The sequence below is a fragment of the Neodiprion pinetum genome, chromosome 5 (assembly GCF_021155775.2).
Source record: "Neodiprion pinetum isolate iyNeoPine1 chromosome 5, iyNeoPine1.2, whole genome shotgun sequence".
Lineage (NCBI taxonomy): Eukaryota > Metazoa > Arthropoda > Insecta > Hymenoptera > Diprionidae > Neodiprion > Neodiprion pinetum.
The window spans coordinates 4,715,105-5,739,796 of record NC_060236.1 but is presented as its reverse complement, the minus strand read 5'-3'; the positions used below and the strand labels follow the sequence as shown (position 1 = coordinate 5,739,796).

Sequence of the window (1,024,692 nt, the reverse complement as noted above, 5' to 3'; positions counted from 1 at the left end):
GAATCACGGTATTCTTTGGTAAAGCTTCAAACGAAAGCTTCTCGCCTATTATACGGCATAATAAATTCATCCGCCGTTCTCTAAATAGCAGCTCGAGGCAAGTATCTGTTTATGTATTTAAATTCCCCCCCGCCCCTTTGTTTCATTGAGTATTTTTGGCTCGAACGTCGTCACATTCGCATCATTTTCAATTTTCAGCGATTCAAAAATCATTCAGCCTAATCGACTTCAACCCGAAATAATAATTTGAACCCTTGAATCATTCGCATATTTAATTTAAGTTATTATTCCCCTCAAAAACTTTTATAAAACATATTTTAAACAATATACAATACCTAAACTTTTGTTCATCCGTATCAAAAGAGCTACACATCTACTCGGATTGTAAAAATTTTCCGCGTCTCCGATAAAGTTTTTATTCGCTTTGCTCACATATCGGTATAACAATATATATATATACGTACGGTGAAACAAGTGTAGGTATAACGTACCGGCACAATTGAACCGGGCTTCCAATCATCGATATTCTCTACGTTTCCAGTCATAGTATCTATGTAAAATGTACATAGTGCTGAACATACTGGAAGGAAAGCAAGGCAAAAAAAAAAGAAGAAATTAAAAAAAACCATTAAAAAAAAAAAAAAATCGAACCATGCGGCAACACAAAGACACGAGGCATTGTGCCCATATACAGGTTACGAAATTGAAACGAGTTCAATCGGTTTATTTTTTTATACCTCCATTTTTTTTCACATCTATCCTTTCGCATCTGTACGTACGTGTATGTTTTTTTTTTTTTTTTTTTTTTCTTGCCATTCGAATAAATGTCTATAATCGCGTTTCGTCCGTTAGGAATTTTTTCAACGATCAGTGCCAGTCAAAAAATTTTTCAACCAGACAGGCAGAAAGCAGGGATTTTAATTTCCGATTCGAACGCACGGTGTGACAATTTTTCATTCCACATTATCTTTGTCAATGTGCTTACAAACACACACACACACATATTTCCGCGCGTCGAAGCTCGTTAATCTTACATTTATGCAGTTATTTCCGCGGGTCGTCCCGATTTAACGCCCGAGTTTACTCGATCAAATTGCTATTTGCTTGACCAATCAGCTTCCGTGCTTACTGTTTGCCCTGTGTAAATGTGTTTGTAAAATATCCAATGTATTATTTATCCCCGCAGGTTTGTAGTGTCGAGTTAATTCTCTCTCCGCTCCATATTTTCTGCCCACAATGTTTTATCGCATGCGGTACAGCCCGTACAATACGATTGTCTAAAAATGACTGAAACTATTTTAACCGTTGAAAAGAAGAACGGAATATCCCGGTTAAAAAAAGAAAAAAAAATTAACAACGAATTGTTACCTTCCGGCTTTTGATCCGCAAGCTCGAAACTCCAGGCGGGCTGTCAATTTGTCAATTTCTGCTAAAACCTCGAGTTGTAACAGAACGGAGTAAACGTCATTCGATATTTGACGAACTCTGTTTTGCAAATAGGCGCTAGCATCATGCGAAAATTACATCTTCTCCCACGAGTTCGCCTTTAGCATTTACACCCCGCGTGATATTCGGCGATCGGAAAATCGTCGCTCGACAGATTTCCGTCAATTTCGCACGAATGTTTCCCCCGAATAACTTGCTGACGTTGCGGATTATTTGCGGATACATGATTTTCCGCGTCCATCTGCAATGCTGTCGTCTCTGGGCTTTCCCACAAGATTCTGTGTCCCTTTACACGCTTCCTCTTGTTCTTCTTCTCGTTCTTCTCTCACGTTTCACCGTTGAACGAGAGAGAAGACTGTGGTTTTATCATTGTCCAAACGCGGGGCTACCGGTGGAGATCGGTACAATGTGATCTCCGATAATAATCACCCGTCGGGAACACAATACCCTTAAGTGGCTTCTGTTGCCAGTCGAAGGAAGTTGCGTATCGTATCTGTATAGGTATGTATACGCCTTCGTCGACGCGGGAGAGAAAGCAAAATGATATGAAATCAATTGACAGGCCAATTAAAAATCCATCATACATCTCTCTAATTGTCTCTTACCTTTCCAGGCTTCTCGATCACGGTTCGGAAGTCAATTATCAGTGAAAAACACTGGCGGTAAATCGTTACTAATTCTTCTCACCGTCCGATTGTCAAATTCCTTATTTTCTGTTTGCGAATATCGTGGAATTGGACGAATTTTACGCTCACTAAGAACGTGGTGGAAACGTATAGATCGTTTTCTCCCTCGTTCTATAGGACCTAGTGCCAGTCCTCGTACTCTTATACACGTATAAATAAATATACGTTTGTTGTATAATTCAACCCGTTGAAGATACCGATCTCTGGGTGGAATAATTGAACGACAGCCGCATGCCGGCAGAAAACCATTTTCTGACTCACAATTGTATAACCCGGGACACGCGGATATTAAGGAAAATATTAGCAATGGAAATGAAATTTGATAAGCCTCGCCCAGCTTCACCCCCTTTTGGATAATAATTTTTTCAAAGTCCCCGCCGCTTTCTTTTTTCTATTATTTGCTCTACTTTTTTTTTCATCGTAAGTCTTACGAGACTCGAGCCTCTTTGTATAAAAACGAATAATGTAGTTCACACAACCGCGGTGAATTAATATCACTTCCTACATAGCTGCTTATTATACCGATGCGGGAACAAATGGACGTTTAATTTTGAAACGAGCCCCCGTGACAGTTTGCGTTGAAATTTTGTAATTTCGCGCTGGTCTTCCTCATCTTTGCAAAGCGCCTTAGCTATGCAAATTCTTCGCTGTCAGCATAGTTGTAAAACTATAATTTTCTTTCGAGGATGAAAAAGTATATTTATAATTAAATTCAAACAGGTCAAAGATGTGTGCTGGGAATAATTTTTAAGCAGTGATTTGTATTTCTATTTTTTTTTTTTTCTCAATTTTAAGTCGGGTGCTATAATCGGGTTAGAATAAATATCAGTATAACAGCTGTTTATGAAAAGTGTAAAAATAAAATGGCACGTATTTCATACCAAGGGAAACGTAATGAAACTACAGAGGTGAAATTTATCAACGTTTCATCCAGCTACTCACATCTTAATCGTAATGACAGCGACGTGATGATAATCCCAAATTACGTACGCATATATACATCGTGTAATACACATACATATGTATAAAAATACACAAATTAAATAAATCCAATGCGCAGCTGCTTCGGGGCTTCTTGGCGAACGAATCAAGGAAAATTAAAATTGCAAACACAGAACCGCGGTACGTCAGGCACTTGCGTAACTCTCGTGAGTTTTATAATGTGCACGTTATTATACATGCATGAATCACGTGTGCGTGCACACATTCATACTGTACACATGCATAAATATGTACAAAAGTACACACGTATGCATCTGTTAAAACACAACGCGGATAAATTTCTCTCACTGCACTGCGTTACGCGTATCATACATGTGGGTATGTATCGTTATTTATACATATATGTATGATTGTATCGTATATATACGATAGTCGTGGCGCTTTAACCCGCGATGCGAAACACGCGGCGGTCGCAAAGGGACTGGCGAGTAGCCGTCGCGACGTCGAACCACCGACCACCTCCGCCTTTCCGACGCCCCCACCGTTCCTCTTTTTCTATATCATGCTTCGCGGGTACCTGTTACATTTACTTCAATGCCCGAGATTCAAGTTCATCGTCCACGCGAGAGGTGTCGAAGTGTCGAAGAAATACTCACCGTTTGCATTTACGTCATTTCCAAGTTCTTATTAGAACTTTTCTTATTTTTTAGTTTTCTTTTATCGGTAGCGAAGGTGAGAATCGCTGGAAGACTCGTCTCGATTTCGGTCGAAGAACACATCGAGAGGATTGCTATTTTTTGTCTGGAAAGTTTAAAACGACTTTGGGGTATTGGACATTCATTAGAGAAGCGTCGGGTGCGAACAGATTCAGTGGAGATTTATCGAAAATCGTGAAGATTATAAGCAATTTTTGAAAGTTTAATTTACTGGGTCATATTTTCAGACCAAAGTTATAATGGTGGCTTGAAAAGTTCCACGCAATATCTCGATTTAAATTACTTGATTTTTTTCATAATCAAACTTCATGAGTAGTGTCGCGAAACGAGAACTCGAAAAACTTTAGTGCTGTCAAATTTTGGCACATTTGCAGATTTCAGTGCTCGCATTGTCGGAATTTGCAACTTGAATGATAATTAATCAGACTCGTAATATTTTTGGAACATTTACAATTGTCAACCCGCATGAAGCGCGGCTGTTTTTTGCGAACCCAACGAGATTCGAATCGATTCGATTGGTGCCAAAATAGCGATGAGCTGGACTTGCGTCATGCGTACGTGAAAGATACGCTGTACGAATGAGAATGCACGCACGTTTCACGCGTATAAATATGCATGTGTGGCGGAATTTGCGCACCAAGCAAGAAGTTTCAACGATGATTAGTAAATTGGAACGATAAAAGAAGTATCAGATACTCGACAGTCAAAATTAACCAATAAACGATGCTTTGCAAGTCGTTTAATACAACCTGCAGCATCAACGTTGATAATTAGCACGTTGCGTAATGGTTTAAAATAAGGTATATTGCGATGCACGATGTGACTTCATCTGGCTCATCGTCAGCCAGACCAGAAAGTCGAAATTAAATTTTCGTGTCGAAATCAACGAAAATATGATTAAAAAAATTCTCGCTTGAAATGGATTAATTTTTCGACAGTCTCGTGTCGAAATAATGTATTTTTTTTCCGAACGGCTCACGTAATTCTAAACAAAACTGCATTCATCGTCTAGCTCGTAATGTATAAAATGGTGCATCGTCAATCTCGGCTCGCATGTAATAAATCGGTGTAGTGCGAGTGAAATTAAGCAGAGAAAAATGGCGATCATTATTGCCAGCATTATTCTTTTGCCCTTCTACCTTCTTCGGTAGAAGTTTAATGTTCCATAATGCACTTCGTTTCGCTGCAGCGCTCTATGCTTTACAGGTAGGTACCTACATACCGATGAGTTTATGATGCGCTAAGTCAGAAGCGATTAGACGAGCCATAATGACGACTTGAGCTCATTAGGCAGAAATATCGTCCATAGTCTTTCGACCCGGGTTTATTGCCCTCTCGGCAAAATAGTCTGCGCAAATTACCGTCAACTCCGTTATCGCAGATGCATGCAGGGCATTGCCAGGCCAGCGCCCCTATATCTCCTCCTTACAAAGTTTAATGTCGAGTATGACCCGCTACGCATCAAGGAAATTGCTGCGTTCTTTCTGACTGGATTCCTCTCAATTTATACCAAGAAGGTTAATTTTTCAGAGCATTTGCTGCTGCTCAAATCGGGATGATGAATTTTACTCATAATAGCTTCAGGTTCAAGGATAATGTTATGGTTCACGGTGAAAGAATTTTATCAGGAAACTGTACGCGGTACGTGTAGTTTTCCATCGTACATATTAGCGTAGCGGTGGTTTCTGATAAAAAGAAAATCTGAAAAAATGCAAAGGAGAACATCGCCTTTTTATTTTCACCAACGTTCGGGCAGAGCCATTCGCTTCATTTCGATGGTTTCCCATTTTGGGTAGACGAAAATTCTCCAGAGCTTATCGAAATTGAAAGAAAGACAAGAAACGTAAGCCCAACCGCTGAATTCACAGCGGTATCAGGAGATCCAGCGAGTGAATCATTTATTATCATTCGCAAAAAATGTAAGGCTATAGGAAAAAGTGAATGAGGCTGGAGAAGATGAAGATGCGAGATATAGGCGAGCAGACGCTCGACTAGCCACGTTTTATACGTGTGTACCTGGACCTCTACATCAGGTAAAACACATGTACAGGTAAAACGATGCGAGAAACGGTGAACGGTTCACGCAGACAGACGTCAACTCGAATCATCCGTTTCCTGGATCGCGTTACATCGCCGGGGAATTTTAATCAGTGTCAAACATGACTGTATCTGACTGCCACTTTTTTTTTTTAATTCATTTTTCTCCTTCTCTTAGATCTTCATACCTCACAGAGTAATTGCCAATTCGCTGCAGTGCAGGGACGGTTAAACGCTCGTTCCGAACATCGCTGCTCGGATATTGAGAGATGTGTACGAATTTACCGAGGCTGTTGAGCTAGTTGGATGATCACAAAGACGACTGACTTATTGGCCTCTTGTCCGCCGAGGGGGAAGATGATTCGAGACAATTGCTAAATGGCTCGCTGAACGACGAACAAACGGCTTCTCCTTCTTCTTCTTGCTTTGTTCTTCCTTTTTTCACGCTACATATGCACATCTGCGTTACCGCTGCAAAGAAAGCTTGACACAATATTTTCCGGATATTCATATCGCGTTGAGAAATTTGAAAAGGTACATCAATGGATTCTAGGATATTGTTCAGAAATTAGACGTAAGTGATAGTATTTCAGATGTGAATTATATTTGGGAAACAAATATTAGCTCGGAATGGATTTAACATAGCAAATTGTGAAAATTCAGTCAGGTGCGGATTTGATTGAAGACCAACCTTCAAGTATTTTTGAAATGGGTCAGCGGCAAAGAGTTTGAGTGTAAGTCAGATGTCGGTAGGTATCGGTAGTAGGAATCTAGCAAAGGGTTTGAGTCTAAGTCAGATGTCGGTAAGTGTCGGTGGTAGAGTAATCTGCATCCAGAAATCTTCTTGTATAGCTACTACTAGATTTATGCGATTAAAATACACGTTTTGATCCATAGTGCAGACCGATTTATTTTTCTTAGAACGGAACCAAAAATACTGTATTTTTATTCCATTTTTATCCTTGACGATGAGCCGTCAAATCGATCGCCTATATATATTCCCGTGTCACCAGCCTTGATTCTCCCTCGTTTTTTGAACTCTGCAGACCGAGACCCTTCATCAATAATATTCGTAAGGTGCTACGTTTGTGCGGATTCTGGGCTTTTGCAGTCCTCTTTCGAGGGCTGGTTAACACAGTCTAACCATAAAATAAGCCGGCAGAAGAAGAAGGGGGAAAAAAGGGGATGCAGGGGAGCTGATAAGTGACGGGGGGATAAGGTGGAGATCGAGCGGCAAAGAGGGAAATGGAAGAAACGCTGAATTCGTGGTACAAGAATGCGAACAAATTAGAGGTTTCAGCTGTCAAATCGGTAACCTCGAGATATAAATCACCGTGACAATACTCCGACCCTAGTGTCTACGACCCTAAACACTCTCGCCCTCTTTCTCTCTCTTACTTTTTCTCTCTCTCCTTTTCTCTTACCCTAAGCGTCACCCTCGAAATCCAGGGCCAAACCCTGATCGTGTCCTGTCACACTTCTGCGGCAAGTTTCTCCAGGGGTTGAACCTACCTCACCGTACAAACTCCTCCCTCTTTCGCACAATCTCTCGTCATTTTGCACCTTCGTTCGCTCGAAGTTAGGTCAACGTTTCCAGCTCCACGTTACTCAATCTTCAATCATTTCTACGCTCAATTTGACGTGGTTCAAAATTTTCATCACGTATCTCACATATTTATAGGCTCAGGAAAAAATTTCGATTTTATTCAAAGGTTTCTTCATAAATTTGCTTTCATTTAAAGTCCCGAATTATTCACAGAAACTTGTTACCACTCGTAGCAATTTTCAGGCTTACTTTTCGCGCGGTAGAGAATCACGCGTGAAGAACTTTTTTTAAATTTCATTTCTGTCTGGACCTGGATACAAAAGGGACTGGAATTAATATATACTTGAACTTTGAATTAAAAGCGATGTAGGCACTGCAATCTTACAGCTCCCAGTATTTCCAATACCTAAGCGAAAGAGAAAAAAGGACGTAGACGGAAAAAATCGACATACGTTTGCACACTCCTTACGGACTGAATTGTAAGAGAAATTACTTTTCGTGAGTTTAGCTCAGGTACTTTGATATACGTGTGTAGGTACTTATTATAGAATACCGCGGGAGAAAAGAGAGCCAAAAAATTCTACCCGCCACCAAATACTCTTAATTCGTTCTTGCGGTGAGTGTATACACACACATCTTTCATCTCTGTTACCTCGGTTCCTATACTCATTAATATCTTGCCAAAGAATACCTCTCACAACAAACCCTCTCTTCTCGCGTCTTAATTATCCTCTCGAGCCACCTGCTGCACTGATTAGGTAAAACTAAAATTTTCTAGGCAAAAGAATTCGTTCCGTGTTGAATCAATATTATTGTTCAATGAACGTTTTAATCTTTCACGAAAGTGAATACAGAACAAGGATTTACCGTCGGTTTGCATTTTCGTCGGAATGCCGTTTATCAAGATTTGTAAAATCGAACGAAAATTAATAGAGTGTGGTCGATATCGCAGATATATTAAAACTTGTGGATAAATACTAACGCGACTTGCGTCACATCGCCGCGACCTAGATTTCAATCAATGCTTAAACATACGGCGGTGTGTTTTTCCAGGGTAGGTACGCTCATATCTGTGGGGAAGGGGACGAAATTTATTCGGGCCAGTTGACTGGTACTCACGATTTTAATGGTGTCATTAAAAGATCCGACAAGTCACGCGGCATGTTTTGGCGTAATGAACACGTCCGAGACTCGGTTCGAGCTCAACCGAGAGCTAGACTCGAAGGCGAGGAGAGGGCAAAGCAGACGCGGATGATCCTCGGGCCTCGGAGCTTCGGGGTATACCCAAAGGGCATGATCCGCCCCTGCCTTCGCCATAATTCATGCCTTGGATGAATAACGATTTATTGCGTAAGTGGACTCGGTGCGTAGCTCCTCCCACGCTCCGTGTATCCACGATGTGAAATATACGTATCGACTTGTGGATGTATCAGTTTTTGAAATTGAAGGAAAAACAAGAGCCGACCAATTGAACATTTCTAATCAAAGGAGCAGGTGAAAAACAAAATTATTGCAAGCCAAACGCTTATAGTCGAGTATAAAGCATAAAGCACGGCGATTGTTGGTAACGGTTGGATGTAATGGAACGATTTGTTACCGAACTAATAGCCGCAATTGAAACCAGCCCTCCTTTTTAGTCTTTTTACTTAGAAATTTTACCTTTTTGGATTTTATTTAATCCACGGAAAGGCTGCGGGATATTTACGGTGCTTGATTAATTCACTACACGTAGAATATAATAAACGGGGTAGCTGAGCTTCGATAATTAAAAAACGTTTCTTCAAAACAATGACCGTTATTGCCTAGGGACTATATCAATCATGATGATAATAATGACGACAGTAATTACTGCGTTGTTGCGCATATTTTAACCCCCCTGAAATATATTTGGAAAATGAAATTAACGAAGGTGTACGATGTTAAGGATGAAAAGACACCGGGTTCTTTGTGAACGGATTATTATCCTCAATTTCCTTCATAAAACTTTGGCGAACCTTACATCCGACGTATCCATATACCTACTTTTACGGCAAGATAAAACTTTCATCTCACCCTCTCGATCATCCGCGATAATAAAACAAAATTCTGACAACGTGGCAGAGCGAATATCTTATATAATATTCCGTAGAGTCGAACGAGCTTACGTACGCGTATACATCACAGCTGCAGCACTGACAATCACGTGATTAATGCTCATCGCTGGGGTATCATTTTTTCCACCGTCAATCAGGCGGCAGGTGAGCAATTTGAGAATGTCTTTCCTTCGATGCACGCTAAGCGGTACAAGATAGAAATTTGCAAAAATTCAGACGCTGCTGTTGAAAGTTGATGAAAATTTCTTTTCCCGGAGTAAAAATGTCAAGTTTCAAGACGGCTAATTACCCACAAAATCCAGGCTTGCTTGTGTGTAGCTAAAACTATACTCCGAATTTTCAAATTTCTCAGCAGTTAGCCAGACATCGTGCGACTGTTTCCGGATTCCTAGAAAAATATCGCGTGTCTGATAGCCGTAATGCCGTGATTTAAGCGCCGTTTTACAATCTCTTGCTGTTGAAGATATGGTCAGAAACGTTGAAATGGAATAACAGTTTAATTAAGAGCAAAAGGTCGTACGTGCTGATAAATACGACCTTTTGGTCCCGATGAAAATTGAAAACATAATCTACCGCGGTAATTGCATAAGGGCGTAATTACCAAAAATTATTATCGTTATTCCTTTCATTCTGATGATCGACGATTTGGATAATCGGCGTTCAGAAAATTGATAACCTCACTGCATATCTTTGTTAGTTTTAATTTTTTATCCGTATTACTAATCTGGAAAGCGTTTACAGACAAGAAGTTAACTGTCACGACCTTTTGTTTTTATCTTCGTGAATTTTTTTCAAACCAATTTCCCAACGATTCTACACCCAAATTCCGAAACACGTGTTTCTGGTACGTCGTGTATACCGCGTGTAAAAATCCACCACTGGATCTGGTTCGACAATAAAGCCCGTCGTCTCGGTTGGGGAGAGAGCCTTCTAAAGTCGGCTTGATTCCACCGGGGTGCATTTGACACTTTGATCCGCAGTTAGATGGCTGGCTACAGGATCCCTCCTTCCTACCCTCGGAAACCTACAGATGCGGGGGGAGCGATACCGCTAATGTTACCCTCGGCTGTACGTATCCACCGCCACGGTATGCGTGAATACAACGCTTCATTCAAGGCCGAAGCGTAGCAAGAACAAGAAACAGACGGCTGTTGGTCCACCGGTGTCACGAATCGGTCTGCTTCCGTGGGATCGGAATGACCCGAGTCGAGCACTCCGAAAGAATTTCTCTTTCGCTCTGAGAACCTTTGACCTTGAGCCGAAGAACTCGTCCTATCCTAAATTTCGTTTATTGTGACTTGATCAGGCTCTAGAGATCCTCACGGCTTTTGCTCCGCGGCTCTAACAGAGTGTCGATCATGGACGAAGCTCGGGTTTGTAGACATGCATGTAGGTGGTAGGTGGATAGGCTGTCACAGTGTCTGAACGCGTTTCATTCCTAACGATGTCTCTGCCTCCCGGTTCCCCTCCGTGTCCTCTGACTCGGCCCTGATCCTCCACTCCTCTTCGTTCACTCTACGACATTTCCTACGAGCAGAGAGGTTGAATGTACCGCTTCTAGATCAACGCTCTCAGGTCAAATCAGACTGGAAGCTGTTCGCGCGTTATACTCGTTTCACGGCTGCTGGAACGAACGGTGAATGAAGAGTTTCGAGCTTAAGCTGTGTTTCGGTTTTCTCTCTTTCTAATTATGTCTCGCGGTTCGTGTGCGTGCACATCGGGATTTTGTAGTCTTCCTCTTTTTCTTCCTCCTTCTCTTCGTTCCATTCCAAGTTATCTTATTATGCGGCGTTAAAAGGTATCCGGTGTATCGGAACTTGCGGGCACGCGTGTGTGTTTGTGGATGGCCGAGGATCCGGGGCTGTTGAGCGTTTGAAAAACATTAAACTTTAACACGACGGCCAATTTATTATTCTTTATATTCTCGCGTCTACGCGGGTCTGGTGATATGGGCGCGGTGCTGCACCGGAGAACCTAATGCCGTTTATATCTATCTTCCTGTAGCGCGGTTGACGGGTCGTGCTTTATTACATCCGGCTACTCAACTATACGAAACGGCTAACAAAGCAGGTAAATCCCACGGCCAAGGTACAAGCGTACAAGGCCTCAAGTAAACCGGGGAACATTTGCCTCCGGAGCTGAAATCAGCGATGCCCTCAACTTCCGATTCTCTTTAACCCCTCGCGCATCTGGTTCTACATACTCATCGGTTCATTCGACAGTTCAGGCTCTCCCTTGATTCGTGAATTTCACTCCAACTTGAAGAATCTAATCATCGGCAAGCGGTTTCACCGGACTCACAAGGAAGGCATCCCAGGTCGATCTTTCCAATTTGATTGCTTTTGCGTTATGTCTTAGTAGCCCAAGAACTAAGCGACGTGTATTTTTTCTCTCTTATGTGCCATTAAACACTTTAAGAGGGTGAAACCATCATCCAAAGTAAGGCATGTCAAGGGGCGATTTGGCGATTTCACTCACATGAACATAATATTTTTTAATCAATCCAACTGGAAAAGTTTTCTCATAACGGTCAATGAGATATGTAATTTTTTCAATAAAAAAAAAAATAAATAAATAAACTACCAAGTCACCCATTCACATGCCAATAATAGAATTAAAAAAATACGTTTCGTTTAATTTTCAGTCTACAATAACATATTCTAAAAGAAATCAAATCGGTGAGATCGACCTGGGATACCTTCCTTGTCAGTGCTCATCTTCTCCAAGCACGTAATTTTACTCCTACACTACCTTCCTTCGGCTTTACAGTGGTCGTATGAATAACTTTCGCGCCCAGCTCTGTACGTGCATCGGCGTTTGTCCGTGTTGGGTGTACACGGGGGAGGGATGTATTCTATGAGCATTAAACGTCGTTCCCTGCACCTGCGGTTCACCGTAACGGGTCTTGTGAATTAACGGGCCTTTGCACAATACTGCCGAGCTCTTGGACCGGATAACGTAGAGTCTGATCTTCGGGGTAGCGAAACTACGAGCTGGTCTCTGGATACCGGAAACCAGGAAGCCATCGTCTCGGCTGTCCGGATCGAAGGGTAATTATCTCGGAGAACCGACGACGCGTTTTCTTTAAAGGCACATTTTTATCCGCGACAACTGAATTCCGAACCAGAGATATGACGCACGAGCTTCTTTTGTCCTTCCAAAAATACTGCACTCGACTTGTTTCTCGCAGCCAAGTTTAGACCCGAGACCCCGAGTTATGGATGGGGGTGTGTGCTTGCATGCCTCGAGCAACTCCTGTGCATGCTCTCATGTAAATTGCATGTGGCAATTCTCTGATCCCTACGCCCACATCTCGGCGAGTTCTCATTCTCTCCTGAACTCTCTGCCTACTTTGCAGCGCGTCGGCTCTCGGTTTACGTATAACGCTGCCAGTCATGTTTAGCGAGAAACGGGCGTGCCATTCGAGTGGGGTGCAAGCTTTTATATTTATAACAACATGGAGCTGCCTCAGCGATGTGGCGAGAAAGAAGAACTCCAACCGACGGTTTCATTTCGCTGCAAGCTCGCTCGCTTCGACTCGCCGCCTCGCCAAAGCGACTGATCGATGCCACTTCTTCCCGCATGCCATCGGAACCTGAAGGTAACGGTGAATTGCATCAATGTCCTCCGAGGTATTACCTGCGTTCGTGGACGGAGGCAAAAACTCGCTCGGCGGCAACGAGCCAGCGAAGATAAATTGAGATTTTCAAACCTTTCTTCCCCATGCAGGCTCTGACTCGGTGACACGGACACTGAGGCGGCTTCCGCAGTCCGCTGTTCAGATATTTTTTCCCGTTCTTTGTGACCCTTTCGAGCAGCCCGTGACCACTCTGGCTTAACGAAGAAATTACGACTCTTTCTCGACGCTTTGTTCTTTGAGATCGCCCGCGCCTCGTGTACGTCGCGTCGTTGTGCAGACGGAAGACCTTTGTTTTCATCCCTGTAGAACAAGTGCAGCCGGGTAAGTGGGGTGAAGTGAAGAGTCGAGCCAGTCAATCCTTTTCTCGGGGGTGTTTAGCCTCGGTGCCCCTCTTTCTCATCCCACGAGTAGGTACCGGTGCGTGTCCACTTACCCCGAATGATTTCACTCGCTCGCTCCTTTGCTCGTTCGCTTGCTGATGCCACCGGGTGAAACTAAAGGGTGAAGGGTGACGGGTGGAGGGTAGCGGGCACGGAGGGCTTGAGCTTCCAGCCTAGAGGATGAAGGGCTCAGTTCTGTGGGGAGTACCGACGAGGGCACGAGCTGGTCCCTCGCTGGCCCTGCGATAAGGGTTATCAGGGCTCGAGGGCACTTCGCGAAGTGACTAGAGCCACTGCTCCGAGAACTGCCGCTGTGCCGAGTAGAAAGGGATTCGAGCTTGGCGCCGTACGATCAAGTCGTGAATCGGGTAGGTAGAAAAAAGATCTATGGAAAACACGACTTTCGTATCGGGGTTTGATACTGTAAGATCAATCGTGATTCTGCCAACATCGAGCTCGATTGTAGAAAGTCTGTTGAAAATCATTTCAGGGAGTGAAAATCATCGCGTTCTCGTAACAGGAATTCACCGAGCGAGCTCAAAGCTTTCATTAAGCACGCGGATGCGGAGATTCGAGGTACAGAGTTACCCTCTTCTGAAGTGTGGTTAGAGCTACTCTTCCCGCTGCAGTTGAGAGATGCGAGCACGAAGGCACGGGCATGCATGTACGTGCGGGCGGATACGACGTGTATACGCCCGCTCTTCGAAGAAGGAAGGAACACGAGATCTCGAGTGGAGGGAACCTGGTGAATAAAAGCGGCGGAGAGGAGAGGAGAGGAGAGGAGCGGAGTGGAGAGACGGGAAAGGGGAGGAGAAGGAGCTTGCTCGAGTGTGCTAATACACGGGGATCAAACGGGGTGCAGGCCTGACTTGGATGCATTAACAAACAGGGGAGTCGCCGGACAATTAGTCACTGCCTGACCCGTTCTAATTCCTTATTGATTGACAGAACCGCCGTCGCCTCGATCCTCAAGGCTTTCCGAACGTCGCGTTATGCCCACCGGGCGTAATCAGTCTGCGGATCCAATCGGATCGCAGCTCTTAATCATGCCGGACTGATATCTGGCATCAGTCGCACCTAGCTGGAGATTGTATGTTTCAATTTTTCATATTCATCGATTTCACACTCCCAACCTCCTTTTGTCTCTCTTCGTCAAGTATAACCTACCTTTCTGTCATTGCAAAGATGACCGATCATTCGTGCACGGGTCGGTTTTCGACATCCCTGTCTTCTCGTTGATCAAGGTGGCCACTGTGGACGGAGATACGAAAAAATAAAAATAAAAGATCGGTAGAGACACGAAGACTATTTCTTTCAGGATTTGAACCCGACCCTTAATGGCTCTGGCAAAAACCTCAAAAGTTCCAGCTGAAACCACAAGCCCGTAATTACCAGCTCCCTGCTCGGTGTGTACATTTCATTTGGCTTTTTATCCTGACTTTATACAGCAGCGTCGGTTCATTTTTTATTTCACGAATTTGTCGAGAACCTTGAAGACGGGTTGTATTACACTATCTCACGGAGAACGATGCAGCCCGAAGGTTTCTCCTCTTCCCCGTCGATAATTACTATGTTTGAGAGGAAAAGTCTGCGGCCGTTTAAAAACCGTACCATTCATATTCCCGATGCCATCGCCCCAAGGGGTGATAAAAAAGTCACCTTGGCTTTCCGTCACTCCGGTTGGGTCTTAAAACCTCCTAATGCCTTCAGCCCGAGTCGCTGCGGGCTCCTCGTTATAAGTTTATGTGTTTTAGTCGAACTCGAGGAATTAGTGCAGCTGCAAGTTCAAGGTAAATATTGATCCAACGTGCGGGTGCTAGTTGGGAGAACACTGTAACCGCGAACCCGGAAGTCTTTAACGTGTTTAATTGTCACCGGCTAACTGGGTCAAGAGTCGTGCACGGTCTGTAAACCCGATAAGTTGGTCCATCAACTACTCCGCAATTACCACACGCGTGGCGCCACGGCGTCGAGGATTGTCATCATCCCTCATAGATTCACTTTCGGGTGTATACATCCTGCAGTCATGCCGAGGGCCTCCGACTACAATCGATGCGATTTACTGAAACGATGTTAGTTTATGTTTAAGTTAATTCCTTACGGACCTCGCGAATAAGCCGAAATTAGCTTCACGTACAATAGTTACAAGGTATCCCGTTTAGTGGATGTAGGCTTTCGATTGAGCGCGGGTTCGCATCGAGTCTTTTGTTTGGAAAATCTCATTCTCTCGAACCTTCGTTTCTCTCCCGCCGAATTTATACCCACCACTAAGACGTACCTTGTACGTTTGAGGATAAGCAGTAGTCTACGAAGTAATGAAATACATTCGTATTCCCGTGTGCTGGAGAGTAACGGGCAAAGGCAGGATCAGCCGAGATACACAGAGGCCGCTCTCAAAAGGGTCGAAATATTCAGCTTTATGTCAATTCCGACGAACAGCGGAGCTCCGGGTTGCACACGGAAAACCAAGGCAATTCTTTCCGCCTTTATAAACCTCCGTCACACTCCTCAAGAAGGAATGCAATCACGCTAACGAGTGCGCTACTCCATTCTCAACGCTGAGGCATCGTGCGAGTGGGTGTATCGTAGCTTCGGAACGATGGCTTTGATAAGTATGTCGCTTTGTGTTCTGTCTCTCTTTTCCCTTTCTGCGAGTTTTTCGATTCCTCTGTTTTGCTACCGAGTTTTGGTTAAGCGAGGCGGAAATTAACAGTGGGCTTATCTTGGGCGCTGCTGAGTAAGGGTACCTCCTAAAGACCTCTTACTGCTAATTGAGTAGAAATTAAGTGATTATACTCACAGTTGTTTACTCGCTCAGCTTGGGCTACACGGACAATTTGATTTCTCTCTTCTCTTCCTTACAGCGCGTAGATTTATTCGCCGGCAATTTTGCTAACGTCTCCATCACGCGCCCACGGCTCACCGCTTGAGCTTGATTAGGTAGTTTTGGACAGGCCTGAGATCCTGCTGACTCAGTGGATCGGAGCGCTTCCTTCCTCTCAGCAATCAATTTCAACGATCTGTCTAATTCGTGAACGGTCCTCTGCGGTTTATGGATCTTTTATGCGCCCATAAGCTCCTAAGATCCGTAAACCCCATTCGGCCCCTATTCCCTGCAGCCTCGAGTCAACCCCCTTCACACTGCGGACAACCGAGAAACCCATGGTTGTCACGAGTTGTAAAACTAATGTAATTACAGGACAGCGCTTAGGAACAGCAGGATCGAACATTCATGTGAACTGTCATTTCTACTTATTGTTCAAAGGTCTGTTTTTTGGCAAGGTCTATCAGTTCCTTGGTCTCGGTGATTCTAGTCACGACATTGCAGACATACGTGGAACCACATACGTACACGTTATGCGGGATAAACGTTTCATCCAATTCTCGGAGTTGCCTTAGGCTGCAGGGTTCGATTTACCAATTCTGCCGTTATTACTCTGTGTGCATAGTTCACTGTGACTACCAACGGATCTACGACGTGTCCAACAAAGCTGTTGGATACCAATATATAAAGCGCAACCATTTCACGCTTTGTTCTATCAACGTTGCAATCGAAACGTGCGTAATTTGCGAGTGGAAAAACATGTGCTTTATCGATATGATCCGTCGACAGAATTTCCATCCTGAGAAAATCGTTTTTCAAACCCTCAGTTATACCAGTGCGTAGTCGAGTCGAAATGGACTCGTGAATCATCAGACGGCGTAGTTGTTTAATTATGTTAGACTTGTGAGTTTCAAGTGTCCTCGGAGAAGCATTCTTGAGTGTCTGTCCCTTCAGCTCGTGGGTTTTGCGGGTGTGTATAAACTTTGGTAGGCGTGAAGTGCTTTAAAATTCAAGTATACGACACGTAAAACCGGCATTAGCTCAACCGTAGTCATCACTTCTATGGCCTTGAATTTTTTATCCGATACATTTGTAATCCGGCCGTTACGCGTAAACAAAATTTCCCGACGGAATACGCTATCGCTTTTTTCTGATCTCGATCGCGTTACACGTGTTTTATCATCATTCGGATAGATTGTCATCACCTTATGCAAAATATGTTTCCTATTACTACACCTGATATTCGTCACCCACCGTCCCATGACAATGATGCGTGCTTCTCGCCCAGCCTGTAGGAGTGCACTTCGGGTTGAAAAAACAACATCATAGTCAGCGAAAACTGATAAACAAGGTACTCGACAACACCGGCACTGACAATAGTACAATGTGAAGTTATCTCCGCTTTACTACATGCATAGGGCGGTTACATAAGACGAGTAGTATCTCAGCTTCCTGGGGAAGACAACGAGCCTGTGACGTCAGAGTTGAGAATTATGCAACGAATGGGGTACGGAAATAATTTTCTTATTTAGTCTACAATTGGTTCGCGTTATGAGCTGTTCGTGTTACCAAATTTTCAGGGATTTTCCAGTACCAAAAACTTTGGGTGACATGGGTAAAACTATACATATATAGACTTGTTATTTGAAGTTTCGAGCTCAACGTTGCAGAGCTGGCGTTAGGCATAACGAGCAGCGTTATAACGTGAGAGAGAAGTGTACGGTATGAGTTGCTTTTCGTCTTTGATGTGAATAATTGATGGTGCGAAAACGTGCATGCCGAGTAAGCCTGCTACGAGGAAAATGCGACGAAGCAGATGAAATTGAAAGCACGTGGTATGTGCTGATGGTGAATCCTCGAAAGCTGGGCAGACTCCGCCTCTTTTCTGCCGAAGAGACACTCGTTAGATGCGAAGTAATATCGACTCTCTGAGAGACCCTATTAACAAACAAAGCCATTTTCCTGGCGACCGAGTGCAAATTGATGGAAAGTGCCTCTCCGCGTTCGCCTTTAGAATTCAATTGGCAATCTTGTTCGTTTGGCTTTTTCACCCCACCTTCTATCCTTTCATACCGTTTACCGTTTTTCCACCGCGTCATATTTATTTCCGTCGGCTGTCTCTTTTCCTTTTTTTCCCTACTTCCTCCGTCACCTTCGATTCGCCGTTTTATTCCGCATCCTGCGCACGTTTAATCTATGCACCCTTATTCTTAACCAGCGTTATCGCGATGCGATGAAACTTAGAATTAACGTAATGATCGAGTAGCTCGCGCAATTTCCGGGCGAAGGAGAATTTAATAAAATTACTTACCACAGCAAATTCAACGGGTAAATTACGGGGATATATAGCTAATGAAATAATAAAACTCGACACTTTTCAAACTACTATCATATAGTATGTACCCACCTACATCTCCGAATTTCTTAAACTTTTTGACGTACGTAACACATGCATGTATATTCACTATACCGAAAATTACTTAATCTTGCTCAGAGAATTGCATGGATTATTTTCGCGGATGCACAGATTGTATCGTGCGTATAGTACCAGGCTGCACTTTGCGCCTGCGACCCATGGTAATTATGCCCTCTCTTCCCAATCTCGAAGCGGCAATCTCCATTCATAAACCCGATATGAAAGTCAGAGTACCTCTACTTACTGTCGTATGCTACATTTACTCAGGTCTATAACTACGCACGTGTATTCACGTCGGTGATATAATAACCCACGTTTGTGTACCCTTAGCGATTGTAGTAAGAGGGACGTAAATGATAATGTCGGCCACATCGACTCCCCTAATTCGAAATTCAAAATCGGTGCAGCGAAAGGAATGGCGGTAATAATCTTTCTATTTAGATGGTACACCGACTTTTATACCTATGATTCGGAGCTTTTATGGTGTTTTCAGAGCCTTGAGTCGGAGATACGCCGAGAATTTTCTTTGCCAAAGTCAGCTACATCCTGCAGTCTCCTTGGCCTCCTGATCGACAGTCGACTCGTCGTTTTAAAAGTTTTCGAGTACTTATCACATTAGCCGTAACTTTACATAACTTCAATTTACGACGGCTAAATCGACGCTGGAAATAAATTGTGTAGAGAATGTGCTGTAGCCGGTCTGTAAGTGCAATGTTGTACGGCCGAATCGACTCACTCCCGACTCCTCGTCTCCTCGTCTCTTCACCCCTTTCCCCGTTCTCCTTTCTGTCGCATGTATAATTCATACGATTCAAGTTAATGTAACCTCGCTGTTTCACTCTGCATAAGATTGGATAAGAGGGGGGTGGGGGATTTTGAGGATATATATACATTATTATGTATGAGTGAAAACGTAACGTACCACAAGACAAAATTAATCATAAGGAATACGATCTACCACAGTGATTACCGTTGCAAATTTGACATGGGTTTTAGATCCTCAATCCGAAAAGAATAGTAAAATTAAGAGCTCTTTTTATCCTCTCCTGATTTTTTCGTTTCGGTTCACAACTCTTTTCACAGCTGTGTCGCAACACAGGAAAATTGATTTTCATTACTTTTAGATCGAGGGCTAACAGTTAACAATCACAGTGAAAGATCTGAGACTGCATTTGGTTTACATACGTTTGAAGATCGAAATAGGATTGAAGCTGGCTTAACCTGAGGAAAATGATCAAACGCACACAGTCTTATTGTCATGAAAATCTTTATATGTTTTGGTAATGTGAAGGAATTTCTTAGGTACAATTAGAATAAGCTGATGATTTTTCTTTTCAGAGTGGACAAGAGGCTTGACTTCTGATACTAAGTCCGAGAACTTTGAAGAGAAACTTCAAGGAGCCACATAACTTGACCTCATCCGAGGTGATACACGGATAGTCTGGAAATTGTAAAAGATTCAAGGAATGCGTTGGTGCCCAATTACACAGAGACAGACTGCGTACGTCAGCATGAGCGAGGATACATCGTGTACTATACCAAAGTGATTGGACTTTCCTATGCTGGTTAACCAAAACAAAACTGTAGTTCAACCATACTATAAAGCAATACGATGATACATGCATTTTAAATTTCAGATTTCTGAAACGACCCACACACTTGGATGAATTTTTCCAACAAAGATGAATCTGCCTTGTCCAAATATGACTTGCATGAAACTGGAGTGAAAAATGTACACCATCAGTAATGTCTCGTGTGCAGAAGTTCTCGATACTGAGGCTTCAGAATTTGGGTGGAATTTCAGAACTACTGAAAGGATTGCAGGGGTTAATGTGAGTATTAGCAGATAATGTGGTATTGACAACTATTTTCGTATTCCTGAATGTCCGATTACTCTCAGAAGAGTCGTACAGTCCGATTCTGAGAGAACAAGTTGTTGGGTTCAAAAATCATAAGAAAGCAAGGCTAACCCCTTTGGATTTTTTCAGTTTATTTTTGGCAAATTTTGATGAGTGCTGAGTTTGATTCATTCGAACACAAAGTCGACATCATTTCGCCAGAGGAATCCGTGGCGCATGGTCTTGATATGCTGCAAACAACGAAACGAAAACTATCGCCGGAAGACGAGAAAATTGAACCAGGTTTTAAGAGAGATGGAAAAAGAAAATCACAGCTCCATAGCAACAACGTTCCAGTTTAGGTTCATTATCATTTTATTTAATATGCTATAATTCTAAGACAAGTGTTCAAGTATCAGTGTATAGTACTCTGACAGTAGCTTATTAGACTGTTAAATGAGAATAGATGTGAAAAGATAATGAAGAATCACGTACAAAATCTGACAACTGTGAATAGAAAAAAAAATGCAATTTACATTATACTGTGGACAATCAATGAATGTTGAATATAATGGTTATTGCTAATCTTTGTAAGCACAATTTGACTTGCGGTCAGCAATCAGGTGCAAAACACCTCTGCAGATTACAATGTATGTGTATGGTATTGTATCATGAGTAATCAATGTACCTGATATTGAACAATAAAATGAATTAATTTTCACGTATTCCTTCGGCTGTTGGCTCATATATGTTAAGATTATCATTTGGAAATTCCTGGTGATAGAATAAGACGACGAAGAGGAAACTTCGGTAGGATGTGAGGCAATGGCTTCTGGCAACAAAGTCTTCGGATTTTTGAATCAGAGATTTCGTAAATATGTTACGGTACTGGTATCAATTTCATAAACAATGTGGGTACGTGATTTTGCTGAAAAAAATTAATAAACTCCGTGCAGTCCGAATACGCTACGATCAAGGGGTCAGGAGTTACAGCCCAAAAAACGATACACATTCTTCGTAACTGTTCTGCTGTTGGTCCAACGCTCTTTCCGCTGCGTTTTCTGAGTTCCTGAGGGTCCAATCGGTCGAAAAAGGGTCATACAAATCGATTCTAAAACAAAAAATTTTCGGTCAAAAAAAAAGGAAGGTTAACCCCTTTGTATTTTTGGCGAAAATTTTCGCAATTTTCAAAAGTGCTGGAATAAATTCTTTCTGGTACTATTCCGACGTGATTTTGCGAGAGAAATCGATTGGGCGCAGTTCCAATAGGCAGCGATCAACAGATCAAAAGTTACAGCCAAAAAACGAGAACCTGTGATTTCGACATTTTTCAGCAGGTGCTTTTTCCTTCGTAATTCCTCTCCTGTTGGTCCCACGCTCTTTTCGCTGCATTTTCTGAGTTCCTGAGGGTCCAATCAGTCGAAAAAGGGTCATACAAATCGATTCTAAGACGAAAAATTTTTCGGTCAAAAAAAAAGGAAGGTTAACCCCTTTGTATTTTTGGCGAAAATTTTCGCGATTTTGAAAAGTGCTGGAATAAATTCTTTCTGGCACTATTCGGACGTAATTTTGCGAGAGAAATCGATTAGGCGCAGTTCCAATAGGCTGCGATCAACGGATTAAAAGTTACTGCCAAAAAACGAGAACCTGTGATTTCGACATTTTTCAGCAGGTGCTTTTTCCTTCGTAATTTCTCTCCTGTTGGTCCCACGCTCTTTCCGCTGCGTTTTCTGAGTTCCTGAGGGTCCAATTGGTCGGAAAAGGGTCATGCAAATCGATTCCAAGACGAGAAATTTTTCGGTCAAAAAAAAAGGAAGGTTAACCCCTTTGTATTTTTGGCGAAAATTTTCGCGATTTTAAAAAGTGCTGGAATAAATTCTTTCTGGCACTATTCGGAAGTAATTTTGCGAGAAAAATCGATTGGGCGCAGTTCCAATAGGCTGCGATCAACGGATCAAAAGTTACTGCCAGAAAACGAGAACCTGTGATTTCGACATTTTTCAGCAGGTGCTTTTTCCTTCGTAATTTCTCTCCTGTTGGTCCCACGCTCTTTCCGCTGCGTTTTCTGAGTTCCTAAGGGTCCAATTGGTCGGAAAAGTGTCATGCAAATCAATTCTAAGACGAAAAATTTTTCGGTCAAAAAAAAAGGAAGGTTAACCCCTTCGTATTTTTGGCGAAAATTTTCGCGATTTTAAAAAGTGCTGGAATAAATTTTTTCTGGCACTATTCGGACGTAATTTTGCGAGAGAAATCGATTGGGCGCAGTTCCAATAGGCTGCGATCAACAGATCAAAAGTTACAGCCAAAAAACGAGAACCTGTGATTTCGACATTTTTCAGCAGGTGCTTTTTCCTTCGTAATTTCTCTCCTGTTGGTCCCACGCTCTTTCCGCTGCGTTTTCTGAGTTCCTGAGGGTCCAATTGGTCGGAAAAGTGTCATGCAAATCAATTCTAAGACGAAAAATTTTTCGGTCAAAAAAAAAGGAAGGTTAACCCCTTTGTATTTTTGGCGAAAATTTTCGAGATTTTGAAAAGTGCTGGAATAAATTCTTTCTGGCACTATTCGGACGTAATTTTGCGAGAGAAATCGATTGGGCGCAGTTCCAATAGGCTGCGATCAACGGATCAAAAGTTACTGCCAAAAAACGAGAACCTGTGATTTCGACATTTTTCAGCAGGTGCTTTTTCCTTCGTAATTTCTCTCCTGTTGGTCCCACGCTCTTTTCGCTGCATTTTCTGAGTTCCTGAGGGTCCAATCGGTCGAAAAAGGGTCATACAAATCGATTCTAAGACGAAAAGTTTTTCAGTCAAAAAAAAAGGAAGGTTAACCCCTTCGTATTTTTGGCGAAAATTTTCGCGATTTTAAAAAGTGCTGGAATAAATTTTTTCTGGCACTATTCGGACGTAATTTTGCGAGAGAAATCGATTGGGCGCAGTTCCAATAGGCTGCGATCAACAGATCAAAAGTTACAGCCAAAAAACGAGAACCTGTGATTTCGACATTTTTCAGCAGGTGCTTTTTCCTTCGTAATTTCTCTCCTGTTGGTCCCACGCTCTTTCCGCTGCGTTTTCTGAGTTCCTGAGGGTCCAATTGGTCGGAAAAGTGTCATGCAAATCAATTCTAAGACGAAAAATTTTTCGGTCAAAAAAAAAGGAAGGTTAACCCCTTTGTATTTTTGGCGAAAATTTTCGAGATTTTGAAAAGTGCTGGAATAAATTCTTTCTGGCACTATTCGGACGTAATTTTGCGAGAGAAATCGATTGGGCGCAGTTCCAATAGGCTGCGATCAACGGATCAAAAGTTACTGCCAAAAAACGAGAACCTGTGATTTCGACATTTTTCAGCAGGTGCTTTTTCCTTCGTAATTTCTCTCCTGTTGGTCCCACGCTTTTTCCGCTGCGTTTTCTGAGTTCCTGAGGGTCCAATCGGTCGAAAAAGGGTCATACAAATCGATTCTAAGACGAAAAATTTTTCGGTCAAAAAAAAAGGAAGGTTAACCCCTTTGTATTTTTGGCGAAAATTTTCGCGATTTTGAAAAGTGCTGGAATAAATTCTTTCTGGCACTATTCGGACGTAATTTTGCGAGAGAAATCGATTGGGCGCTGTTCCAATAGGCTGCGATCAACGGATTGAAAGTTACTGCCAAAAAACGAGAACCTGTGATTTCGACATATTTCAGCAGGTGCTTTTTCCTTCGTAATTTCTCTCCTGTTGGTCCCACGCTTTTTCTGCTGCGTTTTCTGAGTTCCTAAGGGTCCAATTGGTCGGAAAAGTGTCATGCAAATCAATTCTAAGACGAAAAATTTTTCGGTCAAAAAAAAAGGAAGGTTAACCCCTTTGTATTTTTGGCGAAAATTTTCGCGATTTTGAAAAGTGCTGGAATAAATTCTTTCTGGCACTATTCGGACGTAATTTTGCGAGAGAAATCGATTGGGCGCAGTTCCAATAGGCTGCGATCAACGGATCAAAAGTTACTGCCAGAAAACGAGAACCTGTGATTTCGACATTTTTCAGCAGGTGCTTTTTCCTTCGTAATTTCTCTCCTGTTGGTCCCACGCTCTTTCCGCTGCGTTTTCTGAGTTCCTGAGGGTCCAATTGGTCGGAAAAGGGTCATGCAAATCGATTCTAAGACGAAAAATTTTTCGGTCAAAAAAAAAGGAAGGTTAACCCCTTTGTATTTTTGGCGAAAATTTTCGAGATTTTGAAAAGTGCTGGAATAAATTCTTTCTGGCACTATTCGGACGTAATTTTGCGAGAGAAATCGATTGGGCGCAGTTCCAATAGGCTGCGATCAACGGATCAAAAGTTACTGCCAAAAAACGAGAACCTGTGATTTCGACATTTTTCAGCAGGTGCTTTTTCCTTCGTAATTCCTCTCCTGTTGGTCCCACGCTCTTTTCGCTGCATTTTCTGAGTTCCTGAGGGTCCAATCGGTCGAAAAAGGGTCATACAAATCGATTCTAAGACGAAAAATTTTTCGGTCAAAAAAAAAGGAAGGTTAACCCCTTTGTATTTTTGGCGAAAATTTTCGCGATTTTGAAAAGTGCTGGAATAAATTCTTTCTGGCACTATTCGGACGTAATTTTGCGAGAGAAATCGATTGGGCGCAGTTCCAATAGGCTGCGATCAACGGATCAAAAGTTACTGCCAGAAAACGAGAACCTGTGATTTCGACATTTTTCAGCAGGTGCTTTTTCCTTCGTAATTTCTCTCCTGTTGGTCCCACGCTCTTTCCGCTGCGTTTTCTGAGTTCCTGAGGGTCCAATTGGTCGGAAAAGGGTCATGCAAATCGATTCTAAGACGAAAAATTTTTCGGTCAAAAAAAAAGGAAGGTTAACCCCTTTGTATTTTTGGCGAAAATTTTCGAGATTTTGAAAAGTGCTGGAATAAATTCTTTCTGGCACTATTCGGACGTAATTTTGCGAGAGAAATCGATTGGGCGCAGTTCCAATAGGCTGCGATCAACGGATCAAAAGTTACTGCCAAAAAACGAGAACCTGTGATTTCGACATTTTTCAGCAGGTGCTTTTTCCTTCGTAATTCCTCTCCTGTTGGTCCCACGCTCTTTCCGCTGCGTTTTCTGCGTTCCTGAGGGTCCAATTGCTCGGAAAAGGGTCATACAAATCGATTCTAAGACGAAAAATTTTTCGGTCAAAAAAAAAGGAAGGTTAACCCCTTTGTATTTTTGGCGAAAATTTTCGAGATTTTGAAAAGTGCTGGAATAAATTCTTTCTGGCACTATTCGGACGTAATTTTGCGAGAGAAATCGATTGGGCGCAGTTCCAATAGGCTGCGATCAACGGATCAAAAGTTACTGCCAAAAAACGAGAAGCTGTGATTTCGACATTTTTCAGCAGGTGCTTTTTCCTTCGTAATTCCTCTCCTGTTGGTCCCACGCTCTTTCCGCTGCGTTTTCTGCGTTCCTGAGGGTCCACTTGCTCGGAAAAGGGTCATGCAAATCGATTCTAAGACGAAAAATTTTTCGGTCAAGAAAAAAGGAAGGTTAACCCCTTTGTATTTTTGGCGAAAATTTTTGCGATTTTGAAAAGTGCTGGAATAAATTCTTTCTGGCACTATTCGGACGTAATTTTGCGAGAGAAATTGATTGGGCGCAGTTTCAATAGGCTGCGATCAACGGATCAAAAGTTACTGCCAAAAAACGAGAACCTGTGATTTCGACATTTTTCAGCAGGTGCTTTTTCCTTCGTAATTCCTCTCCTGTTGGTCCCACGCTCTTTCCGCTGCGTTTTCTGCGTTCCTGAGGGTCCACTTGCTCGGAAAAGGGTCATGCAAATCGATTCTAAGACGAAAAATTTTTCGGTCAAGAAAAACGGAAGGTTAACCCCTTTGTATTTTTGTCGAAAATTTTTGCGATTTTGAAAAGTGCTGGAATAAATTCTTTCTGGCACTATTCGGACGTAATTTTGCGAGAGAAATCGATTGGGCGCAGTTCCAATAGGCTGCGATCAACGGATCAAAAGTTACTGCCAAAAAACGAGAACCTGTGATTTCGACATTTTTCAGCAGGTGCTTTTTCCTTCGTAATTTCTCTCCTGTTGGTCCCACGCTCTTTCCGCTGCGTTTTCTGAGTTCCTGAGGGTCCAATTGGTAGGAAAAGTGTCATGCAAATCAATTCTAAGACGAAAAATTTTTCGGTCAAAAAAAAAGGAAGGTTAACCCCTTTGTATTTTTGGCGAAAATTTTCGCGATTTTGAAAAGTGCTGGAATAAATTCTTTCTGGCACTATTCGGACGTAATTTTGCGAGAGAAATCGATTGGGCGCAGTTCCAATAGGCTGCGATCAACGGATCAAAAGTTACTGCCAAAAAACGAGAACCTGTGATTTCGACATTTTTCAGCAGGTGCTTTTTCCTTCGTAATTTCTCTCCTGTTGGTCCCACGCTTTTTCCGCTGCGTTTTCTGAGTTCCTGAGGGTCCAATCGGTCGAAAAAGGGTCATACAAATCGATTCTAAGACGAAAAATTTTTCGGTCAAAAAAAAAGGAAGGTTAACCCCTTTGTATTTTTGGCGAAAATTTTCGCGATTTTGAAAAGTGCTGGAATAAATTCTTTCTGGCACTATTCGGACGTAATTTTGCAAGAGAAATCGATTGGGCGCTGTTCCAATAGGCTGCGATCAACGGATTGAAAGTTACTGCCAAAAAACGAGAACCTGTGATTTCGACATATTTCAGCAGGTGCTTTTTCCTTCGTAATTTCTCTCCTGTTGGTCCCACGCTTTTTCTGCTGCGTTTTCTGAGTTCCTAACGGTCCAATTGGTCGGAAAAGTGTCATGCAAATCAATTCTAAGACGAAAAATTTTTCGGTCAAAAAAAAAGGAAGGTTAACCCCTTTGTATTTTTGGCGAAAATTTTCGCGATTTTGCAAAGTGCTGGAATAAATTCTTTCTGGCACTATTCGGACGTAATTTTGCGAGAGAAATCGATTGGGCGCAGTTCCAATAGGCTGCGATCAACGGATCAAAAGTTACTGCCAGAAAACGAGAACCTGTGATTTCGACATTTTTCAGCAGGTGCTTTTTCCTTCGTAATTTCTCTCCTGTTGGTCCCACGCTCTTTCCGCTGCGTTTTCTGAGTTCCTGAGGGTCCAATTGGTCGGAAAAGGGTCATGCAAATCGGTTCTAAGACGAAAAATTTTTCGGTCAAAAAAAAAGGAAGGTTAACCCCTTTGTATTTTTGGCGAAAATTTTCGCGATTTTGAAAAGTGCTGGAATAAATTCTTTCTGGCACTATTCGGACGTAATTTTGCGAGAGAAATCGATTGGGCGCAGTTCCAATAGGCTGCGATCAACGGATCAAAAGTTACTGCCAGAAAACGAGAACCTGTGATTTCGACATTTTTCAGCAGGTGCTTTTTCCTTCGTAATTTCTCTCCTGTTGGTCCCACGCTCTTTCCGCTGCGTTTTCTGAGTTCCTGAGGGTCCAATTGGTAGGAAAAGTGTCATGCAAATCAATTCTAAGACGAAAAATTTTTCGGTCAAAAAAAAAGGAAGGTTAACCCCTTTGTATTTTTGGCGAAAATTTTCGAGATTTTGAAAAGTGCTGGAATAAATTCTTTCTGGCACTATTCGGACGTAATTTTGCGAGAGAAATCGATTGGGCGCAGTTCCAATAGGCTGCGATCAACGGATCAAAAGTTACTGCCAAAAAACGAGAACCTGTGATTTCGACATTTTTCAGCAGGTGCTTTTTCCTTCGTAATTTCTCTCCTGTTGGTCCCACGCTCTTTTCGCTGCATTTTCTGAGTTCCTGAGGGTCCAATCGGTCGAAAAAGGGGCATACAAATCGATTCTAAGACGAAAAATTTTTCGGTCAAAAAAAAAGGAAGGTTAACCCCTTTCTATTTTTGGCGAAAATTTTCGCGATTTTGAAAAGTGCTGGAATAAATTCTTTCTGGCACTATTCGGACGTAATTTTGCGATAGAAATCGATTGGGCGCTGTTCCAATAGGCTGCGATCAACGGATTAAAAGTTACTGCCAAAAAACGAGAACCTGTGATTTCGACATTTTTCAGCAGGTGCTTTTTCCTTCGTAATTTCTCTCCTGTTGGTCCCACGCTTTTTCTGCTGCGTTTTCTGAGTTCCTGAGGGTCCAATTGGTCGGAAAAGGGTCATGCAAATCGATTCTAAGACGAAATATTTTTTGGTCAAAAAAAAAGGAAGGTTAACCCCTTTGTATTTTTGCGAAAATTTTCGAGATTCTGAAAAGTGCTGGAATAAATTCTTTCTGGCACTATTCGGACGTAATTTTGCGAGAGAAATCGATTGGGCGCAGTTCCAATAGGCTGCGATCAACGGATCAAAAGTTACTGCCAAAAAACGAGAACCTGTGATTTCGACATTTTTCAGCAGGTGCTTTTTCCTTCGTAATTTCTCTCCTGTTGGTCCCACGCTCTTTCCGCTGCGTTTTCTGAGTTCCTGAGGGTCCAATTGGTTGGAAAAGGGTCATGCAAATCGATTCTAAGACGAAAAATTTTTCGGTCAAAAAAAAAGGAAGGTTAACCCCTTTGTATTTTTGGCGAAAATTTTCGCGATTTTGAAAAGTGCTGGAATAAATTCTTTCTGGCACTATTTGGACGTAATTTTGCGAGAGAAATCGATTGGGCGCAGTTTCAATAGGCTGCGATCAACGGATTAAAAGTTACTGCCAAAAAACGAGAACCTGTGATTTCGACATTTTTCAGCAGGTGCTTTTTCCTTCGTAATTTCTCTCCTGTTGGTCCCACGCTCTTTTCGCTGCGTTTTCTGAGTTCCTGAGGGTCCAATTGGTTGGAAAAGGGTCATGCAAATCGATTCTAAGACGAAAAATTTTTCGGTCAAAAAAAAAGGAAGGTTAACCCCTTTGTATTTTTGGCGAAAATTTTCGCGATTTTGAAAAGTGCTCGAATAAATTCTTTACGGCACTATTTGGACGTAATTTTGCGAGAGAAATCGATTAGGCGCAGTTCCAGTAGGCTGCGAGCAACTGATCAAGTTTTAAAACTGAAAAACACGCATCAGTTTTGACATTACTTCAGTCGTCGGACGATTGTCGCCATTCTCGTTTCCGTTGCACATCCGTAAGACGTATGTGTTCTACGAAGCCGCAAAAAACAAGCTTCACCTTATGAACGACGCATCATAAATGCTGATCGTGGAACGTAAAATTTGCGACGGGTTTTTGTGAAGGAGGGGCAGAATAATTACAAACTCAGAAATTCAAGTTCTTGTTTATTTATTATGCTCTCATTCTAGTACAAGTGTTTGAGTGTCAGTGTATAGTCATTTATCACGTTGTTAAACGGAATGAAACTTTAAAACAAAGAGGAATGCAAAAACATCATGAAACATTACATTAGAAATCTTCCAATTATCAGAGGAAAGAGGTGTGCAGTATACAGTGTTTCAAGCATAATGTGAAAAATGCTTCACCAGATAGAGAACGTCATGGTTGTAACAGGTAGCTCAAGATTTTACATGCGAAGAGGTTTAACACGCCTGCGTCAGGGTATGATGTATGATATATGGTATAGTGATGTCTTTATTTCAAGTATCTGGAATGAAAATGAACATCAGATGAAGTTTCACCCCATTTCCTGTGTGTCATTAACTGTTGGTCGGTTACTATTTCAGATCTTTATTTTGCAGCTCTGGGGGTCTAGCTAGTCTAGAAAGTGTCACACAAATCGATTCCGAGATGAAATAGGTATTTCCCAAAAAGTAATGCTAATAACTTTGGATTTTTGGCGAAATCTTTGACAATTTTGAAAAATACTTGAAAAATAAAATATATTATGGTATTTCTTCCATGTTTTACAAAGTTTGTTTCCAACGCTATTTCAAGCGTGTTTTATGTATATCTAAGGGTACAATTTTACGTTAACGTGTCTTACGAGGAAAACCATAGCGGTTGCAATCTGAAGTTGATAGCCCCAACGCTTCAGAAGTTACAGCTCTTAAACCAAAAAATAGCTTTTCACTTTGGTATCCGTCTATCACGCAATACTGAGCTCAGCTCATTATGCATCGAAAAAAATAGCAATAGGAAAAATTAATATTCATTATCCTTAAACCTGTCACAATTATTAGATGATCGTAAAACTTAACTACGATTTCGATTTGCACACTTCTTCAGTGTTCTCCGAATCTTTCGAACAAACTTGTTATACAATTCCTGGCCTTTGCCGCTGCTTGATAAACTCTTCAGGACAACTACAGTGGGGAGGAAAATGATTTTCTATTATGTCACAAGGTAAAGAATCCTCGTTCCGATATTCTTTCAATTATTACCAAGCTTTCTTGCATCTTATTACTCACTTGCTCACCAGCTACATTTTGCTGCGCTACCTCAGTTGCGACGTTATAGCGTCATCATAACAATTCAGTTCCTCGTCTGGTATTCCGGATGAAATATGCATCTTTCCCGTCGAAATTCCTCATTTTATTCATCCACTAAACGTCAATCTGTAAGATCCCATACGAATTTGAGCCTATAAAAGTGTTTTGATACGAATTCCTCCTTTCCCGATGTATAAATTCAACCAGTAGCAAAACCAGCGGTTAACGCGTTTTGGCATCCATCCGATTCGGTTGCAGGAAACACGGTCCACTTGACCCACCAAATTGGCGACAGGCCAGCATTTTTCTTGATGTCATTAGCCTCGTTGCAATAATCGTCTTTCCATCCGAGTCCACACCTCACCACACATCGATCATACTTGCGGATACCCTTCAGGAAAGCTTCAGTCATTGATCTGATCGAATGAATCGATTCTTTTTCTTGCGATTGCTCGTAAGCTAATTTTCGTTAACGTCTCGCCCTTCCGGGCACCTTGTTTCCGGTCCGAAACAAAATTCGAGTTCAATTCCATACGAATTATGCGACAATGATGTAAAATCTCTTCCGTCAAGTGCATCTTATTTCGTACCGAAAACAAGGTTGCCGGAAGGGGAAGGCATTAATGAACATTGCTGTACGCAAGGTTTCAATTCTCATTTAGAAGATTCAAGCGCTGAATTTCTGTTCTTCTCAAGGTTAATTACAGCATGAAATATTTCTCAAAGTTTATTTATTCTCGGCAAAACGTAACGAGTTTTCAATGGTGAAAGGAAATTTCATTCAGATCCATATAACACAGCTGTATTGAATTGTTCAGCCACATTTATTGGCCGTGTAAACCAGCATGTACCTACACGTATACCTTCACCATCGTGTACATAGGTATACCTACTAGAAGCAGCAGGTGTCGCTAATTGCGCAAAAGCCCTCGGTTACGTTATCGCGAAACTCTTCATTGCAGGACAGTGAATAACTTTACCAGAGAGAGAGAGAGTAAAAAGCCGGAAAATTAAAGGTCAGGGTTGTTATTGACAGAACAATTTGGACCTTTCGTGCGTGCAGGCAAGGGTGGACGGGGCTGATTTCTCCACTATGTAGGAATGGGGTTTTCCCTGGAATTTAACTTTCGGTTGAACGATTCGTTGCGGGACGGCTGGTAGCCGTTTGCATTGTAGGGGTGCCCAACCTTGATCGACGTTGGTGGAATCGTCGCATAGAGCGGGGCTATTGCGGCTGCATCAGGAATTCCCGTAACATGGAAATATACTTTAACCGCGCCTTTCAATTTCACCGACTGCATCCCCCCTCAGCCTCTGAGTCTGAACTTGTTATTGGCAAGCCAATTCGTCAGATGGATCGAATCGGGGACACACGCCATGCACATGAATGTGAAAAATCTATCAGTGCGTGTTTCTGGCCGCAAGCGAATTTAACAAACGGAATCAATTCCGTGTGTCTGCGGTCTATAAACTTAACCGATTGACTTTTACGGCGCAGGCAGATTGAAGACACTGTCGAAGACGATGAAAATGCAAGTATACTTTGAACGTTACAGATTAGCAAGTTTTTCACGTCATCTCCGATTTCATATCCGTTTTTATATCTATACCCGTGTAAAACACCGTTTCTTCCGCAGTGTCGGATAATAAATTTAAAAAAGTTGAAATTTTTCAAGCGGCAATCGAGTTCAGATCTCTGTGAAAGTTGTAAAAATGAGCTGGTCTTTGCATTCCGACCCGCGAACCACGGCTCTTAGTCGTTCCACTTTTTATCTTACTTCGTATAAATCCATGGGGGAAAGAAGGGGAAACGAAAAGGGAGTGGAAAATGGAAGAGTGGATATAAAAAAAAAAAAAAAAAATATAAGCGAAAACTCAAGCGCACACTTAGAAAACAGAAGACAAAAGAAAAACAACGTTATCTTAATAACCTCACATCAAGTTCCTTGCCATTTTTGTTGTTTATATTTTCCAAGTATACCCAACATTGGATTATATAATGTGTCTACTTCTCAACTTTTAATATTATACAGCGTATTTATATTCCGCCTCAAGACGTCGCTGCGAATGGTTTTCTTTAAAAAAAAAAAAAGCCATTACCTGCGTGCATTTACAATTTACAATTCGATTTTCGCTTATTATTTACTTCACCGATTCGATCATCAATCATAGAATGGCGTGGATTCGTACAATAAATGGCTCCGCAAGGATGGAAATGTGGCGTCATTTTTTCTCAGAAATTGCATTAAATCCAAGCATTCACTGAATGTAACGTGAGGGGAAAAGTTTTTTGTTTTTGTTTTTTTTTTTATCTTTTCGCTTCTAATTATACGTGAGGCAATCTAGCGCTTTATTAATAAATCAAAATTTAGTACGAGACACGATCGATAACGATATTGTATCTTACAGGACATCCATCACGTTTCGATAAGTAAATTAGATACTTAATTTTCATATAACGAATTCAATCCGCCACCGCAAACTGCCTATAGCCAACTGAATATCACCTGCGAGGATTTTGCGCCGAAATGTAAATGTATACACACGGGTTTCTGAATATCAGCGAACTATGAGCCAGACTTTTGACTTTTCAATTTGGAAATTAGTCGGACTCTGCTTCTGTGATGTTGATTTTTACCAGTCTATCCTGGACTACGCTTTTCAAAAGCTACGAATTCTGAAACGCTTCGGTTGGCACGCGGTTGCAGCCGAATGTGCGTGCATATAAACGTAAAATTTCAGTGGCTACTTATTCATCTATTTATTCCACCGAAAATACGAAGTTTGCCCTGCTCGGTTATACGTGCCGAGAAACAGAAACTGAAGGGCTATTTTTCAACTTACAAGTAAGGTATCCCAGATCGATCTATTCGACTTGATTTTTTTTTTGTAATACGTCATAGTGGATTAAAAACTAAGCGACAGATTCAAAAAAACACGTGTCACTTGGTTTTTAGTCTACTATAAAGTATTAAAAGAGAAATCAAGACGAAGAGATCGACCTGGGATACATTTCTTGTAAGTAAAAATTTCGTCAAATTATTCCGGAGCTAACAACCTGCAGCCGAGAGTTGAACCGTTGCTGATCTGTGGTGAAGAAGGGAATATTGTAAGAGAAGGAAATTAGAAACCCCTGAGCTTTTCTAGCCAAAGAAAAATTTTTCATTTGTTTGTTTGTGTACCGTGGCGGCTAGTGAGCACTTTACTCTTCACTTTTCCCTCGCAATCAGGGCGATCCCTTTCATCTCCGGTAAGTCAATCGTTAGATTCGAAGCACTATTGTCGAGCGATCCAATTGCCACCCTCTCGTTTCCCGGCTCTTTTCCATTTTGCGCTTGTAACGATGTTTATTATATGCCTGAAAATATAACTTAGGATATACAAGGCGTAGTTGAATAGATTATACGAAATGATTTGATTTGAATATTCTTTGCTAAATCGAGAAATCGTTTGATTTAATATTTACTCTCAAGAATGCGCCGTTTCGTTCATTATATGATCCAAAATGGGCATAATTTATCACAAAACTGGATTATATAATCCTACGTTCATTCATTCGTACAGTTTTGGAATTCTTTTAATAAATTAAAATACGCCTCTTTTGATTAACCTCTTCGTGATCATTCTTGTTTTTAATTAATCTGTTGCCTGACTTACCTTGTATTAAATGTGACCCAGCAGGTTCCGCAGTTCCGTGACATAATCTTGTCAGATAATTTTCCAATTATAGCGTTGATGTGCAGACTTTATGAGACCGTTGGCAATAAATATTCAATGTTTATGCACGAGGATTTTTCGATTGTTAATTTATGAGTAGGTGTACAGCGTTTAATCCAACTTTCTCACTCCAACACCAGGTTATATGTTTGTATGACGAAACTATCGAGTTTGCATACGTCAAATAATCACTTAAATGTATGAAGAGAATATGTACAATAAAATGACCAAACTTTGGACTACTACGAGGAATGATATTGATAGTCGGGCGTTTTCTCGTAAAGTGCCGTCTCGGTTCAACATATTTCTTCCCCTACCTACCCGTCCTACTTCGTTGCCTCAACCCCTTATTTGGCTTGACGCGGTCATATTTGAATCTCACAGGTTATCGCTGAAAACTAGCCTCCAGGGTTTGCAGGATCAAATGAAATCGAAGCGGACATTGTAACCCGAATTCGCGGATGAAAACAGCCCCCGAGTAATCCAGCCTCGTTACTGTAAACTCAGCAGCTGTTATAAAGCCGATTCAGTTTCGTCGGGTGCCTTCAGGGGTGAAGTGCGAGTCGACATCCTAGGGTTCGCAGTGTCCTGATGGCGGTGTTGATTACGCTAATGGATTTCAGAAAAAGCATACCTACGCAGAGGCACTCTTGTCTTCGGAAAGACGACGAACCCCTTTTCTAATTGGCCGAAAATCCATCCCCGGCTTTAACTGCAAAAGCTAACGAATTTGAAACTGCGTAGGTACTCCGAGTGTCGAGCGACTGATGAATCCTGCCGGATGCCTGATACGTCACGTTTTTAGCGACGACTCTCGTTGATCGAAGATTCTATTTATAACGGGATTTGTTGCACAAATAAAAAGTGAAAGGCTGAAACAGTGCTTGAAATTCGAAAATTTACCTCTCGACAATCAATTATTCGATTCGATCGGGGCTTGTTCTGTTCAAAAGTATTTACATGTCTCGAGATTCACTTATGTATTTTTTTTTTATTTCGTTAGGATCAATCATCCGGAGGCGTGGTTATTGACAATACCGTCAAATGTTTTGCACTCGATTCGAACTTGGCAAAATTATTCACGTATAGTGTTTAGCCTCTTTGCCATCTACTCCACTTTTTTTTAACTGTCATATATTGCTGTTAGTTCACCAAAACAGTAGTAAATTTTGAACGATCGTCATTTTACTGCCAAAACGGAATATCGCTGCAAAGAGGCTGAAGTATTCAAGAATACTGCTTTGGCTGACGTTTGTTATATCAATAACAATTCTTTCCACTAACTAATGCTATGGAAAAAATATGAATCGAGCTCGATCCGCGTACTTTCAAAGAAAATAAACCGTAATCGAATTCGTTAAAGGTCTTCGATGTATAAATTCGAAAAATTCTCGTCTCCGTCACTCGTCTATTCGCACAAATGGCTACAACCTTAACAGAATCTACGATCCGGTTATACCGATATCGCTGGGATGCTGTCTCTTCATCTACGCCGAGAGTGCTCCATTATTTATACCCGATTTCACGGTGCCCAAGGCAATTCGATAAAAATGTAATACAACGTAGTTCGAATCCCGATGATCCCCTTCGCCACCCCGCGACGCCCATCGACCCTCGGGAGGCGCCGCCCTCCTTCCTGGACCAGGAATCCTGGTTCTTCACGAGCCATGCAGCGGGTTTTGATGCCCGTGGTGATAAAGGGTAAAACAGTGACAGACGTCGGTCGCCTCGGTGTAATTGACGTCCGGAATTATACGCCCTGAGGATGTTTGCTGCCTCGATAGTGAAACGGATCCAAACGTCGTTTCGTCGGACCAATCAATTTTCGGTTGAACGGTTTGTCTGGCTCTGCATTCTCGTATCTCGTTAATCGTTCGTCTGGTCCGAGTTGCCGAATCTCCGTCTCAAATCACCGGCTACCATCGTTTCGGTGCGTGGAATCGATAAATATGAAACTGACTCTTTGACTTTTAATTAATTTATTCAATCGGGTTGGAGAAAATTAATTATTTGTATTCAATGATTTGTGATAACTTGATCGTTCTTTCAATTTTATATGCAGGATATGCCTGTAGAATTTATAGAAAAATGGCACTGTGCGAAAGCCTTATAATATTTTCGTCGAATAGTAATAACGACAGATTGTTATCGTGTGATATATTTCGAGAAAAAAAAAAAAAAAAAAACGAACGAGAAGAGAGATGTTAAAAAAAGGAAACAATTCCGCCAGCCTAAAACAAAGAAACAGAGAAAACGAGGGTAAATTATGGCGCTTCGAGAGTGAAAAATGAACGAATTTAACCAGTGTAAAGAATAGCAGGTGGTATTCGGTGCGTTCAATTGGTCACGATTGCTGCTCGACTATTTACACGTTATATTCGTTGGTGAAATCTGCACAAACCACCGAACGTTTTTTTTAACCAGTCGATAACGCTAGTATCCGGTATTTTAACGAGAAGAATTTTTCGACGGGTTCAAAGTTCGATACGTATTCAATGTCTGGTCAATTTTAGTTCAGAGAGAACCGATCGGTGGATTGTTGTTGCGTGTTGAATATTCACACAAGGCACAAGGGGAAAAGTGCTGGACCGGCGATGCGGTGTTTGGCTTTAATCATTCCTACGCAACCGTTTGTTTCATACATAAACTCGGATCGGTAAGATTGACTGGGCTGAATAAATATTTTTGCAATTATGGTGGAAACGAAGGTTTCGGACTTAGTCCATCAGGATCAGCGCTTGATGAGTTAAAAACATTGGAACTTGGAGACACGTACGTAAAAATAAACGTTGCGCGTTCGGTGTGACCATTAAGATAAACATTCGTCCACCATTCGCGCTTGTGTAATACCATAATCTCCTCTCGATTGACATTTTTATATCGACAAATCGTTCTGCTGTACAAAATAAAAAACCTTACGGAAGGTTTGCCGCTTTTAAGGTGGGTGAAAAATGCTTTGAAACTCATTCCGAACAAAGAACAGAGGCTCTCTTATACTCCGCTGTCCCAACCCATACACGTGCAATGAAGTTATCAATCTGTGCCATGGAGCTTAATGTCCCGGTCGGTCTCCTTAACAAGCGCAGTATTCACCACATGAGCGTGGCGATGATTCTCGGTGATAAGTGAGAGCGCCTCTTCGTAGGGGCGATTTTTCGCCCAAAGATGAATCTCAGCGTCGCTTTGGCACGGTCAATTGGACTCAGGGGACGCGTGGCGGAATATATTTTTCGGAAAAGCGTTACAAATGGTTCAGGGTATGGTAATTAATTCCATCATTAGCTCGAAGAGGAGAGATGAACCGGGTTGAAACGAGGCTGGCGTCTACCCGGCTCTGGAACTACGCCCGAGGTCAATTAGTCTTAATTAGCGCTTTAAAATCCACACCCCGCTAGTTTGTACACCCGTTAAATATTTCGCCCGATCCCCTCCCCGCCCCTCACTTTGTTCTACTCGCAAGGGGCGAGCGGAAGGCGCGGAAGGAAAATGTTCGAGCGAACCGGGCGGAACGTTTCGCCGCCTTTTCCTTCTTGCGGTTAATGAAAAGCTTCAAAGCTCCGGGTCGAGGAGAGAACCCTGAGAAAATGCGACCCTCTAACACACGGGAATCGAGTGACAGTCAAAAGGCAAAAGAGTTGGAGTTTTTCCCCGCGTGACATTAAATCAGGGTGCGTGAGGGTGCGTGAATTGCACCGTGGAGCCAAAGCTCTATATTCGCTGTCGCGTGTCAAACGCTCGTTATATTCACCCAGAGCTGTGAAATGGTTTAACCCGGCAGGTAAGATTTATTACACGTTTTCAGCTCTACGCCAGGAGTCGCATTCTGTAATTTAAAAATTTATATAAATGAGATTTTAGCAAATTTGGTACATGATACGTGTTAAATTTTTGTCGTTATTATTACGCTACACGAATTTCATCTTATCTTATCGTCTTAGTCTTACTCGATCAAATTTATACTCCAAAAATTCGCGCGGTACTTGACACGTTTTTTCAAATATTTTTTTATTAGTCATAAATAAATCCTGAAAATTTTTTTATGTCACGTTGAAACTACGTTCGTGTAAGGTTTTACCGCCTTATGCAGGGCAACTGGACAAACACGGATTGTTTACCGAATCGCGGACGTTCCGACATCTCTGCGCAGGCTTCGAAACCACCGAGAATTACCTTCAAGCTGGTATTACACGGTTCAACAATAATCTCCTTCGAATCGCAAATTATTTTTTAATTTCTCATTGCTTCGTTACGGACGACAGCGCAATAGAAAAAGAAATAATTTCGTAATTTTAAAGAGCTTCAAACTACTATAAAAAAAAAAGAAATACGCGTCTCGATTTTAAACGACGAAACTTTCCAAACGAGCAAATAGTCGTACTATAATTGCAGAAGAAATTTTAGAGATAAAAACAATTCAGCACCGTGCCTGCGATGTATTATTGAATGATTGAAATGCCTTTTTACCACGCGAATAAATATTCAAGCATCTCCGCGCGAGAAGTCGTTAAATTGCAAAATAAACATTCGGAGATGGAATTCGAGTCTTCGGGAGAGTCTATGGCATTATAAATGGTTGTTCAAGTTGTGAGACGGTTACGTTCGAGCTTACGTTTAGCGAATGACTTTGTTCGCAAACGCATATATATATATATATATGGGTTATATATATATATATATATATATATATATATATATATATATATGTATGTGTGTGTGTGTGCCGGTAATTCAAGGCGAGATGATCCGTAAATCAGCGAAGATTATTACCGCTCAAATTCGTGTCATCGACACAGATTCGTTGCCGCCATGCTGCTGCAAAAACGAAAGTCAATCCGCCATCGATTACTACCAAACACCTATCTCACATGACAGCTCGGTTATTTGACATTTGATATTCGATAGTGGAAAACTCTCTCGCCGAAAGATTAAGCAAGAGCAGTCCAAACGAAACACAATCAGCGAACAGCTATTACACAATTTATAGTGTCTGCTACACCTTAAGCTGCGAAATTTTTTTCCCCCGATTTATGTTTTTTTTCTTCTTATTTTCTCCTCCCTTGCTTTTTGAAAAAGTTGTTTGTGATAATTCTAAGACGCACCCGCAGAAAACGATTAATCACTGTTGGTCTTAAAACGAGTGGCATTGACCCATTATACACACACACACGCATATATACATATATATATATATATATATATATATATATATAAATACGAAGTTTTGCACAGCACCTTAAAAAATGAATAGCGAAAAGTACCGCGGGTTACCGCTCGTATCATTATATCTTTACGTACTGTGAATTTGTGGAACACTTGCGAGGAATAACGTCTGCAAGGCCAACGCAATAATACCTGAATGCCATTCTTCGGTCTCGCCAATTATTACCGGCTTACATATTATTTGATCTTTAATACACGGTAATTTGATGTCTCATGCCGCGCTGGCCCTTTCGCTTTTCTCTGCCAATTCGACGGTCGTTTTGTCTGGGAGAAAAAAAAAATAAGATAAAAAAAATTCAAAAATCTTAAAATTGCAACAGCTTTGTTTCCGAAGATCAGATCGTCACCGTAACCGCATGTAATCATTACCCGCACTGCGGAATTTTTTCGAACAATCTCAAATCGCGGTCCAATTGTGTTATTTGCCGAGATCCTCGCCCAGAGAGAATCGAAAGTGAAGGTTATGGTGGAATCGTCCAGGAGTCGAGCTGAGCTGTGATTGGCGGGGTACCCGAGACGGGTGTTTTACATTAACTTCATTGCTGCATGTTTGACCGTAAGTGCATCGACCAAAACCATCAGTACACGGTACGAAGCCGCTTTTGAAGCGACGCGTTTTTTTTTTCTACGCCAAAACCGTTGCGATCTACGTCAGTTGATAAAATCGGCGACGAATAAATGGCCGGAAAACCGCAGAGTTTCTTTCCCGCGTATCGGAAATCAAAAAGCTTCGAGATCGGTGCCGTGAATTTTCTTTCAGAACGAACAAAGCGGACAAAAATCACCGCGTGACGCCGGAATTTTTCAATTAATCACAAGATACAAAGTTTACATACATATATATATGTGTATATATATATATATATATATGTATACATACGCGTATAAGCATTGACATATTTCATTCGCCTCGTGGGAATGAATAAAACCAGGTGAGTCTACGGTTCGTGAGTTACGAATACGAATTTGGTATTCAGCCTTATTTCACTCCTGCATGTCGCCATAAATCATCGCATCTATCATCTGACGATTTCTTTGTACCGTGAAACGCAAGCTTGCTTTCTCATCCCGATTCAGTGAGATTACAAACACGCGTCTTGCCGGGCCCTTATGTTGAAATTGCTTTGGTACCTTACGTTGCAACGGAGCTCGCGATTAACGGGGGGAAAAAAAAAAGAAACGAATAGCACGCATCGCAGCCTTAACAAGGTGTTAATTAAAATCGTATACCAAATAACCCTGGAGAAGAGAAGACGAGGTGCTCGGTATAAATGCCGGAGAGAAATTAACTCCTGACTTTACTGCTGCTGCTTCGGGCGCGAAGTGACAGAAAAAGAAAAAAAGAAAAAAATTAAGAGAACCAACAGTCGGAGATATAGAATAGAAATTAGACTACGGTACGGTTGAAAGAAAGAAAGAAGAGTTGTAATTCTATTCTGTAACAGGCGTAGAATTTTACACGTGTATACGTATATCGCAACTCCAGTCGGCAAAGAAAGCCCGAATGGTCCGCTGATGGTAGTAATTAGAGGCATTGGAAGACATTGGGAGAAAAAGAAAAGAACTGTGATAAATAATAAAGTAGCAAATGACCTGAACACTGGAATTCAAATGACCTTTGTTAGGCGGTTGCAGCAATATTTTCTCCGTTTTAGCTTGTTTTACAATCGTTATTATCATCTCGTTGATCGCACGGTAATATCTGTTAACCGATGCGCAATCAGTTCTTGCTCCAGGGCTTAAAATATTAAAGTTTCCGAGTAAACACAGGTGTTGGATTTTTCAAGATTAACGACTTCGTCGGATTCATTTAACGCTAATTACACACTCGATACTCGGGTGGATACAACCACTTAAGCCGACCATTACGCACCTTGACCATTTGTCAAATCGACTAATCACGCATGTTCATTTAAATAATCATTGTCGGACCCCGGCCAAGGCCGCAGCGGACCTTCATTTATGGATCAAATCTAGTTCAAGTACACTTGAAGTAAATTACATTCACGGAAATGACCGATATAGATTTCGACCAAATTTCGTACCAATGGAATTATGGAAGTTGTTGAGCTTGTTTCTGATAGTCGATAAAATCCTTTAAATGTCAAAAATTTCCAAAGATTACCATCGTCGACGTTATGTCCACATATCGATTTTGTCACACTTCGTATGTTTGCTTTCACTGTCGGCAGAGCAGTCTGTTAGTTCAGTAGTTCGCGAAGTCTGTAATCAAGGACTCAATTATCCTTCGGGAACCCTGATCAAAATCTGTATCTACGGAAAATGTAAATCAGATTAAGCCGGTAGATCCTATTTCCGTTTGAGTATAATCAAGTAATTTAATTAACGGGTTGAATCAGTCGTTCTTTGTACCATTCAATGCGACGTTAACACCAATTAGCGCCTCGATTAGACATCGACAAACATTAACCGTAACATAAATCTCTCTGTGCGCGTTGCTGCGGGTGCAAATTGTGCGAAACGACGTGTAAAGCAACGTTTTATGTAACCGGGATGAAATCTGGATCACAAAGTCGAAGGTCTTCTCGTTCACGCATACTTGGCCTGAATTTTGACCAGCGAATATGCAGAAGCTATTGAACTCTTTCATGGTCAGTCTATTTTCACTCGATCAGGTACATTTCGTGCGTATCTCGAGTCAAAACAGTTTGACAAATAAACACGGATACGTTTGGAGGTGCGGTGAAAAGAAAATGTCACGCACCGTATGTGTCTGTATAATCTTTACGATCTTGATTATACCCATAGAGGCGGGTTTAAGTGAGCGAGAAAAGTCTTTGCACTTTGTATTGTACATATTTGAGGCAGCCGAGTCAGTCGTGTTAATCGAACGCGGGTGAAGCGAGGAAAAATTGACAAAGGATTAAATAAACCGATAGGTACGCGTACCGAAGCAGTTCCACATATCGAATCCAGTTGCAGTTTGAATACGTATACATAAAAGATGATTAGCTAAGCGTGACAACTTTATTGTAAGCATAATTTCGTCATTAACCGGCAACGGTAAATAAATGCCTGATGCAGCTTGCCTTTCTACGTGTAACCGTCCGTCGAGCTGCGACGACGGTGATTTATTTCGTCGCACGGTTATACGCAACGTCCATTTGGCTTAGAAAATTAAAAACGACGCGTTCCAACTTATTATACGCAAAGCTCCGCCCTTGAGCCTCAGGCTTCAGGGATAACAGTACCTATACCTACACAATCCTCAAGATCACCGATTTATTTTTCCCTGTCCCAGTCATCCTTGTTATTAGTGGACCCTATCCCCCCATTGGACACGTGTCACGTGGCGAGAGAAGTGATTATTCGTTGGTCAGTTGCGCGCTGATAGCTGGACCAAGATCGTCAGAGCATCAAAAAACGTCGAGGCTTCAACACTGTCCGTGCGAATAGAAATTCTCTCAATCACTTCGGTCAATTACGAAAAATCTCCCGTCAAATTACGCGGCGTTTACTTATTATTTATTTATTTATTTTCATTTTTTTTTTTTGCCTCTTTTTCCCCTCTCGCAATCAACCCGTTTTTTATGTCTTCTCGTTACCGGCTCGCAATAAATCCACGCACACGCGAGTGCAAAAGTCGGAAAGTTAATTGCGATTAACACGTGAATACAAGCTTGTGAAACAATTAATTACGCCCAACGAATGTGTGTAATTACAAGCACGACAAACCGCACGGTTATGGATCACGATCCTCTTCCACGTTAATAATTCCTACCGAATATTATCCCCCCCCCCCCCCCTCTCTCTTGACTCACTTACACCACGTCCTCGTTCTCGCCCTATGAATAAAATTATAAATCCCCGAGCTTTTTTGTCGGGCAGAATGGCTCGCGGTGCGATCCTCGCCCTCATCCTCGTCGGCCTAGCTAAGACGAAACGCGTCTTAGCTCAGCAGGAATATTCGGCAACGTCTTCGCTCGTGGATGAAGATTACACGGACAACGCTATAGACCTCGTGCCAACCACGACCTCATCCCTCGAGGATTTTTTACTCACGATCTCGAACCCCTTTCGGATTTTCAACCGCCCCGAGGACCAACTTGATCGCAATACCGAACGTTTCTTCCTCGGTTTGCCGCCGGGAATACGTGAGGTATTTTTTGCCGGTCGTTCCATCACTCAGAACGGATTTGGCCAAGTCATGAATCAATACCGGAAACGCATTCAGGCCATTTTTCCTGGTGAGTGTTTTTCTTTTCAACCTATTTTTACTTGCGTTTCATACCCCTTTATTCCTAAATCTGATATGTGTTATGCATATCAGTTTTCAAGCTGCGCGAAATGAGCAATAACGTAGATTTTACATCTCCTGTGGTGAATACATGGACACCAGATTTTTGTTACAAAATTTACAAAACCAATGCTAAGAGTTATGCAGATCAATGACAATTGATGTAGATTTGACTCGAAAAAAATGCTGTCCGTACATTCACCACAGGACATGTAAAATCAACGTTACATTTTTTTCAATGTCGATTCTCCCAATTGATTATCCTGGGATAAAAGCCTCGTGTTTTTTTTTCAACTGCTTCGGATTTTGACCTCCGTAATTGTCGGCGGCGATTGACACAATTTTCGACAAACGGATCGCGCGTGTCACCTGACAAATAATAACGATATTACGCTTGCTGTGCAATCATTATTATGCAGCGTTGCGTTCTTCTCGGTTGCTGTAGGTAACTTTAAGCGACACTAGATTTTCCCTCACGTCACGTTTATTTCGCTTAATTAGAGGCTGATTATAAACCGGAACGCGTAGCGCTTGAAATACTTCCGTTTTACCCCCAAGACGAGATAAAAAAAATAATCTCGTGGTTAATCGCTTTTTTCATTCGTGTCTGCCTTTTCTTCATATTCTTCGTTTTATTTATTATCAAACGTTCTTATTCCCGTCGTGCATTGTCGTTAAATAACTTCAGGCTATGAAAATGTTGTTATATCCGTACAATGAAATTGATTTTTTTTTTTAAACTCGCGCCAGTGTGACTCGAATAAATTTCCATCCGGTCCATTTTTACTACCACTTTACGTAACGAATGAAACGAACAACCGCATTGCCCCAAGTAATATGGTTGAATTTTACGATATTCGATTATGTCAACGATTAACTAAATTATTCCTGTACCAATTACTATCAAAATTCACGCCTGACAAGCTGTTACAATTTGAATATTATTTGCGAACAAATCGTATTTCCCGATCTCACGTATCACATCATACATACTTGAATTATATTCTAGCTTCATACGTAATACACCGGAGTAAAAAATAATGGTTTCGCGCAGTAGCGTTTAAAAGTATTTTGACAACATGAAATTCGTTGATATTTTGATCGATAATTTGTCTTACATTTGTTCATTTTGACATAATTTTCTTACAATCGTGGGTTAAGGCTTCTACACTTGTGTAGAACGTCCGATTTCATTGAATAAAAAATATTATTCTTTCTTTGTTATTTTATATTTCTTTGTAATCGACCGAATTACTATCCTTGTAAAAATACTTTTTTCCACTACTGCTGTGTATATCATATACATTTGCAACGGGTGCGTCAAATAGCTGGATTTCAATACCGAAAACGATACTCGATTCGTCGCGTCCGTTTATACGACCCATAAATTAAACGGCAGAGCAATTGGTAATTATTATTCGCGTTCCGTGGTTCGAATTAATCGATGCATGAAAAAGCATCCGACGTACCGAAAACCGTGAATCGAGCAATGCCGCGTTTCCCGAATTGCCTAAAATAATTACATACGACTCCCGAGGAATTACCAAACTGCAGAAATAACATACCTAAACGACACAGTTATTAAACACGGAACGTGCGATATAACGAATGAACGTTAACGGTAATAATGATTGCCGATAATTCGATTCCATTATGCGCTACGAGCGGTGGGATTAAATTATAACACTCCGTTAGCTCGACGTGGGAATGAAACGATCCGGAAATATGCATTTTTCTAAATTCCCCCAGGAACCCGTTGGTGCGGCACCGGAGACGTGGCTCGCAGCCCAAACGACATCGGGATCTTCAGCCTGACCGACACCTGCTGCAGAACACACGATGCTTGTCCGGAATACGTACTCGCCGGAAGTAGCAACAGGGGTTTGAAAAACAACGGGATATTTGCCAGGTATTGCGTAAACGAAACGAATTCGAATACATGAGATTTTCGATTAATCCGCGATTTGGATCGATCGTTTTTCGGATCAATCGAAAAAATGATCAATCGAAAGCGTCGATCAATCGCACATCGCTGATATATGTAAATCATGTTCTCGGCAATGCGGGTGGAGAAAAAGGTCTCGGAGGAAACACCTCAGCCTCACGAATTGTCGTTGATATTTACTAGTTCCAAGGCGAAGATCGAGGAAAAAAGAACACGAAATAACTCGTTATTCACTCGAGATGAAGCCAATGGTGCTTCCAAGGTCTTCGCTACCGATCGTGTTGCAATATTATACCGATGGCCACTCAGCCTGTCGCAAGTCTGTCGTCATTCCGTTTTGCCCACTGGTTTCTGGACCGAAATGACAACTGAATCCGGTACGAGAGAATGAAACCGAAGTTATAAGGGGATCGACGATTCGCAGGGTGGAGGAACATTGCCTTAATACCTTAAAGCGGACAGCGCGTGGTGCGAATAAGGATCGACGCACGGTTTTTAGTCTGACGAAATTCTCGGGTTCATAAATACGATCCTATGTCAAATATGGACGTTCAACCGATTATTTATACCGATAATATGGGGACATATTGTATGTTGAAACCGGGTAAACTTAACATCTAGACTCGATTAAGAAAAGCCTTGATTATTAGCTTATCATGCCAACAGCTAACGGGTCTTACGAAATTTCACAAATTCCGTTAATATTCCTAAACGCGGAGGAAGAAAATAAGCTTTAAATCACACGATTAGAAGGTGCGGGCTTAATGGGATTTAAGGTTGAAATATTTACGGTTATTTTTTCGCCCGAGGTATAACGAGTGCCCGTGAGACTATGATTTCGTTTCGAATATAACACCGAATCTGATGCCAATTTTTCTAATCGATAATGAAAAGTTATTCCGCAGGTTGTTCAACCCCGGTTAATTTTACGCACACATTTTTTTGTATCTTAACACTTGTGATTATCGCGGAGAAAGCGCGAAAATAACGTGCAAAATTACAAGCAAACAGATGAACTTCTAACTGCAGGATTTTCTGGATCAGGGAAATTATTTGTTCAATGTTAAATTACATCCAGACGAATACGTTTACTCTCAAAAAATAAAACTGAAGATGAATTAAAAGCGAATTTGCATTGCGGAAAAAGTAATTCACGCGCCAATTCTTACAGTGAGCCTGAAAATTCATATCGCTGTAATAATCACGAGCCCTGTAACAAATTTCAAGTTTGTCAATTTTTAAAGGTCAAGATGAAACTTGCGATATGATGCGGAACAAAACGAATGCAATCTTAGGAATAAATGTGTGCGTTAATATACAACGGTTAATATATTATTGTTAAGAACCGTGCGGCGATGTTGATAATTGCAAAACAGTACCTTGGCCGGACCTGGTTATGTGTATTAAAAAAAAAAAAAACAAGAACAACACGAACATAAAATGAACTCGCATTAAGACACGATTTGATTATTTTTTTTTAGATCCCACTGTTCGTGCGACGAAGAATTTTACCAGTGTTTGAAAAACACGCACACACTGATAGCGAAGAAAATCGGTATCACTTACTTCGACGTCCTTCAGCCACAGTGTTTCAAACTTGAATATCCGATCAAGCGGTGCTTGCGATTCACGAGGTAATTTTGATCCGCGAATAACGACGGACAAGCGGCGAATTGACGAGGAAATATTTTGTCACGCAATCTTATGGATTTTATTATTTTCACTCACAGTTTTCCGGGGACAAAGAGATGCGTTTTGTACGAATTCGACACTTCTGGCAACAAGACGTGGCAGTGGTTTGACAACGCCCATTTTCTCGGACACTTTTAATCGAAGAATTAATTACGGTGTCTCTTGTAGCGTTCAAATATTTAATAATGTTGACGTACGCTGGATGCGCGATTTTATTTATTGCTTCTTTGATCACGTTAGCTGATTTATTAGCTGCGTAAAGATCACACATTTGTGCTAAAAACTTTATACATTATAAGCTACTCTATTATTTTCACTAATTTATTTCTACTAGCCGCTAGTCTTTCATTCGCAAAAATACTCATTCATTCTAACTTGTCGATTATCGCACGCAACCACAAGTAACTAAGTAAACTGTAATGTGAAAGACTGAAGATGTTTGAAGAACGGGCTTTTTTTTTACCTTCTACGGAATAATCCGTTATTGGATATTAAAAATAAACACGTGTACTTCGTATATGTATACCTATAACCATGAAAACGCGGAACTGTTTTATCTTGTCTCCGTTTTTTTTTTTCTTTACATATTATAAATAATTTATTATACTGAAATTGTGTGACAATACTATAATATAGATAGATATACAATAAAATTCAGAGAATGTGTAAGTATGGTTGATTTTTTTAAACTTGAACAAGCGCGCAATTTCACGCGATATCTTTTCAGTCACTTCTGATTTTCTTCTATTTATTTATTTATTTATTTTCTTTGTTTTCTTTTTATATATTTTTTCACATCACGGCGGAGTGTCTATCCGACGTTTAATGTACGGTCTGTGAAGGAAAAGAACGCGATGAACAGAAAATATTAATGGAGAGAAGAGACTAATTAAAAATATCTGCAACAGAGTTTGAAAATAATTTTCCTACAATGTAATATGTGCGAATTAACAAATTGTTCATGAATGATGGCGAAAGTGATAGAAAGAAAAAAAAATATGTCTCAATTATATAATATTTAAGTTTAGTTTAAATAAATAATTATCCATGTATTATACTCTATGAAATACGCTTTCGCAGATATTTATACCGTATAATAATAATATTGATGTACATACATTCATATATATATATATATATATATATATATATATATATATACATATGTATGTATATAATATAATATCGTATGAACCGTTTCATTTATGTATCATAAAACTTCATTATCATACAACGTTAATCAACAATAAATATAATGTACGTTATGTACCTATATTAATATTTCAAAATAAAACGGAATTTCAACTATGTTTTGTATACATATATATATATATGTATACTATATACCTATGTCCTTTTATAATTAGGTAAGGCTAGAGTGCGGAATTTTTATCTACCTAACAATTTTATACTCTATATATTATATATAATGTATATGTATTTAATAATCACCAACAACGTCTAGGATATCATATAATATACGCGTCTGATTTAGCAGCTGGTCTCAAATCCTGCCGAAATCTGAATTCAATGTATTATTTTTTTACAGTTCATTGCGTTCACCTCTCTAATTATCTTTTTCTTATTTTTAATTTACCGATTTTGCATACATGACGATTTTGTATATAATTATGTATACGCATGTATGTAACATGTGTAATCAATTTCCTGCGAAGTTTAGTTAAAGCCGCTATTGTTACCCGCAAGTTGTAACGTTTGCAAGCCTCTGGCACCATCTAGTTAATAATATCGTATGGATAATAATTCACTTATACATATAATTATATATACACACACGCACACACACACAGAGGCGTACTAGGTAAGTATGTATGTATATATGCTTCGATTATCCGTTTTAAAATTTTATTTTTCTTCCGGCTAAAATTTGATGTATAATATAATCCGTAATATAATAACTTATTGCGATATTAGCTACTTTTTAATTTTTAGATTATATTGGAAAAGCGTGGACGTATCGGATGAAATTGCAATTTAGCGTGGTCAGACTATTTAATTAAAATTCTAAAATACGTTCTTCAATTTATAACTACAGCTTATAATAATAATTATATGTTCCCTAAGTTAATTATGCTTACTTAAGTATAGTTCTTCATCCTTATTCACTTTCATATCACAATCTGTTGTTTACAATTTTCTAGATTCATCACGCGTCTCCCTTATTCCCACGGATTCGCATATTTAATGATTTCAACGAAAAATAAAACTTATGCCTACACGGAATAAAATGCTTCATGACTATATTCTATACATGTATATATATATACACATATAAAATATATATATATATTATAATTATGAGAAAATGAGAGAAGCGCTGAAAAATATGTCAGATCTGTCAAATATTGATACTGATTACCGTAGTATGTTCTACCTCGCCTACAAGCTCTAAGATTGATTATAATTTACGAGGATAAAATTGTTTGAAAAGTTCCAAGCTCACAGTCGCTCCGAATCGTTCTGATTTTTATTCGTAAAACCAAAGTATTCATTGAGGGCCTAATTTTGACTCGTGTTCATCTCAAGCGAGTTTTGATTTACTTTTCACCTGTAATATTAATTTATGAATGATGCAAAAAAAAAACAAAAAAGATCAATTCTGCATTACCCGTGAAAAATTATCTCCTTATCATTAATGTTAGACCTTTTTCTGTCAACGAACCGGTTAATAATTAGTGACTCTCACGTCGATTGTTTAGCGGCGTATTAAAAGGAACAGGTATACGTAGGTAAATTATATATACATTGAGGATTTATTCAGCTTTTTTACGAGATTCAAATTCAAAGTTTCTTTGTTGGAATTTTTTTCTTCCTCCGTCAAAAAATTAAATCTACACATACAAGTGATAAGTTATTACACATTTTTGTTCTCTTAGATCTGTTTTTTATGTGTATATATATATATAGAGTTGTATACTTATTTAATATGACTAGATACGTCGGTTTTATGCGATTACTTATTTCGGTTCTTCTATTGCTGTTTTCTTTTCTCCTCTCTCTCTGTTTCGAAAACTCAATGATGTTCTACTTTCATATTTCGTAATTACGAACGAGCGTGTAAAGTATGGAACTTAAAATTTAATCATTAGAGCGACCATAAATACAGTGCTAGCTGTTATCAGTGAGCTTTTTTGAATAAATAAAATAAAAATAAAATGCATAACAAATGGTTAGCTATATACAGTTTTGTTATACAATCTAAAGCTTTATGAAGAATTTGCTTTTTTCAACCTGAATAAAAATTCACTCTACATCAGCCTATACCTTATTATTTTCTCTTTCTACAATTGTAATTATCGTATATATATATATATATATTTTTAACATATATGTATGTTAAAATACTTTAGATTTAGATATACGAATATGTATATTTATCTACGTATAAATAGGGTATGCGAAATTTTCGAAAACCTAACCTACGGACACGAAATTTATTCAACATGATAGATTGAATACGTTAAAAACTACGCGCGTTCAACAAGGTTGTTATAACAGGTATTCAAAATACCATTTCAATCTACGTTCGTCATCGATGCCTATATTTAATATCCTACACCTAAGCATCATATTACAGAGAACTATTTAATAGCAAATTTCAACAGTATGAAAACAGTAGAGTACATACATACGTACATACATACATACATAATACACATACGAATTTTTAAAACTAGGCAACCTAATTGCATCTCTGATTTTTGCCGACTTATCAGTTCAATGATTAAATCATCGGATAAGTTTCAATAAAATATTCTTACTATCAAAGTAACAACGAGAACGGAAAGAAACTTGATTGATCGTAAGATTCCGGCTAATGTTTAGCAACGATTGTAGAGCCCGCGATAACGGGTAAAATTTTGACGAGCCAAAATTACAGTTTGTCAAAAAAAATAAAAAATAAAAAAAAGAAGTAAAGTACACTCGGTACAGACTAAATTTCTTTTTCAACGGTAATTGATATTTTTGGTACACATATGGATATACATATACATGATACATATATACATATAAGTGTGTACGCGCGCAACAACATTATTCTTCTTTTGTTTGAAATTTTTTAATTCTTACACCTTAATTATCATATATTTTATCATACATACCTACATAAATTATATTAATCGTAATAATAACTATATAATAGTTTTTATATATATCACACTATGATCCCCGTTGACGACAATTAGCCGCGATTCTTGGGATGAGATACTGATGATGACTCTGATGGGTTCCGCCAGCAGAACCCTGAAACGCGGAGTAGAAATATCCTTAATTATTTACGTCGCCGTATTTCTAGTCCAATCGGAATGTACCTACATTAGAAATTGCAATTTTTTTATGCCGCCGTTATACCTTTTTCTAACCGTTGCGCGTTGGGAAGTCGTTGTTAGTCTGAATCCAATATTTCGACCAAATTCTGGAGTAGCTTCGACTGCCGTCCTGAGTCTAATTTGTTTTTTCGAACAACTCGCCATTCTTCAACCGTTGACTAAAAATGGTTATGACTAAACTTTTAGGAAATTTAATCCTTCGCAACTTTGGTCGTGACAATTTTTTGTCTACGATAGATATTTCCGTTTTGAAACCATAAATTCAATATGGTAGCTAAAGCTACCGAAGAATCTGATCGAAATTCTGGATTTTGACTACCAATGATTAGAAGAAAAAAAGGAGTGGTATTTAAAAATTGCGGTTTCAGATGGTTTCTTTTTTTTTTTTTTTCACTGGCTTTGTACCTAACGACCGGGCTATTCCTCTTCGCTCAAAATTAAAAATACCATACCTGTCATTGCTTGACGGGCTTGTACCTGGCCAACTTGAGCTGCACCGGGTTCGCCACTTTTACATGGAGAGCAATATCCTCGACGGGAGCTTCGCGAACGTCTTGTCCGTTTACCGACACCACCCGATCACCTTTTGCTATTTTTCCCGACTCCAGAGCGCTTCCGCCGGGCAACTAGGAAAAAGGAAATTGATTGTTTTGTTATCCTTTAATCAAAAGATACTGTGAGAACAAATTTCATTCGTTAAAGTTACCGGAAAATTCAATAACGGTGTCAAATATTGTTGGGTATCGTGATAAAATGCGATACACAGTGAAAGATTAGTGTAATTATAATTGTCAGTAACAAGTAAATCCTGTTTGCTCAGTTGACTATATATTTTTTTCACTTAGATAAAGTGTCAACGTCAGTTTATCGGAATAGTTACCAAAATATGTAATAATATACATATACGGTTTATAATATGATAAGAAAAATTGATTTTCCGATTGCGGCTACAAATCACGTTTACATTTTTTACTCTCAACTGTAATTTTCGATTGTGTTAAAAAATGAGACTAGAAATTTATCTCAGTGTAGAAATTCAAACTTGTGTTTCAGAGTTTCTCCTTCGAGGTTCGTTGTTGGTTTCGTTAAATTTGAAATGCGTGGGTGACTTGAGAAGGAGTCGCGATTCAAATTCTCACCATGTCCGACACGAAGGCGCCTTTACCACTCTTAAAGCCCGTCAAGCAGAGGCCGACTCCTTTTCCAGACTTCTTTGGCAGTTCGACGTCGAATTCGTCCGGGGGTTTCTCCTCTCGCAACACTACCATGTGTATCTGCGAAAGTTCAGCGACAGTCAATTCCATACTCTACGATCTATAAAGTATATTTTCACCGATGAGGAGAGCCGTTGTTCAAGGATTTTATCGAATTGAAATTATTCAAGCACACTCAAGTCCCGCAAAGGTGGTTCAATTTTCTCGAAACTGCTAAATCCGATAATGGAATCGAGAAGTTAGCTTTTATTTTTGATTCGGCGTATCGCTATCGTTAAAAATAATTTAACACAGCCACGTGAATATGCGATGCAGTTATACTTGCATTTTTGTAACAAGTGAAAATATTTTTACAAGATGGTACGGATTACAGATTAAAAACAAATAGATAAAAAATAAAAAATCACTCACCTGTCCGCTGGCTTTTAGAATCGCCTCGTGTGCCTTGGCGTATTCTATCGCCTTGAAACTTTCGTGACACATCTCGACAATCTGATCACCGGGTTTTAATCGGCCATCCTTGCCGGCGGCACCCTCCGGGAATACTTCAAGGATCACTATACCACCCTGAGAAGATTGTCAAAGAATACTATCGATTAAGGCTCGATAAGGTTCCTGCGCAATGCGGTAGTAATTTCGTGTAAAATTTGTCGCCAAACAAGATCGGTCGGTGAATAATTCATCGGAAGGTCGTCGGTAACAAGATGTATTCGTTTCAAGAGTATAATTCATTCGGCGTATAAGGACGAAGGATTCAAATTTGCGAATCTCACCAGAGGTGTACTCGAACCGCCGGCTATGCTGAGGCCGATTGCTTTCTCCTTGTCCTTTGTGAATTCGATCGTTGTTTCTCTGCCCACGGATATTTCACAGTCTTTCGGATCCTTCGGGGGTTCGGGCTCTTTAGGCTTTTCCGGCTCCTTGTCTGGAGGGATATCGAATAACGAGGATGCCAATTAGTATCGGAACAAAAATGGACGCTTGCCATTTCCGTCATGTGACGATAATAAAATTGACAACATTAATGTAAGGATACTGAGCGTTCGTTGAATTATTCAAATTGTGAGCTACAAAGATCGTTATTTAAAAACACAATGACAGGAAATACTGAAATTGAAAACCAAAGCTCGGACATCGATGTTTCGTTCCAAATCCCTTCCGATCGATATCGCATAGATCGGACGTGCGGTAAAATAAAAGTTAACGATCACCGCAGGTGGGACTTGAATCGTGAAAAATTTTCTTCATTCTCTTTTTATCTTCCTACTCGTTTCGTGCAGGGCGTCAAAGGTCGAAGACGAGTCGTTTCTGTTGCGTTTGGAAAGCAAACATACTTAACATCGAATGCACTCACCTGATTTGGACGCGTCGATTCCGTTAGGCGATGCCGAGTCTCCGCCCTTGGCTCTTTCCTCCTCTTCCTTGGCGAGTTTACTTTGGTTAGGGTTGCAGACCGTCAGCGTAACGACGCCTTCCGTCTTTTTGAGGAGACCGGTCGCCTGTCGATTTTCGTTAAATACAAAACGCGGTTCGCCGTATCCTCAAAAGCTTGTAAAATTCATTTTTCAAAGCGATAGGTAGATCGATTGAAATTTCATACGAGACTTTGTCAAGTCTCTGAAACTCACCTCGTCGTAACTTGATCCAAGCAACGAGTCCAGGTTCACAGCGAGAATCATGTCGCCAACTTGAAGTCCGGCCTTTCGGTGAAAGAAATAGGAGAGAGAAAAAAAAAATAACGATAACAATTATCACAGACGCAAAATTCTATGGTGGTTGGAAAAAAGAATTATCGTTGGTTTGTAAAACCAGCGATTCGAGATCGGTGAATAATTATTACACGGAATTAACGTTAATAACATAATCATAGTGATGGAAATTAGGTACCGAAGGTCTTTAGGTGCTGTAAAATTATAACCGAGGGTATCCGTACATAAATATGTACGAATTAGTTTGACAATCAGAACCTTCACTTTTCTCTACGATTATGCAACAATTAGAACCCCGTTATAATTGAATTCTGTACAAAGTCGCGTGATTTTAGACCGTACGGAGAAACGAGGCAATTTTTCATCCCCAGTTTGCAATTAATTATGCATAATACAACAGTGATCGATAATTTCACTCGAATCAGTGATATCCATTACCTGTTCCGCTGCGCTTCCTTCCTGAATATCCGAAACAAAAATTCCTTGGCCAACTTCGGCGTGTTTTCCTTCGATTATCATGATCCCAAGTCCATACTGACCCTGCAACAGATAAACGCGTCACAGGTAGGGTTTAAATAAAATCTTCAAGATGATATGAAAATCGTTTTAAACTTCAACGACTAACGTAATTTTATCATCGAGGCAAACACGTATCAATTAAACGCAATAACATATCGAAGAGAATTAATATAGTAACGAAATTCATTGACCGATTAACGCGCATTATATAATTACAACAGCTACGAGATGCGGCAATGATATCTCGGTGCATTATGCCGTTCGAATAGTGACGTTGCACTGCAGATACATAACGAAGAAAAAGTAAATCTGGCAGATCGGGTCATGGCTGAATTAGCTCAGCATGCACTGACGCATTATTGTGTCTTTATATATATATATTGTACATCTGCATATCCGCTTTAGGTTCAGGATAAGTAGATATTGCCGCGTGATATCGAATCCTCGACTATTGTGAGTCAGACGAATATGGTAAAATACGCACGAGAGGGTAACGTTGTAAAAAGAAAAAAATAAAATAAAAATAAGAAAAAAAAAAAGAACGAAAAGACAAAAACCGTTTTTAAACTTGATCCCGAATGGAAACTCGTTTGGATTACCGGAAGCTGCGAGGGTCAGCGATTGTAACAACGCGCTCTGTCAACGATTTTGCGGGCAACGGTAGGCTTGTTAAGATTTGGATTAATTATTATCGCGGTGTGCGTGAAAGCTTATCAAGGCTCGGATAAACAGAGAGAGGCGACGGCGGTATCGGCGGAGCTTTGCAAGCTTATATCGCACGTGTCGGTGGTTATAACCCGTAGGCAGACACGGGTGTCCACTGATACCTTAGGCTCGGGTTGATTCAACTTTAATTGCTGTGTTGTACATGTAAGCACCTTAATTGTATGTATATAAACTATCCGTACGATCAGACTGTAAATTATCGAAAAATCGGAGAAGGGAAAAACTATAACGTTATTGTATATTATGCGATAATAATTTCGCGATACGATAACCGAATGCACGATTAGTTTTCTTATCCGTATAATGATGAAAGGTTTTTCTCGTCTTTCACGATGAGAGAAACGAAATAATTTTGAAGAATAGATATTATACAAATCCAGAATTCAACTCGAAGTAATCCAGTTTGCAAAAGAAAAAAAAAAAAAAAAAAGAAAAACAAGTACAGGTGTATAATATTTATAATTTGAATTCCAGAAAATCTTAAAGGTGCATAATACCGTCTTCTTTTATTTTCAAACAAAACTCGATAACGTTACTAATCTTAACCTTATACGACAAGGACTTTTTTTTTCATTTCCACCGTATACGTACTTCGAAATGGATGCATTCCATTTTAGTGCAGCTGAAAAGCATACCAGTTTACGTTGGAGGCGAATGCAAGCGCGAAATGGGTATTCTCAAGCTTTGACACACCTATGTAGAATGCAGATGCTTTCAGTCCTCCGTGTGAAACATTCCCTGCGCTGAATACCGACAAGTATACACCTACGTATAAAAGCCGTATTTTCAACGCTTACTCTCAGCTTTTCACGTCATTCAAAGATACCGTCAAGCTCACACACGACGTTACACATTTCGAGGATAAACAGACACGGCTTAAATTATTCCTCATTTTTACTTGTCGACCAAAATTTCTCGTTTTTTTTCAATTTTTTTTATCTTTCTCTCTTCCCCCCGATCGCCTGGAGAATTTGTTTCTTCGTCGTTCAATAACATGAATATCCTGTGACGAAGACGGTGAGTTGCAAAAAAAAAAAATTAAATAAAATAAACAGTAAGTTAAGGCACTTTCATTGTACTAATCTATGCGAGACGATGAAAATCTTTTTCGCTTTCTGTGTACAATTTTACGTTCTATTACTATAAGTGTGCTGTTGACTACGAGTCTTCGCGAATGCGAACGAGTTTAGAAGTTTCAACCGAACGAGTATCAACGATCGCAAATATCATGCCGACAGAATTTTCCTTGCATTGAACGGTGGTAAGAAATTTGCAAAACAATCGCAATTCAACAATTTTAAGAATCAACTAAGCGGCTGTTGATTATCAATTGTTTTGCAATATTGATTATGCTCACCTTCTTTATCGCAACGGTTCTGACTCCCTTGTACTGGCTGAATCTGTTCGGATCCTGAAAGCAAAAAATGAATATTTATAATTAAAATAAATTGCTGTAGAGGTAAAAGCTCGGACACTGATTGATTAATCTGCGTAATAATCCGGAGAACTGGAATTCCAAGGTAAGAAAATACAAGTCGGGAGGATATGGATCTGCGGGATTTTATCAACGTCGAAATTCATTGTACATGCATGTGTGTATGTGTGAATGATGAGAAACCAGTGACAAGCGACCCCATCGACCCTTGAATTGATTAATAGATTTTTGCAACCGGAATTGGTTATCTAACTTGCGGCGAACAGTCTGACCTATGCAAACAAGCAGCAGCGATTGCCGCTCGGAGTTTAATCTCCCTTTTGTCTTCCGATTATTACGGGGTAATTCCTTCGGCAGCATCCCGCAGATTAAAGCAAGGCGGAATTTGTTCTATTTATCGGTGCAAAACAGGCTGATTTTAATATTAACTGTAATTGCACGAGGAATGAAAAAAAGTACAATATGTATGTCGATAAACGAGAGTTTCGTAGAACTTGAATTTGTTCTCAGACCGTTATTTCAATTTGACAAATAAATTTTACGTATTTTAGTAACAAGAAATTATGTGTGAAATTAGCAGTGAGTTAGGCGAAATTTTTATTCAGTCAATTCAGGTCTTAATTGGTCGACGAAGCTCTCGAAGCTTCGCGATAAGACCGAATTGCGTATTATGTGTACCGCTAAATGAAAGACAGCTAAAAGCGATTTTCTTGGCGAATAACGGATGTATACCAAGTGGATTTAATCCTCTTTTCGATCCATCCTCTCAGCGATCGTAAAGATGATGAGGGGAAAAAAAAGAAACGTAAGACGTCCGAAAGTTTTCTCACGAAAAGACAAGTTCATTCGGCTGTAAATGAGTGTGAAAAATTTGCATGATATAATAACGCGTTCCTGGGTGTTATTAACTTTTTTTTTGTATCGATTATAGAGCCAAACTTTGTACGTTACAGAAACTGAAAATCTTGATAAAAGAATTTCATTTCTTACAGATAATGAAAAAAAATTCTAGTACAATGATTATCGTTACAAATAGCGCTTCGAATATCGCGACTTTACAAAAACATAAAAATTTCATAGTTGTCAACACGAAATTTTCTGCTTATTACAACGTTACAAGTCTGTTTCTTTACCAGGCGAAGTCTTTTCAGTCAATTCAATTCATAGTTGCATTACCGCGACAATTACAAGAAACTACAGTATTAGCATCTATATTCAAAAGTGTAGCAACACTATACCAGATAATTTCCGGCTACGTAGCTAGAAAAAAATCTCTTACATCGACTCCGTACCCCAAAACCGCATTGTTCGGTTATGGTAAATAAAACGTAAATAATTAAGGACCGCGTGATAAGACCACGGCTAGAAATTTCTCTCGGTGATCGGCGAAGTGGATGACATGATAACCGACCAGCCCTGTATAAGGCCATTATCACCAGGTCTCCGTCGTCCGCTTGGTAAGTGCCATTTGCATCCGTGTAACACGATGGCATGATGTAAGTGATGCACACCGAGTGTGTTCCTCCATGTGCCGTGCATGTATGTATGTATATAGATTTATTGAACGACACAACCCGGCGCTGCCACGTTCAAATAGGTTATCGTTGAGCAAACAGCGCTCAGAAACTTTGTCCGCCGTGCACACAATCCGGGTAACGGAGCAAACATATATAGGTGTCCGTATCGAGAGTATAAATCTCTTATGATTAGTTGTTAAACTCGGATCGTTTGGACCTTCTTATATTTTGTTTTTGTGTTTGAAGAAAAAAAAAAAAAAAACTTTATTTGTTCGTTGTTTTGTCTTCTGTATGGTTTCACGTAAATAGTGTACAAGCTATTTGTTATACGACGCATTTGAATCCAGCATCGGTATTATAAACTTTACACGTCACGTAGCAGCGTTACATTCGTGAGAAAAGTTTCATTTCTTACAGTAACTAGAAAAATTCGGTAAAACTGGTTTCGTTAAAAATACCTATGGAATATTGTTGGGATTACGAAAAACGAAGTACGCGTAACCATTTTGCGCTATTCTCGATCCTTTTTTGGTAACTGCAACGCAAAATCAGTTGCGAGTTTTACTCTACTTTTTTGGTTAAACAAGGCTTTAACGTCAATTTGTCGTTGCAGAAGCATTAAATTGATCTAGAACTACATATATTTTTCGGTACTTGTTCTCTGTAAACTGCATCGATTCTACCGCCTACGCACAGAGCTTTGATTTGAAAACTTTAAATCGACAATCTGGACTCCTTGTCATATGAAGATACAAATGGATTCAGAGTTTCAAAGATAAATTTTGAGTATAACATACGTCGCTTTTTCTTTTCACTTATCCCCTGATGTTTTGGATTCGAATATATATAAGTATACTTAAATCAGGGATGACGTGTCGCGATAAATAATAATATCGTTTTGCCGATAAACTGGCGAAATTGGTGAATTGATTAGTGAAAATCAAAAAATCTTGTCGGCAAGGTTGATGCGCAAAGTTGTATAAAAATAACGCACCAATTATCAACACATTGGTTATATTCTATTTAGCTATAACAAATACTGTCAGTGAGAATTAATATTATAAGAATTAGCAGCTGAGCAAACGGTCGGAATTTAATTTCGCAGCATTTAAGTAAGATTGTATTGAATCTAGTTATAATATGTATATACACGTGTATATATATATACGAAGGAAACTAAATTCCTGTGTTTTTGTATGTTAAACATATTAAGCCTGCACCCTTAATTAATATTCATATACGTATAGAACAATGAATATTCATGCGAATCGTATGTAATAGAATACGAGAATTGAACGAGCGTGAAAGAGACTCGATTACACAATTCGATACCACTTTATGTATCTATTTACTTATAGTCATCGCGTTATATACAAACGCGAATAGCAATTAAGTTTACACGGTATCGCAATTATTGTTCAGTGGCGAGTTGCGTGCCGAATTGTACACACATTATACATATGGCGTTGAATAGAAATAAAATTAGAGAGGGGATAAACGAGGCGGCGAAAAAATGCATCCAAAAAAATTAATGTGCAAATTATGCCTCCGTTTACGCATTGTAAATAATCTAATTCAATTATTGCGTTGTACAATACTAGCAGTTTTATTCAAAAATAAGATCGACGAATAATAATCGTGTTCGTGAAAAAGGGAATATTATTTTTTTGTATTTATAATAAATCGAGAAAAAGAAATATATCGTTCCATTTTACGACATCCAAATTGATTGACTCGTTATCGGCTCATATTTCACTGTTCGTGAAATATTTGTGAAAAATTACGTACAAATATAATAATCTTACTCTATCTCTCTCTCTCTCTCTCTCTCACTATTTTACTCTTTTTATCATTGTTGTACATCGCTGGAAGCAGCTTGATCAATAAGTGATAAGATTAGAGCGGCGAATTTGATCCTGGTGATAATTGTCTTAACAGTTTTTGATTGCTTTCAGTTCGTTTTTGTTTCGCGTATACCTGATGATTAGGTTGCGGTAAAGCGAATGAATGAGAGAAAACAGCGAGAGTCGTTTAAACAAGGTCAGAAAGAAAATTGAGGAGGTGTATTTCACTTACGTCTTCGTCGAGGGTTGGAGGAAATTGAACGATCGGTTTAACTGCGAGGTCGTTCACCGCAGACGATCTCCTGTAACATTGATTAGAATCAGGATTAATTTTATTTTTATATCAAGTTATGGATTTTTTAACAGCATAGCAGGTACGCGTCACAACGAAGAATGAACGAACGGTGAAAAGAATTTTCATAAAATTACTTTCATAGATCGTACATTGTGTCGTAAAGGATAAAGAGTGAAATCTGATAAAAGCATCCGTACCTGCAAGGCAAAAATAAAAATTGTTATGCGTTATGTATCACGTACAATATATCGCGGGGAGTTGATGAAAAGATACGTACGTGAAAAAATTTGTCAGAAAGATCGATTCGTTGTGTAGGTACTTGTAAAAGCTTTGTGGCGTTATAGGATTCAAGAGAGGTACTTGTACACAATTATTCCTGAGTTAATTATACCAGGGTATATAATATCCAATCTGCAATGATACTTTTCGCCACATATACGAGAACCGTATTACGCCTATATACACGTGTTCGACGATGATAATAATCACCTCGCGTAAACATGTCCAACTAAGTAATTGGAAGCAGAGAAGGAGGGGTGAGAAAAAGAGAGAGAGAGAGAGAGAGAGAGAGACGGAGAGGAGGTAAAAAAAAAGATAAATAACCGGCACCTCGTTTTCATGCGATTGCTTCGTATATGGCGGAGCAGATTATTACAGGATATGATCGGTAGGAAATGAAGAAAAAATAAAAAAAAAAAAAACAAGAAAAAAGAAAACTCGACAAACGGAATTAGAGAAAATAAGAGAGAATGATAAAGATGGGGACTTCTTCTTCATCAGCGGAAATGGGATCGAACTGAGCTGTTGCGTATGAATTGCGACTGGAGGAAGTCGTAAATGTATATAACAATGAATCGATACCAACGTACGTTGGCCGGAATCTCATTAGGGATGAGAAAGGATATTATATGGTACAATACGGCGATAATTAATCGCAGCTTTAACGTACGCGAAACTAAAGCATTCCGGAAGGTTGAATTTAAACCGCGCACAGTTGAGCTGCATTTTATCATTAAATTCGATGCATCACGTAGAGTTACGCCCTTGTTCGAAGCTACCGATGACCGATGATCTTCACGCTTCGTCGAACCAGCCCATTACGATGCGCAGCATCGGAACCACCCTAGATCTTCGCCTGTTTATTGACAATTAGGTCTATTCGCACAGTGAATTCGAGTGACGCGGCACTGATGCAGGGGATAAAATCGTCGCCGGTTGAAGAAATGAATGTCGGTGGATCCGGAGGCGCGGAGCTTGCGGCAAACCGCATTTCCCGGCATGACTTTTTAATATCACAGCTTCTGCAGGTTCCTCGAGCTTCTGCACGGGCGATTATAATTCCGCCGGATTTCCGCCTCGCGTTTTAACTACCGCTGGTTCAATTAGACTTCGTTTCCCAGTCGCACCAGTCGCCGCTCTATTCGAGGCGCTTCTAAACAGTACGCGGATCTCGAAAATGCATCGGGTGATAAAATAATTCAAATAATTATTCAGCCACGAGGGATTTTCTTATCGCCTAGCTGCACTCAGTTTCTCAAATTGTTCGCTCTTCATTTTTTACAGACCGCATTGTTGAGACTGGTGTTACACAGCTACTGCGGTACAACAAAAAGAGTAGGTCACACCTTCACTTTGCAGCTCTCGTTGCAGATCGAGCCGATAAAGAATAAAACTTTGCTAATGTTTCGCTCTTACAGTAATTTTTCGCTAGTACTTTTATCCCCCCAGCTTGTTCCTCGGAAATTATAATTAACAATTTCCTATACGATTCGAACAACGAAAAGCCAGTCAAGGCATTTATAAATTATTATCGAATTGTACGTAAATTGTTTAAAATCCCGGATTAATTTCCGCGCATCACTCCTGTTGAAACTGCGTTCTGTTCTGTTCCTTCGACTTTGAAATTGAAGCTTGAAAAATTAGGTAATTGATTTATTCACTTTTTTTCACTTTCCAGAGTTTCAAACATTCGTAAATCATATTTTTCTCTCTTCTTTCTCATCTACGTTTTCCTCCGGGCCATATTCAACGATTCAAACTTTTCACAAAACTTTTCTTATAACGCAGAGACACTTGTTATCTTACCGTATACGGTAAATTTATGCGGTCAACAGAGCGTTTTCAACTTCGATCATCTCATTACACGAATTGTTTTTTAAACAACGAATAACAAAACGATTTTCTCTACCACCCCATTCGTCACACTTTATTATTGTATCCAGGTTCGCCACGTTTACTAAAATTCTACATTTATTCGCGATCGCTTCGTAATTATAATTCGTTACGATTATCGGCCTGTTCTTTGCGCACCGTGTTACACACGCGTCGGCGTTCGCAACCTGCCGAGGTTCTGTTTACTGGCAAAGAAAAGCGTCAACGCAACTGATCCGCACGTGGATTGAGCGCACGCGCATTATGTTCCCCACTGTGAACGCACCTTAAAATATCTTCATATTTTTCCTCCATCCCCCCTTTTGGATACAGGTGTATACACACACACACACACACACACACACACACATGCATCTGTGTTCGATTTCACAACACTATTATACAGCGAGCTTCGCGCATCTGTCACCACGTTAATTAATTGTTGGTCTTGTAATTTTTCAATACAATTTTTTCTTTCTTTCCTTTTTTTACTACCAATTACCTCTGGTTACGCGATTCCACGAACACCGGGATGTGAAAGAAAAACAGGAGCATAGAAGAATAAACTACATTACTATATAACGCTTGTTGTTATGAATAGTTCAATTTCAATTTTCAAATAGTTTGATACAAATACGCGAGGAAATGTCAATATGTGTGTATATATATATATATTTTTTTAAAGAATTTTACTCTCCGTCGTATTAAAAAATATCGAGATTATTTTCCTTAATTTTCTTCCGGCACACCGAGATTCCGTGAAAAAAATTTGCATACAACGTGTAGTTATTTCGGTTTGTATAATAATACGCTACTCCTGCCACAACAACAATTGACCGTGACAAATTTAATGACGGTACGAACTGTAAAGAAACACGTAAAAGGGATCGATTCGCATAATTTCCCTGCCGCTGTCAACTTCCTCAATTAATGTCGAAGGAGGAACTTGCGTAGGTTGATCACGATATGACAATCATTGTCGGGTATGCAAATAATAAAGAGGTTCGCTATTTTGCAAAATGCAAATGCAAGGGACTAGCAAGGAAGTTTCGTGAAATTTTTTTCACGTCACATCTCATTAATTCGGTGAAAAATAGTACGGGCATATTTATCCTTTTATCATTTTCAACAGATACGACAAGTTAAAAAGAGGCATTGCGTGACGTCACAGATCTGTGTAATATATTTATGTAAACATATATGTATCGAAAACAGAGAAATTCAATTTATACTTATAACCTTGGCAGTTACAGATTTTCACAACAATCATTCTTAGATACTTAACTAATTAAACTTTACGCACCGCGTATCGAAAGCAAAACATTTTTTTTTCTGATTAACTAAACTGCGCCATTGACGTGGAGGCATAATTATTGGTCATGTGAAAAGGTATAATTAGGTATATAACGCACAAGGTGTAAAGACGCGGAAACTAATTGCGGTACAATTATATTACATGATGTCAACGATCACGAAGTCTCGCCGAGTCTCTTCTTTGTTCAATGAAGTACATCCTATTTAATAACCGACGTTAAGTATACGTAATATAGACGTCGATACATCGCATAGGTAATAGGTATTTATATCGTGTATGTCTACGCGTATATTTGTCTTTCGTATTTTAATTCGTTTAAAGACAAACGACCGTTTCGAAAATGATAACATAATTATTCTGTCCAACGCGGCAGGAATAAAACAAAAAAAATAAATAAACAAACAAATAACAAACCCCTGCTTGTCGCGAACGTTTGATGTTATGCTGACATGCAGGCGCTGCATGCATATATATAACGGCGAGAAATGCTCTGTAGAAACAATGTTTTTATCAAATTAGCGTTATTTTCGTTGTACAGCAGCTGATAAATGTTAAAGGTTTGACGGCGTCGTTACATTGTTATCGTTATTATCAATTTTTATTGGTTGATTTATTTCTTCCCTACCATTTTTTGCAAGGTGGATAAATCTAGAGCAGAGCACAACGGGTTCTGAAATGATAATTTAATATGCAATACAGCTTTTTTTCTAGTACGGTAAGTTTCGCAAAAAATTTCACGGACAAAATTGTTCACCTCTTTTATACAACGAAGTACGTACCTGGCTGTAAAAAATTTCAATATCATACGACGTGATCAACGTTGACGGGTAATTGCTTCGATAGAGCGAAGAAACGAAAAGAAAATAACAAATCCACGAAAAGTCGTGTTCTGTTTTACCGACGGGACGGTTACGCGCCTGACCACGAACCTCCGTATCTACTGTCGCGATATTTCTTTGTTCTCATCAGTTACCTGTTCGTTTTGGGCGTTAATCGAATTTTTCTAAATTACACTGGAGGACCGACGCGACGAGAGTGGAAAAAATATAGAGAAAGAGAAAGAAAAAAAACAGCAGATCGAAAAAAGAGGCATAAAAAGAGAAGCGGACAAGTTTCTGCGAAAATTGGTTTCTGCGCGTACGTGCGTGTCGAGCGGGTTGCGTCCCCCAGGCGCGACGCTCTAAAAAATTATGTAACAGAGACCGAATTAACCCCGCACCCGCAATTTATTTCCAATAATTTAAAATTTATATGAAGACGTTGAACATTCAGAACTTATTAATTACACGCCGTTCGATCGAGCGAATAACACCGATTGAAGGTGAACGATTTTGTTGCGAGGAAGTCGAGAAACGAGAATATTACAACTGGTTGTCGGATACCGTTAATTAATTAACCGCAATCAATTAGGTATCCATCCAATTCCCGTGACGTAGCATGATTATCCGTCGTTTGATCGACTCTCATTTATACATATGCATACATAACCAATTCTCAAAATTATTCAACGAGTAATGCAGGTATAAGGTAACCTGAGAATTTCGAAAAGCTACGTGGCTATTTTTCATATTGGAGTATTTCTAGGAGCTGTGAGAAAAAAACGAGGAGAAAGAACTGAATGGAAAAAATCCATCTCTCTTACCGGAGAACAATGACCTTGAAAGTCGGGCCAGCCATTCCTTTGATCATTGCTGACGCATTGAGATGACATCTTCCTTGGAGAACGGTGCCGTTGACCTGGAAAAATGAACAACAGGCATTGTTAGTCCGTCTAGGTTAGGTGATGTGCATCTACATGTTCAAAATGAAGATAAATAAATAATACAATAAAATAAGAAAGGTAGTTTGGTCAAGATTGCGTCGAAAATTGAAACAGTCCTTTTCTATTGTCCTAGAGAAAATAAAATTTACATATATCGATAAGTGACGCGGGTTTCAAATTTAACAAATATCGCAATTTACTACTGCAGCTTTCGTAGTAATTATGTTAACTTTAAAAAGCTTCGTCGATTTCTATTGAAACAATTCCGACAAACCTCCAGGATTTCGTCACCGATGAGTAATCCTCCGGTTTTGTGAGCGACTCCCTTGGGGTTCAGTCCGCACACGAATACCGCCATTCGATTGCGATCCTTGTGCCCAGCGAGAGAAATGCCGAGTCCTCTTCTATCCTTCTCTAGCCTGACCATGACCACAGGATGACCGAGGGCGTCGTATCGCTTTTTGATCTTTTCTGTAACGGATTGAGATAAGATATAAAAATTGGACATGAAAATAACGGCAGTTTAATTCGATCGAGAACCGAAGTAGATCGGATTAACCGAATTCCTCGATCCGTGACTTCTATCAAGATCTCAATTGAGCTTAAACATTTTGTCGAGGGATAGATAATCGCCTTTGATTCAATTGGTACGCGTCGCTCTTGTGTTTGCCTCAACTTGATCCCATCAAGCTACCTCGGGATGACAGAGATTTAGATTTCACCTACGATTAAATGAAATAGATGCAGGATAGTCGGAGGGATTCGTTTCATTTGATTTACCTCTGCTTGGGAAATCCCAAATCCGCACCGTAAACTGTGAGAGAACTTTAAAATCGTAGCTTCGAATCCTGATTTTCTTCTCCCTTACTTTTAATCGTATTAATGAATTATCTGGTGCTACTAAAATCTTCACGAAGCTTTACTCCAACTGTCTCATTTTTGTAAATTATTTCCCAGCGTTTCATGTTTCAAGCTTATTTTCAAAGTTCAATCATTAGTTTTGTCCATTAAATTATAGTTTTCTCAATCACAATTATCTTTTTAAATTATTGCATCATTGTAGAAACATTATTATTTCAAATTTGGCCTGGCATTAGAAATTTCACGTAATTCAGTCACACGAATATCGGTCGACTATTTTTTTTAAATTCCACAACGACGGTTTCCGTAGTGAACTGATCATCGCTTCGGTGATTTTTTGCCTGTAAGCACGTGAAAATAAATGCCCATACACATGTGTAAGTTTATGTATTACGTGAAACCTTCACATTCTCCCCGAATAGGCACTCCCACCCATTTCTCGCACCCTCGTAAGCGGCATGGAAACGACCTTGGAAACGAGCTTGAATCATCCCCCGGACTTCGCGGTGAGCTGTACTTCGATAAATAGACTGCCATATTCAATTTTCATTGACAAATCAACCCGAATTGTACACCTGTATTCGGTACGTATTATTAAGGGATTCGTCATAGATTAATTATTTCGTATTCTCGAAGTATATGAATCATTATTATAATCATTTGGCGTAACGACAATGATAGGTAATGACTTTCACTTACAGCGTTACTAATATTCTATTGAATTAAATTCGTGCTGTCTACAAATTCCGGATGAGTTTTTGATACTTTGAATCACAGTGGTAAATATTCTTACCACCTATTTTACATACATTTTTTTGTATATTTAGGAAACTTTTCAACATATTTCTTTGCGGTTTTTTTACTATTTCTGATAGTATAGTAATAGGTTCCCAATACCCGAGAGTGATTATTGAGATATAATTTGAATTATTATTGTCAGAAACAAATTGACTGAAAAAAAAATGGTGAAAATTGAAGAAATAATTCATTTCCGAGAAAGTTATCTCTCTACACATATACATGTTTTGCATAAATTATAAGTTTTTGCGATCGCTGATTACGAATCTGAAATCATATTTTAAAAATTCAATATGGCCAATTCAATCAGTGACCCCGAAAACCACTGCATAGTTTCTTAACCGTATTCGATCAAATTTTAAATTTTCGTCCTCCGTACTGAATCCGACATCTTGAATTTTTTAACTCTCATTTCAGATTCGTAATCGGCGACCTCAAAAACCACAGATTAATATCCTGTTATAATAGTTGACTCAGCATAATAATGTGTGATTCAAAGGGTGAACGTGCTCGGCGATAATTGTAAAACGCGAAAGTCTCTAATTTCGCGAAGAAAGAAGCGGCGAAGAAATTCAAGATTCGACAGAGCTGAAATAAGCCCAAATTACACAAACATGGGTGAGAGAAAATTTTCCTTTTCCGGCGGCAATGAAATAAAAAAATCTCGCAACTCCAAACAATTTCCGTTTTTTTTTCCTATTCATCACTCATACGATATGCATTTGCGAAGTAAAAAATCGTACATTTGTTTCCCTCTGCGATTCTCAAAACCAGCAACAGATGCATCATCGCTAATTTCGCGGATGATAAAACAAATTTTTCCACCCTACAGCAGCGGCAGATGTAAACTGAATAAATCACCTGCCGCTGCAGCCTCATCGGTGTGAATGACCGGACAATGTTCTTTGAGATCTCGTTAAAGCCTCTTTCGAGTTTTCGCCGATTTTACATATTATTTGCATATCTAGTTTTCGACCAGGAAAATTTGTGCAACTATTACGCGTAACAAACGTCGACGAGGCTTCGCTTTTTTCAACGCTATTTTCATCGTTCCTGTTTCAGTTTCCTTAATTTCTTGCGGATATTCTATACGATATATCTTACAAAAGGGAAAAAGAGAAAATGGTATGTGAAAAGAGAAGTATAAATTACATCGCGAGGTTCATTAGTTGATTGAAAAACGTGAATAAAGGGGAAAGAAATACACCAAAATGTATATATATGTATATTTATCCTGTTTTCCCCGTTTGAGAGAATCCTTGGAGAATCCCGTGGCATTTAGCAAGGTGTTTCCAATCGAATTTCACTATCTTATCTCTATACTCGTCGCTGATCGTATGAATTTGTTATGTGAGGTATAGTCCAAACCGCAAAGCTTATCGGGGTGCTTAACCTTTTTAGTTCTCCGTCTCTATCCTGCTCCCTTCCCCATCTTCTTCTTCTTCTTCTTCATCTTCCGCATTACATTCGACCGGCGTATTTGACCCGGACAAAAGAACTTGATGGGTATACCAAACGCAAAGAAAGCAGAAGGGGAGATAAGAAAGAAGCGAGCTTTTCTGGTTTCGATCTACCAAAGCCTTGCTGCTGAACCGCTTGCACAAACGCTTGGAAACTTTCCATACCTAAAAAGCTTAGCTTGCAGTCGCCGCGTTCCCGTTGTAGGTGTTTGTTATATTGAATTGAGCGGCAAGTTTTTCGCCCTTGCTCTTTTTGCCCTTTTCTTATTCTTGTTCTTCCTTTTTCTCCTCCCTAAAGAAACTTTGGCGCCAATATATCGAGGCGATCGGATAATCGGGGATCTCTACTGCACTTCAATTTTCCCATACTCTGGAGTCCAGAGTAAATAAGGTGAAAGTTGACCAGAGAAAAAAGTTTCAAACAACATTTTCTAGGCACGCAATATACTCGGGTGGTAAAAAATAATGCAATTTGCAGCTTACTAAAGTTTGACGCTGTTGCGAACTTTGCTCTTGTTTTGTGTTTTTTCATCGCAATTTGACACATTTTTTTAGTGTAATTTCATGCCAAAGATCTCACCGACTCAAATATTCAGGCTGAATAAAAATCCGCGTGACATTTTTAACATTATTTATACATATTTAACACTTCTCTAATCAGATTAACGAATAATAAAATAAACTTACAAGCGTATATACCGATTAATCGAGGAGTTGTTTGATAAGAGAAAGGTGGGTAGAAATTCGCGGGAAAAGCTTAAAGGCCGCGTCTTCGTTTCAGCAGAGGATTTACCCGCTTACTTCTTCGGCCACGTTTTTCTTTCACCTTTTACTTTATCTCTGCAGTATATGCGTTCTTCTCTATACCTACTACGTTATCTGAATCCACGACAGAATTTATACTGTTGCTGCTACTACCTTACGCGTACTTTGCTTTGGTAAATTTGTTTTTCACTTTGCCCTGATCTCTGCACCATTTCAAGAGAGCTTTTTTAAGCGAAGAAAAATATCACGAAGTTATATAATGACTGGAAACTTCTCAAACAACAATTGTTTTCAACAATTTCTCCAATCGGCAGACAGAATTTTGGGCGGACTTTAGCACCTTTCATTTATCGCGCACCGCAGAATGAGAGTAAAAGTTTTAGCGTTACTTCCAAAAATTGGTGCAATCGTAAAAACATATTAATCCTAATTTATCTTACTCAGAATTCGAGTACAGTTACAAAACATTGTTTTTGCACGTTTAGAGCTTTTTCGAAAAATTCGGTTTAAAATTTACGAAGCAACGTTCAATTTACGCAAATATTTTTCACAAACTCCAACCGGGGATTAAAATCTGGTGGTCAATTTTGTCGAAAAGTATTGCAAACGAATTTATTCAGTAATTCTAAAGTAAATTTTCTACTAAGCAGCAAAACGCGCGACAGATATTTTCAAGCAGGATTTGAATTTTTCACTGACAATAAGCAAAAGATAAAATACTGGAAGATATTGCCTGGCATAAATTCGTTTTATAAAATGTCTTCGTACCCGAGAAAAACCTTAGTATTTCATACCGCGTGAAATGTTCGATCTCTCAATTTTTTTTCACATGGCAAAAACAAATTTCTTCCCCTGCATTACAAAGACGATGAATCGCACGGAACGCACGGATACATTTTTGTATTCATGATATATTTACCGAACATAATATATCGTCCAAAGAGCCGGCGTGTTTGAGTATCCCAGACGGTGTATTACCATGAAATATAATACACCGCATCGTAGTAATCGACAAATCTATTATCTATATACAAGTAAGACGTCTGACAGGCACGTGATTTATCACTTATTTTGGGCCGGCGTATCAAGTGAGATTGAATCGAAGCCGATGTAGCGTATCCCGTGTCTCATTTTCTTTTCTTTCTTTTTTTATTTTTTTTTATTTTACCCCCTCTTTTTTTCTCCAGGGTAAACCATTAAAGGATATTGAATAATGAAAAGTGGCTACTGCAAGGACGGAACACTGGAACGCCGGAAGATTGTGGCGAAAACTTTACAACCCATCCCATAAAGCATCGCTAAAACCCAAACAAAAAGAATACATGTGGGAATAAACCGAAACCTCCGAACAAAAACGGTCCTTTAAACCCGAGGGAAACAATAACCGTCGCAATAAAGGGTGTAATAATAAGTCGGTTAATAATTCACCCTCTTCATTCTTATTCGGTATACTCGACAAAGACTTATACCTGACATATTTTCCCGCCGTGTCAATTTACAAATTCCAAATAACGAAAGCTTCGGAAGTTTCAAGCCAGAATCAATTTATAATATACTTCATAATATCGTCACGATTATCGGTTACTCGAAAATCGTTTAATTTATCCAAGCTGTCGATTTTCAAAATTGATATAAATTAATTTTTTACAAATTGTTAATTGTCTCTGTATTTGGTTTTATATAATACAGAGAATCGACGAAGCTCGAGAAAGAGAATATCAGGAAAAAAAAAAAATCGGGTACACAGGCAATTGATTTTCATTTAACGAGTAAAAGTCGGTGAAGATTTGAATGGAATTGGAACGGGCACTTTATGACGAAAAATTATTATCGAGGACAGATGAGGGGAGAAGGGACCGTTTATGGAGAGCTATTATTATTGGGGGTGACGACGGACGTGAGAGAGAAATTGGAGAGACTACAATTTGGAATTGAAAAAAGATTGCGACTTAAGTAGTGGCAAAAAAAAAGGGTTTGAAAGAAATTCTCCACGATTATATCCAGCAGCTGGTATTTCCACCCTTTCCATCCCTCCGCTGCTCTCATATCCTTGGACTCCTTTGATCCTGCATGATCCCATTCTCAGCCATCCTTCTTTTTTCTCCTCTCCTTGCAGCTTCGGCTTTGCTGAAGTAGCCTCTCGTTTTCGGGAGTGAAACAAGCCACGTAAAAGAGAGCAAACGTCACGTTTCCTCCGTTATAGCCAAGCTCCGAACTCTCTAACAGCGGATGATCAATCTTCGTTGCCGACGTCGTCGCAGCTTGGGTTTGATGAGCTTGGCAACATGAGGGTGGATTCGACGCCTATCCTGTGATATTTTTTAAAAGGAGAGAGAATGTTTCCCGAGTTGGGGAGGCGCGGGTTGGGGGTTAAATTTTCAGCGGGACTCTCGTGGAAAATCAAGTCAAAGAAATGATTTTCCTCGTTTTTATTTTTAACTTTACGTTTCTCTGTTTTCAGAGAAATAAGCAAGTTATTGTAATCATCGCGAAAATGAAAAGTTGAGTTTTCACTAGATCTCCGCTTTTCGAAGTTTCGAGAATTACCTTCAATCACTTTTAGATGGACGACTGTGTGTCTGGGTGCGTATACCTGTACCTACTTAAGTACGTGACAAATTTTTTGTTCGACGATATCTCGAAAATGAGTTACCGGATTTCAATGGTTTTGGTTTCAAACGAAGCGGCTTTTTCCAAACTTAGAACTGATTAGATTTTTGCTTTGATCGGTTTGGTACTTTTTCAATTATTTGAATAACAAAATTCCAATAAATCAAGTAACAATGATGACATTTTGAGAATGGGTGAATGTATTCGAATGAAAATTGGCATTGTAAGATTTTTGGGTTGCTGATCCCAAATCTAAGGTCAGATTTGCGAAATTTAAATTTGGCGTATTCAATAAGATGAAAAAAAAAACTAAAAACATTTGGATTTTGATGAAAATTACTACTCGTCGTTTTTTTGGGTGGCTGATCACGAATCTGAAGTCAGATTGCGAAATCCAAAACGACGAATCAATATGGCGGAAAAAAAATATGAAAATATTCCGATTTCGATAGAAATTGGTGGGCGGAGATTTTTTGGGTCACCGATAACGAACCCAAGATCAGACTTCCAAAATTTTTAATGGTGGATCAATTACAGTGGTTAATGATAAAAAAAATCATCATATCTTCACGTAATACGATACGTCAGAACTGGAAGTTCGAGGGCCGGCTCATGGCGAGTTTCAAGCCGCTTGTTTCTGTTTTTGTTTTATCCACTCTCCCTTCAGAACGTGCATAAAGTAATTCTGGCAATATACGAAACAAATTCGAGACGGATAAATCGAGGGTGTATCACACAAGCCTTCAACAATTTCTCCCATCGCACGCCAAGAAGTTATTAAAACCACTTTGAATTTCTGCACATCTAGAGCTGGCTGAATGTGACCGGAAACCGACGGTTCTGCCTGCAGTCAGAAATTGAGTCGAGTTAATTTTGACCAAAATCAATCAGCGACGGCTGACGTGAATCTGGCCGGAATAACCGACTGCCGAGATTCGTATTACAGGTATTCCAGAATATCGAGATTCTGCGCCATCGTTCTGCCTGCATGTGTGTACCTGACTACGTAATACAGTCGAGTCGTCAGTTTTGCTCCGGAAATGTATATATATACATATTTACATTGTATGCACATACCTATAGATACGTATAGATATATAACCGATTCCACAGCGTCGAGGTTTTCCTACGATAGCCACAGGAAGTTTATTGTTCGAGCGATCAGTGATTTCCACCGTAAACTGATCCGAAGGCACTGCAATCTCTACCGCTTAATTAACGGCAAAACGAGATTTGCTCCAAATTTTACATACACAGACATATTCATGCACGGATATATACTTATATTATACGTATACAGAACGTACCTCTACCCATATAACCCATGCTTATATACCAATTTCCGATAGGATATTTCAACATTGTGTATTGCGTTCATTGTACGCCGATTTCTTTTGTCCTTCGCATTGTATCCTGCCTTGTGCGAAATTTTTAGATCGACTGTTCGGACACGTTTTCACCGTTTAATTTAAAGTCTATTATTACACGCAACTTTCGTTCAATTTTCCGAAGCGATCGACAATTTCTTTTCCTTTATTTTCTCCTAAACGTGCTTGAAATGCAAGTTTTTTAGTTCTTAAACTGACCCTTAAATTCTGTTGTTTTTCAACTTTCGCAAGTCGTTAGAATTACAGGAAATATACTCACTTGTAATTAAATTGTGAGAGACATAGAGAGTTGCTTTGTCTCATCCGAATTAGAAGAATTTCAATCTAATTGTTTCAAAGATACAAGTTTTGAGAAATCGATTGGATTTTACCGTAAGTAACGGAAACGATTGTCTCCAAAAACATTGTCATTTTTCTGCGAAGTCTGAAAAGAATAAGGATTCTAATCCCTAAATCTGTGAGACGGGTAATTGGACATGAGCGAAAATATTATCCTCAATGATTACCAAGCGTTTTCGTACTTTCCACAATCTTGGGAACAAATTACAGGAATCGTTAAAAATTTCGAACATTACGAGGCGAATTTTAATCCGTGTTAATTATTTCCAAAAATTGTATTATTTATTGCGATTACTGCGTCATAATTACTAGGATTTGGAATAAACTACCGCATATAGAGAACCAGACGTTATTTTACCTGATAATTATACAAGTCAATTTGTACCAAATCGTTTTCCATCAATCCGATTAATTCTACGTATAAAAACAGTTGCATTCGATATTCAATTTCCGTATGGCTGTAGGAATGAATAAAAAAAAAAAACATGAAACAAGTTTAAAACGTAATCAAGACACGGTTGATAAAATAAATCGAGAATTGCAAATTTAATTACACGATCGAATTCTTTGCTTCGTGAAATAAGACGGCACAAATTTTCGTCTGTTATATAATTTGTATATTAATAATTCCTCAACTATTCGATGGTAAATATTCGATGCGTGCATAATGTATGGCCTGGGAATTTTTCTCATCATATCAATTTGTTTTTTGAACGCAGATTACAGGCTGTCGTTCCGTAATAAGATTACCTACCTCGAGGCATGAAGCATCCTCGTTCCTTGAGATGACTCGAGGATATTCAATTTCACGTGAAATCGAAACAAATTTGCTACTTCAGTGATCCTGCGACGTTGATAAATTGACGCTCGCAAAATTCTCCCCGCGTTACACCGATCCTATACATACACACCTGGTTGATCTATTGCGCCTACTGTGTGTCAAAGGCTTTCATTCAAGTCCTCCAAATCCACGTTATACGTATCGATACACACGTGTCGTAGGTTTCGTAAAGTTACGTTACGAAGGTTACATGCCTCGGCGAGAAATTTATTCTGCGATGCTTTTTTTCGCAGGGAGAGGAAATCGGAAAACGGAGCGTTTTGCATAAGAGGAAATCTGGAAATGTACGGGGTGAGAAAATATCGGCTTTTCGAATCCATCGGAAAAACAGCATCTTTCTCTCGAAATTAAATGAAAACAGAATTTGGGACGGTGTTTTAACAGGAAGATTCAAAGCTCTTCGTAAGCTGTTGCGGTAGGTAGAGCTTATCGAGAAAGGATTGAAAAAATAGTTTCTAAACTCCGTCGTCGCGAGGCGATCTATCTACACCCTGTTGAAGCCACGAAGACAGTGAGATACGAAAAAAACTTTGGTCGGAGAGTTGAATCGTCGATGCAGAAGACAAGTCGATACACCAATACCGGAAGCATAATCCGCGATATGAAAAATAAGTCGGTCGTTGGTGCAGTGTCATCTATTTTAATTATTGTTTATTTCTTTCAAATATAGAATTATTTGTAATATTACCGAAAGCAATGATCGACGGATTAAAAATCTTTGACCGAAACCGGGTGAGGTTGAAATTTCGAATTTGAAAAGTTCCGAAAGCGCCTAATTCCGAATTATTTGGTGGCGAAACTTGAAGCAAAGAAATCAACCCTTCATCAATCAATCAATCGTGTTTTTATTATTGTATACGGAGTTCGATCGCCGTTTAAGCCTCGATAATTCTCATCTCCGATTTCGCGGAGGCAAGTCATTGGTTCACGGCTACGGACAGTGATTAGAATCGCACACAGACACACGCGACCACACAAACGGCTATATATAATATTGGTAGTAAATCGTGTTATGCGAAAACTTGGCATTGAGAGCGTTGTCTACGACGAGGGTAAATGAAATTTCGTCGCGCAGTTCAACCGAGGGATTGACGTTGGATTCGGGGAGGTCGGTCTGCCGGAGAGACACGTGGGCGGAAATAACGACGTGGCCTTAAATTCATTTAAACCTAATTACGAGAAGAAATAGCCATCCTAAGTGGAAACGCGGCTGCGCTTGAGAAAGTAGTTCCTGCTTTACTTTTATTTTATTTTTATTTTCATTCCTCTCTATACATGTGCTCAGCCGGTTGTTTGCCCTGAATATAAATTGCTCGTTGCGCTCGAGGTTTTAACGAAACCGAGGTTCCTTAGTGGGGAAAAAATTGGCTGTAAAATTACTTCAGACTTATCAATTCCCGGTTTTTATCGGAAGTCGGACATCGAATTTCGACGAATGAACCCGCACCTCGAAAAAATAATTTTACCGTAATTGAGACATAATTAATACTACCCAAAAAGTTCGACAAAACTGGTTCACTTTTTTCTTTCATTCAGTCTTTCTCTTCATAGCAATTTTTCATAACGGGCAAGAAATGTGTGTTGCTTTTTTCTTTTTTTTTTTCATTCATACAAGCTCGTGTATATAGACAGTGTGAATCGCAATTGTGACGACCACGTTATCGCGTTTACGGTTTTGGTGAATTGAAAAGCGCGATACGTGCGCGTACAGATAGTGACGGCTCGTAAATTATTCGCCGAAGCTCGGTATCTTTTCAATTTTCCATCATACACACACACACATATATATGTATACGTATAAACGTTTCGAGCTTCCAAAATGTTGCGAGGGTCGGACTGCGATATGCGATCGAAACAAAACGCGAAACGTTTGCGGTTCAAAGGTTATATATATATATATATATATATATATATATATATAGGCGTATGTATCGTAGGTTGTACATATCCGCAGAGATGAAAGGAGAATTGAAAAAAGGATCGTCCGATGAAAATATGCGAAAAAAATTCTCCCTGCTTCAATGCTACACTGACATGTATTTCATATTAAAATATAGCACTTTGCATATTACATTATAAGCGTATAATGTCGTATCTAGCGCAGCACTGTGTACCTACTAATGAAATTCCTGAAGGCAGCTGTGTGTTAAGAGGGAAGGAATGAGAGAAAAAAAATTTAATCCAGGCCTCTCGAATGCCGTTGCGATATGTTCTAATACATATCGCATGTCGTGTGTGTGTGTGTATATACATACATATGGATGTACGTGGGAGGCAGGCGCTTGTGCTAAGAGGCAACGACGAATATTTCAAAAGCTCCTTTCATATCTTTTATGTCTCAATATTCAAGGCGTACGTACGTGTATAATACATACGTTATATACGTACAGGTCTTCGTTCCGCCGTCTAAGATTCAACGTCCATTTCTCTTTGTTTTCTTTATTATCATTTTCTTTTACACCAGGGCAGAATCATCATTCAACTAAGTGAAAGAGCAAATCGAGTCTAATTAGGGTTAATTGGGTGACAAAAGTCGGTCGACGCGTGTTTAAAATGTACGAAATAATATCGTAGAGTACGCATAATACGATGCGGAGTCGTCGTTCCGAATTCAAAACTTACGACGGTAAAACGCCGGCTAACAAAAATGAAAGCGAAAGGAAACTGGAGAAAAGGGGACGCGAAACCGCGAAAAGAAAGGCGAGGATGTAAAAATTCAAATCACGAGTCGCACGCAGCTGGGAACTGTTGCAAATATAATACTTGCCGGAAATTTTCACCAACGTCCGCAGCCGTATTCGCGACAGTTTGTTCCTCTTGAAATTTACATAGCTGGTAACACTTAATATTCTTCTATGTATCTATACAGATACGCGCTTTCGCGGCATGAAAAAATTTGCGAAATTGAGGAAGTTTTGTCCCAAACCGTTTTTCGCACGGAAAATATCATCGTCGATTGGCAATTTTTGCGTTCTATTGCCACGGAAAATAGCAACAAGAAATTTTACATACTTTACTCCCGTAAGAATTTCACATAAAATACGAAGATACTAAAATTTGTATGAGGTGAAATACTTTTTTACTCCGGCGACGTTAGATACGTGCAAATGGAAAAACTCTCCATATATTTAGGATCTAGATTCGTCCCTGCGAGAAATGCTTTGAATTTTTGCGACAATGCGGGATATGGAAAATTCAGATATACCTAACATATTATATTCTCGGAGCTGCGATAATCGCTGTTTTAATCCACCGTTTTCTCTCTCTCTCTCTTCTTTCGCAGAAAATCTGAATGAAAATTTTTTATTCTCTGTAGGTAAGTACAATATACATGATAAACTGTATAAAAAACGTAGAAAAAGAAACACCTGACAAATTATCGCTCAAACGATTATCATTTTTTTTTTTTTTTTTTGCGTATGACAACCCGCACGTAATTTTCTGTGTTTATATATACCTGTGTTCATGTGTATATATATATATATATATATATATATTAAAGAAAAAAAGCACGAATAGAAGTTTGGAGGCAGGCTTTTCACTTTTCACGGAGAAATTAATACCGCCGCTGTATTATCTTTGTTTTTTCTCAACAAGCCTGCCTTTATCGCTGCATGAACAATTATGTACATGTAATGAAAGAGAAGAAGGAAAATTTGTGAATTTTTTATTCATTTTTTATTGCGCCCGAAACAATAGACGATGTAGGATGGTAGGTTTATACTTATATATATATATATAGGTATGTATATGTGCACGACGTACTTGTACGTACAACAAGGGTGGGTACAAAATAAATGTATACATAACTCATTTTTTCGTGGTTAGAGGCAGCCACAGACCGAGATTTTTGGTGTATAACAGTGGAAAACTGTTTACTTAAAAATATTTACACACTGGGAGAAATTTTTAGTTTGGTTTTGTTTACCGCTCAGTCTTTAACTATTTTCATTTTTTACCACAATCGAAAAATATAGTTCTAGGTAGAAAATGAAAATTAGTTTTCTAGCCGTTACCGGAAAGTCTGGTATCCGTTGCTATTCTTTCTCATTACGATCACTCTTGCTAGATTTTCTTGCAACTGTTGCGAAAATTTAATGCTCGTGCAACGATAAATTGACGTTAAAGCCTTGTTTAACTAAAAAGGTAGAGTAAACCGAGCAATCTGATTTTGCGTTGCAATTACCGAAAAAGGATCGAGAATAGTGCAAAATGGTTACGTGTACCTTGTTTTTCGTAACTCCAACAATATTCGAACAGTTTCTTAACGATACCTGTTTTACTAAATTTTTCTAGTTACTATAACAAATAAATTTTTTCTCAGCCGAGAAAATATTTTGTTTTCCGCTGTTGCCGAAATTGTTTCATCCTTTTCTGAAATCCCAAATTTGTATCTTCAACCGTAAACTATTTGCTCAGAGATTTTGGAATATTGATAGAAATAGTATTTCCACGATAAATTTTGGAATTATGGCACCGAATTTAAATCATTCAGATGCATGTAAGTATAAAAAATTGGCGACAAAAGTTTGCAATTACGATAGATTTTATACTCGGGTGAAAAACATTGTTTCTTTTTTGTCCACCATCTTCGTTTGGATTATCTAAAAATTCAATCACTTTGCTATTTTCTCACTATCCGCAAATATCCCGAGGCAAAAAAATATACCAACTGACGACGAGTTAAAAAGCGGATAAATACGAGAATCAGACAGTGTCGAGATAATTTTGGCGAAGATCTTTAAAGTCCAAGGTTGAGGTTTAAGGTCGTTAAACTTGGAAAACAAGAGCTTTTTAAGCCCATCCATTTGTCGGTGTCAACAATGTTTTATTCAGATATTCAACACTAGTCAACCTTTCTTACAGCCTCAAAAAACCCAGCGACACAATAGTTTCCTTTGCACCTTTACACGTGAATGTAACACGAGCCCGACGACGGAATTCGCATGTATAATATATCGCTTCCAAAAAATCAATGCGATGCGATGTTTCTTTTCCTTTCTTTTCTATTCTTTTTCTCTCTTCATTCTTCTATTCCCTCTGATGCGACGAAATTTATCGGCAAAAATATATATTCAGCAAAAAATTATTCAGCAGCTTTGGATTTCTGTGATCCACGCATTTGAAATGAGCACGCGAGTGTGAGCAGGAAATTAAAATTAGCCCAATCGATATTCCCATCGTAGCGAAGCAATCATATTGGCAGGTACGCATTAAGTAAAAAAGGTACTCAAAAATATTACAAAAAAATTACAATAACGAGCATATTTGGAACAAAACTAGCGGCTTTAAACTGGCCACAAGCCAGCCCTCGAATTTCCCGTTCTCGCACTGCAGGTTCCAAGTTTATAGAGACAAAAAAAGATGAATAATATCCGATTCGAAGTTCGGATTACAAATTCAGATTCGTGATTAACGATTTTAAAAGCCTCGGATATCGTATTACATGAAGATATGACGATTTTTTTTCAGATTTTGATCCACTGTAATTGGTCCAACATTACAAATTTTGGAAGTCTGATCTTGGAATCGTTATTGATAGCCCAAAAAACCTCCACTTACCAATTTCTACCGAAATCGGAATATTTTTATATTTGTTTCCACCATATTGGATCGCTATTTTGGATTTCGCAATTGACTTCAGATTCGTGATCAGCCATCCAACAAACCGACGAGTACCAATTTTCATCAAAATCCAAATGTTTTTAGTTTTTTTTTCCGTTTATTGAATACGCCAAATTTAAATTTCGTAAATCTGACCTTAGATTTGTGATAAGCATCCCAAAAATCTCACGGCGCCAATTTTCATTCGAATACATTCACCCATTCTCAAAATATCATCATTGTACTTGATTTATTAGAATTTTGTTATTCAAATAATTGAAAAAGTACTAAACCGATCAAAGCAAAAATCTAATCAGTTCTAAGTTTGGAAAAGCCGCGTCGTTTGAAACCAAAACCATTGAAATCCGGTAACTCATTTTCGAGATATCGTCGAACAAAAAATTTATCACGTACTTAAGTAGGTACAGACATACGCACCCAGACACACAGTCGTCCATCTGAAAGTGATTGAAGGTAATTCTCGAAACTTCGAAAAGCGGAGATCTAGTGAAAACTCAACTTTCCATATTCGCGGTGATTACGATAACTTACTTTTTCCTCTAAAAACATAAAAACAGGTGTTTAAAAGATGCTTGCGATTAACGGCGGTGATTTTTTACGCTCAAGGCTTAAAATTTTGTATCTAATTCATAATTCAAAATTTGCTAAACGGTGACTTGGTAAAATCGTGAAGAATCATCAGAAACCCTTTATTCGCAAAAATAATAAATCATACGATCACGCGTTCCAATTATTCTTTTATTCCTTTTTTTCTTTCTGAATTGCTTGCATACCGAGATGGACATATTACAATATAGCAGGTATTCCAACGATCCAAAAACGGATTGCATTGTGCCCAACTTTGTATATTACATAATATACAGATATGTACGTATATACATATGTATATGTATATCTATATGTGTGTTTTGTACCGAAAGGAAGGAAACCTTGGAGAGAATTCTGGAGTTCTGACAATAGATGCAGGAATTAAGTGTAACTTCACTCGCAGGGAACTTTCGCTATACGTATGTACATGACAGTGCGGAATTGCTCTCCTTATACCCTAAAGATCGATGCAAGACTCTGCCTACGGTGGATTCCTAAGTTATGCCGCACGTCGGATTTATACATAGAAAATTCTTACCTACAAATTTTCTATATGAATTTTATCGTGCCGCATTTCCACCTCGAGTAAAGAGAACTTTTAAAATGTCTGAAAGCTTGTTTCTTTTATTATTCTATTATATTTGTTCCGAGTCGTTTCACGAATATTACCGGAACATTATTTCTTGGCGACACTAGACAGACTTTATTGCACGTTATTATATATATATGTAAAATCCGAGTTTAAGTTGACACAGATACGATAGAAACCAGAAATTTTCAGACACTTGCAGTAAAAATAAATGGCAGGATCGTGTGTACGAGTTGCCTTTTCAAGAATATTCCGTGCATCGTTCATGCCTGCGAAAAATTCAATAACACCGAGACCCTGACATACACGGAGATATTTTATATCTGCAGAGTCCTTAATATGTCGAAAAATAAATAGAGCCATGAGCCCAAGGTAGAGAAATATTTTTGGAACGAATTCCGCCATTGATTTCAAGTGTAAGAATCTCGTTTAAGGCCTGAACTTTTTGAGAAAGACATAATTTTCACAGACTGGATTTTTTTTTAAATAAGACAGTGAATAAACAAATTTACACAGCTGAGGTAAGTGCACGAATATCATGTAACATTATACCGTATACAGTGTTTAATTTGGCGAATTGGTGAGGCAAAGCCGCGATAAATTGCAGATAATATGTCGCACGCACTCGATCGAATAGCGATATATGTGCCGCAATTTCTGGAACGTGAATTATCGATGAAATATTATGCGCGTCGATATTACGCCCGGATTGCAGGCCTCCGTCTAAAACAGCTTCACCTATTCAACTGTACAATACTTACAATACATACAATACATACACGCAAGCGTGCTTCCAATAAATATCTATTATTGTAGCGGGTTTCCGTAGGTTGCAAATCGTCGAACTGACCTGACAAAATGACCATAATTATTGCGCGAATTTACGGAGATGGCCTATAGCCATACCTTGCATGGAATAATAATAATAATAACAACAATAACAATAAAACCGTGAGAAAGTTTAGCAAATTTGAATATTGGCCCGAGGATTGAGTGAATTGCGCGTAATTTTTTTGAAAATACAAGTTCAGCCGCAAGCCTTGTGCGATAATTTTTGATTTGACAAAACTATCAAGGATTCTGCATCGTTACAGGTATATTGTTCGATTCGGAAACGAAATTTGGTCAGTTATCATTCACCGCGGTTGAATCAAAATGAAAATACGTGTAGAGCGTAAAAAAAAAAAAAAAAAAAAGTTAAATAAATAAATAAAAAAATAAAAAGAAAGAAAGAAAATCCAAAGAATCTCAACTAACTCGGTGCACGGAAATTTTTTTCACAACCTTATTCTGCTCGTAACGTATTATATTATATGTTTACGTGAAACACCTGATTGTTAGACTCATCGATTAGCTTATTGTCTATAAAAGATAGAGATTTATTCAGGTGGGTGAAAATGGAGCTGGTCCTGCAGGATCCGCAAGTTTGTAACTCATCGCTCTTATTCTCGGAAAGGATGCCCGATGAATTAGGTGCGCTTTTCGCCTTCGCTAAAGTAGAATAAATGGAGGACCGCTCTGTCATGTTTAGGAAAAATTTGTGGATGGTTATACGTATATACGTGTACGTGTGTACGAACACGTACGCATAAAATTTCACAACCTGGCGAACTCGGTATTGGTTTGACGTTCCTGAAAAAAATACCGGAGTGATATTTCGTCGCTCGAGACGATCTGTTTTTATTTTATTTTTTTTTTTTCCCCTTTCTTTTTTTATCGAACACTGTGTTTGCGAAGCTGTATTTACGCGAACAGCATAAATATTTATGTACACGATGTACGTGCTCCCCTTATATCTGCAGCCCTCATAAAGTGCGAGTATATCACGTATGTTAAGGGTTAGGTTTCGCCCCGTCTCTCCGGGATCCCCATATCCATTTTCTACTACCATGGTTCAATTTTCTTGACGCCCGATCATCGTTGAACGCGAAAGAAATTTCATATTTATTGCTAAATCAAGGGAATAGCGATGAGATCAGCCGAGTTATATATAATACGTACCTACCTGTAGACATTTTCCCTTCACTTTTTTTTTTTTTTTTTGCCCACCCTCTACAAATTAAATACACGGTATACGTAATATAACAATACCTTAACTTCGGGATGAAAATTTTCAGGCAAATTTAATTAAACTCGTGATTTAAAAGCGTTTCGATACAGCGAATATTTATATATATATGTATGTGATGTATCGTATGGTTATAAATCACGTTCGTTCTACAGAGGGTAAAAATTTGACGTAGTTTTTTTTTTTTTTTTGCCTTTTTTCTTTTGTTATTTTTTCAACTCATTTTTCTTTCGCGTTAGAATCGCTTATCGGTGGTTGTTTTTGCGCACCAGAGACGTCAAGGGGTAAATTATTGGTGTGACATTTGCAGAAGCGCCACAGCATATTATACAATGCATATTTATAACAAGTGGTTCATTTTCTACGGCATTTTTCCTTCTCGTCATTGCATTCTGTTTATTTTTAGTGTCTGCAGTTAGTTTTTTGAGTAAATGAGGGAATTAGAGAAAAAAAAAAAACAATAAATGAAGCAAAAATAAAAACAAATAAACTAAAGTCTGACAAAGAAATGCGAGGGTAAATTTATCGTATCGTAGGATCGAAGCGGGCGATAAATGACGGGAACAGAAAAAGGATGAAACACATGATGGTGCACAATTACGGTGCAGAAAACGTTCGATGCCCGGTCTGCACCATAGCAACACGATGTACAAACACACAAGTTTCGATTGTCCGGTGCACGCAAACACGTTTTATACTTGTAGTGTCGAGACGATGAAAGCTGGTTAGAAAACGAAGCCGAGAAACGAGAATGAGAAAAGGATGAATAGTGCAAAGTTTGAAAAAAAATTCTTCCAAGTCGGAACACGATGTATAATTAGATAAGTAAGCAAGTAAATGAAACTTTTATTCCTTCGCCTCTATCGAATCTGTGTATTTTATACATGAATGACGGGCAGAAATAATATATACAAAATTGTTGATGAAGGGAGAAACATTTCGCCCTACTTATATAAGAAAAGTTGGCAAGGGCGTTGAAGCGTATGGATTTTAACGAGACGCGAACCTGTTTATTTCACTCAGTTTCTTGATATTCTCTGTTTTCTGCAGAAACATGTTTATAATTTTCCCACTGCAGCGATTTGTGTAAGCACGCTTACGAAGCAGAACTTGCAACGCTTTTCTTGGTTCAGGTGGGTTTTCCAATTTTTTTTTTCCCGGTTTATCGCTGCTTCTCTCGACCGAAAAAAACATCATGTAGCAATCCTTTCTGCATATCTATGTATATAAATATGTTTATCGATAAGGAGAGAATGAGATGGTGTTTAGATAACGATACATCCTATGTATAATATATATATATATATATAGATACGGTGTATTCCACCCTAAACAGATCTACGCCTGACCCTCACTCCTAACGATGATTTTATTTATCTCAAGTGAAAAAAAATCATCGTTCACTGAGTTTGAAATTATTCGGACCACGAGTTTGATTTTCATTGCTAGCAAAAACATGAAAACCCAATTTTTCAATCACTAGCTTCAATTCATTGGCCTAGAATTTTTCTCATGAATTCGTGGTGGTGAAATGCAAATTTCGAGACCAAGATGGAAGTGAGCAAGCTTTTGGTTTCGAAGCTACAGACGAATTAATAGCGAATAAAAGCTTAGGAAAATAGAATTGATTATAAATTTCGTAAAATACAAATTTATATTTTATACATTTCTTTTTCAATTACATGGTTCACCTGTAGCTTTTAAATCAAAAGCTTCCCCACTTCCATCTTGGTCTCAAAATTTTCGTTCTCCGACAAAAAAATTCGTAAGAAAAATTAGGCTTTCGTTTTCGGAGCAGTAAAATCAAATCCGTGCTTAAAAAAATCTCGAACCCAGTGAAAAATGTATTGTTTTTGTACACTCAACACCACGTTAAAGATTAAAAAAAAAAAAAACATCGCCGATGGCGAGGGTCGTACGTAGTTCATATACGTATATATATATTCCCTCCATCGGGAGTCAATTTTATTTACGATTTTCCTCCTTCCTCACTTTGGTACATCATGTCTGCCTCTCGGCGAACACGATAGACACACACGCGTGTCTACGTGATGATCAACCCACTGCGTTATACCTGTGAGCTGTATAAACATCGTGACAGCAGCTTTGAGCCTTTTACTAATAAATCGATCGTCTTTATCGACGAGTCGCTGACAGGCATTTAACCTAGTAAAGTAATGGCGGTGTCGGATTATATTGCTGCACATGCCTTTCGTGTTACACGTACGTGCGTACATTCTTACACTAACCCCATAAAAATACCAGGGCGTGTCCGCTCGTTGCTCCCGCAGTGTAACGTTACACAATTTCGCCCCGAATTGCTCGACAATCGTTCTCTAGATCGTCATTCAATTTCACGATTCATCCTCGCAGCGCCGCTCTGAACGCCCATTTAAATTACCAAAATTGTTCCCCGATTTACAATTTCGCACGCGTGGATCGACGCGAGTAATTTCAATACGATCATCGCAGTTTTGCACAACTACTAAAATTTCATCAAAGTTTCCACATGATCATTGAGAAAAATGTCATTTCTTATTGTTACTATAATAGAATATTTTACTTCAATACTGTCAATACCGAGTATACACTGACAAAGAAATTTTTAGTTCCAGTTACCGCTCAGTCCTTAACTATTTTCATTTTTTACCACAATCGAAATATGATCGACGATAGCGCAAAATGGTTAGGCGTACCTCGTTTTTCCTAATCCCAACGATATTCAAACAGTTTTTTCAACGATACCTGGATTACTCAATTTTTCCAGTTACTGTTAACAAATGAATTTTTTCTCTGTGTACATTTTCTCGATTATTATTGCTGAGTTGAATTTGTTTCTTTATGGTCTTAGCCACGCTTTTTCACTTGAACAATTTGCCTCTACATCAGTTGTTCGCTTTTCTTACCGTAAAAATAGAAGAAAAAAAAAAGAATTCAAAGAATTTTCTACCGCACAAGTAAAATTCAAAAATAAACAAACAAGTAAGATCGTTATAAATCAGACACGTCATTGCGTAATCGATAAACTGACCTAACTCGTAGTCATCGTCGTCGACTTGTTCGGCTATCGTTTCCATCTGATGCTGGGAACCTCTGACGGTGCCACCCTGACCGCCACCCTGCATCCTCATAGTATTTTTATCACCTTCAGTGTGAATGATCGTCAGTTTTAGACGCGGGGTTCACATAATATTATCACTGGTTAATTGGCACCGGCGACGATTAACGCAATCTCGACACCGATGTTGATGTTAGCACGTGTTTGAAGAAGCGCCGTTCAAACTTTTCGGACATACTTTCACACGGCGTGTATAATACACCTGCTCTATTTCTGACCGAGCTCGTCGGCAGATCTTCGAGTTAATTTTTTTTTGGTTTTTTTTTTTTTTCAAACTGCTAGATTTTCACCACTGACGGTAATTGTTTTTCACACCGTTACAGGATTCGGAATTTCATGTTAATAATTGTGACCCAAGAGACGCGAGGATCAACTGCAGCAGCAGCAGCAGCAGCAGCACTTATTTTATTTCACTTCAACTTCACGGACGTTTCGACAATATTTATGCAATCTCTCTTATAGTTGGATAATATTTTCACCATCTAAATATTATTTCCCAAGATCCGATCGGCACGTTGCGTTATAAATACTACGTGTTAACCGAATTAGCACAGGTATTATACTTATATACTCTCCAAATAACCCGCACACACGGTTGTTTGCTTTCAATCCAAATTCAACCAGACGTTATATTCAGCTTTTCGATACACGTGTACTTTTCGTATAAAATAACCGTACAAACTAAATCACGCGGATATTTTCCACCGTACGCGTTGCTCAAAATTGCAAAAATCTCTCTCAAAGAGAGAAAAAAAAAAAAAAAAAAAATAGAAACAAACAAAAGAAAACAACAAGTGGAGAATTAACAATTATCACTACGAATCTTTAGCAGAGAAATAACATTTGGCTCCAGAGATAAATCCGACCGACTAACAAATCTGATCCCGCATTTCGAGCCCGAAGATCAAGAGCAAGCCAAGAGTAAATACTTCGCTCTAATTCGCGGAACGATTTGTTGCCATTGTGTATATATGATACAGGTATACGTATGCATATAATGCCGCGGCAAAGATTTGGATTTCCGGTTATTTTAATACTTTAATCTAGAGCCGTTTCGCGTCCGTCACTCCAATACGAATCGGTTTCTATTATAGAATCCATTTTGCCAACGCGCGCCAAAAAGATGTGTTTTCCACACCAAGTTATATTGTACGATTAAAACGCACGTACGATTTCCCCGATTTATAACAATCTGCGTCTCTGAATATTAGTTCCAATCACCGAGGCAAATTAATCCAATTTCCTTGTCAAATCGCTGAATGTTTCGTTGAATAATATCATTAATAATAATATTAATAATAAAGAAAAGAAAACGAACAAGAATAAAAAAGAAAAACGCGATTAATCGTTTATCAAGTAAAGAAGATGATAATAACTCAATCTATAAATTCAGTCCCGAAAAAAGATCTCGGAATATGTTTTGGCACTGTATTACACAAACGACACACTACATGCAATATATTGCATGTGATTTAGAATTTATAGAGAAACAGTTGTGTGTGTTTTACTGCTTTTTTTTTTGTTTATATTCTTTTTATGGTCGTCAGCTGCTGCTCGTCATCGTTGGTTGGATCGCGTCGGATGATTTTACGATACCGATCCGCATTGTTTTAATATCAGGCGTGAAAATGACATCGATACGGGGTGCATAACGTCCCTCGACATTGCGGTACTCGAGCTTTACAGGGGGCGAGGAATGCACCGCCAGCTTGCAGCAGCGGGCGCAAAAGTCACATGTAAAAATTGATCTCTCGTTGTCAGATGCGGGGGATCCGATATCGTGGACCGCCTTCTCGGCCGGTTCGCGCACAACTGCGGGAACTCTTCTTCTTCTCGTCTCGAACGCATGCGCGACATGAGAAACCGAGAATCAACTCTCGCCTTATCAGCCCGACTCCTCTCCTCTCCTCTCCTCTCCTCTCCTCTCCTCTCCTCTCCTCTCCTCTCCTCTCCTCGCCGCCGATTGACATTATACGACGTTCTACGCGTGTGGGTGGCTGGTACCTAGTCTCCTATTGTCTCTTTGCCGGCTATAGGACGCATCCGACAACGTTTGCTCGTGAAATTTCCCCCCTGCGCGCGTGTGTGTGTGTCGATGGATGAATGCACTACAAGAGAAACGGGAAATGAGACGTTGTCTCGGGTTGCCGTCGATTTAACTGACACCAGAAATCAGATAACTGTCGAACGTTAGGCGATCAAGCGATTCATCATTATCGTAAAAATTATTGCTATATGTACCTTATTCCTATTCAAATGATTATATTATATGTACACTGAGAAAAATTTCATTTGTTACTGTGGATAGAAAAATTGAGTAAGACAGGTATCGTTAAAAAAAACTGTTTGAATATTGTTGGAATTAGGAAAAACGAGGTACGCCTAAACATTTTGCGCTATCGTCGATCCTTTTTTGCTAATTGCAACGCAAAATCAGTTTCTGATTATCGCTGCACGAGCATTAAATTTCCGCAACAGTTGCAAGAAAATATAGTAATAGTACCAGACGTTCCGGTAACAGCTGGAAAACTAATTTTCATTTTGTATCTAGAACTATGTTTTGTCGATTGCGGTAAAAAATGAAAATAGTTAAGGACCGAGCGGTAACCGGAACTAAAGATTTCTCTCGGTGTACAGGGAATATATCCCGAAATATGGTAAAAATGAAACGATTCGAATTTTGAAAAAATTCACGTCCTGGATTTTTCCTCGCTTATTGCGGCAGAGAATTTTGGCTTGTAGCTATATTTTCTAGTAACGCGAGCACTCGTAATAACGTTATTTTGATTCGCGCACACGTAATTCGTGCTGAATCAAATTTCAACGCCTAGACGGAGCGCCCTTAAGGTCGGTAATTGAACGAAGATCGACGTACCTGCCTCTCATATGGAATCTGAATACCTCCTCGGCTGCTTTTCACAGCGTATAACCTTGCGGATCGAAGGACGAGGCTTCTGCGTTATAACGAAGTAGTCGAGCGGCATTGTGCGGCTCTTAGAGGGTGGAAAATTGTTTATTCGAAAGAAATTTCAATGCGCAAAGACGGGAGTTTTCTTCGTTCCCCCTTTATAACTTGCTTGGATTATACGAGATTTTAGGTTGAAAGAACAGCGATCCAATCGTCTGATATTAAAAATACAATGAGACACGGTTGCGGGGGTTCCAGTCTGTGTTTCGTGCACAAAGGCTTACGTTTCATTTTCTCGGGGTAGCAAATTAATTGCTGTTTCATCTGAAAGTGTAAACTTCAATTTGCGAGACTTTCTCGTCATGATACATGTGTGTAATACGGTGTGAGAGATACCCGAAGCTGCGATGTTGTGTAATAGAAATTTAACGGCTAATTCGCGTCTTTTATAATGTCACAAGACTTATGTACAAAAGATTTGAAGCGCGACGTAATCCGTAGAAGAAATTATTGCGACTAATTTTCAAATAGATTCGATCCTAATTAGGCGGAATTCCGTTGATCAAACAACAAGGAATTCTACGAATGTACAAATGTAATACCGATAAGGCTAAATTCGCCCACGTGAGCTTATAATTAAGAGAAACTACACGGGCTTTATGTAGTCAAGTCGTATAATTATTTCCTAGAAAATTGCTGGAGAGCGAAAAAAAAATTAATCTCAACTACCAGGCAAAAAAATCTGTGCAGCAAAATTCACTAAATCACGAGTCACGTCAATTGGTTACTGCGATTCCTTTTCCATTGTTTAAATAGATGTAGTATAAATCACATTGGGCTGATATTGTTTATCGAATTAAAATAATTAAAGAGCCGACATACAGCCTTCGTAAAATAATTTTACCGTCTACGTCTGATTCTTCCATCGCAACGAAATCTTTCAGATTGTGATAGAAACTTTTATCGGTATAAAGGATGAAAATATCTCTGTTTCGCTTGAAAATAATTTGAGTAAACTTTCCGCACGATTTCGGCTGTTAAATTTAAATATTACTACACTGAATCGTTTCTCAATTCCGATTGATGTAGGAAGAAAAGCTCAATCTTCGAGCGCCGTACTAAAAATCGAGCGATCAGACGTGAAACTTGAGAAAATTAAAGTCAAAGGTCCTGCGTATTAATTAACAGCGGTGAATTATCTTCGTTATTCAGGAGCGTTCGGCGCAGGGCATTTTGGCTTCGGGACGGGGTAGAAACCACCAAACAATTCGGAATTAAGCGCTTTCGGAACCTTTCAAATTCGGAACTTCAGCCCCACCCTTTTGCTCAGAGACTAGCGGAAGTGGTTTCAGACAGGAAGGACTCACGCGATGGGTTCCCGGACCGGAAATGCAGATTTGAAAGTTCTTGGCTCGTTCGTGCGCTAATGAGAAACTACTGGCACACGTTAATTGCTTCTCAACCCTGCGGAAAGGCAGCCTTCGTCACACGGATTATACTTGCAAGGGGTTTCATCCTTCAGACATCAGGTTAGGTCGGCTCGTCCCGGAGCCTCCGAGCCATCGGCCGAGTTCAGAGAGATATCTAATTGGAACTCGGTGTACCTCGGAGTCGGGCTTGTTGGAAACGGAGGAACGACGCGGGTTGTTCGGCCTTTTCTTATTCTCGCCAAAACATCCCGCTGCCGTGTTTCCCGTCAACGAAAAACTCAGAGAACACGTTTGCATTGTACGCGTTCATGCGAAATTTCCGGTAATGCTTACCGTCCTCAACGATTTTCATGACGGAACAAAATGAAAATTAGTTTTTTAGTTATGGCTAGAAAATACAGTACGAATTGCCGTACCTTATTTTTTATCATCATCGTCATCTCGTATCTGATATCTTGTAATAACCGTTACAGAAATGAATTGACGTTTGGGTCTGATTTGACTCAAAAACTTGTCGTTAACTAAACGGACCGATTTAATTACTCAATAACCAGAAAACTGTAACATGGCAGTAATAAATAAAATAACTACGGAATCTCACCAAACAGTTGTGCACTAATTGTACCAAACTTGCTTTGCAATAGTTGTGGATTAATCGTTGTTAGTTATCGAAATTTCGTTTCCTCGCTCTGATCTTCTTATCTTCTTTTCACTCGTGATACACAGCGCATCGAAATTTAAACCGTCACGTTCTCGACTTTTACGGCTCATCCACTTTTGGAGACTGACTGATCCGCTTCTCGACTCGAAGAATCTTAGGGACCCCCCTTTAATGCCCCCCTAGCTTAATTGAAACCTCAGTTATTATCATGGACACGGCGAGTCTCTGCCTTGAGGAACGATATCGATTCGCTTTAAGTAACCTCCATCGAGTCATACGTCTCTGTCACAACCTTTTTGCCCCCCAATTCTCTAATCAAACGTGCCGAGTTCATTCTTCCACTTTAGCCTCTGGGCAAACAAAATGGCCGTCTAAGTAGCCTAGCCTAGCTTTCTCTCCCTCTCTCTCTCTCTCTCCATTACATCGAGGCATCTGATTACACCGGATTCAGGGTGATAAGTGAGTCTTTTTTTCTTATCTTTTTTTTTCAAAACAGCGCGTGTATTACAGTGGAAATTAGACAGCTGAAATTTTTGTTCAGTCACACGGTTCCATCTCTCCCCTTTAAGCTGCCACTCATTATAAATCAGTGTTACGAATTTTTCCGCGAATTTCCTAAAGGTTTAACAAAATCAGGTATAATTTCGAATTATCAGTACAAATATACATCTAGTTGGGTTTTGCACACCTTTTCAGTCACTATTACTAAACGACATTCTGAGGAAGATAACGAGATTGATTACAGAGTGAAATTATAGCGATGCTATACATATATATATATATATATATATATATATATATATATATATATATATGCATATACATTTAATTAAAACGCGTAAGCTGTCTAATAAAATAGGGTGTAATTTCACATGTGGTATATTGTAATATACCGCACAGGTGACGTAAGAACGCTTAGCCCGAAAAGCTCGCGTCTCTTTTTGCCGTTAATATTTATAGTTTCACTTTTACGAACTTCTTGCAAAACTCTCTCTCTCTCTCTCTCTCTCATTTTCATTTCGCACAACGCAACGTGCCAAATATTTCGGCTATAAATTAAGACCCTTGTGTATAGGTATAGATACGTATCCTCCGCCCTCGTGTAACGCCCAACTCTTAGCTCGATAACAGGCCCCAAGATTCTTACTCGACGCTTTACTTTTCACTTCTTCTTTCGCTTAGGATTATTTTTATTCAACATCCGGGCCTATTTAGCGCTAAACCGGCTACAAGCTTGTATATTCCGCTAATAAACCTCGGCTTCGAAACCGAGACTTTATACCAGGAGTAAAGTTCTCGTACAGTTTCAAAATCGGGTTTTGTAATACGGTAATCCTGTGCGCGAGAAACCGTGGAAATTATCCATCTAGCGACGCCACGCTGAACTGTTAATCGCAATTTGTCACTTTTCGATACTTTAGCAATGAAGGAAAAATTGATCTGAAAATTTGTAAGTAATAACTGATTCAGGATGAATCTATGATTATACGAACCAGGAGTGATGGCTGATCAGTTTCTGGCTGGCAGTAAAATACTTGATAACGTATTTATGCTATATATGCCAGGATGATCTCGACCTCAACAAGACTTGTAAACCATCGTGTATGTATTTACAAACCGAAACTATACATCAACGGTTAACGAATACCGTGTAAACCTCGAGTTTATTACGCCACATGCTATAGAATCGAGTCAATTAATTGATTAAACGGCCAAAGGCTCTGCAAGGTTTGAAATTTGTATCAGTTGTGTAAAATATTATCGTTGAAAGAATTGAGATATCCTGATATTTGGAAAGTGGGAACTTTTACTTCTTCGAAGACTACATTTCTCCGTTTTCATAATTTTTGCAAAATTAATACGGGCATTTCGGAAGTAAGTATAGTAATATACAAAGAGTTCGATCGTAGCAAACAATAATTACTCTAATATGCTTTTTGTTTCTACCAAAGTTGTTTATTAATTTCAATTGCTGGTCACATAGTAGATAGAAATACATATCATTCTATGGTTAGACTTGGATTTAAGTTATCCAAGTAATTTTTAAATGAAAAATCTAGGCCTTTCACATCTCTGACTGGTTTCGGACCAGCTTTATATACGTCTTTTTCTTTCGTATCTACTTGACAAGTTTTGAGTGATTATGCAAAAAAAAAAATTAAAAATTTATGCAATCAACCTTTGACAATTAATTTATGGTACAACATACTCATCAGTCTCACTTGAGCCAAGATCCTCTGATCAACGATACTTTTACCCAAAATTATATAATTTCGAGTGTCTCGATTTAAAGATAAAAAACGATATAATATTATCCTTGAAGATCTCCGACACTTCTGTAAGTCAATTTTTCCCATAAATTCACTGTAGTTTAATACTAATACTTAATATCTTCTCGTTAAACAATTCTCGCTCGCATTATTCCGGATTTCTAGTTGATCTATTGGTTTAAAAAAAAATATTCCCCGTCTACGATAGCAAATACATACGTGAGCAAAGGGAAAATGGCCGCCGGTGTTAATTAGGTAATCAGCACGAAGCTGTGCACGTATTGTACGATATACGGATAGCTGATTGCGCGGAAATTAGTATCGGGTACAATGCGCCTAATGACTCGCGGCACGTATGTACATACATGCCTGTAACACCGGTTCGACGAAACGCGTCCGAGTTGGAATTTCATGTTTTCGTGTCGATTTTTATCAGTTTTCCTCTCTTCAATTCACTCAAGCAATTCGTGTTTCAGCCACGATCCATACTTCCGGGCTTTTTTCTCCAGTTTTCAATTCGAAAGAAAAAAAGAAACGTTCGAAATTCGACGCGAGAGGAACGGATCAAAGTGTTTAAGAGATCATCCTAGTGTAACGGGTCGAGAAATGGCTGATTTTTGCCATTTTTTTTTTTTTTTTTTATGTCAAATCGAAGCACCCGTCCTTATTTGTTTAAAATCATTCATATTTTCTTAACGAAGATCTGTCAAAACAGGCTAAATTTGATACTTTTTCAAACCGCCGCCACATTTTGTCAATATTAATCAAAGAAAAAAAAAAAAAAAAAAAACTTCCATAGCAAGATAGCGTTTTTCACACCGATTAATAACCTTTTTACAAATTTTGTTTTTTTTTTCTCAGATAACATTTACGACCACCACCGTATCACCCACCGTGGTTGTTCCTTTTTTTTCGAAGTCATTCTCAATCTTGTAAGATAAATTAAAATAGAAAAAAAAAAGATAACAAACGTTTAACAATTTATTTTCCATTCTTCGTTGCACGAGTGCTTTGAAAAATCAGATTGACCCATTTTTTCGACCCGTTACACCAAGACTATCCCTTAATTTATCCCCCGGGAAAATTCGCTCCTTCAATTTATTTCACCACCCATTCGCGGAGTTTTCATTCTCGTATCGTAGGCATCGTCAAGGGTTGAATTTTTCTCGTTTTTCCCGACAATTTCAGTCCGATGTCTACGACCCTGACACAGATGGCTCGTCTTCACGCTGTGTCTTGTTTCGGCACTCCAGCTTCGTTGGGAATTTGCGGGAATGGCGAAACGCCTCCTGACTCCGCAGTGTTAATTTCGCGTTTCGCGTGGCAATTTGTCACCGCTGTGCAGTTTGCACGCGTATATATATATATACATATATAAAACGGAGCCGTCGACGCAACGAGGGAACTGACGGACTCTTAAACGCCAATTTTTCTCCGCCTTTCCTCGTCTCTCATCTTCTCCTAGAAAATAAAATTCTTTCACCGACTTTCCGCCTTAATATTGCGGAATTGTTTCAATCGCCATTTTTTTTTCTTTCTTTTTTTTTTTTTGATCCAGCAATCCACCCTCTTTGTTATTAGGTATTATATATATTTATCAAGTGAAACGCTATTGCGTCGGTTTTTTTACGTGAGAAACTTGCCGTACGTTTCTTTTTCACCTTATTCGGTAGTAGCCACGATTATCGTTATCATTATTATCATTATTATCATTATAATGCGAATGCTTGGTTTTGACAGTTGAAAAAATTGATTCGGGCGGAAACGAACCACCGGCTTGTACGTGAATCACTTTTTATGAAATGCCACGTTTCAGTTTAGAGGAAAGCTCGAGTTTATTCCACTTCCGTTTCAGTTCCATCGTAATGCGAATAAATTTTCAACGCGTGCATTGTAACAAATATATAACAAGTTGTCAGAGTTGAACCAAATTAATGCGAGCTCGAGAAGGAAATTAACATTCTATTCAACATTGAGACGTTCGTGAAAACGGACGTTTTCGTAATGAAACGTTAATCAAATTTATAGACGTACATTCACGCGAAGAATCGTAAAACTAGCTAAAGCAATCAAAACACGTATTAGATTATAAATTCTCTTCAAAATTGACTCACCCTGCATTCGTTCAAGCCGAATAAATAATGATAAATGCGTTGAAAATATGTGATATTCGGAAAGCAATGTTCACACTACTTGCACAATCAATTTGCAGATAAATTGTTATTTGCCTTGAATTCTTTTGCTGTACGAATATTTGCGAATCAGGACCAACTTTTGGCACGGGTGTGATATTTTTGCGATTTTTCAGTCGTTATACACCGAAACGACATGTTTAATCCGAAAATAACCGTCAGCGCAAACGCGTTTTTCAGATTCGCCGAAGCGTTTGGTCCGCACATATCGACTATCAGGATTCGGATAAATTCTCACCCGTCAAAAGCACGTGAAAACACGTACGCGGCGACCGACGTTGTTTGCAAGCTCAACACGCGTCCATTATTATCCTGTATAACACAGGGTTGAAAATCAGCAGGAAAGATCCTTGTAATTCCTGAGATCCTGCAGCTGACCGGGGTCCAAATTTAATCGCCAAATTACACCCAAATCACGAGGATTCGGACGTTAATCAAACCAGAATTTGACATTTTATTTATTGTCTTCGAAGTTGGAAATTCTTCACACGTGTATGTAAATGGAATTGAGAGAAATTGATAAATGATTCAATGAGGGAAGGGATCAGAAAGCGCCTTGCACCAGCGCGCCCAGCGAATTTCTAGATTCGGTGTAGGTACAAGTTCGGCGGTTATGCAGGACTGAGTTTACAGGGGTTGGTTTTGCATCGCAGGTTTGAGATAGCATGAATATTCAATCCCGAAGGCCTGCTGGAGATGTCGACTAACCGAATCCTGGAGCGGATGACACGGCAAGGGTTCGCCTTGTCGTTTTGTCGATGATAACGAGTCACACCCCCGGTGATACATTTAGGGACGTACCGCGGGGGCGGGGTTGAAATTCCGAATTTTAAAAGTTGCGAAAATTTACTTTTCAGAACTTTGCTCTATCTTAACTTGAATTTTCGGAATCTTGCATTCCGGAAGTTTGATCCGTCGGCTTTCCGATCGACCATTCGAAACTTTGTTGTTTCTTCAAAGTTTGATTTCTTTACTTCAAGTTTCGCCGCAAAGTAATTCGGAATTAAGGGATCGTCTCAGTGTGAAATTTTCAAAAAATTGTTTTTTTTTTTTTGCATTATCGTATAGTATACACTGTTCTAAACATTCTCTCAAATTTTTAAATCGAAATTCAAATTATTACGGTCGCTACAGCGTTTCTTGTAGAAAGGGAACGGGTTTTCTACCTGCGCGAGTACTAAGGTGCTTAGGTTCTATAACCTTGCAGAATAAACTGTCCAAGCATTTCAGTTCGTTTTTGACATCCACCACGGATAGACGTACGAGAGAAACCCCCAAGAAAAAAATCAAGACCTGGCATCGCCGATTGATCGTAAGTAAACGATTTATATAAACTTTTCCAACTTCAATCTTTAAACGCGTTTTTCTCAGAATGGTGTTTTTCAAAACGGTTTCCACTCTCAAAGGAAGAGTTTTAAAGATATCTAGTTCCAATTTCGGGAGAACATTTTAAACGTCATTCTTTATCGCGCTATGGAAGCTTTTTTTTTTTTTTGAAAACTTCCTATTTTTTTTACGAAAAACTGTCGAAAAAAAGGGCCACATTCGACACTTTTTGTTCAAACCACCGCCATTTTGTCAAATTTGAAAAAAAAAAAAAAACCCTCCATAGCGCGATAGCGACTTTCCTACAGATCAATAATCTTTTTGAAATTTTTTTTTCAGATCAAAATTGCGGCCGTCATCGTGGAAACCGTGCAGCACCTTTTTTTTTCACGTGAAATTACAACAATTTATACAACAATGATGCACTCAATAAATAAACTTTAAAAAAATCATTTTGTATTCTTCATAAACGTATTTATTTATGAAAAAAAAACCGGACCGATTAGTTTATGTGAACATTAAAAAAAAAATTCGCGAAAATCAGTGATTTTTCGGAGTGTCACACTGAGACGATCCCTTAAGCGCTTTCGATACTTCAGTCCCGCCCCATAACGCAACATGCGTATATTACCTATCACATGAGTGAAAGAAAGGCTGATCATGTTGGTACCAATGAACGAAAAAAGTATAAAAGTACCAAGAAAAAAAAGAGAGGATGGGGTGAAAATGTGTAGAAAGATCATTACTCACAGTCTCGCTAGATATTGACAAAAGGATTGAGATTTAGAAACAGATTCGATATGTAAGTAAAGTCAATATGTAGAACAATGAAAGTTTAGAACAGCAGAACATAGACCGAGTTAGAATTCTGACGATTCTGTTAGCTCTCTTTATACTTTGTCCTTTCAGGATTCAGACTTTTCTACATTTTCAAATTCTAGCCAAATAAACGATTTTCCCATGTTTTAATGATTCAATTAAATTGCGCCCCCTTTACTTTCTCACCCTTCTACATTTTCAACCCCCTTCAAGGAAAATATAAAAAAAAAAAACAAAAATAATAAACTCTGGCAAAGCCCTACTTATCAAACTAATTAGAGGTTTTAGAGACCGATTGTCGGTATATATTGATCAAGATTTCGGCCTATAGAGATAAAACAAACTTCATTGATCGAGAGACAAACGTACAAAATTCTTTCATAAGGCAGCTGAGAATGAGAGAGGACTGCGGAGACGTACGTAATTTTTAAAATTAAAGTTATTTTTATTGTTTGGTAAAAGCTGCTGACAGAGTCGTTCAACGACTCGCTTCTCGACGCGTGTACCCCAATATTATACTTACACGTATATAGGTATATAGGTGTATAATGGAGTCGGACAATATCCCGATACTTTCCAAATCACCGTGGCATTTTCATTCTAAGTGATCCAACGATTCATCGTAAGTATCTCATTTATATCCGCAGCTCTTTCAGCGTTCTTTCTCGGTTTATTCTCATTTTTCTTTCTTTCTTCGCTGTTTTTTTTTTTTTTTTTACTGTTAGTCTAATTACGCTATATCAACGTTCCCAGCGATCATTTACGGGATAAAACCGTTTTCTTTCACGCTCATATTACGTAATACATAAAGAGAGAAATTTTTTGCTCCGCAGTTCAATCGCAAGAGTCTGTAATACAATGATCGTACACAACGATTTAAGCCCATTTTGCACACGGCGTGAATTTTAATTTTTTACCGTCCTGGTGAATAAGAATTGTAAGCTGGTTTTTGCCGAATCGTTTTTGCCACATGCGAAAAATAACACGCGTGTCGAATCTGGAACGAAATGTCAGTACCAAAAATAAAATTCCCTGTAATATTTGCGCCTTTGATCAAAATTTGAACGAAAAGTTATCCCATTTTATCCTATGTGCGGAACAAATATTATGTACATACGTACTAGGATCTATTTTTCTTACATACGGTGAATCAATTTATATTGTGCAAATTGATTTTCTCGTCTCGTACAATTTATTATATACAATTAAACAATCGCGACGGAATTGTCTAGATTTACTACTTAACAACTCATAGATTCGCGTGTTCTCACTGCGCGCCTGGATAGCGTTGAATTGTTCGAGACAATTTCAAACAGAAGAATAAAATACGATTAGAAAAAGTAAAGGGGTGAAGAGATGAAAATGAAAGATATAGTGCGAAGCAAATATTAAACATCGCGGGAATTTTGTTTGGACAGTTTATATTCGAGTACGGTTCCGTATCGAAACCCCTCTGCAAATATTATACGAGTATGTACGTAAAAAATACATGTATGTAACATTGAATTTGTGAAATTCGGGATCCCCTCTCAGGCGCACTCGAATCTCGGAGTATACATGCATGAATTTATAAACATATTTATCTACGTAAATGGGGCACCGTTATTTATCTCGATCTCAGAACGAATTTACAAAGGATAAAGTGGTCGAGTATTTTTCTTTCCTCTTTCGATTCGGAATGCGAAACGATATAATTTGAGCGGATCTCCGAGGTGAAATAGTTTATTGCAATTTTTATGAGAAAATATGCGATTCTGAGGACATCTTTGACGATCATCTATGCATGACCGATTGTTAACATAGTCAAGAGTGGTTGGGGTTAAAATACAAAAGGGTCAAAGAATATAAGGGTGATGGTATTGAATTTTTTAAAAAGTGAAAACTTAATTTATAGAATTTAAAAATGTACCAAGCCGAAGTCTGGAGAAATGAAAACATCAAAAGGTTGGAATACAGAATGACAAAATATACAATCGTTGGGATTCGTCTCGTTAATAGAAAATCCTTTACAGATTCTAAATTTTGCCGTTTTAGGTTTCAACCTTTGTGTATTTCGACTTTCTGTATTTTCAATTTTCTCTACTTGGACTTTCCGAATGTTAATAATTCTACGAACCAAATTTTCGCACATTTGAAAATTCGCGATATTAGTTTTTTTATCCCCACCCCTCAGGAGAATCGTTTGTTCACAGAAAAAGTTTGCGAAGAGTAGAGAAAAAAAAAACCACCCTATGGGTATGTGGAAAATGCACAATGAGCCAGCTGCTAGATTCATACGAGACGGCTTGCCATTTACAAACGTAAAATAATACTGGGCGCAGATATATAGTTGTGTAAAACCCGGTGGCTAAAGCTCGATAACCTTTTCAGCGTTGAAACGGAGCTTTTTGAGAAAAGCATGCTTCGCATCTCGGCGCTGAGTGTGTTCCAGTGAAAAACCGCATAAAACGTGTGTCGGGGTTTTGTTTCAAACAGTGAAAAAACTACTGTGCTTAAAATTTTGTCTTTTACGTTAGATACGTAACATATAGGTATGTATGCTGAAAAAAAGCATCCACATTTCTCATCGCGATTCACTCCGCTTCTCTTTCTCTCTTTCTCTCAGTCCGTGTCTCCCTTTCACATTTTTTTAACGAGCCACCGACACGACACGTCGATAAATTTCGTAACTCGTAGGTTGGAGAGGTGCGCAGTTGATCTCGACTAGATCGTCGAACGAAACTTACGATTAGACGATAGGCAATCTCTAATGACTTCCAGGAAATGAGGGTACGGTCATTATGGTAATGATCCAGTGAGCGGTGTCTGCATGGAACGCCACAGTTTCTCTCTCTCTCTCTCTCTCTCTCTCTCTCTCTCTTTATCTCTCTCAGACCTCTCTCAATTTCAGCTGGAACACGTACCAACGTCAAGTGATCAAACGGAAATTCGACCGAGATACAAATCTCAGCGGGGAAAAATAAAGGGGTGAGTCAAACTTTTTACAACAAATTTCAAGCGGAGTTTACATATACTGCACATATTGTATAAAGAAACGCAAAAATTGTACAGAAGTGTAAGAGAGATCAAAGAAGAAGAAAAGAAGATAAAAAAAAAAAACGAAGAGAAAAGAGTATGAAAAAGACGAAGAAAAAAAACACGTACCTACTCGAGTTTGTAAGAATCGCTTGAAAACGACGGAGAAGTTCGCAGCCGAGCGAGTTTCGTAATGTTTTGAAAAATCTTGACAAGCCGAGACGAGAGTCACTCGGCTTTAAAACTCGGCAGCTTTTCGAGGACTGGCTCGGAAAAGCTCCGATAGGTACCGAGGCGTAAACGAAGAGATGGAATAACAGTTTCTTGTTTCTTTTTTTTTTTACACGGTGTAAATAGAAAGGACGAGAAATAGAAGAGGATGATGAAGAAGAGAAAGAAGACGAGGAGGAAGAAGACCGAAGCGAAACGGAGTTGAGGTACCCAAAGTCGTATAACGCGTGTACATCTGCAAAGCACGGTCGTGGAATTCGTTCTAGTGAAAATATTTATGCATTCCAGTTGTACAGTAAGTACTAGGTTCTAGTTTCCTTTCACACCTATTTCATATTCCCGGCATTTGTATTCTCTTTGGACTTACTTTTCTGTGCAAGCTTTGAAAATTACCGTCTCGTCGTTTTCTTCACGTTCTTCTTACTTTTCTTCTTCTTTTTGTCTGTTACGTAATAACACAAACGATACACGCCGTATATACGGATCAAAAATTTCCGACCGATGTATCGTGTAAGGTACCTACATACATAATGTGTTGTATACGCCTTTACAAACAAACACTTTTTATACGTATAATATATAAAAGAGTACAAAGTATCGATATTTTCTGAGACGCCTAACCGGAGAAAGAATTTCGTTGTTACATCGGCGAATGAAGGTGTTTCTTCTTTTTTTTTTTTTTTTTTTTCTCTCGACTTTGTTTCATCCGCCTTTTTCTTTTCTTTCTTTTTATCGAGATCAGCGTGGGAAGTATCCGACAATATATTTTCCTGAGCAAACAAATGCTGCAGGGTAATAAGGTAGCTTACGAGTAAGCGTCACGTTTGCCCGACCAAAAAGCGATTAAGCAACTCGGGTAAAAAAGAATCGCATAATTTCTGGTGAAGATTCAAGATATCACGTATATTTTATAACAACTGTCTTTGTACAGGATTTAAGGATGCGCATATCTTTGCCGCGGGAAAGTGTTTGTACGCGAATATTACAATAAACCAAAGTTTCTACGATGCAATTCATGTTTATTATTATAGTTATCGCTGAATCCGATCGAAACAACAATGAGAAAAAATTCCCACACTACAAACTTCAACCGGTTCTTTTGCGATCACTGAGATAGATTTTTCTTACAGCAATTACAACGCCAAATGCAGTTTGCAGTTTACCAAATATTTACGAACTATATGGATAAAATCTCTGGAAATTAGTCGGTCGATAAAAAATACGTTACACTTTTATAACACACAGTGACAAGTTCTGTCGTGAAATTTCATAGATTTGATAAGTACGGAAAATTACAATCTTAAAATTTCTTAGGTATAACGAGGGGTTTATTTTCTATCAAATTCAGTGGGATTAACTTCAATCGTACATTTCTTAAAACATTTCCTTGAACATTCATCCGTTCCGATCAAACGAAGACGATTCTTTCACCTAGCAGATAATTGGCAAAAGAACGTTTTTTTTTTTTTTATCCAAGTAAGAATTCCTCGTCTCGTGCAGGAAAAGACACGAGTTTCCTTCAGGGAAGGAAGCCGGTATTCCGTGTTACAGGAAGAAAAAAGGGCAAGAAAGAAAGAAGTAGCAGAATATTTATCTTATTCACCGTTCCTTGAGGATTGAGCGGAGATGATGGTAATCCGTGCGATACGTTCCGGGCAAGAAGAAGCGGCCGAAATTATAACAAGTTTCATCCGCAACTTTTGTTCACGTGATACATATATACACGTATATATATATATATATATACATGTATGTAATACATACGCGCATTGCGTGTGTACGAATCATAAAACAAGGGCTAATACGATCCGGAAAGTCCGGATCTCGGTCGGTTGAAATAAATCTTCCAAGAGATGGGGGGGAAGTTGGGCGGAAGGATCTCCTGTCTTTATCCACCGGCTTTCAAAGCTCACTCTGACATCGTATACAAACACGTTAGTAAACCAGAAGCTCCCCCGCAACTCGCTTGCATTGTGACGTAAACATTTTCCGATAGGAAAATTGTTGGGAACTTCCTTGCGGGTCGCTTATTATTCTCAAATATGAAGACTTATCGCGTGTGTAGGTTGTGTAACGCGAAAATCACGTGTAGATACACTTTTAAAAGAATAATAATATTTTCGAAGGTAAATTCGTAATGCATGCCTGGCTTCTTCCCTCCCTGTTATATTCCCAAGTTTAAAAAAGTATTTTCATCCCGAATGGACGTACCTGAGATTTATGACAAGATTCGTTGGAACGGGGTAAAATTCAAGACGCGAGAATATTTCGATGAGATTGAATTTCGTCCAACGTCGCAGTATCGTCGTCGAGTTCTTGGAAACGCTAGATTTCCGGTACAACACAAGAATTTTCCAAAATTCTTGGAAACCGTAAATCACGCGTCATCGGCAAACCGACGTTTCGCAAATTCAACTCTTCCACAGTTATTTTCCGTGGGAAAATTTGATTAAAAAATAAAAAGCATGCGACTCACTCGATGTGTATCCAAACTCGTCCTCCGGTTCTGGATCGGCCTCGATTTCCTCCTTCGTTCTTTTCACGTTTCCGGCGCTCTTTCTGGATATCTGAAAACCAACAGATTCGACGCGATAAGATCGCCGTTTCGTTTCGTTCACGATCAAAAAAAAAATAAATAAAATAAAATAAAATAAAATAAACAAATAAATAAATCGCAACCGTTAATCAATTCCCTCTTCCCCCTTTCCCCACAATATTAAGCCCCTGCAGCAATGTTGAACTTATAAGCAAGTTCCCGAGTTCGCATCACTCACCTCGATCCCTGCCTTCGTGTACACGTTTCCCTCCAAGTCTCGAGTGTCCTCTTCGTCGGAACTTTCATCCGAGGAATACTTCGGCCTCGGTCCTTCGCTTTTGGCCTGTTGTGCAGGCTGATCTTCGCCCTCTTCGCTGACCTCTCGAAGAGTACCGGCACCCTTCGGTGGCGACGGCGCCTTCTTCCTCAGGGATTGTTTCATGGAGGATCTGGGAACACGTCGAGCGAATAGATATGATAAACGCGTGATCTAAAGTGCAGCGTTTTACGGTTTTACCCGATTCTGTATCTCGTATAATTATACTTAATGATCGGTGGCGAGAGAAAATCATCGGGGATTCTCGACCTGTTCGACTGATTTTATATACATAAATCGATACAAGGCGGGCAGCTTCTCTCTCCTCGAAACCACTTCTTCGCGACCCGCAATTTTCATTATACGCTAAATACGTCCGGCTCTTCAGAGAATCAGGCTAATTTCCATTTCATTTCCTAAAGCACGCGATTTTCAGATCGAACCTGATTCAGAGAACTAAATTCACCCGGAAACTCGACATTCAACTCGAAGTGTAGATGTAGCGATGTATATAAATTAATTATTTAAAACCACCGTTGGTTAAAAAAAAAAAAAAATCGTAAATTCATCACGAGTTGGGAAAAACGTTTGAAACAAAAACGACACTGCTGCATTATTCGGCGCATACGTTGATGAAATTTTGCAACCCTGTGGAATGATTCGTTATTGCCGACGAAAAAAACAACAATTTGCAAATCGCGAGTAATCGAGTTTAATTACCTTTACGTTTGATCAACCGACGACACGAATTATACACCCGGAACGTCAGCTGGCATTGTACCTACATATCTTGCAATGTAATTAAACGGGTATTTAACAACGGCAGGCGTTTACTCCTGTCGCAATTTGGCAACTAGCCAAGATGAACAGGCCGATGGTGTTGCTTGTAACGTTATAAATTACAGATACTATTATGCGATATGCAAGTTTTACAGTGAAACAAGTGTCTTTTCTATTTCACTCCATTTTTTTTTTCCTCTCATCAAATTCCGTTTCGACAATTTTTTCGTTTTACGGATATCACCTATATTTGTGTATTACCAGAATTTCGGTAGAAAAAATTCATTACAGTCGAAAAAGTAAACGATTGAAAAAAAAAAATTGTTTCTAATCACGCGATTGAAACGTACATGATATTTAGAGCGAACGTTATAAAATTTTTTTTAAATCGTAAAAATTTCTTATTTCAATTCACAGTTTGATCCTTTTCTTTCGTCGAAAAATCTAAAAAATAAAAATATCAGACAATCCATGGCTCGTGCCAAAAGCAAATGCTAAAAAAAACCTGTTTGCAAAAAATAAAAAAAAAAATCAACATACGTTTCGAATGATCGATTATAGTTACATCGGATATTAGTTCACGCGTATTTCTTACCAAGAGGGTGAATTTATGTGCATTAACGACACGCCGCGTGGCAATTCGGTTGAAAGTTATGGTCAGCAGTCGGTGAAATTATGGTCACTTGTAGCGCGACGATCTTATGTTATGAAAATAAAAAAATCTTAAAACAGAAGAGAAGTACGTCGCGTTATACGAGATCGGAAATAAAAATAAAGAAAAAAAAAAGAAAAGAAAAACAGCACCCGTTGACTTCTGGAATCATCATCCACTCCCTATTTCTGGGTCAATTCATATTCCGTTGTCGTTGTATAATACACGTTTATATGTACGCGTGTTGTGGAAGTTAGAGAACGGTGTAAATGCGATATAACAGCACGTGTACCGATTGCCACGCGAGTAATTACAAAAGCTGGATCGACGATTCAATTAACAATATAATTATCCATCCTCGAGGGACACGATAACAAGAATGTTAATTACAAGGAGAATACACTGAGAGAAATTTTTATTTCCGGTTACCGCTCGGTCCTTAACTATTTTCATTTTTTACCACAATCGAAAAAGTTCTAGGTAGAAAATGAAAATTAGTTTTATAGCTGTTACCGGAAAGTCTAGTATCCGTTACTATTCTTTTTCATTACGATCACTGTCTCACTAGATTTTCTTGCAACCGTTGCGAAAAAATTTAATGCTCGTGCAACGATAAATTGACGTCAAAGCCTTGTTTAAATAAAAAAAGTAGATTAAACCTCAGAAACTGATTTTGCGTTGAAATTACCAAAAATGGATCGACGATAGCGCAAAATGTTTACGCGAACCTCGTTTTCCGTAATTCCAACAATGTTCAAACAGTTCTTTTTAACGATACCTGTATTAGTGAATTTTTTTAGTTACCGTAGCAAATGAAATTTTTCTCAGTGTAACAACAGCGAATACAGTTGTCTGCATAGATTCAGAAATTTCAAAATTTTAATATAAATACTGTAACCGCGTCACGCGTGGCGGGAAATTCGAAACGATCGTCTCATTGTCGATCACCGATCATTTCGACACATCGAAGTTGAAGAATGGAATTTAACTTTAATTTTCTAAACTCGTAAAATTAAAAATCGTCAGCTACAATTTTCAGCGGGATAATTTCTAGTCTTTGTAGGTGATAAAAAGTGATAATCGGTAATCGGGGAAATTTTTCACAAGAATTACCTTCTACTCGGTCCAGCTGCGTCCTGGTCATTCCTGGTGGACTGACGCCTGAAGTCGGATCTGCTGGTTCCCTGTCTGGCCTCATCCTCGATCCCTTCCTGTACATAAAATGGAATAAGTACCGGGCGTGAGTAAAGATAGATTGAAAAGTAACCGAAACGGATCGCGATCTTGCGATCCGCGTAATTGTAACCGAGTCAGATCGCCGAGTATACTTATTATCGCTTTTCGATGTTTGAACGCTTTATTTTTCCACTTGCAAACGGCGCGTACGACGTAGAGGTACATTTTCGATCCTAATTTGACCATTTGTATCTATCGTAGATGCGATCGTCATCGGATGTTCGAAGAGCTGACCGACCTTCCGATCAGCGCGAGTTCGGCTTCTGGCAATTCATGCTTGTATTTTTCTCCCGTTGTTTTCGTTCGTTCTCTTAATTCAATACCGATAATCCCGCAGCTGACAAGACGTCGAAGAATGTTTATCGCCGATCGCATACCGTCTTTGGACTCTATCTACGCCCGCTTATTAACAGGCTGTAACTGAAATTAACGAGGCAGTCCACCACTACACACACGCACACCTAGTTAAAGCGTAAACAATGACGACATTGCCGTTTGAACGTAGCGATGTTATCATAACCGGCACAAAATTCGTTTCACGGTTGTCGTCTGTCGTCGATAACTTTTCAACTCCGTATCTACGTTACGTGTGTGTACACGTAATAAAACTGCGATCTATGTCTACTCTTCACGATGGACCAAAAAGCTCGATGATTTTTTTTTTTATTCTTTCTCTTTATTCTCTCACACTTTCCTTCAGCCGTTAATACGCGAATCAGTTTTGCACCTTAGGGGTACGATAACACACGCGACGATCGGTCGTGTCCAAAAGACAAGAGTTAACTGACGACGAGCCTCGCGTCGCCTTTAGTTGGCAATGGCCTCGAAGCACAAGTTGCGTAGGCACGTATACAACCGAGGATTTAGATGTTGGTATGAAAAACACGCGTGCTTCAAGCGGCGCTTCTTATTTACAACGCGGACTTCTCAATTGCAAATAACAAATATCAAGCTTCTGCGCCAATGCTGTTTAACGCTCGCTTCTCTGCAGTAGCGGATTATTATACGAACGGACGAAACGCCGCACGTAGCTTGCAGCTGAACGCAACCTGCATTTCAAGTGTAATTAAACGATTTCCAACGCAATCGAACACTCTGTGCGTGTTGTGTGTGTATTTATGTTTATTTGAAAGGCTCGTATGCACTTGCAATGCAAATTTAACGTCTCTCACTGTGTAGCAAAATATTGTTACAAAGGGTGAAATCACCCCCCGTTTTGCCCCGATTGTTCTGATCTAATAGTCGTCATAGATATGAGACGTGTAGGAGCTTTCATATTTTACAAAAATAAATAAGGCTGCTGCATCGATAAAAGCATTTACCTCATATTTTAATCTCGCTGCCTGTTAATTTACTTTAATAAGTTCGTGAATCTGTTCAATTTATTCTTTAATGCCTAAATCGTTACATATTATCGTTACAATTATTTCATACGAAAGCTTTTCTCTGTGTCTTTTATCTATGTCGACTACTGGATCAGAAAGGAGGGATGAACGGGTGATTTCACTCTTTGCAATAATATATTTTGCGTTCCTACATCCTCCTGTAACCACGTGCCGCGACAATAATACGCGTATTTTCTTCAAAGTGCGATTTTTTGTTTCTACAAAAATTTGGGAAAAGTGGAATTTCGAGGAATACAATGCTTCGAAATAAAAAATTAGAGAAAAAAAAAATACTAGCGTTAATACGTACGTTATACGTACGATGCGTGTTTGAACTTGTTTTTTTTTTTTTTGTTTGTTTTCTTTATTTAAGTCTTACTAAATTTCGTACATACTATTTTCGTACTCAAGCTATGCGATATCTAGGTCACGTTCGCAAAATAATTTGCATGTTGTTTTCCTCCTATACCGTGAGAATTGAGAGACGAATAGAAAAAAAATAATATTGATAAAAAAAAAAAAAAAACTTTGACTCGATTAACTATATTCAAGTACAAATAGATACTTGTCTTGTTTTTCTATTTTATAAGACACAGTCGACGAAATAAAAATTTATAGAGCTGTTAGATCGTGATAGAAAAGTGTTAAAAATTACAATACATATATATATATACAACATGCGAATTAGAAATGAAAATCGTGAATGATACAAACTCGGAGCTAGGAAATAAATACGAAACACCGGCAGTGAGAATTTTATAGCTATCATGAAATTGGTTTTTGCCGGGTTATTTTTTCGTCACATTTTTCTTTTTTTTTTTTCTCTCTTTTTTCGCTTTGCCGAGTTTAAGGCGTAAGCTGGTATACACAGCAGATCCGCAAAGTTACGAGATTAAAACTTGGCCGGAATTCAAATCTACACCAGAGTAACACCTAGAGGGTGATGAATAATTTTTATTCAAAAAAAAAAAAAAATCGAAACCTCGATGCTGAATCAAGGATTAATATTTTCTTGCAAAGTTTGAAAAAAGATCTCGAACCTCTGGCGAAAATAAGATATCCTCGAAACGCTAATCCGTCGTTAAAAATGATGGAAAAAGTCGAAAGGGAAAGAAGTGTGTCAAAAATTTGACGTCTCACCTGAATCAATTCCGGGGTGATCGCTCTGGCAGGAGACGCCGTCGACGGTTTCCGACGAAATGACGACGAAGGCGCTCCGGCGATGGCTCCGTGTCCCCTGGTGCCTTGTCTCCTGATTCCACGTCCCGTTGCGTTTTCGTCTAATTCGCGCGACGACGAGGTTCTCTCATGGTCGTCGGGACTCTGCGACAAACGAATTGTTTCAGAGTCACGTCAGAGTCTCTCCGACGTTACCTCACGCGCCTAGAAAGACATTTTCAGGCTTTAGGGGAAGGCGCCTTATTTCGCGCTTAAACACTTATAATCTCACTGTCCAGCCGTCTCTTGCCGCAAAGCTCTCGGGCTCGGGAGCTTTCGTCCGAATTCAAGCTCTCCGGCCTTGCGGCGAGAGCCGACTGCACCTCACGTCATTTATCATGCAATTCGCTCTCACTCTCTCTCTCTCTTTTATCGGCACATCCACAAGACACGCAATATCAGTTCAGACTTCGACGGTTCTGCAGTGCATTCAATTCTGTACGTGATTCGCCAGCTTATTGCCTCGCGGTTAAAACGACGCGACGTGTAGAGCTTTCAGCGAGCTTTCGCTGTGCGCTCTAGGCGTTTATAATCATGGTTCAGGGGGATTTTAAGACTCGGAGTGACAGGGTGTAACTCTCGGTGTGTTGTACAGAACTTCTGAAGAGGAGAAAGTATATGGGTGAGACGATTTTATTATATCCCGAAGCAGGACGTTTGAAATTATCGTTTCTGCGCAGTTTGCGGGACGAAATTATTTCCCGGGAGATAAACACTTTATACACTCTAGTTTCTGAAAAGTCCTTTATATCGTCCTGCGCGTATACCGTGATTTGAAACGTACGAATTTCTCGTCAAAAGTTTCGTCGTCAGCCTTGATATCGCGAGTTCGAATTTAATGTCTCCCGATCCTCACCGCATGTTTGACAATAATTATGGGGGATAATCGTTCGTCCGTGAACCCGCGTCGTTTCTGATTCCCAAACCACCGCTTGAACTTCGATATGTTCGGCGGTGGGACTGGCAATCGGCCAAATGATTTAAACTGGAACACATGTTGCATCACTTCGAGCAGTGTATCCATCTCTCTAGATTCTTTTTCGGATTCCCAGGACAGTGAATTAGACGAAACTATGTTACGCGTTACGTAGGAACGTTTGCAAACGATTTAATCATTTCTGTTTGCCGTCATACAAATTCTACGGTGAATACAATTGTTATCGTTTACGAATAAACGCTTTCACAAGCTACGGCTTCGCGTTGCCGTTACCCGGCTTTTATAATTCAATTGTAAGGAGCTTGATAATTGTTAAACGTCCCCTCAAGCAACTCCGTCGCGGTATGTCCATTGCAGGGTAAAAGCGGGACTCGGTTATTTAACGTGGCTGGCTAGAGTTGACGAGCTTGCGGTTTCTCGATGGAATTCCAAACAGTCGAGCCTCGCTTTTACGTATCGCGACCCGATATTCCAATCGGTAGAGAAAATTTACCGAGGTACGCTGTATACCTATATAAACACCCGGCACGTACGTATATAAGGTGTTTCGAAACGAGGCACTTTCCGGGATCTTTGAGCGGATTAATTAACTCGAAACTTTGATTTCGCCCTCGCTTCCAGCCCCTGCAGTCATTTGAATACGCCCCAGGAGCAAAGGGCATTAGAGTCCTCAACCATCGCCTCCAACATCAACTATCCGAGCCGAGATGGTGTTTCTTAGTCATGCTATCAAGTCGGCGAATTTGAATCGAGAGCTAAATAGCCGATTAAATATTCCATCAAACACGCGTTTTTGTTTTTTCATTTTTTTTTTCTTCTTGTCATTCACACTAATTGTCGCTTGCTCTTGAATAAGCTTTAGGTCAGTCGATTATCTTACATGTAGAGTATACGAAAAGGATGGAGCTGATAATCTACGAATGTAGAGAAAAAAGTCCGCTAACTAAGTGAGACAAATTATTATAGATAACTCATAATTAATCGCTTTTTGGGTGAAGGTAGTGTGAAGCGGATAAAGGTTGAAAAATTGAAGAGAATACACGAGGTTATTGAATATTCTATTTTGAAATTCAGTCAAATTCGCGCAGGACTTTATACGAAGTTATCTCTATGTGAAGTAATATTACTTATTTGAAGATTGCACTGACTTCGTCTGAGACGAAAAAACAAAAACAAAAAAACTTTTAACGTTCATCTTCGTTATTGTTTCAGTAGTTTATGCGATCCTATAATAATGATGTAAATAATAATTGTAATAAGACGATACTGACTTCAACTTTTTGCGGACTTTTGTCGATTCTTTATTCTCTTGGCAAAACACTTATCGAACGGAGGTGTAAAAGTTTCTGATATTTTGACACAGGTATCAATTTTCAAAAAATATTTCAACAATCCTCGAAGATTCACTCAGAAATACACACTAATGATCATTACGCGATATTGACGTTGGATGAAACTTGTTTAAGATCTCGATTGAAAATTGATAACTTTTGTTCACTCAATTATGACACAAATTAAGTTGAAAATTATTAAATCGTACGAGTGGCATTTGGATAAAAATCAAATAAGAAGTGAGTGTATAATTTTCACGGAAATTAAACGAAATGAGTATAATGATGACGAAAAAAAAAGAAAAAAGAAAATAAGGACATCGCACCGATTTACTGGCACTATAAAAAATCCGACGTGATTTTTTAATAAAGAATCACAGGAGGTAGCGCGGCAGATTTTACCACAGGTGCGAAAAATCCTCCGACCCCGGGAACACCGAGCTTTTAGTGACACCTGGCGAGTACCGCTGATAGTTAACAAGACAACGTTTAGACAAAACTCACTGTTTACTTTTCCGATGAGCGACGAACTACCGACACCGATCAATTAAACAGCGATGAGAACGATCGTACGAAAATCGGTAACGAGGAGGAAATATTGTCAAGTAAAGGGATTGAAAAAAGTGAGATAAAGAAAATAAAGAACGACCATACACGTACGGTTCAGGTTATCACTCCATAGTAAAAAAGTGAAAAGTATAAAGTAGCAGTGGACAACGATGGCGGGTATAAGAGCACTTAGAGAGGGTGGCGAGAATATCTAGTGTCACGAAGTAGTATCACCTACGTCTAGGAAGGACACGCGCTTCCGTCCGAACAGCCTTTTCATCGCGGCGCCAAAACCTTGACTAGCGATCGAATGACAACCCCGCGAGGCAAGCTTCTCTCTTATACGCAAACAGAGAGAAGGGTGTTTCGCTGTGGTTTATATTGCAGATGACGAACCAGCGGACGGATGGACGGATGGATGGATGGATGGATGGGTGGGTGGATGGACGAACGGATGAACGGATGGATGGATGGGCGAACGTTCCGACGAACTGACGGACCAGCCGGGTGGCTGCAGCCGTCGCTGCTCTCTTTCAGATATATTGTGTATAAACCCGCGAGTCCGCCGCGCGTACGGATCTCAATATCGACTCATCGCCAGAAGCTGCCTCGACGGTTGGCTAGCCGTTCGACCAGCTGCCCGTCCGTTCCATGCACATGTGTATAAAATACGTACACGCGGCTATGAGGAGAGATTATACATTCGATCGGCTCCGTCGGTTCATTTCGGCTTCGACGCTATCGCCGCCCTTTGTATTAGCTGACCTGTATAGAATTCCTATCGCCTCCCCCTCCCTCATCCTGACCATCCTTTCGACGCTTCCTGTCCCCTGATCGCGATCATCCCCCTCCTCGGCTGTGACGCTACACTTTCGGTCGATTCTCGATTTAGCAATATCGAATGCCCCCCCCTCTGCCCTTTCACTTTGCCTTTCCGTCCTTTTCAACTTTAAACGATTCATCAACGCGACTCTCATTCCCATCCCCCTCCTACTCTCGGGGGGAAACAAAAATTGGTCGGTACGAATGTAACGAGGGGGGGGCATTAATCGATGGGATTTGTTTGAAGAATATTATTGCACGCGTAATTCCAACACCTCGATTTTATTTCGACCGCAAGATCGGATTGTTGGATACCCTTGAAATATACCCTGGGTTAAGGATTTTTTTAGTCGAAACGATTGTTGAAAACTACCGCTTCGATAATAAGAATCGGAGAAAACGATCGTCGGACAATTAATATTCTTGACAGTTAAAAAATTCCAAACATGGACTTCGGTAAGTCAAGATCACGATGAAGAACAGGTTTGTCTCTTGGTGCGAGTTCTTCGCCTCGTTTAGATAACACACAATGTATACAAGCGTGGTAAATAAACTGGCAGGCACGTTAGGATACACAGTATTTATCGTGTGAAAAGTTAACTGACATACAGGCTAGAAATTTCTACATCGTAACGGTGTCGTTTTCTTTTTTCTTCGTTAGAGAGAAAAAAACAAAAAAAAATAAAAATAACAAATTACTCGATCAAGATTCACAAATTTGTCTACGGACTGTAAATTAATCGTCGTACCGAGTCAATTTTTTCAATCAAATTTTACACCGATCAACGACGTACTGTAGTAATTGAAAAAAAGCTGGATTACAAATTTCATTTATGATACTCAAAAGTAGCGTAACACAAAACGACTGTGCCCGATGCCAGAAAATAAGATTCCGCGTTATTTATCGAATCGGAAAGCATCGAAACATCATTGTCGTTCATTACCATACCGCGAACAATACAACTATAAATTACCAGTGCTAAAACAGAACACAAACGAGGTTTTCAGACGGTATTAATCGTGTAGGAAATGGGTAAGTACGATTTATCGAGGTCAGAAACGAGGCAGCGCCGACTTCGAATTGACGGGATTGGAACGCGGTTTTTTTTTTTTTTGTTTTTTTACACCTCTCCTTCCTTTTTCCTATACATTTATAGCTCGCTCGATTATTTCACCTAGGAGCTAGACGCCGGTCGTCTACGATAAATCCGAATTAATTCGTCACGGATCAACGATGTCAATCAACGATTCAAATTCACCGCCGTGTCGCGTTAAATCGATGCCTATATCGCGAATAACTTAACATTAATTCGCTTAACCGTTGATCCTTTTGATTCTTGATTCGATCGTAAACGCGAGACTGAGAACGAGAAGTAGGCAAAAGAAAAGAAATAAATACAACATTTCGTACACGCAATTATATCGTCTCGAATTTTATTGTTCCGGATTTTCGCTCTCCGGATTTCCAAATAACCGCGATTCCCAGTAATTACTATTATTTTTGTTGTTATTATTATTATTATTATTATTATTATCATCATTATTATTGTCCTCTCGGACTGTATCAAGTCGAATTTCGCTGATATTCGCTGATGTGAAAACGGTCGCCGTGATTGCGTCGAATGTAGGTTATAAGGTGGTACTTGCTGCGCCAATCAAACCCTCGCCAAATTGTATCACACATATATGTATGTGTATATATATATATACACAGTCATATAAATCATGTAATCCTAACGAAGATCGATACGCTCGTGCAGAAATATTGGGGAAAAATATATTTTCGTTTCAACTCACCAAGTGGACAAGCGACTGGACGAGAAGACAGACGGGATTCCCGGCGGCTTGAATAGCTTGAACAGCCCTTTCGTGAGTGCTGTTTCTGAGATCAATGCCGTCGACTTCTATTATCCGATCTCCTGTCTGTGAAGAGAGAGAAAGAGAGAGTGAAAAGAATTAAAACAACGATAGATAATCAAGTGACCCGGGTCTGTGGGTGATTAATTTCGATAAAAGATAATCAGAGGGGTGAAGCTGTTATTCGGTATTCAGGGAAGCTGAAATTGAACAACGAGGCCGATTTTCGTGGGTTAATTAACCGCTATTTCCCGAAGCCATTAGTTAATTTCAATCGAGTACCTCCTGGGATGTTTAGGACACATCACGTCGAGTACAGGCGACTCGTCGCATGCTGGATATGAAGTTAGTTACTGTTAAATAGTCGAGTAGACGATTACCTTGAGGTCTCCTGTTCTTCCTGCTGGGCTGTTCGGCAACACGTTTTTTATGAAAATGCCCGAGATGTTTTGCGACGTGTTTGGGCCCCCGTGGTACAGGTCGACCTGAAATCATTGTAGGGGGTTCCGTTGTGAGAAAAGTCACTTTGATCCACACGGGAAGTAAACGATGCGGAACTAGGTGTAGAGGAATTTCGTTCCAATTAGGAGTGTTTGCAATGTTTGAGCGAAAAAGAACGACGACTTGACGTCACCCGGATCACAGATTTCTCTTAAAATCGATCGCTCAAAATTAGCCCATCGACGTTTTCTGTCTCTTCGAGTAAAAACGCGGCTTGATTTTTCACACAAAATGACGAAAAATTTCTGCGACTGGTTGATTATTTGGATTTCGTACCGAACGGGGATTTCTATAAATTGCAAGATACTCGAGACGATTGCAACGGATCGTCAAACTGTTTCTGATCTGAATCGATAAGTATCGAAGTGTAATCGTCCACATCTATGAGGCTCAAGTTCTTAACGTCAACGTAACGAAACATCGGTGAAAAATTCATTACTGCGCAATTTTAGGACGACTTTCAAGTAGTTTGCTATGGAAAATATGATTACATTTTATTTATCATGGTTCGCTAAATTTTGGACATTCCAAAAGGAGCGAAGTAACGATTTTTCCTCAGGATGCATCGTTGCAGTAACGTCGCTAACTTAATTCTCATCCGCAAATCTCACCTTGCCGCCAACGATGCTGAGCCCAAGACTAGACTTGGGTTCTCTATAAATCTCGACCATCCTTTCGGGGCCCCAATGCTTGGCCCAAACAACGTTCCCATCCTTATCCTTGTAATTATGAGTGACGGTCATGTCGCTCCTGCCGTCAACGAGTACAATGATGGGTGAGTTTGAAGCGGTGGATTCTTCGGACGGTTCGGGACAATGAAAAGGGAACTTCCGGTCCTTGAGTACCGTCTGCGTCCGTTCGAGTTCCTCGTCCTCGGCCACCTGAGTACCCTTCGACTCCTGGTAAGTCTGTACCTCGACCTCCCGCCTACCGGATTCCAGAGACTTCTGGTCCCCGTTGACTCCTCGTCGGAAGAAAATCGCCGTCCTCAAAGGACTGTCAGGAATGTCCTCCGGTGCGCACTGGACGCTTTTCGACTCCTGCTCAGTCTGGACCTCGACTTCGCGCCTGGGACTGGCGTTGGGTGAAGGTGTGGCCGTTTTCTGCCTGAAGAATGTCTTCAGCTGTGAGAATGTCTCGGCCAAATCGTCCGGCTCGCACTGAGTGCCCTTGGTCTCGGCCTGGGTCTGGGTCTGAACCTCCCTCCTGGGACTTCCACCTTCCGCTACGCTGCGGCAGCTCGATTCCGAGTCGCTCGCTTCGGTTCCACCGCACTGGGTACTCTTAGTCTCCTGATGGGTCTGGGTCTCGGCCTCGCGTCTCGGAGCTTCCGGTTCGCGGTCGCAAAGCTCCTCCAACCGCGCCTCGAGCGTCTGTCTCTGGTACTCGAGCGAGTGCTGCTTGCCGATCGGTTTGTCCTTGCCCTCGTCCTCCTGCTCGAGTAGCGACCGTCTCTCCTGCAGGAACTTCTCGTGTTCCCGCTGACGTTCTAGCGCCTTCTGTCGCTGCTCTTCCGCCTCCTTGTCTGTCGTCAGAATCTGCTGGACACCCCCCGAAGCCTCTTGGGACCGCTTGGACGGCTGCTGAAGCCGCGAGACGAACGGCTCCGGATCTTTTGTTGATACGGAAAATGCCCCTGTAAAATCACGCTCGCGGAGACGTTGGTTAACGCTCTTGTAGCCGCTGCACTCGTGCTTCTTCAAGGGGAAATCACTCTTGTATACCGTCTTCGTCACCACTTCAGGCTTTCTTCTTGTGTCCCCTGAGGATTCGCTACAGTGACGAGGTTCCTTCGGATGCGGTTCAGAGGTCAGGGATTCCCCGTTGCAGGTTTTTAGGACTTCCGGTTCTTCACCAACGGTTTCCTTCGGCCTAGCAGAGGGTGTATCAGCTTCTGGTAACGATCTGGAACGAATGGTTGAAAAAAATCGATATAAATGACCTAAGTAGTTGACGTGGCATTTTTATAACTTTAGAATTCATAAGGATACGTAACGTTTAAAACGGTAAACTGCAAAAATTGCATCGATGTATCATCATGTAAAGCTATTTGTCTTAGCATCAAAAACAATTAAACAATCGAACGAAAATATGTCAGACGTATAAAGTATAACTAAAAATTAGCTGCATAGTTTCGTACGTCAAGAAAAATTTTCTAAAAAATATCTTGAAATATATTTTCACCAAAATATCTCATTAGCCTGATTTTTCGTACTTTAGAAATGAGAAAAATCAGAAATAGAAACAGACAGATTACAATTAATCTCCTCGCGCGTCTTAATTATCTTCGAAGCAAATTCTCGGTCGTTTTGAAGACGTGACGGATGCCAAAAATGCGTCTAGATAGCGTTTGGCATTCGCACAAGCACAAGAACAACACGTATTCATCCGCCTTGTCAAAGACTGGCCCAAAATACGTGGGCCGTTCGAATTTCGACGTGCAAAATCATTCGCAGCTTTAATACGGTTAACGCAGCCTACCATCGGGCATTTGTCAATTTGTTCAAAACGGTTTCGTATCTCTCCTTTAACTTCACGATGAACTGCATAGATTTACACTTACGTATGAATTCGCATACGTGTTTTCATCCGAAACTCCTCATGTTATACGCACACTAGACGAATTGCCTTGGAGACAAATCCACGCGACGAAATCGTCGTCCGTCATTCCTTTCGGCTGTTAATTCTTCGATTATTACTATTATTATTATTGTTATTATTATTATTTTTGAATCTTTTTACGCACTCAAAGATATCGCGAGATCACGCGATATGACTCACTGCGAACCACCCACATAACGACCCTTGATTCGACGATATAAACGGTGCTTTGAACAGCGAGCAAAGTGCCGCAAGAGTGCAATAATCGTAACTGTTCAACGTTTAATAGAACTCTGGATGGATAAATTAATAACGAGTCGCAGGATGTAATAATGTCAGTGAGATAAAAATTGCGGAGTAGTTACGTTACGGCGGTTTCGTTGCGTCACACGTGACGTCGGATCGACGCAGTATATTGTATATGATATACTACGTTGCGACGGACGGAAATGAAGCTCGTGCGGTTAATATAATCCGGAAAAGCTCGACTTGCGCGTTTACTCAGCTCGCGTAGATACGCATATGTATATACACGCCAAAGATATACCTACAAGATGTACGATTGGCACAGTTTCTTCCTATCCTAATTCCATCTCGCTCCGATTTTTCTCTCCTCTTCTTTTCGACGCGGTAGAAAATTTTTTCGCAAGATTTATTATATTTACGTTGTGAAAGCACGTGCGTGTGTGTTACACGTACAGGCTGACGGCTTGTGCTAGCTCTGTCTCTCCCCGAGTTCGTCGTAAGTATAAAAATTGTGCGTTAAGTCGGTGAAATCCGACGGGAGCTTTTGACTCTGGCTTAAAAGAAGCCGAACCCTAATGCGTGTGTATGTGTTACGTACGCGACGGTTGGCGGACGTGAGTCATAACGTTGGTACATGAACACGTTACACTGACCCGAGTAGGTAAGCCGCGCTAATAAAATAATAAAGTATAATTTAAGGCTTCTGAGGCAAAGCTAATAATTGCGGAAAAAAGATATATTACGTATATTTATACATACATGCGTAAATAAGCGCGTACCTCGAGAAAATTTTAATCAATAATAATTACTCGAGGTGCAGGTGTTTCAAATATATATATATATACATGCATGCATGCATAAATTTACAAATTTTTTTCAAGGATTTCTTGCAATCATTCCCACAATCATTTATCGTTTGTTTAAGCAATTATTAGGAATTCATTGAGAATCATACCGCCGTACAGTTCTTATTAATTGTTATTGTTAATGATATGTTTACGATACGTCACGAATTTGGGTTGAATAACCAAGTTTAAAATTTTTAACATCAATGTTTAAAACTGCACGGGTAATCCTGGACAATGAAATATGTTGACGACATATTTTACTACCTCAACGAGAGGATAAAATATGTATTTTTCACGAGCCCAGGTTTTACGATATTTATTCGCGAAACGGAAGATAAACATTTATAAATTTACAGTTTTTCATTCAGGTTGCGATGTCGCTTCCTGTGCGTTAGATTACTCAAAAAATTAATCAGCGATTTAATTTCTCGCGATTACCGTTCTTTTGAGGATAAATTTAGGCTGAATTCTACGGAAAGAACAACATGATATTGACTATACCTTACCAACGACGAATATAATCGAATATTGATGAAATTTTCATAGTTTGAGCCACGATTTAAATCAATTCAAAAGCGTTTCGCGTGGACATGATGAAATGCAGGGAGAACGACGGTGATAGAAATATGATAAACCCGGGCTCTTGAATCTCGAAATACGATGTACCAATTCTTAGCCAACGACATTCGTGGGACATGAACAGGGAGAAGAAAAAGAGAAAGATTTATTTCACTAACGATCTCATAAGTCACGGTTGAGTGGCTGCCGAATCAATTTCCGCACGTGTGGACGGATGATACAATGAGTAGAGTAAAAGAGCAGGAAAAAAAAAAAAATGAACCGAGACTAAACAAATCGACAAGTTTTTTACGACGAGGATACGATCATGAAACGTCAAAGCCGTAGAATCTGATTGATAAGTACGAAAGAGGACTGTAACGGTAGTCAATTCGTGCTAATTATATCACCGACAATGAGGCGTGTAATTAATCCGTCACACTTACAACAATACCAAACATGCATGTTTAACCAACGTCAAATGTAACGTATGATTAAATAAAATTGAAGAATTTCTATCCTTTGTTGGAATTTTTTTGTTTGTTTAACCGTTTCGTTACTCGGAGTACGCATTCGGACAAAAAGCGTGTCGCGTTTTTGATCACAACGATATCTAAATCGTCAGTAACAAAGTCAAAGAGCCAAGCATTCATTTTACACCAGCGTGATAATTCGATATCGTGAAATTATTTAACGCACTATTTTCAAAATATCGAATATCAGATTTTTGATTGGACTTTATTACAATTTCGCTGCATTGGTGAAGAATTATGACAGTTCTTAACGTATCTCGCGATGTTTTATCGCCCATGCACTTTAATCCCACAATAAATTAATCGTATGCGTATACGGTTATCATATATTATTATAACGCATGTGATCATCGAGCACGGTACCCAAATATATTTTATCATTATACGCGCGCCTGCCGGGCAGCAAACTCGAGTTAGTTATACTCGACCTAGATATGTACGGGTTATGGGTATACTCGAATACTGCACATTTTATTGCACCCTGCAGCTGAGGCGGTTGGCTTTGATGGTATCCAAAGAATTCTCGTACAAACTCTCAATTAACTTACCGCTGCTCGCAATAAAATATAATTTATCACGTTACATCATTGTGTTGCATTTTTTCCCCGCTTTCATTTTCAAAAATTATCCCGCAGAGATTAAAAATGGCAGGAAAGTAGCGCGCAAATGTTATCGTTAAGTCTTTAAAAATAAACTTGTCAATCGGTTAAGTTTGCCACTATGAAACACTCCGACATATTCTTTGATGAAATTGATGTAAGCTTGAGGATCCACCGATATTCTCAAATGATATCGATCGATTGCGACGCGGTAGAAAAACTTTGAAGATGACGCAAACTCGCCTTACCTGCGACGAAATTTCCGGTACTTGTTGTATCCAGTTTTATTTTGTCAAAACGAGTCCACACTCTGGTCTCCACGTTTTTGAATATAACGTCATCGACGAATGATCGTTCGAATCTGTTCGATACGCGTGATAAATTTTTATTGAGAATAGAAAAGACGCGGATGGAAGTTGACGTACCTATACAACAGAGAGAATGCGGCGTATCCCCGAGTTTCCGTCCGTCTTCTATCGCGTACCGATGCAAACTGGCTTATTTTGATCTAATAAGCGTTCCCCTGCACGAACATCGCGTGTGTCACGTCAGCCAAAAGACGTCAGTCGATGTGTCGGTCCGTCTATCCACAATGCATTTGTCGTATGAACATTCCCGTTTTCGTTATACGATTGCGTTTTTCGCCGTTGGGATAAAGTCGGTTAAATATCAATCGCGATAGGTGGAGATTTGTCGGAGCGCGGTTTTTCGGTGAACCGAAAATTTGGTACGATTGCCGGAACCCGGAACTCGGCACCCGGGTCGGAAAATAAATGGAATTCGCTCGAGGCGATTTCGCGCGCCTCGATGGCTTGCAAAATTGAGTATTACACGGTATATGTGTGTAAGAGGCAAATCCACGTGTATCCGCTACCTGCTCGACTTCCGGCAGAGTTCACGGATCGTGATTACCTTCCTCGAGGAAATGCGATTTACTACGGGAACGAATATCTATTATCTATACCTGTGTAAAAGGATACCCCGCGCTGTCATTGCCTTGGCCAATTTTTGCCAATTTTTGGGAATGATATTTGGGTGGCGAGGAAGGGAAATTCCTCGAACGTACATCAAAATCCTCGTTAATAATATCTCGCGTCAATTTCACGCCGTATTGCGATCGGATGGTACGCCAATTTTTTTTCTTACTTTATTTTCCGCTCTCTATATTCAATATGCACGCGTATAATTAAAATCTATGGCTTCTCAGCCAGACCATTCGTTTATTTCTAAACGGTTTAGCATCGCTCCTAAGACTGGATGTGTACGGATTATCTCTAATCTCGCAGGATTTCTGTAAGGAAACCTGTATACGCTTTAGTGCTTAGCGTGAATCCAGTGGATGAAAGTCGGAAAGTAGAATGGCATTCGTGCATTCAGGTTGAGGTTAATTAATGAATATGGACGTTAGTCTCAATATAATACTTCAATTATCCCCAGACAAAATACACAGTCAATCAATACCGATTCTCCCGTACATTAAATTGGACCGCGATTAGCACAATTATTGGAGAAAATCTGTTAGCCTCGGAAATTTTATCATTTTCGAGTTTCGAGATCCAGGTGTAGATGAGCGTGATAATAATCTCTCGAAAGAATTCAACGACTTTGTGGGACGAGAATATACCTACTCGACTACCGTTAATAAAACGCAGGTTGTGGGTGCGTTACGCGTGAGTTCGCAATGAAAAAAGGGCGAAGCATAACGATATCCGGAAAAAATGGGACTGACATTATTTCTGAAATGTAATTCAATCGGCGTTACTCGAGCCGCCGAACCTCACTCGCAGAAAAGCTTGATACTGAATCACGGACGTGGGTACTTTGCATATCGTAACCAAGAAACGTGGAAGGTACGAGGAAAAGTGTTGTGCCATCACCTACGTCAATTGCGTAAGCTCGATCATTACACCGCAATTGTTATGCAATTCCTCGAAGTTGAAGCGCCGTGGTTTCGTAAACTGATACTACGATGGGATCCTGTTCCTGTATGCGTATCGTCAGTCTGTAATTTATTATCAATGAAAGCTTTCGTGTACAGAGAAATACAAGCGCGATAAGAATGCGACGTTGCATAATGTTCGCGGTTCGATTCCAGTTCGATTGCACTTATGAGTTTCTTTCTCCTCCGATCATTAGATTACAACGTGACACAGGTATCGAATCGGATAGGTTACGTACACGTTGCGCTATATTGTTGCGCTAAGGCGACCATTAGGCACAGTTTAAGCTCTGCGCGGACTAAATTTTGGAGAAATAAAGTCGAGAATATACCAATCGCTGACCCTGAACAGGGCCCCGGGAAACCTTGCAAGTTACTATAATTCAATTACTTCCACCGCATGTACGCAGCCAGTCGGACCTCCCACGAGTATTCACCCCTCCATCCATCCATCCATCCATCCATCCATCCGTTGCGGAGTCCATTATTCCCTCGGAAAACACACTTTCGGTATTTCCCGCTGTTTACCCCCAATCCGCATCACGTTCTACCAGCCTACAGTCACACCAGCGATCTTCGAGACATTAATAACGCAGCTCATTGACGCCGAATAATGGAACCTTATTGTGCACATCACGCCTGGAGGAGAGAATGTTATTTTTCACCAACGGCTTCGCCCGAGAAAGATATTTCCAAAACGTTGTCGCGCATTCAAGAATGTTCAATGATTGATATTCTCGTCTTCGAAAGTGTTCCGATCGATACGAGCTGTGGTAGGTCGACGTTAACGTTTTGTCCGAAGGTTGTATAATGCGCGAAACATTTTATCCTCTATCGACGTTGCGTTAGGGCGGATACTAAATGTAACGTACATCGACCCTTGTTTTACGAAACGTGTATGTAAGATACGACATCGTGTGGAAGTTGGGAAAAAAACGGACAGCGACGTTTTACGTAACCGCGCGACAAAGTTTCAGACATAGTCTTGCGTAACTCGTCGTACGGACGGCGACGTCGACGTTATAACGTGATCAAGGATTTATCGTTTGAATTTAATATCTCGACTACGTATCGCGGATTAATCACGCGATACTTTTCCTTCTCTTTAAAATAAAAACAAAATACACCGTGATCGAATTTGTTTTCTCAAATTTTCACATACATTGCCAGTTTTCACGAGTGCGCTTTTTTCAACTCACGACTCGTATCGCGCAACAACGAAGGTGCGAAATGCACGTAAATTCACGACACGCGTGCAGCGAGATAAATACATTTTAATGGCGCATGTCCGACGGACGGTCCGTTTATATAAGTCATCATCCCATCTAATTAACAATAGCTGACGGACGAACGGATGACGTCCCAGTTGTTGGACGTGCCCATTTATCTCCAAACTCTCCAACTCGCTCACTAACTCTCGCTGAGAGCCTCGAACTGCGAATTATACTCAGCGATTGAGACGCCAAAGGATCGTGGAAATTTTACCACGCGCAAAAACACGTTTTAAAAAACTGAAAAGAGAATCATTCCGAGCTGTAATTATCCCGCTTTTACAATTTTCTTTGGAAAGCTGGACGATTGCTGACGTATTGGAAATGCGAACGTATTTTTTTTCCACTGGTTCTATTCCTCCCATTCTTTGTATATTAATATTGCCAAATATCAGTTGCATTATAAGTATCGAAGCGGGCGTGGTGAAGAACAGGCGGGCTTGCAATCGTTATTCGCGATACAAGTCACGTGCTGGAGAAACACGTGACGGGAGTTTGAGAGGAGTTGGGTTATATGGGTTATAAGGCAACGGACACTGCACACCTAACGACGAATTGGTTGTTAGTTGTGCGATGACTGACGATGACGTACTTAATTCGCCGAAGAATTTTCCAAATTATTCTACCCGTTAATCGAGGTTCAATTTACCTGCCGCTGAGCTTTTTTAGCACACTTAAGCTGCAGAATAGCTGGGAAAAAACTAATTAGCAGAGTTTCACGACCCCGTGTAATTCATATTTACAACCAATTTCATCCACGAAGTACAACAATAAGGTTTGCAGGAGAATTTTTAATCTTGGCATTTGTTTTTTTTTTTTTTTGTCCACCAAGTATATTGTATTTATACCAATTATATATATATATGAGAAAAAATATAAAACAAGAACATTAATTATCTCTTGCAGAAAAATTAAATGAGCAACTTCTTCTTTTGCCACTAAATATCGCGGAGCACGTAATCTCAGCGGAAGCTTGTGTATAAAATTTATAACCACGCGTACAACGTTTACGTGCTTTTTTTTCACCGTTACGAGTTGGCTGGTGGATGAAAAGCAATTTCGCACCACCTTTTCTCCAAATTTTTTTTAATCACTTCTGTCGCTGTGAGTATATTATTCCAGCTTCAACGAGACTTCATTGAACGCGTCCGCAAAAGGTCAACCGAAAGTATTGAGCTTGTTTTCAGGACAATCGTGTCTGAAAACTGTGTTTGTTCTATTCAACTGCCTCGCATACTCACTTGAACTTGCGACGAGAGTGTGCAAGTTTCATCCAGAAAAGAGAACTACTTAGGCACCTTTAAAGCTTTTAAAAGTTTCCCACTCGCCAACCACGGAGACGAAAGTAGCACGGATCGAAGTTTCGGGATACGTGTGAAGATTTTGAAAGCCCGAGCTTCAGCGCTTCCGGATAAAAGTCAAGGATCCCAACCGTTAGCTTTGAACAGGTCTTTCTATCATTGTACGTAAGGTCGTCTCTCAGTTCGATCGTTCGTCAACGATCGTGTTTCGAGTAACGATATCTTCAATTTAACCACGAAGTAGTACAAAAAAGTGAAACATTCTACTCACCCGGTGACAGGCAGCTTCGGGGATTCCTGATCGGCGTCGTGACTTCGAGGAAGAGGAGCACAACTCACAGAGTCCAAATCCATTGGCACATCACAATCACGAAGTACAAGTCTTTCACTTTCACTCACAACTCCGCTCGGCTCGGCGTCGGTCGTTGTCAGAACGACGGTATCCGAAGTTTCCTTATCCTGACGTTGAATGGACGTAGAGAGCGTCGACGTCACGACGGCGGAATAATTCTGCCGATGACGCACGAGGATCGGTTCAACGATTTTCTTGGATCCCTCGCTGCCGACGCGACTGAGGACGCGTTTATCCTTCTTCGACGAGGTTACGGAGTCCCGGGATTCCTCGACCTTGGACAAGTCGAGGAGGATATCAGGCCTGAAGTTCTTCACGGAAACCGTGTTCTCCTCCTCAATTTCGACCAGGACATTTTCCGACGTGGACTTTGTCAGGGCAGGGAGACTGAGCAGCGTCTCGTCGTCCTCCTCGGCGGAGAGGGCGGACTTCTTGATCCTCGATCTGACCTTGTCCTCCCCAACAGTCGAGACTTCCGGTGTCGATTTGATCTCCAATCTGCCGACCAAAACGGCGGCCGCTTCTTCGGCAGAAATGATCTTGGCCTTGACCAGCCGAACCTCCGGTACGATCGCTGGATCCTCGCGATCGTCCTCCACGCGTTCGCGTATCTTGACCTCCTTTCTCGCAGTATCCGGCATCTCTTTATGGGGAGAACGGAGAACTTCCGGTACCTCGTCACTCCGCGTATCCGGCGGTATTTCGACCCGGTCTTGCTTCGTCAAGCTCTTCCGCCTCTCGGATGAACTTCGCAGCAATCCAACGTCGACGCAGAGCGACTCCCGCCGCTGCTCCTGATCCTGGCAACAGGACTCGACGCTGCTGTGCTTGGCGAGGTACTCGTTGACCCGTTCGATGCTCTTTTGTTCCTTGAGGCTCTTCCTTCGATCCTTGGCGAATCGCCGCGCGGCTTCGTCGACCTCCTTCAAGCTCTTCCGGCGTTCCCGGAGCAGCGGAACTTCGACCGTCGACTCGTCCTCGAGGCTCTTCTCCTTGACGAGGCTTCCCTGTCGCTTGACGCTCTTCCTCCGCTCCTGACGGTACGTCGAAGTCGAGGGCCCGGTGTCGTAGACTGCGAGGTCCTTCGCGATCTCTTCGTCCTTGGCCGGGCTCGTCACCTCCCTGAGTATCGTCACGTTGACGACGGGGACGACGTCGTCGGCGAAAAGGAGGAGGTCACGGGCCGAGTTGGTCGAGGTGGCCAGAGGTCCGGCCGGGCTCGCGTTCTCCAAGATGCCGCTCTTCAAAGTCGACGAGCTTCGCGAGCCCGGCTTCTTGCTCGGCGAGCATATCGGCGTAAGCGGCGAGGCGTCCTCGAATTTTTCGCCCTCCTCGTCCGCCTCCGGATCCTGCTTGTCTACCGAGTTACCGCTTGTTCCTGAAAAATAAAAGCACGCCTTGTTACTGCCGCGTTTTTACAATGCGTTAAATCGCGATCCAATTCTTTTCAGCCGTCTGCCACTGCAGCCCGATATATTCACAATCCTACACATGGAACGCCCGTCTAACGAAAATAGATCTTCGGTCTGTATGTCGTTTCGATTGGATGTCGGAATATATCCACGCGTCGTCTACGGTTTATAATGCACCTAAAAACAGATCCTGATCATGGCGCACGGGAAAACATTCCGGTTGCGAATAGGTTGATATACCTACGTTAATTATACAAATATATAGCGCCTCTATTTCTGTGCCCCTCGGCTGTTCGTCATAATGTCAAATTGAAAAAAATAAATTCAAATGTTGTATAGAATCCCGTGTATATTATATACGTAAATACCAAAACGCAATATGCACACGTAGCGAAATTTATTACAGCGTTGTTTTATTGTATCGAATCCATTAATCCGGTAGCTGGCCGGTAAATCTGCGGCGAAGGACGTTAGATTTGCGATTTAAAACTTGACACATGGGATAAAAATCTCAGCTCGCATGTGTTAACGTTTACGGAGCTGAAATCGCCGGATTATATCGTTCTTGGAATTTATCAAATAAACTTTCCGAAATTGCGGAATTAAACACACTCGGTTGTATGTTTGATGTTGAAGCTCGTTTGTACGATTTATTTTTTCTTCCTTCTCTCTTTCGGATCGACAGCGCAACCGATTTATCGATTTTCTACGATATAACAATTTCAAAACGCGATAATTACTAAACACATCCGTACAATAGGACAGAGAGCAATTCAAGGCACGCTGACGAGAATTAATTCCGCTTCACTAACGACGCGGGTAAACCGAGCTGCGCGAGCTTTCGACTAATCCTGACAATGTTAATTGCTTTTACATTTCCCCCGCAGGACTACACGTTGCAATTAATTTCCCCACACGGTTTCAGACGTGTCTCAGGGTCGACCGAACACTGACCGCTTATAATTCCTGGGAAAATCGCGAGGCGTGTATAAAGCGTATTATATACGCACGTGTGAAATTTCTCAAGATTCAAAGCCGGAATTCGAGTATTTAACGTCTCTTTGAACCGGAATCGCTACCGAAAATTCTACCTGCACGTTGTTAAGCGGTGTTTTATACTTTTCAAAAGACAGCCTCCGGCTGTAAGATGTCGAGGTTTGCAACCACTCGATTATACCCAGCGGCAAAAATAAAGCAGCCTCTGCAATACTCGGACCATTATTTTACTTTTCTTTATAATTTATACCGATATTCTACACTGAGCGGAATTTTATTTTATACATACATATATATACATATTATATCTTATTGCGCTAAACGATAAAGACGCGTGTACGCAAATAAATGTTTTAATTTATATATGTATATAAGTGTGATAGCACGGATCGTTTGATCCCTCAAGTTTGTTAATTTCCACCAAAGATATACCAACCTTCGTAGCTTCTTTCACGAATAGATATATGGACTGGGAAAATTATCGTTTCTTGGCTTGACTGTTAAAGCTTGAAATATCTTCTAATAGTTTAAAGAAAGATGAAGACTGAATGAATGAATGAATGAATGAATGAATCGAGTCGCTGTACCAACGAATTTACGTTAGCGAAAATTGTCACGCGTCGAATAAGTCTGCGATATTATTTACAGGGCCATTAACGTCTCGACGAATTTCGCCAAAGTTATTACTCCCCAGTGTGTAATTTACGAGTCTCACAGAAAATATAAGCTTCGAACGTAGTTCGATTTGAAATCGTGTAAGTGTGATCGATATTGAATCGCGTAAAGTAAGGTGAAAGAAAATCGATTGAAACGAAGCGTAACGGAAGGATTGTAATAAATTCCTAGATCTGCTGGATCGATTCATACGGTAAAAAGCATCACGTCGCACTTTATTCCCTTTCAAACGAACGGCGATTAAAGAATTCGTGGTGAATAAATCGATCGTGAAAGATCGGGCACTCGGTGTACTGACAAAAATTTTCAGTTCCGGTTACCGCTTAGTCCATAACTATTTTCATTCTTTACCGCAATCGAAAAATACAGAAAATCTAGTATCCGTTACCATTCTTTCTCACTACGATCACTCTTGCTATATTTTCTTGCAACCGTTGCGAAAATTTAACGCTCGTGCAACGATAAACCGACGTTAAAGCCTTGTTTAACTAAAAAAGTAGAGCAAACCTCAGAAACTGATTTTGCGTTGCAATAACCAAAAAAGGATCGACGATAGCGCAAAATGGTCAGGCGTACCTCGTTTTTCGTAATTTCAACGACATTCAAACAGTTTTCTCAACGATACCTTTTTTACTGAATTTTTCCAGTTACTGTAACAAATGAAATTTTTCTCAGTGTGTGGTTAACGGTGTAAATCGACCGAGCAAAGGATGAAGAGAAATACGGATCTTGGGATCGCACGCACGCACGCACCTTTGACGAAGGGGCAACAGAATCCAACACATTGTACGGCTTCTCGTAGCATGCCAAAATGCTACGGATAAATTAAAACAAACACGGTGCAGGTCTCAGGCACCCAGCAACAGCAGCACTGGTCCAGCCCGACACTCTCTCAGAACTGAACCCAGCCTCCGAAACGAAATCTTGAACACCCGTCGTCGCCGTCGAATCCACGTACATTTTCTCAGTGGATCCCCTCTTCCTCTCCCTCCCTCACTCTCACCCACCCTCTCTCTCTCACTCTCTGTCTCTCTCTCTCTCTCTCTCTTTCCGTATCGGTGGATGGAACGGACTTCTTTGAGCTTTCGAAGCTGGTCTCGGAGCCTCGAAGGGCGTATTTATGCCGTCGGTCACGCCAGGAATGCACTGGGTGGAAATTTCAAGTCAAAACGATATGCTTGGCTGTAAGGGATGTGACTGTCGGGGTAAATTTCGTTTCGGTGTGTGAATCGACCGTTTCGTTTCGCCCCAATTATTCTCGGTAGAATTGTGTTTTGTGCATTCGGTCACGACGCGGTGCAGATTATTTCAAAACAAAATTTAAATACTCTCTCACAGTCGGTATAACGGTATTTTACGACACGAATTTATAAACGTTATAAGCGATCGACAATTTGTCATTGGTTGAAAATGCGGATAGGACTGTTTCTAATTAGTCGATGATCGTTAGGCGAATCTGAATGTTGTTTTTTTTTTTTTTTTTCTTGTTTTTAAATAGGGAGAAAACGCGGTGAAACTTTCTTTTCAACACGAATGTATGAGCTGCGTCCCAAAAGGCACAAGTTTTCTAACACGTCAAAACATTCCAATTTCTCACGCAAAATTTGAACATCTTCTCCACGCAAGCTTTCGTCAACATTTTCCTCACTTCTTATACCGCACCAGCGGTTCTTTTCTCAAAGTGTTACAGAATACGTTAATTAACGTCGGAACGACGGTGAATTTGAAAATCGATACAAACCTAGTCGTTTCGTTGAAATGCGATCTTACGCAACCACGTCGATACTCCATCCTCGACGAAGAAATTAAATCGACTATCACCACCGTCGCACACACTATTAATTGTTTAAACAACAGCGGTAATCAACAAAAGTCCATAGCAGCTAGAGCGTGTCTTGATAAACCCAATTTTCACCCCCCCCCAATAAAGCTGGAGCCAAGTTCATTGAAGAGATTGAAAGATCGTTCACACCGAGGTGACTAACCGCGGATAAATAAACTAATCTACACAGAGAGCTGATAACTTCGTGATTTTTATACCCTGTGGATCTTGAGCTCGTTTTGGTCGTTTCTAGGTACCGCGACCTACACTTACTTGCTGATCGCAGCCTAGCCGTTGAAATCTATTCACCCGTGCGTGTAATCACCACGTTTGTACCGTCACGCTACACGCACACACCTACGCGTGTCGCGGGAACATCTATCGAGTGCTCGGATAGTTGTAAAAGAAAGAGAAGAGATGAAAAGAAACGAACGTCAGTCCCCGGATTGCCTTCAGCGACTCGGCAGCCACATCGATTCACTGCAGTAGTATCCGCCGCAGGTTCTACGAGGCAACAGCCACCAGCCACAACACTGTTTATGTAAGATCGAATGGAATGCTGATGCTGTTGCCTCGGTTTCCGCCTTACGTCAGACACCCATATCGTGTCAACAAAACTGTTTACGCGCCGGACTCGGAAGGAGAAAGAAGTTGCGGCGATATCAGATTTTCATCACTCACTGTTCACCCAATCGTATAACGTTAAATTTCATTGAATTGTAAACAGATAAACGAAGGAAATAAATCGGAAAATACGCACCTGACTTGGATGACGTACAGACGTCGTTGAGGTCCCCGAGGTCCGCAAGCTCGGGGGCATGATTGGTCGACTCGGTGTCGTCGGGTAAGCTTCGACTTCTTCTTACAATGCAGATCGGGGTGACGAGCTACCGGCGGATGGGCCACGAAGAGGGTCACGGAAAACAATGGGCACAAAGCACAAAAATTAGCTGGTTAGACGTACGGAAAAGGCAATTTATCGAGGCATTTGTTACACAGGGGGCGGCCTGTTTAAAAGCTCCTAGCGTATACGGTTCATAGCTATATGTCGTGCCGAAGTTGTGGCTGAGAAATAAATACGCAATTAGGTAGTGAGTAATCCGAGTGTCGGTCATCTGGTAATTGTACGTATAACAGCAGTGGGTTTTTTCTACACGATGACGATAAAGTGGGACGACTGCATGATGCGATTCGATCAATTTATAGTCACGGCTCGCATCGCGAGACGAAAGAAAACGATAATAAAAATCCTTTGGATTTATTGTGCGGTTGAGAAGCGCAATTAGCCTCGACCCATCGTTCGTAATCGCGTACGTGCGGAGCTTTCTCTAATTTTTAGTTTAAAAACGTAACCGAGAGTACCGTAAAAACCCTCTCTTAAAAAGACGATTAATGGATATTACAGGTTAATTAGCATATTTTAATAAAGGTTCAAATTTAGATACCTGCTTTAATTTAAGGTTGTGGGAAAAAATTGTGATACGGTTACTTTGAATTTGAATTTTTTCTTTTTGTTTTTTTCAGCACCAACTAAAATCTAACGAAGACGTTGATATTTCCATGTTCAGATTTTTTGTGAAAATTCCGTGCCGGTCGACAAAACAAATTTTTATTTTTTTTTCGTCCAAACTATAAAAAATATTAATCCGATTTCACGCAGTCTCGAGAATGTAAAGACGTAAGTGAAATGTTTCTAGAATTATGATGTTGGATATGAGAAAAAGGACGGACAGTGTCAATTGGCAAAAGGAAAAAGAAAAAAGTGGGTAAATCACTCCAAGTGACTTGCAAAGTGGAAGGCCTGCCATTCGTATAATTTGTTCTTTCACAGACGAGGAGCTCTTCTCAAGCGATACGTATATCGTACGAGTTAAGCGTTATGCGAATAGTGGCACTCTGTCGTATACAATGAGTATATATATAGTATATATACACATGCGAGTATGAGCAGTTTCTGTCAGCGTCTTAATTTACACGTATATATAGGTATAAAATAGTGAGTAAGAGTGGCGAGAAGTTCTTTATTATTTTTGACGTAATCGCACAATACACACGGCACACACGCGCACATATCGCGGGGGAAAAAAAATTGTTTGCAAATTTGCTAGAGAAGAGATTAGAAGCGAAGGCACTCCAAAGCGGACTCATCTCTGTCCGATCACGCTGCGATCTTGCTCCGAGTTTAATTCGCCTCTACTTATCCCGACTTTCGCAGGCAATTAAGAGTAGACTCACAATCGGCACGTCCCAAGCGTGGCTGAAATACGCCCTGCTCAGGACAACTTGATCCATGGTACCGGGTCTTGACCGGAAATACAAAATCGGGCCGCGACGCCAGGCATTTAAAAACGGCGTCGTAAACGCGGCGAGACGTCGCAGAACGAGAGATTGTACAAAACTAACTACGAGCTGTTACACTGACCGGCTCGGAGGCCCGCGATGAATTCTGGTTGTTTCAACCAATGGCGGAAGGAAACTTTCTTGGACTCTCAGCGCTTGTTAATTGACTCTTCCCTCTACCTTGACCAAGTCTGCTCCTCCTCTCGCTGTCCGACTCTTTTTATCCGCGCTTCTCTGTTTCTCGCGATTTATTGATCGATCGATCGGTACGTGGGTGATAATTTATACAGGACGAATTTTTTTTTTTTTGCGTTTGTTGTCCGGGTATTTTGAGAATGAAGCTTCGGTGACTGGAATTTTTGATGAAATTTGAGGAATCGCCCGTATCTAGGAATTCTTCAAATACTCACAAAATTAGTGAGAATTGACGTTATGTATTCACGTAATCGATTCGGGTTAATTTCGGACGAGAATTGAGGCAAAAATTTTACGAATCAGATACCGCGTGTGACGAGAAATTTTTTATATTTATTAATTTAATTATGTATGCACGAGTTTTTGCATTCCGCGTATGGTTTACATTGTTGAAATAAGTTTCACGTGAAAAAAGACGTTGTTGTCTTTTCGAATAAAGAACAAATTCTATTCATTGCTGCAGGCTCGACGGATTTCGTTACGTCTACGTATTGCGGCAAAAGGTTAATAACTACGCGACTGACGACGATTTATTATACACGAGACAGAATCGTCGTCAGTAACGTTGTTTTGCCGTCGCGTTAAGAATAACCATTAAGACGAAAAATATTGGATATATGACGGAAGACAAGCTCGCGTGGGATTCCGGAACGAATACACGCGAATATAAAAGAATAATTTAGCACAATGTTACGTTAATTACAGATAAATTTTTAGCTCTATTTTATTATACAACAGCCGTTCCTGTTTCGCAAATTTTTTCACGGTAATCGCGATTCGGAGGGAAAATTATCATCACCCTTAAACATTTCGATTTTATTAATGCACGCAAACACACACTAATTCCCAGGGTATAGTTTATGCGTTTATTTATACAGTCCGCTTATTGATCTTCGTTCAAAAACATACAACATATCTCGCACGCAAAACCTTGCAAGCCGATATTTTCGAAAGCAAAATTTTAATACCCTCGACGAGATCGCAATTTAGATGAAAATTCTGCATCCGAATGATCCAGGCACCGAGAAAAAACAAAGTGAAATTAATTACATACGATGTGTACATTATACGTATATATGTATAGTGTATAGTACGTCGCATTAAATATGTGTCGGTTTTGTCCCAGACATCTTTTTTCCTCCATGAACTATTAATAAACTGGTCCGTATCAGTCGGTTCAATCTATTATACACACGTTGCAAATATCTACGTTCGATTGGTCGGAAGAATACTTGAATTGGGAACTTTGAATCTAATTACATTAGCCACATACACGAGTTGCATTATACGGCAAATGACGTTCTAGCTTGCTCCGAGTATTATAAATATAAATTTTTGTCATTCTAAAATTACCTGGTTCGATGCGCGTCTCGCCGTAATTCCCTCCGTTCGTATCGTGCGTTCAAAACACAGGTAAAAACTGGAATTGAATTTTACTCGACACTTCGATAGTATGATATACTTACTGTTGCATAATTGTATTTATTAACAATAGAGGTAAATACAATAACAAATCATACATAGCGTACAGGTGTCGGTTCTTCTTTTTTTCCTTTCCATACGTGTATTTAACGGGTGATTAGTCATTTTCTACCGTACAACTATGAATGCGTGTAGAATTTATATACCTAGGTGTACAGAGCACGTGTTTATCCATCCTTCTTCAACCTCTGCTTTTTTCTTTCCCATTTAATTTCTTCTTTGGAAAAGCACGATGAGGTCATTCGTAGTCAGTACTATACGTTCGTTGGACATTGAGAAACTCGTTAGATAACATCTGAAACGGCGACTGAACAAACGAAAGTTTCACATGATAGTTACATACGGTTAAAATTGTCGGGCTGTAACAAATTTTTTTTTTTTTTTTTTTTTTTCATACCACATAATGATAAATATTCATGTCACGCCAAGAATTTATAGCGGCATGTATACGTATATGTATGTATGTACGTGCATGTATTCGTTTTCACAATAAACATATATAACTTACATATACTGTATTGTACTTAATTTATTTCAAGGTAATATATAATAGCAGAAATCGTTTTTGTTGCTTTTTCGTTATACAGGTGGTTATAACCTTAGACCGGTTGAAACGAGGATTTTGCATGTAATATGTATTTCGTTTTTCTATCTTTTTGCATAGATTCGTACGGTAAACTTGTACAAACGTCGAGCCAAAATACAGTCGTGTATGGTATTAAGAAGTGTTTTAATCTGCGTTGCTGACGTATATTTTCAGTTCAAGAGGAGAATTAAAAAAGGCTGCGAATACCGTAGGATAAGAAAAAAATATACATATTTATAATTAATCAACGAATTTATACGTTTCAGAACCCGTAGAACCTAAAACACAAGTTTATAGAAAAATGCTGGCTGAAAAAATTTCAAACTTGTAGGATTCTACAACGAAATGATGGGCATGAAAAATTACCACGTCTCGTTTAATTTGAACTTTGTTTTCCTATACTTTTTACTCCTCATCACTTTTTCTGAATAAACGATTATGTTATTCTCAGTTTACACATTTATTTCTTTTTTTTTTCTAAATTTGTAAGTTTTTCGTTTTCCCAATTTTTCTTTCAAAACTTTTTTCTTTCCGGCTGCCGAGTCCTATCAGTTTCAAATTTTTCACTCGACCGTTTTCGATATAATCGCGGAAGTTTGTCGGACAGACCGACAGACTCTTCGCGTTTTCACGGTGACGAAAAGTAGCGCGAAAAAACTTTTTTTTAAATTTATAATTGCAGGTAATTACAGCCTTTTTTAACTCTCTAGTCGTTTAGATTTACCGCCAGTTTGTAAAAAAGTCAATACGTAATTTCCTGCGGAACGTTTATCTTTGAGTATTCAAAGTGTCTGTCACGATAACCATTGAAGGAAATACATTGGACTTGGGTCATTATTATTTATAGTTAGCCAATTCATATCGTGAAAAATTCGTGCGATAGGAAATATGTAATACCGTTTCGATGTACAGTTAAATAAAGGATGATCCATTTAATTCTCGTGGACCTAAGATAAATACTACACGTGTACTACTATAGATGGAGAGTCGGTTTCTTTTTTTTTTTTAATTTTTAAAAATTTTTTATTTAGTGGTATCCAATGCGTGATTTTGAAACCGCAGATTCAACGAATTCGAGCAAATTCAACCGGGGGTTTATTTTGCATTTATTACGCTTATTTCGGCCGCCCACGTTCAACAAATGATGATAGCGAATTAAGGAAGATTGTTTCCCATTAGTAATCGATGTTTTCAAATTACATATACATATAAATAATCAACAAGGATAAACGATTAGCCTCCTGCCAATGTAATAAATATTACATGCACCGAATCAAGTGTATATCGTCGACATAGGTATACGTGCATAGAATAATATGCCTTATAAGGTATCGTTGTACAGAAATGAAAGCCACCGCCTAATGGCTCGTGTTTCAAAGTTTAACTAAACAGGATATCTCGTTTAACGATAAATCGTATAAACGATGAATTTGAAAGTCAACATACCAGTTTATATGTATTATATATTCGAATAATTCGTTGGAATTCCACGCGTCGAAGCATCACTATTTAGTTGAAATATATGTACGCGTGTATGAAATTTAAGCATATTAAATTCCTCGCGAAAATCGTTGTTAGAAAATCGAAATTACATCGCTTCATTGTTCAAAAATACACTTGGAATATTAACGCGGATATTTATTGTCAAAATAATACGACGTAGCACGAAAGCAGCGTATAATTCTGTATCATCCGGAAACGTAATCCAGCGGATCACGAAGTTCGATTTAAAAGTTAAATATTTAGTTTTCGTTGGTTATTCGATCTGACGTTTTTGTTTTTTTCACGATCATTTTGCTATCCCGTAGAAACAGGAATAATATTATTTTCGGGCCATTTGCTACTGTCAAAAAAAAAAAACTTGAACGGTTTTCGCATTTATCACGACAAGCTGTAAGAAGTATAACTAACAAAATAGCAACGTAATTATTTTATTAGCGTTTTATAGCGAAATTATTTACCGCCACAATGCGTTATTCAAAGATCGCTTCCTCGGCGTAACGTTTTATTCTAAAAGCCTGTGCAGTGAAGAACAATATTGATTTAATCACATTTATTTTCGTTTCGTTACTCTTAAGCTCAACTTTCAGGTTTTACTTTTGCTTATTCGCGTATTTCAAAATGTAATACCTTTTTTTTTTTACGATGAATTGATCCCATTAGTAGTTATATATCGCGTCTTGATTTTCGTTTGTTGTTTTAACCATCCATTCGTTAGTTTCACTTTAGTTTGTCGTTAATTTTCATCAAAATTAAATGTTACAGAAATTTGATCGTTATTTAAAAAATTTGCCCAATTTTCATTTGATTCGTTCCGTTTCACATCTTTTCATCATCAATTTTTTTTTCAATCTTTGCACAACTTCTACGTACAGGTATGTTTATTCTCATAAGGATATGTAACTGCCGATCGTTATATACACGTGTGTGTGTATATATATGTATATATATGAAACAAGATACAAAGTTTTATATAAAAATTGCTATCCTCGACATTGTGTATATGAAAATGACGGAGTTTTCTTTTAATTCGGTTGTTTGCTTTTTTCCCTCGGGATTCGGATTTGAATATAATGATTCCACGCACGCAATGTGTTATATAATTATGTAGTGTCAAGTGTTCGGGTTAAAATGGTTGCCTTGGGGTACACAGAACACCGTTAAAGTTACAATACATATTAGTGTGTATATATATATATATATATATGTATATATATATATGTAGTAATAATATGTTTATATTTAATAGTCACAACAATGATATCGCATTGGTCGATACATAGGTAAATTGTGATGATTATCCTTCCGCATTTTTATCAGTGCTTACATCCTGTTCTGTAAGAAGAATGTTTGAAAAGAAAAATAAAAAAAAAATGAACAAGATAATTTGAATGAAATTTTAACCACCGTATCAAGAGGGTGCGAAGACGTTTGAAAAGGTTTAGTTTTGAAGAAATTCATCACTTTCAGAATTATGCAACATGTTGTAAAGAAAAAAAAAAAAAAAATAATAACAAATTTTTTTCCGCTTCGTGGTATTTCTGAGTTCAATTGAATTTTGATTAATTACGCGTTTCGTTATTAATCACACAAATAAAGTACCGCATTGTGTTGTTGAACTAAACAAAAAATAAAAAATTATTTTAGAAATATATTTCACTTGTCAGAATACGCCTATTTTCAAGGTCCTCGCACACTCGCTTGAAGTGAGCATTAATTTATAAGCTGCAACAATGATAATAAAATGAAATTCATACTGCTAGTTAAAATTTGTATGCCGCATGTACGGATAAACTTCAGAATTGTTAATCAGCGATTAATCGCCGGTGCGCTGAACTGGGAATAAAATTACAAAAACTCCTGTTTCGGTTAGTTTATAGAATTTAAAGTGGAAAAGAATATGCATGAGGCATATTAATTTGGCAGCCATAGGCAGTCGCATGATTAGAACAAGAGAAAGGCAGTGTGTTATTTTCTACGTACTTATTATAATTTCTAATAAAAAGTAAAGTTCATAATCGGCGTGTATTAGTTTACAATCAGCTGTTTTTACTAGAGAAATGAAAAGAAAAAGTATCGAACTTCGGTGAGACGAAGAAAAGAAAAAAAAAAAATCGATAATAAAGATCACGGATCCTGATACAGATGTTCCGATTAATTATACATCGTTCGCCAAGAATGTAATTTGTTTGAGTATGTAACGCACGTTTCGTTTCAGCAAGTAAACTGCGAAAGAATTACGTTTATAAAGTCTACACCTTAAATGAAACTTTCCCTTCGCGAAGAGACACTCTTCGAGTGATAAAAGGACTTCATAGGGAACCCGAGGTGGATATTGGACGGCTAGATTAAGCTTCGTCTAGAATTAAAAGGATTCAGTGGCTCTGAAGTGCGCGTTGAAATTCTCTCGTAGAATGGGCTCATTTTTTGTCTACGCGGAAGATGATGAACTCTTATCAAGCTCAGACAGAGCTTAAAAAAAAAAAAAAAAAAAAAAAAAAGTTGAGAATAGTCGAGCTGAAGGCGATGGAGGGGAAAAAATGTAGGAGAGAAATTGTAAAAAAAAAAGACAATATTGTTCAGCTGCGCGAAGTGAATTCGATTAAAAACCTTTTCACGTATTCTATATTTGTCTTTCAGACTCGGTCCGTGGTTCCCCGTTCTTTGATTTGTTTATTTTCTTCGAATCAATTTACCGCTAAGTCGTCTATCTGTACATTCATAGTCCGACGTAAAATTTTATAGAATTAAAAGCTGTTTTTGGCTCTTGAGAAAAAAAAAAAAAGCAACACACACACGCGCGCGCACAAACACATGGCGTTCGAGCTGAAATAATTATGTGGGTATAATAGCGTTATGTATTTGAAAATCTCATTTCTATCAATGACAATAATAATAGTGAAGAAAAGTGCCGGTGAGTAGTGAAAATCTATACATATACATATAATATACATACATATACGTGTGTCACATACCTACAATGGCATGTAACAAATTCTCAGCTATCATATTTTATACGTGTGGTATGAATGCGTATATAGGTATAAGAATAACACGTATGGTACAGAGAAAAAGTGATACGGTGATGAAAAGAAAAAAAAAAAGATGTATACTCACATATTTAGAAATGTTAATTTATTCTCGATCTAAGATCGTTGTAGGGCGTATTTTTACAATAAAAAGAGAATTATTATAATTATATATATATATATATAGATATATATTAATATTTACCGCATATATCACCGGCTCTGGTTTTCTGTTCTCTGACTTCTCACAGTTTCTACGTGTCTCTGTCTCTCAAGTCTCTCAAGTATCTGATCAGTCTGTCTCTTTTTTGTTTCGTTTTGCATTCTTTCGCCTAACTGCAAAGAAGACAAAGGCAATTTAATCACTGCTCCGTTTGTTACAACAAAGTGTATATATATATATATGTATATCCAATCAATTATATTTTATAAAAAAAAAAATTTTTTTTCTACTCTACCAGGCAATTTTCATTCACTATTACATTTTTGTTTTTTTCTTTGTTTTTTGTACTTACTTAGCAGTTTTCATATTTGTTTCCTTTATCAAAAAAATCATTTCTCCGCCACCATCCCACATAACTTTTCGCAACGAAATTTTTTCTCATTTTTCCTTCCTTTATTTTTATACTTTTAACATTATGTAACTGCAATGTTTAATGCACGTGGACACGTGACTTGAAATCGCACGTGCAGCAGCTCTTTAGACGCAAACTCGTCAAATTGATTATCGTATGTATGTATAACGGAATCACTTATACAGCGAGCTTGAGGGAAATTTGTTAGAAACAAAGACGCGCCTTTGTTACCTAAACAATAAGACCTGAAATACGCTCAACGAAGATTTTCAAAAGGTCGCAGCAGTTTGTTCACATTACGTAGCGTATAATTGTAATTATTGTCTTTGAGTATACGAAATGAAAAGAATATATAATCTTTCACGTGTTATTATAAATTGTTCACGTTATTATAAAGTGAATGGCAGAATACTTTTATATTATTTCGATACGATACTTACCGCGTATGCATTTATCGTTCAAGACACGTTCCTCGGTTAGAAAGTGCAGTTTCAATTGTACGTTGCATCTATCGGTTCGATAAAATAACATCGACGAACTTTTTTCAAATACTTTTTTTTTGCACGTTATACGTAAAAACGGCTAAACAATACCTGATTTATATGTATAAATTATTGCGCACATTGATTTGCGAAATATTGGCAATTAGCAAATGGCAAGTTACACCGATGAAACCTGAATCATTACATTATTGGTTTAAACGAAACGTTTGTGTTTGCGAAAATATCCCGTGCTTGAATAAGTTTTTTTTTTTTTCAATCACCAAGCATCTGATACATTGTAATACTAAATGCATATTTTCTGTTTGAATATTTGTTTTCTTAGACAAGGAAACTCAATTTCACAGTAGACAAAATCAAAGAAAAAAAAAAAATCATAAGAATAAATCGAAAGGTGAAATGATTACACGAACAGAAATTATATACGTGATACCTATGCATAATAAAAACACAAAAATTAGGATAGAATAACGGATGCGAGGATAAATGGAAAGACTCAAGGGGCTATACATAATGAACAAAAAATAACAATTTTACAGGTAAACAGCATCCCGTTTATTATATATGATGTGTATGTATATATGTATATATGATATATATATATATATATATATATATATATATATATATGAATTCCGAAAATACAATCGTTAACAATTACAATTCCGATGTGGTTTGAAATTTTTTGACCGTTATTTGATTATTATTATTACTATTATCATTATTATTTTTGTTATTTCAACTATTACGTAATAACTTTTCAGAATTTAATCTTGATATGCTTACGTATTTAAATGGTGTCATAATTTGTCAATTGTTTGAATACCGAAATGGAATAATGAGTGTATTTCAAAGAGAGATAAACATGGAGAAAAAATGGAAAAAATATACATATATTCGCAAACGCATGCATAACGGAAGATAAATATGTTGATTGTATTTACAGAATTACTATTATTTGTATTATACATTTTCGTATATATTTAAATACGAATTATTACTCCGTATATTTTTTTACTTCAATTTTCAGGTAATACGGGGAATTATTATGTCAAGACATTCGATAAGTACATATGTGTACGTGTATGTATTATGTATACATACATCGGAACTTTATTTTTTGGTGCTGCCATTTTTTCGAGTTACTTGTTATGCATATTAGTTTATGCATACGTTAAAAAGTTAGGAAATTCTCGTGAGATCAACGAATAGCAGTGCAACTTGATAATTTAATCTCCAATGCCAATACTTGACGATTCCGAGGGTGAATTTTTCCTTATTCATTTATAATGAAAGTTGCAGTTTATTTCACGATTTATTTTCAATAAATTTTCGAGAAACTTTGCATAGCTTTTAACTCTAGCAATGATTTGTTAAAGATTTTATTAATATATCGATAAATGTCAATTTGGTATTAAAATCACGAAATTTAAAATGAAAGCTACGGTTGACAAAGAAGTCTTAGCAAATTTTGCAGCGTCCTATTTCTTCCTTATTTTTTTTCCTTTCTTCGCTAAGTTATATTTATAAATTTTAGCGGGTGCGTTTTAATACGTAGCGTGCTGTATAACATTGATATTTACAACGAAACCGTTAAAACGTAAAAATTAACATAATCGGGGAGTAAAGCGTAATTGACAACAATGAAAAGGAATTAACAAAATCACAAAAATAAACTGTCAGAAAACTGAGACAAAGTATATATAATATATAGATGGGAATAATAACACATAGTCAAAAGACGTGAGAAATACCTGCCTTGTTTCGGCGACGTGCTGAAATATGTGAAAACTACGCGCATAATTGTAAAAGTAAAGAAAAACGAACATGAATAAAAATAAAATATTCAATCGTTATCAACAAAATATTATGTACATAATGATTCATGGAATGTCCGAGAGAAAAAAAGCAGCTATAGTTATATATATATATATATATATATATATCAAAGATTTTAATTAAAAAATACCGAGCAAATGCCCTAAAATACTGTTTGTCATTAAATATTGGTCGATATGAATCAAATATCTGAACGTGTCATATAAATCAAATTCCGGAAAAGTCGGTATGAGTTGCATACTTATTTGTTTGTAAAATTCGTCGTAATGAATTTGATCGTTGTAATTGATATACGACATTACGGTAATTATATACAAACGACTAACATATATTCGAAAAAACAAATATATATTCATATATGTGTGTATATAGCTACAAGTGTGTGTGCATGTATAAAATGATTAAAAGAGATTTAGGCATTCAATGTAATTTGTGATTCAATTTAAAGACGTGTGAAAAAAGCTCGTAAATTCGAAATATACGCCAACGATGTGCGAGATTTCTACGAATTCTATTTATCATAAATATTAATCAATTTTCTATCATAAATCCATATTATAATACCATAATATTTCAAAATCCCATTTGATCCATATTTAGTCCACTTTAGAACTAAGTTAACAGTTGCAATGATCAACGATGCGGTCTATCGTTGATTACAAATGAATTTTGTTAGAATGTATTGTATTTAAAAATACCTAATTATAACCGAAATACTAGTTTGACGATAGTTGCGCCGAACGTGTACCAGCGTAAAATTAAATTAATCCATTTAAAATCATCTACTTATCGTAATTTGAACGGACCACCAGTCGCATCTTCATTTTCCGTCTAAACTTCTATAAAACTTGAATGCTCACATTGTCCGGAGACGCGCATTACAGAGGTGCCAAAATTTTCGTTGACGGATTATACAATTACCCGAGTGTCTACACCCGATGACGATTTACCAAACGTTAAACCACGAAGCAAATAATTACAGGCGCTTGGGGGTCGATGTATCGTTTATAATCAAATTCGTCTGAGAATTATCGATTTTTAATTGTCAAGGCACTTACATACTTTCGTTTGGTAAAACATTATCAAAATAAAGAGAGAAAAAAAAAATCGAATGTACGGACGCTAGTAAGTGCGCAAATATTAACAGCTGCCGTCTAAAAAAGTTGACAAATTTTTCCTTGACAACAAGGTGCCCGATATTAAAAGAAAAACCTGCAACGCGATATCGAGCTGAATATCATACAAGTGTGAGGAGACAATTTCAAACAGCCCTTAAAAGCTTTCGGACTTAACGAGATTGTGCTGATGTTGCAGCCCCTCGATCAAGTCCATGTGATGAGGAGGTTGAACGACGTTAATTTTTCTTTCTCTAAAATACTCCTGCCTTTGTCTGCGACTATCGGTGACCGCGATATGCGGTATGAAATATTTCTTATTATCATCATCGAGAACATGAACTATCTCGTCGTCTTGACCGCTCACCTGGGCAATGCTATCTGGAATAGGCAGCGGCTTAGCTACTCCGATACGCACTGTTCCCTTCGGCGCACCCTTCAGCGCTTGAACTGCCTGGTCCAGCGTTGCATTCTCCAGTGCAATATCGTTCACGAAGAGCAAGCGATCCCCTGGGATCAATTGCCCGTCTACTTGAGCCACACCGCCAGGCACCAGTGAACGAATTACTATCACAGTTTCGTTGGGGTTCATCGGATCCTGAAAAAACGGTGTGAAAAAAGGCACGACTGTGACAAGAATCTTCGTGAAATCCATCGAAATACGACGAAAAGCGCATCTTGCGATATATTTTTTCTTTTTTGTTCTATATTTTCATGAAATCTTTGGTAGAATTTCAGTTTCATATCAGCTGTTGCAAAGTTCCAGTCGACATTGGAATATGTGAGTAGAAGCTAATAGTGCCAACATTTTGATCCTCTGCGAGAAACTGCCAGTCGGATTGTAGAAGACGGTGGTAAAAAGTCACAATATTCGGAATTAAATTCGAGCAGAGTATGAAATTGTTCGTACCTGATAGTCCAAAATCGAAAACCCAAGGCCCCTCTCTCCTTTAATCAATTCAATAATTTGCGGTTCCGAACTCCACATGGCAAGGCCTGTCAGAGGTTCAAGAGAGCGCGATTTCATCTTGCTAAGACTTGCGTCCGTCACCGTTGCCGTGGTTGTTGTAGATGCCAAAGAGCCGTCAGATTTAGCCTTCACAAGACGATCCATTGCTGGTAATAAATTCTGCAGGGAACCGCTTAGGATGCTCTGCGATGCAGCAAAGTAACGAAAAAACGCGATGGTATTGAAAAAATTAAAAAAAAAAAAATGACAAAAAAAAAAAAGGAGAAGAAGAAGTAGAATTAACATTACAGGCATTTATCTATGTCGATTAAAAGCGTCGTGTTCGCGTTAACTTGTGTCTAACGTACTCGTGTTTGAAAAGCCGCTTGGTGCTGAGCTGTGTCAATTGGACAAAGCGGATCCTGCGAAGCGATATTTCTTCCGCAAACCATGCGAACGTGGAGAGGCAGCTCCTTAAGAACACTGACAACTTCCATATGGTTTATTCCAAGTAAACGGTATCCATTTACCTGTAAAAAGAAGAGCGGGAGCTTTATCGTTTCAGACATTCGAATCGGTTTCAGTAATCCCGAGATAAATGTTTTTTTTTTTTTTATTGTGGGGGGATGTTGGAATATAGATGAGAATTTGCAGAAAAGCCGCGAGAGCTTCAATTCGAGCAACGCGAATCACGGGTTAAATTATGAATCGGAAACTTCCAAGCTCCTTCAATCTGGATATGAAACAAACACGGATCAGCTTGTTAGCGCACCTCAAGAAGCTCGTCCCCGCTCCTCAGGCATCCGTTTTGTCCGACGGGTCCTTCGGGAAGTATGGATCTAATGTAGTGATGGGGTCGCACTTCTTGGCCGTCTTCAACGTCGACCGTACCTTCCAAACTGATACCCAAACCGCTACCTTCGGCAAATTTTTTTAGCTGCGCTACCTGTCGTAACACGAATAAAAATGTATAGTCGAGCAGATACGATGTATTTGAAAATATAATAACAGTAGCGAAATTCAGCGACGAGAAGAGAGTCGCTACGGATGTGTTGTCCTCGGAGTTGTTAACGTGACACTGAAAAATGGGACGAAAAATTTTCATACAAAAGCGTGGTCTCATTTCAATGAAACGTAGGTACCGTTCTCTATTGTTCTCAGTCCTTCACGATTAAATCAGGTTTTCCTACCGGGCGACAAGGTTCGGTAAACAGGTATTCGGCATCGGTCATTTCGAGTGTCACTTTTGCCAAGAGTGGTGGGGGAGGAAATCTGTGCTGGATATTAATTTTTGCCCCATTTACTCACGATAATCTCAGTATCGGGACCAACGATCTTCTGCCATTTGGACTTTATCGAAGCTCTTATCTGCGGGGTCAGCTCGGCGGACGGATCGCTGAGCAGCGCTTCAACGTTCGAAGCTTCGTCTCTTAATCCGACGGAATCGTCGCGTTCCCTTTCCTGCATCACTGAGCTATCGACAGTCGTGTGCGATTCACCCTCCGGCTCGATTTCCGTCGTTGTTTCCCCGTCCTGAACAGAATGGAAGAAAATGTTCGACATTAATATCGTCACTTTACTTTGTTCGATATGTTCGACAAACGATTGAAAGGATACCGAGGGGCTAACCACTTTGGAAATCTCGTTTACGTTTTTCACGAAATCGTATGAGGTCATAAAAATTTCTTCGACGTTCTTGAAATCATGTGAAATATCATGTAATCGTTGAAATTTTAAAATCACAAAAAAAAAACATTATAAAGTTACAAAAAACCCCGTGAAATCTCGCGAAATCCTCTGAAATCTCAGTAAATCCTTGAAATTCCGAAATCCGCTGTGCAGAAAAACCGACGATAAGTGGTTGAACCCCTCCAAGAAAAAAAAAAAAAAAAATTGTTTCCCCGCTCACCGCGCTGATTGGAAAGCTTGGCAGGCTGGCTATGGACGGTGATCCGGGTTGCTGAGGGCCTTGTTCGCTGGCAGCGATGGCTTGTTGAAGCGTTTCATATTTGGGGCCGCGAAGGTACCTTTCCAGGCACAAAGTGACGCTCTGCCCGGTGCTGCGGAGAACTTCGACAGCTTCGTGATTCGAGTATCCCTGAAGAGAATGGCCGTCGACTTCGACTATCCGGTCGTTTATTTGTATCTTATTGCTGAGATCCGCGGCGCTTCCCTCGCTTATGCTCTTGACGAAAATTCCCGACAGTTCCTCTGCGCGCAGGATAACATTACAGAATGTTACAGAATGTCAACAAATCAGCGAAGGAGCGAAGCACGGAAATTGGTCAGTGAAGGTTCCGGTTACTTTCCATCCCAATTACACAAACCTTTCTCGCACACGTATCCCGCTATTGTGATACCCAGGCCGTAAATGTCCTTTTTAAGCTCTACGGTGAATCGCTCCATTTCCGGAAGACTGCCGACGTCCAGCGGGTCCATCGAGATGACTGGCAAATTGGGCATTTGGCCGCCGGGAGTCGTCGCGATAACAGGAACAGCACTGACGGGAACGGGATTACGCACAACGTCCATAATGAGTCCTGGGCGTGCCTGGAAACAGTTTTCACACTCGCGTCAGTCGATCTAGCCTTGAAATTAACGACTATTGCCAAAAGAATTCTCCAAACATTTCTTCGTATTCTTTGTCTCATAATTTTCTATTCAATTGCGTGCGGGAGTAGAAAGAATCTACGTCGACATTATTGTTCGTAACAAGAAATTACTGCCATTAATGTCGTATTTATTTATTCGTTAGTTTTTTACATACGTGCATCTCGTTCTCTGGTTCCTGAGAGTACATGTAACCGTTATCGTAATTGTTTTCACCCGAAGGACCGTTTCGGTTGCAAGATTCCGGCACGCTGTGCACGAGGTGTCTTTCCAGTTCGTCCGGATCGCCCAAGATTCTTGTTGGAACGATCGGAGCATGGCTTCCAAGTGCCTGATATGTAAAAGAGAAGCGAGAAAAAGATAAGAAACGTGTTTATAAGATTAGTTCCGAATTCGAGTTATTGAATTCGTATTTATGGTTGGTTGTTTTTTCGATATTTTTCGATATTTTTCAAAAATTTCCCGCACACGTAAAACCACCGTGAAATTATCCGCGTAAATTAATAAGGTGGGTGACTGTTGAACAAATACAAACAAAATGTAAACGAAATTAAAACTTCGTTAAACGGAACTGATTCATCGCTAATGAAATATAATAAAAAGTTGTACAATAAATATACATACATATACATGTATACGTACATATGTATATATAGATCTATAGGTGTGTGTATGTACGACGTATTTAGTGGCTACGCTGCAAGCTTGATAAAAAAAAACATCTCAGTGTTTATTCGTCCGAGCTTTTGTACCTGGATTTTCGAACATTTCTTCAGGTTTCTTTATACTTTCACTTTAATAAGATGTTTTGTTGGTTTGTTTGTTCGTTTTTTTTTTTTGTTTTTTTTTTTAAATTTATTTATTACTCTCGAAAATATAATTCTTGGGACTTGATATCGATATTTCAATTACCTGGTAATCCGGAGACGTCGGTTCGACGGGACGAGCGACGACGAGGCGAACGTGAGTCCCGGATTGACGAAGGACAGCAGCGACCTGCTCGCTCCCCATTCCCCGAAGATTGACATCGCCGATTTGCAGGATGTGATCTCCGCTCTGAAGTCTGTTATCCTGCGGCGCGTGACGGGGAAATCGATACGTTGTGAATAAGGAAATAGAAAAAAGAACGTAGCATGAAATAAATATATAAAATCAGAGAAGACGACGAATAATTATACGGTATGTAACAGCTATGCTGTAGAGGTGAAGAAAACTGGAAGCAAAGAAATAAGATGACGCGAGAGGAGGGAAGGAGATGAATCAGCCTCGAGACGAAACGATTAGGAGATAGGAAAAGTGATGCAGGTGATTTCTTAGCGCCTTTTATTCTTAAAAGAGAGACTCGACCTGCAGTCTCTATTTTATGTACGGAAAAGACTCGTCGATATTAGAGCTTACTGATCGATAGCTTTTACTCTTAGTCAAAGCAGACACTGCACTGCGGTACGCGTAATAAAATACTACTGCAATAGCTGTCGCTTGTACTTTAATCGTACAGATGTCAGCTTTCTAATGCATAAATATCACGTTTTACTCGTTTTCTTTTCGATCTGATCAATTTTTCTTTTTTTTCTCGTTTCCAAATATAATATACAAACAAGATGGCAGAAATTGTTATCAAATTCACGTACGGTGGGTGCGAGGTGTATAATTAGGTATAAAACTAGATGTGTAAGAATCGAATGAAAGGGAGTATAATAATAGAACAATCCGCGGTTCTCGGATGAGGTTTTATACCCGGAGTTCTGCGCGTATAACGAGCGAATTTTCATCCCGTATCACATTGTAACGACTTGCATGTGTGCGATTGTTGGCAAAATAGTCGTGCATACGTGCGTAGAACCTCGGACAATGCAAATGGATTCATTCATCACCGGGGCACAAAGACGAGGGAATGAGAGGAGAGAACATTAACGTGTGCCTGTAATTTCATTCAGAAGGCCGGTTATGCCGCCCCAGTTTTTCACCCGAGAATATCTCCCGTAGGTATCGCAAATTCAGGTCCGACCTCTCTCTCTCTCTCTCTCTCTCTCTCTCGCCTCTCTTTTTCCCTTCTTTCGCACTTCCGTTTGCTTCGTTACGCGGATATTTTATTAGAAAAAAAATCTCATCACGCAGATATTTCACGAAGAAAGGAGAGAAAAAACGTGAAATTTTATTTGCCACCGATGAGGGACGGCGTTTATTTTCATTTCAATTGTTATTATTATTATTATTATTATTGTTTTTTGTTTTTGTTTCTACCCTGGATCGAAATATCGTGCGGGATTAAAAGTTGAAATAAAACGTAAGATATTTCGCGATTATGCCGCATTCGTACGTTTTTTCCTGTGAATTATTTGCAACCTTTTTTTCTGTTCTCTGTTCCATTTTTTTTTTTTTTTTGTCCCCGCGAACGCGCTAATATAAAACAGACTTACGCGATCGGCAACTCCGCCCGGAAGTATCGTCTTGACGACGACGCCTGTGCTCCGTCCGCCAATGATTCCGAATCCAAGACCGCTTCCATCGTTGATCAAATTGATCACTTCAACTTGTGCCCACTCCGTATTCAGCTGAAAAGAAATTTGAAAAAGCAAAATCGATGAGTAAATGAAAAACGAACAGTTTCTCGTTGTTTTTGGTCTGTGGTAAGACTGTCATAATTCGCACAAACACTTGTCTAACCACCGAAAGTAATTTTTTTGAATTACAAAATTCGTTACAATATCCAGTACAATTTTACGATCGTCTTTCAACGTTCATAATTTTTTGTGAATATTACCAAACGCCCGAATTACACAGAGTTTCGGATATAACGGAAAAAAGAATGACGATGATTTTTATAAAAACTTTTGAACCGTCTTTAATAAATTACTGTTACAATCGTCGTCGCGGTTTTTGAAAAATCGATGGAACAATATTGAAGCGTTGAGACGGCGTGAAAATAACGGACGTAAAATGAAAGAAATAAAATTTTGATTTGGAATTGGAACAGCTGCCGGGCAGCAATATCCGGGTATATGTATAGATAGTACATATGTATAAAAGGTACATGGTATATACAGTATGTACGTATCGGTAGGAATGGACCGCGATCCGCTGTAATCTAGACGGCAATTTAGCATTTTCAGAGTTTCGCGACATAGAATCTATTGGCGAAATACGCTGCAGTGTGTGAATTCAAGTATCCGCAATATGAAACTGATACGGCTGCCGTCGAGTTTCTGTGGCTTCATATTTCGATTCGTGAAAAATTTCCTCACATTTTTTTCTCGTTAATAAGTATCTTCATACATTTCGCATTTTCGCCTTTAATTACCATCCAGGGTTCGTACGCTTTTTAGAAATCGGAAATTCCCTGACTTTTACCCAGGTATTTCAGCCTGAAAATAATATCTCTTTTTCAATAACTTTCCAAGAAACGTAACGCTGATTAATGAAATTTCCTTTCACTATTAATACCTTTGATATTACCTGATAACTATCCTCACCGTTTGACTATCGATTTACAAACAATAGCCTGCGATTTTCCGTTCGAAAGAAAAAACCAAAGAAGGTTTGGTATTAAGTAATATTATACATGAAATATATGAAATTATACGATGGAACAAAATTTTGAGTGCAATCTTTTTTTTTTCTCAAGATCGATAACAGTTTGTATAAAAACGAGAGTTTATTTCTTCGTCGGACTAAAAAACCAGTCTTTTTTTTTAAATTCCCCGACTGTTTTCTCGATTTTCCAAGTTTTCTCTGTTATCGTAAACATATACTGAGCTCGAGTATAAAATCATCGTAGAATTCATCTTATTGTTAACAATTGTTATAATACTGCAGTGGGAAACGTATTACATCGCGTTATTGTATATTTGAATACATAACGTGCAATGAATATACATGACAATGACAGGGATGAAAAAGTTTTTACGAAATATACGAAATAATTGGCCACGCTGACTTTAGGCGATAAAATTTGAGCCTCGTTTTACAGAAATTTTCCACAACTTTCTACCCTCCCATTACACCGACGCTTTAGCATTAGGTAGTAAATTTGGCAACGAATCGCGCGAGTACGAGCAAAGCTTCCGAAAAGCAATTAGCGTTTCATTAATTATCTTCAAAGGACAGTTTTATGTATAATGTATGTATGTACGTACGTATGTACATGTGTTGTATCCTTTTTGTTCTTCGCCGAGAAGCCTTTGATTTTCAACGTTTCTCTCTGATGTATAAAATACCCTGCACATAGAGTGAAGCCAAGCGAACGAACGAGGGTAGCAAAATTTTTGTATAATGTATGTTATAATAGGCATATTTTTCATCTTACTCTCTTTTGAATAACGCTTAAATTTTTACGCTTATTATTTTATCATTTTCAGTCCCTCGTTGGAACGTCGAGCGGCAGCCCGATTAAAGACATTCGTAATTTATTTATACGCGGGGAAAACTCGGCCCTATCGCAGGAATAGAAATGTAGGGTTACGAGATACGTTTGTGAATAATCTCAACGTACAGAATAACCCGAATAATACATATTTTCACGTGCAGCTTGGTATAAATATAAAATATTACGAAATTAATAAATTTCTAATGTTACGTAGAGAACGAAAAGCAAAAAAAAAAAAAAAAAAAGAAGATAAATAAAATAATGATAGATAAATGATGGAAAATTTGTTACACGGTAAAGAGTTCGTACAATTTCTGTCTGTGCGATAAACGCGGTGAAAATTAGAAGAAAATAGAATAAATATTTCCTGCTAAGCTAGACAAGCTTTGCATCTACGTAATAACGGTCTATTTTGCTTTCCTAAATCGTCTAATGGTCCACTATAAAATAAAAACTTACAAAACACAGTAAATTAGCTGTATTTAAAGAAAAAAATTATATAAGTAGAATACGCTTCGTATTACACGTACATAGACGCGAATCGATTTTACGCGAACGTATCGTCGTGTAAATTTATATTGATCCAATTCCCTCGAGGCGAATTAAACAAATAGGTATTGAATAAACACGAGCGAATTGAGAATGTGAGGTGTAGAAAAGATCAAAAAATATCTGACCATTCTTAGAAAAAGATTTGATGTATTATACAATTTGCAAACCCGATAAAATTTACATACGTATAGTTCCTTCCGATAAGAAATAGAAGAAAGAAAAAAAACACATGTTTTGTTCGTGAATCATCTTTAGCAGTAGCTTACGAATGTTTTAATTGGTCTTTGTGAATATATACAAAATTAAACACAGATCGTAATGATAGACAAAATTTCTTTTACAGACACGATGATCGAATCGGCCTGTTCGAAAATCGACGAGACGTGCGAAGCTGGTAGCTGATATAGGCTAAAGATGCAATGATCAGTTCTTGACGAGGTGAATTATCCGCTAAATGTAGCATAGATTGCCTTAACGACGAAGCTCTTAGCCGAGGCGAAAAGGGAGGCGATAGAATCGGGGAAATAATGGAGAAGCCAAGGCGAGAGAGCAGCGCCGATACACAAAGCCCAATTAATTAAGGCGGGGTAATTTACGGCGACGTTCTTCATATGGATATGAATTTCTACGCTCTGTCTGTATGTATTTTTACGTGTATTGTATCGCGGCAAAAGATTCAAGAAAGGTGAAATGAAAATGTCTCACCCCGGGGGGGGTGAAATTGGTTTTATTGCTGTTTAGATTAAAAGAATGAGAAAATATTGCTGATTATACACGTCAAGTTGTAGCTGATTGAAAATAAGAGACAAGAATGGATTATATTTCATATTTTTCTTATATTGAGTTGTAGGTGAAAAAATTTAATGCGACATTTAATGAAATTTACGAAAAAACAAATCATCATTTTGCTATAATCAAGACTGTATCGGTGTAAGATATAATTGCGTTGTTATATCCTTACAGACAGTTATTCTTATTTTCAATTTTTCTACGCATAGGTTTATTTTAAACATCCTTCGACAGATAAGATAATATATTTTCTTGTTCTGGTTTTTATACGAAGCAAATATCCCTGGCAGAAATGAAATTGTGATCTCTTTCATCTCCCCCACGTTTCACCCGAGAAATTATTTTCCTGTAATAATTGAAAAACAAGAGAATATAACACAGCACGAAACAGCAGAGCCCATATTGCGCAGTTCAGATTTACCAATTTTCCGCAAATTCTCGAGGCATAAAAGCGCTCGCGGTTTTTACAGCTCGGAGTAAGACGGCACCGCCTCCGGTTTAAAGCTTACCAATAATTGTTCAATCCGTGAACGGTTGATTTGTTCGACCGGTTTTTCCGCTCGCGGAAATTCTCGAGCTGTTCGCTGGATAAGAAAATGTCTGTAGAAGAGAAGCGCGCTGGGGGTTATTGATTTTAGATTCGATAGGTATAGGCTGGCAGCCTAGGGTCTTACAGAGCGAAGGATTTTCGTCTGACCCAGTAAACACGTATAGAGATCAAACAATGGCAGTATGTAGTAGGAAATGGCGAACGCGAATTCGACCGAGACGAATTTTGATGCAAAAGGTGGAGATATTCCGAAATGAAGTTGAAGTTCCGAATTTGAAAAGTTTCGAAAACGCTTAATTCCGAATTATTTGGCGGCGAAACTTGAAGTAAAGAAGTCGAACTTTGAAGAAACAACAAAGTTTCGAATGCTCGGAAATCCGACGGAACAAAGTTCCCGAAAAGTAAAATTCCAATGATTAAAATATACTCAAATCTTCGATCGTTGAGAATTTTTAATTTTCTCATTTTCCCACTTTTCGAACTTTGACCTGTCAAAGTTGCGCCCTTTCGGTATATTTTGACTTGATGTTTGTTTACCGAGAATAGCGCAGCTGTATCCATCTATCTTTTCACAAGTTTACGGATTTTCCGAACCAACGAACCGCGTGCCCTGAAACGAAAAGTGTAACAACTCCCGTCCGTAACTTGAAATTTCTCCGTATTATACACCAAGTTTTGAGTACGATAATTAATCCGACGGTTGAGCACGCGAAATATGAACCGACTGTAACTCTGCGGGGCAAATATAATAGCAATCTAATTCTGCCTCGCTGCAGTTCAAACTTATGCCAAATAATTTGCCAGCGGATCATGTTTAGGGAAATAGTAAAACTAAAAACTACAAGATTCATGTTCATGCTCTGTGGGGAGATAACAAAAAAAAAATAAAAATAAATAAATAAATGAACAAAATTATTCTAATCAGGATCGAAGTGTTCGTGTATGCAAATCGCGAAATTTTTCAAAACTGAGCGCTAATTGTAACGTGAAAAAATAATAATAGCCGAGGTTAGAGTGGTGTCATAAATTGAATGGGAATTTATTCTGAGTTGATGCTTAATAGAGGCAAAAATAAAAAAAAAAGAAAACTCTGTCAATTGTTATGAAAACTGATCTCGGACCTGGAGAAGAAGAATGAAAAGAACTTGAGAAAATAATCGATGAAAAAGCTGAGCTTCCGAAGGAGGCTTGACCTTTATAGATGTACTCTTCTTGAGATTCCACAGGGTCAGATTTTACACCAGATTTAGAAATTAACCGACAGGCTGGAACATTTTTTCTGCAATTCGTCGATTAACCGAGAATTCAACATCATTGCTGCCATAAGTTTAAAAAATCGGTACTGCGCTGTTTTTTTAAAATTCTGTAAACCATGTTAGAATAAATCTTAGCGGTCCGCTCTCTGGGATAGAAATAAAAACGCGAAAAAAGCGCCAAATTCACGTTTCGTACCCGGCTACGAATTATCTGCAGAAACACAAATTTCAAAGGGGTAGAAAATTATTGTTAATCCTATTGTTGAAAGAGATGTAAAAAAAAAAAAAAAAAAAAAAAAAAAAAAAACTGTTGCAAAAACCCGTTAAATCTAAATTAAAAATTTATCAAACGCAAACGATAAAAATTATAAGCAGACAATAAATTAGCTTGACGGAAAAATTCTCGTTATACGAGCAACGAATAAGTTGAAATGCGAATCGGGGTGAAAAATGTTTGATAGATAAAAATAATTATTACATGCCGTACGTGTGAAAGAAAATTCGTGAAAACAGGGGAAAGTATAAGATAGTAGTAAATCATAAGGACACTGTGTTGAAAAGGAATGAGAAAAAGTTGGGTCGGAATATAAACCGTTGAGAATGTTCTTTCATAACTCTTTTTCCCCTGGCTCGTTATCCTCCTTATATACCCTCCAACATTCTTCGCATCACCCCGAGCTTTTCTCGTTCGCATTTCTTTTATTGTATTTTCCCTTCTTTCAACTCGTATCTCCGCAAACCAAACAAACACACCCGTAAATTGCGTGCATCAGCCGTACCACGTGACCTGGAAGGTTCGAGTTACCACCTGACTATTACCACGCGTAGAACAAGTTGGGAGGTAAAAATCGATGTGTAGGTACTTCTAACCTACTGGCATGAGAATAATATGGAGAAGAGTAGATGAGGGTTAAAGCAGGCTGCGATCCGCCGACACGCAACGCCGTTTGACGGTGGGTGAATTTTCTCTCCATTTCCAAAGTTGGAAACAAAGGTGCGATGAGAAAAATTTAGTGAAAAATTATAAATTAGTTGAGTAATTGAATGAAATTTCAATTTGAGTTTTGTTTGAGAATTTTTCACGAATCGTTACGCCGGAGTGTATAAAAACAGTTTTGCGTGAGTAGAAACGGTATAACTGTACAATTATTTGATATTTCTGGAACATTTTTTACACCATTTCCAGAACAATTAAAATCGTACGAAAATCACCAGAGTTAATTCAATTTAAACGTGATAATCACAAAATTTTTCTTAAATTGTTGTTACATTATCTAGTGTTATTAGAATTTCCTTAGATTCATTTCGATTACAAAATACATAACAGGGCATGTAATTGGTTTACATATATTAACCGTCATCGGCAGGATTTCAACCCATTGCTCAAGATTTTTAAAACGGTTATTTCTCTTCTTTTCTGACTTTTGTTTCAGACTGTAGGTCCTATTAAATCTTAAGATTCGGTGGTCGAGACAAGGCAAATATGCTCGACCCTTCGGCCTGCGACCTTAATTATCGTTGCCCTGGCCTGACCGAGGGTACAAGGTATAATAATTTGTGTAGGTACCGGATGAAACAAACCGCGGTTAGACGGATATTTCCTTCCTTCGTCCAACTGTTGTGGAATATGTACGTGCGGGGGGTTCGTCTACCAACACGCGTGTAATATACAACCCGCCTTTCGTTGTAAACGGATTAATAATACATGTAACGTGGTAGGAATTGTTGAAATGATGTATTATATCTGTTTGTAGAAACCGAGTGAGAACGGAAGAGAGAGAGAGACAGAGAGAGAGGAAATTGGTCGCACGAGCTTTATGCGTTTCTTTGACAAATAAAACCAGCGGCATTTTAATAACGCGACCTTTTAACCGTTGTTATTTGAATACATTATGCGTAAATGAATGCATGATGTATGCACGGTATCAGGTATACCGAAAAACCCTTCGTGAAAAATATGATCTGAACCTCGGAATTAACATGCTGCCCGGAATATAATTAAACACACCTAAATGAAATCTGAGGAGCGACACACGTAGGACTTTATAATTATTCCAGGTTTTCTGACTTGAATTTTTTTTTTTTTTTAGCCACTCTCAAGCAAATGCTTGTATTGAAAGTGTTGAATATTTTTGTCAACGTAATTGTAATATTATCAATAATGCAAGCTATTCGATTTGTGATTTATTAAATATCCGTGAAAGAAAGCATCGTTAAATTGCTTAAAAAATAGAAGACGATGGAGACTAATCGTAAGATACTTTTACAGATTTTTACCCCAACTTTAATGTATACATATATATCGCGAAGTACTTAGCAAGGATAATAGAAATTGCGAAGAATTGAATCGAGAGAGAAATCAGGAATTAGGAAGATTGAAAATTACGGATAGAAATTAATTTTTCAGGATTGGTTGGTCCGGATTGATCACGATGAAGCAAGCAGTACTCGCGAGTCTTGGCAATCAGTCTAAAAGCTCGAAGTTTATGGAAGTAGGTAGAGAGGAAAGAAGTTAGGTAGCTAACGTCGAGGCGTGTTTTCCTCGATTTATCTCCCACAGGGTTGTAATTTCCCCGAGACTTTTCTCTCGGGTGTTGCAGGTTTATTCCGCTTCTTTTCCAAATCGACCCGCAAGACCTCCTCGAGTAATTATACTACACGTGTGTAAGTACGCGAAGAACGGAGAATAACGAAAGCGCGGTTCATAACTGCACTGAGAAAAATTTCATTTGTAACGGTAACTAGAAAAATTGAGTAAGACAGGTATTGTTAAAAAAACTGTTTGAATATTGTTGGGATTACGAAAAACGAGGTACACGCCTAACCATTTTGCGCTATCAGTGTCCGAGCTTTACTCTACTTTTTTAGTTAAATAAGGCTTTGACGTCAATTTATCCTTGCACGAGCGTTAAATTTTCGCAACAGTTGCAAGAAAATATAGCAACAGTGATCGTAATGAGAAAGAATAGTAACGGATACTAGACTTTCCGGTGACGGCTAGAAAACTAATTTTTATTTTGTACCTGGAACTATATTTTTCGATTGTGGTAATAAATGAAAATAGTCAAGGACCGAGCGGTAACCGGAACTAAAAATTTCTCTCGGTGTGAATAAATAACGAATTCTTTACAATTAGTAATAGGATCTGGGGGTAGGGAGAAAAAATGGGGGTAAAAACTCGATCGCAATCGCCTCAATTTCCGTATCCCACAGACTGCAAACCTCTGCGGGAGTATAAAATAAAAACTTCACCATGTCCCCCCCCCCCCCCTTACTTCGGCTTCATCTCGCCGCGCAGCAGATTCCCCGGCATGAACGAGTTTCATTAAACTTTCCTGTATAATGTACGCGTACTTTGGACCGTAAATTTCGTCTCCCTTACTTTTCATTACTGCCGTTCTCTTTCCGAAATACGATAAATTAAAGTGTTACATAGTACGAATAGATAGAGAAGTGGATAAATTATTGTAAATGCATAATAACTCGATTTATTCAGTTATTCAATTCGACTGGGATTCGTTTCATTCGAAATTATATTTATAGAGCCTAGTTTACGTATTCGAGAAAACAAAGAAAAATTTTATCACACAGTCTATTGGTCGAAAGCACGGTTGTCGACGATAAAGTTAATAAGATGAGATTGTTTCAATCGTAAAATTAGTTATTTGAAATGAAATCGATCAGCCGAATTGAAGGATTAATTTGTATAGGCGATAAGTGTTAAAGTTCGACTTGTGCTTGGTTACAATAATAGAAATACATGGGGTTAAATTGCACGCATAAAGTAGGAAAATAATTATGATATTGGTCAAACGTCGAGATTCCAAATTCCCTGGCTGGCCGAATATCGTGGAATATTTATGCCTTAAAATTTTTTCAAGTGAATTTTACCGCTCTGTCATCGTCAAATTGAATGTATATTTCGTACAACAAAGGTATACGAAAGACGTGATATTCTGAGTACAGTTGGATAGCCGTTGGCAAACCGAGGTGGATCTGTGAAATACGTCAGGTGCATGCGAAACTTGAACGACGGATGAAAGAAAAAAAAAAAAAAAACAGAAAAACAAAAGGAGATGAAAAAATTTCTGACAGCGAATGTGTGTCTATATATCTACGCTAGGATAATGATGATAACAAACATTTTTATCACGGTTATAATAAAACTGCGACACTTATCTGTAATTATACTTTTTAACTTTATACTATCTTCTCGATAAGTGTTGATAATTATCAGTTAATCGGCCCGTATGAGATATTATCAATAAATCATCAAATCCTCCGTAATTCGAAAATAATTCTCGATTGAGGGAAATAAAACTTTTTCAACATATAATAATATTTTAATTCTAATTAATTACTTAGCCGTCGATAAAATACCTAATGAAGTTTGAATGGAAAAAAAATAAAATAAAATCGAATTAACAAACGATCGGAGTTTTAATTACATTACAAACAATTTTAAACCGCACTCGTTTCATAATTTGATTGAAGCTCCAACACCATATGAAGAATATTGCAAAGCTTCTGAATTAAATCAAGAAGTCTACATTCCGAAAAAAATTTCGGCATAAAATATTATTTTACCTTTAAAAAGAGGGAGAGTAAAAAAATATTTAACAAAATATGTACGTATACTAAGAAATAGTTAACACTGAAAATATTCGACACGCTTATTAACCCTTTCAGTCACAAAATTCAGTACGTATTTGTCGACGCTGATTGCGAATCTGATGTCAAATTTAATGAAATTAAAAACAATCCCAACAATGGGGTGAAAACAGGGTGAATATCAAATGTTTTAGACAGCGGTCTTGAATGAAATTTGTGTGAATATTTATTTTAGAACAGTACGATTTTAGCTCGAGAATAGGTGTAAGCCCCAATACTATCTGTATGCCCCCTTAAGAAGGGCGAAAAGCACCCCTATGCATTAAATAATGTAAATGTAATGGCCATTCTGAGATCTCTGTTTGTTGACCAATGAATTTCAAGTGATTTTAGTATACGTTTATCGTCAAATTTATCCGCCAACGGATTACATTCACGAAAATACGATTTTTTTTTTTTACATATGTTTATTTATAACAATTACAAATAATTGTGGATTAATAAAAAAAAATTCTAATAATTCCAAAGTGTAAGTATTTTTTGTACCGGAAAATGCAAACAAAAATCAGGATTTTACGTGGAATGGAAAAGAAATGACAAAAGAAAAAAAAAATGGCGTCACTATAGCGGCTTCTGTGACTGAAAGGGTTAAATTACAAATACATATATATATATATGAATTAGATGTGTGATATTGTCTGATAGCGTAGTTATAAGAGTCCGTTTTATAATCCGAGAGTGATTGAGAGAAAAGTGATGGTTTTTTCCGTCCGTTACAGTGATTCTGTACTGAAATAATTAATTCCGAGCATCGGAACTTCGAACTTTGACCGAGGAATTGACGTGAATTCGTTCGGAAAACGGATCGAGCCTCGATTGCGGTATAAATTCCGAACCTGTAATTAACCGGGTGCGTAACATGGAGCAAATAACCGAAGATATAAGGTCGAGTGTAACCCGATCCAACCGCACCCTCGCCGAGCCAAACATCCGATGAAATACTCGATCCGACACGAGAGCCAGTCGGCAATTTCTTTATGAAATTCTAAAAATAATAGAAGTTTCAAAGCTTTCATGAAACCGCTACAATTGTTGTCGATAAGAAATCTTGAGACTTGGAATGAAAAAAAAAAATAACAATTTACAAAACCGTGTAGATTGAGAGCAAAACTATTTATACATCAAATCTCGTGAAGATTCGTCCGACTTCCGAAGACTGATCAATTTTTGGAAAACTTATGTAGCTGCCATTTTATAGTACGAAATCACGGAATGTTAAAGATGTTCCGGATACTTGATTTTTCACAAGATATAGGGCTCAAGATTTCTGCCCGTATCATATTTTATTTATTTTTTTTTTCACGTTAAAGGATATGTCAATAAAATGAGGATCATAGTTCCGAGTCCCTACGGTAAATTTCAATTTTGTTTTGGCAAACAAAACGGAAGTGAGGAGAAAAAAAAACAAATTTATCAAAGTAGTTGTATGCCGTTGTATAATATAATGGAAGAAAATTTTTTTTAGTTCGTCTGAAAACAAAAAAAACACATCTTTTTCCCAACCGAGTGGGCAAAATAGTAGGTACATTTTCACACTAGTTCAAAAATGAAATCAAAATATCTAGTTAGATCAGAAAGAAAAGATATATCGATTCAATTCCCCAACTAGTACGGAAATGTTCTATTTTACGCACTAATTTAGATACGCAAAATCGAATTTCGCACACTCAGTAAGGAAAAATAGTACGCGTGTAAGTGTCTACGGCACTCGTTTCTTTTGCCGTCCACGCCACGCTCGGTCAAGAGACTAAACCCGTGCGGGAATCACCTATTTTCCGCACTAGTTGCGCAATCCGCCATCTCGTGAAAAATTGAGTGTAGAAAGTCTGGAAAAAAAAAAAAAAAAAAAAAATGCAAGAAATATAATAAAATGTGAGTAAACTCACCACCATGTCAGAGCCAGTCCTCGAGGCGTCACTGACCGCCGAAGGACTCCGTTCGACGACAAGACCCGGTGTCGCAGCGGCAGGGGCGGATGGTTGAGGGTTGTTTTGGGTGGCTGGATTGACGCTCGAGATGCTCGATGTCGCGGGCGGTGTTCCGGTAGCAATCGAGGACACTGCCGTAGATACGGATACTGATCCTGCACAGGAATGAGGTTCCTTCTCGGATTGAGTCTGACTGCCAGCTCCTGCGGCACCGGCGGCGACACCAGAATTTCCTCCTGCCGTCGCTGTCGTCGAATTTGAAGCCCCGGACAACTCATCCGGCGTCAACGAGCTCCCAACTTCTTTAACGCAATCAACATATTCCAGGATACTCAAACAGCCCCCCGGGATGTTCGTCAAGGGTTTTAAAACACGCCAAGTAAAGAGGAAGTCTCAATTCCTCGACGAAATTTAACGATCCGCATGTTGAAAAATTTCCCTCTCTTTTCTATTATGATTTATATATATATGTATGGGGCATTCCTCGAAACTTTTCGAACTTGAACCTTTTTATCAACGATTAGAAGCTTTTGACAATTTTCAGAACGAACAAAACAAACGGCAGGTACCGTAAATCGATTCGTGCAATATCATTATTCAGTGTTTCTGCAAAAGTGTTCACTTACCTTGGGCGCTTCTGGCAACGACTAGCTCAACAAGCCCGCGGGCTTTTTGCAATATTGAAATCGCCTGCTCGTGAGAGATGTTGGAATCCAAGGGTTGTCCATCTATCGCCAATATTTGATCACCCTCGACTAGACGACCGTCACTGTAATTCAATGGAAAATGAGGATTATTACATGGAAAAAATTATTTTACGCAATAAAAGTTATTATATCAGGGCGGCGATAATCATGTTCAAATAAAATTTCTATAAAAAATTCACAATTCCATGATCATTTTCCACAAAACTTGAGTAATGTTGGATTTCTTTCAAGACCAAAAGCTCCAGAAGTTGTGCACCTTCAATGCGTAAATTTAGATTCAAAAACACGTGGCGTTGCTTTGTTTTACATGAATAATTATAAATTGAACAATACCATTTTCGAAAGTTAGCTTGGCTGAATATATAAAGCATAGTCGAAGTTTGAAAAGAATTGATATCACAATTCCCTCATTTTTCTCTCACGTTTCCCTCATTTTTCTGGATAATAGACATCCCCTGACTATTCCCATTATGTATATATTTCAAAAAGCGTTGATGTACCGCAGTGGTATATAATAATGAGTATATACATCATAGAAAATTCGGAGAAGAGAACACGTTCCAGTCAAATGAGTTTGGAGAAATATTCTCGTGAATGTTAAAACCAACTTATAGTGGTAAGCACAAAACATATCAGCAAAATCCCTGGTTTGTATGCATAACGCAATCGACCACTAAAATTATACCGATGGGGTGATGTTATCTCGTACATTCAAAGCTTGCCTACGTAACGTAACGATCTTGTTGACGAAGGGATTACACGCTAATAAACGAGGCTTGTTCCTAAGTATAACCGCAGTAAGAATAGGAAAGGTTACCCCGAAAGCGTAGACTCTTCATGCTTCGCATGAATTTAGGAATACGAATGAATAAATTTGGAAAATAAAATCTGGATTCATTCGTCTGGAAAAATTTTTAAATTTGAAACATCGAAATTCCGAATGATCGAAGATTTTCATTTCTTGGTGAAATTTCACCACTTTGATCTTTCTTTGTTGTGGATTTTCGATAATTTTTACGTTGGAATCCCGGTCATTCCGATTTTCGGTTTTTCTCATTTTTAACACCTACTCGATGACTGAACCGAGCTGTGTGAGTATATTTTAATTTACGAAATTTTACTTCTTCGGAACTTTGCTCTATCGTAACTTGAATTTTCGAAATCCTGCATTTCGAACTTTGAACCCTCGGCTTTCCGACCATTCGAAACTCTGTTGTTTCTCCAAACTTTGACTTCTTTGCTTCAACTTTCGTCACCAAATGATTAGAAATTAAGCGATTTCGAAACTTCGAACCCGCGCCAAGACAAAAATATACGTCATTGCCAGTGTGCCGATTGGAAGAAAAAAAAAAAAAGAGGAAAGAACGAAGTGGAATATAAACTTACTATTCTAACCAATATCAATGAAATACCACGTAATACCTACATATATAATAATTTGCAGTTGAGCAGCTGTTTCCAGAAATCGAGACCACGGTTACAAGAATAAAATTTGAATCCGAACAGACCTCGAATAGCTGCTTGGCATGAGGTATATTACATATGCATGTATACATACATCCATATATACATATATATATATATATATATATATATACACAATATGATATAACCAAACCAACGTAGTGTACAGCAATAAAATAGGATCTTGAAACAACGGTTTGAAATGTAGATGAGGTAGAAGTTTGGAGAACGATGTAGGTATGTATACGTATGTATGTACATAGGTGTGTGTGTGCGTACGTGTGCATGGACGCATATACCCTACAGAGAGGGGGGAATGTTGGGTCCACGTAACGCGAAACCTGGTGGAAAGTAGAATGTAAAAGGGAATAGGAGGGAGATATGGAAGCGGGATCAGCTGCATGATACGAGAAAGAGAAAAGAAGAAGGAAAAACGTCTCCAGGCCGCCGCGGTACGGGCATATTCCTCAGGGAATCTCTCTCAAAAAAAAAAAAAAAAAAAAAGTACGCACACATACATAGGAGTGGGTATAATGCGCATGACGTACTGCAGCGGCGGCGGCTCCGTGGGATTTCCATTTTTCAATGGAAGATATATATTCGTGTTTACACCCACGCAGACACTCGTAACCTGTATTCATGTACGTGCATTTATATGAGTGACAAGTGTAGCGCGGCTCTCTAAAAGCTCAGCCAGGTTTTTCCTTCGACTTTTGTCAACGTTTCCGTTACTTTAGTTGCTTTATTTACACGTGTGCGGCTTGCGAGCAGTCATAAAACTTTTCACTGTTCGCGAATCCTGCGGATCAATATATTCGTAACTACTATTTGACAATCAAAGAGCCTCCGTAAGATGAGGCCGAATTTTTCGCATTTCGGAGGCCGCGTAAATTTTTTCGAAACAAGGGCTAAGCTTGTATATTCTTACCTACCCCTGAAATAATTCAGTAAAGCCAAAAACATCCCCTAAAATAGGATGTGTCTGTATACGAGTATTTTTTACACGAGTATTTATTGTATAATACTTGAAATTCTATATGTATACCTTAGCATGGTCTTTATTTTGGAATTTATTGATATTTTACCGGGACGTTCCCCTCTAAAAATTTGTTCCAAGATGCAGTTTCTCCTCTTCTCGTTATAACACGCTAGAGTCTTACAAAAGGAGGGACTCTGAGGGAGGATCAACAGGATAAGGACGAAAAGGACGAGAGCTGTTAGCACATCATCGCAAACATAGCGGCAGGCGAGATATCTCAGGAATATATTTGAGATTTGATTCTGATTCTACTCGTGTGAAAAAATTTTATTCCTTTTTTTGATAAATTTTTATACCTATACGTGAATTACTTTTCCCGTCTGTTTTCATTTTTTTGAAATTCGACTTTTTTAAGACATACTCGCACGAATTATGAAAATAAGAGTTACCGAAAGTGAAGGAAAATGACCTGAATTGCAATTGTGACCTGACGAACATAACGAAATACGTGAGCAATTACGAGTACAACAGAAAAAAAAGGAAAGAGAGAGAGAGAGAGAGAGAGTGAGAGAGAGACAGAGACAAAAAATCAAGGGAACTAAAAAGAGAGTTAAGGGTGAACGAATTTTTTGCATTATCACGTTCAAGCGAGCAAGCGTGTGACGATTACACGCAAAATTTAACATAACGATGAAACAGGCATCGGCTTACGGAAAGTGAACAATTAGTCATGTGTTAATCCTTTGAAGAAAGCGTTAAAACGTCGTAGACCTGCAGTAATATGCATCTATGTCTATGTTCTATGCGCATTTACGTACATTGTATGCATATATTGGGCTGATTTTTTTCTTTTTCCAACTTTTATTTTTTTTCTTGCACACTCTTCGAAAATTTAGTTTTTAGCCTAAACCGAAGCCTCGTAAAACCGGAACTTGGTAGTAACATTGTAAAAGGTTACTCATTCGGTTCGAATTTTTCAAACACTCTGACCGTAATATCTCTAAAACTATACAAGTTGGGAGGATGTTTTTTGGTTTTATTTTGTGGATAATAAAATTTTCTATAAAAAAGGTCAAATTTTGAATATTTTCCGTTTTTTTTTTTAAAAAACATTTTGTTGCAATTTATGACGTATAATGCTGATAGAATTCGTTCTGATAAAATAGTCCGTTGCGGTAATAACAGTTTAGGCTAAATAAATAAAAATGGGCAATCGAGACTTGAACTTTAACATCTTAGGTTTTATTTTAATCAACCATCGCAAAAGTAATTTATAACTGATTTTTTTTTTTTTTTTGTCCCTGCAATCAGACTTATGATGAAGGTAATCAGTATATCTGATGAGAGTATTTTTCGATAACAATTGTCGTGACATTGAAGAGAATACACGTGTTCGGAACACTGGCGAGGACGATGTTTATGTAGGTTTATCGAAATTTGAAAATACTTGTGTAAGAAATTTTCTCCCCATTTTTAAAGGGTCCATAAAAATGTTATACTCCCTAAAAATTTACGGACCGCCCTGTAATGGTTTTTTTTTCATGACCCAACACGCCTCTCTAGGAATTCTTGTTGAAAAACGAAAACGTACTAAACGAATAAATCCTTGTTAGAAACTCCCACTGTAAGTCTATATATAAATTCGAGGCACGTATAAATTTCCTAAGGTTGGGTTCAAACAACATATGATAATGGTACGCGTTATATATACACGTGCATACATTACGCACCTGTGATTTATGTTTCACCCGCCAAATTTTAGTGGGTACGTTTATCATGGGTTACGAATTCATAAATTGTGTACACATTTATACACCACAATATAAGATAGCAGACGTATGAACCGTATTCGGAACAAAAAAAAAAAAAAGAAAAGAAAAAAAAAGGTTGTACCAGGTACAAATGTAACGAGATGATGTTTTAGGAGAAATCGGAGCGATTTTTTTTTTTTTTGGACTATTATGTGCACCTAATTGAGTTAAACAAGAACTCCCCCGAGAAAATAAATTCGCAAATTGACAAAACGCAGTGAATTTTATTACCACAGCTGAAAAAATTCTAAGGTTAAAAAAGTAACACTAATACTTAACGACGTAATGAAGCAATGATCAAAATTTAATGATAATTCAGGTTTATTAAAAAATATGAGTAATCACTGAAATGCAAATCTTCGATCATTCGAAATTTACGATAACCCTTCGATGACACCCGGGGTCATTTTGACCGGGACGAATTTTTCATTCAATGCTCACTTTTCCGTAATTGAAAACTGTCAATCATTTTTTCAAACGATTCGATTTTACATTTTCCAAATTTCAATTTTGCAGACATATTGAGAAAAGTTTAAAGTATGTCCGTGAGTTTTTAACCTAAAGTCCGACCAAAGGATCGTGTTAAAGACAGGTGAACAAAGAATCATCCGGGTAAAAATCTTGGTCAGAAGTAAGTGCGTCAAAGAAGGGTTAACGGATATCCGTTATATCAACGGCCTTTGATTTTCTAAGCCCTAAAAAATAACGTTTCGGTATCTCGAACAAAATTGTCACCTTATATTCATACGCAGGTATATAAAGTGCAGTTTACCCATGGTATAAAACGTGCGGTAGAAACTGCAAACAAGAGATATAAAGACGACGAGAAGAGAAGAGAAGAGAAGAGAAGAGGATAGTCATCGGTCCTTCCCTTCATAATACAAAGGTAGGTGTCTATGCAAATGCGGCTCAGTTTATATACATGAGGGAGCATCCCCGGAGGTTAAACTAGCTTCGAAGAGCGTCTCTGTACGAACCTTTATACCTACTACAACCTACCCCCGGCAAGGTTGCAGGCGGCTTTGGTTCGTTCAGTTTCTACCGTCTCTGCTCTGGTTACACTTCGGTCGCGAGTTTCGACGCAGGCGCAAAAATTTCGCCTGTTATTATACGGACCTGACGGTCACTTTGAAGTTAACATTCGACACCCCCTCGGCGACCTGCAAACCCCGCAAAGACACCGCAACTTTTCGCACTTGTTATACCAGGTATACTTATTAAAGTGCCGCGAAGAGAGTCGATTACGAAATCGGCCGGGGAGACGGAACGGGATTTTTAAACCTGGCAAGAGTTCAGAATCAACTGCATGGATTGCAGTATTAGGTTTTCGATAAGGAAGAAAATCTGGGTGTTCAGATTTACGCGAAATTTTTTCAAATTTTTACCCAAAATATGGAAAAATTTCAAAAATGATAATTTTTTTCCCCAAATTTAGGTATATTCATAAAAATTACAATTTTGCAGGAATCTTTTTTCAATGATTCAATATTTCTGAGGAGGCATTTAAACCACGGTGATTGATTTTGCAATATTTGAGAAACGTCTTGAAAAAAAAAAGTTTCAAACTGATTGGATGAGTAGTTCTGAAATTGTAGATCAGAGTGGATTCGGTTGTAGAAAAAAAAGGTACGGAAGATTAATGAATAAAGTCATTTGAGAAGAAAAAAAAAGGGCTGCAGTTCATAAATACGGTGAGTTGAAAAATGTTTCATCTGTAACTCGCAGCGCGGCTCGAAAGCTTCAGCGCAAAGCTTTAGAGAGTTTAATTTCAGTCTGAACGCTTTTCAAATTCGTGCGGTAATCCGGTTACGACAGTTTTCTCTTTGTTTTTTTCGCTCTTTTTATTTTTCTCTTGCTAACGCTTCGTTAACTCGATATTTAACGTGGGAAAAGTCGCAGAGTTGCACGAGTTATTACACACACAAATTTTCCGAAAGTACGTGACATATTAAAGTAAGAGGCAGAGCTTTTCCGTTAAACGTAACGTGTGATATTTTATTCCTCTAACACATACCATGTATTTGTACGCGAGTGAATTTTGTTTTAAGGTTAAACATATGCGAGTAAATTCTTGAATGCGTGTATATTAATCACATTTGCAGCAGCGCACGAAATTTCATCATATTTGCGCTGCGGGTGAAGTTGAAAAAGGATAGAAAATGAAAAGAAAAGAGAAGAGAAGGAGAAAGACAACAAAAGAAAAAAAAAAAAAAAATTTATGTCGTGAAATAAAATGAAACTTGTAAACGAGAATTCTGGAACGAGGAGGCCGAGATAAGAACGAGTTTCGTGTAACTAATTTATTTTATTTCCGATCTTGATTCCCTAATTTAAGGTTCAAGAAATTATTCCCCGTTGGAAGTTTTCCTCCCTCCTTTGCCCTGAACCTAATTTCACAAGTTTAAAGTAGGTGTACACGTTTTAAAAGCCTGAGGTATACATAAAAGAAACGCGGTCCGAAAATTTTCCCAAGGTATGAGAAAAATATTCAAAGAATTTTATAATTTTGCTTCGAAACCAAGCAAAAAACCCAGATAAAGAAAAAAAAAAGGAGAAAAAATTTCCCTATATTACAGAAAAAATTAAGTACGTGGAAAATTTTCTCGATTTTTTTTCCCCCTTTACATTACTTGTGATTTATTTATTTTTATTTTTTATTTTTTTTTTTTTTTACTCTCAGCTCGTTAATACGACCCTATATTGCAGATGTAATATATGCATAATGTACTTGAATCTTGCTTGGGGTAAATCAGCGCGTATTCAAGGGTCTGATAAACTATACGATATACGCGTCAGAGCCAAACGCCGGAAAGTTAACAATTTGGCGTACATTAAATACATGGCTAGGCTACAATGTGGTGAGAACAATATCTTGAACAAGATTAATCACTCCGCGAATCCATCAATTAGATCACCGACGTCCTTAATTCCTACGCAGCATGCGCCCTTTCATCGAGTTATTAATCATATATGAACGTGATATTATAGACAAAGAATATAAGCTTCCTCAGCAAGCGGTCGGCGAGTCAATCGATTGAATTATTTCACCTGTCCACGCAGAGACGGTATCAAGGAAAATATCAATTATCATAATTGGTGGCAATGAACTCGGTGGAAAACATACCTCGATCACAAAAATCGTACACAGCTAGTTTCGATTTTTATTTGTACATTGTATAATTTAATTATCGTGCTTAGGTAATTAGCGACTGTTTATACGTGGATTATGAAATATCCGTCTTTGACTTTTCGCATCTAATGTGAGAATAATTCAGAAAAACAAAAGCTTCGCGACGGATGAAATTTATCCTACTTTATTTCGTCGACATGACAACGATCGAAGTTTGGAAATACGAACGAAAGAAAAAAAAAAAAAAAAGAGACTTTTTTTCCCCGAAGTTGCGAAGAGAGTATAAAAAGAACGTATCGAGAGTGAAGACTCGGAGTGTGGAAAGTGCACCGCTGCACAAGTGCCTCGGTAAAATAATGGTGGTTTAATAATGCAACAGCCAAAGAGCAGCGGCGTGATTATAGACGTTGAAGTCGGAGCGATGGGTAAAAAATTGAAAAACTAACGGGGTCAGTTGTGCAAAGCCTTCCGGAGTGTCCGAGTGTTTGTCTGTCCTTATGATGGCTGTAAAAGCGTTCGCAAGCCTGCAAGCTGTCCCCCTTGTGTATTATTCAGTGCGGGAATGAGCGCAAGCTCGCGAATCGATAATCAACAGTTTTTGCTTCTCTCCCTCTCTCTCCCTCTCTTTCCCTCTCTCTCTCTCTCTCTCTCTCTATCTCTCTTTCGCGACAGCCTTAGAGACCACCGACTACGCTACCGGCGTCGTCGTCGTAGTTTCGACCTCTTCGTGACAATGCGCAACGTATTTTTGGATCGATGAATGACGCGCGGAGAGTTATACAAACGTCCAGGCTGCATGGTTACATTTGTAAACGATGCAAGCCACCCGGAAAACCGATTTGAAATATTCAACGAGCTTTCGATATATTCGTTCTATTTCCGTAGTTCGCTGATTTGTTATGTATGGACACCGTGGAACACCCTGAAGAGTTTTTTCGGGCTGAAAGAATGATTCTGTGAAAAGTGATCGTTCCACGTTACATGGAAGCTCGCGCTCGTGCGATTATTCACTTTTTGTCACATTTTTTTTTTTTTTTGAATTCATCAAGAAACACGTTTTGACACTTCGATTATTATTTCTTTCGTGACGTTTATATTCAATCCAAAGATCACGATCCATAACGCAACGATACATCATTCGAGAATCTTATTCCCCTGAGTTAAAAGTTCATGTTAAATTACAAACATTTTATGAGATTGAATTCAATTAACAATGTAACAGTCGTGTGATAAACTTCTCACGGATCAACTGGAGACTTGATATTATACAAGTGTGGCTCTTCTTTGTGACGTAAATTGATATTATGATTGATGTGAGTAATAAAAAAAACTTTACACACGATACTTCATAAATTTTAAACAATGTACGAAAGGTGAAAAATCGACTGTGAGTGAAATTTTCCGCGTAACGTAGAACGCTCATCTTTTGACAGAATCTTTCGTTCAATCTGAACAAACTTCATAAGATATGCCATGGTGGAAAATCGCAAATTGTTTTTTTCCGAAAAACCGCAATATAGATACATATTAGCGTTCGGCTCATGATTGCACCCTGAAATTGCTACCAAAATTATACCTTCCCTTTTCAAATCCCGAATCTCGTCCACGTGTTACATTGAAAATCAATTTGCTTTGCGTTTTGATCAATCTGAAAATTTTTACACGATAAACCTGCGTAAGTCGAATTCATTTTTTTTTTTTTTTATCTCAACATCGTCAATCGATTGTCGAGGAAATTTCATCCCAGAAAACTTGTCAACATTGAAAAAACAATCTGTTGTCATATTGTAGTTACAACATTAGAAAAAAAAAAAAAAATTGAAATAAAAAAAAACAAAATCAAATAAATGCCGCGTGATCAAAGTACTCAATACTCAATACTCAACTACATTTTTATGTCACTTTAAAGCAGCCTCTACCTACGATTTTAGGAAAGATCCTCATTCAACAGCGATTAGTTGAAAAAAATAGCAATTTTGACTTCAAAATTTTTAATGAACGGTACATAAAAAGCGGTTCATTAAAATCGCATGGTTTCTCATTGTTTCTGTTTTTCGTTTCCACAATTTTTTTTCGAACTAATAAGAAAAGCCGTAACAAAAAAGTGAAGAAATTGCAACACCGAGAAAATAAATCGAAAGAAACAAAAAATATTGAAAAATCGTGAGCGATCGAGGCCTGAAGGTACTACGAGTGAAGTTGAGATGAAGCGACCCGAATACATAATGGGAGGGCATGGGAAATGAGGCAAGAGATGAGATTTCGTCAATATCCGGTGAGACTCGTTTGCCCTCTGGTTCGCCCACGCATAGGTGCACACACCCACACTCCACGTCATTTTGACTTGAACTTCCGAATTTGTGGATATTTGATATAAGATGCCACGTACTTAAAGCTCCACACGTAGAAATGGATAGGTAAATACCCATGTGTCAGGTATATATATATATATTGTATACAGTTCCGTTTGTCCAAAGTGTTAAAAGTTCAGGAAAAAAAAAAAAAAAAAAAAAATTGAAAACAAATTCGTTTCATCATGGGACGGGTTTCAGAATGATCGGGATGAAAAATAAGATTTTTGAGAATTTTTTGAGATTTTTAAAAAAGATTAATCTTTAGATGGATTTGAACAATCACAGAAAATTAACGGTGGAAGGGAAAAATATGAAAAAATTTAGGAGTGCTTTTTTGAATTCGTAGAACCGTAGTAGAATCGTAAAGAATCGTGAAGCGAATTAAAAATGGTGAGAGTTTTTCATTGGTCGAGTCGGCATGGAAAGCCCCATATAATAATATACATAATTAATTTCGCATATATATATATATATATATATATATATATATATATATATATATATATATGTGAGACGCAAACAGTTTTACAAATAATTTCCAGGTAGTGCAAAGTCTACGAAACGTACTAAAAATTAATTCCCCGTTATTTTGAGACCGTAATATACCTCAACTGTATAATTTTCAACAATGAAAACATAAAAATCCGTTTGAAGAATTTTTCTTCTTTTATTTACAATTCGTACTCATTAATTGTGTTTGAATTATCATAATCGTTTCACTTCTAACTTAAATATATACTTTTGATTGAAACATTGTAACGATAATCAGTAACTAATTGACGCGATTTAACGTAACTCGCGTATACATATCAAGATGTCAAAAGGTTCGAAAGGTATTCAACAGTTGCGATAATCTAATCGAGTCGAATTTTCGGTCTATACGTTTATCTGTCTTTTTACTTTTTCTTTTTCGTTTTCGTTTTTCCTTTCTTTCATCTCTTAAAACTTCTCTCTTTTCAACCATAAATTCACCTCACCGTTTACGACTATACTGCTGTGAAAAATTGATGAAAGTTTTCCCAAAGTACCTCATAGCGCGCGAACACGATCACCTTCATCAATCCCATCCAAATTCAACTCGATATCTCAGAAGGGTGCCTCGATAAATCTCTCCTTATACACGTACGCCTCTCTCTCTCTCTCTCTCTCTCGCTCTCTCTTTCTCATATAAGACAGTATGCAAGAGGAAATGGAGGAAAAAGAACAAACAGCCAAGGGCGAGGCGAACGACTTCTGGAACTACCGATATTGCAAAAGTCATTTTGGCGAGGCAATGACTTATACAGCGCTGTATAGACCGACACACTGCGAACAAAAGGATGAGGAAAGAAACTTTCTCCAAGAAATTAAGCAGAATTCATGGATTACATATCGTCATTACAGAAATTGGAAACCCTAGTTCGGGATGCTTTTAAGAATGCCTGGTCTTCCAACTTTTACGAAAATCACAAATCAAAACTTCAACTCGATTTGACTGTTGGAAATGTGAATGAAACACGGAATTGAAAGCAAAAGAAGAGAAATGCGACCACACGACATATATTGCCGCTGATGTTTCAACGCCAGGGAGGGCAAACGATGACCAAACACACGTTTGTTTGCACAACACAGTCGATTCTGTGGGATAAATGCACGCTATATTTTTATTTGTATTTAAACGTTTTGCTTGTTTTAATTTTATTTTAATTTTATTTTTTATTTTTCATGGATTGAAACGCAGACAGCAACGTGAATCAAAATTTTTTTGAGGCACCGAATCGTCACGTTAAAATATATCCTAAAATACTTATACAAACAATTGAAGCATTGTTATGAACAAGCCACGAATAATTCTATAAATATTTTCGTCAACGATAACAAAAAGTAATGAAAAAGAAAATATCATATTTAAAATTATACCACGTGTGTGTACATTACGTTACATATAAGTCTGTATCGATGTGAACAAATCCTGTATAATACGTTCAGCATACATACGTTGGCCAAAAATTCGCGTCATCGTATTCTATTCAAATTTTTTTAATCGGTCCATCTTTCCTTTCGTGACCCAATAGGAACTGTATAGATTTTATTTCTAGGAAAGTGAAAATTATTATATGTAGTCTGGTATTGAAATATACGACTTGAACGATCCGTTTTTTTTTTTTTTTTTTTTTTTTTCTTAAGGAAGGCGATGACGATAAAAGGGTAAGAAAAAAAAAATTGACAAGTTTGTATAATTGAATAAATATAAGAAGACCGACGGATTGTAGATATCTCGTGAATATTTATACCCACGAAATTTGTGCAAATTGCAGGAAATTACGCGGTAAAATTCATATTATACGTATACTATCAGCAATTGTATAGAATAATCATAGTTGGCTTAGTTCCCTATCATCTGGCAATTTCCACCCAGGCCAATCAAATCAACAGGCAACAATACGCGGATGAGCAAGAATATTGGATTGGATACTGGATCGAATATTGAGAGGCTGAATTATACTTCGACAATGGTAGTATATAATGATAATGATAATGATAATAATAACAATAATAGGCGTGCTAACAACGATGGCATTGCCTTGGAATTGAGATAATATAGGAATTGCGAATAACGGCGATGAGGGGGGAAGGAATGAGGAGGAGAATGAGAAGGTGGGAGAGGTCGGAGGTTGGGGACGAGTTACTGGCTCGTTGATTTAGTTAGGAAAGTGAATCAGGCGAGTAATAACTAATTCCAATTAAACCATGACTATATCAAGTTATCGCGGGCGTTCTTGGCTCGAGAATCCGTTGCTATCTCGTATAATGCGAGGGGGGGGGGGGGGGGGGGGGAGAGGGAGAGAGAAGGACATACATGTACATACAAACAACACTTGACATTGTAAAGGTATAAGTTACAATAAAATCGGAGTTTCAAAAATACAGAAAATTCATGATAATCCGAATAAATAAATTGGGATATATTATTGAAACAAGAATTGAGATCGACGAATAATTATATAATAAAATTACAACTTCATATTGCAAAGAGATCCGCTATTCGACGAGTATATATATATATATATATATATATATGTGAATCAGACTGTGTCAGGAAAACCGAGTTGTCTAATTCAAACTCAATATGTTATAGAAGACATAAAGTAAGAACGATTTTAAGAGGTTTTATTAAAATATGTTCATATTTAGGGGTCGCGAAAATCAAAAATGCGTTTGTTCCGACGAATCACTTTCAGGCACAAAAATTTCCAGGCAATCTAGACGAATTGCGTTTCCTCTAAATAGAAAAGAAAACAAAAAAACAAATCTGATTTCGGGAATGTGTAATTCGTATAGATCGGCTGGAACGATGATGTGAATTTTTTCTCAGATAGTTGCACTAATGCCCACTAAAACGTTGCGGTAACAGATTTTTTGAAACATTATTACTTTTAAAATAAAATATATGCCGATAAATAAAAAAAAATTTCTCACGTTATTTCCATAAGAAACTTCGACCACAAAATGCGAACTGTCTTAAGAGTTGAGGTAAAAATCTGAAAAAATTATGCAATTTTTTTGAATTATTTAAAGTTGATTTAAGGGGTGAGGTGGAAAAAATTCGTCAACACCGTAAATAAGGACCATCCTCAATTATATATACGCATATATTATTTGGTTTCAAACAATTCTTTTTCCTTTCTGTTTTATAAATTGAACTATATATATTCATATAAGGTTCAAGTTTCAAGTGATACCTTATACGTTGTGTATATGTGTGCGAATGTATATTCATGACGGACACGAAACGCGGCTTGCCTCACTTCACTAATTAATTGCAACTTTAATTAACTTTGGTAGGGGGGATGGATGGTTTAAGTTAATTAAACATTTTTCATTTCCTTTTATTCCCTTTGAATTATTCTCGTTTTCCTTCCTCATAGATATATGTATTATTCCCAAAAAATTACAAAATGCAAGTTCTGCGTCGCGGGACGAAACGCGCAAGTGAAACGCGGTGACAATTTTTTCATTCCTCAAATTCACATTACACAGTATAAAGTAAAAAAATTTGAACAAAGTGATAAAGAAAATAATAAAAACATGCCAATACGTAACGTTTTAGAATGAATCCTTAAATTTCTTGCATAAATGTATAATCTCAAATTAAATACGCACGATCGACCGCAAAACTTTTCCCTATATTTTCGACCGTCTCGCGCAAGCTTCCCGAAACATTTTATATTCCGAATGGGTAAAGAAAACATGACGATATGTATAAACTTACCGAAATATGAACGTATATAGTAAAGTATATGGTAGATCCAGGCATGGCGAACGGATGCGGTTAAACAAGCCGGATTAGTGCGCATGGAACGAAGGATGAAGCGGGGCTCGAGTTTATTCGAGGGTATTTTAACAGTCGTTCAAGCATTAGAAACGTGACGTCAAATACGCTTTTGTACGTAAGGTATATTATACACCAAAAGCCAAGTATATCAAAGGATGAAACGGGCGATTCGGCGTCGATGACGTCATATGCAATAAATGCATTAGGGTGGTCCTTATTTGGGGGTTGAAAAATTAAAAATTTTCATTTAGACGCCCCTCGGATCGGTAGAAATCATTCAGAAAAAAAAGAAAAAAAAAATGAAAATTCTGTGTAAAGTTTCAAGCATTTACATCAACTGGAACACGTTCCAATAAGCTTCGAAAATTTTAACTGTAAAATGCATGTAGTTTTTATAACAAGTTCTTTCGTTTTTTATCACATTGGTATAAATTAAAAGAACGATTTAAAACGTGGCAGAGTTGTTGCTTATAATGATAGGAACAGAAACCTTGAAAATTTCAAAATTTTATAAATATTGTTTCCTTGTATACGAGTCTAATAAATGTGATGCTATCTAAGCTGATATAAATGAAAAAAAAAAAAAAGGAGGAAAAATATTATAAAATTATCATACGTGAATCTAGCGTAAGGATGAAGCAAGAATTTTGATTTATCGAGAAATCCGAGTCTTCAAAGCTTCTTATGGAATTGAGGATCTCAATTTTTGGGGTGCGGAACAGAATTTTCTGTACTCAAACGCGTGCCCGCAACTTTTCAACACCGAGTAATTGAATAGTTAAAAAATTTTCGCATTTGCGTTGCTCCCTGATAAAGAAGATCTGGGCAATGAAAAAAATCCAGATCATCGAGATATGTAGTCGGATAAGGACACTTCTCGCATGATAGTGACAAAAAAGCGACTAAAATAAGTTTGATTAACCCTTCCCTGAAGGGGTTGACGATGTATTATTTTCTCACGACCATCACACGTTCCCACGAGTCCTGCATCGCTAGTCGAATTGACTCTCGAAGGACCTCAAGAGTCGATCATCTGGTCGATGTCTAGAACGTGAAACGGCAAACCCAAGAGGCCACTCGTAGCGTGAAACCCCCAAGTTATCCCCATAACTTATGATTTTTTTCAAGGTCTGTAAAACCTCTGAAATAGCATACGGTTATAAATATTGTGTTAGAAGAGCGCAATTAGTCACGTAAGAAGATAAAAATCGGGATAAAATATAAAGAAGCGTGACTTGGCACGGAACGTTCCAGAGAATAGGTACGAGAGGGAAAAAGCTTCGGGAGAAGGAGGAGGAGGAGGGGCGAGGAAGATGGCGAATGTAGCGAAAACGTTAAGTGTCTCGCAAATAGACGGTTAATTTATTTTACCACCTCGCTAAGTGTTTCGCACGATTGAAGAGTTTAACGGCTACATTTTTCACGCGGGAAAACTTCCGACCCTTGTGTTAAATGTGTGTGTGTGTGTTTCTCACTAACACCAGATACGTTATAGATACTTGCAAAATTGCAGAAATTTTCTTCATTTTTCCTTCATGTTTTTCGATCAAAATAAAAAAAAAAAGAAATGCTACGAACGTAAGTGAAGATGAGTAAAAGTAAGAATAAAAATAAATAGGGAATCAATGGTAATAATGGTGACAAATGAAAAAATAAAAAAATAAAATTTTTTAAAAATGTGTTCAGCGTTCTCATTCACCCTGCGTACGTATATCGAATTATAAAATCGTATCAAATTAAATACAAATTTATATTTGACTTGTTTATTCTCACTATTCGATAATTTGTTCTGAACCAAAAGCTTGCCCAGTTCCATCTTGGTCTCGAAATTTTCATAGCTTGATAAAGAATTCATGAAAAAAAAATCCAAGCCAGTCGATTGGGTCTGTTTATTCGGAAATTGGGTTGTCGTGTTTTTTGGGAAGCAGTAAAAATTAAACCTACTGTCTAAAAAACGTGCTACTCGGTGAAAGATGTTTTCTTTTTTTTTTTTTTTGTTCACTCAACACCGTACTTGAAAATAAAAATAAAAAACGCCGATGGTGGTCGATTTGGGTTGGAATGTGTCGTATACATCGTACCAACTGCATGTAAAAAATATGACACTACGAATTTACTCTACGGTTGAATATCTGCGACAAATGGAAGATACGTAAGCCGCTTATATTCGAGGGACAAATAAAACGAATGACAAGAGATTCGAGCTTCGTTTGTCGATTCGAGTTAGCGGCGTTGAGATTTCGTTCGAAAAATCGGTGGATAATGTTTATAAATTAACGGATCGACATTAGGTATGTATAATAGTCATACATATATACTAGTTACATGTATACCTAGAGATTTAAGCTTTGTTGCCTCTTCTATTTTCCTATTCTTTTCTGCTTTCAACCGAGTTAATTCCCTTGCTACGTATTTTTTTTTTTTTGTATAATTATCCGCAAGTTTGTTTTCAGTGGAAAGTGGAAAGTGGAAAGAAAAAAAAAAAACAGAACAGCGACCAACGACTGCAAAATTCACTTTGCAACGCCGACATTTTTCTTCTCTGCCCTTTTTTTCCTCCGACTCTGTTTCCGTCCAGTCTGCACTTTTGTACCTGCGGAATATACGCACGTGTATAACAAAAGTCGCATTCCCTCAATATCCGTTTACCGTATAGAGACGAACGTCTCGCCAGAGCTTCACGATTTTGCACAGATACGCATTTTTCGCAACGCACGAACCGTTGAAATGTTGAATGCAAATGACAAAAAAAAAAAAAAAAAGCGATTGATATAAAAGTCATGCATAAACCGAATAATCATGTTCGAACGGTGCGTAAATTCAACGCATGTGTGTGCGTGTTTTTTACTTTTTGTTTTTTTTGTTACTTTTTGCAAATTTTTATCTCAGGCATTCAATTCGAAAGCTCTCGATGGAAATATGTGAAAAATGGGGTTCGAATTCGTACGCTGAAATTTAATCCACGTGATTTGTTTCAATACACGTACGTATTATGCATTGAATAACGTACTCCGGGAATATGAATTCGATTTTATTTATAAGCCGCGAGTGGAGTACGAAAAAAAAGAATATCAGGATCAACTTGTGCGGAACAAAGATGTGTACATTCGATTGAATAACGATGATAAGAAGAAAAAAAGAAGAAAAATTCATTCGTACCCTGAACGAAATATTTCATCAATTTTCTTTTTTTTTTTTTTTGTTACGGTCGAACAAGTTGCCTGTCATAAGAACCTTACGCAAAAAAATAACGTTCACAGGTAAAACTGAACACGTCGTTTTCTTGGCATACGATACGTAACGAATATGAAATCAAACCCTGTCAAATTTGTCGTTACGAGAGCGGAATACCGGATGAATCGAGAGTTTAAAAAAAATCCAGGAATTTCGGTTCAACCGTATATAAGGATACAAGAACCACGAGTGATGGATAAAGCGTAAAGTCGAACCCCGAGGGGGTCTAATATTTGACTAAATATACTAGGTCTCTGCGCTATACGACGCAGTGCTATAAAGCATACAGCTGAGGGTGAAATTCGCTCGGCGAATCTGATATCCTAAATTTATTAACTATCCAAGTATATAAGACAGTCGAGTTGTATTACGTAACGTGAGAAAAATTCATTCGTACGTCCGTTTCTCACAAAGTTTCAAGAAAAATGAACAACGCATCGTTTCTTACACGCGAAAAGAAAAGAAAATGCGGGAGATTCGTCGTCGACTCGATTTGTCGCGACATTCATCGTCATGCGTAAATGAATTAATTGCGTGACTCGGTGTTTATTTTTATTTTTTTAATTTCATTTCCGTTCACGTTGGTATTTATTCGGCAAACCGTTGCATCCAGGTTCGGTATATCAATCTTTTCGAATACCATATGGCTCGAGATCAGCGACAGGTTAGGGAGGGATATCCTTTGAGAATATTCCAAGGACCTCGAGTGTCCCCCTGTTTCCCTATGGATTGATCGTTTCCGAAGTGGATTATATGTCGGGAACCGCTGAACGGTTCACGGGCGAAAAGCCAAAGGGAAGGAAAAAAAAAAAGAAAAAGAAAATGACAAAAAAAAAAAAAAAGGGAAAAGCAAGCACAATATATTCGACCGAATGACGCGAATCGATGGGGTCTTGGATATTTAAATGAGTATAAATTTTTCTGTACCGATTTCAGATACATTTTTTTTTTTTTAACGTATCTATCACAGGTTGTAATTTGGGATCATTTTGAAAAATTCAGCACCTAATCGACGGTGGCAAAACAGGACCGTTTTTTTTTTTTTTAATTCAAATTTCGAAAATCAAAGTATTTTCTATAGATGTATTGCATGAAAATTTGTAAAATATTCATGATTTTTTTTTTGTTTTGCCTAAAATTTCGTTTATACTTTTTAACGTTACGCAATAACATCAAATAGGCAAATTATTATAACGAAAGCTTTTCAAAGCTCGACAAGCTCTCGCAGCTTCTGCTACCGATTTTTGTTGTGAAAATTTGGTTACAAGTTTATATATGTACTCGACACGTAATAACCTTGTACATTATACGCGTACGGAAAATAACTCGACTCGTTGAGAAAGTTTTCGAAACAGGATAAATTATTATCCCTTTGACGTGTATAATATATGATGAGCCCCTTGTCTGCAGACATATAATATAACGTACGTATGCCCGAATTTCAGTTACGAGTAAGATATCATCATAGATATTCCCTGCAGACTTCAAAGCCCACTTCCACGTACTCACATATACGATATTATTTGATACATACATTCCGCAAATGCTTGTTATAAGCATAACAATGCAAGTTACGTGCGTGTATTTGCAGTACGACGGTTGTTAGAAAGATAATATTATAATAATCGTCGAGAATTTCCAAGCTTTATATATAAGAGGTTCCGCGTTAAGGGCCCTCGAAAGAACTTGAAAAACCCCTTTTCTCCTCTCAAGCTCGAGTCTCGCTTTTATTATACCGCCTATACAAACCGTTCTAATTTCAACGGTAAGTTTTATCAAGCAAAGCTTACATCCCGTCGCAAGAACTAGATAGAAACAAAGAAAAACAAAAAAAAGAAACACTTCTCGGATCAAGCTTGAGAAAAGAAAGCAAAATCTCAAACTATTTTGCACTTCGGTTATGCTTGCGTCTTTTGATTATTTTTTTTTTTTTCTTTGCATCATCATCTTTCGTTGTATCAAATTCTTCGACGCGGTTTTGGATTTTTTTTTTCCTTTCTTTCTTGGCTTGTGAATTTTCTTTTTTTTTTTTTTATTCCTGGGTGAAAATCTTCGGAAACAATTCGATACGTATACCTATGTTTACGCACGCTGCAAAGGACACGCGTTAGATGATAGAAGATCTGCTATACGCGCATTAAATCTGACAACAAGGAGGGTTTGTGGCTTATGTGCAGGCAGGAACCTGAAGCTGCGTGTGTAAATAGCGGTGGACCCAGAAATGTAATCTGCCTTACCCTTATTATAATAATATACATACATGCCTGTGTATATATTATAAATAAATGTACACGTGTATAATACATATTTGCCGAATAAACTTTAATACCACGAAGTGACCACGTTTTGTGTACTTATCGTACTTATCACGCGTGCTGAAGAAGCATTCTACATGTATTACGAATGTAACGTAAGGAATTTTCCTTAACCCTTTCACTCATAGTGGTAAGTATTCTTACCACCTATTTTGTATCCATTTTTTATATATTCAGAGAACGTTTCAACATATTTATTTGCGGGTTTTTTACTGGTTCTGATAGTATGCTAATGGTTTTTCAATACGCGAGAGTAATTAGGGCGATATAATATGAATTAGTATTTTTGGAAGCAAATTGATTGAAAAAAATCGAGACATTTAAAGGAATAATTCGTTTCCGAGAAAGATACATGTTTTATATAAATTGCAAGTTTTTGGGGTTGCTGTTTGTGAATCGAAATTTTCGCCTGTCGTATTGGAGCCGCCATCTTGAATTTAATAAAACTGATTTCAAATTCGTAATCAGATATAAAAAAAACCATAGAATATCATCTTCTCATGAAACTTGAACCAGCACAATTATGTGTTAAATATTGATTCAATGTTTTTTCTGTCGCCTCATAATTTCTAAAAATATTATTTTCGTCCCTCTCGTCTGAAAGGAATTAATTTCATTCAAAGCGAACGATTACTTGGCTGTTATCAACTGCACATTAAATATGTAATATACGTGATTATTCAATCGAACGAACGAAATTTATTTGGATAAATGGGAATTTCTGTCAACCTATAAAAAAAAATAAATTATTCATTTACTTGCTAGTACACAGTTACAAGAAATCGTTTACTTGTATCGGGACATTTTTTTTTCTTCTCATCAATGATTACAGGTAATGATGTATTTGTGTCGAATTATACGTACCAGCTGGAAATGTCCGTGTAATTGGAAAGTTTGTAAAAGTAAAAAAGAATACTCGTTAAATATAATAATATTATACATATATCGTTGGACGTTTTACGAAGAGAATATTTAAGATAAAGAAAAAGGAGGAATCGGCTATTTTCCTTTTGTTTTCTTTGCTCAAATTTTCCTTAAAAATAAAAATTACATTACAGCGACGAATAAAGATAACACGCGAGACAATTATATGACAAACGCGATGATAATAATAATTCTAGCGGTGCCGCGGTGGCCGTCGAACTGGGTAACAATTACATAGAAGTGTTGGTATATTTAACATAATATAATGTTCACTCGTGTATCCCGGTGAATGTGAAGGTGTATAAATGAGAGACACAATCTATGGCAATTTATATTAAAGTGATAATATAATTCGATGCGTAATACGATCCACATTGTTACGACGACGAAACGTTCGGGGTGTAAAAATGACAAGTCGAGGTGAAATAAAAAAATAATAATAATAACACCGTGATCGTACATAGATGAAAAATTGTGGGAATAAAAATCGATTAGTTTACCGAAAAGTTGTTTAAAAAGTGCACAAGTTTCCCTTTTTTGAATATTGATCTTTACTTTTTTTCTCCTCCGTCACAACGTATATATATATATATATACACATAATGTGCGCTTCGGTGAATTTTCCGTGGTAACGTTGATTAATTAAACAGTAATTATAATCTCGCAGCTTCAGCGAACAGTCTAAACTCTACACAGAATATTACACGGTGATAATTAGGCACCGATCAATAGAAAAAATCTGCGTTCACGCGCATGGTGGTGATTCGAGAGAAATCATCTGTGTTGTTTTTTGAATAATTTTTAAGTAAAAAACAAACTTTTTACCACGTCAATCGAATGGAAAATAAATATTAACGATAATGTCACATGTTATGGGCATACGGGCATGTTATTTATTTCACCTTAGGTGCAACTGTGGAATGTGTAACTTTGAAAAAAAAAAGAAAAAAGAAAAAAAAAAAACTTCGCGTTTTTTGAATCACCCCGACACACAGACTGCGTGAATAAAATTACAGATCCGCGCTTGATCGGCGGATATATTTTATACTTTTACCATTTTCATTTTCATTTTTTACACCACCGACAATAACGTATATTTAAACGTATTCCGACAGTACGGAAAACAAATGTGTGATATCAAATGTACAGAGGATGAAAACTCCAGATATATATATAACCTGCCGTATGTATATACATATACATGTATACACTAACGCATAGCGTAACGATTATCGTTACGGGGTAGGAGAAAACAAAAAAAAAAAACAAAAAAAAAAAAAATTGACCGAAAGATAGAGCACATAAACGTATAGCTGGGTACGCTGCGTGAATATACGCGGTAGAATTTTTATCGCCCGTGAACACGATGCGATAAAATCGAGAAAAATAACAGGTACAGACGACAGTTCTTTCCTCGATGTCTCCCTCTACTAGAATCCGAATTTTATTGTGCATATTATACACCTATGGATTTTATAGCTCAACGATATTTTTATAAATACATAAGAAAAAGAAAAAAAAAACGCAAATTCAACTCGTGCATATATAACTTACTGTACCGCATCATCGACTGCATTGACACTTACCTGAAACAGACAAGGATAAAATAATAGATCAGCGAAAGTTACAGGCTGCACTCGAATGGCATAATTATACGGATATTTGATGTTTCTGATTATTTCCTGATAGATATGGACGTAATTTTTAATTTACGTAACCTCTTTTTAACGGGTACATATTATACTGAATTTCTAGCAAACTGCGGAACTTCACGTATTATTCACAGGGACTTTCCGACTCTCGCAATTTTCCGTGGTAAACAAGTTGTTTTTATTTTTAAGTTTTTATTTATAGTTTTTTTTTCCTTTTTTTTTTCGTGCATAGTATCTTATATAGATAGATATTCATCCTGGCGAACTACGTTACGTTGATAAATGGGATAACAGTATAACAGAGTGAAAAATAGGTCTTCCTAATAGTCGCGTTTAATACGGCGTGAAACGATGAGAAAGGAACACGGAAGAGATAGATGAAATAGGAGTAAAAGGGGGAAAAAGAACGTAAAACGAAAGGAATCCGATGTCATGGAATTTCGTCCTGATCTCAGATTTAAAAAAACTTTTATACGATTTGCGACAATTGATCCGATCGTAATCGGAAGTTCATGTAAATTTTTGCGAAAATCAAAAGCGGTAAACTTTATTTTTTTCTTTCTCGATATTTCGTCGATTTCACGATACGACGGTTAATTTTATTCCGAAGCAACTGTTCATCACAAATTCACCTCGAATCGGATATTACCTAATTGTTTTTTTTTTTTTTTGGTTAGGTAATGAATAGAACATTGCCATTTGTTAATAACAATCAATATCGTTGAAACGTTGTGAAATAAAATACGCGACGATTCCAATACGATGAAAAAACGGAAGTCTTCCAGTGAATTTCTTTTCTGAATTGATTTAATATTTTTTGCTTCGACAGCTGCGCGATTTCAACTGCGATAACAAAATTCAGCGCGCACAAAAGTGGTTTTTAAATTCGAATAATTCTGTTATCTTTCGTAACACTAAAACGCCTAACTCCGGATGACTGTATTAATGAAATACTGTACAGAAATTGATTAGATCCGTAAATTACGTGTTACAGTTGCCGCAAATTTCCAAGTGAAGAACAACTCCGAGAAGACGGAACGGATTAAAATCGAATGAAGCTCAAAAGTAGATACAATATACAAAGTCTCGGAGTAAAACTGAGGGGATTAGATACGATTGGCAAGTTTCTGGCTTTCCTCAACAACATGACACGAGGTAGCTCGAGGGCCGTGGAGAGTTTTCCGAACGATAGACGTTGCCGAGGGGCTGAAAAAGAAAGAAAGAAAGAAAAGAAAGACAACAAAAGCAGGAGAAAGCTGAGCGAAGTGATACCAAGAGAGTATACCGTATGAGATACTTTTTTTGGCAAGAGTAAAACAGAAGGAACATGAATAAAAGAAATTTATAAAGAGTCCCGCGTGTCGTTAAAGTTGCTCGTGTCATGTTTCGTAAATACACATCGGAAACCGAAAACGCCAAGTGAAATGTTGATATGTGCCAACTCTGATACGATTCATGCGAATAATCAAACCGAAAAAAATTTCGCACGCGTAGTTTCCGTCATCCCTCGGCAGCATGTAACTATACTTTGTCTAGGAAAGCGTGGGTGTATCTAGGTAAGAGGCACTCGACTGATAAGTGGAAATGCATGAGATGAAGCACGGAATAGCTTCTTGCAAGCTTCTGCGTGCAATGACAGAATATATCATCTTTTTTTTGTCCGCCCCGAGAATTGGCTATAAAAGGTGTTGATTGAATCATTAGAAAAACTTCAATCATCTTATAAATCTCTCTTTCTTTTCTTTTCTTCTGATTTTTTTTTATTAAACGCAACAGATCGATGTAAAATTTGGTATAAATTTTATAATTTTCACTTTTCTTTAACATACAGATCAAAGCTCCTTGGAGGAAAAGAAATTAAATAGCGGTTTTGGGGGGGGGGGGGGGGGGGGGGGGGATCAAAGTTCCAAAACTTAATGCTTAATTCCGAATTATTTGGTGGCGAAACTTGAAGTAAAGAAATCAAACTCTGAAGAAACAACGAAGTTTCGAGTGGTCGGAAAGCCGACGGCTCAAAGTTCCGAGATGCAAGATTACGAAGATTCAAGTTGAGATGGTGCAAAATTTCGAAAAATAAATTTTCGATAGAGTAAGATTCCGGAAGTTAAAATATTACTAGCACAGCGTAGTTTACTCAACGAGAGAGTGTAAAAGGTCAGAAATACCGAAAATACAAAACAAAAAACGATCAAATTGTTGAAATTTCACCAAGGCCAGAAATTCACAAAACATAAAATCTTCGATCATTCGTAATTTCGATGTTGCAGATTTACAATTTTCTCATTATCGCAATTTCGGAATTTTAACGATTCGTCAAAGTTTGATTGCTTCGCTTCAAGTTTCGCCGCAAATAAATTTGGAATTTGGTGTTTTCGGAACTTTTAAAATTCGGTATTTCAAACCGTCCCCGAATATTCGGTGCTTCGTCAATTTCTGCGGTGAAAAATAGACGAAAGAAGAGAGTATTTTCTCCGAGACACTCAGAATCGGCTGATAGGCACGAAGAAAATCGAGAAAGCGTCGACGTTCAAAAAGATAGAGTAAGCGTATTCTTGGATAAAAGAAAGTCGAACAGATTTGTGGGGGGAGGGGCTTTCCCCCGAGCCGAAGAAAAATGAGATGTCTCCCTAAAGTCGTTAACAAAGTGTAGTATATTTCTCACCCCTGCGTTGCATGGACATCCAGGGTGTAAGGACGCATAGTACGAAAACCATTATCCGCTCGTTCGGAGCATAAAAGACCGTGGTAGATATGTAGGTACGTGAAAGATGGGAGAGAGTATTACATGGTCTTTAAGTGCGGAGATAGAGATAGAGATAGATAGATAGAGAGTGAGTGAGTGAGAGAGAGAGAAAGAGAGGGGGGGGGGGGGGGGAGTGCAGCGAAATACTTTGATTAGACGATAATTCTCAAGTTTAATATAGTGCACAAGTACCCAAGGTGGCATTTTTAAAGGCGTTAAATTTACACCTGCAACGTGTATTAGTACACATATATGTATATACGATAATGTTTTATCTTTGCGGTTATATATAGGTATATATGACAAGGAATAACAAAGTGAAATAATTATAAGAATGAATACGCGCAACGTCGTCGTGTCAGAAATTCATAAGTTTTTACTAAAAACTCTCGCGAGAAGATTTAATTTTTATACGTATATGTACTTTGATACATAACGAAACACTTGAAATTTTATGAATATTGATGAAATATTCATAGTGGTTATGCGCAATGCTGTAATATAATCAGAGGAAGTAGAAGAAGCTTTTAAAGAACATGATACGCTGTAATATTTTTGACGAAAATAAGAAAATGCTTCTTTATTACAAATTTAAAATAATGTCGGTTATCATTTTCTTATTCAAACATCATCGATTCGTACGCGTAACTACTTTCAGAAACGATTTATGCTTTTTTTCATAGTGTCGAGTTCACGGGTATCTAAGTGTGCAAATATGCGTGGAGGTCAAAACTTGGAAGGGTCGATATTTCGAAAATTTCAAACATGCGAAAATAAAATAACGAAAGATGAATTGTTGGAAATCTTGATTTTCGAAAGTGTCATTGATCGGAATTTAAAGGTGCAGGAAAATTTCATAACGCAAGAGTGCGTACTTCGTGAATCAATAAAAACAACCAAAAAAAAAAAAAAAAGAATTCAATATTTACTTATAAACCTTTGTTTCTTTTTATCAATATTACTTCTTACACCCTGTATAAGTACGGAACGAAACGAAAGACGGGAGACTAGAGCTAGGCGTTTAAGCACGAAGGCACGAACCCGCACATATCTCAAGTTATTACAAGGAAGATTCTCTTCCCTGTCTACATGTTATATCAACGACAGTTTTCTGCCGTATATCGTTTGGCCGCCTAAACCAACCTTGTAGGTACACCCCGTGCGATTTGATATCTCTGTTTACTCAAACCGCAACCCCAGCACGCGTTTATCGTCGACGAGAAACACAAGAGCTTGTAACTAGTTTATACTGCACGCTTCTTTGCTAAACGAGCCTGAATTAGCCGATCAAGACGTTTGAGTTGGCTTAATCGGATGAAAGTTTGCTGGTAAAAGCTAAACAAGCGAATAAATTTTTCACCTTTCGGATTTGAACTTGCAGGTGAAACAAGTTTTATTGTTATTCGCTTTAAAAAATGACTCGTCATCCAATTTTCCAAGGTTCCTAAAAATTTGATCGATCAATGATAAGCCGTTAGGCTAAGAATAAAAATTAACGTCCGTCAAATCGTGATAATTGTTCGAATGAACTTTTCAAATTCACTTACTAAGCTCTGCATATTAAAGAATGTAGTTAGTATATTATTCAACAATATTAAAATTGGTTCAAAAACTTCTCTAATTATAAGTGACAAATAACTGTTTATTTGGTATTTTTCTTCCAAGTTCGTATCCAAAAGGTGAAAAATTTATTCGCTTATTGATTTTCTACATTTTCACGTTTGGCCGGTTAAAACTAGCTGATCAGCTATTTTTTACTATTTTTTCTTTAGCCAGTTAACTTTCAGCTAATTATCCTAGTTATTGTCTCGGCTGGCTGAGCTTAGGTTAATTATTGTAAGATCGGAGAGTTGCGGGTGAAAATTCATGACGAATAAAAATTGGCAGGACGATATTTTCCCGCTTGGTATTCCCCTCGAAATTATCTCTCTCTCTCTCTCTCTCTCTCTCTCTCTCTATGCGTATAACAAGTTATATAATTAACCACGCCGCAGAGAAGATCGGCAAGCGTCTCCCGCTGTTCGGTTGACAAGGGATGAAAATTGATGCGAAACAGCCCCGGAAGTCGCCCGTATCCAATTACCGATTGTCATTCGTCTATACACAGCTCGACCCCGAAACTTGGTAAGGAGGTGTGAGAAACAGTGTCGGTTTCGAGAAGCAGAACTGGAGGAAGATGAGGCGGTAATTAATGGACCACCGTCGAAAACCACGTGGAATTCGTTCCTGACGCAATCAGAGTTCCAAAAGCGCTGTTAGATAACGGTGCAATTATTCCTATTTTACAAAATACGTGTAATAACGTAGCATTCTATGAGAACTCGATCAAGATTCTGCGTCGATGTCTCAGATTAGCTTCATAATATTTTGTATCAAAGAACGTCCGCATGTCGAATGTATCCAATTATAATGCGTTAATACATTGGAATGCGCCAATTTTCAAAGTACTTTGCGATTGAAACTGTCAATTTATTACACAAATTTTTACAATGTACATATATATTTCAATAATTGCCTCGATTTTCACCAAATTTCGAGTAAATGTGTTTTATACTTGGATGCGGAATGTTACGTATAAACTGATCAATGAAGATGTAATTTTTTTTTTCAAGCTTGTACCAAAGAAAATTCTCAATTTTCGCATTTCTCGCGTGCATACGTGTAACGCATGAAATACGACTGTAAGCGTAGGATATATTTCTCTGTAATGTGTCCATCAATCCAGAAAGCCTCTCTTCGTCCTCCGACTCGAGGAAACTTTTAACCATCCTCCTAAACACTCGCGGATTTTCCCGGAGAAGCTAAAAGAAACACTTTAACATATATCTGCGTGTTATATAATCTGTACGCGATATTCCGCAGCTGATAATTAATTTACTCCAATAAAATCTGCAGACAAGATGTGTCTTCATATATTTACGATTCAAACTTACTCGAAACTTCACCGAGTTTATACCGTAGAAGAAAAACCATATTAGGGTGTTTCATACTGAAATTTTTATCTATTTCTTCATCTTCCAAACAGGTTCAAAAGTTCGATTTACGTATAAAAATACGCCTGTTAAAATTTGAACTCTTAATATTAACATTGAGAGGTTACGCGTCGCACTTTTCTATTTTCCTTAAGAATAACATGGGAAAATTGATTTTAGTTTCATTAGATTTTTATAACTAACGATGCGTCGGACCGAAAATTCACAGATACATTTTTGTAGAGATTTGAACGCCCTTTAAAAAAGGTATCTTGTTATTTTCTGATAAATTTACTCGTTCGATAGTTATTCAAGGTCAAGTTATTTCAGGACCTTATCCTTCATAAATCTACTCTTTTAATATTATCTACTACTTCCACTATTTAAGAACCTTAAATAACTTTTGAAAGAGTAGATATATCATAAAATGATAAAAAGACCTTTTCTGAAGAGCGTTCGATTCTTTACAAAAATATGACTGTGAATTTTCGAGCACAAACTATTTTTCCCATCTTATTCTTATCGAAATTAGAAAAATGCGATGCGCGACATCTTAACGTTAATATTAAGAGCTCAAATTCTGACAGGCGTATTTTTATACCCGAATGAAACTTTTGAACCTGTTAGGAGGCAAAAAAATATATATTTTTTGAAACACCCCAATATATATACACACACACATGAACAAGGGGTAGAAAATCGATGAGTGAAATACCGTGATTAAAAATTATAATGTACTTCCTTGATATTTACATATATGCGTAACATTCTGACGATCCGGTAAAATTTTCTTTTTCATGATTTGCAGCATGCTTTGAATAACATCTTCAATTATAATTCAACATGCAGAAAGCGGAATTCAGTTTCCAGACATTATAATCAACTGGGTACTCTCCTCGGTATTCGCAGTCAAGTATTTCACCTGCCGTAAATGCAAACAGAGAATTCCTAGGATGGTCTAGGCTGATAATATATACTATACATTATGTAGTAGAGCGCAATTACGAGGATACCAGCGCATGAGTGCAACGAACGAACGAACAAACGAATGAATGGAGGGACAAACGAGCGAACGCGTAAATAGAACTTGATGGCATTTGTGGAATTGCGCGAAGCCTGCGGCAGGGATTGGAATTAGGAAGGCAAACATTCAGTTTGTCAAACACTAACTCGGCCTGTAAGCTTTGCCGTTCCTGCACTTGATCGCATTTCGCGGTGGAATTAACATGCGCGAATCTATATATTAGCGATTTATTTTCCACCTGATCTTAGCACAAAAAAAAAAAAAATGGAAGCGTATCGTAAGAATTCCAACGTAACAGCGACGAGGTAGGTAAAAGGAACTCAAGTATCAGTGTGATTCACAATTCGAAATCGATTGATCGATTTATCTGGTTTTTATTTATTTTGTATTTTTTTATTTTTTATCTTTATTTTAGGACGAGTCATTTATATCATAAATCTCAGATGACGCGGGTATAATTTCGATTTCGAGAAACAGAATGCCGCGAAAGACTTCGCAAGCTCTCCGCGAAGTTCGAAGTCGGAAATTGAATGAGAATGTTCGCGCTACAATGAAGCTGATGAACCATAGGCGGAATCTATATCAGTCTATTCCAACTCCATTGGCAAGAATATATATTCAAAGAGATATGGAGTGCCACTCAACGATGCAAAGTACCATGTAACCGCTAAGATGGGTAGGGGTGAAAAACCAGAATTGCCGATTGACAGAAGGACCAGAATAACGAATATTCGTAGTGTAGAGAATTAAAAAGTTAGAAAATCGAAATGTAGAAAGGCCAAGACATGGAACAACAAGATCGAGAATATTAACAATACGATTCTATATTATCGAGAGAAATTCTGACGATTGTAAAGTTTGGCATTTTATGTTCCGACATTTCTATTCTTTTTCTTTTTCATACTTAAACTTTCAATATCTTTGAATTCTATAAATTGACTTTTCACTTGTTTGAAAATTCGCTACCGCGGTCCGTCGATTTTCGATATTCCTGTATTTTTGCCTGTACTAACAAGAATATAGGTACGTTCAAAGCGAATCGGAGGTGGCACTCAGCGATGCAAAGTAGCAGAACCGCCAAGATTCCGGCTTTGAGCTTCCACCCTTAGCTACGTCTCTCTGTAATAACAATAAGAGACCCTAATACGCGATACAACGCGCGAATATCTCCATCCTCGGGTTTCTCACCATAGAAACTACCCGACGAAGTATCAACCCAAGTTACAAGTTTATACGTACACATCCGTACACCTACATTACATACCCGCGTATACTCGAGTAAATGCGAAAATCACTCGACTCGGAAGCTTGTGTCTTACCGACCGCGAATAGAGTATGAGAATTGTTTGACCAAGAATATCACTGACCGTTTGCCAATTGGATCGTAGAAGAGGAATTCCATTAAGCTAAAATTACAACAATCACTCCAGTCGGTGCAATTAGACCGATCAATACCCAGCGCATGATTGATTGTAAGCGTAACGAGGGTGTTTCAAGGGTTGAAAATCCATCCTGCGTAAGGGGTTGAAGCTCCGGAGACAACTGCTTCGTACAGTAGTCCGGATGACGAAGGTACTTGTGAATTGGGTTAATCATTTCCGGTTTTTACGTGAATTAAGATTCTTCGCGAGGAGTCGAGCAGCTTCGGGAGTGGATCTTCCTCTTCGGTTCGGAACAATGTTAACCGGATTCAACCCTCGACCCGCAAAGTTTCTCTCGACGACAAGTTTCCCAGACCTATATCACGTACCCACCATTCGATACCGGCGACTCGGCAGCAGCAGCAGCAGCAGCAGCAGCAGCAGCAACACTGTAACGGAATAACCTCACCACCCACCGAGTTGTAGCTAACAGAGTTTTCCCTAACTGGATTCCAGCGTTTCACCTCCGGCTAGTTCGGATTAAAACCTACCGCAGGATTTGCGTAAAAATTCGAATGGATGGATAACGTGGTTGTTGCAAGAACCGCGAGTGAAAGAAGCGAGAATCTCTCCAAGTAACGGACAACTTTAATTTCTTTCCTTAACTTCAGCTTTATGTCGAGCATTAAAGTTGATCCCGGGTCTTGCGCGATGTAAAGTTAACAATATCGTTTACTCTCCAAACCGAACTTCCGGTTGGCGTATAGCTGACACCGAGCACGTGAATTCGTAGCCGAGGCTACGTCGGGCTGATGAATGTTTCAACAGAATCGACGACGTCTGTAGATCCATCCGCGAAACGTTCTCACATCTGGTATGTAATGTCAACCCAGCCGTCGTCCTCGCGTGGATAACACGACCAGAGTCGTATTATTCATACACGTCTGGATTCCCGATACAGGATGTAGGATAGGATAGAAACCGAGGAACAAAGCCGCGGGGTGTGTAACGTGAATACGATAAGGCTCGAGGAGAGTCGTGTACCTATTTCTAACACCGAGTGCAAAATGGAACCGCGACACGACAAGATTCGAGAGGTTTTCCAAGTTTTCCTGAAGCTACGCCGCGAGGCTAACAAGATCCAAAGGTATAAAAAAGTTTCCAAATATTCGCCGATTGTATATAAAGACTTGGAAATGGATGCAAGATCCGTGTACGTATAACTGCGAATCGCGAGCGATATCTTAGTTTCTTAGTTAGCTTGCATCATCGAAGGAAGGACATTAGGAGTAAGCACTTGGAAGTATTCTATGTCGAGCTGAAACTCGAGGACCCCCTCCTTTCCCTTTTCCACTTTTCCCCTACCAGTTTTCACCACCGAATGGAATGGAATGGAATGGAATGGAAGTTGTTACAGGGACAATCTCGAAGACATCGCCGTATCCAGGCTAGATTATGGGGCGAAAGCGTCGAGCGAATGCTAACGACTCGAGCAACAAGTACCTACATCTGTAATCCGAACGTTCAGCTTTGCGTTCTTCACCGCAAGCGGTTATATAAGCTCATGATCACGTAGAAAAGGATTCAGGCGCGAGGATCGCGTTACCGGATTTCAATTCTTCCCAATCATCTTTGGTTCAAGGATTTGTATGATCGATATAACGGTCAATTTTAGCCGTAGGGCAGTAATTATCTTACTATTAGCTAATCGCTTCGTGTCGTTCGAATTCTCTCAGACTTATTTCTGGAATGTGATTTCATTGGCGCAAATAATATTTAGGTACTGTGAAATGAAACAAGAATTGAACTAAACATAACGTCCCAGCAAGTTCACTTTTTATATTCATGTTATTTTCAACATTTTCATCAGTGAATATGACACAATTTAAACAAAAAATTCTAACATTCAAGTTGTCATATCAACATTCAATTTGTATTTTTCACTATTTTGTTTTACTCGGTAACATATTAAAAAATGGTTAAATCAAGCCAAAAATTTCAATGAACCTACCGGGACATTTTTTTTTTCCTAACCGTGTACGGCTGAAAATTTTTCAAATGATTTTTTCCAACTTTTGATTCAGAAACTGAAGCAATTCATCCTTGATTAAGCTTTGTTGGTCCAAAACAACTCTTTTTGTTTTGGATACACAATCTTTTTTCAGTACTGTATATGACGCGTTAAAATATATATATATATATATATATTATATATATATACATACCTGCTAATTATATACATACATACACAATATACTGGCTTGGTATATAAGAATAGCATGGAATTACATAAAACGAACGTAACCTTTGACCGGTTTACATCGTTGAACTCATAAAAGAGTTTTACCCTTACGTACATGCATACTTATAGATTATCGATGCGGAATATACTATATATGTATATAAAGGGTACACATAATGAGATATAATTGAGACGAGAATATTAAATTTTGTATAATATGTAAGCTCCGAAGTAGAATGGAGAGGCAGAGAAAACCGTGGTTGCTTTTTTCCTCTCTCTTTCTCTTTCTCTCTTTTTCTCCCCTGTTTTCGTCGCGCGCACCCTAGCAGTTCAGAAAAACTATTAATCTTTTATTGAGTCTTGCCGAGACGGAGTCGAGCCGTGCGGTTTGAGGGTTGAAAATCAGGTACGTCACGTCGCGAAATAGCCGAGGGTGAGAGAAAACGTTACCTATATATAGTAAGAAAAGATGGGGGGGAGAACATAAATAAGAATAGCTGGCTATACTTTGTTCTTTAAATCGAGAAAATAACGTAATTGAATTTCAGATTAAGAAAAGCAATTCCGAAGAAAGAAAGAAAGAAAAACACCGAAGGACAGAATTTGACGAGAAATCAGAGAGAGAGAGCGAGAGAGAGAAAAAAAAAACAACCTACAAACGGACAGAAAAAATAACATTTTAAAAACTTGCCAACCTCTTCGAATTTTTAAAACTTTCACCGACTATCCGACAGTTAAAATTATATTTTGGATTCAAACATACGTCAAGCTCTTTAAACTTGTAAAGAAATTGATGTCGCAAAATTTTCCCACCCTGGTAGCTTAAAAATTTCAATGATTTTCCACCGCCGTTTCAAGGTTCAAACAAGTCCCTGAAATTTCTCGCGGGTCATCCGGAGCCGCGTTTCAGTTTCAGTTCTTTTGCGGCCGGCAGAAGGGTGTCTGAATTATCGAGGATTAGCGAATCCCTCGGGATCGGTGTTCGAATGATCCCCGCGTGTTTTATCAACATCGTCATTCGTCGAAGCGACGAGAAGAAGACTTGGTCGCGTGGTAGACTCGGGTGTATATCGATCCTCCTCTTATACGGAAGGTAGCAGGGGTCGCTATATTTGGAACGCGAAGAGAGAACTGAACCCTCTCTTTTTCCCTCCTCCATTTCTTCGCTCTCTCTCTCTCTCTATCTCTTTGTCTCTTTTCACTTCCCCGGTGCCCTTAAGCTGTTTACGAGACCACGCGGCCGCGAAGGGGAAACAAAAAATTCAGAAACAAGAAGGAGAAGAAGAAGGAGAAAGAAAAAAGACAACAAGCATTTCTTCCCCTCATTATACAATCCGGCATTAATCGACCACCCACATATCCAACAGAGGAATAAATGTACAATACATCCCTCTAAACCGAGAACTGTCGACGTCTGTATTTTATATAAACTACGTTTTCAACGAACAGTAAAAGAAGGTAAGGAAGAGGGAAAAAAAAAAAAAACTCCAGCCCGATTTTTTGTCTAATACAGAACAGAAAAATTGATCCAAAATCGAGAAATTAAGAATCAAATACCGTCGATTTGTAACTCCTTGCAAATGATAGAACAAATTATAGAATCAAAATTTCAGTATAAATATTAAAAATAAAAAGCGACAGCAATAAATTGTCTGTAAATTACAGTCAACCTTAAACATACATATAATAGCATTGAACCGAAACTCAATGGATTAAATATTAACAAAGTTATTAGTCCTCGGGAAAATGTCGATAAACCTGATTCAAATAAAATGTTATTCGTTAAATAATAATACGTCAGACTTATTTCGATAATCGATAATAAATTCTGTATCGAAAAGTATATATATATATTTTTTTTCTAATCTCGACGTAAAGTGTTGCATTTTTGAAACGGTAATTATTTCTCATAGACTGAAAAAAAATGAAACAAGAGTATGGAAGAAAATCAAGAAAAATTAAATACGAATTTTCTTTGCCGTGTTTCGTTTTCCTTCCTCTTTTGATTTCGTGTAATTTTTTTTATTTTTTCTTCTTTTTCCTTTCACTTTTCTTATTTTTTTTTTTTTCATCTCTCATACAACGTTTACAAACGAGCGACTTTGTCGTCGTCGTCAAGAAGAGATAAAAGAAGGGGCCTTGCCAAGCAAACGAATGTTGTTATTTCGTTATACTCTGTATTGTTTCTTGCTTCTCTCTGCCTCCCTTCCCCTCGTAGCCCTTTCTCACGTTTCAATTCCTAACGAGAAGGTGGAAGCATCTCTTACATATTCAAAGTTAAGGAGGAGAAAAAAAAAAAAAATTTATACTTTTCTGAAAACGCAACGCTGGTGTAAGTGTTGCATGTAATATTATAACGCGTAGGTACCTACGGCACGGCTTTTACCTCTTACGTAGGTACGTACCTACGTAAAGCCAAGAAGAGGATAACGAAGACTCGAGTATACCCGCAGCGAAACAACAACCACACACATATATATATATATATATATATATATATGTATATATAAAAGATATAAACAACTCCTGGAAGAGAAGAGAAGCCTTGAGGGAAAAACTAAGCACATCCTCGAGAGGTACGGAAAATTGTACATACATATATATGTATATAAATATATAGGTATATGTATATGTATATATTTATATATATATAATGCGTAATGATGAAAGGTATAACAATAACAAAGACGATGATGATAACTATAACGAATCTCAGCTAGAAGATACGCCACGGGAGGAATACGGGTGTGAGAAGAATCTGCGACGAGCCGGAAGAAATAGAAGGGTGGGTGGGAGGAAGGAAGGAAGGAAGGAAAGAAATAAAAAAAAAGGTCGAGTAAGAACGGAAACAAGGAAGAAAGAGAGCGGGAACGAAAATATAATGATAAATAAGAGGGAAGGAAAGTATCTGCTCGGGGTTCCGTTGGATATTCGATTGCATTTGTAAATATATATATATATATATATATATATATAAGTATACCTATACGTGTTGATATAAAGGATGGAAGGCGTACAATATACGTATATGAGGGTGATCCTAAAAAAGGTAAATTTTGAATTGTGAATATCTCACCCCCCAAGTAGGCTCCAAATAATTCAAAAATAATTCCCTGATCGCAGATTTTTTCGGAAAGATTTTTTCTTCTTCTAAGAAAAATTCTTTTACGTTCTTTCTTCTTTCTAAGATCGGAAAATTTTTTCAGGTTACTATCCCACCTTCAAGCAGTGCCCTAAAGAGGGTTGATTTTCCAACTTAAACCCTTTTTAAGGGAACGGTAAATCTGCCAAACGGAATTCGATGAAATTTGAAATTGTGAGGATTTCCTGGGTCGCTGATTACGAATCTGGATTCGAAATTTTGAAATTGAAAATAACGGATCCAATATAGTGACACCAAGCGACTCTTGGGATGTTTGCTCGCCGTTTTTATTTTCGAAATTTCGAGTTCATTGTCAGATTCGTAATCGGCGATCTAGAAAACCCCCACAATATCAAATTTTATCGAAATCCGTTTGGCAGACTTCCGATTTCCTTGAAAAGGGTTGAATGGGGAAATGGACCCTCTGGCGGTGTACGGGTTAAAGGTAAAATAAACATCTGAAGAAAATAGAGAATTTTTTTTGAATTACTCGGAGCCAATTTAAGGGGTGAGATAGTCGAATTGTAAAAATGACCTTTTCAAGGACCACCCTAATATATTTTTATACATACATATATATATATATATATATTTTTGCAAACTTTTTCCGCCTTGTCCGCAGGAATTTTCGAAAACACCCTAAATAAGGACCACCCTAGTATTCACGTTGATCAATTTGCCGTCGTGTATAGTATCAGGGGGATGGGGGGCGTAAAGGTTGCGATATCGACTCGTGGAAAAATATACGCGTAGTTGTACCAATGAACAACAGATTTATGTGAAAAAAGAATTTTTTGCGTGCATGGGGACAACTCAAAAACATAATGACCGGAGTAGTCTGAAATTCCCATGTTATTCAAATGAAAAACCAAACGAGCTTAGAGGCACGACTTCTAATTGGACTATAGCGCTCCGTTTTCGCACGCATTTTTTTTTTTACTTGTTTCGAACGTGTCTAGGGGGCGCACTTGTCGAAATTCGTCAACACCACAAATAAGGACCACCCTAATACATATATATATATATAAGTCACGCAGCTGACGTTTACAGTAACATTTTTCATCGGCGATCATTTCTTTTTCATTTTTTTCCCCTCACCACAACCGATTATAAATTTAGAGTCTGAAGTCTCGTTTCTCGTGTATCTATAACTGCGGAAAAAAAAAAAAATTGTACGTTTCTTCTTCATTGCGATCGAAAGCAACGCGAGAAATTTTTTTTTTTTTCCTTCTTCAAGGAAAGACTGACGACTGCCACTTATCGATCCTAATCGTGGTTTTTTTTTTCTTTTTTTCCCACTCTTTCCGTCATTATCTGAGCATTTTTGTTTCTTTTTTTTTCTACCCGCGATTCAGATTGAGACTCTCGAAATTTTTCGTATGTAAGGAACTTTGACAATGGGCACAATGCGAGTGGTGCGGTTTTTTTATTTTTTTTTATTTTATTTCATTTTTTTCATCCCTCTCGTTCTCCTTCTCTTTATTCCAGGACTCCATTGTATCCGCTACGTTCGCTTTGCAGACGAGTTTGAGTATTAGCCCTCCCATAACGGGGACAAAATGATGCATAAGATAGACGATTCGTCGTCACTTTTTTTTTTTGTTTTTCTTTTTACACCCTCATCCGTTATACACGTTGAGATGTTCCTTTTTCCTTTCGCAAAATAACTTCGTCCATTCATCGGAATGAAAAATTAAAGATAAATGGAGTGAAAGAGAGAGAAAGAAATTGACAGAAAAATAAAAAAAAAGAAAACATCCAGCAACTTGGGGTTGTTGATAGTGTGTAAAAATTTAAGTTAAATATTCAACAGCGAATGGTTAAAATAATATTACAGCGTTCAAGTTTTAAATTTTCATGATTATATTCGTGTTTACTTAAATATATATTACATGAGACAAAAATTTAGTTTGAAAAATCGATTAAATCCAAATTCTTCCTTCGTTTATACGTATGTAAAAAAAGTTTTCTGAAATTCCTCTAATTCATTTCTGCGACACAATTACGACGAGTAAAATTTCAATGGTCGTTCAACTATAACCGTTAAAATCCGCGTTTTATAAATGCAATGATTTAAATTTTAATTGCAATATTTGAATTACGAAAAGAAAAAGATAAGAAAAATAGGAAAAATTTCACGAGCCTTTATAAAATATACATTGCTTTGTAACAGTGTTAGCGAATTTTAACATTTTTTTTACATACAGGTATATATATATATGCACGAATATGCGTTATACGTATATCGCTGAGCAAAGTAGGTGTATTAAATTCCCGTGTACACCGGTAGTCAAACATGACCTGATATGTAATACACGAGCTCCTGCAGATATAATGAACCGGGGCATCAAGTTATGCAAACTCCCAACGCTGCGCTGCAGTGACGTTAAAGATATCTTTGAATAATTAATATCGACTATTCAACGCAAAGGAGAGAGAAAAAATAATCATGAATTTCTGAAACGGTAGTTTCCCATTTTCGTTTCCTTCATTATTATTTCCTCATTTCCATTTCTCTTTCAAACGTTGGGACGTCTATACGTCTCGTTTTATTTCTTACTATTCCACAAAGGTGAAGTTTTAACGATTCCGTCAAAATTTTTCCAAGCGTAGATATATCTAGATTCCAAAAAAAAAAAAAATAACAGTACGCTCGGAAAATCGTCCTTAGATCCGAGTCTTAATTTTATTCGCATAATTGGGGTGAAAACACACTCGCACACGGTAGAACAAAAAAAAAAAAAAAAAGGAGAAAATTGACATTCAGATTTTTCGTGACCAAACGCAGTTTCCTTGATTTATGTACTGCCTAACTGCGGCATAAGCCTAGTAAGGAAAAGTCCAGGTGAACGATCCGAAGGTGCGCACACGTATATAGAAAATACACGTAGGCATACCTGTATCTTCGGTATCGAACCCGACAATTTTCAGCTTGCGTACACACTGTTAAATATACACGGCACAGCCGAATGGTGGAATTTATATGATCAAATCTCAATACAGGCGGACATGAAAAGGGGAAAAAAAAGCTCTAATGAAAGCACTCAATCACATTAGAGCTCCGAGGTATTAGCTTTTTAGCCAAGGTAAAAATGGAGAAATCTCCGCTTGTATTATCGAGGCTATAATCTGATTGTGCTTGCACGTGGTATAATAATTGCTACTGTCAACCTAACACTGTTTCATATCTGTAATGCTACACGCGTACGTATAATTTATTCGCGTGCATGGTTTGCCTTATATATATATATATATGTGTGTGTGTGTGTCTATATGTATATACATATTGGGGCGTTGTAGAAAAAAATAATTTGCGATTTCCCACCATGCCAACCCCTGAAAACTATTTTCTGGTTAAAAGAAAGGTTCTGTAAATAAAAAATGAGTGTTCTACGTTGTCTAAAAGACTGCGCTAAGTTGATTTTTCACTTTTACACATTTTTTTTTTTTAAACTTATGACCTGTCGCGAATAAAATTTGAGAATCGTATCTGCGGACGGAATCGTATTAGCAGAAAAAAATCTAAATCTCGGTGAAAGATGCTTTTATTTATTTTTGTACACTCTACACTACGCTTGAAAATAAAAAATAAAAAATCACAAACGACGAGGATCAAACGTAGGTCGGTTTACGGTGGAATGCGCCATATTCGACAGTTCCATATGCAATTTGCGCCGAACTGCAGCAGATCCGACTGCGTCTATTCGGAATATGAGATGCCCGTATGCATATAGGCGCGACTGATGCAGCCTCGATTATACTTTGCGTCAGAATTGTTCAAGCGTGAATGTAGAAAAAAAAAAATAATAAAAAATCATAACCACAACGTCGACAATAAATAGGGGTAAAAATAAACAAGAAAAAAAACAAAGACTGATGAAAGAAAATTAACAAAAAATTTGAAACGTACACACGAATATATAAAGACAGGGATCCGGTTTTGCGGGGTTCGCTGGGGCGGATCGATCGATTAACCCGTTCGCTCACTGCTTTAGCTAACCTGTATGGGTGAAAATCCAATATTATATTAATTACGGAGAAGCACGCATGCGGCGAGCGACGGGCGGGATAATCGTCGGTTCACGTGTTCGACACTTGGCCGATTTTATTCGCATAGGAAAACCGTGAGTGAGCCGAACCGTGAAACTGCAGCGTCGATAGGGGGGGATGATATTCGCGGGGTTAGCAAGTTCGTAAATCTTAATACAGCGACGATGCATTTTCACAAAAACCCGTTTTGAACTATAACGATGAAAAATATACTCAGATTCTGGTGAATCGATCCCTAATTCAAAGTCAATGTGAAATACTACAAAACAGGGATTTTTATTGTAATGTTTCGTTGTCGATTGACAAACTCTTAGGGAATCGATGAAAAAGAACGAGATGCTTATTACACTTTTTTACGTATTAAATGATTCAGAAGAAAATCTTGCGATATAAGACGCGTGAAATTGAAACACGTGTCGAAGTGTATATAAAATATGATTGAGAAAAAAAAAAAAAATTGAAACTGGAGTGAATATTAATTGCCCGCTTACCTTTTACTAAGTAAGCTGCCACAGCTGATATTTTTTCGATTATTATACAGCCGATACAAGTTGATAGGTATATTGAATATTCACAAATTATTGATTGTCGTATATTAAAAATCTTATTAGATATGTGATTGGTCCGATGTATAATGTTATATAATAATTAATCGCAATAATCAAATTTACGCGATTTTATGGCGATGTAGGTACTTGAAATATTGATAGCGTGAGAATTTATCGATTGTTTGTTTCTGACGAACAGAATTTACGATAATACTTAAAATGATTGGGCTCCGAGTTTTATTCGTCTACGCTTCAATCGTTACACGTCGATAATCGAGTTAGATGATAAGTTTCAAAAAACGATTTATCATTTCGTTTGTATCAGCCAATTTCATACGACGCGTTATAATTTATTTATTTATTTATTTATTTTTTTAATTCTATTACCGTAATTTTAATATAATATCAATATTTCGCATTCGTATTATCCGTATATATTTACAAACTTCGCGCCACCGTGTAAAACATTCTCAAAGGTTATAAATAATCGCCTAAGGAGATTTTCCTCCTCGAGGAAAAACAGCGTATAATAATGAGTCTCTTCATTCGTCGTTCGCCGAGATAAACGCACAGACGGCACAGCTTCTGCAGCTGCAGCAGCACTCTATCGTTATTTTCTACAAATGTTACAAACTTCGGCGCACATGCCATAGTACAATATTCGCGCCCGATCAGGTATAATAATAAAATGTTACATCGTTACAGAACCGTTTTTTTTCCTTATTACGTGACGCAGAAATTAATTAATCATTCGATTGGTCCGGGCAACGATAAATGCCGCGAGAAATTTTTATTTCACATATACGTGTATATTTTTCAATACTTTATTTACTACATCACCGTTTTTATTCATAGTGAAATAATTATATTTTCACATTTATTGTATTTCACTTCTTTCACCTGCTTCACTCACCCGAATTGTTATATTCTCGATTATACTTAAATACGATAAACAATTCCCATGATTTTTACACCACCCCATCGATATATCTCGGCTGAATTTTCAACGGTTCTCAAACTTGGCTCATTCATTTTTTTTTTTTTAGATTGTCACGTGCTTATTCGCAAACAGCTAACTGCGAGCTTATTAATTATACGGTACAGCTGATTTCTGGATTAAGTTGACGAGAAATTGGATTTTATGACCGTCGAGAGCAATCGTTTCGATCAAAATTTACTTGATGAACCTGACGGAATAAAGGATGACTTGTTTTTCAACCTCGTTCAAAGAACAAGGTTCGCCGTTAGTAACGTTAACGTATCGAAATATATAGAAGAAAAAAGCGTAACAATTTCACAAATATTCAGAATGAAGACTTCAAAGGAGTTGAGTTTCCAAAGTGTGAATACCTTTTGCTTTGATGCTTACGGGTTCATTGAATTTCAGGCAAAACTCATGTATCGAAATAACGATTTCTCCAAAAAAAAAAAGCAGCATCGTTGCATTGACGTCATTATACGAACTTTAATTTCATTCTAGTCAAAAGTCAATCTACCAAAAATACATTTTTTTTTGTTCAAAGACCCACGTACATTACAAATGTTCGTAACGTTTGGTGATAAAATTGTTGAAAAACTCAAGAAACGAATCAGTAATTAATCGCGATATAACGACAAGACCGAAAGAAATTGATCACAGTAAAAATTGTAAGATTTAAACAGTGATTACATATCCGTTGGAATAAAAATAAGTCAAGCAGCGATTACGATTGAAGTTAAATCGAGTAAAATGATAAAACTGCGTGAATCATTTGGGATATTCATCACGTTAAACGGATTCGTTGATTGCGTAAAACATTAATTAGAATAGCATACGATGTTGAATACCGCGCGTCTCGTCAAACATTTCGTTAAATAACCTGAGTTATCGATGAATCGGAACATCGCCAAGCGAATTTAATGCGCGAAGGTGGGATCGAGGGACGAAGAGACGTCGACGGGTTTGAATTCCGCTCAAGTAACCTGCGAAAGCTCGCCAGCGATTCGCGATGCGAAAAACCGGATCTCGATCCCGGCTCAGCCGCGGTCCGACGACGACTGTAAGGGGTGTTGGAAATCCGTTTCTCGTTTCGGCGTTAAACTGGGCATGCGTAGCGTCGCGACGCCGCAAACGTCGTCGTCGTCGACCGGCAGGTATATTCGCGCACACGTTCACCTGTCCAAGTCAGGTTTTCCACCCGGTCCCCACCCGGCAAAATTGTGATCGTCGTGTCCGGTTGAACCCTAATCTCATTTTTTAGACCTCGTATATCGCGGTGCTAATGCCAGAGGGAGGTATAATATTTTTTTTTCTTTCCCTTAGTCATTCGTTTGCTAGAATGATTTTCAGGCTAAATTTTGAAAAAAAAGAAAACGCACACGCCCTTTTGGCTTCGAATTTTATTTATTTTATTTTAACATTTGGCTTGAAAATAACTCTACGGAACGATTCGCTGAGAGAAATATCATAGATAAAGAGTATCCCAAAGTTTTTTTCAAGTTATTTGAATCGACATCTCCGTCTCTACGCAATGATTTAAGAGTAAATTAGGTAAGGGTTAAAATACGTTCAGAAGTGACGCCGGCATGCGATTTGCGGTTTTTCTGTAATCGTTCACCTCGTTAGTTAAACTTTTTGCGTCTTTCACGCAGTTTCTTCGTGTTGCTTTTATTCACTTTAACCCCATTATCCCTTTTTCGCGTATTTCGATAACTGCTTCGGTACTTTTTTCTTCATCTTACAATTAGAAAGAGAGAGAATAATTATCGATTTCTTTACGGATTGTTCATAAAATTGTTTGTAAGATACGTGCTCATGTTTATAAGGAAATATTCAGGGGTGGGGATAAAAATATAAAAAGATCGAAAAACAGAAGCAGGCTCGGGTTACAGTAGCGAATTTTTGCGGTCAAGAATATCTGCTTCATAAAATTTATGAATGTGTGAAAAGAGGCAAAATGCAAATAAAAACAAAAAGAAAAAACTTGAGAATTTCTTAGAATTGTTGGTTTGGTTTTCTATACGTTATCATTTTGCATTTAAACATTTTTATACGTCACACTGCGACTACCTGTACTTTTAAGAGTTTTATGAAACGCGTTTTCTCATATTTGAAAATTCGATACCGTGACTTTTCTACTATTTCTTCTCTCGCAATTTTCGTCACCACCACCTCGAAGATATTATTTCAGTTTATATTTTCGTCCACAGTATGTTGCATATAAATATTATACAAATATTTAATATGTAAAATAAATTTTCAATACAATCTGTAATTCTGTCGGAAAAAAAGAAATTAAAAACGATAAAAATAAAAAATGTATAAATGGATGAAAACTTCGTAAAACCTTTTATACCGAAATAAAAATCTAAAGGATTCATTGAATTGATTATATACAAATACAGGGATCAAATATCGTGAAAGAAATGTTATTTATTTAATTTAAATTAACGATCTTTAAATCAAGAAAAAAGTGACTCGACTATGAATTCGAGTTCTCAAATGATATCGAATTCACCGTACGTATCAACTTGACACTCGTATCACCGTATCTGGTAAATTGAACTCGAACTTATTTTTGCAGATAATTTATAAAGCGGCAGAAGGCAATTTTCAACGATATATAATTTTGTTCGTCATCGCCAGGTTTCTTCGTTCAACCCTCTTTCGGTTCTGAATGTCCGGCGTTACGCAAGATTTCCCAGGTTATACTACGTATATATATATATATATGTATATATAGCGAATCTTGGCAGCTGGATAATTTCCAACAGCTGTAGAGTTCCAACTTGATTGGCGATAAAACCGCGACCTTTCCCCTTTCTTCGTCCACACGCCGTTAACAAACTTTCCTTTTTTCTTCCTCAACTGCGTTTTATTTCGCCGTTAATACACCCCTCAATCAATCGCGTCAAGGGTTTACACCACTTGACCACTGAGCACTTTATTCCTCCATGTATACACAACATCCACGCATGAATATATACATATATATATATATATGTATAAACACATACACACACATATCGGATTTTATCTGAATCCCGACTCAAGTGAGGTAATCATTGCTGTTTTATCCCATTAACGGTGTATAAACGGGAAATTCGAACGCGATGATTTTTCCGTTGTAAATTACAATTGCGAGAAAATCTTTCGAATTGGGGCGGGGTTCAAGTTCCGAATTTGAAAAGGAAATCAAACTTTGAAGAATCAACAAAGTCTCGAATTGCCGGAGGCCCGAGGACTCAAAGTTCCGAAAATTCAAGTTCCGATAGAGCAGAGTTCAAAAAAATAGTTTCGACGGAGTAAAATTTCGAAAATTAAAATATGCTCACACAGCGTAGTTTACTTAACGAGTGGGTGTAAAAAATGAGAAAAACCGAAAGTCCGAATGACCAGGATTCGAAAGGTAAAAATACGAAAAATCCACATCAAAGAAAGATCAAAGTGGTGAAATTTCTCCAAGTCAGAAATTCACGGAACTGAAAATCTTCGATCCTTCGGAATTTTGATGTTTCAGGGTTTCAAATTTCCTCATTTTCGCATTTTCGAAACTTTGATTTTTCGTCAAGGTTTGATTTCTTGACTTTAAGTTTCACCACCAAAAAACACCTAATTCGGGGCTTTCGGAATTTCTCAAATTCGGAACATCAACCCCGCCCCTTCAAACTCTACGTAGAATTTGCTAATTTTCACCTAAAATTCGGTCTCGTTACAGAGGCAGAAATCTTCGAGATTGAGGGGTTTGGTGTAATTAGGGTTTGACAGACGCGTCAGTTGACGGCACGCTTTGAATCCCTTGAGGATATTCCAGAACATCTGACTAATCCGAAACGCGTATAACGGCTGAACCATCCCAGATATATTGTCTGTTAAGCCTCGGCGGGATCACTGGGACCTAATATCAAGAGTTATATTAAGCTGAAAGATTTGAGGAGGTCGCTTTCCGAGGGACGAATTACAGTCAACGTCCTTAGAATTTGTGTGAGGAAAAAATTTCGCGCGAGCCGCTTGGCATATTCAAAACAAAAAAAAAAACCATTTAAAACGACAGCTCATAACGACAACTTTAATATAATTTCTCGTCAAGAAAAACCTTATTATACATTTCAATTTTCTGCGTTATTATTGACACGTATTGTGCATAAAATATATGAGATTCGAGCAACTGGCAAAATGAATTAACGATTATTATTATAAACTAAGAAAAGTCTTGGACAATATTAAAATCGTATAACTAAATATACACTTACGCAGAGTTTCAATTAAACTTGCCGTCGCAAAAGTGAGGCGCAAATTCGCAGAAGAGAGAGAGAGAGAGAGAGAAACTTTATTCACGCGTAACGATTTTTCACGTGTCTATATATTGTATATCTTATCCAGGGACAAAGCAGCTGTGTTACACTTTCGATGTGTATTGTATAGAAGTATTTACGCTGATATTTCAGATGCGCGAAGTTTTTTCGCTTCGTATATTAATATACCGGATGGGATAAAGGATTAAGCAGCAAATTTTTCTACTACCTCCGTTTTCCGAATATTTATTAACCGCATTTATCACGATTTTCGGAATCTCTTTGTTCGACGAAAATTTATTAAACAGTTTAATTTGACGAAAATTATTCCCTGAACTTGGAATAATGTGCGGAATAAAACAAATCACGAAATATTAATCACTTGGAAAGAGAAAGGAGATGATAAATTCCGTTTCCTTGTCTTTGTTTCGTCTTCTTCTTGGCAAAATAGCTGATATAAATCATCGAGGAATTATAATTGAAAAAAAAATAAAGGGGAAAAGAATGAAAAAATGAGAGCTTTTACAGCGGATATTTAAATGTTCCAAGTACGAAAAGCATTGAATAAGAAATTAAAGGAATCTCGGATGAACGTCTTTTGCAATTCTTACTTTTCCTCGATAATGGAATCTCTTCAAACTCTGGTAAATAACAAGCCTTTTGATTTTTTGATAAAGGTATAAAAAATTGACAAGATACAAAAAATATCAAATCCGTCTGCAGTAGCGTGCCGAAAACCTTAAATCCAGTGAAAACTAGAAAACTGTAAATACTTTTCTGTTTCCGTCGATTTTCTCAACTTTTCTCAATCAACCCTCCACAAGCACCGCAATCATGAGCTCTGTAATTTCCCAAAGTTTGAAGAAATTTCCTATTTTCTCAGGAGAAGAAAGAAACGTAAAATCAGGGTGGGCGCAAGTGTTTTGGAAAAAAATTCCATGAAATTTCCAGTTCTTCCAGAACCTAAAACCTAATTTCCCTGACATTTTCCCAGTTCTAGTATCTTACTAAAACTTAAATCGTTCAGCTTATTAACTCTGTATTCGTTTCAAATTCGATTCGAATTGAAGAAAGATATAATTAACGAGTTACAAAAATGGCAGATTAAGCCAATTTGTTTTAGTGAACTTAAAAAGTGAACTTGATACTTCAAAAAATCATTTCCAATTCCCATGATGGAAAACTCGTATTTTCACTTTCTTCCGTCACCAACGGATTAAAAATCCCCCGACAATTCGAGATTTTTCACGACCTCTTTTAAACACCCTGACATTTCCAGCTTTTCCATGTTTTCTATGTGTGTGGCCGGCCTGAAAAATACGATTTTCCGCATTTGACGGATGATAAAAAAAAAAAAAAAAAAAAAACATTCGTCGTCGCGTGTACAAGAAAATAAAAACAATAAATTTGGCTACGCGTCGTTTTTACGATCTCAGAAGGTGGGTGTGTTACACATACCAGCCTCCTGCGGGATGAGGGACCAAAATCGCCCTCACCGTAGTACGTACGTCGAAATACAAGAGGAATCCTGGGGGTAGAGAAACGTCGAGCGGGATACGAAGTTCGAGTATGAAAAGATAAATTACGGTTTACAGCACCTAAATTCCTCCCTTCTCTTTATTACTGCCGGAAATAAAATGAAGAGAGACGAATGGTATAAAAATAAAAATGAAAATAAATAAATAACAAGAAAAAAAAAAAATACAAAAAAAGAAAAAAAAGAAAAAGCAGAGGACGGACGAGCGGAGCGTAAATAAATTTAGGATTTTTGTCAAGACTTTACGGTCAACGACAGCTGTGCCCCTGAAGTCACGTATGCAGAGGTTTGAACGTGCGAACTCAAAGAAAGCGTGTCACGCTTTGGATAAAAAGAATGATAACATTTTTTATAACGAATTTCAAACGATTACAGCATTTTTATTTCTTCTCCGAAAAAAAAATGAAAGAAAATCGTAATTCAAAATATATATATTGGGTTGAAATTGTACATATTGTTTTCCACGTGAATCAGAGAAGAAAAAGCGTTTGAAAAATCTACGGTAATGTTACTTATGCCAATGATAGTTGCAACGTTGATAAAAAAAAAAAAAAATAACCCTACGATTTGATGGATACAAAAATTGAAGGGATTTGAATAACACATTGCAAGCGAAGATATCAACAATTGGAGAAAAGATTTTTTATAATTGGAAAATTGAAAATGATAAAAACCGCGATCTTGTTCATCCGATTTCAACGGTTTTTGATCATTTTTCTCTATGACCTGTAAAGCTTCCCAAAAAGTTTCGTAAAAGTGTTCAAGATATTTGACATGAAAATTCATTTTTTTACTCTTTGACTAACCGTCCGTTGTACCGTCTTAAACAAATCTATTTTCATCCATTCCGGAAGTAACTGTTCGTAAAAAAATTCTCAGGCCAATCTCTGCAAATATCAACGGCGAAGAAAACAATCCCGGTAACATTAGAATCTACTCAAAGACGGAGAAGCTAACGTTTAGCCAATTGATTGAACCAATCAGGAAACTCGCTGCACCGAAGGTTGAAATCGAAGCTTATACTTGCCCGAGATGCATATCGCTTACTCGACGTATACGTATATAGGTATACGTATAATCATCAATATTCCCCAGATACGCGAGCTCCGAGACAAGATTTACTCGTTATATATATTAAACATTCCCCCGCAGCGTTTCAGGATCTGATTCATGGAATAAATCTCTCGGGAAGTAAAATTTATAAGTTGATTCAAGATTGATTTGAGGTTTCAACGTCTGTTTGTGCCGGCGTTTCGGCACTTATCCTTTTATCCATGTTAATCGCTCGAGAATTAAAATTGAAAGACGATGGTTCACCGAATTTTCTAATGTCATAAAAATTTTTTTATTTATCGTACGGTATTTTTATTTATTTCATTTATTTCCTTTGTTTTCGGAATAATAATTGCCGAAACGCTGCTAAATACGAGCAGTCAATGCAAGAATCGCGTCGTAAATGAAAAGCTGCATACATTTGTACAGAAATCTATAACAACGTTGCGGAACCGAAACCTTTATCAAGTTAAAATCGATCGCCCTCATTAAGTCCGTGTATGTTCCACGGAACGCCAAGTTGCGAATTTGTGTGCGTGTGTGAACAAGCATCGAATAACACATCCTACGCACCGATGATAGTAACATTTCTAGCTGTATGAGTACGCGGAACGATAGTAAATGTTTGTGAACCAATCAATTACACAACTCACGGTCCCTCAGTCGCACTCGCTTCTTCAATTAAGTTAGATTGATTGGTGCAGGATAACGAGCGTCGACAAATGTGTGCGTTTGTGTCTACCAACAACGACGAAGCGACGTATCTAATGGGAGATTTTCTAATGCCATTTCGCCCGTAACGCGCATCGACAACTCACATTTCGAATAACAATATTCGATTCAAAACCGTGTACGGAATGAAGTTTCAACGATCAAAGTCAATCGAATAACGACTCGTTAGGAATGTTGCGGTTGGCTGAAGATCGACACATTTGATCAATAATTATATTGCACGTTGCGTGTTTGTCAAATTATCGTATTCGTGATATTTTAAAGAATAATTACAAACAAAAGCATCGATGCTTCCTTTAGAATCGCTTCAAATTTGTTAAAAATCTACTTTATTTCTTAGATTTTACTTTACGATCAATCATTTTATTCGGAAAACTATTTTCTACCAACTCGTTGAAACAGATTTCCGTTTTTTTCAATAGACAACTCAATAATGCTAGTTATTGGTTGTAAGATAAAATATTTAGCGATGCCAGCATGCCGTTTAAAAAGAAAAAAAAAAACAAGCGCGTAAAAAATAGTCTTCTCAATAAAATGAGAAATCGAAGAGTGAAATCGAATGAATCCAATAAATTTCCAACAATACCGTAACGATTTGAAACTAATCCTTGATATCCCAAACTTTTGTTTATAATTCAAGTATTTCCAGTTTTTATACATACTCAATGACGAGATATCTTTGCAGCTAACGAATATAATAATTTCGTAGATACTCGATTTGCGAATGTCTCGTAAGAAAATTGACAAAAATTGCACAGCTTTTGGTTTATCAAGTTAAATTTGCACAGATGCAAGAATCGATTACAACACACGTACCTTGCAATACGTAATATCGAATTCATGTTCAGGATCAAGTTTGAGGCGGTGGAACGAATCGCCTCAATCCGACCGGTCGTAACTGCACATACTGCGGGAGTGCGAAAAAGGATGAATGCAGTAAAAAAAAAAAAAAGAAAAAAAAGGACTTGCGGTGGACCAAAGCCTCAAGGATATCCAGGTGGACAGGCAGCAGAGCCCGCTCTTGTCCATTTCGTATTATATTGTACAGAAGCGAGACTTGTGTATCCGCACAACGTATATTTCGTATATTTGAGGAGGTTAAATTGCGTAATAGGGCTATTCCGCGTCAACCGGATCAGTCATCTCTCAGATATTTTTTTAATTTGGCATGTGGATTGTGTGGGACGAGTTAGATTTTTGTGCCAAAGCGCGAATCTCATAATGCAAAATTCGATTTTTTATTAACAATAACAAATTAGACTCCCATTTTTTTCAAAAATTCATAACTTCGGCAAAAAATTAGATACAATATATTTTTTTTTTTCAAATTACGCGGAAAGCTCCATAGAATTTAAAAAAAAATACGAAATGGTAAAAACAAGTTGTTATCAATTGTTTATTTAACAATTAATTTTTCAAAGATTTTCAAAACAGTGACTGACACGATCAAAAAATTTTTTTAAAATTCTGACATGTTCCTTGAACTGTACTACAACCTGTGAATTAATTCCAGAGGGGTGTTTTTCTTCGTTTTCGAGTAAAAAATCATTAAAGGTGTCGATGCGCATGAAATTGCGGCCCGCCGAGTCTCTACGTAATGGCGGGCGGCCGGTTGCCGTCCACCGCTACACCGCGGTGGCGTCGCAGCGTTATTTTAGAGTCATTTTCACGATGTAGGACATGATTGAAGAATCTGAAAAAAATACTGTACCTTCACAAGGCCTGCTCAAAGCGATAAGTGAAGTTTCAGGAATGTGTTTTTCACCGTTTTTTTATTACAGAGATTCAAAATAACGGTTACACACCATGAGAGTGCACATAAATGATAATAATTACATAACTTGCTACTTATTTTAAAATAAAAACACATTCTTGAAACTTCACTTATCGCTTTGAGCAGGCCTTGTGAAGGTACAGTATTTTTTTCAGATTCTTCAATCATGTCCTACATCGTGAAAATGACTCTAAAATAACGCTGCGACGCCACCGCGGTGTAGCGGTGGACGGCAACCGGCCGCCCGCCATGATGTAGAGACTCGGCGGGCCGCAATTTCATGCGCATCGACACCTTTAATGATTTTTTACTCGAAAACGAAGAAAAACACCCCTCTGGAATTAATTCACAGGTTGTAGTACAGTTCAAGGAACATGTCAGAATTTTAAAAAAATTTTTCGATCGTGTCGGTCACTGTTTTAAAAATCTTTGAAAAATTAATTGTTAAATAAACAATTGATAACAACTTGTTTTTACCATTTCGTATTTTTTTTTAAATTCTATGGAGCTTTCCGCGTAATTTGAAAAAAAAAAATATATTGTATCTAATTTTTTGCCGAAGTTATGAATTTTTGAAAAAAATGGGAGTCTAATTTGTTATTGTTAATAAAAAATCGAATTTTGCATTATGAGATTCGCGCTTTGGCACAAAAATCTAACTCGTCCCACACAATCCACATGCCAAATTAAAAAAATATCTGAGAGATGACTGATCCGGTTGACGCGGAATAGCCCAATAGAGTAAAAAATTAATACTTGTTCGATTATTTTATTACAAGACGGTCGTACGTCAATTGATTATCAAATTATTACTCGTTCATAAGTTACAGGATTTTCTTTGGTATGGTGGTAAGAAAAAAAAAAAAGACAAGTTAAAATTATGAACAAGAGATTTGACATCGATTTTGTTGATTCTGAAACGCTTTGAAGCGGTGAAATAATTGAGCAGATAATTTATTTTCTCATCGTACTAGTAACGTTGAATATATTATTTATCAACGTTAAATATTTCATATTGATGTTGATCGACAAATAACAATGCTGAATTTATCGTTCAGCGAAACGTAAAAAAATTTCATTTAGCGTATTTTTCAAACAAACAGTTTTCGAATACGAAACGATTAATCGTTGAGTATAATTCAACAATTTTAACAAATTTTCTCATAGTTTTTTAATACAGTTCGATATAAAAAATGGATATCAAAGCTCTTGTTCGTTATTTCGATATCTTTTTTTCTCACATTTCAAGGGCAAACATTCTTCTCGATCACGCGAACAGGAAACCCGTAAACGTTCATGGCGAGAACAAGCTGGAATTGAATTGCGGGTTCCAACCGACCTTCGTTTACCGGTTTGCGGATTACAGTCAAGGTCAGGAGATGATTTCAGGGTAGAAGAGGAAAAAGAGAATAGGGGGAAGAAAAACTCGATAAATCCTTTGTTACCGCAGGGATGAAAATCTCCTCCTTTTGTTTCACTTCTTTTTCCCCGTTCGCCTGGCATTAAACAGTTTAATTTCACGTTATGTATTTTTTGATTGTGGGTTTTATTTTTTTGTCCTCCAACGCTGAGAAAATATGCGTTGAATTTATTAATTTTTTTTCTTTGTTTTTTCATACAAATTCAAACTCAAACATTTTTGTCTCTCCGGTAAGATTTCCGAGCATTTCTAATTGTGTATTTGAATCTCGCAATTTTCACGATAAATTTCAAACATTTGGTCCGTTTATTTTCGATTCCTGTTTTCGCCGAACTTGTTACTATATTTATAAAACATTCGGAAAATATTGCCGAGATTTTTGGCACTCTGTTAAAGACGTTAGAATTCCTGGCGAAATTAATAACACAGGTCGAAGAGAAACTAGGATTGAGTTAAGAGGCCTGAACCAACTCGGTGTACGAAATTCAAGGGATATCCTCTCGGTGCTTGAGCCAAGAGCTTTGCCGAGCTTTAGACGTAAACACGTATGGAATTGAATTGACGGATTTTCGTGTTATTTCGAGTATAGTATACGTAGCTGAGCACAAGATGCCGAGGGTAGAAAATCGGGGGCGATACATCTTCGTATAAACATATGTGTATCCATGCATAGGTATGTGAAAGCATGGGATGATCCGCAAAATCGATCGCGCCTCTCAATATCCACGATAACGTAGGTTTACACAAAATTTTACATATCATGTGTTGAAAGTGTAAACAGTGTTACGATTCTTCTCGGAGAAAGAAGAAAGCCTGTTTTCTTATCTCCGATTATAGAAAGTCGAAGGATTGTTCCGCTGTTTGTCTTTTTTGTTTTCACCCTGATCGTATATTACGGACATGTGTAATTCTTCCGATCAATTTTACCAATCATCGTCTACGAAAAAATCGTTGGGACGTTTTCGGCTACTTCCAAGGTAGCATGCAACATTGAATTCCACTAATAACGCGGAAATAACTAACGGCAAAGGTTGCTAAGAGAATTCCGAATCATTTAACTCGGGATAGAATCGCTCGATGAAACGTATTAATTATACCGGAAAAGAAAGGAATGGAATAAAAAAAGTTGGGTAACGTTGCGATTCTTGATCCGATCAGCAATGGCTAAGGAAAAACTTTGAAAACGGAGTAAGTTTAACCCAAATTTCTGCACAAAGCAGCAGAAAGTTTTAGCTTTGATCAAAAGTTTCTCGAACTCGTATTGAAAGAATATATATTAGGAAAAAAAAAAAAAAAGGAAAGGAACAGGGCAAATAGCCTTTTAATACGTGCGATTACACTATTTGAGGGTGGCTTTAATGGGTTTGACTGAAAAGCTGTTGAAATTACGGGGTGTATTAGTGCAGTAATAGGCACTCAATAACGTCGGACAATGGATTCCTTTGGAATTGATCGCGGTTTAATAACCGTTCTCTTCTAAAATGTATAAATCAGAGGACTTGTGGCGAGGGGTTTGAAATTTCTCCGATCCTCGCCCCTCTCTTTAATCGGAGTGCCACGATTTTTTGGGGTGGAACATTGACTTATTCATCGGGTTTTGAGCAGTCTCTGAGCCGTCCCTCTTATCCCCGCAGTAAACGATATAGAAACATTTTATTTTCATTTCACAAGCAATTACGAGATAGTCAAATTTGCGTACCACTCAAGTTTTGTTGCAGATTGTTTTAAATATAATCCATATTCATCTGGTGAAAAAAATTTCACACACATACACACATGCAGAATAAAATCACCTGGAATAAAGGAGACAAAATATTTGGTGTCCTCAGATCTAGTTTAAATCCGTTAAAAACAGGATTCTTGGCACACGAAGGAAAATTTCAAGCACGGATACAATCAGTTGATAGCGTCAAAATTCATTGTCTTGACCGACTCGTTTTAGTAACAAAATTCATTGTGGAATGCGATAAAGTAGTAATTTTTGAAAACTCACCAGCCTGCGATGCCGTTTGGTTGAATCTCTTGGAGGAAAATTCCCAGCTCGCCTTTGTCCTTGCTGCGAAGTCCTACAACGCTAAATCCCAGACTTGTACCCTCGGGTTTGTACAGCTGAAGCGTGCGGAAGAGATTGAAATAATAAATTAGCAAACTCAATAACTCTACGGACTACAACAAATTTTTTCGAAGAATTATAAACAGTGTTAAACTTCTCTACTATCTATTCTTTTTCTCGATATCTTGGCAGTTTGAAAGAACCCAAACTCTATAAAAGATTCTTTATCAACCAAATTCAATAAGAACGACGATTCGATAAGGTACTCTACCTGCACTGTGTATATCTGACGTCCCTTAGATGCGGCCTCGATAACCTTTTGAAATTCCTTGGCGTAAGTCGGAGTTGTTATCGGAGGCATGCTGAGATCCTCCGAAGCCAAGCTAGGACTGGTCACCTGGAACATCGAAAGAGACGAAATGTAAACGAGGCTTAGAGCGAGGAACGTCCGAGCCGTTGAGAAAACATTCATCGGTTTCGTTGCTTACCTGCGCACTGGTATCCTCGCTACTGCTATGAACGAGTCGAGCGACGGGAACTCTCTGATCGTCCAGTTCGCTGCCGTCCTGATAAATGTCTTGGTACATGTTGGGGCCCAGCGGCTGTGCCGGTGTGCTGGGCAGCGAGAGCTCCAGCTGTCCTCCAAGATTGATGTCAAAGTCACCAGGCAGTATGGAGGGGTGGTGGCCGAGCTGGGCGTTCAAGTCGGTCAGCGAATCCTGGATGGTAACTATGCTCCGAAATACTGGATCCTCCAGCAGCGATATCAATGCCTCCAAATCGTCGCTTGTGTGCAGTTGAAGCTTTGGATCGTCGCATGATTTCACTCGCTCTTGAACTTGCTCCAGTAACAGGAGCGCCGCCGATATATCTTGACGAATGAAAAATATTTTCCTGCTATTAAATTATGAATCGTAGCTGTAACGAGATTTTTGACGAACTGTCGGACAAGGAAAAAGTCAGGCTTGATATTTATAGAAGATATTGAAGAACGGAACATCAAAATTTATAGATTACCTATCGATTATTTAACACAATCAACAAAGGATAATTTGTGAAATATATGTGTGTAAATATAATCAACCAGTAATGAATAAAATGCAACTCAATAAATGCTAATGGACAGTTTATTACGTATCATTTGGAATATAGACTGCAAATTTTAAACATCTACATCAGCTTTTATAAAACGACACTTAACTCAAAGTCGAGGTCGTCGTGAAGCAATCAGATTCTTGTACAGAATTCTGATGCGAGTCATTTGTTGAAATGCTCAAGTTTGAATGAGAGTAGAGTAAGGATATTTCCGTCTGTGAAATCATGAGCTTACGACCGGAACATCAAGAAACGGTTGTAAAAATTAAAAGATATTAAATCTCAGAAGTGAGTTTTATTTGGCTGCAAAACTTGACTACACTCACCTGTATTCAATGGCATCTCTTAGTCGTTCTTCAGCTACGCTGAGACTGTGTAAACCTGAGGAGCTCTCTGTAGTTTGGTATCTGAAACGAGAGAGTGAAAAAATAAGTGAAGAGTTAAAGATGTAAAAAGGACTGTGCAGCTATTCGAGAGAGAAATTTGAGTCGATTTTTGCAACGTTATTTCAAAATGAACAGCCTCGTTTGTAGAACACGTCTCAGGCCTAACCTCAAAACGGAGAAACAGCCCTCGCAGCTCGATCGATTTTCTAAAAATCAGCTCTCTGGCAGCTGAAATTGTCTACGCATACCTTTTGAGGAGTTGCGAAATTGTCGACTCGGCTCTCGGTGAATTTTCGCAACGGCGGAAGGCCCAGGAAATCGATAATCACTCGAATGGAAGGAATTTTAGCGCTGTGTTAGCAGAGGTGTTTGACTGTTGTTACGAGTATCAAGTATTTAAGCCCGGAGAAAAATTCACTCGACGGTCAGACGCGGTGATGAAGAAGCTTCAACGCTGGGCGAGACGCGACGAGAGGAACAAATCGTGACCATGTAACGAGGAAAATGTTTCACCTTGCTTACTGATCAGCGACGAGGTTGTTGTTTTGATCGACGGCACAATTCTGACACTTCGTAGTTACTCGCCTCTTTCGCAGCTGCTGCCTCTGCTGATTGCTCGAATGTAAACTCTCGGCCAATCGGCGCAAACGGCTCGTCACGTGACACAAGGGATACAACATGGTCGATCACGTGACTCCATCACCGCCAAATTCAAATGTGATTTCCAGGCTAAAATTTGCTTCACGCTGTTTTTCACTCACCGTTCGGGGGGTGGGGGTGCAGCTAGGATAATCTGAAACCATACCTATTTTGAGGAGTTTTTTTTTTTTCAAGAAAATGAAATCACTCAGAGCAATATGAGTTTAAGGGCTTTATCATTTATAATTTCAGAAACATTTTAGAAGTTCTTCAATCAAATTTAGAAAAAGATGGTGGCATGGCGCATTTAAGTCCTTGAACTCAAATTGCTCTAAGTGTTTTCAATTTCTGTGAAAAAAAAAAACTCCGAAATATAGGTACGATTTTAGATCATCCTACCTGTACTTCGCTCTTAAACTTTCAGTGAAATAAACAATGTCAATTTGCAACTTTCTCGCAGATTTTTTTTGCGCAGGATTCAAATCTGGCTACAATATGTTCACAATTTACTTAATTTTCCGGAAAATTGAGATTCAGATCCTAAAAACTTGTTTCTGCAGACTTCAATATATAAGCAACGAACGGTCTTTAATGATCGGACAGTTTTTTGGTCAACTATGAAGACAATGATTTAGATTTTTGAATTAAGTGCCCGCACATACCCGAGCTTCATTTCCCACAAAACGAATAACGAGGATTCAACTTTCGATCTGTTTTGCGGTCTGGTAATTGTAGCTCTGCTGGAATTTAGCGTAATTCATTACCATTTGAATGAAATCAGGTTTACGCATCATCAAATCGTACCGTGCGTTTGTCGTATACGTCAACCTGATGCAACGGATTTTTATACTCTCTCACGTGGAATGGCCCTTCCCATCCGAACGCATCTATTTTCAACGGTAATTAATAACCCATACAAAATGAGACCCATCGTTTAAGCAAGAAAAACGGTTCCGAACAAAAAGGAACATAATTTGTCTGTATGACGAAATTATTAGTCGTAATGCTTTTTATGCCATCGATGAGAATTTTGTGAAAGTGCATCAGGTAATTTGATGATGCGAATTTTCCCATGCGATTTTAAAACTGACGAAATCAGCATTGCGAAAATTACTATCTCCAATTCCATCCCATGTGTTTTACAACTTCCTGTGCGTCTCGTGATCTCGCACAATGTTAAAAAATACAGCCAGACGTGGCATTCGACCCAGGTAGAAAAAAGGAATAAAAAATTTCGCAGAGAGTGAATTTTCATTACTCAATCCTTCATATATATACAATGTCCTCTCGGTTCTCGTTATTAAAGCAGGTGGCAATGAAAAAATGCTAAACAGTATTCATTATGTCGAAAAGCGGGGATGGACAAAAGATAGTCTGGTGATAAAAAGAAAATGAAAGTAAAATAAAAACATCCAAATGACTAAACGTATAGGCTATCGAACTGCGAATTTCACACACAAAGGTTTTCACCGCTGAACAGGCATGAAAACATGTGGCAATTTGTATGGCAAAAATTCTCGCGTGTATATCCATCGATGAAGATAAGACAGTTTTCAGGAAATCCTTATTGCTATGTATTTCATTAGTCACTCGTGAACAAAGAAACTCATAGATGAACGAACTGGCGTTGAACTTGCGAACATAAAAAATGCCCTGTAATTTATTCTCGTAGCATTTACTTCACAGGGAGTCACGCCAAAAACCCAAGGTGAACATTTTTTTCCTCCAAATCTACCAATTATTACAAATTTCACTAATTTTTCACATTCCTTATCATAATTTTGTTCAAAAACGCTAAATTAACATGCATTTCCCGCACAAAAACCCAATGCATTTTATTCTAGAAATTTCGTAATTTCTTGCAACTTTTTTTCTGACTGTGATTCGTTGAACAGTTTCCTTAATTCTTGAAATGATTTTTTTGAAATTTCTCAATTTATTCTAGATATTTATCTGGTACGAAATGTTTGCACAGAATTGATATTTCTCGTTATTAAAAACGATCTATTTTCCCGAATAATACCTACACCAAGGTAAAGGTGAAACAATTTTGTGATTGGATTCATATTGTTTGAAAAATTTATATTGAATTCAACAGAACTTGGCTCTTTGGCACGCGTACGATAACCTGCAGTTGACTGATAAAACAAAAATACATATTCCCAATTATTCGATTCAAACAAGTTGAAATCCGATGAATATCTCCGGCCCAATGAACTCTTAATAGATGGCTCAATCTAAAACTCACTTCAACCTCGAAACTAACTGGCTTATTTCACCTCCGAAAATTATTTGCACGTTTCCAATTGCATCACGGAGAAAGGAAATTTTCTTCCAAGTTTTTTAATCGCAAATTCAAACCCATTAATTGTCAGGACAGCTATAATTGGGCTTTTACATTCAACTAAGAAAATGCGCGGTTCCAGTACACGTATGAAGTAGAAAAGCACGAAACAGTCGTGTCGGATGACTTTGTTTCGTCAGAAAAGATAGATAGCCCAACCTAAAATTAGCAATTGAATTTCACTAATTTTCTAACATGTCATATCGTTGGTGACTTCTTAATCAACTGTATCTGCTTCAATTTTCCGTTTAATCACGGACTGATGGAATGATTAAAAAAAGAAAACACATGTACAGATTATTGTTACCTTCTCTATGGATGTCATGTATAAATAAAAAATTTTCTGTCAAAACCACAAAATCGTACAACATTCTCTGTACGTACCAGGGAAAATAATAAATTGCTGGGGCAGCAAGTGTTAAAACATAAAAGGTGCCAAAAAGAAAAAAAAATTGTTGCAACAGCTGAAATTTTGCAAGTACAATTACCAACCTCGCTAAATTTGGAAACTCACTAATTGGCTGCACCTAAAAGCTTAAAAAATTCATACTCGTTCTATTAAACATCGAAACTGAGATTCTGTCCCGTGAAAGGGTGGGATTCTAATTCGCCTGTTTGAAAATCAAATTAACACCGAGAGAAATGTTTAGCTCCGGTTACCGCTCAGTCCTTGACTAGTTTCATTTTTTACCACAATCGAAAAATATAGTTATAGGTAGAAAATGAAAATTAGTTTTCTAGCCGTTACCGGAAAGTCTGGTATCCGTTACTATTCTTTCTCATTACGATCACTGTTGCTATATTTTCTTGTAACCGTTGCGAAAATTTAATGCCTGTGCAACAATAAATTGACGTTGAAGCCTTGTTCAACTAAAAAAGTAGAGTACACCTCAGAAAATGATTTTGCGTTGCAATTAGCAAAAAAGGATCGAAGATAGGGCAAAATGTTTACGCGTGCCTCGTTTTTCCTCATTTTAACAAATGAAATTTTTCTCAGTGAAGACATGCACCAAGAATAATTTCCATCAGAGGTGTGAGGGAATGCACGTAGGACCCGGAGGCATATTTCCGCGATGACGTTGCTTTTCTCTGTGCACCGCACATCGGCCATGCTTATAGACAAACGTATCGTGTGTATAAATGGCTAAAACGACGAACGCTCTCGTCGGCTTCGGCCAGATGCGTTTTCCCGGATGTCCGTGGAACAATGCGAGCACTTCCGGCGGCAGCAAGGCCAGGTTGGACCCCTGCGGGGGTCGGGGCCCCCTGCTACACCTGCATCGGGACTCGGATCCAAAGCTTAATCACGGTCCGTAGTCACGCCGCTATTTTATTGCCGCCGATTTTCTCACTCAGTCTGATTACAGGTGCCATTCGTGTTGGACGTGCCCCATCTTGGCGCCTCAGAGCCTTCGGTCAAATTTTTTGTTGCTCAACACTGATCGGTGTTCATTTTCACTCAATTCCCTGCTGCGGCCCTCGAGGACGACGGGATTTCGCGGTCCTTGGAACCGTGAAAACGGGGAACCGGCGAAACGAAGGTGAATATAATTTTGAGTTTTTATTTATTTACTTTTTTGAAATTTTGTTTTCTTCATTTTAACCACCGCCCTTAGTTTTGATCGAGACATTTTTACAGCTGGTCGATCGGAAGGCGAGATTACGTGTAAAGATAACAACAATTTCGCTTATTTTTCGTTACTTCGGTATAATTCGATCATTGTACGAATATATCCACTCGATAGCACGCCGATCTTATTTCGCGCTTCGACGATCGTTTAATAATTCAAACGGCATTGTATTCCGGCGTATAATTACCGCTCAACAATTGCTAATTATTTGAGACGTATTACGCACGGGCCGATTAAATATCGAATCGATTACTTTCCGATTCCCCTATTCTCAATTCATTCGTCCTGCAGATTCAACCAATTCATATTCCGCCGAATAATGAATTCCTTTATATATGTACGTACAGCGTTATTTGTATATTCCACCGTATACCTTCGATCCAACTTTTTACCCGGATTAATCGCATCCCTTGAGGCGAGGTTGGGACGTAAAAAGAAACTGTATAATTGAAGAAAATTTTATATATAATATAAATAAATTTCTTCGAATATTAATTAACATACTTCTCGTTTTATATTTTTTCACTTAACGTGACTTCTTATTTCATTCCTGTATTCAACACAATCATATAGAAAGAATATTTCGTTCGATAATTTGCTCAGGTTTTACAATTACTTTGTCGTTTATACAATAGAAGAGAAATTTTGCTTGAAAAGAGAAACAAAAAAAAAAAAAAACAATCCATTACTTTCTTCTTCTCAAAATTCAAGTGAAAAGGCTTAAGAATTTCAGCGTCAATTTGTACGATTAGGAGAAGGCTAATGACGATGATTACGGCTAATAAAGTTAGAGCGCCCTTTTCTCCGTTTAGGGAATTGATATTCTCTTCTTCAGCGAGTCTGTTTTTTACTTCCCCATCGACTCTAGATACATCGCATCTAGGGCCGAAAGTGAATGCGGTCGATTAATTTCCCCGAAGGGTTGGAGAATTGCCGGAGGACTATCCCTTGGAGGATTCGCGAGAGCTGCACGTTCGTGAAATGCTAGAGGCTTTGGTATTTGACAGAGAGGTGCGCGTACATGGCGTGGAGAACGGGATTGCGTGCGGTTCGAAAACGCGATCGTCGACACAGTCAATGGCGAACAATATCCTTCCGTTTCCGGAATAAGACGCGTCTGTCGGGTACATTCACGCACTATCCGTATATTATACCCGACACACGCAGCGCAATTAATACACTTCGCGTTTGCATTTGCGCCTGCAGTCCGCACATTACTGGTGGGATAATGCAGCCTCTGGACTGCATCAATTATACAACACGTTCGCAACAATGTACAGCTTGCGCACACTTGCGGTACACATCGCGCCCATTATTCGCACTCTGTTAAATGCTGACTCGAGATTTTCAGAGCTATATAAACATAAATTTAACCTAACCGTCAAAAGCAGAAGGACATAATTCACACGCTCCTTATTCAGCTACGCCTGCAAATTACCTCTTATTGCTGCTGGAAGTATAGTAAGCTCATTTTATCACTGAGAGAAATTTTTACTTCCGATTACCTATCTGTCCTTAACTATTTTCATTTTTTACCACAATCGAACAATGTAGCTCTAGGTAGAAAATGAAAATTAACCGTTACTATTCTTTCTCATTGCGATCACCGTTGCTATATTTTCTCGCAACTGTTGCGAAAATTTAACGCTCGCGCAACGATAAATTGACGTTGAAGCCTTGTTTAACTAAAAAAGTAGAGTAAACCTCACAAACTGATTTTGCCTTGCAATTACTGAAAAAGGATCGACGATAGCGCAAAATGGTTATGCGTACCTCGTTCTTCGTAATTCCAACAATATTTAAACAGTTTTTTTAACAATACCTGGTTTACTGAATTTTTCTAGTTGCTACAAGAATTGAAATTTTTCCCTGCCTACGTTCACGGATTTCATCCTTTTTCTTTCGTCTAGACATTTTTCAAACAAATTTTCTCATCGTAATTTTTTCGCTCTAATTTATTGCCATATGTACATATATATATATATATATATATATATAATTTTGACGATAAATTATCCTACGGTTATATTCAACGCATTGATTTAAATAACAGGCACCTCTTTTTTCTCATCTCTCGTTAAGCATTCTTTTGTTTTCCTTTACCTCATTTCATCTGCAAATGAAACTTAATTCGAAAAAGAAAGAACACACATAATTCTCAGCTTTTTTCCCTTGCTTTGATAGAAATTATTCATCGGAATTTCGTGCATAATTTAGCGAATTTTTTAGTCTTGTGATGGAATTTAAGAGCGAAACTGGGCAAAAAGTTTATAAAAATTGGACTCGATCGAAGACAATCAGCAGCAATTTATGAGCCAGAAGGTGATTGCTAGGGGTTCGATTTTCATTGTTAATATACAAACGGGACTAGCGGTTACACGGCCATTGTTAAATATGATCGTGCAGGAAACAGCTCGAGGCGTGAAAAATTTTTCCCCTTGATTCGAACAGGCCGACGTGACTAATTTATTGTCACGATAATTGAATGTCGCGACACACCGAAGTGCTACGTGCTTTTTTTTACGCACTATAGTTGGTACGATATGCGGTCATCGTGTTGCGATTTCGAGCACCAAACACCGCGGGTATCAACGATAAATTGAAATTTCAATATACATATGGAACGAAGAAATGCGAAATTGCCGCCATTTCCCGTGAAGGGATGAAGAAATCAGCTTTTGATTAATCGAATGTCGGAGGGTTAAATTTCCCTGTGGAATTCTGTATATATACGAAACTGCAGCCAAAGGATCTGTCGCGATATGTTTGTCTGACAATAAAGCTAACGACTCGATAAATTCAAGATTTTTTTTTCCAATCTCACCATTTCAACGTAATTACACTCAAATATAATTTGGCACGAATCAAATTTAATTCGAAACGTTTTACCAACAAGGGAATTCAACGCGGTATGTAGGTACGATATATTCGCTAATTTATTTGAGCCGTTCACCTTCAATTAATTGTGTATGTAATTACAAGAACAGCGAGAAATATTACATACATAGGACTTTATTTCTGACTCAAATCTGGCCACATTATTGGGACTTGAAAAGAAAGAGCCGATACGTGTTTTGCAATATTGGATGTAAAATTGAGAACATAGATTAATAATGAAAAAATTCATCCTCAAAACTGGATGAAAGTTGACATTATATTTGAGTCGGGAATAATGTGAACTTTTTTGACCTAAAAAGTGGGACGAAAGTGGCGTATTATTCCCTCTCAACTTTATTTCCCTCATCTGAATATGTAAATATGATGTCATACTTCCCCGCAAACTGATGTGTAACATCTTACCTCTCTCGTATGTGGAATTTGATGAGACTAATTTCGTGAATGCGACGGAAACGTGTAACAGGAAGTAGGGAGAATCGCGGGCTATTCAATTTATCGACTACTGTAAGACTCGCTCAATTTTTCTGCTTTACTCTCTTTTTCTTTTCCATCTTTAATTACATTTCTCCGTATTATAATTGTTAATCATGTGAATTGTTGATGTTGTTATTATAGAATAAATTCCAGACAACTATTTTTATTGTATTTCCAAGATTTTTGAAAGGTTTCTTTTATTTTTAACAAGTATATTTTTAGATGGGGGTGCCTTGACTCCCGCTGATCTACATTCGTACATTACTTGTACGCGTTGTTTCGATTTTCTCTTATTTTCTTTTCAAGTCAATAATGTGGCCAGAGTTGAGTCGTAAATAAATTCCTATACGTAACATAGGAATAAAAGTTGATTATTCCCTTGTTACATAACGTGGTATGTTTTTTCTTTTCAACAAAGACAAAAAGAAAAATGCGACATTTCGCAAAAGATCTTATCACTGAGAATTTACACAACTTTTCGCCGATTTTAACGATCGAAATTCACTTCAACCGTAAATAAAGATCTTAGTCTACAGGAATGCCAATCGAAACGGGAGTTTTCTGTGAAACTCACTGCCAGTAAATAGGCAACCGTAGCTAAATTTTGAACACGCACGAATGCAACACGTAGCTTTGGTCGCTCTATCCGGTGGCGTTTCAGCGACAACTTTCACAGAAAACTTCGGGTAGATATGAGAATTCGGAGGAACGATTCGAATGATTGAGCCTCGGTTATCGGCGTGCATTTTGCCTTGGAATCCGTCAGGTCTGCGAGACAATTAATTTCGGAGAGCCGATGTACGGACGGTGATCGAAATTCCTGCGGTAATTGTGGTTTCGGACGAAGGTCTGTTACGGAGTGTGTGTATTATCGACTCTATCGGGGATAGGAGACATGCTCGATGAGGGTGTGTGGAAGAGTTTAGGAACCACGCTCTGTTGCCTTGGCTATTTACGCACGTACGTGTGAGTGTCCGTTCTGCACATGTGTAACGCGTGTAATAACCACTACACTTTGCGACACGACGATCGAGTTCAGGCTCAGGGCTATTGCCCTATGAATTCGAGGCTTTCATTCGATCGTCTTCACCAAACTTCGAAGCTGTAAGCGAAGATAGATGGAAGATTAGGAAATAATGTTGCCATCTTTTTTCACTGGCTCCTAACAATCCTCGGATATCTTATTTATTTTAGTCTGAAATATAGATCTCCTCCTAAATCAGCCAGCGGGAAAAGTAACTTTTAAGAGAGATTATGATCGGGTAAAGTATGGATTTAAGTGATCTTTTACATACACTTTTGTGTATCCAAATATTGTTTTATATATCGTTTGGTAGAATGAAGTCAACCAAAAAGTTGTGGAAATTTTTCTCATCTTGACATCTAACGCGTTCAATGGTAAATCTGAAAAGAACGCTTGCATTTGTGAATTATCGAACTTTCCCGCCAGCTGATAATGTTGTTATTTCGGATCTTCGTACCTGAGAACTTGAGATGCGATAAAGATAGATGTTTGAAAATAAAGAACAATAATGAACTTTGGTTCAATTACTCACAATTTTTCTCAGTCAAAGCAATTTATTTTAAAGGAATAAAAATCTCCGAGTATGGACGTTTTTTATTTCATTTGAAATAAAATGCGACCCGTGACGAACGGGAGGAATTGAAGCGCAGCGTCTGAAGCACCGGTATTAAGATTAACGATTCTATCTTCCAGAGGAAGCGAGTTAAGTGATAATAAGAAATTGGATATACCGGCGAGACTTCAGCTTGTTAATTACGACACCTCTGATGAAACATCCAACTATATATAGAGTAATGAAGAGTATTCGGAATATTAATGAATCTGCAGCTAAGCGTACGTATAGCTGGTATCGTACCAACTATAAAGGTGTATAATTCACTCTTGAATTACGTTATAAAGTTCTGCAACGAGCTGGCGAGTACATATCTTCTCTGAAATGATCGCAGGTCGATTGCTTTTCCAGTTACGCGGAGTTCGCGTACCGCGATCGTAACGTAAAAAATATCCGATCCCATTGCCGGTTATGAAACATGTCACGCGTTCGATCTGGTGTTGGAAAAAAAAATCTGGTGTGTAAAATAAAATTTGATACGACGTGGTTGATCCTGCAGATCTCGCTGAGCGATAAAAAGAGAAATCGTTGTGTATTTTGTCCCTGCAACGATTATATTCGCGTCGAGGTCTCTTGGCCCATTGTAGAGAAGAGTCGTAAAACGGTTTGCTATGATGGAACTATCGCGAGATGGGGGCAGAGATAATTATTGTCACAAACATGTACGGCATTCGAACATTGTCCGACATTACCACCACCATTATCACCCACCGCAACGGGTAAGCCGGTATATTTTATCCTTTTCAAACTTACCGTTTCACCGACCAGTACATCAACGGTCACCGAACGATTTAGTCAACTTATTTTCACGTTCCTCGGATTATTTTCACGCGTGATATATTTTCCCGGGTATTGGATGCAGAGTTTCGCTTAATCGATAAGCGAAACAATATATTGTGCGAAAGCGGGGATAATTTTGTGCGGTGAAGATCGTTCGGCGACGTGAAAAAATTTATCTCTGATTCGATTCGTTTTATTAATCTTTCACTTTCGACATCGTACCAATGGATTTACCGCCGGTTCGTATAACGCAACAATCTGTTAGATGCTTCGATATTATCGCGTACAATTAATGGACAACTATCATAAACTTTTCCGATGAATGTATAGCACATCGTTGATCCTTGTTCTGCGTTTACCGAGTGAAAATGGCATAATCCAATTCTAATTGTGACGAATTTAATGGTCTGATTGCAGAGTATTACCCCAAGTGACATGACCACTTGATTTACCGTGAGCACTCAACTTTCAAAATGAGAAAAATCCATGATATGTTCAGTATGGTTCAAGCTATCACGGTACTCACCATTCTCAAGATGCTCACCAACGGTAAGCAGCCAGCTATACTTTCTTTACCTTGTTTCGCGAACACGCTCGAGTAGTAATGGTCAAGAGGCTGAGAGCCGGAGATTCAGTAGTAAGAGTAGAAATTGTGGCAGGCAGCGGGAGACTCGACTTCGAGCTAAACTAATTCAATTTGTCTGCAAGTTGTAATTCCGACAAAGTTCTTCATCTTATTGAGAGAGAGAGAGAGAGAGAGAGAGAGAGAGAGAGAGAGAGAGAGAGAGAGAGAGAGAGAGAGAGAGAGAGAGAGAGAGAGAGAGAGAGAGAGAGAGAGAGAGAGAGAGAGAGAGAGAGAAAGAAAAGAATCCATCACTTTGCAATAAAAGCAGCGAAGAGAAATCAAAATGTTAAATTAAATGATACGTCTATTTACTAGGATGGGAAAAGGTAAAGTGGCGCGTACAGTGAATGACTGAAAATCATACAAAAGAATCTATAAATCGGCATTGTCAAAATCTGATGGCGTAACTTCCGTTTCCGGTAACAGTACGTGGAACCACGGGTGCTCTTGGAATTTCCGCGCGGTTTACACGGCCGACCGTCAGTCTGTTTTTAGGTGGTCGAATTTTCTCTTTTACAACGTGTGAGTCAAATAATTACCAATACCGTTTCCCAACAGTATCGATTCATTGGTAGAAAAGTTCGGGATATTGTTGTAAACGAGAAAAGAAAATAAATAAAAACGTGACTAAATATCATCCACAAGAAGGAAAAAATTTAGAACGAACTGCAGAACTGCGACCGGATGTGCAAAATGGGCGTAGACAAATCAAATGATGTCACACGGTTGCGAAATTGCGCAAAACGAATGTATTATAACGTGTGACGAGGTATAACCGCTGCACCGCCAATTCGTATACAATAAATATAGAAATTTCCCGGTAGAGATGACGGTGCGATCGTGTGTTGCAGCTTTTGTTTAATCTTCAATTTCACATTTATACATACATTCGACGGCAGCCTCGAAATTAGAGGAAAACAATGGTGTGCGTTGATATTATCGATCTGAAATGAGCCTAATTTTTGATCGCAGCTCAAACGACCTGCAACGGTGGCGCGGGAAGAGTAGTTTACGAAAGATTACCCGACCAGCAATTGCAAGGGTTTGACGACGAAGTGGTAAGTGGAAAAAAAAAACACTTTTCTCAACATTACACGCGTTCGCCAGCAGATTGGTTTCCCGATCGTACGTTGAAAAATGATAACAACTCACGTTTTCAGGTCAGAGACTCGGCGCCTCCCTTCAGGGTTCTAGAAAAGTGCCAGGAGCTTTGCCTGCGCGATAGAACAGCAACTAACAACCTTGTCCGGGCGTGCACAAGCTTCGACTTCCAGCCGGGGAGCAGAATCGCATCTTTTAGCGGTACCGCCGAGTACGAAGAGAGCACCTGCTACCTGACCAGGGAACAAGCACTTCCCGAAGGTATCGGGAACCTGATGCTCGTGCCGAACAGCGTCCACTTTACGGAAGTCTGCCTGATGTGTGAGTATCGAATGGTTGCAGAATGTCGATCGTTATGTTACAGCGTGTGAGGATGTAATAGATGTTCAGAAACTAAATCGCACGGTTGGTTTCAGCTAATAGGATAGAAAGGGAGTGCCCGAACCGTCGCTACGTATTCGAAAGACATCCGCGGAAGAAGCTTAAGCTTCCGATGACTGATTTGAAGGAAGTCAGCGCGGCAAACAGGACCGATTGCGAGGATAGGTGAGTTGGATGAGAGTTGGGATCCTACCGTGGATCCTTAAAGGACACGATAAATTTCGTCTCGGTTTTGTTTACAGGTGTCTGAACGAGTTCAGCTTCGTCTGTCGGTCGGCGACTTACGATGCTGCGCTGAGAAGCTGCTCGTTGAGTCGTTTCACGCGAAGGACTCACCCCGAGCTCCTGGAGGACGACCCGAACTGCGACTACCTCGAGAACACCTGTCTAAATGGTGATACAATTGAGAAGTTGAGTCGAGTTTAATCCCGAATTTGTTCTAACGGTGGTAATTTTATCGCAGCCGAAAGACGTTGCGACGGATTGGCCGTCTTCGTCAAGGAAGAGAACAAGCGGCTTCGCGGACCCTTCGAGGTTGACATCTACACAAACCTGACCCTCGACGAGTGCCAAGGCCTTTGTCTAAGGGCAGACAAGTACTTCTGCCGCAGCGTGGAGTTCGACGACCAAACGAGACAGTGCGTGATTTCGGAAGAGGATTCGGTCTCGCAGAAGGACGACATCGGGATCAGCAGCAGCCCAAGTTACCACTTTTACGACCTTGTCTGCCTGGACAACCGTAAGATATTGCTTTCCGTCCCGTTGAAATATACCTTTCGACGGTATTCGTCGCCCGCCAACTCTGTCATGTTGACGGTTTGCTGGTACCTCCGTTTTCCCGCTAATAAAACGTAGAACGTTCGATAGCGAGGGGCTCCGAGTACCCCGACAACAGCGTGACATCCCACCTATTTGCCGACGGTCGACGACCGGACACCGCCTTCCAACGGTACCGGAACTCCCGGCTCAGCGGTGAATTTCACTCGGAAATAACCGGCAGAAGCCTCAGCGAGTGTCTCGACGAGTGCCTCAGGCAGACCAGCTTCCAATGTCGGAGTGCCGTCTACTCCGAGCACTTCCATACCTGCCGTTTGAGTAGATTCAACAAACGGGACGGTCACAGGATCATATACGACGCGGACTACGATTACTACGAGAATTTGATGCGTAAGTCGAATGGTTTCTGCATAACTATCCTTGTCCATTGTGAAACTCAACGGAGCGGTATCGGCAAGGTCAATATTCCGACACTGCACCGTGAGTTGAAAGCTATACGATCGTAATGCTAACAAGCTAGCGACAAAAACAATAATTTCACGGGAGTATAATTCATGACGTGGCAACCGATGCGTGTCCCCCTATTATTCAAGTGCAAATACTTCAGGGGGATCCATTGTTTCCATTTGACGTCAGAATCACGCCGAGTAGATAAACCGCATTTCAATCCGTCAGATCATTCGTGATACGTATACGTATAACTGCTCGCATTCCTTTTTATCCGCTCCTTCTTGGTCCACTGCAGATCAATACATGGACGGTGACCGGGATGTTCCCGGGTACAGACCGGACCCTGTGGGCCAGGACACGAACCAGGGAAGGCCGACTGTAGGGAGACCAGGTAGGTAGCCGACTGGCAGAGCCCCGTAGCGTTGGACTCTCGAGATTCGCACCGTTGAATGGTACGTGAAAGTTTTCTTCCCGCTCCGCAGGTTACCCGGACGACGCCGCATATCCCTCGAACAACAAGGGAGACAGATATCCAAATCGATATCCAGGGTGGGACAACAGACTTCCGGACGATAGATACCCGCCCGTTGGTGGCAATCGGTACCCCATTCCCGGCGATAGATATCCAGACGATGGTTACCCGCTGCTTGGGGCTGGTCGACCCCCCGTTTCTGACCACAGATACCCGTCTGGAGGTGGCCGATTTCCTATTCCTGGTGATAGGTACCCGGATGATAGATATCCGCCTGGTGGTGACCGGTACCCGACATACGGAGGCAGGTTTCCGGTCGACAGGTATCCCCCGACTGGGCCCAGTCGCTACCCCATCGGCGATCCCTTGGACCCGGGCCGATTTCCTACAGGAGGTGGCGGTGGACGGTATCCCCCTGAACCGGCTGATCGGTACCCAACTGGTCCTGACCGCTATCCTGGAGGAGGATACCGCTATCCAACCACCCTTGAACGCTACCCCGAAGACCCTCTTGATCGAATACCCATCGGAACTGGTGGCAGCAGGTATCCTCTTGATCGATATCCCGTCAGCGATCGGTTCCCGGAACGTGATAGAGACCGGTAAGATATCCAGAGACCTGAGAGGTTCAGGAATTGGTACAGTATTTACAAATTTTTAAAGATGTCATTATTTGAAGCCTATTCAACATGGTATTACACAGTCTCAAAGAGATTTGAAATACGATGAATATTTCTCCATGTGCACACCGTCAAACTAGTTTAGATCAGTCACAAATGATTCTGATTTGCGCATAACTCTTCACAATATTCGCCCTTGATGAAGACAGACTGACTCTCGATTTTCACCAACTAAGCCATAAGCATTGACGGTCTAAGCTGAACTTTCTTTCCATGAACCATAATCGATTCCACGCCTTCCAACATGACTCGTCCTCAACAGCTACCCCGGGGGCATAAGCGCGAATGGAATATACCCGAGTGGTTTCGAGGACGATATTCGCGGTACGAAAGGAGGGTACGGAGGTCGTCCTCTCTATGGTGGAATCGGGAGTCGTCCTCACGGACCGTCGCGGCCCATGGATGGATACGACAGCAGCTACGGCGGAATTGGTGGTCGACCTCACGGACCGTCGCGACCCTTGGATGGCTACGACAGCAGCTACGGTGATAACGGTATAATCGGTGGAGGCTACGTTGGGGAAGGTGGAGTCCACCAAACGAGACCATTCGGGTCGGTTGGCGGGGGTCCGATAATAGGCAGACCTCCATTGATATCGCGGTGCGAGGACCAGGACAACTTTCGGCAGGTCGGTCAGCGGACCAGGGTGCGAAAGCCGTTCGTCCGAAGATACACGACAGCCTCTTCCCTCGCAACTTGCGAACGAGAGTGCGCCGACGCCAGGGACTTCGTCTGTAGGTCCTTCAACTTCAGACCATTCGCCGCTCCCTACGGCGCTGAGAGAGACAACTGCGAGCTCAGTGACAGGGATTCCCGCGACATGGAGATGGGCGATCCCGTCTACTACGACAGGAGCTCGGACTATGATTTTTACGAGAGAAACGGGAGACAGGGAGTCGAGGACGAGTGTCTCGACGGTTAGTCAGTCGCTTCACTCGAATACCATCAGGAGGTCGTTTCATTTCTGACACTTTCTTCACTTTCTTCACTTTCAGTGAGTCAAGTTTGCAGTGAAGAGGGCATGGAGTTCACTCTCCGAACGCCCGAGGGTTTCATTGGCCGAATTTACACTTACGGGTACTACGACCGATGTTTTTTCCGAGGCAACGGAGGGACCGTCAACGTCCTCAGGATCAGCGGAGCTCAAGGATATCCGGAATGCGGTACCCAGCGAGTGAGTATAAGCAGCAGTAAAAAATGTGCCACAACGAGAAAACTTGAAGAATGACACCGTATCTTACGCTGTGTTTTCAAGTATGGTGATACCATGACGAACATAGTGGTGGTCCAGTTCTCGGACTACGTCCAGACCGGTAGGGACAAGCGTTTCAACCTCACCTGTCTCTTTCGCGGACCAGGAGAGGCTGTCGTCACATCCGGCTACATCGGTGCCGGGTATGCCAGGTCATATAACTTGTGTGTTTTTGCTCGAGTGCACGAGTCGCTCCTTTCCATCTTATTGTTAGCCAAAGCGAAAGTGAAATGTTTCCACGGAGCTTTTTGATGGCGTATCTGACAGACGCTCGTAGTTTGCTTCGCACGTTGCATGGAGTTCGCCGCACCTTAATGCATTTGCTTGATAAATCAATCTTCGCATCTCGGTCTAACCTTAAAAAGTTCCCCCAGCAGTGCTGGATCACCGATACCGATAGAATATCTACCCGCTGAAAACACGCTGAGTTCGAGAGTCCGGCTGTTGATCCTGTACCAGGGGAGACCAACGACCACCATAGCAGTCGGTGACCCTCTGACCTTCAGGCTGGAGGCTCAAGACGGGTAAGTGGGTAGAATTCAAACACCCTTGTCGCTGAAAAGCTATCGGTTGTCCGTCACAACTATGTTCCAGGTACAATTACGTCACGGACATCTTTGCTACCAACGTCATAGCCCGAGATCCTTATTCCGGAAGAAGTGTACAATTAATCGATAGATACGGGTGAGGATACGAGAACGATTTTGATCCAATCAGCGTTTGGTTTCGAGATACCACAGTGTTCTTTTTGTTTTCTAAACCAAACGTGCAGCTGCCCAGTGGACAACTACGTGTTTCCGGGTCTTGACCGTCTCCGGGAAGACAGTTTGGAGGCTCGTTTCAACGCTTTCAAAATTCCGGAGTCCAATTTCCTGGTCTTCGAGGCCACCGTTCGCACTTGCAGAGACGGATGTCAGCCGGCTTACTGTTCGGGAGGCGCTGGTCGAAGCGAACCATCCTTCGGTAGGAGGAGAAGAGACCTTGGAGACGTGACTTTGATGGACGAGAACGAGGAGGACCAAGTCAACGTCACAACAACGGCTGCCTCCGCCGCATCCAACGTCCAAAACAGCACGCGAAATGACGAAGAGGACGAGAATGAAGAGGAACACGTGAGGGAGATGATCGAGGTGCGATTCGGAAGGATCAAGCGTTGATCAAAGGGTAAAAGTGACCGAATTTTCACTGTTTATCCTTCGTTTAACAGGTCTTTGACTCTCGGTATGATATGGTCGAGGACAACATGGTCGAGAAGCATACCAAGGTTTTCGAATCCGTTTGCATCACACCCAGCGAGTATTACGGACTTGTTGTGGCTGTCGTTGGGCTGGTTGTTCTTCTCGTATCCGTAGTTCTGCTCTCAATGCTCGTTTACAGGTAACTGACGTACCTAAATCTATTAACAGTAGAAGCTTGGGTCAATTTTTTTTGAGTAGAATCAATGCTCTCCGTAAATTTCACCACGTTACTCAGTCGTTGAATCGTTGCATTGTAACCGTTTTTAATAAACCGATCAGGAAATACGCCTATTCGATAATCGTGAAGAACAGAAACGCTGACAAGTCTTCGCATCGCAGCAGCAATCCCGAAGACGCGTACAGCACACGAGCGCAGAATAATTTTTCATTTCTGAGATCAGGACTTCAGAAGCCTTTTCAGTCGACGTAAGTTAATTGAAATGCGATGTACCTTAAATTTCGTTTCTTAGTGCAATTTCTGCATATAATTCGCCTAACGAAACTTCTCTTCAGATCGATTTCCAGATCGTTGAGTCACGTCATCAATCAACGATTGACAAGTTCCGGTGGTCTGGAAGGCGCCGTAGGATTAGCGGGAACAAGACGGGCGGGATTTGATCCCAGCGAACCGATTTACACCGATCCTTCACTCTTTGAAAGCGCTCACTGTTCGGGGAACGAACCAAAATCGGCACGAAATGAAAACTTTCATCTGATGTAAAGGTGGGGGCAAAAAGGAATGACAAAATTTTTTGATCTATAAATCAAAGAAAAAATATACTCTTATGAAAATTTCTCGCGGACGCGCTGCGATGCTTCAAATGATATGTCTGATGCATCAAAGACGTCTTTTTCATACGGATGAAGCTTTGAATCAACGTCGTCATTTTTAAGACTTTTGAAAATCAATCTTATTTCAATTAATCAATCTTATATATACCTGTGAAGTAATCGAACTCACCATGATGCAATTTTTAAAGCACAGTCAGTCATCGGTTAATTCTGTAACGATTTTCTCGATTTTCACGTACTCGGAATTCCCAGCACTTTTATACATTTAACATATAACTACTGCCGACGACAACTGCCCGAAATATTTCATACGATCGATGTATGAACATTCTGCATGTTTAGTAAAGTTGATGAGAAAATATAATTTGTTTTTTTTTTCAATAAAAGGTACAATATGTTTGTTCCGCAGAGTGTAAAGTGGATTCATGTGAGGCTTGAATAATTTCTGGTTATCTTAAAGTATGGAATTTCAAAAATTGTCTGTATCAATGAATTTTGAGCAAGCTGTACACCGGCCTGATTCACTAAAAGCGAAGGAAAACAATAAGAAAGTGTCACACTGTCTGTATGCACTACAATTAAAAGTAGAAATTAAAAAATTGAAAGTAGTAATGAACAAAATAATTGATCAATTAATTGCAAATACTAATCTTACGTAATGTCAATTTGAATCTAGACTAGGTATAAATAGATATATACTTTAGGGTATTTTGTATTAACGAACGCGTATAATGTAGGATGTATGTAATAGAATTATATTTATTTGAAACAGACAGCGACGGATCGGCCAGACGGAATAATCGCGAAGCTCTATAAAGCGCACTGTGAATCTATTTTACGCGTTTATATAATTTGTATATGTTAGAATAGATAAATGATACCTTACGGTTGGAAATTTCCATTCAGTTCTCAATGAACTGTTGAATCAGAGTTGAATTTTAAATTCTACAGAAACGCGAAGAACAATGAGCAACAATAAAAGGAAGATATTACATTGTTTGAAAAATTACAGTATTTTGAAAAGTGCGTTATACAATGATATTTTTTTTCTCTTGAATTGAAAATAAACCGCATAATCTATTACTGTATATGTATGATACTAACATTGAATTTGAAATAAGGTAGTCATTAAGACCGTTAAAATTAACAAAAACACAAACAAGGTATGCAATTTTTTATATTTATTAAACTGTACGAGACGATATTTAATATATCTGTTTATACGAAATAAACAAAAACCCCATTGAAGCAACAATCCAAGTTTATCACTCGTCGCATATAATCAGTGTGCTCAAACTGTACGAATGTTTTTCTTTCTTTTTCTTTTTTGAGATACCGAGTATAAACATTAGGCTGGATTTTCTTAAACTTTTTTTTTCTTCTTGCGTACCCTTAGAAAAGTTATTTTTCAGCCTCAAACGAAGCCTCGTGAAACCGGAGCTCGGTACCAAAATTGTAAAGGGTTACTCATCCGGTTTGGATTTTTCAAACACTCTAACCGAAATATCTCTAAAACTGTACAGGTTGGGAGGCTGTTTTTAGTTTTACTTTACAGATTATAAAGTTTTCTATAAAACAAAAAGGTCGAAACTACTATACACCTGAATGTTCATCTTGTATTCGATGCGACCGTTTATAGTTGAGTGCATTGAATAAACGAAGATGCTTATTACCTTGTCAATTCTTATCTCACCCGTGTTCTAAAATGATACAAGTAACGTCTTTTAGAATCCTACTACCGAATACCGGTTTCACGAGGCTTCGTTTGAGGCTAAACACTAACTTTTCGAACAGCACGTAAAAAGAAAAAAGAAAAAGGTTGAATAAAAAAAACCGGCCTAATAAGCGTAGACGAAGCGAAATAAGTAAAAAAGCGACTTCAATCAACGAGCCCACCAAGCAATTGAGAAATGAAACGCAACCGCATTGGCGATTGCGGAAAATGACGTCACGACGATTAAAACCAGACCCATCCGGTGACTCAGTCCTCCTTAAGTCTGTCCAGTTTGTAGGTGAAAAAAAGCATTCTCAGCCTGGCCTCCTCCTTGCGATACCGAACCTCCTCGAGCCGGATCCTCGCCTCCTCCTTCTGCATCGCGGCAATGTCGACCTTGATCTGAGCCTCGGAAAGAGCCAAGACGTGCAATTCCTCACTCCGCTGGGCCGCACTGCCGATTCTGCGCTGCAGACGATTTTGGGGAATCCTGCAGGGGGACGGAACGCTTGGCCGAATGCTATTGCTCCGGATGCAGAAAGCTCCGCGAGCATCAGCGATCGCCGGATCCTCCGTGTCCGAGTGGACGTCTTCTATCGAGGACTCTGGATCGGTCATAAACTTCTCCGGACAGTCGCCCATCGGGCCGACCGAGGGTGGCAGCTCCATCTTCGCCTCGGTCAAACCGGAAGTCAGCACCGCAACCCCTGGCCGTGGCTCCTTTCCCTCAAGGTCACCTCGCTGACCGCCCTTCAGCGCCATCTTCGAGGCCTTTGAGGCAGGCACGCTCTGCAGGGTGAACGGCTCCGAAGCTTTTGGCTCGAATACCACGTTCGGCGGAAGTCCGACCGTGCTCGCCGAAGTCGAAGTGTCTATGGAATTTTGACCCGAAATGCCGTCCTGCCAATTCGACAAACTCAGCCGCAGACGGTCGGAGGATATATTGTGATTTGGGCCCTTCGACGTCGGCCTGTTGTGAGAATTGTTGTATGGATCGGGTTAGAGCGGCTTGAAAACGGTCGCATCTGGCATGGATGAAAATGTTTAAAACGTAGAGATGATACATCGACGACTTTCTTCATTCTGTGACGTGTTTCAAAAATCATCGAAATATTCATGCGTTGAATCGTAAAATTTTTTCAAAGAATCGAGCGTGTAATTTACCGCATGATTTATCTTGTAAATTGGATAAGATATATAAGAAATTATATAATAAATTTGAAGAAGCACGAATCATCGAATATACAGGATCGAAATTTATACAGTTGATTATGCGATTTTTGATCTAGTATATCTGATGATTCGTGCTTTCCTAATTTATTATGTGATTTCATGTATATTTTATCGAATTCGCAAAATAAATTATGCAACAAATTATACGTTGAATACTTTCAAAACATGCTAATTCGAATCGGTGATAAAAATCACCCCTAAATCTTACTGTTTTAATTCCTCGCTCAGAAAAGGGTTGCGCAGTTATAAGGGTGATGATACCGTGCACATTATTTTCAGTTGATTACAGTGATCAATAATATCCGAGTAGTTTTACCAAAAAACTCAACGTTATCATCGAGAATCCTTAATAAAAAAACTATTTGAGAATAAACTCTCAAGTGAGGGATGGTTTCACCTCTTTTACCCCGAATCAGTACATGAAAATATCTATCGAACGTATTTATATGTAATCCTACCACAACAACATATCACAGAAGAATGAATGGAATCGACGAGGTAGACTTCGGGTACTTTCCCTGCGAATTTCTAAATTTCAACCGATTTTTTCAATCAGATAAACAGAAAACTTCCATCGCACGAAACGATCTACTTTACCCGGATCGTTTTTCCTCCCGATTCCTCTTGCAAGCCTTCATGTTTTCCCAACAGCGTCTGAGCTGAACCGAAGACCTTGTCGCGTAAGGACCAACGAGAGCGTTGTACTCTTCGGCTAGTTTGGTCCAGGCCGATTTTCGCTTGCACATTGAAGTCGGATCGGATTTTTTATCCTCAACATCACCGTGCTTGTTTATCAAAGTGATGAGGATTTCACGCTCCTCGAAACTGTACGTTTTTCGCGTACCCTTCGAGGACGAAGACGACGACATTTTCTTGCGCCGATAGTTCATCAGCAAGAAACAAACAAACGAAACTCTGTTGTGTCGCCGCCTGCCACGTTTTGCCAATTCATTCTCCAGACGGTCCGATCGAGGATCGATCTCCGATAAGATATAATTTTTTTTCAACATATTTAACTCCGAACGGAAAACGCATTTATTCAACGCTCCGTTCGTTAGCTGAAAAGCATACACCAACACGCTCGCAATTCTGTAAAAATTAATCGTAAAGGATTCATCGATGAGTAATCCTTAACTCGACTCGTTAGTCTGTAGAATCGTCGCCGATGGCGCCACTAACTTGCTAGAGAGTAATGACACCGGTCTGAAGTTGGCAAGAACGCGAATTTACTTTTAGGCTGCTGAGAAAACGAACAACAAGATTAAACCTTTGGCTAAAATTAGTCGACAATGACGGAGTGCTAATTAGTTGACGTTCTCTTCCAGGTTCATATCGCTAATTAGCTCAAGCAAATACACGATATTACCGATCGAGTATCTACACTAAAATAAAGATCGATCACGGAGGTTCCACAACGAACTTTGATCCTGACTCCAGTGACTGTCATCAAGCTTCGTAGCTTTTCAAAAACGGGAATCTAACCGGTCAGAATAACAAGTATTTTCCACGACCGGATCAGCGATGACTCAGAGTCTCTGGCCCCCCACAAAAATCCACCTGTCCTCGTTACTATGACGCAGAAACACAACAAGCCCCGGATCGATAATGGGCTTCTGGTACCGGTCAGAGGTCCACGAAGAAGAAGCGCGACGCTAAAGAAGCGGATAAATATTCCCCATCCCAAGAGTGTGAACCGTAATCAACACAGACGCGAATCAGTAGACGTACAATACGAATGTCCGGTAATCGGTGACCCTTGACCCTTGAGAGATCTCCATTTCCTCCGTACTCCAGCAACGCGATCTCTTTGTTCTCATCGGACGCCAGGGGTCAACGCATAGTACAGAGGCGGAGAACGCGTGTCTGCGATATAAAATATCATCAGGGTCACCGTGATGCGTGACGTTCGGTAAGCGGCTCTGCTGCAGCCACACCGGCACAGTCCGCGGTGTGCAGCGAGCCGAACAACGAGTGGTTCATCCAAGTCGAAATCGAAGAGGTGTTCGACCGATTTCTTCGAGAGGTCATCCGTCCTTCAGCAGCGTCCCTCTTTATGAGAGTGGGACTGGCTTTTTGGCACTGTTTTCGAGGCCTCCGGTACGCTCGACCATCGCTTGGTGCCTGGGCCGGTGGAATGAGGTGCGATAAGAGCGAGCAACGCGTGCCGAGATTGGAATACGAGCATCCGGTGCCACCGCAATGACCGGTGGTGATTCGCTGGGACGATTTTACTCGGGGTGTCGACTGGACACACACCGATGAGAACCTGGCCAAGCTGTGCGTAGAACGCGCAGTATCCGCTTTTGCCATTCACCGCGGCCCCGACGCCGTCGGTACACTCCGTAAACAAACTCTCAATTTTTATTTCCATTTTCTTTTCGGCGCAGGATATTTATAAACGTCGTCAGATGGCTCGGACCGTCACCTGCCTCCGGTATTTTCTACTCGCCTACGTCATCCTGCTCGGCGTAAGTCTACCAACATCCACTTACTACCACCACTTATAACGTCGCACGTTTCGCATTCCAGTTATTCCCGGTCCTCCGATGACCGTGTGTCGTATAATCGTCGTCGGCGAAAAGTTCGAGTCGTTAAACCGCATCTTTCTGCAAATTTAAAAGACACTTGTTGTGGTATTTGAAGATCTTTGCTAAGGCGGAATGTTTTGTCGGTGATTCGTGATTTTTTAAGTTACGGCGTAAAAATGAACCCACCGTCGTTCCTCGACCGTGGATTTTGTCATCCCGCGCTGTGTCTATACGAGTACAACTTTGATACGCGGTCGGCTTATCTCGCGAGATTACGAAGCTCGCCTCTGATATCGAGAATCATAAGACGCGGAATGAGCGATCGGAGCTTCTTTGATGAAATCTATCTTCTTTTTATCAATTTCAACAGATTTCTGGCATCATCGTCTCCGTAGGATCTGGGATATTTATTTACCAGCTGAAACAGTACCGGCCCTTGACTCCGGACGATGTCTGCGGGTCGTCGATCACCCTCCTGATCATGGGTCTGGTCACTTGTCTCCTTGGATGGGGGGGATGGCACATCGTCGATTCGACTCACAGGGTGCAAGTCATATGTGTAAGGCGACCTTTGATGGAGGCCGTTTCGAGGCCTGTGTTATTCTTGTAGAATACACGGTACAATTGAGTCTTTCAAGTTTTGTCGAATTGGTGTTCGGCACTAGGTCCGACTTCCCAACGTAGTGGCAATAAATAAAAAATTTAACAGAAGCCGGTAACACTGAGATCAAAATATATGTAATACCCGAAAAACGCTGAAGACCCGAGCAAGCATTAGAACGCTTCGACTTTGCGAAGATACTGCGTCTCGGTTTATAGCCAAAATAAAACTAAAGCTGTTAATTGCCGCAAAGAAAAAAAAAAAAAAAATCCAGCGGTCTTGATCGAGCGTCGGTGATTCAATTCCTTTGCCGAAAAGATAATGCGAGGAAGTACTTAGGTGCCAATTTCGTATGGGTGCGACTGGTTGAGGAATTTTTTGTAAATAATTGCTCGTGACTCATTTCGCAATTATTTATACAACTGTGATAACGATATCTAGGTTCCTGATCTCGGGATCTCAATCTTGCATCATTAAATTAAAACAAAAGAAATTCTACCACAACTCATCGATCAGATGTACGTCTGGCACGTAAGAATAGATGTTGAGTTTTTATCGGTTTTGCTGACGGTTAAAAAAAAAAATTTCGATCTAATCAGACTTCATTGAAATATAACGTATCCAATTATGAACCACGGTTGTGATTATTCGATATATGTTCACATCGCGTAAAATTTCAACTAGAAAAATCTCACATGGAGCTCGGTTAAAATATGACAACATTTACATTCCGCGAAGTAAAAACGTCGAGTATCAACGTATACCTGGTCGTATATTGAGGCACGAGTGGCTGAAATAAAAATGTCCTGATTCGAATTCGAGAATCGACGAGGATTCGCAACCTTAAAAAAGACATTGAAACCGCAATTTGAAGGCAGAGCAGAGCGTCCATCGCTGACTTCATCAATTAGACGGCGTTGGTTTTGAGCACGTTCAAAGACCACTCGTAAATCTGACGAGCTTGTTTATAGCTCGCACTGTCGGCGGCGTCATCGTCACGAATGTAATGGAATCGTGAGTCACGTCTGGAGCGATTGCGATCTAATTTCTGATTTTATCTTTCAAGTTTGCCGTGGTTTTGGGCACGGTCGCCTTCGTGGAAGCCGGCACCGGAATATGGGCTGTGATTAAGCACGAACAGATCGACCCTTTACGTACTTCCGACCACGAGACGGCCTTCGCTCTTGCTACAACCGACGAAAAATCCACATGGGATCGGATGCAAATAAGGGTAAGTTGTCGAAAGATTGCCGATTCTTATCCCTCGGGGTATAATATTCCACTTCCGCAAGGAATCTTAGATATTATCTGACGTTGCTGTGGTAGGCGGTACAAGATTTCATCAAGACTTGATTGAGATCGTTGATATGGTAACTGCTTCTTTATCAGGTTCCGTCGACGAGACGATTGCATCAATTACTATAAATGTTTCATTAATTTTCGCACTCGCATTCGGGTTTAAAAACGATGCATAGAAATTTCTTCGGCTAATCTGTTCCGCATTTTTGTTCAGCTGGGCTGTTGCGGCATCGATGGACCCGCCGACTACAGGATCCTGGACTCCGTTCCTTGGTCCTGCTGCGACACATCCTCGGTAGAAAATCCAGAAGCCGTTGCCAGTGGCACTTGTACCACGATGTATTCCAGAGGATGCTTACACTTCGTTGTTAACCGAACGCGTTCCATTCTCCTTCACGTTTTCCTACTCGCACTTTGCTCCGTTCTCCTCCAGGTGAGCGTTAATTGAGGTGAAAATGGAGAGCTCAACGAAATGATTATTCATTCGTTGTTTGCTCGGTATTTAAGGGTATTTATAGGATAGAATTGAAATTCATTGCCAGTGGGCTTAGGCGATGAACTTTCTATTGTTGAAAATAGGAAATTCCACCGATTTCGTACATTGAGAGCACTTGTTCAAAGAGCTAGAAAATTTATCATCACTTTTCAGTGTTCAAATTCAAATTTTGGGGAAAGCTTGACGAATGCGGTTTTCTCATCTGAAAAATTCAGTTGAAAAAATGTGTTTCATTTACCTGCCGAAAAACAAGCGCGCGACCAATTGTTAATTCGTGTTGGGTTGCGACTATTCAGGCGCTCCGAAACCACTTGTTTGAGTCTCGGTAAATCAGAGATTGTACAATGACTTAAAATCTGCAAAAAGAAAAGAACATCATTTGCTCATTTGTTCAGAGAACATGAACGTACGTCGTAAAATGAAAACAATCGCATAATAAGATATGGTGTCTTGTTATTCCCAAGAAAATTTTGAAACTTTAGACGCATGTGCAGTTTTTCTAAAACGCTTGATGCTTGCCGCTATTTCAAACAGATGCAATATTTTACAAATTTCAGATATTACACAAGCCGATCCTGCGAAAAGAAAATATTTGAGAAATGAATAACGAAAGTAAAATTTTATATAATACTTTAATAAATATTATTTCGTATTTTGATATGTGAAACTACGAACAAGTTATTAGATGAAAAAATGATTTGAAATGCGATAAACGAAAATAGTCCATCTCTCGTCATAAAAACCTGGCATTTTATCCGTTCAATAAAACTAAGCACATCTTTTTTTTCCTCTCTTCCAAAGGTGTGCGGGGTGATATGCGCATGTTTCTTTGCTCGAGCGATAAAGGAGGGCGCTGCAAGAAGACGTCGTGATATCCTGTCGCTTAGCGGGATGAGAAACTCCCGGAATGCATCGCCGATGCGAAATGCATCCAGTACAGGGGTGGATTCTCAGCTGGTGGTTAAACCCCGAGTACCGCCAAGACGAAAGACGTAGTTTTTACGTATAACTTATGATAGTCAAATAGAATATGGTATAACCCTGATATATACCCGCAGAAATGAGATGAGAATTGATTATCTCACACGTTGATTACGCCTAGGTTTTATTATAGAAATAATCTGTACAGCAACCGAACTGAATTTTGTACTGCATATAATAGTATTTGCTTTTATTCACCCACGTCACGGTTATAGTCCATTGTGTGCAGGCTGCTCAGCACATGATACATTGTACATCCATTGTAGACGTAAGTCACTTTATCAAATCAAATAAACTATTTATAACTTGGGCAAGCGTTCAAAACTGTTTACCAAAATTCGACGTTCCTTGTTTTCCTTTTTAACTACCACGAGACTGATGAGGAAAAATGTGTTTGTGGCTTTACGCATTTCTTCCAATTCTAAATTTCACCATTTTTCTAACCATCGTCAGTTCATAATACTCTCTCTATCGGATTTTCGAACTGTCGCCAAGCCGGATTTATACGCGTGAAATGACAGAATCCAGCGATATTCAATTCACCGATTATCTCTGATTTGATTTTTTTTACGTCGCTTCGCCGACCGGCAATTGGTCATGTTGGGATAAATCCTGCTCTACGAAAAACACAGCTGGATCGATTCGAGCGAAGAATGCACGCAACAAGTGTTACGACAAGTGCGCAGCGTTCTGGAAAACTCGGCACAGCTCATCTCTCGTGACAGTGTGAGTAACGTGACGTCAATTTTACGCTAACGGATTACAGGCGAGCATTAGTCAACGCATAACGCACTGATCTGATCAGGAAAGGAGTCATCAACCGAAGATAATCGTCGGCTGTAACTCGATTCATGGTCAGAATCGAGCGACTGACGAGATGCGGTCATTTTTTCCAAAGAAACCTTATCTCTACCTATCCAAAGATTATACCAACAACTCATAACAAGGCTGTACGCGTTAACTTTATATCACGACAATAACGATAGTGGAGTCAGAGGCAAAACAAACTTGTATATCTCCTGTAAGATAAAGTGAAATTTACTCAATACGATTTTTCATAAATGAGTATCGTTTGCTTGGTTTTTCGTAAACTAACCGAGGTACGAATTGCACTAATTGTTTATAAAATGTAATTGCATGCAACAAGTGCGTGCATTGTAACTGTAACGCGTGTGTAATTAAATGAGCTAATTCCGAAAGTCCACCAGAGTACGTGGAGTAATTAGGTCTCATTACGAAATGTATTATACGCCATATGATGAACATGCCACCGTTACTTTTACGCTGCGTTGACAATGAGACTAAAATGGAAATGACGCATACAACAGCCTACCTAACTCGATTTTCTACCAAGTGGCACTGCGGAGTATTATTTTATAGGTAGAAATCTGCGAAGAGAAGAGAAACAAAGATCCGTAATTGAAACTCGGCCGCGCCGCGGATCTGAAAATAAAAATAAATCACCGGTATAAAGATTAAAAACGTTCAATCGTGCAGCACGATCGGAATTGAGCCGATTTAATCATGCGAGATTGTAAAAATCGAACGAAATAAAAAGAGGTCAAGATTTTAATTTGCACTTGTACATCGGTTTAAACAATTTCCATCAGTCGTTGAATGGAAAACTAAACCTCGATACTAGGGAAAAAAAAAAGGATAAGACAAATGACAATTGGAATGACGAAAAAAATCGGCATAGCCACGCCTCAACGATAAGAGAGACTAACCGAAGGCGGAAACTGATGACGTGAACACCCAGACAGAAATCCTTCACAAATGCCTAAAAATATCTGCACACTCATTATGCGCATAAGACCGAAACTGCGAGTATTTTGTCGAGATACGAGTAGGAGCGTGAGACGCGAATCGAAAGGAGCGTCAAGGAATTATCCTGACCAACACGCGACAGCAGCCGCTCGTCAATGAAGATACGCTCGGCAAAAGCACGTTCGAGAGTTTCGAAAATAAACCGTCACCCGGTAGTTTTCCTATTTCTCGAAGGCATGCGCTGACGATTGGAAACATTGGCGTACGCTCGTCGAGTTTAAGCTTCGCGTCGCTTTGTTCGTCCAATGAAACGCTCACCTAATAAGTCAGTGGCGTAGAGGTTCGCCAGGTTGAAACAAATTCAGGCCTGTTTCCACCTGTTTGAACGTGAAAACAATCGCCAGACTCGAGCACAGTGATAACCAAGCACGCGGAGGTTGGATCGAAGAAAGTTACAACCGTATATTTGAATTATAAGCGTGCCATTCGGGGCATGACAAGCGTAATTTTTTCCTCGGACCTTCAGAGGGTGAATTTCCCAGTTCAAACTGGCCCTTCGCTTATATTCGTTTTCTTTAACAAACTTGCGATACTCCTTTCTTCAACCGTCGGAAAAGCGCGACGAAAATTCATTCGCAATCGACCAGGTACGACTGGTCCCTATCTCTTTTCTACTATCTCGAGTGTCGAGTGATAGATAAAAGCTCCTGGGACAGGGGGGCGCCTGCTTTACACCGAAGCGTAGCGCGGGCTTGGAGTCAGTCGAATCTGTGCCACAGTGCGAAGCCGACAGGGAGCAGAGCGGAGCCTTCATAATCAGACCGAACACCGTATACTCCTCCAATAATTATCGAGAACCGACACGTCAAGGATATCGCAGCCGAGAACAACCAGAGTTTCGAAAGTGAGGCTTGAAGAACACCGGCGGAGAATCGCTGCTGCATCGTTGAATTGTGAAAGAAAGTAACGGAACAGAAGCAAACATGAGCTGCGGAATATCGTGTATCAAGTACCTCCTCTTCATATTCAACTTCGTCTTTGTCGTGAGTTATTACAAACTGATTACTTTACACCTTGTTAGACGAATTAATATCATCTGCAAACATCGCAAGCTGTTACGGAAGCGGAGACACTCCGATGTATCATCGAGTTTCTTGTAACTTTGATACGCGATACAAAGCCAACAAATCTCGAATTTGAAATTAAATCGTCAGCCTCGCGTAAACTGGTTTTATTTGCTTAATACAGGCGACGGTTTTTAGCTAACTCAAAAATTGCGTCTAAATTGGAATTTGTTTGTATTAAATCCCTCCTCACTTCTGCATTTTCATTTATTTATTTATTTATCTCGCCGTGACGTAACGGCGAGGATGCAGCTGCACCGTAACGTTCGGCCGGCGTCATTTTCGAAGGGAAACCTGTTTGCCCCTTCGCATTCCGACTAGCCGACTCTACCTGGTCCGAACAATGCGGTGCTGACTACCTGCAGAGGTTCTTTTCATCTCTGAGAAGTTGAGACGCTGAAAAGTGTACGATAACTCGGGTAACTCGGAGACCGAATCGTCTGCGGAAAATCGACGCTTTAGATACCGCATTTTTTCATCCGGGGTGTACGGGCGGAAGTCGACGCCGCCTTTTTTTACCGAAAGTTCCTCCGCGGTTACGGTTCATTAGTTAGAAAAAAGGCGGCAATAATTGTTCGCCGTTTGAAGGCTGGTTTGGCGGCTTGAACTTCGAGGATAAACTCTTACGAGGTTGAAGTTGGTAGCGTTTTATATACTTTAATAACGGATGTCAGGAAGAATCGATGATTCGCAGCCTCGGTATCGCCTGAAATTCACTTAGTGAATCGTAACGAAGTAAACGAGTTTATATTTCGAAAAGCCAGATCCTTCAAAGTCGGTTTAAAATTGTACGATTTATTTCATGATACTTTGCCACGAAGCCTGCAAAAGCTGAACGGCATGGCCCCGGTTTCTTCGATCCGTCCGGACAACCCCTTTCAGAAAATTCTGGCGCCAACCTCGTCTGGAGGAAAACTAGTGCGTCACGTCTGGACCGAGAAATTGGTTGTTTAACCCTCCAGCATGGGCAATAAAGAGTCGCGCCATGGGTATCGATTTCTCGAACCTGCACGTTGTGTTTACTCCGTCGCGTCGTTCGGTCGAGACGCAGATGAGGAAGGTTTGAATATCTTTCCTTATCCACATCATCTTCTTTTCGGACCACCATTAGTCATGAAAATTCACTTACTTTGTGTATTTAAACTTTTGGTACACGAACTTGGCCCTGGTTCAAGCATCGTCAATGATAATTAAGACGCCTTAACGGTGCAACAACAAATAATCAACTTTATTCAGTCTACGCGAAAACAAGCGGATTAATTAAGTTGACGAAGTATTTGTTGAAAAAAAAGAAGTAAAAAGAAAAAAAAAACTAATCTCGGTTTGCTGTATCTAAAAAAAAACAACGCACTTCGTTTCTCTGACAAGTAACTACCGATGAAAATTTTAGTACAAGTTCTTGGTTTTTCCTTCAAGCGACAGTCTATTTTTGAGATAGCAGTATCTAATCGAATTAAATTTCCGGCCTTTCTTTTACCTTGATTTCTATCAACATTATCACGTATACGAGCTTCACCGATACACTCAACGCTTTGCGTACAGTAAACGAGCAGCTTATCTTACGATTCAAATAAGAAATACTATTTCGTGAACGAATTGAATTGCTTATTCCTCAATAAGCTCTTTCATACGAAATACCTTTACGGTCAAGACCTAACGAAAATTTTATTAAATTCCTGATTAAAATAAACATTATTTAATTGCCACGGAAACGTAGTTTTACAGCGTTAATTTCCAACGTTCGGTGAAAGAAAATTATTTCCTCGAAGAAATTGTATTGAATTCAATTCTCGTACACACGTCGTTGCTCTTACCGAGAAATAGATTAGAAACCACGATTGAACCCATTCGCACGAAGTCGTTCAAAGTCAGTGAGGAGAAATCTGTCATCCACCCAATCCTTGAGTATATTAAAATCCCTCCGCTGATCCGACCAATCGATTCTATCGAAGTAGGATCTGACGGGAAGTCATCGAAACTATTGAAATTATCACATCATCCCGCGATGCATGTGACTGAGAAGAAACTTCTACAGCTCTTCTTCGCCTAGGCAGAGAGAAGGAGGCTGCAGGTAGTACAACAGGTTCTCAGAATCCCGCTGGTCCCGGATCCAAGGAAACTGTATACCTGGTCTCTAGAGTTACTCCAGTAGATCGTGTCCCGAGACTCGGTCCGTGACGACTTCTCTCTCTCTCTCTCTCTCACGCAAAGTCAACAATGGTGGATGGAACGGGAGAGAAAAGGAGACATCGGTTTAACCTCGAGCGCAAACTGGTCTCACTTGTCTGCCACGTCGTAGGAGGAGGGCTATGACGAGTGTGTCCCTCTCTTTCGTGCCTAGGTCGAACATGCAATGGTTACGAACCAACCGCGTATGTGTACGGATGCGTTACAATTGAACGAACCCGAGCAACGGCGCAATAAGTGCCTTGTACACACCTCGAACACTGGTCTCTCTGTGGACTTCAGTGGGGATCGGCAGCCGCAGCGTTGCCGGACCGATCTGCGCCGGCCTCACGTCCAACTCTGCCATCGCGTTCTAGCTAAATAAAAAATCCCTGACGTCACCCCATTATAAGAGCCGCGTACAGTGGGCCGAATAAGAACATTCCGCCTCCGACATGACGCCGCGATCATCACCTAAAATCATTGGAACCAAAGATCGTGCGGCGAAACGATTTCTTTGGACCAATGGTACCCACAGCATGGATCATCCGCCGTCAACCCACCTTCGCTATTCGCGATCTTGTAATTTTATACCATTACGTGTTATTGGTATCCATGAATTGTAAGCGTTGCCACGTCGTGGTAAAGTTGTTATTACACTTGACTCCTTGGACTCTGACTGGTTGCGGTTTTCCTGTAATCGGCAAGGATTTTCTCGGTTATTTGATAACGTATCGCAAGCGACTGTAGATACTTGACGTCGTTTTGTGGTCTGCACGATGTATATGGGATTGAGAAGCGCATGGGGTACGACTGGACTTTTTCTTGTACACGTGACGTCGTTCACTGTGAAACTATGTGGGGGTAATGTTGTAAATATTGAGAGTGGATGGTAGCGGAGAATCAGTTATTCCCCGGCTGTTGGGTGAATCGTTCGGCTAGCTGTTAGTTCGGTTTGCTCCGGGCAATTTGCTTCGTATATCAAAGCAGTGGTTGCGTTAGCCAGAATTCTAGAGGCAAGAGCCAAAAGCCAAGAGTGAACGTCGCCGTTGATCAGTTGGCTCCGGTACGCGTACGAAGTTGAAACGTTTCGCAACGTGTTTTCTACAAGAAAAATTCTTCTCGGTTTTCAATAGCGCGATATATTGTTAAGTCAAGATGAGTTGCGCGTGTGAGTGCATAAGATGGCTACTTTTCCTCTTCAACTTTATATTCTCGGTAAGTGCCGCTCTATCCGAGAATCGATGCAACGATTCATCGTACGCAAACAAAGTTCCCCCTGTGAAATCGGAACATTATCGAAGCTTCGTCGTCGGATCGTCATTACGGATGAGTCAACGATGTTTACCGAATTGTTCAGGCACAGATCGTAAATCTAATCACCTACGGATACATAAATTGTCACCTTTGTTGACGGATAGCCGCGTGATAATAGCTAAGGGTACAGCTAGGCGATAAGAGGAGATCAGTGTTAGCTCCCATGAATAATTATCGTCGCTAATTACGGGCTAAAAGTGTACTTGCGGATAGTTAAATGCGATCAAGTTTCCCGCGTCGACACTTCAGGCCTGTAACTGTGATCCGCGATGGAAAAATTTTTCTGTATAATTGTACACGATAGAATGAATAGACATATATAGACTTTGGTCTGCCGATTCAGAATATCAACTTTGTTCTTACGCATCACGTCATGATTCTCTCTTATTCACGTTATACATGGAGAGATGCTTTTCTCATAGTGACTCTATCGAAATAAATATTTTCAGAATGTGAGGTGGTGTATATCGTATGAATGTCGTTTTACATTAAATTCAGGACTACTTTTACGAATATTAACACTTTGGTAGAATAAATTTGAAAAAAAAAAGGAAAACGTAGGCTTGTGTAATTCTTACTCCACTCGCGGACACAAGCTGTGCGGGGTTAATGTTCGTGGTGAAATTGACTCAGCGTGGGTTTTTCCATATGATGACAACATTCACTCGGTATTATCTTACGTAGTTTCTCGATATGGGCTCAGAACCGTCGCACCTTGGACTCTCCGTAAATCGTCTTCCAAGGCTAACCGAACCGCCCGTGAAGACCTTGCAGATCCATTCGGGAATCGCTTAAACTAAGAAGTTAAATTCCGAAGCGTCGGTGTGATTGAGACTGACAACGAATACCAAGTATCGCCTTTCGCTTTCACCGTTCGATCGTCCGTTAGAAATGAAAATTCCTTTCACCGGTGGGACAGACCGGCAATACCGACATTGCACCGCTCTTCGGAAAACGTATATATAGTTATTTTCTCTGAAACTCGAGTTCCGGCTGGTATTAACGAAAATGGATAAGCTCCCGATTATTGACGAGCAGTTTTGACGTTTGCCCGGAAAGGCGCTAAGATATTTCGTTGAAAATAATTCATTTTCGATTACATCTTTTCTTACGATCGCGATGATATCGCATTGAAACAAATTTAAGCGTACGCTTTTTCCTCTCTACGAGTCAGTGGAAAAAAACCGTGACTGTATAGATAACGCCGATTGCTCATCGCCAAGGAGAATTTCCGGACGAGCGAATGATTTGCGTCCGAGTCCTTGGAAACGAGGCAAAACTGGATTTCATTGAGACCGTAATCCGTTACAATAAAATATCATCTTTTGTCGCTTCGTTCTTCTTCGCAATACATTCGCCTCAGCTCGTCGAACGAATTAAACTTCGTAGCATTTTTCTTTTACCTCGGCGTGGATGTATCGATAATAAAGTATATTAATAGGAGCATTACGCAAGAAGCTAAAAGCCGCGGACCCCGGCATCTCCTATGCTCGTGAGATTCTTTCATCCTTGAATACCGGCTCAAATGTTGCATGGCATATATAGGTACCCACGACACTCGTACAGTCACGGTGCTAAATTTATATGAAAATTTTCGTTACCGGTAGATTCAACGCCGCGTTGTCGGTTTGCCGGCATATTCGCGAACCGTGATCCGCGAGGAACGCACGAGGCGATGTATAATGCACGGCCAGTTTATTTTTTTCCGAAAAGTATCAAGCCGGTATCTTTCAGCCGGTTACGACTCTTCAAATAAACGATAACATCACCGTACAGCCTTATGTTTGCCAATGCGAGAACGACGAAACATGGCGCCGTACGGTACGTCGACGATAAGAAGGCCTTTGTCATGGCTGCGTGCGTGATTATTTGCACCGTTGCATAATCCACGATTTTACCCATCTTCTCATTTCCCATACAGAAGCACAAGCACGCCGACTATTTCTTGGGACTTCGCGCGCTTAAACGATATTTAAAAAATGTTTCCGAAAGAAATAGAATCGGAAATCGGATTTATAGTCGTATAATAAACTGGGCCTCAAAGTATACTTTGCAATCATTTTTTTTTTTTTTTTTTCCTTATGAAACGAGTTATCTGCATTATACTGCGTGTACTCGGAACGGGGCTTATTGTCAGCTGCTTACTCAGTCCAGGCGACGATAATTTCTTATCTTGAGCAACGCTAATGATAGATAAAATAATCGAAAATTTTTGATGCTTGAATTCGAGGCAGAGACCGTTGAAACACTCTCGGTTCACTCACACTAAGTTAAAAAAAAAAATACCAGATTATATTTTCATTCCAGGAAGTGGTTATCGTCCGTTAACAGTGTCCGTCGTCTCGACGAAGCTGAAGCTAGCGGCCAGGGTTAAAAATTGAACGTTCTTTAATGTTCGTTCGAATGAGGTAGTCAAGACTGATAATTAAAATTTTTTGAAATGTTTCGAACCTCCGATACTTTTATATAATTATGAGGAGAAGACTGAATTGGTTTTTTGTGTTTCCAAAGAATTTAACGCGTTTGGATGATAACGCTGGCTGCTAATTTCAGTTTCACGTCTCCTCAGAAAACCAAGAGTTGCATCATGATGCAAGCCGAGAAATATTTCACCGCTCCGCGATTTTTTGGCAAAAAATGATCTCAAGCATCGTGGAATGCGCGTGACATTCTAATGAGGTTGATAAAATTTTGACAATGTATCCAAATTCAAACACTGCAAGCTTCGGCAGGCACTTTGCCTGGAAACGATGGTCGTCCGATTATTCTACATACAGTTACGTATCGAAAGCCCGTTTCGAGTGGCTCGTAAACATGTGAGTAATACGAATATGCGGCTTATCTGTCAGGGCTTATCGCATAACCGTACGAATTGGCAAACCGTGATCCGTTATGCGATTGCAGCCGCCGGCTTCTGACCGACTTTAGTTTCCAGAGGAAGGATAAATTCGCGTCTCGTTAAGGCGATGCCGATGCTGCTGCTAGAGTCCTTCGTCGCGATTCTTCACACATTTAATTAGGACTTTTCACGTCTTTGCGCTGTTAATCCAGAATTTTCGACAGATTCGGAGGTCTCGTCGATTCGGAATTCCTCGACGATCGCGAACAGTAAATGCATTATGCCCGATTTTGTCGTAATTCGTGTTGAAATGAATACGAGTTCGCGTGTATTCGCCTCTGGTTGAACCGTAACCAGGGGGCTTACAGCGTTTTAGAGATATCACGGTTCGTTATCACCAACGGCTGTGAGTCAGACGCACTTTCAACGAAGAACCGATCTGGGTCAGTAATCGTCCCTTGCAGGCGGACGATGCGGTTTCCCTTGAGTTACAAGTCCGAGAAAAAATGAAATCATTGCGAAATGCCCCAAGTTCCAACCTCGGTATTCCTGACCACAACGTAATCATAGAAGTAACGTCGTAAGAATGAACGATACTCACACTCTGTACCTTAATTCTTTCACAGTTGGTCGGTTTAGTCCTTCTTGGATTTGGCGTTTGGATACATCTGGAATTGGACGACTACCAAAAAATTAGCGAAACCGTCGGAGCTCCAGCAATCGCGCTGATAATCCTCGGCTCGATAATATTCGTAATCGCATTCTTCGGATGCTGCGGAACAATAAGGGAGAATCACTGCATGGTTGTAACGGTGAGTATAAAGAGTGAATAATATCGTACATCCTCGAAGAAGGCTTCTTCCGACTCCGGCTAACCAACGCGATTACATTCCAGTTCGCCGTCTTCCTTCTCGCTATCCTGATCATCCAAATCGCCATCGGTGTCTGGGCCTTCCTCATATACAAGGATGTCGGTACCGACGAGTGGACACAGGACATCGCCACCACTTACAAAGACTTATTCGCGAAATACTGGTCCAGCGAAAATGAACAGGCCGTTATCGACGTGGTACAGAGCAATGTGAGTCCCGAAAAAAAAAAATTTACAATTCACAGGCCATATTTGAAACGAGATGCAGCGATACTCGGACCAATCGATAACGCAATTTCCTCACTTTCTATCGCAGTTGAATTGCTGCGGAATAGCTTCATCCGAGGACTACACCAATCGTTCCTACTTCACCAACAGCACCACCATCCCTTGGAGTTGCTGCGGAAATGCTGAGAATGTCAATTGCGCATCATCGTCATCGGTATACCCAAAAGGTTGTCTCGACTCTCTGGAGGAATTCTTCGGCAGCTTCGCAAAGATCATTGGCGGAATTGCCATCGGCGTTGCTGCAACTGAGGTAAGATTTTTGGAATTATTTCGTTAGAAATTGTTGTTATATCTTAGAGTGAAAAATGAGGTTCACTTATATTTCTGTGCTTAATTAACCAATGTTTTTTATACTTTTCTTTTTCAGTTGGTCGGAATAATATTCGCCCTGTGTTTGGCGAACTCGATCAGGAACGACGACCGAAGAGGCTACAGGGTGTAAATGTAACTCGACTGACATAAATCGATCGAAGAAAATACCGCGTGGAGATCGAAAATTCTGTGTAACATTCGAAAGCCAATTTCAATACAATATCCTTGCTAATTTGCATATATTACTCGTATTTTGCACGCGGCGTGCGTGGGAGGATCGGCCGAGGTTGATCTCGTCGAGTTCGTGAAAAGCATTTGAAAAACAAGAAAACAATGGAAAGCTACAACTAAATTCTAGAAAAAAATTATATAAAGCGAGAAATTGTAAACGAATAATACGCACTACGGGTGCAACGATAACGATGTACAAAACCTATTTTCACCGGCTGGTTCGACATCCTCGGTCATGTTGGTCTGATCGTCTCATTAATTGGAGTCGTAATTAAAAACAACTGCTCGCCAATAACTTATGACAACGCAGTGCGGTTGTATCGGGGAGAAATTATTTACCGTAGATAATAAACTTGGATGATGAAAAACTGTAGTTTACTTGCAAAGCTGATACGTATGATATGATGCTTGAAATGCAAGGAGATGAAATTCTTTCACCATATAAATTCATAAACGTACCATTGTTGAATGAATAATAATGTAACATGGTTGTATCGAAAAATTTGTTTTTTCTCCTCGCTTGGAGATTTCTCAATTGTAAATTTTTTTTTTTTTTTTTTCTTTCGTTTCATTGTTTTTCTTTTCGTCCTAGTTACGTAAATCTCGACTATACACTATGATAATATATTTATTATTATATTTTATCTGCTTCTTGTGTACGAAGCTGTGAATTCTACGATTTGTGGCTTTTTCATTAGCGCGAGGCTCTTTTTTTCTCCTCCGTCACCGTAATAATAATTTTACTATTATACACCGTTACACTATGTATACAATAATTCCTTACGGTAGATGTACGCGAGTTTTTTTTTTTTTATTTATTTTTTTTTCCCCAAATGGAGCAACACAAAAATTTATACACATTTTATGTACCTATACATCTAAGTATACAAAATATTTTAAATAAAAAAAAATATTGCTAAATTTACACCAAGGTTTAATTAACCACGCTCTTTATTCTTACATTTACCCATCATCTTCCGGATCTAGATTATTATCAATCTTTTAGGTAGCCCAATACATTCCATATACGACAATCAATCTTTCATACCGAAACCGCATACTATACGCTTAGGCTCAGAGCATTGCATGTTTCGTTTCCTCTAACATATTTGCCCGTAAAATATCGTTACAGGTATCAATGCGTATGAATCGTATCTGCTGATTATATGTATAGGCTATATTGATTACGTCGTCTTCTTGGTATTCGGCGTTTTGCGTCGTGAAAAAACTCAATCGTGATCAACGTATTACTACAATTCGTCATTCCGACGCGAAATTACGATGCGTGACACGCGCATCGTACGAAGTTGGAACGGGGAACGAAACTGTCTACTTTTTTTCAACGGGATCCGTTAGATCCATGCCTCATTTTGTAAAATCACAAGTCTCCCAAATTTTTCTCAGGCAGATGAGATCTCACTCGATTCGCGTGATTTTTCAAAAAGGATCATTCAACGTAATAACGATTGTTCGGACTGGGTTATATCAAACGATTCGAAAAAAGAATGAGAGACTTTGAATTTTATATTGGAAAGCACGGCCGTAAGACATTCGATAATAACGTTAACGCTGGATATTAACAATTGGATATACTTGCAACGAAACTATTTCTCTCGCGCAGCTTTATGATCGATGCCAAAACCGAGAGGTGATATTGTAATTAAATAGTCTCAAAATATGCCTCATATAATTATCTACACAATCACAGTTTCGTTTGACATAAAAATTATCATTTCCATTCCACAGACCGATAGTTCCGAATGAATTTCACGGGTGTTGCCTGTAATTTATATTCGTTCGGTTATTTTACATTTCAAAATTTATTCTTGTCACAATCACGAGACACCGCATCTCAACGAAATTAAAATAAAACGCCCAACATTGTTTCCTGGTCCTTTAGCCGTTCGTATTCTATCATCTACTACATACGATATTTTTATAACATTCAGGTAAATGTTTTACATTCATGAAATACGAATCATCTTATCGATTTTCGTTATCACCTGTTAACAAAGCGGACACGACGCGTTATATTAACGCGTGGATATTTGTGCAGAACGGTTTTGGTTTAACATTTAATTGCTGTGCAGAGTGCCAGAAAATTTCAATATCGAAAATAACGTTGGTTGTGCGAATCACAAGCTATTCTTAATATTGGTGATAATCTACGCTGATCAACACTCATGGGCTCAGGCATGAGGCAGAAAATGATTTTAGAGCAGCGCTTGCACGGAAAGCTTACTTAAAAAGCTGTGATAAGATGTATAATTCATGCAACTAAATATATCCAAAGAACCGGAAAAAATTCTATCAGAGAAGTGAAGCACTTTTAGTTCATGTTCTACGGAAAGTAATCGATCGTTCGTGATATTATTTAACCGAATACGGCGCTATTGGGAGGCACGGTTTTCGCGAAGAGAAATAGGAGTTTAAAAAAGCAAACGAAGCTCCAACTAACACAAAAGCTGGAAAGTTTATTGGCCAAAGAGCTTAGACACGGTACGTAAGATGTTAAAAACGGTGTAAACTGATTGGTCTTTGTAACAAGTGTGAATATTGCGAGCACCGTGAACGGTGTAACTATTTTGAGTCCTGAACGTAAGGTGAACAACGTTAATAGTTTTGGTTATTGTTTTTGAAACAGCTTATACGTTCAATATATTTTTCTTACTCGTGTACTCCATGCTCTATCATACATTGCGTATTTCACTGTATAAACGTACCGTTGTATTGCCAGATACTTTTTTTTTTTTACCCGCAATGTGTTGTTTGTAAAAAAAAATTGACTTCAAATCACGGTCTTACATACAGGTCTGGTAACTCCGGCACTTTAGAGTGGTAGCGGGTGTCACCGTTAGTGAGGCACACGGTCTTGTTTCCTATCTATCCGCTAGGGGCGCCATTGGCCCGGGGTATGATAAATATCGATATACACCGATAAGATAATCTGCTCATCGAAGTTTTTAACAATTCATAACTCAGTGTAAAGTGTGCGAACGGTGGATCATCTACAGAAGATCTCAAACTGTCTCAAAAGTTGTGAGCCCTCGCTTGATGTTTATGGATTTTATTGACTTAAACATTTGAGGATTCCGTTAAAATAAAACAATTATCACGCCCGCCATGGAATGCTGGTAAACATCTCAATCATTTTTTATTCGCATCTTTCTTCATTTTTGAGCGTTATTCAGGATTTTTGATTCCGAAAAATTAGCTGTTAGGATCTGATTTGTGATTGGCTCTCTCCGAGGGGGCAGCGCTGTAGACGGCGAAGACGAGAACCACGGTTTTGCCTCATTATCTGAATAATTCCCCACCCTACTAGTTTCCGGACCTGTATGTAAGACCGTGCTTCAAATTAACCGCCAAATTTGATAATGAGGGTTATTAATGTGTCCTGCGACCTACCGGGGACACTAGTGAGCTGAATGAGCATATTGGTCTCATTGCATTTAGCGACGCGTTTTGTCGGTGAAAGTGTAATTTCTTACTGAAAAATTCTTATCGATTTTAATTACACAGTATATGGTTAAATCAAGATGTGTTAGGTGTATCAAAGGTCACTCGATTGTTTTCAATTTATATTTTTATCAAGTACCGCCGTACCAGAGAATCGATGCAATGATTCATCGTACGGAAACAAAGTTCCTCCTGTGAAATTGGAACATTATAGAAGCTTCGTCGTCCGATCGTCATCACGGATGAGTCAGCGAAGTGGTTCGACTTCCTCGTAACGATTTCCTTTTACATATAAGTCCAACAAAAGATAAAACCAACACGTAACGCTCAAGTTCTGACATCATTATGTCGGACTATAACATTATTGTATAAGCTGCGTCGTACGAATTAATATTTTTCATACTATGTGTGCTAATTTCTTTGTAGCTAGTTGATTTTTTCCTCCTTGAATTTGGCGTTTCGATACACCTGGAATTTGGACGACTATCGGAAAATTAGTGAGAGCGTTGGGGCTCAAGTCATTAGGCTGATAGTCCTCGAAAGTGTTCTTAATCGCATTCTTCGGATGCTATGGGAAAGGGAATAAGGAAAAATCACTGCACAGTTGTAAAGGTGAGCGAAGAATCAATGACATTGTATATCTGAGGAGAAGGCTTCTTCTACTCTGCTACGTCAAAGCGATCAGAACGAATCAGCTAACGAGCACGATCATTACTTTCAGCACGCCGTATTCCATCTTGTAATCGACTAAGTCGACATCGGCTTCAGCTTGAATTTGACTTTCAAGATCCCGCAGAAAAGACGAGAATACAAGTATTTCGGACCGCTTCTAACATCACCTCCTTATGCATTTTTCATAATTGAGGTATCGCGCACTTGAAGACGGCGTAACTCGGATATCGGATTTCAACGCGTACTTCGAGTTCAAAGGTGCGGACCGTCGAATGCGATACACCGAAAAAATAATTACCGGATGCTCTTAAGATAAATAATGCATTCTTGAGAAACAATTAACGGAATTTTTGAAGAATTCATCGCTATCAAAGGGCTGAACCTGAATTATTTGGTCACAGTATTTCGACATATGTATATCGAGTGAGCTGCAAAGTACGCGCGAAGAACAAAGGTCGATTAGACGTTTTATTGAGTGATTGAATTCAGCGTATCATCATGGCTGCTGAAAGTTATACTGAAAGAATACAACTGGAGAATTTACTGGAAAACGGTAGTAATAGAGTCAAGTGGTATAATTTAGAGGAAGCTTTTAAGTGTCGCATACAAACAGGAATGATAGTGAACTTCAAACACGTGGATACGAAAGCTTTTATGGAAGAATCACAGACACTTTTTGAAAAGCAGATTGAATCCGCATTGAAAAAAAAGAATGCCTTGAAAGTAAACACTGTTTTGACAGCCAAATATTTTGATTCGAAAAACGATGAGAAGATTCTTGAAGATAAATATTTTAGCACAAAGAATTCAGAGATTCTACGAACGACCGATCTGAAAGATTGGTTTTTAAGAAATGTAGTCGATCCTACCCTCAAAAAAATGGAAGAGTTTGAAGAACTGGGCTCAGGTTGGGCCTTCAGTTCGATTGATAACTTAAGAATTAACATCAACAAGTACAATCCTATGCGAGTTGGCTCACATATTAAATTACCCTCAGCTATCAAGAATAAAACAGCTTGCGTCAATGTGCGGAACAAGGACAACGAATGTTTCAAATGGGCCGTGTTGTCTGCCCTACATCCGTGTCCCAATGCGCAGCGAGTTTCGAACTACAAAAAATATAAACGTGAATTGAACTTCGATGGAATTGAATTCCCCGTACTACCGATAAAGATTCCGGATTTTGAGAAACAGAATGATATTTCTATTAACCTCTTTGATCTGCAAAAGAAGAACGGAAAGTTCACAGTACATCTTCACCACAAAACTACTCTGAAGAAAGAAAAACATGTAACTTTACTTATGATACAAAATTATTACTTCGATGAAGGATCGGAAGTAGAGCAAGATGGGAAAAGCGATGAGGAGGTGGAAATCCGATATCATTATGTTTGGGTCAAAAATCTGTCGCGATTGATCACCGGCGTTTCAAAAGAGAAAATAAAAAAACACATATGTGATCGGTGTCTGTGCTATTTTCGAAAAAAAGAAAAGTTGATTCAACATGAACTAGATTGTGAAAATTTGAATGAGGGCAAGGTCGTGCTGCCTAAACCGGGAAACAATACTCTCATGTTTAAGAATTTCAAGAATAAGTACAAGGTGCCGTTTATTGTTTATGCTGATTTCGAATGCCTTCTGAAGCCAGTTCCACAAGTTCAAAGTACTTCCAAAACCAAATTGATACACAATCATGAACCATTTGACGTAGGATTCTACTTCAAGTGCAATTATGACGACAAACTATCCTTTTACCGTAGCTATCGAAATAGTGATCATCAAGATTCGAAGCCTGCCGAATGGTTTGTGAAACAGCTTGAACAGTTGGTTGAAGACATTGAGCTAGTGTTCTGGGATCCGAAACGAATAAATGAACTGACCGCAGACCAGAAAGCGGAATTTAACAACTCATCAACTTGCCACATTTGCGAAAGGGAAATCCTGTGGGAGGAAAAAGTGAAGGACCACTGCCATCTCACGGGAAATTATCTAGGCCCGGCACACAAAGATTGCAACCTAAAGAGACAGGATTCCCGTACGGTGCCAATCGTCTTCCACAACCTGAGTGGATACGATGCTCATTTCCTCATCAAAGACATTTCCAGGGGTTTTGAAGGTCGTATAAGTCTTTTGCCGCTGACCAAAGAACGGTACATATCATTTACAAAATATATCAAAGGCAGAGATAAAATAAACCTTCGATTCATCGACTCTTTCCGATTTATGAACCTTTCGTTGGAGGAACTGGCGTCGAATCTTCAAGAGTTGAAAATAGTGAAAAGCGAATTTTCTCCTATCACAGACGAGAAACTGAAGCTTCTGACACGAAAAGGCGTATTTCCCTACGAATATCTCGACGCGTTGGAAAAGCTTGACGAATCCAAGCTACCACCGAAGGGGAAATTTTACAGCGTTTTGAACAGTAGCGACGTCTCTGACAAAGATTACAAGCATGCGGAAACAGTCTGGAAAGAATTTGGCATCCAAACATTGGGTAAATACTCCGACCTATACCTAAAAACGGACGTTCTACTCTTGGCGGATGTCTTTGAAAATTTCCGACACAGTTGTCTCGAGGCCTACGGTCTCGATCCAGCTCACTATTACACAGCTCCAGGCCTAACGTGGGACGCGATGCTTAAATATACCAAGATTGAATTGCCCTTGATGACCGATATAGATATGGTAACGTTTATTGAGAAAGGTATCAGGGGTGGCGTGAGTCAGTGTTCCAATCGATATGCCAAAGCCAACAACAAATACATGCCGGACTACAACCCGGACGAAGATTCGAAATATCTCATGTACTACGACATCAATAATCTTTACGGCTGGGCGATGATGCAGCCGCTCCCCGAAGGTGGCTTTGAATGGGTGTCCAACCCCAGCGATTTAAATTTCCAGAACGTAGCCGATGACTCGTCGGTTGGATACATACTGGAAGTCGACTTGGAGTACCCTGAAGCTATTCACGACAAACACCGTGACCTACCTCTGTGTCCGGAGCACAGGGAGCCTCCTGGCTCGAAGCAATCCAAGTTATTGACAACCTTGTACGACAAGACTCGGTACATTTTGCATTACCGAAATTTGCAGCAAGCTTTACGAAATGGTCTTCGACTCACCAATATTCACAGAGTATTGAAATTCGATCAATCGCCTTGGTTAAGAAAATACATAGAGTTGAATAGCGAAAAACGAATGAACGCTAGAAATAAGTTTGAGGAAGAGTTTTACAAACTCATGAATAATGCGATTGCCGGTAAGACCATGGAAAATGTAAGAAAACGAGTGGACGTTAAACTTGTAACAAAGTGGAAAGGGAGATACGGGGCGGAAGCTCTTTTCGCAAAACCCAATTTTCGCAGTGTTTCTGTGTTTGACGACAATCTTGTTGCTGTGGAGTTGGGGAGGATGGAAATTTTGCTAGATAAACCGATATATGTTGGGTTTTGTGTGTTAGACCTATCGAAAACACACCTCTACGATTTTCACTACGATTACATGATATCTCAATTCGCAGATCGTTGCAAATTATTATACACCGACACAGACAGCCTCATCTATGAGGTACAATGTCCAGATATTTACGAAATCATGAAACGTGACATCCATAAATTCGACACTTCGAACTACGATTCTCAGAATAGATATGGCATTAAGCAAGAAAACAAGAAGGTTGTAGGTCTCATGAAAGACGAATGTGAGGGAAAATTGTTAAGAGAGTTTGTGGGCTTGCGCAGCAAGATGTACTGCTTACGTATTGAAAATGAGCCTGATAAAAAAAAAGCCAAGGGTGTGACGAAACCTGTCGTCGAAAACAATGTAAAGTTTGAGCACTATTTGGAGTGTTTGAATGAAATGAAAACTCGGCGTTTCAAGCAACATACTTTTCGGTCTAATTTCCATGCGGTAAATACTGTCGAGCAAGAGAAACTGGCTCTTAATCCTGACGACGATAAGCGGCAGTTGCTACCCGATACGACAGACACGTTACCTTGGGGTTATCGCAAAACACCAAGATCAGTTGATATGGACACGGACTAGAAAATGTAGTCAAATATCAAAACCTAACATCAACTACAAGGATCATATTTTTTGTCACTGTAACATTCTCGATGTCAAATAACCCTGAATATTGTCAACGACTCTTTTCACACATGTTTTAAACTTTATAAACTAAAACTTTGTATTTCATTTCAAGCCGTTTTTATTTTTACTGTGAACGGCTTTTAATTTTTTTTCCAATAAATAAATATGCATTTAAAAAAAATTCTCATACTCGCAATCCGTGACGTTACGTATCGGATTAATAATGACGTCATGTAATTCCTTCCGTTGGCCTCCCGTATGTCCTCCAACTTTTGCGAAAAGATAAAAAGAACTGAACTATGCTGAAATTATTTTTCATCGACAATTCAAGTGTCGTCGTTTCTGTTCGGATTTTCTTTTCAGGCACATATATGTACTTCTTAATGTTATGAACATACATTACGGTATTGCAGCTGCTGCCTCTGACCGACTTCAATCTGTAGAGGAAGGTGGAATTTTTTTAGTTACGAGTTCCATCAATAAATAAAATAAAGCCGTTACAAAATTAATGAATGTGTTTCACAATGCATATGGACATATCATTGTTGAATAGATAATAACGTGATACGTAATGAATCGATATCGTTATATATTGTCATTATTTATTAAGTGATTCAAGAAAGGATAACTTACATCTTTCGTACGCGTTATATTATTATTATTATTATTATTATTATTATTAATAGTATTATTATTATCATTACTATTCATGTTATTGTTATTATTGTTTTAGGTACTTTAATACATTCTATATACAATTATCAATCTTTCATACCGAAACCGCATACGCTTAGGCTCAGAGCATTGCATGTTTCGTTTCCTCTAACATATTTGCCCGTAAAATATCGTTACAGGTATCAATGCGTATGAATCGTATCTGCTGATTATATGTATAGGCTAAATTGATTACGTCGTCTTCTTGGTATTCGGCGTTTTGAGTCGTGAAAAAACTCAATCGTGATCAACGTACTACTACAATTCGTCATTCCGACGCGAAATTACGATGCGTGACACGCGCATCGTACGAAGTTGGAACGGGGAACGAAACTGTCTACTTTTTTTCAACGGGATCCGTTAGATCCATGCCTCATTTTGTAAAATCACAAGTCTCCCAAATTTTTCTCAGGCAGATGAGATCTCACTCGATTCGCGTGATTTTTCAAAAAGGATCATTCAACGTAATAACGATTGTTCGGACTGGGTTATATCAAACGATTCGAAAAAAGAATGAGAGACTTTGAATTTTATATTGGAAAGCACGGCCGTAAGACATTCGATAATAACGTTAACGCTGGATATTAACAATTGGATATACTTGCAACGAAACTATTTCTCTCGCGCAGCTTTATGATCGATGCCAAAACCGAGAGGTGATATTGTAATTAAATAGTCTCAAAATATGCCTCATATAATTATCTGCACAATCACAGTTTCGTTTGACATAAAAATTATCATTTCGATTCCACAGACCGATAGTTCCGAATGAATTTCACGGGTGTTGCCTGTAATTTATATTCGTTCGGTTATTTTACATTTCAAAATTTATTCTTGTCGCAATCACGAGACACCGCATATCAACGAAATTGAAATAAAACGCTCAACATTGTTTCCTGGTCCTTTAGCCGTTCGTATTCTATCATCTACTGTATATGATATATCAATAACATCTACGTAAATGTTATACGCTTATGAAATACGAATCCTTTTATTGATTTTCGTTATCGCCGATTATCAATACGGACACGGCGCGCTACTATATTATTATTATACAAAATTTTGAGATGAGACAAATTTTGCACGTTTCAAATAGATTTTTAACTTTGCTCATCGTTTTTCGCACGTTTTCTTTGCTAGTTTATAAAAAAAAGCTAAAATACATGCGTGGAATATTCTATATATATATACATATATATATATATATATATATATATATATATTGTATAGGGTCCATATAATTTTCATAATTTTTCACAATTCATTTTTTTTTTTTGATATACCAGAGTTATATTTTCGGTGTTCCTAATAGTATACATAGATTATATTCAGAAGGTTCAAAAATAATTGTTGAAAATAAAGTTCTATACGCTTTTGTTGGTTTGTTTGAATTACTAGTTTGTTGTTGATTCTCTTACTATTATTATCATTGTTACTGTTATTATTATTGTTATTATTATTATTTTTTTTTCAATTTTTGTATTCGTATTTTATTATAAAATCAACCTCTCAGACTTTTACTGTCACAAACATGTTTCTCTAAGCTCAGTTTTGGAAGATTAAACACGAGATTTTTCACATGCAAGAATCACGTTAATTGCAATGTCTGACCGATTTTTATGCATAACATACTACGTTATATGACAAGTTTTTCCAACGATGGTTAGAATTTTGATTCAGCTTGAAAGATACTGATAATCAATAATCAAAGTGTCCTCTGTGACAAATTATAGTTATGATCTTGCTTTCTCGGGATCTGATTCGTCTAAATTTTTCTCTTATTTGACAAATTGATTTTTAAATATCACCCAGTAATATGTTCATCGATTCCTTGATAAAAGGCGATCATCCGTTCCGTACCGAAGACTGTGATATTAAAATATGACGAATCATCAAATTGCTCTGTTCGATAAATCGTATATGGAAGCCATTTTTCATATCGTTTGCGAAATCGATGTAGAAACGTTGTTTTAGAAATTTTTCCTCGTATCAAAAGTTTTTCTTAAGCAAGAAAATTTGCGGTCTTTGGTGTGCAATAATTATGTAAAAATTAACAAGCGCAGGAAGACTTCGGTCTACGAGTCTGTTGGCGGGTGTAAAATAGAAGCTGATTTCTTCGTTGCGTGGTGAGTAAAAATCTGTTGTTTTTTTTTTTTTTTTTTTCTTAACTTTATCAGTTTCTCCTTAGTTCGCTTTTCGTATTCCGAAAACGAGGCAGTTATGCCTAATTAAAACGCACACGAGTAAAAATTGTCAATTTTTCAGCTATACACAAATCTCCGACTTCTGCGCAACACGATTTTACGCGATTTCACATATTCTCTGTACATATTTGCAATGATTAAATTAAATTGCGTAACAATCGCGTCTTTAGCGATATACTTTTGAAAAAATCAGCCGAGTGATTCTTCACAATGTTCTGTCTTTGATTTTGCTGTATATTTTTAACGACGTTTTCATGTGTTTCAAATTTTTCAACGAATGAAAAGTGTTTAGGCCGTTTGTTGTCTTTGCGTGTTTCACAAATGTATTATACAGAGGCAGGTGAAATCTAAACGTCAGTTTTATTTTTCATCCCCTTGCACTGCGGCCATCAAAGATGTACGCGAAACGATGTAGCCAAAAGTATTTTTTGTTTTTTATTCTGCGCTCAAAAGCCTCGAGCTTTTACTCTTTCGCATTACGTCTCAATCAACAAATTTTCCATCCGATGCATTCTTTTTGTCATCAATACGTATGTTAATCGATTCTGAGTAAAACGCTTTTCAAGTATTCAAACTACCTAATCGTTGTTTTCGATCAGTCGTTGTACCTTGCAAAATAATTATGACGACACTTGTGATATATATGTATATACATCTGCCAAAAAAACGAAAAAAAAGACAAATTATTTGAATCGAGATTTTTACCGTTTTTCAAGGAAAAAAAAAATAAATTCATTGAAAGATTCGTGACAGTACAACGATTAGACGAATGTTGAATTTTTTGTACAAGTTCAATATCAGACTGTATAAAAACTCGTTATGTTTTGTAAAACCGTTGAAAAGTACCGAAAAGAGTGAAAGAGAGATCGATTTGTTCAATCTTTTTTACTCCCAGTCTCTCTCCTTCTCTCTCTCCTTTTCTCCGAGGGTCTGAAATTGACAAAGAAGTATCAAAGAAATAAAGAAAAAATACCAACATCACAACAACAGTAAAAATTCACATATCGCGTAATCACGTTTCATTCCTATTCTGATTACGATTTCGCATTAAAATATTATTATTTCCATATTGTAATATTTTCATCAGTCGCACCAGCGACGCCTGGTATCCCATTCGAAATGACGTTACAAATATATCTATACACATATACGTATATGTTACAATGGCGAAAGCTTCATCAGGTCCTCCTTGCAGTCGGCGTTGCAGCATCCTGGAGATTCGGCGATGTCGATAAGACTGCCGCCGTTCGAGTCGCTCGGCGATGAGAGGGTGCAGATGTCGTTGAGAAAATCGAAGGTCGCTACCGCCTCGCGTTCCTTGTCGCCGTACCTCACGAAGAAGTCGTCCCGTCCGATGATCGAGGGTCTCGCCGATGCGCCCCAAGCCGACGGGATGCGGAGGACTCGTTGGGCCTGGGCCGCGGAGGCTGGGAAACCAAGCAGCAGGTCAACATGCCTCAGACCACTCTCTTGCTCTTCTATACCGGCTCTAGCGGACACAGGGGTAGCTCGGCTTAGCCTTCAACTAGTTATCCGATTTTTTTTCCTTTCTTCGTATTTTATTTATTTATTTTTTTTTCTAATTTTCAATTAATTCTTTTTTCTCATTCGTCCCGAAACTGACACGATCATTATTCCTCCACGGAGATGTAACCCCGGGTGTAATCCGAATCCCGCGAACTCTTGTCATGGAAATTAATTTCAAACCGACCGTCGTCGAATAATATTCAACAATTTTCAAATATCAAACACCGAACTCGAAATCTCTCCATTTGTTTTTTTTTTTTTATTTTTTTTATTTCTTTCTCTCTCATTTACATCAATCAACCGATTAAAATTCATCGAACTTTCGGCGTTATAATTTATAAATTTTCTAACCAACGCAATTTTCATTCACCTACTGACAATTATTGCATTACGTGTTATTCGACTTTTGAACGTTTTAACGAAATTTCATCAAACTTAAGCTTCAAAATTATGATATTTTTTTCTTTTCCAACTAAATTTCGTACATTTCCTTTGAAATATAATTTTCTGCGCAAGCTACGAAAAATTTTATCAACGAATCGGTTACATCTCCGTATAATCGAGGGGTTAACAAGAAATCTGCGGTTAGTAGTATGCGTATAAGTATACAGTGAATACGTGAGGAACAAAAAATAAAAAATAAAAAAAAAATGATTTCCAAAGATCGCATTTGTTTTTCGTGTATAACATCGAATACGTGTACAATGATTATTATTGTTATTATTATTATTATTATATATGTATATAAAAGCCAAGTCAAGTTCGACATATACATACATATATATATATATATAGAGATAAAGAATTCACTTCGACGCAACACGCGAGACATGATCTTATCGATCGTTTGACTTTTAATTTATCTATTGAATTTTTTTTTTTTTTTTTGGTACGGATATATACGTATTATCAAATGAAAACGTCACGATCAAAACGAGTTAGAGAAATTGATCATCACTAAGCCGAACTACGTAGCTTTTCTTGTGACAATCAAAGCAGAGCGCGCAGGAGGAGCTACCATCTGAACAGAAAATACGAGAGTGGCTATGTACAGCGATAGCAGCTTTTACGAGAACGATTTTTCATCCAGTTAACATTTATTATCATCGAGTAGATATCTCGATAGTCTCGGCTTTGCAAGAATGACGACGCCGTTTCGTTTGACGGAAACCTCGTCGTGTATTATGCAATTATCGCCGGTTCATCCGAGAATCTACGACTTAAAATTAATTATCGATGCGATATAAAACGCAAGAGTCTTGCTGATAATAATTTCGGTATCAGGAATTTGCGACTGATGATTATAGTGTGGTCAAAGTGAAAAAAAAGGAAAAAGCTCAAGCTTTCATTTGCGAAAAATCGCCTTTCATTTACACGTCGCAAATTTCTTTTACCGGAATTACGATATGCGATAGAATTTCGAAAAGTCAATGGCTTTCGAAGCCATTTAGGGTAAAAACACATGCTTTCTCAGATTATTTTGAAAAATTGACCTCCGGATGCAAAAGTGTCGATTAGCAAAAAGCGTGTATGTTATACATGTATGCCTGCGAGAGAGGATTCGGTGTTAAGATTAGCAATTTTTGATTATTCAATCTTTCTATTTCATTAAACAATTAACGCAAAGCGGGTGTCGCGTTATCAGAACGACGAGTAAGCGGTGAAGAGGAGCAGATTATGAGGATAATCATCGAAGCGATAACAAATAAGAACAAAGAAAAAAAGAAAAGAGAACGGAAGAGACACAAATAAACCAACAACGAGTCGAGATATTCAGCTTGATTAATTCCGCAGCGTGAGTATGAATGGGAAATGATGAAAAGTGGCTTTGCTTATTGTTAGGTCGGTGATTTAAGCGGAAAACAGATAACAATAGTGATTATAAAGAAAAAAAAAAAAAAAGAGAAACAAGGCGAAGGGAGGTCTCAAAGCTAAGCGATTTCAACCGATTTCAAACAACGTACAGCAAGTTTCTAGTTACCTTTCTTTTGACGTCGGTACCGATGGAGCCTGTGAAGATGACGATAATCGGGTGGCTCGTCGCCGGAATCACTTCCGGCTGATCCGCTGCTAGATGTCGCCGATGAACTTTCGCTGCTTGCCAACATAACGTCGAGCAGATTCGCCCTGGCCTGAATATTTGTCGATAAAATTATGGAGATTAATAAATTCACCTTCCTCAGGGATTCCTGGAGCCCAATTTTTCCAACGCATTTCAACTCGCTCGGCGGGCCTTCGAACCTACCTTCGGATCCGTGAAGTCTATGTCTCTTTCCACGTGGACCCAACCCGTTGGACAACAGCAGGCGAGATCAAGCTTCTCGAGGACGGTCTGAGCCGCGTCCTGAGACGCCGGATGGTCCTCGCCCTTCCGTATCATCCTGTTCAGCTCGTCTATCACGTCCTTCGACGTTGCCCGCTCGTGGAAACTCAACGTACGATCTCGACCCTCGACCAGAAGCGGACCTCGGGCTGGACTCACCTTTGAAAATGAGAACGCAAAATTTTCAAGTTGACTTTGAAATTCAGAGATACTAGTTTCGACCCGATATTGAGCTTCGAAATTTATAGTTCAACTGCGCTATTCACTGAACAGATAACTTCGAAACCGTTCGTACGATTGTTTTTTTTTTTTTTTTATTGAGAATGATTGCACCAGTCAACGCCAATTTTGAGTCTGGATTATAGATGTCAAATTTTCATTTCCTTGACGTGATGAATGAAAGAAAAGATAGTTTTATTAGATAAAGTTTGTTTTGTGTGTCAACCTGTTATTACCAGCTGCTGCTCATACTATCAACCATATTAGGATTTTGGTTATTATTCGACGTATAGAATTAAAATTTATTCATTTAAATATAAACTAACAAAAAAAAAAAAATTCTTGACACGTGTTTACAGCTCCGAACTGAACTCTATGTGTTATACATTACAGACGTCTTAAAATTCGTTACAGAGCGAAAAACGTCCTGGAGAAAAGAGACTACATTAGATATTTTAGTTTCGATGATGACTACGTTTGAGTTGAACTTGGAAACGTCTGGTTTCTTCGTTTCCGATGTTGGACGATGTCGTAATGACGTGAAAAGTGAATTCAAGCGGTGATTTTAGTCACTCGTTAAAAGTGTCTCAGCTTCAACGATATCGTAAATCATTTTTCCAAACTTCACAGCTTATTGAAATAAAGATAAAACTAGATAAATGTCACATGTAACCAATAATTTGAATAATTGTTGGTTAATTGAGAACCTCTCCCTAATACGAATGTCAGTTATTCAAAGTTGCGACTTGAAAATCAATCTCGAGAACTTAACCACCCTTCTCTATCAACGGAAACGTAATTTGATCGAAAAGGCTAAAAAATTGATCTACCCGAAAGATAGACTCATTTCTGTATAGAAAATCACAACCTCGCGAATCGGGTGGAGTTTTCTGATCGTTGTAATGTAAAAAAATTATGGGCTTTCCGCGATTTCCGAGAGACTTACGACGGTACTGGGGGTAGAGGAGGTGGCCGCTTCCTCGTCCTCTTCGGGAACGGCGCCGAGTTCGGAGGGAGCTACGGTTGTGTAGGAAATTCCACCGTTGCAGGAAACGGTACTGATGATCCTTTCATCGGGCGCCAAAGACGGGACCAATATCTGCTCGAGAATATCATCGCCTGGCTCCATTTCCACGGAATTTTCATGACCGCCGTTTTCCTTGTCGCCCGAGCCCGACTCGGCTGTTTCGCAAACTCGCTCGTTCTGACTTACGGCGCAAGCTGCGATCGCTGCTTGAACAGGATAAAGAAAGAAAAAAACAATGCAATATAGCATTTGGGTGTGCACAAACTACAGTGTTCAAAAACTTTTCATACATGTTACACAAGATATGCACTGCTGGATAAAATGCTTAATATTTAAAATGAAAAATGCATAATACAATTTACGTTTAAAATGCCTATTTCAAATGAAACCATTTCAAATGTTACCAAGAAGTGGAGACACGAAGAATCCTGATAGAATATCATGGAGCAAGATATGGAAAGACAAGAAACTCGTCAATATTTGTATCGTGTTTTTGAATCCTATTCTACGATACTCTTCGACACCTGATCGCGATCTATAAAATCCTTCCGGACTTCTCAAGATCCCTGAGAAACACTGACCTTCGTTTGGATTCGGGGTTTCGTTGCAGTTAGCAGCGTCGTGATAATAGTGCGGTAACTCCGCCAGGTACATCTGTTGCTCGGCGATGAACGATAGAACGTTCTGGAGGGCCTGTTCCCTTTCCGGAGGTTTTCCGCCCCTCGAAGAGGTACTCGCGAGGCTTTTAGTGCTCTCGAATTTAACCAGTCTGTAAAAATCCCGGGTGAAATCGGTTCCGACCGACGGAGAGTCCGGATCGTCGCTGCAGCCGGAAAGAGCCGCGGAAGATCTTTTGCTGGAGTTTTCCGGACCGCCTTCTTCGCTGCTCCAAGAAGCTCCGGGACTCGAAGCGTACGGCCATGGTCCGCTGGTTCTCGCATCCATGAGCAGAGCCACCTGGTTAAAGCGTTCCAAAAGTTACTCGCCATTTTGGGACGAGTCCTTTCCACCTTGCCTCGTCTTCCCGCAACTCACCAATTCACCGCCCGCTCGGTCCGCCAGGTAGCTTGCTCCGTTCCACAAACACTCGTTCGCATCCTCCTCGAGCTCCAGAGGATTCTGCTCCTTTATCGCCGGCAAAGCGGGAGTGATCGCTGGTTCCTTCCACGTCGATTCACCCTGGGCAAGGTCCTCCGTCGACAAGGAAAAACTCCAATCCTCAAGTTCAGCTCGGTCGTATTCCAGCTCTAGGAGATCGCGGTGCTGCTGGGCACTTCTGGTGTCGTCCAACCTGAATTGGTTTCGTTGTTCGTTTAGTCATGTTTTCAATATAGGCGAGCTTTATGACGACGTTTCGGAGCTTCTTTAATATATCTATGGAAAGCTTTGAACTTTCTAGTAAAGAATTGAATGCAATCACACGAAGTTATCACTAAAACCAAACTTTTGAAGGATCCCGATCACCAATCAATGTCAGAATTTTTCATATACAGTACAAAAAAAAAAATCTTCACATCGTGAATGATCTCCACAATCAACGATCGTGAATCGGAAGTATATCATGTAACCTATTTCCGATGAAATTAGGCTTTAAGACATTTAAATACATTCCGGACATATAATGTTACCGATGCAGCAAACGAGGACTAAAATCTCGTCATTCGACGTTTGCGTGCGTCAAAAAATGTCCCAAAAATAATTCAAAGTAAACCAACGCATCGTGACTAGTAGCTTTTACCCACCTCAGCCACTGCTGGACGTATTCCGCATCCCAACCCTCTTCTTCTACGAGAAGAACGGACGAACCAGACGGACTTGCTATATTGTAGGGAGAAAGGCTGGCGGTGGTGGTAAGTTTGAGGCAAAGATGACTGTCGGAAAAGCTCCGCATCACGTGCTGATAGGGTAGTAGATCTTTGGTTGGTGGATAGCTGTGCCTTGGGTTAATTCCTACGGTTAGATTTAAGGGTAAAAAAAGTACATCCGGATCCCCGGCGTCGAGGGTCACGAGACGAGCGTCGGGTGAGACGTCGGCTTCCGTTTCGTCCGTGGCTTCCTTCAGGTCCTCCAACCCTCTCGCCGGTTCTTGTCGGGTTCCTTCGCCTTGAACGTCGCTCGACATCGTCGAGTAACCCTCGTCCCTGTTCCCGCTCTCCGGACTCTCGCTGCCCTCTTCTTCCGAGGGTTTTTGACCTGGCGTGAGTAAATGAAAGAAAGACAATTTTGAGAAGATCTTTAACGAGGTGGTTGTGAACGAATCAGTTCCTCGGATTTTCCAGTCCACGAAAGGTTCGAAACCATTCGCACCCCGCAAGTTCAGGATCACAGTTATCTTGCTGGCTCCAGAGCTTCCGGTTCTCAGTGTCCGGACAACTTCAACTCACCCAGAGGCCTGGCCCTGCGACATTTGGCGGTGGCCATGACGGGGATCTGAAGGTTCAAGGACCTCGGTCGCGTAAGCGGAACCCAAGCGGCGTCGAGGCTCAGGGCAGCGACCAGAGCGGCGGGTCCAGCCTCGAGAATTCCGTGAATGAGATCGGTGGGACTTCCGGGACTTGTGGCTTGAGCCAGGAGTCCAGAGAGCGCCCGATTCTGGGCTTCGAGTTCGCGGATGCGCCTCTGAAGAGCCCCGATTTCCTCCCTCAGACCCTGAAATCAAGAGGAATCGGTATAAAGGAGACGTGCGACGTGTGCGATGGTTGGTTTGGTGATGATATTTTGGCGATGATCGGCTATCGACGAACGGTTAAAGCTAGGGTGAACCTTTTGGGAGAGCAGGGCGCGGACGACCTGGTTGGCGACGTCATCCAGACACCGTTCGTACTGTCGACGTTGAGCGTCGGCGTCCCGCGCCAGAGCCGCGTGCTCGGTCTCGAGGTTGGCCAGCCTGGCTACCAGGGCGGCGTGGACTTCACCGGCGCAAGCAGCCTCCAGACCCCGAAGTTGACCTCGAAGAGACTCGCTCTCGAGCTGGAGTTTCGATATCTGGGCTTGGTACTGGTGCACTCGAGCCTGCAGATGGAAACCATGGAGGACTTAGGGTCTAGGGGCGGGTATAATTCATGACCAAGGACCGCATGCAGTATTAGAGATGGGTGCACCAGTGAAAATGCTGAATTGTCAAACTCTAAGGTAACGGTTAAATCGATAATCTTGAGTACTTTAAGGGATTACACATACCTGGGTAGGTCAAAAATACCGATTTTTTAAAAAGGTGGTCATTCGAACGTACTATTCTTTGAGTGTTTACCCTGGAAATTTTATAAATTCGCAGTATTCGCGAAGTTGTAGCGTTTTGTAAGCGATCGGGTGAGCAGTGACGTGGGCATCAAAATAAGGAAGAACGAGGTTGACGCGGCAAAAAAATAAAAGATCTAATGGAAGCGTCGACATCTCAGAAAGATCCGTCATGCGGCCCAGGATTCGACGATTTCTCGTCAGTTTAAAATAAATCAGTTATTTCATTGCAAGTGTAAGGTGTACTCAAAACTTTAAAAGCGTCTTTCTCGAAACGGTGTTTTCGAAATCGGTACCAGAAATATCTCCGCGACTACTGAACCTATCGAGATCTAGTTTTGCACAGTTATGTTTCACACAATAATCTAGTACTTATCCAGCCGTTTTTGCGATGCCTGGCATAGCTTGTTTTCTCATCATAAGTACTGAACAATTTTTAGGTAAAAAGTCGCCTGTTTTTTATTCCAGAGACTGCCATGATCCGAAAAAATGTAATTTATAAATTCCGGATCGATAAGTACTGGCTTTATCTATCTACTTGAAGAAATAATTTTTTCCTTCGGACAAAAAATGTCGGGGGTACGTTTGTTACCGCAAACGCTACCGACAAAAACACGTCCCAAAAAAACGACCGTAACGGTTTTACCGTTTAAAATAGGTATAGAACGATTGTTCAGTAAAATTCAGTTTTATACACGAAACAAATTCTTCAACATAACCCTAGTCTTAGAATTTCAAGGCATATGCAATCCCTTAATACCGTAAAATCACTGAACAGTACCCAAGTAACTCTAAAAGGTTAAATTCGCAATTGTCAAAGTTCGAAACAGACTTTTCGTCGTAACTGACTCCGAAATTTGTCAATCAATCAAAATCCGCGGTGAACGCTTCATTCGAAATTTTTCCACCATGTTGGGGTTAAGCCCTTACACCAGACACGTAAGGGTTGATAACGCGGCTAGTTTCGACCGTTCGGAATGACTTACTACCCGCGAGTCTGACCATATTCCCACTAACTAACGTTAATCCTGAACTTTGATAATTCGAAACTCGAACCCTCGCCCCAAGAATTCATCCAGGAGGCAGTTTTCCCCCTGGAATCGAGATACTGAAAGAGTTTTCGTGTTGCAGCCGTTAAGTACCTACAGAGGGATGCAGAATAATGGCAATGCTCTTTCTTACACCTTGCACGGGGTGCGATGCCTGATATATTTTCTGCACTCGGTGCCGCTCTCGCTTGCTCGCATCGCGCTTAACTGTAATAACAAGACAACGTCGTCGGTGCGGGGGTTGTCGGTACCATTGCGGCGGTACGTGGAGCGTTATTAGGAGAAAGACGGTTAGCGTTAAATTAGGGTATATATACGAAGCTGTCAGGGACAGGGGTGCTAATAGTGGAAGCGTGTGCCTGATTTATAACAGGCGTACCAACCGACCCGAACTCTCTCCCGATTCCAGCCCCTCGCTAATGTCTTCGTCCCTGCAGACTAGGGGAGAGCCTCGCCCCTCATCGCGACACATTGGTGCACTTCAAAAGAATTCAAACTCAACCTTCCTCCGTCTCCGCGCGCTTTTTCTTCGTCTACATGTTACGAACACGCGGCGGCGTACGGCTTCCTGCCAAATGGCAAGGATCTTAATTAACGCACATTCCGTGAAATTCCGAACCCCGCTTGATCAAAACTTATGAAGAACGAGGCGTGGTGGCAACGAAAAGGAGAAAGGAATTGTTATCTTCTCGCTTTTTTCGAGCCGATGTGCCCCATACATCTACGCCTCTTACGAAAATTAGCGTCTTTCAGATTTCTTACGGAAACTATCACGTTTTAATTACTGTAATAAGGATTTTCTGAAGATTTGTGCGGTGCGCGGGTCAAAATAAACGCGTAAATATCCTCGAGATTGCGTTAACGATGCGTACCTATCTCAGAAAAATCAATGCTTTTTTTACAGGTTCTTTACAAATGTTTAACAATTATTCCAGATTTTTTATCAACATAAACATGAATTGGTTTTATTATATGTACATCGACTAGTCCTTACCTAAACTATCCGTAATCTTGCTACAACAGTGCGACAACTATCGAATCTCATCGGAGATGACTAAATCAGTATTTTTGGATTTTTACACCCAGCAACACTAGACTCTTACCAATCTGTATTAAAACGTGTTATTTTTCGCATTGAAAACGACAACTGTTTTTCGTAAGAGGCGTCGATACACGAAGGTTCGAAGATACGGGAACGCGGAACATGATCGATAAGAAATTAACGAGTCTGCTCGAGGCAGCGCCGTGCGGGGAAATTCGAGGGACGGGGAAACTGCAGCCGTTATCCAAAATTACGACTCTTTTGGCGTGAAACCGCGCGTGAACGCGATAGCGTGAATTTATTACGCGTTACGTTATGCCGGCCGACGTTACTGGCACGGCCCGTTAGACGCAGAGGATGGCATTGTCCTTGCGCGACATTAAGTTCGACGCCCGCCGCAAAGCTTCACATGCGCGAAATCTGCCGATGACAGGATTTCATTCGCAAGTTTGCTCGCCGTTTCGAGTGTGTTCGTTACGCCTCGAAATCACGCACGCTTCCATTGGGAATAATTCGGAATCCCGCGAACCTCGCGACACCTGAAATCTTTACGAGAATGAAGTTTGTATCGTTAGATACTGCAACGATGCATGTTTAAGAAAAATCGCTGCTTCGCATCTCGGGGAATGTCAGAGACTTGGTAAACCGTTATAAACAAAATATACCTTGATTTTGAAAAACCAACCATACCTGAAAGTAATTTTTAAATTCACCAATAACGTTGCTAACTTCAGCCTGATCAATTTTTAACGCGATCATGCAAAAGCTCGATCGAAAACTCTGGTAATAAGGTCTTGAAGAGTAAACGAAACTTGGTAAGCTGTACGAAAGTGCTGAATGATGAATTTCATTTGCTTATCGTTAGTATCCGACTGATTGGTACTCGTTTACCAGTCGAATATCACAACCCGGAACAAGAAAATATTTGAGCTTACGATGAATCTTAATCGACCGAAATTCGAAACAAATCCTGTGATAAATATCATTGCCGTCTCCTCCGCATCGGATGTGACCAATTACGGATGGAATCAACATCCACGAATTGCCCGCACAAATCACCCCGTTTTTCGCGACCGAGGAGAGTGGTAAAATTGCACTAAACTACGTGTCCAGGTGGTGTTGTAATAATTAGGCGAGTAAACGAGATCGCCGAGCGAATTTCTTTCGAGAGACTCAATTAAATAAACGCTTCAATTATACACACGTGACTGAATTGAAACGTTGCAGGCGACTGCAACTGCATGTAAAGCTGTAAATGGCTGCCGGTACCTGGTTAAACATACGTACATGGGTATTATAACCTAGTATAACAACGTATAATAATTGCATAAAGTAGCAAAGCCGGTTTCCGCACGCTATGTAATAACTGCAAACTCAACGACGTACTTCATCCATTATTACCGACTGTTTCTTCTTCGCTTTTCTTCCGCTTTCTCGTCTTGGTAAGTTTTTTTTTTTTACTTTTTTTCTTCAATGGCTTGCATTAAACGTGCGACGAGAATGTCGAGCGGTTATACGGTAGAGTAAAATTCTCCGCGATCAATTATTTGACGATAATTAATATACAATAAAGGCGATAGCAAAATCAGGCATTCAAGTTTTGTCGATTTTAATTCAATCGCATCTTACGATCAAACGTATCGCGCGAAGCGAAAACATGAAATGTGGGTAAAAATTGCGATTGCACGAAGCGAGATACGTGAAACAATAAAAAGGAGAACGTAAGTCGAGTTGTGATAAAAATGAAGAGAACTGTGGTCTGTTTTCAATATGTGGCATCCTGCTTTCTATACCAAAAGATCCTCCCAAATGCGTATTTCATGTTCCAACGTATGATTTATCGGACTGTTTTTTTCCTTTCGCGAAACATTTCTCCCTGCAGTTCTAATAACAGTATAACATATCATGGGCCACCGATAGGAGTGTTCTTTTTCGAATGATCATCCCATGCATCTCGAGCCTCGAAATATGCACCCCAATTCTGATCCCTGACTTGAGCGTAAGCTGCTGGTATATATCAAAAAAAAAAAAAAAAACTAGACTATCATCGTGTGACGGAGTGCAGCGAATGGATGAAAGTATGCGAGTAGATTTTGTGTCTGCATAAGTTTACATATCTCACCTCGTAAGATAGGGTGAGAGCAGTTTTTTCCTGCTTCAGCTGTTCCGCGCGTTGTTTCTGCTGCAAAATACCTCTGGCAGATTCCTCCATCCTGTGAAACAAAAAATGAGGGGATAAAATCAGTGGTTAATATGCATCGATTATCAGTAAATAAATGGGAGAAGAATGTGGTTTTTTTTCATTATCGGGGGGATCGAACGGCGGCTAAATATTCCTCAGACGACGTCAACGACCTTTTGCGTAATCCGTGCGTCGTTTCAGCTGACCTTACGTCGACGTCGAGACGGCGACGTCGGCGAGACTTGGCGGGGTGAAAACGGAGCCGATGTTTGCTTTAGCAACAAATTATTACACATTCCCGACTCTGCGCAACTTCTTCCCGCGAAATTGCGGTGCATCGAACAAAGAGGAAGAGGAAGAGAGAGAGAGAGAGAGAGAGAGAGAAATGCGTTTATTCAACATGTTCCGGAGCAATATGCCTCCAAAGAACGATGCGAATGTATAACAACGTAAAAACATATTACAAAGTATATAACATTTAATTCAACTCAAGTCTATGCTGATTACAGAACACTGTGCTTATCGTGACAATATTGCTGAAGCTAGTCAACTATAAGCCGAATCAAAGAGGCAAACTCAATTAAAAACGTCGCATTGACGCGTCATGACTGTACCACGGTGTTCCGTCGCGTATAATTACCGCATTAATTGTATGCCCGAAGGCGACGTTTCCATTCGTATATAGCGCCTCGCAATATGTCCTGCTGAAGAGCTGTTTGTCGCCGAGGTGTTGAGAACGGGTTTGGGTATCCATTTCCTCGAGAGTAACTGGGAAAGATCGCGATACCCTCAGTCTGGATAATCACTAATTAGCAATGTTCCTGTTCATAATGCGATCACCCCTAAAGTTTGGTAGTAGTCGAGAACTCGGCTCCCTTGTCTCTCACTCTCTCTCTCTCTCTCGCTTTCTCACTCTCTTCGAGGTAATGGAGACGCCTTCGAGCCGTCTTCGGAAGCCTCTTCGCAACCTGGAACCCTGGGTGGCAACGCCCTTGACGTCCACGTGTCGCTTTATACTCACCCGACTCGACGCCCGGAGGATAATTAGCATCGTTAACCAATTACCGTCCGCTTTTTCGACCATTCAAGTGGTTCCTCATCGGCCAAAATCTCAGCGTTTGATGCCTCCGGAGAGGCTACTTCTGGTCAGATTACAATCATCCTTATTTTTTATAATTGGTCGATCGATGAGGAAGTTCTTTTGTTCCGGAGGGAGGAGTTTTTAGGGAAAGAGAATCTTGAGGAGGAGGTCGCCACTCGTTCGGGGATTGTGATTTGCGAGGACGAAAAAGCTACCGCGGTGTAATAATATATCCTGCGTAGAAAAGATGCAGCGTTCGCATCCTTCGGGAGTAAGCTCTGTACGGTATGAGGGAGGAATGACGAGTGGCTGGATTTTCGATTCTGCATAAATTACTCTTCTATACCTGCATATAATGTATCACGAATGCGAAGAGAGAAAGAGAGAGAGGGAGAGAGGGAGAACAATGTCTGGCAAATAGCAATCATAAGCGCAAACAGCCGAGTGGCTCGTCAGGAACCCTTGCACCCTCCCTCCCTCCTCCTCCTCCTCCTTCTCCTGCTCCTTCTCCTTCTCGTCCTGCGGAGAATGGATACTCGCTGCGGGGAAGCCGGCAAAGCCTCTTTAGGATACACGCAATACGAGAGAAGACAAGAGAGTTGCTCCAGAGACAAGAGGCAGGCTGCCGGGCTTAGCTCCGAGGCTTCGAGGAACCCAAGAACTTCTCCAACCCACGTCGGGTTCAAGGCTTAAGGTTACCTACCGCAATGCTTTGACTAACAAGATGTCCGGGATCCGTCGCGACGCCTCGGCGGAACAGTTTCTGCAGATTTTCCCGCCTTCCCGAGTCTCTCTTATCCGCTTCTTCGGCGAGTGAAAAATAAAAAATCGTTTCATTTTCCAAGCTCTAAACGTCAAGTCTTACTCTTCAGCTCGAATTTTCGATCTAATTTTATTCGATTAAATGTTTGCATAATTTTAACGATTAATCTCCAAGTTAGTACTAAAGAATACTCTTATCACCGTAAGATAACATATCGAGGACTTTGAAAGGTGTGGAATGTATGAAGTCTTGAGTAAACGTACCACAAAAATCAATGTCAATCGATCAATCCAACGATGAATAAAGTTGTTCTAATTTTCAGATCATAAAATTCAGAATAAATTGATGCGGAGGCTAATATATTGAATATTTGAAACTCGATAGAAAAAATGTACAAAAAAAAAAAAACAAGTCAAGTACAGCGAAATTATTTACAACATTTTTTGTCTCGTTAATTAGCCTGTGATGAAATATCAACAATTATTAAAAAACTGGTCAGCTAAGAACTCGCAGAGTGTATTTATATTCTCGAGCTGTGTAGCAATTTGTTTTTCTTATACATGTAATCGACTGTGCCCACTGGAATCAGGAATGCTCTACAAGTTCACAAAATGCGGCAGTTTTCGGGAAAAAGGACAAACAAGGCTGAAAGAGTTGGGCTTCAAGCTATTTTCGCGAGCGGTAGGTGCAGTTTCGTATATAAAATGCAGGATCAATTTTGCAGAGAAATTTCGTCTACGCGGTTGGTATGCGATGCGGTTCGGGCCGGTAGTCGTAGTATTTTGCGGTATCGCGGCAATAACGACCCTCGTCGAACCAATTTCCCCTCAGCACATGGCTGCTACCACCGGCACCGACTAACCATTCCACTATGATTTACAACTATTGCCGGCCAAACTCGATTATAATGATTCAACAGCATATTGACCTGAAATATGATCACTATAATGCCAACCTATAGTTATCACGTGTCACCGAGGTGCTGGCCGGGTTTCACCTACGTAACCATATGTTCACTTCACTATGTTTCATCGATGGCTGTAGAACTCGATAGAAAGGTGAGAAAACAACGCAAAAACATAGCTCTAGTATTTGAATAGAAAAATTATAATAGACAGCTTGATAAAAATATTTTTTTAATTATTTATCGTGGATGTGAAACGTGGTTGCGCAAATTAGGGTTTCGTTGTTGCACAACTTTTGAGAAACGTCTAAAACTGTAACTTGAAAGGTTGTTTCGCTATTCAAAGAGTAAAATCAAGAAACGGAACGAGGGAAAAAAAAAATGAGATGTTTTGGAGAGAGAGAGCTCAAGAGAGCTACGTAAAAACGGCGTCTTCTCCGGCATTCTAATCTTGTTATTCGCTTGGCAGATATGCGATTTGAATGAAAAGCGATACGAAAACTTTTACCGGTTACTTCGGAAAAGCAGAAATAACATTCTTACAGTATCGAGTACGGTACGTGACAACCCCGTGTTCACGCGAGTCGGAATGTAAAGAAGGTAAACAGTATTCTTCTTCCGACTTACCTTCCAAGCGTTGTCTCTTCTGCTCAATCAAACTTTCACGTACCCATGCGGGGCAAAAAACAAGATAAGCAAATGCCTCGACATCGTTTTCGCATTTTGATATCACCTACCGCGATGCACTCTCGATAAGAATCCGAACACAATTTTCTCACTCTCGTTTCTCAAATTCTTGTAAGAGAAAAAAAGAAAAAGAAGAACGATAACGATAACGAAACAAAATGTCGTCTCCTAACCACGAGACAAATAAATCAGAGGAATAATTTAATCTGAGAATTTCCTAGAAAAGTTTTCTCCAACTTTCGTTAGTTCTGCTGACGTACGTAGAGTAAGAACATGCACGGAAACAGGATGCGACGCGTGCCTGTACGTGTGTTCGAAACGCGATACGGAGACGGTAAGGAGGCCGGCAAAGATTCAAATCGAATGTAGGGCGAGTGATAAGCTGAGGGTGAATTCTGCGACGTAAGGAAAGGGAAGGGAAAAAGGAAGAGAAGAGAAGAAAAGAATTCGACACAGTCGCGATTCGGCGTCGCGACGTCTGGCGCCCAGTGAAGAGAAGTTCGCGCCGAAACCGCCCATGAAAACAAACCGTTTCGCGAAAACGTGCCAAGGACGAACGCGGATGGAATCTCTATTTCCCAGGTCATGTCGCTGCAGTTTCGAATACGTACGTATTTCTGCTTGTAGTTCGGAGAACGCGGAAAGTTTGCGAGGACGACGGAAATTCGTCGGATGTTTCGAGCTTGTTATTTGCGGGTATAACTTTTTTATTGCATTGTTTTTCGTTTATTTCTTTTTCTGTTTCTTTTATCGTTGCATTCTTCACGTAATACCAATTCTCTTAGAGAGATTCGAAAAAAAGACACTAAAGTTATCAACAAGAGTTTCGATATCGATTATTCGTTGCAACAAACCTTGAAAAATTTGGTATAACCGTACAATTTTACCCCGTGGTAATTTGTTTTGCTTGGAAAATTATTCTTTGCACTTTATTTTCTCCAAATAGTCAATCGAATAGTAATAATTACGTATTTAAAGACGACAAAAAGATGATGGAAAACATTGTCATGGTGGAATTTTACAGAATTGTCTTCTGAATAAAATCAGATATCGATATACCAGATTTTTTACCGTCTTAAACCTATTCGAGACGTCGGAAATTGTCATTTGAAATGCAAAACCTTTTATCGCACTTAAATTTTCAAGCGAATGAGCGTAGCGTAAGGATTTGTTTATAAGTTGTTGCAAGAAACGTGTAACCATCTCGTCAGGCAATGACAAACAAAAAAGTATTGATTTTCAACTGACTTTCCTATTACATAATAAAATCTGAGAAAACGCTTCTGTATAAAGTTAATTAACCCAAAATGAAAGAATCGAGTAAGTTACCGCATAAAAATTCCACCTCGAGCGTGATGTATAACCTGTTATATAATTAATGAAGGGAAAAACTGTACGCGTGATCGGTTAGGGTATTAGGATCGATGCGTGTCAAGGATCTATTTCAAAGCTCAGTTCTAATCACGCCACCTGCAGCAGCAGCCTCGAAGAAATAACAGTGGATTTGTATATAATACCGGTATACCTATAATATATCTTTACGACTGTTGATTATATACATAAAGTATAGTATATTATATAAGCGTGTGTATACATTATTCCATGGCAATCACGAATCACGCGATAACTCGTGAAATGATAAAATATTTCACGATATTATAATATAATCGTGTGAATGTGGTATAAAATTTTTTCGACGTAGGAAGGAGCTGACCATTATTATACATTGCAGTGTATGATAAATAAACGGAAAGCGATATGCTATAAATAGCGATAAAAGCCGGGTACTGCGAGAATCGGTCAAATTTACGATAGTGAAGTTAGTAACGTTGTCGTAACGAAACATTGGGGAAAAAAAATTCACCGTTTTCTTAATTTTACAATGAATTTTAACGAACTGTATTTTGTTTCATTACGGTTTACTGAATTTCATACAATTCCAAAAAACGGTGAAGCAAAGATTTCACCTCGGCATGAATCTTTACGATAACGTTACCAACTTCAATATCGTTTAAATTTCACCTTCTGAGAATTGCGTCGAGTGCAGATTACACACCTCGCATATTTGAGATTATACTGTACGCGAAAAAGCTTTTACAACAGCCGTAATACTTTTTTAACGAAACTAAGGGTAAGAATGTTCAGCGCCACATTCCCGTAAAAATGTCAAGTTTTACCAGAAAAAAAAATAAAGAAGAAGAAAAAAAACGTTATTGTTTTCCTTCGTTCTCTTTCTTCCTCTCGCAAAAAATCGAGGCAAAATCGTATGAAAAGAATTTTTATCAGCCTTCGTACATAAAGACGTAAGCCTGTCAGGTATCCGCAGCTCGGAAGCGTAACGCGTTTATGTCAGCGCAATAAACGCGGGCATCGCGAGGGTCCCTCGGAGTCATTTCACCCCCGTTGTGTGGGCGTCGCGACGCCGCGCTTCCTATCCACCTCACTCTCCCTCCCTCCCTGTCTCTCCCTCTCTCTCTCTCTCTCTTCGTCACGAGCTTTTCCCATAAAGCATGTAATAAACGATGCCGTATTTGGCTAATACAATGAAATGGATATGCCACTGCGCGCGAGTAACTGACCGTCGTAAACTGTCGGAAGGGAATAAATTTCAAAACGAGGACATGCCGATATCGCCGAACATAGATGGATCGGTGAGGGAGAGGAGGGAGAATGACTGTGAAAAATACCGGATCGATACGGTGGATTATAAAAATTTTCTACATTCACTCGTCTTTGTGTTATCTACAGGTGTACTTTCTCACACTCTCTTAATTTTCACAACTCCAAAGCAGAATAAAGCGTAATAGTACAGCGATGTTGCAAATTCGAATTATCGACTTTTGAGAATCTAATGTAATAAAAAATCTCTGGGTTTTCGTACAGTCGATAACGCAAGAAAAATCTATGCAGAATCAGCAGTCAGAAATTGCAAAAGAATAAATGTTCAGAGTGTGAAATTTGCGTGGATTTTCTTTTGTCAGATGATAATGACGCTCCTTTTCTTATTCTTGACTGTGAATCTAAAATTACACGCCGCAACAATTTTCATTATAACTTAACACACCTCGAGACTTTTGGTATTCAACCAGATTATTTCAACAAAGTGGATAAAACGAATCTTGTAAAAAACATTTCGTAAGAGATGATTTTTGAAAAATTAATTGAAGAACATACTTGAAAAACGTGCTATTAGCCGTTCAGAACACCAGTTTGAATTTAATCAGGACCCGAATAATTAACGTGTAAAATAAAAAAATTCACACTTTGTGACCTTACGCAGGAATTATTCTCGACATTCTGAATCGGATTTGACAAAAACGAAAGAGAGAACTAATAAGACACACCTATAGATTGCGTCGCAAGTTAGGAGCAGCCTGCAGTGATTGTTAATTCACTGGATAATTGTGTTGGATCTCAGGAAACAAGGGTGTAAGAAAAATCAACTGCTGGCAAAGGGAATAAATGTTCAACATTAAACGAGACAATCGTCCACTCTCTCATCGTCCAGCAGGGTTACGACTTGACGCAGTTCTCGTGTCGAAAGAAAAGGAGAAAAATATCCAACGCGTCTAATATTTCTTAGCACATACGTGTATAAATATATAAATACATATATATATATATATCATTAGCTTTCGACCTAAAAAAAAAAGAGAAACGGAGAGAGGAAATACAAGACGAAAAGGTTGAGAAGGGAGTGAAAAAAAACCTCGTTTTTATCGTCACCTGATGAGTTCTGGAATTGGATTAGCGAGCGTGGCAGACAATTATTATACAAAGCAACCCGAGAACGAATAATAACTTATCCGAGGAATTTCGCGGTATAATAAGACGGCCGAGGCCAACCAACCCTGCAGCTAACTGAAATTGCTCTGCAGAACGTTAATTGGCTGGATAAATTTTGCGAATTAGCCGAACTCGACGCCGCAGGTAAAAGCACGGTGAATTCCCGCGCGAAACTCAACGCGGGGCGAGAGAACGAAAGATAATTTTTTGCAAAAACTTTTGGCACATCACAAGACGGTAATGCGGTAGATTTTCCTAAGGATATTGTAACTCTTATTATCGGATTTGTAAATCTCGCCACGATTGCTTTTTGTATTTAACTCCAAGAAAAAAAAAAAAAAAAAATTAAAAAAAGTGCTGTCCGTATATCATAAAATTAATATAATATACGTTTTTTTTTCTCCCCGTGCACACGCGCATGTAAATCGACGTACACGTATCATTGTTTTCTTTCGCGCACTGCGTGCCTAGAAAATGGATGATTAAAATCAAGCACACAAGCACTAGCGTATTATTCATACGCAGATGTTACCGTCTGGCAGTTTTGCCCTGCATCCACCCTGCAGCGCCGACAATCTGCGTGGTATAATCAAAACGGCGCGCAATTTGTTTCGCGAATGGCAAAAGCTATTTACCCTGAGCACCGTTATTCCTGCGGTCGCCATAATTAAACTATCGTTCAGCTTTAAATTGGATTTTGGTAGAAGGCGTCCAGCATAATTCGTTCGCCTGCTGCAGGCGGATTGCACACCGGCGAGTTATTATTAATTATCTCAGAGCCAACGCCTGCACACTCTGACACATAAAACTCTACGCATCTGGATTAACGCGTAAAATATATTATAGTTTTCGGAGTAGAAGCTATGAGAAAGACTTAAATATTTGATTCCAGACTTAACCGTAACGTTCACTTTTTTTTTTTACTCCAAAAGCGGGATGAAAGTGTCAAGTTATTCCCTCTTTAATCTTTACCCTCATCTGTGGGGAAAAAGTAGCACTTTTCGTTTGCGGGAAATATGATCATTAATTAATTGATCAAAAACGATCAAATTAAGTTTTCAGCTTGTTTGTATAAACTTTCGATTATGTTATAGTTTCCAGATTAATAGATCACACTTACTGACAAAAATAAAATCACTTTTAAGGCAATATTGTGACTTTATTCTCTTGTTACGTAAAGCATTATTGCAAACTGAGCCGCAGCTGCTGCGGTGCAGAATGCGATCATTCGCTGCCCGCTGAATTAACGCGATGATCAGTTATCCCCTGCAGGCGCAACGTGCGGAATTCGTACTGGATTAATAATAATTACCACCAACTAGTGGGACATGCACAACAGCCATCAGGGACTCAGTTTGGTACAACGATACCTGTAACAGCACGAGCTGCAGGATTTAACATATTCCTGCAAGCTCAGTCCACCCCAATCAGATGCAATTTTTTACCGTACGCACTCTCAGGAAAATATTTGGTCGTAATAACCAAAATTTGGTCTTGGCAAGGTAATTTCACGGTTAATGTGCATCCGAATCACACATTATTTTCACAAAACGAAAAATTTTAAAATGTCTAAGAAATGGTTTCGCACCACAATAGCATAGATTCTATTGCGATTGGGAAGTTAGATCTGGACGATGAAATAATTTTGTAAAGATTGAAAGATGATTGTTTAATTTTTGTAACTGAAAAAATTATCGTTTGATTGTGATTTATGCTGGATGAATCAAGTATCGCGTCAAACGACGACGAAGAAATATGCCGTTGTGAATTGACAGAAATACAGATTTAAACACGCAAAAAATAATATTAAACGAAACAAGATTTATTGTACTGCTGTAAATAATGCTATACCGAAATTTCTGATTCTTCTAAACTGATTTCTTTTCACCAAAATGACATTATTCGATGAATTCGAATTATACAGAGACTAAGAAGTATTTGAACATCGATTAAATCTCCTTGCCTGGGAATAAAGAATAAACAGGAAAAAAAAACGTTAGGTAACGTTTTATCGAAATAAAAAATCTTATAATAACCGGTGGAACATGCGTTAAAAACTTTGACCATGGCTTTATCGGCATTAAAAAAGTATAGCTGAAATACCGTGGCTGTTTATTTTTCAAAATAAACAAAAATCCTGTAAGAAATCAAGGCGAGAAAAAGGAGATAAAATTTGATAAGAATAATGTGCTCGTACATTCGCACATGCACTCGCCAATGTAGGATTAAGCGGTAAATAGCCTCGAGATTACAGCGATTCGCTGCGCAGAAATTACGCATGTCGCGTGTATCTGATAGTAAAGCGGTATTAATTACCGTCAGCAGCGTTAGACACGGAGGTTCATCGAGAACGCGTACGTTTCGATTTGGCAAATGAACGTGTGAGATAGCCCGGAGCAAGTTCATCGAGGCGATAGAAACACACAGGGGGCTAGTTGACGCGAACTGGAAGCGAGGCTTCGACTAGATTGCCCGGCTTGACGAGCGATCGCGTTGTTTGCGTAAATGATTAATTACAATAGGAGTGTATAGGTATAGGTATAACGATGCTCGTAATCAATGCGCTCTCGCCGCGCCAATCTAGTCAGTCAACGTGCAACGTCATGAACGTCATACGCGAATATCGGCAGAATTTCGAATTGGGGGTGCGAAATCGGGGCTGCCGACGGACGGCGCCTGTTCAGCACGAGAACGGTTATTCGCTAGCGAAAAGTCTGTTTCTGAATTTACCCTCCTCCTCCTCCCCCCTCCATTTTCGTACTCACGATTTATACAACTTTTAATTTCCCCTTCGGAGTAATAGTGCTTTTCTAAATAATGCGTTGAATTGAAATATAACGCTTGATTTTTTCCGGTACATCGAGAATTATTTTTGAATCCGAGACACACGTATTTTGATTTTTGAACAATAAATTGTTATGAAGAAAAATAAAATACAATGAATATGAAACTTAATGTTTTGGTTACAAAGTGGAAGATAAATGAAAAAAACTTACGCTGTCGTTTTCTACTTTCTTCCAAACCTGTTCAATCTTTTTCTCTAAGTATGCTTAAAATTACCACAAACGACAACTAGTCAGAGTAGATTAATATTTAAATAGCAACGCTACCATCAATACATATATCTAACAAAAAAAATGCCTTCTAAGAGATGAGCTTTTTCCATTAGAATCAAAGAAACCGAATGAATTCTTCGGTGAAGAAATCGCAGAACAATAACACAATTTATCTGACGTAGTTTAATAACAATTTAACTTGTCAACAGTTGAGCTTCGGTGTGTGAATAAATTCTTTTTAACGATAAAGACTTTTCTAATTTATTATACAAAACTTGACAAGTGCCATCCGGGGTGGCACTTTTCAAACCTTTGATTCGTCACGTTTTTACTTTCGACTCACTTTTGACTCGACTAACAGTGAAACGCGGAAGTAAATTTCAAACACATCCAGCGAAAAATAAATGGAGAAAAAAGTAACAAGTGTTTATTTGACAATATTGGGGTTCGACACTCTTTCGGAACCCCAAAACCTTCATTTGTACGCAGGCTTGCAGCGGGATTGTGACACGTCGTATTATTCGAATGATTGTTCATTCGCAACGTCGATCGTCGTGACGTCATATCCGGCCCCGTGTAACACGTCGTGTAAAACACAACCGGCATATTACGTACATACGATCGTTTAACACCGGTGCGTATTGTGATCTTCTCATGTTGGTCGTCTCACGTTGTGAATAATTCGACAAAGCATGTGTCGGAGATAGACGATGGAAACAGATAAGAATTGGTCCCCACCAATTGTGGGAAAAATTTGTGTACAACTTGAATAATGAATAATACATGTAGTATAAGATTTGATTTTTGTTCGACTGTTTCCGAAAGTAACGTACGAGGAAAGTCGAAAAGTAATATTTAAAATCAAACGGCGGACAGTATTGAAGAATTTTTTCAAAAGTTATGAATTTCACGTAGCTAACAAAAGAGAAGGGATTTTAATCAACAGTGCAGAAAAAGAGGGACACGTCAGGTTTTTTGATCAAATATACTTCGTAAAATGTAGAATTTACTCAAAGAACGGTGAAAACTTTTTGCGAATACCGGGTGGGATAAAAAAAATGCGAAAGACCAGAAAGTAGACGGAACGAAATCCCAAAAGTTAAATTGCGAATAGTAAAAAAAGGAATTAAACAAAAAAAAAAAAAAACGTAGAAAGATCATAAATACGAAGAGTTGTCTCGTAGAAAAATTTAAGACGAAAACGCAAAAATGTATAAATGAATTTATATCGAAATTTTTTTCCTCTCGATAATAGGCAAAATTACGAAGAGCAAAATATTGAATGGTAAAAATACCGAATAGTTAAAAAGACGACTTTGCAAATGTAAGTATCGTGCCTTTTTTCGAAAATTTACGAATCCGAAAAATAAAGTGTCACCCCACTATAAAAATACACCAATATCAGACGCAATATATATGCGTGATTGATCGAGTAATCGCAGAGCTTTCAGTCTGGATAATACGAAGTCGGAAGAAAAAGAGGATGAGGAAAGAAAATATTCCCGCGTATCGTATTTTTCCTCGAAACGTATTCTTATTAAACGCGCAGGATCTGCTTGGTGGTAGTTTATCGCAGAGTCTCGGCAGCGCAAATTGTCATTGATGCATAGATCGTGCGGTTGTGCGTGGCGATCGAACGATCGCTTTTCCTCCATCCCTTTTTTCCCCGTTTCCCCTCCGCGTTTGATTGAACCTTAAATGGCTATATCATCCCGATGAACTATCCGCAGCCTCGTACTTACAGTTACTACGGGTTGCCGATTTAGTGTAGTCAGTGTAGACGACCTTTTTCCGAGACGCGTGTATCGGCGCGGATCGATCGACGAATTTTCTTCCTTTTTTCCTTCCCCCCTCACTCTCGTATTTCGTTTCTTCATTATTTTCTTCTCCGCCTTTCTTTTTCTATTTCCCTGTACTTTCTTTCATTCTTCCTCAGACTTCCCATAAGTCTCTTTTTATGGGGAAGAAAGAAGGCTGCCACCAACGGTGGATTATATGTATATACCTGTATGTACAAGGGTGACCCTTAAGGCGTACTTATCGTGGCTGTAATGAGATGAAAATGAAACGTAACAAGTTTTCTGTCTTGGAATATTGACATCTTGAATTTAAAAAACAACTGTGAGAGGAAATTTTGTGATAAAATGAGAGTGAAAGTTTCAACGAGCATTCAGTTGTCCGAAAAACCGTAATTCAAGATTCGAAACTTGTGAAAAATTTTATTCTGTCAAGCTCACTTCAGGGGTTCGGATTCATGAAATTTAAAACCTACTCTGGTTTTTATAATCTTTAATTTCACCTCGTGTGATTAATTTCCATCTTGAAATTCTTTTTACGTAATTAAAGCAGCTGACGATAAAGACGAAAAAAAGTAGTTGGATGTATAATTTGAAATTTCTAAGATATACGTTCGAGCTTTCGTTAACCCGTTCCTTAATTTTCGGCTAGAATACAAGATGCGAATAAAGCTCCACAGGTTGCGGCGTACGTGGGTATACGTATATAACATTTATCAACTTCATTCGCGAAAGCTGCACAGTAGGGAATAATTAGAGGGTGAGCAAAGGCACATTAGCAAATGTTTAACCGCATGAAAATGGAAATACTGCCTGAACCCTTGAATCTCTTGTCCACATAACTAATTATGTGCCTAATAGTACGTGGGTGTATAAAGCGGCCGAGCTTAAAGTATCTACCTTTTATATATTATACCTATACACATACATACATATATGCCTATATATGGCCCAGAGAATTTGCATGAAATAACATTCGTTCGGACAATGACGTTCGCGTGTCAGGAAAACGAACCAACCAACGAACGAACGTCGGTCCGTCCCTTTTTTGAAGGTTCATATACACATATATACTTTTATATAAGTGTACATCGGCCTTGTGCTGTTCTCGACTCGTTAGCGTTTCCTGGAGTCGAACCCCGAGGGCATTAGCAAATTAATTTTTGCTTTATATATGTACCTTCGTACCAGATCGGAAAGAACCAACCGCCTCCGGTTATCTCGAAGCTGTATAATATTTTTCGCGTTAAATGTTTCCCGACGGAATCGTTTCTGTTGAATCCTAAAAGATTCATACTTTGATATGATCGACATTTTTTTAAACAGGATAAAAAGAAACACCGTCGAGAAGATGGCCAAGTTATGTGAAAAGCTCACGCAGTGAGCGTAATTCAGAAGTTTTATAAACGGATCGTATAATCGTAGAAAATTGGACGGTTTGTCAAACGGTTCAAAATTATACCTGTCATTGGTTTTGTGTTTAGTTTGTCTCTTCTTCTACATACTTGTTTATTTTTAGAATCACTCATGCGAAGGAAATAAACGGAATGAAAAACGTGAGGACTCCAAGCCTCACCGTATATATCAAAGGGTTGACGACTGGAGATTGAGGAAAAGAAAGAGAAGGATAGAGAAAGATGAGGATAATAAGGGTTGTTGATTACCTCGGCAGGCACGACGACGAAGCTTCTACGGTGCAATTCTCATGCAAATCGTCACCCTTTTACGGCCGTCGGACATGTGAGACGAGCATTAGTTTCTTTTCTTTAGCATATAAAACAATGTGGTCATGCCCAGGATAGTATCAGATAAAATCTCAGGCACTACGCAAGGCCCACAATTTTTCATTCTCTTCTTTTTTACCATTCCCGAGAAAATTCCATCCAAGTAAAAACTTTATTTAATCAGTCTCTGCAGGGTGAAAATCTGTTCATACGGCACAAAGAGCTGCTTTCCGGGCCAACGAAGGAGAGCAAAAGAATGTAAGAACGAAAGTGAAAATCGTTACTTCATCCAAAGTGAAGAAGAAGTGCGAGGATCTTTTGACCCGTTTTATTTCTTCTCCTCTCCCGCTCGCGGCGTATAAATGACACCGTATATACTTGTATATACAGTGATAATAATGATAACAAACAATGAGTGTAAAAGAGGACAACAATGGATGGGATTTTTGTAGAGGTTGCGGAAAGGTGAGGATTCAAGAGTCTTTCGTAGCAAAAGTTACTCTCCCGCTGCTGCTCCACGACGACGTCGACGGCGACGTCGGGACGTGACGTGAATCTTCTAACAAGCGGTGTGTTAGGTGTAACGGTACCGAGAGGTTGGAAACCCGCAACCTGAGTGATTGCTTCCCGACTTTTCGACGAAAGGATTTTCACCCCGTACCCCCGACCATTTATATACAGTGCCCTGAGAACTTCGCACAAACGCACAAACGCGCACACACGCACAAACTAGCGAATGTAACGACCAGTCAGAGTTTCCTTCAAGTGCCAACGAAAGACGGTGGAAATTTTTCATTCTCAATTACCCACTCTATGTATCCCTTTTTCCAAAGCGAACTTTTCACCTTCGAATAAAGCACCCGAATATCATCGAACAGAATTCTTTCACTCCGAGAATTTCTCGGAAATAAATTTACAGTCGCATTCGTAATGTTTAATAATTTTTTCTTTCTTCTAGACAAATGAAATGACCGAAAAATGAACAAATTTAAATGTTTGATTAATATATTGGTTAAAGAATGTTTCTGTACAATTTTCCCGAGTCCATTATTTGAACATCATTACAACATCGGATTCTTTTCTCACATTTGGAAATTCGCTTATTAATTACTAAGAGATTCAAATTCTGAGAATTTATAAACTCCATTGTATACGAAGAGTTAAATAATATTTCATCGAAACGATTATCCCTTAAATTTCCGGAAAATCAACTCCAAGAACATCCGGAAAGATGAATTAAAGGAAGATGAAAATCTATTCCGAATATCGTAACGAGTATTCGGTTTCGAATAACGTGCATGAGCCTGACGATGAGTACGTGAATAAATAAGGGTGTGCAATATATAAATCTATGCACGCGGCTCGATAGAGTATCGTTACGTGTATACGGTGGAGGGGGTGTAGTTTTCGGGTGTGTCGGAAAACGGTGAATATCCATATACGTATTACGTATACACGTGAACACACAGGTATTGGCGAGCGTCCAATATCGGTGATTTACCTTTGAATCCGATAGTTATTGCCTGGTGCACGGGGGTGTAGTAGAAGGGGCGAAATAGTGGACCCCGTTATTTATACGTCGGTGGCGAAGAGGGAGGATGAGGACGGGGTATATATTGGGACGTTTTTTTCTTTATCGGTCAGTCGGAAGTGAAATATTACATCCGCTTCCGTATCTAGGTGCATGTATGTACATGTATAGCTATACGTATAAACGATATTGCAACACGCGGTATGTAAAGAGAATTTTCGCACCGCATCGCCAAGGGTCGAGATTGGTAATATTACGCTTCATCCCTTCCAGGTGCCGGGGTTATGATATTAATTCAGAACGACGCGACGTCTCGGCTTTGCTTTGAAAAATCATCGCTTTCCTCACTGTCACAGCGGTCTGACCATACGGGTGCATTCGCTACTCGCAACGCAACGTCGCGGCGTCGTTAGTCAGTGTAAAACGCCGCGGGTGGTCGGACACGGTGAGAAAACTACTTGTACGCGGATTTCTAATTACGAGAACGTATTGAATAATTCATTCGCATCGAGGAATGGAAAGAAAGACGGTGTATGTTCTACTGCACCGTGTGAGTGATGGAGAATAAAAGAATGAGAAAAAGAGAAGATGTCACCTACTTACAGGAAACAGAATAATTTTTCTCCTCCCATTCGCGGTGGACAAATCATTTGTCAGCCCGGAATTTATTATTCGACATATTCGCTAAATAACTGTAACTTGGATTCGATTCGTTAGTTTCGATCGTTTTCATCCAAGTTTCGAAGCTAGGGGATAAATAATTAAAATGGCTAGAATATCGAATTTTCAAAGGCGCAAGAATCTAATACGTAGAATTATAAAAATGTAGAAAGTTCAAGTACAGAAAATTGCAAGTGAAGAAAGTCGAAGGATATCGAAAGTTCGAAACATAAGACGACAAAATCTGAAATCTGTACACGATTCTACGTTTTGTACCGTCTGTATTCCAGCCTCTCTATTTTTCTCGTCTTCGTAAATTTTTTTAAACACTATAAATTGAGTTTTCGTTTCTTAAAAATTTCGTCATTGTGGCCCCTCTCCATCTTTTCACCCCCGCCCGTTTCGAAAAATTGACAACTTAAATTATTTCCAGTTCTACTCACCTGACGAGTTCTCGCTGAAGATGATGTACCCTGGTTCTGGCTCGTTCAGCCTCGGCCGTGGCTTCGCGAACTCGAGCTTCTGCCTCCATTCTCTGACGCCGTTCTCGTTCGACATCGCGTTGCGTCGCCTCCCTCTGTAAAAATCAAGGAAAACAATCGTGGATTTGAAAACGAGCGAGTGATTAAGGTCATGGACTACTCCTACCCTTACCGACCGAGCAAACTCACCGGAAACGTGCAAATAATAACACATGTCAAGAAAAGCACACATTTTTCGTTCGGGATATGAGTGACTTTCCCTAATTCCGATATAAAAGAGGGAAATTTGAACCCTTTCCGTTCGTTTGTTTACTTAATACAGTAAATAAAAAGTGTGAGTTTGCTCTATCGGTAAAGGTAGGAGTACTAAATGGCTTTAGGTGCTTAAGTTGAGTATGTATACACAATTATAAATATACATTCGTTAACTTTCGTCGGGCGTATTGATCGAATACCGAACGAGTTTAGAAAGGATATCAGAAACGAAAGTACATTGACAAATGTCGCGAAAGATCGCGTTGAACAATCAATGATCGAACAGCAGCTGTTACATATAATGTTCATAGGCGAAGAATACGAGAGGAGGAACGGTTATCAGGAGTTAATCCGAAGCGAATAATATATCGAATCCCCGTTTGTTTCCAAGGGGAACTTGCTTTCCGCGTAGCGTATTTTCCGTGAAGAAGGGCTGCCCCGCGTTTTCCCCGCACCTTCTCCCTGCCCCTGTATCGCCATGTTTAATGTATACTTCGGTTCGTCGAAGGGAATGCAGGGAATTTCCTTGTCTCTAAGCGCATTGGGTGAAGTTTCGGAGTTGGGTGTATAACGCGCGCCCTCCGCAAGACAAAGGCGATGGTATCGGTTCGTTTCGTTGTGCGGAAATTCAGAGCTGCCGAAGGGGGAATTAACCGCGGATGTTGTAAGTTAGCGAACGAGGATGCGGGAGAATGAGGAGAAGGAAAAGAGGAAAAGGAGAAGGTGGAGAGCTTCGGAAGCTCGCGAGGCCGCCGACGCACAATCTGGTAAAAGCCGCTGACCGCCGCCCCCTGCGGACGGTTTTAGGGGTAGGTAAGCGGATTTATGGGAGTCTTAAATCCCGGGAACACCCCGTTTCTATCGGTCCTGCAGACGCTCGCCCCACTTACGGATCCGCATTTCGTCCAACGGCTCGTTGCATCCGCGTGACGGCTCCTGATCCATCGCTTTGATTCTTGACGTCAATTGTTAACCAAGAAAAGCATCTTGCCCGAAAATTTATAGTAAGTTTTCTTTTTTTTTTTTTTTTTGCGCGACAGATATTATATCCATCTACTTTGCAATTTGAAATGGAATCTAGAGAAAATTTTATCACTGAATATATATACAATATTTATATATACACTGTTGGAAAAATTTACACACAATGTCCCAGCGAGTCTATTTTATATTTGTGTTGTTCGTTACATTTTTGTTAGTAAGTATAAAACACATTTTTGTAATATCAACATTTAATTTGTTATTTCTACTTTTCTTCCATTTGGTAATATATTAAAAAATTAAAAAATAGTTAAATCGACCGTAAAATTTTAGTGAACTTGCTGGGACATTGTTTTTTTTTTCTCTATTCGTGTGTAATTGTAGAGATGAGTATTTACCGATACCTCCCTTCCCTCCCCCTCCCGCCCCATTGATATGTATGGTATAATTACCAAACTTTTCATCCTGCCGCGATAATTAACGCATAACGTAAGGCGTAAAGACGACGATAATTACCAGTTTACAATAATCGCGCGGTTATTGTAATACACGTTGCAACAGAATTTGAAACGGTGTCTGGATCCTCGTAGGTATGAAAAGAATACGGGGAAAAAAACGAGTACAAGCGATATGATTATACACACCTTTTGAAAGGTGTAACAGGAACGTAGCCGCGTTAAAATTGTCCGTGTCCCATTGTCGGTTCGTGGATAGCGTTTTGTCGCTAAGATTTCTAAAACTTCGAAGTTGAAACGTGCACGGCTGCATTTCAATTTTTACAGCAAGCTGCCGCCTCTTTCACAGAGAGATTCGACACAGCTTTTTGGTAATACTCGCGCGCCTAGATGTTACACGGTGTACGGGCATGTAACGTGTCCATGTCTATGTCCTTAGCGTCGACGGTGCAGTTATAGGTAGGAAAGAGGGGAACAATTGGCACGAGGAACACGTACTCTCTGTCCGTCCGGCGCTCGTCTCCCATACGAAATCTCAATAATAAATCTTCCGACACTTCCTGCAACTCCCGGCTGCGCATCAACGACCGGTTCAATGGAATATGGGACTCCACCAGACGTCTAGGAACCGGCCACCACCACTTACTCCGCGAGTGGGCGTCGTTCCTTATGAATTTATTGAAGCCGGCCCGATTACGCGTCGTACTCGATGACGTAGGCACGTGGGAAACGCGTTTCAACGAGTCGTTGCTTGCACTCGACGACGAAGATGATACGGTTAATCAAGTGTCGAAGAACAAAAACTGTGTCCTTCAGGGTGATAAGCTTTTCTACCTGGTTTTTTTTTTTTTTTTTTCTTCAACGTGCCACTCGATAAATTTGCTACGACTCGTGAAAAAAATATCGTCGTAAAATCTGGAGAAGATGAGAAAATACTTGGAGTTCGCTACCAATTATTCTTAATATTTTTTATTTATTTTTAAGTGTACGCCTTACAGACTTATATATACATATGTAAATATTTTTTTTTTTTTTTCGTATCGTGGTCCAATTAATCGTTCACCAATCAACATCGAAACGCGTCTAACAATTCCGCAGTTTGCTGTTCTAGTCTTTTATCCGGAAGATTAATCGTCTCGGAGAAATTTGGATAACAGTTTTTTCTGTCGAAAGAAGGAACATCGCATCACCTTTAACGTCTCTCTTTCGTTTTCAGTACTGATCCTTATGAACAATGATTAACTGGACCGCGATGCGAAAAAAAAAAAAAACAATCAATATATATGCACATATAAGTTCGTAAGGTTTATACGTAAGAATGAATAAAAAAATATTACAATAATTGACAGCGACCTCTAAATATTTTCCTACCTTCTCCAGGCTTTACCGAAAATTTATTTTTCAGTATTTTTCACGAATTTTTCAATCGACGTGTCAAAAAAAAAAAAAAAAAAAAATTCAAACAGCGAACCACCCTAGCATCCATCGATTGCTTTCGATAATACCGAATAAGAGAAGTTGCTTCAAAGTTCGAAATTGTTTAACAGTCTACATTCAAGAAACATCGGCACAACTTACACGCAATGCTGCACCGTTCTCGACATGTGTTTTACGGTCACTCGGCAAAGAGCTGCAGAATTAGTTAAAGCTCGAGTTGAACAGCCTTGCCTGCGTGGCCGTTATATTCCGAGGCAAAAGGTTAGGCGAGGCGAGCAAGCAGGTGAAAGAGAGGAAAGACGTACAATAGAACGCGGAAACGAGAGTGTATAAGGAACAAGAGACGAAAGTTTTTCCTTTTTTTACTTTGTTAACGTGTGTGTCAGGGAGGGCGGGAGGGGGGATATTTCTTATTTTTTTTTTTTGTTTCATTAGTTTCTCTAAGGAATTGAAATGCGGTACGCAAATCACGCGGTGGGAAGCCGCGTACAACAGAAGTGCCCGGCCATTACCATTACAATGTTCAGAGGCGTCTCTCTCTCTCTCTCTCTCTCTCTCTTTCCTCTCTTTCTCGCCTCTCTCGCTTCGACTATACGTATAACAAATAACGTGCATGACATAACATAACATAACGCAACATAATCGTATACTCCGTACAAAAACCTTTTGCTAAATTTTTTATACTTCGTTAGTTTGTTTTTCATTTTTCTAGAATTTCTCTTTCTCTCTCTCTCTCTCTCTCTTTTCTCTCTTTCCCCAGTTTCTCACGGCTTTTATTCGACTGCGACCGCACCGTGAAGCCGGTTTTATAAGACTTGACAAAATTTTATCCAGCGAGAGGAGTCGCCACGTGAATTATTATACACACTAGCTGCAAGGAATACGAGCAAGGCACCTATATCTTAAACCCATTTAACAACGAGTCGTTAACACGACAGCGTGGAATATCCGTAAAAAAAAAATTCAAACATTGAAAGGCTTTTTCCTACTGTGAGGTGAAAATTTTTACTGCCGGCAGGATCTTGAACCGAATCAATCGATTATCAACAAATCTGTAATCGTCGAAAAATCAAATCGCATTCCGTTCACTCGTGCGATTGACGATTATTTCACTTCCACCCAATTCATGACCGATCACTTTACTGTGCTCACGAATAAACCGAAACGAATTTCGGAAGGCTTGAACTTTCGCTACACAAGCTGTGCGGTTACACTTGTCGAATCGAATTAATCCTGCATTTCACCCCCCTAAACTTTACCAACGCTTCTCCACGTCAGCGAAACGCTTCCGACCTTAAAGTGAAAGACGATATGACACGACGACGGTGTAATTTCTGTAGGTTTTGACCTGCAAAAGGAAGGACTCGATTACCATCTGAAATCCTTATCCCAGCGGTGAATTGTTATAAGGCGGAGGTGGTTAATCCACGGGGTGCCCAGTTTGTTACAGTTTAGATTATTGTCAAACTTGAGAATCTCGGTGGCTCGTTTCCTTAATGGCTGGGTAGCAGCGACCCACCACCCACCTTAACCCGTACAGCCACCGCACCGAAACCTCTCTCACCGTATTTTATAGTCCTCGGGCACTCGGACCCTGCACCTATATTCGAGGTGCGCAACGCGACGTGGCCGACGGAATAACGGGAAAGGCGAAGATTATTCTGGGACATATAAATTAGCGTGAAAGGCCGCGACCACACGTACCGCAATCCAATTCTACGGTAGTTAGGCATACCGATCCGTGTAGCTGCGCTGCAGTTTTACCCGAATTTACCCAAAATCTCGTCAGAGAGATTGGGACATTCAACTTGCTCATTTGTTGATTCTGGATACGTTGTTTCTCTTTTGATTTTGCTACACAGATCTTAACTGTACGCAAAGGGATTTTTATGCCAACTCGACTGACGTTTGACCCTCACAATTTCTGTTTTTGTTTAAGAAACAATTCCTGCAATTGTCCCAACTCTGAAACGGTAGCCTGAATTCTTTACATTTTTTTTTTATATTCTTGTTAAATTAATTACACATATTTAAAGTGATTTGGAGAAGGGATTTTCAGAAACTGTATTTTTTATTCCAAAAATTTCGATACCAAACTCGTGATCGAGCGATTTTTTATTTTTTTTCTTCATTTTATATCAGTAATTTGAATTTTTTTGGTCAGCTGAAACATCGTTAGAAGGGGCTGAAAATTCCGGAAATAAATCTGAAGAAAATCAAAAATGTTAAGGGTCAGACGGGTTGGTTAGGTTCGCATGAAATTTTCCACATATTCATTTTATACCATAATTAAAAACTACAGATCTGGTTAGCGAATTGCAAAGTCAAATTTTTAACTATAACGAGAAAATCTAGTATATGAATTTACTATTTTTTTCGAATATAATCAATCTTACCATATTTTCTCGCAACAACTGCGATAATACGAAAACATGTAAGCAAACCGATTAAACATTTCGATAACAGGAAAATTTATCACTTACAATTATAATCACACATTAAATGGTTACTCTGCACCAAATTTTCTTGAAACTTTGACGATATTTAAAGCATTACTGCACATGCATCCGCATTCTTTCCGAAAACTAAAATAATATCATTAACAAGTATACGAAACGAGGATGAAATTTTCTGAAAAATCGATTTCCGCTACTCACTGTGTAGAATGATTTTTAAATTCCGAGGATAGCTCAGATTTTGAAGCAAATAATGAAAAACAACTCAATTTCCAAAACATCTCAAAATCCTCCAAAAAGTGTTTCTTCGCGTCAATATTTTAATCTTAAATTGATCGGCTTAATCGTCGACGCATTTGCATCGATCCTGGGAGACTTCGGTGTATCTATCCTGCACAATATTCTCTGCGGCTTGTTTTCGTACGGGTGAAATGAACTGCACTCCTCGAACGGTCGAGTGAGTCATGTGCATCCGTGTGACGCGTTTATAAGCGCATACGCAGGCTGTTGTATTTGTGGATGGCATGCGTAAGTGCAGAGGCCAAGTGCGTGCGCGTACCGCGGAGCTTGCAGTCTATGGTTTTAATACCACGCGCTTACGCTTTGGGGAGGAAAGGGAGAAAAAGACTAGAGTCTCCGGCCTTGCAGTGCGCCGCATCTGTTTCCCCCTTATAACGCATGCGCGTGTTGTACTTATAATATCACGCATGGGTTTATAGCTGGTGTACGTACAACGTATGGGAAAAGCCGTGCGTGCAACACGAGACGGAGGAAACAGAAAGAAACGATGGACGGAAGGAAAGGGAGAGAACTAAACGACGATGAGTATATATATATAATTATATTTATATGAACGCGGAACATTATGTAACGCTTGTTAATATATCTTTCTTTGGGTTCAGTGACATATTGCAATGTATACGTGTATGTACGTTATTGTGTGTACTTTTTTCTTTTATCATTAGAATTAACGGATCCCAGCTGTGAGCTACGATTCTCGTCGAGAGATTTATAAAGAATGAATGAATTTCTCTGTATCGACTTATAGATCGAGGACTGAGAAATTGTCGGGGAAATCGAACAGAAAATCATTATTAGGGGCAGAGAAGAATACGGAATTATTGTGACATAATGAAAAATTCTGAATACTATTCATTGTTATTTCCTATTGCGTTTTCTATAGTAAAATAAATCCTATTTGGAGTTGAAATTGAAAAAGAAAAAAGAAAAAATTGTTCACTTCGATTTTATATACCCGTAGAATTTCTGATGTATTATACAGTTTATTCAAGCTCAATTCGAACCACATTCGACCGACGAGGTAATATATTTCCAGACAAACAATCTCACCCGCTTCCATCAAAGTTTATGAAGAAAAAAGCCAGATATTTACGTATTCTATGTTATTTCCCAACACCATCGATTTCAAGGCATCGCATTGTATTGCAATCATATTCACAACACACGTAAAACTTTGATGGGATGTTTGCAGTACCGGAGTGATGAAAAAAAAGGGTTTCTCTAATTTCCGACTTTTCGTTCTCCCAGAAAATAAAAGAAGAAGAAGAAGAAATCCAGTGGTGAAATAGAAACGAGGAAAAGCAAAAGCACAAGCTTCGATTTTGCCTGGATAACTTTGTCCAAGCATAATGGTATACACCCAGCGGCAATCAACGTGATTTTCAACAATCCTTGCGACACAATTGTAAGCTGTGAAATAAGCGCAGGAAAATCTCTATGAACCGGTGACAAACGAACCGTGTTTTTAAACTTCACATCTCGAGATCTAGAGCGCTCGGTTGTTGCATTGGGTGACGGATTTAGTTCTCGAAGAAGCTGGAGCACGTCTCCTTTCTTTGCTTTCTCTCTCTCTCTCTCTCTCTCTCGGTCTTTCTCTCTCCGTTGTTATTTTACCTGACGTAATCCAACGCGACGACTGAGTTGAAAAAAAAAAGAAACGTTCACGCCCCTCGTTAAATTATAAACCATATAATATCCTAGTCGCAGCTGATCACGCGGCATGCCGATAAAAACCATAAGGATGGAATTTATCAGTGTATAACCGGCATGCCTGCCTCGAGATTGAAGCAGCAGCAGCAGCGGTGCGGTACAAAGAATTATTGTCTCTCTGTTCGCGTGTCTCGAAGCCTCTCGTTGCTGGCCCCATTCCATCAGTTTCAGGGGGAGTGTTGCTACTTTGTGTATTTTCATTTAGATCCTTTAATCGGATTAGCGGCGACTTAGGCCGGCGACCCTGCATCAGCTCCTTAAGTCGGTCCACTTCTACTACTATCACCTCGGTGTGCACAAGATGAAGAAAACTCGTTCGAATGCTTCGGTAAAACGCGTGCATATAACGCAGACTGATCGGGTTTCGAAAGCGTCATTTTGTTGTCTTTGGTTCTATAGCACTTCGTCCAATCGTAATTCAATTTCGGGGGCGGGGTTGAAGTTTCAAATTTGAAAATTCCGATAGCGCCTAGTTCCGAATTATTTTTTGGAGAAACTTGAGGTAGAGTAATCGAACTTTGAAGAAACAACAACGTTTTGAATGGTCGGAAATGTGACGGATCAATGTTCCGAAATCCAGGATTCCGAAAATTCGAGTTACTATAGAGAAAAATTCCGAAAAATCAAGATTTGATAAAGTAAAATTCCGAATATTAAAATATACTCACACAGCTTAGTTTACTCAACGAGTGGGTGTAAAAGATCAGAACGACCAGGATTCGTAACGTAAAAATATTGAAAATCCAAAACAAAGAAAGATCAAAGTGGTGAAGTTTCACCAATCCAAAAATTCACAGACCTGAAAATCCTCCATCATTCGGAATGTCGATGTTTCAGAGTTTTAAATTTTCTCATTTCCGCACTTTGAGAACTTTGACTTGTCGGAGTCACACACTTTCGGCATTTTGTCCATTCGGAACTTTGCACTTTTGAAACTTTGAACGTCGGGTTTCGGACCTTTCAAAACTCCAAGTTTCGTCCACGTTCGATTTCCTTACTTTAAGTTTCGCCATAAAAAAATTTGGAATCTGGCGCTTTCGGAACGTTTCAAATTCGGAATTCCAACCCCGCCCCCCAATTTCGTTGATAATTCCTATCAGTTTTAAACGCGCTCGTCTTCTAAATTCACCCTAATTTCCGTACGATGTCAAAGCTGCTCCACGACGCGACGGACGAAAAAATCTTCGGTGTCAAAATTCCCGAGGGGTTTGTTCTCCAGGATCAAGCGAAAGGATAAGAAGTGCAGGCAGCAGTCGCTTCTCTCAAACCTCTGCTGGGGCTTAAGCATTTACAGCACGTGTCGCATTGTCGGTTCATGTTCGATGTCCCTTTCCACCGCTTTCCTCTCTTTCTATTTAGCTACACCTCCGTCCTTCCATTCCTCTTTCTCTCGCGGTCAAAGGTCTGCTCTCTCTCTCTCTCTCTCCCTCCATAGTCGAGTAACCAAAACTAAGAAAGGGGTACGCCACGCATGTAAAAGTGCTTACGGTGAGGGTGAAGTTAACAACCCGTGTGTCTCACGTGGTACTCGACTGTGTTGAGTATGTTGTTCTCATGCTCGCCGTACTGTTGTAAAGATTAGGATGCAACCATTAACCACACGTGTCATTCGTCCTGTGATAATTGTCTGTACAATTTTGTTACCGGAGGGTTGTAACAGAGTTGGTGCTCGGAGAGTTTCACTTACTTTGGATACTTTCTAGTCTATAATTTTCCTTTCGTTTCACCCGTAATAATTATAATAATCCGCAAGTCACGCGGTGAATAATGTTTCATTGTTTGTAATTTTCATTCTACTGTACGGTGTGCTCAAAGATAGCATAATGATAATGTGATATTTCGTTATCAGAGTCCGTCGCCTGTTGTTGAAATTTTTCGTTTCGTGGTAAATTAATTACACGAACATATGTGACTATAATCGTATCTATACGTACAAACTCTAGCCCACCTGTCCACCTTTGTCTACGTCGCGTGTGTAGGGTGCGTCAAAAGTGAAGACAAATTTGTTCGCGCTACATGACGATGTGGGTATAAGGCAACAATCCGTATCGTAACGCTCGTTGCCTGGTCTGAACACGCGAAGGAAAAGAAGGAACTAGAAGCGAAAAACAAATTCAATAAAACAAAACGAGGAAGAGAGAGAGAGAGAGAGAGAGAAGAAAGCCAAGCATAAAAGGAAAAAAAAAAAAAAAACCCCGTCTTAAGCCATGAGTAATTGCACGAACCTGCTGCAACGTTAATCAATCATTAGGACGGGTCGTCTAATCATTTTGTAAATGGAATAACATACCCGGAATTAGGTTGTATAAGGTACGTGTGACAAGCGTAGGAGCGGCATTTTTCCCAATAATAAATATTTCCGTGCGTTTAGTTGATTAGAAATTTGATCGGTGAATTAAGCGTAAAAGAAGAAGAAGAATTAGAAGAAGAAGTGAAAGGAATAAAAATCGAGAAACGAGGAAGGGTCGCTTGATTTAGAAGCCTAAAACACGTTTGCGCTGTTATCGCTTCTCCGACATCGGTGTATACACATAATAATACAATAGAGGAGAAACGAAACGTTGAGGATAAAAATAGTCGGAGCTGAAAACTTTGAACTTTTATCAAGTTTCGAGAAACAGAAATTCCACCTAGATTCTTATCAATTTCTGATCGAGTGGGTCGTTTCAGTGAATTTTCACTTTGTCCGGTTTTCGTTTCCATAAATGTGAAACGCGTGTAAAGTATCGCCTCGCACAAAAAGCTCGTACGTACGTAATGAGACGAACAAAGTGTTCATTGAATTTTTTTCTACAAATTCTTTGTCTGCCTTTTCTTTTTCTGCATCGTTATCTGGCTAGTATTCTAAAAACTATATGCCATGATGCATCATCGGGCTTATATTCTCATTATACTAGCACTGATCGCTGTAAATTGTAGCCAATTTATTACATTTATCGTTGTAATGAATTGTTGAAATTTGAATTACATTTACCTGAATACTTTTTAATTTTTGTTTGTGGGCGCGAATGAAGAGAAGGTATAATAAGGTTGCGTTTTTGCGACCACCATTCGACCTGTGCGATGTAGTGCAGATTAATCGAGTCGGATTTCAAGAGCTGCAACGATGGAAAAACCGACGTGCGATAGACAAGATTAAATTCGCAGATTGAACAATCACCCCGCATCCGTTAGAATGACGTGGATGTCGTTGTCACGCGTGAGCGAGATCGTCTATCTCAAGTGGTTGGACAAAAATCGCGATAACGGTACAAATACACTCACGATGTGCGCAAATTTCAAACCAACGTTATTTCAAAACCACGATAACTTTCCCGAAAAGGGGATGATCTTAATATTTCGGTATAAAGTGTAGACACGATACCCATACCATCACGCAAAAAATGGGATGTTGTATTCAAGTTCAGAGTCTATTATTTACTGTTAAAAAAGGTACATATACTTAGACATGGGGAAATAAATGTTTGTTAATAATTAACAAATCATATTTGACTCAACTAAAGTTTGATATCAATATCGAAACATTTATTCCCCCATATTCAAATACACGTTTCTCAACAACAAAAAAACTCTTTTCTCACTAAGTGCAAAAGAGTGATCTAATTTAATCACTAATTCGTTTCAACTAAAAACTGTATTGTACGTGTTAAAACGCGTAAGAAAACTTGGAGTACAGAAAAAGATCAGTACGGTTTGAATCTCGTTTGGATGATCCTGTTTTTCGCGTACTTGTTATTACACACACACACGCGCGCGCATATGTCCACATAATTTTGCAACTTTATTCCGAAACTGGCACGTCGCGATAATTTAAACCAGAGATGAGATACGTTTCCGGCTCCGTAATCTCTTCGGCCCAGCATCCAAGATATACGGACACACAGACCCGGCTGCAGGACTCGCCTCTTAAATATTCACGCTAGTGATCCTCTCGATATATTACGAATAAATTCGCGCCCACCCAACCTTCGCGGTTTTCTACTCTCTTACTCGTCCTTCCCTTACTTGCAACTCCCCGCATCTCTCGACGACTATTTGTCTCTTTCACCGACTTTTCTGCCGACTGCAGCTCATCGAATCTGCGTGGGAGGCTGCAATGCGGAGTTTCATGGCACGGCAGCAGCTCCTCTTTAACAGATATTCGTCTCTTATTCGCAGTGATGCTTGTATTTTTTTTTTTTTTTTTCTTGTCCTCAAGAAATCGTATTAAAATATTATCATTATTGTATTAGTACTCGTTCGCATTCGACGTTATCTTGAAAACATGCAGTTCTCGTGATTTAAGAATCAGTGTTTAATCACTGTATCGTTTACGCGGTCCGCTTTGTCCATTCTCCATATACATACACGCGTTTTATTTATTTTTTATTGTTCTCTCTCTCTTTTTTTTCCCTTATCTTTCTTCGGGGTTTTTCAACCCCCCGTGCAACTTGGCTCTTGTTGACGGTGGCAATTTGATACATAATGCAAATAAAATTCACTTGATTTGGAATTCTCGGCACGTATAAGCTGTTGCCAGCCATACTAACGGAGGGGGCTTCGTGATGAGCTGCAAGTTCAGGATTACTGCACTCAGCCGTTGCACCTACACACATATATACAGGCACGGCTAGGTGTACGGACGGGTATACGTGCTATACGTATATAACTATACGTGCAACGCCGTCTGGCCATCGGGTTAAGTTTAGAACTAGAAAAATAGAGGATAGAAGAAGGTGGAGTTGAGGCTGCGAGGGGATTTGGGAATCAGCGATCGAGATGTAAGGTAGGGAGAGCTTTGGTCGATCGGTGTAAACTTCGGACCACGTTTTTCTCTGCCGCGATGTTGGGTGGGAAAAAAAAAGTAGGAGAGAAATAGATTAAGAGACGAGACGAGGGGAGGAGGAAAATAAAAATAAATAAACACGGAATGAGTAGGGAGATAGGAGTAGGGGGGGAACAAAGTTATAGAGATCAGCCGCATTTGCACCTGTTCTTTGAAAACCCAGCTGCCGAATTCCCAACGGTTTCTCTGCTCTTTCGCGTCCATCGACCGTTATTTCAAGTTGAACGATAAATATAGGCTGCGGTATGTAAGCGCTGCAAAAAGCGATGCGTGTATTATCGCATAATAGAAACTTTTCAAGCTCGTATCACAATCGGATTATCGGAAGATAGTTGTGTCCACGCGGTATGTTTTCTGTTGTTTTTTTTTTCTTTTTTTTACTTATAAAATAAGAGCATCGAGTAATTTGGCGAAAAAGAAAGATTTAAAAATCAGTGACAGTATTCGGGTCGATTGCTTCGAGGGATGATTCAATTCTTGATTCACCCTTGATGCTTGCAGTCAACGAAAAGACTCGAATCGAGTAACGTGTGTAATCGCTTTAAACAGTCCCCTGCCTGTCATCCCTTTAAGAATTTGAATAATTCAACGGTACACGTAAGCGTAGTAATCGATTGTTTCGAAAACAACAACCTTAGCGTTGTGTAATTGTGAAAATTGTTTGCTTTGGAGAGCGAGGAAGCGCTTTCCAACAACAACGAGAAAATTACCGCGATAGATATGTATGAAGTGTAATTACAACTCCTCGAGCGGTACGTCAAGAATTCCTTTCTTACGGAGACACTCGATAGTCATTGATTCTGTGTGCCGCGGTGTTGAGAAGGAATCAGGGGTCGCAATTTCAATAAAATATTTATGAAAGTGGAACAGTCAAAATTTTCAGCAACTTTATTTGCGCCAATGACAGTGGCGCAAGTGAAACGAAATCCCTAACATGTTATAGAAATGAATTTGAGAAAATTCGATCAACACAAGTTAAGAATATCAACAATTTTAAAAACTTTTTTATTATTAGAACGTTCAAATTATTTAAACTCTATCCTCTTTGATCCGATTGTAATGCTTTTCGGCTCATTTTACTCGATCAACAAGATCCCTAAAAATTGTCCGAAAACCATTGATCAGCAAACTTTTAATGATAGTTTATTTATAAAGTGCGAGCATAATTTTTGACGAATATCTTAAATTTATTCTTATTCACTCTTTTTTGTTTGTTTCTTTTTATTTTGTACAAAATTAGCCCAAGAATAAAAGTATCGGATAAAGAAACATCAAAGTTCAATAATTTCAAACAATGCAATTATAATAATTCTTTCTTAAACTGTCAATATCTTAACCTGTGTTATTCGACTTTGCTCTGGATTAATTTTTGTTTAAAAAAAAATCTAGAAATTGTTTTCATTCGAGTTAATTTTCATTATCGAAAATAAAATTACCAGACATGTTTCAACATTTTTGATTATTGGATTTCCAGTCAACCCTTGACCGAACAAGACGACAGGAATTCGAAGCTCGCTGCTGCGATTAAACAACAAACCAGACTAAAACCAATTCCGCGGAGCAACAAAAAAAAAAAAACCGTCGAAGGTATACAAACGGGAGAATCTAAACAGCCGACCGGCTTTTCCTCCAAAAAAAAAAAAACATGCAAACAATTCAAACTGGTCAGAATTCTCTCCGCCGATTCTTCCGCCGTTGCTCGATACAAGAGGGGGGGGTGGTCCGACAAATTTCCGTAATAGAACAGAAACTCACCCTACTCTGCTTGGTGAGATTGGCGCCCATGGGACGGTGGTTCTCGGGGGTGTTCGGAGGGCGGCGGTCGTCCGTGGCGTGGCATCCCCTCTGAGGGGGGGCGGCGTTCTGCACCCCTCTCGGCGCTGGGCCCCACCGATGCACCCTTGTGGCCACCCTGGCGTCGTGTCGCCCTCGTTGGACTCGCAGGCCCCTGAGACGCCGTCGAGGGGGTGGAGGATAAAAGAGAGGGGGCCGACAAAACCGGGGCCCACGCGCCAAGCGTGGAGGCCTGTCGTCGCAGCTGCTCTTATTTCGAAACACGCGACTCAGCGTTCTTCGTTACGAAACCCCGGACGATCTCCTCCCTTATCGAGTATCTTTCTCTCTCCCTTCCGTTATACGCTTGTCGAAAGAAATTCTCAATATTCACCACGTGGATGATGAGTAGAAGATCAACGAAGAGAGGGATAATATGGTAAGATAGAGGGAAGGAAGGAAGGAAGGGCGCGTTGATTATCTCGATTTATGCATCCTCTCGTGGCATCTTTTCGACGCTATTTGCTCTCGGCGTTGTTGCCGCTGCGGATTGACTGTGGAAAAAGCACCGCGCCAACAGATGTTTTTACTTCGTCACTCCAACCCGCCCCTCCCTGATGAACCAGCCCACGGTTTCGGTCTCTCTCCAGGATCCGCGTTGCACGACTTGTTGTCGCTGAGATAAAAAATCTCGTACAATCGCACCGTTCCAGGATACAAATATCGTCCAATCGTAATCCTCGTGTTTTAGCTTCAATTATTCACAGTTAATAACTCACCACCGTGTAGATCCACGTATCGTGGAACACCGTACAAATTGATTTACTTCTCACATTTGTAGAATGTTGTTATCACCGCGTTTATACGACGAACAATGAGTACAAGTGACGTTATAAAAAATAGTATTACGCGGTCGTTTACTTTGAAAATTCTACACAATCTTCGATATCAAATAACGGTTGCGACGCAATAGTTGGACAAAACTTACGAAACGTGACAAACTCACACTGACACGATGTTATTATACTAATCAACGCTTCGTCGGGTATAAGAATATAAACATGTATACATGTATACAACGAATACCTCAGAGACGTAGATCAGTAATATGTTACGATAGTGTTTACGTTAAAATCCGTTAAACTACGTTATAAAATCATTGACATACGTTGTACGTATCGTACAGACTATTTACGAAAAGCAGGGAAAAAGGATCTCACTCCGCGTTCACATGTTCGTTGGGAAGGGGATGCCGAGGGTGAAAGTTGCGTGAATATCTCGCCAACCGATTGATTCCCCGATCGAAGTGCCCGCCGCGTTTCGAACGTATGCGGTGACATTCGACCGATCGTGCATCGAGCCAAGGGGGATGAAAAAAGAAAAAACAAACAACTACGCTTGTCAACAAAGCTGGAACGTGACCGAACCACGCATACGATCCATGGACAAAGATTTTCGGAGCGTGTGCATCACGGTTAGGGGACGCCGGCTGACTGGCTGGTCGAAAGTGAACGGCATCGCGGCGCCGTGACTCACTCATCCCCCCAGACGCCATGCGACGCGCCTGCGTCGAGCTTTAAGCGCCGCGACGCCTCGTTGTTATGGGTATTATAGGTACGTCCGTTCCTTTCGTGAAATTTTGCGCCGCGGTTTTAAACGACGAGAAACACGCCGCGCGATTCCGTGGATACGCAAGGGATGAACGAATCTGCGAGTGAATATGGTTCACGTGTTACACGGGTCATCGAATCGCGCTGGATGTCATTCCTCGATGCTTTGTAAAAGCTGGTGTGAAACTTACACGTGGCACGTGCGTGTCGGAAAGGTGCGAGTCGCGTAACTGCCGCGAAATGCAGCGGGATGTAGATGCATGAATATATTTTCAGTACACCGTGAAAAATGGGATTTACTCGGTATCCGATTAACATTTAAGCACGCGTCTGGCTTCCGGGGTCAACTGCGCAACGTTGATGTTTTAACGTATCACACAAGGCTGGCCTGAAGAATATCGAAAAAGTTTATCTACGTTCAATTTTGATGGAACAAATGGCTTTAGACTGGCCACGAACTTCCCGTTCTCATGCTGCAGGTTCCAAGTTCGTTGAGAAAAGAAAGAATAATATCCAATTCGAATTTCAAAGTACGGATTCGGATTCGTGATTAACGATTCGAAAGCCCTTGGATACGATATTACATGAAAATATGACGATTTTTTTTTTTTTTTTGTTTTACGAACCGCTATAACGGATCCAACATTACAAGGTTTGGAAGCCTGACCTTGGATTCGTTATCGGTGACCCCAAAAAAGTTCAAATTCGTGATGAGCCACTCAACGAACCGACGAGTACGAGATTTCATCGAAATCCAAATGTTTTTAGTTTTTTTTTTCAGCTTATTGAAGACGCCAAATTTAAATTTCGCTGATCTGACACCTTAAACCAAAAAAAAAAAAATCCCACGGTAACAATTTTCATTCAAATCGATTTATCAATTCTCAAGATATCATCATTTTTATTGAACGTTTGTTATTTAAATAATTGAAAAGATACTGAACCGATGAAAGCAAAAATCTAATCAGCTTCAGGTTTGGTTGCAATAACGTTTCTTTCACCTCTGAAAACCCGGCTAAAAACGGTATCTAAATTAAAAAACCTGAAAGAGCCAATCGTCCATCGATTTATACTGCGCATTTTGAGTTGAGAAGAAATTATTGTTTCGTGCTGGGCAGGGATGGTTGTCGTGTATTCTTCGCCATGGGGGTCGGTGACGTCAGTCTCTGTGTACGGGAGTATATAAAGCAACCCCTTCGTGACTCGCGGGGTTGACGTACACGTATAAATACCGTTGGGCATGCGGAGCGGCGGTCGGCTGGCGCAGCATGAATGACGTTCGCATATCTGGCATCGCGCCATAATTTGTAGGTCGGTATTAACCCCGCGTTAAATACACCGAGAGCAAGCACATCGCGTCGGTCGGAGGAAAAGTAGGAGGAAAAATAACCGGATCGTCACGCATATCTCGGCCGACGGCCCGACTCCGGTGTTAATCCGATTTTAATTACTTTCACAAACCCATAACCGGAATCACCCGTGGTAAAGGATATTCCACATCCTTACAGAGCCCGTTGCTACCAAGGGGCGGGCAATCGAAACTATGAATTCATTACTCGGGTGATTCCGCGGTGGCCGAGAGGCTAGTAGAGAGGATTTCGCGTTTCGGGAATGGAGATTATGCCCGTTCTGTGTATAAGGAATTCATGCCAGCTGAATCGCACATGCGTTGTAATACCGCCTTAATTCCCTTCGCAGACACTATCTTGTTATTGGCCATCGGTGATAACGTGGTTCGTTTCACGTAATCTGCGACGATCGAGAGTGGGTAATTTCGATAAGTACTCGACCCCTCAACTTTCACGATGACATTTCATTTTCTGCCACCAAGTAACACGCCGCGAGGATCGTTGTAACGAAATCAAGTTTTTTTTTGTACGTCATGGTAGCAAATTAGTCCGGGTCTAGGTGAATCTCAAATGTTTCGGTGAAACGCTTTTAGGCAAATATTCCAAATCTAGCCAAGCCTCGTCGCACGGTCTAAGGTATGAGAATTTCTCGAGGGAGGTATGCACCTCTCGTGATATAATTTACTCTGGCAATCAGGACGAATGAAGGGTCGTCGGACGAGCGACCTGCAACCCTTATACCTTATATATACGCTTGACAGCAATAGTCGTAAAGTGCGTCTCAAGGTTTTCCTGCACCCAGCTAGCGGGCTTGGATTCCTCGCTCCCTCCCAGCTCTGTCACTTCGCAAAACAATTAAATATCTCGTTCTGCGTTTCGTCGAATTGGCTGAAGAAAAAAAGTAATATATAAAAGAGAGAGAGAGAGAGAGAGAGAGAGAGAGAGAGAGAGAGAGAGAGAATTAAATATGAAAAAAGCACAAATTACGTGATATTTTCTCTAATTGGCTCCATTCTCTCGCCGTACGTAACAATGCCTAATTGGTTTCGTTCCTGCAGCCGTATAAAATATCGCACATGCAGGACACACCTGCCGCGTTCGACCAACTCGAACATGTTATACATACACGAGCAAAGGTCGTGTACCGAATACGTTCAAAGAACGGGGCTCGTGAAGTCGGGGGTTGAAAAGAGCCGCGTGCTTGGTTAAACGATTTGTTAATTGATTTCATTAATTAACGTATTCAAAGGCAAGCTGCGTCAGAGACGATACGAAACGAACCCTGCACGAGGTTGAAGTTAGTAGGGTTAACGTAACGAAACGTCAAAGAAAAAAAATCATTACTGTGACGGTAATAATTTCTGAACGACTTTCAAGGATTTGTCCTTAAAAAATATTAGTATCTTTTCTTTATCGTTGCTTATCAAATTTATCAGACGATCCTGAAGATGCGAAGTAGCGAGTTGTCCCAAACATGCAAAGTTAGAACGACGTTACTAGCTTCGTCCTCGTAACCCTGCAGCATCGAGGGTCTCGGTCTCGAGTTCAGAGCCCGTCACAGCGCACTTCGACCCAGCTTAAACCCATCTCTTGCATCCAGTCGTGTGCTGCAGCAGTCGTCTAGACGCGAATGGAAGGTATGAGGCACTTTCGCTATTGCGTGATTCGATTTCAGGATACATTTCTCCTACCCACAAATCGAGACCCTTCGACCACGTGGACGAAAATGAAATCGAGCGCGGATTGTGCAGGGTTCAATAATCCTCGGTGTGGAATTGGTTCAGGGTTAAGCGAGAGTCCTGGGACAGGACTCCGTATGCAGATAAGAAACATTCAAGAGGAACAGTGGAACCGGAGTTGAGAAGCTGGAAAATTCCCCCCCCCCCCCCCCCCTGACGTTTTCCGTTGACAATCAAGTCCTTTCAATGGAAATTCAACTTGATCGTTTCCGCGTTTGAATCGAAACGCGCGGCGGATTTGGCGAGGATTCGATTAAACGGTAGAGGCGTTTGGCCCGAATGGTATCGGAGCCGGGATTAATTAATTGGCGAAAGTCTGGTCGGACGAGAAGGGATGGCGAGGATCCGTCGGCGGCAGGACGCGGTTCGTTACAGTCGTAAATTCAAGGATCTTCCCTGTGCGGACGGCTGTATTGTCTGGCGTATTTCTACGATCGATTCTCGAGTGCCCCTGATGGTGCGTAAGAACGACGACGACGCCGGAGAGCGACGACGGGCGTCGCCGCTATTAAAGTGTATTAACAAGTTGCCAATATCAGAACTGCCACGAGACCTTTTCGCCCTAGGTTAGACGAAAGCGAAACCGGCCGACGTCGGAGACATTCTGGGAGACAAACAATTTAATATGCGATCCCCCTATTCCGCTCTTTCGCGGCTCGCCCTCTCTTCTTCTCATCCCAGACTCTCCACTATTCTCAGCTGCATACCTTATCTCCCTCTTTACAGTCACAAAGGACAGAAAGGGACTCCGCGTCCCATCCATCCGCCAGAAAGGCCGTCGTCTTCTATTTATTGGAGCGCGTGCATGCGTCGGTTTCAGAGTTCGGTTGGTATCGTCATCTCAGATTTTCAACGGATTCCTTATTCTCGGTGAATTTAATTCACCCATGCGCGTTCGATCGTTCTCTATCGGGGATGTGATATCAGAAGAAAATATCGGGTGCCCAATGGTGTATATAAGGACGTATGCGCCAAAAATGCGAATTTTGTAAGGTAAAGGTTCTTGTCGACACGCTCTTTCGGCACAAAAATTTGTTTTTATTTATCACATTTGTAAATGGTACGAGTTCGTCATAAACTATATAAACAAGTCATAAAGTTCGAGATGAAAGGGCATAACCGACAGTACTTACGACTTTATACCGTCAATTGATAAATTTATCGATTTCAAGGTACCTTACGTTAAGTTTTCCGCATAAATACAAATGGGGAAAAAATACGCCTTTTTACCTTTACGCGTGGTAAAAGTTCGTATAACGGTGCACGCGTCCTTATGCCATTAGACACGCGATATACGTACGTCATGTATACACAAGTACATCGAAATATTCTAAAGGTGCATTTCAACCTCAGCGCCAGTTTGAAGCCTCACAAAGAGATCCATAATCGGCTGGCTCCCAAGGTCAAGAGCACTTTGATATCATTCAACTCTGAAGCGCGGCTTTCGACGGTTGTCGTGGCGACGGATCCGCTTTCTGCTGCAGACGCGTCGACTTTCATTGTGAATCCTACACAGCCGAGACAACTTTCACTGCGGGTTAAGCTGCGGTGCTGCAGTAATGTTACATCTAGAGTTGAAAAAAAAAAAAAAAAACTGTCGGCTTTGCGCATGCACGTAATAAGCGTTGAAAATCCATGTGGCTGAAGTTAGTAACGTTAACGTAACGAAATGTCACGTGTAAAAAATCATCATTGTGCAATTTCCTAGTGACTTTCAAAGAGTTTACTTTTCGAAATACATGAGTATGTTTCATTTATCACGGATTTATAAAATTTCAGACAATCCTAAAGGTGCCAAGTATTTTTTTCCGATTTTTCCTAAACATTAATCGTTACTGTAACGCTACTGACTTAATCCTCGTGGAAATCCAAGGAGCTTGGACAGGCTGAACGATTTTTCTAGACCATTTGCAATTCGGAGTAAGATTTTCCAACGACAATCGTCACGAGGGTGATGAAAAATGAAGAAAGAAACTAAAGTTTCGCGCAGAAATCTCACCGCGGCTGTACACACTTTTCGGATAATTTTCACGCTATTTACCGTCACTGCATATCTACGTTGGCCAGAGACCACAACGTCGTGCTTGCGCGATCTTTGTGTGACTTTGCATACGTTAAACAAGCTCCCACAATCACCCGGGGATCACGGTCACCGAGTACGAGGTGACTTAAAAGTGCGCAGATTCGGAGTCTGGTGTAAACACGGATGATTCTACGTATCCAAAGTTTTCATCGATCTAGAATAATGTTATGATATAAAACGCAAATTGCCACTGTCACCGCGTTTCTTACGCAAGCCGCTAAAGCCTTGCAATCACGAATCAGTGTTGAACATAATCTTGATGACCCGTTCCTTCATTACCGTAAATCAGTATTCGTAATTGTTCGATTCGTTATTCAAACTCCATCGATGGCAACTTCAGGTCCATGAGCTTCCAAGTTTCACGGTTTCCAACCATTGCCGATCCAATACAAGCGGCGGTGATGCTGAAACGATGTACCGCTTGCTACCCATAATCCATGACAAGTAATATTTCCACGTCGACTTGTCGGCATATCGGGAATTACGAAGCGTACCTTCGGCACGTAGCATCGGACCCAACTCGTAGACCAGAAAGTCCGGACGAGCCCAAAGCTCTGAATTGATCCTGGCGGCACGTTCGCACGTTCGAGTGTCCAGCTGCCCAGTGGTGTCCTCTTCTCGGTTAAGCCTGCACGAAATACCCACGGACGTTTTCACTCGTTGGGGGTTCGACCCGCGGCAAAACGGTGGATCCGAATTTGGGGTCGAGTGTGTCGGCGGTAATTAGCATGCATCCCATAAGCGGGAGGATAATCTGGATTGATCTATACACGTCCGCATTTCCGATGCCCTGAACGTGGATCGCGATGATCGACGATCGAACGACGAAGATCCGCCGGTGAATGTGGAAGCTGCCTGCCGGACCGGAAGCTCTTCTAGCCTCATGAAATACGAGAACCATGATCCGACTCCGCATTGCGTTTCCACCCCCCATGTTTCGCATCGAGTGGTAATCGCCGAGCGGATGGAAGGAGAGAACATCGTTTCACCGGGTCACCGCTGCTGCTGTTGCTGCTGCCACTGCTGCACGGTCTCGTTCTACCCTTTATTTGCCGACGAGCCCGAAACACGCCCTATTCGTGAACTGAGAGGACAGTAGGCATGCGGAAATCCAACGATGGTATATATAAGGGGAGAAATCGAGACCCTCGCGCTTCGCGAACGGCAGGCAAATAATTCCCGCGGTTCCCGCACCTATGTTTTGCACATTGATTAAAGACCGGGGTGCGCGAGCAGCTGATAGAATGGCGAATTACGATATGTACGGGGGTTGAGATGTATTCGCGAAGCGAGGAATGCTTGCCCGGACGACTCCTTTATGCTCGACTAATCGACACGGAATAGGTTGACCGTTGCGGAATTAATTGATCCACGCCTTTGAGTCTCTGTGAGTGAAACGTGAACTTGACGCGATATCGATTAGTGACCACTTTCCAAGTGTAAAGAGACCAGGCTTAGAGTATCGAAGGTCGATGAGCAGAGGCGGTGAGCGCTGATAATTCGTTGGAAGGATACTGCCGGTCATTCTTACAATGCAGAGCGTGAAAATCCCCCGCGGTGCGCTGGTTTGGAATCGATAAATATTTTATTTCCAGTAAAGTTCAGTCAGGACGAGGGCTCTGAGAGCCTGGAGGATCATCCAATTCTTTGTTGTTTGACCCCCGCGAAGCTTTGACGCTGGCAAACCGGGACCAGGATCCAGCCTGCGCAAGCTGGCTTAGCCTGACTTTTACGACTTCAACAGGAGTTTGCACTCGGTTTCCGAGTTTTCGAGGAGACGTTGAATTTGAAAAGAATTAATAGTGCCGAATGGAGATACACTGAATAGACGCTGGCTGAGGCCCGAGATGCGTGATAGAAAGGTGAGGATCGTGGGTAAATAAAGCGGAGAAGAAATGGGGAGTGAGAGGAGAAAAAAAAATGTTCACACATGCATGGTTCCGTTGAGGGAACAGATACCTAATGCTTTGTCGCTTTTTCCTCTCCTCAGGGAGTGAAATAAAAAGTCAGAAATTGTCAGAATGCCATAAAAACGTACAAATTATCGGCGTCTACCTGAGGTGCAGGCTAAGGGATATGCGAACGATGGTTATTTCGAGAAAAAATTCAGAGTTTTATCTTTTTCCATTCCTGAAATAGTCATTAAACAGTTGTGAAGTAGCAAGAATCACTCTGAATTGGTTAGAATGTACAAATTAACGATGAGTGAATGCAATAACTTTCCAATAAATCTTAGCAGAAAGGTGAAAATCCCTAAAGTGGAAGCCACCAAACACTTACACAGACTAAGAAATAATTCCGTTCGAAAGCAAATTTGTAAATGAAAATATTTGTCCAATTCCTTTAAGCTTGCACCTTGCGTCTCCGCCCTCGAAACAGAAATTCAAAAGTAGTCAAACGGTCGGCAATCGTTCAGGAGTCCCGTGATCTTGAACGTTGAACACATTTCTATCATGTTCTAATTATACATATCACTTCGACGAGGAATAATGTGAACAAAAATTGACTCCTGGTTTGATGTATGATGAAAATTGACGGCTTCCAAGTAAGGTAAGTGTATCAGTTATTGACTTTTTTGGTTCTATAAGTACCAAAAAATAAATTTGAGGTGTCTAACCTTCTAGCAAACCACTCATCGACAAATTCAAAATTTGTGCCGTCAATTTGTAATTGTGGAAAATAAATGGGTCAATAATTGGGAGATTCATCCTAATCCTCGCGATGGAGTAAAATAAACAGATATGCGATTAGACCATCGTGGGATGAGAGACTCTGGGCAGCTATGGTAGGTACAGCGGTACGGGACAATGGATTTTTTCAATACGGAGGCATCTCGTGGCGTGTCGGATTGTCGTGTGCAGCATGTACCGCACGTCGAAGCGTGATGAGGAGGTGGATGAGCGACGGGGAGTGGGGGTGGATGGGATGGGAATTGCGTTACCGATGGGTGAATGGTGCATTCAGCTCGATAACCAAAGTTAAAGGACGTTTTGAAGGGTGTTAGTTAGCGTGAGAGGCGTCGAAAATTACATTCCGCGTACCCACCGGTTGCAGGAGTGTGTGTACGAGTACAATGGTGGATTCGCGTGAATTAACTGCAGTGGATTGTTGTTGGCCAGCTTGAAACCCGGGGACCGAAGTTGCGTTCGAAATCCATTAGGCAGGCTTTGTGCGCAGCCCTGTCGAAATATCTCGAAACCCGGTAGGACATGCATCGACCGACCCTTCGTCAACGGACCCTTTTCTCCGGCTACGTGTCGCGCCATTCAACATCGTCCTGCCCCACTGGATGGCGGTACTAAAAACTAAACGCGTAGCCTGGCGCTCCTAACCCGTTAAAAAGTTTCGTTGAAAAATAACGAAAAATACCGGAATGAAAGAGCGGAAAAACGGCGCCGGGATTTGAATTCCGAATAAAGGAATGCCGCGCGAATACCGCGGACTCGCGGGCTCGAAGAAAATATTCAACTGGAAGAGCAAACTCATTCTCGCGGGAGCTACCGGGGTTCGTTATCTGGCAAGCGGGCGAGGATTTTTACTTTTTATTTTTCTTGTGTTTCCTCAACGCGCCGGCGATTACTTCCCGTTATTTTAACGCTGATGACCAACGTCTGCAATTTGACGTCCCGACGTCAGCCGGCGCTGGAAAGAGGCAAGAGGGGAGAGAACACGGAGACGGGAAGCTACTGGCGCCGTCGTGACGCCTCCACCCCTCCTGGAGGGTGGCCTTACTCCGATTCCCTCTTATTCATCTTCGACGCCTTCGAATTCAGTTCACTTCTCGCCTTTCAAACCATGCCCACCTAACCCAGGAAATATATATTGATATATCGCATTATCTTTCCCAGCGTTGATCAATAGGTCCCGTATAAGGATAAACGAGGAAACGTCGGTGGCATCTAGCCTCTCTTGTCATCCCCGCGAAATTTAATCCGGCAAATGCTTTTCTCCTTACGGTGCCAAACATCAGGAACCACGGTGCGTGCTTCGAGGATGAAGAATAAAACGCCATCCTACACCGAGTCGACACTGTTATTCCTTGCAAAAAATATTCTTCCATAGAGAAAAGTTTAATTTAAACGTTTTCGATCCTCTGATAAAAGGACTGAGAAGAGAATGGTCGACGAAGAATAATTTTAATCGCCACCACTCAGAGAACACCCCAACGACTCCGGAACATAATGATCCCGCATCCGAGTCCATCCGACTTTGACACGTACGATGGTTTTGCCATTTCGGTCGTCAAACCTAATCGACGCACGGCGCCAAATGCCCGCATGATCCGTATCGCTGGTTGGCTGTTCGCCGTTGTTGGATCGGGTTTTTTCAGCGATTGCCTTACGTGGTGGCCGAAAGCAGGTGCAGCTGGTTCTCGAAACGTCCATGCGGGTCGGGATACGACGTATTCGTGAAATGATGATTTTTTCGCCAGGCAATCGCTCGCCTCGCTAAGATCAGTAGCTCCTCCGTGCGAAGTTGGAACCGACGGACACTTTCCTTCCACTTTCGCGACGTGGTTATAAAAAATGTAGGAAAACCAAGGCGAGGCGACATTTCCGGATCGTTCGCGATTTCCAACTTGTTAATGGAGCTTTCGGGGTCTGGATGAGGTCGATTACGCTGATCGCCGGACCAGCGAATCGACGAGAGTGCGTATAAGGGTTGAAAAAGAGATGCGGTATCTTTTGCCTGTCCGCAGAGGCAAGAAGGATGAAAAGTTTTTGGCAATTTGGTAAAACGTCAAACTGACAGCTCCGAGTGTGGATATTATATAGTTTGCGGGACTCGAGTGTTGCCGGCTGGCTGGATGGCTGGCTGCAGGACGCGGGGGGTGAAAACCCTTGAAAAGGATCTCCGAGGACGACAAGGTATGCCGGCAGCCGCCGCGTGACGGGGATGGGACTAGGGAATCTTGGACCCTGGTACCATGGGGATTTCTCCTTGCAAAGTGGGATGTAAATTGTTCTCTCGGAATATTTATCATCCTTCAAGCAAGGGCTGTCTTCGGCTCCGTCGGCTCGACGAAATGCTCACCATATCTCATCCGGAGGTTTGCGACAGTTACGAGCGAGTCCTGCACCAGACGCTTCTCCGACATTCCTCAAAACTTTGCGGTTCCTACCGCGTTTCATAACTTCCGTTTCCGCCTGTTCATTGTTCCTCGTGTTTTTCCCCTCACCTTCTGCTTTTCCACCAATCGTTTTCATCCATTTCCATTACGTCCGTTACTTTTTCCCGGCGAAAATACCCGGAGGAGGAATTTTTATCCCCTTACAGTGATTTACAAATATTTTTCATCTTCTCTCCGGCAGGAAATTTGTCAGTTGATAATCAGCAACGCATATTTCTATATCCAATGTAACGACACGACTTGTACCCAAGTTCACTGTTGTCTCGTGACTCGTACGTTTGTCTTTGAACAATCACATCGGTACAACAGTTGCAGAGAATTGTCTAGCTGGAATAGTTGGATACCGAGTGCGGTGCACGACGGTGGAGTGGTAATTACGCCGTGGATATTAATCAGCCGTCTCGACTCTGCTGCTGCAAGTTTCCCCAACTATTTCTAATCTACCTCTCGGTGAATTGTACACGCTTTCAAGTTTCCCGCATCCTCCAAAAGCTGGCCTCGAGAGTGAGAAAAACGTATTTGCGGAAATTTCGATACTAATAGGTCGTCTTAAAAATTCGTTGCAAACACGTTTCGCATTGAAGAGCCTTGTTTCACATTCTATTTGCTTTCTTTTTTACGGGGCACTCTCCTTTCATCGTCAGCGTCGTACATTTCAGTTGAGGAAAGACATTTCCCGCTCCTTCTTCGAGCCAAAAAGAAGGTTGAGTGAGGGGAAAAACGGGAAGAAAAGAGAAAGGGCGAAGGAAGAGCGAAATAACAATCCCCGAAAAGCGGAGAGGGGCAGATTCGCGGCGCAACGCCTCTTTTCGCAGTAATCGTGCTAATATTTTTTGTTTCCTGGTTCGCAACTTTTTATCCATCCCTCTCAAAGAAGGGGCGATGAAGAGAGGGTGAAAAGAGCCGGGCAAAGGTAAGAGGACGAGGAAAGGAGGAAAGGAAGAAAAGCGAGAGGCGCGTCGAGTGGATTAAAATTTCACGCCACGATGTACTTCGTAAAGTTTTCCTCCCCCCAGAAATCCCCCGCACGTTTGTGGTTTATACCGAGCTGAATTCGAAAGCTCGAATCAGAGGACCGCGCTTCACTGGACGGAGAAATTGCAAGGGTAACACCGATTGCGGAAGCCTCGGCCGATGCCTTAAAGCTCGTCCTCGAATTATGCCGGTCTACAAGTCGTTTCAAATATCAGAAGTTCTTTGGCACCGCGAAATTCCGCGTGCCTACCCAGCAGGTTGAGAGCTTTTCCTGCTCTCGAGTGTGACCGTAAAGGAGAAAAAATATATGCACATAGAAATGATGACGATGATAATTCTTCCACAGATGAATAATTCAGACGTTATAACCGTGGGCCTTCGCAGTAACGAGCTTAAGGCGGGATGAGCCTCAGAGGAAAATCCATTATCATAATTTCGGTACACAAGCTGCTGGTCCAAATGTCACTTTCACGCCACTTTCTGGGGATATTTCGAATGCGAAAGGAATTACCTTTTTTCCCCAATCTTCGTCCTCTTTCCTTCCAGAGCTTCATCCCGGGCTCGAAATGCGGAGAACAAGAAACTTTTTGGGACTGTCCAAATTGCGGATGATGTAGCCCAAGTAAGGACCATTTCCATGCTAGAGTAATTTGTCCCGGGTATCACAGTGGGCGAGTCTTGCGGAATTAACCCGAAGCTGCTTGTGCGAGATGCTCGTCAGTCATTCCTTCCGTCCTTCCTTCATCCCTTGAGAGGTTCCGTAGAAAACGCGATGCATTGAACGGACGGACAGCGACGGACGGATAGACGCGAGATCCTTGGTTACCTTCGTACCGCAATACTGCATGAAATTTCCAGTCGAGAGTAGTAATTGAGTGACCAACTGGAACCTGCACGAGTTTGAGTCTACCAGCCACTTACGGATGATGTTTTTATTTATTTGTTTATTTGTTTATTTTTTTTTTTTTGGAAAGGGGATGGAGTCGGTGGAAATATTCAAAAGGACCGCAGCCAGGCCACGCCCAGCCCAAGGGCCAAATTTACATGGGACTTCATCTTCGTTGCCAGTGTGTCATGCAAATTATATTACCCTCATCCCCGCCCCGCTTTCGCCAAGGTAGGTATATATCACGGTACGTGTATGTATATACATATATACGCGTTACACCCCCAGCCGGAAACGCGATGCGCGGAGTAACGTCCGGTCTCGCGACCTCGGAAGGAACGTGGCCAGAAATCGTGGTTCCACCCCTCGCCCGGCAGGAAGTCGTAATTACCTCACGGTTTTGCGTGCAAAGTAACGAACGCCGAGTTGGCCTGCGCGAGCTGAGCTGTGCAGGACATGATTCTCACTATCATTCGCAATTTATTTAATTTCCCTGATTATTCTACAAGTTTATGAAACCAAAACTTTTCCACTGTCGTACCTACGGTTTCGAAAACGTTTCTTCGATGCAAATGCCGTGAAACAAAGCGATGATGTATGTGCCTTGAAGATGTTCTTGGTTCATAAGATTTTCCAGATCTATTTTACTCCCGAACACACGTTCACCGTCGCCTTGTATATACACGTGCGAGATTAAAGTACACGGTTAACGGCACACTGTGAGGGCAACTTCGGTGATAACTAAGTGAGTAAAGTTCGTTCTGGCAGCCCGCAAAATCCGCGTTAATTTCCGCTTTACAAACTCGCGTATATGAGAGTAAGAAGTATGAGGTTTACATCCCTCCGGTGGTTGTCGTTCTTGAAACCGCAATTTCAGGGTTGAAAATTTATCAGAAATTTGGCGCGATAACGTGTAGACCGGGACCTTGGATTTGGCTGTCGCCTTGGACGAGCACCATACACACCATAAATCGGAGAAGGTGCAGTAGATATTGGCGAGACACCAAGGCGCCGTTTATGACCCTGCCATTTGGACGAGTGTATTCGCTGACACGGTTATACGATTGTCCTCTGCTTCCGATGAAAAAAACAAAATAAATTTCGCTGTAAAACGTTCCGCCAATGGCGCGATGTTATGTTGTCATGTCCACGGGGTTTCGGCGCCACAAAGTCGGCTGAATTTTACGCGAAATATCGTTCAAGTACAGACAACTTGTCGTTCGCGAATGACGAAACTGGTATTTAGCAGTTGTAAACCTTTTGAAACCTTCGGCAAGTTCTTATCGTCTTACGAGCGGTCAGCGTGCCTGCAAGCTCGTCAATTGGGTTCTATTGGCGACGAGAGAAGAGCCTCTCTCAGTGCTTCGGTCAGGATAATGGAAGCAACAGACCTCCCACTCTGGGATGCGAAGGGCGTTTCTGATACCTAACCGCACGAACTTTACGGCCAGGTCGAACTATGCGGAGGGAATTTCTCCCGGTATGGGCATAACAGTCTCTTCATATAATTGTTCGACGAGTCTGAAGATCCGAGAGCAGCACTCAGCCCTGAATGGGCGTTAGCCCCTTTAGCGATGAATCTATTTCATCCTCCTTAGAGTTTGGTTGAGTTTAATTTTAGTTTTCGCGTTAATTTCCTATCCGCAAAATGTTGAATCTATCCTAACTGTGAGCTTACGATCAGTGCATCTGTGCCGAGGAAATTGACTATCCTGACGCGCAGCGTTCACTTTCCCGTCAGCTTTTCCAAGAAGCAGCTTTACTGCTTTGGTTTTCGAGTAATCGATCTGGTAATGGCGAGTGCCTGTATCGAGCTTCTCTAAAAACTGCATCGGGTCGAATCACCGTGTAAATTCTGTTCCTACCAGGGTGCAGGTCCTCCTGGACGAACGTTCAGTTTTTCTTTTACACGAGAGCGGGACTTCGACCTCAACTTCTTTCTGCTCTCGGGGGAATCGGTCGATGATGGTTATCGCTTAAGTTCGTGTAAGAAGGGTGAGTTTATCTTGTTTGCCGAGATTACAGCCTCCTCAACAGATCAACTTATTCTTCTCTTCCTTTATGCGACAGTGTCTAGTTGTGTATCCAAAGCGTTGTTATCCAAGCTTCATCCGAGCATCAACCGCTGAGCTTTGAACAACATCGATTCCGCTGGAATGTAGCGGTACCGACGTTATTGTGTATGCAAGCCGAGAAAAGTGCAGTTTTGCCCTGGTAATGGAAAAAGAAGCCGGCATAGCGGTGCTTTAACGGGTACAACTTAAGCTTTATCGTGAAAGTTTATCACCGCAACGAGTGTCTGGAGTACAGGTCGTTAAACCTGATAGCGCGATCCGAGAAACAGGCGACTGGATATCGGGACGTTTGATCGTAGAAATCTTGTCGCACGGTTGACCGGATCCCGAAGATCGGTATAATTGAAATTTAATCAGGATCAAACCGAGGGTCGGGATTCAAGACCGAGTGTCAGTCGTGAGTCGGGTCAGAAGTGCGGTTCGGTTATCACGGATATCCAGTTTCCGCATCTTTTAAAAGCGTATCGCATTTCGTGCTGCAAGGTCTGGCCGTAAAGGAAATCTAGAATTTTGAAATAACAGTAAAGGACGCAATGAAGCAAAATAACCGAGAAAACAGGATGCAATTCCCGTTGCAGAACGACGTCTGAAACAGTCGGTACGAAGAAAAACGTGACTACGGATATTCCCTTATTGTTAGATGAAAACGGGAAGCCGGAATAAGCCGAGAAGCTAGCCACGCAGAGATTATACGTACAACAACTTGGTAAATAAGAAAAAGCACCGCCACGAAAGCTCCGTTTATTGCAATGTTTGCCCGTTTCCTCACCCTCCGGAATTTCGATAGAATTGACTCCAAACACAGAGTTTTTTTTTTTTATATAGACCTCTTTCCTCGTCGCCTTTGTGAACGCTGATACGCACACCGTGAAAGAGGCAAAAAAAAAAAAATTGTCCACATTCACCGAAGCTTCTCGTATGCCGAGTCGGGCATCTCTGAAAGCGCTTGATCTCGTTCCTCGGAAGATTTCCGTCGGTGTCTGAAGCACGTTGTCGAGGATCTGTACCCCTGTTTCACTAATAAGATTACCTGGATACGGGGCAGTTGACAATCCTCCGGGAATTAACCGAGTTCCTTTGTGGGCGGGGGCAAGTAGAGTCCGCATATTCCGGCCGCTCGCAACCCTGTTCAATGTTCAAGCGCGTGCGTGTGATGGCTCCTGGTGAACGTGGAGGAAATTTCGTAGGTACCTACGACGGAGAGGCGAAGCGAGTGCGGGTCGTTGGTTTCACCGTCGACGTTTTCGCGTCCCATTTAACGTTGCGTCAACGAAGTCAAGGCTGTGTCACACGCGTTATTTTCCTCAACATTCTCCGTCTCGTTTTATTCAATTCCGCATCCTCGCGGATCTCCTTCCGGCAACGGGATAAAAAGGATGTTCTTCAACGTTCGTACGGCGAGAGGACTGAGTCGAAACCAGACAAGTCCTGGCGTCGCAGCGTCGTGTCTTTAACCGGGAACCGAACACAGAGGCCTCTCCAACGGGGAGGAATAATTCCATTACAACGCCGTCGTCTCAGCGAGGAAGATGATTTAAACACTCCTTGCTCGACTGTCATTCGTCGGGTGAAGGCTAACGGGGTCGAAAGTGCTTCTACGCTGAAAATGGCCTATTATGTGTAATGAATATGAGCCCTGCGAAATGGAACTCTGCGAGAATTGTGGACGGGGGTGGGACGACAGAGGGGGAGGAAAGCACCCCGGCTTCAGAGGGCGAGGGGACGGAACCGGGACCTCTGACTCTAGTTAAATGGACCTTTCGTCTATTACCCACCGAATTTAATTTCGGTTTGCTACGCGGGAAAACGTGCGGCGATCATCGCTGTAGTTCGAAGAAGATTTTCCTGCAAAGGGACGACGGCTAGATTCATTGGGCTTCGTTTCTAATTGAAAATATTAATCCCTCTCCACCCTTAAGCCAGATAAAAGAGAAAAAAAAAATCCTCAGCCAATGCAAAGATTTTCCCCCGATGTTAGAAGACGGAAAAGGGAACTGCGCAAAGAGGAATTAAAATTTTCATGGACGTAATTTTCGCTCGGTTGGGGCGGCGAGCGAACGACGTAGCTTTATTCCGGCTAAGCTTTCGTACTTATAATTCTCTTTCGGTTTACACCCCGTGTACCAGGGTTATAATATTCCACAGGCGAGCGATGTTTGCTGAAGCCGACTTGTTCGAAACTGATTTAAAGCCGGGAACGAAGAAAACGGGGTGCAACCGACAGTTAGGCAGCGGTATAAAAGGTTGCTGAACTTCAAAATTGCGCGGGAGTGGAATTTCATTTTCCAGTTAATCGTTCGCCCCGCTCAAGTTCCCGATCGTTCAAAGGGACGTTTTTTCTCGTCGCAACATTCATAACCGTTTGACGGCAAAGCGATGAGAAAAAGCAACGGCGTAGAAACAGATAAATGAATTGGCAAGATTGACGAACCAGTCGTAAAAATAGGAACTTTTTCATTGTCACACCACCGACCGTGACTGGTGTGAAATTATAATCCGCAAATCGGAGGCCGTTACTACCAGCTAGTCGTCCTAAAAATTTGATCGTAGGTCGAGAGCTTGCGAAAGTATAACCGTTTCGACTACGCGGCACCAAAACGCGATTCGGTCCGAGGTATAAATCGCCGGATATTACTAAGCGAGTATATATATTTTATTCCGTTCTCCCCTCGCCCTCCGTTTTTCTCCTCCTCCCCCAAAGCCGCGCAAACGTGGCTGTTTTCGTCGTAATATTTTATAGGCTTGCAAATGGGAGGGTCTCGACGTCAAAAACAGGCCTGTATTATCCCTCTTCATACTTCACTCTCTCTCTGCCCTTTACTTCAGCCAACAATCCACCGCACGTCACAACACAACGAACGTCATCTTAACCGTTTTACCCACGTATAAGCATTGCTTACGCAGCCGAGCGTGCGGGGCACAGATACGCCTTTCCTTGCTAGTGTTCTCCGGGAACGTAAGCCAGCCATAAGGAAACAGTCTAGCGATTCGCCTGCCTCCTCAAATTCACTCTCCCGAAGAACAGCCGCAGAGCGGGGAGGGTTACGAAAACAGGGGATGCAAGGAATCCCCGCGGCCCGCATGTACGCACCTACATGCCTATGTGTATACCTACACTGAGAAAAATTTCACTTATTACAGTAACTAAAAAAATTGAGTAAAACAGGTATCGTTAAAAACTAGACTTTCTGATAACAGCTACAACGAAAATCAGAGTGACCGGGAGTCCCAACGTAAATATAACATATGGAAAATCCAAAACAAGAAAGCTCAAACTGGTGAAACTTCTCCACGCCAGGAATTCACCGAACTGAAAATCTTCCCACTTTCGGAACTTTGACTTGTCGGAGTTATACCCTTTCGAAATTTTTCCCTTTCTGAACTTTAATCACCGGGTTTTAGACTATTTGAAACTTTGACGTTTCAGTTTGATTTCTTCACCTTAAGTTTCGTCACGAAAAAAACGCGGAATTTGACGCTTTGGAAAATTTCCAAATTCGGAATCCCAACCCCGTCCGGCGAATTAAAGTGTAAATCTTAATTTACGCCAATGATTCTCCCCGCATTGGCAACAAGGGACAATGAACTCCGTGCAAAATGATCGGTAAAAAAAAAAAGAAAAAAAAAAAAAACTCGCGTACGAATCAGTGCTAAGTATGGGTCTAAAAATGAATAGCGACGTCGACGACGCGTCATCCGAAGGACCGACGTATATAATATACCTAATGACAGTGGAATCTTCGAGTTTTTCGCGATGTTCAATCACCCGTTCGGTATGGAAAGTATCATAAGTGCCTGCCAATTCCACGGTAAGCCGGCGACGTCGCCGTTTCTACGAGAATGAGACGCCGCCGTTTAATCTCGGACACTTGCAAATTACCCCGAAGCACGTACGTGTATACGTGTCCATACCGCAGATTCCCTTCGTCCGCAATCGCGCCCGACACGCTTGCCGGCTCTAAATACCTACACATGCTCCATTACGCGAGGTGCATTAAGGCTCGTTAGATCGGCGGGCCTTGCCGCATGCATGGCGGTGTATTCGAAACTCTAAACTATCGGCGAATATCGTTTCCACGCCGAGACAGTCTCGCCGAGTCTTTAGCGTCGCTTATCGGCTATCGCTGCAACCGGTTTCAACGCCTCCCCGAAACCCCTCAGCTTTACGATGATATTTATGACTCTGCGCGTGCACCTCGTATGCAATCCTACGTATATATGCGGGAGATAAATTAACATCATAACGAACAATGCCGTTTTAGATCGCGTTTAGCGTGCGCAATTGACCTTTCTGTCGTAAATAATGAATTCACGATCGCGGAACTTTTCTATCAATCCGGAACGTCGGTGTCATCGATATAGGAATATTCGCCGATATTTTTACTCTAAAAGTCTACAAAGCGCTGAAAGATGATAGTGTACTAAGAATAAAAGCACAAAAATACGCTATGAGCTTTACCATTAAAGCACAGAATGTTAAACGAAAGTCCAAAGTGTTTCAGAACTTTTTCACAATTTTTACAAACCACATATTCAAAGTGCAAAGTTTTCCATGCGTTGGTAAGACTGGTCTGCAAACAAAAACCCTTCTTTGTCTCTCCTTATTATTATGTGTGATTATAAACAGATTCGATGTTCTTGAATCGAAATATAGTAATAAAAAATATGTACCACGTATAATTTTCATGTGATGTTTCTTTCTTATAAAAGGCTATGATTACTTGTAAATTTTAATCAAACATTAATGACGGGAGGAATATTTGTAAGAAAAAAAAAAAAATTTATACAGTTAAAAAGTTTGCACATTATAAAATCGTCAGAAAATCTGTCTACTAGTACGAGTCTAGTCATTTTGTAGTTTTCTGTCTTTTCGTACCATTGATTGGAGTTTCACAGCGAATTCACCGACAAAAATCTGCTTATAACACGGTAAAAAAAAAAAAAAATCACATCATCCAATATATACGTGACAGCAAAAAATGGTAAAGCAGATATAAATTCGGCGCATTGAAACCTTCGTATCTGTAATGTTTTTTTTTTTTCTTTTTTTTGTTTTTAAGGAGTATTTCTCCGCAGATCCGTATAATTTTCGCAATTCAATTAGGATGGGAGGAAAACTATCGTTGGTCGGCACGTGAGACGAAAATTTGCCGGTGAGTGATATATCGGAATGAATCGTGGCTGGCGAACAAGCGCCATGAAGAACGTTGCGCTGCAGCCACAGTGGCAGCAGCGTAAAAGAATGCGTGCAAGCAAGAAACCCGGGGCATGCTAGATAATCTGAACAGGATAGCGGACGCGAAGTTAAATAAATCACCGAGCAACGGGGCAGGGCAGGACTGTTGGGCCTGGTCGGTTTTCTGGTATTAGAAGGCAAAGCAGCGAGAGGCAGGGTGACATAATGCATATAAATCGCTCGAAACAGGAGAACCGTGATTACGCGATCGGGGCGGTCGTGTGTTGGTTTACGAGCTCGGCGGTCACTTCGCTACCCGATAACGTGGCGACCCGAAAAAGCTCGCATACACACGACGCCAAACGCCGAACGGCGATAATTCAGAGGATTTTTTTTTTTTTTTTATTACCTTTCTCATGTTTTCAACCTCATCCTTTTATTTTCTGCCATTTTTATTAATTTTTCACCCCCCCCCCCCCCCCCCCATTTTTTCACCGACCCAAGTCGCATTCACTGTTGAAAACTGTGCGAAACGAACCGTCCGCGACAAATGTCGAACAATCGACGCGAATGTCGTGTGAAATAACTGAAACGGCTAAGGGAGATTCACTCACCTTGTTGATTTGGCGTTGAAGCCTCGTAATTGTGGCGCGGTCACGTTGGGCTGCTGCTCGTTCAGCCTGCAGAGTTCGTTCCAATTCTTGGACACGCTCTTCGAGGCTTTCCTGAAAGATTAATAATACCGTTATTCGATGATTTTCCCAGAGAAATCGAAAAAGCTTTCGTTCACTCGAGTCGATTAAACTTTCAGCATCTTTTATTTCTGAAATAAGCTGAAGAATTCGGACCGTCAATTGACGGGGATATTTAAAATATATATTCATAGCCATCTCAACCGAACGTTTCACGACGCAAGTTAGGGTTCGTTTCAATCGATCCTCTTTGCACCGCAGGGTTTTCATCTCGTTAATTGTGTTATGGAACATTTAAAGGGTATCTGCAGAACCTTTGATCATTTATAACAGTTCAGCAAATTCAACTTGAACGCAGGCCTGAGATCCCAGCTGCAATAATGAATAACTAAAAGGGTCGAAGGAAGAATGAGTGAATATGTTTTTCGTCTAAATAGAGAATCCGAAATTTTCCTTTGAAGGAAGAGAATTGACGGTTTGCTAATCGCTAATGCGCGGAAGGAACTCGTCGAGTAACGAAAAATTATCTACATACATTCAATATCGAATTTCCCTTTCGAAGAACTGGAATAATACGATACGGAATGCGACTTGGCAAATCGAGCTTTGTTCGAACGCTTCTGTGTGCTTACAGTAAACCAATATCAAGCAAATTACACTCCCAACCGCATTTCTAATTGTCCCGTTTGCTTAGGCGAGTTACATGCATTTGTACCAGCGGTGATAGCGGATTTGGCAGAATCCTATAACTGGTTACCGTTCCCTTGTTTGGGCAAGGTTTATGCAGAGCCGAACGAACTAAGGGCGACTAGCGGGAGCAAACAGAGGCTGAAAGTCGGAATTTCCCCGCGGCAATATCGATTTACACGAGAGTGTCAATATACGAGATACCGAATCGATTATTCTCGAAGGAGCATACAATATACGTACATATGTACCTATGCCTGCGTAACACAGTGAGAAATAAACTCATTTTGAAATTAAAGCTTGCAAGCTTGCGCTCGTATTTTAGCTCGCGAAGAGACGGTGATACGAGTGGTTATAAAATATGCGAGAAGAAGCGGAATGGGGAGAGTTAGGGTGACTCGAGTGAAAATTTGGGATAACGAAGAAGGCCCGTTGGCTATTTGACGCGGGGGAAAATTCGGAGGACTCACCACTTGGGCTAAACGGCGTCGGTCGTCCGTATGCTAATTAGTTTCAAGCCCTTTTCCCCCATTCTTGCTTCAGCGGCACGGCGCGGCCGGAAGCGGAACCCTTCCGTATCCCGCGGGAGATTTGCAACAAACAATAGAGAGAAAGCGAGACGGATAGTCCAAGGAAGAGAGAGAGAGAGAAGAGAGAGAGAGTGGGGAATAAATCGCGACTACGTGTCCGAGCATACGAATTCGCTCCACACGGTCGTGGCAAAGCCTCTCCTCAACACGAGCTAATGGATCGCACCCGATACTTAACGGTCAAATCGTTAGCCTCGGTTCACTATTCCAGCCAAAACTGGCCCGTAAATATTCCAGATAGTGCGGAAACCGCAGGCGGCTAGTTCCGTGGTGGATTATCGTAACCGAGATCTTCGGCATCGCGTACCGAATAAAGAAATTTCTATGTTCGCCATTTCTTACATGCAGGAATTTTGCATGTGTCAAAGTATTAAAGCGTGATAAATTATGGGATGAAGTACTGCGCGGAATAGCTGATTGCGTATCCATTGCCATTTTTCCTAACTGAGTGCGCAAAATTCTATTCTGTACACCCAAATGAGGGCGAAAAGTATCACATTCCCGCACTAGTATGGGAATTAAATAGAACTGTCTTTTCTTGTGATGTTATTAAATGTAATATTTTGTATTCAAAATCGAATTTTGCGCACTCTTTTGGGAAAAATGTATATTATAACCGCGGTGAGGGTTTTGAATTAAGCCACGAGCTTTCGAACCCATTTTGCCTGTCTTTTTTTTCCTGGATCTGTATTAGCGCCGCGATGACGGAATTTGCGTTTATTTTGCCTCTTCCACGTTCGCAAGGATTTTATCACCGTATTTCGCAAAGCGTTCCAGTTGACGATCAAATAACGCCAAAGAGAGAACGCTTTGCATTATATACGTATTTGTGCATGAAATGTGTACGGTTTACATAAGACCGTGTATGTATATATGTGTGGGTAAAGTGTACCTTCATATTCCTACGGCAATTAAAGCGTGAGCGATGGATGGAGCGATGTTAAGCTATGTAATTTCCTCAACCGGCATCAAACAAAGCTCTTTGACGCGACTTTGACGCCAGCAACGTTCTCCATCCGAATTTCCATCCGCTGAACACAATTGCCAGTCGACCAAAGTTCAAATCAACACAGAGTCTCGTGTGGTTATTACACATTATACAACTGTCGCAAAATTTTGACAAAATCAATACTAGGTGAGATGATACAGTGGTCTTAAAGTTGGACTGTAATATACAAGTTGACAAGTTTCAAACGATTTTCGAAAGCTGATCGTGGAGATCTTGCGAGTTCGGTTGAACCGCAAAAAAAAATTCGCGATATTTCTGCAGGTTGGAAAAAAAAAAAAAATATCAGTGCAGAGGATTGAATATATTTCATAAAAAGCGAATGAATCGGTTGTATCAACTACATAAATTACCTTCTCATAAAATCGTAAAAATAAATTAATTAGTTTAAACAACTGAAATATTTTCTATTCAGTCGCAGCAATTTAATTTCTCATTTTTCGCTGATTTATTTGATCAAACCGATATTTTTTCTCCGTGTTCTCGGATGAATTATTCTGTCTTTAATAAACACCGTGAGAATTACAATATATTATTAATTGAAATCGGTTAACGACAAGCTGCGAGCCGACAAGCCGCGACGAAATTCTCTACAGTATAAAAATTCACACGGAAAATAATTGACTGTAACAAATGGTTGTTCTGCCGTACCGAAAAAAAAAAAAAAAAAAAACGAGACATGGACCCGCGCTTCAGGGATTCGGATAATTACAGACGGTGTTCTTCCGGGCGACAGAGCTACCGGAAAGAATTAACCGTTATGCAGTTTCGACGTCGAATCGTCGTCATCGACGGCTGAATAATTATGATCCTTAGGACCGTATTACGTTCTGAGATCGAGACGTCGATTGCTTATCCTTGAATCTTAATGCGTACATACGTCTGATGGCGGGAATTAGCACATGTACTTATATTTCAGAGAGCTATACAAGAACGTTCTTCGAATCTCCCTTAATCGTAGGTTCGAAATCGGTTCGTTGTTATTGACGATTTTTCATTTTTTACTGGTTTTTAAAAAAATTTATCAGGCATGAGAGGCAGCTTTGATTTCTCGCTAACGAAACTCCGAAAGCTTTACGGTACCATACCTTTTTTTTTTTTTTCAAATTCTTGTCAGAAAAAAAAAATAAAATAAAAAAACAGCCAACGAACCGCGCTGTCATTAATATATTAAAGCCACGTTGGGAAAGTCAATGCTGACCGGTGCCGAGTGCAGATCAAAGGGTTGCGTTTAACGAAGTATATACGAAGCATCAGCACGAATTTGTTTTAATAACGCGAAGCGGTGGGGAAAGTTCTGGGAGAAAAGGGTCAGTTTTAAAAGGCATCGAGGATAAGGGCTGTCGGGGTTGACGAAAATTTCAAATGTTTTCGATATTCCCGTGTGCGCTGCGGTTGTTCACAACGGTAATAACAACAATAACAACACCGGGTGGATATAACGCGTCAGGTTACGTAGTAGGATTTTGCATATTGGTCATTCTGGCGGAAAATGCACTTTACATACCGACTTCCGTGGCGCGGAGATCGGGAATCTTTTGAATAAGTGAATTACAGCCGCGGTGGAAAAGGGAAAGTTACCGTTCGGTTTCATGGGGGTGAGTATGGAGGAAGGAAAGGGGAGAAAAGGATAAAGAAAGAAAGAAAGAAATAAAGAAAGCAAGAAAGCAAGGAAGGAAACGTTACAATACAACGAGTTGTCCACGAGGTTTGATGCTCGGCGTTGGCAGAGCGGGGGCGACAAAGTGAATTGAGCCGCGAACATCTATATTCAGATTTTCGGGGGAATCCCGGTTCTAGGTATCCGAGATTTTATTCCCTTCCCATGCAGTTTTCTCCGACTGTCGGTTGTATCCGCGATTTTTGGCCGATGCCCGAAAACAGATGGACCGTTCTTGGGACTCCGCAGGAACAACGAACCTCCTCTACGGCTTGCAGGACCAAAAAGGGACGACGAGGAGGACGAGAACCCTAATCGAGTTCTGCGGCGGGGTGAAACGAGAGCCAGAAGCCAAGGGTTTGCGCTGCGCGCATGATTTCACTTGGAGCGCACTTCAATTCACTTTCCCTCTCTCTCTCTCTCTGGTCCTTGGTAACCTCTGTACACCTCTACCCTACTTGTAAACCGGCTACTCGGCATAAACGAACACGAACATGAACAGCGAAAAAAAAGGTAAGCCTGACTCGCCGACTTCGCAAAACTACCTCAAAAAAGCTTTTCATCCGATTCTAAAAGCTTCTCTTCCACGCAATAAACGGATACGTGAATTTCCGCCTACCGGTTGACAAGCTTAAGACGCAAAAACTCTCCCTAAACGAGGTCGTTTAATGTTGCGATGGTTTTTGTTCGACAGCTATTTACATTCAGGTTGTACCAAATTTCCCAAATTCTGTCATCGTGGTAGCAGAAATGTGTCTGTTCACTTTCGACAAAGATCTGGATGGATTTTCCCATCACGAGTCAAAGTCGTTCAACGATGAAAGGGAGCATCTTTGACGCATCACGCCACTTGCTTCGTACCAGTGATTGTAGGATCTTTCATCTTTTCGGATCGAATTGCGAAGGTCCGTTGAGCCAATTCACACAGCCATAATAATAAAATCGATGGTGTGGAATCTGTATTTTCCGGGAGACGAACCGCGAGATGTTTGATCGAGCGTAGTCCGAAACGGTTATGATTTATAACACTTATATACTTTCATTCGGCTGGCCTCCTGCCAAGCCGGAAGGTCCGACGCACCGGAAATCGCGGCCATATTTCAAACGCTTCACGCCCCATGTCTCGAGCAGCTCGATGTCGAGGAGAGGTTCCAAACTCCCCGGTATAACTTTTCCTCCCGCCCGTAGTTTAAGGATTTATCAATTTGCATAAGATCGACTCACGATTCGAGAAATATTCGAACTCGCCGCATTCACGTGTCACGTATAAAATCGATCTGCCGATTGTGCGGGAGACGAACTTGTATTACAAGTAAAATATCGCCCTGAGAAGTTAGTTGTTCTAAAATCGTGTATAAACTCTCCGATCCTGCCGTATCACAGGACCTCAAATCTCGCAATTAAAAAGCTCCGGGAATATTACGCAGGATCGTTACTCCTGACGATGTAAACCATCGTCGGGATGCGGTGCAATATTTCACGGTTCCTTTAATTCATCCGAACATCCTGACGTAGCCTCCGCGGGTCACCGTCAACGAGATGATCTTGGCTCGTAAAGATCGCTAGAATCGTTTTCGAAATTACAGCTGAAAGTGCGTTTATCCATTTCCGACGCGCTCGCCTCATTTTACGAGGAAGAATCTCGCCGATATTTTTGATGGCCACGAGAGTCGAAATATGATATCGGATGGCTCTTACATAGGGTGTATTATATGCCTGATATACATGATCGATATTCAGCGTTTTCATCGTTCAAGAAGTTTCCGAATATTTTCTTTTTTTTTCGAGAGAGAGAGAGAGAGTATCGGAAGGGGAGGAAATTGATTCGCGACAAAGAAGGGAAGAGGAGAGGAGAGAAGAGAAGAGAAAAAGAGAACGGAGAAAGTCGCTCAGGCGTCGGAGACATTTTAATTTACGCTCCCCGAGCCAGCCTGACAGGGTGCTGCGTATCTAGATAGAATATCCCCCGGAGTAAAAGCGAGTCGCCACCGCCGCCTATTGGATTCATATTTCCAAGATTCTCTCCCAAGTCGAAGGGGAGAAAACGTTAGGTTGAAAAAGAAAATCCCCGAAGGTTCAATTACTTACAGGCTTTGACTTCGCGCTAAGACTCTTTTCAATCCGAATAAACCCCTCGCCGTTATAGCTGTAGGTGTGACGTATCCGTGGGTATTTAAATGCCTACACTTGAAATTATCGTTGTCAAAACTGGATCCGAAGGTGGCTGAATTTTTTCAACCACAGTCGTTGCTTCTATCCGTTGCTGTGCGAGGTGTGTTTGAAAAAAAAAAAAAATAGTAATTTTGAAATTTTGCGCGTTGTATTCAGTCGGATTCGAGCGATTTTTTTGTTGCTGTCTAAAGAGTTACCGTAAAAACGCATATCTGAGAGAACTAAAACCTATTCCAAATAACGAGTTCCGGAAGTTCCAGAACTGGCACTATTTTGAAGAGGGATAAGCAGCGTTGTATACGAATGAATAAAATTCTTATAAAAAAAAAAAAAACAACGAAAATTCCCGTAATTTTTTTAAACAAACCTCGTATATTCCACACATCCTGCTGCCGCGTACGCGTGACTAAATTTGAAAAGAGGTCCTAATTGGCGAAACCTCGGGAGAGGAAACATCGTCACGACGAGTGAGTTTAGGCCGGGTTCTGTACTATGTCGCCGTCCCCATTAGCCGAGTAAACATTGACTTATTCCCGGTATTATTTCTGCCTGAGAAAGTGGAAAACTGGAAGGTAAGATGTAGTAAGTGGTTGTCAAACAAGTAATCGAGACCGAGCGAGGATTCCTCTCGATCTGGAGAAAGATCGGCCCTCTCCTCCGTCGCCCTCAGCTCGATCTCGCATTCCTTTTTTCCCGCGGATTTCTTCTCGCGCAATGCCAAAGGATTCGCAACATATTCCACGAAAACGGCTCGAGCGTATTTACGAGCATAAAGGGGCTTGAGGGTACGAAGTTCGCGAAAGGCTTGAGAGGCTGCGGCTTCAAGTCGACGCTAAAGGCGGGGAAGATTTTTAGGGGTTTGCCTCCGTTTAGGCGGGGAAACCCCGAAGAACAATGAGGAACGAAGAGGAGGAAGATCCAACCCGAGGGCTACGTAGGGTTGAGCCGGGTGCCGGGGATTCGGAGGGTGAACCCCGAGCTGCTGGGCTAATAGAAATGAAGAGGCTCCCCGTCGACGAGCGAGCTTCGCCGTATCCGGCTGCAGGTGCCGTCCGGAAAACTTTAAAACACCATCAAGTTTTTCTCTTCGTTGTCTCTCCTCCTCCTCCTCACCACCCCCGGTTTATCACTCCGACCGTTCCACCTTTTCGGGATTTCAGATTACGGCGTACAAGGCACCGAGGAAAGAAGAAAAGACGAGAGTGAGAAGAAGGAACGAGGACTTACGAGTACTTAGCCAACGTTTTGCCAAAGTAATGAAATAGGTACGAGAAGACCCGCTTAAGCGATGCAATTTCTATACGAATTATCGATCATCATTGATCCGGCATAGCGCGTAAAACGGATTAACGGATCCATCCACTATCCGAAAAAAATTTATCGAAAACTCTGTTCTGATTGGAGTAGATTCGCAGACACACACACACACACACACAGACGCGCAGCTTCCGCTCAGCATTGTTAAAAAATCCACATCAGCGGTAAATCACCGAAACGTGATGTTTGAGTAAGAAAAAAAGCTAAACGACGGTAAGGAAGTTCGCTGTACTCGTTCTCCTTTACAGCGGCGTATATCGAAATAGGTCTGTTGACGTTTAAGTTATAATATACGGATTTTCGGATCAACGACGAATCTCTTCTCTCAAATTGAAATTTTATCCTTTGTTCTTACGTAGCTCGAGTAAACGAAGGAACGGCGCAGTCAACCACCCGCGACGTAGAGTTGAAACGAGGGATGAGGAGAAAAGGGGGGATGGAGGAAGGGAGGAAGGGTGGCCACGAGCAATCTCTGCCGGGGTTTTCTCCCAGAATAAAACGGATCCACCAATCTCCCCTCCCCCCCAAAAACTCTCTCTCTCTCTCTCTCTCTCTCTCCGTGCTCGTCAAACTTTCGCGATTAATTACTGTACGCGTACATAGGTATATATAGCTACACCAGAAGCGCCTAGCTAGTGTAATCGGAGATATTTCGACTCTGGCCCTCGTTAGGACTCGAGGGGTGCGTTTGAATACTTACGCGCAGCAGGCATATCGGGACGAAATTGACACTAGATGGAGGGGGCGAGTCGTACAAAGCTACAAAAGTACTGGTATACATTATACCTGAAACAGAAGTGAAAGGGCATTCGTCAGCGGTTTAAAACACGCCGACTGTTTTTCTCCATCGTCTCTTATTCTTCTCCCCGGCGTCCTTTTTATCCTGTACAACATAGTTAGGTACGTACGCTGTTAAAAATTTCTTATCAGAAGTTTTATCCGTATACGGAACAGCGAATTCACCGTACATTTACTGTGTATTCAATTTACGAACACAATAAATTTACTAAAAAATTTAGTGAAATGAAGTTACTTTTTTGTGTTTTTCCTGTAAATTTTAGTGATGTGAAAAATTTTCATTGTAAATTTCAAACAAATGCACAGTGATTTACGTTGCTGCAACTGAATTTCTAAACTTACACCTCTTTCTTACAGTAAATGTGTCGTAAATTCACAATAATTTTTAACAGTGTAGGTACACGAAGTGGCGACTATTCGTCGATCGCAAGGATCCGGTGATCGAAACAACCGTCGAAACGGTTTGTTTCTCACCGTCGCTTGTACAAACCGTTCGTGCTTATAAACCCGTGATGAATATGCAGCTAAGCGCTGCGCCCTCGCGGTTAACGATCTTCGACCGATCGATTCTCTCTCTCTCTCTCTTTCCCACCGCAGAATCAAGACGCTGCAACAGAGCGTGATGGATCAGACTTTAGCCGGGTCTTGACCCTCGTCTATGTATACGTTTAACGGCAATCGGTTCGTGGTAATTTTCACAAAATGACCGATTGCCCGGTTAACGAAGCTTGCGGAGGACGAGGAACTGGTTCCACGATTCGCCGATCGATTATATCGATCTTTCCACTCTCTCGACGAGACGCGTTTCAGAATCGGTAAGCTTGTCCGGTTTTTTCGGTTATAGAAGTAGAATCGAGAACATCTTCGAGTAATTTGACCCCGACCCGTTGCACTCTACCGATATTCTTCATCGACCGTATCGCAAGTGTCCCGAAGACACCTTGAATAACGTTATATATTTGCGAGGAGTATTTTCGCTACCTCGATACTTTCGCCAGCAGTAAATTTTTATTGCTTGAAATATTTTTGGCAACCTCTCGGAGATACGGATATTCGTAAATCTTTGCTTCGCGTACACAATTCTTGACGGGTAGGCGAGGTTGGACCGTTTCTGCCTTCGAGCGTGTTTCAGCAATATGGAAATACCTCGGCGATATATCCAACTTGGCGATATCCCGGAGGTTGAATTGCCGGGTATTTCAAGACCGTCGTGCAAACCACGGGCCGCTCTTCTCCTCTCCTCGTTACATTCTCGCGGTCTAGCCGTATTAGTCAAGCTGTCAACCCCTGCCTTTCGAGTTTCGACGGATCAGAGGGTGGGGTGGTTGGCCGGTCAGCTTTCTGGAATATCGGGGATGATTCCATATTTCTATGAATTCTATGCGTGATCGATCGATTGGTCGTATAGCGATCGTATATGGCGAGTTGACTCCGTTCCTCGGTCCTTTTCCGCACCCTCGGCAAAACGGCGCGGCGGCGGCGGCGGCGGTACGACGATCATGAACGAAGGGATAAGGACCCCCGGAGTTTCGAGAAAAAAAGAAGAAGAAGAAAAAAAAAAAGAAAAACTTCCCCACGCAGCGCACACACGGCCTGCCCTCGAGGGATGGACGTTGATTGATGACGGGCGTGCATCAACATTCAGGAGAGAAAAATACCACTGAATAAAGGAAATTTGTTGCTGGTATTCGTTGATGCTAATGTGTTGCCGCTGTTCCTGTTGCTCCTGCCGGTGCGCGGGTGGTGTCAGATCGGAGTCCTGATCCGTCAGACAGTTCCAGCTAGTTGGACAACGTCGTATATTTGATATGAACGTCGTCGTCTCGACGAATTCTTCTTCATACATCACACTCGCGGACGGAGTCGAACCACCGAGATGAATGATTGAAAGTTCCACGCCCGCGCGGCGTTTCAACCGTTAGAAATTACGACGCGCTATCCAACGAGAGAATTGATCTACGAAGTGACGATCATCGCCCCTCGTAACGATCACTACGATATCCCCAAAGTATTTGTCATTTCATTTGTCAAAATACGCTCGTCGAATCGCTAAGGAATTTCAAGGCGATAGATAAAAGAATGAGAAATCAGAGACGGAAATATTCTTTCTTACGAAGAAGAACCGAAGAAATTAAGACAAGGATACGAAGGAACGCTTATAAGTTGCCAGAATACACACTGAGAGAAAATCAACGTCACTTATCTTTATCAATTCAAGATATATTGGAATCTAACAAAATGTTTAGTTGATTTCAAATAAATTTTATTAAACTTTCTTCTCTCATTGTCAATGCATTAATCTCATGAATATACATATATACATATATATATATATGTATATATATCTTCCAGAAGTCCAAACTCAAATTTCAGCTATAAATCGAACAAGAATATGATCACAAATTTGTCGATTCGATTGAATTCTACTGCAATAACTTGAGATGAATTATTCGAATAAACTTTTCGTCAATGAAGAGCTTTTTTTGTCTCGCGAAATTCTTCGACGTGGGTATTTCCGTACATTGCAAAATTATTGGAAACTTCAGGGGTATGGTGGGTGGGTTTAGTTTGAGTGAAAAAACTGCCCCACCCAATTCCCCTAGTACACAATGCCTATATATATACGATGAAACACGAAATCCTGGAAGGATTTTGACGATTTTATCCGACGATGTCGGCTACGGGCCGTACGGCTCTGACTCCCGAGTCCCGTCCTGAGGCTGGTTTTGATCCTGGACCCGGGGGAAAGGTGGGAGGGCCATAACACCGAGTTCGGAGCCGAATAATTGGGAGGGTACAGCATTGTGTTCAGGTTTGGCTCCCTTTGTGGGATCAGCGCATTACTGCGCCGATGCAGTGGTGCTCCGATATCCCGGAGGTCCCTTTTGGTCGTACGAGAATATCCTTGGTAAAAAAAACAGGGAACTTCAAGACGCCATTGTGCGCCTCGTTATTCGCTAAATCCATTGTGCGACTGCCGGACGGTTTCTTGTATTCGTTGGCAAGTTATTGCCAGAAGAAAGAAAAAAAAAAAAAAAACTAATGAAATTGATAAATTATAAATAAGTGACGTAAGAAACGTCGTCCGCGCACGATATCCGGAATATCAATGGCTGCGATTTTTGATCGCGCTTTTCTTCAACCTCGACGCGATCCTTATTCCGCAACAGTCCTGCTGATTTTCGATTCTAACCCGCCATTCACGCTGTTTATGTAATTGAGAGCCCCCGATAGAGCTGAAAATGGCGACTACATCCGGTTCAGCTTCGAGGCGGGTGGAGGGTATTTGTTCCTGTCAATCAAACGAATCCGTATTTGGCAGTAGGTGGCCATCCAGCCTATAGGCGACAGGGTGCCCCTGCGGATCGGGGATTGGCAGCACCCCCTTTTTGGCGTCGCGTTTAGTCCAATATCCGACCGTCTGGACCACGCGCTACCTAATCTACTTCAAAGCTTCCCCCACACCGAGAGATTTTTTTTATTGATGTACAAACAGGAGCAAACGGGAAACGCAATATCCAAGAGGAAGTAGCTGGCGAGAAACAATTTTCAGCCTAATTCGCCGGTCGATCGTCGCGATTTTCGACCGAATTTATCCGCGTTTCAAACGTCGGTTTAAAATCGCGATAATTCTAAGCTCGCGTGTCTTTTAAACACGAATTCAGAAACAGAATTGAAAACGAAGATCAAAGGAAAGTTGTCGCGTGGCAGGCGCTGATTTATCAATTTCAAAGTTGTAAAGAAAACGAATGAGAAAGCGGATAAAAAAAGAAACAACTAATGAAAGAAACTCACGAATAAAATGAACGTGCGTATGACGAATATTATTATTTTTGCACGCGATATGCAAACACAGCAACGATTCGAGACGGCAATATCAACCGTGAGCGTAATGGCTGGTTTACATATTATATTTAATTCGTTTAAATCAACCGGCGATACTATATTTATATTTAGCATTTATCGTTAGCGTTTAGGTTACAATCACCGAGGCAATCGAGAATTCAACAACGCTTAATCACCCGGTTTTAATGGTCGCGTTATTTTCGCCTGGGGATCTGTCAACTCGGTGCGATATCTGTATAATGATTGCAAATTATTATTATCAATAATAAATTCAACCTGAGAGAAAATTGGTTATTCACAAAGGCCAGCGAATTTTGTACACGCTTGATTACGTGTCAATTTGATCCTCATGAAACAGTCACGGATGCTTGAGGCAAATACAAATTGCAAAATTGCATTGATTAATGGATAATCGTTGATCCCTTCCTGGGAGTCAAAGTTTACTCAATTTATACACCCAACTGCAGAGCGATTTCTCTTATTTGTTTTGATAAAAATTATAAAATTGCAAATATATTGGAGCATAAATGAAATTTCTGGAACAGCGGAATTCCCGCATCGAATAATGAAGAAATCAAGAATAATCCTCTGACGGAATTAGTGAAAGGGCCATAAATTCCTGCCTAATCACGATGAATACTCAAAGCGGTAAGAGCACCGCTAAATGAACTAATTAAGACTTGTGCTTATTGAGACAGGGCCGAATTGCCACAGAGGAAAATGAAGCGTTGAAGAAAGAAGAAGGCAATAGAATTTCACAGTAAAATTATCAAAGCTAGAATCAGCGCCGATTTCCTTGAGAGAATAATAAACCGCGAATCGAGGGTGGCGCCGTATAATGTCAGACCCAGTTTGAGGCTGGAACGCGATTCGAGCTTTATCAAGAGCTTAAAACAAGCGTGGGTACACGATGATCGAGGGCAGGATCGCGCAATCCTATTACCCATAGATCACGGCTCGTCAAGGGCGGTGATAACGGTATGACATTGATTAAGCCGAGGCCCTGCTTGTCTCTGTCGTCGAAAGTAAAAGGCGTTACGATAGGCGGATGATAGGAGAGGAGACGAGAGGAGAGAAGAATGAGGAGGAGGAGGAGGTGAAGTAGTCGAGGAGTAAACGTACCCCCTGATGGGTAATGATAGCCGGCCATTACCGGATCTTAGGCTGTGAGCCTAAACGGGAAGAAGAAGAGCAAGAGAGAGAGAGAGAGAGAGAGGAGAGAAGGAGGGAGAGAGAAAGAGCAGCGTCTCGGGGGCGAAGATCTTAAATAATTATGAGAGGAAATTCAATGAAAAGTTAAAGTTGAGTACGCCGGCTGAAGGGAGAGACTCTCCGGGGTGGTCTCGCCGTCGGGGATGAGCTTCTTCTCCGCTTCTTCTTCCTCCTGATCATTTCGGCGGCACAAAAGACGACGCAGAGGGCGCAGACCGGAACGGCTGCAACGATCCCGACTTCCTTTGATTAAAACTGTTCTCGTGATATTTGAGGCGACAAGTTTTAAGCGTGCGATAATCGTTTGAAAAATTTTCAACAATATTCCACCCTCGGTAACAAGCCTTTGTTTTGAAAAAAAAAAAAAATTCAAACGTTCATAATCGAAAAACTAGGAGCCTCGGCTTCGCAGCGTTTCCAATTTACACATCATTCTTTCCCGTTTTCCAACGAAATTAAACAGCCTTTCTCCTTTCCTGGGAATTGGAAATTGGGAGAATTGGAGTTTTCACGACTTGGTTAGACGTAGCCTTTTGCCAATGAAGAGGAATAATTTTTCATTTGTATAAAAAATCCAGGCATAAAGGCATGTAACCCATTCTTGCCGCGTGGCACTTGATTGTACCTAGATAAAATCCGTCTGCAGGTCGATTCAATTCACTCGCTATTCAATAGCGTGCGATGCAATAAAGCGCGATTCGAGTAAATTAATTTGTTAATGGAACTCCGAGTCGAAGCGATAGTTTATAAGCTGGGATAAAAAAAATCGTAAGGACATACAATATGTCGCTTTACGACTACAATCTTACAATGTCAACGAACGTTAATCGGGAAATAAGTTTCGGCCGCAATCCCTGCAATTTCTACGCCAACAAACAAGTCTTGTCCGTAGAATATAATTATCGGTCGGAAACGTAAATCGAACAGCTGTTTTTTCTTCTTTTCCTTTCATTTTTTTCCTGCGCGTGTTTCGCGAAGGAAAATAATTTCCTTCGGCGTCTTCAGAATTTTTAGCACTTTTTATTCGCAGACTCGTATTTATGGGCCCGGTGGTCTGCTGCTTTGATTCACGGCGACGCCGAGCGTCGTCTGCGGGGACTCGACGGGGCGTCGTCACCTCGTCTGATGGATCGTGGTGTCGGGACACCGACACCCCGGGGCCCCGGGGCCCTGAGGCCCGATACGCCACTTCTGGTGCTGGGGAATAAACAAGATTGGGATGATTTTCACCTCTCTGGAAGATATTACACCAAAGTGACGCCGGCGTCGCGAGGCGGGGAGCAACCCTTTCGTTTGGAAATTAGGTGATAGGGACCCTTTGGCGATACGGAAACAGGATTTTCGATAATGGTAGAGCGGCAGACGCCCTGTTAAACGAGTTTCGTTTCACAGAGTGTATCTAGAGATTCTCTGTGTACCGTTGTGATTTATATCGGATTGACCGCGATTAACCCAGCCCATCAATCAACCCCTCTTATACACGTGTATATACGTATGTAAAGTAACTTGCAACCGAAGCTTGTAGTTCCTAGCGTGTCGAGGGTGGATTGTATAACTCACTGCAGGATGTTTTACCTACGAATTGGAAAGCTGATCCTGTACCTATTTGTATTTCCATCGTGGAAAATTGTACGGTTTTATCTTACTCTTGCTAGTTTCGTATCCTATATTCAATTTTAATCAACCTTGCTCAATCAAGCAAAGTTATGGTAGGAAAAATTTCCAAAAACTCACGTTTCAAGCTGCAGTTAAAACAATTCCTGCTGTATTATAGTACGAGTTATCGTATGCAACTAAAGTTCGCGATGTTCCGATTAGCGGCACACGACAACAATCAATTTTCCGACTGTCCAATTAGACATTTATGAATTACACGCGTTGTCGGTGACGATTTTTCATCGGGGGATAAATTGAAACACATCAATTTTCATTCTAGGTACACAATATTGTAGAATTGGTAAACAACGCGGTTGGTTGCGTTTAAATATTAACTGGCAAATTGAAGAGGGTTTTTAATTGCAGTATTTTCAACGAAGTAATAAAAGCAAAAGTGCCGTGGGCATAGTTTTAGTACGCGTACAAATTTTAATCATACAGCGTTACATATTTCACGCAATACATTAAAGTCTAATTTTTTCAGCGAAATAAGCTCGAAAAATAACCTTCGTTCTTCTCTGCGCGTAACCTTTGTTCGGAAAAAACGCAAAAAACCTTTTAAAAATTTTCTACGATAAAGCCGACTAACACGTTTCATCCCCGCCCTCAACTAAGAACAATGAGAAGGCAAATATGAAAAAAAAAAAAAAAAACAAGAATCAGAGTTTTGCAAATGCAGAATTACGATTACTCAGAATCACGCGAATAATCACGCAATCGGTGCACAAAAAATGTTTCAAACACTCCGAGTGCAGCGTCAAAAAGCGGGTCCAGCCATCTCGCAAAATATAGCAGAGCTGCGATGGCGGATGGAATTCGCGGATTAAAATTAGCCCGCGACGCAACGTCGAGATACGCAGCGTTTAAATTCAGAGTAACAGTGAGCGAGACGTTAAAAGAAAAGTAGTAACTACGTAGTTCCGACGTCGCTACGTCGTTCCATCCGATTACGCCGCCTTCCTTCCACCACCCCCGCCAGTAATTATTCCCTTTCCGTTAGCGCGAATACGAACTAACCGCGGAGAATCGCGTCGCGACGTCCAACGTCTTGTAACGATGCATCCTCTTTTCGAAACAAACAGTGAATTAATAAGTTATTTGTAAGCCTGCAACGTTTGAGGGAGACGGTATGATTTAAAACAGAGGGAGTCTGTGAATTTCCGAAAGTGTAATTTCACACGGAAGTCTTGATCGGATTGTCGATCAATCAACTAATTCAATTCGACGCTAAGCGTGAAACAAGGAAAGAGATGGGTAAATTATCACAACGGTCTAAAAATTGGACATAAATTTTGTAGACTCTCGATTTCCGTTCAATAATCAACGGGATAAAACGTTTTACTCACTACATGTTATGAATGTTAATTGTCATTGTTTTTGTCTTTTATATCTTTCTATACTTACAATAATTGTCGATTTTTGTCAAAATTTTATTATACTTAAATTTGCACACTCTGTGCTGTCATTTATAACTACCAAGCCAGGTTTGTCGGCTTGCCACGCGTAGGAAGAATATTCATGTTCTGTAAAATGACAAACTTGATGGTAAGACTTGCGACTAACCCTGTAAATAAATGAATAATCCATCTTTCTCAACCTCATCTTAAATATCTTATGCGTTTTTCTTTAATAATCTATTTTCCTTAATATTCAATCGTTGTTTCAAAAATGACAGCGTCTCGTGGTCCTTGAAAGACGGTCCCAAAGGACGAAATGGGAAATTTCACTCGGAAATTTGGACAAGTCGAATCTCTGCCGTGTGTCTCCGAATAATTAAAAATATTGACAATTTTTTGTTTCTCAGTGAGAATAAATTACCATACCTATACAGGGATATTATCATTCCGTTCTCCCGAAATATGCGCCGGACGAACGTAAAACAGACGTTTATTTTTTTATTCACCCAATTTTTTGTAACCTATGTGCTTACAGCCCTGCAACTTGTTTCTTGCCCCCGTTTACACCTGCTCTCTTAACCGGAAGATCAATTTACGGGGCGTCGACCGTCAGAGGCAGCTGCAGCACCTGACAATCCCCACGGTTTTTTCCTCCTCATCAATGAAGCACACGTCGTCGTTAACTACGATAGTATATGTTCAAATTTTTTTTCTTCGAATCGCGCGTACGTGTAAAGTTAGTTTCATCCGTGTGAAATATAACATGTATTATATTTTGTGAATAATTTTTAAGCGTCGAAAAACATTCGAACCGGCAAACATATACTAAAAGTTTTGCGGGAACTTTTTTTCGTTTCCAATTAGATTGGCGAAAGTAATAATAAAAGGAAAGAGAAAAAGAATCAAAGTAATAAATGAGAAATAGCCGTTCGCGAATTGGCCGGTGCAGCTGTCGTCGTGAAAATTGCAGCCTCGCGGTGTGCAGACATAACGAATAAAACCGGGGGTTGGTTGAGAAAAACCGTGAACCAGGGATGAAAAAAATTCCTTTGAACCATCGTAAAGCTCGACAGTAATCTCGATGTATAAATTAGACGAGTCCGTGATTCGGGGTCGAAATTAAAAATGAAAATGAAAAAGGAAGAAGGGAAAGGGATATTAAAGTAAGAATAGGGGGTTAAACGGAACATTGCCACATCGTTCACCTACCGATGTAATACAAACTTCTATATTCCATTCACGTACGATCTCTGAACGATCTTATCTGCCGCTTTGAACCGGCGTAATAGCTGCAATGCAACAGCCAGCCAGAGAGAACGAACGCAGAAAATCCTGCGGTAGAAATCTCCGAGTATTCACAGTTTTCAACGTGAATGTTGCAACCTGACTTCACCGCGGTCGGCGCATAAATCTTTGAGACAATTCAGGCACGGAACACCATCGCGTAGCCATTTATACACGCGACTTGTGGAGTAGCGGGTATTCCTAACCGATGTACCGTGTTCCTCAGGTATGCCAGATTATTCTTCGGAAATTCTCGTAACGATCAGACTCGAGGTTCGGTACAAGGTCTTAAAATTAATTGCCTCCACCCTAGCGGATGAGGAGCAGGAACGTGAAAAAGTGCCGAAAAATGTTGAAAAATAAAAATGATCCTTCGATACGCCTTCGTTCGAGAATAGGATAAAAAAAAAAAGAAGAAAATGGAAATATTTCAGTGCGGATATTTCTCAACAATTTTTATAGAACGAGTTTTCGAATGGATATAAATCTTCGTTCACGTCTATCGTCGCTAGTTCTCTTCCTTCTTTTCTTTTCTTTTTATTTCTCAAGGAATACCGAGTTCAAGTCATCTGTAAAAACTTTGCGGAACACCCGGTATTGAAGTACGGATCGAATTACAACCGGCGGATTAAATTGCGCTTTTGATCATCGATGCAGGCGGATTATAACAATGGTGGGTTGATTTCATCCGGGTAGAAATGACCGTTGATTAATTATAAATGCCAGAATACCGATGAGCGTGTTGTAGCAGCGTTTTCCGTAGAAAAAAAGAGGTGTAGGAAATACGCACAACGCGTATCACGGATATTCAACGACGTGAATAAATCACAAGCCAGTCGATAGAGGTTCGAGCGTAACTAATTGCAAATCTCCTTAAAATTTCGGTCATAATTGCGGGTTATTATCCCGGCTATTATTGCCACTTTGCGTCTCGACAGAACATCCGCCACAGTAGCATGCGTCGTTTAAAAAACGGCTCGCATTTATAAGTGGGGAGAGAGGAAAAGGATTGAGGGTGGAAGGAACTGCACGAGCAATCCCGATACAACGCCTCTTTCAAAGCAACGATCTTTACTCGATCTCGCTAACGAGGAATGCGCGTGAATGTGCGGTGCGGTCGATCGTTTATAATATGGTTATAACGATCAATGAGTACCGGGGTGATCCTTAATAGGGGTGTTTTTGAATTTTTATGCTCACAGGGGCTTAAGCGATTTCTAATTAATTTTTTAAAAAATCCCTCAAAATTTGACCCCTCTATGTCAACTCTAAGATAGTCCGCTTCGTGATCGAAGTATCTTTCGGGAATAACATGGGGAATGTTTGTTTTTTTGTTTTTGATATATCAAATTTTATCAATCGTTTGACGAATACACCGAAAATAATAGGAAATACGTATTTTTGTAGGGAATTGAACAATTTCCAAAAAAAAAAAAAAAAAAAAACAAGCTCAGATTCATAAAATTCGTAAAGGAAAGCATCCATATGTTAATAAACGTTCGATCTTTGATCAAATTTGTTGATTAACGTACGAACGCTTTTATATAAGAATTTTATGCATCAGAGCCTTTTTGCAAATCGTTCAAAATTCTCTAAAAAGATTCTCCGCATATTATTTCCACAAGATACTTCGATCACTGAGCGGACTATCTCAGAGTTGACGTAGAGGGGTCAAATTTTCAGGGATTGTATTTACTTCTTTATCAATTTGAAAGCGTCAAGCCCCTGGGAGCATAAAAATTCGAAAACACCCCTGTTAAGGATCACCCTAACGAGTACGCATATCGTAAGTATAGTTAAAGTCCCCCAAGAGGACAATGAGATTCCATACTCGTCCTAGGGATCCTGGGATATCGAGATCAAGCCTGTGCGTCTAGAACAGCTGCAACGGACCGGCGAACCACGTTCGCAGGTATCGACGCACTTCCGCGACGCAAGAACCAAGCGGCCCAGGCAGCCAGTCAGACTGGCACTGAGTTACCAGCTACTGCGAAGCATGGTGGCGATGACCTTGCGCCGCGAGTCCATCAGGAAACCAGCTGCGGCTATCAGAGCCGAGAATCACCGCCGCTCGGCGTCGACTCAGGAAACGGTTTTCAATTACAGATTTATAATTTGCATTCAATAGAGTCAACGATTGCTAAGATTGAAACGTGGATCGACCCGGATTCGACGTGGTTCACCTATATATATACAAAACGGAGGTTGCGAACCTGCGTGAATCGCGAAAAGGACGATAAGAGAAAGTGGAAAATTTCGGTAATTGTTCAGGTCTTTACCGCCGATGATGCGGTGTGTGAAGAGCTTTTTCACCAGTAGCAAAAAAAATCACGGACGGGGGGATTGAAACTTGCAGTGCGGAGGAACGTGGAGAACCTTTACGAGCATTCCTCGAAGGCGAACACGATATTCGTTACCTCCGGCAATGGGAAAGAAAACATTTGGCTTCGTTTGACTACTACTACACCCCCTTACCCGTAGCGTATAATTTTGCATAAAATAGAGTTGAGGAGTTGAACGTGCCAGATATTATGCGTACGGCAGTAAGACACTCACACGCAGACACAAGCTTAAGTGCGAGGGGCGTCGGACTCTGGTATACGTAAGTATAATAAGTAGCGTGGAAGGAACAAAGATGCCTTCGAGCTACCGTTCGGGCTTCTAAGGTCGTCGTCATCGTCGTCGTCGTCGTCGTCATCGTCGGAAGCTGGAGTACCCGGCATGCCGTGCCGCTTACACGTGAGTGTAAACGCGTAAGATCCCCAAGGCGAAGGTGGATGTGATGTACAAGATTCCCCTCCTATTCCCAGGTACGCATCATCCCGTCGACGTCGACGTCGACGCCGTTCTCGTTTTCTTATAATGCGAAGCAAGATTCCGAGAGAAAATGATACCTTTGCAATTTTCAAAACCGGATATTTGATACGTGATTCGTTGTAAAAAAAAAAGCAATAATGATGACACTCTGTTAGTCGTTGTAGTAAACAGGGATATCAATATTTCGTGACAGTGACATTTACATGTCAAATTGTGATCGTCTTTTTCTGTAAGAAAATATATTTCTGGTATACGAGTTGTACGTGTTACAGACTAGTTGACTTTTTTTCAATTTTACCTTGGGTTAAAGTAGTGGGGACAGCTATTTTTACGAGTCTTTTTTAAAGATAACGAAAACACTTGGAGCAATTCAAGTTTGAGGGCTGTATTATTTATAGTTTCAAACAAATTTTTGAATTTTTTTTCATTCAAATTAATAACAAAATGGCGGCATGGCACGTACAAGTAACGAACGACCACGTTTTCAATCCGGTGGCGCAGATTCCTCGATCAATTTTTATCCGATCGACTGTAAGCCCCTCCCCCTTAAAAGGGTTCGTTGTATAACGCGTGAATTACACGTGGCAACGGATCTGGGTTTATATAACGTGGGTGGGCGGACAGTAGATGATTGTTCTAATGATTCGCGGCGCTATATTAGCCGACTCAAGATGCAATTTAAAATATTGTGAAACGGAGCTTGCGCGTCAATGCCCCGTGAGTTCTCTCCCTATTTGTGTTTACCCGGAGGCTAAACTACAGCATTGAGAAACAAAGATGAGAAGAAGGACGGGATCGTCGTGGTTTCAGCGTTCCGCATGTAACGCGCAACGCGCAATCATCGTCTCCTCATCTCGACTCATTTTCTCCTAGGCTATAACAAATGACGCTGATTGCGAGTGCGGTAATACGAGGGTTAAAATTTCCATCTCCCACCCCGAAGGCAAAAGCGGTGAACACTCATTTATTGAATCGTAACAACCCTCGGAAAACACGCACTAAGAAGATAAAAAAAAAAAAAAAAACTATGTTTAATACGCGATGATAAGTATCTAGTTATTCCGTGCTTTACGAAGGCGAAGCCCTGCGGCTGCCATCGAACACCGCCCCTCAAAGATCCTCGGAATTCTTTTCCCTCCCTCCGTCGATTCGGCGAATGGTAAGGCGCGATTTTATCCGTCGAATAACCAAGCTCATCGACAAAATTCACGCTCACGTTTATCGCAGCTGAGGAATGAATAAACAGGCCACTCACTGTCGTTCGCGATGATGCGGCGAGTACGTACGTCGGATGGGGAGGAGAAAAAAATTGGGAGAGGCGAGAGAGAGAGAGAGATGGAAAAAGGAAATAAGCAACGCCGAGCAAATTCCAGGCGCGCAAAGATCTCGGGTGTACACTTGAGCAATGCCCGAGCAGTTACTCCTCAAGTTTCCGCATAAGCTTTCATCGCGTCGGCTCTGGGCAAGACTTTGAATAGAGCAAGGCGAGAGAGCATCTCGAATAGCAGAGAGTTGTTCGAAACTGTTTCAATGAAAATGATTGCACCCAAGTGGCTGTCTAGCTCGTTTCGCGTTCCTCCTGTCTGCGGTTTCGCCTGATGACGACTCGAATTCACCTCTCATGGATCTCGGTTCCAAAGCTACGGCAAACGAGACGTTATCGTAATGGGATATTACTTCCGCGTGACGTTTTTAAAGCGCGATCCGAACTCGGCGACGATACAATTGCGCCATCGGTGAAACAAGATCACGGATCGAAGACCGAACGAGGTGGCATTGGCCGTGACCTTGGCTTTGGCGGTACCGGGAGCGTAAGTAATAAGGCATCTCGGCAATCGCACCTTCTCGCCGTTGCCGTGACGCGAATCCGGCGAAGGTTGTCCGAGGCAGGCCAGGTAGGCTGGTACCAACCCGTATTCCGAGCTTAATTGTTTTCCTTAAAAGGCGAGCCGGTAATTCCGGCTACCATGCCAGCGCTGTGCGGCATCGGTTTCTCCGCGTACACAACGTCTGGCAAGAGTACAAATTACGGATGATGCGTGTAACGATTCAAGCCCGCAAGCTCGATTTGCAGGGTTAAAGGATGGTGAGGGATTCGATTTCGAGATGTGTTTTTTTATTTATTTTTTTTTTTATTTTTTTTTTACACTCGAGCAGTACCGTGATTACGGTAGATTTTATTTTCGAGTAGCAAAAGCATGAAAAAAATAAACGTTCGAGAGGGAAGAAAATTTTTACCGTATAACGTGGTAATCAAGCGCAGCTTGAGAAGGGAATGGCAGGGAGAAGAAGTAGGACGATTACCGTGGAAAGATTGGGGAGGGGGGGTGGAGTTCCTTCTTTGAAAAAGGACTGCCGTGTAAGCGGCGCGAGTAAAGACTTTCCAGCTTTCAGGTTGTAGCACTTTTGGAAAGCCTTCTCGAGCCCCCCCCCCCCCCCTCACCCGTCCCGCAACTCATTCTTCGGTAGGTATAGAAGACATTTAGCGGACGGCCTACTTCCTTCCCGCGTGTTTATTTAAAGAATTACGACACTCAGAAGCGAGAAATAAGAATTAGAGAAACGTCGGAGGAGAGAAATAAGAAGCAGCTTCGCCGGTACCGGGGAGAACGGAAGTGAGGAGGAGAACCTCCAAGTCAAATAAAATTCAACGAGACATTTGCAGACTTCCGCTTGAATAAATTTAATTAACTATACTTGCGCATCACGCGCCCTAGCCAGCCTCCTCAAAGTATTTGCGACGGTCTTTAAAGGGCCAAACTTTCTTTCTTTCTTACTTTCCTCCCTTCTATTTTACTTTCCGCATCACGCATCGAATCGCGCCTTTCATCAATAGCGACTAACTGCGATAGTTTCTAAGCAGTATACAAACTGCAGAGTTTTGAAAATCATGACAGTGGGGGGGGGGAGGTATTTTTTGACAAGATCGAAAACCCCCTTCACAAACGGACAGACAGTCAGTCAGTCGCCCCGACAGAATTTGCACTCCCTACACCTCCAAAAGCTCCTCATTTCTCGCTCAGCTCTCTAAGCCTTCGTCCCAAGTTTAAACCGAGTTGTATCAGGCTGCGATCTCGCCGTCGAGAAACTTCAATTAATCATTCGCAGCTCTCCCTTCGCTCAGGACTTTATCCCTCACTCCCAGGAAGCAAAAGTTCCAACTCCGTAGGCGACGGTTTAGGAACATTCAGGGCGAAGGTGCAAGTCTCCGTTGTACGTATAGTCGGCTGCTACTCAGGGTCCGAACCAATTAACATCCGCCGTCACCGTTCCATCCCCTTTTCCCTTTACCCTTTCCCCTTTCCCCGAGCATCAACCCCCAAGAACCATCTGCAAGAGGGGCTATTCACAACGAGGTACTAACTACTGACTTGCGTGCGAGTCTCATTTTGAGGCGATAATCCGTGTGCGAGTTGTTAGGAGGATACAGTCAAGGGAGGAGAGATGGAGGTCTTTGAGAATTGTTTCTTTCATCAACCTTCGTCTTGCAATTTGGAAGGAAGGTATCATTTTATCGTTACTTATTCAAGGAGTCCTCCCTCTTGATCCTCGCCACTAACTCTCCTCCACTTTCGCTTCTTTTTTCTTGTTCATATTTATTTTTACTTTGTTGTTTTTTTTTTCCCTGTCGTCGGCCACGGGTAATCATATTCTCTCCACCCTCCAGAACCGTGGGAAGTACTTTTTAATATCAATTCGAAGCTTTTAAGAACCGTGGCTTTATTACTGGGCCGCCCCAGAGTATTGGGATTTATTTATTATTAAAGTGGAGAAAATTTCATAACTTGAAATTGAAATTAGAGGCTGCGTTTGCTACGAGAAAATATTTCTTCTTTGTTTTACTTTGTTGTCTGCGTAGAATCCTAGGAATTAACGTGACGGAACGAATGAACAATTATTTCCACACTACGGTCAGCTTTAATATCGTCACGGAGTCGATCGGGCAACGATAATAAAAAAAAAATTTTCACGAATTTCTCACACTGTAAACACTGAAGAATCGAAGTCCAGGGACCTGAGAGAAATAGGATATATTTGACGTTCAATAAATCGTTGGCAGTTTTCAATCAACCGTGCTGTACGAAGTAACGGCTGCATTGACCATTCTTCAAACACATCTTGACTTGGAAAATGAAAGCCAACTTCCAATCTAGTCCGCGCATAGAACCAACCCTCGACGAGGGTTGGCGGTCAAGTGGATTTCGCCCGAAGTAAGGGGAGGTCAGCAGTCCTTTCCGGCAATGGTGGCGAAACGGTAAACAAGGGAAGAAAAAATAGTAGGTAAAAAGAGAAATGAGAAGCAGAAAAAGCTTCTCACTTCCGTCTTCTACCTAGATCTGAAAAAAAGAATTTCCCAAAGGACCGCTACAGTTAACCCAATTATGAGAGAATAATTAGGTCCGGGGTTAGACCGCCGAAAATTCGGGAGACGATCGTTTTCGCTCGAAAGCTTTTTTTCACGTTTTCTCAGACGAGCTTAAAGAACCGTTACAAACAATCGATGCAACAGCGGTTACGTCTGAGTTGAAACGGGAATGACTGATCGTTGGCCTCGGCAATTGGCCATTTTCTGCGCCACTAACCGCCTAGTTGCGTTTGGAAGTCCCAAGCTGTATCGGAGAAAGGTACAGAACCATGCAGAGTCGTGCAACTCGAGCCAACCGCTACATCTTATTTACGGTAATTACCCCTTGTCCGGTCAACCTATTCACTTCCGGTTACTCGTGGTGGTGAAAAGGATAGTCGAAGCCCGAGGCCATTCGGCTGAATCCCTACGTGCCAAGCACACTCCTCAGAAAAAAGCGCTGCTCGATTACGTTCTCCGTAACCTAGACGGTACCTGAGATCATTTTTACAAATTCAAATTGCTGCTGCGGATCGTCGGGAGAATTGCAACCATCAGAATTCATCTGCAGGCTAGGATTCCAAGAGTACCATGTAGAGAACGTCGTTGAATCGGCGACTATCGAGTTCCTTCCCTCCCGAATTCCATCCTCTCCTTTGATCCGTCAACTGCGGCGTTGATAATCGTGAATGCAAACGGCTAGTCAACGCGATTATTATCTTTCTTGAGAACAGCGAGGTCCGCGTCGTAAATGAACGTCAAGCAGCTGTCACCGAGTCCAGCAGTTATCGAGGAAGGTGATTGGCGGGCATTGATCGGGGGTTTGCTGAACCCGAAGTACAAGCTGGGAGTCAAGCTCCCGGCTGGCAATCTTGTCGGTCTCTGTTTTTGCCCATCTCTGGCGAAGCTTCATACAGGTAAGACGATTCGAGAAGACTTGACGAAAGACGGAAATCGAGTGGCCACGTTAAAACTGGAATCAGAACTTTCGACCGCCGTTTAGAGCGTGACGCGCGGCGTGTTTTTCGACGATAAGTAACACGCGTCGAGACGCGGCGGGTTTTTAACCGCGTGGCGTTAGATCCAAGATCGCGAAAAGCCAGAGTTGTGGAGAAGCCTAAGCTGCGTGGGGATTTCTGGTAACTCTAGCCATTATGTGCGCTACGCTAACTGCCGCAATTACCGCTGGGAACGAGAGACCAGTTCGAGCTTCGTTCATGGCGAGTTCCGAGGGTAGGAAGAGAGGCATCAGTGGGGTTGAAAAGAGGAGGAGGAGGAGGAGGAGGAGAAGGATCCGTCCGTTCTTCCGTCGTTTATGCCGGAATGGTTCTTAGAGTGACGTTCAAACTAAACTCCTAAACGCCAAACGATCTCTTTTCACGCATCCCGTTTTCTCTCCGGCGTTATTCTTACGCCACACCCCCACACCACCGACAATTTCTCCTCTTTCTGACAAAGAAGATCGCCAGTGCTCACGCACATCTTCCGGTTGCTTCGCGTATATCTTGATGCGGATGATGAGCTTCGGCAAAGACTTGTATAAGAAATTCTGCGCGACTCGTCCAATTCCGACGATGCAATCCCTGCTCGAAAGCTGCTGGAATTTTCACCGAGTATCGACTTGTCTCGTGTTTAAACAGGAAAATGTATTGTATCCGATGCGCGAATGGTTCACCAAGTTTTATCGATACTAATGAAAACTCGACTCTCGGTCCGGAATTCCACCTTCCGAATACTCCGCGAGTAAAGAACAACGTTGTACGTACAAACAAAAATGGACTCGATAGATTCCAGTGGAAAACTTTCACTGAAATTGATGTTGGAAATGTATAGGAGGCTGGAGTAAAGAGGAATAAAAAAAAATCCGACGAATCTTTGAAACGTGACTCAATTTTATTTATAAATAAAACGAAGAAAAAAAAAAAAAAGTGTAGTTGAAGAAAATCCCAGGGAATGACTGCGGTTGCTCGGTTTATTTTCACCACTCTCATTATATTATATTATTTTCGTTTTCACAGCAATTAGTTGAAGCGGAGCCGTGAACTCTTAACGTGGTAACAATCTTGCTGAGGTCATCGTGTATTTGTATATGCGATGAGAGAAAGGTGAGGGAAGAAGTAGAGGAATGGGGGGCGAGGAGGGGGAAGGGGGGAGGAAGTAAGCGGGCAAAGCAAGGATGGAGCAGCGGCATAAGCTCGAGAAAACCGCCCCGGAGGCATAATTATAGTTGTCGCGTAAAAATGAGAAGCTGCGAAGCCGTAAACAGAGGGAATATACATCCAGAAGCAAAACAGCCCCGGTGTAATTAACATTCTGAAAGAGACCCGCCGCATGCGATCGTCCTACGGCCGACTTTAAACACAGCCCACCGAGAGATAAAGAGAGAATGCGGAGAGACACCACGATCCGTGAACGGCCCACGATACAACCGTTCCTTCAGATACGATCTAAATTAAATACCTAATTAATTACCCATTTCTATCGCCGCCTCTTCCTTCTCTCCTTCTTTACCCTCGTCCTCATCCTCCTCCTCATCCTCCTCTTCTTCTTCTTCTTCTTCTTCTTCTTCTTATTTCGGCGAGCGCGCCGGTATTCGATTAATTATTTATCCTACCTCAAAGGAAACGTGAACTTTATTATTATTCACGATTTTTATTATCTCAAGGAAATCTTAACCTCATCATCCACTTCACTAACAAACAACGAGCGACGGTCACACGCGCATGCAGCTGCGGTGCAGCTCTATTTTTAAAAATCAACCGCGGGGGAGGAAATGTGAGTTTTCACGTCGCTTACAAAAGGATCACACCGCAACGCATCTATAGGCTGACTTCAGTTATGATTCTTCCAAAAATCATGATCGTTTTTTGTTTTTTTTTTCCTTTTTTTTTACCGTAGTTTAAGTTCACGGAGAACAATGAGTTTAAAAAATGAAACACCTTATTGCACAATGTCTCGGAAACGAGGAACTCCTTGGACGCTGGGCTCTGATCGATAAAAGTGACGGAATCAAGGCTGGCGTAAAATAAAAAGAAGTTCGAAAGAATACAGATTCGCGGTGGTTAAGAATAAGTGAAAGAGGTGAGTCACGGTGAAGCAAGAAGGGAAAAGAAAAACGGAGGAGTTGTGGAAGAAGAAATCCAGGCGACGTCGTGGAACAGAGGAAAGGCTGAGGAGAAAACGTTGCCGAGGGTGGATGACTGCAGGGGCGGTAAGGATAAACGTCCCATTCTGGACGACTTAGTGAAATCCTCTCATCCACGCGTTCCTATTCCACGTTGAGCCGCTTTTCGTTTGAGCTTCCGGTCGTAAAAAAATATTATTCCATGATACCGGGTAAAAAGTAAAAAAGAATAAAAACGAACGAACGACGCCGAGAATATACCGCGATGAAGCGACAGCACCAGCAGCAGCGTCGTGTCCTGCAGAATCCTGGCACTTGAAAATATACGCGCACAGGATCCTCCGATGAACCGGCGGGTCAACGCGGCGACTGCCATTGACAGGAGAAAGGCGGAACTCTGACGGAGAAAAAAAAAAAAAAAAATAGCAGAAGAAAAGGGCAAAAGAAGAAGAAGACGAAGGGAACGAGCTTGCGGAGGGTTGCTTGGTCCGAGGATCAGGGGACCAGTAACTGTCCAACTTGCCACCGTCAGAAACATCATCGCTCGGATCGATTACTCAACCTTTGTAAGACGTTTAGGTGTAATAGATCAACCATTGACAATAGTAAATTTTACACGAAAAGCGGAAGTTCTATAGCTTCCGATGATCAATTTTGCACGGCGTATGTGTCAATCTTGATAAGATTCTTTTTAAGAGTATCCGATTTCAGTTAGATGCTGTCATCGAAATCGACAGGCATTCACATCTGCACGACTTCTCGAATATTGAGGATGAAGAAATTCACAGACACTGATCAGCCTTCCATTATCACGCTGTGTAGTCATGGCACAGCGTAGACATAGGAATCTTTGCAACGCGGAGCTAGTCTCCGGGTATACACTGACGTTATTGAATTTACCGCTGTTTACAATCTGAGAAGAGGCATAGCCCCTGTGGGAGTCCACCACCTCTCGTCGGGGTTGAATTTTGAAAGACTCATACTACGTTCACCGGGCTTTTTGCTAACGTGCAGGACGGGCACTCGCTCGCGCGCTCGAGGTAAATAACCCGATGACGAATGGACGGCGAACGGCGAGACGTGAACCTGCCCGATGTACACTCGATCGAATTCCTTCCGTAGGACCGCAGAAATCAGAAGTACCAACGTTACGAAAGAAGATTGAGAATCACGAAGAGATACTTAAATTCAATACCGAATGGTCAAGATTCCGACTGATCGCGATTACGTCGAATTCCATTGGTCCAAACACTGTAAGAAAATTCACGGTGCGAATAAAAGTCCGCACCGATTACCAAGTGATCTTAAAATCGACACCGGAATAGTGTCGACTTCCATAGAATATGTTCGATGTTACATTTAACATCATATTTCTAACAATGAATGATCGAACATCCGATTGATTCATACCACGAATGGTCAATTTCAGTTTCGACCTTCAACTTGTAAAAAGACTTCGCGATACTCGAACACATTTCGTCCGACATCTTGCTGGACTCTTTCAAGGTAACGGAGTGTACACCGGGAAGGCACGCGTTGAGTGTGTACCTACGCAAATATTATCGTAATGGATAACGGGAGAGAGCTGTAGTACCGAAGAAATGGTGAATATCATTACGTACAGGAGATGCGATGTTACGTGATGCGACTCATGGGTCGAAATCTGGAGGGTTCTTTTCCTGCCAGCAAAAAACTCACGAGTGTAGCATTGAGCGGAGGAAAAGCTGCGGGTGACAGATCGGCCTGATGGTGGTTGGTCTCGACGATGCTACTCCGCAAAATCGCCAAGTTTATCAAGTTTCGAAAATTAGGAGCCGAGGCGGAAGATCATCCGAAAGAAGGAATGAGACGAGAAGAAGGCGTCCAGGTTTCCCGAGGACCTCCGGAGTCCTAAATCATATCCGAAAATTCATGGCGTTGTTATTCTCTTGGTGTGTTTACCCGTTCCCGATTCATGGGACATAAATTATCTCAATCCCGTAGTCATTGTTCGGTGACGAGCCGACAGGACCACCACGAAACAGCCTTTGTCCTCAGGAGGGTATGTCTTCGTCTCTAGCTAGCTAGTGAAGGCGTTTCCAACTAGTTCAATTCGATAGCGAAGAAGAGAAATGTCATGTAATTGTCCCGCGAATCAGTGTCGAAATGGAAGGACGTTAGAGCCGAGCCTGATGATCAGCATCCAGAGTATTGCTAGTGTAAAAACGAATTTCCGATCGATCTGTCGAAGCTGTTGAATAAATCGAAGTCCCGTCGTGTCGTCAGGTGGGCTTTGATAACCAGTTTGAATTCATGCAATTCTGTTGCCGACGAAAAGAAGAATATAGAAAAAGATAAGTCGATAAAGCGGCCGCGCAACTTGGGAGCAAAACTCGTCCGCCAATCCTGAATGCTGGTATCAAGTGAGATGAATGAACGTTGAAAGAGACCCGCAGTTCCGTCCATTCATTCGATTATTTTATCCCATGATCACGTGCTCTTCCTGTTTTTGCAGGGACTGCAGCTGCGACGGATTGTCCGCATCATGAGGCTGCAGAGGGTCCATGGAGGATACTCCTTTTTGCATAACGAGAAGTCGACGTTACCTATACATATATACTCGAAGAAAGTCATCTCTCGTCTCGCAAATCGCGGACAAAGGATCAGGATCGAGGAACAAGTTCGGTCCGGTGTACGGAAAAAGCTAAAGGGAGCGACTTGGAGAAGTTAAATGCCATGGACAAGAGGCGTGAAGTTTCGAGAGTAAAAGCGAGTGCCGGCGTACTGTACTACATGCATACATACCTATGTGTGTGCGTGTGTATATGTGTATGTATGTATATGTATATACCGGGCGTAAGAGGATGATTTCCTTGCACAAAGGTCGATCGGAGAAGCTGCAGCGGCGGTTTACTACAGCTTGTAAAACGTGGCTCATACAACCGAAGCTCGTCTGGATTTTGCAAGCAGTTTTGCAGTGCGACAGACGGCAGAATGCATATATAGTTATAGGTCTATTGTGCGCGGATATATGCAGCGCAGGCGATAAAAGAACCACCGCGAAGCACAAGCTCAGCTGCTTGAGAAAAGTCGTTACGACGAGGAATCTTTTTATTTATGGTACCTTTTACTTCATGTTCAAGTCGTTTCAAGTTGTCACATGTATGGGTGCGTATACTGCAAAAGCTTGTTGTAGCATCGGGTAAATGAGCATTGGTTAATTTTCAATAACTCTAAGGAGGTGATTTCTAGGGATGAATTTTAGCGGCCAAAGAACGCATCAAGGGCACAATCAATTCTAATTTCCCCGTCTCGTTTCCCCATCTTCTCCGTAAAACCGACGACTGAATCGAAGATGAGCATTCGTCGGTTCATTCCATCGACGCGATTCCGTCACGAGGACGACGGTTGGAATAGACAGGAAATGAAAAAAGAACCCCCGGCGTCGTGAAATTTCTTACCGAATGGTATCCGAGGTAAAAAACGGTGTGTACAACCTACGATAAAAGTGGCGAAAACAAGATCCCGAGGGGTCTGGAGGAATCAAAACTATTAGGATGACACATCTGAGAGACGTTATCTGCGGCGAATCGCGTCTTCAGCATTTAGCAAGGGTCCCGAAGGCCCCGCCGGGGGGACGTTCGGCATTGTTCGATGGCAGGGGGGGCATCCCTGACTCTCTCTCTTATCTCGGTGGACGCGTGACTGGTCCGTGATGTCGAGGGTGCGGGAAAGACGGGCGACCAGCCCGGCTGCAACGAGATAACGTCGCGTCGCGACGCTGACGCCCGGCGCCGGTTTCGAACCCCCCGCGTTCCTTCGGCATCGCGGGAACAACCCCATGCCGTTCGACAAACAGGGTTGGCGTGGCTGTTTCTATCGCGCCATAGCGGCAACGGGATTGTGTTTCGACGCCATGGACCGGTGTAATTCAATATTGGCTCGATGTCCTCTTCGCACCCCTCCGAATGATCGGGTTCCGCGTTTAATCCTATGTATCACACTTTACTTCCTCCCCGTAACTTGTAAAAGGAAACTGAGAGACTGTACTGTTGAAAAAAAAAAAATTTACCGAAACCGGGATACTCAGAGCCGTATGAGAAATCTAATTTTCTAAATTTGATCAAAAAAATTAATGTGCGTTTCTGTTTTTTCGTCCAAACTCTAGCTTCTTTTAGTGAAAACTTGCAATACTAAATATGCCTACTCGATTACGTATTAATCTGTTAATATTTTGTTATGTAAGATACCATAAGCAATTAATTTACCATCATACGGATTCTGCTGTTTAATACGAGCTTAAAGATAATAACTTCTGCGATAAGCTGATATTGTAAAAATTTCCTGCTAATAATAAATTCAAATTAAATTCAGATTTCTTTTACAGAAAGTAGACTTATTTCTTTCGAAGTATTGTGAACTCGAACCGAAACTTTACCTCTTTGCCTGCAGCAGGGTAAATTAAACTATAGTATAGTCGGCTCGTATACTCCGCATTGCCAATTAAAAAATCTTTGACAAGAGTTTGCCCTGTGGAATTTTTTTCAAAGTACTACACCGACGAGGCTAATGAATTTCAAAGAGGTTCTCCTGTGTCTGCGCAGCTGTAACGTCACCCTTTTCTTCGAGGATGTAGACGAGCTGAGAAGGCGCAACGCAGCTCTGTATCTACCCCGGGAGAATGTACCTTATTACACGGCGAAGAATTTCTTTTAATACGGTCAAAGAAATTTTCTAATATTCTGTGAAATTTTCATCAGTACAGCCGTGGAGGTGTAAATTTGTCGGCTTGCTTAATTTAGAGTTTCTCATGCTTCGCGGTGCTTCTTTTTACGTATTTCCGTACAGTAACTTCCAAAGTTTCTCATGAATCATCGAAATATTGGCATGATTGTGAAATTTAACGAACACAAAATCAATCTCTAAGACACGTTAGTAAAGTCTAAAATACTGTTAGTAAATACAGCAATATATCACGATATAACGGTTATGCTTTTTCATTGTCGTTAATTAAAGCTGCCGGAAAAATGAGGGAGAAAAATTTATAGATCACAGATATTTTTAATTAAGAAAACGAATAGTCAATATCTCAGAAATAACGACCAGCTGTTCCGAGCCATCGAGGCTTGCTGACTAAATCGATTAGAGCAGGTGTATCGAAATTTGATCTCTGCTACAGCTGCGTGATTTTTTTCCCCCCATCACAGGGATCGACGGGAATTATTTCAAGGGCTAGAATTTGTTTTGCGTTTGATTTTCACACTTGTTAGATATTGAACTAATAATTGAACTAAAAATCGACGAAGATATAATAATTTATCCTGAACCGAACTCTAAATCTATAAATTAATTTATATAAAGAGGTTATCTATAAATCATTTTCTCAGAATATAACAACTCTCTTCATTCCTCGTCAATTTCCACAGCATTTCTCCACATTTTCATCCTAATTTTTTTCCCCCGTTCAACAGTGTCGGCAACCATAAAAAATGCAATCAATAATAATTTTAATCGAAGGCGCGCGCACCACCTGCACCCTCCTCTCAACTCGAGCATCAACCCTGCATATTGCTATTCGTGTAAACGTGTATCAGGCTGTAGTCTGTCGCCTTGGATATACCTGTTCGACTCTGTTACACGGACACGTACACAGGTATACGAAAGTACACAATGCGTCCGCATTGCGTTATAATTAACATTGATTAAGTCACGCTCTTGTGCACTGTATATTTTCATCTGCCTGCAATAGCAGCAGCAGCAACAGCAACGACATAGGCACCGTAATGTGTCAGAGAAACGCGTCCGCCGTGACGTCGACGACAAGCTACATGACAGACGAGAATGTTCGTAATAATTACAAGTGTGCAGGCTATTCTGCGTCTCTGTATCGCGCCTTGAAACACACAGGCCGTCGCAAAAGAGAGAAAACGGCACTCGATAATTAATTGTTAATTGAATTTTACCGCAGCTGCTACTGAGATGGTTATTAAATTACTTTGCACATATGCACGTGTGTGTGTGTTTTTTTTTTCTCCCTCTACAGATATCAGTTTTAAAATTGTTCAATAAAATTGTACATTCTTCTTAATAAATCGGCAGAATTGTACTACTTAAAATTTCAAAACATACTGTAACGTTCTTAGACGTTACGAAAATAAAATAATGATTCGCGAGTTTAATTAATGAGACAAAATCAAAGGCGTTAATAAAATGCTGATAAAAAGCTTTAATTGCTGGGAACGTGTTTCTCGTTTTAAGTCTGAAACAAGACTATTTTTACAATAATGTTGGTTGACGCGGCAACCTTATTCTTTTTAAACACATAATACTTTATAAACGTCTTTTATCTATGATGACTACTAGATCATTAAAAAAGGGGCAAAACGGGTGATTTCACCCTGTGTAACAATACAATAAATCACAAAGTATAACTATATTAGTTTCAAAGTGTTCAATCGCATGTATCGTAATTTTTAAAATTTAACCTATGCAGAAACTTTCACCTTTATACCTTCGGAATATGAATTTTCAGAATGAACATCAATTTTGGAAAGGATATAAATATACTTGTATATATATTCTATTTGAAAATTAACGAGTGCATCTCTACCAAAAATCGTGTTTTTCCAAGAATAGCGAGGATCTTCTCAACAGAGGACGATGATGATGATAATAATAATAATAATAATAATAATAATAACAACAACAAAAACAACAATAACAATAATAATTATTATTATTATATGGCAAAGATCCACGGGTACGTTATAATGTATACAACATTTCTAAACGGCAGCGGCTAAGCTTTCTCGATAATCCGCAATTACACACGCAACGAAAGAGCACCGCGGTGTATAATAACGTGTATAAGCCACAAGGAATAACAGATGTACATCCGTGAGCTGCAACTCGTTCCGGCACAGCCTCTGAATGCAAGGTATAAAAGTAACGTGTATACCTGGAAACGTCCATTGAAGTGATCTGGAGTAGACGTAAAGACACGACGTGAATAGCGGTGGTGAACCGCCAATTTTTTGCCCTCACACGCTTGAGAGGAGAGGAAAAAGGAGAGGAACTGTATTTGCGGGAGCTTTTAATTCCGTCCAGCTGGATCAGGGCTCATTACCCTCGTTATCAATGAACGCCAGAGATCCGGACTCCGGAAAATAGGTGTTTAAAGCGACCGTAAGCCGCGGAGAGAAAACGGGACGGACAACCTCGCGGCTTGATAAGGGTGGCGAAGGGCGAAGGGCGAAGGGGATAGAAGAGAGGGAGAAAGGGGGAAAGAATCGAGGGAAAAGTGCAGATAGGTCGGAAAATTGAGAAAGAGAGAAGGAGAGAGGGAAATAGAGAATAAGGGAAAAGAGAATCCGCTACAGAATCGCTGCAGCAGCTGTCAGGGCGAATTCGTGGTGAGGAAAAGAGAGAGATTTTAGACGGCAAATGGGAGAACTTACGGCGACAGCTCTGTCTGGGTGTTTGACAGAGCAAAAACCGTAATCATATTGCAGTCGCGTTGTTGCACAGAGCGTTGAGACTGCGGCTGACACCGCAAATTAGTTTCACCGCGAAATAAGACTGCGGGTATATTATTATATTAAATCTGTAGTACGAGTGAATTTTGCAATAGTGGGAAATATGGGAGCGAGAATTTTCCCAAGATCCTTGGGCAAGTTTTTCACCGCTAAAAATTCGTGCAAAGACTGTGTGCGCATACTCGGAAAAAATTTAATCGCAAAATTTGGTACCGGCAGGGAAATTTCAGGGTTATTGTCTGAAGAAACCGACCGAATATTATTTTCACACATCCAAATAGTTTCGTTTATTTTATACTACGCAGAAAATAACACGTTTACGCAATGTCTAAGAAAAGGTTTTGCACCAGCAACATTATGGATTTGAAATGATTTTGGTAAAGATTGAAATATAATTGTTTAATCGTTGTAACCGAAAAATATTATCGTTTGATTGTAATTCATGCTAGATAAATTAAGTGCCGCGTCAAACGATGACAAAGAAATATGCCGTTGTGAATTGATAGGTTGATTCAATGGCATTAGAACAAGAATGATTCGTTTCTGCTGAATATACTGAGTTACCAAAGGATATTCGATATTTTGATAATACCATGAAAATAGTATTATTTCATTAAATTGACTGAATTAAAATCAAGATTTCGTATTTATAAGTGGGTACATTTTATTTTATTAAATTGTTTTACGACTCTCCAATAAGTATTGCACTAATTTTGATACTTGGAACAAAACGTTGTGTTTCCTACACTAAAATTTTCTACAAAATCCGTCTAAGAATTTTTATTTTTTTTTTAAATTTAAGTTTCCGCTATTGCGTATCGAAAATCGAGTGCGTTCTACCGCAGGTGCAACTTGGCCGAGCTGCATCGTCGTTAGGCTGAGAGTTTGGGGCAGCAAAGAACAGCTTGACAGGGCGCAAAGCAATCGGAGTTTAGGAATATGGCCGAACTGCAGCGGTCCGCGAAATTGATACTCGCAACTATGCGATCTCAGGGAGGTTTCAACCATATGGGAACCGAGTATCCAGTGCAGGACTCGAACTTACGAAACACTTCGTTCGCCCCTTCGAGGTGCTGGACTAAATTCGCCGGCGTGAGTCGAGTTGAAGAAGAGACAGAGATGAAACAGCAAAGAACATACGGCGCAGCTGTTGCAAGCTGGAATTGATCGTTGACTGATCAACTGCAGCAAATGCAGTTCAACTCGCGATAAAATTATACGACTAACACGGTCGTTTCTGTGATTAAAAAGTTGAAAACGTGTTAAAAATTTCGACCATTATGGGAAGTGATTGTTACATTTTCATTATTTATATATATATATTGCCATGAAAAACAACGGCAAATAATATATTATCAAGTTACGAGAAATTTTGCTTGAAATTCAAGTTGGTCCGTCTCAGCTGACACGATTAATGTCACCCTGTTTTTCACATACTTAAATAAGAAGTTATTCTATAAGCTACTGATTCTGGTAGTAATAGTTTTAGACAAGTCAAAAAGCATTGCAAAAAATAGTAATCTATGAAATAGATTTGAAAGAACAGTTTCTCTTTGCGTCCAGACTGACAATTTTCACTTCGTTAGTTTAAAAAAGTTACCAGCTTTAACCGCATGCATCGTGAAAAAAAAAAGAAAAGTCTTCTTTTGACTTTTAGTATTACAGTCGGTGTAAAGACCGAAAACACTTGTTTCATCAACGCTGCAATCCTCAAAAGGTGTTCGTATTAATCACGGGCAATTTTTGTAAAATTCTGTAAAAAAAAAACCCTAGTTTTTTCGTCTTTAAAATGAATAAAAAAAAAAAAAAGATGTCATAAAAAATCCTTCCCACGATATTTATATCACGATAACATGTGTATTGAAAAAAAAAAACTTTCAATCTTCCGGAATGTAAGATATAATTCGGTAAAAAGCACTGCCCGATATTTCTTGAGTCAACTTGACTTTCATGAATTTCAACAGATTATTAATATTAATTTTCATCACACCTAGTCCGTGCAAATCTGAACCTGACAGGAAAGAATCTTCGATTTAATCCTCCTTCGTAACTTAAAAAACGAAAGAATCTAGTTTATCGAAACTTCTACCCGAGTCCCCATTGTGAATGACGTCACAATCGGCATCAGGACGCGGATCTAGGAAGGTGACTGGGGGATATTGGCCAAAGATCATCTCGTGTACCTACAGGTGTGCAATTCTTCGCGGTATATTACGAGATCAAAGAGAAAGAGAGAGAGGCATAGTCCTGGATAGACATGCACCGCATCGCACACGTAATACTTCCACCAACCGCGAAACACTATTATTAGCTGCGACCACCTGTGCGACCCGCGGTACCTACACTATACCATGAGATCTCGATTACGGTGCACCATAGAAGCACAGGCAGCGAACCGCGGCTAAGGTGCATTGCCTCAGGATATCTGACGGAATGGCTCGTCGCCCCTTCTTGGCTTCGATGGAAATCAGGAGGCGTCCAGAATACTGCGAAGGTACATCTCTTCGGAAATAATTCGTGTTCGTTGATGAAAATTTTCAACGATTTGCGAAAAACGCGAAATCGATCGTTCGTTGAATCGGAATTGAAGATATAGGATTGGCAGGATTAAAATTACACGGCATTTCAATTATCGCATCGGGATGATAATCTTACTTTTGTTTTCATTTTTATTTTTATTTTTATTTTTATTTTTATTTTCTTTATTTCCTATTTAAAGTATTATATCTTTGTGGGTGAAAATTTTTTGTGCCAATGCATTATTGCCTGAGTAATAAGCGTGAAGGGAGTTTTAAGCATTTTATAACGCGTGATTATCGTCGAGAGAAGAAGCTAAGCGACATATTTTTCGCAATATTTCCACCGGGAGAATATATCCCACGAGTCTCTTTGACGTTCTCCGCAAACAGTTTAATGCGAATTGTTAACGGAAAATGGAAACAAAGTGGTTTTGCGAAAGAAGCCAGGCTGTAGAAAAGTTTGCATCGTACAAGATTCATGGCGAATTATTATAATATTCCCTTTTTTTGCACGTTGCGCTTACAAGACGGGATAATCGAATGACGATGCTTCGAGATTAAACGTATATTGGATTGCATGTTGTAGGAGCGGATTCGCAACGCACGTTTCGCCAATTTCTCGACCAAAGTGTTGAAGGGAAGAAAACTAAACCGATAATTGCTTGGAACACTTTTCAATTACGACGACGACAAGGAAAAGATGTGGAAAAAAAATGTATGTTCAAATTTGGCAAATCACATGACCAAAGTGTCGTTGCAGATTTTTGGCCCGATTCAATACGCATCCGCAAATTGCTTTGGGAATAAAATTTTTGTGCTTCTTGAGACACGATCGTTTCTTTGAATAAAATTTGACCCGCAATTTTTCGTCCGCCTTGTAAATTTGTTCACTAAAAAAATCAATGAATACGATCTAAAATGAATTTCAAACTGCCCGAAGCCGTGAGTTTAAAGAAATCTGCGCAACTGATTTTCCTACCCCCATAATTTCTCGATCGTTTAATTATTTCCCGATATAAACGAAGCGACGAGGGTGATTTCGATAATCAGCGGGTGGGCGCGATTACAACGTCGTCTGGAATTCTATGCAAATAGGATGTCGGTTCCACGTTTCTTGCATATAATAGAAACGGTTTCACGGTGTTATAACGTCCAGGAGTAATCGACGAACGCGACGGGAGATTTCAGAGGCAGAAAGCGAGCGTTCGGTCACGTCTTCGTCGGCGCGGCATGGCGTATAAGATTCTGCGGTAGAAGAGTCGCCGATAATGAAAACGGCGGCGAAGCTCCGTCGTTTAATTAACCTAATCAACGCAATCTAACCGGAGTCACGCACGCCGGTAGAATAAAGCCGGATAAAAATACAGAAAACGAGACGCAAGCCTCGCCTGCATCCCGGATGCACCTCGGAGATTCAAGGGAGGGGGGGGGGGGGGGGGGGGAATTGGCCGATCTGTCAATCACTCGATCAGCGGAGAAGAAGAAGCCCTGCAGCTTTTGCCCTCCGTAGCTTCGGTAGGGACTCGGCGATAAATTAATGCCGCAACGGCCGGGTTTAATCCGTAATCCGTTGAAATATATCGCTGATCAACTGATTCAGCCCTTACACTGCCACTCGCGAGGATGCTTAGCGCTTTTAGTACCTTACATGGCTCTGCTTACATACAGCATTGTATGTATGTACTCGTTTGCTGCTCCGATTTAAGCCAGACTTCCCAAGGTTTGCGTTGTTGTACAAATTACGTTTATCTACCCGAAACTCGGGAAAGTTTCCAAATTGGTTTTTCATGGTTTTGATAATTGATTGAGCTTCTGCGAATCGATTCGGTCGTTTCTCTCGATCGGCTTTTACCGATTTTTCCATCTAATTTTATCCCTCATACATTTATAGCAAACAAGTGCCAGCAAATCTTGCTCCGTTGATATAGACGTAGGAAGAAAATTCATCGCAATGGCTATAGCTATTCTATACGATCTTGCCATTTTTAATAACAGCTTTTTTGCTTCGTTCGCCTATGCTTGCAAAACCTTTGCTGTTGCAACAAAAATTTATAAACACTAATATTTCCCAGTAGAACGAATTCATTTGTATTTTCGTCAGCTGTCTCCAGAATCAAACGCAAATGAGAACAAAAAAAAAAAAAGTACCAAATACAAAATTGACGGGGTTTAAACCGCGATGATAAAAATGGGGATTCTACCCCATATCTATCCGATCCGAATAAATAACGTGCAATTTCCATGTGCAGGTAATATTTCATTCGATTAATCGATTTATCGCGCGGATCTCGCTGAGAATGATCGGCTTACGTGTAAAATGTATTTATCGTTAAATACATGAAAAGTTATCTTTGTTTATAGCAGTATTACATTATTGTACAAAAAAAAAAAAAAAAATCATCTTTCGTCAAACTTCACTACAATAAACTGTAAATATTTGCTTTTTCCGCTTTGCGCAGATTTTCCCTTTCTCATCCATTATCATTGAAATTTTTCGCAGATAATCAAAAACTTGTTGTAAATATCGGTTCAAACATAGGAATTCAACCCTCTCCTCGATCTCCCTTCAAGCATCGTCTCGACCCTGTACGTTAATTACGCCGAGCATCGTATACCCGCAGAGTTATGTACATGATACCTCTACGTACAATCCATACGTATAACATCGGTAGGATCCTCCCGGTTCACCTTTGCATTACAACAACTAATTTATGCAGGAATATTAATTATAAATCGTTAATTAGAACGGATATGATCGTATGTACGGGTCCTCGTGCGTGCTTGTTTAGGCCTCTGGGTACGTAATGTATTCGTATACATGCGTGTGTATATATATGTGTGTGTGTGTGTGTGTGTGTGTGTAGCTAAAGGTGCATTATATACCTTTGCGTGAAATGGTAGCAGCTCCGCAATCGCGCGCTACCTGCGCGTAATTCTCTGACATTTCGCGATTACATCAAAGCAACGGAGAATTTCAATTAGACACGACGCGACGTCGGGTAATTTATCCTTTATTACATACCTATACGTATACCTTGATACGTAGTATGTAACTCCATGTTGACGTTACGCGTAATCAATTCCACCCTGCGAGTTTGCTATCTCTCTCTAGCTCTTAAATGGATATCAGAGAACCCGAGACACGTCGATACATGAAGAACAAGTAAAATTCTTTGAAAAAAACATAACGTTATATCGAAGTTATTACAAGAAACTAAAAACTTCTCTCAGTGTAGTCCTAGAAAATCTATACACGTGCATTCACACGCGCACGTAACATAATGGGTATACACACATGTGCAAGCACTTATTTCGCGATTCAACACCTTTGAACTCTGACCACCGACTAAAGAGGCAATTTACCTCACCTTACCATGCATATACATACGTCTGTACGGTGTGTAAAACGGTGTGATATAAAGTGCAAGCCATATGTAGATACGGACAGGTATATATGCGAATATGTATCCATCGTCGAGATCTCGTGGAAGATGTAAAGCTTTTACGGATTTCGAGTACGATCGTAATTGCGTTTCATTTTCAACGAGCGACGGATTGAATCCGCGGGCGAAGCGTTGCCGGATAAAATTTCTCAATTTATTTTACAACACCTATCTAAATCGATTCGCCTCTCTTTCCGTCAATCGGTTTTTCTCCTTTTCGAACATTACATCCGATGTAGGTATAATAACACCGCTAGTCAGTAACGGGTAAAAACCTATGCGGCGTACGAATCGCAACGACCTTTTACTGCAGCTATTACACTTGCACGCGTCGCGTCAATTGCAGCTGCATTAAATGTATGTAATACATGCATTTATCTACAGGCAAACGTAGATGCGTGGGTGGTGCGTTTGTCCCCGGTTGACGACGAGATAGTAGCTTCGCGTTATATACGCCAATTCCGGTGCCTACCCCCAGTTCGTCTGTCTGTTCAAACTGCAGTATTCGGCTATATTTCCATTTTTACGTATCGCTGAATGCATTTTATTTCACGTACGCCAAATTTTTTTTTTAATTTTTTACCGTTTTTCTCTTTACTTCTGTCCCCATTCTTCTTTTTCAATCCCTTCGTTTATTTATTTTTCAACCCCTTCCCACAGCGATCGCACAACACACCCGATGCAGAATATGCAAAAAGAAAGAAATGCGTCATATTGAAGTTTTAACGAATTGAAAATCGGTTATGCTGCAGATTCATTTGTACAGTAATGTTCAAAAATGCGAGCTCGATTCTGTACGAGTTACGTGATAATGATTTCCAATCTCTCACGTCGGCTGCATCGCCAGTCTTTATCGCATAATTCGTACAGAATCGAGTTCGCATTTTGTTTTGGATCGAAAAAAAGTTAGCCGGAAGCACAAGGAATTAATGACCATTACTACACGTATGCCACGGATCGTTTGAACATGAGCTGAACCGACAAGGTTTAGTCTACTTTTTTAGTTAAACAAGGCTTTAACGTCAATTTATCGTTGCAAGAGCATTAAATTTTCGCAACAGTTGCAAGAAAATCTAGCAACAGTGATCGTAATGAGAAAGAATAGCAACGGATACTAGACTTTCCGGTAACGGCTATAAAACTAATTTTCATTTTATACCTGGAACTGTATTTTTTGATTGTGGTAAAAAATGAGAATAGTTAAGGACTGAGCGGTAACCGAAACAAAAAATTTCTCTCAGTCTAGCCCGCGTTCAAACGAGCCGTGATACCTCAGATACTGCAAGACGGACGAATCGGACGAGAATAAGTAATCTGCGCGCAATTTCCGCGAGGTGAATGAGAATATCGAGTATTCCGTATGACCCGGAGTGTCGAGGAATCCATTGATCCTTCGGGACGTTGCAGCGTAGCTCTGCCGTGAGCGTTATCTCTGATTAAGCGCGGTTAGAGAAGGCGAATCGGGTGTGAGATAGGAGGCCATAACTCGATTCTCGATCGGCCGCAAAACGTCGAAAACGGTTGGAGAATATCCGACTATTAGAATGGTTTAGTACAGTCGAGGAAAATCGGACTGGTTTTGCTATGTACGTACGTATATATGTATACATGCAAGATTGGCGAGGAGATTTCCGTGATTCGGTGATCTTATTATACAGAGTTTATTGACCGTGGTATAATCGTGCGTTGGTGAATTGGGTGAACGCGTGCGGTAGAATAACAATAAAACGAATAGTAAAAATTAACCACAAGAGCTTAGCAATTACCTTGTTGAAGAGATAAGGTCCGATCCGATTTAAATTCTTAACGAGGTTACCACCTTTATCTTAAATCGAGTTCATGCCCCACCCCCGAATCAGAGAGTAAATCTGTATGCTGATTAACGACGCGTCGAGAGAGAGAGAGAGAGAGAGAGAGAGAATAAGAAAAACAAACGGAGCAGATACTCGCCTGTAGAGTGTGAGTGAAATTGGTGAAACGGAAAGAAGAAGAAGAAGAAGAAGAAGGAAGAAGAATTAAGAGAATGCGATACACGCGGTTTTGGCTTCCGTTTGCAATTATGATAATTTCAATTGTACAAAGAGAGTCGATTTTCGTCGAGGGAAAGACGGGGACACTCTTCGAGCTGCTGGGAGAAATCGGACTCTTCCTGGTTCCTGATTCCTGCAACTGCGAGCTGAAGTCAAGTTCCACCGAGGGGAGAGACTCGTTAATTGTATAAGAACCGAGTACAAGCGAAGGGAATGACGGGCGGTGTTGAGTTGCCGTACTTGCGTGGTATTAAAATAAATTCTTATTTTTAAACTGCCAATTAATATGATAATTGGGAAATTAAAAGGGCCGCGACTAATTGAATCGTTCGCGGGATAAAAAGGAAGTCTGCGCATTTGAATTATAATCAAGTATAATGTATCTTGTGTACACATACATATATATATATATACATAGTATGCATATGAACTGATTGTAAGTAGATCGAATTAATTATAACCGTACAATAGAAATGAAAATAATAATATTTAATCCGCGATGTATTAAATATTATACATTAGACTGTGTAAAAAAATGACTGTTTTTGTTTAAAAAATTCCAAGACAAAAATATTGTTCCAAATGACGAAAATAAAAATGATATCCAAGTTTAAGCTCTTAATATTGATATTTGGAGGTGCATCGTCGCGATTTTTTAAGAGCTGAAACTTGGGCAGCATCCTTTTTTCGTCATTTGAAACGATATTTTGGACTTGAATTTTGAGAAAGAAACGTAGCAGATTTTTTTGGATACCGTTTAATATACACAATAATTACACACACATACGATATATTATATATACGGTATGTATACAATGAAACAAAATCGTTGCGTAAATTTGATTCTTCGTAATTTTCATCGTGAAATTCTCTGGGCGAAATCAATCGGCAAAACCATCAGCTGAACTGTACTGAATTTCTCCGACGGGGACTAAATTAAATGGTTCAATTAACGTCAATTAAATCTGTCTTCTGTCGTCATGGAATTCCGACAACGTCCCTGGAGCTGATTTATTTACATCTTAAAATACGAGGTACAAAACAGTTTCCCCGTAAAGCATACCTATGTATGCATACATACATATACGTAGAAACGTGCCTTGTGCGGATTTGAATTTGGCCACTTTCCAGATTCCGCAATGCTTGTACACGTTCTGCAATCTTCGCTCTTGCGCCGAGAAGATATAATCTCTCTACACGAAAATCCATACGTATGACGTCCGTCATCCCGAAGGAGGAACAAATAAATAATCACAGAAATTTATACGACGGTTTAAATTCAGTTATACATTACACGATACCTTTTCAACGAATTTACGTTTACACCGATGCGCAAAGGATTTAGAATGATTCGGAAATCACGCAAATAGTTATTTTATACACAACTACAACGATCGTTATCTCACGACAAAGAATATCCTGTTACCTCCGTAAGGAACCCTTTCCCCAACTAATCATCCTTCCTTCATGTTTAATTCAACGCTGAAACGCTAATGCGGTAATTGATTTACGGGGTGTGTAAAATCCCATTACCATATAAAATTAGAATCGTCAGGGAACGTTCGCCTTCTATGGTCTTTTAACCCCATCAAAACCATTTCAACGTCCTTTAAAATTAACCACCGCTCGCCCTTACGGAACGAATACAGGCGTCAATTTTCATCATCGCATCAACTCGACTTTACAATCTTATCATTCAAACGATACGCAAGACGTAACTCGATTGTTCTCGAGGGGTTGTTTCGCAAAAAAAAAGGCGACGATCAAAATGAAAATTTCTGATTCCTACCTTGGCAGGATCCGATTTCTCGGGGTGATCAGCCAGAGTCTGTGATCCTCTTGAGACGGTGTTTCTCCTCGGTGTCGTGGCGATATCTTGCGAGGGGCGTACGAACTCGATTCTGCCACCCTCTACGACAATGTTTGGCGGGGGTGGAAAACTCTCTGTGTTACCAACCGAGTCGCAGTACCCAAGAAGCCCGGCTTTTTCACCATACAAGGGATGGATTTGCCTGCAACAGTCGATAAACGAGGGATGCAGCTTTTTCACAGACGATGTTTCTCTCCTCGCCCGGCAAAGGGGTGTAAAGAATATTTCTACCACCGTCGGAGGGTCGAAATCTGCAGGAAGACAGAGCCGAGTCTGATTCCCCTTATATTTTAACCAAAATTTTAATAAACAAATCTGATACCGTGATGCAATATCATTGGTTTCAAAAATTATTTGACATTTTTTTTTCCTCATCCAGCTTCCATTCAACGCTGAGAATTCTAATCTGGCTTCTAAAAAGCCGTCCTCGCGATAGCCGCGTGTGGCCTCCTAAGCTCTGAACGAGTTCTAAGTAAATATTAGCTTCTTTGCTCAACGAGATTTGGAAGTCGTCGTCGAGGTGCAGGTTCTCCGGCCCGAAATTATACCCACACACGCGCACAGACGAGAAATAAAGTAGGTCCCCCAAGTTTACTTAGGTGACAGTTTAACTGCACGTAACCAACGCGCACGCTTCACGCCCTACGCACGTTTTCGTCTGTTGATTAAGAAAAGGAATCCTGTAAGCGTAAAAAGCGAGAAAAGGAGCTGAAAGGAAGGAAGGAACGAAGGAAAGAAAAATCGCTTAGATCGTCCACTCAGAGCTTACTACGCAGCATCGAGTCGAGATTGCGAGCCGGTTTTTCGATGCTGGAATTAATTCTAATTTACAAGACATTTTTGAAACCTCCGGACAACGACTGACACACATATTTGTACACCCGTTTGAATTGTCCGCGTTTTGAATAAACCTCGCGGCAGAATGATTACGCGTATCTTCGTTCGCGAGATTTTTCCATAATTATCACGTCGGAAAATGTCAACATAATTTCCATACGAATTAAAAAAAGATGCTCATCGTCAGTAGGCACTTCTCATTAGCAGTGACCAAATAGTGGAAAAAAGACGTTTTCGTGAAACCAACGATTTCTAAAAAGAAAACTCTCTTTTTACCTACGAACCTGATGTGAACCTTACTTTTTCTCCCTCGAATGAGTTGTGTACATATTGTACGTACATGTGCAACATATTATGCAAAATATTTAGATGAGAAAAAGATGAGTTTAATTTTGTTCAAAGAGGGTTTTTGAAGCGGGTAAAACGCGCAAAGTGTTATGGAAGGGATACCAGGTTAAACCCCTCGAGTAATTTGACTACGAAGTATCAATTTCGAGGTTGAATAAAACACATGGAACGACGATGTCGAGGGCAAGAGGAACGCGATTAGGCTGCCGAAAAACTGAGATGGAACGAGGTAATCCGGAACAGCTTTTACGGAAGCCGGAAGCTGGATGACGGTTTTTGCAAATTGCGGCGATTTGCCCCGCGAAAAAACCTTTCCAGCTATATTTGACGAGAAGTGAGTTGCCCTAAGTTGGATATCAAGACGTACGACGGATCCCATTTCGCCATATTTTATTCCCACAGCGTCGTTTCTTAGAAATAAAAATACTAGCAAACTGGTGGACATATTTTGAGTGTCTGGTTAAATGACTATATAAAATCACATTTTTAGTAATAACTCAGAACAATTTCTTCGCCTGCTATAATTATTTGATGAAAATTCAAACAGACTTGCATTGAGAGAAATTTTTAGTTCCGGTCACCGCTCGGTCCTTAACTATTTTCGTTTTTTAAGATGTATAAAAAAAATGCTTCTTGATTCCTGAATTTGTATCAATTTAGTTACATCTAACATTTAAGAATCATCTCCGATGCACAAAACTGTCATTTCTTAGCGAAGAATTTTATTTAGAAAAAGATCCGGGTTCAAGTGAAGAGACAGAGTCGCTCTAATGGACTCGGCATTGCATCGATCAAAGAAATAAAGTCGACGGTCGTAATTTGTCTCCACTTATTGTTAGCTACCGTTTGAAAAGAAAACTTCTTCCTCCTCGTTTTTTCTCAATAACGAACCTCGAAGGAGGAATAAAGAAAAGGAGGGCAGGGAAGAATAGTCGAAGGCGGGGCTAGGAAGAAAATAGAGAATGGACGTAAAATCGAGCAATTGAGTAATCGCGTAATTGGGGTGTAAACTCACCTCGGCGAAGCGACCGGACGGGGTTTGTCGAGAGCCAGTTCCGCCCCGAGATTAGCTTCGGTGCCCCGGCCATTGGAAGCCCTGCAACAAGACAAAGGCAATTAAATACAGGCAATCCAGAGTGCTGAACCAGTACTGGATGTACAACGGGGTTATTGCACCCCAGAGAAAACTTAACAGTAACCCGATGAATCCGCGAAACTGGAGCAATGGCAACGGGTTCGAGGATATAATTTAATTCACTTCGTTCGTTCGTTCAATTATTTATTTATTTCTTGACTATTCATGCATTCGATGAATTAATTGCGGATTATCAATGAGAGAAACGGAACGGCGTGCTGATTTCATCAAAGAAAATCTATTCCAAGATAGAAAAATTGTGCAAGTTAATTTGATATTCATGCGATTCACTCGATTCTTTGACGATTTATTTTACCATACCGAAATCGATTTTATTAAGCAAATTCGTGGATCATAGATCAGCGTTCAAATTAATCAAATCTTGAATCTTCGTCATTCTCAGCGATTGTCACGCGCTGATATCTTATTTCGAATAAAAAATTTCACGTCAAGGGCTGCGGACCGAAATTGAATTTGCGGATGAATGACAAATGAAAAGCTCTTGACAGACTAAATGTCAAATGTCGAATGTCACTTACGTACGACGGTACATACGTGCACGAAAACGATAATAAAATATGAATCTTTTGCGATATTTGAAAGGAACATTTTTTTTCCAACTACGTAATAGTTTTTTTAAACAACATAACCGCGATTAATATTCGCTTAACTTAAAGAACTCACAGCGTGTTTCGTGTACCTTCGTATACGAACTCGTGTCTGCATTGATTATTCTAATAAGTTCTAACTGATTTTTCACACCTTGTTACGCTAAGAAGCAAGAAGGACAACGAAAGCAGCATCGTGATGATCATGACGGCTCGTTCTTAAAGCGAGTTGTACGACAATTCTAGATATCTGATTTTCAGCGAAGGGCTTTACTTATTGTTCTGATAGGTTTAAAAATGTTCATAAAAATCTGACGGGAAGTTGCACTTCCGTCAATTAGGTAGAAAGAGAATCGATCGATTTTTCGAAAACACTAATTAGTTCGTATCGCTTCGTTTTCTTCGCGTCAATCAGTTATCATTACATCACCTTTGGAAAATTAGAAAATAAACATCTAGGCCATCAGCTTTTCACGAGTCGCTATCTTTTGTACCTGCGGCACGAAGAGCCAAAAAAAAAAAAAAAAATACGACTAAAGAGAGTCGAGAGATTCGACAGCTGAAGCAACGATACAATCGCGGTAAAAGAAATGAGTTTAAAATACATAAATAATTTATTTCCTGCATCACGCGACTCGTTCTATGAACTGGGGCACTCGACGCGTTCCAACGACTCTTCGCTCTCTTCAGTTTGCTTTGCAATCGAGAAATAAGATTAAAAATATCAGTAAAAACAACAGTTCTTTCCCCTCCTTCTTCTTTTTCCTATACATATTTATTTTTTTTTATTCAGATGGACATGAAAAAATGGCAAATCTCAGGGTGTTAATTTCACATCGAGTCCTTCATTTTTCACGCATCGTGTGTGTTTCACACCTGGGCAACACGTATAATACGAAGATCCATGTGTAGACACGGGTCATGTGATCGCAGGCTGAGGTGAGATGCGGGTAATCTAGGCTTTTTCTACCTACCAGCCTATTACTAATGACCCTAACTTGATCCCCATCACAGCTGCTGCAAAGCTGGACCGCCCACGTTATTTCATCACAAGAAAATAACCGAGCCGAAAGTTTTAGCCTGGTCTACGGCAGAGGTCTAAACACACTGTGGGTGAACTTGTCTGCGATGGACGTGTCGAAATTACACATTGAAATACAAACGAAGCGAAGCTGTGAGCATAACCGAGTGCCTGACCTTTGATAAGTGAAATTTCTATTCATAATCCAATCCCTAAACACTTTTTATTCACTTCTCGAATTCCCCTATGAATGCAGCGTTAGATGTCGAGATTCGTATCAACAAAATGGAATTTACGGGAAGCCGCATCTGAGAGCCGATTCAATGATAAGAAAAAGCAACGTTGAATTATTAATAAAAATTCGCAGGCAGCGCGGGATAAAGAGGAAATAGAGTCAGCTAAACGCGTGTCCCATAAATTCAATGTAAATATCTGAAGGTGGTGTGAGTTGTGAAAATTTTATTTTTCTCCAGTGAGAACAACGCGAAAGCATCGAATTTATATCTACAACGAAACGATGAATCCGCGAGCGTCTTCGTGCAATGCCGTCATTTTCTAAAACCTGTAAGAGCTGCCTGAACAAGGTATAAAGATGAAACACAAGTAAGTATTCCTCGGCATGCGTATATAATAGGTGAATATCTCTACGATCTGCATCGTCAATTGAATAACTCATCGATAGTGCAGCGTGAAACGCGATCCGCGCGTACGGCGCAAGCGGCTGTCGAAAGAAAATATATATCAAGTATCCAGCAAAGTTATGCGATATAGATGAGCATGGTTCGGATAGTTTCAAGTCAACGTTTCCACCTGTGCGGAAACTCGTTGAAACGATAACACGGATCTTGAAGCAAAAAATTGCACAGGTTTTTAATACGTTTTTTATAGATTTTTACTCACTGAAAACGAAAAAAATACTCGATATATTTCATCAAGTTAAGTTTTTTTTTTATTATACTAGTGTTTGTAGTTTCATTTAGAGTAAAACTCCGGTTTAACTCGAAATCTTGATCCTAAATATCCTATGCAGAAGTGGTTTATTTCTTTCATTTAATACGTGTTAGAGCGAGACTCGAGAATAAATACAAACCGGAAAAGAGAAAATGGAAAGCGGAAGCGTGTTCGGAGAATTATCAAAAAAAAAGAAGAAAAGGTTTCATAAGGAAAAAGAATGAACACGTAAAGATAAGTATATTTCATGAAGAAATTGTTTATTTAATTTGATAAGTAATATTCTTTAGTTCGTTCTAACGAAATGGTAATTATTTTCATTATTGCTATGCTTATTTTTTTATGCACACACTTTGCAGTTTGGAAAAATAATGTGCGTGAAGGAGGTAAATGGAAGTAATTTTTGGATTCAACATACTCGAAAACGTAACATTTCTCAAAAACATCCCATGCAGCTAAAGTAAAATATCGTTTAGCAGACTCGCGTAACGGTGCATCTGACGAAAAACGAAATTATCCCTTATCTCCGAACGAAAGTTTTATTTTCCTCAAGTGCAAACAGCGAATGCCAACAAATGCCCGATGAATTACCCAACGGTAAACTGAAAATCGGTTAATTGATAAGATTCTCGAAGCATGTATGCGTACAAGCGGCGAGCTGCTCGTTCAATTAAGATAATGCGTCCACGCGGCGCGGTACGCCTGCATCTCGTCTTGTGCATACGTACACAACGGACGTTGGATGCCGATGCAGCGTCATGGACGGAAACGAAGAGAGGAGAGGAGAGGAACGCGTCTTTCAGAAGTGAAGCAGGCCGGTGCCGCTGGCTGACAATGAGACCGCGACGTGCGACTAATTATAACTAATTAGCAGTCAGGCTTGTATATCTATAATTATGACCAACTTCCCGGTGTTCCAATCTCCGGGATTACAGATGCGCCCGCCTGTATAACGCGAGTCGAATTAACAAACCTGGTCGAATTCCGTTCGCGCGTGAACACGAATTGTCGAAAGCGTGAACGTAACAAGACACGAGGATTACTCAAACGCCTCTAAATGATTAGAAATAACCTAAGGGTGGGAAAAATGCTAGCCTAATAGAATGCCGACGTATCGGTGACCTCGAAACTCGGACACCGTTTGCTGGAAGAGAAATTAGGCCAAAGGGTTTTACTGTCGTCGGTAGATAGCGAAGACCGTCTCAGGTTTGCAGGGTAATCAATCAGGACTAGAGAGATTAGGATGAGCCGAGAGTCTGGGACAAGATCTTCGCTACGACGCGGAGGGTAATTAGCATCGTAGTTGGGAGATAAGGAGAGAGAGAGAGGAAGAGGGAGGAGAAGAGAGGCCGAGAAACATATCGGTTAGTTTCACATAATTACAACGTGGGTGAGGATCACACTCCGAACAGTTTCGCTCGCTTGGATTCAACATTTCAGCATCGCGGCATCGGGTCGTTCGACTGCATGTAGCGATACTCTCGAGGGTTGGTACTCGAGATCCTCAAATCGGTAAACTCGAGCTAACGAGCCACACCGTGAAGGAAGATACTAACCGCGTTAGACGTTTACTGAGAACAGACGAGGAATGACTCCGCAGGTTTCACCCCGGTGGAAAACCTGCGCTAGCTCAAGATAATCGCTAATTCGTTAACTCGCCAGCGAATTAAATTTCGAGACATCGTCGCTCTCGGCTAACTCTTGTTGAATACACATGGACCATACGAGCGATTTTTATTGCAAAAAGTGTTGTATAACAGCAGAGTAAACGGCAGATCAGTGAAGAATCACATTTTGTCGATGTAACCTCATGGCTGGCGAATGAAATTTAAGATTTCAGATCGTTGATGAGTTTCGAATGAATTCTTGGTCTACGACCATTTGAATATAAAGACACAAGTTTTTCTTTCTTTCGATATACCGTCAGTCGGTTACCGATGGTATGAATCGAATAATTAACGAGGCCCTGATTCAGGGTCATCGACTATAGCTCCACGGCCGTAACTCACACCGCGTTAATTGAGGGTATTGGATGACGATCTGTGACGAAGAACGTGCATAAGGATGAAAAAATGTCACAATGTATGTACACGCTATGTACAAATCCATGTACAGATACAATAAGATAACGGTAAATTGTGCACAGAGATGTATATATATATATATAATCCGTTAGCTGTACATTTAATTAGCAGCAATTTGTTTAATCAGCGTTTTGAGCATGCAGTCGTGCAGCAATACGATCCGCGCGTCTGTGGGTCTGCATATTATAATAGTTCGTTAAACGCGGTAAAACTTCCCTGTGACCTGAGTTGACCTGACCCAAGTTGACCCGGCCTTTTGACCTTTGACCGAATGTTCAAACGCCGGTTTAAAGAGACGCCGCGCCACGAGTCTAAATCTTATTAGGATGAAAATCGTCCGTGGAATATCAGGTACGTATATAACGAGCTTTCCTGTTTCACCAAGGATTAAGGATACAGTGGAAAATTTATTGAACAGCGGGGGGAAAAATACAAGTCGTAATAACACGCGTGTCCGTGCTATCTTTCTTCCTGCGTTCGATGTAACTTTTCAAAACTCGGACGTATATTTTCCCCCCCTCCTCTTACGCGGCGCATCCTCATCCTCGTCCTCGTCCTTCTTTAAGATATATTACACAGGATCCGACTGTGGCTGAGAGTCGTACCGGTTAACGGTACATCTATACGTATACCTAAAGACATGATATACGTTACTGCATAAAAAACATATACGCACTGCATTACGCGCGAATATTTACTCTGACATACACCCTTTATATCGGCCTCGAATTTTCCCCCTTCTCTTAACGTATATTATTTTACACCGTGTGATAATTTTATACCTTCCGAATTTCAATTCCATCCTTTTGCAACTCACGCTGCAGCGCCAAGGCGAAGAAATTATGCAGACACGCTTGCATCGCATCGAAGTTGTTCGTGTACCTATAGATATAATCGTTTTACTTATTACAATATACAGGTATAACAGCCGAATCGAAAAACTCCCAACGGAATGTTCATTGCCGCAGGTAGGTATTCCGGTGCTTTTGCCAAAAGATAAAATTAATTGGCATCCCACCGTAAACGAAGAACTTGGCCACCGCAGCCCGAGCGCATTTTCGCAAAGTCCGGAACGTTTGCCAAATAAGCAGTTATATGTGGGTATCCGTTATTCCTCTCGAATTTACAGAATGATTTCTAAACTATTCGACCAAGTGTTTTCTGATCTTTGCGATATCACGTTTATTTTTTTTTTTTGTTACAAGTTATAGTAGAATAGAAACTAACCAGCGTGTTTTTTGTTTTTTTTTTTTTATCTGCTATTACCATCCACCCCCTCTAAAGTAAGACAGGTCAAGAGGTTACTGTGCAATTTTTATATATTTTTTTTTCTTCTGTAATCGAGAAAACTACATTTCTCAAATCCCGTTAGGAGAGAACTTTTCCAGTTTGATCGGTTAAAAGATGTCATGTTTTTATGGGTGAAACTGCCATATCGCCTCTTGACACTTCTTAATTTGGAAGGTGACTTTCAACCCCCCCCCCCCCCCCTTAAATCGTTTAATGGCAGATAACAAAAAAATACTTGTCGCTTATTTTTCAGTCTAATATAACATATTACAAAAGAAATCAAATCGGAGAGATCGACCTGGGATTACCTTCCGGTGATTTCACAGTCAATCAGGCATAGAACGGTTGTTACCGTAATTTTTACAAATTTCTCAACATCAGCGTGAGCTAATCGTTGCGTGGGCTGTGGAAAGTGTTTCCTGCTGGCGGCTCACGGTATCATAATACCCGTGTACATCTAATTAAATCGGTCCAAAGAATAGCGTGACAAGGCGAAAGTGAAGATTGATTAGGAACGAAAAGTATAATAATAGTTATGAAAAGCGTGTGTACGTATATAACGTGTATATATAAGACACGAGAAGGAGTCAAACTCAGATTGAAACAGACCGAATGAAAAACGACGCGTAACGACAAAGGATTAATCAAAGTGGATTCAGCGTTGCTAATGGCACGCGTTTCTAAAATGAATTATTCTCCTCAAGTTCCCGTATTGTTTCACAACGAATCCAAGCCGCGATTCAATCCAGCATATTGTGGTCTAATCGTTCAAGATTCGTAATACCTGTGGCAGAATTATTCGTCTTAGTTAACATACTCGTGCCTAAATCTGTGCAGAAACAGGCGGTAATTAAAATCACAGGCGAAAGCTGAGCTTTAACGTGTGACGAATTTCATCAGGGCGAACGGTCACCCCTGCACGCAGCCAGCGTGCTAATCCAGTAATAGTGTTTCGAGAAAATGGTGTATATCCGTACGTAATGGCGTTCCTAAGTTTGTGATTCACTTGGTGAATGCGGCGGGACCGCGACTTGGCCAGCTGGAGCATCGCATCGACGTGGAATACGCGGGCACGAAACGGTGGCCGTCATCGTCTTCCTGGTTTCCCTGGGCGTTTCTGCCGCACCTAGCGGAATACGGGAAGCAGAAATCCCGGTGAGATCAAAGTCACCCATCCCAGATATTTCAGTCGAAAGTCTGACTCGATGCCAAGAATGAAACTACCTTACATTTGCGAGTGGTGAAAATCCGTCACGAAGAGTTGGAAGAAAAAAACCGCGGCATTCCCTCGATAATAATAAATAAAACGTAGAAACGTATTCGCGGATTGTCCGGGAGTGGATGAAGAAAAGTCGCATAACATCGGGTAAGGACGATGCCCTTGTCTCTTTGATCCGTACGTCTAAAGATTTAATCCTGCATCGTTAATTATATTTTCCTACAGTTTTGAAATGTGAAAACTTTGATGATATTCTTATCTAACGCGCAGGGTATGTTTTCTGAAGTAAGTCAACTGCGGAAACGTTGCCGCGTTGTGAAGAAAAAAGATTCGCTGATCTGAACGATAACAACTTCCGGCGGAAATGCCGCCCTGACGTGAAACACGGGTTCAGTTTTCATCGGGCGCGTCAACACAACGCTTGCATCTTCTTAACTTGTTGCAGTAGGTATACAGATGGTAGAAGTTGACAAGCGCCCAAGATGAACAGACTATTTTTTACTACGGTCCAGTTAATTTCTGGCTCTTTCCATCCACCGCGAGCAGCTCGTATTTGATATTCCAAATCGACACAGCCTGTAGCCGAGGATACGAGCACGCGGTGTTCGGTCACTCGATTAGCCAAGCGCAACTTCGTCACCTTTGAAATATCGCGAGTGTTGCATAATAAGCGGCGATGAAGAGTTCACGTCTGCGCTGCTGAAACGGCGAAGTATAGCCTGGGAGTCTGAGTCCCGCTCACGATGATAGAAAGTAAAATATCACTTACTCACCGGTCACGCCACAACATAATAACGAGATAAGTACCCACTCTGCGCTCATCGAGTAGCCAATAATCATCGCGTCCTCTTAAGTAGCCAAAGACCCGGCTTACGATAAGTAAGCGCGTTTCTACCATTTGACGAAACATAACTCTTCAATTTCGGAAGCACGAAAAAAAAAAACAAACATACATAGTTAAGAGCGAATCGACGCTCTCCTTGCTCATCGATATTCTCCACTCCGAACACGAATAAGGGAAAAATGAAGATATCGCTAGGTAACTCGGTCGCTCAAAGTAAGTTCTCGAGTTTCTAATTTACTGGCAATACCGCGGCCGTGTGCCGCTGGTGCATTCTAGCAGCCAGAGAATCTATTTCAGTTAGTTCTCTACCGCGGAATATAATTACTGGCTGAATCATAAGCCGGAGCCTTTCGGAGCGAGCTCTGGCAGCCAAGCAGGCAGGCTAGGCTGTATAACCGGAGTGTGCACAAACAGAAGTCCACATACCATCTGAGTCATTGGTACGTTGACAGGAACGCGTGCCGCCACTGGGACGAATATAAATCACACACCGCTCTATGGTCAAGACGAATTCTTGGTGTACGGTAAATAATTATCGCGAGTAGATCAGTTCCTCGGTTTAGTTTAAGTTCCTTCCCCTGTCCAATCGTCTCAAAGCACACGCGGAGAAACAACCCAATCAGCAATGGCATTGGGTGGGTGTTGAGATAGAGCTGCACCGGCGGTACGTCTGTTCGATAAAAGTCATGCGCATATAGAATAGTTAGATAACGAGATGAATAGTGTTCTAGAGTGAAACCACGCGGTAGGTAATGATGAAAAAGAAGGATCCAAACTGGACACTCCCCCAAGTCTTTACTATCCTCCGCAATTATGTACTTTTGGAATTAATCGACTGACAGAACTTCAACATTCCATCTTGGGTTATATTGTCCAACAAGAAAATATTCATGACTGGTGTCAAGTTTCTTGCAGTCTCGCAGGGAAGTTCAGAGTCACCGAAAGAGCGTACCTATATATACCTAGAGTATCGGTATAATCTTCTTCCCGAAACAGTATAAGATTCCGGTCTCTCTCCGAAGATTCTTTTCGGCGTAGGTAAGTTAGCTGGTTCCCGGCGGTGATCTTTGATGCGGTTGACAGGATATTGCTCGGGGATCGGTTCGGGATTCCGAAAGAATCGGAGGGGGCAATGGGTCGTCGCCCCGAGGACAGGAAGTGGCGAGTGCTCTCAGACGAGCGCTTGGAGGTAGGCAAGGAGGCCGCCCGAAGGCGAAGGTAGGTACGATGCAGGTAGGCATGTATAGCCGGGTATCGCGGAGTGTGGAAGGAGACAGGGCGTCGAAGATCGTGCACCGGTGTACAGCGGCGAGAGAGGAGGAGAGCCGAAGAGAGAAAGAGAGAGAAGGAGAGTCGCGCGAGTAGGAGGGCTCTGCCCACGCGCGGTTCGGCCCGAGACCAGAGTGCTCCATTTGAATTTTATCTTTATCGGTGTGCCGTTTGAAACATTGCTTTACTCTTAAGAGACAGTCGGCACAAGCCGAGCGAACAACCCAAGCGCCTCGGTTCTCCTCCTCCACCCAGGGTGACACTCCCCCGTATCGTAAGACCTTCCTTGATCCCAGCGTCAGATCAACAATTAAACCAACGTTCTTCCGATCCCTGCAATTTCATCGATTGAGAGAATAACCATCTCATCAAGGCTGTTGGTTCGCAAAGCAAAAGCTCAGGCTTCAGAATCAGATTCTCAATTTATACAAATTCACCAGTTGTCAAAAAAATCAAGGAGACTGGTAGAACGTTGAAAGGTTTTAGAGGATCGCTTTACCCGTTCTTTCATCCTCGACGAATTCAACGTGAGTAACTGATTGGTACCAAACTCTTGGTAAAACTGGTAGGTTCTCGATTCCGAAGAACGGTTCTTTGGTAGTGGAAAACTGAGGATCACCATTATGTGAAAATTTAGTGTCCGAGAGTACTGTTAACTCAAGTTGGCGACGCAGCTGAGCTACCATTCGATCCGACTTTGCATCTAACGACGGGACAGTGAGGCGATACGATTGAGTCCCGTTGAGGAACTGGTATCAGAGGATCACGATCTCGGACTCTGTATCTCAGAGAATCCATAGACTGGAAGGTGATGATCAGGTTATCGTGGCCCGGCGGCTCAGACGTATGAAATTACGTGCAGGTATCTCAGCTATCAGACGAGAACCGCCCGGTTTTATCTTCCTGACAAAACTGGTTCCTTTAGGATTCACCGTGGCAAGTTTTGTTATCTGTATCTGAGATCTGGGTCTAAATCCCGAGCCTGACTCGAACCGCCTTAGACCAGCACCTACCTTTGCATGATGTTTCGTAATTACGCGCCAGATCGTTCGACGGCGAAGCAGCGAAGATCCTCCGAGGATGCCCCAGGCCCAGCGCGTCGTCGAACAGAGTCATTACGTCATTACGAAGTTACACGGTTCGATAGTCCGATCCAAGAAATTACAGAGACGGCTAACCCGATGCACCGTACTCGGTTGACTGCAAATTCATTCTTGGAATACTTCGGTATATTGTTATCCAGATTACCGGTAAAAGCACACGTCGCGTCTGCCGGTGGTGCGTAGTGTCCAATCAATCCAGGCAGGGATTCGTGTCCATCTTCCGGGGTGAAGAACGTTACGGATCTCATCGAGTCCCGACCATGGACTTGCACGTGAAGCCTTTCGAGCAAGATTAGAAACTGATTTGGTTACGCCTCGCAGTTCAATCCCGATAAACCCTTTTAACCTTTCACCGATGAAGATATTACGGTAGTGTTTCAGCTCCGTGGAAGCAGATCAGCCTCCATCGGTCAAAGACTAACTGGAATTTGACCTCACGCAAAATTTTATCAGCACGAGCTTTGGATTCGCCGGAGTTTCCGTGCTAGGCAGGTTCTGTTTTCATGGTGAGAAACAACGTTCTGAAGTAACAAGTGCCGATAAATCTCGTCGCGCTGCTGGCCTATGAGTAATAGCAGGAGTGCGCCTATTATATTGGATGTGGAAGGCAACCGCGAGTTCGAACACTGTTCCAACGTTATGTATGTTCAGCAGGCGTGGGCCATGTAGGTTGCCCGCCTGCTCTGTCCTGTCGGCAAGCGCTTAGCTCAGCCTCAGGGCTTGCATAACCGCCTGGCGCTCCCTGAACTTCCATTCCCACCCAGCAAGCGAGCAATGGACACTCGGTTATCGTCCCAGCTTGGACTTTGGTGTTCGTCTCCTTTCTTCCTCGCCGTGGGGACGAGAAAGAGAAAAACAGACCTACTGAATACCGTAACAAAAGCGTGACCATCGTCAATGTCGCCAAAGCCGCGACTCTGTCAATGCAGAACAAACCGCTTAAGGAACTTGAACGAAAAGAAATCTCATTTTTCATCGTGTCATATTCAACAGAATGGCTCCTCGACGATACATGACTCTGATTCTATGATTACCACGCAAGAAACTGTTGTTTATATCTCATGGATGGTCACGCGGTAGAGGAATAAGCTAGACTGACAATGAGTCGTAGTTTAATTGGCAACTCTTTGAGAGGGCAGACATACTCGTGAATACTATTCCAGCATAGTAGTATGTACAGACATCTCATGCCCACCGACACAACGTGTAATCCAAGGGGGTCGAGGAGGCCACTGAAGTGCGTTATTATCGTTATTAAAGTTCGGGGATCCCCTGGGTGATGTCGGACTTGCGGGACAACTTATCTCCAGCCCAATAATTAAATTGAAGCGGCAATGAAAGGCAACAGAGGCCGCTCTAAGCCGTGGCTAATAAAAACTTTCACCAGCTCTTCAAACTCCGAAACTACGGACGGTCCCGGACACAGGATCCACCCTCGACCCCCGTCACCCTGGCTCTACTTCCTGGACTCCGGGTCAAACGCGATACAGCGATAACGGGCGGTGACTGTTCCGTGTGCAAGCAAATAGTGAAAAAGTTTTGAGGGATTTCATTACTGCAATAGAGAGAGCGGAGGTTACCACTTTCCTGCTGCCTGTAGTACAGGATTGAAAACGGGATGCTACGTGCGCACCAAAAAGTCAATTAGGAACGAAGCAAAGCTCCGAGGGATTGGGAGAGGAAAAAACACTTCAGCTAAACCGCTTGCATGCACAGCATGGCCTCGAGGCACAAAAATAGAGGGTGGGTACTTATGGGGAGCCGGCTATAACCGAAGAAGAGCAGTGGTAGCTGGAATCTTTCTATATCCCCGTTAATAATTCTCCAGTTTCATACGCGCTGTACAACAGTATAATACCCTAAGCGGTGTGACGCATTGCTTACACGAGATGATTTCCTAAACGTATTTTTCTGCGGCAAGCTCAAAGGGGCTACCAGTAATGGCCACGTGGTAATGGAGAAGAGCCGCGCATTGCAATCCATGGCGGGACAACCTGCACAAGTATAAACTCAGGGCTGACGAGCGACGCCCATGGCGCAGTTCAACGCGTATTGAATGAAGTGGGTGCGTGGAGCCCGCGCTCTCTTTCACAGCCACGGCACTGCACTCTCGTGTCAAGACATCATCCACTTGGATTTATTTATAGGAAAGACCGGAGAGACCGTAATAGGCTCATAGTTATAAATTGCATCTAGGTATGCTGCTCCTGCTGCTACTACTCAAGACTATCCTGTTCGCCGTATCTGTATACTTTGAGGTCATATTCTGTCTGTCATGGCTGCGCCAAGGGCGTCTGCTGATAAGTATAGCGTAAAGCCGAACGCTGGATATGTCTTATTCCCTTTGCTTCGAACGCTAACTGTCATCGGGAAATCTCTGTATTCTCTACTTCAACTTTTCAAACAGATATTTAGCGAACTCGAGATTTTTATTCCTATGGATCAAATGACGTTTCAATGAAATCGGATATGGTATTATTTACCCCACTGGTCGTTATACCGAATGGAGTAAATCACTGTTATCTGAAACAATCATTCGAGACCTGCGTGATTCCGCCTAATGCGATGCTGAGAAGTGGCTAACAATAAACGGTCTAGCCTCTAAACTTCGCTGAAACATGCGAAGATTGGTACCACGGGTTTTTCATCTCAAGATTTCAGCTCCCCCGTCAGTCAGCCCGTTCGATTTGGACAATTATCCAAAGACCCTTCGAACACAAAGTGGCAATGTTGGAAATGCTGCCAGTTTCTTTTCTAGTTTCTACATGCAGGATGTGAAAAAAGATCGAAAGCTCGATCGGTTCTAACCCAAAACTCTAATCCAATATGAAAATATCGAGCTAATAATGATTGATCGAATACTTGGGTCTCCATTATCGGTGGGACTGTTCTCCTGACTGCAGAAACAGCACGCGCAACCCTCGGATCGACGATGTATTCTTCGATTTCGATGCAAACTGTCCCCTCAAGGAGTGTGGATTCATTGCTACATCAACGGTGCGTATATGTGAGTACAAAAACCATGGAATTGGCCTCCGGCTGCCGGCGCTGACCCCGCTTGCAAGCTCGTCGAGGCCGAAACAAGCTCCGGGTATGATGAGACTATAAGAACCATGGTTGGTACCGCATTTCCCTCGATTTTCTCACCCCTCTGCCCCGCATGGAAGGTTCTTTGCCACATGTGGATCTGGCTCGCAACTCCTTTTACGAATATGCTGAATGCATAAGTGTATCTATGCCGAACATAAAGCCGGGGGAGAAGATATTCGGAACAAAGTTTACGATATCTCCGTTATCCTTCTATGTTCGTACCCCATTTTTTCATGAATATATATGAAACCGGCGTATCGCTAGGTTTCGGTGGCTAACGTAACGCCGGGGCGTGTTTGGAACTGAAATTACTCAGCAATGTATCATAGCTGTATATATAGGCCAAGTGGCATAAACTGCCCGGAGCAACATCGAAGAGGGCCAATTTCCCGTCAATTTTTCAAACTCGTCAATTATTCTCGGATGAAACGAACGGAGCTAATACGATCAGATATAGTGGGGAGACTCCCCTTCGATTCACGATGCAAGAATGGATGGATCGGATTATTTTATCAGCTGCGTCGATTGTTGCCTTTGGCTTCTATCCCCGAGAAGGGCGAAAGATGGTAGGAAAATTGGCTTGTATCGTGTCCTTTCAACCGTTTCTCGGTTATACATCCGCCTGAACAAATGATTAACCTCGAAGCAATTTGCCGCCTCGATAATATTGTTACTACGAAAATTTTCCCATGTATAAACGCGAAACTTTATCCACTTGATTTGCAATTCGTCGAATGCGTGTGTGCAATTTTCGAACATCAAAAGAAATAAAACTAAAACAACTGCGTCAATATCAACCAGACAAAAAAGCGGTCTGAACTTTTGCTGATCGGAAATTAGCAGTTCGAAACGTCGGAAACAGATTCGAACCACCTGACTAACAACTAAGTTTGATCGATTATCAATAATCATTAGGTCGAGTTCAGTGTTACTCAACTTTTGAATTCGCCAACTGATCCTCGTCCTGATAACGACGAGTATCTGGTGAACCAGAGAGTTTCGGATCTAGCTCGAGTAATTCGAGCTCGGGAAACACGACGGTAATTATCAAAGTAAAAGATCGATAGTCGCGCATGCGGATGAGTAATTCCGAAACTTCCCAAAGGGTATGACATTTGGACCGACCCACATCAATTTGTAAGTGTCGCACTCCGCTTTGCTACGGTGTGTTAAATCTTATACCAACGTTACGGAATGCCTGAAGCGCGCACATATTCTCTCGGATTGCGACAGAAGTCACTATTTTTATTCAACCTATTCGCAGCTCGTCACACTGTACGGTTTATCCGGTGAAAAGCGTTTCTCGCATTCTGACCGCGTCTCCGGATCGCGGCACACAGCTCCACGTAATACACGGTATAGTGAATTAGATACAGTCTAAGAATTACGTAATACAAAGTATGAAAATTAGGTTGTATTCAAATGCAATTCAAAACGCTGATTTAAAAAAGCTTTACGTTTCCTTCCATTTATATGAGTTTGCATGTTATTAAATCAGGAAAAAAGAGTTTTGATTTTCCAGGTTGAACGGTGTTGCTTTGTTCTTCCCTCTACTAAAAATTCAGTTTCTAGCAATCGATATATAAAATTAAATTTCTCGTTGTAGAATTTATGAGAAAAGTTTTTTATACGACGAAATATTTTACAGTGATCAACTTTAAGTGTCTAAACGTCAGATACGTTATACTGTGATATTTTCGTCCAGTGATTCTGGGGTACGATTACAAAGAGACAATATCTGGAAATTTTCAGCGTATACGACGTGAATTTCAAACTGAATTCGCAAGTTCCATTGTAAATTAGATTTTGGATACGTAAATCGGGTACAACGAAGTTAGAGCGTTGATATTCTATCCTGTGAGATAATTTTAGGCAATTGTGAAATTTCGGTAGACAATAATTTGAGTAAATTTCAAATGAACAATACAGAGCTAACGAAATAAAAACTTTTCACGGGACGTGCATCTCGAGACATAATTCCATCAGAGGAAAACTATTTAGTGCGTAACACGCGACTCTATAATATACTAAAAGGAAAGACGAAGATCGTTGTTGTAGCCGCGTGTCGTTATGAAAGGCTAGTGAGTGACTGTTTTTTTTTTCCTTCTTTTTTTCTTACAATATTTCCTCCAAATACTTCGTAGTCATTTGACGTTTGTAACGTCTGTCATCTCCGACCATTCCCCCTTAACCCGACGTTTCCGCTTTCATTTATAGGTTACTAGCGAGAGCTTTCAGTCGGCAATGCGACCCTGCACTACACAAGCGCGAAGTGTCATAACTAGTCAAAAGTCGATCATCACGCTCCGTGAAGAAACTGCTCACCGTCATTAGAGCCATTGCGGTATCGGATTCAACGTTGAAGAGGAAAAGGACCGTGAAGAAGGGGCAGAAAAATAGATGAACAAGAAAAGTCGCCAACGAGCTGAGTGACAGCCAAAATCAGGACGACGGGATCCCGGATAAAACAAAGTGGATAATTGCGTAAATAAGGTAGATAGAAACACCCGAGTAAACGCGAAATGTCGCGTTGATATCTTGAGAGGTTGATGTTGCAGTCTCTCGTTATAAAGCAGTGCAACTCATGTTAATTACATATTTCAGTCTCGTAATTGGTCTAATAAAGCGAGAAGACTCGAATGAACACGCAGATTGATACGAAGTGTGAACGTAAATGTAGAAGAGAATGAAGAAAGAGTAAAAACTCTGTGAGAAATATCTACTATTATAGGCATAAAGGCTATGTTCGGTGTGTACATAAAGATATAAGCTGATCGGTTCGAGTATCGTAAACGGGAATATTTTATTACGGACGTAAGTAAGCCGGTGGCATTTTACCACTGGACTTCTCTTAAAGTTATGTACCGTATATACCGGCTTGGATTTTTGTACTTATAGCTTACGATAAGACCGCGTCGTCGTTTTCTGACCTCGGCTCTGTGGAGGAGAAGCCTCAACTTATACGGTACATGGTATTATATCCGTTCAGGGGTAATAAATTCCGTCAAGTTAATTAACACGTTTCGACTGATAACTCGACTCTCAAATAATTCTTTCCTATACACTCCTCCGCAGTGCTGTGTTGCTTAAAATCCCAATGACAGGCTATGTCCGACGAAGTAGCACCGAACACACTCGGACATGTATTCAGAATTTCCATATCAAATCAAACGATTCGAAAGAATAATCACATTAATTATCAAACTCGTGACACCTGAACATAATTTTTGATCTCGCGATGTAGCTTCGAGCCGAAACAGATTGTCGGTATGAATTTGAACCAGGGATTTTACGATTCTTTTCTAATTGAATATACTAATGGCTTACAAAGGTCCCTGTAAACGGTCAGGATTTTGTTCAGCGTCGTTACAGAGCACGTGTGAGAAACTAGTACGAAATGAGGAATTGAATGGAATGGAGAGTTGGCAATCGTCGTCGTCGAGTATGAGCCAACCCCCGATCATTCAACGTCTCACCTCCCGATCCAGCGGCCTGTCATAGAGTCGAGTCGCATGGGAACCGTTAACTCGCAACGCCCTTAGGTTGGATCCAATTTCGTCGAGTATACCGTCAGCTCGAGTATCTGGTGTTACTTGCCTCTTGGAGGCCGAGCATACGATCATCGTCGCGCACACAGAGACAGTCTCACAAGTGGAAATGGAAAGATTATGGAGTCTGGTTCGAACAGTACCTACACGGAGGACGGACAACGTGACGCCGAGAGGCTGATAGGCAATCATGACGGGTGCATGCGCCGAACATTCCTAAGCTGAGTCATCCGGCGATATGTCGCGTCCTAAGCTCGGGTCTACCACTCGGTTGTATCAAAGAGGAGGAGAAGAAGGATAAAAGGCCAGACCTCCACCTTTTTCGGGCCTGTACGCATGTAGGCCCACCTGGGCGCTAATGATCGGGAACTATTGCTTACCACCTCTAGCAGTTTTCACCACGTAGCCGAGAATATTCCACAAGTATCAACGCGCATGATGCACGGTAGCTGTACCTTCGAGCGAAAGTGCAAGTGCGATGATATGACGTCACTCAACTGTACCGTCTGGTCGTCCGTGCATACTTTCAAACGAATTAGGTGTACATGTTATGAAGGTACAATTATTGTATGAGGCTAGATATAGCTGTAGCTGTGGATTGATTGTTTCATAACTGAGGGTTCTTCTCCTTATGCTGATTTCACGATAAGGTGAAGGTGAAATTTATTCAGAGATCATAAGAAGACACTGTAAGTAATGAACTTTAATAACAATAAAGAAATGGAAGAAGAAAGGCCTGAAGAGTACTTACAATAATGAGTACCTCGCTGGTATGAAATTATTTTTCATCCTCTCATCGCGCAAAGCGGACATGAAAAATGACCGACAACGCAGTGGCAAATAAATAAATAGAGCGATGATTTTCCGGGCCGTAGTTTCGACTTGGATGGCGAGTAATTAATTGACCAACTGGTACGGGTATTGTACGAGTACAGGTATGTGTATAAAATATGGTGCGTGCGGAAACGTTAATTTCAATGTAGCCGATGACAAAGAGGCAATTATCAACGTCTGACCGATTACACGGGAGCATTGGAACGCGTATAGGTATACGCATTACGCGATAGTAGGAGAGCACCAACTGTACTGTTGGCACGACGACGACGACGACGTTGTTACGAAATTAATTACAATTATGTTATCTGATCGGGGTCGATTCAATTCCCTCCGAGTTGCACTAAATTACACGAGAGAAAGCTCGAGTAATGGTCCCTCTGCGGTGAGTATAACAGATACCCTCTACCCACTCACGATCGCTGACCAAGTGACGTCAAAAGCTTAATGCGCCTGTCCAATCTCTCAACCCTGTTCCGCTTCCACTTACTCAAATTTGATTTCTTCTCCGGGTTCGAAGTCTCGACACCGTCTTCACGGCTCGAAGTCAGGATGTACCTACAAGCTTTTCCTATTTGTACATCCAGGCACATGTAACGCCAGAGCCATAGGCTTTGGCCCGGAGCTTACATCGAACCTCTATTGTGGCCGATAGGCCATTGTTGCTTTTGTTAGAGCCTATTGTATCGTAGAGCTGCTTCACCTCTGTTCTTCCACTAGGACTGTCCGTCGACGACTTGGGACCTGGAACAGGACCCTCTTTCCCCGTTTCATTCTACGCCTGGATGCACGGCACATGCACGGCGTGCATGCATACCTACTTGGTGCACAATAGACCCGATTAAAACCTCTTATGCGATCCCATTCTCTTGATAACCGTGAACTCAAGTGATATGTTCTCCAATGTTACCAAGGTGGGATATTTCAAACCCCCGCAGGTAGCCATTAAGGAACCATCAAGACACGCTGGTTTCGGTCAATTTCAAGGATGCATTATGCCGCTTTGCTTTTCGGTCAAAAAAGACAACAGTCGCTTCTCACTTCGGTTGAAAGATCGGATCCCTCGTCTTTGGAGAGAAAAATAATTTTTATTCAAATAATGCCCATAATTGAGGGAAGGTGAAGAAAGATCCGACATAAGCGGGGCTTAATCCACATCACGCCCATTTCCAGCGAAGCGAAGGCAACGCTGAGTGAACCGGGAATGTTTGAACGAGAAATGAATACAGGCATCATCAGCTACGTAGGTACAACGTGCTCACGTACTCTCGGAATATAATATTAGACAGTTATTTCAGGAGTTTCAAAGAAGAAAACTCCCGGAGCGCCATACTGTCTGGGTTGAAGTCTGCAGAGCCATCGCCCATCCGTAGTTAAAACGTCGCCGAAGACGCGAAGCCTCTTACGATTAAAAGTCGCCGAAAAGTTTTCACATGCCCAGCGATTGATGACCAGCCGAATTTTATCGTCGATCGCCGTTACTTAGCAGCCATGAATTTTTCTTCCCGGCATAAAAATATAAGGCTGATCCGAAGCACCTTCAATAATGAGACGTATAACCAACACCGCAGGGTTCTCACCGCGACGCTTTTGCATACCAAAGTACCGGCATTATATACACACGTTGTTTCTTCTTTCATTGGTTTTTTGTTCCTCTTTGGGTACGACATGCACTCATTGCGGGAGTCTTTGCGTCGTCATCATCGTGAAAGATAAAAGCTTCCGCGGTAATCGCGAACGTCAGGTTCGAGGGTGGGGTAAAAAATGCCGGGCGAGACGTTGCTCGTATGTATACGTAATGTACGTGTGCGTGCGGTACGATAGACGCGTGTGCTTTGAGCAAAGACATCGGAGACCGGAGAGAAATAAGATCGCAAGTATTAATACGAACGTGACGTCTGACACCAGACACGTATCACCGTAATTCACCTGCCAAGAATGTTATGCACGGTGAATATTCAGTGAAGTTGACTTGCGTGAAAATCGACGCCAAATGGCCACGGAAGCAACGCCGTTAGATCCAGATTAAAATCGAAGGAATTTGAAACGCAGAGACAGAAAAGAAAAAAAAGAATTATAATTCCCTAACAATGGGGATGAAAAATAATCTCAAAAAAGGGCCAAAACAATGTGACTTGACTCCTTTTTTCTACATACGTTTATTCCAAATTCATTCTAGGCAGGACGATCAGAACCGTACGACAGTAAATTTCGCGAGCACCGAACGAAAGAAAAAAAATATCGAAAAGTTTTCAACGAGGTAGACTGCATATTGAAAAACTTTTCGAGAGGCAGTTTTTGACTGGTGAAAATGTAGCGGATCCAGCGTTTCTCGAAGCAATTTAACTTTTTTTTTCTTCTCTCCTTTGTTTTCTATATCTATGTATACATGGTGTGTTGAAATAATTTTTTCGAAAACAGTTTAAAGTTCGATCTACGCGTGAAAATCGTCGGGTGAAAACATAAATCTCGAGATGCACGAACAACACGTGGCTCATTTAACACGACATCTGGTGTCGAATCGTCATGGCGACGTATATTCGCGTTTCGTCTTATGTAGATGTATGCGTGTATAGGTATAGTCAATGTACAAGTATACGATTCACCAAAGACAGAGCTTTTGCGCAACAAGCCGAAGGCCGAAAGCTGAAGTATAGATTTACTACCAGGCTGTGCGGGCTACGAGACTTATATATACAAGTTTCCACCCTTATCTCCTCGTCCGGAAGTGATTTATATTCACTTCGAACATTCGCTTGATAAAGCCTGCCGATTAAGGGGTGAAAAAAAAAGTGGCGGAAAAAATGATGGGAATGATTTCCGAAAAAGAATAAAGAATGATTGATTTTCTATCTCGTTTTCGTGGCCCTCCTTCTTATCGTCTGCAGATTGTCATTCTCGTACCCATATCGCATCGAAATCAAACATGGTTTGTTAAATCGCGGAGCGATCCCGAGTTCTACGTGTTTTTTCAGAAATCTCGAGATATGATCTGGATCGTCGCCTTCGAGAAACGAGGAAACGAAAAAAACAAAAGAGTGAAAAAACCAAAAGGCGGAGAAGATGAGAAGGGCGAGTTTGCGAGGTGGAGTGCTGATGAGGCTCCTACGGAGCATGTCGATATCCCCCAACATCTGATACAGAAGAATTCAGAATCGCTGGCGCGGTCTGAGAGACCTGCAAAGGTGTCGGAGGAGCAGCGAGCATGGCAGACCAAGTTGCACGCGATATTATCCCTCTCTTTCGCTCTTACTCCTCCTTTTCCTCTGCCTCTTCTTCAAGTTCCCGCGAAACAACCCCGAGATTTATAGACTGAGAAAATAATTGCCCTATACCTCCAAGGAGAACACGCCGCGCTAACAGTTCGTTCAGGTTCCGGTCTGCACTGGGAGAAAAACATCAGTGCTGGTAATGGAAAGAAGAATCGAACGAATACCGTGCCACCTACAATCGTCTGCGGTACTTCCTCGCGATTGTTCATGCGGAAGATCGAACGAACGATTATCGTCAGATCCTCACGTCCCGATCCTTATTCGGTTCATTGGTTCGGATTCATGTTACATGCCAAGGAGAACCGAGTACCTGCAGAAACGATAATGACAATTGGTGAATCATTTAGAATTTCTCTGAAGTTTTCTACTAGTACAAGTACCAAACAACCGTACTCGCTTCCCTTTATAACTCATATCGCGTGCGTTAAGCGAGCCTTGTTGAATCGTATAATACGTGTATCCATTGATTGAGTCAGCTAGCAGCTGCAGCTCAACTCTGCACATATCTCAGCTCATTCCTCTTGAGCTCAGAGAGTAGCAGTGCCGGCACATTAGTTACCGTAATTTTTTTCCCCTCCCCCATCAAGATAACACCGGGTGTGGGTCGAGGTTATTTGGTAATTGGTACTCGAGCTACGTTCTCACCGGCCAAAAATAACGCACGGAAGAGAATAAGAAGCTAATTGAGAAGAGGAGACCCTCTGCGCCGTACACAATCAACGTTTCGTCGCCGAGAACGAGTGATCGCATCGCTGATTGTCAGATGAACGCCTCTATCTCCGTAACCCAAAGCGAAATTGAGATGAAGAAAGAGGCAGAGACCAGGGGACCGGACCAAGTACGGAAATAATAAGCGATGAATGATATAGAACGAAATGAAACCAGCTGTGGGATGTGCGGATGGAATAATACGGATCCAGTTTGTGCTTCTTGATCGGACGGAAGAATATAGTAAAGAATCACGATTCATTCGTGATCAATTCTTCTTTCTTTGATCATCGCCATCGTCGCACGTGACACGTCATCGTTTGTAATTATGTGTATAAAAATAGATTATTTTTTGGAATTTATATTCACTCGAATGCCCACGTCGCCGCAATATTCAACGAGATGAAAGTAGATATAGGGAGCCTAAGAATGTTGCACATGAAAGTTTTTAATCCATGTCGTAAGAGCGGAAGAGAACAAAAGGATACAAAAAAGATGTACCAGAGCGCTGGATGAGAGTATGAAGTGGAACCGTACGAACGAACACCTAAAGGTGTAACTTGAGGACAGAAAACTCTGCATGGTCGGTCTGGCGTTACTAATACAAGAAGCCAAGGGTCTCGTTACGGAGATGAGGATGTAACCGGAGACGAAAAATCACTCGAATTATTTCTCTCGGTCTCAGAATCCGCTCCACCTCTCTCTTCTCTTCACCGATCGGCCAGATGGTTCTATCGAATCCCTAAGTATGTGTTAGGTCCACGGTCTTTCTGATATCCTGTATACGTTTAAGAATAAGAGAAGCAGGACTTTGGAAATATGAAGGAACAATACCGGGATATGAGACGATCCTGAGGTACGAGAGATGTTAATCCGGCTAATCCCATTAAGGGGTGTCTTCGCCGAGACGAGGCCGGCTTAGTGTGTCAAATTCACGGACGCACACACATGCATACACACGGACGATCAAATATGCTTAAAATTTTGACACATGTAGGCGTACAGCGATGCTCGCGGTGTGGTAATGCTTGGGAATAAGAAGGAACTGCGAGGCTGGGAAATTTTGTAGATGTACGAAAGCGAAAGGTGATATCGTGGCTTTGCTGATCCCCGGGCTGCTCGCACCCTCCGTAACCTAAACTGAGATAAAATTTACTCGGTGTAACGCGGGTTAGGCTGGGTCGCAGGATCTTAAGTAATACTTAGTTGTCGGTGGCAAGACCTCGGTAATCACTTCTCGAGGGCAGGTGGAACAAAAAGGAGGATAAAGGAGAAGAAAGATTACGACGAGGGGTAAAACTGAAATTGCAACAAGAAAGAAACATATTTTCACGTAAATTCGAAGCCCCTGTCGAGTCTCGAGATTTCGCACGATATTAAAACGAACAATGAAAGAGAGAAAAAAGGCAGATTTTTCCATGCAGCTTAAAGGTTTAAAGAATCCGTTATTAGACTTGGAATTTACGACCCAGATCGTCTAGCTCTGGGAATTTTCCTTTCGCCAGAATACGGAAAAATTTTACCACGCCTCGCAGATGCGCAAGAAAATATTTGGACCGCTGCCACTGCATTGGCTCGAAGAATTACACAATCCACTCTATACACGTACATACATACTTTGTACTTACAGAGAGGAACCTGCAAAAAGTAGTCGATAACGGAAGAGAATCCTGGCCAAAAATCCGCAGTGCCAGCCAATTCTCCAATACGCAATAAAACTCCACGATAGGCGTTGAAATTAACGGGGGAAATATATTTTTACGAATCGGCATATAAATTCCAACATCGTTTAGACTTAATTTTCTCATTAATAATCCCTTCGGTAGATCTCCGAGTTTATTATATTACAGAACGGCAGTAGAAATATTAAAACGTTATCAAATAACTTTGCTGTATGTAATTGGATTATTCCATCAGTATAAGTATCTTTTTCTTTGAATTCTTCAACTTATTCTTTCTCTTTTTCATTGGTATATCAAGATAGGAGTTATGAAAATTGAAAATTCCTCGACGAATCTCATCGCGAAAAGAAGAACTACCCAATTTCAAGTTTCAGAATCTCCGAGATCTGAACAACGGCGTCCAGGACCTCCTAACCCTCGGGAAGATCGTAGCCAAAATGGTTAAACGAATTCAGTCCGTTCTCCTACATCGGAATGGCGATCGGCCAAAACCCGGACAAATTTAAGGATTCATTATTAATGTCGCGTGCAAAGCAACGGAGTTATAAACTTTGGTTTGGGTTCAGGTGGGCAGGTAGAGATATACCATCTCGTATCGCGATCGCATAGCCCATACACCATGCCACAGTCCGTACGATACAGTAAAATATATTACTGCAGCGGAACACAGTCATTTTTATTTGATCGTGGCGTTTTCTTTCCATCCTTTTATTTCCTGTTTTTTGTTCATACTATATTACGTTTTACAGGATGACCGCCATAAGCCACACGTGTATGCCCATAGGCAGGTACTGCGGGTAGATATACTTCAAACCGCGGTTATACTCGAGGAAGAGTAGAATTTATTGACAAGGAAAGATTTCACCGATAAAACGAGTGTATACACAGGTATGTACCTTATACACTCGGTGTAAGGTACTCGGGAGAACATCTCCCATGGGATTCTCAGCGCTCCCTTACCTTTTCTTTCTCTTTCCCTCACTCTCTCTCTCTCTCTCCAGAGTCCGGGACTCTCCTTCAATTTTATTTGTGTTCATTCATTTACTTTTTTGCCTCGGTCCTTTTTTCTCCTTTGTTTCTTTTTCTTCGTTCATTTTGATTTGTACATACGTCCTACTGGCCTCATGCCGGCCTCACCTCCTATATTCATCGTGATGCTGGAACGACCATCAGATACTGCTCGCTTAACAATGCCGCAACTTTGTGTACCTCTCTATGTGCGTACGTATGTTACACAGGTACACATACATATCCAACGGAGAAGCGGGTGCTAGTGGACCGTCTGGGTCGCGGATGGTTACCGACGATGTAAGAAAAATGTATTAGGCAACCATACGTCATGTAGCTACGACTTATGAGACAAGCAAAGCACCGCAAGTCGTACAACGTATATATATACCATTCACGACTGCAGTCTACGTTCAGTGAAACCCTTGTCTTGATATTACCCACATGCTGCGTACTTAGTCTGTACATATGTACATTGTAGGTACGTCTAAAAACACATCAACATTCTGTCAACTTTTGTTTCGCCGCTAAGGGGTAAGTCTCGATTTTAAGAATATGCTCATACAACCGGGCCAACGTCTAAAAGAAGAGCTGATGATATTTTTTTTTACGTATGCAGTATACTTTAGCTACAATCAGATCTGGCATAGCAGATTTGCAGACTTTACGCTTTTTCACAAATATTTTTACCGATCCTTCATCATCGACCTGCATCTAATATCTATAATACACCATCCTCACGTCACATTTATAAATAAATTGTGTGGTTACGCGTCGAGTATAAATATAGACGATCAATATCGTAATCACGACAAGTTGGTATTTGTTGAAGGTACAAGTATAGGGTGTAGGTGTGTACAGAAATACACTGACGCGCGGTGGTACGAAGAGCAGTAATTACTTTCGGTTTACACATCCGGATGGTGGACGGACGAGCAGTGCGCGATGTTGTTAATTTTTATTACTTTTCTTTCTTCCTTTCAATTTTATTACCGCATTTCTTTTTTCATTTCGCAGGAAGTAAAATTAATCACCGTTCACAGCGTATGGGTTTAATGGTCATATAATTATCCGGAAAGTTTTTTGTAAAAAAAAAAAAAAAAAAAAAACAAACACGCGAGCTCCGCTCACAGTGGACACTCTAGTCACTGCAGCGTAGTGCTGGACTACATCATCATTCGTCCCCCGCCAGTTCCATCTCTCATTCTTTTACATTCGTTTATTCTTCTTGTACGTTTGATATTTTTAAAAGTTTTCTTATTTCATTTCTCTTCGACGTTATATAAATCACCAGCTAGAGAGGGGACGAAAATACAGCAAAATGAATGACTATGCGGATGCTGTAACAAGTGTATCGCAACGAATGATCATCGATCATTCACAGATCCTCCCGTGACCCTCCGTCGGTACAGCTACCCTACTGACCCTGAAAGACAAGACCACACGGTGACTAGCCGATAAGAATATTCACGAAGAACAATAAATCTTGAGTAATTGCACCTTCACTGCAGCTACACATACATGACAGCCTGTCGAGTCACGTTGCATTTTACCTGCATCCCTGATTGGTCATTGTGTACATAGCTACATGAAAATAGTGAGACTGTACTTCGGTTTACAATTATGGTAATCACTACCGTTATCCATACTTATGCACCATGGCCGAGAAAATAATATCTATCCATAGACGTGACAAGTTCGTTTAAGATGTTTAGGCAGTTAAGGAAAACCAGCGATGCTGGACAGGAACGGAGTTTGATTTCTGTTCGAGAGATAGAGAGTTGGATGGAACGAATTTTGACGAATCCCAAATTGCTTGAAAAAATTCAATCACAACGGAAAAAATTCATGAACGCAAGTTTAGCTTCGTCTTGCTGCCACTATAAGTCAGCGTCGGCTTCCACAACAGTCTGAATATATTTCGCTGCAAGCCAAGAACGAGCGACGCAAGAATCGGAGGATCTAATTAGTCCAGGACTTCGATCGGCCCACTAATAGACACAAATGTATTCTCTTCTCTCGGGAGGTACAAAGAAGGAGGAGAAGCCACCCGGACTTTATCGCAGAGAGATCTCCTTATATTATCCGGGTGGTCCGCGATCAGGGCGGTAAAATTTCGACTCCGAATCGAATGAAGGACTCCGGGCGTCGCGAAGGCGCGTCTCGTCTCATTATTTTTTTCCTCCACCGTGATCAGAGCAGACAGCAAATGATCCACGGAGGTCACGACTGCACTTGAGCGGGGTGACGGTCGAGCACCTGCAGGTATATCCAAGGGTTTCGGAATTGAAATGCCTTAATAACCGGCAGCAGTGGCGCCTGTTAGTCGTCGAATAACATGCCTCATGGTCGGATATTCGAGTACGAACACGTACAGATCCGAGGTGGAACATGGGTAAGTATGCAAAGCACACGGGGGAAGAAATGTCGCTGCTACCTTAGGGCCCCGAACTGGCTGAACACTTCTCTTCTCCATCTGCCACGCTACTACTACTACTACTACTACTACTACTTTACACTGGAAGCAAATCTCTGTCACACTTTGCCTGCAGGTACATGAAATCATATACGCGTTAATGGTGGAAGCGTCAGAGGTATTTCCAAAAAAAATTCGTCCCTTAGAAAAAGAGTAAAGATTAAAGGTCAGGTCACCGAATATGAGCTTGAGGGTACGTTGGCGATATTTTGATCTGTAGTACCGAGACCTTTGAGATGGTTTTTGGGGTCGCGTAAGCCAAGACGTCGTCAACGGCAATGCGGGAGGGCATGGCAAACAACAATGGGACTTGCGTATATCCGCGGCCTCAAAGCAAAGGCTGTGTGCACCGTGCAGACCGCAGAGCAAACGCCGGGAAATATTACGCGCTCTTTTCACTTAAAACAAACAACTCATGAACTCCGGCACAGCTGTTGCCCGCACACCAAGAAGCCATCCTGAGATTCTCGGTCTTGCACTAGCACCAGTTTACCGCATAGACCGCACTCTCAAAGGACTTTTCCCGAGTCTGGGAGCCACACATGGATGCACCTTACGTGATCACACGCACCGAGCCCTCTGATCCTCCATGCTTGAATGCCGTATCTCCGTTATTAGTTGGACATATATATGCAGTGGGAGGTATGTACTAGACTATTCTATGAGCGAGATTCACTAGGCATTTGATACCAGTTTATTTTTACAACCGTAACAGGCGGTTCCTGTCTATCTCTCTCTATGCATTCGTCTGTTTCATTTTTTTTTTATCGGACATCCCCGCAGTCTATGATATTAACTCTAAACTGTACCGTGAATAGCTTACACGGTGAAAAAGATGAAGACAGAGTTTTCTAATTCGTTCAGCCTACTAATTCTTCGCGTGACATATGGTCGAGTCACAAGCGATCTTCTTCTCGGTCAATATAACGTATCCCCGCATACAGGAAGAAAAGAAAATAAGTTCACTCACGATGCAATGGAGAAATCTCGGTATCGTGACTCAGATTATCAATGGTTATTATTATCCAAAGTAAACAACTTCGCGGTTAACAATATAATCAACGCAGTTTAACGACCCGACAGTACAACGGCATGAGGTACGATGTATGGATACATACAGGTAAGTGAATGTGAAATCTAGCTGCAATATAGATAAGTAATGATAAAAATATGGAAACTAGGAAGTAATTTAGAAGTGATTCGTAGTTCTCTCGGTACAACCTATACGAATGAATGGGATAATAATTTACAAAGCACGTGCTCATTATCAGCGCGACATAGGCCATCCCATTAAGCGGGAATGCAAGAAGAGGGTATATTGTTGGCTATTTACAAACACTACACCTCATGCACCTGCGACACAACCTTATTCATCGAAAGCCCTACGTAGAGAAGATCCTTTCAGTTAGATGTCTAAATGTCGTGAACAAACCACGGTGTGTATCAAAGTGCGAATATATTAACGATTTCATTTTTCCGTTCTTTGGACCCACTTTTTCATCGGTTATTTTCTGGAAATATGGCCCTAACACACAGTATCGTCTGAGTGGGGTGAAGTTTCTCAGGATCGAAATAAAACAAGACTGAGTTCTTTATCCGGTACGAATACTTGATACGAATAACGAAAAAATGATTGACACATGAAAGAATGAGATATTGTTTATTGTTGAAAGACAAGCCGAAGTTTGTCGAATTTCGAAAGTATATATTTTCCGAATGCTATTCGAAGAAGAAGAGGAAGAAGTAGAATTTCAAAGAGCCCTCTATCCAAACTGTACCTTCCGGTATTGCTTCCCGTATTCTAACGAACAATTCAATATTCCAAGTATTTCGTGACAGGTGTGTACCAGCACTCTAAAGGTCCGTGTGAAAACAAATCGTGAATTAACAATGTCGCGGCGGTTCCGTCTGCCGGGAACCGAGGGTGAAATAGAGGGAGACAAGAAGGGGGGACCAAAGGTTCTTCTTCACCGACATGGCAGCCGGCGCGGCGGTTTGTTAAAGTTGATCTATTCCGGGTCTACGAGGAAACGCCTGGTCGGGATATAAATATCCAGGGGTCCGCAAACCCGACCCGCCGTATGCGCGTTATAGTTCCCACCAATGTGAAGGTACACCTCTGAAACGCGTCTGGTAGGAGCGAGGCGGGTAAAAAAAGCAAATCATTGTTTTGTTGGTGTAATCTATTCAGAGCAAGCGCCGGCTAATTGTTCGAATGAAATAATCCACCCTGTCTTCACCACTACCACCACCACCACCACCACTGTCCCCAGTCAGAGAATCAAAAGCGCCTTCCAGCATACTGCGACAGAGTTGATACGCGCATGACACTGCTACCAGGTTAATCGATACTGCACCGTGAAGCCAAGTCGTCGTTGAAACTCGGCCAAGCAACTGCATCCGGCGTCTAGCAACGTAACGCAATCCAAGGGTTGAGAGGAAAGTCAGCAACGAAAATGAACGCTGCTGGTGCTTTTAGGACCACCATTGGACGCAGCGAGGGAAAGAGGCATGGGTTTAGTTTCGCGGTACGAGCAGCCAAAGAGCGAAGAGTTCGCATCGAGCATCACGAGGAAGACGGCAATTAAACCCGATTCAGTGGCGTGCATCCTCGATGCATGACTACAAGGAGAACCCAGGGCGGATAGATACTCTGGGTATAAGGTCGAGGTCAGGAGAAAATGTTCCCTCGGTGGATCCTACAGGGAGGAATAGCTGGTCCTAGGTCAGGTCGAGCTGGTTACCCGGCCATCTGGCGCTTCGAGTAATTTATTGATCTTCTCGTCGCGTGTTCTGCCACGGTGTTGTGTTAGTACTGCACCCCGAGCAACAACAAAAATAGGTATTGGTGTAGCGGAGTAACGCGAACGAAGCCAGTCGCGAGGGTGTTGCAAGTTGTAAGCTAAGCGTGTGCCTACCATGCGCTACCGGGAAGTTTAATCGAGGATTCTTTGGCGTGGATTTGTAATATCGATAAAAATAGATCGACCGGTGCACGAGGATCACGGTATAGATCATCGCGATGCACGGTATAAGTTTAGCTGTTTACGATTCAAGGTGCTTGCTGCTACATCATCGCGATGCCAGTCGACGACTCTCTGACCTTTCGCAAGTCTTCGTTCAATATTTAAAAGAGAAACAGAGAGGAAGTGTGATGAAGATGATAACATCATTTCAAAGGTCACGTCCATCTTTTCATACTTGTTACAGGTGCTCACAGTAATAGTTGAAATCGACAAAAGACTCTGACAAAACATCTTTACATGTCGAATCATTTCCCTTTCGCACAAATATAAGGATCGCGATGAGTGATAGCCGAAATGAATGTTAGTCTCTCAAGAGACATATAATTTACAAGAGCGTAACACTACGATGTGGACTGGAACGTGTAACCTGCCCTGCCGATACGATGAGTGACGAGAGTGGATGGGGAATGAGTTGAGCACATTATAGGTGCTCACGTGTAGGCGTGTAGGTGTCTCTGCAACGTGGGCGAGGTACTTGAGAAAACAAAATAGGCGGTTTAAAAAAGAAATGTGAGCTTGGCTCGTCTTCTCGAGGGTTCGCGGTCGTCGGAATAGGAAGAGGAAGAGGAACAGGAAGAGCAGTATCAGACGAAGACGGAGATCGCGACACAGAGAAGTTATTAAAATGAGTCCAAAACGACTAAGGTGTGTCCTACAAGGAGGAGCGTCACTTCCGGTGAGCCCAGCGGCACCGCCAGCAGCAATTCGAAGACGCAGTGGCACGAATAGGCAGAGGTTAATACTTTCACGTGCGAATTTCGCTAAATATCGTCATCGATCACGCGCGTTCGTTCACCTGCTTGTCGATAAATTATCACCTACCGAATCGCGCTACTCTCGAAAGATCAGACCGAGATTCCAATCTTATCCTGCTACCTACATCCAAACTTGGAGTGTCTTTACGAGGACAAATCTCCGCCTTGTATCACCAGCCAACCGCTCCCGTTGTGTACATACAAAAGCTCGATAACGCCAAGATTCCGGGAAACGTGACTGTCGACTGAATCGAGGGGGAACGAAATCAGAATCCCGTGATGAGAAGCGCGTCAAAACATCCCGGGGGAACAACCTGGGACAAAATACCTCTAGCTTTTCCCCTCGGAGAGTTTTTCATGAGGCAATAAAAGTTCGTTCGGAAAAGAGAAAGCAAAGGTATCTACTTGCTTTTCGGTTCCTACTTCATCTTCGCACGCCACGCGTCTCAATCCTTGAGAAGGCTTCTCGAATGCTCAAATTTTGAAACCCGTCACAAAAATTACATTTTGACTCTTACCCCACTGCCCGATAAGGAACGGGTTAAAACCCAACCGGAAGTTAGGCAATCAATATCAGCTCGGAAAGCATTGACGCCGTATTCGACCTTGTAACCTCAGCTGAACCCAAAGACACCATCCAAAGAGAGTCATAATGTCGCGTTTATCGCAAACGTGACCTACTAACATGGTTACAACACCGGGCGACTGAGACTTTGTCGAATCTCAATTGAACCGAAATTCCTGACGGTATAGTTGAATTGAAAAACGTATCACGACAGGGAATGACAAGTCGTCGGGACAAATCCAGCGCTACCGCAGCGTTTTAATGCCGTGTAGTCTACAAGACAAGCATAAGGTACAATACGTTACACACAACACCTGGGTATGTGATGTATGCTAGCCAACTTGGGTATACATGAGTTTCGGGTGTGATACCCGTTATTTAACCGTTCAAAACACACGGCTGCGGCAGTACGAGGCGTCGGTCGGGTATTTTAAACGTGTGTTTGACAAACAGGAACGCGACGGGGTGTATCCCGTTCATACGGTCACCTATGATACCGGCTACATTGTAACTCGGCTCGGAAACTTCATACGTATAACTTGCATGCGTATACCGGTACGGATTTATTCAGTCACCATGTGACGCCATACGTCGTCTACCAGTGACGGAATAAATAGCCTCTTACTAAAGCTCATCCATAAGACACGGTGACCGGGGCTTGTACTCAGGTACGTTTTGGATTGGAAAAAGAGTTCCTCGTGCACCTTGGCAGATGATCGTGAACTACAACGCGGAAATGTAAGCCCTTCGGACTTTTAGACCTGAGGTTTAAGTCGGTCTGTTGCATTCTAAACTGCCAACACGCAATGCCGCAGCTACCCAACCGGAAATCCTTCTCGTTCCGCAGGATTCACTAACCGCTCTTTCAGAACGAACCCAAGTTTGAGGTGTTCGGAGTGTAAAGATTGACTGTGTAAACTCGTCCAATTGTTCTCGCCTGGTTTTGTATCTGATTTTACAGTTATTTATACAACCAATTATTTCATAATAAATGTAAACTGTATCTCGGCGACTACTGAACCTATCCAGATCTAGTTTTGCACAGTTATGTTCCGCACAATATCAAGTGTACTTATCGAGCCCGTTTTTCGATTCCTAGCATAGCTTTTTTTTCTCATCATAAGTGCTGAACAATTTTGAGGTGAAAAATCGCCTATTCTATTCCAGAGACTGGCACGATCCGATAAAATGTAATTTTTAAATTCTGGCTCCATAAGTATTAGTTTTGTCTAAAAAAAAATTTTTTGCGAGATAAAAATAACAGTGGATGCACGTCTGGTACCGCTGACAAAAAAAAAATTCTTTAAAAATAACCCTAGTCTTAGCCTTCCCAGGTGTATACGTGTAACCCCTTAACACTTGGAGAACATTACGAGCACCAGAGTCGAGGATGAAACTGCAGCTGATTCGGGCGCGCCGGGAGTCGAGCTTCATTGGGACGCCAACTCGTCTGCTCGCGGTGTCTTGACTTCTCCCACCTGGAGTGCACTCGTTCCACGTGGCCCTTTGATGCGGGAGCGACGGAGAGTTCCAAAGGGCAAGAGGGAAGGATGGGGGGGGGGAGGCATAGGAAAGGCGAAGAACAGAGATAAAACCCTGCCCGCTGCATTTGGCGTCGTCGTCGACGTCGTTGTCGGGTTACAGTTAGACGGAGACTGTTATATCGAAGATTCGCGGACGGGATCGAAGCCAGTGCCAAGCCAAGATGGCGACCTGAGTGGAGGAGGAAGGAGGAAGTTTTTCGGAATGTTTGTTCGCTTGTAAAAATTTTTTTTTTTTCTTTTCCTTCTTGTTTTTACATTTAACTTTCGTGCTTCCGATTCTTGTTTTTACCTCTTCCATTCTTCTTTTTAACCGCGCTGTTTCCTGGCAGTTTATTTCTTTTCCTACCGGAAGTAGAGGGCTGATCTCTTTTTTGTTTTTACCTCGACGAGATAGGTAACCGCGACGGAAATGAAGTCATATACCGTAAAACTGTCACTCCTATGGTACGGATGGCCGCTTTTCTTTCTATCCGCCTGCCTGCCTGCCTGTCTTCGCGTCTATTCTCTCGTTCATCCGCGACTTCAGTGTTTAACATACGATGTTATTTATCGCTCCGAATCCTGAGAGTCTGTATACCCTATCGAAAAATCAAAGCCACACCGTTCATGGAAACGGATTGAAAATTTTTTCGACACTCAAGTACGCAAATTCACGCAAAATATTTTCGTTGAGTGTATAATAAACGATCTTTCAAAGATAATAAAAATTTCGTAAATAGCTGTCATCGTTTATAAATCGAGGCACAACGAAATGCATACAACGGAGAAATTTTCAAACCGAGAGAGAACAGTCGAGCAGTAGATGGACTAAAGCGAGAAAGTTAACTATAACCTCATCGGTACGGCAAAGGTGGAAACCTTACCTGTACAACGGCAATCTGTCTAATTAGAAACAAGTCGCTGGAAACTAACCGTACGTTATGTTGTACCAGAGTCGTATGTCTATGTGTGCCGCTTACAGAAAAGGCATCGTTACAGAGTAGATATAACCCCGAGTAACAAATGCGTACAGCATACTGAAATATATGTGCGTATGCCTAACGTTGGCACTAGTTACCAGCTGGTTTCACGACAGACTAATTAAACTCTGTGACTCCAGCATTTCTGAACGACAAATTGTTGCGCACCCGATATCGTCTCGAGGCATTCCAACTTGAGTCCAAAAAAACCCGACCACAACAACTTCGACACCACGTTATTAGACTGGAATGAAAAGGACACTCAAGGAAGTGCGAGTCACGATTACGTCGTGCAACTGCATAAACTTGATTTTCACGTGCCTTTGACTTGGAACAAAGTCACGTTATAGCGAAATCCTTTCGTCAAAGTATAATCGAGAACGGCTGAAAAAACGTACCACACTGGAATCTCAATAGGATTAATGATCTTGGGAAAGCGAGATGTTGAAAATTTCTTTCGCATCAATGTAATATAAACCAACCAACGAGCTTGTAGTATAACGCATCATTCATTTTCCTGACACTCGGGTGAAAGAATATTTTGATGGCATTAGAGTAAGCCTGCAATATAGAAGTAGCATTAGGGGGTGTTGGAAGGAATGTGACATTCGTCAGGAGGCTGGCAGCCTTGTTTGCGGGTGAAGGAGGAGCCAGAGATAACCATCTGACACCAGCCTGTCGAGTGGATGATGCACGTATAAGAACGAGACGGTAGGTAACATTCTACCATACCTGACACCTGCTACACCGCAAGAGATACGAGGAAACGATCATCCATCAAAGTTCGTACGATACTTGAACTAACATTCGGTTCTTCTTCTGCCACATGCGGCACTGTCAAATGTATGCTCGTTCCTTGAAGTGAAAACGAGTCACGTAAATTCGACGTTTCGCTGCAGTTGTTGCAAAAGCGTGCAACGTAGATAGAAGAAGATAAAAAGCGATGGTTAAAAGGTCGGCGTGTAGTCGTCAACCTTGAGTGAATCGGGAAACCGATGGATCGTGTGCTCGTTTCCATTTCACCGAGGTCGTATTTCAATAAAAAACAAAAAAAAAAAACTCGTTAATGACTTGCCAAAAATATTCCGATGACGAGGGCCAATCGTTTGTTACTGAAATGGTTTTTTCCTGGGTTAAGTTGGCGAATGAAAGGCGCGATTTTTTTAAATTCGTCATAAATTGAAACAGAAAGAAACGAGAATCGTTAACACTTGAAAAAACATTCGGCAGTTGTTGGTTACGGACCTGCGATATGCGATACATGTATTTGCGCATTACGAAATGTGTAAATAAAGTGGCGTAGATACTCGTACACGGTACAAGCTTGTGTTACACGAAATCAAGAATCTAGCAACCGGCGAATGGATTCCTGTGCCTACGCAGACTCGGGATTGTGCCGTAGGCAAGGTTGTTCGCTGGTGAAGTATCCTGAAATTTTCATCAGAGCCTGGGGCTGGTCGTCATCCTCCTCTTTCAGGAACGAACGAGCGTCGAGCCGAGAGTCAGAAATTATTAAACCCCGCTCGATACGCGTGGAGAAGACCGCATGAAATGTTACCGGGCTCGCCTTTATCAAGCGCAAACTATCCCGTTGAACAGGGTGTTAAACCGAGTTCTATGGGTTATCGTTACCGCAACGAATAGGCGAATAAAGGATCCCTTGGAAATATTGATAAGCACAGGCAAACTCCTCATGCCCGTTTGCTCGACCCATAAATTATCCCCCGTTTCAATATCTGCTTTGTACCAGCATCGGAAGCTTTTCGCAAATTGATTAGCGACGGGGCTCAGTGAGCCAGACTTTGTGATGAAATGACGTAACTAAGGTTGATAATCGATATTTTGCCTCGTTTTGGGGCGGGGTTGAAATTGTGAATTTGAAAAACTTTTTAGTAGCGAAACTTGAAGTAAAGAAATCAAACTTTAACGAAACAACAGAGTTTCAAATGGTCCGAAACCCTAGCCTCAAAGTTCCAAAGGGCAAAGTTCCAAAAGTGCGAACATGAGAAAATTTAAAAATCTGAAACATCGAAACTTCGAATAATCAGAGATTTTCAGTTCTGTGAATTTCTGGCTTGGTGAAATTTCGCCACTTTGATCTTATTTGTATTGGATTTTCGATATTTTTACGTTGGGAATCCTGGTCATTCTGGTTTTTTGTTTTTCTGATTTTTCACACCCACTTGTTAAGTAAACTGCACTGTGTGAGTATATTTTAACTTTCGGAAATTTACTCTGTCGTAACTTGAATTTTCGGAATCTGCATTTCGAAACTTTGATCCGTCGTGTTTTTCACCATTCGAAACTTTGTTGTTTCTTCACTTCAAGTTTCGCCACCAAATAATTCGAAATTACCTGCATTCGGAACTTTTCAAATTCGGAACTTCAACCCCGCCCCCTTATCTTCTCAGGTCAGCGAAGTACGAAATGAAAGTGTAAAGTGACGCGTGTGATAATTGCAACAGCATCATTAATTACCCGGGGTACCGACCAGTTGTCTCTTGCAGCTCGAGAACGTTCTCACAAGCGTGTAATGCATTGGAATGAAAACGTCAGAATCAACCTATTCCTCCAGGTCCGGTCCAGAACCTGTTCTCCTCAGCCTCTCAAGCCTCAACTTCTCGATCTCACTCTCCGTTCCAACTGCCTGATGCCTTGTTCGTGTCCACGCTTACTCGTATAAAGTTTAAAACGTTGCGCGGATTCGACGAAAAGAGCAAGAACAACGGACCGATTACCAAATTTTTTAACGTTTCGTTGATAGTATACTAAAGCGATTCGCGAACATTGGATTCATTCGTTTTTCACCTGACTCGACGGTTTGAGTACCGATCGAACTCTCAAATGTCAAATTCATTAGCAAGCTGATTAAATATGCATCAAATTATTTATCAAGCAATCGACCAATCGATTCGCTGAAAATAAGCCAGCTAATTATACTTTTCTTTCAATACTATGAAAACTGACCATGAACAGACAATCAGGGAACAGGAATAACGGGACAATCGGACTTGTATTTCTAATGCTTTATAATTTCACTTCTCTTCTGCGGTAACATATAATCGTCACAAACCACATGCGTGAACAAAAATGACAGAATAAATCCGTCCATCTACACGAATTCCGCGGTTGTGGAATTTGACCCTGTTAAAGGTGGCCTGATTACCTGATCGTTAAAAATACTTACTGTCAAAGAACCCGGAAACTTTAGGCCCATGCATACCTGTATAATAACTGGTTTGCTCGCTACGCGATAGTTATTAAAATATCGCCGTAACCCGTTCATACATCAATCCGCATTGTCGTTCATCATTTATCAACTCCGCGCTGATACGTAGCTGCAAGAATCGCCCGCATTCCGTCTACATCATGCGAGTTTCACCGAGAGGATTAGAAAAAAAAAAAAGAAAGAAAAACGACATTTCACAGAATAACAATATAGTTGCACCTAAGTAACGCATAATATCCCCTCCAGTTACAAAGTCCAAGAACTGCATCGGTACTTGCAACCAACAATGCGCTCGCTGCCTCTGCAATAAGACAATAGCCCAGGCGATATTTTCTAGCGCAAAGACATTCTAGCGCACATACATCATCGAGTGCAACTCTTTATAGCCGTTGCAGATCCTGCAGACGTTAACCATGCACCGCGATGGAACAATAATCGTGGCTCTAATGGTGGATAAGTATTCGTTTCTAAATAAAAAAACAAAAAAAAAAAAAAAGAACAATTACCGTTCCAATTATTGCGGTTACAACGGTGAAACAGTCAATGGTGCCAACAATTTGACGAATCATTGTTCTTTTCATTGTACAACAAAGGGAGTCGACTAATTTTCGCAGTATTTGACAGTGATTCGGATTCAAAATCGCTTAAAACAGTGATATTTCTTTTCAAGCTATATCTAATCATATTAATATAATGGAATTATCAATAACGGAGAGGAAGTTTTATTCGAAGAATTTAAAGACGCTGATAAAATAAATCCACAGTGATGAAATAAACATTAATTTTCTGTTCGACGTGTATAATAAGAAATGTTGTAATAGTTCTTACATGATTTTTTCATTCATGTAATTTTATGTTACACCGGAAAAGTCGATATTTAAGCTGGAAAACAAACCTTCGTCCTTTTCCCATTTTTTCCACCCACCTTCTACCACATTGTGGTACAAAGATTAGACGCGAATGATGCGAAATGTGAAATAAACTAGGCCGCGGTTGTTATCGAATCGAGTTATTATACGCATACGTGAGGCCGCAGAACGCGGTTACGTTCAAGCTACGATATCTAGGTTGCGGCTGTAATCGGGTGGAAAATGCAATTAGTTACTGCGGACAAGCCGTTTAACGTACAGCGACGGCTCTTGACTTTGACAGTGGATATTTCACGATTCGGAATTCAGTTATATTACAAACAGATTAGCCGCAGGCTGCAGCAGTCACGCCGCGATGATAACGCGAAAGCGATCGGAAAATCATCTCTCAATGTACGCAGAAAAGTACCGGTTTCAGAAATGAAGAAAAAAACAACAAGAAAAAACAATTTCAAACATAGGTAAAAAGAACAAAGACACTGTTTTAAGGAAACCATTCTTATCCGAAGACTCTTGATAATAAATAGAAAATTAAAGAAAAGAATTAGAAAAGGCTCCAAGTACCATTTTTTATATGCGCGTGCGTGTGTTTTTTTCTCACAGAAAGGAAAAATTTTCTCTTCAGAAATTATATTTGTTCCAAGAACCAATGTTTTCTAAAGAAAACGACGAGTGTCGAAGAAAAAAAAAAAAAAAAAAAATTGGCACTTGCAGGGTTTTTTAATTCGCCTCTTCATCGTTTAACTAGGACACGGAAATTCGCGGTTTTACAAACGGCAGCGCCTCCATTAAAATCTAGTCCGCGTGTAGATAACCCGAATAAACTGCGAGTTTAACTGCACGAGTTTTGTGCACGTGAGGCTTGAGTAGCGCCGGCTTTAATTTCATAGTCAAAGTTTAAATTTTCAGTCAGCTAGTAGAGAAGACAAGGCTCAGGAATAACAAATTCTATTAGAAGCGGGCTAGAGCCGTCGGGAGAATCTAGGAGCTGTAAGAAGAAGGATTAGAGGGTGGCGTGTTCCTTGATAAGAATTAGAGGCAAGAGCCTCCAGCTCAACCTTCTCATCTGCATCGTAAAAGCTCTGCTATGATATTAGAGAGTAATTATACTTCGACTCGCACGGATTTAAGACTGTTATAATAACGTAACTCGTAACTTTGATCATCGCTAATCTCGTAATAATAATATTTCTCACCTCAAAGGCGCATCCTTGATTAAATATTAAAGATTTACGAATAAAATCCAATTGAACAAACGTCGTTAATCCGTTTTTCAAGTGAGTCAAAAATTTTTGAAAACCGTTAAAAATCGTTACAAACACATTTCCGTTCCTTATCGATATTTGAATTCGATTAATCGTTAGTTCGTATACATAACTTGAATTTTCGAGCCATCGGGTTTCCGACCATTCGAAACTTTGTTGCTACTTCAAACTTCGACTTCTACACTTCAAGTTTCATCACCAAATAATTTCGAATTAGGCACTTTCGGAACTTCAACCACGGCCCATTCCAGTGTAGGCACCTATAAAGTAGGTGCTGCATACATCTACAAACTGCCTCGACGCTCGGGTTTATCGCAGCTCTTCGGGTAGATAGGTCAGTATTATATGTACGCGGAGTTTGTAAAGAGGGTGCGGAATGGGGGTCAGTCTAGGTTTGGGTCGATCGATAGACCTCCACTCCCCGCCTCCTGCCGCCGCATCCCCGCGTTCCATGGGGAACTGGATCAGTGTGGCGAGAACCGTATAATACAGGGTTGACTAGATCAATTCTGATCGTCAGAGTGCGTGATAAATTACGAGTGAAACTAATTGGAGTATAAAAATTTGAGGTGAAATTTATGCGTCTATCGAACGAATTGCGAATTCATTTCCGTTACAATATCTATTCCCTTTTGCCTGTCAATTCGTAATCAAAACTAGAATTAAGCGATCGCGAAAATTTTTTTGATTTTTTTTTTTTCACACAATTCGTCATCATCTTCTTTCTCCCTAGTCCAATTTTAAAGTGCAACGCGTGGTCCGAATGAGTGCAACAAATTGCAGGCAAGGCGGTAATAAAGAAGAAGAGAGAGAGAGAGAGAAAGAGAAAAAGAGTTAATTACCGAAGAGAGATAGCAGGAGCAGGTTGGAAATCTGGTTTACGACAGCAGCGTTGCAAATGCTGACTGTGCCGCATGCAGAGCGTTATCCAAGCGAAATGCAAGCGTTGGAAAAAAAAAGGAAAGAAAAAGAGGTAACTGATAAAACGACCAAAAACAAGCACCCGAGTATTCGAGTCGTCGTTTCCTGCTATGCGGGCCCGTATCGTTTTCGTCAGATCAGACACGGGACGAAATTTTATGTTAATATTACACTCGGTTTACGACGAACAAAAGAGAATTCTTTTATTCATCGTATCAACCGACGAAAAACGAACGAAAAATAAAAGAAATTGAGAAACAAGGAGATAACGATATGAAGAGAATTTTTTAAAATTATTTTTGCTCAATAACTTTAATACAGGTATTTGGTGAAATGTTTAAACTCGTTGCCGGTTTTTTATTGTTATTATTATTATTAACATTATTATTCTGTTCAATGTTACACAGCACAATTTGTAATTTTTGCCTAACTCTATCGGAGTCTCTGACAAATGATCACTTCCCACCTATAAAACGGTGAGGAAGGGAAAAAGGTAACAATTTTTCTACCGGAGGCCGGATTTCTACAATTGTATTATTCTCTGTGGATTTGTTTTCGATCGAGTAGTGAAACAAATATGTAAAAAAAATATATCAACATTTCACCGTGGGAAATAACGGAAGTAATAAATTTATCCACTTTTGTACATGTATGTGTATGTGCCTGCATCTGTATAACATATACGTAATATACATAAGCGTAAATGTTATAGCTGGGGCGAATAAAAAAAAAAAAGAAAGGTGGAAGAAAAAAAAAACACGAAAATTCTCGGTTTTGCGAGTTATCCCATAAAAATGATGTCTCGAACGACTCCGTATATAAAATATAAGGAACGAAACAAAGGACCTTCGAATTTTTTTACGGTCTCCTTAGGGGTCACAACGGGAACTCATGATTATCGGCGTATTCAGAGGCTCTGAGGAAGGGAAACGAAAATGGGAAACGAAATCTGCACACGTCGTGCGGCTTTGCCAAGAACTGTTACGTAATCTGACACTCCCACCTTTATCGTAAAGTACGAAGCGGTTTTTACCTACTTTCTTTCATTTTTATTTCATCGACATGTATAATAATGTATTCAGGTAAGTACAGTTTGCCTCGATTTTTATTTTCATTATTTTCATCGTGAGCTTTTGGTTTGAAAAAATTTAACCAAACTAATTTAACGCTTGGATAAAATTTGTATAACAAAAAGAAAGGAGGCTGATCTGTTCGAAAAGAGCAAAAATTTTGCGGTAATTACAATCGTATTACCAGGCGGATCGAAAATGAAAGAAAACAAATAACGTTAAAGATTTCGTTTTGCCTTTTTCTTATAAAAGTAAAAAAAAAAAAAAAAATAAAATAAAATATCGTATCGATTCCTAGGCTTCTTCCGGCGCTAAAGAAGAAACATCAGCAGCAGCAGCAGCGACCCTGCGGGTTTACCGGTCGGTGTTTTATTTCGGAAGTATCGCGGAGAGCTCGTTATCGATCCTCTTCCTTTCACCTGCACAATCACTTTGCCAACAACGGAAGTATACTCGTATGTCTACGGTAGCGGAAATATAGCGTGTCTGGTCGAAAAACAATAAAACGAAAACAAGCAAATTCACCCACCGAATTAAAAATAAATACGTAAAATCAAATGTTGGGCGAGAAAGGTAAAAGGATTAAAAAAAAAAAAAAAAAACCTAAATTCAAAATTCAACAAATCAATAGAAGACTTGTTAATAATTCACGCGTTCTGATTTTTTTTTCACCGCAATACTTGTTAATAACAGTGATAATTTTATTATCAGTATCATCGCGTCGATACAACTTACTTAATACGGTAAAATGTAAGTGAAAAAAAAAAAATATATGAAAATGTAAAAAAAGTAGCTCCTTTAGTTGAAAAAATTTCATACGTCTTTACCCCTAAATCGTTAATAAATTAGGCTAATAGAGAAGAGAGCTGCCCGAGGGAGGAAAATAGACGTACGTAAATGCATGCCGCCTGTAAACGCGGCATGCGCTGCTATAATTAGTCAAATTATTGGAGTGGTTGAAGGGGTTGGGTTGGGTTGGGTCGGGTTGTTACCGAGGAGTGCGCACGGCTGGCATCCATGCCTGCTGCTGCTGCTCGTGCAACTCGTTATGCCGCACATATGCAAGCCGGAATTCACCCTTGAGAAGCCCCCGGAAAGATAGTTACATATGAGGCATTCCACGCCGATTCCATCCGGGTCTGACCCTCGACCTCTCCGATTCGTTTCACGGTTTTTGAACTTCTTGTTTAGATTCTTAGAGGCGCTTGGATTTTTTTTTTCACATTGTTTGAATAAATGTTTACTCATTTATAATTTTTCAAAACGAAAACATCGTTTGTCCCGATTCTAAAATCTGAAAGACACGTCGATCGTACGATATTAGAGGTATAAAATTTTTCGATCCCAGACCCAAAGTGGTTTGGCATTCATTTCATTGTTTGAATATTTTTTTTTTTTTTCTTTATCACTATATTTTTGAAGCAAAAGTCAAATCGCAGATCGTTTTTATACGTGATACCGGATTTTTGATAATTTTTACAGACTCAACCGATTGACGTTATTAGAAATCAAGATAAGCTCGACGTGTCAATTAATTATTCACGTACTGTGATTCTACCGCAGTTCAATATCAAACGTAAATGTACAAGTAATTGCAAAAAGAGAAATTTAAAACCTCCGCGTGTTTTAATCAAGGTAAACGTACACGTACACCCGACACGCGTATAACAAGCTGCACGTGTATAAATGGGATTCCCGAATAAATGAGATATTACCGTCACTTTTCTCCTCTATTACAAGACTCGCGCGTTAATTATCAATTCGGTATAATAAATTGAAGAAATAAATCTTGGAACATAGGTAGAAAGTCTGACGTCTGTATAACACATGCGTACAGCAATATCTGCGTTAGAAAATTCGTGTAGAAAATGAACCAACATATGTAGTATAATATAAATTAACTAATTTACATGAAAGTCCCGCTACGTTACATCGAGTATCACAATGATGTTTAATATTCCTTTACTCTTATACGTTACAAACACATGTATGCAAATATACATGTATGCAGAGTTACACGCGTTGAATTTTAACGTAAATTACACCGCACACGTTTACGTTGACGCTACTTAATACGTACGTATAAATACATGGGAGATATTTTCCGTTTCTTTCATACTTCTCCTTTTCCCTTTTTACTACGATTTTTTTTAATTTTATTTCACCGTCCCTTACGTGCACTATAAGGGTTACGCCTCGACAAATCACCGCAATATATGCGAGAGGCGAAGGGGCGCATTTTTAATTCGTCACAGTGTTGCATAGAGGCGGGAATAATGCAGCGGGAGCCGCATCGTCCGGCGTGATATGCGGTTGAGTTACACAAGTTGTATATATTCACGGGTATGTGTGTATACACGTACAATATATACACATGTTAAATAATATACAAGATTTTTAAACCTACGGCAACCTGTTGGCCCTCCTCGTGAGGAGAGATATATTTTAATGGCTTCTTTTGATCACTGAACCAGCACAAATTATATGTATCCTACAATAGAACGAGGGTGTTCGAAGCGACAGGAGAAGAGGCTGAAATTCGATGATTCGGAACTCCCGGAACTCTGTTTCGTAAACGTATAAATTTACATACAATCCGAACTTGCGATCGATCAAACTTGATCGAAGATTAAAGTTTTTGATTTATAGACTAATCTTAAAATAAATTTACGGAATATTCGCTTTATTTTCGTACAACTCATTTCTTGAATAGGTACAAGAATTGGAGTACGAGTGAATCTGTAAACTGACTTCCTGCTTTTAATTAACAGTAAATTGTATGCGGATAAGTCTTTGAATATGCGATACCTTTATAAAACATACTTTATAATATTACTCTAAATACTGAATTTATTTATTTATGTTAGGATAACGCGTGTCCTTAATATTGTATCGTTGTAGTTGTACTCAAGGAAAATATTTGATACAAATTGCAGTGATCCTTTCGCTCGTGGAAGAGAGTAAACCGATTTATGGCCATTGACGAAAAATATTCAGCAGCAATTTTTCCTCGATTTTAACCAAAATGGATCGTACAGCGACACGCAGGCAGCAGCCCCAACGATATACGACCTGGTTGCCCGGGTTACCGAACCACCCACGCTCGTATATCCCGAGTCCCCTGACACACGGACGCCGTTCGAGTAATTTTAATTACTGTACAATCTCCATTTCATCGGATAAAAAAGTTGGCGGAAAAATTATAAAAATCAGTAAGCATACATCAAAGATTTGAAAATTTGAGGTAGAAATTATAGTTGGCCAATATTTCCATGTGAAATTCGTTTTCCGATACCGTGACCGTTGTTATTATGCCATAAAAAATTTTCATTTTAAATTTCGCAGAAAAGCTGTGACAAATTTTATCTTCTGTTTCGACTTGTTTCAAGTAAATTCGATTTTGGATATAAAATATCGAACGCTTCAAGATACTCCAAATTTTTTATGGTAGTTAATGCCTGAGGTTAACGCACGAAACAATTCACGCATATTATTATACGGTTGTAGATGCGGTGCAATAATGTTGCTGGCAGCTAGCAGCTGCTACTGCTGCGTGTAAAACTTTCTATTTCACGGAATTTATGAGTACCGTGTGTATGTGTGTTGCGGTTATATACAGAACGCGCCAAGTATCCGCTACACTTTACTTGTCAATGCCTTGAACCGTGTTAATATTAATACACATTTATAACGCGTGCAAAAGTGTCACGATGTGTGTAAAATTGCATGTGAAGATTCTCTGTGTAAAAAAATTACACGATATTTTTTTAATATAAGAGCACTAGCACTTTTCATTTTTTTTTTTTCATCAACTAAAAGATTGTTTAAACGGTCTGAGAATTCACAAAAATTTCTCAAAACTTCTATTTTTCGCTTAGAACATTTCTATACAGGTTTCGTTGTGAAGTTAATAAAAAAAAAAGTTGAATGTACCAAAGAGTGGACAAAAATCGCTCCATAATGAAATCGGTCTAGAAATATTCCAAGTGAAGAATAGAAGTTTTGAGAATTTCTCGAAAATTTTCAGATCCTCCGAAAAATGTTTTGGCTGACCAAAAAAATTGATAGCGTTAAAAAAGAAAAATTGGTACAAAATACAGTTTCATCCTAAATATTTATAAACAATTGAGCAGTTGGATTAAAAACAAATGTGAAAAAATTCAGCGTACCGTTTGAGAGTTGGGAAAATTGTCGAGAAAAATATTTTAAACAAAATCAGAAACAGCGATTGTCAGACGTTGTTGGTCGGGTTCGCATGGAATTCCCCATGGATATAATTCCTAGGATAAATAAATGTCAACAGAGCTGAACAGCCGGCGTGTGAAAAGGAAAGGGTGACTAAGTTTATCTGTTATCTTTATCAACGCACATTTACGATGAAATTTTATCCGAACCTGCGTATCGCACAAACGTCTGTTATACATATATTCACAGACGGCGTAGAGTGATCAAGGGCGAATAGATCCTCGAGGGGCGTGTGCAACTAGCCGTCGCGTTATCTCACAAATACGACGTGCATTTACACACACACACAAACATATATATATATGTATATATATGTACGCATGGTAATTTATAGTAGATTAAAAGCGGGTATAACGGTTAGTATAAGCGCCTCCGTAATAACTTTCGTGTTTAGAAATCCTAAATTAGAGGGTTCTTCCCGCTAGCGCGTTTGTTTTATACTATATCCGCCATAGTGAAGCCCATAAACTCGTCACTTGCCGCTACACTCGCTTGTGTCTAGAGGTATAGGTGTAAATATATAGACATGTATATACATAAAAAAGACGTACGCCTACTTGCACGCGTAATAACAATCACTAATAATTGAGCAATCCCGTGATGCACCTGATCTGTCCTTTGGTATCTCCCGTATCTAATACCTGCGTTGATAGCCGACCCCCTTAATGTGCGTTTCTAATTATTATGGGGACTCGGCGTCGTAAATGCGACAGTAAAAACCGGCGCTTATATATATATATATATATGGTATACGTATCTGACTCTGTATTAATACGTTATACTAAACGTGAGCCACAGATATTGTAAGATGATCGAAATCGAAGATCGATTCGCTTGATTAGATTTTTCCATTTTCCACCACAATTGACGTATGTATCATCTCGTTTCGACGGAATAGGATTCACCGTCCTGCTATTAGGCGGCAGACGCGTGATTGTTAGTTTCTTTTCGACAAAATTGATTCGTAGCGTAGGGAAAGAACGGATTGAAATTATATAATGCCTGCCCTCGACGATCGGGAAGGCTCCACCTGCAACCTGGCTATAATTCAGTTTCCGATCGCCTTTATGCGCCGCATGCAGGTACCTGGACCTACTCCGAAGAATGGAAAGGTAATTTTGTTGGATAAGCCACGCCGATTCTATTCACTCGATCCGGCAATCGTGTGGTATGATTGCTTCAAACTATTCCCATACACACAACTCGTTTCAAACTTTTCGTATTCGTTGTATAATTGTCAGGCTCTCGGAAAAGACTTCGTGATAGAAGAGTCAGTTTTTTTCAAATAGCGCACTGAGAGAAATTTTTAGTTCCGGTTACCGCACATTTTTTCGAGTCACCTGAACAGACTGCAAAGACTCTCATTGCAGCAGAAAAGCTTCACCGGAAGTGGAACAACGGAAGCTTCTCGACTCGATCCCATCAACGATGTTGACTGTGATTCGCACGCTGTCTCTTGGACGATCGTCAGTGAGAAATCTACACAAGATCGCTTCGACGAAACGTGAGTCGCGGTTTTTAACCGCTGACATTCAGTGGCACAAGCTTGTCAATCACTGATTCAATTCCCATACAATCTTACGCTCGATACTCTGGTCAAAAGATCAGATCAATTTCCGAACTTTTCGTCGATTCCCACGCCACAGGAAATTGGAACGACCGCGTCGAAGGTGATATGCAACTCTTCTCCGGAGTTCTCCTGAATTTGGCAGATCGGATCGGTTCCATCCGATTCACAACGTGGATCGATATTCTACTCGTCATCTATTTTTTACACTCGTACCGTTTTCGAGGCCAGCTGTTGTCCCAATTATTTCCTTCTCACCCACTTCTTGTATACTTGTACAATGAAAATAACTTAGTCTCACTCAGTCAATGTCACTCTGTCAAGTATCGTTATTTTCATTATCCAATATCACACGATTAAACTCTTCGTTTTATTTTCTCTACGTCTTTTATCGATTTACTCGATTCCGTAATTAGCTTCTCAAAATCCGTGCGAACAGAGCTAGTAGAAACAAAATTTCTAAACTAGACAAAAAATCTCGTATAAATAGCATCCAAATAGTAACGAGATTCATAACTACAACGACGTATTACGTCCTAATGTTTGTCTCTCTCTCTCTAATAAACGCTTTTCTCTCCCTCTCTCTCTCTCTCTGTCTGTCGTTTGCAACATTTCAGGTCGCGTAGGAGGTGATAAAATAGATCGTCAAGAGGCTGCGGTTACGGGGACAAATTTAGACCGAGTATCTCTGCTCGGCAATTTCCTGTAGGTAGATGTACAAAACACCTATAAACATATACACGCATATTTTGAGCGACTATCTTACGTTACGTCCGCTGGCTCTCGACGCAATTTTAAATCGTCTCTCCTTCCTCCTTGCGTTTATCATCGGTGTATACACACACGCGTGTATAGTATAATACAAACATCCGCAAGCGCAAAAACACCTGAGAATTAAACGAGTCGCAACGTTTGACGTATCAGAATTCGATCCTGAAATTACGTGTGTGTGCGTACGTACGTGTGCATTGCCACACGAACTCACCGTGCAGCGGCCTAACCGATTAGCCAACTCATTGTTGATTCATTCGAGCTCTCGATTCATTCATAGAAGCTTCTGACGCCCTCTCCTCTACCGGTAAAGTCAAACCATTCATAAAGTACAACCTGAGGCAAGAAGTAGCAACGGCAGCACGGCCAAAGAACGGATACTTGTATTAGATCTGTTGCACCGATTCGGCGAGCCGGACAATGTATGCGTGAATTTGATAAGGAATTTGAAAAAAATCAAGTTCCAGTCGAGAAAACTGTAAAAAAGAAGATTGTACCGATATGCTTATTTATATAAATAATATGTATATATTTTTTTGTCTCATCTGAACTTCGTTTTCGAATTATTATTGCAATTATATTGTATTACGAGACGAATGAAAAAATTGACAAGGCGTTAGATTTAATTTAATTATTCAATTTCTTCGTTTCTTGATTGTTGTAAAAATTTTCATTCTGCAATTTGGAACAGCGTGCAGCGAAAATTACTACAACGTATCGAAATATTTCGACGGTAAACATGCTGTACGTGTATGTGTGAGCGAGAACGATGACAATTATGTAAATATCAACGGACACTACGTAACGCTCGTCATCGAAACAATTTAAGTAACATTATACATACAGAGAAGCGGGTAAACCGCGTCTCTTGAAATGCGTTTTACACACAAGTTAGGTGTGTAACACAACAGGTTACACAATATCAATACACTGGACGCATGCCTGTGTGTAAAAGAAAAAGAAAATAATAATATTATACGATATGCGCTCTTCTGTCTTGTCCAGAACACCTGTCGCGTTTCGTCCCATCGCTCGGGGTAAAAAATAAAATAAAAATGTTAAATACCTGTTTTACGTTGTTGTTAGAATTCTCCAAGTATTTTATATTCACACGCTAGTCGCTAGTAAAAGTGGTTATAGTAAAAAGGAACGTCTGTAAAAGCCTGAATCGATCTGAAATACTATTAAAAAAGTTCGGACGAAACAGCTGAGCTGAGCAATAATTGATCGGATTCCAAATTTAAAATACAGGAAAGCAAAGTTAAGAGTCACGGGAACAGAGGAGTTCGATGATAACGTGTATTGAAATTGGAAAATGAGAAAGCATAATTATCGTGGCATTCGTCTTTTGAGCGAAAACGAAAGTACAGAGGAAACGATTCACGCACAACCTACTGATTACGAATTTTACCAATTTTTCATTCGCGAGCTTACGCATTTACGTATCGTACCAACTGACGCGTATTCGCGCGGCTGATTAAGAGGTTTAAAGAGACGAAAATTCCCGCTACGTGCTCGTGTCCTTACAATTTATACGAAACACTCGTAAAGGCTGAAGGGGAAGCCGGCTAAAGCTTTTAAGATCGGAGCTTGCGTAATTCGCGTTTCATTTTGCAAACTGACAAGGATCGCCGAATAATTTCTTCACAAAACCTTTAATCCCTTGCGGAATATATTCAACGCTGGATTACAGATATTTTCGAAGCTCGGAATTTGCAACTGTTGCAAGAAATAACGTGGAGAAAAAGCTCAATTAAAGACACGACGACTCGAATACAACAATCGTGATCCAACTTCATGCCGATCGAAAATCTCAAAGTGTAACGTCAAGTTGTCGAAGTCGCAAAAAGAGACTCGTGCGATTATAATCTGAATCTAAATCGAACCCGGCTCTTACAGGCATACGCATACATATATATATATATATACATGCATATACACATATATACATACATACAATATATGAGCCACGCTGCTGCGCCTACGTCGTGTATTATTTTCTCCATTTTTATTTCATTCGACACTCTTTCCGTCGTGTCGTAGTACGCAGCAGGCGATAAGCGCGGAGATAAGACGCGGCGTACTCGTACGAAAATACAGGTACAACACAAAAACACACACACACACACACATACGTTCTACATATATACGCGCAAATCAACTTTAGGCGCCGTACACCGTCTGAAACATATAATATACGACTCACCGAGTATCTAATTTTATTATCATTTTCATTCTCTCATTGTTGCTTCGATTTACACGCTTATTCTTCGATCCATATTTTCTCCTCGGTTGAATCAAGTTTGGAATGAACAAATAAGAGGAATAAATAAATCCCAGCTGCGTCATTTGCGTCCATAATTATATATATATTTGAAGAAAGGTTTTACGGTTGAAAATATATATATATATATATACATACATATACATATTCTTTTTTCTTTTTGCTCATTTCGTCAACGACTTAGATTAACACCGCTCGAATGTGTTTCCAAATCCGCGTTCACCGTTAACGTCGCTTACGAAAACGATATTGAAATCGATCGTACAGGATTGTGGAATAAGTGCCGTTTAAAAATTTCACGAAATTAATCGTGTCGAGCTCACCTCTTGGAGGGTTTCCATCGACGTTTCAGAACCCCCAGCATCGGGACGACGAGGAGGAAGAAAATGAGGAGGAAAAGGGTGACGAATAAAGTGGACGGGACGATCCTGCGACACCTGCGACGATGCGTAACTACTCAAAGCGATGATCACAGGAAGACGACGCCAAATCTCGCAGTTTCTCCTCAGCTTCCCTTACCCTTGATACTCGCTTCGGCCGAAACACCTTGCAATTTCACACTGTTCTACATTTTGAAGTTGCCCTTGCGGCCGCAGCCGCCGCTGCTGCTGCTGCTGCTTATTATTCTGCCGCACCGATTCTACGACGATCATAATCAAGCCGCACTCACGGGAGAAACAATTTATATTACAAGAATTATATTATCTCTTTCCGTCTTACCGCGATTGATTATTATTATTATTATTATTATTATTATTATTATTATTATTGATTATTATTATTGATTATTATTGTTCAAATTCTTACCCGTAAATCTCTCACCCCCGGGGGTGAATGGGAAAGAGGAAGTGGTCTAACATCGTCGCCGATTTATCGAAACGACTCGCATTCGTTTGATTTTTATGTTTTATTCGAGTCAATTTAAATTTTATTAATATCGCCGTACGTTGTCGTTGTTACGTTTATTGGTTTTATTTTTTTTTCTTTCTGCGAATAACTATTAATTACAAACGCCGCGACCGAAACGATCCGTCGAAGCCAGGAATCGTCGATCGCCGATCGCGAAGCTCCGCACCAGCTGCTCGCCGAGCTTGAACTAAACAGAGAAGGCAGAACCACGCGCTAGCCGCTCCTCCCGATACCGAGACTTTGCCCCCCCCCCCCCCCTCTCCACCCCCTCCCCTTTTACGCAGCGAATGCCAGCAGCACCGACCCAGTCGACGACGACGCCTGACGTCGAGACCTGATCCTCGTCGCGTCGCATTCGGCACGACGACGCGACGCCGCGCGGAGGAGTCGATCGATTTTTTCGCCACCCTTGCGGACCGATGACGAAATTAACACACTGACCGATTATTTGGACGAGGGATGGATTTGAGGAGGATTGCACGATTTAGAAAGCGACGCGATGTTTTTTTTGAAAAAGTTACGGATATCCCTTTAAATCAATTTTATGGCTCGATCTAACAATTCGACGCTGTTGCCAGGAAATTTAAATCGCGGAATTGCATTTTTTTTTAATTTTTACCGCTCACCCACATTTTAGGAATTCAATTCTACGTGGAAAGTATTATTCGAACAGAGTCGATGGTTCAGGCACTGAAGACGTGGTTGAAGCTGAATTGTTGTATGAAATCAACTGGTCGCGAAAGTTAATTCGCTTTACAAAAATCACCTGAATGTTGACAATTTATCGAAAGACAAATGTGTTAATATCGACGTGAGGAAAACTTCATATTAATTGTCATACTTGTGTTTGGAAATTGAATTTTCCAAAATCGATTAAAAATCTTTATTGCGACCCATGTTTCGTCCCGCGAAACTTGTCGTAAACAAATTATCCTTTCGCAATCCTAAAAATTTGTCATTTTTCATTTTCACAGAAATTTTTCCCAAGTTAAGTGTGATTTTATTCATCAGGTATATTTCCCGAAACACGGAAAAAACAATCGTTTTACAGAGAATTGCTTTCACACTTCCTAAGAAACGAAAAATATATTATCGTACTTGATTACCCGCATTTGTCGCAAGGTTTTTCCAACACCTGTAATTATACTTTTCAAAATTCGATTGATTCAATAGTCGATGCAAAGTAACGCGTCGAAACATACGCGTCGTGAATAAATTTCAATGTAAAACCGTGAGTAAAACGACTTTTTTTTTTTTTCTTTTTAAATCCTGCTTCCCGGTTCGCGAAGTTCGCGAAGACTGTCTTTAATTGCGATTAATGTATCGCCGATTTGCAAACCGGTTATAAACGAACTGCCCGTGCTGACTCAGGTGAAAATAATATACAGTAACGAACTTGGCAGTAATAAGGAGCGCTCGTGAAATTTGTTAAAATTTATTACCGGTCAGGGCAATCGTGGCTCGACGTGAACGATAACTAATATCGTTTTATGCCCAACAGGCTGAACTTCGGGTCAAATTCCCCCCCCCCCCCCCCCTCCCCCTCACCCTGCACGTTTTTGCAGATCCGACAAACGTAGGACCGAAAAATAAACGTCGTATACAAGGCACGAGATTAGGTATCGATAAACACTCGAGGGAGCAACGTTATTGTTCTTCGGCAGCTTTAACCATGGGGGCCCTTCGATCCAACGTTGAGGGAACGGTGCCCATACAGCCACGAGATGAAATTGATCGCTCTACGCGGGAGGTATCGACCGGTTATTTCTCTCTCTCTCTCTCTCTCTCTCTCTCTCTCTCTCTCTCTCTCTTTCTCACTCGGTATTCATGAGAAATTTCTAACCCTCCCGGTCTCGACCTACACGCAGCCCCATCGATGATTGCAATATGAAATTACCACCGTAACACCGATGACGATTATGACGACGCGTGTCTTGAATGGGTAATTCTTTTTCTTATCCCCACTCGATCATCGTGCCAACGGTTCTAGTTCCGAGCATTTTCATTTTCATCCACTTTCACAGTTTCACAATTTTATACATTTTCGAATGATTTTGTGCACAACAAACTTTGATGTGGATGCAATCTGACTTGAGAACGAAGCACCAAGCCTGTATCGAAATTTTTTTATTATATTTGGGGTTGTTTTATACACTCCTTAACTATGCATTAATTTTTTTTATTTTATTTTTACCGTATAGTAACGAAAAGGACGCAGGGTATAAAAATGTAGTTTGAACGAAAGATGAAAGGGTCATTAATTGTATTGAATTGGCAATAACGCTGAGATTTATTTTGTAGAGATTCAAAATTCAGAGACTCACAGTGTAGAAGAGTCAAAATATAGAAATACAAAATATTGGATCGTTTGAATTCCGACGATTCTATGTTTTGGCTTTCTATAATACTCGGAACTTTTTACATTTCGACTTTTTTATACTCCGATTTTTTAAGTCTTGATATTTTTAAAAACGTTATATTGCGTTTCTTTCATTTTCCGATCCTTTTTATATTTTCAGTCCTACAAAAACCGAAAAATATAATCCCAGATCAAAATGAGTTTTGTGGCTGTATCCATAAATTCTAATCAATGTTTTCATTCTTCTTGATAACCTAACTCGTACCACATTTTCTTGTAACTATTTGCACAGTCGGATATTGATGAAACAATAAATTGATACGAAGTTGTTATTTAATTAAAATAAAATGTAGTTCATTGGTAAAATAAATTCAATATTCCAACATCGAAAAAACGTAGCATCGTCAACTGTACAAATATTTTTCTTATAATTTGAACGATATTTATGAACCGTTATTTCGTACATAACGATGCCATTTCGTTAGAATTTTTCCCTAACCCCGAGGAACGAAATTTTTCTCACAATTAGCGCAATCGTACAGAGTCAATGATCGTTGAACTTGAATTTATTGCACGCGGATGAACTTGAACAGCAGGTTCGAGTTCCGGCTTCTTCTCCAGCACCCCAATCCGTGTTTTCTCTCGTTATTCTATATTATTAGCGTTCCGTTTGTCGAGTGGCGGCTGAGCGGGTGAATCGCAGAAGAATCCAAAGTATGAAAGAAAGAAGTCTTACAGACTTCTCACTTCTGGAACTCGAGAGATGCGGCTTGGAAATCGTCGAGTTTTTGAGAGTGGATACTCGACGGAGACGAGATGCTCTCAAGGCTTCTTCTTATCATACTTGACCCATATTTTCTCCGCATTTCCGTCGTTCGAAACTATACCTAAAATAGGAAATATACGTGCATAGTTGGAGGTATATGTTACATTACGTATAATAACGAAATTTCAGCAGCAATGGCAAAGAGCGCGCCTCGCGCTTCCGAGTTCAAAAGATTCGCGAAATAAATTACACTCTACCCGTACTTTTCTCCTCTACGTTTCTCGTTCAATTTAATCTGCGATTTTCAAACCTTCCGCGGCACAGCGGGTTGAAATTTCAAAATTTCAACGTCAGTCGGTCATGAGTTATGAGTGAAATTATCGAGTCTGACGTGACGAGGATTAATCACCGCTCTTCAAACTTCTTCTTTTCTTTTCTCTGCACTGATTCGTTGCTAAAATCCGCAAGCTTTGTTTCAGGCATTTGCGCGTGTTGTATCCTTTCAGTGCGCAAAAAATTAAACAGAAGAGAAAGGAAAGAACAAAAAATTAAAATTAAGAACAAAGATGCCGAGTATCACTGCAATGCAGAGGATTTTTTCAACTCGCCCGCAATCGAGTCGATATTCGTCAACGAATTCAGCGCCGATTCTGTTTTCTTCAGATTTTTGCAATTCATGCAGCATTTACTGGCGCACACTGACGATGACAGAAATTTTTAGTTTCGCGGTAGAAGTGCACGTAAGTTGCACCGCAGCCGAGGAACCAGATGGTCAAAAACCGCGGTGAGAAGAGAATGCGTGAAAGAACCGAGAAACTCCCGAGAAGAGGAGCAAAAAGAATGCGCCAAAAGAGATAGAAGGAAAGAAGAAAAAGAAATGAAACATCGCAGAAAAATGCGACCTGAAACTCTTAACACTACAGGACGAATAATAAGACGCCGGTACATCGATCCTTGAACCTGACGCGGATACCAATTTTCCGTGTTTCCTGTCGATCTTTTCCATATAACAAATTATTTCCTGCTTGATTTAAGTATTTAAAAAGCCGAAATGTCGAATGATACTTTTGATTTTTCGTACAACGACGTTACATCGAATCGTCAGGATTTTTGTTAGAAATTGTCATTTATGCCAAGCGGTTAAACGTAAATTTGTCATTGTCAAAAAGTATCGTCATTATACTTGCAAGTCGTGAAAGAGAATTTATTCTCTTTTTAATCTGCGACCAATTACTCGAATTTTGCGTTAATTAATTTGTCAGTTCCGAATTCGCTGTATTCGTTTTACAATTAGTACGATCGGGTAATCCTGCTTTTATTAATTTCCAAATTCCCAATTTTGGAAGTAAAAATTATGCGTGGTTCCGGCCGGGATCGAACCGGCGACCTTCTGCGTGTAAAGCAGACGTGATAACCGCTACACCACGGAACCCGCTTGAAAGCTCATATTTACAAAAAAATTTGTACAATTTTTTCATCTTCTGTCTCATCACGTAGAAAATTAGAACCCTCTGAATTCTCTTATTTTTCAATGGCAATAAATCGTCCTTTTGATCGGAACAAAAATTGTTTTCCATGCTTATCTCGCTCGGTAACGTATCTAACTAATTTTGATCGGTTAAGAAGGTTCCTTTCTTACCCTCTTCCGAGTTGTTATACGAGTTTCACGTCGACGACACGTAATCAATGTTCATGCAACAATTCACAGATGGCGACACGCTGCAAGGCACAAATTATCTTTTAAATTAAACATAAAAAAATAATTTATGATGACATTTTTTTTTTTTTTTTTTTAGGTAAATGTCTTTAGTATGGGATAGAATTCAGATTCATCGATTACTGAAATATTTGTTTTTCTTCTCTAATCAATTCAACACCGAACATACATTCGAATTTCAAAAAACTATATTATATGCATAATAAATCGAATTATCCCTAATTCAAAACGCGAGTGAGAATAATAATTTATAAAAATGTCATTCAGATAACCAAAAGGTAAAGTTTTCGGAAAAAAATTAGGACACTGATTATTTTGTAAGATCAAAAGAAAAAAAAAACCAAAAACTTGCGCATATAACGGAGACGGGAATTTCAAACCAACGTTTGTTTGTTTACGAATACGCTGACTCTATATTCTTTATTCAGCGACGAATATTTACAGATAATTAAATCAGATACAAGCGATCAGCGATTAATCATTAAACGTCAGAATTGGTCGTTGCACTGGAAGGTCTTAGTCATTGTCAGCTATTCGAATCTCGATAAGAAGTTATAAAATTCTGAGAACGGAAGTCTACCTCACTCGTCAACAAGAATCTAATCTCAATTGATTGTTTATTCATTCAAATTTAGCTGTGGAATATTTTCCCGAACAATCGAGAAGAGAAAGCTGTCCAAAAAGCCAGTGAAGGCAATTTATTGTATTAAAATACCGAAAATAGGAAAGTTTCTTACACAATGCAGACTTTATTTTTCAATAAAACAAACATATGCTTACACCGATTGAGAGTTTCTGAAAAACGTATATTAAATATCGAGAAATAAAATGAAAAAATGAAAAATGGGAAACGGTAAAAAAATTACTTGTCAACAAATTTTCGCTTCACAGAGATTGAAACGGCAGAGAATATAATGCTGATATCAGATGGCGATAGCGAGATATTGGCGATAGTGGGAGTTGAATGGCTGCGAGGCTGACGAGTTTGGTGACAGTGAGCGAAGAGTGAGTTGACAAGAGCGGTCAAATATCCGTCGGAAATTTATTCGTTGGTTAATAAACGTGCCAAAAACCGACTGCCGGACAGTGATAATCGACACCCTGAAAATCGTTAGGTTACAGTGGTTCGTAATGACGGATTCCGCCGTTGCGAAAACCGAGGAGCCCCATAAAATTCGAAACACGCTTAGACTTCAACCTATTCGATACCTAAATATTCTCTTCAGTATCATTCTGCCGGTGAGTTGAAAACAATATTTTTCCATTCCCTGGAACGATTTTTAATCTAAAAACGGTCTTTGTAATTTCCTGTCGCTTATAATTGGTTCGTTTAACGATAAACGACATTTTTCTTTCTTTCCCATCATTTGCAATTATCAGATTTAGGTGCGGCGTTGTGTTAATTGAATTGAAAATGAGAAAAAAAAAAATATATATATATATATATATATATATATATATGTAACAATATCGGCAGCTTGATTTATTCTTGATTTATTTATTTAACCCTTGGACCGTTGCAGGGATTTTAAATTTGACGCGATAACAACGATCGATGATCGGACAAATAGAAATGAAAGTAAACACTGTACTGGGATCGCAAATTCGTTTCACTTGTCTCGTGCAAATTATTATTGCTATAAACTGTATATATGCACAATTTTTGCTATGGCAGATTTATGGGGCCGGAATTTTGGTGATAACACTCGGCGTCAGGTACGAATTCTCCGGATATCTGGTCTACCTTCACTACTATCTGGAGACACCGATTTTGGTCCTGTTTCTAGGCTCCGTACTGTTAATCGGTATCGGATGCCTCGGTATTATTTCATCCGCGCAAAGTATCTACCAAGGAATTGTGACGGTAAGGAATTTTCAAACATTTTTTTTCTTCTTTCTGTTTCTCATTTTATCAGTCTCTGCAAGGGGCTTTTTATATATATATATTTTTTTTTCTTTTTTTTTTTTGTCTACTTCCTTGAGATTTTCCTTGTTTATGTAATACAAGTAGATGATAAAAGAACTCGGTACAGTTACAGCCTTTCGTCGCGTATGTATAATTTACATATATATGTATATATTTCTAAGCCACATTAGAAGTGATAGCAACAAAGTGTTTCCGGTAAATTTACGCACGTGAAAAATTGCTCCACTACATATCAATGTATGTTCGTATCATGTTTCTCCAGCAACGTTAATGTAATCAGTATCGATAGGAAAATTATCGGCAATGTTTACGCCGTTACACTTTAGCCTTGCGAAAATTTTTCAAATTTCGACCTTTTTTCCACGCTATTGTACGCATATAAAAACACAATAACTTGCACGCTTCAGGATTCCTCCTGAATTTAAATTATCGATACTCAATTTGGAACGTTTTTTCAGTTTGGCGTTCTGCTCTTCGGCTTGTTAATGATAATGTTGACCATGCTCGCCGTAGCTTTCGCTACTCTGAGCTCAGCGCGAAAATCCATTGAAGACATCCTCGAAGATCACATGGCGAATTACACCACTTACAGCTCTGACGTTGACTACCTTCAAGCGAATGTAAGTTTATCCAAAATCAGATCTTTTTTCTTTTTATTACTTCTTCCTTTTTGTTTTCAACTTTTAACACTAACTATCTGAATACGGTTAACATGTGTGTACATATTGAACAAGCAGATAACACATCGCGTACTATATCTTTTTACAATTGTAAAATTGTATGGATTATGAAGGATCTTAGCAAATCTCACTAATGCGAGTAATCAACGTCTATATCTCTCACAGTCGTGGAAATAAACATTGACTCAACGAGTTATTATATTCTTACGTACATACGGGACATTCCGTGTCAATTCGGTCAATGATTTTCCCTCGCCGTTTTTCATTTGCTTCAGGATTTTTCATAGGATTCTATGATCACAAAAAAGCACGTTTGAATTCCGTCAGATTTTTGTCCACAACAGCTAATTTTTTATGATTACTCAAACCTGTCTAAAAATGGGCATTTCTTTTAAATCTCAAAAGACTCTCTAGAAATCTTATTTTTCATTTCGATCATTATGATATCGACTCGTGATGAGGCGATTCATTTCAATTCCTTTTTTCGTTTTTTTTTCTCGCACTTTAAATATCTTGAACAAACAAAACACCACGTTTCAAGGTTCAAAAAATTTTCAATAAATTAGCAAAAATGTTGTATTCAATTTTGAATCTCTTGACGGTCGAGTTGCCGTGGAACGCCCCATACAGAGCTTGTATCGTCATCGTGATCCATGATAACCGCGGTATAACTCCACGCTCTAAACGATCTACGCTTTAAATTAATCACGTTATTTGCGATACGAAACTGAATCGAAAGATTATTTAACTGATTTCGTTGACGAACGCAATTTGGGTGAGAAATGCGGTTAAATTAGGAACAAAAAAAATCCTCCCCGGCGGGGAATCGAACCCCGGTCTCCCGCGTGACAGGCGGGGATACTTACCACTATACTACCGAGGACTTGAAAACCTATCGTGTCACTACGGTATTTTTCTTACAGCTAAATTGCTGCGGATTTGACGATTTTACGGAATGGAATTACACTTTGGGATACATTCCTGGTTCGTGCTGCGACTCTGATACCGTCTGTGAATTCGCCGATGTCAAAAGCCTCGATTTAGAAGGCTGCTATGACGCTCTAGAATATCTGGTTACATGTACGATTAACTTCTTTATGCTGGTTCTTGGAATACTCGCTTTAATCGAGGTATAATATACGTCAAAGTAAAAGTTCGAAGTTTATCAGGTGTGATGAAATGTCATTTAGTCAGGCCAGAAGCTGCTAATAATTATTCTCGGGCCACTGATTCTTCGATTTCGAAAGTTATGCGAATAGCTGAAAATTTCAAAACTTTGTCATTTCGACAGTTTTCAGTTTTCACTGGGTCGTTCAATTCCAAATTTTCTAAAATCTTAAACGTTTCGCTACTATCCATTCTTTGAAAAAATCGATGCTTGTAGATATAATTGTTTACTTAACAGAAAAGAAAAAAAAATCGACGCTTTCAATTTTGTTCCAATTTTGTTATAGAACATTTGATTAGTTCAATTAATATACAATCAACTAAAGTTTAATCAATTTATTTTCATCTATTTACGTAACAAAAAAAAAGTTCGTTATGATTCGTTAATTTTACTCTCAAATATAAAAGTGTCACATATTTTGTAATTTTTTTTTTCGGATTTATTCATTCCCATAATATTGTACAATAATCGAATATAATTAGCAGGTTTTTTTTCCCCCTCCAACATCTAAAACCTAAATCTCTGAGAGTATTTTTACCCCCGGCCTGAAATAAGCAATAGGGTAATATGTTCGAAATAAAAATTTCACGAATCACGTGATACTTATTTCAGGTCATCACAATCGCTCTGACGTATTTCTTAGCACGAGCAATCGGCGATCGTCGTCGAAGGGTCTTGCCGTCCCAAGAACCAGCCGAGAGTGAAACATTGGAGGTGGTAAACAACCCCTTGGCCGTGGGGAGAACCCTCCCCAGAGTAAAACCGATCTCAAAAAATATTCGTACCGGCAGTCCAAATCCGGAGAAAAGATTTAACCAGCAAGTCGGTCAACGCCCTTTCATAGAAAACTACCCCCGGCTTCCATCTCACAAAAACACCGGTTTTTATGCCAGGACAATCGTTCCTTCGGCTCCGCCGCAGCATCTCGTAGAACGACAGAATCCAAAAATTTTTTAAGGGGGGATTCATGTCGCGTTGATAATCTGCTCGGACATTTTCCAGAGAGGGAATGAATGCTAACAATTTCGTGAATTTAACAGAGGGGTAAATTTTTTTGAAACTTTATTGTTCGTTATAAAGTTTGCAAGACAATGTTGTATGTGAATTTTAAAAATAGCCAGTGCACCTTTGTGAAAGTCGAGACAACTTTTTGTACGTCGCTTTTATACGTGTGTATTTAAGCACGCGATGATAGATAAGAATATAACATGTTTTTAGGCGTTATCTAGGTCAGCAGAGTTTTAAATCAAGTAATTTTATTTTTTATTTTGTAACATTACCGCACGTCGATGTATTTACTAAGTTTTTTCCAATTTTCTTTCGCTGTAATAATTAAAATTTGATTGAAATATTCACCCGAGTAGATTCCGACTTCTCGGTAATTTTCATTTCTCCAGACAATGCGAAAATTTCACGAACGTTGATTAATTATCGAGCGTGGTGAATCACGATATTAACCACTCGCGTTACTCATAAGTCAATTAAACAAGTCACCGATTTTCTTCATTGATAATCGTGTCTAAAATAATATTCACAAAATAAGATTCTGACGGTAGGTGCACAGTTGACTGTCATTAACGCAGGAATTCGAAAACAATTTGCCGTCAGTTTCGTGTGAAATTTTTCAACAATTCACTATACGACAGTAATATAATTTACGTCATGAATAAATTAAAAGTTATTCGCAAAATTCGCGGGCTAAACTTTAATACATGCACGAAAATAAGAATCTGTCGGTAAATCGGAATAAAAAAGTTGAAAAAAATTATAACGTGACCAACGACAGTAACTGGATTCCAGATATGTTTTACCGCGATGCCTACGTGATCACAGAACTGTACGTATACATTTGTGAGTAGTAAAAAAAGAAAAAGGAAATTGCAGTATTGAGCGGTCGATTAATCATTGTACAAATTATACAGACTTATAATTATTATACTGGCTACACGTACACACATTGCCCTGGTAATTGTTTTTATACGTGTTCATATACGTCAGGATATATGTATATAGTATATCATAATCTATTTCTATGCGTATAATTGTATATCATATTATTTGAGATTAAGATTATTTATAGTGTATCGTAAAGGTAGGTAAGACGTATATTATGTTTATATATATTGTATATAACTAGTAAGGTAATTGTTATTTGGACATAATCGCATTGCTTTTAACAGATGATTATTACTTACCACGAAGTATAATTCAAAATCTAAAATGCACGAATGTATAGCGAAACTGTAACGATTACATAGTCTAAAATCTATACACGTCCATTACGAATTACATGTTGATTGTTAATCCAAAAGTATAATATAATATCTACAAACGATGATTTATTATTATATAGCCTTATAGCGTACATATTCTGCATGAGCGAAATCATGCATTGTACATTACAATTATTGAAGTGGACGACGTGGTGATAAAATTTTGGAAAAAGTAGAGATAAAATTAGAAAATCGACTAAAGATGGATATCGAGATTGAAATATTCAAAATCGATGTCGAAAAGAACGATATTGGGTAAATTTTGTAATTGAAGAATAGCGGGAACGAAAATGATAAACTTTGTATAAAATGAAAGTATCTAAATTATAAAAATTTTCTTCACTTCTCACCGCCCTCTCGCTTTATCGCATTAGCCAGAAAGCAAGCGAGAACCACGCCCGCGATCTGAAAAATTTACATCAGAAATGATTAAAATCATTTCGATCGATCGGCATGGATAGACCAAATCGATAAACGCTCACCTCGATAAACGCTATTCCTATCCCTACTCCGATCAGGATCTTTGCTCCATTCTGCACCCTGGACTCCAGTTCCATGTAACAACCCCTCCGGTAGACCTTGCTCTGACTGTTCATGATGCACTGGGTACTCGGACCGGAGTCCAGGTTGCAGCAGGACTCGGGCAGAGTGCCGCTTGGCAGGACATTCGCACGTTCCCAATCCTCCGGCCCATCGATGCCGCAACATTGCAGCTGTAAACAAATCGTAAGAACATGTAAAAAAAAGTCGAAGAGGTCCGTTAACGGCCTCTTTTTATTCATTTCCGTCCAGCACTCGCTTCTTTCACTTGTTATCTAACGATAATTTACTCCAAAGTGTCCTCAAGGATCACCGACCTTCTGCTGAACGTTGTTCCACGCCATCTTGTCAGCTTCCGTGTAGTTCGTCATGGTCGATCTGAGGGTCTCCTTCATCGCCATACTGAAGTCGTTACGGAATACAGCTGCCGCGATTCCAACCGCCAGTTCTATCGCGAATATGACAACCAAGGCGCCCGCGAACTGGAACAGAAATTCCCAACGATCAGCAACGGTCCCTTTATCAGGACCTCGTCACGACCCCGAACTTCGGGAATGTCGGCAAATCACTCACGGCTATCAGCAGGGTGTAATTCTCCTTTATGGCGCCGTAGCAGCCGAGGAACGCTATGAAAAAGACGATGGCTCCGGCGACTATGAGGACAACAGGCGGGGCGGTTATCCTTCCCTCCAAAAAGTGGCTGAACTCACCGACATCCGAGAGGACCAGGGCACCGGCGACTATGATGCCGATACCGGATACCTGCGACAGGAATCGGTGAAATACCTTTCTGAGGACCGAAGAACGGCTTGCGGACTCACGGCGAATATCAGGTTGAAAAAGAACAGAATGTATTTTATCAAGCTCATCCCGCAGGACTCCATGGCTGCGTCTCGGTGTCCTTCAACAGTGCAGTATTCGACAAAGTTGACGAAGAGGATTCACATGTGGTTCGGATTTAAGGATCCCGATCTGCGCAGTGATGAACGGGATCCACTACTGCGGGTGAGATGTGTTCGAGGCAAAGGTTCCGCCAACAATGCTTCGACGCTCTGCAGCGAAGGATCGAGTAGAAATTTTCGAGGCTATAAGGTGGCGGAAAAAACCGTTCGACCCAAACCTCGGTTAACGGCTTGAAACGCGCTCGGTCCAATTGGTCCCCCGAAGCAAAGGCGCGCGCGATTCTCAACCCTGATTGGATACCTTGGTACTACGACGTTGTGTTCGACACAGTTGCCATGGACACCGTGCGGTCAGTAGCGTTTCGTCAGGGGGTGAAACTCGCGACTGACACGAAAGGCGATCCCCGGCAACGCGCGTTTTTTCTTCCACTGAAAATCAATCGATTCCTCGGGAAATATGTTCGGCAAAGAATCGCGATCGAATCGTTAAAGTTGACAGATGACCGGAGACCTGCAATAGTCGGGAGATCGGGAGACGAAGACTGGACGACTTTTTGGCATTGGTGCACAATGTTGTGAAAATTTCTGTTTATATGTGTATATTTACTGACAAATTTATCGGAAGCGTTATTTGGATTCGGTGTTGCCAATTTACTGTACATGTAATAAGTCGTTTTACTATCAGTAACTAATAGCACTATTTAGTAACATTACCAAACATTAGTGCGATAGATCTCGTAAATTTGGATATCATTATTCGATTTGTAATCTGCAAATTTGAGACCGAAATTTTGAATTACAGTTTGTTTAATTCACTTTACGAATTTAGTAACTTTATGCTAAATTTATACTAAAATTGTTCGATGATTTATTTCATTGACTTTTCGTGAGCGCGAACGTCATTTTAATAACTTGTCGGTAACTGTACCCGATGAAAACGTATTTTAGATCGAATAGAAGAATTGCCGCATTATTTCTTCCTACCCGGGTTCGAACCCTGTTCGCTCGAAATGTTCGGACAAATAGTCGTACGCCCTACCTACTACGCCAAATTATCTTATGGGAATTGGAGACTTCAGTTGATTCGTAACGCAACGGACAATCAACACGGGCGCGACAAGCTATACAGTCAATGATAGCTCACGAATAAGATATCTTGAAAATTCCTACTCACAATACAATTTTGTACGAATTTACGAACCCAGTTACTAGCCAAATTCATGCGGTACGTTCAAAATTTTAGAATTCAATTTTAGGAAATTCGAAATCAGACTGCCTCGGAATTTTAAGTCCGTGTGAATAATTTTTGAATCTAGTTATTTGATATTCGAAATCATAGAGCAGATTTAATAGACTTGTACACGCATTCATTTCTTTTGCCACAATATATTTTTAATTTTAATAGACTCTGATCGAATTTCTTTGCATTTTTAGTAGATTCCAAACGGCGTACAGTAAATTTACAAATATAACAAAATTGCCACAACAATTTTATTAATTCAAAATACTCTTTTGCCTTCATTTTTTTTCTAAACGTGGAGACATTTATCGTTACCTTTAGAGACTTATGTAAAGGCGATACCTGGAATAGAGCAGATTACATCGTGATCTCATCGAGTATGATTCATGTATGGTATTACTCGGAAGTAATCTCGCACGGTTAATTATAAAACACTAATCAAGAAGTAAAAACAAACAAAATTATTGCAAATGTATGATCAGAATGCTGAGTAGGTCGTTTACCTTCAGACACTAAATTTTTACTTTTTCCATACTTTTGTGTAACAAATGTTTTTGTAAAATTTACGAACACTTTTAAGAGTAAGCCGAGCTGTCTTCGGACTGGGAAACGACTCTGGGAATTCATTTCTCTTGGCCGAAGTAGGACAATTGTTTAATACTCTCTCAAATGGATCAGATTAGCCAGAGATCGCGTGCCTCGAGCGAAACGGGATGGGTGCAGGAAAGACGCCCTAATATACAGCTGTCTTCCTGCTGGCTTTGGTCATTAGGAAAAAAGCCGGCTCCACCTACTAACTGCATGCGTATAAGACGTACACGCCCGTGTATGCAAACCGGTGACATTCCGGCTCACGAACAAGAAGAGAAAATGGATGGAAAATCGCCTTCGCACGTCGTAATTGGTGAAAGTAATTATCACACGCGATGCGTCATCGCTCGGGTTCAAAGGGTTGGTCAGATAATGGCCAAAATGCATCCTGGGAATCGAAACAAGGTGACAATAACTTCACCCTACCAAAGTTGTTGGTCAACGATTAAAGGTTCAATTTTTTAAACCGTTCGTCGACCATTTGTTCATCCTATTAATCAGCTTTCCGTCGAAGGGATCGCATCTGGATGAAGGCAAAGGCGATAAGGGACGGATTCTATCCAAGGGCAGACGGAACTGCGTCGCTGAATCGAGCGAACGCTCAGTCTCGATACGCAGTAAGGAAGAATCCATAGTGCATCAGGCTTAAAGGAGACGTGGTCGAGTTTGATCAGGACCGAAAACGCCGTGTCCATGAACAGAAATTACTTCTTCCTTCCCGTTTCGAAGGTTGAACGAGACGTCGGTGCGGCGGTCGATCGTCTTGAAAGGAAAGAGAGTCAGTCATTCAGAGAAAAATGAAACTTGTACGAATTTTTACAAGCAGACTTGCAATCTAGTTACACTTACTTGCCTCGCGAAGACGATCGAGGTCAGAGTTCACCGCTCGACACTGACCATTTGCATATCTTTAGACTTGATCTTGCACGCGAAGGGGAATGAGCTAGGTCGTCAATTACGCCGGGAGTGCAAAAGTTAAAGGGAATTTATTATAAAAAATATAACATACCGCGAAATATTTTTCCGCTGAATATCAAGCAGTGGAATAATAATTATCAACGTTATCCTTCGTCTACTGTGAGTGTATTACAGAGATTCCGTTCTTTACACTCGTAAATAAAAAAAAAAAAATAAAAAATTGCCCAGGTCTTGGATCTCGTCTGATAAGAGAGAAGAAACGTTTTCCTCGTTTAAACAGTTTCGAATTAGGGAATGTTAGGGTGCTCGGAATACCTTTCAACGGCAAACTCTTCGGTACCTCTCAATTTCCAACCAGCCGAGAATTTTAAATGTCACGTCGTAAAAGGCAACTGCAAACGGCTGTAAATCGATCGCTTGAAAGCCTGTCATATTTTCTCACTTTTGTGCACACACGTTAAACCTCTGTCCCTTAGATGGGTGTAAGGGTGAAGTTTCACAGACACACACACACACACACAGATATTCTCGGCTTAAAATTAAGTGGGTCAGGTCGTTCAACTACTCTTCGATTTCTCATTTCGACAAACCAACACGCACAATTTTCGTTATGTATGTATACAAGGTATAACTGCGAGCTGGCTTCGCGTCGCGAATCGACTTTCCCCTTATCTCAGGTTCGGAGCACTCCTTTTTGTTCGAATGAAATCGACGTGCAATTTGATCGCTCGATTTCACCCCGAATCGTTACCACAATAATGCACCCTCTTCTACGAGAGAGACAAACTTCCGGTCATTAATTCGTTCGGTGATCGCTGTCAAACGGAAGAAAAATTGCACCACGACAGATGGATCGATCTGCGATTTACCGGCGATTACGAGGCAAACGGAAATACAGTTGACGAAACGTTGAGTAAAAATTAACGTAACCAGACGGTGGCTGCAAAGCAGTTTAAATATCCCGCTAAATTGAAATCGCCCGCTTGAATACTTTTAAGAATCCGGATACTTGCGAAATTAATTATCCCTTTAACGGACGAGGATCTCTTGCAATATAATCGTGAAACATACTCCATAGATCTCATTATTATACTTCAGTGTGAACGAAGTAGACTTGGAGTTATATCGCATATTGTGGACACTGACCATTGTAACCACGGTGCTGTAGATAAGACTACAGAAATAGAGATAGAACAGAATAGAAAATAGAACCGAGTTATATTTAAGTTTCGACCTTACGGAACTTTACGCAATTTCGGGATAAGGTGCGTGAATAATTACAGAACAAAACGCTTCGTTTCTTCACATGTATATAACATTATATTTGGTCCAAATAACTTTGTGGGCTATAATATTTATATTTTTTAAGCGAGGATTCTGAGACGAAAATCTATTTTTTTTTTACAATTCTTATTACCATACTAGAGTAATCAACAGTATAACAGAGAAGGTATGTAATAAGTTACGAACCACATTACATATGGGATGAAATACACAACAATCTGTGACAGAGTCTTACAAACATTTCAAATACGTTTTGCAAAATAAAAAAAAAAAAAAAAAAAAAAACACTGGTCAGCAATAATACTATAATAGTAAACGTAATAATATTAAAGCTAAAAATATAACAATGATAATACAGTGCACGTTTGCAGGATGAGTACCTGCAATAAAAAATAAGTAAAGTACGTACAGAGCTTTGGAATATATTATATTTTTCCAAATTGACGGTTGCTGCGAAAAAATCAAACCGCCTCGTTTCTGCTCCGTATAATAACGAACAAAGGCCGTAGGAATGAAATACACTTTCTTTTTCAAAGTTGGAATATCTCACGTCGTAGATCAGGAATTTTCTGGTCCGAACGATAATCGATAGTCGTTTGTTTTCACTTTCCTATTTTTTTTTTTTCTTTGACATCGTTTACGTTGCGATAAATCGCAGATGCTTATCGGACATGCGTTTTTCAACGTTGACATTTTTCCTAACACCATACATACAATACGAATACTTCGCGGCTATTTTCGCAGAATTTAATTTACAGGGATAAATATGTATCATAGTTTCACAGTCGGGACAAGAACACAGAGCAAAATAATTTGAAAGAAAAAAAAATGGTGTGAATTAATATTTTCTATGGAAAAAAATTACTACGGTTACTTTTTCCCTTTATAATCGTCTCCTTCTGTCATCCTTCACATTTAATAGCTGAATAATTTTGCAATATAAATAACGGTTTACCGATGCTAATCACGAACGTATAATAATAACAATACAACACGTAGATTCCTCGCGCAAAATGCGGTGGCTTTACTCGACTAGCACTTGTTTAAACAGTTCAAGAATATAAATAAGAGAATTCTTCTTCGAGTAAAATCCAAATACTCGTAGAAATTATACGTTTACATCGGAATTGAATTTCCCCTAAAACTTAATTACCATTCCACTAGCTGACAAAATCAACATGTAGCTGGACCATAAGAACGATGTTCCAGAATTTGGCATCCAGCTGTCTAACGGTGACCTGCGAACATAGTAAGAAAAAAAAATGACCGATGAGTCTGCGTGCTGAAACGGGTCACCAACCTTTTCGCCACGAGACAATAGAGCGGAGCTATAGCTATAATTAGGGGCACGTCTCGGCAAAAGGCTTGCGAGTACGAGTGAGTAGAGTAAAATTGTTTGTCTATCAGGGGAAAAAAAAGGCCATTCATCGATAGATCGGGGTAAATTTGACGAGGGAAAAAAATCGTCCTCCTCAATTTTGGACCGAAAATTTATTGGGATGGGATGGAAGTTACGAGTTTGGAAAGTTTCGGAAGCGTTTAATTACGAATTATTTGATGGGGAAACTTGAAGCAAAGAAATGAAACTTTGAGGAAACAACAAACTTTTGAGTGGACAAAATCCGATGGCTCAAAGTTCCGAAATTCAAGACTTCGAAAATTCAAGTTACGATAGAGCAAAATTCCGAAAAATAAAGTTTGCATTAGGTAAAATTTCGAAAGTTAAAATATACTCGAGTGGGTGTAAAAAATCAGTGAACCGAAAATCTGAATTACCAGGATTCCGAACTTAAAAATATGGAAAATACAAAACAAAAAAAGATATCAAAGTGGTGAAATTTCATCGAGCCAGAAATTCTCAAAACCCAAAACCTTCGATCATTCCGAATTTCGATGTTTCGGATTTTTTAATTTTCTAAACTTTGACTTGACGGAATTACGTCCTTTTGGAACTTCGTAATTTCGAAACTTTGATCTATTGTCAAAATTTCATTTCTCTACTTTAAGTTTCGCTACGAAAAAACTCGGAATCTGGAGCTTTCGCAACTCGTCAAATTCGTAATTTAACTCTCCGCCCCAATTTATTAAAAAAATTGTAAGCTCGACTATTTTCGTTCACCCCTTTACTACAGAGTAAGGTTTTCAACGATGAAAATATCGATCGAGCATGTGTAAGCAGACCTCCGTCGAGCTTTCACTCCCCTGAATATAAGGCGTACAAGGCGTTTGGTTAATTTGTGAAATTCACTGTACGCGACCTCGACACGCCACCTTTGGCATTACGCGTTCTATAATGCCAAAGTTTATCGCGGTTCAACGCGTTCCGAGAATTTGTTAGTCGGCAAACTTCTCGAAAAATTCAACCGTAATTTGCAATGTTATATTTATTTATTTCTTTTTCTTTTACGTCTAACCGAGAATTTCAACATTTTTATCGTGTTTTGTGTATTCACTTTCGTTAAACGGCAAAGTTCTGACAAAAATTCGACCCCAATTTGCAATGTTATCGATTTATTTATTTCTTTATTTCTGCCCTGCGGAATTTCAGCAATTTTATTGATTTCTATTCCTCTCCGTCCCGCATCAGCTGCCTACAGTTTATAATATTACGGTGAACCGGAATTTTTGCTTCGAGTAAACAATGCGTTATAACAATCAATCTGCTACTGGTTGAATACATATCTAGATACATATAACCTCGACGTATGTACGTCGACGCTACGTTGCATGCTTCGTGTTATTTTCGTTCGTATCGATCCGGGTAAGAACGTAGTCACCTCATCACTATTCACGTATTATTTTAACACAACAGTCTCGACAAAGTTTTCGAAAAAAATTGGCCGTGAATTTTGTCAGCTAAAAAAAAATTGCGCTCCGCTCGAGCCTCTGGACCTGATCAAACATGGCGAAAATCTAGTTAAAATAATTCATCGCGAATCGATCACGTATTGAAAAATAAAGAGAATAAATATCTATAACCAGTTTGCGATGCGAATAGTCACTTTCTCCTTATGGCGATGAGCAAAAGTCGTTTTAATACGTAACAACGGCCGGTCGATGAATTCAGATGGGAGAAAAAATTAATCGAAGGTTACGCATCTGCATCCGGTTTAAAATTGGAGAAACAAAATATTCAGTATAATAAGGATTATTATACCGACAGTGATGGAGGTTAAAATTCAAGTCTTAGAGTGTAATTTGAACGATATTTTTGAACATGACTGCGGATCGCAAGATCTTGGAAGAAGATCGGTTACGAGTATAAAAGTTTACAGGAACAAACAATGTTGATAATCGATTTTACACTTCGTTAGTCGAAAATTCGTACACAGTGTGCACAGATATGACATATAAATTGTGCACTGAGTAGATTTCATCCAATTTATTACAAGCATCGTGTATATGGATACAAATATAAGAGATTACTCGTCTCGATAAAAAAAAAGAACACCACAATAGGAATATAAAAAATGGTCGCCAACATTTTTTTTTAATCAAACAACAATTTCTGCTCCTTAATATCTGAGCCCAATACGATCGATACGTAAAACTAACTGTAAACGTGGTAGAAAATTTCGTGTATGTAAAAGAATCAAGATAATGTCGTGCAGATTCGTCTCCATGATCAGCTCAGTGAAATCTTTCGATTTCAATAACGCCTTGTAGTCTTGCGAAGTTGGCATCGGTTCGTGCAAGTTTTCTGTTCTCAGCTATTTCGCATACCTACATGATTCGCAAAATTTTTCAAACGTATTTGCCGTGCTCTCGGTTCGTTTAACCCTAATTCTCAAGACTGACGTCACAGAATGATATACATACGGAAGAAATAGCAATAATGATAGTAATAACAAAACGGAATTCGTAAAATGAAAAAAACTAAAACAAAAATAAACTCACTTCGAGCACGCGTTTGATCGATCGATAGATCGGATCGTGTCGTGCACGATATATAAGGTACTGAAATACATTCTCTCTTCCGGCAGAAGTAATTTACAATTCTGTTGTGTGAGCGACGCGTTTCATTTTCACTTGTTAATCAAAATTTAACAATACGATCCTGAATTCATAGCTGATTCACAAAATAAAGTGTAGTCCATACGTTAGAAGCAACTGATCGTAAGTTTGCTTGTTTAATTTAATCCTGTAAATTCGTTTAATTCCTCTTGAAAACACATCATCCCTGAATCTGTCAATTTTCGGTCTTACCTACTTTTTCTATCCCATAATCGCGTCCAAATAAGAAACATTTCAGCGATGTCTGTAAGCGATCGATCTTCTTCAGGCGCTCTCCATCGGACAAATACGCGTTTACAATTGTTTCCCTAACATCTGGGTCACAGAATTGATCCATGTACACAGAGGGTGGAATATACGAGTATATACACGTCGAACAATCGGGTGCGGACAAACGGCTTGACGAAGATTGAAGAAAGGCGTGCGGGCTCGGACGAAAAGGACACTCGGCGATAATTATGTACGTATACAGGTATACATGTGTGCATATACGTATGTATACATATATACGTAAATATATATATACAATATATGTGTATACGTATGTGTGTATAACTAAACAGATTAATCGTACGAAGTAACCTACAGGACGCCGATGACGCCGCAGGCTGCACGGTCTCCGGCGTTTCCGGTTTTCAAGGACAGAGAGTGGTTTCCTTTCCCCAGGTCGTCTTCACCCTCGTGAACGACGATACTGCGTCCAACGATGCTGTTTCTGCCGCTCAGTGATATCACGTTGTCCAATATTTCGACCGTGGCAACTCCGTTCGTCGATTCGATGTTTCCCAGGTCGCCGACGTGCCTCACGGTGTCACCAGGAGCGCCGTGATCGTGCTGGAATAAGAAGATCGAAGATAGATCAGACTCCGGCATCGAATACGTCGAAGAATCGATCAAGCTTTGATCCGACTCTAACTTGTCGTTAAATTCGACGACTCCTCACCTTGTCCGGGTTGAAATGACCCAGAGCGGAAACGCATCCGTTGCTGAGGTCACCGGCCTCGTGAACGTGGAAACCGTGGAGACCATCGCGCAGGCCGAATATCGTTCCAGTTATCTTGACAGGCGAGACGCTCGAGTCTTGTCTTAATTCCAGGTTCCCGGTGACGTTGGGTTTCTCCACGTTATTGGGTGTTAAACGGACGACTGCGACGTGTTCCTGGTAATTTTGAAAGTACGGTAAGAAAAACATGCAGATCGGTTGTAAGCGGTAGAATTTATCCGAGCTTTGATCGGCGGGTCGTTATATTAATGCGATAAACTGGTTCGACCAGTCGCCTTTTCGAACAACACGCTACGAGGAATAAAAATCGACGCCTTCGAGCACTTTGGAAGTATACATCGTACCGGGACGATGTCTTGCGGGCATTATTATTCCATTATACCAGACGTATGTATGTACGTGATGCGTACGAGCGAGACACGTTCACCTTCGCTTCATTCAAATCGTTAGTCATGTAACTCTGTCCGAAGTGAATGTTCGGCGTACGAAAAATGAGATGAAAAAAATTTGAAATTGAAAAATTTGAAATATTTAATTTTGGCCCGGTTTCTGTCACGTAATTGCAATTTGTACTTACAGCCGCGACGGCGACTGCGCCGAAAACCAGAAGCGTCAGCATACCTTTGACCGACATGATCGTTGATCTGAAACAAATACCGAAAAGACGTTGAAGAGCGATCTGTTGATTATTTTTATTGTCGATTCTTCGGCGGCGACGCGTATTGTCGATACACTTGACAAAGTAGTTTACGTCGAGTGATTGAGATAAATTGGAGCGCAATTGTGACGCGTTCATAATTTGGTAAGTCATTGCATTCCGTCAATACGTGCAGCGAAACGTTTTTTCGGATACCAAACCGTGCAGTTAATAACGAAATGATCGAGACCGACTTGACGAGAATTTATCGAAATCGAAGGAAATACGGCTAATACGATATTTGACGACCAGGGTTACCTGATTTGCTTCAAGCTGGTCAACGGAATCGTTTAAACGCAACGAAGTGCAGAAAGAATTCTAATACTTGAATTGGTGAATCAATCCGATGACTGGTTCGGACGACTCGGGTTATATAAGTCGATAAATACAAACGGTCAGACTTGGTCCAAGTATAATTTTATCTAAGGTCAGTGGTGCGGTGTGCAGCCTAATCGCAACTGCCGTCATTATACATATTTACATCTTTTATATAAATCCACGAAAGCAAACTCAGCCGACAGCTTTCCGTAGCGATGACACAAGTGTCGGCGTTAAAATGGTTTGGGAAAATTTTTTAGAAAATTTCAAGAAATCTAACGTTATCGCAAAGGTCACCGTTTTTCGTATTGTGAGCTTCCACGAATATGGTTAAGATCCACTTTACAATCAATTTACGTACATCGCCATATCGTATTTATCGTGAAATGCACAGGAGCTGAATATGTTGGCGTTTTTTTGTATATTTCTTTGTTTTTTCTTATCTTCATCGCGATTTCTACGCATCGGAAATACGTTTTTTGGACTGTTGACAAAACCCCGAAAGGTGTATAATATTCCCTGGTAAAAATGGAGCTATGATCGAATTATTCGAGGGTGCTTTTCGAGGACTTTACGTATAATTTAAATCGTTCGCGAAAACCGCATCAGATTCAATTGCGCAGAAAGTATGAAATGAGAACCATTCTTCGTCCGTTATTTATGGGATGTACAAACAGCGAACTGAATATGAAAATTTTTCACCGCTAGCGCAGGCTCTTTACCTCCCTCGATTACGGTCGTCGATTTTCGAACGAATCAAAAACGCGAATTTAAATCTCCAGAACGAAACTCGACGTTCTACGAAGTTCTACAACTACGAGGTCCAATTTCTCGGAGTGCTTTTAAGCAAGGAAATAAAGTCTCGTCCGATTTTCCAACACCGTTGTAATTGATTCTGATGAAAATCGACGACCGTCGTGAATGAAAATGGTTGTCGCGGCCGATGTGAAAGGCTTACAGACTTGAGTAATATTGCCAACTTTCATCAGTCGAAGTAACTCCTGACCCGAATGGAACGGACTTGTAACATATCCGGGGCCGGGAAAATCGATGCCTCGTAAAAGTCCGTCGTTCTCTTTGTCTTCGCGACGTCTTTGCGTTCTCATACCTTCGATAAAATAGCCATGGTCGTTTTTTCCACGTACATTTTTTTTTTTTTTTTCCTTATCGTCGAACTTATTCGCTTATTCTACACGAAACTTGAGATTCGTTGACGATCCTCGATTACTCTACGCCATACTCACGGGTTATTGAACTTTTAACAAATTTCCAATTTATTTTCGTTTCCCTACTCGCAGTTTGTGGTTTTACTTTGGTGAAAGTGGAGAACAACCTGCCGGCTGGACGAACGACACAGTTTCACTGACTGCGGGATGCTGGAGGCACTTCTGTCTATATACCGGCGCCTGTTGTTCACCGGCTCTGCTTTATCCCCTCTCATTAACTAACCCAGCCCCTCTTTGATGCGCCATATTTATCACCTGAAACCGGCTTCACTAAACTATTTTTCAATTATTTACTACGAATCTTTGCGATTGGTTTGCGGACAAATCGCGTCTTCTTCGTTAAAAATGAGCATTTCAGAGAGAGAGAGAGAAAGAGAGGGAGAGAGTAACTGAAATTTTGCACGATAGTAATTTTGAGAATCTATCAGAAATCTACAACGATTATTAATGTACTAAAATTTCACTTAGTCAAACTGCAGAGCAAAGCGTATCGCCTTTACCGAAAAAAGAATCATATATCAAAATATGGAAAAGTATTTGATTTTTATCACTTCGTTTTTCTCGAACCTTTTTACCATCCGTATATAACGTGCGTTCCTAATCGTTCAACTAATTGTTCAACCTTTCCATAAAAGAAGCGATAAAGTTTTACCATACTTGTACGAGAAAGAAATGCAAAAAAGCTCGCTACAAGTAGAAAAAAAAAAAAAAAAAATTATCAAACGACACGAAACTTTTCCATGAATATGATAACGAAGAAAAAATTAAAAAGTCGTCATATTTCATGGAAAATAAAAATCTGAACAAGTAAATAGAAGAAGTCTTCTTCGGCAGAGGTCAACCGAATCGAAAATATAATACGCATCAAGTGCCACGAATTAGTAAATATTTTTACGAACCGTCGTTAACTCGCCGAAGACATTTACCAAAACCAGTCTCTCGACCAGTTGCTGTATTATCATAATATTAGAGGTCAACGTAGTCGGGCGTAAAAGGCGTCGCAATTAAGGTTGAAAGTAAAAGTGAATTTTGCCCCTAGGTGCAGCGGCTGCGGCCAACAGTGTTTGCGACGTCGTCGAACGACTCTGACGTGAAACCGAGTCGTCGATAAATAGCTTCGGCTTTGCGGGTCGCTTCGCCAAGTCGTAGCAAAAGCTCCCAGCGCCGATTCCTACGTTTCAGGGCATTTACGTGGCTCGACACGTGACGGAACCGTTTTCTCGCAGAGCACACTCCGAGCTACGTGTCCAAACGTTCCTAATGCCTGGTACCAACACATTTTCCCTCACCCTCACAGCCCTGAATAGGAATAGTATAAATCAATAACATCGGACTTTGTCATCGTACGCGAACCTGCGACGTGTCGTTCTGGGCCAAGGCATTTATTCACATGTTATTCAAAATCCATGACAGAGATCAGCTGTTAGATTTTTAAACTTTAAACAAGAAAAATCACAATGCGCAAAATCTTCCACCAGATATAAACTTTTGGATTACGACTCGCATTTGTTGGGCTGAACGTGCAGCACTTTGTTAATTACAATTACAATTCGTTGATATTCGATCGGTATACAACGCATGCATGTCTCCGGCCTTTGGATAAGTGTATTAAACGTTATTATTCCGTGACATCGTGGGTCCCCACCTACTTTCTGACCAACTATAATACACCTCGCATGGTCCATCAAGTTCAATTGTTCAACGCCGTCAAATGTCGGGCGTATAAAAATTATAGATTACTCGTTATTCGCATATTTCTTAAGTATATTTTGAACAATCGATACGATCTTGTCGCTATACAAAGTTAGGATCTTTTAATCAGGATGCAAATATATGCAATGAATTCGCAAGAGAAAGGAATGAAAATGTCAAACGTATGTTTGAACTGTCTAAAATCTCGTCAGACGAGACGAAGAAATTTCACTACATCGTCGATGTGCAACAACGTTTAAGATCCGCACCAACCATAAATTACACTCATCGAATTTATTCTTCCATCGCATGCAAGCGTTAAACATTAATAATTTACCCACGTCGCTTTGATTATTCAACAGTTACGCCTGTTTGTAATAAAATTCAGCACAACGCGATAGGAAAAACGAATTACACCACATACTTCGTTGATAAGTATTACATTAAAGGCTGTAACTTTCGAGATAACGGCCTGAGTACAGTCTAAAATTAAGCATGCAAATTGAACGGTGAACATTCATCGGTGTCAAGTGCATGCCGCGAGATCCTGATCACAGAAAATCAGGACATGGTGCAGCCGAAGCAACGTCGTTCCGTGATCGCGTGAAAATGATCCAAGTCTGCATCAATCGGGGACTCACTTAAAACCGATGATCCTGATACCAGTTGTAAATCGGATGCGACGATAAGGAGACACAGCCGTTGCACGAGAATCGCGTAATTGACTGCGGCAAGTAAGTAAGTAAGTGAGTAAGTAAGTAAATGAGTAAGTAAGTCAGTTTGTCGCGCTAAGACACCGGACACTACTGAATGTGTCGAATCGGATCACCCAGTAACATTCTCCACTTCATCCAGTGACGTGACAGTTCCCGACGCCCCACCTTTGCCTCGACTTCGCGGACCGTAACGTACGATTGTTCGTTTCGCGAAGCCCGCTGCTTGCGTTAAAACTACTTCTCCGCATCACCGATCCAGCAAACGAGCAATTTTACGCAAACGGAGACCCTGCGGCTGATTTTACAATTATCGCCTTATCAATTCGCACTCAACGACATCGCTATACAGCCACGAGTTCACACGAGATCTTGGAGATAACTTGACGCCGATTTTTTCAACAAGGGGAGATGGTGAAGTATCACTTGGAAATGGATACTGAAAGTCCGGTCTGGAACAGCCGCTTCGCAGAATTTCGGGTTTTTGAATTTAGGAATCACTGAAAAATATGCAGCATCGCATACATTGTGTATATATATATATATGCGTGTGTGTGATGTGTTTGTGTGTGTATGTGTGTGTGTGCAACGTGCATTCTGAATACTCGAAGCCGGGGTATGAAAAAATGATGAGGAATTACGCTGTGAGTCCGAAGCAGTGGCCTAGATATGAGAGCTTCACCTGTGTACGTTAATACTCGTACTCTGTATACGTGTTCGTATACGCTGTGACTGTATAAAACAGTCGAGACATACACACACACACACACACACACACACACACACAGTGACACGCGCATGCATTACGTGAATGCGAATAGGTACCGTGTAGTTGACTCAACCTTGGTAACGTATTTTATTTTTCTTTCTCTATTTTTTTTTTTTTTTTCTCCGTATGGTTAAATATCGACGTAACCCTCCGACGTGCATGGTATTTCATTACCCGATATATCGTCGTTTAGGAACGACCTGAGAAAGTCGTACCAATTGGAGCCAATTGACCGCTCTTATATTTTTATTTCGTACGAATTTCAGGCAGGATACAGACCACGGAAATCTAAAACAGGCGATGTGCAGTTGCTTGTATTTTTTACGAACCTTGAGGCGTGTCTTAACTACCGATGATTAATTATTCGCACAACGAGCGATTGGATTTGTAAATTTTTTTAATGTTAATTCAAAAACCGTACGTGAGGTTGGGTGAACTTGATCAAGGTACACCTGGCCCTTGATCTGCTTACTCGTGTGATCAAGGTAGTCAAGAATGCGACGAAGGTCAGGGGGTATCTACTGTACGCGATTCAACGTTATACGGTATTACACAAGAGTAACAACAAATGACGCAGTCTGCGTAAAATCAAGTCAAGTTATACTTGTTTAAAATTAATCGCTTCAAATTTTTGGAATATCTTCCAACGGTACTTCGGACCGAATGAAAACTAACCAATTCAACCAAGATCCAACTTGGACATTCGATTAGTCTTCAGTGGAATTGATAGAGACGATATATTAGTTTGGCTGGCTTGAAATTCTGCTTACGTCGACATGCGATGATCGAGGAAGTAAATAAAAACACAAGTATTATCATAGCGGGTAACTGTCACAGACTTCTTATATTCTTCATTCATATTTGGACCATGGTAATACAGTTTAGACACTATTACTCCGTACAACGCGACGTCTGTTGCGTGTACAGTCTACGCTACACTGTATCAAAAAAAAATCCTTCCTAATATTGACATTTAGAAATGTGACATCGGGATTTTCTATTTCCCACTTGAATAACATGGGACTAACTTTTTTTGAACTTTAAACCAAAGGTTCTTTGTTGACCTTTGACCTTGAATAACTTTTGTAAAGAGTAGATTTATCATAAAATGATGAATCGGTATAATCTTATCGGTACACTGACGCGTTGACGAGTTATAAAATTTCAAAGTTAAAAAAAAAACAAAAAAAAAAAAAAAATTTCCCACGTTATTCGAACGGGAAATAGAAAATCGCAGTGATACATCTCGGAACGTTGATATTACGAAGTAAAACTTGGACAGCATCATTTTCTCATCATTTGTAGCAATATTTTCGACTTGAATTTGGAAAAAAAAATGAACAGTCGATCTTTTCGATAAAGTCTACCGTGCACGCAGAATTACACAAAATTCCTGAGTGATATAAACTATTATGGCTATTTGCGAAGGAACACGTGGCTTGCAAATTCCATCAAACATCAAACGCTCCGCTCTGTGCACACACGAGCATGTCGAGTCGGCAAAACGAGCAAAATAATCTCGACGTATTCCGACGTAGCTTCAGAGGTAAAACAGGCAAGAAAAATCGCATCATCATTGACCCGAGAATCCTAGAGGTCTTCGCGATTAACCTTGGCGCCGAGTTCGCTGTCAGCCAGCATCGTAATATCCTTGTGCGGCTCATCATAATGACGAACGGAATGCGCGAGTCTGTTAAATCAGAGGATTTTCACCCATCAGGCAATGATAGAGACCAACGAAAACCTCGCGATTTCTTAATCGTTTGGGAAACGGAACCGTGCATGCGGAACCGCTCCTGCATCGTTTGGAGCCAACGTCCTGCCAACAAGCGCAACAATATTCGCGTACGCAATAGCGTTGCACATTTTGGAATTTCATTAGCAGTCGTCGATGTAATTCCTGGCTATTATTCACGGCTGGATTACCGGTTAATTACCATTGACGGTTAGCAGCTGCACGTCCAGCCGGAAGGTCGCCGATGTATCTCCTCCACTTACTCAAAGACACCGATCGTCGATGCTTACGACCTCAAATGAAGATTAAGAGAATAAGAAATACCGGAAACGTTTTTGCTTCTGTGGTTTCTCGAGAAACAGGCGATTCGAGTGGTCGCAAAAAATGGTCGGGGACCAGTTCGCAAAAAGTTTTCCAACCTGCTGTGCAGCGGTTTGCTGGAACCTTTCAACCGTCAAAGTAAAGTTGAAGCTACAGTCCAGGACGCGATAGCCCGAGATAAAGCAGCCTGCAAAACGCTTTGCGGAAATCACAAGCAATCTCGAAGCTGCCACCGGGTTGATATGAAACTCATCATCCCAGGATCTGAGGTACCGAAAACTTGCGAGTCTCCGTAGCCGGTAGGAAGGTGTATAAAGGTGGTAGTAAAACGAGGAAGAAGAACAAACAAGACTGAGAGAAGGATCGGGAAGGAAAACAACCTGGAGCAAAAAAAAAAGCTGCGACATCACCGCGTGCACAAATTTGCCAACCACATTATTAGACGCACTCGACTGACTGACGACTGACTGCCTTCTCGACTGGTTGCTTAGTAGTTGCTCATCGTTCACCAAGGTCTTCGAGATCCTCCAAGTATTTAAACGTACCGCGCCTTTTCGCAGGGACACACAAAGAGCTCCGTCTTCGGAGATGAAAGTTTATTAGCAGTCCGCAACTTGCGATATAATCGGCTTGCGTTATTCTTCGATATTTCGAATCTGTTACCAAACAACAAGTCCGCCATGTCGTTCGCCAAGGTGTTCGTCGTCGGGTTCGTCTTCAGCCTCCTCAGCATCACCTCCGGGGAGATTTACGACAGGACTCTTTTCATCAGAAGTCTTCCCGGATTTCCTGGCTACAGGAGCGACCTTTACGAGGTCTACATGGAGCCCTATCTTTTCGTACGTATCGCTCTTGCGTCATACCGAAACATGAAAATTTTTCCTTCGACTATTCCACGTTCACGTCTTGATAAAAGTGTCAACGGTTGCGATTCTTGCAATTTTCTGGACCCTTTTGCCGTTTCCCAATTATCACGCAGTGGATATAAATAGTGACGAACAGTGCGTGAGTTGTTTACGAACCGTTACGCAACGGACAATGGGCCTTGGTTTAAGGCATCGATTATTCATTTGGATGCGAGATTCTCGCGTGAGGAAGAAAGACGGATAGGTGATGTATGCGCGAAACGCGATAAAGTAATTTCGTCTTTTCCAGTTTCATTGTATAAGACACTCGTGTGTATAGTCGTTGCTTGTATCATTGTAGTATATTATTTCACTCGAACTCGAAACGGTAAACAAAAATAAAAAACGTACTGTTACGGTATTGGCAAAATTTTGGTTACAACGCTTGAAACATCTCGATCACAGATGCATCGCAACAGCGGTATTAAAAGCTGATAAAACTATGTTGGTGCGTCGTCAGAAATACTTGGAAGAATTTTTTGAGCGTGGAGTTAATTAAAACTGAAGCTCAATTCTATCGAGGTGAAGTTTTCCCAATTATTGCACAAACAAAATCACCTTAAATGCGCAACTTTTTACTTCAACAATCATATTTCGTAGAAACTCTGAGCAATAATAGTTGCGTGTAACCAGGCGTAGTGAATGTGCGCATATATTATTTCAAGTTAATCGCATTTTAAATGATAAAATCAAAGTGTAAACGATCTCTGGGACCATGACCAAGTATTTCGTAGGCATGCGCATGTTTCCGTCAATCACAAGCTGATAATTCTATTGTGCGGACGAACGTTAGAGATATTAATGTTCTTGTAGAACGCACATGTATCAGCTAGGTTGGCCGAGCGGTCTAAGGCGCCAGACTTAAGTTCTGGTTCCCGTCTGGGAGCGTGGGTTCGAACCCCACACTTAGCAAATACGTTTTTGCTTCTCTTATCTTTTTTCACAAAAAACATCGATTCGGAAAAATTAGAGAGTGGGTAAAATGGCTGGGGTTCTACAGATTTTTGTTGAAAAATGTTGCAGTCAATGGGACTGAAAGCGGTCGTCCAAGTCAGGGCCCTCGGGGATGATGGTTCTCCTGTCGATGGACCCCGTGGAGAACTGACTCTTCAACAATACTTTGAAGGACTCAGGATAAACGGGACAATAGAAGGACTAAGCCCGGGACTCCACGGATTCCACGTTCACGAAAAGGGTGATTTGAGACAGGGGTGCAAGTCTGCAGCCGGTCACTACAATCCTTACACGGTATAAATAAACGCGCTGTGAAATATACTTTTTGCCCATGTATAATGATGAGATAAAGAAAATACTCGGATTTGGTCAGGCCGTAATTACTTTTGATACATCGGAATTTTTGGACTGAGATAAAATCGTGTCGCTCAAAAATTTGGAAATTATTTTTTAATAAGATTTGCTTCAATTATGAAAAAAAAGTTATTTTCGCGAAGGTTTGACATTATTTTTTTGAAGAGTAACAGTGATTCGAAAAATTAAATTTACACACCGATATGGATTCGAAAATTACCAACAGGTCTGGAAATTTTTGTTTTTCGTTACGGGTGCGGGAAATCTGAATATTACAAATACAAATGACAACGTGAGACGCTAATTTCCCGTTTTTCGTTTGTGTCGAAATTCGGTATCTATTTCCGTAATCAACAAATTTACACAGTCAATTAATTCCAGATGCGTCACGGAGCCCCAAATGATCTGCTTCGGCATGTGGGTGACTTGGGAAATATCGAGGCGGGTGAAGATGGAATCGCGAAAGTGGATAAAATGGACCATTATCTGACATTGACCGGTGTTCGCGGTGCGATAGGCCGAACCCTTGTTGTCCATGAAAAAGCTGACGATTTTGGACGGGGTCAAAGTGACGATAGTTTAACAACAGGCGCTGCCGGGAATCGTGTCGCCTGCGGAATAGTTGGATTCCTGTAAATAATCAGTCCTACAAAAGTGTGTGAAACACAATTTATATACATATTATGCTGCGTTACAGGCGCAATTTACCATTTAGCCTGGCACTCGCAATCAGTTTTCTCAGCAATAAACATCCGTCGAACTAACCGCTTTCACGTTATACATGAGTTTCAATCGAATTTGCCATTTTCCGTCTTCGTTGATCTTATTTACGAAAATATACCAAGTTTTACACAGTGATTAAATTCTAAGGCTGAAAATGTGTTGTAAGATGAGAAAAATCGATGCGGTAGTTCGCCTTACTGTCTGCAACTCGCACTACGGACACATCCTAGTTTATTGGCAATCCGCAAGATGGCGCCACCAGCATCTCAATAATTATAATAATGAGCCGAGCGTGATTCCGTTCAAATTTAAACTTGAGTAGCGATACGAACGACAAGATTTAAAAATCTACTTCAAATATTCTGACTGTGGATATACGGACGATTTATTTCTTCGCAACGTTCAAGTGAAAACGATGTTAGTCAGAAGTATAATTAGTTCCGTACAAACGACGAATCACGATACAGCGATCCGTCTGTTGTAATAATACATTATGTGATCCACGATATTCAACACATTGTATCTCCGCGAAAAAATATTTCTGGCATTTAAAAAAACCTCCGGATTCATCGTCAATGTGCAGACAGTTTCGGTCGCTGACGAACAACCAAAATAGTAGTTGAATCTAGGCGGGCATCGCTCTTTTTCAAGTATTATCCGTCGATTTCGATTGTACTTCGGAATCAAAGGACAGTCGATGGTCGCCATGGGATTTTTCCGACGGTTTTTTCTCCTCCATTTCCTCCAGAGCGAGTCGTACCTTCGCTACTATTTCGGGTGGCGATTGACGTCTGAAACCCGGTGTGTCCGGTCTGTGCTGCAAGTCATCCTGCCTCGGTACAATCGATGCGCCGAATGTATGCGGCTGGAAATGTACTGTAAAAAACAAAAAAACAACCATTCGAAAGAATATATTGAACAGTTTTAAATAAACTAATCAATATTGACACCGAGCTGCTAAAAGCAAAAAATTCTCGGTGCAAATTTCTTCAAACACGTATCTTCGAAATGTCTGTATAAAATTTTGCGTAAATTGAGACAGTGCAAGGTTATAATCGAGAGAATGTTCAATTGGAAACAATGAAAATTTATTTATTTATATAAAGTTGGTAATTTCAGTAGAATTTTATTTCAATAAAATAGGTGACGCTGGAATGAATTTAAGATTAAAAAAAGAAACATACATTCTTCGGGAATGTGTATTCCAGCATTTAGATAAATATATTTGCAGCTATTGTAATATATTTCGCGTTCATGTTGCGAAAGCTGTGTACAAATACTCAGCTTAACTTGTTGTTACGAACGTGCGGTAATCTCAACGCTACTTTGGCACGCTTGAATCAGGTATTGAAGAATACTTTGGATTTTCGCGCATGCGCAAATCGTGGTAAAATCGTAAATCGGCGTTCCGAGTTTCACGATCGCTTTGTGCTTATCGGACCGTTCTCGGAGCAACATCACGGACACCGAACTCGGTCCATTTTACGAAGTAAACAGTGCAGTGAATCAAGAGCGTGTCAAAGTGCGTATTTGTGGTTGTTGATTAATTTAGTTATTTTTTTAATCGGATTTGATTGTGGAAGTGCTGGAGTAAAACCGCATCTGCTTATTAAAATTTGTGTGGCTTTAAAGTGGTGTTCATATCTGTAGCGTCCTGGAAATCAACAATTATTGCAGTTTTCCCAGAGCAATAAAGAATAAGCAGGTTTAGAAATCTAGAGTGATTTAAGCAAGAGATGAAAAAGGTAAGAATTTGACAGATAATCGAGTAAAAGTGTAAAATTATTTCAGTTAAAGTACTTTAAGGAAGATTATTAAAAACAACATCGGAGAAGTAGAGAAACGAGGATTAAATTAAATTTTCAAAAATAAATACATGACGAAAATTTGCTATCATAACTATTTAAATATGTTTGAAAAACTTCACCTTAGAATAGAATTTGCGATTCAGATTTTCAGTTCGTTTCACGTAGATGAGAATGAAAGTAAAACGTTACCAGGTACGTCGTGCGGATCGTACTCGGGAATATCTTCCAAATCGTCAACGCCAAAGTTACGCCTACCACATCTGAATATGAACTGAAGACAATCAACTATTAGTTTCTTTGATGATCTCCACATAATAGTACACTATACATTTTGATGATGGTTATTTTATGTCGAATTTTATTTTCATGTCAATCACATCGTAGGATGAATTTTGATTGATTCAATTGTTAATAAAAATTCTTTTAAAATTTTGGGTAAACTGATCCTAATTAATCGATTTTTGCCGATTATCGCGGATGTGTTTGACAGGTTAGATGTGACGTTCAAATTCGTACACAAATTCAGTGACAGAATATTGCGTACGATCAAAAGATCCGAAATAAAACACTTTTTATTTTGAATTCCGCGCCGTCCAAGATGTGCCGCCACCTCTCGGTGGTTTTTCAAATTTCTCGTCCCGCGCTTTTTACGGTTTGTGCTGCGTGGTAAACAAACGACTACCGAACACTAGACATGGCTGGAACCGACGAAAACGGCGAGCCGATGGACGTTGAGGTCGTGCCGTCAACCAGCGGCATAAATCAGAAGAGTAAGTCGAGTTACAGAGCCGCGCATTTGCCATGGTAAGTCATCAGTAAAGTTACAAAACAACTTTAACTAAAGTTAGGTTAGGTTAGGTTAGGTTAGGTTAGGTTGGTTTTCAGCCGTCCTGTCGACGTTTCTTTCCACCACGTCTCTGACAGCATGTGATTTTTTATCTCAAAATAACTGGTCGAATAACTGATCATTTTCATCACTTTTATTCCCAGGGTGGAAAAGTATCGTCCCCAAGTGTTTTCAGACATAGTGGGCAACGAGGACACTGTTGCACGGTTGTCTGTTTTTGCCCAGAACGGTAATGCGCCGAATATAATCATCGCCGGGCCGCCTGGAGTGGGAAAGACGACGACCATCCTCTGTTTAGCCCGGGTTCTTCTTGGACCAGCTTTCAAGGATGCTGTTCTTGAGCTCAACGCGTCTAACGACAGAGGAATCGACGTCGTGCGAAACAAGATCAAGATGTTTGCCCAGCAAAAGGTACCCTGCGGAAAGACCGACTGTTCGTTAATGTACCGTTAACTTTACAACCGGAAATGCTAGGTATTCTTTAATCGCCGGCATAGGTCACCCTTCCTCAAGGCAGGCACAAGATAATCATACTCGACGAAGCGGACAGCATGACCGACGGTGCTCAACAAGCCCTACGCCGAACCATGGAGATCTACAGCAACACCACCAGGTTCGCGCTCGCTTGTAACAACAGCGAGAAAATCATCGAACCCATACAGTCGCGATGCGCTATGTTGCGGTATGGAAAACTGTCCGATGCCCAAGTCTTGGCCAAAATCATTCAAGTCTGCGAAAAGGAGAATGTGAGGAGAAACGTTCAGGGTTCTTGAACTTTTTCCACTTATCTAACTATTTTATAAATGGGTTGTGATGTGTCTTCTTCCTTCAAGGCGTCTTATACCGACGATGGATTGGAAGCAATTGTGTTCACTGCCCAAGGAGACATGAGACAAGCATTGAACAATTTGCAGTCGACTCACAATGGATTCGGACATGTGAACGGAGAAAACGTGTTCAAGGTTTGCGACGAACCGCATCCCCTTCACGTTAAAGAAATGCTTGAATTATGCTCGAAGGGAAACATTGATAAATCGTTTGGGGTGAGTTTTCATTATAGATTCAGATGTTTCTTATAATTTTTCATTTCTGGTGACTATGAAAATGTTTCGATCGCAGATAATGTCGCATTTATGGAGGATGGGATACTCTGCTGAGGATATTATTGGAAACATATTCAGAGTCTGCAAAAATCTCGATATAGATGAGAAAATGAAGCTTGATTTCATCAAGGTTGGTTTCGTCGACATTTCACATTTTCATTTATATTGACTCACGTGATTTTATTTCTTTCAGGAAATCGGTTTGACGCATTTAGGCATCGTTAATGGAATGAACAGTCTACTTCAAATGCAGAGTCTTTTGGCCCGTCTGTGCCGAATAGCTCTTAAAAAGTAACACGAAGATGAAACATACCCTGAGTTAATATACACTAGCTATAATAACGTTCAACTATGAATCAATAAAATAATTTATATATTTTTAATCAATTTCAATTTAATTATGATCGTATCTTAACCGTGCTAAGAATAATTTTTCTTGCGGGTAAATATTTGTACAGAAAAGAATAACCAGTTTCGCTGTTTTTTTTTTTTTTTTTACTTTCTACAACTCGTATAAACGAAATCACAAAATGATCAAAGTAAGAATACGTAAATATTGGATGCGGTACATTGAAAACATTTTCACATGGATTCATCCGAAAATTTTTTCAAGTCTAATATCGCTTCGTTAAACTCACGTCTCAATTTGTGTAAGCGTTAAACGCAGCAGCTTCTGCAAGGATTTATCAATCCTGATTTCAATTATTCTACGAAAAATACTACGAGACGTTCCGTAAATTCGCGAGGACGGTAAATTTGTGAGTATTAATGCCTGGCAGACTTGTGAATTTCTATAATTTTGCTCGAAGTGCTACGTAAAACATTTCGTTAGTGAAAAAAAAAAAATCGTTCATTATTTATAGCGGTTGTTGGCCGCTTTCTGACTTTTCTAACGCGTAACTGCAATTGTTTAGACAGTTACACGATCCGTTATAGGTACTTGTATACTATACATCTAACGTGAACTGAGTAATTATTTTATTTTGTACAAACTGACGTACTAATTCAAATATTCTTAATACCTATTGCAGTATTAATCGTCCTTTCAGGCTATTTCATTACGAGTAATTATCATACTTATCACTTTTTACATCAACAATCATATCTATCAAGTGCAATTACTACTTTTCTCCATTGTTAATTTAATATACTAAACTCAAGGCTTTAAGCCTGGAAAAATACACTGTCGAATACTGTTAGCATATATAATTATGTATTACACGCATAGGTATGACATTCGTAACTACTTATTTCTGATAGATTTAAAACGTTCAGTCTTTAGCTTTTAAAGCTACTGGCAAGACCGACAATATTGGTAAAACTGATAGTGCAGATTGTTCGAGGAAATTCATAAAGAAACTTGGTACCTTGGAGAGACACGCCTGTTAACAACAAACATAAATCGTAGACGAGCCAGCTGCCCATAATTTCTGTTTAGAACGCCGAGACCGTGGATGAATTTTGGTAATTTACATATCGACAACCAATTACTCGATGCAATTAGGGTTTCTATAACTCGAAAGTATGTACTTAAATCGAGATTCATTTACACATATTTTATTTATCGGAATCACTCGTCAGGAATTATTTTTATTACCAATAACTTTAAGCATTTAGCTGGATGTACATGTTTTACTCTTTAAAAAAAAAAAAAAAATTCGTAAATAAATCTCGATCCACGCAATACTTTTTAAACAAAACAAACACCGATCCAGGTACAAATTTCCAAATTTCACCCACTGTTCCAGCCGCCTGCCTGAATACGCCGCCCTAAAATCCACAGATAAATCTTGCGTCCATGCATCCCGTCATCAGCACCATTTCTCCATCGGAACAGAGGCGAGCTGGGGTCTCGGCCTCGGAGAAGGCCACCTTAAAGCGCTTTGGCAGGATTCTGCTCTGGACGGAGTTCTCGGAGGTGGTTGCGGAGCTTGATTACCAGCAACTGGATGGATGGGCTGAAGCGGCTCGTTTCCGCGCTCCGAGTAAACTTCCGTTCTGTCCAAGCCCGTCGGAGGATCGCCCCGGTAATTCCTCTTCACCGGTTTTCGACTTATTTCGTGCTGAGGCGTTGGCGGTGCACTTTCAACCGATTGGAGACTAGCTGCTCTGTGCAACGACAAACGTAGAGGCTTCTTTGGTGGCGTTGGACGCGTCCGGCTTTCGTGGGATCCTGAACACATCACGGATCCGTCCGACTGCTCGGATGCCCTGGATTGGGAATCCTGGAAGCGTAAAAAAAAAGAAAAAAAAATTTCAAATATTTTCACCCTTTCAAATCTGATCCATGATCTGTCGAACTTCTATCTATCATGATAACAGAAGGGTCGCAAATAAACAGTGATTACAGGGATGAAAGATACTGGTTTCATACTGATTTTGATCTCTGAGATTTGAAGAATGGCCCAGCATTGTTTTACCACACTTGTGTTATTATATACTCGTTACAAAGCTTTCAACACTTCACACGGTATAAACTTCGACACCATTCTTCGTACGATTTTCACAAGATTTTAACACACGTTCTATTCTGGTGTACGTAATTTTCTCTGGAACTAGAACGGTTCAGGTTGAAATTAGTCTCTCTCTCTCTCTCTTTCAGTTATATATAAATTAAATAAAGAAGACTTTCTCAAATTCGACAAAATAGCGAAGAAAACGACGATATTAGAATTCCAACTTTTCGTAGTATCGACGTTTCAAAAATTGTAGACCATTTTTCAAACTTCAAAGCTCAAAGTAAAGATGAAACTAGCATCGTTCGTCACCTCGTCGAATTTTTATTACCTGTATTCGGTAGTACGTTGGCTCCGAGTCGAATTCGAGAGACTGTAAGGAAGGGGCGTTTCTCCTGCTTTTGTGAACTTGTTCCATGGCGGATTCCGCGCGAAGCGGTCTCCGCTGTATCCCGGAATGCGACTGCTTGCAGTCAAGGCTAGCCGTCGATCTGGCCAACTGATAACCCTGGGGTCTCTGCCTGGTTTTCGCCTTGTGACCGTGGCTCGTAGCTCCGTCGGATCCGAAGTCCGACTCCTTCGAGAGCCGCGTTTCGTTCATCCGACGAGGATGATCCCCGTGTCTCGTTCTGACAGTGGGCAGGCTCTGCCTCAATTCGGCCGGACTTTTCGCCCCCAGACCCGGCAGGTTTCCAACCAGAGCCGTGACTTGGGGTCCCTTTTGAAAAACCTGCGCAGAGCAAATGGGTCTTACGAAATCGTCTGATTCAAACGTTATGGGGTTAAATAAAGGTTCATTTTCTACAATTTATTTGAGAAAAATGAATTGACATTTTTTAATTTTGTTTTCCTTACGTGTTAATCTGAGTATTGAATTTTTTTTTCACTATAGACCACCTGCTGGTTGCAATTTTCAATCCAGAACAGAAAATGAAAAGGATTCTAACAGGAGATGCCAAAGTCTAGTGAAGTACGTAGGATTTTTCAAAAATACTGATTTATACAAAAATGGCGGCAGTTGGAAGGAGAAACTTTGACTAAAAAAATTTCACTTTATCCTTCAAATTGTTGCGACTTTTGTAAAAATTAATATTACTGAAAAATCGTTCGCACTTCACTAGATTTTAGTGTCTTCTTTTAAAAACTTTCGTTTTTTGTTCTAAATTGAAAATTGCGACGTGCAAGTATTTGCCCGTGGAAAAAGAAGTTTCCTTTCATTAGTCTGTTCGCCATTTTGTTTTAAAATAATGAAAAAAAAACTTTTTCTTGTACTTCAAGACTTGTATTAAACATGTATGAAAAACAGAATTGAAAATCAATTCATTTTTCGTAAATAAATCCTAGAAAATGACCCTTGATTTATTGAACGTACGGTAGTATTACCCCTTTAAAAATAAGAAAAAACGGTATGAAAAATCTCAAACAATTTGTTCGTGTTACTTTGCGTCGATGGTGGTGAACGCGAATTTGAGAGAACCTTTTACAACTAGAACGTTTTAAATGAATAAGCTCTCCTGTTCTTCATCTCATTTTCATGTTTTTGGGCATATTTATTCTAAGGTGACCTCGAGAATCGACCCTCCAGTTCCGGGGACCTAGAAAGAAGCTCAAGAACGACGAATACCTGCACGTGTTCGCGGCGACTGGGCGGAGGTTCGGCGGGTGCCGGAGGTCGAGATGGAGTCAAAAGGTCCCTGACCTGTTCCTCGAGGTAACCGATTCTGTGAGTGAGCCGAAGGTTGTCGGATCTGAGGGTGCGAAGAGCAGCGAGGGATTCGCCCTTCCGCAGAACAACGACTTGCGCCGCATCCGGTGCGACAGCCAAAAGTCTGGCAAGATCGCTCCTTCCGGCACCTACGACCAACTTGCCGTTCACCTCCAGTATTCTGCGAAAAATATGACCGATTTGACGAGAAGATAAAATCCGAGAATAAAAGAATAAAAAATTACAAACGTCGAGTAGAATCGTATTTGCGACTACGCACCGCGCGTAGCGGCAGGAAACGGGGATCGTTAACTCTCCACGGTGTTAATGTTACATGACTAATGAGATGTTCCTTGTATCCGACGACTTGCGTTAAATTCGAAATTATTTTCTACTTACCGGGGAAGCCGATTCTGAACCAATCACATAATTAATTTCGTTCGAAACGATTATAATCCGTGTTTAAGTCACGTGAAATTTTGTTTCTTTACTTCGCCGTATCTCTCTTGGTGAATTAAAAAATTTAACATCCGTGTGGCCAAATTCATGAAACTACGTTTCACGCGACGTTAAGTCTGCTTACAGTGCTTACGAACACGATGCTTAAAAACAAGGCGGTTCCTTGTATTGTAACAGCGTTGGGGGACGAGGTCGTGCGACCGGTTCGCCTGGCGCAATTAGCGGGAGCACATGGCGAACTTCCGGTGTTTTCTGGCCACGCTACGCTACAACGACTGCCTGGGAACCTGCGGATTGTCAGGATTCTGCATTGTTATAAGCGTTGATAGAACGCCGCTCGTATATAACGCCCACGACATGATCCGATCCTCGAATGCTTCGTCGCACAAGCGAGGTTCGAAACGAACACGCGTCGTTCATCGGACTCGCGGAAACTCGTAATTCATCGAAAAGTCTCCAAGTAACCGGATCAAGAGTCAATAATCCCCATATCACGCAAATACGTCTCAATTCGCCTCTGAACTGACTAATTGCTTCTCCTGCGAGAAAGTTACGCGCTCGCTGCGAACTTGCGACATCTAGCGGCGAGTCAAGGTACCTAAAATATTCGGAGAAATCCTTTTGTACATGTCTACTTTTCAGCTTCTCTGACAAAACTTTGTACTTTTTTGCGGATAAAAGAAGAAGAAAATGATATAATGAAATATTCTACGGATCAAATATTGAAAAAATTATAAATTTGAGAAATAAAAATAAAAACCAACAAAATGGCACAAATTTGTTGGAGAATCGTAGATGCAACATGTAGAACATTTATTGGATGACACTTGTACACATTTTTCTTAGATTGCTCAGGCCTTCGACGCTCACCTGTCGCCCTTGCAAAGTCCCGAATCTTCAACGGCCCAATCGACGTAGAGGCCCGGTGCATCGTCTCTGGGCCCGGCCCCAAATCTGGGACTCTTAGGGTCGGCGCTGACTTCGAGGGCGTGAACGGTGACTTGCGTGGATCCGGAAATACAGCTGAAACAGGGAAGAGGTGTCGTTTTTATTTCTCAAGAAATTTCTCGACCTGGTAAAAATATGCAAGATATTGTAATATCAGGGTTCACGTATATCGTATTATATTATACCTGAATATCGTGTGATTTTTCTGCTTCTCTTGCGTGTCCGCAAGCTCTAAGGCCGCCTGAAGGGCTCGACTCTCTTCCCGAAGGGTCAACAGTTCCAGTTCTTCTCTTCCCAATCTGTACTCCAATTCTGCCTGCTGTATTCGCACGTCTATGTTGCTGTGACCGAGACAAATAATCGACGTTTTTATTGTATAAAATACGAATGAACTGCTGCGTCTATATCTATACAAGGTATATATATATATAGGTATACATATAATATGGGACGGAGATAACTCCGCATTTTTGTTTTTTTCAACAATCTCCAAAACAAGTATTCTCGTTTAATATCGATAATCGAACAAAAGTTTATTGAAATGTTGAGGAAAAATATTTTGCCAAAAAAATTTCCCATACCGGGAATCGAACCCGAGCCTCCTGGGTGAAAGCCAGGTATCCTAGCCACTAGACCATATGGGAGTTGAAAGTTATGGAGAAGATTAATTTTTTAAAGCACAAGTCTCGCATCACTTCCGAATAAACATACCTATTGTTACACTGATTGAGATATCGATAATAATGGCAATAATGCGGAAATACATTGTCACGTGAGTTGTTTTTTCCTCAACTTGAAACTAAGAATACGCAGTATTTTATATTCGCACCAACATTCCGAACGTGCTTTGAGAATTAAAAAGTTCATCTATGAGAACAATCGGTACATTGCATTTTTCTTTTTAGATTCACGAGTACTGAAAAGTGAAAGTAAAAATTTGTAAATTTGTCAAAGTATAGAAAGCCAAAATAATAGAATCGTCGGAGTAAAAAAGAATATATACCAAGGTAAAATATAGAGCCATCAAAATTCTATATTTTCTCTTTCTACTCTTGTAATTCTATTTCTGATATCTCCACATTCCTACCCCCACTCCGCACGCAGGCTTGTTATATATCGAATCTTTCGAGACGATTCAGTTCGCTTCAAGTACATTCAATAAAACTTACTCGGTAATATCGAGCCGTTCTAAAGCCAACTTGAGGTTTTTTATGGCCAGCCGTTTGTTGTCGGCGTCGCGACGCAATCTTTGGAGTCGATCCTCAGCCGCCTTCCGGTCGGATTCGGTCAAGGAAGGTCCGTTTCGCAGGGATAAACGACTGCTCAGCGTATTGCACAGTTGTCCCTTCAAGCTGGAACGAAGAAAAAAAATTTCAAGTCACGCTCACTTCGCAAATGCAAATTAATTTATTTCAGATTTACGCAAAACCGGTTTTCCGCACAATTTATAAATTGCAAAGTGGACCCGTTGAACGGTTTCGTTAAAAAACAAATCTCGATTTTTCGCTTGCGATTTCATTCCGTTTCAACGATTACTGACTGTGAACGCTGTAATTTTAGGCCAAGCAAAATAATGGCAAAAAAAAAAATAGTTTAGTCATCATTTTGCTCACGGCAAAATTCTGAAGCAGGTACGCCAAGATGCTGAATAAAAAAAAATTGACAAATGAATTACGAATTAGAAATTTCAATACGTAATGCAAATCGAAATCAATCGAGAAATCAGAAAACTAAGGCGAAAATCATTTTCCAATCAGAGACACTGAAATAAGCTTGGAATCGCATAAATATAGCAATTGAAACGAAGTCTCGATTACTTTTGTAATTTGTAATCGTTACAGTACAGATTCGGCAAGAAAAATCAATTGCATTTTTTACGATCGAAGAGTAGAAAAAAATAAATAAATAAAAATAGAAATAAAAAAATCAGTCGGTTGTTTTTGGAATTCGTAATTCGAACGCGGTTGATTGCAAAATTTAATTTATTCACAGGTTTTAGGAAACATTTACTTCTGTATAATATTTTCCTTGTCCCGAAGGGCTGTTCGGAGGGCGTCCAATTCCTTGCCAACATCCCTTGCGCGATGTCCCGCAGGCGACGAAGTCACCCCGGCGATGCTTCCGCCCTTTTTTCGCCTCGGCGTAGTCGAGAGGGACACCTCGATGCTGGCCATCTGGAATAATGATCAATAAAAGGGTCGGCTCGTATTGTCGAGAGGCTTTGAAAGGTAGGCGCGTTGGATTTGTTGCGCCTGTGATATTTCACTCGCTCGCAAAGTGATCGCTGTAGGTAAAATTCCTGTTCTTTATACAGAGGTTGAATCTCGCGAGAGTTCGGACTCGTATATTAATGATTCGAAAATTAATCTCTGTCCACTGTCAACGGGGTCAGCGTGATGGATGAATAATTTGGTTACTTTGAGGTTTGAGAATAACGGCTCTTGTGATCTAACGATATACCTACGGAAAAATTTGCGTTCTTGAACTTTGTCGCGTTGTTCGGTGACAAATTTCTCATTTTTTTTTTTTTTTTTTTTTTTTTTTATCTCATTCAATTTTCATACGTACGTTAAATACTTTCAACTAGTCCATTTTTTTCGTCAATATACACATACGTTTTTCATTTTTCTCACATCTAGAGCTTATACGAATGATCTAAGATCGACACACGTATTTTATCCTGGTAAAATAAAGAAAGTCAGAACTCTGTATTAAAAAAACATTCAAACATATTTAAAATTATGATTTGATGTAAAAAAATTCCTGTTCTAACAGTTTTTTCTGATACATAATTAACTTTCAAAAGTCAACGAAGAATATCCACTACCCGAGACACGTTGCAAGTTAAGATAAATTAGTTTTTTTTTTTTTTGCACGTCAGCTTGACGTTGACGAAAATTTATGTGCAATTGTAATATGCGACGGGGTTAAATAATAGTTGTAAGTCGAAACCAAACGTGCGTGATTGTTGTGAGGTTTTTGAATTTAATAATTTATGCGACTTTGATCGAACGTCTTATCACATCGCGTTATTATCGCGATAGAATTAATTAAGTAGCTAGTAGTTTATTATACAGTTATTTTTACATAACCGCACTAAATGCACGAGTGTTTGGCCCTGGGCAGAATTCGGTTACGAAATATATATGGCTTTAGAAACCGCGTGCAATAAACTTGTGACGAACATATCTGTATATATGTAATCATTATGTATGTACATTCATAGTATACGCTAGCGATTAGATCTTGTAGTTTGTAATCGGGGAATCTAAGCTATGACAAATTGAGACCTGTTAGACTGTAATATAGAAGCTTTGCAAGTAATCTGCATATAATTATACGGAAAATTCATGGTAACCATCGACCAGCATGCGGTTGCCGGTCGAATTGCAAGCGTCCCAAAGCCGTCCTTATGCAAATTCGGATCACAGTCATTAGAAGCGCGTCTTGTGATCTTCAACGCGATCATATATTCCTATAGATGTTGTAAATGTGTACTCGAAGCAGACGAACACCTAGAATTATGTATTCGACGGATTTAAATCGCCTACCTCTCCCGCAATTCCAAAACACGAGCTGCGTACGTTTTTTTCAATTTGTCAGTTTCTTTTTTATTTTTTTTTCATCGCATTTCCCTTAAAATAGCAGATCTCGAGGTATCGAAATGTTTCAGGGTGCAAATAATACACGTTTCTGTCCAGTATCGTTTCACACCTTATGCTTCTTCACTGCGTTTCAAACACTTCGTACAATTCTGTTATTTCTGGGTTTCGAAGGGTTCTTTTTGGAACGATCGTAATTACGGAGGCTCACCTTGTGCGTGAAACGGATGGCGAAATATTTTTCTATATCACCTTTGAGTTCCCAGGTGTGGCCTTTCACGTAATCAGACCGTAATTTCGCCGGAGGCGAAATGCATGCGATCATCTTTGATCGTTTCATGCCTGAATAATTATCACACCGTCTAAACCAGACGGACAATATAAGCTTTGAACAGCAGCCCGTGTAAGGTATGAAACTTACACTTGCACTCGACTTGGATTATTCTGACCCGAAATTAATACCGCTTCAACGCCCAGCTTCGGGGAAGACGAATTTCGATGAGCAGTTTGAAATGAAACACGATAAAGTGACGTAAAAAAAAAACTGGCGTGATTAACGACATAGTTTCGAGAAACAATTTCGAGTTATTTGTTCTTCCAAGTTAGGTTGAAACTTGGAAACGTTTCAAATATTTCTTATTCGAAATCAGTATCATTCATTTTTTATATGAATATTACCATCGTTAAATGAAATAAATCGCGAAACTTGTCGCATTTACTGATAAAAATCGAAGGTCCTGAAATACTTGTAAGATACTTGTACAAACTGACGACAAAATGTTTGCACGTGTACTCAAATAATGTACATACGCAGCTTTGTCAGAAATGTTAGGGATAGTTGATCCTTTGGTATTTCTTGAATTCCATCCTATATTATACAATATCTTCGGCAATACGTCCGATTTTTCAATAAAGTTCCGTCCAAATAAACGAAGCACTTGAATATAGTTTTATACCATACGGTAGATACTTGCCGTATCACAAAATTAAAAATGCAGTGAAAAAATGCAATGAGAACTAATTAAAAATCCTCACACATTTCTTGTTTTGATTGATCATAAAAGTTGAGATTCCGAGAATTCTGAATTTCACAGTAAACGAGACGAAGGGAAAGGGCGAAACTACACTCTGACTCTCTACAAGTACCCGAGCGGAGATTTACGGGTAAAAGATGTGTGTACAAAGCCCGCGGGTTTCAGGGCTGGATGTTTATGGACTAATTCGTTGATATTGAGTTACGGTTGTAGGAGGTCCTGGACTGTTAGGCGATAAAACTCACAGGATGCTTAACGATCGCTGGATATTTTATCCCAGCAGTTCCAGGCTGGGGCTCGACGCGTGGTGCCGGGGGTCAAGACATCCGGTTTATCCGGTCCCCGGGATGCGTGGGTGCAGAGCGATGCGCGAAATCCGCGGTACTCGAGGCGATGCGGTGCGATACCTCGACGATGCCTTAATCGCTGAACCGAGAAAGGATGCTGATCCTGCCTTTGCGTCCCGCCGTCGACAGCGGCGTCGTAAATTTTCTAATCCGTTACGGGGTTCATAATTAAGTAATTGGCCGAGGGGGGGAGTGGGTGTAAGAAATGAGAAAAACCGAAACCCGGAATGATCAAAATTCCGCACATAAAAATATCGAAAATCCGGAGCAAAGAAAAGCTCGTAGTGGTGACTTTTCACCAAGCCAGAAATTCGCGCTTCTGAGAATCTTCGATCGTTCGGAATTTCGATGTTTGAGATTTTTTCATTTTCATACTGTTGAACAGATTTTCTCAGCTTACGAATATATTAATTCATGAATACACAATATCCAACTCTGTCTCGTGATAGCAAACAACAAAATGGCATTGAGTTTTCTGTTTTATTGACTCAAGATGATGTTTTCTGGTGTCGAAAAATACTTGCATAGTAATTCTGTCATTGATACAACCGACTAAAACGATGCATTCGTGTGCATAATTCAGTCGTCTTATTTCGGTTCATTTTTCTCTCCCTTAGCTCCGTCCCCAGTTTTATATCATAATAATTACCGCGAAAATGTGACCGTGCTTCCAAGATTCTTCGCCGTAAGTTTTCTCATGGAACGTCTCAATTACTCGTGCAAATTAATATGTGCAACGCAACATTTTGGATATCCTTTTATTTTTCAATTTCATCATTCTCCTCGCGCTTTAATGATATCGCGTGGATGCATTTGGAATTTCAAAGTGACGCGCGTATATCCTCCCCAGAATTTATACACGGCATTGGTATACCTGTATATCAACGTAATACAACTCTACAGATGAAACACGCTGTGCGAAAATAAAGGAAAAGGAAAAGAGATGAAAATTTCGTATCGCTTTAATGCCCGCAATTCGCCTCCGGACTTTTAACGACTCACTGAATTGCCCGCAGTGTCACACTCTCTGCTTTCTTCCAGGCTTACGAAACAAGCTGTGCGTTTTATAGGCAGACACTCGCACGGTTATTATATATATACGACGCGATTAGCTCGCAGTATACGTCAAATACCTTAAACCGTCGACTTCGAACATTTAACGGCTGAAATTCGTGACGAATTATCGTCTTCCATTCGTATTATTTATAACATATCTCCAACATTTTACGAATTCTGTAATTTTTTTTTCCATTTCTCATATTCATCTTTCGAAGTTATGAAATCTCCATCTTCCGATAGGTGTCAAAATTTTTGTTACATTTTATAAAAATTTTCTGGATTATTTCAAATTTTAAATAATAGCGTTTTTTCTACAAGTTTTTTAAGTCCTACTTCAGATACGCTTGGTGTAAAAATTTCGAAAGAATCACGAATTGGTTTTTTCTTCGTGTACTTTCGCACAAAAAAAAAAAAAAAAACACAAAGCCAATCTGATAGATAGACGTTATGGAATCTTGATCAAGATGTCACGGAATGCCCCATACGTGCGTATAACTGCCTATATACGTCTGGAGAAAAATTATGGGAGCGTTGAAAATTATACGTTAAGGATATAATCAGAAACTAATTTACATGAGCGGTAGGTGTACGTATACTGTATTACACATGTATAGGCGAATCCCCACGCTCACAATGATTCCACCACGCATAGCTGTTATTTTATTCTTCTCACAGTCATCTTCTAAATCCCACGATTAAGTAAATTCTTGGTCTAAGTATCGGGTTCCTGAGGTATGTTCGAAAAGGAGAGAGCCGTGAAAGAAACGAATGAATGAATGAGACGAAATGAGAACAGGAATACCGGAGTTATAATATTATTGGGGTTTTTATAACCCTTGTAGAACCGAGGGGTAAGGGTGTAATTTTATTTCATCGTCATTTACGGTGTGCCTGAACTGCGTGGCGAAGCGATAACGCACGTGCTTCGTGTACTTTGTGTACTTTGTGTACTTTGCGCCGTACATAATAGGTGTACATGTAGTACATTTGTGTGTATATGGAAATGTAATTTAACATCAAGTGCCGTAACGCGGATCCGTTATTTTCGAACTGTATGATTTTAATTAATCAGAGGGACGAAAATCGGCCCCCGCGTTTTACGGACTACGGACAGTCACAATTTATCCGTTATCAGCAAAGCTAATGAAGGATTGTTCTCCGCCTCGTCGTCCGGTGCCAGCAAACGGCTTCCGTAAAGCTTCGTCGAGTGTGTAATTCGATCAAACGAATAAAGAAAAAAAAGAGGAAATTTCCCCCGAACGAAGCGAAACAATGAGAATAGAAACACAAGCCAAACAGGCGATCATCGATTATAATTAACGGGTATCATTCGCAACATTCGGACAAGGCTTTACGTCAAGTCGTGTAAAATCTTTGCTAAAAAGTCTGAAGCAAAATATTTTGAACGCGCACTAATCGCGCTAATCAACGAAATTTAACATAATTATAATCCGGCGATGTAAGAACGGTGAAAAATTTACCCGTTTGAACTTACATTCAAGATACTTAACACTCGACCTTTGGAAGAGCGCGGGGAAAATATAATTACTGGGTACTGTAATTGTGTATCAATTTTGAGAGCGTAAAGCTGACGTAATTTATTTTAACGCGGTACGAAATGAAGAAAAGATTTCGCAGAGGATTAAAAAAAAAAAAAAAATTAAGCATATACAAATCACGTTGTAATTAGCGATCGGTTTTTACTCGGCAAACAGTTAGGTATATTATACAAGCCGTTCCAATTATAACCGACAGTTTCGTAATTGTAAATCGCGTGCTGATTAATTTTAATCGAGTCTGCTCGGCGCGGATCGAAGCTCCGGTTATTCCAGGACGCGAAACGTTCATCTCGTACCTGCAGGGCTCGGTCGAGGGATATTTTACGCAGTATTTACGACGAGCTTTGGGATACCAACGGGCAGATATTAACAAGGACACTTAATTTTCCGTGTCTAATTATTAACGACAATTATATACGCCTCGAATGGGGATAATAACACGGCGTTTATACGAGGGTGTTTATCGCAGCGGCTACCGAGTCGTATAAACTTCTTCCGGCGGCCGCGGATTTACAGCCGCGTGATACAAACGTGCTTCCTTTTCTTTGCTCATTTATTCATTTATTCGTTTATTTAAAGGAAAGTCGTGTGCGTCGGGAGTTTTCCGTCAAACTAGCCGTTCATACCGTACATTTTGAACGTTTAGCGCGGCAAAATATAAGGCGGGGTTGAAAAGTCCAAATTTGAAAAGTTCCCGAAGCATAACGTTTACTCAAATTTTGATCTCTTTACTTCGAGTCTCGCCACAAAATTATACGCTTTCCGAACTTTTCAAATTCGCAACTTCGACACTCACAATCAAAGGATGATTGACCCCTGGTCGCGTCTGAGAAACGAGCAAGCAATCCACCAGGAGAACAATCGTACGTCCGGAGAGGCAGCGTCTAAATAGTAGAGATTTGCGGCACGAAGTGTTTTCTCACCGTTGTCGTAAAGCAGCTTTCGAGTAAAAAAATACGTGTTTATTTATACGTGCACACACAAACATGCCTGCGCGTTTTATACGAATCCTTGACTCGCCTGATGGATGTTTCGAATCAGACGCGTACTTCAGGGGAATAGGACGAATTTTCCAGGAGACTATCAGGATGCGAATTATACAGCTGTCCCAGAGGACGCGCCTGCGGGATGAATCGAGCGTTTTTAGCAAGGCTCCTTGTTTGCCGGGAGAATTTTTTACCCCGGTACCCGGTCGCGTATTCCACTTTTGGTAAGCCAGAAAACAGCGGTGTTGAAAAAAACATTCCCTCCGGTCGGGACCGCACACCCGTATGTCCAGACGGTCAGGGTCACTGACTCCTGCAACGGACTCACAATCTCCCAGGGCAGATCTGTCTACGTTCCAGGAACCAAGGGCGTACGACAGTCCGCTGCGAGACGAATTCAAGTCTCTTTTGTCCGAGTAGAAACGGAATTTTTCACTTATTTTTATAACTCTACTCTTGGTAGAAATTATTTATCGAATCGTTCTTCTCAGGAAAACGGTGAAGGAAAAGATATTGAAGCGTCGGTTGGTAGGTCGAAATGTAGAACGGACGCACAACGGAAGGGAAAAAATAACGGATTTTGTAGAATTTCCAAGTATCTACAGAAGTGTAAATTGTACGAAATTCGAAACGTAGAGAGGAAAAATTATTGAAAGTCGAGTCATAGGATCGTCGGACGTTTTTGTTTCTGACTTACGCACAATTAAAAAGTCGATATTTTTACTTGTGAATTATTCTACTTTTCGACACCCACCAAACTTATTGGCCTGTTATTAATAAAAAATTTCACGTAGCGTATTGTCTGCATAAAAATTGTAAATTGGTCCAAACGCCTAACCAGACATAAAAAGTGTGAGGCGTGAAACGAAACGAAACGAAATGAACGGAGATCATGAAAGGGTAAAATGGACTGACGGATGCGGAATCAAGGTTTATTATCAATCGTCATCGCTCGTGTTTGAAAACGGGTCACACGTAACGACTAAACAGTAATTACAGTATTCTCGAGTCACAGCAAATCCGCGTTGTTGACGCGTTAATTTCCACAAATTGAATAAAACGAGTTCAATCCAACGCAGACGTGATTTATTTTACCTGTTTGTTTCGCCAAAGTTCAATTGTATACATACGTCTATAAAATTAAAAGTTGTGGCAATTAATTAAATATAATTAACAATTTGAGAAAAAAAAAAAAAAATTGATCACAGCTATGTTTACGCAGTTTGGAAATACCTGTTAGGGTGTAAAAAAAGCCACACAAAGTTGAATCAACTGTAAAAAAAAAAGAAACTATAAATTGATCCTCCGGTGCTCGACTTTGAAATATTGCATAAAAATACTTCCCCCCCCCCCCCCCCTAATTTATTTAACCAACACCGTATGGATAAATGTGCATATTTTAGTTGATTATTAGATATTACGACCAACTGAAGAATTTTCAGCGAAATAACGGAACAGCTGGGCAAAATTTTTTCTGCAGGTGTCGTGTTATTCCCTCGGTTATTCCTTTCTGCGCAGTTAACTCGAAATCTGCAGGATCCGAATCCTACGCCACTGGAGATCAGGACCGATTCCGGGCGTGGGGCGGTTTTAATGGCTCTCGAGCAAGACCCTTGGGTTGGGTCCAAAAGATCGGAGTTTGGTCCACGCATCTGCATATAAATCACTGGTCGGACAGGCCCTGTAGCCGAGGGCCTTACGGCGGTCCCCGATCGACGGGCCGAGCCGAACCAACCGCCTTCGGCTTGCCACGTTTGAAAACAAAAAAATAAATAAAATAAAACACACGGGGGCTTCGGGACAAAAACGATATGAGATGACGATAATGACGAAGATGATTTTGTTACACGTTTCGAACAGCTCGGAGGATTTCGTCTTACACGGCACGGAGTAGAAGTGTACATAATTTCGTAGCTAGTTTGTTTTTTATAGCTGGAGTGATCGCCTTTTTACAACATTGGATATAAAATTAATTGGTGTTCGCAGAAGAATTTTAAACGCAGTAATAATCGATATCGGCTGTGAAAGTTCTCTATTTCTTTCAACGCCACGCGGACTCGAGGAAAAAATATGTCATGGATGGAAAATATTTTAAATAGCAGTCTTACCTTAGCCTCCAAAGTTTCTAGCTGCGCCATTCTCGGCTCTAGAAGTTGTTGCTGTTGAGCGTTGCTCCCGGTGTGCAAGGCGGTCTGCAAGTGAGAAAATGAATTCTGTATTAAGCGATATATTGATAATGATCTGATCTATATATCTTAAAAATTGAACAACCATCTCGGAGATTTGAAAAATTCTGAGTACGTATAATTACGCTCGGCGAAGAATAATACAATTTACAGTAGCGTTCAAAATTACTTTGACAGTATGAAATTCATAATTATTTTGATCAATCTTTTGTTTTCAATTTTTCTTCATTTTGACTCTATTTTCAATTGAACTCGAGTATATTTTTCCATCTTTGTCAAAGTACTTTGGAGCCCCATTGTAAACGATACATTTCTTTGAAATAAAAACTTGGAGAATTGACCATTCGCAGGGAACGCGTAAAAATTGTAAAACTGTCACAATTCGCAAGGTTTAAAAATTTATAAAATTCAATATAAGCCCGAACGTTTGTGCAGAAAAGGGTTGCAATTAGTAACAAGAACGAAAGAAAAATCGTGATAAATTTCTCCTAGTTTTTCTTGTTTCTACCATCTGGAATTGCTCTAAAATTCTGCAAAAATGAAATTGGCAAGAATGATCCGCCCTTTCCCGCACTGAGATAAATTTTCAGTTCCGGTAACCGCTCAGTCCTTAACTATTTTTATTTTTTACCACAATCGAAAAATATAGTTCTAGGCAGAAAATGAAAATTAGTTTTCTAGCTGTTACCGGAAACTCAGGTATCCGTTACTATTCTTTCTCGTTACGATCACCGTTGCTAGATTTTCTTGCAACTGTTGCGAAAATTTAATGCTCGCGCAACGATAAATTGACGTTAAAGCCTTGTTTGACTAAAAAATTAGATTTGGCGTTACAATTACCAAAATGGTTAGGCGTACCTCGTTTTTCGTAACTCCGACAACATTCAAAGTCTTTCAACGATACCTGTTTTACTGAATTTTTCTAGTTACTGTAACAAATGAAATTTTTCTCAGTGCCTAGCCACAATCAAATTTGACAATCCGGTAACGCGTATTCCGTAGCATGTAACGTGCGTGTTTCCTCTCGCTTTGTAAAGAAGTAATTACCCCGTGCAGCGAGTACGAGAAGCGGTTCGAAAGCGAGTGCGGCGGGGGAAAAAGGAACAAAACCGCAGGAAAATAAACGGCGTTATTCTCATTCCGGGCGATCGGTATTCCGCTGCTAACCCGCGGGAGAGGTCAGGGGCCAGGAAATCGAAGAACCCCACGATACCGGGCGAGCTTTGCATATAAATCCGATCGCTTCACCCGCGACAAGGATCCTCCAGGTTCCCGCAGCCCGACTCGACGTGTGACCCGTTCTAAAAAACGCGCGAGTCCAGGCAACAGACGCTGCAGGCATTCTTCTCTAGGGTCGAAAGGTGTCGCCGACGTGGGCGAAGAATGCCAAGCTGCCGCCTCGGACGGCGGACGGCCGAATGTATAATAAAGGCGTTTTGCGGTTGCGAAACATCCGCAGATTCATCGCCGCGGGAGTCTAGGGATTTTTTTAACTTCTCGTTTCTCTGTATTCAGAGAAACAAGGGAATTATCGTAATCGCACGGTAAACGAATAGTTGAGTTTTTACTAGATCCTGACGTTTTCAAGTTTAGAGAATCACTTCTAATTATTCTCAGATGGATGTGTATATGTGAGGGATCAATTTTTTTGTCCGATGATATTTCGAGAACGAGTTACCTTTATATATATATATACATATATATATATATATGTAAAGGTATATAGGTCAGTACAGGATTTAAGCCTGGCAAGCCGACGATTCGTGTACCAAAAATCATTCATCCGTCAAGAACATTTTGTCAGAATTCTTTGAGGTGAATATTGCATTATATGATATAAAAGAGAACTCGCTATGATGTTTCGTTCGAAATTACAGATACCTAAATTTTGTTAGGTGATATAATTCGACCCGTGTTGTAAACAAAACTTTGCAACTAAATGCACAATAAAATGCACTAACTACTTGGCGTGATTGTATAATCTAAGCGCGCGTTAATACGTCTAACGGTAAATTTTGCAAGGAGGAAGGGAAAAAATCGTTTTTATATATACTACTGCCGGAAATTATTGGTACAGTTACCCTAATTATGCGGTGCCCGCCGACGGTCCGATGGTTATTCGTTATTATTGTCTTTTTCCTTCGTTTTCAACTCTCATCCAGAACTGGAAACACGGTTATATTACGGGGACAAAAAAATCACCCTTTTTCCCATAAGTTAATTACCGAGGAGTAAAATTCACCCCCGGACTTTAAGCCTCGAGAGAGAAATAGAGAGAGACGCGCGATGTAATTGCATGTGTGATTCATGGGACAAAAAATGCCACGGCCGTATGTCGAGTCCCTCGCAAGTAAAAAAATTAACAAGAGAGAACGAACAAAAAAAAAGGAATAAAAAAATAAAAAGAAATTAAACCGAGCCCTGAACCTTGCGCAGAAGTTTCTGCAGCGGAAGTGTTACTCTTGAGAAGCGAGTAGCTACTGCTTATACCGTAACTGTACCTTCACCTCGATCACTTGCCACAGCACCTCGCTCTCTTGCTTGTAATTGGTGTGCGGAGGTGTGCGATTAGTGGAATAAAAAAAAAAAAAAAAAGAAACTCCCGTGTCATTCGCGTTCCGTAATATTTTCTCTTCGCTAAAGGGTTCCAGCGTTGTTTTCCTTCTTACTAAAATAGGAATCGCAGAGTCTACACGTTACCTGAAGTGATCGTTGGCCATCCGTTCACTCCACCTTGTAAAGAGAATTTTTATTTTATTTTATTTATTTATTTTTTTTTTTATTTCATGGTTACCAGGAAATCCGAGTTAGATCAGATATTGTTACAGCAACTGTTTCGATATGGTTGGAATCACAAGGAACTCGCAATGAAGTAAAAGTAACTATCTTGTGCGATTAATGTTATCAATACTACATTTTCTGATAATTGCAACGCAAAATCAGTTTGCTCAATTTATTCAGTTTACTAGATTCATTTAGTCGGATACATCCTTTATGCCAATTTATTGTCGCGCTAACATCAATAAAACATAGAAATAGCGACGACAATCGGGAGGAATAATAACATACGCTAGATTTTTCATGGGTAATAATCTAATTATTGTTTTTTTTCTTTTTTTTCTCCCAGCACTATATTTTTGGAGTACAGTAAAAAAAAACTGTAAATATTTGAATAACGATTTTTCAATTCTCCTGAATCCCGCTGGCTGTATCTGTTCAATTTATCGTTGCTATTTTGCGAGGCACACGTTGCAAAGAATTTCTGCATTTCACCTGCATGGTAATGAATTTTGCGAAGACTGCGACTGGACGAGAGTACGAGATGATATCGCGAGGCAACCGACTAAGGGCCGAAGCCTCCCTCCTTCGCTATTCTTCTCCGGTTCTATTTTCGCATAAGTGGTCAGTAGATCGCGAATGGGGGAATGCCCGTCAAGTATGGGGAGATAAGAGAAACGACGCGTTTTACCAACCCCACGAGTAAATCGACCTCAGCCATTACGCATGCGTGGAATCGAACGAGAAGTCTTATCGCAAATTCCTCTTTCACGTCCGCATAATTCGGTTTCAATGTCAGTTATGCACGCGTACGTTGCGAATATCTACAGACAAGTATCGCAATCCACGTTTAACCCGACATACTTCGTATTTTTGTAATAAACTGATTATATAAAACCATTTTTATTCCCGACTCAACAATAATGTTCGCTTTTTTACCTGAAAAGTGGCGTATTATTCCCTCTTTACTTTATTCCCTCATCTGTGAGAAAAAAGTATCACTTTTCTCCCTCGCTTACGGGAAATATGACTTTATGTTTCACACAAATTAATTTTTCGGATTCGCCGGTCTTCTCTCTTTCTTTTCCATCTTGAACTACTATCTCTCTGTATTATTGTAAACTTTTGATAATATTATAGTTTTCAGACCGATAGATCAGACTTACACTCGAAAGGAAAACACTTTTAAGTTAATAATGTGACCAGAGTTGAGTCGGGAATAAAGTCCTATATATGTATCACAGGAATAAAAGTCGATTATTCCCTTGTTACATAATGTCCTATTATCAGGCGACCCACGAATAATTCGCGCTAAAATCACTAGATCACTACTCACTAGAGATATCGAACGCTGCTGAATCTTCAGGCCAAAATCTTCCTTCTCTTCACCGCAGTCCGTTGTGTAGAGAATTACGCTTTTTTTCGATCCTCTGGAACACACGCCTGTTGAAAAATTAGATTTTATTATTTAAATTGAATTTTTATTACGTATCGATGACGTATATTTTTATTTTTGAATACATCGGGAAAATTATGAAATATTTCGTTCACTGTTCCAGTTGAGCGCAGTCAGCACAAGAAAAAGGAGGGAAAGAATTTCGGTTGGTTAGAAATTGTTTCAGCTAGTACAATAAAATTCGTTTATGTGTTTCTATAGATAATTTCTTTGGAACATTTCATTTCACTATCTCTTTTGATGTCTCTGAAATTCCCGAAAGTTTTACAGAGTCGTCTGCCGAGTCCTAGAGACAAGATTTCAACGAACGCGAGAAATTCCCTTTTTTCTACGTAAAAACACTCGGGCATGGTGTAGCTGATTTTTTTTATAATATATGACACTCGGACAGTGTGTTAAGTAAACTCCGTCTTCTATCTTCCTCTCTGGATCGCGTCAAAAATCCCGGTAAATTTGGGGCGGGGTTGAAATCCCGAATTTGAAAAGTTCCGAAAGAGCGAAATTCCGAATATTTTGATGTCGAATCTTGATGTAAAAAAAATGAAACTTCGATGAAACATCAAAGTTTCGAATGGTCATGATGAATGGAATGATCAAAGATTTACATTTCTGTGAATTTTTGGCTTGGTGAAATTTCACCACTTTGATCTTTCTTTGTTTTGGACTTTCGATATTTTTACGTTTCGAATCCTGGTCATTCCGATTTTTGGTTTTTCTAATTTTTTACACCCACTCGTTGAGTAAAATACGCTGTGCGAGTACACTTTAATATTCGAAATTTTACTCTATCGAAACATCATTTTTCGAAATTTAGGAATCAGACTTCACGGAACTTTGTTCCATCGTAAGTTTGAATTTTCGGAATCTTGCGACCATTCGAAACTTTGTTGATTCTTCAAAGTTTGATTTCTTCACTTCAAGTTTCGCCAACCAAATAATTCGTAATCATGCGCTTTCGGAGCTTTTCAATTTCGGAACTTCGACCCCGCCCGTTAAATTTCTCCCACACGTCTCAAGAAAAATAAAAATGAGTTCACAAGGCCAGGAATGGTTCTCCGCATTCGACAACCCGCCGTACTTTCCGTCACCCAAATAATTTGCATCCAGAAAACTGATAGCCTCAACTAACTCTGACCTGAGTGTCTTCCCATGCCGGTCTTGGGGCCGATGTTTCGTCAAAGGTTGCGAGCCTGCGGAGCATCGGTGACCACGAGACGATATCATCACGGAGGCAGCATCGCGGTCCAGGAAACGTCCTGCTGCCGAAGGATGTCGGATAACGTCATGAGGAAAACTCCTGCGTGAAACGAAATAGGTATTTAAGTACAATGCGGCACAATTCTCAGACACGTACTACGGTGAGAATAACGCGTGATAATTCCGAGTCTGAGATCTGGTTGATGGTTCAACTCTGACTGACAGAAGGCGAGCCTCTGAAACTCGCTCGCGAGAAGAAAGTACCGTTTTACAAAGGCTGCGGAGGTAAAATGACGAAAAATAAAGAGGGAACAAGCTCCCGGAGGATTCGAGCCTTCGGAAATTCGAGCTTTGGACACTCTGCAATTATCGGGTCGTCCTGCAAACTGGACGTTTACACGCCCTCGAGACGATCACGGGGAGCTTTTGATACGAAGCTTGTCTACGTGTAATTGTATACAATCTTTGTTAAACATCGGGGGTAATAATTAGTCCCGGTTTGAAAACGACACAGATACTCCGCAACGCTAATTACGTGTACACCTAGAGTACACAATAATTCTTGCTAACAATATATATCGAGCTTGGGAACCGCAGCCAGGCATCTGCCTCGCTCGCATCTTATCTTTACACTTTATCTCTGTTATGTATTATAAACAAACTGAACGATATCTTGCCGAGCTTTTTATTTCGCTCTGAAGACGTATTTCGTTATTTTATATCCCAACGACAAGTTTCTAGAGGCGAAAGAATCGTTAATTGAATGTTTAAAATCTGTGTCTTGAAATGGTCGGATTGAATGCAAATTTCTGCGACGTATCAACGTAAAATAGAAGTTCAAACTTCGACTAAAAATTCTTTACAAGTAAATATCACGTGATAACTTCAGAGCGATTGTAGTTTATCGCCTTATTGATTCCTTCGATTGAAAAACAAAAAATTACCCTTTGTTCAATATTCTAGTGAAATTCTAAATTATCCCACTTGACGATTTCAGGTGAGGGTTTTTAGTAAATTTTGATTGCAAAAAATGACATTAGACAATAACGTGAGATTTACAGAGTTATTATCAACTAAAATTTCTCCACCGACCTTAATTTGCACTTTTCAATTACGTCCTCGCAATGCGGAGAGATTCTTTGCACAAAATCCCACTCAGTCAACTTCAATTCCATATTTTACAGTTTGATTTCATCATTTTTTTGACGGCCCTTAATCCGCAATGCAATCAAACACGAGATAAATTCACTTGCAGCAATCTTGATCGTATCGCTGATACGTGACTTGGCAGTTGTTAACACAAAGAAAATCGGTCTATATTTTCATAAATCGCATCAGCGCGGTTGTTTTATTGCAGTTAAATCGTTGAACAACAAAGCTGAGCGCTTCTACATCGGAGCAAAAAGTGCGAGGCTCCGCTTGACGGTGAGCATGTAATGACGCAGGTAGCAATTGTGTAACTAAATAAAAACGCGGGATAACAAGAAGGAGCTTTGGATCGTTGGTGGGACGCGGAGTCGAGGCGCCAGCTAACATTGCCTACGTTTATCGTAGCTGGATGTCAGCCCACGCGTTGAATGTCTTCACCCTGATTCGTAGGTACAACGCGTGTACGTGCAATAATAACAATACCGTAGTTAGGCGAGTCAGATGAGAGCTGGCTAGCTGCTAGACAATACTCGATTGCAAACCAATTTGCATAAATTATACCTACCCAAGTATTTTATCCCCTCTTTTTAGTTCCACTCCTCTGCCTGGATCTCTAGGCCGATTATACACTCGTCTTTTCTACTTTCCACGTTTCTCGTTTAGTCTGTAAACTATTGAAAACCTTCGTTTCAATTACCGATCTTTTTTCGTTTCAACGAATTTTCAAAAGTACAATAAATTCGAGGGGAAAGTAACCGATACCCGATAATCGGCGCGGTTTATCGGGTAAAACCGATTTTCTTCCTCGTTGTCGCGAGTTCTTCTCAAAAAAATATTTTCGCTTAAAGATAACGAACAATAAAGTAATTCTGCTAGCGTATTTGACGCGCGCACACACAGGGGTTGGGGAAATCTCTCAGTCTTTATTTGCGTAGAAATTACAGCCTCGCAAGTCAAGATTCCGCTCGGTTTCGTACTTCGTTTGGATCAAACGAGCTTAATTAACTCTCGAGCTTTGACAGAACCGCTTCGTGACCCGCTTGGCTCTTCGATTCGGCCAAATGTCACGAGTAATCCAAAAGCGGCGTGGAGTTTTTATCAAAGTCTGGTTTTGTATCGCCGCAATCGTACCAAGTTTCGATCTGTTCGCAGTAAACGCGTCGACGATTATCGGAATCGCAGATTAAAACCGCGCGACTGACTTCAAACAACGTCGAAAAGCTTCGCTGAACGTTTCGCACCAACGGCTTCGTGATGCGAGATGGCGGGAATTTCGAATATCGTATCGGGCATGCCTGCAGGACTCGACCGTTCTTGACGCCAAATTAGATGCTTATCCCCGAATGATATTATCGGTGTTGTCTTTCATGCGTTGGGCTGCGATGCGAGTTGGCGGAACTCGTCGTCACGGACGGTGAAACGCGTGACGGTGCCGCATAAACACGGAAGGGTTCAGCCGGAGTTCAAACACGGGGTAACAACCGTGCCCAAAACCGTGACGACATCAGGAGCTCGCAGCTGCGAGTCAGGTGTCGAAGCGGATGAAAAATCGACGAAAGATAGCGAAGAATAAACAAAGAAACTAAAATTTCATTCGATTCAGGATAACCGCGATGGCCATTGTATAAAGTATCTGTGACACGGGTTTGCTACCAAAAAACTGCACAGATTTTTTATTACTGAAACCGGAAGAAATACTCGGGAAATTCCATCGCGTTGGTTTTTTTTTTTTTTCTTTTTCTTCTTTTTTAAGAAGTGTTTGTGGTTTCATTCAGAGTGAAACTCCGGTTTAACTCGAAATCTGGTATCCCATTCTTGATTCTGAAGATCGTACGCAAAGGTGATTTCTCACTTTCATTTAATATGTATCAGAGTGAGACTCGAGAATAAATACAAACAGGGAAACAGAAAAATGAAACCGGAAACGTGTACGGAGTGGTATCAAAGAGAAGAAGAAAAGGTTTCATAGGAAAAATAGAATGAACACGGAATGCTAAGTACACTTCGTGAAAAATTATTTGTTTAATTTCATAAGAAATATTGTTTAGGTCATTCCAACGAAGTGGTGGTTTTTTCATTATTTTTACGCAAGGACCTTGTATTTTTGAAAAGCAGTTCACGCGATGGAGGAAAATTGAAGTCACTTTTGTATTCAGCAGAATCGAAAACAAAATATCTACCAAAAACATCCCGTGCAGTTGAAATAAAACATTCTTTTGCAGACAAGTGTAATCAAAACCGGCTTCACGTCGAACCGGGATTTCTTGACCTGCGGCAAGAACCCGCAGCGTTTCTCGCCTGGCAATTTACAGCGCACGTTCTGTAAGCGTTTTTCAGGCATTCCGTGTTATTCACAACCGCACAATTAGTAGCTACAACCACTTTTCACCTGGCGGGTATACAAGCACGTAACCGACTCCGAATTTCTGTCGTGGTATTCTTATTTCATCGACGATTCCTGTAAATATACATGTAAACTCGCGATACCGAGAATCGTGTGTTACCGACTCTCTGGTTTCACCCAGAATTTTGACCGACCCTGCACGCAGGAAATGGGACACCATACAGGAACTACGGGGCGCAGGTTTCTCGTTCCAAGGGAGCGAGTACGGATACTCGTATAACATTTTTACCGAGAACTCGATATTTTTGAGCTGAATATTTCTCGTGGTCGAAATGCAGACTCGTTATAAATACATAATAACAAAGTAAATTTAATTAGCAGCTTACGTAGCGAGATAGCATCTGCTGGATGATAAAACGAGATTGAAAAATAAATACAACTGCTTGCGATTTCTGCTATCGGATATTAAAGTTACATGTATAGTGATGCGATCGTAATTGCTATGACTCGGAGTCAATAAGAATAACATTAAAAATCGTTAGGGGTCATTCGATAAATGCGTTTGGAAAAACGAGACGTCCTGTTCATTTATATTCCTCGAACATGTTTCGTTATGGATAATCTTAAAAATAGATCGGATTCTGGATTAATAGACAAAAAAGGGTGTCAAGCTTTGTGACGTATTATTTTAAGGGATTCAGGCAAAATCGTCCAAAAAAGCGATCGTACTTGTCGAACAGTCCCTAATTAGTTTGTAATTAAGTAGAATTGTTGTAACACTGGAGGTTTTGTACGTCGCAGTTAATACTCATAGTTCACTTCACATTTCAGTAGGTATATGCTCGACGGTAAAATGACCTTTGACCAATCACGTAAGGTCGAAATCATAGGTATAATGTATCATTAAATAACAACAACGCGACGATCAGACAGGAATGCCACGTCCTTCAGGATCGGCTACACGCCATCCTCCAGGGACGCGGTATTAAATTAAGATCGTGAGAGCGGCGTGAGTTAACACGGATATTTTCCACCGTCAGGCTCCAGACGAAGTACAATTGGAACACGCCACGTCACGTTGGCCATTCGAAGCATTCCGTTTCGGAGAAGAAACGAATTGGGATTGGGATCTAGATTTTTACCTTGATTTTGAAAATGAAGAGGTCCGAAGTAGGAGCCGGAATACCGAATGGGTGACTGGCTATACGGATACCTATACCTACCAGTCTTGAGCAACGTTGGAATTTACGATCGGACAGGTATAAGAGGTGTTTATAATAATAATAATGATAGTAACAGCGTATACGTGCATACGGAAGCATAGATGAAATTCTCGATGAAGATTCTCAACGGCTTATTATAATCGGTAGGGTGTTTACGACATTTCGCTTGTCGTGAAATATATTTTTGACGATCCGTTAAAGACGCTTATTCACGTCCCATGAAATCCTACTTGATTCGGTAGCTTGTTTATACACTGAGAAAAATTTCATTTGTTACAGTAACTAGAAGAATTCAGTAAAACAGGTATCGTTAAAAAATCTGTTCGAATATCGTTGGAATAACGAAAAACGAGGTACGCGTAACCATTTTGCGCTATAGTCGATCCTTTTTTGGTAATTGCAACGGAAAATCAGTGTATGAGCTCTACTCTACTTTTTTAGTTAAACAAGGCTTTAACGTGAATTTATCGTTGCACAAGCATTAAATTTTCGCAACAGTTGTAAGAAAATCTAGTAACAGCGATCGTAATGAGAAAGAATAGTAACGGATACCAGACTTTCCGACAACAGCTAGAAAACTAATTTTCATTTTCTACCCGGAACTATATTTTTCGATTGTGGTAAAAAATGAAAATAGTTAAGGACTGAGCGATAACGGGAAGTAAAAATTTCTCTCAATGTAACGTATTCGAATCCTACTACAAGTCGGTGTCGGATATACTTTCTCGATTCGATTACAAAGTGCGTTTTAATTTCACGGGAGAGTTGATCCCGAGAGTTAGTCCTCGTCCGTGGCTACGAATTCTTCGGGGATTCTTCAGCAAAGACTACGGCAACGTAATGAAACACTGATCGCATGCCAAAGACACAGAGGTTCCTTTGGGTGAGTGAATTTATTTTCGGCACAAGCCTCGGTAGCGCAGTAGGCAGCGCGTAAGTCGTAAGGTCGTGAGTTCGATCCTCACCCGGGGCATAATTTTGCATCTCGTGAGACTCGCAGGCTCATATTTTCAAGGTCCAGACGGGAGAATATGGAAATTGGCAAGAATATGCGGATCCGCCACGACGAAACGAAAGCGAAGAATTCGGTTCAGGAGTACGGTTTACACAATTATATAACAAAGTTCGCTATCTCTATAAATAAATCACTATCATTGCATCATTTCTTACTAAGATTAGGAATGTTTTCTAAATCTTTGATGTGATAAAAATTCTCTGATGATAAAAAAGTCTGATTCAAATAGCACCTACAGCGAGTGGCTGCGACAATTTTAGTCTATCTAGTTCGATAGCGCAAGTCGTGCAATTTGTACATCGGAACACCTCGCGTTGAAAACTAATTGATAAACGATAATGTGGAGCTTCTACACGTGGACTTTGTTCTTATTTACGGGGCTGATAACCGCGGTCTTCTTCTACGTCAAAAGCCAGTTTTCATTCTGGTCAAGGCGAGGCGTTCACTGCCGGAAACCGCACTGGTTCTTCGGCAGCCTGGGAGACTTCCAAGCCGGTAAGTTGGCCCTTCCCGAGTTGCTTCTGGACTTGTACAAGGAGTCGAAGGGCCAGAGATTTGCCGGAATCTGGGAGTTCTATTCTCCCGAATTGGTCGTCCTGTCACCTGACTTGATCCAGGACATACTGGTGAGGGATTTCGCGACATGGTCGAGTCGCGGCGTGACCGTGAACCTGGACGTCGACCCGTTGGCGGCGAACTTGGTCAACCTCGATGGAAAGAAGTGGAAGGTGGTTCGAAGCAAGCTGACGCCAACGTTCACCTCGGGAAAGCTCAAGCTGATGCAAAATCTGCTACTCGAGTGCAGCAGGGAGTTCATGGATCACTTGAACCGCGTCACAACGACGGACCAGATGGTCGAGGTCAGAGAATTGAGCGCCAAGTACTCGACGGACGTTATAGGTTCCTGCATATTCGGAATACAGATGAACTCGCTGAGGGACGAGAACTCGATATTCCGCGAGATAGGGAAAAAGATATTCCCCTCGTCCCGAATCAAGACCATCTGCAAAACCGTGCAGCTCCACTTTCCCTGGCTCTTCAGGCTACTTAAACTTTCGACGAGGACCCGCGAGGTCACGGAGTTCTTCATCTCCCTGACAAAGGCCAACTTCAAGTACCGTGAGGAGAAAAACGAACGGCGAAACGATTTCATGGACCTTCTGAGGGACCTCAAAAACACCGAGGAACCGATCGACGAAGACGATATCGGTGAGTCCGAATCAAAGAGCGAGACGTCTTAACTTCTGGCTGCACTTCGTTATCCGTACTTTCAGAGTTCAACGACGAGCTTCTCGCAGCTCAGGCCTTCATTTTCTTCGGTGCCGGCTTCGAGACCAGTTCTTCGACTCTAAGTTTTTGTCTTCACGAATTGGCCGCGAATAAAAATCTCCAGGATCGTCTGCGCGACGAGGTGCGACGTACCAAGGCGAAAATGGACGGAGATATCACCTGGGATGGATTGAGGGACATGAAGTATCTGGACATGGTATTTCAGGGTACGAGCCATGCCCCAATTTTCGTACTCTGCGGTACTCGCGGCTTAACTTGACCCCCTTTTCTGCGGTCTTAGAGACCCTGAGGAAGTATCCACCGCTTCCGATCCTCGTCAGGACCTCCGTTAAACCCTACCGCATACCCGACACCGACGTCGTACTGCCCGAGGGAACGGGATGCGTCGTGCCCATCTACGCTCTCCATCACGACCCAGAGTACTATCCCGATCCGCAGAAATTCGACCCTGAAAGATTCGCCGAGAAGCGGAAGAGCCAGCGATCGCCTTTCACCTATTTGCCCTTTGGAGGGGGTCCCAGAATATGCATTGGTAATCATTGCTTCAATTCATTTAACATTTTCAATCTCATTGTCAATTTAACTGACAGGCAAACTAGCAATAAAAGTTATCGATAAGGTGATTACTTCTTGTCAGGTCTTCGGTTCGCCGAGCAGCAGGTGAAGCTGTCAATTTTTCAACTGATAGACAATTTCGAGATTTCTTTGTGCGAGAAATCAAAACACCCGTTACAACTTAATCATAAGGCTGGATTTCTTCAGCCTATCGGTGGCATTTGGCTTCGCCTGTCCCGCAGTATCGTTTCTAATTCGAGTGTCAGGTCTGACAAGTGAAAGTTGATCACGTCAAGTCTATTTTCGAAGGAATAATAAATTTCTGGTTAATAAATTTTACTTAGAATGTGATATTTTTATTATTTTCAATTTACTTTATTTTTTTACGATAAAGCGTACGGAAAATTTTTGATCTTACTCGCTTTTGCCATTTGTGATCGCTCCTTCATTATTTTAATATCACGTTTTCGGAATTTTGCTACGAATAATTCAGCTCAATTTTTTTTTCGAATTACGGAAATTCCAATAACGTTCAGTCAAACCTGTGGACAATTTATTCAGAAGAATAAATCCCTGATATGGTGTGTCTCAGACCTCGAGAAAAAAATCAATAAATGATCGTGTGATACGAGTTATGAAGGTAAATGTGTAAGAGGTAATGTACCGAAAATTTTGATCATACCTAATGAAACGAGTTGGAGAATCCGGACAAAGATGAGACATTTTTACAAAAAAAAAAAAAAAATTCAACAAGAATCACCATTTACAAAGATAAACAAAATGATTTACAGTATTTTATATCTAGCTATCTATAATATGAACAGGGAATCTGAGAAGTCATTATAAAGATAATTCATGTCGGCACCATAAGTCATTTCTTTTTATCGTGAAATTCTCATTCGTATCACAATTCAAGGAGATAATATTTTACCGAGTCATGCACTTTGAGATATGGCGTCGGGGACAGCAGACGGCGACAAGTAATAAACAACATCGGAAACCACATTGCATAGATGTATGTATAGACTCAATACGAAGATTAGGCGGAGAGTGCAGATAGGTGGTGAGTTGCAGTTGTGCGTATCGTTCACAAGTGCTGCATATTCTCCCACACGTGCATGCTCCCCTCCGGAGTCTCTTGAGAGTAGTCGATGTTGCCCCGACAATAGTTTCAGTGATTTGTCAGTAAGGAACCAGCTGGCAGGGAGTTGGGACCGTCCAACTCATTGCTGCTCCGAAATGTGGGCTATCGGTGTAGTGAGTTTGTGGATGTTGTTGTTGGGCATACCTGTCGCTCTGTACTTCTACCTAAGACGACAGTTCTCGTTCTGGTCCGATCGGAACGCACCGTACAAAGAGGCGCACTGGATCTTTGGCAATCTCGCAGAGTTCGTACGGGGTAAGCGATCCTTAGCCGAGGTCAGCCTGGACCTTTACAAGGAGTTCAAGGGCTCGAGATTCGTGGGAATATGGGAGTTCCATTCGCCGACTCTCTTCGTCATCGATCCGGAGCTGCTGCGTGACATTCTAGTCAAGGATTTTGCGAGCTGGTCGACTCGAGGAACGGCCGCGAACGTGGACGTCGATCCGCTGTCAGCGAACCTGATCCACCTAAACGGAGACACGTGGAAGTCGGTACGGGCGAAACTGACACCCACGTTCACATCGGGAAAACTTAAGCAGATGCATTACCTGCTGCTCGAATGCGGTAAGGACTTCGAAAAGTATCTCAACGCTGCTGCAACCGACGGAAAACCCCTCGAGGCCAGGGAGATGAGCGCCAAGTTCACCACGGACGTTATTGGATCGTGTGCCTTTGGGATTCAGATGAACTCTCTAAACGACGAGGATGCGGTATTTCGTCGGATGGGAAGAAAGATCTTTGAACCATCGACCAAGGGAAAAATAGTCAGGGCGCTGCAGCGCCATTTTCCCGGGTTGTTTAAGTTCCTTAATCTCTCGACACACGAGCAAGAGCTCACCGATTTTTTCCTCAAGATAACGAAGGAGAATCTCGAATACCGAGAGCGGAACAACTTGCAGAGGCACGATTTCATGGACCTTCTTAGGAACATGAAGAATTCTGGCGAACCATTGGGCAAGGATGATGTGGGTGAGTTCGGGTCAAGGCGGTCAAGTTCCGCGAGACTCTGACCGCTTTAACCTTCGGTTTCAGAGATAGATTACCGATTTCTGGCCGCTCAAGCCTTCGTCTTCTTCGCGGCCGGGTTTGAAACCAGTTCAACGGCCATCAGCTTCTGCCTCCACGAGCTGGCCGTGAATCAGGATATCCAGGATCGACTCCGGGACGAGATAAACGAAACGAAGGCTGCCAGTGACGGGGAAGTCACGTGGGACGGTTTGAACAGCATGAAGTACCTTGACATGGTTGTTGCAGGTGAGGATTGGCTACATCGTTTTCCAATACAGACGCGACGAGTGAGTCTCCCTGTCTCCTTCGTCGTGGAAAGAACCGAATCGAATGTGGATTATTTTTTCAGAGACCCTGAGGAAATATCCTCCCATCCCTGTTACTACGCGGTGTGCTGTAAAGCCCTACCGCATACCCGGAACGGACATAGAACTTCCCGAAAGAACGGGATGCATTGCGCCCATCTATGCCCTCCACCACGATCCCGAGTATTATCCCGAACCCGATAAGTTCATCCCCGAGAGGTTCACCGATGAAGCCAAAAGCCAGAGGCCAGCTCTAGCCTACCTTCCGTTTGGAAGCGGACCCAGAGTTTGTATAGGTGACGAGTTTAGCTGATCCTGAAAGTCTGGACTTCCTGATGATGTTCATTTGGTTTTTGACTGTGTCAAAACTATAACAAAGAATATTTTGCATCTCGCCTACAGGCCTGCGGTTCGCCGAACAGCAAACGAAGCTGGGACTCGTCAAGCTGGTCGAGAACTTCAAGATTACACTGTGCGAAAAGTCCCAGAACCCACTGCAGCTTGATCCCAAGGCTAGGTTCCTGGTTGCGAAGGGCGGAATTTGGATTCGAATATCTAAAAACTCATAATATACATCGGATGTACAATGCGACGAGTTGTTTTTTTTTTCTGAAGTGAATTTAAAATTTATGACTTGATGGTAATTAATAATAAAGTCGATCTTATTTGTGTTTGTTCTTGTCATTTGCAGATGCAATTACTACTTGGAATAGGTCGCGAAGTCGTTTTTACTGCTGACGAAAAAACTGCAATTATTCATCTATCAATATTATCTCAGTGCAATTGACCACGAAGTTGTTGTTTTCATTCTGTCATCGGGAAAATTACTCCAGTCGTCTATACATGTTAACCAAAAATTAAAAAACAGTTACTGTGTCCACTGACCATGTTATTCTTTTTCTCGTATGATACTCTGGCAATCTTGAACATTCTCTCCTAATTTCCAATAAGATTTTACGTGATAAACTGATGGCAAACAATTACAAGATGCGTAACAACCTACTTCCACGAATCTAGTCTATACAGATTTTGCACTTGAGATTTGTGTATGTGATTATGAGAGCTTTAGTGTTACTAAACAGAGGAAAATTAATATTTGTCGAAAAAGTATACAATTGCAGTGAGGAGAGTGCTATTCCATAAATTAAGAAAATCTTTGACTTTTATCAGTTGAATAGTTAAAATCATAGATTTTCTCAAATTTTGAACTGCAATATGCAATTGAAGTTAATCGAAAGAATATGTAAAAGTACTTGCTGAGGTTTTTCATCTGCTGAATGATTAAAAACCACAAATTTTTTTAATTTTGAAACAGCACTTTCCTGGCTACAAAATCAAACTGTTTCGACAAATAGTTATTTTTATATGTTGGATATAACTTAATTTACAATAATCACAGGCATCAATCCCAGGCACAAAATCGGTATAAACTTGTGCTGTAAAAACTAGAAAATCGTTCTTATTTTGCCCAAAACTACAAAAGCAAATATTGGCGGATGTGTAGATATTTTTTCATTGTTTTGATTCATGAAAGAAAATAACATCAATTCACCCCACGCAGAACAAAAAAAAATTTGTTTCGCGACCAGTGTAATCAGATCTCGTCGAATATTCCTTCGTTAAATGACAACATCGAAACGATTATTAGAAATTTCTTCATCTCTAAATTGACCAACAATAAGTCTCTGAATTTCCGGATATTTCTATCTTCGTCCAATTGATGAGATAAACTATATGTTCACATATATACAGAGATAACTGAATCTCCGTCGAGCATATAAACTCATCAAAAGTTCTGCGTGTGCATCGAATCACTGGAGCTTTGTTTACTCTTCTAGAAAAAATTTAATGCGATTGAAAATCCAACTGCCCGAGGATTACGGAATAATTTGCGAATTAAACCGGCTGACAAGCACAGATGGAAAATCATCGTAGGTACGTGGAACGCTTCGCTTCCACATTTTTTCTAGCACCTTCGCTGATTGAGGGGCGTTTATAAATCTAGAGCGGCTCACTCCCCTCGGTTTATGCTGCATTGATTTGTACGTATTTAATATCACCGGAGCTTATTGTCATCCAGAGTATTGTCGTCATTGTGATTTCACACCGTCACTCACATCCCCGTTTCCACATCTACCCGGAGGCAGGGTGTAGAAAAATAAAATTGATGTCTGCGTACGGAGGGTCGAACCCTTCGAGGTTGATGCTTGGCAGCGATGGACGCCCATTATTCTCCTCCGGTGCGTATGAAAGAAAAGCGGTATAGAGAGGAGAAAAAAAAACGACAGCAAGTAAGAGGGTTCGTAATAAAACTCCTGGTTGCATCGAAACCTTTACCGGTTACCAGGAGTCACTCGTGTAGTCACCCTCGGTCATTTGAAAAAACCGGAAATAGAAGAAACCGGAATTAACCCGAGGGAGTCTCCACCCCGACCGACATATGGCCAAACAATCGGGCTCAGCGCCATGCGTCGACGTATTATGCGCGGAATTAAACCCTGTGATCTCAAACGCGAGCCTTTGGGCTGTGCATGAATTAACGAAGTTTTATTCCAGCGCGGACATTTTCTACTTTAGATGGATCAAGTCCCGCTGAAAAGGCGACATTCTGCACTGTTTGAAATTTTAACTAAATATAATGTCCCAGCAGGTCCAGTTTATATTTGTGACACTAATTATTGTAATTTTAACATTTGAATTGTACTTTTTACTCTTTTTCACTTAGTATTACATGTCAAAATGGTTAAATCAATCCAAAAATCAACATGTCATATTTGTAGATTGCTTCAAAGATGCGCACAAACTGGAACGTTACGTGGGTATGTTTGGAAGATATCTCCCAGCCTACCGCAACTTAAAGCGAATGAAAATCGATGGAGTTACGTGGTACATTTTGCTCTTGATTAATAGGCAAGGCCGTTAGTTTATGGAACCACACTGACTTTTGGGAAACATCGAGGATTTGATGTATTTTTAACCTGCACCATCACCATCGAAAGTTGATCCATTGTCAGCAAGTATGGTAAATTTCAACGGCAAGTAATAGAAGTCGATGGAAGCAAATCTGACGCAAATGTACCGTCCAACTTTTCTGGCAATGTTGTAAAAACTTCGATCCCATGAGAATGTACTTCCCCCAATTAAATGTGGAAGCAAGCAATTATGCTTCATGTTTTTGCAGATTCAAGTTTTTCCAACCTGTGAACCTTGCGAGAGGTCGCAGGATCCTTGGTAGCTTGTCCTCAAGAAATCAAAATCTAGTACTGGTCACAATATCTTGCCGTGCTGGAGTACCGATTCCAGCAATTAGTAAGTGGCTCACTTGAGGTTGTAAATATTGTCGAATGAAATGGAAATGAACACCGCTTGTGTCATTCTATTTTACAATCGTGCCATTCCCACATTACATCGTTACGTTAATAGTGATCGTTTTCATGTACCCACTTAACATCTTCTATCTTGAGCAATTACCTATAGATTCACGTCCCACTTGACCGATGAATAATACATCACCCATTCAGTTCCAAACCGAAGTGTAGAATACCCTGCAATTAGTGTTGCCTTCACTTCTCCTCTTTGTTTCTCTCATACTGTTATAAGGTTTAATTACACGTGTCGCATTAGTCGAAAGAACCTGATCAGAAACATACTTGCGGCTTCAGTATGCCTAAAGCTTTTTATAAAATTGTCACCTTGCCATTTTCAATGGTCGCCCGAGGCTCCAATTGGCTCTAATTGGTTATAATTGGTTCGCTCGTTGACCTTGGAATTACAAGAGTGACGGCGCAAGTGATTCGATTTGTGAAAGGCTCGATTTGACTTTGATTCATTACAGAATTTGTGTCGTTCTGAAGTTGAAGGAAAGCCTCCAAAGTGGTTTATCACCAGTGATTTAGTTTAAGGCATTTTTGTGGCTGTAAATACGTGGTTTTTGACTAGGCGTTATCTATGGATAGCGTCGCTCGTTGCTTTAACATTTGGTTACTGCTATATCCGTAATCAGTTTTTGTTCTGTGCCAAGAGGCATCCTTTCTACAGGGAATCGCAGTGGCTGCTTGGAAGCTTTGGAGATTTCGTTAAGGCTAAGGTTGCCCTGGACATCTACAACTAGTTCAAAAAGACGAGATTTGGTAGAGTTTCGCTGTTAAACTTGCCGTATCTGTTCGTTACGGACCCGAAGCTGATCCACGATATCATGGCGAAGGAATTTGAAATGTGGTCAAGCCGCGGTTTGTTGTCAACTTGAAAGTTGACCCGCTTTCCGGGCACCTGTTTAACCCAGACGGTACAAAAATCCTCCCCAGTTTGAACCGGAATTTACATTTCTTTTTCCTGAGGATGTTTTCTGGCTCTCGGTCAGTAAAAGTCCTTCCAATATTAGGCGTATTAAATTACATTCCATAAAAAAATCTAGCTGAGACTGCTACACGGTGTTTAATTACCATTATCCCTTACCAAAAAATGTGATTCGTTGCACTATTCTTTTTGGGCACTGATATTTCTTCCACCTTATGTTTTTCTGATTGTTAGATGCTGCTGACGATGGTGGTCCACAGTTAGGGAAGCTCAACTTACATTTTTTAAACGTTTCGAGTTATGCTTTACACATTCCAATTATCCTGAAAGTACGCGATTGTAGAGGGACATAAATTTTCGCGTCTACCTGGCACTCGCAAGAATTTAGACAATGGTTCATGTTTTCTCCTCCATTGACGTACGGATAACGCAAACATTATTTGCAAAAGGGGAAACACACATCAAACACAACATATTACTTGGATAACGATAGCAGTAATTATCATTTTCGTAAAGTAGATTATTTCAATAATTATAGGTTATACGTCGGAGAAAAAAATACATCAAACATTCGTGTTATCTTAATACCGATACTGAAGTTATCACGTGCCTACAGTTCGTGCATAATTCGTAACGTTACATATTTTACGTTCAATAAAACCTTCTATGGTCAAGTGATAAGTTTCCGAATGAAACAATTCTATTCAATTGCGTATGAGCCGACGGTTTTCATCGATTTCTTCACCACACGTACGGGATTTGGAGGGCTTACCGATTATTCCAAACTTGTTAGTCATGTACTGTTTAGAAAAATCGGAACGTTTCTGCGTACCGCGGCACTCTTCAGTTTTCTATTTCCTAGATTACTCTCGGCTAGACGGACCGTTTTATCTCGCTCCTTTCCTCTAATCGTAGGAACCCCCGTTGTGGTTCTCAGCATCCGTTTAAATTCTGTTCCGCTCTCGCTTCCGGTTTTCGACTATATAAGGAAGTTCTCGCCTGAATCGAACCGCAGTTGTCGGTCAGCTTTCAGCGAAACTATTACGGACCAACGTTCAGCTGTACTATGTCGCTTGTTATCGTATTTCAAGAAGTTAAATTAGCAATCTCTCATCGACACAATACCTTCGCTCAATTGATTCATTGCGTATAGTACATGAGGTTTCATTTTGCATTTAATGACTATCACAAAGCGAATACTATCCCTTTTCTCTGCTTCTAGGGCAGAAACTCATCTTTGCAGTGTCTTAGTCGATTCTTCGATTGCTGGCTTTTACTCTAGTTTCTCTCAGCCTCAAGGTCTATTCTTCCGGGTACATGGAGGCTTTTCGACTTTGGTCTAATCTCTGATGATCAGTTACCCTGCCACCTCGGAAATATATCATCTTACTAATTGTAAGAGTTACTCACTATCTTTTAATTTAACATGATATTTAATAAACTCACTTCTCAACAGTTTGCGCAGCCAACTCTGACTCCACTCACCAAAATCAGATATTTGTGCTGTTTTAAACAAGTTCCGATGAATCTCAGAGGCACATTCAGAATGACACTTTGAACGCTTGAAAAACTTGACATTTTCAAGCTACATTTACGAAGCACATGATACAAAGACCACGGTGGAAAAGATAGAATTAGGTGCAACGATCAAATCACTCTGAAGTTTTTGAGTATGGTTCGAATAGTTGAAATTTGAACTTCGCAAAACAGATCGTTAAGTGTACGAAATATATTAAGCAAATCGATGCGGGATTATTTGATCAAGTGCCTACATAGCAAGGGTAATTTATACGACTCTGGTCAATCGCTGAACAGCAGTACGATGATAAAAGTGTATTCAATAAATTTTATGAAGAGTATTTTGACAACTTCCAGTATAATTCGATTGTGCCGTCCGCAGATGCGAAAAAAATTAATAAATAAAACGGATACAAGTGAAAATTTAGCATCAATCAAGTATGAAAACGGTAGTTTTCTCGATCAGAATTCGTGCGATCGTTACACTTTTACCGCGTGATGTTATTTCGTTTCCATTCTTATCGCATATAGTTACATTCACTCAAGTTACAGGAGTTTATTTCTTTCGGTGATTACGTCAAATTGCGCATATTTATATAAGTACAACGATATACTGACTCTCACGACGAAACTGGAGAAAAAATATCAAGACGTTTCAGATCTGTACATGTGGAGTCCACTCTTGAAAAAGTATGAATTCAATATGCGTTGCAGAAAAACAAAGTGAGATCATCGCGTGGCTATCAAATATCACGTGACCGATAATACTAACCGCAGCTCTTCTCGAGCTTTGATATATTGCCATACTCTTCTCACTGGAAAAACAGTTTGATTTCGGTCCGCACGGTGAACGCTAGCATTAGTATCTCCAGACTTCATCCAAAGAGCAGCAACCAATTGAGTTGAAGAACCGAATTTATCACCGTCAAACAATGTTCACCCAAATTGTAGTTAACACGTGCTTGGTATTGGTGGGTGTGCTGACTGTCTTATACTTGTATATTCGTCGCCAATTTACTTACTGGGAGCGACTAGGCGTGCCGTACGTGAAGCCGGATACGTTTCTGGGAAACTTTGGGGATTCCTTTACGAAGAAGAGACCCATGTCTGAAATGCTGATTGAATTATACAATAAATCCAGTGGAAAAGGGTTTACGGGTGTGTGGAACTTTTTCTCGCCAGCACTGTTTCTCGCCAATCCCGAGGTGCTATGCGATATCATGATAAAGAATTTCGACGCGTGGACCGACCGTGGAGTACCTAAGAATCCGGAGTCCGATCCGCTTTCGCAGCACGTGGCCGCCCTGGATGGAAAGATGTGGAAGGACGTGAGAGCGAAACTGACGCCAACGTTCACATCCGCGAAACTCAAGCACATGCATCACCTGTTCTTGGAGTGCGGGAAAGACTTGGAGAAATATCTGGAGTCTTTGGTTTCAAAAAATGAGGCGATCGAGGCCAGGGAAGTCAGCGCCAAATTCGCCACGGACGTAATCGGCTCCTGTGCCTTTGGGATTCAGATGAATTCACTTAGTGACGAAGATGCCGCCTTTCGTAACATGGGGAAAAAAATGCTCGATGTAACAATGGGACAGCGATTCGCCATTGTTGTGGTTCTGTGTTCTCCGTGGTTGTTCAAGAAACTGAAGCTATCTCTGACACGGCCAGACGTCGAAGAGTTCTTCCTAAGATACACCAGGGAGGCCTTCGAGTATCGGGAAAAGAACAACGTGCAGAAGCACGACTTCATAGATCTTTTGAGGAATCTCAAAAACGTGGATCAGTCACTCGGCGAGGGTGAAACAGGTACGTTAAGCTTATTTTTGCGACACACCAATGCTGATGAATCTCGAAGACGTCGTGTTATCCTTGACAATTGTTTTCAGTATTCGACGATAAACTCCTGGCTGCCCAAGCGTTTGTTTTCTTTGGGGCCGGTTTCGAGACGAGCTCTACAACGATTGGGTACGCCCTTCACGAGCTGGCTGTTAACCAGGATATGCAAGACCGTCTGCGAAAGGAATTGCATGAAATGAAAGCCGCTAACAAGGGTGAAATCACCTGGGATGGTTTGCAGGGTATGAAGTACTTGGACATGATATTCCAAGGTATGTATAATTTCGTTCTAAATAGGGTGACTACACCAGTAAACGATTACCCACCAATAATTGAACGTACCAAAGAATACATAGTCATCTTATCATGATTGTCCAATCATTGGTCTATCCACCCTATTCGCTTTGCAATTGTACAGCGTGTGACATATCTGAGAGACTATCGAGCCACAGTGATGTCTGGAATGATAATTTCATCACTTTCCTTTCTTGCAGAAACTCTGAGAAAATATCCAGTAGTTCCGCAAGTCAGCCGAGTCTCGGTAAAGCCTTACCAACTTCCTGGTACGAATGTGGTACTACCGTCAGGATCAAGATGCATAATTCCCATCTACGCCTTTCACCACGATCCGCAATTCTTTCCGAATCCGGAAATATTCGATCCAAAGAGGTTCACTGACGAGGCAAAGGCCCAGCGACGCCCTCTTACCTTTATACCCTTCGGTGGTGGGCCCAGGAATTGTATAGGTAATAAAACTTCACCATCATTATATACAAGTAGAAATACCTGGAAATGAAGAACGTTGTTCTTGGAGTTGAACCGATTGATTAACACAATTTTTCGTAGCTTCTCGGTTCGCGGAGCAACAGACGAAAATTGGTATCGTCAGTGCGATCGACAAGTTTAAGCTTTCACTATGCGAGAAGTCACAAAATCCAATTCAATATAAAAAAGGTGAACTTTTTCTTCACTCGGATATTGGAGTTTGGATTAAAGTGTCTCGCATTGGTGCCGATAACAAATGATGAGACTGCTCTTTGTTGGCTGAATGAAACCGATCGAGAATTCACAGCCAATACACTACGGGAAGTGCAAATTTTTGCACAATTTTTGACATCACATACAAACTAATGCTACGAAGTGTTTTGACACAAATCTGACTAAAAAATAACCTCCCGATTCTTTCTCGACATAGATTTTTTAATTTCTGCCGTGTATACGCAGATGCATTTATAACCAATAATCGAACAATCCTTCAGAATATCAAACACTCTAGCTTGTATGGACGAGAATGAAATAATTTAAAACCTTGTTTCGGGTTTCAGTCGAATCTCTCGTCATCTCTATAGCAATAAGCAAAAGTATCATGACTTTTTCGCAAGCAAAATTTGACAAAGCGTATATAACGCAATCAGCTTCTTCTACACATAACGCTTATCTGGAAACACATCGCATTAATTATGTTTACGAATACCAACGTCGAGCTGGCCTAGAGCTGGTGACTAATTTAGCGTAGTAAATTGCTTAAGCAGATGTCAACGAATTCCGAAAATAACACAAGAACTCGAGGGAAGAAACATGAAAAGCATCAGTCTCGGTAAACAGAGAGCTTTAAATGACACTGGAGTCAGTTTTCATTTTACCTTGCGCAACTTCAGACTCGTAAATGATGTTTTTCAACGGATAGAGGGAAGATTGGTGTCGCAGTGTGAAATGAACTTTGCAACGCCAAGGGTATATTGTCGGTGAAAATTGACAGGGACTAGCCAAGAGACTTAAAGAATGGTGTCATATGCTCCGACGTCTGGACGTCGGATATGAATCTGACGCAAGCGTTGAGCGCAAGGAGAAGCTCAGTTTTAGGATCGGGGATAAATAACGGAAGACTAACAAGAAGCTCAACATTCTAGCTAGAACCAGTCTAAAACAGAGTTAATTGCTATGTGGCGAATCCAGCAATTATTAATTTCGTACAGAGAGTGGATGATTGAATAATTGTGCTGAAGAAAAAAAATGATTTTAAACAGGAATATTGTTTTATTAGCGATGCAAGTATTCTAGTATTATATATGTGACCTATCAACCACGAATAAAACGCATGTGTATCGACCGTAAAGTCGATTACATAAAATGAATTTCTTTTTATTTAATGGAATAATGCGAAATACTATGCGTGTACAATTTTTTCAAATTTACAAATTTCTATGTTGTGTGAGAGCACCAGGAAAAATTACGTCTATGAGTAATCGTTGAAATTATAGGATATAAGTAATACATTTCACCTTGAAACTTCGAATTACTCCAAGAAACAAAATTCACATTCGTGTGTGTCATAGATTCTATTCTATTTCGAGCAATATTTATTTGGTGGATACGTGTACGTCATAACGTATAAATTGAATGGTTCAAAAAATCTCTACAATTATAACAGGATATCGGATGCGAATTGTATTTTAAACACGGAGTCTATTTATTGTATACGGTGAGAAATTTATTTCGAATTTCAGGAACTGCCAAGAAATTGCGAGTCGTTATAAATTAATTATTAATTACATACGCAAACATAGTCAAGTTACTCGAATTGGCCGTGCAATGTTTATGAAATAGTCACAGCTATTAGCCGCTAATGATCACGGTTGGTAGCAATAGTGCGCATGGACCTTGTTTACAGAAACGTCAAGGTACTAGATTCCTGCAAAGCCACGGTAGCTTGCATCTTTCGGTTGTTGTTACCTGGAAGTTATAAAAAAAGAATCACAACAAATTACTAATAAAAAATCTCGATGTCGATTTCCAACGTACTACGTGGAAATTAGTTTCAAACCACTTAGGTTTGTCCATTTAGCTTTGAATGATAACAATAATTGACTTTGCAGAAGCTTTGGGAAAATACCCAAACATTTTAGAAACAGAGTGACAGTCGGTCAGGCCTCGTCGAGACGCCTGATAAAAATGTATTTCTACTTCGGAGGCCAACAACAATGACTCCATTCTACGTTATTAGCCGTGATTCAGAATATTTACCAGATCTTAAGACATTCGAACCACAAAGGTTTATCGACAATGCCAAGTACAGGCGATTGCCTTCTGTGTGCATTCCTTTTGGAGGTGAGCTCAGAATTTTTATCGGTAGAAGATTTGAGTAACCTGAAACGGAAACACAAAACAATGCATGAAGCATGAGCGAGGTAATCTATCTAGATCACTTGAGATAATAAAAACTCCATTTTCAGAGGTCCCTGATTTGCCGAACAGCTCAGACCGAATTTGGAATCGATAAGATAGCGACCGTTCTATCTCGCTCCTTTCCTCTAATCGTAGGAACCCCCGTTGTGGTTCTCAGCATCCGTTTAAATTCTGTTCCGCTCTCGCTTCCGGTTTTCGACTATATAAGGGAGTTCTCGCCTGAATCGAACCGCAGTTGTCGGTCAGCTTTCAGCGAAACTATTACGGACCGACGTTCAGCTGTACTATGTCGCTTGTTATCGTATTTCAAGAAGTTAAATTAGCAATCTCTCATCGACACAATACCTTCGCTCAATCGATTCATTGCGTATAGTACATGAGGTTTCATCTTGCATTTAATGACTATCACGAAGCGAATACTATCCCTTTTCTCTGCTTCTAGGGCAGAAACTCATCTTTGCAGTGTCTTAAGGGGGTATTCTAGTGTAGAGGCATGAATTTGAGGTGTTTTTTGAAGTGCTATAAACAAAAAACAAAAAATATTTTTACCATCCATTTTTTTATCAGGCGTTTATTATTATTTCACGATTACAAAAAAAAAAAAACAAGTCAAAAAATACAAAATTGAAAGTGCTATGAGTTGTTGAAGTGGGGGGTACAAAAAAAATGGCGCGCCAATGTTGTCACGATTGCAAGCATTTTCAAAGTCAGAAAAAAAAAAAAAAAAAGATTATTAATCTACATAAATGCAGCTATCGTACTAACTAAAAAAAAGTCGAAAAAAAATTTTTTTTCGCCAAATTACGGCTGTCCGAAAAAAAAATACGTTTTTTTTGACATTTTTGGACGTTTCTGAATTTTTTAAAAATAGTAAAAATTATTATTTCGTTATAATAATAGTTCGTGCGATAGAGACATGTATTGAGAAGATTCTCACCAAATTTCAAGTAAATCGGTTCAACAGAACTTGAGAAATCATGTCAACCGTTTTGAAAAATGTAGTTTTGAGAAAAACGCGTTTAAAGTTTCGAGTAAAATTCGTTCCAGCCGAGCCAGTATTGAAGACGTGTCACTAAAATAGCTATATCTCCGAAAATAATTGAAATTTTGACTTGTCCTTTTAAGGACACATTCTTGAAAGGTTAAGCTTTGAAAATATAAAAAAAAAAAAATCGATTTTTTCAAATTTCTACACTAGAATACCCCCTTAATCGATTCTTCGATTGCTGGCTTTTACTCTAGTTTCTCTCAGCCTCAAGGTCTATTCTTCCGGGTACATGGAGGCTTTTCGACTTTGGTCTAATCTCTGATGATCAGTTACCCTGCCACCTCGGAAATATATCATCTTACTAATTGTAAGAGTTACTCACTATCTTTTAATTTAACATTATATTTAATAAACTCACTTCTCAACAGTTTGCGCAGCCAACTCTGACTCCAATCACCAAAATAATATATTTGTGCTGTTTTAAACAAGTTCCGATGAATCTCAGAGGCACATTCAGAATGACACTTTGAACGCTTAAAAAACTTGATATTTTCAAGCTACATTTACGAAGCACATGATACAAAGACCACGGTGGAAAAGATAGAATTAGGTGCAACGATCAAATCACTCTGAAGTTTTTGAGTATGGTTCGAATAGTTGAGATTTTAACTTCGCAAAACAGATCGTTAAGTGTACGAAATATATTAAGCAAATCGATGCGGGATTATTTGATCAAGTGCCTACATAGCAAGGGTAATTTATACGATTCTGGTCAATCGCTGAACAGCAGTACGATGATAAAAGTGTATTCAATAAATTTCATGAAGAGTATTTTGATAACTTGCAGTATAATTTGATTGTGCCGTCCGCAGATGCGAAAAAAATTAATAAATAAAACAGATACAAGTGAAAATTTAGCATCAATCAAGTATGAAATCGGTAGTTTTCTCGATCAGAATTCGTGCGATCGTTACACTTTTACCGCGTGATGTTATTTCGTTTCCATTCTTATCGCATATAGTTACATTCACTCAAGTTACAGGAGTTTATTTCTTTCGGTGATAACGTCAAATTGCACATATTCATATAAGTACAACGATATACTGACTCACGATGAAACTGCAGAAAAAATATTAAGACGTTTCAGATCTGTACATGTGGAGTCCACTCTTGAAAAAGTATGAATTCAATATGCGTTGCAGAAAAACAAAGTGAGATAATTGCGTGGCTATCAAATATCACGTGACCGATAATACTAACCGCAGCTCTTCTCGAGCTTTGATATATTGCCATACTCTTCTTACTGGGAAAACAGTTTGATTTCGGTCCGCACGGTGAACGCTAGCATTAGTATCTCCAGACTTCATCCAAAGAGCAGCAACCAATTGAGTTGAAGAACCGAATTTATCACCGTCAAACAATGTTCACCCAAATTGTAGTTAACACGTGCTTGGTATTGGTGGGTGTGCTGACTGTCTTATACTTGTATATTCGTCGCCAATTTACTTACTGGGAGCGACTAGGCGTGCCGTACGTGAAGCCGGATTCGTTTCTGGGAAACTTTGGGGATTCCTTTACGAAGAAGAGACCCATGTCTGAAATGCTGATTGAGGTATACAATAAATCCAGTGGAAAAGGGTTTACGGGTGTGTGGAACTTTTTCTCGCCAGCACTGTTTCTCGCCAATCCCGAGGTGCTACGCGATATCATGATAAAGAATTTCGACGCGTGGACCGACCGTGGAGTACCTAAGAATCCGGAGTCCGATCCGCTTTCGCAGCACGTGGCCGCCCTGGATGGAAAGATGTGGAAGGACGTGAGAGCGAAACTGACGCCAACGTTCACATCCGCGAAACTCAAGCACATGCATTACCTGCTCTTGGAGTGCGGGAAAGACTTGGAGAAATATCTGGAGTCGTTGGTTTCAAAAAATGAGGCGATCGAGGCCAGGGAAGTCAGCGCCAAATTCACCACGGACGTAATCGGCTCCTGTGCCGTTGGGATTCAGATGAATTCACTTAGTGACGAAGATGCCGCCTTTCGTAACATGGGGAAAAAAATGCTCGATGTAACAATCGGACAGCGATTCGCCATTCTTGTGCTTCTGAGTTCTCCGTGGTTGTTCAAGAAACTGAAGCTATCTCTGACACCGCGAGACGTCGACGAGTTCTTCCTAAGAATCACCAGGGAGGCCTTCGAGTATCGGGAAAAGAACAACGTGCAGAGGCACGACTTTATAGATCTTTTGAGGAATCTCAAAAACGTGGATCAGTCACTCGGCGAGGGTGAAACAGGTACGTTAAGCTTATTTTTGTGGCACACCAATGCTGATGAATCTCGAAGACGTCGTGTTATCCTTGACAATTGTTTTCAGTATTCGACGATAAACTCCTGGCTGCCCAAGCGTTTGTTTTCATTGGGGCCGGTTTCGAGACGAGCTCTACAACGATTGGGTACGCCCTTCACGAGCTGGCTGTTAACCAGGATATGCAAGACCGTCTGCGAAAGGAATTGCATGAAATGAAAGCCGCTAACAAGGGTGAAATCACCTGGGATGGTTTGCAGGGTATGAAGTACTTGGACATGATATTCCAAGGTATGTATAATTTCGTTCTAAATAGGGTGACTACACCAGTAAACGATTACCCACCAATAATTGAATGTACCAAAGAATACATAGTAATCTTATCATGATTGTCCAATCATTGGTCTATCCACCCTATTCGCTTTGCAATTGTACAGCGTGTGACATATCTGAGAGACTATCGAGCCACAGTGATGTCTGGAATGATAATTTCATTACTTTCCTTTCTTGCAGAAACTCTGAGAAAATATCCAGTAGTTCCGCAAATCAGCCGAGTCTCGGTAAAGCCTTACCAACTTCCTGGTACGAATGTGGTACTACCGTCAGGATCAAGATGCATAATTCCCATCCACGCCTTCCACCACGATCCGCAATTCTTTCCGAATCCGGAAATATTCGATCCAAAGAGGTTCACTGACGAGGCAAAAGCCCAGCGACGCCCTTTTACTTTTATACCCTTCGGTGGTGGGCCCAGGAATTGTACAGGTAATAAAACTTCACCGTCATTGTATACAAGTAGAAATAGCTGGAAATGAAGAACGTTGTTCTTGCAGTTGAACCAATTGATTAACACAATTTTTCGTAGGTTCTCGGTTCGCGGAGCAACAGACGAAAATTGGTATCGTCAGTGCGATCGACAAGTTTAAGCTTTCACTATGCGAGAAGTCACAAAATCCAATTCAATATAAAAAAGGTGCACATTTTCTTCATGCGGAGCATGGAGTTTGGGTCAAAGCAAGTCGCTTTGGTGCTGAAGACAAGTGATTCCCTTCCTCTTGGATAACCGAATCCAATCAATCGAGAAGTTCAAGCCAGTCCAACAGAAGGTGTAGTGGAGAGTTGCGATAAATTCATGATTTCATACCTAACAGGTAAAGTTAAGAAGTATTAAAAGTACGATCCTAAGTGGCAAAATAGATTTACCATTTCTTACCTCCAGTACTTTACAATTGATCTAGTTTCCTAAAACTGAACAATTTCTGGAAAAGCAGATGCATGGACGATAATGAGCCAATGTTTATACCAAAAGTTTATATAACTATCTTTTCAAGATTAATGCAATAAGGTGTACGTATTAGGATAATTAATTTTGCAGCGGCTTAGGTGAGCTGCGATTTCAGTCCCCGCTACTGCATGACAGAATTTTTATGGTTAAAAAAAAAAACTCTACAAACTTTCGAAACGTCCCGGCTATAAAATATCTCGTTACCAAATTGCAGGACTGCGGGATTATCGGGTGGACCCAACGGATGTATAATTCTTCCAAACCTCAAAACTCCCACCGTATAATCGTTATGTCAAGTAAAGTGCGGAGTATAGAATTCCCGTGAAAAAATTATGTATACAGTAAAACGACCATCTCGAATAAGTCATAGCAAATAAGTCCGAAAGAATCCGGACAAGTGCAAGTTGAAATTCTTTTATTAATATTTAATTGATATATTTTGATTTTGTGACATAAAAGAGCCAGTTTCAAATACTTTTACAATTTGTGTTATCGATAATAACCTTTTTAAGTGTTAAAGTTATTTGGAGTATCTATTTATTTATCTTTATTAATTGGATGTAATTAAACAGAAATATTAAAAAAGATTGTACATCTTCTGGTAGAAAAAAATGCCAAATTATCAAGTAACATTAGATGAAACTTGGAATAAGAGAAATAACGTTAGATAGTGCGAGTAAACAGTTAAGTTAGCAAACATAAGGAACGAGTTGGAGCGACTCGAGTGCAACCAGTAGGAATCTAGTCGTTAGTCATCCTGGCTTTCAGTAGCACATACCGTTAGCAAACCGCAGTGTGAACGTACTTAAAATGTGGAGTCTGGCGCTTTCATTAATTAACAAATTGAAGTTGTTTCGAATCGCGTGAATCGTTTGATAATGTTCGTCTAACGCGAGAATGGCCGGTCCCAGGTTCAAACGTTTTCAAAGATAGCTCCTGCTGTTGAAATATCGCCATGAGGTCACACCTGTCGCCAGGTGTGAAGAGCCAAAGGCCGAAAAGACCTCGGCCTTGTTCTCCACATCATGTATCTACCATCAACTCGGTTAAAAATAATACGAAGAAAGTGCTGCCAACCTATTAAGAATTACCTGAAATGCACTTTTTTAGGCCCAACCTGCTGGGCGAAAAAGATTGACGTGCTAATTAGGCCCTTCGTCAGGGTAAGAGTCAGATCGATGAATTATTTCACACTCTCGCTTCAAACATTCACGACATAAATTATATAGATACTTGTAGTATTACACGTATATTGTTATGCGATTGTTGGATACGTATTGCGCATCAACCACTACCCGCTTATCTTTAATTCAGCCGAGTCTCGAATTCTCAGATAAAAGAAAAAGTGACCCAATAATATAGCAAAAGTAGGCAAACAATTTATGAACCCTGCCGATTACAGGATCTAATGAGGATAATCAAATGGTTCTAGGAAACAGCCAAGTAAATTCTAAATCTGGGATCGTGTGGAATTACGGGTATGATTGCTAAAAAGATGTGTTACTCGAGAGTCAGCCAAGATTTGCAATAAGATAGATGTTTCGATTGATAATTTGCGATTATTGATACGAATCAAAGACGTAAAGAAGATTTTCAGCTGCAAACATCGTGAAAAATAAGAAGCGTCAGACAGCCATAATCCAAGCTCGATATAAATGTATTAAGTTTATCTCGAAGTACCGAGATACCGCTGCGTTACGTTACGAGCGCGGAATGACTGGCATAATTTCTCGGGTACTATAAATTTCCAGTTTCCGCCTGGCGCGATCAGTTTTATCTTCGCCAGCGCAGCGAGCACTGGGAAGGGTTCATTTATCTGACTGTGACGGTACAGCAGAAAGTTTACGTATCAGACCGAAATTTTTTACCGATCAACAATGTTTCTTCAGATTATACTTAATCTGGGGCTCGTGTTAGTCGGCGTGGCGACGGTTGCTTATATGTTGATTCATCGACAGTATACTTATTGGGAAAGAAAGGGTATACCGTTTATAAGACCTGAATCCTATTTAGGCACCTATGCTGACGCCGTAAGCAAGAAGAAGCCCCTGTGCGATGTGATCAGCGAACTGTACGTCAAGTTTAGAGGAAAGAAATTCGGTGGTGTCTGGGAACTCTTCTCGCCAAGATTGTTCCTCGTCGATCCGGACATGGTTAAAGACATAATGATAAAGAATTTCGACTCCTGGTCCAACCGTGGGCTGACCTCGAATCCGGAGGTGGATCCTATCTCTCAGCACATAGCCAACCTCGATGGGAAAATGTGGAAGGTAGTCAGAACGAAGCTGACCCCCACCTTTACCTCGGCGAGACTGAAGAGCATGCACTACCTTGTTTTGGAATGCGCTAAGAACTTGGAGAAGTACCTTGATGCGGTGGTTCGGAAAAACGAGCCCATCGAGGCCAGGGAGGTTGGCGCCAAGTACACCACTGACGTAATTGGCTCCTGTGTATTTGGGATCCAAATGAACTCGTTGAACGATGAGGACGCAGCTTTCCGTAAGATGGGAAAGAGAATAGTTGGAGGCTCTGGGTACTGGTCCCGTTTCGTGCATCTGCTTCAGGGCAGTTCTCCGTGGTTATTCCACAAATTGAAGCTCTCCCTGACACCGCCGGACGTTGAAGAGTTCTTCCTTAGAATCACGAAGGAAGCCTTCGAATACCGAGAGAAGAACAACGTGCAGAGGCACGACTTCATAGACCTTCTGAGGAACCTCAAAAACACCGACCAGAAACTGGGCGAGGATGACATAGGTATGTCGAGGTTCGGGTTACTACTCCGCATTTCCTTCACCCATGAGTCTCGGCAGCACCCGGACTCCTTCGCGTTTGCTTACAGTGTTCGATGACAAACTCCTGGCCGCCCAAGCGTTCGTTTTCTTTGGAGCCGGTTTTGAGACGAGCGCCACAACAATTGGGTACATCCTTCACGAGCTAGCCGTTCACCAAGACATTCAAGACCGCCTTCGGAAGGAACTGCGCGAAATGAAAGCCGCCAACAAGGGAGAAATCACCTTCGAGGGTTTGCAGGGCATGAAATACTTGGACATGGTGTTGCAAGGTAGGACCTGATTTTCAAGTCTGGAAGATTAACGATCCACGGTGAGCACTAAAATAAAACCAGCCTCACATTTTCAGAAACGTTGAGGAAACATCCTATAGTTCCACAACTCGAACGAGTCTCAGTGAGGCCCTACGAACTCCCAGGAACGAACGTGGTGCTACCAGTGGGATCAAAGTGCATCATCCCCATCTACGCTCTCCACCACGACCCAGAATTCTGGCCTAACCCAAGTAAATTCGACCCGGAGAGATTCAGCGAGGAAGGCAAGGCTAAACAAACTCCCTACACTTTCATGCCCTTCAGTATCGGACCCAGAACTTGCATAGGTGAATTACTTTTTCTACATAATTTCAATTCCATAGTTTGTACGAAAAAAAAACCGATCTTGAAGATCGAAGATTTTAATCACATTATTTTCTCGCAGGCTCTCGGTTTGCCGAGCAACAGACGAAAGTCGGAATACTCACGATGCTTGACAAGTTCAAGATCATTTTGTGCGAAAAGTCGCAAAATCCACTCAAGTACAGAAATGGCGCTGGATTATTTCTCATGCCCGAACGCGGATTTTGGATCAAGATGATTCCCCTTGGCGCCGACGACAAGTGACGTCATCAGCTCTTTCACTGCTCTCGATAATCGAGTGAAAAGTTCGACGTCACCGAATAGGAATCGTTGTAAATGTTTTATACTGTACTGAAATTCTGTGCCTGAGACGAGCTAACGAAGACGGCTTTCTCTGTTAAATAAACTTCATAAATGTCGGTACGTGAAACATACTTTTGTATCATCTCCCGGTGGAAAACACATTACGTGAGATCTGTATTTATAACTTTTTTCGCAAACGGGAAATAGTAAAACAAGACATGTAAAAAGAAAATGTAATGATGTTGTATTACCAGTTGCATTTTTATCAGAAATCGATTTGTTAATTCATCGAGTATGAATCTTCGGCACGAGTTTATTCAAAATGATACCTTCTCCAAGGATCTTCAAAGTTCCATGCCACCCTGAAATTTACAAAAAGTCAAATTCTTTCGTTCTCTTGATATTTTTAAGAATATTTCAAGCCAAGGTTGGAACAAAAATTCGGAAAATTGACCGAGTTATAGCGGTTTGAACGGAGCGCTGCAACTGCTTGTGTAGAAGTCCATGAGTAGGTACTGTAGAGTGATTTTGAACGAGTTTACAGCCGATTTTCTGATCGTTACATTGTTCAGTGTTTTGCTGGCATCGCTAGAGTACACATCGTTGTCTTTATAAAAGTGAAATACTTGGCTACATCGTTCTGGTGAAGAGTGAATGTACGTGTCGAAAAGTTTCGTGTAATTCAATTCTGCCTAAGATAACACACCTTGATCGCAAAGGTGCCAAAGACATGTGGCAGACATTCAGGAACTGGTAGGAAAAATAGCATTACTCGAAAAATATGCTACTTAATGGAATGCATGGAAGTGCCGTGGAGAATTGATATCGACCTGATACTAGTTTAGCTTTAACTGATTCTTGATTTTTCCAAATAAGTGACATGCAGGCCATGTTTACGTACACAAAGAGGCAAGACAGAAGGTAATTAATTGTTACTCCTATTGGTTCGAATTTTTCTGGGGAAAAGACACCTGTCTTCTTTATGTAAAGAGTGTTTAATTTTCGTTCCTAGTATTATCTAGCTAGCTTAGCGAAGACTGTAGAATTCCCTTTCTTTAAACATCGCAAATTGACGATGTATGGTTCTCTGCTCTTTCTCAAGTCGGTCACTGCTTCTGCCACCCAGACTTCGAAACCTGAAGTCCTTGGGCCCTTCGAGGCGCCAATGGGTCCGAACAGATGCCATCTGAAAACTCATTTGGTTGATTCTTGGCAATTGAATGGACCCACGATTCTTATTCAATAAGTAAGCAAAGTGAGTGCAATGTAATTACTTATCTTGCCTGAAATCTAGTTCGTTTCATATTTGAAAAAAAATGACGCGATTCCAAATATTAGTGGATAACTTCTAGAATCCTTTCGTTTTCAAGAGACCTAAACCATTCTAGGCAACCACCGTTATCAGGTAATCCTTACGCATCGGTCGTACCCATACTCATTTTTCTATAATATAGTCCTTAACGACCTGATGCGTCATGACTTGTAAGTTATTATCGTACGTGTCACTTTCACTTTGGACTCCAGAGAAAGGTTAGCTAAGATTACTTTTTATTAGCCACGGAATGGGACCCCCGACCTGGTCGTTATATATTAGAAAAATTACAATCAACAAAAAAGGTACGATTACGTGTTATAATAAATTATTAATTGATTGGTAAGTATCAGAAGAACGGAACGGAAAAATAAGGCGTGTGTGAGCAGAGTAAACAACATTGCAGCACGATAGAACGTAGCATATACCCGCATAGAGTTCAAACACCAGTTGGATAAAGAAAATAAAAATGGCCAAGTAAGTAAGGTATGACTGAAAATGTAAGAAGGACGTTGGTACTGTAGGTCGTATAAAATTGAATCAAATCAAATTAAGACAAGTATTGTTAATTAAGATAAGATTAGCCGATCATGTGATATGTAATACAGCCGTATGTATAAAATCAAAGCTAGGTAATACCTTCGGAAGGTTTAATTCTAGTTCGATCTAACTTACTGAATAAAATAATTCGTGATGATTGTAATAGTCATTAATTACATCATTGAATAGAAATTAAGTCAAATTGGCCTGAAACAAATCACACTTATTAACGTAAAAATTAGTTACTCGACTCATTCTGGGTGCCTCAGACCCAACAGTACATTAATATCAGTATCACCCAACAACAAAGCAACTTCCCAGTGAACACATGACCTCCATATGACGTCATAGATAGGTCACATAGAGATCATCGAATTTTTACATAGATATGACATAAAAATGACTTTATTGATGACTCTGATATGATGTCATGTAGTATGACATCATTATAACATAGTACTGACCTAAAATTTGACTTTTATATGACGTCATGATTGTGACTTAAATATTATGTAAATATTATGTCTTATCCCTGTCATATGTGTGACGTCACATCAAAGTCATAAATTTATACATTATTTACGTAAGAAATAAATCATACATTTACATAAATTACAAGTCATATTCTGACGTCAAAAGAATATCATAATACCGTCATATGCTTACGTAAGAAACAACTCATATTTTTACGTAAAATTGATCAGCTTCCGGTCTTTCTTTCACATACGAGTGACATAATACTAATGTCACGACGGTATAAAAAAAACCATCAACGATACTTTTCTATTTATGTTCTATGTTGTATCATGTATTGATTTAATAATTCGTAAGTGGAATTTCATATGACATTTCTTAATTTTTACTTTTATATTTAGTGTCCAAATTTAACTTACCGCAAATTCTCTTTAAATGCAAATATTAAATATATTTTTAACATTGAAAATATTAGGATATTGTCATAAATAAAATATATAAACTAATTTCAAAATCAATTATTATATTGTAATAGAGGTACAGTAACAAAATAATCACTATTTATAAATGAAAAATATAAACATTTTGACTTTACCAGGTCTGTTGTAACAGTTATATTATTATAAGCATTCTTAAATACTTTTTATCGCTATGACATCAGAGTTATGTCATCGAGACGTCAGGTAAGTTATAATTATGTCAGCCAGACGTTACAATTTTGTAAGCATTGGACGCAACTTTATATCACTATTTTACCTCAAATTTAAGTCATCTTGACGTCAGCTAAATAACAAGTACGTCAGCTGGACGTCATATTTTTGTAAGCTTCCGGTACCGACTTTACTTCTCTATGACATCAGAGTTATGTCATTTTGACGCCAGTCAAGTCATAATGATGTCAATTGGAGGTCATATTTACGTCATTTATCTTACGTAAGATTCTTACGTCAGGAAGTGGGAAATTATGAGTCATATGTGACTCATATATGACTCACATCTTACGTAAATCATGACGTGACATGACGTCATTCTGACATCAGTTTGACATAATTGTGTTCACTGGGTTCTCATCATTACCTCGATGTTTATTTCACAATAGTCAACAGTATCAAGAATCTCAGGGTAAAATTTTTTAGATACAAGGACTTACGACCACTATAGACCAGCCGCGATGCGCTCACCTTCCAAGAGGTGGGCGTAAATCTTACCAAAAACAAGAGCTGATTCGGTGCTACAAATAGTTTGTGGCAGAAAATTCTGAAATAACATATGGAAATAGTAAGGGATTTCTGATATTCGCATGTATAGCTGATTGGAATTGTGAGTACATGGAAAGTTTGGCAGAAGAATGGAAAAAATTCGGTTATATAATCAGATTCCCCTCTTCTGAGGATATTAACTAAGAGGCAGCCTGTCAAATAAAGACGTCTGCTTTTTAAACTGCGTTTGAAGAGAAAGAGAGAAAAAGAAAGAGAAAATGTTTGGACGTTTCCAAAGATGACTGATCATACTGTGTAAACGCTGACACGAGGTCACACCTGTCGCGAAGTGCGAGGAGCCAGTGGCAGAAGAGACGATCTTTTTTACCACATCTACCATCTACCATCTACTCGTCTAAAAATAGTACGGAAAATATGCTACCGATGTATGACGAATTGTTGGAAATGAATTGCGCGTCAACTGCAACCCACTTATCTTTATTACAGCCGAGTCACGAATTCTCAGATAATAGAAAAAGTTATCTGAGTGCGGTGGCAAGATCTGTCAACCCAAAGTTATCCAAGATTCACAACAAGATAGATGTTGAGCAATGGATAGTTTGTAACTTATAGGGAAAAATAACAAGCACAGAGAAGCATTTCACGGGGAAAAATAATAAGCGTTGAACCGCCTTAATCTAACAATAAGCTAGGCACAGTGTACGTCTAGTCTTAAGATTCATTATACTATACGTGCGTCGACGCGCCGAGATAAAGCTACGTTGTATTACGTCACGAGTTTCGAAGGCTACATAGTCAGCATGACTGAGCACAAAATCTCCGCTGTCTTATATCGCCGGACTCCGCCCAGCGAAAGCAGTTTGATGTTCCTTGGCGCAGAGAGCACTGGAAGCAGTTCGTTTGGCAGATCGTGACGAAGTGGCAGAGAGCTCGATTCATAAAGTGAAATTCGGAACCGGGCAACAATGTTTTTCCAAATCGCAATTAACCTGGGGCTAGCGTTGGTCGGTGTGGCGGCGATTGTTTACATGTTAATTCGCCGGCAGTTTACTTACTGGGAAAGAAAGGGGGTGCCGTATATAAAGCTGGAAAGCTATTTGGGCACCTATGCCGACGTTATAAACAAGAAGAAGTCGGCGCCTGAACTGCTGAAAGAACTTTTCAGCAAGTTGAAAGGAGAGAGATTCGGCGGTGTATGGGAAATCCTTTCGCCGAGATTATTCATCGTCGATCCGGACGTACTTCGGGACATTATGGTGAAGAATTTCGACTCCTGGACCAGTCGCGGGATGACTTTCAATCCGGAAGTGGATCCGCTCTCCCAGCACGTAGCCATGCTCGATGGGAAGATGTGGAAGGGAGTGAGAACGAAGCTCACCCCCACCTTCACCTCGGCGAGACTGAAGCACATGCATTACCTTCTTTTGGAGTGCGCAAAGGACTTGGAGAAGTACCTTGACTCGCCGGCTCGGAAAAATGAGCCCATCGAAGCCAGGGATGTTAGCGCCAAGTTCACCACGGACGTTATTGGATCCTGTGTATTTGGGATCCAAATGAACTCGTTGAACGACGAAGATGCAGCCTTCCGTAAGATGGGAAGGAAGATCACTGACAGCTCTTCATTCTGGAGCCGATTCACGCTTCTGGTTCAAGCCAGTTCTCCGTGGTTGTTCAAGAAATTGAAGCTCTCCCTGACACTGCCGGACGTCGAAGAGTTCTTCCTTAGAATCACGAAGGAAGCCTTCGAATACCGAGAGAAGAACAACGTGCAGAGGCACGACTTCATAGACCTTCTGAGGAACCTCAAAAACACCGACCAGAAACTGGGCGAGGATGACATAGGTATGTCGAGGTTCGGGTTACTACTCCGCATTTCCTTCACCCATGAGTCTCGGCAGCACCCTGACTCCTTCGCGTTTGCTTACAGTGTTCGATGACAAACTCCTGGCCGCCCAAGCGTTCGTTTTCTTTGGAGCCGGTTTTGAGACGAGCTCAACGACGATCGGGTACGCCCTTCACGAGCTGGCTGTTCATCAAGATATTCAAGAACGTCTTCGGAAGGAACTGCGTGAAGTGCAAGCCGCTAACAAGGGAGAAATCACCTGGGATGGTTTGCAGGGCATGAAATACTTGGACAAAGTGTTTCAAGGTAGGATCGAATTTACAAATCTGCAAGAATGACGATCCAGGATAAGCACTAGTATCAAAGCGTTATCACTCTTTCAGAAACACTAAGGAAATATCCAGTCATTCCGCAAATTCAACGAGTCTCAGTTAAGCCCTACCAACTCCCAGGAACAAACGTGGTGCTACCAGCAGGATCAAAGTGCCTCATCCCCATCTACGCCTTCCACCACAACCCGGAATTTTTCCCCGACCCGGAGAAATTCGACCCGGAGAGATTCACCGAGGAAGCCAAGGCTGAACGACGTCCCTACACTTATATACCCTTCGGTGGTGGACCCAGAAATTGCATAGGTCACTCACTTCTTTCATGATTTCTCCTGCGCGGATTATACGATTCGAAAATCCATCTCGCATGATCAATGGTTTTGATAACCCTATTTTCTTGCAGGTTCTCGGTTTGCCGAGCAACAGTCGAAAATCGGTATCGTCAAGGTGCTTGACAAGTTCAAGCTTTCTCTGTGCGACAAGTCGCAAAATCCACTCCGGTACAAACTTGGCGCACGATTCCTCTATGCGGAACGCGGAGTTTGGATCAAAGTAACTCACCTTGGTGCAAACGATAAGTGAAGTCATCAGTTGTTGGACTGCCCCGTATAACCCAGTCAAAAGTTCTGGTTTACAGTATTGGAATCGTAGTGAATGTTATTTAGTGTAAAATCGTGAACCCGAGACGGACGAACTCGTTCAAAACTACATTCTGTTTTTCATAAATTTTATATATTTGGCTACGCAAAATTTTGGGAACAGATGTGTGATGTGAAATATAATTTTTATACCACAATTTTTATGCACAAGATGTTTTAAAATGACGTTACCTTGAACGATCATTAACACGGTAAAGCGATTGAAGCAAATCTTGACTTGTCACTATCGTCTTCAACCAGAGGAGTAGACATACTTATTGCTACATTCAGTTAGTAGCAATAAAACTTGTTTACTATTTTCTATTTGAGGAGAGGAATAAAAATGTAGTCAGACATTCAAAAACTATTTGTTGAAAATATATTCTTAGTATTGTTTACATCAAGTTTTGTACAAGGAAATAGAATGTGGCTAGTTCCTTGAAACAAAATTAATTTACAACAAGAAAATGATTTGTGTTGTTTCTGTGTGACCGTGAGAAATATTACGTGCAGGTTTCTTGGCGAGAACGTATTTGAACACTCAGTCATTCGATATTAACTCATGACACAAACGACAAGATTTTTTAATCTGATATATTCTTCGATACTGAACTTAATTCAGATTGTCCAATATCTTTGTCAATTTATTTCGTGCCGACTACAATGGGTAAACAATCATAATTACATTGATATCAAGTGTACAAGAAAACTTATTCGTATCTGCTAACTCATACGAGAATAAATCTGATAAGATATTACAGATTACGATAATCATGACAAGAACAAAATTAAACGATTTATGCGCGCGAATATATCCATAATTATATAAATAATCGAACGACTCCAAGAGTATGAAAGATGTCGGCATTTTCCTTGAAAATCTAAGCGTTCACTGTCACCATCATCTGGCAGAAACCAAACTGTAATACCTAATAAAAAAAAAGTATTAATCATTCGTGTGAGCATTCTTGACACCTAAGTGAAAATAAATACGAAGGTGTCGGTTCTGGGATGTTTCAAACGTTCTTCAATTTCGCATTAAGCGTTTCGCGTAAATAAATTCACCAGAGAAGACAGATGACAACGGAAACAAAAACCTGCGATAATTTAAGCACGTTGAACAAAAAGTTGGACTTCCAACTGTTGCCGCGCAATTGCGTTTATCTTGAAATCGTCTACCTCGTAACCACGCGTCAGACACAAAACTTGATTCACTACACGCGATTAGATTACTTTTCTCCGTCGTTGCATTAACGTCGTCGATATATAAGCAACGGTAATCCGACGTTGACGTATGAAGATGGCCCCTCCGATCGAATCAATACATCAGGATAATGGTTGAACAATCCTAACGAGGGGTATCAATTAATCTATTACGACAAATGGTGGTAGTTTGTCAATCTGTTATAGGCTCTTATATATCCAACGACTTTCTCTGGTTGCAGGGAAACAAACAAACTTGGCAAGTTTCATCACGAGAATGACGTACATTAGCACTTTGTAGATCGATCGCGGTGGTCATCAGGAAGACCGAGCAGCTCTGCAAACGAGCTGAAACTAATTGCAACCTAGGAGTGATAAAATCTCTGAGAGTCCTTGAAGGGGCTCGTCGGTTGTAATCGTCGTTACGTCGTTACTCGCACCTGTTGACAAGTGCGACGGGTGGGAAGCGTGTCGACTATCGAGCGAATTGCTCACATCCTGGGTTATAAGTATCGCAGGCATCCTGAGTTCGTGTTCGGTAATTGATTGCCAAAGAGGTATAACAGAAACGAGAACGTCATTGTAAATTCCAATCGTCTCCGAAGCTACATGCCCGTACATCGATCAATCAGCGAGGTTAAACTGCAGATAAGGAAAAGTTACCGGCACTTTGAAAATCAATAAACGAGATGACATCGGTGACATTTTATCAACCTCGAGTGGTTTATTGACAATATTGTTAATAGCCGCGAGTAACTGGTGCGATATGTAAATGGCGCAGAGTCGACGCCCACAAACGTGGCTACCTAATGCCTGTCGCAAACGAGGATGCGGCAGTGTGAAATTTAAATCAATTTGTCCGGTCGATCGGGGGAGAGGCTGATCGGACGGACGATACATCCGTAATAGTTTCCAGACTGGTTATTCGTTGTCCGTATCGAGCTCGCGAGAGGAGGTTTGTACGCACACAAAACCACTTGCGTAACTCATCCGACGATTTCTCATCGGGGCTGTTGTAGCCTCGGGCATTTAGGCCCTGCACGCAGCCTTCGTCCGGCTCTCCACGCCTTACTGAGATATGTTATTAATTACTACTGGTGCAATCGACACTCCAACCAAGCCGTGGAATGTAATTAAAACACACAGCCGTTGACCCGTCGCTTTTCCGATCCCTTGCCTCCCACGTTCCAGTGGAAAAAAAAAAAAAAAAAAAAAAAAAACAACAATAAGCTTAAAAATTAACAATATCAGATCTTCAATCAGCTCGAGCATCAGGCTTTTCTCCGTCTTTTGGGGCGGCGTCAATGATGGCGGCAACGACGGCGCGCTCGTCCGAGCTCAAAGCTCCGTCGGCAATAAACTCGGCAACGTTACCGGCGTGACGAATAAGCAGCCTCCTCCGCATCTCCTTGACTTCTTTCTCAATGGCAGCATTTCGCATCCTCTCGAGCCGAAGCTCCTCCTGAAGTCTGACCACCTCACGAGCTCGCCTGGCCCTACGCTCCTCGATAACGAGCTCAAGACCGCGCCGGTACTCGATCTGCATCCGCCTCCTGGCCTCAACGGTTAGTCTCTGAACCCTGGCGTCCTCCATTACGCGGCGCATAACAGCAGCGGCGAATTCCTCCTCCTCAATCGCGTGTCGCAGCCTCCGTTCTTCGACGAGTATCCTGTGCCGTTCGAGCTCGGCCGCAGCCTCCTCTCTGACCCTCTTGCGCCTTTGTTTTTCCTCGCGGAGTCTCGCCTCCTCCAGGAGCCACCGTTCCTCGGCAACAATATCAGCCAGGAGCTCTTGACGCTCCAACTTTCGATCCCGCGCCTCTAAGAGGCTCTTTGCAACGGCCTCAATCACCGCTGCTCGCGCGAGCTCGCGCTCAGTTCTAGCCAAGCGCAACGCCTCGGTCCTCCTCTCTACCTCCGCTGCGTACTCGAGCTCTCTGCGTCGTTCCATCGCCGCGGCCTCCGCCTCCTGACTGCGTCGGATTTCCCTGACTTCGGTGAAGACGCGGAGCTCGCGCGCTGTTCTCTCGGCGAGCTCGAGCTTCGCCGCCGTTTTATCCGCCTCACGAGCCTCCTCCACGGCCCGCGAAACCTCAGCGAGTATCCGGCTCTCCCGCAGCTCGAGCTCGTAGCTCGCGACCCTCTTTCGCTCCCTCGCCTCTGCCGCCTCGCGTAGCTCAAGACCGTAGCCGATCCTCGCCGATTTACCGATCCGTGCCGCCGCCTCTGACGCCCTCGCCGCCTCCTCGGCTAACCGCCGCAGCGCCTCGCCTTGAGCTCGGTCACGAGCTCGTTCACCGAGTCGCTCAGCCTCCGCCTCGCACAGTTGAGCTCGCAACTCCTTCGCCACGTACGCCTCGCGCAGCGCCGCCTCCAACTGCCTCAGATCCTTGGTGGAATCGCGAATATCCCCGATCCGCGCGTTACGCTTTGCGCCTTTTTCGTTTTTGTTTATACTCTCCATTTCGATCAACGCATGCTCTACTCCGCCTGTGTACAGAGTCCGGTTATATTTTTGATACCGTCAGCCTGCAACAGAAGATATGAGAGAGCAGGAAACGAAAAAAAAAAAAATAAACAAAAATAAACAAAAATTATCAAAAAATGTTTCTGTTATTCGGATGAAGAAGAAAACTGAATTTTCCAAACATTCGCGGTACATTGGAATGGGGGATATTGAACGCGCCGCTCGAAAATCAACCGAACTCTGTACACGCCGATGTTGTACGTTGCGTATAAAAAAAAAAAGAAGAAATATCGATGATTCGTTGACAGCGTCTTACCTAGGTATACAGCCTTCAAACCGCGACGGCGTGGTGATAAATAATCCCTTATACGCACTGACGGAACATCGTAAATATGGCTTATCAACAAGAAGATAGAAAAAAAAATAGATAAAAAAAAAAAAAAAAAAAACACGTACACTCGCCACACGCACAGATATTATTATCGAATCAAAGAACAGAACTTGCGCAGCAGTCCGTTACGTGAAGAGAGATACATGATTATTTTTGAATTTCGGAAGCGCGCGATTCGAGGAGCGATATTCGAAGCACGATACGAGCCGCGAAATTTCAAAAAATGCGAATTTCACAACCGCATGACAGACACGCAACGCTTCTCTTCCCGCTTCGAGCCGCACGGCGCAAAACCAATGTTTACTCGGCAACGGATCAGATCGTACTAACCGGCTCGCCATCCTGTGGGCTTGGTATGGGGAAACACCGTCGTCGCTTTGAACTGATCCCGCCGCTGGGTTCAGGTTCCTCGACGAGTCACCAGGTAGACGCCTTTACCGCACGCATAATGTACCTGGGGTTACAGTCGAGACGGGCCTCTGGGGAGGAGCGAGAGAGAGAGAGAGACAGAGAGCCAAGGTACCAAATACGACGATTTTTGTCCCTTTCTTTGAGCAAAGCCGAAAGCTCGAAAATAGCTCGGAAAGGCTTTTTGTCAGATGTTTTGTAAAATCCCCGAGCCAAGTTTTGATTTTTGATCCAACCTTTTTATCCAAAAAATTTCCTATTCATATTTTTAACATCATTTTGTAGGGTATATTTTTTTTCCAACATTTTTTTCTCGCACTTAAAAAGTGCGTGAAATATTAACGATTTTGATATAGAAGGAAGACATAAATTTTCAAATTTTTCCACACAATACGTGTTTGTAGTCAAGATTTGCTGATTTTTGAGAAATATCACCGTTATTACATGTTCCTTCTACAGTTTAGACATGACGCGAATACGTCGCGAGTCGTTTATCAAAATCGACGAATTCATTCAACCGATGAATAAATCCCTAATGTATGGAAAGTGCCGAATCGATTTCATTTCCGTCAAGCAGCAGAAGCTAACATGGACACTTAACTGTCGATTACCATTACCCGTAATAAAGATAACGTATCGTCTAATGGCCTCTGGCAAACGGGAAAAAAATCGTTAAAAGGTAAAAAATAAAACGTCAACCGGCTCAAATAACCGTGATACATTCGATACACCTGCGGAGATCGATTTCGTAATATTGTTTGATACACTTGTAACAAGCGGTTGCTCAAGTTCGCTCACTGGGTGCGATCAAGTATCAAAACGCAATAAAAAAAAAAAATAAAATAAAACAAAACGTACTAAAAATATAGGGGAGTATAAATTACCGTATAGAAATTTTTCTAATTTTTTCCACGCTTCGCTATTGCGCGTTATAAAAAAATATTGATTTCTCCTAAAAATTACGGTTACAGAGCAAGAAATGAAAAGAGAGAAATTGTCAATGTTGGAATCAATACTCGTTCGTTAAGCGTATCAAGCAATAATTTTCGGTTTTTTTTTTTGAAAAGTTTAGGTACATAAGCATGAATTCAACAATACTCGTTGCGTTATTATAACAAGCCGTTATTATCAATGAAGTTTGAAACAATGAGTAAAAAAAAAAAAAAAACACTCCAGCCCCGATCCTTGAAAATATTTTTTGTAATTATTTCATTGAAAGGATTTCTGAGTTTAGTTCCGTTCAACCGTTGCGCAAAATAACGATTAATAGCAATAATAATAATTCATGCACATAAGCCGTTCTAATAATCGGATTGTCGTGTATTGCCCCCGAGGGTGTAATTGTAAACAATATAAATCATCCAAACTAGGCTTGGAACTACGAAACGCTGGTCGGTTCATCGAAGAACAACGCTTAGCCGACATCGATTACTGCCAGTATACATAATGCAGGTGGTACGTATAACCGGCAGCCCGGCTGATTGTTGAGAAAATACGCAACCTCACACCCGGTTATATATCGGGGTATCAATATTAAAGCATCGCCACTCGTAACGTACACTGTGCATCATAAAAGGCTTCGCGTGTACGGATCGATTCCTTTCAGTCTTGCCTCTATTTTTCCACGCCCCCTCTCTCCGCCTGCGGGGGGGAAAAAAAAAGGGAAGGAGGGCCAGGGCATCGGAGCCCTCGAAAGGTGAAGGGCTTATTTTTCAGGCCGAAATTCGGGGCCCACGGGAGACTCGGAGTCCCGATGGGCCGGCCGTGAGCTCCGTAATAATTCATCGGCTCGGGTCTCTGAACCTTGTTCCTAATTCATACGGCACATCCCCTTGCCATTATTCCCGCAGTCTAGCTTTCGCATTGTTGGTCTGTGTAATCTAGGAATATAGGTTTCAGTTCGCTTCTAATTGGCCCTTTCCATTTGTCCTTGAATTCACTTTACGCGTATCGAAACATCCAGTATTCTCTTTTTCTTCATTTTTCGAAACTGGAGCGTTATTTTATTTTTTTCACCCGTTCCGTTAACTTCAGATACGAAGATCAAGGATTACGTACACCTTGACTAATCGAATCAAAACACCCTTTTTTACACCTGCAGGAGGGTGAAATTCAGAATAGTCGAAAAAAATTTCAACACTCAGCGACATGTTGACAAAATTATTCGGATTTGTTTTTTATGCATATATTTTTAACCACATGATAATCCAGTTTTTTTTTTCTGTATTCTTTTTTTTTTTTTTTTACTTTGTCGTTACGCTCGGCGATTTTCAATGTTCAATTTTAAAACCAAATGGCAGATTTACTTGGACAAAAAACCGATGACGTTAGGGCGCAAAAAGTAAAACAGAACTTGAGACCAATTTAAAATAATTCTTTTAGAATAATTTCTATTGTAATTTAAAGAACTACATGTTTTTGGAACAATGTCCCATAATGCATAATTTCTCCGAAACGAACAACGATGGAGATTTTTGGTTAAATTTTTAATACTCGAGCGGTTTCGGTGTACAGATGATAAAAATTGTTAGGCAGTTTTAAATTCAAAACAGCGAATACTTATCGAAATCTCTTCGCCATGTATCGCGAATATTATTTTCGTACTTTCTATATCTCGTGCAGACGATCGAAAATAATTACGAGCAAACTATTTTGCATAGATGACGATCTCCCGTGCGCCTATTATACGCGAAACATTCGCAGCAGCCTTTCTCCAATTTACTAAAGTGCCTGTAAACTGGTGCACCTGCAGCAATCTATGTAGTAACGATGATGTTTGCAGACACGGCCACTGTACTTTTTCAATGGACATTCGCGTAACTTTGCAAAGTTTAGTGAAACCAGTGACCCGGATATTTCGCTCCGTTTATTCGCGCTCGGATCGTTATTGCACGTATACTAACTTATACATGGAGAAATATCGATAAAACTGCCGTCAAAGAAGAGTGAAAGAGTTAATGAAAATAAAAAAAAAAAAAAAAAAAACGAGTTATGAATGAAAGAATACGAGAAAAGATGCGCCAACACTTTCCGTAGAAGTACAATATATCACTTTTAACGATGCTTAAATTGCAGAAATGTAACGCAAAAGTGGAAAAATCCAGGGAAACACGTCAAGAATGTATAGCGAAGATTATATAAATAGATTACAGAACGAAATTCAACGTGGAGTTTGCACACTGGGGAGAAATGTTGTATTTTATTTTTAGAATCCTTTAGCACATGGTTTTACCGCGGTGGAGAATTATTGGAATAAGGATTTGAACATTTTATATTCACTATCCCACTGCAGCCGCCGGCTCACCGATGTTTACCCTGAGAATTTGTTTACCATTAATCATTTCAAGGATGCAGATTTTCATCTGCTAGCAAAATAATTCGAAGCGACGTAGTTGCATACTATTTTTTGCATTAAACTGCGAAATTATTGTTTATAAAGAATAATGAATTTTTTTCTCCAATTTAAACGAGACAAATTATTTAGCTAAATATTATAATAATTCTTAGCGAAAAAGAAGCACAAGAATTTTTTATCGTAATACGTAAATTGAGTATAAACAAAGAAAGAGAAGTAAAAAAAAAAAAAAAATTACAGCAGACTTGACTCGTCATGATTTCTCGTGACAAATCTCTCGGATATTTATTTTTCTTCGGAAAAAAATTCGTTCAACAACGTAAAATCGATCGGATGCAACTAGCATCGTCGTATTATCTCCGGTACTCCGGGCGATGCTAAATGTGTTAATTGTTCCGTGGCTAACGCATTTTCATTGTTCCAAAGCAATTTCATTCGAGTGTAAAAAAAGGGCGGACTGTGCGGTGACACGGAAATAATTTCTCGAAATATAGATCGGAGCCTTAGTTAGTGGTTCAAACTCGATCTTGAACTCATTTTTCGTTTAATTTTCTACGCCTGAAACAGCTTTTCGGTTTCTTCGCTTCGTCACTCGTATTTTACTCGCATAATCTCGTTTAATCGTCCCGGAATCTAATCATTCGATTTCCAATCTTATCGCGGTAATTCGACGCGTCACAATTGTATATTATAACATGCCTGATTTCTAACGCTGGATGAATTTTCGTAGATCCATACATGTATGTCATATTCGCAGTCATTTTGCGTTCTGTACAATATTATCGATATGAAAGGAATGAAATTTTTTTTTTAATATTTTGCGGTTATAGGAAAAAAAATGAAAACGTGTGTGGTTGTTAAATATCGCTTCATGCCCAGGCACAGGATTTTTTTGCCCGTCGTAATTCTCGTAAAAATTTTATACCTTTATATTCCTCGGTATTTTTTTTTTTTTTTTTCTTCTGTGATAAGGCGACGCTGCAACTCTTGATCGTTAACCCGAAGATTTCTCGAGACCGTCTTCTATTGCCGGATATTTTACGCGGTAGATATGCAGCGGGTCATATAAGATCGGATAGTTAAAGGAATGCGTAATATAAATCTGCTTTTTGCCGTAAAGCTTATCTCGAAAATGTCGATAACTCCGTTGACGCCACTTCTGTATACCGTCCATCGAAACCTTGGTTGATGGCTAGCAATTTTATCACTATAATTCTCGAAGAGTATATTTCTGGGCATCGTCGACGCGGATAATTTACGACCGCAGTAAAAGAAACCCGCAGTCATTATTCCTATGTAGTCGGTTCAGAGATTAAGTGTAGCTAGTCTATGAACTTCGGACTAAACAATCGATCTGAAAACCCCTGCGGGGCATAATGCGCGATTTAACGAGTGTTGCGTAACTTTCATGCGAAAAAATTATATGTTCGTCGTACACGAATGAAGAATTAACGAGATTCACAAACGACGTATTTATTCATTCGCCTAAAATCAATACAGCGGTTATATTAATTTTATTCAGCGAGGAAACGAGGATGTTTCCAGAAGCTCGAAATCTCACTCCAGATACGGAAATTCAATAAGTGTTCAAGGAATTCACCCCTACCGTGATAGGAGAGAAATTTATTGCTCGGAATCTTGACGGGCAATATTATCGTTCCGTTTAAACGAGGAGAACCGAGGAGAGAATTTATTTATAAAAGCTCGCAGCCCTCGATGATATCGCAGTAATTACGGTAAGAACGAATTTCAAGACGCGATGCGGAGCTTTCACTCTCTTCCTTCGTCCTTTTTTTCTTCGCCTAATTCAAACGACGATTAAGCTCGTCTCGAAAACTCACCAAAATCCGCGAATCGGTCTGATTTTTGGTTAAATTTTTCACGCTTCTCCGACGAATCGAAATCGATGTGAAAGGTCCTCGTCGTTGTTTCCAAATAATGTATATTTATTACGTGTTTGTGAGAGGGGAAAAAACGCTCGGGAATGATCACGACGTTGACGAATTGCTCGACGACGTTGCTCGCAAGACGGGATAGCAATTTAAAATATCACTCCCTCGACTCTGCCGTGTGACAGAGAGGTAATGGGGTTTCAAATTTCTACCTCCTGTGTTTCCATCATCTTACGTACGTTGCCACACATATGTTTCATGCTCGAGCGAGAAACGAAGAATTCAGGCGAGAGAACTCCGTCGGCGTTTTGACACTCGTTTCTCGTATTATAGTGATACGAAGGGCACGGGTCTGCAAATAAAAAGCGTTCTCCAAATGGCAAAAAAGTACACCCTCAGGGGTTCGCCCGAAGCAAGACGGATTTATCTTCTACATCCGAAAAGTATACACATTTCCCAGACGATTTTGCAACTTCACTCGCGCTTCGTCTCTTGGTTTTAGATTTAGAAAGCGAAACTTTTCGATCGGTAAGAAGTAGTTGCTCCAATCACCGTTTGACAGGAATTTCTCCCTCGGAACTTTTGGGGAAGAGAAAAAAAATGGAAAAACCAATAGTGTGAAAATGGTTCGAGTCTTATTATGACAAAATTAATATTAGAAAAGTGTTACATAATGTCAAGCACTGATATCGGTGTAAATCAGACTTCGGGAATAAATTAATCTTGTTGTAAGATTTCGGATTTTTATGCTAGATTGTTTTCCTCAATCCAATCGCGGTAATGAGCCACTCGAGTGTAAACGTCAGGGAATCCGGAAGTCGACCAAGACTTGAGTCCGATCAATTTTGAGTCCTGAACCAAAGGAGAGCCGTCGTTGCCCTTCGAAAATGAAACTTCGATTAGTTCGAATATCGATGTTGTTTTTTCAAAACAATTTTGCCCTGTTCTCACATCGTCCACCGATATTTATATCAAGTCGAATGAGTAAAGTGTAGACTCACGTCCTCGTCATTTTCTGAGACGACGGTTGTTGCGCAGATGTAATCATCGTTTACCGACACGCCAAGAGATGCGTAAGACCGTCGACATTCGTTGGCGCCGTTTATGACTCGCCTGATTTTCTTCAGCGTGCTAGAAATACTCTATAAAAATTCAAAAATAATCATGAAATTGTCAAGGGAATGGAGAATTTTTTAATTGCAAAAGAAAAAAATCTCGCTCGATTTCGGGATTACAACTGATTCAGAAAATCGTTTCTAAGCTCTGAAATTCTGTCACAAACTTGTGATTTTTTAATAAATTCCAATTGTGTTACAAGTTTTCAGAGTATTTTACAGGATTTCAGGTAATTGGAGAAAATTCGATTAGCTAGCTTAGACTGGAATGATTTTAAAAAATGCATCGTGAATAGAATTTTACGTTGACCGAGCGGAAACGACGTATCTGCAAAAGCAGTCCTTACCCATCCAGATGCTACAGCACTTGAGCCTTCCCGACCAATTTCCGTCTCATGTATCTCAGGAATTGGAATTGGACGAACGGCTGTATTGTATCTCAGATAACGGGCCAACTGAAATGGAGGAATTGTTTCTTCGATTACTTAACGACGAATCGATAATAGAGAGAAATTAATTTTGATGCTAGAGTGTGATTAAAACGTGAAGACAAACTTTTACAATAAAAGATCGTTATCAAACTAAGGTTTTCCACAATTTTTACATATGCAAAGTATGAAGTATTCGTGAAAATGGCATCGAAAATAGTGGAAGAAAAACTTTCACCTTGAGCATGGCGATGTCGTTGAGCCGATCGCGATCATCCGGGACGAAATTTTCATGACTGATTACGTTTGTGAGAGAGTAAAAAGTCCCGGCATTCAAACCATCCGTGCCAACGACGACGGTTAGATCATCCGCTTCGTATCTGCAATTCGACGTTCAAGTTCAAAGGTGACCGTCCTAAAACTAGCAGATCCGATAACGCAAGATAACAACTTTCGTAACTTAGCTCAAAGCTGGGATCAGCGTTACAAAGAGTCGAGAGGGAAAATTATCCGCGGGCCAAAAAGCGGCGAATTATTTCGATAGACGGCTGTCGAGTGACGAGGATTATCGGATGAAAGGATTCGAAAACGCGCGTTAGTCTCGAGAGAGAGTTTCGGGTACTCGTATTGACGTTTCATTCCAATTTAAAGATAATATGGATAATAGTATTAGAGCTATCAGGATGTACTTTGTCTCACCCGTTTACGCAGCTGGCGGTCGTTAGGATATAGAGAAAGTTGAGAACGGCTCCACTGCAGATTAAACTACCATCAGCTCTTCGAATTTGAGTCTAGACAGGGAACCCTTCGATTAAATTGATTAAATTCCGAATTAAGTTTTCTGTTAATTTCCAAGAACCAACCCCGTTTATGGCGTACTCGTGTAACCTATAATACTGTCGCGTTGCGAGTGTGACTTTATTTCTTCAAGCCTTGAGTGACTTTCGTAGCCTTTGGTTACCTCGGAATTGTAACGATTTAAAAATATCTCCGTCTAAAACCGAAACGAATGCTCCAGTGAAATTAACCCTATTTTTACGTCACGTGGTGTCCGTCTTCGTAAATGTACAGCTTCCTTCCCGGAAACGAGTTTTCACACTGCGAAACCATCGTCGGAGCACCACGTGTGAAATTGCCTTTCCTGACACACGTGCCTTTTATTTTCTTTCTCTTTTTGAAGAATTCAACTTCGAGAACGAATCGAGTGAACTATCAATTTGAAGATTCCGTTTCGCGTGATCAAATCAGAGATGTGTAAAAGATCAACTATGTTAGGTATCTTCAACGATATAATTACATAGATCCAGCCAACCTGTCGTCGTAATGGATAACATCTGTTGATCTGCTCTGCCGGTAATAAAACATAAGCGAACAATTGTTGAAAAAACAATTCGAGACATTAAAACGACAGATATTCAGTGAAACGAATACAAATCAAAGTGAGAGGCTATTTAAAAGGGAATAAAGAAAAGTGCGAGAAACAATTTTAATGAAAAAGAAATACTATTTATATTTACAATTTCAATCTGTTTCACCTGTTTATCGATAATTTATGTACTTTGCGAGCGAATGATCGAATGGACGACCGAATGAATTCATAATACCTTTTTCGGATGTTGCTATAAATTTATATACCTAACAAAAATAAAAGGAATATTCGCAATCTTCACATTCTATAACATAAAATCTTTCTTTTTTTTTTGAATTTATTTCCAAGATTCAACCTCATATATTTACAGAATAAAAACTGTATCGAGAACTTTTTCCTTACGAAAGTTACCGCAAGGTTGAGAGGTTCTGAATTGTGGGCGGAACTTCGTGAGCCAAGACTCGGGTTGGTACTTGATGAAATATATTGGCCGAAATGAATTAGCTAGTTGTTATACTCACGATGTACGGCGTTTCTGTAATTTCTAGAGACACACGAGCCACTCGTCGGTCATTGGCTTCGAGGTTCGACGACTTGGCTAGAAACCGAGTTAACGTTGCTGAATACAATTGCTCAGAATTGACGAATTATTTGCGTTGTTCGGTCAGTTCGATATTTCTCGAAATGTACTCTGTATCTGAATGTTGTTTTTTTTTTTTTTCAAGACGATTATGTTCGATTGTTTTCTGCAAAACGTCATCGCCGAATTGACTCTTGACACTAATTCGACATCCGGCGGCGGACGGAGGCGAGGTTCAAACGAGATATTCGACCAATTGCTCGGACTTTAGATTTTACGACCAGAACAAAGCGTCACGTCTCTACCAAAGCTCTGCTACGTGAGGGTGAGCAATTCTTTATGCCTCCTAAACTCGGGGCGATAAAGACGGCGGGTATAATCCTGGTGAAAAGCACGTGCTCGAGTTTTGAATACCCTATTGCTTTTTTTTTTATTTTATTTTTTTTATTGTTTTTTTGACTGCCGTGATTTACGAATCGTGCAACACGTACCTTCGACGAGTGAAACCAAGATCAGGACGAAGGTGACAGCGGATATCGGCGACGACTTCATAATGTTTCGGCGAATACTGCGAGAATCTGACGATGTTATTTCCAATCGCAAATTTCGTGAGCCGTTAAACCCGTCACGTGTTTTTGTTTTTAGTCACGGTTCTGAACTCCCGTCGCTGCGCTGATAAGAATGAAGCAAGCGTATGTTAGGCAATGAATTTTTATCTTGTAAAGCTCGAGCGTATGATGCGCTGCCGAGAAATATAATCTCCGAATTTAGGTCTAGGCTGGGGAGATTTTAAACGCTTTGATACACGGCGGTAAATGTTTCGTTCAAAACAATTACTGAATGTAATTTGAATTTCTCTTACAACTGATCTACGAAGCTCGATGAGTTGATTCTAATTATTCAAGAATGCATTTCTAAGGATCTTGAAAACAATTAACGACCGTATTGAAAATTGAAAACAACAGACGTTGACGTAGATTCTGACGGCAAATAATAAGTCTCAAAAAAATAACATCGAATTATAAAGAAAATCGACTGGCATATGATAAAAATAAAAAGGGAAATTGGATCCTTGCTTCGTAAAGAATAAGTCGACATTGTTGCCATATATCTGCTGAAGACCTTCACAACGCAATTATCAAAGTTGAGTCAATTGTAAGAAAACTTAATTTAAAAATAAAAGAAAAATCGAGAAAGAATTTTAAAACAAGAAACCCGAGGGAAGACAATTTTCACTTAATAATTTCAATGTATTAGACCATCTTAAACAATTAATCGATCCAAAGTATGCATGTTCGATGAATGAATGAACACCTACTTTTTATTATACATGTATACGTCTTTATCTGACATTTTTGTACCTTTACCATAAAGGTAAAGAAAATCAAATGTTGTTAAATAATTTCGATTCAGAAATGGCAAAGATATTGTTAAAAAAGTGTTGTCGTTTTTCTTTTTTATTTTTAGGGGTTTTTGTTGGGGTCATTTTAAACTCTTCGTTTCCTTTATTTGTAAGTTTATAATCAATACAAAATATTGATTTGTCAGTTGATAATCAATGCAATCGTGTTTCGAACAAGGTTTCGGTAATCGAAATACAAACCGACTGAACAGATTTTTCACCAACAACTGTCAGACTTTGTATTGAAATCGCAGAGACAAGATTAAAATCGCCGTTTGGATAGTTGACAAATGAACGAAACCAGATTTTTTCTCGTGTGAATAATTTTCTCTGCGTCTGTAAAAAGTAACAAAGCGAATAGGGCATAATAGCTGCAAGTTCGAGATCAAAGGTACACTTTTTAAGCCAGGCTCAACGTGCTTGCGGTTGGAAAAGAAGCTTGCCGCTGCAACATCGGCTGGGCAGAAAACCTTGAAGTAACCGGTCAATACGAGCGGAAATAAATTTTACCTTACACGTGAGAAGAAAATCTAATAATAACGGAACTCCGAGTGCAGCTTGAATTTAAGTGAAATTTTATTTCCTCCTCGTTTTCATCCGCGGGAAGCAATCGGAACTTCAATTTTTACGGTTATTCGCTCGAATCTCATAGGCGAGTAAAAAGTTCCAACAGAGACGCACGTATTTACTTCATGGGTATAAAATTGGAGCGAAACATTTTCTAATAACGAGACGAATTTTCGGAAAAAAAAAATGTGTCTCGTTGCGAGACAACGCAGAGAAAATAACGGATGAGAAAGGCGAACGATAATTTGCTAATTTCGCAAACGAGTGACTGAAATTATTGCGACTATCTTGATTTCAATGTAGGTTCTGGGAGTCGTTCGACAGGCAGGATCACAGGTCCTTTTTATTTTAATCCTCTTTGTCTCGATCACAGGATCGCCGTATTGCAAATTCGGCAAAAAGGACCCCTCAACTCGAGCTGCTTCAGCACGAGATGAAATTCTAGCTCGCTGTTTACGCCCGAGCGGAATTTCCCTTTTTCGGTGTAAAAAAGAACGGGACGCAAAGTTCATTCTAGGGAACTTTAGATCCGAGGTTCAAGAGCCGGTCGACAGGAGTCAAGAGCCAAAAGCGTTCTTTGATATCGCCGCTCGCCTGCCGCAATCCGATTTGAGCTTTCGAACTCGGGAAAAGCGCGGATTCTGTGCAACAGTAAATTCTGCAAGCAAGGAAAGTTTCGCCGCTCGTTTCTCCATCCTTAATTCCTTCTCTCCTTCTTTCAAACCGGGATTCGAAGTCGAACTTGAGTAGATATTGAATTGCAGGACAACACATATTCCGTTTCGAGGAAACTTGTTTGTTAGTTTTGAAAATTTCGACAAATTTCTATTCGGATTATCCCGAGCAGGAAGATTCTCTGTTTAATTCAGTACACGCAAAATTGATTGCAAACTTGATTGATCCAAGATTTTGAGGGAACAAAAACGCCAAGTTTGTAATCCAACTTTCGTAATAGCAGCTTGCTTGAAAATTTTTTAAAAATAATTTGTCTACAATTGATCATAGTCCGCTTTTTACCGGACGTAAAATCCGTTTTGTTTTCCATCTTTTCTCGCTGAGAAGACATATTCGATAAGGTGGAAGATAAAATCACACAAGTGTGTAAATATTTGTTTGTATAATGTATATTATTGCAGGTGAATTGTTCCAACAATCCATTACCGTGTTTTTAATACATACAGACTCGGTGATACCTCACACAGTGTATAACTATACCACTTCCTGCCCGTCGGCGTAATAACGAAAGCAAACAATCCTTTAAGCGTTGACATTTGATATCGCAAGCTTAGCACTTCACGCTGTAAGCTTAACCGGCGCACACTTGTGTCGAGGATGAAATAAAAAAGCTGCTTACGCCGGGCGTGCGTCGCGTCATTTCTCCGAGTTGAAATTCATCCCCTCCGGTAAATAGGGAGCGAGAGAGAGAGAGAGAGAGAGAGGAAACAGGAACGTGACAAAATTTTCATTCCAATTACCAAGTCAGTCTTTAAATCGAAAATATTTATCTCGTATATCTAATCGACGAAAGTAATATAGAATTACTGTTTTCAGCTTCGTTATATTATATTCGCGAGTATCCAGTGCATGGTTTGAACAAAAGTATCGAGGTGGAATAAGATTTGAGAAAAAGGATTGAAAAACTGAGGGTTGAATTGATTGGAAGAAATTTAAAAATCGTATAAATTCGACAATAAACAAGTCTATTTCCTAACAATCTTGAATCAATTACACAAGTTAATTGTTTCGTTTTACAAAATCGTACCTCATTTTCTTCGTAAACGAATTATAGACTAAAAACGAACAAATTGTACAAATTTTTCATCAACGGATCAAAACTACATTATATACGATCTTTACACAGCTGAACTTTCGCCATCCGATCGAAAAGTTTTTATACTTATTAATTTCGAAACTTGATACATGTACGAAAAAAAAAAAAAAAAAAAGAAAAGATTACGCCAATCGAATTTCGCGACCAGCTTTCACGACCTCCACTTTATTCCACATTCTTTTTCCCCGTTTCGCCGATTCATCCGCGGGTGATTAAAAATTGATTGCCAGTCAAACGACGGGTTAATTATCGGTGAACTTTCGTTTCGGGGGATTTTTTCGCCAACTCCCGTCGAGTGTACGGAGCCCCATGGGGTGCAATCCAGGGGGCTGAATTGTTGCGTGTGGTTTTACGTCGACGTCGCGACGCTAGCAGGTGGCGCCGTGCATCGGGCCGTAAAGATAATACGACCGTCGGGACGGTCGCCGAGGGAAAGTCTCACTCAGTGCTCGCGCACCCGCCAATCAATCCGTACCTGTTCAAATCACCCGAATGATTGACGCGAAGGAAACTGTTCGACCAGAGAAGAAGTCAACGTCGCTGTTTCATCATTTATTTGTCGCTCGATGTGAAATTTATTTTTTCCCGCTAGTGCTTCGGTCGCGAAATAAAAGCTTGATAAAAATGAAAATCAAGTAATTTCTCCCAAGTTTTAGTGAATTGTTTATACGTTATTTCAAACACCGTAAAAAATAAAAGCCAAACAAAAAAAAAAAAAATAAACAAATAAATAAAAACAAAAAAATGGTAAAAATTAACTTTGCACCAACGGATACATATACATATATATATATAGATATATATATATATATGTATGCAAACTAAGGTAAAAAAAAAACTGGAATCGATCGAGTGATTCCACTCTCAGTTGTATATCGTTGTAACGTTTGTGGTGGATTTCTATGCAGAATGATTTTTTTCGTTGGTAAATTTAAGCCAAGTTTATTGATTACACGTTTTTAAATACAGTGATACGGACTTTTTTTTGAACAGACATAATCCGCCCCTGTGCAAGTGGAAAAGTGATTATCTTAATTCTATTGCACTTTCATCGGACTTCGAATACTTTTCATCGACTACTCAATGTGACCAGCAACGGAACCGGCGACAAGAAGGTAGTTTAAGGTAAGTAAGATCCTCCTTCATCTTTCGGGGCTTCTTAATTGCTCGATTTTGAGGTGGGAGAGATTAATTGAAAGTACCCGTCGCTGTGTAAAGGGTGAATTATATTTCCGTTTAATTACTTGCTCTTTGATTACAATATTTTCATTGTAAAAGAAAAATTGTCTCGATTTGGTGAGAAAAAAATTACTGCTCGTCAATTATTCGTCACATATAAAATTCCAGAATTTGAATATCGTAACGTTAAAGTCAATTACGTTATTATTCACCGTTTTACGTGAGATTCGTTCCTAATTTTTTGGCAATCTGAGACAAATTTATACCATAAATTTATATTATGCAAACCGAATGAAAATCGCAAAGACGGTGACTCCTTTTCTTTTCTTTCGTCGTTTTGTTAACTGGGGACGTAAGTTTAATTCTGTTTGTTTCAAATCGAAAAAAAAAAAGGCACGGTTTTTAATACCATGATTCTGACAAGCGTATGAATAAGTAAGGAATTTTGCAATAGAATTTTTCTGCAGCGTATAACAAGCAGCCGGGTGATTTGTAAGCTGCCCAAAGTGGCTCCTTTCTTTTAACTTACGCCGACCTAATACGTGTACGCGTTAATAAATAATTCGGTATAATTTGAAGCTAAAACCAGCAGCAACAAAAAGAGAATAAAAGTTACACACGTTGTACAAAGAGCAATATTAATCCCATTACGAGTCCCACGAGACTTTAGTTTGCGTTATTAAGCTCGTTTAGTACACTAAGCAAGGTCGTTTTATTGACTAGACAGCAATATGCAGCGGGTCGGGGAAATATTAATTATACATATGCATGTTGAAAAAGGAGACGAGTTGTTGTGGTTTTTCGAAAATTATCCATCGCAAGCTGCTCTGTTCTACAAAATACTACGGAAATACGAAAAAATAGAAAGAGGAAAGTTGAAAAACCGTACGTACGGAAAGATTACAGGTATCTCAAAGATTAGACGATCAATAATGAAAGAAATGTCTTTAAAAGAAACGAGTTTAATCTCTGATCTTTCGGTGACAGTAATTTTAGATTCGAGCTCATTACGAAAGGAAGGACGATTGCATCGAATCGATTTTTAGCGACGTTCGTACTTGCGCCTCGAATAAGACCCCTAATTTCCACGGACACCGGACCTTTTCGCCAAGCATATAATTTCATCCTCGATCGACGAGACGGGAATAATTTCGCATGTACGTAATACAATTTGTACCATAGCAAATACCGCCTCTTGCATCTCCGTGCTCGTGGCAAAACTTGCCAGCGGTATGCATTAAGTTGGAATCAAGTTACGATCAAAGTAAACATCGTCGGATGAAAAGGTGAGGGGGCGTCGTTAAAATTTTGCATATACATATAACGCTGTTTGGCATATCGCGGAAAATCTGCGACCCTGGCAGTAAATCCTGGCGATAAAAGAACCGTCATAAGCCGGCGAATCCTCCTGGAATTTTTTCTCCAATTCAATCCCGATCTCCTGCAGATATACATACAGAATATACATGCGTTCAACTGGAAAATAAATTTTACGACCACTCGTAATCAGCGAATTATTTTCACGAAGAGAAAAGAGGATCCGAGGATTTTTTCGGTGAAAAAGCTAGAAAAATACACAGGGACGAAGAATCGATTCGTGTTCTCGGTAATATTTTCGTAACATAAAATGTACCCGTTTCCATGCAATTTTCACGTGCAGAGATGCACAACCGTACGAATACATGCCTCATGTATTTCCGCGCGTCGACGGGGAGGCTTTCACTCGAAATCTCCGGAGCATTGACAAAGCTCTACAATTTCCCGACATATCTGTGTCAGCTCGATAAACTCTCTGGTTGAACAAACTTTTATTACGATGCTACGGTTCCGATGAAAGTCTGACATTGTACGATAAATCCCGGATCGAAGCTTAATCCCAGCTTCGTATAAATTGGGTTGCGAAAAAAGAAGCTTGCAAAAATACAGGCCTCTTTTATTATCTATAATTACCGTCGATCATGCGGGCAGACAAAAGAAAAACCGCCGAGTGGGGTGAAAGGCGATTTTTTCGGGAAGCAAGCTGCTCGATTCATCTGAGGGTGAAGAATAATGAAGATTAAAATCGTCAAGTTAACGTAACGCAAACGCAGTTTGGAAAAAATAACTATCTTGCAATTTTCAGACTGTCTAAAATTCGTATTTGTAAGAATTCAATTTATATCCATATTTCTTTTTGTTTTTTTTTTTTTTTTGTGATTAAACAGGAAATCTGAAATGGATAGGTAGCCTCGATTCCCACAGTCGCAAATTTGCTTTGTATGAAAAAAGAGAACCAGATATCTCTACAGAAAAGAAGTGCACCGCCGTCTAGAGGATGGTCATTGTAAAAAATTGGCACAGCGTTGCGAAATATTTTCTCACCAGTGCGGAAAAACAGTTTTTCCCCACTGGTGTAGAAATTGTTCGCAATTTCCCAACAAGGATTCCTTCGCGAGATATAGTGGGTTTCGTTAATCTTCAAACGTAGGGAAAAATCGCCTATTTTTACGTTTGACTCTTGAAGAATAGTCTTCTGACCGATCCGGTATGCAGGAGAGGTGAACTCAGTCTCAACGTGTCGTCAAAAATAGGACGGGCAAACCGTCGTCGTCGAGCATTGTGTCGGATATGCGCTCGTCGATCTCCGTGCTGGATGTTCACTTGCTCGGTAAACGAGGATTGACAAGATACGAATGACCGCTGCAGTCCGTCTGCAGAGATGACCGAAATAGAAACAGAGACAATTCGTTTGCTCCGTTCTAACGATTGCGAAACAGCGAATGGATGCTTGTAGGTATTCCTTCCCTTCGGGCAACGCTTTCACCTCCGAAAGTATAAACGGATCCAATGTGGACGCGGTCAAGCGACGGTCAGACGGAATTACCTACCCCTGCCGAAATCGAATGCCGAGCTTTTTATTCCCTCGGGACGTCGACTCTGATAGCTGAAAGATATTCCGAAGGACGGGGAGGTGGCTTGATCCTCATTGATTATTTATTTTCCTCTCGTTATCCGGCCGACAGAACGTGTGAATTAGAATGAATGACCAAAAATAATCAATTTATTATTTTGTTTCCCATTAATCCCGATTATTTTTCAAACTCGATTAATTTTCCTCGCAATCGGCTTTTTACGTTTTTACTCCCATGTTAGACGCAATACGATATCAATTTATGCGACCAGAGTAGGTATCAATCATCATCGTTGTATCAAACTTACTCAGTACCTATTTGGTATAACAAGTGAAAGCTTTTTTTTTAATGAAACTATAAATTATCAAGACTGCGTACTGAAATTTACCAAATTTTGGTTTCATACGCACCGTTTCAAAAAATTACCAGACAATCGATTGATCGATTAATTTTCTATTCGATGCGTCGATTTTTATTCAGTTTAGTGACCATCGTTTGTGGAATTGTAGGTTGAAGGTGACGTCGAGTAGCGAAAAACGCGAATTCCTGCTCGGAGAATTGTGGGTTTCTATTACAATATCCAGTACTTGCAATTTTTACCTCTCTTTCCAGCTTTTTCCACCGATTTCAATCCAGTTTCATTCATTTTAATCTTGTAAACGAATGAATGGATGAACGAATGATCTTAGAAAGCAATTGATAGTTAGAATTTTATTTATACAAATCATACGCCTCTGATCCATTCATTTATCATCAAAAAAAAGAAAATGTATACAGTTTACTTTAAAAGAAAGAATTTAACTCAAAATTGATGATGAAACAAAAAAATCGACTGATTTTACATTTACAAAATTACGCCTCCAAACAATGTTTTTCACATTTTAAGAACCTTCTATCCTTACAAATAAATTTTCTCTCTTAACGGAATATCTCTTCTTCCTTCCATAGTTCGCCCGAAAAGTTTTCCAACATAATCCTGAACAAAAATGTAACAAATTCGGTACTCCTTACGCTCCAGAACCCTCGCGTCGTATTTGGTATAAGGTGAATATCGAAAAAGAAATGCGGAAAGTCCCGCCAAGTTTGATCAAAGCCGAACATCCGAAAGCAGTAACCAAACATTCCTACACCCCCCCCTTACTTTTCTTTCCTTTACAAACCTTGCCATCTTCTGTTCGTCGAGGATTCAACCTCAAGATGGACTTTTCATTTGATTATGCAGAGATCTGTCGTTGGGGTATAAAATACTCCCGTAAATTTCAGCCTGAAACCGAATTGGGTGAATTTTCATTAGATAATAATTATTTAGGTAGAGAGAACTCGTGGAGAGAACGACGTATAATCGACAACAGAATCATTGACCCATTTTATGTTATCTACGCATATTCATGCAGGCTGTGAGTGATTGTTTTTTTGTTTTTTTTTTTATTCATTAATTTGGAATCGGGACTAAAAATTACGAACGATTAAAAATTTTTGAAAATGACAAGGTACGGGTGATTTCCTTTCGCACAGTGATTCGGAGTTTTTTTTATTTCCCACGCGTGTTTCGGTTAAAGTCTTGGAAGGACGCCTGGATGCAATGTGTAATTCGTTTAAGGATGCGGCGAACACGGGACGGTTTGCGTCACGGTTAAGCGGAACAACGTTGAGGCTTTATGAAACCCCTGGGAATATAAAGTGTGAACGCCATCCGGCCACACCTAGACAGCATGTTCTAATTCGTAGAGAGAAGAGCGAAGCAGTTTGACAAAGTTATGCGGTTTTCTGTCGGAAAAAAGCACGTGCTTATTCCTGCGATGCATTCGGGATTACGATATTTTTTAAGCAATGCTTAACGGTGCAGAAAGAAAATAAAAAAAATTGAAGCAAATAACTGCAAATTTTTACCGAAATTACAGGGAATTTGACATCACGTATTTACGTCGTGTAAGGTTACCTTCGATTTGTACTTCGGGTGTGTAAAAGTTGCATCTATTCCACATCTTGACGATGAAAATCGACTCGTAGATCACGACAAGAATTGTAATATTTCCTCGTCCTTGTGTCGAGAATGATCAACTCTCCGGGATAGCAGGATTATGGTCGTCAAGTTTATGGTCTGGAAATAAAACAAGTCTGGAGCAATAACGGAAGGAATAATCATACTTGTCAGAATATTGTATATTATAGATGAGATAGATTTATTTTCTGCCAAAGTCTACAGATAAATAATCGAAAGTAGTCCAAATTTTTGATTCCAGATAGCAAAGTGAGTTTCGTTTTTTTTTTTTGTTTTTTTTTTTTGTTTTTACGCATCGTTCTCCGTCTCGTGCATAAAAATCATTGAAAAATCGTTGCATTTATTTTTTTTATTTTTTTTTATTTGTCGGCTGAAAAGTGGTTGGATAAGCAGTTTGAATTTTCGGATGGCTAAAATTGATGTACCACAAAATACTTTCTCTTACCTTGAACTGGGAAATCTTTTCAAAGCCTCTAAAGTCCAGCTGAATAATTCAGGTATAGCAACATTTCAAGATGGGCAAAGGATTGCGCAAACACATATTCGACGAAAAAATGTTTATCCCGACGAACTACAGATCGCTTTTCGCGTTATATTTTCTCCGGTCTTCCAATCTTTCCTGAGGCGGAAACCGGATACTCGATCTTTTAAAAAAAACATCTGAATTGCGATGGACATGATTTTCCGGGGGTGACATTATTGGATCGAATCTTGTTGCTGTTCCTTTTTGTAAAAACAACGGTTTATTTATCCAATATCCGTTTTTCTTTTTTAAACATGTTACAGCTGTTCTTTTTAGATTTAATTCCCATAAAGTGCTGTCCATATGTCCTCTGAGAAAAATTTCATTCGTTATAGTAACTATAAAAATTCAGTGAAGCAGGTATCGTTTAAAAAACTGTTTGAATATTGTTGGGATTACGAAAAACGAGGTACGCCTAACCATTTTGCGCTATCGTCGATCCTTTTATGTAATTGCAACGCAAAATCCGATTGTTCCATTTACTCTACTTTTTTAGTTACACAAGGCTTTAACGTCAATTTGTCGGAAAAAACTAATTTTCATTTTCTACCTAGAACTATATTTTGTCGATTGTGGTAACGAATGAAAATAATTAAGGACTGAGCGGTAACCGGAACTAAAAATATCCCTCAGTGCAGGAGATGTAAAATTGACGATAGTTTTCTTTCCGTATACTTTCCGGGTTATTCGCCTCGCAACACGTGACATAATTATCCGAAAGTGTGGATTCCTTTCCGACGTATGGAAAATGATAATTAGAAAGGATATTGACAGCCTGAGATAATTAAGTTGATTGTTGTAAAACTATAGCATTATGCAAATTGGATATTGGCCGTTGGTAATTGAGCGTAAAACCGCATTACATCTTCAAACATCTACAACGTATAAATTAGTTTTCAGCATATTTTGATGGGACGATACGTCGTAAGTTTATCTTTGAAATTACGAACTTTGGCGCGTGCTCTTGGATAATTGGCATTATATAATATTTGCGTGCGAACAGGCGACGTGGAATTATTTAAATATACGAGCCTGTGTGTGTGTAATATTTCAGAAAACCCTATAAGTTGTTCTAGCGTCAAGGTGCTTTCTTCCAATTTGAAATACAGAAATGAGGCAAGTTAGATTGGCAATTCCCGAGTTGCGAATTTTAACCGCGAACGATATGTAAATTATAAATTGCCTTAAAAACGAGAGAGAATACTATGGAAAATTAAAATAGAACGAAGATCAACTTTTTTTTCACGGTTTTTCAATGCTCGCAAGGAACTTCTCACAACGACGCGGCAAATCGGTCATTATTATTATCGTTAATAATAACAATAACAAGAAGAAGGAGGAAAATTTATTGCCTACCGATAATTGACTAATTTTTACCTTTGTTGCTGTAATAATTATTACCATGCATAATTCGAACCGGGAAAATCACCTCGATTCGATAGAGTTTTTCTTATTTTCTTCAGCTTCAGCACTTCGATGAATCAAAAAAATTTAAATAATGGAGTTTTGGGTCAATGGTTGAATGATTCGACATCAGGCACATTCGGATGATCGTTGTCGAGTAATTTATCTATCCATCTATCTAAATGCTGCACTATCTCTTTATACCAATTGCTTCGTGTAACCCTGGATCGATTTCAAACCTTCCCCACGTATATATTTATCTGTCGAGCGATACACGAATATGTATAATTTTCACGAATGGGTTTCTACAGCGTGTCAAATTTTGAATGCGTAAAACTGATTGAGGAAATAATCAATGCTGATGTCCCGGAATTTTTGTCGCTTGTTTATTTCATGCTTTTGATCGGTAACTTTTGTTTTTCGTTATAATTGTAATAGAAATAATGCAAAAATGAATTCCTAGCTGTAAGTAAAAATTGGTGTATTAAAAGTCGCTCGCATTTTATTATGCGCATTTCTGAATAAACTGTATAATCAAGAAACGAAAATCTGATGGAAAAGTAAGCTGGGCTAAGCTGGAATTAAACTCGACGCGACCGAAAAATATGTTAGTATTTATTACGACGAACGCAGATTTTATTTAGTTTAAAGTTTTTTCACGTCATTACAAAAATTCCCTCTTTGCGTATTAAGTTTTCGGTATTCAAACTCAGTCGTCTACGGAATTGGAGAAAATTGAAAAATCTACTAAACCGTAACAAAACAGAACAATTTTTCAACGAGTCTGCAGAAGAATACGAACAAACTGAAACCATGATTCATCCCGCCTTCTCTGTATTCTCCATTAAAAATCAACGCCGTAGAACTTAATACAAACCAATATCTCATACGTGGAATAGAACGGAAGCATGAGAAATTATTCACGTATAAACCAACCGCCTTCTTCCCAAATCGCGGACAAACTTCACCCCAATGACGATCAACCGAAAGACCTGTGATTTATATTCTCATTCCGTCGCTTCGCCAAAGAAACGTCAGGCGAAGATAGAGAAAAAGGGTGATGCGAAAAGCCCTGATTCAAGGAAACTCACCCCATATAATCCGGAACCAGCGCAGCTGGTCTGTCCCAGCGATAGAAATCGATGAAATAGAAATAGAACGCCTTCGGGGCGGGGGAAAAATACAGGGAAAATACAAAATACACACACGCACTCACGTGAACCGAATCGAACCTATCCGAAATCGAATAATCGAGTAACTTCCATGTCCAGGGCGCATATTCGACCGCACAAACGTTCCATTCTTCCATTATAATCCCCCGAATTACTGAACCTGCCGAGTCGAAAAGGGTTCGCCAATTACCGGGATTCGCGGAACAAAGTGGAAGAAAAAAGGTAATCCTGGATACTCGCGGTTTTTATCTTTCTTACGTGCGAGAGAAATTTTCTTTGCTACGTTATATACGGAATATTAGCAAAATTCGTGTCGTTACAACGACTAGTCGAATGTTATTTGAATCTCAAGAAAATCTTCTGTAACTGCAATTATTGTCATCGATACTACATTTTCTGATCATCCGTGCGCTTAGTTCGCCAAATTTTCTCATCCAGCCAAAGACCCTGGCATCAATTTATTGCTGTGTCAAAATCGAATTGTCGTAATAGTTGAATAAAAAAAAATAAAAAAATAAAAAATTTTTTAAGAGTGACTGGAATAGAAAATAATAATAATAATGAGTACACAATAATCTATTCTTAACGGCTACAGCTATGGAATTCATCTCCGTTCTGCGTTCTTTTATTTACAAAATAGAAAAACAAAAAAAAAAAAGAAAAACAAAATGAAAATAGTTAAGAACTACGCGGTAACCGGAACTAGAAATTTCTGAAAGTTTGATTTCTTTGCTTCAAGTTTCACCGCCAATTAATTCGGTATTAGTCGCCTTTGGAAGTTTTCAAACGTGGAACTTCAATCCCGCCCCATTATTCTTTCCTTCGCGTATTTCCGACGAGCCCTGGACCACGCGGTGAAACCACTCGAGTCGGAATTCCGGTGCTGTTGCAGTAACGAAAGGTGAAATCGTGCAAGGATGGCGGCCAGCCCGCCTGTCCGGCGGGTCAGAGCTGAATCAATACAATTAATTGGCCTCGAGAGATGCCAGCTGGTACAGGGAAGAGAAAGAGAACCCCGCCCCCGCAAATTGGAGGGTGAGCTTTTCCCCGATTCGAATCATGTTTTATTAAACCGCTCGAGTTCTTTATCCGGAACTACTGAAATCGGACAAACTGCACATGTATTAACGGCGGAAGCTCGACTTGCGGAAATTTTGAGAAAAACGAAGGTGTAGGGATATCGCATTTCCGGCAGGAAGATCCTTGTACAACATTTATTAAATCCACAGGGAAACGGAGGGAAGAATTGGAGGATAAACGGGGAAGTGATTGAAGGAAAAATCATTTCTCGTGACGATTAATACGGAGGCGAAGTGAAACGCGATGTTTTGAGGAAACGTCGGATCGACGTGTTCCGACCGTTTCGTTTGTAATATGAATTCGCTCTTTATTCGCCGATTTTTTAAAACCCGATTTTTTATACCTCAATTTCTCGCGTATATCCATAAAGATAGCGGCTCTCGGGATTTATAACCGTTATAAAATCCCATAGATTAAACCGTAAAATTTCGGAATCCGTCATAATCCAGGAAGAAAAATCCTCTCTTATCCGCACTGCAATTACCCTCCCTTGTTATTTAATATCGCAAGCGTTAATTGACGTATCTACAAAGCGTTTTCAAGTTTTATCTTTCAGTTTGGTTTGACAATATATTACACCTTCCGTTATTGAACATTTGTGCTATACGAATAAGATAATCAATCGTGAACAATGTTTTTCGTCATTTTTAAACGGTATTGAGAAAAAAAGTTGGGTCTCCGCTGTTCTGTTCTGTTTTTTTTTTTTTTTTTTTTCAGGAACCGCAATTTATCAGAACTTCGTTAATTGAAAGGCAATGAAAAAGAACAAGAAAATGTGATTGAATTAGAATTTCCTCATTCAATTAAGTACGACGTAAATTTTTTTAACCAAGTTTGTGGTTTTCTTTTTGAAAAAAGAGCAGCCCATCTCTGACCGATTCCGAGTTTTAATTTGTTCACGTAATTGAATTGAAAAGTAAAATCGAGAAATTACAGATCGTGAATTTGATGACGAGAAATCAGGTGACATGTTTCAAGATTTATTGGAACTGATGTAACTTATTGATATTGTTTTTCTGAACGTTTGTCTGAGTACAAAAGAAATTTGAAATTTGAAAGATCAAAGTATAATAAAATACTAAAATATCGAATAAAGTTAGAATTTGGCTTCATGTATTATTTATTAATTATCATTTCGGTTTTCTTCTGCCCTTCGTACCTTACTTCCATATTTTCACTTGTATACACTCCGCGGTGTTTCCATAATTTAATATCCAACAAGCTGAATTTTTGGCACTTTTGATTTGATTCGCTTTTTTAAACCAAACCCTTGTCCGGTCATTTCGCTTTTCGACACCCACCCTAAAATTCCGATTCAACGATCACGCGGCGAGGGTGAAAAAATTAAATTGTACGAGTTGGGAGGTTGGGTGTAATAATTCAGTACGGTGAATTATCATTCCGGTTTTGTCGCATGTCGCATTAAAGCTAAACACGAGCGAAGGTAAAACACAGGTAGAAGCTCGTCGGCGGTGCCCAGAACGGGAAATCGATACCATCGACCGCTGGGCGAAACAACGCGTGTACGGCCCTGTTTCGTCACTGGGACAAAAATGTCATGGACTTGATATTTTACGAACGCAAATGAAAAAACCCGAAATCCGCAAATTTAACCCTTTCAGTCGTGCTGACAAATATTCTTGCCATCTATTTTACATTCATTTTCCGTATATTCGGAGACTTTTCAACACATTTCCTTGCGGGTTTTTCCCTAGTTCTGACAGCGTACCAATAGTTTTTCAATACTCGAGGGTAATTACTGCGATATAATGTGAATTATTATTGTTAGAAACAAATTGACTGAAGAAGATCGTGATAATTGAAGGAATCATTCGTTTCCGAGAAAGTTGTCACTCTACGCGTGAACACGTTTTACATAAATTATAAGTATTTGGGATCGCGGATTACGAATATGAAATTGGATTTGAAAAATTCAAGATGGCGGATCCGATACGGCCGACGATAATTTCAAATTCGATCGACTCCGAAGAAAAAATTGTCCAGGAGTTTTCGGGGTCGCTGATTACGAATATGAAATCAGATTTTGAAAATTTCGTATGGCGAACCCAATCAGTGAATTTTCATTTTCTACCTAGAACTATTTTTTTCGATTATGGTAAAATATGAAAAAAGTTAAGGACCGAGCGGTAACCGCAACTAAAAATCTTGTTATAAAAGTTGCCTCGGCGCAATAATGTGTGACTCATAGGATCAAGCGCGGAATTATTTAAATGTTCTGATGCGCCGCAAACCGCTCGACCTTCTCCGCAATCAATGCGTTTAACGTCACGGCTGTGACGCGAATGCTGACGTCACGTCGGATCATTATAATTATTCGTCGCATCAAACTGACGTATATAATCATATGTAAGCTGATAATCCACCGCTTGCTTTCGTAGAATAGATAATTTACCCGAGGCGGTGAGAAACTACCCCTATATTAACGAAAAATGAATATCATTTTATAATATTTCGAAAATATTGGACAGTTTTTTTACACCGAACACATCTTTCGTTTACTTTATTTTGTTTAAAAATCACCTCTACAGATCTGAAACGAAGATCTATTCATTTCATCAATGACCGATAAAGTCAGAGGGCTGATATTTTTTACGGATTATCGTTACCTGCGGGATTTTTTTTTATCTGTTTGTTCCTTTTTCCTCTCGCCGAATGGTTGCACAAATTTCCCATACACGCGCATACAGAAATATCCTTTATTCGTACGACTCAGCAATCGAATCTGCACGCAAGTAACGTACTGGCAAATTTTTCGAACACTTGAGAAATATGTCGAGTGAAAATCGTTACTTCGTCTGAATTCTCTCTGTGAAAAAGTTGGTCTTAAGACTGAGTGAATTTTTTTTTTTTTTCTTTTACGAAACTTTATACCGCGAAACCGAGTTATTATTCCAGTCGACGCGCAGAGTCGACGGTTTTGCGAAACTTTTGAATCAGCGTATTAAAGTAACGGCTGATTACATATCCCGCAATCGCACAGACGAATCTTTATGCATTTACAGTCATTATCGTGGAATGCTAACAGTTGAATGGCAGTGTTGCACGATACGTCGCGTACGATTAAAGCGATGAAAAAGATTGTTCGAAGGAACAAAAAGGAATTTGGCGTTTCGCTGATACGCGAATTACAGAAAATCGCGTGAAAATCTCGAAATAATTTCAAATAATCTTAGAAATACGTCAGAAAGGGTGAATTTAACCGAGTTCCGAGGTGAAAAATGTAAGCTACAGAATAATTCCATATCGGAAATAAATTTGCGTATTTCCTCCGCGTGATTGTTATAATTACGACACGTGAAAACCCGGAGATTCCGTGAATTATTATCACACTATATTATCCGTTAACGTGCAGCGAATTGATATTTATTTATTCATATTATTCTATGAAGATTGGAATCGGCATTGGTACGAGCAACTTCTTATTATACACAATGTCCTGAACGTCAGTCAGCTCAAAATTAATTATCCTTGATTCTGAGCAGTTCCGAGAACCTTTCAGCGAGATTAAACTGCACACAGCACAAAGATTAGACGATTTAATCGTGTTCCACGTATCGGCTTACAAGCTTATTTGTTTGTTTAAACTACTAAACTTTCACCATACGATATCGAATCGCATGGCTTTTGCTTGCAGGGTTCATCGGCGGATTCGCAAGCAATTTTCGCAAGCCTCGCCGCTTACGCGAACTCGAAACAGCCTGAAATAGACTCTATCAATCACTCTGTCTCGCCGGTTTTGAATTACCACACGATTAGCTAATAGATCTAGCTTATGGGACTCATTCGTGTTTCCTCCAGCGTCCCGAAAAATCCACTTTATTAAAAAATCCTTATACCTAAGTACTTGAGGGATATCGGTGCGAAATAAGCCGCTTAACAGGACGAGTTGAGGAAGATACGTTATTATAAAAAATTGAATTATTCAATATTTCTTCTTATTTCTCACACGTATTTCGCAAGTTTCCGTGAATTTTTCGACTTCATTTTTCACATCATTTTGTCATTCGATAATCGACAATGATTTAAACGTTGCACAATTCAAAAATCCTGACAAATTTCACAGTGGGTATAATAACCGTGGACATTTATTATCCGTCCACTCCAATTTCGCTTCATTATATGCGGGTGTATTTTGCTCCTGTGGTTTCGACTCAAATCCAATTTAAAAGCGTGTAACTATTTCAATCACGTGACCAACATGGAATCGTGATTTAATTCGATTCTGCGTACAGACAACAGAAACATAAACTCGAGTACGGAGTGAAATATTATTCTCTTTGAATCCGTAATACGAGAATATGATTTTGCGAAGTTACGTGAAACATTCCTCTCATATACATACGAATTCCCAGATGCTATTACACGAATTATACTTTCCCTTGTATCTAAGCCCACACACACATATATATATATATATATATATATATATATATATATGCATACATAAAGTACTCCATATATGTATATATACCTTTACAACACATCCGCCTACATTTTCATGCCGTCTTCATTTTCCTCGCAAGCTCCGACCCCTTTAATTTTATTATTCTCATCCCTTTCCTCGATCCTCTTTCCCTTTCCGCCCTCGCAGCTGCCACTTAACTTCGTTTCAACGGAGATAAAAAGTCTGCGTTTCAAACTTACTCCATCTAGGCTCGGAAAGTTTTTACACCCCGCCCCGTGTTTGTAGGTACATTTTATGTAGGTACTCGCGTATCGCGTGAAACGTGTCTCACGGTTTCCTGTGGGAAGGACAACGTTTTTATTTTTTTTTATTTTATTTTTTTTTTCAGCCGTAAAGTTCGATAAAACTGAATCGGAACGTAGATACTTTAAGAATCGGCGAGAAGTTTATCCTCTCTAAATTTTCTTTCTTACCTTCTAACGTTTTCTCTACTCACGAAATTCTTTCTCATTAGATAGGTTAATCCGCGTATTGTATTTCGTAAAAAGCACCAAATTCTCGTTTCGTTTCTTAACCTTTTTATATTCTCTTCGCACATTTACCGAACTCAGGTTTCAGGAGAGTAGTAAAAGTAAAAACGTGACGATTGCTTATTCGATCTATTGGTTCGATTTTCTTCGAAGATTTCTGTCACTTCAGGTAAATCGGGCTCGATCGTTTGACTCGAAAATCTCTTTGAATTTCTTCGCAGCAAATAATTTGGAGCTGGAAGTAGGTAACCGTCGACGGTTCGGTTAGGGTGTAAAAATTTTTCGGAATGTACAACGAGGGTTGCTTCTTCAACTCGGGCAAAGTAAAGTTTCGTGTAAGTTTCCTTGGAATTAATAATATTCTCGAGTTTCGGAGGGATATGATAAAAGCAGTCAGGATATAGGACACGTATAAAGTATGTGTGTAAAAGAAATGAAAAGTGTAAATGGGGGAGAATCCTGGGCCTGAAGGCCGCCTCTAAAAGTGCGAAAAGATCAGCCTCACACATTTGCAGCGTTTCACTGTAGGTATATATTTCTTCCTTCAAATTTTCCCGCCAAAAATAGTCCGCCCCCCTGATGATCCCCTGAATAAAAGCCGAGGACTTTTATCAAAGCGTTAAATATTACAGAGGGTCTAAGGGCCTAAGAATTCGAGGCGAAAAGAAAAAAAAGGGGAGAAGCAATTTCGAGGAGAGCTTTCGCCGCCGTAAAACAATATAAAAGTATGTACACGATTTGAATAAACGAATTAATGCTGTACGGGCTTCGCTGGGTACAAAAGGTGAACGAAAAAAGGAAGGACGCAAATTCAATGAAAGGGCGTCGATGAAATCAGAGTTGGGGAAATTGCATATTCATACGGGCAATCAATGCGGCGTTGCAGGTTTGGTAATAAAAAAATTAAAGAAGAAAAATAATCGATTTATTATTAAAAGTCAGATGCTGCAGAAGAGTTTAAAAAATTGTGTACGGAATAAAATGAAAGTACCGGAAGACAGTTTATTCAGGATTCACAATAGTTTAAACAATTTAATAATACTGTACATATGAACAAATGTATGGAGTTTCCATTGTTTCAACGATTTCAGGCGATTCGTTATTGTTATTGTAATTTATTTGCATGGCTAGTTTATACAACAATGGATGTAGGTTAGGTTGTTCATTCAGAGTTCCTGATTTTCGGAGTAAACAATGACAATATGCATTATATGAGGCTTTTGTTGTTAGCTCAAGCCCCAAATTTTCAACCTGACGCTGCGGTGTCGGGTTTGCTTTAAGGGGGTATTCTAGTGTAGAAATTTGAAAAAATCGATTTTTTTTTTTTTATATTTTCAAAGCTTAACCTTTCAAGAATGTGTCCTTAAAAGGACAAGTCAAAATTTCAATTATTTTCAGAGATATAGCTATTTTAGTGACACGTCTTCAATACTGGCTCGGCTGGAACGAATTTTACTCGAAACTTTAAACGCGTTTTTCTCAAAACTACATTTTTCAAAACGGTTGACATGATTTCTCAAGTTCTGTTGAACCGATTTACTTGAAATTTGGTGAGAATCTTCTCAATACATGTCTCTATCGCACGAACTATTATTATAACGAAATAATAATTTTTACTATTTTTAAAAAATTCAGAAACGTCCAAAAAAGTCAAAAAAAACGTATTATTTTTTCGGACAGCCGTAATTTGGCAAAAAAAAATTTTTTTTTGACTTTTTTTTAGTTAGTACGATAGCTGCATTTATGTAGATTAATAATCTTTTTTTTTTTTTTTCTGATTTTGAAAATGCTTGCAATCGTGACAACATTGGCGCGCCATTTTTTTTGTACCCCCCACTTCAACAACTCATAGCACTTTCAATTTTGTATTTTTTGACTTGTTTTTTTTTTTTTGTAATCGTGAAATAATAATAAACGCCTGATAAAAAAATGGATGGTAAAAATATTTTTTGTTTTTTGTTTATAGCACTTCAAAAAACACCTCAAATTCATGCCTCTACACTGGAATACCCCCTTAATTTCCTGTTTGTTGCTGCCTAGCTTGTAGGCGATAAAAATTTCCCCATATGAATTACATCAAGTCAGGCAAGCTAACCCTTTCAGAACTGTTGTCCATTCCAGTGAAGACACACAGACTTCATGGATTCGTAAAGAACTATTTTCTTTTTTTTTTTTAAGCGACGGACTTTGTCAACAGTTCCAACACCTTCCAGAGAAAAAATATATCGATGACTTTTCCTTTCGTTTGATTTTCATTCTCGTTTCTAATTTTGTTGGCTATTTGATATTAATTCTTTTGACAGGATAAAAAATATTCATGCTTCTAGAATAGTCTCAGCAGTCGTAAAAAATATATGTTGTGAGACTGGTTCCTATTAATACAAAATTGTAAACTTGAAAAACGTTACGTATCGACTGCGATCGACGTCCGAATTACTTTTGATATACGTTTAGGAAAATTCGTTGAAAAATCAGATATCTTGGTTGAAGGATACGAAACCGAAGTAAGTTGAAGTAAAAAAAATTTACACCATCTAGATTTAATTTAACTCCAGCTAACAAACGGAGACTTCATCAGACTTCCGGAGCAGAAATTCTGCTGAAACTTCTAAGAGTATTTCTTTTGCCCAAAGTATGCAGCTTTTTTTGCTCCTTTTTAAAGTATACGCAGAAATAAATTTTTATTATTGAAACTAAAGAATAATAATTATTGGCAATTTTTTTTTTTTTTCAAGCCCTCTCTCTCTCTATCTCTCTCTCTCTTTCGATTCAATAGAAGCTGTAATTTGACTAAATTATAACTTAAAAAATGGATATTATCTATAATACACGTGTATGTATAATATTGTAGAGTTCGTTTGTAAATATTATATCGCGTAGAGTTGGGTAGAAATTACGAATATCAATCATCTTTGTTGCGACAAGCTGTTCCATCGTCTCGCTAATATGACGATATAATTTACATTGACCAGCAGACAAGTATTAAAAACCGTTGACGTATAAGGTACGAATACACGAAATTTCATCATCGCTCAATCGGCGTGATCTACATTAATTTCGAACAGTATCTGTCCTGTCAATCGGAGCCACCCCCTAAATTATGAATGGAATTTCTGGATTATAAATATCGAAGTTGACCGTTACTTCCCGTTACAGTAGATACGTGTATTACACACGCTCATACCTTCAACTGCACATACGTAAAACCTAATTCAACAAAGTGTATTACTCGCTATTCTTTTCTTTTTTTTTTCTTCAATTTTCTTCTCACTTTAATCGACCGATTCCAAGCTGGATAAACGCGGAAATTAAAACTAATGTGTAAAATTAAACGGCATACCGAACGACGCGGTAATATAATCGTTGGAAATAATTCGAAACGATGTATATCCCATCATTAATACGGTTTTACTGTGACGTTTAGCACAGTTGACGGTCACAATTTCTAACCCCATAGAAAACAACATATTACATCGGATAATTAAAGTGAATAAAATTGAATTACATGAGGCGATAATTAAATTGTGTCAAATTCAACGTAACTAATTAAGGTTGCATCGCTGGATAAAAATAAAATTATACATATATGCATCGGAGGCGATTAAGACTCACTCTCTCTCTCTCTAAATTTGAGGAAAGTTCGCGGACTCGGTGAAACTGCACGTATATAATTCTGGGTACCCTCAGGCAAGGGAAAATCCGAGGCGAACGTGACCACGCAAAACTTTGGCGACAAATAGCCGAGCAAGAAGTTCGAGAGCTTAGTTGTCCTCTGCAAACTGGCCACGGATACCCTTTGCCCGAACCAATGTGATCCGTACAAGCGTTTCAAGCCGCTCCCTGTGTAAAAGAAATTTGGGAGGAGAAGAAAGCGTTTAAAAAATGAAAATCGGGTTAAAAATGCAGGAGCTTAATTATTTTCAACGTTTTTTTTTTTGTTCATTATGTAACCTTGTCTCAGATCGTTGATGTCTTTGCTTGTATTATTCGTTTCTATTGATTACGTGAACAATTTTTCGTGTTAATTCGTGTTCGTCAGCATATCGCTGCAAATAAAACTTGTGTACTTTTTAATGTTTTGCAAAAACTTCCTAACCTTTCAATGAAAGTTTCTCTGTTTCTCTGTTTTCAGAGAGAGAAGGAAGTTATTTTAATCACCTCGAAAATGAAAAGCTGAATTTTCACTGGATCTCGACGTTTCGAAGTTGAGAAAATTACCTCCGATCGTTTTCACATGGACATCTAGATTTTGGCTTTGACCGGTTTCGTAGGTACTGTTTCAATTATTTAATTAACAAAATTTCGAAAAATCAAATAAAAATAAAATATCTTGAGAATAGATGAATAGATTTGAATGAAAATTGGTACCGTGAAGTTTTTTGCATCGCTAATCACGAATCTAAGGTCAGATTTGCGAAGTTTGAATTTCGGGTTTTCAATAAGCTAAAAAAGAAAAACTAAAAGCATTTGGGTTTTAATGAAAATTGGTAATCGCCGGTTCGTTGGCTGGCTGATCACGAATCTGAAGTCAGATTGCAAAATCCAAAACGGCGATCCGATATGGTGGATAAAAATCAAAAAATATTCCAATTTCGGTAGAAATTGGTAGGCGAAAGTTTTTTGGTTCATCGATAACGAATCCAAGGTCAGACTTTTACAATTTGTAATGGTCGATCCGTTACGTTGGTTCAAAATAAAAAAATCGTTATATTTTCATGTAATATGGTATCCGAGGGCTGAATTTGCAGCTCGAAATTCTAATTGGATATTATTCTTATTTTCTCTATAAACTTGAAACCTACGGTGTGAGAACGGGGCGTTCAAAATCTGGCTTAAGGCCGGTCTAAAGCCGCTCCTTTTTTTTTTTTTTTTCAACAACCGGAGCCTTTTACCTCCCGCGACAATCTCGAGGTTTGAAAAATGGTTCCAACATTAATTATTCTCCAAGCTACGAATGAAATTGAACGAGAATTCTCCTTCTTCTCGTACATAAATCTATAATAACGTACACGTATACTTATCGGTTTCGTCTCGTAGCCTTTGTTCTCGCTCGCTTTTTAACCCTTGCGTTGAAATCTCCTTTCGCATTGCTCTTCTGAATACCGTCCGATTAATTTCATTGTAACGAACCCTGAGCACCTCTCGGCTTCCGTTGTTATCTCGAGTTTAACTTCCGGCGAAGCTTTCGCGGCGCTTCTCTTCCCTGCTTTGTACGCTAGCGTTTCGCCCCATCCGCACACACTCGCACGCTATCCTTGCTCAAACAATTTTCTCCATCTTCTCTTTTCACCTGTACTACAGACTGTATTTCCACCGGGAAGAAACTTTCCTGAATAACTAGCGACTTTGATAAGAGCTTATAAACTTGTTTGTAATTTCTCGACGTGTACAATTCACTTTAAAGCTTGACAACTGCCCGTCGACCTCATCCAAGCTGCAATATGATTCAAACTGCAATCGTTGGTGAAATTCAAGAATTAATTTTACTTTGTACTCTGTGTCAATATACCTACTTCCGAGACAATTTAATCAACGCTATATATAGACGGAGATTGGATCTGGATTGAAATTTCATTCTTTTATACACGATGTTATAGTTTTGAGAAAATCTGTTAACAAACATATTACAATATTCGCTCATACAATATATTACCAATTCAACTTACGGTGGTGAAAGAAAAAAATTTAACAGCTGGAAAAAGAGATGAGAAATTCATACGTACAATGTATTCATTTTTTTTTCTCTATTTATCTTGTCTGTAGATTGCGCCACTGTTTTACCCCGAAAAAGTTCGATAACAGTAATGGAAATTTTTTAACAATCACCGGGATAAGAATCGTTGGTCAAGGTGAGTCCTTGTTATTAAAAACATTAATGACAAAAGAAAAAACAAGACGGAAGAGACGAAAAAGAAAAAACGGGAGGTAAAAAATTATCATAAATCATACGAATAGCACATCAACCTTTTTATTAAGAAACAAGTATATTATAACAGGCATCCTCAAATTATACCTGCATATAATGTAGAAGTTGAATTATGCCACTCGAGTTTTTTTTTTTTTTTTTTTACTCATCCTAACATAAGCCATTCACTTTTGGATCGCGTGAGAAGAAGTGATTTTAATATTGGGGGAGGGGGAGGGAGAAAAATAGACGTGAGAATTTTTCATCAGTTAATCTCCGTGACTGGTTAACTAATATATGCTGCCGGTTTCTGAAAATTTTTCGGACCACCCTCTGCGGTTAAGAATTTTGTTTAATTCGACGGGCCGATCCATTTCAGACCGAACCGTGCAGATGCGTAATCATCGAATGAAACAAATTATCAAGTGTTTTTTTGCATAGTTGGAAAATATTCAGGTGTAAACCGCGCGTCGGTTTCAATAACGTCACAATTCAATAGTTCGAATCTGTAAGCTTGAAAAGTGACATTTCTTTTGTTGAAAAATTAACCGTCACAGAGCATTTAAAGCGTAGTTATTACATTGCACCGGTTTCGGAACGAAGCACAGTGAAAAACCGACACATTTCGAGTTGTGACTGTAGATGTAAAAGTCAGCAAGTGAAAAGCTTGAAATTAGAAAAATTATTACAGTAGATTATAATACTTTAAATATTGTAGACGCGTACGTACAAAACGGTAGAGTATCAAAATCGAAAACAATGATACAATTTAAAATGAAATAGACCTGATACGATATTTCTATAGAGGTAAAGTTAGTCAAGAACAATATGTCGCAACTCAAAAATTTACGGTACATTTTCGAAAAAAAAAGTGACACAACTCGAAAGGATTTTACGTCCCTGCCACGTGAGAATCCTTAGTGAAATCCAACGAATCGAACTTTTTCCAAACGATTTAAGAAGCAGAAACAAAAAACTTGTCACCATAAACGGTTTACTTCGACTCGTCAGTTATTTGCTTCTGCTGAAAAATGTCAATTTTTCCGTTATTGTGACGTTGTCGAAGCCGACGTGCGAAACGTTTAAAGATCGAACATGAATTTCGGATGTAATTGAATAACCGAAGAAGCGCGGGTGACGTTTGAAAATAGCCTTTTGTTCGTTTTTGATCTTTTAATGAAAGAAGAAGAAGAAGAAAAAAAAAAGCCGCGTGCGTACAACGTGAGAATTAATAAGTAATTATTTACCTGCCATTCTGCTGCGCGTGCAGATTGTTGCAGTATCTGTAACACCTATATGACGGATTCTCCGTCAACTCGGCCACTTTTTTTTCGACCATCTCAGATCTGCCCCACAATTGGTTATATCAAAGTACTACTAAAAGGTACTACTAAAGGGCTTCTTTTTTTTTACCCTAGAGGCTCGATCAGATGCCTAGACCTAGAGATGCAATTTTTTGAGCAAAAAAAAGGGTTCTCTTTGAATAAAAAAAATAATTTCTTACTTTTTTGTAAAAAATCAGCGTTACCGGAACGTAAAAATTTTTTTACAAAAATTCCTCTCGAAAGTTAACAAAAAACTACAACTTTTACGCAGAGTCATTTTGTTTTCAGTTACTTTAAGTTCCCGAGATATATTCGTTTGAAAAAAAAATCGGCAATTTCTCAAATAACGAATGAAAAAATCTGAAAAAAATTCACATAGAGTACCTTTTAGTAGTACTTTGATACAACCAATTATGGGGCAGATCTGAGATGATCGAAAGAAAAGTGGCCGAGTCGACGGAGAATCCCTCGTACATAAATTTACACATGTATAACAGCAGCACGTTGCATACATGCAACGACGTATCCGCCGTTGCAGAGGAAACTCCGGGGTGATCGATGCATGCGGCGGGATTCTCGGCTTGAGGGGCATTAGCTGCACGTACCGTGTGTAGATTTCGCAAAGTGGTTAGTCACGCGTGTCATCCTGAAGGATATACGCCCGCGACCTTACACGACGTCAACTGCAGCTAGCAGAGGTGAAATCCAGCCAAGGTAAACTCGCGTCTTGGTTTACATCCTTGGTATCCGGAGATCTGTGGGGAAAAGCTGATGAGAAAAGTAAATCCGTAAGGAGAAATCTCGGTGGTTGGAAAGAACAATACAAGGCAAGTATGTGGAGTGAATTTTGAGGAAAATTCAAAAGAATTCTACGCAACCCTCAGATTCGGAAACTTGAGTTTCTGTCGATAGAAACCGCAAAGTAAATGGGTTAATTCGATTATCAAAATGAAGGGGAATTCTACGGGGAAAGAAAAATAACGAAACGTTGAATGGGGTTGATTGGACGGAATTCCCTCTGGTAAACGGGAGCCATATTTTTTGGGACGTCAAGTAGGGAGGGTGGTTTTTCTCTGTCTGATATCGTGCGTACGTCCGAAACCACGCGAAATTTGACGAGGATTTCGTCCCGTGAGAAATTTTTCACGAGCCATGGCATTCCTGACTGCAGCAAATAACAGGCTTGTTCGAATTCAACGAATAAAAAGGCAGAGAGCGTAACTCTTGTGGGGATTGAGGTGGGCGAAATAAACGTCGCGCGATTCAACCGCGAGATGGAAAAATTTTCGGTCGGATCTACCGCCACGCGGACGCGACGGGATAAATTTTCGTCGACGCCCTGTGAAAGTACAACTCCTCGAAAGATCTTACCGTAATGAACCGACGAAGCCTCCGGCTCGCACTTTTCGAAATTCACGTACTAGCAAAGGTGAGCCGCTGTGAAGAATAACGGAGAAAGGTAAACGGCAGGCGACAAGATAAAATGAAAGTAAAAAAATTTTTAAAAAAAAGGAGATGAAAATACTCTTTTCATTCCACGCGGGACTGACTACACTGAATTCCAAGTGTAATCAGGCGGGTTGAGATGGAATGAAAAGAAAAAGGGAAAGGTGCGTGTTTTTTTTTTTTTTTTTTTCTTATTATTATTTTAATATTATTGTTATTATTATTATTTATTTTTTCGTTTAATCTCGCGGAGAGGATACGGTTATTTTTTTGAAAATTGAACCGCTTTTTCATCACTCCTTTTTCCCAGGGGTTTAAAACGCTGTGCATCCTTCCATCAAATTTAAATTCAAATTTAGCTAACCACTACTGGTTGCCTGCAGGTCGAGGCACAAATAACTTTACGTTTTAGAGGATATATTTTTCAGCGTACGGTATCAGGTGGATGCGCAATATGCCGCAAGGTAATCCGCATTGCTACCCACACTCGGAACGATGGATTCAGTCGGGGAGGTATGTAGCGTTGGAAATCCGTGAAAAATGTAAGAAGCTTTTGTACTGTAAGGTGGGATGTCGAATGCGCGATACGAGAAGTTGCCTGAATCTTGGACACTCGTTTACATGAAATTAACATTTTTGGGAAAATAATTACGGTAGATTATGAAAATAGCGACAAAACGAGAGTCACGCGTCTGAAATTTCCTTAAGGGATTATTTAAGCGATAGAAAATAAGATTTATTTCAGGCTTTTTGGTTCTTTTTTATTATTACAATTACGATTACAATTTGCATTGTACTTGGTTCAATAAAATAATGCCGTAGCGTTCTCGAAACTTTTTGTTTTATTGTTTGTCTATTCTATCGCCAATATGCAGAATATACCATTTTTGTTTTATTTTCTCTGTTTGTCTTTGTCTTTCTCTCTATCTCTCTCCCCCAAAATTAAAAGCGTTCTATTCTTTATTTAAATCGCATTATTAATGTACTGTAACGTACTGTTATTAATAAACCAGATCCGTAATAAAACCTCGTCAGTGATTTCAAACGCGACGTATTTAACTTTCAATGGCAAACAACATAAAAACTAATCGCAAGTAAGTAAAGACTTAATTATTTACGTTTTAATAACACAAGCACGATTCGCCAATTTATTAAAAAATAAACAGTCACAGCCTTTTCGACAAAAATATTGTATCTTTATTATAGCGTAAAACCTACAACCCTTGCTTTTTACTTTTACCGAGCTTGCGGGCGCGACTCAGAGGTTGAAAAATAGTGGCGTAGAAAAATCAAGGTTACGGTAGAAAAAAGCTCCTTGCAGATGAAAGGTACTTGAAAAGCCTGGTGATAAATTTCTTTCATTCGTTATTTCCGTTGTGTTTTTTTGATTTTGTTGTTTCTTTCCTTCTTCGCGGGGGTAAATTCAACGGCATAAAAGCGAGCGGCTTAAATTGAGTCGACTCGACGTCGTAGCTGGGGCGAGGGTTGAATGTTTCGTAACTTGGATTTATGCCGCGTGTAATAAATCCGCGGGCCTTTTATACTCCCAACACTTCTCAACCCCCGTTGTCTATGTAACTCGGTATACGAGAGACCCCACAGAGCGAAGGCTAATGCTCGAGTTAAGCCCGGATTGAGGTCGAACATCCACCGGTGCAAGGCCTGCCTTACATTACACAAGACGGAAAGCCCTCGGCGTTGATGTTCGTATAACAAACCAATTTGTTACACTCCGCGCCTGTTTTGCCCCGCGTGCAACGAGACGCGATCTTTTTTTCGATTTCGACAATTTTCGCAATACGTCGTATCAAATGCCTTCTTTAAACCGGCGTTTTTGCCAGCAACGGAGAAAAAGATCAGAGCTTTGAGCACGGCGGGGTCTGAAAAACGTCTCCAATTTGACAGTGAGAAAAAAAAGTTCTGTGATCACGTTTCGGACCATCGGCTTCCATCACTCTTTCCAATTTCGATCCTTCTGTAAACGAAGCGTCATCCCGACGGACGGATCGACGACTGCCGTTTACTCGACAACCCTGACGCTGCCAGTTGGTTATTTTCGCATTTCCGTTGACGAGGATACGGCTTCGAAGCTATTTTCCTCGGAGATGTCAAAACCTATTGTGTGTAATCCGTCGACCACGCGTTCATCAACCGCACCAGTGAATTCGAACCTCTGTTTTATGCTGGTGTAATATCTGCCCGGGGAACTTTTGACCGAATTATTTATCCAATAAATAACCACCGGACGACGCGTTTTTACATAAATTATAAAAATACGTACTTCAATTGAACCGAAACAGCTCCGTGAGAAACGCTGTACAAATATTTCATGAAATTATAGAATTTCCTACGTAACTTGATACAAGGTACAAACTATACAGGGAGACAATTTCCAAGCAGTCACGGTTTCAATGAAGCACGTACCTATAAGTTTACTACAGACGAATCATATATCTAAGAAGTATATAACCGAGTAACGATTTTGCGTCAATCGATCCTTAATTTGTTTTACATTTTTTTGCTTTATTCAACTAACAATTCATTCGGGAACGAGTTACGTAATTAAGCTTTAAGTCTGGCAAAATGTAACGAATTGCTGGAAAATTGTTACGATGGTCAAACTTGTTTTGCGTTTTACTCATGACAAAACTTGTACGTTCGAAACTTTCTCGTCAAATTAGTACTCATCAACGGTTTGAAGGACCGCTCGATCCGGTTTTCACCGTTCCATAAAAGCTCGTGCGAAGGATGTTCGCGTGACCGCGTGAAGAGAACCGGAAATGTAATCGTCTTAGTTCGGGTCGTTCGTCAAATTGCGGCGTGAGTATAATAATGGGAAATGCCGTGAGGGTTCCTGTTCTGTTTCATCCGCGGCGCGCGAGCTTATTGCGAGAAGAATTGACCAATTTTAAGCTTCCTGTTGTTCCTCGGTGAGAACAAACCCGACTCCGAGATAATGTAATACGTATCGCCGCATCTCGTTATCTTCAAGGCTAGATCTTTCAGTGCATCTAGATCGGGGACCGTCAATTTTATCCTGTGAAAAATTCAAGCCCGAATTTAATTAAGGTATTTTAATTTAATCGGTAAAAAAGCTCATCCGTTACGCAACGAGGATTATTACGCAACCAAGAAGTCACGATGAACGGAAAGCTTTTACATTGTTCTCCGATCAGATATGATAATCGTGATCTTTTACTAGAGTCCTATTCGAAATTGGCTTTTATTCTTCTCTCGTTTTTTCGATTTTACCTAGCTTTTTTTTCGCGTCAGGAAAAACGAGGGATGCTCGGCTCGATGCAGGGCTGAGAATGAACTGACTTGAGTCGAGTACCTACCCTCAATGGAGAACGGCTTTGTGTTATTAACGATTTAAGCCCAGCCGAGCCGGGGCCCCCAAAGCCACAAATCATTCCTTACATATCCTAAGGTTTATTATTTCAGGGTATTTGCTTCTTCACCGCGGGCGTCTTCGCATTTAGCAGCGTGTACGCAGCTTAACGTACGTTATATACATGTGCATACATATTATACACACACACACACACATGCGTGTGCGCTATATTTCACTTGCCGACACATGGTCGAACGGATATACCAACGGTGTCAAAATAAACCACCAAAAATAACTCGTCCGTATGTGTGTGTTTTTATGCAAGTCAGAGCAGTGCGGTAAATTAATGCCCCTTCTAAGATATTAACATAGTCTATTACCGGCTTCGAAACTCTTCGACAATTCCTCCCCCCGTACTTCGGCCGTCGTCGTTTTCGGCTTCTTTAAAGCCCTGTTTTAGCCGCGAAAAATCCTCGACTTCTCCCTCCACGCACGGTCCGGTTAATCGCAATTTACTCCCGCTCCGTTTTCATTTAAATGCTAATTCCTCTGGCTATAAGTTCGCGGAAAGTCGCCCGCCTCCAAATGTCAATTCGAGCGTATATCGATGATCAGAAATCTCGCCGATCCGTTTTTCTTCACGTCCCACTGCGCCACGTGTGCGAGCTTTTTCTCACGAACGAAGTAAAAGCTTCCGTGTATTTCTCGTAGAAAAGCAAGATGCACTCCTTGCTTCGTTTTCCAGCTGTTCTTGTGTTTTTATTTCCTTTAGTTTCGCAAGCTGTTTACTATATTCGTATATTAATAGACGAACGGTGTTTTTAGACGCTGCAGTTTATACTATACGTTATACATACACCTACGATACAACATTTCGCGTTAATGTACTCTCGCAAATTATTCTCATCGTGCGGAATTTCAGCTGTCGGGCAAACAAACAAAGATGAAACAAAAGTGTAGAGCTTTTTCTTTTTTTTTTTCTTTTTTTTTTTTATCTTACATCTCTCCATTAGTCTTTATTTCATCCACATATCTAAACTATGAGCTCCGGCATATTGCGCCAAAGTCTGACCTCGGGGTGATCGCATTTGTTTCCAAAGATATATTTATTTCGAGCACACGGCTCAAAAGTTGGTGAGATTTCAGTAAGAATCGATAAGCTCCGTTGTCTCTCTTTTATGTTTTCCTACGTCTCCGAAGCGTAACTTTTCTTCCATGTTATTCGACATAGATATACGTATATATATATATGTATATATATACCTAAGTCATAGGTCGAGAGGACAGGCGAAGCTGTACTTTCGGTGGAATTCAATTTGGAACTTTACTTTCTTTTCGACGTTCTCAATTCTTCTCAGTGTCTTTTACACATACGATTTGAACGGTACCCGAGGCTCAATAAAATGTAGCTACAAAGAACTCCACTCGCAGTTACTCGACATACGACAATATTTCATAACGCGGTACGTGGACGCTTAATGAAAAACTAAACTCTCCTCCTTCCACGCGTCGTAAAGTCCGGAGGATTTACAATCGCTTTCTTACGCATCGACGCCGTGACGACACACCAGCGACAGGGTTATTTCTTTAAGCAGCTACCGCTTGCGAGCTTATATCCTTCTATATCGCAAACCAGAGACAGATGCATGGTTAGACTCTCCAGACGTACAACGGTCATCTTGTCGATATAGTACACCACCTGTATAAAACTGTGTACCCAAGCAGGCTGGTTTGCAATAGATTTGCACGTACATACGTACGAACAGGCATTGCGGAGAACCAGGCTCGTCCACGAGGCCTGCATACTCCGTACTACAGTGCGACAACTCTCCTTGGCAAATTCCATATCTACACCAGCTCTTATCGATTGTCGGGCAGGCCAGCGCCGAGCCAATTCCACAATTTCACCTGGTTCCCATCGGCACCGGAACCAGCAACATCAAACCCAGTTGCGTGTCCTGTCCGTTGACTTCGTTTTTCCAGCTCACTTACGGGCTTCTGCCTGGGCCCGAACATTATCGACTCGGGTCGCAAGCTCCCGGTCGGTCAATTGCTCATTTATTGACCAAGAACTGACGGAGTGTTCTCTGTTTCAGGTAATCGAGACGTCTCTCACCGATATGGGGAAGCTTCGACAGCCTCGCGGAGGATCCTGTGCCGGCTGATAAACGCCGGCTGGTCCCAGGGGGCCCAAGACTTGATCTCGATGACAGTATTCCACGGGTTTAGTGGACGCTTGCCAATCAGTTCCTGCGGCTGGGCTTTCGGCTGACCTCTAGTGGCAGCGGACGTGGGGCTCCAAGGAGGCGCGGTCCAGTCCTGGCCCGCCACCCTGGAGGCATGGTCCTTTGGGCCACCATCCTAATTCTGCAGGGAGCTGGCCTCGTCGGTTGGTAAAAAGGGGGTTGAAGCCGCCCCAATTTTTCCACATAGTGCAAAGGGCCGATTTCTTTTGGAATGATATATTTCGTCTTTTTTTTTTTTATTTTTTTAAATTATTTTTTGTCTTCTCCCTTCTCTTTTCGAATTAGGTTCGATGCCCGGTAATCCAGGAGTGCCCGAGAACATAACGGTTATGTTTGTCAACCCGACATCCGTTCGCGTTTCATGGAGCATGAGGCAGGTGGATTCGGTCGATAAATACGACGTAACTTACAAGCCGACCGATGCCAGGTGCGTTCATTGCTATTACATTCGATTTTTCTTTGATGGGGTGGAAAGGGGTGTGAGGGAGGACAAGAAAAAAAAAAAAAACTCAACGTACTACGTTGTAGCTCGATTTTTTTTTTTTTTTCTTCGAAATGCAACGTTTTAACCGCTCGGCGAAACTTCTTCGCGCGGTAAACCGAACATTGAAAAGAAAACCATTGAATAGCAAAGTTCCATTAAAGCCGAACGAGGGGCTCTGTCGGAGGGGGTGGAAACCTCGTTTAAGTTTAAAAGCATTCCGAGGAGGTATTGCGTCTGACAATGAATATACTTCAAGATCTTGCGTTACACGCCATCAAAAATAATTGCTGCATTCATTATTTATCTTCGTAACTTGTATACCCGCAGGTTACAAGTCACTTGAAATTTTATGGGTTTGAGAAAATTCTTTCGTCGTGGTAGAGAATTTTTAACGGTAGCCGTAAAAAAAAAAAGAAGTAAAATAACAACAAACTATCAGCCATGTCCATACGGTCGAAAATATTGCAGAGTGATTCGTTGAAATAATATGAAAGGAATTCCGAACGCGAAGTTGTTTGAAAATATTCCCCTCAGGTACTGTACGGCAGTTCTATTTTTGTTACGAGATTTATTTACTCGATTTTATTCTAAGAGATCTTCTGCAATCCTTTTACTGTATATGTAATGACTTTGTATTCACGTTTACTTTACTCTGCCGCATATCAAAACGCAATAACTAACGGATTATTCTTGGGTCGGTGGGACCCTCCCTTGCTGTCGTAGCCAAGACAGGTACAAAGCATTCAAACTTTTCATTCGAATACGAAAATCCAAGGTACTGCATCCCCGCATAGCTATATATAGATCGTAATCGAAAGCAAGTACTTTGAAAATTCACTGAAAGAAATATTCGGCCAAAAACGATCGTGTTTCTATTAAAAAAAAAAAAACTCATACTTTATAATAATCATTTAAGGTAAGGAGATCCATTCTTGACGTAGCTTACGGATAGATTGATTTGTTTAAAATTTTATTGTTCACTTACATACGAAGTACAACTATATAATAACGTAGTTCTATTCAACGAAGTTTCACTAAACAATTCTCTTACATTTTTTATAGTTAACGTTGTTAATTACTTTGTGACGATCGTATTTGGCTCTCGCAACGAAATCATGTCAATTCCCTAAATCCTCTTGCACTGATTAAAAATAGTCACTTATCAGACTTAATTTCTTTGAGTGATCTGCAAGCTTATAAATCATTACTGACGTAGCTTAAGCTAGTCCTTTGCATCATAGGTATTTATATAACAGATACGAAACAATTCACCTGTGCATATTTCATTCTATAAGTTAATATACATATCTAAGTAACAATATCCCTTTTTTTTAGAAATTCGAGATTGTACGCTGAAATGGTAGAAAAAAAAAAACGCTCGGTGAGGCTTAAAGAATGCAACCCACTTATCACTTGAAAGGCGATAGCTTGGTTGCATACTTGCAGGCGGAGTGCTCGCATGTTTATTATCCCAGCGTTTAACTATCGAAAAATGCGTAGAAAATAGAGGGTGAAAAATCGATCCATATAATGGACTGTGTACTCATTGTCTCTGTAGTATATAAATATCTCGTTCATAGCCAATGTGATTGAAGGCTTACCGATAAAGGAACTGTCCATCTGTCGTTATACGCAGAGGGAAAAAAAAAGCTTCTACTGCGTTGCATTTGCTGTTTTACGAATAAAGGCGATATTTTTACCGCTGAAGTTAGTGCAGTTTTTACGACTGTGATTTCTCCGTATGATAAACATTCGTGGCATCACCGTGGAAACTTAACGATTACAAATTGCACCGTTCTTTATTCTCCCGAGGAATTATAGCGAGTCTAACGGCAATTATTTTTTCGTTTGTAGTGGAATCTGTTCCAGCGTCGCTTGAATAACCTGCCGGAAATACGTGCGATATGTGGGTACATAATAAAGTAGAGAATACTTTACAGACCCTTGAAATAAAACCCGAACTGCTCGAGGTGAGACGCGTTGAGAAACAAAGAGCTGAATTTCACCATCGAATTAACGAGCTGCCCGATTCTGCTGTTTATATTTATTCCCAATTTAATGTTTGCCGTTTTCGAGTGATTTAAAGGAATGAATTATAAGTCAGCGGTGAGACGGATTAGCCAGTATAATAATTACGTCTTCTGTGCTGGTCGTTACTACGCGACACTTCCCCCAATAATCTCACCCCAGGGTTGATACTGCTTGTATATCTATCGCGTCTACCTTCCGAAGCTCGAAGATTAAAGCTTAGTCGCGGTGCATCACGGCGCATGAAACTTGCGAAAATCAATAGTCAAAGATAGCATCACAATGTCAAAGTGGTTAGTTACAGGGTCGTGGCGATTGTCGCTGGAAACAGCGAGGCAGTTACCCTGAGTGGCCTGCGTGCCGACACTCAGTACCAATTGTTCGTCACGGCAGTACGAGCTGGAATAAGGCTGAGGAGTCGTCCAATCGTCTTCCGAACGCTAGGTAAGCCCGGATCGTTAAACTTACACCTCCGCTTGCGTCTCTCTCGGAAAAGCCAAGCTGTTGACGTCGGGACGAAGATGGGAGATGGGGACTGCAATGATACGAAACGACCGGGGATCTGGGATTGTCTGTCGTTTCCAACCTCCGCCTAAACTCTCAACCACCGCGATGACTACGATCCACGATTCGCTTTATCGAGAAACTCGAGTACGGGTGGGAAATCTATAAATTCGGAGCTGGAAATGCTTTCACCTCTTCTTTTGCAGTAAAGAAAAGAGCTTGGAAATTTGAAGACGTATTTAGTGGGCACTTTCAATCACACTGAGTAATTGACGTTGCGATATTATACTTGCGATTTTCGAATGAAATCGTAAACGAAAGCGTTCCGTGAATAATTTCTCGGAGGGTAAATCCGCCTGTATTTATGCAATTTGGTGTGCAGTTTGACAAACTCCGTCTACGTTTAAGCAACTTAAATTATACATCAGCGATTCATGGTTGCCGGAGTGCAGGCGGATTTTGACGAAATGTACCCTGATTTGCATAAATGTAGGCTAATTTACCCTGCATGAAATTATCCTTGGGAAATTTCCGGGAAATAACTTTCTCATTAGTCAAATCTTTGTTATTTTTGCGCTTTTGATGTCAATTTAATATCCTGTCTGGATCGATTCAGTGCGGATTTGCCGTCCATCTTTTCGAAGTGCAAAAATGGCCTCCGCTTGAACTTTTAAAAACTAATTATCCCTGCAAGTGTATCAACGAGACTTCATAAAATCAGGTATACCAATGGTTCAATCGTGATCAGTTCATTTTCTATATCGTTTGTAGAACCGCCGAAGACATCGCCGCAGCAGGACGCGGCCGGAGCTGTGACCGGAGGTCCTGTGACACCGCCAGGACCGCCATCGGCTCATCAACCTCAGGCCTACATTCAAGTGAGTACAGGACGACATCTCCGTGAATATTTGTACTCTGGCAAAGGGAAACTTTGGGAAAATTAGCATAACTTGGCCAGGGGTTTACACTTGTTTTTGAATTTCATAAGGGTGCCTGCAGAGGCTTTTGCATGCTTTTACGAGCCCGAAATTCTTCTCGCAGATCCGTGGGGTCGAGGTTGGAATCGTTGTTTTGGTCCTGGTCGTCTGGGCCGGAGCGATTGCACTGTTTTTTAACAGGTGGGGAAAGATAAGGATGCTCCTCCCCTACCAGCCTGATTACAAGGAACAGCTCAAGGTCCCCGGTACCGGTGTTTGTGCCGCCGCCACCAACACCTGCAACCAGCACTCGACGCAACACGCCTGCTCTCAGGTAGCTATAATCAATGAGCTTACGAGCTTTAGCGCGGGGCTTTTCCTCCCCTCTAGAGTTTCCCGCTGCGTCTTTTTGCTCGTTACTCTTTTTTCTCATGGTTTTTCCCTCGGCCCGTTTCACCGTTCGACGGTTTATCTCGAGGCTCCGCTGTGCGGACGATAGCCAATATAACCCAGCGGCTAAAGCCGAACCGAACGCTAGACACGTTAAGCCGGAACGAAAGCTCTATCGCTGTGAACAACATTCGTCGCATTCCGTACAGAGGGTGTAGAGAAAGCTGGGAAATTCCTTTACGAGGCAATGAAACACGCAGGAGTATCTCGATAGTCGTCGCCGATACGTTCGAGAAGTTTATTAAACGAGATATTACACAGGACGAATAATGGAAACCGAACTTGATAAAACATTCGCTCAAACATAACGAAACCGTTGCTGATATAGGGAGAAATATTTTCGGTCATATACGCGGTTGCATTCAAACCCTTGCTGATCAAACGAGGCATCCAGAAATATCCTCCATTGTTGGATAAATTGTTCACAAATAGGGGGTTGATGAATGTTTTATCGCTGATTTGCTCAACGGATGACAGGTAATACAGAGTGAACGATGCGTTGATTGATAAGCTTTTTTTAATTTTGAATATCTATACATATATATATATATTTATGTATATACGTACGATTGTACCTAACAACGTCTATCGAACAAAGCGAGTCTCATTGGATTTTCGTATTACATGTTTCACGTTTTCTATAATGTCTACAATATTATTTACAAAGATCTGTCAGGGAGAGTTACGACGAATTCGAAGGTAAAGAAGGAGAATACAGAGGACTGTAAGATGAAAACACCCGCGAGAGTTCGGTTTCAGTTTGTATGTTCCGTCTCTGAAACGGCAACAGTTATAAATGGATTTATTGTTAATTTCATTTTAGATATACTGAACACTGCGGATTATCACGGATGATAAAAAGTGATATTAGGAAAAAAGAGGTTCGAAAAGGCGAGTTTTAAATTTGACAGACGCTGGTGGTAAATACACAATATAATGTTATACGTACGTATACGCTCGATGTACATGGAAATGTTGATCGCTTTGTGTTTTGCTTACAGAAGTATCACACACACACTCTGTATTATCACGTCGTTATCATATCGTCTCATATATACAGCTTTCGTTATCGTTGTATTTCTATATTATATAATTTAAATTCTATAGTTAATTTGAAAAATTATTTTCAAACGTTACTTTCAGAAATTGCGCAGTTGAGGAAATTATTTCCCTGTGCAAATATCTGTGTGTACGTAAAGGTCAGCGACTATACTGTGAAATAATGAGTCGTAAGAAATTCTGAAAGATTTTCTAACGGCTTCCACGTAAAAGGAAGTAGATGTATACCTATATAGCGTGGAAAATGTTTATACGCGATACGTAATCACGCCCGGAAGGTTTCTTATCCAAAATAACCTGTTTGACGATGCGAACGTTGATCAGCGAGCGGAAATCACGGAGGAAATTGAAAGTGATGTATAAAACACAAAGCTGAAGGTTAGAGATCCGGAGTCTTTCAACCAACCACGCGTGTCGTACATTTCTCATGAAAAGGATAATTAGTTACACCGATACTCTTCAGTTACGAAAAAAGGATAACAGTTCTGTTAATATTTTATTTATTTTTTTACAAATAAAAATTTCGAGTTATCTTTATCGCTTTCAAAGTTGTCGATAAACGAGATACCCGATATCGTAACAATTTATAGAATACGCGAACGCGTGAAAGATGGGATTGTATTTTTATGAAAATTGACATGATGGCAAGCCGAAATTATATACTTGAAACTTGTGATTATATATAATTTTATAGGACATCCATTTTTTCTTTCGAAATCCTTTCACCGTACAAAATGTCAGCGTAGATTCGATGAACAAAGTAAAGGTTGAAAAAAAAAAACAGAAAAAAAGAAAAAAAAATGACCGAATCGTGAGTTCTGACGATGATTGCAATGATGACGCAGTGCGGTGGCGGTGGCTGCTGTGTCCTGGAGCAGTGCTTCCATTATCCAAGACGAGCGAGGGATCCTCGCGATTGCGGATGTCAATTCGCTCTACTCCACAGGGCAGACATCGCGTGACCACCGGTATAATTCAGTGTTACTCGACGAGTATTGAGTATCCAGCTATGATATAACGCAGTATATTCAATGTTTCACCTACTTTTCACGCTCACGCAAATTCCTCGAATTATCACGAAATTATACGTACAAGATCCGCTGGACCGGCAGGATAATTAGCTCTGGAGTTTAACAGAGACGGCAATGACAATTTCGGGCAGTAATGGTGAAAGGCGTTGCTGGTACATTTTACGAAATTAAACTCATCTCGCTCGTCCGGCGGATCATTTTCAACGGATAAAAAATCTCAATACGCACTTTGCGCATCACCTCTATAATGCAATACGTGTCACCGTAAGCCACATGATAATATATTCTAATATGCACCGACACGTTCTCGCATAAAATGATAAAAATCCCCGGTTCCGGGGCCAGGAGAGAGTGTCGAAAATTTCTATCCCACAGCTGATCCTGAATCGTGTCAACGTTTCAGAATCAACTGCTAGTCCCGAATATTGATGACCAATGAAAACCGAGGGAATAATAACGACGCTCTTTCCCTTGTTCCTATGTTCGAAACTGTGTTAATATGCGAAAAGCACATTGCGGACACTTTTAGCACTGCAAACACCCGAGCCATGCTGCAGCCCTTGTTGATTGGTGCACAAGAGTGCACTGTTCTGTTATTTTATTTTTTTACAATCAAATTTCGCCGGTTCAAATTTGAGTGAAATATATATTGTGGAAAATATTTCAATCAACTAGAAAAAACAGTGCGTGATTATGAAAAAAAAGTGTTGACGGCACTTGATAACATCGTAAATTCTATACATTAGAAGAACAATATCGTGCCATAATTTTTTTACAGATCTAACGGTGTATTGGTGTGTGTGTGTGTGTATGTGGGTGTGTTTGTTTGTTTGTTTGTACAGCAAATGCACAACATTTTGCTCACAGAGTCCAAAGCAATGTTATACAAAATTAAGGGAGTTTTGCAAAGTCAAAATATTTGCACAATTTCTGCCATCTTTTCATTTGAATGTAAGCTCGGTTCATTCAATCAGCAATATATAAGCTGAGAAACTGATTTAAGCTATTTTTCAAATTACCGATTCGTCGATGAAGAGGGATGTAAAATCACGAGCAGCTAATGAATATGAACATTTTGTCAACGTCTTTCAGCATCTGCACTGGTCGAACCACCACGTCGATTCCTTGGACAGCGCGGGTGGCCTCGGTTGGCCAAGGCCTACAAGACCACGTGTTAACAGCGCGATAGACGTCGCCGGGTTTCTTTCCCAGGTGAGTTTATGGTGAAAAAAAAAAAAAAAAAGAACGATTACAGCAAGATAATTAGTGTGAAACAACCGAAGAAACTTGACCAAAAATATGCAATTCGAACCGATTAGCTCGTTCTAAATTTAACCCGTCAATCGACGCGGGTTCGCCGATGAATAATTAATTATAGAAATGAATGATTGGAAAATGCCAAAAGTTTACAAGTTAATTCTATGCGGTATGGGGCTTATCGTGCGGGCACATCGCATCGGGTTCGGAGTCATTCGGCTGAGCTAATGATTATTAACGACCTCAGCTCTGATCTGTAAATAATTTATCGTTAGCCTGGAATCGCCGTGTAACGACGTTGCAGCCTGTGGGGAAGTGCTCGACGTTTCTACTTTGCCTTTTGGATCGATTCGCTATTCCGTCGCGTACAACGTGACCCTTCGTTACACCGGCGAAAAATGCCTAGCTCGTGGTTCTACTATCCTAGAAAACAGAGATCCGATCTTCACGGTTTGCGAAATCACGTGTCGAGACTTCAAAATTCACTAGCCAGACTCGACGGTTCTCTGAATCTGCGGGGAAATTGTTCGAAGTGAAAAAAAAAGAAAAAAAAAAAAGACAAAAAATAGTTTCGTTGAGAAAATCTGTGAATTTTAAGACGTTGGTGAGCCTAAAATCATTGAAAATTTGTCGAATTATGCTGTTCTTGAGCTAGACAGCTCTATTTACAAATATAAAATGTAAAATACTGGAATTAAGAACAAACGTCGAGTAAGTAAAGTAAATGTCTAACATATTCGTTCTATTTCACTCTATGATGGTTTATTCTATTTAATAGACTATTTTTTACGAATCCATGGAAGCACCTCAGTTTATATATTATTGTGATTGTGATGGAAAAAATCTATTTGAGTGACTTTATATATCATACCATATCCAAACGTGAAATTAAGTCATCTCGGCGCCTGCAGATAGGCAACCGGTGTTACAGTTTCCATCTCAGGAACGAAATGGCAATGCTTTGTTGCCTATCTTCAGGCGCCAAGGTGGCTGGTTTCCACGTTTAAACCCGGTATAATCTATAAAAAAAAAAACTATCTTACATTTTCATCCGTTTCGAAACTATTTCAACCGGGCCATCGATATATATATATAAGATTAGGTTTATATTTCCATTATTTTACATTTTTCTATGTTTGAAGAAATCTTCGTTACTTAGGGATATAGTAATTCGATAAAAAAAAATAGACTCATTTACTAGCGAAGGTATAGATTTTTGACTCTCCAAAACTACTTGCGAAAATTGCACCTGGTAAATATTGAGGTACGGCTGTGATTCGAACCGCATTCTGTGTGCGAAGGAATTCGTGCGGCGACACGGTTCGACTTCGAGGCTTTGTCGGAAAGTTCGCAGTGCAGATAATTTGCCGTTGGCGGCTTCGAGCAACCGTCAACACGATCAAAGGGGACTCCACAACCTCCGGGACGATCTTGGCGAGGATGAGCGACCCGACGACCGCGAGATTTTCTTCAAGTCTTCTTCCAGGGGAAATCAGGATTCTCGAGAATCGCGGGAACGCAGGACTCCTGCAGCGAGGGACGAGGAGGACGCCTCGGTGGCGCAGATAAATTTGGAAAAGGTACCCAAGGAAACGGAACCCTCGAGCCAGGAGGCCTCCTACCAGTTGCATAGCTTGAGGTTTGTTATTTAGAAGGTTTTTACAAAAAGTTTCCCCAGCTTTCTCATTTCATCGTCCAATCATTCTGTTTACATTGCGAAATCGAACCGCGGATCTCATTGGATAGGTATCTACATCCTCCCGAGGTAGAGTAAACTCGATTAAATATTTTACATCTCTGATTCGATCGATCTCAGGCCCGATGGAAAAGTTTCTGCGGATATAACTAGTCGGATGAGAATTTGACCTGTAATCTTGACGGTTAAAACATTTTCAATAACAGACCGAAAGCGTGAAATACTGATACGTGGAGTATAAAACTAAGGTAAGAATTGTTCAGTACTAACAGTGAGCATTTTTCAATCCAGTGTCCATGAGAATAGATGGAATATATTTTGTATTTATTGGAACGAAATTTCCTTTTTACACCGCTCTTAATTTCCGCACGCGAAAAATTCTTCGAGCACTTTACCATTCAACGTCAATGCGATTCGTGGCAAACCTTTTTATAGCCCGTCGACGTCAACGTGCTTTTAAATATTCATAACCAGGTCACAGAACAATTTTGCTACTGAGACGTCTCGTCTCGTCTCGACTTACATAGAAAATCACTTTTTAATCCATGGATTCATCAGTTTATACGTTTATATCAAATCCAACTCATAACATCATAGACTTTACGAAGATGTACATTAATTTTGTTTCTTCAAATCCTTCGTTCCCGTTGCTGTCATTTAGTATTTAATTTTTTAAACTACATTAATATTCAGGCCTATTTTGTGTTGCTCTAACGATAAAAGTAGATACATTTTGTAATTTTCCGTATTGAACAACAATGATATTGAAATATATTCAAAACTGACGATAATTTTTATTTCTATTTACGATAATTACAGGGGAATGAATTTTTTTAGAATTTATTGGAATAGTTTTTAGGCACATGCTTAAAAAGATTCATAAATAAATTATGGCCCTGAAGAAAAAAATTTCCCACCATCACGAAATCACCCAGACGTATATTGCTTTGCGAAATTGGAAGATCAGTTTTACTGCTCGGTTTTACTGGCCAGAAATTGGTGGGATTGAATTTTCGGTGTGGTAGCTCGAGGGCGCGATACACCCGCCATAATTTAGTTGGTACTTCGTTCAACGTGACCGCCTGTATGAACACGTTTTAGAGAGGCTGCAGGGACAACCCCATCCCTTATGGCTCGTCGATTTGGGGGATGGCGTGTCAGCGGAAGTCACGAGTACGTGCGATGTCCGGTTCGTCAGCCTGCGTCAATTGACGAGCGGTGAGTTGCCTAATTTTCAAATATCGCCCGGGGTGCAGGTTCGACGAAACGTTTCAACCCTTACGTTTGAAAACATGATATAAAAAATTCGACGATATGTAAACAAATTGCGAACAACGTTGAATGTTGCTTGATCGTAAAGAATTTATTTGAAAAGGGTTACGCGAAGTTTATCGGTGGAACGAAACACGTTTACTGTTTTTTAACATTCATTTTTCATGATTTATTGAATATTTTTTTACTGGGGATTATCAAGTCTGCAATATTCGATAAGAAACGGAAATTTTTTTTTTTTTTTTTTTTTTAGATTTATCGAAAGAATTGGTGATCCTGAAAGCTGATATTATTATTCGAAATTTCGATAGTAGTTCAAGTTTTGCGGGTATTCGGATTCTTTCACTGTGGTCAATTCTCGCTCTTATTATTTGTGCGGATGACTTATACGTTTTTAAATTTTTGTTCACTCTGTAGTAGTATTTACGAGCAAAAATTTTATTCAGCCGTTTTTAGGAATCCATGTATCGAATCTGGAGACCAAGGATTACAGGATTACACACATTTGTACGAAAAATCGTACGGGGGAATAACGAGTGGAATTAACGAAAAGGAAGTTTTTTGTTGTTCGGAGCTGTTTAAAAGATATTTAACGCAAACATTACATTTATTGGGTAAAAAATGAACGAATCAAAAATCCGTGGATCAAAGTACATTCATACGAAAAAATTGGCACTGCAGGATAGGCTGGAATGAAATTTCTCGTATTACACGGAATAAAAATTAGAGAAATTGTTGATTTTTCAAAAGCTGAAAATATCTTCGGTTTTAAAGAATATCAGGGTAGTCATAAATCTCAATCGAATTTTCCAAGCGAGTCATGTACCGATCGACTTGCAAAATTATTATGAGGTTAAATTCGACTAATCGATTGAAAGAGACCGTCGATTGATCGGAAATACGATTAATGGAAAAACTGAATTAATCGATCAATCGATTTCTCAAAAAACCGATTAATCACTAACATCCATTCTTTGTTCGCAAGATATTTTGGCAAAGCAGTACCGCGGTACTTGTTCTTCGTTTATAGATATTATCGTCGATCCTGCGAGCCGGATTTCGCGAGATTGGGTCGTCACCACAACCATCAGTCGCATCATCATCAGCAGCTCCACAGCGATCATCATTCTAAGAGCTGCGATTACGCGCGACGCGCAACACCGGAAACGAGCGGCACCGAAACCCAGCATTTCGGTCTACCGATTTTGAGCATCTCCGAGCCGAGTCCCCCCGACGAAATGGACCGCGTTGACGAGTACTTGTAGAATTTGCTTGCCGAGGAGTTCGTCGAGGAACTCCTCGTGTGACCGCGGAGCAAACCTCGCGTCACGTTCGTCATCGTCGTCGTCATCGTCGTCTTCGTCTTCGTCAAGCCGTGTGAGGAGGACTTGTGATGAAAAAATACTTTACAGTCGGTAACACGCACTTGTTACACGCTCCGCGATATGAACGATGATGTTTAAACCCGGTATAACGCGAAACTTGAAAACTGAGTTAATCATGTTTGTGACGTGACGTCGGACTTCGATCATCTTATTCGAATCGGGAATTTGAAGAGATAAGAAAAAAACACCGTGCTATTTCGTTCCAGTCGTCAACGATCGGTTCTCCGCATTGTTGGTCGACGATGAAATTTAAATACGCGTTGGGAGAATCTGTAATACCAGTGAAATTTAAGCACATATCTGCGTCCAATTATGATAGTGATATCAGGGACCTCGGCGTTTCTATAATTTTAATCAAGATTAAACGAAGCTTGGCTGATAATTATTAAAATCCTATACGCGTACATATATGTATGTACGTGACAGAAAAGGATCCGGAGTCGTGACTGTACAGGTGAAAGAGCCCACGCACGCACATAGATTTACCCATGTTACGAATTAACGAACATTATTAATGGTAATTGAAAACCATCCTTTGACGTAACTCAAATTATACGAAGAATAAATGCGCGCGACGAAGGCTGTGGGAGTGATTGTTTCATCCTCGATAATTAATTCGGATATATATTTTCGCCGTATATAGTTACCAAATGCACGGCTGACGGCAGGTTTTCGTATTTGGTAAACGGCAATATGGCGCCGAAAAGATCGATCAGCTGATGAATCGTTTTGGGTGGATTACACGCTTGTGAGAACGCGGAGAACGTTGTGCAAGCCGCTTCGCTCTTCCTTCGTAACCTTAAGTTGAGAACAATTGAAAAATCGGACAAAAAACCAGTTTTATAATTAAATATGAGCGCGTAATCCATGATTTTCTTTCATTGTCAGCCGCGTTACGTCATTCGGTGAAGTGCTGAATTCATTAATTAGTTCTCTTCTCGTTAGGCTAATGAGAATCTGGATTATCCTTACAAAAAAAAAAAATAAATAAAATAAAAATTAACTATTCAAATTCTGAAGCTCACGAGGTATCGATTTTTGTTTCTATCTTTTTGTCCTTTTCCATGTATTATGTATATTGAATACAAGTACTCAAAGTATTTACGAATACGAGCCGAGTATACAGTAATAGTACCGAAGTCCTTCTAACGTGAAAGTTTCAGTTTTCGGTGGCTCTTGTAACTTTATTTAATTAAAAACCCTCAAGTGAGAGACTACGGAATTTTTCGTAAAACAAATAAAAAAGCTATCAAAAGCATCAAGGCTCTCACGTAGCAGCTACACCTTCACCGAATACTTTTCTCATTTTTGTTCAATCTCTTGTTCGAAAATCTCTGGATAAAGTAGAACAACATTAGAATCAATATAGATAAAAGTTATTTCTTTGAAGACCTCTTTCTTTATTTTACATTTTTTTGTTTTTTTCACGTTTTCCTCCCCGTTCCTTGTTTTCTCTCACTTTATCTCCAAGGCCTGAAACAATGCTTCGTCATGCGGTTGCACAACGCGATTTTCGTAACTAATTATCTATTTATACCACGACCAGCGTTCTATATCCATATAAGGTCAACCTGCAGCGAGTTTGCCAACTAATTCGTTAATGGCATTAATTTATGTGTACTCCGATACGTGTATGCGCGTGTACGTATCTATATCACGCATAAACTATATGCCCTGACTGTACAGATACGTTCACCGATATTATTTCACGCGTCACATGTGGGGTATGTTTATGTGCAAAAATTGCGGAAGTATAAATAATACCTGTATACCTATATATATATAAATATATATATATACATAAACGTGAGCTTTCACCTGCAACAGAAAATATGCGGCTCGCATCGATTAGAGATATGTGCAGGTATGTATTTATTTACGCACCTTGGCAATGTGACCTTCATGCAGGGTGTGTACGTGTATTCCCTTGCGTGATCATTGATCGAACGAACTCATGTGTATATATATATATATATATATATAAATATATATCTATATATATATATATATATACACATACATATATGACGTATAAGATAGAAACGAGACTGATGCGTGGGATATGCATAGAGTTGGATGTTTTATGTAACACGTCACACTGTGGGTAGTTTTGGCATTGCGGGAAAATCGGATGAAGTGCCGAAGAATTCGGATAATTATGGTGATTTATGAGGCGAAAAGTTTGAAATAAGTAAAGAAATGAGAGGAAAGTAAAATTATAAACGTTGAAAAATAATGATACATACCCTATACCTGCTACGTGTAGCTTTAAATACGATGAGACCAATTAAGTCAAACTGGATCGATTCCACTATCAATTCGAAAGAAATGTCGTTCCTTGTTTTTTTCAATTTGAAAAATTCCGAGCTTCTTTCACGGAGTGAAATTAATGAAAATCGAACCAATTGCGTATTTATAATACATATATTTTATATCAACATGTTAAGGTGAAACATCTATTATGTATAATGATCGCGTAATGACGAGCGTATTTTTTATCTTCTAAGCCCTACACGCATGCATAATTATCTATTTACACCTTATACATGTGTGTATATTTTCTAAGCAACATGACCTGTACTGTACGTGTCTCGATGTACATTTGCCTAATGCGAGACGTTACTGTATCGTACAGTGTCCATGTACCTGTGTGCTGATTCGAAAACGATATCGTTTGGAAAAATTGTGTAGCATTTACATCCCTCGTGTTATTTCACATATGTGTGACTAAACAATAATTATGTTTACCGGAAATAATCAAACATTATTCTTGATGGTCAATTTATGATCATTCATTCGAATATTATATAAATTGTAAATATATCACCAATGCGTAAAGTTTCGAGACATTGAACGAGAGAGAAATTCAGGAGAGAGATTGTACAGAATTGATCAAAGCGTGTATCCAATTTCAAAGTCAATATTCTGTCATCGATACATCATGTAATAACATCAACATACAAGAATAACAATCGATCGGTAGTGTCTTGAACAATTTTCTACTATTGAAAATTGTATTCTTGTGTAAATTATACTTAAATTAATATACTTGTATTATAATATATATATACATATATAATAACTGCGGAAAAGAAAAACTATTTATGATCGATCATAATAACAGTTTTAAGAATTGACTGGTTGCTTGATCGGCGAAACCCACGCTCACTAAAAATATGCCTGATGTGATTTTTTTTCTCATTGCGATAACTAGTTTAAGCGTTACAAGCTTCGCTAATAACAATAATGTGTAAAACAGTGCCATATTATTATATTTCATTGGCGAATTAGAATAGCTAAACATTCGATTTTTCCAACGTACACTTTTATACCTATACAACGTATTTCATGTATCATACATTTATCTTAAATTAATGTCGTCAAAGAAACGAATATAAGCTCCTATAGTACCTGCACAACAATTGACGTTAAAAAAAAAAAAAATCGATAAAGTCCGCGATTATCGATTATTTTTTATGGTGAAAGAGAGAAAATTAATTTAACCCATCTCAAAGCAGATGCGATCTTCAATTCGATTCTACTTGGTTCAGTGCGCGAGGTCGTCACGGATGCTTAATTTATCATTCATAATCTAATTTCTCTACACGTGTAAGATTCACTCGATAAAATTCGTCGCATAAAAGGTACACGTCGAATAAACGCAAATTGCTGACTTGGCCCGGTTATCATCCTATACTTATATTATATATACACTATCCGTATACCTGTAATGGAATATTGGAAGAGTTTGCGATACTTATACATGCTTCATGCGCTCGTCGTAATTAGCTAACGTTTCGAGCGATACTTGGCGGTTTGGTACAATCAATAACCGGTGCCCTAAATCCTAGTACAAGCTCTCGTCACTGGCCAATTATTTACTATTACATCCTCGACGTCGCAACGACTTACCCAGACGTGATTACCCCTTACGAGGATTTAGGTCGAAGCACAAAACCGTACGTAACATTCCTTTCCCCAGTTCGGGCAAGCTTTGCACGGACGTATCATTCGAGAAATGTGAATTTTCATCATTCAAAAGGTTGTATTTCTGACAATGTTCCCTGTTCGCGTGAAAATTTTCGGCGCAAAACATCTTGGGGGGCGGATGAATCGATAACAAAATGGCGATAGGTAACCATCATGGCCGCCGTGGACACACTTGCGATTAAATTTTGACGATAAAATCATTTCCAGAGTTTACAAATACCCGAACGCTAACTCAAGCCAAAGAAAACCATGGCAAGAATAGTTAATCGGCGATTTCATCTTCGACGATTGCCTGAAAACTGAGAAATCGGCATGCAAAGACTAATCGTACGGGGTGTGCGCGAAGTGCGTGGTGGAATTGAAATTCTATATTCCTTCTATTTTTAAGTCCGTGTAACGTTTCCGATGCATTGCGTTTCAACCGCGAGCTGGATAGGGATAAAAATGTCACTGTCACGTGACATCGCGTCTATTTCTCATTGCTGTTACACAGTTACACGCCTATGACGTCCCTACGTCCACTTATTATATCGATCTCTTTGACAGTTTATTTATTATTCAGTTGTACCCGCTTGATAGAGAATCCCTTCGTTGTATGTACAATGTACATACATGTGAATGTAGTGTATATATGTAAATACATAACACATACACGCAAATGTATACAGGTATAGTATCTTGTGTATTTAGGGCGAAATGAAGGCGATTTTGACGAGTGCGAAGTTAGACGTCCGAGCGAATTCAGGGCGGCCAATCACACGAGTCAAAATTGCTTTCCGCCCGTGATGTATACATTTTTTATCCCACTCTGTTTGAAAACACGGCTTTTCAAAGCAGTGATATGGTGACCGGTGCACACAAAGCTTCGTAAAATACGAGATAGAAGCGGAAACTTCAGCGGATGGGAAAGCACAATGAGGGGCGAAGCCACCCGACTGTTCAAAAAATGATTCTCTCATTTGGTTTAACAAAGGTATTTATCGCAATTAACAAACAAAACACGATTCTTTATTTGATACAATATGTATAATTGTATTGTTTGAAATGATAAAAAAAAAAATGATATATACAAATACCATTTATCGTGAGATTCTATTAAAGTATCGAGCTCTGACTAAATACAAAAAAAAAATAAATAAATCTTTTTACATTGATTGTGTTTCGTTGCTCGTCGTCAATGACGTGAAATTGGCTACAAACCGCCGTACCGTCACTATACCAATCAAGTAACTCGGGTTTGTTATTTAAAAGCCGTATTTTCAAGGGGTGTCGGATAAAAAATTTATATACTCGCAAGCATTTCATTCGTGATTCGGGTGATTTTTGCCCTGCTCAGCTCGACGAGTCATTTTTAGAAGAGGATAAGGGCAGTATTACAAGTACATAGCTCAACATATTGCCGATTGTACCAACGACGAGACGAACTTTTTTTTTTTTTTCTTTCGCAGCTTTGCCGATTCGCTTGTTATTTGCCGGGCTGCTTGAAAATTGCAAATTTCATCAATTCCTTGGATTCGACTTATCGCAGATTTTCACCTAGCAATATTCGACTAAGCTGGTGTATTTTCAATGCTGGCTTCTATACATTTACGATTATTCTGAAAAAAAATCTTCACCTGTTTTCTATCTATATCATATACACATGTCCCCGTGCTGTGTAGTGAATTACGCAATTACAATATTCGCATACACAGCTGATATGACCAATACACTCTGTCCGAAAAAAAAAAATAAAAATTAATCATCGTTGCCTTTCGATATCATAAGTATATCCAATCAATTTTTTTAATAACGATGAATTTTATTCTTTTCCCAACATATCGTTGTAAAATTTATGACCAAAACTGCTATTTTTCCGGCACAGTTATAAGGCAGTATACTATTATATAGTACCTATTAGGTGTAACTTCTCGCATTTGTCTCTACCTGTACATATTATATGTGTACGATATTATACGTAAATGATTCTTAATTTAAATGTATAAAAAATATGAAAAACTATGTCCGTGATCGGTAATCGGAAGATGCACATCGTTGCGGATTATAATTCGCGGGAAAATCTATATGCGTTGTAACTCGTATCTGGGATATCTGATGTCACAATGGGGTCCAATGATATGTTGTTGATTAAAAATTCGAAGTGAATAAATGAATAAAAATTAAAGAAACAAACACATATGGTATATTATATTATACATTTACATATATATATATATATATATATATAAACATAAAATACGTGGTCAATTCTTATTATTATACGTATATAATGGGTACATGGTATAAAATTTTTAACTCTAATGATATGTTGTAACATCGGTTTCTTTCCCGTAGAGCTTACGTCCTTGTAAGATACATTATACACGTAAACACGTAAAAACCGCTGCTTGGTTAAATATCGATTGAAATTACCCATCATATCCTTGATTTTATTAATAAATATAATTATTGTACATACGCATATACATATAATCACGAGTTATTAAAGTGAATTATTTCATTCGCATCTTAACGTTACTCAAACTTTCATCCAACTTGACGATATGTTGAAAGGTGTTTTTCGTATAAGAACTGAGTCAGTGTTAAATATATATCAATGTTACACTGTATAGATTAATCGCAATCATAATTTACATACGCATCAAAAATAATTCAAGTTTTATGTACTCGGTGCGAGATCCTGGCGAATATCTTGGCAGACTCTTAATACTATATAGCTATATTGAAATATGAACAAGAAAAGCTTCGCAAAGGGTAGGAAGAATAAATGTTTACAACAATAACTGGTGCAGGTTCATGTTTTCATACGTTTATTCGAAATTACGTTCTTGTTTATTATCATCATTTCATGTAATAATAGGTATGTGACAATACGTATACATGGTCAGATATTTTACTACAGAAACAAAAAAAAATATATGTATTATATACAATTATCCGCAAATGTCTCTAATCGTTATCATAGAATATTTGTACTCTTTTGTTGTTTCTTTCATATTTAATTAGCTCGTTTTTATTATTTTATATGTTACCTACGTTGAAAATTGGGGATGACAAAAGAGAAAAATTGACCAAAAAGTGTGACGAATCTTGAAAAACATAATCAAAACGATTCGCGAGTCATTATATTCACGTATTATTGTATAACGACATAACTAATTGTACAAATGATCGAATTATCCTTAAACTGGCGATAACATTCATGCGAATATATCGTCAATAAATCAATATGAATAATACAACATATGAATGTACTGATTCAAATTTTTCCTATGAATGGCAAAATCGTATTGTACTAATATTTAACGCTGTGAAATTTCTTCTGCTTTACTACGTAGTATATTTTAAATAAACGTTTGAAAAAAAGAAAAGGGAGGATTGCCAATGTTGTATATTATGCACGCGAGTAATAAATCATATTACGATGATAATAATAATATAGTTATATATCACTATTTATTAGCACGCTATGTAAAAAAAAAAAAAAAAAAAAACAGACGATACCTCTTTCCAATAATAATAAAAATAATAATTACAGTAATATGTTTATGCGCTGTTAGTTTTTTTTTTTTTCTTCTCTTTCTTTCTTTTTTCTTTTTTGTATATACGTACATACGTAGGTACGACTATTGACAAGTTTTGAAAATTCTTTGAATATATGGATATATATGTATATCTACTTAGTATTCATTACGCTAATTGCATGTGTGCCTAAGCACTTATTAAAATATTAAAACATTCAATTATCATTGAATATTTTCTCGACTCAACATTACTATTCCTTTACTATTTTAATTTTCTATTGTATGAATCTATTTGCTGATTCTCCGAATTGAATTAATGCAGTTCTGTCACACTTTGAATGAATTCTCGTCACAAACATTTTTTGAGAATGATAAAATGCAATTATTTGTACCGTTTTTTTTTTTTTTCTCGAGAAATAGGATGCGGAAAAAATTTACCAATACTGGACATTCTTCGAATAGATCCTGAGAACACGACGAAAAATCGGAAGAAGTTTCGTGTACTTGGTTCGACGGGAATAACACTAACATTGCAAGCGAAAGGGCAAAATATGGGTTTTCATTTTTTCTTTCAGATTCGGGGTCGCAAAAAATTGAAGCGATCCTAGGCAATCTTTGTTTGGAGGCTAGGAATTTTCAGAAAAATCGACGTGACAACCCGAAATCTTGCTCAAAAGAAACAAGAGCGAGTAGTCTGAAACCTATCAACGATGAAACCACACATTACCAAAAAAAAAATTTCGGTTTTGAAATTGTTGTTCGTGGTTTTCAAGGCTCGAAAATAAATTGACTGACGCGTATTTAGTTCTATTGAAAAATCCCAGACTTGGCAATTTCATTGGGTGCTCCCCTTGAACGTAGGGTTCAAAAAAAAAACTTCATGCTTTGATGAAAAATAGTAAATATGGTAATACAGAATGTGCACAATCCTGTAAAGTGGTGAAATTTTACAACACGCTAAACAAGGCGTGATCAGTTGTTATTACTATTATTATTTACATTTAAGGAAGTTTAAAACTTTCGTTTTCAACCTCAAATTGCACTAAGACCCAATTCGAATTGTATAAAATCTCAGAAACACTGTCCTCTGATATCAAAGCAATGTGATCGCAACCTTAGAATCCCATCGCATTGTAATGACAAGTTTGACTACGACGTCATGTAGAAAGCGATAAAAACAGTCACAATTTTCTGCAGATTAACCAACAACCTCAAATCGGCATTTATATGAAACGGTAAAAAAAAAAAATTCGTTTAGTTATGAACAAATTACGTGTTAATCTTCCAAAGAATATGTTTTGCAATGCGCTAATTTTTAACCTTTTAGAAAAAAGGTTTACTGCTCTGTGAATATTAAAATACGTAAATAAAAAAGAAATAAAAATTGCACATCAATGTCAGTAAAAACAGTTATTTATCATCACAGCCAGGAATAGTGAGATATAATATAATGTTTTTCTGTTATCGTAATATCATTTACCTACTTTTATCTCAGCATACCGAAAGTGGTTGCACTGCTGATATGACATCTTAACAAATCTGCTTCACAGAGAAGAGTAAAAACCGTTGTGAGTATAAATTTCACGCAATTGTTAGTCATTGTTGGAAGTTTACGAAAGGAAAAAAAATTAAATAATAATTCTATATTCTAAAATATTTACACATACTCGTTACATATTTACATTCATCGGTATTAAACCATCAAGACTTTACTAACTTGGCATTGTTTTCGTTTCTGATGTTTCATGGGCAGCTATCTGTGACTCTTGACTTTCAGAGCTGGAATTCTTGCCGTTAGAATCAACGGTCAGATTGCCCATTAAAATACTTCCGCAGGAACTCCCGCTGGCATCGAGATTCGTAGAATCGTTGTTCCGTCCGCAGAAAGATTGCGACGTTTCCAATTTTGTCATAAGGTCAGCCCAGGGATCCTCCAGCATTGACTTGGCGTCGACATAAGCCGATATTTCTGTTTGCCTACGCACATTTTTCTGATGAGACTGTAATCGAGTAATGTAAGAGTCAGAACGTAACAAAGAAAATCAACTATCCTCAAAGCGTATTTCGCTATTATATTCAAATACATTCAGCTTCGCTGTTACGAAACCTTTCTCACCCCTCGTGGCGAGAATTGATGCTTGTGAAAGAACTTGGGAGAATTGGAATCGTTAAAACTTGTCCTGGGACTGTCGAGGTTGAAACTGTATCTATGCTGATTGAAGTCTCGACCTCGTTTTTGCCCGCGCCAATTTCCGCTACTTCTCGGATGATAATCAACGGGAGTGCTAAATCCGAGGGGGATAAAATCGTCCCCGGTACTCTGTGGCGAGGCGTCGTTTCGCCCGGGTACAAAACACTCGTACTTGTCGGCTTGGAACTGACCATAACCTCCATAACCTCTTCGATTCCCAGGATTTTGACGCCAATCTCGCGTTCCCCAGTCGTAACTTTTGTTACGCCTGTCACTGCCGCTCGGCGCACTCAATCGAGACTTTGGCATGTTTTATATGCCAATATTACGTTTCTCACGGTTTTAATAAACTCTGAAAACACGACGCAGGATCGGGTTCCTGGCTTGCAATAGTTATTTATTTACGCTCATAGCGTTACCCGGAGGTTGCCGAAGCCGAGCACCGTAGCAAAAAAAAAAAAAAAAAGAACGCGTAAAATGGAGTGGAGGGATGGAAGTCATCCGTGAGCCATGTAATTGTAAAGACTTAAGTTCTTCATTTTTAATAAATTAACATTTCATTCCATGTTTCGTAAATACATCTCAAGTGACAAAAAATTATTTAGTTAGTTTTTAATTCTCAGCATATCCCCTACAAGGTGTTAAGATAGTCAACTAGCTCGGTAAGTTAGGGTACTGCGATTAACTCACCCTCTCGAGCTTGCTTTAAACATTGAGTTACGTATTAGCTCTGGCTCCTGGGTAACATTATTTGCTGGCTTAGGGCATTGAATAAGCCAAGTGTTGATCGACAATTTTTTCTTCATACTTCAATTCAACATTCATGCAATTCGCAGTATTTATGAATACGCGAAGACGGTGAAAACGTTGCCGCCATGTCCGATCGGTAAGAGCAGATTCGCCACCTCTTTCTAATACATGAAATAGAAAAGAACAGAAGACCGTTGTCGACGTCGGCCAATCAAACAGGCGCACCACAGATCCATTACAGATCGCGTATAAGTCTATGGTAGTACCGCACGCGCTGACCGTAGATGTCGGTAAGTCGGATATCACGGTATTCGGAAATCTTTCACCGACGTAGAGATGTCGCGTCGATTCGAATACGCTAAATTTTCCGCGGTTAAAACCGGGGTACATCTGTGTGAACGAATATTAGTTGCCGCGATGGGCGCTCGAAGCGAAGGTGCGCGACGATCGATGCAGCGAGCGGAGATGAGAGTTGTCGGGGAGTTACAAACCGCAGAAGCAGTAGGTGGCTAGAAGCGAAAGGCTGGTATCTGCGATCGAGATTTCTTACTAAGTTATCGTAGTTTCGTCGCAATGAATGGTGTCGTTTCACGGTGCAGGGTACCTGTTGCACGCCGCTGCGCGTACTCGGTCGGGTCGTCTGCGCGTATTTGGTGATAACAATAAAGGCGCGGGAATAACGAGTGCGGACACGTTAAAAGTGTTGGAAAAAAAGCGTGAAGATATCAACAAAAATCGCGATGACATCCCGAGGGTGAGGGAGGAGATTTTGCTCCGCGTCGCGTGTCGTCGTCTCGTTATCCGCTCGGCCAACCCGCCGGGGGTTGCGTGCTCATCATCCGCCTTCGCGCGTGTTGTGCGACGAAAGTGTCATCGCAGTGTGCACCAGCGTTAAAAGCCAGGAAATTACCACCGAGCCACGGTGATAAGTTGGCGTGCGCGCGCGTGCCCGGGAAAACAATGGGAATCGCGCAAAGCCGCAGAGGAGACACGACCGACGGCGGAACGAACGCCGGGGATCATAAAAGGGGGAATGGCACCACTGCTCAGCATTACTCTTCTCAGCACAGTCCCGGATCCGGCATGGGCACCTTAGGCGGGCCCCACAACAGAGCTGGGAGCCTCAGAGGCCCTCCTCCCAGACTCCCGATGCCCGACGCGACCGAGCTGGAAAGCCGCTTCGCCAGAGTCTTGGTAAGTTTCCCTCCTTTTTCCTCCTTTTTCCCGTAACGCACCCACGACGAAGCGTCAATGGATCGTGAAACCGAGTCGCGTTTCTGACGTTTCCGGGCCTGGTGATTTTTTCGACATTTTTTTGTTTTTCCCTGACTTATCTTTTCTTTACGACCTGCTTTAATTGACGTCGATGACGAATATTTTCCGAGACTCAAGTCCCCAACTTGCGTCGATAACTGACTATTCCGTACCGCGTGAAAGTGGTCGAGGTTTTTCCATTGACCTCGAAAATTTTAGACATGAACGAACACGCGTGAAATTCTTAGCGTCGATCATATCGGGCTGAATTTGGTAACGTTAACGCTAGGAAACCTCTGGCTGAAAAATCACCGTTATTCGGTAATTTAAAAACTTATACTTTCAACGAGTTTGATTTTCAAAATTAAACTATATTTTGTTTGGAATGGTTTAATAAATCTGGGTCTTTGTTAGAGGTGCAAGGTAGCGACTTCTCCTTGAAACCGTGATAAAACAAAACACTTGTATTTCGAATTCTTCGTTCCATCAAAGCGTATGACCTTAAAAGCTATTGTAAGAATATGAAAATAGTAAATTTTCCCTCAATTTTTCGTCACGATAACGCGACTAACTTCAGTCTCGTCGATTTGTCGCATGGCTGATTAAACAATTCTCATCATGTTTTGAGCCAGGCTTTGAAGTTGTTCGCGAGGATAACGTGACTACATTTTCAGCGCTGAACATACTCACATTTTACCTTAACGATGCATGTTGAGAGAAAATCGTTACATCGCATCTTTCGAATTGTCAGAAATGTAGTGAACCGTGATTATAAAAAAAACGTAGTGATATTTCGTAAAACCAACTTCCTGAAAGTTGTTCGAAGAATGATTTTTTCCTCAACGTTTCTTTACATTAAACTTTATGCTGCTGGTGTTATTTTTCAATCTCTGAACAATTCTTGTCCACTAAACGTTATTATACTCGATCGATGACAGTTTATCATAATTTTGAATCGCACATCGCCCACTTTTTAATCATATTCCGGAACGTTGATCAGTGCGAAGGATAACTGACGACAAACATAGAGGAAAGAAGAAGTTGGTGGAAAGAAAAAAAAAATAAAATCCTGGCAAACAATCGTCGTATTTGTTCGGTTTTAATATTACTTACTATGTTTGCGCAAGCTGAGCGGTTATTTCGACAAACCGATTGGCTCCTCCCTAAGAGATATGAAAAACAAAGAGATCCATTCAAACATATATTCCGAGTGGGACCCCTTGGCTCGTTCGTCCTTCTTCTTCTTCTTCTTCTTCTTTCGTATTTGTGTATTGTACATATGTTCGTCCGACTCGGCTCCGCCTTCAGGTCGGTCTCGTTATCAACCAGTCCTTTCCTCCTCTTCCTCCTCCTCCTCCTCCTCCTCATCTTCCTTCATCCTTCCCCTCCGCTGCGGTCTCGTTCTCTCCCTCCTCTCCTCTCCTCGCCTCTTCCACGCCATATCCAATTTAGAGCAATAACTCAATGGATATAATAATATCATGAATGTAGTTACTGTTTCGACTGTTCCCGCCTCTGCCTCCCCTGTCTTCTTCACCCCTCAAATAAACTCCGCAGTGCCATGCTGTTATTACAGACGTTACACACACGCGTAAGCAACGAACGCTGTTTCTCTCAGCACTCCATCCGATCGTGTTCTCACTACTTCCAACCCCTTATCGACCGGCATCCTTACAAATCGAGACTCCCGTTCGTTCGTCTTCATCCTCGTCGCGTCATCCTGACACGAACCTGTTTTTAACCGGCTAGAAACTCCCACGGTGCATATAAATAAAAATGGAAAATTCATTTCGCTTTTGTCGAGTTATCCGAGTGATCTATGAGGCTGAAGTTAGTAACCGTATCGAAACGTTGAAAAACAAAATTACTATCTTGCACCTTTCGAATAACTGGTAAAGTTGAGTTTACAAAATCTGAGTTTATTCAAGCTTTTTATTAACTGTTTCCCAACGTAAAATCACGAGTTTTTCGTGTAAAAAGATCGGTATTTCACCATTACAGAAATGTCTGAAACGCATCAAGTCAGGATACCATAAAACTTATTCATACGTTGAAAATTTGACCACTTCAAAGTCACTATAAACTTGTTAAATAGTAATTTTTCTTGTCGATTAGTAAGTTACCAACTTCAATCTCATATAAATCTTCGATTACAAAGAAAGAAAGAACAACATTTAACCCTGCTTCGAGTTTCCTTAAAAAACGACGCTCCTAGAGAAAAGAGATGCGAATAAAATTGAAAAAATTAAATTGGCTAATTAGACGCTGATTATTCTAGCTAAGAAGCCTTTCGGCTAGACAGTTTCGCGCCGAATCAACTTTTCACCAGTTGTGCGATGCATACCTCCGTGCACGTGATTTACACAACTTACCGACCGAGTAACAATAAGACCGGTACATACATCGTTCCGGAACGCGCAACCCACGCGTCCAAGAATGCTAAATTATGATAAGTGCGTATTGTTCGAAAGGTCGCCTTCCTGCTTTTGCCTCATGCAGGATAGTCAAACCTCGCGTCGTCCACCGCGCGTTAAAACAAAACACCTGAATTCTTCTTCTGCATGTCAGTAGGCTTGTTCAGAAAAACCGTGAATTACTCCGCCGTCTCCTACTTACATCCTCGATGACGATTACGAACCGGTTTAAATGTGTGTATTATCTTTTTACTGCTTACCATTTTACTCTCGTAGCGTGCAGCGAGGTGTCGAGATGACGATGAGATAATATGAGAAACGGAGATAATTATCTAGGATGAAATTATCAACGTTAACGTAACGAAATGTCGGGGGAAAAAAAAATCATTATTATTGCGCGATTTAAGAATTACTTTCAAAGTATATCAGTATATTTTGTTTATCAAGATTTACCGAACATCAGACAATCCCGTTGGTGCGAAGTAACGATTTTAACCAGATTCAAGTTAGTAGCGTTAATCGTAACAAAATATTGATACTAAAATCAGGCGTTTTGAATATTTACAACTACTTTGAAAGCGTTTACATTTCCAAAATCTGAATACACTCTGCTTTTGAAAAATGGATCATTCGATTTCAATGGAGAAATAATCATTCTTCCTAAAAATGAATCGTTACAGTAACCTTACTAACTTCAACCTCATGATGATTGGGCGGCGAAGTTTACTCGAGATGATCGGTTTTACGAGACGCGAGATAATTGCAGGCTTAGAAGCACAAGATCCAAACGTAACGCATTTGTCCGAATAGCGTGTAGAAAATTACTACGATTGATCAATTTATTCGTTCGTTCATTCATTCATTCATTCGTCGCCACAAAAGAATGAAGAAAAACAGTAGTGATCAGAAAATAACGAAACTAAAAAGTTTGATTCTTTTGCGTAAGCTCGATTCATATTTTATATGATTATTAAATATCCTTGCGTTATTATCAGCGTTAAAACATTTTCTCTCTTCTAATTATTCAAATAGGTACTATAAATTTATTTTCTCAGATCGGTTAAAATCATTTTCTATCGTTTACATTATTGTCTGGTCATAATTGTATAATTTCTCTTTCTCCCACTGGTGTAATTAATTAGTCGAAAGTGCGTCAGGGGTATAATAATATATATATATATATATATATATATATATATATATATATATATATATATATATATATCTGTATAATATTATAGCTGCGCTTGTCGCGTTATTTTTAACAGTTCTTCCTACCATCGACCGACAACGATCGAAACGTCGATGAAGTAAATACAAATCGCCCTATTACCGCATTTTATTGCACTGTGTAATATATATATATATATATATATATACACACACACATACTAAGAATCCGCTGGTTAGGTGGTTTTTTACTAATGCGGCTGAATCGTCGAAACGTGAGCCGGTGAGTTAAGAGCTGAAAGGTCGAATGCTTAATTAATTAGACTGTAATCACCGATCGGAAATGCGTGAGCGATACAGTACAGACTGTATTATAAGCTTGATACACGAAACTTCTTTGAGATTCTAAATTCTGGTGAGAGTCGAGATTGTGTGTCCGATATATGAATTGAAACTTTTTTTTTTTTTTTTTAATAAATAAATTAATAGAATTCGTATAAAATACCCCGAGTTATCAAAAGTTGCGAAAAAGAAGAGAAATAATTTATTATTAATTATAACCTACGTGCAGACGTAAAAAAAAATGAACATAAGGAAAATGAGTTGTTTTATTATGATCTACGTTTTACTCGCTGGTGTGATAGTGAAATAACATATGCGAGTTTCAATAAATACGATAAAACTCGTTACGCTACATTCGTATATTAAATATATATATATATACATGTATATCCTATATACCCAGTGAAAGTATTAAGAAATTAAACTCTACTGCACGCAAACGCAAATGTAATGCCCGCGCAATAATGTGTATTTCGAAATAGCCGAATTATCGTGTTCGAAAAATTTTGCTCAATCGTAACCAAACGCGCGGTTACAAACATTATGAATTAGTTTAATTATACGTATGCAATACATACATATCGATTTTTCCTTTTCAACAAAATGCTTCTTATCCACCGATCTACCAGATTGACTTTTACCACTACTGTTACTGAAATTTTTCGACGATTGCACATCGTTATCCAAATTGCTTTACGCTTACCGCCCGTCTGCTTGCACGTTATTCAAAGAGATCTGTATCGATTTTAAACAACCAGCGGCAAGTTGAATATAAACTATGATTCTTAAAATAAAACCAAATCATTTGGACCGGTTACCAAATCCGATAACTACCTGGTTACCGTAACAACAAAACTAGCGCTACAATTATTGTTGCAATGCACGAGTAATCAGGCAAAAGAGAAACTTGTATATTACTTGTCGCGCGGTCTTTCGACGCATGCATTTAATTAATTAATTAATTAATTAATTAATCAATCAGTCAATCAATCATCAATTAATACTTCACATTCTGATTTTTGTTTTTGCTCCTTATTTCAGATATGCATGTATATATATACTTTACGTATTATAAATGTGTGTCAAAACGAAGCGTGATATCACCAGTTATCCTCGACGACGACGACGACGTCAACAATTTTAATGACTAAAAAGTCTGCGCGGCGTGTGAATCATACCATCTTATATCTCATACCGCTTATTCTCGAAAAAAGTGTGTTTATAACGTAACAACACACACACACACACACACACACAAATATGCTCATAATACGAGCTTCGTAAACACGTACGGGATAATATAGCTATATATGTGTATGTATATGTGCGTGTTTGTGTGTGCGCAACCCGTTTATGCATGAAAGACTGGCTGTGAGGTGACGTCAGCTCCGCGTGGTTGCTTCTCTTCTCCAGTTTAAAGTTCTTCTCCCTTTATTCTCCATCTCCTCTTATTTCCATGATCACGATGATGATGATGATGATGATATTACGCATAATGTATATTCCATGCATAATAATAATAATAATAATAATAATAATAATAATAATAATAATAATAATAATAACAACAACAACAATAATATCACCACCACCACGCGTATGAAATTATGATAGTGGCGAAAGTAAATTAGGCAGGGAACCAACCGCCTCCCCCCCCCCCCTTTTTTTTGTTGGTTTTTTTCTGACTTTTTTCTTTCCCCATTTCGTCGATTATAATAACGTGAGAAATCCGGATGTTGGCTCTGTTAATGTCCGGTTAATTGATGGCTCGATTTCGACGAGCATTTACAAACTGCGTTTAATATACGTTACAAGAGTTTAAATTGTACCAACGGAATATTTTTGGCATTTGCGGATTGTTTGCGTGATTTGGAATTCAGAAGGCTGTGTTAGATCGTTGATTGCAGTTTGAAGCGTAGAGTGTTTTACGGATCCTTGGATATCCTTGAATCTTGGGAAACAAGAATTGCTCCTCAAGTCCTGGAAATGACCTGAAATGTTTTAATTTATTCCGGAAATGTTGACGTGACGAAATTTTTTATTTTTTATTTACATTTTTTTTTTTTTTTTTTTTTTATCATTCGAACAATTAACCAACTTCTTATCCTGTCGTTAAAAATTTGTAAAAAAACAAATTTATTGTCCTGGAGTAGCCCTGGAATCTGAACTCTCAACTGCAGTAGACACTCTGTAAATGATAAGATAATAAATATGTTGATATTTAATTTGTTCGTTTTTTTTTTTTTTTTTTTTCTTTTTTCTATTCTTTTCTTTTCTTTTCTTCTTCACCGTTGCAGAATATTTAATAATTTAGTCATTCGTACTTTCATTCGCGAATATATTGCATTCACTTGTCGTACAAAATTTGTATTTGTATTGTCAGACAGTATAATTTTCTTGCGTTTTACAGTTGAAAGAAGTTGGTCGTACGCTTGAATGAGCGAAATTAAAATCAGGAGGCATCGATGTCACTTGCGAAACATTTCGTTCATTTATATATAATATATATTTATTTTGCTGGTAAAAAAGCATCCTGTTAACGGAAAAATTGTGAATTTATGATATGGTTTTTTTTTCTTTTTTTTTACTTTTTATACACGACGTCGATACATATTAGATGTATAGTCGATTACCTTTGCAAGGCCGCTTCGCTTTTCGCGTGATTCCGCCGCTTTCACGAGAGTTTCTGCTGCGAAAACGAGAACGAGAATGAGAATGAGAATGACTCATTCACCCGGTCGCGGGAAATAATCGTTGCTAATCCGAACCGCGAATAGATATCTAATTTTTTTTTTTCACCCCTCTTTTTTACTCAACGTCTTACAACGTCTAAAAATACTTATTTTCGCCAAGATATTTCCAATTTAGTTCTGTATACGTGTGTATAGTAACGAAAGTTTGATTTTGTTGAAAATTTTCGTCATCGATTGTCTCAACTCTGAAACAGTGTCGTGAATTTTTTTCACATATCTTATTTAACTGGTTAATTATTTATAAATATTGAGAGTAATTTTGTAGCGGAACTTTTTATTAAATTCTCAAATCTGTAGTTTCTTTTCCATACATTTCAAGATGGGTCGATTTTTTCCACATTTTTCACTTGGAACATTCAACTAATTTTAATCAACTTCATAATAAAACCGGCCTAGAAATATTCAAAGTAAAAAATAAAAGTAAAAAATAAATAAAATGACAATTCTTCATTAATTTTCAAACCGTTTAAACGATGTTAAAAAAATCAGAAAAAAAATTCGTCCATCATGGATCCGGTATTTAAATGTTTGATAGAGAAAATACAGTTTTTGAGAATTTGTTTAGAATTTTGTGAAGGTTCTTTTCAAAATCACTCTTAATACTTATATATAATCAACTAATTGAATCAAAAATGTTAAAAAAAAAAAAAATACAGTGTACTGTTTCACAGTTGAAACAATTACAGAAAATTGTTTGAACAAAATCAGAAATGAGGAGGGTCAGACGTTGGTAGGATTTTCATGGAATTCTCCATATATAGCTTGAGTATAACTTTGATTTTTATCACTGATCAAAGATGACTTTTGCCCCAATCATTTCACAAATAGTATATATATATATATATAATAATAAGGTTTCGTATTATGTAATCGTAACGAAACGTTACTTTTGATAATAACGTATCGAAAGTTTTTCATGCGAATATACCTATAAAATTTCATTCAAGGCTTTTAAAGATCGGACAATAAAAAAAAAAAAAAAAAAAAGAACCAACATTCAAACAAATTGTGGGAGAATACATTTTTTGCCAAATTTTTCGCAACTCGAGGAAAAAATCGTGCCGGTTCTACCGGATCGGAGATGAGTGGTGGGGGAGAAGGGCAGCAGTTCTTTTTCTAAACAACAATGCAGCTTGTACCTAATATATATTGTGTGTGTGTGTGTGTGTGTGTGTGTGTGTGTGTGTGTGTGTGTGTGTGTGTGTGTGTGTGTGTGTGTGTGTGTGTGTGTGTGTGTGTGTGTGTGTGTGTGTGTGTGTGTGTGTGTGTGTGTGTGTGTGTGTGTGTGTGTGTGTGTGTGTGTGTGTGTGTGTGTGTGTGTGTGTGTGTGTGTGTGTGTGTGTGTGTGTGTGTGTGTGTGTGTGTGTGTGTGTAGGACAGGCTGCATAAACGGTGCAGCGGACTGCAAGCGACTAGCTGCTGCTGTGCAACGGGGCGCCTACTGAAATATCTCCAGGAAAAGATAAAACTACCAAGTCTATATTTAGACGAGCAACTCTCCTCCTCGTTCTCCGGGGTTCTCATACTTTTGCCTTTTCGATATTATCGATCTATGCATGTAGGGATTTTGTACAACGTGTTTCGTAAACTAAGCAGGGTGGCCGGACATCTGGAAAACCTGGAAGATTCGGGGGATTTTTAATTCGGCGATGGGATTGAGAAAAAAAAAAAAAAAATGAAAATACAAATCGTCCGTCATGGGAATTAGAAATGATTTTTTTTAAGGTGACTGGTTTATTTTATTTCTATTTTCTATTTATTTATTTATTTTATTTTTTATTTTTTTTTTTTTTACCGAGGAGAAAACAAACTGGCTTCAACTTATTTTTTTTCGTAGCTATGTAATTGCGGTAAAGAATGAAAATGTTTAAGGACCGAGCGGTAACCGGAACTAAAAATTTCTCTCGTCTCCCCCTAATATACACACATGGGGTAACACAACCAGCACAGCGAATTAATTAACCCGCATATATTGCTGTCCCGTGTGCAGAGGGATCGTTTAGCCCTGAAAATTCAGAGGCTCAAGTTTAAGTTTAAGCTTGAAGAGCACGTGGCGTGCGTGCAGTCTTCTTTATAACGACGAAAGGGGATATCCCCTCCATCGTCCCTCTACCCTACGCCCTTAAAAAAAAAAACCCCCACTATAAACGGCCCTGGACGTAGGATATAAATCTATAAATGCACCAAAGGGGCACCGATACACGTTATATACCCATAGATGTAATAATGTACGTATTTTCCTGCACATCTAACAGCTATATTCAGATTGTACACGCTTCGACGGTCGTTCCTCCTCCTCCTCCTCCTCCTCTTCCTCCTCCTCCTCCTCCTCCTCTTCCTCCTCCTCCTCCTCCTGGACCCGTTATATACGTCTATTAATAGGGAAATTAACTCTAAGGAGGCGAGAACTGACGGCAAACTTTATATATATATATATATACTTATTTCGATCATTACATACACGCGTACGTACGTGTAATAATGCTCGAAAACGATGAATGAAAACTAATCGAAGAAAATTGAAACATGTTTTTTTTTTATTCTTTTTCTTTTAATTTTTTCCCCCAATTACCTACAACGATTACTACTCGATCACTTTGCTCTATATGTATATAATATATATTATTATTATTATTATACGCAAATCCAATTTTGTAACAACATTCCGGACGCTATTATTTATACATCCGAGAAATGTCATGTTTAATTATTGTTATTATTATTATTATTCTTTTCTTTTCTCAAAAAAAAAAAAAAAAAACGTATATAAATCTTATGTGGAATAATTATATATATTCAAGATATTTACTTCGCTTTCATTGATTGATTGTTCATTAGATATAATATTTATTGTTATGAAAATTTTGTACAATCAATATAGCGTATCTTGGATCGTAATATCGTCGATAACGTACGTAATATTTTTCGTCGTCCTTTTCAACCCTGCATCACTTTTGTCACATCGTCCGCCTTTATTCACCTTTCTCTCTCACTCTCTCTCTCTCTCTCTCTTTTTTTTCTTTCTTCCTTTCTCTCTTTCTTCCATCCTCCTCCTCCTCCTCCTCCTTCTCTCGACTCAGAAACGCGCCCGCGGCCAACCTCCTGTCGACTTATTCAGTTTTATCCGCTCGTGAAAGTCCTCCATCCACATGCCACGATGCTGTTACAGAAGGAAAAATAATATAGTGGGATAGGAAGAGCTTGAATTAATTTTTACCTAATAACGTCATAAAAATTGTATCATATAAATATATAAATATATAAATTTGAATAATAAAAATTTTGAAACGACGATTATTGAAAAAAGACATTGTATACGGCTAAGTCGATAATTGTGGAACGATTCCAGTTTTCCATAATTTTTAATTATTTCCCAGCTAATTCTATATATTTCAGTCAATTTTTAATAATCCAATTAATTGTCATTAATTCAGGTGAATTGGAACAACATCACAATTCTATCGATAACGTCGATTCACCGAGTCATTTTCCCCTCGGATATTATCAATAATATCCGCATTTCGTTTCTGTTTTCGATACATCACGTGACAAAGTTTTAATTTCCTCACATAATAGTCACGGTATAAATTTCAAACCTACGACACGTCGTTGATTGGTTTATGGTATAATAATAATATACGATACCACCGGCGTGACGTAACGATTCGTTATTCTGACCGATATTTATGACGTCATGTAACAATTCGTCGTCGAATTGTATCTCGAATACAAGTCGCCTGATAATATAATTGAAATGTTGTATTTTTTTTTTTTTTTTTACTACCATAATATACATCATTCGTTTATAATTTTTAATTTAATTTATTTTTATTTTTTTTTTCCTCCACCGTGCAGGCAGTTAATCAAATTCGCGATATTTCTATACTATAATATACATACATATTTACTACTCAGGCAATCGATCAGTCGTTTGTTTCGAAAATGAATCGATAAAATGAGAGAACACTTTTATAATCGTAAAACGATCGTCAGAAGATCTCGTTGATTTCTGGGCTGTTTTATGCGTTTTAAAAAATTGAAATTTATATTTGAATCGATAGAGAACCTGTTCATTTCTTTGTTAGGTGGATATCAGAATTATTATACCTAGTTTGTAATCGTGTAAAAATTACTCTCTCTCTAATGTCATTCAAATTTTTAGCATCGAATGGGGATATCGGTAGTCGACGGTTGCAATAACAGAGTTCTCGTTGTGTAAATCTATTATATTATCATAGTTGCTGTTGCTGCTGTTGCTCCACGGAACCGGCATGGCATCCGTTACAGGAAATGACGCATCGTGATTTCTCATGCCTATTCAAACCGGCGAACACTCGACTCGACGAACCGAATGAAACAGTATCGGTATTCGATGAATCGACCCTATTATTATTTTTTTTTTTTTTTACCCTCTCTCTTCTCTACCCTTTTCTCGTCTATTTTCTACTATCGCGTCATTATACGGTAATTAAATTAAGGAAAATTATAGTGCTTGTCGATATATTTGATAATAGAGAAATTTACATGAAAAGCATCGGTTTTTTTTTCAGTAAAGTTAGGTTGAAATGAGTCCTGGAAAACGTTTATGTCGGGAAATTTGATATATATATATGTAATTGATGCAAGACACACTTTACAATTGCAATCATAATTATAATTGTAATTCTTACAATTACTCTCACGATGATCGGCGTCGTTAATTATTAAATCAACGCCAGCTTTATATCGTCATACGATCATTAATCAGCATTATTATATTATATTACGCCGAAGTAAAGTCGTACAACATGCACGCCGATTCTTGTAATCTTAATTACTTACATACGAGCAACTCTCTGCACTCATCGTCGTCATCCTCGCCACTCAATCCACTTCTTCCACATAATTATAATATCATAAAACAGCACGCTCCGTACCGTAGCGACTTTTTTTAGTGTTGACCCTTTGAGTTACGGTGATTAAGTATTCTTGCCACCTGTTTTATATCTATTTTTTATACAGTCAAGTTTGAAACCGTATTTCTGATAGGATTCCAAAATCGTCCCGATATTCTTGTAAACATTCGATCAGTGCATGAATTTTTTGCCCGACGAAAGTTATTTTACAAAAAATTAACGCATACGGTAATATATTATAATTTCAAAAACTTGTAGAATATTATTATTGTCGTTGTTGTTATTATTATTACGCACAGTCGCGGTTTATATTTACGCGAAGGGCGTATGTGACATACATATAAGACGCGTCCCGATTTCACAGAAAGGATGTGACGGTCTGGATAAGCTTCACGGTCAGACCGGAAGACGGAAACCACTACGTACAACGTATAAAGTACGGCGAAGAAACGGTGGAGGAGATAGAGCGAGAGAGAGAGAGAGAGAGAGTGAGGGAGAAACCGAAGAAAATTGCGGAATTGTGGGTTTTTAATTTTTTCCGCGAATGAATAGACATTCTCGAATGCGACGAATGAAATTATTCACGCCTTGCAGGCGCAGCGTTTGCGATTTAAATACGTAGATGGAAATATGTATCCGTTTTTGTTATTATTTATTACAATTATATAGTATATAGGTACCTACGGAATATTCTGTAATTTTTATATAAGAGAATTGATTGACAGATTTTTCATGCGAATTGAACACGCGATGATGATGATGTAGTTTTATTAATATTTTATTAAGGAGGAAAAAGATAAGAAAGAAAAATTAAATTATTGTCGGTGAAATTGTCGATAAAGTTTTGACGAACTGGGTAAAAATGGTAACGGGAGAATTCGGTCGTAATATTGTAAATGAGAATAACCAAAAATATAATTGATAGACAAAATATTAAGAAAAAGTAGATTTATCATAGAATGATGAGAGAAATTCTTTGCAGAGCGTTCAATTCCCTACAAAAATACCTTCTTGTCTTATCGGTACATTAATGCGTTTACCAGTTATAGAATTCCAAAGTTTGAAATAAATAAATTCCCATGTTATATGATTAGGAAATAGAAAATCGCGATATGGCACCTCTAAATATTAATATTAATAACTCAAACTAGGACAGCTTATTTTTTTCGTCATCTGGAACAATGAATTTTCGACTTGAATTATGAAAAATCAACTAACTTTACATGTGTATATTAGGCCTAATGTATGTATATACACTAAGAAAAATTTCGTTTGTTACAGTAACTAGAAAAATTCAGTAAAACACGTGTCGTTGAAAAAACTGTTCGAATATTGTTGGAATTACGAAAAACGAGATACGCGTAACCATTTTCCGCTATCGTCGATCCTTTTTTTGGTTATTGCGACGCAAAATCAGTTTTTGAGGTTTGCTCTACTTTTTTAGTTAAACAAGGCTTTAACGTCAATTCATCGTTGCACGAGCATTAAATTTTCCTAACTATAATATCGTAACAGTGTTCGTAATGAGAAAGAATAGCAACGGATACCAGACTTTCCGGTAACGGCTGGAAAACTAATTTTCAGTTTCTACCTTGAACTATATTTTCCGATTGTGAGAAAAAATGAAAATAGTTGAGGAAATATTTCTCTGAGCGTAGATGAAATACACGTGTGAGGTGGATCGCTAGGCGAGAAGGCCGATGCACCCTGGTTTTTCGCAACTGCAGCGGGTATCGATTGTTCTAAAGCTCGGACTGCACCCTGATGTGCATGGAGTCGACGGTGCGGGCGTCCCAGACAACGAGAGAGGGTTGAAAGCCCTCGAGAACCGAGCACCGGGGGCACCCCCATAACACCTACCTTGCACTACACCCATACTGCGGGTTAATCTAGGCGTGCACTATTGATACGATATTCCGTCGAGAGTTGTGCGCCTGTAAAGAAAATCCGTTAAACCGTTTTTCAGAGGCTGCTAAGTTTGCCATTTAATCAAAATATACACATTTTAGCCTAAATTTCAGTATACTGTATGCGCATATTTGATCGTGGAAGTAACTGTGTGCAGAAAAAAAAAAAATGTACAAACGTAGAAAAATCAATCAACATTAATGCTACTATTCGATAAAATTAATATCAGCATCGTAAATGGAACATTTTTTTGTCAATCGTCCACTGATGTGAAACTCACAAAAAAATTAAGACACACGAACGATGCTTTATATTTTTATTCAATATTAGAATCAATGCTCACTGATTTCTCGCAGCGACAGATTTTTATTTATTTTTTTTTTAATTTTATTTCTTTATTTTCGTACAAACAAGTCCACCTGGGAGAAAATATGTACTGAAAATGTAGCAAAAACGTGTGTAATATTTTAAATGACAAACTTCACAGCTCTTGCGCGAGGGTTTAGGGTTGAGATGAAAGAGATCAGTGCTTTGAAGGAGATTCTTATTCATTTATTTCGAAACGGTCGAAATTCAAAAGAGTCCAATATAAACCCTCCCCCCAATACGCATGTAGTAATTTATTCAAAAGTATTATAAAACAATACTTGCAGACGTTTTATTTAATAGTTGCAGAGGGTATTGCTCTGCGTCCTTCGTTGGTGCAACGTTATCGTCGTCGAAAATAAGGGACACACGCGGCACGCAGCGAGAGGGCTAAACTCGTTCTTAATTATTTCAATTAAGGTAATTCCCCCGGTCTCGTTTCGACTCGTGTGCATATAGACATGATGCGTGTGTCGCTACGCCATGCTATTGTCTCCTTAAAAATAACTCCCGCAAATCTTTTAAGTCGTGACGATATGTCGTTGCTACTGCTGCAGGCGGCGTGACTCTATGAAGAAAAAACAACCATGAAAAAATATCGTATACTGTATGTGATAATATCTCTTTACCATTATTCATTGCATACCGTGTGAAGAAAAATATGCGCGTTGTAGTTTATTATAATTTAATATAATATTCGTTATAATATTAGTGTAACGATCAATAGATAATCTTATTGTTCCAGGTAATGAATTATGTTGTTTTTTTTTTTTTTTTTCTCTTTATTATTTTATTTTAATATCAATTTGATATTGGCGCATTTTTCAGCTAATTTCTATATTTCTAATAATAAATTCAAAAGAAAACCTTACACCCGTATTATTATCATGAAAACTCGATTATTTGTATCTACATATTTCAAATTCATTCAATAATATTGAGAAATATAGACATTTGCCCGAACGTTTCGTCGCGTTGATGTTACTATAAGGTATAATACATAATGACTCGAAACAGCTGTTGAAACGCGTTGTAATTCCACCGTTGGGTTAAATTTACATTATCGGAAATTGTGAACGAAAAGTGAACGGGAATTAATGAGTCGACGATGTCAAATAGTATTTTTGCAGGTCATCGTACGAAACAGTTGGTCAAACAGACTCAGTCGACGATATTAATAAAAATTTACTTTTCACGTAACGCATTCACCTTGCAATTTACATGCATTGTATTTGTGTTATACTGTACTTGATACGAATATTCGCGATGTTAGGTGTGCACTTACAATACACACACACACACGCATTATATATAACACATATAGTGCGCGAAGCGTAGTTTGTTTAATGTTTAACAAGCAGTTTCCTCCAACCGCTCGACGTTGTCGTGCATGCCTTGAAATAGGAACCCGTCCTTCGGTTTCGTTTTCGCGACAACGAAGTGGCAGGTACAAGTACAGAGAACGGTTCACATTGCACAGGTGTAATCTATTATACGTACACTGAGAAAGTTTCATTTTTTACAGTAACTAGAAAAATTGATTACAACAGTTATCGTTCAAAAAACTGTTTTTTTTTTTTAGTTAAACGAGGCTCTAACGTCAATTTATCGTTGCACGAGCGTTAAATTTTCGCAACAGTTGCAAGAAAATCTGGCAACGGTGATCGCAACGAGAAAGAATAGTAACGGCTGTAAAACTAATTTTTATTTTCTACCCATAAGTATATTTTCCGATTGTGGTAAAAAATGAAAATAGTTAAGGACCGTGCGGTAACCGGAACTAACAAATTTCTCTCAGTTTATGTATAAACGGGGAGTTGGCGAGTAGGTAGGTACGTAGTTAGTTGTACCGGAGAAATAGATGCGTAAACGATTATTTGTTATTCACATGGTCACTTGCACTCGCGACGTTACGTTATCCATGCCTCTATTCGCTTTACATATACCGCTGTGTTTTACCTGTATGCGTTATGTGTGGATTTATTGTACTACATGCACACGTAACGTAACATACGTACATGTGTTTATGTAATTATTCGCTATTCGCGGTGCAGCCGGAAGATTATATGGTATCATAGACGTACAGTAGTAGTCAAATCACGTACAACGTACGACCGCTGCTGTTGCTGATGCAACGTAGAAAAATAAAAAGGAAGAAGAAGAAGAAGAACGCCGCGAAGCGTATCAGTTACTGGCGCCCGATGCAGCTATCGCTCTGTGTCTCTTTGTGTGCTACACCTGTGTATGTACATAGTTACGTACGTGTAACCCTTTGATGCGAGCATTTTTTTCAAGCAGTCAAACTCCCTGAAATTGACAATTAGTAGGTGTATAAAAGTGCTCGAGATAGCTGATTTCAAAAATTGGGTCGGATTTGAGAAATTTTTTAAATTCGTATTGAAGGATCTTATATTAGCGAATTCGATCGATTTTTATATTTTCAATCCGTCGTAACGGATCCGCTATTTAGAATTTTGAAATTTTGACGTTGGATCTCTTTTCAGGGACCGCAAAAACCGCCGAGTACCAAATTTCAAGGAAATCGGATCAATTTTTGTATTTTCAGTCAGCGATACTGAATCCGCTAGTTTGAATTTTGAAATTTTGTGGTCGGAATTGTTTTTAGCGATCCCAAAAACCGAAGATCACCTGGTTCCACTTTTCTAGTCCCCGTAACCTTCCCGCAATTGCATTTATTCTGTAAGAACAGAAATTTTCAACACTTTATTTATGAGCAGTAGAAATGAAACCGATGATCCAAAAAATCTGAAACTCGGTGAAACATGATTCTTTTATACATTCTGTGCCAGACTTTTAAAAATCAATAAAATCGCCGATGGGGTGAGGGTCAGACGTAGGTCGGTTTGGGGTGGAATCCCTTATATTATATATAATATATATAACCTACTATATATTTCAAGGACCAGGTTATATTATTATTATTATTATTATTATTATTTGTTGTAATATAAAATAACGATGCATGAATTAGAAACATAAACAGGGTGTTGTTCAATCATCATGAAATTCTCATGGAATTTTACATTGTGCCTGAAATCTTTTAAACTTGAGTAACTAGGTTCAAAAAAAATTTAGCCAAATCTTACAATTTGTCGTTAAAATTCTGTATTACTGTAAACATTTTTTACCATAGCACGTGTATTTGTCGTTGAGCCTCCGAAAGTTGACTATATATTTTTGTCGATATTTTTATTGTATTTTCGTTTATCGTGTACTTGAAAATCGACTAAGAAAAATCGTAAATTTTATGTAGAAAAAACGTGGAAAACAACCGGACACCCTGATAAAGTTGAATTATTTTTGTACGTAATTCAATTCTTATTTGTAAAGTGCAAACTCATTGTCATGCTACGGATAGTGTTCAGGGTCTTGTGGTAGATATTCCCACGAGCGATACGTACGTACAATTGGGTGCAACGAATCTGAGACTGTTAATTTTTTCCACTAGACAGTTGTGTTGGCAACAAAGATAAACCTAAAGCGCCACAGTCGGCCGAGCGCTAAACTAACTCAATCTCATCTCAATAAATATAACGTAACCCACGACCGTCGAATCTAACCTTAGAATTGACGTGTCAATCAAAAAAGTCATTCAAGGTTAGATTCGACGATCATGGGTTATGTTACGTTTATTGAGATTGAGTTAGTTTCGCGCTCGGCCGACTGTGGCGCTGCAGGTTTCTATCTGTTGCCAACGTAACTGTCTAGTGGAAAAAATTAGCCGTCTCAGATTCATTGTCCCCGAGTGTACACTGCCGTATCGGATAAGCCTTGTCCCTGTCTTTTCACGTAATCCAGGAGACTTTAATGTCGTGCTGACTAACGCGGGTTTACACGCATCGATGCACGGAGCAGCCGAGCTCCATTATTACATACATACACACACATGCATGCGTCTATATTGTCACACATACGCGATGCGGATATAAATACAGGTATTACATACCTTTTTGTCCCAAAAACTTGTACGCAACGCTGTGTAATTTATGTAACACATAGCTAATGCAATCAACCGTACGTTCTATCTATCTGACTATACATATAAACTATACATGTACGTACAGTGCATACCTGCTGCCAAAAAGGCGCGGAGAGACCTTAAAAATTTCTCTCACCCGTTTAATGTTACGTAATATTAAAAGTTCTCGGTAATGCCAAATTATCCGTTACTTTTTGCGGGGCTTTGATCACAATATATATATCTTGTTGTATACTGTTTTTATACATGTATCGCGTATAATACACGCTTGACATTCGAGAATTTGAATAGAAAAATGATATACGTTTTAGAATAATTATTCTAGAATTTATGTAGAACCACATGGAAAGAATAATGAATTTTTATGGAGAGTGCAAGTCTGATTACAAAACAATAAGCTATCATACTTTTACACACTTGCCCGGAACATCCGATTGTACGTATTGTTTACAATAAACGAACAAAGTTTCGATAAATTCAAGTTATTTGAACAGTCATTTCCTTAGTATCATATTAAATGTAATTGCCGAGTTTTTTTCTTCCGATTCGATCGGATTTGAAATTTTCGTCCGCCGTATTGGATCCGCCATCTTGAGTTTTTAAAAACTGCCTTCAGATTCGTAAATTTATATATAAAAAATGGATATAAAAGTACGATTCAAAGGGTTAACGGTTACTAACTCAAATCCCATTTAAATCTACAATCCGCATGCCGTCTTACAGCCTCTTTTTTATCGTGACAATTTCAAGGTTTAACATACGTGTATACTAAAAGCCTACTATACGCGTATAATAATAATACACTTGTGCACGCAGGCTGCCCTCCTAACTGGGACAAATACGCGACGAGAGTCAAGGATTCTGGAATTGATGCGTCATTCATCTCGTCTAGCCTTCATGTTACAGGTACCCATAACCCAGGACTGAAACATTCCAAGTTGCGCTAGCTCTCCTCGTTTCCAGGGTTAACAAACCGATTTCAACTCATATGGGGGGGGGATTCATTGTTTCATTGTTTCTATTTTGTGAAAATTTATCGAACCATGAAACTTGGCAACTTTCAATGCATTTTGCATTTAAAATTTCAATTTTCCCCCTACCCTTGCACGTGTCAATATTATCAAAGTAAAATTTATGTTCACAAAGGATTATTTTTTCTCTACGATACGATGATATTTTTTGGGTTGCGATAGAAAAAAAAATTCCAAAACTACCAAAATAACGAAGACGCTGACGCGTGTCTAATTTTTCTCTGTTTGGTCAGTGGTATGAAAAAATATTGGAACCGTTATTCTTACAACCATCTGACTTGAAAACTGCGAAGCCTCCTTTGGTATAATTTACACGCTTATTCGTCGCGCCTATCCTTTGTATCGTACGTATGCGAGAAATGAGAGTACATCGTGCATCAGTGACCCGTATTTCTTCCGGACCAACAATGTAACGTAGGCTGTCACTTTCGGCTGCATTGTTTGCTCCGCTATGATTCATTTTACTTTTACTCGTTCATTGTTTGACCGAACGTCTCTCCGCCCTAATAAAGTGACTGCGCCTCGATGTCAATCTATCAAATTTCCCTTTCTCCCCATCTGATGCTGCGTGTGTTCGAGCTATGGTACGGTCTGAGCGAGCTTCTGTATAATGATAACTCAAAAAACGCGAACCGCGCATTTTACGATTTATGAGAGTGAATTTTGCTTTTTTAATTATATACTTTTAACCGCAGTTCAGTTAATGCGAGGGTAAGACAAAACCGGTTTTTTTTTTTTTTTATCGTTTTGGAATAAATTTTTGTCGATATTTACAAATTGCGATTTTTTTTTTTTTTGAAGCTACAACTCGTTTTGGAAATTATTTAACCCTTTGAGTCACGCGTTATTGTACCGAGTCAAATTTTATAACAAGATCGTATTCTGTCGTTTTTGGGGTTGCTGATTACGAATATGAAATCAAATTTTGAAAATTCAAGATGGTGGATCCAATGTGGTGGGCGAAAGTTTTAAATTTGCTCGAATTCGGTGAAAAAACTTTATGCAAGGGTTTTCGGGACCGCTGATTTGATTCAGATTCGTAATCAGCGACCCTAGAAACTTAAAATTTATGCAAAACATGTAACTTTCTCCGAAATGAATTGTTCCTTCAATTTTCGCGATTTTTTTCAGTCTATTTGCTTCTAACAATAATAATTTACATTATATCGCAACGATTACCCTCGAGTATGGAAAACCTATTGGTATACCATCAGAAATATAAAAAAAAATGGCACCGAAATATGTTGAATATTTCTCTGAATATACAAAAAAAATTTATATAAAATAACTCTCAGGGTTTCCTCAGCTCAGGAAAAAAAAACCCCTCGTATAAATTGAAATCTTTAAGTACACGTCGTTGTTATAATCAGAAATATGAAATTGGAATTACCCCGAGATGGTAAGAAATAATATGTCGCAGACAATTTCCGTAGGAAATATTTTCCAGAAATATTGTTTCCGTTACTGTATAAACTATATTTATAGGGCTGGGAAAATTTATTGGTCAACTTGTGCGTAACGCGTTGGATATTTCCTATTATATTATTAATTCAACCACCTTTTAATAACGCAATTGTATGAGATTTCACAACTCTGGCAATGAAAGCGGAAATTTGCCTCGACTTGTGCGTACAAGTGTAACACTTATTCCGTATAATATCGGATCGCGCATTTTAACAACGAAAGCTCGGGGTTTAATATTACGAATGACAATTTATTTACGGCTGACAAGAGTTGTTGAATGGCTTCCAGTGACATTATTATAATAATAACAACAATTATTGCAAATCGAGTATGTATTTATGTATTATAACTTTAAATCTTCATCGAAACTAAATACATATCGATTCGCAAATTTTTTTTTTATATTCGCTCGATTATCTTCTCTCCCTCTCTCTCTCTTGATTTATCCTTCGTTTTTACGTTTTTTTTTTTTTTCTTAAGTCTTGCGCAGCCAATCAATCGAATCGTTAGTCGGTGCACGCCCAACGACGCTGCAGCATTGCAGGTTTTTGACGTCGCCGATCCTTGACTTCCGCTTCCGGCCTGTCGCGGTCATTTCAATACCTTAGTCAGATGGCATGATCCTCCATTAATGATAGGATAGGTTATGATGGCCAATTCACGGATATTTTATATACATTCTTTGTTTACTTAAACAATTATCAAGATATTTTCCACGCATTAAAAACCGTGGAAGTAAAATCGATGAATCTGTTACACCGCGGTGTGTTTTTTTTTTTTTTTTTTTTTTTTTTTGGAAAATTACATTAGCTGATTGAAAACATTTTTATTATTATTTTCTTTCTTTTCCGTTACTCAAAATTCTATCCAACCAATCACGTTGCCTAATTAACTTTACAACAGACTGTTTAACATCGTTTCGCAAACTGTCAAGAAGAAATCAAGCAACCGTTGCGGTATCGACAATTGTAATTAATTACGTTTCATTGCCTCCTGTTACCTATTAATTACCTTGATTGATTAATCAAAACATCTCGTTATTTTTCCCGTCGAACGATCGCGTGTTGGAAAATTATTTCACCGCCGTGCCGCAAGTTTACATTATAACCCAACGTCACTTTGATCTGTGTTCAGCTTAACTGACCCTTATATATATATATATATATATATAATTAACCCAACTTCAAAGAGCTTTCACGATATATTCTTCACTGGACATGGGTCTAGGTACATACATATATATGTATATAATACAAGTACATAGAAATTTTCTCTCTCTCTCTCTCTTTTTTTCTTTGACGTAAGAAAAATTGACTTTTGTTCATTCGGAGTAAAAGCTGTTCTGCTTGAATCCATTTTGCCAAAATTTCGCGAGGATGTAAAATGTTATTTTCTTGACGCCAGGATTATTAAATTTCTTTTACTTTAACTCTTCGTCATTTTGATTTTTTACGCATCATTCGAAGTCCGAATCAGTTTTCTTAATTTTTCTTTTGTTACAACGGTTATTGTTTATTCTCTTTGTGCCGCCAGCAGCAGCAGCAGCAGACACTCTTGACTCTCACTCCTCGTCTCGTCTCAGACACTCGCTGCAAGCCTGCCCAGATGGCTGTTATAAATTCTCAAATAATTACACCATTGTCTTTGTTCCGTGACGCGGACCCCGGCATATTAGCTAATTAATATTCACGCCTCGTTCCGGCCTGCAGGAAAAAGCCAACGAAATTATCATACGCGTATTACTTGTAACGTTATTATATTTATACAGGGTGGCCACACACCTGAAAAATTTGAAAAAAAACCTGAAATTGTCGGGGAATTTTTAATTTGCTCGTTAGGAAATAACAAAAATATCAGTCCTCTTTCATGGGAATTAGAAATGATTGTTTCAGGTAACGAATTTACTTTTTTTTTCGGCGAGAAAACAAATTTGCTTGAACTGTGGGTTTTTTTTTTTTTTTTTCACAAAACTTTTTTGCCACCCTGTTATAAACCTACACCGATGCCTGCAGGTGTTGGACGTCTGTTTCATCAGGTTTACGGAACCATCATCCGGAGTTAAGGATTATAAGGGAGAGTTCCGTTTTTACAATTTCTTTTTTTATCCTTTATTTTTCAGGCTTCCATGGACTTGCCGCCAGACAAAGCTAAGCTGCTCAAACAGTACGACGACGAAAAGAAATGGGACATCGTATGCGATCAGGTGAGAAAAGAAAATTCTCTTACTTTCCATAACGCAGCTTCGAATCCAGGGCTCTTCGTATATATTATTTATTTTTTTCCATTTTCTTTTCAATCACATTTCAATTCAACGATTATTCCACAATTTTTTTTTTTTTTTTTTTTCACATATATTTTGAAGTTTCGAACTAGCGATGATCGCGTATCGAAATATAAGTTTTCGGAATGTATCCTCGGACTATATTTTTAACTAGAAATCACCGAATTATACGTATTAGAAAATGTAAATACGGAGAAAAGTGGAAAAGAAAATAAAATAAAAAAACAAACAAACAAATTACTACTTTTTCAACCTTGCTTCGAGTTCTATGGTCAAATTAATTTCGAAATATCAAGTTTTCCTTGTATGATACGGTATAATTTGTACAATCATTCGTACGCGTTACGTACCGTAATTAACGATGAGAAACGCGGTGCATTGACATTAAAAAAAAAATAAAGTGATATCCGTGACCGTTAATATCCATCAACTGTAAACATCTGGTATATATGTATATATATATATATATATATATATATATATATATATATGTATATATATGTGAGACACGGTATATATAACACAAATGTGTATATATGTACAACACGTGGGCTTGTTCAATTTCTCTTTTCTCAATAATAATACATTCAGCAACTAATTTCGTACGAGAATGTTGAAAATTTTATATTCCGTGTTTAAATCGTTCTCGTTGAAATTATATGTTTATACATATGTATATATATATATAAAATGTGACACACTTGTATTAATAACATAACATAAACAGGTATAACATTTAAGCTATTTATTTATACATACATCAGCAACAATCTCCTCCCAATATTTTCGATTCGTATGATTTCTTCGCGGTATAATTAACACTTTTCTCCCACGTAATAGATTTGTGAAAAATTGTGCATCAAATCTTGCGTATACTGCAAAAGATGCTGCTGCGTAAACAATTTGCATGATTCTAACGTCCCCGTTGTGCGTATACCTCTACACATACAGCAGAGTATGTAATGTACAAACAACGAACATCTGGCAACCAATTGTCGCTTCTTTTTAAATGACGTCGTGACATGTGCATCTTGTAATATCTGGATGACAGCGTAACCTGACTTATTTTGTTGATATCATCGTTGTTGTTATTTATTCTCAGAATACGAATGTCTCTGTCGTTGTTGTTGCACTATCCGCGCATTTTCCCCGTAAATAAATTTTTACCGCAATTTAATCATAGAAAGATCTTTTATAATTTAGCAAAAAAAAAAAAAAAAACAAACAAATAAACTGTTACCTTATCCAATGTTCCGAAAATCGAGAGAGCCGCGCGGGGTAATGAAAAGATTATAAAAGTCTATTCAGCTACTTCTGACACGTTATATTATAATAATATTCTAAACGTGCACACGTGTTTAGTCCACTGACATGCGTATGTTTAATGAATAGACGCTGTGCGTGTATAATGATAATAATGATGACAATGATAATAATAATAATAATTATATACGGACAACTGAGAAAACACGAAATATGGAACGTCGACGCATACGTGTTATGTACAACTTTACGTATGTACGTGTATGGGTAAATATGTGTGTCGGGTATAAAAGAGGGGAAAAAAATAAAATGAAATAAGACTATGAAAAAAACTAGACTAGGCAAACATGCCGGGGCGGCTACTGTTTGGGAAAAAGCAGGAAGTTGGGGGATTGAAAAAAGTTGGAGAATTTGAAAGACGATCAGAATTTTGCGTAGGGTGTAATTGAACGAGGAAGGATAAAGATTCCGTGGCAAAGAAATAAAATCATGCACGATGTATTTTTTATTTGGTATACCCGAATTGGCAGTATTAATTTGAATTTTTAGTGGGAAATCAGAAAAGTTATTTGGCTATTATTTTTAGCGTTCACGATGGAAAAGAAATTTGTACGAATAAGGGTTTAGAAATTATTTACTTTTTTCTTTTTTTTTTTTCAACGAAAGTGTCAATTTTTTCTTCCTTCTTTTCCGGTACATTGAACGCGGTTTTCTCAAAATTCCTTGACGAAATTTTTTTTTTTATACTGGACACAAATGATGTAATTTACTTTCGGCAGGTAAAGTTGTAACAAAGTAAATTTTAAGTAACGCATGATTCATCTTGCGGCTAGACTGCGGGTTTGAAAAATTATATTTAAGTTATTAAAATCTGTGATCTAACGCATATTTATAATACATGGCCCAATTACGGTGAATGCCGTATCGGTTCTCGTTATTTGAAACGTTCCTAAACGAATGACAATACGTAACCTGAATTCTTTTCGGGCATTAGCAAATATTATTCAAATGGTAATTAACCTTTTTTTCTATCCTCTCTTTCGTTTCGACAATTTTTATACTCTTGTATGTATAATTATACGTTCATCTTCTCAATATAATCTCTACATCGAATCGAACGCGATGAGAGGGGGAAAAAAAAAATGGTTGTGTAAAAATAAAGCTCGACATACGAAAAAGCTACTCGTTTTTTAACAATAAAAAAAAATAATATGACTAACCTAGTCATGATTCGGTCAATGAATATTTTAGTAAAAGCTTATCTTTTCAGTGGGGGCAAAATTTTTCCTGCGTGATATTGAATGAAATATAAAATCTGTGTTTACTTATGTATTATATGGTAAAAACAAAAGGACACAACGAACAAAAATAAAAGCATGAACACGCAGCAAAACAACGTCCGTGACAAGCAATTAACCTAAATGACTCGGGTCTATAGCTGTTCGTGATTCGTGCACTATCTTATATAAATTCCCGAAAACGAGAGAACACCGTTAATTTTTCGCTTTTAAGCGATGAAACCTGCAATCAAATGAAATGAAAAATCCATTCACATTTTAATACCTACTGATAACAGGAAGCTTAACTCAAATTGTCACGGTATAACATCGTATCATTATCATTTAACAACGTGTAATTTTTTTCATCGAAAAGCTTAATTATTTATACTTATTATAATCGTGTACATTGTTACACTTTTACGAATATATTTATCAATGCATTATACGGTGAAAGTTGGCAAGAATGTTTTCTGGCTGACGGTAATAATATATGCTCGATATATTCACGTCTGTATATATAAAATTGCATCGCACACGTTCGTAATACATTCGAATAGATGTATGTACCCACTTTTCCTTGCACGAAGAGGAACGTCGTAATGTGGCGTTAAGAATTACGTCGTAACGTAAACTTTCGCGACTGCATTTTAGTTTACTTGGTGTGGAAAAATTAGCCTTGATATTATTACAGATGTTAGTATTAATATTTTAATACTATCGTATGTTTTTACGAAGCACGTACACTGTCAAGAAAAGTTTCATTTGTCACAGTAACTAGAAAAATTCAGTAAAACAAGTATCGTTGAAAAAACTGTTTGAATATCGTTGGAATTACGAAAAACGAGGTACGCCTGACCATTTTGCGCTATCGTCGATCCTTTTTTGCTAATTACCACGCAAAATCAGTTATCGGGGTCGCTGATTACGAGTCTGAAATCAGATTTTGAAAATTTAGTACGACGAATCCAACCAGCGCTCCCCGAAAACCCCTGAACAGAGTTTTTTGACCGTGTTCGATCAAATTTGAATTTTGTTCCACCGCATTGGATTCACCTTAGCACAATAATGTGTGTCTCAAAGGGTTATTGCGATCTGCAAACGAAACACCAGCAGCAGTAGCTCGAGGAGATCATATTGCAAATCTCCGGTATGAAAGGGAACGAGTTTTTTGAACTGGGTCAAACCGTGCCGTGATAAATACAGGTGTATATATATGTGTATATTTGCGGGTATATATGTGTATATATAGGTGCATAATGTGGTCCGATTGTCAGTGTTTTAAAAAATTCTTCACGTACCATCCGAACAATTAATTATTTATATAATAATACACATAATTATTGAGGTCTTATTAACGTGCGAAAATCCATAAGACATTGGCCTTTGTTTGTGATTTTTTTTTTCTTTTTTTCTTTTTTTCTTTTTTCTTTCTCCTTTCAACTTTATTCCAGCCTGACATCCGATGCGTGTAGTTTCTTGTTAGGCATATACATATAAATAAATATGAGCCAACTGTGCGGCTAACAATAAGAATATCGTAATTATAATCCAGGCTTGAGAAATAATTAAGTATAAAATTGAAGCAAAGCGATGAATTCATTTCTTTTGTTCATCAGATAACATTTGGTACCGAAACAATCGTCAAAAAATCGTGTATTATGACGGTGTGAGATTTGCGAGGTTTTTTTTTTTGTTCTTTTTTTTTTTTAAATTATCTCTTTCCGAAAGTCTTAAAAAATTACGACGAAGAAGCGGAAGACCGAAGACCATGTTATTATCGGTTAGAGTTACCAGCGTGAAATATCGAGACGAAGAAGTAGAAATAATTTACTAGATAATTCGTCGGGCGTTGGCTGCTGACAGACTCACACCGACATTCTTTCGTTTCTTGTTGCCGCTTCGTAGCGACGATCCGATGGGAAAGGGAACACAACTGGATAAAGGAAGGGGAAAGGAATCGGGCGAAGAAGAGGTCTGAAAAAAGACTCCGCATCCTCTCCATCCACCTTCTTATCTCGATCGTATGCAAATCAGCTCTATTTTTATATTATATACCTGCTGATGCACGAGACAATGTTGCGCATCTCGATATATTCTGATGAGTCTGAAATTCCTCGCGGAGCGCGAATTTTTCCCCAACTCCAACGTTGCAACTTGTCGTTGGTAGCTAATTATGCATTTTTACGTAGAATATAAAAAAACGTCATCTCGCTATTTTTTTTTTTTTCCATAATATTTTATCAAGTCTGGCGAACCGTGTAATTAAAACAAGACATTATATGTATATCCGTGTTGTAAAAGCTCGATCGACGTCATCAGCTTCAATGTTATTGTAAAAACGTACGTTGGCAATTTTTCTTTGTCTTCCATTTTTACCAAATGTACGATGTCGAGGGAATGATGTTTTTTTTTTTTTCTTTTTTTTTTTCTCTTCAATGGAATACAGACATATTAAGTTTATCAATTTTAATGGAAAACTTTGGGAAGAATTGTGACGAGCTTTAAAATAACACCGAATAGTCGGAATTTAACTTGTTGGAAAAAAATAAAGAAAGTTCTGGAAACAAATTTTTCAAACATTCGAGAGTTGGGAAGTTTTGAAGAGGAAAATCTTCTCTTCGACTTCGTTCGAATTTCATGTTTCAACTCGGAGTTTATCCCGCGCCTGCGGTATCGTGTTTAAATATTAAATATATACACCTGCGTGCCACGCGTTGTTATCGTTGTTGTTACTATTATTATTATTATTTATGTATATACTTTATGTATATATATTTGTATCGTGGCGCGGTTAGAATTTTGAATTATGCACCACGTGCATAGCGGCAGACCGGGTTCGATCGATAGGTCAGGGCCGTTTCCCAGAGGACTCTGACCTCCGCTACTGCACGTGCGACAGCTCGGGTGCATCGGAGAAACTTTTACTCCGCAGTGCAGGCAGGGTTAAACATCCCGGGAAAAAAATGATGGATATTACATGAACACTGAGAAAAATTTCATTTGTTGGAGTAACTAGAAAAATTGGGTAGAACAGTTATCGTCAAAAAAACAAAAAAAAAAAACTGTTTGAATATCGTTGGAATTACGAAAAACGAGGTATCGTCGATCCTTTTTTGGTAATTGCAACGGAAAATCAGTTTGTAAGGTTTACTCTAGTTTTTTAGTTAAACAAGGCTTTAACGTCGATTTATCGTAGCACGAGCATTAAATTTTTGCAACAGCTGCAAGAAAATATAGAAATAGTGATCGTAATGAGAAAGAATAGCAACGGATACCAGACTTTCCGGTAACGGCTAGAAAACTAATTTTCATTTTGGACCTGGAACTATATTTTTCGACTGTGGTAAAAAATGAAAATAGTCAAGGACCGAGCGGTAACCGGAACTAAAAATTTCTCTCAGTGTACGACAAGAATTACTATTACTATTTCACCAAGCATGAAATTGAGGTTAGGGTCGCGTAATGTCAGATTTGTTTGCGACAGCGCGTGCGCGCAGTGCAGAAAAGACTGCTTTTAAGTCCTAGGAGTCAAAAGTGATATTTTCTGTACTCCGCGCACGCGCATTCGCAGAATCACTCGAACGTCATTGAAACGCCTACTTTGCGTACGGGAAAACCGCGTAAAACATGCTCGCGTTACTGTATGAAAAATAGTTGTAACATAATCACGAGAATCGATCTCTTTTTTGATTCTACACTCATTTTAATATCCGTATTCGCTCGGTGTAGAAAATCATATAATTTAACGGGCGGAAATATAGGCGTGAATTAATTTGAAAATCGAATGAGTGAAATGTTCTTTGAAATTGAGGCATCGTTTCAAATCACACACAGCCTTGCCAGCGTTGTGAGTCTGGCTGTAATATGACCGATGATTTCAATTCAATAACATCGATTTAGATTGAATTGAATTGATTTTTAACTCGATCAATTTTTGTCGATTAATATTCCCACTTTACAAAGCTATTCTTCATTCGATTTCCGCTTTTACCGATCCTATCACATCCAATGATTACCGAGTTTTTATACGACGATTATATTGTACTATCAGTAATTCGTAATCCCATTATTCCACAATCTTTCTACATATTATATATCTAATCTAAAAACAATTGAGAATCGATGAAAATCACATCGCGTCACCGATAAGATTTGTAAGAAATTGCCAGCAATCACTTGGAATATCAGTTTTGATGAATTGAAATCAATGATTTCCGAGTGAATGAGAAGACCGGAAACTCGGATATCGTTCACGTGTCTAGAAGTCGGCACGGTCGGCTTTTAGGATTGATTGGCATTTTACGCGTTGCAATCGTTATAGCTGCAGATTGGATTATACTTGTATCTCTGTAGCGCTGATATCGGGCTTGAGCCTCATATTCGATAAATCTACCTCCTCGGAGGTTGAATCGAATTTAATCATCTCTCGACAAATCCTCAATCCCATGGATTCATGTAACTATTATCAACGGATCATCCAACTAAAGCTCTATTCAATAACAATCAGTTATGTATAACGCAGGGTTTTACAAACGTATAAATAATACGTACGATAGTTGTTATCGGTGTAGAAACTTATCGCTGTCTTTCGTTAGCTTTCGTTCAATTCATTTCCTACGCGGTTCGTTTTCCTCTTTATTTTTCTTTTTTCTTATCATTTTTTTTTTTTTTTTTTTTTATCGATCTCCGAATCGGAAATATGTGATTATACTTTTCCTCTCTCGCGGATCCAGCGTATAAAATAAATACTTTGGGGGTGTAAAGTGTCTCGGGACGTGGAAAATGAACACCCCGTAGATAGATAATCTCGCGTGGGTAACTCGAGACGGATGTAACGCAAGCCGCGTTATTATACGAGAGAAGTTTGAGGAGAGTGTATATATGAGCACCCGCAAAAAAATCCACAGCATCCCTCTCATCTGGATCCCTCGTCGTCTTCGTTTCACTTCTACGAAACGATCCCTCAGCCAAGGTTCGGCAACGAGTCGTTGGTATACACTTGTACGTGTATAATAATTATAATAACAACAACGGCTTGTCAAAAGAATGAAAAAAAAAAAACAACAATAACGAGCTACTAAAATTAAAAAAAGACTCGAGAGCAAAGAAGAGGGGAAAAATTAAAAAGACGTTATAATATTACGTACATACATGGTGACGAGAATATTAAAATTTATTTACAAGTATCGCATATTGGTATAATATGCGTGATAATATTTATTTCGTTATTTAACCCACACACGTGTTATAGGCTTGATATCCACTTATAGCCGAAAAAAAGGAAACCAGATTAATATAAACTATTATTATTACATATGTTGGTATTTCCGGAGAACGATGCGACGATACTGAAAGTGCAGTCTATGTATACCTGGATGTAATTTATACTATAGTGAAAAAACTTGATCGGTTATACTTGAGAATGTGCGATCTGATCGATCGATCGATCAAACGACGGCAATTTGTCATTCGATCGTTTGTGCCTTGAATGTAAGAAGTCGCGTTGTACTTCTTAAGCACGTGTATAATACTTTTTTTGAGAAACAGTTTGGAAGAAAAATTATAATTATGTTAAATAAATGGACAATATCGCGTCATGAATTTAGTATAAAATATAAAGTTGGTGTAATAAATGTAAAGAGATATCGAGAGTGTAGATGATACTGGTAGATAGACTTCGGTATCTCAGTCTGCAAACAGAATCCCGAGCTCTCATTCAAGCGAAAGAATGTCGACCTACACTCTTCGCCTCGGAATATCAATTGATCGGATCGTCGTCGCTCTCTGTGGCTAACCTAGGTGGTAGGTATAGCTATTTAAACAACCACTACCCACTACATTTGTATATTACGAAAGAAGGGACCTTTGACTTCAACCGTCACGAACTCGTGTGCATGTATAATTCTCTTTTTTCTCTCTCTCTCTCTCTCTCTCTCTCTCTCTCTCTCTCTCTCTCTCTCTCTCTCGCTCTCTTTAGATATTTCTACTCGTCTATTTTACCGTTCGAAATAAATTAACCTCGAGTAGTACATACGTTCATGTATTATACATACCTTGTACCGAAACACTAATTGCGTAACAGTTAGTGGTATTTTATTTAATTTAAACATTTTATTTTTTACTTTCTATCACCGTTTTATGGTCAGAGCACGTGATAAATTTGAACTAGATTTCGTACTTTTATTTTCCAACCTATTTGAATTGTATTGCCAGAGAATTTTGTACCAACCCGGAGAATTATTTGACGAATACAAGTTTTGTTATTTTTTTTTTTTTATTTAGAATGAGACATTTTGTCCAAAATTAAATATTGAAAAATTTATTTCTTCGTACTGATCAACACTGATCAATCAACCCCACGAATGGAAAATCATCACTCCGATAAATCTGTAAATATTGTGAGAAATAATGTAAAAAATCTTAATAAAAAAAAACACCATATCTATAATTATTTCGAGGTCTTAAGTAACAGAGAGAGAGAGAGGAAAAAAAAATCTATTTATTCCAAAACAAATTCCCTGCAGCACCGATCCTTTCGCCAAGTTTCAGACCGCTCCTTATGTTTCTATCCTCTTTCTAATATATTAAGGTGGATAACGAGGTATATATAAATGCATATATCTAGGATGCGACGTTATTCAGGATCGCCCTTAGCCTCTTATCGTTGATATTTATAGGTGTACACATGTATGCACAACTGTATGCGTATACATATATATATATATATGCGTAGAAATAAAGTAGTCTTGTGAGGTGAACACACATGAACGAGAGTATAAAACTAAGCCACGGGGAAATAAAGGGGGAAAATCTAGCGGTCACAAATCAGCGCTGTCTAATTTAGAGATGGACTGAAATATTCGAAACGCTGCGCCAGGATATGGGATTTAACGCGTGGGCGGCGGAGGACGAAACAAGGTGCGGGAGATACCGAATGCTTTCCTTTTATACTTATACTATATGTATACTCTACACCCACCAGTCGACCAGGTTTTACTAGCCGCAGCAATCGAAGCGATCTCTCTTAACGACCTCCCAACACACTACAAAGGACTCTTTAACGTACAATGCGCTTAATTAATTTTAATCCATGATGCGTTACAGATATTTCAATCCATTTTTCTTTCACCGTGAAATTCAAACATTTTTAAGCGATATTTTAAGCGGATATACTCGAGAACTTGTAAAATTTTATGGATAATGAGATCGAGATAATTGTACTACTTTTTTTTTTTTTTTTCCTTTTATTGTTGCAAACTATGCCAATATATATATCGACGATAGAATGGAGTCGGAACATACGAATAATCTATTTTTATCTTTTTTTTTTACGTTTTTGTTCACAGTTGAGGGTGCAGGCAAAGGATCCACCCTCCCATTATTTGACCAAGTTGAGAACTTACCTGGATCCAAAAGCTTCTCGAAGTCATCGAGTATGTATTCGTATACGATAAATGTTTTTTGTTTTTTGTTCATTTAGTTTGATTTGTTTATTTGATTGAACAATAGTTGTTGTACGCTATGTCCATTAATTTTACGTTGTCGATTCAATCCGTGAACAATTAACGATGGGCGAATAAAAATTATTTAAAAGAATTATAGCTTGATTAACGTAATTTGAGAGAAGATTTTTAGTTTTTGAATTGAAACAAAAAAAAAAAGAAAAGAAAGAAACCTGGAGCTTGTAAGACGGATACTAATCATTACACAGACGTATCGTTTCCTTACGTTCTTTCAGAAGCGAAAAATGGTCGGGGAATCAACGTCGACGCAAGTTCTCAGAGATTTGGAGATCTCGTTAAGAACAAATCACATAGAGTGAGTAGTACAATAATATGACGAATGAAATTACTTGTTATACCTGTAAGAAAATTCTAAGTGAAATTATACCGCCTTTTAATTCATTCTAATGTCACTTTTTCTTATTCCGTACCTACGTGTCTAGATGGGTGAGAGAATTTTTGGACGAAGAAAATCAAGGCCTAGATGCTCTCATCGATTACCTTAGCTTCAGATTACTGATGATGAGGCACGAGCAGCGTTTGATGGAATCCAGAACAGAGTCCGAAGAGAGGTTGCATGGTGGTAAGTGTAATGGTAAAATAAAAAATAATAAAAATACGTGTAAAAACCGCAATTAAACAAGTTTTTAACGAAGAAATCTGTTCGTAACGATTATAAATTCTTTTAGCAGGCATCGGAGACACTTCTACCCTGAATAATGGGTGTCTCAGACCACCTCTTTACGATCTTAAAGATAGCCCAGGAGTTAAACGTCGGACGCGACACGTCGCTCGGTTAAACATGGGAGAAGCGAAGGACGATATACACGTTTGCATACTTTGCATGCGGGCGATTATGAACAACAAGGTTTGTACTTTAACGTTTTGTCGTATAAGTGAGCGAAAAATTTTAATGGCCACAAATTACATGTGCAATTTCTTTTTTCTAATCTACTTTTATCTTCATTTTGCAGTATGGATTTAATATGGTAATTCAACACAAGGAGGCAATAAACTGTATAGCTCTCAGTTTGATACACAAAAGCTTGAGGTACGTACATAACTGTGGAAAAGTTACTCGTAATTAGTTTATGCAGGGGTTCGATTTTTATATTGAAACGATTTTGTATATTTTATATTGCAGAACGAAATCTCTAGTGTTAGAACTTTTGGCAGCGATTTGTCTGGTCAAAGGTGGTCACGAAATAATACTCTCAGCATTCGATAATTTTAAGGAAGTCTGCTCCGAAAGACGAAGATTCAATACACTCATGACTTATTTTACCCAATACGATAACTTTCATATTGAATTCATGGTCGCTTGTATGCAGTTCGTTAACATCGTTGTTCACTCTGTCGAGGATATGAACTTCCGGGTCCATCTTCAGTACGAATTTACAAAGCTCGGTCTTGACGAGTATTTAGAAAAACTTAGGCACACGGAAAGCGAAGATTTGCAGGTCAGCAAACAACTATGAAAATAAATATTCTTCTCATCTTTTAATAAACAAATATTCATAAAGACAAAGTTTTTTTTTTCTTCAGGTTCAAATCTCCGCTTATCTAGACAATGTATTCGACGTAGCTGCACTCATGGAAGATAGCGAAACCAAGACTGCCGCTTTAGAAAAAGTTGCAGAACTAGAGGACAAGCTCGGTCATGTGAGTAATTCTGAATTTTACTTTCGTTAGCGATAATATTGACAACTCTTCCGTCGATTCTTCCACCGATTAATCACACATGGCTTGGATACTAACGATTGCCTTCTTTTTAAAAAAAATTCAGGCTCATGACAGGATGGCAGAATTGGAGCGTGAGTCGCTGGCTAAACTAGCCGATCTAGAGACTGAGCTCGGAGCAACTAAAATAGAGTATTCGGATGCTGTTGAGGCACGTAGAATAGCGGAGGAGGAATTAGCCGCTCTTAGAAGGCAGCGGCAAGATTCTGCTCGACGGCAGAGCGTCCTTGAGAATAAAATTATCGAACTTCAAACGCTGACTGGAACCTTAACCAAAGGGTCGACAAGTAAGTATTGTCAACTTTTCAGCGAATTTGCGTCATTTCTCACATTACTTAGGATATTTCCAGTGATTAATTTTTTCGACATTTTGTTTCCAACTTACTCACAGTTGCTAGTCTTGGTAATGGTTCGACGTCTCCGTCTGTCGATGATGCTTTCACGTCAACCTCGGCTCCGGCATCTTCTCCGCAAGTTTCTGAAATACCGCTGCCTGCCGCTGCGCCTCCGCCACCGCCGCCTCCGCCTTGTCCTCCACCTCCTCCCATGGTTCCCTTTTCTCCTGGAGACCATAAAGCACCACCTCCGGTTCCAGTTCCACCACCTCCTGCAGGCATGATGCCAGCGCCGGATGGAGCAATGACGATCAAGCGCAAGGTGGGCTGTAATTTGTTTTGTTTGCGTTGCAGATTTCGTTTAGTTTAACGAGATCTGGTTATTCATTAGTATTTCTTCTCATTTTACGAACACAGGTGCAAACAAAGTACAAACTTCCAACGCTCAACTGGGTGGCTTTGAAGCCCAACCAAGTTAGAGGTACTATTTTCAACGAGTTGGACGACGATCGGCTCCACAACTGTATAGACTTCTCTGATTTTGAAGAAAGATTTAAAATCGGCATGGGTGGACCGGTTTCGAATGGCAACAGCGAAATCGACGGTCTACAAAGTCAATCGAGCAAGAGATTCAAGAAACCTGAAAATGTATCGTTGCTCGAACACACGAGATTGCGTAATATTGGTAAGCGCTCATTGTGCCAGTGTTGCTAATTTTTTTTTAGTTGATCATTCTCGCAGCAATCGAGAGTAATGGGAGTTAGATTTCTTCAAGTGAATTATATTTTACTTTCAGCAATATCGCGAAGAAAAATGGAAATGCCAGTCGACAAAGTGATCACGGCTGTAAATAGTCTTGATTTAAAAGTGCTTTCCCTTGAGAACGTAGAGCTACTTCAACGGATGGTGCCGACAGATCAAGAGGCAAGTATATTTTTTATTTAAAAATTTTTTTTTTATCGAATCACAAGTCCCGCCGATAATTGCAAAGAGACTAACGAAATAAATTACGTTTCAGATAAAGGCATACCGTGAATATATTTGCGAAAAGAAGAATGTGAACCTCCTAACGGAAGAAGACAAATTCTTGATGCAACTTGGAAAAGTAGAGAGAATATCAACGAAATTGTCAATAATGAACTATATCGGAAATTTCTTTGACAATTTGCATCTAATTACACCGCAAATTCACGCTGTAATATCCGCGTCAAGTTCAGTAAAGAGTTCGAAAAAGTTGAGGGCTGTGTTGGAAATAATTCTTGCCTTTGGAAATTATTTGAACAGTAGTAAACGAGGTCCGGCTTACGGATTCAAACTTCAAAGCTTAGACACTTTATTGGATACTAAATCAACGGATAAACGTATGTGCCTGTTGCACTACATCGTTGCTACGATACGGCTGAAGTTCCCCGAACTGATAAACTTTGAATCTGAATTAATGTACATCGACAAGGCTGCCACGGGTAATTATAAAAGAAAGATCAACTTTCCTTTGATGAAATTGTTTATTTCCCAACTGCTATTAATCAAGGGCTGGTCTGCTTTTAGTATCCATAGAAAACATCACAACCGACGTACACGAGTTGGAAAAAAGTATGGACTTGGTAAGAAAGGAATACGAGCTACGTGGTAAAGAAAAACACAACACGGTATTGCGAGATTTCCTAAGCAATTCCGAGGAAAAATTGCGCAGATTAAAACTCGACGCTCGTACGGCCGGCGAAACGTTTCGCGAGTGTGTAGAATTCTTCGGCGAAAGTCCAAGGCAGGCCGATGCCAACACGTTCTTCTCGCTACTCGTCAGATTCGCGAGAGCATTTAAAGTAAGTAACAATTATTATCATGTTTTCGTTAGTTTTATGTTACCATGATAAATTCATGGGAAATTAATGACTGTTTACAGGCTGCGGATCAAGAAAACGAACAGCGTCGAAGGTTGGAGGCTGCTGCGGCAGAAGCCTTGAATACGTCTGAAGAAGTTTTTAAGAGAAACAAGTTGAATCAAAAGAAACAGCAGGTATGTTCCGCTTCAAATAACAAAATTATAAATGTGAAAAAAACGCTGAATTCATCATACGGTGTATTCATATATTATCTGACCCGTGTATATCTTCTCTCACTGAGAGACAACGCTCTTTGCAAAAGCTTTTGGACTTAACTAAAGCAGTCTATATTTCCTCTCAGCATCAATGCTTTGGTCTTGCGATCTACTGTTACTAACATTTCTCTTACGTACGTATTAATATCGTGCTGCATGTAATAATATTAAATCATACCCAAGCCAAGGCAGGTTTTTAATCATTCCTTTTGATACAACACATAAAATTTTATCATTCTATGTAACGTGCATATCAATTGCAAGCCTTTCACAAACATGCTTCCTCGGGCTGATCATATTAAAGACTAATTAATGATGTATAAATCTAAATTATTGCTATATTTATTGTGAGATCATACACATCGTCATCATCACCGCTTATTATCCCGAAAATTCATTCATTCGCACATTGAAATACATTGAATCGTAATATTTACCATGACGGATATATGAGGTACTAAATTGTCATTAAAAGAAATTGAGTAAAAGTAATGATATTGCAAGTCACAGTTGGATTGAACAAAGGTGATTCTTTACGTAATTGATGAAAGATTACAAGATATACTAGATTGTTGCATGTTGTGAGCTGGCATGAAACACAACTTTCGACAATCATCGATATTTTGTTATTAACGATAATTGTTCTCAACGAAGATGATTGTTACAAGTGTGGTTTTTTTTTTTTTTTCCCTAAGTAGACAGAACTTTCTATTGACCAATTAACATGTACACATTATTTTTTATCATGAACATCTTTTTTTCTTATTTGTTACATATTTATTCGGATTTAAAGTCACCGAAATTTTGCTGTAACTCGAACAAGAGTCTGTTACACCGTCATCTTAATGAACTGGAGCTCAGAACGTAGCAAAGTAGAAAACGATTCACAACATGTAAGTCTGGCCTTGCTCACTCTTCCTCCCTAAGATCACTTTGCCGCCACCTTTTAATACCACACTCATTGCATTTTATTTATTTTTTTCCCTAATCAACAAATATTATTATATACCCTGCTTACAAACTCGTTTCATACATATTATGTTAATTTCAAACATTCGTATGTGCACCATTATTATTGTCGTTGTCATATATTTCTATGGACTTGATTGATGCATCAAAAAAATTTATGTCCTTAATAACTTGCATTAAGAATGGAATTGTTTGACAGCTCTATTACTTATTAGTATTATAACATACGACTGCGTTTATCTACCGTTAAAAGCAAGAAAAAAAAAATCATGTAAATCTTTCCACTGAAATTTTCAGTTGCGAGAATCAATTAGTTCGACTACTTATACGTTACGCTTACTATCAGAATATTAATTACGATTGCAAATAGAGGGGAGCAAAAAGCGTTCTCAACAATTGGTCTGTTCTCTTTAAAGTTCTAAGAAATATACTAAGATCTTCGATTTTAGTATATTAATGGCTACGATATAAACCACATGGATATTATAATGGCATGTAATATTTACGTACGATATTATGGATACGAATGTATATTGCATTGATGTTGCTTGAGAGAGAAAATCTTCATTTCTTGAAATTGCTTTTTTGTTTTTTTTTTTTTTTTTTTTGTGAAATTTCGTACAAACATATTTCACAGTTAGTATATATCATTTCACACAAATTGGAAATATATCTGTGTATCGTTAATTCATCCTGTTACTTATGTATATAATCATTTCTTTTACGTAAAAAATTTCCTTTGGATCATTCGCCGTATCAATTTTGTTGCATCGTACCTATTCCTTTGTTGTGGCAATCCATGTTAATTTGAACCAATATTTTGATGAAAAATGTAAACAGTGGTATACTACTGGCAATTCCCTTCATGTAAAGAAAACTTGTCAAGGTTCCAAAGGTTCAAAAATAATGTTAATTCACACCCGACAGCTGTTGCATACTAAAATTATCGTAAGTTTTCCAGTGAGAATTTTTCATCATGTAAAGTACTGCTGTCACTGAGTATGTATGCATTATTATTTTGTGCAACAGGACGCTGTGATAAATGAACTGAAAAATAAGACGCGACTGGTTCAAGAAAAGAAATTGCTCCAACAAGACGAAGTCTACAATGGAGCACTGGAAGACATTCTGCTTGGTCTTCGCTCGGAACCTTATCGCAGAGCCGATGCCGTTCGACGTAGTCAACGACGACGGATCGACAATCACCGATTGTCCCGTACTGCTGAGGAATTGGAACTGTAATTAGGCAATTGTATGGAAAAAAATATTCCTCTTGATAGTTTCATTACTTTTTCGATTTTTTTTTTTACGTCAAAACATTTACAGTGACATATTTATTTTTATTTTTCATCAGGGCTATACGAATAGCTAGAAATAATGACAAGGTTGAATTTAGTTGATTTCTGTTAATAAGCGGTAGTGAATATTATTGCCTAATTTTTCTTTTCTTCTTTTTTCTTCCTTCAATCATTGTAAATAGTTCATGATGTTATTACCTATTCTCTAATTTCGTATTATTTATTTCCACAGTGCGAACGCCACTACTCGATGTAGGCATAGTCTTATATCTTTAATACGTCTCGCATGTTGCACATTACTTCGATTTAATTTTTACTGTGATGAAAGTTAGAGAAGTTTTTTTTTTTTATTATCGATTCATATTTTCGTACCAATTCCGTTACGAAAAAAAAGTATTTGTCATTTCCATTTGAAAACATTGTAGTTTTGGTTCTGTTAAAAGAATCAGTTCATTAATTAAGATTATAAAGAACGACCAGGAATCAAATTATTAATGTAATTATTTGGTCTTCAAACAAAGACTGACCATATGCACAAGTTAAATATATTTCGGTGCTATTATAAGTATTAGAGAAAAAAGAAAAAAAAGTTTATAAAAATTTTCGGTATAAACTTATATATATTGATATAGTTTTTCAATCATTATTATAATGAACACTTGACATACGTGTCAAATTTCTCGACCCGTGAATTATAATCTTTCCGTCGATGGCTTTTATCTAGTACAAATAATACAAGTCCAACGAAAATTTATTTACTATGGTACAATCTTGTAGTAGCAAAATAATACAGACCGTATGGATGTTTAGGTATTCCGTCACAAGATAAAAATGTTCGCGAAACTTCTCCAAATATCAAATATGTAATGGTTTTTCCTTCATTTTTTCTCGTGCTCGCTCTCTTTGTCTCTCTCTCTTTTACCTTTGTATTATACCAATTGATAATATTCTTCACAAATACAGTCAGCATAGATAATTTATCAAGATATATGTAAATGTAGTCGATACCTAATAACTTGTTTTCATGACATGCCGCTCACCCGTTTCACCTTCATTCGTACCGAACCGCTGTGACATTCCACGAATATCGTTAATAATAGAAGTCTGCAAGCGAATTTCAATTTCAAAATCCTTATCTTATAGAATCATCCTCGATGAATGACAAATCTATATTTGCATTAGAATCTCTCTGAAAGCTGAATTTTTTCTTTTTTTTGCACAACGGCACAAATTTTTCAACAATTTTTTTATTTTTTTTTTTACTCTGCAATTATACATCATGAATACATAATTAATTTTTGCAGTCATTTTCACTATCTATGGTAAATTTATTCTATTTTCTTAATCCTATTGAAATGTTACCATGACAATATATCGCCATTACTACACTGTCACACCTTTAAACAGCACAAAGTTGAGTCGATAATAGACACTATTGTATATAAGAGGAAAAATTAATCGATGCATCATCATTTTATTTTCAATTTTTCTGCGTATACTAGAAACTAAGTATTCGGGGTGGAGAAAAAAAAACTACTAGTATCCGAAAAATATTTGCAGTTTTATATGCTGGTGAAAAGTTTGTTTATAATTGGGGTTTTTTTTTCCGGGATTGTAGGTTTCCCAAATTGAAAATACTTTTTTTTTTTTCAAATTGTTTTTCTTGTTCATCCTATACCAGTGTCGAAAGAAGTGCAAGTGTTTTGTTGTTCTTATATTCTATCAAAAATAATTTTTGCGAACTGAGTTACGGTGTGATTGATATTAAAGCGATTGAAATGCAATGGAATAAAAACTATTCATTGCGTATATGGAATTACAGAAATCCAGTTGAAGAAAAGATTTGTAAAAAATGTTCAAGTTTGATTTGATTTGTAAAGTGACTCATATTTTACTAGTTTTAATAAAATCTTATTGTTATTATAAATATGTGGAAAAAAAAACAAAGGTACTTTGATACGATATAGTGAATAATTACTCACGATCAAACTGAATACATGAATGGGACTCAAATGATATTACGTGTGCCCTTACAAGTAACTGATATTGTGATGCTATTCATTATTTTATATTCAATGCTTGTAAACGACTTGTATTTATCAAAAAAAAAAAAAAAAAAAATTAAGCTATCTATAACCTGGGTAATATTTTGTAATGCATGTACTTTTCGTACGCAATAGATTGAGTAAAATTTTAGTATTACGGTTTATTTTAAATACACAGTCTAATAACGTGATAATGACATCTCTTTGCTTCAGATATTATCCAATCAGTACTTGATGCCATAACAAATGCATCTACAAATAAATATAAGCAAAACCGTCAATTAATACTTTTATATTTGAATAATATTTTTCAATTTTTAATACTTTCGACGGAATAGTTCGTGCTCGCTGCAAATAGTTATGTATAATCGTCGTTATTCTATTTCTTTACGGTAAGAAGTAAACAACTTTTCGAGATCAAAGCATAATTCTTGCATTGGCTAATAGAAAAGGAAAATCGTAATTTTTCGTCAACACAACTGATCTGTAATATCATACGTTATTCGTATCATACATATATATTAGACTTTTAAAATAGAAATATTATTTTTACTTTTATATTTTTGATTACACTTAAAAATTGAGAAACTCATTATGTAAATATTGTTGTACCATACACATGAAAATAATATTAAACAGTTATACAACTATAAAATAATATAAAAAAAACATACCTATAGGATTAATGTATAGAAATAATTTACCAATGTGATGTTTAGATAAACTATTATTACGTATACATGTATAAAAGAAGCAAAAAAGTATACATATATTACTTAGTAATATTGATTATTACAACAACCTCACAATGGATGATAATATACACAATTTGTAATTTACCATAAAAATGTTGAAAGAAGTTTTTACTTATTTTTTTGCATACATGTAAATATAATATTCATTTTACTTAAGTTATAAATATTATTATCTTATCGACGGTTTTGTTCGTCTGATTTCCCGTCTTATGTAACAGGATGACGAAAATTCGAGCTAATATCAAATTCCATGCCACGCCCACCAACATTTCTTGGCAACTTCATGTTCTTCCGACCTGTCGCCAGCCTGTATGAGCACAGCCATAATTATTCAGTTTACCTTTATGCGCAAACCGTCAACTTGGCGTCGAGTCTAATTGCTTTAAATGACGTGATATTAATAATATCACTAATCACTATTTGTCAACAGAACCTGATGTACCTGAGTTGCAACTATGAGAAAACAATTTAAATGGTTGATCATCACGTGGTGACAAGTCGTAAGTGGGAAGATATATTAGCCTTGTAACATTCTAAACTGCAGAGTGGTATTCCCGTTTTTGAACAGGAGTATTTCTTCGGATTTTTGCAGCTGTTTACACCGCAAAGAATAACCGACGTTGGTTGTTCTCTAAAATAAAAAAAAAAAAACAATAACTTATGAATTATCATAGTTCGCAGGTATGATTGTGTGTGGCTATGAACATTTCACTGCATTATTGTAAAGGGAATTTGCCTCAAGATTCAGTCCAACTCTCAAAAACTCAACCCTGACCCAAGACCAATTACAGGTAAAATGAAAATAATCTGCAATCGCATCGATTACGCCTGATTGAAACGAAAGTCAAATTCTTAATAAGCAATCCAAATTAGATACGGATAGATTATTTCCAGTGGCAGCAAAGGGGTATGTGTTTGTTGTATAATATTACAGATAGATAGCAGGTGTAAAATAAAATAAAAATTGATTATTTTCTAGTCAAACAGCTCAATATCCTTGATGTAGAAATTCATTTTACTCACTGTCGGGTCGAAGGCAAAGGGAACTCTTCCCCGGGGGGTAAAGAGATTGAGCTTCCCTCAAGCGTTATACGATAGCTCACTAGTGGAACTTGTCTTCTTGAAGGCTTTCCCTTTCCCAATATTTTCGAAGCTTTAGATTCTTGTTTCTTCAGTAATCTTTCCATAGTTTTTTTCTGTAAATATGTGCCAAAATAATTCAGTGTCAACTCAGTTTATCTATTTGATTTCACACAGTCTGCTAATATATGCTTTAAGTGTAATTCCTGTTTCTGATACACTTTTTAATCAAATTTCCAGATCTGTTGCATTACTAAAATTTAGTTTACCTTGTCTTTCTCACGTTTTTCATCGGCCAGTTGTTTTCTCTTTTGCGATTTAAGAGCAGCTTTCTGAATTGCTTCAGCAGTCATTACTTTTTCTTTGTAGCCAGATGGCAGAGACATCAATTGTTCAACGCTAGAGCTGGGCTCTGTGTCGGTCTTTCTTTCAAACATAGCTCGCTGCCGAGCTGTCATTAATTTTGGATCCTTAGGTTTGATTTTTTTCAATTCATCGTCAACCTGAAGAGTGAAAATTGTTCACAGAATTAATCATTATTATTATATCGTTATGTGTTAGAGACATTGTATTATGGAAAATAACTGACTTCCTCAAGTTTTCCAGATTCAATGGCATCGAGCCAACGTTCCTCTTCGCTACTGGTGCCACTTTCTTTTCCCTTGTTACCTTTAGATACCTTTTTCTTCGAGGCTGCTTTAGGCGAGGTTGAAGTGCTTGGTCCAGGCACTGCCACGATTGGTGGCTTGACTGTCTTATCTCGGATCTTGTCGACAGAACTGTAATTTACCAATTTATAAATAAAAATTGTCCTCTACTTCATATTTTTACATAGGTGAATCAAAGAGTTTTTTTATATTCTTTGGATATTAAAGGAGGATTCTGCTGTTGAAAATGGTTTCTTTTTACAATTTTTTTTTTCTTTTGGTATGGTGCAATAAATTTTTCTTGAAACCATGCAGCAATTAATTTGCAAATATTTAGCTGTAAGGGGAAAAAATGGTATTGTCAAAGTTCATATTATTAAGTTTGAAATATTTATCACTATGAACATTTTTTCTCCCTCCTTTTTCACTTTGAGCCTGATGGCTTTTTTCCTGTCTGCATCTTGTGCAGCAGCATTCATTAGTTCATCGATATCTTCTTGTGCCAATTTTCGTTTCTTGTGCTTTCTATGTTTATGCTTCTTGTGCTTCTTCTGAGGCAATACATCGCTGGTATCTAAATGATTAGAGAAAAAATTTCAGTTGGATTATATTTTTAGCAAATATAAAATACGAGAAGTATCAAGTAAAAAATAAGGTAGGAGTTTCTAAAAACTAAATATATTGAAGTTCTGGGGCCTATTTTAACGCATTAAAAATTTCTTATTGCGAGCTTGTGACCGAAATATAACCTCTAATCCAAAAACAAGGTTACAAAAGTGACTCTGTACAAACCAATATTGATTTCCTCGTCTGTACTCATCTCCTTGGGTTTTCCCATCGTTAGATGTGTTTCAACGTCGTCACGTTACACGAATGGCATTAGAAATCCTTTCCACAAAAAATCATGCCACACGCTTTGACAAGTTTGACAGAATGTGATTAAAAACAAATGACCGGTCGGTAACTACAAACGCAGCTCACGTGGTAGTAAATGGTAAATGGTATTGGATCTGAAACACTGATCCAAAATCAGGAGAATACGCCAGTCAAGTAGCAACTAAATAACAGGTACAAAATTTAAGTAAGTATCACTAAATACGTTGAAGAAATAACTCAATTCCTATATAAATAATATATTTTATGTTTCCAGACGAACGAGTGGTTTTATGATTCGATTATGTCCAATGAACTGAGTAAATAATTTGAGGAAACTAGTATATACGTATGTACAGTTGACGGCGGGATTCAGTTCTTTCTTCCGGCAAACATCTGTCGCGGTGAGTGAAACTCGGTGTCAGGTTGTAAAGAATCTATCGTTATCAAGTCAATCCCACTGTCTTGGTAGTCAAATTGTGCAGAAAATCATTGCCTGATAATTAATTGGTTTATCAAGTGTGTAATATCGGTACTTCGTTTATTATACTCATTCTATTTCCACATCTGTTTCAGGCACTCACGTCGTGTCACACATAACCAAACTTAAAATGGTAAGTGATTTGTTTTCATTGATAAGCTCGACTAAAATTATCGTGATTCAAGAGTGGAATGCTTCCTAAAGGCATTCGAATATTCTGATTGTTTCCACAGAATTGAAAACAAGACTTTTATACATTTCAGTGATACAAGTATCTTGGATATAACCTCAAAATCGATTTTACTATAGTATCTTTTTCTCTTCTTTTACAGCCACGTGAAATCAAAGAAATTAAGGACTTCCTTCTCAAAGCCAGGAGGAAGGATGCCAAGTGTGAGTTACAATTAATTATATACCACAAAATTTGATATTTCATCAAGTTTCTAGACTCTGTTTACATGGGTGTGTATACATAACCATGCAGTCAGAATATAGGTGCCAAATCGGCCCTACTTTTGCTGGTAGTGAATAATGATACCGTGTCATATTACCTAATCACAGAGTAATTTGCTGGTACTTATATATAAATTTTTTTCATGTAGCCGTTAAAATAAAGAAGAATGCCGAAAACGTCAAATTCAAGGTACGCTGCTCAAGATTTCTCTACACTCTTGTCATCACCGACAAAGAGAAGGCAGAGAAACTAAAACAATCGCTACCGCCTGGTAAGTAATTTAGGTAATATTATATTATGTCCGTGTTAATTCTGTTCTAGGCACACTTTGAGCATATTTTCTTAAATGTAGATTTTACTCACATCAATGATCCTGTCGTGTGAACTGATTTTATTCTTTTATGGAATCTAAATAACTAAATTCAATTATTACATTTAAAGTTTATTGAAAATCTCAAGTCCTACACTTGTGTCAGTATCAAAACAATTACGATTCAGCAATGTCATTAACAAAGAATTATTTTTGTTTTTACAGGTCTTCAGGTTAAAGAAGTCAAGTAAACCACATATACTTGTAAACGTGAAATAAAAATTCTGTATAAAAGTTACACACCGCTAGTACACGTGATTCATTTCTAACATTTTTCCTGCTCAGTTCTGAAAATTTCTTACCCAATTTGTTCCATGAAACTAAACAATACGTGTAGTACACTTAATTATCACGTTCTTACTTTCAATTAATTACAACATGTGAAACCAGTGATAAAATAGCTTTCTGAACAATCTTACGTCTTATGCCAAATTAAATAGCGCAGCGGGTTCACCAAATCATTGCCTCCACCTTTGATGTGTCTAGTATCAATTAGTATTTGCATGATGGTCGTGGATTTTAGTGCATTTTTGGCACGGCTGACCCAAAAACTGTTTCCTCCTCTCGAACATCGACGAATTGAGCTGTTTTTTCTCGTAAGAAGCCGCCTGCATTAGTTCCAACTCATCGTAGGTGTCTTTGCAGACATTATCGCTGCTACACGAAGGTCGTTGATCGCTAGGATAGCCTCGGCAGCAGTGATGCCTGATTTGACACTGTTGTTCGTCGTGTTGAATTCCCCTCTTCAAGTGTCGTCCCAACAAGCAATACTTCCGTTGACAGGGTCGAGCCTGCTGCTTCATCTGTTGCGAGAACAGCATTCCCAGCTCGTCATAGCTTTCACTCAGCTCCGAGTCGTCCGTTGATTCTCGGTGCAAGGGAGCTGGTGCATCGCCTTCGCAGGCGTTGCTTTTACCCTGCGTATCGTGTTGTTCAATCTGCTTCTGGGACTCGACAACGTGTTTCTGATCGGAATTCGCTTCGGAACCAGAATCACTCCGACAACTAGCGCTGTTACTGGTTTCCTGGTTGCAGACTTGCGGCGAAGTGTTGACCTGGACGTCTTTCAACGATTCGCAATGCTCGTCCAAACTTTCGCGACACTGGAACTCCGCCTGTTGAGCATGGCAATCCGATTCCTTGGCGATTAGGAAGGACACTTGGGACGGCGTCAGGTGCACGGAATCTATTTCCGAATTTGTTAGCGATTCCATCAGCTCTCGTTCCGAGTTTGTTAATTGAACATTGGAGATACCCTTGGAGTGTATTTTATCTTTTATCATTTCCAGTCTCGTCATCCTTTGGTGTTGGTCATTTACCGAGTCGTCGTAGGGCAGAAGATCTGCTTGGGATGCGCATATCGTCATCGTCGTGATTTCTGAGGACGTCAGACAGCTCGGTAGGGTTTGTTCGGGTTTGGTCAAATCGGTCTGACAATCGGCGTCGATTTTATCTTTCGATAATACCAAATCCAATTCATCGGTTGCAGCTTCACGGTGTCGTAGTCTATCCGACTTTTCAGCGGTCAGTGATGACTTGTTCGTTGAGTCCATGTTCAGCATCTGCATTTCCGACGGTGATAACGACAGGATGAGACACCTCTCGCTTTCCGTCATCATCACCGTGTTGAAATCTCGAATTTTCCCCTGGAGCTTCTCGATATTTTTTTGCCTCTGGATAAGCTCCTTATCGCAATCGGTCGAGAGGATGAAATTCTTCTCGGAAATTGATATGTGAAGTTTATCCTGCTCCCGTGGGGTCAAACTTGCCAACAATTTGTATTCCGAGGAACTCAATCTTGGGCTACATTCCTTCCATGGTAGCTTTGATAACTTTGTTTGCAGCGTGATTATCCGCATATTCCGATGCTGCGAGGGCGAGGGCCACATCACTTGCCTCTCGCAATCGGAGGCTGTGTAAAACCTTACGTGGTCTTCAGTCAAACCCAGTTGAGCCAGCTCAAACGGAGTTAAGCTGAGAAAAAAGCTTCGCTCGGTCTTCGACAAATCCAAACGTGAAATGTCGCAGTTCACTTGAGTAAGCTTTTTTTCGATCTCTTTTATCCGTCGATTTCTTTCGCGGGGCACCAGCCGTTGCTGTAACAAATTTCTTTGGGATTTTGATGCCACGAAGAATTTGTATTCCGAATCAGTTATCCCTAGTTTTTTCTTTTCCTTGTCATCGATCTCTTTCAAGAATTTCTTCTCCCCGCAATCAAGCTCCAAATACTTTCTATCCTCGTGAGAAATCTCCTCGAACCTTGACGTCATTTGCTTCATTATAACCTGCCGCTTTTCCAACGGATCGCTAACCATAAGCTCCAAATCCCTGTCCGTAACCGGAAGTAATAGTCTCTCCGACGGGGATAACTTCCTTATCAATTTCCTCTGTGCTTCATTTAATGTTATATTTCTGTGATTGTCCGGTCCAATTTTCTCCAGCCTCTTTCTAAGATCGATCAGGAATTCCCGACGACCCTCGTAAGCCAGAAGTTTTCTCTTTTCACGATCAGAGGCTACCAGAAACTTGAAGTCCGAATCTGTCGTAGGAAGTAGATCTTTTTCAGCGTCGGTCAGAGACTTCAGAAGGTGTTGCTCCTTCCTACTCAAATGAATTATCTTCCTTTGAGTGGGACAAGTTTTCTGCAAAAACGAGTTGGGATGTAGCTCCTTGGTGGCTGAATTACAATGAAATCTATATGACTTGACCGAATAATTCGAACTCACTTGCAATCGTGCCATCAGCTGCCGAAATTCGCGGTGTCGTTGGTCTCTGGAATGATCGTTGTGTGTTTCAAATTTCTTTTTCAAATATTCGATCGGCGAAATCTGTCTCAAACCTAAGCCACATCTAAAAGAATTCCAGAAGGAACGATCGGGGTCAGCGAGTGCGGTGAAACAGGATCGGGAACCTCCTCCGCATTGTCGGTCCTGTCGTAGCCAGGATTCTTCGTCAAACTCTTGCCTGAAGCGACGAATGAGTCCGTGGATTGACTTAGAAAAATGAGCGGCAATCGATAGGCTGATGCAATCGAGTGGAAATTTTCTCAAACTACATTACTCGATCGTTAAATCGTGTGGGCTCCAGGATTGTGTACCGGAAATTAGTAAAATGTCCGCCTCGCATTCTCGCGTACAAGAACTTATAGCAACAAAGGCAAAGTGTGGTCATCGATATGACCATAACGATCGTAATCATCAGCTTCTGGAAAACGGTTTGTGGTGGAATACCATCTGAACCAGTTTCATCCAAGGCTGGTCTCGCAGGTTCGACTCTAATGGAGTTTTCATCGTCCTTGCGAAGTACTCTGAGAAACAAATTATCACCCCTTAATAACAACTGCAGAAAATTGGACTAGCAAATATCAGAAGAACAGTTTTTTTTTATACATGAACGTACGCCGTGCTTCCTCGCATGTAATTCTCCGCCCTAGTCAACTGACTCTGGTGAATAAACTGGTTGCGTCCAAGCCAGTAGGCCAAATCATTCCTACCGATTTCCTTCAGCGCTAACTCAACGCGGTGATGAGCCTTCTCGGATAGGTTTTGAGGGTTTTCAAGCCAAGATATTAATAAACGTTCGCAATCGAATTTTCTCCGAAATCTTGAGCTCCGAGAAGAATCGGCACGTCGCTGAGGATACGGCAGAAGAAGGTAGTCAGATGATGTTATCCAGTGAAATCCGCATGGCTAATTAGTGACTATAGACATACAATATGGTTTTCAATGACCCGCTGCTTTTTCCCTTGTAGCAATTTGTAAAATAGTACACATTCATCTGGTCCAAGGTTACTTGACACGTACTCCAATTCCGGTGCTAATTGGATTTGATACGCTGCTGAGGTTACCTTATGCGTGAAAAATCGCTGGTCAGTACGTTTGGTGCAGAAGTTAATGGCCTGTACAGATTACCTGAAGCCAGATGATGATGACACTCCAGCTACGGTAATGCATCCTTAATTTTTTCGGAAATCCGTATCATTTTCTACAGTAAAACCATCGAATAAAAAAAGGATGAAAGACATTGAGCATAAGCCGTGTTACATACATGATCAAAACAATTGATGTGTCTGTTCATACTCGGAAAAGATAAATAATGGGTTCTTTGAACGAATACAAAGAAACTTCGTTCAGGTTAAACGGTGTAATGAAGTCAACCGATCATTTCCCCGCACAAGCGTTTATTTCAGTGTACTTGAAGCGAAACTATGCGGATTTTAGACCCACCTCAGACCATCAGAATCGTGCCTTGATGGATTGCGAATAAGAGGTAGACGAGAGTACCAAAATATGGGCCTCGAGAAATAAAAAAGTCCTGTTGAGAAGTGAACATTGGGCGACAAATACGTAAGAAGTTATTCAAACTGAATTTCGAAAATAAGTTTCCACTTAAAAGAGGCATTGGGGATTTCTGCCGCTACATAAATTCGCCACAGAGAATAGTTTGGGTCATGAAATGAATTGGTGTAAGAACCTTTTCCCACTGACAAAGACGCCGGTGTTTGGGAGGACAAACATCTGAGAGAACACGACGAGAATAAGTAAGAATTTGACATTTTTTGGATGTATTTATTTGTTTGGATGTATGTAATTGACCTTTCTTTTTAGCCGATTTTAGAGGAAATTTTTTTTCTTCAACCTCTCTTGACTAATTGGACCTCGAGGGGTTCGAAAAGGGTACTTAAACGGACGAACGACTGACAGCTGAGAATATGGGGAGAAATATTTGCTGGCCAATCTATCACTTTTGTTCTGCTGCTCGCAGCGACTATAAACTGTAAGCGATTATTTCCTCACGTAAAATTATGTAGATCTAGCGTTTCAATGAATTTATTTTTTCGGCACACGCATGAAAGAATAGCTTTGTGTCGTCTGTTTCCGATCGGTAAAGTATAAACACTATACATAGTAAATACCAAAAATACGGGAGAAAGTGATTAATCCGTAATTTTTTGTGCAGTTTTCAAAGTATACATTCATCTTCGGTCTCGGTTATATTGGCAAAGATACCTGAATTTAGATTTTTTGACGTCTTCTTGCCAAAAGCGGAAAAAATAATGTAATATCCATAAACTAAACATGTCTTGAATGATGTTTTAAATCCGTATTACGAGACGTCGGCTCCGCTTTGGCTCGGTCAAAACGCTGGGCTTAGGCGCGTGCCTCGGCAAAGTAAAATTCATCATTTGTGAAAAACTGCAAATTTTCGAATGAAAAAATACAATGGAATTAGGCGTGATTGTTCTGTATTTTAAGCGCTGAAAGATGTTCATCTCAAAATCGATTTGAATACCGTTTTGTAGACTGATTGGATCTCGAGGAGGAGTGCCAGAAAGTGCTCTAGAAAAAGCAAACGTCCAACAGTTGAGGAAGTATAAAGAAAATGCGTTGAAAATTGGTTTTTACTCATTTTAATTGATGTTACATGAGATGAAGACAATACAATAACATACATAATACATCACGACATGTCAAAAGTGTGTTGCACCTGTTCACATGACATAACTTATGCTCTACATTAAGATTATAATAATAACTACGTAATATGATGTTATTCTTATCCTGCCTAACATAAGACATTAGAGACTACACCTATTTCCTCACATAATAATTAGAATTGTTGTGTCATATTCAAACATGTTTTGCTTATGTCTTTGTCGTTTACTCTAATTGTATTTGTTAACTTATGATAACTACACACTCTAACTCAAACACTTGTACTAAAATTGGAGAAAAATATATAAACCTAAACCTTAATGATTGTGTGATTTTTCTTCCCCACCTTTTCAAGAACCAGTCAGAGATATTATAAGGTTCGGTCGTAACTTTTGATACGCTGCTTCCAGAGCAAAATACTTATTATTGAGCGATTCTAGGGTTCTGATCAAACCAGAAAAATTGCTAAAGAAACATATACAACAGCGAAGGTCCAACTGCTCGTGACGTAATGAAAAATATCCGCATTTTTCGACGTAAAAATTCCTGTCACGCTGCTCGCAGCGTAATGAGACTACGCCCAATCAATATCTCTCGCAGAATCACGTCGGAATAGTGCCAGAAAGAATTTATTCCAGCACTTTTGGAAATCGCGAAAATTTCCGCGCAAAATACAAAGGGGTTAACCTTCCTTTTTTTTTGACCGAAAAATTTTTCGTCTTAGAATTGATTTGTATGACCCTTTCCCGACCAATTGGACCCCCAGGAACTCAGAAAACACGGCGAAAAGAGCGTGGAACCGACAGGAAAGTAATTACGAAGGAAAAAGCAGCTGCTGAAAAATGGCGAAAACTCAGGTTCTCGTTTTCTGGCTGTAACTTTTGATCTGTTGATCGCAGCCTATTGGAACTGCGCTCAATCGATTTCTCTCGCAAAATTACGTCGGAATAGTGCCAGAAAGAATTTATTCCAGCACTTTTGAAAATCGCGAAAATTTTCGCCAAAAATACAAAGGGGTTAACCTTCCTTTTTTTTTGACCGAAAAATTTTTCGTCTTGGAATTCATTTGTATGACTCTTTCCCGACCAATTGGACCCCCAGGAACCCAGAAAACACGGCGAAAAGAGCGTGAGACCAACAGGAAAGTAATTACGAAGGAAAAAGAAGCTGCTGAAAAATGGCGAAAACTCGGGTTCTCGTTTTTTGGCTGTAACTTTTGATCTGTTGATCGCAGCCTATTGGAACTGCGCCCAATCGATTTCTCTCGCAAAATTACGTCGGAATAGTGCCAGAAAGAATTTATTCCAGCACTTTTTGAAATCGCGAAAATTTTCGCCAAAAATACAAAGGGGTAAACCTTCCTTTTTTTTTGACCGAAAAATCTTTCGTCTTAGAATTGATTTGTATGACCCTTTCCCGACCAATTGGACCCCCAGGAACCCAGAAAACACGGCGAAAAGAGCGTGGGACCAACAGGAAAGTAATTACGAAGGAAAAAGAAGCTGCTGAAAAATGGCGAAAACTCGGGTTCTCGTTTTTTGGCTGTAACTTTTGATCTGTTGATCGCAGCCTATTGGAACTGCGCCCAATCGATTTCTCTCGCAAAATTACGTCGGAATAGTGCCAGAAAGAATTTATTCCAGCACTTTTTGAAATCGCGAAAATTTTCGCCAAAAATACAAAGGGGTAAACCTTCCTTTTTTTTTGACCGAAAAATCTTTCGTCTTAGAATTGATTTGTATGACCCTTTCCCGACCAATTGGACCCCCAGGAACTCAGAAAACACGGCGAAAAGAGCGTGGGACCAACAGCAAAGTAATTACGAAGGAAAAAGCAGCTGCTGAAAAATGGCGAAAACTCAGGTTCTCGTTTTTTGGCTGTAACTTTTGATCTGTTGATCGCAGCCTATTGGAACTGCGCCCAATCGATTTTTCTCGCAAAATTACGTCGGAATAGTGCCAGAAAGAATTTATTTCAGCACTTTTTAGAATCGCAAAAATTTTCGCCAAAAATACAAAGGGGTTAACCTTCCTTTTTTTTTGACCGAAAAATTTTTCGTCTTGGAATTGATTTGTATGACTCTTTCCCGACCAATTGGACCCCCAGGAACCCAGAAAACACGGCGAAAAGAGCGTGGGACCAACAGGAAAGTAATTACGAAGGAAGAAGAAGCTGCTGAAAAATGGCGAAAACTCAGGTTCTCGTTTTTTGGCTGTAACTTTTGATCTGTTGATCGCAGCCTATTGGAACTGCGCCCAATCGATTTCTCTCGCAAAATTACGTCGGTATAGTGCCAGAAAGAATTTATTCCAGCACTTTTGAAAATCGCGAAAATTTTCGCCAAAAATACAAAGGGGTTAACCTTCCTTTTTTTTTGACCGAAAAATCTTTCGTCTTAGAATTGATTTGTATGACCCTTTCCCGACCAATTGGACCCCCAGGAACTCAGAAAACACGGCGAAAAGAGCGTGGGACCAATAGGAAAGTAATTACGAAGGAAAAAGCAGCTGCTGAAAAATGGCGAAAACTCAGGTTCTCGTTTTTTGGCTGTAACTTTTGATCTGTTGATCGCAGCCTATTGGAACTGCGCTCAATCGATTTCTCTCGCAAAATTACGTCGGAATAGTGCCAGAAAGAATTTATTCCAGCACTTTTTAGGATCGCAAAAATTTTCGCCAAAAATACAAAGGGGTTAACCTTCCTTTTTTTTTGACCGAAAAATTTTTCGTCTCAGAATTCATTTGTATGACTCTTTCCCGACCAATTGGACCCCCAGGAACTCAGAAAACACGGCGAAAAGAGCGTGGGACCGACAGGAAAGTAATGACGAAGGAAAAAGCAGCTGCTGAAAAATGGCGAAAACTCAGGTTCTCGTTTTTTGGCTGTAACTTTTGATCTGTTGATCGCAGCCTATTGGAACTGCGCCCAATCGATTTCTCTCGCAAAATTACGTCGGAATAGTGCCAGAAAGAATTTATTCCAGCACTTTTGAAAATCGCGAAAATTTTCGCCAAAAATACAAAGGGGTTAACCTTCCTTTTTTTTTGACCGAAAAATCTTTCGTCTTAGAATTGATTTGTATGACCCTTTCCCGACCAATTGGACCCCCAGGAACTCAGAAAACACGGCAAAAAGAGCGTGGGACCAACAGGAAAGTAATTACGAAGGAAAAAGAAGCTGCTGAAAAATGGCGAAAACTCAGGTTCTCGTTTTTTGGCTGTAACTTTTGATCTGTTGATCGCAGCCTATTGGAACTGCGCTCAATCGATTTCTCTCGCAAAATTACGTCGGAATAGTGCCAGACAGAATTTATTCCAGCACTTTTAAAAATCGCGAAAATTTTTGCCAAAAATACAAAGGGGTTAACCTTCCTTTTTTTTTGACCGAAAAATTTTTCGTCTCAGAATTCATTTGTATGACTCTTTCCCGACCAATTGGACCCCCAGGAACTCAGAAAACACGGCGAAAAGAGCGTGGGACCAACAGGAAAGTAATGACGAAGGAAAAAGCAGCTGCTGAAAAATGGCGAAAACTCAGGTTCTCGTTTTTTGGCTGTAACTTTTGATCTGTTGATCGCAGCCTATTGGAACTGCGCCCAATCGATTTCTCTCGCAAAATTACGTCGGAATAGTGCCAGAAAGAATTTATTCCAGCACTTTTTAGAATCGCAAAAATTTTCGCCAAAAATACAAAGGGGTTAACCTTCCTTTTTTTTTGACCGAAAAATCTTTCGTCTTAGAATTGATTTGTATGACCCTTTCCCGACCAATTGGACTCCCAGGAACTCAGAAAACACGGCGAAAAGAGCGTGGGACCAACAGGAAAGTAATTACGAAGGAAAAAGAAGCTGCTGAAAAGTTGAATAGTGCCAGAAAGAATTTATTCCAGCACTTTTGAAAATCGCGAAAATTTTCGCCAAAAATACAAAGGGGTTAACCTTCCTTTTTTTTTGACGGAAAAATTTTTCGTCTCAGAATTCATTTGTATGACCCTCTCCCGACCAATTGGACCCCCAGGAACTCAGAAAACACGGCGAAAAGAGCGTGGGACCAACAGGAAAGTAATTACGAAGGAAAAAGCAGCTGCTGAAAAATGGCGAAAACTCAGGTTCTCGTTTTTTGGCTGTAACTTTTGATCTGTTGATCGCAGCCTATTGGAACTGCGCTCAATCGATTTCTCTCGCAAAATTACGTCGGAATAGTGCCAGAAAGAATTTATTCCAGCACTTTTGAAAATCGCGAAAATTTTCGCCAAAAATACAAAGGGGTTAACCTTCCTTTTTTTTTAACCGAAAAATTTTTCGTCCTGGAATTCATTTGTATGACTCTTTCCCGACCAATTGGACCCCCAGGAACTCAGAAAACACGGCGAAAAGAGCGTGGGACCAACAGGAAAGTAATGACGAAGGAAAAAGCAGCTGCTGAAAAATGGCGAAAACTCAGGTTCTCGTTTTTCGGCTGTAACTTTTGATCTGTTGATCGCAGCCTATTGGAACTGCGCCCAATCGATTTCTCTCGCAAAATTACGTCGGAATAGTGCCAGAAAGAATTTATTCCAGCACTTTTTAGAATCGCAAAAATTTTCGCCAAAAATACAAAGGGGTTAACCTTCCTTTTTTTTTGACCGAAAAATTTTTCGTCTTGGAATTGATTTGTATGACTCTTTCCCGACCAATTGGACCCCCAGGAACTCAGAAAACACGGCGAAAAGAGCGTGGGACCAACAGCAAAGTAATTACGAAGGAAAAAGCAGCTGCTGAAAAATGGCGAAAACTCAGGTTCTCGTTTTTTGGCTGTAACTTTTGATCTGTTGATCGCAGCCTATTGGAACTGCGCTCAATCGATTTCTCTCGCAAAATTACGTCGGAATAGTGCCAGAAAGAATTTATTCCAGCACTTTTGAAAATCGCGAAAATTTTCGCCAAAAATACAAAGGGGTTAACCTTCCTTTTTTTTTGACCGAAAAATCTTTCGTCTTAGAATTGATTTGTATGACCCTTTCCCGACCAATTGGACTCCCAGGAACTCAGAAAACACGGCGAAAAGAGCGTGGGACCAACAGGAAAGTAATTACGAAGGAAAAAGAAGCTGCTGAAAAATGGCGAAAACTCAGGTTCTCGTTTTTTGGCTGTAACTTTTGATCTGTTGATCGCAGCCTATTGGAACTGCGCTCAATCGATTTCTCTCGCAAAATTACGTCGGAATAGTGCCAGAAAGAATTTATTCCAGCACTTTTGAAAATCGCGAAAATTTTCGCCAAAAATACAAAGGGGTTAACCTTCCTTTTTTTTTGACCGAAAAATCTTTCGTCTTAGAATTGATTTGTATGACCCTTTCCCGACCAATTGGACTCCCAGGAACTCAGAAAACACGGCGAAAAGAGCGTGGGACCAACAGGAAAGTAATTACGAAGGAAAAAGAAGCTGCTGAAAAATGGCGAAAACTCAGGTTCTCGTTTTTTGGCTGTAACTTTTGATCTGTTGATCGCAGCCTATTGGAACTGCGCCCAATCGATTTCTCTCGCAAAATTACGTCGGAATAGCGCCAGAAAGAATTTATTCCAGCACTTTTAAAAATCGCGAAAATTTTCGCCAAAAATACAAAGGGGTTAACCTTCCTTTTTTTTTGACGGAAAAATTTTCCGTCTTAGAATCCATTTGTATGACCCTCTCCCGACCAATTGGACCCCCAGGAACTCAGAAAACACGGCGAAAAGAGCGTGGGACCAACAGGAAAGTAATTACGAAGGAAAAAGCAGCTGCTGAAAAATGGCGAGAACTCAGGTTCTCGTTTTTTGGCTGTAACTTTTGATCTGTTGATCGCAGCCTATTGGAACTGCGCTCAATCGATTTCTCTCGCAAAATGACGTCGGAATAGTGCCAGAAAGAATTTATTCCAGCACTTTTGAAAATCGCGAAAATTTTCGCCAAAAATACAAAGGGGTTGACCTTCCTTTTTTTTTGACCGAAAAATTTTTCGTCCTGGAATTCATTTGTATGACTCTTTCCCGACCAATTGGACCCCCGGGAACTCAGAAAACACGGCGAAAAGAGCGTGGGACCAACAGGAAAGTAATTACGAAGGAAAAAGCAGCTGCTGAAAAATGGCGAAAACTCAGGTTCTCGTTTTTTGGCTGTAACTTTTGATCTGTTGATCGCAGCCTATTGGAACTGCGCTCAATCGATTTCTCTCGCAAAATTACGTCGGAATAGTGCCAGACAGAATTTATTCCAGCACTTTTAAAAATCGCGAAAATTTTTGCCAAAAATACAAAGGGGTTAACCTTCCTTTTTTTTTGACTGAAAAATTTTTCGTCTCAGAATTCATTTGTATGACCCTCTCCCGACCAATTGGACCCCCAGGAACTCAGAAAACACGGCGAAAAGAGCGTGGGACCAACAGCAAAGTAATTACGAAGGAAAAAGCAGCTGCTGAAAAATGGCGAAAACTCAGGTTCTCGTTTTTTGGCTGTAACTTTTGATCTGTTGATCGCAGCCTATTGGAACTGCGCCCAATCGATTTCTCTCGCAAAATTACGTCGGAATAGCGCCAGAAAGAATTTATTCCAGCACTTTTAAAAATCGCGAAAATTTTCGCCAAAAATACAAAGGGGTTAACCTTCCTTTTTTTTTGACGGAAAAATTTTTCGTCTCAGAATTCATTTGTATGACCCTCTCCCGACCAATTGGACCCCCAGGAACTCAGAAAACACGGCGAAAAGAGCGTGGGACCAACAGGAAAGTAATTACGAAGGAAAAAGAAGCTGCTGAAAAATGGCGAAAACTCAGGTTCTCGTTTGTCGGCTGTAACTTTTGATCTGTTGATCGCAGCCTATTGGAACTGCGCCCAATCGATTTTTCTCGCAAAATTACGTCGGAATAGTGCCAGAAAGAATTTATTTCAGCACTTTTTAGAATCGCAAAAATTTTCGCCAAAAATACAAAGGGGTTAACCTTCCTTTTTTTTTGACCGAAAAATTTTTCGTCTCAGAATTCATTTGTATGACCCTCTCCCGACCAATTGGACCCCCAGGAACTCAGAAAACACGGCGAAAAGAGCGTGGGACCAACAGCAAAGTAATTACGAAGGAAAAAGCAGCTGCTGAAAAATGGCGAGAACTCAGGTTCTCGTTTTTTGGCTGTAACTTTTGATCTGTTGATCGCAGCCTATTGGAACTGCGCTCAATCGATTTCTCTCGCAAAATGACGTCGGAATAGTGCCAGAAAGAATTTATTCCAGCACTTTTGAAAATCGCGAAAATTTTCGCCAAAAATACAAAGGGGTTGACCTTCCTTTTTTTTTGACCGAAAAATTTTTCGTCCTGGAATTCATTTGTATGACTCTTTCCCGACCAATTGGACCCCCGGGAACTCAGAAAACACGGCGAAAAGAGCGTGGGACCAACAGGAAAGTAATTACGAAGGAAAAAGCAGCTGCTGAAAAATGGCGAAAACTCAGGTTCTCGTTTTTTGGCTGTAACTTTTGATCTGTTGATCGCAGCCTATTGGAACTGCGCTCAATCGATTTCTCTCGCAAAATTACGTCGGAATAGTGCCAGACAGAATTTATTCCAGCACTTTTAAAAATCGCGAAAATTTTTGCCAAAAATACAAAGGGGTTAACCTTCCTTTTTTTTTGACTGAAAAATTTTTCGTCTCAGAATTCATTTGTATGACCCTCTCCCGACCAATTGGACCCCCAGGAACTCAGAAAACACGGCGAAAAGAGCGTGGGACCAACAGCAAAGTAATTACGAAGGAAAAAGCAGCTGCTGAAAAATGGCGAAAACTCAGGTTCTCGTTTTTTGGCTGTAACTTTTGATCTGTTGATCGCAGCCTATTGGAACTGCGCCCAATCGATTTCTCTCGCAAAATTACGTCGGAATAGCGCCAGAAAGAATTTATTCCAGCACTTTTAAAAATCGCGAAAATTTTCGCCAAAAATACAAAGGGGTTAACCTTCCTTTTTTTTTGACGGAAAAATTTTTCGTCTCAGAATTCATTTGTATGACCCTCTCCCGACCAATTGGACCCCCAGGAACTCAGAAAACACGGCGAAAAGAGCGTGGGACCAACAGGAAAGTAATTACGAAGGAAAAAGAAGCTGCTGAAAAATGGCGAAAACTCAGGTTCTCGTTTGTCGGCTGTAACTTTTGATCTGTTGATCGCAGCCTATTGGAACAGCGCCCAATCGATTTTTCTCGCAAAATTACGTCGGAATAGTGCCAGAAAGAATTTATTTCAGCACTTTTTAGAATCGCAAAAATTTTCGCCAAAAATACAAAGGGGTTAACCTTCCTTTTTTTTTGACCGAAAAATTTTTCGTCTCAGAATTCATTTGTATGACCCTCTCCCGACCAATTGGACCCCCAGGAACTCAGAAAACACGGCGAAAAGAGCGTGGGACCAACAGCAAAGTAATTACGAAGGAAAAAGCAGCTGCTGAAAAATGGCGAAAACTCAGGTTCTCGTTTTTTGGCTGTAACTTTTGATCTGTTGATCGCAGCCTATTGGAACTGCGCCCAATCGATTTCTCTCGCAAAATTACGTCGGAATAGCGCCAGAAAGAATTTATTCCAGCACTTTTGAAAATCGCGAAAATTTTCGCCAAAAATACAAAGGGGTTAACCTTCCTTTTTTTTTGACCGAAAAATCTTTCGTCTTAGAATTGATTTGTATGACCCTTTCCCGACCAATTGGACCCCCAGGAACTCAGAAAACACGGCGAAAAGAGCGTGGGACCAACAGGAAAGTAATTACGAAGGAAAAAGAAGCTGCTGAAAAATGGCGAAAACTCAGGTTCTCGTTTTTTGGCTGTAACTTTTGATCTGTTGATCGCAGCCTATTGGAACTGCGCTCAATCGATTTCTCTCGCAAAATTACGTCGGAATAGTGCCAGACAGAATTTATTCCAGCACTTTTAAAAATCGCGAAAATTTTTGCCAAAAATACAAAGGGGTTAACCTTCCTTTTTTTTTGACTGAAAAATTTTTCGTCTCAGAATTCATTTGTATGACCCTCTCCCGACCAATTGGACCCCCAGGAACTCAGAAAACACGGCGAAAAGAGCGTGGGACCAACAGCAAAGTAATTACGAAGGAAAAAGCAGCTGCTGAAAAATGGCGAAAACTCAGGTTCTCGTTTTTTGGCTGTAACTTTTGATCTGTTGATCGCAGCCTATTGGAACTGCGCCCAATCGATTTCTCTCGCAAAATTACGTCGGAATAGCGCCAGAAAGAATTTATTCCAGCACTTTTAAAAATCGCGAAAATTTTCGCCAAAAATACAAAGGGGTTAACCTTCCTTTTTTTTTGACGGAAAAATTTTTCGTCTCAGAATTCATTTGTATGACCCTCTCCCGACCAATTGGACCCCCAGGAACTCAGAAAACACGGCGAAAAGAGCGTGGGACCAACAGGAAAGTAATTACGAAGGAAAAAGAAGCTGCTGAAAAATGGCGAAAACTCAGGTTCTCGTTTGTCGGCTGTAACTTTTGATCTGTTGATCGCAGCCTATTGGAACTGCGCTCAATCGATTTCTCTCGCAAAATTACGTCGGAATAGCGCCAGAAAGAATTTATTCCAGCACTTTTAAAAATCGCAAAAATTTTCGCCAAAAATACAAAGGGGTTAACCTTCCTTTTTTTTTGACCGAAAAATTTTTCGTCTTGGAATTGATTTGTATGACTCTTTCCCGACCAATTGGACCCCCAGGAACCCAGAAAACACGGCGAAAAGAGCGTGGGACCAACAGGAAAGTAATTACGAAGGAAGAAGAAGCTGCTGAAAAATGGCGAAAACTCAGGTTCTCGTTTTTTGGCTGTAACTTTTGATCTGTTGATCGCAGCCTATTGGAACTGCGCTCAATCGATTTCTCTCGCAAAATGACGTCGGAATAGTGCCAGAAAGAATTTATTCCAGCACTTTTGAAAATCGCGAAAATTTTCGCCAAAAATACAAAGGGGTTAAACCTTCCTTTTTTTTTGACCGAAAAATTTTTCGTCTTGGAATTGATTTGTATGACTCTTTCCCGACCAATTGGACCCCCAGGAACCCAGAAAACACGGCGAAAAGAGCGTGGGACCAACAGGAAAGTAATTACGAAGGAAGAAGAAGCTGCTGAAAAATGGCGAAAACTCAGGTTCTCGTTTTTTGGCTGTAACTTTTGATCTGTTGATCGCAGCCTATTGGAACTGCGCCCAATCGATTTCTCTCGCAAAATTACGTCGGAATAGTGCCAGAAAGAATTTATTCCAGCACTTTTGAAAATCGCGAAAATTTTCGCCAAAAATACAAAGGGGTCAGCCTCATCTATCTTCTGTGCACAAAACTCTTCGTCTCAGATACGGCTCGTACGTCACCTGTTAAGCTAATCGGACCCCTAGAAACTCAGGAAATGCAACAAAACGGCCGTCGGACTTCCAGGACAGAAATGACGAATGAAATTTCCTGTTCTCTGGCTCAGTTAATAATCTGGTCCGAACAATTGGGATTAAAACAGAATCGTAGATAGTCTCCACACTATCATGGAGGTATACCAGACTCTCACATCCCACTCGAGGCTCCGAAAAATTTGAACGTATTCCAACAAGTGACTAGGAACTTTACGCCACAGTTCAGGTGGAACAGTTAAGTCAAATGTCTTGCGATAATATTCTGAGATGCATGTGATAATACAACCCTGCAGCCCCATGTAATGGATTCTCAAATATTGATGTTCTCAACTGAGGGGGCCAAGTTTTCAGAAGATTTCATGTCCTTCACGCCATGCGATTCTGGCTTGTGCTTGGATTCCTCGTCTGCCTGTTGATGTCAAACCTCTCGTGGTCGAATACTACTTGCACTATTGACTCCAAGTTCATGGTACTGGGGGCCGAAGTGGAGGCTGATGAGAAACACGATCAATTATGCTTAAGAAATATGAAAAGTGAGTTCGAATCGCGTGGTCTACATGAGGTCTACTAACACTCACTTGGTATTATCTTAAAACATAAGTCTATTTCGTTCAAGGAAGAGCTGTGACAGAGGAGGAAATATCGTTCATTGCCAGCACTTTGCAGCCAAGTGAGTGCTTCAGTTTGCTCTACTTGCTGCACCACGGTTACAACAGAAGACGTAGAAGAGAAGTTTCGGCTGAGGTACTCCCCACGTGAACAACTATTAGGGTTTCTTTATGTATCAGCTTTTAACCTAGCATACTGCATATTTGATTACAAAAAAATGTTCTCATTAGAAAGAATCAAACATTCATGAAAGGTCTGCCCAAATAACACCCTGTGAAACAATGCTGCTCAATTACTGGCGAGATCCTAGTTCCAGGGGTCAAAGAGATTGCTCCCAAGTATCGCGGACTCTTCGAAAAGTGAAAAGACAAGACCTAGCAAGATGGCTGTGCTATAGGCGGCCTTCGTACTTCTTCAGAACCGGTGATTTAAATGGAACAAACGATGCCACTCCCTTATCTTCGGAGATGCAGATGATGTAAGTTAACTGCGGAAGCTACTCGGCGAGAAACGTGGTATTTCTAAAATCGTAATATCGCAGAACTTGTGCTTTGCACGTTGCATATACTTAAGCGTTACAACTTAATTAAAGTAGAATCCAAGAACAACCCTTCACTTTCGCAGACCGATCTACTCCAGTCATCCAAAGACTGACCACTCTGCAGTGGCTTCAGATCGTGAAACGGTGAACCGAGCTTTGATTGATTCTACCTTGGACTCGATGATGTGGATTTATATCGCCCTGGCGGTTTGCTCAACGGCAGCCGCGCTGCTCTGCGTTAACTGGTTGTTCAGAAGATTTCGAAAACCTTCTCAATATATGTAAAAGACGCTTATTATTCGCTTAATATAATCTATAAGCTCCAACGATTTATGGTGAATATTATCTAACTTCTCTGTATCTTTCAAAATTACCATGTTTATTCATACGGAATCTTATGTTGGTATTCAGAAATTTCGTAATTGTTCTTTAATGCAAAATAACGACTGTGTTCTTTACTCACAGAGCACTAGCTGACAAAGATATACGAAGTTTGCCGTATGCCTGCAGCAGCTGTAACGATAAGCGATCACCTGCATCCAGTGGCAAGAAGAGGTATCAAGTACCCCAAACACGATGCGCGTGTTCGGGTAACGAATAACACGAATATATAATAATGTTTAAAAATTGATACATAACGAATATTCGTAAAGTACTTGCTTGGAGTGCAACCTTCCGCATCAAGACAAAGAATCAAGGGCAGAATAATTTGTATCGAGATTAAATAGAATGCAATAAATATTCGATTTTTATAATATTCTTCAGCTCCCATCTACAGCAATAATGAATAATCTTGTGTGATTTCATTTGGGCGCTGTTGAATCCGGATGTTATTGAAGGTATTTTTAAGCGAGACAAGAACGCTCAAAAATTATAAATACCCTTAGCGTAGTGATTTGTAAAAATTTATAAGATCGGTAGCGTTCTTTGATAAATACGTGGCAAGATCGAATCTCCCCATCTCTTGTAAAATTTTCTCTATTCGCTCATGAGCTTTCTCGTCTTTCAGAGCCATTTTATTCCACTTGTCGAGTTTAAGGAGACAATGAATGTCTGGTTTAAATGAAAAAGTTTTATCAGTGGAGCTCTGCTCTTGAGCTTTACAATTTGCTTGTAGGCTGTTCGACAAGGCATTCGTCAAGTATGCGCATTCTTCTGGATAGAGTCTTTTGGAGAGATACTGGAGTTCGCTCTGGGTCAGATAGCCTTCATCGGTGACTTGAGGATCCTTGCATATGAGGATGAAAATGTGAAACGCTTGGTGTGAAAAATTAAACAATATCGCGCTATGCCAAAAAATACCGAGGTGATTTACTCGTAAATAGATTTTAAGTCCGCTACTTACCGTTGCAATAACAATCGTCAAAAGGTAAAACTGTACAAGTTTCATTACATTGAAAAGAAGGTACATATATTTATAAAAAAGTTGAAATTGCATCGATAAACCGCTGTTACCAACTGCATTTCCTCTTATACGTACGTTTGACAATCGAGCATAATTCGTAACTCCATTCACGTTCATCGAACGCGTATCTGTTGTTTTTTCGTCCGAAAACGAAATTCCTAGCTATGCAATTTTACAGCTGCTAATAGCGCGGATCAAACTCAGAGCATTGGCCTGACGTCATCCAAGAAACATCTCTGCAGCTTTATCACTAATTAAGAATCGCATGAAATTTTTTTCTTTGATTCCTTGGATCGACGTTTCTTCCGTTTTTCTTTCCTATTGATATTGCAGATTTCCAACTCAGAAGACGAGGCTGAGACTTGAACTCTTCTGGCTCTTTTAGCCCTTCGCGAACCCGACCTTCGAGATGATGATTCAATATTTTTCTCTTTCTCTGCAGACTCGCGTTGCCTCCCGGACATCGTCGATGACTTATTGTTAGACGCCATCGACGTACGGTATACCATCACAGTATTGTCATCTCGTTGTATAGTTGCCGGTATCCTTTCGCGTTTAGTTACACCTGATTGTTTTTCCTCCTTCTCCACTCGTTTCTCGCATTTGGTTTGTCTGTCGACGTGTCTTTCGGGTCTACTTTCCACTTTTCATCACGAAACAAAAAATCGAGTGCGAGGCATAAACACAGAAGAACAAGAAATAACGATTTTCAAAAATAATATACTCACCATTCAGTTTCCCAGGACTATTGCAATTACAGCACTGACAAATTCCGCCTTCTTGATCAAGCAGCGTAAGTATTTTATCCTGAAAGTGTTTCATGTCAAAAGTGCAGCCCTTCCTTGTTTGGCGTTTCTGTCGTGGTCGAATTATCTCTTGCATAGCTTTGAGGCAGCTTTTGGTACCCTTGGTTTCTTCCTTCGACTTGCTCTTGGCTTTCTTCCTTTTCTTCTTGGTTCCAATTTCAGACTTGCAAGTTTCTGGTTCCAACCGATGACACCTGCACGGAATCGGCCAAGTTTCTGTTTGCACTTCTACAGACTCCTCGACAAAATGCTTGCAATTTTCAATCGAGGTTCCACCCGCGCATGTCTCATTGCCTAACGCGGTATCTGAAAAACTTTTCCGACTATCGGTACCCACAGAATTAACACAACTACGTCCCTCAATGTTGATTTCCGATATTGGGCAGGTGTTGATCGACTGAGTTTCAGCGTCGTTCACATCCTCTAAATAACCGACGCATTGCAGCCCTTTTTCGCGAGTGTCAAAGCAGCTCCCCGAGCAGAATTCGCTGGAAAATGAAATCGAATCAAGCCACCTACAAACGTACAGATCATCATGTATTTTTTCACCGACTGATATAATCGTTCACCTCCATTGAGCAGCACATAGGCAATTTATCAATGGCTTTCGAAGAAGGAATAGCATAATTCCGCAAGCAATGATGATTAGAGCACTCAAAATTATGACAAAAATCATGGCATGTTTTGACGTTGTCTGTTTCCAATTCTTTGGTGAATTTGTGTAGGCTGTAGCTTGTTGTCCACTGCTTGTAGTATCTTCAATAGCACTGTAAAATATGGCGTCCACATGCTTTTCTTACAATTTCTCTATACTGTAGTAATATTCAAACCAGTCCATTTTTACCCTGCGATCATCGGAAGACGGATGTTGATGTACTGATTCGTGCTTCTGGGCGTCTTCGTTCGCTGTATTTTGCGAGTCCACCTTTTCTTTCCATCATGCGTATGGTGCAGAGTATGGTCTGTATCTTCTTTAGCCATAACCATCCTCGAGATTCTCTGTTTCACCATATTCTGGAATGTATTTGCTTTCGCACTGGATACTAACGCGTTCCAATTTCTGCGCACGTGATTCGCCAGGTCAATTCTGCCCAAGGCATTCAGATGCAAAATCATGACGACGCGGCCTGGGGGTTCAGCCTTGTCTGAAAAATGATCGAGTTGAATAAAGTCGCGGGAAGTTGGCGGGATTTTATTATTCTTCACCTTGACTCTCACCTGGGAACTGATGGTTCCATGCCGTAAGTTCGTCCAGACATCCGTGGTCCGATATCCAGGCGTTCACAGGTGTCTCTCGAGTAATTCTGTGCCCCTCATCTTTGGGAATTGACAAGTACAGTGACTCCAATAGTCGCATGCATTCCATGGGTTTTAGTTTACGCGAAATTAGCATTAACTCGTCATGGGTGAAGTTTGCCACGTTTTCAACCATTCGTGTGCTCTGAAGTTAAGGTATGAAACAACGTGCGTTTTACATTATGTCTACAGTAGAAGGTTAGGTATAGTCTCGAAAAAGATTATGCAAACAACATTGCAAACATGACTGTATACCAGCCGGTAATTAACCAGCGTGCTTACCCTCAAAATGATGATAATAACATAAAAATTACATACAAATTTCATGGTAAAAATATCCTTAAAAAACCTAACGACCACATCACGAAACTGCAGTCAATACATTGTGACAAAGGACTGGCGTACGCCCAGGTTGGTTAAATATTCGTCACGTGATTAGTGTTTTCAACTATCGTAATTTACAGGTGCAGATGGTTATCCAAACTAATTTTCTCATGTAATAAAAAAAATTTTACCACTTCTTCCAAAGCACAGTGGGGGGGAAAACTTCGTTACTCTACATCGTTTGATTCAATTTCCACCTTTCGTTAAATGATGATCAAATTTTACATCGGTAGTATCAATAGTGTGATCTGATCTAAGATCCCCGATGTCATTTGAGCACAAAAGTACGTTATGTTCAGATACCAGCTGTCCAAAAGTTTTTCCGGCAACATCACACCGTTACTCCTTCTCGTTTATTTTCTTCTGCTTCAGGCAAGTCAGTCAAGTTTTTGAAACGCCAATTGTGTTGTATAAATAATTATGTAAATAATAAATTTTCATTACAGGCCATCGTAGCTGACGTAGAAACAACGGCTTTGCAGCACATCGCAAAGCGATTGCTTCCAAATGAGTGCCAGAGCATAGTCAATCACGGTTTTGAAAGTAAGAGCCACGCAAGAACTCACAATCAGTGTCATTTAATGTTAGAAAAAAACCTGTTAGTTATAATTGATGATAGAATTTCGATTTGGATTTTACATGGTCATAATTTATAGAGTCACCTTACCATTTGTCATCTAACGAAATTGATTGCTTTCGAATGCTCGTTAACTGGGCGTCGAATATTCGTATTAATCGAAGAGACGCCGAATTATTGCTGGGAAATAAACTTCGTAAAATTGGTAGAAATGATTTGGCATCCTGGCTCCTAGCTTCGGCTTATAATAGAGAGAGGAGCGCCACTGAACAAACCTTGGAATCCGAGTGAGATATCGAAAATTATACAGCAAAATCACTACGTCAATGATTTATCCCTTCATCACGCTCTCCAGGCCTTGGGACAGTAAGATGATGAATATTGGGAACTCGAAGTTCTCGTCCGAGTTCTCGGCATTACCGGATATAAACAATTTGATATTTGGGCCACGTCAGAACAAATCACTGCGTGGATCGTCTCCAACTGGCTTTTACCAGCGGTCAATCGTCAGTATTCCCGAAGGGCGAAAGCTGAACGGAATTGAGGATATGGACGTATTCCAGGACCGTTCGCTAGTGATGGGAGAGCCAGAGTCTGAAAATACGGCGAATTCAGGACTGAAAATTCCCCCAGCGAAAGTCGAGGAGGGTAATAAGGACGCTTCGGTGAACGGTACGGTTGATAAGGGAAACGACGGATCGAATTCGACGACAAAATCCGACGAGAAAAAGCACGGAAAATCAAAGCTCTCGAAGCTGTTCCCTCACTTGACCGACGATAAGACAGCGACTTGTTTGAGGGTCTCGCTGAGTACAGCTCTGCTGGTTCTTGGTACAATAATGGTGCTCACATGCTGTTGCGCTCTTCTTCTGCGGAACAGACTTGTGGCTTGCTTTGAGAGACTGAGGAAAAAAAAGCCAAAAATCATGTAAGTGTTCCAGGGTAACCTGCATTTCTCGGGGCTGAGATTAATGTGCTTTTCAGTAAGCGTACGTCGATCGACGAGGAGCAAGGCTTTATGGGACCGAGAACCGTGAGTAGAGTTCCAAAGAGGAACAGCATCGGCAGGAGAGGCGGTGGCTCCGTTGACGTGACCAACGTCGGCACTCAGGACGCCAACGTTCCGCCCAATGATTCCAACGAGTCCAAAGAGTTGGACGAAAAGTCAACGGGGTGTTGCACCTGTTGTGCAAGAAAGAAGAAAAAGAACAGAAAGAAACGAAAAAAATGATCTCGAAGTAGAAATATCTAGGGTCAAAATAATTGTAGCTAGGATGTCGCATCGGTCGAACGACGATCGTCGGAGCTGAACATTTTTTTTCTTAATTGCACATACAACGATAAAACGGTTCCGTACCTGAATCAAGGATTGGAACATTATTTTTTTTCCCTTGGTATGAATTTTATTTCTACTCCCAGAAAAAACGTCGCTGCAAATAAAACAGCGCAGGTTCTTTTTCATACTTGTATACTTATAAATAATTTCACATACCTTACGTAGTATCGATGTTGTATTTATTCGCGTCGAAATATTCCATCTTTCCTAATCACTTTACAGTATGAAATTATTCACAATTCGTTTCGTTTATATCACGCACAATTGATCCTGTGACCGCGTGAAACGAGGAATCGATTAACAATAGAATTTGATAGTATAATAGTGGCATCAAGATGTCAACCACTTGACGCAGGTCGAGGTTGACGAAGATCCGTTGACCATGCCGAAACTTAACCGATGGCTGATGACGTCAATGATCGCGGACCTGAAAGAACTCGTTGCGGTATCAAACGAGATGTGCTCCTGGATTGGTAAGGTCGAACACTTGTCATGGAGGTATCCAACCAGGTTCGCTAGGAATGTCAACGCCATCGCAGTTGTGCAACAACACAACGGCTCGGCTGGTGAGATGTACATTCTGCTCCTAGAACTGGCTTACGACAGGTTTGAACAATTGTACGATTAGAGATACGTCTGGGTCTGATGATTAATGGTGAAGTGTTAAAATACCCGTTTAACAATATCTCGACCTTTGACCCGCCAGGATGCATTTCGTCTTGCGGCTCGTGGTGGAGTTCATGAACGGTCACTCGTTTATCGGTGATTTTTCCAATGAAACAGCCAAGGCGAAGAAGACTCCCCGAAAAATGAGCCTTGCAAACGTGGTTCGGATTTTATGGTGCGGATTGAAGTCGATACCGGAAACTTGGACGCGAAATACGGTGAAGAGATGATCCCAAGTGTTGAAAAAAAAATATGTTAATCCCGAAATTTAATTTCCACTCGCGGTTGATCAGACGAAAGTCAAGCAGCTGGATCAGGGCTCCGTGTTCTCCGATCGGGTATCTTGTGGATGCCAAGCATCCGGTTCACTTACTTCCTGCGAGAGCTGCCGTTACGCCGGAAAGGCAATCGCAGATCTGAGTAACAGCATGAGCGCAGCTTTGCGCGGCAGTAACTTGTCGTCAGAAGTTGTTAGGGTGCGGTAAGATTGGAGATTGCTTCCTCGTGGAAGGTGCATCGTTTTTATATACAGGGCGTGTAATTCGCAGTGAAGACATCCGCGCAGACATCTTTGAAAAAACGCAATGGGCTGTCATGACTAAATTGATTCGAGCGATAGAAGCGGATATCAAGAGTTTGCTCAGTGCCGTATCTAACATCGAGGCCGAGAAAATGGAGCACGAAAAAACTGCTCGAAACTTAAACGAGGAACTGGAAAAACAACGTGCCGAAAAAAGCTCCCTTGAATTAAAAATTGCGGAGACGATTGACCGGATGAGAATCGGTAACTCCAATGCACCTTAGATACTTGAACGAAACGCGTGGTCAATATACGAATTCAATATTGTTCAGTTGAAGGTCAGTTAGAGAGAGTGCAGAACCGTCATGCCGAATCGGTTCAAGAGAATAAAACCCTGGTCGAGTCTCTCTCTGAGGCAGAAAAGAATTCATCGAATTCAGGCAAATATACCGCGAGTTTTGTTATAATTATACGCCTACATGTAATAAGCCATAATTCGAAATTTTTGTTTTATAAGTGTTTTTTAAATGACGATAAGCAGAAGCCTTTCTCGAGATCGTTCTCCGGCAGATCGCAGAAATTGGGGAAAGCAAATTGGCGTGGGAAAATACCGTTAAACAATTAGGCGAAGATTTAAGAGCTACGCGTGATGCAAGCTCAAGCGAGACCGAAAGTCTGCAGAAAAGTTTGGATCAGCTTCGAGAGGAGAAGATTTCGGTGATTTGACAGATGTTGAAATCGTATTATTCGATTAACGCGACTGTTTCCCTTTTTGTAAGATGGAAGAGCAGCACCGCGAAGAGTTGAAGAACTTGAAACGAGGGCATTCAGAAATCGTGGAAAAATTGCAACAAGATGCTAAAAGCAAGCTGCACTTCGGCTCAACGAATATTGATCGAAGGAAGCGAGAAACTGCCGCAGTTGAAATAACGGAGGAAAAAACTAGCGCAGATTTTTCGACTGCCAAAGGTGACCCGGAAATCGACATGAGGCAACAGTTGACAACGAATCGAGAATTAATCGATAAATTAATACGACAAAACGAACGTTTGTCAAGGACTCTGAATTTAATCGAGGAACATCGTAGAAATTCGGGAGAGATGAAACCGTAAAATTTTTTTAAACATCGTTAACTTAAAATGAATATTTTTTATGTCGATAATATATCACGTCAAAGCGAAAATGTATGTAGATCGTATAGACAGATTGAAAATTTATCAATCATTGTTCTTCATACGAATACAGGCCTCAAAATTTTCCTTCCAATTTTTTTACCGTTAGGAAAAAGAAACGGATTTGCATATTTTCCGTAAATTCAATGGAAGGAAAGAATTTGTTGAAAAGATTTTTTTTTAGTCCTTTCGTTTTTGGAACAGAATAATTAAATTTGATCTTAATAAATAAATATTATATACGTTATTACGTTATATATTATATATATAAATAAATTATAGGCAACTTGAGCGAGAACATTAACAATTAGTCATAGATATAGATGAATTCTTCATTCGTATATAATAAATACTATTTGATCAACGGCACAAAATGAAGAAAATGATTGTTAAATGGCTCGCTCGGAATTCCTCTCCTCAAGTTATAATACCTACGTTATTATTACAAGTAAATAAGTAAATGATTTGATTAATCGGTTCGAAGCAATTGAATTTATGTATTTTTTTTTTTTTTTTTTTCAATTCATATACGTATATTCGTTCTATTCATTTTTCGTTTATTTTACTTTTTATTTCATTTTTGGTTTTCATTTTTTCTTTTTTTTGTTGGTATGTTTTAAATATATATTTACAATTTATCGTAAATTTACTTATTACATGTATGCATATATGTATCCATAAAATTGTATTGTATACGTATATACATACATATAATCATAATAATAATAATAATATACTTATGTTGAATTCTACCACTATGCACGACTATCGGTAGACTCGACCGTTTTTCTTGTTACGTTAGTTATTCTCGTGTCTATGCGCGTCTATACATATTTCTCGGTTTTTTTTTTTTTTTGCATGCATGTGTATTGTACATGGCAGTGTATATATATATATATATATATACATAATATGCATATATATATATAATTCATAACGATGATCTTGTATCATGTATAATTTTATATCGTGTGACAGTGTCGTGATGTGATATTATAATAATAATAAGATATGCACAGATAGTGTTACATTAAAGAGACACTCACGCAATTATATTATTACTCCCGAGCAACATTTTTCCCTTTCTTCCTTTCTTTCGTTATTCTCTTTTTACAGTAGTAGTATATTCAATGATTTTTTTCAATATGCCCGGCTCGTCATATTAATTATATAGTTGTAACAATCGTTTCACTAGTCGGTGCTTATTATTAATAATATTAATAATATTATAACTATTATTATTGTTATTATCATTGAAAACTGGGAAGGAAGAACATGATCAACCAATCTCATAAATAATTACATTATATTGTTTGTTTTATCTTCAATTTCATTCCATCTCTTCTCGATCTGCTTAATTTTTTTTTTTTTTTTTTTTGTTTTTTTAAATTTATTTATTTATTTTTTTTTCCGTCGTTTATTCTTATAACAGTTATAGTAAATATCTAAAGGCGATAATAACGAATAAATTAATGGTTAAAACATGATATCAATGATAAGAGAGATTGCGAATTTAAAGTAACACGGGTACAAGTATAACATGAGGGGTGAAGTTAGGAATTAAGGTAATCGCTAATTGCGACGTGTTAAAAACGAAGTTTGGGGAAAATCGGTGATGCAGCTTCCTGTTAATAAAAACGATTAATAAACGAGAGAGGAGGGGGTAAAAAAAAAAAAAATACAATATCGTACAATATACATAAATGTAATTAGCGCCGAAGAGAAAAAAAAATAAAAAAATTAAAAGGGGCAAGGGGGGGGGGGGGGATACAGCGATGAGATAATAAAGGATAATAAATAAAAACAGACAAAAATACGGACAGTCTCTCTGGGGGTGGGGGGTGGGGGCGTTATTGTCATACATAAATCTGTGTAACTTTATTATATCAAGCGAGCACCTCCAGCCGTGTTTTATATATACATATATGTATACACACATACATGTGTACGTATGTATGTATAAACAGAATTAAGGTCCGACGTTGTCTTTTCTAATTAGGTTTGCTAGCATCCGTAGCAGTGCAGTAAATAATTGTACTACATATGAACGAGTGAGTCAGTGTGTGTGTGTGTGTGCCTTTCTGGATGTTTCGTTTCTTTTCATTTGATTGTTCGCTTATCAATTTTCTTTACATCAAATATACCGATTGTTAAATTTTCCAAGATGTCGCTAATGCAATATCACGTGTACCAGGGCTTCGACTTGAATGTAACATTTTTTTCTCCCATCTTTTATCTCTATCAACCTGTATCTCTGTCTTCCGTACTCTATCGTACTGTCGCTGAACACACATATAACGTTTGTCAGGATGGGATGTTTGACATTATAACGGAATAGTAGTCGCGAGGCCAGTGGGGACCAGTAGGTTAGGCCCACTTGTCGACGACCACATCACCCACTGCAACATACACAATGTGTCTGAATTAATTTACTGTTCTGCCACTTTTAAAACCAGCAAACGCCTGCCACCTTCACCGTGTACACAGCGTTACACTTCTGTTAATATTAGTTTCGTATGGCAATATATAATGTGTACGTATATATATACATACATATATAAATATAGGTATATATGTATTATATCATGTGCAGTATATATATATACATATATGTGCATCACCGAAGGCAATCAATGGAATCATTCATTGACGATTATTATTATTATTATTATTATCATCGTGTATAATAATCATTGCTGCGTATAGACAATTCGCTGTACACACGTACTTGTTTCTATATACACACACACACACACATATATATATTATATACGTATATGTATATATGTATATATCCATCCGTGTTTTTATATATAGAGAATGATCAATTCTTCAGAGAATTTCTCTTCATTTTTTTCCCCCTTTCTTTGTCAATTCCATGTCTGCCTTGCATCGGCGGTGTTTGGTGTAGGTTTTATTGCGCGATGTGTGTCCGCTCTGTCGCTGCACGAATCACTTGTGCGATTATCTTCCATCTTATTTCCTCACGACCACCGTCGGGGAAACTGTAATCACATTTGTTACTCTCAATTTACCGTTCACCTAACAAGTTTTGATAAATAAATATACCGTAGGAATTAATTTCAGTACTGGCATCCCGCGTATTTCGATCCGTTATGCTTATATAATATGTATATTCAACGGTCCGTGATCAAATTTATCGTATTAAATTAAACTCGATGCTCCAATTCATTGATATCGAACGTATGTCGCTGTAGTTTTTTTCACATTACGATAGTTATAAAGGCTGGAAGTGTTTACGCGATTTTTTGATAGTACTATTATAACGTCGATTGCATCCGGTGTAATTTGATCGTGTCTCTTTGTGAATATGTACAACAGATGTGATAAGTTATCATCGTCAGAATCCCGAGGATATACAAGTATTGGAAACATTGGTTACGGATACGGATATCGTGCAACGATTAAAACAAATTATAAATTTACATCGGGCTTGACGGAAGAATTTTAACGGACAAGACAATTACCGAAATGGCACGAGACCAATTTTGTAAACCGAGAATCTCGACACAAATGTTATAGAAACAATTTTTACGTATTAAACGAATAGAGTAACGTATTATTATCATTGCTCGATTGAGAATGAAAAAAAAAACAAAAAAAAAAAATGTAGTCCTGCGAATTAATTATCCAGAATACAACAGGTTGTGAGAAAAACAGGTGTACACATTCGGAAACAACGAGACATGTATAAATTATTCAATATATTAATTATAACAACAAATGGGCATCATATATATGTAGATTAGTATAATAAAACGTATATATATATATATATAAGTATACTGCAAAAAAGTGTGCGTTACCTTACCAGAAATGTCGAGTGACGTGCAGGTCGGTGTTTCCTTCGTGGTGAAGTAAGAACGGAGATTTGACTGAACTGACAAACCAGCAGGCATGGTAGTGTGGTGAAAGAAAAAAGGAAAAAAGAAAGAAAGAAAAAAAAAACGAATGTTTCTCTTTTTCGTTGTGAATTATTACAGAGAAACGCCAACTGTAGCAGATGTACAACACAGCCGAATTTAAGTACAAATTCGGTAATTCTTCATCGTATAAGTATAATTTGATCGCTCAGTTTATCGATTTGAACATATCTATCAAAAACAAGCATGCTTGAAATTTCGACAATAGTGATTTAACATCGCAGTTATCGCAATGATCGTAATTTCCTTTTTTTCAGACCATTGTGTTCTTTCAAACGTTATATTTCATTGTCCTACCCCGAAAATCCACAATATTTAAACAAATTTCAAATACGATTTGTACAATGCGAAATATCAATTGCATCAAGATTATCGTATACCATAAAACCGAAGGAATTTACTCTGTACACAATGATACGTCATTGTAGAGCAAAGAAACAATTTGTGTACAATATTGAATTTATTGAAATAATTCACGTTTGATATTTGAGGACGTGGCAGTATTTACATATATGATATATGTATATTTATATACACATTTATATTAAGTAACAACAAATTAACGGAGATAAAGTGTTGAAAGTAAAAAAAATTGATTAAAACGGGGGAAAAAAAAAAACAAAACAAGAATTGAAATAAAAATTACAGAGAAATTTGTCTAGTTAGTATGTAATGTATTATACGTGTATAATGGTGCTCAAACTGTCGTATTGTCTGAGTGACTGACGATGATTCAACATTACCAAAAATTGGTCAATTTATATTATAAATTTCGACAGATTAGTATTTTGTGTGACATGGTATGTATGTATGTATGTATGGCCAATTATTAATTTTCAACACACACAATTAGTAACACATGATTTGTTTCTTTCTTTATTATTATAACAAGTTGGTAACGTATCAATTAACCAATTAATTAATCAATCAATCAAACAATCAATCAATCAATTAATTAGATAATATTCTGCAGTTTCGTTTCTTTTCCTCTTATTATACATATTCTTTATCATTTTCATTAATTTTTAATTCCCTTCCTTTTCTACTTGTTATAATATTATTCAGTTCAAAATTCGTAAATGTAGTATTTATAATATTTATCTTCGTTCGCTCGCATCGTTAGAGATAAATAAAATTGATAAATAAACAAAATCGTTGCTACACAATCGAGTTCCATACTCACGACTATTCCCAGTCGTTGTAATTAGAACTTGTGACAGTAATAATAATATTAATAATAATAATAATAACATTAAAGTCGAACGTCGTTAAGTTTCAGTTCAGGGTTAGGCTTAGTTCAGGTAATTGTGACTAATCAAAGGGTGCAAAATTAACGGTCACCCTAATCGCACGCTTTTGTTATAGACATACTTCCTGCAAATTTTTACTCGTTTTTCCGGCGTCAACGCCAAATACGAACCGTCACTCTTCCGTGCACATTATTATAGTCACCTCACTTTACAAAAACTTTATGCGATTGTGGTGTTTATATTTGTTCTCTCTATGTGTGTGTTTTCCTTTTTTCTTTTAAATTAATATAAATATACATTATTATTATTATCATCGGATGGCACACCGCACTTTCCTCTCTCATCTCTCCCCCTTGTCAAAAAGCTTCGGATGATTGTTGTTACTTTTCATTCGTTTCACACCAGCGGGTTAACGTGTTTAAACGTAGTACTTACTATTTATTATGCGATACCCAGCCAATTGCAGTGACACTCCAAATAAAACAAAAAATAATAAAAAAAAAAAAAAAAAAAAAACAAAGGAAAAAAAAATAAATAAACAAAACGAACGTTAATCAACTTTCTACAAGTTTCTCACCTTACAATTGAGCATAGTAGAGTAGAATTGAAATTTCTTCTTCTAATATGAACGTAGCCGCGTCAGAGAATCGTCGAATCTCTCCTCGAGATGTTTTACATGTTTTACACATTGTTACTTATTGATTTTCGAGATTCGCGATAAGTCTACAATACGGTACATCGATTTGCGTTAAAAAGAAAAAAAAAAAAAAAAATTACAACTCTACTTTCGTTGAAAAAAAAAGAAAGAAAAAAAAAAAAAAGATTCCAAATCGTTAACAATAACTTTTACCTCGAGCAGAGATACCGATTTCTGCCTAACATCATTTATATATTCAACTGACGCGATTACTGGATTTTTAAAATCGGTTATTGTAGCACATAATAGGGATGACACAATAGACAAATGTTATTGTATTATTAAAAACACAACCACTCCGAATTAGTGCGTGATAAGTTTACCGGCAATAAAACAGTACCGTCCACAACACTAACTCTTTCCATTCTTAACCGGTTAAGTTCAATTATGCCAAAATTCTATGTATGTGTATATATATATATATATATTTATATTTATACACACACCTGTATAGTGATTTTGTTGTTTTTTTTTTCTTTTCTTTAATTCTCTTTCTTTTCACTTTAAACGTATAGGTAGTATGTTATTTATGCTATATATAATGTATGTATATATATATATAAATTACTATTATGTCGTGATCTAATAATTTAATAATCTTGATGGATTATTAAACCGTTTCAATATTTTATAATATTATGTATATATATATGCATTGAATGCCTTCGATAAATCATCGATTGTGCAGTTGGCCCACTATTTATATCAAACCACTGCTCATCAGTCTTGTTGCGTTTTCGAGGGTCAAAATAGTGGGCGCAGCTACGTTATCACACAGCACAAAAGGAAAGAGATATTGAAAACGAGGAGCAGGGAAAAAAAAATTACAAAAAAAAAAAAAAACTAACGGATTCACAAAAATTAAACAGCCGCCAAAAACTGTATACGGCTAAATAAGAATAATTAAAAATAAGTTATTGTTACGACGTTGCCTATAGGTCGTTTGTACAATTCTTTTACACACGATCATCTTCCTCTATCCCTCTTTCTCTTTCACTCATTTTTTTTTTTTTTTTTTTTGTACCCTTAGTAGACCCCAGTTTTGCACATTCTCTACTTTTGCATCTTACACCGTTCACAATTAATTGGATACACGTTGTTAGTTATTCAAAAAAAAAATAATAATAATAATCCAATCCGTGGTCAAAGTTTGAGACCGTCTGAATCGTTGAGAATTGTTCAAAAAATTGTAAACAAAACTCTGAACAGATAAAAGTCAATCAATGGTAACACTGTCTTTTTTGAGTAGGGTGAATGAATATAGGTAATTTTTATCAGCGAAATCATACGTTATCAATATTCAAATATCGTCTCTTCCTCGCTCTGAGCGCTTCGATGAGTAGGAATCTACAAATCTTGGTCCAAGGATTTCTCTGCTAATCATGTTCAAAGGGTTATTGGTGCCCCGTCGATAACGAAATTGGATAAAAATACAGAAATTACGTTTACGTAACATCGAATCGGCATTGCCAATAGATGTGCATACACACGCGCACTCACACCCACACAAATATCATCGTATACATAACGTAAAATCCACATAAACTAATTAGTTACGTTGAATAACAATGTCGCTTAGTTGTTAATCGTTAATTTAGATGATTGAATTATTTGGTAATGGTAATTTCGAACAATTATTTAGGAATGGGTGTCTGTAGGTGACAGAGGTGCAACTACATTAAGCGTGTAACGAACATGCACAAAAGCTCTGGATGAGGGAGTGAAGGAAGACACGTTACGAATAGTGTGTCGTGGAAACATCTTCAATCCAATTCCCCATGCAGATAATGTATTTTGCAATACTTTCGAAAAGTTGATACTCCCGACGTTTACTACTCCGATTTCAGCTTCTTCCTCGAAGGTGCAGGCAAACCTGGTACTGTGAATGTTAATGCACACACACATATATATACATGTACATGTAATTGTCAATCACAAAGCTGTAAATGAAAGAAAGAGAGAAATTTTGGGATTTACAAAAGGGCAGATATACCTATGAATGTACGAAAATAATTATCACCACTGGAATTAGTTCGAATTAGAAGGGAAAAAAGATAAACTCAGTTCAACGTAAACACAGATGATTGGGTGAAGATTGTGAGTGAGGAACTACAGATGCAAAAGTGAGAAAACACGAGTTAATCTACATGTATGTATTTCCTATCTACCTCTCCATCGACACTTTTGTAAAAAAAAAAAAAGCAACTCTTCTTTTTATTTTTTGTTTTTGTTGGTAATTTTTCCTTCATTTAATTATATTCTCCTACACTCTTTTCGCTAATTAAATCTACCACTTTGTGTATTTGAAAAATAACTTTTCAACCCTAAGCATTAATATAAATAATAAAATTATGTCACTAATATCTCAACATACCTATAATAATAGTAGGAATAATAATAATAATAGGAATAATAATAATAATAATGTATTGGTATGTACATTTGATTTTTTTCGTTTACCTTCTTTACGCATAAAATGGGAAATATCTCAAATTAGCAATGGAATATACCTATTCGCTTTTTACGCGTAACAAATAATGAAAAAAATAAGGGGGGAAATGATCTACTATGTGATTGGCTGTATATAATATATATATATATATGTGTGTGTGTGTGTAATCTACAATTCTACTCTACAATGCAATGCACTGATTACCGTTGCAATTAATTAATTGTCTATGTGAAGAAAAATTGCTTTGATAAATTCGACCGGGTAACGAATGTGAACATAATTTACCATTGAATTCGTATTCACAGTTCGATTCGTGAAACGGTAAAATGTCGATGGAGTCAGCATGCGCAATTAGTCAGCGTGCACAAGTTACGGACACATAAGGGGAAAAAAAATAAAACTGAACTTTTTTTTTTTTTTTTAAATGTAATGCACCCACACCAAGTGTTGTGACGAAACTAAGTGCATTGCTTGTTGACGTGCGGTGAATTTTTATTTCTTTTCTCGTTTCATTTTTTTTTCTTTTTTTTCTTTTTTTTGTTTTTCTCTTCTTTTAATCAGTATTATCAGAAAATCGTGTCATCGGAATCAATACTGAGGTCAGTTGGCTACGATTTACATACGTTAATGCTTAAAAAGGCACTTGTATAAAATAATTTAAAAATCATGATTCTTGAATAACGGTAGAATATTCAAAAACACTTGGAGCCACTGGAGTTGGTAGAATTTATGGCGACGGTTGTGGTAACGCTGTTGTCTACAGGGGGAGAAGAAGGGCAGGGGGACATCGTGGGAGCATTTAGTAACGACGCACGGTTATGATTGCACTGACTAACACCATGCGCAGCAGTCCAAAAACTTGTTAAAAATCTCACTTAAACACACTTCGTTAATAATTCATTATTATTAATTATTGTTATATATGTATATATGTTTCATATACGCATATATATATATCTCTTTTTGTGGTTGTTGGTTATTTTTTCTTTTGCTTTTTTTTTCTCTCTTTCATTTCGTCACTTCTCCCGTGCCATGGGGGAAGTTCAATATTAAATGCAACTGCAAGTCCAGGTAATTCAGTTATTTATGAACGTTACCCCCACGGGAAAAAGAAACATTATTATTATTATTATTATTATTGATCAACTAATATTAGACGAGGTTTTTTTCTTTTCTTTTCTGTTTGATTTTTTTTTTTTTTTGCTGTTTTTGTTTTGGTTTTTTTTTTTTATTTTTATTTTATCTAGATTGGAGAAACTAGTATCGCTCCAAAGAACACAGCCCACATCAGTACAATCCAATGCACGGTGTATATTGGGTTCTCACCATCTGTGATTTTTCTGGCGACAAACTTCAGGGTTTCATCAAGGAGTACCACTGGAATGGAGAACTTCATTACGGTGATCCATTCGTCCAGGGTCAAGGGGCACACTTGGAACACGGACTGAAATACAATAATTAATATTTCATTAATCACATATTCTTTCAAGCTTTATCCAATTAGCACTTTTATGTTTCACTTTTTTTTTTTTCATCAACTCACGGATAGTACGTCGACGTAGAGGATGACGAAATGGAGTGTGAAAGAAAGAGCCATCGAGGCGATCAGCCAAAGGTTCGACCATGGAGGCATGGAGATCAGAGATTGGTTCTCGGACAAGCTGTAGAGAAATGAAAAGATATTCACGATTGTTGATTTATTGGTTTGGGCATCGAAGAATTACTCTTGGATGTGTATCGTCCTGTTCATGTAACGTGAGACAAATTTCCGACTGAAAAACACACGCAATTACAAACAATAAGTAAAAAGAAAATTCGTACCTGTTCATAGCGTTCAACATCTCAATGGTAACGAGAACCGAGAGAGCCATTGTCATGGGATGAGGATCGGTAAAGACTTTGCAGTCAAGACCCTTGAATTCATCGCCACCGCCGATGCAGGCCAAGTGATGCGTCTGTGAAATAATTATTACAAATGATGATAAAAAAATGAACTCAACGACAATCAATGACAAATATCAGTATTCTCTGGATCCGGTTTCTCTTTACCAGCTGGTAGTAGTTCATCTGAGGTCCGTGGGGACTGTACAGGAACCACCATGCAGCACCTCCAACGGTAGCAGCACCGACGTATCCACCAATAGCCATGTAGCGGAAAAACAGCCATCCGGAAATGAGGGACTCGTCAGCCTTGCGCGGGGGCTGAAAGCGCATTTACGTGAAGAAATTTTCGGACCTGCTGCTAAGACGCAAGCTCGCTTCAAGATGACAAAGTTTATTTACTAAAATTTAAAACTCACCTTGTCCATGATGTCGAGATCTGGAGGATTGAAACCGAGCGCGGTGGCAGGAAGACCGTCTGTTACCAAGTTGACCCAAAGGAGCTGAACGGGGATCAAAGCTTCCGGAAGACCGAGGGCGGCAGTGAGGAAAATACTACAAAACGTATGGTACTTTCTTTGCAATGTGCTCTGATGTTTATCATTTTGCGGCGATATCGGGTAACAGAATACGTGGATCTGACGATATTCTAGGGATTTTCAGGACTACAACTGCTGTTAAAAGCAACTTTTCAATCTTTCATACAGAGTTTCCTTACCTTACGACTTCACCAATGTTGGACGAAATGAGATAACGGATAAACTGTTTCATGTTGTTGTAGATAGCACGACCCTCCTCAACGGCAGCGACGATAGATGAGAAGTTGTCGTCAGCCAATACCATTTCAGAAGCAGACTTAGCGACTGCGGTACCAGATCCCATGGCAATGCCGATTTCAGCCTTCTTCAGGGCCGGAGCGTCATTGACACCGTCACCAGTCTGTAATCATGGATTGAGAGAAAAAAATAAAGAGCGTTATGAAACGAATCACCGATGAAGCGCGTATTCGCGAAATTCAAACCCCTAAAAAATGAACGATAAAAAAACAAACAAAAAACTAACCATAGCAGAGATTTCATTCATTCCCTGAAGGAATTCAACGATCTTAGACTTGTGCGCAGGTTCGACACGGGAGAAGAGCCTGGCCCTGGCACATGCGGCCTTTTGTTCGGACAGAGGAAGATCGTCGAATTCACGACCAGAGTATGACTTTCCGGTGGTGTCTTCGTCCTCGCCGAAAACGCCGATGCGTCGGCAGATAGCTTCAGCGGTTGCCTTGTTGTCACCGGTGATAACGATTACGCGAATACCGGCTGCACGGCATCTTACAATCGAGTCGAATACCTCCTTTCGGGGCGGGTCAAGCATACCAACGACACCGACGAATGTGAGTTCCTTTTCGTAGGTGAAGAATTTGGTAGAGTCGCCGAGGTCCATGTCGTCGGGTTTCATCGGGTGGTCGGCGGTCGCGAGAGCGAGACAACGGAGGGTGTCGCGTCCGGTTCCGTATTGCCTGGTGAGTTCGAGAATGCGGTTTTTGAGAGTCGATGTCAGTGGGAACTTCTGGGTTCCGACACGGGCGTGGGTGCATCTGTCGAGGACACCCTCCGGTGCTCCCTTGACGAAGAGTTTTGGTCCGGTGCCGAGTTTAGACGGTTTCAGGGGGACGCAGTAGGATGACATGGACTTGCGGTCGCGGGAGAATTCCAGGGTGAACTCCTTCTTCCACTTGGTCTCGATGTCCTGCCTGACTACAATAGCCGATGCACGACGGTCCAGACCGGCCTTCGAAACGCCGAAGGGATTAACCTTCTCGGCTAGAACGATAAGCGCGGTTTCCGTCGCCTCGCCGACCTTCTCGAAGGCCTGTTTGAACTCGTTGAAATCGATTGCAGAGTCGTTGCACATTATGCATATCGTTCCGATCTCGTGGAGCGTCTCGAAATCGTTACCCTTTATCTTCTGACCCTTGAGGAATATCTCACCGATCGGCTCGTAGGTCGATCCGGTTATCTCGAACTCGTGGAAGCTGCTGTCGTTACCCTCAATTTTTTCGAATGTGAACATGCTGAAACAATTCACATCAAATTTTCACAAAAAATTTCACAACGTAACCAATTTCACAGTATGGCTCAACGATATATCAGAGATACCACCTACCGGCTGACGGACATCTGATTGGTGGTCAAGGTACCGGTTTTATCGGAACAGATGACGGAGGTGCATCCGAGGGTTTCGACGGACGGAAGTGACCGTACGATGGCATTTTTCTTGGCCATACGACGAGTGCCGAGGGCAAGACAAGTCGTGATTACGGCCGGAAGACCTTCGGGAATAGCAGCGACGGCAAGGGCGACGGCAATTTTGAAGTAGTAGATGGCACCTTTGATCCATGATCCTCCGTGAGCCGGGTCGTTGAAGTGACCGATATTGATCGCCCAGACAGCGACGCAAATCACCGAAATTACCTTCGACAATTGTTCACCGAACTCGTCGAGTTTTTGCTGAAGCGGCGTCTTGATTTCCTCGGTTTCCGACATCTCGGTACGGATTTTACCAATGGCGGTATTCAATCCGGTTCCAATTACAACGCCTCGCGCCTTTCCAGCGGCTACGTTAGTTCCGGAGAACAAAATGTTCTTCTTATCCTGAACAAAGAAAAATATGACAAAAATGTTAGTCAAGAAAAACGAGCTTCTTAACTATTGGAGATAAGAATCACGAGGTTTGAAATTCAAAACCTCAATTCAACTATGCATTTTTATTGGGAAGTAATTTTTATCTCAATTTTTTGAAGTGGTTTATTAAAAAGCGATAAACTATACCTATAAGATTTAGAAAAAACCATAGCCATATTTTGTAAGCGTAACTCCTTCGGTCATATTAAAATTGTTAATTCTTTCTTCGATATTTCGTCACACAAACGTTATAAATAACAATATCGTAAAAAATGACGATTTTTACCGAATGTAAGTGAAATATCAATACAAGAACAAACTCAGCGACGTCTCACAATAAAAATCCATAGTTATTTCTTTTTCTTTTCACGTTTCTTCCTCACCAAACATTAAAGAGTTCGGAATTTTTCGATTAGGATTGAATCAATGTCAAGTAGCGGTACTTGGGCAGTTGAAAAATCACGATCAGAGCTAATTTCGATACAGGGAAAAGTTCTGAGGTAGGGAAAAAAAAGGGATGACGGAGTAGCTAATTGTAAGACAGGATAGAAGTGGCAATTTCATCCCCATCGAGTATCGATTTATCGAAAGTTTCAATACAACAAGTGATGTACAAACCTGATTGACAGCACGTGGGTCTGGGATGGCCTCGGTGTGTTTGATGACGGAAACTGATTCACCGGTGAGAATGGACTGGTCAATCCTTAGTGTAGTTGAGTAGATTTTAGTGAGACGAATATCAGCCGGTATTTTGTCACCAACTGATACCTCGACTATATCACCAGGTACAATTTCCTTTGCCCTGAGCCTCTGTACACCAGATTTGTCACCTCGGACAACTTTTCCCATTTCAGGTTCGTACTCTTTGAGCGCCTCAATCGCGGATTCGGCGTTACGTTCTTGCCAGACACCGACAACGGCGTTCGCGATAAGAATAAGGAGAATAACGAAGGGCTCGACGAATGCCGTGAATGCGTCATCGTGCTCTTCAAATAAAGCTAGAACCTGTAAGAAAATAATTCGTAGATTATATACAATACACGTTTAAATATGTGTCACTTTTTTATTTTCATTTCACAACTCCTTATTGCAAGTCAAGTAATTGTTTCAACTTGTAGAAATAATAATAATAATTTCGACTTTATATATTTTCTTTTGCTCAATGAAATTCCACGCTGAATATGGTGACAAATATTTTTGGTCATACGTTTACGTATATACATATATATACTGGTTTTTCTGTGAAAAAATTAAACAGAACACATATATCTGAGACAAATGCTTCGAAAAAACACTTACGAATGATATGATAGCGGCTAATAGAAGAATCTTAACTAGAAGGTCGTCAAATTGTTCCAAAACGAGTTGCCAGATGGATTTTCCTGTAATACAATAAAACGAGAATAAATTTCATGAAACACACACACACACACACACGCATAAACAAACTACAAACTAAGTACGCGTATAAGAATAGGAATTTATTTGAAATGCATGTATATATATATATATATTGTAACCGAATTGAGCGAATCGTTATAACGAAGTAAGAGTCAATGTCTGTATGACGAGACTAAAAATCCAAATATTGAACAAGAGTTGATGTCACTTCGATTTCTTCATTATGGATAGATGGCATGTGTGTGTATATATATATATATATATATATATGTATGTATACGCGCATCTATGTATGTATGTATATATGTCGGTATATGTATATATCCAGTTTCTGTACCTAATATTCGTTCAAGTTCGAGGTTTTGTTAACGTTCTTTCTTCTTTTTGTTTCATTCTTGTAAATTCTTTTTCCTTTTATTTTTCAGGAGTAAAAAAAAAAAAAAAAAAAAGAGAACTGCCTCTCACATCGGCCAATTTATATATCTCACAGGGCGACGTGAAATCGCCTAATCGCCGACAAATACTTACCGTGCCTAAACGAAACGCTGTCCTACGATTATATATATACATGTATATATATAGTTATGTTCGGTCATAGTATGCACTAGCGATATGATTACAGAGGCACTTGAGCGTATTAGTTAAAAGCCAAGACACCGGCATCGCGACGTTTCCCAGTCGTCCTTGAATTTCTACACTCGCAATATTTAACAAACACAACGATTTATGCTGTGTGTACGCACGTATGCTTACAGCATATATGTATATATGCATATTCACACACACGTACCTTCGCTAATGCTACAGCTATAGAAATTCCTACCGTAAGCGATTTAAAATTTAATATCATGCGTGCATACCTACATTTTGTATACGATATATCTTTAATACTACGTTTAATCTATCAAAATAATAAAAATGAAAATTTTCGATCGTTTTGAGCTTTTTTTTTTTTTTTTTTGAAATTTACTTTAGGTACCGCATACATATACGCACTGCATATCGTCAAGCGTGTCACGTAAACAGATATAAACCTATCCGTAGGTATATATATATATATATATATACATACATACATATATATATATATATATATACAAGACTGGCAAACAAAAACGTTGAATTCTAGTCTCGTATAGGTGTATAATATTTTAAACCAGCGGTGATTAAACTCAAGAAATGAGACAACGGCGTATATACAACTATACGTATTTTACAATGACACGTCCTTGTGCAAATACCGTTGTGAATTTATATTATTGCTATACAGGTGTACAACAATAATTAACTATGGGAAAAGAACGGGGTCATCGAATTTCGGCAAAAAAAAAAAAAAATAAATAAATAAACGTCCGCAACTTTAATATTCCGTATAAAAATTAGTTCGGTATACTATAGACATACGATGTAATAGGTAAAATTATACAGGCGTACAATAACAATAATAATAAGGTAAATGTACGAAAGACATATTTTTCACCGGTTATTAAGTTGAACTTTTTTTTCTTTCTCTCTTTGTTTTTTCTTCACAAAATGGGTATTACAACACGTATAAAAACTTATAAAAACGCATAATTATCGAACGAGTATTTAATAAGGTGGCATGTGAGCTGAAGGCGGCGATCTGCACGATGGTTCTTAATGTGGCCTAGTTTGATAAGCCTAATACATTGTATACTAAACTGTATACGTATACGTATATTATGTAAGGGACCGGATTATATCCGCTATTCAATGAAACATCCAGAGCGTGAGAAGCATAAGTTGGCAACTCGTCGAAGGATAACCAAATATCTTCAATTTTAATTAATTACGTGATCTTCGAACGCGTGTACGATTGCTTTTCATTTATTATTATTATTATTATTATTATTATTATTATTATTATTATTAATCATACTTTTCGAGTTTCGAATATCGCAACAGAAGAAAGACGAGTAAAATATATATAATTATAAATTGAGAATCAAGTATTTAGTAATCTTCCGTTGATGTACAGTTCCGCAGTACGGAATGAAAATTCAATTCGTCGAAATACCTTCGCGTATGTATATATTACATGGAAATATAAACGTGTTTTAATGTAAAAATGAATTTCGAATATTAAAATGAACGTTTGTAGCTGCTTCTAGCACCCACTAATTGAATCCCCGTTAAGCCTGTTATAGCCGGTGGCCTATGAAAGGTCCTTTAATACCGTAGTGAGAGACAAAGTAGCGAAGGTTGGATATGATTGGATTGATTTCCATTGTACAATAGCAGTACAGGAAATTTGTAACGCGAAAACGGATGTCGAAATAGAAACATATTTCTTCGTTTTCACTTCATGAAATTTGAAACAATAAATGAAAAAAAGAAGAAAGAAAGAAAGAAACCAAATCTATCAACCACGATTGCACGTAAAGCTGTTTCATATCGTGTTTGATTTTTTTTTTTTTGTTTTTTTTTTTTTTACCCCTCTACTTTAAGATTCTCCGATTGCAGACAAAGCTCTGTAAGAATCGCTGAAATTTTCAGCATCGCAACTCATTAACTTCTCTACGGGTAACAAATTTCAAGAGTCTATTGTTACGGGAGACTTAGAGTCAAATTTCAACACTTACTTTCTGCAAGCGGGGTCTGTAATAGAGGTCGACTCTGTGTACCAACTCTTATAATCTTGCCAAAAATTTTGTTACACCCGTCAGCCACAATTGGCTAACTCTGGTTTGGTAATTCTTGCAGTAAAAACTCTGCGAATGTCATTTAATTTCGGCTACGTGAATTTTACTGCCAAGAAAATAATAAACACGGGCGCTAAGGAAAGAAAGTAAGTGGGAAGTGACAAAAAAAAAAAAATTAGGTTTTTTGCGCAACACTTGCAACATATTGTTGTACAGCGCGTAAGTCGAACAAGGTTTAATTTTTTTTTTTTGACAATCAGCTATATGAAATTTCGCTTTCAAGTGTCTTCTAATGTGCAGAATTTAATCACAATTTTTATTGCTAAATTTCCCGGTTAATGAAAATAGAAATTTGTGCATTTTTGTTTCCCTTCGTTTCCCACATTCTTTCAGTCCAACAGGGAACTTTATTTACTCGAATCGATTACCGCGCCGATACGTCGAACTCTATCGCGATGGTTAAAAGAAAATATTATACATTTGTGGCAAAAAAAAAAAAAAAAAAAAAAAAAAAATGAGTGAAAATAATAAAAATAAAAAATAAAAGAACAAAACTAGAAACTTCACCCGCCGTACGTCGCGCAACCCTTTTCGGCGGAAATGTTTCCTGTACCTGGCAGCCATTCGGATTTTCAAACAAATTCCCCCCCCCCTCCCCGATACACGACGAGTCTCTTGTCAGCTGTGCAGCAGAGATAGGTAACGTAATTACGTACACGTGAACCGTATAACGGATTTGGCTGCACACCAGTGCTCTGAAGCACTCTGAAGAGCCGCCTGCCATTATATATAGCTGCAGCAACGTCACCGAATAATCGTTGGATCACAAATTTAGGGATGGCTGCAGAATTTCACCGTTAAAACCGAAGCGCGGACGGTCGGCTTTGACGTAGGTTTGAACGTACTTGTTCACGTGTGTGTGTGTGTGTGTACATATATACATATACATATATTCACAGCATGCACGGGAAGATATTAGAGACGAAAATTTGTTGCGGCTGTGCGGCGGGCCGCCGGTGGCTTGGTTTAGTTTCGTTTAGTTTAGTTTCGTTTCGTTTCCTTTCCTTTCGTTTGGTTTGGTTTATAAGTTTGGCTTGGCTCGGCTTGTCTATCCGATCGTTTTCACGGATCCATAACAGCAGCGCGTATCAATTTGAGGCCAAATTCTCCGGTACACGCAACACAACACCTATACTTGTACACGCGAGTATTATACAATATATCGGGCATTCCACGTCAGATCGACCTGACCATCTCAAATTTGGTATAAACTTTGTGAAAAATTTCTGTTGGTCTAAAATAATAATAATAACAATAATAATAACAATAATAACAACAATAAACCTCTTTTATTTATTCATTTTTTTTTTCTTACAAAACAGTTCGGAAAAAATTTACAGCTTTGAAACGAAATCCTGACCCATGATGAAGTTTACACGGGAGAAGTTTTTTAATAATAAGAGAGGGAATATATCCTGTGAAATTTTTATCGAAAAAATTTAACCGTTTAGAAAAATTTCAAAGACTGATATTTTTTGAGTCTTCATGAAATTTCAGCGGCCTCGATAAATTTCTGCGTATCTTCTTGGTGATAATTTTCGAGTTATACTCAATTAAACTTCGGATATTCCCAATTTCCGCATGCATTTTATACAGAACGCTAACGTCTGACCGTCGACGAATAAAAATCTTTGAAGAATCACAAATATTATCGACAAGTAACGGAAGGTTATCACAAAGTTTAAACAAATTACGAGAGGTCAGGCTTTTGGTCAGGTTAATCTGACGTGGAATGCTCCATATATACCCGTATGCGCGTGTCTATATAGGACGCAGGACACATGCGAGAGAGTGTAAATTACTCGTGTGTTTGTTTGGAAGATCACCCACAAGTGCGGAAAGCACAAGCTTGCTTCGCACAGGTTGGCCGTGTAATGATTATACGTGACATTATTAGGGCGATCCTTATTTTGGAATTTTTCGAAATTTGATAGCGACACCCCCCCCCCCCCCCCCCCCCTCCCCACAAATTGATTCCAAACAAATGAATCGAAATCCCCGCGAAAGCACGAGTAGGTTTCGAAAAACACGAAAAGCACAAGAGAGCAAGGTTTGTGAAGTTTGCCATTTAAAATATACGTATTTTTACTTAAATTTTAGTACACTGTGTACATATATTTGATCATGGGAGTAACTATTTGTAGAAAAATCAATCAGCATTGATGCTACTATTTGACAAAATTAATATCAACACAGTAAATGGAAAAATCGTCCACTGGTGTGAAACTCACAAAAAAGCTCAATTCTAATCGGATACAGCTGACGTAACAACGATCCACAGACAATGCTTGATATCTTTATTCAATATTAGAATTAATGCTCACTGATTTCACGCAGTGACTGATTTTTTTTTTATTTTTATTGCACAAACAATTCTTCCCGGGAGGAAATATATACTGAAAATGTAGTAAAAACGTGTGTAATATTTTAAATGACAAACTTCACGGCTCTTGCGCGAGGGTTTAGGGTTGAGATAAAAGAGATCAGTGCTTTGGAGGGGATTCTTATTCATGTATTTGGAACTAACCTGGGTGGCGGACAAGTCCAAATTCGAAAAAGTAAAAAATAAAAACTACTCTATTGTACATATCCATTGCCTGTGGCGGAGATTCCAATCGTTACATAATTCGTATAATCGATAAATTATTACAGTTTCTTTATTTACTGCTCTCTGTTGCCGTTTCATTTGGTTTATTTCTATTTTCTACGACATTTTTTTTTTCTCGTTTACTTTCTTTCACTTTTTACCCCTTGTCTCCGAATGAAATTGAAACAGTTTTTTTTTCCCCCTACATTGCCTCCGGGTATCGTATAAAATCAGAAGTCGTTAAGAGAAGAGAAAAATTCTTGCTTGTTAGTTGAAAATTTTTACTCCCTATTACACGTGCGATAAAATGATCAATAATTTTTCGGACGGAGAATTTTCAGATTCGACGAATAATGAATATTTACCGTCTCTTATTATCCTTTGAGATTTGTTGTACCCGAGTAAAAAATTCTCTCCGAACATTTTCGCGGAGATTTTTCTTGTACGCAGATGAAACTTGAACGAATACATACGTACAGAGATACATAGATCAACATATTCGATGTACATACAAAAAAAAAAGAGGTTGATTCATTTTCCGTCTATCCGGAATCCGAATGTTTATCATGTACACAATAAACATAAATTGCTGTATTTTTTTTTTTTCACTTACCCTCCTCAGCTGGCAGTTCTGAAACAGAAAGAGAAAGGAAAGCGTCAGTTACAAGTTGCATACTCGTTATATAATACATAACGTACACTTTTACAGAAATATAGGCTATGGCCGTGACAGATTGAGTTTGACCTGATGAAAAATAATATTAACTATCAAAAGCAGGTTTTATGTACAGAAATACGGGCGTATAAAAACGACCAAGTAAACATACTGTAACTAATTGGTACACATAGTTATATAACAGCATATAAATTGCATAAGTATATATGTATAGAAAGAATTCTTTCGCGACATATCGATCGACTCGCAACTTTCCTCCGATTAATTTCCTTGATATTTATTTACAAACAAATATTTGTCGTGTAACAAATTTATGCCCGGGGGGATTTTTTTTTTCTCAACTTGAATAGAAATAAAATTAGAAAAAAAAAAAAAAAAAAATATTGTTTTCAAAGTGAGAAAGGGGGCGTTTGATTAATTAGCTCTCATTTTAATCGCGAGATGTCGCTGACGGACGAATACTTCTCGAAGTAGATTCGAAGAGCGGGAACTTTCTCCCAGTTCAATAAAATGCAGAAACGATTGATTCTACAATCGTAAGCACCGTAAAAATTTCATTTTCAATCGCCAACAACGAGCGTTTGAATTCATAAGCGTGTGTTTTTCGTTCATTAAGTCTGTGCCTCTTTCTTTCATAAATGATGCACGTGCTTTTACAGAGATGAAATAAATAAATATACACCCGTCAATCTTGTGAGTAACTTGTAACGCATGCACGTCTCAATCTCTCTCCCTCCCTCTCTATTTTTCCCGCTCTTTTTAGTTCCTCCCCATTTAATTTCTTTTCTTCACTCAACTTTTTTTCACCAACTTCCTTGCGCGTATATAGAATCCTATTTTAATACCTAGACGCGTTTTTTTATTTTGTTCTTGGATGTTTTATTCTACATCGCATTCCTTTTCAACGTAGCGGTTCAGCGCAGTCATATCGCTTCTTGTATGCTATCTCTGAGAAACTCACGATCAGACAGCCACTCGTTTCCTTGTAATTACGCGTAGAGTGTAAATGTGCAACATAAATGTACATGCAAGCGTCTTGCATACAAGCGGAAAGTAAAACCGGAAGCAACGTGCACCGCAATTTTTCAACTACGAGGCGACTCCACTTTCCGGTTTATTTACACGTGTACGTGTAACATTTTTTCTTCTTCAGTGATACTCGACGGATTTGTGAGAGAATCAGAGGCGAACCGCAAGTTACAGTCCATAATGCGTAATCACGCCTCTCGCAATGAAACTACTTCCAGCAACTTCGTAATTTGTCTTAAAAATGATTTACAAACAATACATCGAATAAACGATTCGCTTAAAACAGTCAACAGAAAAATTGTAAAGTAGATTTTCTTTTTTTTTTTTTTTTATAATCTATTGAAATAAACAGGCGTATTAAATTTTGAAAAATAATAATTGCAACGCGAACGTATTACAATCGAAAATATGTATGAATTTGTTTTTCACTACTGAATTATTTTCATAATTTTTTTCCCATCTGTATTAAATAACAATATTAATGTATTGGAAGAGAAAAAATGAAAATGTATGCTTCAGAGAAATTGTATATAGGCTATGTGTCAATTTGTCAGTAACGCATGTAAAATAATCCTTGCGTGTATACATTGTAATAAAAAGATGCCAGAAGGTTATTATACAAGTTTTGTATTTACTGTAAGAACAGAGGTTTATAGATCGCCTGTGTAGTTTTCAGTATTACAAACCTGTCGTCCGTCTAATTCGATTTTCATTAGTATAGTTTAGCGTGTGTATATATATATATATATATATACACATAGAGCGATGTGAACTTTGCCAAAGTAAACTGAAAATCAATTTTTACGCGTGTGACGGTATATTTATACGGACCACATTATACAATAATATTTCTCCACTATTTTACGATGGTTATGTATTCATTTTTCCTTTACAATCGTCATATTGAAGTTAGTAACGTTATCGTAACGATTTATGCTGAGGAAAAACAGTTAGTTCGAGATTTTGGAATTCTTTGAAATTCCGTAAATCTCAACAAAACGATACAAAAATATTTGGAAATCTTAGTTTCTTTAAAAATAATTTGTAAAATTAGAAACATAGAAATAGAAAATAATGATTTTTTCCCCAATATTTCGTTACGATAACGTTACTAACTTCGACACCGTTTATATTCTATATTATATTGTCTATAATTTGTACGTTATTTTAGTTATTTTTTTTTTTTCCATTTATTAATACTATCATTATTCAACTTTTTGCCTTCTTCATCTCTAGGTCACAGCTCAATTCGTAAGACGTAAGATCTGGTAAACCGAAACGTCTACATGATTACAGCACAGTTAGAAAGACTATCCGATTACGCACGAAGAAAAAAAAAAAAAAAAGAGAGAAAAAAGACTGAAGGACAAACCAAAAATAATACCTATCAATATTCAAGCTATTTTATGAAAATCTTGTTACAAAGAAAATCGATTGCTACCAGACATATATATTTATGCCAGAATAAATAATAAGTTTTTTCAAACATAAGATGGCAAAAAAAAAAGAAAAAAATTAAGGAAAATTATCAATAAAAATGATACAACGATCATTCATCTATTATACGCGAATAAATGTGCGAGAATAGAGAGTAAAAAAAAAAAAAACAAACAACTAACAACATATTAATTAATCAATCGTACACGGGAAAGTTTCGTCAATATTTCATCGTCGCGATTATTAACACGCTGTTATTTTATATCATGTATATTATATTATACATTATTTATATTATATTTTATACATCCACGATACTTGTGTTTAAACTTTGCAAGTTTATACAACGTTCGCGACATAGGATTAGAAAATATTCCCGCAAGGTCAACGAATCGTTCCGACTCGATTATCGCCTATTTCGACTGTTAATCGTTGTCGTAGTTTAATTTATTTTTCTCATTTTTGTCCCCCCCCCCCCCCTCCGTTTTTCCTATTACCCGAATGTATACTCATAACGGCCTTGCTTGATGATGCTTGCTACTGTGATTTGATCTTTCATTTCGTATCACTACACAATGAGACCTATAATGGATTATATAATATACCTAATATTTTTTTATTCGCGCGATTGATAACAGAAGAGAGAAGTTATTAAGATGACGAAAAAAAATATTTTGCGTATACAAAATTGTTCGAAAGAAAGGGAAAAGTTTCTTTTTCTTTATCAACACGATTAATAACAGTAACAACAACGATAATAATAATAATTATAATTCAATAATTTTATTCGTCAATTCGATTTCTCTTTCTATAATTCTTTGTGAAATAGACGATAAACGTATAATGTGTCGTGACACGGTAGAAGGTGTTTTTTCACCGATGATTCTAAGCGATAACGATGATTGCATGTACGTTAATATCACGTATACGGAAGTGATGAAAGATAACGCAGACAGACACACTAATTGACCGTTATACCTGCATCAATTGATCGATAAACGATAAATATGACACAAATTTGTTTCTTTGCTGTGTGAATTTTTCGCGAAAGTAAAGTAACAGTTATGATTGTTAACATGTCTGTAAGGAAGATCGATTCGTCGAAATTTCACTCCTGTCCACGATTAATGGAATAAATGAACGGAAACGAGAAAGCTTGAAAAAAAAAAAAAAAAGGGAAAGAAAGAATGAGATATCAACGATTTCGACCTATGAAAATATATAAGACATTTTTGCACCAGCATTAATCAGATATACAATCTATATATGTATATATATATATTCGACCCGAAGGCTATGTACACACACAATGAGTATACAAACATAGGTATATATTTAGTGCAATTAAATCGAATCGATCAAGCTTGAATCAACTAGAAATCAACGGACGGAAAAAGAGACAATAATAAAGAAATATACGCTGAAAATATGACATGATGGAAAAAAATTTAATACCACCGCAGGTATTAACTACGATTGATATTATGTACATGCATATGTATATCTATGTATATATACACATATGATATGAAAATTGGGTCAGTCAAAATCCGTACTTTGATAACGTGATCACCAATTTTAGCATACATGAGTTATGAATCATCAATTTTATAGACAATTTTTCAACTTTATAATCGACCATTTTTCTTTAACGTCAGCAGAAAGAAAGAGAATCTTGTTTTTTTTTTTTGTTTATCACACGGAAAATTTTACTGTGCACAGTTTTGTGATTCATACGATATTTGGTATATTTTTTTATTCTCGCGTGAACGATAACGTTGAATCGCAACGGGTTTTAATTATTGTTAGACACCTTCCTACGATACGAATGAAAATGGAATTTTTTGTCGCGCGAGGAATTAATTTTTCCAGTATTACAACTATCGTATGATTGAAATAAGCAGTAATTGTGTCGGGTATTTGTACAATGATTAAATCATGATACTAGGATAAAATCGCGATTACAAAGTTCATACGAAAATACAAGTTACTACGCAGAAAGACTCGATTATTTATGAATGCCTGCTACTAAACGGAGAATTGGAAAAAGAGCTGAGAAATGAAAATGAGGAATATAGAAGAATAGTACAAAGGAATACGAGCCATAAATAAAGCGGTAATAAAATTTCTTAATATCCAAACGTTTTATACAATTCCGCTATTCGGCAGCGTTTAGATTTATTACGAAATCCCTGCAACGTGGTGATAAACAGCGTGTTACGTCACAAGGATCGAGACGATCCGTGATAAAAACCTATCGTCGAGCACACATCGTCTGTGTTTACATCTATATATATATAAATAAATTATATATATATATAAAGTATGAGAAGCCCGCGACCTTTCCTTTCGCCCGTCGATCGTTAATCGTTAAGACTTGTTTAACATATTTCACATTAATTAATAAATTTAGCATTAACAATGAAGCCGCTGATGAGACTGGGAAAAATATTAACAACTGTCCAAAGTTACGCAGAGATGATCGATTAATATCGAACGACAATTTCGTTTCGAATATCGTTTTTAAACAAATATTGCGAAATCCGAATGATCCGGCACAAAGACAATTATTATTCGTTATTTGCTTTGATCAGCTTTTCATTTTCCATATTTTTTGAATATTTTTTCAACTACCCGTTTCTCTATTTTCAGAGAAAAAAAAAAGAAAAAAAAAAAATAGAAGTTATTGTAATGACCCAGTAAATAAAACGTTGAGTTATCGGATTTTTATGATTTTAGTCCCGATCAACGCGACTTTTCCAAACTTAGGACTGATTTGTGTCTGACTTTGATCGGCTCGGTGATTTTCGAATTATTCGAAAAAGAAAATTATAATGAATAAAATAAAAGTGATATCTTGAGAATGGATCAACTTATTCGAATGAAAATCGGTATTATAACGTTTTTGTTTTTTATCGCTGATCACGAATTTAAAGTAATGTTGCAATTTTTTTTTTTTCTTTTAATCATCATTATTATTGATGTTGTTATTATTATTCAAGTTTGAAACGAGTTTGAAAACGTCAAGTTCAAAGGCTGACTTGAGTCAGTTAAGACCCCGTTTGTTCAACTATTTTTCTAGATAAAAATTAATGAAAATTTATATCGAATCTCCGTCTTTGATCAGATCGTGAATAAGCGCTGTACAATTTGCAGGGGTGGAAGAAAAAAATTGAAAAAAAAAAAAAAAAAAAAATGAATAATCGCGAAATAAAAAATCTTCATCTTACAATTGACCCTATTTTTTTCTCCTACAACTGCAGACGAGCCGTAAAAAACGAATGGCCAGGTAATAAAGCTGTGCTTGAACACTAGCAGCCGCTGTACGTGTAATATATTCAAAGTCTTCTCTTTCTCGTATTTCGAATCTACTCAAAGATTAAGACCCTTGATTGATGTTTCTTCATGCGCATAAATACACACGAGACAACGTAACGTTGTAAATAATATTAAAAAATCACGCACAGCGAGAAGAGGGTTCGTTTACTGTTAAAAAAACTTATACTTGGATACAACGAAATAAATTTTTCGTTATTATTATCAAATTTGAGTCAAGCCAAGTAATGATAGATACATATTTGTTAATAGTTAACAAATCGTATGTTCGCTCAAATAAAATTTAAAAATAATAACGAAACATTTATTTCACCATATCCAAATATACGTTTGTTGAACAGTAAACAAATTCTTTTCTCAGTGCATAAATCACAATCATTGACTTCTTGATCGCACCAATTAACAGAGATACGTCGTCTATTATATTCGCACTTCGTTCAGAGGAGGAAACGCCATTTTTCTATCGTTAATTCTGCAGTGTCATTATTGTTATTGTTACTATTATTATTATTGTTGTTGTTTTTATTATCATTTTCACAAGTATCAATTATATATATATATATGTTAATTATTCACCTCCGACAATGAATTATATAAAATTTGTCCATTTGTCGCACGAGAGTATATTTCCATTTAAAACAGTGCATCATTTGTTGAAATATTGATAAAACTTGACGACGTTGCGTTTTCGAAATCGAGTATCTGTAAAATAATTCAAACACGCGAATATCATGTACTACCTATAATATGATATTTCGTAACGCGCAAGGTGAACCGGACGCCATAATATATTTAATTATATTCCCTACTTCTTTATTCCAGCGGCATAACTGCCTAAGAGAATGGAGTAGTGATATCTATGACGTCATTAACGATCGAGTGGTAATGTACCTACGTCAAGAGATCACCGAATGACGAACTGTACCGAGAGAGAGAGAGAGAGAAAGAGAGAGAGAGAGAGAGAGAGAGAGAGAGAGAGAGAGAGAGAGAGAGAGAGAGAGAGAGATACTGGGAAATTTTACACGCAGAGAATAAATTAACGAAGAAGAAAATAAGATAAGTAAATATGTGCATCTTGATATCGGTGCACAAGAAAAGATTTGCGTGAAAAATTACTAGATCATAATATAAAGTGAGTGTATCATTTATCGACTCTGACCCAATTATCGACATTTTTGTTTGTACATGTTCGATCCTCGGTTATAAAATTACCAATAAATAAATTTGCAGTGTCTAAATCATCTAGCGATTGGTTTTAGTTATCGATGAATTCACAATTTGTACCGTAAATTTATAATTTTGGAAAATAAAAGGGTCAATAATTGGGTTTAACCCTACATATGCAAATATTTAGTGGGCGAAATGAAAAAAAAAAAAAAAAAAAAAACACCTCATCTTCACATTCTATATAAATTCTATTAAAACAGAAACAAGGTTTAATGTAGCGTAATAAGAGCTTCTTCGTAGATCGGTGAAATTGATACGAAATTTGAATTAAAATTAAGACGATCGAACTCGTCGATTGCATTTCATATATATATATACATACATATAATAATAACCGATTTAAACAAAAATCGTTACACCGTGACAGATTTTACGGTTTTTATTAATTTGCGCTGTGTTATGTGCCTGATAATCATCTTCTTGGCGACGAATTGCAGATATAAAGTTACGATAATAAAATCGATTAGGCAAAAATTGAGACAATGAATCGTTATCTCATCAGATTATAGTCTTAAACTGAGCAATAATAAGACGTCGAGAGAATAAGACGTTATTATTTCCTCATAATCCGGTCAAATATTTCCACCCTATTTCGCACGGCTGTTTTTTTCTTTACTTTGATTTTTATATCAAACAAAAATAAAAACAAAAAAAACAAAAAATAAACCTACTCTTCAATTTTACCATCCTACATATATTCAGGAGTATTGACGGAACGTTCGCGAAATGTTACGATGATATGGAAACAAAAATTTCGATGGAAGGAGTAGAAGGAGCTTTGAGAAGGAGGTGTAAAGATATATGGCGCACATGTGCCACTTGAGCAAATAAAAATCGTTGAATTTACCTCGCCGTTTTGTTTATTTTTTCGATTAATGCCGTAGGATGACGAGATTTTTGTACTTCGGTAGTTTAAATTCTTTCGTGTATAATGTACATAACATCGGCGCAAAAATACATCGTGAACATAAAAAAATTGAACTACTTCGGCAACGTAAAATATAATAATACACCGAAAACGTTGGAGGGAGAATGGAAAGATAAGAAAGAGAGAAAAAAGAAACCGAAAACCAAGAACGCATAAATTACCGTTCCAATAACGTAAAATTTAATGTTCATTTCTCGTTTTCACCATCTCGTAAATATTCTTCATCATTAACGTAACGTGAATAATGCTTTCATCATTGCTCAATTTAATTCCTATACGTATATATATATATATATGTATATGTATATATTTGATATATTAACGTTGGACACAAACTTGAACCTCGTCGATTTGCAACGGACAAAAATATTACATTTTTTCGGGTATGTATATATAAATAATCTGGTTCAGAAAATAATAATTTGCGATTTTTCAATGTGAAAGAAAAATTCTGAGAAATAGCTGAGCGTTCTACGTTACGTAGAAAATCGTCCTAGTTTGATTTTTTTTAACTCATGGAGAATATTGAACAAAAATTTGTTTTCATTTATTGCTTAAGTCAATCAAAATATCAATTAAACATCGTAATGAAGACCAACTCCACGTGTAATATTACGTCTCCAGTTGATTTTCGAGAAGTGCATTTGACGATTTATTCATTATCAATTCGATCTCATAAAGTAATTATTATTCAATACGAATTTTTAAATTACGAATATAAGATTCCCATTCGATCTACATTCTTATGCTATGGATCGTGATATTTCGGTTGAGAAATTAAGAATAAAAACAAATAATAATTGAAATGCTACAACTCGTTGCTTAAAATATTCAAAAAAATATCTTAAGAAAAAGTGAAAAATCAAATATTGGCAATCTTGGTTACATAACGCAGAAAGCTCATTATTTCCCAAAATCTTTCTTTTTAACCTGAGGAATAAATTTTTTAGGGAATGCCGAAAAAAAAAACAAAAAAAACAAAAAACTGCAAATTATCTTTTTCGGAAACACCTCGATATATTTATATATTTTATCGGAGAGAGAGTGATAGAGAAAGGTTGTTGATTTTGCTGTACGATGATAATTATATACTTAGTGTGAGGGTGGAGGGGGGATGACGGGGCTGATCTTTCTTTTACTTTCCGCTAGGTATATAACTTTTGACGTTACGAATGTGCGTACGTACGTATACAATACGAGTAGTTGGGTGTAGAGGTAGGTGGGAATAATACGAAAATAAAAATTATAAAAATACCCGAGAGAAAAAGTTTGTGCTAAATTGGTCGTGAAACCCTGGAAATTCGAGAGGCGAGAAGCGTTCGTCGTCGGACACGTGGACGGGATAGGCGAGTGTGCTTCGCGGGGGTCTCTCTAGGAGACTCGAAGTAAGATCGGAATCTCTAGCCTAGCCCGTTGCTCGCTTGATCCGCTCTCCTCGGCAGCCGGGGCTCTAAACGAAAATATAAAACTTACATAAGCAATTTGCAGGCGGAAGGCCTCTCCTACTCACCGCACGCCCGAGATGCGATCACCTGTCATTTTCGACGAACGACGAATCCCCCCCTCCGCACATTCCCTTTCCCTTCCTCGGACGCGTTTCGGATGAATAAAAATTACTTGCTTAGAGGGTGGGAGGTGGAGGGGGGGGGGGGGGGGGGGGGGGGGGGGGGGGAAGCAAGAATATAGAGTGATCAAAAAAAAAAAAATAAATATAAAAACGCAACATCCACGAGGATACGAAATTTTCAAAGTAGCGATAATTTGATTTACATATAATTTAAAAATATGGAAAGACCAAAGCATGGAGATGCGAAAAGAAACATCAAAGGTCGGAATTTAGAATCGTAAGAATTCGTCTAGGTGATAATAATGTAAAATCGTATCAGAGATTCCAAATTTTACATTTCTATGTTATATTCTTCGTCTTTTCAAATTTTCATAATTATAAGCGAGTGAGTATACGGGCGATTTTTTTTTTTTTAGTTCATCCCTCTCTCCACTCAGGAAAAATCAAACATTACGGTGATCGAGCGTTTTTTCTTCAGGCGTGCAAAAACTATTCGCAGTGCTTACTGCACATCTTTTTCCGCGTTCTCATTCCTGTACATATACATGTATAAATACACCATTGTGCGTACATTGTACACATAAGCGAGGAATCCGGCGACCTGCCTGCACCAGGTCGCGCAATCAATATATGCAGCCAGCTGACCGAACAGCGCGGTATTTCAGGCGTAAGGAACGCGACCGACGAGGAAATAATTCAATTGGGTATTCGAAAAAACGACAAGAAAAAAAAAAAAATATTTAATATTGTTTGTTGCTGTTATAACGCTTACAATGCGAACAAAAACACGGCGAGATCCTAGGGCATGTAATATTATTTCCTTCTTCGTTGCAAGAAGACAAAAACAAAAAGTAATTGCGGAAGTTTCTAATACTTGGCAATTTAACCAGCACTGTACATACTTTGCTTTGATTTTCTGTTTGGTTTGAGAAGAAAAAAGAAAAAAAAAAAATTATATCACCCAGGTACAAGATTTTTTCTTTCGTGTTATTTGCACTCGATACAAATGTAACATCTTTTCATAAAAATTGAGCAACCCGATTTCTCAATCCTTCGGGAAATACGATTCAGTACAAATGTTCAGAGTAAAACGAATTGAATTTTGATAGATTCAAGAAGAGGAGGGAGGGGGGGGGGGGGGGGGTAGTGAATAAATAAATACCGACTGGGTGATGAGAAGTCCAGGAAAAGCTCAAGATATGTGCCGCTGTAACTATCAATCAAAAGCTTCGCCGAGAGGCGGAGGAGAAATTAGAGAGAGGCACGAGAGAATTTTGTATGTTTAGATTTCACTATTCCACACCGACAGGTCTATCTATAACATCCACATCGGACGCGTCGAGGATTAGTTAATTCTGACCTTTTGATTATCGCTAAAATCCCACGACCCGTATTTATCTTATTCTATTTCACTCTCCAGTTAATGTAGTTCCGTTATTTCCACACCGAAAGTATTTGGCTCAAGTTTAGGCAGCCCAACCACATCTTCTTGACCTTTTTCTTATATCCCCTCCTTATTTCCCCATCTTTCACACACGTATCGAATATTCAAGGTGAATATCTGTGGCTCATCTAGATACCGAGTTGCAGAATTGCTGGCCTACTGGTTACGAAAAGCGAAGGCATTTCTTGTTTATCCTATTCATTTTATTTTCACAAGCGACAGGTTTATGCACGGGGAGTGATTTATCACCGCCGCTTGCAACTTGGCAGACACTGCTCGAGCCGAGGCTGCAAGTTGTAATTGCGCTGATAGCGTTAAAACAGGTGGCTGTCTGGTTTCTTTGCTCTTGATTCGGCGCGGTGGAAAGCGGCGAGTAGAATTTCAGGCCAACGATAATTGAGTGGAAGGTAGAAAAAATTAAGTTAAAACATTCACTCACCGTTGAGGCCATACTTTTCCTGGTTCCTCTTAACTTGATCGGGCGATAATCCTTTATCAGAGTCGGTGCTAAAGTAGTTTAGCACCTCGTCCACAGTCTTGCAGTGGGCGTCATCCATGGTTAGCTTGCTGCTAAGTTCGGAGCCAGTTGTGCGTAATCGGTGTATCAGCAGCTATCGGCAGTCATTCACGAAAGTTGTATCCTGCAAAGAGTTTAGAAAAGATAGAGATTGTAGTTTGAAAATAATGCAAAATCATCGTCACCCGGGTGGTATTGGAGGTCGAATAACGGGATCCGCAACAATAATAAAAACAACAACACCAACGGTAACAACAATAATAAATAAATAAATAGATATATAAATAAATAAATAATTAAATAAATAAGTAAAGAAATTGCGATACGAGAGAGATGAAAATTTAACAAAGAATATAAAAGGTGGAAAGAATCGAGTGACTATTTCCTATCAAATTCCCGTTTCGATTTCAACAACGAGACATCGCGTCAACGTCCAGGTGAGCGAGAGACGCGAGCGTGACGAAGGGGAAATGAATCGCGAGGAATCGCGATGCGGCGTGACTTTCGCCCCGTCGACATCGGAACGACGATACCGCCCTTCGGCCACTTTTTCCTATGTCCGAGGGTCAAGGGCGAGGAGATGCAACTCACCGGTCAACAGTTTGCCCGTTTGGCGAAGCGAAATAGCGACGAGACGGGTGTTAAGTCGGATATTTAGGTTAGGAATCGACGACGGCGACTGCTGGCTGCTGAACGCAGCGCGACGACACTGCCGCGTAAGCTGGTGTAATTTTTAATATATATATATATATATACACGTATGTGATATATTGTGTGTGCGTGTGTATATATATATATGTGTATATCACTTTCTGCGACACGAGGAGGATGATCACAGGGCGCCGTGACAAGCAGCGTTGAAATTACACGTCATTTTTAACTTTTTGTTATTTGCCCGTTTCTCTTATCCTTGTTCTTATTCTTATAATATTATTTTATCGTATCTAGTATTACTGCACACCGGATCAACGAACGAACTAACGCGAGACAATGCGGTCGGTTGGCCAGAGATAGAGACAAGGACGGATAGACGGACTGACTGACTGACTACCGATGAACTATAAACTCCCTGGGTTAGAACCACCGAGCAACTTTAGAGTTCCGTTACACGGTTACACGCAAGCTCTTACGCGAAACTGGCTCAACGAACCGAACTTACGCACGCACACATGGAACGCCAACGATGCGAACTACGATCAGGCCGATAGTGCGCCGCCTGGCGGATAAACGGTGGAACTAACCGGCGGTAGTTTATTTCGAAGAATTTCGCGATATCGGGAACCTTTTGCGCGAGGTTGGAGACGACCGTTTTGGTTTTGTGGGTTGTTTCAACCCCCTGTAGCACTCTTTGTACCTTTTATACGATTTTTCACCATGCGAACAGCCCGCGACACTCTGCGCGGTAACGAACGAGTCGAACATATCGGAGCATGTGGAGCTACGCCATTGGCCCGAACCTGTCATGTGACCCTACCCCTGTGACGCACTTCGTTATTTTCAGAACTTCTGCTAGGCTATTTCCTTGGCGCGTATTTTAAGACGCCTAAAGGACATCCAGCCGCATTTTGTCGTTGCGTAACTTTACGAATAATTATTATCCAACGGACACGGGATAATCCTTTTCATAATTGGATTCGAATATCGTTGCGGTGGGTTTTGGGTGACGTTATTTTCTTCTTCCAAAATCGAATGTAAACTTCTATTTTTTTTTATGTACTTCGCTACGATTATATTTCACGCACGGTATGGAAATTATTACGGAACACGCGTTCGAAGTTTGAAAATGTCTTTGGGTTCGAAAACACCCGCCGAGGTTTATTCGCGGCTTCTTGTCATAATAGTTATGACCACGGCTGAGATTGACCGAATTCTCGGAAAGCTCCGTTTCGAGTGTTTAAAAGATTCTAAACATTCCGATGTTCCCGTCGAGTTCCACGATAATTCCGGAATTTCAATTATACCGACCGAATCCCAATCGGTCCGACCTTGCGCGTATATGTTCAAACGTCACACAGCTTAGATGTAATAAATTTTCCTCGCTACAGCCACACTTACGTTCAACAATAAGAAGAGACAAGTTAAAGGTATAAGAATCAGCGATGCAAATGAATATAGAGAGCAGATAAGACGCGCTGGGTGCGGGAAGTCGGGAAGCACTTGCCCCAGGCTCTCCGCGAGTATATCCGGCAGAGTCGAGTCGTCTCGTCCCGATCCGAGGTTCCGTCGGTATTTGTCAGCCGCGGATTATGCGGATGAGTTCGCGACTGAGACTCGGACCGAGTCGCCGACTATCGTTCGACAGCCCGGGGGTCTCGGGGTGGCTCGGAGTGGGTCGGCGGCCAAATTGCGCGTGCCCGAGCGAACACTTTTAGCACATCTCTCCGACGACTTCCTAATTATTTTGGCAGGGGTAGGCCAGTCGTACGCCAACGTTCTGCCAACTCAATCTTACAATATGAATCTTACAATCGCCGCTGGCTAGCTGAATTTTAGAAAAACGCGTACGATGCAATTGTAGCTTCGCATACGTGCATAAATTTCGCAATATCGCGATGCTGCGGTCGTCTTGTCGCCGGTTTGTCCTTTTCTATTTTTTCCCACCTCCTCGTTTTTCCGCTGTCATTTTTTCCAGTCTAATCTCGTCTTTGGATTCTCTGGTATTATATATCGCTGACAGGTGGTCAAAAGCTATTTCAACCGATACATACACACGCGCGGACGACTTCAGCTGCGACACTAAACGCATTGTATCGGAACTTTGGGGAGCGGGAGTTTGAATCTCCCGCCAAGATCGAACTGCGCTCAAAATTTGAATTCAGCGAAAACCGCTACTTTGGCGCACGATTAACTGTTCGCGTGTTTTCGGCCGGTGCTGTTCCTATACCGTTCGTTCGCAGTATCGCATTATAGCGGTAAATATAACATTTAGTAATTATATAACGCAACGATGTAGGCTTTGATAACAAGTTTTACGGCGAAATATGATTTACGCACAAATGAGCAGACCCCGCTTCTTTGAATGGTTCGCAAATACCGCGAGCTTGCAGCATGCTACATGCGATGTGGTGTTTTATATTTGAAGTGTTTTTACGCGAGCAAGTTGTTGTCTGATAGTCACATTACAAACACATGGCTATGTATCCCTACCTTCGAGCGGTTGAAATAATTCCAAATAATAGGTGCTCCGTATAGAAAAATGACAAAAATTTTTGCAATAATAACTAGAATGAACAAAAATTTTACGTATATTTTCACATGCTAAGGGAAGCTTTGTTTCGTGAAAAGAGAAATATTTTCGCAGGTTTATACAGCCACCTATAAACATGCACCGTATATATAATAAATGCAGCCGTAAGATACAGTATTTAGATATAATAATCCACATAGACAGTCCTGGCCGTTTAGGTTTCGGTCCTTCTGCGATATTTCCTTTCCTTTCGAGCCTGTCACCCTTACATGTCACAATATAAGTTCACTGATTCTCGAATACGATACGTTACAAAATGACATCTCGTTTTAGTATAAATTTTTTTTTTTTTTTTGTTCTCGTTTCTTACTTTTCGTTATTTTTTTTTCTTTCCTTTTGTTTCACTGTGTCGCACACTTATGCCACTTTTAACACCGTTAATGTAGAGAGGGGAGGAGTACCGAACTTACCAGTATTTAGGGGCACCGTAGTCCCAACAATATAACGTTTTAAAACACTGTGTACGTCGTTTTGTTGTTGAACAAAATAAAAAAAAAAAACTTACAAAAACAACGAGAAAAACCAACAACGCAGCACTTATATTGATAGATACGGGGGGCCCAAGGATACGACGATAACTGCTCTCAAGCGAACATTTTTCGTTGATGAATGAACGTGATTTCTTTGGGGGGAAAAATAAATTTCAAACGGCAACGCTTGCGCTGCTTGCGACGAGACGGGGCGCTGGGAGACGGTGAAATTCGGTTAAATACTCGTCGACAGCGCTACCTGACGGCGGTTCGGCGAACTAGGCGAAAACCTGGCCGAAAGCCAGTCGCCCCCCGACTTTTGTCCGCTATGTGTTTCTTCACTCGTTAATATACAAAAAAGCGTGATCGCTTTTCGCGTTAATTCAGCCGCAGCGTCTCAACGATCACCGCGCGCGACGTTCTAATTCAAACATGCTTCCCGCTCTTTTTTCGCTTCTTTTCTTTTATTCTCATTTCAGACGATGCGAGGGTCGTATTTTCATTATTTTTCCACCGCTAACTTGACCTTGAAAAACTAATTCAGGGGGTTAGCGGTGGGAAAAATTTCTCTAAAAATTTAGCGCAGATCAGCTGACCGAACGGTGCAACTAGATTCTATCCGCAGATTTAACCGGGAGCGCGGGAAAGGAGACAGAGACAAAATGCGTAATTCATTCACGGATATATATAGTTCCAAAAATAGTTATCCAAAGCGAGAGTATACTCTCCGGAGTCAGTGTATCACCGTAATAATAATTACGCTCCTTGACGCGCGGTGAGGCTCCAGACGCCCGAGCTCTGCTCTTGCGAGACGATGAAACGGAAAACTACCCATAACACGAGGTCACTGAGTAAACAACTTATCCCCTAGTTCCTCCTTAATTTTAAATAAAACTACCGTTTCAGTGTTCGTCTTTCGATCGACTACAGACCACGAAACAAGCTCGTTGTACTTCGTTCATGACTGGGAGCATTGTGAGCGTCATGCTTAACGGGGAACGTATAATGTCCGAATGTCGTATGAATAACCCAACGGAAAAACCGTCGAGAAAACAAACAAGTGGCCCGAGAAAATTAAAATAGTGAATAAAAAGAGGGGATCCGTGTTTCTGGAGAACGGTTGACGACCGTTCAATAAAAGCTGCATAATAAGCAAGCTCTTTTTTTTGTTTATAGAGCCTGTAACGACATTTTGACATGTAATTTCATAGTGCCGTTGTAAACTATGATATTACAGGCGTGATTCAATCGGTATTTGTATGCTTGTGGTACCTAGTTCTTTCTTTTGCCCTTCCTATATAATGCACACTGTACATACTGTATGTGGTCCTTGAACGAATGAATGGTTTAATCCTTTCGATCTGGGGGGGCTGATTTATTGCTCGTCTGTCATCGAGAAAGACCGTTATTATATCTAACGTCTGGGTTTGCATTCTGCGTCTGCATTAACAATGAATTCGCTGTTATAATACTGTGAGAATTGTAAACAGTTATTCTGAGCCGAGTATTTTAAAGTACCAACATGTCAGCCACGCCAAACAGACGGGGGCGGACGTTCGCCCAATGCACGTCTCACCTCCATCGTAATATGCATCGCATACGTATTTCTTTGGAGCTTTAACTAGCTTAGCTGCAAGTACAATTTTCACACATCAAAGCGAGAGGTCTTCCGCGTACATTATGCGTTAAACGTAAATATAGCGCTGAGAAGCTAGCTCCAATTCTATTTATTTATTTGTATTTACGTATATATATATATAATGGTCTATATATATATATATATATGTTTTTTCAACTACTCATGGCAGACGTAGAAGCCTCTCCTCCTTTGATCCGAGAAAAATTACCAACAAACTATCTATTACTTCGTTGTACATGTTAGAGGGCGAAAACCGATAACTCGGAAACGGTGTCGAGTCATCGCACCGCTCGAATTCTGACTACATATACTCTTCTGACTTATAGGTACATACCGACTGCTACCACCTATCAGCATATTCTCATTATGGATTTTAAAAATAGACTCATGTTATTTCCCCGTTTATTTCGACTGTGTGTTGTTTAAAATGGCTGGTTATTTTCGGACGATTCGAACCGTGCATGAGGTGTTATGTAAAACTCATCGAGAGCGTGTACGTGTATACACATGTATTTGAGTTCCGATGGATCATTGATGCCGTTTGTCAAATCGACTTGACACGTGCGAGGAATGTATAAATAAGTAAGCTAATTGAACGAATTTAAAATACGGGGGAAGGGAGGGGGGGGGGGAGGGGCTGGTTGATTTCGACGTTGACGTATATATCTCCAAATATCGAAGTCCACGTATCTCAAACGCGAAGATGGCCTTAACAGTCCCATTTTATACATAATTCTGAACAAAAATAATTCCATGAATTTTCATTTGACGCAGAAATAAAGAAATGGCATGGTTTGAGACGCGTGGACATACGTCTTCACTGTTTCTAGCACAGATCAAGAACTTTATTAAACCAAATTGTATAATGTACGAGATACTTAATTTGCAAATATCTTAGTGTAAGAATTAAAATAAAGTAAAACTTTACAAGCATGTTTATAAACAAATGTTAAAATAATTAAATTGTCCAGCTATGCTGTATTTGCATTATTTTTTTCTACCATCCATTGTTGGGTATTCCCATCAACGTAGCCGCGTGCATCGACGAAGGGAATTAACACGCACGTAATGTCAGCCCGCATCTCGAGCTCTACTACTGCTGCAGGAAACAGCGGGGAATCAGCCGATCACCGAGGAGACGGTCTGCTGCCGTTCCGCGGTAGTCTTTTTATAAAAGATGTGCCGAAGATATTTGATTACTCAAGAAGTTGCACTTGAGAAAAATGATGAAACCTCGTTTTAGTTGTATAGTGTGTAACATAATTATACAAGTATGATGAATTTCGGTTTTCACAACCGAGTGGTTGATTACGCTCATACATGTACTCATGTACGGAGTGAATGTGTAACTACCGCATAGTCCGTCGTCTGCTAAGATTCAATGCGCAAGAGCTACAACTCGGGAGCAGCTGTTTGCCAGGGTGACCAACCGTGAAAAATGTTACCTCAAAAATTGCTTACATTTGTCGGTTGGCAGTTGTGCTCAACACTGACAGCTGTCGAAATTTTTGAGGTTACGTATATCGCGGCGAACTGACTTCTTAATTTATGACGGTTGGTTGCCCTGGCAAACAACCGCTCTCGAATTGTAGCGCGTGGGCATTGAATTTTAGCCGACGATAGACCATGCAGTCGTTAGAAATTCACTCTGTATAATCTTGCAGTAAAATAGTTTAAATTGGAAATAAATTTTGTCATAAAATCTTATAAAATGTCGATTTATTCACCCAAATTATTGAAATAATTTCATGCAGATTTAGTTCTCGTGACGACTAACGCTTGATGAATTAATCTGGTCCCCTATCGGTTTTGTAGGCTAATTAGATAAGAATCTGGGATGCTTATAGATTATTGGGCGAGAGTGGCAGCTGCACGGAAATGGAGAAAAAATGTTAGAATCTGATTCGGAGCACGCGCTTCCCGTCGAACAGTTGCATTGCAGAAATTTGGCAATTGTATTACAGCCTGGCTGGGTGCAGTTTGCGTGTCGTACCTTGCGGCCTTGATAAAATAAGACGATTTTTTGGCAGGGACGAAGGCGTGGGCAGGGCATCCACACACAAGCGTTTTGGGTCGGTGCTGCAGTCGGTTTAACTACACCTACAAGTCTATGCAATGTAGGTTTAACTACGAGAAGCCGGGGGTGAAAATCGGTGGCGTTGACGCAACCGGAGCCTCGTAGCCGTATGCAGATACCTAATACAAACATTTAGTCAAAACGACGGTTTTATTGCCTACAGGCGTTTAGCGCCTGTTCAGCGAATGTCGCGCCCGCCAATCACCAGGCGATAAAGCTACCGCATTGCCATCGGATGAAGGGAAGGGATGCGATCATGCACGCGACTCCTTTTAAACGAATTCAGGGTAATTCGGATCGCTCGGAGATTAACTTTTAAGAGCGGTACCAGCTTTTAGTGTACGTACACTCGGGCGCAGTGATTCTGACGATCTCTTCTCATGTAGAGCGGGATCGTTGGAATCCGGAACAACGGAACGGAACGCTGACGAAATCTAGCGAATTTCAGCGTTCGTTCCAAATCTTGAAAAACCCTGCCGTTCCATGTACGAAAATTGCACGGAACGACGGAACGGAGTGGATTCATATTTCTGCTATTTGGTTTCATTTGTCACATTGTTTAGATAGAGCTTTTGTAGGATTATATCTAATTCGCTTTTATGATAGGTTGAATTTTGTAACTATAATTAAAATATTTGATAGAATAAAAGTCGACCCTCGGACACTACGTTACGGAATTTGGGTACATGGGACCCTGGGCGATGCAAATAGACGGAACGGAACATGGACCGCTTTGTACACAACAAGTATAACCGTAAAAATACTTACGGGATGGCATTCGTTAGCACTCATGATTAGTAATAGCACTGTGTATAACCTCTTCTTTCGTATTTATATGCATATGCTACTCCTGCAGACGCCTTAAACAGAATGATATAATATGCGGATACCGGACGGAACCACCATTCAGTAAACATACGACGGAATAAAATTAGCGGAACACGAATTCTAGTGAATTTTCCGTCCATTCCATTCCGTCATTCCGGATTCCGGCGATCCGACTCTACATGGGAGCCTAATGCACCATGAGACGCCTAATTTTTTCCGGCCGGTGATGGCGCTGCGGGCTGATTCTGCATTGCCAACCTAACCGACTCGTCGAAAAATTTAGCTGCCTCGAAATCAATGGGGCCAAGTGTACATCATGTCGGTAGCTGCGGTTTTACTCAAGTCGTTCAAGCGCTTCCGACGCTACAGAGAATATTTGACGTATATTGTACAGCTGTATAACGGGCTGATATACGTTGCCATTTTTACGCCCGCTTGCAATAATGACGTAGACTTGTTATATCGGCGCTTCCGCCTTCGTACTGCGAGGCCGCGATACGGAAATTTTTACCTGGAATTGAAAGAAAGCCGCGGTTTTTGCACAGCTCTTATATGAAAAACACCTGTTATCATCATAATTTTCACTGTAAAAATTTTCGGAGGGATCTGAATATGAGAAAAAATAATACATATAGATGACGATTTTACCTAAGTACTTGTGTGAATTTTACATTTTCGACAGGAATTTCCAAGATGTAAGTCGACGTACAAAATATCATCTTATTAGATAAAGACATCACAAGATGGCCGATTGATTTTTACGAATAAGAATTGAAAGATAATGTCAAAAGTTTGAAATACGTTTGAAACCACTATCGGACATGTTTTGAAATCATCTGACTGCATGTGTCATTGCTCAATTTAGTACTTTGGAGTTTTGAATCGAATCGGACGGTGAAGATTCATGGTTTTTTTTTTAATTCCACATTTCAGTAGTTCAGAGAAGAATAATTTGAGTGCATCTAGCTTTTGTTATTACCGTTTTTAACGGTAATGAAAAAATGAATGAATTACAACTTACAAGTAGACATCTAAATTTCGTGAAAAATTTCAACTCACAGATACAATATTAATATAATATTATGATAATATATACAAAGAATAGTAAAATTGGCAAACGTAAATTGAAACGTTGCTGCAGCCCATCGTCGCTGATTTACGCGTGTAAAGCAAGGTCGCAAATTTTGTACATGCGCTGGCCAAGCTTTAACTCGTCTGTAAATTTTTCGTTTAGTATTAAATAAAAATGTTATACACAAACGACATAAGAATACGGTTTAAATTATCAATTTCTCTAATATGCAAATTAACATCCTTACGTGTAGGATATAAATTTGTAAAAAAAAACACAAATCCCCAAATATTTCCTCATAACAATAATTCGCATACCGACGTACGCGTAATTATAACCAGGCCTTAAGATCGAGATTTGCAATTTGTTCCCTGCAACTTTTTTCCTGCCGCGGTTCGAAATATAAGGGGAAAGGAGAAACGGGCCGCCCCTTGTCACCCTCCCGTATTTTTAGGCCTCGGGAAAGATAATACGGAATTAGAACGCTCGGCCTTTGTAAGAAGCGCCATTAGTTATTCGGAAAGACCACGTTGTGATCCGCCGCACGGTGTCCCTGGGAGGCGTTATTGTTGCCAACGTCAAGAATAGACGGGCTTCGCGGTCTTCAGGATTCCCGGTTTATTTGAACGTTACAAACCTCCCCCCTCCTCCCTCCTGCCGCCACCGGCCGTCGCATTTACCGTCTCTCTCTTTCTCTCTCTTGACCCCAACGCCGCAATGACGTCACAAAGGGACATTGCAGAAACAACTATAGACATACATGTATACCATGTACCGGTCACCCTTGTGACCGTACAAGAGTTGGGTTTTACCCTATTTTATTTTTTTTCTAATTTTATTATTATTTATTCTGTTTTTTATTTTCACTCTCAGGCTATATTCACCCCGAATTGAACAGCCTCAAACTGCAGGTAAATCATCAAGGGTGATTGATATCTTTTGAGGCCCGTGCCGCCGGACTGCGGGATCAAAGCTCTGAAAAGGGGTGAAATTTACGTCGGCCTTACGGGGATTTTTTTAAAAAATTTTATTATACATACAATAACTGTAAGGCTTGATATTTTCTTACCGCAAACAGTTTTTAATTTGTACCGTTTCGTCGGCGTTTCAGATGAACATTTCTCATAACGACCCGTTATGAGTATGTTATCACGACGAATTGAATACCACAAATTGTGGTTTAGGCAAAGTGCTGATTGTCCGGTCTTCTACAAACTGTGGATTTGAAAGTATGTTTTAAGCCTGTGTACCGACACTCGAGTAAACGTTGCAGAGCTGCGGTTCAACGGTTGGTTATGAATTTGATAAGCTCCGTGGGTTTTTTTATTTTCCTTATTATTGTAGACGTTAATTTTTTTTTTTTTCTATTTCTCTCTTAGCCCGGTATTTTCCTCCCGTGACCATAATCGCGAGCTACGAGATGCGTAATATATAAAGGTGCAGGCGTTGCATTCGTGGACCATGGCCAGAAACAACAGATTCGATTAACTCTTCATGCGTCTATGCTTTAAGCTGCAATCCCCTGGCTCGACTTGATTCGCCATCTCTGGAATGCCTTACGGTCATAATCGTTTATAATCGATTTGACCAAAAAACAACGCCGCTGCGCTCGACGTACAACCAGAGACGCGATTCACTCGGTAGAGAAAATTTATAGACATGGATTTTGTCTTTTCTTACGTTAAAAAGAAATTGGACCCATCGATTGCCTGGGGAAAAGTTCTTTTTTTTTTGAAATATAAAAATTATGCGCCTTTGGCAAATCGTCAGAAGCTGCGTAAGTTAACATGTTGCACTTGGTGCTCGGCACACATGTTATAACATATCTGCGCCGTGTTTGTCTCTTGGTACTATCTTTTGGTTTTTCTCGTATCAATCAGGCCTGGGATTATATATTACAAAGTGTTCACGCGTCTGCAATAAGCTGTCTCTGTCTCTTTGCAAGTTTATACTTGTATACAGCGTATAAAAGTCGTTCAACAGAAATAAGCTTCCGTCTCTCATCCACCTCCGACTCTTGACAAAGATATGACGTAGTTTTTGTCCTCACATGTGAATAAATAACGAAAAAAAATCGTAAACGGTTTTGCTATTTTGCCTGACTAAAAATACGCGCATACTTCGTTCCATGGGTCCAAATTCTGCGGGCCAACTGGGCCAGTTAAATAATCATTTAAATAAAATGCGACAGTGTAGCTTTCGGCAGCTTGCACCGCGTCTCTCAACGTCCCAAATACAGTCTAGCTGGTGTATCTGCGTAACTTAGTCCATGTACATGTGTAGGTATAACCGACGATGGGAATTGGCATCGGGTCGAAATCATAAAGGTAGGCGTCTGTCAGCACGCTAAGCCCCGAAAGGCTGAATAGACATACCAGAACGAGTCTAGCGATTTTGCTGGCTCTAATTCTGTTCCACCTTGGACGGATGATGCGGGATGGGTAGAGTAGTTTAAGTAGTCGTCGTCGCCGCGAATCTACGTTATAAAATATATTACCTACGTCGGCGTTGTGACTGCAGGCATTAAAATCGTCGTCGCACGACAGCTGCGCGTGGAATAATTAAAACCGGACGAAGCACGTATCTTGCGTACAATAATTTTCCAAAAAATCATCTCAATGTAATTGTCTTCTTCCACTTTCAGCTTCGATAATTTGTATACCTATTCCGGTAAAAATTTCTATCACACTGAGAGGTTACCGCTCGGTCCTTAACTATTTTCATTTTTTACCACAATCGAAAAATATGGTTCTAGGTAGAAGATGAGAATTAGTTTTACAGCTGTTACCGGAAAGTCTGGTATCCGTTATTATTCTTTCTCATTACGATCACTGTTTCTAGATTTTCTTGCAACCGTTGCGAAAATTTAATGCTCGTGCAACGATAAATTGACGTTAAAGCCTTGTTCAACTAAAAAAGTAGCGTAAACCTCGGAAACTGATTTTGCGTTGCAATTACCAAAATGGTTAGGCGTACCTCGTTTTTCGTAATCCCAACGATATTGAAACAGTTTTTTTTTAACGATACCCGTTTTACTGAATTTTTCTAGTTACTGTAACAAATGAAACTTTTCTCAGTGTAACTACGAAGTTTCAGGGAAATTGGAACGTTTCGTATTATTTAGTAAAAATATTGTACGTATGCGCAGTTTTTTGGTAAAAGAATCGTCAACTTTTCTTTTAACTGTAATAGCTTAAAATTTTCATTAAAATCTACAAGTTTTTATGAAAATCTATGAATATTTAAAAATCGTTTTCGTACAAGATTGCACGACGATGTCCCAATTTTCACCGGGGAATTTGTTAATTATGAAAAATATTCCCGGAATAAATTAGCCGCGCTGCATCGCGATCTCGTATTAATATCCTGCAAGCTGCTTTTCGCGACCTTCCGCCTTCGCTGCGAATGCGAGCCGCATTTAAGTTAAGGTTTCTAGGTTTCGCGGACGTGAGCAAAGCTAGCTAGCTCGCTGGCTAGAGCTACGTCTAATCGGCCAATTACGCATTATAATTCCAAGGCATCCCGCACCTGCGTCCATTCTGTATTCTAATTAACGATGCGCGGTAAGCTTTGGCAGCTTCGGTATTATGTGACGGTGTTATCATCGCATTTTGCGATACTCTTGCAGTTTAGAACGGGCACACAGATGCAGAGGGATGGGAAATTGATCGTTTATCATATAGTGGCCTAATTTTTATTACCTAACGTCTATTCCCTCAACTTCCGGCCAGTTTTTTAAGGGCGAACTTTTCGATACACGCTAATGATAAAATGAAAATTGTCAAATTTTGAGGAGTTTTTGCTGGATCGTTTACGAGAAACACATCGATTGATTTTGCTTTCGAATCGAACCTTTGTCTTCGAAATTTTTACCGCATCGTGTCGTCGGAAAAAAACACGATCTGATGTTTTTTTAACGTAAAAAAATCTCTCATCTTTCGGAACGCGAAAATGTGAATCCTTAAGATTTGTTTAATACACGTTTTCTTTTTTTACATTCTCTAGACGAAAATATCATATGAAGGCCCTAAAAATAATCATATCTATTCCGATTTCAGAATCACGACTATTTTTTTTTTTGAACCTTCGCGTACACCAGATTAAAAATGTCTCAATAAAAGCATCGTCTTTAACAATTCAAAAATATTTGCCTTGAAATCGACATTTTATTTGAAAACGACAGATTTTTTTTTATACAAAGTAACATATTGGGTCACGTTTTTTTCGTCAGTAGGAAGTGCTAAAAATTCAACGACTAGGTACAATTAGTTTCAATCCGCAATCGTGATAAAATTTATTAACGTGGAAAATTTGAGAATTTTCATACACCAGAGTAAACTGTAAAGTGTACTGTATCGTATAAATTGCAACGAAATCGAAGTTTATACCCTGGAAAAGAATATTTTTTTCCCCAACATGTTCCAAGGTTACATTCAAGTATAAAAATATGCCTGTTAAAATTTCAGCTCGTAATATTAACGTTAACAGATTGCGCATCGCACTTTTCTATTTTCCGTAAGAATGACACGAGAAGAATGGTTTTTGCTCCTTTTAATTTTTATAACTAGTCAACGTCGTAATGAAAATTAACAGACACATTTTTGTAGAGAATTGAACGGCCTTCAAAAAATGTCTGTTCTAATTGTACGATAAATCTAAAATCTCTTAAACAACTTTGGAACGATTAGATTTATCATAAAATATTAACAGACCTTTTTTGAATAGCGTTCAACTCTCGACAAAAAAATATCGGCGAATTTTCCGCACGACGCATCATTGGCTGGTTATAAAAATCAGACGAAGCAAAAACCATTTTTCCAACGTCATTCCTAATGAAAAATAGAAAAGTGTCATTCGTAACTTCTTAATGTTAACATCAAGAGCTCGAATTTTAACAGGCGTATTTTAATACCTAAACGGAACTTTCGAACCTGTTTGAAAAAAGAAGAAAATTTAAAAAAAAAAAGGAAAAAATTATTCCGAAACACCCCGATGTATGAATATATATATATAGCAGGAGTATCGGGCACATATAGATAATAATGTGTAATAGACTAGGTACACGCGTGACGAGGCTATATGTAAGTAAATAAAAATAGAAATATCGTGCGTCAGTTTAAAGTTAACTAAAGAAAGATACAACGGTCGACGACCAGACGGCTATAGGGAGTTGCAGGCGATTCGGTATTGCCTGTCAGTTTCACGTCAAACCAACGGCGTCGTCTGTATCCAGATAGAGATAAATCGGGGATGACGGGGGTCCAGGGTTTTAGTTTTTTTAAATCTCCCGAGTAAGAGGAGACCTCGCATCATTACTCAACTAGACCGGTCGCGATCCGGAGGCATAAGAGACTCGTAAATTATATAACTGGTGTGTTTTAATAGGCGGTTCGCGGCTTCACGTGGATCGCTCGTGGCGGCTGTGGATCCACGTCGAACCTCGTCTCATTCTCGCTCCTGAGACGACTTATTACTAAAATAGAGACATTGTTCCGCCGATGGCGGTTTTAGATATTATCTTCATCCGCCATCGACTCGTCGGCATTTTCTTACCGCATCAATTACACAGGCCTACGATGGTTTCACCCTGACAATACCCGGTAGTAATTTCGCTACACCGAGAGAAATTTTTCTTAGTGTAGGTATATTAGATACGAATCAATGAAAAAAAAATATATTTAAATCACGTTAATTTATCACGTTAATTTTGTGAATTATTTCTTTTTCTGTTCTCTTAGTAGTAATAGAGTTAACTTCCAATTTATGAGTTAATTATATGCATCAATGGTGGTGTTAATATTTAAATATTCATCTACCCTCACTACTTGTTGTTTATGGTGATTTTAAACACATTTAGAGCTACGTAAGTACAAGAAAAAAAGATTGAATAGGAGTTTTGAAGAAAGTAGAAAATTGTATCGCAAGTCTTTTTCATTTATCTAGTCTCTCAAGTCTTGTTTAAAACTAATGCTGTTCATTTTATAAGTAAACATTTCGTTTTATATTCATTATATATTATTTTTTTATAAAAATTTTTGAAAAATCTGTACGTATGTATATCTTGCATAAAAATAAATCTCGATGTGCTCTAAAAACACTAGCGTTATATTTTAATTCAACATACCTGAATGCCTAAAAAAAAACCGTTGTCACTTTAAGCGATCATTTTTTTTAACAAAATCGCTCAGTTTCTGTAAACTTTATATCACAGGATTTGATCTCGATGTAATCACATCGCATAGTCTGCTACTCGTTATAGAAGAAATCGTTGAAATTATCTGTTTCGAAAAAACTTTCGAGAGTATGAAACTTCAAGCACATAATTATGACGGGAAATTCCGCATTTTCGCATTGTTTCGGAATAATGATAATTTTTCTTGTACCAAGAATCGAAGAGCCAAGAATTAATCGCTGGTTGAAATTTATTTAGCGTCGGTTGTTCGAACTTGAGGGAAAAAAAAATTTATACACAAGATTAGAATAAACGACGGACAGCTGCCGAGATTAGCAAAAAGTTAGACTCTTTTCGAACCGTCGAATGTCCAAATGTTTAGACTACTATCGCCATTGTATCCCACGGATAGTGAATTTCTGTCAACAGTTTATATATTTGTATAAATCGCGGTTCAAAGCACACCTGCGCGTCGGTTTCCTGCGCTTTTGTTGCGGTGATTGCCGTTGTTTGTAATTTAATTAACGCGGCGTTTCGAATTATCCTTCATCTCCGGTAAGCATTTATGATTACAATTATAGCATCGAGCGAGAGAAATTGTCAAGAAAAATAAACTTTCACACCCAGATGCTTCTTCGATCTCGCACGATGATCTTCGTTTCGATCAAAGCTCCGAGTCTGCAAGATTTCTTGACAAAGATTTACGACAAAAACAACCCCGACACTTTAAGCGTGTGACAAAAATTGTTATACCTTATTGTTTCTTTTTATTCTGCAGCAAGCTCGTTTGACAGATTATTTTTATTTTCGTCTACCGCGAACGGAATAAAAAAAAAAAAAAAAAAAAAAAAAAATAAAAAAATAAAAAAAAAAAATGAAAAAGGAATCCGTTTCAACAAAAAAAAAAAAATATATGCCGTTGCGGATTTACCGAGGTAAGTATTTTGTTATTTTCATCAAATATACCTTCATCTCGCCAAATATTCCGTGACCTTGAAAGTACAGAATCAAAAATCATTCGCGCAAAAAAAAAAAAAAAAAAAAAAATTTGGTTTCTTTTTTCAACTTTTCTTTTCCCGCCGCCCGCGAAATATATTTTTATGCAACAGATGATCTCTTCTCTTCGTTCGACATATTTATGTTATCTATCGAGTCGAATCCGTATCTCTCTCCGCGACGCTTTTGACTTTTTTCCTGCATCTCAGTCGCGATCCTGCGAATAAATTAGAAGCGATAAAAAAAATTCCCCTTTCCAACAGCTCGCAGCCACGAGATTTTCTACTGTCCTCGGCAGCTAGATTTATTGTTTCTCTAGCTCACCTGTACCTTGTCCGTTTTTTTTTTTTTTTGTTTTTTTATTTACATATATTCCCACACACATTCGAGCCGATGGCCTCAAACGCTCGAAATAATGTATGCGATTATTGAGGAGAAGTTCGGCTAGCAACGAAGAGACCGTTCGTCATGCGTCTGTGTATATATACCGAGGTACGGTTGAACACAAAGCGTAATCCAGACTTCGGACAGTGATTGTAACAAAAATTTACTACCCCGAGGTCCGAAAAAAAAAAACTTGTACATGTAAGATAACACTCTTCGATTTCAACGAGATGAAAAATCACGCCGATAATTAACTCGCAGGAATATTGACTTTGCGATAAAAGCACGTGATCCTTTCTCTCGGTAGGTTCCTTTTCTTTCATCTCCTTACTCTTGATCGTTTTCGTCTTGTCTCCATTTTTCGCGTCATTCTGTCTCTCCAGTACAATATTGTCCAATAGCGTCAAGGACACGGTAAATAACGTCTATCTATGCATCTCCGCATGTCTAACCATACCTTAATCTATCTACCTGTACATCAGTCCGACTACTCGTCTATCAATCTTCGATTCGGGTGAGGATTGCTGGTCAGTGAGTCCCAGGAGGGCGAATCCTTGAGGTGGTTGAGCTATTACGGCCGGTCAAACGCGCCTCTAGGCCAGGGGCTAGGCTAGTCTATTTCCGGTGTTCAGCTTATGGACAAAAATAGTCGACCGAGGGCCTTTAGGGGTCGACAAGCCGAGATGAGAGAGACGCTCGTCCGAGTCGCATGATAGGCGCGATGACACGGTGCGATATCCGCAGTAATTCCCATAATCCGCGGGCGTCGCGACGCCGCGAACGCCGGCATCGGGCTGCCTGCAGACCTCGGTTGATCCACGTGTGGCGGGTTGCCGGCGTCGCCGGAACCGGCGTAAGAGGAGGACCGGAACTCGCGTGAAAAGGTACGAAAATAAAATAAATAACGAAACGCCAAGCCCGGGAAGTCCCAAAGCTCCGGTCATTTCTGCTCATCGCCGGGCGGCGCCACCTGTCGTTTTCTAAGACGGCCACGCAGCTTCGTCGCCGACGGACACGCCTACACAAATTGCTTCGTTATTTTTGGTATTTTGGCCTTGAGCTGCGGCCAGATAAAACTTTTGAAATATCGTATCGGGTCTGCGCGCCGCGTTTCTCCTCTTACTTAGTCCCGGAGGCGAAGGTGGAGGCGGAGGTGGAGGTACTCGCTTCGTCCTCGAGGAGGCGCTGCCCTGCCAGCCGGGCCGCCAGGCGTCGCCGACCCGGCCGAATCCCCGCGTAACCGTGTCGCGACCCTGCTTCTAGGTTATTTTGGCCAACTTGTGTCTTTCCTACCCTGGCTAACGACGCCGGCTGCCCAGGTAGAGCTTCGTACCCGGCGCCCCTTAAGGGAGGCATTTCAGGTGCCCGGGACGCAGCCTTTGCCCCTGCAACGATGCAACTCCGAGTTGCGACGATACGTTGACTCACTCTCCTTCGCATCGACGCGTTTTAAGGATCGACCGATCGCGGACTCTACGAATAAAAATAAAAGGAACAGAAATGTCGGTTAGAGAAAACACCGTCGGCCATTTTTTCATCGCCGATGATGGCACGATGGAAACGAATCGGAGTAAATTCGAACCACGCGAACAACATTCCAACTATTATATATATATATATATACGTATTAAAAATTTCGGAAAAGGTCTTGGTAGTCACGATGATCGAAATTATCGAACGCCGCTGTTTTTCATCCAATCCTAATGTTTTCGATCACCCGAGATTTGTTTTGTTTTTTCCTCTATTTTTTTTTTTACTAATAGTCCTCTCTGTACTGGATAAAAATAGATTCACGCAAAAACAATGCAACAAATTTTCGTCAACAATGACATTTGCGTGTTATAACTATACTACAACATGAGGTTTAGTAAATGCGTGAAAAAATAAGCGGCAAGAGCATTAAAATCGAATGAAAAACGCCGGAGTTCAAATTCTTGACATCTTAACTTATATGATTTGAATTTGCATAGATTCATTTCTATCACGTAGCACGAATTTTGTCTAATTCGTAGAGATTTTTTTTTTTTACGATTTTCTTCTCACCGTCTAACTTTCGATTTTGATTTCTACGAAGACGTGAAATTACGAGATAATAGTCTGAACGCTGTGACCAAAGTCAATCAAGTTTACAACTTGGATTGAAATGAATTGTACAATAACTCTTTATACTCGGTAGAAGAAAGAAAGAATTCTCGAAGTCCACGAATTTCGACTAACAAGTCTGGGTAAATGTTATTCAGTTAACTGTATTGTTGTACCAGTTTTTTTTTTCTACAGCAAAGGACTTGCTTCAGTCTCAACTTTAACGATTTATATCTGATCATTGCGATTCGCGAACAACATGAGCTCTGATCTATAAAACTTGGACAAAACGTGTTACGAATTTGATATTAAAAGAATAAGGAATCGATTTTGTCATTTCAATTTTCAATTTAAATTTCGGATATGTCAATATGTAACACATTTTCTCAGTAAATTTTTACACACTCTCTCTCTCTCTCTCCCCCGCTTAGTTCAAGTCTCGCCTTTTAAACCCTGTACGACATCATTATTGTCGAATTGATTGATTTGATTCCGTTTCCGTATTATTAGATGGAAGTTTTTTTTTTCCTCTCTCTCTATTCTTTAAATAACTCTACATCGTACCAGGCCGCAGATTTACTGCGAAATCAAGAGAACGTAGACGATCGTCAATTAATCGATACGACGCGGCGTGGGCGTTCAATCTAAAAATTAAACATCGATCGCTCGAAAACATATTATACGTATATATAAATAAAATAGTTATCAGGTTTAAACTCAGCCCCCGTTCCGGTTCTTCGTTAATGCTCGGCTGCAGCGTTTTATTCACGACCGTGTATAATAACCGTTGCCAAAGATTGCAGTAAAACTGGGAAACCGAAAAATAAGAACAAGGTTTCCTAGTGCTAAACAGGAAGGTTGCTTCCACCGACCTGAGAAGACCGGTTCAATTCGTCCTTCGTTATTACGACGTTTCTATTTTATTTATTTTTCTTTATTCTCACCAACATTCATTCATATCATCGCTCAATTTTTTTCTCAATCGCGTGTTTGCCGGTTTCTTTTTCTGTTTTTTTTTTTCCCCCTCCATGTCGTCATTTTTCTCGGAAAATTACGCGAGTAACGTACGACCAGTAGGAAGTATGAAAATCTCTTTTTCGAAGAATCGCTAATCTCCCTGTTCGTTTCTTTGACCGTATCATTTTGTCTGTTTAAATATCATTTAAAACGGTGTTTCGCGAAATCGGGACAAAAAAAAAAAAAAAAAATTCCGTTTACTCGGATCGTTTTCTTTTTCCGACGGAAACGTGTATTAAACACCGTTGAAACTGCCGCGGGTCTTGAGTTTCAAGCGTGAGAAGTGAGAAAAAGGGAAAAAAAAAATAAATTTACAGTAAGTCGTAAGGCAAACAGAGTAAACGATATCTCCGACTTGTTCTTTTGAGGTAAAAAGAAAGAAAAAAATAAAAATAAATAAATGAAATAAAATAATTAAATAAAAAAAAAAAAATCAGGATAAAATCGCGTCAACGCAACGAGGCAATAATTGCGGTTAGAGGTGAAAAGTTTACGTATGGTATGTTGCATCAGTGTCAGGGTACGTATGTATGAAGAAAAATGGAATAACAAATAAAAAAATTAGAAAAAAAAATAAATAAATAAAAGATAAATAAATTCAACATCCCGCGCCAGAACTTGATTCGCGTGACGAGGCGGGTCTCGTTAAAAATAAAAATTTACCAATAGACCGAATATTATGCACGACGTTTTCGCAACAACGGAAATATACTGGCACAGTAGCAAATTCGCGTGTCCTCGAGGTGGCTGAGCTCACCTTCTAGCTCTCTATTTCCCTCTTTCTTTCACTCTTATTTTCCGATTCCTTTGCCAGTTTCTCAAGATTGTCTCTTTTCACGTGCGAAACACACACGCGTGAAGAATCCCTCCTCAACACGACAAGCCGCAAGAGCACTGTTGTTTCACGGTCACGATTTGTTTGGACGAAAATAAAATTAGAAGGGAAAAAAAAAAAAAAAATACAGGATCGCGGATACAACAAGTTTACGTGTATTATATTCTGTTTATTCGTCTTGTGATTCTCTCATCAAATTGTCAAACACGTCGAAGCTGCATAATTAAAACAATACTAAATACCGTAACTAATTTAATTCTCATCGCGATCGATAAAGAAAAAAAACCAAGTTACCGATAATCGTTAAATCGTATCGGACAAATCGGACGTCACTCTGTTTGTAAGCGTGCGTTTGATTTTTTTTTTTTTTTTTCTTTTGTTCCGCGACAAATCTCGACGAAATCAAATAAGTTTCAATATTTTCACTACACCGAACTCTTTTGCAGATTCCTATGCATCACCCATGCCAAGGCTCCGCCCGAGACGAGGATCCCTCCCCTGTAAGAAAATTGGCAAGATTTGAAAAATGGCGTGGGAAGAAAAATAGTCAAAATCCCTACGGTAATTGACGTGATACCAGCTTGTCTCTGCGGAGACGCGGTTCATCGGATAGATGGATGGATGGATCGTGGTTTATTTTGCGGTGAGCGCGGCGGTCCGGGGCGGATGGATGCCTCGCTAATAATACGAATTCGCGCACATACCCTACCTACCGGTATCGGATGGAGGAGGAGGAGGAGGACGAGGGGGGGGGGGGGGGGGGGGGGAGAGGGAGGAGGAACGGGGAAAACGTACGTTCAAGTTGTAATTTCCGATCTAATTAGAGATTTTACGAGTGTCGTAACGTGCCAGTTTTCGAGGGGCCATCAATTCATTTGACGAATCGCGCGAGACAGTCTTTTCTCGTTACCCGACGTCCAATTAAACTTGGCATTTTAAATAAACATTATACCGGCTTATATACAATATATATATATTATATATACGCGCTGATCCCTTATCGCTGCTTATTACAGCGAAAAAAAAAAAATAAATAGTTTACATTCAAAGTTCGTTGGGGTATTTTTTATATATATATATATACATATATATATATACTTCGAATCTGCGGGTGAAATCAATCGCGGGATTAGTATGAGAATTAAGGAAGGAAGGAAAGAAAGGATGAGAGAAAATTTTTCTTTCTCTGCTCTTGAAATATTTAAGACATTACATACCTACATATAATATTCTACGTGTTTGCAGTTGTGAAAATTTTCTTCGGTTCTTTTTTTTTTTTTTTTTTTTATTCAACGAAGGCTAAGAATATAATATAACGCGGCGGTTGCAGCGCAATTTGCGAAGAGTATTAAAATCAATGAAAAGAAGAAGGAAAAAAAATAAATAAAAAGAAATCAAAACTGCGTTACGCGATGTAATTTTTCTATTTTTTGAAACAATTTTTTTTTTTATTTTTTTTTATTGTTTTTTTGTTTTTGTTTTTTTGCGACTTTGCCGTTCACCGATTATCTCGGTCTTTTTCAGAGACGAAGAAAAATAAAAAAAAATAAATAAATAAATAAAAATTTACCCACCATAAGAGAATCTGCAGAGCCGGAGAATGTCGGAACAGACTGTAGGGCGCCACTTGAATGTCTCTGCTACTCCGGAAACGCGTTAATATATCTCGAGCGCTGTAAAGACAAACACGATCATCGTCATCTGTACAACGATCGACATGCTATTAAGTATTATACGATACACGCAGTTTGAAAAATTTACAAATGAGAGATGAAAATTTTAAGCATCGATAGATATCTGAATTTATTTTCTACAGTTTTACGCACTGATTCAGGTATTCGAAAAAGAAGGATAACGACGAGAAATCGGAAAAAGCGTCAAATTCAATTTTAACACGTTGGGTATTGATAAAAACGAAGCTCATGAAATATAATGTCGTAATTATTCAGCAGAATGCAGGCGAACGAAAAATCTTTGAAATTCAATCAAAGCATGTGAAAAATTTATACAATTTTCGATGCAAGCCCGCATGTGTTTTCAATTTTTAAATTACTTGTCGATCGGGAACCGAAAAAATTGTGCGTGAAAGTGGGATAAGAAAAAAAAAAGAAAAAAAAGCAAAAGAAGAAAATTAAGAATACGGTGAAGAAAGGATGACGGAAACAAAAAAAAAAAGAAATGCAAATCTATTAAAATTCTAAAGGCAGGAATTACAACGGAGAGCTACGATGTCACATTGTAGAATATACATAAATATTATAATTTCGGCGTAAATTTTTGTTTTATCGCCAAAATGCAGACATGCGCATATTATACATATATATTATATAGGTAGGTACGTATAACGTAAAATTGGGTGTCGAGGAGGCGGATTTATAACGTATGATCTGTAATTGTATAACGCGATTCAAAAATCAAACGAACAAGTACAGAGAGATAAATGAGGATGAAAGTAAACGGAAAATCTAGAGAGAAAAACGAAAAATGAGGAAAATTGGTTAGAAATTGAAGAAAGTAGCAACGAGAGAAAAAAAATAAAAAACATTTCGTAAAAACAGAAAAAGCATAGCGGTATATAATAAATTCATTCGCTTAATAGGTATTTACGCGAATTCGTCGACTATGTATGTACACATGCATATACGTTTATTATATACCCGCGACGACGTGTGAAACGACTGTAAAATCGACCGCAGGATCGAAGTTATATATATATATATGTATGTATATAACGAAAAGTAGGCACATACGGTTAAAGTTAAGAAGTTAATAATACAGTGAAATTGATATAATTTACTTCTGTTTAATACAAGAGACTGTAAAGAGCGAAACGGAAAGACGCTGTAGATCGTACGTATACAAGAATTAGAGGAAGATGAGAAGAAGCCGCGTTGGCATAAAACTACGTATACTTCGGTTCTAAATTCCAAACGTTATTTGCAAGCTCTAACCGTGCGGTTTCGCAGATATCTTTCTCTCTATTTCTCTCCCTCTCTCTCTCTCTCTCTCTCTCTCTCTCTCTCTCTCTCTCTCTCTCTCTCTCTCTCTCTCTCTCTCTCTCTCTCTCTCTCTCTCTCTCTGTGAGTACATACGGACACGCGTCTATATACGCGCGAATGTATCATATACTCGTCAGAGTTTACGAGTTCCAGATAATATCCAGAAGTTCTGCTGCAACACGATGTGTGATTCAAGTCGCCGAACGAACGAACGTCATCGCCTGCGTGAGCTTGCGGCGTCATAGCTTCTAGCTTGCAAGCTCCGCCTTGGAAGGATCAACAGCACTTACACGCAAAAGCGCAAACATTTTCTCCTTCACCCCCCCCCACAAACTTGAAACGCGCGCGGTGTCCGTTTTTCCCGCGTGACTATCTTTAAACCGCCACCCCCGCCGCCCCCTCTCCAACCCCGCCGATGATGTTCGTCACCAACTGAGATCGTGACAACCGAACGAAACTCGCTGGTCGCGTGTGCGCTGTTTGTGGCTAATTTGTTTGCATTAGAATTTATACCGCCTCGCGTTGAAACCTGAGTTTTAACGCATTTACAACAGTTATTAAAATTCTCGAATTTTCAAAAATTTACACCCACCTCCCCCCCCCCAACCCCTCCGCGCCATTTTCTGCAACAAAAAAAAAAAAAAAAAAATTTACACACACCCCGTGGTTCCGAAAACTTTTACACGATAAGTCGTTCGTACGATATGGAAGAATTTACGCTTTGAACAAATTTTCCCAAATTTTTAATTAATTAACTTTGTCTTCTGTGCAGAATCGGTAAACTTGTACGTAAATGGGAAAAAAAAAAAAAAAAAAAAAAAAAAAAATAGAAAAATGATAAAGATTTTTTCTCGAAACGATTATTAACAATCGAGCGATTTCTATACGACACAGCGTACTGGTGTAATGATAAAAAATTGCACATAGGTGTATGTGTATAAGAATTTGATTCCGAATTGCACTGTATTTATATAATAAGCGGGGCGTGTTATTTGCGAATGATCGCGAAACGTGCCGAGAACGTGATCATCGTCCAACGCAAAGAGCTTATAATTCTGGATCTTGGTTTTCACTCGAAAACACTGTTCTGTCTCTTGCGTACGAGAATAAATAAATGTAAAAAAAAAAGACAAGAAAAAAAATACAAGTGAATAAAAAATGAAAAAAAAAAAAAAAAAAAAAATAATGAAACAAAAATAAGCGCAAACAGTAGAGAAACGAAGAATTGAAAGAAAAGAAAAAAAAAAAGAAAAAACGATAAAAATACAAGGAACACAAGGATTTTGAGTTATTGTACGATGACTAGAAAATTTTTATAACCGCGAAAACTATCCGCCACAACAACTTCTTTGCTCGGCCTTTATCAAGGCCGCTATTTATTTTAGGTTGAAGGTGCAGCGTGTCATCGACTCAATTTAAGATAAACAAGAATAAGAAAACAGACAAATATATATTTCTATATATTATTTCTATAATTTACTATTTATATTTTTCAAAATCAAGTTCAAATAAAAGTAAAACAAAAATTAATGAAAAACCTGTTACAACTGTAGGCGACGAGAATTGCTCTCGTAAAATTTGGAAATATTATAATTTGAATATCCACTTATCTTATTGTTAGTTTAAATATTATATAAAAATTCGTTGAAACGCTGCATATGAAACAAAAACTTGGTAAATTTCATTGGGTAGTTTTAATAGCGGAAGAGTTTCTTGATATTTTATAGTTTCATTAAAATTATTTTTCAATTTCAAGCGAAAATATTCGTTTATATTTCAAAAAAAAAAAAAAAAAAAAAGCGCAACCATTCGCGAGGAAAAATAATCGGTTTAATCTAAAATCGATCAATTCTTAAATCGCGCGATTGGCTGGTGTGGGGGAGGGTTTCGATCGCGCTGTGGCGACGTCCAAGAAGTACCAGAATTAGGAGGTAAAGCTCTGGGGCACTAAAATTCTCCTGGGTGAGTCAAGGCCCGTTTGGATACCGTCGTTGCCGTTGCAGTCAGGGAAGATCGAGCCTCGGCCGTTCACCCGAGGCACGTATTTTTGGCTTGTTTAACGGTGCCCGTGTGTGATAAGGAAGCCTGCAGCACGATTATAGAATAAAGCGATCGTAGAAAAACATGCAATCGGTGTTGTATACATGCAACTGTAATGGCTACCAAGAACAGGAAGGATTATTCAACGAACGTCAGAAGCACAAAACGACGACGACGACGAAGACGACGAAGAAGAAGAAGAAGAAGAAGAAGAGGATGAAAATAAATCATGTAATGATAAGTGAATCGTGAAAAATTTTGCATAAATATAAAAATTTTTTGTTCGAAAACAATGTAAATATTCTATGCGATATGAATAAATTTTTTTCCCTTCTTCCACCTAAAAAACAGGTTCTCTGTACGCGGTGAAAAGAAAAAGAACAAGAAACAATTTCTCGCCGAAGAATATCTGTTTAATCCAATTTTAAAAGCACCTCCTAGAAATTACAAGTTTTTTTTTTTTTTTTTTAATTTGTACTAATCAGAATCGAGTCTTTTGTAAAAATTTGTACCTCAAACGGGTCGAAAAGTTACAAGTCTTGGCTTGAGAGACAATTTTATGTAAAAATTCATCGTCAAATGTATTTGGTGACTATTTAGGCGTAGATATTTTATATCTCGTTTTCCGTAACTCGAAAACTGTGAATTTGGAAGAAAGTTCCTACGCGACGATTACTTCTTTGCTGTGTAGAACAAGTTTTTCACGTGCGAAAAAAAGAAGAAAGAGAAACAAAAATTTTGCCACATTGCATATTATGCAAATGTTTATTTCAACCAGTTTCAGAGAATGAAATGAACTTGTTATTCTTTTCTCGATTTTTATCCTGATTTCTTTTAGTTTTTCTTTCTTTCTTCCATTCCCCCAATATTTCACAGTGTCCGCGATGGTCGTCGAGAGGACCTTCTCTGCGTGCTCGTCCACGAGTCTATGAGTCTATGAGTCTATATTATACAGCTGTTGCCTGCCGGCCTGAGACTCCGGGGTGAAGTGGCGTATGTATACGGCTATACCGATGTTCCAGCTATTATTAGAGCTCACTTAAGAGAGGAGAGGAGCAATATTCCCAGCAATACGCTCAGAATGTCGTTCTCGTTGTCATTGGTTCCCGGCTCTTTCTATTATACATGCTTTAGAGTCGGTTCGAGCACCGCGCAGGTTTGGCATATAGCGCTATTATATCACAATCGCGGTTGTATATCCTCCGCGCTATTATATCACTACAGTCGTTGCGCGAAATCGAGGTTACGGTTGTAAAACGGTGAAGAAAACAAAAAGACGAGAAGAAGAAACTATTAAAAAACAACACATTTTTATTCAAATTCTCTTACGTTATTTGATTTCTTTTTCTCAGATATTAAAATTCTTCTCGCAAGCGGATTTGTTACCGTTAGTATCAAATTTACCGCCTCAAATCAGCGAAACTTTTTTCCACGGTCGAGAGAAAAAAGAAAGAGAAAGATCTACCAAAAGTGTACTTTTTCTTTGTTTCATTAATCAATTACGCTAAACGAATTCTTATATACATAGGTCCTGTGGGATTTTCAACGAATCTTCATCAAGTTTTATTTATCAACTTTTCCGTCCCTCTGTTTCGAGAGAAAAGAGACAACAATCGAGAATTTATTACGCATATAAATAAGCTGGATTTCTTTACCAGGTCTCCACGTTTTGTTGGGATTCGTTTTTTTTTTTTCTTGTTTCAAATTTTGCAACAGGCAAAATTATTTCGAATCACAAGTCGAGTCGCGAAACTTGCGGAGCCTCCGCGATTACCTGTTATTGAAAAATTTCAACCCTCTGCCAAGTTTTGAAAAACTGCCGCTAGTCTCCGAAGCGGTTACGGCTAACTATTTATACATTATAGTATGTATATTATATATTGTTGACGTCACGGAGAAAGATTAATACGGTACATCGATTCTACACCATTGTGTGAAATATATGTATATATATATATTTTCTTCGCCTTGTTATGTGCTTACGAAACTAAATATCTTTTCGCAAGAATTTGCCGTATTAAAAATTTGCGAATCTATACGCGAATCACGAACTGACAGGTGTACGATATGCGCGTACATATATAAACATAAATTATGTAAACTACGTTATACGAATGTCTATAGAGACGAGTTTAAAAATTGTTGAAAGCCATTGTTATTATGTCTACACTCGAACGAACACAATCCCGATATCGATGCTTATTTTTTGTACGGAATAAAAATTTTCACAACCAATTACCAAATTCGAAAACACTTGCGGAGTGCTTTATTTCTCTCCCGATGGTAAAAAAAAAAAAAAAAAAAAAAAAAAAACAAATGCAGCGATATTTTTCAACGCGTTTCTTGGCCGGTATCGCGCTATTTTCGCAGCTGGAGGATTATTAGCGACATCTCTTACCAACAAAAGGAACTCGTACAAGCAGTTGCTACATACTCGATGAAAAAAAAACGGATATAAGGAAAAAAGTAAACGTTTTACCAGAAATAATAATTTCTAATTCGCATGATGGAAAACTGATATGTTTTTTTTTCTTTTTGTTACGACCAAATTAAAAATCCCCTGACAATTCCGGGCCATTCTGAATACGTCTAGTTCGTGTGATTATAAGGTACGTAAGCCGCGCTTACTCGTCAAAATCGTAATTCGTTCCGACGAATGATTATCGGTGAAATAACTGCCGATGATTAAAGATCGTTCCCTGCGACGAATGCTTTGGGAATGAATTAATTCGTCCCACGTTACTATATATATATTATACCGGATCAGCGAAAGGGTTGTCGTTTAATTATAGGGAACGAGCGGTTTGCTCTGAGCTTTCTAAATGTAAATTACTGGTTGATCCAGGTGGGTACAGGTGGACGACAGAAGCACGAGCAGCAACATCGAGGTCAGCTAGGTAAACCAATTATTATTTTGAGCTACCGCGGTTTGATCGTCGCTTCGGCAAAGAGAATACGAACAATTACGCAGGATTCGGATGCGCAGATGCATCACGGGCATCGCTTATCGTGCCGGGAGCACGAAACGCGTCGAGTTACGTCCTCGAGAAATTGGCAATTGCGGAATAAACCGCGCGTAAGCGATTTCTCATCCAGTCATCGCATCATGCCAAGTACCGTTTTCGTTTTAAATCCTGCCCATTTTTACACGCTGATATTTAATTTCCCACCGCGTGTATCGAGCGTTTTTTTTTTTCTAACAATACGAAATATACCATTTTTCTATACCATTGTTGGAAAAAAAAAAAAAAAGGAAGAACGAAAGAATCGTTTCAAATTGTAATTAAATTTTTCCTCGAGATTATTATCAAGTCTACGGGCAAAATGAAGAAAGAAAATTATACAAATTTCAACTAAAACTAAAAGATTTTTGCTGCTCAATTCATGTACTTTTCCACGATTAATAAGAGTTAAAAATTTTCGAATACCGAGTTACGTGGCATATTTTAGGAGATTTTAGGTACGTGTAATATGTATGGGAGAACCATAATACCTGACGTATCAACAGTAGCTGGATCTCGCAACTTATTTCATCACTAGCGAATTATTATTTTAACTTTTAACAAAATTTTTTTTTAAACCGTCTACCTTATTTTCATCCCCCCCTTCTCTTTTCTTTTCTTTTTTTAGTTTTAAATATATTTGTTATTTTCTTCATTTTCTCTTGCTTCTTCGTCGGTATTTTTTATTTTCTCTCTCTCTCTCTCGCTCTCTGTCTTCTTTTTCTTCTTCTTCTTCAATTTATTTTTGCAAAATTCTTGCGAACAGTAACGCTAATGTTAATTCATAAATACGACAGTTAGTAGGTACATTCCTGCTGTCCTTGGATAGCATCCAAAATGGTTTTCTTTACCTTGCTTTATACCGGCGAGGTTGCGAGAAGCGGACTAAAATATACCATCCGCGTATATTTCTCGTATATAGGTATACGTATAATTTATAATTGTATTAATTACACAACGAATTGGGGATTCGAGAATGTCAGACGTGGGGTTTTCGCCGCTTGTACTATAAAAATTAATCACGCAAAAGATCCTTCAAAGTCAAAACTGAAAATAAAACTGATATAAAAACGTACAATCCGAGAGTATCAGAATTATTATTTGCAAATGAATCGACATTTCTGTTCTTCCAATTTCTATCTTACGAATATTACTCCAAAATTCAAGAGTACATTTTACACGCACTTCGTGCATATTCGTGTTATTATACACCGTTAGCGATGCAGGAGACGGATGTACTTTGCAAAATGTATTGTCTTAACCCAAATAAGTTGATGGCAAAGGCGTGTGCAGGAAGATCTTAGCGTGTCTGCTGTCACTCTGACAGTGAAGTAAAGCTGGAGTAGGCGATGTTTGTTCATCGTGACAAGCTTGTAATAACTTTTTCAACTCGAGGAAATAAGAGTTTTCAACAAGTGCGCGGATATACCTAAACACGTAAGAGATCGCGAAAGCTCACACCGAGAGAAATTTTTAGTTCCGGTCACCGCTCAGTCCTTGACTATTTTCATTTTTTACCACAATCGAAAAATATAGTTCCAGGTAGAAAATGAACATTAGTTTTCTACCCGTTACCGGAAAGTCTAGTATCCGTTACTATTCTTTCGCATTACGATCACTGTTTCTATATTTTCTTGCAACTGTTGCGAAAATTTAATACTCGTGCAACGATAAATTGACGTTAAAGCCTTGTTTAGCTAAAAAAGTAGAGTAAACCTCGGAAACTGATTTTGCGTTGCAATTACCAAAAAAGTATCGACGATAGCGCAAAATGGTTACGCGTACCTCGTTTTTCGTAAATCCAACAATATTCAAACAGTTTTTTTAACCATACCTGTTTTACTGAATTTTTCTAGTTACTCGATGAAATTTTTCTCAGTGCAAATCGGGAATAAAATTACCTACGACTCATTATCAAAGACTTAGGAAATGACGTTTTGCCACGAAATGTATGCAACGTTGGGAAGCTTTTATTATAAAAAGCTCCAGAAGTCGTGAAACGTGAAAATATAAATTTGGATCTAAAAAAACACATGGTATTGCTTCGTGTCACGTAAATGATTAGAAATTGAACAAATACCATTTCCGAAAGTTAGCTTAACTGTATTTACGAAGCATAGCTGAAGTTTCAAAAGAATTTATAAAAAAAAAAAGTACATTTTTCTCTATACTCCGTCACGATTCTTTGACTCTTCCCGATTTGTCGCCACTCCGAAAATGGAGGAACGAAGAGAGAATGGGAATATTTTTGTGCGAGAATGGCCGGGACCGGAGAAGAATAATTCGAATCGCAAATTTAAACCCGCGTTGATTTGCAACGTGTCAAAGAAGATTCGCCGGGGATTTGCCAAGACCTTAAGTACGACATAGCTGAGTCGGTAATTTGCTGGGCAAATGGGATCGGCTATAAATCAGGCATTGGTACATTTTCGAGACCTCCTAGAGATTTTCGGGCTGCAGGAGCCAACGTCACTTATCAAGAGCTACTCAAGACTACTAGTCAGGAGACGCGCGCAATGCAGCCGGATTTCTGGCAGCAGGGCCATATAAAGCCTGCGGTCAAATGTGATAGCTGTGCTAGGTATACGTATAATATACCAAAGTGATTTAACGCTTAAAATCTATATTTAAATTTCAATACTACAGTCTATCCATCGATACGATTGACGAATCTGTGCAATGATCACGTCGAGTTTCTTGTTTTCTTCACTTTCTGTATCTATAATGGCAATAATCATTTTGGATTTTGTCAATTTTTAGGAAATTACATTTTCGAGTTGTATATGAACCAACTAAAGCTTTTCACCGACAGCGAACAGATTTAATTCAGTAAATGAAGACGAGTGAATCGTTAAATTTTGACAATTTTCTGATGATTAAAAAAGCTGTATTGACATGAAATTTCGTTGCTTCTGGTACCTAATTTTTCCGAGAGGCAAATTTTAGTTAATTAGATTCTGCTGACGACTGTTAAAAATTACAAGTCCTTTTTTTTTTTGCGTATCATGAACATACAGTATAGAATCAAACCGATAGCTCAGAATTGTTCATAGAATTAAGATCAAATCGTTTTTCAGCGTTATAAACCTAAGCGTTGTCTCACATTTCTTTTATTGCATATTTTATTCTCTGAGCGAAGACTAGAGTCGAAGGATGATTCATTTATTTGCTGATCGAGAAAATAGCTATCACGAAATATTGAAAACTTTGAATTCTATTTCTATTTCTTACTTGATAGTTTTCACTTAAAAATCCGCTTTTTTCATAACAGCGTGTGCCTTGTGAATCGTATGTCGAACTGGAAAGTCTTCGATACAGATAACGCGGTTTGAAGTTTCATATTACGCGTATATTTATCGGCTTCGTAACAGACGCGAACACAAATGTAAAATACACATTACGGCGTAGCGAGCACGGGGAAGAATGCTCATGGGGCGATATTACCGCTTTGAAGATCCGATAATTCTGAGTGCTCTTATCTAGTCTGGTTAAAACTAGACGTGCAGCCCGTATAAAAAGCCTGATTTACGACCACTCGTTACTTAGGATCGCGAATCAGGAGAAACGGAAACGGAAGCTGACTAATTGCGGAGGTATTTCGGCCTGAAGCATTCACGGCGATGTAAAAAGGCGATACGTATTGTGAAAATTAGATTGTTTCGCAGGTGAAAAAAATGGCCCGGAGTTTATTCAACTGTACTGCAGATCGCAAACTTTAATTTATACCAACGATTGTCTCCGAATAAGAAACAAAAACCCTAAATTAGCTTGCGGAATTTCATGAGATATGGATCATTACTCACATTCCATGATTTCCAACAGCGACGAGAGCTTGATGACGCTTCAGCATTTTCACGTCCACTGCTCCATACGGTGAGAACATCTCAGCGATCTGCGCATTTCATTCGAACAGACGGTGAGAAAATATATAGAGCAAGGATTTTTTCGTCTACGCAACTACGTGCTACAAGAGTTTGGATTCAATACCACATATCCAAAAAATGCAGAGTAAAACTGACGTAGAGTCGCCTAATTATGACCATCTTTTTCAGTTGAAGAATATTGAGTTCGCAATCTAACTGAGAGATCCAAGAATCTTTCACGAACCGGTTTTCGCGGATATCTGCCGATTAATCGTAATTTTCAATTCCAATGTTGTAGAAATCATCTTACCTGAGAAACATTCATCTTGTTTGCTCCGAGACTTTTGACGTGAAGCCATTGTGGCCTCGCACAGACAGGATCGGGACCAGCCAAGTTCTGAAATAGGTATAGCAATAATTTAAGTACTGGTTTATCGTTGGATCTATTTTATTTTATTTTTCTTCGAATTTGTTCGGAACGAGGCGTAACAAATAAAAAAGAGTGCGGCTTACTAAGTGGCTTATGCTGGCACGTATCAAGTTTATACAGTTTGCATGCTCTTTCGGACCTGAGAGTATTTCAGCATTGGTTAGAGGCCTCAATTCGGTATCGCTGTAATGACAAAAAGATCGACAATACGGAATGAAGGTGTAAATTAAGAAATTCGACTCACAAAACGAACCGGAATGTTTCAGGCTTACCCTCCGTAGTGTAAGACTGCAAAAACGTGAGCCAACTTTATGAAACAGTAGCCTGCGCAGTACGAGTCCCAGCCAGCTTCATGAAACCTGTCTGTTTCTGAAAATAAATCGATTGGAAGATATTAGGAAAAAATTGACAGTGTCAACATTTGATAGCAGAACGTATTTGAATTACCTGATGATTTTTCATCGCCCAGTGAGATTTGAGGCGAGTTGAGAGCCAAAATTTGGCCCTTGTTTACTTTGAAGTAATTGTACAAAGTTGCCAGACCGTTGGATTCCCACAATTCTGTAAATACATCGAAATGTTTATAGTATAGAAATAAGGATGTGGGTAAAAGCAAAGGAAAGTTGAAGAGTTACTTTTTTTCTGTACTAGTCGGTGCAGCTCAAAGCTGAGATGTTTTGTGTCATAAATCGTGGGAAATAACCTGTGGATATTGTTCTTGAAGATGCTATATTTGTCTGAAAATTAAAGCGAGAAGGTAGAGTTTGCTTAAGATTGAAAATGGATTCAAAGTTAGGACAATACGACACATTTAGACAGCAGAAAATTCACCTGGTAGAGGTTTGTAAAACTGTTGATGCATGAACATAAGATCGAGGAGTAGGTTGTGTCCGACGATTGGTTTTTTCAAACTGACCATGAGTTTAAACAGGTCCGAGAATCCTAGGTAAAAGTCGACCAATTTTTTCTCTAGTTTATTCTCCTCTTTTTCTTCGAGTATTTTGCGCAGTTCTTTGTCAACTCTTTGTAAGATGATCTGAAAGCGGTGAAAACAGAGAAAAAAAGAAAAAGGAAGGCAGAAAGCAAAGCAGATGAGAGATGCCAAGTCTTTTTAGTTCTCATAAAAATAAACAAGGATCAAAAAGAGTTGAGAAAGCACTCGAACCTTTCCGTTTCGTGGTTCCGTCCAAATCTGCGAGTACCTGGTCCTCAGCTCTTTCTGCATCAAATATTCTAGCATGGGGGATGCGGCGTCGAGGCTCATTGATTCCCCGACATTAGAAGTCTTCAGCCATTCCGCAACACGGCTGTAACTTTCCTTGAGTTTGTCTTCTTCCGTATAAGATACAGATCGTTCGATGTTCCGCAGGAGGACGTTGTCAGCGACCCTGCGACGCAGATCCTGCTCTTCTTCCTCGTTGAGGTAGGAAATCCCATCGTAGACGAGCTGCGGATAGGAGAGCATGAGAAATTATTGAAATAAGATGAAGAGAAAAGGGTAAAAGTGAAAGAAAAAAATACCTTGTTGAAATCAAATTTGTGCGAGCACAAAAATTCAACCGCTGAGGCGCGCCACTCAAATACGGTATCTCTACCCGGCGCTACTTTTGGAAATAGATGAAAATTGAAGACCTCGGCTTTATACTTGTTCGCATTTCGGTCGCAGTTGTAAGTTGTCAGGCCAACCTGAATCGCGACGCATCGCTTAATACTGCTTTTAAGTATCTGATATCGGTCTTCGACAGTATCGAAAAGGCTGCGACAAAAACATTTTCTGGATCAATTTCTTTCACAGGTATTTGCTGTGCAATTGAATGAATGAATGAATAAATGAATGAATGAACGACGAAAACTAGGCGGATTTGTGTACCGCGAATAACACCAATGGCTTTGTTCATTTTCACCAGTTAAAATAGCGATGAAATATCGTCGAAACTAACCTCACTTTCGTCTCTTCGAACGTATTTATACCGCTGAACTCACAGTCGAACGATACGAACTTCGCTCTAGTCAGAGATTCGCGTATCTTCGGGCTCAATTCTCCGAAATTACTCGCGGTCACATTATACATTACGTACTTTATTTAGGATTAACTATTAGCACTACCTGCTGTTGACAATCAACACGTGTGCGTACCGACTTGTTTCTTCGGTGATTTGCATCGAGCATCGCTGTGTTGCTGAATGGTGTAAGCACGGTCTACGTTCATCAGGGGCTAAACACACTTTTGAGGCTTGCGCCTGTCGTCTGGCAACATAACGAATCTTCTTCAGGGGTGTAAGGAAAATGCATGATCTTAGGCGCCGAATGGATTTTTTTTCCTTTCGTAAATCATTCGGTTTAGATAATCAGTGGATGCCAATTCTAAATTGATTTTAGAACTTTTGACGGAGAAGCTTGGTGGGTTGATTCATGGTTGACTTCTAGAAAAGTCATTGACAACTGGCAATTTAATTGATTAACACAAGCTGATGATAATATAAGAATATACATATTCTTGTCCTTTCACGGAGATCTCGATTTATGGACATTAAATTTAAATATAATTTTGGTAAATTCAATTCCACATTTGCTCGTAATTTGTGTTTGTTTTTTTCTTTTGTAATTAAATTCGAGCGATAACAATATATATATATATATATATATATATATATATATATATATTTTTTTTCTCATCAAAGACTAGAATATCACTAACGTTATATCATAATCCTGAAGAATCATCCAATTATTTTTGTAACTATATCATTTTTTTACATCCTGTCTTTGATCACCGCATGGAGTTGTTACCCCTGTATAAGTACGGAAAAGTCGGTCGTACTTCGGGTGTGTAGCTATGGCAGGTGGGAAACATCGGAGGCACAGGAGGCAGATCAGTTTTTTCACCAACGTGAAAAATGGCGTTCATTCCGATGGATATGTGGTAAAGAAAATGGCAATGCAGCAGCCACCATCCTGTAAGAATTCAAGAAAAATATATTATAGCCACTCTGGTGACTTTGATCGATAGGCGTAAACACCTATAATTTTTAATTGACTAATAATAATATTATTAAGCTCCAACAAACTGCGTACCGGGGTTGTCAGCCTTAAAGCGAAAGATGACGTATCCGGCCTGAGGAACGGTAACCGTGTCTTTTCCAGCCGGCCTTGGGTATTGTGCCGAATCCAGCATCATTTGATGCTTGTGAATAACTCCCGCTATGTCACTTTGCGATATGTTTCTCCCGTCCGCGAACCGTCCGATTTTCAAAATTTTAAAAGAATACCCGTGGAGGTGAAACGGATGGCCTAGCATGGGCTGTGACACTGCAATAACGAGTTTTGGAAAAACATCGAAGTATCTTCTGCGAGGGTAGTGCATTTTGCGTCGCTTACCTTCGTCGTATATGACGACTTCTACAACGGCGCCTTTTTTGATGTGATGAGTATGAGGGCATTCGCAAGGGATTCCGCAGTTTTGCGGTAAGTTTATTCGATTGCAAGTGTCGGATTGGGTTATTGACTGAGAGAGCGGCGGCACTTGCGGGAACACAAACGATATTCCATCGACCAGACTGGTTAGATGATCCGCGTCTGCCGCCACTGTGGATGACGAAAAAAAAGTTACGCATTTCTTAAAAATTACGGATAAAAATACGAGCTTGCCTAGGAATCGAGGGTAGGATCCAGGCTTGAAGAGGTTGTGAACCGAGTTATTATACGAATGGAACCGATAAGGTAGGATGATCCGATGATCAGGTTGGGCTTTCAGGACTTCCGGTGCTACTGGTGCGAGAGATTTCAACTGATTGGGACACACTGCGTTAGGCCTGGGCAGATCACACTTGGCATCCAGAGGGTTGTAAACCTGCAAAAAGCGGGGAAAAAAGTCAACGTCTTTGTATTCCATATCTTTCATCGAATGCTGATAGCCTCTCAACTCACAACTCCTTGCTTCAGTCCGACCAAGTAACTGGGTCGAAGAGTTTTTGGACTTCCCGGACCACCGGTGTACTTCAGGATGGCAACCTGGCTGGGACTAAATCTAATGCACTCCCCAATGGCTCGCACTTGAATCCAATAAGTTCCAACGGCCTGATTTGCGTCCAAAACGAAGTCCACGCGTTCACCTTAACGAGGATGAACAGTCGTTCGTCACTAATGCTATCACGATTTGGTACAAACCAAATACATGACTCATAATTAATGTCACCGCTTACCGGATGAAGAAACTATCGTGTCCACAGAGACGGGCTCCACCGATTCGCCGTCCTGGGCAATCAGAGTCAGCGAATGTCCTTCGATGGTCATCTGCGCCGGACAAACTGAACTGAAAGCGTTTATCATCCTGAAACGGTGTTTCTTTCCGGCTTGGACTACGAACGTTTCCAGTTGAACGGAGGTCGTCTTGTTCGTCGTCGGATCCTGGAAGTACGGAAGATCTGCATTAAAGCTTTGCTGCAATTTCGATGCCAATTTCTGGAAAATCAAGTCATCACCTTCCAGCGTCCCTTTCCGTTGATCAGAACGTTTTCGGGTACTTGTCCAGGGTTGTTTTTAACCCGTCCCGGAAACCGCTCGCTTGACATTTCGTGCATCCAATCGCTCAGCAGGATCACGTGAGTGAGAAGATCCATCTCGTAGAGCAAAGTGTGTGGATCGGCGCTCGGCGGTTGACGGACTATCAGGCTACCATACTGACCATCAATTTTTTGCAAGCCAGCGTGCGAGTGGTAAAAATGAGTGCCTGGATTGCTTGCGGTGAATTGGTACCTGGCAAACGGATCAAAGTCAGTTGATATTCTAGTAAGCAAATCGGCCGAGGTGAAGTTTACCGATTCTCTTCCTTCTGTGATACGTTGTAGCACATCAAAAAACATCAGATGCGTATTTTTTATGCGTGTTGATGGAACCGTTCAAGGGGTAAGAACCGTTCGGAAAGCTTACCATCAAAAATCATTTTATTTTCAGCATTAAATATCAGCAGACGATATACATACATGTCCTCAAAAGTGGCATTCCTTATTCTTTGGGGCTGTTTGAACCTGTCGAACGGCCGAATCAGCGTTTAAAAATACCAGTCTAATCGTTCTCCATGTACCACAACGTATCGCAGAATGAATAAAACGGTGAGGTACGTCTGAGGTACTTTTCTCGAGAGTCTCTTAGCGGTAGAAAAATCAATCTCCAAAGTATTATCCACCTGAACGTGGTTCCCGAAGTAATGGGACACTGGGTAAGAAACGGGACTCCGTCGTAGTATTGATAGTCCTGCTGCCAAATACCGTGCCAGTGGAGGGCGACTTCCATCCCTTCGATATTGTTCCGAACGTCTACGACGATAATGTCATCCTGACAGACCTGAATGCTTGGTCCAGGCAGCATCCTGTTGATCGACAGCATTCCACGCTCGAATCCATCGGCTTCGATGCACTGGCATTGCGGGACGTTAGATATTTGATTGGTGTTGTTGGGTTTGCACAGCTCGCACGCCCTGTGAAGTAACGTTCTTCCGTTGTAGATGAATCGTCACTTTCTCAACGCAAAATTAAATATTCATGGTTAAATTATTCATCGCGTGTCATTTATCGCGTTCGAGTTTATATGTGCACTTACAATTATTTTCACAGAATAATTTCAACGCCTTTCTAAGCCCTGCATGTGCCAATATGTTTCGTAAGTTCACGCTGCTTATTTTCATATAAGTATACGTCATGAATATACACGAACACCTTTTCACATACCTGCTCATTGTCGCATAATATTCCAAAATGAATTGGTAGTAACAGTAGCGCGGCATTTCGTCGTCTCTACAGGCTCTGGCACATTCCTCCGGTGTAGAAAAATTGGGCTCAAGATATTTTCCGTAATCATTATCAGGTCCGTTGAAATCTATTTTGTTCTCTAATGAGGAAATGAAAAAAATACACACCAGTGATACAACATTTTGTCATTCAATACACTAGTGCGAATAAGGTAAGTTTACCAGTTACTGACCCTCTTCCAATTATTGACCTTTTTGGTTGTATTTGGAAAATAAAAGGGTCGATAATTGGGTCTGAACGTCTCAATAACTGGTACACTTACCCTACGTTCAGGGGTAAATTAGACCATAATCTACACCAACCGTGATTCCCGCTGTGTCCGTGGTGATATCGAGCACTTGCTAAGTTGCAGGTGAGGGCCAAATGCACCAGGAACGCGCCATGAAGGAGCATGTCGAGCCGTTGGATCTGATCTGAGCTTATTCAGCTAACTCCGCTTTACGAACTTGGCTTGCTAACTTAGCTCACGTGTTTTCTAGAAGGTGCAAGGTGTGGGAAGAGCTCGTTATCGAGCGGTGGCACATCGATAGAGCAAAGTTTCACCGTACAAAGGACTTAATACCCTGTAATATCGCTGAGTAAATAGCGTATCCGTATGATTTTTGTCACGCAATGAACGGTTGGTGCATCGTGTGATTGATGATGAGACGGAACTGCGCTTTGCAATTTTATTGAAAACTTTATACAGCGATAGCTTCATAGGTGATGCTCATTTTCGTAGCTAAATAACTGCTTATAAAAACGTCGAATAGGTGGTGAATAAATTATAATACGTTCACGAATCAGTGATACATTTCGCACATGTAATTCGTGCCTTTGCTGATCGCTTTAATTATAATTCGATATAAACTCTGCCCTTGTCAGGCATAGAGTTCGCTGATTTTATCGTGTCGTGTCATGTTGCTTTCTGACTACTGTCTCATTTATTTTCAATCCAGGAGCATAAATACTGGCGGGTTACACCTACGCTTTTAGTCGATATCACGCTTGAACGAATGCTCATGTGAACATTTCGATCATCGGGGTAGACCAGTTATTTTGTGACACAATCATTTCTCTGTTAACGATACTTTTAATGAAAAATGCAGATACATGTAGATTACGTCAAATCCTTCAAGATTATTTATCGATCGATTAATTCGTCAAGTTCGGCACCGAGAAAAATTTCATTTGTTACAGTAACTAGAAAAATTCAGTAAAACAAGTATCGTTAAAAAAACTGTTTGATAATTGTTGGGATTTCGGAAAACGAGGTACGTGTAACCATTTTGCGCATTTTACGCAAAATCAGTTTGCTCGGTTAACTCTACTTTTTTAGTTAAATAAGCCTTTAACGTCAATTTATTGTTGCACAAGCATTAAATTTTCGCAACAGTTACAAGAAAATCTAGTAAGAGTGATCGCAATGAAAAAGAATAGTAACGGATACTAGACTTTCCGGCAACAGCTAGAAAACTAATTTTCATTTTGTACCGAGAATTATATTTTTCGATTGTGGTAAAAAATGAAAATAGTCAAGGACTGAGCGGTAACCGGAACTAAGAACTTCTCTCAGTGTGCGTTACAATTGTGTATCGATAACGTGCCGCTTATCATGAGTGCATAGTTGAATTTGAAATTCTTATAGAAATTCTCTGTGGCTGTTGTTTGAAAACGAACTTGGACTATCAATTTTGACGCTTCAAGTTTCGTCGGAGTTGTTAACTCTGAATAAATTGGATAAAAATAAATTCTCCGGGATTCGACGTAACGGTTGGCTGACAACGATGCACAGCCGACTGCGGAATAGAAACGTAAAATGCGCATGTAAAGATCGTTGTATAAGCGTGGCGAGCTGATAGCTCCATGCATGCGCTTCGGTGAGTAGTGAATTTCAACTGACACGGTGGTAACTCATTCGCAATATGCTAGCCGCAGACGGTCGTTGCTACTGTAATTAGCGATCAAGTACGTACAAGAGTCCCGGAAGTGCTAAAACTGTCTTCACCCATTTGCGGTGAGTATACGCAATATTGATAAAAGCCCGTTTCAATCTAGAGTGGAGATCGAGGGCGAAGATTGGCTCGCACAGTCCGCACGGAACTTGGATTTACACGTATAGTCTCGTCAAAGCCGCAACACGCGATGTAAAGCGTGAAACGTCGGAAGTTCTACTTTGCGAATGCGTTGAAAATGAAACTGGTTATATCGGTTATTGTTGTATGTCGGGTATCATTGAAAGCGTGTAAGTTCGCGTGAGTTGGGCGTGGCGAAAATCTAGTAGAAAGTGAAAGACAACTTGGGTGGGTAAAAGGGGAAAAATTCCGATAACGCATGGCTAGGTATCACACTTGACTGAACACCATGGGCCGAGTCTTTACGTAAGGTATTAATTTTTAATAACTACCGTGATACTCGAATTTTTTTGTCTAATACCATAGCTGACGCTCGAACGGCTATCAGACTGCTTCTATATTTTAGCAAATAAATTCCAAGCCATATTTTATTTTGATTAAGTATCGTACAGGTGAATACTCGTGCGTACAGGGCGTAGCGAAAAAACTAAAAAGTGTACTTCGAAGACACAGCGTTAGTGTGAAGAAATTCAAATCAAAAAGTAACTTATATTAACTAATATACTAATAGTTAGATTGCAGATTTGCTGGGTTGATGATTTGCGCTACGAAAATTTCGCGTAGAATTTCTGAGGTGAAATGTGTCAATGTTAACATAGTAATATTGTTGACTAATTATTAGTGAGCAGTACTTGTACAGAGGAATAACGTAATGCAAATTGAACATTTACCCACTCAGAATGTGTGTAGACACAGAAAGGGTCAAATATTACTTTCTATGTATAATAATAAATATCCTGATATACAAATGTTTAGAACTGATTCTCAATTCTATAATTTATGTCGATCGGATTTTTCATACATTGGGGTAGATGAATTGTTTTTTTTTTGATGATACAGGATCAGTTTCCCGAATTATCACCGGCAAACTCGATGGGAGGTAGGTAATTACCACAAACCGGAAAGTCTCGTGGAATCGGCGGCAGATCTGAGGGATCACCAACGTTGAAGACAACAGACATGCCGATCGCTAAGTGAAACGTGTAATGACAGTGGAATAGCCAGTAGCCTGAGAGAGGGAGAAAAATTGTCAGAGGTTGGATATTTTAAATTGTAATATAGGGTGATTGCATCTACGATGTCCCGAGTTCCCGTAACTTGCCTGGGTTATCAGCACGGAATCTTAAGATGACGTAGGTAGCTGGTCCCACAGCGATGGCGTCCTTGGAAGGAGGTCTATAGAACTGCCTACGAAGTAGTCCCATTCTGTCGAATTCTTTAATTTGATCCAGGGTGAAGAGGTTTCCATTAGGATTCAATAATGAACCCTGGCCAATCACGCTGAAGGAGTACCCATGCAGATGAAACGGATGGGACACATTCGTAAACGGTTCTGGCAAGATAGAGAAAAGCAAGAAACACTTTGTCACGTCGAAACGTACTTGTATCAATTTCGTACTGTACCTTGCTGAAACAGGACTATTTCAATCACGGAGTTTCGTCGAACGTTAACCAAATGCGTGCATATGCAGGGTGTGCTGCAATTAACTGGAGTTGTTTCATAGTCACAAATTTCTGACGCTGGTATATCCTTCCTTTGTGATAAAAGTGGTGCCGTTGGAAAAGAGAACGACCTGTTGCCAACTACTGTGATGGTACTAATACCAAGTGGTGGAACTGTGAACGATTACATGCGGTTAATTGTTTACGAATTATGCAGTGTATTCTAGTGAAACAAAAATCCGCAAACTATATTCTACTCAAGAATGGAAGATAGGTATTTGGCTGGAAGAGATCCTCCGGTCTGTAAACGCTGAAATGGTATGGCAGCCAGACTTTGACGTCTGGCTCTGGCCCAAGGATGCTTTCGTCGACATATCCGGCTTTTCGTAGATCGCCAACGCACACCACGTTTTGATCCGAAGAGTCGCAAGTTACACCCAGTTGGTTAAGAACCTGGAATGAAGTAAAATTAGAGACTAATGTATCGGAATTAACCAGTTTAAGACCAAAATAGGCGGAATGTTACGTTAATCGCAATAGTGGCTCACCACTCCCGCGGAAAGCTCCTGATCGTACGTTGGTGATTCGGAACACGGTCTGTTATGTCTTCCATGGCCTTGGTAGCGGAGAACTGCGAGCTGCTGAACTCTGGTGATACCGCATATCCCGATAGCACGTAGCTGGATCCAGTAGGCTCGTGGTGTTTGGTTGGCGGAAATGATAAAATCGTAACGCTCACCTGAAATGAATTCAAGATAATAAATTACGGCACGCGAGAAACTTTCTTCGTTGAATGATACTTCAATTTTCGCAGAGACAAAGCGGGATGAGCTTTCGTTACCTGCCAAAGAAACTATACTATCAACGACTCTAGGTTCAACCGGTTGACCATCCGTGGCTATGACGGTCAGCTTGTGTCCTTCGACCGTGAGTTGAGCAGGACACGAAGTCGAGAAAGCAGTGATGAGTCTGAATCTGTATTTTTTGCCTGCCAAAACGTTGAACACTTCCAACGGCGTGTTAGTCGTATTACCAGAACTTGGATCCTAGAAAGTGGAACGATGTGTGAGAAACATATTAGTCGGATGAAACAATTTGATGATTGCTTAGGTAGAACAAGCAGAGTGTAAGATCTCTGAATCGTGGATTCTGCTTAAACTTCTGGAATTGTTTCCTAGGCCGGAAATTGGAAGCCTGTGACATGTAGTTTAATCTCAGAGGTATCTCTTCACTCTGGGTAAAATTGATGGTATCAGAAATTTGGCGAGTGAAATGCTATGACAAATGGAACCTGTTGTGTATTTTCACCTTAGATATCAATTCTTGTCGTTGTGCGTTCAAGTTAAGATGCAAGCATCTTACGGATTCGAGTGTAAACGTGTATCATATTATTCCGGTGCTGTAGTGAAGTATAAATTTCGAATTTTAGATTATTTGATGTTCTGTAAGTTGTGCGAAGAAAGGCCCGGTGGATAGATCCTCGCATCAGAAGCCCCATATTTTGGGCGGAAGAAAAGCTTTTAGAAGTTTCAGCAGAATCCATGATCCGAAGGTCGGATACTCTCCTGGTTAGTTTCTCTCGTACCGTGTACCGCCCTTTTCCGTTGATCAATAGTGACTCTGGGTCCTGTCCTACACGTCCTTTCAGCAGTCCTGGGAATCGTTCGGTACCCTCTTCGTGAAATCTATCACTAATCAGCACGATGTGCTCCGATAAATCGTAGTCGTAAAGGTGGCTGTTAGGGTCTTGGTTGGGAGGCTGCCGAATAATTAGATTCCCGTAAATACCATCCACTTCTTGAAGACCGGTATGGGAATGCCAAAAGTGTGTACCGGCGTTTCCAGCAATCCATTGATACCTTAAATTGTGATATTTGAATTTATCGCACCATTTGTCAGGTATCACTCTTGACTTTCGGACGAAGTGTAGACAGCCGTATGTTATTTTACTGTTTCGACAAACCTGAAGGTATTTCCTTGAAAAATCGGGCATTGAGTTACAAAAGGTATACCGTCGTAGTAAGGCGATTTTTCCTGATGAATCCCGTGCCAGTGAATCGAGAGTTCCATGCCTTTCATTTTGTTCTGGACGTCGACGACGACCTTGTCACCCAAGCACACCTGGATACTGGGTCCAGGTATCATTCTGTTCACGGTCAAGACGGTCGTCGGCACGCCATCGGAAGTCACGCATTGACACTCATTCGTCAGTGAGTTGTTTGGGCCGGGTGTACAGAGTTCGCAGGCGCTGGTTGATTAGAAAAATTTATTCCGTCACTGCAAATCTATTTGGTGTATCGAACTATCAGCACTAGTTTGTTTGGTAACCATCTCATCGCTATTTGTGACGTCAATCTGCTTCGGTCGAGCCTTGGGAGAAAAAAAACTTTTGAAAGAGGTTTTACTCACGAGCCAAGAACGTTGTATAGTTCTACCGTGAAATGATAGTAGCAGGTTTTTGGCGATTCTCCTTCTGTGCATTGACGTGCGCATTCCTGCGGTGTTGACAGAGATCGAGAGTTATTCATTTTCATCGGTCCTGCACCGAGACGTTTGTAAATAAAAATTACAGTGTCACACGCTACTATGATATGGAACAGACTGCACGAAAATGAGACCGGGAATAATTTTATTATCAAAAATGCTGGCAACTAATGTAACTTTCTTTTATCAACTCTCACAATCAAAGAACGCGTTCACTAAGTCAGATGACTTGAAAAAACGATATTTTTGAAGATCCAGCTGAGCGGGAGAAAGTGGCCGTAATAAAATGTTTCTTCACAGCATATTTCATTAACGAATCACTTACTATCACATGATCGGGCAGATTGAGCATCTGAAAGATCGACGCAGATCATTCCGAGTATTAGTAACGTGTGGGCGAAGAAGCGGTATCGCTGGACGTAGCTTGGGTGTTTTACAGAACTTCCTCGATTCGTCGATACCATCTTCGAACGGTTCGACTGCTTCAGGTAAGGGTATTGAATGATATGTGAATGAGTTAATCCAAGGACTAGCCAGCGTTAATGAATTGACGACCCACTCATTTTACCTTGATAAGGTGTGCACTCAATGGCAGCTAATGACCATGATTACCACATTACGATAAAAGTATAATTTTTCTTGAATTGTTCATGGCAATTTCAAAAAAATGAAGATAACAAAATTTCCGGGTATGGTAATGATCCCCACGCGTTATATGTAACACATTAGTATAAGCGCCCGCGCTGTTATAAAGTCAACTGAGATCAACAAAACAAGGCGTCTTGACACTAAAATTTAATTTAGGTTTACATTCAGACCGTACACACTGGAGCGTGATACTACGTATATGGCATATTTCATATTAAAATGTCTGTTATTTGCTCCAGTGAGTATCACATTCAAGACTTGTGCTGATCAGTGATCGAATGATTACATATTTTTAGCAGACCATTGCAGCATACTGCTACGCCGATTTTAGTCACAATTGAAGTTTCACGAAAGTACTGCGGGAAGTAGTAAAGATCGATAAAGACGATTCTGAATAATAGTAATGCATTCCTGAAGGCGAAGAGCAGTTGAACGTCACTTGGGCTTTTCAAAAAAGTTCTCCTAGTCGGCGGTACCAAACAGATTATTGCACCACTGGATCATTGTGCGGATCATCCAAGATTAGTTGCAACAACGTTCGGCTATTCTCACAGTGATAAAATGTGCAAATAATTCCGAGCGATCACTGTGGTTACTACAATACAATATAAATACAGTTTATTATATAACTCATGATAATTTCGAAGAAATGACGGTTACAAACTATTTGCATACGTCAAGTATATCGACGCGTCATACTCCACGAACTAGCATGAGTCGTTGTAGTTTCATTTTATTTACTATACTGCGATCGAAATTAAAACCGTCTTCACGCCCAAATTAGCCAGAACTTGTTAAATATTACACCTTATGTGTCAGCATCAAATTGCAAACACTAAAGCCTGCCGCTAGGGCGGTGATATCATTCTCCGTATAATGGTTTTGTTCATTTATTCAGGTGAACACGACAAGTTAGAATAATTCCGATGATCAACGACCCAGTATACATATAGTGTTCTGGTTAGCAGTTTTTGTAGTAACTAAAATTCTGCGAAAATGCGTAAGTTTCAAACGGTAACAAGCCCAGTCATGGAATGTTCCGAAAGTAAACTCACTCATAAATTCTACGTGCTTTAACATGTGTCAGACTCATGTGATATGGCGGTGAAGATGAAGGTTGTACATTATACGCATACGGATGTCGTACGAGAGGTTTTAGTTATGCGGTTCCCGAAGGCGACGAAACCGTTTTGCGGTATCGGAATGACATTCACAAAGAGCGGCTGGACATCCCTGAAGGATGCCTTTTCTCTACAGCTGAAAAATTTCAGCACTGTTGATCTTACGTGAATAATTGGCCGAGATCCTCTCTGTGTCCATTACGATGAAGAAGTGTATGATAACTGCTTACGATACGACATTGGTTTGGCATTCTAGAACCAAGGACCGTACGTTTGTCGACAAGAAACAAAAGTATTCAACGCTTGTAATGATCATACCGACGAAATTTTTTCAGTTATGAATCTCGGCTAGAAGTACATAAAATGTATTCTTGCCGTAATTCAATGGTCCAATCTAGTGCGAGTTAACACTGCGTGCCTTGAGACATTGTAAACTCCGAAAAGAATTTTATTAATGAAACTACATTCTAACAGATACTGCGAATGTGAGCAAATAACAGAATAGAAGACGGAGCAGCGACGATATCAGCAACAATTGCTCATCTGATATATCATTCTACAGAATATTGTCTGTATGATCAAAACTTGCTGTTGTCACAACATCGACAGTCTAGTAATATGAGTTCTTCGCACGTTTTATTTATGAGTTAAATAGTAGAAGGGTAGCTAGTAAGCAGTAGCTCAATATATTGGGATCCAGATTTTGGCGTCTTCCTTAATTAATCTATACGGACAGCTGTCAGGTTTCATCTATATAAACACCAAAATCTCACGAAAGTTCTCAGGTTTTACGAGAAGAAATAGTAATAGTACATCACAAACGAAGTTGGAACTGTTTTAAGATAAATTGCTTGATATCTATTAGCAGAGTTGCAACGTAACCATCATGGTATCAAGTCAAAATGGATCACATCTTGAGCACAGTGTGTCAATGGTGAATCTACATTGTGAGCAGTTTTAAGAGAAAAAGCGAATGCGTATTACTTGGTCAATGCAATTGATCATGTTAAAATTGCAGCCAAAATTTAGATTGAAAATTTTTTAGTCTTTAAAAGACGCGAACACGAAACCGATCCGCAACTTCTTCATCCGATTCGTTTAGGCATCAAGATCCCGTACAAAATATGTAAATAAATGAATGAAGGCTTTCCTCACCACGGATTTTGGAACATATTATTTCAACAAGATTCGAGAGAAAGAGGTAAAAGAACCTCCGCGTACACGAGAGAATACGTTATTGGAAATTTTACGATACGAACGATATCCATGGCGTAATCTGAAGAACTTCAATTATCAAATATCCAAGTGATTTTCATGGTCATCTAATCGAGGTCTGACTGGATCGAGCTGGGGTTTTTTGTAGTTATATTGTTCTACGTTGTTACAATGAGTGAAACCATGCTATAAAAACATTTTTAAGATATAGATTTTGTAGATTATTGAGACATATTTTCTACGTTTGCATTAACAGGCAGTTAAGCCGCAACTCGCAGAATTAAACAAAAGCTTACACCTCAATCCTGACTGATTTATGTCAACTAGACGTCAACGACCATTTGTCGTTTCGATGATTCAGGATCAGTAGACCGAATTGTCTCCGGCAAATTTCATGGGAGGTAGATGATTACCGCAAACCGGAAAGTCTCGTGGAATCGGCGGTAGATCTGAGGGTTCACCAACGATGAAGACAACAGACATGCCGATCGCTGAGTGGTACGTGAAATGACAGTGGAATAGCCAGTAGCCTGAGAGAGGGAGAAAAATTGTCAGAGGTTGGATATTTCAAATTGTAATATAGGGTGATTGCATCTACGATGTCCCGAGTCCTCGTAACTTGCCTGGATTATCAGCACGGAATCTTAAGATGACGTAGGTAGCTGGTCCCACAGCGATGGCGTCCTTGGAAGGCGGTCTGTCGAACTGCCTACGAAGCAGTCCCTTTCTGTCGAATTCTTTAATCTGATCTAAGGTGAGGCGGGTTGCATTAGGAGCCGGCGATGGACCCTGGCCAATTACGCTGAAGGCGTACCCATGCAGATGAAAAGGATGGGACATATTCGTATACGGTTCTGGCAAGATAGAGAGAAGCAAAAAACACTTTGTTGCGTCGAAACGTAATTGTATCAATATTGTACTGTACCTGCATCAATGACGACTAATTCAATCGAGGAGTTTCGTCGACAGTTAACCACGTGCGTGCATATGCAGGGTGTACTGCAATGAGCTGGAGTTGTTTCGTGGTCACAAATTTCGGACGCTGGTATATCCTTCCTTTGTGACAAAAGTGGTGCCGTTGGAAAAGAGAATGACCTGTTGCCAACTAGTGCAATTGTTTCAACACCAGGCGGTGGAACTGTGAACGATTACATGCTGTTAATTGTTTACGAATTTTGCGGTGTATTCTAGTGAAATAAAAATCCGCAAACTATATTCTACTCAAGAATGGAAGATAGGTATTTGGCTGGAAGAGATCCTCCGGTTTGTAATCGTTGAAATGAAATGGCAACCAGACTTTGACGTCTGGCTCTGGCCCAAGGATGCTTTCGTCGACATATCCGGCTTTTCGTAGATCGCCAACGCACACCACGTTTTGATCCGAAGAGTCGCAAGTTACTCCCAGTTGGTTAAGAACCTTGAATGAAGTAAAATTAAAAACTATTGTTTCGGGGCTATCTAGTTGGAGACCAAAATAGGTGGAACGTTATGTTCATCGCAGTAATGGCTCACCACTCCCGCGGAAAGCCCCTGATCGTACGTTGGTGATTCGGAACACGGTCTGTTATATCTTTCATGGCCTTGGTAGCGAAGAATTGCGAGCTGCTGAATTCTGGTGATACCACATTCCCCGATACCACGTAGCTGGATCCAGTAGGCTCGTGGTGTTTGATTGGCGGAAATGATAAAATCGTAACGCTCACCTGAAATGAATTCAAGATAATAAATTACGGCACGCGAGAAACTTTCTTCATTGAATGATACTTCAATTTTCGCAGAGACAAAGCGGGATGAGCTTTCGTTACCTGCCAAAGAAACTATACTATCGACGACTCTAGGTTCAACCGGTTGACCATCCGTGGCTATTACGGTCAGCTTGTGTCCTTCGACCGTGAGTTGAGCAGGACACACAGTCGAGAAAGCAGTGATGAGTCTGAATCTGTATTTTTTGCCTGCCAAAACGTTGAACACTTCCAACGGCGTGTTAGTCGTATTACCAGAACTTGGGTCCTAGATAGTGAAACGATGTGTGAGAAACATATTAGTCGGATGAAACAATTTAATGATTGCTTGGGTAGAACAAGCAGAGTGTAAGATCTCTGAATCGTGGATTCTGCTTAAACTTCTAGGATTGTTTCCTAGGCCGGAAATTGGAAGCCTGTGACATGTAGTTTAATCTCAGAGGTATCTCTTCACTCTGGGTAAAATTGATGGTATCAGAAATTTGGCGAGTGAAATGCTATGACAAATGGAACCTGTTGTGTATTTTCACCTTAGATATCAATTCTTGTCGTTGTGCGTTCAAGTTAAGATGCAAGCATCTTACGGATTCGAGTGTAAACGTGTATCATATTATTCCGGTGCTGTAGTGAAGTATAAATTTCGAATTTTAGATTATTTGATGTTCTGTAAGTTGTGCGAAGAAAGGCCCGGTGGATAGATCCTCGCATCAGAAGCCCCATATTTTGGGCGGAAGAAAAGCCTTTAGAAGTTTCAGCAGAATCCATGATCCGAAGGTCAGATACTCTCCTGGTCAGTTTCTCTCGTACCGTGTACCGCCCTTTTCCGTTAATCAATAGTGACACTGGGTCCTGTCCTACACGTCCTTTCAGCAGCCCTGGGATTCGTTCGGTAGCCTCTTCGTGAAATCTATCACTAATCAGCACGATGTGCTCCGATAAATCGTAGTCGTAAAGGTGGCTGTTAGGGTCTTGCTTGCAAGGCTGCCGAATAATTAGATTCCCGTAAACGCCATCCATTTCTTGAAGACCGGTATGGGAATGCCAAAAGTGTGTACCGGCGTTTCCGGCGATCCATTGATACCTTAAGTTGTGATATTTGAGTTTATCGTGCCATTTGTCAAGTATCACTCTTGACTTGTGGACAAAGTGTAGACAGTCTCATGTTATATTAATATTTCGACAAACCTGAAGGTATTTCCTTGAAAAATCGGGCATTGAGTTACGAAAGGTACACCGTCGTAGTAAGGCGATTTTTCCTGATGAATCCCGTGCCAGTGAATCGTGAGTTCCATGCCTTTCATTTTGTTCTGGACGTCGACGACGACCTTGTCACCCAAGCACACCTGGATACTGGGTCCAGGTATCATTCTGTTTACGGTCAAGACGGTCGTCGGCACGCCATCGGAAGTCACGCATTGACATTCATTCGTCAGTGAGTTGTTTGGGCCAGGTGTACAGAGTTTGCAGGCGCTGGTTGATTAGAAAAATTTATTCCGTCACTGCAAATCTATTTGGTGTATCGAATTATCACCATTAGTTTGTTCGGTAACCATATTATCGCTATTTGTGACGTGAATCTGCTTCAGCCAAGGTTTGAGAGGATCAAAACCACCGAAAGAGGTTTTACTCACGAGCCAAGAACGTTGTATAGTTCTACCGTGAAATGATAGTAGCAGGTTTTTGGCGATTCTCCTTCTGTGCATTGACGTGCGCATTCTTGCGGTGTTGACAGAGATCGAGAGTTATCCATTTTCATCGGTCCTGCACCGAGACGTTTGTAAATAAAAATTACAATGTCACACGCTACTATGATATGGAACAGACTGCACGAAAATGAGACCGGGAATAATCTTAGTACCAAAAATGCTGGAAACTGATGTAACTTTCTTTTATCAACTTTCACATTCAAAGAACGCGTTCACTCAGTCAGATGACTTCAAAAAAGCGATATTTTTCGATGATCCAGCCGACCGGGAGAAAGTGGACGTAATAAAATGTTTATTCACAGCATATTTCAATAACAAATCACTTACCATCACATGGTCGGGCAGATTGAGCATCTGAAAGATCGACGCAGATCATTCCGAGTATTAATAACGTGTGGGCGAAGAAGCGGTATCGCTGGACGTAGCTTGGGTGTTTTACAGAACTTCCTCGATTCGGTGATACCATCTTCGAACGGTTCGACTGCTTCAGGTAAGGGTATTGAATGATATGTTAATGAGTTAACCCAAGGACTAGCCAGAGTTACTGGATCGACGACCCACTCATTTTACCTTGATAAGGCGTGCACTCAATGGCAGCTAATGACTATGATTACTACATAACGATAAAAGTATAATCTCTTTTGAACTCTTTGTCGTAGCTCTGAAAACACGAAGATATCAAAATTTCTGGGTATGGTAATGATCTCCACGCGTTATATGTAATAAATTAGTATATGCGCCCGCGCTGTTGTTATATAGTCAACTGAGATGTACAAAAAAAGGTGACTCAACACTCAAATTTAGTTCAAGTTTACATTTAGACCGTACACACTGGAGCGTGATACTTCGTATATGGCATATATCATATTAAAATGTCTGTTATTCGCTCAGGTGAGTATCATATTTTAGGACTTGTGCTGATCAGTGACCGAATTATCAAACATTTTCAGCACACCATTGTAGCTTACTGCTGCAACGATTTCAATCACAGTTGAAGTTTTACGGAAGTACTTCGAGAAGTAGTAAAGATTGATAAAGACGATGCTGAATACTAGTAATGCATTCGTGAAGGCAAAGAGCAGTTGAACGTCACGTGGGCTTTTCAAAAAAATTCTCCGATTCGGCGGTACCAAACAGATCATTGCACCACTGGCTCATTGTGGGGATCATCCAAGAATAGTTGCATCAGCGTTCGGCTATTCTTACAGTGATAAAATGTGCAAATAATTCCGAGCGATGACTATAGTTACTCTAATAGAATAGACATATGATCTATTGTAACCTACGATAATTTGGAAGACATGAAGGTGACAAAAACTTTTTGTATACCCCACGTATATCGATGCGTCATGCTCCACGAACTAGCATGTGCTATTGTAATTTTATTTACTATACTGCAACCCAAATTAATACCGTTTTTACACCCAAATTAGCCAGATCTTGTTAATATTATGCCTTATGTGTCAACATCAAATTGCAAACACTAAAGCCTGCCACTAGGACGGTGGTATCATTTTCCATATAATGGTTTTGTTCATTTATTCAGGTGAACACGACAAGATAGAATAATTCTGATGATCAACGATCCAGTTTAGTCGCATATTTGTGTAACCCAGTATACGTATAGTGCTCTGGTTAGCAGTTCTTGTAGTCACTAAAATTCTGCGAAAATGTGTAAGTTTCAAACGGTAACAAGCCCAGTCATGGAATGTTCCGAAAGTAAACTTACTCATAAATTTTACGTGCTTTAACATGTGTCAGACTCATAAGATATGGCGGTGAAGATGAAGGTTGTACATTATACGCATACGGATGTCGTACGAGAGGTTTTAGTCATGCGGTCCCCGAAGGCGACGAAATCGTTTTGCGGTACCGGAATGATATTTACAAACAGTGGCTGGTCATCCCTGAAGGATGTCTTTTCTCTACAGCTGAAAAATTTCAGCACTGTTGATCTTACGTGAATAATCGGCCGAGATCCTCTCTGTGTCTATTACGATGAAGGAGTGTCCGTGTAAGTAGAGTGGCTGGTTTAAATTTTTACGTCTGGCTACCACTATGGGAACCAGAAAGACGAAGGTGAGTAAGATGTCGTTAAATAGTTTTACCGAACGATCAGTCGATTGCAAACTCATACTTTTACGAAAGTCGACAAAATTCAAGTTACTAAATTCACAGGGATGTTAATTTGGTGGCCTGACGTGCAACCTGCGAGATGATTGTTATAGAGTTTCAGCTTCGGACTTATTTCGGTGACACGTCATCGATCTGAGGGAGATTTTTACTTCATTCAAGTATTAACAGCACCGTAGATCTTTGAGGCGTGATCTATTTTCCATCCAAAGCATTTCATCGTCCAAATATGATTACCACATTCTTCACATTACAGGATAACATCAATATCATCGAAGATGCTAATTTCTTAATCAACCATTAATACCATCATCACCGATGTTGATCACTTTTGAATCTATGACACACGTGCAGTTGATCTAAGCTTACAAACCTACATATTGTTTCAATTCTTGTTTTTCATCCGTTGTTTTGACACGTGTTGATAGTTAGATCAATTATACTTCTTCGTCACATGAAACTTCCCATATTTAAGATCATAACCTCATTCATACCTACTGGAATCATTTACCGTCTTGTTTATGTTCATCACTATTAGATTTGATCGATGGTTATTTTTTTTCGACGTTTTGTAAATTTATCGGAACAATAATGATGATTTGTTGATCGATTTGTTGCAGTGGTGATACCGGATGAACGAGGCTGGTAAAGTTGGCCAGTTGTTTTTGCATTCGAGGTACCTGACGTATCGGAGTCTGAAGAAATCTGCATGGATTATCGTTAACAAATGCTATTCCAGCGTAAAGGTAACAAAGTTTGTACTTCCAAGTATTTTAATATACGCGATGCCATCGAAGAAATGAGGCGGTATATTTATTCTACAGCTGACAATTCGCTTATAGGTGGTCACTTTCTGGTGGAAAACACGTTTACGAAAGGCAGCTGAGGCAACATATACGAGAATTTTACCATCGTATGACTCGCATAGGCGCATGCCTGGATTAAAAATTTAAACACCTGAGGGTACTATGATGTTGCAATGTTCTTTTGGTACTGTCGTAAAAGCGGTTATTACAGACCGGACCTTAATTAAGTACGAACAGACTCCTTAGACTTGGTTGTGTTACATGAGACGATTTTTGACCTTAATAATCCCAGGGTAGAAAGTTTTGTGAGAACCGTTAGATGCGCTAATACGCGCGTTAAACTATATAATCGAGTTTGAAAAGCGCGTACGTATACGTCTGATAGTAAAAGCAATTTCTATTGAGCAGTAAAGGTCTTACGTGACCATACTTCTTACACATACTGGGTCATCTTGCAAAGAGATAAATTCCAAGATCTGTGTTGATCGTTAGTGTACTTGCATAATGTAGAAATTGTGTTTTTTGCGGATGCTAAAAATGTGGGATTACAGTCTTTTGTATTGCCTAGGGAATATGATAAACACAATTATTCGGTGTAACATTAGTTTTGAAAACCAATCAACTTGTATGATAACTGCTCGCGATACGACACTCGTTTGATATTCTAGAACCCAGGACTGTAGGTTCGTCGACAAGAAAGAGAAGTAATCAACGCTTGTAATGATCGTACTGACAACATTTCTTCAATTATGAATCTCGGCTAGAAGTATGTCAAATGTATTTTTGCCTCAATTCAATGGCTCAATGTAGTGCGAGTTGACACTGCATGTTCTTGAGACATTCCAGACTACCAAAAGAATTTGATGAATGAAAGTACATTTCAATAAACAGTGCGAATGTAAGCAAATAACAGAACAGAAGAAAGAGCAGCGACGATATCAGCAACAATTGCTCATCTGATATTTCGTTTTACAATATGAAATAGTAATAATACATCAGAAGTGAAGTTGCGACTGTTTTAAGATAAATTGCCAGGTATATAGCGCATTGTTTCGTCACTGCAAATGAGAATTTTAAGTTTCCAGCCAAACTTGAAAATGAAAGTTTTCTAGTCTTTGAAAGATTTGAACTCGAAACCGGTCCGTAATTTCTTTATCCGATTCGTTCAGGCATCAAGATACTGTACAAAATTTGTAAATAAATAAATGAAGGCCTTCCACACCACAGATTTTAGAACACACTATTTCACCATGAATTGAGAGACAGAGGTAAAAGATTTTAAAATATCACATGGACCTCCGCGTACACGAGAGAATATGTTATTAGAAGTTTTACGATACGAACGATATCCATGGCGTAATCTGAAGAACTTCAATTATTCCGTATCCCAGTGATTTTTATGGTCACCTAATTGAGGTCTGACTGGATCGAGCTGGGATTTTTTGTAGTTATATTGTTCTACGTTGTTACAATGAGTGAACCCATGCTATAACAACATGTTTCAGATATAGATTTTGTAGATTATTGAGACATATTTTCTACGTCTGCATCAACAGGCAGTTTAGCCGTAAGGCGCAGAATTCAACTAAGGTTTACATCTTAATGCTGATCAATTTATGTCAACTAGACGTCAACGACCATTTGCCGTTTTGATGATTCAGGATCAGTAGACCGAATTGTCTCCGGCAAACTTCATGGGAGGTAGATGATCAGCGCAAACCGGAAAACCTCGTGGAATCGGCGGCAGATCTGAGGGTTCACCAACGTTGAAGACAACAGACATGCCGATCGCTAAGTGGAACGTGTAATGACAGTGGAATAGCCAGTAGCCTGAGAGAGGGAGAAGAGTTGTGAGAGGTTGGACATTTTGAATTGTAATATAGGGTGATTGCATCTACGATGTCCCGAGTTCCCGTAACTTGCCTGGGTTATTAGCACGGAATCTTAAGATGACGTAGGTAGCCGGTCCCACAGCGATGGCGTCCTTGGAAGGCGGTCTGTCGAACTGCCTATGAAGTAGTCCCTTTCTGTCTAATTCTTGAATCTGATCTAAGGTGAGGTAGGTTGCATTAGGTTCCGGCGATTCACCTTGGCCAATCACGCTGAAGGCGTACCCATGTAGATGAAACGGATGAGACAGATCGGTCACCGCACCTGGAAATATAGAGAAGAGCTAAAAATACATCGTCAAGTTGAAAGGTACTTGCATCGATTTCGTACTGTACCTTCATCAAAGATGATCACTTCAACCACGGAATCCAGTGGACAATTAATCAAGTATGTGCAAAAGCAGGGCGAACCACAATTAGCTGGAGTTGTTTCATGGTCACAAATATCTGACGCTGGTATATCCTTCCTTTGGGACAAAAGTGGTGACGTCGGATAAGAGAATGACCTGTTGTTGACTAACGATGTGCTTTCAACGTAGGGCGGTGGAACTGCGAATGAATCAATTATGTAATCGATTGTTCGTCATTTTTGCGATTTATTTCAACGTAAAAAAAATTTTTACGGAACGTTGACGTACGCAAAAACGACTTAAAGGTGTGGGGCTGAAAGAGTTGCTCCGTCGTGTATGCCATAAAACGAACCGGCAACCAGACCTTGACATCGGGGTTTGGCTTCAGGATACTTTCGTCGACGAATCCTGCTTTCCGAAGATCCCCAACGCACAGCATGTTTGTTTGCGTCTTATTGCAGTTGGAACCCAGTTGATTGAGGGCCTGGAACAAAGTGTACATATAATTTTAGATATTTGGGCATGTCAGTTCCCGGCTAAGATCAGCGAACGATGAGTCAAAGTTGATCACAAAACACCTCACCAGTCCCGTTGGAAGTCCCGGATTGTATGTCGGCGGCTTGGAACGAGGTGTGCTGTAGTTTCCATTTATATGGTAGCTGAGAATTGCTACTTGCTGAATTTCAGAGTCCCTGCATCCGCCGATGACACGCAATTGAATCCAGTAGGCACGAGGTGTTTGGTTGGCGAAAATGATAAAATCGTATCGCTCACCTGAAATGAATTCGGAATAATAAATTGCGATACGCGAGAAACTTTCAACATTGAATGATACTTCGATTTTTGCAAGGACAAAGAGGGATAAGCTTCCGTTACCTGCCAAAGAAACAATACTATCGACGACCCTAGGTTCGACCGATTGACCATCCGTGGCTATCACGGTCAGCTTGTGTCCTTCGACTGTGAGTTGAGCAGGACATGGATTCGTGAAAGCAGTGATCAATCTGAATCTGTATTTTTTCCCCGCCGAAACGTGAAAGAATTCCAACGGCGATTTGGTTGTGTTACCAGAACTTGAATTCTGAAGAGTGACACGATTTGTAAGGAATATTCGATAACAAACAGAATGCAATTTATGGATTTATAACGCAAATTTTCTTCTTACCGTGTACTGTCCTTTTCCATTAATTAAAGCTGACACTGGCACGTCGATTCCACTTCTGTTCACCAGCCCTGGGAATCGGTTAGTAGGCATTTCGTGAAATATATCATTAATAAGTACAATGTGCTCCGATAAATCGTAGTCGTAAAGGTGGCTGTTAGGGTCTTGCTTGGGTGGCTGCCGAATAATTAGATTCCCGTAAACGCCATCCATATCTTGAAGACCGGTATGGGAATGCCAAAAGTGTGTACCGGCGTTTCCGGCAATCCATTGATACCTTGAATTGTGATATTTAAATTTAACGTACCGTTTGTCAAGTATCACTCTTGATTTTTGGACGAAACGTAGACAGCCTCATGTTATTTTAATGTTTCGACGAACCTGAAGGTATTTCCTTGAAAAATCGGGCATTGAGTTACGAAAGGTACACCGTCGTAGTACGGCGATTTTTCCTGATGAACCCCGTGCCAGTGAATCGTGAGTTCCATGCCTTCCATTTTGTTCAGGACATCAACGATGACCTTGTCACCCAAGCACACCTGGATACTGGGTCCAGGTACCATTCTGTTCACGGTTAGAACGGTCGTCGCCACGCCATCGGAAGTCACGCATTGACACTCATTCGTCAGTGAGTTGTTTGGGCCAGGTGTACAGAGTTCGCAGGCTCTGGTTGATTAGAAAAATTTATTCCGTCACTGTAAATCTATTTGGTGTTTCGAACTATCAGCACTAGTTTGTTTGGTAACCATCTCATCGCTATTTGTGGCGTGAATCTACTTTGGTCGAGGCTTGCAAGAAAAAAAACTTTTGAAAGAGGTTTTACTCACGAGCCAAGAATGTTGTATATTTCTACCGTAAAATAATAGTAGCAGGTTTTTGGCGATTCCCCTTCTGTGCATTGACGTGCGCATTCCTGCGGTGTTGACAAATATCGAGAGTTATCCATTTCCATCGACCCTACACCGAGAAGTGTGTCAATTAAAAGTACAATGTCACACGCTGCTATGATATGGGACAGAGAATGAAACCGTAAATAATTTCATTTTCAAAAATTCTGGCAGCCGGTGTAACCTTCTTTTATCAGTTCTCACAATCATAGAATGCCTTCTCTCAGTCAGATGACGCGCAAAGACCGATATTTTTTAAGATTCCGGCCAAGCTGGAGAAAATGTTCGTAGTAACATATTTTCATATAACAAATTCTGATACAAAATCACTTACCATTAAATGGTCGGGCAGATTGAACTTGTGGAAGATCGACGTTGATCATTCCGAATATCAGTAATGTGTGGGCGAAGAAGCGGTATCGCTGGACGTAACTTGGGTGTTTTACAAAACTTTTTCGATTCGTTGATACCATCTTCGAACGGTTCGACTGCTTCAGGTAAAAGTATTGAATGATCGGTTAATGAGTTAATGCGAGGAATAGCAAGAGTTACTGGATTGACGACCCTCTTATTTTACAGTAATAAGACGTGCACTCAATGGCAGTTAATGACTATGATTACCACAGTACGATACAAATATAATTGTTTTTGTCAACTTGGTGCACTAGCTTTGAAAAAACGAAGAAATTGAACTTTCTGGATACGGTCATGATCTCAACGCGTTTTATGTTACAAATTCATAGTACTTAGAAATGTAACGTTGCAATAGATGCAACATAATTATTTAACGTGGCTGTAACAGGCAATAGGCTACAGTTAATGAAATTTAAATTTGCCTTTATATATTCCAAAACTGTGTGACTCTTATTTGAAAAAAAAAATTTTAATATCTATATAGATATATTATATCTATAAGAAGATATATGTAAAAGGCAAATATATCTAATTCGACAACGAAATTCGTCATCTGTCACTGTGTAATTTAAATTTATACAGTTACAGGTACAAACACTAGTAGTCCATTTTCAACACATTTTTTAGCTTACGGGATTGACTGAATTGTCACCCTAAATGGTTGATTCGGAATTATCTGTTAATTCAATGTACAGGTTATCTTTAATTCATGATTTATTTAAATCAACTCTGTAGTGATTTGCGAAAAAACTTCATTAATCTAAATGTTCACGTTTTGATTGAATTCGTAACACTCTTTGACGGCACGGGTTCGAGGTCAAAGAAGCTTCAGGCATGAATAAGATGCTACAGCTCATTTTCGTGTAGTTCGTTTAATGCTCATTGATAAATTTGCATGCCAGACGGTCTGGACCGTACTGATTGAAAATTTAATTTCATTAATTACACGATAAAATATTACTATCAAATAAATACGTACTTGTATTCTGCCCCGAATGAATCTCATACTACGGTCAACTCTCTACTGTGGATGTTAGCGAAGCAATGAAACCTTTGGATAGGAACTCAAAAATTGACAATAATACTTTACTTTCATTTGATCGAGTGATGAGAGAAGATAACATCTTGCTCAATTACATCGAATGACGGGGAAAGAAATTGCAATTCAACAACAATTACCGACCAGAAATAATAAATCTATAACAATAATAAATAATAATAAGAAATGTCATCGTTTCCCATGTCATAGCATACGCGCAAGTGAACTGGTAATAATAAATTGTGAAACGAAAAATTGACGAAATCTGTTGGGATATAAAATAATTTACATCCAACAGAAAGATAGAAAAGCAAAACACTTTATTCAGGTGTTCTCAGCGTCACAGATCTCGGGGAACGAATTGATTCTTATACGCTGCTTAGGATAGGTTCATCCTTCACCCTTCACACTATCTTGCACGAGGTGGAAAAGTGATAATAAACGCGTGTATTTTTACGTGATTCCATTCGTGGTGACCACCGTTTTCGAAGAACGAGATCATTCACACCGAATAGCTGGGAGGAAAAATTCCACAAGCTGTTTGCTGTAGCGTCAAGCTCTTTTTAACACTACAAAACTTGTTTGCATTAGGTTGAAACAAGCTGTTGTAACTGCAGCTTGAAAAACCAGAGCCGTAGTTTTCATTTATAAACAATTACGTCACTGACGGATTTCTCTCGTCATTTTCATAGATGCAATTCATCTTTACGCCTAGGATACAATATGTATTCTTCAACTTCACCGTAACTTCATTTTCTGTACTTTTTCCTTTATTCCAGACTATATTGACGTTTTGTAAATTCGTTGTAACAATAGTAATCTATTTACAATCATATTTACATTACAGTCTACAGGGAAAATATGCTGATTGTGGATAACAGTAGTGGATGAAGAAGTTAGTTTGCTGTTAGCGACAGATTGGATTCTCGACATCGTAACACTGCGTGACTTAGTAACTTATACACTAGGTATTACTGTTTAAATTGGTAAATAATAATTCGGACTGTGTTCTCAAGCTAATACTGACTGTTGACTGGAAAATGTGTATTTTTGCAGTTATGTAATATGTATGGTGATTTGCAACAAAAACTTGCCATCGATGATCAAAGACTCACAATGAGTTCGTGTCCTCTTAGGGTGACATATTTTTGGGTTTAAAATTCTCCGAGTCTGACAGTGTTAGGAGAATGGTAACAGATACCAACAAGGCGTTATACTGTGAAAGTCCAAGAAATTTATACGCTGGACAATTCGAATTATATCTTACCGTCAATGCATCACATACCCTTCACGTAGTGTTAATAACAAGTTCACGGTATAAAACATACCACTGGCGTAAACTGTGTGACTGTGTGAGAGGTGGCGGAAATACCCCACTTCATTCGCGTCTGGTTTTCACAAGTATTTCATTTCATACACAGATTCGATGGGAGGTTTGTAATCGCTGCATTTAGGAAAGCCTGGAGGAACTGGTGGGAGATCCTTTTGTTCACCAACGTGGAGTATCATTTGCATGCCAGCGATCATGTGGAAATCGAAATGACAGTGAAATAGCCAGAAGCCTGAAAGCAAAATCATCACTTGTAGCAGCAGCCTGTTTCAGACATTGATGCCTTCACTGCATGACGAATATGAGATTTACGTTTGAATATCAAATTTTATTACCTCAAGAAGACCGAAGTACTATTTTTTGTAAATACAGCGATCGCGTGATTCGATTTTTTTTTTTTTTTAATCGCAAGTATATGCGTTATACGTTAGTGGCATAACGTTTTTCCGCATGTATTATAAGCACTGTACACAGTGAAGGAGTTTACGATGTATCATAAACATACTTACCCGGATTATTAGCGGGAAATCGAATAATCACATAACCACGAGAGGGTATTGTAACTGTATCTTTCAGCACCGGGTTGATAAAATTTCTGGGGAGCAGGTTCTGTTTGTCGTAAATATGTATTACTGTATTGTTGAGTACCGGATACTTTCCCGGATTTAGCCCCATACCGACGACGTGGAAATGGTATCCATGGAGATGCATGGGATGGTTCAGACCCGTAGTTGCTAAAATGGAAACGTAGTTAGATGGTAAGATACTCTAGAGGCGATCCCGGCATTATAGGACAAGACTGATAAGATTTGTTTGCGTACCTGATGGGTCGTAGACTATGAACTCACAGAGGGCACCTAGTGGAATGTTCATCATGTTCGTGCACATGCTTATTCCACCAACTGGAACTGGACGATGGGTCTCATTGCAGAATACGTCCGGTGGAACATCTTCGAATTGCGATAGGACCGGTGATGAGGGTCCGACGTATGATAGGTGACCGAGGTTCGCCGAAAGTGGAACATCTTTTGCCACCACTGAGAGAGAGAAAGAGACATCCTTATGGTTATGAGAGCATTAAGTTTCAACATAAAATGTATTGAATGTTTTAACGAATTATTCGCGAAAAAAATATTATCTTCCGACGGATATTTATGTGTGTAAAAATTTCAATGAGATGATGATGACTTACTTAAAAAACGCCGATAAGAATTGGGTTTATAGAGATCAGCGGGTAGCCAAGTCGTGAAGTTGAACGCTACCGCGTGTTTGAAGTCCGGTTCATCACCTATGTTGTTATCGTACGAAATGGTAGTCCGAAAATCGCTGACGCACAATTCAGTGCGATTATTATCAGAACAGTTGACATTCAGGGCGTTTGCAACCTAAAATAAAAAGATGTTCATATTTAAGTACCACTTGCGTCCAAGAATGGTTTCGTCATGTGATGTCAACTGTCGACGCTATCGTCGAGATCCTTACTACTCCATTCGTAACGAAGCTTTCGTTGTATACGGGTCTCGGAGAACTGGGAAGGTCTGGGCCTCCTTTGTGTTGAAGAACAGCGAATTGCTGAATTCCAGCGCATGGATCCAAAGTACGTAATCGAATCCAATACGACTTTTGAGAATAGTTTTTTTTAGGAAATAACACGAAATCGTACCTCTCACCTGGAACGCAACATATTCCTTTTTACACTCACACTGGATCAGTACTTAGTTAGAGTAAGTATAAGTTAATTGTGTGAGTTTTTCTCAACCATCCAATATTATCACCAACGGAGTTATCAAATTGTCGCTTATGGTAACGGGCAATTTAAAACTGATCAATCGCCATCAGGCTCCTGGATATTTTCAACTAGATCTCTAAGGTGTATAACAGTAGAATCGAAATGACAATCTAGTACAGTTGACTAACGCGTATTTGGGAAAACAGTAACAAAGGTATTTTTCATAAATTGTTTTTCGTACCTCCAGTAGACATGATGCTATCGACCCAGGTAGGCTCAATATTCACTCCGTCGGTAGCGATTAACAATAGTCTATGCCCTTCGATACTGAACTCAACTGGACAGTGCGTACTGGTGGCCACGATACATCTGATCCTATATCTTTTTCCTGGTTTCACTTTATAGATTGCTAGTGGTGTAGTGGTTGTGTTGCCGGTGGCTGGATCCTAAAGAAATGAGGGATTAGGATGAGAATGGAATCAGAGCTTAGAAAAGAACAAGTCAATCAAGACTTTTTCTTACCGTGTATTGTCCTAATCCCTGTATGAGTAACGAATCCGGATTTTGACCCATGTTTACAACTTGAGTTCCTGGCCAATGTTCGGAGGCACTTACATGGAACCAGTCACTTAACATCATCACATCTTGCGGTCTGTCGTAATCGTACATATTGCGATGGAAAGATTTTTCTGTACGAACAATTATGCTCCCGTAAAGACCGTCTATTCTTTGAGATCCGTGATGCGCGTGCCAAAAATGCGTACCTTCGTTACCAGCAAGCCATTGATATCTTAAAATCAGAGAGACGGTATTGAAAATTGACCCGTTCATCACATTTCCCCGCTTCACGATCGATTATTAATTTGATCTATTTTTCGGTTGTCTCGACTTTGTTTTAGACATTTACATACATCAGCATACCTGAATGAGTTCCCATCCGCAATGGGGCATTGGGTTACAAAGGGTACTCCGTCGTAGTATTGGCTGCCGTCTTGAAGAATTCCATGCCAGTGAATGCTCATTGCTAGACCGTTCATTAGGTTCATGGTATCAATGACGACGTAATCTCCCTTGCAGACCTGGATGCTAGGTCCAGGAATCATTCTGTTCACAGTCAGTATGGCTCGCTCCACACCATCTGCGGTTACGCATTGGCAGGTAGCGTTCAGTTGATTGGTAATGTTGGGCAAACAGTATTCACAGGCTCTGTTGATGAATGGATAGTTTGTGAAACTCTGAATTCAATTTAAGTAATTTTTGTGAATAGTGTTTGGCTTATACTTACTGTCCCATGGTCACGTAGGACTCCAGGTAGAATTGATAGTAGCAGGTCTTGGGTTTCTCACCATCGATACACGGGCGGGCACATTCGTGAGGCGTCGATAGAACTTCATGTTTTTCGGAATCGCAACGATCAAGGACTGATTAGAAATTGAGCACTTCTTGAGAACTTACGAAAAATGCTGACGGTTGAATGAAAAGCAATGACTAATGAATCTTCCGAAACTATTTTAAGTGACCAATTTTCAATTATGCATTTTGACTCCGACCACTGAATCTGAGCAATACGTTGATTTGACATGTTGCTCAGTTTTAACTGAACAGAGATATTGAACTCAGTGTTAAACTCATAAAAACCTTTCAAAAGGATCCATGGATCGTGTTTTAATTTATTTTATAAGAATACCAGGGTGTTGACAGAACCTTGGGCCTTCAAATTTGTGAAAAATAATTTTTATACCTTCTATAAAATATACATCACACAAAAAGTTGGTATTCCGAATTTGTTTGTCTATGTTTATAATCTCCAACGCGGGAGGAGACGAAGAATAATTATGGTATGCACAAGCATCTTGAGTATTTTAAAGGATGCCACCGACCTTCATAGTCTCCACACTTACCGTGATTAGCATCCGCAAAGCTGGACATGATGAGAAGGGGTGTCACAAAGAGGGCAAACCGATACAGGACGTTTGAAATCATGATGTAGTCGTTTCCCTTAGACAAACCCATTGCTTATGGTTTTGCCCCGAGTCTTCTTAATTAATCCACGCAGAGAGATTCTGGAGTTGTCGGATTTATTAAAGAAAATTGGACGACAGATTGTTTAATTCGTTACAAATTTACTACCTTATACGCTTTCCGCGCTTATATAAGTACGGACTTCGGTTTAGAAACATCTCTCTACCAGATCATGACAATGGCCAGCTGTAGACGCCTCAGTATTGTTAACATTAAGAAGTTCAAATATTTTCAAAACTTTTGCTAAATAAAAAGACCAGGACAAAATAAAAGATACAACAAAAAACAATAAACACAGAAAATATAAAGTATACCAGGTCTAATTACGTTACGCTGTTATCATGGCATTTGGTATTGTGGTTCAATGGAGCGATGATAATAGAGGTACCTTTTGTGGTGTAACGTATTGTATTGGTCATAATAAAAAGTGAGCCACGACCGAGCAGTCGTGAAAATTTTCTAATAATTACAGTATTCTATTTACACAAGTGAATACGCTTATGATGAAAAGCAACTTGTATTCTGCATTCGATCAAGATCTTACATGACCATACATCTTGTAAAAATATACAGTACATACAGTCGGCGCTGTCAATAGGGCCGTGCTTGGGACTGTAGGGGAAGATAATCCCTCTTGGTGCGTTACCCCCAAAAGAATACCAAAAGAATTTGACGAATGAAAGTACATTTCAATAAACAGTGTGAATGTAAGCAAATAACAGAACAGAAAAAAGTGCAGCGACGATATCATCAACAACTGATCACCTGTGTTTTTATTTTACAAAATATTATTTGCTTCATCAAAATTTGCCGTCACAACATCATCAGTCTAGTGATATTAGTGAGTTACACATTTCATTTATCATCTAAGCAGAAGAGTAGGTACTCTAATCTTGAATTGTCGAGAACTTTACTTCGATGTTCGATAAGCTGGTTGGTTTTTTAGCATATTCGTGTAACGCTTAAGGTGTTGGAAGTTGTTGATTAAATGGAAATCGAATACTTACTCCAGCTGTTGCTCTTTCAATCGTACCCTCAACGCCACAGCAAGACCCTTTACCATGATAGCTCGTACCGAAACACCATTGGGCATTAATTCAAAAATTTTCTTAGCTTTTACCTTCTTGTGGCGCTCTTTCAGAAGAGTTATGGATTTTTTAGCATCCTTATACAAGGCTTTGATAAAATTATTAATCATTCGTACAAAAATGTGAAGGGTATTCCCATCATGGGTGATCTACAAAAAAAGTAATGAAATTCATGAATGGTTTGACAAACAGATTTGAAAGTAATCAAGGAAACTTTTTTCTTAGAATGTAAAAAGATAGTCAAGTTTCAGCCAAATCAAAAAAGTAAATTTTCACAGTAGGTTGAGGTGGCGTGGAATGCCCCATATCTATATGTATATGACAGTTGAAATGAGAACCTTCTATCGATGATCGAAGACTGAGTTCGTGTCCTGTGACGGTAAAGTACCTATTTCAGGATATGTTCGTGGATCAAATTGCATCCAACGCGTGCTAAATTTGATAATGTCAGAAGAATGTCAACAGATACCAGCAAGGCGTTGTACTGTGAGAGTCCATGAAATTTATGTCGGACAGTTCAAATGATGCCCTACTGTCAATGCATCACATACCCTTCACGAAGTCTTAACGATAAGTTTAAGAGATGAATAACAACGCCGGTGGTAACTGTACAACTCCACGCAATTAGCGTATATTTATATTACTTGGTTCCCATCTTGTTTTTACAAGTATTTCATTTAATGCATATGTTTGATGAGGGGTTTGTAATTTCCGCATTTAGGAAATTTTGGAGGAATTGGCGGAAGATCTTTTCGTTCACCAACGTGCAGAATCATCTGCATGCCGTTGATCATGTGGTAATCGAAGTGACAGTGAAGTAGCCAGTAGCCTGAAAGTAAAATCATTACTTGTAACAATTCATTTCAAGAATCGACCCCTCCGCCATAATGGCAAAAATAAGATTTCCGTTTGAAAATGAGATATTTTCTCATCTCAAAAAACACTAAGAGAGAATATTTTCTGAGAAAATGACTGGTGTGTGAATAGATTTGGTTGAGAATAGCATGTGCGCGCGCTTTATGGTAATGACGCAACTTTTTGCCGCGCGTATTGTAGGCGTTATACACAGTGAAGGAATTAATGATATATCACCCGAACTCACCAAGATTAGATGCGCGCAGTCTTAAAATCAGGTAACCGCGGCTGGTTAGTGTACTTGAATCTTTCAATGACGGATTGAAATAATTTCTGGGGATTAAACCCTTCTTGTCCAAAATTTGAAACACTGTTGCATTGAAGTCCGGACATGTGACCGGGTTCGGATTCGATCCCATACCGATGAAGTAATATTGGTATGCATGGAGATGCAGAGGATGGTACAGTGCTCCACCCACTGTAATAAAATTGTTGGTTATTGGTAAGATGCTTTAAAGGTAATCCTGGCATCGTGAGACAAAACTGATGACATTTGACCGCGTACGTGTTAGTCGACGGCCACAATCTCAACGAGGGAACCCAATGCAATGTTCACCACGTGCGTGCACCTGTTGACTCCATAAGTTGCAGTAGGAAGATTGCTTTGATTGCAGAATGTTCCTGGTTGAATATCTTCGATTTGCGATAATAGCGGTGATGTCGGACTGACGTGTGAGATATTACCGATGCCTGCCGCAATCGTATAGCGCTCTGGCGTGACTGGGAAAGAGGAAAGATCGTTACGGTGAGAACATTCATCCAGACGTTCAGATTTTCATGTAAAACATGTCATATCTATCGATGCGATGAAGCCTTGGCAACAAAAAATTTATCTTCTGAAGGATACTTATTTATGTGGAAATTTCAATGAATTGATGATTATCTAATTCTAAAACGGTCGTAATTATTGGACGTCCAGAATTTGTCATCATCCAATGCCATGAGGCTGAACGGTACTACTTGGATGTCTGGTTTGCCACGTATATCTTCGTTGACTGCAAGTGCATTTTTTATTTCTGTATTGTTGAAGTCACTGTAAGTTTCTCTGTCAATGTAAGTCCTTGCTTTCAAAGCGGATGCAATCTAGAACAAAACAAATTCCATAAGTAAGCATCACTTGCGTCACAAGCTTCATTCACCATGTAATGTCAATTGTTAACGGTATCATGGAGATCCTTACTATTCCTCCTACAACTCGTTTTGGTTTGTTTGTTTCCTGCAGAGTGGTGAAATAGTCCAGGACCTCTGCTCCAAGGAAACCTTCGTCGTATGAGGGTCTTGGGAGTACTGGGAATAGGCGGGGCTCCTTCGTATTGCATAATTGCAAATTGCTGAACGGACGTGTTTGTGCAGTCCCCTAACGCTCGCATACGAATCCACCATGACTTTTCAATACTCTCGTAAGTTTGAAGCACGAAATCGTACCTCTCACCTAGAATGCAACATCTTTCTTTTTACACTAGTACTGGATTAGTACTTAACAGGCGCGGATCCAAGACAGATTTTTGGGAAGGTTGAAATTAACAAATCAATTTTACAAAAATGAAAAAAAAAATACTGCAAATAATGACTGTTTTAAAATTTCATACCATCAATTTTTCAACATTGATTCAAGGTTTGCCTCGGCAAAAATTATTGTTGCGTACTTTTTCAATAATTAACACGTGAGACGAATTAGTACTAACAGCCTTGATCCGAAAAAATTGAAAACGAGCAATTCCAAAGTAGTTGATCACCACCAGGCTCATGGATATTTCCAAGCCCATCGTCAAGGTGTTCAACAGTAGCATTAAAATGATAATTAAATTCAATAAATAACTGACGTGGATTTGGGAAAATAGTGACAAAGGTCCTTGTTTGTCCTTGATTGTTTTTCGTACCTGCAGTCGACAGGATGCTGTCTACGTCAGTGGGATCGATGTCCGCTCCGTCTGAAGCGATTAACTTCAGCTTATGCCCTTCGATGCTGAACTCGGCTGGACACACGGTAGAGCAAGCATTGATACTTCTGAACCTATATCTTTTTCCTGGTTGGACTTTGAAGATTGCCAGCGATGAATTGGTTATACTGCCGTTGGCTGGATTCTAAAGCAAAGAGTAATTAAGATGACACTGAAATGAGTGGAGTGAACAGAAAAGAAACATCGAAGACTTTTCCTACCGTGTATTGTCCTAATCCTTGTATCTACCGGGGTGGCAACGGAGTCTTCCTGACCAAACTTCGGAACCACTTACGTGAAGCCAATCACTTAACACTATCACATCTTCCATTCTGTCGTAATTGTACAGATTGCGATGGAAAGGATTTGGCGTACGAATAACTATGCTCCCGTAATGACCGTCTATTCTTTGAGATCCGTGATGCGAGTGCCAGAATTGCGTACCTTCGTTCTCAGCATACCAATGATATCTTAAAATGAGAGTAATGATTTTGAAAAATCGACCCTTTTATCATCTTTCTGCTTCTTAAGATCGATTACGCATTTGATATCTTTTTCGGTTCTTTCGACATTTTTAAACAGGTACACATATTGGTGTACCTCAATGAGTTCCCATCCACAATGGGGCATTGGGTTACAAAGGGTACTCCGTCGTAGTACTGGCTGCCGTCTTGAAGAATTCCATGCCAGTGAATGCTCATTGCTTGACCGCTCATTAGGTTCACGGTATCAATGACGACGTAATCTCCCTTGCAGACCTGGATGCTAGGTCCAGGAATCATTCTGTTCACAGTCAGTACGGCTCGCTCGACACCGTTTCCGGTTACTCATTGACAGGATGCGTGCAGCTGATTGGTAATGTTGGGCAAACAGTAATGACAGGCTCTGTTGGTCGACAAATAATTCGTGAAACTGCAGTGCACTCAATTGAAATAAATTTCGTAAATGCAGAATCGTTTATAATACTCACTTTCCCATGGTCATGTGGGACTCCATGTGGAACTTATAATAGCAGCCCGGGTAACAATCTCAGGTGGCAACTATATGGCGGCTACATGGCCAAACCAACCTAACTATGTGGTCGCAATGTAGCTAGTTCGTGGTTTTATCCCGGCATATACATGGCAACGACAACCAACACATGTGGCAAACATGAGGTTTTGATATGGCATATTTTTATGGCTACTTGATGGTTTCGAGGTGGTGGCTATATGGCCAAAATAGTCAGCTTCAATCTGGTTTTAACCAAGCTCTCACAAGGCCAAGCTTCCATGCGGCTATATCTAAATCAAGTAGGTGCTGGCTAGTTTAGCCACCTGGATGCCATGTCGAAACCAAGAAGTAACTGAGAAAATTCGCCAGCTCGCTGCCATACGGTTGCCGCATAAGTTGGTTGTCGTTGCAGAGTAATAGCCGGGAAAGAATCGGCACATACCTAATTCATTTCAATTCTATTTATAATTTGCTTCAATTCGCATTAATTTCGTTTTTTTGACGTACTCAAAAACGTACGTTCGATTGAATTCATCTGTGCTTACTCGGTAGTATATATACTTGTTCGCGAAAAAACTTTACTACAAATGGATACTTCTGCATGAAAGTTATACGGCGGTATGAAATACCATGGGAAACAAGTTAGAAATATATATAGTCTAATTGATTATCAGTACATGTGTTATACTCAAAATTGTTGTACCAAGGCCCTTGAAAATATTAGGCCTTATCTCATTGACTGGATTCAGAAAAAAGTTTTCACCGCAGTATGATGGTTATAAGTACTCGGTAATATACTTCTTGTTCACGTTTCAGTGACAAGCAAGTTGAAAAAATATCTTATATACTGCGTGCGCAATAGCTTGTTTTTCGATGGTTCAATTTCAAAGTAAATTGCGATGTTCTTAACGAGATATTCAACTTGGTTTCGTAATAAGATCATCTCGTTTGTTTGTATTGAAAGTTTAGGCTTCCGTACGTATCGAATTTTTATCATAAGAAGGTGCATTCGTTGCGAATATTTCAAGACCCAAGGCATTATGCCCCGAGTTTTTCGGCGAAGAGTGAAAACGATTTCATGTCTAGTCGAGAGAGTCATTTTTTTAATCAAACTTCGAACCAAAGTGAGGAGATATATTATTTCGATTAGATTTTATTTTCAGATCTCAAATGTTTACGCTACATCCACTCGAAAAATGTGTTTTTCTAAAAAACGTGATTTGGGAGAAAAATCGTATCTCGAAACCGTTCAATAGAAGAAATTTGGAAATCATTTAGAAACTTTTTGTGGGCTAATGAGAGTCCGAAAAATTTTTTTATTTCTCTTTCAAGACTTACCATTATTTCGATGCGAAGTACTTCTTTGCCGAAGGGTTTGAGATTTTTCAGAATATTTGTGTTACCCTACTTACCCATTAAATTCGACATTTGGAACGAGTTGATAATTGTACATAAGTTTGTTTATTTGACTTCGTCTTAATGCTGTATCACGAGATTTAATATGAATCAATCTGATGAAACACTGCGGCTGGAGGATATACGCGTTTAATTGTGTCGTTTTACTTCCGTTCTTGGTTAAAAAGCTGAAATATCGTTTTGGAGCATTAAAGCTCGAATTACATATTCAAATTCTTCTTTGTCTGAACTTTAATAGAAATGGACGTTCAAAGAATGTCAGATTTAAGGAAGATCTCAGGTAAAATTAATACTACGAAAAAGGTAGAAATAGAAGTGCAGTAGTAGTTCGAAGATAACCATACTGAATGATACGATATCTGCCAAACATGAGTCCACATAATTCTATCCAGGACCAATAGCATTGACGATCCTCCCAGGAGGTTGACGTCCATTTTTCTAAATTATAATTGGAACCTACGATCCAATAGTCAAGCAATAAATTCTACGTTTGAAGTTGTTATTTGCTGATAGGCGATATTTTCGGCAAGTAGTCCCCGCAAGTGGGGAAGTTTCGTGGGACTGGTGGAATATCTATCACATCACCGACTTGTATGACAACCTCCATGCCGGTGATCGAGTGGAACACGAAATGGCAGTGGTATAGCCAGTAGCCTGATGAGAGACAAGATAATCAGTTAGTTAGTAGGTGATCATCTGAGATCAAACGTCACTTTGACTACCAGGACAAACGTGACAAATCGTTGAGTACAACTTACCAGGATTATTAGCAAGGAATCTCGTAATCAAGTATCCGTTAGAAGGTATTATGGCGGTATCTTTGGCAGGAGGCTGATCAAAGTTCCTAACCAGAAGACCCCTCCTGTCGAGATCACGAATGGTTGTCGCATTCAGTACCGTGACGCTTGGGTCGGCGGATGCACCCATGCCAATGATGCGAAAGGCGTTCCCGTGTAAATGAAATGGATGGGAGAGACCGGATTGCGGAACTGCAATGTTCAAACGTGAAAATAATAAGTGAAAACTAGCTGGTCGTTGCACCCTTAGGGTGAAATAAATCGAATTCGATTCGATACCTGTGTCACAGAAGACGATTTCGACAACGGCATTCAAGGGTACGCTCAGGACATGTGTGCAGGCGCAATAAGACCCATCACAATTTTTGGGGAGATTTTCTCCATTGCAGATTGATTTCAAGGGAATGTGGTTACGCTGGGAAATCAGTGGTGCGGGTGGAGAAACGAACGAGATGTTGTTAATAACTGATGCGATGGCAACACGTTGTGGGGGAACTGCGAAAAATACGTTTTGTGAGGGAAGCTCTCGAGTATTCGGACTTTCACGATGTGATTTAATTAAGAGACCAGGCGGGGTTGACGTTACGGAAACGCCTATTTGTAAATTATTTGGTGAAGAAACTTGATGTAAAGAAATCAAACTTTGACGAAACAAGTTTGTATTAAGTTTCGGCAGAAAAAAAATTCGGAATTTGCCGCTTTCGGTACTTTTCAAATTCGAAGTTTCAAGGCCGCCCCAAGAGGCGAATGCAATAATCTCTTTCGAATATCACGTTGAGTTATAGAACCTACCGTAATATTGTAGGTAAGTGTTCGGTGTGAATACTTCCGTATTTGGGAATATCACGAACCCTGATGGCAGGTAGAATTTGAAGTCTGGGACCGGTTTAAGAATCTCCTTGTCCACAGGAAGAGCACTTCTAAATCCGCTCGCGCACAAATTACCGTCAATTGGTTGCGTCGAGGAGGAACAGACGTTTGAGCTCGCCGGATTGAGGATCTTTGGTTGACAAATATGTTAAATTATGTGAGGTTGGTGCTTTGTAATATGTATCCGAATTCGTGAGCACAATTGGAAATTTTCTTACGAGTCCCTGGGCAAAGCTTTGACTGTACAGTGGTTGTTCAGAAGTGGGGAGATCAGGCCCACCTTCGTAGCGAAGAATACCGTATTGCTGAACAGCTGGACCACTGCATTCCCCGACAGCACGTACTCGAATCCAATAGGTGCCCACCGCTTGACTGGCGTCTATTATAAAATCGTATCTTTCTCCTACGGAACGATGGTAACGGTTTATTATTTCGAAGAATTTCCAATTTATTGCTTCAACATTCGTTTGTTTGTTTGATTTTTGTAGTTGGAGGAAATTATTTTCATCTGCTGGACATGTGGGAACACTTGAGAAGCAGGCTTATTTCATTTTTTGTAGCTTTTACATAAACTGTTCCAACAGTTTTCGGTTTGGAGACGTTTTTTGGGATGAAAGGAAACACGACTCATAGAAATAGCAGTTTCTCCTACGTACAAGTTTAATACGATGGAAAATGGAAGGACTGGTCAAGTCAACGAACACGATGACTCACCGTAAGATAAGGAACTAGAGAATTCATAATTTGAAGTACGGTTTGTGCAAGAAAACACCTATTAGAAAAACTTTCATTTCAAACGAAGCAGTGCAGCTTTGCCAAGTTAGTGAGAGACTTTCAGCCGTTGATCAACTTTTTCTTACCTGCGTACGATGTTAAGATGGTAGCACTAACGGGCTGCAAATGTTCTCCGTCTGATGCGATGACGGTCATGTCATGATTCTGGAAACTTAATTCAGCAGGACAAACCGTGCAGAAAGCATTGATCATTCTGAATCGGTATCTTTTACCCTGTTTCACTGTATACACCGCCAGTGGCGAAGTGGTTGTAACCTTGCTAGTCTGATTCTGCAAGTACCGAAAATTTAGATGAAAGTGAAACTAACACACGAGCGAGCGTTCGTCGATTAACAAACATTCTTACTTACCATCCACTGTCCTCTTCCATGTATCAGTACTGCCTCCGCGATCTGACCCGGGGTATCCAGAAGTCCTGGATAATGTTCAGTAGCCTCTAGGTGCGACCAGTCGCTAATAAGCATGACTGTCGACGGTGTATCGTAGTCGTAGAGATGGCTGTTGGGATCCGACTGGGGTGGTTCACGAACGACCAAGGAACCGTATAAGCCATCCATTTTTTGTAGAGCATCATGAGAGTGCCAAAAGTGTGTGCCTTGATTTGTGGCCATAAACTGATATCTGAGAGCAGGAAAGATGATACGAATACAAAATTTCATGATATTAAAAATTCACTGAAAAATGACCTTCATTTCGCATGAAGAATGTTGCCATGAGGCCCATTTTCACGACTAAGGGACTCTACGAGGAGTTTGAAAAACGTCCGGGGTGAAATTCACCCAGACTCAGTTTGGCTCATAATAACTCTTGATTCACCTGTGCGTCAGTCCGGTCGCAATAGGGCATTGAGTCACGAAAGGTACTCCATCTTGGTAAGGTGTTCCTGTCTGATATATTCCATGCCAATGAATGGAGGTTTCCATGCCTTGCATTAAATTCTCAACGTCAATGACGATCTTGTCACCTTGACAAACCTGAATCGAGGGTCCAGGTAACATTCTGTTCACGGCTAGAATGGTTCTTTCCACGCCGTCAGCAGTGACGCATTGACAAGTGTGATCCAGGTCATTCGTCATGTTGGGAGTACACAGGCTGCAAGCCCTGGTTGATTTACATAATTTGTGAAATCAAGTATGCTGTTCCAGTCTCCAGCAAAATCAGCACATGTTTTGACCGAAGAATACCCGAAGTTATGAAAAAAACATTCGGTCAAGTTTTTACTCACAATCCTTGGGCACTATAGATCTCCAGGGTGAAGTGATAATAGCAAATCTTAGGTGGTTCACTCTCCCGACACGGTCGCAGACATTCCATTGGCGTCGATAACTGGACATGGCCTCTCGAATAGTCGATTGGAGCTGAAATAGTTCAAAATTTATCGAAGCGTTATCAGACTTCCGAAAAATGTTCCGTTTTGAATTTCATTGGCTTGAAGGAGAGAAAAAATGATGCTAACTTCGACTACGTTGGTTATCGAAGGATGTGAGAAAATAATCGTTTGATGGACGGCCGTCGCTGCACATTCAGGTGAATCAACTAGATTTTCACATTTGGTTCATTTTATCATAATATAAAACGTACTTGTCATCCGACATAAGTCGGAAAAGTTCCAGAAAAAATTAAAATAAATAGAAGCCCCGTTTGCCGCGATATCCTGCGAGAAATTAGACACATAACAGTTACCGCATGGTCGAGGTGTTGATCAACAATTTTGATTGATATTGTGATGGAAAGGATGCCTCCGGGTACTCGGGTTAGCAAAGCGTCGGATAATAATCGGAGTTCTCATCCGCAATGGGGCATTGGTTTACAAAGGGTACTCCGTCGTGGTCATGGATCTCGTACTGATAAATCCCACGCCAGTGAATTCTTGAACTGATAATAGCAGGTCTTAGACTTCTCATGTCGGGAATACGGGAGCATGCATTCACGAGGCGTCGATCGAATGACGTATTTTTCTTATTTGCAAAGATCATAGGTAGGTTAAAAGGAGTACATCGTTAGAACTTGCGGAAAACCTTTGAGGCTCGAATGGAAATCAATAACTAATGAATCATCCGAAACTGTTTTGAGTGACCAATCAACGATTGTCAATATCAATTCTGATCACTGAGACCGAGCAATATGTCAATTTCACATGCTGCTGAGTCTTGCCTGATCAGAGACCTTCAACTCAGTGTCCAACTCGTCCATTTCCAAGTTTTCTCTCATTCTTGTTTTCATTTGTTTCATAAGAATACCAAGGTGTTGATACAGCTCTGTGTCTCCAGACTTGTAGAGAATAATTTTGATACTTTTGACAACATTCACATCACACAACATTTTGCTATTCCGATTTTGTTCTTCTCTATTTGTAATTACCAATATGAGAGGAGTAATGCATGATTATGGTTTGCGCGTGTATTTCGAGTCCTTTAAAGAATGCCACCCACCTTTATGCATTCGACGATTACCGTGACCAGCATTTGCAAAACTGGCCAGGATCATAAGTAACGTCAATAAGACGGCAAATCGATTTAAAGCCATCGAAATCATGGTGTTGTCCTCTGCCTTAGACAACCCCTATGCTCAAGGGTTTCCCGTAGTTCTGCAGAATTGATCCGGCGCAGAGATTTTGCAGATAATGGATCTTCCAAATTTAACAACACGGCTACTTTGTTCAAATTGTAACAAATTTACTTCGACAAATGTGAAGTACACACGCTTATATAGGCATTCAATTTCATCCCAGGCGCAACGACGTCTCGGTTGACGCGTATTGTCATCGACGGGTGATTATTATTGTTAATAAGTCGAAATATTTTTGACGCACCTTCAGAATACGAATTCAACTGAAAAAATAAATAAGAGGCAGCATGCTTCAGATCCAATATCGGCCTGGTATTTTTTCATATCATTATAGACGGTGTCGGGAAGGCGCCTTTCTCGGTCTTGTTGTATTCATCACAATAGGAGGTTGACTGTCACTTGACAGGCATAATAACCTTCGAATAATAGTATCTTATTTTTCCAATCGAACAATTCGATTACACGAAACTCATTTCGTATTGAGCGTTGACTAAGGTCATGCAATGACATGTAACTTCTTGTACAGGGTTATTTGGTTGCGATGAAGAAATCTCGCAGGACAATAGAACAAAATATTACGTGATTTTTAACAATTATTCAGGCATTTATCCACGAGGTCAAGTCGGTTTTGTCAGAGTTACTCGAAATAACGATCACGTACAATCTAACTTAATCTGCGTTCGATAGAGTATCGTATACTATTTTTCCTATCAAGTTGCGCAAAGTTCGACCACTACAATAATTTTGAACAATTGAAACTTGTAGAACGGTGGCGTTGGCGCACTGGGACGGGGGGGTTCGGGGGGGCGAAGCCCCCCCGCTCCAAAAAAACAAATTATAGAACTGTTATAAGTTTATTAAATTAGGAAAAATCTAATTTATTTATTATTTTCAATTATTATTAATATTTATCGTGACGTTACAATTTACAAAATGGAACGGTATATTTTTTAATGACTCTGATGTGGTTATAGATACATTTTTAATGGTTTTTGGTGCCTCGCTATCCGTATCACTTTGTACATTATTCATAGTTATTCACTCTCACTTTACTTGTCCTTTCTGAAGAGCTAATGCGATGGCGACTGATACTTTGACGTTCGTTGTCCGTATTAAGAAAACGGCAGAATACAAAACACAGAACGCACGTTTTGACAGGTCCATTCCAGACGACAAAGATGTAAACAAACCGGCGCGCTGAGCTGAGAGCTGAGCGCCGGTTTGTTTATATCTTTAAAACGTACGTTCTGTGTTTTGTATTCTGCCATTTTCTCAATACGGACAACGAACGTCAAAGTTTCGCTCGCACCTGTTAATGCGAAGAGAGTGCCGCAGAGATGGCGCGCGCGTATATACCATGGAATCGCTCGTATACTCTTATACATTCCCGCACGCTCAGCTACATCCCCGTTCGCTCAGTTGCATTTCCGCATGCTCTTGTCAACGTGTGGGAAAGTGGTACTTTGCGAACGCAAATGCATGCGCAAAATCGAACTTTGCGCACGATAATAGGTAAAAATTATAACCTGTTATAATGCCTCGGGAATGTGGTAAACGTAACTATTCGATGTAACGTGAAAAGCGATAAAATTATCTGATAATTCATCTCGATACGATATTTATTTGTATTATTGAATTCAAAATTGCGAGTCTCACGGTAAGAAAAGTCAGTCACATGACCTTCAGTGATCTTCATTACGACATTGTTCCATTCGAATATTTCTATCAAAAGTACTTACAAAATAATTTTAGAGACCAATAAATTGTTGAACATTCTTGTGTTAACATTACATCTCTTGAGATATAAGTTCAAGCTTCTAAGACAAACTGGATTATTTAGGAAATATTTTTATTACTAGTATAAACATAAGCAAATAACAGAACCGGTAACACAGCAAGGACGATTTCATCAACAATTCGCCACGCTATATTTCAACCACTAAAATATTAGTCGTATCATCAAAATGCGCCGCCACAACATCATCCATCAAATTAAAATGGCTGTCGACAGATTTTGGTTCCAGCTAAGAATAAGCTAATGATAAGTAGAAGAGCACTCCAGCTAGTGTCAAGGGTGCGTCGCTAACAACGAGACCGGAGTACCGTGGATACGACTGACTCAATTTTTTCTATAGAAATACCGAAACGTCATGGAAGCACTATGATCCCGTAAGAAGGGACAGTCGGGGAGAGTAACAAATGAATCTCAAATCGTTTCGCGATAAATCGTCGGGTACCGATCCGTAACAGTGTGAAGTAATTCCAGAGCATTGACGAAATAAAAAATCAACAATCTCTCAAATCACAGTGAATTCATTTTTGTGCACATATTTTCAATAGTTTTTCAATTTATAATTTTGTAATTTTTAATAGAAATAGCCAATAACTTGAGCAAAGAATTATCTACTGTCGGTAAGATATTTTAGACTGCAAACATACAGTGATGAGTGTTTTGAAAGTTTCTGAACTATGAAACTTTCTAGGGTTACACTGGTCGACAAAAATTCACTTTTTGTGTTTGGCATGAAAACTTTCAACTGAGTATGAGACGAACAAGTTTAAGTATAATGGAATTGATGTTAGAGTATTTCATATACAAATGATTTTATTGTGATATGATTTTTTTAGTCTTCATAAACAGAAAGAAGGTCATATATAGCTTTACAGTACACGGGTCAGCAAAATTTTGTAACAAGGAAGGTTTTCACTAATTTTGCAATACCTATCTACGTTTATTGTAGAACTATATTTATTTTGATTCGATCAGGTCTAGTTTCTGTGTTATGGCATCTGTAACCCGAAAAAAAAAACTCGTGTGATCAGAACAGTTACTCAGGGTTTAATTCTGGTGAAATCAAGAGATCAACAGCTACTACAATTTGATTTTCCTTGAAGATCGTGAAAAATTGTGGTGAAAATATTCATCTGTTTATCACTGATCATATAATATTATTATGTCATTAATCAAGGCCCTTGTAACCGATTGATCGTCCAGTCACATGCATTTCAATTTAACGGATGCCACTGCATTTGAGCTGTACGTTCCATATCGTATCTTCGCCGTAAGTTAACAAAAACAGTCAGCTTCGAATGCGAGTTTATGAATAGTTTATATTTCATGATTGAAACACCTCAATGTTTTGCGTGAATTCGAATTCAGGTTTATCGAAACGTTGAAAGCTGTAAGCCACTTTATCGTACCGTTATTTCGCTTATTTCTAGATCTGTAATCCTCGTTTTGTGTTTGTACAATTTTGTCTTTATACACATTTGCGCTCGTGCCAATTGTCTTTATACCGTTTGTCCTCCTGATACGCAGTTTTCTTTATACAAATTATTATCGTTATACTCATTTGACTTTACACAAGTGACTGCTTTGGTATGAATACGTCGGTGTCCGATTTATGATTTTCATACACATTTCAGATTATACAAAGGCCTCTCCATCATACTACTCACTGTAACTGATCCCATTTCTTTACATTTTTTATACGCGCTAATATGGCTCCCGCTATTAAACATGACTAATATAAATTGTACAATTGTCGTTAGAAATCTAATTCGTTGAAATTTCTCTCTTTTGGTCACCACGTTCTTGATGAGTCCATTCTAATAAATCCAATCTCGTTCTCAAATTTGTGCTTTTCCCACCTTTCTCGCAATTGACCTCATATCTTATCAATTGATTGAAAAAATGAATCTCATAGACTGGACTTGGAAAAAAGTTTCTCACCGTAGTATGATGGTTATAGGTACTCGGAAATATACTTCTCGTTCACGTTTCAGTGACAAGCTAGTTGAAAAAATATCTCACGTACTGCGTGCGCAATAGCTTGTTTTCTGATGGTTCAATTTCAAAGTAAATTGCGATTTTATGAATGAGATATTCAACTTGGTTTCGTAAGAGTTTACCGATCAGATCGTCTCATTCGTTTGTATTGAAAGTCTAGGCTTCCGTACGTATCGAATTTTTATCATAAGAAGGTGTATTCGTTACGAATATTTTCAGACCCAAGACATTATGCCCCGAGTTTTTCGGCGAAGAGTGAAAACGATTTCATGTCGAGTCGAGAGAGTCATTTTTTTAATAAACTTCGAACCAAAGTGAGAAGATATATTATTTCGATTAAATTTCATTTTCAGATCTCAAATGTTTACCCTACATCCACTCGAAAAATGTGTTTTTCTAGAAAACGTAATTTGGGAGAAAAATCGTATCTCGAAACCGATCGATTACAGAAATTTGAAAATCTTTTAGAAACTTTTTGTGGGCTAATAAGAGTCCGAAAAATTTTTTTATTCCTCTTTTAAGACTCACCATTATTTCGATGCGAAGTCCTTCTTTGCCGGAGGGTTCAAAATTTTTCAGAATATTTGTGTTACCCTATTTACCCATTAAATTCGACATTTAAAACGAGTCAATAGTTGTACATAAGTCTGTTTATTTGACTTCATCTTAATGCTGTATCACGAGATCTGATATTAATCAATCAGATGAAACACTGCGGCTGGAGGATATACGCGTCTAATTGTGTCGTTTTACTTCCGTTCTTGGTTAAAAAGCTGAAATATCGTTTTGGAGCATTAAAGCTCAAATAACATATTCATATTCTTCTTTGTTTAGACTTTGGTAGAAAAAGACGTTCAATGAATGTCAGATTTAAGGAAGATCTCAGGTGAAACTAATACTACGAAGAAGGTGGAAATAGAAGTGCAGTAGTATTTCGAAGATAACCATACTAAATGATACGATATCTGCCAAACATGAGTCCACGTAATTCTATCCAGGACCAATAGCATTGACGATCCTCCCAGGAGGTTGACGTCCATTTTTCTAAATTATAATTGGATCCTACGATCCAATAGTCAAGCAATAAATTCTACGTTTAAAGTTGTTATTTGCTGAAAGGCTATATTTTCGGCAAGTAGTCCCCGCAAGTGGGGAAGTTTTGTGGGACTGGTGGAATATCCATCACATCACCGACTTGTATGACAACCTCCATGCCGGTGATCGAGTGGAACACGAAATGGCAGTGGTATAGCCAGTAGCCTGATGAGAGACAAGATAATCAGTTAGTTAGTAGGTGATCATCTGAGATCAAACGCCACTTTGACTACCAGGACAAACGTGAAAAATCGTTGAGTACAACTTACCAGGATTATTAGCAAGGAATCTCGTAATCAAGTATCCGTTAGAGGGTATTATGGCGGTATCTTTGGCAGGAGGCTGATCAAAGTTCCTAACCAAAAGACCCCTCCTGTCGAGATCACGAATGGTTGTCGCATTCAGTACCGTGACGCTTGGGTCGGCAGATGCACCCATGCCAATGATGCGGAAGGCGTTCCCGTGTAAATGAAATGGATGGGAAAGACCGGATTGCGGTGCTGCAATGGTCAAACGTGAAAATATTAGGTGAAAACTAGCTGGTCGTTGCACCCTTAGGGTAAAATAAATCGAATTCGATTCTATACCTGCGTCACAGAAGACGATTTCGACAACGGCATTCAAGGGTACGCTCAGGACATGTGTGCAGGCGCAATAGGACCCATCGCCATTTTCGGGAAGATTTTCTCCATTGCAGATTAATTCTAAGGGAATGTCGTTACGCTGGGAAATCAGTGGTGCGGGTGGAGAAACGAACGAGATGTTGTTAATAACTGATGCGACGGCAACACGTTGTGGGGGAACTGCGAAAAATATGTTTTGTAAGGGGAGCTCTCGAGTATTCGGATTTTCACGAAGTGATTTAATTAAGGGACCAGGCGGGGTTGAAGTCACGGAACCGCCGATTTGCGAATCGTTTGGTGAAGAAACTTGATGTAAAGAAATCAAACTTTGACAAAACAAGTTTGTATTAAGATTCGGCATGAAAAAAATTCGGAATTTGCCACTTTCGGTACTTTTCAAATTCGAAGTTTCAACCCCGCCCCACGTGGCCAAATGCAATAATCTCTTTCAAATATCACGTCGAGTTACAGAACCTACCGTAATATTGTAGGTAAGTGTTGGGTGTGAATATTTCCGTATTTGGGAATGTCACGAACCCTGATGGCAGGTAGAATTTGAAGTCTGGGACCGATTTAAGAATCTCCTTGTCCACGGGAAGAGCACTTCTAAATCCGCTCGCGCATAAATTACCGTCAATCGGTTGCGTCGAGGTGGAACAGACGTTTGAGCTCGCCGAATTGAGGATCTTTGATTGAGAAATATGTTAAATTATGTAAGGTTGGTGCTTTGAAATATGTATCCGAATTCGTGAACACAATTGGAAATTTTCTTACGAGTCCCTGGGCAAAGCTTTGACTGTACAGTGGTTGTTCAGAAGTGGGGAGATCAGGCCCACCTTCGTAGCGAAGAATACCGTATTGCTGAACAGCTGGACCACTGCATTCCCCGACAGCACGTACTCGAATCCAATAGGTGCCCACCGCTTGACTGGCGTCTATTATAAAATCGTATCGTTCTCCTACGGAACGATGGTAACGGTTTATAGTTTCGAAGAATTTCCAATTTATTGCTTCAACATTCGTTTGTTTGTTTGATTTTTGTAGTTCGAGGAAATTATTTTCATATGCTGGACATTCTTCTGTGTGAAACACTTGAGAAGCAGGCTGAATTCATTTTTTGTAGCTTCTACATAAATTGTTCCAACAGTTTTCGGTTTGAAAACGTTTTGTGAAATTAAAGGAAGCACGACTTATAGAAATAGCAGTTTCTCCTACGTACAAGTTTGCTACGATGGAAAATGGAAGGACTGGTCAAGTCAACGAACACGATGACTCACCGTAAAATAAGGAACTAGAGAATTCATAATTTGAAGTACTGTTTGTGCAAGAAAACACCTATCAGAAAAACTTTTATTTCAAACGAAGCAGTGCAGCTTTGCCAAGTTAGTGAGAGACTTTCAGCCGTTGATTAACTTTTTCTTACCTGCATACGATGTTAAGACGGAAGCGCTAACGGGCTGCAAATGTTCTCCGTCTGATGCAATGACGGTCATGTCATGATTCTGGAAACTTAATTCAGCAGGACAAACCGTGCAGAAAGCATTGATCATTCTAAATCGGTATCTTTTACCCTGTTTCACTGTATACACCGCCAGTGGCGAAGTGGTTGTTACCTTGCTAGTCTGATTCTGCAAGGACCAGAAATTTAGATGAAAGTGAAACTAACGACACGAGCGAGCGTTCGTCGATCAACAAACATTCTTCCTTACCATCCACTGTCCTCTTCCATGTATCAGTACTGCCTCCGCGGCTTGACCCGGGGTATCCAGAAGTCCTGGATAATGTTCAGTAGCCTGTCGGTGCAACCAGTCGCTAATAACCATGACTGTCGACGGTGTATCGTAGTCGTAGAGATGGCTGTTGGGATCCGATTCGGGTGGTTCACGAACGATTAAGGAACCGTATAAGCCATCCATTTTTTGTAGAGCATCATGAGAGTGCCAAAAGTGTGTGCCTTGATTTGTGGCCATAAACTGATATCTAAGAGCAGAAAAGATGATGCGAATACAAAATTTTATGATATACAAAAGTCACTCAAAAATAACCTTCATTTCGTATGAAGAATGATGCCATGAGGCCCATTTTCACGACTAAGGGACTCTACGAGGAGTTTGAAAAACGTCCGGGGTGAAATTCACTCAGACTCAGTTTGTCTCATAATAACTCTCTATTCACCTGTGCGTCAGTCCGGTCGCAATAGGGCATTGAGTCACAAAAGGTACTCCATCTTGGTAAGGTGTTCCTGTCTGATATATTCCATGCCAATGAATGGTGGTTTCGATGCCTTGCATTAAATTCTCAACGTCAACGACGATCTTGTCACCCTGACAAACCTGAATCGAGGGTCCAGGTAACATTCTGTTCACGGCTAGAATGGTTCTTTCCACGCCGTCAGCAGTGACGCATTGACAAGTGTCATCCAGGTCATTCGTCATGTTGGGAGTACACAGGCTGCAAGCCCTGGTTCATTTACGTAATTTGTGAAATCAAGTATGCTGTTCCAGTCTCCAGCACAATCAGCACATGTTTTGACCGAAGAATACCCGAAGTTATGAAAAGAACATTCGGTCAAGTTTCTACTCACAATCCTTGGGCACTATAGATCTCCAGGGTGAAGTGATAATAGCAAATCTTAGGTGGTTCGTTCTCCCGACACGGTCGCAGACATTCCATTGGCGTCGATAACTGGACATGGCCTCTCGAATAGTCGATTGGAGCTGAAATAGTTCAAAATTTGTCGAAGCGTTATCAGACTTCCGAAAAATGTTCCGTTTCGAATTTCATTGGCTTGAAGGAGAGAACAAATGATGCTAACTCCGACTACGTTGGTAATCGAAGGATGTAACAAAATAATCGTTTGATGGACGGCCGTCGCTGCAGATTCAGGTGAATCAACTAGATTTTTACATTCGGTTTATTGTATCATAATATAAAACGTACTTGTCATCCGACATAAGTCGGAAAAGTTCCAGAAAAAATGAAAATAAATAGAAGCCCCGTTTGCCGCGATATCCTGCGAGAAATTGGACACATAACAGTTACCGCATGGTCGAGGTGTTGATCAACAATTTTGATTGATATTGTGATGGAAAGGATGCCTCCGGGTACTCGGGTTAGCAAAGCGTCGGATAATGATCGGAGTTCTCATCCGCAATGGGGCATTGGTTTACAAAGGGTACACTGTCGTGGTCATGGATGCCGTACTGACAAATCCCGCGCCAGTGAATTCTCAAACTGATAATAGCAGGTATCAGGCTTCTCATGTCGGGAATACGGGAGCATGCATCCACGAAGCGTCGATCGAATGACGTCTTTTTCTTATTTGCAAAGATCATAGGTAGGTTGAAAATGGAGTACATCGTTACAACTTGCGGAAAACCTTTGAGGCTCGAATGGAAATCAATAACTAATGAATCATCCGAAACTGTTTCGAGCGACCAATCAACGATTGTCAATATCAATTCTGATCACTGAGACCGAGCAATATGTCAATTTCACATGTTGCTGAGTCTTGCCTGATCAGAGACCTTCAACTCAGTGTCCAACTCGTCCATTTCCAGGTTTTCTCTCATCCTTGTTTTCATTTGTTTCATAAGAATACCAAGGTGTTGATACAGCTTTGTGTCTCCAGACTTGCAGAGAATAATTTTGATACTTTTGACAATATTCACATCACACAACATTTTGCCATTTTGCGCGTGTATTTTCAGTCCTTTGAAGAATGCCACCCACCTTTATGCAATCCACGATTACCGTGACCAGCATTTGCAAAACTGGCCAGGATCATAAGTAACGTTAATAAGACGGCAAATCGATTTACAGCCATCGAAGTCATGGTGTAGTCCACTTCCTTAGACAACCCCTTTGCTCAAGGGTTTCCAGTACTTCTGCTGAATTGATCTGGCGCAGAGATTTTGCAGATAATGGATCTTCCAAATCTAACAACACGGCTACTTTGTTCGAATTGTAACAAATTGACTTTGACAAATGTGAAGTACACACGCTTATATAGACATTGAATTCCATCCCCGGCGCAATGACGTCTCGGTTGACGCGTATTGTCATCGACGGGTGATTATTATTCTCAATAAGTTGAAATATTTTTGACGCACCTTCAGAATACGAAGTCGATTGAAAAAATAAATAAGTGGCAGCATGCTTCAGATCCAATATCGGCCTAGTATTTTTTCATGTCATTATAGACGGTATCGGGAAAGCGCGTTTCTCGGTCTTGTTGTATTCATCACAATAGGAGGTTGACTGTCACTTGACAGGCATAATAACCTTCGAATGATAGTATCTTATTTTTCCAATCGAACAATTCGATTACACGAAACTCATTTCGTATTGAGCGTTGACTAAGGTCGTGCAATGACATGTAACTTCTTGTACAGGGTTATTTGGTTGCGATGAAGAAATCTCGCAGGACAATAGAACAAAATATTACGTGATTTTTAACAATTATTCAGGCATTTATCCACGAGGAAAAGTCGATTTTGTCAGAGTTACTCGAAATAACGATCACGTACAATCTAACTTAATCTGCGTTCGATAAAATTATAACCTGTTATGATGCCTCGGGAACGTGGTAAACGTAACTATTCGATGTAACGTGAAAACCGATAAAATTATCTGATAATTCATCTCGATACGATATTTATTTGTATTATTGAATTCAAAATTGCGAGTCTCACGGTAAGAAAAGTCAGTCACATGACCTTCAGTGATCTTCATTACGACATTGTTCCATTCGAATATTTCTATCAAAAGTACTTACAAAATAATTTTAGAGACCAATAAATTGTTGAACATTCTTGTGTTAACATTACATCTCTTGAGATATAAGTTCAAGCTTCTAAGACAAACTGGATTATTTAGGAAATATTTTTATTACTAGTATAAACATAAGCAAATAACAGAACCGGTAACACAGCAAGGACGATTTCATCAACAATTCGCCACGCTATATTTCAACCACTAAAATATTAGTCGTATCATCAAAATGCGCCGCCACAACATCATCCATCAAATTAAAATGGCTGTCGACAGATTTTGGTTCCAGCTAAGAATAAGCTAATGATAAGTAGAAGAGCACTCCAGCTAGTGTCAAGGGTGCGTCGCTAACAACGAGACCGGAGTACCGTGGATACGACTGACTCAATTTTTTCTATAGAAATACCGAAACGTCATGGAAGCACTATGATCCCGTAAGAAGGGACAGTCGGGGAGAGTAACAAATGAATCTCAAATCGTTTCGCGATAAATCGTCGGGTACCGATCCGTAACAGTGTGAAGTAATTCCAGAGCATTGACGAAATAAAAAATCAACAATCTCTCAAATCACAGTGAATTCATTTTTGTGCACATATTTTCAATAGTTTTTCAATTTATAATTTTGTAATTTTTAATAGAAATAGCCAATAACTTGAGCAAAGAATTATCTACTGTCGGTAAGATATTTTAGACTGCAAACATACAGTGATGAGTGTTTTGAAAGTTTCTGAACTATGAAACTTTCTAGGGTTACACTGGTCGACAAAAATTCACTTTTTGTGTTTGGCATGAAAACTTTCAACTGAGTATGAGACGAACAAGTTTAAGTATAATGGAATTGATGTTAGAGTATTTCATATACAAATGATTTTATTGTGATATGATTTTTTTAGTCTTCATAAACAGAAAGAAGGTCATATATAGCTTTACAGTACACGGGTCAGCAAAATTTTGTAACAAGGAAGGTTTTCACTAATTTTGCAATACCTATCTACGTTTATTGTAGAACTATATTTATTTTGATTCGATCAGGTCTAGTTTCTGTGTTATGGCATCTGTAACCCGAAAAAAAAAACTCGTGTGATCAGAACAGTTACTCAGGGTTTAATTCTGGTGAAATCAAGAGATCAACAGCTACTACAATTTGATTTTCCTTGAAGATCGTGAAAAATTGTGGTGAAAATATTCATCTGTTTATCACTGATCATATAATATTATTATGTCATTAATCAAGGCCCTTGTAACCGATTGATCGTCCAGTCACATGCATTTCAATTTAACGGATGCCACTGCATTTGAGCTGCACGTTCCATATCGTATCTTCGCCGTAAGTTAACAAAAACAGTCAGTCTCGAATGCGAGTTGATGAATAGTTTATATTTCATGATTGAAACACCTTAATGTTTTGCGTGAATTCGAATTCAGGTTTATCGAAACGTTGAAAGCTGTAAGCCACTTCATCGTACCGTTATTTCGCTCATTTCTAGATCTGTCATCCTCGTTTTGTGTTTGTACAATTTTGTCTTTATACACATTTGCGCTCGTGCCAATTGTCTTCATACCGTTTGTCCTCTTGATACGCAGTTTTCTTTGTACAAATTATTATCGTTATACTCATTTGACTTTACACAAGTTACTGCTTTGGAATGAATACGTCGGTGTCCAATTTATGAATTTCATACACATTTCAGATTATACAAAGGCCTCTCTATCAAACTACTTACTGTAAATGATACCATTTCTTCACATTCTTTATACGCACTAATATGGCTCCCGCTATTAACCCTTTTGGTACGGACGCATTCCACGTCGCGCCGTCCCCGCTGACCGAGCAGTCGCGGCAAGCGTCCGTACTTGCGGAACAACTGCAAGCGCCCGTCAGACGCACAATACCACGCTATCCTACGTAGAGCGAGTGCAGTCTCTCGTAAAAAAAATACTGAAAAAATTATAACATAATGTTGGGTTACCATGGTCACCGTTCGTACATAACGAGTGTCAAATGTTAGGTTACCATGGTCACCGCTCGTACAGAGCAAGCGTCGGACGTTGGGTGACTACAGTCACCGATTGGGCCGAAAGGGTTAAACATGACAAATGTAAATCTTACGATTGTCGTTAGAAATCTTATTCGTTGAAATTTCTCTCTTTTGGTTACTACGTTCTTGATGAGTCCATTCTAATAAATCCAATCTCGTTCTCAAATTTGTGCTTTTTCCACCTTTCTCGCAATTGACCTTATATCTCATCAATTGATTGAAGAAATAAATCTCATAGACCGTGTTTAGAAAAAAGTTTTTCACCGTAGTATGATGGTTATAGGTACTCGGAAATATACTTCTTGTTCACGTTTCAGTGACAAGCTAGTTGAAAAAATATCTTGTATACTGCGTGCGCAATAGCTTGTTTTCTGATGGTTCAATTTCAAAGTAAATCGCGATTTTCTTAGTGAGTTATTCAACTTGGTTTCGTAATAGTTTACTGATCAGATCATCTCGTTTGTTTGTATTGAAAGTTCAGACTTCCGTATTTATCGAATTTTTGTCATAAGAAGGTGCATTTGTTGCGAATATTTTGAGAACCAAGACATTATGCCCCGAGTTTTCGGCAAAGAGTGGAAACGATTTCATGTCGAGTCGAGAGAGTTATTTTTTTAATCAAACTTCGAACCAAAGTGAGTAGATATATTATTTCGATTAGATTTTATTTTCAGATCTCAAATGTTGACGCTACATCCACTCGAAAAATGTGTTTTTCTAAAAAACGCAATTTAGGAGAAAAATCGTATCTCGAAACCGTTCGATTAAAGAAATTTGAAAATCATTTAGAAACTTTTTGTGGGCCAATAAGAGTCCGAAAAATTTTTTTATTTCTCTTTCAAGACTCACCATTATTTCGATGCGAAGTACTTCTTTTACTGAGGGTTTAAGATTCTTCAGAATATTTGTGTTACCCTATTTATCCATTAAATTCTACATTCAAAACGAGTTAATAATTGTACATAAGTTTGTTTATCTGACTTCATCTTGAAGAAGGTAGAAATAGAAGTGCAGTAGTAGTTCGAAGATAACCATACTGAATGATACGATATCTGCCAAACACGAGTCCACATAATTCTATCCCGGACCAATATCATTGACGATCCTCCCAGGAGGTTGACGTCCACTTTTCTGAATTATAATTGGAACCTACGATCCAATAGTCAAGCAATAAATTCTACGTTCAAAGTTGTTATTTGCTGATAGGCGATATTTTCGGCAAGTAGTCCCCGCAAGTGGGGAAGTTTTGTGGGACTGGTGGAATATCCATCACATCACCGACTTGTATGACAACCTCCATGCCGGTGGTCGAGTGGAACACGAAATGGCAGTGGTATAGCCAGTAGCCTGATGAAAGACAGAATAATCACTTTGTTGGTAGGTGATCATCTGAGATCAAACGTTACTTTGACTACCAGGACAAACGTGAAAAATCGTTGAGTACAACTTACCAGGATTATTAGCAAGGAATCTCGTAATCAAGTATCCGTTAGAAGGTATTATGGCGGTATCTTTGGCAGGAGGCTGATCAAAGTTCCTAACCAGAAGACCCCTCCTGTCGAGATCACGAATGGTTGTCGCATTCAGTACCGTGACGCTTGGGTCGGCGGATGCACCCATGCCAATGATGCGGAAGGCGTTCCCGTGTAAATGAAATGGATGGGAGAGATTGACTTGCGGAGCTGCAATGTTCAAACGTGAGAATAATAAGTGAAAACTAGCTGACCGTCGCACACTGAGGGTAAAATAAATCGAATTCGATTCGATACCTGCGTCACAGAAGACGATTTCGACAACGGCATTCAAGGGTACGCTCAGGACATGTGTGCAGGCGCAATAAGATCCATTACAATTTTTGGGGAGATTTTCTCCATTGCAGATTAATTCCAAGGGAATGTCGTTACGCTGGGAAATCAGTGGTGCGGGTGGAGAAACGAACGAGATGTTGTTAATAACTGATGCGGCGGCAGCAAGTGTTGGGGGAACTGCGAAAAATACATTTTGTAAGGGGAGCTCTCGAGTATTCGGATTTTCATGAAGTCATTTAATTAAAACACCAGGCGGGGTTAAAGTTGCGGAAGCGCCGATTTCTGAATTATTCGGTGAGGAAACTTAATGTAAAGAAATCAAACTATGACGAAACAAGTTTGTATTAGGTTTCGGCAGAAAGAAAATTCGGAATTTGCCGCTTTCGGTACTTTTGAAATTCGGAGTTTCAACCCCGCCCCAAGAGGCAAAATGCAATAATTTCTTTCGAATATCACGTTGAGTTATAGAACATACCGAAATATTGTAGGTAAGTATTCGGTGTGAATATTTCCGTATTTGGGAATGTCACGAACCCTGATGGCAGGTAGAATTTGAAGTCTGGGACCGATTTAAGAATCTCCTTGTCCACAGGTAGAGCACTTCTAAATCCGCTCGCGCACAAATTACCGTCAATCGGTTGCGTCGAGGTGGAACAGACGTTTGAGCTCGCCGAATTGAGGATCTTTGATTAAGAAATATGTTAAATTATGTGAGGTTGGTGCTTTGTAATATGTATCCGTATTCGTGAACACAATTGAAAATTTACTTACGAGTCCCTGGGCAAAGCTTTGACTGTACAGTGGTTGTTCAGAAGTGGGGAGATCAGGCCCACCTTCGTAGCGAAGAATACCGTATTGTTGAACAGCTGGACCACTGCATTCCCCGATAGCACGTACTCGAATCCAATAGGTGCCCACCGATTGACTAGCGTCTATTATAAAATCGTATCGTTCTCCTACGGAACGATGGTAACGGTTTATTATTTCGAAGAATTTCCAATTCATTGCTTCAACATTTGTTTGTTCGTTTGATTTTTATAGTTGGAGGAAATTATTTTCATCTGCTGGACATTTTTCTGTGTGAAACACTTGAGAAACTGGCTTATTTCATTTTTTGTAGCTTCTACATGAACTGTTCCAACAGTTTTCGGTTTTGAAACGTTTTTTGGAATTAAAGGAAGCACGACTTATAGAAATAGCAGTTTCTCCTACGTACAAGTTTGCTACGATGGAAAATGGAAGGACTGGTCAAGTCAACGAACACGATGACTCACCGTAAAATAAGGAACTAGAGAATTCATAATTTGAAGTACTGTTTGTGCAAGAAAACACCTATCAGAAAAACTTTTATTTCAAACGAAGCAGTGCAGCTTTGCCAAGTTAGTGAGAGACTTTCAGCCGTTGATTAACTTTTTCTTACCTGCATACGATGTTAAGACGGAAGCGCTAACGGGCTGCAAATGTTCTCCGTCTGATGCAATGACGGTCATGTCATGATTCTGGAAACTTAATTCAGCAGGACAAACCGTGCAGAAAGCATTGATCATTCTAAATCGGTATCTTTTACCCTGTTTCACTGTATACACCGCCAGTGGTGAAGTGGTTGTAACATTGCTAGTCTGATTCTGCAAGGACCGAAAATTCAGACGAAAGTGAAACTAACGACACGAGCGAGCGTTCATCGACTAACGAACATTCTTACTTACCATCCACTGTCCTCTTCCATGTATCAGTACTGCCTCCGCGGCTTGACCCGGGGTATCCAGAAGTCCTGGATAATGTTCAGTAGCCTCTCGGTGCAACCAGTCGCTAATAACCATGACTGTCGGCGGTGTATCGTAGTCGTAGAGATGGCTGTTGGGATCCGATTCGGGTGGTTCACGAATGACTAAGGAACCGTATATGCCATCCATTTTTTGTAGAGCATCATGAGAGTGCCAAAAGTGTGTGCCTTGATTTGTGGCCATAAACTGATATCTAAGAGCAGGAAAGATGATGCGAATACAAAATTTCGTGATATTAAAAAGTCACTGAAAAATGACCTTCAGTTCGCATGAAGAATGTTGCCATGAGGCCCATTTTCGCGACTAAGGGACTCTACGAGGAGTTTGAAAAACGTCCGGGGTGAAATTCACCCAGACTCAGTTTGGCTCATAATAACTCTTGATTCACCTGTGCGTCAGTCCGGTCGCAATAGGGCATTGAGTCACGAAAGGTACTCCATCTTGGTAAGGTGTTCCTGTCTGATATATTCCATGCCAATGAATGGAGGTTTCCATGCCTTGCATTAAATTCTCAACGTCAATGACGATCTTGTCACCCTGACAAACCTGAATCGAGGGTCCAGGTAACATTCTGTTCACGGCTAGAATGGTTCTTTCCACGCCGTCAGCAGTGACGCATTGACAAGTGTGATCCAGGTCATTGGTCATGTTGGGAGTACACAGGCTGCAAGCCCTGGTTCATTTACATAATTTTTGAAATCAAGTATGCTGTTCCAGTCTCCAGCAAAATCAGCACATGTTTTGACCGAAGAATACCCGAAGTTATGAAAAAAACATTCGGTCATGTTTCTACTCACAATCCTTGGGCACTATAGATCTCCAGGGTGAAGTGGTAGTAGCAAATCTTAGGTGGTTCGTTCTCCCGACACGGTCGCAGACATTCCATTGGCGTCGATAACTGGACATGGCCTCTCGAACAGTCGATTGGAGCTGAAATAGTTCAAAATTTATGGAAGCGTTATCAGACTTCCGAAAAATGCTCCGTTTTGAATTTCATTGGCTTGAAGGAGAGAAAAAATGATGCTAATTTCGACTACGTTGGTGATCGAAGGATGTAACAAAATAATCGTTTGATGAACGGCCGTCGCTGCAGATTCAGGTGAATCAACTAGATTTTTACATTTGGTTCATTTTATCATAATATAAAACGTACTTGTCATCCGACATAAGTCGGAAAAGTTCCAGAAAAAATTAAAATAAATAGAAGCCCCGTTTGCCGCGATATCCTGCGAGAAATCAGACACATAACAGTTACCGCATGGTCGAGGTGTTGATCAACAATTTTGATTAATATTGTGATGAACAGGGTGCCTCCGGGTACTCGGGTTAGCAAAGCATCGGATCATAATCGGAGTTCTCATCCGCAATGGGGCATTGGTTTACAAAGGGTACACTGTCGTGGTCATGGATGCCGTACTGACAAATTCCACGCCAGTGAATTCTCAAACTGATAATAGCAGGTCTTAGGCTTCTCATGTCGGGAATACGGGAGCATGCATTCACGAGGCGTCGATCGGATGACGTATTTTTCTTATTTGCAAAGATCATAGGTAGGTTAAAAATGGAGTACATCGTTAGAACTTGCGGAAAACCTTTGAGGCTCGAATGGAAATCAATAACTAATGAATCATCCGAAACTGTTTCGAGCGACCAATCAACGATTGTCAATATCAATTCTGATCACTGAGACCGAGCAATATGTCAATTTCACATGTTGCTGAGTCTTGCCTGATCAGAGACCTCCAACTCAGTGTCCAACTCGTCCATTTCCAGGTTTTCATTCATCCTTGTTTTCATTTGTTTCATAAGAATACCAAGGTGTTGATACAGCTCTGTGTCTCCAGACTTGTAGAGAATAATTTTGATACTTTTGACAACATTCACATCACACAACATTTTGCTATTCCGATTTTGTTTTTCTCTGTTTGTAATTACCAATATGAGAGGAGAAATGCACGATTATGGTTTGCGCGTGTATTTTGAGTCCTTTAAAGAATGCCACCCACCTTTATGCATTCGACGATTACCGTGACCAGCATTTGCAAAACTGGCCAGGATCATAAGTAACGTCAATAAGACGGCGAATCGATTTAAAGCCATCGAAATCATGGTGTTGTCCTCTGCCTTAGACAACCCCTATGCTCAAGGGTTTCCCGTAGTTCTGCAGAATTGATCCGGCGCAGAGATTTTGCAGATAATGGATCTTCCAAATCTAACGACACGGCTACTTTGTTCGAATTGTAACAAATTTACTTTGACAAATGTGAAGTACACACGCTTATATAGGCATTCAATTCCATCCCAGGCGCAATGACGTCTCGGTTGACGCGTATTTTCATCGACGGGTGATTATTATTGTTAATAAGTTGAAATATTTTTGACGCACCTTCAGAATGCGAAGTCAATTGATAAAATAAATAAGAGGCAGCATGCTTCAGATCCAATATCGGCCTAGTATTATTTCATATCATTATAGACGGTATCGGGAAAGCGCGTTTCTCGGTCTTGTTGTATTCATCACAATAGGAGGTTGACTGTCACTTGACAGGCATAATAACCTTCGAATGATAGTATCTTATTTTTCCAATGGAACATTCCGATTACACGAAACGCATTTCGCATTGAGCATCAACTAATGTCGTACAATGACATGTAACTTCTTGTACAGGGTTTTTTGGTTACGATGAAGAAATCTCGCAGGACAATAGAACAAAATATTACGTGATTTTTATCAATTATTCGGGCATTCATCCACGAGGAAAAGTCGGTTTTGTCAGAGTTACTCGAAATAACGATCACGTACAATCTCACTTAATCTGCGTTCGATAAAATTATAACCTGTTATGATGCCTCGGGAATGTGGTAAACGTAACTATTCGATGTAACGTGAAAGCCGATAAAATGATCTGATAATTTATCTCGATACGATATTTATTTGCATTGTTGAATTCAAAATTGCGAGTCTCACGGTAAAAAAAGTCAGTCACATGACCTTCAGTGATCTTCATTACGACATTGTTCCATTCGAATATTTCTATCAAAAGTACTTACAAAATAATTTTAGAGACCAATAAATTGTTTAACATTCTTGTGTTCAGATTACATCTCTTGAGATATAAGTTCAAGCTTCTAAGACAAACTGGATTATTCAGAAAATATTTTTATTACTAGTATAAACATAAGCAAATAACAGAACCGGTAACACAGCAAGGACGATTTCATCAACAACTCGCCACGCTATATTTCAACCACTAAAATATTAGTCGTATCATCAAAACGCGCCGCCACAACATCATCCATCAAATTGAAATGGCTGTCGACACATTTTCATTCCAGCTAAGAATAAGCTAATTATAAGTAGAAGAGCACTCCAGCTAGTGTCAAGGGTGCGTAGCTAACAACGAGACCAGAGTACCGTGGATACGACTGACTCAATTTTTTCTATAGAAATACCGAAACTTCATGGAAGCACTATGATCCCGTACGAAGGAACAGTCGGGGTGAGTAACAAACGAATCTCTAATCGTTTCGCGATAAATCGTCGGGTACCGATCCGTAGCAGTGTGAAGTAATTCCAGAGCATTGACGAAATAAAAAATCAACAATCTCTCAAATCACAGTGAATTAATTATTGTGCACAGATTTTTAATAGTGGAACATCATCGACATGCATGACGATGTGAAATAGCCAATAACTTGAGCAAAGAATTATCTACTGTCGGTAAGATGCTTTAGACTGCAAACATCCAGTGATGAGTGTTTTGAAAATTTCTGGAATACGAAACTTTCTAGGGTTACACTGGTCGACAAAAATTCACTCTTTGTGTTTGGCATGAAAACTTTCAACTGAGTATGAGACGAACAAGTTTAAGTATAATGGAATTGATGTTAGAGTATTTCATATACGAATGATTTTATTGTAATATGATTTTTTTAGTATTCATAAACAGAGAAGGTCATATATAGCGTTACAGTACACGAGTCAGCAAAATTTTGTGAGAAGGAAGGTTTTCACTAATTTTGAAATACCTATCTACCTTTATTATAGAACTATATTTATTTTGATTCGATCAGGTCTAGTTTTTGTGTTATGGCATCTGTAACCCGAAAAAAAAACTCGTGTGATCAGAACAGTTACTCAGGGTTTAATTCTGGTGAAATCAAGAGATCAACAGCTACTACAATTTGATTTTCCTTGAAGATCGTGAAAAATTGTGGTGAAAATATTCATCTGTTTATCACTGATCATATAATATTATTATGTCATTAATCAAGGCCCTTGTAACCGATTGATCGTCCAGTCACATGCATTTCAATTTAACGGATGCCACTGCATTTGAGCTGCACGTTCCATATCGTATCTTCGCCGTAAGTTAACAAAAACAGTCAGTCTCGAATGCGAGTTGATGAATAGTTTATATTTCATGATTGAAACACCTTAATGTTTTGCGTGAATTCGAATTGAGGTTTATTGAAACGTTGAAAGCTGTAAGCCACTTTATCGTACCGTTATTTCGCTCATTTCTAGATCTGTAATCCTCGTTTCGTGTTTGTACAATTTTGTCTTTATACACATTTGCGCTCGTGCCAATTGTCTTTATACCGTTTGTCCTCCTGATACGCAGTTTTCTTCATACAAATTATTATCGTTATACTCATTTGACTTTACACAAGTTACTGCTTTGGTATGGATACGTCGGTGTCCAATTTATGATTTTCGTACACATATCAGATTATACAAAGGCCTCTCTATTATACTACTTACTGTAAATGATCCTATTTCTTCACATTCTTTATACTTGCTAATATGGCTCCCGCTATTAAACATGACTAATATAAATTGTACAATTGTCGTTAGAAATCTTATTCGTTGAAATTTCTCTCTTTTGGTTACCACGTTCTTGATGAGTCTATCCTAATAAATCCAATCTCGTTCTATAATTTGTGCTTTTCCCACCTTTGTCGCAATTGACCTTATATCTTATCAATTGATTGAAAAATTAAATCTCACAAACTGGACTTAGAAAAAAGTTTTTCACCATAGTATGATGGTTATAGGTACTCGGAAATATACTTCTTGTTCACGTTTCAGTGACAAGCAAGTTGAAAAAATATCTCATGTACTGCGTGCGCAATAGCTTGTTTTCTGATGGTTCAATTTCAAAGTAAATTGCGATTTTCTTAACGAGATATTCAACTTGGTTTCGTAATAGTTTACTGATCACATCATCATGTTTGTTTGTGTTGAAAATTCAGGCTTCCGTACGTATCGAATTTTTATCATAAGAAGGTGCATTCGTTGCGAATATTTCAAGACCCAAGACATTAGCCCCGCGTTTTCGGCGAAGAGTGAAAACGATTTCATGTCGAGTCGAGAGAGTCATTTTTTTGATTAAACTTCGAACCAAAGTGAGTCGATATATTATTTCGATTAGATTTTACTTTCAGATCTCAAATCCACAAACGCTACATCCACTCAAAAAATGTGTTTTTCTAAAAAACGTAATTTGGGAGAAAAATCGTATCTCGAAACCGTTCAATTGAAGAAATTTGGAAATCATTTAAACACTTTTTGTGGGCTAATAAGAGTCCGAAAAATTTTTTTATTTCTCTTTCAAGACTCACCATTATTTCGATGCGAAGTACTTCTTTTACTGAGGGTTTAAGATTCTTCAGAATATTTGTGTTACCCTACTTACCCATTAATTTCTACATTCAAAACGAGTTAATAATCGTACATGAGTTTGTTTATTTGACTTCATATTAATGCTGTATCACGAGATCTGATATTAATCAATCAGATGAAACACTGCGGCTGGAGGATATACGCGTCTAATTGTGTCATTTCACTTCCGTTCTTGGTTAAAAAGCTGAAATGTCGTTTTGGAGCATTAAAGCTCGAATTACATATTCATATTCTCCTTTGTTTGAAGTTTAATAGAAATAGACGTCCAATGAATGTCAGATTTAAGGAAGATCTCAGGTAAAACTAATACTACGAAAAAGGTGGAAATAGAAGTGCAGTAGTAGTTCGAAGATAACCATACTGAATGATACGATATCTGCCAAACATGAGTCCACATAATTCTATCCCGGACCAATAGCATTGACGATCCTCCCAGGAGGTTGACGTCCATTTTTCTAAATTATAATTGGATCCTACGATCCAATAGTCAAGCAATAAATTCTACGTTCAAAGTTGTTATTTTCTGATAGGCGATATTTTCGGCAAGTAGTCCCCGCAAGTGGGGAAGTTTTGTGGGACTGGTGGAATATCTATCACATCACCGACTTGTAAGACAAGCTCCATGCCGGCGATCGAGTGGAACACGAAATGGCAGTGGTATAGCCAGTAGCCTGATGAGAGACAAAATAATCAGTTAGTTAGTAGGTGATCATCTGAGATCAAACGCCACTTTGACTACCGGGACAAACGTGGAAAATCGTTGAGTACAACTTACCAGGATTATTAGCAAGGAATCTCGTAATCAAGTATCCGTTAGAAGGTATTATGGCGGTATCTTTGGCAGGAGGCTGATCAAAGTTCCTAACCAGAAGACCCCTCCTGTCGAGATCACGAATGGTTGTCGCATTCAGTATCGTGACGCTTGGGTCGGCGGATGCACCCATGCCAATTATGCGGAAGGCGTTCCCGTGTAAATGAAATGGATGGGAGACACCGGACTGCGGAGCTGCAATGTTCAAACGTGAAAATAATAAGTGAAAACTAGCTGGTCGTTGCACCCTTAGGGTAAAATAAATCGAAGTCGATTCCATACCTGCGTCACAGAAGACGATTTCGACAACGGCATTCAAGGGTACGCTCAGGACATGTGTGCAGGCGCAATAAGACCCATCACAATTTTTGGGAAGATTTTCTTCATTGCAGATCAATTCCAAGGGAATGTCGTTACGCTGGGTAATCAGTGGTGCGGGTGGAGAAACGAACGAGATGTTGTTAATAACTGATGCGAAGGCAGCACGTGATGGGGGAACTGCGAAAAATTTCGTAAGGGGAGCTCTCGAGTATTAGGACTTTCATGACGTGATTTAATTCAGAGACCAGGCGGGGTTGAAGTTACGGAAACGCCGATTTGTGAATTATTCGGTGAAGAAACTTGATGTAAAGAAATCAAACTTTGACGAAACAAGTTTGTATTAAGTTTCAGCATAAAAAAAATTCGGAATTTGCCGCTTCCGGTACTTTTCAAATTCGAAGTTTCAACCACGCCCCAAGTGGCGAAGTGCAATAATCTCTTTCGAATATCACGTTGTGTTATAGAACCTACCGTAATATTGTAGGTAAGTGTTCGGTGTGAATATTTCCGTATTTGGGAATATCACGAACCCTGATGGCAGGTAGAATTTGAAGTCTGGGACCGATTTAAGAATCTCCTTGTCCACAGGAAGAGCACTTCTAAATCCGCTTGCGCATAAATTACCGTCAATTGGTTGCGTCGAGGTGGAACAGACGTTTGAGCTCGCCGAATTGAGGATCTTTAATTGAGAAATATGTTAAATTATGTGAGGTTGGTGCTTTGTAATATGTATCCGAATTCGTAAACACAATTGAAAATTTTCTTACGAGTCCCTGGGCAAAGCTTTGACTGTACAGTGGTTGTTCAGAAGTGGGGAGATGAGGCCCACCTTCGTAGCGAAGAATACCGTATTGCTGAACAGCTGGACCACTGCATTCTCCGACAGCACGTACTCGAATCCAATAGGTGCCCACCGCTTGACTGGCGTCTATTATAAAATCGTATCGTTCTCCTACGGAACGATGGTAACGGTTTATTATTTCGAAGAATTTCCAATTCATTGCTTCAACATTGGTTTGTTTGTTTGATTTTTGTAGTTGGAGGAAATTATTTTCATCTGCTGGACATTCTTCTGCGTGAAACACTTGAGAAACTGTTCCAACAGTTTTCGGTTTGGAGACGTTTTTTGGAATGAAAGGAAGCACGACTTATAGAAATAGCAGTTTCTCCTACGTACAAGTTTGCTACGATGGAAAATGGAAGGACTGGTCAAGTCAACGAACACGATGACTCACCGTAAAATAAGGAACTAGAGAATTCATAATTTGAAGTACTGTTTGTGCAAGAAAACACCTATTAGAAAAACTTTCATTTCAAACGAAGCAGTGCAGCTTTGCCAAGTAAGTGAGAGACTTTCAGCCGTTGATTAACTTTTTCTTACCTGCGTACGATGTTAAGACGGAAGCACTAACGGGCTGCAAATGTTCTCCGTCTGATGCGATGACGGTCATGTCATGATTCTGGAAACTTAATTCAGCAGGACAAACCGTGCAGAAAGCATTGATCATTCTAAATCGGTATCTTTTACCCTGTTTCACTGTATACACCGCCAGTGGCGAAGTGGTTGTTACCTTGCTAGTCTGATTCTGCAAGGACCAGAAATTTAGATGAAAGTGAAACTAACGACACGAGCGAGCGTTCGTCGATTAACAGACATTCTCACTTACCATCCACTGTCCTCTTCCATGTATCAGTACTGCCTCCGCGATCTGACCCGGGGTATCCAGAAGTCCTGGATAATGTTCAGTAGCCTCTCGGTGCAACCAGTCGCTAATAACCATGACTGTCGACGGTGTATCGTAGTCGTAGAGATGGCTGTTGGGATCCGATTGGGGTGGTTCACGAATGACTAAGGAACCGTATAAGCCATCCATTTTTTGTAGAGCATCATGAGAGTGCCAAAAGTGTGTGCCTTGATTTGTGGCCATAAACTGATATCTAAGAGCAGGAAAGATGATGCGAATACAAAATTTTATGATATTACAATGTTACTGAAAAATAACCTTCATTTCGCATGAAGAATGTCGCCATGAGGCCCATTTTCACGACTAAGGGACTCTACGAAGAGTTTGAAAAACGTCTGGGGTGAAATTCACCCAGACTCAGTTTGGCTCATAATAACTCTTGATTCACCTGTGCGTCAGTCCGGTCGCAATAGGGCATTGAGTCACAAAAGGTACTCCATCTTGGTAAGGTGTTCCTGTCTGATATATTCCATGCCAATGAATGGTGGTTTCCATGCCTTGCATTAAATTCTCAACGTCAACGACGATCTTGTCACCCTGACAAACCTGAATCGAGGGTCCAGGTAACATTCTGTTCACGGCTAGAAGGGTTCTTTCCACGCCGTCAGCAGTGACGCATTGACAAGTGTGATCCAGGTCATTGGTCATGTTGGGAGTACACAGGCTGCAAGCCCTGGTTGATTTACATAATTTGTGAAATCAAGTATGCTGTTCCAGTCTCCAGCAAAATCAGCACATGTTTTGACCGAAGAATACTCGAAGTTATGAAAAGAACATTCGGTCAAGTTTCTACTCACAATCCTTGGGCACTATAGATCTCCAGGGTGAAGTGATAATAGCAAATCTTAGGTGGTTCGTTCTCCCGACACGGTCGCAGACATTCCATTGGCGTTGATAACGAGACATCGCCTCTCGAGAAGTCGATCGGAGCTGAAATGGATCAAAATTTATTAATTCAACTAGATTTTACCATTTCAATCCGCTTTGTTATAATGTAAACCGCACTGGTCATCGGATATGAGTCGGAAAAGTACGAGAAAAAAATAGAATAAACCAAAAACTCGTTTACCGCAATATCCCCGAAATTAGACACATACCTAACTTATGGCGAAGGATTTGATGCATTTTCGCGTTTGCAAGATCACTCAAGAAACAGCAAGTTGTCATCAGTATGACGAGTCGATTGATTCTACTTAAATCAGTTACCGCATGGTTCCGTCCGGGCGAAGCCATCACTCACTATTCGTGGTGTCGATCAACAATTTTGATTAATATTGTAATGAAAAGGATGCCTCCGGGCACTTGGGTTAGCGAAGTACCGGATGATAATCCACGACGTTTTCTACTGTCGGATGAACCGTTTAAATACTGGGGATTCTGCATGTTCTTGAAACTGAAGTAAACATAGTCGTCAACATAAAAAGTTAACACAGGTCAACAAAATATTTCAGATACATCCACTATACGCATGATACCTGACTTTATGTTGATTGAATTACAACGTAAACTGATACCCAGCAAAAATATTTTTCTTCGTTTTGTGACACCTATATGTTAAGATTATTTTATTCCTTCGTACCGAAGGCATAAGTTCCTAAGAACCCAAGATAAACTTGTAGGCATAGGTGCTATTTTCACATTTTCAATTTCGTAGTTTGCGGTAGCAGTACAGTTTTCAATTCTAGTTAATGTTTCATCCTAAAACTGCGGTGGGGGTTGCTTATTTTGATTCCACTCAGGTAATGGTCAATTATCCTGAGTTGTATAACAATAACGAATGACCGACAGCAAAAGGTTTTTGAAAATTTACGTCTTTCGTTGCTCTCCAGGGATAACATGTTGTTCGAATAGGTGCAATCGTACGTCAATCCCAGTCATTCATCGCTTCACCTATCGTCGTTTTCATAATATTTCTTCAAGCCTGTCAGCTAGGCCAAAGTCTAGGAAAAGTATCGAAGGCGGAAAGCTATGTTCGACTGACTCATTACGGATACGAGGGACAGCAAACTCACGTGACTATATATACATGTATATATATATATTATACATATACACACACACACACACACACACACACACACATGTAACTTTAATAGTACACGCATGTACGATTATTTTATTTCGACATTTTCCCCTAACGTTCGCCTCAAGTTTCGTATAGAATTTTCAGATTCATTTTATTCTGTTTATCAGAGAAGAGTTTTCGCTCTCATTTTCTGAATAAACTTCCCATGTCAACAACACTCTCGTTATTCTTCCTAGGAACAATGATGACGGTATATTGTCACAAGTTTCAAGCGTTTGATGTTTGCCACAATGATATTACAGTTGTAGTTTTAGAAGCGTTTGATGCTCAAGAGAAGTGGAATCAGTAAAGGCGGGGGAAAAACGCGTTTAGTTGTTTCGGTGTGGATCGAAGTGCCGTGTGCAAACAAAATTCACGATCCGATATATGAGGCCTGGCCGAAATGGCTCAGCAACTAACAGGATACGCAGTGTGCAACATGAATGTATAAATGCTAAATTTCTGTCTTTCATTTCACTCCAGCTTCGCCGGCTACAAAGCTTTAAAGTAGAATAACTAAAACGTCTCTCATATTTTCTACTGTATTTCGTTATTATACCAAATTTTTACCGTTTCCATCGACGACGTGACATCTGGAACGTAAAAAAGTCAAACGAGTATTTATATTCTTATGCAATAGAAACATCGCATAAAATTAGAGCCAATGTTATCGTCATTGGGACACTGCTCAAATCTTCAAGATATCTATAGCATGGACCACTTTTCTATTTCAGTTACATAAAGTATTCCTAATTATCTACGTATAAATCTTTGGCAAATATAATAATAGCGGGCAATATTCTTTACCAAGTAAAACGCTGATACACATATATGAAAATGCTCGATAACAGTTTTCAAAACAACTTTATTACTAAAAATACATATTCTTACTATTCTTCTATACTCTTCTATCCTAACGAATAATTGTCAGATCGTGCGTTATAGAACCGCATTGGTCGACAGACCGACCAGCAGCTCGCGATATATCGCCCGTTCTTCAAATTCTATACAATATCATTATATTCTTATTACAAAAACGTATCGCAATATACATAACGTTATACATCGTGTTACTTCAATTATAGCCCTGTTAATCCTTCCGGTGAAAAATTGGTCTGATTGATCGACTGCCCGTTTTTCTGTCCGGTGGTCAATCACCCCCCCCGTCCCGTATTTATAATTATTCGGACGCTACGGGGATTCCGATAATTAATCGCCCATAAAACTATATAAAAGCCCGCAAAGGTTCATCGCGTATCTGATATTCGAAATCATCGAAGTCGCATTGGTGATGCAGGTAAACACTCAGGTCTAATCAGCAGTTACGGTACATAAACGCGTAGGAAAAAAATCCAACCCCGATTCGTATCAAGACCGGGGAATTGAATACAAATTGTGGAGTACCAAGTAGCCTGGTAATTTTAGACCCCGACATAGAGATAAGTAAAAAAAAAAAAAGAAACGTGATAGAAAAACAACAAACGTTCAATTCGACTATAATAGTAATACAACAACAATAATAATAATAATGATAATAATGATGATAATACTAATAATAATAATAAAAATAAAAATAAAAATAAAAATAATTGTAATAATAGTAATAATAGTAATAATAGTAATAATAGTAATAATAATAAATAACGAAACTGAAAATAAGATGAGAGAAGAATTACAAAAGAGAGAGAGAAAAAAAAAGATAGAAATCGTGATTTGGACAGACGGAGACGGTATGGCAAACAAGTCCCCTGACAATCGCACCACGTGACTACTTGGTGCGCGATTAATTGCGTATATCGAACTAATAACAGTTGTCGACTCGGGTCTCGTTCCACGATCTACCTGAGTAAATATGTAACAGCTGCTTTTTACACAATACGACTATATGACAATAGGCACGATATTGGCATTGCTTTGGTCCATGAGGTGAGATTACTATAAAAAATAGAGAAGAAGAGGGAGGGTGATGCGTGAGTGTAAAGATTAAGAGAGTCAAGTCGAGTCGAGTCGAGTCGAGTACAGGATAGTATATAAAGGTGAAAGTGACAGGTGGTTGAATATTCAAACGAAGACGTAGAAAGGGATGATGAAATACGTAAAGAGCGCGAATGGGGTGGTAAATATTGCGTGAATTGTGGAAAGACGAAGCGAAGCAAGCGTATCAAAATATCGAAATCCTTAGCGTTTTGTGCCGGTTGAAATATCAAAGGTGAAAATATCGAATGTAACACCAGACCAGAGTCGTCGAAGTGAGAACGTATGAGCTGAATTCCGTGACGATTTGTTTCAATTCACGCGGAATTCGCCTCAAGACGTGTCTCCAGACTATTATCCCAGTTCCACCCTCGTTAATAATATAATAATATAATATTATAATAAATTTAATATAGATTTAAATTTTATTTTTCTACCACTACATTATATACAGAATTATGTTAGTTCACACATTCACACATTGTTGCTTTATTTTATTTATTCTAATCCTTCTTTCTTTCATTCCTTTCTCCTTTCTTACCTTCTTGCGTTCGTATTCTTTCTCTCGTAGATCGTCGCTGTATTTTCAAGTAACATTTCATTTAAATAAAATCATTCACACGCGTGCAAATACACACATGCACACACACATACTTCAAATCATACAAGTTCCATACGTACACGTACATGCATGGGTACATTAACGATCTATTCGTCGGCATGCACACATGGATATACCGTATGAGTACGAGCTGCAACGTGAATATATTATATATGTATATATATATATTAAAAACAGAAGGAAATAGCGCCGTCGTGATATTCTTCGCATACTTTTCCTCCTATTTTACTCATCTCTGATTCGATATACGTACACCTATTCGTAAACCGGTATACATATTCTGCGAAGAATAATCAATCGTGAGAATATGATGAAGCACCAGAGCGGAGAAGAAAAAGAAGAAGATGAAAAGAGAATTGAAAATAAATGACGTAGTAAAAAATAAATAAATCGCGTGAAATACCGCAAGTTTAAATAAATATCTTCGATCCCATTGTCATTGTCAAGGTCTCTCTCAGGATCTTTCGACTTGTGTATAATATTAAAAAGGTGAATTGAAATAAAATAAGATGAAGTAACGAGTTTGTGAGGGAGAGACAGGGAGAAAATATCGACACGGTCGATGACCGGTATAGCAAGCACGTTAAGTACTTGATATCGTGCAAAAGTTGTGCTCGTACAATGGGTTTGGAGCAGTTTTTTTAGTTCAGGTAGGACGAAGAGAGTGGGTAAGGGTGAAAATGAGGAATAAGAGAATGATACAGAAGCGATGCAAAAACGCCCCGATTCCTTGTCCAACTCTACACAGAGAGAAAAATCTGAGAAAAATTACCCTGCTGTTACTATAATCGTGATGTAAAAGACACCTAATGCAGTTTTTACCGTGCTGCATCAGAAAAATGCGTCGTCACATTTTAAATTTTGTGCTGCCGAAATACATAGTTTCTAAGCAAGGTAGTAATTTTTTTCATAAAAACCCATAATTTTTGTAACATGCGTCAATAAAAACTGCATTAGGTGTCTTTTACATCACGATTAGTAACAGCAGGGTAATTTTCCTCAGATTTTTCTCTCCGTATAGAGAAAAGTATCGTTAAAGGTAGATGCTCATTGGTGACTTTTGTCTCGGTGACAAAAGATTTTTTCTCATACTTTCTTCAGAATCGTACGAAGGTGCGTTCGGTACGGTGACGTGGTAGTCTAAGGAAAGCACGCGACGAAGTAATTCGTCGCTGAGACAAAAGTTACCAGTAAGCATATACCTTGAGTGTTGATGCAAAGATCAGCAGCATGCATTTGTACACCTTGCCTTCGTAATTCATACCACAAGTATAAAGTGCTTTGGACCAGCGTGTCTCAGCGTCTGAGCTTCATTGAGAGTGGTAGTAGAGAGTAGTGCTACTGGTGGTGGTGGTATTATGTGATTTAGGGTCAGTGGTAAATCGAGCTTCCGATCGAAAGCGGCGGCGTTATTGGTGGTAGGTGATCTCCGCACGTTGGGAAGTTTGGCGGTACAGGTGGAAGATCTCCGTGAGTTCCAACGTGGAGAACGAGGTTCATTCCGATCACTATGTGGAATAAGAAGTGACAGTGGAAGAGCCAGTAACCTGTTAGGAAAGGTTGAAAACACATTTTCAAAGGAGTGAATACTAGAGTGGCGAGCTGCGACGTAAGCGCCATTCACGGGGTTGTTGTGTACTGACCAGGGTTATCGGCCCGGAATCTGAATACGACGTAACCGTTGTTTGGCACAGCAATTGTATCCTTCGACGGCGGAAGATTGAACTGTCTGTTGAGAAGACCTCGCCTGTCGAGATCAAGGGCATGCTTCAAGTTGATCTTCTTCACATTCTTGTCGGGGGATCTGCCCATGCCGATCACGTTGAAGGCGTATCCGTGCAAGTGGAACGGATGGGATAAATTCGGCTGTTGGACTGTCGAGTGGGGAAAAAGAAAGAAACGTACGGTAAACCGAGACTCTTGGATCATTGTAATCCGGAGATTGGCGTCGTATGTAAAACGAGTCAAGTTACGCGTCTCCTACCTTCGTCGACCAGGACGACTTCAACTACGGCGTTAAGCGGGATGTCAACTTTGTGAGTGCACATGCAATTCGCACCGCAATCGGCCGGACGATTGTCACCGTTGCAGAATTGTTCCGGCGGGATATCGTCGATCTGGGAAAGCGGCGGCGACGGTGGGAAAGTGAACGATATCTCGTCGACCAGTGAAATAACGTGATCGCCGGTTGGCGCGACTGGAAGAAACATTTTTTGTTTTTTTTTACATCACCATTACGAAGAGTCCATTTCCTAACTGGTTGCAAAGATAACGGTAAAACGACCGCAGGCTTACCCAAGTATCGATTGTACGTGTTTGGTTGGAAGACCTCCTCGGGTCTGTAGAAAAGGAAACGGAACGGTAAGAATATCTTGACGTCGGGTCTTTCTTGCAGGATTCCCTCGTCGATGTGGCGGGCGTTCTTCAGCTGGTTTATGCAAACTGCGTCATCACGCGGTCTGTTACAAATGGCGTCCAACGGATTGAGGACCTGAAATTACCGTGGCGTAAGATTGCGACCGGATAGAACCATCGAAGGATTCTCCAAGGGCTTCTCTGCTCAGCTCGTGACCCTTACCACTCCTTGGGGAAGCCCGACATCGTAGGTCGGTGGGTCGGAACTCGGCTGATGAGGTCCTCTTGCGTAACGAAGGATAGCCAGTTGCTGAACTCGCTTTATTCCGCACTCTCCAAGACCACGAAGCTGTATCCAGTAGGCGCCCGGAGGCTGGTCAGCGTTTATTACGTAGTCATATCGTTCACCTGTAGTAAAATCGGTTGGTAAGAGCTCTTAATTTGTCCATTCGCTGGCACTCGAAGAAGCGTTCGAAGTTTGATGAAGCGTCTGGTTCATTTTTGCAGAGTGGTCATAAACTCTACACCTCGCAACATTAACTACCAATATAACATCCGGGAAAGTTAAAATACCACAATCGAGTAAAATACTACGGTATCCAGCAGAGCGTATTATACTTGATTGAGCCTTTACCCCCTTACCTGAGAATGAAATAACCGTATTGACGTTTACAGGATGAACTGGTTCTCCGTCTGTAGCGATCAGGGTCAGCGTGTGTCCTTGGAACGTTATTTGAGCCGGGCAAACGGAACCGAAGGAGTTTATCATCCTGAACCTATATCTGCGGCCTGGCGTGATGGTGAATACTTCGAGCGGTGTGTTGGTCATGAAACCGGTATTGGGGTCCTGCGAATCAGAGAAACCGAGATGAAGTTATACCATTGAGGCAAGACGTACAATCGCCGTGTCCAACCGAGCGAAGCATCAAAGTACCCGGAATTGTCCTTTTCCGTTGATCAGGGCAGTTTCCGGATCCTGACCAGTGTTGACGGCCAAACGTCCCGGGAATCGTTCAGCGGCATCTTCGTGCATCCAGTCGCTGATCAGTATCACGTGCGTTGTCAGATCGAAATCGTACAGGTTGCTGTTAGGCTCTTTGTTGGGTGGCTGGCGGACCACTATGCTTCCGTAAAGACCGTCCATTTTTTGCAAACCGGTATGAGCGTGCCAGAAGTGAGTACCGGCATTGTCGGCGGTCCATTGATACCTTCGGAATGATCATCAGTTTATAAATACGGTTGTGAAAAGAATACGAGCAGAAGTTCGTTCGGTACGCTCGTTCACAGATTATATAGAAAAAAAAAAGAAAACGAAACCATTACGTCCAGTCATGACGAAGAGAACAGCAGCGTTAAGTCTATTTGTACCGGGCTATCGAAATTTAAGTCTGGGAAACGTGACTGCGGACACGTAAGTTGCCTAGTTACGTAAACGTGGAGACTATTAGGGGGAAAGTAATAATTCATTCGCCTACAGTTGATCCGAATCGAGCGAAGCTCCTTCATCTTCGATTCAATTATGTTCAATTACGCTCAACGAATGTGTCGACGCTCTCTTAGAACAATTGCGCCGCCGCACCGTCCCTGAAGAAACAGGTTTCTCGATTCAGCCTGAGCATAAGCGTGCTTCCTGTTCCTGACGCGTGGCACGAGCCAAATTCACACAAATTATCCGTAATAGAATAAAGAAAGGCTGCCGTCACTGGGGCGGGACAAGAAGTTATCCTGACATACCTGAATGTAGTTCCCTGCTGAATCGGGCACTGAGTTACGAAAGGCACACCGTCGTAGTACTGCGATCCCTTCTGCCAAATCCCGTGCCAATGCAGCGTAACCTCCATTCCTTCCAAGTGGTTCTCGACGTCTATAACGACCTTGTCATTCTCACAGACCTGGATGCTTGGTCCAGGCACCATTCGGTTGGCAGTGAGGATTCCTCTCTCCACACCGTCTGCCAAAACGCACTGGCAATGACTCCACACCGTGTTCGTGGCGTTCGGAGTGCAGACTTGGCAGGCCCTGTTGGACGAAATGGAATCGATTAAGTGTTAGATCCGTTTCGCAGGTCGAGTCACACTGTGATCACTCGGGGCAATTGAGAAAAGGACTCACGCTCCAAGGACCGTGTAGAATTCCAACGTGAAGTGGTAGTAGCAAATCCTTGGAGGGTCGCCCTCGCGACATGCCCGAGCACACTCATCGGGTGCCGAAAGGGATGGATTACGTCTCAGTTCGGCGGTAGCCCGCTCGCTGTAGTCGAGTGGTCGAGTCCTGGGTGGCCTCACGGTGGAACCTCTGCTACCAAGGTTGTCGATGCCTCCGAATCCGCTTTGGAAGGAGGTGCCCAATGGGTGAGTTTGCAGTATACCGTGGGTCGAAGAGAAGAAGTTGGAGGAATCGTCCGGAGTCTGGAACACATTTCCGGTCTTGATGGCTGGACTCCAGAAAGACGATGCTGTCGATTGGTCAATGGCATCGCCGAGAGCTTCTGAAAATTTGAACAAGCAATGGAACGTTATTAACTGAACTGAGAGAGCGTGCACGGAATGCATGTGCCGAAGTGCCATTGACGAGGAGGGGAACTTGAGGTGAAGGAAGTGCTTTCTTCAATATTATGTTTCTTCGAAGGCTCGTTAATATCATTGCAGCGAACGATTAATTAACCACTTAGCATTGTCAGCCGAGTATTAACGCGGCATTCGATAAATAGCATGGGACACGAGGAGTTATTTCACTCGGGTAACACGCAGTAGTCTCGTGTTTTCTCGATGCCTCGAGGGCCAGGAGTGAACGCGTCGCCGCCTTTGAGGTTGTCAGTTGAGTATAAATTTTCACGAGTGTATGTAGTTGTTGTAATTGGATAAACGGGGGTAAGAAAAAGCTCCTTTTTGCATCACGGCAACAGATGGTAAAATTAATTGCCAGCGGTCAATTAAGCACACGGAATTGCTACATTCCGTGATCTCCCTACAACCTGACCTCGCGTAATGTTGTAGCAGTGCTACTAGGTTGTTCGAGACCGATCGTGAGGTCAATTATTGACCGAGGTCGCGTTCGCCAATGGATTTTTACTTACTTATATGAAAGTCTACATGCGATGCGTGCGATATTACTAATCTCAGCGAACCGCAGACGAGACCGCGAATCGACGATCGAGTAGAAAGAAGTGAAACGATCATCTTTTCGCGGTCCGCGTTGCGTCACCTTTTAACACGAACGCAACATGATTACACCCATAGTTGATGCTGCTGCAACTTCCCTGTAATTATCTCCGTGATCTTTGACTGGCGTAAAAGCTTGTCGACAGTTGTTCGAAGAAAGCGTAGACCCGGTTTATCGGATGAGTCAATGAAGGAAAGCCGGAGCCAATAACGCCCTTGCTGATCCTAATAAGCCAGATTCTTCACCTACGTAGGCGAGTTTCTTTCCGCGGGTCAGCGTCGGAAGAAAGTGGACCAAACTGAGCAGGCACGTTGACCAAAAGCGTCGTCATCTTTTTGGGCCGCCTAGTTGTTGTGTAACATACATTTCGCCGCATAACGCCTAGGCAATTAGAGTGTTCGTTTCAACCTGACCTGTTACCTGCTCTCATAACGCGTTATAGTTTCATAATAATTACCTGGACGTTGTACAGGTGTTTTAGTCGGCCGTTTATACGGTCTAGAATTATTCCCACTCCACCGTGTATCAAAGATATTCGTTACAGCGCCAGGTGAACATGGACCAGAAGGTAGCATTGGCAATGAGAAACCAACGGTGATAAAACTCTTAAGTAACCGTATCGCGCGGTTGTGCAAGTTTCGCGTATTTCTGTAAATTTCAAATACCACGTCGAAATTTATGGATACAATTACGAACTCGGTGCGTGCGAGTCGCGACTGCGACCAGCTAAACTAGGCGAACAATTTCGCCACCGACCTTAGAGTCTGTAACCCTCAGCTGAAGTATTTGTCCGTGGTACGTATGCATTAAAGATTGGCTCCGCTGCTTTCGTCTCGCGTCACTGAATCTACGTGCGTAAATTCCTCCGCTGGAACATTCATTTCGCGCCGCACGCTTACTTGCCTTTACGCGATTTCGAACTTTTCAAGTCTCCTTTGCCTCCAGCGTGAAGCTGGATCCTGCTAACGAGTGACAGGCTGATAAAGGGGACAAGCATGTGACTGTTGCACAAACGAGATCCACATCTGGACGTTGGGCCCTCCGCCATGCCCACTTTGTAGTCTCTGTGAATTGGCCGAACCCAGTTAAAAGCTGATTGATAGATTAGTGCTCTGGTTTGTCCGATGATCAGCGGTTCTCGGACCAGTTAAGGTCGTCTAGCCTAATGATCGGTACTTCGCAACGGTATGGTAGTAGATATATCGGAGACCAATTAATGGAAGCCGATTACGCATATTCGCGAGATTTGCAACTTCTTGTTATTTCGGGCAATTATAGGTGCAGCTGAGCAACGGAATGAGAGAGAGTCCGAAAGTCGCGTCGCGAATAAAACAGCACGACACAAACAACATCGGCGCTAATGTTTTTCACACCATTTTTTTCCCCTTGGTATATCATTACGTTCAATTTCTCTAGATCGCAGACTCTTAACGTGCCGATGACACGATTCTCCAACAACCCTGAAGGTCGTTGAAAACAACCGACGTTCTTACGTAAATTCTCAAACCTTTTGGCATGGCTGCAGCGACTCGGAAACTAGGGATCAGAGGTTCCGGATGAACGAACCGGAATTTCCGGACAAATCGCGAAGTTCTCGTGCCAATAAGAAGTTTCGATGAGGTCGTTGTGTTTCTCCCCGACTAATTGGAAATCACCGCGGTTTCACTCGATTTAAATTTCGTCACGCGGTCCGCCGTCGAATTCGATACAATATTAACGGCACTTGATATCCTGCCGGTGAATTTGAAGGAAAGTGTGAACACGGTGATTCATCATAACCGTGACAATGGGGGAGCGGGAATTGGAGCATTCGACCATTCGGTTGGTGATTCCTTTGTCGCCAGCGGAACAATGATATCGGGGGCAAAACGGAACGCGTGCTAGGCTGATATATATATATCGATAAAAACCATGTGATAGATTTCACTGGTTGCATTAAATTCAATTCAATTCCGAAATAATTGCTAAACAGCTTCGACTGGCCGGCCATTATCGAATCCGTGCGTCTTACATCCATGGTGCATAAAAAAGTAAAATTCCTATTAACAATACCTGGCAAGAAATTAATTCCAAATGAATGACTGGGCTGATTCTTTAGTGGCTGCAAATTGTACGGTTATATATATATATGTATACATATTTGTACAGAAAAACGTAACGCGTGTCTACTTTCTACTACGGCTTTCAGTCGTCTCATTATTATTACGATTGATCCATTATGATAGTCTCGGGCTGGTTTATCCCGTATTCAGTCGGTCATAACGCCGCGGTTGGCTGGACAATCCGTTGACATAACTGTACAGCCCTTTCATTGGTCGAAAAAACACCTGGTTTCGGGAAGAGTTTAATTACACTTTTGTACTTCCACTGTAACGGTTATCCATCAAATGATAAGAGGCGTTGAAATGTTACAATCTATGTTTATTTTTCACGACAATTGTAAAACGTTGACAAACTCGTATCGTGTAAACATTTGCACAAGGAAATTTAATTTTCGAATCACTTTTATGGTATGTACATTGTGTGCTTTCCCGTATAACTGTATTTTGGGTCAGGGCTGATCTTGTCCCCGCAATAATTAACGCTCTTTCACGATTTTACCTGTGCAAGAGAAAAGAAAAACTCGCGCGACGACGTAAAACGAATCGCATCGACTCTTTACAGGTAGGTAATATCCTGTTGTATTGGTTTAGAGGAATTCGGGTTGGGCTACAATTTCAGCGTGATACGAACGTAAAAAAGTCTCGTTTGGAAATCGATCTCGGTCACCGGCCACAATTAATTGTTCCGGCAAATGTATATACCTTCGATAATTTGTGTAACGCTTATCGCATTGTGCAAAAGTTTTAACAGCCGTGGACCGATCGAAATCGGTGAAAATTACTAACTGCGGTAAAGCCCGATCGGCTTCGTACTCAAATGTGGAAAATACATCGAATGTAGAAAGAGGATATCTAGAACTGTGCCGAATCATTGTGCAGAGAGGTTTTGTCCAGGCTTCAGTTTCGACTGTGGCAACGCAGCACTCTAAAGCGTCTATTTCACAAACCCTGAACAGGTCCGCAACGTAGAAAAACATCGAATTGCATCGGAGCGAGTCGTTCAGCGGTCTTTTTACTGGGTAGAAAGCGCAAACGGCATGACTGAAACCAGAAACCGATATTAGGTCCCAAAGACACTTTGCATTGCATCGATCGCCAAGATGTAAACAATGCGAAAAGGCACGCGGACATCTAGCGCTTATTCAAATCCTATTTCAAAAATAATTCTACCGAGAAATAATTGGAACAAGATTCCGTTCAGGGTATTTTTGAACAGCTGAAATGGTGATTACGATATGGTATGCTGTTAAAAACAAAGTGCCGCGAGTAGTGTGGAAGACTTGCTCGCTGACTTTCATCGCGTGACCGATTAAGCAAATTGGTGTTGAGCATGAGAAAAAGATTAAGAATAACACGTTAAATGAGCGCATTGTAGCATGCATGTATCCTCATCTCGTAAGGTAAACGAAACGTGAATGTGGGTAACTCAATGCCCCTTGTTGAGGAGAAAAAAAATTATCAAGAAGAATAAGAAGAAGAAGAAGAAGGAAGAAGAAGAGCACAGCGTCCGTGTAGCTGCATGTCAGTTCTAGGATCGAAACTGTGTCAGCAAACTAGTCGGTCGACTGTCGTGGAAGACGAGCTGGTTTCCGACTGGTTTTATCTGGGACGATACAAAACCGAGACCGGAAACATCCGTTATTGGATGAGATGCGTACACATATACGCGTAGATCCAGCATGCGCAAAGCAAGGGGAATGAGCAAACGACATAACGTATTCGGAGTTTCCTGGATACCAGGGACGTCAGCTTCCATAAGCGGCGGAGTCGAGTCGTAGAAACGGTTTCGAGAGGTGGAAAGTGAATCACGACGGTGATTAAATTAGCCCAAGAATTTGAGGAATTCGGAACTTGGAAGTCGGAAGGAGCGATGCCAGAGATACTCCAAGACCAAACTGGTTTCCTCGCTCGTACGTCGTCGATGTTGGTACTAGCAGCCGTGGCTTCTGTCCCGGTAACGAATTCGTTATACCAGCATCAATCAACGTCACCGGCTTTTGAAAATTCAATCTTCGTTCAGTCAGCTGCTCCGAACCTCAGGCACGTCTTCGGCCTGCGGCTTGTACGTACCTACGTGCATCGTGCACGAGACGATGCACCTCTAATTGCGAGACGACGTGCGTGTGTACTTTGAACTTATCTCGTTGTTACAAGCACGCGGAGAAACGGAGAAAGTACCTAACAACCTACCTACAATAGACCTCCGAATCAGACAAGCGGAACATTTTCAGAATCGCATATTCAACAAGCCGTATGTCGCCCATATGTATAGTCTAACCACTCCGGAGATACATCGTCGCTGTTACGTGAACGGCACTGCACCGTTTCAAACACGGCTACTGTTGGCGAGGTGCGATTAACATCTTGTACACGAGTCAACGACCAAACTCTGTACTTGTACATTATATACACGCCAAGCCGGGCAGAAAGATACTCGGATAGTGAATATATCTGATCGGTTGTTTAGCGAGGAACCCAGAGAGGGCGAATCGGACAGTTCGAACAAATGGTAACGAAAGTTTTCTCCTCTCGATAACGACATAAAATTTTTCTCACAATTTTCCTTCGCCTCCGGTAATTTCGACCAGATTGGCAAAAGAGGTTTGATACTGAAAATCAGGTTCGAGTAGATTCCAAGTTACGGTCTATCGACCATGGTGTAGTTATCATTTTTCTTCCTTATCATATCCCAACAAGCTTTGAAGTAATGAGTAAAAAACGTGACAAATAACCAACGAATTTCCACTACGTGCTGTCAGGATTGTTTAGAAAGCAACAATCGGTTGTCAAATAAGAAACGTGTCGAGGATTGGGAAGAGCGGAACACCAACATATTCTTGACGAATAGCACAGGTATACATTTAGGTGGACTGTTATATATGTTTGTATTCTATTTCTTCACGTAAAAACGTCCAAGCTTAGATGGATCGTGTATATGTAAAGTAGGTGGGTAACTTTTTTGCCAATCCACATGTCACTCGGACGTTCAGCGTTAAACTCGAAAACCTCCGCAGTGCGATGCGCCACGGTTCTCCGCTCCATTGCCGATAGAAAGTGTTGGCTGCGATACGCAAGTTGAAGAGAGCGTTAGCCTTGGCCTTGTCGCATCTTGCCGAGTCATCATCACGCTGGGCGTGAGCCGAGTCGATCAGCATTCTTGCAAAACGCGCAAAAAGAAAAAGAAAAAGAAGATATTCATCGGTTCCTTACCAAGTTTCATATAATCGCATCATCGGCCAGTGCGGTTATTAGACGCCAGTAAAAACGACTCGAGTCCTTGACAGGACAATGAAGAGTTTCGTCGCTACTACTAGAAGAAGAAGAAGTAGAAGAAATAGAAGAGGAAAAACCAACTAGGCACGACGTCGTTGCGTGGACACGGTAGGTGGTCGCGAAACTAAACCACCGGAAGTCGTGCTGGTCACCTTCTTCAATCCGCATTCCGTAACGTAAAGTGCTTTTCTTCATACTGTGTATTAACCCATTTCGCCCAGCAGGACATCGTGCAATATCAATTTAATGCCAAGTTACGTCATTACTCGGGAGTCAGTCTAGAAGCGACCATTTCGAATTGTAGCAGGTACTCCAAATGCCGCAACGACAAAATTCCGACGCTTTTGACCAGGCGGTTTCCGCTTGCTCATCCATTGCAGTTGTCCGCCTTCTTGCACACTTCCGGTCCTTTTTCTCTCTCTTTCCTTGTTCCAATTTCATTCCTACTCCTCACGCGTGGTGGTCTAACGTTCGTTTGAAGAGGCAAAATACACCGAGACGAACCTTCGGTATACCTTATATTTAACGATGAACATAACGATTCCATGTTCTCCAATTAAAGACAGCCCGAGGTAATGAAATCTTTCTCATAAAACCCGAGGGCAATGGGCGTTTGCTAGTTTCGCTTTTGACGCAGTAAGTATATCTAACGTCGAGTTCAACGCTTCGGTCCACATTTAAAAGTTGGCAATATTTACGAATCCATCAGTGAGACTTGATCGAATTCGGTTGAACAACGTGTTGCAAGACTGTAAGGTATATCCTGTGCACGTCACGCCATAACCGACCGTTGTCGTACTTCTTCGGGATAAAAAAAAAAACTGTCACTATTATTTTCGGCCCATGACTCAATTCGCCCTCGAGACATAATTTCATACCAGCCATACTACCGTAAATTTAACGTTATAATATCTGTAGTCTGTACCTATAAAAGTATTCGTTATGCGCAGGACGCGATTCTGGCTTTTTGTTGTCAAACGTGCAAATGCAGCGTTACAGTTGGAACTTTCCCACTTTGGTAGTTTCAATGGAATCGGCATTCCTGTCGCAGTTGAACTCCATCGGCATCGAGTTTTATAGATCGACAATGTTATGCAGACTGGGATAAATCTTTTCCAGTGCATCCGATCTTGGAAAAACGTCAAATAGACTTTCCGATCTGCTCTTAATTTCCCGATTGAGTAAAACTCCATCGATGCTGAGTTTTACAGATCAACAGTGTTATGCAGACTGGGATAAATCCTTCCCACTCCATCCGATCTTGGAAAACGTCAAAGAGACTTCCCGATCTGCTCTTAACGGTAACGATCGAATCTCCAACGATCACCTGACACGCCTTTTCACTCTCCGATCATCAAGCGGACATTGTCTAAAGCGGAAAACGGACAGTTGGAACGTTGTTCCTGCGTTTCTAGACCAGCTTTAAAAGCGCAGAAGTGATTTATCACGCTGTGCCGACGCGCCCTGTTCTCCTACCGTCGGAACAGGAGGAGAATATCGAATCGCAGCATCCTCTGGGTGTGATGATCCGGTAGAATGAATCCGCTGTGAACCGATCTCGCCACGTGATAACTACATCCCTGTGGACGATCGGCGATATCTTCCGCAGCTATCATCGCGTCACGGATCATTAGACCGTCTGAGAGTGAGTAGCGGAAATTGCGTACCTGGTCTTTACCCTATATTTCAGCACGCTCAAGGATCCTCATCCAGCTTGAAATCATTCACAGCTGAGTAAACTCGAAGTGCACCAATCGTAGGAGGAACGACTACTAATAAGAGCATAAAATTCAAATGGAAACGATTTTCACCTGCGTTAAATTTAAGGGGTTAGACCTGGTCGGGAGACTGGAAAAAGCGATTTTTTAAGAATTTTTCACGAAGAGACGTTTCAATTTATTAATATAGAAGTTTATATACATATTGGGGTGACATTGAACTTCGTTCTGATATTTTTTATTTGTAAAAATAATGATTTGTAAATCTGCTATCTTAAAAAAAGCCGTCTTGTCATGAGCAAGATATCTCTGGACTGGATCATCCGAAATGAAAAGACAAAAAAGATTTAGTTAATACGAGGTATTATCTGATCTCGGAGAAAATTTGTCAGATCGACATAAAATTTTCCGTGTACATACTTGAATATATGCACATTACGAAAGTGAAAAGAAAATCGATTTTAGAAAAATCCTGCACCAGTTATAACCCCTTAACAATTTCGTGACATTTCCAGTGACATCTCAAGGACCGTTCTAAGGATTTATAATTGAAAGCTGTAGGTCGTATCTACTCGGTTGGCAAATCCGTGATCGCGATAGGCAAAACGTGAGGCCGCAGGCTTTCCCACGGGTATGAATGTGCAACACCGAGAAAAGTAGGCGTACTCACAGAACAGAACATATAACTATAACAGTGTGTCGCTTAATGCCATTGTCGTCACTTCGCAATCTTCGTCTAGTAACGGGGTTTATCTATGACCACAAACAAAGCTTCGCGTAAATTTCGTTGAAGAGACAGTTTCCCATAAATTGGACCTATGACGAATTGCCTCCGGGTCTATGAATAGCGTATTCCATAGTTTCGAATCGGCTGTTTACGTGATAACTAAGCAGAGAAAGCAAATCGAGTTCCACCTGGGTGGGAAAAAAAAAAAAAAATAATAATTCTCATTCTTCGATCCGGGACGAAGAGCGAGGCTGAAACAAGGAACTAAATATTCACACTGTTAAACTCGGTATAAACGAAATCGCTCAATTCCTCAGTTATAACAGTGCCTGCAGCATGCGTAAATCGTATCGAAGACAAAGTGCCATTTAATTTCCACCCGCCCATTTATTTAACTCGGCCCGCGTGCCGGCGGCTTAAATTATTGCTCAAAACTCAAGCTAACTGGGTCATAGCCGGTGGCTGACCGTGACTTTGCCATTTTAACGAGCCGATAAAATTCTCAATCTTGATTTAACGTTGCCCACACGCGTGACTGCATCTGGGCGTGTTGGTCAGTTTAGAAATCACACTTTTTTTTTTTTCTTCACTGCCGGACGCTGATTCACGTCAAAAACTCGCGTTACTTGTTTCATTTATCCCGGATGCAATATATTACACACACAGACACACAATAAATCGCTTATTACAGAGATGCGTCAGTTTTTTACTTTCTTCCATTCTCCGGGACAATATAGTGCGGTATAAAATTCAAGATGCGGGAGAATATTCGAGTGCCATTTCACTGCGTGGGATTTTTAATACTTCGATTGTTATTATATATACATATGCATATGAATTTTTTTTTTTTTTTATACATAGGGACTGGAAGGAGTGAAACGCTGAGTTTTGATTTACTGAAATAATAAACCGACGTTCATCATATTGTCCGTTCAGTCACGGCGAAATTTTATTCGTATAAAATCTACGTTACTGTTACATATATACACATAGAAATACGTTTTTTTTTACACCATCTCGCATTAATCAACGAGGAGGTGAGAAATAAAATATTATTACCGCCCGAGGTGTAAATAGAATTAATAGCAACTCGAGTGCCGTACTTCGTAAAAAAAAAAAAAAAAAAAATACACAATAATGAATTTGTGTGAACGAAATTTCCGTTCCGTTATTTATTCGATTTGCATTAAATTATTACACCGCAGTCGGGACTAGGGATTAAAATTTCATTAGAGACAGGTGCTTTCGTCGGGGCTTGGAATTATCATAATATTTTATAACCGTGATTTCAATTTTCACCTCGCGTTTCAATTATCGCATACCTAAGACTCTTAATTAAGATCTCGCAGCTATGTATATAAAATAAGCAAGGAGTTGAGAAAAGAACTCGACGTTGCTAGGTAGGTAAATCAATTTCTCTCCTCTCTGAATTGTACGCTTCGTTTCAATAATCAACGTGTTATTATCGTGCGTATACATCTGTAATAGACATAAAAATAAAAAAAATAAATAAATAAAAAATAACACAAACGCATAGATCAACATTGTGCAGCAATTATTACACGCGCTTTTGCGATAACAATATTCGAGAGCGTCGCGACGCGGTAACAGGTTGAAAATTTCGCAAACGTGTAAATTGAAACGCAGCGACGGCCACGGTTTCTTATTTTTCACGCCTTCGCACTATTCCGAACGCAATAGAATAATTATCGCCAACACGTAATGTAATCTCAGGGAGAATTTTAAAAGAACGCGCCTCTACATTTTACTACGAAAAGATTGACGGTAGAAATAGATAAACGAAGAATAAAAATAGTCCACTATAAGATTAATGAATAATTGTCCTTTTTTGTAAAGCGTCTCTACCTGCAAGTCTGAAACCGCGTGTGAACATAATTGAACCGACTCTGGTGAAATATAGAATGAAATTACAAAATAGGAAAAGAAAGAAAATAACGTTCATCCGCTCCCAGCTGTTGCAGGTTTCTTGGTGTATAATTTGCGGTGGGTTGTTTTTTTTTATTTTTTTTTTCACTCTCTAATTATTGTATTACGCATACGTTACACGGTAGAGACCGGTATAATATGATCTTAAATAACGTTTAACCGGTAGGTGTATTTTCCGTAGCGTCTATTTTTGAACCAATGATCAGAGTAGGTCCCTTCCCCTTAACCTTGGAACTTTGTGGCTCACTTTCTCCAAGCCGGCTCTCAGCAGCGTAACATTAATTACATAGACCGGCTAAACAAGCGCTCTTTTAAAATCATGCCAACCTGCACGCGAGACGTGATTTATAAACCGTTTCGTGAACACAAGTCAAACAAATGTGATAATAAATTTATTTTTCAAATAAAAATCCGACTGTCATGCTAATGCGATACGCGCTATTTGTAAACGCGATTAACGCACGATGCTCGTGTAGAGTTGGGAAAGAAGTTTCGTTCCAGCTACGAAAGGGAGCAAAAAAAAATAAATAAATAAAAAAAATAATAAAAAATAGGAATTGCAGAATCATTGAGTGAAATTTGATAAACGGAATAAAATTTCTACCCTTTATCTTTTGACGATGACAATAAAATTACTCAAAATTGTATTCCTATTTTCTGATATATATTTCCCTCGATCATTAGACTACGTCGATCATAATTTGTCGTTAATTGCCGTTTGTCTTCTTCATTGTTAAACACAGACTGTAGTTATAATTGATCACTCTGCGAGAACATCCCATCGTGTATCTTTCAGTGTGGAACTTAGCAACTTGTCGAGAGGCTCCAAGCATTAGATGCTTAATTACCACATGCCCAGATTAATTATATTTCCATTTGCCGCTAGGTCGGTAGGTAACAATTTAGAATCTTAATAGATGTAACAACGTGAGCGAGATTAGTTATTATTTTTATTGCCATCTCTCTCTCTCTCTCTTTCTCTCTCTCTGTCTATTCTCTAACAATAAATATTTTCTCCACCATCGATCAATGTGTGTATGCATGCGTGGATAATTTGCCACGTAGACAATATGACAATAATAATAATAATTACGTCTATGAAATTTATCTAATATAAAACACGCCTTCGCGTTGTGGTAACCGTTAGTTTTTATTTCTGTACGTGAAATAAATCCTTGATAGCATGATTTTACGTACCTACAGCGTTCATGGAACTGGACATAAAAGAAAACTAGTCAGCATTGTCGTTGCACGCGTTCGATTATTAAATTTCTCGAAGGACGTCGAAGCTGCGTCGTTTTTTAAAACGGCTGTAAGAAGTACGCTTTTTTTATCGCTTTTATTTTATTTTATTTTTATTTTTTTTGTTTCGGGAGGAAAAACGCTGTTGGCATTCGATAATCGCGCGGTTTAATCGCTCGACTTGTCCGTCGGAATTTATTCAGCATTGTATAATAACGCAGGTGAACTTAAAATAACAGATCGCATGCAGTAGGCACGAGTTGGGTAATATACTGGCGCAATTTCACCCGAACCTGCTCTTGACATTGGCCACTTTACTACACTCAGCTTTTTAATGTTTACAGAATTGTTCATAATTAGGTTATATATTTACCAGTCAAACCAATTATCGTTTTAATACATTCGCTGTCTGCCGATCGGCTTATCCTCTGCATTATTAATATTTCCTCTCTCCCCTATTACTCGAAATTCTCGATTATCATACGAGTTACCCATCGAATCGTAGAAACGCGTGTCCACCAAAACTTTTGACTACCTTGCGAAGTGAACAATTTCTACTTTCGAAAAGAACATAGTTTATTCATCTGCGAGAGGATTGGTAAGGAATTCAATCGAAACTGCAATCAAGATTTCTCGAAGAAACCTAAACGCGCTGAATTGTAAAGTAAGGAAAAAATGCAACTTGAATGAAGAATGAAAGAATTATATTTTTACATTCAAGTTTTTGAATTTGTTATTAATTTTAAATAATCACAGTCCTTTTATCTTGGAAACCGAAATGAAATGAAATACTTAAATACTACAAATACCGACTTTGCGAGAATTGTAAAATATAATCTCTCGTTTGTTATTTTCTTCAACGGTTATCGTGCACAAATTTTACATATAAAGGCGCGTGTATACGTATACATATGTATGAATGTATACAAAATGTACATCAATATAATATAAAATACATGAATAAAATTTTCCCCTCGTATCATTTAACAACGTATGATTTATCTGGATACGTTAATTACGAGTTTCTAGAAACGTGTATTTACCCGTCACGCAGGCATTTATGTATAAGGATACAGAGAATTACGAAGACGTGTTACCCGGTTATTTGCATCGGGATTAAACAAGGCGGCGCGAATTGCAGTCGTTTACCGCTGAAAGCTGTTTAGCACGATGCCGTGATAGCTGCGCGTGAAGAAGCGAATGTAAGTTCGTTCAAATTGACGGCAAAGTGAAAAACATGAGAGGAGAAAAGAAAAAAGAATATAGGAAAGGAAAAAATAAAGAAACTACACGGAAACCCTGATCGTTATCCCGATAATCTTCGATAAGCCGTTGGACGTCAATATCGCTGTATGACGAGCCAAGAATGAATCCGAAACTGGACGGACGAATGTCAGACATGAGCGTCAAGGAGAGAGAGAGAGAGAGAGAGAGAGAGAGAGAGAGAGAGAGAGAGAGAGAGTTGCCGGGAGAAGCGGATAATTTATTTACACCGTATAACATACCGTGACTCATGGAAAGATCGGAATATTATAGCTCGGCATAAGCCCATCCACTGGCAGATAATACGAGGAGCTTCGATACACTCGTTTGCAATCATGCGTGATACATATGCAGACAAATGACGGTTGATCCCTGTATATTTGACATCAATCATCGATCCTCGACACTGAGTGAAATTCTTAATTCCGGTTACCGCTCGGTCGTTAGGTATTTTCATTTTTTATCACAATCGGAAAATTTAGTTCTGGGTAGAAAATGAAAATTAGTTTTATAGCTGTTACCGGAAACTCTGTTGTCCGTTGCTATTCTTTCTCATTACGATCACTGTTGCTAGATTTTCTTGCAACTGTTGCGAAAATTTAATGCTCGTGCAACGATAAATTGACGTTAAAGCCTTGTTTAACTAAAAAAGTCGAGTAAACCGAACAAACTGATTTTGAGTTGCAATTACAAAAAAAGGATCGACGATAGCGCAAAATGGTTACGCGTACCTCGTTTTTCGTAATTCCAACAATATTCTAACAGTTTTTTTAACGATAACTTTTACTCAATTTTTCTAATTACCATAACAAATGAAATTTTTCTCAGTGGAGGAATGAATATTCAAGATAAAATTAGACGGCTGAAAAATATAAACGGACGGAGGCGTGATCGGAATCAGAATCAGAAGTTTTATACGATCGATCATGGGGCTCTTTGGAAAAAATGCAGCAATGATATTCGGGCAGTAATAATAATAGGGGCTTGAAATGGAATAAGGGTGGAAAAGGTGCGTGGAGAACTTTGGGGGTGAAAGAAGAATACCGAAGCGGAAGATTAGGTGTAGAAGAACGAAAAGTTCGGAGAGTTTTGAAAATTTTCTACACTCCAACCACTCAAGCGTCAAGAATGATAATTGTTCGATAAATTTTCATGACGAGATTTCTGTGCATCTGTATCATAAAGAAAATAACACCCGGAATGGGAAAAAAAAAATTAATAACGTACAAAAATAACCATTGTCCGATCATTTTGAACGTTCTTATTATAAAATCATTTCTCAAATCGATATTCTTGCTTTCGTCGTTCAAGTTTTCTCCGAATCATTTCTGTTATACAGTCATTAATTACTGTTCTTGCCTCTTTATTCAGCTCTTGATCCGGATGGTCCGTCAGATTCGTCCTTAAGCAGACAACTTTGAGTCAGCTTCTTCGAACTCTGCTCTTTTTGCTCTCTCTTTTTGGTCGTCGAGCAGTGAGAGCCGGCGAATAAATGCAGAAAACTCATCGTTTTACTCGAACGTCAACCAGTTGAACGAGTTGAATGAAGTAGAAATAGAAGAAGAAGAAGTAGAAGAAGAAGAAGAAGAAGAAGAAGAAGAGAAGAAGAAGAAGAAGAGAAGAAGAAGAAGACAGACGGGTCGCTCTCTATTCCCGTAAGCAAAATCTACTAAATCTGTGTCACTGAACTGTCATTGAACACTGTGTCAGCATCAATGCTCTCACACATGCAAAATCGAATCCGAATTGCGACCGTTATATTATTAAATGCAAATGAAATCGATAGCTTAATCATAATTACCGATTTACCGGTCAAATCGAAACTCGTTTTGACCACGTGCCTCTTCAATAACACAACGGAACTTGCGATTTCACGCTCCTATATTCTATCGTAAAAACGACGACTGCTCGACGACTTTTTATCGAATTTTTTCTAATTCCACCGAATTTATACTGTTACGCGTTTGATCGATGTAAAAGTGTTTTTTTTTTTTTTTTTTTCCCCTCTCTATTTGTCCGCGGGTCAAAGTTCCCTGCGTTTTATAATCTAACTCGCTTATAAACGCGTCCGAGTGCATAAACGCGGTGGAAACTTTCTAGACCGCAGCGCGATACATTTTTATTGCAAGTATGCGCGACAAGTGCAAAAGGATGCTCCTCCGTATTTATACGAGCGGAAATAAATGAAATTCCGTGGAAAGAAATCGTTGTTAATTAAATTGAAGTAAAAGGAAAGGAAAACTGTTATTCCGAAGAATTTCTGCGGTGATCAGGAATGAAAATCTACATAAGAAACTTTGTGGAAGAAGAACGCGACTCCGATTGGGGCCACGTGAAAGGTCCACGCGATTCTCAGTTTCTCATGCTAACGCGCTCTTATAATCAATTAGTTTATCTGAATACTGATCACATGTGGATCCAACAAAGAACGCGGGCGTATCCGTAGGAATAAAAGCTTGGCCTAAAATTGAGGAAAGAATTTCAACGAGCCTGAAACAGAAGCGCGTCAAACGTTCATTTAACGTTTTCAAATCTCTGCCGTTTGTAAAAGTCGTTGAATTAACGTTTCGAGCTTATTTTCGAGAACAATTTGTCACGTTGTAAAATAGTGAAACGGACGTTTCGATCATCGATTCAGCTATTGACGATCAAATTTGTAATCGTTACAAATATATAACATAAACTTATGAATACGTCGCGGACACGATTGTTGCACAGATATTAAACCGTATCGAATATCCTGTACATTGGAATTATCGTTGCATACTCAGCAGCTGAATAAGAAATTTGATTTCGCGATTGGCAGTTTTTTCATAAAAATCGCAAATCACTTTTGATTACGATCGCTGAGAAATCGCATGAAGCTCGTTGAAGTCAGTTTGAAACCGTTTCGAATCAGTGTTAAAAGTTTTTGAAATTACTTTCAAGTCACATTTAAATCGTTCGTCACTTTATCGGGGGACGAATAACCCCTCAAGATTTATTGTATAAAATGTCTGGGTTATAAAATCGTTTTTCCGTGATTGATTTGATAACTGATTCGCATAAATGTGTGACACGTGATTATAATAATAATCGGACAAGACACGACTAAATTTAAACCCCGTTTTACACCGGCACAATGATTATGCGTATGAGAAAAAGAGAGGGAACAACGTTTCGTTAAAGTCGAGTTAACAAGAAGATTAACCGCAGCCTTACGTGACTCGGTGCTTTATGGACATTTAAGTTCGATTCAAAAGGTTGTTACCCATAAGTCCCGACACGACGATTGATATGCGTTGCGTTTAGTCACTTACTTTAATCGACAACAATTTCGGCTACCGCCTAACATGTGGCGTGCCTGCCGTTCGGACAACGAACACGGTCCGAATACAAATTCGTAAATATTCTGTATCCGAACCTCGATAATCAGATGCGAGATGCGGATGAAAAGTAAGTACAGTAGTCGTATTTCGCTCGAGACATGAGTAAAAAAAAAAAAAGGCAAAACTCGATTTCTTGTATCCCAGGGGATAATCTGTACATTTTTTCTCTTTGTTGCTAGAAAAAAAGTTGGAATAAATTGGAGAGTAAAAATGAAAAATACTGGACGCGACTTTCGGCGGACCTGATTGAAAATTTTTTTTTATCTACATATGCGGGTGAAGTTGAATTACATTAATTATTTTAGCGAGATGCTAAATCGGATTCAATATTTATCGCTGGCTTTTGTACCGGAGGAACACGCCTGAGGCTCGTTTTAACCCACATTCGTAAGGAGGAGAAAATTTGCCCGAGAGTTGAGAATATTGTTGAATAAGAAAAAAATAAAATAAAAGCTATGAGAGAATAAAAAGAAACTGGAGAACGTCTGAAGCGCTCTGTAACATTATCGATGTCAAATATGATCAATTTATTTGTTTAGTTTTTTTTTTTTTTTTTTTTCTTTTCAATTATCCCGCGGGCGTTGTTTTCTTTCTTTTCACTGTCCTGAAAATTAATACACCGAGGAGATATTTGGTTTCATACTTTTCTGTTTTTGTTCTATTTTTATTCCTTCCAATTCCGTTAATTTAAATTCTATCCTAAACTTTTTTCTTATTGTTTTACATCCGTTTAATAGGTCAGACTTGTGATATCCTGTGTGAATTTTTGCTCGTACGTCACAACAATAGTACAGCCTTGAGAAACGAGTACATATATGTATTAAAAACGTATTGTGCGTATAAAATCGCGTGCGTTATAATTTCAATGTTAATCGTCGCTGCTACCGCGTACACCGGATCTTCCTCGATATTCGAATCCGTGAATACACGAAAGTGTAAATCCCATTGTAAAAATTTCACCGTGATTAGAACGGAGGGAAATAACGCGGGGCAGCGTAACGCGATAAAAAACATCACGAGCGGTGCAATTTGACGGGAAAAACAAAATGGAGCGAGAAACTGAGAAGAAGATGGATATACATTTACGCATTGTGTGTACATTTCAAATGCTTACGATCAGGAGAAACGACGTTTTCTAACGCTGCTCGTCAATTTGCCCGGCGCCTCAATTCACGCACTTGCAAAGCCCTCGTACGCTTTTACAGAATCCGTTCGTCCCAGCTCGGAAGAAACGTGCGAGATTATAATACAGACGGAGTGCTTGTGTACGTATAAAGATGTGTGACCGGTGAAATCGACTTTTTCCGTAGACGCGGCGCGGAATAAAATCGACATCAAGATTCTTGGGCTCGTTTTGAGTGACACGAAAGGTTTGAGCATAATTCAAGAATCGGTCCTCGCGTCAGCTCGAGAGGCCTTTAACTGCTGGATATATGCAGATTGGAATTGAAGATGCGGATCACGTGGGTACTTGAAAAATATTAAAACCGTCATTAGAAACTCTTTCTCGAATTGACAAATATTTGGAGAAAACTGGTATCCAATAATTTGTTTACAGGTATATCGTTATTGATCTTGATAAAAAAAAAAAAAAAAAAAAACTATTCCCATGAAAAAACGAGTTGTCGTTGTTGTTGTTATTTTTTATTATCTCTCTACGAAGCGAAGGCGAGAAACAATTTTTCGTTCAAATCGTTATAACGCCCGATTTACATATCAATATTCTATTGCAAATTTCGTATAAACTACTAATCGGTCCGAGCATCGAGATAAGGTTGTTTGTTCAAAAGTGGAGAACGATGTTTTTTGAGCCTCGTTCACATCCCGTCTCTCTTCGCGATCGTATACCGTGTGATGTTGTTATTAACACGTTCGAATCGCGTACATGGCTTTCATTTTTCACGTATCTCTACGTAAATTGAGAAGAATTTCATTTGTTACAGTAACCAGAAAAATTCCGTAAAACAGGTATCGTTAAAAAAAAACCGTTTGAATATTTTTGGTATTACGAAACACGAGGTACGCCTAACCATTTTCGTTTACCTGGAACCATATTTTTCGATTGTGGTAAAAAAAATGAAAATAGTTAAGGACTGAGCGGTAACCGGAATTAACAATTTCTCTCAGTGTAGGACTCATAACGGCCACAGCATCACCGTTCACGCACCATTTATCTCACGGATCATCCTAGCGTGCGGAGACGTGACGGCGTAATCGGACGGGTTCTAAATAATAATAATGAAGGAAGAAAACAAAACAAAAGAAAAAGAAAAAGATCCAAGTCGTATGCGTAGAAATGCGTAGAAACCTACAACGAGCGGTCAAATCCTACGGGCTAATCAATTCTGCGATCAGTTGATTGACTCCTGAATTAGCTGACTGGTCCTGCGCGTGTATCGCCTGCTCCGTATTTTGTTTATGCAAATGTTTATGCGGTAATGTATTAGAAACTGGCGCAGGCTACTAGAGATTATCGGGGTACGAACTCTGCGCGTAAGCACCTAATGGTTCCATTTATTGACCAATCTCGGCGTTGACAGGCGGTTTTTTTTTCATCACGCGATGACAGTCGTGGCCATTAATTTAGTGGAACTTCACCGCGGTGTGCGCTGATCGACATCGTTGCCTTCAAGAGAGAAAGATAAGCCATTATGCGTAGGTATGCATTATAATCGAGGGGGAAACTTTCTCCAAAATCTGAGATACGACCGTTAACACACGTATATATGCGCACGAGAATGTAAAATTATTTATGCGACGCGGAAGGTAATTATTTAACGAAGGCAATAACGCTTGCCAAAGTACGACGTTAATTAACTTCGCAGAATTCGTTCGGACGGCCGACGTGCACTTTGCTGGGATTTAACAATAAAAGGTTCGAAAAATTGCACCTGGGAAATCAGACGATAATCCACCGAATGGTTTAACGACAGAAATCTCAAGCGTGATAATTATTCGGATGAAAGTCTTGAGAAAATTTTACCGAGCCAGGCTACGCCGCGTATTTATAATAACTTTACAGTATCACGGACGGGTAAACTCTTTTTTTATTACGTTTCGATTTTTACTTTTTATCGCCACCTCCCTTTCTTCGATCTCAATTTATTTCCTGCCTCACTTGATTCTCTGAAATCGCTTTCGGAATGCATGTGTGTGTGTGTGTGTGTTTTTTTTCCGTTTGCGGGATGAATATATGTTGAAATTTTGTTCAGTTTTTCGAGGGTGATATATAATTGATAAGGAAAATAAAAATTGATTTTTCAACTGTACCTAAGGTGTCGGATGAATCTTTACTAATTGTAAAATCTGACGGTACAATGAGAATAAATTATTCGCCGTGTGATATTTTACGTGATAAAAAAAAGACGTTGGAACAAAAGTTGTTGTGATTTCGATCGAAACGTAATAAAATATAGTCCACTCAGCGTGCGGAATAGTAGGCGGTCTAGGCGTGTTCACTTTCTAGCATCCTTTCTTTACGGCTTATAAACATTATTCACGGTTAATTCGTTCGCGTTTACGACACGCGACTACGAGCCGGAACCGAATCAGCGATATCGCCGAATGTTGCTGCAGCAACATCCGCGTTCGCGATATCATGTTACATCTGGGACAGGGTTGATATTCCGAATTTGAAAAGTTCCGAATATTTTGGTAGCGAAACTTGAAGTAAAGAAATAAAAATTTAAAAAAACATCAATGTTTCTAATGGTCCGAAACACGAAGCTCAAAGTTACGAAAGTGCAAAGTTCCGAAAAAAATCCGAAAAATCGAAATTCCAAACGATCTACTTTATTTTTCGTAACTTTGCTCAATCGTAACTTGAATTTTCGGAATCTTGCGTTTCGGAACTTTGATCCATCGAGTTTCCTACCATTCGATACTTTGTTGTATCTTCAAAGTTTCATTTTTTCACTTCAAGTTTCTCCACCAAATAATTCGGAATTAGGCGCTTTCGGAACTGTTTAAATTCCGAACTTCAACCCCGCTCCGTAAATAAATATAGACTCAACATAAATTCCAATGACATCCGACGCAAAAATTGAATCGTATCATACCGGATTAGAAAATCAAGGTGTTGAATTTTAAATCAGCCGACAAATTTCTGCAGAACGATTGCACGATAAAAATAATAAACATAACCACGCGTTGCTTTAATTAGGCTAAACTAGATCACACAACAGCTTGATCCACGGGGCAGCAAATCGATTTTATCTCTGTTGAGCAGCACGCAAATATGGGTATAATAATAATAATAACAACAACAGGCGGTACGATACAACAATTGAGACCGGAAAATTGCCGTTTCGCTTGCCAAACTTTGCGGCATGACCGTGACAGCCACGAAATTCACACTCGAGCGAAAAATATCATTGTTCATACATATCGTTTCAAATAACTCCGCATCCATGCATACATGTATACATGCACACCTAATAAATCGCTTCTTGCATCTTTCCTTCTATTTATACGATATCCCAGATCACGGCTCGGATGAAGAAATTCCAGCGATTCGGACACGCATTTCCGATCCTTCGATGTATCCTGCGATCGAATCTTAAACATCGGAGCATCGTACAAGCGAGAGTCGGGAATGGTGCACGTAGGACATCGCGGGAAACCGGATACCTCAATCTCGTCGGATTATCAGCGCCGTTTTCTAATGGGACTTGTTCGCGTTATTGCAGTCGATCTCTAACTTCATAAGGTTAAGAAAACCCGACACCGATACTTTCCACACCGGATACACGCGTTCGAACGTGATAATTTAAATTCCTTTCCAAACAAATTCTATCGCACCGATAAACGTGCGGCTAATTCCTGATAAAGATCGCGCAAAGAAGTTTACGTTAACCGCACGAGGCTCGGTCAACCTTTTTCGTATCCCGTTCATTTTGCGCCAGACATTCCTTGCAAATCTAGTCTAGTATCCTTGCAAATCTAGGAAAGTCTAGTATCCGTTACTATTCTTTCTCATTGCGATCGGTTAAAGCCTTGTTTAACTAAAAAAGTAGATTAAACCTCACAAACTGATTTTGCGTTGCGATCATCGAAAAAGGATCGACGATAGCGCAAAATGGTTAGGCGTACCTCGTTTTTCCTAATTCCAACAGTATTCAAACAGTTTTTTTCAACGATACCTGTTTTACGGAATTTTTCTGGTTACTGTAACAAATGAAATCCTTCTCAGTCTGGCAAATTATTCCGTACTCGCTGTAATTAATTCGTCGTCTTAATGTCCTGCCCGGACGAAAGACGCTGTCGACTTAAGACACGACGGGATATTTCCAAAAATGGTAACGCAGCAGCGACACATGTCCGTATAATTTCCTAGTTGAATAACTCGAGTCGGCCCTCTTTCAATTACTGCGTGCTGCATCATGCGCGGTGGCCAAACATTGACCAGTTGAGGTAGGCCCACTCTTCTTAGGTCAGCGAAATGGACGTGTAATGAGAAACGACGGTGTAGCTGGTTGGAAAGTGAGCGCCGTGTCACGTCGTGCACGTGATCGTATCGTGCCTTAATGCAGCCCGTTTCGCTTTAGCCCAACGAATTACGATCGTCGATCCGCAGTTATTACCTAACTAATCGAGGACTCGCTCCGATTTGGGCCTGATTATGCATAGCCAGAAGAGTGACCTTCTGCCCTCTCGACTTGGTCGGTTCTTTTACGTGATACGCACACAAGCTGCTGGATCGAGGTAGACAGATCCAAAACTTTTATCGATAAATCATTTCTCAATCATTGAGGGTAGTCAGCATCAAAAATTGATCGCATCGCTTCATCGGGATCACCTTCTTCTTTGAAACGATTGGAAACGAATTGTTAACAACCGTCCAACCATCATCATAGGCTACAAAGTCAATGTGCAACATTATACACGTGAAAGCCCTCGTTCTTCCCTTGAAGATTTTAATGCGGCGAAGAAATGCATATGAAAGGAGGTTTTATCCTTGTAAATCACGCACCCAAGCGCGTGTATTCATACGTTGATAACTTCATCGCAAGTTAAATTAAATTACCCCTCTAGGAGAGATACGACGGGTAATTTTTCACTCGACGTTAAGCGAAATGACGGAATGTAAGATACGCGCCATTTCACTCTTGTTTGGTACGGGTAGCCTGGTTTACATCCTCGTCAGAATCCAACCGTTTTACAGGGTAACTGTACTCGGAGTGCAGACCGATTGTTAAGGCAGCGAGACAAGGTCAGGTGGAAGAACCGCGGCGTGAATGGAAGACGGACGTCGGGATGCAGACGCCTCTTGCCGGTTCCAAAGAAACCGCAACAATCCGAGCAGTAAATGCGAATGCTGCAACCATCGAGCAATATCCCGTTCAGGCCAGGAAATGAGGCAAGTACCATGCCCTGGCATGTAACGTAACTTTAGCCAAGAATCGCGAACGTTCCCAGCCTCGATTGCCATGGCTCATTACATGCCGCTAATTAAACTCGGAGGGATTTGAACGTTTGCAAAACAGTGTAACGCAGGCAGGAATAAGATAATGTCCACGTTCCTCGTTGGATGGTTATTGCGTTACTTTTTTATCATTGTTCGACAGGAGGGAAATTGCGTCCTTTCGACAAACCGGTATTTCTCCTAGGACGATGTTCTTCGGTTCCAGCTTTGGACTCTCTAGTCAATTAATTTCCCCCGAGTCATGGGCGAATTAAGTGGTACAGGCGTGCTACGAATTTTTCATTACCAGAAAATGATACGGTTAATAAAGCCTTTCACACCTCTAATCATGACGTATCCAGCATGGCAGGAAGCAAGTTCGTAACTTACAGAGTGCGGCTGCAGAGCGATAGCGTCGACGATTTGGTCCGATAAAATATCACCTCTAATTATACGAGTCTGTACCCACGTTGGGTAGAAAATTTAATGAATAAAGATGGGCTGAATGGTCAATGCGTCCCAATTATACGTGTGTTCCTTTCAATAAAAACATCGCGGCATTATACACTCGTTGGAGCCTCTTCGTTATGTTCACCATTTCGTTGACGATGAGTTACCGCAGTCAAAGTAAATCCTCTCGCCTCGCGTTGTTTTGAAAAACGCGTAACATGTCACGCATTTTTAACGATATACCGGATTTTGCGGTAATCGATCTGGGAGTAAAAAACGGGAAAACAAAATTTGTCTCAACGTGGGATAAATAATTTCAGGGCACTGTATCCAGGTCGGAGGAACGAAGGATCTGAAATTGCGTTCGACTTTCGCCGTATTACCGAAAAAGCGTTGCGCGGAAGGTTTTGGAAACATTGCTAAATAACAGGATGACAAATAATTACACAGTTGTGCAATTATAAACAAACATAAATAAAATTGTTTTCTGGAAGTTTATTTACAACCTAATTTCTCCAATATTTTACGCCGGTATCCTAAGAGCGGTACAATTATCCATAACAAGTAACCACAGCCTGGAGACTTCGTGTGCGTTAATTTCCTCAATTTTTCAGAAATCGGCTGACTCTTCGCGTTCAACACTGCCACTTTATTACCGTGGGTCTACCGCAGCAAAGCCATAGGGAATGGATGAATGAAAGGAGAGGATCTACCCACACACAGATGTCTGTTATAAAATCGTGCCAACGAATCGCAGACAAGGTGTTGAGGCTACCTGGAACATCGGGTTTGGTCTGAAGATACTCCGGGCACGAGAGCATCAGAAGATTAGAAGTAATTAGGCGGGTTTAAAGTAGCGTGTAGTCATCTGGAAGTGCCCTAGGTGGAAGCAGCTCGCTTTCCAATTCATCTTTCAATTGTCGGACTTGCAATAATCGATCGCGTTCCCGTTCCTCTTGAGCAAAAAGTGATTTGAATTGCTTCGTCCTTTCAATTGATCCGCCTGCAGGAAGCTTCGAGTGAATTTGATAACCTTGATTACTACAATCAATTTCGATCAGTGATTTTCTTCCAACTTGGAATGAAGCGTGATTTTTACAAGGTTGGGAATACCAGAGAAAAGAAGCGGAGAAGACGAGAAAAATGTTCGTGAAAACCAACGAATTATGGTAAAACTGTAAACCGGCAGCAACGCTGAGCGAACCGAAACGAATGAAGAGCACGCAGAATCCGCTTATAGTCACCATCATCAGGACTTTCTCCCAAAACCGTTACTCGCGCGTTGCAGCCACGGTGCGGATACCGTCTCGGGTATTTTAACGAAGAAGAAGCGACGTAGATACGAATAACTGACATGGAGAGAGAGAGAGAGAGAGAGAGAGAGAGAGAGAGAAAGAGTGGGAGGAGGAGGGAAGGAGGAGATAGAAGGGGGAGAAAGAAGATCTGGAAGATGATAAGATGAAGCGAAATAAAAATATTGGAATTTTGGAACTTTTCAACGCGGTTCGATCATCCGAACTTTCACAATATAACGGTGAACACGATTCTACTGCTTAGGTAATTATCCTTCGAGATATCTCGACGTAGTAGGTTTGAATTATCCAATATTTTTTTTTTCTCTCTACTCCTAGTCTTTTTGCTCCTCATCTTTTCTTGGGGCCGCTAGGCAACCTTGAAAAAATGACACAGAATCTCGTCACATTCTCTGACCAATTATTCGTCAACCTTCTACAATCTTGTGGATTCGTTCTCTGATCCTGTGTGGAACGTGCATCGAAGAAAGCAAGAAGAAACACGAAACGTTTTCAACGTCAATTCTAATTCGAATAGATTCTATCGGACACGGTGTAATGTAGAATGATAATAACGACGTGCACCGCTGCCGATGAAACAAGTCAATTGATGATCGATAAGGGATCTCCGATCGGTGGTCATGATTGTTAGAAATGAAAAGAAGTCTGATTCATCGTTCATTCACGTTCGTTCGGCCTGCGCTGATCGTCGAGTACGTGTTTTACAGCAATCGGTGACGTATCGTCACAGACTGGTTTTTAATTGTTGAAAAAACACATCGAGAGCGAGTACTCGTGAATTGGAACACATCGGCGAGTGTTGTTTGACCAGTAATGGTCCGGTAACCGTACTCGAAGCGCATTGGCGTTGGCCAATGCACAGTTTTGACACTGAACTTCGTTCGAATTCTTCGATTCAAACCGTAGGCGCCCGAGTAGGCACGGAATCAACGCGATGGGTTCGTTGACGCTGCATGCGCGGTTGCAAAACTGTATTAAACAAGTTTTCTGCCCCTCTGAAACCGTTAATACACGCGTCCGCGTATCGGACAAACTGGTTTTCGGAATGCCACGACTAGATGGCACGAGACAATGACCGACGAAGGCGACATGTAGGTGAGCAGGTTAACAACTGACCAGGAAGGTAGGCAGGTAGGCAGACCGTTCCGTGTCTAGGTTTCTGGTAGCTACGGCATTTCACGCCGAGCTTGACCAACACTCTAGTAGTAACAGTCTTCCGTCATCCTGGACCCGTTATAACAAGCTCGCTTAAGAAGCGTCCGATGCACGTTCGCATCATCGAGTATATACTGGATATACGCACAGGCATACGGATTCGGAAGGGTTCGCCGAACGCTTCGTTCGTTGGTTCGTTGTTTTTTTTTTATTTTTTTTTTTTTGATGGTTTTTGTTTCTTGCTCTCTCTCTGTTGTAAGTGGCAAGAACGGCACGGCGCGCACTTTGTAACGAGGAACGGGACGGATGATGAGTTTTGGGAATGCTGGGGTACCACTCACCCTTCTTCCGTTTTACGGTGTTCGTCCTGATGCGAACCGGCGCTACATCCTCGAGGAAAAGGGATCCCAGGATAACGAGGACCCAGACAAAGCGGTGACAGCCGTTTGTAGACGGCATGGCTTTCTCGGTTTATACCTGGGGCACTTCGTCTTGGTGACTGACTCCGGCACTGGCAAACCGGTAACTGAGTTTACTAGCTCTCGGTGGTATTCGCGGGACTCGTTGTCACTCGCAGCCGCGACACTGCACCGGATGATCCTTCGAACCTCGCCGACGAGAGGAATTATCGCGATTTACGACGGTACCGACAACTCGAAGAGCCACCACAAACGGACCACTATCCGAAATACCAACGACCCATTACGTACGGCGCGTTTACCCGAACTCCAACCGTCGCTCGCCTATTTAATACCTATCGCTCCACCTCCGCTGTCGCCAGATTGGCTCCTACCCTCGATACCCCCTGCCAATGGTAAAATTCGCACGCGTTCACCTCCTTTCGAGAGATACGGAGAAGAACGGCCGCAACCGTTCCCAAGGAGAGTTTGGCGCTTTGACTCGCCTATGCCGCAGCCTTGCTTGTGGTGGTTGCTCTCGAGGCGGTATGGTGGTGATGGTAGAAGAGGAAGTGGTGGTACCGTTTATCCTGCGAAGGTGGTGCGGAGTCGGTGGAGGTGGTGGACGCTCGCCTAGGACCGGGCCTCCCGTGTCTCTTGCTCGGGCTAAGGTTGCAGTCGCGATGAGGAATTCCGAGGTGGACTTCCTCCGAAGGTGAAGGGAGCTCCGCTCGGCCACGATAGACCAGGAGGTGGGGCGCCATCGGCGACTCGGACCCCGGGACAAGACCCGGACTAAAAGTCTACTTGCTACACGACCAATCGCACGGTACCTTTCCTTTTCCTAGAGCCGTGCAACAGCCGTCCGTAACGCGATGCGGAAAACCACGGGATCCCGTTTCAGCGATTACCAGGACCACACCCTTCGACTATCGCCTTGACGTTGACAATGGGAACCCATTTTCCTTTCCTTTCGATTTCCACGACGTCTTCGCGCTCGCTCTTCAACGTCCAGATGCAGCAAGCTTTCGCCCACTCTTCCTACCGCGCCTAATGTCCCATGGTGTTTGACACGCCGGATCGGAACGTGACCTTGTCGATGTTAGCCGTGCTTGAAACGATGTCTGGGAAATTGTAGCAGTCCGTTGTCACAGTGATTGACTTTCCAGGTGTATACAAGGTGCGCTTGCGACTTAGAAACGCGACCAGCTCCACGCCTCGCATTCTAATCTCGGAGTCAGCCTCTGTCCGTGTGCAGCTTGAAAAGCTTAAGTGCATGCAATCGTCGAGAGGCATGCACCCACGCTCGAGGAATCCCCTGCGCGGTTAGAAATCGAAAGGGAATTTGTTGGAGCAGCGAGCGAAACCGATGTAAATCGAGGCAGAACGGATATGTCGGTTGATCCGTTACTTTCCAAGAGATCGCGCGCTGCCTTGCTAATTTTCTTGAATCGATACCCTAGCGTAGTAGGTACTCGAAATGGCGACTTTTTTTCTTCTTCTTCTTTCTCTTGGACCATCAACATGCCGGTGTGCGCCTACGCGCCTGATCGCGACATTGTCTCTCAGGTTTTACCTATGCTAGTTTTAATTTAAACCAACGCGCTTCCGCGTTCGGTCGATATATCGTGCCAATTTTTTGCTGCAAATGGTGCAGTGAAATGCAGGCGCGGTTCGGATATCTCTTACGAGAGAGTTCACAATACTCTGATCACGGTAGTTAATCAACCTGCAAGCATACAGCTGCGTTACGTGAACGGTTGTCTGCTTTGTTCGATAAAGAGACGCACGTGGGTATATCGTCCATTGTGCATTCATCAACTGCACGGCATTTTTTTCGAGAGCCTAACGAGCCGGTCCTTCGTTAATAATGGGTTGAGATAATCGAGGGGAGATTTCAATCGTCGTGCAGCATCAGATTCGAGAAGATTCCTTTCTTCTTCTCGGCTGCAAATACCAAAAAACAATTCACCTCCGGAGACAAAGGTGCAGGAATTTCTACCGGGATCCAAGAGAGTAAAGATCCTCTAAGGTTCTCTCCGAGCTGGTGGTGAACGGGACTTGAAAATCATCAAGACGCAACAACGTGGCAGAAAATTTCCTGTCGGACAAATTTAACAACGGCTATAATAATCGCGGAAGAATGTAGACCACGCCAATTGCAAGGACTGTCCAAATCCGATTTGGCGTACGGGCGACTTTCCTGGGCGGTGATATCTTGTACCAACATCGTATTTCGCCAAGTGACCAATACCTCCGATTAAGATCGGTGTCGGTGAGCGGATTACGTCGGGTGCGCAATGAGTCGGTAATGCTTATACCGGGCAGAATAATTACTTGTACGAAAGATAAAAAGGTAGATACGGCTAGTTTAATTGGTCATTTATCTCGAGGAACCTTGGACGAACTTATTTGGGCTGGCCGGCGTTGGTCCGATATTTCGTTACCGATTCCTAAGCGGATTTCGCAAACGTTTGGAAACGATAACTTGTAACCTCAAGTGGTTCGAAAATCTGGAACGTCGAGGGATGTCTGGAAACTTCGGCAACGGTTTCAAGTCGTCGATGCGCAGTGTGTCCGATCGCTCGATCGGTAGCACCTCGCAGAAGCTGAATGCGGAAGACGCGGTTCAGTTTCGCGATCGATAACAATCTCAAGGTTCGTTCGACCCGCCCTCTCGTTAAAAGACGTCGCACAGAACTTCGCGTTTTGTCAGCAGCTCGAGACGGACGGAAGAGCTCGTTACTCAACGTATCACAGCCGAGTCACTCTACCCCCAAGAATTGGAAGGCCGAATTATGCGGAACACCGAAACGACGCGTCTGGACTTCGGTTCTCCAAAGGTATAATCATTGTTCGTACACGGATCTCGGCTCTCGAGGACGTTTTTTATCTCCTATCAGCTCCCGGATTCATTGACCCGACTTCTCCTTCCCCCGCAGACTGATACGAATCACTGCTGACCACGGGAAGTAGACTCGTATACAATGGAGGTACCTACAGCATGATTGGGTCATGAAACCAATCCTGCAATTTTCGGACAAAGTGCTCATATTCGAGAGATCGGAATATTTCAAATCATTATTCACACAGCTATCAGATTTTGATTGATTCGCAGGGTTTTCAAAGATTTCAAGTGACACTGTCCTCGCCTCCGTTTCATCGTTTTATCAACCAACAGTTCGTTATACTCGAGATACATCATCAGGCCCAATTCCATTTCGCCAATTCATCTGGGAGCCTATATATTACGCTTCGTTTTAACCGTTCTCCAGTATTGGTTTTCAGAGAACCTGATCTGCACCTCTGATGAATTTCTGCGGTAAAGGTCGTCTAGTCATTGTCCTGCAGTCTTAGCGCACATGGATATCGTACCTACCCAGATGAAGCTTTGGAGGTCAGTGGACTGAGTGAAGGTTCAAAAATGGTAACTGCACATTTGCAACGGTGCTTGCATATCCTTTGGAAAAGTATGATCGGAATCGAGGGGTTTGTTTCGATAATATTTGTCTAGATTGAATTATTTTTTCCTCGTTCTACTTCTGGAATGTTTTTTTTTTTTTTTTGTTTTCTTCCTTTTTTCGAATTTCACGATCAGAAGTCGCGGTCACGCGTCGCTGATATTACGCAACGACAATAATAATCCGTTGAGTAACCTTGATCACCAATAGTGCGAAACAGATTCGACGATCCGCGGCCAGCAACCTGCAGTTCCATGACAATTCTTGGATCGTTATCGCGAGCCATTCAAAACTCGACACAATGGCTCGAGACACGAGGCAGCCGGGACAGAGGATCCTTTTTCTTTTGTATAATCAAGGAATGGAACCGGTAGTCGATTCGCCGGGGCGCGTGGTCACTGAGAGGTTGACAGACAAGCGGTCCCATTGCTGGTTATGGGTCACCGGTTGCTTTATTACAGTTGAATCTATCGCGAGATGAAGCCGCGTGAAAGTGACTGACGGAGTATTAATTAGCATGAATAAATTCCGTTGCGTAAAGGAAAGAGAACCGAAAAAAAAAGAAAAGAAAAAAAGGAATCAAATAGAGTAGGAAGAAAATGAAAGGCGGAGAACAAAAATTCGGATCTACGTAGGAAAGTGGATCAGTTGGAATTATCGCGCAACTTTTACAGCTTCGAAATTTTTACATCGTACTCGTTATATACTAAGTGACAAAACGGTTCGACGAATTGGTTTTGTTTTTTTTTTTTTTTTTGTTTCCTCGTCATCGGTTAAAATTGGAATTGACGTTACGATGCGATTACGACACGATGACGTTACTGGCTAAAGAAGCTACCGCTGCTCACTTTGTGTATTCGGATTATTGTGCGATTGCAATTTTTGGAAAATTCACAGTAGCTGTATTTTGGTACGTGGAAAACCGGATCGAACATTCGGCGATGATTCATGAGTTTCAGGTCTCTGTACATCCGTATACGTTATCATTATATCTGAGGTTTTAAGTACAGTCACGATTATGTGACATGTGAAAAACAAATTTGGAGCTTGATAATAAATTCCAATTCTGAATTTCCTTCAAGCATTCAGTCACACAATTACAGATACAAATTAAACCCGAATAAATTTTAATGACTTGTATAAAATTTTGAAAATATAACATCATTATGTATACCTCATTTTCATAGTTTGCAGAATTTCATTCGTGCCCAAACCTCTACGGAAATTCTAGTTTCAGATGTCAATGCGTCAGCGACGCGTGTGAGGTGAAAATTTTTTCAACTCCTGTAGAACAACGCACCTGTATAATTCGGTCAAGCAGCAGCGGTTGTGAATGTACCTGTATTCACCGCAGGAAATTTTGAACAAAACAACCGCGAGATAGGTAGGTAATTAACCTAGTGAAATCAGAAGCCTAACTGATTTACGACATTACACGCGTGTAACCAGGTACAAGTTATACGCACTCACACACTCTGCAAGCCTTGATCATTAGCGAATTTTAGTACAATTATACCCATAACGTTAATAAATACCTGGACTCACGCAGAGGAAAGGGTCAAAATTCCCCCGACAGAATATCCCTAAGGAATTGCATACCGATAAATGTTCCTGCTCCAGATTATCTACACATCGGTACGTGTTGCATAAAGCGTGCGGCGTAGTTATTAATAAGCTTCGGACTCCCATGCCTCTAATATACTTTCCCAATCTCTTGCCACTTTCTACATACATGTATATGTATAGGCAATTCGTACGCCGAAGGCAGACAACGCGCTGAATTTAATCGAGTTTACGAGCTTTACGAGCGATTCTTATCGTATTATTCATTGTTTCCAAAGCTGGGGATAATACCAAGGACAATTGTAAATTTTTCAACACCGTTGTACAAGAACTGCCTGTTTTGCGCACCCCGTAGAAATTTGCCCGCTGGTATAAATTTCACCCATATTAGCGGTAAAACATCGACTTCCCGAATTCGTAATAATGTTAAATCCGTGTAAAATTCGTGCGAACTGCAGATTTTATTTTTATTCTCAGAAATATCTTTTCACTATCGCGTATCTCGCGTTCTGTAAAGTGTCGCATGGACGAAACGTTCCGAGTTAATTAAAACTTATAATACATGTGTACACCGATCGAGGATACTTTTTGCAATCTCGTTATATGGAATTGATTTACCGTCGATTCGATTTACGGTAGATTGTAGTTGAAATTGAAATTGAATTTTTTTTTTTTTATCGGTCGTTTGTTTTTTCTCTAGTTTTTACCGCCATCCTTTTCGTTCAATCCGAGTAACACAAGCTGAGTTATGCAACGCGGAGCGTTTTGACACTGCCGTGCATGCCGCACGCGGCTGCAGCGTATATTCATCTGGTTAAATAAAATCTAAGCTGATTACAAAACCAGTTTTGATCGTGATCGGTTGGGAGCAGGCGGCTCGCCACGCTGTCAGTTACCCACCGATTATTAACATATCTTTTTTTTTATGTAAACACTGTTATGTATACGCGATGGGGTTTCGACGCACAGCATGTTATGTGCGTTACGTACGCGCTCGCCTATGATGCAAGCTTTGACGTCCTTTCGACAAGAAAACAGTATCAAATAAAACGAAACAGAATTGCAAATAGTCCGAATCGACTTCGTTACCGCATCGCTAAGCTTGACGAGAAATTCGACGAATTGTGTGAACACCTCGGGCCAAAGAATCGCTTCGAATTTATTTCAAATAACCATTTCACGGTTTATAGTTTGATTGCACGTGTGTCATCTCGTCGTTGTTGAAAATTCGAATTCTCGAATAATTTCACTCGTGGTGATTATAATTTAACCCTGCTTCAATCTTCTTTGATAATTTTCTAACACGCGAGGATTAAAAAAAAATAAAATACGTGCTAAAAAATAAATTACACTAAAGAAATTATAAGGATAATCAGGTAACGGGTGAAGACAAAGTTGAATACCGAGTTTAACGAAGATTCGTTAAAAATTGCAACGAAGATAAAGATTCTCGTTAAATTTGTTTTTTTCATTCGAGTTTATTCTTTAAACCAAATCTTCTTTTACGATAAAAATTTGACAAAACTTATCAAGACATCCCGTTTTCATAGCTTTTCCGCAATTTGGGGTAAAATAAAAAATTTGATCATTGACGAGATTAAAATTTTCCTCAATTTTTCACATGCACTTTCGAAAAATCACGGAGTACAACAATTTCTACAGATCGAATCGGCCGGTGGATAATTGGGCAATGAACATCAGGAATAACCTGGCAAACGGTTTTGGCTATCGTGTAAGCGCATGTTGCACAATTAGCGTAAAGCTCACCGTGGCGTGATTCACACCCTCGTTACGAGTATCAATGCTGTTGAAAGTCAAGAAAGGCAATTACGCGGCGGTAATAATTGGCGGGACATTGACCAACTGGCAGGTTGAGCTGCAGGCATCAACTTCATTATTGAAAACGTTATGTAAAACTCCGTGAATCGAAATACGTGCGTGTTTCGTTTCAATCGTTGCGATTCAGTTGCAATTATGTTGTTGGGCCAAGTATCGGTATTTCTTTTTTTTTTTTGAATCAATTATTTTACCTTATCACATTGCGTATTTATAGAACTGATAAAATCGTAACTTGAAACGTTTTCTCCGAAAATGTAAAATTGAAATAATATTTATACCTTGTGCCAAAGTTATTCTTATCGCATTATTTGTGAGGTAGTCCAAATTAATTTGAATAAGATTTGATCCCGATTCCCAACGAATTAGTAGCCGATTTATTTCCTACTTTTGTTCCAACTAATATACATTTTCTAGTTTTTCTAGATATTTTTCACCTGCCGCTTAGGAGTAGGTATTTTGTATCCGATCTTCAGTGACTCGGAAACTGTACATTTGGGAAAAAGATGTAGAGGTGGAAAAATTGCCTTTTTTTCTGAATTGATGTTGAATTGGGCTGAATTCAAATTAACCGGACATGTAATTTTTTCGTAACTCGACGAATGATTTGAATGGTAAAAATATATGTTGCAATGGATTGTTTATCGGAAAGTCGAAACGTTTCTTATCAAAGAAGTAAATGAAATACCAATGAAAGTGCTGACAAACTTGAATTACATCGACTTCTAAAATGATCGATCGAAAAATTCTTGATATTGAATCGAAAACGGAAAGTTTAAGTTCACGGCAATTCTAGTATTCTGCTAGGTAATGTTAAGGTATACATTCAATAGTTGTCGGCATCATCTTGGTATTCAAACTGTTATATTTTACTCTTTTTCTAGCCGTAACGTAATTGAGTGAGAAAATAACTATGCGACGTAAACGAGGCGTGAACTTTAACTTCATAACATCAATTAACCGGCCATCTCTTATCTCATCAGATCTCATTGTGAGAATTAGTGCGATGTTTGAATAAAATTTAAGGTCATTATTCACCGGTAACTTCGTACAATTATACGAATTAAAAAATTTATCAATTTTTAGGGTTTTTGATTGATTCTAGATTTTTATCTTCTTCAATCTATAATTGCATATAACTTTTGCGCTACCCCGAGTTAGAATTCTACACAACCTTTTCACGCGTGTAAAAAAAAATGAACTTCAAGAAGGAGCATAAATACACTACGTACCGTTTTCTTCTCCTTCAAATTTCTATCAGAAGATCAAAAACACAAAAATTCAAGTCTGTAAGTAATTTAAGACGATAAGTGTGTTCTTTTTTTTCTTCATCATCGTACACACTAGTTCTAGTTCACTAGTTTTTTTATTTTCATTACGGTTCAGAGACCTCGCGTCGTTGGTAAGAACTGACTAAATGACACGTTATCGGTTCAACCGGCGTTTTTCGCATCGTCCGAGGTTTATTTTCACTCCAATTAAATCCACCCGAGTCATGGAAATCGAATGTTAATCGAAACGGGCGTTTCACTAACGGATCTGCGTGCAGTGCGCGGTTTGTCCAGCAAAATGTGAATAAAAAATGAAAAACTCGGCGTCTCGATCAGCTTCTGTTATTACCCACAGCCAGGAGTCTTCTGGCCGCGACGTGACTATCTTGTTAACTTTAGCCAATACACACTGAGAGAAATTGTTAATTCCGGTTACCGCTCAGTCCATAACTATTTTCATTTTTTACCACAATCGAAAAATATAGTTCTACGTAGAAAATGAAAATTAGTTTTCTAGCCGTTGCCGGAAAGTCTGGTATCCGTTACTATTCTTTCTCATCACGATCACCGTTGCTAGATTTTCTTGCAACCGTTGCGAAAATTTAACGCTCGTGCAACGATAAATTGACGTTAAAGCCTTGTTCAACTAAAAAAGTCGAGTAAACCTCACAAACTGATTTTGCGTCGCAATAACCAAAAAAGGATCGACGATAGTGCAAAATGGTTACGGGTACCTCGTTTTTCCTAATTCCAACAATATTCAAACAGTCTTTTTAACGATACCTGTTTTACTCAATTTTTCTAGTTACTGTAACAAATGAAATTCTTCTCAGTGCAGACGCGAGTCTAGCTCGCCTATCCAACATGTTGGCCTAGCTCGGCGCGTATATCGAGTAGAAACGGCACTGCATCAAGACGCCTGGACTTTCACTCGTTGCAATCAGATCCAGAGTCTTACCCAAGTATTTATTCCCTCTCTCATATTCCAGGCGTGTAAATAAATTGCAGCGTGAACGTGACCCATCATTTGGGTCATGGTCGGTTTAATAATCGGGTGCAGTGCGCGATTCGCTGCATCTCCTGCACCGATTACCTTATATCTAATATCGGATGGTATGTTAAACGCGTCTGTAGTACGAAATCGATGTCAGCTGTTGACTTTGGCGAACTAATCGTAAGGGGGGGGGGGGGGGGGGGTATCGCTAATTCGGTGAAAAAAAAATTTGAAAAATTTGATTTTTTGATTTTAGATGACCCAGTGATGAGTTACAACCGTCACCGCAAAACAACTTTTTTGTCGAGACGTCTCCGGAGATTTGCTTGCAACGGTTTGGTTTTTAATATTTGACGCTAAAATTTTCAGAAAATATTCTTGACGTGTTACTCTACAATACTCTAATCGGTTAATTTAAAATACATTGGCTGTATCTTGTAAAAAAATTGTTTAAAAAAATGTTTTTTTTTCACCGAATTAGCGACACCCCCTCCCCGTCCTCAACAGAGATAAAACAGTGCGTCCTACGATTCACTCACCTTATCGTATTCAAGGATGAAACAGTCCGTTTTTTATTTCAGATCCTTTTCCACCTTCGGATGCAGCTTCGATCCTATCAGGAGCAACGAGGTAGTCCTGATCGAAGATGTCGACTCGTCTTCGATCCGTAACAATTAATCCTCCGAGAGCACTATCCGCGAAGAAAGCCACGTAGACACTGACTTTCCGATGCGTATTCTACCCTCTGAACTCTGCTATTGGCTTAGATTGTAGATAAACATTTACGCCTGTGTTTACATCGAGGTAGTAACGTGTCTAAATATTATCGTTGCGAAGAAGTGCTAGTATTATCGCTAACGATCAGCGAAGCGAAACGGTCCGTGATAAACCCCGAAGGATTCTGTCGTAGCTCTGAGGTTGACGAGCGAGTTTGATTTACCCCTGTGACAGTGTGAAACAATTAACATGCACCTTCGGTAATTGATACCTAATTTACCCTTATCATTTTGTCAAAGTGATACGATACGATATGCGGGTATAAAATCAAACGGTTACTCAAGACGGATTGATTACTGACGTGCGTTTAAACATGTGTGTCTTACGTGAGACGCGAATCAATTATGAAAACATAATAGAACGCGAGACAAGCTGCAGTGTGTGTCTTACAATTATACGCGAGGCGTTCTCGGGTGTGGCGTTTAAAATCACGCGTTATTTACCGGGATGTGTTTTTGGCTTCTGGCGAATCAACGTCATCCACATGTCGAACAAATTGCCCGATGATTATATGTGCAAAGGCGTAAACGAGCAGCCGTAAGTACACGACACGACTTTCATATATTATACACGTATGCACGGATTCGTACGTTTACGGATTAATCACACAGCCGAGTCTCCGAACGTCAGGTGTTCGTAAATTTAAAAAGAAAAACGATCTATCGATGTATTTAATTTATTTACAGCAGGGTTGAATGACGATAAGAAATTGCATAGCAGGTATTAAAAATCGAGCAACAAAAATTCGTTCTATCGATTTATCGCCGAATTTCTCGAATTCGGATTAATCGATCACGTTTTATCGTTGGTGAAAGGCTTGCAAGATGATTATAAGCTGTTTGAAATAATTTGCGTCTCACGGCGATACGGATTACGCAACGTTGAACGTCAGTGCTGTATAGAAATGTGGGAAATTGAACCTGTAATAAATTAAAATTTGGGCATGAACGTGAATTGATACACATTCGTTACAGTAACCGGCATCGCAACATTAATTCACCGATGACGGCTTACATTCTTCGTTCGATCGGCGCCGTTTAGCGAATAGGCAGATTTTTGACAGGCTGCTTTATTTCCTACAGAATTTATTCAACGACTGTCTCACTTCTAATTCATTTACTAACCCACCTTCACGGCTCGTTATTTCATCTTTAATCTCCACGCGATTGCGTAACGTGATTCATAATAATCCGTGAACGATCCTCGGATTAACGAATGATCTACAAGGTGCCGGATCGGCCAGAAGATATCGTTCGGTAATTGTATATTAATATACTCGAGGAGAAAAATTTATCTCGTATAAAAGAGCGTTAATACAGTTTGAATATTTCTTTCACCCGGCTTGTCTGGTTTTACATTAGTTCCAATAGGCTCTTCGAGATTCGTTGTGAATTAAGAAGAAACAAAAATAAATGCAAAAAAACAAAAAATCTGAAAAAATACAACCGAAGCTTGTCGAAAAGAATATTGCAAAAATCTTTCAGTTTCTGAAAATTATTTCTTTTTCTTCTGTTAATTTTTTTTTTTTTTTTTTATCTAATTTGCAAACTTCGGCAATAATAATAAACATTGTAGGAAAATTTGTTTTCTTATTTTACAATTTGCAATTTGAAAGGTTCGTATACACGCGTTATGGATTTTTTTTTTTTTTTTCAACAACTATATCCTCAATCACATACGTGCCGACAGAAGTTTGCCATTTTACAAGCAATTTCTTGGTTATTTATCGGCGTTTTTATCACGCGATTTCATGCCAATTGCGAAATTACAAGCTGCTGCTTTGTTTTTTTTTTTTCTTTTTTCTTTTCTGTTATTCTTTTATTTATTTATTTATTTATTTATTTTTCTCTTATCAAGATTTCATTTAGCTCGCAAATTGCGCGAGGATCGATTAAACGCCGCGCGTCACCGATAAAATCGCGCGAACTCTCCGAAGGTGGGTAAAAGAGAAAAAATCGCGCATGTAATCGCTGAATTACGCGCCACGCGCCACCCGCCACGATAAAGGATCTTTATGACGATACAGACGGGAATCGGACGCCATTGCGCTACAGGAATCTGTCCTTTTGACATTTCAGCTCTCGCACGTGGATTAAATCGGGCAATATCTCTCCGGCTCTTGCAACTATCGTCTCGAATAGAACGAACGAACGAACGAACGAACGAACGAACTTTAAAACGAGTCGGGATAACGCATTATAGCAACGTTTCTTGTACTCACGATCAAGCCGGCTGTACCAGTCATAAAATTTAATCGATCAGCACCTCGTCGTCCGGCCGGGTTTTCGATCAATTATCCATACCTACGTATCATCGACTTCCGGGATGCCAGAAAACGATACGTCCGTGTGATTTAAAAATACAAATTTATGCCTTCTGGTCTAAGACGTTTAAACATTCGTCGCTCTCTCTCTCTCTCTTTCTCTCTCTTTCTCCCTCGAACGGTGGGTGAGAAGAAAAAAAAAAAAAAAAAAAAACATCCTTATTTGTAGCTTAAGGATTTTTGAATTCGTTTTTTTTTTTGTTTCTTTTTTGCTTTTATTTCTAATATTTAATCACAAATCACGAGATCTTCGCCGTTCGAGTATTCTTAGAAAAATTCGATCCGTATAAGCTCAGAGCTTGCGATTATACGTTCGAGCCTCGGTATTTCATATCAGCCAGCAGTGCGGGACTTGGCGTTGGAAACTTTGGGTCGAATCAGACGTGTAGCTGCTGCAGCTGTGTCAATATTTACCCGTAGTTAAGATGACGTCTTTGTACGCACTTCGAGAGTCACGTTGAGAAGATGAGAAAAAAAAAGTAAAACAAACAACAATAAGAAAAAAAAATCAACGCGAGCTATATAAGAAAAGCTCTCGTTTAACTTTCTTATTATCACAGCGCGCGGATACATTATGCTGTAACATTACAACCAGAGCCGAGCAGATAAAATTAGCATAAATGTGAAATCTTGGCTGATTTAATCTAGTTTAAAAGAAGTAATAATAAGAAGGAAAGAAAAAAAAAACCGCAATTCTTCCTTTGCTTCGAGCAGTGAAAATTATCTGTGACAAATAAATACGGATTAGAAACCAGAACGTTTCATAAATCCTTAGATTTTATGAACGGTTTAAATTTTGCAAAAAAAAAAAACAAAAAAATAACTAAATAAAAATTCGACACGAGTCTATGCGGGCAATCTTCGAGCCTCGTGATAACTCTCTTGCAAATTTTTGCCAATATTTCATCCTCGAGCTTGATTCGGGGGCGATAAAAATTGAAAAAAAAAAAAAAAACAGCCGTCTGTCCGCGTACCACGGTTTGAAATATAATTTACGTTGGTGTTTATGTGCAAGGCTTCGGAATGGTTTGCCGATCAGTTTCGCACGAGCGGACACGCGGGCGGAATTTCTCGAGTGCATGCCCGAAGCTTAGTTTTCAGTACCAACTGTGCGATGCCGAGAGAGAGAGAGAGAGAGAGAGAACATTTATTGACTCTGGAGCAATGCTCCCTAAGGGCCACAGGCAAATTGCGAAGAATACATATATATCATAAAATAAAATAATATAAAATAAAATAAAATGCAATCATATAGATAGATAGTATAAATATAAAAAAATAAAAATAAAAAAAAAAAAAATTTTTATAAAAATATTAAAATAATAAATGTACATAAAAATAAAAAAAACAAAAATTGTAAAATATAAATATATAAAAATATTAAAATATAAAAATATAAAAAAATGAATTAACTTCAAACTAAAATTACAATAAAGATTAAAAGCTTAAAAGATTAAAAATTACATTCCGGTCAATCACCCGGACATCCCAGCCTCGCGCTCCTCCTCGGACAGCAGATATTTAAAAACGAGATGGCGAAAACTTAAAAGTGTTGAAGCACAAGTGATTTCTGGCGGCAAGGAGTTCCAGAATTTGATTCCAGTGACAAGAAAAGATTTCTGGAATGTAACCGTCCGGGCAGAGGGGACATAAAGCGTGTCCGTCCGGGTCAAATCACGGCGTCTCACCAGGTCAGACCTGAGTTGAAGCTGGTCACCGAGGAGTCCCGGCTCACCTAGACACAACGTTCTAAAAAATATACAGCCAATGAGAAGCCTTCGACGGTTAAATGGTCTGAGCCAGCCGAGACTTCGCCGGTAAGCTGAAATGTGCTCGTGACGAGGCACCCTTAGTAGGAATCGAACACAGTTGTTGAGTGACACCTGAAGTTTGAGTTCCAGCCCTTCTGACAGATTGGTGAGCGCAGCCACGCAGTAGTCGAAATGGGGGAGGACCAGGGCAACAACCAGGCGACGCCTTAACTCTAAAGTAAGGTGATTATCGTTCATTCGAACGCGATAGAGGGCACATGCAGCCTTGCTGCACACCTGTGCCACATGCCGAGTCCACGACAGGGTACTGTCAAGCATGACCCCGAGGTAGCGAAACACTGGCACAAAGTTAATAGACTCCCCATGCAGTGAAGGTGTCGGTAGTGATGAAAAGTCAAAGTCGTTGATAAACTTAGAGCTACCAAAGGTCATTGCCCTGGTCTTACCCGCGTTCAAGCGCAGATGGTTTTCGAGACACCAAGATACGATAGACTCAACATCCTCATTTAAAAAATGTATACCTTCGGCGAACTGTGCAGGCAGACAACGAAGGTAGATCACCAGGTCGTCAGCATAAAGTAGGTGCGAGCAGTGACGAAGACATGAGGGTAGGTCGTTTAGAAAGAGCGAGAACAGGAGAGGACCCAGAACGCTGCCCTGCGGAACACCTGACCGAATAAAGAGCCAATCAGAGAGGCCATTCTCACCGTCGCGAACCGCTTGGAGGCGGCCGCTTAGATACGAAAAGAACCATGAAATCGAAGTCTCCGAGAATTGCAAGCCTCGAAGCTTTTGGAGCAGTAATGAGTGGTTAACCATGTCAAAGGCCTTGCTAAGGTCGAAAAACACGGCGATAGTGACCATACGGTCGTCTATACCTTGCCGGATGTCATCCACTAGTCGCAGCACAGCGGTCTGAGTCCCCATACCTTTCCGGAAACCCGTCTGACGCGGGTCGAGTAAGTTATTTACCACGAGATACCGCGTTACCTGGTCAAAAACTACACGCTCTAAAACCTTTGAGATAGCGCAAAGTAGTGAAATAGGTCTAAAATCAGTGTATACTTGTGCACTACGCACTTTAGGGAGAGGTGTCACGTACGAGAACTTCCAAAGGGAGGGGTATATACCGTCACGAAGCGAGGTGTTAAAGAGAGACACGATGAAAGGCATAATTAGCTGACTAAACGACTTATAGGCTTGGATAGGCAGATCATCGGGGCCGTGCGCGCGCGTAACAACTCTAGCCATAGCATCACCAACACACTGTTCATTTATAAGACAGAAGGAAAATTGCCCATTCACCCCAGTGAGACTTCGAGAGACGGCGGCATGTAGAACGCTGGGAAAGAGATCAGGAGGGGAAACTGACGTAAAGTATTCATTCAGTGACGATACGGAAAGGTGAGACGGAAGCACACGGTCTGCAGATTTACGGTTGGTTATCCCTAGCCGATCTATTACCCGCCAGAAAGAACGAGTATTTCCGGAAGCAACGAATTTCGATTGAATGAAGGCCGACCTAGCTGTACATAGTTCTTTTTTAACGTTCCGGCGCAGCGAGACATATCTCTCATGTAGTAGTGGTGAGCGCGATCGCTTAAAAGCCCTAAAACATGCGTCTCTATTACGCATTAAGCATCGTAAGTCCTTAGAGATCCAGGGCGCTGCTGGGCGCTTTGCGACAACTTCTTTTATCGGCACAAAGTGTTCAATAAGGCTATTCATGAGAGAGTTAAATACAGATAATTTGCAGTTAATGTTTGGCTGATGTTCTAGAAGCGTCAAATCTAGTGCAGAGACTATACCAGCAGCGCCATCGAGATCGGCTGCATCCCAGCACCTATAACGAAAAGACCTCGGCACGAGCCGCGGCACCGCATACCTAATGGACACATATATAAGGTCGTGGCCTGAAAGAAATGGCTGCGCGGATTGGCCCCAGGTGGCCAGGGAGCTATGTACACTGACAGCGCAGACGTCCAGCCATGTATGCGATGACTGTGTGTGGTGTGTTGGCGATAAGGGAACGATGCGGAGGCCTTGTGATGAGAAGAAATCGTTGAGATGAGTAGAGTCGTAGGATGATGACAGTAAGTCGGTGTTGAAGTCCCCGAAGATACAAACTAATTTGTAGCGGGGAGCGAGTGCTACCAGTTCCGCTTCGAACAGATTAAGGAATCCGACCTTTGGCGGTCTGTAGACTACGGACACCAAGATCTTAGGGCGGCCGACAGCCCACACTTCAGCGATAAGAAATTCAGGGACTCCGTCTCGCGCCATCAAAGCTGAGGAGGCGACAATCTTCGCGCTGAGTTCTTTGCGCAGAAAAAGGCCAACGCCACCACCATGTCGCCCTCTGCGGTCTATCCGGAGGATGGAGTATGAGGCAAGTGCAATCTGGTCATCCTTGATGCGATCATTCAGCCATGTTTCTGTGACGGCGATGAGGTGATACGGATTTAGTCTGAAAAATTCGCGAAATTCGTCGATGTGCGCCGGAAGAGACTGCGCGTTTAGGCAGCAAGCGTTGAGTACCGGATCACAGGTGGTAGAAGGTGGGGGCGCGCGAGAGTTCTTTGAATCAGATGGTCAATCAGAGAGTTGAGTCAGATCAGTGGAGAGAGAGAGAGAGAGAAAGAAAGAGAGAGAGAGAGAGAGGAGAGATATAGTTTTTATGCAAAATACGTTCGACGGCTAGGAATTTCAAATAATAACACGCTGGACGGTAGTTTGCGTCGAGTCCACCACCAGAGCACTTTCACCGTCGTCATGTGACACCGTTGGCAAAAATTTTCCAACATTTTTCGGTTTGCATGTATGGTGGATTCAGTTGCGCGCCATGCTCTATGGGTGATTAAAACGGGATCGTAAAAGAACCGTCGATATGACGACACCTCAAAATTGGCAAATTCAGTCGGCGAATATACAAAGCGAGTCGGGAATTTCCGAACAAAATTGAAAAAAAAAAAAAAAAAATAAAAAAATACTTACAAGTTTCTTGAAGCGTGTGCTAAATAGTCTTGAAATTCTACTAGAAACGAGCGATAATGATACAGTTGCGAAAGAATAACTCAACGACAATTGTGAATTTGTATACGGTACCTGGATGAAAAATTTCATGCGAAAATTGCAAAATTTTTAGTCTTGAGACATTTACGTGAGAATTTTGTTTCGCCTGCGGTGATCCTGTAATTATAATCACGATATTACAATGGACGAGGATTTCTGTATTCTTTGGGTTAAAAACGCGATTGAGAGAGTTGTTTTTTTTTTTTTTTTTTTTTTTTTTCTTCTTGTTTTTGAAATTCGCGACAGGTCAATGTATAATAATTGTATACCTTCGGGTTAATTGCTTTGCGTAATTTCTGCAGCGCACTCCGCGATCCACGCGCTTACTCTTTTCTGGTTAGCAAGCGTGAATTATCACGACATATGCACGACGGCAGCTATTACGATGCGTATAATGTGCACCTCGAGCAATATTTGCACCGTAATGACATGCGTGTATATGCTCGAGAAACTTTGCTTACGTATCTTGTATACCTGGAGTGATAAATCTTCAGGCGAGCTTGCACCATCAGCGAGTATGCGAGGTACGTCGTACGCGAGACATTACGAGTCTAATTCTGGTCACAAGGTTCGATTTTTTCCCCCTTTTCCACCCTCAATTACGCATAGAACACACGAAGGCTTGATCACTTGGCAATTTTGGTGTACAGCTCTGATTTTGAGATTTCAGAAGATTCCAAATATTTTTAATGACTTCAAAGGACTTTGGAGGATTTTTCAAAGATTCGACAAAGTGCTTTTGCTAATTTCGGGTCGGAACCCGAGAGTAACGAATGATTTTGCGTTATACAGAGGCACGAAAAAAGTGAATTTTATGGGACGGGGTTGGAGTTCAGGATTCGAAAAGTTTCGAAAACGCATAATTTCGAATTATTTGGTGGCGAAAATTAATGTAAAGAAATCACACTTTGGAGAGACAACAAAGTTTCGAATGGTCGGAAACACGAGGGATCAAAGTTTCGAAATGCAATGTTCCGAAAATTCAAGTTACGATTGAGCAAAGTTCCGAAAAATAAAGTTTCGATAGAGTTAAATTCCGAAAGTTAAAATATACTCGCACTGCCTAGTTTACTCAACGAGTGGATATAAAAAATCAAAAGAACCGAAAATCAGAGTTAACAGGATTCCGAACGTAAAAATATCAAATATTCAAAACAAAGGAAGTTCAAAGGAGAGAAATTTCACCAAGCCAGAAATTCCCGGAACTGGAAATTTTCGATCATTCGGAATTTCGATGTTTCAGATTTTGAAATTTTCTCATTTTCGCACTTTCAAAACTTTGACTTGTCAGAGTTACGCCCTTTCGGCATTTTGTGCTTTCAGAATTTTGCACTTTCGGACCATTTCAAACTTCGATGTTTAATAAAACTGTTCTTTCTTTACTTCAACTTTACCCGCTAAAAAATTTGGAATTCGGTGTTTTCGAAACTTTTCAAATTCGTAATTTCAACCCTGCCCCAATTTCGTTACGTCGCAGTTTTTGCGTCATAAATCTCAAGCCCAACTAACCAATATAACCACTCTGAAAATCAAAACGCATAAAACGCTGCTCGCTTTGAACACAGTTCCGTACAAAGTACCCTGATTGGACGAGTGTTAAGGCGCGTAATAATCGCTCGATCGAGCATCACGCGGATTATCGAGTCACGTCACGAATTTTCGAGTCAAGTATATCCACAGAGTCGTTGAATAGCGAGATCACGAGTCGACCGTTCGCATCTAATTCGAAAGAATTTACGCCAGAGGCCCTAAATGGGCAGTCTGATTGAACTTATAATCTGGTAGCAGCAGAAAGGTGAGGGATAAATTAATATAACGTGAAATATTTGATATTCCGTTTACCGCGGGCGTTTACTTTCTCCAAATTATTCTCACACGTACACATATACATAGATATACGGTCGAACCGTATTTGCCACGAATTTCGTTCTCGTTCTCATCTCCGAGACGACGAGTGCGAACGTATTTTTTGTTTTTTTTGTGTGCGTATGTAAGAGAGAAAGGAAAGAAAAAAAAAACACCAAGACAAGAAACAAAAATCTCAGGTTCCCACAAACCTGAAACTTTTTTTATTTCTATTTCGTGCCAAATCCTTTTCGCAACTCCATTTCCTCTCTTCGACGCCGCTTATTATCTGTTCAATCCCCGAGTAAATATCGTTTAGACCGAGTCGCCCGTTTAAGAAACATCGTGGAGGGGAAAGAATTGAAAAAAAAAAAAAAAAAACGGGGACGAAATTATTGCCCATCAACCGGTAAGAATACGCTAATCACGTTTGCTCCTTTTACACTGTTTAAAATTCTCATCTATGTGCGCCTCGTGATTCTTGCGCCAGTTTGAGTACCCTTTGCTGCTCGTGGTTTCCGGGTGATCAGCGTTAAGCTAGTAGCTTTTGCGCATTCATTCGATGTAACGACCCGTATATAGTTGAAAATTTCATTTTTTTTTTTTCAACAATCCCGTTGCACATGGGTTAAAACATGTGATTTATGCCCTAGTGCAAAATAAAAAAAAAAAGACAAGTCAAAAAACTTAAGTTTCTTCTTCTCCTTCTTCTCTCCCTCTCTCTCTCTCTCTCTCTCTCTCTTCACGAATCAATCGTACGTCAGCCGTCTCTCGCATATTCGCGAAATTGAGCGTGCGATTTTATGCCGAATAATTGGCGAACTATTTTCACTGATCGAATTAATCCCTGCACCGAACTGGCAAATCCTCGAGTTATGGAGCCGACTTCTCAACGGTCTCGATAAGTGCGGTTGGTGCAGTAAGGATAATAAAATATAATACCGACCGCCCGACAGACGCTTTTTGCCCGCGGTAGCTGCGCGTAAAACCAATTCACATTATGGCAAGGTAAATGCAGCTTGCGGTGCATGTGCAGCGCTAACCGTTCGAGTCGATTCGGTCAACGATTTACAGTCGCAAACCCGCTCGCTCGGCTGTATTTTTAAAGACAAAATTTTCAACCCTTTGCGCAATGCGTTACAGCGTATTATGTTATATATGTATGTTTCGCCATTTGAAATTTGAAAAAATCAACGTTAATATCGTCGGAGATAAATTTCGTTACTTCAGGTGAAAATTATCAACATTTTCGCGAGGTGGTAAAAAGAATTTAGAATTATATAAAACGAAACAAAAAAAAAATAATAATAACCGTATCGTTCTAGGATTTATCTATGACAAAATAAAAATTCTTCGTTTCTGCAACGTTGAGAAGAAGAAGAAGAAGTAGCAGCAAAGAATCGGTAATAATTTGTCGATAATGTTCGATAATGAAACAAGGTTTGAACGATATTTTAGAAATAAAAAGCAAACTGCGTATTTCGTTACGTGATCCGGTACCGTTAAGAATATTATTCGATGCTAAATTGTTGTAATAATTTTCATTTTACTTGAAACAAATTAACTTTTCAATTCTATACGTTGGAGATTAGCTGCAGCGGTCTAGTTGCGGAACGTCTTAATATTTCTTTGTATTGATCGGCAACTTGGGCGTTTAATTGGAGGGAATTATGACAGAATCTTTAAGTGTGCAATAACGCTTAGACGCGTGTCTTTATCTGTGTGTGTGTGTTTATACGTACGTGTAAAAGTAAGCTTTCTCTGTAAAAACGAAGGCGAATCGAGCCGCCCCGCTTATCGCTGCCGATTGCCGATTGCCGATGGATACTGAGGTATGGGAATTATTCGCGTCCTGGGAAATCTGTGAATGACTCTCGTGCATACCTCGGCGCGACGTAATTGTATTTCATTAAACGAATACCTCATTAATAAGACAGGGTCCCCACATATAGGCGAAAGAAAATCAGCTTCCTTATACAAGCGATACCTACGTGCAAATATTCCATAACTCCTCGACAATTAACCCTGTTCAAAGTCAACGATTCGTTAAATGATTTTTATACCTTCGTGAATTTCTTTTTTTTTCTTATTGCCCCGCCTCTTCTTCTCGTTCAATTATCGTAATCTCATTGTCGTACGTGTACGTAAATGTACGTACACGTATGTATGTAAAATATTGTTGCGTAATTTTCCGCGTCGCAACGAGGAAAAAGGAAGTAAAAATGTTGAAAAAGGAAGAAAAAAAAAAAAAAGAATTCAAAGAAAGAAACTCTCCGCACTCGTGTTGCATTATCATTTTGCGGTAAAGAAAAGAAATTAGAAATCAAAGGTCGACCTTTTCGGCCGCCGGTCGGACCTAAACGTTGGCTGAATGTTAGTAGACGAATAATAAGCTTAGAATCGTGATTTATATCGCCTTTCCTCGATGCCCCTTCATCGGGTGATCGTAAACAAAACGGATTGTTGAATCGCGTGTGGTGTATTTTAAAAGAAAAAAATTTCTCCATAAAATTTGAACACGTATTTCAAGTCAGCTATTCGTCTCCTCCCCGGTATTTATCCCACAGTTTTCTCCGCCTCGCGGTTCGGATGCTTCCATGTATTACAAACCCGGCATGCTCACCCGTGCATATATAATACCCGCAAGCCACGTGAAATAACAATTGATTCGATAAATAAATACCAACCTATTACAGCAACGGGTGTGTCTAACTTTTACTCGAATCAACGGCGATTTCCAGACGTTTGTTACACGCTAGTTTTAAGTAGGTGCTTTCAAAAATTCCAATATTTATTTCTTTTCTTTGACAATCTGAATTTTTAAACGCCATCGCGTCGCAATGTCAATCAAATGCAAATGACAAAATGTTCTCTTCATATTCGTTTGTTCATTTATTTATTCTAAGCTAAATTTTATCGTTAGACTAAATTTTAACTAACTAAAATTTGGATAGTTAAAAAACTATACTAACAACTAGTGGACTGATCCAAGATTAACGATATTTAATTTTCATTGTAATTTTAATATCACATGAACGTTGATATGTCATTGAATTAATTATTCCCTACGCGTTATCTATACTCAGAGAAATTTTTAGTTACGGTTACCGTTCAGTCCTTAACCACTTTCATTTTTTACCACAATCGAAAAATATAGTTCCAGGTAGAATTTGAAAATTATCTTTCTAGCTGTTACCAAAAAGTGTAGTATCCGTTATTATTCTTTCTCGTTACGATCGGTTAAAGCCTTGTTTAACTAAAAAAGTAGAGTAAACCTCAGAAACCGATTTTTCGTTGCGTTGCGATTTTGCGTTTTTCGCAAGTCCAACAATATTCAAACAGTTTTTTTTTTCCCGATACCCGTTTTGCTGAATTTTCCTAGTTACTGTAACAAATAAAATTTTTCTCAGTACAGTAATCCAATGCTTTATTTTGTTTTTGATGCTTTAATATTCAAGTACGATATTTTTAAATCATTGATCGGTACTTGCATATTTATTTGCGTATACAAATTTGAAAAATCGAAAGAAGAGAAAAGATATAATAATGTTTCGTCTCTTATCGGCGAATCGCGTTATCGCAAAGCATATAGGACGAGACGTACAACTCGCCAAGGAGTTACGGAAAGGTGTGGGAGGAGGTGAGTTTTCTCGTCGAGTTACAAATGAAGTTATATCCTCCCGAGATTTATACCAACGTTACATACCCCGCAAGTAAAACCGCAGCCTCCTCGAGAACCGTCCATCATTCCTTCTCCTACCCCAAGGCGTCAAGATTTCCGACAAGCTCTTCGCGCCCGTTTCGCGAATCTCGCAAGTATACATTTCGTAACGCGTGTGCGAATGCGAGGGTGTGACGTCACGGTTCAATTTGAGCGATTTCTTATTTTTTCATTTATTTTTGTAATTCATTTCTCAAATCGCCTTTTCATCTTCGTCAACTCTTGAAGTATTAATCGCTTCGTTTTGTTTTTTTTTTTTTTTGTTTGTATTTTTAATTTTATTTTTCTTTATTTTCTTTCTTTGTCCCGAAGAACGCCGAGCGAGGCGCGTGAACCGCGTAGAAATTTGGGTCACATGTCATTTAATTTTTCTCACCTCCGGCCGCGAATTATTGCATCACTGGCCCCGATCGTAGGTGCAGCATAAGCTGAGCTCATAACTCTGCAGGGCATTCGTCAAAAGGATGAAATATTCCATTGTATCGATCATGCCGGTCGGAGAGGGAGAATCCGGAGGGAGAGACACGCCGGATTTATTCGTTTATTACGTGCATAGTAATACGGATATTACTACTTTCGGACGGGGACGAATAAAGCAGCGAGAAAACTCTTTTCTTTCAAATCGATTCTCTTCGAGGTGCATTACCCGAAGCGGGAGAAGAAGAAAAATAAAAAAAAAAACGAACAGAGATACGAAGAAAGAAACCAACACTGAGAGAAATTTGTTAGTTCCGGTTACCGCTCGGTTCTTGATTATTTTCATTTTTTTCATTTCAAATTTGTCGATCGATCAATTAATCGATCACTCTGAGACACGGCGGTCGTTGTGATATTTATCGGCGTGAAATTAAGTCCATTCAAAACGAATATCGTGATTTTTTCTATCGAATAAATAATTAATCTTAGAAAGAAAGAGTAATCACTCCATATTTTGAATTCACAGATCGAAAACGAGGAGATTGGAATAAATTATCCAACAATTTTTAAGAAATAAAATTTCCTCACTGTTTACAGTGAACTCGTAAATATGGATACCAGTTTTAAATGTGATCGCAAAATTGGCGAAGAAAAATTTGGGCACGCGCAGCGGCTCGACACTCCGAATTAGATATTTTCACTAAAATTCAACGGAGCCTTGTGTCGGGAGAGAAATTCTTAACGAGAGATAAAACTCATTCGGCATATCGTTCTTACCAAAGCCGTCAACGCATCTTTCTGATCGTTGCGCGAAGTCAAAGACCTTGAAGAAATTTGTAACCCGTCAATTCTATAATTATAAACATCCGCTCCGGTGTCATCGGCGTGAAATCACCTGGTCAGAGTAAAGCTTCGCGAAGTGATGTCAAAAAAGGAACGGACAAAGAAATTCAGCGAAAGTAACCGCGCGACCATTTTCTTATTTTTATTTCAAACTCAATGCATCTATTTTACTAAGAAATTTTACACCGAATGGACAATTTTTAAGTACGAGCTCTGTCAACGCGAAGGCGTTAATTGTCGCACTTTGTACTCGTAAAAATATTTTCGGTGTGAAATTTTCGATTTTAAGAGCACGGTGCGGATAGGCGGATAGTTAGAGAACAGATAGCAGTTTGAAGAAAGGAAAGTTTATAATGAAATTCTATCGGAATGGAGAATTTTTAGTCAACGGAGCCTGTGCGTGTATTGAAACTGGGCAAAAAAACGGGGCTGCGGCACGCTTAGAAAGTTTTTTTTTCTTCCCCCTCACTTTCGATCCGTAATGTTTTACTTCTTTGCCAAGAACAGGCCGGATATCTGAAGCAGATTTAATATGGGTCATTAATCGGTACGAATAGATTTCATCCGCGGGTTTTAGTCCCGAGTCGTCTAATATATCATGCATATATTCATCGGTATCTAAGTATTTTATCGGATCGTGCCCTCGGGTCGCTGACAATTTCCGTTTCACATTCCGTTTCTGTGGATACGTGAGAGAGAGAGAGAGAGAGAGAGAGAGAGAACGGATTGGTCAATCAGAGATTAATCGACTGTACGATCGATATGCCGAATAATTACTCCCACGAAGAATTCTCCGGTATTATACGGGCTTACCATTTGATTTCTAATTCTCTCGTACACATATATTTTTTAGGAAAACTGTCGTGTCCGTTTTTTCGACAAGCACCTGAAACACATTAATTCAATACGAGCTGTTTACGATCTCGAAAATAATTACATATTAGGAAGTCTCTAATCTGTAACACCTGGCGGTAATTATGTTTGGTGAAATTTTTTTTATGCAGTAGGTAACTGTGCGTCTATATTTGAATGACTGGATCCATGATCAACGGTGTCGTTAATAGTGTAACCGTTTTTTTGGTCACTATATTTGGGAAAAAGGGACAATACGTGCGATATTAAACAATTGAATTCTCATACGGATTGCGAAGAAAAAAGTGTCCGAAACGTAAATTTGATTGAAATAATTTGTGAAAGTAATGAAAAGAAAATTTTCATCAGCTCTCGAAAGAGACCGCTGAAATTTTACTGAATAATTTACTTACTTAATTATTCTTAACTTTATTATATTATACTTAGACGACTTGTTATATCAACCGATTCAAAGTTGCAACGGTGTGTTTTTTTTTCACTCTCTTTCTTACCGCTGCAATGCGAAAGAAGAGAAAGATATAAAAATCTACTCTGCTTCATTTTCGAATATTTACAAACCGAACAACACGGATCTTTTTTCGTATTTCGGAAATTTCGACTGATCGTATATTATGCAACTTTCTAGCAGCGATTTTCGGGTTAATCGGCTTTTGGAATTTACCGAGAAATAATCGGATCTAACGTTTCGATTAAAAAATACAAGAGAAAGCAAATCATGGAAAGAAATCAACGATTATGAATCTATAAATCAAGGAAACCCGACGAGATTTTCAGAAAATTTCTATCGACCGGTTTTACGCACGTGAAAACGTTGATATTCAAATTTTACAACAGCTTGTTCGCGAGTCATTCTCTCACCATAATACATCCATAAAGTGTCCTGTCATCCGTCAGATGCATATACATATATATATATATATATATATATATATATATATATATATATATATATATATATATATATTATTATATTATGTTAAAAAAAGGAAAGCCTGAAACGCGAGGAAAAGTTCATGTTCCGTTATAAAAACTATCGTGAAAATGAGGCTCGTCAATTCACAAGGGGATAAATCTATTGACATTCAAACGGTTATAAAATAAAAAAATAAATAAATAAATAAAAAGCAAGAACGAAGGAAGATATTAGATTTTGCTCAACGTTTAATGGACTCGGATTCCAGAGTAAAATTTCGAAATTTGCAAAGTCCAAAGCAAGGCCGCGTAACGAGGTTTTATTGATGGGATCAACTAAGTAATGAAGCATGTAATCCGTATTCACATTGGTACACATTTATACATGATATAATACCAAAACGGCGCCGCTTCGCGTTTAGTTCAGTCATCCGGAGTAGATTAATAAATTATACATGAAGGTATATACAACACTGCAGTAAAATAAGTAATGATCTACCTTTGAGCAGCTTTCCATAAATTTATGCAACGCTCGTTCGAGTCTCGATTATTACACGTGTGTGCGTTTACGTACGGGCCTGCAATCTGAATTATAAATCGCATACGATTCGCGTCATGGGGCTTTGCTAGACCTACGGTTGTAAGAGAGGGTGACCACTTTACGGGGTTGCGCAATTTTCGCTCGTGCGTTAAAGCTCTCCGAAAGAGAGACACTCGGCAATGACATGTAAATAGATCGCGACATTTTTACAACACGCACGCGTACCTCTCTCTCTGTCTGTGTCGTGAATTTTACACACGCGAATCATTGACCTGCCCAGCCACCGGGTAGCATGCTCCTAACTTTCACTATACGTGTAATAAGATTCATTCCTCCATCGCGTTTCCTCGTCTCTACCCTGCTGCTTGCGCATTTATTTACGTACCTGCGCGATACGATATTCGTTGACAAACAAACCTGCGTGCCTTTATCACACGCGGACAACATAATTACCTAAATATGCTAATCCGGGTAACTTTATAAATTATACGCGTAATATGACGGGCAGTTGCTCCCATTGATCATCCGAGTTGAAACGCTTCTCGCCTTACACGTAATAGTTGGAACTGAATTATTTTCATTTCTTGCGTTTGAGGGGTTTTTTTTTTTTTTATCTCTCTCACTTCTTCTACGTTTAAACTTGACAATATTCACGTTGGAATGAAAAATAACCGCAACAATGTTGTCTAATTTGTTTTTTGTTCTTTTTTTTTTCATACAAGTACAGACTGTACGTAACTTGTTATACCTTCGGGCAAACAATTAATCGCGATCGTTTGTTTTTTCATTTATTCATTTCAAATCTTGGACAATTTATGCAGCGTCCCGTGTAAACTTGACGAAATTTTTCATTTGCTTCAGAATTTTTTACACGATTCTCCTATCTTAAAAGAGCGCTCAGCAATTTTTTCAGATTTTCACCGACAATCGTTAATTTTTTTTATGATTATTCAAACTTATCTCAAGATCGGCATTTTCTTTCAAATCTAAGAAGGTTGTCGAAAATTTTATCTTTCGTCAAGATCATTCCGACGTCGGTCAGTGATGGGACGATTTTTTCGATTTGTTTTGGTAAAACGGGTTTTACCGATTTTCAGACGAATTTACAATGTTGTACGATAGAAATTTTTTCGTTTCGATATACTTTCAGCTCTCTGAACCCTCTCGAATGACTTTGAAAAATCGATGTAGAAATTCAAAGAGTACAATTCTGGGAAGTCGAGAAACATGTTATAATATTGCGAAGCGATTTCTCAACAAAAATTGTACAATTGTTGCAAAGGTGTTTCAAATGCGGAAAAAGCAAGTTCTTCAAACCTACGTAAAAATTCTTATACCGGCCCTTTTCGATTCTCGAAGCGTCCGTTTCTGCATGGCAGTTGATATAGTAGATACACGATTCTCTGAACGGTTCATTAATCTCTAAGGACCGCGTTGCGGAAAGGCAGGCGAAACTTAATCCCATATTCCAGCGCGATTAGACGAAAATCGTCGAGTGCCAACGTAACTCGTTCAGCCTGTCGCAGCACACGTGTTTATTTCGTAACGCCATTAGTACGCGTATATTACACAGATTAATTCCTCGATCATTTTCACACCGCAAGAATTTTCACGGAAATTCACGTTTTACGTCAAAGTTTCAAGTGTCTCGGGTAGGAAAACATTTTACGAAACTTAAATTGTATTCGTTTGACAAGAGGATGAAATAAGAAATACGAAACGGATTTCGGATATTGTTTTTTTGTTTGGTAAAAAACGAATAAAAAAAAAAAAATGGTGAAAAAAAAAACCTAGTAATAATTAGTAAATTCATTCGATTTCACTCGACGATGATTTGTTTCGTTCGGAGGACTGTTCAATTATTATCTACAATCTCCCCACTGACGCAATTTTTTTTATTTCTTCTCTTTTCTTGTCAATCGGATTAAGCATCGTTGAAATACACGATTTTTTAAGCTTTTACAAAAAGCGAAGAAAAAAAAACTTGTTACAATGAAATACCGAAAGAAGATTCTTTCTGAACAGACAAAATCATCGTTGAGTAAAATGGACGAAATTTATGTTTGTACTAGATTCTTTCACCCTCCAACTGTCTGTGATCTTTCGGTACATTTATTGCTCTTCCAATTACGTTAAAATATTCGCAATTGATTCGGTAAATACGAACATAATATTTACTCGACGAATACTCGTACAATTAAAGGATGAATGTTGATTCCGACTTGAAAATTCACCTTCTCAAGTCAGCGAGTGCCGAGTCACGACCAAGAGATCACGAAGAGGCTTTTCGTCACGCCACGTAAGAACGATGAACATCGTTTTGGCGGAGGAGAGAACACGCGAGAGACGCTGCATCGCATTAACGATGACAGATCTCAGATACGCGCAGACTCTCGGCGCTGACACGTGGGCCACACTCCTGAGATCTCGGGCTGCAGGTTAAAAACGAGAAAGACGCTCGAGCCCCGCGATTTTCTCACACGAAGACCAGTTTTGTGCATTCCGATACACCGCGACTCTTATCTCGAATGTCACTCATCGATTTAACTCGAGTAATCGTCCGGTTTTTCTCGCCGACTCTCCGTGTCAAGTTCTTCAAGTCCTCGTCCGGTACATTTTTAACTACGTGCTCAATTTTTCAACAAGTCACGAATACGCGTACGTGTAAGCAAATTTCTAATTTCCGGTATAATTTCAGTATATCAGTAATGTTTATCCGTTATCGGTAATTTTTACCGATTTTATACCAAGTGGAAACGGATTCTGCAATTTTATTTTAGTACAATTGATATATATATATACATACTTGCCATGTTTCGGTGGCCGATTTGTGTCTCCGTGTCGCAGCGAACCGCTTAATTACGTTAGGTAAGAGGCTCCCACTCTCCGATTAACGATACGGTTATTCGGTTTCCGAACCGCCTTCGGGGTTCTACAATTTTATCATTATCCATGCGAAACGGAGTAAAAGGTTTCTAATTTGATTGTACTGTTCGTTAATGGTTTCTGCCTTAGATAATTTCTGTCGAAGAGCTTTTAGACAGCAGCTCCCTCTGGATGACTGACATCCTATTCGCGGGGTGATGGAAGGTAAAAAAAAATAAAATAGAAACGAAAAAGTAACGGAGTGTTTTTTTTTTTTTTTTACCACAGCACAAATTATAATTTGACGAAGTAACATAATACCGCATGACTTTCTAACTGTATTACAGCTGTTGCATGGGCAAAAGAATTAGTGAAATAACTTGTTCGCATTAAGAAGAAATATATACATACATATATACATATAAATAAATGAAAGATAATTCGAAGTAATTACATGTCTTGTGTAATCGCGATATCGTTTTCGCGGGGGGAAAAAGGTCGATCAAATCTGTAAAGGATTCGGCTTTATATCAATTAACACATCGTTAACAACAGTACACTGTATGTTTATTACGCGTTTATACACGGTGACGATAGGCAGTATTGTCACTAATAATAGTAGACTCAGACCGATTGTAAGGTCAGCGAGAATTGAGAGGCACAATCCAACTAATCCCATGCCAGCTATTGTCAGCGCCCGATACAATGGTGAAGTAAACCGCGTGGGTGGAAAATCGGATTTGAATCGTGAACAATTCAAGAGTGAATCTTGAGCTATTTTGTGCAATTGTAATGCTTGGTCGGAAAAATTGTAATCAAATAGCAAGTATTTGATTGAATTCATAAAATCTAAAGTCGTCAGGGTCTTTACATAAGTTACATGTAGCCTACGTTAGTCCTGGAAGAGTCAGGAAGACATCGATACAAATTTCGTTGAAATTGGTCCAGCAGATTTTGAGTTTATCGGTAAAAAACACGCTGAAGAAACTTCCGTTGAAATCGGTCAAGTAGATCATGATCTTATCGGTAAAAAATACGCAGGAACAGGTTCCGTTGAAATCGGTCAAGCGGATCTTGAGCTTATCGGTAATAAGCACACAGGAACGAGTTCCGTTGAAATCGGTCGAGTAGATCTTGACTTTATCGGTAACAAACACGCAGGAACAAGCAAAACGATATTTGCTCGTACAGATAGAGGCGGAGAGGAGCAACGAGATGATCGTTACGTTTGGGGATGATTTTGTTAAGCTGAAATTTTTTCCGAGCCCCTTTTCCTCGCGACATCGATCGACTGTCGATATTCTCTGGGGGTTTGAAAGCTCGATGCTTTTTTTGCTCGATCGGTAAAGAGACTCGCTACACCGACGCCGACAGCGGGCTTATCGCTGGGCGTTGCGCCCACACGACACGCTGCATTGCATTAAACTTTCTCCACTCAAAGATCGCTGTCGTTGTCGCTCCGTCTTCGCATTAATTCGAGTACCGGGTTGAGTATCTCGGATTGTACGGTTTGTAACGGCTTCATTGTTCTCCTCGGTTAGGGCATGCGGTGTCCGTCCGACTCCCAAGGCGCATAATTGAGTAACCGCAGTGCTTTTCGCGGTGAAAATCTATCTCTTTCTATCTCTGTTTTTTTTTTTTACCACAGAAAAACTTACGAAGGATGACGATGATCTTCGCGACTTAGCAATCGTCGCGGTGTCGTTTATCCGCGTTACGATGAGTGATCTCGTTACGACGTAACGCCTAATTCACATTCTTTTTCGATACATTAGCCTGTATTTTATTCGCTCTCCCCGACTCGCCCGATTATTTCAATTAACCGCACCGATTTCACGCCGATCGACGATCTCCGCACATCCGCCGCAATCGCCGTTTTTTGGCTGCGAATTTTTGCCGCTGCCACGCCTTTTCAGATTCTTATCCGACGCTCGTTTCTGCCGGTCTCTATTTCGAACGGCCAGAGATTTATCTTCTGCCAGAATCTTGATTGTTGTTGCTTCAAGCTCAACCGGTCTCATTATTCCACCTCTGTATAATACACGTTATTATATTATATACACGCTCAACGATTATATGCACCTGGTTTCGTTACTCAAATAACTGGGTCAAAGTTACGCTAATTGACGCTGGATATGCGAGAAAGGTCGAAGATACTTCTCAGAGTCCTGTTCAATGTTACACATTTAAAATTATGCGTAGATCCTACATAAACACAATCTTTCGATCACCTGCTTTTGTTTCATTCAAGACGAACTTGATCCTTTTCATTTCTCAGGCGAAAATGGTTTCTGCGATAGTTTGTGGATTTTATTTTCTTTTCATTTCATTTTTTTTTTTTTTTCCTTTTTATACATACTTTCCACTCTTTTGGAAGTGGCCAAGATTTTATCAAGAATAGAAAATCAACGGACCACGAGGTGACGAATTTTTTTAAAAACGTGAAAATTAACAGTTTCACTAAGATTCTCGTGCTTTTATATTTTGTCCTTCTATAATTTGTACAATTTCAATTTTCTCTCGACGACTGTGAATTGTTCGAGGTTTAAAAAAAATTCAACGAAACGTGTGCAATTCGTGTCTTCGAAAGTTCTCGATCGTTATACGTATCGCGCCCTTCTATTTTCTAATATTTCTACATTCTTATCCCCCATCCTTAAAAAATGAATCGACACACGCGAAGGTTTCGCGATTACGTGACAAAGTCTGTAACTAAGGCTGCCTTTGCTGTTCGCCGTTGGTGTTGCACACGTCGTTGGAATGCGTACGCACCTCATACTTAGGCTGCTTGCCTACTCCAGCCTCATAATGTATAATAAATCTCGGTTGAAATTCTCCGCTGTGGTTGAAGTCGAATGACTGAATAAGATTTCGTGCGGTTAAGTAGGCCTGGCGGCACGTACGCGCGAGATATCTCGAAAATAAAAGGAAAAGGAAAAAAAATCAAGACCACAAGTGCACAGGTGTAGCTTCGACGTTCACGGCAATCGTATGTAACGAACCTCGTTAATTTACACCTCCGTCATTACCACGCCTTGTTATTTATCGTTAGAGAGAATAATTTTTTTTTTTTATTTACTCAGGTTGTTATTAGTATGTCTCGTTTTTTTTTTTTTTTTTTTTTCTCCTACCCTCATCCACTTACACGCTAATTAATATCGTAACAACTGTACAAAGGAATCACGAAAACGCGAGAAATTGCATTTCTTCTCACATTTCGATATCTCGTCTTGTGCTCGAAACCGGCTTGAATGTAAAGACTCGTGTTAGAAACTACGATTCTTTTTTCTTTTTCTTCTTTCATTTCATATTCATTATTTTCCTTAGAGAGACAAGACTTGACGAATTTCTAGTTTCCAGAGACTCGGAGATATGGAGTATAGAGTTTGTTTGTATATTCTCAGTCAAATCTTTGTCAAATATTAACTATAATCCGTAACAAACGAAACATAATTTTTCCCGATGAAACATGAATTTTTCACGATTAAGAAAATGAATTGATTTTATTGTTAGTAATAAATATCCGCGTATTTAGATATAATTTTATCTTTACAGCTGTGCACTTGCCTTTGCATTTTTTCCGTTTTACATCCAACACAGCCGAGAATTTCACGTGTATCGATATTTTATTTTTCAAGTAATTATACACACATCGACGAAAGAAATGAAATTGGATTTGAGCCTGGTATTTCCGGCTCGAGCGAAACACGCAAGTTAATTTAGTAATCATGGGTACAAGGAAGAAACGTGATCACCGAGCGAGCAACGCGTGTAAGAAAACGAAAGCACGCACTTCCCCGAAGACAATGTAAGAGAAAAAGAAAAAATGGGGGGGAAAAAGGGACACTCCTTTTTTGCATTTGATATAATTGAGGATATCTCATGTTATGGAATTTTATCTCTGCATCTCATCTCCGGAAATTCGGTATTTGCGGTTTGCCCGCGTATAATAAAGAATAAATTATCTTTATCTACGTGATTATATCAAGACCAATTATACCTGCCGATATTAATTAAACATACCAAAGGTGAGCTAATTTAATTACACACCAGTGGGTAAGATCGTTTATTAACAAACAAACGGAGAAAAAAAAAATAAAAATCAAATAAAATAACAAACGTGTGTGTGTATAAATAAAGCATTCCACGCTGTTCAGTTTCGCTTTCCTATTATTAATTCTGGCAGAATTGAAACCCGGCAATCTTGTCGATATAGTGTAAATAATATTCGCAATAACGAGGCTGGAATTTTGCAACACGGAAATATCGAGACAGTGTCACGCCGATTTCAGTTGTACGAAACTCATTCGTACCGATCGAAATACGCTAATCGTTTGTTATTTTTCTTTCTTTTTTTTTTTTTTGTTTTCACGTCAATCGTGTAACCGACTTACCGCCTTTCTTGCCTCACTTCGTATCGCCTTTTTGTCATAGCTGAAATTTGTTTGGTATCAACAGGTAGGACGAATGAATTAATCCTGTTTTTTTTTTATTTTATTCTTCTTTTATTTAATTTTTTGCAATAAAAAATTGTATTTTGACGACGCGGTGCAAAATAATCGGACTTGTTCCGTATCTCGTGACGATTATTAACAAACGACGTATTTCTAGAGCTGCTTCGGTTTCGCGTTCTTCCTCTGCCAGCACGTTGCATTTAACTTGCACTCTCTGCAGCGGTATTAAATTTATTGCGACATTTTCCTTATTTCTCATCCATTGTTGTAATATGGAATTGTACGTTATGTAGATACTACGCACCGCGTTTTGTCACTTGGGAAAAGAGAAATTTCACCTTTGACGCGGGGGTTTCCTCCTACGTCGTCCTACTCCGTTCTTAAATATGGCCCCCAGCTCTCGATCACAATCAGCTTATAACACACCTGCAATTTACGTGTCGCGAGGATATTAAAATATCCTCGAGTCAAGATTTATCGCCGATTTCGTCGAATTGCAAATTACTCTAAATCCAATATCGACGCGAAAGAGAGAAGAAAAAAAAAAATTAAAAAGAGTAAAAAGAGTTTGATTAATTCTTTTTATCACATACATCAAATTTCTTTCAATTATGCCAATTTTACTTTTTTTTTTTTTTCAACAGCTCATCAATCTCGACTTGCCGATTAAATAATTGCGACCAATTCGATTCATCGTCTGTGTAATATATCCTTCCAGACAAAAAAGTTCGGGCCCTTTCTAATTGCTATGGCTGTTTTACGAAGGTATACAAACCGAGTGTTGCGAGTCAGTGAACAATGAATTCAATTCGCGGGCTTATCGCGATCCATGAATGCGATCTCGCGTAAATATATGTATATGTTAATGTGCGTGTATATGGCGTGATTGTAATGCCGTTTAAATATCATTCGGTGACCTCGTCATCGGGGCGCAGATCAGCTCAAGTTCCGTGTGCTGTTCGGCTCAATTTCTCTGCGCAGGTAGTTGGATAGAAAAATAAATTACCGCTAGTCAGCTGCCTTGCGATATAGTAAGTTTACGTAAAATAATTGCACGGACTGCGTTTGCATGTGGGTGAAATTTAACCCTAAAATTAACGGTTATCAGAATTATATATCGACGACGAAAAGGAGAGAAGATCAAGCTAGGGAATTTATTTAAAGATCGATCGAATTCCGATTTCAAATTCCCGATCGAACATTCTTGTTTTTTCTCTTCCTCGATCGCTTCTTCGTTTATTATTTTAATTTCACCTACAGTTCGCGATATTGAAATAGAAAATAGTCTGCCTAAATTGAACGTAAACTATGCGCGCTGGTGATGCAAGGATAAAATTTTTCAATTCGCTAACAATAAGCTCAATATCACTTGTGACGTGTTATACGTGTTAATTTCTTGGCGAATGATATACTACGTGATTTTTACAGCAAATCGTTTATCAAGTATCATTTGTAAAATAGTTGAAATCCCCTTCGGAGAATGTTCAGTAATACCGCGTTGTTTTTTCGTCACCTGAATCTGGGAGAGCAAAAGCGTAATCAGTTACAAAATATTTTTGCGTCACAGAGTTTGGTAGAAATTGTCACAAGTCACCGAGTTATGCTTGTGCAGGTTAACGTTCGATTTCGGTCTAATATCGCCCTGTCATCGGACTACTTTAGGTATTAAACCGTCAGCGGTATCCAATGCTCTATTCTTTTCTTCTCACTTCCTTTTCTCCTCAGTTTTGCGTTTCATTTTTTCCCTCCCGAAATTGAAAAATTAATTTTTTTCACAAATGATATTTGTGATGACTATTGGAATCCGATTGGTTTGCAATTTTTTTATCGCAAGCGTCGACTTTGATTAATATTTCTTTGATTATCATTACAATTATTTAATTTAATTCAATTCATTGCGGTATATATATATATATATATATATATAAATTTTTCTCATCGTGGGGAAAGAATAAGACGATTTGTGCTTTCGAGTTATTGGCATAAGGATAGCTAATTCATTCTGGTTCGAAAACCGATGCGGTTGGTAAAAGTTGCTGGTGGATAGCGTAGGCGTAAATGAATAAATAAATAATTAAATGAAGAAACGAAGATAGGAACAAGATTGTACGATAGTTTATAATTACACGCTACCTACTCGGCCAGCTATATCATCCGCGTATAAAAGTCGGTTTTCTTAATTACAGCTTTATTATCTAGAAAGCGAATTATTCAAACAGAAGAAGAAACAAACTTTGTTAATTACTTGTTCGTTTTTCACTCTTACACTCGCTTCCACCTTCCGTAAAACCGGCTGCGCTCGATTGGCCGATTTTGTTCGACCAAGGGTCGTTAATTTCTTGCGAATATCAGCTAACGACGTGTAATTACGTGAAGAATTTATTGGGTTTAGGTACAGTCCGACCAAAACGGTCTTGAAATAAGAAAAAACCTAAGAATCTAACCCGCCCAATTTTTGTCCGAAACACCTGATGCACTAATGCTTTTAGAAATAAGATTCACACGACGTTGCGTGACTATTTTTCAAGAAATTTTATAACAAATAACGGGTGAACCAACTGCTCAATAACAAATTGTTATTCATAAATTTAATGCGATTAATTCCCCCTCAGCTTCTCGTCTAATTACAAGCACGCGTCAAGTGTAATATTTTTATTATAATATACTTCATGTAATAGTTGAAAAATTTATATTGAACAATGAACAATAATATCAACGTTATAAAAAACTTTATTTTACGAAATGGATCTCTCTAATGGATGAAATCTGGGCAAAATGAACTACGATTTTTAACATCACGAAGAAAAAACCGTTCAAGAAAAACACTCTGAATTCTTTATTAAGAAATTAAATCAAAACTTCCAACTCGTTCACCTCTCTTCGCAGTTTTAAAATATTTTTACCCTGCGAAACGTCGCGCGACGGTTCAGATTCAAAGAACACAGGTAAATTCGATAAAAAAATTTCGGTCTCTCCGTCAAAGTCCCGATTGAATATTTTTAATTCTCGTTACACTGAAATAAAAAAATTTCATTTGTTACAGTAACTAGAAAAATTCAGTAAAACAGGTGTCGTTAAAAAAAAACTGTTCGAATATCGTTGGAATTAGGAAAAACGAGCTACGCCTAACCATTTTGGCAATTGTACGTTTTTAGTTAAACAAGGCTTTAACGTCGATTTATTCTTGCAAGAAAATCTAGCAACAGTGATCGTAACGAGAAGGAATAGCAACGGATACCAGACTTTCCGGTAACAGCTATAAAACTAATTTTCATTTTCTACCTAGTACGATATTTTTTGATTTTGTTAAAAAATGAAAATAGTCAAGAAATGAGCGGTAACCGTAACTAAAAACTTCTCTCAACGTAGGTGTCAAATTTTCCGCCAGACTGTACGAGAAGTACATCATCGCAAAATGTACACCTACACGTATACCTATAATAACAAACAGCCGCCGCCCACGTCAGTTGCGGAATTACATTACGTCCTGTGCATAAACGTACCGACATATCTACAACGTATATTACAGGTTACGTTACGCGTATACATATACATACACATACATATATATAATATATATATATATATATATAACGCATTATGCACTGCTCGGGTAATGTTTGCTCCTGCAGACGAAGTCCGCTTCAGTAACCTGCATGCATAACTTCCATATTCTTAAAGCGGTTATTCAGGTCAGTTCATTTGTGCACTTTTGCCGCAGTCGGTTTCCACTTTTCCGCACATGCTGAGTTTATCCGTCGCCGATGCATCGTATGCATGTACACACCTGTGCAATGGTTAATAACCGAGATTACACGGAAAAGGAATTGCGGTAATGCAGCAGGACGAAAGCGCAGGTGGAAGGATAGCTTCTAGTAACGGCTGGATCTCGCATTATCCGCACGCCCATTTCCTTACATCAAACATTACCTACTCAAGTATTCTCACCCAGTCTGTCTGTCTCTCTGTATCAACCCACCCAACTTTTCTCTCTATTTCATACGCGAGGTCGTCGCAGCTGACGAATGCTAATCGCAGATCTTGGCTGTTTAGAAACGCGCTCTCACGCTCCCAGAAAATATCAACTCTCCTGCTCTTGCACGATATCCCAGAGACGATGTTGCACAAATCGTTTGGCTCCGCTACTGTCGGCTCGAAAATTATGGCTAAGGATTTTTTCATCGATTTCTTTTCACAATTGTTGTAACATGCTGTTGGATTCTGACGATGATTCGCGAAAATTGTTATCGGTCGTGTACAAATTGTAAATTGCAAGTACAATTTGCGATTGATGTGACGATGGAATGCGAATGCACGTGATGTGCGATTTGTTGCTTGGCAAACTTTGTCGGGGTTTTTTGTAATTGGAGTTGGAAAATAAAAATTACAATTGTTTTTGTAATCGGAAGAAAGTTAAATACAGATTACAATTGTGCGATATTATGCAATAATATACGTAGAAAATTTAATTTGTATTTTATGTCAGCCCAGCGTTTACAAAATACAATTGCGATTTGTATTTGGTTTTGCGCGAATTACAAAATACAAATGTGGTTTGAATTTCTTTTCTCTGAATACGAAATGTCAAAACTTATTTGCGATCGCAACGTATGGTCGATTACAAATTGTAACCAGTATCGGTTCGGATATTTTGGGAAGAGAATTTTTCATCGATAATTTTTTCACAGCTATTGTAATATCCGTCGAATTCCGATAATGATCGACGATATTTTTAATCGGAAATATCATTTGTAATTCGTAAGGTAATAGAGTGCGAATGCGCACGACGTGCAATTTGTCGTTTAGCAAATTGTATCGCCGTTTTGTAATTAGAAAATTGTAAAACAAAAATTACAATGGTATCGTAATCGGCAGAAGATAAAGTACAAATTATATTTGCTTGATGTTATACGTATAAATTTAATTTGTATTTTATGGTGACCTAACGTTTACAAAATACAATTGCAATTCGTATTTGATTTTGTTTGGATTACAAGATAAAAATTTAGTTCGTACTTTGTATTTTATTTTTTTCCAAATACAAAATACAAATCTAATCTGCAATTACAATGTATAATCGATTAGAAATTGTGATTAGGCGATGTTTAATGTCAGTTTCAAACGAGGATTTCCTGCAACTGAGTTTTTGGCTGTTTAGTCGAACGGTACAGAAACAAACAACTCCCCTCTTTAACCAGAACATGTTACTCGGTACAAGTGACCCTGTCAATCAGTTCGAATACGCGCGATAAATTTTTTCTCTTTTATTTCTTACGAACATCAGATAAAATCACGTCAGTCGGCATATTAAACACAGTGTCAATGTTTCGGTGTTAAAGACCAAGTTTTTACTTCGTATTATGTGTTTTTCAAAAACTCTGCATTCTAATTTCTCTTTTGAGTTATAGATTTGTGAAAGGTGAATCAATCCTCGAATTTACGCAACCCGTATTTCATGAAGATTTATTTGAAAAAACGATTTTTTCAATCAAGTTTATCTAACGAGACGCCAATCTTCGCAGCATTAATTATTAGCCGGATTAACGGGACGCGGCAGATTAAACAGGCTTCTCGCATTTCCGATACGGAAAAAAAAAACACATCGCGGCTAATAAAATTGAATTACAACTTCTAATATTGAAAAAATGACTCGTTTGAATTTCGGATGAATTAATTCAAACTTCCGGCTGACAGACTTTTCATATTATTTTCAGGTGCAATATAAAAAAAGAAAAGAAACACTTTTAGTCTCCATTTCGAATATCAGATACGTAACGAAAATTTTTTTTTTACTCCGGCTCGCGATAAATTTTCTATTTTTTCACACAAATTAATTTGCACATTTTGATCCTAACGATTGTCATCCGCACTCAACGTCCGTCAAAACTACGCAACGAAAATCCCTGAAACCCGTTATTAATTTTTATTCTATCAATAAAATATCGTTTCGTTACATGGATGAATTTTCTTGCGAGTGAGAAAACGGAGGAAAAAAAACCACGGACAAAACGAACAGCGGTAAAATTGAACCGTATCCGTATCTGTAGAGGTGCGATGAATTCTTGCACGTACAAAATTGACCAATCGATTATATTATAATATCGTGCCCGCGTCAAACGTTTGAACGTTTAATTCGCTAACATAGCGCAATTGGCGATTGCTATGTAATGCGGCTGTAGAAACGATTTAATAATTTCGCTGCTCGAAGGATTCGGCGGTGTGATTTTTCGGACGTTTAATCGGCTACGTTCCGGAACCGGATTCTGGTAATTTTGTTACACCTGGCGGCAATTTTGCGGCGGCATTGAAGTGTCAGTTTCGTTTTTAATAACCACGCCCGATACGCGGGGCTGTAAGGTGTGGCCGTAGGTTACTTTTGAATCTTACTTACGTATTTTACGCCGGCTAATTACCCGCCTCTATACTATCGCTCCCATTAAATCGCGCACAGCGCAGCGCTGATACTTTGCAGTTAAGCGAAGGTGGAGCTGTGTCCGTTCAAGGATAACGAATAACAAACACGAGATATCGAACGTTTTAGCTTTCCAAAGTTACCTCATTTTTTTCGTTACTTCGTCATTCTTCCTTTTCAATCTATGCAACTGACTCTGAAGGCTGCTTTCTTTATCATTCGAATCCTAGGAGAGAATCGACGAGCTCGAAAAAAACACTTTTTTCGTGATAATTTTAATCACCGTGAAAAGGGAAAAAAAAAAACAAAAATCAATTTATAAACCGGAAAAAATAAAGTCGTTTTTTGAGGGATTTGAAAGTGGATAAAAATCGAATACTTATGAGCGTGTTGCCAAGTTATTCTCTGTCATCATCAGGTATAAATTGAGATCTTAATTTGTCCTCATCGATTCTGAAATATGTTTCGTAAATCGCTGTATTTTTATTACGTTCTTGACAATTGAAGGGAAGAATTAAAAAATGGCACTTACAGCCTTTTTCAATTTTCGTCTTTAATCATTTTTCGACATGCTCGCGAACCGAATCTGAAAACGACTTTGTACTCGCAATCAGACGAATGCGGATAAAATTATTCTGATAAATGGAACAATTTTTGAAAAATGCCTGGAATAAAATTTCGTGTATACGTAATTTTTTCTGTTGGTTCACAATCCCCAATTTTTATTTTTTTTTTATCACAACCGGGAGGGGTTGAAATTTTGAATTTGAAAAGTTCCCAAAGCGCCAAATTCGGAATTTTTCGACGGAGAAACTTAAAGTAAAGAAATCAAACTTTGACGAAACGTCAAAGTTTCAAATAGTCAGAAACCCGAGGCTCAAAGTTCCGAAAGTGCTAGAATGAGAAAATTTCAAAATCTGAAACATCCAATTTCCGAATAATCAAAAATTTCACTCCTGTGAATTTCTGCCTTCCTGAAATTTCACCCTTTTGATCTTCCTTTGTTTTTCTATTTGCGATATTTTTACGTTCGGGATCCTGGTGATTCTGAATTTCGGTTTTTCTCACATTTTCCACCCACTCGTTGATCAAACTACGCTGTGCGAGTATATTTGAATCTTGGGAATTTTGCTCCATCGTAACTTTGATCCGTCGTGTATCCGACGATTCAAAACTTGGTAGTTTCTTCAAAGTTTGATTTCTCCACTCCAAGTTTCGCCACGAAATAATTCTGAATTCGGTGAATTCGTAACTTTCCAAACTCGGAACGTCAACCCTGCCGCATCCCAACCCGTCATCACTTCGAGGATCGCATCAAATTCCACGCAGCCATGACGGGCAATAAATTAGCAAATCGCAAAAACCATTATCCCGTAAAAATTCCTCGAATCGCGCATCGCGAATCGAAACGATGACGCGTGTAAAACGGGCAAGTGTTATACACATCGGCTTCGGAATTTGCGCGAGGTTGTTGCGAAGCGTTTCGCGGACGAGCCTCGGGGAGTAAATAATTGCGGAGGAGCGCCTTGGCCGTCTTTACTGATGGGTCTCAAGTTCACCGCCGGTCAGCGAAGCTCTTGCATAACCGGGGATCGTTGCACCAGGAATACCTACGAGCAAAGGCCCCGCGTCTAGTTTCTCGTCGCGAGTCGTCCTCGGACTCGACTCTCGTAACTCAAGTTACAAGATCATGGTATCGTCCTCCAGCTTTGCTCGTGAGGTTCTCTCGGCACGAGCGAGACAAATGATCAAAGAGCCAACGACCACCATCGACTCCGTTTCTCGAACGCCGGGATCCCGGCATAAATGAATCCCGGATTCCGCCTTATCGTTGAGTCATTCAAATTTCCCGCTCTTTTATTCCCGTTTATTCGACATCGGACGATTTAAGAGAACGATTGTAAAAGTTTATACCATCTTTTTTTTGTTTTTTTTTTGTGTTTGTTCTTTCAACATAATTCTTTTTAAACAATCGTTACCTGCACAGCAATTTTTTTATTTTACTTTTCAATCACTGTTCCGATTATCATCGTAGCGGAATTTTGGGTAGGGAACGTTAGCGCGATCTGTGTTTCACAGCTTTCTCGAATGTCGAAATTTTTTTTTCGATACATTTTTCATTTCGAACGAATCTATTTTTTTTTCTTTTTACACTCGCAGGGAAAATCGAAAGAAGGCAAGGCGTTTCGGTAAGTTTTGGTTAGTTTCATTGCGAGAGGTTAATTTTTTTTTCTGAAAATGAATTTAAAATTGAAGAAAAATACGGTCGTACTCCACGTTCTCAAATATGAAAATAACAAATCCTAGAATTTTAAAAAAACGTCGAAATAACATTTTTTTCACAGCGTCATTATTTATCTCTTGAATTCGTTTGTGGAATTTTTCTTTTTTTTTTATCTTTTTTGTTTCGATAAATAAAACGAGACTCGTAACCTTCTTAAATTTACCTCTTAAATTATTTCGATATTGCGAAACAACGCGATTCGTTTTAAGGCAAACAGGCGAGTCTGCAATGCGTGTAAAAAGAATGAAGAAAATAGGGAAAAAAAAAAAATGGAATGAAAAAATTATTCCTGATTTCTCATTTATAAAAGGTAATTCAACGAACCCGTCTTGGTATCCGCGAAGCTTCAGAAAAAGTGGGACATTCCATCGAGGCGGAAGTATTTGACGATCGCTATTTCTCACAAGTAGGTATGCAAATTTCTGTCGCCTCGATGATGATCGTACTGTGTACGTACATGTCATATACTACGGACAACTGATTTCGGCACGTTTTATCCTTATCGTATATTATAATCTCGCGTCCGTGGCGTGCAATGTTCCCCTCACACGTGTGTACGCGTATAAATAATTTTACACGCCTGTAAAATACACGGTCAAATAAACAAATACGTGATTATGTATGTACATGAGTGTGTGAAAAAGCTATGCAACGATACTTTTCAACGTTGATATTCCGTTCGTCCGATTAACATAACGTACGATGTTACATATCACGGTGTGTATAAATAATGTAAAACCTTCCCCGACGTTCTTGCCACGCCACTTTCGATTGTTAAACATGTTATTCGTACACGCGCACACAGACGCAAGCGAAAGAGATTGCGATTCACAATCAGTTATAATACACGATCGGTCCGATGTTAATTCATTTTTTCTGCCCCGAAGCTCTCGTCGTTTCTCTTCCTCTTTCTTTTCCTACTCCGTCAGATCGCGATCAGGCCCGACAGTTTCTTATTAATACGACAAATATCGCGTCGAGCCGATTTTTAGTCTCAATTCCTCACTCATCTTTCGCAATTCTTTTTTATTTATTTATTTGTTATTATTATTATTATTATTATTTTTTTTTATCTCGCGCGTCTTATCGTAAACTTCAACGTTTCACGAATATTTATCATAATATGGTACGAGTTGTGAAATATCGTTCCAAATTTTAATAGATTTGCCGTAGGCAAAATTCTACCCGGGGTTATAGATATATATATATATATATATATAATATCCGTTTAATATAACCGCTGTTACGTGTTATGACTGTGCCGTGACAAAACTAATCGGTATTGCACTAACGATTCACGAGAGCCACGCGATATACGCAATTTGTTTGCTTTTTAATTGGGCAATTCGTTTCGCTCAATATTTCACGACACTTTTATATACCCGTAATTTACTCGTTTTATTTTAAATTCCACGATCTCTACCAAATTTATAATAACGCATTAATACATCGTGTATATTATACATGTATACAATGTACGTATAATATGTATACACAACAAACATACCCATTCGTCATTACACATTGTACGTTAAAGACATCGAACAACGTGCGTTTTTCGATCTCTTAAGTCTCGTTGAAATTTCATTGGAAAGAAAAAAATGTACAAAAAAAAAAAAAATGGATAAAACCTATAAATTTTCTGATAAAACTGAGAGATTTTATATTAACAGCGGACAAGGAGAACGGATCGTGTATCCGTTATGTTGTTATGTTTTTTCTTTATCGTGTTTTTCAAGTGAGAGCGAACGATACAAGTGAGTATGAAAAATTGTCACCCGAGCAACGGGCGATTATACACGTTGTGCTATAATTATATGCTCGAGCAGGTTTCAGGTTTGAGGATCTGAGGTTGGAGGGACTCGACGAAACGTCTCAAGTTTCGTTTGCAAATTATTTTGTTGTTTTTGGTTGATTTTTTCTTTCCTTCTTTCTTTTCTTTTTTTTTTTTTTTTTTCTTTCGTTTACTTTTCATACTCTCAACTTCCTTCTCTGTGTTTCATTATACGACGTACGTACGTGCGGCTTCTTAGCCGTGCGAAAACTTTCGGAACTAGTCGACTCTCGAACGAGCAGTTTTGTATGTAGGTCCAAAAACGGTTCGGATTAACTCATCTTGTTGGAGTATTTATTTTTTTGCTGTTACTGCGATCGTTTCACGTCGCAACTCGTCTGATCTTTCTCTTTTTGTCAAGTTAATTCGACTGTTTAAAGAACGCGGCGTGTATCGATCAGACGCGATAAGGTGAAAATGATTTGTGATCGAACGTGTACGTATTTCATGTTGGCGACGCGTTTAAGAAATATTCGTCATTATGTCGAATCTGTTTGTATCTGTTTTCACAATCCGAAAAAAGCAGTCTGTAAAATTAAAGGATTATACGCATTAAGTTTGAAAATATTTCCGGATCTTGGATACACTTCGAATTCCACGACAACACCATTCTGGGTCAATATGCACAAGTGTGCATTATGTATATGTGTATAAGAAATTTGGTACACTCAGGGCGTGTCCAAAAATTTAGTGTCAAGTTGGACGGTCGCTGAAGGCTTTTGATCTGCGAGCTTGACCGCCAAAAAAATTTCAACCTGCCGGTAGATAGATCGGTATTAATTATACTCTGTATAATTCAGTATACGTACGAACATGTATTTTTTTAACTGATTTAATTTGGGTCATATTTTGATCCTGATTTGGTGGCACGATCCGAGTTTCTATTTTGTATCAACCACGTCGTCAACGTCAGCGCCGATTTTTTTTTTTTCACGTCGAAGCTGTATTTTGGGGACGAAAAAAGGAGGAGAAGGAAGTAAAAAGAAAATTAACGGTGACTGATTGGATTAGATCAAGTGGGGCGGAATTGAGGTTCCAAAATTGAAAAGTTACGATACTGCTTAATTCTGAATTATTAAGTGGCGAAACTTGAAGTGAAGAAATCTAACTTTGAAGAAACGAAGTTTCGAATGGTCCAAAACCTGACAGCTCAAAATTCCTAAATTCAAGATTCCGAAAATTTAAGTCACAATGCAACAAAATTCCGATAGATAAAGTTTCGACGAGTGGGTGGAAAAAATAAGAAAAAACGAGAATTAGAATGATCAGGATTCTGACCATAAAAATATCGAAAACCCAAAGCAAAGAAAGATCGAGGTGGTGAAATTTCACTAAGTCGGAAATTAACAGAACTGAAAATTTTGGCCCATTCGAAATGCCAATGTTTCAGATTTTCAAATTTTCTCACCTTCGCACTTTCAAAACTTTGACGATACCGAGTTACGCCCTTTCGGAATTTTGCACATTCAGAACTTTGAGCGTCGAGTCTGAATTGTTCGAAACTTTAACGTTTCGTCAATGTTTGATTTATTTACATTAAGTTTCGCGATGAAAAAAACCCGGTATTTGGAGCTTTCGAAACTTTTCAACTACAAAATTTCAATCCCGGCTCGATCAGGCGGTGAAACGTTTATGGGTTTCACCTTTTTTTTTTTTTTTTTCACAAATACCACATATCTGCGGCTAATTAGCATCAAAACACTCGTTAATGCTGATTCGTTACAAATGAACACGAAATGAATTCGTCAGGTAATAAAAGTGGCCGAGAAAAGAAATATAAAAACGAATGGATAAAAAAACCACGGGCGTGATCGTAATTACGCTGATTCGAAAAATCGAAACGTTTCGGCGTATAAAAATATTTTGGAACGAGAGACGCCGGTCAAGACAGGCGACCAACCGGAGGTCGGCCGTTCTCCGGTTATAAAGTTTGGCAATGGTAAAGGTAACAGTTGCATAACAAGGTCGTTGTTACTAATTTTCATATTCGGTATAATAACGGATTATAGTCCAGCGGCTGAGACTTCACGTGCCGGTGAGCTGATACGCGAAATACACGTGCAGCTGTAATGCCTGTAATCCGTATACAGGTTGCAACATTGCTTTTGGCATTATGTTACAGATATGTCAAAATTATTTACGCAAATATAACATCGAAGGTATTTAATTACCGTCGCGGCCACTTTCAATGATTCTCAGGGGAATTTTATTTTTCATACAATGTATGATTGAATTGCAAGATTTTACAACCGAGTCGATACTGTGCAAATGAAAATTTGAATATTGTTGGAAGCTACAGTCTTTATTGTTCTTCTGGTTTACTGTAGCATTTTTTTTTTTTTTGCTAGAACAAAGGCTTAACATTGATTCATTCTTGCACGAATCACAATTAATCGTCGGAATAGTTACAAGGAAATATGATACAAAAGTTGAGGCAATAGATAATCGGAAAAGCTTGGCCCTGATTTCGATCGAAATTATTTAGAAGATAACGAAAATGATAAAATTATAGTTTTATACAAATAATGTTTTCTTGTAACGTGTTGGGAGAAAATTGATAAACTGTGAAGTTCAATCGTTGACAACTTTACAAAAATCACATCATTTTTTTCCATACCATCAACCGTGCCAAAATTTTAAAAGATTTTTTATCAATACGATAAAACAAATGATTATTGGAAATGATTATTCACAACATTTTTGTAAATTGTAACCTAAAATAATTTTCAATCCACGTTGTTTTTTTTTTTTAGTTTGAAAAAATTGAAAGCTTATAATTCAGTCGACTTCGGTGACAGATTTTAAGGCTGAAAATCCGAAATTCTGAACAAAATCTACAGTCACCGTGATAAAAATTCCCACAACTAAAACGTTCATCTGTTTTACGCACAACGTATAAGGTAACGCTCGTACGTTTCGTGCTCGGGATTGCGAGTGCATGTGAAACTGAAATAATTGTACCGAATGCTCGGTGAGAGAGATTTTTTTTTCCAACTACATACAAATTATATTCTCTTAAATATAATTGAGAAACTTTGCAGCCTTCAGATGCAAAACGTTCTTCAAGTTTCTCATTTTTTTCTTCATCTTTCTTTTTACCTGCCGACGAAAGCCTCTTTGTTTTCCACTAATCGTGTTTCTCACTCGAAAATTAATCGGCAAGTCGGGATTTCGACTCGATTGTATTAATTTACGATTCATTTGACAATGTTTTTGCGATTTTCGTGCTGCAAATTGTCAAATAACGATCGTTTAATCGTGGTTGTAAATTTGCGACCAAGATTTCGTGGTGAAAATTATTTGAAAAATCGTTCCCGCAGAGGGATTGTAAATTGATTTTTTTGAAAATTTTCACACCTGCGAATTTTTGGCTCGTCGAAATTTTAATCGCTTTGATCTCTCTTTGTTTTGGATTTTTCATACTCTTACGTTCGGAATCCTGGTCACTCGGATATAATTTACGGAATTTTTACTCCATCAAAACTTTACTTTTCGGAACTTTGCTCTGTCGTATGAAAACCGTTTTACAGCTCGCAGCTATACTTACAAACTCCGCGTTCCATGCCGGACACGCCTTTCGCGGTCAGCCGTTGCAGATTTGCACTTTGGAGTCGATTTTCTATTGTGTCTTGTTCGTACTTTCAATACCGGTTAACCACGCACCGTTCGCTCGACCATGAAAACCACGCGTGTACAAAATCACGAAGCGTAGGTATGCGTATAAACAATTATAAATCAGGCGAAAAACTCACTGTCGATTATAAATCGATACGGTTGAAAGTGAAAAAGATTTCGTCGAATTCCGTTGATCCCGACAGACTGACCGAACTGTCTATAATTTTATAGAAATTATTGCGTTATTGCGTTATTGCATAATTTAAATCGCCTCGATACTTTTTTCCTCAATAAATTACGTATAACAAATTGGGATGTATACCCAAAAATCATTTTTCTGCAATTACACGTGTATCAGAAATCACAGCAAGCTGTCGCATGAATAAACTTCAAAACTCATCTCAAGTAAACAAAAAAATCTTATACGGATCAATCCTGCGCTTTTTGTCAAGTTCTTAGCGTGCTTAAACTTTTCGTATGCTTAAATTTTAAATTTGAAAATTTTATTTATTTTAAATTTACGGTTTCATTCAGCTCATTTAAACCGTCGGCGAGAGAATCTATCAAAATAATTCACAACTTTCAATATTGATTTCACTTCTCAAGCTTCGATTTATAACTTGAATTCTTCATCTCTTCTCAATTATTTTTTTCTTCTGTTTTTTTTTTTTTTTTTTACTAGATTCTATAACGTCTGACGAATTCGCCTACATCGATCCGTTCAATCATTCGGATAACACGCGTGCCGCGTGAATCGCGGGATCGGTTTAAAAATGAAAGATGAAAAGTCAATGCCGAAATTGTAAAAACACTAAAAAATAAAACAAATGAATGAATAAATAAAAAAAAAAGTTTTCCACAACTCCGCGGCGATTCGCCGAAGAAATAATTGGGTCCGAATTCCATTGTTATTTGAAATAATTAGAACCGTACAGCGTCTACGTCTGTTCACGCAAGTGTTCGTCACACACGAGTAATTACGTTATTAAGCCAGGGTCTGGCAAACACAATTACAATATGGGACTTTAATTAAGTCTGCGTGAGACCGCTGGATGGCTATAAATTATTCACACGCGTGTGTAAAAAGAAAAATAAAGAAATAAAAAAGAAAAAAATAAAAATAATATCCGTAAAAGAAAGGATCATTTATGCGGACGATGAGGATGCACGATTATTATTGCAGAGAAGCGAAGTCCGCCTTCGGCGTTCGATTTTTCAATAAATCAGAGACGATAAAGCCCGCAGGTTTAATTCGCAGACGCACCAAAGCTAATTAAGAATTTTATTACTAACTTCTCGACATTATTTGTATTGCAGATGTATGTTTTGCACCGTTTCGCACCGGCGACGGTTTTCTCATTACCCCCGTAAACGCGGCGAATATAATCGTGCGATTGATCGAACCGGTTGAAGAAACAAAACGGCGTTCCTTTTAACGATGCAGCTTGAAACGAGCAGCTGAAAGATTTATGATTGCTATTTGTTCAAATTTTCGGTCTTCTCTTAGTTCGATAAACGCTCTTGATTATCGATCCGTGGCTTGAGGGATTTTTTTCAGTTGTCACAGGCGAAATTCGAGAATTTTGTTTTTCATATATTATAATTGTAAAGAGCATTTTTTAATCGAAAAATGATCGTAATTTCGAAATACAATCATCGAACTTGGTAGGTATGTGATTTTTTTTTGTTTTTTTTTTTTTTTCTGTCGAGATATACTTAAAAATTGGTAGAGAAATTCTTCGGAAAATTGTTTTTCGTTTCTATTTTGCGATGATCGCGACAACATGTGAAATGCCAAAATAATACTGTTGAAGGACATCAACGTCTGCTGACGGAACGAAGGTATGTTTTTTTTTCTATTAAACGTTGCTTCTTTCTTAACAAGAAAAAAAACGACAATGTTGTGAGGAGAGAAAAGAGTTTTTTCATCACAATCACCGCCATTTTGGTTTAAAATCGGAATTTCGGAAAATCTTTCGTTCACTCAGCAGATATCAATGTCTTCTGAGAGAATAATTTTTTAACATGCTTCTGACAAGGTGTTTTCAAGTTATCCTTGTCATATCAAAAAGGGGAAAAAAAACAAAAAACAAAATTACACATCAAGTTTGATTATTGTGACTACTATGAAAACACGCTATGTTCTTCGATTAAAAAATGCATTTCAGCCATGGAAATAAATTCTTGAATTTCGCCCACGAATATTGCGCACTAGGTGCAAATTATTATCTACATATTATAGTCGATAAAAATTGGAGTGGAAATCTGGAAACCGGTTAGCGGATAAAAATTGTAAAAATCCCGGTGCTGTCGAGGAATGCAAAAATGTGCAAAACGAGTCGTGCTATCCAGACTGGAGGGGATATCTGCAAAGTAAAGGTGTTGACGCTTCTCCCACCTGTCGAAATGTCCCTGCGAGCTGCAGGTGCACGCCAAGTCTGCGAGCCAGGAAAATATACCGCATATTAGACGGCTCTGTGTCGGTGGATTTGATGTACATGCTGCAGTAGACCAGAGAAAGCTCGTGTCGTGTTTAGCGAAGCGCGAAGTCGGATCGCCGTTCGCGAGCTGTAATGTGGAGTGGAAAAACCGCGGGATGTGGGGAAAAAAGTAATTGAAATTTACGACGGAGAAAAAGGAGAGGAAGAAAAATTGAAGAAAAAATATTTAGGGCAATTGACAGAGAGAGAGAGAGAGAGAGAGAGAGGGGGAAAAGAAATGGCAACGTTGAAACTTGTAACTCGATTGATGAACAAATTACACTCTAATTTATCCACTGAAAAAAAGGCTTTGCTCCAATTACGCGGAACGATTGTGATGGAAAATTTTTATTGTAAAATGAGTTAAGTTTGTGTATAAATAGCGCGGTTCTATTCAATACTGTTGGAATGACAAGAAAATGTGTGGATGCAAGTTGTTATTTATCGTTGGTGTGTTTATGGTTTGTTAATAGTACGTTTTAGCTGTATCATTCCAGCATTGAATATCTCGTTGTTTAATTTGCAACACTGTTCAGTCGAGTAAGACATCGTTATCAATTTATTCTTCGACCAGCATCGCAATTATCGCAATACAGTTACGAGAAAATAAAGTACTAGGGACAATAATCGAAGATATTACAGTAAGACACGCTTACAGATTTTATGGTAGCTGCTGCTGAGCTCATTTTCATTTTTTCGAAGAATTTCACAATTTTTTTTCTTATAGTAAAAAATGAATAAAGATTAATTAATGCATCGAATGTTTATACATCTCGAAACTTGCAAATCAACGAAGTGTAAGAAAGAATGTCGAGCGTTTTATAATTTTATACTCCTTCGGTTTAAATTATTACAGCGAATGAAGTTGGAATTATATAACAAACAGTAAAAATTATATCAGGGAACAAATTAAAACGACGCGTATATGATGAAGAGCATTCAATGAAATTTGTGAAACTATCACAGCATTGAACAAGAAAAAAAATAGAATAAAACTGAAATCGTTTTACACAGTCATCAAAATACAGATAATTCATCGAAAAAATTGTGACAAAATTGTCTGTAATATATTCTTGTAACATGATTTACAGTGCTTATTTTTTTATCAATTTCGAAAAAAAAAAAATTAAAAAAATGTCCGAGTTACATCTAAACGAATAAATTTCGATTCTACACAGCGAATAACAAATAACATTATCATTTATTCCTTTAAAATTTGCTTTTATCTTCTATGACCAAAAACTTGAAAACTTATTTACGAACGGGAAAGAAACAAAAGCAAACCTTGCGCGTAATAATGAAGATTTTGTTTATTATTCGATGTAAAGAATCAAAATACATTTATTTAAATACAAGCTCAAATATAAATGAAACATCTGTTGACCTGTGATTGATTATTATTATTGTTACTTACAGTAAATGTTTGAGAAAATATGTAATTTTTATCAAAATCTGAAATATCGTTTCAGGTTTCTACAAAAGCAAACTTTATTTAATAAAACTATTATTTTTCTTTCATCGGATAATCTTCACTTTTAGAACCGAGACTAAAGATTCGTGATTAACTGTGTGATAAATAAACCTGGAATTTTCAGAACGCAGAAATTTCGTTGCGTGTACAATAAACGTGGAAACAACGCGACCTGCGGTGAAATTGCGAAACGCGGAAATTTTCGCCTGCAGTTTGTCGTTCGCCACGCATTAATTTAATATACCTCGCCGCTGTGCAAAGGTTGTTTTGCACCGAACGTTTGTTCCGCGTCTCGCCCATTGTCTTCCATAAAAGTGCATTGTCGGAAGAATAATATATAACGTGCTTGTTTTTACGTTTTTTTTCATTTTCTTTTCTTGCGCTTTCGCAATTCCTCGACGATTATATCGGCGCGGATTAAAGAGAGACGATAGAAAAGAACAACGAGAATTCTTGCGGTTTTCGGGGTTCGAACTTGCCGAATGCTCGGCTAACCGATCTCCGGGAGTCGAATGAATTTTGGAAAGTACATTGACCAATGTCCACGCTGCCCTCGGTTCGTTACCGACTTTCTTCTTTGCCTCGTTTTATTGTCACAGCTCCAACTTTTTTGCTCCTCGATTTTACAGTATCAATTTATTTTGCGACGGAATTAGATAACCTTCCACAATCCACATTCACCAAAATTATACACATGTATCGAAATCACTCGTTCGCGAATAACATATTTTTCAATTATTCTCCCGAATTTTCACTCTGTTTTAATAATATCACATCGAGAGAAATTTTTAGTTCCGGTTACCGCTCGGTCCTTAACTATTTTCATGTTTTACCAAAATAGAAAAATATAGTTCCAGGTAGAAAATGAAAATTAGTTTTATAGCCGTTACTATTCTTTCTCGTTACGATCACTGTTGCTAGATTTTCTTGCATCTGTTGCGAAAATTTAATGCTCGTGGAACAATAAACTGACGTTAAAGCCTTGTTTAGCTAAAAAAGTAGAGTAAACCTCAGAAACTGGTTTTGCGTTGCAATTAGCAAAAAAGGATCGACGTTAGCGCAAAATGGTTAGGCGTACGACGTTTTTCCTAATTCCAACAATATTCAAACAGTTTTTTTAACGATACCTGGCTTACTGAATTTTTCCAGTTACTTTAACAAATGAAATTTTTCACAGTGCATGAAAGTGACATTTTATTACACATTTACAACGAATTAATTAGGATATACAGGAAATTGAAAATTTTATACGAATAGAGTTCTAATCGTTTCTTTCAATTTGCAAATACCAGAAGTAAAATTTGGAACTTTTTTTTTTCTTTTCTTGTCCAGTAAGATTATAAGCTAAACTTATGATAATAATCAGCCGATTGTTCTTCTCCGTTTCCGAGTAATCGGAATACATTTGACGTGCGAGTGTGTAAAATTGTAAAAAAAATTGGACGAACGATAATTACGAATAACCGCACTTAGCCGGATAATAATATCAAATCGAAGTACAACGTAATAAATTTGCGGCTGCTTTCGAAAAATTCCGAAAGTCGGTTTGCGTGTAAAAAATTTTTTACCTACGTGCAGAGCCGGCGTCGTTGCGTTCTTCGACAAGCTACACGCGAAATTGTGTAAAATTGTGCAACGTGACAGACGCAGATAGACATCGCCGTCGGCTTTTCAAACACGCACAGTGTTTTACAAATCTATGCGTAGGTATATATTTTTAATCACGAAACCGGCAGGTGCGTAGTCGTCCTATCGTGTCACTCTACGTAGATTATAACGAAATCCTTCGATGTTGATACGCGTTGTCGACCTTATTAATTATAACGTTCTTGTTGGCAAGAGATATAAACTTTCTCGGACACACGCGTCTTGTAAGACTTCGGCTTGTTAAAGAATTAGATCAAATCTGTCCTCCGATAAATTTCAATCCCCGCCCGCTTTGCACAACCGTTAAATCTTATTCACCTCTAAATTTCGCACTCTGCGTGAAAGGCTTGCAAAAATTGTAAATTGTAAAAAAGAAAAGAAAAATGGTCGATTATCCGACCTACCGAAGAATTCCAGTCGAAATAACGAAGATCTGCAAATATTTTATTCCTGCGAAACAAAGTCCCGAATCGAAAATCTAAGTTTTTCAAACACGTGCGGTAAAATTTTTCAAATTCGTTGTACGTGTGAGATATAAATTAGTAAACAAATTATTGGTACACGTAATACAGATCTGCGAATGTGGAGAGCTCAAGGAATCGTTCGAGCTTCAACTAAGTAAGAATTTCACCGATAGAGTGGCTCGATCTGAACGGACGAGTGAGTCCGCCACTCGTGCTCCGTGAAAAGTGAAATTCGTATAAATTAAACTGCCAATTTTCCATTGTCCGATTGTCACGCGCGGTTATGGATCGGATCAGGGATCGAGAACCGATCGAATCCCTTATATTTCCACCTCATCGTTGGCAACGGGCGGTCACGATCCGTCGATTCATAGATCTCTACGTGCATTGTACACCGTGATCGATTACATCCGTCGATCGGTGTTTATTGCACAGCGTTCAAAATTGTACCTGTAATTTTAAAAACCGCGTTAATTGGTAGTCAAATTCACGTTCCCAGATTAAAAATTCACCGTAAACTCGTTTCCTTCGACCGCAGATGTATAATTTTTCTGTTCTTTTTTTTCTTTCTTTTTTTTTTCTGCATATTCGTTTCAATATTCTAGGTCATTGATATTCCCCCGATAAAACTGATCGCTGCTGCTTTCTGCGTACCTCGACTATGACGCAATGACTCTAATTTCCTGGCCCAATGATTTTGAATAAATAAATGTAAGAGAAACACGGGTGTATTACAGAGTCGAACCATTCATGTAACCGAAAGAAAGAGAGAAGAATTTTTAGTAATTGAATGAATTATTCATCGAGTCGGTTATACCGGTATAGAAAGGCGATCATAGACGAATTACATTAGGTAAAACGGAGGCGAAACTCGATCGTCTAGGATATATAGTGCGTGTACGAAGTACACACTAGACGGGTTTCATCGATAATTCGTCATAGTTCAGCTGTTTGACGTATAACTGTTGTAATAATTTCTACAGCTCGTTACGAGCTCGATTATATGTTACGTGTTCATAAAATCACGAAGAATTTGCAATATCCTTTCACTAATTTCCTTACGTCCCCCTCCCGTCAGTTTCGCGTTGGCGCCTTTTTATACACGCATAACATAATGTAGATCATATATTTATATATACTGTATATACGTACTTTTTTTTTTTTATTTTTTTTTTTTATCAAATATTTATACGGTTACACGGTTAGATTTTTTCCTTCCCCCTCGCCTAGGTTCACTTTTTCTATTCCCTTTTCCTCCTCTAATAAATTAATTTAAAATTTCAGTTACACGTACAGTTCGCGTGCAGACTGAACGTGTAATATACGGAATGCTGATTATCTAATAAATTTTGTTTCAGTAATATGGTTAAGTGTGTACGTATATACGTATATGCGCGCGTGTGTATTCCATGTACAGTCTGGCCGTGGCAAATCGATCAGCGACATTTGTACGTGATTTGTTTATAAACGGCCAAATCTAATGCGATTCATTTCGCAATCGTAGGAACCGCGTTAATTACGCTTCACCATTCGCAGATCATTGATTTCTGAAACAGCAAACTAAATATATCTCTACGTATGACTCTGTTCTGCACGGATTAAAAGTAATATTGATATAAATATACGTTATAAATTGTATATTTGACATTGGCGTGACCTATTAAACTGACCTGTAACTTATGTATATATGTCGTACTGTGACCCTGACGGGAATGTAATATTCATCAAATCTCTTCAGGCTGTGCTGAATTATTAATCATTTACCAGCGGCAGACCGCTGACAGTTGTAACAGATATTATTATTACGCTTGGCAAATTGATTATCGAATTTCTTACGCCGGAATTACAACGTCAAGTTTATTAGACTGATAGAAAAAAGGACGAAGGCGTCTGTCTTTTTGTATTTTGTTTAATTGAAAATTCAAACCGTCCATGGCGCGCTAAATTATGTTAAAGGTATATTAATTGTTGGATAAGTTTCAGAAATAACCGGAATTTTTCTACCGCAATAAATCGATAATATGAAAAGAAACGAATGTATGAAAATTGCGTAACGATGGATGTTGAATTTAATCTTTAAAAATTTCCGAAAATTTGTAGACATGGATTCGATTAATTTTTTCTTTACAAGATTGTTTCATTCGCTACGGGAATAGCTCAACAGACTTAATATAGTCACTTATAAGGCGACGGAGTCTTTGGAATGAGTTTTATCCGATATACGCGCTTGTTTGATCCTTGATTTCGTCATTCAATGAGTTACAGACTATAAAGAGAAGTGAACATTTTTTTTTTTTTTTTGTTTTTTTTTTTCTTCAGACGAACAAAATAACGGCGGTAAAAACATAAAGAACAATTCCGTCAAATTTCTCGTGCTTGTCGGTGGAGAACAAATAACGTGAAACAATCAGCAGTGATCGTTTAAAATAATAATATACAGTGATCTATTATACGTGCAGGATATATATTACATAAGTTGGGTATCCACATACTTGCAGGCTTTCCAAGTAATTATTAAAACTAGATCAAGGTTGGAGGGCGGCCGGGGCGTTGAGTAACGATAATACGTTGAAGGAATTCGCTGTTGTATAAGGAAACGTGGATTTTTTTTTTTTTTTTCTTCTTTCTTAAACAGTATCCAATGGAAATATCCAAAGTAGTGCAAAACTCACGCGATGCGAAATCTGTAAATCATTGTATGTATGCGTGTGTATAATGCGAGCGATTTATTATTCCGGGGACTGTTTTGACCCTTTCAAACGTGAATCGAATCCAGCGGTGAAAAAAATTATCAACCGAGATATCTAATTTTTTTTCACAATTTTCCGTAGCCTCTATGCTTACAACTTTGAATTATTACGTACCGAGCTTATATATGTTATATACTCTTTTATGACGTTTGAAAATATTCTAGAAACATGAATATTTTTTTTTTCCAAACAAAAAGTTCATTTTAAATAGATTGTAAAATTATAAATTAGATAAAAAATCACTCGCATATTTATTCGATTAATTTAACCGCACTTTTTTGACTAGGAAACATACTTAAATGAAGGAACGGTTTTCGATATGTTTTTTTTACGGATAGGGAGCAGAACTGTGGACAAAACTTGGGTATCCCGTAGAAAAAAAAAATTTCTGATCAGCGAAGCGTTTTTTTTTTTTTTTTTATACAAATCTTGAAATTTATGTTCACTGGAATGGACAATCGTTCCGAAATTGGGAATTCACGCTGCGAGTGCCGACGAAATTTGGCAGCAATTTCTGCAATTTCGTAGCAACGACGGTCACTAACAATAAGCTAAAAATAATCGAACGCAACTCGATTGAATCGGTAAAAATTAATCGGTTAATAGATTGTTTCGAATTTTTTTGAAACTTGGCATATGAAACCATAATTTCGTAAATTTCAGTACGTAGTCTCATTAGCGGAAAGGCTTGTTGATGATTTGCAGTTTGATTTAAAATATTTTTTCGTTAGCGTTCGTTTATCTTTCGCTTGTTATATCAAATAGGTACTCTTACGATTTGTTAGTAAGACAATGATAATAATTGATACTTTAATCGCACAAATTGATATTTGTATTGCTTCGTTCGTGGCATTAAAAACCAAGAACCGATTGCGTGGAAAAGTAATCGATTACTTCGTAGAACCCAAAAGTCCCAGGCGAATAAATAAAAATCCCGCGGGTTAATTGGAGGCGGATTTTATCGCCGCAGCGCTCTGTTGATCGATTATTCCTGCAAATCCTGCAGACCGATAAATCGGCGCGATATCGCCTCCGATTGCCGAGTACGCGAGGTCCTAGAACCGATCTGATACTTTCTAGCGTTGGAATGAGACTTTTTCTCCAGGTTATTGCCGCAGCTGTATAGTCGCCACGCGACGTCGTGTCGTGCTTAAAGAGATTGCCGAAAATCGGCTATTCGACGTGTTGCGCAATTTATATTATTGATACTTGATATGTATATAAAATAAAAATAAGCTGTAGTCCTGCACGATTTTTTAACCGATCGAAAAGGACTCGAACGCAATTCCGTTTACTCGTGATCGATGCGCGATCGGATCTCGATTACCTTTGCATTTCGTTTACGATTCGATGGGCTTTACAATCTATTGAAATAAACAATTTTCAGCTCAAGTATTTCGCAACTCGAGTCAGTGCGGATAACTTTGATCAGCTTCGAAGGATTCAGAAATTTTTCACCTACGTAAAAGGTGCACAAATCGTACCCTCGTTTATTATACGTGAAAGTAGATATAATTTACGCGAATCTTTCTGTTCGTTTACGGATGTTATTACCTACTGACGGTAAAACCGTTTGGCCAGTAAACGCTTATCAAACACTTATGATGCAGGAGATGGAGCGGATTCATATATCACTGATGCGGAAATGATTAGGTTATTTATATTTTAATATAAATTTCTAACGCAGGTGTATAAAGTAACGGTGATGTCCTGCAATGCAGGAGGCTAATAAAACCTGTCAGAGTTGTGTTTCAGATATGACCGCGATTTCTATCACCTTTCGAACACCCTCGTTACTCCTATTTGCCTGCAAAGAATGTAGGGAAAAAAATTAAAATCAATGGAAAGTTACGTACAACCTCGATTACGAGTTTCATTAGACTTGCCAGTTACTGGCTTATATTTCATTACGAACGACGTGGAAAACGTTTTTGAAAAGTTGAAGAGATCGACGAAACCGTGTTTTGACGAGTGATGAAATTTGTTAAAAATCAAAAAAACAAAAAAAAAAAATAAGCCTTATTGCCTAAGCATATTTCTTCAAACCTAATGACCTGATATTATCAAGCATCAATCACACCGGTTTTTTGAATAATTTAAGAACTTTTCCAATTTTTTGCTCGCGCGTTAACACGAAAAATTGTATCAGGAACGGCTGCCGCGTCATTTACAAGTGATTTGTGAATCCCGGTATTTAAACACATCTTTTATGTTTATTATACAGAAGATGAGTGAACGGATCGATAATCATGCCTATATAAATACCACAATAAGCATAATATGGCATATATTTCACATTTGCGGTGAAATTTGGCTCGCCCGATTGTAAATGTATTTCTATATTATGGTAATTTGTCCCGGCTGCTTAAAACAGACTGGCAAAATTCCTGTACTGTATCGGTCGTAATATGTTAAGAAATAAAATTTAATTAAAATCTCACCACTTGATATCTCGGCCAATATCTAAACATTTTATTACTGCCCTAAACGAACTTCCGAATCTCATTACAATTGTATCACGATTTATGTTATTAATTAGACGGTTAAACATCTGCCGTATCCTGTGCGAGATTGAGAGAAGAGCGGTATAATAACGCGAAGTCGTTTTCAAGAATCGATTCGAAGAATTATCTACTTAATAAATTATTAAAATACAAATATACAGAAACAGGAGAAAAAAAGATTTTAACCGGCTTTCAATTCTTCATTTCATTTCAATTGTATGTACGATTTTCATTCTCCAGTTAATCCAGACACGTTTGAATTTCTTTGATCAAAAACGTTCCTTGGGAAAATGATATGAGAAATTAGCACTGTCGACAAAGTTTTGAAATGAAATTTCTTCACGTGAACGACAAATCGGAGGAAATGAAAACAGTAGCCGAGAATCATAAAATCGTATCTTAGCTGTCAGATTTTCTGTTACAGATTTCGAAAATGAAAAACAAAAAAAAAAAAAAAAAATTTAATAAACAATTGGTGAAATGTACGTACGGTATGGTGTATATTATTATATGCTGATTGAACGGGTGAAATTTATCTGAATTCCGAAATGGAGCTGACACGCCACAATCCGAAAGTGCAACCGACGTCACAGCTTTTTGTTGAAACGGTAAAATATCGAATTATTCATACAAGATCGGGAGATTGGTTTTAAAATGGGAGTAAGAAAAATGAGAAAAAAACGCTAATCAAGAAGCGTGATTACTCGTTGTCCGTAACAGCACCACGGATGCGTTGAAAAGGCTGTGAGGTGAACAGTGTCACCGTTTGAGAAACAAGGAAAGAAATTGCCAAACCAAAGGCAAAAGAACAATTTATGACTGTTGTCCTCGATCCTGCGATAAGCGAGTTACGGGATAAACAAGTATAATGAACAGAGACAGATTTGATGAAAGAGGTGAAAACTCCGGGTGAAAAGAAACCGAGCGTGTAGATCGCGTAAAAGTTTATCACCCGCAAAGTGTGTCGCTCAATTGTAAACCAGCTGTCGCAAATTACATATTCACGGCCTGCGACTTGATAGCCATCGATTCATTCATCCGCTAGGCAGGCCGCACGATTCGGTAAACGGAAAATTGGGCCACCCGTATTGAAGTCAATGAAAAAAAAAAAGCAGCGACACAATTTTCGCGAAGCGATCATTCGCGTTTTCGTGCGCCAAACAGACCGCAGCTTCCTTCGTATCGTGTTGCATTAGACAAACTTCGATCCAGGCACCGGCATGAGAAACTCACGATCCGTTTCGTTGACAGTGAACGTAATAAATCACTGAACAGTGTCGAAAAAATTATCCACCAAATTACATCACGCTTGGGTTGTAAGACTGAACACCATAGACGGGACAATTGTTACATATGGGTGGGATAAATTACACGGGTATAACAGAGATATCGTATCGAGGTCAGAATCGATATTGGCTCTAGGGCCGAATTTTTGGCCTTCGACGTTCGGCCGGATGTCGGTCACGTTCGATTTTCGATTTTTAACATGATCTACGGCCGGTCGCTCGGAGTGTTGCAAAATTCCTGATCGGTTGGGTCACGTTGAAACAGGATCCGCGTCCGGCAGCTGGAGGCTGATTCCCGGAAGGCAGAGGATCCTTGAAAGGGTTGAGCTTGACGGACTTTCTCGAGCATCACCGGGTCATGAGAAAATCGCACGGAAACCCGTCACCTGCGTCGTCTCCGCTGCTAGATCGTCATTATATACCCCGACGACGATGATGATGATGATGCGTCAATCACTGGTCGATTATCCACGAGCTGAAGAGATTGCGGATCGGCCCGTTTAGCCACATCGGGTGAAATTTCACCCGAAGGATATACCATGTGTAATATATATACAATACCCACATCGACTTTCATGGTGCTCATGATCGAAAACCAAGCGGAGTGAATAACTGCGAGGTCTGTAGCCCGATCCTTTTCCTCATCGTCCGGCTTCTCAGCTCGGCTCGTAAGTCCGGCAATTCGTACGACGGGTGAAGCAGGTCTCACTCTCGGTCGTTTGTCCTTCGGAAATGGTACATTCTACGGGAGCCTGAGTTTGGCGTGGTCGAATGCGGTGGATAGGCAAGTGGCACTGTAAAGAGCGAGCGAGTGAGGCAAGTGAGCGAGCGCCTCACCTGGAGTTCCTTTCACCTGAACCACCAACGGGTCGATCCGGGCCTAATGGATTCAAGATCAAAGCCGCCTTTCCTGCCTCGCGCGGCATGGCAAGTCCAACGTTCGAGCGGCTCACTTTATTAGCTAGAATTTCGACCCTCTCGATGAAGCTGAGGATTATGCTAATCCTCATGGAACCTGATACCCCCCCCGAGTACACGCATGGATTACACGGGTTCTAAGCTAGGGATCTTTGGGATTACAAGCTTGAGGTTTGGCGGAATGGCTTGTGGTGCTTAAATTTACACGCCGTGAAAAAGTGCCTTGGATATCGAGTATCGAGTCCTTTTCAAATTGGTGCTTCTCAAAGAGTATGGAAAAGAGTCAGTCCAGGGTTTGTGGAAAAGCTCTGCGAGTAGTTGGTCTTCAAATTGTGATACTTGGTATATTTGCAAATGGGCAGTATTTCAATTGACTCAGGAAATCACTGACAATGAGCTTGATTCTTGTGTGCTGCCTGACATTCTCGAATCTGTGGGTTCTTTTCTTATTCACGCTTGGAGGGTTTTAAGCAGATCAGCGAAATGGTAAAAGAACGCTCTAATTTTCGGATTTGATCTTCAAGCAGTTGATTCGACTATTGCTTCTCACAATTGGTGCGACTCTCGTGATTGACTCTCACTGTAACTCGATTTGTGGCACTAATGCCTCTGATATTCATCAATATACCTACCGAGGAGCACTTAGCAAATCAAACGAATAACCCCAACCGCAGAATCAAGATACTTATATAGGTACTTAGTTGAATCAGAGTAATCGGTTTTTTTTCCACTCCATATTCTGTTTCCCCGACAACGTTTCGCGAACGACATTAAAATGGAAAGTAAATTTAACGTCTGAAAAAACACCGGTGCACTTAGGTTTTCCAATAGGAGAGTACAGCTGGTCTGTTGTACGTGGAACGCGTAACGTGGGTATACAGGCATAAGGCTTCCGAAGTGCCGACGGTGAGATAAGGAGGTGCGAAAGTGGTCCCGTTTTATGGTGGAGTCTTTACAGCCACAAACAAGCAATTCTGATCTAGACTGTGGAGGTTGTTTGCATTGGCGTCATGCGGCTGTTGTTTTATGGCAGCTGGACTTCGACTCGATGTCAGCTAGAAAAAATGGCTCGAACAACTGGGTAAGTAACGGCAAAGGAGACCAAAGGACGAATGGTTTTAAAAACGGGGCACATACGCATGCGCTCAAGGAACGGCACCGTATCCATATGCATACCTATGTTAGCTCACGTATCGCGTTGCGAAATCGAGCCGAGAAACGGAAGGATAATCATTGTAGACCATGCTACGTAGTAGTACCTAGGTACGTACGTTGTACTGTGACGCAAACGTTTCGCTGTAATCAGACTGTACAGCCGCGCATTTATTAAATACCATGTTTTTTTCACCATGCGTGATGTATGCAATATGTAACATTGCAGCCGGGAATCACGTTCCTTTCAAAAGAAAAATCACTTTCCATAACAAACATCAACGTCCGCACGGTCGGGTGACATAACATGTGTTTTCTACCATTTGATCATCGGTATGAATGAGGTATCATTAAATCACTCCTAAACATCGACCCCGCTTCCATACAATCACCGACCCGCAATCGACGTGTACTTTTCCAGTCTCGGTACGGACTCTGAGTCATTTCTTGACCAGCATTTATCAACAGATCGCATCAACCGAACGCCCCAGCTCAATATTCACGTCCAGTCTAGTCTGTTCCGGTTCTACTTGGACACTTTGAATACTGTTCGGACATTTTACCTGTATGACAGACGCTTACAAAGGCTCAGGGAGCATTATCACTATCCTTTTGACCAGCTCTGACCAGGTATCGGCAAGTGCTGTAAAGAGTTTCAGTAAAATTGAAAAGCGACTTTCCGAATCACCCCATCTCGTTGACTTGGAGGTAAAAAATACAACTACAGCTTGGCAAAACTGGATGCGAAAATGTCGTGGGCAGGTTTGTACGATGTGCGTGAAGCGTAAGCTGCATGTCCATGCCTCGCCTACTTCCGCGAGCTACCATTGTGTCGAGCACAAATATACCAACAATCTGGATCTCGTACAGTTCAGGAGTGAACGAACCCGGGCGCCCGGTATTATTTTGACGTAACAGTTAGTGCCAAGGCGTAACGTGTTACGCGAAAGTCCTCGTAGGCGTACGCCGTACGTTCGACAACGACTCGCTTTGATTCTTGTATCATACCAACCACCGACCGAAGCGAATGCCTTGAAATAGTGCCGAAGTCACTCGTTGAATCAAGTCCGTACACCTACTTGGAATGCTTGTATTCTTTCAACGTCTTCGTTCTCAATCTTCTCGTCTTAATCCATTGCTCTGACCCCGAGGGACTCACCACTCAATGATGGACCGCTAATGTGACTTCCAAGCTTTGGACATGATCTCACGACTTGAAGCTTACATCGCGTGACTTTGTTCGAGTTTGTATGATTCGAAGACTGTACAAACGCATCTCATGTCCTTGAAACAGATTGGACTGATCATTTCGAGTAATCCGACTGAAAGAATGACGAGACCTTACGAAACGACTGACAATCGATGTTGCTCGGAGTGACGAGGCTACTATGAGGTACCTTAAGCGCATCCCATTGGAATACAACGACGTGTGAAACTAGCTCGTATCGAATGGTCGTGAAGCACGTTACTTACAGCTGCCGATATGCGTCGGCGGCGTCGAGGGCGAGCCTCGAGAGAGAATGAGTTTCGCAACTCGGATCTCATAGCTATAATAGCTGGTACCTACACAAGAACTTGGTACACCCAGGCTGTTAGGTTTGACCAAGCTACGTTTCATTACAAGCAAAATGTAGCGGACAAGCCGAGCCTGCCCGGTACCCGCTTACAACCTCGAATATCAATCAATCCGTTGGACGTATTTTCCTACGGAATGAACCGTCGATAACCACAGTGGCTAGCTATTGCACCACATGCAGCGGACAGACGGTGGGTCTCATGGTTGTGCGGGTGCCCGGGACACTCCCTTCTATTCCCGTATCAGAATCCGAGCTGCCGTTTCACGGAGAACGGGACAAACCCGATAGAAAGGTACTTGTCTTTGGTGCTCGAGCGAGTATCTCTTCGTTACACGGCTGATTTGCGATCATTTTATCGATTTTATTCACTCGTTACTTGTGACATTGCGGTCACAGCTGTTTCTACGTGAAATTTATTTTCAACAAAATGTTGATTGGATATTTTTTATTTTACCGGAATATATAGAATAGAAATTGCAGGCGAAATTGTCGTGAATTTGTTCCTGGTCCATTATATATATCCTGTGAATAAATTTTGAAAATGACGATCCTTGCGCAATAAATGAATGTCTCGAATACCGGGCTTAGGTAATTCGCATAGAAAACCGGCTCTAATGGAAAGTAAAACGATCATTTACAACTCTTCACCAGTAACCACTATAAGTACTTCACTAGATGAGCTGGTAGATTTGTATTGTAATGTAAACAATTGGTATAACTGAACACACACGTGTGTAAATTTGAAAACAATTTAGACATGTTTTATTGGTTCAATATTGTCATACCCGAATGACATTGATTCACCAAGCAATGAGACGGTAACACAAGCTTGTTTATTTATATTAAACGTATTTTTCTGGAGCGAGACTGGAAGACCGTATTTTGTTAACCTTGTCAATTTTAATATTTACTAGACACTTGATATCGTAAACTTATGAATTATAAACAAAGTGAAGCAGATGTCAGAACTGTTGACTTATTTCGCAAGATTGTTGACATTAATCGACGGAATTCTGATCTAAATAATTCAGTATCTTGTGAAACAGAATTTATCAACTATTATTTTCAACATTCCCGTATGCAAAATTCCTCTGCTTCCTCTTCTACCTTTTGGTTCTTCTGTTCGGTCAGCTGAATCTGCCGATCGTAAAAAATGTATTGCGAATTCTATCTTTGAAAAAACATTTTTTACACCTTCTGAAATTTAAAGAAAATGAATTCTTTAACAAGAACTTACAGTCCGTACTAACAAATATCACATCCAAGTTTCATTTTCTGTCTTTAACTACCAAGAGCGTATCGTTCAGACTGTTGAAATTATTGTGCAAACTTGCGTTACGCGCAAAGAATATTTGTCGGACGGAAGCCTGCGAGCAGTAATTTTTTTTTTTTTTTTCTTTCACATGTTCTTTCCCTCCCTTCGTTCGGATACCGATAATTGTAACAAGGTGAACAATTACTTAGACTCGTGAGTAAAAAAACACATCGTATTACAACGAACAGCGAGAGAGCGAGACTGAGACTTGCCTCGAGCCTACTTTCCGCAACTAAATAATTAAATGGAGAAAAAATAATGTAACAAGTGTAAAAAAAAAAAAAAAAAATGATAGATAAAACAAAACAAAGAGCAGAAAATGGTGCAGGGAAAGAAAAAGAAAAAAAAAAAACAATTATCGTTAAGTAACGATTGCGAGCACTTGTGTCACATGATGTGTAATTGCCGCTGCTCTCAGGTTTACCATTTTGCAACTTCCGCCCTCGTTTGACACTCCACAGCCATGCAGATGTAAAAACTCTAGATTCCGGATTCGAGATTTCAGAATCTGGATAATTCAAGCCTCTCTCTCTCTCTCTATCTTTTTCTCTCTCCTTCTATCTCTCTTCTGCCACTCACTCGTGCTACACGAATAAGTATAGTGTACAACTAACAACGTGCTCACCCGGTAAAAACTAGGTTTTTATTTTACAGAAAAAAAACAACAGAAAAAAAAAAATTTCAACAAAATCGTGTCTCACAATCAGTGCAGCGTGTCGTTATTAGAATTGGCATGGTGATATAACAAACGAGGAAACTTTGCGCTCGTTTTATATTCCCTCGTATCATTTGCAATCAGGCGAATTTTACAACCGGACAAAACGTAGCGTTATACAGTGAAGGTATCTATTAAAACTGTTCATCGGTCTGATGAAAATCAACTGTTGCACTCGGTAAATAATTATTACTTTACGCAGATATGTTATATATTTTTTCAGCATTGATATAGCGTAGTAGTTCAACAATCTGTGTATAGTTTTTGTACCGTTTATGATTTAATTCAGCGGTAAAGATACATCGCATTCTTCATCGCATAATAAACAATTACAATCGTTCAATTTCAAATGCATGGTTACAATAATCCTTTAACGAAAAAAAGTCAAGGCACCCGGGTACATATTTATATGTACTATTCGGTACGAAAACAAGTAAAAACGGTCAAAACTCGAATCGTATTCCGATCGAAACGACACGTTACGTACATCCAATCGCGTTGAGTACGCCGCAAGGTTCGATTTTGACGTCAGGTGGCGCCACGCGAATTCCTCACGCAGCGTTGCCAGTTTCGCAAAAGTTGTCAAAACAAATGAAACAAATGATCTATGTCGGGATGTCAATGTGATGTCAGTGAGACGCGGGGTGTAAAGGTGTGCAACGAATTGTCAAGAAAACGCGATGATCGTGCAAAAATCTTGGCGAAATCTCGTTACCGAATCGATAATTTTTCTTCTCAAAGCTCTCAGTTCTCGAAAAATATTCCTTTCTTTTCGTAAAAAAAAAAAAATTCAATCAAGTCCACGTAACGTTTGCTCGGTTTCATGACGCACCGATATAACGTAACAAAAATAAGAAATCAGGATCAATCGGGCCTCGAACCACCCGCGCAACCCTGAGAAATCGTTCAAGGTCTCGCAAGCCGGGACATGTAAGTACACAAATATATATATACATATATATATATACACACACACATATACATATATATATATATATATATATATGCAACTTGTGAGTTATCGAAAAATTTGAGAGGTGGTGGGGCGTTTTTTCCCGGTGATTGTGTCTCAGTTTCGTTACGTTCAATGTCAATATAAGAACACCGTGTGCCACTCCCATGTCTGCATCACTTTATACCGGATACGCTCCGCCTCTCTTAATATGGACAATCGGAATCTCGGTATGTACATAATTCGCCGTTTCAAGATCCCGTTCTTTATGAAAAGTTGGACAAAACCTGAATCACTCGGTTTTCTATATACGTACGGGTGTGGAGATTTTTATCGGCGTGTTATACAAGCCGGAGCTTAAAAAGGATAAAAACATTTTTACGCTGAAAAGCGGCCGAGTCATAAAACCGACGCGATGCGATGCGACATGTATAACGCGGGTTGCGAATTCACCGTGCGATCAGTGACTTTGTGGGATATTTTTTACGTTAAAACGATGCGATTAAGGAAATAGAAGAGGAAGAAAAAAAAAAAAAAAAAAGAGACGAAAAACAACTGTGGTTACGCACATTTTTCGTATACCTACATGTTTATGGAAAATCTGACGAACCTGAAATTCTCAGGAATGAATCTTGGCAGCGAATTGCTTTGTCAGATTGTCGTCAAGCAATTTTCATTATATTTCACTGAATTATGGCGGTGTAATTCTAAAAGTTTGGGTGACTTGCGTTGCTGTTAAATTTCACGAGCCTATACGGATTTCAAAATGATGCAGCAGCTTTCACTCCGTCTTTGGTTAGTAGAGAACCTTCGATATTACGCAACTAATGTTTGAAACTCGTATTTAATGCGTATGCAGGGCTGAAAAATAACAATTACGATTTTCGTAAGAAACAAAAAAGAATAGAACAATAGTATTTCTTATCTCGAATTGTTCGAACGACATTTCTTTCGTCTATGGAAAATGGAGCGAATAAGAATCACCGTTCGAATTCCTTCGATGGAACCGATCGGTTTTTTTCAAATATCGTGAGGAGAAGGTGATTTCAATCGGCAAAAATCGGCCAAGCTATCGCAACTCACCGATTTATAAGTAATTATCGTGATACTTGAGGGATTAATTGCGGGTTATTAAATGTGGGCAACATTCTCGAGGTGTAATATGCGGTGCACCATGCGGACCGAACAGCCAAGGTGGTCTTACTGATAATTACTCCGATCAATGTGGTTCTTAACGCCTGTGGCTGTTGAAAAAAATAAATAACAACAACAACGACGTTTCACCTTGGGGCGAAAAATTATATTATGTCGCCGAGTCGAGCTTCGCACGCGAAAATATATTTATTCTTTTTTTTTTCTTACATTTTGTTACACTGTTTCTATTATGACTCGTCGATCTCTCCTCGCAACTCTTTCTAACAACAAATACTTCATGTGCGTGTCTACGCGTGTTTGCAAATTTAGTTTTTTTTCTTTTTCCGTCTCTCTCTCTCTTCCGTCAAATCAAATCAAACCGAACTCGGTGCGGAATTATTTTCGTAACGAAAAGTTCACGTTTTATTTATTTATTTATTTTTTTTCGGTCAGCTTTTTTAAACATTCTTTTTTCACACCGGGAGTCACCGGACAATTAAAATCACCAGCTGCGCTATATATTCGACCGACCGGCAGAATGTTAGATATGGTTTTTTTTATTTTATTTTATTTTTTCACGCTTATTGAGAGTTCAGCCTTGGCGTTACAATAAAGATACGCTGACGGAATTTGGGGAGGTCAAAGGTGATGGATTGTATGGAAAAATAGTTGTTCGAGAACCTGTAATAATTGAATTATCTTCGGTTTCGAATTTATTACAATCGAGCTTCGCGAAGTGGGATTTCGGTTCTTCCGTAATACGCGCGTTATACCGCCTTGGATGATGGAAAAATCAATTATCAACATTACGTTATACCTGCCTTGGAATAGTTGCAGACCGATAATCTTAGCTCGGCGGACATTCGTTACATTTCACTACATCGATACAACGATTTCCTTTAAACGACGTTTCGAAAGTTGATCGCGTAAATCGCTTAAGGGTTCGAAGCTATAGATTTATGCTGCTGTGTTTCCCAGCTGATCATAGAGACGGTGCGCCTATAATAGCTGTGAAAAACAAGATCCTGTAATTGCTACCATGTATACTCGTGATTATAGGTATATATGAGGGAAGTGTACGACTTTGTATCCTTTTTTGCATCGTGTCGACAGGTTCCTATCCGTCACATGCACGTTTCGCTTGACTAATTAGAAAAGAACTTTTAAAGGGACTTTCGTCAAACGCGTTTGTATAGACCAGTTGCACGTGCGGCGATAAATCGCGAAATTATTTTTTAACCAGAGGAGAAAATATGAATTATCACTAAAATCGTTCGACGACGCGATGGTGAAAATTGGTGAATTCCAACGCAGAGGAAAAAAAAAAAAAAAAAAAAAACAACAAAAACGCAGAATATTTTTTTGGTGAAACTTGAAGTAAAGAAATCAAACTTTGACGAAACATCAAAGTTTCGAATGGTGAGAAACTCGAGGCTCAAGCTTTCGAAATTGCGAAAATGAGAAAATTTGAAAATCTGAAACATCGAAATTCGGAATGATCGTAGATTTTCAGTTCTGTAAATTTCTGGCTTGCTGAAATTTCACCACTTTGATCTTACTTGGTCTTGAATTTTCGATGTTTTTACGTTCGGTATCCAGGTCATTCCGATTTTCGGTTTTTCGAATTTTTTTCAGTCACTCGTTGAGTAAACTAAGCTGCGCGAGAATATTTTAATGTTTCAAATTTCCCTCTATCGAAACTTTATTATTCGAAATTTTGCTCCATCGGAACTTTACTCTTCGGAATTTTTCTCAATCGTAACTTGAATTTTCGGAATCTTCATTCAGAGAAATTTTTAATTCCGGTTACCGCTCGGTCTTTAATTATTCTCATTTTTTACCACAATCGAAAAATATAGTTCTAGGTACAAAATGAAAATTAGTTTTATAGCTGTTACCGGAAAGTCTGGTATCCGTTACTATTCTTTCTCATTACGATCACTGTTGCTAGATTTTCTTGCAAGAATAAATTGACGTTAAAGCCTTGTTTAACTAAAAAAGTAATAATAACCAAAAAAGGATCGACGACAGCGCAAAATGGTTAGACGTACCTCGTTTTTCCAAATTCCAACAATATTCAAACAGTTTTTTTTAACGACACCTGTTTTACCAAATTTTTCTAGTTACTGTAACAAATGAAATTTTTCCCAGTGTTGCATTTCGGAAACTTGAGCCGCCGGCTTTCCGACCATTCGAAACCTGCGTGTTTTCTTTAAAGTTTGATTTCTATACTTCAAGTTTCACCATCAAATATTCCGAAATTAGGCCCTTTCGGAACTTTTCAAATTTCTAACTTCAACCCCACTCCCTCGACCTCCGATTAATAATCCAAATTCACATCTCTTCCACTTTACGTATACACATATCGTCATTTTATCCACATGTATGATATCGACTCTTAATGCAAAGTATATCCTTTGTTCTTAATTCCGCAAAGGCGAGGCGTGGGCAATAATCTCGATCATTACCCGTGGGTGTGACCAGATATAATTCTTACGCTACTTCAGGGTATAAACAAACAATCCTTGCAATGTAAACGGGGAAGGAGATTTGACTGAGTTTTCGTTCATCCCGTTCCGGGTTTTTTTAGATTATTTTCGAACGTACCCGCTTGTAATGTAATATACAAATACATATATACAAAGTTACGTATATATATAAATTTATATATGCGTGTATATATGTATATTACACATACAAGCGTGTATTTGTACGTACGTATAATTATATTATGACACGTAGAAGGTCGGGCCGTATGAGTTTCTGATTTATTTTCTGCCACCTGACCTCACCTCTGAATATAACATAATTATTCGAAAAATTTCTCACACCAGCGGTGATTATTTTCAGGCTATTATTGTTCCAGCTTGCAATTCTTGTAGTCGACTCTCTATTATCGGAATGAGTTTATCCACATACCGCATAATTACTCAATTTGATATACCGGCTGCTTTTCTAATGTGGGTACATGTAGCGGAACGATCACCGCTGATTCTCCATATTTTTTTATTCCGTCCTTTTCTACGCTGCTCGAATTGTTGTAAGTGTGCGGGGCAAGATTTAGGTATTATATCACAAATTTAGATCGACAGTTACCCTCGATTTTAAGCCTCATCGATCGATCTTTGGAGGTCGTTAAACGAGGCGTGTGTCTGTTAATGCCACAAAATACATGTATCAAGACGGTAATCTCGCGGAGACATAATTCGTGAGATACGAAATATGAAATCGAACAGCTGCGTGTGCCACTCGTCTTAATTCGCTGCAATTAGAAAATCGACCGGTTTTAAACTTGGACATAATATAATTGATCTGCCATCTTGATCCTCTTACGGAATAAAATTTACGTTTTATCGGAAGAGAAGGAGATTTTTTTTATCGATTAATAAATACATGCAAACATAGATGTAATTTTTAATATACCTACCTATACTTTAGGGTGGTCCTTGATTTTCTTTGAAATCGATAGATAATTACGAAATAAAACAGGCTGTGAGTTATTTTAGATTTTTAGCTTGATTGGAAACGGTGCCGAAATCGATATATGATTAAAAGTAAAAAAAATTATAATTCCCAATTCACGTATAAGAAAGAAGAAAACTGTTGATCGATTCATTTTATTTGGTTTTGAAAATTTGAAATGTGATAAAAGAATTTCAGCTATCGAGTGAAAAAAAAAAGAACACTATTGTTCAATTAGTTCTTTTCTTTTCCTTTTCACTCGAAAATGAAAAAGACAAATTTCTTTTGTCTCGAAAGTTGGAAAGGGTGTCGAAATCAATTAGTCAACGCGTTGCATTTTTTTATTTTTTTATTTTTTTTTTTTTGCCACCTTATTTTCGAACCTGCAGATCAACGACGTGTCATGTCTTTTAAAGTTTATACCATTTTATGTGAAACAAATATAGTCCGTACCTACATAACATTGCAATGTGATAAGAACACCGTCAAACACATTTTTCTACCGAAACTGTTTCGTTTTTTTTTCTTCTCATTCTCGATTTTTTTCCAAATAAAATTAATCGTACGGTGAATCCTTATTTTTTACTCAAAAAATGTGGTTTTTTTATTCGATTTCAAATCCATATCGGCACCCTCTCTAATGAAGATAAAAGTCTGGAATAACAGACAGATTGTTTTTTCGTCATTATCCATCCGCTCAAGGGGTGAGAGAGTTTAACAATCACCCTATATTATATACATATATACTATAAAACGTAAGATACGCGTGGATGAAAAGTATAAAACAATGTCAAAGAAACATTCTACTTCTGGTCCATGGAATTAAATCTGCCCGATATTGCATTTCTGTGTTTTAATTATCTACAAAATATATCATATTCAAGATAAATTGCATCGCGACGTATGCGTGATTACATAATAACGGCATACCGTGTAACGCGGTATATAAACTCGTTGCTAATATATGTATTTATCTTGCGTGGGTATATCAACCGTGCTCGTGTTTCTCTTCACCTTCGAGAAAGTATATTAAATTATACAGTTTCGGGCTGCGATCTGATATACATATAAACTGGGATTGATACATACGTACATACGTATATATTTTTTTTCACCACCATTGTTTCTATATATATATATGTATGAAAAATGAAAGAAATGTTTAAAAGGAACCAAAGAAAAAAAAAAAAAAAACAAAAAAAGAAAATGACATAAGAAGATGTCTAGTGATGCAGTCGAGAAGATGAGAAAGATGATAAAAGTTTTGTTACGTCCGTGGCAGTTTAAATGCCGCATCGTAATACGTATAAATATTTATTGGAAAAAGAAAAAAAGACATACGCGATGGTATTGAATAATTCATAAACAGTATTATTTATCTATTAAACTAAACCTGCTCACACTCGAGGCAATTACTCGACAAGGATTGATGCAATGATCGTAATATTCAACATCGTGTCTACATATATGAGAACCTTGTATGGTGCGTTTATTTCACCGTTGGAATTAACCGACCTGTCCGAGATCCTTGTTTGAAAACGAATCCCGCTTGAAACACGATGTTAGGTAAATTGGTTGCCGTTTTCGTGGATCGCGTGCAAATATTGATTGGCAGTTTTGAATTTGGTAAGGGTGGAAGAAAAATAAATAAATAATTATCGCAGAGGTGACAGCGGTGAGATTTTAACTGTGACAAGTGCGCGTGGCCTTTCCCGTAACAAAAAGAATCTTTGATACGAATAAAATTACCGATCTGTAAGTGCAATTATTGCACGGAATCGGCAGACTATTACACCGAGTAAATTTTACCTAAACTTTCATTCGAAATCGTTGCACATTTTACACAAAATTCATACACTGAGAGAAATTTTTAATTCCGGTTACCGCTCGGTCATTAAATATTTTCAATTTTTACCACAATCGAAATATATGGTTCTAGGTACAAAATGAAAATTAGTTTTCTAGCCGTTACTATTCTTTCTCATTACGATCACTGTTGCTAGATTTTCTTGCAAGAATAAATTGACGTTAAAGCCTTGTTTAGCTAAAAAAGTAGATTAAACCTCAGAAGCTGATTTTGCGTTGCAATAACCGAAAAAATATCGACGATAGCGCAAAATGTTTACGCGTACCTCGTTTTTCGTAATTCCAACAATGTTCGAACAGTTTTTTCAACGATACCCGTTTTACCAAATTTCTCTAGTTACTGTAACAAATGAAATTTTTCACAGTGTGGGACAGTTTGATTTTCGCTTTTTATTATTTGTCGTTTTATTTAACGAGGTTATAGAATATGCAGAAAACTGCATATCAGCTGCGTCGCAAAGCGTTAGCAAATACAGCCTTTCTAATGAATTGCCACTACAGCGTTCTACGACTTGTCACGGACAAAATTCTTCCCCATGTATAAAAACATACACACACGTATACATGCAATGTATTTGTATGTAACACGCAGGCACAGTCCAGTTGAATTATATTTAAAACCAGCGCAAATATATGTATCAGCGGTGATTGAATTACAGCTACTTATACGCTTAAACTTGCGATAAGATTTCAGCCGATAAACTCGTTCAACATTTATTATCATATACAACGTATACACTATATGTATATATATATATATATATATATGTATATATATACATACACACACACAGTGTTCTATTAATTTTATTTTTCCAAGTAATTGCACCGCCGTAATTATGAACAACTCGGTTTCAATACCCTGCGATTGCTTTTTGAAAATGTAATTTTTTTTTATTCTTCTTGTAACCCGGAGAAACCGGAACCACTCATCGAATACGTAATGTATTTACCTACTTGTCGTATTCTGGGATGAGAAGATATCCGATCGGCATTATCGATTCATTTAAAATACGCTGAGTGCTTTATTATGCAAAAGATGAAATTGAAATAATTAACACACCTCGATGCTGGAATACCGATATTATCTTGAAAATTTAGAAAATCACGCCGACGCAACTTTCGGGACACGCGTATTACATGTGTAGGTATTACATATTGCATATTATATACATGTAATATCTGTGCGATGTGATTTTATAAATTTTCAATACATCGTAGATATTATGACGGAAGAATTATGTTTGTACGATAAAATCGTATTACGTAATAGAAGATTTTTTTCACTGCTTATCTTTGTAGAAATACGCGTCAAGCAAATATCAAGGAAATTTTGCAGAATTACAAGACGATTATTCACTTTTTTTAATTACACGTATGTTATATAAATATCAACGCCCGAATATTTACGTATTGCATAAATACCGGTAACGCTTTTGATATTTTGCACGATAACGGTAAAAATAAATAAATCCCTTCGGATTCCGGTATCGCAAAATCACAGAGAAAGCAGACGAGTGATAGATATCAAAATGGTCGTCATATAATTTGATAATCATAAATTCACGGCAACAGCTGATCGATATTCGTCTGAGAATGTAGAAAAATTTTTGCCAGTCACTGCTGCCGCTGATTATTATAATTACGGTAATCGCTGTAATTGTAAATATTAATTGAGTTAGCGCATTATTATATTGTAATGTACAGGATAATTTAGTGCGTGCCAAGATAAATATCACCGCGTGGTATGAAAGCTCGGCAAAATATAGATTGGTCGGACAGTTGTTAATGTCCGTAGTAATTTCTCTCCAATTATCCACATTATTGTGCTGTATAAGTTCGTTGGATACTTTCCATCGGTATTTCGATTCGTTTTTCTCATCGGTTGTACATTTGTCAAGCAATTCCTGTCCACCACTCGTGCAAAAATCATGACGTCGACAAAGAAAGGATACGATATTTAACAACGATCTTATTTCCGGCTGCGTGCGTGTGTTTAAAAAATTTACAAGGAACGAATCGTACAAATTATATAAATTTGTCTACGGACTTAACGATAAGTTTTATAAAACCTCGAAGAGCGAGGAGACTCGACGTTCGTGAATATATTTACACACGGATTTCTGAGCAATCATAAATAATAATTAGAGCAGCTAATAAAACCTGGTTTAAGTACCTAATTGAAAGTGAAAGTGCGAAGTTTACGCGCCTAGTCGCACCGATATTGTGAACGAAATTAGGATTATAAAGAAACATAATAATTCGTAACGAATCGTCCTGCGGGTTTTTGCGGCAATATTTTCCTTTATATCGCATAAGAATTCTTGGTTAATTATTGAGTGTGCGATTGTGGTAAAATATTGTCATTTTATAATCGCTTACGTAAAACTTATACGTACCTACGTATCATTTATAAGTCTATATAATATCCGACTTGCCAGTTTCGCGTGCCTAGATCGCTTCGTTTTACTCCGTTGCATTTCTTCTCTTGATAATCGATACTTTACTCGTTCTCTCGGTCGTGGAAAAATATTTTTAAATATCGTTGCTTGCGAGTTCCTGCGGAGAAAATACCAACGAAGAACGAATTGCGCAATCTGTCGCACAACTTCGTTACAGATCTATAACATCAATTGTTATCTCGATCATTCTTTTCATTCGGTAATCAAGTTTCCAAAATAAGCAGCAGCGATGTTGAGGTGAAAATGGGAATTTTCCCATTAAAATGAGACGATATTTTTCTGTTCACTTTGCGGTCTGATCAACGTTCGATTTCTCTTGGGGAGGGAAGAAGGAAAGAAAGTCCTTGAATAATTACACGGAGCACGTGCGACGAACGTTTTTCACCCTCAATTAAGTAAAATCCATCTTCACAGTCTGTGGAATTTCTTCAAAGGTTACGAATCGGCGTCTTCTTTACCGATGGATTAAAAACTCGACGAAAAACATCCAAAAACGGATCCAACCGAATATCCCGAAACCATAACTAATCACACCGCGCGGATGTAATGCTAAAATGAGAATAAAGGTCGTCGGGAAGAAAAGGTACGGGATATGAAAAAAAGTTGGCAAGAAGCGGGAAAAAGTTGCTGTAAAAAAGACTGGCACAGTGAACTTGAATAGAATTTAGATCGCGTTATAAAATGTCTAAGAAAACATTGACTTTGAGGAAAAAAATTAAAAAAATTAAAAACTCCGTTGCTTCTACTTTGGTTAGAATTAATTCATTTTTTGAAAAATTCTACCGATGATTGTTGCTAATAAAAACGGACGGCAAAAGTGTTTGGACATTTTTAGAGGCGAATGCGTTGCAAAGAAAGGCGGGTAAAGAAAAAAAAAATAAAAAATCGCAAAGCATTCAGAGATTTTGATTTCTCAGGGTAAATTCAGGAAAATATCTTATACAGTTTTGGTAACCGAAATTGCTTTGCTGTGAATAAGTTTTAGGATCGATGTAAATATTTTAATAGTATTTCAGGTAGTGGTTTTTATACCACTAAATTTTGACGTAACGCGGCATGAAAAAAAAAAATTTACTGGAATTATCTTGTAAAGATATAGAAATAATTTAATCCTTTCTTGAAAAGTTATTAGAACAGTTTCAAGATGCTGTTGTCGGCGCACTGGAAAAGTAACGAAAATTGAGAATGCTATTCAAAGTCTGGGAAAAAATAACAACGATAAATTCATTATAAATTCCATACGATCGGACTTAGCCATGATTATAATCGGCAAAAGGAATGTCCCATGCATTCGCACTATTTGTTGCATCACGTTACGTGTGTCTAACCATGAGAATATTGGTGAGTACAAGAGATTTTACGACAAGAAGGAGAGACTTCGAGAAAATATACGTTTAACCATGAGAAACTAGGCCTGACTGAACGGAATGGGACCGATTGAAATATGGGATTAGAATTGCAATTTGCATTTCACAAAGTGCATAACGGTGACGTTTTCTTCACTCAGCGGGTTCTCGGCTGTTTTGCGCAACAAGTACCAACGTCTTGGACAAATCGAAGCACCTGCGATACGCCTAATTAAATTTTCCAGATGAAACTGAGAGATCGCTCAGCGCTGCAGCCACGCAATTCCACAACCGAATGCAAACATGAATTTACGGTCGGAAGAGAATAATTAATCGCTCAGGCTGCGCCGCTCTGATTGCCTGATAGGAAATCATGCAGATTCGCATTGCATGCGTATTGCGTCGAAACTTCATTCGGTACGCCGTAAAGAAAAAGGGGAAGAGAAAAAGAGGGGAAAGAAATTTGGATTCGGTAAAATAAATCTCGCAATTGGAGTTCCAAAGATGAGAAATTGTTACGATCATATTCTTGAGAGCATATCGATAAAGTGAGCTGAGAATTTTTCTCAGCTTCTTTTTCACGTTAGTTCGATGTCACGACTGTAAGGAAAATTAATCTTTGATTGGATTGAAAAAGCAAATCGGTATTGGACTCGCTTTTTCTACGGTTTGAACGATATTTTTCATTAAATTTGTGTGAAAAAATTTTTCAACATTCATTTTTCCACTTTTATTACCTACTTAAATTTCAATTTTACATTTTACGATCCCTTGTATTCTTTTACCGATTTATTCATAACCGTGTTTTTTTTTTATTTTTTTTTTTTTTACAAGACAGTGTTTCCGTACAATTTCTGCGTGACGTTGAAAACACTCGAGTATTTCAACAACCGATTTCTGCGTACTCATCGATAATAATTCTCTGACAATATGAACGAGTTCCTAAATAAAGTCATGCGGTTGGAATTGCCGAGTAGCCGACAAACAATAATTGTGTCTATTTGAAACTAGATCTCTGTATATCCAAGTCCGAAAGGAAAGATCGGTTGTGCCGATAGTCGATAAATTTCAAGCATCGATCGCTCGTTACGGTTGCCGGCATCGCCCTGACACCGTGGATTACGCAAATGTTTGCTCTAGTTTTTATCCAGGCTCTTCGAGCTCGCGTTAAGGCGGCGGTGTAACAGGTAAGAATGCCTTGGACGTAACGTAATGCACTTTTATTGTCGAGGTACTTCGGCCTGCCGACGCATAACCGGTTTCTCATTTCCGATTTTCGATCTCGGCGCGCGTTCGAAATTCACTACGAACGATACTGGCGAGAATTCGAACTGACGAAATTTTTCGACGATGTTTATGATTTTCGAAAATTGTCAAAGAACGTAAAAAAGTGTTCTTCGCGTGCAATTTTCAAATGATCGCACAGAATTTTTTCACGGGATTTCAAAGATGCTTCTACGATCGATGAATAATTCCAACGATCCCGAAGATTTTTTAAAAATTCACCGATGAGAATTTGAGATGAAAGTGATTGACTCGTCGGTGGGGAGGGGATAAAAAATTCGCATTCATTTTGCTTGGGAGCTTTCCGTTGCATGGCGTGAGAAAATTATTTACAATTGTCAGAAGGATATAATGACCGAACGTATGGCGAGCCAATCAAGAACCGAATTTGGTCATCCTTCTCACAGTCCAATTATTAACTTGTTCGTTGATTATTACACCGTGTAGTAAACTCACAGTTTATTTGTATTATCGCAATACTGCAACACCGTTTTGAGATGATTGAGCCAGGCAGTAAGTACAAAGTGGGTTCAAATTTCCGCCTGAACTCAATTGGCAGATATTAGAGATGAGATGCAGGTATGCGCCTCGATAAACTTCGTGTCTTTTCAGGCCGGTTTAGAAATGACACGAAACGGTTGCGTTCGGACATTAATTAACGCACCGCGATTTTCTCTCTGGGCTCTAAATTCTAGGGGGCCGTGAATTCAGCGCATTGCGAAACTCCGCGAACGGTATTTATCCACTCCTACAGCCTAGGAACGACGTGAACTGGGTCAATTATCACGCGCACCCTTACGACACTTGATCGGGGTAAATATACGCGTGAAGACAATGACCCAGTTTCGAAGGCTGAAACACCTTTATTACTGTTTTTTTTTTTTCTCTTCGGTTCTAATCACCGGATATTTCCTAAACAATGCAAATCTTCTCCCGTTGATCAAACTCTGCATATCCAGGTTAATTGAAGGTGAAAAATTTTAATTGCGTGCAGACGCGGAGAGAAAAGCAAAAGTCTCGCCGTGATCGACGCGTGGTGTAATAATTTTCGGAAATTAGTTGCAGTAACTGCGGTAAAAATTTGAACGTGCCTCGAATTTGAATCGCCGACAAAGAAATATTTATAAAATACATGTCGCAGTTTTTTTTTTTTTTTTTTTTCTCCAAAAATTCTTTGCTAACGTGAGACAAACGTCCAAGAATAATGAATAAAATTTTCAAACCAGCATTTGTTTTATAATAAACAACAAATGCTCATTTTGTTAAATTGGTGTATTGTTTAACCGTATGAAAATACATAATGTGTACAAATGGCTGTATAAAATTACGGTCTAACGAACCGACAAGTTGATCAACTGACGGCGAGTTTTTAACCGTTAATTAATCTCCACTCTTTATAAGTACAACATACAACAAACGTGATTGCAATCATTCTCGGCTATATTGCTTCACTCGTCACAATTCGCAGCCAGATTTGTCGATCGTTTCTCTTGATGTCAGAAATTTTTCATTGCGCCTAATGCGTCGGCCACTCGATAAGCATCCGTGTCAAGCAGGTTGCGGTGAATCAGGGGCAGAAAAAACTGCCAAGACGGATGATTAATCGAAGAATTCAATAGATTTTTAATAAAAAAACTAAATTCTCGAAAAAATTGATTTATTAATATACGTACAGGGTGTTTTTTGTTTTTTTTATTCATGATGACCACTTTTTATCAATATTCGTTTATTGCACGCCTGATTGGCAATCGCGCGGCGAATAATAAATTATTCCAAGTGCATTTATATTTTATTGGCCAACTCTGGTCGTAAATCTATTCGAGATTCGACGGCAAGAGGGAGAGTGAGAGAGAGAGAGGCATTAATGGCCTTGCCGACTGTATCAATCGCGATAACTGCTCACTTCACGAACGGATTCGCGATAGAAATGATCGATTAGGTAGAGAAATCATTGCGGAGTCGAACGCAGAGTAACGGAGTTTCGCTATTTAATATATATTTTTTTTTCATAATGTTACACTTTAAGTCGCGAGTGTTTTTTACCCGTGTACAATTTCGTGCGTCGAAAAAGCTTCAGTCGTCGCCGCCTGTCATCACTTCCATAAATTCTGAAAATCAAAGTCAGACGTATTATTTTAACGGAAAAACGCAGCCGGTCAGTGACGGTTGTTATAAATTTGGAGAACAAGAAAAATGCGTAGATTTTTAGGAACGTTTGACACTTTGTAAAAGTCTTGGTAGAGTAAAAGATTAATAATATATTATCCGTGTATTCGAATTCCATGAAGTGTCAAATACCCTTTTTAATAAAATTCAAATGCTGCAATGCATTTTTGGGATAGAATAGTTGGGAAATAAATAGCGGTTCAGATTCTGATAAATCTATAGAAAGTTGAAGAATTTGAAATTTTTAATCTCGGATCTAATCATGGTTTCTAATCAACCGTTCACGGATTCGAATTTTTAATACCCTTACCGTCAAAGTCGAGAGTCCCAGATCCGTCGGCGTCGATTTCCTCTATCATAAGATCGAGTTCTTCGGGTGAAAGCTTGTCGTCGAGCTCGTGAAGGATGTCCCTGAAGACGTCGGTCGTTATGTATCCGTTTCCTTCCTTGTCGTAGAGCCGGAAAGCCTCCCTCAGCTCCTGCTGCATCGCCTCGGTGTCTTCCTCGACCAAAAACCTCGCAGCCAGGGTGCAAAACTCCTCGAACTCGAGTTCTCCGGATCCTGGCGGTGACAGCGGAATCAATCGGATTTCGGAAAGACTCGAGGAGATAAACTCGAAAATTCGGATCACTCACCGTCCTCGTCCACCTCCGCGATTATCTCGGCCAGCGTGTTTTCGCTCAACTCGTGTCCAAGCATCGTTAAAATCGTTCCCACCATGTCCGTTCCTATGCAGCCCTTTTTCTCGTGATCAAAGGCGTCGAAGGCCTTCTTAAGAACTGCGGAAATAGAACGATTGAAAAACAATCACGACGATATCAACATTCTTTTCAACGGATTTCAGCTGAACGATTTTCCCTTCGTTTCCAAATTTTTTTAAAACTGCCAGTCGATTGGTTACTTACGCACAATTTGATCCTTGTTTAGGTCATCCTGCGGGGATTAAAAAAAGCTCGATTAGTTGAGTGGCACAGAATATTGAAATTATAGTATAACGCTCGACGCTTTCGATTGGTCGAAAGCTCGCTCGAATCAAAAGTTCGATTTCGGATACAACGACGCTTTGCTTTTGATAATGAGATATAATTGACAGTGTCCTTCAAGATTGGTATCCTTTCTTTTAGGTCCTGATCCATACGAGTCCCGAACTCGAACTTGTTACTTTTACCCGAAGCGGGAAAATGGAAAATACGGCAACTCAGGGACGAACCATATCTGCGAAAGAGGATCGCGTCAGCGAGTCTGATGTGAAAAGCTCTTCGTTCTTCCCGACTTTTCAAAAGCACCCTCAGCACCGTACCTCGCGAACAGTTTTGCGCGGATTATAAAGATTCCTCGTGTATAAAGGTGACATAACAAACAAATATTGGAGAATGTTTTAATCTAGCGGATTTCACTCTCGTCTCGAGGACGTCGTTGCAGCAGATGCTCCATCCTGCCCCTCCTAAAATCCACAACTCGTTTCAACTGCAGCTCGCTAATTCTACAAATACACCCGTTGTCGTCGAGGTGCAGCTTCTCTCTCTCTCTCTCTCTCTCTCTCTCTCTCTCTACCTACCTAAGCGCGTGGACATCGATATGCAGGTCAGTCAATTATTTGGCAAAACCCTGTAAATTCTAATCACGCCCAAAAACAAAACCCCGACTACATCTCCTGCGTCGGGGATGCGGTGATTAATCATTGTATAATTTATTCGAGCCAGCAGAGCGCACGTGCCAAAGCGAAAAAAAATAAATAAAATTACGCCAATTAATTATCGAGATCGAACTCTAGTCCCGAATATTGTACGATCAAATATCGCAGAGGAAGAAGGAAGAGGAAAAATGTAAAGATTGTCGTGAGAGTGACTTGACCAATTTTTTTTTTTTCTCAACGTTGGAAGGAAACATTTTTGAGAGAAAAAGGCTTTGCGAGGCTTTTCAGCAGCCGCAAGTAACGGCGTCGATTTGGCACCGCGAATATTTTCAACGATTGTTTCTTAATCTAGAAACAGCTCGATCTTCATTAAACTGACAGTTAACGTTGACGGTACCTACTCTTCGCAATGTTGGAAAACGTAAGACGTTATCATGAGCCAGGATTCTGTCATAGTTTGTCAAAAAATCATTGTAACCTTCAGGCATAAGAAATTTAGGTAAGAAATGGACTCAAACCTTTGATTATTATGTACATATTTTTTTTTCTATTTTACTTCTGTTTATTGTTTTAATTGATACACGTGATGAATGGGGGAAAACTTGAACTGAATTAGCGTTTTGCTAATTATTTCGCGGATTTGTATAGATTGCTGATACCTTATTAGTTGAAAATAAAAGGAGTCTTGAATAAAATCTAAATAAAAGGCTTAGTGTGTTTAGTTAACGCGTCTTGTGTAATTATTTGCACCGTTTTACATACGAAATTTAGAAGCGATATCCGTGTTTTCACCGAAAATCTTAAATTGAGATTCGAAACAGAGGTATAACAGAAAAACAGGTTCAACTTTTGTTTCATTTCGATAAATCTAAACTGAATTTTTATTATTTTTTATTAATCACTGTTATTCGATACGAGTGGTTACGAAGAAGAATGAACTCCCTGAAACGTATAACGAGTGGTTGTACGATTAAAAAACGAAGAACATATGCTTTCTAAGAAAAGAAGATAAGAATTATAATGTAGCTTATTCGTAATACGTATAACAAGACGTTGGCATCGGTGCAAGTACACGATAATACTTAAAGACTCGCAATCAGCTGTATTGAAGAAGCGTATAAACTGTATAATGTATTTTATAAATATTAAAATATTATCTAAACTCAAAAGTATTTTCGTAAATAATATAATTATATGATTATCACATTTCTTGCGTGTGAAAAAGACGGATATTCTACTCGATTTTCTTGATTCTTCTACGAGGAGATTAATCGGGTCATCGAATCTTCCGGTAGGTCGATGAAACGATTTTTTCTTACCCCGTCATCACAGCCATGAATTCTGAAACGTGAAATAATTAAAGAAGTATGAAATACAAATCGAAGGAAACGGGTAAAATAAATGGCCAAAATCTAAATTGCTGTACAGATTCTTAACTCTGGCTTGTTTTGTCCTCGTTTCATCCCGCGGTTGAAAATATTTATGAAAATAGACGTCGATCTGTTCTCTTCGCGAACACCTTTGAAAAACGAAACGCGTTTAAATTTCAAAGCGATCAAAATCGCTCCGCATTCTAATATCGAACGAGATAATTCTATTTTAAAATTAATCAAGTTTGATATGACAACAGCTGCGTACAAACGAGAAACATCGGAGTTGGTCAACGAGTTCCAAAAATAACAATGAACGGACACAATGCCAACTCAATCTACGTACCTCCACGTTTGTAATTAAATAACATGCACACTGAGAAAAATATTATTTGTTACAGTTTGTAGAAAAATTCAGTAAAACAGGTATCGTTGAAAAAACTGTTTGAATATTTTTGGAATTACGAAAAACGAGGTACGCGTAAACATTTTGCGCTATCGTCGATCCTTTTTTGCTAATTGCAACGCAAAATCAGTTTCTGAGGTTTGCTCCACTTTTTTAGTTAAACAAAGCCTCAACCAATCGTAATGAGAAAGAATAGTGACGGAAACTGGACTTTCCGGTAACAGCTGGAAAACTAATTTTCATTTTCTACCTGGAACTATATTTTTCGATTGCGGTAAAAAATGAAAATAGTTAAGTAACGAGCGGTAACCGGAAGTAAAAATTTCTCTCAGTGCAGGTTCGATTTAATTCGTATCATTTTTTCCGCAGTACAACCGAAGAGGGAAAAAATATTGCAAAAATACAGTTTGTAATGTTTTTTTTTTTCTACCCTCTCATTACTTCGCTAAATTCCAAACACGTAGAAAGTCAAATTTCATTTCCGCATTAAAATCTAGAGTAGATTTCCCTTTAATTTTGAATCCCTCTTTCGCGTATCTACCTTCAAAATCCAAGGTCCCCGAACCGTCGGCGTCGATCTCGTCGATCATCATGTCGAGCTCGTATTCGGAAATGTTGTCGTCAAGCTCGTGCAAAATATCTCTGAAAACGTCGGTGGTTATGTAGCCGTTTCCCTCCCTGTCGTAAAGTCGGAACGCCTCTCTCAATTCCTGCTCGATTGCCTCCGTGTCTTCTTCAACTTCGATAAACCTCGCAGCCAGGGTGCAAAATTCGACAAAGTCGAGCTCTCCCGACGCTGATTGTAAAAAGTACGAACAACGTTATCAGAAACGCCCAACGTCGTATCGGAGTGAAATTAAAAATCTTTTTTTTTTCCCAAAATACTCACCGTCCTCGTCGACTTCCTCGATGATATCCGCCAGCGTTCCTTCCTCCAGCTCGTGACCAAGCATCACCAATATCGTGCTGACCATATCTGTGCTTATGCATCCTTTCTTAGCGTGATCAAAAGCATCGAAGGCAGCCTGTAACTCTGGAGTGAAAAATAACCTCGAGTTTAGAAATCTTAGTGGATCAGTTACGACGAATAATATAATGTTTTGAAAAAATTCATCGTATGATTTGTTACGTGATTCATTTTGTAGATTCTATAAATTGTATAATAAATTAGGAAAGCACGAATCATCAGGTATACACTAGATCAAAAATCATATAATCAATTGTATCGTGAATTATACGTATTTTGATTATTCGGGCTTTCTTTTATTTGTTACGTGATTTCTTATAAATTTGATTTGATGTACAAGATAAATCGTCTAACAAATTACACGCTGAATTCCTCTAAAACATATCACGATTTGACAAATGAACATTTTCAGTAGAATTTCAAATTAATTCTGTCAAAAATATTTTAGCTAATAAAATTTTCCACTTCGAAAATGACGAATGAATGAGAAAATTGTCAAATGAAAATAAAAAAAAAAAAAAAAAAAAAAACACGGTATCGATGCTCAAAAATCAAAACTTTCGTCATCTCAATTGTTTACTTACGGGCTACCTGCGCTTTGTCGAGAGTATCCTAAAAGACGAAAGAAAAAGAATATTACGTTCAGCTTTGGACAAGAAATTACGTAAGATTGTTGATACGATTTTTAATAAATTCACAGTGTTACGTTATAAAAAATCAGCGACAAAAATTCTGGCTCAGTTACCGTGCATCCGTTAGCTATTCTCGACTTTTATCACAAAAAGAAAAATACACATTTTGGGATAAAAAATCGAATTGAGTTTTGTAGCAGTGATCAGAAAATTTAGTACCTATGCGTTGATATTGTTTTTTATCACGGTAACTCGTGCTACATTCTCTCGTAAACATTTAATCGTCGTAAAGCTTTGTTTACCTGAAAAATCAAGTTATCTAAACGAACGTATTTCGATATTGCATCAGCCATTGACGACTATCAGATTTTCTCGCGATTCCAAAAATATTCGTACCGTTTTTTCGACGGTACTCAAATCGTTGCAATTTTGTAGTTACTTTAACGAGGTGCCTTGTTTTCATCGCTATTAATTGAATAAAAAAGAAAAAAAAAAACAAAGAAAATGACGAACCAAAGTTTCGTTAATTTCGTACCGAGTTTGCAATCAGCGAATATTTACCATCGTGAGGTCGATACGGCGACGTCGAGGCGATAAATAATGTCCGATTGATTTGTGGCGAAGTGTTGACGAGTGCCAGACAGTATCTCTGAAAGGTACTGTCACAGCGAGATCGTTCCGGATCAAATATATAAACGAATCCATGTCTAGGTCGAGGGTGCGGCTAATTATTTTTTTTCTAGCGGCTTACGAACTCCGCTTCATCGGACTGTACAAATTCATTTCGCAACGAATAATTCCTCGGCGAACGGAACAACGGCTATCTCCGATGATGCGCGTTTGTGCAACGCGATCCCAATCTGTCTTATCGATCTCCGCATCTCCGCAGAACTCAGGGACGAATCTGTTCGGTATCGATGGCCGTTGGATCATCGTCACGTGGTCCCAAAAGACCAAGAATAATCATTTCAATCAGCAGCACCGACTCGCCACCAGCAAGCATTTTTTCCTCGCTGTTCTCACCCTCGTGACGAACGAGCATAAATTTCGGGTAAAAAACGTCTTCCATCCTCGTTTTGCCTACTTTATTATCGGCGTCGAAAAACGAGAACGTGAATGAAGAGACTACGGACTGGATTTATTTATTTTTTTTACAAAATTTCATTCGCCTCGCGAACGTGGGTACGAAATTTAATTGGCAATTAGGCTCGATTGTCTTCGCTCCGAGGTTTGTCCGCGGGTATTTTAATTAATCGATCCGTAGCCGTCTGCGGCTATAGATACGTATGTGCGAAAAGTACGCTGTTGATCAGAAAACAAAATGTAGAATTTATCGATTATCCGGAGTTTGGGGATGAGAATTGCGATATGAAAGGGTGAAAAAATCGCGAAGAAGAAATATTTATTCGCAATTCGATATCGAACAATCCGTTGATGATAATTCACTTCGCGATTGCGATTTACATATTATTTCCCAGTAATTAATGACCGCGATTTTTTAACATAGAATTATCGAACGGAAAAAAACCGCCGTTTTATCACAACATAAACGTTGCGCATATTCTGCTTGCCAAATTAGTGTCGCGGAAATTAAACGGATTAATGTATCGTGCCGTGTTGAACACGTGTTACTACTACGTGCGGTATCAGCCTTGTTTATGTGTCTATATACGCGGTTTCAAGAGGGGAAAAATCTATTTTTGATTCGCCATTTCAATTCTATTCATTCGTACCCGCTTCTAACGCAGCCACGGCGCAAGACTGATGTGTTCTAAAATCGTTCTCGCCACCGAGTTCACATATAAATATATATATGTGATATATATGTATAAACAGCTCATTTCCCAGCTGATTGAGTTATCGAATTATTCCCAATATACGCATAAATGTATTCGAGAACAGAATAGAAAATTTGGGAATATATATTCAACGATTTTCAGAGGGATTTTCGTCACCTTGGGATCGATTAATCAGAATTGTATATTATTAATTACAGTCGAAGTTCATTTTATTTTATCGAGTTTTAACACGTTTATACATAGTATTGCAATAACGTTGTACAGAGGTATAATGTATAATATAACGCTTGCATCACTATCACAATACAAAATCATATAAATATAGGAACGTCGCTTAATCTTCATGGTACAGACGCAATTTAACGGTATTATACAGAATAATTTTTACACCTCGAGTCGTATTGCGTGCAGAAAATTTACGCAGCACAGCAACGGGAATAAAGTAACGTGTGTATAATATAATGTATATCATGCAAGCGGGATAAAAAAAGTCGTTTTCATTATTCACTTTCCTTCGCGTTAGTTGACGTATGTTTTATGATGAATTTTATTTATTTATTGTTTTTTTTCTCCTTCGTGAAAAACTGCCTTATCCTCCGGTCATGGCTGCCATGAATTCTGCAATGATAAAAAGGCGAAGTGGGAGGGGGGTGGATTACAACGATACACGGTAAAAAGGTTGCTTTCTCAGCACGAGTAAAAACACCAACCTTCAAAGTCGACGGTCCCCGATCCGTCGGCGTCAATTTCGTCGATCATCATGTCGAGTTCTTCTTCCGGCAGATTATCGTCGAGTTCGCTAAGAATGTCCCGGAAGACGTCGGTCGTTATGTAGCCGTTCCCTTCTCTGTCGTAAAGCAGGAAAGCTTCTCTAAGCTCCTTAGCGATCGCCTCCGTGTCTTCCTCGACGATGAAACGCGAAGCCAGCATGCAGAATTCCTCGAACTGTATTTCCCCGGTTCCTGAAAAATGCGTCGGTTATGGAAAACAAAAAACAAAAAAAAAAAAAAAAAAGAATAGAAACAAAATAAATAAATAAAATGAGCGCAAAGTTTCTTGCGCCCAATCATTCGCCGATTCGATCCTCACCGTCTATGTCGAGTTCGCTGACAAGATCGCGAAGCGTTCTGTCGTCAAGCTCGTGACCCAGCATTGCCAAAATCGTGCCGATCATGTCGGTACTTATGCAGCCTTTCTTCTCGGGATCGAAGGCGTTGAAAGCCAACTGTAACTCTGTAGAGAAAACGTTGGTGCTCTTTTAATGTTTCGACAAATTTAAAATCGCAACGATTTTCAAACGCTCGGTGAAATTGTCAACAAGTCATTTACTCACGGTCCATTTGTTCCTTGGACAACTCGAGATCGTCCTGAAAATTGGAAGGTTATATTATTAAATTAGCTTTATTCGATATCGCTTTTTACGATCATTGTATAGTGACAAAAGTTGAAGGCGAATCAGATTTATAAGCTGTTTTTTTTTTTTTTTTTTATTTTTTTTTATTTTTAGGTAAACGAGAATGTTTGCCGAACATTAATGATCCACTGTTTGGAACGAGTGTTTAATTACCATGGCGTTGACGGTGAAGTTGTGCCTAACGAATCCTGATACGGTGGATAAAAGATCGTTAATCGGTATCAGCTATCGGAAGAGTTTCCAGCTGCTCAACGTCTCGCCGACTGACGAAGTTAATTGTCATGTAAATGGCGAAGTACATTGTCGGACGGTTTAAAAAGCTGCGTACTTTTTTCCAATTGTTTTCAAACCCGACGGAAAGTTCGACCTCGCACTACTAATTAGCTAGAACGAATATCGACGCAATGACGTTGCCCGCTGCATTCCGTTACGCTGCAGCAATACATCATCGCCAATCATAGTACGTCAGCTAATTGGCAACGATTGATAATTGTTTATTGGTTATAATTCGTAAGCGTTCATAGGCGTCGATCATCGGTCGTTAGTTATACCTTACAAATGATAACTGCATCTAACTACGTGGCGTTTTTACATTGTTTATTTTGTTATTAATATACCTTGGCGCAATAGACTTTCAACTTGTTTCTCACGTTATATGCGAAATGGGCTGATAGAAATTATCGTCCTTGTTCAACTATCCAAAATATTTGAAACGAAAAAATCAGCTGAAAACGTACTCACAAATTTTTGTTTCTTCCTTTCATTCGTCGTAAGTTGCGTTACCGAATTTACTGTAATTCCTGGTTTTAGTTGCAAAATTGAAGGATAACTTTTTCCCAACACGCCGAGCCTGGAACTTTCTTATCTGACTGTACGCAGGACTTGACGGACTTACGATTAGCCCCTGTGATTAAAATCCATTCAAACGGTTTACTCATCGTCCGAAAACTGTCAAGCTGCTTATCTGAGCGGTAGGTAAACACGATCGATCATTCTGTGCCGGATTATCCTACAAGTTAATTTTTATTTCGCGCCATTCTCCCCAGATCGTTATATCGAACAAATTTCCAAGCCCAGGAATCATAACGACAAATTAATTGTCGCGTCGTATACTTTGCAAGTTATTATTATAAACGGTGGGTGCGGTATTTACTCGCGATCGTATATTAATCGACCGTTTTTACGCAGGTACAACGCTATATTTCAAAAGCGCTATAAACTACCGTCGAACATTTTTCTACCGGACGATGTCGCCGCTGCATTTGTTGCAGCCGTTTGCAAAATTCTCGGGCTTGAAAATTCGCCGGCATTGTAATCTCCGGCTCGCGTTCGATTGGCCAAACGGCACGATATCCTTTCCAAGGAATTGCAGCCCGTTGCCGAGGTCTTTGGTACGTGGAATAGAGCTTCGCTAACCTAGCAGCGGTTTCAATCTTGAACGGATATAACGCAACCCCCTTTTAGCCAATCAGATAACGAAGTCGTTGCCCGGTCGCGTGACCGGCTAGACGTTATTAATAGACCGCTGGTATACCTTTTGAGAATTAGTTTTACACACCTACGTTTAGCAATCGAGTGTTGATTTGAGCCGTCGTGAACGCCCGAAACACAGTTTCGAATTTCCATCGCCATGAATTTTCCTCTCTTTTTTTTTACCTCAGAATTATTACAGGGTAAATTTTTCACCCATCGATTAAACCGAGGTCTTATTGTTGGCATTGCCCGTGCATCTTATTTACGCTCCTAACAATAGCGGGGCGCGTCTAGCACTTAGTCTGTGACACATGGCGGTCCATTAATCAAGTCCAATAGCCGAATCACACAGCGTGCAAGCTTGCGAAGCGTGAATGCCCTGGCGCAAGATAAACCGGGTAAACTGATCATCGATCCATCCCTGATAGGTAAGGACGTCGATATAACACTCGCAGCTTGTCAAAGGATCGTGATAACTGATAGATAGATTCGTTCCGCTCAATCGATGCACCCTGACACCATTCATCCTTCACCGACACAACGTCTCGCGATCACTCGATAACAAGTCACAGTACTTCTTCTTCGTTCGTCCGAAAATCGGACACCGATCTCGATCTTCCGCGCTCTTGAAGACCGGTTCCAGCCTCTTCAAGGCTGCGAGAAAGCGAAGGTACTACCGACTTGTTGCGAGGAGGCGGAAGGGGCGGCGGGATTTCGGCGTTGAACTTGTTCGGATTATCGCACGCCAGAATCTCCCTGATCCTTCCTATCCTCCAGGACAGAAGCTGCATTCTGGTGGGTTGAATCCCGGATACGTAGCTGGTGGTGCTGCTGCGCGAACTTGATACCGTCGGTCCGGGTTCCCGAGCGAAAGATCCGGTATTGCTCAAGGAATCCAAACGGCAGTCCGCGGGAAGAACGATGGCGTCCGCCGCTCTGTGGTTCACCATGATGATGCGCTTGCTGCCCTTCAGGAGCCGCGGGTTACGGCGTACAATGCAGTAGGAACCCATGGCTCCTGAAACGCAAACGACTACGAGGACCACCGTTAGTCCACCGATAATCGGCGTCTTGGCTTCATCCGTCAGCCACAACCTCCCGGACTCCTTGTTCGGCATCTGGATCGACTGGCAGTTGAAGGGCGAGGTAAGGTCGCCGTTGTTCCTGTCCAGCAGACAGACGATGTAGACCAGTCCAGGCTGCAGTTCCGTCAGCGTTACCGAACCCGCGACGTCCGTTACGCACTTCACACTTTGCGGCTCGATGTCCTCAAGGTCTTTGACGAACCACACCAAGGTGTACGAGGTCGCTTCCGATCCCATGACAACGTGGACCGAACCGTTTGTCGCCTGGCTGAGAAAGAACCCCGTGGATCCTGTTCTGACGATGAATTCTCGCACGGAGAGGAGCCTCCTAGTCGTCCTCGTGTCGGCTTCTTGATCCTTCTGGTCACAGGTCAAGGTCATTGACTCTGGGTCACCCTTTACCGGCTCGTCGGTGGATTCCAAAACCGCGGTCGATGGTCTGTCGGACTGTTCGCAGAAATCGGCTTCCGCGAACGAAAGCATCGCGTTTCGATCCGGCCTAGAGCATCGGGGAACGTCGATCAGGATGGTTGTCAAGTTCTTGAGCCACTTTAGACCACAGCTACAGTTCCAGTCGTTGTTGGCGAGGGTGACTCTGAAGTTGGGATTTGACCTCAGGATACGACTGAAGGCGTTTGTTGGGAGATAGGTGAGGTTGTTTCTAGCGAGAAAGAGCTGCCGGATACTTCTGGAGAAGGGATCTAAAGCTCCGGGCTCGATCATCGACACTCCCGAGTCTGTAAGGTGGACCGATTGCACGTTTGGAACACCTTTGAAGATGTTTCTGGATAGTTTTGGCAGACGATTTCTGGTCAGCGACAGTACGATCACCCTGCGAAGTGGACGACTACCGATTACCTTGGTCAGGGTGCGTTCCCCTCTGATCGCATTGTCCAGCTGAAGAATCTGGAGAGAGTTCGCTGTTCCAACCAGCAGCTCGGGCTCCGGCAGTACATTGCTGTTGTCCACTATCGCCAATTCCTCCAGACTCGTCAGGCCATCGAACAACGATTTTCGAAGGGCGTTTATCCGGTTCCCGATAATCGCCAAGCCGCGAAGTTCCTGGAATGGCTTCGATCTAAACGCGTCCACGTCGATTGCCGTCAGTCCGCAACGCCTCAGGGTCAATTTCCTTAATCGAAATTTTATCGGTAGCCATTCGGAACTCAGCTCGTTGGACGGAAACCTGCAGTTATCGAACACCAGCTCCTCGACAAGCTCCTTTTCTGCACACTGTCTCTGAAAAATATGTTAATTTCAGTCCAGATAAATCCCTTAGTCGAGTCTGATCTTCTCTGAACTCTGAATCAATCGGTACTTGACGGAAATTTCGATTCCGTGAGCTCACCTTGTATTCGGAGTCCATAAATACGGTGGCGATGATTCCTGGGCTCGAAGCAGCTGGGATGCGTGAACAGGTGACAACGCAGTTGGTTTCTATCCTGCAGTATATCTGAGACATGGGCAGAAGCCTCTGATTTATGAGGGTGAGATTTTCATCGGTGGTATTTTGGCCGAAGTTGAGGCCAGAGATTTCGCTTGCCCCGTTACTATCCTGGACCGATTTCTTCCTCGTTGAAGATCCGGCCAAGACGTAAGTCGCGAGGAGAAGACCAATGCCAATGGCCATCATAGCAACGACTGCCATGTTCCAGAACTCGAATTTCCTGGACGAGTAAGGATCGACGTTCACGATTATTGGCTTGTTTTATTTTATTTAACACAGTGTTGGGAACTTACTTTCTACCGGTTTCACGAATCGGTGCCAATTCCTTCCTGGAATCAAACGTTGGGAAGCCCATGATCGCTGGTACCTAACGCCTGAGCACGAACCGATGACTGGATGCACGGCGAACAGTGAAGCGACACACGTGTCTGCATTACCAACCAAAGCTTTTCAAATCCGTCCGCACACACCGGCCGCATTCACTCCGTTCAATCTAGCGATGGATTATTGTTACTATGGGTACCCAGATACAGTTTGACGTTGATGAGGTAGCCGAGCTTTCGGTTTTTTAACACCCCGCGAAGCAGGTATTGGATGCAACCGTCAAGTGCCTCGCACTTTTCACTCAAGGTACAACAAACTCCGTGACGAATGACTGTGCTTGATAGAAATTAGATAACAGCTCATATTAGAGTTTCTTCTTATTCTCCCTCGACTCTTTCTCCCGTGTTATATCACTCGAGCCTTTCAACTGGCTTGCTCAAATTTAAGTAACTCGAATTACGTTTGAAAATTTCACCGTCAATAGCTCGCCACGCGATGTCTGATGGTCCCATGAAAACAGTTCGAACAATTAATAACTAATCAGTCGAGGGTTACTTTCCGACCAACGTTTACCGTATAATTGCTTTTTAACTCACCCGACAATCAATTATTCAGGTCAGCTTAACTCTTAGACCGTCGATGAAACATTAAACGATAATTATTCCTTCGCGTTAAGCTCTCGTCGTGACCGCGCCAAAATTATTTATTCAGCCAAAATTAATTATTTATTTATTTTTTTCATCTAATCGGAATAAATATATTAAAACAAATTCAAATTTAACAAATATTTATGTCCTCGTAGAAAATTTGCTTCTCATTTTGTTCCCACGTCAATTTGAAAGGAAAAGAAATCGTCATTCGATTTCGAATACTGCAAACCTTCAAAAAATTTCCAACATCCACACGATGCGAGTTGATTTCAAATTCGAGTTTCCTCACTCGCTTGACGGATCCGTAATCGCGTATCGCATCGTCCGATTACCGATGAATTCCCAACCGTTATCTCGTTCCATTGACATTGACAATCAATAGATATTGATTGCTTCCGTACATGCGTCGTCTATGAGCATCCGTACGCTCGACGTTAACATTTTTCACTTTGTTTTACGCGTTGATAATTTGCCACGTTAGTGACACGACATTGTTAAAAAAAATAAATAAATAAAATAAATAAATTACGAATTTAAAGTCTTCTCACTTGTGTATACCTACCGTCAACTAAATCGGTGACAGCTGTGGGATGAATGAGAGCGTTTAAAAAATGTTGCGTAGGTAATCTTTATTCATTTGACTGTACCGCATACACAATATTATTATTATTATTATTATTATTATTATTATGCTTATTACTATTATTAACGACCATAATAAACGGTGACATGTAGAAGTTAGAATTTAAATAGGCACGTGTGTATATTCCATAACAAAGATGTACCGTCAGGGTAATTCGTATTATATTATATAGAATACACACACATACGTGTAAAGTTGTGTAACATCAATTATAACATTAGGCATAAAATATCCATCGAGATGTATATATATATATATATATATATATATATTACATATATATATGTATATATATATATATTTATAATAAAGCTATACGCAACTTGGAAAAGATTCAGGGGGACACATCAAATATATTTAAAGATGACTCGTTTACTTTTCTACCGCTATGTGCCACCACATAAACAATAGACGATTATAAGTGACGGATAATAAGATCCGAAAAAAATTAATACGTCGAAAGGAAAATTGAAATATCTTTTCTTACTTTTTTGCAGCAATGCGATTATCAGAGTGACAACTTCGATTGCTCACTTGTCCAAGTTTGTTATTCACTTGTTTCTTTATCGGTGTTGTTTTTTTTTTTTTCTTTTTTTATTCTTCTAGTTCATAGGTGTAACATAAGCGCACATTCACGGATCACGTGTACGGCTCACAGTGTGATGGAAACGTTTCTAATGTTTGGAAAACGGGTGTTTTCAGGTGTTATCAAGCCGATGGAAAATATTGGCTTACTAATTTATACCCGATAATATTCATAGCTGTGAAACCAGACTTAGCGAAACGGAAGTTTTTTCTTCTTTTAGCCTGGTTTTGGTTTTGGTTTTTTTTTTTTATAATTTTCTCTTCCTTTTTCCCAGCTTCAGTTTCATCTATTTATTTTTTCATCGTTCGATCAGTCGTCGGATGCGCCGGCATAGATCTGACACCGTAAGATACTGTACAAAAATACCGCTTGATTATCGTTATCATTATCATTATTATTATTTTTATTATTATTTTAATTATTATTATCATTATCTATTTTACTTTTACCTCTAGTGCATCTGACGACTTTGTTTATTAGTACGTATGTGGTTCTTCCAATTGTTTACTATGCAAAATTATCATTATTTCACAACGCGTTTCAGACGACGCTGTTTATTATAACGAAGCGTGTCTTTGTATAATCTACTTTCGATTTTCAATACTTTTCAAACTTCGGTCCTTCTCTTTTGCATTTTTTGAACTTCTCATAATTTATTTCCTCCGTCATTAAATATATCAATATATAGATATGCGTTAAATCCGCTACACGCTATGTGACGTTTATAAATAATTTATAACTCTTAGCGTCAGGAGCATCGACCATCTAAATCCTATGATGGTATCGTTAACGGTATAGTTGATGAAATATACTTCATTTCTTCAATCCACAGGCAGAGACTTCTCTAAATATTCTTACATCTATGTAAATATTCCCCGAGTGCTGCTCGCTCCGTTCAAATTTATTAACTGAAATTGCTCGATTTTTTTTTTTTTTTCTTTTTTTTTTGTTTTCAACTTTCGTTTCTTCCCCATCGAATGGTGAAAAATTTGTTCGCATATGCCCGCGCGCGTACCCTGAGCAAAATTTAATAGGGCCAGCAAAGAGTCACGGTTGGCGTATGAGACGAAATAAATTATTTCGAAAAAAGAAAATTCTTTAATTGATAACGAACGATTTTTCGGAGAGTGAAATAAAAATCACACGTTTCTGCTGGATTTGGTTAATAGTATAGGTAACAGTTTGGAGATAAAATCTGACCACTAAACAGCAATAATAGGAAGGCAATCTTTCTACGGAGACAGCAGCAATCTGGTGGTTATTTTTTTTCATGATTTCTTTTTGTTTATTAATTTTAACTTCTTTTTTGTTTTTTATTTTGATATGTTAACGTGAGAGTACGCAGAGAAACAAAAAAATTAATAAACAACATCGGGTGCACCGATACAGGACATTCGGTCGAACTGTACGTTCGTTATGCGGATGTATTTTCGATAAAATACTTAAATAGCAACAAATGTGACGTTACTTGACGCTTTTTTGGTATGGTGGAAAAGTCGGCTAATTTGATGAACGGAACTCCTTAAAATCGTTTCAGCTGAATTCCGATATCCTGCATACAGAGACACGATTTGTAAATTATATACTTATAAATATCGATATAGATATGTATTTGGGTGTGTATATATGTTATATAATATATAGTATATATGTATATATATATATATATCGTATAGATTTTAACAAATAAATTCTTTCAAATTTCATCATACGCTAAGGATATGTATATGATTTTTAGTGGTTATACAGACTCGATCTTGCCAAGTCTAATATTATCGATAATATACGTTATTAGGTGTGATAATATATGATAAAAGCTTAAAAACTATGCATGCTTGTTCTCACAATAATCATTTTACAATACGCCTTAGAATCGGGCGTTTGATAATGATATGTATATATATATATGTATATATAAATCTAAGTTAACGTTATCCACCACTATTACCGAGCCGACAACGTGAATCGATCGTAACTCTCGGTGTATTTTTACATTTTCGGAGGACGTATTCGTCGGTTTGAAATACATGACATTACGTATATCAGAAAATTTCTGTCAGGTTTCGCTTTGATTCGCTGACTAACGAAATCAATTTTTTCTAAAGAATCTCGACACGCGTGATATTTTCTTCTTTTTTTTTTTTTTTCTTTTGTTTCATCTCTCTATCTGTAAATATCGACAAAAATGTCGACGACTTTTCTTTTTCACGGATTTTCACGCGGTGGTTGGATTTCTTTCATAATACAATCGTCTCGATTATTATATTACGGAGTATACCGTACAATTTTACATAATATTATATTCCAAGTCCGGTATAACAAAGTCGTGGTAACCCTTAGCCTTAATACTTGTATAAATTACGTTTTACATTATAAGTATATAGCTAATGAATAAATCTATATAATTTAAAAATTTTTTTTTTTTTTTTACTTTCCGTTTACAAGCTCACCGAATCTCTCTTATCATTAGAACCCTCCTCTCCTCTCCGTATAATTCACGTGAAAACATAATTTTCCGAATTATTAGACTTTGTTCGCGACGCTCTTATTTCTCTGCATTACCAGACCGAATATCAACACGCGACAATTCTTACCCCCCCCCCCCCCCCCCCCCTCAGCCTTTCTTTTTGTTGTTGTTGCTTAATTTCGGTTTTTCGCATAAAATCACGATACTCGTAGCGGAACGATCGACGAATAATACGTATTTTAGTTTTCACGTTGGCTTTCAGACGTCGTCGCCTAGGAGAAGAATGTTAATAACAACTACAATCGCTGATCTCGAAAGCCGGTTGTAAAGTTGATTGAATAAAACGGTTAAACAATCACAATGACGACGTGACTCAAGTGTAGACTTCCTGCATCTCGTTTACGGATCGTCATTGCGTTGCCGTTGTGTCAGTTTAGTCAGAGAATACGAGCAGCTTCGGCCGAACGACTTTTATAAAATCAAAAATTTCTTCTCTTCCGTTTACTCATACATTTTTCTTTCTCGCATCTTTAGTCTCGAACCAATTGATCGCTTCGTATCCCAGCACGAGTTGACATTCGATTTCAATTTCTTTACTTTTCTTCAATCTTTACTCTTATTTATATATATATGTATATATATATTTTTTTTTATGCGACTGCATCTTTTTTTTTTTTCCGAACGACAAATTGTGTCGAATCGATCGATTCGATGGTGTTTAAATGCGACAGTGATCGCGATTAAATCACGAATGTATTTGTAGAGTCGTATGTTACTTGTTTTTTTTTGTTTTTCTTCCGCATTTTCCCTCACACTTTACAATTTACACTTATAAGTCATCCCGGCTGGTGTTTTCAATTTTCTAATCTATCGGGTTGAAACAATTGTTATTAATTTATTTTCTTACTTTCCCTCGTTCCTCGTGTTATATATTTGTATATTTTTCAAAATATCTTGGCAACGTTACTGATATGTATCGATTGATAATGAAAGCTCGTACGCTTCGCGATATGTTGCATATGTATGTATATATATATATCGTCTCTCCGTATTGTTTATACGTTTGTTTATTGCTGCCCGAAAGAGCAGCTGATTATATTTGCCCTCTCGTAGATTTTCTCACAGATCGATTTTTCACCTCCGCAATTATTTCGGAATCTTTTCCCCAATTGCTTTAACGAAATTTTAATTCCTTTTTCGCCTGAAAATGTCCGTCGACCGTGCGTCGATTCATCAAGGATCGTTTATATTGTTCATAAAATTGCGTATACCTTAAAAAATTATCAAATAATTAGTAATGTTAAATAATATATTTATACATGTACGTATAAGAAACGAGAAAAACAAAAAATAACGGAAAATACTAGCAATACAAACCTAAGGTATTATATAAATTTATCGGCTTTGTAAATATACATCTGTGTATATATATTTCTATATGTTCATTTATTTATACGATTCGTTATAGAAAAATTATATTCTTTGTAATAATTATGTTGTATTTACGATTTCGCTCTATCAGCAGAGAATGCATTTATAGTTTTATATTGTTTCGATTGTCAAAGATAATTTGACTGGTTTTTTAATTTTTCTTTTCCTTTTTTTATTCTTTTTTTTTCTTTTTTTTTTTTTTTGCCATCCTTTTCTTTTTCACACGCGCCATCGAACACGCGTGATCAATATGCAGGCATATTAATAATACAATTATATAATATATTAGGTATACGATTCGTAGAAAAATAAATTCATATCCTGAAAACAAAAAAAAAAAAAAAAAACTATCATATAGAAGGAAAGAAGGAGGGAAAAAAAAGAAAAAAAAAAAAAAACGTCAAACAAAAGGTGTATAACAATATTGTACGACTCTAAAATGTAAATTAACGATAGACAAAATAATATTTAACAGCTAACGGTCGATCCCTAAATTCACCTAGATCCCAGTTTGAAAATTTCTACGATTCTAAACCCGGCCGACTTGATCTATAATATAACGATGAAGATATTCAATCATACTCGGTATGTATAATCGTGGGTAAAAATGAGGACTACATTATTTTCTACATTCGGTATATAATATACCAAAATAACGTGATCATTAAATTCTCTCCCTTCTCTCTCTCTCTCTCTCTCTCTCTCTCTCTCTCTCTCTCTCTCTCTGGGATACAACTCATCGAGCGAACTACATGTAACATTAGACGTACACACATGTATTAGCCATAAATGCATATATGCGAATATATATTTGTATAAATGAAAGTGTTCACCGAATCAACGTTAATATGGTTCCGTTTGTTTTTTTCTTCTTTCTTTACTTTCAGATTGTTGTTATCGTTTTTTTTTTTCTTTAATTTTTCTCTAAATCAAACGAAATAAGACGAGGTTTGATATGTTCCTTCGTTCGTTTTAGAACAGAACGACGAAGCTCACGGTGATGACGAACTGAAGACCGACAAGTTTTACCGCCAGGTTACCGGATGACGATTTTTCCTCGGCTATCGGCTGGCATCCCATTCGATCCAATGGTAGATTCTGCACCGCGTATTCTCTGTGCTCGTTACTCATCGTGCATACGGTCCTCTTCTTTGTCATCACCTCGTCGTCCTTGTCGCGAAGATTTTTCAACCAGTTTGAGTACCACTGAAGCTCGCAGTCGCAGATCAGCGGATTGTCTGAAACCGAAGATCGTCAAAGTGGTGAGAAAACGAACAGAGTATAAATCAATGTTTAAGGAATCTAGTTGGAAATCGATAAGCGAGGGTGAAATCGGCGGTGGATTTTCTTTTATGATTTTTTATGATTTTTTATTTATGAATTTGTTTTATTTTTTATGTTCACAACTCGTTACCGGTCAAATCGATGACTTGCAGAGTGTCGATGACGGTTTCCATCACCTCTTCCGGCACGTGGGTCATTTTGTTGTTTTGCAAGTTGAGCGTTTCCAACGAATTAAAATTCTCGAATATCATCGGCGGCAGAGTCTTGATTCTGAAACGTAATATCGATATTTCCATTAACCGAAGAAATATTTATTCGTTTTTTAGTTACGAAAAATAATTAATTCTACAAAAAAAAAAATTGCCTCAACTTTACGATACAATTTGAATCGGCAATAAAATATCGTGACCGTGGTAAATAATTAGTGTGATTATACTCGTCGATATCGGAATTTATAGTCAAAGCAAACGATACTAATTTTCATTTTGTATTCATAGTCGATTTTTTCGCTTGTTATATGTATAGGTTAAAAGTTGAATACAGTTAATCGTACAGTAACCAAAAAATAATGTATAAATTCTATACGGAACCATAAATTTCTTCCTGCGTAAAATCGACCGTCCGTCGATCGTTCGTTCGTAAGCGGAAAAACAAAAACTGTAATTTCATAGAGAAAATTACCGCGTACGAAACGTGAAACACGAAACTTTGGCGGCTCGAATACAACCGGTGGAATTTTCCCACGTGGATTTGAAAATTACATGCTTGGGAATAAGGGAGACAGGGACACCCTTCGGGTTGTTTTCGTGAGCAAAGATGGCTGCAGGAAAATTGCCGAGGGTGCGATAGAGAGAGAGAGAGAAAGACGGCGACTAAAGTCGATATATATATATATATAACGTCCCAAGAAGTTTCGTCATTAATTCGTTAAAATGTCCTCGGAGTGTTGTTACGTATATTTCTCGCGGTTGATAACGGGCCATGCAGCGATCCGGCTCGAATGGGTTTTACCTCCGTTAGCTGTGTAACGCAGGTATAACGCGAGAAATCGCTCTAATTTTTTTTTTTTACTCCCTCAAGAGTTTGGGTCGTAATTTCTTCCCGTCGTTGCCGCCAAGTTCCAGGCGTTCCCCAAATGTCGCGAAGGAAACGAAAAAAAAGAAAACTCGCTAAGCAATTATAATACCGTCCGATTCAAACAACAATAATAATAACGATGGTCGTTGCGATAACGACAAAAAAAAAAAAACAAACAAAAAAATAAACCGTGACGAATATCACACCGAGAAGAAAACTTTGAACTTCGAAACATTTTTCCACGATTATCATACAAACGTTAAGAACTTTCAAATAATTTAACGAAGCTGCGGAGAAGAGGATATTAGATTATTTCTCTTTTATAAAGGGAAATATTTTATCTTGTAAAATTTTCATCTCCCGCGCAAGATTGTCTTTTCAACTCGCGTTTTTTCTTATGCTTCTTGTTTTTTTTTTTTTTCTCTCTCCACTTGTTCTTCGCTCAGTTTTTTCACACGGTCACGAATTCGAGAAACTTTTTTTCACAACGAAACGAGAGAGAAGAACTGAGAAGGGGGGGGGGGGGGGGGGGGATTTTCGTTGCGAAATAACGAGTATAAAAAATAGCGGGGTGAAATACGAGCGATTACAAATTTTTTTGAAGATTCAGGAAGGTGATCGAGTCCCCGTAACCGGCGAACGCGTCCTCCGGTAATACGGTGATGTTGTTGACCCGTAAATCCAGGTGACGCAAACGGTGAAGCCTTCTTAACGCGTCGCTTGGTACCATGTGAAGCTTGTTGTCCGCCAGTCGAAGATACTGGAGATGTTCTGCAACCAAGCGAAAATACATACGTATTTCATACTACGTGCACAGAATACGACTTATTTGACAAAAAAGACACTACGAAGTGTTGTAATAATTTCAAGCACTCGGGTATAAATAATAAATACATATGAAATAGTTAACAATATTTTTTATTTAAAATTCGAATCGACATAACTTCTTGCGTACAGTGGACGAAATAAATAACTTTGTTAAATTTCGAATCGGATACTTCGTGCGAACATCAAACAAACCGAGGCAAGATTCTTTTTTTCCCACAATCTCTGCACTGCCGTTTTTCCATTTTCTTTTTGTTCTTCCTTCGTTTTCAACCGCTTATTACACGCAATACGCTTATCGGACTTTGCACTTTTCTAGAGTCGCGTGCGTTGCTTGGGACAATGATTAACATTTCGTTTATTTTTACTATTTTCTTACGGCACGAGGCACGCCTCAAGTCTTTATCCGCGAGCTTCGAAGCTTTCTGAGGCAAAACTGAGATACTTTGGTTACGAAATTCCGAAACAAGTGTTTCGTGATCCGAGACATTCGACCCCTATTTACGTACGATTTTTCAACGATCTCTCAGCGATTCGTCATTTTCAACGAATTTCGGTTATTTCTCGAAAGCTTTATTTCCCCGACATCCGTTGTACGCGATAATTTCGAGCAACGTTTTCGTTTAATTTATTCCCCCGTATTATTTCTCCGCAACGACAATGAAAACACCTTCCGACCTTTATTTTCCACCTAATTGCCTCGCGTCCCAGAGGTTGGACATTAATATGTTAATGAAGAAAGCTCTCGCGTCCGTAATGGTCAAGAAAAAAATTTACACACACGCATACGCGGTACGTATAAACACGAACGCGTTAGAGAACTCATTTGCTTGAAAAAAAAAAATCTTGTTTGTCGCTACGAAATTTCGTCAAACCGGGGAATAAGCGTCGATCGAACAGATCGCAGGTCCTTTTTTCACCGACGTATCCGTTGAAATTTCGAAGCTGAATCTTGAGCACGAGTCTTTCTTAGCTAACGAAACGAAGATCAGTTTCCAAAAGGAGGGGTTCAAACTTCTCACGCGATATTCGTGACAACTCGCTGATACTTGTGTGTAATACTTAAAGCCTCGTGGTTAAAACGCAAGCCGAGAGAAACGGCCGGAATGAAAAGCTCCGTTTGAAATACGGGATCTACTCTATTCCGGCGGGCTTATGCACTAAATTGTTTAATATTTCATTCAAAGCGAACGAACTTTGGCCAGACTGCGCAGACGGTGAATGGCCGAAGGCGTGTAAGAAGGGAGGAATATCGCTTATTCATATTTATGCTCTCAACTTGTACCGCAGGTTGGACGTTCGTTCGTCGTCTGGGAAAAAGAATCGTTACGTGTCCATTCTGTGGGTGAAATATTTAATTTTGACGAAAAATTTCCGTCGAAAGAAACGAAGAATTTAATTTAATCGTTATTTTCTCCTCTCGATTTCCATCGCCTAGATCGCTTCTTTCCCGATTGATTATAGAATCCGTAATTGTAACGATAAATAACTCACCCTCGAGGCCGATGAACGCGTCCGGATCTATGTGGGTGATTTTGTTTCCATCCAGTTCGAGAGAGTTTAATTGCGTCAAATGCGAAAAGACGCCGGCTGGCACTACTTGCAGTTTGTTATGAGCGAGTCCCAGTGAGTCGAGGCTCTTCAAACCTGCGTCGAAAAACGAAAGATTCAATTAATAACCGAGCCGAAATCCGTCCCATCGTTTCTCGGCTGAAAACACAGGTTTTTTTTTTTTATATCGTTTCTTACAGATTTTCATTCATCGGAACCGAAAAAAATTCTCGTTTTTGCAGTTTCGATCAGAGTTAAACTTCCGCTTAACCCTAAATCCGGTATCTTATTCTTGATTATAAGAATCCTACGGAAAAGTGATTTTTTACTTTCGATTATTATGTATTGGAGCGAGGCTTGAGAATAAATACAAACAAGGAAATAAAAAAAGTGGAAAGTGGAAGCGTGTTCGGAGAGGTATAAAAGAGGTGAAGAAAAGATTCCATGGGGAAAAAGAATGAACAGGGAATGTTAAGTACATTGCACGAAGAAATCGTTTGTTTGATTTTACAAGAAATATTGTTCAGTTCATTGTAATGAAATGTGGGTTTTCTTTCATTGTTGATATGCGTTTTTTTATGCTAAAATCTTGTAGTTTGCATAAATACTGTACGTGATGGAGGGAAATGAAAATCATTTTTGGATTCAGCACACTCGATAACTTAATATTTACCCAAAACATCCCATGTATCGGAAAAAGAATTGTTTTTTGCAGACCTGTGAAATTAGCGTTGAGAATAAGGATTAAAATAAATTATCTGATAAACGCATAGTCGGCCGTTAAAAAATATCTTTGTTTGATCGCAACAGCATCGCATAAATGCGGTTCAAAAATCATTGGTATTCACCCCTTTTTCTTTTTCAAAATTAAATAAAATATTATTCCAGGTAATCCACAAATCGGTAATCATTTTTTAGCTTCACAATTTTTTGTTTTTTTTTTTTGTTATTTCTATTTTACTCCTGAACTTTAGAACTAAAGGAGGAAAAACAGAGCACGTTTTGTGCTTTCGGCGCTTATAAATGCTGCGCAATTTTCCTTCCGCAGCTTTCAGCGCCTGAAAGTATCTTATCAGACTTGCACGGTTTTACGACTGGACGCCTAGATTCAGGTGCACGAGAGCAACGCAGCTGACAATTTTCGCGAGCAGTGTAACAGAGAAAGTTTGCAAATCCGCCGTTAATTCGCGATGAATATAAAAATTTCCTTAAATTTGTCACCCCGTGGGATACATTGAAGATTATAATAACAAACAATAATTTTGGCAGGTACTGGAAGGTCGATGAATGCACGTTGCATCGATCGCTTCGGCAGGTGATTGCGAACAGACTTGCACGAGGGCGAAACAACTACTCGGTGAACGAAATTACAGATTGGCTTCGGGGAAAAGTTGAATCTTGTTATAAAATTTCAACGGAAATCTTCTTCGGTATCGGCGTTTCCAGTTTGTCGGTGCTGCACTCGGGATCGCTTTTGCCTCGACGACGTTCACCAATACACGTAGAAAACATCCCCCTCATGAATACCGCGATACTCAGCGAGAGTAAACAATACCGTTCACCCTGTCGGCCGAATATCGGTAAGCTCACCCAACGACTGGGGAAATTCACCGCTCCCTGGGAATTCACTCGGGGGGGTAAGATTTTTCTCCGTTTCTTTGTCCTGTTTTTTTTTTTTTTTTTTTTTCTTTCTTTCGTTCTCTCTCCATCTCTTTCAATCAGCCTTTCCGAAACGCGAAGCATTAAATTTTCGCAACAGTTGCAAGAAAATCTAGAAACAGTGATCGTAATGCGAAAGAATAGTAAAGGATACCGGACTTTCCGGTAACGACTAGAAAACTAATTTTCATTTTCTACCTAGAACTGTGATTTTCGATTGCGGTAAGAAATGAAAATAGTTAAAGTCTAAAAATTTCTCTCATTGTGTCTTTTATTTTTAGTGTACAGACTCACCGGCAAAGTCGCCCTTCTGGATGGTGCTTATCCTGTTCTCCTGCATCTCCAGCTTCTTCAGCATTTCCAAAGAGGACAAAGCCGAGGTTGGCACAGAGTTCAGTTCGTTTCCGCCTAAATTCAACCGCTTCAATTTCCGACTGAAATCAGAGTCGACAGTGTGTCCGTTGTAACGCGGTTCGCATCGACGGGGAACATAAAATATCTAGAACTCGATTCGCCGGGTTTTTCCGCCTGGATAATCGGGTAATGGATTATCGAATTTCGTGCAGCGATAAAAAGGGAAAAGTTCAAAAGGGCGAAGTTTAACCGTTATCGTCTGTTGTGAGAAAAGAGTAGAGTAGAAAAAAAAAAAAGGGGGAAAAAAGTTCCTTTGGAAGACTTGAAAAAATAACGAGGGTCGCGGTGACTCGACTGACACGTTAAGGTAGGTCCGTGAATCGAGAGGACTGGATCCGACGAGATCTATCGGCGTGGCAGAAGCAGCAGTGGCAGAACCATTGGGAACGCGATCTGGCGTAATTGGAGACTCTGATTGAAGCCTGGGGATTAGGTGACGTTGTAAAATGTATAACGTATATAACCGGGCCCGGTTTAGCTTTGCTAAGCACGTATATCGCCGCCTATTTAATCCCCTCGAGTTTGGTTCATATAAACATTCGATCCGGGTGTCTAAATACGAGCGCCACTCGATCCCGAGGAAAATTTTCGACTTTCATAGTTACGTATACACTGAGAAAAATTTCACTGCTTGTAGATGATGAAAGATTTTCGTGAAACGTGTATCGTTTCGACAAGAATTTCAATTTTGTCAAAATAAAGTAACTATTTAGTACAATTATGGTTCGTTAGTACCTTCAACGTTGGATGTGTTCGGTTTGGCTTAGCGTACTTTTTAAACTTCAGCAAGACCCTAAAGTCAATTTGTCGTTGAACCAAAGTCAAAATGTAACGCGAGTGACTTTATTCTATTATTGGATTCATAGATCCGTTATTAAATTTTTTTGGTTCCGTCAAACGTACCTAATTTCTATTTCGTACCCGCAGTTGCGGAATGATTTTTGGGTTTGGCAAGGACTGTACGGCAGCCTGTGCAGCAAGGATTTTTTCTCAGTGTATATCTTGGACCCCTTATTGAAAAATAACATCCCTCGTCTCACTCACTTGTCGACACCCTTGAACGCGTCGGCTTCGATGACTGATATCTTGTTTTCGTACAGGGTGAGGATTTCCAAGGTGTCAAGGCCCTCGAAAGCTCGCGCATGGATGGCGCTTATCTTGTTGTAGTTCAGGTTCAGTATCAGAAGGTGATGCAGGGTCTTCAACGCCGCCGACGGCACCACGAGCAAAGAGTTCTGCGACAAGTCCAGCTGGGTGAGTCCTTTTCCTGCATCAAACGGCACCAAAGCTCGTAAGTAATCCGCTTTTAACACGAGAAAAACGTCAAGCTCCGCAATTCGCACGAATTTTTGAACTTTGCAGTCCTCCTCGATACGTGTGCAAGAAACTGGGTGTAAAAACCCGGCCACAAAAACACTCGTCAAAGTGTTACAGGCACCCCACGAAATGCGATGGGGTCGTTCAATGTCCCCGAGAATCTGCGGCTACTTACAATTGCCGTAACAAAACTCGCTTTTTAGCGTCTATATACCAACAGGGAAATAGCCAGCGATCAAGTCACTTACTCTTACTTTTTTATTACACTATCTTGCGTTTTGTTACCTCCAGTTCTTGGTCATTTCGGACTAATCTTTAAAACGGACTTCGAATGGTGTGAAAAGAAAAAAGAACCTCGTTTCGAATTCATTCGGAAGTACCCGTATACACTGGGACCATTTCATTGTAATCCATGTACTGTTTCTACCGTCCATTTGAATCCTCGACATTCTTTCTTTGCAAAAACGTATGAATCAGATGAATTTCTGACGACTTGGTCAGTCGACGACGCGTGTCAACGGTCACGCTGATCTGTTCGTGAAAACATTTCAATACCATTCAATTTCTTGGTCTCAACCGTCGACGCGTCTTTGGAAACAAGTTTCTCACGCAGCTTGGAAGTGATTAAGTACAACGGACAAATATTATCGTTAGGATCGAAGCTTCGCCGCATCGTCGTTAAAACAAACGACGAAAAAATTTTGATAGAGGATCGCTCAGGGACCATTCAAAAATTGGTAACTCACCTATCGAGCTCAGAGATGTCTCCTCGACGACGGCTAGACTGCTGTTGTGAACGGTGAGATGATGGATGTCAAGACCGAGGAAGACGAAGCCCTGAAGCTTCGGCATATTGTTGTGTCGCAGTTTGAGGTAGTAAATGATGGTGTTGGGCCTGCCCTTTAGTACCGACATCGCCTTGTTGATGTGAGTGAAGTCGGTAAACTCGCAAACGACGTCGAGTCCCTGCTTCTTAACGATGCAGGAACACGGTGCTATCTCGCTCCTAGACGGGCAGTTCTGGACTATCTGACCAAGGGTGGACCTCAGGTACAAAGACGTTACCATGAGCCATACTATCCAGCACTTCTCCCCCTTGAATCTCGTCGACGACGACATGTTACCGCACTCGCTCCTTGAAGCCGTTATCGTTGCCGCTTTTCTCACCCTCCGCTACTTTGCCCCGTTACGGTTGATTCCCATCGTCTCGCTTCGCTATCGTATCTTCACTCCTTCGCGATCTGTAATCACTCAAAGAGAGAGAAAAAAAAATAAAAACAAACAAACAATTCGGTTCATTCACTCGACGACTACAAGCATCGATCAAGTAGACCCCTTATCACTTTCCGAACTCACGATCCCTCGATCACTGTTCCCAACTTTGACTACGAGTCGTTCTCTTGTCTTTATTGTACCTTTCGTCGAACGGACTCGGCGCAATTAAAATTCGCCACTCGTTACTTCGCAGTTTGACAAACGGTACGATTCAACGAAGAACTCATCCAGCAGCTTCAACACTCGTTATCGCCGTACCAATTTAACCAGGAAAATGGATGAGGATGGATTCGCCGGCTTCGTTACGGGGGCAATTAACCGATCGGTTTCGTGCAACGCGAACCGTTTCACCGACTCCGTTACAAGGCTTCGAAGACGTTTCTACCGACTCACAGGCAGTTCGGTGATGCTCTTTGGGCGCGCGCTCTCCGCTCGCATCATTGCCTTGTTAATGGAACGCTTCCGGTTCGAGGGGCATCAGATCCGAGAGGCTCATGGGAGCGGCAATTCCTGACCACGGCGCAGAACGCGGATCAAGAGCGAGTCGCAATTTCGAATCCAGAAACCGAGGTACGGTTTACCCGAAATACGAGCGATTTTGCAAGGGTGCCGGAAGGAATTCGAACGCTGATTTTTTTCCTCTTTCAAATTGATCACACGGTTCTTTTTTACGCTCGGGTGAATTCGAACGCTGCATCGAATCGACAAACGTTTCGCCGATTTTCCATCGCGACGAGCTTCTGTTCAAACGCGTTTGACCCGAATTAGGTTGAGGCATTAATTTTCACCGCTCGGAATTGACAGTCGCGAGAAATTGAATCGCATTATTCGACCCTCTTATTCGCCTCATTGTGTAACATGTTTCAGAGACAACCGATGTTGGTACAAAGTTCAGTCGGGTTTCAACCCTCGTTTACGAAGCAGCTTTATCGGGATTTAATCAGCCTTGGGTATACAATTTCCGCAAACAGTATATTTTCAATTATCCGATAATCGGTCATCTTTTAATCTTGAAATTTGCTTTTTTATCACTTTGATTCCGCTTTCGGTGAAAATGGTCCGAACACCACCCCTCACTCGCTCGTGATCTACGTTCGATCCCTCCCCCCAAAAAGGGTGCGTCTCGTTGATACCAGGCATCAGTTTTATCCTCGAGTTCTGCAACCGTGTAAATAAATTTCACGAAGTCACTACTTTGAAAAATTTCTCTTTCTCCACCCGTATATTCCTTGCGTTTATATATATACAGGACCCGAGACACGCGACGCCTCGATTTATTCCCCTGGGTCACCCAAAACGATTAAGACAGATAGCAGCAATCGATTCGCAATTACTGACGTGCTGCTACGCTCTTGAAAGAAATTTCTCCAAGGAATTTCGACGCTGTCGCCAAAAAAAAAAAACAAAAAAAAAGAAAGAAAGGAAAGGAACTCGACCAAACAACGTGTTAAAAATTTTTATACCTTCCAACGAACCGGTTCTTTTATGATTGATCTCATTCCTCGCTTGACTTTGATCCGTTTACCATTATTTGCACAACTCGCAAGTTTTAACGAAAAATTAACCACAACGGGTGAGACATTTCTAAACTCTGAGAAATTCATTCGCGTCCATCGCAAGTTGTGCGAACAGCTTGTGGCATTTACTTGACTCGCGAAATCGGATTCCGCCGAATATGTATGTACGTGATAATTGGAGTTCCAAACTGTTGCGAGTTCGCAATTGCGATAGTTTCAAGCGCGCGGTTCGGCTTGATGATATTCAATGTTAGTTTAGCCTACTTTGATTGCGTTGACATTGTCGAAAATAATTTCTATGATCAAAGTGCGGCGAGTCGAACCCTGGAGAAACTTATACCCAGTCACGGATTCAATTTCGTTATTTTCATTCACTTTCTTCCCGCAGCAGGACAATTTGCAGTACAGAATGGAGCCCGGATTTTCGATTGATTTTTATTTCATCCCCTCGAGAGACTGTAATAACGGAGAAAGCTCGGCGAGCAGAGAAGAGAATGTAGAGAAAGCCTTTGATTTTCAAGAAAAAAAAAAGAAAAAAGGAAAGCAACTCCGTCATTCGTCGAAGTACGAGCTTGCAGCGGAAGCTGGTCGCAGGTAAGCAAAACCGATGATTTAATTTACGTCTTATTCCAGATGCCTTTTATACTCCCCCATTATTCCCAAGAGACTGCGGAACCGATGGAACCGTACTTTTATGTGCGTCAAAAATTGTGAAGAATCAAATTAAATAAGCCCAGTTCAAAGTATTCGGGAGTGAATTCCGGATCGCCTGTTTTATGGCCGGATCACGCGAGATAAAAAAAACAAAAAACCGCCCGTCCCGAAGTCTGGCAAAATTTTTTAGTACATGCCTGAGCAGATAATTTTCCGTCAAATACGAAAATTTTTTTCAACATCGAAACCGCAAAATTAATCAACATATACAGCGGTTATTTTTCCGACCGCAGCTGATCGATGCACGGAAATTCGTTGATTCGAAAAATTCTTTCTCCATCCTGATTGTATTTGAAGGGTTTGTTTCAAAACGTGTTTTCTCAGGGATTCAGCATCAAGATTGAAAATGTTACCGAACAAGCACTAAAGGAAACTCTTAGCCTCTTTCAAAAAATTTCCCGCACCAATCAGAGAACTTTGGTATGTATTTTTTTCACCTGTTATTTTTTGCCGCGGGTGTTTTCTTCTCCGCAAATTATCCCCATCGACTCTTATTTCGACTTGGTAAATCGAATTTCTACGAATTCATCGAAGGATGTATTCGATCAATCTTACGGAGCCAAGATACTCGCTGTTTACGTTGGTACGCGTTTCCGGTTCTCCCGAATTCCCCCTCATCTATTATTCTATTCACTTCCGGCTTTGATTTCCAAATTCTCTCTCTCGAAAAAACAAATAAATAAATAACAAAAGCCAAGGCATTGTGATCGAATTTTGCGATTAAACTTTTTTCTATCGGTGTAAAAATTGGCGGTTACTATTAAAAGCTTTTAATTATAATTATACAATAAAATATATAATAATATATATTTATACATATTTGGTGAGAAAAAATCTATACTATATTTCGAAATTTGAATTAAGTTTAAGATTATGAAACATTATTTTCGAAACCTTTAACACACAGCCAGATAATAAAGACAGTCACAAAAGCCTGGTTAAATTTCCAAGTTACGATGTCATACTAAAAACTTGTTACATGAATAATTGATTTAGTTCCGGAGGTGCAGTATCGAAAAATCGATTTCACTGTAAAAATCAAAACTTGCATTGAATTTTTTACGTCGTGGTCTGGAATTTTGGTAATTTTTTGGTACTTGACAAATGAATTCGTTGACCCGTATATTTTAGAGAATGACAAAAATAGCCGATCAGTAAACGTGTCACGTTTAACATACATTTTCTCTGATTCTGAAGTATTGCATGATTTTTCTTTCCCCTCGGAGAAAAGCTACATTATATCTTGACACCCGCCGTAGATCTGAAGAAGAGCTTTTTCCTTCCGCGACGTGAGTAGGTGTACAGCAAAGATGCAGGGTGGGTTTCTACTCAACTTGGGGAAAAGAGAAGTAGAGAATATCCTTCCACCTCGCGGCGTTGCTTCCGCGACGTGAACGCGTTAAAATTAAGAATGAAGGAACCAGACCTCCAGATGTGTATTATACCCATATTCACACCGCGATAAGAAAGAGAGTAATCTCTTTACCCGCATCGCTCCATCTCCCTTTGATGCTTTCCCTGAATTTTCTCCTCCGAGACCATCAGCGATATTAAGGTCATATCGTACTCCTACCCTTACCGACCGAGCAAACTCACCCTTTTTCCTTCCTATATTAAATAAACAAACGAGCGGAAAGGGTACAAATTTCGACGATTTGTCGTACTTTCGTAAACGGAATTCAGGGACATGATTAACTTTCCCGAATTACGCTACAAAAGAGCGATGCTCTTGGAATTCCACTTTGTTTCTTCTGATCGTAAGTCAAGCTAGAAAATATGATAAAAACAGTGCCGACGGATCGCGGTTCAAACTTAGGTCGCGAAAAGTTGTTGCAGAGAAAAATAGGCCACGTGGCCTGTTTTTTTTTTTTTTTTTTTTTCGTTTTTGTTTCTATCACCACGTGAAACTTTGATTGAGTTCGATCAAAGTCGCTAATGATAACGTAACTGAAACACTCCGGAGGTAATCGAAAAAGGTCGAAGGTCCTACGGAGTAACTTGGCTTGTTTTCCTCAAATTGAGTTTAAAAAAAAAAAAAAAAAAAAAACAGGAAAGGTACGCAAAAACGAATAACAGATCTCGCGGTGTGGTCTGCGACTACGTAACAAGCCTGATCCAGTTTTTACTGATTAAAAGCAACGCCTGACACTCCCAGGTGTAAACGGTGCCCACGCTTCTGTCACTCGAAGGTGGGACCCTAATTATGCAAAGCCTGGAGGTTGCGTTTATTAAAGGGGCGGCGCTGGAGTTCAGAATTTGAAAAATTTTGAAAGCGCCTAATTACGAGTTACTTGGCGGGGAAACTCGAACAAAAGAAATCAAAATTTTTTTTTTTTAATAAATCCTCCCGCCTACTCGACAGGTTTTTTCAACTCAAGAATTCACGGATTTCGATAAATCCGCACTGAATACGATAAAATTCTGGTTAAATGTTTATACAGTTACAACAACGTTTCAGACGTTGTTGAAATTAGAAGAAAATGGTATGTAAGCAGCTATTCAAAGCGATTACAGCTATCAGTAATGCATTCTCTGGTTATCGCAACATCAGATTTGTTTCTTCTATTTGCTATTACATTTTTGCAGTCAAATAAGACCTTGGCACAAATTTCTTGCAACTCCAGCATCAAACTATCCGAATAGTTAAAAAGAAAAAAGAGTAACATTTTTTTTTTTTTTTTTACCCGAAAATGTATCACTTGTTATGCTGAAAAACGAATATAGTCAAGGTCTGCGTAGTTGCTACAATTCGAAATTCCTTTCGGTTCACAGTGAGCCAGCGACTCCGTCTGAAATTGCCTCGTAATGCTTACTGATTTCATGAGACACGAATCCGCCGATGAGTCAAAAGCAAATGGAACTTTGCCAAGTGAATTTAACAAAGTGAATGAACGCGGAACGAGCATCATACAAGTTGTTTCAGGGACGGTGAGTCTTCCGATGCATGATAAAAGGCAAATTTGCCTTCGACGGTATCAAGTTAATGGCTGCACAAAGTTGTTGCCCATTTTTGTGTGCTCCATACCACCCCGGGGATCAATTTGGGTTGATCGATTATCGATAAGGAATAACGGGGAAACGATGATGGATTTTCAAAGGGATTGATAAATTGATTAACGGGTCACGTGACTGGTAATCCTTGGAACACTGTTGTTTCAAAATAATGACAGGCTCGACTAATTACCTGCCGCCATTCATTAAATCGAACAATAATGCCCGAGCACTTAATTGGCGCAAAAATTGCAAGATATCAGGCGCGTAGAAGGCGGCGTTACAACCGGAAAACAAAGCGTGAAACTCGTGGAAATTAAACAGCGGGTGCTGCTTCGAATCAGGAACAACCTACATTAGCTGTTGCCGTTCGAATTCGGATAACAATGCATATCTATTTTCCCCGCGAAGTTGGTATCGCTTCGAAGACACGTGGGAGATATTTCAACCGACTTGCCAGATCGCAAAAACGAGGATCAAAAGCTCCGATTATAAAGCTCATCGAATTTAATTAACGATAAGCTTACAATTCGACGACTCGCCGACTGTAGTTCGGTGGACGATTCTTTTTTCTGGAATATTGGAAAGAAAAGTGAGAGAATTCGAGGGATGAAATAACGCGCGTTGGTTGGATAAACCGACTTTATTCGCGTGGCTGAGGACAATTTGCGACTAAAAACGATCGGAGCCACACCCGTTCGAAGAACCAGCTGCACCGAGCTTTTTTTCCTCAAACGAGGAATTCGTGTAACGTATCAGTGATGGATTTCCTACACTGAGAAAAATTTCATTTGTTACAGTGACTAGAAAAATTCAGTAAAACAGGTATCGTTAAAAAAAGCTGTTCGAGTATCGTCGGAATTATGAAAAACGAGGTACGCCTAACCGTTTTGCGCTATCGTCGATCCTTTTTTGGTAATGGCAACGCAAAATCAGTTTCTGAGGTTTACGCTACGTTTTTAGTTGAACAAGGCTTTAACGTGAATTTATCGTTGCGCGAGCGTTAAATTTTCGCAACAGTTGCAAGAAAATCTAGCAACAGTGATCGTAATGAGAAAGAATGGCAACGGATACCAGACTTTCCGGTAACGGCTAGAAAACTAATTTTCATTTTCTACCTGGAACTATATTTTTCGATTGTGCTAAGGAATGAAAATTGTCAAGTAATAATAACCGGTAACCGGTAACCGGAACTAAAAATTTCTCTCATTGTCAGTGTTACCAGGAATCAATCCTAGGGGTGCAATTTATTGCAGAAGCCTGTCCACCGCTGGCGCAGATCGCTGCCTCGATAATATTGACGCACTTTAGTAATTTCCGTTGAGGGGTGGAAAAATTTTGTGTTAAACTTTTTTTATTTTTTTTTTTTGTTGTCAACTGGTGAAAGAAAACGCTTCATCTATACCGTCCAGTGAGAACCCATCGTCTGAATAAACAGAATCGTTTTTCTTCTTCCTCTTATTCGTCTTCGTTTTTACCTGATTGGCATACGCGAGACGCTGACGCAACCTGTAAGGGTGGATTCTGGAATACGCGCGGTGTTCGGAAGGGATGGAAAAGACCGTGTCACGTTTCGTGTTAATTAACCGCTGACAATGAAATGACGTAGCACATCGCTACCCGGGAGATAATTAAACGATCCTGCACGAGCTGACAGCTGGCGTGGCTGTGTACGGATTTTCAAATTCGTCTCACGTTTCTGTCCGAGAAATAATCCCGGATAAATCGCTCAGGAATCGGACGGCTGGATAAGCTGCAAGCATTTAACGTGCGATGAACTTCTCGGTGTCGGGTGATGGTTCGTTGGTTCAACAATTCCCTGCTTGCGTCATCAAGTTTGATGATTATGGGTGAAAAGCGGCCGGGGTTAAAATTCCGAATTTAAAAAGTTCCGGAAACGCCGAATTCAGAATTTTCTCGGGGCGAAACTTAAAGTAACGAGATCAAACTTTGACGAAACATCAAAGTTTCGAATGGTCCGAAACCCGATGCTTAATGTTCCGAAAGGGCAAAATGTCGAAAGGACCTAACTCCGATGAATCAAAGTTCCGAAAGTGCGAGAATGAGAAAATTTCAAAATCAAAAACATCGAAATTCCAAATGATCAAAGATTTTTAGTCCTGTGAATTTCTGGCTTCGTGAAACTTTACCACTTTGATCTTTCTTCGTTTTGGATTTTCGATATTTTTACCTTCGGAATCCTGATAATTCCGATTTTCGGTTATTCCCATTTTTTCCACCCACTCGTTGAGTAATCTACGCCGTGCGAGTATATTTTAATATTCGGAATTTTATTCCATCGAAACTTTATTTTTCGGAATTCTGCTCTATCGGAACTTTACTTCTCGTAACGTAGTTCTATCGTGACTTGAATTTTGACTTGAGTTTCCGACCATTCGAAGCTCTGCTGTTTCTTCAAAGTTTTATTTCTTCACTTCAAATATCACCATCAAATAATTCGGAATTCGGCGTTTTCGAAACTTTTCAAATTCGAAACTTCAACCCAGCCCCGTAAAAATTGAAGCTCTGCGGATCTGCTGATAATTGTAATGATTGATAAAAAATTTCTGCCGTATATTAATCGAATACTCTTCTTTTCAAATTTATATACTCGCTACTGTCATAAATATTCTTTTCATCGTAGCAACGATTGGACGCGGTAAGCCAAGTCAATATTAATGCATTTGGCTTTGCAATTTCCGAATGATTTATTATTCAGAACTGTATTCATAGCTCTGCGCAACGCTTAATTCGAAAATTCATACATGCAAGAATAAGACGGCGAATATCAAAGCCATGGTAGATCCATACTTTGTACCGCTGCAGGGTGAATTGCAAATTTGCGATGCACGAAGAAGGGAAATAAATATTTACGAACTTCCCTCTCCCAGCAGCCTTGCAATAAACTTGCTTTTCCCTATTATGCAATTTTATTTCACCCGCCACGTTGCACTGCGATACTCGTACGGGTAAAACTTTTCACTGTGCCGCTATACCCGGGAATAAAATACCGTCAATTACTCGGTAGCAAACCGCAAATAAACGCGAGGTCAATTTTCATCCCCCAAGTAAATGGGAATTGTTTTTTTTTTTTTTTTTTCGCCCAAGGCGAGTTTTCTCCCTCGTTTTATAAAAGAATAAAAAAAAAAAAAGAATAAAAAACGCGCCCGGCTGTCAAATCCGTAGATTGCTTACAGAAATTCTCATTTTCCACGATAAACTCAATTTTCCAAACATTTCTACGCCACTGGCGATTTTCCGGCGTCAGTACTTTTCCACCCTTCAATTTCCTTTCACCCTACCTTTTTCTCCGTTTCACTCATTCTCGATTCTGGCCACGCGATTGATTGTTTTCTGAAAATCTCGGGTTCAAATTTCCAATTTTCACTTCATCCCCGTTTTATCATACCGTGATACACACTCATCTTCGCACAACATGTCGATCATTCCGCGGCATGAAGTTGCCCCGTTTCCTCTCTCGTTATTTCTAATCGTCCCAAAACTCGATCGATTATTCCAGGCCGTTGCCGAGCTTTTTCATCTCATCCTTCGGGAATTCCCAAAGCTTTCGAGAGACGGAGGCAACCTCTCCTAATTTTCGGCTCTTAACAACTTGGAATTTCGACTAAGTGCGTAAGTGTGTCTACGCATTGTGTCTACACGACACGGTGAACATATGGGTAATGGCCTCGTAACTACAAGCCGCGTAAAGCCCAAGCTACGAGCATATCGCGTTTATGAATATAAATGGAGGACAGACGAGAATCCCCTTTCAGTCAACTTTCACCCGCTGAAAGGTTTCATTCACAGTTGTAAAAAGAAGAAAAGTTTTACTTTTCTTTCGCTTCATCGACACGGTGACAAAAAGACAAAAAAAAAAAAAGAATACAGAATACTTTTCGTCAATTTCGTCAATGTATCATAAAATACAAAACTGTGATAAATTAATAAAAATTTCAGGTCATTTAATCGATAGAAAATCCATTTTTTTTATTTTTTTTTTTTCCCGCATCGATATTTCATTTTCATTTTTCACATTTCGAAAGAAAAATAATCCGTCCGATTGCATTTCCACGATTAAAACTTTTCTCTTCGCATGATATTCCGCATCGCGTTATAAAGAGATGTGAAACCAACTGCACGGGACGATTTATTATTAGATACGCGAGGTGTTCGTTATAATTAACTTTCGTAGCGTTCTTTTTTCACCTACAGTTTTATTTTTTCCTCCTACCTTCCTGTCTTCTTCTTTTTCTTTTCTTCTCCTTTTTACATTCCATCAATTTTTCTCCCTTGTCCGGTATCCCCTTTGGAACTTCACTCGCGTAATGTTCAACTCGATTACCCGCTAAGCGTAAAGTAGGAAAAAAAGATAATGCGGTGGAATGAAAATTAATATCTTACCGACATTTTTAGTCTCCGACATGCGAGTGTTTTGCTCGATACTTTTCAAGTAGTTGAAAAAATTATTTTTCACCCTCGTACGAGAAAGAAACTCTTTATTCACTTTCGTATATTTGAGAGGAAACAAAATGAAAAAAAAAAAAAAAAAACTCTTTTACGAACTCTCATTTATCAATGAAAATCTTTCTGGATAATTTTTATCACTTTCTAATAATGGCGGTGGCTTTTACTCTCAGTTGCTTGACTTGTTAAATATATATATCAGCAATTTTTCCTTGCCAAACATTTTTGACGATTCATTTTAGTTAATTTTCCGGTAACAATTTGGCAGCAAAGATTGATTTAAATTTTTTTAAATAATTCTCAATGTTGATTGCTGGATAGTCAGATGCGGTCACGACCGATTCTTCTCGATTTCTTTCTTCCCTCCCTTCTTTCGTCCGCGCAATATACATTTGCAAAATACCTCGCGTTTTTACGGCGTCGAGTTCTCATCGCCCGTCGACCCTCCGACGAGATGGAAAAGCGCTTGATTCAATACTCGGCTCGATCTTATCCCGTGGGACTCGATAATCCGTCCCAAGTCGATGCTGCGAAGCCAATCGCGAGTCGGTATGTAATTTATGCACGAAGGAAATGCGAGACAAGAGTCCAGGGCGAAAGAGAATGAAATTTTTTAAATAAGAGCCGAGAGCCGAAGGATCGACGAAACGGATAAGCAGAAATAAATAATAATCTCAACAATAGGATTGAGTCGTGAAGGTTTTTCGACATTTTATAGATCACGGTTACGAGGCGCCTATTTTCAGACTTTAAGACCGAAATGGCGTGGATTAATTTCTCTCCCTTGGCGGTGAAACGATGGCGTGAAAATCATCTCGCAAAAGTCCGGAAAAATTATCCTCGGTGTGTGCAAACGGCTCAAAGTTACAACATAAACGCGTCGCGACACTCGGTCGTAGATCTCAATTTTTTACCCTATGTTTTTTTCTTTTTTCTTTTTCATTTTTACACAGCACAAGTTTACTCAGTGATTACGAGCTCACGGAGAGAGAAAAGGAAAATAAGGGAACAAGAAGAAAATGCGAACTAATACTCGTTTCGAATACGTTCTTTCAAGTTTTTCAATCCGATTTTTGCTGTTTCGTAGCAAAACGCGGTTTTCGAATCAAATTTTTTATAAGATTGTCGAAAAATTTTTGATAACTGTTTCGGAAGATTGCAGTCGAATAAATTTCCGGTCAAGCTATGGAAGCGATCCGAAATTGAAACTCGGGGAAATTTCACAGGATGAAACTTGTGCAGAAATCTCAGAGTGATTCTCATTTTCGCAGAATCAACATTCACTTCAGAAATTAGAGTTTTAACGGATCAATTTTCAAATACTATAACAAATGAAATTATTCTCAGTGTACGGCATTTGCAAAGGGTTTGACAGCTTGTCACACTCTTTAATTTCCTTCAGGATTTTATGTACAGTAATATTTTTTATCGCGAAAGATAAATTACAGTGCAAAGTATCCTTCTGCATTACGCCGAGGGTTCGTCACGCACGATTCCTCGTGATTCCTTGAGCTCTCTCATCTCCCTGATTTCTGTCATTATATCGCAACTGAATGTCCGCCTCGTCCGGTTAATTTTTCCGGGATTCTCGTAGGCACCGGCGGGATAATCTGTCGGGTAAAGTAATAACTGGGTTGGGTCTACGTGGATATAATAATATTCGAAGATTGCACGTATTTCGGGGTCAAGGTTTGAAAGGCAGGCCGGCACACGACGCGATAACGCCACGATCCTGCGTTAAATTGAGGCCTGTTTGCAAAATCGTTATTCGCCATACAGAGCACAACCCATTTCCGGCTCAGCTCGAACCCCGCGGTCATTTGCATGAATAATTGATTTCGGTTCATTTGTTATATCCCAATTCACCCATTCCCAAGCGCAGATCCCCTTTTTTCAGACTCGGATCAATTTCAAACTCGATGCAAATAAAATGCTCGGGGTGGAGTTGAAATTCCGAATTTGAAAAGTTCCGAAAGCGCCGAATTCAGAAATTCTTTCATAGCGAAGCTTACAGTAACCGAATCAAACTATTACGAAACATTAAAGTTTCGAATGGTCCGAAACCCGAGCATCAAAGTTTCGAAAGTGCAAAGTTTGGAAAGGACAAAATGCCGGAAGGGCGTAACTGCGATGAATCAAAGTTCCGAAAGTGCGAAAATGAGAAAATTTCTAAATATGAAACATCGAAATTCCGAATGATCGAAGATTTTTAGTCCTGTGAATTTCTGGCTCAGTGAAATTTCACCACCTTGATCTTTCTTGTTTTGGATTTTCGATATTTTCGGTTCTGATTTTCGGTTTTTCTGATTTTTTCCACCTACTCGTTCAGCAAACTCAGCTGTGATAGTATATTTTAATTTTCGGAATTTCACTCTATCGAAACTTTATCTTTCGGAATTTTGACTTGAATTTTCAGAATCTCCCATTTCGGAACTTTGAGCCGTTGGATTTCCGACCATTCGAAACTTTGTCGTTTCTTGAAATTTTGATTTCTTAACTTCAAGTCTCGGCGCAAAATAATTCGGAATCAGGCGCTTTCGGAACTTATCAGTAATAAACGTAAGCTCAGAGATTTCAGCCGGATCGACATAACCGAATCCCCTTCAGCGATCCTCGTCGTAATTATTTTCAGAAGAAAATATCTCCCTCGGCTTACACGGACATACGCTAAGACAGAATTCGGATACAAATCCGAAACCTTTACAGCCCTGAAACTTGAACTGATCGGATATGTACGAAAAACACGTTCCCATCGTTAAAAATAACGAGCGGCTGCACAGTTTCGGGTTCGTTGTATTCGATTCGATTCTTTTTCTCATTCTCCTTTCTTTCATTACAGCTCTTGGAGTCTTCCTTTTTTCGGTCAGGGCAATCATCGTTACCAATATTTTTACGCTTTAAAGGGTTATACGCGGTCAGGAGGGCGAAAAAATGTGATCTATCAAAGATTTTTTCACGAAGAGACGGTTCAATTTATTGATATAAAAATTTATACAAATAATGGGGTAACATTGAACTTCATTCTGATATTTATTAATTGTAAAAATAATGATTTTTTTTAAGCTGCTATCTAAAAAACAGGCGTCTTGTGGTGAGCAAGATATATCTGGACTGGATCGTCCGAAATAAAAAAAACAAAAAAGATTTAGTTAATATGATTCGTGTATTATCTGGTTCATTGATCGAAAAAATAAGAAAAATATTAATTTGCAACAAAATGGCGGCTTCTCCAAATTTCGACTCAATTTGTTTATAAAATGGAAAATATTTATCGGCGAGAAAAAACCGTCGATTAAGGACTGAAAGATATATTTATAAGGCTCGTGTAAAAATTTGAGACTGATCGGTTCAATCGCTTCCGAGAAACCTTGTTCACCGACTCTGAAAACATAGTTTTGAGAAAAACGTTTTCAAAATTTAACATGCACTTTCAAACGCTCCAGGCGTCTTTGCAAATATGCGCGTAACTTCGAGAATATTGGCGGATCGACATGAAATTTTCTGTGCATATACTTGAATATATGTACGTTACGAAAGCAGATTTAGAAAAAAAAAATTTTTTTTTTTTAAAATCCTTACTGCATGTAAACCCTTAACGATCGAACGAAATGAAATTACGGAAATAGTTTCAATTTATCAAGTATACGCTTGGGCTTAAAAAATATCACTTAAAAATGGCCAGAAATAAAAAAAACTTCAATCATATACGGTTTGGAAAGGAAAAAAAAGATTCTGAGTACACCGATTTTTTCGACGAATCTGGCGAAGTGAATGCGCCCAGATAGCGATATGTGCGATACTCATCATCAATTCAGTCGGAGTCTTGTATACATTGCGTGAAGTTTACGTGAAGTTTGCGTGTTGATTTTCCCACACACACACACACACACACACAAGGTAAACAATTATTCAAACTTCCGCAGGAAAGATGAATTATTTCAAAATTTGTAAACACAGCATGTAAAAAGTGAAATGTAAGATCTTGTCTCGGCAATTTTCTGCCTATTTCTGTTCATCGTGCTGCTAAATGGACTCGCGCAATTTATATATATATATATATATATATGTATACCTATAAAATCCGAAACGAAATATTTCTGCAGCGAGCAGTAAACGAAAGTTGATCAAGAAATCGTTGCAAAAATAAAAGAAATAAGGACAATAATAAATTGTTGATCCAATTTCGTTTCGGAGACGGATCACGTTTACCATGAAACCCGTCCGATGTCTGGTGCTCGTAATTGAAATCTAGCCGTTCTATTCGTCCCGGAGAACCCATTGGGAAATTAAATCTTATTGTAAATAAGGAAGCGGGAATTCTGGGACGCGTTATCCAAGTTGAGCCATAATTCGTGACTGAGGCGAGATACGAGGCGGTCTGAAGGTAACGAGGATAAGCAAGATTGTTGGCTCGGGAGATACGCTGGATAATGTTCTCTCAGCCAGGGGAGAACCTAATTGTCTGCCGAATAGTCGGCCTCTTCATTCCCGCTTCTCTTGCGGTCCCGTGGCACCGGGACGCAAATTACACAAGAGATATGGTGCCCGTGGGTCCGTCTTGATTCAAGCCCCGACAAACCGTTGGTTATTATACCAGATCTGGGAATTTCGAATTCGGGTCTCAGCGATTGTGAAAAATTAGCAGAAGCTAAACTTCAGCCCTTTTAAGTACACTGAGAGAAATTTTTATTTAACGTTACCGCTCGGTCCTTAATTATTTTCATTTTTTAACCACGATCGAAGAATATTGTTCTGGGTGGAAAATGAAAATTAGTTTTTTAGCTGTTACCGGAAAGTCTGGTATCCGTTACTATTCTTTCTCATTACGATCACTGTTGCTGGATTTTCTTGCAACCGTTGCGAAAATTTAATGATCGTGCAACGATAAATTGACGTTGAAGCCTTGTTTAACCAAAAACGTAGAGTAGGCCGAAGAAACTGATTTTGCGTTGCAATTGCGAAAAAAGGATCGACGATAGCGCAAAATGGTTACACGTACCTCGTTTTTTGTAATCCCAACAATATTCATACAGTTTTTTTAACGATACCTGTTTCACTGAATTTTGTTTATTACTGTAACAAATGAAATTTTTCTCGTCATATGAAATGAATTCGTTGATTGTTTTGAAAGAAAATAAATTTTCAAAGAATCTTGTCATTATTTTATTAGTTCCGTTTTTGTAGATTATTTATTTTGAAACATGGATGATAAATCGTGAATTTTGGATACGTTTTTGTAAAAACGTTCTACATTACAATTAAGAAGTTTCTTAGGCGTTGGAGGAATAGCTTTGTAAGTACAGTGTTTCCAAATTTTTGAAAACGAAAATTTCAAAGTACTGAAAAAATTCTATGAAAATTCATGTGTATTGAGAAAAAATCAACGAATTCATTTCGTATGACGATGAAAAAAACACTCCACAAAAATTTGATATTCAATGTTTTGTTTAAACTATTTATCGTCAACTTTTGGGTACAATAATTATTATTCGAATTTAAATTTCTTATCATATTTTTTGCGATTGATCCTTTTACGACTTTCGTCTTATCATAAAGTATTCAATACTGTCTACGAGGCTCACTTTTCGTTGAGAATGTATAACCGGTCCATCCATAAAGTTCAAGGATCGTAAATTGAATCAGACGCGTCTCGTTGATTTGTTTTGTTCTTTTGACGCGATGTTAGAATCTGGGTTAAAAAAGTTTCTAGATTTTTTTATTTTCTTTTTTCCCTTTATCTTTTGCTTTCTTTCCTTTCCTGACTTCAATTGGAACTCCCGGAGAAACGTGCCGAGGAGTTTAAACGAGACGTTAACCGAAGCTTAAAACCTTGGCCGTGTTTCAACCTTTGATCCGATTCACCGTCGCTTTTCATTCACTGCGATATATAATTACTATAGATTTGGCTGAAGGGAGTGAATTACGAAGAATTTTGAACGCTTATTTCGAAGCCTTCACGCTTTTGCTTAATTTTGAAATCTGCTGGGGTCGTTTTTTAACACGACATGTTCATTTTCGCAACGCGGTAAGTGTACCGTGAATGAGAATTCAGGCAACTCGAGGTAAAGTGATGATCGTGGGTTTTGTTTGCCGAGGGGAGAGGATCAGTTTTCGTACGAAAAAGAACCGAGAGATACAGCTAAAAGCAACGGCCATCTCTTTTACTTGATGGAGGGTTTCGTACGAGAGATAACGAAGTTGAGAGGCGATGCGATACGCGATAGATCGACGAACAAATTGGTAGGCGCTTACGGAAAACGTTGATGTCTGAGCTCGTAAAATTTTTCCAACTGACTCAAGGTGTTTCAATTTCTTTGTCATTCCCATAGCGATTTTCCATTTTTTCTTGGAGAGAGAGAGCGAATTTTCCACGCCGTTTGATGCGGCGTGTTTGGCGATGCAATTTATTGACTCTTCGCGAAGTTTGGCCAATTTTCATTGGCCAATATCAATACTCTTCATTAATTTTATTACGACGTAGTCGCACATCTCTTTAAATATACAAAAAAAAAAAAATCGAAAGCACTAAAATTATAAAGAAAAGCTTGACTGTCGATTTTTCATTTGAAATTACCTAAAAATGATTGAAGCTCTGGTAGATTTTTTTTCACTTTACTTTCCGATGACTCGTTTTATTCGGTAAATTTTTTTTTTTTTTATTTTTACGAAGGCACTGAAAGAAAATCTCTTTTTTTCAACAGACGAATCAATGTCACCATTTATTGATCGCAATAAAATATATCGACGCAAATTTTGTGCAGTAAAATATTTAACGACAACGATACAAAAACAAAATATCGTTCTATCAACTTTCTAGAAAATAGTCTTGAATCAAAATTGAACGAGTTGACCAGATGTTTGAACTTTTTCAAGCAATTCAAAACGAAGCATCGATATGTCTGAGCTTTTATTTGTAACTTCGGTATCTTTTGTTTCCCTATTTTTCAAAAGACCGTCGAGGCTTATGATTATAACAATTATTTTTATATTCAATGTACCTACGACTGTCTGGTAAAAAAATTGATAAAGATTATCGATTTTCGGCAAACAAACCTCCGTAAAACGCCTCGAGAAACTTACTGAATCAGCGAGTTGCGAAAGCTTATTGTCAAGTCAAAACCACCCCAACAATTCCCGACGTGTTGAATTCAGTCAGACATATACAATGCAGATTTCAGTCTTCATCCATATCATAAAGCGTAAGTCAGCCGGGATCGCATAAATTATACGGTTCGCTTCGTCTCATACACGCGCACGACATTCAATCTGTGATGATTCAAAGGCACAGATCTCGGAAAAGCTCATTTAGGCTTTGCGTAAAGACGGATCCATTGTTGTCTCGTTTTATATTCAATTACATATTCTTTTAACCCCTTCAGAACGGTTCTCCAATCCGTTGGAAACACATTAAAAAAATTCATAAAAAAAGTTTCACGCATCAGATATTTTTGTTTTCTCTTTTAAAGCACGAGAGTTTTATCAACAGTTTCAATTCCTAGCTAACAAAAAAAGATGCTCATTACCGTCCTTTTGTTTAAGTACGTTTTCTAGTCGAAAAAGTCCAGCTAAAGTAGTTGAATAAAAAGTGGGTGTTATTATCGTTCTCTATGGGCTCTAAATTTTGAAATAAGTTTTGAAAAATCGTGAAAGAATTTCAGATATCTTGGTTAAAAGATACAGAGCCGAAAAACGTTGAGAAAAATGAAAAAGAAAAAAAAAAAAAAAATTAGAAAACATTTCCATCGCTGTGTTTAATTCAGTTCTGAAGATTGAATTTTGAATATAATAAAATACCGTCTTGCGAGCGGCGCTTTTGATGAGGAGCGAGATGAGGGTGAGTGTCACTCGAGTTTCGACGTTATCGACCCTCTTCTCGGTGACTTCTCACCCTCAACGTGTAACAAGTTACGTCACAGGGACGTCCAAGATTGTCCCAACGACGGAGTACGTATCGACTTCTTTCCATGCAACCACTCCCAGAAAAGTATTTTCATTACGTTTAAACACGGGTTGACAATCGAGCACGAGTGTTGCACTGAGAGAAATTTTTCGTTCAGTAGTTAATTTTTAATTGAAAAGAATACTATTCTTTGCAAAGTCACTGAAACAGATTTGCTTTTTTCTTTGTAGAAAATTCTAAACTAGAATTTATTGATCGTAATCAATATCGATGCAGTGTTGTATAAAAATTAAATACTTCCCGGCGTCAACAAGCCAGGCAAAAAAAAAAAAATGTTGGGCGGTAGATTTGCGACAAACAGATTTCTGAGTAACACGCGCCATAAATTGAAATCGAATTACAAATCTACTGGATATTCGATAATTTTGAAGCGATTCGAAATGAAGCATCGATATATATATTCTTTCCTCCCCTTTCCATAAAATTCTAGTACGAACTTTCTATTCCTCCATTTTTACAAAGGTCATCGTTTAGCCCATGATTAAAATATTTTGATAAATAAAACTCAGCATCGTAGTGAAATTCATAAGAATTATTAATTTTCGGCTATTCAACCTCGCTAACGGTATAAATAAATCACAGAAGCGAGAGCTTCGCGGTAAATTAATATTAAGAAGAAAAAGAAGGTCGAAACTCTGCCCAGATTTTACAGTGGCATTGAGTAACGTTCCGATATTTGAATGACACGTGCTTTGGGATCCAACGATAAGTCGTGTAACAGGCTTTTTTCCATATTCTTCCGGGACATTGTATTTCCATTTCGTGCCCGAGAGAGAGAAAGAGAGGGAAAGAGAGAGAGTAAATAACCGTTTCGGACGTGCCTCACGTACCCTTTATTTCCTGATTCGCCACGACTTTGGCAAGCATGTACCACACATAAAAGAGATCCTATTTGCGAAATCGAAAATCTTCCTTTCTCGCGAATGTTGTCAGACGTGTCTATCGACAAGCGTTGAACCGAAGGAAATCGAGGCTTTCGAAAATCACTCAATCCTCCCGACGGATCCGAGATAAGAAGTAATCAACGTATCGCACGAATTTTCCTCGTTATCTTACAAATGACTAATTGTGGAAATTTCGAACAATTTGAAAAGCACACTGAGAAAAATTTCATTTGTTACAGTAAGTAGAAAAATTCAGTGAAACAGGTATCGTTGAAAAAACTGTTTGAATATTGTTGGAATTACGAAAAACGAGGTACGCCTAACCATTTTGCGCTATCGTCGATCCTTTTTTGCTAATTGCAACGCAAAATCAGTGTGTCAGGTTTACTCTACTTTTTTAGTTAAACAAGGCTTTAACGTCAATTTATTCTTGCAAGAAAATCTAGCAACAGTGATCGTAACGAGAAGGAATAGCAACGGATACCAGACTTTCCGGTAACAGCTAAAAAACTAATTTTCATTTTGTACCTAGAACTGTATTCTTCGATTGTGGCGAAAAATGAAAATAGTCAAGGACTGAGCGGTAACCGGAACTAAAAATTTTTCTCAGTTCAAGAATTTACGCACGTGGCGATACTTTTGACGATCATCGTTCGTGGCGAAACCTCATTAATGACCGGAGTCAAAAGACCGATGACTGCAATGATAAAATCCAGCCTTTATTCGAGCCGTGAAAATGATTAAAATCGTCACTGTTTTCCTAGTAGGTAAATATTTTCCTCCACGTTTACAATGAATTCTCATATTTTATTCGCGTCGCTGTTCGAGCAGCCGTACATTTCTTTTTATCGCGTGTATAAAATTCTTCAAGAGACGTGCGAACCGCGTTGCGAATTCAAAAACCGCGCATCACGTCCGCGATAAGCCGCAGGCGGAATGTTTAGTCATGATTAATAAATCGTCCTGCCGTTTGATTTTCAACGTTGTTACTTTAGATCCTATCACGCCAAAACCCGAAGGACGCACTTCGCTATTCATGGAACGACCAATCGCGGATATTCGGTGAGGTTATCGTATCGTTACCATCGGAATTAGCGCTACCGATGAACCGTTTTCACGTGAAGCATGATCGCCGATTACCAGAATCTACGAGCTATGAATTCCCGTCCATCCACCTGCTGGCCGTTTGTCGAATAGCCGAAAATTTTTGCGAAGTCAAGTTTTTTTTAAGTGTACGAGTTTCTGTTCGTTTTTTCGTTTGAAAAGTGGAGGTCGCTCCAAAATCAATGGCGATTATATCAAGGAAATTTTACCAGTTATTTTTAATATTCTAATGACGGAATGAAGAAATTTATGGAATGCCGGAATCGAAACGATCGATGCCACGTCAATCATTGGCATGTTTGAATAATATCGGTGACGTTTTCAATAATTCATAAATTTCGTTACGTTAGCGGGAGCATTTTTTTTCGTCGCTTTTACGAGGACGTCTGAGCTTAAGAGAAAAATAATTTGTTTCAACAATTTTCGCAAATAGATACAATTAATTAATATAATATATATATATATATATATATATATATATATATATATATATACCTGTTACTTTGCGAATCCTGCGCAAAAAAAAAAAAAAACGTTCGAAACGTTTCATCGTTGAAACTGTTAATTTATCTATTTTTGCACCCGTTGAGGGTGATTTATTTATTCGATCTTGCTTAACATTTCTCGGCTATAGGTATTTATAAAGCGAAACGATATTGCTGCGAACACCTGCTGCTTTAAGCTCCGCGGGTAATTAATCGATTGCCCGGATTTATTGCCAACGGATTTTTTTTTCTACATCACGCTTTCCAATATCCGTCGTGTGCATCAGGATCAAATTGATGACTTTTATTATGTTTGATTTTCATCAGGGATAGAAGGATCGATCGCATAATCTTTTGATTTGGAGCTAATATCGCGATCTGGCTTCGTAAAAATTTGATGGATTTTTTCAATTCCATACAATATATATTCTGACCGCGAATCGTGAAGAATACTTGAAAAATGAACGAAATCTCTTTTGAAATATGTAAAATGATTCGAAATTGAATCAATAAAAGAACCTGAAGAGCAGAAAATATTTTAAGGGTAGAATTTCTTTATCTCTTTATTGTTTTACCTTTTGAACACACCAAGGCGCGGATAATTTTCACGAAAGTAATATTCACCCTCGAAAAAAAGCGTGAGATAAAAAAAAAAAAAAAAAAATTACTCGTACTAAACATTAAAGTCATTTTAGTAATTAGTGTAACCCAGAAATGTACGTTACATAATCTGAGCTGAGTTTAGGCGTAATGGCCAACACGTGTTGGAATGTGATAGATAAGAGAAAAGTGTCTACGTATATACATAAATTCTATACGTACCAGGATGGTTCATTTTTTAACTGTTGTGTTTTTTTTTTTTTTTTTTATCACGTGACACTTGAAACATTTGTGACGAGTAATGAAAAAAAATTGTCGTAAAAAACTTGGAGGAGGTAAGAAAATATTTGACGGCTGCTACGAATTATTTTAATATTTTTTATTTACCGTCTTCTCTAATTTACCGTCCGAACGCGAAGAGAAAATTAAAAGAAGAAATGAGGCGGAACAAAAAAATGGCGAGTAAAAATTCGGGGGTGAAAAATTCGTCAGGACGATGGCTGTGTTTCTATCCTCAGAAATTGTTATTATTATTATTATTATTTCTATTATTATTAACGTCATATCGTAAATAATATAACGCTTCTGTTTTTCTTTTTTTTTTATTCTCCCGATTGCTTGCAATTTTTTTCGCCAATGACTAACAGTTCATTTTAATTCGCGATCACTTTCTCCGTAAATATTCAAATTATCTTGACTGTTCGGGGGCAAAACGTATCCAGAGGATATAATAAAGTAGGGAATTGAAAATAAACGAATAAACGCTCGTCAACGCTTTTCTCGTCATATCTAAGATCTGAAAAATGCTTGACCCAGTTCTTTTGAAGCGGTTCACCTTTTGCTTTGACTCTATATCGCGTACAGACAAGTAATATAATCTATATGATGTTACGGGCACAACGCGCAGGTCCGAAACATATTTTTACGATTGTATTTCACGAGGTAAATGAACAGCTGTCATGACAGGTTTTATTTTTCTTTTTTTTTTTATCGACAATTCCCGTTTGACAAAACAGGCCGAAACCCTTTCAATATCTGTAACGAGGCAACGATTAATACACAAACTCTCGTTCTTCTAACGAATATCGACCAGGGTATTAATTAACATTATTATCGTGATCGGAACTTTTTATCATCGCTCGTTTTATTTATTTTTTTTTTTTGTTTATTATTATTATTTTTTTTCTTTTTTTCCTCTCTCTTTCTTTCGATACTTACGCGAATTATACCGAGCAGACTTCAGTTAACTTCGTGAGCCGTTGCGATTATTTACGATTTATTGCCTATTTTTACGTCCCCTAAAATTAATCTTAAGTGTATATAAATATGTATAGGTATATAGATGAAAAAGGGAAAAATGAAAATGGGAAGATTGATATATTCAGCGGTAATTTACCGCCGAGGTGAATTGCTCGTCGAGAAATAGGCAGTGGTGATGTATGGAAGACCATAATCGTCGTTGGAATCATCATTTATTCATACGTTAGTCATTTAAACGCAGATGTTTGTGACGTGCAGAAATAAGAACAATATTCGGTGGCTAATTAATCATAAATTTAAAGTAAACTGCGTTCGTTTGTTTATACATTACGTCGCAATACTTTTAGAGAATAACCCGCGATACTTTGACGAAGAAATTTGATAGAGAAATTAAGCCGTTGTATAAAAATTACAGAAATTTCTCGAGAAGTAAATAACATTATTCCGATTTATTATAGCTATTGAGGCAACAGTCTTACCCGAGTAAATTGTCCAATTGAAAAGCACTCAATGAATTCACTTGAAATTACACTTAATACGACTAACAGTAAATTAATGACAGGAGAAAGAAGGAAGGAAGTTGATGCTGAAATAGGATGGAATTGCAGCGGTGGATTTTACGAACTACTGCAGAAATGAAATCTCTGAAGTTAATTTTAGTCGACTGCGGTCGAAGAGACGAGATAAGAGAGTGCCAACCGGGGTTAAAAATACTTTATCACTGATCGACCCGGTTGAAATTTGTTGATATCTATCATCGTGGCTTATAAGAGTTGAACAATTTGCGAAATTGTCAAGTTGTTGAGAAATTCTGTTGATTTACCCCGGATTTATTTTTTTATTTATTTTTTTTTTCGCAATATTTTATCCGCATTTCGATCTTACCTAACAATTTGATTCTGAAATTTCTTGCTTACTAATTACCCTCGCTAAGAATGTTAAAAATCTGTAAAATTTTAAATAATTTCACCTCTCCGCTTCGAACTGTCCATAGAGTGAAAAGGGTAACAACAGTTCTCGAAAATTCAATTAGCTTGTCCAGAGCTGAAACGTTGATACTCCAACGCAAGGGTTTCACAAATTTATTTTCATTAACCACAGCGACTTGTATTCAGTGGCAGAATATTCCCCGAATACCAATAAGACCCGTGAAAATTCGCTGCAGTAATTTTACAGGTGAAAAACAAATGAAATTTTTGCACATTTGATCAAGGTAATTTCAATATTTTTATTTTTAAACATTAAATGCTCCCACAATTTGCATACTCGAATAATTTCTTGAATTATCCGAACTTGATTTGCTTGCTTTTCAAGTCTGTTTGAAAGGTGAAGTAAAAAAAAAAAAAAAAAAAAAAAAAAAAACTGTGTCTTCATCACGGATATGTATAGATCATTATTTAGGCACTCTAAATTTTATTTGTGAATTTATGCGTAAACCTTTTACTCTGTTCGCCTGTCGGTGTATACCTATATACCTTCAATACACCTACTCGTTACCTCATCACTGATAATTAAACTCCTTTTAACGATAGCGGGTTCACCGTAGTTAAGCAATTTTTTATACCAACAACGTTAAAAGAAAACTACGCAGCGACAGAAACAGCTCCAGAGTGCTAATCAACGAACAGGTTAATAAAATAATTATACGTCACAGTAAGCCGAAGAGTTTCGTTTACACTGCTATTATTTTTCGCCCACGTGAAACAAACGTATTCCGTCACGCGTTAAACTTGAACTAATCAATTCCAGGTGTACAAAATGATGCAGAAAATTATCGGTGCATTGATCCACACATTTTTCGGTATTCTATGAGTGGCGTTATTCTTCAGGAAAAAATCCAAGACGGTTCGTATTTTGAAGTCAAGATAACGAAAGCGGTTGCAAAAAAAGGAAAACGCGAATGAGCCGACTGCTGCATACAACTTATTCATTCATTCATTCATTCATTCATTCATTCATCGGTATATGCAGCGGGTGCTCGTTTAAATGCAGAATATCGAACGCGATTTCAAACAGACCTGAGTAAGCCATCGCCAAAATATATCCAGGATTTGAATTTTGCGTAGCGTTGCAGAATTTATATTGTATTTCGGTATAACGCGGGAAGCGAATCCTCGAGAAGCCGATGTAAAATCCGTATTGTAATACTGCGAAAAAAGATTTACGTCTGTCCGCGCGGAGTGTTTCGGAAAAATATGCACCTGTGTTTTATAAATTTATCCATACATAATATAATATTATGGAAATTATATATTGTCTTGAAAAATTTCAGAATACTTTTGGAGGTAATTTGAGTTTCATTCACGAGTGAAACAAACGATTCTGACTAATTTCTTTATCCGAAAAAATGAACATCTGAGTTGTGTAGGTTTCTTTTTTCGTTTGCACTCGATCGTCGTCGCTCAATTTCTCGAGTCACTCGTTAATGCGACTGAAAACAATAACTTTCATCAAGGTAACCAATTCTTGAACTGATCGTTAGTCACAAGGATTATCGGAGAGAAAATACAGGGTAAGAAGAAGAAGAAGAAGAAGAAGATGAAGAAGAAGAAGAAGAAGCAGAAGAGGAGAAAATTTATTTGAATTACAGTATGATCGATGAATTTAAGGGTTCCTAATTTTTAATCCACTTATCAGTTTCACGTTTAAACGTGAAAGGATTATTATCCGCCCTTTTCCATCCTTCTCGGTATAATTTTCTGACAATAGAACTTTTTAAAGCACCCAACGCCATCTTATTGTTACAGTTCGGTGGGAGAAAAAATTTATTAAGACGCAACGATGTCTTATATCGAGAAAGGAAAAAAAATTCAAAACCCGTTACGGTATAATTTGGCTCTTGTTCTAAATTATCCCTGAGTAAATCCTCGAATGTTCAATAATTAAAGACTCGACTGAAACGAATCGCGGTCTCGCAATAATTTATTCCACACGACGTAAATTTTTTTGAGGAAATTGACTGGAGTCGCGATACGTGAAAATTTATTCGGCGTTGTTAGCGCGAACCGAATTTCGACGCAAAATTTTCAGCTTAAAGAGAATTAGAGATAGTTATCAATCGCAAAACTCAGTCTGACAGTCGTCGGTCTGTGAAATTTGGAAACCGAGTCATTGAGTTGAAAAATATAATAATAATTTGCTCGAATCCAAAGAACGCAAAATGTTTCTGAGAAAGCATTTACCACACTGGGAAAAATTTCATTTGTTACAGTAACTGGAAAAATTCAGTAAAACAGTTGTCGTTAAAAAAACTGTTTCAATATTGTTGGAATTAGGAAAAACGAGGTACGTCTAACCATTTTGCGCTGTCGTCGATCCTTTTTTGGTTATTGCAACGCTGAATCAGTTTCTGAGGTTTACTCTACTTTTTTAGTTAAACAAGGCTTTAACCGATCGTAATGAGAAAGAATAATAACGGATACAAGACTTTCCGGTAACAGCTAGAAGACTAATTTTCATTTTGTACCCAGAACTATATTTTTCGACTGTTGTAAAAAATGAAAATAGTCAAGGACCGAGCGGTAACCGTAACTAAAAATTTCTCTCATGTAAGTTCTTAATTTTAACGAAGGCAAATCGTAATTTTTGGTATTTCAAATTACTCGTGTCGCATTAATTAACGAAACGTAATTAATAACGAACCTGTTCTACTATCGACGTGCGAAAAAAAAAAAAATAATCAACGGTCAACTGTCAGCCTGTTTAAACTAGTTGGATTTTTTTCCATCAGATGGCGCATCGCAAGGTGACTGAATCCGAATAAGCGGGCTAGATTTCAGACGGGAAAATCGAACGACAGCGTCCGAAAATTCTCCTACCAATTCTCCCAACTCGCGGTTTCCATTTCGGCAAATGGAACGATTGTTTAGCGGCGTCACGCGGGTTTCAATTTGGCCAGACCGAATCCGACATGGCTCGGAGAAACTGGTAGACAAGATTAGTCCTCTGCCCGAGAGAGTCTCTACGCCAATCAATCACAAGATCTTGGAATCTTCCGCTGCGCGATCGATTCTCTTGCAGAATCGTCTCTCTGTATATAATATCCGTATAAGACGTGTTTCACGTAACGCTTCACGCACCACTAGCGGATTCACATTCCTTGTTTTTTGTCACGGCCGGATTTCATTTCCTCGTTTCAACCCACCTGAGATTTATCTCTACTTTTTCATTTCGGTTTTTCCCGCAAGTACGAAGGAATTTCCCGCAAGGAAAAAAAAAAAACAAATGAAATCGTAGTTTTAGTTGTTCAATCGCTAATCGTTTCGATCAGCGTGAAAATCAAACAATATCTCTTTTACAGCAGTATTTAAAACATACGATTTTGCATAGCTTAGAAATATTTGTAAAATTTGAAATATCGACGAAAAAATGTTACGTCGTGAGAATTATTTTTATCTTGAGATTCTTGTGAAATTTATCAACGCATTGTCTGTAATATTCAATGTTTACATATACTAGTGATGTAACGAATATTCGCATTCGCAAAAATCGTGCTGATATTTTAAGTACTTTATATTTTGCTTATAAAAATTGTGAAAATAATATTGAACAGAACAAAAAAAAAACATTAGTTTGATAAAGAAATTTTATTACAAAAGTTTATTTTCACGTTCGTTAGACACATTCTAGCCTCAAAATTAATTTACTTCTGTTATCAATTAGTCGATTAGTAATCAAACAAACGATCGGTTTGGTTCGGATCAGCTCGATAATTTTCGGAGTAAGATGCAAACGGTGCTAATGTGTGATTTCGACTAGCACGATGTAGCTGTCGGTAAATCAATCGTCAACTTTCAGCCACAGAGAAATGGCTCGAGATTTAAAAATGTGTATTCGCATATGTATAATACTTAAAAATTAACTTTCCTTGCACCGTTTACGCAACGAACTTATATCAGTAAGCACAGGTCTGTCCCAGACGTATAAATCATAAAATCCTTGCACTCGTGCAGAATGTGCACAAAAGGCGAAAGGTTAATGGGAACGAGCCACGCAACTCGAAAGACTCGTGACTGATCCGAATCGATTAAGCCTTGCAAGTATGCTGAGAACATGCATGGGAAATAACCCTAGAAAAACTCAGTTAAACAGGTATCGTTAAAAAAACTGTTTGAATATTGTTGGAATTGCGAAAAACGCAAAATCAGTTTGTTCGGTTTACTCTACTTTTTTAGTTAAACAAGGCTTTAACGTCAATTTATTCTTGCAAGAAAATGTAGCAACAGTGATCGTAATGAGAAAGAATAGTAACGGATACCAGACTTTTCGGTAACAGCTGTAAAAGTAATTTTCATTTTTTACCTAGAACTATATTCTTCGATTGTGGTAAAAAAAAATGAAAATTACTAAAAATTTTCTCTCATTTCACATTATTCTGACAGCTATCGATATTGCGACGAATTGACAGGCGTTACGGAATTAAATAAACAGGATCCTGAGCTTGTGGAGTGAATTGAAAAACGAGAAAAATGTTGTTACTGGGAAATGCATGCTTAAAGTTTAAAGTCTGAAACAAGACTGTTTTTCGCAATAATACCGGCAACTTTATTCATTTTTTGACACGTGAAAGCTTTTACACGTCTTTTATCTACGACGACTACTAGATCACAACGAGCGGTAAAACGGGTGATTTCACCCTTTGTAACAATATTATGCTGCATATTTCACGGTGAATAGTTTCTTTTATGATCGACGTGTGTAACATTTTCTGACTCGCATACGCGGCCCGATTTTCAAAGAATATGAACGCTGAACGAGGAAGCATGTGTCAGTCAGTGATCGATGTCTTCCTACCTGTAACATTATAACAAAGAATTTCCGTGTTTTATTGTTATATAGTTACGATCTTAATATCGAAAAGCGGGAATTTCGCACTTGCGGTAGAATTTAATGGCGAAAAGATTCTTTTTGCTTCATTATATTCGACAATTTTCGATGATCGAGGTCAATTAGAATCGTGAAAATTTCGTTCACCCTCAGCTGTACATTTCAACAGATACGGTTTTTCAATCGCGGGAATACCCAACGGTCATTCAACAAATTTTTCTTCTCATTATTTCTTCTTCCTTAGCTCTCTTACGCGAAAGCTACATCGATATATATACTGAGATATATAGGTATATGGAGAGCCTCGTTCAGGGTTGGAAAAAGGAGGCGTAAGCAGCGTCTCGCAGTTTTTCCGTGATTTCCCACGAGTAAAATGGACGAAAATGTCGATATTTCTTTGTTGCTTTTTGCCGTTTACGCCAAAGAGGAGTGCTTCTTTATGTATTCTGCATACATATATATGTATACATGTGTATATATATATGATATATATATGAGAAAAAGAACACAAGTCCGTAAGGTGTAGACATAAAAATAAATCAAAAATATAAAAATAATTGGTAACGACCTCTAAATTATTCTCCTAACTCCTCCAAGTTTTATAAACAACTTCTTTGAAATATTTGTCACAAATTTTCCGAGTAACACCTTAAAAGAGAAGTTGAGTCGATTACGATTCGCGTACAAAGTGCGTAACTTAATGAATTTCATAGCGCGAATGAAGAAGCTACGATATCGAAAAGATTCACGTATAAGCGGGGTGAATTTAGATACTGTAAGGCCTGCGGTTAAATTATAGAAATGCAATTCTTATCCCTCTCGGACAGAGTGAAATGTGACACAGGAATGGAGCATGTCATTCCGCGGTGTGAGAAACACCCGAGGGAAAAGGTAAAGGTCTATGTATATGTATAAAGTAAAGTTTATTGGGTAGTAAAAACACGGCGAATCTTCTTTCCTACCGTCCGGATACGGCTGGGAACGTAAAACGAAAAAAAAAAAAAACAGGAGAAAAAAAGAAAAGAAAAAAATATCCGCCAAAAGAATTTCTTTTTACTCCTCTTCTTTAATGTAGAGCAGACTGAATACCGGATTCCAGAAATACGTGAAATAAAGGTGGGCGTATCAAACTGAGGAACGAGATAAATTGAAGAAAATTAAAGAGGATGAAAAGCTTGTTGATGGTACATATTTGCAACGGAAACGGCGTTCAGGTGTTCTTGCGCTTCCGGTTTTATTACATCTACATTCAAGGTGTGACACTTTCACTGTCGACACTCTTTTAAAAGTCAAAACAAACGCGATTTTAATCATATAAAAGCCGTTCCGTTTTTTTCGCCCATTTTATCGTGAAATTAGATCTCCAACTTTTTTCTTGCGCCTAAGGTCAACATCAAAATTGCCTTGGCACAACAGCCGCGTGATTTTTGATCCATGAGCCACGGAATCGCGGTAAAATCCGTGTTTCTCCCGGGCCAGTAAGCCGCCTGTCTTCTTGATTAATGAACGGTGAGACAGCGTGTGAAAAAAAAATATCCGCGAATTTTGACAACGTATAGCGTGAGAAAAACTTGGCAAATTATCGACGTGGGAAAAGTTTTTTCTCTCCGAAAACGATACACAATTTTGTAACCGAGTGACTGAGCAAGATGACGGACGAAAAACCGATCGGCTGATCGTTTCGGATGAAATGCGCTGACGCAACAACACGAAAAGCTTCTCGTAAGCAGCCGTGCTTCGATTTTATAGATTTAGTTTGTAATTCTATGACAGAAGAGAATTTAACAACAGTAATATAGCCGGCATTTTAAGTAGAAAATTTTTCACCCCCAGATGGCGCAATTAATCACGAGTTTTATATATTTCTGAGTGATATCCCAAGTTGTCAAATTTTTAGCTAAAAAAGTAAATCATCGAAACTTTGTGAGAGAAAAAAATTAGCGCGTCATATTACTCCACTCTTTTTTTTAACTCGAACACAAAGCGCGATTTAATTACTTAAGGTGACGTAGTACTCTCATCCTTACCGACGGAAAATGGTGAGTTTGCCCGGTCGGTAAGAGTAGAACTGCTACATGACCTTAATGCGCAACTGAGGTGTCCGGCAGTTTTAGTTTCTCTGATTTCTCAGTCGCGAAACGCGTTATTTGCCCCGAAAATTCCATTCAACGTACGCGGAAATCAAAGAGAAAAGCATTTGGAAGTCGAACGCCTGCAGGATTCGACCCTCGTTTACTCGACGCCTGTAATTTCCACCTCGTGTGTTTACGCGGCTTTATCAATAGACCGAAACGACCGGGCAAAGGGAGGCGCGTCGCCAAATCGTCCTTGTGACGCCGACGTTGCTTTTGACCCGACGCCGAGCGTCGAAGTGTTTGTTGCAGGTGGCAACAATTTGCCGAAGGGATAGTTACCCTTCCCTTTTCCGGGCTTGAAGTAGACTTGAAATTCAGGGCAGTCGCTTTTTGCGCTATGAATTTTTCAGCCCCTGTAGACGGAGCGGTTCGAATTTTTACCAGTGTTTCTTCTTTTTTCATACCCGGTATCATATTTTCCTCCAGCTTTTGATCACCCCTTTGCACTTCGATATTCAACGTTCGTTTTCCTCGCGGATATAATGCGAGGAACTGCAGGGCTGGCTGAATTTATGGGTCAAAAAGCACGGCTCGAGGTTTGTGCAAGAAAATTACCAAGCTGTTTTCATCGTCAAACCCGCCGACCTTCTGCCTGTCAATATTTTTGCAATTCCTCTTCACGAACGCGAGCTGCCTCCGATATTCGACGTTCTGATGAATTATATATCAACACGTGTATACGTATGATCTGCGTCGGAGCTTCAAATCTGCATTTCCCTTCGTTCGATATATCAATGCATAGTCACAGGGTGGTTCAAAATTTAATACTACATGCGATACATCATTTCTGTATAAATATATATGAGTTCGGTTTTGGAAAAACTCGCCTTACTTTTCTGTCAAAACTAATTGAACCCAAAAAATTAATAAAAGTTGCTACTGTTCGACACATTCGTACACTGAGAAAAATATCATTCGTTGTAGTAACTAGAAAAATTCAGTAAAACAGGTATCGTTAAAAAAAAAACTGTTTGAATATTGTTGGGATTACGAAAAATTGCGGACATTGATTATTGAGTACACCGTGTTGTAGGTATTCAACAATTTCTCTGGAGTTTGATAAACGTAATTGAAATTTTGTAATCACTTTGATTGCCGGTGCAATAGCAAGGTCCTAAATAAATATGCGACTCATTGCCGTATCAAACCATCTTGATATTCTACTAGCAAAGCCAACAGGGAAGAGAGGGGGGGGGGGGGGGGGATGAATTCGAGGGTTGAAAGTAATATTGCGCGGAAGCCGCAAGCTCTCGTATTAAAAATTGATACTTCACTCGTGAAACTGATTTTCAGCCGAAAGATGGGAGTAGAAAAAATTACGGTGAAACCAGACGGCATCAAGTTATATTATTAACCTCGAGGATCGGAGATTCGGAGTTTTTTCTTCGTTCTCTTCTTCAATTCAGTTGTGAGTAATACGAAATAAAGAAATTTTAATAGTTGTTGTGTCGAAATTCATTACACTTTTCGTCAAATTCATCACAAGATAGACGGTTAATAAGAAATTCAATATCAAATTGATGATTGTTGTTTCTGTGTAATTTCGTGAAATACAAGTACTTAAATTGTAAAAAAAAGCCGAAGCATATCAATGATTTATTCCGAATTGTTTCAGAGTGAGAATTCGATGAATCCTGAATACGCGACTCCCCGGTAATAAAATAAGCGATAAAGTATCGATTCTTGACTCGTCGGGAATCTCCTTGAGGCCATTTTGCAAATCACTGTGAATCCTGAACGGAAGTTGCGGCTGATCCGAGCCGCGCGTACGAGGAAAATCTCTAAATTTATATACACGGTGACATTCGCCATTTCTCGCCTCCCTTCTCAGCATCCAGAATGAGGGCAAAACCTAGATCAGCGTAACATATCTCGCTGCACTTTACCGCGACATGTTATTACCCGCACGTAACTCGGCTCTCAGCGACAGCTCCTGCGGCAGGTTATGTAATAAATCAGGCCAACATGCATCGCGTTTTCCTATTCCTCAATTATAATCGAGTTGTAATATCGGGTAACATGTTGCTCTGTAAAAAAAAAGGTGAAAAAATATATCCAGTCAAAGTAGGGGTGAGTTAAAAACATTCGAGATAGATAGATGACTGCATTTTCGGTTACAGGGATTTTTGAACTTCGGAAACTCTGATCTGAAGTCATTTTTGAGCTGCGTAGACTGAGAAAAATTTCATTTTTTAGAGTGATTAGAAAAATTCAAACAACAGTGATCGTAATGATAAAGAATAGCAACAAGTAATACACTTTCCGGTAACAGCTAGAAAACTAATTTTCATTTTTTTACCTAGAACTGTATTTTTTGATTGCGGTGAAAAATGAAAATAGTCAAGGACTGAGCGGTAACTGAAACTAAAAATTTCTCCCAGGTATCAAAATTTGACGTTTTTTGTATTTTCACCGGAAACTGCTATCACGATACTTAGAATAGTTACTGCGATAAGTAGAATATCTTTGTTCCTAATTTGTTGATCCGACTCTGTTTCGGACATATGAGGACATAATTCGATGCAGGATTTTTTGCTCTGCACGATGATCAAGTCAATTTTCAATCCATCGATAGCAGTTTTCAAGGGAAATGCAAAAAACGTCAAAATTTGCTGTTTTCTCGAAACATCCATATCCCGAAAATTTTTAATTCCGACCTGTTTTGATTGGAGAATCCGGGCTCTGCGATGCGAAGAATTTACATTTTACATTGAGGCGTATGAAAAAGTAGCCGCGCGAAGCGGAATATTTATTCTCTCATCGAGCCGGTTCGCGTAGTTTGATGACGTAGGTTTTCGCAACGTGTCCGTTCATTGGCCATACTCTAATAATTATTGATGAACTGACGGGCGGCGACGCGCTGCATCTGCAAACCGACGATTGGCAATAAACCCGCGCGTCGAACCGCGACGAAAATCGCGGACAAAAGGCGCGGGCGCCGATGAACGTCAAATTGCGAACTAAATTCGGCAATTTTGCGAATTAATCGAGACTCGTGGGAAGGATGAAGCAATTAATAATCCCAGCGAGAACGACGATTGACGATGAAAATCGATATTATACTTTTGTGATAGTAAATTTCTACCAAAAAATTCGTGACCGGCCGAACTTGTCGCCTGGAATTTTATCACTCAACTCGTGCAATCCCAATTTATCGTCACCCAGAGATCGCGGGACTCGAGGGATGGATTTCCATTCAATCCGACATACCTTTAAAATTATAACACCCGCAATGCCCGACAGATTATTTCCAACATGGATACTTTGCGGGAAATTTCATACCTTTGTCACGCGGCTATCGATATATTCGAATATTGTAAACGCCCTGATTATTCCGTGCGGTTATTGGTCCCGTATTTCCGGTCGTATCGATCGTCCAGAAACAGCGAGACTCGCGTTTTCACCGTTCCGCAATTTTCCCAAATTTTCCGTTCACTCTTCGATTTTTTTTCTTAAACATCATTTTCTCGACGCAGACGGATAAAATTGTTCTTATTATTTTCTCGCGAAATCGAATTGAACGGTTCTCTTGACCTTCCTTTCAATTAAACTCTGTGTAAAATTTCAGTCAGAAAAAAAAGGCCTGCACACAGCTAATCATTCTATCAAGCGATTATTCGAACTGTAGATTTTCCACTTTCACGCAGGCCTCAATTCAGATTTTTTAAGACGTGCAAATTTTTTGACGTCGAACTGCACGAGTGCTGTTTCTGAGTACGCCGGGCTGCTATAACTAATTTCCTCGTGTCTAACGCGTCGCTGTCTCTCAATTACAAACCCTTAGCCCTAGTCGAGTTCCTCCCCCAAGTTTATCCCTTTCCCTTGTCTATCAGCAGAGCTATTCACACGGTTCGTATTACAGACTCGACTTCCCGGTGTAACGGCTAAAATAGATCTCAATCTTCTCTACGTGGTATGAAATTATTTAAAATTGGATTCCTTGAAATTTTTGTTTAATTTATACTGACACGGGGCTAATTAGCTTTGAATATTTATTAATCGTACCGACAAATGATTCATAACTCAACCGGAACATTATAATTAATTAGTTTTTGACTCACGGAGTACATTCGTTCGTTCCGTATTTTAATTTACAATTTTAATGGACTTCCTGTTCTGAAGTGATTAATGTTTGAAATGTTTTGTTTTGCGTTACGAGACCATTAAAATAATTGACGACATTTTTTTAACAAATTATGTATTTGCAATTCTAGAATATAAATCAGCGGTAATACAGATCAATGTTTCGATGTCAGGCATTTATAACGATTAGAAATTCGAGCTCAAAATTTAAAAAGCAGCTGACGTCAGTTTCGTAAATTCGATGTCAAATCACGCGTGTCAACAAAAACAGTTTGTAAAAAGTGAAGTAATAATTCTGTACAACGAATAGACGCGACGGCCTGAAAGGAAGGAATAAATTCGTATAACAGAAATGAAAGTAACAAACCGTTGGTTAAAATATGGTCTGAAACGTTGCCGCGAATAGACTCTGACTACTGCTGAATGTCCATGGATAATTTCTTTTAATTTCCCCAACAATTGAACGCAGCTATCAATAATTATTTAAACGACAGCTAACAGGAGTTTGCGTTTATCGAAGTTTTGTCAAACTAGATAAAATGTAAAACACCATAGACGAAGGACTGGATGTACGCGAATTTATTCGTCAACTTATCGAACATCGATGTTTCCAATCGAATATTTATAACATCTAAAAGCAGGCTACAGGCATACACACACTCGAGCGAATTGACGAGGCATGAATTATTGAAGAAAATTTGAAAACGCCTCGGCTTAAATCGAGGCGCGAGTTATCGCGAAAAGTTTTCACCTTCAGTTTTGAGCAAGAGCGCCGGAGCTTTATATCGTTACAACAAAGTACAATATCAAGGCGCGTATTATACGTAAAACGTTCCCGAAGAACCGTTAAAATTTAAGTATACACACATATATATATATACATATATGCGGTACAAATACTAAAGTTTCGGAGCTGGCTAGAAAAATAAGTTTGGCAAATATTTAAACGACTTCAGATTAACTTGAAATATTCTTTCTCAACCCGTTTACGCAGGGGGAATGCTGTGCATGCAAAGTCTGTCAGACATCGGCAGGTGCTTGAATTCAATTTTAAACGTGAAAGAAGTTATGAGGATGCAGAGTGCATTCGATGCAAGCACGCGTGACTCGCTTCGCATTTCTGATCGCCATCTCACGATGAGAAAACGCCCTGTTGAATAAAAGTTTATTGATTAAATTTTCAAAGTTATGAAAAAAACAAAAAAATAAATAAATAAATAAATGAACAAAAATAAAAAATGAATGAAAATAGCGTACATGATTTTTTTAGATACGTTTTTTTCTTCGAATTTCATCACTCTGCTCACAAATTGTAATAGACTTAACCATGTATGGAAGACGGAATATGCTTGCTGATAGTGACAATTATTGCGGTAAAACGTGTCAATTTTTTTGTTTTTTGTCCAGTCAGACGGCTCATCCAGAAATCCGAAACGAGAAGAGTGAGAAGAAGAAAAGCCACGCCGCCATGCGACTGCAGGGACACAGTTGTAAGCCCAAGGGAAATTTGATTGTACAGTCAGCGCAAGTGTGATCTCAGAGAGGATAGAGAGGAAATTGTGGTGCCTGCGTAGATACAGAGAAGTAAGAATAAGATAATCTTTTATCATTTGCGACTGCACTTGGTGGGTAGAGAGAAGTCGATACCACCGAATTCGAGACGTAAACGGTGACGAATTCGTCAGGATTAACGTTTTTTCGTTCTGACGGTTGCCGATATTTCAAAAACTTGAAATACTTCCGGACTCACAAATTGCAATTATCGACTCTGTCCCGATTATTGACCTTTTTGGTTGTATCTGTTTTATCCTCAGTTGTAAAGTTACCAAAGAATAAATTTCCAGTGTCTAATGCTTCGAGCAATTGGTTTTAATCATTGATAAATTCACAATTCATGATTTTGAAAGAAAAAAAGGGTCTATAATTGGGTCGAAACGTGTCGATAACTGGTACATTTATCTTACGTGGAAGATTTCCCACGTTCGAGGCGGGAAAATCAACGTCGTACGAAACCCTGAGCAAGTGAAATTGTGCCAGATAAAATATGTCCAAAGGATAGAAAATTTTAGAAGCCAATGCGGAAGTTGCTGCAGGACTGTTATTTACCGCCATTGTGGTACGGAAAACAGAGAGCTCTTTGTTTTTAAGCTCATTCGAGCGAAGATTGTTTGTTTCGTTAGTTTCATTCCGTTCTGTTTAGTCGCAAGCTCGGCAGTTAATGTTGAATGTATGATATATACGTGTTGCCACAAATTAAATTGTATAAATTTGTAATAACTTTAACGTAGACTGAATTTCTGTTGGAAAAATTTTACGTCGATTATCTGCAAGTGTTATAGATATCCGAAAATCAATTGAACAAGAATGAAGATGACTTAGCAATTTTTCCAACTCCAAAATTGAAGGTTAAATTTATCAGCAATCATAAAATCCGAAAATATGTTAGTTCGAGTGTTTTTTTTTTTTTTTTTTCAATAAGATGATAATTATTATTTGGATCGAATCCACGAGTGAATAAGAGTTTGTTTATTTTCTTTGTCAAATAAATTCAACCTAGTTTCATTTCATCTACAGAATAGTCAACCACCAATTTATTGGGTTTACAGTGTGATGGATATCAAAACTGGGACAAACTTGTTGTAATTAAGGAAAGTGTATAAGGCGAGCTTGCGAGCTGTCAGGTTGGCGAAACTCAGCAGAGAGTGAAAATGGGGTGGCTGCCAACCAATGAATAATTACACTGCAGAATTTATCCTGATTCAAGTGTTTTCCACAGACTGAAAAAGAGATTGATTCAACAATGAGAAAATCACTTTGTGATACTACCGAGGTGAGTGCAATTTACGTTGACTTTTTTTCGCTCTCATTTTGCGGAAAATCATAAAAACGAAATGATAAAACTGAACCACCTTGGATACGATTTTATTTAAATCTGTAACGGATTTCTTAACATTCCGTCAGCGAAAAATTCAACGTTTGTGCTGATGCGGTATAAAAATTTCTGGCGAGTCAAAAATCGTCTACGGAATATTAAAGGGAATGATATTTTCCGTGTGGGAAATACGAGGATTCCATGATTCCGTTATTTCGAAATTTCAGGAAGAAAATATTTTCGCACCACACATAACAAACTAGATAGGTGCAATTTACGGCCCTTCATTTTTAAATTTATTCCGCGTTTTCAGAGAAATTTCTCCCCTCCCTGCATGTATTATCGAATAGGCGTTTGATTTTCGTTTTAGACGGCATCTTCAGGAATACGAATACCTGAAGATAGAAATCGAGTAAATTCGATTCGAAAAAAAAAAACTAGGAGTAAACCTGCGGTGATGAATGGTGTTAAAATTAGTTGGTGGTGAAAAATCGCTTAATACTTCGAAATTGCATCAAACGACATCTGTATAATAATTATATAGAGATATTTCGGTAACTATTTAATCGGTAAGAATATTCGCGACATCTTCCACTCGAATCGCTAAAAAGGAACTGAAACGATTGTTGTGTATGAAAAATGAAAGCAAAGCAACGCAAGAATGAAATTAATTTGCTTAGCAAAATGAAAACTCGGACGAATTTCATTCGAGAAAAATGAGGGAGAAAATAAAAAATAAAAAGGAAAACAAGCATTCCAGCAGCGCGAGTTTTTTTTATTTTTTTTATTTTTTAATCCTCAAAGTTCTGCGGAAGGCGTGACAGGAAATACTCAACGAGAGATCCTGCGAGTTGAACGGGTGGCTGCTGCACGCGTCAGGATATCCGACAAAGCTTCGGAGACGTGACGTGAATAGAATCGCTTAACCGTCGATTCATAGATCATGAATTCCGGGTATATTAGTGATAGAAAAGCGGACGGCAGATTTTTGAATCAGGGACGAACTTGAGCGGAATGATTGCGGATTATTCGAGTGACGAAATTGAAAAGAAATTCTAAAGGTCGAGAATTGCGGGATTTTATTCAGCCGAGAAAAAGCGAAAACTGACGTAGACGTAATTAAGTCACGTCAAGTTCGTCATTCGGGTCGTTGTGTATTCGAAAAACGTTGTTTCTTGTTTTTACTGCTGAAAACGTGTTCCGTGTACGTATTCATATGATTTTTTTTTTTTTTTTGTCAATATTCCCAAAGCGGAAACTCCCCCCGTTACTTCGCCTCCTTTGTTCGTTTATTTTTTCTCATTAGATTCCCTCTTCCTCGCAGGTTAATTTTTCATCTCTCTTACTCTATCTCCATCGCCACCTTTATTTTGTATCCTCTTTTCCAGACAAGGAAAAAAGTAAATTCACCGTTTTTTATCAACCGAATACCGGAGTAATATCTCCTCAGCTTCTTACCTACTACGTATGAAAAAAGAGACGAAATGAAAAAGTAATGAAAATAAGAATTTAAACGTCGTGCTAACAAAGGCATCGTTTCTGAGATTCCTAATTCTCTAAATTGGTCCTTTTCATTCCGCGCAACCGTCAACGGTTTGTATTAACCACGAGAACAACGCGAGCAGCCTGCTGCGAAATCATGAGACAAAGCCACCGCGAGCACAGTAAATACGCTTGATGCCTCCTTTATCGCAAACAGGTTATTAAAACTTGCGTGTATAAATTTATATTCTTGGAACAGAGCCACTTTTATATGACGTGGACGGGAATTCTCAAGATTGCCAGAATCTGCTTCAATCGCGTAAAGAGCAATGCAATTATGATTCGCGGATGTGACTGCGAGTCAGTTGAATTGGAATCATTTTCAAATTAAAATTTTTTATCCATGAACAATGTTATCGAAATAATAAATCGTAAGAAAGAATGTAAATGCATCGTTTCTAACCGTAAATGTAAACTATCTCGCACGTTTGTACTATGTATGAAAAATGGTTGAACATGTTATAAATGAATTAACTTGAAAGAACCTGAGCAAAGAATTTATACCAAACACTATCGATACATACTCAATGCAGTTAATGCAACAAGAAAAAATGCCGTTCTTTGTTCTGATGAAAATTGCATTGTTGATTGAAAATAACTGATAATAATATAAATATTAATACGTCGTTTCGAACCATACTTGAAATGTAATTTCAAAACAACGAATTCACGGAATTTAATTTTCGAAAAGAACTCTTAAACTTTTACACCCCGCTGAATTTGACGTTAACCGTTCGATGCGGCGGTGCGAGACGGTTGGTTCCGGTGCGTTTAACCTAATTAAAGCAGAAATGGGTGAAGAGGACGAGCAAAAAAGTTACCCCTTGTGTATATACATACAGCTCGATAAAAGCGTCCCCATTCCGTCAGAGGGTTCCCTTACTTGGCAGCTGAGACGATAGAAATAACCCTGTATCGAGGGTTAAGCCGGGAGGACGAAATCGAACGGAGCTCTCATGTCTCACCGCAATTTATCCAAGTGAGCGTCACTCCCATAAATTTTTGCCCCGTATAATGAGGAAGCGACGAATTTCATGGCCTTCGTATTTTCATCAAATTACCTTATTACACCCTACAACCTTTTCCCTGAATCGTTGACACTATCTCCTAGACGAAACTGCACGCACGAATTTCACCGAAATTTCACTAAGGGTGACAAAGAATTACATTTTACCCCATGGCGTGCCGTGGCTACCTGCCTACGAAACGAGGAACCGAACAAAGCACCCGGTCCGTTCATTTCGCGAACGCAACCACCCCTCCGGGTGAAATAAATTCCCCTCTGAATTCGTCACTTTGTTTCACTCGACACGCGACGAGGGGTTGGTTAGCCGTTGATCGACTCAACTCGGGTTACCGAGGAATAGTATGAATGAAGGAAATAGCGGGTCGATTTTACAGCTCGTATAGATCAATTTTCCCAAAGCTCACCGGAGGCAGAGAAATTTTCGAGCCCCAAAATGATACACCGTGCAAGGGTTTCAAAGAGCCCGATGCCGTGATGAAAAACCATGACGAAACAAAACTCCGCAGGATCGGGTCAGAGAGGGTGAGGAAATAGGATATTTTTTACAATTGTTCCAAAAACTGAATCCAAATCCAATCCAAGACCTATAAATTGACAATATCGATCTTATCTCTTACTGCAAATGAAGGCGGCTCACGATAATATCGGCCAGAATTTTTGAGGGTACGGAGGCGGATAACTGGCATCAATTCCCCGAGGGAGCTAGAGCCCTACAAGGTTTCCCGATTGGAATAAAACCGAGTTACGAGGGGGCCGGCATTCGGAGCCTACTGTGCAGATCGCGTGCCCGCTCCCGTTGTACTTGGGGGAATAACGGAGGCCATCTCCGAGACATTAGGAGGCATAAAACACCCCCCGGTGCACTCCCAACGGTTTACTGGAACGCCCGGGACTGAAGAAGCGAGTGAATGACCACCTGTTTCATTCCCGGCGAAACGAGGCCATCAGGACTGCTCGACGTGCGTCAAAACCGTGTTGTATAAGAAGGTCGGACCGAACGTTGGATGGAATTTTTCCGAGTAAACGTCCCAGTAAGTCGGGTTGCCTACCACTGAGGGTGGCAAATATCGGTAAAACAGATACCTTACTATTACCCAAGTCAAATCATATAATCAGGGAATGCTTCTGCGTGGATCATAAAAAACGGAACAACAGCTTACTGGCAAAATCCACACAACCTGGCTGCACGGGCAGTTCCAGCAAACTTGCGAGGACTTTAAAAGCGCTGTCAGCCGATAACTCGGTAGGTCTGTCTTATCGATATTTGCATCCCTTAGTGGTGGGCAACTCGATGTACAGAAGGTGAAGTTTCAGGCATACGGGGAATACTTGCAAATTGCGGGTTTGTTAATTCCAGCGAATTCCCAGCTCGACATTCTGGACTGTCCAACTCCGCGTCAAAGTTAATTCTGCGAATCACTGATCGTACGACGTAACTAAACTCGGTTTAACTATGTAACTATAAATTGATACTGTGCCGAGGAACGGAAAACATCGCGCTGCTTTCCAGTCGGTGAAAGAACTTCTCGTTTGTCTCGTTAGAGATGCGAAAAACTCCGGGTAAAAAGCCATTTCAGCGAGTGCTTGCACCGCTGTCGGGCTTTTTTATACTAGGTCGGAGCGATGCAACGAATGTTGCAAAAACGTGCGTTCTCCACCTCTCTTCTGGACATATCGACTGTCAGACGAAACCGTCAGCTCGGTTTTTACTCGTCCATTTTTCCGTTGAAAAGTTACGGTGTGCACTTCGAATGGAAGTGCAAATCCATGGAAGTGCGGTACGTGATCCTTGGGCTGCACTCGATGATCGTGATACATCGTGGTCCGGGAATCAGCTCACGTTTGCCGTCCCACCGCTGTTACCATTGTTGGTATTTCTGGACAAAGTTTACGGACGAAACGGTTCTTGACGACGTCGACGTGGGACTTGAGTCGGCCTTGTCGTGCCTCAGACTTTTCCTGAATCCTCTGCATCTTCGAGCGGAAACGGGACGACTAAGGAGACACTTGCGGGCTACCGAGTCTTGTCGGGGAGTAGAATGGACTCGGTGAGACTCTCGCGATCTCTTCAAGTGAGGTAGGTGAGGTGATCCTTGGTACGATGTCTGTTCACCTAATTACCGGGCTCCGGCGATGGACACTTGACGGACATTTTTCTACTCTCAACTTCACCTTCCTTTGTCGAAGGTATTCTCGAACCTGCCACGACACCAAGAAATTTGGTAAATGTCAATCTGCAGATCAACATTTCCAAAGTTCCAGTTGTGTTCTTAACACCTTTCTAACATGGCTAAAGACCTTCTTTGAACTGATGATCTATAACTTGAGTGAAAGAAGGATTTTTGATCACTGTTCATCGGTATTCCAAATGTTGACGATGATCAATTCAGGATTGAAATTGTTGGACAGGACAAGCCCCTTCGGTCAGGGAAACTTACGGAGCCAACCAAGTGTCAGAGATGTTTATCTACGTCAGAAGGAAGCAGTAGCAGCGGCAGCAGCCAAGTCCTGGGAAAATATTTATCAATCTACCCAAAGCTCCAGCAGCTTAATACATAGCCACGTATATATGTACCTATTGAATCCATGTGCCGTGATATAGAGTTAGCCAGTATAGTTAGACGTATGTAAGTGGTTCGAGACTTGAGCTACGCATTACATAGTCATGGTTTTAGTTATTTCGCTTCTTCCATCTTCTTCTGGTATAAAATGTGTTGTGCGCGCGTTATCCCAATTAAAATAAAAATCTATTGTACTTAATCGTGAAACGTCTCATTCGAATTACCTCCAAACGCCTCAAACCCAACAGGACCCAATTCGTGGAATTAAGTTACGCCATCAAGCCGAGGGCTGAATTCGCAATTTCCAATTACCGAAATCACGCAGCCAACTGTTCACGTCACGTTTCTCCCATTCGCGTGCTGCCCACGCCGAATATGCGTAAACGGTATTACAATATAACAACAGACGCACACGCGCCAGATCAAAATCAAATCTGTTCTCACAATGATCTCATTATCTAGGTTAATTCGAATTCGCAAGCATTAATTACAACGACGATTGTTCGGCTGTATGTTCGGTGACATGGCAAAATTTTTATATTTATACCAGTCAATATACAGTGGAATTGAAAAGCGTTCGATGCAGATGAGATTAAGACTCGTACCTTTGTACAGATCGTACATTTTCCTAATTGATCAGAAACGATTTTAAGTAATTATTGCTGGTTGAATGTGACACATTTAAACTGGATAATACTTTTAAAAACAAAGTGAGAAGTTGACGTTCAAAATTTCACAGGTTAGTTCATCCTAACGATTACTTTATGATCTATTACTCTTATTGCCAGATCTGCTCCCCCAATCTCTCAACAACTCTGATATATAAACGGTGGAATTTCACGAGTAAACGATTATTTTTGGCCGTACAACGAAACCTTTCGTAACTTTTCGCGTACGAAATCATGGAGGAATGAAAATACAACGTTGGCAAGGCCAGAACTCGATATCCAACTTGAATCTGTTGAACTACGAGACAATTGGGGTTGGGAATTGTGGTTAACATGAAAAGCTCGGTTGAAGCGCGGGGATCGGAGAAAAGGGGGCCAGTCTTAAATCGTGGAAACTAGTTCAACGTCCTGGGATTTCAAGTGGGCCGCGAGATTGCTGCGGGGAATCCATAGGGTGGCTCAAAGCGTCGCTTCTTCTCCTTTATCAGAATTTAAAATACAGTGTTTCGAGTACACGAGCATGGCAGAATTGTTCCCGTTGGCGGGTATAACCGCTATGCTAATGCAACGCGCGAAACGGCTTAAGGAAAAGTGGCTCGCTTTGCATAATATTCCTAGTAACATTCTTTCAGCCGTTTCCGTTATACGGCACAAACCGCGAAAGGGTAGCCTGCCTTTCCACCCCCAAGAACTTCCGGGCGAACTCCTCCTCGGTCCCAGAAAACCGGCGATCAACTGCACGGGAGATTTTTTCATTCGCACGATGAGGAACTCTTTTTCGTTTCTTGGTTTTTCTTTTTTATTTCTTTTTTTTTTTCTTTATTTCTCTTCTTTTCATTCACTTTCCCTGAAATTTTCCTTGTTTTATCCGTCGCACGTTTTATATTTTCTCATTCTCTGGAACCCCGTTCGTAGAAATTTATAAGACGAGGGATTGTTCAACGTTTAATTATTTACTTGTTTGTTTTCTTATTTACGAGGGTGTTTTATCACCGAGGCTGACCACGACGACCGTTCTTCCTGCGAGCCGATGGTTAGCAACGATGTTGAATAAAAAAAAAAGAAAAACGTGACACGCGAATTCTCCGCGGGTAATATTATTTACACATAACTGCGGTTTTCTGTTCCGCAAATATATAATTCATACCTTGAATAAAATGCAAATACGGCAGTTTTTTAGCAAGAATTAACCGTCGCTTATTTGCATGTGAGAACTGGAGCGAGTTTATAATTTCGCTGTGTTATTTTTGGTAAGATTATAAATACACCTCATTTTGTTAATACTACGAACATTGGTTGAAAAACGAAAATAAAAGAAAGAAAGAAAAAGAAAAAAAAGAAACAACAACGACATCGTGTAACGTAATTATGAAAATCAGAAATGAGCGCACGAAATGCTTTACCGAATAAGTAAACAGACGGGAGTTCGGGTTAAAAAAAACAGATCCTCTTTGGTGGGGAAAATTGGAAAGAATACCGAGGCGTGCAATATATGAAAGAGACCTGAAGTACCGTGGAGGTAATACGATGAGCAGAAAATTGAAAATCTTTTCGCGAAGGTGAAATTTAGTTGGAAATTTCTGCAGCTGCTTGACCGGACGGAATTAGATTTTCTCCCGTTGACCGTGTACTGAAATTCCCTGCTGAACAATTCCGGTCGATGCAAGAGGCGCAATTCTTTAACAACTTGAAGGCAGCTCTGGTCCACCGAGTTCTAGAACTTCTTATTCCTGGACGATCAATTCCCAGTTGCAACGGCGCAGTTAATGGCTCGATAAATTTCATTTATCCTTTTCCCTTTGTTCCTGCCGTCCAGCACGGTACGTAAAACCGTAATTGCGAAGCATCGGACCGACGGCGCGAGGAATCGAAAAGCCCGTTGCAGTTTGCTAAATTGCAATTTGATAAAAGAAAGCGGGAGGTAGCTTTTCTTCTTTAAATACGCTGGTCGCAACAAGTGAGGTTCCGAAGGGCGCAACAGGATCTTGCTGGGAACGGTTTCGGACTGTAGGATGAAGATCCTTCGTTTTCAGATGCTTGGAGAACCAGAACCGCGAAAAAAGTGATCGCCGTTCGTCATTCCTTCGAAATAAAACAACGGAAAGTAAATTTTCGGTTATGGAGAAACGATCGACGATTTTTTAGTCAACTTTAACCAATTTGATAATTTTTCTTGCCATCTCATATATTTCTTTCCACTTTTCTTCGAAGATGCGGACCTTATAAAGCCTTTAACCCAACTTTAAATCCTAACATTTTCTCCCCGAGTACGAAAAGAAGGCAGAATACTTTTGGTCATCTATCATTCAGGGAAGGAAAGTCTGGATCTGCCTAAAGCCAAATTACTTGTAAGTTCGTTGTATTTCCGGAGGTGAAACGGGCGCGACGAACTTTAAGGATTGTTTGGGTAAATTATTCAGAAGAGTGTTTGATTATTTTCAATTCAGCTCCGTGGCCCGAAAACGCCGTCAAAGTTTTCCAGACTTGAAATTTTCCCCAGTCGCGGAGTAATTACTATGCGGAAAATCTTTTCCTATCAACAAAATGGCACTGCCATTGTTATTAGCGATACCGAATAGCTCTGAACGTTTTTGTACGGGCGGGGCGTGCAACAATCGTAATTCAATCCAAGACCCGGGAATATTGCTAATTACTCTATACAAATTTAATCTACGAACTGGTCAACCCGATATTTGTGATCGTTACTATTTACCCGAGCGAATTTCAACGCAAACGCAGAGAATAACGCTGTCGAGTTTTAATTAAACCACTAAATTTTACTGTCAAATTACAAACATTATACACAATGCCAAATAGCCAAATGATTTACAAATTTCAGACACATTCTGGGATACAAATTGATTACGAAAAAGTGATAATAAAATGATGTAGAAGAGTTTCCAGTAACTGAAACAAATTTCAGACGACAAATTTGGGTAAAAACGTTTCCAGATTGTTTTTAATAAGATGAAATTCAATGCAGTGTGTCTAATAAGCAGAACTTGCGATTCTTGTCTACTTGTCTGCCGTAAAAGAGAATACACAATAATTTCAAAAGTTTTACAATTCCCAATCCATATTATTATACTGTCAACAATTTTCCAGTCGATAGAATATTTTCACACAGGATCTGATAACGATTTTACAGCGATTAATTATTTATCGAAATTACGATACGACAGTGATGAGATGGCACTTTTCTTCTGAAAAAAAAAAAATTGACATCATCCGAGGGGTTTCGATTCATTGCATAATTTTATGTTCGCCAAAGTTTCGACCATCAGAAGTTTTTAACCGATAAAAAATTAAATTTTCAAACTTATCCCGTCACCCGATTTTCTATCCCTATGATGAAAAAGTTTCTCTGAAATTCCCCTTTGATTTCGATCACTCCCGGCGTATATTTTGGCTGGCAGCTAAGCTGCGACGTCTATAAACAATCCGGAAGGGAAAAATTGACCTGCTCGAATTACGCGCAGAGTTACGCGGAGAAACGGACTGGGCATTTATAATTGCGGATATCGCATCGCGTTGCAATTTTGATTTCAACATCTGGAACACGCGGAGCGACGATTATCTGACGGTCAATTACCCGGCCTGAACGGAGACACGAAGGCCGATAAACTGCGAGCGGTCAATTTGGGATTGATTCAAGTTTCGCAAAGATATGATCACCGCTTTCGCCGCCTCGTTAAACGTCGTTTACGGCGTTTAAATTGGCGCTGAATTGATCAACTTGTTTCATTGATGGAAACGGAACGATGTTGGAAACTCAACCAAGCGATATTCGCCAGTCTTGCAGTTGCAATTTTGTTGCAAGTATGATAACGCAGCTGCGATGCATGCGTGTAAAGTCACTTGTATAAACCGATTGGCATGAAGAAATAATAGCTGCAGTTTAATTCGAGATGATGCGCAGCGTGCATGAATGCCAACAAGATTATATTCCGAATTCGCAACTGTTGAATTTCATTAAATGCTGTACTAAAAATGAATATTATCTAGTATCGATAAGGCGTATTTTGCATTCCAGAAATCGTTGCATGTTTAAATAAATGGAGGCACAGTTAAGATCTTTGAATTTCATCTAGGATTTTTTAACAAAAAATGTTTATTTTTCCCGAGGAAATTTCTCATCATTTTATTTTTCTACAATTACAGCAGACCTTAGAGCTCTTAAAATGTAACTGAGAGTTGAAATGGAACAGAAAGAAATATTTTTCCTTTATTGATGAAGCACGTCAAGCTTTTATATCCTTCAGCGAGAAACTTTCAGGTAGATATTACAGTTTTCTAGTTATGGTATAATTCCGAAGTTGAAATGATGTTTATACCTATAATATGTACATTGCGTTGTGCTGTCATGTACATCTATATGTATGTATAAAAGTATACAATATACCTGTATCCGCACCGTGGACAAGCATTGTTGGATGGAGCGTTAGTAACTTGAGTTGCACAATGGAACAATTTGAACTTGCGAGTTGCTGCAACGGAGAGAGAAACGGATACGCAATTATATCGTCGGCAAAGTCCCGTGAAAATTAATTGAGACAGGTAATGAAAGGCCGTGCGATTAACTTTGTTCTCAGCGGTACAGAGTCGCGGTGCCAACTTGTCGGTAGAAAAAAAAAAAATTAACTTGTATTTTCGAAATGTTCCGTTCGAGTTGTTCCGTACGATTCATGCTGTGTCGCGATACAAGCCTGAGCTTTTATTTTTATACGCAAACATGTATCACTTGTAAACAAAGAGAATTTTCAATTTTTCCCAAGGGCTGAATAAACAGTGCAGGTAAAACTTTGAACGAGATTATTAACCGATTTTCCTTCACTCGAACAAAGACGCTTATACGTGACAATTTTAACAGGCTTTTAACGGTTGTTTTCGCTCCGGTCCAATCCTCGATTAATTTTTTTATTTTTTTTATCAAATTTATCCGATGAGAAAGAAAAAATCCGAACACGTATCTACTTCGCAGTAAATAAAGTATACATTTCTACACGTAAACAAATAAATTCCAAGGGGATAAAGGGCCAGAGAAGTGTAAAGAAAAAAAGCCACCGAGCTTGAAAGTTTTGCTTGTGAATTATGTGAGGTGGTTTCCAATATCGATCACATCTTCGACGTAACGTTAGAGAGGTTTCATCTATCGGATTTAAAGTTTCTCGGATAGGGATATAAAACTTTTCCACGCATTTCGCGACGGTGACGAAACAGACCGGTTCCCGGGATCTCGGCATTGTCTTGGTTCGAGAATATTTCATCCGGTTACCATACCGGGAGGTGAACTCGAGAGGATTTTGCTAATTCCAAAAGTAAGGTGAACAAGAGTGGCGAAGACTCGAGAACTTGACTTAACTCAACTTGAGTCGAATAATCGAGTCTTCGTCGGTCTTGAACTTTCGCATTATTCGTATAATTTTCGACACTAAATTTCTTGCTCAGAATTTATCGCGCTAAATGCAGCGAGATTGTAAATCGTTCGTTAAATGCTTACGCAGAGAGCGCTGTCCGATCATCCGATCGGTCTGCAATTAAGCTGCGCGTAATGGAACCTAAGAAGCAACGAGCTTTTTTCTTCAAGCTTTATCTTGCTCGGTCAGTTTGGACGGGCTTCAACGACTTGGAAAAGAAATTCTTATAAGTTTTAGTTACGGTAAGAGACAGGTACAACCAAGATGAGGAAGAAGATACACCGCCAAGAAATTAAAGGCAAGGGCACCCGGACAGCTGCTGGGGGTAAAAGACGGTGCCACTTGTTACGCGTCTGACGGCGCGGCGCGATTTTTGCTCAAACGATAAGTTGTTGAAAAACGGCCCTTGAAGAAAAAACCAAAATTGAGGATAACGAAGAACGAGGAAAAATTCCAACGAACGATTCAGCCAGACGATGAAGAAGTTTGGGCAAAGACGGAAGAACTGGGATGGTAAAAGTGCGAGAACCGAGGGTGTGGGTGATAAAAAGTTGAGAGTAAACTCACCTTTTCTCGCGTACTAATCACTCGAGCGCGTGGAAAAAATGGAACATCGCGCGTAGAGGGAAAAAAACGTCGGGGTGTTACGCACAGCTTTGAGGATCGTCGAGTTAGCGCCGGAGTTAAGGGTGAGGAGCGATCGACTGCGAGCCACGACCTCGTGCTCCCGAGGACTCCTCTCGCGTCTGTGAAAGGGAGACGACGTCGTCGGCGAAGAGGAGGAAGCTAGCCTCGGTCTGCGCGAGCGCTCGCCCTTCCGAAAGAGCGGCCATCCCTCTCTCGCTAGGGTGAGACGAGCTTCGGGTAGGTGGATGGAACGCGGTTCGCGGCGGCAACTGGGTCAATACCGAAACCACCCCCCTGCCACCCTCGAGCACTGCTGGGTGAACCTGCAGGTTCACCCCTCGCTACCTGAGCTCGAGCCTGCGGGTTTTGCGCCTCCGCCTGACCCCCGGACGATTATTAACACACCTGGTCTTCCGGGCGTTCGGCCGGATAGATGCGAAGTGCGAAAGGATCCTCGAAGCGGACCGACTTCCCGCGGGAACCGCGTTTCGACGTCGTACAATTGATGGTGGGAAATCTCGGGTGGGGTGGAAATTCCGAATTTGAAAAGCTCCGGTAACTATGGATTCGGAATTTTTTCATGGAGAAACTTGCAGTTAGGAAATCAAACCTTTGACGGAACATCGAAGCTTCGAAGGGTGCGGAACCTGATGCTCCAAGTTGCAAAAGTCCAAGGTTCCGAAAAGGCGAAAATGAAAAAATTTCAAAACCTGAAACATCAAAATTCCGAGAGATCAAAGATTTTCAGTTCCGGGAATTTCTGGCTTGGAGAAATTTTACCACTTTGATCTTTCTTTGTTTTGTATTTTCGATATTTTTACGTTCGGAATCTCGGTCATTCTGATTATCGGTTTTTCTCATTTTTTCTACCCGCTCGTTGAGTAAGCTACGCGGTGCGAGTAGATTTTAACTTTCGAAATTTCATTCTATCGAAACTTTATTTTTCGGAATTTTGCTCTATCGAAACTTTACTTTTCGAAACTTTGCTCAATCGAGACTTGAATTTTCGGAATCACGCATTTTCTAACCATTCGAAATTTTGCTGTTCCGTAAAGGTTTGATTTCTTTGCTTCAAGTTTCGCGACAAAATAATTCGGAATTAGGCGCTTTCGGAACTTTTCAAATGCGGAACTTCAATCCTGCACCAGAAATATTTCATTCGTTATGTACGCTACATGACATCCTGGTAAAACGGATGTAGGAGAGATTGTCAGTTTGATATAATTTTTCAGGACAAAGGAATTTGCATTTCGCATTCAACAAAGTTCAAATTTCGTTGAACTAAAAAGTTGGGTCGAATTGAGTTACACCACTTGCATTCTCGACCACTCATATATATGTATAAGCTTTGTGCTGTAATAATTTAAACATTGTTTGTATTAGCAAGAAAATGTGTAGAACAACTGCGACTGTTTAACTCAATTACAGCTGTGAATTATGTGATAATGAATAGCTCTTCGTTTTACTACGTTATTACAATCCTTGAAATAAAATAGAGCACGAATTATCGCAATAAAATATAACAGCCACGCATCTCAGATCTTCTGTTTACAGCTACAAAACTCATTTTCATTTTGTCACCGGAAGTACATTTTTCAGTTGTCGCGAAGAACGAACATATTCAAAGACTGTACGGCAAGCAAAACTACATCTATATCTATTTTTCTTCGTCTACCGTAAATCATTGCGCAACACACTGTTTGCATAACTTTATCTGAACTGTAAAATAATCGTCTTGGATGAATTTCTCTCATATGTTATCTCGTAGAGACAATATGAATAGAGTTTTTTACTTTCATCTTCATCTAGATAAATTTGCTGTTCGTCATTCATCTTCATATTCGTTCACGGTAGAAAAACAAAATATACTGCTTATACCTATACTGAAACATATACAGCCGAAGTAGCTGATGCAAAAAAAAAAAAAAAAATGAAACTCGGATGGAATTTTGTAAAAATAAATTCGTACATGGAGAATAATCTTATTTTCATCTAAATAATGGTTATTGTCATCTATAATATGGCGCAGCATGGGCTCATTTGGAATTGAAATTTTTATTCTAACGCAAATAAGCTCCGAAAAGTGCATTTTCTATTCCTTAATGTTGCTGAAAAAATATTACGAGGATATATTTGTTAAAATTTAGTTACCTTTGACAGATTAAAAACGACTAGCGGAAAAGTTGAATTTAAAGGTATATCATAAGATATGAACAGATGAAAATCACCCACCTGTGAAGTGTTGTTTGAAAAAGGTGACTTAGGAAAACAAACGAGCTTGAAAAAGAGGGAATGTTTATTTTACGGAGCCAGATTTTTTTCATGCTCCTGTTACACACCTCACTTTATCCAAATTCAAGTTTCTTGCGCAGCACTAAAAAATACCAAGTATTACAAGTCGCTGGAAGTATTCTCAGCTCCTCTAACGTAAGTCACTTGATTCATTTACGCCGCTGTCTAAGACTCCGAGGTTATTATTAAACCATCCACTTTTCACGGAGGCGGATGCAGGACTTCGGCCCAGCATTCTGCAATCCCGGGACAGTCGGTATACCTTTACATCCGCCCTGCTGGGCCATCAAGAATTCACTCCCTGGAGCTGCCCTGCATCGTAGAAGCTTTAGCTGAGCGAAGTCAAGTCGCGATTTTCTAGGAGTTTGCAAGCTGTGGAGAGCAAAGCAACTACTACGTACGCCGAGATGAATAAGCTGTACTTTGTCGGCTGAATACACGTTTGTTTCCGGTTTGTAACGCGACCATGGCACTGCTTGCGCGTATAAACTGGACACATGAGAAACGGGCGAACCTGATGTGATGATTAATTGATGGGACAGTGTGAGCTTGCACCGATGATGATGATACGGGTCTCAAATACGACGTAGTTGATCCCAGAAAGGCCTGCCTCATCCCAGAAGGTGCTGGGAGTTGTATAAAAATTTAAGGGATAAAAAACTATTATTTGTCAAAATAGTTCATCGGTTGATCGGTAAATAAATTATCCCTGCTTTGATTCAACTCGCGAATCATCGCATGGTTTAGAAAATAAAAATTGGAAGGATGAAAATTATTTCTGGCAACGATATTTCGACTGTCATGAATATATTTTCCACAACGTTTGAATGAGTGAAAAAATTGTATTTTTATTTTTCGTCGATGCAATCATCAATGAAACTAAGAGAGCTGGAATTTTTCCAAACCTAGGCCAACACCATTGATTCTTTCTGCACGGTTGAAAAATAAATCACTTTCATAATAATATTAAAACGTGACTGGATATCTGCGTTTCACATTTGTCGGAGTTAAATCATACTCGTCACTTTAAGCTGAATATACGTGAGAGACCGCGATGATAAATGTGTTGAGGAAAACTGAGGGAGAAATAATTTTCGGGTTAAAACAATACACAATTGATTTCTGGTGATAAATGTATTTTATTCAAATAATGTTAGTCGTATAGTAATAATACACACAGTTGCGCATGTAGAATTAATAGTATACAATCTGCATAATGTGTACATACGTACAATCACCGATTCTTTCAGCAAAATATAAACATTCACTTCATAAATGTAGGAGATGCTTATATTTACGGTATTCCACTATTTTCAGGTGTTCCTTTGCTCTACACCGTAGAATGATGATGCAGAGGATTCCATGCTGATTAAACAAGGAGTATGAAGACTTTGGAGAGTTGAGGGATAATTGTATTTACGGAGCTGGAAAATTGCTTGAACAATAAACTTTGCGTGGGTGATAAAATGTCAAATGACCATAGCTATGTAAAAGTAAAAGAAATCGTAATTTTTACAAAAAACATTGTACTTTCTTTGTTATGTTCAAAGAAACTGGTCTACTGAATGATTTTTCTTAAGTGATTAGTTTTAATACACTTATATGTTTACTTAATTGAGTACCTTGATCTTTGGAAAGTTGTAAATTGTACAATGATGATGAAATAAAGAAGTTTTCCATAGGCGTATTAACTGAGTGAATTTCGTTCCGTACCTCCTGTTACAGAACAAGCGGAACTCCGGAAAAACGTTCGATAAAGGTGAATACAGGTAAGAATGTCCATTCCTCGAATTCATTCGCTGTTGTTACTAACTCTCCAAATCGAGGGTTTAAACTGCGATTTGACGGAGGGTGAGAGCGCCTCTCTCCAATCCTTTTCAGTAACTTCTTTATCCTTCTTGTCTCCAATCTCTGACATTGCCTTTCGTACGAATTTGTTGATCGTGAGGAAAACCAGCAACAATGATGAATTTTGAAACTCGCAATGAAGCCACGACTGCGAGGATCCAACGATTGGAGCCACGAATGCTCGCCGACTCAGACTATGGAAATAATATTTCCGTGGCTCGTGATGTTGAAATATTATCACGGGGTTCATTCTGTGAAGCGGAATAACTGCAATGCAATATTGATAGGTAGGTATACGCACGGTTGTAGGTCGCGAGAAACACCCCAGGTTTATCGGGCACCCCGAGGTTACCTCGACCTGACTTGGGAATTGTTATTCAGTAGATCTGACAGTCTAAATCTCGAAATCTTAATCTAAAAATCAAGCCTTACATTCTTTGCGTGGTTGCAAAAAAATTGACTTTTCATTTCAAACTGTATACGTGTGGACCTGACAAACCAATTCCACGTTCAGAAACAATGTGAGAGTCATCTACGAAAGCAAGAAGCATCAACGGTTAAGATTCTTCGTTTTTCGGCTGAATCCTTTTATACAATAATCACAGCGTATTGGGACTACGCTTAATCGATTTCTCTCGCGAAATGACGTCGGAATAGTGCCGGAGAGAATTTATTCCGGCACTTTTCAAAATCACTCAAATTTTGGCGAAAAATGCAAAGGGGTTAGCCTTACTTTTTTTTGGATCAAAAAATTTTAGGTCTCGGATTCGATTATTATGACCCTTTCCTGACTAATTGGACCACCAGGAACTCAGAAAACGCAGCGAAAAGAGCGTGGCATCAACAGGAGAGAAATGACGGAGGAAAAAGCAGCCGCTGAAAAATGTCGAAAACACGGGTTCTCGTTTTTTGGCTGTATCTTTTGATCTGCTGATCGCAGCCTATTGGGACTGCGCCCAATCGATTTCTCTCGCGAAATTACGTCCGAATAGTGCATGGAAGAATTTATTCCGGCACTTTTCAAAATCACACGAATTTTGGCGAAAAATGCAAAGGGGTTAGCCTTACTTTTTTTTCGACCAAAAAATTTTGGGTCTCGGATTCGATTTTTATGACCCTTTCCTGACTAATTGGACCACCAGGAACTCAGAAAACGCAGCGAAAAGAGCGTGGCATTGACGGAAGAGAAATGACGGAGGAAAAAGCAGCCGCTGAAAAATGTCGAAAACACAGGTTCTCGTGTTTTGGCTGTATCTTTTGATCTGCTGATCGCAGCCTATTGGGACTGCGCCCAATCGATTTCTCTTGAAAAATTACGTCGAAATGGTGCATGAAACAATATATTCCGGCACTTTTGAAAATCACTCAAATTTTGGCGAAAAATGCAAAGGGGTTAGCCTTACTTTTTTTTGGACCAAAAAATTTTAGGTCTCGGATTCGATTATTATGACCCTTTCCTGACTAATTGGACCACCAGGAACTCAGAAAACGCAGCGAAAAGAGCGTGGCATTGACGGAAGAGAAATGACGGAGGAAAAAGCAGCCGCTGAAAAATGTCGAAAACACAGGTTCTCGTTTTTTGGCTGTATCTTTTGATCTGCTGATCGCAGCCTATTGGGACTGCGCCCAATCGATTTCTCTTGCAAAATTACGTCGGAATAGTGCATGAAAGAATTTATTCCGGCACTTTTCAAAATCACTCAAATTTTGGCGAAAAATGCAAAGGGGTTAGCCTTACTTTTTTTTTGACCAAAAAATTTTAGGTCTCGGATTCGATTATTATGACCCTTTCCTGACCAATTGGACCACCAGGAACTCAGAATACGCAGCGAAAAGAGCGTGGCATCGACAGGAGAGAAATGACGGAGGAAAAAGCAGCCGCTGAAAAATGTCGAAAACACAGGTTCTCGTTTTTTGGCTGTATCTTTTGATCTGCTGATCGCAGCCTATTGGGACTGCGCCCAATCGATTTCTCTTGCAAAATTACGTCGGAATAGTGCAAGAAAGAATTTATTCCGGCACTTTTCAAAATCACTCAAATTTTGGCGAAAAATGCAAAGGGGTTAGCTTTACTTTTTTTTCGACCAAAAAATTTTAGGTCTCGGATTCGATTATTATGACCCTTTCCTGACTAATTGGACCACCAGGAACTCAGAAAACGCAGCGAAAAGAGCGTGGCATCGACAGGAGAGAAATGACGGAGGAACAAGCAGCCGCTGAAAAATGTCGAAAACACAGGTTCTCGTTTTTTGGCTGTATCTTTTGATCTGCTGATCGCAGCCTATTGGGACTGCGCCCAATCGATTTCTCTTGCAAAATTACGTCGGAATAGTGCATGAAAGAATTCATTCCGGCACTTTTCAAAATCACTCAAATTTTGGCGAAAAATGCAAAGGGGTTAGCCTTACTTTTTGTTCGACCAAAAAATTTTGGGTCTCGGATTCGATTGTTATGACCCTTTCCTGACTAATTGGACCACCAGGAACTCAGAAAACGCAGCGAAAAGAGCGTGGCATTGACGGGAGAGAAATGACGGAGGAAAAAGCAGCCGCTGAAAAATGTCGAAAACACAGGTTCTCGTTTTTTGGCTGTATCTTTTGATCTGCTGATCGCAGCCTATTGGGACTGCGCCCAATCGATTTCTCTCGCAAAATTACGTCGGAATAGTGCATGAAAGAATTTATTCCGGCACTTTTCAAAATCACTCAAATTTTGGCGAAAAATGCAAAGGGGTTAGCCTTACTTTTTTTTCGACCAAAAAATTTTGGGTCTCGGATTCGATTATTATGACCCTTTCCTGACTAATTGGACCACCAGGAACTCAGAAAACGCAGCGAAAAGAGCGTGGCATCGACAGGAGAGATATGACGGAGGAAAAAGCAGCCGCTGAAAAATGTCGAAAACACAGGTTCTCGTTTTTTGGCTGTATCTTTTGATCTGCTGATCGCAGCCTATTGGGACTGCGCCCAGTCGATTTCTCTTGCAAAATTACGTCGGAATAGTGCATAAAAGAATTTATTCCGGCACTTTTCAAAATCACACAAATTTTGGCGAAAAATGCAAAGGGGTTAGCCTTACTTTTTTTTCGACCAAAAAATTTTGGGTCTCGGATTCGATTATTATGACCCTTTCCTGACTAATTGGACCACCAGGAACTCAGAAAACGCAGCGAAAAGAGCGTGGCATTGACGGGAGAGAAATGACGGAGGAAAAAACAGCCGCTGAAAAATGTCGAAAACACAGGTTCTCGTTTTTTGGCTGTATCTTTTGATCTGCTGATCGCAGCCCATTAGGACTGCGCCCAATCGATTTCTCTTGCAAAATTACGTCGGAATGGTGCATGAAAGTATATATTTCGGCACTTTTTAAAATCACTCAAATTTTGGCGAAAAATGCAAAGGGGTTAGCCTTACTTTTTTTTCGACCAAAAAATTTTGGGTCTCGGATTCGATTTTTATGACCCTTTCCTGACTAATTGGACCACCAGGAACTCAGAAAACGCAGCGAAAAGAGCGTGGCATCGACAGGAGAGAAATGACGGAGGAAAAAGCAGCCGCTGAAAAATGTCGAAAACACGGGTTCTCGTTTTTTGGCTGTATCTTTTGATCTGCTGATCGCAGCCCATTGGGACTGCGCCCAATCGATTTCTCTTCCAAAATTACGTCGGAATAGTGCATGAAAGAATTTATTCCGGCACTTTTCAAAATCACTCAAATTTTGGCCAAAAAGTGCAAAGGGGTTAGCCTTACTTTTTTGTCGACCAAAAAATTTCAGGTCTCGGATTCGATTATTATGACCCTTTCCTGACTAATTGGACCACCAGGAACTCAGAAAACGCAGCAAACAGAGCGTGGCATCGACAGGAGAGAAATGACGGAGGAAAAAGCAGCCGCTGAAAAATGTCGAAAACACAGGATCTCGTTTTTTGGCTGTATCTTTTGATCTGCTGATCGCAGCCTATTGGGACTGCGCCCAATCGATTTCTCTTGCAAAATTACGTCGGAATAGTGCATGAAAGAATTCATTCCGGCACTTTTCAAAATCACACAAATTTTGGCGAAAAATGCAAAGGGGTTAGCCTTACTTTTTTTTTGACCAAAAAATTTTAGGTCTCGGATTCGATTATTATGACCCTTTCCTGACTGATTGAACCACCAGGAACTCAGAAAACGCAGCGAAAAGAGCGTGGCATCGACAGGAGAGAAATGACGGAGGAAAAAGCAGCCGCTGAAAAATGTCGAAAACACAGGTTCTCGTTTTTTGGCTGTATCTTTTGATCTGCTGATCGCAGCCTATTGGGACTGCGCCCAATCGATTTATCTTGCAAAATTACGTCGGAATAGTGCATGAAAGAATTTATTCTGGCACTTTTTAAAATCACACAAATTTTGGCGAAAAATGCAAAGGGGTTAGCCTTACTTTTTTTTCGACCAAAAAATTTTAGGTCTCGGATTCGATTATTATGACCCTTTCCTGACTAATTGAACCACCAGGAACTCAGAAAACGCAGCGAAAAGAGCGTGGCATCGACAGGAGAGAAATGACGGAGGAAAAAGCAGCCGCTGAAAAATGTCGAAAACACAGGTTCTCGTTTTTTGGCTGTATCTTCTGATCTGCTGATCGCAGCCTATTGGGACTGCGCCCAATCGATTTCTCTTGCAAAATTACGTCGGAATAGTGCATGAAAGAATTTATTCCGGCACTTTTCAAAATCACTCAAATTTTGGCGAAAAATGCAAAGGGGTTAGCCTTACTTTTTTTTTGACCAAAAAATTATAGGTCTCGGATTCGATTATTATGACCCTTTCCTGACTAATTGGACCACCAGGAACTCAGAAAACGCAGCGAAAAGAGCGTGGCATCGACAGGAGAGAAATGACGGAGGAAAAAGCAGCCGCTGGAAAATGTCGAAAACACAGGTTCTCGTTTTTTGTCTGTATCTTTTGATCTGCTAATCGCAGCCTATTGGAACTGCGCCCAATCGATTTCTCTCGCAAAATTACGTCGGAACAGTGCATGAAAGAATTTATTCCGGCACTTTTCAAAATCACTCAAATTTTGGCGAAAAATGCAAAGGGGTCAGCCTTACTTTTTTTTCGACCAAAAAATTTTGGGTCCCGGATTCGATTATTATGACCCTTTCCTGACTAATTGGACCACCAGGAACTCAGAAAACGCAGCGAAAAGAGCGTGGCATTGACGGAAGAGAAATGACGGAGGAAAAAGCAGCCGCTGAAAAATGTCGAAAACACAGGTTCTCGTTTTTTGGCTGTATCTTTTGATCTGCTGATCGCAGCCTATTGGGACTGCGCCCAATCGATTTCTCTTGCAAAATTACGTCGGAATAGTGCATGAAAGAATTCATTCCGGCACTTTTCAAAATCACTCAAATTTTGGCGAAAAATGCAAAGGGGTCAGCCTTACTTTTTTTTCGACCAAAAAATTTTGGGTCCCGGATTCGATTATTATGACCCTTTCCTGACTAACTGGACCACCAGGAACTCAGAAAACGCAGCGAAAAGAGCGTGGCATCGACAGGAGAGAAATGACGGAGGAAAAAGCAGCCGCTGAAAAATGTCGAAAACACAGGTTCTCGTTTTTTGGCTGTATCTTTTGATCTGCTGATCGCAGCCTATTGGGACTGCGCCCAATCGATTTATCTTGCAAAATTACGTCGGAATAGTGCATGAAAGAATTTATTCTGGCACTTTTCAAAATCACACAAATTTTGGCGAAAAATGCAAAGGGGTTAGCCTTACTTTTTTGTCGACCAAAAAATTTCAGGTCTCGGATTCGATTATTATGACCCTTTCCTGACTAATTGGACCACCAGGAACTCAGAAAACGCAGCAAACAGAGCGTGGCATCGACAGGAGAGAAATGACGGAGGAAAAAGCAGCCGCTGAAAAATGTCGAAAACTCAGGATCTCGTTTTTTGGCTGTATCTTTTGATCTGCTGATCGCAGCCTATTGGGACTGCGCCCAATCGATTTCTCTTGCAAAATTACGTCGGAATAGTGCATGAAAGAATTTATTCCGGCACTTTTCAAAATCACTCAAATTTTGGCGAAAAATGCAAAGGGGTTAGCCTTACTTTTTTTTCGACCAAAAAATTTTAGGTCTCGGATTCGATTATTATGACCCTTTCCTGACTGATTGGACCACCAGGAACTCAGAAAACGCAGCGAAAAGAGCGTGGCATCGACAGGAGAGAAATGACGGAGGAAAAAGCAGCCGCTGAAAAATGTCGAAAACACGGGTTCTCGTTTTTTGGCTGTATCTTTTGATCTGCTGATCGCAGCCTATTGGGACTGCGCCCAATCGATTTCTCTCGCGAAATTACGTCCGAATAGTGCATGGAAGAATTTATCCCGGCACTTTTCAAAATCACACGAATTTTGGCGAAAAATGCAAAGGGGTTAGCCTTACTTTTTTTTCGACCAAAAAATTTTGGGTCTCGGATTCGATTTTTATGACCCTTTCCTGACTAATTGGACCACCAGGAACTCAGAAAACGCAGCGAAAAGAGCGTGGCATTGACGGAAGAGAAATGACGGAGGAAAAAGCAGCCGCTGAAAAATGTCGAAAACACAGGTTCTCGTGTTTTGGCTGTATCTTTTGATCTGCTGATCGCAGCCTATTGGGACTGCGCCCAATCGATTTCTCTTGAAAAATTACGTCGGAATGGTGCATGAAACAATATATTCCGGCACTTTTTAAAATCACTCAAATTTTGGCGAAAAATGCAAAGGGGTTAGCCTTACTTTTTTTTGGACCAAAAAATTTTAGGTCTCGGATTCGATTATTATGACCCTTTCCTGACTAATTGGACCACCAGGAACTCAGAAAACGCAGCGAAAAGAGCGTGGCATCCACAGAAGAGAAATGACGGAGGAAAAAGCAGCCGCTGAAAAATGTCGAAAACACGGGTTCTCGTTTTTTGGCTGTATCTTTTGATCTGCTGATCGCAGCCTATTGGGACTGCGCCCAATCGATTTCTCTTGCAAAATTACGTCGGAATAGTGCATGAAAGAATTTATTCCGGCACTTTTCAAAATCACTCAAATTTTGGCGAAAAATGCAAAGGGGTTAGCCTTACTTTTTTTTTGACCAAAAAATTATAGGTCTCGGATTCGATTATTATGACCCTTTCCTGACTAATTGGACCACCAGGAACTCAGAAAACGCAGCGAAAAGAGCGTGGCATCGACAGGAGAGAAATGACGGAGGAAAAAGCAGCCGCTGGAAAATGTCGAAAACACAGGTTCTCGTTTTTTGTCTGTATCTTTTGATCTGCTAATCGCAGCCTATTGGAACTGCGCCCAATCGATTTCTCCCGCAAAATTACGTCGGAACAGTGCATGAAAGAATTTATTCCGGCACTTTTCAAAATCACTCAAATTTTGGCGAAAAATGCAAAGGGGTCAGCCTTACTTTTTTTTCGACCAAAAAATTTTGGGTCCCGGATTCGATTATTATGACCCTTTCCTGACTAACTGGACCACCAGGAACTCAGAAAACGCAGCGAAAAGAGCGTGGCATCGACAGGAGAGAAATGACGGAGGAAAAAGCAGCCGCTGAAAAATGTCGAAAACACAGGTTCTCGTTTTTTGGCTGTATCTTTTGATCTGCTGATCGCAGCCTATTGGGACTGCGCCCAATCGATTTCTCTTGCAAAATTACGTCGGAATGGTGCATGAAAGAATATATTTCGGCACTTTTTAAAATCACTCAAATTTTGGCGAAAAATGCAAAGGGGTTAGCCTTACTTTTTTTTGGATCAAAAAATTTTAGGTCTCGGATTCGATTATTATGACCCTTTCCTGACTAATTGGACCACCAGGAACTTAGAAAACGCAGCGAAAAGAGCGTGGCATCAACAGGAGAGAAATGACGGAGGAAAAAGCAGCCACTGAAAAATGTCGAAAACACGGGTTCTCGTTTTTTGGCTGTATCTTTTGATCTGCTGATCGCAGCCTATTGGGACTGCGCCCAATCGATTTCTCTCGCGAAATTACGTCCGAATAGTGCATGGAAGAATTTATTCCGGCACTTTTCAAAATCACACGAATTTTGGCGAAAAATGCAAAGGGGTTAGCCTTACTTTTTTTTCGACCAAAAAATTTTGGGTCTCGGATTCGATTTTTATGACCCTTTCCTGACTAATTGGACCACCAGGAACTCAGAAAACGCAGCGAAAAGAGCGTGGCATTGACGGAAGAGAAATGACGGAGGAAAAAGCAGCCGCTGAAAAATGTCGAAAACACAGGTTCTCGTGTTTTGGCTGTATCTTTTGATCTGCTGATCGCAGCCTATTGGGACTGCGCCCAATCGATTTCTTTTGAAAAATTACGTCGGAATGGTGCATGAAACAATATATTCCGGCACTTTTTAAAATCACTCAAATTTTGGCGAAAAATGCAAAGGGGTTAGCCTTACTTTTTTTTGGACCAAAAAATTTTAGGTCTCGGATTCGATTATTATGACCCTTTCCTGACTAATTGGACCACCAGGAACTCAGAAAACGCAGCGAAAAGAGCGTGGCATTGACGGAAGAGAAATGACGGAGGAAAAAGCAGCCGCTGAAAAATGTCGAAAACACAGGTTCTCGTTTTTTGGCTGTATCTTTTGATCTGCTGATCGCAGCCTATTGGGACTGCGCCCAATCGATTTCTCTTGCAAAATTACGTCGGAATAGTGCATGAAAGAATTTATTCTGGCACTTTTCAAAATCACACAAATTTTGGCGAAAAATGCAAAGGGGTTAGCCTTACTTTTTTTTCGACCAAAAAATTTTAGGTCTCGGATTCGATTATTATGACCCTTTCCTGACTAATTGGACCACCAGGAACTCAGAAAACGCAGCGAAAAGAGCGTGGCATCAACAGGAGAGAAATGACGGAGGAAAAAGCAGCCGCTGAAAAATGTCGAAAACACGGGTTCTCGTTTTTTGGCTGTATCTTTTGATCTGCTGATCGCAGCCTATTGGGACTGCGCCCAATCGATTTCTCTTGAAAAATTACGTCGGAATGGTGCATGAAACAATATATTCCGGCACTTTTTAAAATCACTCAAATTTTGGCGAAAAATGCAAAGGGGTTAGCCTTACTTTTTTTTGGACCAAAAAATTTTAGGTCTCGGATTCGATCATTATGACCCTTTCCTGACTAATTGGACCACCAGGAACTCAGAAAACGCAGCGAAAAGAGCGTGGCATTGACGGAAGAGAAATGACGGAGGAAAAAGCAGCCGCTGAAAAATTTCGAAAACACAGGTTCTCGTTTTTTGGCTGTATCTTTTGATCTGCTGATCGCAGCCTATTGGGACTGCGCCCATTCGATTTCTCTTGCAAAATTACGTCGGAATAGTGCATGAAAGAATTCATTCCGGCACTTTTCAAAATCACTCAAATTTTGGCGAAAAATGCAAAGGGGTTAGCCTTACTTTTTTTTTGACCAAAAAATTTTAGGTCTCGGATTCGATTATTATGACCCTTTCCTGACCAATTGGACCACCAGGAACTCAGAAAACGCAGCGAAAAGAGCGTGGCATCGACAGGAGAGAAATGACGGAGGAACAAGCAGCCGCTGAAAAATGTCGAAAACACGGGTTCTCGTTTTTTGGCTGTATCTTTTGATCTGCTGATCGCAGCCTATTGGGACTGCGCCCAATCGATTTCTCTTGCAAAATTACGTCGGAATAGTGCATGAAAGAATTCATTCCGGCACTTTTCAAAATCACTCAAATTTTGGCGAAAAATGCAAAGGGGTTAGCCTTACTTTTTGTTCGACCAAAAAATTTTGGGTCTCGGATTCGATTGTTATGACCCTTTCCTGACTAATTGGACCACCAGGAACTCAGAAAACGCAGCGAAAAGAGCGTGGCATTGACGGGAGAGAAATGACGGAGGAAAAAGCAGTCGCTGAAAAATGTCGAAAACACAGGTTCTCGTTTTTTGGCTGTATCTTTTGATCTGCTGATCGCAGCCTATTGGGACTGCGCCTAATCGATTTCTCCTGCAAAATTACGTCGGAATAGTGCATGAAAGAATTTATTCCGGCACTTTTCAAAATCACTCAAATTTTGGCGAAAAATGCAAAGGGGTTAGCCTTACTTTTTTTTCGACCAAAAAATTTTGGGTCTCGGATTCGATTATTATGACCCTTTCCTGACTAATTGGACCACCAGGAACTCAGAAAACGCAGCGAAAAGAGCGTGGCATTGACGGGAGAGAAATGACGGAGGAAAAAGCAGCCGCTGAAAAATGTCGAAAACACAGGTTCTCGTTTTTTGGCTGTATCTTTTGATCTGCTGATCGCAGCCTATTGGGACTGCGCCTAATCGATTTCTCCTGCAAAATTACGTCGGAATAGTGCATGAAAGAATTTATTCCGGCACTTTTCAAAATCACTCAAATTTTGGCGAAAAATGCAAAGGGGTTAGCCTTACTTTTTTTTCGACCAAAAAATTTTAGGTCTCGGATTCGATTATTATGACCCTTTTCTGACCAATTGGACCACCAGGAACTCAGAAAACGCAGCGAAAAGAGCGTGGCATCGACAGGAGAGAAATGACGGAGGAAAAAGCAGCCGCTGAAAAATGTCGAAAACACAGGTTCTCGTTTTTTGGCTGTATCTTTTGATCTGCTGATCGCAGCCTATCGGGACTGCGCCCAATCGATTTCTCTTGCAAAATTACGTCGGATCAGTGCATGAAAGAATTTATTCCGGCACTTTTCAAAATCACTCAAATTTTGGCGAAAAATGCAAAGGGGTTAGCCTTACTTTTTTTTTGACCAAAAAATTTTAGGTCTCGGATTCGATTATTATGACCCTTTCCTGACTAATTGGACCACCAGGAACTCAGAAAACGCAGCGAAAAGAGCGTGGCATCGACAGGAGAGAAATGACGGAGGAAAAAGCAGCCGCTGAAAAATGTCGAAAACACAGGTTCTCGTTTCTTGGCTGTATCTTTTGATCTGCTGATCGCAGCCTATTGGGACTGCGCCCAATCGATTTCTCTTGCAAAATTACGTCGGAATAGTGCATGAAAGAATTCATTCCGGCACTTTTCAAAATCACTCAAATTTTGGCGAAAAATGCCAAGGGGTTAGCCTTACTTTTTTTTCGACCAAAAAATTTTAGGTCTCGGATTTGATTATTATGACCCTTTCCTGACTAATTGGACCACCAGGAACTCAGAAAACGCAGCGAAAAGAGCGTGGCATCGACAGGAGAGAAATGACGGAGGAAAAAGCAGCCGCTGAAAAATGTCGAAAACACGGGTTTTCGTTTTTTGGCTGCATCTTCTGATCTGCTAATCGCAGCCTATTGTGACTGCGCCCAATCGATTTTTCTCGCAAAATTACGTCGGAATCGTGCAAGAAAGAATCAATGCTAGCACTTTTCACAACACGATTTTTCTTGTGAAATGACGTAGATACAGCGTATGAATTAATCGATTCAACAATATTTATGTTAATTCTTCACAGAAAAATTAAAACAGTTAGTGCGCTATTTTCCGCGATTTGAGGGCAAGAATTTACACACTCTATATGGATTGAAATTACGTTTATTAGACACATTATCATACACGCTGAGTTAAGCAAACAAGACATGCAGAATATCGTAGAACCAACTGCTGAAAGACCGCCTAGTCATTCCAATGTCATTTAGCTGTAACACTCGATCCGTTCAAAATCGATATCCACCTTACAATTACGTCAATGTAAGGTCCTCATGTTAGCAGTGTTCCTTAGCAATTCAAGAAATCCACTCAACATCGTAACGGCATTGGCTTTGTTGCCTCTGTGTCAACCATCCTAGTTATCTATTTCCCAATTCTGTGTCCTTTATCTGAAACGATGCTCTCGTTACATTGCTCAATGACTAACTTCATCCTAATCTACCAAACCTTGATGATCAAGTACATTTTCAGCCAAACCAGCAGTCGTTTCACTTCGTTGAATAATCACTGCTTTTCAATCCGCCTCAGATCAGTGCATGACATCGTCAAATACAAAGATTTGGCCAGCTTTTTTTTCATATCACTTCCCAAATTCAGGTTCGTTCAAATCATCAGTTTACAGATGTTTGAAACTAGCATGAAGGTCTTAAAACTTGCAAAAGTTTTCCAAAGTTTTACGTTACAAGTTCAAAGTTTCAAACTCTGACACAGGAATGATGGACGGGTGGACCTTTGTTCTCCCCGAGAGTATGTGTACGGTGCAACATAAATGTATCCACCTTCACAGTCGTGTTTCCGCAGCTATCCCCGGCAAATATGCTCGCGTAAAACTTCGCTCATACGTCATCCGTTACACGAGGGTCGCTTGCTTGTTCTGCAACACCATCGTTGCCTTTTACGGTATAACGCTATGAGCTATGCACGCTATACATTTAACCCTGTTACCTTTACCTTCTGTCCTACAGCTTTTCCACTCGTGCAATACCGTCCACCAGGCAATTCAGAATCGTTACTACTTCCCGATACCGGAATGGCAAAGTTCCACTTCATCTGCATCTGATCCGTCTCTTCCTTGATCAGTCGAACGACAAGGAAATGCAATTAAGAGCGGAAAAGTTGCCGAACTGTGCGGTGTGTGTCAACCGCTCAACTCCGTGAGAATCGAACGTTCCGAAAAGGTAGTACATGCAATTTTAATTCCAGAGTTAAGCGACTTTTATTATTGATAAGAACTCATCCGTTTATAATTGGACTCGTTACCACAATATGGTTCGGCTTTCACGGCCTTTGACAACCAGCGACGTTTATGAATAATTGAAACGTTTTCGTTAGCGTCTTCATCTTTCATCTACCGAGTACCGACCCTGTACCTACGTATGATATCTAAATCATCAATGCTCCAGTTTTGTTCCACCAATTGCAGTATAAGAGAACTTGAGCGATCAATAAACGTGGAAGTCAAATTATACAACGCCCTGATGTCTAAAAATGTTCCCCTTTACACTTTACTCCGACAACTATAAAGACAATTCTGAGCTTGACACGCGATGAAAAATCCCGGGCAAAAGCTTAAATAATCAGCTCTAAAGGGACCGTCGGAATGTCGGGTTTATCTAAAAAAGTTGACGCTACGAAGTGTTTCTTTTTTCTTCTTTCTCTTTTTATTTTCTTTAATCCTCTTGTACGTCCTCTTCTCATCCAAAGTACAGTGTACACTTCAAGAACGGGCAGAAAAGTAATGTTGGGTCGAAAAATTTTTCTCCACTCGCGCGAAATGACGATGTTTTTGAAAAAATTGTACACCCCTCAAAAGTTTTCTTGCTTACATAAGTATTTTTTTATTTTGTGTCCGTTGAGATACAGACGTGTAAAACTCAATGGACCGAAATGTGAAATTTTTATTTATTTTTTTCTCACCGTCCGGTTCGCCCAAATTTCCCGCGGGGAATTAATTACCGTTGTAAATTCGTACGGTCGATGGACATCGCGACATGAGAGATCCGGTGTTTTTCTAACGGGTATAGAAGGTATAGAACCGTGGCAATAACTTTCCAGAGAAGGGAAACTTGGCGGAATGAGTTTCCCTGAGCAACATCCAGAGTTCACGATATTTTCAAATTTCGCGATGTAGCGGCTGCATCGCAAAGCAGGATTTGCCAAGTGGAAACGTATGTGACTGGCCAACCGTTAAGCTGGGTCTGGCTAATATCTACGGCAACCAGGGTGGGTACTGCCCTCCAGACCAGCCTACAGGGTTCACATTTCCCCGACGCAAATCTTGCTCACTTTCGGAAGGTCAACAACACTGTCAAAATTGCGAGATATATCAGTTACATTATTTTATTGGGCATAACCGGGCTGAGCAATTGAAAGGAATCCGAATCCTCCTGGCTTTTATAGGTTCCCGTTGTGGTTTGCGGTGGACGTATAAGTAAAAGATATCAGATTTTCGCGGTGCTTCACCGAATGTCGTTACTTTTGTCGAAATTCCCTCGGCGACAGAATTTCCCGCGGTCTTTCAATCTTGGCTCTCTACATCGATACGATATTCCTGGATATTTTGTTTTCGTTCGAAATTTAATTCACACTATTTGACGAATAAGTTCGGGTAAATTTTTCATTCGTCATTCTTATTTCCGATTTAATAATCGTGCACCTTATCCCAAACTCTATACCACGTTTCCCTTGCCCTTTCACGCCTGCAACAAGTTACGTGAGATGCATACTCAACGAGTTACTCTCGGCTCGTCGTCAAACGAGATGAATATTAAAGCGCAGGTTGGAACTTGGCACCGTGGCGTCCGTTACCCATTATGTAATTTCATTAACGAATTAACTAGCCTTTTTCTCATCACACCCTAATTTAAATACAACCCCCTTAATGTCGCACGCTTTTAAATTATTTGACAAATGTATGGGTGAACATAAGAATGGTGGAAAAATCCACCAACGCCGAAAGCACGTTCCAGGGACACTTAATCCGCTTAAACTAATCGAAGAACCACATTGTACACGGAGATGCAGAGTCCTTTAATGGAATCTGTCCCCCAAGGCGTGCACAGAAGCTTGGGTTATACCCGGTCAAAGTTGAAGCAGTTTTCATCCTTTACTTATAGTCCTTCTCCCATCTCAGCAGGCTAAGAAAATAGTGTAATTAACGTAGAAAAGGCTCCAAAGGAACATTACATCCTCTGGATGTGAAACGAATTAAGAAGTGGAATTCAACGTGAACGGAAACTGTATGTCATTTTCACTGGAAAATAAGCCAGACTCTGTGTTCTTGCGTATCCAAGATAGTCGAGTATCTGAAATAGCCGGGAGGCCACTGGGGAGGAATCTGATCATCGGGACAAAATGCCGTGTAAATCTTTGTCGCATTGTCTGCAGGGTGCATTTGCATGAATTCCCTGATAATCCTCCGAAGAAAATGTATCCCGATGTACTACAGATTAGCTTAAAACTCGTTCAATTCGATTCTTATGCATGCCTGGATAATCAAGATGCAAAAATGGAGTGCACTTGATTAAAAGTATTCACGATACCTGAAGACGCCAGCTCTCTATATCACCGAATGGAAATTATTCTCCGCTTCTCGATAACTCCGGATTTTCTTTTTCCACAATTTCAGAAAGCCGGCGTGTAATACTTGAGAGATTATTTGCGCGAAGGTTGAAGGAGTCCGGGTTCCGAGTTGTGATCAATCCTAGTTTGCATTATGAATGGGAGAATAAGTCTACGCTCACCTCTTGGGCCAAGCTTCGGATTACGACAATGAAGAAAAGCACTCGGGAGAAAATCTGCGTCAGAAAGTAAAATGTGTTTATCTTCAAACGTTACTTCAAGGCTCTTGTGATTCAGCCCTGAAGTTGGCATCAATTATGCCCGCTGAACTCGTTGCCGTGGAGAACCGTTTGACCGAAGTTGTCTTTGTCGCGAGTTCTGCAAAGATCCCCAAATCACAAAGCGAACTGGAAAGGAAGAGGATAGCCTAGAGTTAAAAGTATCCACCGACCCACTCTTGAGTAACATCGTACCGAAAGAAGTTCTTAAACTCGCGCGAGTCCATTTCAGAAAATGGATTGTATGACAGGCCAATAAAGACAAACATCTTCAAGTTTGATAGTACGTGTAAAGATCTTTCTGAAAGTATTTTAATCGCATGGAAACTCACCCAATAACCATCCGAGTCACGGATGTTCCTGTAATACTTGATTGAAAGACTCGTCAATTGTGGTTGTACCGTATAACTTTCTGAAACAGCGGATAATAACGGCACTAATGAACCCGGTGAAAATACGTTTTGAACAGATTTATCTCGTTCCAAAATCTAACGACCCTTGGTCTGATTCGCGGCTGCTACTACCAAGAATAAGTCACGCTCTTGCCTCGACGCGACCCCATTACACGGTCCTTAGTTCGTTTGGTTCCTGCTGGCCAAAAGTTGGTACATCAACCGAGATCTATTAAATTCGCATTAGCCAAAACTTCTATCCTCATGATTTACCCATTCGCTACAGAGTTCGCTGATTGTGGATTCCCGTTTTCTTCCATCCCCTTTAGGGGAGTCCCGGCTCTTTTTCCGCCCGAATCGCCGCGAGCCATCCGAGCTTCGGGTACCTTGAGAAAGTATTAAAAACGGCGTATCAGAGAGCAGTGAACGACGAAAAACTTGCCTAATTTCGCATTCATTTTAGTCACAGTAACAGAGCTGGTCCGTACTGGAATTCATTTGCTTTACGATTTACAGTTATAAATTATTCATCCAAAGCGCGATCGCATTTTTACCACCTTAAAAACCCTCGCTAAACTCAACGATGGACAAGACTGGCCATTCTCGATTGAGTTTTTGAACAAAACTCTGGGCTTCGCAGACCCGTCAAAGTCGGCAAAGCATCTGAACACCACCAAGGGACACCTAACGTTGACCTCTCGAGGATGACCACCCACACCCCATTCTTGGGAATCCTAGTGGTCCCCGGTCGGCTGTATAAGTTCCTCTTGAAGTTTCCCCTGACAAAGATCAACCAAACTAGAAGATAATGTTTCAAAGAGGGAAAACTCCAGAGATTGTATTTCAAAATGCGCCAACTTGGCCTATCCCGGATGGGTCTAATGATTCACTAAAAATTGCTTAAACTCTTAAAAGCAGATTTGCACGGTTTTCACCATTCATTCTACAAGAGGTTACGAAATTCTACGCGCGGTCGATATAAATCAAAAGTGGTTCTGCCTTAGTTGCTTATTACGTGCAACTCAAAAAATTCACGAACTTCAGAATCATTTACCGACTTATTTGAACTTAAAGAACAGTATGCGATCAAGCTCTCTTTAGACAACTCAGTACATCCGAAATTTCCGTTTATATCCGTCAAGTTTGACTTGTCTCCTCCACCACGTATCGTGGAAATCGGAAATCCATGGAGGGTTTCTTTCAACGTACCCGTGAAAATCTCTGAAGTGAGTATTTGTATCAATAGCCTTGCACCTTGGCCATGAACACATCTTGGCGAGAGGAATACCGTAATGTGAAGTGGTCGCCATGGCGACGGGCTCATCAAGACCTCCCCGGTGTCACATTGTCAAAGCGTATCCATCCATCCCCTCCTCCCTGGTTTTGCTCCACAGTGAGCACTTCTACCTCCAACGTTACCTTCACCCTCTTACAGCATGTTATCCTTTCGAGACTGTAATATTCCCAATGGCGCGTCTCGTGGAGGAAGGTAAGAAAAAAAGGAAGGTAAGGGTCTAGTCGAGCCTCCGTCTCGTCGCTACCAGCCATCAGTCATCCTTCCTACGACTAATTTTAAGGATGGCCATGCTCCCGGAGGCCATGAACCGCGGCAGAGTTTGAAACCACTGAAATTTTCGATTCACAATCGTTTCTGATTTACGTTGATTCAGAACTTACGCACACCACATTTTCCCATCCGGAACACTTAGAAAAACCCACTTCCATGCAACTTGTAGTCGTAACTGTACAATTTTATCGATTTCGATGAGCGATCGGCAAATTTGAAAAGGGTTTGAGGTTTTCTATGCAGCGCGTATAATTGTATATGTGGTACACGAAGGCGAGTACAACCGTTGACGTACTATATATGTGTATACTTGCTCCTTAAAGTCAATGTTCAGTAATTCAAGGGAAACTCCCCCCGGTTGAACTGACTCCACAGTAAATTGGCTCCAAGCTGATGGATTCACTCAACGAAATTTCTTGGCTCGTCAAATATTCATGTGAACTAATTATCCGCCCAATGTTTGTGCCTTAGTAATCAAACACCTTTGATACGAACCTACGAACGAACAGTGAAGCTTGAAAATTACACCCGCATTCGCATCCCTATCTTTTACACCACTATGCTCTTCCGCAAGTTGCAATTGCAGGAAACCGCTCGTTCACCTGCACGAGAAGCGACTTAATTATTTTCTCGGACGTGCGTAAAGACTCGTTTGATAAATTGACCCGGTTAAGAGCCGTTCTTCCCCGTAATAAAGTCACGTCGGCAAGAGTCAGTCGTAAAATTGGTGCGTCGAACTCCCGGTGGAATTGACGTGCCCTTTGACGTTGGAATTACTGCTGGACTGAAACAACAAACGTCTGGCAAGATCGATTTTGCCTAGTTGCAATTAAAACTTGTTCCGTTTTTCAGCAGGATACTATTTCGCGTTCATTCGTAATTGCTTTCCAATACATTTAAACAGGAGAAGCCATTGCCTATTTTCTACGAAAATTCGTATACAATGAATTCGGGAAAAATTCTTTACCAACAGAAATTACAGAAAATAAAAAATAAATTTTGGTCCGAGTGGCACCTTCTATGAGTCGTACTTGCAAACTGATGAAATGCACCTGTCAATTTCACCGTCAGAAGCTTACAGAATCACTACTCATCACGCAAAGGTACAGCATCGACTTTTACTGTCTGCTGTTAAGACAGAGAACGACGTATCCGCGGTGAAAGCGTTGTTAACCGACAGCGGAATTTTTAAAGAATTATTGCGCATCTCGGTTATAAGACTACGTTGCCAATTTGGACTGCAATTATTTTTTTAATACTAGAGATCATTGACCCTCGGGTATGTAAATATAAGTAAAAATTTTGAGTATTGCTCTTTAATGTCTATAAAATATAGTGATCAGATATACAACAATAAATTACGGATGTATTTCTTCTTTTTTTTTAAACTAAGTAATACGTACATATAAACTGTACACTGAAGTCTACATAAATTTTCTGTATATCGTTTTGAATTACGATCTGTAAAACACGTCAACACAAACGAACACGAGTCGAGCTGTACGTTAAATATGAAATCGCCTTCAATTCAGCGACATTGTATACAGATATGGTACATCCTATTGAGCATTTGGCGGAATCGAAACTTCCTAGTCTTTTATTGATGGCAGTTAGACGATAAAATGTTAGGAAAAAAAAAGACACAGGATATGATTGAAAAAACCTTTCTGAAATTGAAGGTTCGCGTAATAGATTTCTGTTACAAAAATTGAACACTTAATCGATTATTCGTGTACGTAAAAAGCCTTCTCGTGTTCAAATTACGCGACGCATTGAGTCTTATTTCTAAGTTCTATAGGAACCCATCAGATCTTAATTCTGACATTAAAGTGTAGATATTGTATAGGTATTCGTACAATTTTGATCAGAAGCCACGCGGCTCATGTTGAAGAAAGATTGGGGAAAAAAAATAGTGTAAACGAACAAAAAATCCTTGGCGTCGTAAAAAAATGCACGCTCGATTGTATCAATAACATGTAGATAAAACATTATGTACAGATATTACATTATATTCATGAGAACAAAATCCCTCCACAGTTTGGTTCCAAAATCAAACGAATCTGGCCGTTTAACTGTCGTTCAAATCTTCGATAATCTAATTCCAGCACTTAAAATATCACTCACCACAACGCTAATAAAAATATCACCGCACAGCGGTTTGGAAAAGTTATTGATATATATCTTTTCTTCTTAATTTATCATGGCTACACGTATAATTGCCTTAAATAAATAGCGTTTGATTCGTTGAATTATATAGCCGGACTATGTTTTAATTCCTAAAACGTAAGGTATGTTTGTACAAGCAACGATAACTATAAACGCTGAATCCGTCCTACAATTAAGCTTTTCTAATCGCAAGAACCACGCTTTTCGTTTATTCCATTTTGCGGATCCGATAAAACTAAATGATCGTCAATCTCTAGTTTGCGACTCTAGACTATTTTACACATTACTTTCCATCATAACGATAATAATAAAAATAATATAATAATAATAACAATACTAATAATAACGTCAACAATTTTATAGTCTCACAAATTGTATAGCGGTAACTACCGCATGTTTTTTTTTTTCGCGCAACAAATATATTCCTACCTTGCTCTGCATTTCGTCGCTCCTTTCTCGTCAGAATAGGTATACCAGCATTAACGAACCCACAGCGTTTGATTGACTTACTTGTCTCCTCGATGTCGTGTTCGACGTTTTCGAATTTTCTAAAAAAATTCGAAAGGTCGTGTAATGCTACGTTATGTATCACTGCGTTGCGCCTGTACACACAAGACGGAATCCCCACGAAGTATTTATATGAATACACGCATATACATGGGTGTGCAGATACAGGCACACGTATAAACACATAAACCCCCATCACACTTCGGTATATCCTGTCAAACGCCCTTCGGGCTCGTTCGGGTATCGTTACTGACTGAGAAAGCTGTTGTTTTTTGAAATCAGCCCGGCGCTACTCTCGGACATGGGAATGATCGCAGATTTTTCACCCTTCGGTAGTTTAGCTCTGGATTTTATGTTCGGCTTCAATCCCTTCAGGATATTCTGAAAAGAAATTTTTGTCAATCCGAGGTTATACGTCAATTTTATTTCCAAAGCAACGAAACTCACCTCCATGAACGATCCTGGCGATGCAATGACGTAGTACACGGCGTAGGCTGGTATCCAAATCATAGACGAGAAACTAAGAATGAATCCAACCACCTCAGCCCACAATGGGTATTCGTAAGTACTGCCGTACTTCAACGGCTTGTATTGGACGCATTGAAATACGAATATAAACTGAAATCGTATGGTATGAATTAATACTATGTGAGTAGAACGGGTCGAGAACGATTTTCAACGAATTTTGATAAGAGGGTAAGTCTCTATAACTCACCGCCATAACAACAGGGGCAAAAACCAGCCAGCATATGTACCAGAATCTATTGGGACGAATACCCATCATTTGATGAACACAGTCACAAAACTTCCGAGTACCGAATATCCACGATATCGCTATTGTCTGAAAGAAGCAAACCCAGAGGATCGACATTCCGCTCGCCGAGTAGAAGTCCATCAACTGAAAGATATAGACTCCGCCCTGAAACAGATGTGAAAAAAAAAACAGTATACACCACCTCATTCTTCCTAATTTTTATTGCAGTGCCATCATCGGACTGTACTACTGTACTAACGTGCGTGACCATGGGAACCCCCATGCAGAACATCAGCAAGCATATGGCGACCGTAAACTTGTTACGATGAGGGCGAAGGGTGTCGGGCCAATTGTCAACGACACCGGTGATGAACGATTCCACGATACAGAACTCGCTGTCTATGCCAAGAATCTGTTCGAGAAGAGACGCGAAAATGATCAGTGACCGAAAGAGCCTCTTGACGAGTTCGAAACACCTATAGTGTCGAATTTTCTCTTACTATAAGCATGACGAAGAATATTATCGCCCAAATTGGTGCTCCAGGCAGCTTGAGCACAACTTCGGGGTAGGTCAGGAAAACGAGGCCAGGTCCGCTCTTGACGACTTCGGATACCTCGGTGTTCTGTTCCATGGCAATGTGGCCGAGGATGGAGAAGGTGACGCAACCGGCCAGCAGACAGGTCAGAGTGTTGACGACGCAGGTGATCAGAGCGTCCCTTGAAACCGAGACCAACGAATGAACGAATCGCCGTACAACCGGAAGCACAGCCCAATTTCCAACAGATATTTCCTTACTTGTAACAGTTGTGATGGAACTTGTTGTACGATCCGAGAGCCGGAAGAGCCCCAGTCCCGATGCTGTAAGCGAAGAATATCTGCGTCGCACCGTCGATCCAGGGTCCAGGAGTCAGTAGCTCCTCCCATCGCGGTGTTACGTAGTAAAGAAGCCCATCCGCAGCACCGTCCAAGGTCACGGCACGACCGAGAAGAATGAACAGTACTACGTACGGAAAGAGGGCCGAGAACCAGATGATCTTGCCGCTCTGATGAAGCCCGCGTCGTATTATCGCGTATACTAGTAGCCAGCCTAAAACTAGACACCCCAGGAGTTCCCACTGCATTCCACCGATTTCCTCGATGCCTCCAGTTATTCCAAGAACGCGTCGACTGGAATCGGTAGTAACGAATCAAGCCTCGCTTTGCGCTTACCGCGAATTGATTGGGGCGAGGTCGCTAGGATGAGGGGATGGGCAGTCACGCGATTGATTGAAATCAAAAGTTCCCCGTTGACTTTACTACCTCGGATCTGATCCTCTGCGTTCTTAATATTCATGACGCACCGTTGACCGGGATAATGAATGATCCCTGTCGTAGCATCGATGTTAATTTACTGTTTACGCCTGCACGCATACTTACTCCCAATACTCCTCGACTGGCGTTGTATGGTGCACGGTCTGATTGCTCGACGTCGACGTTGTCGCGTTCGCGTGTTTCTCAAGATCCTGAATAGCCTCCTCGGCGCTGAAGCAGCTTTCCGTGTTCCACCAGTTACCTGATCATAATAGAGAAAAAATTTCACACTCAGCAGTTTTGCGAGGAATCGAAGCCGTCGGACTGTACTCACCACAACCGCTCCAAGGCAGACCGGGAAGATTGGCGAAGGTTGCGATCAGGTAGAACAAGGTCCAGGCGATGATGATGCAGTAGTAAACGTCGAGGAAGAAGACGATCGTCATGGTCGCGTAGCCGACCCCTGAAAATAACAAATCGGTCATCGATTGGACTGGAAACCAAGAACTGTATCGATCAGGGAACTTATAGCGGACCTTGGAGCAAAGGGCACAGCTGACCGACGAGGGTCATTCCACCGGCGCCGAGGTACTGACCGATCGCAACCTCCTGGAAGAATATCGGAATCCCACAAAAGATCATCGCGATTCCATAAGTGACGAGGAAAGCACCTGCACGGCAAACACGAACAAACAGCCCGTTAGTGACGATTAATCGCAGAAGATCTGTACTACCAATGAAAATCTTGCGGCAGCTCGTGCTGACTTACCTCCTCCGTTCTTGTAGCAGAGGTAAGGAAACCTCCAGACGTTTCCGAGGCCCACCGAGACGCTGATGCACGAGAACAGGAAGTCCAGCTTGTTGTCCCAGCCACCGCGTTCCACGTCCTCACCCCGACTACCAGCGCCCGTTATCTCCCCTTGCGGCGGCGACACCACCATCTTCGGGATTGCCCGTGACGACTCTCCTGCTGACGAGGGTTTCGCCTTGAACTCGATGAAGGTCTGCTCCGAGTCCGCCACCTCCCGTTCCTCTCCCCAATAGTACATTTTTTCTGACATGCCGCTGGAACGAGTTCAACACCTCAAATTCGAATGGTTGGATGTGGGAATTTCATCAGGAGTCAAAGTTCCTGCGAGAATTCGAAGAGCAGTGGTAAGTCGCATCTGGATCCTCAAGCTGGCCATGACAATCAGTTCATTTTACGGTAAAATTTTAATGCTTGAGAAAGGTGAAAGCACATCTGATCTGTTGATCTTCACGGTATGATTATACCCATGTAAACAACTGGCAAAAGATGTCGATTTATTCCGTAGGATATATTGTCTTTTGTATACTCTTACATTTATCGATCAATCAGAACCACTTTGAAACGAATTATATTCTACACTCGCCGACACGGTTTCGACGATATGAACAGTCAAGTTTTGTACACCGCCAAGTACCAGCTTTTTAAATTAGGAAAATCGAAAAAAAGATGTGCCAATGATTTGACTACGTTGTGCTTATTAGCACCATTTACTTATGGAGCACAAGTTACATTCTAATAGGTGAAGAGAGTTTGCCTGGAGCCATATTCCGTACGAGGGTATGTACTCAACGTACCAGCTGTATACGCATCAGAGAAATTCCCGACAATGAGTCTTGGCATGATTGACGTACTTGAATGGAACCTCTTTTACAGCGAGTTGAGAAAAGGCGTTACACAGCATGATTTGAAGGTACCTCAAAACCGGTTCCCAAATCCTTTCTTATTCAAAGACATTGCCTGAAATCGGTGCCGGTAACAAGTTTCTCTTACCATGGTTTGTAAATACGTGTATCGCCGAATTTCTTTACTTAATATATGTGACACGTGCCGTTATAGCAGCATTTTCGGCTCCCCGCTAACAGACTTTCAAGGTGCTCAACAAAAAAACGCTCCCAGATCTTAATTGCAATCACGTAACAACATTCGGTACTGATCGAGCCTTAACGCCTATCGAATTCTAGGGTGGACCACTTTATGGATAAGGTAGATGACCTTACCAGCATAAAAATCGGGTTGTCATTAATTGAACGCACTTTTACCCGAGTGCATGCAGCATTAGGATGAGCAGCTGCGGCTACGTGCATCTACCTGTACCGCGTCTCGTTGAAAACATACGAAGAAGGTTCTAGGGTGTTATTGCGTCTGAGGGATGCTGAGCGTCGCAAAATCAATAGATACGCACGGACCCATGCTGAATTTCCACATGGAATGGAGTTCGTACGAGCAAGCAGAATAAAGCCTCCAGCTTAACACTCGGCGGCTGTGTTAGTTCGCGCATTCGTTCTTCCCGCTAGTTTTCACTGTACACCAACACACCCCATTCGGGTATAAGAGTGGCGCAAGATAAACGGTGGCGTTGCAATTTTCACCTGATTCGGGAGACCCGAGTCTGCGCGTTGCCGCTCGACTATCCGCGACAGACACATTAAATCATGATGGGGTGAGAGGGATCATTCAGGGTTAAACAACACTGATCGGCGTGAAGAACCGGCATATCTTCTCGAAGCAGGGGTGAAGGTGGAGAGATTTTTCGAGTCAACCGCGTCACCAGCCTTCACGGACAGGAATGAAAGTGGTGAAAAGGACGAGTCAAATTCGCGATCAAGGAACTTCGCAGGAGGAAAACAACCGTGTTATCACAACAGAGAATGAAAAATCCATCGAACACAACACACCTTTGTCATGCGACAATTTCACGATGCACTCCGTTACGTCCGCCGTGGTAGTGTGACGTTTGACGCGGCTTCGGTATTTCCAGTTACACTCCAGACACGTTGAAATTCTGAGGCCTGACTTGAACCCGTTGTGATATCCGGATTTAACGAAGGGGTTGCGAGCCTTGAGCGACCTACCCCACAAGGACCGCCGTTGTAGAGTAAAGCGAACGGCGCAACGCTGCGGGGGTATTTCATCCCCACGACGCATGCGCCCTTGATACGAAACCCTCATCCTCCAACACCCCGTGCCAACATTCCTCCATGTCACCCTTCAAGGTGACGCAGTTTCTTCAAGATTTCAAACGCGGGGAACGTGCCGAAAATTTAAGAGTTAGCCCGGGTTGAAGGGCGAAAGGTTGAGGGTGAACGAGGATGTCTAAGAACCGTGATACAAGCGTTATTATTTCTTCCCACCAGGTTGTCCTGCGCAGTCCTTGAAATAACGTTGAAAAATTTCACGGTTGTTTGTCAATAAAACCACCAACTCGCGATGAGTCACGTGCGACGTCACGAATCGATTAATTTCTAAATCTGTTTTGATCTTTCTTCATCTAGCTACGTCGCCGACGGCTAGCAGTTTCTAAACCAAGTCCCGTTTTGTTTAATCGAAGACCACATAGTTCCCACTTCGTATTTTTAACCATTGGAACACTCGTATTGATCATCTTACTTTACATAATGAGCACGCTTTTGTTTTCTCTTCTCTCGGGACTGTGATCCGACCATTTTTGTCATATCATTTCATTTCATTAATTTTTTTTTAATAATCGCGTTGTACTTTCACACAATTGGACACGTGCAATTCGTTGATGACTAGCAAGTTTTACGTAACATGATTTTACTCGTGCGGGGAATGATGTTTGCAGTGTTCTCTTTGCAAAGTTACTGTCACTGACTCGATGTCTGTTTGCTCGACGATTTCACTCGACGACTAATGCAAACCCAAATTGTACACTTAGGTGCCATGTAATCGATGCAAGGATCTTAGCAACCGTTGCATAAAAGTTGACGTTGTGCTTTCGCGGAATCGACAGGATCCCGTAGGTACGCGATCACCGGAGAAAGCCGAAGCATCTCGTACTTCGTTGCGTCGAAAGAAAGATGAAACGGTCCATCGGATGACCTCCGCGACAAGTGACGAATTACGAGAAAGGTAGAAGTGGGCCATCAGGTCCGCAGTATAATTCCAAAATAAATTATATGTACAAAATAGTCACATACACCAAGTCGCGTCGTACCAAGGCGAAATTTCAGTCTGTCTAAATTTCCATCTTCGTGGAATGACGTTGCTACGCGATAATACCAAAGCACAAAGTTCCCTTCAGCACCCGCTTGACTTGTCGCTGGAATTGCTCGGAACTACTGTGTGACAGCCTCGTCGATGCCGCAGTTGTCTCGGCGACAATTTCTCGTCATCGTGACGGATCGTACCACCGGCAACCGTTACTGCAGATGTGCGGATTGTCTTCTCTTGGTACTTTCGCTGCGACTCTTTGTACCCGGAATACGTGGGTCTGGGAGTCCAGTTGGTTCCGTAAGAAACGGGACGAACATCACGGCGACTCGAAGCCCCCCGAGTAACGTCGGCCGACAAATCCGATCGACAATCGTCGCAGACAGAGCTGATTTCACTGTCCTCAACGGCGGTCCCTCTGTCGCATGACATCGCCTCTCTAACCCTGAAACATCGCAAGGTTTCAATGTCGATCAGCGAGAATATATCGCAAACTCCTAGTTACCTGTTCGTTGACCAGGTGAAACCGTGTCTAACGATGAACGGCAGGTCACGAGCCGCGAGAAGCAGCTCTGAAAAAATATTCTGCATCGTCTGAGGAGACGTGACAAATCCAAGCACACCGATGGCCGCAATCATCGAGAGTATCCAGCTGATGAATCCGGCGGAAAATACCGGTGGTTGATGGGGTGGTGGGTAGTACGAGGACCAAACGCGCTGCCACCAAGGAACCAGGGTGGCCTGATACTCGGAGTCCTGTTTCGGAAGCATGGGGAGGATTGATGAAAGGCGGTGCCGTCTGATAGGTTTTGAGGTTTGGACGGGACGAGGTACTAACGTAACTCCAGTAGGACCATACGAAGCAGTATAAAATCCTTTGGAAGATGAGCCAGAGCCATAGAACGCCGTTGACCAGGGCCCAGCTGGTGAGTACCTTGAGGAGACCATGAAAACGGAGCATCGTTCATGACTTAGGCTTTCGCGCGATCCGATATTTATGGTCGTCTAGCGTACCTGAAGCGCTCGGAAGACAGTCACCCTGCTTACAACTACGGAAACGCATTGAATCTTCGGCGGGCTTCTCCAAAGCACGATTATCATCGCGGATAGGACGATGAAGGAGGGCAGAGTGTGTATGAAGTCTGGACCGACGGCGATTTTAACGTACTCCTTGAATACCTTGTGCCGGAACAGAAGGATCTCGTGCGGCACTGAGAGTAGAGTCACAAGCTGCGAGTGCAAGGCGCTTATACAGGACATTCCTGGCTATCGTTTCACATCAGCTGATTCACCGAACTCTGCGACAGCGGTTGTTGGTCGACTCGTTACACGGTAAAAGCCCCGTATTTTCTCCCTGTAAACTCATCAGGCGTACGAGAAACGGTGTCATGAAAACTCTCTTCGATTACATCGACGAGCAGGGAACAGAAGAAGGTCGCATCGGGATCCAAGCTTCTTGTGTTTCCAGGGCAAGCTCGATGATCGTTGTCAACAGCAGCTTCGTTATAGACTTTATTTGGTTTAGAAAACACATAACGTATGTCTATCTAACAATCTAACATGACGTGATAGTACCAAGTACAAAACCATGAGTCAATAAAGTAGGCAAAACGTAAAAAATTTAAAAAATTACACACATTTTACAGTTACCGCTTACACTATTTACATCTATTTACATCAGTCGTGGTTTTTGTATACGCGCTAATCGTAGATCAGACCTAAATGAGAAAATAATCGGGTCCTACGAAAGAGCCACACTTTGGAAAGTCCTCTGGCGCTTGTATCATCCCGTCCGGTTCCCCGACCTGCAGGACGACGTCGAGTCCCCTGGTCCACTGGGACGCGTGCTCATCCCGCAGCATCCAGTAACCTGAGGGTAAAAAATGACCACCGGTAAAACTTACGCTATTTCCCCGATCGCGGTTCCAAGGTTGACCTCATTTCTCACCGCGATTATCAGCCTTGAAACGGAGCGCCACGAGGCCATACTTCGGCACCACAACAGTGTCCTTCAACGGCGGGTGGTTCAGGTTTCGAACCATCAGCATCCCTCGGTTGTCCATCTCCTTCACCTCCTCAACGGACACGCTTCGCCCGAAATGCTTTGCCCCCACGACGTAGAAGCTGGACCCATGGAGATGGTATACCAGGTCATCCAAACCACCTGTGCGGAAATCGATAAAAATTATCAAAGAACAAACGTCAGTCGGACGGCTCTGCTGACAGTTTGAAGACTCGAAATCAGTGATGGAAACACAATTGCGATTTGTCGATTACAAGTTACAAATACAATTTTAAATTGATATGATAATAATTAATACCAAATAAATGCAGGTATATGAAATACGAACTAGATTTGTATTTTATTTGCGCGTAATTATAAAATATAAATATAATTCATTCCAAATTGAAATTGGACGGTGCTTTTGGAGATTTAAGAAATTGCAATGATTCATCGGTCTGCAAAATCTTGATCCCACTTTCGGATATGTACACATAGAAATCATTTCACACGATTCTCGTCAGATGTTCACCGACTTTCTTTGTCTTTGAAAATAAATTTTATTTACAAACAAACGCATACCGTTGTTACTTAAATATACGTATTCGAAATTCCCCATCGCCGTAAGTAGTTTATTTGAAACAACGAAGAGCACTTTCTCATTCGATATTTGCACAATTTATATAGCTTGGTGAGCTGCCGGGTACACCTGGCTGGCTTGCTTCGGTAAACACACCGGAGTGCAAGTTGAGAGATTTTTTTCGCTGTAAATATCGTTAGTGATACTATGGCAAAAGCGTCACGTACTTTGATTAAAAATATCTCTTTGCCTTCCAATTTTAACGAGTGCCTCAAACGAACCAGTCAGAAATCTTAGTGAGCTCGTTACGTAATCAAATTTCCGATCAACGAAAGGGAAAGTGCTTTTCACGAGGTTGAAGAATAGAATTGCGCAATGATAATTGAAAGTGGTTATAAACGACGTATTATTCAACTGTTATCCATATCATTGTAATTGTTTTCATCAACATTGTCCGCAATCAAACTATGGAATGTGATTTTGATTCTGACCGATACAATAAACCTTCTTTCGGTATTTTTTTTTTTTTTGACTTTTACCAAAAACGACACAACAGTAAATAAGAAATGAAAGCTTTCCATATTTGTAATCGCATCGAATATATTTAATAAATTAAAAATTTGAGTAGCCGATCCCTTGAGCTTCGGACGCTCATTAATGGGCAGTAATTAAACCCTTGGATGGTCCAATTGGTTGTGTTGCATCGTGTTATTTACGAGAGGCGAGAGGTTCAGAGAGAAGTTAGCAGGGAGTCAACTTCCCCTTCTATTATCCCCGCGAAATTATACTCAGGACGTGAAACGGGATCAATACAGACTGTTTTTACAGCCTCCACGTGGCAGTGATGTAGCTCAAGGTCTCTGAGCCAAGGCTAACGGACATTCGATGGATCCTGCGAGTCCTTTCAAGCCCTTAGAAACACTACGCCCTCCGCGATACATAATATACATCTCGTATTACGTT

At 39.7% G+C, this 1,024,692-nt stretch overlaps 48 protein-coding genes, 7 long non-coding RNA genes and 4 other non-coding genes across 128 annotated transcripts in view; 25 read left to right on the top strand and 34 right to left on the bottom strand.

Moving 5' to 3' along the window:
- The window catches only part of LOC124218868 (leucine-rich repeat-containing protein 15-like), a 120,477-nt gene extending 116,938 nt beyond the window's left edge, over window positions 1-3,539 (bottom strand). For 4 of the 5 annotated variants that reach the window (XR_006883212.2, XM_046625753.2, XM_046625751.2 and 1 more), the window contains exon 1: window positions 3,075-3,539. The gene's annotated coding sequence lies outside the window, so the exon portion shown is untranslated. Of the gene's footprint in view, window positions 1-2,051; window positions 2,110-3,074 lie in introns of those variants that run through there. The other variant, XM_046625754.2, reaches the window with a different exon arrangement.
- The window catches only part of LOC124219980 (uncharacterized), a 116,429-nt gene extending 95,140 nt beyond the window's left edge, over window positions 1-21,289 (top strand). For both annotated transcript variants that reach the window (XM_069136737.1, XM_069136738.1), the window contains 3 exons: window positions 20,065-20,269; window positions 20,364-20,558; window positions 20,715-21,289. In XM_069136737.1, coding sequence (XP_068992838.1) covers window positions 20,065-20,082 — 18 coding nt within the window. In that variant the 3' untranslated portion in view covers window positions 20,083-20,269; window positions 20,364-20,558; window positions 20,715-21,289. The remainder of the gene's footprint in view (window positions 1-20,064; window positions 20,270-20,363; window positions 20,559-20,714) is intronic.
- A 19,086-nt stretch (window positions 21,290-40,375) lies between these two features.
- On the top strand, window positions 40,376-48,829 carry LOC124220414 (phospholipase A2-like). Of its 5 annotated transcripts, none has more exons than XM_046629268.2 (5): window positions 40,376-40,393; window positions 43,687-44,045; window positions 45,845-46,004; window positions 47,522-47,674; window positions 47,771-48,829. In XM_046629268.2, exons 2-5 carry the CDS (start codon window positions 43,688-43,690, stop codon window positions 47,868-47,870), a joined length of 771 nt encoding a protein of 256 aa, XP_046485224.1. In that variant the 5' UTR covers window positions 40,376-40,393; window position 43,687; the 3' UTR covers window positions 47,871-48,829. The 5 variants fall into 5 exon arrangements, with proteins under 5 accessions (XP_046485224.1, XP_046485221.1, XP_046485223.1 ...); XM_046629265.2 differs by lacking the exon at window positions 40,376-40,393 and adding an exon at window positions 40,663-40,769; XM_046629267.2 differs by lacking the exon at window positions 40,376-40,393 and adding an exon at window positions 42,679-42,737.
- Window positions 48,830-50,568: 1,739 nt separating this feature from the next.
- Window positions 50,569-219,480, bottom strand: LOC124220413 (multiple PDZ domain protein). 5 transcript variants are annotated; one of them, XM_069136673.1, is made up of 38 exons: window positions 219,383-219,480; window positions 218,810-218,890; window positions 217,877-218,259; window positions 217,660-217,785; window positions 217,329-217,444; window positions 163,205-163,347; window positions 162,537-162,880; window positions 150,887-151,021; window positions 149,379-149,537; window positions 148,624-148,797; window positions 148,184-148,406; window positions 147,766-148,067; window positions 147,165-147,389; window positions 146,629-146,802; window positions 146,225-146,386; window positions 145,818-146,060; window positions 145,275-145,505; window positions 132,507-132,633; window positions 126,761-128,219; window positions 117,205-118,498; window positions 116,473-116,577; window positions 116,033-116,158; window positions 110,519-110,701; window positions 107,871-107,968; window positions 105,248-105,458; window positions 104,950-105,040; window positions 66,846-67,042; window positions 66,452-66,546; window positions 61,281-61,350; window positions 57,610-57,663; window positions 55,446-55,547; window positions 54,927-54,998; window positions 54,653-54,797; window positions 54,072-54,223; window positions 53,710-53,865; window positions 53,224-53,358; window positions 52,537-52,710; window positions 50,569-51,998 (listed from the first exon to the last, which is right to left on the bottom strand). In XM_069136673.1, the coding sequence occupies exons 2-37, from the start codon at window positions 218,823-218,825 to the stop codon at window positions 52,540-52,542; spliced, it is 8,199 nt and encodes a 2,732-aa protein (XP_068992774.1). In that variant the 5' UTR covers window positions 218,826-218,890; window positions 219,383-219,480; the 3' UTR covers window positions 50,569-51,998; window positions 52,537-52,539. The 5 variants fall into 5 exon arrangements, with proteins under 5 accessions (XP_068992774.1, XP_068992775.1, XP_046485213.1 ...); XM_069136674.1 differs by having other exon boundaries at window positions 50,569-52,066; window positions 219,118-219,437; XM_046629257.2 differs by having other exon boundaries at window positions 219,118-219,437.
- A 3,751-nt stretch (window positions 219,481-223,231) lies between these two features.
- Window positions 223,232-238,296, top strand: nompA (no mechanoreceptor potential A). Of its 4 annotated transcripts, none has more exons than XM_046628701.2 (19): window positions 223,232-223,393; window positions 229,690-229,821; window positions 230,870-230,955; window positions 231,058-231,319; window positions 231,415-231,544; window positions 231,622-231,773; window positions 231,843-232,118; window positions 232,235-232,546; window positions 232,902-232,997; window positions 233,089-233,680; window positions 234,021-234,676; window positions 234,755-234,933; window positions 235,015-235,154; window positions 235,386-235,535; window positions 235,606-235,695; window positions 235,784-236,141; window positions 236,219-236,388; window positions 236,529-236,675; window positions 236,763-238,296. In XM_046628701.2, exons 2-19 carry the CDS (start codon window positions 229,746-229,748, stop codon window positions 236,968-236,970), a joined length of 4,080 nt encoding a protein of 1,359 aa, XP_046484657.1. In that variant the 5' UTR covers window positions 223,232-223,393; window positions 229,690-229,745; the 3' UTR covers window positions 236,971-238,296. The 4 variants fall into 4 exon arrangements, with proteins under 4 accessions (XP_046484657.1, XP_046484654.1, XP_046484655.1 ...); XM_046628698.2 differs by having other exon boundaries at window positions 235,377-235,535; XM_046628699.2 differs by having other exon boundaries at window positions 235,015-235,163; window positions 235,389-235,535.
- Window positions 238,297-238,422: 126 nt separating this feature from the next.
- Window positions 238,423-255,845, bottom strand: LOC124220187 (uncharacterized). 2 transcript variants are annotated; one of them, XM_046628711.2, is made up of 2 exons: window positions 240,586-241,624; window positions 238,423-239,725 (listed from the first exon to the last, which is right to left on the bottom strand). In XM_046628711.2, the coding sequence occupies exons 1-2, from the start codon at window positions 240,996-240,998 to the stop codon at window positions 239,023-239,025; spliced, it is 1,116 nt and encodes a 371-aa protein (XP_046484667.1). In that variant the 5' UTR covers window positions 240,999-241,624; the 3' UTR covers window positions 238,423-239,022. The 2 variants fall into 2 exon arrangements, 1 of the variants encoding a protein (XP_046484667.1); XR_006883533.2 differs by lacking the exon at window positions 240,586-241,624 and adding an exon at window positions 255,708-255,845 and having other exon boundaries at window positions 239,654-239,725.
- Window positions 241,741-246,202, top strand: LOC124220188 (tetraspanin-3). Of its 2 annotated transcripts, XM_046628712.2 has the most exons (6): window positions 241,741-242,265; window positions 242,376-242,456; window positions 242,887-243,075; window positions 244,184-244,348; window positions 244,631-244,849; window positions 245,714-246,202. In XM_046628712.2, exons 2-6 carry the CDS (start codon window positions 242,397-242,399, stop codon window positions 245,906-245,908), a joined length of 828 nt encoding a protein of 275 aa, XP_046484668.1. In that variant the 5' UTR covers window positions 241,741-242,265; window positions 242,376-242,396; the 3' UTR covers window positions 245,909-246,202. The 2 variants fall into 2 exon arrangements, with proteins under 2 accessions (XP_046484668.1, XP_046484670.1); XM_046628714.2 differs by lacking the exons at window positions 241,741-242,265; window positions 242,376-242,456 and adding an exon at window positions 242,518-242,621.
- Window positions 248,335-257,733, top strand: LOC124220189 (tetraspanin 6). 2 transcript variants are annotated; one of them, XM_046628716.2, is made up of 5 exons: window positions 248,335-248,703; window positions 255,733-255,918; window positions 256,002-256,187; window positions 256,294-256,515; window positions 256,633-257,733. In XM_046628716.2, exons 1-5 carry the CDS (start codon window positions 248,644-248,646, stop codon window positions 256,705-256,707), a joined length of 729 nt encoding a protein of 242 aa, XP_046484672.1. In that variant the 5' UTR covers window positions 248,335-248,643; the 3' UTR covers window positions 256,708-257,733. The 2 variants fall into 2 exon arrangements, with proteins under 2 accessions (XP_046484672.1, XP_046484673.1); XM_046628717.2 differs by lacking the exon at window positions 248,335-248,703 and adding an exon at window positions 251,847-252,168.
- Window positions 257,734-259,796: 2,063 nt separating this feature from the next.
- Window positions 259,797-265,632, top strand: LOC124219979 (uncharacterized). 2 transcript variants are annotated; one of them, XM_046628274.2, is made up of 3 exons: window positions 259,797-259,942; window positions 260,694-260,879; window positions 260,989-265,632. In XM_046628274.2, the coding sequence occupies exon 3, from the start codon at window positions 261,438-261,440 to the stop codon at window positions 264,984-264,986; it is 3,549 nt and encodes a 1,182-aa protein (XP_046484230.1). In that variant the 5' UTR covers window positions 259,797-259,942; window positions 260,694-260,879; window positions 260,989-261,437; the 3' UTR covers window positions 264,987-265,632. The 2 variants fall into 2 exon arrangements, with proteins under 2 accessions (XP_046484230.1, XP_068992657.1); XM_069136556.1 differs by lacking the exon at window positions 259,797-259,942 and adding an exon at window positions 260,131-260,525.
- Window positions 265,633-267,142: 1,510 nt separating this feature from the next.
- LOC124220185 (uncharacterized) lies at window positions 267,143-431,720 on the bottom strand. 8 transcript variants are annotated; one of them, XM_069136557.1, is made up of 15 exons: window positions 430,941-431,720; window positions 380,421-380,501; window positions 378,140-378,362; window positions 332,856-332,966; window positions 296,987-297,120; window positions 280,496-280,586; window positions 275,809-276,057; window positions 275,430-275,694; window positions 274,788-275,238; window positions 274,081-274,336; window positions 273,621-274,002; window positions 272,965-273,251; window positions 271,722-271,958; window positions 271,458-271,608; window positions 267,143-269,376 (listed from the first exon to the last, which is right to left on the bottom strand). In XM_069136557.1, exons 1-15 carry the CDS (start codon window positions 430,979-430,981, stop codon window positions 269,108-269,110), a joined length of 3,228 nt encoding a protein of 1,075 aa, XP_068992658.1. In that variant the 5' UTR covers window positions 430,982-431,720; the 3' UTR covers window positions 267,143-269,107. The 8 variants fall into 8 exon arrangements, with proteins under 8 accessions (XP_068992658.1, XP_046484659.1, XP_046484660.1 ...); XM_046628703.2 differs by having other exon boundaries at window positions 273,627-274,002; XM_046628704.2 differs by having other exon boundaries at window positions 272,965-273,248; window positions 273,627-274,002.
- Window positions 431,721-436,010: 4,290 nt separating this feature from the next.
- TRNAV-UAC (transfer RNA valine (anticodon UAC)) lies at window positions 436,011-436,083 on the bottom strand. The gene has a single exon. It is a non-coding gene; the product is annotated as a tRNA-Val (tRNA).
- A 1,245-nt stretch (window positions 436,084-437,328) lies between these two features.
- LOC124219978 (tetraspanin-9-like) lies at window positions 437,329-442,735 on the top strand. Of its 2 annotated transcripts, none has more exons than XM_069136284.1 (5): window positions 437,329-437,607; window positions 438,044-438,232; window positions 438,754-438,915; window positions 439,899-440,055; window positions 440,756-440,861. In XM_069136284.1, the coding sequence occupies exons 1-5, from the start codon at window positions 437,500-437,502 to the stop codon at window positions 440,845-440,847; spliced, it is 708 nt and encodes a 235-aa protein (XP_068992385.1). In that variant the 5' UTR covers window positions 437,329-437,499; the 3' UTR covers window positions 440,848-440,861. The 2 variants fall into 2 exon arrangements, with proteins under 2 accessions (XP_068992385.1, XP_046484229.1); XM_046628273.2 differs by having other exon boundaries at window positions 437,332-437,607; window positions 439,899-440,105; window positions 440,756-442,735.
- TRNAD-GUC (transfer RNA aspartic acid (anticodon GUC)) lies at window positions 439,787-439,858 on the bottom strand. The gene has a single exon. It is a non-coding gene; the product is annotated as a tRNA-Asp (tRNA).
- LOC124219095 (CD63 antigen) lies at window positions 442,046-444,009 on the bottom strand. Its single transcript, XM_046626248.2, has 5 exons — window positions 443,778-444,009; window positions 443,530-443,718; window positions 443,274-443,438; window positions 442,899-443,129; window positions 442,046-442,821 (listed from the first exon to the last, which is right to left on the bottom strand). Exons 1-5 carry the CDS (start codon window positions 443,838-443,840, stop codon window positions 442,756-442,758), a joined length of 714 nt encoding a protein of 237 aa, XP_046482204.1. The 5' UTR covers window positions 443,841-444,009; the 3' UTR covers window positions 442,046-442,755.
- Window positions 444,010-448,486: 4,477 nt separating this feature from the next.
- On the bottom strand, window positions 448,487-457,668 carry LOC124219096 (superoxide dismutase [Cu-Zn]-like). 5 transcript variants are annotated; one of them, XM_046626251.2, is made up of 5 exons: window positions 457,483-457,668; window positions 453,486-453,552; window positions 452,849-453,064; window positions 452,492-452,739; window positions 448,487-449,129 (listed from the first exon to the last, which is right to left on the bottom strand). In XM_046626251.2, the coding sequence occupies exons 2-5, from the start codon at window positions 453,540-453,542 to the stop codon at window positions 449,030-449,032; spliced, it is 621 nt and encodes a 206-aa protein (XP_046482207.1). In that variant the 5' UTR covers window positions 453,543-453,552; window positions 457,483-457,668; the 3' UTR covers window positions 448,487-449,029. The 5 variants fall into 5 exon arrangements, with proteins under 5 accessions (XP_046482207.1, XP_046482208.1, XP_046482205.1 ...); XM_046626252.2 differs by lacking the exon at window positions 457,483-457,668 and adding an exon at window positions 455,257-455,376; XM_046626249.2 differs by lacking the exon at window positions 457,483-457,668 and adding an exon at window positions 455,168-455,324.
- Window positions 457,669-457,950: 282 nt separating this feature from the next.
- On the top strand, window positions 457,951-463,356 carry LOC124219093 (superoxide dismutase [Cu-Zn]-like). 4 transcript variants are annotated; one of them, XM_046626243.1, is made up of 4 exons: window positions 457,951-458,034; window positions 460,940-461,218; window positions 462,308-462,532; window positions 462,974-463,356. In XM_046626243.1, the coding sequence occupies exons 1-4, from the start codon at window positions 457,966-457,968 to the stop codon at window positions 463,226-463,228; spliced, it is 828 nt and encodes a 275-aa protein (XP_046482199.1). In that variant the 5' UTR covers window positions 457,951-457,965; the 3' UTR covers window positions 463,229-463,356. The 4 variants fall into 4 exon arrangements, with proteins under 4 accessions (XP_046482199.1, XP_046482201.1, XP_046482202.1 ...); XM_046626245.1 differs by lacking the exon at window positions 457,951-458,034 and adding an exon at window positions 459,090-459,116; XM_046626246.2 differs by lacking the exon at window positions 457,951-458,034 and adding an exon at window positions 459,179-459,194.
- On the top strand, window positions 462,113-462,196 carry TRNAL-UAA (transfer RNA leucine (anticodon UAA)). The gene has a single exon. It is a non-coding gene; the product is annotated as a tRNA-Leu (tRNA).
- A 141-nt stretch (window positions 463,357-463,497) lies between the features above and the next one.
- Window positions 463,498-467,456, top strand: RfC4 (replication factor C subunit RfC4). 4 transcript variants are annotated; one of them, XM_046626237.2, is made up of 8 exons: window positions 463,498-464,837; window positions 464,966-465,060; window positions 465,267-465,927; window positions 466,114-466,381; window positions 466,468-466,716; window positions 466,804-467,013; window positions 467,090-467,203; window positions 467,267-467,456. In XM_046626237.2, exons 3-8 carry the CDS (start codon window positions 465,818-465,820, stop codon window positions 467,366-467,368), a joined length of 1,053 nt encoding a protein of 350 aa, XP_046482193.1. In that variant the 5' UTR covers window positions 463,498-464,837; window positions 464,966-465,060; window positions 465,267-465,817; the 3' UTR covers window positions 467,369-467,456. The 4 variants fall into 4 exon arrangements, with proteins under 4 accessions (XP_046482193.1, XP_046482196.1, XP_046482194.1 ...); XM_046626240.1 differs by having other exon boundaries at window positions 463,498-465,060; window positions 465,722-465,927; XM_046626238.1 differs by having other exon boundaries at window positions 463,498-465,060; window positions 465,614-465,927.
- A 59-nt stretch (window positions 467,457-467,515) lies between these two features.
- sprt (PDZ domain-containing protein sprite) lies at window positions 467,516-490,285 on the bottom strand. Its single transcript, XM_046626226.2, has 11 exons — window positions 489,938-490,285; window positions 488,784-488,945; window positions 487,529-487,635; window positions 483,337-483,420; window positions 474,652-474,815; window positions 473,811-473,993; window positions 472,827-472,982; window positions 472,564-472,716; window positions 471,154-471,415; window positions 469,861-470,259; window positions 467,516-469,298 (listed from the first exon to the last, which is right to left on the bottom strand). Exons 2-11 carry the CDS (start codon window positions 488,797-488,799, stop codon window positions 468,885-468,887), a joined length of 1,938 nt encoding a protein of 645 aa, XP_046482182.1. The 5' UTR covers window positions 488,800-488,945; window positions 489,938-490,285; the 3' UTR covers window positions 467,516-468,884.
- LOC124219098 (uncharacterized) lies at window positions 472,896-493,592 on the top strand. The gene is made up of 3 exons (XR_006883319.2): window positions 472,896-473,057; window positions 474,681-474,869; window positions 493,379-493,592. It is a non-coding gene; the product is annotated as an uncharacterized lncRNA (long non-coding RNA).
- Window positions 473,214-473,285, bottom strand: TRNAE-UUC (transfer RNA glutamic acid (anticodon UUC)). The gene has a single exon. It is a non-coding gene; the product is annotated as a tRNA-Glu (tRNA).
- Window positions 493,593-494,751: 1,159 nt separating the features above from the next.
- LOC124219085 (probable cytochrome P450 6a13) lies at window positions 494,752-496,760 on the top strand. The gene is made up of 4 exons (XM_046626230.2): window positions 494,752-495,785; window positions 495,851-496,072; window positions 496,147-496,398; window positions 496,504-496,760. The coding sequence occupies exons 1-4, from the start codon at window positions 494,915-494,917 to the stop codon at window positions 496,698-496,700; spliced, it is 1,542 nt and encodes a 513-aa protein (XP_046482186.1). The 5' UTR covers window positions 494,752-494,914; the 3' UTR covers window positions 496,701-496,760.
- A 667-nt stretch (window positions 496,761-497,427) lies between these two features.
- LOC124219084 (probable cytochrome P450 6a13) lies at window positions 497,428-499,758 on the top strand. The gene is made up of 5 exons (XM_046626227.2): window positions 497,428-498,534; window positions 498,598-498,819; window positions 498,923-499,174; window positions 499,281-499,473; window positions 499,570-499,758. The coding sequence occupies exons 1-4, from the start codon at window positions 497,439-497,441 to the stop codon at window positions 499,445-499,447; spliced, it is 1,737 nt and encodes a 578-aa protein (XP_046482183.1). The 5' UTR covers window positions 497,428-497,438; the 3' UTR covers window positions 499,448-499,473; window positions 499,570-499,758.
- A 2,323-nt stretch (window positions 499,759-502,081) lies between these two features.
- Window positions 502,082-503,610, bottom strand: LOC124219097 (uncharacterized). The gene is made up of 2 exons (XR_006883318.1): window positions 503,334-503,610; window positions 502,082-503,246 (listed from the first exon to the last, which is right to left on the bottom strand). It is a non-coding gene; the product is annotated as an uncharacterized lncRNA (long non-coding RNA).
- Window positions 503,611-503,968: 358 nt separating this feature from the next.
- LOC138190966 (uncharacterized) lies at window positions 503,969-510,365 on the top strand. Its single transcript, XR_011177135.1, has 2 exons — window positions 503,969-504,335; window positions 510,096-510,365. It is a non-coding gene; the product is annotated as an uncharacterized lncRNA (long non-coding RNA).
- Window positions 505,440-510,365, top strand: LOC124219089 (probable cytochrome P450 6a13). 3 transcript variants are annotated; one of them, XR_006883317.2, is made up of 5 exons: window positions 505,440-506,498; window positions 506,579-506,800; window positions 507,023-507,274; window positions 509,405-509,636; window positions 509,762-510,365. XR_006883317.2 is itself a non-coding variant. In XM_046626235.2 (4 exons), the coding sequence occupies exons 1-4, from the start codon at window positions 505,625-505,627 to the stop codon at window positions 509,443-509,445; spliced, it is 1,389 nt and encodes a 462-aa protein (XP_046482191.1). In that variant the 5' UTR covers window positions 505,440-505,624; the 3' UTR covers window positions 509,446-510,365. The 3 variants fall into 3 exon arrangements, 2 of the variants coding, with proteins under 2 accessions (XP_046482191.1, XP_046482190.1); XM_046626235.2 differs by having other exon boundaries at window positions 509,405-510,365; XM_046626234.2 differs by lacking the exons at window positions 509,405-509,636; window positions 509,762-510,365 and adding an exon at window positions 507,375-508,663 and having other exon boundaries at window positions 505,465-506,498.
- A 502-nt stretch (window positions 510,366-510,867) lies between these two features.
- Window positions 510,868-514,871, top strand: LOC124219088 (probable cytochrome P450 6a13). Its single transcript, XM_046626233.2, has 5 exons — window positions 510,868-512,996; window positions 513,077-513,298; window positions 513,521-513,772; window positions 513,873-514,158; window positions 514,507-514,871. The coding sequence occupies exons 1-4, from the start codon at window positions 512,123-512,125 to the stop codon at window positions 514,049-514,051; spliced, it is 1,527 nt and encodes a 508-aa protein (XP_046482189.1). The 5' UTR covers window positions 510,868-512,122; the 3' UTR covers window positions 514,052-514,158; window positions 514,507-514,871.
- A 1,192-nt stretch (window positions 514,872-516,063) lies between these two features.
- LOC124219086 (probable cytochrome P450 6a13) lies at window positions 516,064-518,121 on the top strand. Its single transcript, XM_046626231.2, has 4 exons — window positions 516,064-517,046; window positions 517,132-517,353; window positions 517,431-517,682; window positions 517,781-518,121. Exons 1-4 carry the CDS (start codon window positions 516,170-516,172, stop codon window positions 517,960-517,962), a joined length of 1,533 nt encoding a protein of 510 aa, XP_046482187.1. The 5' UTR covers window positions 516,064-516,169; the 3' UTR covers window positions 517,963-518,121.
- A 4,280-nt stretch (window positions 518,122-522,401) lies between these two features.
- Window positions 522,402-525,310, top strand: LOC124219087 (probable cytochrome P450 6a13). Its single transcript, XM_046626232.1, has 4 exons — window positions 522,402-523,389; window positions 523,475-523,696; window positions 523,774-524,025; window positions 524,123-525,310. The coding sequence occupies exons 1-4, from the start codon at window positions 522,513-522,515 to the stop codon at window positions 524,299-524,301; spliced, it is 1,530 nt and encodes a 509-aa protein (XP_046482188.1). The 5' UTR covers window positions 522,402-522,512; the 3' UTR covers window positions 524,302-525,310.
- Window positions 524,446-528,716, bottom strand: LOC124219090 (meiosis-specific nuclear structural protein 1-like). The gene is made up of 2 exons (XM_046626236.2): window positions 528,344-528,716; window positions 524,446-528,089 (listed from the first exon to the last, which is right to left on the bottom strand). The coding sequence occupies exon 2, from the start codon at window positions 528,022-528,024 to the stop codon at window positions 526,816-526,818; it is 1,209 nt and encodes a 402-aa protein (XP_046482192.1). The 5' UTR covers window positions 528,025-528,089; window positions 528,344-528,716; the 3' UTR covers window positions 524,446-526,815.
- A 5,975-nt stretch (window positions 528,717-534,691) lies between these two features.
- Window positions 534,692-538,217, bottom strand: LOC124219094 (trypsin-3-like). Its single transcript, XM_046626247.2, has 7 exons — window positions 538,057-538,217; window positions 537,507-537,583; window positions 536,316-536,407; window positions 535,855-535,996; window positions 535,536-535,643; window positions 535,075-535,215; window positions 534,692-534,952 (listed from the first exon to the last, which is right to left on the bottom strand). Exons 1-7 carry the CDS (start codon window positions 538,115-538,117, stop codon window positions 534,818-534,820), a joined length of 756 nt encoding a protein of 251 aa, XP_046482203.1. The 5' UTR covers window positions 538,118-538,217; the 3' UTR covers window positions 534,692-534,817.
- Window positions 538,218-542,189: 3,972 nt separating this feature from the next.
- Window positions 542,190-590,254, top strand: LOC124218907 (uncharacterized). Of its 5 annotated transcripts, none has more exons than XM_046625829.2 (11): window positions 542,190-542,490; window positions 560,705-560,843; window positions 570,679-570,971; window positions 571,114-571,255; window positions 573,645-573,784; window positions 574,616-574,722; window positions 574,886-575,095; window positions 578,394-578,513; window positions 579,860-580,197; window positions 581,356-581,472; window positions 582,557-590,254. In XM_046625829.2, exons 3-11 carry the CDS (start codon window positions 570,923-570,925, stop codon window positions 582,789-582,791), a joined length of 1,458 nt encoding a protein of 485 aa, XP_046481785.1. In that variant the 5' UTR covers window positions 542,190-542,490; window positions 560,705-560,843; window positions 570,679-570,922; the 3' UTR covers window positions 582,792-590,254. The 5 variants fall into 5 exon arrangements, with proteins under 5 accessions (XP_046481785.1, XP_068992188.1, XP_046481784.1 ...); XM_069136087.1 differs by having other exon boundaries at window positions 542,191-542,490; window positions 560,705-560,839; window positions 573,639-573,784; XM_046625828.2 differs by having other exon boundaries at window positions 542,191-542,490; window positions 573,639-573,784.
- LOC124218909 (uncharacterized) lies at window positions 589,473-593,112 on the bottom strand. 2 transcript variants are annotated; one of them, XM_046625831.2, is made up of 2 exons: window positions 592,542-593,112; window positions 589,473-592,425 (listed from the first exon to the last, which is right to left on the bottom strand). In XM_046625831.2, the coding sequence occupies exons 1-2, from the start codon at window positions 592,923-592,925 to the stop codon at window positions 592,138-592,140; spliced, it is 672 nt and encodes a 223-aa protein (XP_046481787.1). In that variant the 5' UTR covers window positions 592,926-593,112; the 3' UTR covers window positions 589,473-592,137. The 2 variants fall into 2 exon arrangements, with proteins under 2 accessions (XP_046481787.1, XP_046481786.1); XM_046625830.2 differs by having other exon boundaries at window positions 592,533-593,077.
- A 745-nt stretch (window positions 593,113-593,857) lies between these two features.
- Frl (formin-like protein) lies at window positions 593,858-639,144 on the top strand. 3 transcript variants are annotated; one of them, XM_046625812.2, is made up of 18 exons: window positions 593,858-594,560; window positions 617,083-617,166; window positions 627,134-627,220; window positions 627,526-627,605; window positions 627,733-627,872; window positions 627,979-628,157; window positions 628,264-628,340; window positions 628,434-628,749; window positions 628,835-628,951; window positions 629,076-629,316; window positions 629,421-629,686; window positions 629,782-630,049; window positions 630,161-630,288; window positions 630,383-630,827; window positions 630,913-631,187; window positions 631,268-631,381; window positions 633,461-637,320; window positions 639,101-639,144. In XM_046625812.2, exons 1-17 carry the CDS (start codon window positions 594,327-594,329, stop codon window positions 633,671-633,673), a joined length of 3,264 nt encoding a protein of 1,087 aa, XP_046481768.1. In that variant the 5' UTR covers window positions 593,858-594,326; the 3' UTR covers window positions 633,674-637,320; window positions 639,101-639,144. The 3 variants fall into 3 exon arrangements, with proteins under 3 accessions (XP_046481768.1, XP_046481766.1, XP_046481769.1); XM_046625810.2 differs by having other exon boundaries at window positions 627,499-627,605; XM_046625813.2 differs by lacking the exon at window positions 639,101-639,144 and adding an exon at window positions 632,256-632,355 and having other exon boundaries at window positions 627,499-627,605; window positions 633,461-633,602.
- Window positions 635,477-639,250, bottom strand: LOC124218901 (INO80 complex subunit B). Of its 2 annotated transcripts, XM_046625815.2 has the most exons (7): window positions 639,049-639,250; window positions 638,662-638,830; window positions 638,199-638,388; window positions 637,879-638,112; window positions 637,553-637,725; window positions 636,972-637,160; window positions 635,477-636,836 (listed from the first exon to the last, which is right to left on the bottom strand). In XM_046625815.2, the coding sequence occupies exons 1-6, from the start codon at window positions 639,092-639,094 to the stop codon at window positions 637,013-637,015; spliced, it is 960 nt and encodes a 319-aa protein (XP_046481771.1). In that variant the 5' UTR covers window positions 639,095-639,250; the 3' UTR covers window positions 635,477-636,836; window positions 636,972-637,012. The 2 variants fall into 2 exon arrangements, with proteins under 2 accessions (XP_046481771.1, XP_046481770.1); XM_046625814.2 differs by having other exon boundaries at window positions 635,477-637,160.
- A 172-nt stretch (window positions 639,251-639,422) lies between these two features.
- On the top strand, window positions 639,423-640,672 carry RpL38 (ribosomal protein L38). The gene is made up of 5 exons (XM_046625816.2): window positions 639,423-639,533; window positions 639,706-639,743; window positions 639,943-640,003; window positions 640,213-640,335; window positions 640,600-640,672. The coding sequence occupies exons 2-5, from the start codon at window positions 639,741-639,743 to the stop codon at window positions 640,623-640,625; spliced, it is 213 nt and encodes a 70-aa protein (XP_046481772.1). The 5' UTR covers window positions 639,423-639,533; window positions 639,706-639,740; the 3' UTR covers window positions 640,626-640,672.
- A 1,501-nt stretch (window positions 640,673-642,173) lies between these two features.
- Window positions 642,174-646,159, top strand: LOC124218904 (uncharacterized). 2 transcript variants are annotated; one of them, XR_011177144.1, is made up of 4 exons: window positions 642,174-644,378; window positions 644,655-644,780; window positions 645,042-645,210; window positions 645,737-646,159. It is a non-coding gene; the product is annotated as an uncharacterized lncRNA (long non-coding RNA). The 2 variants fall into 2 exon arrangements; XR_006883234.2 differs by lacking the exon at window positions 642,174-644,378 and having other exon boundaries at window positions 644,385-644,780.
- A 19,848-nt stretch (window positions 646,160-666,007) lies between these two features.
- SERCA (ATPase sarcoplasmic/endoplasmic reticulum Ca2+ transporting SERCA) lies at window positions 666,008-701,278 on the bottom strand. Of its 6 annotated transcripts, none has more exons than XM_046628908.2 (14): window positions 701,004-701,278; window positions 697,269-697,470; window positions 685,799-685,816; window positions 679,774-679,856; window positions 679,093-679,479; window positions 677,957-678,444; window positions 676,859-677,864; window positions 676,515-676,735; window positions 676,216-676,351; window positions 675,965-676,117; window positions 675,737-675,870; window positions 675,459-675,576; window positions 675,242-675,359; window positions 666,008-667,971 (listed from the first exon to the last, which is right to left on the bottom strand). In XM_046628908.2, the coding sequence occupies exons 2-14, from the start codon at window positions 697,384-697,386 to the stop codon at window positions 667,940-667,942; spliced, it is 3,012 nt and encodes a 1,003-aa protein (XP_046484864.1). In that variant the 5' UTR covers window positions 697,387-697,470; window positions 701,004-701,278; the 3' UTR covers window positions 666,008-667,939. The 6 variants fall into 6 exon arrangements, with proteins under 6 accessions (XP_046484864.1, XP_046484865.1, XP_046484861.1 ...); XM_046628909.2 differs by having other exon boundaries at window positions 666,008-668,577; window positions 701,004-701,277; XM_046628905.2 differs by lacking the exon at window positions 666,008-667,971 and having other exon boundaries at window positions 670,366-675,359.
- Window positions 701,279-718,516: 17,238 nt separating this feature from the next.
- Window positions 718,517-733,258, bottom strand: LOC124220316 (pre-piRNA 3'-exonuclease trimmer). Its single transcript, XM_046629013.2, has 13 exons — window positions 733,198-733,258; window positions 732,440-732,922; window positions 732,021-732,255; window positions 731,665-731,946; window positions 731,331-731,535; window positions 731,135-731,236; window positions 730,947-731,060; window positions 730,772-730,868; window positions 730,583-730,682; window positions 730,380-730,466; window positions 730,010-730,098; window positions 719,740-719,838; window positions 718,517-718,663 (listed from the first exon to the last, which is right to left on the bottom strand). The coding sequence occupies exons 2-13, from the start codon at window positions 732,568-732,570 to the stop codon at window positions 718,591-718,593; spliced, it is 1,614 nt and encodes a 537-aa protein (XP_046484969.1). The 5' UTR covers window positions 732,571-732,922; window positions 733,198-733,258; the 3' UTR covers window positions 718,517-718,590.
- Window positions 733,259-733,265: 7 nt separating this feature from the next.
- Window positions 733,266-736,912, bottom strand: LOC124220312 (uncharacterized). 2 transcript variants are annotated; one of them, XM_046629008.2, is made up of 10 exons: window positions 736,609-736,912; window positions 736,226-736,385; window positions 735,685-735,975; window positions 734,981-735,254; window positions 734,702-734,906; window positions 734,427-734,611; window positions 734,148-734,349; window positions 733,878-734,084; window positions 733,575-733,808; window positions 733,266-733,454 (listed from the first exon to the last, which is right to left on the bottom strand). In XM_046629008.2, exons 1-10 carry the CDS (start codon window positions 736,697-736,699, stop codon window positions 733,270-733,272), a joined length of 2,034 nt encoding a protein of 677 aa, XP_046484964.1. In that variant the 5' UTR covers window positions 736,700-736,912; the 3' UTR covers window positions 733,266-733,269. The 2 variants fall into 2 exon arrangements, with proteins under 2 accessions (XP_046484964.1, XP_068992112.1); XM_069136011.1 differs by lacking the exon at window positions 736,609-736,912 and having other exon boundaries at window positions 735,685-736,013; window positions 736,226-736,307.
- A 1,858-nt stretch (window positions 736,913-738,770) lies between these two features.
- On the bottom strand, window positions 738,771-742,885 carry LOC124220313 (uncharacterized). Its single transcript, XM_046629009.2, has 10 exons — window positions 742,673-742,885; window positions 742,273-742,402; window positions 741,827-742,111; window positions 741,449-741,722; window positions 740,705-740,909; window positions 740,412-740,602; window positions 740,121-740,316; window positions 739,825-740,037; window positions 739,523-739,753; window positions 738,771-739,429 (listed from the first exon to the last, which is right to left on the bottom strand). Exons 1-10 carry the CDS (start codon window positions 742,809-742,811, stop codon window positions 739,263-739,265), a joined length of 2,031 nt encoding a protein of 676 aa, XP_046484965.1. The 5' UTR covers window positions 742,812-742,885; the 3' UTR covers window positions 738,771-739,262.
- Window positions 742,886-745,678: 2,793 nt separating this feature from the next.
- Window positions 745,679-749,282, bottom strand: LOC124220314 (uncharacterized). The gene is made up of 9 exons (XM_069136407.1): window positions 749,107-749,282; window positions 748,705-748,834; window positions 748,259-748,543; window positions 747,881-748,154; window positions 747,137-747,341; window positions 746,844-747,034; window positions 746,553-746,748; window positions 746,257-746,469; window positions 745,679-746,185 (listed from the first exon to the last, which is right to left on the bottom strand). The coding sequence occupies exons 1-9, from the start codon at window positions 749,243-749,245 to the stop codon at window positions 745,926-745,928; spliced, it is 1,893 nt and encodes a 630-aa protein (XP_068992508.1). The 5' UTR covers window positions 749,246-749,282; the 3' UTR covers window positions 745,679-745,925.
- Window positions 749,283-750,784: 1,502 nt separating this feature from the next.
- LOC124220319 (uncharacterized) lies at window positions 750,785-751,961 on the top strand. The gene is made up of 3 exons (XR_006883564.2): window positions 750,785-750,858; window positions 751,533-751,658; window positions 751,755-751,961. It is a non-coding gene; the product is annotated as an uncharacterized lncRNA (long non-coding RNA).
- Window positions 751,962-753,365: 1,404 nt separating this feature from the next.
- LOC124220311 (uncharacterized) lies at window positions 753,366-758,068 on the bottom strand. The gene is made up of 11 exons (XM_069136125.1): window positions 757,400-758,068; window positions 756,341-756,497; window positions 755,947-756,076; window positions 755,501-755,785; window positions 755,123-755,396; window positions 754,834-755,038; window positions 754,541-754,731; window positions 754,246-754,441; window positions 753,944-754,156; window positions 753,617-753,872; window positions 753,366-753,574 (listed from the first exon to the last, which is right to left on the bottom strand). Exons 1-11 carry the CDS (start codon window positions 757,424-757,426, stop codon window positions 753,382-753,384), a joined length of 2,127 nt encoding a protein of 708 aa, XP_068992226.1. The 5' UTR covers window positions 757,427-758,068; the 3' UTR covers window positions 753,366-753,381.
- A 139-nt stretch (window positions 758,069-758,207) lies between these two features.
- LOC124220315 (uncharacterized) lies at window positions 758,208-762,644 on the bottom strand. 2 transcript variants are annotated; one of them, XM_046629011.1, is made up of 10 exons: window positions 762,420-762,644; window positions 761,804-761,939; window positions 761,440-761,724; window positions 761,041-761,308; window positions 760,760-760,964; window positions 760,272-760,459; window positions 759,982-760,174; window positions 759,611-759,826; window positions 759,299-759,523; window positions 758,208-759,021 (listed from the first exon to the last, which is right to left on the bottom strand). In XM_046629011.1, exons 1-10 carry the CDS (start codon window positions 762,529-762,531, stop codon window positions 758,855-758,857), a joined length of 1,995 nt encoding a protein of 664 aa, XP_046484967.1. In that variant the 5' UTR covers window positions 762,532-762,644; the 3' UTR covers window positions 758,208-758,854. The 2 variants fall into 2 exon arrangements, with proteins under 2 accessions (XP_046484967.1, XP_046484968.1); XM_046629012.1 differs by having other exon boundaries at window positions 761,804-761,906.
- Window positions 762,645-766,553: 3,909 nt separating this feature from the next.
- Window positions 766,554-767,362, bottom strand: LOC124219951 (uncharacterized). Its single transcript, XM_069136318.1, has 3 exons — window positions 767,084-767,362; window positions 766,705-766,953; window positions 766,554-766,628 (listed from the first exon to the last, which is right to left on the bottom strand). The coding sequence occupies exons 1-2, from the start codon at window positions 767,263-767,265 to the stop codon at window positions 766,716-766,718; spliced, it is 420 nt and encodes a 139-aa protein (XP_068992419.1). The 5' UTR covers window positions 767,266-767,362; the 3' UTR covers window positions 766,554-766,628; window positions 766,705-766,715.
- Window positions 767,363-768,918: 1,556 nt separating this feature from the next.
- LOC124220308 (uncharacterized) lies at window positions 768,919-774,039 on the bottom strand. Its single transcript, XM_069136427.1, has 10 exons — window positions 773,787-774,039; window positions 772,580-772,712; window positions 772,171-772,455; window positions 771,705-771,975; window positions 771,420-771,624; window positions 770,778-770,962; window positions 770,482-770,689; window positions 769,969-770,184; window positions 769,651-769,881; window positions 768,919-769,546 (listed from the first exon to the last, which is right to left on the bottom strand). The coding sequence occupies exons 1-10, from the start codon at window positions 773,887-773,889 to the stop codon at window positions 769,392-769,394; spliced, it is 1,992 nt and encodes a 663-aa protein (XP_068992528.1). The 5' UTR covers window positions 773,890-774,039; the 3' UTR covers window positions 768,919-769,391.
- Window positions 774,040-778,037: 3,998 nt separating this feature from the next.
- LOC124220309 (uncharacterized) lies at window positions 778,038-799,730 on the bottom strand. Of its 3 annotated transcripts, none has more exons than XM_069136014.1 (10): window positions 799,495-799,730; window positions 799,195-799,327; window positions 798,786-799,070; window positions 798,320-798,590; window positions 798,034-798,238; window positions 780,205-780,389; window positions 779,909-780,116; window positions 779,395-779,610; window positions 779,077-779,307; window positions 778,038-778,972 (listed from the first exon to the last, which is right to left on the bottom strand). In XM_069136014.1, the coding sequence occupies exons 1-10, from the start codon at window positions 799,628-799,630 to the stop codon at window positions 778,833-778,835; spliced, it is 2,010 nt and encodes a 669-aa protein (XP_068992115.1). In that variant the 5' UTR covers window positions 799,631-799,730; the 3' UTR covers window positions 778,038-778,832. The 3 variants fall into 3 exon arrangements, with proteins under 3 accessions (XP_068992115.1, XP_068992116.1, XP_068992114.1); XM_069136015.1 differs by lacking the exons at window positions 798,034-798,238; window positions 798,320-798,590; window positions 798,786-799,070; window positions 799,195-799,327; window positions 799,495-799,730 and adding exons at window positions 780,854-781,058; window positions 781,140-781,410; window positions 781,606-781,890; window positions 782,015-782,147; window positions 783,163-783,390; XM_069136013.1 differs by lacking the exons at window positions 778,038-778,972; window positions 779,077-779,307; window positions 779,395-779,610; window positions 779,909-780,116; window positions 780,205-780,389 and adding exons at window positions 795,418-796,191; window positions 796,296-796,526; window positions 796,614-796,829; window positions 797,124-797,331; window positions 797,420-797,604.
- On the bottom strand, window positions 786,889-792,092 carry LOC138190331 (uncharacterized). Its single transcript, XM_069136016.1, has 10 exons — window positions 791,841-792,092; window positions 790,632-790,764; window positions 790,223-790,507; window positions 789,757-790,027; window positions 789,471-789,675; window positions 788,822-789,006; window positions 788,526-788,733; window positions 788,012-788,227; window positions 787,694-787,924; window positions 786,889-787,589 (listed from the first exon to the last, which is right to left on the bottom strand). The coding sequence occupies exons 1-10, from the start codon at window positions 791,941-791,943 to the stop codon at window positions 787,435-787,437; spliced, it is 1,992 nt and encodes a 663-aa protein (XP_068992117.1). The 5' UTR covers window positions 791,944-792,092; the 3' UTR covers window positions 786,889-787,434.
- Window positions 799,731-801,307: 1,577 nt separating the features above from the next.
- Window positions 801,308-834,265, bottom strand: LOC124220310 (uncharacterized). The gene is made up of 10 exons (XM_046629005.2): window positions 833,878-834,265; window positions 807,526-807,901; window positions 807,148-807,432; window positions 806,348-806,621; window positions 806,056-806,260; window positions 805,637-805,821; window positions 805,354-805,549; window positions 805,043-805,255; window positions 804,702-804,932; window positions 801,308-804,605 (listed from the first exon to the last, which is right to left on the bottom strand). Exons 1-10 carry the CDS (start codon window positions 833,993-833,995, stop codon window positions 804,430-804,432), a joined length of 2,259 nt encoding a protein of 752 aa, XP_046484961.1. The 5' UTR covers window positions 833,996-834,265; the 3' UTR covers window positions 801,308-804,429.
- A 79,779-nt stretch (window positions 834,266-914,044) lies between these two features.
- On the bottom strand, window positions 914,045-916,010 carry LOC124218635 (troponin C, isoallergen Bla g 6.0101-like). Its single transcript, XM_046625266.2, has 5 exons — window positions 915,782-916,010; window positions 915,477-915,504; window positions 915,207-915,350; window positions 914,881-915,132; window positions 914,045-914,512 (listed from the first exon to the last, which is right to left on the bottom strand). Exons 1-5 carry the CDS (start codon window positions 915,782-915,784, stop codon window positions 914,478-914,480), a joined length of 462 nt encoding a protein of 153 aa, XP_046481222.1. The 5' UTR covers window positions 915,785-916,010; the 3' UTR covers window positions 914,045-914,477.
- A 716-nt stretch (window positions 916,011-916,726) lies between these two features.
- LOC124218634 (troponin C, isoallergen Bla g 6.0101-like) lies at window positions 916,727-920,424 on the bottom strand. Its single transcript, XM_046625264.2, has 5 exons — window positions 920,144-920,424; window positions 919,535-919,562; window positions 918,873-919,016; window positions 918,525-918,779; window positions 916,727-917,548 (listed from the first exon to the last, which is right to left on the bottom strand). Exons 1-5 carry the CDS (start codon window positions 920,285-920,287, stop codon window positions 917,523-917,525), a joined length of 597 nt encoding a protein of 198 aa, XP_046481220.1. The 5' UTR covers window positions 920,288-920,424; the 3' UTR covers window positions 916,727-917,522.
- Window positions 920,425-921,912: 1,488 nt separating this feature from the next.
- Window positions 921,913-927,277, bottom strand: LOC124218632 (troponin C, isoallergen Bla g 6.0101-like). Of its 3 annotated transcripts, none has more exons than XM_069136417.1 (5): window positions 923,537-923,988; window positions 922,715-922,748; window positions 922,471-922,614; window positions 922,092-922,343; window positions 921,913-921,999 (listed from the first exon to the last, which is right to left on the bottom strand). In XM_069136417.1, exons 2-5 carry the CDS (start codon window positions 922,719-922,721, stop codon window positions 921,971-921,973), a joined length of 432 nt encoding a protein of 143 aa, XP_068992518.1. In that variant the 5' UTR covers window positions 922,722-922,748; window positions 923,537-923,988; the 3' UTR covers window positions 921,913-921,970. The 3 variants fall into 3 exon arrangements, with proteins under 3 accessions (XP_068992518.1, XP_068992517.1, XP_046481217.1); XM_069136416.1 differs by lacking the exon at window positions 923,537-923,988 and adding an exon at window positions 922,949-923,267; XM_046625261.1 differs by lacking the exons at window positions 921,913-921,999; window positions 922,092-922,343; window positions 922,471-922,614 and adding exons at window positions 926,702-927,020; window positions 927,094-927,277 and having other exon boundaries at window positions 922,716-922,748; window positions 923,537-926,592.
- A 2,606-nt stretch (window positions 927,278-929,883) lies between these two features.
- Window positions 929,884-991,176, bottom strand: LOC124218633 (carboxypeptidase N subunit 2). Of its 2 annotated transcripts, none has more exons than XM_046625263.2 (8): window positions 990,984-991,176; window positions 941,775-942,278; window positions 940,756-940,978; window positions 939,592-939,731; window positions 937,582-937,734; window positions 935,853-936,033; window positions 934,316-934,455; window positions 929,884-934,139 (listed from the first exon to the last, which is right to left on the bottom strand). In XM_046625263.2, the coding sequence occupies exons 2-8, from the start codon at window positions 942,145-942,147 to the stop codon at window positions 933,874-933,876; spliced, it is 1,476 nt and encodes a 491-aa protein (XP_046481219.1). In that variant the 5' UTR covers window positions 942,148-942,278; window positions 990,984-991,176; the 3' UTR covers window positions 929,884-933,873. The 2 variants fall into 2 exon arrangements, with proteins under 2 accessions (XP_046481219.1, XP_046481218.1); XM_046625262.2 differs by having other exon boundaries at window positions 941,775-942,269.
- On the top strand, window positions 934,060-939,856 carry LOC124218639 (uncharacterized). Of its 2 annotated transcripts, none has more exons than XR_006883136.2 (3): window positions 934,060-934,163; window positions 938,908-939,218; window positions 939,579-939,856. It is a non-coding gene; the product is annotated as an uncharacterized lncRNA (long non-coding RNA). The 2 variants fall into 2 exon arrangements; XR_011177149.1 differs by having other exon boundaries at window positions 938,908-939,275.
- LOC124218638 (uncharacterized) lies at window positions 942,703-994,985 on the top strand. 2 transcript variants are annotated; one of them, XR_006883134.2, is made up of 5 exons: window positions 942,703-942,873; window positions 944,209-944,414; window positions 977,737-977,913; window positions 978,936-979,159; window positions 994,653-994,985. It is a non-coding gene; the product is annotated as an uncharacterized lncRNA (long non-coding RNA). The 2 variants fall into 2 exon arrangements; XR_006883135.2 differs by having other exon boundaries at window positions 978,904-979,159.
- Window positions 994,986-1,013,747: 18,762 nt separating this feature from the next.
- Window positions 1,013,748-1,020,079, bottom strand: LOC124220744 (sodium- and chloride-dependent GABA transporter 1). 3 transcript variants are annotated; one of them, XM_046630118.2, is made up of 11 exons: window positions 1,019,872-1,020,079; window positions 1,017,935-1,018,297; window positions 1,017,702-1,017,836; window positions 1,017,500-1,017,628; window positions 1,017,292-1,017,427; window positions 1,016,671-1,017,042; window positions 1,016,375-1,016,591; window positions 1,016,134-1,016,286; window positions 1,015,836-1,016,039; window positions 1,015,568-1,015,738; window positions 1,013,748-1,015,501 (listed from the first exon to the last, which is right to left on the bottom strand). In XM_046630118.2, exons 2-11 carry the CDS (start codon window positions 1,018,224-1,018,226, stop codon window positions 1,015,367-1,015,369), a joined length of 1,944 nt encoding a protein of 647 aa, XP_046486074.1. In that variant the 5' UTR covers window positions 1,018,227-1,018,297; window positions 1,019,872-1,020,079; the 3' UTR covers window positions 1,013,748-1,015,366. The 3 variants fall into 3 exon arrangements, with proteins under 3 accessions (XP_046486074.1, XP_046486075.1, XP_046486073.1); XM_046630119.2 differs by having other exon boundaries at window positions 1,017,935-1,018,230; XM_046630117.2 differs by lacking the exon at window positions 1,019,872-1,020,079 and adding an exon at window positions 1,019,379-1,019,592 and having other exon boundaries at window positions 1,017,935-1,018,230.
- Window positions 1,020,080-1,020,868: 789 nt separating this feature from the next.
- On the bottom strand, window positions 1,020,869-1,022,386 carry LOC124220746 (uncharacterized). Of its 2 annotated transcripts, XM_046630123.2 has the most exons (3): window positions 1,022,162-1,022,386; window positions 1,021,653-1,022,081; window positions 1,020,869-1,021,592 (listed from the first exon to the last, which is right to left on the bottom strand). In XM_046630123.2, the coding sequence occupies exons 2-3, from the start codon at window positions 1,021,916-1,021,918 to the stop codon at window positions 1,021,235-1,021,237; spliced, it is 624 nt and encodes a 207-aa protein (XP_046486079.1). In that variant the 5' UTR covers window positions 1,021,919-1,022,081; window positions 1,022,162-1,022,386; the 3' UTR covers window positions 1,020,869-1,021,234. The 2 variants fall into 2 exon arrangements, with proteins under 2 accessions (XP_046486079.1, XP_046486078.1); XM_046630122.2 differs by lacking the exon at window positions 1,022,162-1,022,386 and having other exon boundaries at window positions 1,021,653-1,022,150.
- Window positions 1,022,387-1,022,749: 363 nt separating this feature from the next.
- Window positions 1,022,750-1,024,692, bottom strand: part of LOC124220745 (uncharacterized) — an 11,046-nt gene continuing 9,103 nt past the window's right edge. For all 4 annotated transcript variants that reach the window (XM_046630121.2, XM_046630120.2, XM_069136008.1 and 1 more), the window contains 2 exons: window positions 1,023,096-1,023,311; window positions 1,022,750-1,023,017 (listed from right to left, as the gene is read on the bottom strand). In XM_046630121.2, the coding sequence (XP_046486077.1) occupies window positions 1,022,866-1,023,017; window positions 1,023,096-1,023,311 (368 nt within the window). In that variant the 3' untranslated portion in view covers window positions 1,022,750-1,022,865. The remainder of the gene's footprint in view (window positions 1,023,018-1,023,095; window positions 1,023,312-1,024,692) is intronic.

What these genes read in the sequence shown, in the direction of transcription:
- LOC124220414 (XM_046629264.2), top strand. Translation starts at nt 43,646, where the DNA reads ATGAATAAAATTATAAATCCCCGAGCTTTTTTGTCGGGCAGAATGGCT. An exon ending in CATTCAGGCCATTTTTCCTG is followed by an intron (nt 44,046 to 45,844) that starts GTGAGTGTTTTT and finishes AAATTCCCCCAG; the next exon opens with GAACCCGTTGGTGCGGCACC. An exon ending in CGGTGCTTGCGATTCACGAG is followed by an intron (nt 47,675 to 47,770) that starts GTAATTTTGATC and finishes TTTCACTCACAG; the next exon opens with TTTTCCGGGGACAAAGAGAT.
- LOC124220413 (XM_069136673.1), bottom strand. An exon ending in CGGGCGGAGTTGCCGATCGC is followed by an intron (nt 149,538 to 150,886) that starts GTAAGTCTGTTT and finishes CACGCGCCGCAG; the next exon opens with GATAACAGACTTCAGAGCGG. An exon ending in GCGGGGACGAGCTTCTTGAG is followed by an intron (nt 146,387 to 146,628) that starts GTGCGCTAACAA and finishes TTCTTTTTACAG; the next exon opens with GTAAATGGATACCGTTTACT.
- nompA (XM_046628698.2), top strand. Translation starts at nt 229,746, where the DNA reads ATGAGAAAAATCCATGATATGTTCAGTATGGTTCAAGCTATCACGGTA. An exon ending in AAGGGTTTGACGACGAAGTG is followed by an intron (nt 230,956 to 231,057) that starts GTAAGTGGAAAA and finishes TCACGTTTTCAG; the next exon opens with GTCAGAGACTCGGCGCCTCC. An exon ending in CGAGAACACCTGTCTAAATG is followed by an intron (nt 231,774 to 231,842) that starts GTGATACAATTG and finishes ATTTTATCGCAG; the next exon opens with CCGAAAGACGTTGCGACGGA.
- LOC124220187 (XM_046628711.2), bottom strand. Translation starts at nt 240,998, where the DNA reads ATGTTGAAAAAAAATTATATCTTATCGGAGATCGATCCTCGATCGGAC. An exon ending in CGGGAGGAAAAACGATCCGG is followed by an intron (nt 239,726 to 240,585) that starts GTAAAGTAGATC and finishes TTCTCACAACAG; the next exon opens with GCCGACGTCGAAGGGCCCAA.
- LOC124220188 (XM_046628712.2), top strand. Translation starts at nt 242,397, where the DNA reads ATGGCTCGGACCGTCACCTGCCTCCGGTATTTTCTACTCGCCTACGTC. An exon ending in GGGATCGGATGCAAATAAGG is followed by an intron (nt 244,349 to 244,630) that starts GTAAGTTGTCGA and finishes ATTTTTGTTCAG; the next exon opens with CTGGGCTGTTGCGGCATCGA. An exon ending in TTTGCTCCGTTCTCCTCCAG is followed by an intron (nt 244,850 to 245,713) that starts GTGAGCGTTAAT and finishes TCTCTTCCAAAG; the next exon opens with GTGTGCGGGGTGATATGCGC.
- LOC124220189 (XM_046628716.2), top strand. Translation starts at nt 248,644, where the DNA reads ATGAGCTGCGGAATATCGTGTATCAAGTACCTCCTCTTCATATTCAAC. An exon ending in ATCACTGCATGGTTGTAACG is followed by an intron (nt 255,919 to 256,001) that starts GTGAGTATAAAG and finishes ATTACATTCCAG; the next exon opens with TTCGCCGTCTTCCTTCTCGC. An exon ending in TCGGCGTTGCTGCAACTGAG is followed by an intron (nt 256,516 to 256,632) that starts GTAAGATTTTTG and finishes TTTCTTTTTCAG; the next exon opens with TTGGTCGGAATAATATTCGC.
- LOC124219979 (XM_046628274.2), top strand. Translation starts at nt 261,438, where the DNA reads ATGGCTGCTGAAAGTTATACTGAAAGAATACAACTGGAGAATTTACTG.
- LOC124220185 (XM_069136557.1), bottom strand. Translation starts at nt 430,981, where the DNA reads ATGCTGGGGGTTCTGAAACGTCGATGGAAACCCTCCAAGAG. An exon ending in CGTCCGGTCGCTTCGCCGAG is followed by an intron (nt 378,363 to 380,420) that starts GTGAGTTTACAC and finishes CGACTGTTGCAG; the next exon opens with GCAAATCCATCCCTTGTATG. An exon ending in GAATCCAAACGAAGGTCAGT is followed by an intron (nt 273,252 to 273,620) that starts GTTTCTCAGGGA and finishes ATCCTGTTCAAG; the next exon opens with CAGCGATCGCAGCTTGCGCC.
- LOC124219978 (XM_046628273.2), top strand. Translation starts at nt 437,500, where the DNA reads ATGACGGATTCCGCCGTTGCGAAAACCGAGGAGCCCCATAAAATTCGA. An exon ending in TTGACTACCTTCAAGCGAAT is followed by an intron (nt 438,916 to 439,898) that starts GTAAGTTTATCC and finishes TTTTTCTTACAG; the next exon opens with CTAAATTGCTGCGGATTTGA. An exon ending in GAATACTCGCTTTAATCGAG is followed by an intron (nt 440,106 to 440,755) that starts GTATAATATACG and finishes TACTTATTTCAG; the next exon opens with GTCATCACAATCGCTCTGAC.
- LOC124219095 (XM_046626248.2), bottom strand. Translation starts at nt 443,840, where the DNA reads ATGGAGTCCTGCGGGATGAGCTTGATAAAATACATTCTGTTCTTTTTC. An exon ending in ATTACACCCTGCTGATAGCC is followed by an intron (nt 443,439 to 443,529) that starts GTGAGTGATTTG and finishes TTTCTGTTCCAG; the next exon opens with TTCGCGGGCGCCTTGGTTGT. An exon ending in TAGGAATAGCGTTTATCGAG is followed by an intron (nt 442,822 to 442,898) that starts GTGAGCGTTTAT and finishes TAAATTTTTCAG; the next exon opens with ATCGCGGGCGTGGTTCTCGC.
- LOC124219096 (XM_046626251.2), bottom strand. Translation starts at nt 453,542, where the DNA reads ATGTCGGTCAAAGGTATGCTGACGCTTCTGGTTTTCGGCGCAGTCGCC. An exon ending in GTCATTTCAACCCGGACAAG is followed by an intron (nt 452,740 to 452,848) that starts GTGAGGAGTCGT and finishes TTCTTATTCCAG; the next exon opens with CACGATCACGGCGCTCCTGG. An exon ending in TGCGGCGTCATCGGCGTCCT is followed by an intron (nt 449,130 to 452,491) that starts GTAGGTTACTTC and finishes CTATGTTCGCAG; the next exon opens with GTCACCGTTAGACAGCTGGA.
- LOC124219093 (XM_046626243.1), top strand. Translation starts at nt 457,966, where the DNA reads ATGGTGAAGTATCACTTGGAAATGGATACTGAAAGTCCGGTCTGGAAC. An exon ending in GCCGCTTCGCAGAATTTCGG is followed by an intron (nt 458,035 to 460,939) that starts GTTTTTGAATTT and finishes GCCTTTTCGCAG; the next exon opens with GGACACACAAAGAGCTCCGT. An exon ending in ACATGGAGCCCTATCTTTTC is followed by an intron (nt 461,219 to 462,307) that starts GTACGTATCGCT and finishes AAAATGTTGCAG; the next exon opens with TCAATGGGACTGAAAGCGGT.
- RfC4 (XM_046626237.2), top strand. Translation starts at nt 465,818, where the DNA reads ATGGCTGGAACCGACGAAAACGGCGAGCCGATGGACGTTGAGGTCGTG. An exon ending in AGAGCCGCGCATTTGCCATG is followed by an intron (nt 465,928 to 466,113) that starts GTAAGTCATCAG and finishes TTTTATTCCCAG; the next exon opens with GGTGGAAAAGTATCGTCCCC. An exon ending in ACATTGATAAATCGTTTGGG is followed by an intron (nt 467,014 to 467,089) that starts GTGAGTTTTCAT and finishes TTTCGATCGCAG; the next exon opens with ATAATGTCGCATTTATGGAG.
- sprt (XM_046626226.2), bottom strand. An exon ending in AAAAATCACACGATATTCAG is followed by an intron (nt 472,717 to 472,826) that starts GTATAATATAAT and finishes TCCCTGTTTCAG; the next exon opens with CTGTATTTCCGGATCCACGC. An exon ending in CAACGTACTACCGAATACAG is followed by an intron (nt 469,299 to 469,860) that starts GTAATAAAAATT and finishes TTACGCTTCCAG; the next exon opens with GATTCCCAATCCAGGGCATC.
- LOC124219085 (XM_046626230.2), top strand. Translation starts at nt 494,915, where the DNA reads ATGTGGAGCTTCTACACGTGGACTTTGTTCTTATTTACGGGGCTGATA. An exon ending in GATCGACGAAGACGATATCG is followed by an intron (nt 495,786 to 495,850) that starts GTGAGTCCGAAT and finishes CCGTACTTTCAG; the next exon opens with AGTTCAACGACGAGCTTCTC. An exon ending in TCTGGACATGGTATTTCAGG is followed by an intron (nt 496,073 to 496,146) that starts GTACGAGCCATG and finishes CTGCGGTCTTAG; the next exon opens with AGACCCTGAGGAAGTATCCA.
- LOC124219084 (XM_046626227.2), top strand. Translation starts at nt 497,439, where the DNA reads ATGTATAGACTCAATACGAAGATTAGGCGGAGAGTGCAGATAGGTGGT. An exon ending in ATTGGGCAAGGATGATGTGG is followed by an intron (nt 498,535 to 498,597) that starts GTGAGTTCGGGT and finishes CTTCGGTTTCAG; the next exon opens with AGATAGATTACCGATTTCTG. An exon ending in CGGACCCAGAGTTTGTATAG is followed by an intron (nt 499,175 to 499,280) that starts GTGACGAGTTTA and finishes TCTCGCCTACAG; the next exon opens with GCCTGCGGTTCGCCGAACAG.
- LOC124219089 (XM_046626234.2), top strand. Translation starts at nt 505,625, where the DNA reads ATGTTCACCCAAATTGTAGTTAACACGTGCTTGGTATTGGTGGGTGTG. An exon ending in ACTCGGCGAGGGTGAAACAG is followed by an intron (nt 506,499 to 506,578) that starts GTACGTTAAGCT and finishes AATTGTTTTCAG; the next exon opens with TATTCGACGATAAACTCCTG. An exon ending in CTTGGACATGATATTCCAAG is followed by an intron (nt 506,801 to 507,022) that starts GTATGTATAATT and finishes CCTTTCTTGCAG; the next exon opens with AAACTCTGAGAAAATATCCA.
- LOC124219088 (XM_046626233.2), top strand. Translation starts at nt 512,123, where the DNA reads ATGTTCACCCAAATTGTAGTTAACACGTGCTTGGTATTGGTGGGTGTG. An exon ending in ACTCGGCGAGGGTGAAACAG is followed by an intron (nt 512,997 to 513,076) that starts GTACGTTAAGCT and finishes AATTGTTTTCAG; the next exon opens with TATTCGACGATAAACTCCTG. An exon ending in TGGGCCCAGGAATTGTACAG is followed by an intron (nt 513,773 to 513,872) that starts GTAATAAAACTT and finishes AATTTTTCGTAG; the next exon opens with GTTCTCGGTTCGCGGAGCAA.
- LOC124219086 (XM_046626231.2), top strand. Translation starts at nt 516,170, where the DNA reads ATGTTTCTTCAGATTATACTTAATCTGGGGCTCGTGTTAGTCGGCGTG. An exon ending in CTTGGACATGGTGTTGCAAG is followed by an intron (nt 517,354 to 517,430) that starts GTAGGACCTGAT and finishes TCACATTTTCAG; the next exon opens with AAACGTTGAGGAAACATCCT. An exon ending in CGGACCCAGAACTTGCATAG is followed by an intron (nt 517,683 to 517,780) that starts GTGAATTACTTT and finishes ATTTTCTCGCAG; the next exon opens with GCTCTCGGTTTGCCGAGCAA.
- LOC124219087 (XM_046626232.1), top strand. Translation starts at nt 522,513, where the DNA reads ATGTTTTTCCAAATCGCAATTAACCTGGGGCTAGCGTTGGTCGGTGTG. An exon ending in ACTGGGCGAGGATGACATAG is followed by an intron (nt 523,390 to 523,474) that starts GTATGTCGAGGT and finishes GTTTGCTTACAG; the next exon opens with TGTTCGATGACAAACTCCTG. An exon ending in TGGACCCAGAAATTGCATAG is followed by an intron (nt 524,026 to 524,122) that starts GTCACTCACTTC and finishes ATTTTCTTGCAG; the next exon opens with GTTCTCGGTTTGCCGAGCAA.
- LOC124219090 (XM_046626236.2), bottom strand. Translation starts at nt 528,024, where the DNA reads ATGGAGAGTATAAACAAAAACGAAAAAGGCGCAAAGCGTAACGCGCGG.
- LOC124219094 (XM_046626247.2), bottom strand. Translation starts at nt 538,117, where the DNA reads ATGAAGTCGTCGCCGATATCCGCTGTCACCTTCGTCCTGATCTTGGTT. An exon ending in ACGACATCGCCATGCTCAAG is followed by an intron (nt 535,644 to 535,854) that starts GTGAAAGTTTTT and finishes CCTCCATTTCAG; the next exon opens with TTGGCCCGTTATCTGAGATA. An exon ending in GTGCTGTAGCATCTGGATGG is followed by an intron (nt 535,216 to 535,535) that starts GTAAGGACTGCT and finishes GAATTTTTATAG; the next exon opens with AGTATTTCTAGCACGCTGAA.
- LOC124218907 (XM_069136088.1), top strand. Translation starts at nt 570,923, where the DNA reads ATGGTCCTTTGGGCCACCATCCTAATTCTGCAGGGAGCTGGCCTCGTC. An exon ending in AATCGTCTTCCGAACGCTAG is followed by an intron (nt 573,785 to 574,615) that starts GTAAGCCCGGAT and finishes TATCGTTTGTAG; the next exon opens with AACCGCCGAAGACATCGCCG. An exon ending in AACCTCAGGCCTACATTCAA is followed by an intron (nt 574,723 to 574,885) that starts GTGAGTACAGGA and finishes TTCTTCTCGCAG; the next exon opens with ATCCGTGGGGTCGAGGTTGG.
- LOC124218909 (XM_046625830.2), bottom strand. Translation starts at nt 592,925, where the DNA reads ATGCCAAAGTCTCGATTGAGTGCGCCGAGCGGCAGTGACAGGCGTAAC. An exon ending in CGCCACGAGGGGTGAGAAAG is followed by an intron (nt 592,426 to 592,532) that starts GTTTCGTAACAG and finishes ACTCGATTACAG; the next exon opens with TCTCATCAGAAAAATGTGCG.
- Frl (XM_046625810.2), top strand. Translation starts at nt 594,327, where the DNA reads ATGGGAATCGCGCAAAGCCGCAGAGGAGACACGACCGACGGCGGAACG. An exon ending in GCCGCTTCGCCAGAGTCTTG is followed by an intron (nt 594,561 to 617,082) that starts GTAAGTTTCCCT and finishes TTTATTTTTCAG; the next exon opens with GCTTCCATGGACTTGCCGCC. An exon ending in TAGAGGACAAGCTCGGTCAT is followed by an intron (nt 628,952 to 629,075) that starts GTGAGTAATTCT and finishes AAAAAAATTCAG; the next exon opens with GCTCATGACAGGATGGCAGA.
- LOC124218901 (XM_046625814.2), bottom strand. Translation starts at nt 639,094, where the DNA reads ATGGGAAAACCCAAGGAGATGAGTACAGACGAGGAAATCAATATTG. An exon ending in AAAAAGGAGGGAGAAAAAAT is followed by an intron (nt 638,389 to 638,661) that starts GTTCATAGTGAT and finishes GGTAAATTACAG; the next exon opens with TTCTGTCGACAAGATCCGAG. An exon ending in AATCTGGAAAACTTGAGGAA is followed by an intron (nt 638,113 to 638,198) that starts GTCAGTTATTTT and finishes TTCACTCTTCAG; the next exon opens with GTTGACGATGAATTGAAAAA.
- RpL38 (XM_046625816.2), top strand. An exon ending in CAGGAGGAAGGATGCCAAGT is followed by an intron (nt 640,004 to 640,212) that starts GTGAGTTACAAT and finishes TTTTTCATGTAG; the next exon opens with CCGTTAAAATAAAGAAGAAT. An exon ending in AAAACAATCGCTACCGCCTG is followed by an intron (nt 640,336 to 640,599) that starts GTAAGTAATTTA and finishes TTGTTTTTACAG; the next exon opens with GTCTTCAGGTTAAAGAAGTC.
- SERCA (XM_046628905.2), bottom strand. Translation starts at nt 697,386, where the DNA reads ATGGATGACGCCCACTGCAAGACTGTGGACGAGGTGCTAAACTACTTT. An exon ending in TAGCCGCTATCATATCATTC is followed by an intron (nt 679,480 to 679,773) that starts GTAAGTGTTTTT and finishes ATTTTCTTACAG; the next exon opens with GTTCTAGCTTTATTTGAAGA. An exon ending in ATCTCGACATCATGGACAAG is followed by an intron (nt 676,118 to 676,215) that starts GTGAGTTTTAAA and finishes ATGCGCTTTCAG; the next exon opens with CCCCCGCGCAAGGCTGACGA.
- LOC124220316 (XM_046629013.2), bottom strand. Translation starts at nt 732,570, where the DNA reads ATGTATAATGTGACCGCGAGTAATTTCGGAGAATTGAGCCCGAAGATA. An exon ending in ACAAGATGAATGTTTCTCAG is followed by an intron (nt 730,099 to 730,379) that starts GTAAGATGATTT and finishes TGAAATGCGCAG; the next exon opens with ATCGCTGAGATGTTCTCACC. An exon ending in GCTGTTGGAAATCATGGAAT is followed by an intron (nt 719,839 to 730,009) that starts GTGAGTAATGAT and finishes TTGTCTTTACAG; the next exon opens with CGCTCGAGATATATTAACGC.
- LOC124220312 (XM_046629008.2), bottom strand. Translation starts at nt 736,699, where the DNA reads ATGCTCCTTCATGGCGCGTTCCTGGTGCATTTGGCCCTCACCTGCAAC. An exon ending in TATTATGCGACAATGAGCAG is followed by an intron (nt 735,976 to 736,225) that starts GTATGTGAAAAG and finishes GTTACTTCACAG; the next exon opens with GGCGTGCGAGCTGTGCAAAC. An exon ending in TCGGACTGAAGCAAGGAGTT is followed by an intron (nt 734,350 to 734,426) that starts GTGAGTTGAGAG and finishes CGCTTTTTGCAG; the next exon opens with GTTTACAACCCTCTGGATGC.
- LOC124220313 (XM_046629009.2), bottom strand. Translation starts at nt 742,811, where the DNA reads ATGGTATCGACGAATCGAGGAAGTTCTGTAAAACACCCAAGCTACGTC. An exon ending in ATCTGCCCGATCATGTGATA is followed by an intron (nt 742,403 to 742,672) that starts GTAAGTGATTCG and finishes GTCTCGGTGCAG; the next exon opens with GACCGATGAAAATGAATAAC. An exon ending in TACCTATCTTCCATTCTTGA is followed by an intron (nt 740,038 to 740,120) that starts GTAGAATATAGT and finishes AATCGTTCACAG; the next exon opens with TTCCACCACTTGGTATTAGT.
- LOC124220314 (XM_069136407.1), bottom strand. Translation starts at nt 749,245, where the DNA reads ATGGTATCACCGAATCGAGGAAGTTCTGTAAAACACCCAAGCTACGTC. An exon ending in TTTCAAGGAAATACCTTCAG is followed by an intron (nt 748,155 to 748,258) that starts GTTTGTCGAAAT and finishes TCACAACTTAAG; the next exon opens with GTATCAATGGATCGCCGGAA. An exon ending in TACCTATCTTCCATTCTTGA is followed by an intron (nt 746,470 to 746,552) that starts GTAGAATATAGT and finishes AATCGTTCACAG; the next exon opens with TTCCACCGCCTGGTGTTGAA.
- LOC124220311 (XM_069136125.1), bottom strand. Translation starts at nt 757,426, where the DNA reads ATGAGATTCATTCGGGGCAGAATACAA. An exon ending in TCATTCGGGGCAGAATACAA is followed by an intron (nt 756,498 to 757,399) that starts GTACGTATTTAT and finishes TTTTACCTGAAG; the next exon opens with CAGTCGAACCGTTCGAAGAT. An exon ending in CACCTTTAAGTCGTTTTTGC is followed by an intron (nt 754,157 to 754,245) that starts GTACGTCAACGT and finishes ATTCATTCGCAG; the next exon opens with TTCCACCGCCCTACGTTGAA.
- LOC124220315 (XM_046629011.1), bottom strand. Translation starts at nt 762,531, where the DNA reads ATGGGTTTGTCTAAGGGAAACGACTACATCATGATTTCAAACGTCCTG. An exon ending in TTCTTATCGGCGTTTTTTAA is followed by an intron (nt 759,827 to 759,981) that starts GTAAGTCATCAT and finishes TCTCTCTCTCAG; the next exon opens with TGGTGGCAAAAGATGTTCCA. An exon ending in CATAGTCTACGACCCATCAG is followed by an intron (nt 759,524 to 759,610) that starts GTACGCAAACAA and finishes TTTCCATTTTAG; the next exon opens with CAACTACGGGTCTGAACCAT.
- LOC124219951 (XM_069136318.1), bottom strand. Translation starts at nt 767,265, where the DNA reads ATGATTCCTGGACCTAGCATCCAGGTCTGCAAGGGAGATTACGTCGTC. An exon ending in GTGGATGGGAACTCATTGAG is followed by an intron (nt 766,954 to 767,083) that starts GTACACCAATAT and finishes TCTCATTTTAAG; the next exon opens with ATATCATTGGTATGCTGAGA.
- LOC124220308 (XM_069136427.1), bottom strand. Translation starts at nt 773,889, where the DNA reads ATGATTTCGATGGCTTTAAATCGATTTGCCGTCTTATTGACGTTACTT. An exon ending in CATCTTAACATCGTACGCAG is followed by an intron (nt 770,963 to 771,419) that starts GTAAGAAAAAGT and finishes ATCGTTCCGTAG; the next exon opens with GAGAAAGATACGATTTTATA. An exon ending in ATTCCTTGCTAATAATCCTG is followed by an intron (nt 769,547 to 769,650) that starts GTAAGTTGTACT and finishes GTCTCTCATCAG; the next exon opens with GCTACTGGCTATACCACTGC.
- LOC138190331 (XM_069136016.1), bottom strand. Translation starts at nt 791,943, where the DNA reads ATGATTTCGATGGCTTTAAATCGATTCGCCGTCTTATTGACGTTACTT. An exon ending in TAATCGTCGAATGCATAAAG is followed by an intron (nt 790,765 to 791,840) that starts GTGGGTGGCATT and finishes GAACTATTTCAG; the next exon opens with CTCCAATCGACTGTTCGAGA. An exon ending in ATTCCTTGCTAATAATCCTG is followed by an intron (nt 787,590 to 787,693) that starts GTAAGTTGTACT and finishes GTCTTTCATCAG; the next exon opens with GCTACTGGCTATACCACTGC.
- LOC124220309 (XM_069136013.1), bottom strand. Translation starts at nt 799,630, where the DNA reads ATGGCTTCGCCCGGACGGAACCATGCGGTAACTGATTTAAGTAGAATC. An exon ending in GCGACCGGACTGACGCACAG is followed by an intron (nt 798,591 to 798,785) that starts GTGAATCAAGAG and finishes TCCTGCTCTTAG; the next exon opens with ATATCAGTTTATGGCCACAA. An exon ending in AATCGTCTTCTGTGACGCAG is followed by an intron (nt 796,527 to 796,613) that starts GTATGGAATCGA and finishes TGAACATTGCAG; the next exon opens with CTCCGCAGTCCGGTGTCTCC.
- LOC124220310 (XM_046629005.2), bottom strand. Translation starts at nt 833,995, where the DNA reads ATGCCGTCTACAAACGGCTGTCACCGCTTTGTCTGGGTCCTCGTTATC. An exon ending in TTCTACACGGTCCTTGGAGC is followed by an intron (nt 807,433 to 807,525) that starts GTGAGTCCTTTT and finishes TTCGTCCAACAG; the next exon opens with GGCCTGCCAAGTCTGCACTC. An exon ending in CACGTACAATCGATACTTGG is followed by an intron (nt 805,256 to 805,353) that starts GTAAGCCTGCGG and finishes TGTTTCTTCCAG; the next exon opens with TCGCGCCAACCGGCGATCAC.
- LOC124218635 (XM_046625266.2), bottom strand. An exon ending in AAACAAGGATCAAATTGTGC is followed by an intron (nt 915,351 to 915,476) that starts GTAAGTAACCAA and finishes CTATTTCCGCAG; the next exon opens with TTCTTAAGAAGGCCTTCGAC. An exon ending in TGGGACTCTCGACTTTGACG is followed by an intron (nt 914,513 to 914,880) that starts GTAAGGGTATTA and finishes TTTGATTTTCAG; the next exon opens with AATTTATGGAAGTGATGACA.
- LOC124218634 (XM_046625264.2), bottom strand. Translation starts at nt 920,287, where the DNA reads ATGGATTCGTTTATATATTTGATCCGGAACGATCTCGCTGTGACAGTA. An exon ending in GCCGTATCGACCTCACGATG is followed by an intron (nt 919,563 to 920,143) that starts GTAAATATTCGC and finishes TTCGTCTTTTAG; the next exon opens with GATACTCTCGACAAAGCGCA. An exon ending in CGAGGAAGTCGACGAGGACG is followed by an intron (nt 918,780 to 918,872) that starts GTGAGTATTTTG and finishes TTTTACAATCAG; the next exon opens with CGTCGGGAGAGCTCGACTTT.
- LOC124218632 (XM_046625261.1), bottom strand. Translation starts at nt 927,155, where the DNA reads ATGGGCTTCCCAACGTTTGATTCCAGGAAGGAATTGGCACCGATTCGT. An exon ending in ATTCGTGAAACCGGTAGAAA is followed by an intron (nt 927,021 to 927,093) that starts GTAAGTTCCCAA and finishes TTACTCGTCCAG; the next exon opens with GAAATTCGAGTTCTGGAACA. An exon ending in TTATGGACTCCGAATACAAG is followed by an intron (nt 926,593 to 926,701) that starts GTGAGCTCACGG and finishes CATATTTTTCAG; the next exon opens with AGACAGTGTGCAGAAAAGGA.
- LOC124218633 (XM_046625263.2), bottom strand. Translation starts at nt 942,147, where the DNA reads ATGTCGTCGTCGACGAGATTCAAGGGGGAGAAGTGCTGGATAGTATGG. An exon ending in GCGTTCAAGGGTGTCGACAA is followed by an intron (nt 939,732 to 940,755) that starts GTGAGTGAGACG and finishes CTCTGATTTCAG; the next exon opens with TCGGAAATTGAAGCGGTTGA. An exon ending in CCAGAAGGGCGACTTTGCCG is followed by an intron (nt 937,735 to 939,591) that starts GTGAGTCTGTAC and finishes TTTTCGACGCAG; the next exon opens with GTTTGAAGAGCCTCGACTCA.
- LOC124220744 (XM_046630117.2), bottom strand. Translation starts at nt 1,019,401, where the DNA reads ATGTGGAAATTCAGCATGGGTCC. An exon ending in CCAGTCGAGGAGTATTGGGA is followed by an intron (nt 1,017,043 to 1,017,291) that starts GTAAGTATGCGT and finishes TACCGATTCCAG; the next exon opens with TCGACGCGTTCTTGGAATAA. An exon ending in TTCCATCACAACTGTTACAA is followed by an intron (nt 1,016,592 to 1,016,670) that starts GTAAGGAAATAT and finishes CTCGGTTTCAAG; the next exon opens with GGACGCTCTGATCACCTGCG.
- LOC124220746 (XM_046630122.2), bottom strand. Translation starts at nt 1,022,095, where the DNA reads ATGGTCTCCTCAAGGTACTCACCAGCTGGGCCCTGGTCAACGGCGTTC. An exon ending in TTCACCTGGTCAACGAACAG is followed by an intron (nt 1,021,593 to 1,021,652) that starts GTAACTAGGAGT and finishes GCGATGTTTCAG; the next exon opens with GGTTAGAGAGGCGATGTCAT.